Below are 982769 nucleotides of genomic sequence, written 5' to 3' on the forward strand. Positions count from 1 at the left end.
ATTAAAATTAACCTTTTAATCTCCTTTGAAGAACAGTGAAAAATTGAAAAATTGTTGCGTCATTTATTAATTATAGTTTGTATTGCACAGCATTTATAGAGAACACTAGTGACTCCCAAAACAAAAACAGAATTACCTGGAAAAACTCAGCAGGTCTGGCAGCATCGGCGGAGAAGATAAGAGTTGACGTTTCAAGTCCTCATGACCCTTCGACAGAACTTGAGTTCGAGTCCAAGAAAGAGTTGAAATATAAGCTGGTTTAAGGTGTTTGGGGGGGGGGGTGCGGAGAGAGAAGTGGAGGGGGTTGGTGTGGTTGTAGGGACAAACAAGCACTGATAGAAGCAGATCATCGAAAGATGTCACCAACTAGTGACTCCCATGTCATTGTGGACAGGGAATCAAGACCGTGTGAGGTCTTCAGACATTGAGTGACTTATATGGCAGCTGACATTTAGACCAGAACAGACAGATGTGATTCAGTGACATTTTAAAGTCATACAGTCCTTATTTTTACATTTCTATTATAAATTCTTCGTCCACCTTTATAATGGAAAGTGCCTTCTTGCCAGAGGTGGCAGTGCAACACCATTGTTTGGAGTAAGTAATTATAACATTAAAGCCTGCAGAGACATCTTCATTACAAAAGTGGACAAAGGAATTTATAATAGACAAATTTGGCAGGAAGCACAAGTGATATAAAATGTTTACGTTAGTAGATTGAGTGATGATATTGTGAGGCTTTATTCCTCATGTCTCATGAGACACGAGCACGATCATCATCTCTGATCCATAAAGTTCCATGCAGGGAGTAGAAAATTACCAGTTTTTATTGATTTGGCTAATATTATCTGTTATGAAATGACAAATGTATTTGAAAAATCACCAAGGAAACATGATTGTCAAAATTCAGTGTGACTTGGATTTAAATCAGAATAACTTTGCACACAGTGCCATCTGGTGATGTTTGTTCCTGATGAAATGGAAACCAGAGTGTCACAGATAAATTTTGTCTTCAAGTTATAGAATTATAGAATATTGCAGCACTGAAGGCATCAAGTGACTTGGGTTAAATACAGAAAGTGCTGGAAAAACTCAGTAGGTCTTACAGCATCTGTGGAGATGCTGAGTTTTTCCAGCGTTTTCTGTTTTTGTTTCAGATTTCCAGCATCCGCAGTATTTTGCTTTTAACTTGGATTAAATAGTCGCTCTGGGTTTGGAGCAAGGGTTTTAATAACTTAGGGGGGAACTGCAAACCCTTCAGCAGCTTGTTATAAACACCATGTGCCAGATTTTCAAAGTAGGATCAGGAACCTGACACTGGGATGGATTCTGGGTCCCGACCATGCATCTGGGCTGCATCACTCTCGCAACACGATTTTTAAATTTAAATGACATAATTGGCCAGGAAGTGAGCTTGGCACCCAATTAGAGGTGCTGAGCACCTTCATGAGTCGGGAGCTGCCTGTTTGGCACCAGCAGCAAAGACAGGCGGCAGCCATATTGGGGGGTGCCGTCATCTTGCTGTTTAGAGCAGGCAGTTCCTGGGAGGTCATGGAGGTGGAACAAGGCAGATAGTAACCTTAAATGATAAGGTTTGGACCAGCACTCATACTGGCGCTAGTTGGCCCCACAGATTTGTCAAAACTATAGAAATTTATTTGGACCCCAGGGCTGACCCGACAGCTGTGGATTGAGGTGCACAAGACTGTTGTTGTAGGGCTGGACAATGTTACAGAGATAGGGAGAGATGAGGCCATAGAGGAGTTTGATAACCAGTGTGAGAATTTTAAAATTGAAACCTAAGAGAAAATATTTCAAAGGCACATGGGCTCAATCAAATTGACTGATCTCGATGTAGCAGATGGGAATCTTCATTGGCCTCAGCCTCCCTGAGTTACACAAAACAATCTGTTGGGGCTTTTGCTCCTGTATGCTCAGCAGTAATCCCTGATAATGCATATACATTACATCTTGATTTAAAGCATTAGTTTAAACTGCCATTAATCCTCTTCCTGGTTTATATGAATAACATTGAAACATGGACCAAATGGAGGTTTCACACCAGCATGCCTCAACATGAAGAGTTTATACTGGATAACTGATGCATTCTATGGGAGTTTGCTGTGTACAAATTGGTTTCCTACATCATGACAGTGACTACACTTCATAAGGCACTTCATATGCTATGAAGCACCAGGGAACATCTTGAAGTCATTAAAAGAAGCTGCACAACTAGAAGTTCTTTCGAATACTGGTGTTCAACTGTTACAATGCACAAATTGATTTTGATTCACTGTTAATCTTAGGGAAGATGAGCATGCTAACATTTATAAACATGTTTTCTTCACCCCGAGCCTTTCTCTCCTGAAGCTCTGACTCATAGTGAGGTATAGGTTTTACATGTACTTGGGCAGCAAATGGCTGGGTTGTTCATTGCGTGGAGAAGTCTACACAGAGGAATATCATGAGTACACAAGTCACACTGTTCCAGTATGAAAGTATGGGCGGTCCAACTGTTGCCGTGAGGCCACTTGGTTGCAAGTAGTCACCTCTAAAGATATTGGGTCTTGGAAAATTTTTCACAGTGAGTGATTCCAGACTTTTTATATACTATGAGTATGACATCCGATAGCTGTCTTGCTTTCAAGTGCTCAAGGGCAAAACTTTGGGTGACTTTTCTTCTTTGTAGCCCAGGTATGGAGGCTATGTAGACCCTCCCACCACTGTCTCCCAGCTCAAATTAGTATGCTCAGCACTGCTCTGGGGTGTACCAGAAATATGCCTGGCCTATGGCAGTCAGTCTATACCATGCAATGAATTTATCCACATAATCATGGCAACTTTGCACAATCATGATTTTCTTCTAAAGCTGTTCAATTTTGTGTTCATCGAGTGATCTTTTAGCTGTAGTTTGTGGCACTTTCCATTTCCATAGGTACAGAGTGCAGTGGGACACTGATCTTTGGATGCTGAGTGTGGTGGGACTGCTGATCTTTGCACACTGAGTGCAGTGATGGCAGAGCCCCCATTAGACTTGGTCATAAATGTTGGTCCACTATATTACACTGACTGTGCAAAAATCATGAGTTACTTGTGGTTTGTACTAAATACTTTCATTAAACCATTTCACACAATAAATTATTTTTGTGTCTACTGCTGCAGTGCAAAATGCTGGAAACTGCACCAGCAAAGTCTCAACCAGTTAAGCTTCCTGGAGAGGTGGCATACCAAGGTAGAAACTATCAGAGCTCATGTGCCCCATATTAAATATTTGTAAATCCATGTTTGTAATAATTAATTTGACCTCTTTGATGTACTTTTAAAAAAATCTGACAGTGCATTAGTCACATTTTCCAGTCAGAACCATTGCTGGATTTTCTAAAGAAAATCCCCACCCCATATCAATTTGCAAGAAGTAACAGCCCTCAGTTGAGTTACATCCATGTTGCTGCTAAGTGCCATATCTGTCTCATTGATGGAATGGGAAACATTTTCTTTAGCCACCCACCAGACTGAACACCTCTCACTCATTATAAGCTCTCACAACATTTTTCACTTCAAATTGTAACCTATTCAGGTCAATGTCACTGTCAAAAACTAATGGGATAATGTAAATAAAAACACAACCTCACGGCAAACATCATATTTATTATTTTTTATTGGTCTTCAAGTTTCCTGCTTCTCATCAGTTTCTGATCTGGAAAGCTCTATTGTTGAACATAATTTGCCTGAAGTTTCCCTCCCCCCCTCATTCTCCATCCTTTCCACCAACCAATACCCTTTTTCCATTGTAACACCATACTGAGTGCAGTGGTGGCGGAGCTCCCATTAGATTCAGTCATAAATGTAGGCCTGCTATATTGCACTGATTATAGCAGATTACCTCAGGTGCATGGGGTATCCTAGTAATAAAGCGAGGGGAAGAGAGAGGTTGAGAGTGGTTGTGCTCATCTGATATAGTTCAAATGTTTTTGATTATAAATTGGCAGATGGACAGCAGAGACAGGAAAACATTTTGTTACCATCTGGAGAGTGAGTAGTACTACTGACAAGTGATGAGAAATGGAGTAGAGAGCAGAGATTTAAGTAGAATATCTCAATCACCAACATTGAACTTACATTCCAAGCTTCAGGATATTTCCCATAGAAAGGCAACAAGGGATATTTCCAGTTCTTCAATATGTAGGTTAACACTAGATTCCCCAGTATGACTAGAAGAGACAACACCCAGGATTAAGATCAAGTAAAGTTTTATCTACCATACTGTACACAAATTTTCTTTTTAAAAATGTCTTAGAGTCGTCATTGCAATTCTACCCAATTGATCACAATAGATTTATCTAATAAAGGTTGTCTGCCTATTTTGATTACAGAGACAGTAAGGAATGGAAGTGAGAGCCTTATAGAATGGCAGAAAGAATAGAAAACATAGCTGGATGGTGGGAAACAGAAGGAAGTGCACTCAAGATTAAACAGAGAGATGATAATGAGAGAGACTCAATTTTTAAAATAAAATATCTTTTATCTATGAGGAAAGAGAAGAGATAAATGAAAAGATAAAACTTTTGCCAGTATTTTATTTTGAGGCGTTATACTTCTTTATGTGCAATGCCTTAAATGTATTAATTTACCTCAGCCACTCTTTAATTGCAAGGTTGGAGAATGGGATCAGCATTTTTTTTGTTTATATTTGGGTCAGTGACTGGCAGGTCAGCATTTGAAACTGTAACTTGTAACTTGAGAGTAGGATCGGCCTCTTCTGTATTTCATGTCTCATCATTTATTCTGCTCTAAGATGTGCATACACATGTATTTCTAGACCTTATTTGAAATTTGATGTCTGTACACATTTCCTGTCTGCACAATTTGATTTCCTTCAGTCACATTTTTATGTCAACATTTTCCTATTACAAATTGCAAAGTCCACATTTATAATCGGTTTTGAAACCGTCACTCTGTGTTTGCACAATCCTGCATAAAACCCCATAAGCCATTGAAAATCTTTTTCATCTGCCAATATTTCCCCCTTAGCAATGGAAATTTCAAATTGTCCTAAGATGTCATTGTTGGAAAAGATATAAAAGGGGATTTATGCATGGAGATTTTATTCTCTTAAGACATTTTATTCTTCTATCAGTTATTTTTATAAATTGTCTCGACACAGTGGAAAACACAATTATGTTTCTGCATGGAGTCTTGAGCCAACTCTATTTCTGACAGGTGCAATGCTTGCTGTCAATTCTGAATCAAGTCTGCAATCAAAATACGGTACACTGACACCCCAGCAACAATAATTGGTGTACCTTGGAATAAAGAAGCAGGAAGTTGGAGCAACAGAGTTTGTCCTTAACCATGGAGATCATTTAGATTTTCCTAAGCTTAGTGCATTGCTGCTCCAGCCACAGGTGTGTCAGCTCTGACCACACCACAGCTCCTGGGTATCAACATACATCCAACATGTAGAGGACGAAGGAACTTCCAATTAACAGGCACTTGAAGGGCTTGATTTTAACTCTCTGTAAGTGAACAGATTTTGACTGAGTTGAAATCTCATCCTTGGGGTCTATCCTTAAAGTACTATTCTCATTCCTGAATCATACCTCACATGTAGCTGGCTGGCAGCTCTTTTCATCCCTGAGTCTTAGGGTTCAAGGCTTGCCTGTTACATTTCTAGCATGTAATTTATATTGGCCGAGCTTTGATTGGGCGGCTCAGATTCTGGGCAGTTGACCACTTACACTGTTGTCGATTAGAACTGGCTATATCCCCACACAAATAGCACAAGGCATGTCATCAGTTAAAGCTCCTAACTGCAGGAACCAGAAACTCAACTACCAACCCCCTCCCTGCATACTCAACATCCTTGTTATGAAGTAATTGATATTTACACCTCTTACAAGATAAGTGGGAGGGAGCAGTGGAAGATCAACAGCTGACAGGGTGATGTGATGCTCCTCTGGACTGCTGGGTCACAGGTTCATGCCACTGGAGTTTTAGCAATGATGACCACACCAATTTTAGCTTTTGGAGGTGCCAAATAGTTTGGAGGGAGAAGATTAATTCAAGAATAAGTCACCCTGGCAAGCAACCTTTCACTTAATCTTCTGACAAGCACTCTTTGCCCAACACATTAGCTGGTCTATTCTCTCTATCAAAGGACCTTTACAAATATGTTCCGTGTGTTTTGCAGATTTCCTGCATCTGCATTTTTATATATTTATAAAATCATCCCCTGAGTATCACAGCATTACCTTGTGCTCTTTTCAGTCACTTTCAATTGTGCTGGGCATTCTATAAGAGATTGCCATCACACAAAACTCCTGTTCACCGGCAGCGCCCCCCCCCCCACCCCCCCCCCCCCAACCCCCACTCACCTCCCTGCACCCTCCCCCCGCCCCGGCCTTTGCTAATTAAGAGCAGTGCAAAACTGGGAACTGGGGACCATAGAGCTGTTCTGCAACTATATGGCCCTCTTTCATGTTAAAGCAAAATCATTTAATGATCATCCCAACTCTTGTTTCAATAAGGCCTTGTCTGGTGGTTGAGGAATGGGTCTGCACATGTCAGATGATTGAATTTCATTTAAAACAAAAGATTTTGGAAGATATTTGCATAAGACCCAGTTAGCTGCAAAAAACAAAATTGCCTGGAATGAATTTGCTTATTATTCATAGATCCCCCATGACATTGCTCACAATGAGTCCTCTACTAACCTTCTTTAGTCTTTACCCACCTTTATTCTTTAACCATACATAACATCTCTGTCTTTCCATCTTTTTCTGGCCCCAGGAAAAGACCGGGGCAAATTTGCAGAAAGGGGAGACAACTTGATGAAAGTGTCCAGACTCCCTGCTTTGCTCAGGTTAACTGCAAGGTTTCTCTGGCCTTTGGACTTCACTCACATTACAGTGAACTCAATTTGCAGACACTCTTCACTCAAAATCCATTCACTTATTTTCCACCTTTTGAGTCTCAGGTTTCGACAATATTTTTATCTTTCTCATGTCTCTCACTGTTACCTGATCTTCCCGCAGTAAGACCTATTCCGGCAATTCCTAGCCCTGCCTCTTCCAGCCATGTCAGGCCAAATCTTCCGGATTCCTTAGATTGCCACAGGTTGCATATCTTTAACCAGAGGCTGTCTTCTCCCCTGCATTCTGCCCAATCGTCCACAGAAAGGACACACTCTCCTCTCTGCTGACCACACTCTGCAGTTTTTCATCTCCCTGTTAGACAACCCCCTCCCCCCCCGACCCTTCTGTCCGAAACTGAGAGACAGAAAGTCTGCCCAGTTGCTCTTGCTCTTGTTTTCAGGTGTGAGAACTTTGCACTTTGCTCAAGAAGTCTTTTGACTTGGGCCCCTTTGTCCCCATGGTAACCAAGCATCCTGGTCTGTTGCCAGGCATAGTTACACAACCACTTGCTAACCCCTTTCCAGGGTATTCAGTTTTATCTTAAATTATAAAGATAGTTTAAAACATAACAATCTTATAAACTTCACATTTGTAACAGGGGACAGAAAGATATTGGAGGACAAAGAGAGAAATGGGGCATAGGGAGAAAACAAGAAGCCGGTGAAAATACAGGTAATGGGAGATAGATGTTGCAGGGATAGATGGACGGAGAGAATGGTGACAGAGGAATATAGAGATCAAGGGTAAATGAACAAGAATCAGGGTACATGAAGAGAAATGTGGGAAAAATGAGGGGAAGATCAGGTGACAGAGTGAGAGATATCAGGAGGATTGTAGAAACACAACATTCATGAGAGAGTAAAGGGCTCCTGGGAAATGAGATATTGTCACTGAGATATCATGGTAAGAGAATGGAGAAGACACAAAGACCATGTGCAAATATCTTCCAAAATCCTGTTAGAAAGAGAGAAAACCAAAGATTTACAAACATACGCAAAAGACAGTTGGATGTCCCATCCATTTATCAAGCTAACACAACACTCCATTGCTTCTTATCCGCAGTCATATAATCTCCTGGGAAAGGTAAAGAAAAAATAGCTTAAATACTGTTAAGAACACATATTTTTATTTCTGTTGGACTGTGGATTAAAATTACAATGGCTGCAGTTTGAAAAACATGTCTACTGGAACAGTGTGAGAGATATATACAATGTTGCTGTCCTGGAACAGAGTGTGCCATGAAAAACAGGTTGGTGCTGAGGAGGAGTCCGGTCCAATGGAGAACTGCCTGGCAACAACATTTTAATTGGCTCATAACCAGGTGACCCGGGTTTGTGTGAGAGCAGTGCAGAGAATAGCTCCTAGACTGAAAGGAAAAAGACTTAAAACCTCCTACTCCTGTGTGTGTCAGATTCCAGCAATTCTACAGTAATAGCTAGCTGGATTTTTCTTCTTATATCTCTATAAGGGGAAAATCACTGTTAGGGACATTGAAAGGCAAGTGCTCAACCAGTGAACTAAAGACTGAAAGTGCTGGAAAACTACCTAGTGTCATCAACAAAGAACTGAAAGGAATTTGGAAGACATTGATCAAAACCAACCCAGCGAATCCTGTATTCCGGAATTGGTGCTATTGAACTGTTTTATCCCACCCTTAAAATCCATGCTTTTGTGTGTCTTGTGTGTCTTTGTATGTGTATTTATAGGGATTTAAGAAGGGGTAGAGTTTAGGTTACAGAGTTAGAAATTAGCAGTTCACATTTCTTTCTTTAGCCACTGGTTAAAGACAATTTGTTCAATAAACAGTTATTTACTTATTAAGTTTATAAACCTGGGGAAGAATTTTGCCGTCGGCGAGCAGGGGGTGGGGCCAGCTCGTCGACACATAAAATGACATGAGATGCCATTGGACGGAATCCCTGACATCATCCCGCCCCATTTAAATTTTCAGGAAGGCGGGCCCGCAGCAAAATCAGCTGCAGGACCTTAAGGTTGGTGGGCAGGCCAGGAGCCCCGGTGGCAAAGAGATAAAACATGAAACCTCATCCAGCGGTGGGATGAGGTTTCATGCAGAGTTTCAAAATTTTTAATAAAGTTATTATGTAAATTATGAACATGTCCCATCTCATGTGACATTGTCACATGAGGAGGGACATGTTAGGGGATTTTTTTTTCTATTTTTAACATTTTTCAAAGTGACAGCGATCATCCTGAGGCAGCACTTAGCCTCGGGGAGATGTGCACTTTTTCGTGCGCATGCGTGAAAGAACGCACTCTTGCAGTTGGGGAATGCCCCCCACCTGCACAGGAAGTGCATAGCGCTTCCCGCCGGATGTCATGCTGGACGGGCCTTAATTGGCCCCCCCACGTAAAATGGCGGCAGTGCCCGCTTCTCCGGCGGGGATCGGCTCCCCGCCCGCCGGAGATTGGGTCGGGCCAGCCCGCCCGGCAGGCAGAAAATTTTGCCTCTGGTGCTTGCATTCTGTTAGCCTAAATTAAACAATTGGTGGGTTGATCAAACTTTTCACATTTGTCATGGCTCGGGGAGCAGTGGGGCTTGATATTACAGCGCACTGTCCCCAGTGAGTCAACCAGTTAAGGGACAAAAAAGTTCTAGAAATTTCTCTCCAAAGCCCTCCCCAACCACCTCTCACTCCCTCTCCAAAGATGAACAAAAGCAAGTTCCAGGAGGTATTGGTAACCAAAAGATGCATTATTCAACATCTCATTGACCTTTTTTACTTAGTAATATCAGCCTCCTCTAGGAACTATACTTTTCAAGTGTTTGCACAAAATTTGTACCTGCTGCATGTGTCGGCAATCTATCCTGTTGTTGTTGACCCTCCAGGAGAAGGAAAGCCCACTGACATCTGACCTAGTTCTCTGCTTGCACAACCTACATGTCTTCCTCTACCCCTTAGCTTATCTAATTCAAATGATCTCTCCACAGGGACACAGTCTGGTGTCTTCGTCATTGTAACTACTTCCCTTAAGTCTCCTCAAAGTCCAAACCTAATAAGATAACCAAGGAATTTTAAACTAAGTATAAATATTGTAACCCTCTTCTTTTCCAGGACCTCTGTATATCCTACACAGGAGGAGCCAGAACTGGACGCATTGTTCATGATGGGGCCTAATCAAAGTCTACTACCAGGACATTGTGATGCTCTTTGCTTTATTTTAGATCACCTCCCAATATGTCCTAATACTCTATTTCAATTCATTATTGCCTCTCAGTTCTGGTTGTGGACCTTTGGGGACATCCACCAACAGAAAAGATCTTATTGAGACAAGGGTCAGGATGATCTTCTTGTAACATCAAAATAAAGACAGCCAAATTGTTAAAAGCAAAATACTGCAGATGCTGGAAATCTGAAACAAAAACAAAAATAGCTGGAAAAACTCAGCAGGTCTGACAGCATCTGCGGAGAGGAACACAGTTAACGTTTTGAGTCTGTATGACTCTTCATCAGAATAGTTCCCTGCTTTGCACTGCCCTCGATCAGGAGAGGTAGTGAACAGTGACAGTGAACAGCAATCTCCCATAGAATGTCCATCACAGTTGAAACAGTGAATAGAACCACAATGATTGTTGGCCTTTGTCTTGGAATAATTTATGTGCAGTGCTCCTGAAGTATAATTAAACTAATGGGAGGAAAATCAGACACTGTTACTTGTGTACAATCCTCCCAGTATGATATCCCTCTTTGCACCGTGATCAGGTGATGATTTACACACAGAGGCTAACGTTGAGAACTTACACTGTCTAGCCTGTGTCGCTGGACAGTGACCAGGAAGCAGATCCCACTGCTGTAACATAACGGCGATCAGGGGATTCAGTTTGAATGGGGAAATCCACCTGGGATATTCCTAGACAAAAACAGAATTACCTGGAAAAACTCAGCAGGTCTGGCAGCATCGGCGGAGAAGAAAAGAGTTGACGTTTCGAGTCCTCATGACCCTTCGACAGAACTTGAGTTCGAGTCCAGGAAAGAGCTGAAATATAAGCTCTTTCCTGGACTCGAACTCAAGTTCTGTCGAAGGGTCATGAGGACTCGAAACGTCAACTCTTTTCTTCTCCGCCGATGCTGCCAGATCTGCTGAGTTTTTCCAGGTAATTCTGTTTTTGTTTTTGATTTCCAGCATCTGCAGTTTTTTTGTTTTTATCTCTGGGATATTCCTAGGCTGTGTGGTTCAGTTTTATATTACCAGAGGGCCCTGACACTCTTTCATCAGCATTTTTGGGCAGACTTCATGGTCAACAGGTTTGTCAGAAAAAATAGATCAAGGTGGGGTCAATTATTCAGATTGAGCTGCAAAATCTATTGCATCCAATTGTATATTTCAGTTGCACCTCCACAAGGTGGTGCTGTAGTACTAACAAGAAGATGATTGCTGTAGAAAATTGCAGATACTGGAGGTCTAAATGTGCCACCATCTTTGGCTGATAGACAATCCTTACTGCAATGGATCCAAGTTATTTATGTTCAATTTCTATTCCTTCTCCACACCTCCCCCACCCCCCTCATCTACTGCCATCCCACTCCTTTTGAGGTTAAATGGCCCATGAAAAAAATGGAATTTAAACTGAAACGGGATGGTGATATTTTATGTTAATTAAACAGATCAGAAAGGCTCATCGTGCTCTTGACAAAAAAAAAATTCAATACTTTTTCAGGAAGGAAAAACAGAAAATGCTGGAAACACATACCAGCAAATCTGGCACCGTTCATGGAGAGAATGAAGCAGTTAATGCATCAGGCAAGGGCTGTTCTTCCAAAGATTATTTTCTGGCTCCTAGATCACTGTTGATCTGTCTTCAAGCCAGCACATGGTCACAGGCCAGGGCCACTCATCCCCAGTTAATTTTTTTTTCAAACCATTCAGCATCTCCAAAAAAATGGTTGTAGCTGTGACTCTATGTTGTTGTCCGGTACAAAGGGTCCAGGAGAGTTCTTATTTCTAACACAAATGTACTCTACTTAGGAGGAAACATGTCCTGTTAGCTCCCTTTAAGAAGATAGTACTTCCATTTTTCCAATTCCTCTGCCTCATACAGATGTACAGTTACATATTGGACAAGATTTTGCTGCAACAGAACACGTAGCAATTGTACGAGGCATTGGAATAACTGTACAAGGCAATGGTGAGACCCACACCTGGAATACTATGTACAGTTTTGGTCTCTTTATTTAAGGCGGGTTTATTTACATTGGGGGCAATTTATAAATGATTCAGCTACTTGGTTGATTCCTGGGAGGAAGGGGTTGTCTTATGAGGAAAGATCAAGCAGGTTGAGCCTATACTCATTGGAGTTTAGAAGAATGAGAGGTGACCTTATTAAAGCATAAGATTCTGAAGGGGCTTGACAGGGTAGATGCTGAGAGGATCTTTCCCTTTGTCGGGGAATCTAGAACTCGCAGCACAATTCCAGAATAAAGGGTCTCCCAGTTAAGACAGAGATGCCCTCAGGGGGTCGTAAATCTTTGGAATTCACTGCCCAAGAGAGCAGTGGAGGCTGGGTCATTGAATATATTCAAGGATGAGTTAGACAAATTATTGAACTACAAGGGAGTCAAAGGTTCTGGGGCCAGGCAAGAGAGTGGAGTTAAGGCCACAATCAGATTAGCCATGATCTTATTGGCTGACAAGCAGGCTCAAGAGGCCAAATGGCCCACTCCTGCTCCTACTTCTTATATTATTATGTTAACAGCATCTGCCATTAGTTGATTTATCTTTGCACATTTAGGTTTTTTAATTTTTTGCTAGGCAAGATAGTGTAACTGTAAGCTGGGATCTGAGTGAACAGGGCAAGCAACTATGACTATTCTTAATGAATCAGATTGAAAGATTGAGAAACTAACAGCACAAGGACTGAGAAGGAAGTGTAAATTAGAATTGCTAAATTCAGTGGGTTATTTTATTCATTCATGGGATGTGGGCATCAATGATAAAGCCAGCACTTGTTGTCTATCCCTAATTGCCCTTGAACAGAGTGGCTTACCAGGCCATTGCAGAGGGCAGCTAAGAGTCAACCACATTGCTGTGGGTCTGGAGTCACATATAGGCCAGACCAGGTAAGGATGGCAGATTTCCTCCCCTAAAGGGGATTAGTGAACCAGATGGGTTTTTACGACAATCAATGATAGTTTCACGGTCACCATTACTGAGACTAGCTTTATATTGCAGATTTTTTTCTATTAAAAATTGACTCTCTTTACTAATTAATTTAATTCAAACTCTACCAGCTGCCATGGTGGAATTAGTCTACGCATCTGGAATACTGGTCTAGTGACATTACCACTACATCACTATGTCCCCAAGTCAGGTTTGTCATGAAATAAAGAGAATGAAAGAATATTGGATTAAGAGGGAAAAAAAGATGGAAAGGAAAAGTAAAAAAGGTTTTTCAAATCACCATTAATTAAAACGTGAAGGAATGAGAGTCCACAATTGTAATCATTCATTTTCAGCACCAGAGAGGTTGATTGGCAATACATAACACTTATCGCATTGTTAATGAGGTACTTAGACTCGAAATGACAAGGCTTTAGTGAGTTTAGCTTCTTTCTGCTGTGCAAATACAGCAACTTCATGCTATTCAATGCATTTCAACGATGAGCCAGACAACACAAAGCTGAGGGTGGAGTGGTACAACTTGGGCTGTCCAATGCCGATAACACATAAGACAATGAATGTCAGCAGGCAATTTGATGGTGGGAGATTCTAGTCCTTTGCAACCATGTACTTTCCAGCATGAGTTACTGGATTGGTAATCAAGGGTCAGGAGAGGGATCTGTACCAATTCACTTTTCTTTCTTGGGTGTGGGCCCAAGCATATTGGCGCTTGAAAGATCCGGTCATCAGTCAGAACTGAAATAAGACCCAATGTTTACAGCCCTCCCTAGCTCTGTGATTAACTCCAACCACATAAGTTATCTAAGGCTGAATTTTGAGTTCATGACTTGATGAGAGTTTGAGGGGGTGGGGGGGCTGGTAGTGTGAGGGGGAACCTGAAATTAAGTGCACCGGAGTTTCCAGTGGCTTTTTAACCCAACCATTGTATTACTGTATCATTTTCTCTTTTTCTGGCCAACCTCCTCACACCGCCCTCTCAAACCTACTCGAACACTTCACTCCTCACACCAGCTTACCATGCACGTAACACACACATCTCTCTCTCTCTCTGCATTTCTTCACATCCCCAGCTTGTCTATCCATCACTGACACTCACCCTCATCCTTATGCAGTGTCAGGTCTTTCCCTTGTAGTTACCCTCAAACCATTCAAACCGAATCCATTCAGCACATGCCATTACTCTAACTCAGGACTGTGACAACTTTGGAGGTCATTTTGACAACTTTGGAAATGTCACTTACACTTTTATGGCATCTACCTTTGATCTTCACTTAGGAACTCCAATCTATCAGATCTGCTTTGGTGCCATTTATGCTGTGTTACTTAGGTGTTGGTTGAGGGGCTAATTGTTGGCAAGGTCACTGGGGTGAGTTTCCCTGCTCTTCCTAGTATTTGGGGTAATTTATATCCACTGGAAAGCGCAGGGACGATGGTTTAATGTCTCATCCAAAAGACAACGCCTCGGGCATTGTAGCACTCCCTCTGTATGGCACTGCAGTGCAAGCCAAGATTTTGTGTCCAATCTCTAGAATGAGGCATACATTCAAAGCTCAGAGATGAGTGTGTTACCCACTGAGCCATAGCTGACACCTGTTCAGAGGCAGCAACTGACAACTAATCTCTTCTACAAAAAAATTAAGGACAATCATTTCTTTGGAAGGATAAATTAGTGTTGAAGGCACCTTCCAGGACTGTGTGCTAAATCAGTTGTTGCAATAACGTTGCAGGAACAGTGGCCGCTGATCTGAGGAGGAACGATCCTGGCAAAAGTGCAATGTGGTGAGTACCAATGCTTACCTCGGATAATCTGAAAGGTTTGGAGAGATCAGTCCGCGCATAAACTAATGGGTTCGGAAACAAAAACAGAAAATGCTGGAAAAACTCAGCATCTGTGGAGAGAGAAACAGTTAACGTTTCGAGACGTTTTGTTTCAGATTTCCAGCATCCGCGGTATTTTGCTTGTATATTAATATGAGTTCGGTGTTGCTTTGCTCCAGTATCGCGCTGCCTCGTGATTGAGGGCAGGCGCTGAATGCCGATAGATCAGAATAGGGAAGTTCATGTATGTGAGGATTTCCACCTGTATTCACCCTGGCACATTTTAGAAGTCACGAATTTATGAATAAACCTTTGGTTGCTACTTGTTTCAAAAAGACAATGCAGAAATATTGTACAAAACAGGGGCGCGTAAAATCACGAGTAAAAATATAACTGCTGAAAGACGCAAATGTGAGTAAGTCGTGATCACACTGCACAATGGGCCGTATCTTCATGTATCCCCGTTCTGGTGGCCGGGAAGTTTCAAGCATTGGAAGCAGCGCAGACCCCGAGACACGCGGCTGGTTCTGGGGGTTCAGGAGAGGAAACACCAGAGACCCTCGGGCTTTCCAGCTTTGAAAGGGACGATCCTGTAGCGACTTTTTCAATAAAGCAACCAGCACAGTCCCGGGAAGCCGCCTCAGTCAAGACCAGGATATTGGGACGTGAGGAAGCAGATTCAGGCCAGTTATCGGCAAGTTTCGCATTGGTGGCGGGTGGTTGCCCTTCACACAAAGAGCGGCCAACGCAAGAAAATGAACCTGCGGATATACCTGTCACGAGGACGAAAACTCCAATTTCAATTGAGGAACGGTGGGATCTGGAAAAACTGCGGAGTACCAGGTAAAATCGTGTATCCTCTTATGATAGAAGGGTGGGTTTTCGTGTGCAAAGGATTAACATTGTCATTTGTCATGAGTTCCGGGTTCCTAAAAGTTGTCCCATATCAAAGCCGGTAAAGAAAGATCCTTTGACGTTCCTTCTTAATCTGGAACCAAACTAAATCAATAAAACCAGACGCTGGTGACCACGCCCCCTCCCCCCCCCAACACCGTGGTTTCTCTGTTTGAGGAATGCTACTTAAATGTGTTATTGTTCCTTTATGATTGATCACCGCTCTGTCCACTCTTTCCTAACTAAGACCACGTTATTTATTTGTGTATTTTATCATTGACCTATTTTGAGGGCAATTCTTATGAAATACCAAAACGACATATCGGCTAAGAAGATGGACCTGGACACCCACCTTCTCACTTTACACAGTTTATATCTCACTCCAATTTCTTGTACCAAGATCAATCCATACCGTATTCCTAGCATTTTGATTCTTCCCTGTCTGACTGAAAAAAATCCTCCATCTCTTCCAATCTCAAAGGGCTCCACTTTCGTCAACATTTACTTGGGATCCCAACAACTTTCTTTCCCCAAAAGAGAAATAACCTGCTTCTTCTTCTTATCGTGTCCACGGACAGTCTATACATGGCCCAGCCAGAACTGGACACATTTTTGCGCCTTGTTGTTGAATTCGGCAAGATCTGCAACAGTGCAGGGTTCCTCTAGCGATAAGCATTGCAGGAGATGTTGCATAGTCTGTGGCTCAGTTCCACGTTCACAAGTTGTTGGGCAGGTTGTATATCCCCATTTGCTTAGTGACACCTTTAACGACCTACACCAGTCCTAAGTCTGTTAAGGCATTTCCAGGTTGCCCAGTTGCCATTAGCTCCTGGGGGAAGCCTTTCATCCGGTAGAATTTCCATCACTGGGGATTGTTCGAGACTGGTGAGCCGGTCTTTCCACAAGGCAATATGGGCTTCAGATGGGGTTGATTGTAATGGAACAACATTGTTCATGAAGCTCTTCCTTGACTTTAGGCGGCTGGGTGTAGGTGTATGACCATGTAGAGGGTGCCTCTCCTCTGATGTTTGACAGAGTTGTTCTTTCTTGCCGGCTAGCATTCTTCTTATATCAGGGGTAGTGATACCTGCCAGGATACATAGGCTGTTGGTGTTAAACAACCTGTGATAAGTCGGCAGCTTGCATTCAGAATGGCATCCATCTTCTTAACATGAGTGGATCTTTCCCATGCAGGGTATGCGTATTCGGCAGTGGAATAGCAAAGAGCAAGTGCACTGGTTCATAATGTTTTCAAGCTTGCTCCCCATTTTGTGTTAGTGAGCTTATTCAGGATGTTGTTTAGTGCGCTCACTTTTGCCTTTGTCTTTTCGATGTGGTTCTTGAAGGTGAGACATCTGTCAAGGGTGACTCCTAAGTAGATAGGGTGCTCGCAATGCATCAATGTTGGTCCACACCAGGTTACTTTAAGCTGGCATTTGGCTTCACGGTGGAATGCACAAACTTGCGTCTTTGATGGGTTTGCGCGAAGGTGGTTTTCTTCATAGTAGGATGTTAGTCCCTCCAAGGCCTCAGAAAGCGTTTTCTCCATGGTGTTAAAATCAGTGCTTTGGGCAGTGACATATAAGTCATCAGCATATATAAAACAACGTGTGATACCGTCTTATAGGTTGGTAATTCGTGTAGATGTTGTACAGCAGCGGTGCAAGCACGCTTCCCTGAGGAAGACCATTCTTCTGAATGACCTGCTGAACTACGTAGTAAGGTTGGTTACCTTTGTGCAAAAATGTGTGCAGTGTCCGCATTAACAGGCACCTTTAGAACCATAGAACCATAGAACACTACAGCACAGAAAACAGGCCATTCGGCCTTTCTAGTCTGTGCCGAAATATTATTCCGCTAGTCCCATTGACCTGCACCTAGTCCATAACCCTCCAAACCTCTTCCATCCATTTATCTATCCAATTTATTCTTAAAACTTAAGAGTGAGCCTGCATTTCCCACATTAGATGGTAGCTCATTCCACACTCTCACCACTCTCTGAGTGAAGAAGTTCCTCCTAATGTTCCCCCTAAACCTTTCCCCTTTCACCCTAAAGCCAGGTCCTTTCTAAGAAGTGGGAATATAAAGTAAGTTGGCTTCATGCTGCAAAAACACAACACAGAAAATTGATCTTGTGGGGAGTTCCCACAAAAAATTGCTTCAGTTGGACCACCAGGGAGGAAAGCTGATTGGATCTTGCCGTGTATAACCAGACAATTGGTTCATAAATCCCATGAGATGATACTGAGTCTATTTAGGATAGTGATATAACTAGACTGGGAGTATTGTGTACAATTCTGGTTGCTGTGCTGTTTCCTGAATATGCAGGTTTGGAGGCAACGCAGAGAAGGGCGACCAAATGGCTAGGATTTAGCTTGATTCATCTGTATTAAAAGGGGAAGGTTGAGGAATGTTTACTTTGGAGAACAGTGGGCTCAGGAGAAATATTATTTAAGATTCTGAAGGGATTGGGCAAGTTGAACCTCAATGATATGCTTGAGATTTCCATAAACTCTAGAACCAGGGCAGATGGGTTCAAAATTAGAAGAAGAGGGAAGATGTGGGCTTGACAGGTTTATGTTTGTGGAGGGGAGTGTACGTGGACACAGTGGAGGAAGATAACATGGAGAAGATTATAGAGAACTGGAAACTTATTTGAGGGTGATTTGAAAGGTATGTGCCTTTTGGAAAAGGCTGGATAAGTTGCAGATTTGTTTCTGCTCCTAGACTTGTTTTTATGTTCCACATTTACTTTCTCAACAACCATCATTATTCCAACATGAACATTCTGATCTAAAGTATTGATTTGTAAAGGGCTGAGGAGGATTATCTTCACTTTGTAAGCTTTATTGTATCATTACTAACCCTTGATTCCCCATTTCATTGATCAGATATCTGACAGGTGTCTGTAGCATAGATTACAGGTTCCGCTTTTATTTACAACACAATCACAATTTTTCACTGGAATCTTATAATTGACAGAATGAATGGGAGACTTCATTGTCCATCACCGAGCATGGCTCAGTCATGCCACAAATAACAACTTGGCCGAGTCCTGCAGGACATCGCTGCCAGAGTGAGCCTGCAGCATGTGGTGGGAGAACCAATACAGGAACATAGGAAATAGGAGCAGGAGTAGGAGTAGGCAATATGGCCCTTTCAGTCTGCTCTACCATTCAATCAGATCATAGCTGATCTTCCACTTCAACCCCACTATCCTGTAATTATCCTCATATTCCAGGGTTACCTTAATATCCAAAAAGTTATTGATCTTTCACATTCAACTCAACATCTGAGTGTCAACAGCTATGTAGGGTAAAAATTTCCGAAGGTTCAAAGCCCTCTGAGTGAATAAATTTCTCCTCATCTAGTTCCTGAAGTTGACCTCTAATGCTGAGAATGTCACCTCTACTTCTAAGGTCCCCAGCCAGGAGAAATGTCCCCATCAGCCTCTACCCTTCCATAGAATTATAGTTTGGTTATACTGCAGGAGACTATCTGGCCCATCTTATATGTGCTGGCTCTCAAGAGCAACTCTGCGAGAGCAAATCAGTTAGTCCCACTCCCCCACCCTTTCCATGTACTCTGGCAAATCTTCTCTCATCATGTGCTTATCCAATTTCCCTTTGAAGGTCAGCATTGAACCTGCCTCCACCAAACTCTCAGGCAGTGCATTCCAGGTCCTAGCTACTACATGCTGCACAAAAAAGATTTTCCTTATGTCGTTGTTGCTTCTTTTGCCAATCACTTTAAATTGGTGCTTTTTGGTTCTTGATCCTTCTGCTAAAAGTAACAGTTTCACTCTATCTGTCCTGTCTATAACCCTCATGATTTTGAACATGTCCAGCAAGTCTCCTCTGAACCTTCTCAAACAACACCAATCTCTCCAGTCTATTTGCATAACTGAAGTCCCTCATCCCTGGATACATACCATTCTTGATTATCTTTTCTACATCCTCTATAAAGCTTTCACATCGATCTGAAAGTACGGTGCCCAGAATTGGATACAATACTCCAGTGGAGGCTGATCTAGTGTTTTATAAACGTACATCATAACTTTGCTTTTGTATTCCATGCCTCTATTTATGAAGCCCAGGATCCCAACCTGCTTTGTTAACCTGCCCTGCACATGATCCCCAAGATCTCTCTGTTGCTTTACCTCTGCCACAAGCATTTAAGAGGCATTTCCTCAAAGCGGCCCATGAGCTAAGAATTTATGTGTGTGTGTGTTTTTTATTCATTTATGGGGTGTGGATGTTACTGGCTAAGCCAGCAATGATTTCCCATCCCTAATTGCCTTCGAGAAGGTGGTGGTGAGCTGTCTTCTTCAACTACTGCAATCCATGTGGTGTAGGTACACCCATAGTGCTGTTAGGGAGGGAGTTCCAGGATTTTGACCAGTGACAGTGAAAGAACAGTGGTATATTTCCTAGTCAGGATGGTGAGTGGCTTGGAGAGGAACTTACAGGTGGTGGTGTCTGTGTAGCTCTCTTTGTGCGTGATTCAAATGAAAAATGACCAGCAAAGTTTTAGTCTTAAACAAGACAAAGGTGAGATTAGTGCAAAACTACTGCTGCATTTTATTAAGTAAAAGTATACAGTTACTAACTGAATACATACAAAGATTAAATGCAGGTAAGGGTAAAAGATGCTTATAAAGATGAAATTCAATTCAGTCCTTTAAGATATTGTTGCAGGCCCGTGGCTTGCAGTTGAAGTGTTTGTTGCCTGAAGTGAAGGGTTGAAGTTGAAAGTTGTGTTCAGCAGCTGTGATGGCTTCTGTAGTTGATTAATCGGTGTTTGCCTTTTCAGGTGGAATCAACAAGTCAAGCAGGTTTTGGGAGAGAGAGAGAAGGTTTCTTGTTCCTCACTAGTTCTGTGGTTATGACACTTGAAGATTGCCTAAGTTCTTTTCAGCAGAACAACAGTTGATTTCTAGATACTTGCCTCTTTGTTCTCCATTGGCTGAAAACCTTCACTGATGATGTCTCTCAGAGTTCTTCCTGGGGGCTTTCGCAACCTGTCTTTATTACAACCAAAACAAAATTGCTGCTATGTTAATTTCAAATGAACTATTGTTTCACCAGGTAAGGGAGTTAATTATGTTGAGGTTCTTTGAAGTCCATTCCTGTCTCCAGTCCTCTCAGAAGCTAAGGAGTCTACACACCTTTAGAAGATTCAGTGGACAGCCCTGGAGGAGTCTTGCATTTTAATGACTCTGTGATCAGTTCTGGTGATAACAGAGTCTGACAAAATCCGAACAAACACAGAAAGGGACCAAAATGTCTGTCCATCCCTCCATTTTGAAAAGGACTTTTAAACTCAATTTATAGGTTTGAAAGCAAAAATGCTCCTTTTACACCGTTGTCCTTCGAGTCTATAATATTATAACTATACATTTGTGACAATCTTCTTTAGAAATTTATCCCTTATTTTGTTTTGTTCCTCCGTGTTCTTCCTGCCAAAATGTATCACCTTACACTTCTCTGCATTAAATTTCATCTGCCACATGTCTGCTGTTTTACCAACCTGTCTCCTCTTGAAGTCTATCACTATCCTCCTCACAGTTCATAATACTTCCAAGGCTTGTGTCATCCACAAATTTTGAAACTGTCACTCCACATCCAGTCTAGGTCATTAATATGTTGAATCCCTTACAAATTTTATACCTTTCAATGAGATCACCTCTCATTCTTCCAAACTGTAGAGAATATTGGTCTACTCAATCTCTCCCTGTAGGACAATCCTATTATCCAAGGATTCAATCTAGCAAACCTTCATTGCACACCCTCTAAGGCAATTATGTCCTCCCATAGGTAAGGAGACCAAAACTGTACATAGTACTCCAGGTATGATTTTAACAAGAACCTACTAAATTGTGGTAAGAGTCTTTAATCTTAGCCTTTATTATGAAGAGATAAGAAGATATACAATTTGCTTTCTGAATAGATTGCTGTACATGCATGTTAATTTTCAAGGCTGTATAGCCGAGTAGCAATTTGGGTAAAACTAAACAGGCTGCTTCAGGAAGGAACAAGTGTAATAAGGGTTTGTGACTAAGGTGACATCAAGGAAAAAAATAGAAAAAAAATTAAAGCTAAGGCACTATGTTCAATTGTACAAAGTATATGCAACAAATTAAATAAAGTAACAGCACAGATAGAAATAAATTGGTTTGATCCAATAACCATAATAGACATGTGATTGCAGAGTGACCAGGATTGGGGATTAACTATGTTAGGATACTTGACTTTTTGAAGAGAAAATATCTGAGCTTGACCAATCAAGATGGTGAATCAGTTTGAGTGGAACCAAGAAACAACAAGAGGCAAAACACACTGGCAGGAGTAATCTAAAAGCCTAAACAGTAGTTGAAATGGCAGGCAGAGTATAAATCAGGGCACTCGAGGCTTATATAACAAGAGTATACAGTAATCATGGGGACTTACCTTCATTTAGGTTGGGCAAACCAAATTTGCAGTAATCATGTGGAGGATGAGTTTATGGATCAGTATGTCAAGAAACAATCTAGGGAATAGGCTATTTTAGATTTACTGTTGTGCAATGAGGCAGGGTTACTTTGTAGTAAAGGAGCCTCTGGCAAATAGTGATCATGACATGATAGAATTTTACAATGAGTTTGAGAGCAATTTAGTAAAGACTGAAACTGGGGTCTTGAATCTGAACAAAGTAAATTACGTAGGTATGAAGATAAGTTGGCTACGGTATATTGGAAAAGTGGATTAAAAGATATGATGATAAATAAGCAATAGCCAACATTTAAAGAATTAATTTGCAATATGCAGATACATATTCCCCTAAGGAATAAAACCCCCATAGGAAATGTGGTCCAACCATGGCTAACAAGAAAGGTTATAGATGGTATTAGATTAAAGGAAGAGGATTATACTGTTGCCAAAATAAGTAGTAAGCCTCAGGATTGGGAGGATTTTAGAATTCAGCAAAGGAGGACCAAGAAATTTATATAAAAAACGAGGAAGCAGAATATGAGAGTAAGTGTCCTGGTATCTTATGGTCTGCTGCCATCATATATGTTGAAGGTCTAGATGTAGACTTCAAGGAATCTGTCTCTAAGCTATCTGTGCTAAGCAAGGTATTGAAACTGATGAAGGTTCTGGTTGAACACAATTACATGAAGTTTATTACTGGCAACAACTATATACAGCTCTGCACAGGCCTTAATCTAGCCAGGGTCCTAACAGTTGCATAGGCTGATTACTTGACTATATGCCTGACTTATAAGGTTTTCATAAAGTCTTACTGTTACAGTCACGGACAGTAGTGAACATCTGCAGTAGAGATCATAGGCAATAGTGAACATCTAAAATAGAGTCTGTATCTTTTATCCTCCAGCCTTACACACGGTAATGTCACCATGCAGCTTCTTAAAGGTACATGTCATTGTCTGCATTGGTATGCGTACAATATTACAGGCTAGCAAGATGCATAATTATAGATTGTAAAAGTTTCTTCAGGTATGCTGAAAGCAAGATATTTGTGAGAGTAAATATGGGTTCCTTAGTGCAGAGCTACAAGAAATTATAATGGGAACTAAAGAAATGGCAGAGACGTTAAACAAATACTTTGTATCTACATGGTAAAAACCACAAAAATCGTTCCAGAACTAGAAAGGTCTAGTGAACTTGAATAAGTTAAAGAAATTAATATCAATAAAGAAATAGTATTGGAGAAATTACTGGGGCTAAAAGCCAACAAATCCCCAGTACCTGAAGATTGACATCCTAGTGTTTGAAAAGAGGTAGCAACAGAAATAGTAGATGCATTGATTTTGAACTTCCACAATTCCTTAGATTCTAGAATAGTTCCCATGGATTGGAAGGTATCAAACATAACCCTACTATTCAAGAAAGGAGGAGATGGAAAACCAGAAACTATTAGCTAGTTATCAATTGTAGTGAAATGCTAGAATCTGTTTTTAGGGATATGATAACAGGGCACTTAGAAAATCGTAAGATGATTGGGAAAAAATCAACCCAATTGTTGCTGTTGGAAACCAGTCATCTCAGTCCCATTGCTGCAGGAATTCCTCAGAGCAGTGTCCTATTCAAGAAAGGAGGAGATGGAAAACCAGAAACTATTAGCTAGTTATCAATTGTAGTGAAATGCTAGAATCTGTTTTTAGGGATATGATAACAGGGCACTTAGAAAATCGTAAGATGATTGGGAAAAAATCAACCCAATTGTTGCTGTTGGAAACCAGTCATCTCAGTCCCATTGCTGCAGGAATTCCTCAGAGCAGTGTCCTAAGCCCATTTATCTTCAGCTTTCAGAGCGTTCAATACCATTCACAACTCCCCAGATAATGAGTCTATACTTGCATGTAGCAAGGTTTGGACAATATTAGGCTTCGGCTGATAAGTGGCAAGTAACAATCTTGCCTCACAAATATCAGACAATAACCATCTCTAAACCCTCCAAACCCTCCATTTGACATTTAATGGCATTATTATAACTGACCCTCCACCATCAACATCCTGAAGATTGCCTGTGACCAGCAACTTAACTGGACCAGCCATATAAACATTGTGGCTGTAAACGCAGGTCAGAGGCTGGGTATTCTGCAATAAGTGACTCACTCTCTGATTCCACAAAGCTTTTCCACCATTTGCACAGCACAAGTCAAGAGATTTATGGAATACTCTCCAGTTGCCCGGATGAGTGAAGCTCAAACAACACTCAAGAAGCCTAACATCATCCAGGACAAATAAGTCCATTTGTTTGGCACCCCATTGACCACACATTCATTCTCTTCACCATTGGTGCACCCCTTCTGCAGTGTATGCCATCTTTCAGATGCACTATAGCAACTCATCAATGCTTTTTCAACAGCACCTCCCAAACTGGTAACCTCTACAACCTGGAAGGACAAGGGTAGCAGCTGCATGGGAACAGGACCACTTCCAAATTCCGCTGCAGTCCCACAGCATCCTGACTTAGAAATAAATTGTTGCTCCTTCATGGTCACTGGTTCAAATTCCTGACCTAACAGCACTGTGGGAATACCTTCACCACATGGACTGCAGCATTTCAAGAAGGTAGCTTACCAGCACCTTCTCAAGGGCAGTTAGGGATGGGCAATAAATGCTGCCCTTGCTAGCAATGCCCACATGCCATGAATGAATAAAACAAAATCGCTAAACAATCAGCCGTGAATCCTTAGTATTGTTTAATACCCTTTTTCCTTTCATATTAAACACCTCTTAAAGAAGGAATCACAGCCTATTTTTGAACTTCTAAAACGCTGTTCTTTTCTTTATTGCCTAACAATTATTGGAACCATACCTACAAGAACTGGATTTTCTTTTAAAATTTGGAAGGATATTGCATTATTTGGACCCTTGGAGCTGACCTAGATTTTTTTAAAGATCATAAGTTCATCTTGGACTGGAGCAAGCATGCCTTTTCCAAGAAATCACATGACATTAGCTAAATGGCCAGCATTGCATTTGTGGAGGAGAGCTGTTTGTCTATTTGAACTGCAATCACTTTAATTGATGGAGTAAAAAAACAGTTTCAAAGGCTTGGTGATTTTGTGGAAATCACCTGACAGAGGAGATTTATGTTTTGAACTTCTTGTTTTGAACTCAGTTAGGAATGAACTGAGAAGAGGAAAAACTGCCCAGCTTGCACTCTCCTTGCCTTGCTTAGGTACAGTGTGGTTATTGGTATCCAGCTAGGAATCCTCATCTCAGGGGTATTTATTTGGAAACCTGAGAGGCTGAGACGAGAAGGATTGATCCAGCTCTATTTTCCTCCACGCTGAAGCCCCATTGGTGAGAACCTCCAGACATTTACTGGGACCAGCAGCCCATCCTTGCACAAGGGAGTGCTAGATCAACAATATCAAAACACTGCGAACTTTATTCTTTTTATTAGGTTTTTTCTTCAACCATTCATCTCTGCAGAGATCTTGTTTGTTTGTCTTTTGTTTTTGTGTGTGTGTGTGTGTCTGCACGTGCGCATACTGGGGAATTTCAAAAGGGATCGATAGTTACACTCCCAGATTACAAACTGTGTGTTAACCAGTTTTTCCAACTTGTTTTAAAATAGAAGTTTTGTATTATAATAATTCAATCAGTCTGAGCTTACTGAAAGAAGCCTGGTTGAAGTCTCATTTATTCTGGGTCTAACAGTAGCAAGTGTAACTAATTGGCCATTTTGGTAAGCGAATTAAACATTTACACTAACGGTATAAACTGCGCACTCCCATCCTTGTTGTAACACAATGCTATTGAAAAAAGCTGCCTGAAGTCTTCATGTCACAATGTCTTGCCTTTGCCCAGTGAACATGTTACATTAATTCTTTTGACGTTTGTTAAGAGAGTGTTCTTTGTCTTCCTCTGAAATCTGACTTCATATTCCCTTTAAAACTGCACCCACATCATTGGTTCCACTCACTTTTTAAATAGATGATATAGTACAAGTAAAACATACCTTCATTGTTGCTGGATCAATATTATGGAATTTCCTACCCAACACCATTGTGGGAGTACCTTCACTAAATAGACTGTGGCAGTTTAAGGAGAAGGGCCACCACCACCTTGTTAGTTTAACAAAATATGGACAATACATGCAGCCTTGCCATTGTCATCAGCATCTTGAGAAAAGGAAAAACCCTGTTATGCCACATCTCTTCTGACAATTCAAAACACAATTGCACAATAATTTGACTCTATAAATCCTTTGCACGTTCCTAAAAGAATCTTAATTTTTCATTTTTACTTCACATCATATCCTATGTTGAAAAATGACTCTCTTCAGTGCATCTCTTGTTACATATTCTTCACTAATCTGATTTCATCACTTACTTTAAAAAGAAGAGTTAGCCAAAACAATATCATATAAGTCAGAGTATGTTGTGATCCTACTGTACAGCATTGTGTCTCGAGTACTGAGTGAACTCAGGCACTAGGGATAGTGCAGAGAAGAGGAGGTAGGCTGATCCCATATGCCACGGACCTAAGTTATGGAAAGAAAGAAAAGAAAGAAAGACTTGCATTTATATAAAGCTCTTCATGACCACAGGACATCTCAATGTGCTTTGTAGCCAATGAAGTACTTTTGAAGTGCAGTCACCAGCAAACTCCCAGAAACAGCAATTTGATAATGACCACAGATAACCTGTTTCTTTGTGATATTGATTGAGGGATAAATATTGGCTAGGACACCAGGAATACCTCCCCGGTCTTCTTTGAAATAGTGCCATGGGATCTTTTGCATCCACCCAACTAAACAGATGGACCTGTGTTTAAAATCCCCATCCAATAGGTGACATCTCCAACAGTACTGCATTGGAGTGTCAGCCTTAATTTTTGTACTCAAACTTTGGAGTGGGACTCAAACCTGGATGCCTGTGACTCAGAGGCTACCTACTGTGCTTTTGAGGAAAAGGTGGAGAAACATAGGCTTTTCAGCCTGTGGGTTCGTCTGCTAGAGGTAGAGAAAACAGTTAAGGGAGTAGAAAAGGTAAATGTGGTGTTATTTAAATTAAACCACGAGAATGTGACAGAGACATAGATTCAATGGAATTAATACTAAACTTAACACTAGTATCAAGACATTCTTCTTGACACAAAGAATGGTCAGCACACATAGGAATTCCAGACAAAGTAAGGAGGTGAAACCTTGGAATTGTTTAAAGGACAATTGGATGCAGTAATGGGGGGAAATGTACAGCCTTTCCTGGATGGATTAGTTGCTATTAATAAAATAGCTGCCGTTATCCATATTAATCACCTGATCTTGTGAAAAGCCACTTCAAGTACTGCAACTTTCTTTCACCTTCCTCTCTTATCACATTATCGTTGTTATATTGCTGATTGTGCAAGTTTGCTGAGCACAAATTAGCTGCCACATTTCCTACATTATAACAATGACTACACTTCAAAAGGATTTCATTGGCTGTAAAGTACTTTGTGATGTCTGTTGGTCAGGAAAATCACCATATTAATGCAAGTCTTTCTTTTTTTCTTTTTAATTTTGTGCTTTTTTTGAAGAAAAACTTCCTACCTCTTATACCATTTCTCAGCGTTCTCTCTTTATCTCAAAGAATCCGGCAATGATTTATGTTCAATCAGCCAAAAATGATATGACTGTAACCACAGTGGATTCCAATATTCACTTCCAAGCTTTCCTTTTTCTATTTTTGTTGGATCAGGAAAATCAACTTTGACCTTCAATATCTGTTGGTCTGAAAAGTAAATTGCCTTGGATCAAAACACTTTTGCCTCCCATGAATATAGATGCAAAATTAATGCATTGTGGAATTACTTGATCCATTTGTATTAAGGAAAGATCTTGTACTGATATTATGACTGTGATTTTCCAATCCTGCCCACGGTGGTGCCTGTCGCCAACAGGATGGAAAATTTAGAGAGGCAGCCAAAAACATCCATTGACTTTGGACGGGAATTTTGGCCGGACTCTCCTCCTTGTATAGTGTCAACAGGGACTAAAATATTATCTTCTACAATTTATATGATAAGTTTTAACTGCTTATCTCTTGGTCATCTTCACTTAACAAAAGTCATTTTGATAAAAACCTATGATTCTTTGTAATGCTTGCAGAGTGAAGTGAACCTTTATCACTCACCTCCCCTCAGTAAAAGAATTCTTCCTACATTCATCCACCACATCCTGGCATGAAAGCTGGCCAACATTATCTGATCCCACAATTCCATTTACCAGCCACATGCTCTCCAGGGCTTCTAATTTGCAAGGTTATCATTGTTCCACTTAATTAAGATGTTTACAGAAAGAAAATTACATTCCCAATAAGGGGCTTAGGAACCTTTGTCTAAAATAATATTGTAGCTATTGGTCTCAGACTAGCAGCTGTGGAATGTGGTGTGTTGGTATCAACAACAAAGCTAATTTTCACCTGCATGTTTGGAAGCAGCTGTAGAGTTGCAATGGGTGGGTGATAAATTTTTAATGTTCCAAATGACTGGTCACTTTTAAAATGTGGTTTCCAACTAGGATGGACTTATACTACACCAACTGGCAACTCAAACTGGTGTGAAGTTGAGAACTTCGTGAACAGCACATTTAAAGATGTGGTCACCCCATACAAGAAAAGAGGGATTGGGTGACTGCCAGGCTGTCAAGAAGGACCTGGCAGGTAGTGCAGGAGTCCACTCTGTACATATCACTCTCCAGCAAGTATTCAGCTCTGAGACTGGTCCACAGCATCATGACTGGGTCAGCTGTAAAGGAAGGCAGGAGGAATATTGGAGAACAACAGTGATAGGGGATTCAATAGCTAGGGGAACAGTCAGGCATTTTTGTAGCAGCGGATGTGAATCTGAGATAGATTGAGTTGTCTCCCAGGTGCCTGGGTCAAGCATGTCATTGAATGGCTGCAGAGCACTCTGAGGCTGGGGAGGGTGAAAAGCCAGCAGCCAAGGTCCACACTGGTACCAACAAATTGGTAGAAAGGGTGATATGGTCCTGCGGGCAGAGTTTAGAGTGTCAGGAAGGAAATTAGCAAACAGGACCTCAAAGGTGGTAAGCTCTAGATTACTCCCTGTACCATGTGCAAGTGAATATAGAAACAGGGGGACTGAGCAGGTGAATGGGTGGCTGGAGAGATGGTGCAGGAGGGAGGGAATTAGAGGCATTGGGACTGGTGCTGGAGAATGTACGACCAGTACAAGTTGGATAAGTTGCACCTGAAAAGAGCATCAATAAATTTTATTACGGAGTACTTTGGCCATGCTATTGGGGAGGGTTTAAACTAACTTAGCAGAGGTGTAGGAACCACGAGGTAACATTAGTGAGGAAAATCATGAAACAGAGAGAAGTGAGAGAGACAGATAGCACTAGGGTAGGAAATAGTAATAGTAAGGTGGGGTCAGAGTAAGTGGAAATGTAATAAGGTCTAAATGAGGGTGACTGCATGTATGTGAATGCGCGGAGTGTGGTAAATAAAGTTGTGGAGCTGCAAGTGCAATATACCCATGTGGAAAAATGATGTTATGGTGATAACATAGAGTTAGCTCAAAGAAGGGCAGGACTGGTGTTATGATCCTTGACAGGAAACCATAAACCAAAATAACCAAATTTACTGAATGATCCCCAAATTAAGAAATTACCAACAAGATTCCACTTTTTGTAACTTTTAATTTAACATGAATCAGAGCCAATGCAAATTACACATGAATTAACATGTAAATGATACTTCAAATAAAAAGGTAATTTTATTCAGTATGACAAAGGTACCATCTTACGCAAAAACAAGCATTCGCATCATTCCCCACATAAATGTGACACCATAATTCCTATCTCCTTTTCTGCCAAACAGAAAAAAAATTACCTCTTCCTGAGTGTGATTATTCTCCTCATAGGAATTCTCTGTGTTCCTCTTTCTGTCTCTGTCTGCTTTCTCTTCGTGCCTGTGTCTGTGCGCTGATCACCTTCACCTTCCAGCTGTTCTGCATGTATTTCTCCTTCATGTCTGCAGTTCTCCTTTGTATCTGCCAGGCACACAGCTTCTTTAACCTCCTTTCTGTTGGTACTGCTTCCAGGTTAACCAGGTCACATGGATCAGTATTTCTTATTACCAAGAAAATTACAATTGATCTCTTTACGATTGATGTAAACTTTTAAAAATCCTTTTGAACATTCTTAAAACAGTTACAGATTCTAAAAAAAACCAAATTGTCCTTACTGTGCTGCTTCTGCATGAGAGGTCATCATACTGGGTGTTAAATATTCCAAGATACAAGGTGTTTAGGAAAGATAGTTTAGGAAAGAAAGGATGACAAAGTTGATTAAGTAGAACATTACAAGTGCTGGAGATTGAATGTCCCAGAAGTGTCCAGGACAGAATCTTTTTTGTTAGAACTAAGAAACAATAGAGGTACCATTACATTGCTTGGTGTATTTTAAAGACTGCCAAATAGTGGGAAAGAGATAAAGAAAAAATTTGCAGGGAAATTACAGAGAGGTGCAAGAATTTATAGTAGTCATAACGGAGGGACTTTAATTATCCTAATATAGACTGGGATAGTAATACTGTAAAAGACAGAGAGCGGTAATTGTTTCTAGATTATGTTCAGGAGAATTCCTACATTAGTATGTTTCCAGCCCAATGAAGAAGAAGGCATTTCTGGTTCTGATTCTAGGAAATGAGCTAGGCCAGGTATATCAAGTGGAGGAAACATTTAGGGGACAGTAATCATTGTATTAGCTTTAGGTTGGCTATGGAAACAGTCAAGGAGCAATTCACAGTAAAAAATAATCAATTGAGGGAGGGCCAACTTTAATGGGGTGAGAATAGGTCTGGCTCAGGTAAATTGGAATCAAAGATTCGCAGGCAAAATTGTAACAGAACAATGGGCTGCCTTTAAAGAGGAGATATTTCGGGTATGTTCAAGATTTGTTTCCATGAGGGGGAAAGGTAGGGCAAACAAATCCAGAGATTCCTGAATGATGAAAGAGAGAGTAAGATGAAGCAGAAAAAATGTGCATAAGACAGTTGTCAGGAGAATAATACAATTGAGAACCAGGGTCAAGAAAAAGGTTCAGGTGTGAAGTGAAGAAAAAAAAATAAATAAGAGAAGCAAAGAGAGAGTAAGAGAAGAGTCTGGCCGTTAGTATCAAAGCAAATCCAAAAGTCTTCTATAGGAATATAGTTAAATAGTAAAAGGGGGAATGGTGCTGATTAGGGACATAAAAGGGGATTGAGACATGGAGGCAAGGGATATGGATGAGGTCCAAAATTAATACTTTTTCATCTGTCTTAAAGAAGGTGCTGCCCAAGTCACAGTGAAAGAGGAGGTTGTTATGAATGGGGTGAGAGAGAACTGCTGAAATCTGTGCTCCCTTCCCAACTGTTGTAATCAGTAAGCTTTTGAGAGGAAGACGTGTGTATGTTTTTAACTCCTGATTGTGTGGAGAATTTGAATTATCAGCAGCAAGCTTTTCATGGGTTTAAATAAAGAGGATTGTTTATTTATGCACTCACTTCAAAATATATTGGTACGGCATTCACTTACACAGTCACACACACAAATACCCTCAAGGGAAGTACATTCGAAGAGAATAGTGCACTTTTACAGGTTATAAAAAGGAGAATGGTTCATAATTCGTGTAATTGTGATGTTCTGGAAAACACAAGGTGCAGGCCTAATAAAGAAGATGTCTTCACTCCTTAGGCAAATTCAACAGCTGGATTTGATCGTATTTTCAGGATTTTCTTTAAGAGATGGATTTCCTGCAGGCCATGCAGTTAGTAGCTTGTAGCTCATTACTATGAGGTCAGCTTGTTGCTTAGTGGACTCAAAATGGAAAAGCTGAAAGCAAAAAACTGCGGATGCTGGAAATCCAAAACAAAAATAAAAATAAAAATACCTGGAAAAACTCAGCAGGTCTGGCAGCATCTGTGGAGAGGAACACAGTTAACGTTTCGAGTCCGTATGACTCTTCAACAGAACTAAGTAAAAATAGAAGAGAGGTGAATTGTCTCACCCCACCTAAAACCAGCTTATATTTCACTTCTCTTCTATTTTTACTTAGTTCTGTTGAAGAGTCATACAGACTTGAAACGTTAACTGTGTTCCTCTCTGCAGATGTTGCCAGACCTGCTGAGTTTTTCCAAGTATTTTTATTTTTATTTTTGTTTTGAAATGCAACAGGTTTGGAGACCTTGTGATGTTACGGCTTTGGTTCTTTGAAGCCTAGGTGTTACTGCCTTTTCTGCTGCTGCTGTGTCTTACTTTCTACAGTCAGCATTTAAAGTTTAAAAAGCATACCAGCATGGCTGGCCTACCATGCGATTTTGCACAGTCCCCTTTTCCAAACATGGTGGTGGTCTCAGGTTGACTAGCCACATCCTGGTTTGTTTTTAAAACATTCACCTTGAGAGAGTTTAGTACAATCACCTTCTTTGTTTCAAAAATATCAATTTTCAGGAACTTGTTTTGAATAGTCCCAGGATATCTGTAGTTGACACCTCTTAGTCTGGAATGTATTATTTTGTCCTTGTGAGACAGTGAGGCAGTTTTTCAACACACAAGACAGGTTATCTGACCTTTGGTGGCAATCTTTGCAGCACATCGGCCATTTTTAGAAGAAAAAGTCAATTTTAAAGAGTCCATATTGAATAATGCTTGTATCTTGAAAGTTAGGAATATGATATATCTTTACTGGGCATTTTGAGGTAGTTGAGACACTTGATGGACTAAAAATTGAAGAGGTATGAGACGGTTTGGCTGTACTTAAAAACTTGATGAGGCCACCAGTACTGGATGAGATGCATCATCCAAGGATACCTGGGGAAGTACAGGTGAAATTGTGGAGGTACTGGACATAATTTTCCAATCCTCCTCAGTTACAGGGGGTGCCAGAGGACAGGAGGATTGCAAATGTTATATCCTCATTTAAAAAACATTGTAAGTACAGGCCAGTCAGGTTAAACTTGGTGGTGGGGAAGCTTTCACAAACAATAATTTGAGTCAAAATTAACAGTCACTTGGGAAAATGCAGATTAATTAAGGAAAGCCAGCATGGATTTGGGTAAATCATGTTTAACTGACTTACTTGATGAGTATTTTGATGAAGTAATGAGCAGGGTGTATGAGGGTAATGCACTTGATGTGGTGTACAGGGACTTCCAAAAGGCAATGCGTTTGATAAAATGCCTCACAAAAGACTTGTGAGCAAAGTTAGAGCTCATGGAATAAAAGGGACACGTTTGCAGATGACTCAAGTTTGGAAGTATTGTGAACTGTTGAACTTCAGAAGGACATAGATAGGTTGGTAGAACAGGCTGACAAGTGGCAGATGAAACTTAATGCAGAGAAGTGTGAAGTGATTATTTTTTGTAGGAAGGGTGAGGAGACACAATATAAAATAAAAGATACAATTCTAAAGGTATTGCAGGAGCAGAGGGACCCGGGGGTATATTTGCACAAATCATTGGAGATGACAGGGCAGGTTGAGAAAGCAGTTAATGAAGCAGACAAGACCCTGGGCTTTATACATAAGGCATAGAGTACAAAAACAAAGGAGTTATGGTAAACCTTTATAAAACAAAGGAACAATAGCATTATGGATACGAAATTGGCTGAGTGACAGGAAACAGAGACTGGTGGTTAATGGATGTTTTTTGGTTTGGAGTTTGGTGTGTAATGGAATCTCCAGTGCTGGCAACCTTGCTTTTCCTGATTTTTATTAATAACCTAAGCTTTGGTATCCAGGGCACAAATTCAAAGTTCGCAGATGATGTAAACTTGGAAGCATTGTGAACAGTGAGGAGGATAGCGTGAAACTTCAAAAGGACATAGACAAGTTGGAATGGGTGGACAGGTGGCTGATGAACTCCAATGTGGAGGAAAGTTAAGTGATTCATTTTGGTATGAAGAACATGGAGAGACAATATAAGACAAAGGCTACAATTCTAAAAGGGGTGCAGGTGCATATGTGTGTCTATATGTGCATAAGTCATTGAAGATGGAAGGATAGGTTGAGAGTGTGGTTAATTAAGTATATAGTATCCTAGGCTTTATTAATATGGGCATAGAGTACAAGAACAAGAAGGTTATGTTCAACTTGCATAAGACACTTGTTTGGCCTCAGCTGGAGTATTGTGTCCAGTTTTAGGCATCGCACCTTAGAAAGAATGTGAAGGCACTGGAGAGAGTGCAGAAAACATCCATGAAAATTGTTCCAGATAGAGGAACTTCAGTTATGAAGATAGATTAGAGAAGTTGGAACTGTTTTCCTTGAAGAAAAGACTGAGAGATTTGATAGAGGTATTCAAAATCATGAGGGTTCTGGACAGTGTGTAGATAGGGAGAAACTTTTCCTATGCATGAACAGATCGAGAACAAGGGGGCACAGATTTAAAATAATTGGCAAAAGAAGCAAAAACGATATGAGAAGGTATTTTTTCATGCAGCAAGTGGTTAAGGCCTGTTATTGTCTATAAGTGTGGTGGAGGCAGGTTCAATCGATTAATTCAAAATGGAATTAGACTGTTATCAGAAAAGGAAGAATGTGCAGGGTTATGGAGAGAAGGCGGCAGAATGGCATTCAGTGCTCATTTGGAGAGCTGGTGAAGAAATGATGGGTCTAATGGCTTGTTTCTGCGCTGTAACAGTTTTGTGATTCTGTGAGGAACGGTTTGGCTTCAGTTGGAGCATTGCGTCCAGTTCTGAATACCACACTTTAGGAAGGTTGTGAAGGCATTAGAGAAGATACAGAAAAGATTCACAAGAATAGTTTCCAGATGAGGAACTTCAATTATGTGAATAGATTGGAGAATACAACAGAGTGTACCATCATTGAATTTACTTAAGGCTGAGATAGATAGATTTTTGGTTTTTTAGGGGATCAAGAGATATGGGGAGTCGGTGAGAAAGTGGAATTGAAGCCCAAAGTCAGCCATGAACATATTGAATGGCAGAGCAACTTGACATGCCATATGGTCTTTCCTGCTTCTATTTCTTATGTTCTTATGTTCTGAAGCTTGGGGTTTTCTCCTTGGAGACGAGAAAATTGAGAGGACATTTGATAGAGGTGTTCAAAATCTTGAGAGAATGGACAGAGTAGATCGGAAGATACTGTTCTCATTTGTGGAGGGATCGAGAACCAGAGGACATCAATTTAAATTTATTGGCAAAAGAAACAATGGTGACATGAAAAACCTTTTTATGCATGAGTAGTTAGGATCTGGAATGTACAGCCTAAGATTATGTTGGAGGCAGATTCAGTTGTGGCTTTCAAAAGAGGATTGGATAATTATCTGAAGATTAAAAAAATGCAGGGTAGTGGGACAAGGTGAGTTGCTTTTGCAGAAAACCAGCACAGACACAGTGGGCTGAATAGCCTCCTGCACTGTAAAACACCTGTAAAATGTTATGATTCTATGAAATTGTCTGACTCCTGAGTGACCTTTCTGTGACTGCTCAACCAAAACCCCTTTCACTGACAGCAGTCTAATGGACCATCTACAACCCAAGTGTTTGACAAGCTGGCTTTTTTTGTTGTCAACTGTGGCTCAGTGGGGGAGACGGTTGTGGATTCAAGTCCCACTCCAAATCTTTCTTAAGCACAAAATCTCGGCTGACACTTTAGTGCAGTAATATTGATCTGTGCAGACCTGTTTGAAACAGTGCACTTGGAACATGCAATTCCATACCCATCTGTTCTGTAAGGTTGCTGCAGAATCTTGGATGGAATAGGGTCAAGTGGGCTGCAGGAGGCTGTGTGCAATTTCATATTGACAGGCCTGCAGAAGATATGAGCTACTGGGGCAGGGGTGGGACAATGGGGCGCCTTATATCACCTACGTGAGATTGATGTGACTTCAGCATCGTATTGCACCTGCGGGGCTGCAAGAGTGTTCGTTGTTTAGCAAAACGGGCTGTGCCTGTGGAACTGATTGTCTGACACCTTGGTGAAGGATGGTGGTATGTGTATGTTTGACTGCGACAAACGGTGTTAGGCTGCCTGAACTTGGGGGGGTGGGGTGGAGAGCGCGGGGAAGGAAAGCTGCCACACCACACACTGCACGCGCCAGGTTTCTGACGTGCCCGGGCGGCGCTCGCGAGAGGCGGCGTGCGAGTTGTTGTCGTTTGACCGCGCGCACGCCCACAAGCCGCCCTCTGCGCGCGGTTGTGTTTTCAGTCGGCCGCTCCTCTTCTCAGCGGGGATCTTGCGGCCGCTGCTGGCAGCAGCAGTAGCAGCCACTGACACTTGGATATCGGGCATCGGCATCGGGATCGGGATCGGGATCGGGATGTACGCGAGGGTGATTGTCAGCAGAGCCTGGCTTCTCAGCGCAGCATCAACCCGGACCCGGCGCAGGTCAGTCCGCTCTCTCGCTCTGTTCCAGAAACATCTCACACAACCGGCGGCCTACGGGCCCAGGCTTCCCCGGTGTTCCGTCGAGTTGCCGGGCGGCGGTTATAAAAGCCCGTCTTTTGGGATGGGGCAAAGTGTGGATGTAGGTCAGGTCCCCGAGTCTAGCTGGAGCCGCGGTGTGAGGGCGGGAAGGAAGGAAGGAGGGAGGCAGCAGCTCTCTCTTCGCGGGGGAGGTTGCGGCTGTCGAGCCTGTTTGTGAGGGGAGCCCGAGCTCGGGCAGCCTCACAGCTGCAGCCCAGTGCTTGTCCACAGCCCAGAGTTTGTGTTGCAACCACATTCTACCACCGAGTGCTGATTTCTCTAACCCTCCTCCCACCTCCGTGACTGGGCTGTGGATTTCTCTCCCAACTTCACAGTTAATGGATTTAAAATATATATATATAAAGTTTCGCTGTTTTGTGCAGTTTACATGCCATCACTCAGCCAGAATTATGGCAGATAAATTTGATCACCGTTCAAAATTGAGTAGATTTATGCCATCATTGGTCTCCAGTGTAGGTGATGTGTGGACATATTCGGTGATCGATGAACGTCCGTCGTGTCCTGCACACACAAATCATTATCTCCTGTTTGCTGAGATATGATTCTTACTTCCTCTAAGCCTCACCAACACTAAATTGCCTTTTCACAAGTTCAATTTCTGGCTTCAGTTCTGAAATTTAGAACGGTTGCAGGCTCTGCTGTAAGGAAATATAACATGTTCGTATCTCCATTAAGGCTATTACAGTTCTTCTGATCCATTCGAGGTGCAATAACCAGTTGGCTTTAAAATGGGAAAAATCATGGATTAATGGGATTAGATTTTGGTTGTAGTTGGTACTTAAGATGTTTGACTGTAGTCCTGACTCTGTCTTACAATTTTAGCTGTAAATTATATTGATGGACTTACTGCTTAAGTGAGAGAAACCACATAACAGAAGCTGATTATAAATATTGTTCATTCTTGTTACTGAAATTGATAATGTTTTCTTACTGTTGTTTATGATATATTTACATTGTTGCAGAACAATAATATCTGCATTAATTGTAAAGTAGCTTTCCTCAGTGATCACTAAACTCTGGCAACTGCTGTAATATGCAGCTGCTCCTTTGAAGCACCATTGTTTTTTTCGTCCATCAGTTTGTGTTGGTAGTTAGGTCTCTTGTGGAGATGAGTATAAAAGCCGGTTAGTCCAGTTCTACTGAAAGTAATGGGAATTGTTCTTGTCAGAAGGAGTTTTTCAATCAGAAGATTAAGGATGCTGACTGAAAGCCAAGAATGTATTGAGAGTGCAATTTTCTCAAAACTTGACAAAAATCTAAAAATCTGCTCAGCTACTTTAAAATTTTCAGCACTGAAGGATGTCAACAGTAAAATAATCTTGTACTAAGGCAGTTTCATATTGGATATTTCTACCATCTTTTGCCCCTGGCTGAGCGCAAGAAGCCTACAAGTTTAATGTACATTGTTGATGGGTTGATTATTGTAAAGTTCAAACAATTGTTAGTTTTCTATGAATAAACATATTTTAAATATCTGAAATTCTTAAATGTTTTATTATTTTGTAATAGCTCTTAGCCCTTGAAGCAGATAACTGTATGAAAGGTGCAATTTCTGGAGAAAATGTATTGATTTGTATATACTTGCTTTGCACAGAAGGTGTGTGTTCTGGACTCACTTGAACACATAATTTAGATTGACATTTTAGTGTAATATTGAGTAACTGGTGAATTGTCAGAGGTGCTGTCTTTCGGGTGAGAATTTAAACTGAGGCCCCACCTACCTATTCAGGTGCCTATCAGGTCAAGAAGCTGTCCAGATGAATTGGCCACTTTCATCCCTCAACCAATATCTCAAAACAGATGAATTGGTCACTCATTTAGTGTCTTATGGGACCTTGCTGGATGTAAGTTGGCTGCTATATTTTGTCTACAGAATGCCTGCAACTGCACTTAAACGTAATTAAAAGGCTGCAAAATGCTACCAGCTGTCCATGAGAGATGCTATATAAGTACCAGTTAATGGTTTAGAAGTTATCTCACCAACAATTTGTATTTATATAATGCCTTTAATGTAATAAAATGTCCCAAGCTGCTTCACAGAGGCTTTATAAAACAAAGGCATGATACTTAGCCATAAAGGAAATATTAAGGCAGATGACCGGGACTTGGTGAAAGAGACATATTTTAAGGATTGTCTTAAAAGACAAAACTGAGAGGTGTGGAGAGGCTTAGGAAGGAAATTCTGGAGCTGAGGGCCTAGGCAACTGAAGGCATGGCCATCAGTGATGGAGCAAGTAAAATTAGGAATGCTTAAGAGACCATATTTGGAGGAGCACCGATATCTTAGAAGGTTGTAAAGATGGAGGAAATTACAGAGATGAGGAGTGATCAGGCCATGGAGTGATTTGAAAACAGGGGTGACAATTTTAAAATTTTAGCATTGCTTAACCTGGAGCCAGTGTTGACCAAAAAGCACATGGTGATGGATGAGCGGGATCTGGTGTGAGTGAGGACATGAACACCTGAGTTTTGGATCACCCCAAGTTTATGAGAGGGTAGAAGGTGGGAGGCTAATCGGAAGTGTGTTAACATAGTTAAGCCTTGAAATAAGTGTTATGGATGAGAGAGATGGCAGGATAACTTTATCCCCCTATTCCTCACCTCTTGGTTTTTCACAACAAGATGTATATTTTTAGAGGGAATGTTTTTAAATTTCTCTTTTTATTCATTCATGGGATGGGGTCGGTGCTGGCTCGGCCAGTATTTATTGCCCATCCCTAATTGCCCTTGAGAACTGAGTGGCTTGCTAGGCCATTTCAGAGGGCATTTAAGAGTCAACCATATTGCTGTAGGTCTGGAGCCATATGTCGGCCAGACCAGGTAAGGACGGCAGAGTTCCTTCCCTAAAGGACATTAGTGAACCAGTAGGATTTTACGACAGTCGTTCATGGTCATCATTAGACCTTTAATTCCAGATTTTTTTATTGAATTCCTATTTTATAATCTGCTGAACCTGGGTCCCCCCACACATTACCCGGGGTCTCTGGATTACTAGTCCAGTGACAATACCACTATGCCACCGTCTCCCCTTGGGTGTTGTGACTTTTAATGATAGATACGAAACAGACTTTCCAGTAAGTGTAAATCCAAAGAAAAGGTAAACGATTCTTCACAAAACACCCGGAATATAAATACAACAAAGCACTCCCTCAAACACAGATACATACACATAAAAAAAGATGAGTATTACAGATGAGGTGTGTAGTTAGCTTATTAACAAAATAACAAGATAACAAATTGTGTGTTTAAATTAGTTCCTTAAGATGAACTCCTGCCAGCCCTCATGGGGTCCTCTCTCATGGTTCTTTTGAAGGTGAATCGAGGTTGGAAGTCTCTAAGAAGTCGAGCAAATTAGCTCCTCTCTCACTGCCTTGGTTGATTGGTAGTTAGGCAGGGTTCTGCCGTCTTGCCGGAGAAATGGTCCCTATAGTGTCATGTTGGTCTCCAGACTTACTTGCCACTAGCTGGCCCTTTGAATAATATGTAGCCTGAAGTCAGTTTTGATCATGTGACCTCATGATCGATACTTCTATTTTCCACACAAATGTTTCTAAGTTAGAAGCCATTGATACACAATGGGGGAATGAATGATGGCTATTCACACCTGCTTGTGATAAACTGGCTTCTTCGTACCTCTCTTTGTTAAGACACTGAGTCTGAGGTGACCATTGAACCTAAGTTTTGATAAATATCCTAACGTTAGGAGCTGTACATCCACAAATGATCTTGCCTTTTGAATGCCTTTTCAAGGGAAGGGACTCCACCCACAGACATTTACATTTTAATGACTCTCCAGGCGCATGAGTTAATTCTTGTATGCACAAGCCAGGTCAGCTGACCCACAGTGGCTATTTTTGCAGCAGCACTTTGTTCATTTTTAAAAGCTGAAGTTGATTTCGAAGAGTCCACATTGAATAAAGTTTGTATCTTAAAAGTTAGGAATATGATACATCTTTACTGGGTATGACACAAAGGCATGCATGAAGGTTTCATCCTCATCAAAAGCCCCTTTAATATTTTGACATTTTTTGGTGCTGAACATACTCTGCAGTTATTCAGAACCTGTGGAAGTTAATTCAAGGAGAGAAGTTGTTTTTAATTGAATGGGGGGGATGTAAATTTTATGCATGAAAACACATCAGATACCACATACCAACCATTTTCACCACCAATTTTAGTTCTGAGTAGCATGGTCAAGCAACTGGAGAAAGAGTTCACACAAAAACCAAGTTCATATTATCTTGTAAGCAGTGTAGAAAATTGTACAGGATGTATTTAGCAATACCTCAGTTTAGATTGTTTACAGAATATTTGCAGTCTCCTGGGTTAAATGTTTTTTTACATAAGATTGAAGTTTACTTAATCAAATCAGGTGCATCTATATTTTGTCTGCAGTTAAATCTGGAGTTTCACAGATCACTTTCTCGTAGGGAATCAAGCTCAAACATGTAAATGTCAATTTAAAATTATTGGCTATGTACAACAACAGCAACAACTTGCACTTCCTACAGTATCTTTGACATGGAAAAATATCCCAAGGTGCTTAAAAGGGAAATAAGTATGCCAAGCCAAATTGGAAGCTAGGAGGAGGAATGAAATGTTTTGTTAAGGAGATAGTTTTTAAGGAGCCTCTTAAAGAAGGAAATGGAGGTGAAGCGACAACAAAGTTTAGGGAGGAAATTTCAAATGTGGGAGCTAGATATTCTGACGTCATTTCTGCCACTGGTGGGGCAAAGGCAGAGGGATGCACAAGGGACCAGAGTCAGAGGCCAGAGACTGGGGGGAAGAGAGTTTGCAAGGCTGGTGAAGGTTACAAAGAAATACAGGGGTGGGGCCATGAAGAGATTTAAACATGATCACAATTTTAAATTTGAGGCATTATCTAAGGGCAGCTTTGGATGAATTGAAGTTTACAGGAATTGGAGCATGTAAGGCCAACTAAAGGAGCATTTAAGCAGCGGAGCCTGGAGTTGACAATAGCATCGGTAGGTTTTCAATTAGCAGACTGGTTGAGATGAGTAATTTTTACAGAGGTAGAAGTTGGCAAATTTTGTCATGGAGCAAATGTAGAGCTGATAACTGGAGTTGAATAGGGTACCACGGTTGCGAATATTCTGAGACTGGCTGGGGAACCAGATAGAAATGGCAGCACGGGTAGGGATGGTGTTTGGAGCCCAAAACAATGGCTTTGGTTTTCTCATTTTTAGAGGAAGGTATTGTGGCTCATTGAATACAGGATGGCTCTGACAACACAGAGTCAGTGGAAAGAGTGGGGAGGGTGGTCAAAGAAGTGGTGGTGAGGGTCACGCTGTGTGTTGTCAGCGTGTGTGGGGAAGCTGACCCCACATCTGAAAATGATGTCACCAAAGGGCAGCACATGGATAAGAAAGAGAACAGGGACAAAAATATAATGGCTTCCTTCCATGCTGTTCTGTGATATCCTGGGAGGAGATTCTGGAGATAACCTTGCAGGTGTGGGATGAGATGCCAGTGGTGGACATGTTCTTGCCATGCTTAGGTAGATAATAATGGAACCAGTTCCATTGAGCTGGGCAATGTCGAACTCATTAGAGGTATATGGTGTGATCTTTGGTGTGGCCCTGATGAGCGATAACGTTCCTTATCAGGAGATATCACTTGTGACTTGGGTTCACCTTGTTTTATTGCTGTGAAAGAGGCAAAATCTTGATTGGAATAATTCCAGGAGGGAGCTGCGGGAAGGATTGATGTAGTTTTGGGTGGCAACAGCACATTTTGGACTTTGGAAAGGAAACGGAGATTAGGGTTGGAACAATACTTTGTAATGACTGAGGGATTGAGGCTGGGTTTTTGAAGAAAGAAGTGCTGAGAGGGAAGGTGACAATATATTAGGAAATGCAACCATTTGAGGAAAATATGGTCATCAGTTTGGTGGGAATGAGGTTGAAGGAATGGCAGATGGATCTTGTGAAGGAGATGAATTTATTAATCTGTTTTAACTCTAATGCTTTGTCATTTTCAACATCTCTATGAAATTTTTACATGGTATGGATTCGTAGATATGGTGCCAGTATTTTAAGCCTCTTCTCGAGTTTCTCACACATATTGTTATTTTGATGAATCAGTGATGTGTGATTTATGCGGATTATGTATGCTTTTTATAATGGGGCCCCCAACAATACACATACTACACTTAACTGTGGCCAAACACAAATTTGTTGTGACTGCTTCACTCTGTGCCATAATGTATAATATCTGTAATGCTGTTGATCTTTTTGACTTTATCCACTTCTACTTATTCTCTTCCTCCACACCCTTCAGTATCTTTCCATTCTTTGTGTTCCAAAATGCATCACCTGACTTGTTAATTTGCATATTTTTTTGGTGGTTCTTGCTATGTTTCAAATCCACTTTCTCATCATTTGCAAAGTTCAATGTTCTACTTCTTTTTGTTCACAAACGTTAATATAAGTAGAACAACAAAAGTGGCCTTAACATTGAGTCTTGGGTTGCACCACTTCCAATCTTTCTCCAGTCCCAGCAGCACCCATTAGTCATATTTATATACACCTGTTAGTCATATTTATATACACATATTAGTCATCACTATCTGCCTTTTTCCTGTTAGTCAGCCAGCATTCAATCCATGCTGGCTTAGTCCTCTTTTGGTATACACCTGAACTTGTTTAACAAGACATCTTTTTGAGCACGTTCTGAAAATCTATATTTGCTATAACTACAGTCCTTTTACCTAATTATTCACTTAAAAAAATCTATAAAATTTGTTGACCTCAAGTAGCCTTTAAAACATCAGTGTTTCATTGCCTTGATTATCTTTTACTTGTCTAAGTATTCGCAAATGTAATTTTAAATCATAGATTCGAAATTTTTGGCAGCAAGAAGAAAAGGTTGTGTTTCCAGGGACTGTAAAGGGTTTGTTAATATTTTGCAAAAGTACCTTATAAATCACTGTATATTTTGCTTTTTTGCTAGAAATTATTCATTTAGAACACAAGGTAAGGATTCTTACCAAACAAAAGTTCGAAATAATTGAGAGCATATTGTGCTGGATCCCCATCATGATATTTGTGGAGTTGTGTGGCACAGAATCATGCCAGTCATCTTCGTCATGATGAGTTCTTACTCTCATTTGTGTGGATGAGCCATGTCAGACGCTTCCAGAGAGAGAAAAATAATAGTTTTGAGTGTTGCCCTTGTTTATCTTTGAATAGCTGGTTGTACAACTTGGGGTTTGATCCCTGTTCTAGTTGCCTGCCTTCTTGCTCTGCCCTGTAGTAAAATCATGGTATAAGCCGTGGTTCGGCGACCCTTGAATAATCAAGGATGTTGCCTGGTTGTTAGGCAACAAGTGTCCTGTTGGTTGGGATGATGATGAGGAGACCAAAGAAATGAAAATGAGGGAATCTAAAACCTTTTGTATATGATTGGAGAGGGAAGTTCAAATTGCTGAGATATGAAAATAATCTGTAGTGAAAACTGATGTTTCCTTATTACACCTGTCAATTGTGCTAACTGCCAGAATCCCAATTTAGTGTAATCTGTAAATTTGAGCTCTATTGAAAATGCCATTTGGTACACTTCAGTGTGTCCTCACCAGTTGTTTGTTGTATTGTACCAAAAGATTTTAGGGGGACCTTATTTGCAGGTCTATTTGCAGAGACCTATGGTCTCTTCCTTCAGCTCAAGTTGCACATCTTAAGGTCCCAGTGCCACCCAGGTCAAATGTTGATCTCACTTGGAGTAAGACCGATGTTAAATGTTGAATGATTTTGTGCTGCTTTATGATAGCTTAAGTCCTGTCAGTATTGTATATACCAGTGGACCACATTTCCCTACTGCATTTCTGGACTTTCTGGTTCACAGCTCTTGTGAGTGGGTTGAGAATGATTGCACAGTTGTTTTCCCTTGGAAAGCCTTTTCCTAAAGAAATTAGAATTGCTGAAAGGTGAATGGATTCTCCAAAGGAAAAAACATTCAAAGAGAATCTTCATTTTACCCTGAATTGAGACAGTTTTAACTCATTAATGTAATGCGAATGTGGGTAGCATGTGATGAAATAATCTGGGTCATTCAAAATCTTCTCAAATTCTCTGCCAGAAAGCAGGCCCCTGGCGATTATTTGCTGAACTATAGCAAAATGCTATGATTTTTTTTACTACGAGTGGGGCGAGGAGGCAGGCCCCATGTCCACCTCAGCTAGAACAGGATCGAATCCTGTGCTCATAGACATTTACAGCACATAAGGCCTTTCGGCCCATCGTGTCTGCACTGGTCAACAAAGATCTGGCTCCACTAATCCCATGTCCAGTGCTTGGCCCATATTTATGGCAATACAAGTGAATATTTAAATACTTCTTAAATGTTCCAAGAGTTTCTGACTCAACCACCCTTTCAGGCAGTGAGTTCCAGACTCCCACCACCCTCTGGGGGAAAAATTTTCAACCTCAACCCCCCTCTTAGCCGTCTATCTCTTACCGTAAATCTATGCCCCCTGGTTATTGAGCCCTCTACTAATGGAAAGAGTGTCTTCTTATCCACCCTATCTATGCCCTTCATAATCTTATGCACCTCTATCAGGTCCCCTCTCAACCTTCGCTGCTCGAAGGAAAACAACCCCAGCCTATCCAATCTTTCCTCATAGCTCAGACCCTCCAGCCCAGGCAGCATCCTGGTAAATCTCCTCTGCACCCTCTCCAGTGCAGTCACATCCTTCCTATAATGTGGTGACCAGAAATGCACGCAGTACTCCAGTTGTGGCCTAACCAGCATTGGCATTAATCTGATCAACACGCTCGCTGCCTAGCCAACTGAGCTAACCGGCCTCACTCAAGATACAGATGCAAAATTCAAGACCCTTTCAGTTTATTGGGCTGTTTCTTTATCTGTTATGTAATGTTCATGGGGTAGACTCTAAGGTTTTGCACTTGTGTTTGCTTAAGCAATCGGTGTTTCTAAGGGCAGTATAAATAAGAAATGATTGGTGAAGGAAGAGGCAGACGTTCTCTCTGGAATAGGTTACTGTTCTATCTGCACACTTGTCACACTTTTTAAAAACGAATAATTTTAAGAGTGAATTAATTATCCAAGAAGAAATCAGAATATATTATATTTAGATGTAGAAATTCCCCATTTTGTGTTAGGGCTATTTGCTTTCAGTTTCAGAAATAATTGTGCCAATTCCGTTCATGCTTCAAAGTGTTCTACAGACAGCTAGAGGTAATAAAAGTTTACTGTATGCCGGGTTTTTCCTACCACATGCTGTGCTGATATTTTTACCTGTAGTTTTCTCAGCCTTGTGTAATTTTCAACCTTGCAGAAGCTCTGCTCAATTAGAACCAAAGCTTTTAAGAGTTCAAAAGCAAAATACTGTGGATGTTGGAAATCTCAGTTCTGTTGGAAGGTCACAGGCCTGAAACATTAACTCTTGTTTCTTTCTTCACGAAACCTGCTAGATCTTTTCAGAGTTCCATTGAATTGAGTATACGTTTCCGGAATGTGGAGATTAACTGTGGGATATGGCCATTCATGCATTCCATTCTATGTTCTTTAAAACAACTTACCCCAGCTTCTTGGTATTAATAATAGCCGCATATATATAAAATATATACACCCTCTGATTTGGCATTTGATGGTATGACTAGCATCATGGACCCAAAACTGAGCAAAGAGCCAGCAGAAGAGGGGAAGGTTGAAAGTTAGTGAGAATTTCCTCCCTGCAACCTCACTTAACTGTAGTACTGAAATATGGCACTGGCTTTTGGTTTTGCAAATTTCATTTTAAGTTTGCTTTTTTGTTTATAGGGCAGCACTGCTTCCACATAAGACTTTAGAAAGTTGCATTCAAAAATATGAGCATAGAAAGGAAGTTTGCAGTGGCAGGCAATGAACTAGTGTTAATATGGGATGGCAGTAGGGAGAGATTTGAAATTGATTGCTATGTTGACAGAAATTCTATCTATTTTGATTTCAAAGTAATTGGTTCTGAGAGCACAGATATTTAGTCTTAGATCATAAGACATAGGAGCAGAAATTAGGCCAATCGGCCCAACAAGTCTGCTCCGCCATTCAATCATAGCTGATAGGTTTTTCAACCCCATTCTCCCGCCTTCTCCCCGTAATCTTTGATCCCCTTACCAATCAAGAACCTATCTATCTCGATCTTAATTACACTCAATGACCTGGCCTCCACAGCCTTCTGTGGCAATGAATTCCATAGATACACCACTTTCTGGCTAAAGAAGTTTCTCCTCATCTCTGTTCTAAAAGGTCTTCCCTTTACTCTGAGGCTGTGCCCTCGGGTCCTAGTCTCTCCTACTAATGGAAACATCTTCTCTACGTCCACTCTATCCAGAACAAAAACAGAATTACCTGGAAAAACTCAGTAGGTCTGGCAGCATCGGCGGAGAAGAAAAGAGTTGACGTTTCGAGTCCTCATGACCCTTCAACAGAACTGTTCTGTTGAAGGGTCATGAGGACTCGAAACGTCAACTCTTTTCTTCTCCGCCGATGCTGCCAGACCTACTGAGTTTTTCCAGGTAATTCTGTTTTTGTTTTGGATTCCCAGCATTCGTAGTTTTTTGTTTTTATTTTTTTTCCCACTCTATCCAGGTCTTTCAGTATTCTGTAAGTTTCAATCAGATCCCCCCTCATCTTTCTAAACTCATCGAGTGTAGACCCAGAGTCCTCAAACGTTCCTCATATGTTAAGCCTTTCACTCCTGGGATCATTCTCGTGAACCTCCTCTGGACCCTCTCCAGGGCCAGCACATCCTTCCTGAGATACGGGGCCCAAAATTGCTCACAATATTCTAAATGTGGTCTGACCAGAGCCTTATAAAGCCTCAGCAGCACATTCCTGCTTTATATTCTAGCCCTCTCGAAATAAATGCCAACATTGCATTTGCCTTCCTAACTATCGCGTCAACCTGCAAATTAACCTTAAAAGAATCCTGGACTAGGACTCCCAAGTCCCTTTGCACTCCAGATTTCTGAATTCTCTCCCCATTTAAAAAATAGTTTATGCTTCTATTCTTCCTACCAAAGTGCATGACCTCACACTTCCCCACGTTGTATTCCATCTGCCACTTCTTTGCCCATTCTCCTAACCCTGTCCAAATCCTTCTGCAACCTCCCCGCCGCCTCAATACTACCTGTCCCCCCACCTATCTTACTATTCTAATTTTCCATCTTTTCCTATCTTTATCCTCTTTCCCAGTTTCTCTTTTTCACTGTAATATCTCAGTATTTATTTGTTTGTAAAACTGATCAGCTACATTTTCCCAATCCGTGAATCTTAAACTTGGGGTTGATGCACTGGACTTTAGACTATGAATTGATTCCCAACTTTCTTCGTCCCGCGTTGCCTTCAGTTGCTTAGTTGCTAAGCTATGGAAATCTCTTCCTAAACCTCTCCATCTTTCCACTTCTCATTTCAGATGCCTCTTAAAACCTACCTCTTTGATTAAGCTTATGGTTACATGTCCTACATTTCTCTCTTGGGCCCGTTATCAGTTTTCTGTCTGATAATGATCCTGTGAAACTCATTGGGATATTTTGCTACGTGAAAGGCACTATAAATGAAAGTTGTTGAATACAAGTTTTGTTCCTTGGCTCATACATTTAAAAGGATTAAAATTTATGGTAACACTAAATTAGTTAATGAAGATAAATACTGATGAGGCCTATCTAGCTTAACTTTTTATGGAAATCCATGATGCTCCATATTCATCACCTAAGTTTAATTGTTGTACTTTCGGTTGCTATGTGGTTAATTGTGGAGTATGATTGCGAATCAGCAATACCTTTTCATTGCTGTCACTATGGTCCTTGTTATGAAAATGTATTTTTTTTATTGATAGAAGGCATCATGATCCTGATACAGTTGATATCAAAGGCTTCAATATTTTGTTTTCAGGAACTAACTGATACTTGAATATGATGCCCTGTTTATTTGTGGAATAGTCTTTTGTGGATTTTTATTTTTACAGGTGTTCTTTTTAAGTGGGGATGGAAATAGAGCCAAATTCTCTACTTATACTTGCATAGTGTCAGTTGATCTCCACTGGTGTTGCTCTCTACCTCTTTCTGTTACTCTGTCTTGTACTTATCATTCTTTCTTTCTGCTTTTATTAGTTTTGCAGTGTTGTCTTTGTATCTTGATCTCTGTATTTTGGCTAGTTTTGTGGGTTATATGCCATCATTTTTATTATATTAATTTTCTTATTTTTAAAAATGAAAAATACATGGGATGTGGGCTTCACTGGCTGGGCCAGCATTTATTGCTCATCCCTAGTTGCCATTAGGAAGGCAGTGATGAGCTGCCTTTTTGAACCGCTGCAGTCCATGTGATGTAGGTACACCCACAGTGCTGTTAGGAAGGGAGTTCCAGAATTTTGACCCAGTGACAGTGAAGGAACAATGACATATTTCCAAGTCAGGATGGTAAGTAACTTGGAGGGGAACTTCTAGGTGGTGATGTTCCCATCTGTCTGCTGCCCTTGTCCTTCTAAATGGTAGTGGTCAAGGGCTTGGAAGGTGCTGACTAAGGAGCCTTGGTGAATTCTTGCAGTGTTTCTTGTAGACCGTACACACTGCTGCTTCTGTACGTCGGTGGTGGAGGGAGTGAATGTTTGTGGATGTGGTGCCAATCTAGCGGGCTGCTTTGTCCTGGACGGTGTCAAGTTTCTTGAGTGTTGTTGGAGCTGCACTCATCCAGGCAAGTGGGGAGTATTCCATCACACCCCTGACTTGTTCCTTGTATAAGGTGGACAGGCTTTGAGGGTGGTCAGGAGGTGAGTTATGCGTTGCAGGATTCCTGTTTGTGTAGCCACAGTATTCATGTGGCTAGTCCAGTTTAGTTTCTGGTCAATGGTAACCCCCAGGATGTTGATAAGGCTCACTCAATTTTAATACAAGCTGCTGAATAATTAATATAAATATTTCAGAAAAATGCTAAACATTAATGTCTGATGCATCATATATACATCAGTCAAACTGCAAGGAATAACTTAAAATTATTAATTTAGAGAGATAAAATGGGAAAACCTGTTGTTGGTGATTCGGACTGAGACTTCGTGAATGGCCTTGCAGTTTACATTGGCACCAGGGATAGAGGAAGGAGCACGGTTCCTGGGGAGAGCTATAACACAGCAGTTTCACCTGGATATTCGGAGGAATGAGTGTGCCGAAGCCTGGGAATGAGCAGGAAGTCAGTTGTGGTCCTGCAGCTGTTGCCTCAGATTGGATTAGCTACTTCAGCACAGGCTAGAAATTGAATTTAGGAATTTTTGGTTGGCACATTTTGATTGTGACTTGGCCATCAGAGGAAATCTACTTGTTGATTATGTTTGTTCTTATACTCAAAATTGATCAGTGTTTTCATAATTTCATAAATAAAAATTTCTGCAGCCGTCCCCAAGGATGTTTTCCAGCAAAACATGGAGTATAAAGGTTTTGAACTTAACCTACAGATCAAGCATCATTCAGGAGCAATAAAAGGCTGGCAAGCTATAGCACACCCACCAGCTTCTGAAGAAATGCTCTCCAGCCCCACAGAGAATGTCATGAATCCATAAAATTGGAGAGTTGGATCCTAGATTACCATATCTGCAAAAAAAAAAGTTAGCCAAGCAGTGATAAGTGATAAGCCCATGGCAACTTGAAGGCAAAGATTGTCTTATCTACATTTTATGACATTTGTTAGTAGAATTTTTTGGGCAGTAACACTGCAGATTAGAATACCACTCCAGCAGGGCCCATTTGAGAAAAGGGGAGAAAATTATTTTTTTATGATAGGTATCATTGCAAATGTTGAAGTTAGGCATACTTGGTTTGTAAACCATCATATTTTCCTCAAACCGCAATAATTATTGTGGTTAACCATGTTAGAAATTTCTCAAAATTGTCACTTTTCTTTGCGTTTTTGCACAGCATTCCGATGGTGTCTGCAATCTGGGCTTTTAGTCCAACATTGAAGTATAAAACTTGAGATTTTCACATCAGAAGCATTTTAAAATTGGTTTCCTGTCACTAGTATGAAGGTTGAAGTGTGATCTTGTTGTCAGTGACAAGAAATCAATTTTATAATGTTTCCTGTTGATGCCCACGGTGAACAAATAAGAATTTTTATACTCTCATAATGACATCTAGACAGGTTCTTTTTGTTTGGAATCTCCAAATAGCATGGTGCAATTGAAAAGTAGAAAATTAAGTATGGCTGCTGTTGTTAAGTGTATACATACAGGAAAGAAAATTGCCGTCAGCTCAAAGCTTGATTGATGACTTGAAATCAGTTTTAAAAATGTTTTCCCTCAGTGTATTAAGTTTTCAGACCTGTGCTCATGAGCTGCATTATGACCCCTTGTTTAGCAGCTGTACCTTGCTGTGCTATGTAGAAGACTTGACATAGGAACACAGGAGCAAGGGTAGGCCATTTGGCCCCTGGAGCCTGCTCTGCCATTCATTCTCGCTTTCTCTCTCTCAGCACTCACTTGTTCTCTCTCCCTCTCTCTCTCTCTCTGTCCCATACCGACAGGCAGCGAGTCCCTTCATCTTCATCACTTCCACCCGCATGACCCCCACTTCTGGCCTGGCAGTGTCTTCCCCCCACCTCCCCCAACCTGGTCTGGCTCAGCGGCCAGCCTCTCCCTCCCTAACCCAGCCTGGCAACCAGGCGATCCCCCCCCCCCCCCAAGCCAACCATCACCACCACCTACCTCCCCATGAGCTGATCTGCAGCAAATGTGGGAGAGGAACAATCTGTGATTGAAGGAGCAGCTTCTTTCAGAATCTCCCACTCCATTTACTGGCATTTTGAAAACTACGTCTGGGAGCCAAATTGCTGAGGGGGGTCTTTGGGCTGCAAGTTGGACAAGCCTGAACTAGATCATGGTTGATCTTCTACTTCAATGTTATTTTCCTGGACTATCCACACATGCCTTAACATCTAGAAATTGATTGATCTGTGCCTTGAATATATTCAGACTGAGCCACCACAGTCTTCTGGGGTGGAGATTTCCAAAGATTCACCATCCTCTGTGAAGAAATTCCTTCTCATCTCAGTCCTAAATGGCCTACTTCTTATTCTGAGACTGTGGCCCCTGGTTCAAGATGCCTTAGACAGAGGAAACGTCCTTCCTGCATCTACCCTGTCAAACCCTGTAAGAAGTTTTTATGCTTTAATGAGATCCCCTCTTTAGAGAATACAGGCCCAGTCTCTCTTCATAGGACAATCCTGCCAAACCAGCAATCAGTTTGGTGAATCTTTGATGCACCCTCTCTATAGCAAATGTATCTTTCCTTGGGTAAGGAGACAAAACTGTACTCAATACTTTAGGTGCAGTCTCACCAATGCTCCAAGGCTTCTTTACTCCTGTACTCACATCCTCTTGCAGTAAAGGCTTTCCTGATTGCTCGTTGCACCTATATGTTAGCTTTCAGTGACTTATGAACAAGGATGCCCAGGTCCCTTTGGACATCAACACCTCCCAATCTCTCATCATTTAAGAAATAATCTGTATTTTTGTTTTCCTACCAAAGTGGATAACTTCACATTTTTCTACATTATATTCCATCTGCAGGTGGCCCACTTACTTAGCCTGCCTAAATCCTCTTGAAGCCTCTTTGCATCCTCCCCACAACTCTCATTCCATCTAGTTTTGTGTCATCACTAAATCTGCAAGTTTTGGTCCTCACATTTAAATCGTTGGTATAGATTTTGAATAGCTGGGACCCAAACATTGATTCTTGCGGTACCTCACTAGTCACAGCCTGCCAACCTGTGAATTTTTCCTACTCTCTGTTTTCTGTCCGTTTTTAGTTTTTGGAGTGCTGTGTTTGGCTGCAGTGGAGAGCTTCACTTGGAAATTGGTCACTGAGGGAGTTTAAGGGTTAAGTTCTATCTAAAGTCCAGTCTTTCTTTAATTTAGTAATTAACTAAAAGTTGCTGTTAGGGTTGGAAAAAGGTGAGTTTTAGTCCAGCCTTAAAAGAGGGCTCATACAAGCTCTGCTTGCAACTGCAACTAGTTAATTAGATAACTGGCTTAATCAGGTGTTCAGACGCTAGGTTCAGATAGTATAGAAGTAGGCCATCTTATAGTACTATCTTTGTCTGCACTGGATTGCTGTGTTTGGCTGCAGTAGAGTGCTTCAGTTGTAGTTTAGTGACAGAGAGTTAAGGGAGGAGGTGCTCCTTTCGTTTTGTACCTTTCCTCAGAAAGCAGAGTGGTGACCTTGCTAAGTAGGAACTGGTGAGTAAATTAGAAAAGCGTAATATTTTTAAAGTTCCTTTACTTGGATTTAACTGAGAAGCGCCAGGAATAAGAGAAATTTAGGGCCAATATAATAAAGTAATATAAAAATCCTAAGTACAATAAAGTTAATGTAAGAGAAGTAGAGTTAAGGCATGGCAGGTCAGCTCAGTCAAGTGAAATGTGTGTCTTGCAATATGTGCCAAGTTATGGATGCTACTGGTATCCTAGACGACCACATGCTGGAAGTGCTGTCAGCTGCAGAAACTTGAGCTCCAGGTTTCAGAACTTGAGCGGTGGCTGGAGTTACTGTGGTGCATCTGCGAGGCTGAGAGCTACATGGATAGCACGTTCAGAGATGTGGTCACACTGCAGCTTAAGGGCCTGGAGATAGAGAGGGAATGGGTGACCACTAGGAAGTTGCGCAAGAGAAGTAGGCAGGTAGTGCAAGAGTCCCCTGGGGTCCTGCTCACAAATCTGTTTTCTGTTTTGGAAGCTGGTGAGGGCAGTGCTTCCTCGGAGGAATGCAGTCAGAGCCAACTTTGTGGCACCACAAGCGGCTCAGCTGAACAGGAGGGGAGGAAGAAGAAAGGAAAAGCTATAGTGACAGGGGATTTATTGGTTAGGGGAACAGACAGGCATTTCTGTGGCCGTAGATGTGACTCCAGGATGTTATGCTGCCTCCCTGGTGTCAGGGTCAAGGATGTCACAGAGTGGCTGCAGGACATTCTTCTGGGGGAGGGTGATCAGCCAGAGGTCGTGATCCACATTGGTACCAATGACTTAGGTAGGAAGGGGGATGTGGTCCTGCAATAAGAATTTAGGGATCTTGGTAGAAAATTAGCAAGCAGGACCTCTAATGTAGTAATCTCTGATTGTTCCCAGTGCCACGTGTCAGTGAGTACAGAAATAGGAGGATAAGGCAGATGAATGAGTGGCTAGGAAGATGGTGCAGGAGGGAGGGCTTTAGATCCCTGGGACACTGGGGGAGATGGCACTCTACAAGCTGATGTGGATTGCACCTGAACAGAGCTGGGACTGAGTTCCTTGCAGGGCGTTTTGCTAGCGCTGTCGGGAGGGCTTTAAACCAACTCGGCAGGGGTGTGAGAAGCAAGAGAGAACAGAGAATATTAGAGAGGAATACCAGGGTGCACAAAATACAGGGAGTGACAGATAGAACTAGTATAGAGAATAGTAAATTAATAGGTAAAGTCGGGGTAAAGGAAAAAGTAATAGAATCTAAATCAGGGTTACTATTCAAGTATGTGAATGCACGGTGTATAGTAATTAAGATTGGGGAGTTAGAGGCGCAGATTGCCATGTGGAAATATGATGTTCTGGCGATAACAGAGACCTGGCTCAAGGAAGGGCAGAACTGGGTGTTAAATATACCCGGTACAAGGTGTTCAGAAGAGATAGGAAAGGAAGGAAAGTAGGAGGGCTGGCGGTATTGGTTAGAGAGCATTGCAGTGCTGGTGAAAGAGGATGTCCCAGAGGGTTCAAGGATAGAATCAATTTGGCTAGAGCTAAGGTTCCAAAAGTGTGCAATTACATTGCTTGGTGTCGTCTATTGACCACCAAATAGTGAGAAGGATGCAGAAGAACAAATCTGCAGGGAAATTACAGGAGATGCAAGCATTATAGAGTAGCTATAATAGGGGACTTTAATTACCCAAATGTAGACTGGGGCAGTGGTAGTGTAATGAGTGGAGAGGGCCAAAAGTTCCTAGATTGTATTCAGGAGAATTTTCTGCAGCAGTATGTGTCCAGTCCAACATGAAAAGACGCACTGTTGGACCTGGTTCTTGGAAATTAGCTGGGCCAAGTAGATCATGTGTCAGGAGGGGAACATTTAGGAGACAATGGACATTGTACTGTGCATTTTAGGATGATGATAGAAAAAGACGATAGGCAATCCAGAGTGAAAATAATTAACTGGACAAGAGCCGACTTCGATGAGGCAAGAACGTAGCTGGGCCAGATAGATTGGAATGAAAGATTGGCAGGAAAAAACTGTAGCTGAACAATAGGCTCCCTTCAAAAAGGAATTGGTTCCGGCACAGTCAAGATATATTCCATCGATGGGGAAAGGTACGGCAAACAAGTCCAGAGCTCCCTGGTTGAAAAAGGAGATTGAAATTAAGATGAAGAAGAAAAAGTGTGCTTATGACAGGTGTCAGATAGAAAATATAATTTAGAACTAAGAGGAATACAGAAGGCTCAGAGGGGAGGTGAAAAAGCAAATCAGAGAAGCAAAGCGTAATTATGAGAAAAGACTGACAGCCAACATAAAGTGGAATCCCAAAGCCTTTTATAGACACATAAATAGTAAAAGGATGGTAAAAAGAGTAGGGCCGATTAGGGACCTAAGAGGGAATTTACACATCAACAAAAGGGCCATGGCTGAGGTATTAAATGAATAGTTTGCATCCGTCTTTCCCAAAGAGCTAGATGCTATCTGAGCCATGGCGACAGATGATAAGGAGGAAGTGTTGAATAGACTGTCAGTACTCAAAGTTGACAAGGTACTGGGATTGGAAAAGATGCATCCAAGGATATTGAAGGAAGTGAGAATAGAAATTGCAGGGGCACTGGCCATAATCTTTCAGTCTTCCGTAGACTCAGAGTTGGTGCCAGAGGACTGGAGAATTGCAAACATTACACCCTTGTTCAGAAAAGGTTGTAAGGATAAGCCCAACAATTCCAGACTGGTCAGTTTAACTTCAGTGGTGGGCAAGATTCTACAAACAATTATTTGGGATAGAATTCGTCGTCGCATGGAAAAATATGGTTTGATAAGGAAGAGCCAACATGGATTTCTAAAAGGGAAATCGTGTTTAACTAGCTTGCTGGAGTTTTTTGAAGAGGTAACAGAAAAGGTTGATGAGGGTAATGCTGTTGATGTGTACATGGACTTTGAAAAGGCATTTTGACACAGTGCCACACAACTGACTTGTGAGTAAAGCTATTGCTTATGGAATAAAAGGGGCAGTAGCAACGCGAATACAAAATTGGCTGAAAAATAGGAAGCAAAGAGAAATTGTCAATGGATGTTTTTCAGGCTGGCGGAAGGTTTGTAGCAGAGTTCTCTAGGGGTCAGTATTGCGACCTTTGCTTTTCCTGATATATATTAATGATCTAGATCTTGGTGTGCAAGGGACAATTTCAAAGTTTGCGGATGATGCGAAGCTTGGGAGTGTTGTGAATTACGAGGATGGTGTGGAACTTCAAGAGGACATAGACAAGTTGGTGGAGTGGGCAGGTAGGTGGCCGATGAAGTTCAGTGTGCATTTTGGTAGAAAGAACAGGGACAGACAGTATAAAATAAGGGGTGCAATTTTGAAGGGAGTGCAAGAGCAGAAAGACTTGGACGTATATATACTTAGATCATTGAAGGTGGCAGGACAGATGGAGAGAGCAGTTAATAATGCATATAGTATCCTGTGCTTTATTAATAGAAGCATAGAGTACAAGAGCAGGGAGGTTATGCCGAATTTATATAAGACCCTCGTTAGACCTCAGCGAGAATATTGTGTACAGTTCTGGGCACCATATTATAGGAAGGATGTGAGCATATTGGAGAGTGCAGAAGAGGTTTACAAGAATGGTCCCAGGGATAAGAAACTTAAGCTATGAGGATAGATTGGAGAAGTTGGGACTGTTTTCCTTGTAGAGGTGAAGGCTGAGAGGAGACTTGATAGAAGTTTTCAAAATCATGAGGGGGCTGGACAGAATAGATAGGGAGACGCTGTTCCCACTTGAAAAAGGATCAAGAACGAGAGGGCACAGATTTAAAGTGATTTGCAAAAGAAGCAAATGTGACGTGAGAAAAACTTTTTCACTTGTGTGGTTCGGGTCTGGAATGCACTGCCTGGAAGTGCGGTGGAGGCAGGCTCCATTGAGGTATTCAAGAGGGCATTAGATGATCATTTGAATAGAAACAAGGTGCAGGGGTACGGGGAAAAGGAAGGGCAATGGCACTAGGTCGTAATGCTAATTGGAGAGCCGAATGGCCTCCTTCTGTGTCATTAAGATTCTGTGAACTGATTCTCAATCCAAGCCAGTATATTACTCCCAATCCCATCCGCTCTAATTTTGTTTACTGACCTCTTGTCTAGGACCTTATCAAAAGCCTTCTGAAAATCCAAATACACTATATCCACCAGTTCTCCCTTATCTATTCTGCTAGTTACATCCTCAGAAAATTCCAACAGGTTTGTCAAATATGATTTGTTTCATAAATCAATGTTGACTCTGCCCAATCCTACCATTATTTTCTAAGTGTTCAGTTATCACATCCTATAGAATAGATTCTAGCATTTTCCCTGCTGCTGATGTGAGGCTAACAGAGCTGTAGTTCCCTGTTTTCTTTCCCCCTTCTTAAATAGTGGGACTACATTTGCTACCTTCCAATCTGCAGGAACAGTTCCAGGATCTGTAGAAGTTTGGAAGATGACCGCCATTGCATCCAGTAGCTGTGAGATGTAGGTCATCAGGCCCAAGGGAGTTATCAATTTGCAGTCCCATTAATTTCTCCAGTACCTTTTTTTTTTAATGATTACTAATTTCTTTCAGGTCCACAATCTCATTAGTCCCTTCGTTCTCTGGCATTTCTGGGACTTTTTTTGTATCTTTCTTCGTGAAGACAGATACAATGTATTTGTTTAGTTTCTCTGCCATTCCTTATTCCTATTATAAATTCTCCTGTCTCTGTCTGTAATGGGCTCAGATTTGTCTTTGCTAATCTTTTCCTTTCTACATACCAATAGAAGCTTTTGCAGTCTGTTTCTATGTTTTTCACTAGTTTGCTTTCATATTCAGTTTTCTCTTTCTTTATCAGTTTCTTGGTCCTCATTTGCTGAATTCTAAAATGTTCCCAATCTGCAGGTTTAGCCTTATCTTTTGGCAACTTTATAAGCCTCTTCCTTTGGTTTAATACAATCCTTAAATTCTCTTGTCAGCAATGGTTGGATCACTTTTCATGTTGGGTTTTTGTGCTTGAAAGGAATGTAAATTTTTTGCAAACCATGTCTTAATTCTTTAAATGCTAGCCATTGCTTGTTTATCCTCATACCTTCTAACGTAGTTTTCCAATCTACCACTGCCAACTTGCCCCTTATATCTTCATAGTTTCCTTTATTTAGATTTAAGACCCTAGTTTTGGATTGAACTACATAACTTTCAAACTTTATGTAAAATACTAATATACTATGGTCACTCTTCCCTGAAGGCTTCATTACAACAAGATTATTAATTGGCCCCTTCTCATTGCCTGTTCCCTGGTTGGTTCCTCAACATACTGTTCTAGAAAACCATCTTGCATACATACTGGGAATTCATCCTTCACAGTACTAGTGCTAATTTGATTTACCCAGTCTTTTTATAGATTGAAGTCGCCCACAATTACCATATTACCCTTGTTCCACGCACCTGTAATTTCCTGATTTATACCGTGTTCTACCTTACCACTACTGTTTGGTGGCCTATAGATAATTCCCACCAGTGTTTGCCCCTTGCTGTTTCTTAGCTCCACCCAAACTGATGCTACGTCTTGATCTTCCAATCCAAGATCCTCTCTCTCACTAATGTAGTGATCTCATCCTTTATCAACAGTGCTACCCCCACCTCGCTTTCTGTTTTTCCTATCCTTCCTAAACGTTGAATGCCTTTGAACATTTGGTTCCCAGCCTTGGTCACCCTGCAGTCACGTCTCCATCATTGCAATTAGGTCATATCTGTTTACTTTGTGTAGTCAATCCATCGAACTTATTGTGAATGCTGTGTGCATTCAGATAGAATGCTTTTAATTCTGTCTTTTTATTGTTTTCGCAACCTCTAGCCTTATCTGCTACCACGCTCTTAAGTTTGTATGTTCTGTCCCTTCCTGTCACACCTGATTACCATTTCTCACATCGCTACTTGCTCTCTTGCTGCTGCTTTTCTCTTTTATTTATTATCATCCCTCACATGTTCCTTCACCTTCACAATTTAGTTTAAAGCCCTCTCTATCGTCCTAGTTCCGACTTACCAAAATGCTGGTCCCAGTGAGGTTCAGGTGAAGGCCATCTCAGTGGTGCAGCTCCCACTTTCCCCAGTTTCCAGGAACCAAAACCCATTTCTCCCACACCAATCTTTGAGCCATGCATTTAATTGTCTAATCTTATTGACCCAACGCCAATTTGCTCACGGTTTAGGTAATAATCCAGATATTTGTAATGGAACTAACATCTCTCACTATATTTGTACGAAATATGTATCAACATGGCTACTTCCTGAAATGTTAAAAAATGGATAAAGACTTTAAAAAGGTTTAAGCTATGTCTGCCTGTGACCCTGAATAATAGAAGCTAATCTAACAGTAATGAAGAAATTTGCACCTCATAATCTCTGAAGAGACTCCAATGACCCCTGTGGGTGCAGAGATTAAATTCAAAAGGAATTATATAAAGGTCATCTGCATTTCCTAAGCCAGGCCTTCCCAACATACTTTGTCAAAGTGGGGAGGTGGGAGTCACGTGACATGACCCCCTAGCTGGCGGAACCAATTACAGTCCCTTGCTGCACAGCCAATCAGTAGGCCATTTTCCATCTAGCAAGCAGCAGCTCAGAATAAGGGCTCGGTGCAGGTGAATCCACGATCACCATCTACAGTGTAGATGGAACTTCTGTATCAGTGCCTACAAGACTAATTCATCTCAATGTGTCTTTCCCATCATGGAAGTCATCTGTATTGTAGTCTTCAGCCTGGCGTGTGAAAGAATGCACCATTGGACTTGGATTCTGGACTCATGTGAAACAATTAGTCTTTACTTTGTGACCTTTGCCCTGTAAATCTGTCCTTTTCTATCTCTCTTATTGTATGAATGCACCAGGGGCTACGTAGTGACACCCCCTCTTGTGTTTTGAATGTGCGCGAATAAGCTATCCCTCTGAGTTTACCCTATCTTGAGTTTGCTGTGACTGCAGAGAACTATGTCTATCCCCCTGACTATTCTGTCCCCTAATACCATCACATTGCTATTACCCCCCCTCCCCCCCCATGGCATCCTGTACCACGGTGCCATGGTCAGTTTGCTCATCCACCCTGCAGGCCCCACTTGCGTCCATACAGCTGCAAGTACCTGAACCTATTGGACCATTGCAAAAGCTAAGACTTCTCCACTTCTACTTCTTGATCCCCTTACCTGCCTCGCTCACAGTCATACCCTCCTGTCCCTGACCAGATCAGAAGGCCTTATCCTTAGGGGTGTGACTACCTCTTGAAACAATGTGTCCAGGTAACTTTCCATCTCCCTGATGCATCAGTGTCTGCAGCTTGGCCTCCAGCTCAGTGACTCTGAGATGAAGCTTTTTCAGCTACAGACACTGACTGCCGTCGTGTTTGCCTTGGATCACACAGGTGTCCATGTTCTGCAGCCCCCACACATCACCTTCTTTGCAATTTTGATAGTGTTTAATTAATTAAATATTTTTTACTGATTAAATTTTAATGAATGTCTCGGTCCTGCCTGCGCTTATATTATTATTTCAATAAATGTTCTACTTGCCCAAATTGAAATTACCCAGTTAAAGTAAATAGGAAATACTCAACAGCCAATCTAATAAGCTTTACTGCTATTAGTAAACCTACTACTATTATTAGTAAACCTTCTACCACTAATGATATGTTTTTAACAATTATTAAAACTGTGTCTCCTGCCAATGCCATGTGGCTGCGCAGGATGACTGCTGATACCTGTGATATGCGTCTGGCCCACGCATGTGCAGAAATCCAATGACAGCACTGCTGGAGCCTGCAGCTCAGTACAGCCTAACACCCATTGCAATCTGCAATCCACTTGTACTGACCAACATGACCATAAGACGTAGGAGCAGAAGTAGGCCATTCGACCCCCATCAAGTCTGCACTGCCATTTGATGAGATCATGGCTGATTTGATGATTCTCAATTCCACTTTCCTGCCTTTTCTCCATAACCCTTGATTCCTTTACTGATTAAAAATCTGTCTGTCTCAGCCTTGAATATACTTAACGACCCAGCCTCTACAGCCCTCTGCGGTAAAGAATTCCACAGATTGACTACCTTCTGAGAAAAGAAATTCCTCCTCATTTGTTTTAAATGGGCACCCCCTAACTCTGAGATTATGCCCTCTGGCCCTAGACTCTTCCACAAGGGGAAAAAATGAATGCAGTAAAATATCCCTCAAGGAAAAGATTTTACTTTGCCATCTGCAAATCCTTCCCTTCTAACCCTCTGTAAAATGGGTTTCCAAAATTCATCAGTGTCAGTCCAGGATAGAAGTTCTGCTGTCGGGGACAGTGATGACTGCAAATGAGCCCTACTGCACACTGCCCCCTTTAAAGATTGTGGCTGTGACTGTGCCCTGCTGAACATGACCCCCATAAAGATGACAGCTGCTATCTGCCATCAGCATAAAACTGCAAATGCATGGTGTTAGCAACAAATGCAGCTTTCTTAAAATTACCTGAGTTTTGAAAGGTAAATGGAAAATAAAACCTCACCAACCAATCAACTACCTATTTTCTGGTGACTTCACACTTTATTTTTCAGAAGTCAGCTGGTTTCCTCTGGAACCGTGGGCTGATAGATCTTTTATGAAGTCTCTTGGCCTGCTGCTCTTGCACTCTTTTATGAAGTCTCTTCATAAGGTAGCTACTTAAGTGATCAGCACCACCTCCCTCACTGCACAGAATTCCCTCTCTGAACAGAATTTCCAAGCTCACACTGTGTCTAGTTGCACGCAGTAACAAGCTGCTGTCTTTGTGCATTTTTACTTTGTGCGCTTAGCAAGACCACCTGTATTTACTGTGTTTATTATTACATGTATTTATTAACAGGATCCATCTGTGCACATGACCTTATTTTGGAATGTATTTGTCTTTTTTGGTGTTTTAAGAGGGTAATTTGGTGTTTAATTTAAATGAGGAAATTGTTTGATCAGCATAACATGTTGATATACCATTGTGTGAAGCCATAAAGGTGGATTTGTGACAAGTGTGAGGGAAAGTACTGAATGGACGCTTCCTCTCAGGATGGAGATCTAACTACAAAGTAGTCTCAAAACTAATCTCTTGTGCTGTTAAACTTGCTGGTGTAGTTGCTTGTGATCTTTCTGCTGATTTGAAGTAAATGTCTGATTGGACAGAAAGTACAATATTAACATATTATTGCTCAAGTTTAGGAGAAAAAGCAGACTTTGTTTTGTGAGACAAAATTAGTGTTGGGTTGGTTCATGGGCAGCACTCTTCATGTCAGTTTTTCAGAGCTTGAGCTAACAGTGTTATATTGTACTTCAGGTGGTGGAAAACAACATCTCAGTGGAACACTGGCTTTTGAATTGAAAATAAGAATGGAGCTAATGACTGGTTGCAGTTCAGTAGTTGTGGAGTTTGAATGAGAGTTGTTTCCCTCTTGTTTTTTTCAGGGTGGAATGTGTTTCTTTTAGGAAAATGCTCAAAAGAGAATATAAGAAAAGAAATCTAACTTTGTAACATATACCAGATGAATCAATTACAGTTTTATTAAGTTTCAGTCTTCCAGAGGCAGCAGCACAAGTGGAAACAGGTTCAGGAAAATAAATTTTGGGATTGACACCAGGAAGTAGTTCTTTACAGTAAATTCCCTTCCTTGTTTGTGTTTTCACCTACCTGCGCTTTGTACTTTGTATACCGCATCGCCTGTCGCATGAGTAAGGTTCGCTTATCTATGTTTCCTTCTCCCTCTCTCCTGTTTCCCTGGGGACACGGCAGCCATGCCAGAGCAGAGACTGGAATGGTTGCAGCTGAAGTGCAGCCCGAACGAAGGGATGAACCCGAAAATGTCCAAATCTCTTGGCCCAGATCTGCAATAATGGCTCTGTTCAATTTAAAAATCTTCACTGATGTATTGTTATGGACTATGGCTTATGGACCAGGTGCAGGTCACTGGGACTAGCGGAATAATATTTCGGCACAGACTAGAAGGGCCGAATGCCTGTTTTCTGTGCTGTAGTGTTCTATGGTTCTATTGCTCAGACACTTGCTCCCCTGTCTGTCATAAACTAGTGCTATACTACAATTTGCTGCAGAGTAACTACCCAAGCCATTGCTGCCCTCTCATTGCTCGAACCTATCTAATTGAGTCCCATTGAAAAATAGCAGATGGTGGAATTTGAATTCCGTAAAAATCTGATGATGACCATGAAACTGTGTTGATAGTCGTGAAAACCCACCTGATTCACTAATGTCCTTTAGGTCTGGCCTACATGTGACTCCAGACCCACAACAATGTGGTTGACTCTTAAATGCCCTCTAAATAAGGGCAATTAGGGATGGGCAATAAGTGCTGGCCTAGCCAGCAATGCCTATATCCCATGAGCGAATTTTAAAAAATCGCGATTTTGCCATTTGTGAAGTTTTGCGGGACTTTACTGTATATTGAGAGTCACTGACAGTTGAAATGAGTTGCAAATGTGCTTGAATCTGTGAGATGGTACCATTTTAGAAGCAGCTATAAGTATTCCACTCCCCTGAATTCCACAATGTTCTTTGTTTGAAAGGGGTTTAAATTAAGCAATTGAAAAGAATATTGAACTTTCTTCCCAAAAAGTTAGATGTAAGAAATAATTCAAAGTAATTGACTTTAAATCAAGATGAGCAGATTATACTATGATTGGAAACCTGTTCGCTTACTATTAAGGAGATATAAAATTTGTAAAGCCTTCTCCAGATGAACATTTCCTGTGCTGCAGTTGAGTCACGATCTCGAGGGCCAAACTATAGGTTGTTGATATTGGTAACATTCATATTTATTTATCATGAAAATGTATCTTGTGGGTAGCTTGGTGGGTAGTTCTGCCCTGGACAGATGGTGAGATTTCAGTAATTCCCTGTACTTGAATTTCTGGTTTACGCTGATCCGAATACTTAATTTTAGGAGGGAACGCATGCACTTTGTTAGAGACACGAAAGAAAATTTATTGATATATTTTTTGCATTTCAATTTAGTAGCAGCATTCAGTTTAAAGGGAGGGTTAACATGATTGGGAGTAGGTTGCTTGCCTGCTGTTTTGATTGGAAGTGTTGCGTGGTCCGTGAAGCACCAAAGGTGTGAATAAAATGGCCTCTTTCATGATTGGTGATGAAGTGACTGCCTTTGTTGCTGACCTTGCTGAAAGCTGGCCACATAGAGTAGTGATCTCTGTGATGTGGATTTTACCTTTCCTGATAATTTGAATCTCTTGTCAAGAGATCTGAAGGGTTCTAGCAACAATGATGTCAGCAAACAGGATAAGGAGCCAATCATGTTGAATTCACATACACGAAACCAGGAAGTAAAATGCACTGATTATCTTTCATTGTTATAAATTTTCTTTTGGAAGCTCAAGTACCATAAACAAACTTTATAAAAAAATATTCAATCCATGGATTTTTTTATAATGGAAAAAATTGACATTACAAAAATCTAAAATTCATGTGAGACTTGGACCACGTGAAAAAAAGAGACCAACTTAGTAAATAGCTTTGAAATTTGGGTTTGGAAGGGAATGGAAAGGTTGGATAGAAAAACTAACAAATGAATGAAGTGCTGCAGAGAGTGAGCAAAGGAATTTTCTGAATGTGATTAGGAACAGGAGTAGAGCTTTGGTAAGCCACATCTTAAGATGAAACAAACTTATAAGGGATGTTATGGAGGAAGATTTCAAGGAAAAAGAGGAAGAGAATATCAGTGCTGGATGGCTTGAAAATCAAAGAAAGTTAAAAACAAATGAAAAGACTGGCTAGATAGACATGGAAGGACTACTATGAGTTAATGTCTTGACTTCGGGCAGAGATGATGATTATGAAAATTTGTTTGCAAGGACCAGAGAAGTTTTTCATCAGTAGTTATGACCCAGTTACACTTCATTAAATAGACAGAATGTTTTTTGGGGATATTTAAATAGTGAAGTTATAATGTAAAAGGGGAAACTCACCATTTCTAATTGATTTCAATCTGAGCTTCCAACAGTGCACTCTGTGGTCAAGAAGAGAATCACTCAGAGCAACTTCTGCTGTTCGCATTTAACTGCATAGGTGTGGATCCCAGCAGTTGCTGTCAGTTCTACAGTTGTAATTATAGTGATCACTGGCAGTTTCATTGTCATTACAGCAACAAAATGTGGAGCAATCTGTTTGATCTTTAATGGGATTTAATTTTTACACATTTGCTTTGGCCTATGTTGTAGTACAAACAATAAATTGGCAGAAAATGTGCAGTCATTTGATAGTTTTTGAGATTTTGAGCTAGACATTCTCTAGTTCAGTGTTGGCCACTTCTGTAAATGGACTTTGTTACCCCATGACCTGGAGCAAATCTCTTAATGCATAACAGCAAGTCAAATGATAGAAACCATGCCCTGTTTATTTGCGCTGAATTGTTGTGTATGTCATAGCATGCATAGTCTCTTTACAGAAATGGACTGGTAAAAATTTTGTCAGTATGCCACAGCTTGAAACTGATTTGTTTTACATCAAACACATTAATGAAAAGAATACAATTTTAACTGGGATAATGGTCAATACCCTATATTGCTCAGTTGATGCAAAATAATAAGAGTGCAGCCTTGGTATTGCTGTGGGGTATATGTTGGGTGGGCAAACTTTTCGGCTGGAGGGCCACGTCAGAATATGGAAATTGCATGGGGAGCCGGCCATAAACGCTCAAGAAACAATTATAATACTGATACAATAATAATGGTACAAATAAACATAAAACCTTTATTATGATAATTATATTGTCATGCAATGACGCATTACATAGAATAACAAAACTAAACATACTGTCTTTTTCACACCCTCTTGGCTTAATGTGAATAATGCAGTTGGTTACCTCTCTTTATATTGGCATTAAAGTTCAGTGTCGCTCTTTTTTCTTTTTCCACAGGTGCTGCCTGACCTGCTGAATACTTCCAGCAATTTCTGTTTCTGTTTCAGATTTCCAGCGTCCGAAGTAGTTTGCTTTAGTCTAGCCAATATAAATGCTATTTTACTGTGATCTACAACACGGTTTTGCAAGAGCTAGCAAGGTCTAGCAACGGTAAAGAAAAGAGAAAATGTGAAAAGACCAAAAGGCACCTTAGATGCAGTCACCACATCTTGTGGGGTGTACAGTGATCTATATCCTCTCTCTATCTTTGATTACTAGAGTTGGATTTAATGTTTTTAAAAGTGGTGCTAACAATCTATATTAATACATTGGATCTAGGGATAGAAGGTACTATAGCTAAATTTGTAGATGACACCAGAGTAGGTGGGAAAGTAAGTTGCAATGAAGAAATAAGAAATTTACAAATGGATATGGACAGGCTAGGTGAATGGGCCAAAATTTGGCAGATGGAGTTTAATGTGGATAAGTGTGAGGTTATCCATTTTGGTTGGAAGAATAAAAAGTTGATTTATGATTCAAATGGAGAGAAACTTCAGAATGCTTCAGTGCATAGGGATCTGGGTGTCCTCGTGCATGAATCGCTGAAAGCTAGTATGCAGGTACAGCAAGTAATAAGGAAGGCAAATGGAATTTTGGCATTTATTGCTAAAGGAATAGAGTATAAAAATAGGGAATTGTTGTTGCAACTGTACAAGGCATTGGCGAGACCGCACCTGGAGTACTGTACACAGTTTGGTCCCCTTACTTGAGGAAGGATGTAGTTGCACTGGAGGCGGTTCAGAGGAGGTTCACTAGATTGATTCCAGAGATGCAGGGCTTGTCTTATGAGGAGAGATTGAGCCATTTAGGCCTATACTCGCTAGAGCTGAGAAGCTTGAGAGGAGATCTAATTGAGGGATCTAAGATGCTAAAGGGGATGGACAAAGTAGACGTGGAGTGGATGTTTCCCCTTCCAGGGCATTCAAGAACGAGAGGCCATAGTTTTAGGCTAAGGGGTGGTAGATTTAAATTAGGTATGAGGAGGAATTACTTTTCTCAAAGGGTTGTGAATCTGTGGAATTCACTACCTCAGAGTGTAGTGGATGTTAGGACGCTGAATAAATTTAAGGAGGTGCTAGACGGATTTTTAATTAGTAATGGGTTGAAAGGTTATGGGGAGAGGGTGGGAAATTGGAGTTGAGGCTGAAATGAGATCAGCCATGATCATAATGAATAGCGGGGCAGGCTCGAGGGGCTGAATTGCCTACTCCTCCTAGTTCTTATGTTCTAACAAGTGCATCTGCAATCTGTTTCAGACCTGTTAGGGAACATGTTCCTAATTTTCAAATTTCTCAAAACACAAAGCCCTAACTTAAAACTACACACTCTGCCTTCTATTGCATTCAGTGTCCTCCTTCTAAAAGTCTAAACCTTAGCTGCACCTTTGACAGGAACAGAAGTTGCTTTTCCAACTCATAGTTTCAGAAGCTTCAGAAACTCACCAGTGCTCCTTAGGCAACACCTTCCAAATCCATGACTGCTACCATCTAGAAGGACAAGAGTAGCAGATACATGGGAACACCACCACCTGTAAGTTCCCATTCAAGCCACTCACCATCCTGACTTGGAAATATATCACTGTTCCTTCACTGTCACTGGGTCAAAATCCTGGAATTCCCTCCCTAACAGCACTGCAAGTATACCTACACCACAGGGGCTGCAGCGGTTCAAAAAGGCAGCTCACCACCACCTTATCAAGGGCATATAGGGATGGGCAATAAATGCTAACCTAGCTAGCGATGCCCACATGCCGTAAATGAATAAAAAAAAGTGTATAAACAACTAATCACTGAGATGTCCAATCTCAAAATGTTAAACAGAGATTGCTTCTGGAGCCATTCAATCATACATATCTTGGGACTCATTGCAATAGCAGCATTTATGCTTAGATATTTCAATCCCTTGTCTACCAGCAGAATTGGAGACCAAGTTTTTGCAGAGTCTGCAAATCTGCTACCCTCTAGTTCTTTTGCCAATTACCTTAAAACTGTATCCTTTGGTTACTGGCCCTTCTGCTGCTAGAAACTATTTACTTAACACTCTTCATGAATTTTAAAATTTCTGTTAAATCTATCCCTGAACCTTCTCTGTTCTAAGGAGAACAATCCCAGCTTTTCTCATCTCCGCACTTAACTGATAGTAAGAGTTTCTATAGATATTTAAAAAAAGAAAAGTTAACCAAGTGAGCATTAGTCCTATAGAAACTAAGTCTGGGGAATTAATAACAGAAAATGAGGAGATAGCAGATGAATTGAACCGGTGTTTTGCATTGGCCTTTACTATAGAGTATACAAGTAACATCCCAGAAATATTCTTCTCCGCCGATGCTGCCAGACCTGCTGAGTTTTTCCAGGTAATTCTGTTTTTGTCCCAGAAATAGTTGTCAATCAGTAATTGGAAGGGAGGGAGGAACTCAAGAGAATTAGAATCACCAGGGAAGTGGTACTTAGCAAATTAGTGGAACTGCGGGTTGACAAATCCCCAGGTCCTGATGGATTTCATCCAAAGTTCTTAAAAGAAGTGGCTAGTGAGATAGTTGATGCGTGGTTTTAATTTTCCAAAATTGACTTGATTCAGGGAAGGCTCCATGGGAAGGATTGGAAACTAGCAAACCTAACTCCTTTATTCAAATAAGGAGGGAGACAAAAAGCAGGAAACTATAGGCCAGCTAGCTTAACATCTGTCATCGGGAAAATGTTAGAAGCTATTATTAAAGACGTTAAGGGCACTTAGATAAACTTTAGATAATCAGGTAGAGCGAATATGGTTTTGTGAAAGGGAAATCATGCTTAACCAATTTATTGAAATGTTTTGAAGAAGTAACCTGTGCTGTGGATAAAGGGGAACCAGTGGATGTACTGTACTTAGATTTTCAGAAAACATTTGATAAGACGCTGCATTAAAGATTATTGTGGAAAATAAAAGCTCATGGTATGGGGGTAACATATTGGCATGGATAGAAGATTGGCTAGCCAACAGGAAACAGCATAGGCATAAATAGGTTATTTTCTGGTTGGCAGGATGTGACAAGTGGTGTGCCACAGGGATCAGTTAGGGCTTCAACTCTTTATAATTTATATAAATGATTTGGATGGAGACCAATGGTACCACCACCGTCTGGGTAAAAAAGTTTTTCCTCACATCCCCCCTAAACCCCATGCCCCTCTCCTTGAACTTGTGTCCCCTTGTGACTGATCCTTCAACAGCTGCTCCCTATCCACCCTGTCCATGCCCTTCATAATCTTGTATACCTCGATCCGGTCGCCCCTCAGCATTCTCTGCTCCAACGAAAACAACCCAAGTCTATCCAACCTCTCTTCATAACTTAAATGTTTCATCCCAGGCAACATCCTGGTGAATCTCCTCTGAAGCCCCTCCAGTGCAATCACATCCTTCCTATAATGTGGTGACCAGAACTGCACACAGTACTTCAGCTGTGGCCTCACCAAGGTTCTATACAACTCCAACATGACCTCCCTACTTTTGTAATCTATGCCTCGATTGATAAAGACAAGTGTCCCATATGCCTTTTTCACCACCCCATTAACATGCCTCTCTGCCTTCAGAGATCTAAGGACACACACGCCAAGGTAACTTTGTTCCTCAGAACTTTCTAGTGTCATGCCGTTCATTGAATACTTCCTTGTCAAATTACTCCTTCCAAAGTGTTTCACCTCACACTTTTCAGGGTTAAATTCCATCTGCCACTTATCAGCCCATTTGACCATCCTGTTATATCTTCCTGTAGCCCAAGACACTCAGCCTCACTGTTAACTACAAGTCCAATCTTTGTGTCATCCGCAAACTTACTAATCCTACCCCCCACATAGTCATCTATGTCGTTTATATATATGGCGAATAATAGGGGACCCAGCACAGATCCCTGTGGTACGCCACTGGACATTGGCTTCCAGTCACTAAAGCATCTTCTGTATTCACCCTCTGTCCCCTACAACTAAGCCAATTATCTTTAAGGATTGTAGGGCTAGAGGAGGTAACAGCTATAGGGAGGGGTGAGGCCATGGAGGGATTCATAAACAAGTTGAGTCATGGCTGAACCGTGAGCCAATGTTGTTCAATGAACACAGGTGTGATAGATGATTGGGACTTGGTGCAAGTTATAATATAGATAGCAGAATTTTAGATGCATTTAAGTTTGTGGAAGGTGGAAGATGGGAGGCTGGCCAGGGGTGCATTGAAATAGGCAAGTCTCGAGGTAACAAAAGGCATGGATGAAGGTTTCTGCAGCAGATGAGCTGAGGCAGGTTGGAGTTGGGAAATTTTAGAGGTGAAAATAGTGAGTCTTACATTAGAGACTGGGTTGGTAGCCCAAACCAACTTTGCACTCTGTTAATTTGGGGTACAGGCTTTTGCCGTAAATTGATGAGGAAATTGACAAAGATTTGTATTTTAAAATTGTTTTCTTTTACATGCTGTTGTAAAACTTGGTTGTAATCAAAATAAGCCATCAGTTGAAGCTGTGATGAGGACTTGCAAGTAAATTGGCTGTTAAGAATTCAGTTATATTGATAACAGATCTATGAATTATCTAGATCATGGGTGGGGAACACCCTGGCCCGGGGGTCGGATGTGGCCTGTTGTACTTTTTCATCTGACCCACAGTGAGATTTCAAAAAAATGTCTCGTGCATATCACACATACGCCTCCGTCATTGACTGAAGAAAGGTTAACGGTCACTGTGGGGCTACTTTGTTGAAATACTCAGCCAGAACGGGGGAAGTGCAGCACAAACAGCTCAGGTAGGAGATTCAAGGAGAATAGTGTCCCCCTTGTCTGAATAAACAATATCCGGTCCTTTAAAAAGGGGAACAAACCAGCCTGAGAAATCAGTTACTCGGATAGTTGTTGAGATGGCATTACTGGAGTTCATTTGTTGGTTATTTAGTTCCTTCACTTTAATCAGAGATGGGAACTAATTTCAAAACTCTAAACCCTGGAGAACCAATCTGGGAACGGGACTGAAACCAGCGACGATACCGACAAGCTAAAGATTGAAACCAACACGAGCAAAAAGTGAACCGTTCCCAGTCCAATCTCTGTTCAGTTTAAACTCTTTTGGGTGATGCTCTTGAATATTCTGGGTGAGAGATGACCTGGGTGACTGCTGTCTCAGAATAGTCCTGGGTGAGAGGGGTCCCAGGTGAGAGGGATCTCATTCTCTGTTACTTACCTATCCAGGGAAATTGCTATCATTGAGTAGATACTGACTGATGAACATGGCAGTGATGGGCAGGAGGTTTTGGAAGCAGCAGTAATGCAGACCAAAGCACCAGTCATTGTGAACAGCGTAGAATCTACAATATCAGACGCATTAAGGAAAAGCAAGCTCAGCCATCGCATTAATACAGTGGGTGATATCAATGTTTTTGTATTCCTTCTAACAAAAATTAAATTAAGTTGTTTTTTATGTTTGTAGCCCACGACTGATTTTTTCTGGGTGTGAGTGGCCTTTGATAAGAAAAAGGTTCCCCGTCCCGATCTAGGTGTTGACTTGAAAATTAAAGTTAAAAAGATGTAAAAATACAGTATCTATGTTGCCTCCCTTCATTGTTTTGAGTTGAACTCTTCAAAACATTCGATAAATTTGACTTCATTGTTAGAAAATGGCTTTTTGGCAAGTGCAAATGAATTTTTATTGGTAATTTTTGCAGCACTCATTTTGCACTTTATGGTCTGAAAGCAATAGAGACTAAAGTGTTATGTCGTAATAGTCCACATGTGGCGTGAAAATCATGCCATTAATAGGAAACATACAGTGCAAAATTTGCAACTTAACATCTAATAAAGAACTGGTTTGACCACGTGGGATACGTCTTGCCATTGGATGAAGACGTCAGGATAACTGGAACTGCAGTAGTGCCTCAGAAACGAATGGGTATTTTAAAATCAGAATGTCATAAATAACCTACAAGCTGATCCGTTGATTTACTAATGCATATCTGACCTCACTGAAGTTGGTCAATGTAGGTTGCTAAATATATTTCAGCAAGAGACTAGAAAGGGGCAGGTTTTAGATATCTTAGAATTTTTTTTGAACTACAATAAGCAGCATTGTTTTCAGTATGTTGCTGATATCAGAATTCAAGGATATGAAAACATAAATGTTAACATAATTGCTCCCATGTTTGAAATGGACTTGTCATACATCCAGAGATTTGCTTACACTGTGGAGAAGTTATGTAGTTTTTCTCATTTCAGTTGTCACGAAATCCAATGTTTTTAAAGAAAAAAAGGAAAGGCAGAATGAGAAAACCAGAATTTACACTTCATGATATTATGAATCGGATGCTGAGTTCACTCAAGTATTGGTGGAGGTCCCAATGTCAAATTTATATCACTGTCTTCTTGGATGCCATCTCAAATACCTGGTTTATCTTTAATGATGCTTAACTATATTATCATATTATGGTCACTGCTACCAAGGGGTGCCTTCACTATGAGGTCATGAATTAATCCTGTCTTATTGCACAGTACCAAATCTAGTATCACCTGCTCTCTGGTTGGCTCCAGAATGTGCTGCTCCAAGAAACTGTCCTAACAACACTTTGTGAACTCATCATCTAGGATACCTTTGCCGATCTGTTTCGTCCAATCTATATTTAGATTAAAATCACCCATGATTATCGTTGTACCTTTCTCACAAGCCCCCATTATTTCATCCTGTATACTCCGTCCTACAGCATGGTTATTGTTAGAGGGCCTTTTGATCACTCCTACAAGTGTCTTCTTATCTTTATTATTTCTCATCTCATCCCAAATTAATTCTACATCACCAGATTCTGGTCACCAGAACTAAGGTAATCTCTCTCATTGTACCAATGTCACCCTTAATCAACAAAGCTACCCCTCCACCGTTTTCTAGCTTTCTGTCCTTCCTTAATGTCATGTCCCCTTGAATATTCAGGTCCCAGTCTTTGTAATCCTGCAGCCACGTGTCTGTGTTGGTTATCAGATCATACATATTTATTATTATTTGAGCTGTCAATTCATCTGCTTTATCACAAATGCTGTGTGCATTCAGATAGAGAGCTTTAGTTCTGTCTTTTTATAATTTTTGTAACCTCTAGTATTATCTGCTGGTGCACTCTTTAGGTTTGTACACTTTGTCACTTCCTGCCACATTCTGATTGTCATTTCCCTTATTGATACCTTGCTCTCTTGCCTTGTCTTCTCTACTTCATTTATCAAATCTTCCCTATCCTTATCTCTCGACCCCACTATTTAGTTTAAAACCTTCTCTAGCACCCTAGTTATATGACCCACTAGAACACTGGTCCCAGCATGGTTCAGGTGAAGATGTCCCAAAGGTACAGCTCCCATTTTGCCCTGTACTGGTGCCAGTGCCCCATGAATCAAAACCCATTTCTCCCACCAGTGATGACCATGAAACCATTGTTGATTGTTGTAAAAACCCATCTGGTTCCCTAATGTCCTTTAGGAAAGGAAATCTGGCATCCCTACCTGGTTTGGCCTAGATGTGACTCCAGACCCACAGGAATGTGGTTGACTCTTAAATACCCCTTGAACTAGGGGGCAACTCGGGATAGGTAATAAATGCTGGCCTGACCAGCGGCACCCACACCCCATGAATGAATAAAAAAAAAGTCCTTGAGCTGCATGTTTAACTCTTTAATTTTATTTCCCCTATGCCAATTTGCTTGTGGTTTAGGTAATAATCCTGAGATTATTATCGTTGAAGTTTTGCTTTTTAATTTATATCCGAGCTGCTCATACTGAGCAGAACTTCTTTCCTAGTTCTACCTATGCTGTTGATATCTATGTGGACCTGGGCTACTGGGCTACTGGATCCCCTGCCTTCCACTGTAAGTCCCTTTCCAGTTCAGAGCAGATGTCCCGAACCCTGGCACTGGTCAGGCACACAGCCATCTGGACTCTAGCTCTCGGCTGCAGAGAACGGTGTCTATTCCGACCACCACTTCATTCCTGTTAATTCATCTTGCTTGAATGGCTTCCTGTCCCTTGGTGCCATGTTCAGCTTGCTATCCACCTTGCAGCCCCTGCTTTCATCCATACATCCTGCAAGAAACTTGAACCTGTCAGACAATTGCAAAGGCAGAGGCTCCTCCCCTTCTACGTTCTGGGTCCCCATACCTGCTGCACTCGCAGTCACACTCTCCTGCCCCTGACCAAATCAGAAGACCATATTCTAAGAGGTGTGACCACCTCCTGGTACAAGTATCCCCTCCCTGATTTGTTGCAGAGCCTACAGCTCGGCCTCCAGCTCAAACTCTGAGCCGAAGTTCCGCCAGCCACAGACATTTAGTGCAGACGTATTTGTCCTGGACCACACTGGCATCCAGGAGCTCCCAAATCATGCAGTTGTAACAGATAAGCAGGTCTTGGCTTCCATCCCTTTTCTGTGGCAAATTAGCTGACTTCAGCCAGGACAGCTTTAGATGTACTGGAATTAAAATCCACAGCCCAGAGCTGAGGAGGGAAAATCAGCATAGTTCTTTATTTGTGCAGTGACTGTTGGAATAGTAATGTGTAATGCTTTATAATAGTTTTGGGTTTGACTGTGAACCCTGCAGTCAAACAACTTGCCAGTACCCAGTCCCGCCTCAATAGAACTACTGGTGCCTGTGTAATGTGTTTCATCATGAGTCTATCTGTCTCAGAGAGTGGAGGAAACCTCAGGTGAAGCTGTGATCAACATAGAAAATCACTTTTTATTCTTCAGATGCATGGAACACTAAAGCTGATGATTCATCTCTTCAAAATGCAATTCAGGCTGCTTTTCTTTCACCTTATTAATGTATTTCTACTGAAAAATAAGAGTATTAAGGGTGGACAAATGGTTTATGTTTGAGATTGTTATTGGGTGGTGTGTATCTTTAACACACTGTCCTTTCACCTCTGACCTCAAGCTTGGACAGGATGAAAGTCTTCTTGGCTGAATGCAGTGGTCCAATGTAGAGCGAATTTCAATAATTTGTGGTGGGTTTGGGCTCTAAGCACAAAACTATCTGTAATTTGGCACCATTAAGCTGCAAAGTTGGATAATAGGGGAAATTAAACTGTTATCGGTGGATGTCTCGACTGATTGCGAGACAAGTTGGAGCAGGTTTGCTTTGCATCTCTAACCTTTGCCCTAATTGATTGCATATCATTGAAGTGCATGTAACTGAAGTGTTCCACTCCAAGCACAAATACGATTTGCATTGATCCTCTTGTCCTGCTTGTAGCTACTCCTGCCAGGAAACCAGTTGTCATGATATGTCATATTCGCCTACCTTGTGGCATCCTCATACATCCACTGTAGCTCATCTGCAACTGCTCTGTGACATCCGTCATCCAACTATGCCTTGGTCGACCCCTCTTTCTGTTACCTGCCACTTTTTCCTCTAGCTTTTCAGCTCTGATCAAATGGTGAAAATACTGACATTTTCTTTCGAGGTTTTTTGTTCTTGTAATTTCAAACACCTCTTCATCTGTCTTGTGGGCTGAATGGGGAATTTTTAGCATATGCCTTAGCATCCACGTTTCAAAGGCCTCTATTTTCTTCCACGGATCTTTATTTATTGTTCAGTTCCTGAGGCATATAGGAAAGTAGACTGATTGTAGCATCTTATGAGTTTTTGCCTTGTTTCAAGTTTGAGTTTTCTTGTCCTCAGTAGACAAGAACTTATGTACTTGTTCCAGTATGACACCGTCCACTTCAGTCTTCACTCTAGTTTCTTCTAATGCATTCCTTCTGACTACTATTGTTTTTGACTTTTTGATGTTTGTACTTAATCCATATTCTAAGCTTCTAGCTATTACTTATCATATATATTCTGTAGGGCCTCTTCTGAATCCGCAAGTAGCGCTGTGTCGTCAGCGTACCGCAAGCTTGCATTAATAAATGCAAGGAAAAAAATATTGAAAAGAGCCTGTGGATATTTAAGAGTTATGCATCTGAGATCCTGTGAAAGAATCAGTTAGAGCTCAAAATGGAGAGCTGAATTCTGATTTCAAAGTGAAGATTCAGAGAAGAGGAAAATTATGTAGAATGGCATAGAGGGCTTAGGAACAAAAGAGGAAATTTCAGAGGAAATTTAGTGTTATATATATCACAAAGACAACATTGCAGGGGTGACAGAGCTCAGAGTCTGGAGACAATGATCGCTGATGAAATAGGCTTTTTCTTGTAGTTAGCAATTAGTGCAAAAAATAACTGGAAGACCCTAGCCAGATATAGGAGCCCCATTTAAGTTTTGGTGGACATGTTTTGTTTTCTTCAAAACAGATCATAAGCCAAATGTTTCAACAGTTTAAAAAAAAGTGATATATTTGTGCTAACATTGAGTAACAAATATGAAGTTCTGATACTGAATTTCAAATGCAGTTCATAGTCACAAAGTCAATGCTTGTACTGTGTTTTGTTGCAGCCCTGTTTGCTTTTTACTTGTCAATTCACATAGCTCTTTTGATGATATGAATGGCCTCAACATCATAACTGATAAATCTTTCACAACCTCAGTTCATCTATATTGTTTTAAAAGATGCCAGTCAAAATTAATTCTCGCAAGCAAAATGCTTGATAAAAGAAATATTTGAAATGTTATTTCCCAATGGCGCTTTGCCATCTAATAATAGACTCATAGATGTTTGCAGCACAGAAGGAGGCCATTTGGCCCACCATGTCCGCACTGGTCAACAAAGATTTGGCTACACTAATCCCATTTTCCACGCTTGGCCCATAGCCCTGGAGGCTATGGCAACGTAAGTGAATATTTAAATACTACTTAAATGTTACGAGAGTTTCTGACTCAACCACCCTTTCAGGCAGAGAGTTCCAGAATTCCACCACCCTCTGGGTGAAAAAAATTCTGCTCAACCCCCCTCTTAACCTTCTATCTCTTGCCTTAAATCTATGTCCCCTGGTTATTGACCCGTTTACTAATGGAAAAAGTGCCGCCTTATCCACCCTATCTGTTCCCCTCATAATCTTATGCACCTCTATCCGGTCCCTTCTCAACCTTCACTGCTCCGAGGAAAACAATCCCAGCCTATCCTTTCCTCATAGCTCAGACCCTCCAGCCCAGGCAGCATCCTGGTAAATCTCCTCTGCACCCTCTCCAGCGCAGTCACATCCTTCCTATAATGTGATGACCAGAACTGCACGCAGTACTCCAGCTGTGGCCTAACTAGCGTTTTATACAGTTCCAGCATAACCTCCCTGCTGTTGTATTCTATGCCTCGGCTAATAAAGGCAAGTATCCCAGATGCCTTTTTAACTACCTTATCTACCTGCCCTGCTACCTTCAGGGATCTGTGGATATGTACACCGAAGTCCCTCTGATCTTCAGAACTTTCCAGGGTCCTGCCATTCATAGCGTAATCTCTTGCCTTGTCAACCCTCCCCAAGTGCCTTTCTTCACACCTTTTCTGGGTTGAGTTCCTTTTGCCACTGCCCTGCCCACCTGACCAGTCCATTGATATCCTATTGCAGTTTACGACTATCCTCCTCACTACCACCCTACCAATTTTCGTGTTATCTGCGAACTCCTTGATCATCCCCCTATGTTTAAGTCCAAATCATTTATGTACTCAACAAAAAGCAAAGGCCCCTGCACTGAGCACAATCTTAGGGTTGAAACTTCTCGTCAATAAATAACTGAAAGTTTCTCTATAACTAATGACCTGATAAAGAAATTATTTTGTCAGAAATAGTGCATTTCAGACCTTTGTGTTCCCTAAATTTTGTTCACAGGCCTTCAGTCATAAGAAATGAGAAGCATGCTCCTGTTCTTTCTTGAACAAACAAGGTCATCAAACTCCCACATTATTCCAATTGAAAGTTGCTTGACATCTGCTTCAAAGCAGCACCTTATTCTGATCTTACCCCATCCTTTCCTCCTCCAAACACATTAGACGTGAAAGAAGCGGAAGAGCGCAAGCCTGCTCTTCTTTTGGTCATTCCATTGCCTCATGGCACACGGTATCAGTCCCTCTATCCCAAGAGCCAACTCAGTGACATTGACTTGGAAGAGCATTAGAGGGAAGAGCGTAGAGCAAAATTGGGCAGGACAGTATGAGGGTGACGCGTGGGAGGAAGGTATTTCTGGTTAAGGAAGCCCTCGGGCTCTATACCTGGCATGAAATATTTAGTGTGAAAAGAAGCGTATTGAACTTGTATTGAGGCACCTTAGAGTGGAATATGCTGTATGGAGAAAAGTTGAATTCTATCGCACTTGCTATAATATTCAATTTGAAATGTTTTGGAATCTACTTTTACAAATTTTATGAGTAAAATATATTTTTATGGAAAGATGAGGGAGAAGGGTTTTAGGAAGAGATTATTTATTGAAATGTTGTTGAAATATGCACCAGAAAGTCCCATTAAAAGCAAATATTTTAAAGTCTCCATACTGTGGGAGGAAGTTGCCCCCACTCCACACACTTAGTCAGTTTGCTCCAGGGCTTACCCATTTTCAGTTTTTTTTTCTGTTGACCCAGTCGCATCCCTGTTAGTTTGAGTTTCCCAGCTGACATGGTGGGAATTTAACTTAGGCACTGAATTTTACGAGGGATGTCGGAACCCTGACGTCATGGTAAAAAGTGGTTCCTGACCTCTCACTTTCTGGTGGTGAGACCTGCTCAGTAATTTTATCACAGATGGCCTTCTATTTTGTTGTCACCATTCGATTAAGGATGATGGGCAGGGTCCTGATGCTGAGCAGCCCTGAAGCCTCAGCAGTGCCATAGTGAGAGTTTATCACAGCTGAGGTATGGAGGAGACCTGCAGTCTCCAGGAGGTAATGAAAACATTCACCTGCTGAGGCAAACTCCTCCAGGGAAGTCATTGGGGCCATGTGCTGGCTTCTGTGCCCTTCTTTGACCCATGAAGCCTTTCTCCCTGGGCTGAGGCAGGAAGGCTGCCTCCATTTAGCTGGCGCCCTCCTCATATGATGGGAGTTCGCCCCACTGTTGGCAAAATGTCAAAAGTACCGTAAAATGGCCCCTAATCGAGCACTTAATTACCAGTTTGTAAATTGGCTGCCCGACCTCTTGGGGAGATGTCTGGTTCCACCCCGGAGCCTATCCAATCCAGCTTCCCACAATTTTCTTGGCCCCCCAAATGGCCTCCTGGGGCCTGATACAATCCTGGCCAATGTATCAGGTTCGTTAGTGCAGGCCTTTGGATTTCTAGTTCAATAACAAATTATAGTCTTACTGAACCTCTAGCTCTTGTGGGTACCATCAGGTCTGCATTCCCATGGATCAGTGGTCATACAGATCTGGAGGTGTGCCAAATACGCTATTGATGACGCTAGACTGCCACGATAGCAGCATAGGTGTGTCATCTTGTCAGCTGCCTCAGATGATGTCATGTGTCAGAAAGGAGGAAGAGTTCAAGTTGTCCATGCAAAAAATGCTGCTTGGCTGCTAGGCAACAAGGTCCACCCCTGCCTCAAGATATGCCTGTATTGAGCTCTAGCTCTCTTGCCAGTTAGCTAATTACTGAGAAGAGCATTGGATTAGTTTTTTTATTCTTTCATGGACGCGGTTGTTGCTGGCAAGACCAGGATTTGTTGGACAAGCCTAGTTGCCCTTGAGAAGATGGTGGTGATCCGCTTTTTTAAATTGCTGCAGTCCATCTGGTACAGGTACACTCACAGTGCTGTTAGGAAGAGAGTTCCAGGATTTTGATCCAGTAACAGTGAAGGAACAATGATATTATTACAAGTCAGGATGGTGTGTGGTTTGGAGGGGAACTTGCAGCCTGTGGTGTTTCCATTGCATTTGCTGCCCTTATCCTTCTAGGTGGTTGAGGTCGCAGGTTTGGAAGGTGCTGTCGAAGGAGCATTGGTGAATTGCTGCATTGCATCTTGTATATAGTACACACTGCTGATACTGTGCGCTGGTGTTGGAGGGAGTGAATGTTTAAGGTGGTGGCTGGGGTTCCGATCAGATGGGCTGTGTTGTCTTGAATAGTGTTAAGCTGTTTATGTTGATGGAGTCACACTCATCCAGACAAGTGGAGAGTATTCCATTACATTCTTGACTTCAGCCTTGTAGGTGGTGGATGGGCACTTGGGGAGTCAGGGGATGCGTTGGATGCTGAATAATTTCCAGCCTCCGACTTGCTTTTGTAGCCACAGTATTTACATGGCTGGTCCAGTTTAGTTTCTGGTCATCGGTAACCCCCAGGATGTTGATAGTGGAGGATTCAGTGATGGTAATCTCACTGAATGTCAAGGAGAGATGTTTGGATTCTCTCATGTTGGAGATGATCATTACCTGACAATAAAGAGTTGTGACATTGAAGAGTTTATAGAACTCATATCAAGGAAAAGCATTGTGGTATTTATTAGTATGGTTTGTGAATAAAATTATGGTAGCAGTGAAATTGTGTACATACTTTTTGACATGATTTGGATTTTTAAAAAAAAATTAATTATTTGTTCATGAGATATGGGTGTCACTGGCTAGGCCAGCATTTATTGCCCATCCCTAATCGCCCTTCAGAAGATGGTGTGAGACCTTTGTGAACCGCTGCAGTCCATGTGGTGTATGTACATCTACAGTGCTGTTAGGAAGAGAGTTCCAGGAATTTGACCCAGCGACAGTAAAGGAATGGTGATATAGTTCCTGGTCAGGAATGTGTGAGACATGGAGGGAGCTTGCAGGTGGGAGTGTTCCCATGCATCTACTCCCCTTGTCTTCCTGGGTAGTAGAAGTTGCAGGTTTGTAAGGTGCTGTGCATCATGTTGATGGCGCCACTGTGGTGGAGGGTTGAAATTTTTATGGTGGTGAATCAAGTTAGCTGCTTTGTCCTGCATAATGTTGAGTTTCTTGAATGTTATTGGAGCTGCACTCATCCATGTAACTGGAGGGTATTCCATCACACTCCTGACTTGTGCGTTGTGGATGGTGGACAGGCTTTGGGAGTCAGGATCACAGAATCATACAGTGCAGAAGAGGCCCTTCGGCCCATCGAGTCTGCACTAACACGTGAGAAACACCTGACCTACCTATCTAATCCCATTTACCAGCACTTGGGCCCATAGCCTTGAATATTATGACGTGCCAAGTGCTCATCCAGGTACGTTTTAAAGGATGTGAGGCAACCCGCCTCCACCACCCTCCCAGACAGCGCATTCCAGACTGTCACCACCCTCTGTAAAAAAAAGTTTTTCCTCACAGCCCCCCTGAACCTCCTGCCCCTCACCTTGAACTTATGTCCCCTCGTGACTGACCCTTCAACTAAGGGGAACAGCTGCTCCCTAACCACCCTGTCCATGCTCCTCATAATCTTGTACACCTCAATCAGGTCACCCCTCAGTCTTCTCTGCTCCAAAGAAAACAACCCAAGTCTGTCCAACCTCTCTTCATAACTTAAATGTTTCATCCCAGGTAACATCCTGGTGAATCTCCTCTGCACCCTTTCCAGTGCAGTCACATCCTTCCTATAATGTGGCGACCAGAACTGCACACAGTACTCCAGCTGTGGCCTCACCAAGGTTCTAAACAACTCCAACATGACCTTCCTACTTTTGTAATCTATGCCTCGATTGATAAAGACAAGTGTCCCATATGCCTTTTTCACCATCCCACTAACTTGCCTCTCCACCTTCAGAGATCTATGGACACACGCACCAAAGTCCCTTTGTTCCTCAGAACTTTCTAGTGTCATGCCGTTCATTGAATACTTCCTTGTCAAATTACTTCTTCCAAAGTGTATCACCTCACACTTTTCAGTGTTAAATTCTAACTGCCACTTATCAGCCCATTTGACCATCCTGCCTATATCTTCCTGTAGCCCAAGACACTCAACCTCACTGTTAACCACCAGTCCAATCTTTGTGTCATCCGCAAACTTACTAATCCCATTCGCCACGTAGTCATCTATGCCGTTTATTTATTTATATATATATAATATGTATATATATATATATATATATATATATATATATATATATATATTTATGATAAATAATAGGGGACCCAGCACAGATCCCTGTGGTATGCCACTGGACACTGGCTTCCAGTCACTAAAGCATCCTTCTGTCATCACCCTCTGTCTCCTACAACTAAACCAATTTGAACCCACCTTATCAAATTACCCTGTATCCCATGTACATTTGCCTTCTTTATAAGTCTCCCATGTGGGATCTTGTCAAAGGCTTTGCTGAAATCCATATAAACTACATCAACTGCATTACGCTCATGTACACACCTGGTCACCTCCTCAAAATATTCAATCAGATTTGTTAGGCATGACCTCCCTCTGACAAAGCCATGCTGACTTTCCCTGATCAAACCTTGCCTTTCCAAGTGGAGATAGATTCTCTCCTTTAGAATTTTCTCCAATAGTTTCCTCAGTGCAAAATTCCCAGCCTCTCACCTGCGTTTGTAGCCACAACCTCATGTCTTTGGTGACACGCTGTGGATGTGAAAAGCGTGAGCTAATGTACACAGAGAAAGATCTGTAAATTATGATATAGTTGTGAGAAAGGGAACAGTGTAATCAGAGCAGTTCATACATTGGCCAGATATAATAGTCACTGGAGGTTTTGTTGGCATGAATATCTCTTGCAGCCATATTCTCTTAAAGCTAATGTTCTTCTTGTGGATTAACTGCTGCCTTTAATTGCCTCCCTCCATCAGGGCTTTTTGGACGAGACCATGTGTACACCAGAGTTGTGTGGCAGGCAGCACATGGCCATAATTCTTGACTTAAGCTGAGCTAGATGTCCCATTATCCCTAGAGTGATCCAGGTATCTGATGCATATCCATTTTGGTGCTCTGTGATGACTTTGGTAGCAAAATGGGCCATGTTATTACAGTCCTCAGCTGGCATGCTGTGAAAACGCAGAGGTGGGTGCAGAAGGTAATGTTGGGAGTCACCTGGAAACTTGTCTTTCTGAGTCAAGTCTTGGAGTGATAGACTCTGTTTGAATGTATTGTTACAGCTGCCAAAAAAGTGAGCAGTGATTTGCATGGTTTAGTGCTTCTGGTTGCAATGAAGTTGTGCAACAAGAGTAAAATTCTTTCCTGTTGATCTAAATAATGATGTTGATGAAAGGTGTGAATATAACTGTGTAAGTGCAACTCATGACTCATTTTACATTGGTATCTATCCACTCTGAAGTTGCAGTGCCTGCATTGTTGCCACTGCATGTCAATGGGACATGGATGACCTGGTTGACAAATTTTTTTTGTTTTGTTTCATGGGATGTTGGTGTCACTGCCAAGGCCAGCATTTGTTGCTCATCCCTAATTGCCCTTGAACCGAGTGGCTTGTTGGACTATTTCAGAGGACATTTAAGAGTCAACCATATTGCTGTGAGTCTGGAGTCACGTGTAAGCCAAATTGGGTAAGGATGGAGATTTCCCTTCCTAAAGGACATCAGTGAATCAGCTGGATTTTTGCAACAAACGATGGTAGATTCATAGTCACCATTACTGAGACTAGCTTTATATTCCAGATTTATTAATTGAATTTAAATTCAACTATTTGAACCCGCATCCTCAGGGCATTAGCCTGGGCCTCTGTGTTACAAGTCCAGTGACATTACTACCATGACTGTCTCCCCTTAATTGAATTGCTTTATGCATTCATGCATAGCTGATTGGCTAATGTTCTCTGTAATAGCCTGGAGTTATTTTGTTGCATGTGAGAAATTGGTTGTGACTTTCTACGGTCACTGGCAGTGTGTGTTGGTGATGAGTGTAGATTTAGTTGAAAAATGCAGTTTAACTCCTTGATGGGTTTGTTTGGGAAGTGCAGAATTCACAAGCATGATTGTATGTCAACTGGAGTCTCACAGTGTCTCTTCTGGTGTGAATGCACTGGCTGAGTGGGTGCTTTGTGCAGTGCCTGACTAGCCTGGCATCCCTCTGTTGCTTCTGCTTTTCCAAAGGTCAAGAAAAATGGGAAAAACAGTGGGAAACCCAATAAACCCTTTTTAGAAGTGAAAAGAAAAAGCAAACTGGAAACAGTCCAAGTCAGGCAGCAGCTGTGCAGAGAACAGATGAGTCAATGTCTTGGGTGGGGATCCTTTGTCTTCACAGCATTTTCTGTATGATTTCCAGCATTTGCTCTATTTTAATTTTAGACCCTCTTTTATCAACTACAAAGGAAAAATGACAAGTGGCTCAAAAGTAAACTTTATGTAACCATTTGTACAACATATGCTGAGCCCTTAAATCCACTTTGGTCTTTTCAGTAGTGCAGGAGTGGGGAACCCCTGGCAGGTGTCCGGATGCGGCGCATTGCACTTTTTCATCCAACCCGCAGTGAGATTTCAAAAAAAAAATTTGTCCATATGATGCATATGTCTCCGCCATTTACTGAATAAAGGTAATCAGTCACTGTGGGGGCTACTTTGTTGAAATACACAGCCAAAATGAAGAAAGTGCAGCACAAACAGTTCGGGCAGGAGATTCAAGGAAGATAGTGTCTCCCTTGTCTGAATAGATAATATACAATCCTTTAAAAAGGGTGGACAAACAAGTCAGAGATCAGTTACTTGGATGCTTGTTGAGATGGTGTTACTGGAGTTCATTTGTTGGCTATTTAGTCCCTTAGCTTTAAACAGAGATTGGAACTAATTTCAAAACTCCAACCCCTGAGAACCAGTCTGGGAATAAGACTGAAACCAGCGACGACACCAAGAAGCTAAAGATTGAAACTGACACGAACAGAAAAAGTGAATTGGCCCCTGGTCCAATCTCCCTTCAATTTAAACTCCTTTGAGTGATGCTGTTGGATAGCCCTGGGTGAGAGGTGTATCAGTCTCTGTTGCTTACCTATCCAGGGCAATTGCTGTCATTGAGCGGATACTGACTAACTAGTAGTGATGGACAGGACATTTTGGAAGCGGCAGTAATGCAGACAGAAGTAGCAGTCATTGTGAAAAGCATAGAATCTATAGTAACAAGGCTCATTAAGGAAAAGCAAACTCAGCCGTCACATTAATGCAGTGGGTGAGTTGAACATTTCTGTATTCTCTCTAACAAAAAATAAGTTGGTTTTTATTTGTGTGTGGCCCTTGATAAGAAAAAGGTTTCCCATCCAATCCCTGCTGTAGTGCCTAACAACACATGGACACCCATTGTATTGAGGTTGAGTGTAAATGAGGCAATAGTGAAAGAAAATGAGACATGAGATGTTACCATGCCTCTACCTCCTCAGTTAAACATGCCAGTGCATTTTATGGTAGCACTTATACCATCGGGCTGAAAATTATGGTGATTTATCTGAAAGTCTAGACTTGACTGTTCAGAATATTTAATAGTTGGATGCAAAGCCATATAATTAGTTTTCATGGCCAATCACCACAAAATTCAAATCACTTTCACCTTCACTTTCAAATTAGTTTCTCTCAGAAGAAAATCAATTTCTGACTGTTATAGAATATATTATATTCCATAATTTGGCAGCCTTTCCCGATCGTCAAGTGTATGTAGAAATTGTGCTGGACCTTGTAAACTACAGTGACATGCGGAAACTTGCACAATCTGTTGTGCTTGCGTAATCTGTCATTAACAGAAAGTAGAGTGGTAAAATATCTTGCACATAAAGACAAACAGGGTGGGGCAGTGGACAGTCAAGAGTGTACGTATTGTTTCTTCGTTGAAAAGATTTGTGCAACACACATTTATACAGAAGTCAGAAAAAAATCCCCCCTTTTTTTGGTGGAAGGCCTCCAGGTTAGCACTGTCCAATGCAGAAAATTACTTTTATGTTGTGGTTCAGGCCTGCTCACTGTTGGTTATGAGTTTTGTTAGACCTACCATAATTTTCATCTTGTTACTGCAAAGATACCAATCCAAATCATGGTCAAAGCTATCACAGGACTATTTCAAGTGCTCCTCTGGATAGTATGAACTAGATTCCATTAATCACTGCAACCCAGTATACCTTACAGAATGTAACCTTTCAAGTTTGCAAGATAGCCCCAAGCTGGAGTCATTTTAAAGTGTCAAAAGTCCATTCTTTTCCCTTTCCTCAAAAAATACTTAGCGCTGATAAAGCAATAACTCTAAAAATCAGGAAACTACTTTCACCAAATGGAATTTAAAGAAGAAATCCAGTCAAAGGGGATTTTCCCTTTATTCCAGCTTGCCATGATTTCAGGACTTGCACTGACGACAGTTTGAAAGGCCCTTTAGTACCTTGTCCAGGTGGTTATTCTCTCTCTTCCATTCTCTTTCCTTCTCAGCTTTCCCCTCTCACTTATGTTCTTGCATACTGACCCTCCCCCACTCTCAACTGGCTTGCTGAGCCCTCATTCTACGTGGGAAATTTGCCTGATTCTCTTCCTTCTTTCCGGCTGAAAGTCGCTGACGAAAATTGTGAAACTCCTGCCATCCAGGCTGTCAATAGCTCGTTCAGCAAAACCAGCAGCTTGCATTGATGTAGTTTTACAAGCATAGCAAAGCCCCAAGGACCTTCACATACAGAAAACTGGCAGCACTATCTCCTGGTACCAAACTGGAACAGGAAGTTGGCACCCATTCCATCTGCCAGCACATGCGTGGTTCCTCCACCGCTGGTGTCATTGTTGTGCGCCTATTGAACACTCACCACCCACTTGCTGCTTCCTGCTTGCCAACCTGCCCCTGACCCTTCACTGTCTCCTATTTGCCACTCCAGCATCCGACCCCTAGTTGCCTCCCGCTCGCTGCCCTGTCCCACCCTTTGTCATCCTGTTTGCCGCTTCGCTCACTGTCCTGCTCCAAATCCTTGGCCACCACTCCTCTTCTGAGTCCTCGCTCATGGCAAGCATAGACAGTGAGGGAGCAGGGCATCGAGCAAAGCAGTGAGCAGGACAACAAGTGAAGCAGCAAGGCCAAATGGCGATTTTATTACATGCAATCTTCAAGGTTTTTAACTGGTGTTTTGGCAATCAATTTTCTCTGAAAACTGCATCCCTTAACCATGATATGAGGCTGTCGGAGTGAGTTCTGCACATTGGGGAAACATTTGAAAAAAACATTATGTTGGTGCTCTGCTTACTAAGTATATTTACGCTGACACAACAATTCTTTAATGCAGGCAGCGACCTGTGGCATTGCTGGCAATGATGTCATAGGCACGGTACCTGCATTTGTGGTGAGTACGCCCTCTGTAGTTACGTTGTCAGCAAACACAGCCAGTTGGAAAACGGATGTTGAGCCAGGAGAAAAGAATTTGGGAAGCGTAGTGCTGCATTGTGTGGTGTATTTACCCAATGACTCATCTTGGATTCTGCAAATAAGTAGTTTTAAAACCTAAACCACAATTACCAGGTGTAAGCATAAAGCAAATAAATTTGCAAAGCTATTTATTTCATATGGAATTATGTGATGATTTGATGGAATATAATTCTTCGTTACTATTCTCAATACTAATCTCAGAAAACCATACACTTGAATATTTATTGTTAACTCTCACTTTAGTTTCGGAAAACTATATAAATTCCCATAATTTAAAACAGTTGGTAATTTTATCACACTGACTTAAAAATGGTATGCAACAGTACTCACTAGCTTAGTACAATTTATATTTTCATGAGCTAGACTAATTTTTCACGCTGCAGGTTTTGCCCATGGTTCCATGTTCTAAGAAAATTGACACAATGGTGAAAGGCAAGTGTAACCATTCCTGAAAATTTAGTTGGGATTCTCAATTATAAAAATATTGGGGTTTTTTCCAGATTTTTAATGAGTTACCCAGTTCTTTACTCTGGTAAACTTTTGGACATATTGTTTCCAAATACATGCAGATGTTCTATAATATACTAGAGTAATTAGTCTCATAATGGAATTGGTCATAGCAGTCAGAAGATGCACTGTTTTAAAGAATGATTTTTTTTACAAAACATGCTTTAAGAGTCTCAAGAGATTTATGAATGGAATGAGGTTTATAAAAAGTGTAAAGGGAAAGAGTAATGGGAAGGGGGAGTGCAACGCAGAACTGGGATATTTTAAATGTAAATTTTGGGTATTGACAAAAGGTAGTTTGAGGAAGAGAAATGAGCCATTAAAATTAGATGGAGCAAGTAAGTAAGTAAGTGCTCTTCAGAGTGTATAAGAAAGAGGAGAATGGCACTTATAAAAATTTAAAAACAATGTCAGGAAAAAACAAAGGGGTACTTAAATAAAAAAGACACATGAGGAAAGGTGAGAGACCTTTAGTACTTGACAAAAGAAGAGGCCTGTATCAGGTCAGCTTGCTTGCTGCACTCAACCACAACTTGCTTTTAAATAGCATCTTTAACATAGAAAATGATGAGTTCCTTCACAGGAGCATATCAGACAAAATTTGACAACGAGTTACGTCTTGAAATACTTAGGTAATCAAAATTTTAGCTGAAGAGATAGACGTTAAAGAACATCTAAAGGGTTGAGAGGGAGACACTTCCAAAGCTTGGGGCCCACATGCCTCAAGGCTGGCAATGGTGGGACAAAAGAAAAGCTGGGATGCACAAGAGACCAGAATTGGAGGAGCACAAAGTTCTTCAAGTATTGTAGGGCTAGAGAAGATTATGGAAATTGGGAAATAGTTCACCATGGAGGGATTTAACCCAAGCATGAGAATTTAAAATTTGAGGCGTTGTTGAACCAGGCGCCAATGTAGGTCAGCGAGTACAGAGTTACCTCTGCACTTCGTAAAATTTAAATGAATCTGTCTTGCTTGTCGTCTGCTACGCTCTTTCAGCATTAGGGCAGAGCCTGCTGCATGCTGCTTACTTTGTTTTTGTAGCACTTTCTGTGATCTGTACTGTATCTAGGCTTGATCTGCTGTCTTTGCCAGTAAACCTGGACCCATGCTCTGGAAGGTACAAGGCCGAAAAGCAGAGTCAGCAGCCACAGTTTAAAATTATGTGTGACTGAGCCTCAAAAGAGAGTTTAGGTTGCCAGGGGAAGATATTGTTAAAAGTTGGGATTGGAAGCAAGTTTCAATTGGGTGAGTTTGCAGGTTTGCAACTCTTCTTTGTCAGGTCTGACGGAACTGTTGGGGCAAGAATTTGGCAAGTGGTGAACTACTCTGGGTGTTTGGACTCCAGCAAACAACTGCAGTCTGGTGCAAAAGGAGAAAGGGGTGGACTGCAGAATTAAATGACTGAACGGGATGATGTGGTTTGAAGCTGTAGCCTTATTTTTCAGAAGTCATTTAACTGAATCTGAAGATGGGAATGAGCAAAGGGCCAGGCCTAACAGGTGGCAGGAAGGAGCAAGCTGGAACCTCGGCCTGGATCAGCTGAGACTGGGCAAGGTTGGGACGAGTATTTTGTTCAATTAATGGTTTGAGGCTAAATAGCAGGAGTGTGGCAAAATTTTCTTGATGGGCATTATAATTCCATCATGGCTGGAGCTGAAGGTTCAAATGAACAAAGTGATGAGTACAGAGTCTGGAACTAGGAGACAGATTTTATCCTGCTGTTTTTGGTGGGGGAGTGAAACTGCATTGTGATAGTTAGCAGAAGATTTGAATGAGAAGTGTTGACACACAGGCAGCAGGAAAAAGAAATATTGCATTTGTATAGTTCTTTTCATGAACTCCACGCATCCTATGTGCTTTTCAGCAGATGAAGTACTTTTTGAATTTTAGTCATTATTGTAATCTTGAAAATGTGGCAGCTAAATTGCACACACTAGAACGCAGGAAATAGGAGCAGGAGTAGACCACATGGCCCATTGAGCTTCTCCGCCATTCAGTACGATCATGGCTGATCTTGGGCATCAACTCCAATTTTCTCCCGTTCCCTATATCCTTTAATTCCCTGAGACACCAAAAATCTGTCTTATCACAGCCTTCAATGTGTTCAACGATGAAGGTAGAGAATTCTAGAGGTTCACAACTCTTTGAGTGAAGTAATTTCTCCTCACCTCAGTAAATCCTCACACATCACCTCACACAGTAAAGTCCCACAAACAGCAATAAGATAAATGATCAGACCATCTGTTCAACTGATGTTTGTTAAGGAATAAATGCTGACCAGTGCACCAGGGGGAACTTTTCTATTCTGCTTCGAAAGCTGCCATGGGATCTTTGCTGCCTGCTGTAGAGGGCAGATTGGACTTGGTTTAATGTCTTAATCAAAAGACAGCATCTCTGACAGAGCAGCACTTCCACAATACTGCACTCAAGTATCAGACTTGATATTGTGCGCATCTCCATAGTGAACTTTGAGTCCTCAGCCTCATGATTCAGAAACAATATTTCTGCTATGACTTACAGCAGGAAGTGAAATCTGTGGCCGTGAAGGCTGGGATTTTCCCACCCAAAGTTAATGGACGTTTGGCTATCTTTCCATCCCACCCCCGAGGGGTCCCACCCGGTCGAAGTGTCCATGCAAGGTTTTCAATATGATATAGATTGGTTCATTGAAGCTGATCATGGAAAAAATGATAAGTGGAAACGAATAAAACATGAGAGAATACTTGACCCTTACTGTTTTTACATGAATGGAACGTTTTTGTCAGTCCACTTCAGGTTTATTATATCATTAGCAGTTCAACATTTGCAAAATGGTTTTGCATACCTCTTAATGACTATTAACACAGCAAGGTAGGAAATCCTTTGCCCAGCAAATAGTCTCTCTTTCTTCAGGTACGCCATGCAATAGTGATGGCGACTGTGGGCCTCCATGTTAATCTTGCTGTTGAGGCTTGGATCATCTTTGGTGGTACATTCATCCAGTTTGCGAGGCTCTTTAAAAACGTCATTTTGTAACTAATAGTTAGGTGACTACCTTATGAATGTTGATGTTCTTCTAATCCTTTTTGAAATAATTTATTCATGTCCATTCCTTGAATTTTTTTGTCCAAGTTTTCTTTGCCGCCAGTGTTGTCAGTCTGTCATTTACTGACCAGAAACACATTTGGTGCATGGAGAGGCAGGCAGGTGTGGAGAATTGATGAGGTCCCTAACGTGTGTGGGATTTGCAATGTCATTCAGCGCTAGGATTCAAAACCATAAAGGGCCAAATTTGTGAAGTGGCTATGTGGATTCATAACTTAATGTACTGGGTTTCTTATTAATGTTTCTCAAATATTTGAACAGTTTGAAACAGGTTTTGATGACACATTCGTGGCTTGCAGACAAAGAAGTGCAAAGTGAGATGTGAGACACCAGGAGAATTATGTTGAACTGACTTTCTGTGAGACAAATAAAAGGATTCTGAATAGCTGAATATTTGAAGGTAATATATATTTGTGGAGTTGCACAGATTGGATTTGCCAGACATGAGTGTACATTATAAAGCATAATTCACAATGACAAGGAAATGTTATTGGCTAAATTGTTTAAATAAATTAATTTGCATTTTCCTTTTTTTAGTTTAAACATTTTCCTGTTGAATGTCAGCCTATTCTATTGTACTAAGTTAAATTTTACAAAAGTAAGCTATATTAAAGTGAAGTATTTTGATTGGTTTACTATTAAAGCAACTGGGTTTTAAGAGCTTGGCAGCACAGTTTTTTGCACTAATAGAAGTTTTAGTGTTTATAATGAGTTCTATGACTTTGAATCAGAGGATACTGTGCTTATTGTAAAGCTGTTGGTGGCCAGTAAGGCTCATTGCATCAGTTATGTGCTCACTGAAGTCTTTTGTGGGATCTTGTTTTTATTATTTGAAAAATTATTGTATGTTTAGAATTTTTTTCCCACTGTAGTTCTTGTTTTGCAAATGGAACTTTGTCATTTATGCTTCTCTGCATTAGGTTTACTGTCGAATGTAGGTAGTCAGCCTGTCTTATTTAATACTGAATGAAAAGTTCAGTAAATTGTTGCATGGGATCAGTTTTCTGTCTATCCATGACATGGCAGATGCCACCTATCGCATGGCTTGAAAATAAGGTAGACCTGACAGAAGGGTTGCATATCACCAGATGTCCAGTGAATTATGCCAATGAGCACAAACTGGATAATTTTGTTGAAAATCTTCTGTCACTTCAGAGATTGCCAGATTTAGAAACAATTGCCTCTGCCTTCTTATTAATCTCTTATTGTACGTGTATGTTTCTGCCAGTTCAGAGTGTCAGCTTCATTGCATTGATGACATTTTCTGGGTCAGATTCTCACTGCAGGAACTTAAGTTAATATCATCTGAAGTTGCAATGTATTACTGAAGGAAGACAACCCTTTGAAAGAAGGATTTTGCGCAGTAATACTGGTAAATAAGAAAAATATGTAGAAAACAACTAATTAGGAAGATAAACACAGGCATAAGCACAACTAATGAGCAATAAAATTGTTTAATCCAATGGTCACGACAAACATAACTATGAGAATTGACCTGTTAAACAGATGTTCTTTCTTGGAGGTATTGTTGGTAGAAGGCTGAAAAAGCATTGTAGAAATAATTGAGAACTATTTTATGGCTACTGCTTTCTTTCTTTCAAACAGCACCTCCCATGATTCTCCCAACTTAAGATATACTGAAATGTTTTTGTTTTGATCTGTTTGTCCTTGTGCCCAGTTCATCGCAGAGTATTACTTATGTGTTGCTTTACTCCCGTCAGATATTTTGTTGGCCACAAGTTTATGCATTTTTGCTTTCGTATATATTCCACAATATAAAAAACAAGTCTTGCATTTATATAGTACTTTCATGACCACAGGATGTTCCAAAATGCGTTACAGCCAATTGAATAATTTTGAAGTGTAGTCACTGTTGCAGGAAATGTAGCAGTTTCACACAACTCCCACAAAATGTGATAATGACCAGGTAACCTGATTTTGTGATGTTGAGTGATGGATAAATATTGGCCAGTGGATAACTCCCCTGCTCCTCTTCAAAATAGTTCTGTGGATCCTTTTACATTCACCCGAGGAAGCAGATGGGGCCTCAGTCTAATATCTAATCCGAAAGATGACAACCTCTGACAGTGCAGGGATGAACACATCTGCTCTTCATTCTCTTGGTTTGATCTGCAAACGATCCAGCAAGCAGAACATTATGAGCTGTGCTCACTAATTGTATTTGCATGCTTCATGTGATTAATTCTCCATTCCCAGGCACCTCTTCCCTGCCATTTTGTTTACATTATCTTTTCCACCTCCAATCAAAGGACATCAGCAGACATCTTGTTTCTAAGATTGATGTTCAGCATTTCTTAGTAATCTCAGAACCACATGCACTGAATGTGATCTTCAGGGACTCTGGTCAGCTGCATTTTGATTCTATTTACAGTCTTGTTAGCACCAGTCATAATTGTGTTACACATTTTTCAAAGCACTTAGCCATATAATTTCTTTTAAGGAAATGTGAACATTTCTCAAAGCTGACATGTTCTGGAATCAAACGATATCCCCCATGTTTTTATGAAGTAAATTTGCATTGAGAAATTTTTGCAACAATGCTGGTACAAAATTAATGTCTTTCATAATTTTGTAGGCTGTTCTTCTAGTCTTTTGCATGCATTGGAAGGAAAGTTACTAGTTTAGGGAAAGGGAAACTGAGATGCTTAAGGCAAATGAATGCAATGAAAATGACTTGGTTGCTTTCTTTTTGCGAGTGTTAAGAGGGTTGCTGCAATTGTGACTTAAGTTGAATTTCTTCGCTGTTTTGTGTTAAAATCATGGCAAATCTTTAACAAGATGTTTGGAATAGACATAATTTACTGAAGGAGACATTTGAAAGAATTTACTGATTTGCAAGCTGCTTCATCAGTGAACTTCCATCATAAAGTCAGAAGTGGGGATGTTTGCTGATGATGGCACAATGTTCAGCACCATTCGCGACTCCTCAGATGCTGAAGCAGTTCCTGTCCAAATGCAGCAGGACCCAGACAATATCCAGGCTTGGGCTGAAAAGTGGCAAGTAACACTTATGCTCCATAAATGCCAGGCAATGATCATCCCCAACAAGAGAGAATCTAACTATCACCCCTTTACCAATGGCTTTACCATCACTGACGTCCAGGGGGTTACCGATGACCAGAAGCTGAACTAGACTAGCCATATATATACTGTGACTACTAGAGCGAGTCAGAGGCTAGGAATTGTGCAATGAGTAACTCACTTTCTGACTCCCCAAAGCCTGCCCACCATCTACAAGGTGCAAGTCAGGAGTGTGATGGAATACTCCCCACTTGCCTGGATGAGTGCAGCTCCCACAGCATTCAGGAAGCTTGGCACCGTCCAGAACAAAGCAGCCCGCTTGATTGGAACCATATCCACAAACATTCCCTCCCTCCACCACTGATGCACAGTGGCAGCAGTGTGTACCATCTACAAGATGCACTGCAGGAATTCACCAAGGCTCCTTCAACAGCACCTTTCAAACCCACGACCACTACTATCTAGAAGGACAAGGGTAGCAGATGGATGAGAACACCATCATCTGGAAGTTAACCTCCAAGTCACTCATCATCCTGACTTGGAAATATATTGCCGTTCCTTCATTGTTGCTGGGTCAGAATCCTGGAACTCCCTAACAGCGCTGTGTGTGTACCTACAGCACATGGACTGCAGCGGTTCAAGAAGCTCACCACCGCCTCCTCAAGGACAACTAGGAATGGGCAAAAAATGCTGGCCCAGCCAGGGACACCCATATCCCATGAATGAATAAAAAAGTACATTCCTGGTGCCAGTTTGCATTTAGAAATCACAGTATTGACTTTGTGGCTACCAGTTATAACCTCTATGACTATAAAGCATAAGTATAAAATAAGTATTAAAGGTAGTGAGCAGTTTAATTTCTTCATTTAGTAAGATTTATACAGCAATCTATGTTGATTTTGAAGATGTCAAAGAAGGAAGGAAAGACTTTGATTTTATATCATGCTTTCCACAATCTCAGAATGTTCCAAAATGCTTTACGGCTATTTATGTACTGTTTTGAACCACAGACACTGTTGTATTGTAGGAAATGCGAGGGCAAGGACAGTAATACGCACACAGCAAGCTCTGACAGCAATAATGAAATTAATAACGGATGGGCCACCTCTTTCAGGTATTGGTTGTGGAATAATTGTTAGCCAGAATACCGGAAGAACATCCTTGCTCTATTTTGTCGTAGTGTGGGATATTTTACAACCGTCTGGGAAGGTACACAGGGCCTCTGTTTAATTTATCAACTGAAAGACTGCGCCTCCAATCTTACAGCTGTCCTTGTGTACTGCAGATTTATGACTCAGAAGTGAGAGTGCTACGAAGGTGAACATTGCTCCATTGACTGTGAAAAGCACAGTGAAAAGTAGTTGAAGGAAAGATTTTGGCTGCCATAAAGCCATGTGTAGTCAGAGCTTTCTGAATTGTTTTAAAAATGTTTGTCCTTCTCTAATGCCAAGTAACACTGAAAATTCCCTGCATGTAATTTTGTGTTAATTCAATTTAATTCAGTGTTTAATTCAAATTTTATTGTCCATTTGGAAATTCATTGCCAGTATATTGCATATTCATCACAAGTCACATACAAATGAATAATCAACAATGAAAAAGAAAAATTGCACCAGAAATCTTGAAGAAAGTAAACTGTAAAATGTAAAAGCAAGCTTTGACTCTGAACTTGTACACTGGTCTTTATGGATGTTCCCCAGCCAGAAATAACAGTTGTATTTCCCAATCATTGTACTCTAGGATAACCTGCAACAATTGCCATTGGAGCTATGGAATGCCCCATACTATATAAGTAGCTCATTTGCAAAGCACCAGAAACCAAGAGAAACAGAATGGCTTCAGTTCAGAGGGTACCCTTTGAATAATTTTAAGTCTTGCATTCTGTTGATACATAGACTTAAGGTTCAAGAAAGGCTGCTCTGCTGCCAGTTTATTTCTAGTACTACTATCAAACACACTGCCCTTTTTCTTTTACACCCATCCTTTTCTGGTGCAACTTTTGAGAACTTGGTATTATAACTGTCTACATCAGTTGCTGTAACGTAAGCCACTTGAGGCAGTTATAAGCCTCCTGGCTCTCATTGGACCTGTTCTTTAGGTTTTGTGTAGCATACTGAACTGGCTTTTCCATTCTGCATGCAGATGGGGTCTTACTATATCCTTTTGAGTTAGATACCAACTTGGTATAGTTCTTCCCCCACCCCCAGACCCCAAAGTTAGCTTGGGTGTGTTTTTGGAGAACGTGGGATTTGTAACACTGACACTAGCCTGGAGGAATCTTTTTTTTAAATCATTGCTGTTGATTAATTTTAGCTAACAACAAAATCATTCAGAATTAATTTTATGTATTTCGGCACCATGTGCATGAATGTAATTTCCGGACGCTGTAGCTTCTTTCAAATGCTTCATAACCCACTGCATCTTTGGAACAGATTTGATTGCTCCAAGTAAGTTTAAACTATAGATTTGAAGGCACCCCTCCTGTTTAATGGTTCTTTGCATGACAATGTTATGATCCCCGGCTGAGGTTACCCCTGGACAAGCCTGATCCCAGATTGGAACCCAGCTTGATAGATCTAACTTTTAATTTGTTTGTTTAGATATGTGGAGCGTAGCTACTAAACAGGGTCACAGAAGTCAGCTGATGAACTTTTAACATAAGATAAAACATATATTTAACAAGAAAAGATGAACTATATTATAATACTCCTTCATCCACAACTGTACCTACAGATATGTGTAGATTTGTAAGGAAATCACAAGTTATAAAAGCTACCTTATACTCTAATGTTCACAGTAGGCACACAGTCTATGGAAATCTACGGCACCCTGTGGTCAGACACACCACACTCTGAAACCAAGTGACAGATGCCACCTCAATCAGATGCTGTGGATCTCTCATCACACCGCCCCCCCCCCCCCCCCCACCAAGATGCTTGTCACGCCGTGAGCCAATCAGTCTCACTGAACTCCACCTTTCCCACAAAGATTTCCAATCCCCACATGAAAGACTTGCTTTGGAATCTTCTCCCAAATAGATGTTTTCTCTCATTTGCCTTCCGCAAGGGTTTACCTCCAGGGCTTTGAACTCTCCTTCTGATGTTGTGTCACCACACTCATCCAAGCTGTCTTCCACGCACTCCCTGTCACTGACTCAGCTGTCAACAGTACACCACTGCTTCACATGCCCATAGCAAAGAGTTACAGACTCTCAGCCATCTCTTTGGGCCTTCTGGCGTTTTGCAAACTGTTCTTGCTTTAAATCTGTTTTCTGCATCTTTTATCTCTTTAAATCTGAAGCTTGGAGCCTTTCCCTCTGTTCCTCACCCTTAATGTCACTTAATAGGACCTTTTCCAGGCTCATGTCCTTCCTTTGACTTGAAGAAGGTCTGCTTGGGGCTTTCCCCTGTTTCTGTCTCACTCTTGTTGGCCTTGGGACCTTTTGGTTCTTTTGGGACATCTGCTCTCACTCTGCAGTTCCCTCCCAGTGTCCAGTCTCTCTGGAGCCCTGACTTCAAACTGTACTCAAAACTGCTGTTTCTTCAGTTTTTCTGTGTGCCCAGTGGGAGGGACCTGCCTCTCTATACCCCTGTTGCTAGGCAACAGCCCAGTTTCTCTACTCTTGTTTGTTTAACTTAGCTGCCACAGTTGTAAATTTCTCATTAGAAATGCAGGCACCTTTTAAAGTGAAACTAAAACTCAATTTTTAAAAATTCATTCGTGGGATTTGGGCTTCGCTGGCTGGGCCAGCATTTATTGCCCTTCCCTGCTTTCTTGAACCGCTACAGTCTATGTGCTGTAGGTACACCCACAGTGCTGTTAGGAAGGGAATTCCAGGATTTTGACCCAGCGACGGTTAAGGAAGAGCGAAATATTTCCAAGTCAGGATGGTGACCTTTTCATAATACACAGATGCAGAAACACAAATCAAACTTAAACTTTAAAGCTAAAACTCATTCCTAATACTCACAAATAGCAACATATCTTAATTAAACTGTCTATGTTTCCTAATGACAGTTACGATGACAGGTTTTTCAATCTGGTTGGCTGGTGTTTAATGAATTTAGCTGTTGAACCAAGGTGATAATTGACCATATAATCTGTTCTTTAATTCAAACTATTTGCACAAGCAGACCCAGTTCGGCATCGTGAATGGCAATGCCCTTCTTATGGTTGCTTGTCTTGGTCTGGATGCTCATACTACAAAGTTTATCAGCTGTTTGAATTTGGTAGTCTTGAGGCCATTATTGTGCCTTTTGACAAATTATATAACTGGTCATTGGTCCACAGTTCCCCGGCAATATCAAGCTATTGAAAACAAAGATGTGGAAGAGTTGTGTCTGTTTGCAAATTGTATAGAAGGAACTGCCCCATCCAGAAGATAGGAAAAAATATATATCTGCGTTAACCTAGCTACTGTATAAAATGATTTTATTTCAAAAACGGACAAAGGCTTTATCCTGACATAGCCTGACCAGCCATGACTCATACCAGAGGAATTTCTAGTCTTCGGAAAGGGAGCAGGGACTTCTTTATCTTTAAAGAAGTGCCACTGCCCCCTGTGACTGCAGAAAATCAAATTACAAAGAAATGCACCAACACCCTTTACGTTTTTAAGGCAGAGCTCTCGTCACCAAAGATGGTATGTCTGCAAGGACAAAAGGGACCCTGAGCCCTCTATGAAACCTCTCAAGATACCAGACCTGGAAAAATACTTCCTTTGTTCAAAACCCAGGAGGAGAAGTGGGAGGTATGTCACAGAAGCTTTTCTTAAGATGCTGGAACCTGTAATAATGCCGTGTGGAATTGAATCCAGGCAGCCTACCATTTTATCACCTAATATGCAGCAGCAGAAAGAGCTTTGTCCGGGTAAATTGTCTGGCAGCCAATTTTTGCAAGCTACATCCCATAAACAGCAATGAGGTAACCAGTTAGTCGTCTTTATTGATGTTGGTTGAGACAGGAATATTGAGCAAGGCAGAGAACTCGCTGCCCTGTGAATAGTTGTGGAATTTTAACAGATTAATCAATGTATAGAGCTTTGGTTAACTCACTCATCTATCTGAAGGATATCATCTCTGACAATGCAGCACCTACTTCTGAACTGAAGTGTCATTTAGATTATATATTGAGCTGTTGGTGTGAAATTTGAACTGGAATCATATGAATCGGAAGCAAGAATGGAGTCCTGGCTGCTGTTGCACCCAGGCAAGATTAGTTCTCGCTCCAACTTCTTCACCAATTGCTCTGTTCCACTTTATTGTAGTGATGCAGCAATGCTTTTTCTAGGCTTTGCGACTTACCCACCTTTAATCAGTGTAAAATTATTATGCCTCTTGTGGTCCAGTTGTTAGGGTTTTGCATTCTGAATGTACCCAAATATGCCTTCTAAAAGATTGGTTCAAAACCAACATCAAAAATTCTTATCATATTTTTACATCAACAGAGTTCTTGTCAGGCATACCCTCCATCAGCTGCTGAGACTGTAATTAGAAGTACATAAAGGCGATAATCTCTGAAATCACACTATTTTTGGCTAATCTGCTGAAGCAACAATCTGGAAGATAAGGAATTATAACTGCATTTAAGCTAAGGAATTTTAAATAAACTCCAAGATTCGTGGCCCAGACAGATTGCAACTGCGATTTTAAGAAGAACTTAGAGAAGATGTAGCAGAGGCACATGTTAAAGAATTTATTAGAAAAAGTGTAGTGGTGTCAAAAGGCTCACAGTACCTATATTTGAAAAGGGAAATGCAACATGTCCAGGGAACAATAGGACAGTCAGCTTAACATTGTGGTAGGAAACATTATGAAATCCCTATTAAAGGAGAAAGTAGAATAATGTCTAGAAACCAAGAACATAATAACGAATGATCAGGATGGACTTCAAAAGAGACAGTCTTGCTTGACCAATGTCATTGAATGCTTTGAGGTAACTGTGAGAGCAGACAAGGCTAATACAGTAGATGGACTTTATCAAAAACATTTGGAAATTGAGATAATGTACCATATATTGACTAATGAATAAGGTCAGGACGTAGAGTCAGGGTGAAGCAGCAGAATGGATAACGAGCTGGCTGCGAGATACAAAGTAGAAAATAGGGGCAAAGGATAGTTATTCACAATGGCAAAAGGCAAAACATGGGGTACGACAAGGATCAATGGTAGGGCCACTGTTAACAATTTAAATTAATAATTTAGTCTTTGGAATCCAAAACACAACTAGATTTGCTGGCAATAACAATTTGTGGGGAGGGGGAATCAATATTTTGGGGGGCTGCAAGAGGTTTCAAGATGTTAATAAACTAGCAGAATGGAGATATAATTGACAAATTAATTTCACAAGAAAAGGAAGGAGGTCACATATTGAAAAACAATTATAACGGGGTAGAGGAGTAAAGATATCACACACCCGCTCACATACACAAATTACTGAAAGTAGCAACACAAGATTTTAAAGCCATAACAAGCAAACAAGCACTAGGGTTTATTTCTAGAGGGATAGAATTGAAAAGCAAAGAAGTTGTCTTAAAAGTGTGTCAAACCTTGGTTAGACCACATGGACTACTGTTTTGGTCATCATTATATGGAAAGGACTGAGACACCAGAAAAGGTACAGAAAAAGATTTGCAAGGATGATACTAGAAATGCATGGTTATGCCTATCAGGAAAGGATGAACAGGCTGAGTTTCTTTTTTTTATTCTTTCTTTGGATGTGAGCATCGCTGAAGGCCAGCATTTGATGCATTCTTAATTGCGCTGGAGAAGGCAGTGAGCTGCCACCATCTTGAACTGCTGGTGTAGGTACACTCTCAGTGTTGTTAGGAAGGGAGTTCCAGCTTTCTGACCCAGCAACAGTGAAGGAGAAAGGCTGAGGGATGACATAATAGGGATCTTGAAACATTTTTTATTCAGATAGTGGTAAGAATGTGGAACTAGGGGAGCCTAGATAATCATATGAGGGAGAAGGGAATAGAGGGTTATGCTGATAAAGGCAAGGAAGGTTGGGAGAAGGTTTGAGCTGGGTGCAAATGCTAGCATGGACTGAATGGTCTGTTTTTGTGCTATATATTCTATGTAATTCTGCATTCTGAACTTGTGTTCCTCTGTTTTCCAGTCATGATTTAAGTTCAAGCACTACTGCAGATTTTTATTTTCTATATCATGTATACAGTCTTAAATATTGAGTCACTTTTCAAACCTAAATAGCCCAGATTTCTCCAGTCTGATGATAAGGATTAGTCTTGAGGCTCTTTGTACTGCAACTAGGGCTTAAATATATTCCTTGTGCCTCAGTGATCAGAGTGGAAAACTGATCGCTGAAACCTGTTTATCCACTTCAAACGAAGTTGCTGGACAGCGATCAGAAGCAGGAACTGTTACGATACATCCTTAACAGCCTCACCCTTTCCCTTTTTTCCCCCCACCTGCCCTCATATCTGGGGTGTTCAAGTTAAATGAAGACTTTCTACCAATATTGTCATTGAGGTTAGCAAACTGGATCAAACGGGGAACTTCCTGAGGCCATGAAAGGACCTATAAAAAATGGAAGTTCTTCTTTCTTGGCCTCTTGAGTTGTCCTTTTTTAATTGTTTTCAATATAAAAGTCTCTGTGTTAATATGTGTGAGTAAATGTGACTGCCTAGTTTCAGATTAATCTCATTATTTGAACTTCATCAGAAAACAGTTGGTTGCTGATTTATCACTATTATTTCATGTTTGAAAATCTGCATTTGTTGTTCACTGATTTTTCTTGTCTTAAGTGAATTCAAATTCAAAATAACCTTTGCATTAGTTATTAGATACCTGCATTATTAAGTATATCATCTGGAATTTGTCTTGTAGAAATTACCACCAATTATTGTGAATTTTAAATTCTGTCTATATTAACTTTTTATTTCTATTTTTACAACGTGTCTCATAATATACAATTATTATTTCAGTTCTTGGTCATTTGTTATCAATTTGTCATTTTCAAGGTCCTCTTTCACTTTACCATAGCACTCACATGATGTAGTCTTTTGTTTCACTTATTCTCCTATACATTTAGAAGATCAAGCTGCAATAGTTCAAAAGTAAATTTGGGTTGTTCTGCTAAAAAATGTAAACATCAAAGCAGTTCAACTTTTTTTGCTTCCTGCATGTGTATGACTGGAGACAGGAGTGTTATGAGTAGAAAACTTAGAAATTTGGAGAGAGAATTTCTGAGTTGCCAAATGTGCGTGAATAACAACAGTTAAGCAAGACATTACATGTTATCAGGTAATTTCATAGATCCATGCCTGAGCAGTATAACACTGGATCAAAAAGTATATTTTCAATGTCCCCTCAGTTCTCAAATTCTGATCCTCAAATTCACTTGTCAATTATCCAGAATGGTCTGATGTGCTGTCTGGAGCACCACTCATATGCATGTTCTAGAGTCGAGGACATGCTTTCTTGGAGGTAATACTTCCAAGCTCTATAGTTGCTATTTTTAACCAACAGTGGAGTGTTTAAACATTTCGCTATTTGTGAAAAGAATGTTTAAAATTTTAGTTAAGATAAAGGTGAATTGCCCAACTTTTGTAGGCATGATTTATAATACATTTCATTAAGATTTGAGTGACATATGATAATGTACAATAAGCAGTGCAAATATTGGTACAGTGGTTTATGTTTGCCTGATGTGGTATTCGGGCAAAGTTGTTTCATGTAGAAACAGGAGTTGACATGTCTAATTTAAACAGTTAAGGCATTGGATTGTGAAAGACATTAAAAAAAGTTGAATTATTCTTTCAGCTCTTCATGGAAATGAATGCCTTACAAGACAGCGGGATAAAAAAAACTTTGGGACACTGTTCCTTTGATGCTGTGTTTATATTACAGCATGCCTCTTGAGAAAAATTCTGTTGTCAGTAATATATTTTCTTTTGGCTGGTTAACAAATTTAAGTTCTTTGTTTCAGCCCCTGGCTGTTTAGGGAGGAAGATTCAGCACGGTGAATCTGAATTTAACTGTTAGGCACCAGTTAGTACACTGATGCTGTCTTGCCTCATTAGGACTTGAGAAAATGCCATTTCAGGTCCATCAAAGTCAATCCTTTCATAGACAATGTCAAAATTGATTCCTTTATGATCCAAATCATTTGATCTCCTGAAAAAAAATTCTCTAAGGTTATTCCTATACCTTAGAGGTTAAATGTAAAACAAGATAATAGAATTAGTAGAAGAAATTTAAATATTTATATTAAACCCTAAATCCGGAATTATCCTTGATCAGTTCCCTTCACTACATTTGCTTTAGTTAGAAACTTTATCAAAAGATTATAGACTTAAACTCTACATCAGGTAGACTGACAACTCAGTGCAATACTGAGAGGATGTTGTATTTACAAAGAGTTTTTCTTTTGCTAAGATGTTCAACTGAAATGCAGCTGCATGCTGCTGTGGTTCAGGAGGATGTTGAAGATCTCCAGTTACTCTTGCCGGAAAATAACACCAAAATATTAAAAAAAAATGGTTAGTCATTCATTAGCTGGATTTATTTTCTTTCGAGAAGAGAACGCTGAAAGGAGTTTTGGCAGAGGTGTTCAAAATTATGAGGGGTCTAGACAGAGAAGATAGGGAAAAACTGTTTGGCATTGGCATAAGGGTTGAGAACCATAACTGAAGAAGATTGACAAAAGAAATAGAGGCGATATGAGGACAAACCTTTTTATGCAGCCAGCGATTATGATCTGGAATGTACTGCCTGTTATTGTGGTTGAGACAGATTCAATCATCGTTTTCAATAAGAAATTCGATAATTATCTTGGTAGAAATATTAATAGCACTTACAGAGAGCTGATATGGACACGATGGGCTGATTGGCTTCTGTGCTGCAACCATTGTATGATTCATCTCGTTGTTTGTAGGTTCTTGCTCTGAACAAAGGTCAATTGTCCTTCCATACCAATAGTGCAGTGTGAATTGATACCATTGAATTGGAGGCAGGGTGGGTCAAGCAAACAAAGTTTGTTTCAGAGTATTCTTGAAAAAGGGTCTCCACAAACTACAGATAACAGAAGTCATACATAACCAAAACAGCAGTAACTTCTTTTGATAATAGAACTGTGATTTCTCCAGTAAAATTCAAAGTAGCATACAGCTACATACAAATTATACGCATAAAATCAATCCCATGCATTTACATCACTGGTTGATGGGAGAACTACCCAATCATCTCCATTCTGGCTGGGTACAGTGGAGTCCATACAGCTTTCTAACCACTGTTAATGTGTTTCAAAGTAGTTCGTTGTATGTGAAGCACTTTGGGATATTTGTTTTTGAGAGACATACAAGTTGTAACTGCAAGTGCTTTGTTTCACTCCTTTCCAGTGGGAAATGAGAGGGGAAGAATTCCTTATCTTGCCTTGCTTAAGGCATATTCAATTTTCGTTTGACCTATAATTCAACACTTGTAGTTTAACACTTGTAGTTTATTTAAATAACCAGCTATCATCTAGACTGAATTTAAATTTAAATCATTTAATTCTTCGTCTTCTCTGAGGGCAGGGAGAAAATTCAACTGTGAGCCTTTTGTCATAAACTCGAAGCCTTGAATCTTGGAAGAATCCTGTTTACCTTTGTCTAATGCACTAGCATTGTTCTGAAGATGGATGCCTGACACCATAGACACCATACTTTTGTATTTGTGACCCCACTTATAAATTATACAAATTTACTAAAGTTGAATTGTATTTTTGAGATGCATCATATTGTTCTTGTTTTGGTGGCAACTTCACATTGAATAGACACTTGTGAAAGGTTAATAATTCAATTCAAGTTTTTTTTCCGTTATCCACCTTTACTAAGGAGTATTGAATTGTTGACCTATTTTCTGTTTCCTATTCCAGTGTGCTTAACTTGTCACTTAGTTTAGGCTATAAAATATGTGCATTAACCATCAACCACTTCTCAGACAATCTGTTTAATCATTTCAGATCTTTGTGAATGCTGTTCTTCTGTTTTGAATTGATCACCTGGATAGACCCAGATGTTGTCAGCCAATTTTTGTAAGTACGCTTCTACCTGTTTAAGAATAGCGTAGACAGCAAGAACCCAAAGCCGTGGAACTCTACCTGTCACTTCCTTTCAGTTGTGCTTTTTGTCATATTCAATGTAACTATTGTCAAGTCAGGTTTTAATCATGTCAGCTAATTTGGCACAAATTCTATGAATATTAATTATCTTATTAAGGCTTTCTTGTGTAACTTTATCAAATGTCTTCAGAAGCCCCAAACTAATTATAAACAAATTTGCTAAGCAAACTAATTACTTTTAAAAAGATTCAAGCACATTTGTTGAATGTGATGTATTGTTAAAAATTTCATGTTGTTGCAAAGCTGTGCTTTATAAAGAAAATGACTGTATTTACTGGCTGGAAATGGCTGATTGAATTTTTAAAAAACTGAAGCCACATTTCCAGTTACTTTAAACCAAACCACAGCTTCTAAGGTGGCTGAAAATTTGCATCACTGTACACAATAGATTCCAAAACCATTTAATGGAGTCAGCCTGTCTATAAAGCCTTAGCAGAGGCAATTACCTTGAAGGATTGTGAATGGGATCATCTCCTAATCCATTCACAGAATTTTCCAACCTCATGCGGACTTCGCATTGGATCTAATCTCCTCAGACAATGAACTCGGGCTGAGAAAGGAATCAATCCCAGTCAAAATCTGATTAAATCAAAGACATCCAGCTGGAATGCATCAGCTGTGACCATATTTGGGTCACTGGTCAGTTGGAAAGAGAGGATCGTGTGATAAGCCAGCTGAATTTGTTTTTAAGAAACATTTTCTCCAGACCAAAGACAGAAGCAGAAAAAATGCTATGGTGGCAAAACCCCTGTGTGCGCTTGGTTCTCTTTCTCTACCCACTGGCTGTTTGATGAACCACGTGCCACAGACAGAGATTTTAAAAAGAACTCGAACAAGCAGTTGCTATTTCCAGAGGAACAGATAAATTGTCTGTCTACATCTTTAAACAGCCTCAATGCCAAAACCAGCAGGACCACTGAGTCCAGCCTGGATCTACCAAAGTAAGCAACCTATGCGAATCTGTCACTTGAATTTTTATTGGACTTTAAAGCAGCAATTAATCTATCCTCCCACTCTATAACTTATGGGTTTGTCTGTGCGTGTGAAAGTTAGAGAGCAATTTTGTTACTTTTCTTTGGTTAAGTACAATAAATACAACCCTTTTTTTCGTTTTGAAAAACTCGAGGAAACCTGTCTGTCTGTGTCTGTTACAGTCACAGCATGAAGACAGTTAAGCACTTGCTGAATTGGCATGCATATGCTTTTTAAAAAAAAAACTTGCATTCAAGCGAGGAGTGGGGAAAGGGGGGAGCCATGTGAATGCTCCTCACCTGATTCTAACAATGTTCACTATTATGATCTTTGTGCTGGATGGAGGAACATGAATAATATTCAGACAGGTGCTGTTGACTAATATTCCAACTTGTGATAGTTTGATTTATAATTCCTAAATTCATGACTCAGTTTTTAAATCTGGAGATTACTGTAGCTAATTTTCAGTCTTCAAAGGCATGTATGTGTGCATGAAATTCCTAAACAAATGGATCAGAGATACACCCATTTCCTACTCATGCTTTCTTGAGTCCCTTAATGTGTTCGCCAACTTGATAATATTATGACACAGCCGATGGTAAAGGCTGAGCTGTTCAAATCCCAGAGAGAAACTTGACACAACTATCATAACCCATTTTTGCAATTTGTATGTTTCGAGATGCAGGTTTTGAATTCAGTAGTAATGATGCCACCGAGCCTTGGATTTTTTATAAAACTAAATGAAACATTTATTAATACAAGAAAGATTGTAAACACATACATACATCTACCAAGTTACTATTATAATAATTACAAAAATCCCCTAATTAAACTGACTCTCAGTGATACCCTGTTAAAACAGCAGTAAATCTCATAGATTTAAACAGACACCTGGCAAAACACACCCTGGATAGTCACATTCAAAATAAATTTCTTTCAGTCTGGGTCCTTGCAGACAACAGCTTGAGGCTTGCACTTGTTGGATCTTAAAATGCCTCTACCTTACTCCTTTCTCCTTTATACATATCTTTCTCTTTGAATGTAAATTTTCCATTGTATCACTAGGCTTTTAACTTTACCTCTTCTAACAGTAACATCCTTTCATCACACCAATTTTATTAGTAAGCCATATAAAAAAATAAGCACATTGCTTGGCGTCTCCTAGCTAGGTGTAAGATTTCACCCACAGTCTTGAATGGTTTCTTTTAACAAATGCAAATTTACACTTTACCTTCTACTCTCCTTAATTTTAAGTAATTATCATCTCAAAACTGCTGTACATCAAAGCACTCAGACTAGCTGGCTTTAATCCAATTAAGACACATACATAGACACAGACCCCATTAGAACTCTATTTTAAAAAATAATTTCCAACAACATTATAGACATTAATATCTCTTCATGACAATAAGGTGATCTCCAAAAGTTTAACTACTGGATCAATTTACTCATGTCTGAGTGTTTTAGATATGAATGAAAATGACTGAACCTGGAAAATGGTTAGTTTTTTGCCATGTAAAATTGGGTAAAGGTTTATTACTACTCCTGTTTCCTGATTTTCTAATATTTCTACATGACTTAACACAAGGTTAGTTAAATCATTTAAGTTCACGTTTCAGTCAATGTCAATTCCAATGGAAAGTCATTGATCTGACATTAACTCCCACAGAAGCTGCCTGACCTGCCGAGTATGTCCAACATTTTGGGCAGAATTTTCTGCCTGCCGGGTGGGTGGGCCCGACCCAATCTCTGGCGGGTGGCGAGACGATCCCCGCCGGAGAAGCAGGCCCCGCCGCCATTTTACGTGGGCGGGTCAATTAAGGCGTGACGTCTGGTGGGAAGCACTATGCGCTTCCTGATTGGGGGGTATTCTCTAAAAGTGAGAATGGGCACATCTCCCTGAAGCTAAGTGTTGCCTCAGGGAGATCACTTACACTTTTAAAAAGATTAAAAATAGAAAAAAAAATTCCCTAACCTTAAGGTTGGACGGGCAGGTCCTTTAATTGTTTAAATGATCCTGTTAATGGCCTCAATTGGCCATTGACAGGTCAGCGGATGCACAGCTGATTTTGCTGTGCCCCCGCCTTCCTGAAAATATAAATGGGGCGGGATGACGTTGAGGGTTCCACGCGACGTCATCCCATGTCATTTTACGCGTCGGCGAGTGGGCCCTGCCCCCTGCTCGCCGACGGCAAAATTCTGCCCTTTGTGTTTTTATTTCAAATTTCCAGAATCGGCATTTTTTACTTTTGTAACTAACCTTGAATCTTCTCTATACTCCTTACATTAAGACTCTCTTGTTTAAAATATTTAAATTCTTGCCCCTTTTTATGCCTTTTCATAGTCGTTTCAAATATCTTCAACTGACCTCAGTCTGGTTTCAGGTTCTGACAATTGTTTATTGTTTAAAAAAAAACTGCTTGGCCATTTTTTAACCTTATTCAATTATTGTTGTCTTGCATATTACACTCATTTATTGGCATATACTTACATTCATATCACTTAAAATGATCTTGAAAACGTACTGTGTTGTTACATTTTCTGGTTTGATTTCAAATTGATTCTCCTGGGAACTTTTGTCTGAGCTCTGAAGATGAGCACAACAATATCATTTTTGGCCTTGCATGAATTCCAACATCAAATTGAATTACCACCAGAATTGGGGTATCCACCTCTTCAAGAACATGAGAAGTCAAGGATGAGGGAAAATTACCTAATTCTGCGATGTTCATTTGTTTAGTATTGCATTTACCCAACCTGCTTGTTTGATTTTTGGGCCGCTTTTTCCTCTTATTTTAGATTTTTAAACTTGTGTATTTTACTCTATTCCCTCAGGTGAGCCTGAGTTAAGGCCTCAAATTCATCTTCACTGGGCCTGGTGTCAAAATAATTTTGGTTGCATGTTGAAGATAAGAAATGGAAAGTTTTTCTTCAGATATTTTGGCTACTGAATTGATGTCATGTTTTTACAATTTGACTTTGAACTGGCAAAGTAGCGCCAACAACATACCCTATTATAGGTTTTAATTGCCATATCAATTTACTGAATAATACATGAACACCTAATTAATAAAACACATATATTCAATTTGGTTTGTTGGGCATTTGTTTCCTTGTAAACTCTAAAGTGTTTGCAATACCTTTTACACTTGTAGATGGCACTGTGATAGAAATTTTCACTGTTCATGTAGTTGTGCTTCCCTGTTATTGTCTGTGAAACATAGGCAATACCAATTATTTTGTATTTTATAGCGACGACAGTCTGGGCTTGTTCACCTTGTGGCCCTATATCGCTCTAAAACTAGTGCAGCTTCCGTGTACTCTCCACTTCGACCTGTATCGATCCTGAACTAATCCCACTGCCCACTTTGTCTATAGCTCTGAACCATCCAAAACTAGTCCCTCACCTGTCCCCTCCAATTGTCCAACATGTGGAAAACTTGATCAAAACTTGGTCTTGCTTGATCAAATTAAAATTTCTTGCAGCAACTTTTACCTGTCTGAAGATTTGTCAGCCGTAATAGTGCAATTCTTTGGAAGGGTGTGCTAATATGATGGTTTAGATGATTTTCTCTTAAGATTGAAATGTGACATTGATAGCAACTCTTGCTGTTATTAATTCAGGTCTCTGCCAGCTTACTTTAAACTGGTTGTCACTATTTTGCAGGTTGCTACATTGTTCCTCTCATTGCTCCACTTATGTTATATATGGTTTTGACCATCATTTATTTTAGCATCTCTTACCAGTTATGTGGAACTCCATCTAATTTAACAAGAACATCTTTGCAGAACATTCTCAGATACTCTTCGTCATCTGTTACACTCAGAGGAAAGTAGGCGTAGGTAGTGTGACCATCCCCTAGTCCAGTGTTGTCCAATAGGATTTCAGTGCCAGGCACAAATCAGTGCTTGGTCACCATATTTGCCACATTATACAAAAAATATACGATGGATAGGGTGAATCTTGTAACAGCGTCTTGGGGATGAAATGGGATTGAGAGACAGGGCTATAGGTGAGCAGTAGTGCACTGTATTATCACAGCAGCTCTGTCAAAGAATATTTTTAATAGCAGCAACTAATCACTGCACAGCATCCAGTTGTATGGTAGCAATTAAAATATTTCAACATGCTTTCACCTCCTTAAGTCAGGGCCTCCTTACCACATAGATCAATGGGGTTGGGCTCCAATATTTTAATGTTAATTGTTGTTTTTCCTGCTGTATTTTTTACTTATTTTTGCTATGGCCATGGATTGTGTCACCATGCAAGGTGTTGCTGAAATAGGGTGCTTTAAAGTCATTCTACGGGATAATGGCTAACCAGATCAACTCATTGCTTGCTGTATATCATGCAAACTCACAAATGTGTCTGAGACCCCCACTTTTGGGCCCTGAAAAGTGCCCAGATTACCCTGGAAGCGTAAGGTGTCTCAGAAGTTTGACAAGGGAAGCTAGCTGTTGCAAGGTGTTACTATGCAGTAGCAACATGAGTAGTATTCTCCACTAACAGGATGTTGCAGTCAAGCCAAAAAGATTTTCTGCCTCTTGCACAAATGAGTAATGTGGTATATGAATTTCAATGCCGGTGTGATGCCAGGTACATATGCTATATGCCCTAACGCCTGGTGGATCATATCAAACAGCATGCTGTTTGCCACAGGCAGAATATTGACTGCACTCCACCAGCCAGTGCTTGTAAAACTCAAAACATAGTGTCCAACATTAGATATGATTCCGCAATTGGACAACACTTGCTAAACAATCCTGATTGTACTTAAAATTACACTGAAAACGGGTTTAAGATTCAGTTAGGTTTGCAGCGTGGCTCACTTATACATGCTAGAAGCCACATGTATTCACACACACAGCCCAGTCCTTTGCAGACAGAAGGAACATGTCCACACATTGCACCTTTTTCAACTAAACAAAAGCTTGGTGTTCAGTCATTCCCTGGTTCATTCCCCAGGGCAACGCCTTGACGAATCAGAGCCCACCTGTCAGGTTTGAATTTCAACAAAGCTGGACAGTTAACTGTTTTCCTGCTGCATTCTCCGTGGCAATGCCTCCATCAATCAGACCCCTCTTGCCAACACTCAGCACTCTCTTCTCATGCAGTGTACATTGTTGTTCCCCATTACTGTTGGTGATTTCTTGTGAGCTGTAAGTGCTGGATGAAAAACTTTTGATTGCATATCTCTTTTTTGCAGCAGTATTCAAATTCTGTACTGCCAAAAGAATCTTGTATGTTTCAATAAGATCACCTCTCATTTTTCTAAACTCCAATGATTATAGGCCCGATCGGCTCAGCTTCTACTCATAAGATAAACCCCTCATCCTAGGAATCAGCCTTGTGAACCTTCTCTGAACTGCTTCCAATTCAAGTATGTACGCCATTAAGTAAGGTGACCTATTGCAATTTCAGCAATGTGCTGTATGGTTGTAACAAGACTTGCCTATTTTCATACTCCACTCCCCTTGCAATAAAGGCATACTCTATACAGCAACTGAACTACAACTGTTACTTGAAGTCTGTTGTAACTTTTGAACCAGGATGTTGATGGCCTTAAGGGTGGCATCAATATCAAAATGACATAATGTTTGAAAATAAGTGTTCAACTGAAAATATTCAGATCTACGTTTTTAAAATCTACATGTATTTAATTCATACTGTTGATTTATTTTCTTTTTTTATTGCTGATTCCCATTTTGAAAAAAAAATTGGCTATTTGAAGCTTTTGCTAGTTGCTGGATTTTTCCTGCTCCAGCAGAAGCAAGGAAAATTTAAACTCAAGATGTTCTACATCTTACTCCCTTAAATTGTGTTTATGATTTGTTGCTCGTGGTACTTTTTTAAAATTCTGGTCGGAGCAGATTCCAACAGTTTAAATAAAGTGCATGATGAGGACTGGCCTTCAAGGAGTAAAAAGCTCGAGAAGTGAAATCCAAGAATTGGATGAAACTTCAATTCCTAGGCTAGATGGAATCAGTGCTCACAGCTTAATGATTCAAGGATCAAACAAAAGAGCAGTTTGCCTAACACTGGGAAAATATTCTACTTTAACAAAAGCTACGGAATATATGCATTGCGTTCTTAGGCAATTGGTAATTAAACTCTCTCAGTTGAACTGAAAAACCTTAATATGCGGGGCAGTTAGCTTTTTGGTGGGCAGGCTCCTGATCAACTTTAGTAGTCAAGAGGGGAATGGGAAATGTGTGCCCTGTAAAATACAGTATTTTATTTCAGTAGGTTTATGTTGGCGTTTCTTTTTCCATGTAAACCAGAACACATGGGCCAGTCTTAGAGCTGCGGTACCACTGGAAGCCCCAATTTTGCCTTAACTTAAAGGAGACATTTTAAAACTTAAGTTGGACTTTACAAGATAGTTATGTAATAATTTGTGAAAACTTGCTAGATGTAATTATACCTCTGAAGCAAATAAAGAAAGACTTGAATCTGTGTAGCTCCTTTTAAGACATGAGGACATCCCAAAGCTCTTTACAGCTGACAAAGTGCCCTTTGAAGTGTAGTCACTGTTGTAATGCATCATTCATGGTGCTTTGGCACCTCAGTTTTGTGTCTGCCCAGATTCTCAGGAACTTTTATCAGCAAACTCTAATTACTTTTCTTCATTGCTTCTTAAATTATTGAAAGGCTCTCTCTTCAATTATAATTATCAGGTAAAACCAAAATGTTTTGCAAATTATGACCAGAATTTTTCTTAAAATGGGCTCTGAATTATGCCACTTTGGCTTGCCCTTTTATTTTCTTTCCTCTCTAAACCTATTTCACTTGAAGTTTACACTTCATTCTGTCTCTTTGTGTGCAATGTTGTGGGAGATTGACAAGCAATTTTTAATAACCCTCTTTTTCAGCATCTGCCATTGCTTTTTAGAAGTACTTACAAACTCTGCTTTTGCAGCAGAGAATTCCTCAGTATAACAATGTCTGTGCCAAGAATTTTTTTTTCCGAACCATGCCAATTTAAACTCTGGGCCTGGGTGGACTACACCCCCACATGTTCAGAGATGTTAGGGAAGAGACCTCAAAAGGACTAATTTATGTTAGCTGATAGAAAATAACTTTATATAAAATAATGTAAATATAAACATTCAATTGAAAAAGGAGTAGTGCTACATTCAAAAAAGGAGATAGAACAAATCCAAAAAAGCATTGACCTGTTAGCTTAATACCAGTGGTAGAAAATATATTGACATCCTTATTCAAAGATGTAATAAGAAAACAAATAGAAAATGTAAATATAATAAACAAGTAGCACAGATTTAAAAAAGGGAAAGACCAGGCTTGACTAACAGCATGGAATTATCTGAAGAAGTTATAGAGTAGATGAGGGTGGTGTAATGGATGCAGTATACCTAGACTTTCCAAGCACCTTTGATAAGTTACCATATAGTGGACTCATTACTAAGGTCAAGATATGTGAAGTCAGGGGACAGGTAGTTGAATGGATAGCAAATTGGTTATAAAGCAGGAAGCAGTGAGTTGGGGTCAAAGGTAGTTAACTAGTTACGCTGGCAAAAGGTGGGAAGTGGTGTTCCACAGGTTTGTTGCTGGGACCACTGTTGTTCACTATTTATATAAATGATGTTCTGGACAGCAAAATCATCAGTACAATATCAAAATTTGTGGATGTAACTAATTTTGTTGTGGGTGGATGCGGGGGGTGGGGAGAATATAGTTAATATCGGGAAAGGTGGTGACAAAATGCAATAAGACGTTAGAAATCTTGCAGAATGGACATGCAAGTAGCAAATTAACTTCAATACAGTTAGGTTTGAGGTGCTGCATTTTAGGAGGAAGAATAAGGAGGCCACCTACTACTTGTAAAGTAAGAGTTTTAAAGGGGTAATGGCACAATAGGATCTAGTGATACAGGTTCAAGAATAATTAAAAATGGCACTGGAAGTTAACATAGCCAGAAAAAATGCAAATTAATTTTTGGTACTCATGGGCTTATAAGCAGCAATTTGTTGTTATTGGGAGCCAGATATAGCACGATGCCCTTCACAGAGGATCTAGAAGCTGTGTGCACAGTGCAAGCAAAAGCATGTTTCCTCAGCCAGTCAGACTAAAGAATTCTGCAAGAGATTCACAGATTACGTAACAGGAAGAGTAAGTTAGAACATTTAAGTCAATCCTATATAGAATGTGAAAGTTTAAAAAAACAGGGAAAGCAAATTGGATTAAGAGAGAGAGGTAAAAGAGAAAGAAAGCATTTTTCAGAAAAAGATTCTTCACTTCTTAAAAAATCTCCAACAGTCTGATTTAATGAGAATCCCACATTTGTAAAAGCCAAGTTTTCAGTGCCACAGAGATTATTTGGTGGTACTTAAGTCTCGGCACAGCATTAAAAATGGACCATCCCTATGTACCACAATTTCATACCCTTCATCTGTTCGAATGCTGAATTTTTGGTGCGAAATCAGTATAGTCAACCTTATGGCTACAAATCCCACCCAGCAATGTAGAAAATTGGCCAGGTATGTTCTATCCACAAAAAGTAAGGCAAATCCAATCTGGACAGTTACCATGCATCAGTCTACTCTCAATCATCAACAAAGTGATGTAAGGTGTCATTGACAGCGCTATCAAGCAGTATTTAATGAGCAATAACCTGCTTACCAATGCTCAGTTTGGGTTCTGCCAGGGCCACTCTGCTCCAGAATTCATGGTGAAAAGTGCTGAATTACAGATGTGAAGTGAGAGTGATTGCCCATAACATCAAGGCAACATTTGACCAAGTGAGGCATCAAGGAGCCCTCGCAAAATTGAACTTGATGAAAATTGGAAGAAAGCTCACCACTGGTTGGAACCATACTGAGCATGAACGAAAATGGTTATGGTTATCGGAAGTCAGTCATCTCAGCCACAGGACATCATTGCAAGAGCTCCTCAGGGTAGTGCCCTCAGCCCAGCCACCTTCAGCTACCTCATCAAAAGGGTGAAAAATTTAAAGGACACTTTGGCATGGAGGTGAACCTGTGAGAGCAGGGGGTGGGGGAGTGATGTTCTGCAGGTGGTTTTTGGCTATTGTGGAGGATAGTGTGGTGCTCATGCCTTTACCATCCACAAAGCTCAAGCATTGGAAATACAGTCAAAGCAGGGTCCTGGCCCCTCTCAACCTGGAATGTGGAATGACCGACCCAATTATGGGGTGATCCTGTAATTTGCGAGATGATTGGTCAACGAGTTCATCCATGACCCTTGCTCCATTGTAAAGTCATAAATCGGGTTGTTCACTGATGGTTGCAGATTGTTCAGCAGCATTCACTACTCCTCAAATATTGGTGCAGTCCATGCCCACTTGTAGCAAGACATGGACAACATTCAGGCTTGAGCTAGTAAGTAGAAAGTAAGATTTCTGCTCGGCAATGGCCAACAAGAGGAAATCTGACTATTTTCCCTTGGCATTCAATGGCATTGCCATCATTGAATCCCTCATCATCAACATCCTGCGAGTTCAGAAACTGAATTGGACCAGCCATATAAAGATTGTGGCTACAAGAGCAGATCAGAGACTGGGAACCCTGTGGCAAGTAACTCACCTACTGACTGCCCAAAGTCTGTCATCCATCTATAAGACACAAGCCGAAAGAATGCTCTCCATTTGCTTGGATGAATGCAGCTCCAGTGTTATGCTGGTGTTCATTGCTGCACAAACCAAATTTCAGCAGGAAACTTGGCTGACGGGCCAAACCCTTTTTTTTTGTATTCTGGAAACGAGAAGGCAACATACCGATCTCTGCAGTAAGAGGTCTAGTAACACTTTTGGGACTTTTAAAAATTAAAAGTAAAAGTTTTATTGACAAGAATAAAAGAAAACTTAAGCGCACAAGATTACAGCTACACAATTAAGGTTAGTCTTACAAATCATTCCCCCCAAAAAACCCTCTACTTGGTCAAGCCCACAAGTAAACACCTCCAGGCAACATTCCTTTATAAATGTTAACTATTTAAAAAAAACAGTAATATTATGCAAGGCAAACTGCTTTTGCTTCAATAAAGGCATATCACATGGCCTCCACCCTCTTCCACTCTGCAGTGGAATCCACTTCAGAATAAAATTGCTTGTTGCAGCCCAAGACTTTTCTGGCTTAACTGGATGGCTGGTTCATATGGCATCCTCTCCCAGCCCAGAGCTCCAGCCATAGCTTAACAGCTCCAGCTCCTAAGCTCTATACAGTAACTCCAAAGTAGCTTTTTCCCTTGTTCATCTCTGGTTCCATTGTTCTCTCTATTTTTCATCTCAGGTTCTATTGTTCTCACCCCTTTTTCAAACTCACATCCTTCCAAATATAAAACCTTTTATGTCTTTATCTTTTCTTTGTTTTTGGGTCAATAAAATATAATATCCCCACTACCATTTACCTATGGAACTCCTGCAAGATGCAAAAATGTTACTTGGTACTCCTGGCTCCCCTTTGATATTCAGACAAACTCTCAACTTATCTAAAAATGCAAATGTTAGATCTGATCTCTTTACTTGTACCTCAACCTGACACCTCTGTCCTTTTCATGTTTTAAACCCTCCCAGACAACCTGACTCCTAATAATTTCCTTCCTTTTTTTTTTACCAACAGTAGCATATGCAGTACCTTATCAATACTCCTCGAAAATCCAACAGATTATGATACAATTCCTTCATTTATTCTCTCTTATTGCTTCAAATAATCTTTTGACTTGCTCTTAAGAAATCCAGGCTGCCTGGCTCTGAGTAACTTCTGTTCCTTGGTAGGGGAGGTGATGGCATAGTGTTATTGCTGCTAGACTAGTAATCCAGAGACCCAGGGTAATGCTCTGGGGATCCGGGTTTGAATCCTACCATGGCAGATGGTGGAATTTGAATTCAGTGAAAATCTGGAATTAAAAACCTGCTGATGTCGTTTGTTGTAAACTAATGCCCTTTAGGGAAGGAAATGTGTCGCCCTTAACTGGTTTGGCCTGCATGTGACTCCAGACCCACAGCAATGTGGTTGACTGTTACATGTTTCCTCTCAATATCCACTGATGATTGGCACCACATTCACAAACATTCATTCCCTTCACCACCAACGCACAGGCTGTGTAGATATCTGAACATTCCGGAATCTGGTTCTTACCAGCTTTGTAGCAGCGTGTACCATCTATAAGATGCACTGCAAGAATTTACCAAGGCTCCTTCTACAGCACCTTCCAAACCCACGACCACTGCCATCTAGAAGGACAAGGGCAGCAGCTAGATGGTAACGTCATCACCTGAAAGTTCTCTTCCAAGCCACTCACCATCCTGACTTGGAAATATATTGCCGTTCCTTCACTGTCACTGGGTCAAAATCCTGGAACTCCCTTAATAACAGCACTGTAGGTGCTACACCATATGGTCTGCAGTGGTTCAAGAAGGCACCAGCTCACCACCACTTTCTCAAGGGCACTTGGAGATGGGCAACAAATGCCGGCCTAACCAGCGATGCGCACATCCCATGAATGAATAAAAAATATATAAATTATACAACAGACTGGGTGACCGCTTTGTGGAATATTTAGGTTCAGTCTGCAAACATGACCCTGAGCTTCCAGTCACCTGTCATTTTAAGTCTCCACCATGTTCTCACTCTGACCTTTCTGTTCTTGGCCTGCTGCAGTGTTCCACAAAGTTCAGTGCAAACTCTAGGAACAATACATTAAACTTTGTACTGAGCACTCCATGGCCTTCTGTACTCAACATTGGGATTATCAATTTTAGATCGTAACTTCTGCATCCATTTTGTTTTTCTTTGCTCCTTTGTTCTTGTTCTCTCTTGTTTCTCTCTCATTTATTTTTCTTTGCTTTCAAGCAATAACGATTCAGTGTTCTGCCATTCACACCTCCTCTGGGCACACCTTTCGTTTCTTGTCCCATTACCTTTCTCTTTGGCCTAGAAACATAGAAACACAGAAAATAGGAGCAGGAGTGGGTCATTTGGCCCTTAGGATCATGGCTGCTCCTCTATCTCAACGCTATAGTCCTACTCTCTTCCTAAACCCTTTGAAGCCTTTAGAGTCTAGAAATCTATCTATTGCTGCCTTAAGTATATTCAGTGACTTGGCCTCCACAGCCCTCTGTGGTAGAGAATTCATCACCCTCTGAATGAGCAAATTTCTCCTTATCTCAGTCCTAAATGGCCTACCTCATATCCTGAGATTGTGACCCCTTGTTCTAGAACCCGCAACCAGAGGAACCGTCATCCTTGCATCCAGCCTGGTCAGAAATTTATATGTTTCAGTGAGATCCCCTCTCATTCTTCTGAATTCCAGTGAATACAGGCCTAGTCATCCCAACCTCTCCTCATATGGCAATCCTGCCATCCCAGGAATCAGTTTGGCGAACCTTTGCTGCTCTCTCTCTATGGCAAGTTTATCCTTTCTTGGACCTTGGCACACTCATTCTGTTGTGGGCTTCCTTTTCCTGAAAAGGCAATTTTTGCACTGGCGAGGTGGTGGGGGTTCGCTCTACCTTGTGTAGGGGAAGACCATACCTTGTACCATGAAACTTCTTGCCATTTGATCTCTCCTGCCTTCCAGCCTATCACAAGCCATTCCTTTGTTGTTCTTTCCACCCTCCCCCCTTCACTTGCTCACCCTATTCTGTTTCTCATATTTCCCAGTTTTATTGAAAAATCACAGACCTGAAACGTTAACTCTGTTTCTCTTTCCATACTGTCAGATCTGCTAAGTAGTTCTAGCATTTTCTGTTTCTGTTTTAAATTTGCGGCGACCACAGTATTTTTCTTTTGCATAATTGCAGTACATTTTATCAAGCTAAAGTGGCAGAGATTACAGTTTTGGGAAATGCTGCCAAAGAAGCGTTTGTGAGTTGCTGTGGTGCATCCTTTAGAGAGTACATTTTTCAGGCATGAAGACATTATTTATCTGGGGATAAATCAGTCCTTTGTGTTGCTATGTTTTCCATAAATCAAAGGTGAATGCTGATAATGTTCCTAGAATTACAAAAGCATGCCCAGAATACCCACAGTTTCATAATCTTCCTATGGAAACCTCTTCATAGTTCCTTTTGTTGATTTACTTATATTCCCTCTTGACCTTTCTGATATCTGTTTTTGAAGCTTTGTTAAGTATTATTTGCATCAGCTATTGTGTTTTTTTTCTGTACTGTAAGTGCCAAGTGTTTTTTGTTTTACTTAATAATTTGAACTAATCTTCCTATTCATCCATGGAACTTTAGCTATCAGTTTGCTTTTTTTCTCTCTGGAATAGAATTGATTCATACATTTACACCTCCCATTTAAGTATTAATCAGTTTCCTTGCATTTAATTTGGATGGTTTGTTTTTTCAGCCGAGTGCCCTTTTCTCTGACTTTCCTTTTCTTTTTTTCTCTTTTGCTTCTAAAATTAACTGTATTATATTTCGGTTGCTGTTTTCCCAAATGTTCTCCTACTTTTAATTCGCCTTCAGTCCATTTTAAAAAATACAACACTAAGTCCATGCTTAATGTTGTAGCTGTGTTTCTGAAAAATGCAACTTTTACGTGAAGCAACGTTAAGTAAATCAGATACTCCCATTGCAACCGATGAAATAGCTGTGGTTAAGTTCTGCAGGACCTTTCTTGTCTGAAAAAAAACATGCAATCATTATACCCTGTAAGTTGAAATACTTCACATTGCTAAATTGCTATATTCGTAAATGAAGTAACTTTCCCTCCCACGGCCTGACCCTCCTGCTGGCTGACCGTCCTGCTCACCGCTTCCATCTCCTGAATCCTTCTTGCGAGTGAGGGATTGGGAGATGAGCAGCGCAATGCAGGATAAGAAGCTGGACAGGCGGTGAGTGGGAGGGTTAGAAGAGGGAGGGTTGGCGAGAGGGAGAGGCCACTTTAAAATGGCACTGATCGGGTTGTGTAACCTATGTCAGACCCAGTGTGAAATGACATTGAAACATAACTCTCAACGCTAAACACGAATTCAGACCCCATTAACATCATGGACATTAAAGTGGAATGACTTAAAGTGGGGCAACTTAAAAAGGAGAATTAGATTACAAACTTTCTAAATGCAATGCCGTATCCTTTTAAGATTTGTAATACTGTATAAACATTGTGCCAAGAGTTTATTTTCATGTTGACTTTTTAATCCTGATATGAAAAGATAATCTTTTGTAATATTTCCTTTGTACTTCATTGGTAACAACCCACACACTGTGCTCATTTCCGAACACTTGGAAAGGAAATTTGTTTGGCAGTATTCCAAATTCCTGTTTCCTACTTGGTTGTTGAGTTTTGGACATTTTAAATTGAACCTTCTGAAAATTCAGTTAAAAGTTCAATATTTCACAAAGAAATTCAATAATTTTGCAATTTCAGTTATTTATGGCATTTCTTTTGTTTTTGAACAAGAACATACAGCATAGTATTTCATTTTTTGAGTCAATATTTTGTTTTGCAAATTGTGACCGATTTCAACCCTGCTCTCATGAGTATCAGATTGCTGTGATTAAAAGATGCTAATTTTCTTCAACCACATTTGTAATTGTGAAGCAGATTTACAATAACTTGATTGTGCTTACAAAACAAGTTGCTCCCATCTTTTGGCATTGTTCTGACATGACTACCAAAATCCATTTTTTCTACCATGAATAGAGAAAAACTAATTCATTTTTGACTCTTCAGTTTTCTATAATCTAAAATTCTGTTTTGAATTTGTCATTAGATTATCATGTTCTGAAAACTGATTCTTTTGTAATTTATTACTTAGAGTTCAGTAAAAGCAGCAACTTGTGTTTATGCAGCATCTTTAACATAGGCATTTCATAGGACTGTTATCAAACAAGATTTGACACTGGTCACACAAGGAGATATGAGAGTAGATGACCAAAAGATTGGTCAAAGAGGTAAGTTTTAAGCAGTGTCTTAAAGGAGAAAATTGAGGTAGAGAAGCGGAGAAGTTTAGGAAGGGAATTCCAGAGCTTAGGACCTGGGCATCTGAAGGCACAGGCAGAACTGGAGGAGCACAGAAATCTTGAAGGGTTTTATGGTGATATAGATGGGGAAAGTGATGATGGGATAACTTTTTCCCCTTTCTCCTTACCTCTTGGTTGTCCACAATTTGATGTACGTTCAGAAAGTGTTTTTACTTTTTTGTGTTATGACTTTTAGTGATAGACAGGAAGCAGGCTTTTGCTGAAGTTTAAATCAGAAGAAAAGATGTTTATTTATTTATGCAACGTATAATGTAAATGTAAATGCAAAGAAAAGCACTTGCTTCCTCGTGCACACAGACAAACACATACAAGTAAAGATGGATTCTAGAGAACAAGGCATGCAACTAGAATATTAACAGAATACAAGAAGCAAATTACAGCCAGATTGAAGGTGTATGGTGCAGGCATGGGTTGATTCTGTCCTTTGGTTTTTTGGAGATGATTGGAAGTTGGAAGTCTCTGGATTTCTGGTGGAGGTTATGGCCAAGAGTCTGCAGAGGTGAATTTTTGCAGGGGAAAAAAAAGTCTTCCTTGTTCTGTTCTCCTGGCTGAAGAAATTCTTCTTGTCCTGATGGTTTCAAGACTGGTCTGGTTTCTCCCTGGTGCTTGGAGTAAGATTGGTTATCTGAAGGCAGTTTTATCATATGACTCCCATGATTAATACCTCCGTTGTCCACGTAACTAATTTGATGTTATGAGCCATAGCTACATAATGGGGTTTTAATAGTGGCTTTTCACAGCTGGTTATGATGCCTGGTTTCTGCACAACTCTCTTTGTTAAGCTTCGAACATGGAGGGCATGAAGTCTGGTCTTGCGTTTTGTGTAAATACCCAGTTATTAGGAGGTGTAAGTTCACAAGCGGTTTTGCATTGTTAATGTCTATTCAAGGGAGGGCATTTCGCCCATGATCATTTATATTTTAAGAACTTTCCAAAAGCATGTCCAGACATGAGTTAGTTCAGTCTGTCTAGTAGTCACAAAATGTTACCTGATCCTTAGTGGTCATCATGGGCAGCACTTTGACTACTTTTTAAAGTTAATTTCAAGAAGTCCACATTGACTGTTGTCCTCCTCTTGAAAGTTAGGAATATGATATCGTCACTGCGCATGACAATGCCTGGATGAGATTACAGAGATGGGGAAGGGTGAGGCCAGGGAGGGATTTCAAAATGAGGAATGAAAATTTTAAAATAGAGTCTTTGCTTAAATTGGAATGGCTTGTGTATCCAAATTTACAGGTGGCTAAGTTAGGGGGCAAAGTAAATTAGGTGACTGGGAGCAGGAAGTTACCAAGAGATATGAACAGACTACATGAATGAGTGAAACTAAAAAGAGATGGAATTCGGAGTAGGGAAGTGTGAAGTTTTTCACTCTGGATCTGAGAAACATAATTGGAATGTTTTCTTAATGGGGAAGAGACTAGGAACTGAAGGAGTTAAGAGACTTATCAGTCCACGTCACTAAAAACTTATGCATGGTTACTAAAAGTAACAATGAATATGTTGGCCTTTTTCTCAAGTCTTGATTACACCTCATCTGGAGACAGTTAAAATATTGGATATTGTATCTCAGGACAGGAAAGATATAGTCATTGAATGGGAAAGAGTGCACATTGACCAGAATGATACCAGAGTTTAAAATATGAGAACAGATTGCTTAAACTTGGCTTGTATTCCCTTGCGTATTTGAGATCTAATTGAAGTGTTTGACATGATTAAAAATAATTTGGTAGGTTAGGTAGAGAAAAATGAAATTTATATGATGCTTTTCACAATCTCAGGATATACCAAAGTATTTTGCAGCCAATTAAGTACTTTTTTTGAATTGTAGTCACGATTATAATGTAAGAAACGAAGTAACCATTTTGTGCATAGCAAAATCCCAGAAATGGCAATGTGTTAATGACCGAGCTGTTTCCATGTTGCTTGAGGAATAAACCTTGGCTCAGACATTGGAGAGAACTCCCCTGCCTCTTCTTTGAAATAATACCGTGGCCTGATATGCCCACTTGAAAGGGCAGATATGATCTCGGTATCATCTCATCTGAAAGATGCTATCTCCAACAGTGTGACACTCCATCAGCATAGAAGGGAGTGTTAACTTAAATTTTGTGCTCAAATATCTGGATTGGGACCTTGAATGCATAATTTACTGACTCACAGGTGAGACTGCTACTTAAGTGAAGAGAAAGTATTTCCTCTGATGGGGAAAATCCAGAACAGAGCAGAATCTTAAATTTAGAGTGACACTGAAATCAGGAAGCACTTGTTCATGTAAGTGTTAGTGGAAATCTGAGATTTGCAAAAGGCTATGGATGCTGGGTTAACTAAAATTTCACGGTAGGGGTGGATAGATTTTTGTTGTGTAAGGATATCAAGGGATATCAGATAAACCTGGGTAATGAGAATTAAGGGACTGATCAGCTATGATCCAGTTGAATGATAGAGCAGGCTGAAGGCGTGGAAGGGCCTACTCTTATACCTATGTTCCGAAGTGAAGTATACTCAATAGAACGTAATTATAATTAGACATTTGGGGGTAGAGTTTCTGCTTTGAGCGCATTTGGAAATCTGGGTGCAAATTTGGCTTCAAATTGTGCTGGTTTTTTAAAGCGAAGTTGAGTTTCAAGTTACTGTGCACACTCATTTGCAGAATCAAAAATCACAAAATATGATATAATCCATGAAGCAGTGAAATTGGACAGCTAACAGAACATCATTTATTTTGTTTGCTTTGCATTAAAAATAATCATTTATTATTTAAAAGTGGTAATCTGGTGTGATTTTAATAATGCATCTAAAAATGGATTTATCAGAAAAACTGCATTTCTAATGAGTCCACTACCTTTGAGTAATCTGATTTAAAATCAATGAAAATTGACTTTAAAATAGCAATACTGAACCATGTCCTAGTTTTATTTATTTTTATTCATTCTTGAAATGTGGCAATGACAGTGTTTATTGCTCATCCCAAATTGCCTTTGAGAAGGTGGTGATGAGCTGCTGCCTTGAACCTAATGAACGTTCTTGAGTAATGGTAGCACTCTCATCCTGCAAGGTTTCAACTGGTTCAGTGCAATGTTTGTTACGTAATTCCATAAAATCTAATCCTTTCCAATTGCATTCTGTGTTGAACTTTATCAAAGGACTTTTGGAAATCTCTATACAACAATGATAGCACTACAATGATCCACTAGTTTGGTTCCTTCAAAGGATTCACTCAAGGTAGTGAGAGAGGACCACTGTTTCCTGAAGCCATGCTGTGACTTTCAAATTACTTACAAGCTCTGCCTGTAGAAATGGCAGGCCTGTTATTCTGAGGATCTGATTTCTTGTGGTCATGGGACCACAAAGTTGCCCACCCCCTTCAATTTCTGCATTCTGTTAAAGGAACTGTATTCCCAAATACTACCAGTAACAGAAGTGAACATCTGTGCCAAAAATCTGTTTAGCTCATATGTCATTATCTTTATTTTCATCTTCATCAGCCTTAATAATCTGTCAAAGGATTAATTTCAAATTGACTTGCAAAATAACTGAAAAGAATGCCCTGCCATCACGGAATTCATCACTTATTCCTTTTGCAGTGCCTTTTTTGCACTCCTTATACAAACTTCAGATATCTTTCGCTAGTTTTTATACCTTGTCTTCAGCCTTTGGTACTGGTCCTTCTCATTTATGCTTCACTTCACTGTGAACTCTTTTAATCTCAACGACATACAAAATTTCCTTGTAAAAAAAAAGAAAAAGCTTGCGTTTATACTGTACCTTTTACAGTTTCTGGGCGCAAAGGTTTTAGAGATAATGAAGTATTTTTGAAGTACAGTCATTATTTAATGTATTGAACATTCATTAGAATTGATTTAAGGGAACTCCATTTTTTTACATTACCATAATTAATTTGTTCAGTAGCACATTCCAATGCACCTTCTCCAAATCTTGCTTTATTAGTGGAAATGTCATCCTGAAATTAGATGCCAATGTAAAATTTATAGTTGACTCAATCTGATACAATAGACTTTATTGTCCAGATATCATATCTGCATTCTTGCTAAGGACCAAATTAATTAAATTATTTTCTCTTGCAATGTCCCTTTTATGGTGGAAAAGATCAGTCATGGAAAGTATTAATAAAGAATTTCAAATTGTGTTACAATTATGAGGTGTATAAGATTATGTTTTGGGGTTGTGTTTTTTAAATTTAGGATAAAATGAAGAGTCATGTGACCTGTGCTCGTCTTCCTGACAGCAAGCCTGGATGGTTTAATTGTTAGAGATTAAAGGGGCCCCAGATTGTTTTACTGGGAAGAAGGTGCAAGGTGATTACACTTGGAGACAATGGCTGCAGTCTGTGTGCTGACAGTGGAGAGACTGAGTGTCTCCAGAGAAAAGTGTTGAGGATGTCATGTTATAAACAGTTGTGCTTTAAACTGTCCATTTGGTTCCAAGATAAAAGACAGTTGGGCTCTCAAGGATAGCTAATCAGCATTTCTACCTGGATACCAGGCCAATGTGATTCACGTTGCCATGGAAAGGAGCTTTGAGAGGCGAGGGATTTCCAAGACATCCGTGAAAAGTCACCACACAGTTTTTTAAATTCATTAATGGGATGTGGGCTTCGCTGGCTGGGCCAGCATTTATTGCCCATCCCTAGTTGCCTTTGAGAGAGAAGGTGGTGGTGAGCTGCTTTCCTGAACCGCTACAGTCCATGCGGTGTTGGTACACCCAGTGCTGTTTATGGAGAGAGTTCCAGGATTTTGACCCAGTGACAATGAAGGAATGGCAATATATTTCCAAGTCAGGATGGCAAGTATCTAGGAGGGGAACTTCCAGGCGGTGGTGTTCCCATCTATCTGCTGCCCTAGTCCATCTAGATGGTAGTGGTCGTGGGTTTGGAAGGTGCTGTTGAAGGAGCTTGTGCAAGTTTAGTTTGATAGCTCTTTTCCTCAGCATGGAGTCAGCTTGATCAGTGGTGGTACAGTAGGGGAGGTAATGTTGTTCCTGTTTGACTCCAAGCTAGGAGAACTCATTGGTGGTGTGCTGAATACTCAACTTCCATTTCCACTCAACTGTATGCGTACTTATAACTCTGTGGGGTCTGTCCTGTCTCTAGGATGATTGATACAACTCTGAGTAGGTCTGTGTCAGGCTGTAGCTAATCTATGAGACAGCTTTTCCAACTTGGTCATTGTTATGGCACAGCTGATGGTAAATGCTGAGTTGTTCAAATCCCAAAGGGAAACCTGAAACAACTGCCGCAACTTGTTTTGCAATTTGTATAAATTTCGAGATGCATACCTTGAATTCAGTAATAATAAGACCACTGAGTCTTATAGGTTTTTACAAAGCTAGATGAAACATTTATTAACAAGAAAAATGACTTTTAAGCGCACACACGTCTATAATTTAGTACTGTAATAACTTTTAAATCTCCTAATTAATTAACTACTTAATCTGACTCCCAGTTATACTTTCATTTAGGCAACAGGAAGGTGCATAGATTTTAAAAGACCCAGGCAAAGAAACATGATACCCTGAACAAGTCGAATTCAAAATAAGTTTTCTTAACTTCAGTTCTTTGAAAACAACAGCTTGAGGCATAGATGCTGGATGCTGTTCACACTTGTTCAATCTTAAAATACCTACTTTTACACACAGCCTTCACTCCTTTACAAATATTTTCCTCTTTGAATGCAAATTCCTATTGTTTCATTATGACTTTGGACTTTATCTTTCTGATAATAAAAATCTCTCATAGCACTAAGTTTTACCAGTAACCTTTGGGAAAAATAAACACACTGTTTCTAAACTTTACCTGACTAAGTGACACATTTCATTCCCTTTTTTGAAAACAATCTAGCCTGGTTTATTTAACAATGCACATGTTCCCTTGATACCTTTGTTTCTAAACTTCCCCCATGTTTACATCAAAGCCTTCAGACCAGCTGCCCTCAACCCAATTAAGTCTCTCTCTCTCGCACACACAAACACAAATACAAACACAGATACCACTATTTTACAATAAATTCTAATAACATTTAGAATTATTTTACCTTCCTAATGGGCATCAGCTAGTGATGAGGACTTAGCTGAGTTGATGAGGCTCAAGTCGTTTTAGTCACCTCTGATATATCAGGTTTGTTGCTGGCACGCCCTTAGTTAGGCCACTTTAGAGACTCCCTATGACAAAGTGGAGGCTGTCATGGTTATTTTTTGTAGCAGATTTATTGATTTCAGTTCCAAAATTTTTCATGGTGTACTTGAACCCATAACCCTTGAGGTTGCTGAAGCACTACCACAACTATCATTCCTGTTAATAGTGTTCATGAATAGAGGTGTGTTGTGTATTCACACACGTTAACTTTTGAGAAGTGAGATAAATGTTAAATGGCTTATAAAACTGGAAAAAAGTGATGTAACTTTTTCTTCAGGTGAACAATGTATATTCTGATGAGTAGCTACAAAGTACAAAATGCTGTTTATTGGTACATGTTATGAATATTGTTGGATAATGAGAAAAAAATAAACTTGATAGGATTCATTCATTTAATAAGGCCCCACAGTTGCACCACCTATGTGTGGAATTACTCTCTGGGCCTCGACCGCATATTGGAGACAGGTAAGCTTTATATCTGCTTCAGCTATGGAATATTTGGCCCTATGCTTAATAACTGTGGTCAGGAATATGTTACTGAAGGCATTTTTTGCTGTCTGATCAATTGGTTCAATATGGTTTGCTCCCAACTCAGAGCCAAAGGTTGTTTTTGGAAAGTAAGGTTTTATTACACATTGAGAGTCCTGGTGCCTTTTGTTTAATCTAGTACACTCTTATTAGTTAAGCTTGTGGAAAACTAGCTTTTGTTGGAAATTTTTTTTTCTGGTGCATGGAGGGGAAAAATATCACTCGTGTTTGTTTTAACTTTTAATATGATTCAGTAGGATTTTCAGAAATCTGCCTGTGTCTTTAAAATGCCTACATTGTTCTATGAAATCTTTTGGAATGCACCTAATTTTGTTGTGCTTAGAATCTCGTCAGGCCAATATCGTCTATCTGTCTTTTGGATGAGACATTAAACCAAGGCCATATCTGCCTACTTGGGTAGACATAAAAGAACTCATGCCACTATTTCAAAAAAGGGGAGGGGAGTCACTTATCCCAGTGCCCTGGTCAAAAATTTATCCCTCAATCAACGTCACAAAAGACAGTACTTGGCCATTATTGCATGGCTCTTCAGCCCCAAACTTTCAAATTTAGCCAAGTATATTTCTGAAACAAAAACTATACACAGAAACAGGAAAAATACAAAATATTGTGACCACAAATAGTCAGAAACCAAGGCTTGCTTCAGGCCTGAAGAGTTTAAATGACTGCTTCAGCATATGTTTTTACAAGAGTTCACAGGAAGATTCATGGAGAAACCACACTTGTAGACAACTTGACAAAGATACATGAATGTGGGTGAGGTTACATTTTAACCCACTGTATGGAATTTGGTCATCACCTTATGATCACCTGAATCTGAACTGAGAATATGAAAAATCTGGAGTAATATCTTTCTAGTTCACAATCTCAAATTAAGTCCTAAACTGCAGTGGTGACAGATTTTTGGATTTGATGATTAACAATTTCAGCATATTCCAGGGGCTGCAAATGCTTTCATCATTGAACAACCTATTTTCTCCATAAAACAAATCTTTCTTGATGTTTTAGCCAATAGCGGCACTGAATTTTTTTGCAAGCTCACTTTCTTTTTGTCATCTGTTGGCAATTATAACTGTCCTTTTATCTGTTTACCCATTGTCTTAAAATGGATTATTAATTTGATTAACCTGTGCTCAAAGATTATCTAATGTACAATTGAGATAACCTAACTGTAGTCCTCATGGTACATACACAGTGAGTTTACTTAGAGATGCTGCTGACTGAAATTATTGTTTTAAAACAGGTTGGTTCTCTCTTCACTTATTTCAGAAATTTTCTTTATTTGTTGTGCATTATAGTTCTGCTCTTGTGATTTGTTATGATCCTAGACCAGCTCTGCCATCCCCCCAAATGAGACCCGCAAATTTTGTTATGATCCAGCTAGGGCCAGTAACTTTTTTTCTGCTGAAGTTGCCGAAAATTGAACTCTCAATCACTCACAAAGAGAACAAAGCCACAAGATTCCGCGGTTTTAAAACAAATAGATATTTAATATACATGAGCCAGCAAAGCAAACAGTCAATACTATCCAACTTATACTCTAACATCCAGAATTGATATGAGGTTTTGATCGGACACATCACAGACTGCACAACCAAGACCGGTTCCACAAATTTTTCAGCGGCCTACCCAGTTAACATCCTTATGGAAGGGTATGTTGCTTGCCTAGTCTGTGAGACATCTCTCCCACTGGCCCCCAGATGTTAATAAGGATGACTTTGCAGGATCTACAGAGCTGAGTTTGCCATTCCCGTTGTAGCGGTTTGATACAACTGAAGGGCATATTGGAGAGTCATCCACATTTCTGTGGGTCTGGAGTCACATGACCAGGTGAGGACGGCAGATTCCCTTCCTAAGACATTAGTTAACCTGATGGGTTTTTTACAACAATCAGTTCAGAATTAGACTTTTAATTCCAGATTTTTATTGAATTCAAATTCCATCATCTCTGTGGCGGGATTCGAACCCTTGTCCCCAGAGCATTATCTTGGGTCTCTAGTTCAGTGACAAAACCATTACGCCATCGCCTCCTAATGTATTCATTAAAGGGGCTGACTTTTGCATGGCCTGTTTGAAGACTTTAGGGTTGTGGCTGTGCAGCTTAGAGAGAACTATGCGGGAGAATATCTGAGGGGAGAGCATCAGTGTTTCTGGTAAGCAGTGCATTTGAGCGCTTTGCAGTTGCTTGGAAGGTACCAAATAGGCCTTGTTCCATGACAAATAAATACCATGTGGTCTTGGGCAGCTCAAAAAAATGTAAAGTTACCGTGTATTCATGAAACTAGCTGCGTGCAACAAAATTCTAAAGGGACCATAGGAAGGCATGAGAATAGCCTTGATCCAAATGATTAAACCCCAAATACTGCATAATTGGTCATTTTTAATCCTCAATGAGCTCCGAACCAATAATTTGCTGAAATGTTTTGAACTCACACCCTGTAGAGGTCTCCCATTATCCAACCAATTCCTGAAATTCTTAGCAATAAAAGATAGATCCAACTCCTCTGACAAATACTCCAAAGGAGAAAACCAAGTGCTCCTATCTCCTGGAGGAGAAAAAGCCCTGTAGGCCTTATAGAAAGCTGCAAACCTCCTCAAATAAGGCCTACTCATTGAAACCAAGATTAACAGCAGATTCCTGATACAATCTTGAGTCTTGGTTACAAATTAGGAGCTGTTGTAGATATTTCCATAGTTTCAGTGGCCTGCAGGTAGTTTGACCATTGGAATTTTATGCAAGTTGACTCATATGTACCACAATCTAATTGTGCAATAATGGGGCTTGTGGGTGAAACAATGAACAGCTTTGTGATCTGGGCCGAATATCTTTCATATGTATTTCTTCAATTTCCACAAATGTAACATATTTAACAGTAGACAAGTTAAGGCTTTGTTTGTATCGCTCAACCACTTTATTCCCCACAGTGTGGCGTATGTACAAAGCGACAGTTAGGAATATAACATAAGAAATAAGAACAGGGGCAGGGGAAGGCCATTTGGCCCCTCGAACATGCTCTGCCAATTAATAAAATCCTGGCCGATCTGTTTGTGGCCTTAATTCCTCTTTCCTGCCTGTTTCTCATAACCCTTGATTCCCTTGTGGATCAAAAGTCTGTCTAACTCAATCTTGAATATCTTCAGTGATCCAGCCTCCACTGCCCCCTGGCAGTGAATTCCAAAGATAAATAGCCCTCTGAAAGAAGAAACTTCCTTATTTCCATCTTAAATGGGAGATTCCTTATTTTTAAACTGTTGCCCCAAGTTCTAGATTTCTCTGATGAGGTGAAACATCCTCTCAGCATCTACCTTGTCAAACTCCCTCAAAATCTTATATGTTTGAATAAGATCAGCTCTCATTCTTCACAACTCAGCCCAACCTGCTCAACCTTTCCTCATAAGACAATCCCTTTAACCCAGGAACCAACCTAGTGAATCTTTTCTGAACTGCCTGTAGTGCGATTATATGATCAGATTCTTAGTTTAGTTTATAGAATTTAATTCTAAAATTGTACAAAAAGGAATGTGACCATATTCCGTTACCCCATTTCAGTACGTCATTTGCTTAACTAGAACAGAATTGCATCTCCATGTTCCCTCCTATGCACCATTCAGGATGCAGTCTCCTCTGTCTGTTGTTAACACCACAGGAGAGAGTATTTTTCAGATTTGCCAAATAACCATTTATTGTTTAGTCTCCAGGAAAAGCATTTTTCAGTGATCATATTGACCACCCTTCAATTAAAAAAATAAGCTTGTGAGATAACACACTACAAAAAACCCAAAACTGAAAGTAACAACTTTTTCCAAAAATGTTAAAAATATCCTAAGTCATGATAGTCCCTATCTTGTTTTATGTACTTTAATGGCCTGGGTTTAGTTGTCAGTGGTACTCTTGCTGCTGACCTTGAAGAAAGCAGGTGACAAAGATCTAATGCTCTCTTTGGCGTGAATTTTCCATTTCCCATTAGCAGTTTAAATCTGGCGCTTTGTCAAGACGATCTCGAGGCATGCAGCAACAGTGATGTCATCAAGTAGGGTAAGCAGCTATTCACTTTTAAGTATTCTCACAACCACAAAACAGGAAGTAAAATGCACTGAATTTTTGACTTAATCAAAATTTAAGAGAGTGTTATAAATGATTGGGCCATAGATATGACATTAAAGTAGATGCTGAAATACCGTAAACCTTTTCAAAAATATTTTAAAAGTGTGAATCTTGTCATCATAAAGGAGAAATTTGATATTCCACAAATAAAATTTCAGGAACAGTGAGGCTGTTGAGCAGTAAATATGAACTTAGTGTGCTTATGAGCTTAGCACAAAAAGTCTCCATTTTAAGTTGCCTCATTCAGCGTTTTCAGCTCTAGTGCCACAGATCTAATGGGGCTAGTATGTGCATTTAGCATTGGCATTTCCACTTCAGCGTTGTTTCGCCCAAACCTGATCAGCGCCATTTTGAACCAGCTTCTCATGCTCCCCGACTTTCACCCGCTCACTGCTTCCCTCCCTGATTCTCTTTTGCTTCCCATTTTTCTTCTGCTCATTGCGCTTTCCTCTCCGATTCTCCTGCATGTCATTTCCTTTCCTGATCCTTCTGCTTGCTGTTTCCCCCCTTCCCCGTGGTTCTCTTCCATTTGCCGCTTCCCTCCCCGACACTCATGCAGCCCCCTCACTTCATCGCTCGCTTCCTCCTTCCTACCACTCCTCTCCCGAGCCCCTGCTTATAGTGAGGGTTCAGGAGAGGGGAGTTGGAGGCAGGAGAGAGGTGGTGGGGGTGGAGAAGGTGATAAGGGTAGGTGAGTGGGAGAGATTTGGGGAGCGGGAGAGAGAGATTTGAGCAGGGGGAGAGGCTGGCGAGCGGAAGATAGAGAGTTGGGGAGCGGGAGAGATTGGTGACTGAGCGGTACATAGAAAGAGTTAGCATATTCCTTTTATATTTTTAATTTAATTTTATTCTAAAAGTTATTTCATTTAACATTGGAATTTAGAAATGCACAGTATTTCAACTTGCAAGGCATAATTTTTAAAAATAAACTCTGACAAGAAAGGCCCTACAGAGCTAACTGCATCTTTTACATTGGTTGCAATGGGAAAATCTGATTCACTTAATGTTGTTTCACTTAAAGTTGCACTTTTCGGGAACATACCTAAAACATTAAGCAACTAATTATTGTATTATGAATTTTGTAAAATTCAAAAAGGTGCAACTTTTTGCAAGGCTTTTACAGCAAGACTAATACTGTAAATGGGCAGGTTTTATCACTTCAGTGACTTGTATTTGACTGTAGTTTGGGGGTAACTTCAATAGCACACCCTTTGGGAAGTGTAGAATCACAGACAGCAACTTCTGGATTTCCATATTTAACTGTGCATGTGTGGACTGCTGAAGTTTCAGAGCAGCAATGACAACAAATACTAAAGGTAGAATTTTTGGCGAGCATAAAATGACACGCAGTGACGTCAAGCAGGTGTCCTGCGGCTGCATGCCCGTCAAACTGTCAAAGGCCTATTAAGACCTGTTAAAAACTAATTGAAATAATTAAATGAGCTGCCCGTCCAACCTTAAGGTTGGCGGGCAGGCGAAGAACTCAGGCGGCTTCGCATTTTTCTTGGAACCTCATCCACAGGCAGGATGAGGTTCCGTGAAGTGTTTTAAAATTCAATAAAAAATTTTTAAAAAATTTAATTGACATGTACCAGCTCATGTGACACCTCTGCCTCAGGGAGATTTCTGCGCTCTTTCGCGTACATGCGAGCGCAGTCCCCGACTCAGGAAATTCCCCCCTCCCCACCCGCACAGGGAGCGCACAGCGCTTTCGGGCGAATGTCACGCTGGGCAGGCCTTAGTTGGCCCTCCCATGTAAAATGGTGGCGCGGAACTGATCGGGTTTGTACCTGTCCCCGCACAACCCCCCTAATGGGGGGAAATTTCTGCTCTAACAGTTTCACCATCATTACTACCATAACTACCTGGCCATTGTGAAATTTTATCCCCTTTCAACAAATTGCTTTACGTTAAATTAATATTATTGTAAATCAGTTAGCTAGAAATTGACGTAACGATTTAAGTATATCTGTGAACCTAGTTTCATGTGCTTCAGAACTAGCACTCTTGGGTTTGAGATTTGTTTTTTGTGGTAAAAAGACCGTCCCAATTCATTGTTTGTACATTGCATTCAGGGCTTTTACCCTTCATAAATGTTAACCAACCTTTAGCTTGCAATGTGTGTATTTCTGCTTGGAATCAGAAGGTATATTTCATGGATGAAGGTGAAGATTTAATCTTTCTAGAGTTAATGAATACTTCTCTCACACTGAAGACTGCTTATTTTGCATTTATGTACATAGTTCATGACCGTGGCTTGTCACTTTTTTTAAACAACAACTTGCTTGTCCGGTGGGAAGTTGAATTGTGTAGCTCTATGACTCAGAAGGCCCCAAGTTTCATCTTTGGGATGAATGGAATTGGCTGAACATAACAGCCAAGGTAATGATGAGAATATACATGTGAATGCAGCCTTGAGTTAGGAGAGAACAAAGCCTTCAAAGATTCCAGTTTCTGATCACTATGTCGTAACTCCTGTGAGGAAAGGTCTGCGTGTGTGTGAACAATTGAGTTGAGGACAGGCTATATGAGAAAAGGCGGGACAGGTTCAGATTTGGGACACATGTCAAAATATTCTTAACACTGTGATTGCTGCTTGGGAATGGATACCTATGTAATTTAGCTGAGGCAAAATATGTTGGTTTAATGTAAGAGATAATTTGATGCTGTGGTTTGTGGGGGCGGTAGGGATGGCTCCAATCTTAATTTTCTTTCTGGAGGATGAACTGGGAAGCATGAATTACCCTCCTCATTAGCACTGATCTTGTGATCATGCTTCTCTGTAATTAATCTACAATCTTTAAATTTAAACTCTCATGAAAAGAAGTATTGGAGGACTGGAGTTACTGAAGGAATCTCAATGAGAATCACTACTTTTAGGAGAGAATAAGGAAAATAAAAATGCCCAACTTGATAATTTTTCTCAGACTCCTGATCCTATTTTGGAAAATACACATGGTGGGAACAATCGTGCAGTCATCTTTCTGTTCGTAAACATTGAACTATCATCTGCTCAGCAAGTGACCAGTACAAAATTTTCCCAAACTGGTTTGGTAACCTTTTCTGCTTTGAGAAACTATGCATACTGGGAATAGTCAGTGCATTTGATATGTGCACTTGTAAACACTGCAAAGTAAGTTAACACTAGATTAAGATTTTACCAGAATTGATAGGTTAATTGTTGCTGGTTCATGAGAAAATTAGTGTGCTGAGAGAAAGTTGCAAGAATGTTGTACATAAATCTGTCCCCCAAATTTACATTATTTCTAGCACTGAAATGTGTGAATTATTTCTAAATTGGTTTTTAAAAAATATTGTATATTAAGAATTGGGGTTTTGGATGCATTAACCTAGATGCAAATATTTGGCAGTTTTTGTGGGTTCAGCATTTATCTGCTAACTTAATCTTTTACTTAGAAGCATAGTTATAGCATAAGCCATTCAGTCCATTGACTGTGCCTACACTTTACTGGAGCCTTTCAAAGCTAACCCAACAGCTCAGCTCTCTATGATGTAGCTCTGTGCTTCAATTATTTATCCAGTGTTCCTTTAAAAAATGTAGTTGTCTCTGCCTTAACTAATCCAAAATTGTCTTGCTCTGCTTGTTCAAATAAGGAATGGGTGTTTCTAGCTGGCCTTTCTTTGTGAATCTGGAGTTCAACAACTTCAGACAATGAACACTCTCCTCCATCTTGACCCCTTTTTAAATCCAAATTTTATTTTTTTAAAATTTCATTTTATTCGGTTATTGATTTGTTCATTTTTAAAAATCCTTTCCCCCCCGCCAAGTACACACACACACATATATACACACAGGGCCATCTATCACATGTTTTCATGTTTTGCTTTCAGTGCTGACCCTTGTTCTGCTATTAACACCTGCTATCTTACCTTTGTGCCACAATCAGCACCTTCTTTACTACTACCATTAACACTCCCTTTGTCTTGTGTCCACGACATCTTTGTCAATCTCCTCTGAGCTGTCATCTATCCCTGACCTTCTAACTTGTCCCACACCCTCTTAAACAGTATAAAATCCATCACATTTCTACTTCTCTTTAGCTCTGAAGAAGAATCATACAGACTCAAAATGTTAACTCTGTTTCTCTCTCCACAGATGCTGCCAGACCTGCTGATTTTTCCCAGCCTTTTCTATTTTTATTTATATGTTTACTTTGGCGTTGCTACACATTGTGCAAGGCCCAAATTATGAGAGCAATGGAATGCAGCAAAAAAATAAAACCGATATAAAAATAGCTAACAATAGCCTCACTGTCCTTTGTCATTGTCATACTCTTGTTGAATAACTGGGTGAGCACGTAGGATCTTTAAGTTAATTGAAGCTACATTTGAAGGAGAGAAGGACCAAATGTACAACACAGTTACAGTAAGTGCAGAAATTTCCAGATTCCGAAGTCGTACAGACTGGAGATGCAACTCTGCAAGAGTGTTCTGGAGCAGGTTGGATGTGACAAAGGCAGGAAGCAATAGATACTGGATATGATGATATTTTTGTTACACTTTGGCTTTGAGTGAGCCAAGTTCCAATCTTCCAGAGGAGTAGATTGGACACCTTGAGGGAAACATCTGCATTGGCTTCTGTATCATCGTAAATGATATGTTTTGTTAATATTAGCACTGAATACAGACTGGTTAACACCACATCTGAAAAGTAAACAATGATTGAATAACTAAGCCAAGATCGACTGGATTGAACATTTGACAGTGGTATTATTTTATCAGTTTTAAAAGATTAACTCAACTTATTTTCCTTGTTGGTTATTTCCTTATCTGGTATTTTTTCGCCTCTCCCAGGAAATTACATGGCTGTCGAGTAGCAGGGGAGGGGGGAGAGTAAGTGTTTAGTAATGATAATGAGGCTATCATGAGTGTGGAGCACGTTTTTTGGACCAGCATGTCCATTTTGTATCTTTGTAACTCTGTTGATAATGCGATTGACATAGCAGAGAAGGATTGTAAACTTTTCAGTTACACATGTTTCAGTTCTTTAGCTTGTAATGTTGTTTGATATATGTTTGGGAAAACAAATGACCATGATCTACAATAAAAGTTGAAGAAGCCTAAGGTCCCCATGCCTGAGGAAACTGGGTGGTTCACTGATTTAGTGAACTGGCCTTTCCTCCTGGCGCTAGTCTTTGAATCCAGTACAAGTTTGACTAAACTAAAAGCTTTCTCTATTTGCTGATTGCCACTGTATATTTTAAAGTGAGTTTGAACAGTCTCATCAAGCTCTCAGTTCTTACTCGCTACAGCATGAAGCTGAGTCTAATTTACCAAAAAATTGTTAGTGAGGAGGAAAAAAATTTTCATTGGTGCAGTCAAGGATTTCTGAACTTTGTCTCAAACTTAGATTTCCCCTTCACTCTGCAGATAACCTGGAATACACATTCAAATCTTTGGTCTCTAGATCATTGGAGATGGAACATATGTTGGGAGATGGGCCTTCAGACTCTGCAGTACCTTGCTGTAGTCCTGATACACAGATGTACGTGAGAATTGCCCAAGAAGTTTAAATTTTCAATGGGCTGATTCTCTTCTGCTTGGGCCCCGCTGTGAATATCTCCAACCCTGAGCTCGGGGGAGACTTGTGCCAGATACACAGGACTTCCCTGCATACTTACCCAGAAAATGTTAAAACAGTTTAATACCTGGTCTAACAGCTGTGTGACTCAACTGAGCATCACAGCCAATCCCCAATGACCCGCCTCGCCACTGACCAGACCTGACTACCCCCGAACACTCGACTACCAGACCTGACTTCCCCACTGACCCAATTATCCACCTTGCCCACCCCCCCACTCACTAACCCATACTCATTTGTTAAAAGATTTAGACCTTTAAAACTTAACCGCACATGACAGTGCTGTCATAAAAAGGGGGCCTGCCCTCACTTTCCCCCAACTCTCCTGTGCTCTCTTACCCTGGAGTATCTTTTCTGCCAATTTCTCCTTCAGCCAGAATTGAAAGCTACGGCTGAAAATGGAGACTGTTGTCGGGCTGGAGAAAATTTTGCAGGCATTGCCACTGACTAGAAGATCTAGGGCATCGTTTGTAACTGACATCAAGTAGAATTTCCAAACACTGCTTAGACTAGGTAGACGGTGATTAATAAATTATAGCACATAGAAAGGACTGTTATTGATCTATTATGGTAGACAAAGCTCTTATTTAATTTTTTATGATAATAGAATTTCAGTTGTTCATCCGGATTTTTTTTAAAACCAGATCTCAAGATAACTGTGTTTGTTGATAGTTGTTTCAGTTAATGAGGGGAGGCGGTGGCATGGGGGTATTGTCACTGGATTAGCATTCCAGAGACCCAGGGTAATGCTCTGGGTACTCGGGTTCAACTCCCACCCAGATGGTGAAATTTGAGTTCAATAAAAATCTGGACCTAAAAGTCTAATGATGACCATGAAACCATTGCCTATTATTGTAAAAACCGTCTAATGTCCTTTAGGGAAGGAAATCCACTGTCCTTACCTGGTCTGGCCTACATGTGACTCCAGACCCGCAGCAATGTAGTTGACTGTTAAGTGCAACGAGGGCAATTATGAATTGGCAATAAATGCTGGCCTAGTCAGCAATGCCCACATCCCATGAATGAATAAAAAAAATTATCATTTTATTTTGGTTGTTTTATTCAGTTAACAATTCATGGTGGACTTTAATACACAACACACAAAAGCTTACACTGATTATACACTTAAGCAACTGGTAGGTTCATGTTCACTTCAGGTTTTAAGGTGGATCACCGTTTGCACACTAAATATTAATAATGTTAGTTCCTTTACCTCATATTGGTACTCTTCTGCCAATATTCCTAAGCCTGTGTTGATTTACTAAGGTTCCTGCCTTGTGTCATGAAAATAAAATAATTTTTCATAATATTATTGTGATTTATTGTAAAGGTAGGTTAATGATGGAGTTTGGATTAGTTGCTCTGTGTGGATGTGGGGGATTTAATTGAATTGGATGCAGCTGGTCTGAAGCTTTTGAGTTGTCAAAAGGGAAGCTAGGTTTGAAATGCTAAATATATAAACATGACTGATGTTTTAGAATGTGGGGTGTGAGGAACATTTGCATTTTAGATAAATTAGGCTAGTTTGAATTTCAAAGATGGTAAGATATTACACTAGCCATAAGAAGCTAAGCCAAACAATGTGTTTATTTTTCCCAAAGTGATACTGATAATATGAGCACTACGAAAGATTTATATTATGAGAAAAGTAAAGTTGCAAAGACATATTGGAACAATGGAATTTACATTAAAAAGGGCGAAACATGTATAAAGGGGATGAAGTTACGTATAAGGGAGAAGGAATTCTAAGATCTAACACAAGTGTGAAAAGCCTCCAGCCTTTATTCATCAAGTTGCTGTCTACAGGAACCGAAGCTCAGAAAATTCACTGAATATCACTGTCCAGGGTGTTGTGTGCTTTGCCTGGTTCTGTTTAATTCTGTTTGTTTTACTGTTGCCTTAACGGAGGTGTAACTGAGTGTCAGATTAATTAGGAATTTAGGACTTATTATAGTAGTAATTTGTTTACCTATGTATGTGCTTAAAGTCTTTTCTCCTATTAATAAATTTTAAATTTAGTTTTGTCAAAAACCTCTAAGCCTCTGTGGACTTATTACTACTGAATTCAAAGCACGCATCTCGAAATAAAATACAAATTGCAAAACAGTTGTGGCAGCTATTTCAAGTTTCCCTCTGGGAATTGAGCAGCTTGGCATTTACCATCTGCCGTGCCATAACACTTGTCATTGCATTTGTCCATTGGTTAATTCAATTTTAATTAGTTCATGTTTAATACATGTTAAGTTTGAACATCAGTTGCTTGGTAATTGCATTTCATACTGACATCTCTCTGTTGAATGTTTACTCCGTGTGAGGATTACAAATGGAAGTACTAGGTCAGATACTGAACTTGCTCCAGTGTCAAACATTATTAAACCAAAGAATGACTTGACATATTTGTATTATGAAATATAAATTTAATTTAATATCATGACAGGATACCCTACTAGGAATTTGGAATTGGCAGATATTGAACGTAGGCCAGATTTTTATAAGCTATATTACAGACCAATTATTTTCAATGACCTAATCATCAAAAATATGAAATTTGGTCAATACTTAAAACATCTGAGTGTATAAATAATTATTGGCCATCCCTTGCTAGCGAGGATGATTGTCTTCCATGAGTCCAAAGATGGCTAATGAGGCCGATACGGGATCTGCAGACTTTATGGCACATAGGACATTTGTTGTCATGTGGGCTGTCTGGTTGTGTGTTAACAGTTCGGGGCATGGTGTGTTGTTTTTGCTGTTCTCACTTTTCCTCTTTTTGTTGTCATTGTGTCTCAAAATGCTGGGATCCTTCCCAGAGATATTGCTGCCATCTAATTTGATTGAAGACTGTGGTCTCCCAGGAGTTAATGTCATTGTTGCGTTTCTTCATATTGGCTTTCAGAACACCCTGGAAGCCCTTCTGTCCTCCTCTAGTGTGTCTGCCCTGATTAAGCTGGGAGAAGAAGACCTGCTTTGGGAGCCCGGTATCTGATATCCGAACTACATGACCAATCCAACGATGCTGATGGCGCATGATCATAGGCTCGATGCTTGTGGTGCCCGCTTGAGCGAGAACATTGATGTTGGTGCATCTGACCTCCCATGTAATATGTAAGATCTTCCATAGACAGTGTTGATGGTATAATTCCAGTGCTTTGAGATGCCTCCTACTCATTGTCCATGTTTCAACCCTGTACACTGAGTAAAGGATCATGACCACATGATAGACCATGAGCTTGGTTTCAGATTTGATGTTGCGACCTTCAAACACTCGCTTGCTCAGGTAACCTAAGGCTTCGCCAGTGGATTTAAGGCAATGCAGGATTTCTCCATTTAAATGTCAGTCTTCTGTGAAAGTTAACATCCAATGTCTGGAATTGTTCCACATTTTCCAGGCACTCATCATGAAGCCTAATCAATGGAGCTGGGGCATACAGAATACTGGCATGCACAATACGAAAGTCTGAAGGAATGTAATCATTTTTCATGGCTCACAAACAAAATCTTAATTTTTAGTATGGTAAATTCAGCAGTTTTCATCTTGGGCTCATTTCAGTATCAGCATATTTTATCAGTATAAAGTATTACAACTCAGCCTGGCACAGCATAGGAAATGGAGCTATATGTATGTCACATATAGCTAAATTCTAAAAGTTGTTCTCAAGTGTGTGAAACCCCAGTTTTTAACCTCTTGTTTGATTCAAATTGGAGATTTTTCAAACAAAATAATTAATTATATTTGCTTTTACGATTGATGTATTTTGCTTTAGTTCAATCATTTTTATAATGTCAGATGCTGAAAATTTGAAGTAAATACAAAATGCTGAAAATACAGGCAGCACAGGGGAAACAGAGTTGACCTTTCAGCTTGAGGACCTTTGGTCACATCTGAGTCCAGCATTTTTGTTTTTATTTTAATTACATGAATGTTTGAATTCAGTGCAGCAAAGTACAGTGAAAGAGGGGAATCATGGTGATTACAGAAGAAAGTAGATTGCTGCCTGCAGAAAATACAAAATCCAAGTTCTCATTAATAAAACAAAAAAAAATCACCGATCTTATGATCATAAAATTGCATTTGCAAGTTCAAACAGCCTCACAATGACAACGGAGAATGAAAATTGACTATTTGACTCACTGAAGCATATCCCTCAATTGCTTACTCTCCTATCCATCCTATTGTGGGTTATTGCTGGCATATTATTCCAAATATTTATTATCCTTTGAGGGCAAACTTTTTACTTGAAATTTACATCTAAACCATTTAAATCTATGCCCATGGTCCTGCTAAAATACTGACTTTGAAGCAGTTTTTTTTAACAATTACTACCACAACTTTTATTTCTCGCCCCTTTAATATAATAAGACATCACAAGGTGCCTCTCAGGGGCATTATAGAATTATTAAACAAAATATGACACCAAGAAACAATGAATTATTAGGGCAGATGACCAAAAATTTTACAGAGGTAGGATTTAAGGAGAGTCTTATAAAGGAGGAAAATGAGGCAGGTAGACCTTGAGGTTCGTGGAGGGAATTCCAGAACTTAGGGCCTGGGCAGTTGAAGGCATAGTCACCACTAGTGAAACTATTACAATCAGGTTTGCTCAGGAGGCCAGAATTAGATGTGTGCTGCTATCTCAACATCAATTCATATCACCTTGAACATAATGAAACATTCCAAGGCGCTTCACAAGAGTGTTAGAAAACAAAATATGGCACCAAGCCACATAAGGAGATAAGAGGACAGATGTCCAAAAGCTTGGTGAAAGAGAAAAGTTTTAAGGAATGTCCTAGAAGAGGAAAGTGAGGCAGAGATGTGCAGGAAGAGAATTCCAGGTCTTAAAGCCAGTAAAACTAAAGGTGTGGTCATCAGTGGTGGAGCATTTAAACTCTGGGATATTCACGAGACCAGAATTAGAGGAATGCAGATACTTTGGAGGATTGTGGGACATAAGGAGATTGCAGATAGAGAGGGTAAAAAGCCATAGAAGACTTTGAAAACAAGGATGAGAATTTTTGAAGTTAAAATGGTGCTTGACTGGGAGTGAGTGTAAGTTGGTGAGCATGGGGGATGGGGGAACAGGATGGTGAATGACTTAAGACACAGGCAGCAATTTTTGGATGATCTCAAATTTGTTATGGAGGAGGAAATAGACATTCTTAAACATGGCATGAGTATGAGGAGTGCAGCTAGCTTGAAGGGTTGTGGGGCTGGAGGGGAATACAGAAATAGAGAGGGGTGAGGCCTTGGAGGGATTTGAAAACAAAGATGATTTTTTAAAAATTGATGTGATGCTTACCTGGGAGCCAATGTAGGTCAGTGAGCACAGGGATGACAGGCGAACAGCACTTTGTGCAAAGTAGGACACTGGCAAAAGAGTTCATTTGCTGTCAAGCTTATGGAGGGAACTGTGGAAATGTGTTAAAATAGTCAAGTCTAGGGGTAAAAAAGGCTTGGTTGAGTTTCAACAGCAGGTAAGCTGAGGCAGCGGCAGTCAGCAAATGTTACAGGAAACCGGTGGTCTTAGTGATGTCGCGAATATGTCATTGGAAGCTCATCTCATTAAACATGACACTAAAGTTGCAAACAGTCTGGCTTAGCCTCAGAGTTGATGGGAAAAAGGATGGAGTCAGTGACTAGGGAGCTGAGTTTGTAGTAGGAACTGAAGACCATAGCTTTGGCCTTGTCAGCATTGAATTGGAGGAAATTTCTGTTCATTCAGTATGGATGTCAGACAAGCAGATTCTCAAAGAGAAGCCATTGTAAGTGAATCTGTGCCTATGATTAGATAAAAAGAATGGAACTAGGTGAGTCGCTTCCAGGCATATAATGGTGGAGCTGCAATGGAGGAGGATGGCGTGATCAACTGTGTCAAAGGCAAGCCGGGAGGGACATTGAGGGACGTTTTCCTTTGCCACAGTCATAAAGGATTCTGTTTGTGAATGATAAGAACAGTTTCAGTACTGTGGCGGGGGCAGGAACCTGATTGAGGATTGAAAAAAATTTGTTCACAAGATGTCAGAGTTGAGTTCCAGAAAACCGCGGGTTGACAATACTTTCAAGGAATTGGGAGAGGAAAATGAGTTTGGAGATGGGCCAGTAATTTCCAAGGGGAGAGGGTTAATGATGGCAGATTTGAAGGAGAGGACGAAAGTTCCTGAGGAGAGCGAACCATTAACAATACCACCTAACAAGGAAGGCAATTGCGGTGATGAGTAGTTCTAATGGAAATAGGGCCGAAAGTAGGAGAAAAGACAAGATGGGTTCAGGGAGTGCATGAGAAGAGGTGGAAAGGAACCTAAAGGAAGGTAGAAGTTCAGTGCTAGGGAAGGGGGCACCTTGGAAGAAGTTTGACCCGATGGGCTAGGTGGAGGGAGGAACATTGCAGAGGCAGATGATCTCAATCTTAGTGATAAAGAAGCCCATAAACTCCTAACACTTGTTGTGCATGAACATGGAGGAGGAGGATGAGGGCTTTAAAAGACAATTTGCAGCAGAGACAAGAAACTGGGGTTTACCGTTGCATTTCAAGATGATCCTGGAATAGTGAGCAGTTGTCACAGATGAGAGCAGGACTTAATGGTGCTTTATGTAGTCCATCCAAATCTGGCTGTAAATGACTAAATCAGTTGTCCTCCATATCCATTCAAGCTTTTGACTCTTGGACTTAAGGGAAAGGGGGTTAGTGCTATATCAGGAGTAATGGCTAAGGTGGAAGGAAGTAATGGTTTTAATGGAGAGTAGGGCATTGAATTGGAGATGAAGCTGTGGTAAAGCAGACCAGTAGCTGCTGATGTCATGTACAGAGAGCTAATACTCAATTCAGGTATATAACTTTAAAGTAGCATAAAAAAGGATGGGCTGAATGGCCTACTCCTCCTATGTTCCTATGAAAACTTAAGCAAATTGTGGGAGGTTGTTCAATAATATTTAGATGTGGATTAGCGAAACACCTTTATAACATAATGTTTAGTGTGCAAGATGGAATACAAACTAAAACCAGCAAGTGAAGATTGATTAAACTAAATAAATTGATCAATAGTGCAACCAAAAGAGAAAAACAATTCTACAAATCCTGCCATGAGAAGAGCTATCTGTTATAAGTATGCAAAAATGAGTTCAAAAGATATTGCGGAGGGTGATGAGAGACTTGGAAAGAATTAAAGCTGCAGACACAAACTTTTAACTTGGAATTTTTAAAAGATTTTCAATCATGTCAAAGAAGAGGTCAGAACCTCAAAAGATGCAAAGAGGCTTGAAGCAGAGAATGAACATGTGCTAAATGTTCTGAATGACTGCATCCTACAAGCTTTGTCTATGGAGTAACTCCCCAAAAAATTGTACCAGGCAAAATTAAAGACTTGGACTGGAATTTTCCAGCTGCTCGTGGCAGATTTCCCCACGGTGGAGCCAGCGAGCCATTGAAATCTCCATTCGCATCGGCGGAACCGGAAGATCCTGCTGCCATGAGGGGCTGGAAAATTCTGACTCTTGGACTAAAAGAGCTCAGAAACACACAAAAAAATCCCTAAGCATAAACTGTGTTATTTATCCCAGAATGCTGGAGATTCAGGAGGCTTTGAAGGAGTTACTGAACAGTGAAGAGGCATCAATAGATTTAAAGTATGGCAGCATGATGCCCATATTTATAAAACGTGATAAATAGCATTGTAAAATAAAAAAATAATCAACATAATCTTAAAGATTATCTGTAGAATAATTCCATAGCAAATATCAGTTAGAGTTGATTTAGAAGAGGAGCACCCTGTCCAAGTTAAAGCTGTTGAAGAAATGCAAGTTGTTTTTGATGTAACATTTAGGTTTTCTAATTTTAGTTTATTGTTCATTCCCACCATACTGGGTTTATTACTGTTTTTTCTCTGTTACTTTTCCAGTGCCTAACTGTCATTTGGCAGCTAGGGGGAGGTCGTGGCAAAGTGGCAATGACCCTGGCCTAATAATCCAGAGGCTCTAGGGACACTAGTTCAAATCCCACACAGCAGCTGGTGGAATTTAAATTCAGTTAATAAATCTGGAAGTAAAAGCTAGTCTCAAAACCCATCTGGGGTTGACTCTTAAATGGCCTAGTTAGCCACTCAGTAGTATAAAATTGCAAGAAAGGAATGAAATGGGACTGACCACACAGCATTGCCTGAGATACCAGCACGACAACAGCAAACCAAGCCTTGTTGACCCTGCAAAGTCCTCCTGACAAACATCTGGAGGCTTGTGGCAGGAGCTGTCCCACAAAATAGTCAAGAAACAGCCTGACGTAGTCATATGCAATGAATCATACCTTACAATACCCCAGACACCATCATCACCATCCCTGGGTATGTTCCCACATTCAAGACAGATTCAGCAGTGGTGGCGGCGGCACACATGTATACAATTGGGAGGGAGTTGCCCTGGGAGACCTCAATGTTGACTCCTGACCCCATGAAGTCTCATATCATCAGGTCAAACGTGGGCAAGGAATCTTCTTGTTGATAATCGTCGACTGCTGCTCCCCCCTTTCAGCTGATGAATCAGTACCCCTTCATGTGAACACATGGAAGAAGCGCATGAGAGTCCCTTGTGGAGTTGCGCTTCAGTTTGGAGCCGTACTCCAGACATAACAGGAATGAGTGATGATGCCAAGTAATGTATTAAAAACAACAATGTTATTGAGTATTAAATAATAATATGGCAATTATAATTGATAATATGAAAAGAGAAAGAAGTAAAAAGAAAGGAGAAAGCACTTTGTTTAAATCAGAAGAAAAGAATGACATTTTTTTAAAAGCACAAACAATAACTCCAAATTGGACTGTCTCACAACAGCTCCGCAAAATGCATAATCCCAACTTAGTTTGTTCCATTACAGCACCCTAAATTGTTAAACTTTCCCCTTGGTACATATATTACCAAGTCTCTGAGTAACTCGACTGACGGGGTGGACTCCTGGCCAGCAACTCTGATGTCCCTTCCCCTGTGGTCTTTAGTGGTTGACTATTCCACTCTTGCTGCAACACTGAATCCTGGAAGCAGCATCAGTTTAAGCCAAATTTTTGGCTCCATTCCAGCCTTTTGAGGTCTTGTTCAGACTTTCTCAAAACAATGAATAAGGAAAAACATGGATCCTTATCAATTCACCTCACAGGCACTGCAAGGCTATGCAGACTTTGTAAACTTTGCCATATTCAAGTCGTTTACGTGTCCTTTGATGGTGTCTTCCCAACTGCCATCAATCAGATTGTATATCCATCAATTGAACTCCATCTCCTGATGACCACACCATAGTTGACCACCCCATGTAAGGCTAATCATTGTCCTGGTTGTAGTTCAAAGGTCATCGAATGCAGTAAGAAAAAGCACTTCTAAGAAATAAAAAACAACTTTTATTTTAGTAGCCTAGCAGGAAAACAGATGTAGATCACAAAATGGCTGTGGATGGCCAACATGGAGATCTTTTCTATTTTTCCTTAGTTCTGTTGAAGAGTCATTCGAACTCGAAACGTTAACTGTATTCCTCTCTGCAGATGCTGTCAGACCTGCTGAGTTTTTCCAGGTATTTTTATTTTTGTTTTTGTTTTGGATTTCCAGCATCCGCAGTTTTTTGCTTTTATGGAAAACAAGGTCTTGGGAAAACACACCATTACTGATTATTATTGATTAATTAATCAAAGCTCAGTCACAGGTAGGTTTAGATTAATGTCTTCAAAGAAAGATTCATTACGGGTTGACTTAAAAATCAAAAGTGAAGCAAAAATAAAATGACAAAAAAAATAGTGATTGAGGCTATAGGCCTACAGCACTGAGAGTGGCAAGGGCACTCAATGTACTCTGGATGAGGAACTTCAATGTCCACTACCAAGAGTGGCTAGGTAGCACCAGTACTGACCAAGCTGGCCAAGTCCTAAAGGACATAGACTGGGTCTGCTGTAGGTGGTGAGGGAACCAACAAGAGGGAAATACCCACTTCACCTTGTCCTTACCAATCTACTTGTCGCAAATGGATCTGTCCATGGCAATGTTGGTAGGACAGTCCTTGTGGCGATAAAGTCCTGTCTTTACGTTGAGGATAACGCTATTGTATTGTGTGGCACTAACATTGTGCTAAATGGGATAGATTTCGAATAGATCTAGCAACTCGAAACTGAGCATTCATGAGGTTACTGTGGGCCATTGCTGCAACAGAATTGTATTTGACCACAATCTGTAACCTCATGGCCCAGCATATCCCCTGCTCTATCATTATCATCAAGTCCTGGTTGAGTGAAGAGTGCATGAGGGCATGCCATATACAGCATCAGGTGTTAATATGGCAATCAACTTGTTAAAACCAATTGGTAGTTAAACAGATGATGGGCATTAATTATCCCAACTGAATAGAATAAAAAGGTACAGCTTAAACACTGTTAAAACTACAAGGAAGTTAGTAGTACTGAGTTGTTGTCTTGGAAATAAACCAGCTTTAACCAAGAGACATGCCTGGATTAATTCTTCCACCACAAGCTCTTATTGTGAGTAACCTGGTAGCAGAGGATGAACTTTAAGCTTTGCTGACTGATTGCTGTGTATTAAGCTTTCTGTCTCAGTCCTCTGAGGGAAAAGAAATGTACTGTTGCTAACAATTTATGGAATGGCGGAAGGATGGTGCAAAATTGCAAGCTTTCACTATCCACCAATTTTTTTTTCTGACTTTGAAATTAGCAGCAATGGAAGGCTGAAGTTGAAATGTGGACTTGGGTTACTGCTGTACCCCGGAAGAAGCAAGGTATGGCTTTGGCATTATCACTACCAGCCAAAAGTAAGATAAGGAGTAAAGTATTTTCAGAGTGGAAAGTGGATGATTTGGATCATGATGAAGGATTAAACTGTCTGACACAATTTTTGGCTAAGTTCTACAAAAAGGATGAGTTATTGGAAGAGTCTGAAGCTTGGACGATCTTTGATGCATTTAGGAAATCAGATGATCAGCCCATGGAAGAATATATCATGGATTTTGATAAGTAGTACAGGAGATTACAGCGATTTGAACTTGAAATTCCAGAATTGGTATTGGCATTTAAATTACTGGACTGTGCTTGCATTTCCCATGTTGATAGTCTTTTAGTATTAACAGGGGTTCAGTTCCAAGGGAAAAAACCTCTCTTAGATCAAATGGCTGCTGCTGTAAAAAAAAATTCTGGGGAAACAGTCATTCCCTGCCACTTTTTGAGCAAGCATGAACAACTATGCTGTAAAACAAAGGATAGAGGATTCAATGGTGACCGAATTTCACGGTCGACCAAATATTAGATGAAGATTCTAATACAAAGGTGGGGTTAATGACAAGAGGTCTGAAAATGGTCGTAACCCTCGCCAATTTGAGAGTTGGGACAAAAAGCGTGTCTGGGATGGTGACCGTAGATATTTAAACCCCAAAAAATGCACGGGAATGGTTAATTGGTGTTTTCGGTGTGATTCCCAGTAACAATACGCGATGAACTGCCCACAGTGAAAGAATCGTGATTTTTAAGTGACCCACGAGACTGATTCATCTGAAACTGAAAATGATGATGGTTGGTGACTGCCATGATGGAATTGTATTGATCACTGAGAGTTTGAATCTGGTGATGAGTATCTTGATGATAGATTCCTTCAACTGTGCAATTCTGGACAGTAGTTGCACTTCTACAGTATGTGGCCTGGACTGGCTTGACTGCCATTTGAAGTCTCTTGATGCGGCAGACTGGCGGAAGGTCAAGGAGTATGAAAGCTCTACTTGCTTCAGGTTTCGAGATGACAGTACATTAACATTCTCCAAACGGGTGGTCCTCCCTTGTAAGATAGCAGGGATCAATCTGTTTATCAGTACTGATTGGTTTCTAGCGAGATACGGCTATTGTATCAATCTGCGATGAAGAAGGCTCAGATGACCCTAGATGTGAAGAATGATAGAGCAGTCGTGTTTGGGAAAAATGTGGATCTCCATTTTACTCAGTCAGGCCATCACTGCTTGCCACTAAGGAAGCCAGAGATTTCTCATCAATAAGTTCATGAAGTTTTGTTAACTGTTGAGAATGAGAATTTGGTGGACCATTACATAGACAGTTTGCATATCCGGTGCCAGAGAAACTGCACTTGCAATGCCATAGCATACAAGGTTATGGGCCTAGTGCTGGAAAATGGGATTAGAATAGTTAAGTATTTGTTTGACTGGCGCAGGCTGGATGGGCCAAGGGGCTTTTTTCTGTGCTGTAGACCTGACCTCTATTACTCTATGGTACGTTCTTCATGGTTAACTGGTACTGACCACACCTATACAGGTTCTGAACAGGACATAGAATGCGAGGAAGCACCATGCACTTCACATACACATATGAGGAGCAGACGACGGCAGATACAGGCTTGACTGACTATGAACAAAGTATTACTGAGGTATAGGACAACGCTATTTGTCCAAAAGGGCAATTACCCAAAGTAGGAACAAAGGTAACATACATGCCAGAAGGGACCAGTGTGTGGAGGGATGCCATCATCATAGGGAGAACAGGAAAGGCCACTGGTAAATACAAACATTGGCTAAATGTGTAGGATGAAGGACAGGAGACAAGATCTATCAATTGGCAAACTGAGGTAAAAATGTGGAAATCCAGAAAGCGCAGTATGAGCTCTGACAGTGGACCAGAAAGTGGTTGTGGCCCTAGAAAAAGATCATGAACTTGCAAATGGAGTTCTGTTCACATGGGAGGATGATCAAATAATAGCAGTCCAGAAAGGGAGAGGCATGTAGAGGCCGTAGCTTAACAAGGAAGACTAGCGAGCAAGCTAGAAATCTCAATAGAAGTAGAAGTCCTTATAACAGAGATATTCTTGTCGCTGCTAATAAATTGGAAAATAAGCTGATAAGGGAAATCAAATGGAAAGAGTTAGAAAGTTAGAAGGAATTTGGGGTATATTCTGAAATTCCTGACAGAGGACAGTCAGCTTTATCTCACAGATGGATCTGTACAGAAAAGGTACTCCCAGACAGCACATATAAAGCCAAAGCAAAATTAGTAGCCCGAGACTTTGAACAGAGATGAGGAGATCAGGATGTCAGAGTGGACTTGCCTACTTCGTGGAAATTGAGTTTGAAGATTTTTAAAGCTATTTTAGTATTCCATTCCTGGGAATGCAAATCGATTGATATAAAGGCTGCGTTTTTACAAGGGGAGAAGTTTCAAAGGGAAGTTTTTTTGAAACCATGCAAAGAAGCCACTGATGTAGAAGGAAAGCTATGGAAATTGAATAAGTGTGTTTATGGGTTGAATCATGCATCTAGAGTATGGCATTTTTCTGTGAGATCTGTCTTGTTGAAAATAGGTTGCATTCAATTAAAGGCAGACCCTGCGATGTTCTACTGGTACCATAAGGAGAAACTAGCTGCAATCTTTATCATGCATGTTGATGATTTCCTGTGAGGAAGATCTGTAGAATTTGAACAGTGGGTAATCGAGAAGATAAAGAAGGAATTCCAGGTTGGAAGTCAGGTTTCTGGAGCCTTTAACTATATAGGTTTAGACATTAAGCAGAGCAAGTTAGGAGTGACATTGAATCAACAACCTTAGCTAGAAAATGTTAATTATATCCCAATAACTCATGGTAGATCCTCACGCAAAGAGGATCCTGCTACCAAGGAAGAAATGGAACAGTGGAGAAGTTTGATTGGGCAGTTGAACTGGTTGTGCACTTGGACTTGGCCTGACGCTAGTTATGATGTGTTGGAGATGAGTACCATGATGAAACATGCAACAGTTGAGCAAATTCTGAGAGGAAATAAAACACACAAAAAATTAAATTCTGAGAGATGTGTGTTCAAGTTTCCAGCCTGGTGTGATCCAGAAGATAGGAGGCTGGTAATTTATAGTGATGCTTCACATGTCAATCTTCCATATGGGTACTCTAGCACAGCGGGGTTCATCATATTCTTGGTGGGAAAGAACGTGAAATGTTGCCCACTGGCTTGGGAGGCCAGGAAAATAAAAAGGGTAGTGAAAAGCACCTTAGCTGTTGAAACGTTAGCCTTAGAGGCATTCGATATGGGGATTTACTTGTCCAATATATGGACAGATATATAAAGGGCAATGTGGGAAAAGTTTGCCCATAGAGTTTTATATTGATAACTGGTCTCTTTGGGACAACGATCATTCCACGAAAAGTGTCACAGAAAAAGGACTATGAATAGACCTAGCCAGCATAAAGCAGATGTTAGAAAGAAAAGAGATCTCTAAGATAAAAGGGTTGACACAAGTCACCAACTATCCGACTGTTTTACAAAAATAAGTACTTGCTCTAAAAAAATTATTAAATGTGTTGGAAGAGGGGTGTCTTATCATGATGCAATGAAAAAAATTCTTTTTGTTTTATAGTGTGTTTGTGTGTGTGTGTGTGTGTGTGTGTGTATATATATATATATATATATATATAATTTATTTATAATATTTAATATATGTGGTAAAAGAAATTTGGGAATTATAGATGTGAAAATACGTGACATTATTTCCTTCTGTTTGTTTACAAAGGAAAGAGAGGAATTTGTTATTATGGCAGTCATCTTGTTAAAACCAATTGGTAGTTAAACAGGTGATGGGCATTAATTATCCCAACTGAGTGGATTAAAAAGATACAACTGGAACATGGCTTGGCCTAAATAGCCAAGTGGTTATGGTACTGGGCTTATAACCCTAAGATCGAGAGTTCAAATCTCACAATGGCAAACTGTGAAACAATGTAACTTCATCTGAATAGGAACAGATGGAAAACGTGTTTGTACTTGAAAGAGTTACAACTGGAACACGGCTTGGCCTAAATAGCCAAGTGGTTATGGTACTGGGCTTGTAACCCCAAGATCAAGAGTTCAAATCTCACAATGGCAAACTATGAAACAATGTAACTTCATCTGAATAGGAACAGATGGAAAACGTGTTTGTACTTGAAAGAGTTCCAACTGGAACACGGCTTGGCCTAAATAGCCAAGTGGTTATGGTACTGGGCTTGTAACCCCAAGATCAAAAGTTCAAATCTCACAATGGCAAACTATGAAACAATGTAACTTCATCTGAATAGGAACAGATGGAAAACGTGTTTGTACTTGAAAGAGTTCCAACTGGAACACGGCTTGGCCTAAATAGCCAAGTGGTTATGGTACTGGGCTTGTAACCCCAAGATCAAGAGTTCAAATCTCACAATGGCAAACTATGGAACAATGTAACTTCATCTGAATAGGAACAGATGGAAACGTGTTTGTACTTGAAAGAGTTACAACTGGAACACTTTGTGTGGAAGCTGCTAGGAAGCTAGTAGCACTGAGGAGTTGTCTTGGAAACAAACCAGCTTTAATCAAGAATGGCCCTGTCTGAATTAATTCTTCCACCACAACCTCTTATTTTGAGTAACATCAGGTATAGTTAAAAATGAGGTGTCATTCTGTTGAAGCTATAACACAGTACTTACTTGCATGGCAACAGCATAAGCAGCATGCAATAGACAGTTAAGCGATCCCACAACCAATGGATCAGATCTAAGCTCTGCAGCTGTGCCACATCCAGTGGGGAATGGTCGTGGACAATTAAACAACTCAGTGGAGGAGGAGGCTCCACAAATATCCCCCATCCTCAATGGAAAAGGGGAGGATAAATAATACTGTTTATTCTGAGGGATTTTTTTAATTTGTTTTTGAGCTCCTTTAGTCTACACTGGGCTTTTTTCTCTGTTAAACCCATGTCTTTGATTTTGCCTGGTACAATTGTTTGGGGAGCTGCTCCATGGAGAAAGCTTGGATGCGGGAGCCCAGCACATCCGTGCAAAAGACAAGGCTGAAGCATTTGCAACCATCTTCAGCCAGAGGTGCCGAATGGATGATCCATCTTGGGTTCCTATGAAGGTCCCCAGCATCACAGATGCCAGTCTTCAGCCAATTTGATTCACTCCATGTGATATCAAGAAATGGCTGTAGACACAGGATACTACAAAGGCTATGGGCCCTGACAATAGCCTGGCAATAGTACTGAAGACTTGTGCTCCAGAACTAGCTGCGCCACTAATCACACGATTCCAGTACAGCTCCAACACTGACATTTATATGAAATTTGGTAAATTGCCTGGGTATGCCTTGTACACACACAAACAGGACAAATCAAATCCAGCCAACTATCACCCATCAGTTTGCTGTCAATCATCAATGTGATGGGCAGAGGTCGTCAACAGTGCTATCAAGTGACACTTGCTCAGCAATAACCTGCTCATTGATGCTCAGTTTGAGCTCCACCAGGGCCATTCAGCTCCTCACCTCATTACTGCCTTGGTCCAAACATGGACAGAAGAACTGAACTCAAAAGATAAGGTGCGAGTGACTGCCCTGGACATCATGGCAGCATTTGACCAAGTGTGGTATCAAGGAACCCTAGCAAAACTGGTCAGTGGGAATCAGGGGGATAAGTCTCCACTCATTGGAGTCATACATAGCACAAAGGAAGATGGTTGTGGTTGTTGGAGGGTAAACACCTCAGTCCCTTGATTTCGTAGCAGGAATTCCACAGGATAGTGTCCTCAGCCCAGCTATCTTCAGCTGCTTCATGCATGACCTTCCTATGATCATGAGGTCAGAAGTGGGGATGTTCGCTATTGCACAATGTTCAGCACCATTTGTGTCTTCTCAGATACTAAAACAGCCTGTCCACATTTAGCAAAACCTGAACAACATTCGGGCTTGGGTTGATAAATGGCAAGTAACATTTGCGCCACACAAGTGCCAGGCAATGACCATCTCCAACAGGAGAGAAACTAACCATGGTTCCTGGACATTCAATGACATTGATGCTGCCATGATGTCCAATGCAGTCACTCGCACCTTATCTCTTGTTCAGTTCTTCTGTCCATGTTTGGACCAAGGCAGTAATGAGGTGAGGAGCTGAGTCGCCCTGGTGGAGCTCAAACAGAGCATCAATGAGCGGGTTATTGCTGAGCAAGTGTCACTTGATAGCACTGTTGACGACCTCTGCCCATCACATTGTTGATGAATCCCCCACTATCAACATCCTGGAGTTATCAATGACCAGAAGCTAAACTGGACCAACTACATAAGTACTGTGGTTGTAAGAGCAGGTCAGAGGCTAGGAATTCTGTGGTGAGTAACTCACCTCCTGCGTCCCCAAAGCCTGTCCATCATCTTCAAAGCACAAGTCAGGAGTGTGATGGAATACACTCCACTTCCCTGAATGAGTGTAGCTCCAACAACACTAAAGAAGCTTGACATCATCCAGGACAAAGCAGCCTACTTGAATAAACATTCCCTCCCTCCATCACTGAAGCTGTGTCAGCAGTGTGTACCATCTACAAGATGCACTGCAGCAACTCCACCAAGGGTCCTTCGACAGCACCTTCCAAACCCTCTGCTACCTAGAAGGATAAGGACAGCAGGTGCATGGGAATATGGAAATTGTACACCACCCTGACTTGGAACTCTATCGCCATTCCTTCACTGTTGCTGGGTCAAAATCCTGGAACTCCTTTTCTAACTGCATTATGGGTGCACATACGCCACATGGACTGCAGTCATTCAAGAAAGTGGCTCACCACCTTCTCAAGGGCACTTAGAGATGGGCAATAAATACTGACGTAGCCAGTGATGCTCATATCCCATTGAGTGAATTGAAAGAACAGAATTGAACGCAACTTGAATTGTGCTTTGGTTTGTGCAAACTAAGTGCATTTGCAATGCTTCTGCTGATTTGAATTATTCTGATTTTATATTCCAACATTTGATTTGTTCATGACAATTATAATTTATACACAAGCATACTGGTTTCACATCAAACACAGAGGATGTCAGTGTAAAGATAGATTCCATAGTGATAAGTATCTAACTAGCTGGTAATAGAAAGCAAGAGCTGGTATTTAATGGTGCTTCATTGTGTTTTTTTTGAAAATTTCCATTTTTCACTTAAAATAAGTTGCTTTGAAGTGCAATTACTGTCTTGTGGCTAAATGTGACAGCAATGATGTACAAAACAAGGTTCCAGAATGAGCAATGAGATGAAAAGATTGTTAACCTGTGTTTAGTGGTCTTGTTTATTCATGGCCGCCCCCTTGACCTTGTATCTCACATGATCATGCTAGTCCCATTGTATCAATTACAGATAGAAAGACCTGACACATAAGGTTCCTGGTTTTGACCTCCTTCGATGCTCATGAGTAACCCTAAACTGCATCGGTACAAACTATGGCAGATACGGATTCCTAATGCACAAATGGAAAATTAAAAATTCCGCTGAAAGCAACTGTGGTCATCCAGAACAGACCATGGAACAGTGCAAACATATCATTTACATATTGGAAATCGTATCCATTGGACTTGCCGCTCAACATGCCCGGACTGTCTTGCTTAAAAGTAAGCTAAAAAAATGCTTGCTGGTGTCTTGTGTAAGAGCAAGGCACTGCTGCTTGATATATTTGACATGATTTGTCCTCATAGCTCACTGCATCCCTGTATGTATGGGCTGCCCAAAACACACACAAGTGATGTCCCTTTATGTCTTATCTATGACTGGTTCTGCATAACATGAATTGGCCAGGTAGTTGGGCAAATTGTTACAACCAGTTTTGAGCAAGTTTTCCACATACACATGAAGGATTCCTTCACATTTGCGAAGACCATATTGGACTTGCATATCAATAGCAATGCTGTGTCCATGTGCTCATTTGACATTGCTACCCTATTCACTAGTTTTCCACTAAAGGAAGCCATAGATATTTGTGCTGCAGCACTGTGTCATGGCGACCTAGACCTGCCACCATTGCGTGAATCACTATCCATCAAACTTATTAACTCAGCAACCCGCGCATTTGAGTTCAGTTTTCATGACACCGTGTATGCCCAAATAGATGATGTTGCCATGGGATCCCCTCAAGGCCCAGCTCTTGCAAACATCTTTGTTTGGTTCCAAGAGAAACGTGTCTTTGATGGAATGACATCTCACCCCCTACTCCTTGCATATTTCTGATATGTGGATGATATGATTGTTATATTTAAATATGCAGTTGCACGTAATAATTTCCTTACATGTTACCTGCGCTCAAATTCACCTTTGAAATGGAGCAGTCGAATTAACTTCCCTTTCCTTGACATACTAGTTGCGAAATCTGCCAGGGGGTTCTCTACCACGGTCTACTGCATGCCTTTCTTCACTGGTCATTATATGCATTGGGATTCTTCTAGTTCTAGACGTTATAAGATTGGCCTTATCGGCAACCTTATTAATAGGGCCGGAGCCATTTGCTCACCATGCATGCTTGATGCTGAACTGGGCGCATCAAAGGCAGGATAATGGCTACCCTGATCGGATCATTTTGAGCTGTATAACTCACAAACTCATGAAAGGGCAGAAGGCCGTCAATTTCGGCCCTGAAAAGTGCCCAGTCTACCTCTGATTACCCTGGAAGGGAAAGGTATCTCAAAACTTTGAGCAACAGGTGAAGCTAGCTGTTTCACACTGTTACTGTGCAGTAGCAACATGAGTGCTATTCACCATTAACAGGATGCTTCCGTCAAGCCAAAAAGACATTCTGCCCTTCACACAAATGAGTAATGTGGCATATGAATTTTAGTGTCAGTGTGATACAAGGTATGTAAGCTGTATGTCCCAAAGACTGGCGGATTGTATCAAACAGCATATCCCTTCTGCTGTTCACAATGGGCAAAGTACAGACCGTCCCGAACTAGCCTGTGCTTGCATAACTCAAAACACAGTGCTCAACATTAGATGTCATTCCACGAATGAACATCATTTTTGAAATAATCCTCAGTGTTTTAAGAATTATGCTGACAACCAATTTAAGATTGTCAGTCAGGCTTGCAGTGTGGCACATTTGCGTGTACTGGAAGCTACACACATTAATAAACAGGGCCCTGTTCTTTGCAGACAGAAAGAATATGTGCACAAAATGCGGCTGTTTCAGCTAAACAAAATAAGTGACAGCCATTCGGTGGTTCATTCCTCAAGGCAATGCCTTGACCAATCAGAGTTCACTTGCCAACCAATCAGTACTCTCTTCTCATACAGTATAAATTTGTTGTTTCCCATACATTGGTATTCTTGCGAATTGTCCAGATGAGTGCAAGACAAAAAGCTTCGCCAAAAACTTTTTTTTTTAGCAATACTCAAATTCTGTACCGTCAAATGACTATGCTCCACTGTTGCTAAATTATCAGACTTATCTGATATCCAGTACTGATAAGCAGAAAGTTCCTTCAATTAAGTATTGGGAAGACTGAAATCATTGTGTTTGGTCTCCATTCCTGAGCTACTGGCTCAATCTCTCTCCCTGGCAACTGCTTGGGATTAAGCCAATCTGTTCGCATCCTAGGTGTCGCATTTGATCCTGAGATGAATTTCTGACTTCATATTAGTGCCATCACTAAGACCAGCTATTCCCACCTGCGTAACATTGCCTGACTTTGCCCCGTATCAGCTGATCTGTTGAAACCCTCATCCATGCCTTTGTTACCTCTGGACTCAACTATTCCAACTCACTCCTGGCTGGCCTCCCACATTCTATCCTCCGTAAACTTAAGGTCATCTGTAACTCAGCTGCCTCTGTCTTAACTTGCACCAGGTCCAGTTCCTTCATCACCCTTGTGCTCGCTGACCTATATTGGCTCTTGGTCAAGCAGTGCCTTGATTTTAAAATTCACATCCTTGTTTTCAAGGATGGCCCCCATGGCCTCGCCCTTCTCTATCCGTGTAATCTCCTCAATCCCACAACCCTCTGAGATATCTGTGCTCCTCTTATTATGGCCTCTTGAGCATTCCCAATTTCAGTTGCTCCACCAGTAGTGGCTGCGCTTTCAGCTGCCCTGGTTCCAAGCTCTGGAATACCCTCCATACATATCTCCGTCTCCTACCACGCTTGCGTCCTTTAAGACACTACCAAAAAATGACCAGGTTTTTGGTCATTTAACTAGTATCTCCTTATGTGGCTCAGTGTCACATAATGCTCCCGTGAAGCACCTTGGAACATTACTTTAAATGTGCTGTTGTTTGAGGGAGGAAAACTCACTGCTCCTCTTCAAATAGTTCTTTGGGATCTTTATTGACCCTGGACAGGTGTAGGAGGCTTTAGTTTAAAGCCCTATCCAAAGGGTATCGATTCCAACAATACAGAACTTTCCACTGTACTGTACTGATGTAATATCAAAATATGTCCTTTGGTTCTGGAGTGGGGTAGAACCATAGCATTCTGATGTAGAGTGGAGAGTACTGCCAGCAGGAGTCTAGATAACTTTGAAATTAAAATAATGGAATATCTTGCTCTTACTCAGATTTTAACAAATGCAGATTAACTTTCAGAGGAAATAATTAGTTAAGTGACCTGGAATGAATTAACACTAAGGAGAGATGGAATGAAACGTTCTAGAATTAATAAAAGATATGTAGGTGCTTTGGGGATGTGTGTATATATAGCAACATAATTAAGTTAAAATTTGGACTCCATTCATCAATTTTTGATCAGGTTGAACAAATAGAATGTGGCAGAAATACTACAAATTCAAACACTGGAGTTCATTTTTAGAGCCATAGAACTGCAAATCTGAAGTTCTATTAGAACTTATATTGAACTTTGGTTATATCACATTTGGAACACTGTGCACAGTTCTGGTCCCTATCTTATTGAAAAGATATAGAGGCTTTGGAAAAGGTGCAAAAAATATTCTAAAGAAAGATACTGGAACTGAGAAGATTACCAGGAAAGGCTTCCCAGGCTCTTTTCTCTAGAACAGAGAAACCTGAGGAGTGACCTGTGAGAGGTCCGTAAGATAAAAGGTTTGATTGGGTAAATGTAGAGAAAATGTTTCCGCTTGTGGAGGAAATTGAAACTTCAGGTCATAAATATAAGATAGTCACTAATAGATCCAATCAGGAAGTCAGGTGATGAAACTTCTTTACCCAGAGGGTGGTAAGAATGTGGAATGCGCCACCAAAAGAAATAGTTGAGATAGATGTTCTTAACAGAAAACTAGATGAGCACCTGAGGGAAAAAGGAATAGAAGGATATCAGGATAGGGTTAGTTGAAGTGGAGTGTGAGAAGGCTTGTGTGGAGCATAAACATAGCCCGCACCACCGACTGGCCTATTTCTCTGCTGGACACTTAATATAAGTTGGGACCAGACAGGAAAGTTATTAGGCAAGCATCTAAAAGGTTGCAATTCTTGATCTTCGCAAACAAAACTTGGCTCTTTTGACCGACCTGCTGCTATGCATCTTCTACCATTCACTGTGTAATTTCATGATGCTGATACCGTAAACAGTGCTGCTCTGGTTCAACATAATTATAATTAATGCACGTGATAATACATTTTATTTGCCAAAAGTAACAAGACAACTTTTAATTTGGAACATAATATTGGTGGTAGAAGTGACTTGCAGTTGCCATTCAGTCCAGTGTGATTAATATAGATTTTGTGTGATGCTCTGTGCAGGATGTGATAAGCATATGTTTTTAAATAAACATCTCATACTTTGCTGGCCAATTTAGTGCTTCCTTTGGATAGTGTAAAGTGTCCTTAGCATGTAATCTCATCATTCCTGTATGGCTGCATTTGTTAATCAAACAAGGACAAATATTTACTTTGGGCCTGATTACATCTCGGAAGTATTTCAAAGTGCTTCACATTCAATGAAATACTGTTCACCATTAAAGTGTTCTAGGAGGTATCCTTTCTGACCTGCTTTTGCAGCAGTAATTTGCATAAAACACATGTGCCAGCTGGTACATGACGTACTTAAGTAAGACAGCAGAACTTAGGTTGAACTTGCCACAGTTAGCATTGAGTAGAGTGAAGTTTCTTAAAATGAATTTGGGAGCATATTTCTCGGAATGGATACAACAGGGATGAAAACATCTGTTAGCAGTAACTTGGAATAAGATACATTGAATAACATTATTATATTTGAAAATGATATGCACTAATTTTGTTAATTGTGTGACAGAGGAATATTTTAAGTAATTGGTGTGATTCAGTAATAGGATTTACTTGTCCAAATTTAACCAAACAGAATTGATTCCTAAGGCTAACATCACGATGTGTGAGAATCCTCCTATTATAATGTCATTGAATATGATAAACTGATGGATCAGCACTGGTAATCATTAGAATTTTCTGAAAAGTGTTTTAAAATTGTGAAATGGAGTTTGCAATGCTAACGCGATTAATTACCGGTAATACTTTCCAGGAAGCGTTATCGCATGTAACGATGTGAATAACTTCAGTGATAATATCAAGTGGGTGAAAGGCTAGATCTTATGCACCTTCATTTTTTAATGACTATGATGTACAGTTGTAATGACTGTTCAATGCAGCAAGTGATAGTGGTAGCATGGTCTCTTTAAACTGGGCTGAATACATCTTTTGGAAGATGCTAAATGGAATTTTAAAAGACTATTACAGCCTCCTCCAGAGGTCCCCAGCATCACAGATGCCAGTCTATAGCCAATTTGATTCATTGCACATGGTATCAAGGAATGGCTGAATACACTGGATACTGCAAAGGCTATGGGCTCTGACAATATTCTGAAGACTTGTGCTCCAGTGAATACTGTGTCCCTAGCCAAACTGTTCCAGTACAGCGATAACACTGGCATCTATCTGGCAATGTGGAAAATTGCCCAGGCATGTCCTGTACACACAAAGGACGAATGCAATCCAGTTAATTACCGTCCCATCAATCATCAGTAAAGTGATGGAAGGTGTCATCAACAGTGCTATCAAGCAGCACTTGCTTAGCAACACCCTGCTCACTGATGCTAAGTTTGGGTTCTGCCAGGATCGCTCAGCTTCTGACCTCATTACAATCTTGATTCAAACATGGACAAGAGAGCGGAACTCTAGAGGTGAGGTGAGAGTGACTGCCCTTGATATCAAGACAGCATTTGACTGACTGTGGCATCAAGGATCCCGAGCAAAACTGGAGTTAATGGGAATCCGAGGGGAAGCTCTCTGCTAGTTGGAGTTATACCTAGCACAAAGGGAGATGGTTCTGGTTGTTGAAGGTCAATCATCTCAGTTCCAGGACATCACTGTAGGACTTCCTCAGGGTAATGTCCTTAGCCCAACCATCTTCAGCTGTTTCATCAATGAACTTTCTTCCACCATAAGGTCAGAAATGGGGATGCTTGCTGATGATTGCACAATGTTCAGCACCATTTGTGACTCCTCATATACTGAAGCAGAGCATGTCTAAAAGCAGCAAGACCTGGGGACACTATGCAGGCTTCGACTGACAAGTGGCAAGTAACATTTGTGTCACACAAGTGCCAGGCAATGGCCATTGTTATGACCAATGCAGTTGGTAAAGCGGAGTTACTTAAAAACCCCAGATGGAAACTTTAGACAACTGTCATAACTTATAATTTTAAGTATTATGTTTGAGATGAGACCTTAAATTCAGGAATCAGAACATCAGTTCTCGAGGCTTTACATTAAACTAATTGAAACATTTTATTAATTTACACAGGTTAAAATATATACACATGGCTACAAATTACCACTATTATAGCTTTTAACAAATTCCCAAACTAATCTCCATTAAGGCAACAGCAACACACAGACTTAACCAAACACCGGGCAAAGCATTTTCACCTTATGAATTCAAAATGAGGTTGTTTTCACTGTGGAGCCAGTTGGAGGCTTGCAGCTGCCTTTTGATCTTACATTGCCTCTGCCTGCATACCCGAAAACTACTGAAGTTATATCTACCAACCCCGTTGAATGTTAATTCTCATTATATCAACAACCTTTTTGAACTTCACCTTTTAACAATGAAACTCCAATCATAATACCAATTTTATTAGTAATATAAACATATGGCTTGATAGCTGCTAGAAAGGCGTCAATTTTCACCCCACTGCCTGAATGCTGCATTCAAAAAATGCAAATGTACGCTCTCTTTTGTGTATCAAAACTAGTACATATCAAAGAACCCAGACTAGCTAGCTTTAATCCAATTAAGGCGTACCTGGAGACTAAACCTCTACTTTAAAAGAAAAATGTTTTCCAAAATATTATGTACATTAATAGCTTAATGACAGCCATCTCCAACAGGAGAGAATTTAACCATCAGCCCTTGACATTCAATGGCATGACCATCACTGAATCCTCAACTGTCAACATCCTGGGGATTACCATTGGCCAGAAACTGAACTGGATTAGCCATATAAATACTATGGCTACAAGAGCAGGTCAGAGGCTAATCCTGCGACAAGTGACTCACCTTCTGACTCCTGAAAGCCTGCCCACCATTTACAAGGCACAAGTCAGGAGTGGAATGGAATACTCTCCAATTGCCTAGATGAGTGCAGCTGCAGCAACAGCAAAGAAGCTTGACACCATCCAGGATAAAGCAACCCACTTGATTGGCACCCTTTTCACAAATGTTCACCCTCTCCACCAGCGATTCACAGTAGCAGCAGTGTATACCAATTACAAGATGCTCTGCAGAAACTCACCAAGGCTCCTTAGGCAACACCTTCCAAACCCACTACCACGATCATTTAGAAGGACAAGGGCAGCAGATACATGGGAACACCACCACCTGGAAGTTCGCGTCCAAGCCACGCACCACCCTGAATTGGAACCATAGCGCCGTTTCTTCACTGGTGCTGGGTCAAATTCCTGGAACTCCCTTCCTAACAGCACTGTAGGTGTACCTACACCAGATGGACTGCAGCGGTAAAGAAGGCACTCCACACCACCTTCTCAAGGGCAATTAGGGATGGGAAATAAATGTTGGCCTAGCCAGCGACGCCCACATCCCGTAAGTGAATTTTAAAAAATCCAGAGCGTTAATGGGATGTTTTTTGGACTGGAGGAAGGTTTGTCATGGAGTTCCCAGTGTCGGTTTTAGGACCCTTGTTCTTCCTGATATATATTAATGACCTAGACCTTGGTGTACAGGGCATAATTTCAAAATTTGCAGCTGATATGAAACTTGGAAGCATTGTGAACTGTGAGGAGGATAGTCTAGAACTTAAAAAGGACATAGACAGCTTTGTGGAATGGGTGGACAAGTGGCAGAAGAAATTCAATGCAGAGAAAGGTGAAGTGATTCATTTTGGTAGGAAGAATGCAGAAAGCCAATATAAAATTAAGGGTACAAATCTAAAAGGGTACAGGAGCAGAGGGACCTGGTTGTACATTAAAAGTGGCAGGATAGGTTGAGAGAGAGTTTAATAAAGCATACAGCATCCCAGGCTTTATTAATAGGGGATTAGGGTGCAAGAGCAAGGAGGTTATGTTAAATTTGTAGAGAACACTGGTTGGCCTCAGTTGGAGTATGGTGTCCAGTCCTGGGTACCACACTTTAGGAAAGAGAGTGCAGAAAAGAGTCATGAAAATGTTTTCTGGAATGAGGAACTTCAGTTAGATAGATTAGAGGGGTTGGGGTTGTTTTCCTTGGAGAAGAGAAGGTTGAGAGGACATTTGGTAAAGTTAAACAAAATCACAAGGGGTCTGGACAGAGTAGATATGGAAGAACTGTTTCCATTGGTGGAAGGATCGAAAACAAGAGGGCACAGATTTAAGGTAATTGACAAAAGAAGCAATGGAGACATGAGGACATAGTGAATGGTTGGAATCTGGAATGCACTGCCTAAAAGTGTGGTGGAGGCAGGTTCAATCAAGGCATTTAAGAGGTAATTGGATTATTATCTGAAAAGGAAGAATCTGCAGGGCTAGGGGAGAAGGCTGTGGAGCAGCACTAGGAAAACGAATTACTCCTCCAGAGAACTAGCACAGACACGACGGAGTGGAATGGCGTCCTTCTATGCTTTAACCATTCTGTGACTCAGGTTGCATTTGAATTAAAAGGGGTGGAATCAAAGTGAACATGAGGAACCTTTTTTGGGGACTTGCATTTTATGGAAGGTACAGTGTGTGTTTCACAGTTCATGTGCATTGATATTAAAACAAAATATTGCAGATATTGGAAATCTGAAATAGAAACAGAAGATACTGGAAATACTCAGCAGGTCAGGCAGCATCCGTGGAGAGAAAAAGAGTTAACTTTCCAGGTCATCAGAACTGAAGGAAGATAGAAATGTGAGGTTTTCAGCCACTGGATGGGGGAGCGACAGGAAGAACATAAGAGAGAGGTTTGTGATAGGGTGGAGGGCAGGAGAGATTAACTGTCCAAAGATTTCATGATGAAAAAGCCAAAGAGAGTGGTAATCTGTATCGTAAAGAAACAAAAGATGTGTCCAGATGAGATGTGAATAGTTACATAGCAGCTTTCTGAATGCAACATGAAGGGATAAAGAAAGAAACAAAGCAAGACTGAGCCAGCGAAAAAAAAACGCAGAACAAGATAGAGATAGAAGTTATGATCTGAAATTGCTAAACTCAGTGTTGAGTCCAGAAGCCTGTGGAATGCCAAGTCACAAGATAAGGCGCTGCGCCTCAAGCTTGAGTTCGGTTTTATTGGAGCACTGTAGCAGGCCATGGACAGAAAGATCAGAGTGAGAACAAGGTGGAGAATTAAAATGACAAGCAACAGGAAGCTCAGGGTCATGCTGGCAGACCGAGCAGAGGTGCTTCGCAAAGCGGTCACCCAATCTGCATTTGGTCTCCCCAGTGTATACCCACATTGTCAGCAGTGCGTACAGCAGAGGTTCCCAAACTATGAGTCAGGACCCACAATGGTGTCACAGAGGTTGCATTTTAGATTGTGAGCTGCCTCTCATCCAAGCTGCTAAGCTGACTAGAGAGGAGAAGTCCCAGTCCAGAGGATCTGATGTGACAGTCCTGCATCCACTGGATCAGTTCTACCAAATGGTATGGGGTGGACCATGAACCCAAAGTGCTCTTATAGTGATGAGTTCAAGTGGGCCTGGGATGTTTGTGTACTGATCTGGTGCAGCTGGAAGCCCGCAGGTGTAACCCAGTGACTGACTAAGGGAGGGAAAAACTCGGAGATCACATGTTTGAGCCGGATAGGTGAGTGCTGGCTTCAAATTTCACTGTATTTCTGCTGCTCTCTACTTGTGGTACTGCAGGCTGAGGACTCTGCTTTACAGGTACTGGCAACTAGACCAAATGTGGGGAAGAGGACAGGAGCTGGTGCGTGAGTGTGGGGCTGGGGAGGGTGTTTCAGAAGAGGGGCTGCTGAGTGAGTTAGTGCGGGGTAGAATTGGAGTGGGTAAGAGGATCTAGTGTGTGTGTATGGGGGGAAGGGTGTTGGCAAGAGGGACGTGTGTGTGTGGTGATGGGAGAAGGGTTTATTCCAATGTGTCTGCCGGAGTGGAGGGGGTGGAATGGGGCTCCACGGAGTCTTCTGTTACCAGGGAATATGCAGAGCTTGGCTAAAACCTGCATGAGTTCATAAAATAATATTTTTACAAAGTGCTTTAAAACACAGATTATCATATTTATATGAGGTGTTATATGTTTGATCTATACTACACAAACTTTACTAGTTATGTACTGAATGTCACTGTGCTGCTTTATTGCTTTTTAAAATTGTTTTTGCAAGAATCTGGATCATGTTAATTTTCAGATATATTGGAAAATAGTTTTAGAAGTACTGGACTACAGTATACTAAATTGAAAGATGATCAAGCAAATCATTGTTTCACTTGGAAGAATTGTTTGGGCCTTGGATGGTGAGGAGAGAAGTTAAAAGTTAGGTGTTGCAACTCCTGCGCTTGCATGGAAATGTACCTTAAGAAAGGGTGAGGATATTGGAGGTGACTGAGGAGTGAACCAGGGTGTCGTAGAAGGTATGCCTTGAAGGGGGAGGGTAAGGGAAGATCTCTTTGCATCTGTTTTTGCGATGAAACCTTCTATTCTAGTGCTTCTGATATATCTTCCTTTTTCCTCAGCCAAGGATTCCCAGCCAGCGTGGTTGACAGGGCCGTCCACCGTGTCTGATCTATTTCACGGACTACTGCTCTCAACCCTTCTCCTCCCTCCCAGAATCATGAAAGGGTTCCTCTTGTCCTCATCTTTCCAGCACCCCCCTGCAACAGCCTCTGTGTTCAAATGGATCTTCCTCTGCCATTTCTGCCACCTTCAGCCTGACACCACCGCTAAACACATCTTCCCCTGTCCTCCCCTTTCAGCATGTACTTCTTTCAATTTAATATACTGCATTCAAAACAGTAAGTGTTAGGAAAACGTTGGATGTCTTGCAGCGTCTGTGGAGAGAGAAGCAGAGTTAACTCTTCGAATCCAACATGACTTTTTTTTGGAACACAATATATTTCTGTATATTGCATTTGCTACTCATGACATGGTCTCCTAATCCACTGAAGCTCAACCCAAGCTTGAGGAACAATATCTTTCGACTTGGCACTCTTCTGGACTTAACATTTAGTTCAACAATTTCAGGTCACAACCTCGGTTCCATCTTTTTTTTTGCTGATTCAGTCTTATTTCCTTTTTGTACTTTATCCTTCCATGTTCCATTCAAACGGCTGTATGTAGCCATTCACACCTCATCTTGACACCCTTTGTTTTTTTTCTCTCTATACCCATTCTCATTCTCTTTGGTTTTTGCACCATGAAATCTTTTATTATTTAATCTCTCCTGCCCTCCACTCTTTGACAAACCTTCCCTTTGTTCTTCCAGCCCCTTCCTCCCTTTCACTGGCTTAAAACCAATACATTTCTATCTTCCAGTTCTAATGCAAGGTCATCGACCTGAAACATTAACTTGGTTTCTCTTCACAAATGCTGCCTGACCTGCTGAGTATTTTGAGCTTTTCCTGTTTTTTTTATTTCATGTGCATGGTAACTTTAAACTGACATTCCGTGAACACAAACTCAATCCTAAACACATCTGAAGTCCTGAGAATAAGAGCCTAGTTCCAAAGGGACACATTTTTGTAGGATTTTAAAAATTGAAATCTTCCCAGCTGTGTTTTCCATTGCTGATTCCTGTTGGCAGAGGCTTCTTAACTTTGATAACGGAAAAATCTGCGCTTTCTTAGGTAAATGCCTCAATGAACTCCAGTCTGCCTGTGATAACACCCTCTTACTTAAAGCTGCCTGAAAATTTACTACTTTTTTCATTTTTTTATTTTGTATTCCTCATTTTGAAAATGAATCATTATCTTCACAAAATTGTCATTTGCATTCTGTTTTATAAATTTGACATATTGTTAGGTTAGATCAACTCAGGTAAAAGCATTACATTGCTCTCCACCAGTGTGTAATGAGTTCCCTCATAAAGATGTGCTGATTACGCATTCTCAAGTTTTGTGTAAAGTTAGCTTGTAATTGAATTTGGCTGACTTGCTTTTCTAATATTGACTTCTCTTTTTGATGAAGTGAAGAAGTAAGACGAAGATTTTGAATTACCTCTTCCTGGCACAGCTGTTACCTAACCGATTATTGACCTGCAGTAGAGTTGCATTGCTTAATGTTATATAAATTACCTTTTGTCCATTGAGATATATTTGCTGGGATATTACATATGTGGGAATTTTGTTACAAGTGCTCTTTCTGAGTCATGGATCTAGCATCCGTATTTAAAGAGAACAACCTGTATTTGCTCTCAAATTATTGTTGGTCATTTTACAAAAACGTCAATCGCTTTCTGGAAGTGTGGTGCTAATATAGGTAATGTGCCTGACTGTCAAACATCTATGATGATTGGAGACAGACCATCATCTGCACTAGTCCGCATACATTGCGCACATTTCGATATCCATTTGTGTGGAAACACTTTGACTTGAGTCGTTTAAATTTAATTTGTTTCTGCTCCAGTGTATAACACTCATTTATGAAGAGCTGCTTGGAAGATTTGATCAAGCATAATATTTGGTGTTACTTGCTGCTTGAAATGTGAAAGTACTTTGTTTCCTTTTATGGTTTTTATTTGTTTGCTGTCTCCAACTGCTAAAGGTTTGAAGAGTCTCTCTCATACGGGTGAAGGCAAAAGTAGCTGTACCACTCACCAAGACTGAAGTTATTTCAAATTACTTCTACAGTGCTTTATTCTTGTTTTAGATCTTCAAAATAAAACTCATTTCTCAGCCTGTAGAGGTAGCAGGAATTTGATGCACCCTCTAAGGAATATTTTAAGATAGCTGACAACTGACATTTAGTTAGATACAGTAATTTTATGACAGCCCAAATTAGCCAGCTTACAATGTCTTGCTCGAGACTTATTAATTTTATAATCACTGGGTCAGAACTGATGAATGGTCATCAGCCTGAAACGTTAACTGTTTCTGTCCACAGATGCTGCCAGATCTGCTGACAATTTCCAGCATTTTCTATTTTTATTCCAAAATATTCCTTCATTGTTTTACTCAGGTATTTTATTGACATTGCCAAAATTAACATTGACTTCACATTTTTCCATATATTTAGTTAAACCTGTGTAGTAGAAACCCTGTCATAAACCCTGTCATAAATAAAGAAAAAAAACCCCAAAATACTGCGGATGCTGAAAATCTGAAATAAAAACAGGAAATGCTGGAAAAACTCAGCAGGTCTGACATCTGTGGAGAGAGAAACAGAATTAACGCTTCGAGTTTGCATGACCCTTCTTCAGAGCTAAAAAGTAGAAATGTGATGAAATTTATACTGTTTAGTGGGGAGGGGGTGGGGTGGAGCAGGTGAAGCTGATGATGTAATTGTTTTTCAAAACTGTGATATGAAAAACAGAACATTATTCAGTGGGTATCTCAAAGGATGAGTTTGATTTGTTTGCCCTGAACGCAATGCTGTTTTAGTGTTTGTGGAAGATGGAGACTAGACAGCTGGCACTTTAAAAGCAATAAAGTAGGTTATTTTGGTGTTCTCTTGTGAATTGTCTTTTGCTCTGACATTTTGAAAGTTGTATTTGAAAGCAGTAACATTTAAGTGTTCACTGCAACAGTGAATTGAGGACAAAGTTGATTAGTTGAAGGACATGACCTTTGGTCTTTTAAATCAATCAGCCAAACTGATCATCAATTCCATGCAGTGATGCACTGTTTGCACTCGTTTGCATTGGCTTACAAGACAATTTTTTAAACCTGCCTTAGCAGTGGCAAGAACTTCATTGGAGTGAAAAAATGGCCAGTGTTTCATTTTCCCTAAAATATTCTCAGCTGTGTTTATGTATTTTATTTTGCGCATTTAAATAGGTTTAATTATGACTTGTTTGGTAAAACAGTCTACTTGCTAATACCATCTGGTCTTTTGTTGTGGGAAGCAAAGCAAGCACACTAATGTGTAACTGCTGCCATCTAGTGTACCCATGTAGGTGTATTCATCATTCATGTTTGAGGCGAAGCCTATTTCATTTTCACGCATAGGAAAATTAAAATAAACACTGAAAGAGTTTGATGCACGTGATGCAAATTCATTTACACCTTAAGCTCTTCTTAAAGCAAGCTATAGCATCTAGTGGTCAATAATACAAAGATTAAGGTTAGGGTTAATTCAGTTCCTTAAAAGATTTTGTATTTCAAAAGTATTAGTGCCACTTTTTCTTCTAGAAACGTTTTTTTAATACAAATTTCACCCATCCTATCCTGAAGATACTAACTCCTGCCAGGAAATAGTTCATGGTCACCCAGTGTTAACTAACCTGTAATTCTGTAGGCATGAATGTTGCCAGGTAATTCCACTGCAAGGGGCATAAAAGCCAAGATAAGAACCAATCTTTTTCCTCACATATCCACATAGGTTCACTGGACAGCAATCAAGATTAGGAACTATGTCTGACTTTTATTCCTCAGCCTAGAGTCGATGCGACCACTTGCTGCACTTCAACTTTTACTTAGCTGAGAGCTAAATCAACATGTGCTTGAAACTGAACATGGCCCGTCTGGCCTGTGTGGCTTTATACCACACTTAGTGATGGTTTGCTTTTATTCGCAAGGCTGATTCTATTCTTGGCTGTGACTATTAATGGACAAGGCTGAAAGATAGTGTGGAAGCAGAAAGTAGAGGAGGCGTGACTGGAAATTATCAGCAAAGGCACCTTGGGCTGCTGTCCTCCATCTAGCAACCAACAACAGCAAATTGCCTTTTTATATTGCCTTTATTGTGGCAAAATGTCTCCTGGTGCTTCACAGGACTGAATATCAAACTAAATTTGACACTGAGGCACATGAGATATTAGGACAAGTGACCAAAAGCTTGGTCAAAGTGGTAATTTTTAAGGAATGTCTTAAAGGAGAAAAGAGAGGCGGGATGGTTCAGGGAGGGAATTTCAGAACTTAGGACCTCAGCAGCTAAAGGCACATTTACCACTGATGGAGTGATTAAATTGGAGGATGTGGAAGAGGTCAGAATTGGAGGAGAGCAGATATCTTAGAAGGTTATAGGACAGGAGCAGTTTATAGAGGTAGGCCTTTAAGGAATTTAGAAACAAAGATGAAAATTTTAAAATCGAGGCATTACTCGACTATGGGTGGATGGGATTCAGTGTAGGTTAGGATATTGGCGGCAGAGTTTTGGATGAACTTAAATTTATTGTGGGTGGAAGATGGTCTGACCAGAGTGAGTTGGTAAAGTCAAATCCAGAGATACAAATGCACGGATGAGGGTTTCAGCAGTAGATAAACTAGGTACAGAACTGCATCAATGGAGTTCTGGAAGCTGTCCTCTGGTGACACTCACCTGCCTGTGTCGTTATGATCTAGCTTTGAAAAAGGAGGGAAAGCAACACATTCAGAATAAAGCAGAGCTTTTATGATAGCTGAGAATTGGTATGGGGCAAAATGCAGTAACGTATTCTGATTCACTGCATTTTAAGAAATGTAAAGGGACAAAGCAGTGTGCTTTGTTTCTTTACGACTGCCATCACCCTCCCTCGACCTTTGCCTTTTGTTCTGTGACATCTTTGGTATTTAATTTTGTGCACCTTAGACCCCCCCCTTTCAAAAGCATAAAACCCATCACAGATGCACCTCACTTCATTTCTGCAGAAGTCGTATTGGACTCGAAATGTAAATTCTGTTTCTTGCTCCACAGATGCTTCCAGACCTGTTGAGTTTTTCCAACACTTGTTTCTATTTCAGATCTCTAGCATCCTCCGTATTTTGCTCTTATTTAAGTGTTAGAATATTTTTGCCTGGCAGCTGTGGTTACAGTGCCTGCTTGAGATGAAGCTGGGTCAAAGTGGACTCGCTGCTTGTGGATTTATGCTTATGTGTTTACTGATAAAAGTTTTACTGATTGAAAAGTATTGACCTTAACGATACTAAAAATTAGAGGATTGTGCAGCTTGTGTTGTTACAAAAATGGAAACCAGGAGTGTTATAAATGTTGCAATATGCATGTATTTCTCCAAGCTAATTTACAGATTGAATCACTTAGACCTGCTAATCCTTTACAAAGCTGTTAGTGCTTTCAGCAACAAACTACATGCACTGGTGCCTGTGAAGAGTGACACATGATCACCCTCGATAATGGTTTTCCACATGCCTCTTTGATCCCAGGTCAACATAAAGTAGAAAAAGGTCCCGAGATCAGTCAAACAGAAGCAGAACAGAAATGAGAGAGGGTAACTGAAAATGTGGTTCATAGGGCAGATTTTAAGGATACGTTTCAAGATGACGATGGATATTGAAAGGGAGAGGATGTTTGATGTGCGAGTTCCACAGTGTAAGGATGAAGAAGTCATACTGTTGAATAAATGCTGGTGTCCTTTTTTGAAGCCCGTTCCAAATCAGTAAGGCAAAACTTCTGCCAAATCAACTGCGCGGGACTGGACACTATCTGGATGGCCTAAAACCATCTTCCCCGCCAGCTCCTGTTTTTGCAAATATCAAATGGTCAACGTTCCAGGGAAGGAAAAAGGAAATGCTTCACAGAGACTTTGAAGCTCTCCTTGAAGCATGGCAACATTAATCTTAATGACTGGAGAGGAGCTTGCTGCCAGTTATTTAGAATGACAAAAACTTGTCTATTAAGCTGCAATGTGCTTTGAGTCACATTTTAAAGTTGAGGTAGAGTGGCAGTCGAGGAGAAAAGAATAGGAAGCAAATCCTGCACTCTGGACCCCACAACCTGGTGGGATGTCCTGCCTCATGTGCCCAAGGATTTGTGGGTCGAGAATTGGTCTGTTCAGTGACATGAATACCGGTGGCAGAAACTCCCAACCCTTAGGAAATGTCATCTTCGAATTGAGGGACAGCCCAACGACTCAAGAAACCACAAGCTGGCTGAAGGCTTTGCCACAATTGTAAAGTGTAGTGAGGGAGAATAGCACGGCTGACCAGAAATTGCAAGAGCTGAGCTGTGGGCAGGACACAGTGCTAGAAGAAGTTGTGGAGGTCAAGTGTGTTATTTGTAGATGAGATTGGGGATTTCAAGGTTGAAGCACTGAAGGCTGGGACTGTCAAGGACTCGGATGATGGGTGAGTAGGCTACTTTATGGAATGGGCTGAGGATGTGGAAATTTATGTCGGATAGAACTTGAAAGAAGGGTACGGGGAAAAAACTGGAGGTGGTTAATACCTAAATGAGCAGCAGTTGAGTGATGTATAAACAATGATGAAAGATATTGGGTAAACTGTTCAGCAACATCCGCAACATTTACCACAGATCACAAGAAATGTACCAGTTCAACTGGGCCATAGAACTGCCAATTAGAATTGCTGCTTTCTGTAACAAGTCCCCAAGATAACAGGATACAATTCTATTCCATTAATGACTTGCCCTTAAATGATTCAATTTAGTTGCTAGTTGGTATTGCAACAACAATTTACATTTAAATAACACTTTTAATGCAGTAAAATGTCCTAAGAACTTGACAGACTTCAAACAACATTTGACACTGAGCCACCTAAGGTGATCTTGGAACAAATGATCAAGAACTTGGTCGAAGAGAGGTTTTTTTAAGGAGTGCCATCATAGAATCATAGAATGGTTACAGCACAGAAGGAATCCATTTGGCCTCTTGAGCTCATGCCAGTTCTTTGCAAGAGCTGGTTAGCTCCTCTAGCTCTGAGATTCAGAAGGATCTGGGTGTCCTAGTGCATGAATCACAAAAGGCAGTATGCAGCCATAGCAAGTAATTAGGAAAGCTAATAGAATGTTATCATTCATTGCGAGGGGAATTGAATACAGAAGTAGGAGTTTATGCTTCAGTTGTACAGGGCACTGGTGAGACCACATCTGGAGTACTGTGTACAGTATTGGTCTCCTTATTTAAAGAAACATGTAATTGCGTTAGAAGCAGTTCAGAGAAGGCTTGCAAGGCTAATACCAGAAATGGGTGGGCTGTTTTGTAAGGAAAGGTTGCACAGATTAGACTTGTATCCACTGGAGTTGAGAAGAGCAAGGGGCGATTTGATTGAAACATAAAAGATCCTTTAGGGATCTTGACAGAGTGGGTATGGAGAGGATGTTTGCTCTTGTGGGAGAATCTAGAACTAGCAGTCACAGTTTGAAAATAAGGGATTGCTCATTTAAGTCAGAGATGAGGAGAAACCTTTTTCCCTGAGGGTCATGAGTCTCTGGAACTTTCTTCCTCAAAAGGCAGTGGAAGCAGGCTCTTTGAATATTTTTAAGGCAGAACTAGATAGATTCTTGATTAACAAAGGGGTGAAAGATTATCGGGGGTAGGTGTGAGGTTACAGTCAGATCAGTCATGATCTTATTGAATGGCAGAGCTGGCTTGAAGGCTGAGTGGCCTAATCCTGTTCCTAGTTCGTATGTTTGTTTGTACCCCACCTTTTTCCTGCATGCCTGCCATTTCTTTCCCCATTGGGTGCTTATCCAATGCATTTTGAAAGCTGCAATTGAATTTGCACTTACCTTGCTTTCAGGCAACGCACTCTAAATCATCTTAAATGAGTGAGAGAGGTAGCCTGGCAGAAAATTGAGGGAGCAAATTTCAGAGCTTAGGACCTAGACAGCTAAAGGCATAGCCACCTATGACAGAGCAATGAAAAATTGGCAAGTATAGAAGACCACAATTGGGGGAAATATGCCTACATTTATTCAGAAACCTTGTCTCCTTGTACTGCTGTCTAGTTTTAAATCTATTCTGATGTAATTTTGAAGATGGTGCCACTCACTATATGGCTCAGGACTACATCTAATTTCCATATCTTACTATGGAAGATCTGACACCTCGTGCTTCTTAGACTGTCATTCATGGTTTCCGTATTGTTGGATGCTGTCTGAGCTGGGAATGAATGCTAGCCCTCCTTTTGTAATTGGAATTTATCTCTTGGCTCCTTTACAGTATTTCAACTTCAATCTCTGAATCTTTGGTCACTTCTTCTTATTCTCCTTTTACCTCTGCATGAGTCCAGCTATCAAACTGTGAAATGCCTTGGATGCTTTTATAATGTTAAAGTTATTTTACAAATCCAAGTTGTTAAAATTGCATTGCTGTAGAATGTTCAGGCATACATTTGTGGCCCATCATTTTTTCCAGTAGTTATTGCTGTCTTGGGTTTTCAAAATTCATTCTTAGAGCATGAATGTCATTGGCAAGTCCAGCATTTTTTGCCCATCTGTAATTGTCTTTGTGAAGGTGGTGATGAACCAGCTATGAACTGCTGCAGTCCATGTTGTGTAAGGACACCCACATTGCTGTTAGAAAGGGAGTTCCATTTGACCCAATGACAGTGAAGGAACAGTGATATAATTCCAAGTCAGGATGGTGTGTGACTTGGAGAACTTCCAGGTGGTGATGTTCCCATGCATCTGTTGCTCTTGTCCTTCTAAATGGTAGTGATCGTGGATTTGAAAGCTGCTATCTAAGGAGTAGTGCATCTTGTAGATGGTACACACTGCTGACACTGTGCATTGGTAATGGAGGAAGTGTTTAAGTTGGTGGATGGGGTGCCACTCAAGCGGGCTGCTTTGTCCTGAATGGTTTCAAGCTCCTTGAGTGTTGTTGGAGCTGTATTCATCCAGGCAAGTGGAGAGTATTCCTTCGCATTGCTGACTTGTGCCTTGTAGTGAGAGTGGCATTTGGCTTGGAGGGGAACTTGCAGATGACAGTGTTCCCATGCAGCGGCTGCCTTTGTCCTTCTGGGTGGCAGAGGTCATGGGTTTGGAAAGTACTGTCAAATGTCCTGTAGTGAATTGCTGCAGTATACCTTGTAAATGGTCCAACTTCCTAATACTGAGCACCAGTGGTGGAGGGAGTGAATGTTTAAGATGGTAGTTGGGATGCCAATCGAGTAGGCTGCTTTGTCTTGGATGGAGCCAAGGGCCTTCACCCATCCAGGTAAGTGGAGAGTATTCCATCACTGAGCTCCTGACTTGCACCTTACAGATGGCGGACTGATTTGGGGAAGCCAAGAAATCAGTTATTCGCTGCAGAATTCCTAACCCCAGACCTGCTATGTCGGCCAGATCCCATGAGCATCTTTGAAATGAGTGTTTGGGCCCTTGGATGGTGCACTCATTTCAAGTGAAGCAGCATTTCACTTGCACTTCCCTCAACTTAGTCTACTGCATTCGTTGTTCCCAATGCAGTTTCCTCTACATTGGAGGGACCAAACGCAGACTGGGTGACCGCTTTGCAGAACACCTTCGATCTGTCTGCAAGCATTACCCAGACCTCCCTGTCGCTTGCCATTTCAACATTCCACCCTGCTCTCATGCCCACATGTCCGTCCTTAGCTTGCTGCATTGTTCCAGTGAAGCTCAATGCAAACTGGAGGAACAGCACCTCATCTTCCGACTCTGCACTTTACAGCCTTCTGGACTGACTATTGAGTTCAACAATTTTAGATCATGAACTCTCTCCTCCATCTCCACCCCCTTTCTGATTTTCCCCCTCCTTTTTGTTTTTTCCAATAATTTATATAGATTTTTATTTTCCCACCTATTTCCATTATTTTTAAATGTATTTCCATCCATTGTTTTATCTCTACCTTTTAGCCTTTTTCGATTCCTTCACCCCACCCCAGCCCCACTAGGGCTATCTGTACCTTGCTGGTCCTGCTTTCTATCCTTAATTAGCACATTCCTTTAGTTAATATCACCACCTTCAACACCTCTTTGTCCTTTTGTCTGTGACATCTTTTGGTTATCTCCTCCTATCACTGGCCCTCTATCCAGCTCTTCTTGTCCCAACACCCCCCCCCCCCCCCCCCCCCAACCAGCTTATATTTCACTCTTTTTCTATTTTTCCTTAGTTCTGTTGAAGAGTCATGCAGACTCGAAACGTTAACTGTGCTCCTCTCCACAGATGCTGCCAGACGTGCTGAGTTTTTCCAGGTGTTTTTGTTTTGGATTTCCAGCATCCGCAGTTTTTTTGCTTTTATCTTAGTGTTTTGGCTTGTAAACTGGGCTCTGTCCTTTTATCTTGAAATCCTCAACTTTTCAAGTTGTAGTTAAATTTATTTGAAGTGAAATTTGGCTCAACTTTTTTTGTGGAATTTCATTGTTCCTTGCAAGGCATGTATTTCTGAGTTAATGGTGATACATGTATATTTGTATGTCACACAGATTTAGCAGATCCGAATGAATCCTGGCACATGTTGGGTCACAACACTTTTTATTAACTGTTTTCATAGGTCACTTAATAGTTCAAAAGAGTGTGCAAATGTGGCCGTGTAAATCAGTGGAATCTCAGCTAGAATTGACTCAGATGCTTGGTGAGAAAACAAAACCTTTTACACCAGGATATTGAGCAGCTTTTGTATATTAAGCCATTCAGAAATAAATCCTTTTGTTGCACAATTACTGTATCCTTCTATTTTGCTGCCCAGCTCACCCCTGCCTCAACCCACCATGACCAGTCTTTCAGTCTGGACCTACTTGACCTTGAGCTGTGTTGCTGTCCCATATCTTCTGCATCATAAAGACCACCTACCCCCACTCTTGCTTTTTCCTCTTCCTGAACTACTGCTGAAATCCTCAACCTTTGTGCTTCTCACCTCTTAATTTGACCACTCCAGTGCTCTTCTGGCCAACCTCCCATTCTTCATGAATTTCAGCTCATCCAAAACTCTACTGCTGCATCCTGTCTTGTACCTGCTTGTCCATTATCCTTGATCTACATTGGCTTCTGGTTCTTCAACATTAAAAATGTAATTTTCTCATGCTCATATTTAAACCCCTCCATGGCCTATCCCGTTTTATCTCTGAAACCTTCACTAGCCCAGCAGTGCCCTTCTCTGAACTTTACATTCTTCTGTCTGTGGCCTCTTGTGTATCCCCCTCCTTTCACCCTTGATGGCCACACCTTCAGCTATATCAGCCTTACACTTTTGAACTTCCCATCCTAAACCCTAAACTTCTTCCTTTGATACCCCATTTAAAATTCTTCTTCTTTCGCTAAGCTTTTGTTCACCACTCTTAATATCTCCTTCCTTGGCTTCAATTAGTCCTATGGCTTTGCGAAGCAACTGGGGACATATTTTGTATGTTGCAAGTCCTAAAAGTCATGAGGACTCGAAACGTCAACTCTTTTCTTCTCCGCCGATGCTGCCAGACCTGCTGAGTTTTTCCAGGTAATTCTGTTTTTGTTTTGGATTTCCAGCATCTGCAGTTTTTTTGTTTTTATCTAAATAAATGCATATTGTTGCTTTAATTGTGTTATGAGCTAATAAAGCTGCATTACAGCATAGATTCAACTATTGTTCCTTGTCCAGTGTTGTGATCCTAGTTAATGTTAATACTGGACAAGTCAGATCCCAGAATGAAACCTGGCTTGACAGATCTGAATTTTTATTTTAAGTAACTCTGGGAAAAAGTTACTGAACAAATTCACAGGAGTTTGCTGATCAACTTTTAACACACAGAATAAAATATTTGCTCAGATAAGAAAAATGAACTATATTACACCAGACAAAAAGTTTGGAAAGATCTCAATACAAGCACAAGTAGATTATTCAATTTCCCAATTTTCCTTTGCCCAACAATACCTTTACAGATGCACAAACTTGTGAAGAGTTACCACTAGCTTGACACAAAGGCTCCTTGCTTGGAACTGGCACATGTGAAAATAGTTTTCTTCCAGTGAATTCTTGAGCATTCACTTGATGCTGCTCATCCAACTTGTGTATCTCCCCGAGACAGTCGAAAGTGACTGCACTTTAAGCTCACTGTTTTAGTCCTATAACTGAGTCCTATAATTGGCTATTCAGTTAACAACTGTACCACTAGCCTTGTACTTTTCTAGGCAACAGCCAGTTTTTTCTATTTTGTTTTTTTCCCCAAAATCACTCAACTTCTAACCCCTTTAACTTCAGGGGTTGTAAAACCTCACTAAAAATGTGTATACATAACCAAACCCAAAAGATTGACTTTTCAGCCACAGGTCCATCCAAATTTTTAGGCACAAAGGTCCATAAAAAAAACCTAAATAAGACTGGAGCCATCTTACCTTTCTTATCACAAATACACATATATAAAAAATTCAATTTCAAAATTATATATTGTTCTCACACAAGCAAGCTTCTGTTCCTTGGACAGCTTTGAATGGGCTGTGCTTGGTGTGATCAGAATTTGAATTGCATTTGCTTGCTTCTGCCTTTGGATGTTTTAGCACATATAACGCTGAGAGTGATCAGAGGCAAAGTTGTGGACTGGACTTTTGCAGCTTCATAGCTAGGGTTAAAGATACATGTTTGTATCTGCACAATTTCAAATTTTCCTTGTGAAGTTTGAAAACAAGTATGGCAGATGATTTAGTTAAATTCAAATTGAATTTAGGAAAACATGATTTCTCTGATTGATTTGATTGCCTTTAACCATGAGGCTATGGAAATTCAGAAGTTTCTAGATTTGGTACCTGGCCTGTTCTGGGTTGGTTGATCTTTTTGAGAGCAAATCAATCCTGGAACCACTAAGGCCGTCAGGAGTGAACAGGATTATGCTTGGCTTTAGAAAAGACTGGCAAAACATGAATGAGATAATGGACATATTTGCAATATGCTGGCAATATTTGATATCTTGAGAAAGGAAAATATAGGCAAATAATACATTCAGAGAAATTAAATTCAAGATCATTCAAATCATATGTTTCATTTGGTAAATAAATTGTTAATACTTCGGGATAAGCTGACCTCACTGATCACTTCTAAATTTCTACATCATTTAGAATGGGATTAGTGAGCATGTTGGGAATTTAAGTGCATAGATATTGTAGTTAGTGTTAATGTTACAATTTAAATGTAAAACTCTTGTTGCAGAAACATATTCAGGCATATGCAATTAATAACAAAACAAAAACAGAATTACCTGGAAAAACTCAGCAGGTCTGGCAGCATCGGCGGAGAAGAAAAGAGTTGACTAAAAAGAAAATTAGCACCTCAAATTTATTCCTTCACAACAATTGCCATAAATTGACAAAGCAACTGATGATTTTAAATTATTCAAATGAGAAAAAGGTTAGATAGAAGCAGATCATCAATTGCTATCACTGCTTGTTTGTCCCTACAACCACACCCCCCCTCCACCTCTCTCTCTCTCTCTATCTCTCCGCCCCCCCACACACACACCTTAAACCAGCTTATATTTCAACTCTTTCTTGGACTCGAACTCAAGTTCTGTCGAAGGGTCATGAGGACTCGAAACGTCAACTCTTTCCTTCTCCGCCGATGCTGCCAGGCCTGCTGAGTTTTTCCAGGTAATTCTGTTTTTGTTTTGGATTTCCAGCATCCGCAGTTTTTTTGTTTTTATATATGCAATTAATAGTTTGCCATTGTGCAGAAATGTAATCCGCGTTGGAAGTTTTTTTGTGTACAATAATTGGGAGTCAAACTTTTTCTCATTTGAATAATTTAAAATCATCAGTTGCTTTGTCAATTTATGGCAATTGTTTTGAAGGAATAAATTTGAGGTGCTAATTTGCTTTTTAGTCAATCAGCTTGTCATGGAAGAGAAAATTGAATACTCTGGATTTTTCTGACCACATTATGCATCTCCTTTTTAAAGTAAGGTGCTTTACACATAAGGAGACTGTGCTACCCTGGTAGAAATCTTGCAACTGATTGGTGCCATTTCCTTATGTTGCAGAAGCGATGAATCTCCCGTCCTGACCATGAGCTTTCCATAGTGCTGCTGTGGTGGATGGCATTGGAAGTATGGACCTGACCAACGGACAGTCGAGCACTATATATTTCACAGCCACTGCTTCTGAGGTAAGGCTTTTATTTACTCCTTGAAACCTCACACAACTATCTGTATTTATATTTTTCTTATTTGCTAATTTTCTGTGCTTGGAGGCTTGGAATGGGCTTTTCATGAAGGTACATATTAATTTTGGTGAATAAGTCCTAATAACAGCTTGCATTTATATAGTACCTGTAACATAGTCAAATGTCCCAAGGCACCTTACAGGTGTGTCATCAAAAGAAACTTGATGCTGAGCCAGATGAGGAGAGCTTTGGACTGGTTTGGTTAAAGAGGTAGGTTTTAAAAAAGAAGTAAAAAAAAAAAATGGTTAAATGGAAGTGAATGGCTCAGGTCTGGAGTGGCATCCAAAAAGTGCTGCAAATGGACACAGGGAAAATTTAAGTTAAGTAGGTCTGGTTACATAGCAATTATTAGGATACATTTATCCTGTTAAATGGGGGGAATCGAGAGGAGACAATAGGAGGCAATACAGATGTTCCATAGTGGGATAAAATTGACAAAGGCATGGAGGGGTTGGCATGAAGCAATGATGAACACATGTCCAAATTCAGACACAGTTGTGGTGGGCGGGTCAAATCCATAAGCTATTTTAAGGGTATAAAATCAGGTCAACACACTTAGATGTATCCACGGAAATAACAATCCATGAGATAAGCAGAATCAGTTGCGGGGCAGTAAAAAAAAAGGTAGCGAAGTTAGAGGTCACCATAAGATCAGAAACAGTGGAGAAATATACTTTGGCCCAGGAGAGTGGGACTAGATTATAGCTGAAGCTGTAAAATGAGTAAAACCAGTAGGCCAGTCACAGGCTCAGTGGTTAGCAGCGGGGCTAGGCTGTATGGATTACGTAGGATAAACGGCATGAAAACAGGTCATTTGGCCCAACCAGTCCATTTGCATTGTTTATGCTCCACTCCCTCCTCCCATCTTTTCTCATCTAAATCTACCATTGTAACCATCTATTCCCATCTCCTTCATATGATTGTCTAGTTTCCCCTTAAGTGCAACTATATACTTCACTCCAGCCATTCCTTGTGGTAGCACGTTCCACATTCTTACCATTCTTGGGGTGAAGAAGTTTCTTCTGAATTCGCTGTAGGATTTCTTTGTGACTGTCTTATATTGATGACCTATCATTACGCTGTTCTCTGCAAGAGGAAATATTATCCCTGTATTCACTTTGTCAAAACCTTTTATAATTTTAAAGACCTCTTTTTTTCAAGAGAGAAGAATCCAAGCCTGCCAATCCTTTCCTCATATGTATATCCATGCAGTTCTGGTATCATCTTTGTAACTCTTCTCTACACTATTACGATCCCTGTAGAGATGGATAACCTTTCTAAAAAAAAATTTGAATTCCCAGTGACTGACTCGAAGGAATTGCACGATAAGATTTCAAAATTTGAGACTTTTACTGTAACAAACAAATAAACTAAAATCAATGTTGACTAAATGTTACTTAGTAGACAGCTAATAGTGTAACATACAGAAGAGGATTCCTTATTCAGTTTTTTAGTGCAATCGATAGCCCCATGCCATGTTTAAGTGTTATGTTGCACTCAGTAGAATTGAATTCTTATTTTAAAGTCCGGAATCCCTCCCAGCATTTCAACACGCGCTCTTCTCCCTCCTTCATCAGAGAAAGTATTCCAGAATCTTTTTCAAAGTCCCTTTACTCACTCCTCCTGAGCGTACCTGGATAGACTTCCAGCAGCGAGGCGCTGCCTGGCAACTTCTCGGAATTTAAATCTCTCCAAGGTACATCTCTTCAAACAGAGAATCCATTCTCACCAGTATTCTGCCGTCTCAGCAATAGCTTTCCTGTGTCTTCACCCAGCAGCATCTCTCTTCCATATCTCCCAGGTATCTTAGTCTGACTACTTGAGAGTCTGTAGGTCTGCACAAAGCCAGCCCAGCTGTTTCTGCCTTTGCATTCAGGTGCGAAAGCTGGTTCTTGAGCTTTGAAAGGGCTTGACCTGGGCCCTTGGTCCCCATGGCAGCCAGGTCACATTGGCTTATTGTCAGGCAGAACTAGTGGAAAGTCATTGCTCCATTTTACCCTGAATTAAAAGAGGCAATTTAAAACACAACCCTTTATAAAACCCCACACTTATAACTGCACCTTCTTCAGTGCCTCTATATTTTTATACTGTGGCGACCTGAACTGCTTGTAGTGCTCTAAATATGCTGTGATGGAATCTGTGGACAAAACTTGTATTTTTTGAGACCGACCCTAATTGAAAAGGGAAACTGAGAAAGGAAACTGACCCTTCCAGTCACTAAGGAAACAAAGATTGAAACTGAGGATTGGAAACCAGAAGTTCTGAATGAACCTGTATAAAAGGAGACAGAGCCATCAGAGCTCAGTAGAAGTTAATGAGTCAATGGTGCAGTACAGGCAGGCTGAAGAAAACAGGCTAGATCCAGAAGCTAAGAATAAGCAAGTACACAACAGCTGCAACTGTTTCTTTTACTTGAAGATAACATTGGTGGATCTGCATCATTCAGACCAAGTTGAGGAGGTTCTGAAGATGTGTGCCATTTTTGATGAAGACCGCACTTGTGGAATTCGGGTTGGTTGGCACTGCTCTCTGCTGGGGATCAGGCTAAATCTGAGAAGAAGAGGAGCAGAAGGAAGAGAGAGTTTGGAAGGGCTTTGTTGACTGATTTTGATGCCCTATATGCTGAGTAGACTGCCAAACCAATTCATAAGATCTGCCTTAGTTGTATCTGTCATTTATTGTGTCATATGTAGTTTATAATCGACCTCAATTTGCCTGTTAATTTATGTTTAACAGATGTTAAGTTTGGTTTTTATAGATGATAGTATTTAGTCTTTGCTTTGAACTTCATTTGCCAGTTACTCACCCCTACTACAAATTTATTAATGTCCTCTTGTAATTTGGTGCAGTCTTCCTGAGTATTGACTATCCCTCCCACAATTTTGTGTCATCCGTAAGTATGGAAATTGTGTTTTTGATTCCAAAGTTCAAATCATTAATGTAAATTGTGAGTAGCAATGTCCCAGTTCTGATCCTTGTGGAATAGCACTTACCTTTTATTCCCACTCTTTGCTTTCTGTCTTGAAGCCAGATCCCAATCCATTCTGCCACTTGGTTCTTGATTCCATGTTTTCTGACCTTATTCATTAGTCTAATATGGGATAACTTAGTGAAGGCCTTTTAAAATCCAGATAAATTACATCTACTGCATTGACATTGTCTACTCTCTCTGTTACCTCCTCAAAAAATTCAGAAATTGGTCAAGCAAGACACTTGCTTTTGAAATCTATGTTGTCGAATCATTATGATATTTCTCATTTCTCAATGTTCATCTGTTCTCTTCTTTAGTAAGGGTTTCATTATTTTTCCTTCCACTGATGTTAACCTGACTGAACCATAATTCCCCAGGCATGTTCTGGTCCCTTTCTTAAATATAAGAATTGTATTAGCTGTCCACCACTTGTCTGGTGCTACACCTATTTCTAATAAATAATTAAATATGAGTAGTAATTTCTCTGCTATCTGTTCTCTAAAATCTTTTAAAATGCATGGACGCATCCATCTGGGCCAGGGGACTTTGAGTTTGCTTAATTTATTCAGTACATTCCCTATTTTTCTTTTGAATATACTTACCTCATTACTCCTGTCATCATTTAGTCTCATATCTACATGTTATAACTCCCTGGTAAATGTGGAAGCAAAATAATTATTAATATTTTTGCCATCTCTCTGTCCCATCACAACCTTCCTTTTTTTATTGATGTAAATTGTAAAATGATTGTAAAATATTTTCCTATTTTGTCTTATGTTACTTGATAATTTAATTTCAAATCTCCTTTTCGCCTTCCTAATTGTTTTTTGACTTCTCTCTCAATCTCTTTTATATCCTCTCTTATCATACACTCACTTGCTGTGTATTTATTGTATGCCTCTTTCCTAAGCCTCAGTTGTTCCCTTATGTCTTTATTTATCCATGAACTCCCACTCGTGTTTGGTTTGAACGTTCCTTTTAGCGAAATGTATTTTTTTGCACCCAGTTGAACACCATTTTAAACCTTTCCCATTGTTGTTCAACATTGTTGTTTGTCAGTATAGTTGATCAGTTTATTTTCCCAAGTTTTATGCTCAGCCCTTCAAAATCAGCATTTCTTCAATTTATTAACTTGGTTTTTGCCATAATTATGTTCTTCTCAATGATCATCTTGAAGCATATTATATTATGGCCACTGTTGTTGAGATGTTCCCCTACTTTTACTTCTCCTATCTGCTCTGGTTCATTTCCTATTACTAGATCCAATAGTGAGTCTTCCTTTGTTGGTTTTTTACATATTGGATTAGAAAGGAGTCCTGAACACATTGTCGGAACTCCATTCCCTTATCCCTTTTACCCATTTCTTCTGTACCATTAATATCAGGATAGTAGAAATCTCTCTTGATTGTTATTCTTTTTTTTGACTTAATTTCCTAATTTGTCTGCATATTTCTTCCTCCACCTCCCTTCTACTATTAGGTGGTTTGTGGACTATGCCTATTGATGTGATGGATCCCTTATTATCTTTTATCTCTGTCCATATGGGTTTTTTTTTGTGTTGCTGATAGCCATTGCTATTCCGAATAAATGCAGTTACTGCATTCCCCGTTTCCCCCTCTATCTTTTCTAAATAAGTTATACCCTGTGGTGTTTCATTTTCCTGTAATCATGTCTCCATAATCCCTATTATATCTTGTTCGTCCCAACAGATTGCTTCTAGGTCACCTGACTTACGGACAGAATGTGCATTGTTGTATAGGCATTTGAAATCCTTTTTAATAGGATTTCCTCTCACTTTATGTTTAATTATCTTTTTAGACTCCCATTCTATAACTACTACTTCCTCTGTCATCATGTCCTCCCTTCTTTTATTCTTTCCTATGTTCTCCTGCTCTGTTGTGTTTACATTTAGGCTGCTTATGTTTCTTGTAGACCCTCCCTTCCCTTCTATGTTTAAAGCCTTTGCCACCTTCCTATTTATCCTTTCTGTCAGGACACAGATCCTATCCTGGTTTAGATGCAGCCCATCTAATGGGTACAGCTCTTTCCTGCCCCAGAGTTGGACCCTTTTTCTCACTAAAAGGAACCCCTCTTTCCCACACCAGCCATTTAGCCACGTGTTGATTCTGCTGCTCTGCCAATATGCCAATTATTCTCATCAAAGTTAGTCTATTCTACCTGCTAGGGTTGCCACCCTGGGCTGGACATATCCCGAGAGATGCTAGCGGAAGTGACATCATGGAACCCTAGGGCTGTGGCATAAGTGGTTTCGGGTTTGCGGGGGTAACTCTTCAAAACTGGCAGGTCATCTACCCACTCGATTGAGAAATAAGTTCAGCATCTGAAAGCTACCCACTCAACAGAATGAATTTGCAGCCTGCTAGATTTAAAAAGTAGAGAAAACAAGGGCTATTCACAACACTAAACAGATGTAAACCTTAACTACTAAAACTTTGCAGATGCACATTGTCCTTTCCTGATATTATTTCTGTTCCATGTTATTAATGTTGACATCGCTCATCATCTCATCTAATTTTAATTTGTTTTTTTACATGATCCTGTTTCTTTTACTCTTTTCCTAAAGCCCTTTACATCTACACACAATGAACCTTGCTGAAATCAAGGCTTCATGAAAATGTTAAAAGTGGAAAGTAAATCATGGGTGGCAAAGATTTTATTTTTCACACAGTAAATCTAAAATAGAAACAACTAAAACCTGTTTGTTTTGTAATATGGACAGAACTCGCTAGTACACATGCATTCTTGTAACTGAAATGCAATGAAGAAAGCATGGATTTCTGGTTGGAACCTACTCTGAAGGGACCTCTATGTGTTTCTGTGCACAATTACAGCATATGCAGTGTGCCGCAAATTGAGTTGCAGTATGTGTCCATGTGACACAGCAAGAACAGAGAATGTTGGAAATGCACAGCATTTGTGTTGAGAAAACAGCATTCCAATCTCCCTGAATACTTTGGCCACCGGGAGATTCGTGCTGATTCCAGTAGACTCCCACCCGTTCTGGTAGGGTTGGCAACCGTACTTCTTGTCAAAGTGGACAACCTCACATTTCCATACATTATACTCCATCTGCCACATTTTTGACCACTCACTTAACCTATGCATATTCCTTTGCAGACTCTTTGTGTCCTCCTCACAACTTGTTTTCCTGCCCATCTTTGTGTAATCAAATTTGGCTACAAAACACTTGGTCCCTTCATCCAAGTCATTAATATAGATTGTAAGTAAGTTGAGGCCTGAGAACTGATGCCTGTGGCACTCCGCTCGTTACAGTTTGCCATCCTGTAAGTGACCCATTTATCTGGACTCTCTGTTTCCAGTTAGACAATCCTCTATCACCTTCAACACTATGAACTTCTATCTTGTACAGTATCAAATACGCTACACCCACTGGTACCCCTGCTTGTTACATCCTCAAAGAACTCTAATAAATTTGTCAAACAAAATTTCCCTTTACAAAACCATGGTGATTCTTCCTGATTGTATTCTGATTTTCTAAATGTGCTGCTGCTACCTCCTTAATAATAGATTCTAGCATTTTTCCAATGACTAATGTTAGACTAGTTGTTAGGCTAACAGGCCTATGGTTTTGTGCTTTCTGTCTCCCTCTCTTGAATAGTGGTGTTACATTTGCGGTTTTCCAATCTGGTTGGACCTTTACGGAATCTAGGGAATTTTGGAAGATTATAACCAGGGCATCCACTATCTCTGCAGCCGGTCTCTTTTAAGACCCTCCAATGCAGGCTACCAAGTCCAGGGGACTTGTCAGCCTTTAGTTCCATTATTTTTCCTAGTGCTTTTCTTCTCACGATCGTTGTTTTCAGTCCCTCCCTCCCTTTTTGCTCCCTACTTTTCTACTTCCTTGGGATGCTTTTTGTGTCTTCTATTGTGAAGACAGATTTAAAATGGTCATCCTATGCTGGTTTCTAAAATTTTGCCTATCTTCTTGCCTACAACTAATCTTTGCAGCATTGTACGCCTTTTCTTTCAATTTGACACCATCATTAGCTTCCTTAGTTAGCCACAAATGGACATGTGGTGTCCGTCTTTCTCCATGGAATATACTTTTGTTGAGAGTTATGAAATATGTTCTGTACCGTCCTTCCTTTTAACCTATTTTTCCATTCTACTTTAGCCAACACTGCCTTCATACCTTGTAATTGCCTTTATTTAAGTTGAAGACACTAATTTTAGACTCACCCACAAACTGAATTGTTATGATCACTCCTACCTAGAAGGTCCTTTACTATGAGGTCAATAATTAATCCTGTCTCATTGCACATTACCATATCTAAAATAGCCTGTTCCTGGTTGGTTCCAGAATGTATTGTTCTAAGAATCAGTCATACGCTCTTATGAACTCATCGTCCAGACTACCTATGCTAATTTGATTCACCCAATCTTTATGAAGATTAAAATCCCCCACAATTATCGCAGTACCTTTCTTACAAACCTCCATTATTTATTTATTTATACTCTGTTCTATCATGTGCCTTGTTAGTTTGCCTATAACTACTCCCACCAGTGACTTCTTTGCTTTGCTGTTTTCTATCTCCAATCAAACTGATTCCATATCTTGATGCACTGACCTAAGATCATTTCTCACTACTGTACTGATTCATCCTTTATTAACAGAGCTACGCTATCCTCCTTTCCTCTCTTCCTGCCCTTGTGAAATGTCCGATACCCCTGAATATTCATTTTCCAACCATGGTCACTTTACAACCATGTCTGTATAATGGCTATCCTATCATACTCATTTATTTCTATTTGTGCCATCAATTCATGCATCTTGTTATGAATGCTGCATGTATTCAGATAAAGAGCCTTTAATCTTGTCATTTTAAGATTTATTTCCCTACTCTGACCTTATTTGCTGGTGCACTCTTATGTGTATATGGCCTCTCCCATCCTGTCACACGCTGGTTATCATTACCCATATTGCTACCCTGCATTATTGCTCATCTTTTCTCTCTTAATTTTCCAAATCTCCACTCAGTGAATCCTCCCTCCCACTATTTAGTTTAAAGCCCTCTCCATAGCCTTAGTTACATGATTTGCCAGGACTCTGGTCCCAGTGCGGTTCAAATGAAGGCAATCCTAGCAGTACATTTCCCTCTTTTCCAAGTACTGATGCAAGTGGCCCATGATCATGACCCATTTTTCACAAAACGTTTGAGACATGCATTCAACTCTTTGATCTTATTTTCCCAATGCCCTTTTGCGTGTGGCTCAGGTAGTAATCCTGAGATTATTATCTTTGTGGTTCCGCTTTTTAATTTAGCACCTAACTGCTTATAATTCCTCAGTCGAACCTCTTTCTTAGTTCTACCAATGTCTTTAGCACCTGTGTGAACTGTGATAACTGGGTCCTTCTCCTCCCGCTCCAATTTCCTCTCCATCCCTGAGGAGATGTCCTTAACCCTGGCAGCGGACAGGCACCATAGTCTTTGGAATTCTTGTTCTTGGCTGCAGAGAACAGTGTCTTTCCCCAGAACTGTACTGTCCCATACTACAACTACATTCTTTTTTGCTCCCCCCACTTGAATGGCACACTATGCATGCCCTGCTGTCATCCACACAAGCTGCAAGAACATTAACCCTTTTGGAAAATTGCAAGTGCCGAGGCTCCTCCATTGTCGTCTTGTGTAGTTATCTGATACAAGCCATTCTTGGACTTTCAAGTGATCTTATCAAAAGATTAGAGGGGTACCTGCCTCGAGATCTTTGCTCACCTCTCCCTGTTTCGTTTCGATGTCTCGAGTAGGGACCAGATGATCAAATGCAGTTTTCTTCAAAAGTTCTTAAACCAAGGTCACATAGATTTCCAAAAGAGAGCTATCAATTAACTACCCTCATCTACACTTTAGTGACTTTCACTAGGATATACCAGATTGATATATTCCGTTGTATCACTCCCTAAGTGAGTTATTCCAATCCCCATTTGATGGTGTGACTTTTCTGTTTGTATATTTTATTCTAAATGGAAATCCCATTAATTATGGTTCTATTCCATTTGTGAGCCCTGGAGAAACTTTGCTATCCAATTCAATATTCTCATAATATTGTGCTTTCATATCAGAGCGAGAACTGCTTGCAGCTAATTTCAAGGTGGCTCCCACCTCTCTCCCCATAAGCACTCATTATTAGAAGGTAAAGATTTGGCTTTATCCCATTTGTTAAAAGGCAATGTCTTTAGTTCAAATTGTCACCATGCTGTCAATGGAAAGGGTTTGCTTCTTTGCAAAATGGTGGAGCAAACATTCTGAAATGCAGTTGCATCACATTTTTATAAACCTAATTTAGAAAAAAATCTTTCCCATTTGAAAAATAACCAAATTCCATTTTAAACTTTTCCTCAAATTATACTTTGCCCAAATTTTATCATCATCTTGTTGCTTTTTCTTCAGGGATGCCTTTCCAAATGACTGCAATAAAGTGGAAGAAAAATAAAACTGAAGGAAAAGTTAGCTTTCACATTTAACCTTTGACATTTTTAGATCCGCAGTTTGTCAATTCTGAAACATTTACACCAGCTTCTTAGAGACAACATGACAGTCCTGCAGACATTTAACTGTAGAAAAGGGAACAGACTCTTTCTCATAACTCTTCTTTTTCTCTTTTTCCTCCCTTGAATCAATTTTCAATTTCTGATATTTGCAAACAACGTCCTACTTTAATAATAACTCAACTGTGGCTTGATATACAATGTACTCTCAGTTGGTAAGAGTACTGCTTCATGGGAGCATGTACCACTCTGACGATATTTTTGGGTTTGGTACGTTTCCATAATCATTTTTATGGATTGTTTATGTTATGGAATGTTATGTTACTCCCAATTCCTCTTCCAGAGCTTTAACCTCGCCAGGAGAAAGGGGTCTGTGCGTGGTCATAGTGGTGACCTCTCCCCTGACCATAATGGATGAGGATGGTTCTTCAGCATATCCTCCCATTCCCTTCAGTCCTGGACTTAGCCTGTCCTGTGGCACTGGCTCGTGTGGGTGAGGCAGAGCAGAGGGAGTAGCATTCTCTACTATCTTGTCCCAAAGAGGGCTGGGTCATCTCCTTTGGAGGCAGCAGCCACCTTCGCTGGCTGATTTGTGTCCAAAGCTCTTGGATATACCTGGGACAGAATTGAGAATCGCCTATACCTCTGGATCATTAGAGATGGCCGGTTCACTCTCCATTGCAAAGTCTGATAAAACTTTGGCCATGCCTTTCATGGAGGCAGGATTCATGAATGATGGTGGAGGAGAAGTCGGACTCAACTGACTTTAATTGTTGATGGCCTCCAGTATCAACAGTGCAGACTATAGGTCTCCCATTATATTGTAACAGAGATGGAAAACTGCTTCTCCATAGGGGCCTGCTGAAGTCACTGGCAGTCTGGAGCTCCTTGCCCAGATACATGAGGTACAGCAGCAACTGGCTAAACTCTGTTACTAATTTGCATGACTTCTGTTATTCCTTCCATCCTTTCCAGCTGCTGCTCAACAGTGTTTGGGCTTGCCTGTAAAGGAGGAGGGGAAAAGCAGAGCTTGCTGTTGCTGCCAACCTGCACAGTGCACCTGTTGTGGCAGTCATGGGCATAGTGGCTCAGGCAATTGCAATTAAACAGTCACTGGGGCACCCTTTTCGGAGCATCGAGTTTCTGGATGGATCAGATTTTTGGTTAGGCAATGGACTTTTGACTGCTGCTACGTTAGCCTTGGCGGGAATTGTTACCGTGGATGGTGTTCCCAGGTATTACAAGAATGAGGGAGCAACTTGTCCCAAGGTTTTGTCTTGGTGGCTGGAGACAGCTCAAGAAGAGGCTTTTGGGGGAAACAAAAACAGTCCGCCATGTGCCTGAAACAATCACGAAGCACCTCTGCGAATATGCTCAGGCTTTCGGTAGGGTCCTGCTTGGTGTTAACCAGGACTTGGCGAAAGTCAATGTTCTGTTCCCCTTGGGCTCTTCTTAGATCAACCTGTATTTCCTTGAGTCATTCCAAAATTCCAAATTTCAACATTCCAAAATATCTCAGTCCATTTTGTGTCTTAACTCTGGACAGCATATTGCTAGGAGGACCTGTTTAAGGTCATCCTTCTCTTACTCCAGATGTAAGATCTTAAAAATTTCCCATTTCGGTGTGAGGTAAAGCGGGTATGGGAAATGTGGTGTATAGAAGCCAGGTGTATTCGTAACCCATAAACCTGATTATGGAAAAATGACCCAAACCCAAAGCTATTTGCAGACTGCTATATGCTCCCATGAAGCAATCTTTTTACAAACTGTGAGTATACTGCATATCTATACACCTCGCCGTGGAAAAGTGGCCTGTGTGTGGTTGTGGTGCTAACCTCTTCCCTGACCCATGTGGATGAGGCTGGTTCCTCAGTGTTCCTCCTCGCCCTTCAGTCTTGGCCTTAGCCTGTCCTGTGGGACTGACTTGTGTAATCACACACCATCGGTATTCCCTCATTGCATGGAAGAGGTGAGCAGAGGGGATAGAGTTCTCTACTTTCTTGTCCCAATGAGGGCTGCTCTTGTTTTGGAGACAGCAGCAGCCGCTACCTGCTGCTGTCTGATTTATGCATAAATCTCTCCGATTTAGCAAAGTACGGAGCGTGGTCTGCTTCAGACGAGGCAACAGTTTGTTGCCTAAGTAACTCCTTCAAAGCCCCCCTTGCATCTTCTAACTCGTCACTTAATATTTTCTGCCTGTAACTCAATATTTTGTACCAGTGTTGGTCTTGTTTTCTCCTTGTATGACAAGCTCTGTCGCGTGCTTCTTGTTCTCAGCATAACTGATGGCGCAGCATAGCAATGCTTTCCTGCCAGTCATCACTTTCTCTTTTTGTAATTGTTGTGTCCTCGACCCTACCCTGAGGAACTCCTGCAGTGATGTCCTTTCCAACTATCACAAACCATCTTCTGTTGCACTTGATATGACTCCAACCAGTGGAGATTTTATCCTTCCTATTCCCATTGACTCCAGTTTTGCTAGGGCTCCTTGATGCCATATTTGGTCAAATACTGCCTTGCTGTAGCCACTCTCATCTCAACTCTGGAGTGCAGACTTTTTGTTGATGTTTGGACCAAGGCTTTAATGAGGTTAGGAGCTGAGTGGCCCTTGCATAACCCAAACTGAACATAAAAGTAAGAATGTTACGCTTCAATTATACAAGGCATTGGTGAGACCGCACTTCGAATACTGTATGTAGTTTTGGTCTCCTTATTTAAGGAAGGATGTAAATACATTGGAGGCGGTTCAAAGGAGGTTTACTAGATTGATACCTGGAAGGAGCGGGTTGTCTTCTGAGGAAAGGTTGGGCAGACTGGGCTTGTTTCCACTGGAATTTAGAAGAGTGAGGGGTGATTTGATTGATGTATACAAGATCCTGAACGGTCTTGACAAGGTGGACTTCGAAAAGATGTTTCCTCTTGTGGGTTAGTCCAGAACTAGGGGGCACTGTTTTAAAATTAGGGGTCGCCCTTTTAGAACACCTTTAAGGAGAAACTTTTGCTCTGAGGGTTATGCGACTTTGGAACACTCTGCCTCAGAAGGTGGTGGAGGTAGGGTCATTGAATATTTTTAAGGCAGAGGTAGATAGATTCTTGTTAGGCAAAGCAATCAAAAGTAATCGGGGTTAGATGGGAATGTGGAAATCAAAATATAAGAAGATCAGCCATGATCTTATTGAATGGCGGACCAGGCTTGAGGGGCTGAATGGTCTACTCCTGTTCATATTGCTTATGTTCCTATGTTTTTTCTTCATAAGAGAGGGAGAGCTATTTCTTTAATATTCAATACATCTGTTAAGATTTTATAAGGTTTATAAGACAGTGATACCTGGAGAGTGATGGAGCTGCAACAACACTAAAGAAACTCTACATTATCCAGAGTCCATTTGACTTGTGCATCTGTGATTGCCTCAGTGCCCAGCCACTCCAACACCAGTGCTTTGTGGAGGCATTATGTAGTATCTACAGAATACTCTGCGGCAACTCATCAAGCTCTCTTTGATAACATCACCTGCCGGCCCCATGCCATCCACCATCATGGATGAGCCACAGTCATGAGAATGTTGTTACTCGTAAGTTGCCCTCTTAAGAGCAAGTTATTTAGGTTTGAACATTTACTGCTATTTCTTTATCACTGCTTGGTCACAATCAAGAAATTTCCTACCCATCATTATTCTGGGAGCATCATCACCAGAAGGACTACAGTGGTTTAAGTCGAAGGCCCAGAAGGAATTGGCAACAAAAATGCAGCTTTGCCAGCATCGCTCTCATCCTGAGAACAAGTACATTTTGAAAAAAAAACACCTTTAGAAAGCCATTGCTCAGACACTCCATTTCAAGATCAGCAAGGGTTTAATGCTTGCAGGGAGGAGGGGAAGGATTGCCAAAAAAAACCCACTTCTTCTTGCTGATTCTGTAACCTCCACCTTCTATAAATTCCCATTTTCCAAGGCTCTGGCACCCAAATCCTGTTCTGCACCAAGTCATGCTGTCCAGAATCCAACCAACATCTTCGTTAACCTTAACGGGTCCTTGCCCCAAATGCTTTGTAATTAAAATCCTCACCTGAAATATTTATCCCTTTTCCAACCTTCATGTTTCACTTCTGTTTCCTCTGGTTTTCTGTTTTTGCTTCCTTATACATTTCTCCATCTTCCATATACATTCCTGACTATGTTACCTGAAGAAGTTCTGATTTCCTCAGCTTATGAATGTATCTTATTCCTGCAGAGAAGTAGCAGCTCTGAGTCTCTGAGTGAGAAAGCTTCTAATGATCCCAAGAAAAGTTTTGATGCAGTGGTGTTTGATGTCCTGAAGGTGACGCCAGAAGAGTTTGCTGTGAGTATAGACGGTGATTAAATTCTGTTTGCAGTAGACCTATGAATTGTGCATAAAATTGCGAATTTAACAAGAGAAGTGTAATTAGTGTAATGTTTTTGATAATTACCAGTGTTATTTTAGAGTTGTTGCATACATTGGGGCACTTTTACCTAATGGAAGGAAAATACAAGGGTTGTGTGTGGGGTAGAACAGTGCTTTTTACTGATAGTACTCTCAAAGTATATCTTCTTTTAAAAAGTAAATTCTTAAGGTTACCCCAGCCTGCCATTTTGGATCTCCTTCTCCAATGATATTGGCGGGGTAGGGGTTGCATGCTTATTTTATGCTAACTTCGACAACTTTGTTCATTTAAGTTATGAGGCAATTTGGGACTACCCTGGGGGCTGATCTAGAGACACTTGAATTCTTGGGGGTGGCAGTGGTGGTCAGGAAGGTGGGGCGGAGGGAGTGGTAAAAAGCAATTGAACTGCAGAATTTTCTGCCATTATGTGTATTTTCTGGGGCACCAGTTTCGAAGCACGTCTTGTAATATGCCTTCCCTTTAAAATGGAGATGCTCTGGAATCCAAATAATTATTTCCTGCCAGTGTCATAATTGGAATTGCCTGGGAGAAAGGACATCTTAAATGGCAGGATTTTATTAACATAATAAAATGGGAATGCTTTGCAGTCTCAAGGCATATTTTTTTGACTAAGTGCATGCATGCACACCTCTATTGTATGCACGAGAGAGATTGAATCTCTGGTAATTTGAGCAACAGATATTATATTCTTAGTCCCTTTCTTGCCCCTTCAACAGAAAATACAGTAAATCCTTGTTTTGTTATGAACATTCATAAATCTTTTACATAAAATTACAGCAGCTGATTAGGAAAATAATGAAATGTAATCAATACAAAACTTTTCTATAACTTGCTGTTTATTTATATTGAAGCATGTTGAACAACATGAGGTGGCACCTTCAATTTTGCATTTTTTTAAACAGAAAAGGAATTTCATAATGAATTGACTTTTCTCCATTAACAAATGGTATTTTTGAGCTTTGTAATACTGTCAGTCAAGGTCCTCAATGCTCTTTGTTGCAGCTGAAATTCCTCTTCAAATCAGAAAAGAGGCACAGCAGCATTTATATTACAGTTCCCAGAGACTTCATAATTTCCTCATCTGACCCAAATACTGTTCATCTTTGTATAAATTTTAGAATCTCTGAAAATCTGAATTCTGCAGACTCTTTTTAGAAAAGGTTGAACTCCTGTTAAGATGGATGCTCTTTTGGAGGCAAAGCTTTTTGTAATTTAATCAAACACAATCTGGCTTCATTTGAAATTGCGTGCTTTTGCACTCTTTGTTTCCATCAGTTTATTTAAGCATTGAAGCAGGGTCATCAGCATATTTTTTTGTCTAATCTCTGATTCTCAACTGCAAACTCAGAGATTGCAACAGTTTCATGTACTGAAGCTTCTGATTTTTTATATGTGGTGTACAGTTATAAAATTCAGTCATCTTCCCAAAATTTAGATCCTCTGTTACCTTGCCCAGTGATGATCCTGTATTTGTGAGCTGTGAAAAGTGAATGATGACAGGACGTTTAACCACAGATGAGACCACAGCTGAATCTATTCTGTTCTGACCTGGTGTCTACTCTCATGCACAGTTGAAGCAGGATTTTTTGGATGGCAACTGATAGTGGGAACCCTGGCTAATAGTTTCATCATTAGCCCAGCAACATTGAGTCACAGTGGGGACTCCAACTGCTCCCCAAATTGATACCTCATAACTTAGCACCTCACTTGTGTTTTTGTATCTGATTTTTAAAAAAAAGTTTAAGTGTTCTATTTGGTCAATCTTGAAATTGCATGGGTTGGATTTTATAGGCCACCCGTGGGCGGGAAAGCCAGTTGGTGGGCCTGTATAGTCGGGTGCCGTGCGATTGGCCCACCTGCTCCAGCACAATTTTTCAAGCAGCAGGGGAGACATTGGATGGGCTGCCAACCTATGGCCCATTTGAGGCCCTTAAATGGATAATTAGGGCCTTATGCCACCATCCCTACGATTTAATGGGCGGTGGGAGAGATCCATGCCTAATACAGAGAATGGCAGGTTTGTCCTTGCAGCTGCTGACTAGTGAAGGGGGTATGCCTCCTTTCTAAGTCCCCAGTGCCAATTGGATGGCCCACCCCACCCACCTTTCTGGGGCCTGCCAGCAGGGCCTGTCGAGGTCCCTGGCTTATCTGGGTATCATAGCATCTCCTGGGCCTCAGTAGTAAAGGCAGTGGCCACTGCTCCTGGAGATGCTGCTGGCACTGCAGAGCTGCTGCCCTCTGATTTGCTGACAGCTTCATGAGGCAGGACTTTCTCCTGAAGAGCGGCAGAGGTCTCGCCTCTTAATAATTAAAAATCTGCCCACCAAAAAACTAAAGTGGGATACACCCCTGTCATTTGCACTAGGGTGCTGGAAGCCTGTTCTCAGTGCATAATCCATCCCAATGTCTCTGTCGACATGGTATATAATCAAAATAAGCCTAATAGATTGCAATTCCTTGAAGAAACTACACACAATTGGAGGAATACTTTCAGACAAAAGGCATCAATGTAAGGTTCAGTTGGTTAATATTTTGCTGCACTTATGAACTTGCTGCCAGTATAGAGCATTAAATGTTCAGTTTGGTATCCTGATGGCATTTCTCTTAAACTTCAATTTTTAAAAAATTGTCCCAGTGGAAAACATTTTACATTGCAAGTTGAAATGCAGCACATTACCTTGTCACACATAAAGCAATCTGATGCAATTTTTTAGTTCTGCCATTTATGTATATTACTCTGGTTGTGAAAGGAATCATACTCAGCCGATGCCTTCTCGGTTTCAAATAACATTGCCTAATTACCTTCCCCACTCCCACACTCTGCATATGTTATTAAAATATTCCATTTTGGCTGTTGCTGCAGCAGCTGTTTTCTTCAGAGACAATACTTATTAAATCACAAAAATATTTTCCACTTCAGTCACCTCTTGCATTCACTTTTTCTTTCAAACTTTCCTTACAATGCACATACCTATGAATATAGTTTTTAATTTGTACATCAAGCGTGCTGAGGTTTTGAATTGAATATCTGAAAATAATTGTTTGAAATTTATTTCAGTCGAATTGTACACCAATTATTATGTTTGGAAACTTTTTTTCGAATAACTCATGTTTTCTAAAGCTCATACTGTTGGGAACAAAAATCATATTGTACTTTGGAGTAATTAATAAATTTTGATACTAAAAATCCATTCCTTAAGTAGTATCTTCAGAAAAGATGTGTAATTATACTGAATATGTGAACTTATATCATCTAACATTTTCACATTTTTTAAAAGTTGGTTAAAATGTTACTTGTTTATCACTTGAATTTAGTTGTACAACATTGATTTATGAAAGGGAAAAATCATGTTTAATAAACCTGTTGGAATTTTTTGAGGATTTAACTAGCAGAATAGATAAGGGAGAATTGGTGGGTGTGGTATATTTAGATTTTCAGAAAGCTTTTGATCAGGTCTCAGATAAGAGGTTAGTAAACAAAATTAGTGCACATGGGATTGGGGGGAATATACAGGCATGGATTGAGAACTGGTTAATGGACAGAAAACAGAGTAGGAATAAATTGGTCATTTTCAGGTTGGGAGGCTATGAATTGGGGTCCTGTAAGGATCAGTGCTTGGGCCTCAGCTATTCACAATCTATATCAATGATTTGGGTATGGGGATTAAATGTAATATTTCCAAGTTTGCAGATGAGACAAAGCTAGGTGCAAGTGTGAGTTGTGAGGAAGTTGCAAAGATGCTTCAAGGGGATTTCGCTTCTAAGCGAATGGGCAAAAATTTGGCAGATGGAATACAATGTGGAGAAATGAAAGGTTATCCACTTTGGTAGGGAAATACTCTGTATTTCTGAAATGGTGACAGGCTGGGAAGTGTTGAACTTCTCAGTAAAGAAATTCTAGCTCATCTTAGTCCCAAGTGGTTTACCTCTTATTTTGAGTCTGTGTCCCCTGGTTCTGGACCCCCCAGCCAAGCAAGCATGCTTCCTGCATCTACCCTGTTGAGCCCTTTAAGAATTTTGTGTGTTTGAATAAGATCACCCCTCAGTCTTCTGAATTCCAGAGAATAAAGGCCCAGTCTATTAAATCTTTCCTCGTCGAACAGTCCCTTCATCCCAGGAATTAATTTAGTGAACCTTCATTGCACTCCTCCCATGGCAAATATATCTTTCCTTAGATCAAGAGACTAAAACTGCACACAATACTCCAGCCGAAGTAAGTTCCTTCAGATTACTTCCTAGTTTCTGGCAATAAGTAACATAATAACTTAAGACATCAACATGCTTACTTTGGTGTTCACATTCATGTTTACGGTTGATGCTTGATCACTCCAATTTCCACCAGCACCTCTCTCCCATTTCCTTCTACTCTATCTTCATTCCATTCTGACTTGTCACAACAATTTAACTTCCAAATTTGTGCCAAGTATGGTTAATGTTACTTTTCTGCCACTACTCTGCAGCTGGTGAGCCAGACCTTTTTTCAAACTGAACTTCAGTCAGATAGAAACCATTCTGGCTCCTAATTGAAATCTGATTCCTTTGGAAGCCCCCAGCATCATAGATGCCAGTCTTCAGCCAATCCGATTCACTCCACATGATATCAAGAAACGGCTGAAGGCACTGAATAGTGCAAAGGCTATGGACCCTGGCAGTATTCCGGCAATAGTACTAAAGACTTGTGCTCCAGAACTTGCTATGCCTTTGGTCAGGTTGTTTCAGTACAGCTACAACATTGGCATCTACCCAACAATATGGACAATTGCCCAGGTATGTCCTGCACACAAAAAGCAGGATAAATCCAACTCAGCCAATTATCGCCTCATCAGTCTACTCTCGATCATCAGTAAAGTAATGGGAGGGGTCATCAACAGTGCTATCAAGCGGTACTTGCTTAACAATAACCTGCTTATTGACGCCCAGTTTGGGTACAGCCAGGTTCACTCTGACCTCATTACAGCCTTGGTTCAAACATGGACAAAACAGCTGAACTCCCGAGGTGAGGTTAGAATGACTGCCCATGACATCAAGACTGCATTTGACTGAGTGTGGCATCAAGGAGCCTTAGCAAAACTGGGACCAATGGGAATCGGGGGAAAACTCTGGTTGGAGTCATACCTAGCACAAAGGAAGATGGTTGTGGTTGTTGGAGGTCAGTTATCTCAGCTCCACGACATCACTGCAGGAGTTCCTCAGGGTAGTGCCCTCGGCCCAACCATCTTCAATTGCTTCATCAATGACCTTCCTTCCATCATAAAGTCAGAAGTGGGCATGTTCTCTAATGATTGCACAATGTTCAGCACCATTTGTGACACCTTAGATACTGAAGCAGTCCATGTCCAAATGCAGCAAGACCTGGACAATATCCAGGCTTGGCTGACAAGCGGCAAGTAACATTTGCGCCACACAAGTGCCAGGCAGTGACCATTTCCAACAAGAGAGATTCTAACTATCACCCCCTTGACGGTTCAGTGGCATTACCATCTCCCACTATCAACATCCTGGGGCTACCATTGGCCAGACTCTGAACTGGACTATCCATATAAATACTGTGGCTACAAGAGCAGGTTAGAGGCTAGGAATCCTGTGACAAGTAACTCCCCTCCTGACTCCCCAAAGCCTGTCCACCATTTACAAGGCACACGCCAGGAGTGTGATGGAATACTCCCCACTTGCCTGGATGAGTGCAGCTCCCACAACACTCAAGAAGCTTGACAAGGTCCAGGATAAAGTAGCTTGCTTGATTGGCACCACATCCACAAACATTCATTCCCTCTACCGTCGACACACAATAGCAGCAGTGTGTACCATCTATGAGATGCACCGCAGGAATTCACCAAGGCTCCTTAGACAGCGCCTTCCAAACTCACAACCGCTACCATCTAGAAGGACAAGGGCAACAGATAGATGGGAACACCACCACCTGGTAGTTCCCCTCCAAGTCACTCACCATTCTGACTTGGAAATATATCACCGTTGTTCCTCCACTGTTGCTGGGTAAAAATCCTGGCACTCCCTTCCTAACAGCACTGTGGGTGTGCCTGCACTACATGAACTGCAGCGGTTCAAGAAGGCAGCTCATCTTATCAAGGGCAACTAGGATGGGCAATAAATGATGGCCCAGCCAGCAAAGCCCACATCCTGTGAATTAATAGAAAAAAAGGTAATTGATTCCATTGCTCTTGAACTTGGGTGTCCTTGTTCATGAGTCACTGAAAGCTAACATGTAGGTAGAACAAGCAATTAAGAAGGCAAATGCTATGTTGGCCTTTATTACAAGAGGATTTGACTATAGGAGTAAAGATGTCTTACTGCAATTATATCAGGCCTTGGTGAGACTGCACCTGGTTTATTGACTGCAGTTTTGCCCTCCTTACTTAAGGAACGATATATTAGCTATGGAGGGACTGCAGCGAAGGTTCACTAAATTAATTCTTGGGATGGAGGGTTTTTCGAAAGAGGAAAGATGAAATAGACTGGGCCTTTAATCTCTGGAGTTTAGAAGAAGGAAAGGTGATCTCATTGAAACATACCAAATCCTTACGGGGCTCGTCAGGGTAGATGCAGGAAAGATGTTTCTCCTGACTGGGGGTCTAGAACCAGGGGACAAAGTCTTAGAATAAGTGGTAAGCTATTTAGAACTGAGATGAGGAAGAATGTCTTTACTTAGGGGGTGGTGAATCTTTGGAATTCTCCGCCCGAGAGGGCTATGGAGGCTCAATCATTGAGTATGTTCAAGACTTGAGATTTACATATTTCTACATATTAAAAACATCAAGGGATATGGGAATAGCGCAGGAAAATGGTGTTGAAGTAAAAGATCAGCCATGATCTCATTGAGAGGTGGAGTGGGTTCGAAAGGCTGAATGAACTTACTCCTCCCGTTTTATATATTCTTATGTTCTTAACAATTTCACTAATTCTAATAACATATGTGTACTGACTGTTATTAGTCCATTTTGTAAGTTTTCATATTTACGCCAAATACCACGTAATCGAAAAACTTATTTTCAGTTTTACAATGTTCAAAAAAAACTTAAGTTTAGTGAATTACACAGTTAAATTGCAATAACTGATGTTTGTTTTATTTCAGAGTCAGATAACACTAATGGATGCACCAGTTTTTAAAGCTATTCAGCCTGAAGTAAGTTCCTTCAGATTGCTTCCTAGTTCCTGGCAATGAGCAATGTAATAATTTATGACATCAACATACTGAAGATTTGGTATTCACAGCTGTGTTTACGGTTGATGCTTAATCACTGCAACTTCCTCCAACATCTCTTTTCCATTTCCTTCTACACTTATTTTAATTTCACTCTGACTTGTCCCAACAGTTTAACTTCCAAATATGTGCCAATTATGGTGAATGTTATCTTTCTGCCACTACCCTGCAGCTGGGGGCTTGGCCTAAATAGCCAAGTGGTTATGGTACTGGGTTTGTAACCCCAAGATCAAGAGTTCAAATCTCACAATGGCAAACTATGAAACAATGTAACTTCATCTGAAACAGATGGAAACAGGTTTACTCAAAAGAGTATCAAGAGTTCAAATCTCACAATGGCAAACTATGAAACAATGTAACTTCATCTGAAACAGATGGAAACGGGTTTGTACTCGAAAGAGTTACCCTGCAGCTGGTGAGCCAGAGCTTTTTTCAAACTGAATGTTGGTCAGGTGGAAGCCATTCTGGCTCCTGCCTGAAATCTGATGCCTCAGCTAATTGATTCCATTGCTCTTTGCTAGCTCCTCAAACAGCTAAACCTGATAGTGTGCAATGTTAGCCTCTCAACCCTGAACAGAGCTTCAAGTTCTGAACTTAAGACCATAAGAAGTAGGCCATTTGACCCATCGAGTCTGCTCCGCCATTCAATGAGATCATGGCTGATTTGATAATCCTCAACTCCACTTTCCTGCTTTTTCCCCATAACCTTTGAATCCCTTACTGATTAAAAATCTGAGTATCTCAGCCTTGAATATAATTAACGACCCAGCTCCTATAGACCTCTGCTGTAAAGAATTCCACAGATTAACTACTCTCCGAGAGAAGAAATTCCTCCTCATCTCTCTCTTTTAAATGGGTGATCCCTTACTCTGAGATTATGCCCTCTGGTCCTAGACTCTCCCACAAGGGAAAACAACCTCTCAGATCCACCCTGACAAGCCCCCTAAGAATCTTATATGTTTCAATAAGGTTGCCTCTCATTCTTCTATACTCCAATGAGTACAGGCCCAATCTACACAACCTCTCTTCATAAGAAAATCCCTCCACACCAGGGATCAACCTAGTGAACCTTCTCTGGACTGCCTCCAATGCCAGTACACCTTTCCTTTGATAAGGGGACCAAAACTGTTCACTGTATTCTAAGTGTGGTCTAACTAGTGCCTTGTATAGTTTTGGCAAGACTTCCCTATTTTTATACTTCATTCCCTTTGAAATAAAGGCCAACATTACATTTGCCTTTCCTAGTACCTGTTGAACTTGTATGCTAGCTTTTTGGGATTCATGCACAAGGACCCCCAAATCCCTCTGCAGCTTTCTGCAGTCCTTCTTCATTTAAATAATATTCAGCTCTTCTATTCTTCCTGCCAAAGTGCATAAGCTCACATTTTCCAACATTATCTTCCATCTGCCAAGTTTATGCCCACTCACTTAACCTGTCTATATCCCTTTGTAGACTCTTTGTGTCATCCTCACCACTTGCCTTCTCATCTATTTTTGTGTCATCTGCAAACTTGGTGATAGTACATTCATTTCCCTCATCTAAGTCATTAATATATATTGTAAATAATTGTGGCCCCAGCAGTCATCCCTGTGGCACTCCACCAGTTACAAGTTGCCATCCTGAAAATTGCCTCCGTTTCCCAACTCTCTGTCTTCTATTAGTTAGCCAATCTTCTCTCGATGATTATATATTACCCCCAACACCATATGAGCTCTTATCTTATGAAGTAGCCTTATGTGCGGTACCTTATCGAACGCCTTTTGGAAACCCAAATATATTAAGTTCCCCTTTGTCTATCTTGCTTGTTACGTCCTTAAAGAATTCTAATAAATTTGTCAGGCATGATTTCCCCTTTATGAAGCCATGCTGACTCTGCTTGATTAAATTATGCATTTCTAAATGTTCTGCTATTACATCCTTTATAGTAGACTGTAACATTTTCCCAGTGACAGATGTTAAGCTAACTGGCCTATAGTTTTTTTTTTGTCCCCCTTTTGGGATTCTTGGAAGATTACTACCAGTGTATCCACTATCTCTGCAGCTACTTCTTTTAATATCCTAGGATGCAACCCATTGGCCCCAGGGGACTTATTGGCCTTTAGCCCCATTCGTTTCCCTAATACTTTTTCTCTAGTGATAGTTATTGTTTTTATTTCCTCCCCACCCCCCCTTTTTCCCCTTAATTATTTAGTATTTTTGGAATGCTATTAGTGTCTTCTATCGTGAAGACTGAAGTAAAGTGTTTATTCAACTCCTGCCGTTTCCTGGTTCTCCATTATTATTTCCCGAGCTACATTCTCTAAGGGGTCTATGTTCACTTTAGCCTCTCTCTTCCTTTTTATATATTTAAAGAAGCTCTTACTGCCTGTTTTTATATTACTTGCTAGTTTACCCTCAACGTTTATTTTCTCCCTCATTATTTTTTTGTTCATCTTCATTTGGTTTTTAAAACTTTCCCAATCCTCTGGCTTACCACTTATCTTTGGTAACTTGGTTACTAGGAATACCTACACCTATCTGCTTAATGTTACTTATTTACATCACTGTTTCATTCTAACTGCTACAACAACTTTATTCATTTTATATAGGAGCTTAGAAAAATTCATGGATGATAAAAGACCAAGGCCCATTGAGTTTGCCTTCCTAGGAGTCACATGATACCATAATAATGGAATTGTTTACTACCATGATAATCTCTATCAAATAGTTCTGCAATTGACCCATATATGAGGCAAAGCAAGCACAATGATGGAAAACTTTGGAAATCATACTTCTAAAGTCACCTGGTCTCTCAAATGTGCTATATTTTGGATAATTATCTCAAGTTTTCAGATTATGCCTCTGTGAAATAAGTGTTTTCTCTATAAAAAAGCAAGTTGCTCTTCATCACATCAAGGCTTGATTTCTTCATGGCCTCCTTAGAGGATTCACAAGCTAATCCTACATTAATGTTGTCTTGCAAAGTCTGTTATATCAAATGCCAGCATCCACATACCTATTACTGTTGCTGGCACTGTTGAGTTAGATACATTTATTCTCATTTTCATAGCTACGCTGCATGCTTTCTCTGCAATCTTTCTAGCCTAATATCCTAGATCCTTCTGCTCTTATAACTTTAGTGTTCTACTATGCCGACTGCTCTCATCAATTCATTCTACTGTCAGTGGCAGATCTTTCAGTCACTATGCAGTCCTCAAAAATTCTTCAACCTCTCCTAAAAGCTTTCTCAAAATCTATTATTTTTAGCAGGTAAATTCTCCAACTTTTCTAGCTCTTGTGAACTGTGATGTGTCAGCATGTTATCTAGCCAGAGGTCATCGTAGCAAAAGCTTAATCTGTGCTATGTAGCATTCAAATAAGGTACACTTGTATCTGGGGTCATTGCATAACAATTAAAAGTGCGTGCATTGATTGATTTGCGTTTGTTTTTAATTGTCCTCCTTAATCCAGGGATGCTGATACTGGTAACTGGACCAAGTCGCTCTTCTAGCACAGTCAATGCTGCATATCAATTGGATTAAAAATCATTTTATTTGCAGTTGGATATTTATGTTACTGCTTATCTAAGATTCACATTTAAATATACTGCAGAGCATTAACATTTATTTTTAATTTGGTAGAGAAATAGGCAACTTAAACATTTTTAAAAGAAATTAATATATTTTAAGAATTAGGTTGGCCAGTAACTTTCAGCCTGTGATTTCCCACTGGCTATCTTTTCAGCTTTTCAAGACTGAAGAGAACTAAATTTTTGGTCTGTGGATTGTTGGCACAGAAGATTATTAAGAAATGCTTCAACTATATAAGAAGCAGGTCATGTGTTAAAGAACATTTGAAGGATGGGCTGTGTAGAAAGAAGAACCAGGAAGTGATGCACTTGTTTAATTCTTTCTCAAATTAGAACTTAGGGTATTGCTGATCCAGTTATTTTAGTTGACGAATTTATAATACATTATTGAAGTACATCAAAACAGGCCATTCGGCCCAGCTGGCCCATGCTGGCATTTATACTCTGCACAAGTCTTCTCTGACCCTTCATTCAACCCTATCATCTTATTTGCTGTCCCTTTCTCCATCATGTGCTCATCTCGTTTCCCATTATCTACATCAATGCTATTTGCCTCAACTTTCATGTGTGGGAGCATGCTGCACACTCTTATCACTCTTGGATCCTGAATTTTGTTTTGAATTTGAATGTTTATGAGAATTTATGCCAAGCAGAAAAATACAGCAGTTGCTGGATGTCTGAAAGAAAAACAAAGTGCTAGAAATACGCAGCAGGTCTGACAGCATTTGTGGGCAGAGAAACAGATGTTGAAGTTTTGAGTCAAATATGACTCTTCATTCTAAAATCTTAACATGGGGGTATTAGCTGGATCTGTATCACAAATTATTTTTTTGAGCACTTCCCATTGATCTTCTGTCATTTTACCCATTAACAGTTTCTGTCTCATTCCATTGAAGTCGGCCGTACCTAAATTTGGAATCTTAGTAGCTGTTCCATGGTTCTCCCTTTCAAACACTGTGAACTCAATCTATTATGAAAGCTATTAGATAAATATTCATACACTGTCTGGCTCAGTACCAAGTCAAAAGTCAAATACCACTTGTTGGTTCTAGGACCTATTGCTTCAGGAAACTATTCTGGACACACCTACCCCATATACCATTTTGACATGTGCTCGTGTACCTATCCCAATTTAAAAGCTAAAATCTCCTTTGCTACCTGGTTGTCTAATCTCTGCATTTACGCAATCTACCACTTAACAACTGCTACACACTCCCACTACAGCCTTGAATCCTTTTTGTATTTCTTAATTCTCCCCACAAAGTCTCCACTGGTTGTTTATCTCTCGTTATCGTTGAAGTGATTTCATCTTAATCACTAAGACCCCGTCTCCCATTTTCCCTATCTTGGTTGGTGATCTTATACCTTAATGTACTTAGTCCCATCTGTCTTGCAGCAATGTTTCAGCAATAACTGGTATGTCATTCCCTTCAAGTTGAATTTGGGCCTGCAACGCATTCAGTTGCATCTTTATACTCCATATGTTTTTGGGGCCACACCCTAACCTTTAATGTTTTACTCTCGTGTTTTTTATGTCTTGCTCCAAATTTAGTTACTTGGCATCTTTTAGCTTTCCCTTTATCTCTGGTCCCTAAAGCACAATTGCCAAATGTTACTCTCTCTTTCCTTTTGTTTGTTCTCAAACTATTATCTATACTACCTTTTCCACCCGAGTCATCATCCATACTTTAAATCGTTCAGCCATCTCTATTTATTCTTTCCACTTGGACCCTGGCCCTCGCCGGTTCAGGTGGAGGCTGTACCAATCCTGGTGCCAGTATTCCATGAAATAGAACCCCACTTTATCACACCACTTCTTCAGTCATGTATTCACCTCCCTAATCTGTTTATCCCTATGCCAATTTGCACATTTTTTTTGTGTATGTATATGCACATTCTTTCCCCTTTCCCTTGTTCTGTTTCTTCTTGAATGCTGTTCATCTACAATATCTTTTCATTCCTCAGAAAAGTTTTATACCGAAACATCACCTGTCTCTTTTTTTTCAATGGATGTTGCCTGACCTGCTGATTTCTCCAGTGTTTTCTGTTCTTGTTTCCCATTTCAATCATGTGCCATTTTGTTACTTATTTGTTACTTATCTCACTGCCATACTTTCTTCCCACATAACTGTATCTTCCACTGCTTTAAATATATTTCCACATTTTTCTTAAAAAATGCCATAGGGCTTACCTTAACTCTTTTCTGTAATAAAGCATTTCATGCTCCACAACTTTCTGCATGAGAAATTTCTGTCGGCCTTTATTTTTCTTCTCTTAGTAACTCTTAAATTAATGGCTCTTATTACAGATTTCCTAACTGTAGGAATGATTTTCTCTCATTCACCCTGTCAAACCCTTTTTATTCAAAGGATACATAAATCTCTTCTTACCCTTTGAACTTCAGTGGAATTTGTCTCAGGATTGTATTTCTTTGTAGTGATTTAATCCTAGATACTCTGTAAGGTTTTGTGCAATTTCCAGAATGGGTAAAATGTGTAACCTGGCTTAATATTGCTTAACGCCTTACTTGCTGCTTTCACCAGGTAACTGTAGGTCCAATGTAATAAGCAGAAGGCAAATCGCATGTCAATACCTTTTTGACTTGTTCCTTGCTTTCCTCCACAACCTTGTTTACCCAGCTTATTGTGGACAGTCTTTGTCTCAGTCCATTGAAGTTGACTGTATGGATATTAGGCAAAGGGTATTTTCTTGTGTGATCGCCTATCCACTCAGTGGTTAACTCATATTCTGAAAGATGAGAGGAAGCAATTTCTGTGGAGAGTTACAGACAGAATTTAACAGTGAGCAGACAGCATGGATTGCATTCCATATTGAGAATACAATTTCTGTCTTGAGGAAGATTAATATTTTCTACTTGGTGCTGAGTTACTGGCGTTCAGATCAAACCATTCAAGACTGGAGTGTGAGCGTGTTTGTGGTTGGATTTGAAGTTGGTGAAACCATTGTAATTATGCAGCCTCACGAGTTAATGGCTTGAATTTGAAATGGCATGAAATTATTTAGAAATTACAAATAGCAACTGGCCATTTGGCCCAAATGAACATACCACAGTTGACATTTACTAAGCCATCTATTTCTTCCCACTCTACTCAATTTTAAATATCTCCATCAAATCCCCATAATCTACTTTAACTAAAACAGCCCAAAGTTTTCAAATCTCTATATGTATTTTGAAAAAAGTTCAGATTGGTCGCCTGACATTTGCAAGTTGTCAAAGGCACAGTTAAACTTGAGATATCAATCCCCGGATTTTTTGAATTAATTAACATCATGGAATCTAGTTATGCTCACATCAGTTAGTGTTGCATGATCACCATTATATCTCCCATCAGACTATTTTGTGAAGACACAGTAAAGTCCCGGCATTCGTGGGGTTTACGTTCCTGCAAGATCTTGCAAACGGGGAACACGTTTTTTATTGGGAGTCAATTAGATAGATTCCAGTCATGAGAACGCAGTACTGGACTCTCCAGCAAAACTCTGGTGCAGCACCTGTAAAGAACAGATGGGGGAGCCTCTGAGCAATACATTGATAAGATTTAAAATTGAATAGAGCTGTATTGCAGCTCTGGACCCTGAAATTCTGACATTACTGGGTTAATTCCTTTGTTTGGGCTGCACTTCAGCCAAAACTATTTCATTCTCTGCTCTGTAATGGCTGCCATCTCCCTGGGAAAAGAAGAGAGAAGGAACCGCAGGGAAGTAAACATTGCTCATGTGATGGGCAATGCTGTATACAAAGGACAAAGCACGGACAAGTAAAAATGGGAACAAGGAAGTCGCAAACAGCGGGACTTTACTATAAACAATTTTCTATTAGAACCCAAATTTGTGCTCTTTGTTTCCTTTTTCCCATTTACTTGTTCCAAACTCTTGCTGGAGTATGGTGCAGGAGATGGTCAGAAGCCTCCCGTAGCTTCCAACTGGTCATTCTTTGTGTGTGTGTGTCTGGACATTAACCATCAGACTCTTAAACTTTTGAGCATGATGCACCTGAATTTAATCCTAGACTTGGGTGACATCTACACAAGTACAATTTTCAGCTATGGTCACTGAATGGGTATCAGCAACAAGAAGCTTGGCTAGTAGTGCCCCTTCTTTTCCTCCTGACCCAGCTGTGATTGAGTCCAATTGTCATGCTTAAAATGCTTTCCTAGCTGAGAAGAGCTACATCAGCATGGTTAAGGAATTGAACTGCATTTGGCATATTGCTCCCTTCATAGGCTGGGACATTGTGAAATTTCTTCTCCATTTTGTTATTGTGGAATGTGAAATTTAAGTTGAGACTTCTTTATATTTTCACATGAATTTATAAATACGTCCCTTATCAAATCACTAAAGGCAGATTTGTTAACAATAGGATATTTGTTAACTGGAATATACTAGTAATATAAACAAATGACCATCTGAACAACTTTGGAGCAGAGTAAGCCAGATTGAGTTGTGCAGCTGTGTTCTGAATAACTTCCGCATATGCCATTGGATCTATCTATATTTTCTGTCTATACTTAGAATGATTTCTTCAATCAATTTCAAGTTTGAGGTTATTGGTCTGCAGTGCTTAATTGTTGACAAAGAATCACAGAAATGTTATGACTCAAAAGGAGGCTATTTGGCCCATCTTGTCTGCACTAGCTCTCTGATTGAATAACTCACCTAGTTCCATTCTCCCACCTTCTCCCCATAACCTTGCATGTTCCTTCTTTTCAAATAATAGTCTTAATTCCCTTTTGAATGCTTCAATTGAACCTGCCTCCATACTCTCAGGCAGAGCGTTCCAGACCCTAACCATTTTCTGCATGAAAAAGTTTTTCTTCATATCCCTATTACTTATTTTGCTAATTAGATGAAATCTGTGCTTTCTCATTCTTGATCCTTCCACGAGTGGGTCCAGTTTCTCCCTATCTACTCTGTCCAGACTTCTCATGAATTTGAATACAGTAAAGTCTCACCATTTGCGGGGGTTATGTTCCCCAGAAATCTTGCAAACGGGGAACATGCTTTTGAATAGGACTCAATTAGATAAGTTCCATCTATGCGAGGATAGCATTGGTTTGGGCAGTATTGTGGTGTAGTACCTATATACAACAGACAGGAAAGCCTCTGAGCAACACTGTACATTGGTGAAGATTTCAAATTGAATTGGGTACAGTATTAGTTCTGCTGAAAGATCTTTTGATAAATGACATTTTTGGATGGATGGAAAGCAGAAGGCCCAAAGGATTTAGGTATTATTTCAAGACAATGGTGTCACTACAATGACAATTAGGTATTTTGCCTGGGCATATATATATTAAAAAAATGCTGCGAGTATGGCTGGGATTTTCAATTCGGAGTTGGGAAGCTGCCCGCCAGTTCAGTTCAAGGTCCCATCCTTGCACGCTGTGTTCCTGACATGCCAGCCAGATTTTCAAAGAGCCATACTAATTAACGGTAAGGAGGGGTTCTGCAGCGAGGATAGCAGAACAGCCATAGGGACGGAGGAGGGGGGGTTGGGCAAGGGAAGATGAAGAGGAACCCGGCCAGGGTGAAGCAGAAGAAGAAGCCAGGCAGGTGGAGGAAGGGCGGCACTGGCCGGAGGAAGTGGCGCCTGGAGGTTGGGCAGGTGACTCCGGAAAGTGGCCAAGGAGCTGGCGCCAGGCACTAATCCAGCTGCCAGGCAGGAAGGTGAGCAAGAGGCAGGAGTTGAGAGCATCCCTGAGGGAACCTGGCAAGGTGCAAAACGGTGAAGGAGGAAAACAAAAAAAAAAACATCCAATTAAGGATGGCGGCCAGTGCCTCCACAACTTCCACTCTCATTTCTTGCAGTATCTGTTGGTGCATCTCATCTGGTCCTGGTGCCTTATCAAATTTAAGTACAGATAACCTATCACGTATGCCTCCTTTTCAATTTTAAACCCTTGTAGTTTCCTACAATAAGTCCTCACTTAAAATTATAGTTGCGTTCCTGAAAATCATGACTTTAAGTGAAATGACTTTAAGTGAATCACAGATTCCCGAAGGAATCAACGTTTGTTATGGCACAGCGTTTGGTAAATGCTGAGCTGCTCAAATCTCAGAGGGAAACTTGAAACAGCTGCCACAACTGTTTTTGCAATTTGCATTTTTAATGCAAGATTCAATGCCTTGAATTCAGTAGTAATAAGTCCACTGAGCATTAGGGGTTTTTTTGCAAAGCTAAATTGAACATTTATTAATAAAAGAAATTATTTTAAGCACACACATAGGCCTACAAATTACTGTTCTGATAACTCCTAGCTCCCCAAATTAATCTCACTCCTGGCTACACCTCCATTGAGGCAATAGTAATAACAAATAAATTTCAACAGACCCAGGCAAAGCACACAGTACCCTGGACAGTGATATTCACAGTGTGTTTTCTTAGCTTTGGTTCCTGTAGACCGCAACTTGATACCTTGAGGCTGGAGGCTTTTCACACTTGTTAGATCTTAAGAATTCCTTCTGCTTACACATAACCTCAGCTCCTTTATACATGTTTCACCCTTTTTAATGTAAATCCCGTTTTCCAATATGTCTTTGCAACTTCACTTTTTCCATAATATAAATCATTCTTGGAACTCATATTATCAGTAATCTTTGGGGCAAAAGAAACATACTGTTTGGCTTAGCCTCTGTTGGCTCGGTGTAACACCTTACCATCTCTTTGAAACTCACTACTCTGGTTTATCTGGTTCTTCGTGCATCACATTCTAAAACTTCAGCCATGTTTAAGTATTTAGCATTTCAAACCTAGCTTCTCTTTTGATAACTCAAAAGCTAAAGATCAGCTGTCTGCAATTCAATTAAATCCCCCACACACACAACCCCACACAAAGAATCTCATCCAAACCCCACTATTATCCTACCTTTATAGTAAATGACAATATTATTATGAAAATTATTATATTTTCATGACATGTTAAAGCCAGAGCATGTTCCTTTGATTATTTCTTGCCCAGAACAACAACGTACAAGTTGAAATACTGTACCATACATAGGCAGCATTCTGCCTAGCTGAAATAACTTAAAATAAAATATACCACTAACTATAAAATCAATATAATGCAGTATACAATAGAAAATACACTCACCATGCAGGCACCTGTGCTGTACAGCACTTCTAGATTGACTAGTCTCCATCTAGTGGTGGGTGGAAATTGGTCAGTGCAGTTATCAGTCCCAGCATTGACCAAGTTCTGACAATAGATGCAGCCCAGGACTTGAGTGGGAGTTTAGCACAGGCGAAGCCAGGAGCCGAGGCAACAGTGGAGTGAGCAGCCAGGAGAAGAACGGCAACCCCAGGTCTGAGGTGAGACCAGAGGGCAGGAGTTGAGGACCAGAAGCAAGGTGGGGCGGGGGGCATGGCGGGGAAGCAAGCCCCAGGAGTATCGGTGGCACCAGAGGGAATAGGCACTGAGGCTAAGAGCAGAAGTGCTGTGGGAAAGGTTTTGTGAGCAGGCAGGCCACAGAAGAGGAAGTCTGTAGCAAAAGGCATTTAAGTGAAACTGGCAACATTAAAAGGATATATTCACACAGTTTTATTAATGACATTAAAGCGAAGCAACATTAAGTGAGGACTTGCTGTGTTATTACAGAATTTAGCTTGACACATTTGGACGTTCAGCGCTGTCTTGATTATATCTGAGGGCTTGTTCCAGTTTCTTTTTGAGACATGGGATCATTTAAATTGCATTTTTAAACATTGCCAATGATTATTTTCTCTTGCTTTTTTGTGGAGCATGTGTTTCAACTTAATGTAAGTTCAGCAATAAGCTAAGATTGAAATTAAGAATTAAGACTTCCAGCTTTTTATGTGTTTAATCCCTGTGGGGTTTTCTAATGATTTGAAAAAATAATCTGTCACGTTGCAAGCACAAATGAGGAATCACGTATTCTAGCTATAGTGTTTGGAGTCCTAATATCCTGAACAATATATATCTTGAGTTTTATTGTCAAATTTTATCTTATTGCCCATTGAGCAAAGAGCTTGACAACACCTGGAAACTTTGAATTGCCTAAATATTAAATATTTGTCTTTTTACAGTTTAAAAATAAAAGAAAGTTGGTTTGTCTCAGAAAAGACCATTTTTTGTAAGCCCAAAGAGTTGGCTGCAAATTACTGAGAATTAACTTCCGAAGGTAATGCAAAATGTCAGGAATGTTTGTGGACTGAAAGAGTTCGTGGGTAATAAATTTCAAATTTATATAGACACTATTGTTAGTTAGCTGACCAACAGTTTAGTGCTTCTCAGAGCATTTTCCTAATGATGGAAAGGTACGTTTGATCTAGGCCAAAAAAGGTAACACCTTCTATTGGATAAATACATTTGGGCTAAGTCAGGCATCTCATATCAATTAATTCATTTTTTTCCTGAAATTTATTTAATTCATTTTCACAAAAACTGCTGCTGTTTGTTACTTGAAGAGGTTAGTCAGGATCTTGGAACATGTTTGCTTCTCACTAGATCTTTTGTCGAAGAATTTATCCAACTAGTTATATGAAAAAAATGGCAGATACACAATTCTACTTCACATATGCTTCACCCAACCACCCCCAAGCACTCCATTCTAATTTTTAAAGTTAATTTCTCAGCTTTGAACATCTGATCAACAGAAATGCAGAAAGGCCTTCTTCAGGGCCTTTGGTATAATAAAAATTGCAGGGAAGCCCAGAATTACTTCCCATCTAATTTTTTTCTCCCTTCGTGCATGTGCAGATTGAAATATGAAACCGATACTGCAGTGTGTGTTAACTTTGGGACCAGGCATTGTAGATTTTTGTTAAGAATTTGGTAATGTTGAAGATCAGATGTTGAAGATCAATGCCACTAATATGCAGGACTGTGTACCACTCTAGGCCAAGTCTGTGATAATTAGTTGGTGTGTCCATTATGAAGCTTTTATTATTCCTATGCTTGATCCTGCTGTGTATATATTTTATGGATAGCTCTGCATGTATTGTTTATAATGTAAATTTTTGAGGAACAAATTAGAAATTAGTTGCCATCGTTTTACTGGGTTATCATTCAACATCCTTCAAATTGAAGCACTATTCCTGTTGATGGAAAAATATTGTCTTGAAGCTACTATTTTTTCATAATATTATTGTGGGGTAGTGTAAAGTTGGCTTATTTTTGTGTATGTATGGATATTCCTGTCTGTGTGGCTGATTTGATTAAATTAGAGTCGTATAGATTGCAAGGTTAAAGTGATCGAAAGAGTTAGGTGTAAAAAGGGTATTTGAAATGCTAATGAGTGAGCTAGGGTCAAGTCAGTAAATAAGGTGTGAATGAAATTTGCATTTTTAGATAAGGGGAAAAGTTGTTGGATTTTCAAAGAAACATGATAATGGCTTATAACTAACAAGATAAATAGGGCAAGGTTATTACGTTTATTTTTCCCAAAAGGAAAAGGGCCAATTTGAGAACAGGAAAGATTTTTATATAGGAGAAGTAAATTCCAAATACATATGGGAATAATGGGATTTGTGGATTAAAGAGGAAGGAATGTATTTGAAGAAGGGTGGAAGGTTGTATCGGGGTTGCAATGTAATATCTAAAAGATGGATCGTGTGAAACAGACTGAGGGAAATGCCTCTAGTCACTGCAGAAGTCTGCTGTTCTAGTTACCAAACTTGTGTTAAAAGCCTTTGGAATTCCATAACAAATGGGTGCCTGTGGTAACCTTGCTGGATTGCCTATCTAAATTTAAAATCTATTTTGGACTGTTGCCTTAAAGGGGATATAGTCAGGTTAATTAGGAATTTTGGGATTTTTTATAAGTAATGGTGTAACTATAATCTTGTCTGTGTTTTAATTATTTTCTCTTGTTAATAAATGCTTTAATTTAATTTTTTAAATTTCTAAAGATGTTAGTAGACTCATTACTTCTGAATTCTGTGCACAAACCTTCTCGTAATAAATACAAATTGCAAAATCATTGTGATAGCATGGCCAAGTTTCCCTTGTGGATTTGGTCAGCCTGACAAATACTATCTGCCGTATCATAACAATATGAAGCGATAAAATTGAAGAACCCTATCATTAATGAAAATTAAAGTTTCTTGCCACAGAGAAAAATGTTGGAATAGCTCTCATACAGTCTGAAAGATTGATTTGGAACAATCCTTGGTTGCTTACCTTAATGCTTGGACTAAACTGGAATTACTGCTGGCCCCATAACGGATCAGTTATGAGCTGTTTCACCAAAGTTCCCCAGAGATTATTATGTATAGTGCTTATGAAATCTGTTTATTGAAAAATGTTACATTTGCTGTATATTTTTTCTTGAAGCGTCTGGGTGGAGAATGAATGTAGGGGAGGCTGCCAAATCATTTGGGTGTTGATCATACTGTGCTTTTGGTCTTAGTTCAACACACATAGTCATATGGATTGATATGGCTGAATAAATTATATCATTACATTTTTAGTCTATATTATTATGCTCTATAGATTCTGTTTGATGTATAGGACACCATTGGTTTCAATCTACAACAATATTGATATGTCTAAAGTGAAACATTTGGAATTTCACCACTTAATTCTGTCTTAGAATAAAAAAAATGGAATGGCCAGGGATCATTCATTGATATTTGGTTGCTCTGTAATGTGGACCTGGAGTTAAAAAACTGAGCTGAGATTTGGTCGCAGACTTTTTAAGATTTTACATTTATTCCCCCAAGGTCACGGAGTTTGCACAATGTACACGTGCCTGTTTAGATTGACATAGTTTTCCAGTTCTAAGAAAAAGTCAAAAGTATTTTGTGCTTTTGATCATCTGTTATGTGTGGGTATTGGTAAGGGCTCGAAGCATATACTGATACTTTTATATTAGAATAAGTGTATTGATGTATTTATTGGCAAGCTAGCAAAGTATTTATTGTTTTTTGGTGGTCTTAGCATTTTGACCCTGGTATGACTATTCCTTTTTACAAAGTATTTGTAAATTTAGAAACTGAAATTTATTTTTTTAGTTAGTTTTCCTACTTTACAGAGTTGCTGACATTTGATCCCAGACTATTGCCCTCATGTAAGATGATTAGTTGAGGGCCAAGTTATCAATCACTCGACCTACCCCAGTTAACCTGTCCTTCTCTTCTGTTATCTTGTATTTCAAAATCTGATCTTATTGGTAAAGAATCTATCCATTTGTTGGCATCTAAGAAGAATTTTTTAATGACCTGTGACTTCAAGACTTGCACAGCTTGTGCCAGCGCAGTAGCAGAGTTCATCAGAATCTTATGTTGATGAGAAAGAAATCCTTCAAAACCATATGGTTACTTTTAGTTCTCAAGCTTAAGCTTCTCAAAGCACAAATGTGGCTCCAAATCAAAACCTAAGTGAAGTACCCAGTGAGGGGTGTTGAAATGAGTTGCCAAATTCTAAGTACTGCTCCAGTTCAAGACTGTATTTGACTTGAGGCAGAGAAAAGGGCATTTATGATTTCCTCTGGGGCTGACACAATCTCTTCCAGTTTCAGAGCCATGACTATTAACCCAAGTGTGCTTCTAGTTATTCAAACATCAAAACAAACTCATTGATCGTTGCATTGCACTTTACCAGAAACCTCAACTGAGAATTGCCTCAGTGACTGTATTGGTAAGGTAGCTACAGATGGTAGTATTTATATATGGCATGTGGTAAGGCATATCAGATTCCAGAGGTGGAACTTACAAGTCCATTGGATCTACTTGAGTTGCTCTTGCTCTGTGCACTCAGGGAGCAGAGTCGGAGGGCGGAGTTCCAGAGCAGTGAGTATAAAAACCTTACCTCGGGGATTCACGGCCTAGTTCCAGGGAGCAGAGTCAGAGGGCGGACTTCGGGTCTTAAAAAAAATTTAAAGTGGCATCACGGTAAATCTGTGGCCTGTTTGGCTGGTAGGGAATCTACACTGAATTTGAAACTAAAACATTGTTAAACTAATTAAACCACATAAATTAATCACTTAATTAATAAGTAGAGGGTATCTAGACCAGAAGCAGAGGATTACTGTTCTTACAATTTAACATTTATAGTAGAAATCTAGTCCTAGGGAACGTATTATTAATAAGGAGTCAGTAAGCAGTTATTAGATTTAAATTAATTTATTAAATAGTTCTAGAAATGGCAGTTGCTGGGGTGAAGTGCTTCACCTGTGGGATGTGGGAAATCTGTGACGCTACAAGTGTCCCAGACAACTACTTCTGCAGGAAGTGTACCCAATCGCAGCTCCTCACAGACCGCATGGATTGGCTGGAGCAGCAGTTGGATGCAGGTGGCGGAAAGTGTCATAGACAAGAGTTTTGCAGACGTGGTCACGCCCAAGGCACAGATAGATAGATCTAGAAGGGGTAGGCAGTCAGTGCAGAAATTCCCTGTGGCTGTCCCCCTCTCTAACAGGTATACCGTTTTGGTTACTGTTGTGGGGGGGAGGGTGTTTGGCCTATCAGGGGATAACAACAGCAGTAGCCAGAGCAATGGCACCACTATTCAGCAGAGGGGGGGTCAAAGCACAGAAGAGTAATTGTCACAGGGCACTCTATAGTCAGGGGCTCAGATAGGCGTTTCTGTAGTCGTGAAAGAGACACCAGGATGGTATGTTGCCTCCCTGGTGCCAGGATCCAGGATGTCTCTGATCGGGTATGGGACATTCTGAAGGGGGTGGGAGAATAGCCAGAGGTCGGGGTAACGACATAGGCAGGAAGAGTGATGAGGTCCTGCAGCGGAAGTTCAGGGAGTTAGGCAGAAAGTTAAAAAAACAGGACCCCTAGGGTTGTAATCTCAGGATTACTCCCTGTGCCATGTCCCCAGTGACGCTAGAAATAGGGAGATAGTGCAGCTGAACACGTAGCTGAACGGATGGTGTAGCAGGGAGGGTTTCCGATATCTGGATCATTGGGATCTCTTCCGGGGCAGGTGGGACCTGTACAAGAAGGACAGGTTGCATCTAAACTGGAGGGGCACCAATATCCTGGCTGCGAGGTTTGCTAGTGTCACTTGGGAGGGCTTAAACTAGTATGGCTGTGGGAACCAGGAGAGAATATTAGATAGGAATACCAGAGTACACAAAATACTGGAAGAGGCAGATAGCACTAGTGTAGAGAATAGTAAATTAATAGTTGGAGTTGGTGTAAAGCATAAAGTCATAATCTAAATCAGGGTCACTGTGGATTGTTATGAAGTGGAGCTTGTTTGGGTGAGTTGTATTGGTATTTGCAGTTGTTAGGAATGAGTTTTAGCTTCAAAGTTTAAGTTTAATTTGTATTTCTGTATCTGTGTGGATGGTAGTTTCAATCCCCGCAACAAGAATTGTGGGGCAGCCGTGGGGAGGGAGAAGGGGGACCGGGCTGGGCAGGATTGGGGAAGGGAAGGTGCTGAAGGCGCCGCCTCCCCCACCCATCCTGCAGGAGTCACCTAGATGGCTTTGGGTGATCTGTTGTTCAAGGGTCCGTCCTGAGGCAGGAAGGTGAGGAGGCGGAGGAGCCTGCCCAAGGTGCAGCAGGCAGCGAGCGCCCATCGCGGCTGGCCACATCCTGGATCGATGGTGTCTTCCCAGGAGCGTTGCAACCTCTCACTGGCTGGCGTCAACAAGGTGCTGTCGGCCGCTGGCTATGATATGCCGCCGATCAACCTGTGGGTGAACCAGGTGGTCTGGAGCCTGGTCACTGGGGGCTCACTGCTGCAGACAGCGGGTAAAAAGGCCTCAGGCTCCTTCAAAATCAACTGACAGCACCTGGAGGGCCAGAGCCGATCGGCCACCGCCCTGACCCCCAAAGCCCGGGGCCGGCAGTGGAGAGCAGCTGCTGGCTACAAGGAGAAGATGAGGAGGAGCCTGGCCCAAGTGAAGAAGAAGCTGGATGGCCGAAGGAAGGGCAGCGCCAGTCAGAGGAAAGCCGCCAAGGGAAACGGCGTCCGGAGGCTGGGCAGGTGACCCCGGAAAGCGGCCAAGGAGCTGGCGCCAGGTGCTGATCCGGCTGCCGGACAGGAAGGTGAACCAGAGGCGGGAGTTGAGAGCATCCCTGAGGGAACCGGACAAGGAGCAAAACGGTGAAGGAGAAAAGTAAAACATTAGAGTGGAGATAATATCAAGAAAGCTCAAATGGAATTTTGGTTTCACTTTAAAAAGGTGTGTGCATATTTAATGAGAGAGAGAGCTGCAGGTTCCCCAAAAGAACCATAAGGCCCCAAGGCCAAAGGAGTGAAATGGAAACAGGAGAAAGTCCAAAACAGACCTTCTAGTCGAAGGAAGGACAGGAACCTGGAAAAGGTCCTGTTAATTAAATTAAGAGTGTGGGGCAGAGAGAAAGGCTCCAAGCTTCAGATTTAAAGAAAGAAAAGCTGCAGAAGCAGATTTAAATGGAGAAAAGCTTGCAAGAGGCAAGAAGATCCAAGGAGACAACTGAAGGTCTGTAACTCTTTGCTATGGGCATGTGAAGCAGTGGTACTGTTGACGGCTGAGTTGGTGAGAGGGAGTGCATGGAAGGTAGCTCGAATGCATATAGTGACCCAGGAGAGGAATATCAGAAGGGGAGTTCGAAACCCTGGAGGGAATCCTTGAGGAAGACATCACAGAGAAAGCGTCGGTTTGGGAGAAGATTCCAAAGAGGTCTTGGAGAGTGGAGATTAGAAACCCTCGTGTGAAAGACAGGATGCAGTGAGACCAATTGGCTCACGGTGTGACAAGCATCTGGGGGTAGTTGAGAGATCCATAGCATCTGGTTGAGGTGGTATCTGTCACTTAGTTTCAGAGTGTGGCGTGTCTGACCACAGGGTGCCATAGATTCCCATAGACTGTGTACCCACTGTGAACATTAGAATATAAGATAGCTTTTATAACTTGTGTTATCCTTACAAGTCTGTACATATCTGTAAAGGTATAACTGTGGGTGAAGGAGTATTGTAATATAGTTCATCTTTTATTGTTTAATAAATGTTTTATTCTTTTGTTAAAAGCTCATCAGCTGACACCTGTGACCCTGTTCAGTAGCTACTCTCCACGTATCTAAACAAACAAAATAAAAGTTAGGATCTATCAAGCTGAGTTCCACTTTGGAATCAGGCTTGTCCAGGAGTAACCTCAGTTGGGTTCGTAACATGCATGTATGTGAATGCATGGAGTATAGTAAATAAGATTGCGGAGTTACAAGTGCAGGTTGCCTGTGGAAATATGTTGTGCCAATAATAGAGACCTGGCTCAAGGAAGGGCAGGACTGGGTGTTAAATATTCCTGCGTATTAAATATTCCTTGTTACAAGGTGTTCAGAAAAGATAGGAACGGAAGAAAAGGAGGAGGTGGGGTGGCGGTATTGGTTAAGGGCAACATTGCAGTGCTGGAGAAAGAGGATGTCCCAGAGGGTTCAAGGACAGAATCAATTTGGCTAAAGCTAAGGAACAAAAAGAGTGCAATTACATTGCCTGGTGTAGCCTTCCCACCAACTAGTGGGAAGGATGTAGAGGAACAAATCTGCAGGGAAATTACAGAGAGATGCAAGCATTATAGAGTAGTTATGATGGGGGACTTTAACTACCTGAATGTAGACTGGGGCAGTGGTAGTGTAAAGGGCGGAGAGGGGCAAAAGTTCCTAGATTGTGTTCAGGAGAATTTTGTACAGCAGTATGTGTACAGTCCAAGAAGAAAAGATGCACTGTTGGACCTAGCTCTTGGAAATGAGATGGGCCAAGAAGATCAGTGGGGGAACATTTAGCAGACAGTGATCATTGTATCGTAAGGTTCAATGTGCAATCCAGGGTAAAAATAATTAACTGCGGGAGAGCCGAGTTCAGTGTGGCAAGAATGGAGCTGGGCTGGATAGACTGGAACAAAAGGTTGGTGGAAAAAACTGTAGCTGAACAATGGGCTACCTTCAAAGAAGAAATGATTTAGGCACAGTTGAGGTCTATTTCCTCAAAAGGGAAAGGTAGGGCAAACAAATGCAGAACTCCCTGGATGAAAAAGGAGATAGAAATTAAGATAAAGAAGAAAAAGTATGCCTATGACAGGTGTCAGGTAGAAAACACAATTGAGAACCAAGCGGAATACAGAAGTTTCAGAGGGGAGGTGAAAAATCAAATAAGAGAAGCGAAGAGGGATTATGAGAAAATACTGGCAACCAGCATAAAGGGGAATCCCAAAGTCTTCTATTGGCACACAAATAGTAAGAGCGTAGTAAAATGAGGGGCAGGGCCAAAAAGGGGATTTACACATGGAGGCAGGGGGCATGGCTGAAGTGTTAAATGAATACTTTGCATCTGTCTTTACCAAGGAAGCAGATGCTACCAAGGTCACGGTGACAGAGAAGAAAATTGATAAGGAGGAAGTGTTGGATCAACTGTTGGCGTTTAAAGTTGACAAGGCACTGGAGCGGGATGAGATGCATCCAAGCATTTTGAAGGAAGGAAGAGTGGAAATTGCAGCAGCATTGGCTATAATCTTTCGGTTTTGTCTCGACATAGGGGAGGTGCCAGAGAATTGCAAACATTACACCCTTGTTCAAAAAAGGTTGTAAGGATAAGCCGAGCAATTAAAAGCCAGTCAATTTAATTTCAGTGGTGGGGAAGCTTCTAGAAACAATTATTCGTGATAGAATTAGTAGTCACATGGAAAAATGTGGGTTGATTAGGAAGAGCCAGCATGGATTTCTGAAGGGGAAATCATGTTTAACTAACTTGCTGGAGTTTTTTGAAGAGGTAACAGAGATGGTAGATGAGGGTTTTTGATGTGGTGTATATGAACTTTCAAAAGGCATTCGATACAGTGCTATACAACAGACTTGTGAGAAAAGTTATAACTCAATGGCAACATGGATACAAAATTGACTGACTAATAGGAAACAGATGGTAACGGTCAATGGATATTTTTCGGGCTGGAGGAAGGTTTGTAGCGGAATTCCCCAGGGGTTGGTATTGGGACCTTTGCTTTTCCTCATATATATTAATGATTTAGATCTTGATGTGCAGGGAACAATTTCAAAGTTTGTGGATGATACAAAACTTTGAAGCATTGTAAACTGTGAGGAAGACAGTATAGAACTTCAAAAGGACTTAGTCAAGTTGGTGGAGTGGGCACATAGGTGGCAGATGATGTTCAATGCGGAGAAGCGTGCGGTGATGAATTTTGATAGGAAAGACATGGAGTAAAGAGTACAATTCTTAAGGGTATGCAGGAGAGAGGGACCTGGGTGTATATATGCGTAGATCATTGATTGTGACAGGACAGGTGGAGAGAGCAGTTAATAAAGCATATTTGTATCTTGGGCTTTATTAATAGGGACATAGATACAAGAGCAGGGAGGTTATGATGAGCTTATCTCTGACACCTGTTAGATGTCAACTGGAGTATTGTGTACAGTTCTGGGTTGCCACGCCAAGGGAAGGATGTAGATGCATTGGAGAGAGTGCGGAAGAGGTTTACAAGAATGGTTCCAGGGATGAGAAACTTGAATTACAACAATAGATTGGAGAGGTTGGGACTGTTCACCTTGGAGAGGAGAAAGCTAAGAGTAGTCATGAGTGGGCTGGATAGAGTAGATAGGCAGAAACTCTTCCTGTTCACAACAGGATCGAGAATGAGAGGGCACAGATTTAAAGTGATTTGCAAAAGAAGCAAATATGTGAGAAAAAACTTTTTCACACAGTGAGTGGTTCAGGGTCTGGAATGCACTGCCTGGAAGTGTGGTGAAGGCAGGTTCAATTGAGTCATCCAGGAGGGCATTAGATGATTACCCAAATAGAAATAATGTGCAGGGTTAGGGGGAAAATGCAGGAGAATGGCACTAAGTCATGATGTTCATTTGGAAAGCTGGTGCAGACACGATGGACCAAATGGCCTCCTGCGTTATAACAGTTCTGTGAACAGCCAGCTCTGAAGGAAAAGAGAGTGTTTCTCTAATACTAGTGTTATAACATTGTTCTGCCAAATGTGGAGAGAATTGTACGGATGAGATGAAACATGTGCCTTGGAAGTACTGGGACCAGCTTCAAAAATTGATGTGGTAGAGTGCTACTGGTTGTTAAAGTAAATGACTGCTATCAACGTCAGTCACTATTGGTCTTCCTATTATTGTGATCTCAGATGGGCTGAGCTATCATTGCACCAGTACAGGTCAGCTATGCAATTTTCATCAAAAAGCAGTTGCTGGACATCTGAAATAAGGTAATCGATCTGAAATTTAACTTTGTTTCTCTAGCCACAGATGAGTCTTTCCATCATGTCTGTTTTTATACAATTTTCATGTTGTAACAAAAGCACTCAAGTTGGTAATATAATTTTGTCGCAAGTTCTGTTGGTTAAACTGACATTATAGTGTTAACAGCATGAAGGGTTATCTAGGTTTTCTAATGTAACACCATGCATTGAAAAGGGAATGAATGGGCTGAAAACAACATGTTCACTCCCATATGTTTTTTCTCGTAAATAATTTGGTTCAGTTTAGTAATTCGTCTAACGAGTGATGCTATCATGGATTAGACTAAGATAGGGCTGCATCTTACCAATAGAACAATATGTTTTTTTCATGTGCCACATGGAGCCTCCTCAGGAAACTTGTGAAACTCATGTTTCCATTTCAATGTTTCTACAATAGTTTTGGAAGATTTGGATGAATTTAATGAATACTCCCTGACTGAGCAGAGCTTAGTGACCTATTTACTGCATAGAAAATACACAGCTGTATTTGTGTCTTAGGACGGAAATGTTGCGGTTATCTGCAGATGCTGATTTGACTGCTGAAGAAAACTAATTATAGTTCTTAACATTCCCTTACAACACAAAAACAGTTTAGAAGATAAAACATTTACAAGATGGATCTAATATGAATTGGAAACACACTGCTGTGGCCTCTGCAAGGACTTTTAAATGCTAATGGTTCATTTAATTAAATAGTGAGAAAATCTCAAGGATAACAAGATTTTAATGTTTTAGCATAAGACCAGTGATCTATGTTATGTATCCTGAGAAACTTTCCATCAGGTTCCTGAATGATGATGTAGAACCAATTTAAATAATTTTCATCTAAATAGCACCTTTCATATTCTTATGATGCCCCAAAGTATCCTTAAACATTTTCTGTCCCCCTTGCTCCCACCCACATCATTTTTCCTTGTCATCAGCTGGCTGTAGAATATACAACTTTGGGAAGTTGTCTTTCTGACATGCAGGCATCAGTAGCTGCTTATATCAGTGTGACTTTGATGTAAATTATTTTAGCATGTTTGCAGCACATCAGTTTGCCCCATTGTTTTTTGTCACTTTGTTTTGCCAGTTACTTTTAATGAGTGATTGATTGTACATGTCTCAAATGGAGTCTCTCTAGCTGCTTTGCGCAACAATAGTTTAAAAAATCCAAGTTTTATATTTCATAAAAGTGAGCATGACTGCCATGCACACCTTTAGCTTTATCGGTTGCATCATGAGGTTTAGACCCAAAATGTACCAGTAGCTTTAAATCTTTTGGCAGAAATCATAAATCTAAGGTATTCTAGAGTATTACTTTTATATTATTTGTTTCTAAACAGAGGTTGAATATTGAGGGAAATTTGTGGATACAAAATGAATTCATATTTTAAAAAATTTCCCCAATTCCTTTTCCTCTGTGGCTCTCGCATACCCTCCCTTGCACCTAAAATTTTCATGATCCCTTTCCCCTGCTGATCCCCTGGCTCTACCTGTTGCCTCCATGATTGGTTTTCTCACATCCTTTGCACTGTGATCTTCCCTACCTTGCCTCACTCTCCCTCATCGTCTCTCCATCTCTCATCACTACCCTGTTTCCTACTCTGTTAGCAAAGAAGTATCCATGAGGTAATTGCCATCGTGAAAAAAATCTACAGTCAGTGAACGTTTTTTTCTTTGTGCCTCAGTAATTCAAGAGCATAGTACAACAACAAAGATGTCTAATTTAATTTATATAAAAATTTATACAGTTCATAATAAAATTGTGAAATGTCAAGCAGTTGCTTTTTCTTTCTGAAATTTCTCCATTGTGTATTCTCCTCTTTCAACACCTAAGTTCTGTCAACATAAATCAATCAGCTTTCCTAAATAAAAAGGCTCATGGGAGGGAAAAAGGACAAGCGTCACAGAATGTTACTCTGAAGAAAGGGTTAATACTTCTGAAAATCCATATGACAGCAATTGATATCTCACCAAACTTTGCTCCTTTCCCTATGGCAATTACTCCTTTGGCAGCTATTTGCTAACAGAGCGGGGATCGGGGGGATTGGGAAGGTGATGGAGTGAGAGGGAAGCAGGGTAGGAAAGCAGGACAGAAGCATCTTACCAAATCCTCGAGTGTCATTCTGTGCAAACTGGCTTGTAGATGTAATGGACACATTGTATTTTACAACAAATGCGGGGGGTGGTGGGGGGGGGGAGAGAGAGAGAGAGACAGAGAGAGAGAGGCAAGACTCTTGCCTCAATCTGCTCCAGTTTGCACTTAACTCAACTGATGCCTTGTTGTATTCCTGACTTAATTGCTCTATATCTCCTTGCCTCAACCCCCACATGTGTTCCCTACTCTTGGGTCAGTGTCCCAGACTATCTTTGAGCAATGCAGTGGGAAATCTTAACATTTATAATTTGTGTTTGACTGATGCCTGACTTGTATGATTTGCTTGAACTTCATATTTACTACTCAGCAACAAATAAAGAAAGTTATATGCACTTCACTTGCGCTCAAAACACGAGCCGTTTAGCAACAAATGTGGGAGAGAAGTGGCTGTGACTGGAGGAGCAGCTCCTTGCAGAATCTTCCACTTCACTTCCCAGTATTTTGAATCCTGGCTCCGTGGGCCAAATAGAAAAGCATGGCAGGTCAGATAGTAGTCAAGGTTGGACAAACCTGGTATAGATGCATTGAAGGGGATACTGGAACAGCTTATGAGGGAGAAGGGTATAGAGGGCTATGAAGCAACTATTTCATTTCCTGCTTGCAGAAGGAATATACCGATGGTACATCCATTTTGAACTTAGTGTGTTTATGTGACCGAATCTCCTGGTAGGGGGAACGGCAAATGACTCCGCTTAAGTTGTTGATATGCCTTGGGACGCAGAGGAAGCCCATGCGCAGTACTTAGCAGGAAATTTAAACTTCCAATTATTGGTTTTACCCTGCCCAGATTTGTGCCTGATTTCCTATGACAATGGGATCAGACAGCCAGAACCTGTACTGGTTTGTCCTATACTGGTTTTTTACACGGATTTACTTAAGAGCTTTTCATAGCAGGTGTAAAGCCTGCTGAGCAGCATAACTCTTTAAGTAAATTAGCTGGAGTGTCAAAGCACAACAGCAATCACAACACCCCAGTCTCGACACTGATCAGCATGTCTCCGAAAATATTCACTCTCCCAGCAATGTTTACCCCCCAATCCTGAAAATGTTTACCCCTGCGCCCCCTCACCCCCAAAACATTCACCCCCTCCATCCTGGCAATGTACATCCCACCCTCCATCCTGGCAATGTTCACCCCACCCTCCATCCTGGCAATGTTCACCCCACCCTCCATCCTGGCAATGTTCAATCTCCCTCCTGAAAATGTTTGCCCTCCCTCCCAACAGTGTTCAGCAACTGCCACACTCTTGCAGTGTTCAACCCTCTCCTGGCTCCCCCTCACCCCCCACAACTCCCCAACCTCCAGACAGTACTCAGCCACTCCCGGACCTGCCCAACACCCCTCTCACTTAGCTTCAGGAATTGCTGGCTCCTGCTTGGCTGATGTCCAAGAGTTAGCATTATTGAAAAGCAGGGGTTAAGAGAGGGTGAGCACCATCGGGGAGTGAAGGAGGGGATGAGCGTTGTCCAGGGATGAGCATTTTCAGGGGGTGAGGGATTGGGGTTCAGTATTTTTGGGGTGAGGGAGAGGGTGAGCATTGTTGGGAGTGAGAGGAAGGTTGAGCATTGTCAGGGCTGAGAAAGGGAAGTCTAGCTTTGCTGTGGAGTGAGAAGGGGAGGCTGAGCATTGTCAAGGATTGAGCGAGGAAAGTTGAGCATTGCCCAGGAGTGAGAGAGGGAGGTTGAGCATTGTCAGGGAATGAGAGGGGGAGGTTGAGCATTGTTGGGGGTCAGAGTGGAAGGTCGAGCAGTTTCAAGGGTGAAGGAGGAAGGTTGAACATTTTGGGCTGATGGAAGGGGTTAAGTGTTTTGGGGTGACGGAGGAGGTTGAGCATTTTTAGGTTGAGAGGAAGGTTGAGCATTATTGGGGGTGAGAGAGGGAGTTGCGCATTGTCGGGAAAAGGGGGAGGTTGAGCGTCGTGGGGTTGAAATGCAGGGTTGAACTTTGTTGGGATGGTGGTGGGGTGAGCATTTTTGGGGCTGAGAGAGGGTTTGTGAGCAATTTTACAGTGTGAGGGAGGTTGATTGAGCATTTTTGGGTGGTGAGAGAGGTAGGGAGGTTGAGCATTATCAGGGTGGTGAAGAAGAGGGTGAGCACTGTCAGTGAGGGGAGGCTGTTCAGTGTTGGGGGTGAGAACTCCATTTAAAATAGTGTAAGTCAATGAACTGAAGACAGATCTTAAGGGCTGTGTCTTCAGTTCGTGATGAAAAAAGGGGACATAGCTTCACTGGAATTATACTCACTACTTGGCCTCCCAACTGTTTGCCACTGCACCCCTGCTGGAGCAGGCACAGGAAGATACAATGGCTCCAGCATAAAATGGTAAGTGGGCAGATTAAATTGCAGTCAGTGGCCAGCATGCTATCTCTGCCGCTGACCGGAAGATCTGGGTTAATTGTTTTATTTTAAAAATTGTACTCCATGATATTTAGTTGTAGCCCATTGCTCACATTTGTCCTGCATTGATTTTCCTTGTCAGAACTATGAGCAGACTTGCGCTGATGTTAACCAGTTTCTTGCAAGGATAAAATTGTTTCCTCAATATTGTTTCTTGGAATTATGGAGTAGTACAGCACAGAAGGAGGCTGTTTGGCCTATCACTTCTATGCTGGCACTTTCTAAGAGCAATCCAGTTAATCTCTCTGTCCTGCTCTTTCACCATATCCCTGCAATATGTTTTCCTTCAAGTATTTAACAAATTCTCTTTTGAAGGCTTCTATTTTAATTTGTATCCACCATCCTATCAGGCAATGGATTGCAAATCCTAACTAACTGTTGCATAAAAAAAGCTTTTCCTCATGTTGCCTCTGTTTATTTCACCAATCATAAATCTATGCCCTCTACTTATTGATCCTTCAGCCATTGGAAACAGATTCTCTTTAGAAGCCCTTGCTGATTTTAAACATCTCATTCAAATCGTCTCTTTCCTTTCTGCTCTAAAGCGAACAACCGCAGCTTCTCTGTCTGTCCAAGTAACTAATCCCTAATTTCTGGAACCATTCTGGTATATCTCTCCTGTACCCTCTTCAAAAAGCCTTCATTTCCTTCCTAAAATGTGGTGCTCACAATTAGGCACGACTCCAGCTAGAATCAGGCTATTTTCAAGGATTATGGCTGAAAATGTGAGAGGAGTCTAAAATGTATTGACTGTCAGCTGAGAATCAGCAGCTGCCATCCTTTCTCCTTTTGAGAAGTAATGCTTGTTCCAGTTTGGATCATGGCTTAACACTGGAATGTGTTGTTTTTTTCCATCTATCATTTCTTCCAGAAGCTCCCTTTTCTTAAAGTTTGAAAACTCTTGGTTGTAAGCAATTTATAAAATAATGTTTCCAGAGGTGGAGTGGTTGATCCAGAGAGACCTGTTAGATACTAAAAAGCATAATTTATATGATTTCAAAAGCTAATTTTACTCTCTCCCACCCTTAACTGAACACAATATTGCACTATTTTCTTAAGTACCAGCTGGCTGGATTCCAGAAGGCATATCATTTTGAAAAAAATTAGTGATGAAATGATGCCATTTACTCCATGAAGATCATTTGTCTTAGAGATTAATTCTCTTCACATACAATGTTAATCTTTTGTCACTGATACCTTGCTTTATAAATTATTCATTGTTTGATAAGACTTCTTTCCCAGCATCTGTTATTAAATTTACTTCTTGCTAATTGATGTTTGTGTCCTCCAGTTTACTTTCTTGACATACTTCAATGTATTACAGGTGGTTTACCATATCATAAATACATTATACCCCATCCACTCACCATTCTAGATTGTAGAAGCAATGGATGGAAAGATAGAATATACTGTTACGGACAGGGGAGAGAGAGATAAACTGAAATCCCCAACTCTCCTTTCCTTCTGTCGATAATCAGTGTAGCTTATTTTTGAAAAGGCTGATTATGTGTTCCCAAATCCCTGTTAGTTTGCGGTCAATTTCAAGTCATCAGCAACAGACTTTCATGGATCTAAACAAGGAGGATTGTTTATTCACACATTCATCCCAGAAAGTCTATGCTATGTCAATCACACAACATACACCCAAGAAAGGTACAATTAAACAAGGTAGTGCACTTCTACCAGTATTAAAACCAAACAGAATAATTAGCAGTTCATGTGTCTTTAAGAGTCTAGTGAAAGAGGGAGCTTTTCCTACTCCAGAGTTGACGTTCAATTAAGCTCAGATGGCTGGGGTCAGATTCTGGATTAACTGCAGGATTCCTTCGAAGTAAAGACTATTCAGCATGTAGACAAGCTCTGGTGGCTGTTGTAGCCAGAGGTCCAATTTGTTTACAGGTGAACTTGGAGCTTTTTGAAACAGGCTGGAGGAAGCTTTTAAAAGACTTCTAAGCCTCACAGTTCTTGAAAAGCAAGATGGTACAGCCTTTCTCTGCAGCTATGATATTGTTGGTGTCGGTCTTCAGACTGCTGCAGAACAGGCAGGGTCTTGGCATAAAAGATTTTCAGTTTCATAGAACATTTTCAATCATATAATTAATTGCCATTGATAGAGAATAAAGATGGATTTGAATTTCATTGGTGGATAACTGGTCTCAATAGTTCTCCTTTGTTATGTGGCAAACCTGGAGCCAGAGTCTAGGGACGGAATTCTTTCATCCCGCCCGCAGCAGATTGCATGGTGAGCAGGAGGGGCGAATTTAGCGGGAGGCCAAAAATTTGAAACATACGGACTGCAGCTGTAAAGAAGGCAGCTCACCACCACCTGTTCAAGGGCAGTTAGGGACAGACAATAAGCGCTGGCCTAGCCAGCGACATCCACATCCCATGAATGAATGAAAAAAAGAGGGAGATGATCACAGGATGGCAAAATCATGGAATAAAATGATTCAAATGTACATCATTACACCGCCATGCACGTAGAGGTCAAATATATTTACAAATGTGCAATACTTTTACAGTGATAGCACACCCAAAAGTGATTTCAATATTTCTTCATTTTCCTAACCCTAACATTATGCCTAGGTGCAGCCCTGACATCTGCAGCAGAGGTGAAGGCAGCCTGCTAACTGCTACATCCTGATACCTTCGATGACCTTGGTGGACGTTCTCTGGTGGCTTGTGTCCTGGAGGGCCCCAGCCTGCTAAGGGTCTTCTGCTAAAGGGAAGATGCACCCTCCTCAGCCTGAGCGGCTGGAGTGGATGGAGTTACAGGCAGAGGATACTGTGAGCAGCTGGACCTGGGAAGAGGCCCCCAAGGTGTCCGGCTGATGCTTATCTTCCCTATGGGTGCCTGAGCGCTCTGCCCTGACTCCTTGAGGAGATGATCCAGCTTGAGGGAGGTCCAAGTGCCTCACCCCACTGTCGCCCACTTCTTTATGGTGGTCACCAGGGTGTATGGGGATGGAGTCCAGGGCTGGGCTGAGTGCCAATCTGACAAAACCTGCTGGACAAAGATGTCCAGAGTGGTTGCCAACCTTCCCATGGTGACCTCGAGGCGCTCGCATGTAGGAATCACGACCGCAGACAGAATGCGCACAGACTCCTCCATCCTTCTCTCTAGTCTGCTGATTCTCTGGATGATGTTCCGCTGCCTGTCATTGCATCTCCTGCATTGAATTGGCAGCCACTTGCAGAGGCTCTTCATTTGGCTCAAACTGAGTGAGTGGCTAGTCTACAGCACCCCTCTGAGTGCCCAAGACCTGGGGCTGTCCCTGCCTCTGACTGCCACAGGGACGTGTCAGTGAGGTGTTCTCCATTAGCTGAGCCCAGGCCTAATCTAGAGCTGTGCTCCACTGAAGTGTTTATCCCTGAGTTGGTGGATGATGCGGGTGAGCAGCTCTTCCTCATCTTCCTCTTCTGACACAGTCTGGGGGCTGGGATTTATGGTGGGCATCCTTGTGGGTCTCAATCTGCTGGTGTCTAAGATAGAGAAGAGAGTTTTATTTGATGAGCGTGAGGATGTAAGACTGTATGTCATTCAATGTGATTGTCATGGTGTGATGAACTCATGGAGGTGTGATCCATACTAGGTTGTTGAGACAATCTGATGCCCTTTGCCCATAGGAGACATCCCTGTCCTCCCCAGTGATCTCTGCTGCTGCCTCCTCAAATTCACCGAGGGCAATTATGTCGGCTGTGCCTCCCCCGGTCTGGGCACTTTCCTGCCCGTTGTGGGCAAGTTTGTCCTGGATGGAGACTAAACAAAAAGGCATGTAATGAGAAGGGGTGGGAGCATAGGTTGGAAAGATTCATGCCCTGTGTATGGTGAGCCCTCCCCAGCAGGTTTGAAGGTGGTGTGTGTGCAGCATGATGGACAGTGGCGATGTGAAAGGTTGCTACAGTTAATCATTGGTGATATTAGCCCCTACTAATGGTTGTGTGAGATCCCTGAAGAGAGTGGCCCTTGGATTACATGATGCCATGTTGAGGGTTTGCTATTGGAGGGATTTGAAGGATGACTTGCCTTGGCAGAGAGGATGAGGTCATTCACCCTCTTCTTACTGGATGGCATTTTGGGCATGGTTGCCAATTGAGCTAACATCTCCTATGTTGGCCTCCCAGGCTGGAGAGGTGAGGCTGGTGTGCTTCCTGGAACAGTCCCTGGTATATAGGACACTCCTTTGTGCCTACACTCTTCTGATTTAGGCCTAGAGCTCCTGATGGGTGAAGCGGGTGTTATCTTCTTGAGGCTTGCAGCTGCTGCCTTTTGGCTTGGTGACATCGCGAAAGGTGCCCTGGAGACAGGTGAGCTGGAGAGAGTGAGATGTGTGGTGCTTAAATATGGCGCTTGGTCATTTGACCATACCAGGTAATGGCAGGGCGGGCAAATCAGCTCCTGATCCGCCAGGTGATTCGGAGAAATACTCGCCTGTGCATAATTAATACGCTTGCAAGCACGGAATCGGGCACGATTTCCCGCCATTCTGAGCAGCGGGATACGTGCCACAAAACCCACCTGACACCGCATTTAGTTTCAAAAGTGGAAAATTCTGCCCTCAGAGTCTACTGTCCCTGTGTTGGAGTAAGCTTCGACAATTGCAGGTGTGAAATCCCACAGACGCGTGAGTACTGTTTAGGCATGTCCAATCAAGGAGGAGACCCCCACCCATTATAATCCAATTCGGAACTTTCCGGAAAGTTTGTTAAGTCTGTTCAAGTTGCAAATCATCTGACGCCTTGGCAACCATCTTAAAAGTTCATCATGGTCAATTTTAAAAGGAATACAGTTTTTAAAAAAATGTATTATCTTCAATACTGACATGACAATCCAGAAACCGAATAGAAGGGGTATAATCCTTGGTGACCAGTCACAAGTGGCATTACAGGTGGATCCCTATATTGGGCTAAATTTGCTGTCTGGAGATAAATTAAAAGAATGCAAATTGATGATGAGGCTACAGCATTGTAGCCCCAAGTCTCTGCCTTATGCTCCATGACTTCAATCTGGGAGCCCAGGATAATGAATTTACTCATTTCATATAAATGACCTCAGTTTGAGAATCAAGGGAGTTATTTTCAAATTGGAGATGCTGCTAAATTTGACAATATGATGAATTGTTGCGAAGAGAGCAGAAAATTGCTAAGAATGTACATTAATTAAGTGGTTAGAACAAAGGAACATTGCGTTTATCATTAAGTTGAAAGTAATAAGCACTGGAATTAAGAAAAGGAAATTAAAAAAATAGGTAATGAAAGGTTTTAAAGCATAAGTGGCTAAGAAAATAAGGAAGGTCAATTGGATGCTAAGCTTTGTCATGAGATTTAGAATATGAGTGCAAGGTAGTCATCCTGTAGTTACATAGAATGCTTGTCAAACCTGATTTAGAAAGTTACATTCAGATTTGGGCACTGCACCTGAGGAAAATAGCTTGCTGTCAAAACAAGTGGTGGCACAGTGGTATTGCCTGTGGACTAGTCTTTTAGAGACTCAGGGTAATGCTGTGGGGACCCAGGTTCAAATCCTGCCATGGCGGATGGTGAAATTTGAACTCAGTAAAAATCTGGGATTAAAAGTCTGATGATGGCCACAAAACCATTGGCGCTTGTTGTAAAAACCATCTGGTTCACTAATGAACTTTAGGGAAGGAAATCTGCTATCTTTCCCTGGTCTGGCCTACAGGTGATTCCAGGCCCACAGCAATGTGGTCTACCCTTTAATGCCTTCTGAAATGGCCTAGCAAGCCACTCAGTTCTCCATGGCAATTCGGGATGGGCAATAAAAGCTGGTCCAGCCAGCGACGCCCACATCCCATGAACGAAAATAAAGGGAAAATTTGCGTCAGTTAAAAGTGAATCCAGAAAATAATTCTTAACACTTTACCATAGAATGCAATAGATGCAAAAACAATTCGTGATTAAAAGGGAGATGGATACTTAAGTGTCATCTTGCATCATTTGGTAATACTCTTGCTTTTAAGTAAGGAGGATTTGATTTCAAGCTCTGCTGTATGGCAGGGGCCGAGACTTTGTTGAAGGGGTAGGGATGGAGAGTTTGGTTATAGAGATCCGTTTTGAACAGTTTTTAAATGATAGTGAAACAGTTAGAGGCAGAAAGGTTTGGGAGGATATTCAGAAGAATGTGGCAGAAGCAAGAATAGTCTGCCAATGAAGCTGGAATACAGGGGAGGACACAGACAACCGTTATCAGAGAATTGGAGGATGTGGGATGGAATGGATAACTGGAGAAGGTTGCAGAGGTGAGCCTGTAATTTGTCAATAAGATTTAAGATTTTCTAAATTAATTCATGGGACAGAGGTGTCACTGGCAAGGCCAGCATTTATTATTCATCCCTAACTGCCCTTAAGAAGGTGCTGATAAGCCGCTGCCTCGAAGAGCTGCAGACCATATGGTGAATATGCTCCCAAGGGATGTTAGGAAGCAAGTTCCAGGATTTTGACCCAGTAAGGATGAAGGAACTGTGATATAGATCCAAGTCGGGATGATGTGTGACTTGGTGGGGAACTTGGAGGCGGTAGTGTTCCTTATGGTCTGATGCCCTTCCCCTTCTGTGTGATAGTGGTCAGGGGTTCAGGAGACACTTTTGAAGAAACTTTGGCGAGTTAGTGCGGTGCGTCTTGCAGATGATACCCACTACAGCCTTGCAGTCCTGGTGGTGACGAGAGTGAATTTTTAAGGTGGTGGATGGAGTACTGATCAAGTGAATTGCTTTGTCCTGGATGGTGTTAAACGTCTTGAGTATTTTTTGGAGCTGCAATCATCTAGGCAAGCAAAAGCTATTGCATCACAAGCCTGACTTATGCCTTGTAGATAGTGGAAAGGCTTTTGGGAGTGAGGAGGTGAGTGACTCACTGCAAAATATCAACACCAACTTGTATTTATATACTATCTTTAACATAATAAATGTCCCAAGACACTTCACTGGAGCATTATAAAGCATGATTTGACAACAAGCCACATCATGCTATATTCAGGCAAATTGCCAAAGAGCTAAGTTTTAAGGAGTGTCTTAAAGGAGAAATGACAGGTAGAGAACTGGAGGGATGCCAGGCCTAGGCTGCTGAAGGCACAATCATCATGGGTGATGCAGTTATTTTTATATTTGTTCATGGGTGTGAGCGTCGCTAGCTAGGCCAGCATTTATTGCCCATTCCTAATTGCCCTTGAGAAGATGGTGGTGAGCTGCTGCCTTCAACCACTGCAGGCCATGTTGTGTAGGTACACCCTCGGTGCCATTAGGGAGGGAGTTCCAGGATTTTGACCCAGCAACAGTGAAGGAATAGTGATATAATTTCCAAGTCAGAATGGTGAGTGGCTTGGAGGGGAACTTCCAGGTGGCGGTGTTCCCATGTGTCTGCTGCACCTTGCCCTTTTTAGATGGCAATGGTTTGGAAGGTGCTGTCTAAGGAGCCTTGGTGAGTTCTTGCAGTGCATCTTTTAGATGGTACACACTGCTGCCACTGTGCGTCGGTGGTGGAGGGAGTGAATGTTTGTGAATGGGGGGCATTCAAGCGGGCTGCTTTGTCCTGGGTGATGTCAAGCTCCTTGAGTGTTGTTGGAGCTGTACTTAGCCAGGCAAGTGGAGAGTATTCCATCATACTCCTGACCTATGCCTTGTAGATAGTGGACAGGCTTTGTGGAATCAGGAGTTGAGTTACTCGTCGCATGATTCCTAGCTTCTGACCTGTTCTTGTAGCCACGTATTTATATGGCTAGTCCATTTCAGGTTCTGGTCAATGGTAACCCCCAGGATGTTGGTAGTGGGGGATTCAGTGATGGTAATGCTGGTGAATGTAAAGAGACGATGGTTAGGTTCTCTCTTGTTGGAGATGGTCATTTTCTGGCACTTGTGTGGCATGAATGTTATTTGCCACTAATCAGCCTAAGTCTGGATATTGTCCAGTTTTGCTGCATTTGCAAGTGTTGTTGCTTAAAAGGCAGAATTAAGTGACTGCAGATTTCTCTGAGGATGTGGGTCTAAAGGATATTAGAGAGAGCATGGAGCAAGGCAATGGAAGGACCTGAAAACAATGATCTGTAGTTTAAAATTGAGACATTGCTTGATTGAGGGCCAGTGTAGGTTAGTGAGTCAGGGGTGATGGGTCTATGGGGCTTAATGTGATGAAGGACATGGGCAGCAGAGTTTTGGACGAAGTCAAGTTTATGAAGCATTGAATGTTGGAGGCCGGCCTATGATGAAAGTAAAGAGCATGTTAAGGTTTTGAATGTGGGAGTAAAAGCCATATTCAGAACTGGGAAAAACTGGTTTAAACTGATCTTTTTGTTTAAAAAGTCCAACAAATTTGTTTTCCAGGAGCTGTCAAGTTGTGGCTGGAACAAAAAGGAAAAGCACAGTTCATCACCAAATGTCGTAGCCTTCACGAGGAGGTTTAATCATGTGAGTATTAGTTGGGACTTGGGTAATGCACTAAAAATGTTGTGCCTGTAAAGTAGATTACCTTTAATAATCTGGTAAAAACAAATTAATTGAGACAAAAAATGGTATGCTGAGCCCTTGATTGATTAAAAATTTATAGTCCAAGTTGGTAGTTCTCTTTGGGACCCAAATATCTACCGCTCCCCAATACACCAATCAGTTGTGCATATTGATAATACAAAAATGCTGTATGTGCAACCTCTTTACACGGATTCTTTGATAGCTTATTTTAAACCATTAAAGCATATCTGCTACTTGTTCTGAGAAGTCAGAAGGAAAAATATCACATTAGCTATTGCTCATGGTAAATTTTCTAAGTTACAAATATGAAGAACAATGAGATTAAGATGTTGCAATTCTATATTTTTCTAGTGTGTTCCTTAGTAAAAGACGAGTAGCAGACCAAGTTTCCCACGCACTTTATCCTGTGCTGTTGCACATCCTCTGTGTGTGTGTGTGTGTGTGTGTGTTAGCTGTCCAGATTTAACAATTAACTTCTAATCATGGTATATTGATCACTGAAGCACACTTTGGAATACACATCACAACCCATCCCTTCTGAAAAATAAATTAGACTTAGAAGACCGGTTTACATATGCTAAAACCAATGGGTCAGATTTATTTTGGGTTTAAACAATGCATTGAATCAGAAAGAGGGGAGGAAGAAAAAACATGAAAAATGGCATGAGTTTTTTTTTAATTCATTCACTGAATGTGGGCTTCGCTGGCTGGGCCAGCATTTATTGCCCATCCCTAGTTGGGCAATACCAGGAGCAATGTACGTTACCAGGAGTAATGTACTTTTTTCAGAATTTGTTTCTTAGAGAGTTTGATGAGCAGTAGAACTTTCAGATCAAGCTGTCCAGCTTGTCTTTTGGCTAATGTGATTAAAACAAAAGAAGCACACCCAAATTCCTCTGAATGCCAAGCATACTAGCCCTTCACCTTTTAAAAGAAATTTGCTTCTCCATTCACCTTTCCAAAGTGGATAATTTCATTTCCCCATACTCTATCTGTCTTGTGTATGCGTGTGTTTTCTGTCACTTTCTTTACCAACTAACAGTTTGTATCCCTCTGAAGGCTGTTATGTCCTCCTTACAGCTTTTTTTCCCTACCTAACTTTGTATCATCAGCAAACTTGGATACCCCCTCATCTAAAGTTGTTGATATGGATTGTTAAGCTCAAGTCCAGACACTGATTGTTGCAGCACTCCACGAGTTCCCTCACTTTGGCTACTCTTCACAGTAGTGTACTGTGATCCCTGTAGAGACCAATAGCTTTTAAAAAGAGATTTGAATTCCCAGTGACTGACTGAAAGGATCACATGACAAGATTTCATATTTTAAGACTTTTACTGTAACACATTAACTAAAATAAACATTGATTAAACATTACTTAGTTGGTAACGAATACAATAAATGACAGACAAGACATCCCTTGAGTCTTAACACACTTGAAAACTCCACGCCGCACATATAACATTACAACACACTACATAATTGTAATCTTTACAGAAGTCACCAAAGTTACTCTCATCTCTCTCTACCTCTCTCTCTCTCTCTCTCTGTGTCTCTCTCTGTCTGTGTGTCTGTATGTATGTGTGTGTCCAGGATTTTTTAATTACACTGCCTGAGAGCTTGGAAGTTTACCCATGGCAAAGCTAGCTGCTCTGTCCTTTGCTCTCAGGCGTTAAAGCTGGCATGTGGACTTCAATCTTCAATGCAACTTGACATGGAACCCTTGTCCCCATGGTAACCAGGTCACTTCAGCTTATCGCCGGGCAGAACAAGCAGAAGGCTACATAGTCCCTTAGCACCTTGAATTAAAAGAGAGAGTTCCATTTTATAAAACCTTGCATTTGTAACAGTAGCTTGACCAGGACATGCATTGATGAAAAAGATCACTTGCTGTACAGTTCAATCTTTCATTGTCATTCAGTATTAAATTTGGAGTCAAATTTTGTCGATAAGGAAAGAACTGAATTTGTTTGAGTTGCACTCTGTTATGATGCCACTTGATGCACACCTCCAATCATTAAAATTGTGACTTCTGCTTTCATTTGAAGAATTTTCCCATTTGGTAATTTTACCTCGGTTACCAAGGGTATGTTTTTTAAAAAAAATCCTACAAAGAAGCTGGTTGCAACATTTTTGTAGTGTGCAATGTTTTGAAAATTTTGTTTTTTAAATATTTTCTTACAATGAAAGAAGATTCTTTGAAAATTCACAGCAGCTAAAAACACAGGTTAATATTTCAACTGCCATCTCTTTGTTGGAACAAGACTGAAGCAAGTTCTGTCCAGTTCTGATTAAAGTTATACACCCAGAATGGTAACCACTCTTTTCTTCTCATAGATACTATCAGATCAGTAGCCCTTTGAAAATGTACTGGTTTTATTCCAAATTTCCTGCATGTGCAGCTTCCCCCATATTTTTCTTTCTTCAATGTGACAGCTGTTGAGCATTTTTATTTCTTGTTCCTCCTTGTTCCTAACCTTTCTAGAGAAGTTCACCATCCCTTAATTAACTGATCTGCCTTTAAATTAAGGTGAGTAAGCCATGCTGTGCTGTTTCAAAACTATCAGTACCACATTAGATTATTTTCCAAAATACTAGTTGTCATTAGCTGGTACAGAACTTGACAATTGCTGGAAAAAGATGATATTAGTATCCTTGCGAACTGTGCTGATGAGTGCAAGACAAAAAGCTTCAACAGTACGTCTCTCGCAAATGTTACTAATTGTTTAGTGATATTGAGGTAGCAAGTGGTGGTGAGAACTGTCTGCTTTTCAATTACTGTGGGTATCATAAAATGATTCATAGACCTGGGAAAATTGCAAGGGAACTCTGTCACTTTCTTTGGCCTGTATTGTGCATCAGATAATTGTGGGTTCCAGCAGCACTCTGGAGATTTTTGCACATTATCCAGGATGCCACTTCATTTGTAGTTTTGGAAGATACTGCACAGCAGAAATGCGATTTCTCAGGTGCACTATTAAAGCGAGGCCCTGTCTGTTTAGGTGGATGTAAAAGAATCTATGATGCTATTTGAAGAAAAACAGGGGAATTCTCCCAGTGTCTTGACCAAGATTTATCCCTCAAACACAACAACCAAAAGCAGATTTCCTGGTAACTTATCTCATTGTTAGTGAGACATTGATGTGTGAAAGTTATCTGCCATATTTTCCTACATTAGGACAGTGACTACACTTGAGCACTATTGGTTATGAACAACTTCAGGATGGCTGAGGATGTGAAAAATTTTGCAGAACTGCAAGGTCATTTTTGTTTATTACACTTCCCTCTTTAATGTCCCTATTTTTAACCCTTATTGCTTTTCTCTCTTTCTTTCTCCCCTACCCTCTTCCCTTCCCTTTTCCCTTTTCCTTTTCCCATCCCCCTTTCTCTCTTCTCTTCCCTCCCCCCTTTCTCTGGTCCCCCTCCCCTTTTCTCTGGTCCCCCTCCCCTTTTCTCTGGTCCCCCTCCCCTTTTCTCTGGTCCCCCTCCCCTTTCCTCTCTTCCTTTCCCCCTTTCTCTTTACCCTTCCCCTTTCACTCCTCCCTCCCCTCTTTCTCTCCCTCCACCCATCCCTCTCTTTCCTCCCCTTGGCTCTTTCTTTCCTCCTCCCGTCTCTCTTTCCCCCTTACCCCTCTTTCTCTCTCTACCCTCCCCTCTTTCTCTCTTTCCCCCCCTCTTTTCTCTCTCTTTCCTACCGTCTCTCCCTCTTCCCTCCCCTCTTTCGCTTTCTCTTCCTTCCCCCTCTTTCTTTCTCTCCCCCCCGCCTTTGTCTCTCTCTTCCCACTTTCTTCTTTCGCCCTCCCTTTCTCTGTCTTCATCTCTCCAACCTCTGCCACCTCCCCCCCATCTCCCTTTCTATCTGCCTTAATTGCCTTGGGTCTTGTGGTCCTTTTTCTAAAAATTGAGCCAAACAAGTTATGGTTGTAATATTAAAACAGCTAAGGCAGCATTTAGTTTTATGGCTGACAGTTCAACTGCAATCAAATAGAGTCACCATGGCTTTATGAAAGGGAAATCATGTTTGACAAATTTGCTAGAGCTCTTTGAGGATATAACAAGCAGAGTTGATAAAGGGAAACCAGTAGGTGTAGTATATTTGATTTCCAGAAGGCATTTGATAAGGTCTTACCTAAAAGATAGGAGCTCGGTATTGAGGGTATTAGCATGGATTGGGATTGGTTAACACACAGAAGACAGGGTCGGGATTAATGGGCCATTTTCAGGTTGGAAAGACATAATTAGTGGAGCGCCTCAAGGATCAGTCCTAGGGTCTCAATTATTTACTATTTATATTAATGATTTGGAAGAGGGGGCAGAGCGTAATGTATCCAAATTTGTTGATGATACAAAAATAGGTGGGAAGGCATATTGTGATGAGGACATAAGGAATTTGCAAGGGGATATAGATAGGTTGAGTGAGTGGGCAAAAACTTGGCAGATGGAGTTTAATGTAGGAAAGTGTGAGGTCATGCACTTCGGTAGGAAGAATCAAAAGGCAGACTATTATTTAAATGGAGAGAGACTCCGAAGAAGTGCAGCACAGAGGGATCTGGGTGTCCTTGTGTATAAAACACAAGGTTAGGATGCAGGTGCAGCAAATGGAGTTTTGGCCTATATTGCTAGGGGGTTGGAGTTTAAAAATAGGGCAGTCTTGTTACAACTGTGTTACAGGGTTTTGGTGAGGCCGCACCTGGAGTACTGTGTACAGTTTTGGTCTCTGTATTTGAGAACAGATATACTGGCATCAGAGGCAGTTCAAAAGAGATTCACTAGCCGATTCCTGGGATTAAGGGGTTTACTTATCAAGAATGTTAAAAAGGTTAGGCCTTTATTCATGAGAGTTTAGAAGAATGAGGGATGATCTTATTGAAATGTACAAGATTCTGAGGGGACCTGACAGGGTAGATGTTGAGAAGATGTTTCCACTAGTAGGGGAATCTCGAACTAGGGGACATCGTAACAGAATAAAGGGAAACTTTTAAAACTGAGATGCAAAAGAATTTCTTCTCTCAGAAGCAGTGAATGTCTGGAACTCTCTACCCCAGAGGCTAGATCACTGAAAGTATTTAAAGAGGAGGTATATAGATTTTTGAAATATCAGGGAGTTGAGGGCTATGAGGAGCTGGCATGAAAGAGGAGTTGAGGCCTGGGGCAGATCAGCCATAAGCTTATTCAATGGTAGGGCAGGCTTGATGGGCCGAATGGCGTACTCCTATTTCTAATGTTCTTATGACTTATCGGCCTTTAGCCCCATTAGTTTCCCTAGTACTTTTTCACTAGTGATAGTTATTGTATTTAGTTCCTCCATCTCTTTTTCCCCTTGATTATTTAGTATTTTTGGTATGCTTATTTGTGTCTTCTATTGTGAAGGCTGATGCAAAGTATTTATTCAACTCCTCTGCCATTTCCTGGTTCCCCATTAATATTTCCCCGGCCTCATTCTCTAAGGGGCTTATGTTCACTTTGGCCTTTCTCTTCCTTTTTATATACTTAAAGAAGTTCTTACTGTCCCATACTGCTCATTATATTATTTGCTAGTTTACCCTCAAAGTTCATTTTCTCCCTCTATTATTTTTTGGTCATTTTTTGTTGGTTTTTAAAACTTTCCCAATCCTCTGGTTTACCACTGATCTTTGCCACATTGTATGTTTTTTCTTTCAATTTGTTACAACTTGGGATATATTTTTGTTGTGAGTAATGAACTATTTTCTTAAATGTCTGCCATTGTTCATCAACCGCCTTTTCTGTTAAACTCCTTTCCCAGTCCACTCCAGCCAACTCTGCCCTCATTCCTTCGAAATTACCCTTATTAGAGTTTAGCACAGTTGTTTCCTTCCTTTCCTAGGGGATCTTTTACTCTGAGATCATTTATTAAACCTGCCTCATTACACATTACTAGAGCCAGAATAGCCTGATCTCTGGTTGGATCCACAACACATTGTTCTTGGAATCTGTCCCAAACAGACTCTATGAGTTCTTGCCTGTGGCTACCTCTGCCAACTTGATTTTCCTAAAGTCACCCATGATCAATGTACTGCCTTTTTTACATGCCCTCATTATCTCCTGATTTATTCTCTCTCCTACTGTATAGCTACTGTTAGGGGGCCTATAGACCACTCCCACCAGTGTCGTCTTCCCCCTGTAATTTCTTGTCTCCACCCAAATGGATTCTACATCTTCTGATTCAAGATAATTTTTTGCTATCGTAGTTATTCCATCACGTACTAACAAAGCTACCCCACCACCCTTTCCTTCCTGCCTGTCCTTTCTAAAAGTTACGTACCCCATAACATTTAGTTCCCAGGTTTTATCTCATTAAAATCATGTCTCCGTAATGGCTTTAAGATCATACCTATTAACCACTATTTGTGCTGTCAGTTCATTTATTTTGTTTCGGTTACTGCGTGCATTTAAGCAAAGTGCCATTAATTTAGACTTTTTGCCATTTTTTTCCCCCTTTGACTTTATTTGCTGCTTTTTTTTAAACGTTTGTACACTCTGTTCCTTCCTGTCACACTCTGAGTATTAATACCTAAGTAGCTGCCCTGCAATGCTGCCACATCCTTTTGCTTTGTTAGCCTACGTATCCCCTCTTCAGAACCCTCCTCTCCACTACTTAGTTTAAAGCTCTCTCTCCAGCCGTAGTTATTCGATTCGCCATGACACTTTTTCCCAGCACAGTTTAGGTGAGATAAAAACAAAAACAAGTGTTGAAAGGTCAAGAGGACTCGAAACGTCAACTCTTTTCTTTTCCGCCGATGCTGCCAGACCTGCTGAGTTTTTCCAGGTAATTCTGTTTTTGTTTTGTGACAATTTAGGTGAAGTCCGTCCCACCGGAACAGTTCCCTTCTACCCCAGTACTGGTGCTAGTGTCCCATGAACTGAAACTCATTCCTCCCAGACCAATCTTTGAGCTATGCATCTAATTCCTTGACTTTATTTACCCTATGCCAGTTTCCCGTGGCTCAGTTAGTAAGACCAAGATTATTACCTTGGAGGCTCTGCTTTTTAATTTAGCTCCTAGCTGTTCAAATTCTTTTAGCAGGACCTCCTTTCTAGACCTTTCAATGTTGTTGGAGCAACATGGACTACTACAACTGAATCCCTCCCTTCCCATTCCAAGTTCCTCTCCAGCCTATGGGAGATGTTCTTAACTCTGACGCCGGGCAGGCAACACAGTCTTCGGGACTTACGCTTATGGCTGCAGAGAACAGTATCTATCCCCCTAATTATACTGTCCCCTACCACAACTACGTTCCTATTTCCTCTCCCCACTTGACTGGCTCCCTGTACCACGATGCTGTGGTCAGTTCGCTCATCCTCCCTGCAGTCCCCGCTCTTGTCCACACAGATTGCAAGAACCTCGTAGCTGTTGGACAGTTTCAGAGGCTCAGAATCTTCAAACGCTAACCCCTGGGTCCCCATACCTGCTTCACCTGCAGTCACATCCTCCTGTTGCTGATCACAGACCAAATTTGAATTACCTAATCTGAGAGGTGTGACAGCCTCCTGGACCAAAGTGTCCAGGTAACTTTCCCCCTCCTTGATGTGGTGCAATGTCTGCAGTTCGGACTCCAGTTCCTTAACTCGGATCCGAAGTTCCTTAAGCTGCAAACACTTACTTCGGATCACCTTGGTGTCCAGCAGCTTCCATATGCTGCAGCAGCAACACATCACCAGTCCTGCCATCACTATCGTATTTTACTTAATTAACTACTCTAGTATTCCTGCTCTTTACACTTGAAGAATCCCCTTGTAATTTTTTTTTTTTTTTACGTACCAATATCGATCTTACACTTAGGTCTTTTTTTTCTCTTCTTAAAAATAGCTTAATAGACCTAGACACAAACGAAAGATCATACTTTTTCTTCAAAGACTAGACATACTCACCAATCCTAATCACCAGTCAGCTGCTCTCTGCACTCTTTAATGGTCTCTCACCTCTCACTCATCTCGCAATCTCTCACTCTTAAACGCTATGCTGCTTCTCTTACTCTCTCTCTCTGTTAATGGCCCCGCTGCTTCTCACACTCTCTCACTATTAAAGGCTCTGCTGCTCCTCTTGCTCTCCAACAACCACAGCCATTTTCCTTTGTGCAAGGTATGAATCCAACCAGTAGAGAGTTTCTCCCTGATTCCCATTGACTTCAGTTTTGCCAAAGCGCCTTGAGGTTACGCTTGGTCAAATGTTGCCTTGATGTCAAGGGCAGTCATTCTCAGCTCTGTGATTATGAAATGTTATTTCCTTTTCCTTTCCTGACCATTTAGCAACTTTTGATGCAGCCGACGGTGCTGTCCTTCTCTGTCACCTTTTCCCTGTTTTCCAGTTCTTTGAATATCATCATTTGGTTCTGCTCCTGTTCGAATGAAGCCAGTGCATCTGTCCCTTATCTCCAAAATAACCTGAAGACCTTAACTTCTTTTCATCTGGTGTCATCATCTCAGTCCTAAATAGCTGACCTCTTATTCTGAGACTGGCCTTGAGTTCTGAGCTCACCAGCGGGTGAAACATCCTTCCGGCATCCACTGTCAAGCTCCGTAAGAATTTTATGTTTCAATGAAACCACCTGTAATTCTTCTAAACTAAGGGTAATCTAGGCCTAGGCTACTCGATTTCTCCTGATAGGACAATCCCCTCATCCCAAGAATCAGTTGAATGAGCTGTCATTGCACTGTCTGTAACGGAAGTATGCACATTGATGACACTGTTTTACTTTCCGCCACAGTACTACTGTATATAATGTTACCTGTCTGACATCAGGTCATGGCAATTTGAAATTAGTTTCAATTAACTACAGTATTACGAAGCAGTCCCAATTTTCAGTTTCTGCAATCGTTTTTCCTTGTCACTAATACCACCTCCTCTCCAGCCACTTTTCTCATTCACACCTCCCATAAATTCCAACCTATTAAAAGCTCAGTAGCCCATATGGAGTTGTACTTGACCATTACATTTTGCTTCACTGACCTACAGCAGGTCTGTGTTCCCCAATAGAATTTTAAATCCACTTTTTCCTCTTCAAGTCCCTTCACGCCATTATCCGACATGAGCTTTGCAGTCTCTCAACTTATGTCCGTCAATTATTCTGCAGTCCTTCTACTCTGGCTTTCTGTCCAGGTGGCTTTCTTCTGACACTATTTGTGCTAGAATCTCAATCTTCCCAATCCCCCAGCTATGCTGTCAGAAATTTCTTTCCCTCAACCTGTGCCTCTCCACTTTACTCTCCAACTTTGAAAACCTTCTTGAGACCTGTTTCTTCTAGCAGGCATTTTTGTTCATTGGTACATTAACAAGTATGACTGTGTGATGGGTTATGTGTCTTCATGTTTGTAGCTTTAACCAACTCAGGATGTGCGACTGAACTCATGAAGGGTTGATGCAGCTGTTGCAACCCCAAGAAAATTGAACTGTTTGACAGGAAGCAATGGTGACTTGAAAGTTATTATGCACAGTCTTACTTCTTCAGCTGACCTTGTGATAATTGTCTTTGCTTTGAGACTATTGCACTGCTTTGTCTTATTTTACCATGCAAGGTTGTAAATTTATGTTGCACTGATAGGTTCACTGTATGGAGTTGAGCATTTTGATGGATTCAAAATTCCACAAGTGAAATTACAGCCCCAAGATGCCATATATATTGATAAATTTAAGTTGATACTGAACACTTGCAATTTTCAGAGTTTTGGAGTTGTGTTTCAGCAGTACCAGTGGAGGCAATATTTGTTTTGTTGGATTGTCTTGAGCTTAAAAGCTTAGGTGTTCACTAAGAAGTGTATAGAACAGTAAGTAGAAGGTATCTCATCATTTATTCCTTAACTGGAGGAATCAGGATATACTCAATGACGATTTTAGGGGCCAGTGTGAAATATGTCTCAGTGTAATTGCATAACAGCTGAATAAGGATTATTTACACACTGTCACAAAGTGGTGCAGTCATCTTCTGACAATCTGAGAAAAGAAAGAACGAATTGCATTTATACAGCAATTTTCAGGACCACTGGACATCAAAGCCAGTGAAACTTTATACACAGCAAGGTCCCACAAACAACAATGTGATAAATCTGTTTTTGTGCTGTTGATTGAGGGATAACCATTGGCTCGGACACTGAGGAGAACTTCCTTGATGTTCTTCAAATTCGTACCATAGGATCTTTTACATCCACCTGAGAGGACAGATGTGGCTTTGGTTTGACACCTCATCTGAAAGGTGGCATTTCCAATGGTGCTGCACTCCTCAGTACTGCACTGGAGTGTCAGCCTTGGTAATTGTGCTCAAGTTCTGGAGTGGCATTTGAACCCAAAACCATGTTACTCAAGAATACTACCAACTGAGCCACAGTTGATGGTCAGAGGTAAGCAGTACCTTGGTACTCTTGTGCTCACTGGCCTGAGTATTGAACAGTGAAGGGTTATTCCTCGCTCAGTTTTCAGAATTACCTTGGAATAATGGATTTGCATGTAGAGATTGGCAGAATCTACTTGCTGCTTAGGATTTCTTTTTGAGTTGGACCAACTTGATGCTGCTTTATGTTTTGTGTGGTCTTACTTATTTTTTCAGAGTTGTTCCGAATTTAAGCAAAGGGAAGTACCACAGCGCAGTTGCCCTTTAAGAAACTCGGCAGTATATGCTGTAATATTTGCCTCCCATTCCAATGCCCACATATAACCAATTTTAAGTGAAGTGTGAGCAATATTGTGTGCAAAACCTATTAATGTTATATTTTGCACACTGAAGATATGATGTTTTTTAAATGCTGTTTTTAAATAGAAGTGATGGAGAGGTGAGTTTTGCATTATAGTAATTTCTGCTGTCCCAGTGAAATCAGGTGTTTGGGAAATTTATTTGGAAGCCCAGTTGGGAGATGCATTGACTTCTGCTGTGAAATGGCTGCATTGTTTAAATGGAAAAAAAATACTGAATTGGATTTTTCTTGTGGCTGTAAGGAGATGGATTCTCTAAAAATAGTGGAACATGGCTTCATGTCTGAAGTTCTCTGCATTGCCAGTTTCCAGTTGAATCGAGGTTCTTGACAAGGTGGAAAGCAAAATCAAATATAGTTTGAAGTCAAAATAGCATCAGAAGAAGCTTTAAGAGGGCAATCCCAAAGGTTAAGTTCAGCAATTAGTGTGATACTGATAAGAGCAGAACAGTTGTTTTTGGGTTTGGGCACAGCAAGAATAAATCAGCTGGGGTTACATTCTTCTTCACTGTTCAGTAACGCGTGATGGAAAATGTAGATGTTGGTTGAGCGTACAGTTGGCCTCAGCTATGATGTCGTGATGGCCAAATTGCCTGCTGACAATTGTTGTCAGGGATCATGCAAATGAAAGAAATTTGATGGAGGTAGTGGAAGGCTGAATAGACCTGAATATTTTTAAAAGAAAAAGTAGAAGCAATTCACCTGCTGATCTTTTGTTTGGTGAATGCTACAGATAGAGAATCTAAAAGAGAAATAAGTTAAAATTGAAGGAAAAGAGGACTGCAAGGTCTGAATCAGTTGGTTGTAAACCTCATTTTAAAATATCTGATAGTGTTTGAAATTTTGATATGCATTATTTTAGATAGGGAAAAGTCATAAAATGCATTTACAAAAGAATAACTAACAGAGCTTGATCGCCTCACTGCCTGGAAAATTGAGAAATATGTTTTTTACATCTTGCAGGTTCTGCCTACTGTTGAAATTGTCATTACATGTAAATCATGTATACTTATGGGATAGTTTACTACAAAATCCCTTTTGAGCACTGAATTTCCTGTGGTGTTTTGAGAGTAGAAATGTTGTCCGTTGCTTAACATCTGTAAGAATAATCTATAACAATTCAGTGCTTAATGTCACAGGGGAATTTGATAAGGTAATCAGAGTTCAGATTCCAGATCTGACTTGCTTTCTCTCGACAGTTTCTGATTACGGCTTCTCCTCAAGGAAAGATTTTGGAAATTTTCTCCATTGGGACATGACTTTGGAAAGCTTACTTGAGGTCAGCAATATAATGCTATTGTGTGGGGATGTCCGAAGACTGGGAATCTTCCTATTTCAGCAAAGGAGCACAGCATAAAAATGTAAAGCAGGAAAATAAGGAAACAAGGGGAAAATTATAATCAAAATCACAGTAGAAGTTAATTAAGGTTGCATACAATTCTCTCTTTTGGATCTGAAGAGAATATTCAACTTTGTTACCATTAACCTGGACAGAGTTTTGTCTTGTCCAGGTTTTAATGTCAGATGTGCAATTGGAAACAGTGGCAATACTGTGGGATTATCATGGAAGGATGGAGCACGAAGGAGGCCATTAAGCCCATCATGCCTGTGCCAACTCTTTGGTAGAGCTATCCATTTAGTCAGTTGAGCAGATGGCGAGATTGAAGATAGAATCATAGAATGGTGACAGCACAGAAAAAGGCCATTTGGCCCATTGTGTCTCTGCTGACTCTCTTTAAGAGCATTTGACCTAGTGCCACCCCCCACCCCGGCTTTTCCCTGGAGCCCTGAAATTTTTTTTCTCTTCAGATAATGATTCACTTCTCTTATGAAAGTCATGATTGAATCTGTCTCCACCACACCCTCAGGCAGTGCATTCCAAACCCTAACCACTCACTGTGTAAAAACATTTTTCAACATGTCGGCATTGCTTAGTTTGCCAGTTACCTTAAACCTGTGTCCTCTGGTTCTCGATCCTTCCATCAATGGGAACAGTTTCTCCCTATCTGCTCTGTCCAGACCCCTCATGATATTGAACACTTCTATCAAATCTCCTTTCAACCTTCTCTGAGGAAAACAGCCTCAGCTTCTCCAATCTATCCATGTGACTGAAGTTCTTCATCTCTAGAACTATTCTTGTGAATCTTTTCTGCACTCTTTCTAATTCCTTCATATCTTTCCTAAAGTGTGATGTCAAGAACTGGATGCAATACTCCAGTTAAGGTTGAAATAGTGTTTAATACAGATTTATCATAACTCTTGTTTTTGTACACTATGTTCCAATTTATGAAGCCCAGGATCCCATATGCTTTTTTTTAAATTGCTCTCTCAGCCTGCTTTGCCTTCAGTGATTTGTGAGCATATACCCCCAGGTCCTGCAGTTCCTGCACCTCATTTTGAATTGTACCCTTGATGTTATATTGTTTCTTGCTGTTCTTCCTACCAAGATGAATCACTTCATACTTCTCTGCATTGAAATTTCATCTGCCACTTGTCCGTCCATTCCACCAATTTGTCTGTGTCCTTTTGAAGTATAACACTATGGCAAGAACACAAGAAATAGGAGCAGTAAACCATATGACTTGTTGAGCCTGCCCAACCAACCATTCAGTAAATCATAGTTGATCTTGGGCTTCAACTCCACTTTTCTGCCTGCTCTCCATATCTCTTGATTCGCTGAGACACCAAAAAGCTTTCTGTCTCAGCCTTAAATATTTTCTACAATGGAGCATCCACAACCCTTTAGGTTAGAGAAGTCCAAAGAGTCACATCCCTTTGAGTGAAGTAATTTCTCCTCATCGCAGTCCTAAATGATTGGCCCCTTATCCTGACACTGTGCCTCACAACTTAGATTCCCTGACCAGCGGAAACTATCTGAATGTACCCGATCAAGCTCTTCCAGAATCTTGCATTTTTCAATGAAATCGTCTCTCATTTCTTCTAAATCCCAGAGAATATATGCCCAATTTATTCAGTCTCTGATCACAGGACAACCCCCTCAGGCCAGTGACCAATTTAATGAACCTTCACTGTACTGCCTCCAATACAAGTATACCTTTCCTTAAATATGGAGACCAAAACGGCAAACAGTATTCCAGATGTGGTCTCACCAAGTCCTACACAATTGTAGCAAGGCTTCTTTATTCCTGTATTTTAACCCTGTTGCAATAATGTATTTGCCTTCCTAATTGTTTGTTGGACCTGCATGCTAACTTCCTGTGTTTCTTGTATGAGTACACCCAAGTCACTCTGAACATGAGCATTTACAAATTTCACACCTTTTGAAAAAAAAAAAGTATTCAACTTTTTTATTCTTAGGACCAAAGTGAATAACTTCAACTTTCCCACATTATATACCATCTTCCATTCTTGTTGCCACTCGCTTAACATGTCTATATCTCTTTGCAGCCTCTCTGTCTTCCCAACAGCATACCTTTCCATCTTTTTGTATCATCAGCAAACTTAGATGCATTACTCTCTGAATATTAATCTAAGTCATCAATATAGATTTTAAATACAGTGAAGTCCCACAGTTCTTTTTTTATTAGTTCATGGGATGTGGTTTCGCTGGCTAGGCCAGCATTTATTGTCCATCCCTAACTGCTCTTGAGAAGCTGGTAGCATATTGAACTGCTGCAGTCCATGTGGTATAGTACACCCACAGTGCTATTAGGGAGGAAGTTCCAGGATTTTGACCCAGCAACAATGAAGGAACGGTGATACGGTTCCAAGCCAGGATGGTGAGTGGCTTGGAGGGGAACTTCCAGGTGGTGGTGTTCCCATGTGTCTGCTGCCTGGTTCTTCTAGATGGTAGCGGTTGTGGGTTTGGAAGGTGCTCTCTAAAGGAGGCTTGCTGGGTTCCTGTGCATCTTGTAGATAGGACACACTGCTGCTGTGCGCCTGCAGTGGATGTGGGGTCAATCAGGCAGACTGCCTTGTCTTGGATTATGTCAAGCTTCTTGAGTGTTGGTTGGTTGGTGCGGCAGTCATCCAGGGAAGTGGAGAGTATTCCATCACATTCCTGACTTGCGCCTTGTAGATAGTGGAGAGGCTTTGGGGAGTCAGGAGGTGAGTTATTCACTGCAGGAATCCTAGCCTCTGACCTTCTCTTGTAGCCACAGTATTTATAGGGTTAGTCCAGTTCAGTTTCTGGTCAATGGTAAACTCCCAGGATAGTGGGTTGATAGTGGGGGATTCAGTGATGGTAATACCATTGATTGCCATGGGGGCAATGGTAAGATTCTCTCTTGGAGAAGGTCATTGCCTGGCACTTGTGTGACATGAATGCTGCTTGCCACTTGTCAGCCCAAGCCTGGATATTGCTGCATTTGGACATGGACTGCTTCAGTATCCGAGGAGTCTCAAATGGTACTGAACATTAATGATTGCACAATGAACATCCCCATTTCTGACCTTATAATGGAAGGAAGGTCATTAATGAAGCAGTTGGAGATGGCTGCGCCTCAGATACTACCCTGAGGAACTCCTGCAGTGATGTCCTGGAACAGAGATGATTGACCTCTAACAATCACAGCCATCTTCCTTTGTGCTAGGTATGACTCCAACCAATGGAGGGTTCTCCCCAGTTCCCATTGACTCCAGTTTTGCTAGGACTCCTTGATGCCACAATGCTACCTTGATGTCAAGGGCAGTCACTCTCACCTCACCTCTGGAGTTCAGCTCTTTTGTTCATGTTTGAACCAAGGCTATAATGAGGTCAGGAGCTGAGTGACCCTGACGGAACCTAAACTGGGCATCAGTGAACAGGTTATTGCTAAGCAAGTGTCACTTAATAGCACTGTTGATGATCCTTTCCATCAATTTACTGATGATCAAGAGTAGACTGATGGGGTGGTATTTGACTGGGTTAGATTGGTCCTGCTGTGTGTACAGGACATAACTGGGCAACTTTCCACTTTGCCAGGTAGATGCCAGTGTTGTAGGTGTACTGGCACAATCTGGCTAAGGGTGCAGAAAGTTCTTTAGTAGTATTACTGGAATATTGTAGGGCCCATAGCCATTGCAGTATCCAGTGCCTTCAGCCGTTCTTGATATCACATGGATTGAATCGAATTGGTTGAAGATTGGCACCTGTGATACTGGGCATCTCCAGAGTAGGCAAAGATGGATCATCCACTTGGTACTTCTGGCTGAAGATTGTTGCAAATGCTTCAGCCTTATCATTTGCACTGATGTGCTGCGCTTTCCCCATCATTGAGGATGGGGATATTTGTGGAGCCTCCTCCTCCAGTGAGTTGTTTAATTATCCATCACCATTCACGACTGGATGTGGCAGGACTGCAGTGCTTAGATCTTATCTGTTGGTTGTGGAGTCACTTAGCTCTGACTATTGCTCGCTGCTTATGCTGTTTGGCATGCAAATAGTCCTGTGTGTAGCTTCACCAGGTTGACACCTCATTTTTAAGTGTGCCTGGTGCTGCTCCTGGCATGCCCTCCTGCACTCTTCATTATACCAGGGTTGATCCCCTGGCCTGGTGGTAATTGTAGACTGGGGCATTTGCCAGGCCATATCCAGAGCCATCAGCCATTCTTGACATCACATGGTTACAGATTTTGGTTGTGTACAATTCTAATGCTGCTGATGGCCTACAGCACTTCATGTTTGCATAGTCTTGAGTTGCTAGATCTGTTCAAAATCTCTCCCATTTAACACAATGGTGGGTGTCTTCAATTTGGAGACTGGACTTTGTCTCCACAAGGACTGTGCGGTGCTCACTCCTACCGATACTGTCATGGACAGATGTATGTGTGGCGGACAGATTGATGAGGATGTGGTCAACTATCTTTTCCCCTCTTGTTGGTTCCCTCACTAGCTGCCGCAGACCCAGTCTAGCAGATATGACCTTTAAGACATAAATAAAAACAAAAAACTGCGGATGCTGGAAATCCAAAACAAAAACAGAATTACCTGGAAAAACTCAGCAGGTCTGGCAGCATCGGCGGAGAAGAAAAGAGTTGACGTTTCAAGTCCTCATGACACTTCGACAGAACTAAGCAAATCCCAGGAAGGGGTGAAATATAAGCTGGGGGGGTGGGGGGAGAGAAGTGGAGGGGGGTGGTGTGGTTGTAGGCAAAAGTGATAGAAGCAGATCATCAAAAGTTGTCACAGACAGCAGAACAAAAGAACACATAGGTGTTGAAGTTGGTGATATTATCGAAACGAATGTGCTAATTAAGAATGGATGGTAGGGCACTCAAGGTATAGCTCTAGTGGGGGTGGGGAGAGCATAAAAGATTTAAAAATATTTTAAAATAATGGAAATAGGTGGGAAAAAGAAAAATCTATATAATTTATTGGAAAAAAACAAAAGGAAGGGGGAAGAAACAGAAAGGGGGTGGGGATGGAGGGGGGAGGTCAAGACCTAAAGTTGTTGAATTCAGTGTTCAGTCCGGAAGGCTGTAAAGTGCCTAGTCGGAAGATGAGGTGTTGTTCCTTCAGTTTGCGTTGGGCTTCACTGGAACAATGCAGCAAGCCAAGGACAGACATGTGGGCAAGAGAGCAGGGTGGAGTGTTGAAATGGCAAACAACAGGGAGGTTTGGATCATTCTTGCGGACAGACCGCAGGTGTTCTGCAAAGCGGTCGCCCAGTTTACGTTTGATCTCTGTAATGTAGAGGAGACCGCATTGGGAGCAACGAATGCAGTAGACTAAGTTGGGGGAAATGCAAGTGAAATGTTGCTTCACTTGAAAGGAATGTTTGGGCCCTTGGACGGTGAGGAGAGTGGAAGTGAAGGGGCAGGTGTTACATCTTTTGCGTGGGCATGGGGTGGTGCCATAGATGACCTTTAAGACTCTGCCAGCGCAGTCTGTAGTAGTGCTACTGAGCCACTCTAGGCAAAGGACATTGAAGTCCCCCACACAGACTACATTTGCATCCTTGCCACCTTCAGAGCCTTCTCCAAGTGGCGATGAAGAATACTGATTCATCAGCTGAGGGAGGGTGGGCAGTACATGGTAGGAGATTTTCTTGCTCATGTTTGACCTGAGACTTCATGGGGTCCAGGGTCGATGTTGAGGACTCTCGGGGCAGTTCCCTCCCGACTGTATACCACTGTGCTGCCACCTCAGGTGGTTCTGACCTGCCTGTGGGACAGGACATATCCAGGGATGGGGATGATGGTGTCTGGGACATTGTCTGTAAATTATGATTCCATGAGTGTGACCATGTCAGGCTGTTGCTTGACTCATCTGTGAGACAGCTCTCCCAATTTTGGCACTAGCCCCCAGATGCTAGTAAGGAGGACTTTGCAGGTCAACACGGCTGAGTATGCTGTTGTCGTTTCTGGCGCCTAGGTCAATGCCGGATGGCATTCTTTTTTGACTTTCCAGCGGTTTGATACAAGTGAGTGGCTTGCTAGGCCATTTCAGAGGGCATTAAAGCGTCAACCACATTACTACGGGTCTGGAGTCACATGTAGGCCAGACCCCCTCAGGACAACAGATTTTCTTCCCTAAGGTCATTAGTAAACCAGATGAGTCTTTATGACAAACTGGCAATGTTTTCATAGTCATCATTCAATTTGTAATTCCGTATTTTTATTGAATTCAAATATTACCATCTGCCATGGCGGGCTTCGAACCTGGGTCCCAGGGCATTACCCTGGGTCTCTGGATTACTAGTTATGTCAATACCACTCTGCCACTGCCTCTCTTGGGGGTTACATTCCCACAAAACTTCGCAAACGGCGAAATCACAAACGATGAACATATTTCTCAACGGGACTCACTCAATTAGATAGGTTCCTGCAAATTGTGGTGCTGTACCTGTATACAACAGACGGGGGAGCCTCTGAGCAACACAGTACATTAGTACGTTAGAAGATTTCAAAATTGTTCAGGCTGCCTTTTAGCTCTCAGAATAATAATAATTTGATCAAACAAGATCCCTCGATTGCCACTTTCTTTTTAAAAATAGAGCACAGTCAAGAAAATGAACCACCATTTTGCCTCTGTTTTGGGAAGCTTCTTCCCACCTGGATCAACACACTAACACTTGCCATTAGCTAAAAGTCCCAGGGAAAGAGGGGAGAGGGAGAAAAAATGCTTATAGTGGACATTGTACACTGCATTGCCCATCATGTGAGCAAAGAGCAAAGTGTGGGTAAGTGAAAACGCGAACAAGGAAGTCACGAAAGGTGGGAACTGTAACTGAGGCCCCTTGCGGCACTGCATTAGTCACAGCCTGCCAGTGTGAAATTGCCCCGTTTTATGCTCTTTGCCTCCTGTCTGTTAACCCATTTTCTATCCATGCTCATAGATTTCCCCCAGTTCCACGAGCCCTCATCTTGTGTATTAACCTTTTGTGTGGCACCTTACTGAATGCCTTTTGGAAATCCAGGTTCACGATAGTAATTCCTCACTTAACATTATAGTTGTGTTCTTTAAAAGTGCAACTTTAAGCAAAACAACTCAAGTAAATAAGATTTTCCCATGCAAATTAATAAATAATCTGGAATTAGGTTCCACAGCAAGTCTCTCCCCGATCTCCAGGCGAGTCTCTCCTCCGCTCTCCAGGCAAGCCTTTCCCCATTCACTCTTAAATGGAGTGGAAAGAGCAATTCAATATCACTTTTGCCTATTTGGAGCGAGGCGGCGACCAAAACAGTGAGTGGGGCAGAAGGGAGGCAGTGAGCAGGGCAACAGCAGGGCTGATCTGGGAATCTGCCAAACCAACTCCTGAGGTTGCATTCAAACCTCCTGACACCACTGTTCCATTCTTCTGATGATGGCGGTTGATGTAAAAATGGAAAACACAACGTAAATCGGAGAAACAGGCGCTCAAGAATAAACTACTTTAAGATCGAACAACATTAAGTGGGGCAACTTAAAGAGAGGACTTATTGTACATCTACCGGTTCCCCTTTATCTTCCATACTATTTACATCCTCAAAAAAACTCAAATAGGATTTTCCTTTTGTAAAACCATGTTGACTTGTTCTAATCATACTATACATTTCTAAGTGCATTGTTAGATTCCAGCATTTTCCCAATGACTGATGTTCAGCCAACTAGCCTGTAGTATGCTGTTTTCTCTCTCTCTCCCCTTTCTTGAAAAGCGGTGTTACATTTTGCAACTTCCAATCTAATAGAAGCATTCTCGATTCTGAGGAATTTTGGAAAATATTAGCTAGCACATCCACTATCTCTACAGCGATTTCTTTTAGAACCCTAGGGTGTAGGCCATCAGGTCCCAAGGATTTGTTGGATTTAGTCCAATACGTTTTCTCTACTCTTATTAATAACCTTAAATTCCTCACTTTTTAGCCCCAATGTTACCCTCTATTTCTGGTATTCAACATATCTTCTAATGTGAAGACAGACAGAAAATAGTTATTCAATGCCTCTGCCACTTCGTCATTCCCCATGATAATTTTTCCTGTCACTGCTTTTCAGGAACCAACATTTACTTTAGCAATTCTCTTCCTTTGTATATACTTATAAAAACTCTCTGAATCTGTTTGACTATTTACACACATCTTTTTTTTTTCCCCTTTATATCAACTTTTTGGTTACCCTTTAGTTTCGAAAACATTCCCATTCCTCAGACTTGTTACTGTTCTTTGCAACATTATAAGCCATTAATACTATCATTAACATCCTGAGTGACCCATAGATGGGTCTTAGTGGCTGGGATTTTGTTTTTCATTAGAATGTATTTTTGAACATTTTGAATTGTTGCTCTAAATGTTTCCCAGTGTTCATTTTCTGCCATGCCACAGATGCCAGCACCTGATAAATTGAAACACCTTCTTCCCACACCACTCTTTGAACCACGTATTTAATTCTCTAATTTGCTTGACCCTATTCCAATTGGCACATGGCTCATGTAACAATCCAGAGATAGTCTTTGTTTTACATTGGACTCTTAGTCCTCAACTCACTCAGTAGTATTTTGTTCCTTGTTCTACCTTGTGTCATTAGTTGCCATGGTGTGTTGGGATGGTGTTTGTTCAGGAATGTGCCTATTAAAGAAGTCTTCGTAGTTTTCTGTATGTTAACAGCATGTCTTTATTAACTACTTGTAATTATGTACAAATATACAATAAAGGGTACTGATGTCGAGTTATCTCCATCCTAGGTCTTAACACGCCCCTGACCGACTTCACACTGATCCTAAGTCTAAATCATGTGTCATCTTACATCACTGTGTGGGTGGTACTATACTCAGTCCCACATTAACCCTGTATATACCAGACCCTTTCACTATGCCTCCTCCCAAATCTTTATCCCATAGATACAGAATTACACTGGTTTACTTCAAGTCTTACATTGTTATAAAAGTCTTATGCTTTCACCTTATTGTTACAACCTCAGTGCTATTTCCAACATTATTGGTATTACAGTATTAGTATTAACAACATTCTCAGTACCCTATCTCCCACCTGCAAGTCCTTGCAGTTAAAGGTTTAGGCTGTCTGGAAGCATTATAGCCTTTTCACGTCTTGTTCACTATTCTATCTGGAGAATGGTAGGTTGTGTTGTTTCTGGTTCTTGTTGGCTTGAAGGTTGGACTGGCATTTGGGTATCCTCATCAATAGTCCTTCAACATGCAATGCAAGGTGCCCTCGGGAGGAGGTGGAAACTCGTCCCGTTGCATCTGATTGTGCCCCCTGGCATGTTAACCTGGTAGGACCGGAGTTATCCCTTGTTTTTTCAGAGGACTGTTCCTTGTCTCACGAGGTCAGGAATGCAGACTTTGTGACCCTGCTGCAGCTGTGGCAAATATTGTGCTGTGCTGCCTGTTGTAGGCAGAAGCTTGCTTCTGTCTGTAGGACTGCTCTCTTGCTTGTATGTCATGGTAGTCATTGGCTACCAGCCCTGGCAGGAATTTCTTCAGCAGGATCAGAAATTATGTATGAAGTTTTGTGCTCATTAGGAGCTCAGACGTGGACAGGCCACCCTGTAAGGGGTGGATCTGTAAGTGAGCTGTGGTGAGCCTGTTTTTTTTTCCAGGAGGGCCTTCACCGTATGGATCCCTTGTTCTGCTTCATCATTTGACTGAGCATATCTTGGGGAGCTGGTGCAGTGGTGGAAACCGCCTATGGCTGCGAGGTATGCAAAGTATTCATTAGAGAATTTGGGCTGTTATCTGATATGAGCTCATTTTGGATGCCATGGCTTACAAATATCTCTGAATGCTTTGATCACCATATCTGTGGTTGTCTTGTATGCAGTTGCTTTACCTCCACCCAACTGGAAAAGTAGTCTATGATGATTAAGAAGGCTTTGCCATTGCAGACAATCAGGTCTGTGAACAGCCTTTCCAAAGACCTGTTGGGGAATTGCGTGAGAATGAGTGGCTCCCTTTAGTCCTGGTGGTGTAACGCATAAACCTGGCAATTCACAATGGTCTCCTCTCTTGCTCTGGAGAAACCCGGCCACCAGACAAGGGATTGAGCCCATGCTCTGCACTTTGTGATGCCCAGATGACCTTGGTCGCAGAGAGGCCAGAATGATCAGCCATTTGTCATTGACCAGGAGGTCACCTATGACTGTAAAGTGGCTCTGGTGTTGAAACCACATTTTGGCTGAATCGCCACTTGGTCTATTACAAGGCCCCCTTGTTGGCATTTGGTGTGGATGCGGGTGCACACATCATTTTGGAGTTGCTCTTGGCGGACCTGTTGGAGCCTGATTGCGAGCAGGTGTCTGGTAGTGATTTGGGTGTAGGCCTCCAGCTCTGCAACAAAGCCTACATCTCCTGTTTGATTGGAAGGCCCATAGTGATCCTTGAAAGTGCATCTGCCGTCATTTGGGCCTGGATTTTACGGCCCTGTTGCAGCGCTTGGAGATTGCCTGGATTGTTTTGTCCTTGTACCTCAGAGTCGCCTGCAGGGTGCCTTTGACCGGAAGGTGGAGCCGTCCTGCTGCATGAGGCAAAAGTCCTTTGTTTGAAGCTATAGGTCTTTGAGCCATGGTTCCTTCTGACATTTAAATCTCCATTCAGTTCAGTGCCACTGTAATATCCCACTGGGTGGGAGGGGCTGTAAAATCCTGGCCCTGATATTTTTCCCCTGGACATAGACAGTCTCTTAGGCAAATCTCATGAGGCATAGGCGAAACCTACGCCTATGCGCTTTGTGAGCTCCTTTTTTTAAAGCAAGGAGACCACTGGTTTATGGTCTGTCTCAGTTGTGACCTTGAAACCAATGGTGTAGTCAGCAAACTTCTCACAGGCCCCTGTGACCTCAAGAGCTTCCTTCTCATTGACAGCATACCTGGTTTCCATGTCCAGAAGTCCGCTATAAGTGTAGTAGATGGGTTGCCGACTGCCGTCCAATTGCTCCTGAAAGAGAACTGCCCCGAGACCTGTGGACAAAGCATCGACCACTAAGGTGGTGGGCAGGACTGAGTTGTAGTGGGCCAGAATGTCAGTGGAGAGCAACATTACCTGCATGTGAGTGAATGTATGCTCTTGCTGGTAATTCCAGTTCCACGCTTGGTTTTTCTTGAGCAGGTGTCACAGTGGTTCCATGGCTTGTACCAAGTGAGATAAAAACTTAGCTGGTTCACCACCTCTAGTAGATATTGGATGTTGGGGACAGAGGAAGGGGTGGGAAAGTCAGTGATTGCCTTGGTTTTGTTTGGGTCTGCTATGATATCTATCATGCTGGAGACATGGCCCAAGAACTGAATGGAGGTCTTTATAAGCTCTCATTTATTGTCCAGCATGAGCTCTGCCTCTTGCAGCCACTCCGAGACTGCTGTGAGCCTGTTATCATGCTCCTCCACCATGACCTCGTGCACCAAGATATCATCCATGTGGCAAATGAACCCCTGAAGGCCCTGCAGGATGCCTGACATTGTGTTGGAATATCTCTGGCACCAATGTAATCCCAAAGGACAGACAATTGAAGCAAGATCTGCAAAAGGGGATAATAAATGTAGTTGGAAGTGGGAGGCCCCATTGAGTGGAAGCTGCCAGAAACCGCTGTTCGCCTCTAGTTTGTAAAATGCTGTGCTCCTTGAAAGCTTGGTCAGGCTCTCGTCCACTGAGGACATGGGATGGACCCATGTTCAGCATCTCGTCCAGCTGCCGCTATACTTCCTTTATGGGTGTTGGGGGACCTTTTCGTGGAGTGAAAAGGCACACCGGTTTGGCATTACTCATGAGTGTGATCCTGTAGGCGTTTTTCAGGCGGCCCATTCTCATAAAGAGCTTCGGCAGCTCTCGTCTGTACTTGGAGCCAGGTTCTTGCCAGTTGACCTCATAAATCAGTTGCAGGATGTTAAGCTTGATACAGGTGTTGCAGCTTAATAGAGAGTAGTCCTAGTTGTGGACCACGATGAGGTTGCTTGGATTGTTATGTCCTTGTACCTCAGAGTCGCCTGCAGGGTGCCTTTGACCGGAAGGCGGAGCCCTCCTGCTGCATGAGGCAAAAGTCCTTTGTTTGAAGCTATAGGTCTTTGAGCCATGGTTCCTTCTCTGACAGGACTGTTACGCTGGCACCTGAATCTAATTTAATATTTGTTAGATGACCATTTATCAGGATGTCAGCATTCCAAAATGAAGAACCACAATCTTTAATCTCACCCAAGGACCATGACTGTGTTCCTTCTGGGTTTTTGGTCTTGACCTTGTGGATTACCTTTGGGCTAACGGTGCGGTGCTGGGCTTTTGAATGGCACAACTTACCTAAGTGTCCCTGTCTGTTGCAGTGGAAGCATTGGGCTGTACTCAGAGGACACATCTTTTCTGTAAGGACGCTTTGCAACGCACCTGGAAAGGGTACTCTGCTGCCTGGTTCGGGAATTGCTTTCCCTGACTTGGATTGTCCCGGTGTCTTTGTGACATAATAAGGGGCACTCTGAGTGTTGGCTTCAGCCCCAGGTTGTATTCTCTCCCCTTAGCATTGTCTTGAGTTGTGCACATAATTCAGGCATTCTAACTAGCTGGAATGCCTTGTCTTGGTAAGATAACCCTGAGTTTGCAGGTCTGCAGACTTTTTTGCTGAAGTCTGGAGCAATGCTGTCCCATAAAAATATCCCCCCCCTCCCAAAGGCTCAAAGTTTGTGACTGGTCTGGTCCTTGGGGGAGTCCCAGTGGAGTTAGAAGTGTGGAATTGTGATACATGTTGAAGATTTTAAAAAATTGTGGGGACAGCTTTCAGAAACTTATGGGCTTTCAAAATGGTGTCGGTGGTTCACTGCAGAACAATGGACTTCCTGTGCATGCCAGTTTTGGCGGGCTTCGCAAAATGGTGGTGGCGTGTCTTGGGATGCCTCAATAGCTGTGCCGACCTGACTCAACCTGCAATGTAGCATTGCAAGCAATGAGATGCTTGAATGAATTGCAGGCTTGCTGCCCAAGACATTGCAAGGTTCCCAAGAGCTGAGCAAGTTAATTTTTATTTCTGTTTAACCCTGAGCCCACAGGTTGAAGCTCGGAGTCAGGGACTTGGGATTAGCTATGGACTGGCACTTCTTGACTGAATTAGTAAAGGGGCTTCTTAGGACTGGCTGCAGCCTTTAAATGAAAAGGATTTAGCTTACCCTTGCAGGCTGTGAGCTCTGTGTGCTGAAGCTGGACTTCGAAGGAAAGTTGCATGGAGTCTTCTGCTGGAGTAAAACTTCAGCCTCTGCCCCGCACACACAAAATTACTGATGTTATACCTAGCACAGCTCATTGAATGTAAATTCTCATTGTATCACCAGCCTCTTTGAACCCACCTCTTCTAACAATAAAACCCCTTTCATAGTACCAGTTTTATTAGGAATATAAACATGTTGCTTGGTCTCTGCTCACTAGATGCCAGATTTCACCCCACTTCTTGAATGCTGTATTCAAAAAAATGCAAATGCACTCTACCTCTCTCACATCTCAAAACTAGTAAACATCAATGCACCCAGACTAGCTGGCTTTAATCTAATTAAGACACACCCACACACTAAACCTCTATTTTAAAAGAAAAATATTTTCCAATAATATATACATTAATAGCTTCATGAGAAGCCACAAGGAATGTGTTTTCAACCCTGGCACCGGGCAGGCAAAAAAACCTTTGGAGCTCCTGGTTGCACCTGCAGAGAACAGTATTTATATTCCTGACTACGCTGTCACTTATGACTACCACATTCCTTTTGTTCACTCCACTTGAATGGCATCCTGCACCATGGTCCTCTGGTCAGTTCACTCATGGATTCTGCAGTTTTTGTCATCCTCCTCCTCATCCACACAGTTAACAAGCACCATGTACCTGTCACTCAAGTCAGGGGCTGAGGCTCCTCTTGTCACTACAAGCCGATCTCCCATACCTGCCTGACTTGAAGTCACCCCCTGATTATTGACCAACTCTGAAGTTCCACATAACCAAACAGGTGTGATTGCCTTCTGGAAAAAAGCATCCAGGTAAGTCACCCCTCCCTGATGCTCTACAATGTCTGCAACTCAAGACTCCAGCTCAGCAACTCTGAGCCAAAGTTGCGTAAGCTGCAGACACTTCACTTCAGATACAGTTGTCTGGGATTTCAGTGCAGTCTCCAGATTCCCACCTGCTGCACTCATAGCACACCATCATGACTGCTGTGTGTCTGTCTATTCTTTATTTAATTAGTAAACTAGTTATTAATTCATACAGCTAAAGAAATAGAAAGTTACACTCTCCTGGCTTGGAGACAAAGGAGGGAGACTCAACAGCTATTGGAGGCTGAAAAAAAGATAGAAGAAGGAGCACCACTTTCCCCTTGTGCCCCAAATTCCCTAATGAGTCAAATTCCCAACTTGCACTCTGTCTACATTGCACTCAGGCATCATCTCCTTTCCTCGTGTCTCCTTACTCCAAGTGGTTAGCAAACCTGTCTGCTTTTGTAAAATAGTGATGACTCACTCCAAGTCACAATGCTAGCTCAGCTTCCTGCTACAATAATTAACCACTATTCAAGGCAACTTCCTCATGATTCACAGCACTTCCAAGTTTCATGTCATAGGTAAATTTTGAAATTGTGCACTGTGCAAGTCTGAATGATACATTACCAAAGAAAGCCTTTATCACAGTATAAGGCATATTTAGGCAAGTGAGAGCATCAGTAGATCAAAGACAAGGAACAAAGGAGCTGACAGCAATTAACATTGAGGTGTACATTTGAGTGGTTACCTTTCATGGTATTCAGTTTTATTGGTGAAAGCGCTGGCTTTGCAGTACCTGCACTGCTTATGAACTGTGCACATACTGTGTTGCAGACTGATTTCTCCCAGAGCATCTCAGTGCCCCAGATGCCTAACGGTCATGCAGGACTTCACACATAATGAATCTGGCCACAGAGTGAGCCCCACAGCTAAATGGTTGATGTTCTAAGAACAAAGAAAAATATAGACCAATTTTCCAACATCAAAGCAAAAAGACTTTCTAATAGCACACTTAAGCAGCCAAATACAATATCATACTTGCAAATTAACTCTCAGTAGCTGTTTTCTCTATATTTTCTTTGCAAGTTTATACAAAGTAAATAAAAATGGATTTCTTTCTTGCCCAGCAATACATACCTTCAGAACTTTAGGGATTATTGATTGCTGAAATCTCCCTCTCCCAGAGCAGGCACACTCCACATGGATGGCTTCTTGCAGGCTGGATATTGAAATTGCCTGCCCCTGCTGAGTGCCATTTGCAATGGCCAATTATATTTCAGCTTCGCTGAGGTCCAGCCAATCAACATGAAGTATGGGTGGGGCCTCTGATTTTTAGATTCGGGGCGGGGTCAGGAACGAGCACCAAAACCTGAGTGATCCATTGAGGTTCCTTTGATTGGAAACCACTTGGGTGTGGCTTCCCGAATGAGGGCGGATGGGGGGTTGCTCTGTGCTCAGCACCATATTGCATTGAAGGGAACACAATAAATTGAATAAAAAAGTTAAACTCAGTTCTCTAGGCCCAGTTCCTGCCCTGGCTTCTCCCTGGCTCTCGCCCACTTCTCCTCAGCTTTCCCCCACAGAGCTCACTATATTTTTAAGGATAGTGTTTCACAAGGCCTGAAGTGAGGACTGTGACTTTGCCGCTAACTGCAAAATCTAGCTCATAGTAGATTTATTATGCTTAACCGAGTGGCATTCTCTGCTGTTATAAAATATTGGGTTCGGCTAAACCAACGAGAGCCAGTATGGAAAAGCTAATTACTGCAGATGCTTGAAATCTGAAGTAAAAACAGAAAATCCAGCAAATACTCAGGTGGTCAGGCAACATCTGTGAAGAGAAAAAAACAGAGTTAACATTTCAGGTCTGTGGCCTTGTGATCATTTGAAAGTTCTGATGAAAAGTCACAGACCTGAAATGGTAATTCTGTTTTTCTTTCCACTGATGCTGGAAAGCAAGTTTGGATTTGTAAAAGGCAAACCGTGTTTGAATGGCTAGATGAGGTTCTTTGAGGTAACAGAGAAGGTGATCAAGGTGATGCAGTTGATGTATATATGAACTTTTGGAAGGCATTTGCAAACTGCCACACAGGAAGCATATAAATAAGATGGCAGTCCATGGAATTAAGAGGAAGTTGGCCTTACGGATATAGAACTGACTCAGTGACAAGAAGCAAAGGGTATTGTTGGATGGGGTGTTTTTCAGGACATGTTTTTCATTGGTGTTCCCCAAGGATCAGTTTTGCCATTATTCTTCATTTTTTATAAACAGCTTAGACTTGAGTGTAAGGAACATCATTATTATGTTTACAGATCATATGAAACCTGGGGTAACATAGTAGATAATGATGAGGGTAATTGTAGACTTCAGGATGTTAAAGACAGGATGGTGAAGTAGCCAGAGGTTTGACAGATAGAGTTCAATGTGGAGAGATCTGAAGTGCTAGACTTTTGGAGGACTAACATGGAACGATGGTTTACTATAAATGCAGTTTTGAAAAGTGTAGATGAACAATAACCATGTACACAAATTCTTAAAGGCCTAGTTGAAAGGTGGTTAAAAAATAAATATGGATTTCTTGAGTTTATAAGTAGAGGCATAGAAAATGAAAGCAAAGAGATAATGCTCAAATATTATAAACCGCTCTTTGAGCCTCAACTGCATTATCATGGAAAGTTTTGGGCACTATGCTTCAGGAAAGATATTATAGAGTAAGTTTACCAGGAGTTTTTTTTGTTTCTGGGATTTGAGGCAAGGCCAGCATTTGTTGTCCACCTCTTGTTGCCCCTGACAAGGTGTTGGTGAGTCACTTTCTTGAACCACTGCAATCCATCAGGATGTCGCCAATGATAAGGGACATCAGTTATGTGGAGAGGTTGAAAAGTTAGGACTCCAATTCTTGGAATAGGGAAATTTAAGAGGTGACCAAATAGGATTTTAAAGTTTTGGTCGAGTAGATAGAGAAAAACTATTCCCCCTAGTGAATGGATCAATAACCAGGAATCATAGATTTAAAGTCATTGGCAAAAGATCTAGATGGAAGATGAGAAGTTTTTCACTCAGAGTTGTTGAGAACTGCAAAGCTCGACCTGAAAAGGTAGAAACTGATTCCATAAATAATTTTAAAAGGAAGTTGGACTGGTACTTGAGGATGAGGAACTTTCTATGAATTTTCTATGATTATATACTCTAACTTACTGCACATTACTAACTCACTAACAAGCTGCAAAAGATTTGCTTCCCTGAATGATAAATGAAATTGAATTCTCAAGACTCTTGTGTTTCTATGATACTTGTCAAGATTCATTTTTTTTTCTTCATTCATGGGCATCACTGGCTAGGCCAGCATTTATTGCCCATCCCAAATTGAGAAGGTGGTGGTGAGCTGCTTTTTGAACCATCGTAGTTCATTTTGTGGAGGTACACTCACAGTGCTGTTAGGGAGGGAAATTCAGGATTTTGACCCAGTGACAGTGAAGGAATGATGATATATTTCCAAGTCAGGCTGATGAATGACTTGGAGGGGAACGTCCAGGTGGTAGTGTTCCCATGCATCTGTTCCCCTAGTCCTCCTCGGTGGTAGCAGTCACAGGTTTTCAAGGTGCTGTCAAAGGAGCTTTGGTGAGTTCCTGCAGTGCATCTTGTATATGGTACATACTGCTGCCACTGTGTCAGTGGTGGAGGGAGTGAATGTTTGTTGATGTGGTGCCAATCAAGTGGGCTGCTTTGTCCTGGATGGTGTCAAGCTTCTTGAATGTTGTTGCAGCTGCACTCGTCCAGGCAAGGAGAGAGTATTCCTTCAAACTCCAGACTTGTACCTTGATGGACAGACTTTGGGTAGTAAGGAGATGAGTTACTCGCTGTAGGATTTCTAGCCTCTGACCTGCTCTTGTAGCCACAGTATTTATATGGATAGTCCAGCTCAGTTTCTGGTCAATGGTAACCCCCAGGATGTTGTTAGTGGGAGTTTCAGCAATGATAATGCCATTGAATGTCAAGGTGCAAAGGCTACGTTTTCTTTTGTTGGAGATGGTCATTGCCTCGCATTTGTGTGGCACGAATGTTACTTGCCACTTGTCAGTTCAAGTTTCGATTTTGTCCAGGTCTTGCTGCATATGAGCATGGACTGCTTCACTAAGTCGCGAATGGTGCTGAACATTCTGCAATCATCAGCGAACATTCTCACCTGACCTTATGATGGAAGGAAGGTCTTTGAAGAAGCAGCTGAAGATTGTTTAGACTAGGTCACTACCCTGAGGAACTCCTGCAGTGATTCCCTGGAACTGAGTTGATGACCTCCAACATCCACAACCATCTCCCTTTGTACTCAGTATGACTCCAACTAGCAGAGATTTTCCCCCCTGATTCCCATTGACTCAGTTTTGCTAAGGCTCCTTGATGCCACACTCATTCAAATGTTGCCTTTATGCCAAGGGCAGTGTCTCTCACCTCACCTCTGGGGTTCAGCTCTTTTGTCCATTCTTGAATCAAGTCTGTTAAGTGGACAGTGGATGATTGACCCTGGCGGAACCCAAACTGAGCATCAGTGAACAGGTTATTGCTAAGCAAGTGCTGCTTGATAGCACTGTTGGTAACCACTTCCATAACTTTACTGATGATCGAGAATAGACTGATGGGGCAGTAATCGGCCGGGTTGGATTTGTCCTGCTGTTTGTGTACAGGACATACCTGGCAATTTTCCACATTGATCCATTGGTTGTGGAGTCGCTTAGCTCTGTCTATCGCTTGCTGCTTATGCTTTTGACATGCAAGTAGCCCTGTGTTGTAGCTTCTGGCATTTGTACTGGAACAGCTTGTCAAGGGCACAGCAAATTTGGGAGCACAAGTCTTCAGTAATATTGCCATTGCAGTATCCAGTGCCTTCATCCACTTGGCACTTCTGGCTGAAGATTGTTGCAAATGCTTCAGCCTTATCTTTTGCGCTGATGTACTGGGCTCCTCCATCATTGAGGGTGAGGAGATTTGTGAAACCTCCTCCTCCAGTGAGTTGTTTAATTGTCCATCACCATTCACAACTGGATGTAGCAGGACTGCAGTGCTTAGATCTGGTCCGTTGGTTGTGGAGTCACTTAGCTCTGTCTATTGCTTGCTGCTTATGCTGTTTTGCATGCAAGTGGTCCTGTGTTGTAGCTTCACCAGGTTGATACCTCATTTTTAGGTACTGGTGCTGCCCCTGGCATGCCCTCCTGTGCTCGTTATTGAACTCTTCATTTGCTCATGTGGATGATAATTCTAAGAGAATATTCAGGTGTTTCAATTTTTGGGTCCTCCCGATTATTTTAAAGATTGCATTTCTGTTATGGTTTTGCCAAAAATACTGTCGAGGTGCAGTACTGAGGTATTTACCAGCTGAGTGTAACATCTGTGTGGTTATTTATTGTTGCCAATATTAGAACAATTTAGTTACTTAGCTAGAAATTAATTAATTTTAAAGAACAGCGGTATAATATCCACTTGGCCAGTTAGGAATCTTTATAATAAAAATAAAATAAAAAGATCAGCAGAAACTGCAAAATAAAACAAGGAACAAAAATGGATAAATCTATAAATCATTGAAGAAAAAAATTAGACCAATAACATGTAAGTAGCAGCAGTCAAGATTTTGGATTGTGGTTTCGCTAATGAGCTTCTACACGCCCTCAAATAGTGAAGATTTTTGCCATTTTTATACCTAATTGTTAATTAAATTAACATCAGAATGGATAAATTTGAATTAGGAGTAAGAAATTGTGATAGCCAATGGCTATATATTCAGCACTTTTTTCATGAATTGCGTCTTATAAATCAGATGTCGTTTATATGTCTGTCAACGTATTTGAAGAACACACTATGAAAAAAATCATAAGATTTTTAATGAGTTCTTTAGCTCCTTGTCAGCAAAACTTTGTTCAGGGGAAACAGCATAAGCAGTAAGTGATAGACAGAGCTAAGCAATCCCACAATGAACTGATCAGATCTAAGCGCTGCAGTCCTGCCACATCCAGTCGTGAATGATGGTGGACAATTAAACAATTCACTGGAGAGGGAGGCTCCACAAATATCCCCATCCTCAATGATGGAGGAGCCCAGTACATAGTGTAAAAGGTAAGGTTGAAGCATTTGCTACAGTCTTCAGCCAGAAGTGCCGAGTGGATGATCCATCTCTGCCTCCTCCGGAGGCCTCTAGCATCACAGATGCCAGTCCCCAGCCAATTCGATTCACTCCACATGATATCAAGAAATGGCTGAAGGCACTGGAACATGCAAAGGCTATGGGCCCTGACAACATTCCGGCAATAGTTCTGAAGACTTGTGCTCCAGAACTTGCTGCAATCCCAGCCAAGCTGTTCCAGTACAGCTACAACACTGTCACCTGCCCAGCTATGTGGAAAGTTGCCCAGGTATGTCCTGTACACACAAAGCAGGACAAATCCAATCCGGCCAAGTACCACCCCATCAATCTACTCTCACTCATCAGTAAAGTAATGGAAGGGGTTATCAACAGTGCTATCATGTTTGTCATTTGTATAAATCATCAAGGGAATCTTATTGGATCACTTCTTTAAAATAATTTTCCAAGTAATGTGCAGCATACTGTGGGTTGTGTTTTTACAATTGTTTTAAATATTTCCAACCACTGTCAGGATATTTTATAATATGCATACATATAATATTCAGATACTGCTCACCAGAGCCATAGCTCTTTTGAGATCCTATATTTTCTGCACTGACTGAGGGTTCACAGTGACTTTATTACATTATTACTACATTATTTTGGATGTGATTTGTTATGTTCAGCAAATTAGAGGCACTTTTTTTATTGCTGTTAAAGAACACATTTTGAGAAGATTGTACCTTAATGTGATAAATGGTTTGCGAAGCAATGTATTATTTCTTCATCAGAGTTTTTCATTGTTCTAACTTGAGTGTCTCAATACACAAGCTGTTTCTATCTCTTAAGAGACTACAAATGTATTTCTGCACACCTTCCAGATTGGCCTCCCATGTTCTACCCTTTGTAAACCTGACGTTGTCTAAAACCTGTTCCCCATGTCCTAACTTGCACCAAGTCCTTGTTCACCAATCAGCACTGTTAACTCTAAATTGTGCGTGTTGGTCACAGTAACCTAGAAGTACTGCACAGGTTTTTCACAAGTTGTCCCCTCTAAGATTACATGCATGTGTGGCCACTCAAATGAACAGGCTGTGCACAACAACAAAATTATAGGGGACATTACTTATCACCTCTGTGCTCGCTGACCTACATGGGCACCCAGTTAAGCAAAGCCTTAGCTTTAAAATCCTCACCCTTGTTTTCAAATTGCTCCATGGTGTCACCCTTCCCTAACACTGTAATCTCCCCCAGGCCCAGATCCTTCCAAGGTATCTGCCCTTCTCTAATTCCAGTCTTTTACACATCCCTAATTTTAATCACTCTGCCATCGGTGGCTATGCCTTCAGCTGCACAAGCCCAAAACTCTGGAAATCCCTCCCCAAGCCTCTTTGTCTCTCTAGCTTGCCTTCTCCTGGAGGGCAATCCTTAAACCTATCTCTTTGATCAAGCTTTTGGTCATTTGCCTTAATATGTCCTATGTAATGGTATAATATTTTGTTTTATAATGTTCCCGTTAAGTTTCGGGGGACACTTTGTTATGTTAAAGGTGCTGTATAAATAAAAGTTATTGTCATTGCAATTTTTTTTTAAACCCTTACTTCCACCTATCTGATCATTCTTTCACCTGGTCATGGTTTGCAGAAGCCGTTGAATCACACGTATTAGGTGACTGAAAGCAACATCTGTTGCCCTGTTTATACTTCAGAACAATTAAGCAATAATTAAAATGTCCTCTTAAAAAATTAGCACAGAATTGAGTCAAATCAACAGGTGCTTTCAGTCACTTCCTAATAACCAAGTCAAGTAACTTTGGTAGATTTTCTCTGGGCAGGGAAATCTTAAGTGTGTGGCATCATGGGGTGTAGCACATATTTTAAATGAAACAAAAAAAATTGGTGGACAATTTTCTGTTGCCCACCCATAAATGTAAGACTACCCCTCAAAATTTGAACTAATTGCAGTCAAATGCACTTTATAAACTCAGTCAAGGATTGAGGCAGGACCCTGCAATTTCTAATCTGCAGCAGAGAATTACATGCACATTAGTCATTTCCTTGAGGCCCTACAAAGAACAGTTTTCTAAGATTCCTGTTGTGCTTTGTACATCAAAATGTTTTGCTTTCATTTCAAATTTAAATCCTCGTTTATATTTTGCACTTAGGCAGCTGAGTATCGTGAAATATCATCATAATACACAAGGACTGGTAGGACACAGGCTCATATATCTTAATTTTTCCAAATGGCAAACACTAAGGCAAGATAATTTTGTGAGTTAACACATTAAGAGAAATTATTTTGTTTGAGCCAGAGGAAATATAATGTAATATAATATAAATATAATATATTCATGCCATCTTATCAGTTAGTTTACAAAAGCTAAGTTTTGGAAGCAGGTTGTCCATCTCCTGGGCTTCAAAGTGAATAAATGTGAACAATTTATAAGGAGAAATTAGATGACATTTAAAACAATTTTATGCTGTATATATTTTTTGCTCATTCAAGGTTTCTTCAAATGACTTCATGTTTTTGACTTCACTAAGATAAACATGTCTATAGCAACCTTAACAAGTGCTACCTGTGGTTGGTAATGGAAAGTTAGGAGTTATGGTTTTGAGTGTAAAAACTCAAGTGCTACTGATTTTCTGTGTGATTTGTTGATATTAATTATTTTGAGAAGAAAATGTTGAAATAAATATTCCTAAATCACTTATGTGATACATTCAATTCTCATGTTGTACTTTTCAAAAATAGTCTCATTCACTTACAATCTGAGAACATTCTGATTTTAGACTTGTTTTTAAAATGTTCAAACTGCAAGACAAATTTCAGAAGTAGATTTAATAAATGCATTTGATGTGTTGACTTTAAAATTACAGTTCTTTCTCTGTATGGGATGTTGCACAGAATTACAGCGTTGAGCATAAAAGTCCAAGGGCAACAAAGACCATTTGTCCCATTGATGCTTGCCCTTGTAGTACCCAAACTCTTCCAGATAGCAACAGGCAATGTTTTGAATGTTTGTTGCTTTTTCCTCTACTAATCTATTTGGCAAACTATCCCAAATGTTTATGGTCCTTCAAATACTTCTTAAGATATTACTGTTTGAGATTTATATTGGGCAACAGGTTCAAATTTCAGTGTGTGCAAAAAATGTAAAGCTTAAATTTGGATTTTTTTTCCTTTTTGCCTCTTTCTCTCTCTCTCAATGCATTTCTTTATTTTTCTATACCTGATTTGGCATTGAATTCATCCATTCTAATTTACACTCGGTCTTGCTTCTTTCACTGTTAATTTCATAATCCTTCAATCGGTTGCCCAAGGATATGGACAGTTGCTCGCCTTGTTCACTCAGCAACTTGCTGTGCACAAAAAATGAAAAAAATCCTAAACACGCAGGTCTAACTAATAGGTTGTGCTGTGAGATGCTCGACCTCTAAATATTATGTCCCCTTTTCTCTCTGAATTAGTCTTGTGTAAAGCTCAGTGAGTTTACCCCAGAACTGTTTTTTTTTGTTTAATAGTGGAATTTGAACTTTTCTTCTCTCTTATGTTAGCTGTAGTACCTTTCACACTTGGGATCAATCCTGCTGCTTTTGTGTACACTCTCTCCAATGAATGTGCTTTTTTTGTCATGTTAATAAATGTATCACTGTACTTGAAATGGATCAGTGCATGGTAAAACTTTAACAGACTTGTACTGTACTCTTCTGGAATTCATGCAAGCATTTGAGTTGCCTTTTTTAAATTACTTCTCCACATTGTCTAGACATCGAAAGTGAGAATTTTACATTAATTACCAGGTTTCTCTTCAGAATTTATTTGCAATTGAATTCCATTCGTTTTGAGAAATTTGCAAATATAATATTCTTCACTGTGAATTTTGATTGCTCTTTAGCTGCATAATTGTGTAACAGATTTAATTCCTTCTGCAAATTTGCTGTATTTTATGCCTCCACCGATTTCTCTATTTTAGTACCACAGCAAATTTGCAAGCTTGTATTTACTTTCTTTCCCAGGCCAATTATGTAAAACTTGTATGGGCCAAAGAACTGAATCACGAGGAACTCCACTCAACCTCTCCTAAGTCTGATGTTACATTTTCCAATTTCAACTGTTGTCATCTGTTTTTTACCCAACTTGGCTAAAATACTGAAGAAGAGTCACGTGGACTCAAAACGTTAACTCTGTTTTTCTCTCCACAGATGCTGTTGGACCTGCTGAGATTTTCCAACATTTTTTGTTTTGTGGCTAAAATACCAATCTGGTATTTTGACTATTTTATATGAAACTTTGTACAAAGCTTTCCAAAAATAAGCTGTCATAATGTGTTCCAGCATTTACATTATCTATAAACACACTGAAGGAAGGTGAGAACATTGATCAGGCAAGATTTCCCTCGCGAATATTTCTATTTGAGTCAGTTACACTTTTAATAGCTGACCACATTTAATAAGAAAAATCTAGTAACCAAAATGATTGTCATTTGCACTAAATAAATTATTAAAAATATAATGCTATCACTCCAAACTTGAAGTTGAGCTTATTGTAATAATTATTGGCCCAGATTTTTGAAAAATAACAGGCTATCGGCATTCACGGTTATTGAAGTGTAAATTGGAAAAGCCAAATCGGAAATTAATAAGTTGAACCAGGGCTAGTAAATGTGGTACAAGTTTATTTATTTTTATCCAATGTGTGATACAGACCTGAGAAAATAAGTAGAACTAAACAGTGAAAAAAAAAAGTAATCATAGCCTATGCATTACACAGCACAAACAAGCAAAATACGTATCAGATCTAAATGCGCACGGTAACTCCGTTCATTTAAGAGATTCCACAATATCTCAAATTTGAACTCTCCAGTGCAAACTCAAGATATTGTGGAATCTCTTAAACGAATGAAGTTACCAGGCACATTCAAATTTGATAGGTATTTTGCCTGTTAGTGTTGTGTGATTCATAACCCGTGGTTACTTTTTTTTTAATCTTTAGCTCCATTTATTTTTTTCCCAGGTCTGTATTACCCAATGGATAAAAAAAATCAAACTTGTACCACATTCAATAACCCTGGTTCCAACCTAATAGTTTCCAATTTGTATGGGCTTTTCCAGTTTGTATTGGATGGTTTGAATTTATTATTGGCTTTGTATGTTGTTAACATTTAATTTTTGTTTTGTAGTATTTGCTTTCACTCCATGATCTTTGATCTGCTTCTTGACTTTGGCTCACTACTCTGTCCATGTCCAGCTCCAGCTGCGCTCTTATTCCAAATGATGCCTACTGAAGCTTTTCAGTTTACTTGAACAATTCACTGTGAGCTGTCACTTTCAAGCATAACTGTAGGGTAGAGGCTCAGGATGTCATGCCAAATTTCAGTCAGTGGCTTGGGCCTGCACTCTGTGCTGAGGGTGAAGGAGTGTGTCACCTGGCCTCAAAGTTGAAGCTAGAAATTTCACAGAACAGTTTTGTAAAATGTAAATCTGTATAACTCCCATGTACAAAACAGTGTATGTTGTTGGTTATATCTCATGCAGCGATGTACTAAATAGAGGGTCCAATGTTCAAAACACGATTCAGCAAACTCTACTCCTAAAACAGGCAGAATACAAGAGAAAGCTGCTTCAGAAAAAGACTTAAGGGCAGAATTTTTCCAGATTTGCACTAAGTGGGGTAGTGGGTAGGTAAAACTGTGTTTTACCCACCAACAGCGGTGGCGGGTTTTCACACTGTATCATCCCAAACCCGCCTCAGTATTTATGCACTCCCAGGAAATACGCGTTTCCATGGCAGGTGGGCTTTCATTTGCCTGCCGGCCATCACTCCACTGCTGCATCACGCTGGGCGCCATGTTTAAAGTCCAGCCACAAGCACTGTGCTCATTGCTGCACGGAAGACATAGCCAGCAAAGGAAAAACGACCACAGCCCCTGTTTCAATGACGAGTCACTCGAGCGACTGCTGGATGTCCTGTACTTCTGCTGTGGCCACAGGATGGGCAGCAATGTGACCAATCCAGCTTGGAAGGCAGAGGCAGTGGTGGTCAGTGCCAGTGCCCTTCAGAAGAGGACAACCACACAGTGCTGCAAGAGGATGATTGATCTCCTCCATTCCACCAGGGCAAGAGACTCTTCTCATCACTCTCAACTCACAAACCCCTCACACATCCACAGGGCCCTCACTCACTGCCTGTTCAAGGGACTTCACCATTCACTCTCTCACACTCACCGTCCTTGTCCTCATCCCATCCATGGGACCACGCGCCACCCACACAGGCCAGGCATACTTATCATCTGGCCTGGCAGGCATCTTGCTTACTCTTTTTCCATCTCTATCCATGCAGGACAAGCTGGCACACAGTGAGAGAGAGAGAGAGAGAGAGAGGTCGCAGACCGGTGGTGGAATGCCTGAAATCAAGGTCCTCACGGACTTTGAAAACAGAGCCATCCAGCTGGCCAGCCACGATATGGACCAGTCCTGTTGGCCCTGCTGTATCGTGAGGATCCAGCTGTGCAACATATACCAGAGAACCATGCCGTGAGCGATGTGTCCTGTTTCACAGGCCACTGCCATGCACTATTTATCTCTCCCTGATTTTGCAAACACATCTGCCAAACAGCTGACAGACTCCATGACCCAGGGCCTCCAGTCAAGCCCCGAAGGAACCTCTGGAGAGGAATCTGGAGGCACCCTCCCTGAAGTTCCGTCACAGTGCTCACCCATACCCTCCATCAGCGCAGTGACACACACCTCAGTGGAACCTAGCTTTAGAGTAGCCTTGGGATCACAGTCTGGTAAGGCACATCGCCCTGCCTGATCCACAGCAGGTGGTGGCAGGGACTTCCCAGGTGTTCGGCACTCAGAGGACTGCTGGAGGCCAGGACATTTTTGAGCCCGAGGCAGATGATGAGCCTCAGGACTCGGTCATGTCACAGTTGCTGGAGCTGCAAAGGCAAGCTCAGGAACATCAGGAAGGGATGTCCGCTGCATTCCTCAGATTGCAAGGCACGATGGAGAAGTCCAGCTGCCTTTAGGCGGAGGTGATAGTGCCGGCATGTCAACACACTGAAGTCAACACTGGTAGGGTGGCGGCTGCCATGGAGACTTCGCTCCTGCAGAGCTGCTCCAGCTCAACTCCATTGCCAATGCCATAGTTGGCCTCCAACAATGTGTACGCGAAAGGGGTGCCGGGCAGCTCGATCTCACTCCAGCTACCCCTGCTCCTCGAGTCAGCCTGGGGCCCTTGGGTACCCATAAGGAGGAGGATCAGCAGTGCTCACTCTGTGCCCATCCACCTAGGTGACTCCAAGAGTGTCCAGCCAATCTGACTCCCCTCTTCCTGTGACCCCAGCAGCTCCAGCTCCATAGGCCAAGGAGGGTGCCACTGCCAAACAGCGTGTAGGCCACAAAAGTACTCCAGGGCCTTCTAACTCCCGGCCCTCCAGAGTACGCCTGCCAAAGTCATCAGAGACAGGGCGTCGCAGTCAGCGGGCTGCCTCAACCTCCGCTGTGGATGTCCAGGGAGCAACAAGACGTAGTGGCAGGGCTAGGAAAGTTAAGGAGAATTAGTTGCACAGCCTAGGCACAGGTGTTAATCACTTGTATACACTGTTCACTATTGTCAATAAACTCCCAAAAATGTCTCCCTGTCTATGGCTCCTTGTTCTAATGAGCAGTGTTCTTGTCATTCAGATGTGAAACCTTTCTGCACAGGATAAAGGCAGGCATCTCAGTCCAGGGCCTCTTCCCTGAGCTCTGTTCAGACCAAAGTGATGGTCCAGCCTCACGCTCACTGGAAACATTACTGATGCCTGCACATGGCAGTGCTTGTCATTGCTGTTAGAATGTAGTATACAAGCGCCACAGAGTTCTCTTATTCTCTCGATGCACTCTCAGCACCTTTAAGGAGGGGCTGACCCTCATCTCTTCAGCATCTGTGACCACTGATGCTGTGCTCCAGCTCCTGAAGGGCTCAGGTCTGAAGGTGGACAAAGCATCGGATGCTTCTAAAGCTTCATGGCTGCGTCTCTATAATATGACCAAGATCACAGAGCACAAGCTTGCTGCCCTCAGACAGACAGGAGTCAGACATTCTCAAGGGCTATGTGAGGACTTATGGAGTGTCCTCACTGCATGTCATCATCATCCTCCTGCAGTCAAGCGACTATTAGGGCCTCCACTGCATCTTCATGACAGGAGCATTCTCACAGAGGGTATTGGTGTTGCCATAAGCCAGACTGGAGTCAAACGTTCACAGATGTGATGTTAGGATCTATGGTGTCTCCTCACTGCAGGTCATTATCATCCTCCACAAATCTAGCAGCGATGAAGGCCTCCTGAGCTTACTTGCCTCATCTAGCCAGTGCAAGGGCTTCATCCCCGTCATCGTCGCCTCCGAGGATCTCCTCAGCCTCATCCCCGTTGGTGACGTCCTCAGTGGAGGAGATGTGCAGCTCCTCCATCTCCTCTTCAGCCAGCTCATCTCCCTGTTGGAGCGCAGGTTTGTAAAAGGCACAGCAGACGACGACAATGTGTGACATCCTCTGCAGACTGTATTGCAGGGCTCCACCAGACTGGTCCAGGTACCGGAACCTCATCTTCAGTGTTCTGATGGTCTGCTCCACCAAGTTGCGAGCTGCAGCATGAGCCTCATTGTACCATCACTCTGCTGCAGTCTGAGGCCACCGCACGGGTGGCCACAGATGACTGTGCTACATAGCTGCCCTGTCAGCCTGTGACATGTGGGAGACTGTTCCTAACCGGAAGGCTGAGATTGAAAGGGACGGTGAGCGCCTCCAGCAGTAACCGCTACACGGCCAGCGTTGGCAAGGAGATTGTACAGTGTGCAGTCCAACTGCTCCGCGATCCAATAAAGTGGTCGCCAACTCACAGTCTGTGCTGGGAGGGGGCGGGGGGGTTAAGTCTGGAGCAGTGGTGGCTCTTTGGTGCATCTGCATTGCTTGTGTGGGTGGACAGTCTAGGAGCCCAACCCCAATCATATCATTGTGTCTGTGCCTGAACTGTCTCAGTTGCAGAGCAATGGTCAGTTTATAGTGTCCCTATTGCGTAGCCACTTCCCCCGCCTACCCTGCACCCACCTCGATTTCTTCTGGGGGGATCCAACACCAGGGCATCAGTTGGCACACACCACAGTCACACACACACCACACACAACCCCCCCCCGCCCCCACCCATACAACAGTCTCCTCTGAGGCTGGACAGCAGTTGCCTCCAGTGGACATCCTACACCCCCCCCCCCCCCCCCAACCCGACAGCAGTTGCCCCCAGACACCTCCCCCCGATAACGGTTGCCTCTGGGGCTAGGCAGAAGTTTAACAGTCACCTCTGTGGTAGGGCGGCACTTCCCCCTGGCTCCCTGAAGCCTGGAAAGCAACATGCAACCCTGGTGAGCTCTGCAGAATGACGCTGTTCATTCACCTCCAGTTCCCCCAAAGTGAAGGCCACCAACTGCACGTCGCCTGTGTGCTGTTATGAAACATGCCGTCGTGCTTTCCTGCTGACGTAGGTGGACGATCCGGCAAGGGTGCAAGAGCCTGGCAGGATGGCCTTTTAATTATATGCTGAGATATTACAATAAGCTCCCCAATGACTATTGGTGGGAAACACGGCCCACCGCCAGCGGGCTGAGCGGAAGATCGCGACCTGCCTTCTCACCATCATGAAACTGCTCGCACCATATTTTCTGCGCACCCCACCTATCACTCCTGCTGTCAGTGGGCACGGAATATTCCACCCTATATCACAATGCCATGTGAATTTAACCAGAGTAAATCAATTTATGATACATTTATTCATGTCTTTGGTGCTGCTTTGTGATTTTGTTAAATACTCATGAATGTGATTGTTAATTATGTAAGGAATTCAGTGAAGAACTTTACCCTCTTTCATTGTTCTGTAGTAATTGTTATGCTTGAGGTCAGAAGGCAAAGGAAAATAAAGAAGACCTAACCCTTTCATTACCAACTTGAATTGATGTTTATAGATTAAAATTGTTAATTATTCTGGTTTTATAAAAATCGTTAGAAAATGGTGAATTTGTCAACACGTGTTGTATATTCTTCCAGTTTATAGCAAGGAGCAGATCGACATCACATCTTAGATGTTGGATCTGGGTATTTACCTCTCCATTCTGGGGTCTGGCTCCCTTTTTGTTACTTCTCAAAGCTGTCTCCCAGCTCTAGCCTTGGCACCTGGCCCCGGCCTATCTCTGTTTCTTGCCCTGCTGCATCCCCTTTGCAGTCTCTGTCACTTCACCAAGGCCTTCAGACCTGGCTTTCCTTGGATTTCACCTTGTTCTGCCCTTGTTCTCTCACAGCTAAATGTTTAGCCCATAGCCCCTTCCTGGTTCAGTAGACATTGCCATCATCAATCTATCTATCACAGATGCACCTGTCCGTGACAATATTGGTTGGAGTGACCACCGCACAATTCTTGTGGTATGAAGTCCCATCTTTACGCTGAGGATACCTTCCATTGTGTTGTGTAGCAGTACCAATTCTAAATTGGATAGACTCAGAACAGATCTAGCAGCTCAAAGCTGAGCATCAGTGAGATGCTGTGGGCTATTAACAGCAGCAGAATTGCATTCAACCACATGATCTGATGTATCCCTCACTCTACCATTACTATCAAACCAGGGGACCAATCTTGGTTCAAAGAGAAGTGCAGGAGAGCATGTCAGGTGCATCACCCAGTCATGCCTAAAAATGAAGTACCAACTTGGTGAAGCAACAGCGCAGGACTAGATGCATGCCACATAGTGAAAGTGATAGCAGACCCTAGCGACCCCACAACCAATGGATCAGATCAATGTCCTGCATTCCTGCCATACCCAGTTGTGAATGGTGATGGACCATTAACCGGAGAAGGAAGCTCCAAAAACATCCCCATCATCAGTGGTAGGGAATCCAGCACATCAGTGCAAACCATATTGACTTGAAACAGTATTGCTGCTGAGTCAAAACCCTTGAACTCCCTCCCAAACGGCACTGTAGTTGTATCTATACCACACAAATTGCAGAGAGAATGGTAGAGAGACAGTTGAAGGCATAGAGAGAGAGATAAAGATTTGTGGGGGATGGAGTGTGTGGAAATCGGACTTCAGTTTTCACGAGTATGAAACTAGAGATGTTGATTCACACGTGTGAGGAGCTTGCTGAAGGTTATGCAACACAGTTTCATTTTAGAATCTTAATTTATCTGCTGTGCAGGATTCAAAAGTGTTCTAAGGTTCAAGATGCTCTGCTTAAGCATATATTACTTGAGATTGTATGCCTCTTGACAGTAACCTTCCCACACAGAGGTCTGATCAAGTAGCAGTGTTGCCTCGGGCTTTTGGCGGATTTCATTTGGTTGAGAGCGAACTTTCTGGAAGATCTAATAATGAGACACTAACTGTATGACACTTAGTTTTTCTTTTCTTGACCTGCAGGTCAGCTTTTGGGTTGTTCAAGAGATTCTTACTGCACAGACGCTAAAAATAAGAGCCGAAGTTTTGAGCCACTATGTTAAAACTGCAAAGGTCAGTAAGTGGCCAGTTGGGTCATGCTACATTTGATATTCCAGTTAGCTTAATCAAGTGTTGATTTTTATTTTTATTTACAGCTACTGTATTTTTATCTTAATTTTAGAAATTGTACGAGTTGAATAACCTACATGCACTAATGGCTGTCGTGTCTGGATTGCAGAGTGCACCTATCTTCAGGCTTACAAAAACATGGGCGGTAAGTGATGTGGCTCCTATGTGTGACCAGCAAGTATGTTACAATTGGGTACCTTTTATAATTGAATTTATTTAACCAACAATTTGTTTTTATTTTCATTGGGGTGAATTTTAAAAAAAATTTTGGATGACTTTTTAAAATCTCATTTCTATTTAAACATTTTTGCACTAGTTTCCCAGTATATCTGTTGCACTGGTTTATGAGCCAGTAGTAATCGGCCATTATCGCAGGTGAAGAATTCAAATTGCAAGAGATGGCAGGGTTTCTGTCAAAAAGATTGTTGTAATAGGGATCAACAATCAAGATCTTTTCTGAAATAAGAACTTGTTACCCCAGCTCCAATTTTCTCCTCCTTTTTGCAGACCCAAAAATAAGCCTTTTTGTGGAGCTTGGCTCATCCTTTGCCCAAGTATTCAGTGTTAACTTGTGACTTGGGTCAGTAATCATCAGCAGGCAGTTTGACCATGACATAGGTGGGGAGGGGAGTTTTAAAGCCTGCTCCATTGATTCTAACAATTTTACTGCTGCTCCAACTGAACTGAGATGAACTAAATTTTTATAGAGCAAGGATTAAACTTCAGATTTTCTTGGTCTTCATTGATAATATGTCATGGCCACTTCCTAACTGAAGCATCAGGGAAATGTTTGCTTGGTGTTCAATTAAAACTTTGCCCTCTTTTCACCAGGTAATTGTGTTTGTGCAAAGCATTTGGCTCATTTTTTTAGTAAGTCCTTTCAGGAAAACTGCATCACAGTTCAACTACCTCTTCAATAGTTTAAAAATATATTGTTTTCACTATCTTACCCAGATGTTCATTCAAAATGTTAATTACCCTTTGAATAAACAGATCCTGAACATTGGTCCTAAATTGGCATTGTGTCCCTTGCTATTCTAATGGTTTTATTTGAAATAGTATTGTGGATTTTCCTTTTCCACATCATTGATTATCTTTTATACACTTGGTTCAAAGCCTGAGTTTTCCAGTTTTGGCTCTAAGAATCATTCTAGTGGTTCTTATTTTGCAATGTCTCTAAGGTTTCATTTTTTCCCTTGTGCTTTAGTAATCACAAATGATCAGTTGCACAAGATACATCTAATAAGAACACCGCACAATTTTAGCATAACTTCTCCTGATTCCATGACACAGCATTACTTTCAATATTCTGTGCACTTTTGCTTGCTGCTTCGTTCATATTATGAACATCTACACATTGTCATCGAATTGAAAGCAACTTATGAATCAAGACAAATAAATGACTAACAAAATATTATCCACTTTTTATCCTTGGTCATTGTTCAATTGATATTCTTTATTGTCAGTCGATATGGATAACACTCAAGATAAAATTAATTTTAACACATCTCCTGCTGTTTGGTGCTATTGTCCTGGCTGGAATTGGAAAAATTAGCTCTGCAAGAAGTGAAAGTGGAATAATTTAACTCGTTCATAGAAGGACTTATATTTGGTTCCCTTAGATTGGTCACAAATACTTTGAATTCTTCAATTGCAATGCTAAGCTATCGCTCCAATGGTAATTGAAATTTATGATAAAACGGTTTATTATAACTTGTTATCTGTGTGCTTGTATACTCCAAGCCCTCTTGTCAGAGCAACTGATCAGGAACATACCATTACCTTGAGCCCTCTAAGAATCTATTCTTGGCCCCTGCCTATTTCTCATCCACATGCCTCCCCTTTGTATTATCATCAACCCCCCTTTGTATTATCATCAACCAAAAACAAGGTTTTGTTCATGTATCCTGATAGTCCCTTTTGTGGCTCAATGCCAAATATGGTTTTATTGGTATTGTTCTTGTCCAAAGCCATGGGACACTTGGTAACATTAGAAGTGCGAAATAAATGCAAGTTGTTGTTTGTTTTTGGCCTCTTGGCTGCATCTCGCTGTGGACCCTAGTGTGGTTCATTTTCCCTCGCTACCCCAGTGTATCTGCATATGTTGAGTCTGTTTTCCATTTGTTTTAAAATTGTGGGCAGTTAGTTTGTGGACCCACCACAATGGGGCTGCTTTCTGCTGATGCATGCTGGTTGTATATGTCGCAACTGAGGTTGCAGCCAACCTGGTGTAAATGTTTATCTTTCTTATATATAGTGGCTTTGTTATTGAAGGATGCTCTCTGCTCTGGGAAATTAAATAATACATGCTGTAGAGATGGCTTTTGTACACAAGGGAGAGGTATATACGATAGCCAATATGTTTAGATAGGATTACATTGGCTATACTGCAGAGGATCAGGTCATTCTGCCCAATCAGTCCATGCCGGTGTTTATGCTTCACTTGAGCCTGCTTCCATCTTTCTTCATCTTAATCTATCATCGTAACCCTCGATTCCCTTCTTCCTCATGAACTTGTCTAGCTTCCCCTTAAATGTATCTAAACTATTCACTTCAATCACTCCCTGTTGTAGCGACTGTCACATTTTCACCACCCCTTGGGTAAAGAAGCTTTTTCTGAATTCAACTGGATTTCTTGGTGCCCATCTTAAATTGGTAGCCTATTGTTATGCTCTTCCCCACAAGAGGAAACATATCTTTGTATCCACTCTATCAAAGCCTTTCATAATTTTTAAGGTCTCCATGTTAGATAACCCCTCAGCAGTCTTTTGAAGACCAAATATGAAAAATAAAGGCTTATTACATTAGTATGGGTTCTTTTAAGATGTCCAAATCGTGAGAAGACAATGGATGTACAATCTGCAGTCAGATTATGATGAGTAGGAATGACAAAATAATTTTACTGGGAGTTTTAAGTCATTTATGTTTTGATTGGTACAGATAAGAACTAAATGTAGAAAAGGGAATGGAATTCGTGAAAAAGAAAACTTCATCTCGTAGTACTTTAGTCGTGTAGAAGGGAGAAGGCTTTGCATCATCTAATTATGAGCAATGCAATAGATTAGGTAAGTAAGCCAAACATGGGTGAACTGTTGGGGTGTTGCAACCATAATATAATAAATATCAGGATCTAACAAGAAAAGGAAAAACCAGTTTGAATGCTCAAACTCTAGATTAGCTTTGTGTAAATTTTGGAAAAAGAAGTGAGCTACCTAAATTGAGGTGGGAGAGGAAGTTGGCAAACAGGACTCTAGAGTAGTAGTGGGATGTTTTTTTAAAAGCAATTGTTGTGGTACAAACTAAGTATAATCCATTATAAATAAAGTACAGTTAGCTTCACAATGTCATCAATAGAGATTGAAAACCAATTAAAATAATTCATTATAAATAAAGTACAGTTAGCTTCACAATGTCATCAATAGAGATTGGAAACCAACTAAAATAGAAGACAGCCTATAGGGTTACAATAATAATTATGAAATATTTAAAGGAGATTGAGAAAATAAGCAAAAACATTAAGTTTTATGAGGGAAAATTGTCAAAGGAGCAGTATTTTACAATTGTATCAGTAAAAAGAGGATTGTTAATTGAGTCCCCTAAAAGGAGAGGATTGACAATTTATAGATAATGATCAAAATAAGGTGGAGGTAGTTAGTAAATACTTTGTACTCTTATTGCTGAAAAGAAAGGTCAGTAAATAGGTGAATCCTTCAGTTGTTGAAAGTAAAATGAACAAATCAGTAAAAAATAGAAAATACTGCAATTATTCAGCAGGTCAGGCAGCATCTATAAAGAGACAGATGCTGCCTGAAATGTTAACTCTGTTTCTCGCTCCAGTGATGCCATCTGATATGCTAAGTATTTCACAGAATTGTTACAACACAGAAGGAGGCCATTCAGCCCATTGTTGCTGTGCTGGCTCTCCAAATGAACAAAGCACCAAATGCCTTTCCCCAGCCTTCTTTCCTATAACCTTGCACATTCTCCCTTTTCAGATAATAACCCAATTCCTTCTTGAATGCCTCGATTAAACCTGCCTCCACCACAAATTCGGCAACATATTCCAGATCTTAACCATTTGCTGCTTGAAAAAGTTTCCCTTCATGTCTCCATTGCTTTTGTCAATTACCTTAAATTTGTGTCCTCTCATTCTTGATCTTTCCACCAGTGGGAATAGTTTCTCCCTATGTGCTCTGTCCAGACCCCTCATGATTTTGAATATCTCTATTAAATCTCCTCTCAACCTTCTCTTCGCCAAGGAAAACAGTCTCAGCTTCTCCAATCTATCAATGTAATTGGAGTCTATTGTGCCGCTTGTATCAGGTGTCTTTTGGAAGTCCATGTACACCACATTACAACATTACCTTCATCACCCCTCTCTGTGACTTTCAAAAAACTCTAGCCAGTTTGTTAAACATGATTTTCCCTTAACAAATTGATGCTGGCTTTCTTTAATTAACCTGCATTCACCCAAGTGACTATTCATTTTGTCCCAAATTATTGTTTCTAGAAGCTTCCCCATCACAAAAGTTAAACTGATTGGCCTGTTGTTGCTGGATTTATATTTACATTCTTTTCTGAACAAGCGTATAACATTTGCAATTCTCCAGTTCTTTTGCACCACCCCTGAGTCTAAGGAAGATTGGAAAAATATGGTTGGTGCCTCTTCAATTTCCACTCTTACTTCCTTCGATATCCTTGGATGCATCGCATCCAGTCCTGGTGATTTATCAACTTTAAGTACAGACAGCCTATCCAATACCACCTTGTTATCAATTTTAAACCCTTCAAGTGTCTGAATTACTTCCTTTTTCACCATGACCTGCACAGCATCTTCCTTCGTGAATACAGGTACAAAGTATTGATTTAATATCCCAGTTATGCCCCCTGCCTCCATGTGTAAATCCCCTTTTTGGTCCCCAATCTGCCCCACTCCTCCTTTTACCACCCTCCTATTTATAAGCCTATATAAGTCTTTATGATTCCCTTTTATGTTACCTGTCAATTTCTTTTTGTACTCTTGGCTTCGCTTATTTACTCTTTCACTTCCCCTCTAAACCTTCTATATTCAACCTGTCATAAGCACATGTTCTCTTCTTCATCTTAATCTCTATCTCTTTTCGTTATCCGTGGAGCTGTGGATTTGTTTGTTCTACCATTCCCCTGTATGGGAATATACCTTCCAGCATATTTCCAGCAGTTTCTGTTTTTATTTCACATTTCCAGCACAGGAGAATTTTGTTGTTGTTTAAGTGAGCAATACTGTGATGGCGCAATGAAAAATTTAGCTATGTTAGACTAAAGGCTGACCAGGCACTGGGGCGTAACAGAGACATTCTAGAATCCTAAGAGAGATGAGGGAGGAAATTGCTGAGACTCTAGAACTCTGTTGAGTATGGATGTGTGCCAGAATAGTAATCAACGTAACATCCATTTTTTTAAAGAAGGCGACAGATCAAACCCAGGTAATTACAAGCCGGTTGGCTTAACATCTGTGGCAGGGAAAATTTTAGAGTCTTTAATTAACAGTGAAATTACCATATATGTAATTGAAAAGACACTTGTTAAAAGTAGCCAGCATAAATTTAAAAAGAGATGATCATGCTTGACCATCCCTGTAGCTTTCTTGGAGGAAGTAACACTCATGATAAATGCAGAAAATTATCATGAGTAAATAGTAGTGCACACGAACACTTTTGGAAAATCTTTGGCGCAGAGCCACATGGAAGATTACTAGACAAACTTAGAGGATGTAGAATTAGTGGGAATGATGGTAAACTGGATTTAAAATCAGTAAGAAAGGAGGAAACTTTGTAAATGTTAAAGGGAATTTTTTCCAAATGGGTAATGGTGTATTACAAGTCTTCAGTTCTGGGCCACTTCTGTTCATTGTGTATCAAAGATTTGGATACAGACCTAGAGGGAGATGTAGAATTTTGTAGGTGATTTCAAAATAGTAGGTAAATTTCATTCTTTAGAAGACCAATGAAGCTGCAATGGGAGAGATTGGCTGAAAATGGCAGGTGAAATTCCATTTCAGTAAGCATCTCGATTTTTTTTTTAAAAAGGAATGTGCCAAGAAGACATAGTCAACATCTGAATGGCTAGATTGTTGATTCACATTGGACCCTTGGTCCAAGTCTTTTCCACCAGCGTTAATCTTTCTGTTCCTTTTTGCATGTTGGTAAATATGGTGCATATCCTCTCCTCCCACCTTCGGGATACCATAAGGGACCCTTAAATGGGAACAGATTTATACTCTACAACTGTTTTGACAGGAGAGGAAGAGGACAAATACCAGAGCACAAGGGAAACGACAGTTTTTATAGGATTGAGTAATTTAATAATAATAGAACAATAAACTAGGGAGAAGCAAAAGTGACACAGTGAGTGGTTAGGATATGAAATTCACTGCGTGAGAATGTCGTGGAGGCAAATTTAGTCACGACTTTCAAAAGCAAATTAGATCATTACTTGAAGGGTGAAAAATTGCAGGTCTACAGGGAAAAGATAAGGCGTGGAACTGGGTGAGTTGCAGAGAGCTGGCATGGACTCCACGGACCGAATGGGCTCCTCTGCTGTATTCATTCTATGAATCTATGAGGTGATGGGTTGTGGTAATATGTATCAGAAGTCATTATACTTTGAGTCAAAATAAGTCAGAGGGTTGGAAATGTGAATGAATGAAAAGGGGATAATAGGATATGAGCAGCTCAGTAGTGCTAACTACATTTGCTAATGTTGCGGGTATATGCTGACATGGATTGGTTGGGCCAAATGATCTATTTCCATGTTGTCACTTTTGTGCTATATGTATAGGTATGTTTCAAGAACCTTAATAGATGCTTTCAGCCTCAGATAAATGTTTATGGACATGCTTTGATTCAGTGTAATTTCCTGAGCTTCTGCCTCCTTTTTGACTCATATTTCACCCCTCCCTTCCCACCTCCTTTTATCTTGCCTCACCCCATCATTCTGTTCACTCATCACTTCTGCCTTTGATTTTGCTGTCTGAGTTTGCTCCTCCTCTTCTCCCCTGCGCTTATGTTGTCTGTTACTTGTTCCAGGCCTCTAAGCTGTTGTCCTTTTCTCCTGACCAAATCCCACTCATTCATTTCCCTTCTTGACCACCCAACTCTGCTTTGCCCCTGCACTTTCCTGCTTCCCCATAGTCTCCTAATGTCTGTCATCACAGTCCTCCATCAACCTGATCCACTTATCTTCAGCCTCTTAGCTTCACTTAGCTGTGGAGTCCACTTAATCTTAACTGAATTTTTACAATGCAGTGAGACCCATGTTTCGTTGATTAATTGCACCTGACTGTACTGGATGAGAATACAACAACCTAAACTCCAGACAAATAGATGTCAGAGACCTGAGCATTGAGTTCCTCCTCCAGTGCCATGTGCAGTTCAGGGGCAACACCTGGTGCAACTTTTTCCAGATTTATCATTTTGGCATGAACTTGTTTAAGGGGAAGACTGATATATTCAAGAAAGGCCTTAGTTTAGGCTTTTTGGATAAATTGTTGATTTTGCTGTTGAAGAGTGATGTTGCTTCATTACACTTAATGATGGAGGCTTTGTTCAATGCTGTGCTATTACTTAAGTGCATGCTATTTGGAGTCAAGTAAGATAAAGCAACCATAAGCCTCCTTGACATAGCTGAATATTCCTCTTGGCTTCTGTGATCCTTTATAACTGTTTCCCTGACAATGGGAAAATCTCATATCTTCCCACCATGACTATACAACTGCCACTTGGAATGTAACAAGAAGCCTCAATGTTAGAACATCAGTCGTCTCCTATTCCTGTACCATCAGGAATATGTCTTCCTGTTCCCATTTGTTTCTATGTTCCTCCGTTGACTGCTTGACAAAACACTGTTCCCCACTTAGCCAAGGCCCAACCAGGCAGACTACAGGATTGCTGTTTAAAATTTTGCTGCCATTCCAGGAGACAGAACTTTTAAATTCACATGTAGATCGGATCTAGGGCACAAAATTAAATTAGAACTCATCACAACTTCATCTGAACTTATCCAGATATAGATCTTGTTCCATTACTTGAGAAAAACATGATCCGTCTCATAGGCTTTTAATTTTACCTTCCCCTTCCATGATACTGCTGCCTTAAAGCCCATTGTTGTTACTGGGACCTTCTTACCACTACACTGAATAAAATGCTTCCAACAGTGCTTTTAGTTCTCATTTCCCATTATAATAAGTGACATGAGGAAATCCAGATGCATCACTGGTTCCTGAGATTAAGTTCATTTGGCCGTCAATATTAACAAGGTTAGCTTCGTTTAACAAGAGCAGTAAAAATCTTCCACTGGAAAAACTCAGCAGGTCTGGCAGCATCGGCGGAGAAGAAAAGAGTTGATGTTTTGAGTCCTCATGACCCTTCAACAGAACTGATTTTTCTTTACAAGGAGAGGGGTGAAATATAAGCTGGGGGGGGAGGAGGAGGAGGAGGGAGGGAGGGAAGAGAAGTGGAGGGGGGGGTGTTGTTGTAGGGACAAGCAAGCAGTAATTCTGTTTTTGTTTTGGATTTCCAGCATCTGCAGTTTTTTGTTTTTGTTTTTAAAATCTTCCACTGTTGCTCACTGCGCTCACTATGCCCTGAACTGCACCCAGATAGGGAAGTATTCTCTCAGACTTGCAACTTACTTGATACTTTTAGGTGCAGTTTAGGTGCATCTAGCAATAACCCAGTTGTTTTACTTGTAGCTGTCTCTCCAGCCCTCAAGGAATCATCCATAAGGTACTTGTGTCAAATATCATTTTTCAGGCACACAGTCTCTTTGGTGCCATTCTAAATCTTTTTCAGGCCCTTCATCTCAAAGTGCATACGATTTTACTCCCTCATCTGCCTGATACTACACACATGTGAAAATGCCCTTTCGCTCGAGTTGTTGAATCAATCAGTGTTAAACTCTAAATACCTCGTTCTGTATTTAGAGCTGGGCCAACAACAGTAAATTCAAATCCCAGACTTAGGACCAGCTTCACTGTTTCTCTGACCAGACTGACTGTTGAAAATAAGAAACAAGCGCTTAGGTAAAATGACCCCTAACCCATGTAAGATTTCCTTTGCATTACCCCCACCCCCCCAACTTTTTTATGGATGATAATTTAATCTAATTCTGTTAGATTGTTATTTAACATTGTGGGTAATCGTTTAACAAGGTGGCCAATAATTAATGCTATACTAATATGGCACAACTCCTATGTTGCCAAAATAGTTTCTTACTAAAAGGTCTTACACAGCACAGTCAGAACTAAATTAAAAAAAACTTTTGTTCCCTTACTTCTTGCCTAGTCAGCCCCTTTGCTCACTGACATTTGAATTTAATCATGATTGTGTTTTTAAGCAGTTTGCTTTGCTTTCGTACCCCAACTGTTCAGGATAGACTTCACAACCAGTTCCATTAACCAGCAGGCCTAAAGAGTTAATAGCTCTGCTATGCTCACTGTCATTAGTTAAAGTTAATGTCTGATTTGAAGTGCGAGTGGAGCAGAGCATATGGTGACTGAGAGATGAGGTAAATACTGTTCATTTCTTTCAAGAACAGGAGGGCAAATATTATACATTCACTCCTTTTATTTTTGAGATGTGATTCTGACTCAGAGCAACTAGAATTGTAAACCCTTACCCTCTAATTTCTATTGTGATAGAAAAGAGTGAGAAAATGGTGACAACAAATGAAAGCCTGTATAACATTCTGAGTAATTTTTTTCACTATATACGAGTTGGAGAAACAGCCCAGATTCCAAATCTGAATTTGTGCTTGCTTGTTCAACAACCAAATAAATTTGTTGGCTGTTAGATGTCTAGATGATCGTGCTTAAGGTCTCAGTTCCTTTTGATTGCTTTTAACTGTTGGTAAGTATTTTTGTATCATTCAATTATCAGTATTTTTAGAAAAGCTTTGAAGGTTCAGTGCAGCTTTCTTCAACTTCCATCAAGTTTCAATTCATTATTCTTTTTGCTCCTCTGTGTCGGACTGTAAGATTACCACCTGGTTGTGGCTACCATCTTGAGTAGATCTTCCCCAACAGGACTTTCCTCATAGAGATTCAGCTACATCTCGTTTGTTTGTGAAGTTGGGTTTCATAATCTGAAGAGTCCAGGAAACAAGAAAAGGCTGAATTTTAGGCTTCGGGAAGGTTTCTTCATGCCAGGCTTTCACAGAATTCCATCTATATTTTTTACCACTAAAATAAAATCAGAAGACCTGGGGAAACTTGACAATGGCATGTTTAGAAAAAAATATTTTTTTAGAATTTGCGCAGTGGCCAATGAGCCTCCGTTCACACAGTCTTCAGTAGATTTTCAAATCGAAACCAAAAACAAAAAAATTCCAAGCACGAGGACAGGTGTCCAGATTGGGGTGTGGGTGTCACTGACTAGGCCAGCATTCATTGCCCAACCCTAATTGCCCTTGAAGAGGTGGTCGTGAGCTGTTCTTTTGAACTGCTGTGCTCCATGTGTAGGTACACCCACACTGCTGTTAGGGAGAGTGTTCCAAGATTTTGACCCAGCGACAGCAAAGGAACGGTGATATATTTCCAAGCCAGGATGGTGAGTACTTAGAGGGAAACTTGCAGGTGGTGTTCTTCCCATGTATCTGCTGCCCTTGTCCTTCTAGATGGTAGTGGGTGTTGGTTTGGAAGGTGCTGTCTAAGGAGGCTTGGTGGGTTCCTGCAGTGTATCTCGTAGTTGGTGCATGCTGCTGCCACTGTATGTCAGTGGTGGAGGGAGTGAATGTTTATTGGTGGGGTTTCAATCCAGCGGGCTGCTTTGTCCTGGATGGTGTGATACTGTGTTAAGCTTCTTGAGTGTTTGGTAGTACAGAACTTGAGGATTGCTGAATAAGGAGACATGTTGAAGCTTTTTGTCTTGCACTCTTCAGTACACTTGGCAAGAATACCAATATAAGGGGAACATACAAAATAGGAGCAGAAGTAGGTCCTCTCGAGCCTGCTCCGCCATTCAATAAGACCATGGCTGATCTGTTTGTGTTTTGAGTTCCACATTCCCATCTACTGCCGATAACCTTTAATTCCCTTGCCTAACAAGAATCTATCTACCTCTGCCTTAAAAATATTCAGTGACTCTGCCTCCATCACCTTCTGAGGCAGAGGGCCAAAGTTGCAAAACCCTCTGAGAGAAAAAGTTTCTCTTCATCTCTGTCCTATAAGAGTGAACCCTACTTTTAAAATAGTGCCCTCCAAGTCTGGACTGACCCACAAGAGGAAACATCCTTTCAATGTACACCTTGTCAAGACCATTTAACATCTTACATACTTCAATCAAGTCAACCCTCACTCTTCTAAACTCTAGTGGAAACAAGCCCAGCCTGTCCAACCTATCCTCATAAGACAACCAGCTTATTTCAGGTATAAATCTAGTTAGCTTCCTCTGAACCGCCTCCAGCGCATTTACCTCCTTCCTTAAGTAAGGAGACCAAAATTGCACACTGTATTCAAGATGCAATCTGACCAATATCTTTTATAACTGAAGCATAAGATCCTTACTTTAATGTCTAATTCCTCTCATCATAAAGGATAGCATTCCATTAGCCTTCTTTATTACATGCTGTACCTGTATGCTAATATTTTGTGACTCATGCACAAGAACACCTAGATCCTTCTGCAGTCATTCTCCATTTAAGTAATACTCTTTTTTTTATCCTTTCTGCCAAAGTGAACAGTTTCACATTTTCCCACATTATACTCCATCTGCCAGACGTTTGCTCTTTCACTCAACTTATCTATATCTGTCTGCAAACTCCTTATGTCTCCTTCACAACAAACTTTCCTACCTATCTGTGTTGTCTGCAAATTTAGCTACCATGCCTTCACTCCCCTCATCTAAGTCATAGGTGTAAATTGTAAAAAGTTGAGTCCCCAGCACAGACCCCTGCAGGACTCCACTCGTCATATCCTGCAAATCAGACAAAGACCTATTTACACATATTCTCTGTTTTCTGCCAGCTAGCCAATCTCCTATCCATGCTAATATGTTACCCCTATGCTATGAGATTTTATTTTCCGCAATAACATTTGATGTGGCACTTTATCAAATGCTTTCTGGAAATCCAGGTGCAGTACATCTGCACTTAGGATGCACTCCATCTGGATCTGGAGACTTGTCAACCTGCAGCTCCATCAGTTTGCTCAGTACTGTTTCCCTATTGGTTGTAATTTCACCAAGTTCCTCTCTCCCTCCACCTCCTGATTTACAGCTAGTACTGAAATGTTTTTTGTATCCTCCACAGTGAAGATAGAAGCAAAATACTTGTTCATTTCATCCTCCATTTCCTTATTATCTACTATTAACTCCCCATTCTCACTCTCTAGAGGACCAACACTCACTTTACCTACTCTTCTCCTGTTCAAACACCTGTAGAAATTCTTGCTATTCGTTTTTACATTTCTAGCTAGCTTCCTCTCATACTCTAATTTCTTTTGCCTGATTAATCTTTTAGTCATTCTCTGCTGTTCTTTATATTCTGACCAATCACCTGACCTTTCACTCATCTTTGCGCAGTTACGTGCTTTTTCCTTAGGTTTGATGCTTTTTCCTTAGGTTTGATGCTTTCCCTAACTTCTCATGAGTAATGTGGTATATGAATTTCAGTGCCAGTTTAACGCTAGGTATGTAGGCTGAACATCCCAAAGACTGGTGGATCATATCAATCAGCATGTCCCAGCCGCTGTTTACAACGGGCAAGGTACAGACAGTACTCAACCAGCCTGTGCTTGCAAAACTCAAAACACAGTGAATAAGTGTGTTACATTGGCAGTTTTCCAATCCTCTGGGACTTGTCCAGAATCCAAGGATTCTTGGAAGATTACTACCAGTGCATCCACTATCTCTGTAGTTACTTCTTTTAATATCGTAGGATGCAGCCCATTAGGTCCAGGGACTTATTGGCCTTCTAGCCCCATTAGTTTCCCTAGTACTTTTTTTTCTAGTGCTGGTTATTGTATTTATTTCCTCCCCCACTTTTGCCCCTTGATTATTTAGTATCTGGTAATGTGTAATGAGGCAGGTTTAATAAATGACCTCAGAGCAAAAGATCCCCTAAGAAATAGTGACCATAACATGGTAGAATTTAGCATCCAGTTTGTGAGTGAGAAACTTGGATTGGAAACAACTGTGCCAAACTTAATTAAGAGTAATTACAAAGGAATAAGGGTAGAGTTGGCTGGAGTGGACTGGGCAAGGAGCTTAGCAGAAAAGATAGTTGATGAACAGTGGCAGTCGTTTAAGAAAATAGCTCATGATTCACAACAAAGAAATATCCCAGTGAGGAAGAAGGATTCTAGGATGGGGATAAAACAACTATAGTTAACCAAAGATGTTAAGGATAGAATCAAATTGAAAGAAAAACATACAATGTGGCAAAGATTAGTGGTAAAGCAGAGGATTGGGAAAGTTTTAAAAACCAACAAAAGATGGCCAAAAAAAATCAAGAGAGAGAAAATAAACTTTGAGGTTAAACTAGCAAGTAATATAAAAATGGACAGTAAGAGTTAAATATATAAAAAGGAAGAGAGAAACCAAAATGAACATAGGCACCTTAGAGAATGAGGCTGGGGAAATCATAATGGGGAACTAGGAAATGGCAGAGGAGTTGAATAAATACCTTGCTTCGGTCTTCATGGTAGAAGACACTAAAAGCATTCCAAAATACTAAATAATCGAGACAAAGGGAGAGGAGGAAATAAATACAATAACTATCACTGGAGAAAAAGTACTCGGGAAACTAATGGGGCTAAAGGCTGGTAAGTCCTCTGGACCTGATGGGTTGCATCCTAGGATGTTAAAGGAAACAGTTACAGTGGTAGTGGATGCATTGGTAGTAATCTTCCAGGATCCTTAGATTCTGGAAAAGTCCTAGAAGATTGGAAAACTGCCAATGTAACAGCCTTATTCAGAAACGGAGGGAGATAAAAAAAACAGGTAACTATAGGTCAGTTAGCTTAACATTTGTCATGGGAAAATGTTAGCTTATTATGAAGGATGTAATAGCAGAGCATTTAGAAATACATAATATAAACAAGCAGAATCAGCATGGCTTCATGAAGGGGAAATCATGCCTGACAAATTTATTAGAATTCTTTGAGGAGGTAACAAACAGGATACATAAAGAGGAACCAGTAGATGTAATATATTTGGATTTCCAAAAGGCTTTCCATAAGGTACCGCACACAAGGCTACTTAGTAAGATAAGAGCCCATGGCGGGGATAGTATATTAGCTTGGATAGAGGATTGGCTAATTAACAAGAAGACAGAGAGTTGGGATAAAGGGGGCATTTTCAGGATGGCAACCTGTAACTAGTGGAGTGTCACAGGGATCAGTGCTGGGGCCACAATTATTTACAATATATACAAATGACTTGGATGAGGGAAGTGAATGTACTTTTGCCAATTTGCAGATAACAAAAATAGGTGGGAAGGCAAGTGGTGAGGATGATATAAAGAGTCTACAGAAGGATATAGACAGGTTAAGTGGGCAAAAACTTGGCAGATGGAATATTATGTGGGAAAATGTGAGGTTATGCACTTTGGCAGGAAGAATAGAGGAGCTGAATATTATTTAAATGGAGAAAGACTGCAAAAAGCTACAGCACAGAGGGATTTGGGGGTCCTCATGAATGAGTCACAAAAAGCTAGTATACAAATTCAGCATGTAATAGGGAAGGCAAATGGAATGTTGGCCTTTTATTTCAAAGGGAATGGAGAATAAAAATAGGAAAGGAAATATTTCTAAGACCATACAAGACACTAGTTAGACCACACCTAGAATACTCAGCAGTTTTGGTCCTCCTATCTAAGGAAAAATATACTGGCATTAGAGAAGATTCACTAGGTTGATAAAAGCAAAGTACTGCAGATCTTGGAAATCTCAAATAAGAACAGAAAATGCTGGAAAAACTCAGCAGGTCTGACAGCATTTGTGGAGAGAAAAACAGAGTTAATGTTTCGAGCCTGTATGACCGTTCTTCAGAGTTAAAGAGGATGAAGTTTATACTGTTTAAGGGGAGGTGGAGCAGGTGAAGCTGGATAGAAGACCAGCGATAGGTGGGGGGGTAAGGGGAGATTGACCAATATGTCAAGGACAAAGGGAGTCTTAATGGTAGTGGTAAGGGCTAAAGGAGGTGCTGATAGTGGCATAAAGGTAAGAAAGCAGAATGTGTTAATAGCAGAACAAGGGTAAGTACCCTGTGAAAGAACAACAAGTAACATATGGCCCTTTTGGGATTGGAGTGGGGGAGGGGGCAGTGGTTAGGGAGAAAGGATGGAAAAGGGGGATAAAAAAGGAGATAAAACAATGCATAACGAATAAAAATGACAGTAAGTGGAAAAAAAATGAAAACCAATTTTAAAAAAGGGGGATTAAAAAAGGGATGAAGATAGAAGAGAGTGTTCATGGCCTGAGGTTGTTGAACTCAGTGATAAGTCGGGAAGGCTGACAAGTGCTTAATCTGAAGATGAGGCCCTGTTCTTCTAATTTGCATTGGGCTTCACTGGAACATTGCAGCAGGCCAAGGATGGACATGTGGGCATGAAAGCTGGATGGTGTGTTAAAATGGCAAGCAACAGGAAGGTCTGGATCATACTTGCGGACAGACCGAAGGTGTTCTGCAAAGTGGTCACCCAGCTTGCGTTCGGTCTCCCCAATGTGGTGGAGATGGCATTGGGAGCAGCGAATGCAGTAGACCAAATTGAAGGAGGTGCAAGTGAAATACAGCTTCATCTGCAAGGAGTGTTTGGGTGCTTGGATGGTGAGGAGGGAGTAGGTAAAGAGGCAGGTGTTGCACCTTCTGCGATTTCAAAGGAAGGTGCTGTTGGAAGGGGATGAAGTGTTGGAAGTGATGGAGGAGTGGACAGGGTGCCCTGGAGGGAAACGCCCCTTCGGAATGCTGACGGGGTGGTGAGGGGAAGATGTGTTTGTTGGTGGCATCATGCTGGAGTTACGGAAATGGCGGGGGATGATCCTTTGAATGCAGAGGCTGGTGGGGTAAAAAGTGAGGACAAGGGGGACCCTATCATGTTTCTGGGAGGAAGGGGTAGGTGAGAGGGCAGAGGTGCAGGCTATGGGTTGGACACGGTTGAGGGCCCTGTCGACCACAGTGGGTGGGGAACCTCGGGTAAGGAAGAAGGAAGAAGTGCTGTTTTGGAAAGTGGCATCATCAGAGCAGATGCCACGGAGGCAAAGGAACTGAGAAAATGGGATGGAGTCCTTACAGGGAGCAGGATGTGAGGAGCTGTAGTTGAGGTAGCTGTGGGAGTCGGTGGGCTAGTAATGAATATTGGTGGACAGTCAAACACCAGAAGTGGAGAGAGAGAGGTCAAGGAAGGGAAGGAAGTGTCGGAGATGGACCGTGTGAAGTTGATAGAGGGGTGGAAATTGGAAACAAATTTCCAGGTCCAGATGAGAGCATAAAATGACACCAAAACAGTCGTCCTGTTACCAAAAAAAAAGCAGTTGTGGGAGGAGGCCTGTTTAGGACTGGAGCAACCTACTCCATTGCCTTCACTTTCTATAGGCGATCTAGCATGCAGCTAATTCACCAGGCTCCATTCTCCTGATGTATTTCTCCTGCAGGATGAAAGAGAGAGACATGTGGGTTAGCATGGGTGTAACTAACAACCTATCCTGGTTAAGTCTAAAGGCCCCATAACGCTTCCTGGAGAGTGCTGGCCACCACTTGGATGGTCAGCGCTGCATGGCTGCCTGAAACCCCACCCACATCTTCCCCCTCCACCTGACCGATTGGGAGCAGCTTTGTCCATTGGACTGCATGCTGTGCTCTCAGCTCAGGTGTGGGTAGTCTCCTAACCCACGCTACAAAGCTGTGCTGTTAGCTTGAACCACAGGGGAGACTAGCCCAAGCCACGATGATGACTTTGCAAAGGGCTGTGAGCGCTTCCACCAGTAACTGCTCCATAACCAGCTTTAGCAAGGAGATTGTGCAACATGCCCAGTCATCCAACTGTTCTGCAATCCACTAAAACACTCATTAGTTTGCAGTCTGTGCCTGAGGGGTAAAAAGCTCTGGAGCACTTGGTACATTTCTGTTGAAGGGTCATGAGGACTCGAAACGTCAACTTTGCTCTTCTCCGCCGATGCTGCCAGACCTGCTGAGTTTTTCCAGGTATTTCTGTTTTTGTTTTAGTGCACTTGCATGCCTCATTGTTGCTTGAGTGGACAGATAAGCTAGAAACCTGACAACACGCATGTCAATGTGGCTGCATCTGAACTGTCTCAGCTGCAGAGGAATGGTCTCTTTACACAAGGCTTCCTGAATGCATTGCTGCTTCCCTCCCCCCCTAACCCTGCACTACCTTCAGCTGCAGGGCAGCCCTTGACCCCACCCACAAGTTGCCTCAACCTTGAAGTCCAGCAGGCGACCCTCGCGAGTTCTGCACAACATTACTGTGCACTCACCTCTGAGTTCCCCTCAAAGTGTGGCCCGCCAAGCGCATGCCTTATGTATGCTGGTGTGAAATGCAGCGACGTGATTGTACACTGATGTGGACGAACTATCCAGTGGTGGGGAGGGGGGTGATTCTGGCGGACTGGCCTTAGAATGATGTGCGGATGTATTACAATGAGGTTCCCAATGTCTGATGGCAGGAAACATGGCTCGCCATCAACAGGCTGAGCAGACGATCACAAACTGGTTTCACAACATCGTGAAACCGATTTTTGGCCTTCTCACCATTTTGTCTGCTCATGCCGCCAAAGATGCTTGATGCCAGCAGGCATGGAAAATCCCACCGTGTCTCTAATATTTCATAAACTAAGCTCCCACTGGTACAAATGTGAGGTGATTTTCAATTAAAATGCAAAACATAGTACAACAATACAACAGCTCACTGGCCAACTTAATTATCTGTCAACATCACAGTGCCTTTCATTTCCTCAAGACATTCCAAAGCATTCAAATCCAGTGATTACATTTAAAATGTGACATAGTTAATTTGCAGAGCCCCACAAACAGCAAATGGAGATGAATAACCATTTTATTTGTTTTGACATTGTTGATTGAGTGGTGGATGTTGGCCAGGACATCGGGAACACGCTTTCAAATAGTGTCACAAGGTCCACCTGAACAAGCAGTTGGGACCCCTGTTTAATGCATCACCCTAAAGGTGGCATATCTGATATGTAGCATCTGCTTAGTACTGTAATGAAGTGACAGTCTTGATCATGTGCCGAAACCTTGAAATCAATCAGAAATTAAGTTTGTGAATGGAATATAGACATGTTTTCATGGGCATCAACTTTTAATTGGGGAACAGAAAGTTCATTGTGATAACAATTTGTCATTTGGTCTGCAAGGGGCATTCCCAGTATGCTGAATTCACCTGTAGCCCTTGAAGATTTCTCCATAATATCTCTCTTGTTTTATGTTTGTTGAAGAACTATTTACCATTAAATACCATTAGACAGTGTCTTCATTTTTTTCTAATTTTGTTTTCACAGCTTTTGAGCAGGAAAGATAAAACAACGTTTGAAAAATTAGAATACCTGGTGTCTAAAGAAGACAATTACAAGAGGCTCAGGGATTATGTTACTAGTTTGAAGATGACTCCATGTATTCCATATTTAGGTAAGGATTGCAGTTTTGAATTGTTCAGAAGCAGTGTTCTATCCAAATACCTGTTAAATGCTTAGACAAATTAGTTGTCAGGCAAATAGAAAGTTACTGTTAGTCACTGTTTGACACTCAAATGTGTTTACTATATTGAGCAATGTTTTTAAAATTCGTGTTTATAGAGTGGAGATTTTGCCAATGATAAGTGAAGTTTGGTCATCGTGCTCTTCTTTACACAAGTTAATTGTCAACCATTGTTTGTGCACCATCACTTATCTCAATCATATGTCCAATTCTTAATATTATTTGCTTCCAACATTGACATGTTTCCTGAATATGTGCATCGAAAATGAGAGAGAAATTGCTTGAATAATTTTTATAAACTTGGGTGGAATATAAAGTTTATATTCCCACTATTTCCCAATTTTAGTGGGATGATTATAGAAAATTCCAGTCCTGATACTTTGTGCAATGCTTCCCAATAGAAGTGGGAAATTAGAGAGCTCAAGTAACCTGGTTGAGTTAAGAAAAGTGTTTATAGAATCCTGGGATGTGATTACCAGCACAACTCTGCTGAGATTTCGGATATGGGTTTACAAGTAATGTGTAGCGGAAAACAGACATTAAAATGTAGCATGTTAAACTTGGATTAGCCTTTCCATTGACTGATAATCTTAAATGTCTGTCTCATCATGTTCAATCAATTGTATGCCACAAAATATAAATGACAACACTGAATCATGCGTAACATTTTTTTCAACCGCAGGATGTTAATGTGTCAGAACTAATTGGTGTTTCAGTTGAACAATTAAAAGATAAATTTGGCATTAATTTATGCTGTAGTTAGAATTGTAGAGGTATCAGTTTTCTTTTCGGATAGAACAAGAATCTGTTTTGAGTGATAGAGGACCATGGGCAGGATTTTCCGGCCCCACCCGCTGCTGAGATGACTGGACCCACTGAAAGTCAATGGACTTTTGGCTGTGCCACCAAATCACCCACGGCGGGTCCCGCCATGACAGGGCTGGAAAATCCCGGCCTTTATTTCTAACTTTAAAGGAGAATGCGTGGCCTGGATTTTGATCAGTTCAGTTGCTTACTGCAGCTGCGTGCTGCTAGTCATTCTGTTGGTTGTCTTTGTTTCACTGTAGTTTGAGAACAGAGAGGAGCAGTTGTCTGGCTTGCATATAAATACTATTTCTATGGTAGATAAGTTACCTTTCTTTCAGTGAAATGGTGTGTCAGCATTAAATGTGAAGTTCTCCCAGACCTTAGGAATAATTAATGATGATCAGCAAACTGTCCATGTTTCCAGTTCTCCATCCAGAAGTTACAGTTTTGAGTTATCCTAAAACGGTGGTGTATGGTTTGAAAAGGTTTCCTGACAGACTGCTTGATGCCCTTGAGCCCTACTTTTGTTAATGTTTTGGCGTCTTGTGAAAGGCACAATTTTATTTTCCTTTGGCACTGTTTAGATTTGAAAGGGTAGAGCAGCACATAACACAAGTTAATGAACTGGGTTCTTAGTTATCTTTTTGTAGACCTGCTGTGCGATTGGAAGCCTATGGAAATTCCTCAGTTTTTTTCTCATATAAAAGTATTTCGTCAGGATTCAGATTGTTTGTGCTGCAGAGAACTTGTATAGATTTCTGGACTTTTAAGTTTTTCAAGGAGACACTGAGTTATTACATGTAATAAACTAGTGAAATCAGATGTAGTTGCATTTACTTCTAATTTATAAATATGTTAGTTTGTTGCTTTGTTTGTTTAGCTTGCCTGAGTGTTACCTGTCTAATAATTGGAGAGTTCAAGAATTTATCTTCCATAGTATTTGTGGTCTGTACCTCATTAGTGAAATTAGCAATTGCCCACCCTACACTCTACTAAACCAGATTACTGTGTGTGAGAGATTATTCTTTGCGTCCTAAAAAGAGTAGATTTACGAATGATCACATTATTGCACTTCGGGCGCTTAAAACTGTGCCTTAGGCATAACGCAGTTTTAGAAAGAATTTTGTCCATTCATTTTGCCGCTAAGTCTCCATTTTGCCGAAAGACAGTTTTACACATAATTAAAGCTTCTTTACAGGTTGTTTTTTGCTTACTTGTTCCATGTAAAACCTTGAGGACAGTGGATTACTTAGAATTACGTAGCCTTCCTTTGTACTGTAAATTCTATTTGGTCCAAAAGATCTACCCTGATGTTTATGCCTCACACAAATTTTCTTCCACCCTCCTTCATCTCACCCTGTCACCATTTCCTTCTATTTCTTTTTCCCCCATGTACTTAACTCCCTTCCACTTTAATTAAATTGGGAACATTCAGTCATTTGCTGAAGAGAAAAATGTTAATTTTAATTCCCAAGACCAATGTTCCCTCTAGTTTGTGTGGATGCACAGCAACCCAAATGTTTCCATACACAGGTGGCGCACTAGTCACCCCCCCACCACCACCACCACCAGTGTCCCTTAATTTATTCCCCAATAGTTGGTCACCATGGGTACATTGCCCAAGAAGCATCTTCTCTTTGTTGCTGGGCTGAAGGAGATGCATATCTTAGGCCCAAATGTTCCGCCCCTTTGAGCGGGGGGGTGTCATACCCTGGAAGATTGGGGGGTCATACCCTGGAAGATATGCTGGGGGGCCCCCAGAAACCCCGATGCAAAGACTGCATGGCAATTGTCCGGGAGCTGAAACTTTCATTGGGCAATTACCCTGCCTCTGGAACACTCCCAAACTCCAATTTAAATCAGAGACTTTGGATGCAATAGTCACCCAGTAAAAGTTAGAAAGATTAAAACCACTTCTAACTCCTGTGTAAATCTGGTTCTTACCCCGCTTCCCACCACCGACCATCCACAGGATCCCCCAACTACCTCCCTCTGGACCCCTTTATCACCTCTCCACCACACCCCCCAGACTACCCTTCCCACTCCCCACCCCCCAACTAATCTCATCACCTCTTTGGCTACCCTTCCACACCCAGATTACCTACCTGATCCCCCCCCACAACTGCCACCTGAACCACCCCGCCTCCCCTGACCCCACCAGGCAACCCACACCTCTGACTACCCATCGCCCCCCGCCGATTGTCCCCCATAACCCCACCCCCACCCAATGCCCTGTTACCCCTCCACAACCACCTGATTCCCCTCCCACTGACACCCCTACAAAGCCACCCTAACTCCTCATCCACTTAGCTTACACACTTACCTTCTCTCCTGTCAGAGTGACTGGGATCTTCAAACTTACCAGGTTTACAGCAACTAATGCCATAAAAATTGGGCATGGCTTCACTTTCCTTGACACTGCAGCTCTTCACAGGAAGGACTTCAGAGCTGCTGCACTGCACCTTTCTCACCAGGCCTGGGTCAGAATTCCGGGCAAGAAATGTGAAGCGCCAAACTTGGGTAAGGTAAAAAGGAGTGGAATGGAATCCGATGGTGATTGCCACTCCACAGAAGTTCTTTTTACCACTTTTCTGCCAGCCTGTGTTGCATGAAAATTGGGCTCACACTTTAGTGGTGGTGTGGGAGAAAATTGAGTTGAACCTTTTAATTATACATTCCATTCTACATTGACAAATATAAACAGTTTGCTAGTTACCAAACGAGCTGATAATAAGGGTGTAGGACTGTGAATTATTAGACTCTTATTCAGATAAGCTTTGCTTAGGTTTGGGATTACTTTGGTCCTTTGCAGAAGTTTAGACCTAATGAATGCACTGAGTGACCACACATTTCCTGTTAGGCACATAGTAAACATTTGACTTGTCTTTTTTCAACTCTGATGTTTTGTGTGTAATAAATCTACAATATAAGAGTGTTCTTCCAGATTTAGTCTATAATTTTTGTAGTTTTTCTGATGGAACTGCAAATAAGTTACCTGTTTGTGAGGTAAATCTATTTCAGCCTGGTTTCTGAACTGTGGCCTGAAATTTGAAATATTCTGAACTACAGCTAAGAAGCTGTTACCTGTTCAGGTAATAGGCAAGGCAAATGTAATGTTGGCCTTTATTTCAAAGGGAATGGAGTATAAAAATAGGGAAGTCTGCCAAAACTATACAAGGCACTAGTTAGACCACACCTAGAATACTGTGAACAGTTTTGGTCCCCTTATCTAAGGAGAGACATACTGGCATTGGAGGCAGTCCAGAGAAGGTTCACTAGGTTGATCCCTGGTATGGAGGGATTTTCTTATGAGGAGAGGTTGTGTAGGTTGGGCCTGTACTCATTGGAGTATAGAAGAATGAGAGGCGACCTTATGGAAACATATAAGTTTCTTAGGGGGCTTGACAGGGTAGATGCTGAGAGATTGTTTTCCCTTGTGGGAGAGTCTAGGACCAGAGGGCATAATCTCAGAGTAAGGATGTGCCCATTTAAAACAGAGATGAGGAGGAATTTCTTCTCTGAGGGTAGTCAATCTGTGGAATTCTTTACCGCACAGGGCTGTGGAGGCTGTGTTGTTAATTATATGCAAGGCTGCGGTAGGCAGATTTTTAATCAGTAAAGGAATCGAGGGTTATGGGGAAAAGGCAGGAAAGTGGAGTTGAGGATTATCAGATCAGCCATGATCTCATTGAATAGCAGAGCAGATTCGATGGGCCAAATGGTCTACTTCTGCTCCGACGTCTTATGATCTAAAAACACTTCAGAGACTGGAAATCTAAACTAAACACAGAAAATGCTGGAAACACTCTGTCGATCAGGCAGCATCTATGGAGAGAAAAACAGTTAACTTTTCAGGTTGATGATCTTTCATCAGAAAAATAAAACTCTGACCTAATTCAGAACAAACTTCAAAAACAAAAAAAAAATAGGCAGTCAACGTGTGACACACAGAATCTGCTAAAACTTTTTGTTTCAAATGTTTTTCTCTTTTTGTGCCTTTAAGGCTCTGCCGCCCACCCCGCCCTCTGCTTATGTTCTTGAAAAAATGTACAAATACAAGCTGTCTCTAGAAATTCAGTTTCAGCAGCTTTCTCAAGATTTTGAATTAAATTCTGTGTTGTCTCAGTCTCCGATCATTTCAGTTTCTAGCAGTTGACTGATTGCTCTACCATGCAGTGGCAACTGAAAAATGATTTCATGAAGAAGTATTTAGAGCTACTTGTATTCTAGGCTTTACCACCAATATCCAGACAAACACGCAATCCCACAAGAATCAATAAAGAAAGCTATTAATCATCAGTCAGACTGTGAGCCTGGAGGGCTGTGTGGACTAGGATGCTAGCCAAAGTTATGCACAGACTGACTCAGAAAAACAGCAAGTGACAAAACCAAGGATATTTTCTTCAAGCTTATGCAGTGAGTGTAGCCTGGCAACAGTAAAGGAACATAAGTGTTTGAATTATGAATTTAGATCTAAAATATTCAAGTAACCTTTTACTCTCTTCATAAATTACAGAACTCACAAGAGCTTGTCTTCGGTTGTTTCTTGTGTCTTTAATTGTTTTAGTTTGTGCCTTTAATTGAAAAACAAGTAAGGTTTCTTTGTGATTCAATCAGCTTGAAATAGACTGCATTTTGCAGCACAACCTGAGCACCATTAAGTACCATAATTCAATACATTAGCTATAGCTCATTCGTCAACTTCACAAAAATAATTTTCACATCATGCTAGTTAAGAATGTCCTACAGTTTTAGAATATTCCATTGTTTCTTTCTGGCTTCCCCTTGCTATTTCCAAGAGAATAAGCACAATTTTTCGAGGCTTATTTAAACCAGGTATGTAAGAGAGAGCAGAATGTGCTGCAAATCAGGAGAACACAGAACAACCTCAGGCAAAAAGGAAATCCAGGCAACAAGAACAATCACAAAGGCACTTAGCTGAACAAAAATAAGGAGCACAATAATGGATGTAGGGATTGCTTGGATTGGAGAAGGGTTGGAAGGATGTATCTAAAACCAATACTGGATCCACTTCTTTGTCTTTGGGCAAACGTCATTTGGATTTGTGCACAGGAAATATGATATTGAGATTTGCTAATATCTCAGAAGTTTGGTACATTTTGAGGAAGACTGTAAAGAAAAACTCAGGAAGGCATAAGCAGGTTGGTTAAATAGACAGGTAAGTAGCCGACAATCTTTAATGCAGAGTAGTGTGAGCCCTGCAATTTGGAAAGAAAAGTGAGGAATGAGAGTGTACACTCATTGGAAATATGCTAAAGGCTATAGATAAGCCAAACCATCTGGGGGTGCAAATATATTATTCCTTGAAAATACCAGTGCAGGTAAGGAAGCCATTAAAATAGCAAGGAATATTTTAAGTTTTTAATAATAGCTTCAAGGAGTTATGAGAAAGCTGAACAAAAAAAGTGCGGTAGCGGGCGGGAAAAAGGTTATTTTACCCACTGTCCGCAATGGTGGATTTTTGCGCCCTATCGTCTATTCCCGCCTCATTAATTATCCAACCACAGGAAACATGGCATCTTGCAATCAGGTGGCCTTCAATTTGCTCACGTGGCAGTGGCAAAGGTGGTTAGTGCCAATGCTGCACATGACGTCAGCCATCCAGTGCAGAAAACGGATGAACGACCTCATCCGTGCCGCTAGGGTAAGACAACCATCTTATCATTCTTAATTCGCACACTAATAAGGCCATCACACATTCACTGGCATCTCACTCATTGCCAGCTGAAGGGACAACACCACCCTCTCTCACACACAACCTCACATCTCCATCTGGTCTCATCTCCTGTGGAGACTGCCTCCTCAGCCTTCACCATCTTGAGGCCACGCACAGATCAACATGTGACCACACACACACATCCTGGGAAACCAACCCTTCCCCAGTATGTTCCTTGCTCTGCAGCCTCTTCCCTTGCCTGAGGCCACTTCTCCCTTTTCCCTTGCCTGAGACCTCTTCTCCACCTTTCCCAAGCAAGGCCTAAACCTGCAGCCATTGAGAAACCATTCCTGCCTTACAGCTGGTCTGGTAAGTAGAAACTTGCCCGTGAGCCCCCCTAAAAATGATGTGGTGCTGCTTGTGAAGCCTGGCACTGATGACCATGAGTGCTGCCAGAAGCAAGGTAGGCAAACAAACCTCTTAAGTCCCGAGTGAAGTGTAGCTAGCCAGGTGCACATGCTTATGTACAGTTTGGTGTGCAATCACGACGACATGCCTGGATGATCCAGCATGGGGGGATGATTCTGGCGAGCAGGACTAATAATGACATGCTAAAGTATTGAAATTAGATTCCCGACCTGTGGCAGGGGAAATGATGGGTGGTTTTGATGGGTGGAGCCTACTCTTTGATGGGTGGAGCGGATGATCACAAACTGGTTTTGCGCAGGTGTGAAACCGATTTTTGGTCGTCTTGCCATATTATTTTCCCACTCACCAGCAACCCCCCCACCCACCTGCCATGAAACCCGATGCCATCAGGCCCTGAAAATTCTGGCCATTGGTTAAACCCAGTTGGAACAGTGTGTTTCATTCTTCTAGTTGTGAAAAGGGCATCAGAACCAGTGTGTACACTCTGGATGAGACCAGAGGCACGAAACAATAATTATGTGGAGAAACTAGAAATACTGAGACTGTGTCTATTAGAGCTGATGCCCTGTAACAAGGGTCAGCTTGGTTCCCTAGCACCATCGAGCAGTCAAGCACAATCGATGTCCCTGGCCCTCTGGTTACATCTGCATACCACACCAGAATTAGTTTGGGAGCGGCACAGAGAGACCTGGGGATGGACATGACTGTAAGAAACATTTACTTGGATTGTCTGTGTGTACGATACAGTGCTTTGTGATATGAAATCCTGTGTTTGTATTCATGCTTTTTTGTTGTATCTCTTTAGAACTGTGGAACTTAGTTGGCAGAATTCCCGCCATACTTCCTTACCGATCCTTGGAGGGTGGCACAGTGGCAATGTTACAGAGGCCCAGACTAATACTCTGGGAATACGGGTTAAAATCCCGCCATAGCACCTGGTGGAAGTTAGATTAAATTTATTAATAAATCTGGATTTAAAAACTAGTCTTAGTAATGGTGACCCTGCAACCATCAAATTTTCTTAGTTAAGGATGTCTGCTGTCCTTACTTCACCTGACCACATAACATGTTGACTCCTAACTGTCCTCTGAAATGGCCTAGCAAGGCACTCAGTTGTACCAGATTGCTACTGAAAAGTCGAAAAGAAATAAAGCGAGATGGGCCACCCGCATCAACTTACAGAAATAATGGCAGACCCAGCCCAGTCAACCTTGCAAAGTCCTCCTTCCTAACCTCTGAGGTTGAGGGGTAGGGAGGAGGGGCTTGTAACAAAGTTGGGAGAGCTGTCCCATGAATTAGTGAAGCAACAGCTGAATTATACCTTGCAGCCAATCTGCCAGACACCACCATGTGGTGTGACACCATGGTATACAGTTGGAAGGATCCTCAACAATGACCCTGGATCCCATGAAATCTAATGGTATCATGTCAAACCTTGGCAAGGAAACCTCTTGCTAATTATCACCTTCCATCCTCCCTCAGCTGATGAATCACTTGGAAGAAACACTGAGGGTAGCAGGGGCACAGAATGTACCCTGGGTTGGGAATTTCTGTGTCAGTGGCTCAGTAGCACCTCTATTGACCGAGCTGGTAGTGTCCTGAAAGACACATTGGCCCTGCAGCAGATGGTGAGAGCCCACAAGAGGATAACACCTATGTGACTTCACCCTCACCAACTTACCTGTTGCAGACGGATCTGTCCATGACTGTATTGGTAGGGGTGGCCACTACACAGTCCATGTGTTGACGAGGTCCTGTCTTCATGCCGACGATACTGTTCATTATGTTGTATGGCACTAGCACTATGCTGAACGGGATAGATTCAAAACTGATCTAGAAGCTCAAAACCTGGGCATCCATGAGGTGCTGTGGACCATCAGCAGCAGTAGAATTGTATTTAATCACTATCTGTAACCTCATGGTCCAGCATATCCTTGACCCTACCCTTACCATCAGGCCAGGGCATCAACCCTGATTCTGTGAGGAGTGTCGGAGAGCATGTCAGGAGGAGCCCCATTAATATCTCAAGTGAAGTCCAAACTGGTGAAGCTGAAACACTGGGCTAGACGCATACTAAACAGCAGAAGCAGCATGCGATAGAAAGAATGGATCAGATCAAAGCCCTGCAATTCTGCCAGTCTTTAAACAATTAAACAACTAACTGGCTCCACAAATATCCTACCCTCAATGATGGAGGAGCATAATACATTAGTGCAAATGTCAAGACTGAAGCATTTATAACCATCTTCTGCCTAAAGTGCAAAGTGGATGATGTAGGCGTCCTGTTGAAGTGCCCAGCATCACAGATGCCAGTCTTCAGCCAATTTGATTTACTGCATATGATATCAAGAAAATGTTGATGGCACTGGATTCAGGAAAGGCTGTGGACCCTGAAAGCATCCCGGCAGTAGTACTGAAGACTTATACTTCAGAACTAGCCATCCCCTAGCCAAGATGTTCCAGTACAGCTACAATACTGGCATCTACCCAACAATGTGGGAAATTGTCCAGTTATGTCCTGTCCACAAAAAGCGGAACAAATTCAATCTGACCAATTACCACCCCATCAGTCCACTCTCTATCATCAGCAAGGTGATGGAAGGTGTTGCCAACAGTGCTGTGAAAAGGCACTTACAGAGCAATAATCTGATCACCCATGCTCATTTTGGGTTCTGCCAGGGCCACTCGACTCCTAACCTCAATACAGTGGTTCAAACATGGGCAAAAGAGTTGAACTTGAGGGGAGGCGAGAGTGGCTGACCCTGACATCAAGGCAGCATTCGACTGAATATGGCATCAACCAGTTCTAGCAAAATTGAAGTCAATGGGAATCGGGGTGAAAACCTTCCACTGGTTGGAGTTAGATTTAGTGTCCTGGCTCCAACCATCTTCAGCTACTTCATCAATAACCTTCTTTCCATCGTGGGGTAGAGATGTTCACTGATGATTCCAGTGTTCAGGACCATTTGTGACTCTTTAGGTATTAAAACAGTCCGTGTCCAAGTGCAGCAAGATCTGGACAACATTCAGGCTTGGGCTGATATATGGCAAGTAACATTCACGGCACACAAATGTCAGGCAATGACCATCTCCAACAAGAGAAAATCTAACCATCTCCCATGAACATTCAATGACATTACCATCACTGAATCCTCTGCTATCAACATCCTGGCTGGAAACTGAACTGAGCCAGCCTTTTAATACTGTGGCTATGAGCATAGGTCAGTGGCTAGGAATTCTGGGGTGAGTAACTTGCCTCCTGATTCCCCTAAAGTTTGTCAACTATCTACAAGGCACGAGTCAAGAGTGTGATGGAATACTGTCCACTTGCCTGGATGAGTGCAGTTCTAACAACACGCAAGAAGTTTGGCACCATCCAGGACAAAGCAGGTCACTTGATCAGCACCCCATCCACAACCATGAACATTCACTCCCTGCATCACCACTGCACAATGGCAGCAGTATGTACCATGTACTGCAATAACTAACCAAGACTCCTTTGACCGAACCTTACAAACCAGTGACATCTGCCACTATGAAAGACAAGGGCAGTAGATGCATGGGAACACTAGCACCTGTAAGTTCCACTCCAAGCCACACACCATCCTGACTTGGAACTATATTGCTGTTTCTTCACTGTTGTTGGGTCAAGTTCCTGGAATTCCTTTCCAAACAGCAGTGTGTGCATACCTAGACCGAATGGACTCCAGTGGTTCAAGAAGGCAACTCAGGGATGGGCAACAAATGCTGGTCTCACCAACGGCACTCGCATCCTGTGAAAGGCTGAAAATATTACTTCCTTAATTATTACTTCTGAAATATCCGAGATGGAATGACATTACCTGTGACTGTGGTGGTTGGCCATCTTCTCCTATGGCTTGAGCTCATGCTGAGTGGCAATTATTTTTTTTCCTTTCATTGTAAGGATATACATGACAGTTGCTATAGTGAATCTCATGATATGGGCACAGTGACAGACTGTTGGAACAAAGAAGGTTTCCCTATGTGAGTCTGCTGATATTTCAGACAAAGTTTGTAGCTGCTCAACAGAAAAATAGAAAATGTGTGACACAGAAGAAGGTTATTCAATCCAAGATGTCTTTTCCAGCTGTGAAAGAGCTATCCCACCGAGTTGCACTTCAAATGCTATTCACATATCCTATAAATACATTGAGACTTACTGCCTCTAACACACTTTCAGACAGTGAATTTCAGACCTCTCCTTCCTCTGGGTGAAAAATGGCCTCCTCAAATCACCCTGAATATTTCTACCAATTACTTAAACCTATTTCCTCTAATTAATGACCTCATTGTTGAGGGAAATTGTTCCTTTTCTATACACTCTCTCTCGGTTTCTCATTATTTTATATCTCCCCTCAGCCTCCTCTGTTCCTAAGAATACATTCTTATGTTTTGTGAACTCAACCACTACCCTATGTCATGAAGATATTAATGTATATAATGTTATTGGAAATTATGTTAAATTGGACTTGTAGTAGGGCCTGTGTCTGTGGGTGTGTGTGTGTATCTTAATTGGAGCCAGCTAGTCCGGTTACTTTGATGTATAGCAGTTTTGAAATGTTAATCAGTAAGGGACAGGGCACCTTTGCATTTTGTTCAATAAACCATTCAAAGATTAGGTGTGAAATCTTGGACCTAGCTCGGAGACACCATGCAATATGTTTATATTACTAATAAAATTGGTACTATGAAAGAGGTTTATTGTTAAATGTTTAATTTAATTTATATAAAAACCTCTGGAGGCTTGGTGGTTTCATTTCTGAATTCAGAGCTACATCTCAAACATAGCAATTGAAAATATAGATTATGACACTAGTTTAAAGTCTCCCTCTGGGATTTTAAATAACTCAGTCTTTACCAACTGCTGTGTCATAACACCTGTTTGACAAGTTGTTGCGGGTGATGGCTTTTTTTCTACAAGATTAAATTGAAATGGAAGCAAGCACTTGTCTTTTGCCTCAACTGAATATCTTTAGTAAGCAAGATATGCTGAAAAGTTCTTGAGGAAAAGGCAACATAATGTTGAGTATGCAGACAAAATATACATTAATGAAAAAAAATGTAAGAAAAATGAGCAGTTTCCAAAATAAACAAATAAAACAATAGAAGTGCAGTGCTTGGAATGTTAAATTAATACTCTGGAGAAATATTCACCTGTGAAGATAATAACATGCTATCCAATTTCTTTAATAACTCAGTCTTGAACATGGGCAAATGCAACAATTAGAATGGGACTAAAACTGAGCATAGAGATATAAATAGTATTCAAGCGAAAAGAGGAGTCAGTGTAGCAATGTGCTGTTACAGGATAAATTTTTTTTTAAATTGACTCACAGGATGTGGGCAAGCAAGGGCCAGCATTTATTACCCTCCACTAATTACCCTTAAGAAGGTGGTGATGAGCTGCACAAGCTGAAGTTCATGTAGCGAGGGTACTCCCACAATGTTGTGAAGGAGGGAGTTCCAGGGCCCTGATCCAGCATGATGGAGGAATGGTGATGTCTTTCCAAGCCAAATGGTGTGTAACTTGAAGGAGAACTTGGAGCTGGTAGCCTTCCATGCACCAGCTGTCCTTGTCCTTCTAGGTTTAAGAGGTCCCTATTTTGGAGGCGCTGCTGAAGAAACCGTGGTGAGTTTGTGCATTGCACTTTGGAAATGGTATACACTGTTACCATGGTGCACTGTTGGAGAAGGGAGTGAATATTTAAGGTGCTTGATAGGGTACAATCAAGCAGGCCGTTTAGTCATGAATGATGTTGAGCTGAGCACATCCAGGCAAGTGAAGAACTTCTCATCACACTCCTGAATTCTGCCTTGTAAATAGTGGAAATGCTTTGGGGAATCAGGAGTTGAGTCGCTCACCACATAATACCTAGTCCAGTTAATCTTACGGTCAATGATTGGTCCAAGATGTTGATTATGGAGAATTTGACAATGTTAATGTCCTTGAATGTCAAGGGGAGGAGTTTAGACTCTTTCTTATTGGAGTTGGTCATTGCTTGGCACCTGTGTTACGAATGTTATTTGTAACCTTTTCGCCCCAACCTGAATGTTGTCTAAATTATGCTACGTGTGGGCATGAGTGCTTTATTTTCCAAGGAGTTGTGAATGGAACTGATCACTGTTAAGTCATCAGCAAGCATCCCCATTTCTGACCTTATGATGGAGAGAAGATCATTGATGAAATGGCTGAGGATGGTTAGGCTCAGGACCCTACCCTGAGAAACTCCTGGAGTGGCGTCCTGGGCCTGAGAAGATTTGCCTCTGAAAGCCACAGCCATTTTTTTTATATGCTTGGTGTGACCTTAGATATTTAGAGTTTTCTTCAATTCCCTTTGACTTAAATTTTGCTAGGGCTTGTTCATGCCACACTCGATCAAATGCTGCTTTGATATCAAGGGCACTCATTCTCAGCACACTTTTGGAGTTCACCTCTTTTGTCCGTGTTTTGACCTTGGCTGTAATGAGGACTGGAGCCAAGTGATACTGCCGAGCCCAAACTAAACGTCATTTAAGAAAGTTTACAAATAGTCGTGTGGTAGTACAGAACTTGATATTGTTGATAAAAAAGATATGCTGTCTTGCACTCATCTGGACAGACCACAAGAAAATACCAACAGTAAAGGGAACAATAATTTATACTGCATGAGAAGAGAATGCTGATCGGTTGGTAAATGGACTCTGATTGACAGAGGCTTGCCATGGAGAATGCAGCAGAGAAAATTTAACTCCCAAGCTTTTGTTCAAATTAAAACCAGGCAGGTCGACTCTGATTAGTCAAGGCATTCCCATTGTGAATGAATCATGTTAACTGTTCCCTGCTTCCCCTATTTGTTCCCTTTATTGTTGGTAATCTTGTGATCTGTCTGATGCATGCAAAGTGAAAAGCTTAGACAGCATGTCTCTTTTCTCAGCAATATTGAGCAGCCTATTGGTGAGTAAAATGCCGCTGGATTGCACTGCCGATGACTCCTTCCATCATCACATTGCTGAGTAGGCTGAGGATTTGGTAATTGGCTGGATTAGATTTGTCCTGCTTTTTATGGACAGGACATATGTGAGCAATTTTCTACTTCGTCAGACAGTTGTCAATGTAACTGTGCTGGAACAGCTTGGCTAAAGACATGGCTATTTCTAGAGTACAAGTATTCAGCACTCCAACTGGGATGTTGTTGGGGCCCATAACCTTTGCTGTGTCCAACGCGCACGCTAGTTTTTTGATATTGTGGAGTGGATCAAATTGTTTAATGACAGAGACCTCAGGAGTAGGTCGAAATGGATCATCAACATGGCAGTTCTGGCTGAAATTTTAGATTGCATAAGGTTCAGCCTTATCTTTTGCACTCATGCTGGGTTCCATCATCATTTAAGATGGGAATGTTTATGGAGTTTTCTCCTCCTGTTGATTGTTCAGTTGCTTGCCATCAATTGTAAATGGACTTGGCAAGACTAGAGCTTATATCTGATCCATTGGTTGTAGGGTATCTTAGCTCTGTCTATAGCATGCTACTTCCACTGTTTAGCATGCATGTATTCCTGTGTTATAACTTCACCAGCTTGGCATCTCATTTTTAGGTATGGCTGGTGCTGCTCCTGGCATGCTCTCCTACACTCCTCTTTGAACCAAGGTTGGACTCCTGGCTTGATGCTAATAGTAAAGTGAGAGATATGCTGGACTATGAGTTTACTGATTGGGTTGGAATACAGTTTTGTTGCTGATGGCCTATTGTGCTTAATGGATGCCTAGCTTTGAGCTGCTGGGTCTGTTCTGATTTTAGTCCATTTAACACAGTTATAGTCCACACAACATAATGGAGGGTGGCCTTAGTGTGAAGGTGTGACTTTGTCTCAAATTGGACAATGCAGCAGTTACTTATTCCAAAACTGTCATGGACAAATGCATCTGCGACATGTAGATTGGTGAGGATGGGGTCAAATAGGTTTGAGGAGTCTGCCTGATCAGTCATTTGTGAGGTTACTGAGGTATTCTTGGTAATGGACATTGCAGACCTTGCAGACACAATTTATGCTATACTCTTGCTATCCTATCTTGCTTTTTCCAAGTGAGGTTCTGTATGAAGGAGTGCCGATTCATCCTCTGAGTGAGTGTGGGAGGTGGTAATCAGCAGCAGGTTTCTGAGCCTATGTTTGATCTGATGCCATGAGACTTTATGATTGTTGAGGGCCTTAATGACTGTATGACACTGTGCCACCACATCTGACCCAAGGATGATGTTGGAGGAGTCTAAAAAGTGGACTGAAAAGTATGTTCCTTTGAGTATGACTGTGGCCAGTGTTTTCTGTGCCCGCTGGCATTGGGCATGCTCGGTGGTGTAAGTGGACAATATGGCACAATGGCGTGAAACCAGTTCGCAATTATCCGCTCAGCCCGCCGATGGCGGACCACATTCTCCGCCATCAGATGTCAGGAGCGTCATTATAATATATTAGCATATTATTGTTGGGCCTGCCCGCTGGAATTGTTCCCCCCACCCCCTGCTGGATCATCTGCCCATGCCAGCAGTAAAACACGCAGGTGTAGAACATGTCTTGAAAAGTGTGACGTGCAGAAGTCGGAACTTACCCACCAATGTCTTTTTTTCTTCATCCACGGGATGTGGGCTTTGCTGGCTGGGCCAGCATTTATTGCCCATCCCTAGTTGCCCTTGAGAAGGTGGTGGTGAGCTGCCTTCTTGAACCGCTGCAATCCATGTGGTGTAGGTACACCCACAGTGCTGTTAAGAAGGGAGTTCTAGGATTTTGACCCAGCGACAGTGAAGGAATGGTGATATATTTCCAAGTCAGGATGGTGAGTGACTTTGAGGGGAACTTCCAGGTGGTGGTGTTCCCATGTATCTGCTGCCCTTGTCCTTCTAGATGGTAGTCCTGGGTTTGGAAGGTGCTATCGAAGGAGCCTTGGTGAATTCCTGCTTTGCTCACATTGCGGACCTCTGAGGAGCAGAAGATGCTGGAGCCCAACACCAACAGCACACTGGAGGAAAATTCATGGCATGCTGGGTGGATTCTCTTGGACATGGCTTTGCTGCAAAGCAGCGCACAGAAGTTGGATAGTCACTGTTGATGCTCAAAACGGATGATGGCCAAGTGGTGGGAGAGGAAGGGCCAGGATCAGCTAGGAGATGAAGTAGTGTCTGGGGGGGTGCGGGAGGCGAGGTTGGGACGGGGGGTGGAATGAATGTGTCAGGATGGGGTAAGGTTGGAAGGGGGGTGTTGAAGGTGTCAGGATGGGGTGAGGTCAGGAGGAAGGGAATGAAGGTGTTAGGATGGGGTGAGGTAGGGAGGGGGGAATGAAGGTGTCCTGGGGGAATGTTGGGAAGGGAGAGAGAACATGGGGAGGAGAGGGTAACAGAGGAGAAGATGGCAACTGGGGAGGTAGGTGTAAGTGGGGTGGAAGGTGCAAGGGGAAGAATGCGGAGAGGGGAGGTATCCAGGGGGAGGAAGGGATGCAGAGGGGAGGGAGTAATGCTGGAGGAAGAGGTAAGGCTGGAGGAAAGAGTTGGAAGGGACAGGGACTTAAGGTGACAGAAGAGGTAAGGCTGGAGGAAGGAGTCAGGAAAGAGGAGGGACTAACCGGGGGAGGGGAAGACTGGGTGGGAGGAGGTGTTCTGATGGGAGGTAGTGCAAAGGGGGGAAGGGGTGCGGGAGGTGTGGGGATGCACAGGTGAACGTGCACGGGAGGGGTCAGGTAAGTCCATGTCTGCCCCCTGGAGAGTGAACTGAGTGGTGTGGCGGAAAGGTGAGAATGATCAAGGGCAGCGTGAGCCGGGAGGGCGGGGGTTCAACTATAGCAATAGAAGGGATGGCGAGGGTGGTTGGTGGGGACCCAGAAGCAGACCTGGACTCTGGGGTTGGGAAGGAGGAGGTCAGGGTGGTGAATGTGCTTGGGGGTGGGATTTTCGGGAAGGAAGGGAACGTGCATGTTTGTCTGGATACCCCCAAAGGAAAAGAGTTGGGACTGGCAGGTAACGGAGGGGAGGTGGAATATGATGCTGGGGGGGGGCGGCAATTGTGATGGGGGAAAGGAAATGGGCGACTGGAGGAGGGTAAAAAATGGGGGAGTGAAAGTAAAACCGAATTATCACCACGCTGTCCAAATCAAAAGTGCAGCATTCAATGCGCTCAGGAAATTGGGATGAGTGTGAAATACAAAGGATCTGCGTGAGTGGGAGAGTGCTTGCACGAGGCTTCAAAAGGCCCTGCCACACAAACACTTTTCCTGCCAGAATCATTCATGGGCTGGCTGCTCCCTTTGTGGTGACGGGTCTTTCAGCTGCTTATTTCCACCTCTTCACTGGAGGAGGAGTCCTCTTTGCTACAGATGAGGATGTGGATAGAGCTGAGGGACTGGCTGGTTGAGTGTGTCAGTCCCTTGGCAGAGCTCCCTGTCAAGCAAAGTAGAGATAAGTCATGCATGGCAGTAGAGTCAAAAACAGGAGAAAGAACACTCACAATTGCATTGAGGGAGAGTTCATGTGGTGCAGGATCCTCAGGTGGGTGTTCTCCACCAACCGCACCGTTGCCGCAGGGCAGGATCCACATCCTCATCAGTCAGCATGATGGCACACTCCTCAAAGTGAATGAGGGGCCTAATGTGGACCACTCCACCCCCGGCCTGGGACCTTTGCTTGCTTTGTGAGCAGGCTTCTCTTGCATGGGAACAGATGGAGAGAGCATGAGCAGGATACATGGCAATTCATGAATGTTTGTGTGGTGTGCGGCACCATGGACAGGAATGAAGATGTGAGTTCCAGAGGATGGAGATGTGAGGTTGTGTGTGAGAGTTAGCGGTGTTGTCCCTTGAGGTGTGAGATCCCTGTGGATGTGTGATGGCTTTGAGAGTGTGAGAGTTGAGAGTAATGGGAAGAATGAGTTACCCTGCTGGAATGGATGAGACCATTCATCCTGTAGTGGCACTGGGTGGCTGCCCTCTTTTGCATTGGTGCTGACCATTGCTGCCATGCTGGATTAGTGATGCCGCTGCCTGTCCAGTGGTCAGAGCAGGGGTAGAAGACATCATGGCGGGCCTCCACGCCGTCCAAATGGTATTCCAATGGTGCGATGCTAAACCTGGGGGCTGCAGTCTTTTGACTTTTCGTGGACATCTTCCCTGCAGCAGTCGTGGGCTGGAAGCACTGAGATGCGTGCTTACAGCTAGACTTTAAATATGGTACCCGGCGTGCTGAAGCGGTGAGATGATGGCATGGCGGGCGAATGAGAGCTCGCCAGCCGTGGAAGTGACATGTTTCCTGGCAATGTGTAAGTAATGCAGTGGGTTTAGCATGATACATCATTTAACCCGCCCACTACGGCACTTGGTGCAAATATGGGACAATTCTACCCTATGTCAGACTGTTGCTTGACTAGTCAATGGGACAACTTCCCCAATTTTGGCACAAGTTCCCACATGTTAGGAGGCAAACATTACATAATTGACTGGATTAGATGTATCTTTGCATTATCTAAATTTAATTCCTTGGTCAGCCCGTTTTTATTCTTATACTTTGCAATAGCGACTTGATACAACTGCTAGACTATTTCACAGGGTAAGAATCAACCACAGTGCGGCAAGATGACAATCACATATAGGCCAGCCTCGGTAAGGAGGGCAGATTTCCATCCCTAATGAACGTGAATGAACCAGATGGATTTTTATGACAATCTGGTAGCTTCATAGCCACCATTACAGGTGCTAGCTTTTTACTCCAGATTTATTTATTTAATTGATTAATTAATCATTTTTAATTTTCCTAGGCACTGTGGTTGAACTTGAAGTCAGGTCTCCAGACCACCAGTTTGGATTACTGGTCACGTAACCGCTATGCTACCAATGAAAAGCACCACCTCAAGTTTTGAATGTGTTTCTCACAAACGTGATTGAACTGTGTGTCATTGTGTATATTGTTCCTGCAGAAGATATAAGGGTGTCATGTTTAAAATAAATTGTTTTAATTTGGATGTAGTAGGATTATTTCAGTCATTACTCCCCATTATGTGAATGCCTTTTAATAATACTAAAATAATAGCCTGGAATTTCATCCTCAAGGTGGTTGGGAGGGGAGTCAGGAAAACTCCAGGCTCAGCCTGCCCAATTCGGGGGAAAGTGCCCACCAAGGCGGGAGCTTCATTGCTGGAGGCCAGCTACAAGTTGGAGTCAGGCCAGCCAACCCAGGAAGAAGTGCAGAGGCAGCTGCTGGGTGTGGAGGCAGGTTGTCTGCAAAGCCCACCTTGGTGTCATGGGACCGAGGAGAGATGGTGGCATAGTGGTATTGTCGCTGGACTAGATGCAGAGACCCAGGGTAATGCTCTGGGAACCCGGGTTCGATTCCCACCACAGCAGATGGTGGAATTTGAATTCAATAAAAGATCTGGAATTAAAAGTCTAACAATGACCATGAAATCATTGTCGATTGTTGCAAATAAATCTGGCTTTTAGGGAAGGAAATCTGCCATCCTTAGCTGGTCTGGTCTATTCGTGACTCCACAGCAATATGGTTGACTCTTAACTGCCCTCTGAAATAACCTAGAAATGGCCTAGCAAGCCACTCAACTGTATCAAACTGGTCAGACACCACATGGACTGCAGTGGTTCAAGAAGGAAACCACCTTCTTAAGGGCAATTTGGGCAATAAATCCTGGCCCCAGTGAAAACAAAAACAAAAAGGCCGCTTGCCCTCACCCCCCCACTCTCTCTCCCCCAAACAGTCCCCATGCCCCATCCCCCATCCATGCCATTTCATGCCCCCTATGCTGGACTCTACCCTTCCACCCACTCCCATGACCCCTGTGCCAAGCTCTGGGACTTCCATGCCCATTGATCCACTTTACACTTTCTAGAACTTTAATTTGAAATTTCAAAAACCAGAAACACTTGAAACCACTTGAGTTATGTAAAAAAAATTGTGAAATTGACAACAGAGATCAGAGAGCCTGAGCTGTCAATCAAACAATGTTTTCCCCTGGGATGCAGAAGTTCTGTTATTCTATTAAATGTCTGGACTTTCAGCCAAACCTTATTATGTTTGGGAACATTGGGCGGTGCGCTTGGCGTAAGGACACGAGGGGGACCTTTAGTGCTTACCTTTAAAAGTTCCCCTCATGCACACTAAAGTTCACCACTCCTCTAAGGGGCCGTGAACCACGACTCTTTAAAAGCTTGTCCCGACTCCGTAAAAATTGGTGGAGGAATAGGACATGCCTTTCTCCATAATGGAGCCAGCCGGGCTGGGAGTGCTGGATGCAGAGTCCTGACAGGAAGCAGCCCAAACCCTTTAAAGGTACTCCCAAAAATTGCACAGCCCGGGAATGGGCTCGGAATCCTGGAATCAGGACCTGCTCACCATTTTGAAGGGCTTCCGGGTCAACCCGACTCAGTGGAAATCTAGGCCAAAACAGTCAGTCGATTGTAAGCAGTAAAAACATTCGTGTTTCACATAAACTTACGGACAGTAGTATTACTTTGAAGAAAATTCTTCCTAATTTTTTCAGCACGGAGGAGAGGATCAAGATACTGGGACCCATTTCCCCTGGAGTACTGAAAGCTTAAAGGAAATACAGTTGAATTTGGGGTTGGTTATGACAGAGATCATTGCACCTTATAAGGGAAAATAGATAAACATGTAAAGCTGAGGAAATTACAGAGCTGTAGAAAGCTATCAAGTCAGTGGAATCGCTGTTGAATTGTTCTAGCAAAGTGATAGGTAAGACACAGTGGGCCAAATGACATTGTGTTTGGCCGTATCGTGGTAAGACTCTTATAGTTCATATACAGGTAAAAACAGCCACCAACCCAAAATGGGGGAATTGCTTTGACAATGTCGCTTGAGGGAATTGTTCTGTTGCAATCACATGAACTTCTCCCATTCTGATATATCAGCCAGTCTGAAGAAAGCTTTCAGTTCTTTTTCTTCTTTTTTAGACAGTATAGCTACTTCTGTTGTCTTCCGCATGGCAGCATGGACGTTCCCTTATCAGTGATACCCACATCCCAAGAATGCATACATGTTTTAAAAGTTTTGGATCATTGCAGACGTTTTATTCTTAGCTTTTGGAGGACAGATGCAAAGCAAGAGCAGAAAATAGTTCATAGAAATTGTCAAAATGTTTCTGAATGGTATTGTACTTTTTGCATTCACTCTCAGGATGTAGGTGTCACTAGCAAGCTCCGCATTTATTGTCCATCATGATTGTTCCTGACTTGATCCGCTGTAGTCAGTGTGGTGAAGGTACACCCACAGTGCTGTTTTAATTGGAAGTGTCAGGATTTTGACCCAGAGGTGATGAAGGAACTGCAATGTATTCTTAGTCAAGATGGTGTGTGATATGAAGGGAGCTTGGGGATGTTGTGCTCCCAACTGCCTGCTGTCCTTGTCCTTCTAAGTGATAGAAATCATAGATTTGGGTGGTGCTATCAAAGAAGTCTTGGCAAGATGCTGCACTGCACCTTGTGGGTGTACACAGGCTGTTAAGATGTGATTGGAGATAATATATTAGTATGGGCTGAAGATTAGATAACAGACAAAAAACAGAGTAAAAGAACAAGTAGCTCATTTTTGCGGGAGATTGGTGTGTTATGATATGGCAGGTGGTAATTGCTAGGCTGACCAAATCCCAAAGGGAAAATTGGCTAAGTTATCACAATAATTTGCAATTTATATTTTTATTATGAGAAGATATGTGCACTGAAGTCAGAAGTAAAGATTCCACGACCACTTTGAGATTTTAAGTATTAAATCAAAACATTAATTAACAAAAGAAAACTTGAACACACAAGATTACAGTTACACAGTTAAATTTAGTCTTATAACATTTCCCAAAAGCTACCTAGTTGGATTCCCAAACAAACACCCTTTTCCAGGTAACAGTGCAAATAGGTTCTTAATCTGTAAAACATCCTGTAATATTACCCACCCACTGTTGCCATAAGGAAGGTATTTCACAGCTTCTCTCTCTCTTTTACTCGACAGTGGTATTCCAAGGCTTTTAACAAAACCTTGCTTTCTGGACTAAGCAAGCACTTCTCTGGGGTGGCTTGAGGCTGCTTTTCATAAGTCTGTCTTCACACACACCACCTTTCAAGATCTCACATGACCACTCCCCAAACAGCTTCCAATCTTTCCTTAAATATATTTTCTCTCTTTTAATCTTTAAAACCCATTGTTTTAAACTTTCTTTGGAAGTTACCTTTCCCAGAATATAAACAATTTTCATTTTGCCATTATTGCCGGCACTTTCGGGAAAAATAAACTTAATAATTTTGCCTTATTTATTGACGATTTTTGCTAGTTGTAAAGTTGTAAAGTCATGTCTCTTTGAAATTCAAGCAGCTAGCACTTCACCTCCTACTTATCTCCTAATGCAAATTTTCATTCATGCTGTATCTACTGGGATCTCATCTTAGCTCACCCATCTCCATTTTAAAATGTTTGTTGTAACACCTGATCCCTTTAATGATTTAAGCCTTGCAGTCTGACTGTTTTCAGTTTAATTAAATTAGCCTCACACACATGCAACACACACATACACACAGTCCCCACAAGCCTGCTTCAGTATCCCACAGTAATATTTGAAAAAAAAAGAAATTCCTTTACAGGTGTAACTAGTGGAGTGCCACGAGGAGCAATGCTTGAGCCTGAGCTGTTTGCAATCTATATCAGTGACTTAAATAAGTCTTGATGGTAGAAAGCTAAACGTGAGGTGGGTTCAAAGAGGCTGGCGAGGGCCTATAGACTGGTTAAGTGTTGGGCAAGAATTTGGCGGATGGAATTTATTGTGGGGAAGTGTGAAATTATCCACTTTGATAAGAATAGAAAAGCAGAAGTAGAGAGGCAAGGAAATGTTAGTATGCAGGGCATTTGGGATGTCCTTGTACTTGAATCATGGAAATTTAAAATGCACATGCCTGAATGAGTGCAGCTCCAACAGCACTCAAAAAACTCAATACCAACCAGGACAAAACAGCCTGTTTGGTGCCATTCACCACCTTAAACATTTCACTCCTTTCAAACCTGTCGTGCTGTGGCAGCAGCGTGTACCATTCACAAGATGCGCTGCAGGAACTTAGTAAGGCTTTTTCTGCTGCACCTTCCAAACCTGGGACCTCTGTCACATAGAAGAACACATGGGAACAATGTTTCTCTTCACCATCAAAATTCAGACAGAGAAATATACCACAGTTGCTTCACTGTCACTGGCCAAAACTCAGGAATTCCCTCCCAAACAGCACTGTGGATGTCTCTAAACCACAAGGACTGCAGCAGTTCAAGAAGACAGCTCACTACCACCTTCTGAATGATAATTAGGAATGAGAAGTAATGCTGGCCTTCTCAGTGATGCCACATCCCATGAATGAATAAAGAAAAGATACTAAAAGCAATTAGGGAGGCAAGGGGTACTTTGGCCTTTATCACAAGGCATTTGCAGTGTACGGGTAAGCAAGTCTTGCTGCAATTAGATAGGGCTTTGGTGACACCACACTAGGAGTACTGTACATTTTTGGCTTCTTTATGTAAGAAAGCTTATATTTGCCTTAAAGAGGACGCAACAAAGCTTCAGTAGATGGATTCCTGGAATGAGATGGCTGCTTTGTAAAGAGGGATTGAGTAGAATAACTATATTCTCTGGGGTTTAGAAGAATGAGAGGTGATCTTAGTGCAAGGTATAAAATTCTGAGAGCAGTTGACAGGGTAACTGCTGAAAGGCTGTTTCCCAATGCCTAGGAGTCATAGTCTCAGAATAAGTGACTGGCCATAAGAATAGCTGGCCATAAGGACTGAGATGAGGAGAAACCCCAACACTTTGCAGGCTGTGAATTTTTAGAATTTCCTACCCCAGAGTGTTGTGGATACTCAGTCGATGAGTATATTCAAATTCAAGTGGATAGATTTTTGGCGTTAAGGGAATCAAAGACTTATGGGATAGGTTGGGAAAGTAGAGTTGATGTCAAAGTTGAGCCATGCATGATCTTATTGAATGGTGGAACAAACTCAAGGGGCCATATGGCTTCTGCCTTGCTCCTGCTTCTTTTTCTTACCTATTTACACACTGCAAACATGTTGTGCCGCTGGAAGGAATAAATGTTTAAGGAGGTGAATAGGTTGTTGATCACACAGGCTTCTTTGACCTGGATGGTGTTGAGCTTCTTTAACACTGTTGGAGGTGCAATCATCCATGCAGATAAGGTGTATTGCAGCACATTCCTGATGTGTTATAGATAGGGGTTGACTTTGGTAACTCAAGAGGTGAATTAATCACTGCAGAATGCCCAGTCTCTAACCTGTTCTTTTAGCCACAGAATTTATGTAGCTACATTTTCAAATTTCTGATCAATAGTGACCCCTCACCCCGGATGTTGATGTTGGGAGGACTAATGATAGTAATGGTGGCAGTTATGCTAGTAGTGCGTATTTGTGCAATGAAAGAACGCCATATCATTCTTGCACTCTTATTTGTCTGGAAACTGACACAGTCAAAATTGTAAAATGAGGAGTGGGGGACTCCTGTTTTCTTCAATGGCAACTTTTGTCTTTAGCAAATATTGAAGGCAACAATAATTGAGGGTAAAATGCACCAAGTGGTGAGCCATTGGTGAGAGATGTAGTTGCCACAGAAATACACATTTTAAAAGCCATTTGGTGCACAAGGTAAGTCTTGAATAAACATGCGTAAGTATATTATTAGCTGTTAGAAAACAAAATTTCAGTATAAGTAAATAACAGAAAATATATACTTTTTCAACAGTTTATAATGGTACAGCAGTTATCTGAACACAACCTAATGCTGTAATCTTTGTTTTAGAAGGAGATAAGGACTTTGTGGAATTGTTGATAAGTCACAGAATTAGATATGGAAGGTTGTCAAATGTTTTTCTAATGTTTTCTTCTCTAAACAACTCATCATCAGGACTGAACAACAGAAAACTCTGTGCATATCGGCATGTGTGAGCATAAAACTTGTTTGCCTGCCTTTGTTTGTTTTTGAGTGCAGTAGATAAACACCCAAATTTTATCAGGCAACCCACTGTATAGTTCAAAACCTACTCATGTTTCTCCTCTCTCATGCGTCGCTGTATTGTTTCTGTTAGGTTAACATAACTGAACTTCTGTCATAATGTTTAAACCAATCTAAGCTTGTTCTGCTTCAAATATTGCACACTATGACATAGAATTTACAGCACAAGAACAAGGAATTCAGCCCACTGATACATGCTATTGTTCCACACAAGCCTCCTTCCATCTAACACTATCAGCATATCCTTCTGTTGCCATCGCTGAATCCCATGCTTTCAGAATCCTGGGGGTTACCATTGACCAGAAACTGAGCTGGACTAGCCATATATATACAGTGGCTACAAGAGCAGGTCAGAAGCTAGAAATCCTGCGGCGAGTAACTCATCTCCTGACTCCCCAAAGCCTGTCCACCATCCACAGGAGTGTGATTGAATACTTTCCACTTGCCTGGATGCGGGCAGTTCCACCAACACTCAAGAAGCTTGACACCACCCAGGACAAAGCAGCCCGCTTGATTGACAAACCTTCCACAAACATGCACTCCCTTCATCATCGACGAACAGAGGCAGTAGTATGTTCCATCTACAAGATGCATTACAGAAACTCACCAAGGCTCCTTCGGCAGCACCTGCCAAACCTACAACCACTACTATCTAGAAGGATAAGGGCAGGCAATAGACATATGGTAACACCATCACCTGGAAGTTTCCCTCCTGACTTGGAAATATATTGGCATTCCTTCGCTGTCGTTGGGTCAAAATCCTGGATCTCCATCCCTAACAGTACTGTGGGTGCACCTGCACCACAGGGACTGCAGCAATTCAAGAAGGCAGCACAACGCCACCTTCTCAAAGGCAATTAGGGATGGGCAATAATTGCTGGCCTAGCCAGCGATGCTCACATCCCATAAATAAATTTAAAAGAATGATGGAGGGTTGAGTGAGTGAGAGTGTGTGAGGTTGAGAGTGCATGTGAGTGCAGGTTGGGTGGGTGGCGAGGGGTGTGTGGGTGAGTGTGTGAGGGAGAGTGAGTGGGTGAGGGCGCCCAGGTGCAGCATGCTCATCAAGGCGACATTTCTCTGAGTGCTGAGTCTTCTCCATTTGGCTCCACCTCCCCCTCTTCCTCTCTTCCACCTCCACCTCCTCCTCTTCCTTTAAGTCAACTCCACCTTCACCTCTTCAGCAACATTAGAATTGGCCGTGCAGGCATCTTCTGCAACGCGTGCCCTAGTTATGGTGGATCTGGCCAGCCATGGCCTCAGCCACATCCCTCCCTATTTCTTGTGTCTTTGTGAATGGTTAACAAGTGGAAATTCTCCATTTTTGTCACGTTACATGCAATTTTTCTTTGCGCACGATGAAATTAATCAGAAACGAAATCATTAATGAACATGCATAACATGGATTTCATTTTGGAAATGGGTATTTTTCCAGCCCATAAACCATTGCAATTTAAACACTAGTTAAATTGTTATAGACTTGAGGCCGTTGATCGTTTAGCTGCCCAAAGCTCACATTTAAATCAGAGGTATAGGGACACTTCGGAGTCGCAGTGTGGCCCTATCAGAGCAAGGAGCATGCTTGACTTCAACCTTTCTTGAGTTCAAACACCCTGTAAATCACATCCGGACATAAAGTTGGCTGACAAAATCAGAGGCGAAATGCTTTCTGGTTTGTTGCTGGTTGATTTTTGGTTGACCCCAGGTAAATATCAGTTATTTGGTTCGGATGTGACCTGGCTAATGCTGTTTTTTCCTTCTGAGTGATACGCAGCAGTTGCCTATTGTGTGAATCATGTAAGTACTGTCCAGATGGGTTCTGTTCTTCATAACAATATTTTTGACATCTTAGTTCAGCTGTGTGAATAAAAAAAAGCAATATCACCACTCATAAAGCATCCAAGAGCACCATTTTGAATCAGTCATTAGCTACCTTGTGGAAGACTTCCACTGCTCTCCAGAACCACGTTATGAATCCCATTTAAAAAGATTTCATTACACATGGCATGTAGTAATGGCCTATTTAATAATTTTCGACATTATCATAATTACCTAGCTGCTGATAAGAACATTCTTTTGCCATCAATGATATAACGATGGCTTTTATTTATGTGGCACTCTTCACATTGAAGAAAACTTCTCAGACAGTTCTACGAGTCAGAGATTGAAATGGACTAAAGTTTTTAAGGGACCTGGCAGGATAGATCCTGGGAGGATGACTCCCTGGCTGGAGAGTCTAGGACTTGGGATCACAGCCTCAGAATAAGAGGTCAGCGATTTAGGTCTGATATGAGAAATTTCTTCACTCATAAGGATTGTTAACCTTTAGAATTCTCCACCCGAAAGAGCTGTGGATCCTCCATAGTTGAGTATTTTCAAGTCAGAGATTGATAGATTTTTTGGATTGTAGGGAATCAAGGGATATGGCAAAAATGCAGGAAGGTGTAGCTGAGGCAGAAGGTCACCCATGATCGTAATGAATGACAGAGCAGATTTGCAGGGTTCAATGGCCTACTCCTATTTCTTACGTTTGTATGTCCAACATGAAAAATATTCTGTTACCTAACCATTTACTCAAACAGTCAAGCAAGTTACTTACTGAATTTTTTTCACATCCTTTGGATCCCTTTGAATTGTAGTTAATATAAACTTGTATTTACTCAGTTATAATGTTTCTGATGGAAAAAAAAGACTCTTGGATGATTTAGTCAGAGAAGGCAATTTCGAACAACTTTTAGAAAAACAGGTGATCAAGATGCTTTGTATAAATTAATTAACTTATTTAGCTATGTTGAACTCCTCTGATAGTATTAAAGGATGTCTTGCTATGGTCCGAAGAATTAAGGACTCAATAGAGTTCGTCAGGAAAGGAGGACCTACCAAACAGAATAAACCTTGAGCTTTGCACAGACTTGGTACACATTAATTGCTTAGGTTCATCAGTTTGAGCAGAACTGTACTTATAACCCAAATCAAGATTCTTTTGTCCATTTATGCACATACCATTGTGAATGCCCATCCAGCCGGGCCATGGCTCAATAAGTTGCTTGCTCATAAGCAAATACATGCCCCAAAAGATTCTCAGAAATATACAGAAATGCCACACTGACAAACTGCTGAATTATTTTCAGTTCCAAATGCTAACTTCCTATGATTTGTGCATTTCAACATTCCCCAGTCTCTCAACATTTAAAAAATAATTCTACTTTTCCATTTTTCTCATCAAAGTGGATAAGTTCACACTTTGTCACATTATATTCCATTCTCCCATGTTCATGTCCACTCACTAAATCTGCTGATATCCTTTTGCAGCCATTTTACGTCCTCCTGACAGTTTACTTTTCCGATAACTGTTTTTCATCAGCAAACTCGGATACATTTCATTCAGTCCCCTCATTAAAGTCATTGGTAGAGATTGTAAATAGCTGAGGCTTGAGCACCAATCCTTGCATTACCCCACCACTTACACCAGAAAATGATCTAATCTTCAATTCATGCTAATGTATTATACCAATCCCATGAGCTCTTATTTTGTGTAATCACCTCCTTAGTGGCATCTTATCAAACGTTTTTTGCAAATCTAAATACAATACATCCACTACTTTCCCCTTATCTATCCTATTAGTTACGATCTCAACAATTTTCCTTGAGAAGGTTAAAGATATCCAGTATTCTACTTTGTTTGCATATAAGTGTTTGATTTGTGGCAAATGGCAGGTATCATGTCCAAATTCCCATTGTGTACAGGTCAAAGACTGCTGTCAATTTGATGATATAATTACAAAAAAATCATAGAATAATACAGCACAGAAGAAAGCCATTTGGCCCATTCAGTCTGTGCTGGCGTATTTGAAGAGCAATCCAGTTAGTCCCACATGTCGCTCTTTCCTTATATCCCTGCAAATTTTTCTGCTTCAAGTATTTGTTCAATTCCTTTTTGAATGCTACTATCGAAACTCTGTCTTGTCAGACAGTGCGTTCCAAATCCTGTTGCATACAAAGGTTTTTCCTCATGTTGCCTCTGATGCTTTTGCCAATCACATTAAATCTGTGCCTTCTGGATATTGACTCTTAAGCCATTGGAAACAGGCAAGCATGAAGGTAACAGCTTGTCACTGAGTACAGCTCAAGGTAGAGTTTAAGCTTGGGAATTTGGTGAATGAGGGATTTTGGTAAGAGGAGAAGCACTGTTCTGATAGAAAGGGAGTGGACTAAGTAAGGAAGCTGGAGAGACACAGCAGGACATAAGAGTTGAAGCCTGAAAACATTAACAAAGTGAGCAGAGGGTGAATGTTTGGTGAGTTTTAAGTTTATTTTTGCTTTAAATGAGGGCAGTAGTTTAAACTGGTCCTGGAGAGATCTAAGTAGTGCAGCACATTTATAGTTTAGCTAGTTAAACCACTTGATATAACTACAGATAATCACTGAGTGATATTTCTAAACTGAACTCAATAAATATAGCACAATAAAGATGGCTGGGCAGGCATGTGTTGCAGTTGTAGCAAGTGGGTACACAGATCTGTATGATCCACAGCAATCACATTAGCAGCTTGAGGGCCTTTAGCACAGAGGTAGTTGATGAGCTGGAGCCTGACCTTCAGAAACAGTAATGTGTCAGGGAGTGGGAAGTTACCTGGACACTTTGTTTCAGGAGGCAGTCACGCCCATAAGCTAGGTACTTCGAATTTGGTCCACATTCAATGACAGGAGAGTGAGGCAGTTATGGGGGTGCAGAAGGAAACACTGGAGGAGCCCCGGCTCTTGCAGTTGCCCAACAGGTTCAAGGTTCTTTCAGATTGTGTGGGTGGGCGCAGGGACCGCAGGAATGATGAGCTGTGTGACCATGGCACCACGGTGCAGGAAGCTATTGAAGTGGGAGAAGTTAAACAGGAATGTAACTGAGGATGGTATAAGGGTTAAGAACATCTCCTCGGGCTGGAGAGGAACTTGGAGTGGTAGAAATGGATCCAGTTGTTGTGGCTCATGTTTGTACCAGTGACGTAGGTAGGATTAAGAAAGAGGTTCTGCTGAGCAAATATGAGCAGCTAGTGGATAAATTAGAAAGAAGTACAAAGGTAGCAATCTCTGGATTATTACCTGAACGATGAGCAAATTGGAATAAGGAAAGTAAGATCAGAGAGTTGAATGCGTGTCTCAAAGATTGGTGTGGGAGAAATAGAAATGAATGAATTGATTCATGGGGCATTGGCAACCAGTACTTGGGAAAGCGGGAGCTGCATTGTTAGGATGGTGTTCACCTAAACCATGTTGGGACCAGCTTCCTGGTAAATCGTATAACCAGGACTGGAGAGAGGGTTTTAACTACATAGTTGGGAGCAGGGTTCACCTGGGGGAACATTTGGCAAGTGAAAGAGAAAGGACGTTGAAATAGTGCAATGTAATAATCATCATCATCTTCAGTTCATTGCCCAAGTCAGTTCCGAATCACAGCGCAGAGCTTTCCATCATGGGTAAGGCAAGGAGACAGAATGGTTTTGATACAGGTAATGATAACCAGAGTGTGGCAAGAAGGGACGGCACTTACGAATGTAAGTGTGTCCCAGTAAATAAGGTCAGAGTAAGCCAAAACAAATTTTAATAAAAAAATTAAAGGCTGTTAATCTGAATGCTCGCAGCATTTGTAACAAGATGGATAAATTGATAGCACAAAAAGAAGTAAATGAGCATGATATAATATCCATTACAGAGACATGGTTGCAATGTTACCTAGGCTGGGACCTGAATATTCAACGGTATTTGACATTTCAGAAGTACGGGAGGAAAGGAGAAGGAGGTGGGGTAGCTTTGTTCTTAAAGGTTAAGATCAGTACTAGAATGAGAAATGATCTTGGTTCAGAAGATCAAGATGTAGAATCAGTTTGGTTGGAGATAAAAAAAATAGCAAAGGAAAGAAGTCACTGGTGGGAGTAGATAATAGGCCGCCTAACAATAGCCTCACAGTAGGACAGAGTATGCATCAAGAAATACTTGGTGCTTGCAAGAAAGGTGCTACAATAATCATGGGTGATTTTAATCTTCACATCGATTAAACAAATCAAATTAACAGGGTAGCCTGGAGGATGATTTCATAGAGTGCTTTTGGGACCGTCCCTTAGAATGGTACATTCTGAAACCTACCAGGGACCAGGCTGTTTTGGACCTGGTAATTTGTAATTAGACAGGGTTAATTAAGGACCTCATAATAAAGGATTACCATGGCAAGAGTAATCATAGTATGACATAATTTCATTCAGTTTGCAAGTGAGAAATGTGGGTCCATAACTAGTGTCTTAAACTTAAATAAAGGCAATTACAAGGGAATGGAGACACAGTTGGCTGAAGTAGACTGGGAAAATATGTTAAAAATGAAATAGCGGAGGTGCAGTGGCACACATTTAAGGGGATATTTCATAACTCTCAATAAAACTGTATTCCATTGAAGAACAAAGATTCTACCAGAGGGATGCATTGTCCATGGCTAACTAAGGACATTGGGGTGGTATCAAATTGAAAGAAAAGACGTACAATGCTGTGAAGATCAGTGGTAGGCGGTAGGGTAGAAGATTGGGAACATTTTATAAACGAGCAAAAGATGACTGAAAAATAAAGACAGAGAAATTGGAGTATGAGAGAAAACTAGCAAGAAATAAAAAAAGCAAACAGTAAAAGCTATTAAAGGTATATAGGAAGGAAAAGAGTAGCTCAAGTGAGCATTGGTTCAGGGTGAGACTTGGGAATAATCATAGGAAATGAGGGAAATGGTAGAGGCTTTGAACAAGTATTTTGTTTTTGACTTTACAGTAGAAGACCCAAAAACATCCCAATACTAGTTAAAAATCAAGGGGCAAAAGGGAGGGAGGAACCTAAAACAATCACTATCATTGGAGAAAAAGTAATGGAAACGCTAATGGGACTTGAGGCTGACAGCTACCTGGGTGTGATGGCCTGCAAGTGAGGCACTTAAAAGAAGTGGCTGCAGAGGTGATGGATGCGTTGGTTTTTATCTTTGAAGTTCCTAGATTCAGCGGGTTGGAAAACCACAAATTTAACACCACTATTCAAGAAAGGAGGGAGACAGAAAGCAGGAAACCTATAGACCAGTTAGCTTAATATCTGTCATTGGGAAAATGCTAGAATCAATTTTAAAGAGGTAGTAGCAGGACATTTAGAAAATTATAATACTATCAGGCAGAGTTGCCATGGTTTCGTTAAAGGGAAATTATGCTTGACAAATTTATTAGAGTTCTTGAGGATGTAACAAAGAGGGTGGATAAAGGGAAACCAGTAGATGTAGTTCATTTGGATTTCCCAAAAGATGTTTGATAAGGTGCCACAAAATGGTTATTACACAAGATAAGAGTATATGGTGTTGGGGGTGATATATTAGTGTGGATAGAGGACTGGCTAACAGAAAACAAAGAGTCAGGATAAATGAGTCATTTTCAGGTTGCCAGACTGTAATTTATGAAGTGCCTCAGAGATCACTATTTGGCCCTTAACTATTTATGACCTATATTAATGATTTGGATGAAGGGGCAGACCGCATTGTAGCCAGATTTGCTGGCGATACAAAGATAGGTAGGAGAATGTAAAGAGTCTGCAAATATATATAGATAGCTTAAGTGAGTGGGCAAAAATTTAGCAGATGGAGTATAATGTGGGAAAATGTGAGTTTGTCTACTTTGGGAGAAAGAATTGAAAAGCAGAGTATTACTTAATATGGAGAGAAATTGCAGAATACTGTGGTACAGAAGAGCCTTGTTGACTTTGTATATAAATCACAAAAAGTCAATGTATAGGTACAGCAAGTAATGAAGAAAGCAAATGGAATGTTGGCCTTGATTTCAAGGGATGGAATATCAAAGTAGGTAAGTCAGGGCATTGGTGAGACCAGTCCCAGAATACAGTTTTGGTCACCTTATTTAAGGAGGGACGCACTTGCATTGGAGGCAGTTCACAGAAGATAACTCAGCTAATTCCTGGGAAGAAGTTGTCTTATGAGGAAAGTTTGAGCACATTGGACCTATACTCATTCAAGTTTAGAAAAATGAGAGGTGACCTTATTGAAAGAAAGACTCTGAGGGGGCTTGACATGGTCGATGCTGAGAGGATGTTTTCCCTCATGGGGAAACCTAGAACTAAGGGGGCACAATTTCAAAACACGGGGTCTCCCATTTAAGGCAGAAATGAGGAGGAATTTATTTTCTTAGAGTATCGTTTGTGTTTGGAATTCTCTTCCCCCAGCAAGCTGTGGAGGCTGTGTCATTTTAGACAAATTTTTGATTGGCAAGAGAGGCAAGGGTTATGGGCAGCAGGCAGGAAAGTGGGGCGAAGGCCACATCAGATCAGCCATAGAACCATAAAAAAAATTACAGCATAGAAGGAGGCCATTTGGCCCATCTTGTCCATGCCAGCTCGAGGACACCCAGGTGCCCTTTCTAATCCCACCTTCCTGCACCTGGCTCATAGTCCTGTAGCTTACATCACATAAGGTGCAGATCCTGAGCTCTTTTTAAAAGAGCTTAGAGTTTCTGCCCTGCCACCAACTTGGGCAGCGAATTCCAGACACCCACTACCCTCTGAGTAAAAAAGTTCTTCCTCATGTCTCCCCTAGACCTTCTGCCACTTATTTGAATCTATGTCCCCTAGTTCTCAAATTCTTCACCAAGGGAAACAATTTTACCCTGTCCACTCTATCTATTCCCCTCATAATTTTGTACACCTCAATCCAGTCACCTCTCAGCCTTCTTCGTTGTAAGGAAAATAACCCCAACCTATCCAATCTCTCTTCTTAGCTATACTTTTCTAACCCTGGCAACATTCTTGTAAACCTCCTCTGCACTCTCTCCAGAGCTATTACATCCTTCCTGTAATGTAATCAGAACTGCACACAATACTCCAGTTGTGGCCTCACCAGTGTTTTATACAATTCCAACATTATATCCTTACTTTTATATTATATACCACTGCCAATGAAGGAGAGCATTCCATATGCCTTCTTTACAACATTGTATACTTAAACTGCTGCCTTCAGGGACCTGTGTACTTGTACGCCAAGATCTCTCACTTCATCTACCCCTCTTAGCATATTCCCATTTATTGTGTAATCCCTGTTAACTGTTTGACCTCCCTAAATGTATGATCTCACACTTCTCTATGTTAAAATCCATCTGCCACTTTACCGCCCACTCGACCAACCCATCTATATCGTTTTGGAGATTATGGCTATCCTCTACACTATCCACTACTCGGCCAATCTTTGTGTCATCTGCAAATTTCCCAATCGTGCCCCCCATGTTCACGTCCAAATCGTTAATATATAACACAAACATCAAGGGTCCCAACGCCGAGCCCTGTGGAACACCACTTGAGACAACTTTCTATTCGCAAGGGCATCCATCAACCATTACCCTTTGTTTCCTGTGACAAAGCCAACCTTTTATCCAGTTTGCCACATTACCCTGAATCCCATGGGCTTTTACTTTCCTGACCAATCTGCCATGTGGGACCTTGTCAAATGCCTAGCTAAAATCCATGTACACAACATCCACTGCACTACCTTCATCAACCCTTCTTGTCACTTCCCCAAAGAATTAAATCAAATTTGTGAGGCAAGACCTTCCTTTAACAAATCCATGCTGACTATCCCTGACAAGTCCATGCCTTTCCACGTGACAGTTAATCCTATCTCTCAGGTTTGATTCTACTAATTTGCTCACCACCCATGTAAGACTAACTGACCTATAATTTGTTTGGCATTTCCTTTGATCCCTTTTTAAACAATGGAACTATGTTTGCATTTCTCCAGTCCTCTGGTACCTCCCTGTATCTAGTGAAGATTGGGAAATCATCCTCAGGGCATCTGCTATTTCCTCCCTGACTCCCTTCAGCAGCCTCAGAAACAATCCAACTGGCCCTGGTGACTTATCAACTTTCAAGGATTTCAACCTTTCGAGGACTTTCGCTCTCTTTATGATTATCCCATCCAATATCTCGCAGTGTTCCTCCTGGACTACTATATCAATATCCTTCCTCTCCTTTGTAAACACGGAGACAAAATATTCATTCAAAACCCTTCCCACAGCCTCTGCACCACACACGTTTCCATCTTCATCTCTGATAGGTCCCACTTTTTCCTTAACTAACCTTTTAGCATTAATGTATTGGTAAACCATCTTTGGGTTATCTTTAACTTTACTTCCTAATCTTTTTTCATGCCCTCTCTTTGATTTCCTTTTTTCCTTGCTTACTTCATTCCTGCACTTTCTTTATTCGACTAGGCTATCTGTAGTGCTTAGTTCTTTGAACCTACCGTACACTTTCTTTTTCTGTTTGATCTTCCCCTGTATTCTTCTAGACAACCGGGCGGGGGGGGGGGGGGGGGGTCTAGATTTGGTAGTACCACTCTTATTTTTGTAGGGGACATGTCTACTTTGCACAATTAGGATCTCGCTTTTTAGTATTCCCCGCTGGTTTTCCACTGTTTTATCCTCCAGCAGTGCTGTCCAGTCCACCTCAGCCAAGTCCCTTCTCATTTCTGCAAAATTTGCCTTCCCCCAGTTCAAGACTTTTACTCCTGCCTTATCTCTGTCCTTTTCCATGGTAATGCTAAATCTAACTGAATTGTAATCACTGTCCCCGATATGGTCGCCAACTGTCACTTCACCCACTTGCCCTTCTTCGTTCTCCAAGACTAGGTCTAGAATTGCATCGCATCTCCTCTCTTTGGGTTTGTCACTAATTGGTTGAAAAAAGTTTCCTGGACACACTGCATGAATTTTTCTCCCTTAGCCATGATACTATTGACTGGTGAAGCATGCACAAGGCGTCGAATGGCCTGCTTCTGCTCCTATTTCTTACGTTTTTATGAAACAGTCTATCTTTATCAGCTCTGTTAAACTCTTCATGATTTTAAGCACATCTGTCAAATCTCCTCTCAGCCTTCCCTGCTGTAAGGAGAACATTGATTTTATCATTGATTGTACATCCCACAAAACAAATGCCCAGCAAGAGTCATGCATATAATGTGTAAGGTCGAAGACTCTAGCCTTATGATTTCCCTGCACAGTATATTTCTGATGTTAGCAAGCGGCATGAAGGTAATTGTTTAGTAGAAGTGAAATGACTTCCCTCAATGGGAAAAGTGACTTGTTCCTTGCACATCACTTAACTGCTTGTTGAGCAGTACCTGAAAGAGATAGTTTTGCTTACCTCATAAGGAAGAGATGGTGCCAATAATTCAAAGAACAAACACATAAACACAAGTTCAGTAAGAGTGATGCATATGTTTTATTTACTTAAAAACTAAGTATATGGATTAAATCTGTTTCACAACAGATTTATTTCTGTTTCTGTTAATGATGATCTCAGATTAATTTTGGTAGGCACCTGCATACTAGTCCGTTCATTTTTATCACCCTCAACAGCTATAAGATTGTAGTCTTTAATTGAAAACCCGAGCATTTGTGTTTCCATATCATATTCAATATCCTTTTCAAAACATTTAACTTTACAATTTATTTTTATTGAGCAATAAAGACAACTGCAACACCAATGCACCCCTTTGAACAATATATTCTTCCTTTTCAATATCTGAATTTGGTGTTAATTTTTTACCGTTTCCGGTCCCAGGAAGTCACTTGGGTAAATTGTCATAAAATCCGAATATTATGACTCATCTTGATTTAAATTTAATTTGTATAAATTATATATTACAGTTTTGCAAGAACCTATGCAAGATGTTTATTGTCATATCTCAAAATGGAGTAGTATAATGTAGGAGTGGTGTCAAAGATGGTGTTTTGTGAACAAGTTTGTCTTTAATAAATGGGAATGAATCCATTTTATTGAACTTCTTAAATTTCTTGGCCTTTATCAGTTATATTTGTTATGCCAGTATGAATGTCTTTTTTTTGTATAATATGGTTATGACATTATAAACCCAACTGAAATCATTTCCAGTTTCTACGTTTAAAAAAAACAAATGTTTCTGAACATATAACCATGGAAAAATCAGGGGAGTTGGAATGGTGCTGAGCAGTGAGAGGGTAAACTGGAATAAAGAATTGAAGAAGTTTATGTAAAATGTGCGTCAGCTCATTGTTATAGGCTCTTGTGGGTAAGTGAATTTGCAGTAAACACAAAGAGCGATCCACCACTGGGTGCTGATCTGAGTTTGTTCAGGAATTTATTCATATTCTTGTATTGCCATTCACAGTTTCTAAACATTGCCTCCACTCTACATTTCATATCTACAATGCTCTCTTAGGAAGGGAAAGAGGAGGAAGATATCATGTTTTTTGAAAAAAAGTATCTTTAGCCATAAGTGTATTAGACAGCAAGTAGGAAAACAGGGACAGTGAAGGCCATTTAGCCCTCAAGCCTATTTTGTCATTCAATGAGATCATGTCTGGCCTAATTTCACATACCTGCCTTTGCCCCATATCTCTTAACACCTTTATTTAACAAAAATCTATCAATCTCAGTTTTAAGATTAACAATTGATATTGCCTCAGTTATCATTTGAGAAAAGAGTACCAAACTGGTACCACCTTTTATATGTAGTGGGGTTTCTTAATTTCACTTGCGAACGGTATGGCTCTTAAGTTTTAGACTATTGCCACTAGTCCTGGACTTGTCCGTCAGCAGAATTAGATCTCTCCATCTATCTTATCTATCCCGCTTAAAATTTTGAAAATTTTCTTGCAAGAACCTATGCAAGATGTTTATTGTCATATCTCAAAATGGAGTAGTATAGTGCAGAAGTGGTGTCAAAGTTGGTGATTTATGAACAAGCTTGTCTTTAATAAATGGGAACGAATCCATTTTATTGCAAGTCGTCCCCTAACTTTATACGTTCTAGGGAATACAGTGCTAGTTTATGTAATCTCAGCTCATAATTTAACCCTGGGAGTTCTGATATAATTCTGGTAAACCCATGCTGCACTCCCTCCAAAGGCAATATATATTTTCTAAGGTTTTGTGCCCAGTACTACTCACAGTAGTGGTGTGGCCTTACCCAGGGCTTGGTATAGCTGTAAAATGATTTCTGCCCTATTGTATTCTCATCCTCTAGATATAAAGGCCAGCATTCTGTTAAGCTTTTTGAGTGTTTTCTGCACCTGTTCATGACATTTTAATGGTCTGTGTACCTCGGCCCTCAAGCCTCTTTGGACCTCCACTGTTTCTAGTCTTAGAAAGTACCCTGTTACATCCTTTATAGGTCCAAAGTGGATCACCTGACATTTGCCTACATTGAAATACACTTGTCATCGTTTTGCCCATTTACTTAATCTATCAGTATCTATTTGTAATTCTGTGCTTTCATCTACGCTGCTTACAGTGCCACCTAGCTTTCTACCTCATCATCTAAGTCGGTTATAAAGATAGTGAATAGTTGAGGCCCCTTGCGGTACACCAGTAGCTGCATTCTGCCAATTAGAGTACCTGCGTGTTATCCCGACATACTTTCTTCTGCCACTCGATTTCCTAACAAGCTCAATAATTTGCCTTCACTTCCAAGAAATTCAACTTGAGCTAACTTTATTATTAGGGTCTTGGTCCAATGCTTTCTGGAAGTCCGTACTAATGGCATCCATAGACATTTCCTTGTCGACTACTTTAGTCATCTCTTCAAAATATTAAATCAGATTCACTAAGCCTGACCTATCTTCAGGGATCCTTGCCAGCTCCCTCTGATCAGCTGAAGATTTTCAAGGTACTGAGTCACCCTATCTTTTATTATAGACTCCAGCGATTTCCCAACAATAGATGTTAGGCGAACTGATCTATCGTACCCTCTTTTCTCTGCCATCTTTCTTAAATAGTAGAGTTACAAGCACAATTTTCCAATTTAAAACAACAGCTCCTGAATCAAGATTATGGTTAGTGCATCTTCAGTGGTCTCACGTTTCCTTTAAATCCGTGGCTCAGAGACCATCTGGTTCAGGGAATTAGATTTTCTTTAGTGTCATCATTTTCTTCATTAATGTTATTTTGCTGACATAAAAAGTATTATTTCTTGCAAGTTTCTTTTCATATTCCCTTTTTGCCATCCTTCACTGAATCTTTCCCAGTCGCCAATTTATCCTTTTTTAAATACTATGTTTGACTGTTGGAGGTTTCAATTTAAAGGAGGTTAGTTTGTCTAAGTTTATGTCCATTATCCATACACTGTTGTGAGTGTAATTATTCGCATGTGGAGAGCCACTATGGCTGTGGAGTAGTAATCAGATGCCTTGCCAAACCTGCTCTGACTAATTGAATTTTCAACCTTAAAAACGCAGAGTTTTCCTGAAAAACTGGTTGAGGGAAAACCATAGTAAACTCCCATGATATTTGTGTTTTTAGTCTTCCCAGTAATTTCAACCTTATTACATCAGAGCACACTGAAGCCCTGATCCAACCCCAGTCTGACAATTACACTGCAGTTGTGTCATCCATCAATTTTCAGCTTTATTCTTTTCTCCCTCCAAATCTTGATGCAGTTCTAATAGTTAAAGGTTGACCCTGACCATTTCCTTCAAAATCCAGAGAATTATTCTCATGTGTAGTGTACTTACCTTAATTGTATTCACAATGATAGGATGTTACTTTCCTTTAAGTATATATGAATGATATTCTACTACATCTTTAATGAGGGGCGCTGTCACCTACAGTGAAGGAGTTCAGCAGATAAGCCTTCAGAGATTAATTCAGCTTTAAACGGTAAGGATAATCTAGAAGCAGTATTTTTTGATGTTTTTATAGGAAAAAAAATGCATGAAAACCAAATGTCAGCATATCTAATTTACTGATGGCTAGAAAATAGAGCTAATAGGAAAGAAAGGGGATGCATAAAAAGATTTACATAAGAATTTGCATTGTTGTCTAATTCAGCCACTAACTGGCAAACTAAATTTTGCACTGATAAGTGAAATATTGTACATTGAAACTATGTGCATTGCAAGAATACAGTGAATGTGCTATGTTTGGTATGGGGAAACTAAGAAAAGGACCTGAAATGATATTGGATTCGCCAATTTCAATGCCCAGGTGATGAGGCAAAGCAACTAAAAAATGAATAGAAAGATGATACATTTAGTCAATAGTACACACGTTTTCACTTTCCTTAGATTATGTTGGAGCTTTGCAGTTCATGAATCAAATCTTCAATTCTGGCCATCCTGCCTGAAGAAAGATGTATAAGCATTGGAGAGGGTACCAGAAAAGCCAAAAGACTAGTCACAGTTTTAAAGGGGATGAACTGTAAGAGAGGATTAGAAAAATTCAAAATCTACAAGCTATAAAGTTTGTAGTGAAGAAGGAGCCTTGACAGGGAGTGTATATATAACATACCATATCTCAAATGAAACTGGAATATTACTTTTAACTTTATGCCTGTTGGTCCTAGCTTAGTTCAATCAATGGAAAGTCAATTTAATGCAAATAATTGGAACTCCTGTCAAAAACAGTGGTGCAATTTTGTATTTATTTGCCAGATTCACAGAAACAAAAAGCATTAAGGTCGTTCAAAATGATGGATGGTAGTGAGAGGGAGAAGGTGAGCTTTGATGGACCAAATGGTCAGTTTTCACTCTTCTTGTGTTCTTAAATAAGTAAAGAAACCTGCTAGCCCAATCATCTTTACGATGACCAATTAGTAGCCGCACTTCTGTGAACCTTGTAAGTTTGTATAAATCTGCAATTATTTTAAATGTGCATAATTTGATCGCCTTTTGAGGAAAAGCAGATTTAAGAATGAACTTTACTTTAAAAAATAACTTTTCAATGTTGCTTTTTAACATATGACTTAAGACATTGGACTGAAATGTATTCAGAAGTCAAGTTTGTTCCAAACTTAAATTGGGTGAGAGTTGCACCAGTATTCTACCAGACTTTTTTGACCCAGATAGATAGTGCCTTCACAGCAGAGGCAGCTTTTCCTGGGACCAAGGGTGTTTATGTTCTGCAGCTATAGTTTAAATCAACTATCAGAAATTGGCTTAAATTAATGCAGAGTCATTGTTCTTCAAGAGGTAATGCAGTTTTAATTGTAAAAACTGCTCCATGCTTTCTATGTTAGCATTAAATGTTCAAATAGAACAACGTCCTCTTGTGAGAATTTTACATTTAAACTTGGTTCTGCTTTAAACTTTTAGTCTTAATGAGAATAGGAAGACTGTTTTGATCCTGAGATTTTAAACCTGTCCATCTAATCTGGAAACTTTTGCATTCCTTTCCTATTAAAATTAAATTTTGATGCATGAAAGACTTCATTTAAAATATTTATTTCAACCTAACCTCACAATATTTTCAGCATTAAAATAAAGTATTGTGGATTCCCAAATGTTCTTAAAAATAAAGCTGATATGTCTGACAGCAGGTTATTAAACAAACAATTGTCTGTTATAACAAAATACAACATTAATATACATCCAAATATTAGTCGGAACTGTTTTTTTGTTGGGTTATAATGTAATCAGGTTAAAATTGTGGTACATACCTAATGCCTTCCTGTACAAGAAGGGCAGTGTTTCCCTTTAGGGTGCTAGTTGTTCAACACAGTGCCAGTGAGCACTGAATACAGAGGCACATAATAATGCTTTATGGACCCTTGCTTTCTTCTGTATCGTTTTAGAAGGTAATGAAATCATATGTGTAGGTGCAATGTTAGATGATTTTTCAACGTTGTTAAACAAAATGCTTCTTTAACAAAGTACATGGCCTGCATTTGAAAGAACCTTACATTTTGATACTATGTTTTCATAGTTGTATCCATTGGTAATGTGTGACTTCTTGACTGTATTATTCAGGCTTGACCATCATTACCGTACTTTTCAGAGAGTAGGAACCCCCTCGAAATTCAGCCCAGTAAACTCCATCTTGGTATTTGCTGCGATAATGACCTCCACGATACCACACTCCATTCAAATTAGAGTGTGCGCAAGCATTGTACCACCAGCCACCTTTGTGGAAATGAGCACAGTTACCTAAGGAAGGAACAGAAAATTAATATGTATGTTCCAGCATCAGCAACTCCTGCCAATATCAATGTGAAAATAAGCAGGTAATCTGTTTTAGTCTTGTTCATTGAGGAATTGAGCACAACGCCAGGGAAAACTCTTCTTTGAATAGTTCCATAAGATAAGGATGGGATTTTCCGGTCCTGTCTGCTGCCGGGATCATCCAGTCCCACCAAAAGTCAATGGACTTTGGCTGGCCCGCCACATACCCCGCGATGGGTCCGGCCACGGTGAGGCTGGAAAATCCTGGATGAAGAACTGAGTGTATGACTTAAAAATGGGAACAGGTCTGTGGGACCCGGTTCAATTATCTGTTGTACTCTAACCCTGCTACACCTATAGACTAAATTGATCTTGATTCTCCATATGGAATGCCATGGAAAATCTATTATGGAAATTTCAAATTGAATATAATCTTGGTTTGTAACCAAGATTATAGGCTACAGAGGGTTTTAAATGTCCTAATTAAAATATTTACACATTGTATGGTTCATTTACACATATAACAGCCAGTTATTTTTGAATTCATGTGATAGTTACTGAAATCCAGCATTCTAGGAAGTTATTTTGTGTTTGGATATAATCTTTGAATAGAGTTTACAAAGGAGAGTTGCACTGAATGAAATTGAATCAAGCTGACTGGAAGAGAACTGCAAGGTGTAGTAAATGAGTGCCTCTTGGAGTGAGAAGAATTGCAAAAAAGTACTACATGTATAGAAGTTTTTTTATAAAGCAATAGCTGATGACAGAGATTTGAAATATGAGATAAGAATCTTGCTGAGGCATGAGATTATTTTGGTAGCTAAAGCAATTCACAGAAAGATTGTTCTATTCATTAGCTTGGGTGAATTACAAAAGCTTAATTCAATCTCAAAGCTATTGCAGACACTCCCAAGAGACACAGGGAGATGGGACTTAGCAATAGGATGGAGCCAAAATTGTGAAAGCTGAAATTTCTCATGATCTTTTGAAAGATCTAAGATAAATAAATCACTGAAGACCCCAAAATAAGTTCCTTTGAGACTTTAGCCTTTGCCAGTCTTGAAGTGGTGACAAAAATTGTGCAGAAGCACCACAATCTCTTTGATAATATTCCTAACCCAAGGCTATGGTCTTGAATACAATGGTTTGGGGATGTGCAGCATGCAACACTAAAATATATGTTTTTTCATGCTTTTAATTAAAATTCATGATGTTGCTTTTAAGTGATTAATTTTTCATATACTTTTGCTGTTACTTCGGCTATCAACAAATGTGTATAAACTATATCTAACTATACTTCATTATTCTGTTTTCATGATCCCCTCCAAACGCACAGAAACATTTTTCAAAATTGTGGGATGCGTATACAGTGTTGCAAGCACTTAAATAAAAACGCTTTTGATTTACTTTCCAGATTGATTTCTCCACAAAACATGCTGAAGCCATAAATTCCCTTGCTGGAACATGCTGTTTTTCCATATATTCTGACCCTAAATTGCACATTTGGCTTTCAAAAGCATGCATGTTGTCATAGATACCAGTGGTTTATCTGTTAACCCTTTTAACAACCCATACTGTCTGCTTCATTAACACATAATGTCCACATAAATCCTAACTAGCTGAGTGTGTATATTTTTGTAAATATTTTTAATTTCACCAAAGTTATGTGGAAATCATTTAAGGCCAGTACTATTATTCTTAAAATGTGTAGGAAAATCAGTTGCTCTCTTTCGTCCTAAGCCTCACCATTAAAAGTTTTGGATTGATAAGGTTTTGACTGTCAAACTGCAATTAGGCCTGGGCTTGCAGTTTTTTAAAATTCTGTAAATTTTCGATTTAACAGTTTTGAAATTTTATAGTGCAGATGTCTCTTGTGCTCATTTCACATTACAGCATCTTCACTGTGGTAACCTTGACTCAGGCAGCAGCACGAGAATATAAACAAGACTGAGACTGCTGCTAAAGGAGCTGATAACCACCTCCAGACATTTTTCCAAAGTACACATGGGGACAACATGACCAGTATTAGCAATCTATCCACTTGTTCCTCTGTTGCTGTCAATGCTTTGAAATTAGTTATCCAATACAAATGGGGTCAGATCCCACAGTACCTCGTATGTTGTAGAACTCGTTTCTAGTAAAAAGGTCTGTGCAATGTAAGGAAGAATTTGTGGGTGTTGGAAAAAACATCTTCTGCCACTAATTTAACTCTTTTGCATAACATCACAAGCAATGTTACCATCATATTTATACTTAATATTTGCATTGTTCAATTTGCTCTCTACACACAAATGTTCAGTGCTACTTCAAAATTGTACCTGAGTACGAATCTCTGTCTCTGTCAAGTGTTGTAAACTGCTTGCCATTGTGCCATATTAAAGAGTCCCCTGCATTCCCTTGATAGCTGCCAACTCGTAGCCTGTAGTTATCATCCTCATCCTCTGTTCTGAAGGCGGTGTATTCAGCATGGACTTTCTTATCATTCCAGTCTTCCAATTTAATGTATAGCTTGTAGTTTCCCTGTGCAGTCAGCCTGTAAATATTCTCCAGTCCAAGCCAGTGTTCCCCATCAATGTTGCCAAACCCTCTCTGAAATCAGACAGGATCTTATCAGATTATAATCACAATTATAAATTAAGTGTTTTCAAACAAATGTTTTTTTTCTGATAGCTCATTAAATTGCTTAGTGCAATGTTCTGATGGGAATACTTTTTTACAGCACATTGAATATTGGATTTGCCATTAGGTTTACAATGTTTTTTGAGACAATACTGAAATGGTCAAAATGGCCTATTGTCCTTGAGAAAATAGCTTTACAAAGCAGATGTGAGTTGATTATTTTTGTGAGAATTGATATACAAGTACTTGGACTCCTTAGTTACTACTTGGATAAACAGCAGTCATATTTCCTTGGCTTAAAGCAGTGGTTTAAGAAGAAGGAATTCAGTGTTTGTTTATTTTCAGTCTTTCCTCTGAAGTTAAGGATTTAAGAAATTAAGTTAACAATGAAAATTATGACATTAGAGCAAATGTTTGCACCATTCATTATTTAAACTTTTTTGAAAAATGTAAATTTACAAAATTTACAAGGCAAATCTGTGCACTGAATAATTAAAGTGCACTGTTTTAGCTATTGTGATATTTTGAGAGGGTGAGGGACAATCGATGATAAAACAGAGAAATTGTATGAACTGAATAATTTCTGATATTCGTGAAACTATGTTCAGGGTTCATTCATTCTTGGAAATTTATCATTATCCTCACAAATTACAGACACGCTCAACTGTTGGGAACTCACAGCTGACAGCACCTTATGGTATCCAGCCAGACTTGCATTCTCTTTCAGTTCTGTATGCCAACAGAGACAACTAAGGTTGGGAATTCTTTGACTGATTAAAAACACAGCACGACACAGTTAGCACTTAATTTTGCAGTCTTCCATATTTACAACTGAAAATAATATCTATCAGTAGAGCTCTGGTTGGTGGAAAGTTTGTAACCTGAGGTGCCTTTTCTACTGCAGCTTACATGCTCACAATTGAAATCTCTTTGCTTTATGCTTTGGATCATAATTGTGCCTCTTTAGGAGATGCCAAACAGAGGCGCATCCCTGTAACAGAAAAAAATATTGCGGAATCAGTTGCCCAGCCACTTTGCAGACTGGCAATGAAGCCAATTTGTGAAACCAGAAGTGCATTAGGGCAGTGACTCAAAGAGAGATGCGATAAAAATAAATTAGCCAAAAAAACTAATAACTTACTGTTTCTTTATTTTTCTTCCACCATTTGCCTTTGCTTCAGGCTCTATCTTTCTACCTCTCTCTTCTGTTTCTTAGCCATCTCATCGAAAAGCCCTCACATACTGCTTTACTTATAACAAAATAAGTCTGTAGACAGTGTTTAAGGTCGATTGTGAGGGAGTTTTGAAAGTTTTTGCAATTATCAGTGAAATATTATACTTACAATTTATAGAAGAGTTGATGAGTCTGACTTAACATATTTCTAACCAGAATAAAAACCTCTAACATCAATTTTTGAGTAAAGACTCGCTTCCGAAAAATACAAGCTGAGCCATGGCTGCAGTGATTAATATGAGAAATATTGGTATTAGTACACTCAATGCTTTAAGATTGGTTTAGATAGAATCAGAGAAATTTGGGCACAAAAGAACACATTTGATCCAATGCCAATACTGTTAATTTAGATTTCTGTCGATGGTGCTATACTAATTAATTTCAAACCTAAAATGATTTTGCGCCTGCATAGACTTGAATTCATGTCTGACTTAAGCACCTTTTGAGGACCAAACATTTCTGGATCAAAATCAAAAAGGAAGGACAGTGATGCCTCTGTGATTGAATGTCTTGGTGAGGCTTTCTTTCCAGGCCACACAATGGAAAATGGAAAGGGTTAGTAGAGGGCTGGAACTTGTGAAACTATGTCAGCATAAGCCATTGGGCGGAATTGTCCCAGATTCGCACTAAGTGCAATCATGGGCCGGCTGCAATGGCAGCTTCTTATGCCATATTGTCCCAAACACATCGCATTAGTTCTGCATTCTCAGGAACACACCTTTTCCCTGGTGGGCAAACTCCCACACGCCATCACCTTGCCACTTCATCATGCTGGGCACTACATTTAAAGTACAGCTGCACGCACACCTCTCAGAGCTTCCAGCGCTGCACTGCTGCAAATAAGACATGGCCCCAAAAGGCAAGAAGACTGCAACCCCCAGGTTTAGTGACCCATCCCTCGAGCGCCTTTTGGATGCTGTGGAGGCCCGCTGTGCTGCCCTCTACCCCAGCTCTGTCCGCAGGAGGGCCAACAATATTACCACTCTGGCTTGGGAAAGCGATGGCAGTGGTGATCTGTGTCAGTGCTGCACAGAAGTGGTTGAACATCCAATGCAGATAGAGAATGAATTACCTCATCCATGCCACCTAGGTAAGGCAATCATCTCATCATTCTAAATCACGCACTCAAGCCCATCACACATTCACTGGCATCTCACTCACTGCCACCTCAAGGGACGTCACCATGCACTCCTTCACACACACCCTCACATCTCCGTTTGGCCTCATCTGTTCTGGAGACTGCCTCCTCAGCCCTCACCACCTTGAGGCCACTTGCACAGATCAACTTGTGCCCCCACTCAAACCCTGGGATACCCCCTTCCTCAGTGTAGGCCTCACCCTGCAGCCTCTTCCCTTGCTTGAGGCCACTTTTCTCCCTTCCCCGAGCAAGCTCTAGCCCTGCAGCCATACAAAGCTTCCCCAGCTTTAAGGCTGGTCTGGTAGGTAGAGACCTGCCCGTGAGCCCCTCCGAAAGGTGCTGTTGGTGAAGCTTGGCGCTGATGACTGAGAGTGCTGCCCGAAGTTCACTGTTTAATTCAAATTGCATGTGTGTGCTTTTTCATGAAAATTAAGCATTTATTTTGGATGTTTGGTGCAGGATTACAAGAAGGTGGTTTGGAGTGATTAGCAGACCACTCATCTTGGTTGTCAACTTGATGCACTACCTCTTGGCAGATTGTGGTGGTAAAATGCACACACTAGTCTTGCCCACAGTCACATTGTGCAAGTGTTGGAAATCAACACAGAGATAGGTGCTGATGCTTTGACCTATGCTCTTTTGAGCATAGTACATGCTAGAAGCATAGAATTGGTGAATTTACCTTTGCACTTTTACCATTCACATAGTCATAATGTAAAGCAATTTCATTTTAGTATTCCATTTATTATGATATTAATATTTTAGAAACAGGAAGAACAAGTGCATGATAGGGCATTGGGTTTGACATGGGCCTTTTAGCACCCAGGATTGAATAGCTGGACAAAGATGTAATTTGACTAATGTTTATGCAAAGTGAGTTTGGGCAATCTCAGTGAAGTTCCTAAAGAGCATCTCATCTGCCCATGGCAGTAAACTGGTTTGGCAGTAAGTCAGCAGTCTCTTAGAGTGAGGCATGCCTGTGTCGGATCTTTGAAAGAGATATCCAAATTGCCAGAGTCCCCTTCCTGTTTCTAAGCTTTTTTTACACACCCAACTGTCACTCTAGGGTTCATGAATTCTATACAGTGTATAGTGGGTCAATAGGCATAGAAGTGCCATAGCTTGGCGCAGGGTACATGATAAACCATGGGGGTGCAAGGAAGGGCAGAGCTTGGCTTTGGGGCATGAGGGGCCAAGGGGGTAGGTGGAAGGACATAACATGGAATCAGGGGCACGAGCGGCCACAGGGGTAGAAAGAAGGGCAGAGCTTGACATAAGGAGCGCGAGGGGCAATAGGGGGTGCGTGGTGGGCATGAGGTGGCATGGATAGGGCATGGGAGTGTTTGGAGCGTGAGGGGGAGTGAGGGCTGTAGGAGCTTTGTGTTTTTATTTTAACTGGGACGAAGTCCCACTGCATTGAGGCAGTCATTTTAAACAACCCACTTCCGCACCCGGCCACCCCTGTGGCTGCGCCAAAGCTTTTCCCAGATCAGTTGGCCCAATTCCAGCTATGAAGATCCCATCTTTTGCGGGCACTTTCTCCTGAGGCGGGCAGGCTGGGCTGGGTATTTTCCCAGCTCCGGCTATCTGTCTCCAGGATGAAAATTCAGGCCTATGCCTCTGTGCCCAAGGATGCTAAGTAAGGTTAGAAATTAAGTCATTGGAAATGTTGATGGTCATCTTAGAGGAGATCCATTGAATTGGTAATAAGCTGACATGGTATTTATTGAAAAAGACAACAAAATGAAGGTAGACGTCTACATGTGTATTAGCCTTGCATTAATAACAGTGAAAATAATGAAAATGACTTATTAGGAACAAACTCCAGGATGTAGAATTTCCTACCACATGCAATAGTTGAGGCAAATTATATAAATGCATTTAAACTACATAAATACATGATGGAGAAAGGAGCAGAAGAATATTTAAGTCTTAAGTGGAGTAGGCTGGTAGAAGGCTCATGAAGATTAACCAGCTGGGCTGAATCACCTGTAGTCGTTCTGTAAATTCTATGTTGAAAAGACTTTTTTAGTGGCATCCAACACTTTTTAGGAGAGAATGACCCTGTCTATCCAATCTCTTTGGAGGAACTATATGTTATCTCCTGACCATAAAATTCAATCCCCCTGACAGTAACTTTTATTTTTAAAATGAAGATTGTGCCGTTTTAGATCGAAGATAAATAACATAGGGTGTAAAGTTCAGTTCTTGGGTCCTTAACCCCAAGCTTGTTGATTGCTTCGCACAGTGGAACTGCAGTCAATCTAATTCACTTTACTTGGTCAAAACCATTGCTTATGGCAATGATGAGAGTCCACTGTAAGAAAAAAACGTATGCCAAACATAATTTTATTCAAACTAGTTAGAAACATCCCTTACACACAAGTTAAACAAATTCTCAATGTTAAGACCTCCATAGAGACTCATAACTTTTAAAAAGAGAATTGAGCTTCCAGTTACTAGCTGAAAGAATAACACAAGATTTTATATTTTAAAACTTTTACTGTAACAAATGACTTCAAAAACACTAATAACTAAACACTGTTTTCTTTTTGTAGGTAGCTTATACTTTAAATTGCAGAAAGTGACGTTCCCTCCTATACTTAGCATCCATGACACACTCCATGGAATTACTGTACATAAGACCATAAGACGTAGGAGCAGAAACAGGCCATTCGGCCCGTCGAGTCTGCTCCGCCATTCAATGGGATCATGGCTGAATCATCAACTCCACTTTCCTGCCTTTTCCCCATAACCCTTGATTCCCTTACTGATTAAAAATTTGTCGATCTCAGCCTTGAATATACTTAACGACCCAGCCTCTACAGCCCTCTGCAGTAAAGAATTCCAGATTGACTACCCTCTGAGAGAAGAAATTCCACCTCAGCTCTGTTTTAAGTGGGTGCCCCCTCACTCTGATATTATGCCCCCTGGTCCTAGACTCTCCCACAAGGCGAGACAACCTCTCAGCATCTACCTGTCAAGCCCCCTAAGAATCTTAGATATTTGAATAAGGTCACCTCTCATTCTTCTAAACTCCAATGAGTACAGGCCCAACCTATTCAATCTCTCCTCATAAGAAAATCCTGCCATACCCGGGATCAATCTAGTGAACCTTCTCTGGACTGCCTCCAATGCCAGTATACCTTTCCTTAGATAAGAGGGCCAAAATTGTTCACAGTATTCTAGGTGTGGACTAACTAGTACCTTGTATAGTTTTAGCAAGACTTCCCTATTTTTATACTCCATTCCATTTGCCTTCCTTAGTACCTGTTGAATTTGTATATTAGCTTTTAGGAATTCATGTACGAGGACTCCCAAATCCCTCTGTGCTGCAGCCTTCAACATTCTTTCTCCATTTAAATAATATTCAGCTCCTCTTCTTCCTGCCAAAGTGCATAACCTCACTTTTTCCCACATTATATTCCATCTGCCAAGTTTTTGTCCACTCACTTAACCTGTCTATATCACTCTCTAGACTCCTTGTGTCATCCTCACCACTTGCTTTCCTGCCTATTTTTGTGTTATCCACAAACTTGGCAATAGTACATTCACTTCCCTCATCTAAGTCATTAATATACATTGTAAATAATTGTGGCCCCAGCACTGATCCCTGTGGCACTCCACTTGTTACAGGTTGCTATCCGAAAATGCCCCCCTTATTCCAGCTCTCTGTCTTCTGTTAGTTAGCCAATCCTCTATCCCCCAACACCATGGGCTTTTCTTTCAGCAAGCAGCCCACAGTTGCTCCCAGCTTCCATTGGGTTCCCGTATCCTCATTTTGCCAATTAATAACTTCAAGCGACCATCTCCAGGCTCTTTGCTCAGTTTTCAGAGTTTCACAAATCCACCACCAGCAGTAAAGCCTGTTCTGATGATCCTTCTTCCCCCTGGCCTGGGTGAATCTCTCAGAATCCTTAGCTGCAGGAAGCATATCTTCAGACAGAGAGTGTCTCCCCCCCACATCCAGCTATGGTAGCTCACAGAGTCAATCAGCCTCTTCTGTCTGCTGACCATACAGAACTGCTGTCTGACTATGATATTCATTGTCTCACAGGGAAGCACGTTGCTTGATGTCAAAAATGGCTTCCTCTGCCCCCTTCCCCATGGCAACCTGAAATGCCCAATCACTTAACCTATCTATATCCCTCTGAAAACCCCTTATATCCTCTTGACAACTTAGTTTCCTACCTATCTCTGTGTCATCAGCAAATTTAGCTACCATACATTCTGTGTCATCAGCAAATTTAGCTACCATACCTTCTGCCCCTTCATTTCCTTTTCCTTTTTGCCTATCCCTCCTGAATGCCAAATATCCTTGGAAATTCAGTTCCCTGTAATGGCAATTAAATCATTTGCCTCAATTTATGCATTCAAATCATTTACCTTTTTGTGAATATTACATGCATTCAGATAGAATGCTTTTAACTGTGCTTTTTAAACTTTATCCTCTATTCTCATTCTAATCGATGCATGCCTATACTTTGTCATTACTTCTGTTTCTGATTTTTACTTTTCTAGTTCCTTTACCAGTTTTTCTTCCTTTGAATCTCAGCTCCTTCTAAGGTCCCCATCCCCCTGCCAATCAAAGATTGGTGTGGGAGAACTGGGACACAAGAATTAGGAGCAGGAGTAGGCCTCTTGCATACTCAGTCATTTGATGAGATTATGGCTGATCTGATTGTGGCTTCAATTCCATTTTTCTGTCTGGCCCCTATAAACCTTGACTCTCCTGCTGACCAAGCACTGTCTAACTCAGCCTTGAATATAGTCAATGACCCAGCCTCCAGTGCTCTTTAGGGAAGAGAATTCCACAGACTAATGACCATCTTAGAAAAAACAATTCTCCTTACCTCATTCTTCAATGGGACAGCCTTAATTTTTACACTGTGTCCCCTAGTTCTGGACTCCCCTACAGTGGAGATCATTCTCCCAGCATCCACCCCATTAAGTCCTTTCAGAATCTTGTTGTTTCAATGAGATCAGCTCTCATTCTTCTAAACTCCAGTGGGTATAGGCCCAACCTGCTCAACCTTTCCTCATGTGTTAACCCTTTCATCCTAGGAATCAATGAAACTTCTTTGAACTGCTTCTAATGCAGCCACATCCTTGCTTAAGCAAGGAGACCAAAACTGTACAATACTCCAGATGTGGTCTCACCAACTGTAGCATAACTTCACTACTTTTATATTCTACTCCCTTTGCAATAGATGACAATATTCCATTTGCCTACCTAATCACTTGCTGCACCTGTATACCAAATTTTTGTGATTCATGTACCAGGACAATCAGATCTCTCTGTACCGTAGGTTCTGTAATCTCTCCCCATTCAAACGTACTACTTTTCTATTCTTCCTGCCAAAGTGGACAATTTCACATTTTCCCATATTATACTCCATCTGCCAATTTTTAGCCCACTCACTTAACCTATCTATATCCCTCTGTAGACCCCTTTTGACCTCTTGACAACTTAATTTCCTACCTATCTCTGTGTCATCAGAAAATTTAGGCACCATACCTTTTGCCCCTTCATCCAAGTCATTCATATAGACCGTAAGTACTTTAGGCCCCAGCACTGATCCCTATGGCATTCCATGAGGTACAGCGTGCCAAACCAAAAATGGCCTGTTTATCCCTACCCCCACTTCCTGTTAGCTAACCAATCCTCTATCCAAGCTCATATGTTACCCCCCACACCATGAGCTTTCATTTTGTGAAGTAACCGTTGATTTGTCATCTTGCTGAATGCCTTTTGGAAATTCAAGTACTCCACATGTACAGGTTCATCTTTGTCCACATTGTCTGCTACTTCCTCAAAGAATTCTAATAAATTAATCAAACACAATTTCCCTTTCAGAAAACCATGTTGACTCTGCCTGATTGTATTATGATTTTCTAAATGTCCTGCTACTTCTACTGCCTCCTTAATAATGGATTCCAGCATTTCCCCTATGACAGCCAATAGGCGAACTGGTCTATAGTTTCCTGCTTTCTGTCTCCCTCCCTTCTTGAACAGAAGTGTTACATTAGCGATTTTTCAATCCGCTGGGACCCTTTCAGAATCTAGGGAATTTTGGAAGATCACCACCAATGCAGGTACTCTCTGCAGCCACTTTTTTAAGACCCTAAGATGAAAGCCATAAGGCCCAGGGGACTTGTCAACCTTTAGCTTTACTAGTTTTCCCAGTACCTTTTCCCTCCTGTTTGTGATTGTTTTGAGTTCCTCCCTTCCTTTAACCTCTTGACTATCAAGTATTCTTGGGATGTTTTTGAGGGTTTTCTCCAGTGAAGCCAGATGCAGGTGTACTGGCAAAAGAGGGAGCTGTACCTTTAGGATGCTGTTTACTTGAACCACGCTGGGACCAGTGCCCTGCTAAGTCGTACAACTAAGGTTGTAGACATGGCTTTAAACTAAATAGTGGGTGGGGGTTGGATGGTGGGGAGGGGTCACATGAGGGGAGATTTGGAAAGTTAAAGAGAAAGGGCAAAGCATTAGTGCGAGGTGGCAATATAATGTAATTAGTGTATGACAGGAGAGGTCAGAGCATACAAATGTAAGAGTGGATCAACAAATATAGCTAGAGTAGGGGAAAATAGCTTTAAGCTTACAGAGGAGGATAAAGGTTCGAATGAAGATAAATTTAGAAATCCAAAGATAAAAGTTGAGGTAATAGAAAGTGTATTGAGGTGGGTAAAGTCAAGCTTGCAGGACGTTTAAAAAATCTTAATTCAATCTGGAAGCATGGTTTTTTTGAAAGGGAAATCATGTTTGACTAATTTATTAGAGTTCTTTGAGCCACAAACAAGGTGAATATTTCGGAACCTGTAGATGTGGTGTACTTGGATTTGAATGGAAGCAGTCCCCTATTCACACCAGTCATGATATTACTACAGGGGGAGATCTGCATAACGTCTGTTCCTAAGTACCACTGTCTTATTTTTAATATAATTAAACTTGGAAACCAGGTTCAGCTTTATCAGTGAGAATGCAGACATGTTATTTGGAACATTTGATAATTGGCATAAATGTAGTTCATTCTGTTCACAGCACGCATGTTGTTCACAGTCTATTCTGTTGTTGAAGACACTATAGTACTTACTACAGGGAATTCCAGAATTAGCAGTACCTTTTTAGTCATAATAGCCTTCTTTTGCAAACCCTGGTTTAACTTAGTGGCTTGCATTGTGACATCAATTTCAGACAAATTAGCATTCTTTGGAAAGTCTGTCTTTGGTCGTTTGATTTTTAACTGCAATTTGGGGTTACTGCTTCATTTCCCCATCACCTGCACCCAGTCAATATTTTATGTTATTTTAGCTAAATAGTCATGCAGCTTTGTGTGATGCAGTGAACATCTGTGACAGGCATGGAATACAGAATTGCCCTGAATTGGCACAAAATAAGACCAAAATGGGAGAGGTTGTCAGAAAATAAAAATGCTATGCAGCAGTGGTATTCAAATTGAAATCTGCAAATGGTTCCCAAGGGGCCCGAGAGGCCTTAACACAAAATCTGGATTTCTGTCAGTGCACCTGTAATTTGGACAGATTAGCATTTCAAGCACAACATTTCCCTGGCCAATACTAATAAAAGACTTAATTTGTGGCCGTAGAACTCTACCATTTGGTTGTCATAGGTGCTCTTTGGAAGTTTTATGACCAGGGTTCCACTGGAGTGTTGTCAATATTTGCAGGGTGTCCCTAGCACATGAAGGTTTGACAATCACTGCCACATGAGATCAGCAATGTTGTCTGTGAATGGAGTTTGGCATGCTTTCAGTGTGGTGGAAGGGAGTGCACAATGTATCTTGACGGAGTTTGACATGAGATGTACATAATGTTGTCACACCTTGATGGACACAAAAGCTCTCTAAACAAAATAAGCAAAGTTCTTGATGCATTTACCTTGTAGTTCTCCCAGTTCCTGAAGAAGTTGACTGCCCCATCAACCCTACGCTGGATTACTGTCCAGCCTCCCTGATCATGGCTGTGATCACACCAAACTTGCATTAGCTTATCGGTGCCTTCTGGTTTGATTAGGTACATGCCACTGTTTGAATATCCAGCCTGCCGGACATGGTAGCAATCCTTCCATGGACCTGTGTAAAGGGACAGTGATCACCAACCCTATATATTTGTGCAAAGCATATTGCTATTAGATCCAGTAATCTCTCATAACCAGTGAACTATATCATCTTGTTTATTCTTAATGAACTTATAACCAAAAAGGATATTCCAAAATGTGTCAGAACATCAAATTAGATTAGTATTTTTTGAAAAAGTTTAGTTGAAAGTTTCTTTGAGATATAACTTTTAGCTCCATCAACTGTATGTCAAAAGCTCTCAGCTCATTTTATTGGAAAAATACACTAGCTTCATTTTTTTTTGGTTTGTTTTTAAATGTTGTTCTTAGTACCAGAGTTGGAAAGCATACACTCCAAGAAAAATATCAGCAAAGCATTACAGAGTGATGCATTCATAATGGCAGTGTAGCTAGTCTTAACAGTCAGAGACTAGTTCAACTGGCATCCAATCTATATTAAATAGTGGTAGGCTATGATGGGAAACATGGGGAAATACCAAAACCACCAACTGAACGAGGACGGAGTGTTCCCTCTGCTCTGGGAATTTACTCGTAACACAAAGGTATATCCAGGATTTTGAAGAGACTTGGACTACGTTTCAACTACTTGATGACAGACAGCGAGTACACTGATGCATTCATAAGTGAGAACTTCCTCATAGGTTGACCAAACTCAGTATTTCCTGCATTCTGCTTTGCTCATTCTGTTTATTTTACTATTTAATTAGATTGAAATTGCTTTTTAGTATTTTTAAAGCTCAACTCTAATGAAGTTTAAGCCAGGAAGCATCTGTGACTTCAGAGCAGCTGTAACATATGTACAACTTCATCATGTTTCACAAAAACATGCAAGAATATAAACCTGAAACAACTTAAGCAACATGAATATACTCTGTATGCTTGCATTTCCCTTAAAAAGAGGGATGATGTAAATTCTTGGCTTCTTACTTCCCCAAATAAGTTTCCCCATATAAGTTTGAAAGGGAGTGAGATAAAACATTAATGTCATTTTCACCTGAAGATTTTTTCTATCCTCAATTTTGGTGCTGTAGCAAGATTGATAGGTTATAACAGCAAGCCTTTGTCAAAGTTGGATCTTCTACATTATTGAGAATAGACTGGTCCTGAGTTAAAACTGTCCTTATACTCCATTCCTTTGGGCTGTATTATTTCTACAATAATAAAAATTTATTCTGCAGCAGTGAGCTTCCCACGCCTCTTTGATCCAGGATGACTTATCATCTATTGGTCTTTATTTGAACTTCAAGAATCAAAATATTATGTCACAGCTGGTGCAAATCATTTAAGTTATTTTATTTAAATTACCAGTGATTAGAAAGTAACAATTGGGGGTGTGGATAACCATGAACTTTTATTCACATTATATTTTCTCATGAAAGAACTTAGCTGTGGAGAAAAATAACCTGGGTGCCGAAGAAGTGCCAAAGACAAAATAGACTGGCTAATTTTGTTCTTGAATTCTTATTGATGCCCGTTGTGTGTTGGATTTACTTTTCAGGAATCTGAATCTGTATTTTCTTTTTCCATTAATAAAATAAAATTAACAAATGACCATTGGTTTCAGTTAGTGGACAAACTATAGTCTGCAGAGCCTTCCTCTGAGATTTACGTGTTCCCTTTTATTGTTGATAAACCAGCAGCATTTTAAAAATTCTCTCACGGGATGTGGGCATTGCTTGCTCAGCTAGCATGTTTGTTGCCCATCCCCAGTTGCCCTTGAAAAAGGGGTGCAGTGTCTCAAAGACAGTTGATGGAGCTTTAAATTATGTTGACACACTGCCAGGTTGATATTTTTGTTAGTTTTTATGAGGAAATACCATCAAATAACCGAAACAATGAAGTACAAGAAAGCTAGCTTTTTTCCCTAAAGCTTATTCTTCTGAGTAAAACAGAAAAATTTTAATCAATAAGTTTTGAGGATGTGCTCAGTGGTGTTTAGCCTGGGACAACAAAGTGTTCTCAGTGATGGAATTTAGAGAGTCGATTGGTATTCCATACAAAGATTTATGACTACATCAGAATGGAAAATAATTTAGCCAATAATGTATCATTAGACTTAGATTATCACTGCTATCAGCTTTAGATTTCCATCTCTATATAGCTAAGATGTTGTTTTGCAAGTCAACCAACAAGCTCTGGAGATTCACATCTCAAGACATCTCTTAATCCCCTAAATTTGCTAGTTGATTTATGCATTAATAATTGTGTGCCTCATTTCTGTTTTTCTTTCACCCAAGATTTAGCCCAATGTAACACATTTATTGAGGCATTTTTCATAATAAAAATGACCTCCCTAATCATAGAAATAAAGGTCAGATTGTATGACTTGAAAGTGAGGACTGAGTTACATCTGCTTGCTTTGGTCCATTTTCCTCGAGCCCTTAATTGCAACTATCCAGAAGACACGACATGATATTGACTTCCTTGTTCAATGCTTTGGAAGATCAACGAGTGCAGAATTTGTTTCCAACCATTAAACGTAAACTGGAGCTCATTTTAGTGTGAGAGCGCCCAGCTTAAAATGCCTGCAGGTACTGTGCATTCCTGGGCTGCATTTTGAAGGGTGATGCGGGTGGGAGGTCAGTTCGAAACTGACTTGCTTCATGCCAGCCCACCCCACAACCATAATACACTGCAGGTGGGCTAGATTGGAGAAGGTGGGACTTCAATCCCACACCAATCAGATTGGTTGGCAGCTCCAGCAGTCCCAGCTGCGCCAAGAGGTCATTAGTGGGGGCTGCTGGGATTGCAACCAGTCCCAAGAAGAAAGCCCAATGGATCCTGGAATGAGATAAGTCCAAGGTATTGGGAGGGGAGGGTTTGGCCATTTTAGGGTGGGGTGGTGGGTTTTGGAGAGCAGGTGGGTAAGAAGAAATGGGGTGACTGTCTTAGGTGGGGGGCAAAGGGGAACCCCTGAAGATAGTACCCACCTTTCTCCCCATGTTTTAAAAACTTTTTCACAAAAATGGCCTGCTCACTCCCACCCAGTTGCCCACGCCAACCATATCTTGGTGTGGGCAGACATTATTGGGGTCAATTGGCTTGTTAACAAGCTCAATTGATCCTTGATGATTTATTTACGTATGGTGGACAAGCTGTCGATTTCAGCGCCCGCCCAACTACTGTGTTATGGGTGTGAGCTCGTGGAGTGGAGCGAAGGTGGTGCACTAGGCACCTACCCTATTTTACATACCCGGTGGGGCATGTAAAATCCGGTCCCCTGTTTCTACTGCTGACAGAGTTCAGCAATCTACCCCCACATTCACTCCATAAATAAAAAGCTAAATATTGCAAATGCTGAAATGGTAATTTCACTGTTCGCTGCACAGATGCTGATTAATTTGGAATGTAGCCAACATTTCTAGCTTTGCTGGAGATTCCACATCCCCTGCACTTCCACCGCCGCTGCCCCCTCCCCCCCCCGCCCAAAACCCCATGCCGTAACCACTAAATTACGTACACTTTTTAGCCTATGGTAAAAGCCTAGGATATCTGAAGTACATGAAAATAAGTGGATGTAAAGACTGTAGCCGGTGCTGTTTGTGCAAAATTTCTGCACGATTGATTCAAATTGGTACTAACTTATGAATATGAATAATTGTTGCACTATCAAAGTCTATTTATAAGGTCAGAAAATAGTGTGAGAATTAGAACCTTTAGACCACCTCTAGTGAAAGTAATGTCACCTTAGTCACTGTGCCTGATTTTTTTTGAAGGAAAGGAAGTGAAAACAGAAATAAAATAGTAGAAATAAAAGGGATATAGAAATTTTACAACATGAAGCTTATACAACAAACTGCTAAACTGTTCAATTTAGCAACAGTGGTGTATTCACAGAATTGTTACAGTGCAGATGGAGGTAATTTGATGCTTTAATATGAAGAAATAGTATAGCTAAGAACTAGGAGCTGAATTATTTTCTTTATATTTGTAAATCTTTTTGCTTTCAGATTAACGCTGTGTTGTTCCGAATGAGGTATCATAACCTCCTTGCCCTTTCAGCTTGTTGTGTTCTAATAATACAGGGCAGTTTGTTTTCCAGTAAGCCACAGCCAAAATTATTTATTTTATTCCCACCCCATTCTGTGGTGGAATTTATAAATACTCCGAAGGTAGATGCTAAAATAATACCATTGCTTATATGCAGTAATTGGGAAATAGTTTGGCATTTTGGAATCTGGGATCAGCAAATTATGTTGAAGCATAGGTTAATTGGGTTTTAGCTTAAACAGCACATAGCTGTTGCAATTGTACACCTGAATATTTGTTTTCCTATGAAAGCTACCAAGGGATTTCAGCAAGCAACTGGCTAAACACGCTGAATACCAAGTGATGGTTTTGATTAAAATCACATCTGACAGTCTGATCCTTCGGCTGAATTAATATCCTTTCATCAAAATATAGGTTAACTGGATATTCCAAACCAGCAGGATGTGTCTATCTCACTGCTACCTTGCTGTGATGCCACAAGATTAATTCTTCTTAAAAGTACATCAGTCAGCTGAAAAATACATTTCAAAAGCCATTAAAAGAAACAGTGAAGAGTTGAGTCCCAGTACAGATCCATGTGGAACAGTGATAAACCTGCCAAGTAGACTACATGCCCCTTATCCCTACCCTTTGTCTCCTGCTGTGCATCCAATCTTGTAAGCAGCTCAATAATTTGCCCTCAATTCTAGGAGCTTCAACCTTAGCTAATAGTCTCTTATAAGGGACTTTATCAAATGCCTTTTGGGAGTCCATATAAGCAACATACATAAACATTCCCTTGTCCAATACTTCAGTTACCTCTTCAAAATGTTCAGTCAGGTTCTTTAGTGATGACCTACTTTTTACAAATCCAAGTTTGCTCTCTCTCGTCAGCTGAAAATTTTCAATGTGTTCAGTCACTCCATACTAAGTTATAAACCCTCATAATTTCCTGCCGTAATTTCTTGTTAGGTTAACTGGTCTAAAATGCCCTAGTTTTCCTCTTACCTTTCTAGAATAGTAGAGTTACATGCAATTGCCTAAGCTAAAGGAATGGTTCTTGAAACAAGGGAACTTTGGAAGATCAGAGGGCATCTGCAATATTCTCACCAACTTAACCTTAACATCCTGAGATGAAAATTATCTGATCCTGGGAATTTATTACCCTTTAATGCCATTATTTTCTTCTTCTTTGACGACATTAATTATGCTGAGTCCTTGTCCCAGATTTAGTATTAGTTTCTTTGGGGTGTCCTGCATGCTATCCTCTTCTGCTGATTGGTTGGCAAATGGCTCTGATTAGTAGAGTTGTTGCCATGGAGAATGCACCAGTTAATGGTGACATGGCAATTAACTGCCAAGCATTGTTTAAAATTTAAACCACACAGCTTGACTCTGGTCAAGGCATTGAGCAACAGGTGAAGCTAGCTGTTTCACACTGCTATTATGCAGTAGCAACACGAGTGGTATTCGCCACTAACTGGATGCTGCAGTCAAGTCAAAAGGATGTTCTGCCCATCACACAAATGAGTAATGTGGTATATTAATTTCACTGCCAGTGTGATGCAAGGAATGTAGGCCATCCATCCCAAAGACTGGCAGATTGTATCAAGCAGCATGTCCCTTCTGTATCGTGCTCGCAATGGGCACGATACAAGTCATACCCAACCAGCCTGTGCCTGCAAAACTCAAAACACAGTGTCCAACATTAGATGTGATTCTGCGATTGGACAACATTTGCTAAATAATCCTCTGTGCTAAAAATTATGCTGGCAACCAGTTTAAGATTGTCAGTCGGCCTCGCAGTGTGGCACATTTTCATGTACTGGAAGTTACATATATTAATAAACGGCCCTGTTGTTTGCAGACAAAAAGAACATGTACACACATTGCGCCTGTTTCAGCTAAACAAAATAAGTGATACCCATTCGCTGGTTCATTCCTCAAGTCAATGCCTTGACCAATCAGATTCAAGCTGCCTAGTTTAAATTTCAAACAATGCTTGGCACTTAACAATCAGTCACTATTAACTGGTGCATTCTCTAAGGCAAAGTCTCTATCAATCAGAACCCACTTGTCGACCAATCAATACTTCCTTCTAATATAAAGTTGTTCTTTCCCCTGACATTGGTATTCTTGCGATTGTCCTGATGAATGCAAGACGAAAAGTTTTGACAAATGTCTTTTTTCAGCAATACCTAACTGCTTTGGAGGTGCATGTACTTGGATGAGAGCATCAGAAAAATGAGTTACTCAGATAACTCCTCAGTCACTTATGTGCCACTTATGCAAAAGCAACTTTTGTCTTCTGTTTAATATAATTCATTGTTGTTGCCACAACCATAACTCCCCTTTCAGCATTAAATGAAGGACTAATCTTCCCCTCACATCCTCCATCTTCAAATAAAGTGCTGATTTCTTGTACATTCTCCTTCACCTTCAAATAAAAGACTAATGTTATACTCATCTTTCATGATTATGACATACAAAGGTACTTGCAAAAAGAATGCTTCAGTGGTTGAGGGAGAGATCGAAAGCTCCTGGTGGTCTTGCACTCTCACAACCAGAAGTATGCCCAAGTGTGCCTATGTTCAATTAAACAAATTCCCAGCTGTAGTGATTTCAACTCAAACTTTCAGCTGCCTTTTGACTCAATTCTTCTGCGGGTGCTGGAAACTTGAAATAAAAACAGAAAATGCTGGAATAACTCAGCAGGTCTGGCAGCATCTATGGAGAGAGAACTGAGTTAACATTTTGAGCCCAATATGAGTTCTTCAGAACTGAAGAGAGAATGGAAGTCTCTCATATTGGACTTGAAACATTAACTCTATTTCTCTCTCCACAGGTGCTGCCAGACCTGCTGAGTTTTGCCAGTAGCTTCTGTTTTTACCTCTAATCTCTGATACTTTTTTTCACTCTGATATATCCTAAAGTCTTGGAAACATAAATCAAATAAACATGGTGCTGTAGCTCCATTTATATGTTGAATTGAGATGCATTTATATGTTGAATTGAGGTCTTGTTGAGAAGTTCACAGGAAGGGCCCAATAAATAACTTAACATAATGCTTACCAGACCTGACAGGGGCATTCTATAATCTCTGAGAAATGCCTAGCTCAACCTTTCAACTCAATATCTAGTTTCTGTCTACACAAATGTCCACCCAGTTGGAAGGTAATACAACATTAACTATTTCTGTTTGAATATGTGCAAACACAACTTCTCGTGTTCTATGTGACAAATCAAATACCCAGTACAGTCGTCCTTCTTCCACCATGCCCTTACTGGGCATTGGCGCCCATGGACTTCCATTAGATTGGCCCATGATTATGCTTGGCAAAGTACTGCAGTGGTTTGCCATTGCCTTCTATGTATGCCTGACCAGGAAATTTTTCCACAATTTGTCACCTGCCATCAGGCGTATTGGGAGGATTTACAGGCGATACTCAACCTGTTTGGCCATGTTACAAACATTCCAAGGCCATCAAGTTCTGAAGTAGGACTTGAACCCAGAGCTTCTGGCCCAGAGATAGGTAGGGATGCTGCCACTGAACTACAAGACCTCCCTACCCAAGACACTAGTTTTTCATAATTCTTGGAACGACAAACTCCTCTCTGTCATCTGATCATTTTCTTTTATTGTGAACACTGCAAAAATCCAAACATAAAATCTTGTTGGCCTTAAAAGCACCATCTTTTAACAGTAAGGCCTAACTGTAATAAGTCATCAGACTTTTACCCAGCGAAAACCTTTCACAGCAGATAGCATTGTTTATTTTCCCACAATGAGTCTTACTTGTGGTTGTGAAGTAGACTACAAAGATCATGCCTTCTACCATCTGTCACAGGCCGCTGGATATCAACCATTAACGAGAATAACTTAAACTGGTGTTTTAAGAAGCAGATTATTTATTTCACTCAACCGAGACACAATTCAATGATGCTTGCAAACGTGATATGAAATCCCTGAACATAATTTTTGCACCTGTGAGACATTAGCCAGTGACAGAGGGAAATAGTGTCATTAGCTGTGGGTTAGCGTGCACTACCATGATGATCAGTGGCTACAGCAGCTTGGCAACAGGCACCAACATTGAAAACAACAACTAACAGTGACACCTGATAATCACTTCTTATGCAACATGTGGCAGAACCTGCCTCTCAAGAATAGGTCTCTTCAGCCATCAGCAAAAGAGCACCATATAAGGCTACCGCATCCCCAATGGATTTGATTTGCTGCATGTCCATATCCTTTTTTTTCATTTATTTATGAGATGTGGGTGCCACTGGCTAGTCCAGCATTTATTGCCCATCCCTAATTGTCCTCGAGAAGGTGGTGGTGAGCTGCCTTTTTGAACGACTACAGTCCGTGTGGTGTAGGCAGACCTACCGTGCTGTGAGGGAGGGAGTTCCAGGATTTTGACCGAGCAGCAGTAAAGGAACGGGGATATTTTTCCTAGTCAAGATGGTGAGTGGCTTGGAGGGGAATTTCCAAGTGGTGGTGTTCCCATGTGTCTGCTGCCCTTGTCCTTATAGATGGTAGTGGTCATGAATTTGGAAAGTACTGTCTAAGGAGGCTTGGTGAGCTCCTGAAGTGCATCTTGTAGATGTCACACACTGCTGCCACTGTTCGCAGTGGTGGAGGGAGTGAATGTTTGTGGATGGTGTGCCAATCAAACAAGCTGCTTTGTCCTTGATGATGTCAAGCTTCTTGAGTGTTGTTGGAGCTGCATCCATCCAGGCAAGTGGAGAGTATTCTATCACATTCTTGACTTGTCCTTCATAGTTGGTGAACAGACTTTGGGGAGTCAGGAGGTGAGTTACTCACCACAGGATTCCTACCCTCTGACCCGCTTCTGTAACAAACAGTATTTATATGGCTTGTCCAGTTCAGCTTTTGGTCAACAGAAACCCTCAGGATATTGATAATGGGGGATTCAGTGATGGTAATGCCATTGAATGTCAAGTGGTGATGGTTAGATTATTTCTTGTTGGAGTTGCTCATTGCCAGGCACTTGTGTGGTGTAAATGTTACTTGACACTTGCCAGCCCAAGCCTGATTATTGTCCAGATCTTGCTGCATTTGGACATGGACTGCTTCAGTATCGGAGAAGTCGCAAACAACCATAAGAGATAGGAGCAGAAGCAGGCTATTCGGCCCTTCGAGTCTGCTCCGCCATTCAATGAGATCATGACTGAATTGCTAATCCTCAACTCCATTTTCTTGCCCTTTCCCCATTACCCTTGATTCCCTTACTGATTAAAAATCTGTCTGTCTCAGTCTTGAATATACTTAACGACCCAGCCTTTACAGTCCTCTGTGGTAACGAATTCCACAGATTGACTATCCTCTGAGAGAAGAAATTCCTCCTCATCTCTGTTTTAAGTGGGTGCCCTCTTACTCTGAGATTATACCCTCTGTTCCTAGACTCTCCCACAAGGGGAAACAACCTCTCAGCATCTACCCTGTCAAGCTGCCTAAGAATCTTATATATTTCAGTAAGGCCACCTCTCATTTTTATAAACTCCACAGAGTACAGGCCCAACCTACTCAAACTCTCCTCGTAAGAAAATCCCTCCATATCTGGGATCAATCTAGTGAACCTTCTCTGAACTACCTGCAATGCCAGTATACCTTTCCTTAGATAAAATTGTTCACAGTATTCTAGGTGTAGTCTAACTAGTGCCTTGTATAGTTTTAGCAAGACTTCCCTATTTTTATACTCCAATCCCTTTGAAATAAAGGCCAACATATAATTTGCCTTCCCTAGCACCTGTTGAACTGTATGTTAGCTTTTTGGGATTCATGCACAAAGACTGCCAAATCCCTCTGTGCTGCAGCCTTCTGCATTCTTTCTCCATTTAAATAATATTCAGCTCCTCTATTTTTCCTGCCAAAGTGCATAACCTCACATTTTCCCACATTATATTCCATCTGCCAAATTTTTGCCCACTCACTTAACCTGTCTATATCCCTCTCTAGGCTCCTTGTGTCACCCTCACCACTTGCTTTACCACCTATTTTTGTGTCATCAGCAAACTTAGCAATAGTACATTCATTTCCCTCATCTAAGTCATTAATATACATTGTAAATAATTAAGGCCCCAGCACTGATCCCTGTGGCACTGGTTGCTATCCCGAAAATGCCTCCCTTATCCCAGCTCTCTGCCTTCTATTAGTTAGCCAATCCTCTATCCATGCTAGTATACCACCCCCAACACCATGAGCTCTTATCTTAGTAAGTAGCCTTATGTGTGGTACCTTATTGAACGCCTTTTGGAAACCCAAATACTTTATATCCTCTGGGTCCCCTTTATCTATCCTGTTTGTTACCCCCTCAAAGATTTCTAATAAATTTGTCAGGCATGATTTCCCCTTCATGAACCCTTGCTGACTCTGATTGATTAGATTAAGCATTTTAAATGCTTTGCTATTACATCCTTTATAATTTACTCCAACATGCTCCCAATGACAGATGTTAAACTAAATGGCCTATAATTACCTGCTTTTTGTCTCCCTCCCTTTTTGAATAAAAGTGTTACATTGGCCCTCTCCAATCCTCTAGGACTCTGCTCAATCTTCTGCTAATATTACCATTTCTACCATATTATGATCACTGTTTCCTAGGGGATCCTTTACTCTGAGATCATTTATTAAACCTGCCTCGTTACACATTACCAGATCCAAAATAGCCTGATCCCTGGTTAGATTCACAACATATTGTTCTAAGAAACTGTCCCGAATACACTCTATGAATTTTTGCTCGTGTCTACCTCTGCCAATTTGATTTTACCAATCTACATAAAGATTAAAGTCACCCTTGATTAATGCACTGCCTTTTGTTTTACATGCCCTCATTATCTCCTGATTTATTCTCTGTCCTACAGTATAGCTACTAATAGGGGGCCTATAGACTACTCCCACCAGTGTCTTCTTCTCCTTGTTATTTCTTAGCTCCATCCATATGGATTCTACATCTTCCAATCCAAGATCCTTTCTTGCCATCGTACTTATTCCAATCTTGTACTAACAAAGCTACCCCAGCACCCTTTCCTTCCTGCCTGTCCTTTCGAAAAGTCACATACCGCTAAATATTTAGTTCCCAGTTTTGACGACCTTGTAACCACTCCTCTAATATCTATAAGATCATACGCATTAACCTCTATTTGTCCCCTGAATTCATTTATTTTGTTCTGAATACTTTGTGCATTTAAATAAAGGGCCATTAATTTTGCCTTTTTACCATATTTTTCCCCTTTGACCCTATTTGCTGCAGTGTTTTTAAGCTTATACACTCTGTCCCTTCTTATCACACTCTGGGTATCATTATCTAAATAGCTGCCCTGCTAGGCTGCCATATCCTATTGCTTTGTAACCCTACGTATCCCCTTTCCAGGACCCTCCCCCTGGCTATTTAGTTTAAAGCCCTCTCTACAGCCCTAGTTATTCGGTTGGCCTGGACACTGGTCCCAGCATGGTTCAAGTGAAGCCTATTCCACTGGAACAGCTCCCTTCTACCCCAGTACTGATGCCAGTGCCCCATGAACTGAAACCCATTCCTCCCACCACAATCTCTGAGCCACACATTTAACTCCTTGAATTTATTTACCCTATGCCAGTTTGCCCGTAGCTCAGGTAGCAATCCCGAGATTATTACCTTGAGGTTCTGCTTTTTAATTTAGCTCCTAACTGTTCAAATTCTTTTAGCAGAACCTCCTTTCTAGTCCTATCAACGTGGTTGTTACTAACACGGACGATAACAACTGGAACTCTCCTCTTCCACTCCAATTTCCTCTCCAGCCCTGAAGAGATGTGCTTAACCCTGACACCGGGCAGGCAACACAGCTTTCTGGACTCATGCTCATGGCTGCAGAGAATAGTATCTATCCCCCTAATTATACTGTCCCCTACCACTACCACGCTTCCATTTCCTCCCCCCACTTAAATGGCTCCCTGTACCACGGTGCTGTGGCCAGTTCACTCATCCTCCCTGCAGTCCCGCTTTCATTCACACAGCTTGCTGAACATGGTGCAATCTTCAATGAACATCCTCATTTCTGACCTTATGATGGAAAAAAGGTCCTTAATGAAGAAGCTGAAGGTGGTTGGGCCTAGTAAACTACCCTGAGGAACTCCTGCAGTGATGCCCTGGAATTGAGATGATTATGGTTGTTGGGGGTCAATCATCTTTCTTTGTGCTAGGTATGACTCCAACCAGTGGAGAGTCTTCCCCCTGATTTCCATTGACTCTAGTTTTGCTCGGGCGCCTTGATGCCACTTTTGGTCAAATGCTGCCTTAATGTCAAGGGCAGTCGTGCTCACGTCACCTTTTGAGTTGAGTTCTTTTGTCCATGTTTGAACCAAGGTTGTAAAGAGGCCATGAGCTGTGGCCCTGGCAGAACTCAAACTGAGTGTCAGTGAGCAGGTTGATGACCCCTTCCATCACTTTACTGATGATAGAAAGCAAACTTATGTGTTGGTAATTGGCCGGGTTGGATTTGTCCTGCTTTTTGTGTACTGGACATATCTAGGAAATTTTCCACATTGCCGGGTAGATGCTAGTGTTGTAGCTGCACTGGAACAGCTTGGCTGCAGGTGCAGCATGTTCTGCAGCACAGGTCTTCAGTACTATTGTTGGAATGTTGTTAGGACCCATAGCCTTTGCAGTATCCAGTGTCTTCAGCTGTTTCTTGATATCACGTGAGTGAATCGAATTGGCTGAAGACTGGCATCTGTGAAGCTGGGGACTTCTGGAGAAGGCTGAGATGGATCATCTACTCGGCACTTACGTAGATTGAAGGATGCGATAATGAGTCTGATGTATGGTATCTTGAACTACTCGTCATCTTTTGCCACACTTTCAGTAACTTCTCAAAGTAGTGCTGAGGATGGATTGCAGTTGTACTTTACAGCACTTAAAATAAGCATGAAATCTTATTCCTACATTCTGCAATTGAACCTTGCTTCAGAGATGCACAAGTGCTTTCCATTTGAACCAATAGATATCTACCGTTTTTTGTTTCGCTCCTGTCACTGCTCAAGCTTACACTGAGCTCATCTTGTCCATTGGACCCACCTGCTATTCTCTCAGCCCATTCCTACTATACTGCGGACCACCTGACTTCCTTTCCTCACCCTCATGCTAGCTGATGGTGTAAATGGTTTACCCTTCTCAGTTTCTGTTCCCTTCCCTTCCAAAGCTGCTGTTGAGACTCCCATTCTTTGAAATGTCCACTTTGACCTCTCTGCCTTTGCAAACAATCGTCCCTCTCCTTTTCCCCTCCAGTGTCCTTCTTCATGTTGTTGATTCCCAAATCTGTGCCCACCTGTCCCAGAATTTCATGTTTGAACCTCTATGATCCAGTTGCTGCCCCTGCCCCTGCCCCAGCGCTGAAATGGCTCTAATTGAAGTCATAAATCACGCCCTCAATGACTTTCCTTCCTTGTCCACTTGGCCCACCCCATTTCTTGAGTACTTGGCGCTAAATCTATTCCCATCCCACTTGTCAGGCAACAGCAAACAGCATTTTTATTTACAAACCTGATCTAGCTAGTCCTCTGCAATATGTTTTCGACCGGTTTAGTTTTGCTTAATAAGTGCATTATTGAGCATTCTTGAAACAAATTTGTAAGAATTTTATAAAATAAGATCACTGTAATGTATCAAATCCAAGTGGTGAAAATTTGTAACAATGTCTATAAAAGCTACTGCATTAGGTGCATGCATCTTGCCAAGAATGAGTAAATAGTTTTAATTTGAAATATCATGGAGCTGCATTATTTTACAGCCCAAAGATCTTAGTTCCTTTTGGCATTACTCACACTCCAAATACTCCAAATCAAAGTGCAGTAATTTCACGCTTAAATGCAGTTCATATTACTGATGCATGTTTATAACCAAAACAGTTTGCCAAATGTTTTTATAAACTATGCCCTTTCAAAAACAAACTGAGGAAATGGATGACACAGCACATGTCCTTTTAGATGTAGACTTGGTTGGATTCAAGCCAGCTTCGACTGGGTGATTGAATTTCTCCTTTCTCTGGTGGCAATGCCAATTTCCAGTCATTCTTGTTCAGCCAGTTCCCTTCGCAGATCCTTGTATCCTCCTCACAACGTGCTTTCCTACTCATCTTCATATTGTCAGCAAATTTGTGTGCCCTGGTTTTTCCAAGCACCTCTTCACAAGAAGGGTACTTTCTAAATAGATTTGAAAGAAAGTTCTTAACAAAAATACATTTTTGTATACTGTCTATTAACCAGTAAAACTGTTTCCCTCACCACTGCACATTGGGTGTCCTCTCGGCTATGTTCATACCCCTTGATCAGAAACTCATGATGCCAAAGATAAGTAAATTAAACAGGCATAGATACAAGTGAACTAAAATTAGTCAATTTCTTTCTTGTGTATTTCACTTTAAAAGTGTATACTGTTTTGAACTGTTTGTTCTGTTATCACAGTTGTTAAAACTTTCTGATGTTATCGGATGTTATTTCATATATTTAATATCAGAAGCCAAAAAGCATATATGCTCCTTGTGCTCTTTAAACTAAAGGAGCATGATGGCATTTAGAAGAAACAGATTATCCAGCATGAAAGATGGAACCTGAGTGATCTGGTTTCCTTTGTCTTGAACTCAGGTGATGATTAATTAAGTTCAAAACATGGTTAAATCATTGTTTTGGAATTTGCAAAGCAAATATTTAATTGCAGGCTTCAGCAGACTGGATGCCTGATTGCACAGTATTTAACAGATATGCAACATATCAAGTCATTTACAGGTTGTACAGACAACAGTTCAAAACTATTCATGTTTCCTCTTTTTTTCATTTTACTGTGAAAACAAGGACTTTCTGTACTGGCATGGCTGAGTAAACTGCATTGATAACATAGCCAAATGTTGATTAATGCTGTACTTTTTAGGTACATGACCTAATTCTAGTAGGTCATTCTTTAAAGCAAAAATGAAAATGTTCAAAAATGTTTTTAGTTTTGAAAAACTATGGCCTGAATTTTCCCGTCGGCGATTTGAGGGCGGGGCCCGCTTGCCGACAGGAAAATGATGCGGGATGACATCGGAAGGAACCCCCGACGTCATCCCGCCCTATTTAAATATTCAGGAAGGCAGGCAGACAGTGAAATCAGCTGTCTGCCCACCGACCTGTCAATGGCCAATTGAGGTCATTGACAGGATAATTAAGGTAATTAAAAGCCCTGCCCATCCAACCTTAAGGCTGATGGGCAGGCCAAGAGCCCCAGTGGGCTTCTGATAAAACATGAAACCTCATCCAATGGCAGGATGAGGTTTCATGCCCATTTTAAAAATCTTAAATAGACTTTATGTGAGATTTATTAACATGTCCCATCTCGTGTGACATTGTTACATGAGGGGGACATGTTAATATTTTTTTTATTCTTCTACTTTGACACTTTGAAGCACTGTCAGTGATCTCCCTGAGACAACACTTAGTCTCAGGGAGCAGTGCGCTCTTTCGCGCGCATGCACACTGACAGTTGGGGAATCATCCCCCCCCCCCCCCCCCCCCCCCCCCACAGGAAGCTGGCGGCGGGGCCCGCTTCAGCGGCGGAGTTCAGCTGTCCACCTGCCGCTGAGCCGGTGGGGCCTGCCCGCCAACCTAGGGCAAAATTCTTCCCTATATGTGCAGGCCTTGGGTTTGTGAATTTCATCATTCAGATAGGGTACAGGTAATACAGGTACCGATAACCAGAGTGTGTCAGAAAGGTACAGAGCGTACAAACATAAGTGTACACCAGCAAATAAGGTTAGAATAGGGAAAATGGTTAAAAAAAACATGAAAGGCTCTTTATCTGAATGCACGCAGCATTTCTAACAAGATGGATGAATTGATAGCACAAGCACTGTCATAGATGGATGCATCTGCGGCAGGCAGGTTGGTGAGGATGAGGTCAAGTATGTTTTTCTCTCTTGTTGGTTCCCTCACCATGTGCTGCAGACCCAGTCCAGCAGCTACGTCATTTAGGACTCGGCCAGCTCAGTCCTTAGTGGTGCCACCGAGCCACTCTTGGTGATGGACATTGAAGTCCCCCACCCAGAGAATATTCTGTGCCATTGCTGCCCTCAGTGGGGTGGCAATGGCGCAGTGGTATTGTCGCTGGACTAGTAATCCAGAGACCCAGGGTAATACTCTGGGGACCCAGGTTTGAATCCCAACATGGCGGATGGTGGAATTTGAATTCAATAAGAATCTGGAGTTAAAAGTCCAATGATGGGACTGGGAGAGTGAGACAGTGATCATCATCCAATGATGACCATGAAACCATTGTCAATTGTTGTAAAAACCCATCTGGTTCACTAATGTCCTTTAGGGAAGGAAATCCGTCATCCTTACCAGGTCTGGCGTACATGTGACCCCAGACCCACAGCAATGTGGTTGACTCTTAAATGCCTCTGAACTGGTCTAGCAAGCCACTCAGTTGGAACAAACCGCTACAAAGACACAGAAAAAGGAATGAAACCAGACGGACCACCCAGCATCGATCTAGGCACCGGAAACAACAATGGCACTGCAAAATCCTCCTTCCTAACATCTGGGGGCTGGCGCCAAAATTGGGAGAGCTGTCTCACAGACTAGTCAAGCAACAGCCTGACATAGTCATCCTCACAGAATCATACCTTACAGATATGTCCCAGACACCACCATTACCATCCCTGGGTATATCCTGTCCTGCCGGCAGGACAGACCCAGCAGAGGTGGCGGCACAGTGATATGCAGTCGGGAGGGGATTGTCCTGAGAGTCCTCAACATTGACTCCGGACCCCATGAAGTTCCATGTCATCAAGTCAAACATTTGCAAGGAAACCTCCTGCTGATTACCACGTTCCACCCTCCCTCAGCTGATGAATCAGTGCTTCTCTATGTTGAACATCACCTGGAAGAAGCGCTGAAGGTGGCAAGGGCGCAGAATGTCCTCTGGGTGGGAGACTTCAATGTCCATCACCAAGATTGTCTCAGTAGCACCACTATGAGCTGGCTGAGTCCTAAGTGACATAGCTGCTAGACTGGGTCTGTGGTGAGAGAATCAACATGAGGGAAAAACATACTTGATCTCATACTCACCAACCTGCCTGCTACAGATGCATCTGTCCATGACATTATCGGTAGGGGTGACCACCGCACAGTCATTGTAGAGACAAATTCGCACCTTCACATTGAGGATACCCTACATCGTGTTGTGTGGCACTACCACTGTACTTAATGGGATAAATTTTGAACAGATCTAGCAACACAAGACTGGGTATCCATGAGATGCTGTGGGCCATCAGCAGCAGCAGAATTGTACTTGAACACAATCTGTAACTTCATGGTCCAGCATATCCTCTACTCTACCATTACTGTCAAGCCAGGGGATCAATCCTGGTTCAATAAAGAGTGCAGGAGGGCATGCCAGGAGCAGCACCAGGTATACCTAAAACTGAGGTGTCAACCTGGTAAAGCTATAAAACAGGACTACTTGTGTACCAAACAGCATAAGCAGCAAGTGATGGACAGTGCTAAGCAATCCCACAACCAACGAATCAGATCTAAGCTCTGCAGTCCTGCCACATCCAGTCATGAATGGTGGTGGACAATTAAACAAGTCACTAGAGGAAGTGGCTCCACAAATATCCCCATCCTCAATGATGGAGGAGCCCAGCACAGCAGTGCAAAAGATAAGGCTGAAGCATTCGCAACAATCTTCAGCCAGAAGTACCAAGTGGCTGATCCATCCTCCGGTGGTCCCCTGCCTCACAGATGACAGTCTTCAGCCAATTTTATTCACTCCACATGATATCAAGAAACGGCTGAAGGCACTGGATACTGCAAAGGTTATGGACCCTGACAACATTTCGGCAATAGCACTGAAGACTTGTGCTCCAGAACCTGCCGCACACCTAGCCAAGTTGTTCCAGTACAGCTACAACACTAGCATCCACCCGGTTGTGTGGAAAAGTGGCCAGGTATGTCTTATACACAAATCCAACCCGGCCAATTACCGCCCTATCAGTCTACTCTCGATCATCAGTAAAGAAATGGAGCGGATCTTCAACAGTGCTATCAAGTGGCATTTGCTTAGCAATAACCTGCTTACTGATGCCCAGTTTGAGTTGTGCTAGGGCCACTCAGCTCCTGACCTCGTTACAGCCTTGGTTCAAACATGGACAAAAGAGCTGAACTCCTGAGGTGAAGTGAGATGCCCTTGACTTCAAGGCAGCATTTGACCGAGTGTGGTATCAAGGAGCCCTAGCAAAACTGCAGTCAATGGGAATCGGGGGAAAACTCTCTACTGGTTGGAGTCATACCTAGCACAAAGGAAAATGGTTGTGGTTGGTGTAGGTCATTCATCTCAGCTCCACGACATCACTGTAGGAGTTCCTCAGGGTAGTGGCCTAGGCCCAACCATCTTCAGCTGCTTCATCAATGACCTTCCTTCTATCATAAAGTCAGAAGTGGGGATGTTCACTGATGGCACAATGTTCAGCACCATTCGCGACTCCTCAGATACTGAAGCAATATCCAGGCTTGGGCTGACAAGTGGCAAGTAACATTCATGCCACACAAGTGTCAGGCAATGACCATCTCCAACAAGAGAGAATCCAACCATCGCCCCTTGATGTTCAATGGTATTACCATCATTGAATCCCTCACTATCAACATCCTGGGGGTTACCATTGACCAGAAACTGAACTGGACTAGCCAAATAAATACTGTGGCTACAGGGGCAGGTCAGAGGCTAGGAATCATGCGATGAGTATCTCACCTCCTGACTCCCCAAAGCTTGTCCATGTGATGGAATACTCCCCATTTGCCTGGATGAGTGCAGCTCCTAAGACACTGAAGAAGCTGGACACCATCCAGGACAAAGCTGTCCTCTTGATTGGCACCACATCAACAAACATGCACTCTGTCCACCAACACACAGTAGCAGCAGTGTGTACCACATACAACATGCACTTCAGGAATTCACCAAGGCTCCTTTGACAGCACCTTCCAAACCCACAACCACTACCACCTAGAACGAAAAGGGCAGCGGATAGATGGGAACACCACCACCTGGAAGTTCCCCTCCAAGTCACTCACCATCCTGATTTGGAAATATATCGCCATTCCTTCATTGTCACTGGGTCAATATCCTGGAACTCCCTTCCTAACAGCACTGTGGTTGTACCTACACAACATGGACTGCAGCGGTTCAAGAATGTAGCTCACCACCATTTTCTCAAGGGCAGCGAGGGATGGGCAATAACTGCTGGCCCAGCCAGCGAAGCCCACATGCCGTGAATGAATAAAAAAAAGTAGATATAAATGAGTACATGATAGCCATGACAAAGACATGGTTGCAAAGTGACCATGACCAGGACCTGAATATTCAAGAGCATTTGACATTTCAGAAGGACAGAAAGACAGGAAAAAGCAGTAGGGTATATCTATTTATAAAGGATGAGATTAGTTCAGCAGTGAGAAATGATCTTCTGACCAAGATCAAGATGCAGAATCAGTTTGGGTGGAAATTTAAAAAAAGCAAAGGAAGGAAGTCACTGGTGGGAGTAGTTTATAGGCCCCCTAACAGTAGCTACATTGTAGGACTTAGTATACATCGAGAATTAATGGGAGCTTGTAGGAAGGGTACTGTAAAAATCAGGAGCAATATTAATTTTCATAAATTGGGCGAATGAAATTGGCAAATATAGCCTGGAGGATGAGTTCATAGAATGTATTTGGGACAGTTTCTTATAACAGTATGTTTTTGAACCAACCAGGGACCTGGTAATGTGTAGTGAGACAAGGTTAATTAATGAATGACCTCATAGTAAAGGTTTTTCTCACTAAGAGTGATAATAACATGATAGAATTTCACATTCAATTTGAGGGTGAGAAATGTAGGTGTGAAACTACTGATGTCTTAAATATAAATAAAGGCAACTGTAAGGGTATGAGGACCAAAATAGAATAGGAAAATAGGTTAAAAGATAGGACGGTAGAGAAGCAGTGGCAGGCATTTAAGGAGATATTTCAACACTCACAGCAAATACAAACTCTATTGAGAAAGACTCTTAAGAGAAGAATTCACCATCCATGACTAACTAAGGAAATTAAGGATGGGATCAAATTGAAACAAAAGATGTATATTCCTGCAAAAATTAGTGGTAGGTAAGAAGGTTGGGAAACTTTTAGAAACCAGCAAAGGATGACTAAAAAAATAAAGAGGGATCTATTGGAGTATGAGAGAACACTATCAAGAAATATAAAAACAGACAGTAAATGCTTCTACAAGTATCTCAAATGAAAAGAGTAGCTAAAGTGAGTGTTGGTTCCTCAGAGATTGGGACTGGGGAATTAATAATGAGAAACAAGGAAATGGCAGAGACTTTGAACAAGTATTTTGCATCTGTCTTCACAGTAGAAAACACAAGAAGCATCCCAAGAATAGTAGAAAAAACAGAGGCCAAAAGGGAGGGAGGAACTTAAAACATAATCACTCGAGAAAAAGTACAAAGAAAACTAAATGGGACTGAAGGCTGACAAGTCCCCTGGATCTAATGGACTGCATCCTAGCTGCAGAGATCGTGAATGTTTACAGTGTCCCAGAATTCCCTAGGTTATGGAAAGGTCAGCGTGGATTGGAAAACCACGAACTAACACCTCTATTCAACAAAGGAGGGAAACAGAGGGTGGAATTGTCCCAGACTTGCTCTCAGTGAGGTAGCAGGTGGGAAATAGAATGATATATCCGCCGGTTGCAATGGCAGCATTTCATGCCATATCGTCCCAATCCTGTTTTATTAACAATGTATTCTTGGGAAACATGCCATTTTGATGGCGGACATGCTCTCTTTTGCCCACCATGCCATCAACTCGCTGCTTTATCACGTCAGATGCCATATTTAAAGTGCAGCTGCGCTCACACACCTTTCAGCCCAGGAGTGCTGCATGGAAGACACGGCCCCGAAAGGCAAGAAAACCGCAGCCCCCTCCCCAGTTTAATGACCCGTCCCTCGAGCGCCTTTTGGATGCAGTGTCCAGCCGTGATATCCCCCGCTCTGGCTGCAGGAGGGGTAGCAACATCTCTAATCCTGCATGGGAGGCAGCAGTCAACGCCCTGCAAAAGAGGACAGCCACCCAGTGCCGAAAAAGGATGAATGATCTCCTCTGTTCCACCAGGGTGAGTCACTCTTCTCATCACTCTCAACTCTCTCACTTACAAATCTATTACACATCCACAGGAATCTCATTCACTGCCAGTTCAAGGGACATCAATATTCATTCTCTTACTCAGTTTTTCCAGCAATTTTTGTTTTTATTTCAGATTTCCAGCATCCGCAGCATTTTGCTTTTATATTTATCATCTGGCTTGGCAGGTATCCCGCTTACACTCTCTCCATCTCTATTCATGCAAGACAAGCTGGCACAGAACAAGAGGGAGAGGCCGTAGGCTGGTGGAGGAATACCTGAAATCAAGCTTCTCATGGACTTTGAAAGTAGAGCCATCCAGCTGGCTGGCCCGGATCTGGACCGTTCCTGTGCTGAAGGTGAGGTCTACGGTGCTCTACCAAGTGAGGATCCAGCTGTGCAACATCCATCAGACAACCATGCTGTGAGTGATGTTGCCTGTTACGCAGTCTCCTACAGTGTACTAATTATCTCTCCTTGCTTTCGCAGGCGCATCTGAGAACCAGCTGATGGAGTCCACAACCCAGAGCCTCCACTGAAGCCGAAGAAATCTCTGAAGAGGAACCTGAAGGCACCTTAATGAAAGACCCATCACAGCGCTCGCCCACGCCCTGCACCAGCGCAGAGGCATACACACCTCGGTGTGACCTAGCTTTAAAGTAGCATTGTGATCACAATCTGGTGAGCGCATTGCACTGTTTGATCCACAGCAGATGGTGATCGGGACTTCCCAGGTTTCTGGCACTCGGAAGACTGCTGGAGGCCAGAAACCTGCTGAGACCGAGTCAGGTGAGGAACCTCTGGATTCGGCCATGTCTCAGTTGCTGGAGCTGCAAAGGCAATCTCGGGAACATCAGGAAGGGATGTCTGCTACACTCCTCAGATTGCAAGGCACGATGGAGGAATCCATCCACTTTCAGGCTGAGGTGGTAGAGCCAAAATGTCAACACACTGCGGTCAACACTGGTGGGATGGCAGCTGCCATGGAGACCTTGGTCCAGGACATTGGCCCTACACTGCTGTGAGGGCTGAACTCCATTGCTGATACCATAGTTGGCCTACAACAGTGTGTACACGAGAGGGGTGTGGGGCAGCTGGATCTCACTCCAGCTACCCCTTCTCCTCAAGGAGTCAGCCAGGGGCCCTCGGGCACCCATAGGGAGGAGGATCAGCAGTTGCACACCCTGTGGCCATCCACCTTGGTGACTCCGGGAGTGCCTGGCCTATCTGAACCCCCTCTTCCTGTGACTCCATTAGCTCCAGCTCCTCAGGCTGAGAAAGGTGCCACTGCCACATGGCAGGACCCCAAAAGCAGGCCAGGGCCCTCCAGAGTACGCTTGCCAAGATCATCACAGACAGGGTGTAGCAGTCAGCAGGCTGCCTCCGCCTCCACTGTGAATGTCAGGGGAGCACCAAGGCAGTGTTAAAAATATTAAGATGTCATCACACATGGGTGTTAATCACGTGTACAGAATGTTCACTATTGTAAGCGAACTCCCAAGAATGTCTCCCTGCCTATGGCTCCTTGTTCTGATGAGCAGATTTCATGTCACTGAGATGTGAAACCTTGATTCCTGTACAAAATAAAGGCAGGTGTCTCAGCCCAGGGTCTCTTGCCTGTGCAACCTTCAGACCAAAGTGATGGTCTGTCCTCAGATTCATTGGACCCGTTACTGATGCCTGCATCTCGATTGCGCTTGTCTTTGCTGCCAGAATGTCATCCTTTCTATGTGCTCTCAGCACCTTTAAGATGGAGCTGGCACCCATCTCATCAGCATCTGTGACCAGTGACGCTGTGCTCCTGAAGGGGTCAGGTGCTGAAGGCTAACAAAGGACCAGGTGCATTGTAAGTTTCACAGCTGCATCTCCACGATAAGACCCTGGTCACAGAGCACAAGTGAGCTGCCCTCGGCCAGACAGGAGTCAGACATTCACAGAGGCTATATGAAGATCTATGGAGTGTCCTCACTGCATGTCATCATCATCCTCCTGGAATCGCGTGACTATTAGGACATCTGCTGTGTATAAACAGAAAGGAGTTTGTGTGTGTAAGGCAGAGGCATTTAAGATCTAAAACAAAAACAGAAATACCTGGAAAAACTCAGCAGGTCTGGCAGCATCGGCGGAGAAGAGCACAGTTGACATTTCGAGTCCTCCTGACCCTTCAACAGAACTAAGTAAAAATAGGAGAGGGGTGAAATATAAGCTGGTTTAGCGTGGGGGGGGGTGTGGTTGTAGGGACAAGCAAGCAGTGATAGGAAGAGATAACCAAAAGATGTCACAGACAAAAGAACAAAGAGGTGTTGAAGGTGGTGATATTGTCTAAAAGAATGTGCTAATTAAGAATAGATAGCAGGACAAGCAAGGTACAGATAGCTCTAGTGGGGGTGGGGTGAAATAAGACTAAAAGGGCATAAAAGGTATTGATTTAAAAATAATGGAAATAGGTGGGAAAAGAAAAATCTATACAAATTATTGGAAAAAACAAAAGGGAGGAAGAAGAAATGAAAAGGGGGTGGGGGTGGAGGAGGGAGTTCAAGATCTGAAGTTGTTGAACTCAATATTTAGTCTGGAAGGCTGTAAAGTGCCTAGTCGGAAGATGAGGTGCTGTTCCTCCAGTTTGCGTTGAGCTTCACTGGAACAATGCAGCAAGCCAAGGACAGACATGTGGGCAAGAGCAGGGTGGAGTGTTAAAATGGCAAGCGACAGGGAGGTCTGGGTTATGCTTGCGGACAGACCGAAGGTTTTCTGCAAAGCGGTCACCCAGTCTACGTTTGGTCTCTCCAATGTAGAGGAAACCGCATTGGGAGCAACGAATGCAGTAGACTAAGTTGGGGGAAATGCAAGTGAAATGCTGCTTCACTTAAAAGGAGTGTTTGGGCCCTTGGACAGTGAGGAGAGAGGAAGTGAAGGGGCAGGTGTTGCATATTTTGCGTTTGCATGGGGAGGCGCCGTAGGTGGGGGTTGAGGAGTAGGGGGTGATGGAGGAGTGGACCAGGTGTCACGGAGGGAACGATCCCTACGGAATGCCGCCGGGGCGGGGGGGGCGGGTGGGTGAAGGGAAGATGTGTTTGGTGGTGGCATCATGCTGGAGTTGGCGGAAATGTCGGAGGATGATCCTTTGAATGCAGAGGCTGGTGGGGTGATAAGTGAGGACAAGGGGGACCCTATCATGTTTCTGGGAGGGAGGAGAAGGCGTAAGGGCACATGCACTCCACCCTCCTCTCTTGCCCACATGTATGTCCTTGGCTTGCTGCATTGTTCCAGTGAAGCTCAACGCAAACTGGAGGGACAGCACCTCATCTTCCGACTAGGCACTTTACAGCCTTCCAGACTGAATATTGAGTTCAAAAACTTGATCTTGAACTCCCTCCTCCACCCCCACCCCCTTTCCGTTTCTTCCCCCTCCCTTTTGTTTGTCTCAATAATTTATATAGATTTTTTTTTCCCACCTATTTCCATTATTTTTAAATCTATACCTTTTATGCCCTGTTAGTGTTATTTCACCCCACCCCCACTAGAGCTATTTGTACCTTGCTTGTCCTGCTATCCATTCTTAATTAGCACATTCTTTTAGATAATATCACCACCTTCAACACCTCTTTGTTCTTTTGTCTGTGACATCTTTTGGTTATCTCTTCCTATCACTGCTTGCTTGTCCCTACCACCACCCCCCCGCCCAACCTTAAACCAGCTTATATTTCACCCCTCTCCTATTTTTACTTAGTTCTGTTGAAGGGTCATGAGGACTCAAAACGTCAACTGTGTTCTTCTCCGCCGATGCTGCCCGACCTGCTGAGTTTTTCCAGGTATTTGTTTTTGTTTTGGATTTCCAGCATTTGCAGTTTTTTATTTTTATCTCTGCATTTAAGATCTAACCAGTCTGTGTCTGCAAGGAACCTCCATTTTGAATTAGTAAGGTCAAATGTGCTTTGGGTTCTTTTAATATCTATGAGTTTTACCATTGCCTTAAGGGGGGTGTAACTGAGAGTCAGATTAATTAGGGGATTTTTGTAGTTGTTATAGTAGTAATTTTGTAGACATATGTATCTGCTTACAATTTTTCTTGTATTAATAACTGTTTAACTTAGTTTTATAAATAAACCTCTTTGAGACTCGGTGGTCTTATTACTGCTGAATTCAAAGCCTGCATCTCGAAACGTATAAATTGCAAAAAATGGATTATGACAGTTGTTTTAAGTTTCCCTCTGGGATTTGAACAACTCGGCCTTTACCATCAGCTGTGTCATAATATGTGAAATACTTGCACACCAACATGCTTGGAAGATCCAGTGTGGGGAGATGATTCCGGCTGGCTGGGCTTGTAATGATATGCAGATGTATTAGATTGACGTTCCCGACTTCCGACGGTGAGAAAGTGGCCCACCATTGAATGTGGACAATTGCAAACTAATTTCACAACTTCGTGAAACTGATTTTTAGCCTTCTTGCCATATTGTCCGTTCATGCTGCTGAACAAACCCGACGCCAGCAGGCACGGAAAATTCTGCCTAGAATGCAGAAAACTGTAGGCTAGTTAGTCCAATGTCTGTCATTGGGAAAATGCTAAAATCCATCATTTATGAGGCAGTGGCAGGGCATTTAGAAAATCTTAATGCTATCAGGCAGAGTCAACATGGCTTTGTGGAAAGGAAATCGTGTTTGACAAATTCATTAAAGCTCTTTGAGGTTGTAACAAGCAGGGTGGATAAAGGAAAACCAGCAGATATAGTGTATTTGGATTTCCAAAGGCATTTGATAAGGTGCCACATAAAATGTTATGCACAAGATCAGAGCTCATTGTTGGGGGTGATATATTAACGTGGATAGAGGATTGGCTGACCAACGGGAAACAGTATGAGGATAAATGGGTCATATTCAGGTTGTCAAACTGTAACTAGTGGAGTGCCACAGGAATCAGTGCTAGGATCTACAGCTATTTATGATCTACATTAATGATTTGGATGAAGGGACTGATTGTATTGTAGACAAATTTGTTGATGATGTAAAGTTAGGTAGGACAACAAGTTGTGAGGAGGATACAAGGAGTACAATGGGGGAAATTTTGGCAGGAAGAATAGATAAGCAGAATAATATTTAAATGGGAACGAGACTGCCGAATGCTGCGGTACAAAGGGATCTGGGTGTCACAAAAAATTAGCATGCAGAAAGTAATAAGGAAGACAAATGTCATGTTGGCCATAATTGCAACAGGGATGGAGTATATAAATGGGGAAGCCTTGCTACAACTGTACAGGATTTTGGTGTGATCACACCTAAGAGTATTGTGTGCAGTTATGGTCTCCTTACTTAAGGAGGGATATATTTGTATTGGAAGCAGTTCAGAGAAGGTTCACTGGTCTGATTCCTGGGTTTGAATTATGAGGAAAAGTTTAGCAGGTTGGGCCTATACTCATTGGAGTTTAGAAAACTGAGAGGTGATCTTATTGAAGCCTTTAAGATCCTGAGGAGGTTTAACTGGTGGGTGCTGAGAGGTTATTTCCCTCGTGGGGCAATCTAGAATGAGGGGACACAGTATAAAGATAGAGGGTCTCCCATTCAGCACAGAGATGAGGAGGAATTTCTTCTCTCAGGAAAGTTAGCCTTTGGAATTCTCTTCCATAGAGAATTGTAGAGGCTGGGTCATTGAATACGGGAGCCAGGCAGGAAAGTGGAGTTACAGTCACAATCAAATCAGCCATGATCTTATTGAATGGCATAGCAGGCTTAATGGACCGAATGGTCTACTCCTTCTATTTCTCAGGCATTGTGCTGTCAAAAATGAAATTTTCAGCCAAGGTTCATTTTGTGTCAAATATTAGATTAAATGGTGTGTGTCAGCAGCCAAATTATAGCTGAACTTGCTGTGCCCTGAAAATGCATCATTTAGCATAAGAGGTAAGAGCAAGAGTATTTACCTATTTGGGGAATCGGATGATGCACAGAGTGGGAGTGATATTTGGCAAGAGAGTTCTTAGTTATCTTTGTCTGCCTCCCAGTCACTGGCAATATTTAACGCAGTTTGTCTGTTTGCCTGAATCCCTCAAAAGGAGTGAAAATGATCATCTTTCACTGTACTTATCATTTTTTCTATTTCTTTACCATTCATATAATTCAGTGATGGATAACTCTCATGCTGCAATCTGGTATTGTTCATGAGAAGTGTAATTCTGATCAAAATAGCTGATCTCTGTCCTTTATAATAAGTCCACCAGAAAGGTTAATTGACGTGTACTTAGAGGTGCTTTCATCTTTTTCCAATGACCACGTCTTCATCTTCATTGAATTGATTGCGACTCTTCATACTTACTGGTTTATCTCAGTTCTTGGTGTGACCAAAATAAGCATTCTAACTTTGTTTTCTGGTAAGAATGTACATTTTTGATTTTGCTTATCCGAACTAGTTGAACACATGCAACAATAAATCTTAGTATCAGCGAAAGCTTTTTTTGTAATCTTGGGATATGAGAATGAAATATTCCTGAATATACATCTTATGCTGTTTCTTTATAGGGGTGCTTAAACAATCTTCTTGTTTTGGGAATTGGGTTATTGATAGGATGAAAGTCGCCCCTGATGTTTGTAAGGATCTGAAATGAAATAAATGTGGCCAACCTGGGTGTAGTTTATTATGAGAGTTTCTTCAAAGCACAGAAATGTAGAATTTGTCTCAAGTGAAAAGACCTTAACGAATCATCATTGTGGAAAGTAAGTAATTATTATGGTATAAGATAGAATGCTGTAAGGTTAGAGACTAAGATACTTTGTTTAAGGAGTTTCTAGGATATGGCCAATGTCATACCTGACAGGATAATTGAAGCTGAGATCAGGGCCAGAATTTTTACCTTGTCGGGAGGGAATAGGTGGGAGCCGTTGGGAAGCCGCCCGCGATCAGGGCTGGACCACGATTTCACGCTGGTGGCCCAATTAAGGCCCACCCAGTGTGAAATGCATGCTGCAGCACTGCCTGTTTTGGGGGGAGGAGGAGGACGAGCAGGGAACTTCGTGTAAGTGCGCGCAGGAAAGGCTCCCTGAGGCACAGAACTGCCTCATGGAGATGATATAAAAAATTAAAAATAAAGCATTTTAAGACGTTAAAAAATATGTACCCTCATGAGACCCTGCTCATGTGACAGAGACATGTTAGAAATTAGTATGAAATTTTTTTTTAAATGACGGATCGAGACCTCACCCTGCCTGTGGATGAGGTTTCGCAAAAAATGAAAAGTCCCCTGTAAGGTCGGATGGACAGCGAAAAATTTAATTCAGTTAGGCTGTTAATGGCCTCAATAGGCCTTTTAATTGTTGGTGAGCGCGCTGCTGACCGAAATATCGTGCATCATTTTACGCTCATTCAGGCCAGGTGCGCGGCCACCCAACGAGGCAAAAATTCTGGCCCAGGTGCCGGTAAGTGGAAAGATAATCCATTCTGCATCATTGCTACATTTACCTTGATGAACAGGAATTTTCAGTAAAATAACGGAAGAAAAATAAGGGAACAGAATACTTAAAGAAACTAAAGTAGAGGAATGTAGATTGACAAATTTCAGGTCTGCCATAGATACTTTCAATTTCAGGATTACTTGTCACTTCCATTAAAAGTCTGGATACTTTCATCTGGGCAGATGTCTTTACTGCTCATGTTAATTTTATATTAATTGTGTTCAATTTTATGAAGATGATGGGCATTAATTGGTGATTCAGTTGAAACCCTATAAACAGACTGAAACTGGTTGTTGGGTTAAGAGTTTGTAATGTGTAACTCTGAAAATAAATGAAGTGTGTAAAGATTGACTTCAGTTCAGTATTTTCCCAACTGGCTTTCTAGTTTATGACAACCCATATCTAATTATTCAATGCCATTACCCAGGGGTGTAACAATAGTACTTGTTTGCAATCAGATGTGGATATCATGTCTTTCGCATATGCCCTCACATGCACTTTTGACATGTTTCAGAAAGTTCTCTGAAGAATAGTAATGTGAGATGACATCAGATATGCATCAGTAGGAAGTTTAGTTTTGCGGGTAGATATTGATTGTGACAATCAAATCTCATTTAATTCCACTATTCTTCTCAAAAAATGAGGGAAAAAAATAAAGCGCACACTTTCACTTTTGTGGGCTGACTGACTTGTTTTTGGTATTACCTTTTTTTAGACAACTTCAAATAGCAACAAATTAAATCCTGCACCTTAATTTCTGGCTCCAGGCACAGCCCTCACAGTCTTCAGTTCAAAGCCTGACTGAGTGCCTATGTCTTTTTTTTAATCTTTTCACAGGGAATTGAAGGATGATGCTTAAACTCCTTCCAGGGATTCATCAGTTGACTTCTGATGCAAGTGTATATTCTCAGCAGGCGTCATGCTGGTCTTGCAAGAGCAAAATTACCCTTACCATAATTGACATGGTTCTGTTGTTAAACATCCAATAGGAGATAATTTCCCCAGTTATTGTTGACAATAGTAAAATAGTTTGCTCATGAACAAATCAGAAGGAACTTCTTTACCCAAAGAGTGGTGAGAATGTGGAACCAAATATCCCAGGGCGTGGTTGAAGCAAATACTGTAGATGCATTTAAGGGGATGCTAGACAAGCATTTGAGGGAGAAGAGAATAGAGAATTATACTGATGGATTTTAATGAGTAAAGCATAAACACCGGCATGGACTGCTTGGATTGAATAATCTGTTCATGTATTGTGTATCCAATGTAAATTAGATTAAAGTTTTTCTTGCTTCTAGTCTCAGTGGCTGCAAGTGTGGTTGTTTAAACCAGTGCAAATTTATTAAAATACTGAAACATAACTCATTCCCAATTCTTTTCGTGTAGGACTAATAAGATGAAAGTCCCAAAATGTGATACCTTGTAGTACTTGACAGCGAAATAGTTCACCACATATGGATGCAATTAAGAAATCCTTCAAAACAATATTTGAAGTTTATATTTTATTCTCCCACCCATGCAAAAATTTACAATTTCAATTCCCCTCTTAGTAAGGGAAGTTAACTGAGAGGTCATTAAAAAATTCCATAAGAAATCACTGGGACATGTCCATAACAGGAAACATTAGTACATGTAAAATATTGCTCTGTACTTGCCTGGTGGCTAAGTTTCCCATTTTGGAAATTTCCTATTTACCCTCCAGAATGGAAAAGCATGCTTATTAGTGTGATTTTTCTCTGGAGATACGCATCAATGGCCTCTGTACCTTGTGACAGCTCAGTATATCACTATTGCCCTTGGAACCCCGCCCAGAAATAGCACATAGCCGTGGAGAAGAGTAGAATGAATGATATCTTCATGTACTGTTCAATAAAGTAGAAACATATGAATTACTTGTTAGCTCAAGCTGGATGGGGAATGTTTTTCACTGCAGATTCTCCCGGCCACCATACTCTTCCCCCCCCTGCCCCTTGATAAAGACAGTTATCAATAAAATGTCATAGTTCCTTTGGAATTAAGTGAACCTAGATATATTAACTACAAAAATAGTTGATTTGATTTGAAGTAATTTCTACAGGCAATCTGTAATATGTCCAGATACCCTTCTATGGAAGTTGAACCCACTTTTACAGAGGTTTAAGTTGCATGACTTTATTGCAGAAGTCTGAAATCAGTTGATTCTGCTATTTTACCTGCCAGTATTCTAACGTATCTGCATAAGGATGCCTTGTGAACTCTAACTGCCTCTGCTATATTGTTAAAAAGTACACGTTGGAGTGTTTCAATGATGAAACTAGCCTCTGGTTAATCATAGGATGCTTTCATGAGAAGACTAAGCAGGCAAGGTGCTGAGAAAAGTAAAATGTTACTCTACTTTAAAATGGTATGTAAAATGGTAGATTTTGTGGATTACAGATTTTGTTTTGAAAATAACAATGAGGCGCACTGAGCTCAATTATTGTGGGGTAAATCGAACAACAGCATCCAGAGTACAGAGATGCAGTTAAACGCAGAAATACGAAAGCTGTAGTCGAGTTACTCTGCTTGCCCACAGGCTGCACTGTAACAGTACTTCACTGCTAGACTTGCATTGAAATCCATGTAAGGGCACAAAGGTACCATACTTACATGCTGAACAAGTCAGAAAAAGTTAGGGCTGGAGCATTCAGGTATAAGTACATTTTTAATGGCATAAAAATCATAATAACTGCCAAAAAGCCTCACTGGCATTGATATTTTATATTTCAAGTGTGGTGTTTCATTTCCTTCTGAATTTAATTATCGAAATTAAAATAATTTTTTAAACTTATTTTGTCTGTCTCTTTTGTCTCTCAATCACAATTTTCAATCCGTTACTTGATTTCTGTACATGGTTTAAATTTAATTTATATTTCCTGGTTTATACTTCCTAGGCTGTGTGTCTCACTAAGGATTCTTCAATTGCCCAATGACAGCAAGTCTGCACTCAAAAGCCCATCAAAATCTCTCTGGGCAGCTGTCAGTGTAGTGAACGGCAAATACTGTTCCTTCAACATCTTGTTCATGAAAGTAGCAATGATATCTTGTCACCTGCACAATAAAATTGTACTCAGCATAACCCAAAGTAAGAAGACAAATGGTTTTTAAAAATTGCTTCCCTTAAAGCATTACTTATCATCGAGAGGAGCACACAGCTAGCAATGAGTTGTGTCGACATTAATATGTTGCTCAACCTTTGCTCGTGAAATCCATGTCCATATGGGAACTCATAGTTGAAACCTGGTAGTGCACTGGCAGCTGTTAATTATCGTGCACTTACAATTTGCCTGCTGTGCAGCATGTATATTACTATTCTTTGTCTATACCCAAAGGGACATAGAGATAAAAGCAAAGAACTGCAGATGCTGGAAATTCAAAACAAAACCAGAAACAGAAATACCTGGAAAAACTCAGCAGGTCTGGCAGCATCGGCGGAGAAAAGCACAGTTGACATTTCGAATCCTCATGACCCTTCAACAGAAATAAGGAAAAATAGGAAAGGGGTGAAATATAAGCTGGTTTAAGGGAGCACCCCCCCCCCCCCTTAAACCAGCTTATATTTCACCCCTTTCCTATTTTTCCTTAGTTCTGTTGAAGGGTCATGAGGACTTGAAACGTCAACTGTCCTCTTCTCCGCCAATGCTTCCAGACCTGCTGAGTTTTTCCAGGTATTTCTGTTTTTGGTTTTGTTCCCAAAGGGACGTATTTGTAATCATATTTTGAGATTAACTATCAGAAGTAACATCTATCTCTAATGCTTGTGATCTTCTGTGTCAACTTTTCTTTTACTGGGACTCCATTGTTTGTGGCCTTCAAAAAATTAATTGAGTGTGATACCATTTTAAAGCCTGATTGATGATCAACGATATTCTGACAAACATTTCAACTTCAATAAAACACGATTTTCCTATCTCAGGTTGAAAGCATCATGCAAAGTAATGTAGTTATGATTTATTTATGTGGGGAGAGGTGAAGATCAGCATGACATGAATCAAGGGAAACGACATTTCTGAAGGGATTTCACAAACCAACTGTGGCATAAAGTTTTATACGTTTTATACCTTTAGCATGTTATGCAGCACCTGTAAGCACTGCTTTGAAAGCTGGAGATAAATATATCATTATATGGTAGCCCTGCATTAATAAAATCCCATTATTTTAATTTAAAAACCTACCATCTAACTCTTCAGTAACTGGTGATTCTGTAATGGTAGCAGTTGTAGGAGAAGGTTCATGTGAGGGGGCTCTCGAGCGAAGCCCTCGTTCCCGTGCAAATGCAGGATTTTGATCCCTCTGTATTTCATTACTGCCAAATAAATTGCTCTGGTATTGCCTGCTGCGAGGTATGGATTGTGGTACTACTTGTACAAGAGGTGGTGGTTCATATTCCTTTGGTGTAAGACTACGAATGCATTCCTGCTCTAGTTTGGTTATGATCACAGACTGATTATTAACAAGAGCAGACAGTACTGCATACTTCTGTTCCAGTTGTCTGTATCTGGTGGCCATTCGCAGAATCTCAGCTGTGGAATTAAGAACTTTGTTCTCCAGCTGAGAGATTTCCAATGAGTTGTCCCTTTTGCGAATAATCTCATGTAGGAGCTGCATATAAAGCTGTGTTACACGTGAGTTCATATTCCGACTTTCCTTTCGCAGCAGTTTCACCTCATTCACTATTCCTCCATCCACTTCCACTAACAGCTGAAGGTTTTCAATTTGTCGCTTCTGTTTGGACATAATCTCTTTCAGCTCCTCCACATCCATTTTAGTTATCCCACTGTTGTCTGTTTCTGGACCCTTTGAACTAACACAAATAGGACCTGTTATCCTTTGATGTGGGACCAAGAAGGTGTAAGAACATTTGTTGCTGGCATCAGTTGAACGTCTGTATCGATTATGAACAACAGTATGTGTTGCACTGTTGGTTTTGGCATGGGGTAGTTGTCTCTTGCCTCCTGCAGTCATGAGACTAATTAGCAGCAGACACAAAGTCCAGGTGAGTGAGTTCATGTTGGCTAGGAGAAAGCTGAGAGGAAACCTCTGGTCTCCAAGGAGATTATTCTGTAAAACAAGAGTTGGTATTAGATGTATTGTGCATGCTGCCATGCAAACAAAATAAGGCTGTTGAACGATTTAAATAGTTAATTATGATTAATTTTGCAAGAAATAAGTTTTTATTCTGTGAATCTTGGATATACACTCTTACAAGTAATATTACAACTCCCTTAAAATTCTTGCAGTATTCCTATGAACTATGAATAAAATAAGAAATGAGTGGGAAAAGGATTGAATTTTGATTATTGAAACTAAAAATCCAGCGGGCTAAGTTGTACCAAACTTCGCCCTAAGAAACTGAATTGAGTCATTGGGCTGGACTTTTACTGAGTTAAGCAATGGTTCAGTTTTAAGATTCTCATCTTTGTTTTCAAATTCCTTATTCCTCTGACCTTCTCCGGCCATAAAGACCCTTAAGATTTTTGTGCTCCACCATTTCTGCCCCTTGAGCTTTCGTGATTTAATCATCAAGCTGCCTAGGCCCTAAGGTCTGTAATTCCCACCCCATGGGGAGAAGTTTCTCCCTGTTGGGAGTGGGTGGGGGGTGGGGAGTTGGACAGGAGCGGGCACGGGCGGGCGCGTAACCGATCACCGCCCACCGCCATTTTACGTGGACAGGCCAATTAAGACCCGTCCAGTGTGATGCGCACCCGGAAGCGCTGTGCACCCCCTGTGCGGGCAGAGGGAGTAGGCTGAGTCGGGGCCTGCGCTCTTTTGCGCATGTGCGTGAAAGAGCACAGAAATCTCCCTGAGGCACAGAGCTGCCTCAGGGAGATTAGTTTGATTTTTGAAAATTTTAATAAAGTAGAAGAAATTTTGAAGACGTCCCCTCATGTGGCAGTGTCAAATGAGCTGGGACGTGTCAATGAATTTTATTAAAAATCTTTATTAAACTTTAAAAACCTTCATGAAACCTCATCTGACCCATGATGAGGTTTCATGATAAATGTGAAGGTCGCCTGGGCTCTTCGTCTGCCCACCAAGTTTAAGGTTGGATGGGAAGCTCAGTTAATTAGTTTAATTGCTGTTTAATTGGCCTTAATAGGCCTTTGACAGTTTGGCAGGCGTGCAGCCAACTCCAGTATGCGCCCGCCAAGCTCAAGATCTGAATGACACGCGGTGAAGTCGGGACACACGCCCAATGTCACCGCACATCATTTTATGCATCGGTGAGCAGGCCCCTCCCACGCTTGCCGACCAGAAGATTCTGGCCTATATTTCCCTGCTCTCTCGCTCTCTTTCCTCCTTTAAGATGGCCCTTAAAACCTATCTCTTTGAGCAAACTTTTAGTCACCTGGCCTGATATCTGCTCATGGGCCAGTGTGAAATTTTGTCTGATAAAGCTTGTAAAGCAGCTTGGGACATTTTATTATGTTAACGGTAATATTAATGCAAGTTGTCATTGAGGCAGGGAGGAGGGATCGGGGTACTAGAGTGAGGTCAAGAAATCCCACAAACAGCCTCTTATAAAACTTAAATTACCACACATCATATCCCGCCTCCATTACAACCAGAAGTTGGCAAGTTGATGGACATTTGGGGTCATGATTGAGACTCTTAACGCTTTAACTTCCCATCTGATCCAAATCCACCTGTTTAGGGGGTTTACGTTCCTCCACTCTGTGCAAAAGGCATCAAAACCTGCTGTTAGTCACATTACAGCAAGCTATTTTTTTTGAAAAAGGCTTCATTGAAACCTTAACCTTTACAGTCAGAAACTGCGTAGCCTGTGTGCTCTGAGCTCAAGCCTAACTCATGGTGAACAGTCAGTCATTTTGTTGAGAAGTTACTGAAACTAAATCCTTAACAGAATTTACCGCTCCTATGTTCCCAATGGGGAATGCAACTGAAAGCAAGTGTGGGTCGAAGATGGAGCTGGAATACTGTTGAATGCAGTTCTCTGGTCCATATTTACTTGTGGATGCTGTTCTCTGATAAGAGCATGAAACTGGTCAATTTATCCTTCTATTTCAATTGATAATTGTCAGAATTCAAGCAAAAGAAGTTTCATGCTTAAACTAAAATTAGTTTTAAAGTCTGAAACAGTGGGGTAGAGTTTCTTCTTTGGGTGCAATGAATGATTCCGATGCAATCTACGCCCAAAACTGTGTCTGTTTTAAAAAGTGCTTTTCCCCCTCAAATTTCAGCTCAAACTCATCTGCATATCATCAAACACAAAATCTGCTGTGGTCCAGTGCAATCACGCAGTGTTTTAACTGATTTTTTAAAAAAATGCTTTAAAAAGTATTCCTTGATATATTTATTTGGATAACTTGGGAAAGTTTAACTAATACAATTGAAAATAGGTTTCAATAAGCATTTTAAATCCATTTCAGTCCACACCACTTCAGAGTGACTTGATTTTAAATCATTGAAAATGATTTTGAATATGTAGGTTTGGGTACAGTGATGAGAACCTTTCAAAATATACTTACTTGTGACCTTGTGCTAAAAAAATTAGCGTCACTTTTGGAACCTCCTCAAAGGCCTGCAAACAAGTGCTTAACTTGGATAAATGAATGTTCATTGAATGTCCATGATTTTTGTAATCAATTCTTGTTCATTTTCCTGGGAAAAGTATATAGAACATTTTCAGAGACTTTGCAATGCCTGTTGATGTGCTGCAACAAACGTTCTTTTGAACACCAGTTTAGACAGCAGCACATAATGTTCAGTGCATGTATTTGTTCTTTCCAGTAAATACTAACTGCATATGTCTGATTTATAGTTTGCTAGCAACAGTCCAAGGTAATGTTTTTGTTTAAAAAAAAACTCATATTTAACCAAGGGACTTAAACATGTCCAGGTCAGAGAAACTTAGTGAGAATTGCAGGCATGATTAATTCTTGCCCTATGCTTCAACCCTATGTTGAACCTGGAAAGTTTTTTTTTAAATTGCACCAATTATCTCCCACATTAAGTGTTGTGATGAATGTATTAGTCACCAGGCTGTGCAATCATTTGTAATTATTTTGAAATATTTTGCAAATCAGAAAATTTTACTGTAATATAGTTTGTAAGAAATACTTGTAAAAACTTAAAGAATTGGGAAAACATGGGCCAGGATTTTATGCTTTTGGGCGGGCTTGGTGGGGATGAGCGAGAGCGGTCGGGAAGCTGACCGCCACCCGCGATCGGGCCGTAACCGCAATTTCATGCTGGCAGGCCAATTAAGGCCAGCCCAGCATGAAGCGTGTGCTGCAGCGCTCAGCGCTACCTGTGTGGGGTGGGGGGAGGAGGGCGAGCGGGGAATTTCATACAAATGCGCAGGAAAAGCTCTCTGAGGCACAGAGCTGCCTCAGGGAGATGCAAATTGTTGAAAATCAAAAATATAGAATCTTAAAATGTTAAAAAAAAACATGCCTCCTTATGTGGTTCTGTTACATAAGCAGGGACATGTTATCAATGAAATAGTAAAATTTTAATTTTATTTTTAATTGCTGTTGGAAACCTCATCCCACCCATGGATGAGGTTTCCTCAAAAATGCAAAGGCTGCTTGGCCTTTTCGCCTGCCCGCCCACCATAAGGTTGGACGGGCAGTGAAAAATTGAATTTAATTGGTACTTTAATAGGCCTGTTAATTGTCAGCGGGTGCACTGTTGAATCACATGTGTGCCCAGCGACCAAAATATCATGACGTTCACCCGACATCATCACGTGTCATTTTATGCTCACTTGGGTCAGACGCATGCCCACCTGACGAGCAAAAAATTCTGGCCATGATGACTTCATGACTCGTGTTTAAAGCTGTATCGCTTTGGCTTTACATGTCACACTTGTGATATTCACTGAGGATGACCTATGTGGTGTAGCTATGCAAATACACCCACAGGATTTGCAACTGTAGAGCATTTTCTCTTCGACTGGAGGAAGAATGGTATCATTTGAGGTAGATTGTCCTGAAACTTGATTGCTTTCATTTGTCATGTTCTTTTGGCACATGATAGCCGAGGTTCTCCAATTGCCATTATTTTAAACTTGTTTAAAGTTTATATATTAATCCTGGCATTAAATTAGCACCAAAAGGAAAATCTAGGTGTATGTATCTTATAAAGATATGTCGATGAAAACCTTTGTTAGTCCTGTGCATTTTTCTTCCTTGAGATACAGTACTTAAATGCACAGATTTCATGAAAGCAGCAACCTACGTTTATCTAGCTTGTTTAGTGTTGCAGAGAATGTCCAGGCGCTTCACACTGAGTATTTGGGAAATTGGGGGTTGGTGGCATCAGGCATGTTCAAAAAAGGCAGGTTTAAAGGAGACCTTGGAAGATAAAGGCTATAGTAGGTATAGGTGTTTAGGGAGAGGATTCTGGAGTGTGGAGGCTCAAGGCTTTGCCTTAGTTATTACTGGGGAAGAGGGAGATGCATGGTAGACCAGAGTTGGAAGAGTGTATACAGAGCATGAAGAAGTTGCAGAGGGAGAGTTGAGCAAGACCATGGAGGGATTTTCAAAAAAAGGGAGCCAGTAAAATCAGGAATGCATGTAATGGTGAGCAGGACTTTCTTGAATAGAATGTGGGAGGGTGGACCTGCATTAGTGATGAGTTAGAATTTATCACCTATAACTATTGTAGCAGATTGGACAAAATGACAGAGTTGGTCTGTTGGTCAGAACTGTAGTGGGGTTATTGTGGGCCTGTGACTTTGGCATTTGCGTGCAAATCCTGGACTGTTTTTGTGTTAGTCTGCACTTGGTAGTAGGATAATGTTAATTTGTCATTCATCATATATTGCAGTCTTAATTTGAGATGTGATGGTATATAGTTAATGAATGACTTTGCACGTGAATCTTTATATTTTTTATCTGCTGAAATATCAGCAGTAGGGGAGGATTGAATTTTGCAAAATATTTGCTGGTTTCTGTGAAGTATTAACATTGGCTTTTTTATAAAAATGTTTACTTCTGTCTTTAAGCAATTTGGGTGGAATTTATTCCTGTAAGTACCGTCAGTAACAAAGTTGGTAGCACTCAACTTGATTGCATTAAGACAAATCAAACTCATAACTGAAAACTCCCCACAACTTCAAGAAATAACTTTAGTCAAATCTGAATCTTGACTTAGTTGGCATTTCCTACTGGCAGACTGGCTTTTGGTCGCATTGGTCTTCTGACCTTGTTTTGCCAAAAGGGCAGAAGCATGATGTTTCATTATCATGTTCAATTTCTTTCATTTCAGAGTTAGGATTACAATGAAGTCATAATTAGTATTAATCATTTAAAGAGGGAATGCAAAAGTCACTAAAATCAAGGTGATGTCAAAAGTCTGAGTTTTCAAAGTGTGAGCTTCCTGCAGAATAAACTGCCTTTCCTAGTAAAAATAAATCACTGACAGTCAAATTGGTAAAATGCAGCTGTTGCCTCTTGAAATCGTTTATGACCTGCCATTAAAAATGTTTATTTTAAACTGAATACATTTTCTAATTGCCATTTTGCTTTTTGAATCTGTTAGGTGATGGTGAGAAATGAATTCACTTCAGCAGTTGGTTTTTTGCATCTTTTCAAGTGTGCTCAAGATGTCTGTAGTGCAAATTAGTTTGCTCTCAAGATTTCTATTTTCAATCTAGGCCCAGGTTTTGCTAAAAGAATAGCAACAAATAAACAAAGAACACCATTATTCACTTGCACATCGGCCAGATACAAGCTGCTAGTCGATTTGCAGCATTCCAACAGATGCTTTGTGAAAACAGGATCTTGCACTTAACCTCCCTGTGATTTTCATGATGTTGCTGCATTTTTGTATTAATTTCCCATTAATTTCCATAAAAAGCTAAGTAATTAAATAGCAAATATATCCTTCCAACCATGTGATAATTATTAATAACCCCCAATCAATTTCCCTGACTCAGAAAGTAAAAAGTTATGTGCAGTTTCATTCCTCCAGATTGTGAGTTGCTTTCGGAGATTTTAAAATGTTAAATTACAAATTTCCAATTTTTTCCTTTTCCTTTGTCTCTTTCTCTCTTGATGTAACTTTGCTTTCCCTCTGTTTCTCTTTCCTTTTTGAATTTGATGTGGAATTCACCCACTTCAATTCACCTTCCTTTTCTGTCCCTCCTCTTGTTTATTTCTCAATCCTGAAATCTTATTGGTTTTGGGCACATACTGTTTGCTACATTCACCAAGGTCCCAAATGCCTTGTTGGCCTCAATGTGCTGTTATCAGCTAACAATTAAAGCAACTTGGTAGGGAAAAAAATTAAACTCAATAAGTGTGCACAAAGAAGTCCAACTAACATGGAACACCATGAGATGCAAAATCTGGCTCATAATGTGTTCTGGATGAGAGTACTGATGGCTTGCCATGAACAACATCTTCCCTAATTTAAATTTCAACCACCTTATTTCTTCTCCCTAATCTATTAGCCGGTTGGATGCTTGATTAGAAACCAAGTTAACTCTTTTCATAAAGTGATTCTTGTTACATAGAATTTGATTTTAAATGATACTGACGGCTTAAAAATATATTTATTTCCTGACCTAAATGTGATATTCAATATTGCTCTGATTGGGAATGAGTTTATACATGGAAAATATTACATTTTTATTGGCTTTCCAGAATTGGCTAATTGGCCTGGCCATATGGGAAATACAATGGAGAACTGATGTTAATTGTTGTTGCACATTATAAAGCAACATTGTCAGAAGGCCTGTATGCGCAGTGGGTTTTTCAATATATTAGTTGGATTTGTGCCCAAAGTTCATGGTCAAGTCTACAAGTATTTTGCAAAACTAGGAAATGGTTATAAGTGAACAGAATTAGGGATGAAATATCAATGTTGTCCAATGCCTCTGATGGTGGTTAGGCAAATGCTTCTCGCTTATTATTCCCAGCATGTATTCCGATCCTAACTCTGCCATGATATGGAAGGAGTAAGCCAAGATCTGCTATTTCCAAACAAGGAGCGAAGGATATCAGAGGAAAACAGTGAGCAGGGCTGCTTTTGTGCAACCCCTGGCAAGCAGTTGCAAGGAAGCATGGGTGGGAGTTGAGAACAGGTTTCCAAAATGTCCTTTCAGTTCTTGGCGAAGGAGACTCCTTGAAAGGAAAGAAGGAGCAACGAAAGAGAATCAGATTCTGAAAAATGTGTTTTGTGGGTTCACTTTATAACTTTCCATGTGTTTCTTGGCTCAAAATGTATTTTTAAAAGAAAATATTTTAAAATGAAATGCCAGCATTTTAATAAACTTGGATAATATGTGCTCAGTATTATTTAGTATTAGGAGAGAGGGGAAAGGGGGCTTTAAATTAAGCTGAGTATATCTTTTTATCTAGAACTAGGAAATGCCGTCACTATTAATAGGTTATTTATACTGAAGTAACTACTCAATTATTTACTTGTAACTCACGGAACGTGTTTAGGGATTTGTAAATGTCTTATTTTAAAACAGTACATGGGATTCCTTCAAAGACCACCTCTGTGCATTCAGTGACTTGAAGACCAATTCTAGGTCATAACATTAAAGGGATCACCTTAGAGACTGCCTACTGTTTAATGGTGGAATGAACCTTCTTAAAGGTGGTGGCACAGACAGTTTGGCTTTTTGTGGTGTTTTCCAGACCCATTCCATTGTTCACTGATCGGCACAGACAAAAAGCCCTATGACACAATGTTGTTGTGATCTAACACAGATTTGGGCTTAGCTAGAAAGAGGAAAGAACTTGCATTTATACAGCGCCTTTCACGACCACAGAATGTCCTAAAGCTCTTTACAGCCACTGAAATATTTTTGAACTGTAGTACTATTGTATTACAGAAAGCATGGAAGCCATTTAGCATGCAGCAAGACTCCCCAAACTGCAATGAGATAAGCGGGCAGATAATCTTTTTTAGGGACGCTGTTTGAGAGATAAATATTGGAAAGGGTGCAGGAGAGCTCTGCTCATCTTCCTTGAATAGTGCCATGAAATGCTTTATACCCAACTAAGAGGGCAGATGGCCCCTTAACAGTGCAGCACACCTTCAGTGCTGTGCTGGGTGTGTCAACCTATACTGTGGGCTCAAGTGTCTGCAGTGGGACTTGCTCTCTAAACCTTCTAACTCAGGCAGAAATACTATTACTGAACCATGGCTCACACGATTGGGTTGATCTGCACTTTAAACACACTATAGCTTGGAATTTGAGGCCAGCATGATGTTGGTCACAGCAGTTTTCAGAAATTTTATCCTAACACTCATGAAAACACAAGTCTTAATAGTTAAAAAAAAATCTAGTGATATGTCAAATGATATCAGACAATATTGAGTGAGTGAGGCATTATATAGACCTAAATAGAGACAAGAAAGCTTGATTTTTTTAGATATGTTTTCATGAGTAGTTGCATCATTTATTTCTCATCTCTAGAAGTGCACCTTTAATGAAAGAATTTTTTGTAGCTAAGTTGCAAACTGTTAGAGGACAACAGGGACCATTTTTGATTGGGTAGATGGTGAGCAGGGCAAGCTCTACACTCACCCTATAGCTCCAGCGAGAAACCAAATCAGTTTTCTGGTTGTATCATAAATATCTTGAACAAGGACTAGGCAAGCGCACATGCAAATCAACTGCGGATAATTAGGGAACTTCATCTGAAACCGAACCAGACGCCACATCCTATGGGGGGATTTGAGTCCTAAAGATTATAGTGAGACCAGAAGGAGCTTTTACGCTTAACCCCAGCTTCACTGTAAGAGATTTTTTGTAGCCATTTTATGAATCATGTTTTGTTGTTCCTGTGGGATCACAATTGAAGCTGCTCAATGCTTGGTACCGACCTGTCAACCCCACTCATTGGTATGTGGAAATGGCATCAGAGTCCTACAACCAGGGTAAGATCCACATTTAAATATTTTAATTAAACGCCCACCTGTGTTACACATGAGTGGTAGCAGATATTTTGAGGCCTGCTTTAAAATCGTGTCAGGTGTGCTCTGGTGCAGCCAATGGGCAGGTTTTATTTTCTCTTCAAGTTTGAACTGCCAACTGCAATTTTTTAACGTAAACAAGGGCATGCAACATTTGAAAATTCACAATGTGTCTTCAAGATACTGGTCTGTCTCTGAGAAGACACTGAATTAATTAGAAAGGGAGTTTCAACTACCATCAATTCCCTTCTCTTCCTCACTCTCCCATGCACAAATTACAAGTGCAGTGATCCAAACAGAATTTCTTCTCAGCACAAGAGCACATTAAGAATTCTTGGCAGAAGAATTTGTTTGTGACAAAGTTATTGAAATGACTTTTCTTGAAAACATAGTTGGAACGGTTTAACGCAATGTAAACCTATAAGAATTTCCAACAAAATGTGCTTTAGGCATTGCATTTTAATCTAAAATTAGACCAGCAAAATCCATAATTCTCAAAGTACAGCAACAAATTGGCGGTGGAGGTTAGTGTAAAATACTTGTCTTCAAGTTGGTTGTCATTTTTAGAAATGGAAAATTCAAAGCAGATTTTACTTCTGGTGAAAATATATTGCTCCCGTTCTCAAAGACTTAAGCTGTAGTTGTATTTATTTCAAGTGAAGGGAATGATTATTTTTTTTTCCCTGTACTCTCTCATGCTTAAGCCATTTTAAGAACAGCAAAGTTCTGTCTGTCTCATTTAAGAATATTTATGGAGCAAAGAGAAGAGGATAACTTTTTTTTTGCTATGAACTCGGTAAATGTTCTAGGTTGCATAAATCATTTAAAATTTTCCTTGCTGCTTAGTCATTGTTGACCAGTAATGATCCTACTGGAATATACAAAATAAATCATATTTATCACAATTTTTACAGAAGCCATAAAAGACATTCTCCTATTCTGTCTGTATAATTATTACTAACAGAGCGAGTATCTCACCTATCAATGAAAGTTAAGATTTTGAAAATGATGAAGACAGAGTTGTTTTTAAAAGTCTGGAAATTGTAATTTCAGGATAATTTCAAAACTGAAATTTCATAAGTAATTTTTGTGTTTATTAAATTTCATAATGGCATTGAATTGAAAGAGAAAGTCAGTATCTGAGAAAGATCATCAAAAAACAATTGGTGGGGAGGAATGCATCCTAACAAGCATACATTGACCTCCCTTATACTGTGAATAATTTTTGAAATGTATTGATTTTTTTTTCTTATGTCGGCAGTGCGCAAATGATGTCCCACAAAGCTCCATGAGACTACTGAGCAATTTTGTCTTTTGATTAAATGAGTTGAGGGAAGGACTGTTGGCTTGGCTGTGGCAAGAACTCTTCACTCTATTACAAATATTGCCATGGGGTCTTAAACATCATACAAAACTATTAAAATTGTCACTTCAAGCTTCACTTTGGCATCTCATCTAAAGGATGGGGCCAGTGATGATCTAGTACTGCAGTGTAATGGAAGTTTATGTTTTAAGCTCAAGCATGCCTCAACACAGAGGTGAACTTGCTACCAATTGACTCAAACTGATGCACTGTTTAAGGATTTCACTATACCTACTCATGAAGCACTGATGAAAGCACTGTGATACTTAATAGTCATTTGGTAGTAAAGAACTTGAGTATTGCTGAAAAAAAAGATATGTCTAAGCTTTTTGTCTTGCACTCATCAGTACACTTGCAACAATACCAACATAAAGGGGAAACCAACAATTTATACTGTATGCGAAGAGAGTGCTGATTGGCAAGTGGTGTTGCCATGGAAAATGAATGGTGACCGACAGTTGGCTGCCAAGCATTGTTTGAAATTTAAACCAGGCAACTTGACCCTGATTGGTCAAGGCATGAGCCTGAAGAATGAGTCAGTGTATGGCATTTTGTTTAGCTGAAACAGGCACAGTGTGTGTACATGTTCTTGCTGTCTGCAAAGAACAGGGCCCTGCATATTAATGTATGTAACTTCCAGTACACGCAAATGTGCCACATTTCGAGCCCAACTGACAGAAAGAACATGTACATACATTGCGCCTGTTTCAGCTAAACAAAATAGGTGACAGCCATTCACTAACTCATTTCTCAGGACAATACTTTGACCAATCAGGGTCAAGTTGCCTGGTTTAAATTTCAAACAATGCTTGGCAGTTAACTGTCAGTTACCATCAGTGGCGCATTCGCCAAGGCAATCCTACTTGACAACCAATCAGCACTGTCATCACATACAGTATAAATTGTTGTTTTCCCCCTTATGTTGGCACTATTGCATGTGACAGTTAACTAACTATGCTAATGGTAAGAAAATTTTAAAACCATATAATTTATATTTCCTAATTAAGTACGTGGTTTTCTGCCATCAAAATAAACATGGTCCTGTGTTTTTCTTTTGTTCACTTTCATAATGATCTAGCAAGTCATCATCATTTTCTGATGTTTCCCTGCCATGAAGATCTTATTTTTCTTGCAAATGGTTGAAATCAAAGTTTGCCACCACCAGTGCTGTTAGTTGCTAGTAACCACAATGGCTTTGATACTATTTATCCCGTTTCTTAAATGTGATTCCCTTACTGGTAAGTCTTCTTTCAATCCAAAGTTGAGCATTGCCTAATAAAATCGAAGATGACCACAAAATGTGGCCTCCTCAGAAACTTCAAGTGTGTTTGCCATATACCCATGATTTTGTATTCAGTTTTCAAGTGTTCACTTCACGATCCTTTTTAACAATGGAGCTGAGTTCCCCCGGTGTCTGAGTGAGTAGAAACATAAATGAGTGCAATACTAAACAGTTCAGGAGCACTAAGTTTGATTCTTGGTTTTACTGAATTTGGTCTCAGTGACATGGGCAGTTTAGTCTCAGAATTTGCATTAATGTAAAACATTTTATGACGTTGGGGCATACCAAAGTGCTTCACAGCCAATTGTTTAGTTTTAAAGTGTAGTCATCCTTATAATATAGGGAAACAAGCAATCTGTGGGACAAATTATGAAAGAAATGTTCAGATAATCGGTTTTAGTGATATTGGTTGAGGGATGAACTTTGGTCATGACATGAGGTGAACTCCTCTGGTCTAGTCAAAAAGTGAGAGGATCTTTTGTGTCCAACTGAGAGAATAGATGAGACTTTGGATCAATGTTTCACCCAAAAGAAAGCCCTTGAAGCACTGCAGCGCTCAGTAGTGCACTGAAGTGTCACCCTAGATTATGTGTTCAAATCTCTGGAGTGGAGTGAGAACCGATGACCTTTTGATTGAGAGGTGAGAATGCTTCCACTGAGCCAAGTGAAACCAAGAAAAAGAAGATTATCCTGGGTACCTGCTCTTGATCACTACTGGTAACTCTTGCTATCCAGCATGGATAGAAGTTGTAAGATTTGAAAAATGCTGTACTTGAGGAAGCTCCTCAAGCTATACGTTTATTAGATTTTTTTCCTCCACCATATTATCCAATTTGTAATTCATTGCAAGATTAAATGCATCAACCTAATGGTAATTAACCAACTCTAAGGAAAGGAAAAGCAACCTGTTAGGTTTTTGAGAAGTCACTAATGGTCTTTCGGGTTCAGTGACATTGGTAATAGTGACATTGATAAAGTAGCCCGAGAGATGTAACAATACGTCCCCTTTACAAACTGGGTGTCTTTCTGCTGTGCCATCACATGTACTTCCCCATTCTTTCAGTAAGCAAGTTGATAGCCCTTAAGTAAGACAAGGCTGAATGTGAATCATTCAACTGCTATATTCCCAATAGCAGTGAGCACACAGAGTAAAAGTTGGAAACAAACCTAAGATAATTCACTCATCAACTTCCCTCCTTATAAACTTAAATAGAAAAATCCAGCTGCCCTGGCCTTTTCGAAACTGACTTGCCTGCTTTTTGTCATTATCTTTCCTTCTGGGTTGCTTCTACATGCAGAAACAATGGGCAGAATTTTAACTGTGGAGCGCTGTTCCTGGTGGCAGAACTAAAATGTGTGTCACTTTTGCTTTTTGCCTGTTCCCACATGATTCTAATTAAAATTTACTGTTCTGGTGGTATTAATGAGAGACACGCATGATCAAGCAGTGTGGGAAGCTTTTTGGTGGTGAAACCCTGTATCAGCTGACAATGCAGCAGGTACGGGTGGACTATAAAAGAACCTCCTGGACAAATAGGAAAGCTGTTCATCACAGCCACAACTTTCCTGCCCAACTTGATTGCAATTAACATAAGACTTATTGAGATCACGGAGGTGGATTGGATTTTTTTCTAATTTAAATTTCACTTTTGAATATTTCAACATTACATTGGTTTGACTTTATTCATGTGCGGATCATTGTTATTAGTTGGCTAACTTAGAGAGATAAATGTACTGGCATGCCTCATGGTTGGCATGCATTGATGGTTTCATGGGAGTTAGGGACATTTCTTTATTGTGGAAGAAAAAATTTGTGTTTTTGTGTTCACCCTTTATTGAATGTCCATGTTAGTGTCCAGTTGTGAATTTGTCACTCTGGGCAACATGGCTGAACTTGCAGGTTGAGCTGGCCCTTCTATGCACTTTAAAGGACATTGTCTGAAATTACTCTCAGTGGGGATAATTGAAATGTTGTAGATGAACACGAAGCCCTGTAAGGACCCTGCCAGCCAACATCCTGAGATGGACTCAAATGTGGACAGTACTGACATCACAGAATCTTTGCAGTGCAGAAGGAGGCCATTCGGCCCATCAAGTCTGCAATGGCTCTCTGAAAGACCGTTCTGCCTAGTCCCAATCCCCTGCCTTGTCTTTGTAACCTTGCTTATTCTTTCCTTTCACAAAGCAATCCAATTCCCTTTTGAATACCTTGATCGAACCTTCCTCCAACACACTCTCAGGAAGTTCATTCCAGACTCCAACACCCTCTGGGTGAAAATTTTTTCCTCACATCACTTTTACTCCTTTTGCCAATTATATTGAATCTTATTCTTGATGCTCTCTTGAGTGGGAACAGTTTCTAAATATTTACACTGTCCATAATCCTAAGGATCTTGAATACCTCAATCAAGTCTCCACAACCTTCCTTTCTCTAAGGAAAACAGTCCCAACATCTCCAATCTATCCTCATAGCTACAGTTCTTGATCTCTGGAATCATTCTTGTGAAACTCCTCTGTACTCTCTCCAATGCCTTCACATCCATCCTCAATTGTGACACCCAGAACTGGACATAGTACTCCAGATGAGGCCTAACTAGCATCTTTTCAATATAACCTCCTTCCTTTTGTACTCATTGCCTCTATTAATAAAGCCTAAAATACTATGGGCAGCATTTTCCCATCAGCGAGCTGGGGCCTGCTCACCGACGCATAAAATGACGCATGGTGACATCAGGCTGGCATCCCGACATCACTGCACGTCACTCAGATATTCAGTTCGACGAGCACGCAGCCAAGTCGGCTGCGCAGCTGCCGAAATGTCAAAGGCCTATTAAGGCCTGTTAAAAAGTAATTAAAGTAATTGAAAGAGCTGCCTGTCCAACTTTTAAGGTTGGTGGACTGACGAAGAGCCCAGGCGGCCTTCGTATTTTTCATGAAACCTCATCCAAAAATTTTGAAATAAATAATGGACATGTCTCAACTCATGTGACAGTATCACAGCTCGGAATCCCCCCCCCCCCCCCCTCCAACCGCCCACACAGGGAACGCACAGTGCTTCCAGGCGCGTGCCACGATGGGTGGGCCTTAATTGGCCCGCCCATGTAAAATGGGGACACCAATCGGGTTCGCACCTGCCCCCACCCACCCCTGCACAACCCAACCAACAGGGGGAAATTTCTGGCCTATATGTTTTATTAACTGCTGGCTCAACATGCTGTGCCATTACTCCTGTACATGTACACTGAGGTCCCTCTGTTCCTGCACCTCCTTTAGAGTTTTTCCCTGCCAAAATGAATCACTTCACACTTCTCTGCATTGAACTTCATCTGCCACTTACAAACATATAAACAAGGAGCAGGAGTAGACCATTCGGCCCCTCGAGCCTACTCCACCATTTAATAAGATCATGGCTGATCTCATAGTAACCTCAAATCCTGCCTACCCCCAATAACCTATCACCACCTTGCTTATCAAGAATCTATCCACCTCTGCCTTAAAAATATTCAAAGACTCTGTTTCCACCACCTTTTCAGGAAGAGAGTTCCAAAGACTCACGACCCTCTGAGGGAAAATAATTTGCCTCATCTCTGTTTTAAATGTCGACCCCTTATTTTTAAACAGTGTCCCCTCGTTCTAGATTCTCCCACAAGAGGAAACATCCTATCGACATCCACCCTGCCGAGACCCCTCAGGATCTTATATGTTTCAATCAAATCGCCTCTTGCTGTTCTAAACTCCAGCGGATACAAGCCTAGCCTGTCCAACCTTTCCTCATAAGACAACCTGCCCAATCCAGGTTTGGTCTGGTAAGCCTTCTCTGAATTACTTCCAACACATTTACACCCTTCCTTAAATAAGGTGACCAATATTATACACAGTACTCCAGATATGGTCTCACTAGTGTTCTGTATAACTGAAGCATAACCTCCCTAATTTTGTATTCAATTCCCTTGCAATAAATTATAACATCCTATTATCTTTCCTAACTACTTGCTGTACCTGCATACTAGCCTTTTTTGATTCAAGACACCCAGATCCCTCTGCATCTCAGAGCTCTGCAATCTCTCACCATTTAAATAACATGCTTCTCTTTTATTCTTCCAGTCAAAATGGACAATTTCCCATTTTCCTACATTTTACTCCATTTGCCTGTCCTTTTGAAGTTCAAGACTATCACAGTTGATTACATTTCTAGTCTTCATATCATCTGCAAATTTTGAAATCTAGATCGTTAAGTGTATCAGGAAGAGCAAGGGTCCCAACAGTGTTCCCTACAGAACTCCGCTACAGACCTTCCTCCATTCTGAAAAACAACCATTTATCATTACTCTGTTTCCTGTCACTCAGCCAATTTCTTATGCAAGTGCCTACTTTCCCTTTTAGTCCATGAGCTAGAATTATGCTCCCACGTCTGTTGTGTGACACTGTATCAAATACCTTTTGAAAATCCATATATGCCGCATCAACAACATTACCCTCATTAGCCTTCTCTGTTATCTCCTGGAAAAACTCCAGCAAGTTAGTTAAATATGATTTTCCCTTAATGAATCCATGCTAGCTTTCCTTAATTATCCTGCACTTGTCTAGGCGTTTAATGATTTTGTCCCATACTATAATTTCAACAAGTTTCCCTACCGCTGAAGTCAAACTGACTGGTTTGTAGTTGCTGGCTTTATTCTTGCAGCCCTTTTTGAACAAGGGTGTAACATTCACAATTCTCCAGTCTTCTGCCACCACCCCAATGTCTAAAGAAGACTGGAAGATTATCACTAGTGATTCTGCAATTTCCACTGTCACTCCCCTCAGTACCCTTGGATGCATCTCACCCGGTCCTAGTACCTTATATATTTTAAGTAAAAATAGCCTTTCTAACACCTCCTCCTCTATTGTAAATTCTTCAAGCTTACCAGCTACGTCCTCTCTTACCTCAGCCTAGGTAGCATCTTCTTACTTTTTAAAGGCAGATGCAGAGTACTTGTTTAATACCTCTGCTATTTCTCCTGCCTCCACATGCAAGTCTCTTTTATCCCTAATCGGCTCTACTCTTTCTTTTACCACCCTTATATAGTTGGGCTGGCAAGATGGGAAGAGCAGTGGCAAATGTAATTTAATCCTGAGAAGTGTGAGGTGATGCATTTTGGGAGGACTAACATGGCATGGGAATACACAATGAATGGTAGGACCCTAGGAAGTACAGAGGGTCAGAGGGATCTTGGTGTACGTGTCCATTGATCCATAGCAGCACAGGTGGGTACGGCAGTCAAGAAGGTATTTGGGATACTTGTCTTTATTAGCTGTGGCATAGAATATAAGAACAGGGAGGTTATGTTGGAGCTGTAAAAATATGTTAGTTAGACAACAGCTGGGGTACTGTGTGCAGTTCTGGTCGCCACACAATAGGAAGGGTGCAGAGGAGATTCACCAGCGTGTTGGCTGGAGAGTTTCAGCTATGAAGAGAGACTGGATAGGCTAGGGTTGTTTTCCTTAGAGCAGAGAAGGCTGAGGCGGGGAGCCTGATAGAGGTATACAAAATTATGAGAGGCATAGAAAGGAAGAAACTTTTCCCCTTAGTGGAGGTGTCAATCACCAGGGGGCATAGATTTAAGGTAAGAGGCAGGAGGTTTAGAGGAGATTTGAGGAAAATATTTTCATCCAGAGGGTGGTTGGAACCTAGAAAACTCTGCCTGAGGGAGTGGTAGAGGCAGGAACCCTCACAACATTTAAGAAGAATTTCGATGAGCACTTGAAATGCCATAACATACAGGGCTACTGGCCAAGTGCTGGAAAATGGGATTAGAATAGATAGGTGCTTGATGGCCCGCATAGACACAATGGGCTGAAGGGTCTGTTTCTATATAATCTTATGGCTCTATTTTTATGCTTATAAAAGACCTGGGAATTCCCTTTTAGGTTAGCTGCCAGCCTCATTTCATGCTCTCTCCTTGATTTTCTTATTAGTTCCTTCACTTCCCCCCCTCTGGTCCTCCTATATTCAGCCTGTTTCTCCATTGTATTTTCTACCTGACATTTGTCATACTTCCTTTTCATCTTCACCTCCATCAAGGATGCTCTAGTTTATTTGTCCTACCCTTCCCCTTCAAGGGAATATACCTTGACATTGCCTGCAATATTTTTTGTTTGAAGGTGGCCCATTGATCAGCCACCGTCTTTTGTGCCAACATTTGATTCCAACTCAAATGCATTGTCATCCCATCGAAGTCGGCTTTCCCCAAATTAATTATCCCTGCTCTGGATTGTTCCTTCTCCTTTTCCATGGCCAACCTAAGCCTTATGACAAAATGGTCACTGTGCACTAAATGTTCTGCAACTGATATTGATCCAGTTGGGCCAACTCATTCCCGAGAACCAGGTCCATCAGTGCCTGCCCTCACGTTGGACCGGAAACAAACTGCTGCAGAAAATGACCTTGAATGCATTCCAGGAACTCGCACCCCCTTTGCACTATTCCTATCCCAGTCTATATTTGGATAATTGAAGTCTCCCATATAATTACTCTATAATTCTTGCACCTCTGTAATTTCTTCAGAAATTTGTTTCCTTACATCCCTCCCACTGGTTAGTGGTCTATATCCTACACCGATTAATGTTACTGCACCTTTTTCACTACTTATCTCTCGGCAGAAAAATTCTGTCCTTGACCCATCTAGAACATCCTCTCTCTCCAGTACTGTAATGCCATCTTTAATCAATATTGCCACTTCTCTCCCCCGCCTTTTTCTTCTTTTCCTATCTTTCTGAGACACCTTATACCCAGAAATATTTAACGCCCAGTCCTGCTGTTCTTTGAGCAAGATCTCTGTTATTGCAATAATATTATAATTCCATTTGTCAACCTGTACCTATAGTTCACCAATATTATTAACACACTCCTTGCATTCACAAATGTGCACATTAAGCCTGATTTAGGTTTTTTTACTTTCCCCTTTACTCTGACCTCATCTAATGACTTACTATTGCCTCCTCTAATTCTATAAAACTCTCCAAGTATTCTTTTAACCTTGACACTAATCTTTGATATATCCTCCTGAGCAGTTAAAACTCCTCTACTTCCCACTGCAAGTTTTTCTCCTCTTCACTCTGAATTTCTCTCCAGGTTCCCATCCCCTGCCAATCTAGTTTAAGCACTCCCCAACAGCACTAACAAATCTCCCTGCGAGGACATTAGTCCCTGTCCTGTTAAAGTGTAACCCATTCTTCTTGTACAGGTCCCACTTGCCCCTGAACTGATCCCCAGAGTCTCAGAAATCTAAAGCTCCCCCTCCTACTCCATTTCTCCAGCCATGTGTTGAACTGCTCAATCTTACGATTGTTATGCTCAGTTGCATTTGGCACTAGGAGTAATCCTGAGATAAATACTCTTGAGGTCCTGCTTTTCAATTCCCTCCTACGTCTCTAAAATCTGCTTTCAGCACCTCATCCCTTTTCCTACCAATGTCATTGGTCTCAATGTGGACGAAGACCTCTGGCTGTTCACCCTCCCCCAGAAGAATGTCCTGAGCCGCTCTGTGATATCCTTGACCCTGGCACCAGGGAGGCAACATACCATCCTGGAGTTATGTCTACAGCTGCGGAAACGCCTGCCTAACTATGGAATCCCCTGCAATTATGAAACTTCCACCCATCCTCCTCCCCTCATGTGCAACTGAGCCACCCGTGGTGCCATGAACTTGGCTCTTTGCTACAGCCCTCTGAGGAACCATCTTAGTCGCCTGGAAATGGAAAATGGAAAAGCAATTAGAGAGCGAGATATCCTCAGGGAATTCTAGCAGTATCTGCCTGTTTCTCTTAGATATTCTGGTGGCCACTCATTCCCTTTCTGCCTGTGTACTTCTTAGCTGTGGTGTGACCGCGTCTCTAAATGTGCTATCCACGCAATCCTCAGCCTTGTGGATGCACCACAGTGATTCCAGCTGCCGCTCAAGTTCCGCAACTCAGAGCTCAAGTTTCTGCAGGTGGTGACACTTTCTGCAGATGTAGTCATAGGGGGCACTTCATGTCTGCACGACTTTCTGCATCTCAGGGGATGCACATTCCATATGGTCGAGCTATGCAACATACCTTAAACTTTATATAAAGTGTTTACTACAGAATGGTATAATGAAATATAATAACTCACCTGTCTCTCATCAGTTGTGCTCTGTGCCAATCTGGAAAGGCCTATATTCACTAACCTATCAATTTATGGGACTCCTGTGATGTCACTTTTAGATTTAATCTGTAAACTCCTGGCTCTCTCTCTCCTCTGCTTTATTGGCTCTCCTTCTCTGAACTCCCACTGTTTTATGGGCTCCTCCCACCTCCTGTAGCCAAATAACAGCTAGCCACTGGAAGCTAAGGAAAGGTAGAAAATGAAAGGATCACCTCCTTCCCTCTTCACTGAACTCCCTCACTCATCAAACCCCATTTTAAGCACTGTAATGAATGCAAAGCAGCACTCCAGTGCAGACCACCCTTTAGGCCCTCATTTTCTTAGCTTGATTGACTGATCCCAACACACCCAGGACATCAGGCCCTTCCACTTCATTTCTCCATGCACCTGATCCCAACCCACACCACCAACAATACCTCCCCCCCAACACACACACCCACATCCACTTGACTCACTCTTGCTAGTCCCAAGCCTCCAGGCATGATTCTGCTGCTCCCTTCCCTTATGATGCTGCAGAATTCAAAAAGGAAAACCATTGTCCTCAGATACAATTGCACAAAACAAACTGTTGTACACCACCTTTAAATGAAGGTGAACTGTGTGCCACAAGATTCTTGTGTGCCGCTGACTATATCATGAAGGTCGGACGTAATTTCAAAAAGTTCTAAAGTAATGAATATTCATAGCTTATTAATATTTCAACCTCACCACCCAGGCCGCACCATCCCAGTCTCTGTGGCTGACCAGTAAAACTATAATTTTTTTGGAATATCTTTTATATGACTGTAGAGGGTAATTGCAAAGATTCTCTAGCTTATTTGCAACTGTGTGCCATCAACCTGTTACACAATATGATCTGATCAAGAGCACTTAAAATTAAAGTTGCAAGGAAACTAACCAGTTTCCTTGTTTCATGTTTTTATATGTGCGGAAGTCCTCCAGAGCCAGCTGTCTACTATTGCATTTGAAGCAAACATATGAATTAAAAACAGGAGTAGGCCATTCGTCCCCTCGAGCCTGCTTCGCCATTTGATAAGATCTGATTGTTGCTTCCGCTCTACTTACCCTTTGACCCCCTTGTCAATAAAGAATCCAACTCGGCCTTAAAAATATTCAATGATCCTGCCTCCACTGCTCCCTGGGGAAGGGATTTCCATACACTAATGACTCCTGAGAGAAAAAAAATTCTTCACCTGTTAAGTGGGAAACCCCTTATTTTTAATCTTGTCCCCTAGTTCTAGCCTCTCTTCTAAGGGGAAACATCATCTCAGCATTCACCCTGTCAAGTCCCCTCAGGATCTTATATGTAAGCGGAAGTTCACACTTTGTTTGGCAACTGAAAAATCTTCCAATGTGAGAAATTTTATCTATGAGAAAAGGAACAATTTAAAGCTCCAGGAATTCACTGATCTTTTAGATGTGTGGAAATGCTTAATGTTAGCCACTGGCAAGCTCATTAAACATGATAATAAGTATTTTTTCACTGATTCTAGATCATTCACACTTCATTTAATAAGAATTCTCATTTAAACATACAACAGTAAATATTTTATTGTTGCACAAGGTCTGACAATTTGGCTCATTTTGTGACGGACATTAATAGTTGTTAAAGAAGAATGACGAGAACCATGGATTTATTTGGAGTTTTCTGAAAATATCTTACTTAATTTTGCTTAAAATACAGTTAACATAAAGCTTTGTTCTAAAATGGTCTCAAGATACCATATCGATTCTCTAAACAAGAAGTTTGACTTGAAAAGTGCTACCAAACCTCTGGTACTCTCGAGCCAATGCAAACTGATTAGCATTTGATTGGCAGACACTCATTGTCAAGCCAACTGGAAATGTTATCCACATGTTGTCTTTTTACATAAATAGTTTCTGGAAGAATTATTTTTAAAATGATTCACTTCTCCAGCATAACCTCTATTCCACCTACCCAAAGTTAAGTGCAGCTGGGTAAATCCAATTTATGTAGGGATGTGATCCTGCTTATTTTACATCCCTGCCCAAGTCAATTTTCACTCTTTTTATATATTTCTGAAGCAAACAAATTTCAATTCATTCTGGTTATACAACTTTAAAAGTTTTTTAGAGCCTGGGCTACTTAAGACAGTGAAAAGAATGTCAGTGTTGAAGCACGATCAGAACCTGTTCTACACTACCATTTCTGTACTTGCTGTTACATATTGCAATCATGATCTACTCTGAACTGTCAGTCTATAAATGCTGTTATTTGTGTTCAGTGCCCACACTGCACTGTAATTGCTGCAATGGTGCCTATTTTGTTCTGCAAGTTTGACAAGCCTGCAATTATAACATTTATTGTGTTGGCATGAGGTACTGCTGAGGGGAGTACAGGCTAGCAAACATTGCAGGTTTTCTCACTTAAAAGTTTGCTCTTGATATTTCAAAAAGTAGATTGATCATGGTGACCCATGGATACCTATGGATAAAGGTTATTTTTAATTTTCTAGTTTTAAAGGTGAATTAAGACATCTAATTATTCATCTGTCAGCTATTTCTGTTATTGCTTATACCATGAAAGGAGAACCTAAAACACTCAATAACGAAGTTGGGCCTTGAGGTTCGACATGTCAGAGTGCCAAAAGTGTTCATTTCTGAAAAGGTATTCTTAAGATCATAATTTGTGTGGTCAGATTTTACCACAACTCAGCAGTAGCTCAGAAACTGTTTAACTGCTTCAGATGTTACAGGTACATGTTAAATAGATTAATGTATTATAATAATGAGTAAATGCATTTGAGTTTAACAGATTAATAAGTGAATAGCTGTGCAGTCACATTGTGATCTTGTAATGTTTGTAATGTGAGTTAAATTATTTCCCTTTCTAAATGAGCAAAAATAGGCGGAATTTTCCATTCTTATTAATGGGATTCAAATGAAGGCCCGACTGGAATTTGGCTCCTGCCCAATTATCCACGCTGCCAGTGGGACTACCAATGCAGCGTGGAGACGATGTGGGACTTAATTGAATAAGGCCTGGGGCAGTTTGCAGAGATCGGGATGGATGTCTCCAGCGACCGTGGACGCTGGAACACCACGTGCAGCATTGGGTGGGTGGAGCATCAATCACATGAATCTTCTTGCAGCAGCTTGTTCCAGGAGGTGAATCTTCTTGCAACAGCTTGTTCCTGGAGGTGGATCCTCAGGCAGCAGCTTCTTCCAGGAGGAGGATCTTCAAGCTGCGAATGGACGGCTGCATGAGGTACTGCTGGGTGATGATGCTCTGTGCTTTTGTGGGGGGGAGATTAGACTAGGGGGGATGAATGGGGCGGGCCTTAAGGCCTAGAGGGGGTGCGGGGGCAGATTGGAGATAATGGGGAAAGAGAGATGCTGTAGAGTTTGTGGATTGGGTGAGGTGGTATGGAGTTGGAGGGTGGGAAGAGCCATGCTGGAGTCCTGGTGGGGTGGAGGACTTGAATTCCAGATTTTTATTGAATTCAAATTTCATCTTTTGCCATGATGGATTCGAACCCAGGTCCCCAGAGCATTACCGTGCGCCTCTAGAATACAAGTTCAGTGACAATACGACTATGCCACTGCCTCTACTAAGCACCTTGAGTGTGTTGTTGGAGCTGCACTGATCTAGGCAAGTGGGGAGTATTCCATCACACTCCTGACTTATGCCTTGTAGATGGTGGACAGGCTTTGGGGAGCCAGGAGGTGAGTTACTCGCTGCAGGATTCCTAGCTCCTGATCTGCTCCTGTAGTCACAGTATTTATATGGCTAGTCCAGTTCATTCTGGTCAGTTGTAACCCCCAAGATGTGATAGTGGGGGGTTTCAGCGATGGTAATGCCTTTGAATATAAAGGGCTGATGGTTAGATTTTCTCTTGTTAGAGATGGTTATTGCCTGTCATTTCTGTGGCATGAATGTTACTGGCCACTTGTCAGTCCAAGCCTGGATATTGTCCAGTGCTTGCTGCATTTGGACATGGACTGCTTTAGTATCTGAGGAGTCACGAATGGCGTTCACATTTGCCATCATCAGCAAACTTGCCCACTTATGACGTTATGATGGAAGGAAGGTGAAGATGATTGGGGCTAGGACACTACCCTAGTGAGAAACTCTGCAGTGATGTACTGGAACTGAGACGATTGACCTCTAAACACCATAACCACCTTGCTTTGTGCTAGGTATGACTCCAACCAGTGTTTTCCCCCTGATTCGCATTGACTCCAGTTTTGCTAGGGCTCTTTGATGCCACACTTGGTCAAATGCTGCCTTGAAGTCAAAGGCAGTCACACTTGCCTCACCTCTGGCATTCAGCTGTTTTGTCTATGTTTCAACCAAGGCTGTAATGAGGTCAGGAACTGAGTGGCCCTGGCGGAACCCAAACTGAGCATCAGTAAGCAGGTTATTGCTAAGCAAGTACCACTTGATAGCACTGTTGATGACCCTTTCCATCACTTTTCTGATGATGTAGAGTAGACTGATGGGGCGGTAATTGGTTGGGTTGGATTTGTCCTGTTTTTTGTGTACAGGACACACCTGGGCAATTTTTCACATTGCCGTGTAGATATCAGTGTTGTAGCTGTACTGGAACAGCTTGGCTAGGAGAGCAGCAAGTTCTGGCGCACAAGTCTTCAGTACCACTGCTGGAATATTATCAGGGTTCATAGCCTTTGCAGCATCCAGTGCCTTCTGCCATTTCTTGATATTATGTGGAGTGAATCGAATTGGATGAAGACTAGCACCTGTGATGCTGGTGTTGTGGAGTATCAAAAAGACACAATCAAGTATAGGAAGATTCAGCAGTAGTTCTTTATTTAGTGAGTTGTTTAATTCTCCACCCTCATTTATGATTGGATTTGGCAAGACTGCAGAGCTTAGATCTGATCTGTTGGTTGTGGAATTGCTTAGCTTTATCACTTGCTGCTTATGCTATTTGCTATGGAAGTAGTCCTGTGTTGTAGTTTTACCAGGTTGATACCTCATTTTTAGCTATGCCTGGTGCTGCTCCTGGCATGTCCTCCTGCACTCTTCATTGAACCAGGGTTGATCCCCTGGCTTGGTGGTAATGATAGAGTGGGGTATGCCAGGCCATGAGGTTACAGATTGTGGTTGAGTACAATTCTGCTGCTGATGATAGCCCACAGCACCTCATGATTGCTCAGTCTTGTGTTGCTGGATGTGTTTGAAATCTATCCCATTTAGCACAATGGTAGTGCCATACAGCATGATGGAGGGTATCCTCAATTTGGACACGGGACTTTGTCTTCACAAGGACTGTATGTTAGTCACTCCTACCAATATTGTTGTGGACAGATGGATCTGTGGCAGGCAGGTTGGTGAGAAAAAGGTCAAGCATGTTTTTCCCTCTTGTTGATTCCCTCAACACCTGCCGCAGACCCAGTCTAGCAGGTATGTCCTTTAGGACTCGGCCAACTTGGTATGTAGTGGTGCTATCGAGTCACTCTTGGTGATGAACATTGAAGTCCCCCAGCCAGAGTATATTCTGCGCCTTGCCACCCTCCAAGTGCTTCCTCCAAGTGGTGTTCAATGTGGAGGAGAACTGGTTCATCAGCTGGGTGGGGGAGGGGGGTGGGGGGGGTGGGGTGGGGTGGCGGTACATGGTCATCAACAAGATGTTTCCTTGTCCATGTTTGATCTGATGCCATGAGACTTCATGGAGTCTGGAGTTGATGTTGGGGACTCCCAAGGCAACTCCTTCCGAACTGTAAATCACTGTGCTGCCACCTCTGCTGGGTCTGTCTTGTCGGTGGGACAGTGCATACCCAGGGATGGTGATGGTGGTGTCTGGAACATTATCTGTAAACTATGTTTCTGTGAGTATGACTGTGTCAGGCTATTGCTTGACGCATCTGTGAGACAGCTCTCCAAATTTTAGCACCAGCCCCCAGATGCTAGCAAGGTGAACTTTGCAGGGTTGACAGAGCTCGATGTGTTGTTGTCATTTCCAGTACCTAGGTTGATGCCAGGCGATCCTTCTGGTTCCATTCCTTTTAGACTGGGGGACATACTCAGTGAATTGGCGATAGGAAGGGATGGTAGGTTTAAAGGTGACTGTGGGAGCTGTAGAGTGGGAGGGTGAGGGTCAAGGGGCACTGAGGGTTGTTGGAAGGGATACGGAAGGAGAAGCGGATTCTGGGGGTGGTAGGGGTGGATATACTGTCATGGGGGTAGGCTTCTCAGGAAGGTAGGGGACTTCAACATTGACCTGCACTGGATGGGGGTGATGCTGAAGAATTGGTGGTTAACGTGAGAAAGTCAAATGTGACACCTGTCAGCGGTTATGTGGGGGAAGGGTGTGGGTGACACGGGGAGGGGGAAAGTTACTTGATTGCTCCTGGACGGTAACGACAACTATGGCTACTCGAAACTGTGCAGCACCTCGTGGTGGAGATCTCGAGATGCTGCATGGGATTTGGGTCATTGGGGTGGGCAAAAATGCAGATCAGCTCAACTGGACAACTTAAGGGGAACCCTAGCGCAATGCTAGGGCTTTAAGACAGATGAGAATGTGAAGGGCAAAGGCTCAATGTGTGTACGGGACACTTATTGTACATGACTTGCAAGGGTCCTGGCAAATATCACCCAGAGCATGCATGATTCCAGGGAACACAGACCCACCCTGGGGTATCCCTTGGAAGATGGTGGATGGTGGGGATGTGAGGGGAGCACGCACAGGCTAAAGGACTGCATTGCAAATAAACCACATCAGACGTCATTAAAGTACAAAGATACTATATTTACAAAATTTTTCTAATTATAGTGTACCCATGCAACCAAATGTGAAATCACAACTTCTTAATCTTGCATTCCTGACAACTTCTAGGTGCTCCCCCAATGTCCGCAGCAAGGGTGGAGGCAGCCTGCTAACCAGTTTTCCCTGTTGTTTTGGAAGACTTTGGCACTTGTCCTCTGGAGACCTGAGGTCTGGAGGGCTCCAGCTTACTTTGGCTGGACTGCTGTAGGGCAGCTGCTCCTTCTGTGGTACTAAAGGACAAAGATGAAGGGGTCATAAGCAAGGGCGATTCCGAGGGACAGGACACCCTCATAGAGTCCTGAGTGGAGGTCCCAGGAGTGTCTAACAGCTGCTTCTCCTTCCTTTGGGTGCCTGAGGGCGCCTGCCTGACTCATGGAGGGGAAGGGCATGGAGGGAGGCCGAGGTGCCCAGTCTCCCTCTCATGTATGTAGCCACAGTAAAAGCTCACCCAAGACTACAATGATGGAGTGCAGGTCTGCGCACATCTCCGGCAGAAACTGGGCTTTCTGCTGGACCAGGTTCTCCAGGACGTCCACCACTCCCACATGGGAACTTCGATGTGCACACATGTCAGCACCACTTCATCAGAGAGCAGGCGGATGGCCTCCTCTGCCTCACATGCCACTCTGTTGAGGGCCTCCGATACCTCTGCTTGATGTTCCCTCGCCTTTTCAGCTTCCGCAGTATCTTGTGCAGAGGCCACCCCAGAGGCTCCTCATCTGACTTGGAGGTCGCAGATGCTTCTTCCCTCAGCAATCCTCCAATTGCTGGTGAGCTTGAATGACCCTGCCTCCTCCTGTTGTGGACATGTGTCCACGCAGTGACCACCAGAATGAGACACCCAGCATGAACTACGTCAAGTATCCACTGAGGTTTGTGTCTCTGCGCTGGTGGAGGTGACTGCTGTGACGCCTCTGCAGGTAAATTTTCTTCCTCCTCCCCAATATTCTTGGTCCTCTGTGGGTTAGATAAACTATTGGACAGGGTCTCCTCTTCTTCCCTTGCCCTCTTCCTGCTGGCACCTGTAAGTGAGAGAGGAGAGAACGAGTGACTATGAGCTGCCTCCGAAATGGAGGAACGCATGACCCTTAGGTTTCTATGCGATGTGCATGGATCCTTTGTGGACGGAGGCTGTCTACTGACCTCTCCATCTCCACAGGCTCAATCTAGTTCCTCCCAGCCAGCTGGGCTGCCTGCTCCTTGAAGTCAGTGAGGTTCTTGAGGTCACGCTTGCCCCCTCCCGCCTTCTGTCTCTCTCTCCCCTGTTGTGCCTCAACTTTTCCTGCACAAAGAGAGAAGATGGGGTTGAGAGCAGTTGGGTTTCATTTATCATTCTCATGCTTCCTGTCTTACAAATAACACACTGGATTGAGTGCCATGCAATTGATGCATTGCAGGTTATCCAGAGGATTCCAGAGCAGTGAGCCCAGGCAGATTGAAGGATGAGGCTCACAGAGGCATGTTGTTAGCAGTGCTTGCTGGTGCCCTCAAGGCCTAACCCCTTCCCCACCCCTCCCTCCCAGACAGCAGCTGAACTCTTTGTGTGGAGGGGCCTCTACTTTCAGACCAGATGGACTGCACTGGGGCTATGAGACATCACCTTATCACATTGAATAGCTCTTTTATGCATGGGCTGCATGGATAGTGCCCCTGCCGCTAGCGGCCATGCCCTGGGGGAGCGAATGAGGCCGTTCATCCATTTGTGGCAGAGCAGTCCTCTGGTGGAGGTCCTGGGCACTGACCTCCCTGTAGATTCCCTCCCACTCAGGGTTGGTGTGATGGCTGTGCCCCCTCCTTCCATCCTCTGGGTGGAGGACTCCCTCCTCTCCTTTACTGCATTGAGCAGTGTTATGAATATGTTACTGAATGTGGGGGCTGGCAGTCCCTGGGATCGGTGGGCCATCTCATTCAACGGTGGGTAAGTGTGATGTCCGGGCACTTTTTAAATATAGCACCTGGATGTGATGGAGGGGCACATGCCATCCAGCCCGCTCTATCGAGAAAAAACTCGGGAAACCCCAACTGCATAAATAATTAGGCCAGCATTGCACAAATTCGGCATGAATTCCCACAGGCCTCCTTAGTCCCGGAATGGAAAATTCCGTCCCTTGTTATTTTAGGGCACACCACATGGCTGATAGCTTGTTTCTAAAAAAGACAAGTTTCTGATCCCAGCCCTTTCATTACAATTAGGCAGTAGGCAGACACCAAACACATTCCTTGAAATAGGTGGAATTGGAGCAACTGTCTTGGAACCCTTTGATTACTGATTCAACAATAATAGTGTTAGATGTTTGCAAGGTTGCCATTTGGCCAAGCAACGGCCCCCACCCAGGGAGTTCACAACAGAATGGATTTAGTTATTTTAAAAACAATAAGTGGTTTAAAAATGTGGAGACAAACTTGAAAAATCTATACTTGTAAGACTTGTTTAAAAATGCCTCCAGCAATGCTTGTCTTGTGCTTTTGCATGTTCAGTGCAGCTCAGATTGTAACATGTGCACACGATTGGTTAAAATATCTTACTCATAAAATTGTAGCAAATCACAATCTTAACAAGAAAGCTTTTGGATTTCTGCTGATCTTAGTTTTACAAGGGGAGGAGCTAAGGATTTACTGGCAACTGCCAATGTAGGCACATTTCCCTGAGCAACAGCAATTAGCCTTTAACTATCATCACAGATGCCTGTTTGGATACTTTTCCCATTGGAAGTAATAGAACAGTGACCTTAAAAGGGACAGGTCTAATTAAACACAGGTCCGCTTTTGCAACTAAACTACATAACTGTCTATGAGAATAAGGCAATGAGGCAATAAGCTAGTATTTAAAATGAACTATTAAATTGAGCACAATGTCTATCAAGTAATTTTTATTTAGCTTATTGCTAAGGCAAGTCATGCCAACAGGGTGCTACAGCTTTGCTGAATAACTTTAATATACCTGAGATGCGAGCACATTATGTTGTGCACAGTAGTACATCTTGATTATTTGGAAGCCATTGGTCTCCAAAGTTTATTCACCAGAGATTATTGGTCCCTTCTAATGTAATTTAACTTTTCCCATTTCTTTAGTTGCCTTTATTGAGACTTCAGCCTTTGTACTGTACAGTACTGAACTAACAACCTTGTAAATTTAATTCTCACCATGACAAGTTGTGAAATTGTAATTTGTACATCTGGACATTTGTGGGCTTGTGGGAAAATGAACATGAACGCTACCAGATTGTCACAAAACACTTAATGTCCTTAAGGTGAGGGAACCTACAACCCCTACTTCAACTGGCCTGCACTGAATTCCATTCTCAGAATTACATGGATGACCATTAATGTTCTCTTTAATATGGGATAGGTTCCAAAACTGTTGTTGCCCACACCCCAAGAACCAAAATAAAATGTCACGTAGAGCATTTCTTCTAAAATGATGCTATATTAGCAAAAAAAATCATTAAAATACTCTTGCTAAATTGAGAAATAGGATCCATTTCAAGAGTTGATCATATTTTTAAAATAAAATATGCATGCTGACTGCTATTTTCTTGACCATTTCAATTTTATTTAAAATTGAGCACTGGTGGAGCCTCAGTCAAAGCATCATCTACAAACCATAAATACTTGTTATATGGAAAATTGATTACTTCAGTTATGCAGTTACTATAGGTTAAGAGACTGGCCCATGTTAGATTTCATGATTTATTTTATTATTGTACTTTCAGTCTAGGGTTTGCTGGCCAGGTAGTTCACACCTGTACTCCATTAACTAGAGAATGTAATCAGAAGCAGCAGTATTTCAGTCACCATGATGTTAGCACACAAAACAGTGAAACATTTAATACCTGTTAAATCAACAAGTTGTGCTATTTTGATGTATCCACATGTTTGTCCAGGTGGCAGATAATTGATATTACTAAATTATTCAATTTCTGTAGTAGTTTGGGCATAGCTTAAAATAATAAGTATATACTAACCCCTCTTTATTAGCCCCCTCTTATTCATCATCTACATGCTGTTCCTTGGCAACATTATCCAAAAACAATGGGGTCAGACTCCAAGTGTACATTAACCACACCCAACTCTACCTTTCCACTTTCTCCATGTTGTCAGACTGCTCACCTGACATCCAGTTCTGGATGAGCAATAGTTTCCTACAGGTGAATATGAGGAAAACAGAAGCCATTGTCTTCAGCTCCCATCACAAGTTGTTTGCCAGCCATTGACTCAGATTGAACCAGATTGTTCATAATCTCAGCCTCTTAGTTGACCCAGTATTGAGTTTACATCTCCAAATATACTCTATCATAAACACCACCTGCTTCCACCTCCGTTACATTGCATACCTCTGCCTATGCTTAAACCCATCTCATATTGAAACCTCATTCAGCTTTAAGCATGACAATTCGAGTGCTTTTATGGCTGGCCCCCATTCTCCACCCGTGAGAAACTTCAGCTCATCTAAAACCTCTCTTGTGCACATCCTATCCCATTTCAAGCTCCATTTACCCATTACCCCTATATTCACTACATTATTTCACCAGCGCTTAAGATTTGAATGTCATGTTCCCCTGTTTAAATCTCTCAATGGTGTCGCCTCCTCCTTGTTCCTGTAAAATTCGTCAAAAATCTGTTGTGTTCCTCCAACATTTGCCTTTTATACCATCTTCCACTCCCTTTGTCTCACCATTGGCATCTGTGTCTTTAGCCATTTAAGCTACTACACTCTGAAATTCCCTCCCTGAACCTCTTCGTCTCCTCTCTTCCTACAAGATTCTTGTTAAAATGCACCTTTTTGACCAGGTTTCCAGTCACCTCTCCTAATATCTTCTTAATTGGTGGTATTAATTGTGTCTGAATACACTTATGTGAAGTGCAATGGGATGACTTAGCACATTAAAGACACTATATACGAACATACGAAATAGAAGAAGTAGGCCATTCGGCCCCTCAAGCCTGCTCCACCACTCAATAAGATTATGGTTGGTCTGTTTGTGTTCGAATTCCACATTCCCATCAACCCCCTATAACCTTAGATTCTTGTTAGGCAAGGGAATCAATCTACCTCCGCCTTAAAAATGTTCAGTGACCCGCCTCCATCGCCTTCTGAGGCAGAACGTTCCAAAGCCACACAACCCTCTGAGAGAAAAAAAAACTCCTCATCTTTGTCCTAAAAGGGAGACCCCTAATTCTGGACTCACCCATAAGAGGAAACACCCTTTCCATGTCCACCTTGTCTATGCCATTCAGGATCTTATACTTCAACCAAGTCACCCATCACTCTTCTAAACCCCAGTGGAAACAAGCCCAGTTTGACCAATGTTTACTCATAAGACAACCCACTCATTCCATCAGTAAACCTCCTCTCAACCATCTCCAACACATTTACATCCTTTCTTAAATAAGGAAGCAGAGTGGCATGGTCAGAGAACTAATATTCCAGAGACCCAGGGTAATGCTCTAGGGTGCCGGGTTCGAATCCCACCACGCAGATGGTGAAATTTGAATTCAGTAAAATCTGGAAATAAAAGTCTGATGATGACCACAAAACCATTACCAATTATTGTAAAACCCCATCTGGTTCACTAATGTCCTTTAGGGAAGGAAATCTGCTATCCTTACCTGGTTTGGCCTACATGTGACTCCAGACCAACAGCAATGTGGTTGACTCTTAAATGCCCTCTGCACGAGGGCAGTTAGGGATGAGCAATAAGTGCTGGCCTAGCCAACAATGCCCATATCCCATGAATGAATTTTTAAAAAAGTATTCGAGATGTGGTCTCATCAATGCTCTGTGTAACTGAAGCATAACATCCTTACTTTTATGTCCAATTCCTCTCGTAATAAAGGATAGCATTCCATTGGCCTTCATGATTACGTGCTGTACCTGCATAGTAACTTTTTGTGACTCATGCACTAGTACACCTAGATCCATTTGCACCTTGGAATTGTGCAGCCACCCTTCATTTAAGTAAGACTCTGCTTTTTTATTCCTGCCAAAGTGAACAACTTCGCATTTTTCCACATTGTACTCTGTCTGCCAGCCTTACTCTATCTATCTATATCTGTCTGCAACCTCCTTATGCCCTCTTCACAATATACTTTCTTACCTATCCTTGTGTCACCTGCAAATTTTGCTTCCATGCCTTCACTCCTCTCATCTAAGTCATAGATGTAAGTTGTAAAAAGTTGAGGCCTCAGCACAGACCCCTGCAGGACTTCACTCATCACATCCTGCCAATCACACAAAAACCCATTTATGTGTATTTTTTGTTTTCTGCCAGCCAGTCAATCCTCTATCTATGCTAATATGTTACCCCCTACACCATGAGATATTTTTTTCCGCAATAACCTTTATTGTGGCACCTTATCAGATGCCTTCTGGAAATCCATGTACAGCACATCTACCGGCTCCCCTTTATCCACGGCTCATGTTACTCCTTCAAAGAACTCTAATAAATTGGTTAAACATGATTTCTCTTTCACAAAACTGTGCTCATTCTTCCTGATTAACTTGAGTTTTTCTAAGTGCCCAGCTATAATCCCCTTAATGATCAATCCTAACACCTTCCCCAGGACAGATGTCAAGCTAACTGGCCTATAGTTTCCTGTTTCCTGCCTCCCTCCCTTTTTGAATAGAGGGGTTATATTTGCTACTTTCCAGTGATGGCACCTTTCCAGAATCTAGCAAGTTTTGGAAAATTAACACCAATACATCTACTGTCTCATTAGCCACTTCATTTAAGTCCTAGGATGAAGTCCATTTGGACTCAGAGACTTGTGTGCCTGCAGCTCCATAAATTTGCTCAGTACAGCTTCCCTAGTGATAGCAATTTCACCAAGTTCCCCTCTCATTTCCACCTCTTGATTTGCAGCTATTACTGGAATGTTTTTTTGTTTCCTCATTTCCTAATTAACTACTATTAACTCCCCATTGTGACTCTCTAGAGGACCAACACTCACTTCACCTACTCTTTCCCCTTTTAAACACCTGTAGAAACTCTTGCTATCCATTTTAAAATTTCTAGCTAGCTTCCTCTCGTACGCTAATTTCTTACTCTTGATTAACCTTTTAGTCGTTCTCTGCTGTACTTCATATTCTGACCAATCATCTGACCTGTCACTCACCTTTGCGCTGTTATATGCTTTTTTCCTTACATTTGCTGCTTTCTTTAACTTTTTAGTTAACCATGGATGGTGGGCCCTCCCCTCAGAGCTTTTCTTTATAGTAGGGATACACTTATTCTGAGTATTCTGAAATACCCCCTTAAATGTCTGCCACTGTTTCTCTATTGATCCATCCCCTAGCCTAGTATCCCGGTTCACTTCAGCTAGCTCAGCTTTCATACCCACATAGTTGCCCTTATTTAAGTTTAAAATACTCGTCTTAGACCCACTCTTTTCCCAAAAGACCATAAGACATAGGAGCAGAAATTAGGCCATTCGGCCCATCGAGTCTGCTCCGCCATTCAATCATGGCTGATAAGTTTCTCAACCACATTCTCCCGCCTTCTCCCCATAACCTTTGATCCCCTTACCAATCAAGAACCCATCTATCTTGGTCTTAAATATACTCAATGACCTGGCCTCCACAACCTTCTGTGGCAATGAATTCCATAGATTCACCACTCTCTGGCTAAAGAAGTTTCTCCTCTTCTCTGTTCTAAAAGGTCTTCCCTTTACTCTGAGGCTGTGCCCTCGGGTCCTAGACTCTGTTACTAATGGGAACGTCTTCCCCACATCCAATCTATCCAGGCCTTTCAGTATTCTGTAAGTTTCAATGAGATCCCCCCTCATCCTTCTAAACTCCATCAAGTATAGACCCAGAGACCTCAAACGTTCCTGGGATCATTCTCGTGAACCTCCTCTGGACCCTCTCCAGGGCCAGCACATCCTTCCTGAGATATGGGGCCCAAAATTGCTCACAATATTCTAAATGTGGTTTGACCAGAGCCTTATAAAGCCTCAGCAGCACATTCCTGCTTTTATATTCTAGTCCTCTCGAAATAAATGCCAACATTGCATTTGCCTTCCTAACTATCGCGTCAACCTGCAAGTTAACCTTAAGAGAATCCTGGACTAGGACTCCCAAGTCCCTTTGCGCTCCAGATTTCTGAATTCTCTCCCCATTTAGAAAATAGTCTATGTCTCTATTCTTCCTACCAAAGTGCATGACCTCACACTTCCCCACGTTGTATTCCATTTGCCACTTCTTTGTCCATTCTCCTAACCTGTCCAAATCCTTCTGCAGCCTCCCCGCCTCCTCAGTACTACCTGTCCCTCCACCTATCTTTGTATCATCTGCAAACTTAGCTGGAATGGCCTCAGTTCCTTCATCTAGATCATTAATGTATAAAGTGAAAAGTTGTGGTCCCAACACTGACCCCTGCGGAACTCCACTAGTCACTGGCCGCCATCCTGAGAAAGACCCCCTTATCCTCACTCTCTGTCTCCTGCCAGATAGCCAATCTTCTATCCATGCTAGTACCTTGCCTCTAACACCATGGGCTCTTATCTTACTGAACAGCCTCCTATGCGGCACCTTGTCAAAGGCCTTCTGAAAGTCCAAGTAGATAACATCCATTTGCTCTCCTTTGTCTAACCTACACATTACCTCCTCAAAGAATTCTAACAGATTTGTCAGGCATGACCTCCCCTTGATGAAACCATGCTGACTTTGCCCTATTTTACCATGCGCTTCCAAGTATTCTGAAATCTCATCCTTAATAATGGACTCTAAAATCTTACCAACGACCGAGGTCAGGCTAATCGGCCTGTAATTTCCCGTCTTTTGCCTCACTCCCTTCTTAAACAGGGGGGTTACATTAGCGATTTTCCAGTCCTCTGGGACCCTCCCTGTCTCGAGTGCTTCCTGAAAGATCACCAATAATGCCTCCACTATCTCTTCAGCTCTCTCCTTCAGAACTCTGGGGTGTACTCCATCTGGTCCAGGTGATTTATCCACCTTCAGACCTTTCAGTTTTCCTAGCACCTTCTCCTTGGTAATGGCCACCATACTCACCTCTGCCCCCCACTCTCTTGAATTTTGGGGATGTTACTCGTATCTTCCTCCGTGAAGACTGATGCAGTACCTATTCAGTTCCTCTGCTATTTCTTTGTTCCCCATTATTACTTCTCCAGCGTCATTTTCCAGCGGCCCAATGTCCACTTTTGCCTCTCTCCTACCCTTTATATATCTAAAAAAAACTCTTGCAATCTTCTTTTATATTACTGGCTAGTTTACCCTCATATTTAATCTTCTCCCTCCTTATTTCTTTTTTAGTTGTCCTTTGTTGGTCTTTGTAGGCTTCCCAATCCCCTGGCTTCCCACTGCTTTTCACCGCATTGTATGCTTTCTCTTTAGCTTTTATGCTGTCCCTGACTTCCCTTGTCAGTCATGGTTGCCTCGTCCTCCCTTTAGTATGCTTCTTCCTCATAGGGATGAATTTTTGCTGTGTCTCCCAAATTACTCCCAGAAACTCCTGCCATTGTTGTTGCACTGTCTTTCCTGCTAGGCTCATCTCCCAGTCAATTCTGGCCAGCTCCTCCCTCATGCCTCTGTAGTTACTTTTATTCAACTGTAATACCGTTACATCTGATTCCAGCTTTTTCCTCTCAACTTGCAGGGTAAATTCTATCATATTATGGTCACTTCCTCCTAAGGGTTCCTTCACCTTAAGCTCCCCTACCAAATTTGCCTCATTACACATCACTAAATCTAGAATTGCCTGTTCCCTAGTGGGCTCCACCACAAGCTGCTCCAAAAAGCCATCTCGTAGACATTCCACAATTCATTTTCTTTGGATCCAATACCAACCTGATTTTCCCAGTCTATCTGATATTGAAATCCCCCATGATCACTGTAACCTTGCCTTTCTTACACACCTTTTCTATCTCCTGGTGTATCTTGTGCCCCACATCCTGACTACTGTTGGGAGGCCTGTACATAACTCCCATTATGGTTTTTTCACCTTTGCGGTTCCTCAACTCTACCCACACAGATTCTACATCATTTGACCCTACGTCGTTTCTTGCTATCAATTTAATTTCATTTCTTACTAACAAAGCAAGCCCACCCTCTCTGCCAACCTGCCTATCTCTTCGATAGGATGTATATCCTTGGATATTTAGCTCCCAGTCCTGATCCGCCTGCAGCCATGTCTCCATAATGCCCACCACATCATACCTGCCAATTTCAATCTGCGCCACAAGCTCATTTACCTTATTTCATATACTGCGTGCATTCAGATACAACACCTTCAGTCCTGTATTTCCCGTCTCCCTTCTCATTGTTGTCCCTTTATCTGATGTGCTTGAAGTTAGATTCCTAGCCCTTTCTAAACACTTTGTCCTATTTTGTGCTCTGGAGACTTTAATAGCCTCTCCTGGGCTCTCCTTCCTTTTCAGTTTTTTCAAAATTTTCCATGAAGTTGAATCCACCCCCCCACATGCTAACCTGCTGCTTTGTTTCCCATTAGTCATATTTCTTGGAGTTTTACCCTTCCCACCCCCCCGACTTTCTAGTTTAAAGTCCTGTCGACCACCCTATTTACCCTTTTCGCTGGAACATTGGTCCAGATCGGTTCAGGTGGAGACCGTCCCAACGGTACAGATCCCTCCTGTTTCAATACTGATGCCAGTGCCCCATGAAATGAAACTCCTCTTTCCCGCACCACTCTTTTAGCCATGTGTTTATTTCCCTTATTCTCACGTCCCTTTCAAACTGGATATAAAATTCAATCATATTGTGGTCGCTACGATCTAGGGGACCTTTATGCTGAGGTCACTAATTAATCCTGTCACATTACACGATACCAAGCCTAATATAACCTGCTCTCTGGTTGGTTCCAAAAAGTGCTGCTCTAAGAAACTATCGTAAAAGCATTCTATGAACTCTTCATCCAGGCTACTACTGCCAATATGATTTTTCCAGTTTATATGTAGATTAAAATCACCCATGATTATTGCTGTCCATCTATCACAGGCACCCAATATTTCTTCTTGTACAATTGGTCCTATGTTGTAGTTACTGTAAGGGTTCTGTAGACCACTCCCACTAGTAACTTCCTTCCCCTACCATTCCTCATCTCCACCCAAACTGATTCTACATCCTGATCTTCTGAACCAAGGTCTTCTTGAACTATTGCACCAATGCCATCCTTGATTAACAGTGCTACCCCTCCACCTTTAAAGCTTCCTATTCTTCTTCAATGTCATACACCTCCTGATATTCAGGACCCAATCCTTGTCATCCTGCAGCCACATCTCCATAATGGCTATAAGATCATATTTATTTAGTTCAATACAGTAAAGTCCCGCCATTTGCGACTTCCTGGTTCGTGTTTTCACTTACCCACGCTTTGTACACAGCGTTGCCCACCGCGTTAGCATTGATCACTCATCCGTGGTTTCTTCTCCCTCTCTCTTTCGCCGGGGAGATGACAGCCATAACGTAGCAGAGACTGGAATCGTTGCAACTGAAGTGCAGCTGAACGAAGGGTTAACATGGAAATGTGCGAATCTCGCTGCAATAATGGTTATGTTCATTTTGAAATCTTCACCGATGTATTGCTCAGAGGCTCCCCTATCTGTCAGATACAGGTACTGTACCACGCTTTAGAATAGAGTAACTGCTCAAACCAATGCTGCCCTTGCACGGCTGGAACCTATCTAATTGAGCCCCGTGGAAAAGCATATTCATTGTTTGCGATTTCGTCATTTGCGAGGATTCACAGTAATGTAACCCCCATGAACAGCGGGATATTACTCTGTGCGCTTTCAATTCATTTACTTTGTTATGAATGCTACGCGCATTCAAATACAGAACCTTTAGCTTTGTATTTTTGTTACCTTTGGAACATCTAGTCATGACTATTGGTGTAATCTTAGGTTTTATCTCTCTGCCCTTTCCTGCTATTCTATGATCCTCATTTCCCATATTACTATTATGCTCTCCTGCCTTGAGTCTACCTAAGTTTGATCCCTCAACCCTTCGGCCCCCCCCCTCCCCACTTGGTTAGTTTAGAGCCCTCTCTATTTGCTAGTTATGTAATTCACAAGAACACTGGTCCCAGCATGGTTCAAGTGTAGACCATCCCAATGGTACAACCCCCACTTTCCCCGGTACTGATGCCAGTGCCCCACAAACCAAAAGCCACTTCTTTCACACCAACCTTTGAAACATGCGTTCTTCTCTCTAATCTTATTTGCCTTCTTCCACTTTGCACATGGCTCAGGTAATAATTCAGAGATTATTACCATTGAGATTCTCCTACCTAATTTGGTACCTAGCCCCTCATACTGACTATGTAAAACCTCTTTCCTGGTCCTGCCTATATCGTTGGTACCTATATGACCCCCAACAACTGGATTCTCCTCCTCCACTGCAAGTACCTCTCCAGCTCTGAGCAGATGTCCTGAACCCTGGCACCGGGCAGGCAGCACAGCCTTCTGGACTCTCGCTCTTTTCTGCAGAGTCAAACCCCCTCACTATACTGTCCCCTCCCTACAACCACTACATCCCTGTCTACTGTGAAGAAGAGTCATACAGACTCAAAATGTTAACTCTGTTTCTCTCTCCTGTTGAATTTTTCCAGCACTTTCTGTTTTTAATTCAGATTTCCAGCATCCACAGTATTTTGCCTTCATCATTTACATTTTTGTGTGCGCCCATCCCAAAGAATGCCATGTTGTCACGGATATGTGATGTGAGGGGGTAGAAGGTTCCCTTGTTTAATTTATGTGTGTGTGTTTGCTGTCAGAAGCAAGCAGCTCAGTTTGGGAACTGACAGAGGCAGTTGCAGATTTGGCCTTGTATAGATTGCAACTAACTGACTGAGGAGTGGGTCATATAGGTTAGTCAGGCCTGCACTTATCATATAAAATACTAACTGGGGGCTTGAAATTATTTGGAATTCATGAGGGGGAAAGATGCTAGAAGACTTGCCTAGTTTGAAGCTAGAGGAAGAGATCTAGAGTCATCCTCACAGAGCCTTGTGGTAGAAAGCAGCCAGCAGTCAGTCAGCTTGGAACAGGTAGTGAAAAAGCAGGGAACTGGGAATCAGCTGTGGGACCAACAGCTGTAAGAAGCAGTGGGAGCATAGGACCATTAGGAACTAGGAGGTATTCCTGAAGTTTAAATCCCCAAGCAAGAAGTCAGTGAAGCCCATGTTTGAACTGAAGAATCCGCGGTCATACGGTTTTTTTCAGAAAATTGGAGGATCATTAGGATCCCCATGAAATTTGTACCTCAAAGAATAGCTGGAATACTAAGAAAAATTCAAGTAAATTCCAGACATAGAGCTGATGAATACATGGCTGGAGGGATGGTGCAAGAGGGAGGCTTAAGATACCTGAGCCATTGGGTCTGGTCCTGGGCGAGGTGGGACCTATACAAGTCAAATGGATTGCACTTCAACAGAGCCGGGGTCAGTATCCTCCTGAGAAACTTTGCTAGTACTGTTGGAGAAGGATCAAACTAGCTTGATGGGGATGGAAACCTGCGCGTAGATTCAGAAAGGAGAAAAAAGTTGGAAATGGAAAGTCGAAAATTAGTAAACATTTTTGGAAGGCAGAGGAAACAAAGCTAGAAAATAGACAATAAGGGAGTTTGGCAGTGCTAAATGATATATACTCCAATGCAAAAATGCCTAGGGAATAAGACGAATGAGCTGAAAGCACAGTTTGAAATGTGGGAGTATGATATAGCTATTACTGAGACATGGCTGAAAGAAGACAGGGAATTGCAGTTTAACATTTCTGGTTGCAGGATTTTCAGATGAGATAGAGAGGGAAATAAAAAAGTAAGGGGGTGGGGTAACAACATTGATTAAAGAAACAATTATAGCTGTGAGGAGGGATGATGTGATAGAAGAACCATCAAATGAGGCCAGATGGGTTGAACTGATGAACAAAAAAGAAAATGTCGCTAGTGGGAATATCCTACAGATCCCCAATCAAAGGGAGATAGAAAAGCAAATATGTAGAAAAATCTCTGATGAGTGCAAAAACTACAGGCCATTAGTAGTGGGAGATTTCAACAACTCTCATATTAACTTGGATAGAATTAGTGTGAAAGGCACAGTAGGAGCAGAATTCGTAAAATGCATTCAGGAAATGTTTTTTAGTCAGTGTTTGGCAAGCCAAACAAGAGAGGAGGATGATAAAAGCAAAATACTGTGGATGCTGGAAATCTGAAACAAAAACAGAAAATGTCAGAAAAACTCAGCAAGTCTGACAGCACCTGTGAGAGAAAAACAGAGTTGACGTTTTGAGTCCATGGGGTCATACGGACTCTAAACACCAACTCTGTTTCCCTATCCATAGATGCTGTCAGACCTGCTGAGTTTTTCCAAGAAAAGAGGATGGTTCTGGACTTAGTTTTAATGAAGCTGTGCATTAACTCAGGAGCATTTTGGGGAAAATGATCATAATTCAATTAAATTAGGGTAGTTATAGGAAAGGAAAAAGACAGACCAGGAATAAAAGTTCTCAGTGGGAAATATAAAGTTGTATAAAACTATGAGGGGTCTAGATAGAATGGATAGGAAGCTATTAATCCACTTGGTTGAGGGATCCATAACCAGGGAGCATAGATTTAGGGTAAGAGATTTAGATGGGATTTGAGGGGAAATCTTTTCACCTGGAGGGTATTGGGGATCTGAAACTCATTGCCTGAAAGGGTGGTAAGGTGGAAACCTTCATAATATTTAAAAACTGCTTGAATATGCACTTAAAGTGCTGCAACCTATCAGACTGCGGACCAAGAGCTACGAGGCAAAATTAGACTGGGTGGCAACGGGGTCACAATGGGTCACACTGGTTCCTTCCATACTGTAAATTCCTATGAGTGATTCTCTGAAATGCTTGTGAAAAGAGACCATGGCTAATCCAATCTGTTCACTTTGGTTACTTGCTTTGTTTTGCCTTTTCAAAGTAATAAATTCAACTTTGCAATTGGCTTTGCCATTTGCTTTATCCTAAGTTGATTGTGCAAAGTATTTTCACAGGCAAGTTTAAAAAAAAGTAAATGAAATATTGATGATTCTAGAAATGATCAGTGCACCCACTGCTTGTGTTCAATGCTCACAATACATGACTACTACTCCTCCACTGTTAGCTCAGATGAATTACTCATATTGTGCTACTTATTATTCTTAAGCAGACATTTCAAATTTCAATCCAGTTCATTTGTAACTCAGGTTACAATGGTACATTTTTCCTACTCCTGTCTGAGTTCTTAGCAGACCTTTTTTAAAGTAGGTAAAGGAAGAAGTGTAAAATGAGACTAGAAGATTGGAACCACCTTCCAGAACCGTACTTGCTACAAACAAATCCTGTAAAGACATTCTCTGCAGTCCTGAGAACTGATGCCAGCAGGGCTAGTCATTATCTCATAAAAAAATGACTCCTTTTGGCAAGTATCGAGATGACATTGATGAAAGCCATTGTCAAGATACTCAATTACATAGGTGAATAAACTGAGGGAATATAATTGTCAAGATATTATTCATATAGAATCATTGAGATTGATGTTACTTAAAAGATACATTACAAAATCTACAAGATTATTTGGAATGCTTATATGCACAGCTGCATGAAACTGCCCATGTTCTGCAATTTGACATTAATTGAAAATGGTACCATCTGCAGGAGGAAGCAGCATGTTACGTAAACACTATTTAAACAAAAACAGCCAATTGAACTAATGCTTCAACGTTTAAAGCTGGCGTGGTAAAATTTCAGCACTCTTATTTTCCCATGGCACTGTACAATGATATGTAAAACTAGCTGCGATTTGTGCTATAATTTGATTTAACATTCAAAACCTTGGCTTCAAGCCAAGGAATAGAACATTGATCTTGGTGTGGGCTCAGAAAATTAATGTTACTGCTCAAGCAGGAGGAAGATTTATTATTCTGTTAACTAAAGCTGTTCTGTCAAGCAATTCATATCAATTTAAGAAATGCGATAAGTAAAATTTGCAAAATATACAGCATGCAATTTCCTTTTACAAACATGTTGAACATTAGAAAAATGAAAGGTTTCTGAAGACTGATGAATACATTAGCAGCATTAAGTAAGGTTAGACCAAAAGAAGTAACATTTGGATTTAAAGGTATTAACTTCCTTAGACCATTTTTGTAAATCAAATACTACCTGTGCATCTTGCTGGTTGTGGAAAATAATAGACTTTTGTCTAATTTAAACCACCTTATGTTCAATCAAAGAACCCATTTCAGAAAACACCAGATGCACCGAATGTAATGGCTTCATTCTCTCATTTTTTTAAAGTCAGAAAACTACTCCAGAGGAATTTTCTGATGAGCAAGAATATAACCCAAACTAACTATTATCAACCAAATGGTAGGATTGTATTATTGTTTAATGTTACACTTCACTTCATGTGCAATAAAACAAAACTCGAACTGGAGGAACAAAGCAAGTTACATTTTAGTTCAAAAAGAAAGCTTGCTTAGTTTTCATGCATAATACAAACCTGATTCCTTTCCTGTGTACGTGTTGCAGTAAAGCTCCAGAGCTAGATAAAAAAATTCCAAGTATTTGCACTTCTGTTTGTGATAATGTCACATGGATTTCTGAAGCAATAAATGGACTCATGAATGTCCCAAGATTTTAAAGATCCATAAGCATTGTTTTCTGACAAAGTTGCCTACGTACAGTAACTTGCAGTAATAAGTCTGTGAGGAGTATAGCAGTGCTGCCCTGTGCCAAACTTGAAATTCCAGGTTCTGCTTTCAGTTAACAAAAGATCATGCAACGCTTTGCCGTTGCTGATGCCACTGTCTGTGCTGTTCTTACTGCTTCAGGGCCAGACTGTTTGATGGTGAGTGTGCAGTTGGTATACGCAGGATCTCAACATAAGGCAGACTGGCAGTCTCCTTAAAAACACAAGCATGAAGTTTGTGGGATCAGCCCACCTATGATGTCATGGCAGTTAGAACTAATGGAACAAGAGGTTTCCTTACTCCTCCTCGAATATAATCCTAGGTTCCTGGTGAAACCAAATGGACTAGGGATAAAGTTCTATATTGTTTAGATACTCTCAGTGGATGTAAACCAAAGGGACATGTCAGTGCTTAAACTATATATTTACTCCCACAAGATTAAAATTCACTTCACCCTCTAAAAATAAACTGAATATAGGAAAATCAGAACACATGGTTCATTGTATGATGTCTTTTGAAAGCTATTCTATGTTCTACAATTCTGGCTCAGAATATTATGAATTACTCATGTGAACTGACCAGAACACCTGTAAAGTAGCTTCTTGGCCAAGTGATCACTGGTGATTTACCCTGACTTTATTATTTCCTGGTAATCATTTGTGGACTTTGTTGATAAAGGCGCAAATGTTTGTGTTATATCAGTTTTAGCATCATTAGGACTTGACTTTATTGGAAGAATTGATCTCTGTAGTACTCCGAAGATGTGTTGTGCATAGGAGATGCAAGGTGGCAGTAATAACTTCTCTCAAGTATTATTATGTACTTTAAAAGCAACTAATGCCCCCAGTCTCTAATTCACATTTGCTTCTGATCATTGTTTGTTATCTCTTGTAATCTTATTATACACTAACACGCACCCACACCCACAAAACTTTTGAGGCTGAAATCCCCTCTTCTGGGTGGGATTCCATCAGGGCAGGATTTAGACTTGCCTCTCCAAACCTGCCCCAACCAATATCCTTGAGTCAGGGATCATTTATTATGCACAGGGGACTCCTACCAGGACTCTCAATGCCAATAGGGACTCTGTGGGCAGAATTTTCTACCTACCGGGCGGGTCCGACCCAATCTCCAGTTGGTGGGGAGCCAATCCCCGTCGGAGAAGCGGGCCCCGCCACCATTTTAAGTGGGCGGGCCAATTAAGGCCCACCCAGCATGACGCCCAGCGGGAAGCGCTATGCACTTCCTATGCGGGCGGGGGGGATTCCCCGAATGTGAGAGTGTGTTCTTTCACACATGTACACAAAAGAGCGCACATGTCCCTGAGGCTAAGTGCTGCCTCATGGAGATCACTTACACTTGTACAAATATTAAAAATAAAAAAATCCTTAACATGTCCCCCTCATGTGACAATCCTGCTGGTGGATGAGGTTTCATGTTTTTTCAGAAGCCCGCCGGAGCTCCTGGCCTGTCCACTAACCTTAAGGTTGGATGGGCAGGTCCTTTAATTGTCTTAATTATCCTGTCAATGGCCTTAATTGGCCATTGACAGGTCGGCGGGCGCACAGCTGATTTCTCTGTGGCCCCGCCTTCCTGAAGATTTAAATGGGGCGGGATGGTGTCGGGGGTTCTCCCGACGCCATCCTGCGTCATTTTGCACGTTGGTGAGCGGGCCCCACCCCCTCTCGCCGACAGCAAAATTCAGCCCTGTACGTGTGAAGACAAGAATCCTGTCAGCACAGCAACAGGAGCATTGCCACTGCACCAGAAGAGATAGGACAGCCATTTAAAGGGGCAGAAGAGCCCTGACGATTGGATCAGAGCTCTCACTGAAGGCCTTGCTTGAGATCTAGACCTACAGTGAGCTGAGAACTGGGTATGAACTGGGGGAAGCAGAGGCCTCCATTATGATGAGGCTTTACTTGCTTGTCTTGGGATTGCTGCTGCTGGTTCTTAAGGCAAGCTGCAGCTTTGAACTTGGTGGCCCGAGAAAGCAATGAAGAGTGGGACAGGTGTTCATCAAACCTGCTGGGGATGCCTTGCCCAATCACCAGCCACAATTTGCATATGGAGGGTGAGGAAGGAACAACTGGCAATAGTGTAATCACAGAAAAGGAGATGGAAATGCAACCAAGATGGCTGAATCAGCTGTGGACCTCACCACCAGAATTTTTCTTCATTTTCCCTGGGTTTTTAGCCTAATTTTGATCAGGATTGTAGAAGGGAATGCAGCTCTTAATTTTACATATATGCAATAGACATATAAAAAGATGAATGTTGTGGATATGCAGTAGAACAGTGCAACAAGTTTAATATGGGGATTCAGTCACAAGTCTGCCTCCAGTTTCTAGTGGAATACGTTCAAATAAATGTTGGTATGAAAATTTACCAGGAAGATGCATCTGCTGTGAACCACAAATTCAGTGCTGTTATTGTAGCCAGTTTTTTTTTTAACTGCTGGATATTGATGCCATTTCTACTTCATTCCAACCTCTTGATTGTATAAACATGAAGACTACTATGCCTTCCTAGCATCCATTTATAGGTTATTTAATTAAACTATTTCAGTACTTGGCTTTGAAAGCAGTTAGTTTTTTTTGACTTTGCATTACATTTTACCTGCATTGATTTCTGAACAATAACTTGTTCTCTCGTTCGCGTTTTTTAAATAAAGCTTTCAGATTTTATAGCAATTTCTTCAACTTCATCCTCTTGTCAAACAATGGGTTCCTTTCAAAAATGGCCTCACTGAAATATAGACTAGGTTTTTACTAGGTTTTAACCAAACTTCCTCTCATCAGATCCTGGATTCCTTTTGCAAACTGACATGTGCGGAACTGCTTCTGTGTATTCACTCTCCAAAATACAATTGTGAACTTATGCCAAATAGCACCAACATGTGGAATGCATTTTTTAAATGTAGATGTGTGATTAGTGACTTGTTACACAGTTCAGCAATCGCACTGTAACAGTGTTTTCCTCGGACAAATGATCTAAGCAGTTTCTAACAACCCTGACAGTGTGCCATAGAACGAAGTCCCTGGCTCTAATAGTTGTGGGACATCTGGGCAAAATGTCTCTTTATTCAGCATAAAATACCGTAACTTTTGTCGTCATTTTTTTTCTGATTTGCTTGCCTTCCATTCTCTGGCTAATGATTTTTTTCTTTCTATTTTGTATTCTGAAAGAATTATTGGAGCATTTCTTTTTGCAATAGCAGGCTTGCAATCTCATTAAGAGTTACACATGTGTACTCCTCATAATTAGATTCCTCAAGAAACTTTGACAGCCTCTACTGGGACTATTTTTGAGGGCAAACTCATGGTGGAATACATATTACATTTTTGAAAAGAACATGTTACAAAATGACAAATTTGAAATGTTGTTTTTCTTGGGTTTCTCCTCTTCCAATGACCCTGACCCCACCCCCACCCACCTCTAGTTCCTCCAAAACCTAGTCACAATGGGTTGTTATTTTGTTTGGTGACATGGCATATATGTACAATACAGTTACGATAATTTGGAAACATGCAAAAATAATATGCCGAAGAGGAGCCATTTTATGTATTTACATTCTTTCCTCTACTGTACTGCTCACCTGGGAATTGAACCACAAAAGACTGTGTTCATGCAAGATGTGTTATCTGCAGATTTGGGTCTCAAGCTACTCGGGAACCACTTTGTTACTGTGTGCAAGGTGGCCTGAGTACACTTTTAGACACCTAATTCCAGAGAGGATTTTTTTTTAATGCTGTTGACATCCAACAAAATGGGGTTTTCAACCCAATCACAATTCCAGTTGTCAATTAAGCCAGTCTAACTCCCCAAAGAGCTGACAGAAGTTTGAGATATTTGAGATTAGCACAGTGGTAAACAGGACAGGATTCAAATTGCAGATCATCCAGAAATAAGGACTAAAATCAAAACTGCCTTACTAAAACTTAATATGTCTGAAGGAGAAAAATCCCCACATGGCCCAATAAAACAAATGAAAACTAGCAGCAAAATGTGATCAAAAACAAAGAACTCTAAGTGGGTAATCCTAATGTTTGGTAGATAGAAGCCTTTTTTCCTCAAGTTCATTCAGGCCTAAAATGGAAAGTACCCAGGGACCCAAGTGTTTGACATCTGAAGACTTGGATGACTGCCAATTTCTTTAAATAGCCAAAGAGAATAAAGAATTTTTCCCATTCTCACACTTTGTCCTCATCTCAGACTCAGTAATTAGACACCACTGTTTGATATCCCTCTTCCCCCATACCTCAGTTGTGGTCAGAAACTCAGACACTCCACATTGATGTTTGCTAGTGCATTAACTAGGATTCACCCAAGCTGCTCATACTTTTTAAAATAATTGAAGACCATAGACAATAATTGTTCTGTGGTATTGATCATTGTATTGTATTGGAAGGCATGACAAAGTTTACTTCAAAGGATTTACCCAAGTTAGATGTAATCTTTTGAATAAACTTATGGATTATTTCATTGGCTTGCTATCCGTGTTTCACGATTTTGGAAGAATGATGTCAAGTTATTCCAACAGTAAAATGTTTTAGAACTGTCAAGTGACACGTGGCTGTAGATTACTATGTGGCCTGTTTGGTTAGATTTACATTGCATGATTCAAACCCCTCATATATTTTAGTTGGCCGCATGTAAGAAATGCAGCAGATTAAAAACCAATTCAGGAGCTTATTCTTATTTTTTTTGTACAGATAATCACATTTTGGAGAATTAGTGAATCTAGTACTATTTATCTCATTTAGCACTGTTGCGTTGTGGAAGGATTCAACCTTGTTTCTTTTGGAAAATTAATTCAGGAAACTTGTATCTTAGAATCAAAGATGTCAATGTGTTTTTATTTAGCTTTATCAAATATTATTTGAACTGCATCACAGCGAAGGTTAGCACAATGACAAAAGAGGCTATACTCAGTAATATGTTTTTAATTTTGTCTGCATTCCTAACTTTAAATCCAACTGTGAATGTCGAAGTGAAATTGGTCTTGAAAGAAAATATGATATTTTAAAACAATAAACATAGCTCCTCAATTTCATTCACTTCCAAAAATCCCCATGATTTACCTGTCACTATTTGCCCTAGGACAGACACCACAGTGTTCGCTACATTACTGGCAAATTTTTTCACAAGTTTTCAGTTTTATAAGAACAAAATCCTTTTGAATATGTGTAGCCAGTTTGTTTCTGAATTTACAGTATCCTTTTGTCCTACAATCCCGATTCTCTCTGCTACTTTTATCTATGTCCATCTTTCAGAACATATATGTGATGAAGAGGGAGCCCCAACATGTTCCAAATCACACAGATGGGGACGGAAAAGGTCTCCAACTTAGCCATAATGGCGCTGCCGCCCTGATTCCAGAAGTCTTGCCCCCAAACCCAGCACCTAACCAGCAGGTTGTAGTTTGCATATCGGTGGTTCATGTAAAAATGCAGGTACCTTGAACCAAATGCAGTTTCGTTCGTGTGGTGTGCAGAACAGAACTCGTGTGTTTTAGACATTTGAGCAAAAGGCCTGAAGCTGCCAAGATCATTTGGAGGGGTAGGATATCCTTTTGTAGAGGTAAGAGAACCTTCTGGATAGGTCCGTGGACCCCTTTGGGAGAGGTCGGGTGCCCTTTGGGATTGTTAAACGTAGACATGAATGTGTGTAAAAAGTGGATAAACTCATTGGAACTGTTAAGCTGTCAAGGCATTTAAATCCACAAGCGCTTTTAAAAAAAAAAGCCTGCTGTGACTGTTTGCAAATTCACTGATGGTTATCATTGTAGGATTAATGCTGCATGACTGATTCCTCAACCAATCATTATCATAGTGGGCAGCTTGTAAGTTCACAGTTTGATTGACAGCTCCAAGTTTTTGATGTGGGGCAATGAATACAAATGTGTGTTTTCATAAGGGATTAAGTACTTGAACAAATTGAAATGTATCAAATGGTTTTTTTTCTCAATGAGAATGTTTTTTAAATAGTGAAATTATCAATAGAGACTTGGAACTTTATTTTATTTCATATTAGAATGGCTCCTCAGGTCTGCCCATAATAGATACTGGGTGAGTTGGCATGAAGGATGTGAGGACTAAGGGTGGTGGGTGGGGGGCATGGGTTGGCATGAGTTTCTACTAAGTTGGCAAAGGGTCTGTAGAGACCGTGGCGCTGGGTGGGAGTTATTAGTTGGCTAATGGGAACATTTAGTGAGGTTGGGGGCATGATTTGGCACTAGGTTGGCAGAAGGGCTTTAAAGGGCCATTGGGGGTAGGTGGGGGCATAGGTTGGCATGGATGTGTTACGGACAGGAGGGGGTTTAATTTAAAGAGCCCTGATTTCTCCTCTCACCGCCCATCTGAAAACAGAAAGGTGTTTTGATTTTAATTTCTCCCTTTATACGCAGTGACATATTTCCCATCCCCTCAGTTTTGGCATGATCCAATTTCTATCAATAACCCCACAGCAAACGCGAGATAGGGTAAACTCAGAGTGTTCATTTATTTGTACACACTCAAAACACAGGAGGGGGTGTCGTTACGTAGCCCCCTGTGCATTCATACAATAAATGAAGGATAGAAAAAGAAAGATTTACAGAGCAAAGACCACAGAGTAAAGAATTATTGTTTCACATGATTCCAGAATCAAAGACCAATGGTGTATTTCTTCACAGAGGTTGGTAGGCTGAAAATTGCTGGATAATTCACTTTTCCAGTAGAGGTGACTTTCACGATGAGATAGGCACATAAAGGTGAATTAATCTTGTAGACGATGGCATAAAAATTCAGGAGTTAAAGTAGAAAAGGTTTAGATGGGGGCCACACTTGTCCCCTTCTCCAGAACGACAATCTGATTGTCCTTGGCTCTTCCGCCTGTGTCAGGTTTGTGGAGTCAGGAATTTTCCTGACTCTGCACTCCCAATACGGGAGTGAAAATTTGTCCCATAGTCTCTATATATGGCATTTACATTCATGAGATGTGGATGGTGATTTGAAATATCACTATGTGTTGAAAGAGAATTGGTGAGCTGTCACTTTCTGCTAAATTTTTTTCTACAGGTTGGAGCAGATGCATACAATTGTTGGTTATGTGATAGGTCAGTTCAAAAACAGATGATCATACTGCTAAATAGATTACTCAGTGAAGGTTATCTGTGAAGGTCATAGGTGACAGTCACATGGTGTTGAGCACTTTTATGTTACATAAGCCTCGTTCTGCTGCCATCCACTCCCAAAAAGCAAGTCTTCCACAGCTGAGAGCAAGCCAAATACAAATGTCCTGGGTCTTGTTCAGACCAGGCATCTGAAAGAACCATTACTGCTTTGGGAACTTGACAGCACTAATGCATTATAAGAGCATCTATACTTTTGTTAGCTGCAGGAGTCAGAACTAAATTAGTTCTGAGTGTTTGCCCTATTTTGGGTTTGTCTGAATGTCTATTTGTGGTGGGCAGGCTGCTGTGCGTAGCAAGTCTTTTACATGATGGTTATATCTTGCAAAAAGGTGAAGGATAGTTTTCTAAAAAAGTAGGTTCTTTGAAGTGTCTTTGATGAACAGCGACAGAGAAGGGATGGCGATATATTTCCGATGTGTGGCTTGGAGGGGAACTTCCATTTGATGATCCCATGCACCTACTGCCCTTGCCCTTTTAGATGGTAGTGGTCTTGGGTTTGAAAGGTGCTGTCTCAGGTCCCTTGGTGAGTTCCTGCAGTGCACCTTGTAGATGGTACACACTGCTGCCATTGTGCATTGGTGGTGGAGTGAATGTTCCTGGAATGGGTGCTAATCAAGCGAACTGCTTTGTCCTGGATGGTGTCAAACTTCTTGACTGTTGTTGGAGCTCCAATTATCCAGGCAAATGGAGACTATTCAGTCACACTCATGACTTGTGCCTTGTAGATGGTGGACAGGCTTTGGGGAGTTAGGAGGTGAGTTACTCATCACAGGATTTTTAGTCTCTGACCTGCTTTCATAACCACAGTTTTTATATGGCTAGTCCAGTTCAGTTTCTGGATAATGGTAACCGCCAGGATGTTGTTAGTGGGGGATTCAGTGATGGTAATGCCATTGAAGGTCAAGGGACGATGGTTATATTCTCTCGTTGAAGAGATCATTGCTTGGCACTTTTGTGGCACAAATTTTACTTGCCAATTGTCAGACTACGCTTGGATATTGTCCAGGCCTTACTGTATTTGGCCATGGACGACTTTAGTGTCTGACGAGTCGCAAATGGTGCTTAACAATGTGCACTTATCAGTGAACATCCCCACCTCTGACTTTATGATGAAGCAGCTGAAGATGTTTGGGCCTAGGACAGTACCCTGAGGAAAGCCTGCAGTGATGTCCTGGAACAAGATGATTGACCTCCAACAACCATAACCATCTTCCTTTGTGCTAGGTATGACTCCAACCTGCAGAGGGTTTTGCCCTGATTCACATTGACTCCAGTTTTGCTAGGGCTCCTTGACGTCATAATCTGTCAAATGCTGCCTCGATGTCAAGGGCAGTCACTCTCACCTCACCTCTGAAGTTCAGCCATTTTGTCCATGCTTGAACCAAAGCTGTAAGGAGGTCAGGAACTGAGTGATCCTGACAAAACCCAAACTGAGCGTCAATGAGCCGATTATTGTGAAGCAAGTGCCACTTGATAGCAGTGTTGATGACCCCTTCCATCACTTTACTGATGATGGAGAGTAGATTGATGAGGCGGTAATTGACCAGGTTGGATTTGTCCTGCTTTTTGTGTACAGGACATACCTGGGCAATTTTCTACATTGCTATGCGGATGCCAGTGTTGTAGCTGTCCTGGAACAGCTTGGCTAGGGTCGCAGCAAGTTCTGGAGCATGAGTCTTCAGTACTATTGCTGGAATATTGTCAGGGCCCAAAGCCTTTGCAGTATCCAGTGCATTCAGCCGTTTCTTGAGATCACATGGAATGAATCGAACTGAATGAAGACTAGCATCTGTGATACTGGTGTTGTGGAGTATCTAAAAGACACAGTCGAATATAGGAAGATTCAGCAATAGTTCTTTATTTAGTACAAGTGTGCACACATGGGAAGTGCTCTTTCAGGATGCTCTAAAAAGTAATTCAAAGTTCCACAGTTTCTATTGGTTATTTATACCATCTTTTGGGCTAACTCATCATTAACTCACAATGTTCTTATCTTGTACCTCTAATTGTTACAGCAATAATTATAAATGAGTTTATAACATGAACACAGAATGACCTGTTCACCACCTCCACCATTCCGGAGGAATTTGTAAAAGAATCATGGAATCACCTGACCTTTACACAAACGATGTTTGCAGTTCATTCCCAAACATAAACTTATCTATCCTGATATTTTGCTGCTGTGCCCAGTCATCAGCTTATCTTGAGCCTGAGGTCAAGGTATCAGTTTATGGGTTACGATAACCCATAGACCATTCATCAACTTATTTTATCCTGACCTAAAGGTCAAATTGCTTAGCTTATCATGGTCTGATCAATAGTCTAGTCTTCAGCTTCCGGGCCTGGTCAAAAGGTCAAATGCATTGTAGTTTTTCTCTAAAGTGCAAACACTTAAAACCTAAATCCGTAACTGGCCAAGCCTGGCTAATCCCATGTTGCATCCTGATACGCCTCTTCACTGGGGACCTCCAGAGAAGGCCGAGATGGATCATCCACTCTGCACTTCTGGCTGAAGATTGTTGCAAATGCTTCAGCCTTATGTTTTGCACTGATGTATTGGGCTGCCCTATCATTGAGGATGGGGATATTTGTGGATCCTCCTCCAGTGAGTTGTTTAATTGTCCACCACCATTCACGACTGGATATGCAGGACTGCAGAGCTTAGATCCGATCCATTGATTGTGGGATCGCCTAGCTCTGCCTATCGCATGCTGCTTACACTTGACATACAAGCAGTCCTGAGTTGTAGCTTCATCAGGTTGACACCTCGTTTTTTGGTATCCCTGGTGCTGTTCCTGGCATGCCCTCCTGCACTCTTCGTTGAACTAGGGTTGATCCCCTGGCTTGGTGATGATGTTAGAGTGGGGGACATGCCAGGCCATGAGGTTACAGACTGTGGTTGAGTATACTTCTGCTGCTGATGGCCTACAGGATGGCCTCATGGATGCCCAGTCTTGAGTTGCTAAATCAGTTCAAAATCTATCCCATTTAGCACAGTGTTAGTGCCATACAACACAATGAAGGACATCCTCATTGTGAAGACAAGACTTTGTCTGCACAAGGACGGTGTGGTGGTCACTCCTATCAATACTGTCATGGACAGATGTATACGTTTGATGTTTTTTTAGAGTTAACAGTCTGCTCTCTTATTCCAAGGGCGTACAAGTTGAATATTATCAAGTAAGCTCTTCTATGATTGTCAGTCGGATTGCAGTGTGGCATATCTGCATGTACCAGAAGCTACATATGTTAATATGCAGGGCCCTGTTTTTTACAGACAGAAAGAACATGCATCTGTTTCAGCTAAACAAAAAAAATGACAGCCATTCGCTGACTCATTACTCAGGGCAATACCTTGACCAATCAGGGTCAAGCTGCCTGGTTTAAATTTCAAAGAGTGTTTGGCAGTTAACTGTGAGTCACCATCAGTGGTGCATTCTCCATGGCAACACTACTTGCCAAACAATCAGCACTCTCTTCGCATACAGTATAAATAGTTGTTTTTGCCCTTATATTGGCATTCTTGTGTGTCCTGATGCGTGCAAGATGAAAAGTTTAAAAATGTTCTTTTTCCAGCAATACTCAAGTTCTGCGCTACCAAAAGACTATAAGCCCTTCTACATTGATTTTCTGCTACAGTTTCACTTCTAATAAAATAGACTTGTGGCAGAATTTTTTCTTTGGTATGCGGGGGCAGGCCCCGTAAGCCAATTCGTAAAACGACGCACGGTGCGTCAGCCGTGCGTCTCGATGTCACCGCGCGTCATTCCTATCTTTCGCTCGGCGGGCACACGCCAGAGTCGGCTGTACACCCACCAAACTGTCAAAGGCCTTTTAAGGCCATTAATGAACCAATTTAGGCAATTGACAGGGCTGCCTATCCAACCTTAAGGTTGGCGGGCAGGCGAAGAGCCCAAGCGACCTTCGTGTTTTGCATGAAACCTCACCCACGGGCGGGATGAGGTTTCATGAAGGTTTTATTAAATACTTCTTTAAAATTTGACAATTCATAAACATGTCCCAGCTCATGTGACACCGTGCCCGCATAGGTAGCGCTGAACCCTACCGGGTGCGCATCACGCAGGGCGGGCCTTAATTGACCCACCCACGTAAAATGGCGGCCCTGCATCTGCTCCCGACTGGCCTGCCCGACAGGCAGAAGATTCTGCCCTTGCAGTTTGTGCTCCAAGTCATTTAGCCTGATGGTGATTACTCTTCCGCTCGATGAATACAAGGTCAATCTAGTGAAACTTATTTCAGTAATGGGGGAGCTTTTTGTCCATCTGCTAGGCAACACCATGATAGTAAGATATTGAGGTTCTACTCCGATTTAAATGCCATTGTATCTTTAACCTGTTTTTAAATCAGCTGCTACATTGTGTTTCTTATTCACATTTTTACTCTAAGCTGACTTTTGAATACATCTTGCACAAGATGGAGCCAGATCATTTGGGGGGTGATGGTGGCACAGTGGTAATGTCACTGGGTGTAATACAGAGACTCAGGGTAATGGTCCAGGAGTCCGGGTTTGAACCACACCATGGAAGATGATGGAATTTGAAATCAATAAAAAAAAATCTGGGATTAAAAGCCTAATGATGACCATATAACCCATTGTCGATTGTTGGGAAAACCCATCTGGTTAATGAATGTCCTTCAGGGAAGGGAACCTGCTGTCCTTAGCTGGTCTGCCCTACATGTGAATCTAGATCCAGAGCAATGTAGTTGACTTTTAAGCATCCTCTGAAATGGCCTAGTAAGCCACTCGCTTGTATCAAACCACTAAAAAGTCTAAAAAGAATTAAACTGGATGGATCACCTGGTGTCAACCCAGGCACCAGAGACTTCAATGGGAACCTCAGCCCTGTTGACCCTGCGAAGTCCTCCTTACTAACACCTAGAAGCTAGTGCCAAAATTGGGAGAGCTGTCTCTCAGACTAGTCAAGCAACAGCCTGACATAGTCATCCTCATGGAATCATATCTTACAGACAATGTCCGGACTCCACCATCACCATCCCTAGGTATGTCCTGTCCCACCGGCAGGACAGACCCAGCAGAGATGGCAGCAGACTGGTATACATTCAGGAGGGCGTTCTCCTGGGAGTCCTCAACATTAACTCCGGAACACATGAAGTCTCATAGCATCAGGTAAAACATGGGCAAGGAAACCTGCTGATTACCACATGCCACTCCCCACCCCTCAGCTGATGAATCAGCACCTCTCCATGTTGAACACCACTTAGAGGAAGTAATGAGGGTGGAAAGGGTACGGAATGTGCTCTGGATAGCAGACTTCAATGTCCATCACCAAGAGTGGCTCGGTGGCACCAGTACATGCTGAGCTGGCCGAGTCCTAAAGGACGTAACTGCAAATCTGGGCTTGTGGCAGGCGGTGAGGGAACCAACAAGATGGAAAACATACTTGTCCCTATCCTCACCAACTTGCCTGCTGTAGATGCGTCTGTCCATGACAGTTTCGGTCGGAGTGACCACTGCACAGCCCTTCTGAAGATGAAGTCATGTCTTCATATTGGGTACACCCTCCATTGTGTTGTCACTGCTGAGTGGGTTAGATTTCAGACAGATTTAGCAACTCAGGACTGGACATCCATGAGGTGCTGTAGGCCATCAGCAGCAGCAAAATTGTACTCAACCACATTCTGTAACCTCATGGCCTGGCATATCCCCCATTCTACCATTACCATCAAGCCAGGGGATCAGCCCTGGTTCAATGAAGAGTGCAGGAGGGCACGCCTGGAGCAGTACCAGGCATAACTAAGTATGTGGTGTCAACCTGGTAAAGCTACAACACAGGACTATTTGCATGCCAAACAGCATAAGCAGCAAGTGATGAACAGAGCTAAGCGATCCCACAACCAACAGAGCAGATCTAACCTTTGTTGTGCTGCCACATCCAGTTGAATAGTGGTGGACGATTAACCAGCTCACTGGAGGAGGAGGCTCCACAAATATCCCCATGCTCAATGATGGGCGAGCCTAGCACATAATGCAAAAGGGAAGGCTAAAGCAATTGCAATAATCTTCAGCCACAATTGCTGAGTGGATGATCAATCTTGCACCTCATACGGAGGTCCCCAGCATCACAGATGCCAGTCTTCAGGCAATTCGATTCACTCCATGTGATATCAAGAAATGGCTGAAGGCACTGGATGCTGCAAACGCTATGGGCCCTGACTGTATTCCGGCAATAGGACTGAAGGCCTGAGCTGCAGAACATGCCATGCCCCTAGCCAAGCTGTTCCAGTACAACGACAACACTGACATCTACCCAGCAGTATGGAAAATTGCCCAGGTATGTCCCATACTCAAAAAGCAGGATAAATGCAACCTGGCCAATCACTGCCCCATCAGTCTCCTCTCCCTCAGTAAAGTAATGGAAGAGGTCATCAACAGTGCTATCAAGCGGCACTTGCTTAGCAATACCCTCTCACTGATGCTCAGTTTGTGTTCCGCCAAGGCAACTTGGTTCCTGACCTGATTGCAGCCTTGGTTAAAACATGGACAAAAGAGCTGAATTTCAGAGCTGAGGTGAGAGTTAATTGCCCTTGACATCAAGGCAGTACTTGACCGAGTACGGTATCAAAGAGCCCCAGAAAAACTGGAGTCAATGAGAATCGGGGAAAACACTGCTGGTTGGAGACATACCCAGCACAAAGGAAGATGGTTGTGGTTGTTGGGGGTCAGTCATCTCGTTCTAGGTCATCACTGCAGGAGTTTCTCAGGGTAGTGTCCTTGGCCCAACCATCTTCAGCTGCTTTATCAACGACCTTCCTTCCATCATAAGGTCAGAAGTGGGGATGTTCACTGATGATTGCACCATTTACAACTCCTCAGATACTGAAGCAGTTCATGTCCAAATGCAGTAAGACCTGGACAATATCCATGCTTGGCTGACAAGTGGCAAGTAACATTCGCGCCACACAAGTGCCATACAGTGACCATCTCCAACAAGAGAGAAACTAACTATTGCTCCATGACATTCAATGGTATTAGCTTCGCTGAGTCCCCCACTAACTACATCCTGGAGGTTATCATTGACCCGAAGCTGAACTGGACTAGCCATATAAATACTGTGTCAACAAGAGCAGGTCAGAGCCTAGGAATCCTGCGGCAAGTAGCTCACCTCCTGACTCCCTAAAGCCTGTCCACCATCTACAAGGCATGAGTCAACAGTGTAATGGAATGCTGTCCATTTGCTTAGATGAGTACAGCTTCAACAACATTCAAGAGGCTTGACACCATTCAGGACAAAGCAGCTGGCTTGATTGGCCCCCATCCACAAGCATTCACTCCCTACAGCATGGACACATAGTGACAGCAGTGAGTACCATCTACAAGACCACGACTACTGCCATTTTGAAGGTCAAGGGCAGGAGACACATGGGAACACCACCACCTATGAGGTCCCCTCCAAGCCACACATCACCCTCACTTGGAAATATATTGTGTTCCTTCACTGTCGCTGGGTCAAAATCCTGAAACTCCCTTCCTAACAGCATTGTGGGTGTACCTGCAGCACAACTGCAGCAGTTTAAGAAGGCTCACCACTGCCTTCTCAAGGGCAATTAGGGATGGGCAAAAAATGCCTACCTCGCCAGCGACGCTCACATCCAATGAGCAGATAAAAAAAATAATTTGGCACCAGGCCTTTTGTTTCATCAATATTCAAGGTGGTTCCTTAGTTCCCACCATTGTTGATTAAGAAGTCCAGATTAATGGCTGCAATATCTTTTCCTTCTGAGAAGCATTTTACCAGCGTAAGAGTTTGGAGTCAATGTATTCCAAAACCAGGGTTCTTCATGTCTAAATTAGCTTTTAGCAGTTTCAGTTTGATGTTTCTGAATTCCTTTTTGTTGAGTAAAGGGTTATTATCAGAAGCATACATGATGCCGATGTAATAATGATGTCAGTTCACATGATTTAGAGCTATGAGAGATCCGGAAGGAAGAAAAGCTCCAACCTCATTTAGAGGTCCAAATACTTGATGTAAACAGGGTAATGATTTTGAGAAACTACAGACTTGAGCAGCATACCTTGGGAGAATAGATAATCTGCAAAACCCTCGACTAATCCCCGTCCACACAACAAAACATGGTGGCAGCGAGTCAAAGACCCCACATTCCTTAAAAAAGTTGACGCAAGGCTGGCAAGAAAATAGATCCTTGAAGGAAGGGCAAAAACACAATTTAAGACTTGCCAAGATGTCAGAACATTGTGAGAGCAGCAAATACCTGCTGACACACGGACCTGGAGACTGAACAGCAGTGAGCATAGGCCCCAAGCAGCAACACAGAAACTGGAACAATTCCAGGGCTCGGTAGCAACATGGAATCCACACTACCACTCCCAGAACCATTCCAGAGTGCAGAAGGCTTGCAACAGGCTCAGAATTGAGACAACTAGAGAAAAAGTTTCACAAGATTCACTACTGCTTCAGGATTACACAAGAAATATCAAAAAGACCAGGTCAGTACACTATGCAGTAGGATCTATTGCTGACGATGTGATAGCAAGGCTGAGGGTTGATGAGACTTCAACTTCTCGTTAAGAAGTCATGCAAGCATTCGACTCTTATTTCATTGTCTGTTGGAATTTCATAATAGAGAGGGCTAAATTTTATTTTAAAAAGCCAAGATCAGGTGAAAGCATGGATTCGCTCTTGAACAAACTCTCTAGGCTGGCAGGGAACTGCGATTATGGAACCTTAAAATGTGAGCTGATTTGCAACAGAATTGGAGCTGGGACAGTAGACAAAGCATTATCAGATCTCTTACAGGAGAGAAGATAACACCATGAAAGCAATGCGGATTGGGAGGCAAACAGAACTCAGGAAACAGAGTCAGGCATTTGTTCGTGGGGAAGGAGAGGTCCCATGGAGAAAATCAAGTGAGACCATTCAGCTTTTAGGTGATAAGGGAGAAAGCGTGCCAAATCCTAAGCCACCAAAACAGTGAAAAGCACACTAGTTGCCATTTTGAAATGCATTCGGTGTGGCAGGAACAAATCACATAAGCGAGAACAATGTCCAACTGGGGGGCAGAGTGCCACATATGTGGAAAAATAGGCCACTTCAAAACTTTGTTGCTCGAAAATGCTGACAACCTGTAAATAGAGGGAATCAATTTTAGACAGAGCCACATACAAGAAGTCAAAGAACCACAAACAAAGGAACTCATCTTCCTGGGGGAGGTAAATGATACTGAAAACAAGTATTGGAATATTAAACTTGAAGTGGATGGACACTCCCACAGAGTTTAAAAGTAGACACAGGAGCAGGGGTTTCTGTTTTATCAAATGGAAGTCAAATGGCTCAAACAGATTACGTTGTATCTATTAAATTACAAGATCTTGTTGGGACAACTTTACAACTTAATGGTCATCTCATAGCAAATCCTCAAACCTTCATTCAAAATTGAGTGTCCTGTACTAAGTAGAAAGGCATATCTAAAACTGAAAGTAATCCATAAAGTGGATGAAGTTGCTGATGAGAACTACAGCAGTACATTTCGAAATTAATTTCCAAAATTGTTTACAGGCCTAGGGAAGTTAAAGGAATGCCATATCATCCCACGAGCTACCTCTTTACACTGAGGAAACTCCCTCACCCACTCTTGGACAAAGTCAAGGGTGAAATTGAAAAGATGCAGCAGCATGGGGTTATCTCACCGGTCTCCATGCCAACAAAATGATGTTCAGGAACGTCCCAAAGCCAAATGTCTCTATAAGAATCTGCATGGATTTAATGCAATTAAACAAAAGTACTTTATTTACCAAATTCGATGTGAACAGTGGATTTTGGTAGTTGGCTCTGGACAAAGTCCAGATTGCTGATCACATTTATAATGTTATTCAGTTGTTATTGTTTCAATAGATTGCTCTTTGGAATAGCGTCTGCTCCAGAAATTTTCCAGAGAACAATGTCTCTCACTCTAGAAGGCATGCAGGAAGTAATATGCCACATGGACAAGATATTTATACATGACTCCATGAGAGAAGAGTATGATCACAGGGTCAGAGCAGTCCTGAAAGGCTTACAGTATGCAGGCCTATCATTGAATGAAAAGTGTGAGTTCATCAAACCCTTGATCAAATTTCTAGGCCCATAGTACAAGTCACTGGAATCACAATTGATCCATAAAAAACAAAAGTAATCAGAGAATTCCCATAATCCAGGAACATAACTGAACGTTAAATATTCCTTGGGATGGTCAATGAAGTAGGCAAATTCCAACCAAATTTAGGTCAACGAGCTCTTGAGAGAGCTGTTGAGATGGGGTCGACAGTGGTGCTGGAATGTGTACCAGCCAAATGTTTCCTAAAGGATTAAACAGTTTTTAATCTCATCTGATCTTGGTACATTATGACCCAGAATTACCAACCATTGTAGCAGCATATGTATCATCTACAGATCTGAGGGCAGTTTTATTTCAAATGCAGAGAGGTGACAAGCATAGACCAATCTACAATGCCTTTATGTCACGAACAGAACAACGATGTGCCACAATAGAAAAAGAAGCATTGGCAGCAACGTGAGCATAAAAAAAAAATTTCAGACTATGTTATGGGATTGTGTTTCAAAATTGAAACAGACCACAAGCCACTGGTCACCCTTTTGAGCATGAAAGAAATTGCACAGATGCCACCCAAAACCAACGATTCAGACTAAGTTTGATAAGATATGATTCCATCACACAGTACATGCGAGGGAAGTATGAAACAATGGCAGACACACTGCCATGAATACAATCAGAAGAAACCAAAAAAGAGGATTTACACTTCATTGAGGAGGTTGGAGCATATGCATCCTTAATGACTCAGCACTTTCCAGTTATTACAAAATAGTTTCAGGAAATAAAACAAATCCAGTAACAAGATGAAGAATGTCTCCAAGTCGGAGAATCTTTTTTGGAAGGATGGCCAGATTACATCCTCACTAATCCAATAGTAAGGCAGTATTTTGACAGTGCAAACACATAACAGTCAGTGACAACTTACTAGTCTTCAACGAGAGAATAGTCATACCGAGAACACTTCAGCTTGACATTCTGCAAATACTTCACCAAGGTCATCTAAAAATAGCAAAATGCTGTGCAAGATCATAGCAATCAGTCTGGTGGCCAGGCATTACTCGTTGTATAGATGAAATAAACAGCCAAGAGCAAAAAGAACCACTATGATCTTCTACTTTTCCATCAAGGCCCTGGAAGAGCCTGGGCATGGACTTAGTAGAATTTATGGGGAAAACCTTCCTCATTGACATTGATTACTACTCGTGGTGGATTGAAGCAAATAGATTGCATAATATCACAACAGAAGCAGTAATCCAATCCTTCAAGAGAATTTATGCAACATACGGCAACCCAGACACTGTTGTGTCTAACATTGGGCTGCAATTTAGTAATCAGCTATTCCATAATTTTGCAAACCAATATGGCTTGGTTTATGTAACCAATTCACCTCGCTATCCTCAAGTGAACAAAGAAGCTAAGAGGGGAGTACGAACCGTCAAAGATATATTGAAGAAAAACAAAGACATTAATCTAGCTCTTGTGAGTTATCACCTTACCACTACAAAATGGTTTCACACCATCAGGTTACTAGTGGGTAGGAGATGGCAAACGCAGCTTCCATCTCTAGAACAAAAACTCAAACTCAGTATCACCACGAATGACCACAAGAGGGTAAAACAGCATGATGAAGAACAGAGCAACCAGGCTTGGAACTTTATCACAGGCCTAGACCACCATGGAGTTCCCAGTGCTTAAATCAGGGAGAGAGTATGAGCCTGAGACCAACAGAAGGAAGGCACAATCGTTGAAAACTCCATAACTAAGATTATGGACTGAGACAGACTAGTATATCATAATGAGAAACCGTAATGCCATACTATCCTTGGAGAGAAAGCCCATATGATCCAGATGAAGAAAAAGAAAGACTTACTGCAAGCTCTAAAGCCACCCAGGAGAAGAACACTCAGACTGACAGAATATCCTACACCTCAAAAGGAAATCAGAATGAGATCAGGGAGATTGGTCTTGGCACCTCAGAGACTAACCCTGTCAAGCCTGAGAATTTGGGAGGAGATATAGGAGGATGTAAATACAATAGGGATAAAGACTTGGGGGAGATGCAAAGTGAAGGGTTAACATTTGAAGCATAGATAATATTCAAATAATGATGTCAGATCACATGACTGAAAAGTGAGCGAGATCTGGAAGGAGGAGAAGCCCTAATCATGTGAAGAGGTCCAGATGTGTAAATACTTGCTGTAAATAGACTAATGGTTTTGCAAAACTACAAACTTGAGTAGCATACTTTGGGAGAATAGACAATCCCCAAAACCCCCATCTAGACCCCAACCACACAACAAACCACTTTCAAGCTTCCTTAGCAACTTCCCAATCTGAAAGACCAAAAATGGCCCTCCAAAGTAGTTTTATCTAGTTTTGAGCAGTCACATTGATTTTATTTTTCTAAGTTATAGCCTGTTTCAACTCTACATCCTTGTAAAGTGGAGTTTTGTTTCTGGTTATTAAAGTGAGACATTTTGGAGAGTTTATTTATTTGATGTTGGCAGTGATGTGGAACTAAACTGAGCTCACTTTATATTCTGGCAGACAAGGAAGCCATGTTGGAAAATCGTTAAGTGGGAAGAGGTAGAATTTCTCAACTTTATATCCTGTGATATTTATAACATTTCAGAAACCAACGGAATTGGCACTTCTCCCAGTGAGTGGAATGATTTTGCTTGGAAAGCCTATAGCATATGCACTCATTGTTGAAAGTAATGGTTAGCTCGACCTTTAATAATGCAGAATGAACAGGAATTGGATGGCTCGTGTTTTCTGTGTCAACATGTGCCATATTAAAGAGATCAAAATATTGGGACCATAGGCACAAAAGCAAGCCATCTGAATATCTATATTGATTTCATTAGTTTCACTGTAATTTAATTAATTTTATTTTTTCCCCTTCTGCACCATGCATGCAGCAATTTGTTTTTCTGGTTTCCCTAAGAGGACAAGGAGACGTTGGTCTCTCCAATGTCACTGACTAGCTGATCATTTGTATGTGTATACAAGGATTTAATGAGATAGAAGCTACCGCTCACTATCTCCTCTTCCAGCCTAGTTATTTTGTGAGAATTGTGGTTATCATCTGCATTGAACTGCTGAGCTATGCTGTCAGCAAGCTGCTTTCCGCCTTGTTAACTTGTTGGAATTGTGTAGTTAAGAATGCTGTGTAGAGACCTGATTGGACTTGCCTGCACTGCCCAATCATAGGGTGGAATTTTCCCAGAATTGCAATAACTGGGGGGTAAAATGGAGTCCTACCCACCAATGAAAATGGTGTGTTTTCATGCCGTATCTTCCCGAGCCCACCTCATTATTTATTAATTCCCGGGAAACAGGCAGTTTTCATGGTGGGTGGGCTCACATTCGCCAGCTTGCCAACACCCCACTGTTGCATCACGCCAGTTGCCATCCTTAAAAGGCAGCCACCAGCAAAGCAATCATTGCCACGAGCTCACCACTGTGACCAAGAGACATGGCCAAAGGAAAAAAACTGCAGCCCCCCCGCTTCAACGACAGGTCCCTCAAGCAACTGCTGGATACTGTGGAGGCCAACGGGATGTGCTGTTTCCCCGCTCTGGCTGCAGGATGAGAAGCAAAGTCACCTACCCGGCTTGGAAAGTGGTGGCAGTGGTGGCCAATGCCAATGTCCTGCAGAGGAGGACAGCTACCCACTGCCTCAAAAGGATGAATGATCTCCTCTGTTCTGCCAGGGTAAGTCAGTGTTTTCATCATTCCCAGCTCACACTCACAAACCCATCACACATCCACAGGGCCCTCACTCACTGCCAGTGCAAGGAATATTACCATTCACTTTTTCACACACACTGTCGTTGTCCTCATCCCATCTATGGGACCACTCACCACACAGGCCAGGCATACTTATCATCTGGCCTGACAGGCATCCTGATACACACACCCCATCTCTATCCATGCAGGACATACTGGCTCACAACAGGAGGGAAAGTTCTCGGACAGGTGGAAGGATGCCGGAGATCAAAGTTCTGACAGAATTCGCAAACAGGGTCATCCAGCTGGCTGGCGATGACTGGGACTGGTCCTGTGCTGACGGTGAGGTCGGTGCTGCTCTACCAAGTGAGGATCCAACAGTGCAACATCCATCAGACAACCATGCTGCGAGTGATGTGTCCTCTTTTACAGGCCACTGCCAAGCATTAATTATCTCCCCTTGATGTTTCCATTAGAGTAACCTTGGGATCACAATCTGGTGAGCAAATAGCACTTGCTGATCCATAGCAGGTGGAGGCAGGGAATTCCCAGGCCCCCAGCACTCGGAGGACTACTGGAGACCAGACCGTTGCTGAGTCTGAATCAGATGACAAGCCCCTGGACTCGGTCATGTCACATTTGCTAGAGCTGCAAAGGCAAGCTAGGGAACATCAGGAAAGGATGTCCGCTGCACTCCTCAGATTGCATGGCTCAATGGAGGAGTCCACCCGTCTTCAGGCTGAGGTGATAGCACCAGCATTGCAACACACTAAGGTCAACACTGGTGGGATGGTGGCCGCCATGGAGACTTTGGTCCAGGACGTCACTCCTGCACTGCAGCACGGGCTGAGCTCTATCGCTGATGCCATAGTTGGCCTCCAAAAGTGTGTAAGTGAGAGGGGTGCTGGGCAGCTCGATCTAACTCCAGCTACCCCTTCTGCTCACTGAGTGAGCCAGATGCCCTCAGGCACCCATCGGGAGGAGGATCGGCAGATGCATGCTCCAGGGCCATCAACCCAGATGACTCTGGGAGTGACTGGCCCATCCAAATCCCCTCTTCCTGTGACCTCCACAGCTCCAGCTTCACAGGCCGAGGAAGGTGCCACTGCCATGCTGCAGGACCCCAAAAGCAGGCTGGGGCCTTCCAGGTCTTGGCCCTCCAGAGGACACCCGCCAAAGTCATCACAGACAGGACGTCACATCAGCAGGCTACCTCCACCTCTGCTGTGGATGTCCGGGGAGCACCAAGACGCAGCAGCAAGGTTAGGAAAGTTAGGTGAAAGTAGTTGCATAGCCTGGGCATGGGTCTTGATTCACTCTTGTTCACTATTGTCAATAAACTCCTAAGAATGCATCCCTGCCTGTGGCTCGTTGTACTGATGAGCAATGTTCTTGTCACTCAGATGTGAACCTTTCTGCACAAGGTAAAGGTAGGTGTCTCAATCCAGGGCTTCTTCCATGTGCTCTGTGCAGCCTTCAGACCACAGTGATGGTCCAGCCTCACAGTCCTTGGAAACATTACTGATACCTGCACCTTGGCAATGCTGCTCATTGCTGCCAGAATGTAGTGGACAGGCGCCACAGAGTGTTCTCATTCTCTCTGTGCGCTCTCAGCACCTTTAAGGTGGGGCTGGCCCCCATCACACCAGCGTATGCGATCAGTGATGCTGTGCTCCAGCTTCTAAAGGGCTGAGGTGCTGAAGGATGACACAGTATCAGATGCATCTAAATTTTCATGGCTGCATCTCTGAGATGGCGCTGATCATAGAACACAAGCAAGCTGCCCTCGGCCAGACAGGAGTCAGACATTCTCAAAGGCCATGTGAAGATCTATGGAGTGTGCTCACTGCATGTTGTCATCATCGTCCTGGAATTGAGCAACAATTAGGGCCTCCACTGCATCTCCAATACAGGAGCATTCTCACAGAGGGTATTGGCACTGCCATAAGCCAGACTAGAGTCAAACGTTCACAACTGCGATGTGAGGATCTATTGGGACACCTCACTGCATGTCGTCATTATCCTCCACAAACCTGGCAACTATGAGGGCCTCCTGAGCGCGCCTGCCTCATCTAGCCAGTGCAAGAGCCTCATCCCTGTCATCATCACCACCAAGGACCTCATCCCGGTCGGAGTCCTCCACATTGGAGGATTAGTGCAGCTCCTCCAACTCCTCCTCAGCCAGCTCCTCTCCCCGTTGCAGCGCCAGTTTGTAAAGGGCGCTGCAGACGACGATGATGCACGACACCTCTACAGACTGTATTGCAGGGCTCCACCAGATCAGTCCAGGCACCAGAAGCACATCTTCGGCATCCAGATGGTCTGCTCCACCAAGTTGCGAGCTGCTGCATGAGCCTCATTATAGCGTCGCTCTGCTGCAGTCTGAGGCTGCCACATGAGTGTCATCAGCCACGGCCTCTGCGGGTAGCCCATGTCCCCAAGGAGCCAACCCTGCAGCCTCTGTGGATCCTGGAAGACTGCAGGGATCTGCAAGTGATTCAGGATGTAGGCATTGTGCGCACTCCCTGGAAACCGTGTGCACATCTGCAGGATGCGTTTCTGGTGGTCGCTTACCAGCTGCACATTCAGTGAGTGGAAGCCCTTGCCAAATGTAACAACGGAGACCTGAGTGCCACATGGGTGCAGTCAATTGCACCCTGTACCTGTGGGAATCTCAAGGACAGGACGAATCCGATGGCCCTTGCATCCTGGCTTTTCCGGTCCCGAATGAAATGCACAAAGTTGTGTGCCGTGGAGAAGATGGCATCCGTGACCTCGTGGATGCATTTGTGGGTGCGGATTGTGAAATTCCACAGAGGTCACCTGTGGAGCCCTGAAATGAGCCACTGGCATAGAAATTGAGCGCCATGGTCACTTTCACAGCCACTGGCAGTGGATGCCCTCCATGTCCCCTTGATGCCAAATCCTGCGGTAAGAGGCAGATGTGAACCACCAGGTCCCTAGACATGCGCAGTCGTTGGCGAAACTGGTTCTCAGTGATCTGCAGGAATGGCAGGCAGCATCTGTAGATCCTGGGTGTCGCTAGGCGCCAACCAGCTACAGCTCGCTGTCGCTCCTGGGCAGCTTGTGCAGGAGCTCCTGCTACCCCTTCTTCATGCGGTTGCTGCTCCTGCCATTGCGCAGCCAGGAGCCTCAGTCATTCTCTCATCAGTCTTCTACGATCTCTGTAGGCCATCAGGGATACAGCTAGGTCACCAGTATCCATGATCCTGATGTCGTCCTCCTGAAGCATGAAAGAGAGAGAAAGAGAGACTTGGTTATCATGGCTGTACTTAGCACCTACCCTGGCCCTGTGTGACCACCCCTTAACGCTTCCCAGACAGTGCTGGTCACCCTTCGGATGACCAGAGATGAGTGCGCCACATGGCTGCCCCGTCAATCCGCGACATGGGGGATACTAGTCCAAACCAGGATTCTGGGATTGCAAGGGGCTGTGAGCGCCTCCAGCAGTGGCTGCTCCATGACTAGCATTGGCAAGGAGATTGTACAACGTGTGCACTCCAGCTGTTCCATGCAATAAAGTGGTGGTGGACTCGAAGTCTGTGCTGGCTGGGTGGGAGGGCGGGGGTTGGTGTAAATAAGGAGAGCTTGGTGGCCCTTTGGTGCCTCCGCATTGCTTGCGTTGGCGGGCAGGCTAAGAGCCCAACCCCAATCCTCTCACTGTGGCTGCGCCTGATCTGTCTCAGTTGCAGAGGCATGGTCAGTTTATACAAGTGTCCCTAATGCATGGCCACTTTCCCCATTTACCCTGCCCCCCACCTCGATTGCCTGTATGTGGGATGCAGCATCAGGGCAGCACTTGACCCGACTGCCCCACTGACAACGATCGCCTCCGAGGCTGGCCAGCACTTTCCCCCGGACACCTGCCCCCTCAGCAGTTGCCACTGAGGCCGGCCAGCACTTGCCCCCGGACACCTGCCCCCTCAGCAATCGCCTCCGGGGCTGGCCAGCACTTGACTCCGGAATCCCCCCCCACACCCCCTCTCAGCAGCCGCCTCCGGGGCCAGATATCAGTTGCTCTCGGTGCCCCTGAGACCTGTAAACAACAGGCGAGCTGTGGAGAATGCTACTGCTCACTCACCTCGGTTCCCCCAAAGTGAAGGCTGCCAAGTGCATGTCGCCTGCGTATTGTTATGAAACATGTTGGTATGCTTTCACGCTGACGTGGACGGATGATATGGAGGAGTTCCAAGAGCCTGGAAGGATGGCCTTTCAGTTATATGCTGATGTATTACAATTAGCTCCCTGCCGACTGATGCTGGGAAACGCGGCCCGCTGTTGGTGGCTGAGCAGACAATTGCGACCTGCCTTCATGCTGTCGTGAAGCAGGTCGCGCCATGTTTTCCATGCATGCCACCTATCACACCTGCTGCCAGTGGGCTCGGAAAATTCTGCCCATAGCCTGTTAGGCATCTCTGAGCAAGGTACAAGAAGATGCCCAGCCCCATGGAAACAACCCCTTCATGAAAAGAGAATTGAAAAAGTTCACAGTGAGGAAAAGGAGAACATGTTTTTAACTAACTAATTAAAACAAGAGGAACATTCAGTAAAACATTTTCCTGTCAGGGTCTGTAAATTCTTTCATCAGCACTGCAAAAATCTGTTGGCATGAAAAATTTGAGAAGCTGTGTTCAGCTGCTTGACCCTATTTGAGACACTTCGTGTAACTTTAAAGCATTTATCTGCAGTAAAAAATCACATTTTAATAGATGTTATTTATTGCATTGTTACTAATCGCATAATTTACAGCACTTGTGCAAAAACCTGTATGAAAATAATAATGGCCCCACCCATTTATTTCACTGTAAATCAGCACATTGAATTCTCATCCACTACAATAGAAAAACAAACATGCAGCGTTTTCTAAATTTGATATGAATAATTTACGAATTTTAAAGGTTTGAAAGAATGGCAGTAATGATCTCTTCTGGTCCTTACATTCCAGATATGATTAGGGGGTATGAAAAATGCAACAGTGTTTCTTCATTTTCAAATGAACGTGAGCAACATGGATGCAGTAGTTTTTTTCTATTTCTATCCATTCCTATATTCCTGCCTGAATTTTAGTATATTCGTATAAATTATCCTTATCATTCAATGATTGCATAAACTTTTCTTAGATTAATCTAATTTATTTTCGTTTTATACTGCATCCCAGAAACCAGAGAAATTTGCAATGCAAATGGATGTATTATTTGGACCATGTTTCTAAAACTAAGTGGTGTCAAATTTTTGATTGTTTTCACAAATTGTTTTCCCAGCATTTCTTGTGAACGCATTATAAGAAGTTAATTGTTCTGAAAATTATCTCATCCAAATGTCACTAACTCTTGCAATTTAACATTCTATTCGGGCATAATCTGGAGTGATCTACAATATTCTTAATTTGGAAGGGTACGTTTTAACCCTTCAGTGACATCGACTTTTGAGACCTTAAAACATGCAAATGGCTCAATGCTCAAGTCTCTTGTTTTCTGGCTTTGTGCACGTTGCTCTGTTAAATCTGGTATATGGACAATCATTCATGGCCCTGGTAATCTTGGGTATGGTCATTTGATGCAAGGCCCAGGCAAGCCAATTTGCAGATGTTTCATTTGTTGGCTGCCATTGAGGTTAGAATGATTAAATGATCAGTACACGATTATGATCTAATAGTATTCTAAATGGCATAAGAAAAAATTATATTACAATGTGAGGCATTATTTTCCTTTGATACTTATAAATGGAAAAATTAGGATTAGCAAACTTCCTTTAAGTAGAAAACAAAGGTAGCTTTTTTCATTGGAGGGAAGAAATTTTTTTTGATGTTTTAAAAAAAACTTTTAAGTTTGGAATTTCTGTCAAACTTTTCTGTGATTAATAGGACTAAAAGATTGAAGAAATGCCTCTCAAATTTGATAAATGATGGTATGGGAAATGGTCAGTTGCTGTGTCATCTATTCTGGCAGGCTCTACTTGTACTTCTGTCCTTGTCACTGCTGCTGTCTTGTGCTGTGTATAATGCTGTTTTCATAATGAAAAAGTGACCCTTGGTACACATGGGTTTTTTTTATCTAACACATACAATTTTGCGGCCTGTTGGCTCGCAGCACTGACTTCTTTTTCTACAAAGCAAAATTTAACAGACACGTACTTGTGTTGCTATTTTTGTTCGCCTATCGTCTTCTGAATTCTGATGTAATGCTTGAATAAAGAAGCTCATCAGAATATTGCGAGACATCATGTGACTTTCCTTTGTCAGGTTTCGTCCCTTTCAAAAATTGAATGTGTGGAAATGTTTCAGCTGCGTATTACAGGCTTCCCTGAAACCAATAAGTCAAATTACTAAACAGTTCTGGAGAAAAAGTAGAAACCAAGCTACAAGAAAGAACAATTTTAAAATAATCCTACAAAATTACAACTTACCTTTTCTACACCTGTGCAGTAAGATATCTGCCTTTTTATGGCTCAGAGACCACACCCCAAGTTTAGAAACATCAAGCAGGATGGACAACATTGGCCCAGAACAGAAGTATCCCTTGCGGACACCTTTAAGCCCCTCTGTTGATTGTCCGTACCTGTCTGACAGTAGCAAGTTTACCAAGAGGGTATTATATCTGATATTATTGAGATGAGTGGGACCTTATCTTGTGGAATAGCTGAATATGGATCAGATAAAGTTGATTCCTTCCATTCCATCCATTTTGTCCATATTCAAGATGGTGATTTTCTTGGGCCAGTTAAAAAATGGTCCAACCAAATAAACTTCTGCTTTTTTAAGTCATATATAAGATTATCCTTGGATCAACAAAACTTGGCTCTACTGTTATGAATTTTTTTTTACAAAAATAGGAAGCATTCTTGGAGATGCCCCCATAAATATCAATTGACCATTTCCTACAACAGTGACTACACTTCAAAAGGACTAATTTAGCTCTAAAAAGCTTTGGAGCATCCCGAGGTCATGAAAGGCACTATATAAATGCAGATTACCCCTTTCATTGATCATATGTACACAGTGTGTTGGTCAACTCTTTGTAGACCCAGCCATGTGCTGTCATATTAGTAAAAGCAAACCTATTCTGATCCAGCTGCAGTAATCACGTTTTTTTGACTGCAAGTCAATTATGAGATTTTCTCTTGTAAAAACACAGGATAATTATTGTATTTTTGAGGTTCATAATACAGTAGTCAGCCAAGCTGAATATAGTAATAGAGGACATCTAAAAAAGAGAGTAAGAGGGGCAAAGAGAATGAGAATAAATCAGTGGCTAACTTTAAAGGGAACCCAAAAGTCTTTTGTAAACACATGCTTAATGAAAGGATATTGAAAGGAAGATGGGGCAGAATAAGGACCAATAAAGAGATCTGCAGAGGTTGAGGTCATGACTGAGGTGTATGAATACTTTGCATCTGTCTTCACTCGAAAGAAAATCTTGCATTTAAGGGCACCTTTCAAGACCTCAGAATGCCTTAAAGCACTTCACAACCAATTAAATACTTAAGTAGTCACTGTTGTAATGTGGGAAAGTAAGGAAAAGGAAGCTGCTAATGCAGTATTTAAGGAGGAGGCTGTAGTGACATTGGATATGTTAAAAGTAAAGAGGGGGTACTTAAACTTCAGCAATCTTCAAAGTAAAATAAAGTGACCCAGTCTGGATGAAATGCATTCTAGGTTACTGAGGGTGTAAGGGAGGAAAATGCAGAAGCTTGGGCCCCCAGTCTTTGGATCCTCTTTGGGTATGGAAGAGTGCCTGAAGACTATAGAATTGCAAATGCAGAGATGACACAAGGAAGATATTTTTTAAAGTCATAGAGTCATTTACACAATGAGGTTGTTATGATCTGAAGTGAACTTGCTGAAAGGGTGGTGAAAGCAAGCCCAATAAAAGGGAGTGGGAGAGCCGTGGCAACTACAGACCTGTCAGTCTTACATTGGTGGTAGGAAAACTTTGAGAGACAATAATCCCTGGGAACAATTCAATGGCATTGAGAAAATTATAGTAAATAAATAAAATTCAACACAGATTTGATAAAAGCATATCGTGTTTGACTAACTTCATTGAGCTTTTTGTTGAAGTAACGGAGAAGGTTGATGATGATAGTGGTATTGATATAAAAACATAAAATGCTGGAAATACTCAGCAGGTCTGGCAGCATTTATGGAGAGGAAAATAATTGATATTTCAAGTGAAGGACCTTTGTTCAAAATTGTGAAGAAATGTCCTTGACCTAAAATGTTAACTCTCTCTGCAGATGCTCCCAGACCTGCTGAGTATTTCCAAACTTTTGGCCAGGATTTTCCCTTCGGCGATTTGGGGTCCCTTTAAATTTTTAGGAAGGCGGGCGGACAGCAAAATCAGCTGTCCACCCGCCAACCTGTCAGTGGCCAATTGAGGCCGTTGACAGGCTAATTAAGATAATTAAAGACCTGCCCGTCCAAGCTTAAGGGTGGCAGGCAGGCCAGGATCCCCAGCAGGCTCCAGATTATTCATGAAACTTCATCCATTGGCCGGATGAAGTTTCACGTCCATTTTTTAAAAGTTTAATAAACTTTATGTGTTCCTTATAAACATGTCCCATCTCATGTGACATTGTCACATAAGGGGGACATGTTAATTTTAATATTTCACTATTTTTTGACTTTTCTTACCTGTCAGTAATCTTCCTGAGACAGGACTTTGCCTCAGGGAGCAGTGTGCTCTTTCGTGCGCATGCGCGAAAGAGTGCACTTTGACAGATGGGGAATCCCTCCACAGCCCACACAGGAAGTACATAGCTGCTGGGCATGCCTTAATTGGCCTGCCCACTCAAAATGGCGGCAGGCCCCGTTTTGGTGGCAGGGGTCGGCTGTGCGCCCACCGCCGAGCTGGTGGTGCCCACCCGCCATCCGAGGGAAAAATTCTGCCCTTTCTGTTTTTATTTCAGGTTTCTAGTGTCTACAGTATTTTACTTTTGTTGTAGTGCAAATGATGTTATGTGTGTTGTGTCAATTTAGCCAAAATAATACTTATTAACAAAATAAAATCCTACGGAATTAAAGGAATGGAGCAGGATGGATAAAAAATAAACTAAAGGATAGAGGCAGAGAGCAGTAGTGAATGGTTGTTTTTACAGAGTAGAGTTAAGTATACATTGGTGTTCCCCAGAGGTTGGTATTCGGGCCACTGCTCTTCTTGATATATATTAATTATCTGTACTTGGGTATACAGGTCTAATTACTGCATGCTACGGCACTCAGAAATGTGATTAACATGAGGAGGATGCTAACAGACATCAGGATGTCATGCCTAGCACAAAGGAAGATGATTGACCTCCAACAACCACAACTATCTTGTTCCTGGACATCACTCAGGAGTTCCTCAGGATAGTGTCCTAGGCCCAACCATCTTCAGCTGCTTCATCAATGTCTTAAGGTTAGAAGCGGGGATGTTGGCTGATGATTGCACAATGTTCAGCACCATTCGCAACACTTCAGATACTGAAGCAGTCCGTGCCCATACGCAGCAAGATCTGGACAACACTGAGGCTTGGGCTGACAAGTGGCAAGTAACATTCATGCCACACAAATGCCAGGCAATGACCACCTCCGTTGAGAGAATCAAACCATCTCCCCTTTACATTAAATAGCATTACTATCGCTGAATCCCCCACTGTCAACATCCTGGGGGTTGCCATTGACCAGAAACTGAACTGGACCAACCATATAAATACTGGGGCTACAAGAGCAGGTCAGAGGCTGGGAATTCTGCAGAGAGTAACTCACCTCCTGACTCCCTAAAGCCTGTCTACCATCTACAAGGTGCAAGTTAGGAGTGTGATGCAATACTCCCCATTTACCCAGATGAGTGCAGTTCCAACAACACTCAAGACGTTTGACACCATCCAGGACAAAGTAGCCCACCTGATTGGAACCCCATCCACTATCTTAGACATTCACTCACTCCACCACCAATGCCAAGTGGCAGCAATGTGTACCATCTACAAGACGCACTGCGGGAACTCACCTTCTTCGACAGCACAATGACAGCTACCACCTAGAAGAACAAGGGCACCAGATGCACGGGAACACCTCCACGTGCAAGCCACACACCATGCTGACTTGGAACTATATTGCCATTCCTTTACTGTCACTGGGTCAAAATCCTCGAACTCCCTCCCAACCAGCACTGTGGATGTACCACATGGACTGCAGCGGTTCAAGAAGGCAGTTCAGCACCAACTTCTCAAGGGCTATTTGGGATAGGCAATAAATGCTGGCCTAGCCAGAGATGCCCATATCCTGTGAAAATCTTTTAAAAACGACAGGTGAAATGGACATACACATGACCGATGAAATTTAATGCAGAGAAGTGTGGCGTGATGTAATTTTGTAAGAAGAATGAGGAGAGGCAATATGAATCAAATAATACAATTTTAAAGAGGGTGCAAGAGCAAAGTGACCTGGTTAATATATATACACAAATCTTTGAAGGTAGCTGGAAAGTTTGAGAAAGTGGATAAAAATCCATTTTGGGACCCTTGGCTCCATGAATGGAGGAATAGAGTATGAAAGCAAGCAAGTAATGCTCAATACTGGTTAGGTCTCAGCTGGAATATTATATTAGTTCTGGGCATCACACTTTAGAAAAGATATCAAGATTTTAAATGTTATATTCCAGAAAGCCAAATGGTAAAGAATAGAACTGGAGTCGATCTACATAATTTTGTAAGCATTTATTTACAGAGATACACATTACAAACATGGATCCCCTCACTCAACAATCACCATTTAGTCTGTTCCCATTTATAGGAGCACAAGTGAATCCCCAGTTAATACCCCCCATGTGCTTACAATCAAATACAATTAATATACCATTATTAGAGAGGGTGCAGAGGAATGGTACTCAAGATGGGAGACTTCAGTTATGTGGTTAGGCTGGAGAAATTGGGGTTGCTCTTCTTAGAGAAGAGAAGGGGTAAGAGGAGATTTGATAGAAGTCTTTAAAATCATTTTGATAGAGTAAATAAAGAGAAACTGTTTCGAGGAGTCAGTTTCCAGAGAATACTGAATTAAGGTGATTGGAAGAAAAAACCAGTATCGACATGAATCATTTTTTTACATAGCGAGTTTTTTTGATTAAAATGCATTGCCTGAAAGGGTGCTGGAAACAGATCCAATAGTAGAATTCAAAAGGTACATGGATAAATACTTGAAAGGAAAAGGATAATTTGACGAGGGATAAAGCAAGGGAGTGAGATTAATTTGATACGCTGCCAATGAGCCGCCACAGCCACAATGGCCCAATGTCCTCCTCCTGCCCTGTATCATTTTATGATTCTATGAATTTGTATTTTGGAATATCTCTCCCACTTGCAGTTTGTACTTAATACAAGTAAAATAGCAGATAATGTTAATTGCTTGTACAGTATTTCAATCAAACAACTGCTGTTAATGATTTTATTAGGCCTTCCCCTGAAAGAATGAGCAGATGCCACACAGAACTGGACAAGCTGGTGGAAGAGGGAGGAGAATGGTGAAGACAGGCTCTCAACAGGAGGCCATATTAGTGTTCAGGGAGTATTTCTCCTACTTGAATCAATGTGGGAGGCATTTACGATTAAATAAGGACCTCCTCACTGAAATCCGCCAACTTCAACAGTCACATCTGCAACCTCAGAGCAGGGCAAGGGCATTGCAAGTGACTGTGATGTTAAAGGTGACTGTGGTGATGAACCTTTGTGTCTGACATCTTCGAGGCTGGAACTGGAGATTTTCGCAACATCTTGCAGTTTGCCATCCACTTTTGCATAAGCAAGGTCACTGAGGCTGTCTGTTCCAAGAGAGCTAACTACATTTCATTCTCTCTCAGCAGGGACAAACAGTCAAAGGGACCATGAGATTTGCAAGGCGCCACTGACTGCACACATGCCACTTTGCAGATGCGACATGTCAACTCTGCCATGTACCAGAACCGAAAGGGATTCCACTTCCTCATTGTTCAGCTAGTGTGTGACCATGTGAGTGAATGAGAGGTATATTGGCAGCAGTTATGATGTCTTCATTTTGCAGCTGTCTACTTTGCCAGCTGAATTTTAGCTATCATGGCAAACCAAAGAGTAGCTACTGGGTGACAAAGTCAACATAACTCTCATTCATAATCTACACACCGCTATGCTGCTTGCATATAGTGAGAGCCATGATGCTACAAGAAATGAGATAGAGTAGACCGTTGGTGTTGTGAAACAAAAGTTCCACTCCCTGGTCTGCTTTAGAGAAACCCTGCAGTACTTGGCTGAGCAGTTCTCAAGATTGGTCTGCTGCATACTTTACAACATAGCTATCAGGATAGCCCTTGCCACCGAATTTCAGGAGAGCAGGAGCACGAGGAGGAAAGAAGGAGGCAATCTGGACAGCCTTTATGTCCAGGCTGTCTATGAAGACTTAATTTGAGTGCAATAGCAATTCACCAACAGTCCCACACTCCTTACCTTCCTTCTGTTACTGATCATCACAGCGTCCTCCTGGCCTGAAAGGCACCACAAACAAAAATTGCAAACCCAATTTATAAGTGAAATCTTACCATACTGCATATGCAATTAAATTAATCATCCTTGTGCATTCCTTAGTGCCTGTCTTCTATGTACTTTTCTTGTCCTACAGCACCTACAAAGTGTTCCACCATCGAAGTGGCTGCAGCATGACTGGAGGGAGGCCAGCTTCAGAGTACACCATCTCAGCATAGGTAGCAGCATTGTGGGCTGGCTGGCCGGCTGGTTGATGAGATTCAGCAAGGGCACTGGAAGAGTGGAAGCATAAATACTGTCGTTGTGCAGGAGGACAGAAGATTCATGCTCCAATCCCCCAGGGTGGTGCCTCAACAATCTTGCTAATCTGTTAGATGACAGACTGCTGGATAGCTTTGACAACCCTGTTAGACCATTTAAACACTGGTACCCACAGTCATAAAGGTAGCAAGCTGACCTTGCTTGACTTAAGTCAAAGCTTCCACTGTTGCACTCAAGCTTTTCATGGAAGCTGCTTGTGCTGCAGTGGAATCTGAGACATCAGCTGGCAGTCACTACATCATGGTTTGGCTTCCAAATGTGAGTTGGCTGCCACTTCCATGCTGGAAAGAATGGGCTCCAAGCTATGCGCAAAGCCCTGTGTTAAGTTATCATATTGTCATTGTATGAGCTGGTGGCTGAGGGTATGAAATCAAGTCAGGGTGTGCCTTCATCATCACTATCTTCTTTGTGATCATCCAACACGTGCAGGTTGCAGTTCATGGTATCTGCAAGATAAAAGGCAGAAGGAAAACATTCTGTTGAGGGGAGGGATAGAAGTAAGAAGTGCGTGCTTACACGATCTGCAGCTTGAAAGTCAGAAGAAATTGTGGATTGAGGGTGAAATGGAATGTGAGAAAAAGGGTTAGGTATGAGGATACTGTCACCTTCAATAATTTCATCCACCTCGCTGGCCACGACCTCAACAATGTCAGTTGTCATGGCCAGCACTGTCTCTTCCATGAGAGTTAAGAACTGCAGACAGGCCAGGCCTGTTTGCTTTATTCATGCTGCCTCTGGTTGTGCACCACCTTGTCATGTATGGGAGAGGGAAGCGTTAAGCAACCTGCTTGGATGATGTGGCTGTCATGATGAATAGCTGGAACTGTGTACAGGCTGCAAGATGTGGGTGTGAGATTTGCAGCACTGCTAAGCGTGTAACGGTGGAGCACATAAATCTTAGCTATGATTCCTGATTGATGGAAATTGTAGATAGTTGAGTGATGGGGTTGTGGTGAATCATGGAATGGTTGAGGCTGGTACAATGTACCATTTGAAGATGCATTCACTGATTGTCATCACTTGTTGGGGTCATTGAACTTTTTGTGACACTGCCTACAGGTTTCTTGGAGCTAGACCCCCAGCATTGACATCTATGCATATTTGTTCCAATGCTTTCAGAAGTTCATTCTGGCTGCCTGCAGATACAGGACATTGTCCCTCTTTTCCACCTCTTCCTTCAAGACCTCCACTGCAATGTCGCAAAACTTTGGAGTTCATTGTCTCTCATGTTGTCCCTTGGTTCACTGTTTCCCAGGTCAAATTCACTTCTTGCACAAATTCCAGCCACAAAAAAAAGGGGTGCAAGCTAGCTTTAAGCAGAGCAGTCTACCTTTCAACATTTTGACACCCCGTGCTGGTGCGTGCAATCAATGAATAGCACATTTAGTGCTGGCTGTGTACAGAAATAATGCTAATGAGTAGGTCGCATGAAGTTGGCCTGGGTTAATCATGCAGATCAATCCTGTGCCAATTTTTCAGGAACTTTCAATTTGATCCCATGATGCTTTTTAATAATATTTTCTGCTTCTTTCTCTTGGCCTTCCAATCCCACACCATCAAATGCCAGTAAATCAGACACTTACTTCCACCTCACATGCTACCCTGTAATCAGCTTCTGGAAAGTGAGTGAAAGCAATCTGAGAGTGACTTTGTTGTCTTTTTCTTTGGGGAACTTGTCTCCACTTTGTTTCTCACAATAGAATAGAGAAAATTGTGAATTGTATACATGAGTCCAAATCGCGTTATTCCAATTACTTTCAGAATTATTTTCTGAATTTTGATCACCAACATGGGTGTGGTAATGACTTGGTTATGGTATAGGACTAGCAATTCAATTATGTGTTTAATTCCACCACGGCTAGCTGTGAAAATAAATTCGGCAAATTAGGTCATTTGTGGGCTGGCCCAGGAATAAAATGGCTCTAAAATCTGTCAGACTGTCTTAACAGCCACACTGGTTCATTAGTGTCCTTTCAGAGAAATTAACTTGGCACATCTACCTGGTCACGTTACTGTCAACAGTTAACGTCCTCTGAAATAACCTAGCAAGCTTACTCTGTTGTGTAAGCAATTGTTTCCAGAAGGCGACTCACCATCACCTAACATCGTGGGTAATAAATCCAGCCTCACAAGTATCTCCCATATCTTAAAAAATTGATTCAGTAGGTCAGTAAAGAATTTTGACCATGTGATCGGCTAGTGGTTGCAAGTATTTGCATGTTTCATAATAGGTTTAAAGAAGTCTTCCAGTGCATAAAATGTGCAGTTTCTCGCAAGTCCATTTTGAGGTGTGATGTTTTACTTAGTGTGGGAATCAATTCCCTAACTTTTCTAGCATTTTATTTTTTAAGGTTATCAATTTTTAGACCATCTTGCTTTTCTTTCATCATGCTTTTCTTTTACCTTTATGTTTTGCAGGCATTTATTTGTCTGACTTGACGTACATTGACTCAGCGTACCCATCCACACACAGTATCATTGAAAGTGAACAAAGATCAAATCTAATGAACAATATTTTGAGAATCATTTCAGATCTTCAGCAGTCCTGTGATTATGGTAAGTTACTTAAGCATATTCCACAATTTTAATTCCCTAAACTAGCTACTAGACTAGACTAAATTAGATGATTTTTCACTCTTCGATGCATTTTATTTTCTTTAGATATTCCTCTGCTGCCTCATGTTCAGAAATATTTGAACTCGGCGAGATATATTGAAGAACTTCAGAAATTCGTTGAAGATGACAATTACAAGTAGGTTTCCTTACATCTGAGTTTTTTCCTAAGTTCTTATTACAATTGCATGTGATGGTGCTTCTCATGTCCAATGGAATTAAAATCTTTTAAAACATAAACAGGAATGTTCTTCCACTTAAAATAAACCTTCCTGACTCCACTCTGTTGCATTTCATAAAATCTTTGAATGCTCAAATTCCTCTTGAGTAGGGTAGAAATTGAACACTGAAGCATGAAGCCCAGCTAAAACAGCCAGCATTATCCAATGCACATACATTCCACCAATTGCACATAAGGCCATTTATTTTCTTACCATTGTCAAGCTACACAGCTTTCTGTTGCACATTTATTTTTGCTGATTAATAAATGTTGCCACCCTACAGAGGAAACACCTATGCCACTTGCTTTGAAAACTTTGCTTCGTGTAAATGGGATGTTTTTCCTCAATTTTTTTTTGTCACAAACTAGGTGTCACCCTTGGCTCAGTTTATAGCAACCAGATCTAAATCGTAAGGCTGTGGGTTCAAGTCCCATTCCAGAATTTTTAGCACATCTGTGCAGTACTAGGGCAATGATGTGGTGTTGGGGTGCAGTCTTTCAGGTGAGATATTAAACTGATGCCCCAGATACTTTCAGGTGACCGTATACGATCCCACCCATTATTTGAAGCAAAGCTTGGGATTTCTCACATATTCCTGCTAAACATTTAACCCACAACCAACAGCTAAAACAGATGGTTTGATCATTTACCTAATTGCGGACTGTGTCCAAATTGTCTGCCGTGTTTCTGACATTAAAAAAAAGTGAAAACAATTACTTCATTGTAAAAACCACATTGGAATATCCTTAACTTGCAAAATATGCCATATAAATGCAGGTCTTTCTTTCTTTATCCTCACAGGAAAAGGTTTCTGTTGTCATTTGTCATTGAGACCCAGCACTTAAGAAGATTTTTCTTATAATCAAATCACATTCAGGCTCTGGTGATAGCATTGATCAGTTTTGAAATCTGCAATAATTGTAGTTGCATCCCTCCCAGTGATTAACACTCATATTTTAGTTGCATTGTTTAGCAAAGGCTCAAAATTTACAGAACACTAAATTCTGTTGCAATTATGCTGAATGGAGTTTATGATCATGGAGAGTTGACTTCAGTCAGTTAATCATCCCACACATTTCCCCCAGATGTCTGCAACAGTTACCTGACTGAAGAAATTCCTTTCAGAACTTAACTGAAGAAAGGCTCTGCTCCATTGCCTCAGACCAGCAAGATATAAATTTTACATTTATAAGGATTTGTACAATTTGCTACAGTGATTACATTTTTAGTGGCCAAAGTAAGTGCAATCCCTGCTGAGGTACAAGGCAAATTCTCAGAGACCTCAAAAGAATGAATACACCTTTTGAGGGATGCTATTGCTGTATCATCTTACAGCTAAGGTGGAACATCCCAAGAATTATGACACAAAGAGATTGTGTCTTAGGTTTAGATTAGTCTGCATTCAAATATTTATCTGTGTCTACCTTTTTTGAAGTTCTGATCGTCTTTTTCCCCAAACCTGCATTGGACCATCACAAAAAATGGGTTTGGGAAAATTCAGATTTGTTTAATTTTCACCTGACCCAAACTCGACAAACTACGAACTCCTGAGGTAAAATCTATTCATATCCACATTTAGAAAATCAAAGCATTTGTCAACGAAGTAATAATCACTTGAACCTTGTGCTTGATAAATTATGCCAGATTCATTTTAACCTTCAATAGCTTGTGCCAAATGTAATCATCTAAGACTGTTGCTGTGTTGCTTTTGTCTCAGTACTGAACTATTTGATGGTAGCTGCATCCTTTCTCATTTCTTCCAAAAATTAAATCTCTATTTCATTTGCTTACCAAATAATGGTGCTGTATTGTCATGAATTGATAGTTGTATGATAAACAAGCGTGCAGTGCTTCAAAGTTTTATGAAACAAAAGACACTTCCTATAGGAAACAGAATCACTCACAATGCAGTGAATAGTAAATTGAGTTATGTAGTTTAGTTGCTTTGCTGTTTAGGAACCTCTGGCAAATGTTGGAACCAATTCTTATGCTTATAAGCACTCCCTTGCCCAATAGCAAATCATAGAAATTACAGCACAGAAAAGAATGAAAGAAATTTATTTAGCACCTTTTACAACTGCAGCATGCCCCAAATACTTCACTGCCAATGAAATACTTTTGAAGTGCAGTCGCTATTGTAATGTAATGAAACAGCCAATTTGCTCACAGCAAGCTCCCAAAAACAGCAATATAATGACAAAATAATGAATTTGGGTAATGTTAATTAAGGGATGATTGGCTAGGACTCTGAAAGCATTTGACAGAGTACCTCATAAAAGACTAAGAAACGAAATTGAGGCCCATGGAATAGGACGGTCAGTGTCAGTTCGGATAAAAAGTTGGCTGAAGAATGGAAAACAGTGGGTCATGGTAAATGGTTGTTTTTTTAAGATTGGAGGATGTTAGACAGTGGGGTTTTTGCATGCTTTCATGGGATGTGGGCATCACTGGCAAGGCCAACATTTGTTGCCTATCCCTAATTGCCCTTGAGTAGCTGGTGGCAAGTCGTCTTCTTGAACTGCTTCTTGGGGCCATGTTCCCTAAGGTTCAGTGTTAGCATCACCTGCTTTTTTTGATTTATAAATGACTTCGATATTGGAATACAAATTGAAATTTCAAAATTTGCCAATGGTATCAAACTTGTAAGCATGGCAGTAAGTGAGGATGATGCTAATTGGCAGGATATAAATAGGTTAACAGAATGGGCAGACAAAATGGAATGTAATACAGAGAATGGGGTGCATTTTGGAAGAAGTGATAGGGAGAGGCAATATAGAATTAATGGCGCAATTCTAAATATCATGCATGGACAGATCGACCTGGAGGTTCATGTGCACAGATCTTTGAAGATGGCAGGACATATAGAGATAGTAGTTAGCAAAGCATATGGGATCTTGGGCTTAATAAATAGAGGTATTAAGTATAAAAGCAAGAATCATATGCTGAACCTTTATAAAGCTCTGGTCAGGCCAAAACAAGGGTATTGCATCCAGTTCTAGCCACCTATTCCAGAAAGAATGTGAAGGTTGTTGAGAAAGTGCAAAGGAGATTTATGGAATTTAACTACAAGGTTGGGCTGGAGAATCTGGTGTTGTTCTTCCAGAGCAAAGGAGGTTGAGGGGAGATTTGATAGAGGTAAACAAGATTATGACAACTTTGAATAAAATAGACTAAGGAAAGTTGTTTCCATTAACTAATGGTACAAGGAACAGAGGACAAAGATTTAAGATTTTGAGCTGAATATACAAGGGGATGTGAGAAAAAACATTTTTTTGCAGCGATTGGGTAATGATCTGGAACTCACTGCCTATGAGGATGGTGGAAGCAGAGGCTATGAAGGATTTCAAAAGGAAATTGAATAGCTGCTTGAGGACATAAACATGCAGGGTTACGTAGATAGAGCAGGGGAATGGAACTGACAGATCTGTTGTATAGAGAGCCAGCATGGTCTCAAGGGGTCGAATGGCAGACTCCTGTGCCATTATGATGCTACATTAACTCTCCTGCTGTTGTTTGAAATAGTGCCTGAGGATCTTTTATGTCCTCCAGAGAGTACTATATTTCATCTGAAAGACAGCAATCTTTCCCCGTCTCTTCCACAAGATCTTCGAGCATTAAAAACTCAAGGAATTCTTTGTCACTAAGTTTGAGATCATCCATGCAGCTGCCTCTGTCACACATGTGCTTCAACGCATAAGAGAAATTGTTAGGTTCCCTGCATATGATATAAATTCTTCATTGCTTGAGTATGGTTAAATCTTCACTGCCTTCCTCGTGTTCTTTTTCTGACTGTGAAATGTACAAGTTGTTTTCAGATTTCTAACTACTGTACAGCATTCACTTTCAACGGGCAAAAATGGTAAATATGATTCAGAATGAAGCAATCAATACGTGGAACTTGAAAAAAATATTTGAATGAGGTGACCCCAGCCTGCTGCAAAATTGTTGAAGGAACATTGTTGCTGGTGTTTTACTCCTCATTCTTTCCCACATATTCAGTTAAATGTGGATAATGAATTGCAGTTTAAGAATGTGGAAGAGCATACTGATCTTGTGTTCACTACTCCAACTTCTATGGGGTGATGGTGGCGTAGTGGCAATGTCAGTGGATTAGTAATCCAGAGGCCCAGGCTAATGTTCTGGGGACATGAGTTTAAATCTCACCATGGTAACTGGTGAAATTTAAATTCAATTAACTAATAAATCCAACTAATTAATAAAAATCCGGAATTGAAAGTTAGTCTCAATAATGGTGACCTTGAAGCTATCATCAATTGTCATAAAACCCATCTAGTCTACTAATGTCCTTTAGGGAAGGAAATATGCCATCCTTAACAGGTCTGGCCTACATGTGAATCGAAGTGCACAGGAATGTGGCTGACTCTTAGCTGCCCTCTGCAATGGCCTAACAAGCCACTCAGTTGTACAAACCATTACAAAAAAGTCAAAAAGGAAGAAAACTGGACAGACGACCCAGCATCACCAAGAAACCAAAAACTAAAATGGCACACCCAGATCTTCAACCCTGCAAAGTCCTTACCAACATCTAGGAGTTTGTGCCAAAATTGAGAGAGCTGCCCCACAGACAAGTGAAGTGACTGCCTGACATAGCCGTACTCACTGAGTCATACCTTATAGCCAATGTCCCTGATGCCACCATCACCATCCCTGAGTATGTCCTATCCCACCGGCAGCACACACCCAGCAGCGCAATTGTATACAATTGGAAGGGTGCCCCTGGGAGTCCTCAACATTGACTCCAGACCCCATGAATTCTCATGACATCAGGTCAAACATGGGCAGGATCCAGCTAATTACCACCTACCTTCTCCCTCAGCTGATAAATCAGTACTCCTTCATGTTGAACACTACTTGGAAAAAGCACTGAGGACAGCAAGGGCACAGAAAGCACTCTGGATGGGGACTTAATGCTCATCACCAAGCGTGTCTCTGTTGAATCACTACTGATCAAGCCTTCAGAACCCAAGGCCCAGTCCTGAAGGACATACCTGCTAGCCTGGGCCTGCAGCAGGTGCTGAGAAAAAGGAGCTAAGTGATCCCACAACCAACAGATCAGATCAAAAGCTCTGCAGTCCTGCCACATCCAGTTATGAATGGTAGTGGACAGTTAAACAACTAACCAGAGAAGGAGGCTCCACAAATATCCCCATCTTCAATGATGCTGGAGCCCAGCACATCAGTGCAAAAGACAAGGCTGAAGCATTTGCAGCCATCTTCAGCTAGAACAGGATGATGCATCTTGGCCGCCTCCTGAGTCCCTGAGCATCCCAGATGCCAATCTTCATCCAATTCATTTCACTCCACAAGATATCAAGAAATAGCTGAAGACACTGGATGCTGCAAAGCTATGGACCCCGATGTCATCCCAACAGTAGTACTAATTCTTGTGCTCCAGAACAAGCTGTACCCCTAGCCAAGCTGTTCCAGTCCAGCTACGCATTGACATCTACCCAACAATGTGGAAAATGAACCAAGTATGTCCTGTCCTTAAAAAGGACAAATCTAACCCAATCAATTACTGTCCCATCAGTTAACTCTTGATAATCAGCAAAATGATGGAACATGTCATCAACAGTGCTAACAAGCGGCACTTAGACAGCGCTAACCTGCTGACTGGTGCTCAGTTTGGGTTCCACCAGGGCCACTCAGCCTCTGACCTCATTACAGCTTTGGTCCTAGCATGGACAAAGGAGCTGAGGTGAGAGTGACTGCCCTTAACATCAAGGCAGCATTTGACCAGGTGTGGCATCAAGGTGCCCTAGCAAAAAAAGTCAATAGGAATTAGGCAAAAATCCTGCACTGGTTGGAGTCATACCTAGCACAAGAGAAGATGGTTGTGGTTGTTGGAGGCAGATCATCTCAGTCCCAGGACATTGCTGCAGAAGTTCCTCAGGGTAGTATCCGAGGCCCAGCTGCTTCAATTACCTTCCCTCCTTAATAAGACGAGAAGTGGGATGTTCATTAATGGTTGCGCAATGTTCAGTATGATTCACTCAGTTACTGAAGCAGTTCGTGTCCGTGTGTCGCGAGATCTGGACAACATTCAGGCTTGGGCTGATAAGTGGCAAATAACATTCGCTTCACACAAGTGCCAGGCAGTGGGGATTTCCAACAAAATAGAATCTAACCTTCCCACCTTGACATTCAACAGCATCAACCTCCTTGAGGTTACCCTTCACCCAGAAACTGAACTGGACCAATCATATAAAAACTGTGGCTACAAGAACAGGTCAGGGGCTGGGAATTCTGCAGTGAGTAATTCACCTCCTGTCTTCCCAAAACCTGTACACCACCTACAGGACATAAGTCAGGAGTGTGTGATGGAATGCTCTTTATATGCCTGGATGAGTTCAGCTTTACCAACACTCAAGAAACTCGACACCATCCAGGACAAAGCAGTCTCCTTGATTGGCACGACATCTACCAGCTTCAACATTCACTCCCTCCACTAGATATCAAGAAACAGCTGAAAGCAGTGGATACTGCAAAGGCTGTGGACCCTGACAACATCCCGGTTGAACAGATGCCACTGCTGAAGCTTTGTGCCCTCATGAATTGGGAATATTCAATGCTGCAGTCAGGAGGATAAAAATACAGGAAGACAAAACTCACATTTTATGCTCATGAGGAGCAGCTAGTATTATAAATCAACCTGATGAGTGCACACAAGTGCACTAATGAATAACTTTTTGGGTTAGGACTAAGAGGCATCTCTTTGCAATACAAGTGGCTCAAATAATAAACCTGTGATGAAGTTTCAGAGCCAAGTCAAATCCTGTTGTAGGACATAATCTTACCTTTGATAAGTTATTCTATGGTTTGGACAAAAGAATTGTGAAAAATAGCAAGACCGCACCCAAATATCACAGAAGATCTTATGAGTGACTTATATGAATTCAGCATAACCTCCCTGCTTTCATACTCTATGCCACTATTAATAAAGCCCAGGATACTATATGCTTTATTAACTGCTCTTTCCATCTCTCCTGCCACCTTCAATAAACTATGCACATTTCCACCCAAGTCTTCCTGCTCTTGCACCCCTTCAAAATTTCACCCCTTATTTTATATAGGCTGTCCATGTTCTTCCCACTGAAATGCATCACCTCACACTTCTTCGCATTGAGCTTCATCTGCCACCTATCTGCCCACTCCACCAACTTGTCTGTATCCTCTTGAAGTTCCACACCATCCTCCTAGCAGTTCACAACACTCCCAAGCTTTGAAATTGTCCCCTCCAGACCAAGATCTAGGTCATTAATTTTATCAGGAGAAACAAGGGCCCCAATACCAACCCCTGGGGAACTCCACTATAAACCTTCCTCCAGCCCAAAAATTATCCATTGACCATTACTCTCTGCTTCCTCTTTTTCAGTCAATTTTGTATCCAAGTTGCTACTGTTCCTTTTATTCCATGAGCAATAACTTTTCTCACAAGTCTGCTGTGTGGCATTGTATAAAATGTCTTTTGAAAGTCCATGTACACCACATCAACAACATTACCCTCATCGACCTTTTTTGTTACTTCTTCAAAAAAACTCCAACAAGTTAATTAAACATGATTTCCCCTTTAGAAATCCATGCTGGCTCTTCCTTATCAACCCATATTTTTCCATGTGACTACAAATTCTGTCCCGAATAATTGTTTCTAGAATCTTGCCCACCACTGAAGTTAAACTGACCGGTGTGTAATTGCTGGGCTTATCCTTACAACCTTTATTGAAAAAGGGCATAACGTTTGCAATTCTCCAGTCCTCTGGCACCACTCCCAAATCTAGGGAAAACTGAAAGATTAAGGCCAGTGCCCCTGCAATTTCTACTCTCTTTTTCTTCAATATCCTTGGATGCATCTTATCCGATCTTGGTGCCTTGTTGACTTTAAGTACCGACAGTCTATTCAACACTTTCTCCTTGTCAATTTTGAACCCTTCTAGTGACAGAGTTTCCTCATCTGTCACCATGGCCTGGGTAGTAGCATCTAGCTCCTTGGTAAAGACAGATGCAAAGTATTCATTTAATACCTCAGCCATGGCTCCTTCTCCATGTGTAAATTCCCTTTTAGGTCCTTAATTGGCCCTACTCCTTTTAGCACCCTTTTACTATTTTTATGGCTAGAGAAGACTTTGGGATTCCCCTTTATGTTGTCTGCCAGTCTTTTCTCATAATCCCTCTTTGATTCTCTAATAAGCTTTTTCAGTTCCCTTCTGAACTTTCTGTATTCCTCTTGGTTCTCAATTATATTTTCTACATGACACCTGTCATAAGCACACTTTTTCTTCTTTATCTTAATAATTTCCATCTCCTTTTTCATCCAGGGAGCTCTAGATATTTTGCCCTACTTTTCCCTTTCGATGGAATATACTTGGACCCGAACCAATTCTTTTCTGAAGGTAGCCCATTGTTTAGCTACAGTTTATCCTGTCAATCTTTTATCCCATTCTGTCTGCCTCAGTTCTGTTCTTGCCACCGAAGTCAGCTCTTGTCCAGTTAATTATTCTTACCTTGGATTGCCTATCGTTCTTTTCTATTATCATCCTAAAACATACAATACAATGATCACTGTCTCCTAAATGTTCCCCCACTGATACATGATCTACTTGGCCCACCTCATTTCCAAGAACCAGGTCTTTTCTTGTTGGATTGGACACATACTGCAATAGAAAATTCTCCAGAACATAATCTAGAAACTTTTGTCGCTCTCTGCCGTTCATATTACCACTGTCCCAGTCTACATTAGGGTAATTAAAGCCCCCCATTATAACTATGCTACAATGCTTGCATCTCTCTGTAATTTCGCTGCAGATTTGTTCTTCTATGTCCTTCTCACTATTTGGTGGTCTATAGTCCGAGCAATGTAATTGCACCCTTCTTGTTCCTTAGCTTGAGCCAAATTGATTCTGTACTTGAACCCTCTGGGACATCCTCTTTCTCCAGCACTGCAACATTCTCCTTAACCAATACCGCCACCCCTCCTCCTTTCCTTCCTTTCCTACCTCCTGAACAGCTTGCATCCGGGAATGTTTAAAACCCAGTTCTGTCCTTTTCTTGAGTCAGATCTCTGTTATCGCCACAACATCATATTTCTACTTGGCAATCTGCACCTGTAACTCCCCAATCTTATTTACTATACTCCGTGCATTCACATACATGCATAGTAACCCTGAAAACCCTGTGGAGGCAATGTTGTAGTGATATTGTTGCCAGACTAGTAATCCAGAGACCCAGGGTAATGCTCTGGGGACCACCAGACCCAGAGCAACGTGGTTGACTCTTAAGTGCCCTCTGAAATGACCTACCAATCCACTCAGTGGACTCAAACCACAACAAAGTCACAAAAAAGGAATGAAACTGGAAATGACAACAGCAATCTGTCGATCTGACAATCAGCCCTGTCGACCCTGCAAATTCCTCCTTACTAACATCTGGAGCTAGTGCCAAAATTGGGAGAGCTGTCTCACAGACTAGTCAAGCCGGACATGGTCATCCTCACAGAATCATATCTGATAGATAATGCCCCAAACACCACCATCATGGACCAAGCCTGGGTATGTCCTGTCCCACCATCAGGACAGACCCAGCAGAGGTGGCAGCTCAGTGGTATACAGTCGGGAGGGAGTTGCCCTGGGAGTCGTCAGCATTGACTTTGGACCCCATGAAGTCTCATGGCATCAGGGCAAACATAGGCAAGGAAACCTCCTGCTGATTACCACATAGAGCCCTCCCTCAGCTGATGAATCAGTGCTCCTCCATGTTGAACACCACTTGGAGGAAGCACAGAGGGTGGCAAGGGCATAGAATGTACTCTGGGTGGGGGACTTCAAAGTCCATCACCAAGAGTGGATTGGTAGCACCACTACTGACCGAGCTGGTCGAGTCCTAACTAACATAGCTGCTAGACTGGGGTCTGCGGCAGGTGGTGAGGGGACCAATAAGAGGGAAAAACATACTCGCCCTCATCCTCACCAAACTGCCTGCCACAGATGCATCTGTCCATGACAGTATCAGTTGGAGTGACCATTGCACAGTCATTGTGGAGACTAAGTCCCTTCACAACATTTTGTGTGGCACTAACACTGTGCTAAATGGGATAGATTTTGAACACATCTAGCAACTCAAGACTGGGCATCCGTGAGGCACTGTGGGCCATCAGCTGCAGCAGAATTGTACTCAAACACAATCTGTAATCTCATGGCCCAGCATAACTCCCACTCTACCATTACCTTCAAGCCAGGGGATCAACCCTGGTTCAGTGAAGAGTCCAGGAGGGCATGCCAGGAGCAGCACCAGGCATACCTAGAAATGAAGTGTCAACTTGGTGAAGCTACAACACTGGGAGACTTGCATGCCAAAAAGCAGAAGCTGCAAGTGATAGACAGAAACAAAAACAAAAATTGCTGGAAAAACTCAGCAGATCTGACAACATCTGTGGCGAGGAAGACAGAGTTAACGTTTTGAGTCCGTATGACTCTTCATCAGAACTAAAGAGAAATAGAATGTGGTGAAATATAAGCTGTTTAAGGGGGGTGGTACAGGTGGAGCTGGATAGAGGGCCAGTGATGGGTGGAGGCAAAGGAGACATTGCCAAAGATGTCATAAACAAAGAGTGTTGACAATGGTGATATTAGCTAAAGGATGTGCTAATGGTGACATTAAGGGTAGAAAGCAGGATGAGCAAGTGACAGATGACCCTAGTGGGGGTTGGGTGGGGGGAAGGGATCGAAATAGGCTTCACCCCACCCCCTTAAACAGCTTATATTTCACCACATTTCTATTTCTCTTTAGTTCTGATGAAGAATCATATGGACTTGAAACGTTAACTGTCTTTCTCCCCACAGATGCTGTCCGACCTGCTGAGTTTTTCCAACAATTTTTGTTTTTGTTTCAGATTTCCAGCATCCGCAGTATTTTGCTTTGATCTAAGTGATAGACAGAGCTAAGCGATTCCACAACCAACGGATCAGATTTAACCTCTGCAGTCCTGTCACATCCAATTGTGAATGGTGACGGACAATTAAACAACTCACTGGAGGAGGAGGCTCCACAAATATCCCCATTCTCAATGATGGAGGAGCCCAGCACATCAGTGCAAAAGATAAGGCTGAATCATTTGCTACAGTCTTCAGCCAGAAGTGCCTAGTGGATGATCCATCTCGGCCTCTTCCGGCAGTCCCTAGCATCACAGATGCAAGTCTTCAGCCAATTCGACTCACTTCACGTGATATCAAGAAACGGCTGAAGGCACCGGATAGTTGCAAAGGCTATGGGCCCTGACAATATTCGGGCAATAGTATTGAAGACTTGTGCTCCAGAACTTGCCACGTCTCTAGCCAAGCTGCTCCAGTGCAGCTACAACACTGGAATCTACCCAGCTATGTGGAAAACTGTCCAGGTATGTCCTGTACACAAAATGCAGGACAAATCCAATCTGGCCAAGTACCACCCCATCAATCTACTCTCACTCTTCAGTAAATTAATGGAAGGGGTCATCAATAGTGCTACCAAGTGGCACTTGCTTAGCAATAACCTTTTCACTGATGCCCAGTTTGGGTTCCGCCAGGGCCACTCAGCTCCTCGCCTCATTACAGTCTTGTTCAAACATGGACGAAAGAGCTGAACTCCTGAGGTGAGGTGAGTGTGACTGCACTGAACATCAAGGCTGCATTTGACCGAATGTGGCATCAAAGAGCCCTAGCAATGCTATATTCAATGGGAAACAGCGGGAAAACTCTCAGCTGGTAGGAGCCATACCTAGCACAAAGGAAGATGGTTGTGGTTGTTGGAGGTCAGTCATCTCAGCTCCACGACATCACTGCAGGAGTTCCTAAGACCCAACCTAGACCCAACCAACTTCAGCTGCTTCATCCATGACCTTCCTTCCATCATGAGGTCAGAAGTGGGGATGTTTGCTGATGATTGCACAATGTTCAGCATCATTCATGACTCCACATACTGAAGAAGTCCTTGTCCAAATGCAGCAAGACCTAGACAGTATCCAGGCTTGGGCTGACAAGCAGCAAGTAACATTCGCGCCACACAAGTTTCAGGCAATGACCGTCTCCAACAAGAGAGAATCCAGCCATCGCCTCGTGACATTAAATGGCATTACCATCACTGAATCCTCCACTATCAACATGCTGGGGGTTACCATTGACCAGAAACTGAACTGGACTAGCCATATAATGGCTACAAGAGCAGGTCAGAGGCTAGGAACCCTGCGATGAATAACTCACCTCCTGACTCCCCAAAACCTGGCCACCATCTACAAGGCACAAGTTAGGAGTGTGATGGAATATTCCCCACTTGCCTGGATGAGTGCAGCTTCCACAACACTGAATGAGCTTGACACCATCCAGGACAAAACAGCCCACTTGATTGGCACCACATCCACAAAAATTCACTCCCTCCACCACTGACGCACAGCAGCAGCAGTGTGTACTATCTACAAGATGCACTGCAGGAATTCACTAAGGCTCCTTCGACAGCACCTTCCAAACCCATGACCGCTACCATCTAGAAGGACAAGGGCAGCAGATAGATGGGAACACCACCACCTGGAAGTTCCTTCCAAGTCACTCACCATCCTGACTTGGAAATATACCGCTGGTCCTTCACTGTCATTGGATCAAAATCCTGGAACTCCCTTCCTAACAGCACTGTGGGTGTACCTACATCACATGAACTGCAGCGGTTCAAGAATGCAGCTCACCACCATCTTCTCAAGGGCAACTAGGGATGGGCAATAAATGCTCTTCCAGCCAGCAAAGCCCACGTTCTGAATGAATTAAAAAAAATTGATTTTGTTACTTTCTCCCTTGCCCCATTTCTACCTGTTAACTTACTATTCTCTATACTAGTGCTATCTGTCCCTCCCAGTATTTTGTGGTCCTGTTCTCAGTCAGATGGTCTTCACCTGTGTTTTGTGCCATTGTTCATAATAATTGTAAAGATATACTGAACATACTGTAAATCTGTTGAATGATGAGACTGCCCTCAGATATCTAAAAGTAACAGTCATCAAATTATAGATGGGTAACAGATAGAAGCTGCATCTTTAAAGACTTGCCTCTATTTTCTTTCCCTATATCTTATCCATCTTTGTCCTACAGACTCTCATTAAGAATTGAGCCTGGTACCAGCACACCCCAGTCCACTGCCTCAAGGGAGGATCTTGCAGGTAAGTGAGCACCAGATAATTTGGCCTTTTAAGCTTATTGCATCTGGTGTAATAAAGACATGAAATTCACTTTCCAAGACTGTTTACAGCATTGTGTCTGCATTAGACCAAACCTTATCCTTCATTGTGTAGCTGTAAAACATGTGCAAATACAATATAATAATTATTTATGAAAACTCACCATGAGGTGCTGCATTCTGTTTGGATCTGCAATTATCTTTTGATTTTCTGGGGCCGTCCAAGGTAATATTAACATTTTGTCACTCCCAGTGTTCTGTGTCATCATCTAACCTTGGGAAGCAAACCTAAGTTACTAGCCTCTACAAAACAGTAAGCTATCTCATGGTGAAGACCTTTAACTTCATTTTCTCACTTGGATTATTAGTTGTAGGAATTTATTTACAGTTAACTATTTGAGAAGCAAATCTGTTGCAGGATGGGTTAGTTCTTCAATGCCTCTTACTGGAAAGACAAGTTTGTTTTAGAAGTAGGAGTTTATGGTTTTGTGAATTAGCAAATTTGGCAGCTATTGCCACACATGGTAACTGAAGTAATCAGCTTAAAACAGGCAGTTATTCAACCCATATTAAAAATGGCTTGGCAATGGAGGCTGATTTTCTCATTTATTTTGTCATTAAATCTGTTGTACTTACGCCAGAATGATGGTGCCATGTATTCTGACTAGTCTTCATGCCATTTCTGGTGTATTTGAGCCTTAAATCATACTGTTGATTTCTCATACTGGAAAATATTCAGTTCTGGGGAAACGAAGTTAACTGTTACTATGCTGAATAATCACATGTTTGGTGACAGCCCTACTGCCAGAGTAATTCTATAGTTGTGTGGCTAGGTAATTTCCTAAAGAGCTTTTTCATGTGTCATGGTATTTAGTTTGCATGTTGTGAAATAGCACTTTGCACATCAAAATTAGTAATGGTTTCAGAGGTCACAAGTTGACAGATGGAGTTGAACAGTTGTCCTTGACACATGTAGGTGAGGGTGTTTGTTTGCCGAAAGGTTTTTACTTCCATTGATTACTGTTCATTCCATAAAAAGACAACATCTCCACTAGTTTCAGCTAATTACAGTTTGCTCCCTTTGTACCATGAAAATGTGCTTTAATATTAAACTCAAGACCTCGGTAGATAGAAACAAAGGGTAGAATTGTCTCAGAATTGCCCTAAGTGCGGTAGCGGGCTTGAGAAAAGACGTTTCTCCTACCGGCCGCATTTGCGGGTTTTTGCGAATTATCATCCACTTCCCACCTCATTAATTATGCAGCCCCAGGAAACACGCTGTCTCGCTGGCAGGCGGCCTCTGAATCGCCCATCGTGCCTTTACCTCACCGTTTCCTCACTCCGGGTGCCATATCCAAATTGCAGCCGTGCACAATTCTCAATACTTGCAGCCCAGGACTACTCCAGTGAAAACATGGCCCTGAAAGCCAAGAAGAGTTCAGTGACCCATCACTGGAATGCCTTTTGGAGGCCCGCCATGATGTCCTCCATCCCTGCTCTGGCCACAAGAGGTCCAGCAATCTCACCACTCCGGCTTAGGCAACAGTGGCACTGGTGACCAGTGCCAACGCTGCAAAGAAGCAGTTGGCCATCCAGAGCAGAAAGAGGATAAATGATCTAATCCATACCGCCAGAGTAAGGCAACTACCTCATCACTCTAAACTCACACACTGACAAGCCCATCACACATTCACTGGCATCTCTCTCACTGCCAGCTCAAGCGACATCACCACTCATTTTCACACACACCCTCACATCTCCATCTGGCACCGTCTCCTCTGGAGACTGCCTCTTTAGCCCTCATCATCTTGAGGCCACTTGCACAGATCAATATGTGCCCCCACACACACCCTGGGATACCCCCTTGCCCACTACAGCCCTCGCCCTACCCTTTGCCTTTTTTTTAATTCATTCATGGGATGTGGGCATCGCTGGCTAGGGCCAGCATTTATTCCTCATTCATAATTGCCCATGTTCAAAGGGCATTTAAGAGTCACCACATTGCTGGTGGATCTGGAGTCACATGTAGGCCAGACCAGGTAAGGACAGCAGATTTCCTTCTCTAAAGGACATTAGTGAACCAGATGGCTTTTTACAACAATCAGCAACGGTTTCATAGTCATCATCAGACTTTGAATTCCAGATTTTTATTGAATTCAAATTTCACCATCTGCCGTGGCGGGATTTGAACCCCGATCCCCAGAACATTAAGCTAGGTCTCTGGAACACTTGTCCAGTGACAATACCTCTATGCCACTGCCTCCCCAATGTGGCCTGAGGCCACTTCTCCCCCCTTTCCCCAAGCAAGTCCTAGCCCTGCAGCCATTGAAAAACCACCCACGCCTTACAGTTGGTCTGGTAGGTAGAGACCTGCCCTTGAACACCCCCCCGGATGTGATGTGGTGCTGCTTGCGGAGCCCTGATGACTGTGAGTGCTGCCTGAAGCAAGATAGGCAAACAAACCTCCAAGTCCCGAGCGAAGTGCAGCTCGCCAGGCCCACATCTTGATTCCAGTGAACAGGGCTTAAAATGAGATGCTCAAGTGTTGAAATTAGGTTCCCAACGTATGGTGGTGGGAAACGCAGCCTGCCATTGATGGGTGGAGCAGACGATCGCAAATTGGTTTCACGACAGTGTAAACCCAATTTTTGGCCTTGCCATATCGTCTGCTCATGCCACCAAATAAATGCAATGTCAACAGGAGCAGAAAATTCCGCCCGAACTGTTTCCAGTGGCTGTGGGGTCTAGAACAAGGAGCGACAGATGCAAGATTAAATATAAGTGATTTAGGATAAAGGGTAAAAGAAACTTACTTATACAGAGAGTTGTGAGTATGGAATTCATAACACAGCAGCATTTCTTCCAAAATTACTACTTGAGGCAGTAACAATGTAAATATTGGATAGAAGAATAAAGGAAAAACAGGTTGAATGGATTATGAAAGAGGGCAAATGTGAATCAAACTGTTTGTTTGCATAAATGCTGATGTGGACAAGTTGGGAGAAGTGGCTTTTTTCTGTATGCTTCAGTTCCCAATGAATCTTTACCACTTGTTTGAGCTTCCCTGTCTGTGCAATATTAGTTCAGATGCAATTTTTTGATGTACCTGGAATCAAATATTTCCAAATAGTTGTTAGGAAATAGAGATAGTTTAAGTAAGTTATATTTATATTTGTGGGTATTAGAAATGAGTTTTAGCTTCACAGTTTAAGTTTGATTTGTATTTCTGTATCTGTATGTTAAGAAAAGATCAAATTGAATTTTAGTCTCACTTTAAAAGATGCCTGCATTTCTAATGAAAGTTTTACGACTGTTGCAGTTAAGTTAAACAAACAAGAGTAGAGAAACTGGGCTCTTGCATAGCAACAGGGGCTAGAGAGGCAGGTCCCTCCCACAGACACACACACAAGAAACAAACACCAGTTTTGATTTGGAAGCTGTTTGAGTTCAGTTGGGTTTGAAAGTAACTGCCAGGAGAGACAGGGGCAAAGGGGACAGATAGCCAGTCCAAAAGCTAAAAGAAAAGACCCCAAAATCCAGGTGAGTGGAACAGGAGAAAGTCCAAAGAAGACCTTCTAGTCAAAGGGAAGGAAAGGAACCTGGAAAAGTTCCTGAGAGAGAATGGCTCCAAGCTTCAGATTTAAAGAAACAAAAGCTGCAGAAAGCAGATTTAAAGCGAGAATAGCTTACAAGAGGCCAGAAGGTACAAAGAGACAACTGACGATCAGTAACTCTTTGCTATTAGCATGTGAAGCAGTGGCGCACTGTTGACAGCTGAGTCGGTGAGAGAGTGCATGGAGGAAAGCTTGAATGCATGTGGTGATCCAGGAGAGAGGAACATCGGAAGGAGAGTTTGAAACCCTGGAAGTGGACCCTTGCGGAAGGTGTATGAGAGAAAGCGTCAGTTTTGGGAGAAGATTCTAAAGCGAATTCTGGGAGAATGGAGATTGGAAACCCTCATGTGAAAGATGGAGTTCAGTGAGACCAGTCAGCTCATGGTGTAACAAGCTTCTGGGGGGAGTTGAGGGGAGATCCATAGCATCTGTTCGAGGTGGCATCTGTCACTTGGTAGTGACAGAGTGTGGTGTGTCTGACCACAGGTCGCCTATAGGTACATGGACTATATACTTACTGTGGACATTAGAATATAGGATAGCTTTTGTAACTTGATATCCTTACAGACCTGTATATATCTGTAAAGGTATAGTTATAGGTGAAGGAGTATTGTAATAAAGTTCATTTTTCTTGCTTAATAAATGTTTTATACTTTTGTTAAAAGTTCATTAGCTGACTCTAGTAATTCTATTCAGTAGCCCCTCTCCACGTATCTAAACAAACAAATAAATCTATCAAGCTGGGATCAAGCTTGTCCAGTGGTCACGTCAGCTGGGATCATAACACAATACAAATATTGAAGACCGGAGATGGAGTACAATATTGAATTTCATAACTTGCAGTCACTCCAACCTAATGTAAAAATAGCACAATCCATGAAGAAGTTGGCCATGTCAATTAGGCAAATGTGTAACTTTTTCTTTGTGTAGCTCGTGGGAGGCTCTTGACTGCAATTAATAAGAGATCAATCATTTGCTTTCCTTTCTAATCCTATAAAAGACTATTATCATCAAATTGTAACTTGGCCCAGATGTCCATGATGATGTATAGATCAATCATATAATTTAAACTTTTGCCAGTTAACCATTCAAGCAATTTACATGTATTTCGGTTTTCCAAATCTGGTCTTTGACTCCAGAAGATTAGGTAGGGGATCACCAGTCATCAAAGCTTCTGTTCATCTGTCGTAATATTTCTTTAATATTTCAATTTGTTGCTTTAAAGTAATATTATTTCTTATGATTACACTCTTGAGTCAGAAGGTTATGAGTTCACACTCCACCTTAGGGATTCAGTACAAGTTCTAGGCTAACATTTAAGTGCAGTACTAAAGGAGTTCTACATTGAGCTGATCAGTGAGAGAGTAAATCAAGATTCTGTCAACCTATTCTGATGGCCTAGGTTTTGTAAATGCTTATGAATTTGAAAGCTTCCAGAACAATGCCTAAAGAAGAACAAGGATTTACTCCAGTGTCTTGATCAATAGTCCTCTTTGAAACATTATCACAAACGCAGATTAACTCATTATTTATCTCAACATAATTTGATAAACGTCCAGAAGTGAGAAATGGCTGCTGGGTTCACCTAAACAAGACAATGCATATTAAAGTGTGAAGCACTTTGGAATGCGTTTGAAACTTGTTAAGATGCTTTACAAATGCAGACTGTTAATTTAAAATATGTTTTTGTTATGTTTCTTCTGTCGGGCCACCTTGCTTGCGAACATGATTGCACACCTATCTACAGGTAAGTGAGTTGGTAAACAATATACTGCAGATGCAGAGACCAATGTAAGATGAAGCATGTGCTGTTTGTTAAGAGCACTAACACGTGTGCTTCTCTAACCAGACCCAATGCTAAACTACTGATTAACATTGTAGCCCGCGCTACACAGCAATTGGGTAATGCAGTCATATGACCAATCTGCTCACATTCTTGCACCTTAGATCACCACATCCCTCCCCCTTTACTCTAAAGTACAATTTACAACATATCAATTATTTACATAAATGAACTATGTACAAATTCAGCCTCCCTGGAGGCTTTTTCAAACATGTCGAACATCGTAGTTCTACGACTTTGGATGGTTTACCCGAGGCCTCCCTCCCAGGAGTCATCTGTCCATTAGGCTCTCCAGTAGGAACCGGTAAGTTTGTTTCTTCGACCCTCCCAGGCACTTCCAAACCAAATGGAGTTCCTTCCACATGTGATGTGGACTCCAACGGGAATGCTCGGTGCATCCTTTCTTGTAGATCTGTTTCCCATTTCCTGAGGCGATCTACATGTCTCCTAATTATCCGACCTTCGACCGATATGTGATGGGAAAGGGGCCCTATCACTGCACTAACCTCACCTGATGGCCATTCGGGCCCATCTCCAAAGCTCTATGCAAAAACAATGTCTCCAACAGTGAAGTTTCTTTCATGACTGTGGAAATCATGTCCATTTTTCTGGGTCTCCTGACTTCTCGCTACTGTCCCCCTATTTCAGCTGTAAGAGACTCAAATGTGTCCTGACACATCTCTCCATCAATAACTCTGCGGGGGCCATACCAGTGGTCGTGTGTGGCGGAGACCTATAGCTGAGTAGGAAACATGATAATCTAGTTGCAATAGTCTCCATCCAGTTTTTTCGGTCTGGACTGCTCTCTCGGCCAAACTATTGGATGCAGGGTGGTATGGTGAGGTCTTAACATGTGTCATGCCATTGAGACTTGTAAATCTTTGGAATTCCCCGCTTGTGAATGCCGTTTCATTATCAGTCACTGTTATCTCTAGTAACCCGCGTTTCGCAAAACTGAGACACAGTCTGTCTATGTGGCGGTAGGTGTGGATGATCTCACCTCATATATACATACATCCACTTTGAGTGAGCATCTATAATCAAGAGGAACGTTGTGCCCAAAAAAGGCCCCACATCGTCAATGTGGAGGCGGACCCATGGCTTTCCTGGCCATTCCCAGGGATGCAATGGAGCAGAAGGGGGCAATGTCTGTACCTGTTGGCACTGTATACAGCTCTTGATTAAGTTTTCGATTTCTGTATCCATCCCTGGTCACCATAATAGCTGCACCAACATTTTCATTCTAGAAATGCCAGGGTGAGCACTATGCAATTCTGTCAATAATTACTTTCTTCCTCTTGAAGGCACAATGACTCGCTCCTCACAGCAAGATGCCATCCTGGCAGGTGAGCTTTTATCTCCTACTAAAATAGGGCTTCGTTTCGTCAGACTTTGGCTCGTTAGACCATCTGTGTAAGACTTGTTCCCTTACGTGAGACAAAACTGGATCGTGGTCTGGCCACTCTCTTATTTGTTTGGCATGTATGGTGATGAATCCAGAAATTTTAATAACAAGACAATTTCTTGAGGAACTGAGACATTCACATTGCTGTCTTTTAGAGGTAGGTGGCTTAGTGAGTCAGCATTTGCAATCTGGCTTCCCAGCCAGTGGATAAAATTCAGTGGATATATTCGTTAGCATCTAGAATCAGTGCCCACCTTTGTATGCATGTAAAAGCAATTGGGGATATTGCCTTATCTTCCCTGAACAAGCCTATTAGTGGTTTGTGGTCGGATACAATGGTGAAGTGGCGACTATGGATGTATTGGTGGAATTTCTTAACGCCAAATACAGTGGATAAGCCTTCTTTCTCTATTTGAGTATCTTCGTTCTGCAACACTGAGTGTTCTTGAGATGTAACCAATGGGCCATTCGGAGCCATCTGCTTTCCAGTGGGAGAGTACTACCCCTACTCCGTAACGGGATGCATCGCAGGTCAAAATTAATTCTTTCTTTGGGTTGAGTACCAACCAGGCCGATGAATGTAGCAACTGCTTTACTGTCGTAAAAGCCTGTTGTTGTGGAGCTTGTCAAGTCCACCTGTGGTTTTTCTTGAGTGAACCATATAATGGAGCCAGTACTGTTAACAAATTTGGGAGAAAACGGCCATAATAGTTAATCATTCCCAAGAAGGACTTGAGTTCTATCGTGTTTTTCAGTGCTGGCGCCTCACGAATAGCTCTCACCTTGTCTTCTACTGGGTGAAGGCCCTACAAGTCAACTCTATGACCCAGGTAAACCACTTCTTTTGCTTGGAAGGTACATTTTTCTCTTTTCAAACGTACTCTGGCTTGTGAGAAACACTGCAATACCTCTTCCAGGTTAGCCAGGTGTTCTTCATTAGTTAGTCCTGTTACTGGGACATCATCGAGATAAACCACAGCATGGGGCAAACCTTAAAGTAAGTTTTCCATTGGAAAATGGCACGAGCTGATGAGTCTATGAAGGGTAACCTGGTATATTGGTATAAACCTCTATGTGTGTTGATAGTCACAAAATCCCGAGAGGCCTTTTCTAGCTCGACTTGCTGGTAAGTTTCGTATATGTGCTTCCCCCTGCCAGCTTGGAGTACAATTCATCAATTTTTGGTATAGGATGCCTGTCAAGTCTGGCCGCTTTGCTAACAGTCAACTTGTAGCCCCCGCATATTCGCACACTCTGGTCAGGCTTTAGTACTGGAATTATGGGTGCCACCATTTGGAAAATTGTACAGGTTGGAAGACTCCCAACATTTCCAGCCTGTCTAATTCGACATCAACTTTTTCTCGTAATGCATAAGGGACTGGCCTCACCTTCAAGAATCTGGGGGTTACCCCAGGATTCACGTGGATTTTAGCTTGCAGCCCCTGAATCTTCCCAAGCTCTTCCCTGAAAACAGAGGCATATTTCTGATAATAATTCTTACAGATCTTTCATTCTTGAGTTGAAAAATCTCAGTCCACTCCAACTTTATTTGCTTAAGCCAGTTCCGACCAAGTAGACTTAGACTCTCCCCTGCTACCACTAATGGGTAAATTAACAGACTGGTTTCTATACTGTACTGAAACCTTGCATATACCTCTTACTCATAAGTATTCACCAATATACGTCTTTAATTTAACATCCGAATTTTCCTGATTTAGTGAGTAGTCTCCTCCATTCAAGTATCTGAATGTATGTTCCCCTAAAACTTTCTTGGATACCTCCATTTGGATGCGTTTCCTGTTGACTTCCACTGCCATGTAGATTGGCTCTGTTTAATCCGTTTTTAAGTTGTGTGGTGAGTAAATATCTGACTTTGTTTCTCCTGGTTCCTCTATTACGTGGATTTCACAATTTCTACCATTTTGCTTAAAGTTTTGTCTTAATCTATCTTCGCAATATCGCATAATGTGCCCATTATATTGGCAGTAGAAATACTCGATTCTTTTAAATTGTCATTCGCTTGCAGGCCGTCTGGTCCCATTTCTGCCGTTACTTTTGTGGGTTTTTTCTGTTAAATCATTGCTTTTGGCTGGTCTGTTAATGGTGGCTGTTTCCCAACTTTCCACGGAACCCAGCGCTTCTGCGCCACTTCTAACCTGTGCTCCCCTTCTGACGCGAAGGATGGAGCCATTTTGTGCCCCCTTCATTGCTTTTGAATCCTTGACTGCGTTTTCCATTGTGAGCACCAACTCTAGTGCCTTGCTGAAGTCTAAATTTGTTTCTGACAACAACCTTTTTTGAATGTTGCCTTCATTAATCCCACATACTAATCGGCCTCTTAACATGCCGTTAATTGACACCCTGAACTCTGTGCCCTGTCAGTTGTTTTAAGGCTGCCACATAGCAACCGACTGTCTCTCCAGGGGCACGACAGCTCAAATTAAATTTAAAATACTGCATTGGTACCAAGGGTTACAGCTGAAAATTACTTTTCATAAAATTTACCAACTCATCAAAGCTCTTTGAATCTGGGGCGTTAGGTGCTGTTAGACAACGGATTAGGTCATAAAAACAAAAAAACTGCGGATGCTGGAAATCCAAAACAAAAACAGAATTACCTGGAAAAACTCAGCAGGTCTGGCAGCATCGGCGGAGAAGAAAAGAGTTGATGTTTCGAGTCCTCATGACCCTTCGACATAGGCCGTATGTTTTTTTGCCACACGCCGATAAGAGGATCACTTGCCTCTTCTCCTCCCCTGATATAAGAACATAAGAAAAAGGAGCAGGAGTAGGCCTTTCAGCTCCTCAAGCCTGCCCCGCCTTTCAATAAGATCATGGCTGATCTGCCCCAGGCCTCAACTCCTCTTTCGTGCCAGCTCCTTATAGCTCTGAACTCCCCAATATTTCAAAAATCTATCTACTCCCTCTTTAAGTACTTTCAGCGATCTAGGCTCCACAACTCTTTGGGGTAGAGAATTCTAGACATTCACTACCCTCTGAGAGAAGAAATTCCTTTACATCTCAGTTTTAAATGAGTATCCCCTTATTCTGTAATCTTGCTTGAGATTCCTCCACTGGTGGAAACATCTTCTCAACATCTACCCGGTCAAGCACCCTCAGAATCTTGTACTTTTCAATAAGATCACCCCTCACTCTTCTAAACTCTCATGAATAAAGGCCTAACCTGTTCAGCCACTCTTCATCCCAGGAAGCAGCCTAGTGAATCTCTTTTGAACTGCCTTTCTTAAATATGGGGACCAAAACTGTGCGCAGTACTCCAGGTGCGGCCTCACCAACACCCTGTACAGTTGTAACAAGACTTCCCTATTTTTAAACTCCAACTCCTTAGCAGTACAGACCAAAATTCCATTTGCTGCCTTAATTACTTCCTGCACCTGCGTGCTAACTTTGTGTTTGAAGCACAAGGACACCCAGATCCCTCTGTGCTGCACTTTTTTGGAGTCTCTCACCATTTAAATAATAATCTGCCTTTTGATTCTTCCTACTGAAATGCATGGCCTCTCACTTTCCTACATTAAGCTCCATCTGCCAAATTTTTGCTCACTCACTCCACCTCTCTGTATCCCCTTGCAGATTCCTTATGTCTTCATCACAACACCTATTCATCCTACCTATTTTTGTATCATCAGCAAATTTGGATTCATTACACTCTGCCCCCTCCTCCAAGTCATTAATATAGATAGTAAATAATTAAGGCCCTAGGACTGATCCTTGTGGCACTTCACTAATTATACCTTTCCAACCTGTGAAAGACCCATTAATCCCAACTCTCTGTCTTCTGTGTGTTAATCAATCCTCAGTCCATGCTAATACATTACCCCCAATACCGTGAGCTCCTATTTTGTGCAATAACTTTTTATGTGGCACCTTATCGAATGTCTTCTGGAAATCCAAATGCACTACATCTACCAGTTTCCCTTTGTCAACTCTGCTTGTTATATCCTCAAAGAACTCTCGCAAATTTGTCAAATATGATTTCCCTTTCACAAAACCATGTTGACTCTGTATGATTGTGTGAAACTTTTCTAAATGTCCTGTTATTTCTTCCTTGATAATGGACTCTAGCATTTTCCTAATGACAGATGTTTGGGTGACTGACCTATAGTTTTCTGCTTTTTGTCTCCCTCCCTTCTTGAATAGGGGCATCACATTAGTGGTTTTCCAATCTTCTGGGAACCTCCTGGAATCCTGTGATTTCTGGAATATTTCAACCAATGCCTCCACTATCTCTGCAGCCACTAACTTTAAAACCCTTAGATGCAGGCCATCAGGTCCTGGCGACTTGTCTGCCTTTAGTTCCATTAGTTTGTCAAATACTTTGTCCCTTGTGATAGAAACTGTTACAATGTCCTCCCATTAGCTCTTTGCTTATCTGATATCTTTGGGATGTTTATAGTATCCTCCACCGTGAAGACTGATGCAAAATAGTGGTTTAAATTATCTGCCATTTCCCTGTTCCCCATTATCAATTCTCCAGTCGCATCCTCCAAGGGTCCTACGCTCACTTTAGCCACTCGCTTTCTTTTCATATACCTGTAAAAGCTCTTGCTGTTTGTTTTTATATTACTTGCCAATTTACTTTCATAATCAATTTTCTCCCTCTTTATTAGCTTTTTAATCATCCGCTGCTGGTTCCTAAAAAATTCCCAATCCTCTGGCCTACCACTAATTTTTGCCACTCTGTATGCCTTAGTGTTTGATTGGACATTCTTCTTGACCACCTTTGTTAACCACAGGTGGTTCATCCTTTTCACCGAGTCCTTCTTTTTGACCGGGATAAATTTTTGCTGAGCATTATAAAATATCTGTTTAAATGTGTGCCACTGCTCATCCACTGTCCTTCCCCTTCGTCTATTTTCCCAGCCTGCTTTAGATAACTCTTCCTTCATACCTCTGTAATTGCCCCTATTTAAGTTGAGGACACTGGTTTGAGACCCAAGTTGCTCGCCCTCAAACTGAATTTGGAATTCTACCATTTTGTGATTGCTACCTCATAGAAGATCCTTGACTAGGATATCTCTTATTAATCCCACCTCATTACACATTACTAGATCTAAAATAGCCTGTTTCTGGGTAGGTTCTGCAACGTATTGCTCTATGAAACAATCCCTGATGCACTCTACAAATTTGTCTTCCATGCTACCCCTGCCAATCTGATTTGTCCAGTCAATATGCAGACTAAAATCACCAATGACAATTGTAGCACCTTTCTTACACACCTCCATTATTTCCCTATGTCCTACAGTGAGGCATTTCCCACCCATGACTTCTTCCCCTTGCTATTCCTTAATTCCACCCAAACTGATTCCATATCACGATCTATTGCACCTATATCACTATTCACCACTGTACTGATACCTTTCTTTATTAACAAAGCTGCCCCACCTCCTTTTCCATTTTGCCTATTTTTCCAGAATGTCAAATACCCTTGAATACTGCGTTCCCAGTCTTGGTCACCCTGCAACCACACCTCTGTAATAGCTATCAAGTCATATTCATTTATTTCTATTTGTGCTGTCAACTCATCTATTTTGTTACAAATGCTGCGTGCATTCAGATAAAGAGCCTTAACCTTTAACTTTTTACCATTATTACTCATTCTGGTTCTAATTTCTGCTGCACTCCTCTGCTTATATTTTCTGCACCTTCCTATCACACTTTGATTATCATTCGCCTCTTGACTACCCTGCACCTCTGCTCTCTCGTTTCTTTTTGCTTTCTTAAACTTCCCTTCAATTGAATCCTCCCCTGACAAATTAATATGCCGTTGGCCAAAAAGACAAATATAATGTGATTGGTCATCGGTGATCAAACAGTTTGATACAGCCAAACTGTGGCAAACTGGAGAGAGATAACTCTGCGACTATGATGAAGGTTGTATTTAAAATCACCTTGCAAGGTATGGCTGATTTACTTCTGTTTAATTTCTGCGGCTTTCTTTGGTGTCATCGACTGGTCGTAGTTTGCCTTGTCGCCAGTTGTTGTGTTCCTTCTGGTGGGGTCGCTTTGCTCACAAACACAGTTGCACCCATATCTACTGCTGAGTGAGTTGGTAAACAATATACTGCAGACGCAGAGACCAATGTAAGCTGTTTATTAACACAAATAAGAGTGCTTCTCCAACCAGACACTATGCTAAACTACTGATTACCATTGTAGCCTGCGCTATACAGCAGTTGGGTAATACAATCATGTGGTCAATCTGCTCACATTCTCTTAAAGGTGCATTGCACCTCAGATTACCACAGTTTTCTACAGGAAACATCTCGTGAATACCTGACAGTGTTTCTGGAAGTTAGGACACATGGGTCACGGGGACTGTAGCAGTATTTCGAGAGTCCTGGAGTCCATGGCAATACTTAAGAAGGAATTCCCACACACAAAAAAAATTAAAAACAGATCGGATGGATTTTGCAGTCAGCGACTAAAGAATGGCACTCGCCATTTATCACACTGACAATTTGCCAGTTTTATTGCATACAAGTGACACCTTGCTATATTTATAGATCATTTCCCACATTAGCCCTCTGCAGGGGATCTGTGACGTATGTGAGCAGAGGAAGTAACCGGGTTACTCTTCACACAAACCAACTGAGGAATCCTCACTGAGTTACGCAGTCTAAATCAAGAAGTGTAAATTAGAATTATTCCAGTGTAAAATCATGTATGGAAGATGGAAATGGGAGCAAAATAAAGATGGGATTAAGAGAGATGGATTAAAAAAAGTTTTGAAAAATCACTGTTCAACAGTAATTAAAATCTGAAAGAATATATTCCACGTTTGTAAAATTATACTGACCAACCCAGAGAGGTTATAACTGATCACACTGTTTAAAATTCACCTACATCTCAAAGCACCAGACCAAATGTTTCTGGTGTTTAGTGGGCAGCAAGTGGGTATGTACAATACACCAAATGAATTTTAATACCAAGTCTATTAGCAAAGTACCAGTATGGCAAAACCTGTGGATGAGCAGGATTACCTGAACAGCAACTTATGGATTTCCATATTTAACTCCACATGTGTGAATGCTGGAAGTTGCTGTCTAATTTATTCCATAATAAAGATGAGCACTATTAGCCTCACCATTATTCTCAAAGCAAAATCCAGGCCAATTTCATCGTGTTCAGTCAGTAAACCATAATGTAGGTCAGATCTCACCAAATCAATGCTACGAAGGACTGGCAATTTCAAAATATGTCTTCATACTGCTAACATGTAAATGAAAAGGCAGCTAAAGAGTAAAATTCACACTCTCATGTGCAAAATGCCAGTTGCATTTCATTAATCACTGCACTTCAGTGCTTCTTAAAAACACGGTGAAAGATTTTAAACATTTTTCATCTACTGATGACTAAAATGTTTTGCAAAAAGTTGATGTAATGTAATCCTGACATCATAACTCCAGATTTGGCTTTTGGAAATGCAACAGTTTTTTTATGAACTTCAAAGACGTGTTACAGTAGCAGGATTAACCTGAGGCATCAAGATTTAATGTCTCCATACCCTGAAAAAAATAGATTATTAGTGAAGTGAATTGGTGCACTTGGCTTTATACTTGGGCAACTCAACTTAAATTGAAAATAGATCAATGAATCAATGCCCTCTTCCTTCCCTTCTCTCCCTTCTGTCTGGACCCTCCCTTTCTCTCCAATCTCTTCCCTCCTTCCACTTTCCTCCCTCCTTCCTTCCCCACCCTTCTGTTTCCCGTCGTCCCCTTCTCTCCCTCCTTCACCCTCTTTCATTCCTTCCCACTTTCCGCCACCCTCTCCCTCTTGCTCCACCTTCCCCCTCACTCACTCTTTCCCCTCTCTTCCTCTCCTTCCCTTCCGTCCCCCTCCTTTCTTTCCATCCCCCTCCTTTCCTTCCGTCCCCCTCCTTTCCTTCTGTCTCCTTCCATCCCCTCCTTCCCCCCTCATCTTTCTGCCCTCTCTCCCTCCTTCCCTCTTCCCTCCCTCCTTCTCCCCTTCCTTTCTCCCTCTCTCCTTCCCCCTTTCCACCTTCCACCTCCCTCCCACTTTCACCCTCCCATTCCCTCCCTCCTTCCCCTTCCTTCCTTCACTCCCCCATCACCCATTCCACATCTTTTTGTGTCTTCTACCACTTCTCTGTCATTTTCTTTGTTTCCCTTTCTTTATTTCCCAGCCTCATCCTCTATGGGACCAACACTTATTTTAGCTACTCTTTTTTATGTATTTGTAGAAGCTTTTACTGTCTCTTTTTATATTTATCGCTACTTTTGTCTCATACTCTTAATTTCTCCCTTTTTTTAGTCACCCTTTGCTCATACTCTCTTAGCAGAACCTCTTTCAATCCCCTCTCTAAGTCATTAATACCCACGTGGACCAAGAAAACTGGATCCCGCCCCTTCCACTCTGATTTCCTCTCCAGCCCCGAAGGAGATATCAATCCTAGCATGGGGCAGGCAACACAGCCTTCGAACTCATGCTCTTGACTGCAGAGAAGAGCACCTATCCCTTAACTTTGTTGTTCCTTACTACAACTGTATTTCATTTTACTTCCATTCATTTGAATGGCCCCCCACACCATAATATTCCTGAATCCTGAGCTCATTGAAATGAAGAAAGAAACAGATATAAGAAGTGAAGGGACTGGCGAAGAGGAGACATTACCTTCTCAGTGGAGCTAATATCATAGTCACATTTCAGTTCAGGGCAGAAGTACCCACATCAGGACTAATTTGGAACTTCATGTGTTAACGAACCTTGCTTCAAGCAGGACCTCCATCTGTGTTTGGCAGAGTTTCCAACTTCGTTTTCCTTTCCTATCATAATTCTGACAGATGTTCAATGTTTTGAGTTCATTTACACCACATTTGATTTGGACCAACTAACTTGAATCCTAATGACAACAGAATGCTCAAGGTATAGCAAAATTCAAGAAACCAATTGTGGTAGGAAAAGGCTGAGAATCACCTGAAGAGGAGATTTCATGTTTACAGGTCCATTTGATCAGCTTTATTCACAAGCAGTCTTTACCAGAACACTCACGTTTGAATCCCCTCCTCCACTGTACTGAAACAACTTTTCTCAAAGTCATAGATGACACTCTATATGACCATAGCAAAGGTAAACTTTCCCTCCTCGTCCTTTTCAATGTGTCTACAGACTTTGGCATGGTTGACCACACTATCCTCCTCCAACAACTCTCTACTTGAGTACTGCTGAAAAAAAACACATTTCATGTCCAAGCTTTCCGTCTTGCGCTCATCAGGACAATTAGCAAGGATAGTCACCCAGAAGTTAAAGGATGTTTTAGTTCTTTTAATTTTTTCTGGGTAACTATTGATGTGACGTAGTCGGAATCATCCAAACTTTGCGATTTAAGTTGTATTTTCAGATGGTTCCCAGGGCAGGGCAGTTGCCCAGGGGAAGTTTGCACTTCCGAGCAATTGCCGTGCAAACCTTACCTTTGAACTTCCAATGGATGGGGGTTTCCCAGTACATCCTTGGGGCACTCCCCCAATACGAGCCCTGGAGCTTGGAATTTACAGCCCAATATCTCCACGTGTGGCTCAGTTTCATATTTTGCTTTTATAATGTTCCTTTGAAGGACCATGGGATTTTTCATTGTGTTAAAGGTGCTATATAAATATAGGTTGTTGTTGTTAGCATCTAATAGGTCCTGTTTAATGAATGTTAAATACCCAGTACTTGAAGGCAATAAGATGAACAGGTGCTGGATGTTGATTTGTTAATTATATTCAATTATATATGAGGAAGGGTCAGCTAGTTGTAGCTGTCTGGTGTGTTGAAGGGGAGAAGTCAGCTCTAGCGGGCAATAAATATTCTCTACCTAAGCATCCCTAGCCTCTTGTATCCTTCACATCCAGGCTTGGGAGTTAGCAAACATTGATAGCAGAGGATAGTTGCCGGAAAGTTAAGATTGGAGACTGAGATTTACTTCCAGACAGAAGGTTAGAATTGCAATTAATTTTTTTCCGAGAGAAGACTGTAATTGGGGACTCTTTGAAGAAAGATGACTGAAACCAGGTGTAAGGCGCAGGACGTGATTTTCCACCACTGTTTTGTGAAACAGAACCTTATGAGCAAATGAAAAATTAGGATGAGCCATGGACATGAGTTACCTCTCTGTCAAAAAGAAATGGGATAGCTGCAGCACTCTCACTTCCTGCCAGGAACAAGATCTGTCACGAAGTGTTCTTGGGACTAGACACTCAAGATCTGAACAATGACAAAGGTTTAGGCAATCTCTTAAAATTCATGGATCAAATTTATATGAAAGATGACTTATTGAATGCCTTTGAGGTTTGGTCGGACTTTGACAAATTTAGAAAAATGGATGATTCTTCCATAGAAGAAAGCACCATGGAGTTTGAACCAACTATATGTGAGATTGCAGTGATTTCACATGGAACTCCCTAAATCAGTACTTGCCTTTAAATTATTGGACTGTGCTAGGATATTAAACATGGATAGGCTCTTGGTTTTAACCAGAGTTAGATTCAAAGAGAGAGAAATACTTATGAATCAGTGTCGAAGCCTTAAAAAGATTTTTGAGAAAGAATTTATTTCTGGCCACTTTTATGGCACAAAATTCTTCGGCAGTGACACCAGAGATAGGGGATACAATGCTGGCTGCATTTCAGGACCATTTGAATGTAAGGCCCAAACATCATTTTGACAGAAGAATTACTAACAATGGGTACAAGGACAGAGACCCTTTTGGGAGCTATAACCGATGCCGGAAATTGGGCAATACTGGAAGGAGGATGAACCCCAAAAATAACCAAGGTGCAGTCAACAAGTGCTTCAGATGCGGATCTAAGTATTGTTATGTGTTGAATTTCCCGGAAATGAAAGGCAGAGTTTTTGAGCCAACACATGACATCGAAAGCACAGAAGGCAAATAGGATGATGCCAACCAATCAGAAGGAATTTTATTAGTTACCAAAAGCTTCAGTCTGGTAATGAGTGTCCTAGTCACAGATTCATTCAATTGCACGGTTCTAGATAATGGATGTACATCCACGGTGTGTGGAGTGGGCTGGCTAAACTGTTAAATGGATTCTTTAAGGTAAGAAGACCAAAGTAAAGTCAAAAATATGACACTTCTGCTTGTTTCAGATTCGGTGATGGTAACACGTTGAAATTACTAAAAAGAATAGTAATTTCTGTATAAAATAGCAGGGGTAAATCACTTTATCAGTACTGATGTTGTATCGAGTGAAATACCTTTGCTGTAAAGTAAGCCTTCAATGAAAAATGCCCAAATGAAGTTAGACATGGAGCATGATAAAGCCATTGTCTTTGGAAAATCTGTAGATTTGCAATTCACACAGTCGGGACATTATTGTATTCTCTTAAGGCCTATCATCTCTAGATAGAATGTTGAAGAGGTATTAAAGGTAGCTGGGTATAAGGATTTAAGGGAGAAGAAGCAAATTATTACAAAACTACATCGACAATTTGTGCATCCCTTTGGCCATAGGATGAAGATTCTGTTAACTAGACTTGTTGAGGATATTAGTGGAAAATGTGATGTTTATAAAAGGTACAGGAGACAGCCATCACAACCAGCACTAAGTCTTCCATTGGTGAGAGACTTTAATGAGACCGTAGCCATGGATAAAGAAAGAAATAGTTTTCTTGTACATTTTGTAATCGTAGTGACTAAATTTAGTTTGTCAATAGTAATTTTTAACAAAAACAAAAAAAGTAATTATCGATAAAATAATGGAAAGATGGATAGGAGAGGGGATGGGAGCACCAGCTAAATTCTTAACGGACGATGGAAGAGAATTTGCCAATGAGGAATTCAGGGGTATGTGCGAACATTTTAATATTGTAGCAATGTATACAGCAGCAAAAATCCCATTTAGTAATGCATTATGCGAGAAAAATCATGCTGTGATTGACAAGATGCTCCGATTCATTATGGCAGACCAATGAAATTGTGAATTGTCAACTGCTTTAGCATGGGCAGTGCATGCAAAAAACATGCTTCAGATGGTTGGAGGCTGCAGCCCTTATCAATTATTTTATAACAGGAATCCAAAGATACCTTCAATAATGTGGGACCATCCCCTAGCTTTGGAGGGGACTACCATTAATTCCATTTTTGCAGAACATTTGAATGCTATGCATGCAGGAAGGAAAACATTTATTAAGGCTTCAGAAAAAATCAGGAGAGCTTTGAGATATTGAAGCAAGCCATCAGAAATGCATTTTCAGCCTGGGGACATAGCGTATTATAAAAGAAAAGAGCAGAAAGAATGTAGAAGCCCAGGAAAAGTTAGTGGCACAGATGGCAAGATGATAATCTTGCAACATGGTAACCAAACTGTTAGAGTACATTCCATACGACTTACTGGCACTAATTACAAATTGATGGAACCTGAACAAATGATGGAAACTTAAGATGCACCATGCACCTTGCACACATGTATGCCAGAACGGTACGAACAACAGGTTATGGGAGATAACATACCAGCTGAGAGTAGACCAAGTGACGGTGAAGATCAGGATAAGACAATCTGTCACAAAGATCAAATACCAAAAGTTGGAACTAGAGTGGCCTATATGCAAGAAGGGGCTAATGAGTGAAAGGAAGCCACCACAGCAGGAATGGCAGGAAAGGCTATAGGGAAATACAAAAACTGACTAAATGTACAAGACAAGGGGTAGAATATCAGATCTATTGATTAGCAGAAGGAAAAGCAAATGTGGAAAACCAGGAAACATGGCGTAAGTTCAGAGTGGGCCTAAAGGTGATCACAGCTCAAGGAAAAGATCAATGACTTGTGAAAGGAAGCCTAGTCGCAGGAGGGACAGGTCAAGTAGTAGCAGTCCAGAAAGGGGCAGAAGATCTAGTAGGGGACTTGGTTTAGTTAGAGCAAGGACCACAGAACAGGTGAGGAGTCACACAAGAAGTAGGAGCCCTTACGGTAGAGAAGCTCTAGTGGCTGCTAACAAATTAGACGGTAAATTAGTAAAGAAAGCAAAACAAAAAGAATTTGACAATTGGAGAGTTTGGCATTTACACAGAGGTACCAGACAAGGGACCACCAGCATTGTCCCATGGATGGATATGTAAGGAGAAAATACGTCCCAATGGGACATATGAAGCTAAGGCCAGACTGGTAGCTCGGAGATTCGAGGAACAGATGGGTGACCTGGAAGTTAGAACAGACTCCCCAACAGCTGGAAAAGTAAGTTTGAGGATTTTCCCATCACTTCTAACAACATAATAATGGGAATCATGGTCAAAGCAGCCATTTTGTAAGTGGAGCAATTTCAAAGGTAAGTATTCTTAAAGCCTCCAAAAGAAGCTGGAGATATAGAGGGGAAATTATGGAGGTTAAATAAGTGTGTTTATGGGCTTAACAATGCATCCAGGATATGGTATTTTTCATTTAAGTCTGTTATATTAAAAGCTGGTTGTGTTCAGCCAAAGGTAGATCCCGCAGTGTTTTATGGATACTATGAAGGAACACTAGCAGGCATTTTCTTAATGCACGCAGATGATTTCTTGTCAGGGTGGGGGATCTGCGACATTTGAGAATTTTTTTAAATTATTCATTTATTCAAGGGATGTGGGCTTTGCTGGCTCGGCCAGTATTTATTGCCCATCCCTAACCCCTTGAGAAGAATTATAAAGAAATTCAAAATTGGAAGTTGGGCATCTGGAGATTTTAAGTACATAGGGTTGGACATCAGGCAGACTAAGTTGGGAATAACCTTGATTTACCTAGAGAATGTTAAAAGGATCCCGATAAATGGGGTCAGATCCTCACAAAAGGAAGACTCCACAACTAAGTGAGAATCAGATCAGTTAAGTAGCTTAATTGGGCCATTAAACTGGTTATGAACACTAGACCAGATGCATGCTGTGATGTATTAGAATTGAGCACCATGCTGAAATATGCTACTGTTGGGGAAGTGCTAAAAGCAAATAAGACATTGAAGAAATAAAGTTCAGAGGAATGTACTTTCAGATTTCTCGACCTGGATGACTGGCAGGGATAAATTAGTTATTTTTAGTCATGCCTCACATGCTAACCTTTCCCAATGGTTATTCGAGTGCAGCAGGATTCATTATATTTTTAGTGGGAAGAAATGATGAATGTTGCCCATTAGCTTGGGAATCAAAGAAGATAAAGAGAGTAGTTAAAAGCACCTTAGCTGCAGAGAGACTTGGGCTGGAAGTGACCGATACAGCTATATATTTATCAAGTATTTTAAAGGAACTACTATATCAAAGACAACCAAGGAAAAAGTGCCCATAGAATGCTACATAGATAATAGTTCATTCTGGGACAATATCCATTCAACAAAGAGTATTGCAGAAAAGAGGTTGACGATTGATCTCAAGAGTATAAAAAAGATATTGGAAAGGAAGGAAATTTCCAAAATTAAATGATTTGATGCAAGTCACCAGTTATCTAATTGTTTCACAAAAAGAACTGCTTGTCCAAAGGAATTGTTGAATATTCTCAAAGAGGGATGCCTTGTATGATAATAGATTGTGACAACACGGAAATTTTCATGTTATGACCTTACTAATTCTTTTGATTTTTTTTAAGAGAAAGGGAAATTTGAATTATGCCAAAGAGTGATTTTATAACAGGGTAACATGTATTTTCATTTTATATGATTTTAAAAAAATGCATGTCATTTTAATTTAAAGAAATTGGGGGAATCTGTTAGCACCTAATAGGTCATGTTTAATGACTGTTAAGTACCCAGTACTTGAAGCTAATAAGGTGAACAGGTGCTTGGGGGTTGGTTTGTTAATTATTCTCGCATATATATAAGGAGTCAGTGAGCACTGGCTGTCTAGTATGTTAGAGGGGAGAAGCCAGCTTTGTAGAAGGCAATAAACATTTCCTATCTAAGCATCATAGTCTCTTGTATCCTTCACATCCAGGCTTAGAAGTTAGCCAACAGTTGTAGAAGTTAACACAGCTTACTGTGACCGATAAGACAGCACTACAGCTCTGAAACAGTTCTGTAGTGTGCTTGGTATAAAATAGACCTCCCAAATAATTGCCAGAAAAGTTGCCCAGCTGAAGTTTTTTATTTAAATACACAAATTGTGTTACTCGACATTCTCTTCTGAGCTCAAGTAAGTTCAAGCCATGCTTTGTTCTTAAACACAGAAAATTCTTAGAAAAGCTCATCTTTCGCCCTAATTAAAAGAGCAATTTTTGAGTACAGCAGCCAAAATGTGCTAATAGTGAATCTCAGCAGTCCTAGAATAAAATCATTGTTCACCAAAGAAAAGTTAGAATTATTGCCTTAGCCTGGATGAAGTGAATTTCCCTTAATGAGTATGAGTGGTAAAAAATGGGTTTAGAAACTCTCTCAACAAAGATACTTAAAAATTGTGAAGCATGGTGACTTGCATCCAAACAAGTTTTCACACTTGAAAACTTTGAATGGAGCACAGTGTGCTGATGCCATGTTAATAACCACAGCCCCTTAGGTCCTGATTTATTTGTAATCCTTCACAAATGGAATTCCATCATAAGACCACTATTGTAGTGTTTCTACCTCCAATTGCTTGAAAAGTCAAATCATTGAAAGATAGACCATACCAATGTCTGATTTGAATCTTGTTTTGGCCAGCTTAATTTGGTCCATTTGAGGCAATAGCTTTGGGTGATTATAAATCCTCTTTGTTTTTACAACTATTTTCTGCACTTCAGCTTGCAGAGTTAATTGAGCTTCATGTTCACGTGTAGGAGCCACCTTATTTGCTTTGGCATGTGGCTACAGCACTCAAGATCTTGCCTAATATGCGTATGAATTTGATTTGACTCAGGAAATTGTTTTGTACTATCTGTCACCATGTGCTTCTTTGATTAAGAAAGTCTGTCAATTTGGGCCATAATTTACGGTCGGAGGTCATCTAATGGTCTGCCTTTTGTGAGTGTGCCTTTCCATGTTTAGGTTTTTTAAAATTGAGCATGACAAGTTGCTGAAAGTGAGAACTAATAACATTGTAGCAAAGTAAACCAGGCATTCAGGATCTATGTGACCAGGACAAGAAACTATGTACCTCCTTAATCAGATTTTGTAACTCTGAAATTGACAAAGTGTGAATTAAAGAGGGTGAATTTAAAGTCAGATCAAGTACAGAAAGGGAAATAGAAGAAAAAGAAAATTGGATTGAGAGAGGGGAAAAAAGACAAAGGAAAATTAAAATATTTAAATTTTCATTTGTGAATTCTCATGGTACTGAAAGTGACAAGTGTTATTTTCATATCAAGTTCTCCCAGATTGGAGTTTGCACAGCTAGATGCCAAGTGAAACCCTGTGCACTTTGCCTTCCTTCCCTGAGGGCAGAATCTTCCGGGCGGGGGCAGGGCCCACTCGCCAACGCAGAAAATAATGCGGGATGACATCAGGAGTTCCACCTGACGTTACCCCACGTCATTTTCATTTTCAGGTCGGCGGGGGCGCAGCTGAGTGCTGCATGCCCGCTGACCTGTCAGCAGCCTATTGAGGCCATTAAGAAACTAATTAAGATCATTAATGGACCTGTCCGTCCAACCTTAAGGCTTGACCACTTTCATTCGCAATGCCTGAAGCGGCGGCGAAGGGCATGGCCCCCAAGAAGGGGCCAAAGAAAACTGCCACCAAGAAACGCGGCAAAGGTGAGAAGAAGCACAAGAAAAGCAGGAAGGAGAGCTACAGCATCTACATCTACAAGGTGCTGAAGCAGGTCCACCCCGACACCGGCATCTCCTCTTCAGCCATGAGTGTCATCAACTCGTTCGTCAACGACATCTTCGAGCGCATCGCCTGCGAGGCTTCCCGCCTGATCAGCTACAGCAAACGGCACACCATCTCCTCCCGGGAGATCCAGACCACCGTTCGCCTCCTGTTGCCGGGGGAACTGGCCAAACACGCCGTCTCCCAGGGCACCAAGGCGGTCACTAAATATACCAGCTGCAAATAGAGCTTCTCGACAAATCTATTTAAAATTCAACCTTACGGCTGGCGGGCAGGCCGGGACCCCTGCAGGCTTCAGAAAAAGCATGAAAACTCACCCTTGGGCGGCATGATGTTTCATGAGGGTATTTAAATTTTTAATAAAGGTTTCAGTTAAAGTTATGGACATGTCCCAACTCATGTCACATGAGGGGACGTCAGGGAAATTTTTCTATCATTTTTATTGCAAATTTTAATTCAGAGCCGATCTCCCTGAGACAGCACTTAGCCTCAGGGAGATCAGTGCGCTCTTTCACGTGCATGCACGAAAGAGCGCACTCCCGGTTGAAGGAATCCACCCCCCGCCCCCAACCCCACCTGTACAGGAAGTACAGATTCCTGGCGGACGTCACGCTGGGCGGGCCAATTTCACATAAACTGGTGGCGAGCCCCCCGATCAGGGGCACCGATTGGAGGCGTGTCCGTGCCTGTGCTTCCCCTCCCCCAACGAGGGGAAAATTTTTCCCTTAGTTTCAATCACTGAATGACACACCTAATTGCACCAACTTGACATTTTCCATCTCCCACGTAAGCCATCTACAGAATTGCAGAAATTACAGCAGGAGTGATCGATTTTAATCCAATTTTCAGCCCTTTCCTCATACCTTATTTTATCTTACTTTCAGAGATTTTCCCAATTGCATTTCAAAATGTCTTACAATGACTGCCTTAATTGCCACTTGTGGTAAAGCCTGCATTTTATACATGCTTTTAAGTTCCTCCTTCATTCCTCTGTATCTGAATCTATTCCCTCTTGCTACTGACTCACCAACCAGTATAAGCCTTACCCTCGCAAAACCTTCCCTAATTTCTTAGATTCCCCAGCTCCCTAACCACCAGAAGTGATAAAAGCTCTACTTTTTCATACCTGCGTCCCTTTAGTTTCTCATTTTTGTGAATCTTCACAGTACTCTTTACACTGCTTTAACATCCTTATTATAATGACATGCACACAACGAGAGACAGTACACCAACTGTGGCTAGCTAATATCTTAGTATAATGACATGCACACAACGAGAGACAGTACACCAACTGTGGCCAGCCAATATTTTGTCTGAGTTTAATATTACTTCCTTGTGGAAAAGCTTACACCAAAACACATTTGTGTTCGTACTAAAAATTGAAGATTAAATCTTTGTTTTGTTTACCGTGGAATTTGTGGATCTCTTTAATCTCGTGGCATTGTGTTTCTTGAATAATATCTGTCATGCTCATGCCCTTTATGAGGAGCATTTATCAGTTGTTGTTCACAGCTTTAATTATTAAAATTAGAAAGACCGCATGATGCCTTTGAGTGATTTGTATGTGTTTTTTAAATCTGAGGACCTGATGCAGCACCGTCCCCACAGAGTAGCCGGCGATATATGGCAGCAGAGGCAGCCCTCATGAACGTACCACCAACTCCACCTTCTTCCAGGCACCTACTAACACATGGACATCGGAAGTCCCACAGCCTAGGATACAAGTCAGTAATCTGTTTAACTGTTGTTACTTCATGGTCACATATTAATTTTTTGCTGTGTAAGCTTGAAAAAAATACACCCACTCTGTGGGAAATGCAATTTTGAGCTATTGGGAGAGGATGTATTTTAGCAGGCTATTTCTTGTCATTTATTTCACTTGGTTTTGATTTTTTTTTCCTGGCTTTGGGACACCTTTGTTTCTTTAAGATACATTAAAAAAATACTGTTCCTGAAGTCAAACCATCTTCAGTCCTTTGGAGTTAGGTGATAATTGTTCTGCTTCCTCATCTGGAAAAGAAATTGTGCCTTGAGTCATGTTTTCTTTTCGTTGTTGGGTGTTTCTCTGAAAGCTGCAGAATGCCATGGAGACCACTTGCAATGTTTATTAATGAGCCAGATAAAGTATACTCTTTGACCACAAGGGCATGCAACATCTTTTATATTGATTTTATGCCTCTGGCTCCCAGTTGGCCAACTTGCCATTGGGGTTGCTGTCAGCTTTATGAGCCTACACATCAGGAGTCAGCAACGTGAGACCAACATGAAAAGAGCTAATCAACGGCATGGATAGCTTGAAAGTTGTGTGAGTGAAGCAAACCAGTAAAGGAAGTGAGTACAAATCATAAGAAAGGCTACAGGTGTTTAGAAAAAAATCAAAGCCAAAAAACCTGAAGAAGAAAAGTATTTAAAAGAAAACTTAAAATACAATATTGGAGCAATTATTATAAGTGAATCAAGATGAAGGGGAAAAAAATTGAATTGTGAACTGCACAGCAGTCTGAAGGCTTCATAGATAAATGCTCCTGCTGGTATGCTGCTAAGGCATACGAAGCAAGGAAGTCTGTGGTAAGCAGAGCTAAATGATCCCACACCCAATAGATCAGATTTAAGTTCTGCAGTCCTGCCGCAACCAATTGTGAATGGCAGTGGGCAATTAAACAACTAACCGAAGGAGGAGGTTCCATAAATATGCTCATCCTCAATAATGGGGGAGCCCAGCACATCAGTTCAAAAAACAAGGTTCAACATTTGCAACACCTTCACCAAAAAGTACTGAGTGGATGATCCACTTCGGCTTCCTCCTGAGGTTCCCAGCATCACAGATGGCAGTCTTCAGCCAATTTGATTCACTTCACATGATATCAAGAAATAGTTGAAGACACTGGATTCAGCAAAGGCTGTGAGACCTGACAACATTCAAGCAGTAGTATTGAAGACTTGAGCTCTATAAATAGCCACACCCCTAGCCAAGCTGTTCCAGTACAGCTACTACTCTGGCATCTACCCGGCAATGTGGAAAATTGCCTATGTATGCTCTGTCCACAAAAGCAGGACAAAACTAATCATGTAAATTACCACCCCATCAGTCTACTCTCAACCATCATCAAAGTGATGGAAGGTGCATCGACAGTGCTATCTAGTGGCGCTTAAACAGCAATAACCTCACTGAAGCTTGGTTTTAGTTCCCCCAGGACCATTGGCTACTGACCTCATTACAGCCTAGGTCCAAACATGAATAGAAGAGCTCAACTCCAGAGGTGAGGTGAGAGTGACCGTCCTTGATATCAAGGCAGTACTTGACCGAGTTTAGCATCAAGGAGCCTAGCAAAATTGAAGTCAGTGGGAATCGGAGAAAGCTCTCCACTAGTTCAAGTCATACCTAGCACAGAGGAACATGGTTGTGATTGTTGGAGTCCAATCACCTCAGCCCCAGGACATAGCTGCAGTTGTTCTTCAGGGCATTGTCCTATGCCCAACCAGCTGTTTCATCAATGACTTTCCTTCCGTCATAAGGTGAGAAGGCTGATAATTGTACAGTGTTCAGTGTCATTCGCGAGTCCTCAGATACTGTGCCCCTATTGCAGCAAGGCTTGGGCTGATAACATTTTCACCACAAGTGGCAGGCAATGACCATCTCCAGTAGGAGAGAATTTCCCCATGACATTCAATGGCATTGCCATCACTGAATCCCTCACCATCAGCACACTGGGGCTACCATTGATGAGAAAGTTAACTGGAAGAGCCATATAAATACTATGGCTTTAAGAACAGGTCAGAGGCTGCAAATTCTCTGGTGAATAACTCACCTAGTGCCTCCCCAAAGTCTGTCTACCATTTACAGACACAAATCAAAAGTGTAAGGGAATACTTCCCACTTGCCTGGATAACTGTGGCACCAGTAACATTCAAGAAGCAGACCACTTGATCTGCACCCCATCCATCATCTTAAGCCTTCACTCACTCCACCACCAATGCACAGTGGCAGCAGTGTCTATGTACCATATGCAAGATGCAGCAATTCACCAACCTTCCTTTGACAGCAGCTTTCGTAATCTCTACCAATTGAAAGGACAAGGACGGCTCATGCATGGGAACACCGCCACTTTCAAGTTCCACTCCAAGCCACTTATCACCCTTACTTGGAACTGCTGTCATTCCTTCAACTGTCACTGGATCAAAATCCTGGAACTCCCTTCCTAACAGCATTCTGGGAGTACCTACACTAGATGGAATGCCACCTTCTCAAAGGCAGTTAGGTTTGGGCAACAAATGATGGCCTTGACAGCAATGCTACTATCCCATGACAGTATTTAAAAAAAAGTTGGACCGTGCAATGTTAGCTGATGTGTCTTGGGGACTACAGTTGGTCTTCATTCCTTAGTGTGGAACTAGGAAAAATCAGTCAGGAATCTCGATTCTGAATATTGGAAAATCTATTTGTGTGGATTTCAGGTGATTGCAGCAATAATCTCAGTTGTGATGCTGTTGAAGTTGAATCATTTTATACTCATTGACTGGCTCACACATGAAGAATGGCACTGGATGAAATATTAGAGAACTGCTGGTTCACAGGAAACTGCCTTTATGATAGGGTGGCACAAAGTAATGGGGTAGGTTAAAAAAGAACCATTTGAAAATAAATGAGACTATACTGAATACAATCATTAAAGATACTGAGAAGTGTCAAGAGTTGCATGAAAGTGAAGTTGACTTGAGGGCTATATTTGTTTCCAAGCATTGCTTGCTATGTCGTTTGCATGCCAGGAACAGATTTAACAGCCTTACTCAGATACGTCTTCTGCTGAGTTCACCAATGACTGCTATTTTTCCTGTTTGCAAGTGTCTGTTGGATGGAGGAAGGGTGTATGGATGCCAGGGTTAAGTTTGGGCACGGAGGTTAATATCAATAATTTGCCTACTGGAGTTAATGGGGATAGTTTAGGTACCTGGTTTAATGGGAATAGTTTAGACCGCTGGAGCATAAGGAGATTTGAGACAAATGTGCAATAACAAGTGAAATTCCAAGAATTATTTTTAAACTTCAAATGTATAAACCAAAATATGTCCTCTTCTCAGCTTGAGTAACTTTGTTCTTTATTTCTGCCACCAATCAACCACAACCTCCTTCAAAGAAACTCAAAACCTGTAAAATACAACTAACTCACTTGAGGCAAAGTTATACTGGCTTGGCCTGAGCATCCACAATCAACCCTATCTCAAAATACCCACTCAGAGAGCTTGCCCAAACTATTACCACACCCACTGGTCCACAGCTTACTTATCCACTCCACACACACACACACACACACACACACACACACACACACACCTCTCCCCACCCCCCAACGCATCAAAACAGAGAAATTTTGCCCGTTGCTTCATCCTTACCATGATTGCCATTGAAACACTCACTCATCTGCCGTTTCAGCTTCTCCATCATTCCTTGCCAGGTTCATGAGTTGTACTGCCTTACAAAAAAAACTCCAGCTCACTGGCAATCTATCTACCAGCATCCTGTCTGAAATCCATGCTTAAAGGGATAAATTGTGAGGAAAGGTATTCCAAATTAAGAATACCTTCCTGTAAAAGAATAATCTTCACAACATGGTGAATATGCTAACATTCAGCTGGTTCAGATTGTGACATTCTTTCACTATATTTTGTTTAAAGTAAACATTGATGCATTGATTCATTAACCTAATTGCCAAAAATATTCCCTAATCTCTACATGGAAACCAGTCTAGTTTTTCTGCTTCACATCTTGAAGGTGAAATATCTCTCAGGTGGAAAGGGATTCTATCTCTGGATCTCTATACATTGGGCCATTACTTCCAAGCTGCCCAGTGTCAGATTTGGGGGGAGTATCCCAAAGATGCGCTGGGGAATCCCTATCAGAAGTTCCCAGGTAAGGGTTTGCATGGTAATTGCCCAAAAGTGCACACTTCCTCTGGACGATTGCGCTATGTTGGGAACCATCCAAAAATGTGGTTTAAATCGCAAACTTTGGATTGTTCTGTTAAGGTTACACCAATAGCTACTCAGAAAAAGTTATAATTAAAACCTCTTCTAACTGCTGAGTAACTATTGTAAGGACCCAGACAAACCCTACGGGATCACTGCCACATCCACGACCAACGCCCCACCCACCGGGGCACACCCAGCCCCAACACCCCCCCCCCCAACCTCCAATTCCCCTACCCCCCAACCTCCAATTCCCCTGACCTCTGTTCCCCCCCCCACCCACCCAAACAATGGACCCCTCTCCCTCCACTCCCCACAGACTTCGACCCCCCACTCCCATCAATCCCCGACCTCTGACCTGACTGCCCGCCCTCCCCTCCTCCCCTCCCTACGGACTTCGAACCCCCGTCACCTCTGACCAACCTCCGCCCCCCGACCTTGGACCACCCCCCCAACGACACCTCGTACCCCCTGTAAAAAAGGTGTAGCCCCCATGAATCCACTGGAGCTGTACTTCGCTGGGGCCTCTGAGGAGTCTTTTGACACAGGCATCAAGCAACCCCAGTGAACGGAAGGGTCAGCATAATTTTCAAGACCAGAGTGTGCATTTATTTCTTCTAATTCCTGTGGGCCAGCACTTCCAAACGCTAGTTGGAAGTTACAGCCCGTTATGCTTTACTTGATGCTTTTTGTTCTTTTTGCACAGACACGGGTTAATTTGGCTCATTTACTTCCAGTCAAAGTATAAATAAATGGACACACAAAAATGCTAAAACTTCCTTCCAAGGGAAATGCCATTGATTCTTTTTCTGAATAATAAAGTAATAAAATAATAATTTGAAAAAGGAGTAGCTTACAATGTAGCCTTAAAGCATTCATGTTATTTTCAGAAATTGCAGTAGAATCTTTAGCCTATGGATGCAAATCATTTTATATCTACAGTTATCCAGTGCATTTGTGTGAATTGGGTTACAATGTAAAAATTGATATTGTATGTTACATGAAGGTGAAGTGGGATCTGATTAATTATAAATTCTATTTATGGACTGGAAAGCAATTTTCTTATGTACAAGTTTTTTATGCTGTCATAATAAACATCACTAGTAATCAATAGAGAGATGTTTTGGGGGCAAAACGTGATGAAAAGGAATTCTCAAATCACACATGTGCACTTAAACTACATTGCCTAAATGAGAAGAATTCAAGTTAATGTCTTTTTTTCACAGCTTTATCCACAAGATGAATACAGTAGAGTTTAAGAGCGCTACATTCCCGAATGGAAGACCTCGGCACCTGCTAGATGACAGTGTAATGGAAAACTACACCCCTTCAAGAGTTCAGGCAGAAAGTTCCACCATTTCCAGTGGAATATCAATAGGTGTGTGAATAGATCCAATCTTTTACATCAAAAAAACTTGGGGTGAAAACTACTTGGAAATATAGAGTGGGTATAAAGCAATGTTGGATGTTATTACATGGTCTACAAAATATTTTTAGTTCATGTTGAATTAACTTGAAGTAAACAAGTGAATAATAGGTTGGCATTGCATCAGACAAGGGATAAAAGTTCCTGAGATTTGAATCAGTTTCATCATGAAATGTGAGATGCAATCCAATTGCAATCAATCACATAACATTTACAGTACTACCAATGGGCACTGTACCTTTGAAGTCTTGAGACCACACAATGTTCCTAATATTTAATAGATATACTCGTGACCAGTGGGAATTGATTGGAAACACCAAAGTTCATTTTAATTAAGGTCTTGTAACTAACTAAAAGATTAGATATTCATCCTATATTGTTTTGAAGCCCAGGTCCTGAGATGAAAGAGCAGTGTGCCAACCAGATGCATTAAGCAGGCCACTAATATAAGAATTACAAGAGAGCATTGAGAGTTTGCCTTAGTTTTCTTCTTTATATATTGTTGCACTTCCCTGACGAAGGGTTGTGTACTTTCCCTGCTAGGGAGTAGATAAAGAGCAACATTACTTGGCTGATACATCAATTTTGTAAAAGGTACTTAACTTTAAATTGTCAGGAGGGCAAGTTACAATGTTACAGTCCTTGACATTTTTTGTTTCAGGTAGTAGTGAGGGTTCAGAACTCAGTGAAGAGGTATCGTGGCCAGCATTTGAAAGGTAAGGGACTTTAAGGAAACAAATCAAGATGGAGAATGCCTTCTGTTCCGTAGAAACAGCAATAGGCATCTAACTGCAGATTATCTTATGGAGATATAATAGCGCTAAAGACTCATCAGTTCCAGGTGCTTCCATCAAGATGGATGGATCAATCTTTCTGCAGATGGTTTGTGACCTGGATCTTATTTCAGATTTATTGGCAGTGACAAAACTGCTCAAATATATTATTTTTCTTCAATCTTAGGCTTTTTAAAAATTTGGTGTTTCTCTTTAACTGGGCATCCCAGTGCCAAAAATGCTTGTGAAAAGAAATATGTATTACCTTTGCAGCTGATGAATTGCCATTATTATTAGGCCCTGTTTGTATGTTTACAGTACTGAATGGCATTCAAGTCCAAATATTATGATGCTGGAAAGTAAATGTTCAGTGATATGAGCATTTAACGGATAGGTAATGTCTTCCCATGCCGTGAAAAAAAAAATCAATGTATAGCATTGATAACCATTCCCATTTTAGGAGATTTACAGTTTAAACCACCAATTTCTTTTTCAAAGTATATTCCCATTTTAATGAGTAAAGCTTTAATTTTGTAAAATGTCAATTTCTTTACCTACATTGAGACCCTAAAGTCAGATAACATGACACATTCTGCAAGTCTGGTGGCATAATGGAGTCACATAACTTGCATTTTGGAACAATCTCCTAGGAATTGGCAGTGGCTACGCCTTCAGGTTGGCCCAAGAACTGATCTGGACTGGTAGCCTTTGAGTAACTCACTTTGAAAGTTGCATGATAGTTTTTTTTTACAAGCAAAGTAAATTCTGATAGCATTAATTCTGGCCTACTGAGCATCCTTGATTTTGATTGCTCCACCATTGATTATCACGCCTTCAGCTGCCGAGGCCTATAGCTATGAACTTAACCCCCTACACCTGTCTGTCTCCCAGCCGTACTTCTCTCTTCTACATGACACACTCTACAAGTCCGGTGACACAATGGAGTCACGTAACATCTTTCACGTGGTCCATCACTGACACTTCCCTTCCCTTCCTTGACCTCTCAGTCTCAATTTCTGGTGATAGGCTGTTCACCAATATTCATTACAAGCCTACCAACTCCCACAGCTACCTCGACTACAGCTCCTCACACCCCGCTTCCTGTAAGTACTCCATCCCATTCTCTCAGTTCCTTTGCCTCCGTTGCATCTGTTCTGATGATGCCACTTTCAAAAACAGTTCCTCTGACATGTCTTCCTTCTTCCTTAACCGAGGTTTTCCACCCATGGTAGTTGACGGGGCTCTCAACCGTGTCCGGTCCATCTCCTGCACATCTGCCCTCACACCTTCCTCTCCCTCCCAGAGCCATGATAGGGTCCCCCTTGTCCTCACTTATCACCCCACCAGCCTTCGCATTCAAAGGATCATCCTCCGCCATTTCCGCCAACTCCAGCATGATGCCACCACCAAACACGTCTTCTCTTCACCACCCCTGGCGGCATTTCGCAGGGATCATTCCCTCTGCGACACCCTGGTCCACTCCTCCATTACCCCCTACACCGCAACCCCCTCCGACGACACCTTCCCATGCAATCTCAGAAGATGCAACACCTGCCCCTTTACTTCCCCCCTCCTCACTGTCCAAGGGCCCAATCATTCCTTTCAAGTGAAGCAGCATTTCACTTGCACTTCCCTCAATTTAGTCTACTGCATTCGCTGCTCCCAATATGGTTTCCTCTACCTTGGAGAGACCAAACGCAGACTGGGTGACCGCTTTGTGGAACACCTTCAGTCTGTCCGCAAGCATGACCCAGACCTCCCTGTAGCTTGCCATTCCAACACACTACCCTGCTCTCATGCTCACACTTGCTGCAGTGTTCCAGTGAAGCTCAACGCAAACTGGAGGAACAGCACCTCATCTTCCGACTAGGTACTTTACAGCCTTCCGGACTGAATATTGAGTTCAACAACTTTAGATCATAAACTCTCTCCTCCTTCCCCACCCCCTCCGATCCCCGTTTTTCCAATAATTTATATATATTTTACTTTTCCCACCTATTTCCATTATTTTTAAATGTATTTCCATCCATTGTTTTATCTCTACCTATTAGCATATTTCGATTTCCCCCCCACCCCACCCCCACGAGGGCTATCTGTCCCTTGCTTGTCCTGCTTTCCACCCTTAATGTCCCCATTAACATACTTCTTAGCTAATATCACCACCGTCAATGCCTCTTTGTCCTTTTGTCTATGACATCTCTTGGCAATCTCCACCTATCACTGGCCCCCTATCCAGCTCTACCTGTCCCCCCCACCCCCTCCCCCAAACCAGCTTATATTTCACCATTTTCTATTTTTCCTTAGTTCTGATGAAGAGTCATTCGGACTGGAAATGTTAAATGTTTTCCTGTCTGCAGTTGCTGTCAGACCTGCTGAGTTTTTCCAGGTATTTTTGTTTTTCTTCTAGATTTCCAGCATCTACAGTATTTTGCTTTTATCCTTTAAACCCTACCTCTTTGGCCAAGTTTTTGGATCATCTGACCTGATATCTGCTCATGTGGCTTGGTATCATATTTGGTTTTATAAAGCTTCTCTGAAGTGCATTGTGATGTTCTATTACATTAAAGGCGCTATGTAAATATAAGCTGTTGTTGTAAAACCAAGCAGTGTTTTGAAGTAAAATTACCCTTTTTGGTGGCTAACTTTTAATTAATGCAGACATGACTTTTGGGACTTTCCCACAATATAATAGTTTAGCTGAAAAAATAGTGATTTTTGTTGAAGCTTTTCATCCTGACCTTATGGGCCCTGTTCTTTGCAGACAGAAAGAACATGTACGCACATTGTGCTTGTTTCAGCTAAACAAAATAAGTGACAGCCATTCACTGGTTCATTCCCCAGGGCAATGTCTTGACCAATCAGAGTTAAGCTGCCTGGTTTAAATTTCAAACGATGCTCGGTAGTTAAGACCATAAGACCATAAAACATAGGAGCAGCAATTAGGCCATTCGGCCCATCGAGTCTGCTCCGCCATTCAATCAAGTTTCTCAACCCCATTCTCCCACATTCTCCCCATAACCTTTGATCCCCTTACCAATCAAGAACCTATCTATCTCGGTCTTAAATACACTATTGTCAGTCACTATCAACTGGTGCATTCTCTATGGCAATGCCTCTAGCAACCAGAGTACACTTGCGAATCAGTCAGCAGTCTCTTCCCATACAGTATAATTTTGTTGTTTCTCCTGACATTGGCATTTTCTTGTGAATTATCCTGATGAGTACAAGACAAAACCTTCAACAAAAATCTATTTTTTCAACAATACTCAAGTCCGGCACTACCAAACGACTATTTACAGGATAGTTCTAACGAAATCCTGTTTTGCACCCTTCTGTTTGATAAAGGAAGATTTTAATTTTTTATTTTATATTTTTATAAAATAATAAACCCACATCTGCCAAATGTTACCAAACTTATTAAAGCAATTTGAAAAGTAAACCATTTAACCTAATGGCAATAACAAACCTAAAGGCTAGTTTATATACATCTGTCTTAGCATGTAACATTGTCTCATGTCAAAATTATGCAAAACTATAATTGATACTGTGTTATGAATACAGGATGGCACCTATTCAAACATTGCTATACCTCAGAGGCAGCTAATGCATGAAAACTGAGGGAAACAAATCAAATTGCTGACTAAGTAATCCATCTAAAAACCTAAAGAGTATCAAAATATAGTAATGATGGAACATTTGAACTTAATGCATGAGGTCAGTTTATTAACGACCACATAATATGGCAGTTTCATTTTAATTGCTTGTTATCAACACACACAATTGGTATTACTGTGGTGAGTTTCTCATGAATATTTGTGCTTACCAAGGGAATGGATATTAGAACAAGGGAATGTTTCCGCTCTTGAGCACTCCAAAGTGAGGCACTGCACAGCCAGCTGCAGACTATGGCTGTACTTTGACCAACAGCCAAAATAACATTTCCTGCAGCACTAATACACATCATTTTCCACAGTTTTGAGAACAATAGTGTACTACTTAAGTCCATAAGACGTAGGAGCAGAAGTAGACCATTCAGCCCATCGAGTCTGCTCTGCCATTCAGTGAGATCATGGCTGATCTGATAATCCTCAACTCCACTTTCCTGACTTTTCCTCATAACCCTTCATTCTGTTACTGATTAAAAATGTCATAGCACAAAAAACCCTGAGGCCTAGATCAAAGCTGTGAAGACACAGGTTCAAACCCCATCATGGCAGCTGGTGGTATTTAAATTCAATTAATAAATCAGGAATTAAAAAACTAATCTCCATAATGGTGACCATGAAACTACCAGATTGTCATAAAAACCCTTTGTCCTTTAGAGAAGGAAATTTAACTAACCAGAGAGGAGACTACAAATATCCACATTCTGAATGGTTGTGGAGCCAAGCTTATCAGTGCAAAAGACAAGGCTGAAGCATTTTCAATCCTTTTCAGCCAGAAGTGCCGAGTGAACGATCCATTTGGATCGTTCTGAGATCTCCAGATGCCAATCTTCAGCCATATCAAGGACAGCTCAAGGCACTGGATACAGCAAAAGCTATAAGACTGAAGGCATACTCCAGAACCAAAAAAAAACAGAAAATGCTGGAAAAACTTAGCAGGTTTGGCAATATCTGTAAAGAGAGAAGCAGAGTTAACGTTTCGAATCCAATATAACTCTTCTTCAAAGAGTGGAAAATTGCCAGATATGTCCTGCCCACAAAAGGCAGGACAAAACCATTCCAGCCATTATTGCCCCATCAGTCTACTCTCAATCATCAGCACACAGATGGTAGATGCCCTTGACAGTGCTATCAAGCGGCACTTACTCACCAGTAACCTGCTTACTGAAACTCAGGTTGGATTCGGCCAAGGGCCTCGGCTCCAGACCTCATTACAACCTTGGTCCATACATGGATAAAAGAGCAGAACTCCAGGTGAGGTTAACTGCCCTTGACATCAAAGCAGCAATTGGCTGACTGCGGCATGAAGGAGCCTGAGCAAAATTCAAGTTGATGGGAATTGGGGGAAATCTCTCGACTAGATGGAATCATAGCCAGCAGAAAGGAAGATAGTTTTAGTTGTTGAATCCAATCATCTCAGCCACAGGACGTTGTTGCAAGAGTTCCTCAGTTTGGTGACCTAGGTACAATCATCTTGAGCTGCTTCATGAAAGACCTTTCCTCCATCATAAAGTCAGAAGTAAGTATGTTTTCTGATGATTGCCCAGTGTTCATTCGGTACCATTTGCACCTTTTCAGATAGTGAAACAGTCCACGCCTGCATGCAGCAAATCCTGGACAACACTCAGGCTTGGAATGATAAGTGACAAGGAACATTTGTGCCACACTAGTGACCATGTCCAACAAAAGAAAGTCATGTTATGATCCTTGACCAGACCCTCAATTTATGTTACGATCCTAGACTAGATGGCCAAGTTTTTGGTAAGATTCAGTTAGGGACCAATAACATTTTGTTTAAAGTAGGCAAAGTTTGAGTTTAAAGACAGTCGCTAATAGAATAAAGCCACAAGATTCCACAGGTTTTGAAGTAACAAAAAGAAACTTTACTGTGCAAGGTCAAGAAGATAAAGCAATTTACAATATCTATCTTTCTCCAAATTTAAGGGTTAATATGAGGTACACATGAATTAACAGGATAACTGTGGTCAAACACACGACACTGCACGCTAAATGAAAGTTGTGACCCAGGTGGATTTCTCAGCAACCGACCCAGAAGTCAGCAACACTGAATCAACCAATTCCACTGAAACTCTGTTTCTCTCAAGAGGGATTCCAGTCTTCACCTTTGAACTTCTAACCTGGGAATTCTCTGCAAACGTAGCTCCAACTCAGACAGCATCAACATCAGCATCACCACCTTGTAGGGTTTCAGTCTCGTCTCCCCTTGATTCCTGAGTCTGCACTCAAGCACCAACTCACGAGCACAGCTTCAGCTTTTCGGCCACACTGAGCAGAACATTACTGCTCCAAAGGGGTACCTCTGCCCCAATGGCCTGCAGCATGGAGTCATCAACTTCTGCTGCCTTTGTGTAACTTTAGGGCTTCCCCTGAGCCCTCTTCATTTGAAGCCTGCTACCAACAGCCCTTTTCCTGTTTGGAGCCTGTTTCTCTGCTCTTCTCTTTCTTCCTTAACTGGGACCTGTCACTGTCCCCTACCTGGGACTCTAGGGACCTCTCCCTGTCCCTTCTCCCTTTTGTCCCCCTTTGCTTTGGGTCCTCTCCCTGTCCCACACTTCCTTTGGGTCCTCTCCCTGTCCCACACTTCCTTTGGGTCCTCTCCCTGTCCCCCACTTCCTTTGGGTCCTCTCCCTGTCCCCCACTTCCTTTGGGTCCTCTCCCTGTCCCCCACTTCCTTTGGGTCCTCTCCCTGTCCCTTCTCCCTTTGGGACCTCTCCCTGTCCCCTCTTCCTTCGGGACTTCTCCCTGTCCCCTCTCCTTTTTGCAACTTCTCCCTGCCCCTTCCCTCTTTGGGACCTCCCCCTGTCCCCTGCCTGGAACACTTGACTTCTGATTAAAACTGCTGACTCACTAAAACTGACTGCCTCAGAGCTACTGTTCACTGACCCTTGAACGGAACTGGTGATCTATCACAACATTCCATGAGGGTCCCGCTCTTGTTACTGGGCAGACATAAACGTAACCAGCATTGGAACATCCTGTACTTTAATTGTTGCAATCTCCACAGACTGCTAACCTACATAGCACGGGGACACAGAGAAATGGATTTCATCGCAATCAAGTCACTTCCCCTTGACATTCAATGGTGTTATCATTGCTGAATCCCCCATCATCCGTATCCTGGGGGTTACCATGTTGAGAAACTGAACTAGACCAATCATACCAATATTGTAACTACAGGTCAGCAGTTGGGAATTCTGCAGTAAGCATCTCATCTCCTGATTCCCCAAATTCTGCTCACCATCTACAAGGACAAGTCACGACTCTGGTGGAATTCTCTCCACTTGCCTGGATGAGTGCAGCTGACACAGCGCTGAAGAAGCTCAACACCATTCACGAAAACGTTTGCTCAGCATTCCATCCGCCACCTTAGACATTAATTCCCTCCACCGGTAGTACACAATGGCTACGGTGTGCACCATCTACAAGGTGCACAGTGACTGCAGCAACTCTCCAAGGCTCCTTTCACAGCACCTTCCAGACCCACAACCTTTAGAAGGACAAGGGCAAAGACGTATGGGAACACCATCACTGCCAACCACACACTTTTCTGACTTGGAACTATAGCACTGTTCGTTCACTTAGTCGCTCAGTCAAAATCCTGGAACACCCTCCCTAACAGCAATTTGGGAATACTTCTACCACATGGACTAAAGCAATTCAAGAAAGTGGCTCACTATCACCTTCACAGTGATAATTAGGGATGAGCAAAAAAGCTGGTCTTGCCAGCAGCTGTGAATGATTAAAACCTGTGAATGAATAATGAAAAACAATGCTTTTAATTTGACAGTATTTTTCTTTGTTGCTCCCCACCAGGAATTGGGGTGACCTTTTAAATTCAATTCAGATAGAACTTTTGTCACCAACAGCTTATACACACAGGGTTTTTAGCTCATGTGCCGAGGTTGCATTTGACCCCATGTGAAAGGACAATGCTGAACCATCCACGAGGCCAACCATGCCTCTTAAATTGATATTTATCGCAAAATCGAGGCAAGTATGCCTGTTATGAATTAGTTTCAAAATCAAAGATTTTTGTCTGGTGACTCCAGAGAACAACTATGTTATTGTGTTTTTTCAATGCTAACCAGGTTATTTCCAGTATTATTTTACTGATGTTCCTGTTGTTTACTGCTTTTAGAGTGGTCTTGTAAGAAGCCTCAGTGACAATATGTTAGCATATTAATGAGCTGTATTTTGTGATAATGGTTCTTGGAAGATTGCATGTGCCTGCAATTACACCATAAAGTAGTAAAATACTAATTCAAGCCCTGAAAGGTACCCAATCACAACTGCTGGAAAATGCCAAATGGATGCTGCAGGGCTATCCTAAGGGAAAATTGGGCTAGCATTTCCCGGTCAGCAAGCGGGGGGCGAGGCCCGCTCACCGACGTGTAAAATGACATGGGATGACGTCAGGCAGAACTCCCGACGTCACCCCGCCCCATTTAAATTTTCAGGTAGTTGGGGGCTCAGCAGAATCAGCTGTGCACCCGCTGACCTGTCAATGGCCAATTGAGGCCATTGACAGAGTCATTAAAGTAATTGATGAACTTGCCCGTCCAACCTTAAGGTTGGCGGGCAGGCCAAGAGCCCTGGCAGGCATTAGAAAAAGCATAAGACCTCATCCATGGGCAGGATGAGGTTTCATGTAGGTTTTAAAAAAGGCAGCACTTAGCCTCAGGGAGATAGTGTGCTCTTTCGTGCGCATGTGCGAAAGAGTGCACTCTCAGCTCAGGGAATATCCCCCCCCCCCCCAACCCGCACAGGGAGCACGTAGCGCTTAATTGGCCCGCCCACCTAAAATGACAGCACGCCCCCAATTGGGGGCACCAATCAGAGGTGTGCCGCCGCATGCCCACTCTTAAACTTTCCCCCCAACGAGGGGAAAATTCTGCCCTTGGAGTCCACTGAGCGAGTCAGTAGATTCAGAGTGCCACTTACAGAAGCTTGGAAGCTTGAAGCCTTTCTGCCCTTCCCCCTACCCCAGCCCCCAGAATTATAGAGTGACAATTGGAGGAGAGCCTTGTCGTAACAATCTATAGATTACTTCAAATATTTAGTTTATTTGACGTTGGAGTGGTTTCTTGCAACTCAAAAGTAGAGATTATGAAAACCAAGGGAATATTTTGAACATTGCTATTTTTTTCAAACGGATAATAAAATTCTGCAGGAGCCGGCTCTATTATTCTCTCTGTCCAGTGCCACGGGTTGGAAGGAATGGCTGTCGAGGCCATGTGAAGGCCAACAGGTAAATGATCTCTTTTATAAAGGAATCAGTTGGCGCCTCTTTGTCCAAGGTGTATAATCAGGTGAAGGGGGCAACACTAACCCAGATTATTGTTTACTTTCTCTCTCAAATCAGTTTACTAATGTGGTGATGGTTTTTAAAATTTGTAGTGCCTTCTTTCACTTTAATAGTTTAATTCAGTCTATGTCTGATCCCAAGGTTTTGAGTGTATTTGATGTGTCTCACATTCTGATTTGTTTCTTGTGGCGAAAAGAATGGCATATTACTTGTTAGAGTATAAGCATTTGATTCTGCCGTTTTATAATTTACAGGCATGAAACGCTGGGAAACTATTTTTGTACATTCTATGATAATGATACATCATAATATGAAATATAAACTATGATAATATGAAATGTATAAAGCATTTCCATGTCAGTGTCCTGCTTGAGTCAGATTTTACATCGGCACTTTATTAATAAAGCCTTTTAGTTGATTGCACAGAGACATCAGAGGTAACCTCCTTGTTATCCCAATTACACCCACACATTTTCTAGCAGAGGTCACTGGATAAAAAACTGAAGTTGATTCACTGAAAGTTGATGATTAATTTCTCAATCTCCTCAGTACTTCATTCATTAAAATAAATGGTTGTGTTTTCCCATCGTGGGCGTGATGGGAAATATTGGCTGCTCTCCAAATTTTCCTGTCCAATCCATGGCAATTGATTGCAATTGAGTCATACAGACCAAGAAGATCCCGGTCTCTGTTCCTTGATTGCAGATGGCTTCTCTATGCCAAGCTAGAATTCCTTCCCCTGACCCGTGATCCCAGATGAGGAAAGCATGCATGTGGATTCAGGTGACAGGATTATAGTCGAATAACATGGTGACACCCACCTTCTTGGGTCATTTGGGCAAGCTACCTAAGGGCTCCGGTGCCCACGAAACGGTATCCCAGCCAGAGTTTTTTTATTCATGGGATGTTGGCATCGCTGGCCAGCATTTATTCCCTAATTGCCCTTGTTCAGAAAGCATTTAAGAGTCAACCACATCACTGTGGGTCTGGAGTCACATGTAGGCCAGACCAGGTAAGGACTGTAGATTTCCTTCTCTAAAAGACATTAGTGATGGTGGGGTTTTTACAACAATTGGCAATCATCATTAGACTTTTAATTCCAGATTTTTATTGAATTCAAATTCCACCATCTGCCATAGCAAGATTTGAATTCGAGACGCCAGCGCATTACCCTGGGTCTCTGGATTACTAGCCCAGCGACAATGTCAGGACGCCATCGCCTCTCCATAAGTCCTCCCCAGAGCCTGTGCCTTCAAGAAAGGACAGGGCAGAATTGGAAAGGAAAACAAAGCGACTTGTTCTGGAAGCAATTCAACTTCGTTTATAAAGAATTTCTTCTAACTTCTGAACAACCAAGCAGTCAAATAATTGTGTTCTGACATAGGCCATGGTTCACCTTTATTGAAGTAAAATGTTTCCAGGAAAGAGTCAAGGCAAATTTAAAAATATCTGTATCACATATAACAATAATTATCACCGTTTTTGATTCATTGGAGGATTAACAGACTCCCGATTAGTAGTGATCTAACTCATGGTCAGCTCTGTTAGATTTACTTTCAGAGGAAAGTGTTTTAAGCCTCAGTGCTATCCAAAATCTTGTTAAAACATACAGCGTAAAGTGAAGGCTGGAAACTGACTTTCAAATTGTTAGGTAATCTTTAACAAACAAACTACAATGTCTCCTCCGTTTAGTGGGGCAGATGATGTGAAATGTCAACACTTGAATTCAAACACAAATCCTTTTGGTTAACTGTCTTGTGCTGTGAAGTGTAGAAAAGCAGCACAGTAAATTGAAACTTTCTTTTTTACATACTTTAATTAAGGTATGCAAACACAACACCTTCTAAGTTGAAACTTATGTTGAATATCTTGAAATCATCAGGGTTTGCTGCATTGCGCCACTGTTTATCACCTTGTCTTTGTCTTTAATTTTAGTTCTGTGGAATCCGAGGAGCTAGCAGTGAATCTCTTCCCAGGCACTGTTACAATTCAAGGAGTTTTGAGAAGAAAGACACTACTGAAAGAAGGCAAAAAGCCTACGGTAGGGAATGATTTCAATAACGTTGTTTGGTGGCGGCAAAAGAGTAACACTAATGCCTGATTTGAACAGCGAAATACATGATCTATTACAGGAGCTGCATAATATCTGACTTATTCTCTATTTTTTCCTCCACTTAGAAATTGTTAAAGCTGGAGGTGTAAATACATCATTGACTAGAAATTCAATCTCCGATTGCATTTATTGCATTTATCCCCAAAGTAAAGCCATAGCTAGTGTATGATCAGCCGTAGAATATGTGTAAGACATGGATGAATTTCTTCAAGACATGGAAATTCAGGCTGTAAAGAAAGTCACTATTATATCTGGTTGGAAGAGGCTGATTGCAGACGTGGTTATGAATGATGTTGTGACTTATATGTTGAATTTGCATTTGTTACGGCCTTTTCATGTTTATCAAGCTAATATTTTCAAACAGCATAACACAATAGAGCCATCACTTTAATTTCTGTATCAGGTAAAATAATGGAAATAGCAGTATGAAAATAGCTAGTTAATAGCAGCCAACACTAAATCTGAAGAGGGAGGTTCAACATCTTTTATTATTTTGAGACAGACTCTGAAAAATCTACAGTACTTAAATTTTGAAAAGTTTTTGTTCGAGTTCTATAGAAAAGCCAGCTAAAAGAGTTTGAATAAAATGCTTGAGGACAGAGGTCATGATCCACATTGGGATCAATGACATAGGCAGGAAAAGGGATGAGGTCCTGAAAGCAGATTTTAGGGAGTTAGGAAAGGAATTAAAAAACAGGATCTCAAGAGCAGTAACCTCAGGATTACTCCCAGTGCCACATGCTAGTGAGTATAAGAATAGGAAGATTGAGCAGATCAATACATGGCTGGAGAAATGCAGTGGAAGAGTGGCTTTAGATTTCTGAGGCATTGGGAGTGGCTCTGGGGCAGGTGGGACCTGTACAAGAAGATAGGTTGCACCTTAACAGGACTGGGATGAATGTCCTTGTGGGGAGGTTTGCTAGTGCTGTTGAGGAGATTTTAAACTAGATTGGCTGGGGGATGGGAACCTGAGGGGAAATTCAGAGTGCAGAGGAGAAAAACTGGCAGTGGGAAGTAGTGAAGTACCAACTAATAACAAGGATATATCAGAGAGTAACATCAAGGTATATAGAATACATTGAGAGTTTGATAGAATTAGAGTAGGCAATACTAAGTCATTAAATGGGGCCAGAATAAGGAGGAAAGTAAAAAAGCCTAAATCAGGGCTAATGTGCGTGTATGTGAATGCACAAGTGTGGTTAATAAGATTGGTGAACAACAGGCTTACAAATGGAATTATTATATTATTGCTATAAAAGAGACCTGGCTCAAAGAAGGGCAGGACTGGGTATTAAATATTCCTGGGTATAAGGTATTTAGGAGAGATAGGAAAGGAAGAAAATGGAGGGGGAATGGCAATATTGAATAAAGATGGCATTACAGTACTGTAGAGAGAGGATGTTCCAGAGGGATCAAGGACCTAGAGGTGAGGAATGAAAAAGGTGCAGTAATATTGATTGGTATGGAGTATATATAGACCACTAACTAGTAGAAGGCATGTGGAGAAACAAATTTGCAAAGAAATTACGGAAAGGTGCAAGAATTATAGAGTAATCATAATGGGGGACTTCAATTATCCAAATATAGGGATAGGACTGGTACAAAGGGACAAGAGAGGTGAGAGCTCCTAGAATTTGTTCAAGATAATTTTCTGCAGTAGTATGTTTCCAGTCTGTTATGACGTGGCAGATGATGTGTGCCATGGAAATCAAATCCACGAGGGAAACTTGATCACGTGGCCACAATTGTTTTGCAATTTGTATTTTATTTTGAGGTGTGTGCCCTTATCTCAGAATTAAAAAGAACACCATGACTTCAGAGGTTTTTAGAAAACTAAATTAAACATTTATTAACAAAAGAAAAGATGTCAAGCACACACATAGGTCTAGAAATTACTACGATAATAACTCTTAAAACCCCTAACTAATTTGGCTCCCAAATTAAGACAACAGGAAAAACAAATAGATTTAAACAGACCCAGGCAAAGCAACACAGTACCCTGGACAGTCGAATCCAAAGTGAGGTTTCTCAACTCCAGTTCCTGTAGACAGCAACTTGATGCACAGATGCTGGAGGCTCTTCACGCTTCTGTTAGATCTTCGAATGCCTTCCCCTCTTACATATAGCCTTCTCTCCTTTAAATATGCTTTCCCCTTTTAATGCAAATTCCATTGTTCCAATATGTTCTTGGAACTTTACCTTTATCATAATATAAATCTTTTGTAGTGTTCATATTATCAGTAACCTTTGGGAAAAATAAACACACAGTTTGACTTAGCTTCTTCTGGCTAGGTGTAGCATCTTACCGTCTCTTTGAAATTCAAACTAACCTAATTTAGCTAAAAATGCAAATTTTCCTTACATCTCACATTCTGAAACTTCAGCCATGTTTACATATTTAGTATTTCAAACCTAGCTTCTTTTTGATAACTCAAAGCCTCCAGACTAGCTGTCTCCAATTCAATTAAATCCCACATACACAAACTATCCAAGCCCCATTTTTACAATAAATCACAATAATATTATGAAAGTTATTATATTTTCATGACAAGTCCAAGTCCAACAAGAGGACATGCACTTTTGGACCTGGTTCTGGGGAATGAGTTGGCCCAAGTGGATCAAAAATTAGTGGGAGGGCCTCTAGGGTACAGTGACCATTGTATCATAAAGTTTAGGTTAATCATGGAAAAGGACTGGGAACAATCCAGAGCAGGGAAAATTAATTGGGGGAAAGCCAGCTTCAATGGGATGAGAATGCATCTGAGTCGAGTGAGTTGGAATCAAATGTTGGCAGAAAAAATAGTGGCTGAACAGTGGATCTCTTCAAGGAACAAGTATTGCAGGCAATGTCAAGGTATATTCCCTTGAAGGAGAAAGGAAGGACAAGTCATCCAGGGTGCTCTGCCCTTATGAGAGAGATAGAGGTAAAGATGAAAAAGGAGAATTGCGCATACGACAGATGTCAGGTAGAAAATACAATGGAGAATCAGGCTGAATATAGAAGGACCAGAGGGGAAGTTTTTTTCATTCATGGGATGTGGGCTTCATTGGCTGAGCCAGCACTTTTTGCCGATCCCTAGTTGCCCTTGAAAAGATGGTGGGAGCTGCCTTCTTGAACTGCTGCAGTCCATGTTGTGTAGGTACACCCACAGTGCTGTTAGGGAGGGAGTTCCAGGATTTTGACCCAGCGACAGTGAAGGAATGCCGATATATTTCAAAGTCAGGATGGTGAGTGACTTGGAGGGGAACTGCCAGATGGTGGTGTTCCCATCTGCCTGCTGCCCTTGTCCTTCTGGATGGAAGTGGTTATGGTTTGAAAGGCGTTGTCTAAGGAGCCTTGGTGATTTCCTGCAGTGCATCATGTAGATGGTACACACTGCTGCTACTGTGTGTCAGTGGTGGAGGGAGTGAATGTTTGTGGATATGGTGCCAATCAAGGGGGCTGCTTTATCCTGGACAGTATCAAGCTTCTTAAGTGTTGTGGGTACCCCATTTAAATATTCAGGAAGGTGGGGGGACAGCGAAATCAGCTATCCGCCCGCTGACCTGTCAATGGCCCGTGATATCTTGCTTAAGTATAATAAAATGATGTAGGAATGATGGTGTCTTCATTATTTTGTGTTACGCAAAGTAAGTTGATCTGATCATAATTATACTCTGTATGGCTGCTACCTGTGACAAAAAGCAGCTTACGATTTCTTACCTGTGCTTGTCACACCAAGTGTTTGCTTGCTGCACCTTTCAATAGTTTGAAAAAGTTCACATGTGAAAGACGCACATTTTGTTACATGCTCTGGAAGTAGGCACTGGGCAGTTGTGAGTCAATTCCCATAGAAGTCAGTCATTCAGATTGCTTTTAGAAATGACCAATGTTGCATATTTGTCATATTGGAAGTGAGGAAATTTAATGTTGAGTTGGAAAGAGAGGGTATTTCTTAAGAGTATTAATTCGGAATGGGAGGGTAGACTTTTGAGCCTGGTACCTGGGAATTGATGGAACCTCTGTTTTTATTTAGAATAATTGGATTGCAAAGCTCAGTATAAAGTGGTTATATTCATAGAGTATGCCAAACTAGGAAGGATCCTTGATAATGTGCAGAGGTAGCTTGGGTGCTAAGAAATGTCTAAATTAAAATGGCCAGGATTTTCTACTTCTATATTCCTAAACCTGCAATTTTCTATCGTTGAAATTAATACATAGAAAAATTACAGAGTGAAGAGTATACAAGCAGAAAATCTTGGCCAATATGTAAGCGAGTTGAACAATAGTAGATAAAATTTGATATGGACAAATATAAAATATATACAAAGAAATGAAGGACAACGTAAGTACTTCATGAATTGTATTAAAGTACCTCAGGGTGAAGTTGCAAAGGATCCCAAGCTCTCATAGATTCAACATATGTGTACAGGTCAGTGTACACTTAGTCTTCCAGGAGAAGTAAAATCTATCAATGTCTTCATCGACCAGTTGAAGCTGGCTGAGGCCCTCTTTTGAGATGGTTGGCAAAGGTGAAACTGTACATGGCACTACCCCTCTGGACTAGGTCTGGATCTCCATCATAAGCACATCAGTGATACTTTGACAACTCCCTGCCCGGATTCTGCAGAAGATTGGGGTGTGAATGCTGCCGTTTGCTTGAGGATTGGCATCAGCTGTAATCATCCCCAAACTGGCAAAAGCGGGTTGCCTTCCATGTTCAATGTTCTGGCTGAGGGCTTCAACATTTCCTTTCCCTTTGCCGGACCTGTATCTTCTATAGTGAGGGACGAGAAATGGAGTTGTGCTGGATGGGGTTGCCACGCCCAACGTCTATGGTGTTTGGTTGTTGAGAAGTTGGAAGTGCCCAACCCTGTTACAATTCTAGCACCTCTTTGGAGCATCCCTTGGATGTACTAGCTTACGAGGCTTACTATAGAGATAACACAGCAAGGATTGGATTTGTGCTTGTTGTGCAGCTGTTCTGCCTGCCTCTTAAGCCTGAGGTCACCTCCCTGATGTGGCCTCTTTCCTGATCTTAGGAGTCCAGTCTTCCCCATGATTTGGATGTTGTTATCTTGTGCATCAAAGAAGGGCAGTCAGGAGTTTGTCAACTCCCTCCAGATATCTTCATCCCTTATTGCTTCAGCTAGGTGGTTTTTCAGTTGCATGTCCCTGGTTGATCCAAAGGAGGGACCCAGGAAGACAATGCAGTTGAACAACTTTATCAGCTTCAGGGATACGAAGACCAGGTCCTGTCCTTCAGCTTGCTTTCACTCTTTGTAGCTGTAGCAACAGTTTTAAAAGTCCATTGCTGTCCTTAAAAACGCATGCCAGGACCTCAAAGATCCACTATGAATTTCTTTGAATGTCTGCACCTCTCCCGAGTATTTCCCAGTGATCTTTCCCACATAGATGTTCCATCTCAAATGCTGCCTGCTCCCTCTCATTGAGGCCCCTGGATGTCATGGCCATCTGTACACCCTCAGTGCAATCCTCGGCCACCAGGTCATTGGACATCTCCAATTTTCACCCACACCTGTCCAGCTTTCTATCCTTTGGCAGGTAGAATATCTGTGACGAGATATTCCATCCTTCCCGATACATTAAAGGAGGGTGCACAGGAAACCACTCTCAGGTCACTGTTTCAACTCTCAGCTTCATCCTTGAAGGCTGCGCCTCTGCTAGAGCTGCAGCTACTTCAGTTTTCCTTGCTGACAGGACGAGGACCAGTTCCAGTTCTTTCACCAACTACAATCTTGGCCAGGCATCTTTCCGTTTCGTTCGCCATGACCTAATGCCTATACAGTGGAATCCTGCCAACTATGTCAAGGTGTAACGTGCAATTTAAGTACATGGACTGCACAAAGATTATAAAACAAGGTTTGTTTATTCCATTGGTATCCAAGTGATATTAACCCCCAAGGAAAAGTGTAACTCCAAGAAACAAGCTATTTACAGAGAATATTCACTGCCGATGTTCCAAATCTCTATTCCATTCAGTCCATTGGTTCCTCAACACAGTCACTCACCAGGCTTGTTCAGGCCTGTTCTGCTGCCCAGCTCCTGGCTACAATCCTATTCATCAACTGAGCAAGGAACTGAACAACCATCTGTCCCAAAGGTTAACCATTTTCCAACAAGTGCAATGGATCAGCAGCAACAACTACCACAGCAGGAACACTCCCCATGGCAACAACATTCCCCAGAGAAGCAATGTCACCTCCGGAACCAGATGAACAACAACTTATACGTGCACCATAAAATGACATGAACCCTTTAAAGGTTATGTGTGAAATGCGTTTGTAGGTTTAGACAAAGTTGGAACAGACTAGAAAGAACAAACGGTTTTGGTTCACACTTGAAAATTTTCTTTATGGACTATGTGTATGGAGCAAGTTGTTAACAATAATGCATGCAATTTTTTTAAGAAAAGGAAAATGTTTGGATAATACCTTTGTACACTGTTGCTTGCCATAATCATGAGACCTCTGATGTCATGATAATGAATCTGATGTCATCATTAAATAGAGGCTTTAGGGCAGTAGCCATCATGCACATAACGTGGAACAATTGATTTTGGTGGCAGTGGGCTGATTCAGGTGCTATTGCAATGGCAATAAGTAATCTTGCTGTCAGATCAGAAGTGGGATTTGAAATTTAGCTCTCTGTTAAATAAGGGCACATAAGATTTTGCACAGTCTGGTTTATCCTGAATGAGAATCAAGAAGGCAAGATGGAGGAATTGACAGGGAAAGCTTATACTAGGTGCCAAATACCTTTGTGCAATGGGAGGAAATTTTGATCTATCCACAACTTGATAGGCAGTTGGCTGGAGCTGAGAGGAGTGGTAGAGAAGTAGGGGGCGGAGTGTCTTCAGCATATATATGGAAACTCACCCTATCCCTATGTAATCATTTGAGAAGCAATGTGAATGTATGGTATGGGCCTAGTTTAGCCTTTCTGAATGGTTGAGCTAGGATGATCTGTCTCGTGATTTTTGTCAATCCAAGTTATGTAACATTTATTTTGAGAGGTTTTTCAAGAGACTTCAAGGGAACTTCCAAATTAACAATGGAAAGTGGAAAGAATGCTGAGTAGTGTTGACCTCTGTGGAGTTGCTCAGTAATAGGTGTTGAAGTTGACATCAGCAGCTTCCTGGATTGATTGGCAGCCTTTGCCAAGGGAAATAAGTTTTCAGTTTTTCCTGGAACGTGTAACTTTTTTTAAAAAAGAACAAATTTTACTTAAAGAGAAAGGAGAATACTTTGTATGAAAAGCATTCTTTTCCGTGCTTAACGTTTGTAATATCTGTTATTTCCTGGACATGGAATTTGTTTTATAATGTTCAAAATCTGAATCTCTTGGTGCAAATACATGTCTAGATGGCCACTGCCCTGGTGGACAGAAGAAAGTAAAGAGGCAAATTTTGTGTAAAAAGGAATTGAGGATGAAGTGCAGGATGGGAGTTTTCTAATGCATGTTGTATCAATGAGGAAATCGGCTTACCGAAGAAACCTATGTGGGCCATGTTGGAGATCAGACTGACTGGTTGATCTAGCAGGTCAGGGCACATGGCAGCTCCAATTCTTCAGTAATAACTGCCTGCTGGTGGATGGGTAGCGGGGGGGTTGCAGGGGGCCTGGCCTTTCGCCAAAAAGATTATGGCTAACAAAGGAAATTGCAAGTAGGTACTTGAGTCCTGGGAACTAAATAATTTTTAGTTTTTGAGCAGTGTCACATGGTATAATCATTTATTCATCCTTGATAAATTTTGTCAAGTTCCTTATCTACCAGGAAACCTGTTACATTAGAAAAGCAAAATACTGCAAATGCTGAAAATCTGAAATTAAACAGAAATTGCTCAGCAAATCAGGTACCATCTGTGGAAAGGAAAACAACCTTAATGCTTCAGGTCAATGAGCTTTCATCAGAACTGAAAAAAGTTAGAAATGGAACAGGTTTTATGCAAGTACACGGGCATGGATCAGGGGGTGGGGTAGGGGGAAAGGGTGATAGGTCTGTGAGAGTGTGGAAAGCAGGGGAGATTAAAAGATGAGGATTGGTGATGGGACAAGAAACAACATGAGGGTTCCAGAGGAGACATAAATGTTAATGGCAGAATAATTACCAACAGCTGCTGTCCAAGAAAAGGGGGGTGAAATTGTTGAACTCAATGTTGAGTCCTGAAGGCTGTGAAGAGTCTGATCGAAAGATGAGTTTCTGTTTCTTGCGCTTCATTGGAGCAATGTAGGAGGCTGTAGTCAGAGTGGACAGAGAATTAAAATAGCAGGCAAATTTCCTCATGTCTCATGATTGCAACAGGAAGGGGGAAATGGTGAGATGAGAGCTTGGACTAGCCTCAGAACTATCTAGTATTTCCTGCCCTCATAGATCGCCTGATATTTGAATTCAAACAATCAGCATCTTTGCTGCATTACTCTACTTCATAACAGATAGCAAAAGATTGGTGGCAACCATTTAATGGGAGAAACCATTTCAGCTGTTGAAGTATATACCGAAGTACTTTTAACCATACAGGTGAGGAACATGAAAAAAAATGGTGCATTACCTAGTGCTGCTAGCCACAACTCCTTCTAGTCTCCGGACCCAAAACTTAGCCCTATTTTGCCACAGACCTCCTGGACTAAAACTCAGAATCCCAACTGGTCTCGCAACTTGTGAGAAAACATTTAAAGGTGGTGATCGTGATTAGCTGCAGAAACTGAATTTGTTCAGTGTTTTCTCATGTTAACCACTGTTCCCCTCCTCCACTCACCTCACCGTGGATATTGGATTATCCCCTTTTATTAAAGGCTCAATGTCACCTGTTCATTCACTCAGCCGATTGGGATATTTTGTGTTTGTTCAGTTTGTTCTCAAATGTAAAACTTCGGAATACTAATTATACATCAAGTTCTTTTATCCACCTGAGAACATCTGCATAACAGTAATTAGTCAAGGTTTCACTACACTTCAGTGTATTTTACCTGTTGTTCAGACAGAGCAAATCCCCAAAAATGGCACACAAACCAGGAGGAACCTTGCTACATGCACTCAGACTTCATATGCAACTTTGTGTTGTGTAGTTGATCTGAAAAGCATATAGCACGGTGAACTACTTTTAACTCAAATTTAATTTTCACTATTGATTGACTAGCAAACCCTTTATTCTCCAATGTTACTGGGTTTTTAAGTACTTATTCACAAATGGACATTCTTTTCACAGCCTTCAGATTTTTCAACTTTAATCTTCAGATTTTCGAGTAGCATCTTGGAACACCGCAGAATGAAATGCAAGTTGTTTGTCAATCTTGACTATCTTTCCGTCAGGAGTCCCCCTCCCCACTCTAGCCTGTTTTTGCCCCATCTTGGAAAAGATGGAGGTTGAATACTGTTCAAGATAATTTTGTGCATCAGCTGAAAATCAGGCTTCCCCACCCATAAACAAGTAATGGTCTGAGGAGATTGGGGATCCAGGAGAAATTAAATAATGTCACCTTTTTATTTATAAGTTTGAGAAGCTATGGATCAATAAGGCTTCCACTTGCACAGAACTATAAGAAGTTATATATATTGTACTGACCAAAGTGAGGTTGTTGATCACTGCTGTGGAATGGAATGTTTTCCTACTTCTACCACTTGCTGTTTGTATCAAGTGCCCCCAAACCATTTCTGTGCATGTCATAGTCCTTTGAATTGTACATGTGCCATTGATCTTTAAAGGGCATGGTGTGAAATTTTCTACATCTCAGAACAACCAACCATATGGCCTTCCTCAGAGCTTGCTGCCAATTGTAATTAAAGTAGTCAGCAGAATCTTATTTCTTTGATCAGTGATCTAAATTCTCAGACTGCTCTGTCTAGTTAATCTTTTTTAAACATCTTTTTTGATGCAGTTTTGTCTAACAATTCCAATTTAGTGATTCTTTTTTATTCCAGCGCAGTGTCCAACACTGAGTGTAATCAAGATCTCCAGATTCTGCCAATAGTGAGGAAATGAAAACAGTCCAGATACTTGATTATAATCATTAACAACAAAGCTGCTCCTTGTAGTCCAAGTTGAAACCATTTGGCAACTGATTTTAAACATCAGAAAATAAAGTTGTGTGACTGCAGGAATTCAGTCTGCATCCTCTCTCGGGAATGATGAGATGGCTGTTTAGTAGCTCAAGTCTTTCTTAACAGGAGAAGATTAATGAAATTGTACCAAATCGGTTGATGATATGAAAAGTTTGAGCCTTTGCAAATATAAACTGTCAGAAAGCAGCTTTTATGGAGTCCAGCTGCACAACATATCAATCAATGGTATATATTAGAAACCTGTCTCTGATTCTCCAAATTGGATGACATTTTGCTTCCAGATGATAATGCAGTATGTGGGAGCAAGAAAATAGTGAAACGGAAAGACAAGTTGTCTGTTCCGTTCTGACCAATCAAAATAGGCAAATACATTTGCAGATAACCACAGGTTATCTTCCTACCTCTTTGTTACCTGTACAGTATTTAAGGACAGACATAGAAAAAATTAAAAACAAAAAACTAGTTTATAAAAAAAAGTTAGTCACTTTGACCACTGTTGTATTATGCCCATTCGTACTAATTGTATATTTCAATTCCACGGAGTTCTTGTGTCAATGTTTACATTTTTTAGTCCCAAAATGCTTCTCACCATGCAAAGTTTAACCAGAATCAGCAGCTCCAATGGGCTTCATTTCTGACTTTTACATTATGGAGGCCAAAGTTGTGCAGTACCACTATTAAACATATTTCTTTACACCATCAGGTTTGCGCCCCAAATTCTCACTTTACCTCCTGGGACAGTTTAAAACCCAAATTGCCCCAACTTGTATCATTTGCAGAATAATCATTTACAATTCATTGTTCAATCCACAAAGCTCCCAAGAGCAGTCCTGAAATTCCTTCAAATATGGCTTGTTGATTGCAAAGTTTATTTCTGCAACAACAGAACTGGCAATGTTTTGTTTTGCAGAATTGTCTCTGAGCAATCCACCATTGTCCAGCTAAGAATTTGTGTAAGCAGTCTACACCCAAGCCATTGCAAATGTCAGAGTTCTGATAGTAAGTTCAAGTTTCCACTTCTTGCCCTCCATAGGAAAGTGCTTATCTGCAATTTTTATGCATCTCTGCATAAAGCAAGTGGAGAACTAACCACAATTTAATTGTATTTGGAGCACCAGTCAAGTATGGTGCTGGATTGACCATCAGTTCTATCCAACCAGCTTTGAGCCTAAATATGCAATTGTTTAGACATGTACTTACTGGTACTAGAGTCTCAAGATGAAGTTCATAGGCCATTGTTAACCTGTTCCAACAATTGCTGGTACCTCAGTTGATTTTTATGAATTTCTTGCTCACTGGTTTATCCTGTTCACATTTTGAGGATTCCTCACCACCGACTCCATCCATCTAACAACTGTTTGATGCTGAACCAGACCATCCACAACCTTGGTGTCATAATTGACCCTGGAATAAACTTCCAACCACATCTGTACCATCATGAAGATCACCTATTTTCACCTGTGTAACATCACCCGTCTTTGCTTTTGCCTTAGCTCTTCTGCCTACTGAAACCCTTGTTCGTGCCTTTGTTCCTCATGACAGTGTATTCCTCACCAGTCTGTCATTTGCTACCCTCTGTAAATCTGAGGTAACCCAAAATTCAGTTGCCCATGTCTTAACTCGCACCAACTTTGTACTCACCAATCTACATTGGTTTCCAGTTAAGCAATATCTCTATTTTAAAATGTCCATTCTTGTTTTCCAACCCTCCCTAGCCTCACCCCCTCTCCCCATCTCTGTCACGTTCTCCAGCCCTACAGCCCTCCAAGCTACCTCCACTCCAATTCTCACCTCTTGAGCATCCCCAAATTTAATCACTCCTCCACTGGAAACCGTACCTTTAGCTGTCAAGGCCCTGATATATTGAATTCCCTCCCTAAACTTCTCAGCCTCTGTACCTTTCTTTCCTTCTTTAAGATGCTCCTTAAAAGTTATCTCTTTAACCAAGTTTTTGGTCACTTGCCCTAATATCTCCTGTGTCTCAGTGTCAAATTTTATTTTATTTATGCTGCTGTGAAACATCTTGGGATATTTTATTATGTTAAGGGCACTAGGTAAATACAAGTTGTTGAGAGGAAAAGGTTGATGGTTGCAAAAGTTGAAGTGCATCCATTTTAATGCACTACTCAAGCCACAATAGACCTAATGTTATGCATTTTGAAGTGATAATTTAATGATTTATAGTGTGCACAAAATAGTTTGTAACTCGAATTCCATTGCAGACATTCAGGAAAGATCATATGGAAATGATAATAAGAACTTGTGAGCACACCTTAACTGAAATATATTGACATTACGTGAAACTATTTTTGCAGTTTCTGAAGTTGAAGAAAAGTGCACACAATTATGCTGGCTACTGTCCCTTGTTCTGATTTTTTCCCCCAACTGCAGTGGAAAAAAAGAGCAGAATTCCTCATCTGTAGGGAACAAAAAACAGATGTACTATAGATCAAAACTGCATCCTTTCAAATGGTCTTTGTAAGCTGATTTTGCACCCTCGGGAGTACTCCTGTATATTTGTTCAACTTGTATTTATATTTTGTTTAGCAAAACTGAGCTTGACTTTTTTAATTCAATTTTCTTCCCTTTCTCTTTGTCTAAAGGCAGTGCTGTAGCAACACTTAGCCCAGTGGTCAATCTTGGCATGTTGTGTCAAAATGGCTTCCTGACGGTCAGTGTGTTGGGCATCATTGTTGAACCCAGTCTGTTCTCATCCAACATCCACACACAAACCCTTAACAACAGAAATTCAAGGACAATAAAATAAAAGGTGCAGGAATAGTGCATTATTCTTTTCATCCTTTCTCATCCCAACAGACACACTGAACCCAATTTTTACACTCCCTTTCTAATATTGCATAGACATGTGATTTTTTTAAAATTATTTCAATGGATGTGAGTGTTGCTGCCTAGGCCAGCATTTATTACTCATCCATAATTGCTCTTGAGAAGTTGGTGGTGAGCTGCTTCCTTGATGCTGCTTTCATGTGATTTAAGTAGTGCTGTTAGGGAGGGAGTTCCAGGATTTTGACCCAGGAACAGTGAAGGAATGACAATATATTCCCAAGTCAAGAAGGTGTGTTGCTTGGTTGGGAACTTCCAGGTGGTGGTGTTCCAATGCGTCTGCTGCCTTTCTCCTTCTAAATGGTAGCAGTCGTGGGTTTGGAATAAGCTGTCTAAGGAGCCTTGGTGAGGTTCCTGCGGTGCATCTTGTAGATGGTACACACTGCTGCCACTGTGCATTGGTGGTGGTGGTGGGAGTGAATGTTTGTGAATGGGGTGCCAATCCAGCAGGTTGCCTTGCCCTGGATGGTGTCAGGCTTCTTGAGTGTGTGGGAGCTGCACTCATCCAGGCAAGTGGAGAGTATTCCATCACACTCCTGATTTGTGCCTTGTAGATGGTGGACAGGCTTTAGGGAGTCAGAAGGTGAGTTATTCACTCCAAGATTCCTAGCCTCTGACCTGCTTTTGTAGCCAAAGTATTTATATGGCTAGTCAAGTTCAGTTTGTGGTCAGTGGTAACCCCAGGATGTTGATATTGGGGAATTTGGCGATGGTAATGCCATTGAATGTCAAGGGGGTTGAGCGAACTATTTTCCTGGTATGTAGAACACAAATACAGCGTGCACTGCATTCTATGGGAACATTCAGAAGAATCCTTACATGATTTGTTAAAGAAAGCTCACAGAGTTGCAGTTGATAAAGAGGTGGTATATCACAAAAAAAAATTTGTTATCCAAAGTTTTTCCAAAAACAAAATGAGCTTGATTTTTGCAATTAGTGGCAAAACATTGTTGCTTTCTGCTGAACTTGAAGAAAGCTGCTCAAAGATCTAATATCTAGTAATTGATTTCAGTCTGAAAGAACATTGACAACTTACACTCTGGAGCTTTGGATTTCTGACAATTTCAAAGGAACTACAAAACCTGGATCAATAAGCCCATTTCTCATCCATACAGACCATGAAAGACCTTAGTTTCGCCTAGCAAGCTACTCAGTTGTACCAAGCTGCTAAATCTCAGTAAAGGTGACTGTGAAACTACCGAATTATCCCATTTAGGTCACTAATGTCATTTGAGGAAGAAATCTGCCATCCTTGGCCTGGCCAAGATGTGAACCCTGACCCAAACAATTTGGTTGACTCTTAACTCTAAAATGGGCTAGGAAGCCATTCAGTTGTACCAAGCTGCTACATAAAAGTCTAAAATGTTAGGAGCTAGAGATAGTTTTAAGTAAATTATATTTTTATTGGTGGGTGTTAGGAATAAGTTTTTTTTTATTTGTGTGTTGGAAAACTGAAGCCTGAGTTTTTGGTTTCATTTTAGAGCGGAGTCAGCAACTCTGTTGGTTTGATTGTATACCTGCATTTTAATGAGGTTTTACAACCCTTGAAGTGATTTGGGGACGCTAGAACAATGTAGGAGAATCTATGCTGTTGTCGAGCAATGAGACCTACAGAGAGAGACAGAAAAGCAGTTTGACCTCAGTTGGTCTGTGGATACCTCAAGGTGGGGAAGCTGGACAGGAGAGGGAACTGCAGATTTCCCAAAATAACCAAAGAAAGTCCCAGAAACTAAGGAGTAGGGGACATTTTAAGTCAAGGAATGGGAACAGGTTCTGTTTAGAGGAAGTGGAAGTGGAACCAAGGAGCAGAAAGAAGTGCTCTGAATTAAAGAGAGAAAGCTGCAGGAAGCAGTCTTAAAGCAAAATAGGCTTGCATGAAGCCAGAAGATCTGAGGAGACAGTCAAAGGTTGGTGACTTCCTACTATGGGCCTGTGAAGCAGTGGTGTTCTGTTGGCATGGCTGAGTATCTGAGAGACTACGTAGAAGGCGAAGCTTGAATGCACATGGCAATACAGGGTAGAGGAACATCAGAAGGAAAGGTTGAAACCCTGAAGGTGGATCTTTGTTGAAGATGTCCAAGTGAAAGCATAGCCTGAGAGAAAATTCCAAGGCAAGTACTTTGAGATTAGAGATTGGAAACCCTCGTGTGAAAGACGGAGCTCATGATGAGACTCTTGATGGCTCTTGACATCAAGGCCGCATTTGACCGAGTGTGGCATCAAAGAGCGCTAGCAAAACTGAAGTCAATGGGAGTCAGGCGGAAAACTCTCCACTGGTTGGCGTCATACCTAGCACAAAGGAAGATGGTTGTGGTTGTTGGAGGTCAGTCATCTCAGCTCCAGGATATCACTGCAGGAATTCCTCAGGATAGTGTCCTCGGCCCAACCATCTTCAGCTACTTCATCAATGACTTTCCTTCCATTATAAGGTCAGAAGTGGGGATGTTCGCTGATGATTGCCCTCCACATTCCTAAACAAAAAATAAAAGTTAGAATCTATCAAGCCAGGTTCCAACCTGGGATCTGACTTATTTAGCAGTAACATCAACTAGGATCATAACAAAAAGAAATAAAACCAGACGAACCACCCAGCATCAACCTTAGTACTGGAAACAACAGCAGCATGCTGTGACTAGTCGACCCTGCAGAATCCTTCTTACCAGCTTTTGGGTCCATGTGCCAAAATTAGGAAAGCTGTCCCACAGACTAGTTAAGCAACAGCTTGATGTAATCACACCCACAGAATCATACCTTACAGCCAGTGCCCCTGACACCACCATGACCATTCCTGGATGTGTGTCCTGTCTCACTGGCAGGACAGATGCAGCAGAGGTGGCTGCACTGTGCTATACAGTCACGAGGGAGTTGCCCTAGAAGTCTTCAATATTGACTCCAGACTTCATGAAGTCTCATGACATTAGGTCAAACATTGGCAAGGAAACCTGCTACTGATTACCACCTACCTACTCTATTAGCTGATGAATCAGTACCCCTCCATGTTGAACACAACTTGGAAGAAGCACTGAGGGTAGCACGGGCACAGGATGTACCCTGGGTACCTGGAACGAATAGTTACTCCTTATCAGGAGAACCGTGTAGAGGAACATGCCAGAAGCAGCATCTTGCATACCTAAAAATGAGGTGCCAACCTGATGAAGCTAACACAGGACTGCATGCATGCCGGACAGCGGAAGCAGCTTACAATAGGCAGAGCTAAGCAATTCTACAACTAATGAATCATATCAAAACTCTGCAGTCCTGCCAGATCCGGTTGTGAATGGTGGTGGGCAATTAAATAACTAATCGGAGTGGGAGGTTCCACAAATATGCCCATCTTCAATGGTAGGGAGCCCAACAGTTCAGTGCAAAAGACAAGGCTGAAACATTTGCAAGCACTTTCAACCAGAATTGCCGAGTGGATAATCAATTGTTCTTCTGAGGTCTCCCAACATCACGGATGCCAATCTTCAGCCAATTCAATTCACCCTACATTACATCAGATAACAGTTGAAGGCACTGGATAGAGCAAAGGCCATGGGCCCTGACAACATCTGAGCAGTGAAGACTTATGCTACAGAACCAGCCACACCCTGAGCCATGCTGTTCCAGTGCAGCTACAACATTGGCATCTATCCATGTGGAAAATTATCCAGGTATATCCTGTTCACATAAAGCAGGACAAATCCAACCTGCCCAGCTACTGGCCCTTCAGCCTACTCTCGATCATCAGCAAAGTGATGGTAGGGTGGCACTTAATACGCATTAACCATATCACTGATGCTCAGTTTAGATTCCACCAGGGCCACTCAGCTCCTGACCTCATTATAGGCTTGGACCAAACATGGACAAAAAAGCTGAACTCAAGAGGTGAGGTGAGAGTGACTGCCATTGACATCAAGGCAGCATTTGAGCGAGTGTAGCACCAAGGAGCCTGAGCAAAACTGGAGTCAATGAGAATAAGTGGGAAAGCTCTCCTCTGGTTGGAGTGATACCTAGCAAAAAGGAAGATGATTGTAGTTGTTGGATGCCAATCATTTCAGTCCCAGGACATCACTGCAGGAGTTCCTCAGGGTAGTGTCCTAGGCCCAGCCATCTTCAGCTGCTTCATCAATGACCTTCCCTCCATCATAAGGTCAGAATTAAGGATGTTCGCTGAAGATTGCAGTGTTGAGTATCATTTGCAACTCAGGTACTGAAGCAGTCTATTTCCACATACAGTAAGACCTGGACATCATTCAGCCTTGGGCTGATAAGTGGCAAGTAACATCTGTGCTAAACCAGTGCCAGTCGATGACCATTGAGAGAATCTTACCATTTCCCCTTGACATTCGAAGATATTACCATTGCTAAGTCCCCCTATGATCAACATCCTAGGGTTGTCCATTGACCTGAAATGTAACTGGACCAGCCATACAAATATTTGCTTCCAATTTCTACTTCTCTTTCTCCTTCACATGGTCCGTCTCCAACACTTCCATTCCCTTCCTTGACCTCTCTGTCTCCATTTCTGGTGATAGACTGGCAACCAATATTCAATACGAGCCCACCGACTCCCACAGCTACCTCGACTACAGCTCTTCATACCATGCTTCCTGTAAGGACTCCATCCCATTCTCCCAGTTCCACCGCCTCCGTTGCATCTGCCCCGATGATGCTACTTTCCAAAACGGCACTTCTGACATGTCTTCCTTTTTCCTTAACCCAGGGATCCCCCCCCACTGTGGTTGACAGGGCCCTCAACTGTGCCCAACCATCTGCCACCATTCATTCCCCTCCCTCCCAGAATCATAATAGGGGCCCCCTTGTCCTCACTTCTCACACCACCAGCCTCTTCATTCAAAGGATCATCCTCCACCATTTCCGCCAACTCCAACATGATGCCATCACCAAACACATCATCCCCTCACCACCACCACCACCATCCACCCCCCTGCCCCTATCAGCATTCTGTAGGTTCCCTTCCTGACACCCTGGTCCACCCCCCCATAACCCCCAATTCCTTATTCCCTTCCCATGGCACTTTCCCATGCAATCGCAGAGGGTGCAACATCGGCCCCTTTACCTCCTCCCTCCTCACTGTCCAAGGCCCCAAACTTGGGTGAAATAGTGCTTCACTTGCACTTCCTTCAATTTATTCTACTGTATTCTCTGCTCCCAACGCAGTCTCCTCTACACTGGGGAGACTAAATGCAGATTGGGCGACTGCTTTGCAGAACACCTTCACTCAGTCTGCAAGCATGACCCAGACCTTCCTGTCGCTTGCTATTTCAACACACCATCTTGCTGTCATGTCCACATGTCTGTCCTTGGCCTTCTGCCGTGTTCCAGTGAAGACCAACGCAAACTGGAGGAACAGTACCTCATCTTCCGATTAGGCACTTTACAGCCTTCCAGACTTAACATCGAGTTCACAACTTGAGACCATGAACTCTCTCTTCCAACTTTACCCCCTTTTTGATCCAATTTTTTTTACTTATTCATTTTAAAAATCTTTTTATCCCTTTTCCCCAATGCTCCCCTCCTCCCCCCCACCCACCCCCACGGGGCCATCTGTAACTTGTTCCTTTCACAAAGCACTGACCTTTGTTCTGCGATTAATACATTCTGCTATCTTACCTTTATGCCAATATCAACACTTTCTTTAGACAGAACACTAACATGAACACTCCCTGTGTCCATGACATCTTTGTCAAATTTCTCCTTAGCTCCCACCTATCCCTGACCTTCTATTTTGCTCCACCTGCTCCACCTACTCTTAAACAGTATAAAATCCATCACATTTCTACTTCTCTTTAGCTCTGAAGAAGAATCATATGGACTCGAAACATTAACCCTGTTAATGTCTCCATAGATGTTGCCTGACCTGCAGAGCTTTTCCAGTATTTTCTGTTTTATTTCAGCCACTCAAATATTTTGGCTACAAGGGCAGGCCATAGGCTGGGAATTCTACAGCAGTAACATACCACCTAACTCCCTAAAACCTGTCCAACATCTACAAGGCATATGTCATGAATGTCATGAAATATTCTCCACTTGCCTGGATGAGTGTGACTCCAACAACACTGAAGAAGCTCATTACAATCCAGGATAAAGCAGCCGCTTAATCAGCACCCCACCCACCACCTTAAATGTTCACTCCCTCCACAACCTATGCACAGTGACAACTGTGTCTACTATAAGAACATGAGAAATAGGACTAGGAGACCACACGGCTCATTGAACCTGCTCCACTATTTAGTGATATCATGGCTAACCTTGGGCTTCAGCTCCATTTTCCTGGCCCTGAGATTTAATGATTTCCTGAGACACGAATAATTTGTATGTCTCAGTCTTAAAAATATTCAATGATAAAGAAACCAAAGCCCTCTGAGATAGAGAATTCCAAATATGCACAAACCTTTGAGTAAAAAAATTTAATGTATAAGTGTTACGATCCCCATAGCGATTGATAACTTTTAAAACAAAATTAATTTACCAGCGAGTAATGGAAAGAACCAAACAAAACTTAATTTTTTAAGACTTTTACTGTAACAGGCAAACTAAAATCAACATTGATCAAGCATTGCTTAACAGGCAACTAATACATCAAACTAAGGAAAAAATGCTTTCACGTTAATGAAATAACGCAGCCAAAAGACTCTCAGCACCCCGGCAGGATCATTTCTCCCCACCATGCCAGTTTGAAACTTTGTGTCCTTGAACCATCATTCCACTCCCCATCCGAGCTCTCCAGATCCAATTATCAGCAAGGCAAATCTCGGTGGCTCTCCGTTCCTTAAATCTTCAATAGGCCAATCTGTTCTGTTGCCTTTTTAACAGAAACTGAGCTCTCACCAGCACCTTGCTTGGATTGTAAGCACAAAAGAGTTCACCTGCTTCCCCATGGCAGTAGCTTCTTTATCTCTGCATCTCAAACAACAGCTGTCCTTTTTCTGTGAGGTACCAAAGGTATGAAAATGGATGGACCACTTGGCATCAACCTAGGCACCAGAAACAACAATGGCAAACTCAGGCCTGTCAACCCTGCAAAGTCTTCCTTGCTAACATTTGGGGGCTACTGCCAAAAGGAGTTGTCTCACAGACTATTCAAGCAACAGCCTGACATAGTCATACTCATGGAATCATACCTTACAGACAATATCCCAGACATAACCATCACAATCCCTAGTACATCCTGTCCCACCGGCAGGACTGACCCGACAGTGGTATACAGCCAGGAGGGATTTGCCCAAGGAGTCCTCAACATCGACTCTGGACCCCATGAAGCCTCATGGCATCAGCTCAAACATGGACAAGGATACCTCCTGCTTATTACCATGTACTGCTCCCCCCCCCCCCCCCCCCCCCCCCAGCTGATGAATCACTACTCCATGTTGAACATGATTTAGTGAAAGCGCTGAGGGTGGCAAAGGCATAGAATGTACTCTGGGTAGGGCACTTCAATGTCCATCACCAAGAGTTGCTCAGTAACACCACTACAGACCAAGCTGGCCAAGCCCCAAAGGACATATCTACTAGACTGAGTCTGCAGCAGGTGGTGAGGGAACCAACAAGAGGGAAAAACATACTTGACCTCATCCTCACCAACTTGCCTGCTGCGGATGCATCTATCCATGACAGTATCGGTAGGAGTGACCACCGCACAGTCCTTGTGGAGATGATGTCTCATCTTCACATTGAAGATGTCCTCCATTGTGTTATGTGGCACTACCACCAAGTTAAATGGGATAGATCTTGAACAGATCCAGCAACTCAGACTGGGCAACCATGAAGTGCTGTGGTCCATCAGCAGCAGTAGGATTGTACGCACAGCAATCTGTAACCTCATGGCCTGGCATTTCCCCCATTCTACCATTATCAACCCAGGAGATCAACCTTGATTCATTGAAGAATGTAGGAGGGATTGCCAGGAGCAGCACGAGGCATACCTAAAAACGAGGTGTCAACCTGGTGAAGCTGCAACACAGGACTACTTGCATGCCAAACAATATAAGCAGCAAGTGATAGAAAGAGCTGAGTGATTCCACAATCTAAGTTCTACAGTCCTGCCACTTCCAGGTGTGAATGGTGGTGGATAATTAAACAACTCACTGCGGGAGGAGACTGTACAATTTTTAAAATTCTTTTATGGGATGTGGGCATCACTGGCTAGGCCAGCACATCAGTGTAAAAAAATAAGGCTGAAGATTGCAACAAAATTAGCCAGGAGTGGATGATCAGTAAAGAGATGAAAGGGATCATCAACAGTGCTATCAAACGGCACTTGCTTAGTAATAACATGCTCACTGATGCTCAGTTTGGGTTACACCAGGGTCACTCAGCTTCTGACCTCATTATAGCCTTGATTCAAACATAGACAAAAGACCTGAACACCAGAGGTAAGATGAGAATGACCTTGACATAAAGGCAGCATTTGACCAAATGTGGCATCAAGGAGCCCTAGCAAAACTGAAGTCAGTGGGAATCGGAGCAAACACTCCACTGGTTGGAACCATACCTAACACAAAGGAAGAGGGTTGTGGTTGTTGGAGGTCAATCAGCCCAGCTCCAGGGCATCACTGCAGGAGTGTCCTCAGCCCAACCATCTTCAGCTGCTTCACCAATGACCTTCCTTCCACCATAAGGTCAAAAGTGGGGATGTTCGCTGATGATTGCACAATGTTTGCACCATTTGCGACTCCTTGAAGCAGTCCATGCCCAAATGTAGCAACCCTGGCAATATATAGCCTTGGGCTGACAAGTGGCAAGTAACATTTGTGCCATGTCCAACAAGAAAGAATCTAACCAATGGCATTACCATTGCTGAATTCCTGAGTAACTCACCTCCTGACTCCCCCTCCCCATCTACAAGTGCCTCCACTTGCATGGATGAGCACAACTCCAACAACACTCAAGAAATTTGAGACAAGGACAAAGCAACCCATTTGATTTTTTTTAGGCCAGCATTTATTGCCCATCCTGAATTGCCCCTTTGTTCAGGGAGCATTTAATAGTCAACCACATTGCCAGGGTAGGACAATGGGTTTCCTTCCCTAAAGGGCATTAGTGAATGTTTACAACAATTGGCAATGGTTTTCATTAGACTTTTAATTCCAGATTTTTATTGAATTCAAATTCTACCATCTGTCAGTGTGGGATTTGAACCCGGGTCCCCAGAGCATTACCCTGGGTCTCTGGGTTACTAGTCCAGCGACAATGCCACTGCACCATTGCCTTCCTTGTTTGGCACCCTATTCACAAACATTCCTTCCCTCCACCACCAATGCACAGTTGCAGCAGTGTGCATAATCTACAAGATGCACTGCAGGAACTAACCAAGCCTCCTTAGCACCTTTCAAAGCCACGACCGCTACCATCTAGAAGGACAAGGGCAGCAGACATATGGGAACACCACCATCTGCAAGTTCCCTCCAAGCCACACACCATCCTGACTTGGAAATATATCACCATTCCTTCACTGTCACTGAGTCAAATCCTGGGACTCTCTTCCTAATAGCACTATAGGTGTACATATGCCAAATGGACTGCAGCGGTTCAAGAAAGAGGCTCACCATCACCGACTCAAGGGCAAATAGGGATGAGGAACAAACCAGCGACGCTCACATCCCATGACACAAAAAAATGAATTGGAAATTGTTTTAATGAATTTGCTGACTAATTCTTGTGGAATAAATTAAACTCTAGATTGCATTCAGCCAATATAATGGTTTTTGAAAATTGTTAGAAAAGCCTTCACGGAACGCTTTCCTCATGTTTCAAATGATAGGATACGTGGAGCTGTTTGGGTAACAATCTTTTCGCAGTTGATAGCCAGGTTGAACTTTTTCAGTATGTTTTTATGAACATTTTTGAGAAATATAGTTCTTTATCTGTCAGTCACAGATGCAAAACAATTTTCTTGTAAAAAGAAAAAGGTTGTTATTTTTCTGACTTTGGCAACTTGGCCTTTAAAGTACTTGGGATGTTTCCGTTTGAAGCCAATAAACTGTGTGGCCTTACAGGAACAACTTGGGAGCAGCATAATAGATTGTGTGTTATTGAGTACAATGGTTCTGTTGCTGCAAGAGAAGTTTGCTCATATTTATCAGGAACCGAGCCACACCATGAGAGGTCACCTGTTTAAGATCGTCTACACCCTATTTGTGTAAAAAAAAATCCTTCCAGTGTCTCCCAATTTATTTTTCATTTGGCTTAGTGCTTTCTCCCTTGCAAACAGTAAGTTAATTAATTATCTGGCTTTGATGGCAGGTAGACCTTATGGTTGTCATTAAATACACCAACCCTGTTTTTTTTTAATTTTGGTATTGGCATTGGTTTTGGTATTGCTGTGCACAATATTTAAACACATTTCATGTGATGGCATGGGGGTATGGTTCAATCTTGCTGTGCTACAAAGTTTCCCTATCTAAGTTATACTTCTAGAAAGTAATGCAAAGTGGAGGCATTTCCATGTGAGGGAAGTACCAACAGAGTGTTCTTAGTGTAATCTCACTTCATAAAAAACAGCAATAAGGACAATACTACTAAGGGTACACATCAAGAATGTTCTTTTTTTCAGGGCATATTTCTAAAAATGCTGTGAGCTTATTTTTCATTTGTATATGCTTTTAACTCTAATGCTGATATGTTAGCATTGCACATATGTTGACATCTTTACTTTTGCAAACTTTAGTCAACTTGAGGCAGGCAGTAAGGAATTTCAAACAACCTTAATACGATGAAAGGTACCAATGTACAATCTTGGATAGATCAAACAGGAATCTTAGAAGATTGACACATGCTCTGAACTCCGAATTGAAAATAATAGCCCAAGCATAAAGCATTGCTGGGAATTGCTTATACATAGTTTAAAGGAAAGAAGAGAGCTCTCCAGATTTCACACATCTAAATCCTTCTGTGGTCCAGTGCATATCCTGTTTTAAATATTTATGGCGTTCTTTTTGAAAACAAAGACAATTGGCGCACCAAAATAGCTACTCCGCGTATTTTCTTCCCTCCAGATTTGGGTACAGTATCAGATCTGTTACCAGTTGTGGTCTCTTTGTATAGGTTGCATCATGGACCAAGTACTGGGTGGCACTATGTGGAACAAAACTCTATTACTACTCAGCCAAGTCTTTAAAACCAACAGAAAGAAAGCATGTAAGTACAACTGTTCCCAAAAACTGGTTTGTTCTCAGATAAGTTAGAATCCAATGAAAGCGACCTGCTATATTAAACATAATCAGTCTTAGTCAATGACAGTAGACACTCCCATTGGAAAGTTTTATGTAATGCCTCTTAAGGGAAAACATCTACATTTCATATTACATTTGCACAGAGTAACAGATTTGACATTTCTCGTCAAAAAACAATCCTGTGGAAATCTGAAATAAAGTCAGCTGAAAATACTCAGCAGGCCAGGCAGCATCTGTGAAGAGACAGAGTTAACATTTCAGGTCTGTGATCTTCATTAGAACTTGGAAAGGTTAGAAATGAAATTGATTTTGAGCAACAGACAGGTGGGGTAAGGACAAAAGGAAGGTCTGTGTTAGGATGAAAGGCAGGAGAGTTGGAATGACAGAAGAGTTAGTCTTTCAGGGCCAAAGGGAATGGTGGTTTATATGAATGTCTAACAGAAGGACCATAGACATAAGATCATAGGAAATTGGAGCAGGGGATGGCCATTCAGCCTCTCGAACCTATCCTGCCATTCAATAAGATCATGGCTGATCTGATTGTGACCTGATTCTGCCTGGCCTCATAACCCTTGACTCCTTGTAGATCAAAAACCTCAGTCTTGATTATATTCAATTACCCAGCCTCCAATGCTGTCTATGGAAGAAAATTCAAAGTCTAACAACGCTCTGAGAAGAAATTTTTTCTCATCTGCAATGTAACTGGAAGACCACTTATTTTTAAACTGTTCCCTTGAATTCTAACTTCCCTACAAGGAGAAACATCTTCTCAGCATCTACCCTGTCAAGCCCCCTCAGAATCTTATATGTTTAAATAATATGGCTCCAATGAGCATAGACCTAACATGCTTAATCTTTCCTCATAAGACAGCCCCTTCATCCCAGGAATCAGCCAAGTAAACCTTCTCTGAACTGCTTCCAATGCAAATATATCCCTCCTTAAGTAAGGAGACCAAAATTATGCACAATACTCATCAATACCCTGCACAGTTGTAGCACAAGTTTCCTACTTTCATAATCCATCCCTCTTGCAATAAAGTCCAACATACCATTTGCCTTTCTAATTACATGCTGTGATCTGCATGCTAACTTTTTGTGATTCATGTACAAGGACACCCAATCCCTCTGTTCTGCAGCACTGTGCAGTCTCTGTCCATTTAAATAATAATGTTTTTCAATTCTTCCTGCCAAAGTGGACAACCTCACATTTCCCCACATTACGCTCCATTTGCCAAATTTTTGCCCATTCACTTAACCTATTTATATTCTTTTACAGACTCTTTGTATCCTCCTCACAACTTGTTTTCCTACCTATCTTTGTACCATCAGCAAATTTGGCTTCAATACAGTCAGTTCATCCAAGTCATTCATATAGATCATGAATAGTTGAGGCCCCCGCACTGATCTCTCAGGCACTACACTAGTTACATTTTACCAAGTTGAAAGTGACCCATTTATCTCGACTCTCTGTTTCCCAATCTTTTATCCATGCTAATATATCACCCCCGGCACCATGAGCTCTTAGCTTGTGTAGTAACCTTTTTTGCGGCATCTTATGGAAATCTAAATATACTACATCCACTGATTCCCCTCTCTCCACCCTATTTGTTACTGCCTATGTTTTTGTGCAGAAAACACCACTATTTGGCTGATGCATGGAGAAATGGGGAGGTTCCCACCAGGGATTTTGCTGTCTGGGAAAATTGGCAATTAGAATCAGAATAATACAGCACAGAGAGAGACCATGCATTAAGACCATTAAGTCTGAGTCTGCTCTTTCGAAGAGCAATGCACTTAGGGAAGAGCAGTGCAATGGGACTATTTCCATCAATTTTTATTCCTTCAACTATTTATCCCTGACTGATCAGCAAACTGGAGTGGGCAATGCAGCAGCCATCTCTAAAACCACAGTCCACTCTGCCCATACGAAGAGAGTTAGTTTTTAGATCATTCAGCTTAAATTTGAGACATGAGATATTTGGCAAAAGATCTGTGAGCAACAAACAGGAAAAGGATGGGTTAGCTTTTCTGCTTTGATCGTCAAATCTGTAGGGAACACAGAGTCCTCTCTCTCTTCCTTCTGTTTCCTCTGAATATTTTATTTCTCAAAATGATTATGGAGCATGCTGTCTCCACCTTCATTGGTTTCAGATCGTTTGATTTCTCACATGGCTTGTGTTACACACCCAGCCAACAGGCTGTTAAAATTATGTTATGTCATAGGACCTCGATTTGCATTTATTAAGAGGCCTGATTCAGGTAGACGCCTGGATCACTCAGCGGATGGCCCCAGAAATACGGCAGTCGGCAGGATCTGATCCAAGCACTAAGTGCAACGACTATTTTGGGACTGTTACGACCCCGTTTTCACCAGCTGGGCAGAATTACAATTAGCTCTTAAATACCTACATTACTTTAATTGCTTGCTTATTTTATGTTTGAGGCCCAGTTCTTTCAATGAACATCTGCGACATTTGAAGTTTCCATTCTTTCCTGGATTTTGACAAGTCTACTAAGAGTGTAGGTGGTTCATTTGAAATAAGGGGGGACCTGTTTCTGTTGACTCCATTTGGCACAGACCCTTGTCTGATCGATACTGAAATAAGGTTTAAAAAGTATCACTTCTAAGGACTTTCTTATTCAGCTGATTTCATGCTCCACGTAGTCTGATACCTCCCATCTAACCTCTTTTCCTTTTTCATGAGATTTGTTGTGTGTGGCTCTCTTGTTATGATTACTCTGTTTTCGCAGGCCTGGAAAAGAACTGATATATAATCCCAGAGAAAACAATTATACAATATGAGCTGGGGGTTATCTTAATAGTGTTATTAATATTAAATGCATTTTTAAAAGATTGCCTCTTTAGGGCTTCTCCTTCATTAATGGCTTGGGCGAATAGGCATGATGTGCAAAGAAAAATCAGGCAAGATGTTCTTCGCTTTCATCTAAGTAATATCTGCTTTACCTTGTGAATTACTGATGAGACCATCTAACTATTTATGTGCACTCCCAGGGGATCCATCAGCAAATATTGGCATTCTGTTTCACCCCATCAATTTGAATGTTGGTGCATTGATGGAGAATCCCTATTCTTGAAATATTGATACATATTCAGCGATTCTTTGTCCAAACGTACAGAAAAACAATGTCAGCTACAAAAGGGAAAGTATTTTTGTTCCTCAGTAACAGGAATAAAATGTTAATAAGTAGATGGAAGAAACTTGATAGCAGATTCATGAAATTTGGGTCATCTTAGAGAGTTCCTAGGAGCCAGGGACCACAGTTTGAGAATCTGTGCTTGAAATGTATCAGTTAATTTTTTTTTGCTTAAGTTCCTGATTAGGACCACTGCAAATGCTGTGCAATTTTCATGCAAATTAAACTGTACTATTATTGAATCATTTTTACAGCCTCCTTTAAAAACCTCCGAATACTATTCTCTTGAACAAACCCTCAGTCAATTCTCTCCATAGTGACTCAGCGCCCATTCCAGTTTTATAAATGCCTTTGAATATTCTTATATGTTTAAGGCACTATATAAATTGTTGTTAAGAGCTGTGCTCTGCTGGTGCAGCAAGAAATCATCAATCCAGCCCAATGAGTCCAAAAGTTAGTCTGTTTTTTGTTGCTTTGAATTTTAGTAATATGCTGTTGCGTACAGCAATGCAGCCTGTTTACTTGACTGAGGCCGGGATTTTCCATGCCCACTGGCATCATGCATGTTTAGTGGCGTGAGTGGACAATATGGCGAGAAGGCCAAAAATTGGTTTCACGACATTGGGAACCAGTTAGCAATTGTCCCCTCAGCCCGCTGATGGCAGGCTGCGTTCACCGTCATCGGACATCTGGAACCTCATTGAAATACATCAGTATATCATTATAAGGCCAGCCCATCAGATTCATCGCCCCCACTAGATCGTGCGCCTGTGTTGGTGGGAAAACACACCGGTGCAGAACACATCTTGACAACTGTGACATGCAAAAGTCAGGACTTACCACCAGGGCCTTGCTCACATCGCAGACACCCGAGGAACAGAAGATGCTGATCCTCGAGGAATGTCCATGACATGCTGGGTGTCTCATGGACATGGCTCTGCTGCGAAGCAGCTTGCGGAAGTTGGAAAGTCACCATTGATGTTCACAATGGATGATGGTCGAAGGGATGGGAGAGGAAGGTCTAGGATCAACTGGGAGAGGAAGAGGTATTGAGTGGGTGAGGTTGGGAGGGGGGGAATGAAAGTGTCAGAGGGAATGAGGTTCAGAGTGGGGAATTAAGCTGTCGGGGTAGGGTGAGGTTGGGAGGATAAGATTGGGATGGGAATGAAGATTTCGGAGGGGTGAGGCTGGGAGGGGGAGAATGAAGGTGTCGGGGATGGTGAGGTTGGGAGGGGGGAAAATGAAGATGTCGGGGATGGTGGGGTTGGGGGGGGAATGAAGGTGTCGGTGGGGTGAGGTTGGGAGGGGGGAATGAAGGTGAGGGGGATGGTGAGGTTGGGAGGGAGAAATGAAGGTGTTGCTGGGGTGAGATTGGGAGGGGGGAATGAAGGTGTCAGGGCAGTGAAGTTGGTGGGGGAGGATGGGGTAATGGGGGAGTAGATGGCAACTGAGAAGGTAGGTGTACGGGAGATGGAATGTGCAAGGAAAGGAGTTCGGAGGGGGGAAGGAATGCGGAGAGGTGAGGGAGAAAGGGTGGAGGAAGAAGTCAGGGTGGAGGAAGGAAAGGGGAGAGACTGAGTTGGGGGGGGGAGTCCGGGGCAGTGGGCGGACTAAAAAGGGGCAAGGGCTTCCTGAGGTGAAGGGGTTCCACAGAGGCGGCAGGGTATTCCACAGGGAGGTGGTGAAGGGGTTCTATGAGGGGGAAGGGGTCCGGAGGGGGAAGGGGTTCTGGGGTGGGGGTGAAGGAGTCTATTCAATGGAGGAGGTGTTCTCTTGGTTGGAGGTGAGGACATGGATGGATCTGAGGGAATGGCTAGCTGAGGATGCCGGTCAATTGGCAGAGATACCTGTGAACCAAAGTAGAGATAATTAGTGCAAGGCAGCAGAGTCACAAGCAGGAGAGAGAGCACTCATATTTAAAAGAGAGATGATGTAGTGCAGGTTCACCGTCGACCTTACTGTCACCGCAGGCACAGTGCACATCCTCACCAGTCAGCACATTGGCACACTCCTTAAAGTGAGTGAGGGGCTTAATGTGGGCCACTCCGCTCCCGGTCTGGGACCTCTCCCTGCTGATGTGAGCAGGCTTCTCCTGACTGAAAACAGATGGAGAGACTGTGAGCAGGACACATGGCACTGCATGGAATGTTTGTGTGGTGAGCGGAGCCATCAACAGGATGAGGACACGAGCTTGGGAGGGTATGAGCCTGATGGAGATGTGAGGTTGTGTGTGAGAGTTAGTGGTGTTTTCCCTTGAGGTGTGAGATCCCTGTGGATGTGTGATGGATTTGTGAGCGTGAGAGTTAAGAGTGAATTATCTTGGCGGAATGGATGAGATCATTCATCCTGTAGTGGCACTGGGTGGCTGTCCTCTTTTGCAGGGCATTGGTGCTGGCCACCGCTGCCACCGCCTCCCAAGCTGGATTAGTGAGGTTGCTGTCCATCCTGCGTCCATCAGAGCAGGGATAGTGGACATCACGGCGAGCCTCCACTGTGTCCAAAAGGCGCTGGAGGGACGTGTCATTGAACCTGGGGGCTGCAGTCTTTTTTGCCTTTCAGGGTCATCTGTCATCTTTGCCGCAGTTGGAAGCACTGAGAAGTGTGCATGCAGCTGGACTTTACATGTGGTGCCCAGTGTGCTGAAGCAGCGAGGTGATGGCGTGGCGGGCAAATGAGAGCCCGCTCGCTTTGGAAACAATGTGTTTCCCGGGAATACATAATTAATGCGATGGGTTTGGAACGATACAACGTGAAAAGCCACCATTGCAGCCGGCGAGTAAAACATTGCACTTAGTGCAAATCTGAGATAATTCTGCCCTGAATCTGAAGAAGTCCTAAAGTCCAAAGTCCTACTTATGTGTCTAACTTTTCTGTTTTGCAGTTCAAATCGAGTTTGAGTAAGAGTGTGTCTGTTGTGGGTTGGATGGTGATGATGGCTGATGACCCAGAGCATCCAGATGTTTTCCAGCTTACAGACTCTGAACGGGGTGAGTAATGAATGGAAAAAGGTCTAATTTCCTCTCTCTTTGTATCTGTTTCAATCTCTTCACATGGCTGAGTGAACCAAAGACTGACAAATATATTGTTTTTTTTAAAGTTTCTAACAATGCAAGTTCTTTCTGATTCTTAAAGGTAGAATCGATTTTCTTAACCACAGATGAAAACCTTTCAAAGTTGAATTTAATATGGCGACAATTCAATATAATAATGCCATTCTATTTTTCTCTCTCAATCATTTTCAGGAAATTCTTACAAATTCCAGGCTGGGAAGAGAGGGAATGCGATGCTCTGGTTTAAACATTTGAGTTCTGCCTGCCAAAGCAACAGACAACAGGTGCAATTATTATCATATTTCACTGTGCATCTACAGCAGTACATGAGTGTCAAGACAAGATCTTAGAACTGATATGTAGCACTACATTTGGAAGACGATTTTAAAATGAAATGTTTAAATTGAGTATCCTGATTTTGTTACCTTAAAATAAATCACTTTTCTTCACATTACATGATGGTATACTTTGAGACTCTTTACCACAGAAGCACCAACCACTGGAAGAGTACCAGACCTGTGAGGTACAATGGAACATTGTCTTGATTGCAAACTTTAGGTGACTCAGAAAATCTTAAGGCAAAAGAAAAGCTTCTTTCTAAAGATGGAATACAATTACATTAAGAGTGATTTGGGTGTCCTTGTGCTGGAAACACAGAATGATAACATGCAGGTATAGAAAGCAATTGGGAAGGCAAAATATATAATTGCAAGGAGGCTGGAGTTTAAGAGTAAGATAGTCTTGCTGCAGTTCTGAAAAGCTTTGGTGAAACCACACCTGAAGTACCGTGTACAGTTTTGGTCGTTTTACCCAAGGAAGGATATACTTGCCTTAGAGAGGTGCAGCAAAAGTTCACTTGATGAAAATAAAAATAGAAACTGCTGAAAATACTCAGCAGACCTGGCAGTACTTGTGGAAAGAGAAACAGAATTAACATTTCAGGTCAATGATCTTTTGTCACCAGATTGATTCCTGAGATGAGAGGGTTATCCTGTGAGATTTGAGTAGAATGGACCTATACTCTGGAGTTTAAAAGAATGGGGGTTGACCTTATTGAGACATAAGACTTTGAGAGATTTGACAGGATAGTTGCTAAGAGGCTGTTTCCCCTGGCTGGAGAGTCAAGAACTAGGAACATAGTTTCAGGATAAGGGATTAGCTATTTTGTACTGAAATGAAGAGAAATATCTAAAATCAAAAGTTTGTGAATCATTGGAATTCTCTATCCCAGAAAACTTTAGCTGCTCAGTCTTAGAATATATTCAAGGTTGAGATTGGGTGTTGAGGGAATCAAGGGATATGGGAATAGGACAGGAAAGTGGAGTCAAGGTTGAGAATCGGCTATAATCATCTTACGTGGCTGGGGCAGGCTCAAGGGGCCATATAGCTTACTATTTCTATTTCATATTTCTTATGTTCAGACATTGAGGATCTAATGACTGGCTCAAGTTTCAGTCACACAGTTTAATGTTATCTGCGCCCACAAATTGTAGTGCAGCTTTCAAGACACTTCTACCCAAGCAATCTGTGCATAGAGTTATGAATCTCCTCCAGCCTATGATCCTCTGAGTTATCTGCACTCATCCAATTCTGGCCAGTTGAACATCCCCAGTTTTAATCACTCCACCCTTATCAGTTGCCAAGGCCAAAAGCCCTGGAATTCTGTCGCTAAATTTCTCTGCTTCTCTTCCTCCCTTCCTTCTTTTAAGACACTCCTTAAAATCTCTCTCTTTGACCAAGTCATCAGCCATCAGCCCTAATTTATCTTATGTGGCCCAGTATCAAATTTTTGATAATGTCCTGTGAAGCGTCTTGAGTTGTTTTACTACTTTAAAGGTGCTGTATAAATTCAAGTTGTTGAATAAACCAGGATCATCTCAAGATAAATATGTAGCATTGTACCATTTCTGTTTTTCTATTGGTATGACACCATGATAGACTTAAGACACAGGCTTTTTTGATGTTCACCCCCAAAATATTTGAATGTATTTTCCATAGCTAAAATTCCATAGAAAATTTACAACTCCTGCAAGATGATCGGTATACTGGCCATGTACTGATAAGAATTTACAAAATTAGACTCAGCCTTTATTGCAAAGAACAGCAAAAGATTGTGCAGAGCTTGAGACAACCAACTTGGAGATTTTGCAATTATTCAAAAGTGCTTTTCTTGCGGGTTGTGAGAACCTGCTACTCAGTTGAATTGCTGAGTAGTAATTTGTCTTTAGCGTGTTTTACTCTGTAATTATTTGTAGGAAGAAAGGCATGTTTAACATGAATTGAGATTTGCCTTTTGTGTTTCACGTGGACCTGTTTTGAATGTTTTAATGTTTCATAAACCTCCTTCCTATTCATGATTTTACACAATTTATAGAGGTAACTTTTCACCCTTGTGTGTTGAAACAGTAGGACTGACATGCAGCAAGCTTTGTACTTCCTAAAGCTCTTGTGGGCCAAACTCTCAGGATTTTATAAACTTGGTCTCATCATCATAATGCATAATAAGTGCCAGTCTGGACTGAGGCTGCTGACAAAAGCTTGCCAACAACATGAGGTAGAAAATAGCATACAGTTATATCTGCTATTTAAAATAGTTCCTTTGTAGCTTGCTGGGAACTAACCACAAAATGGCAGTTCAAAGATACAGGACATCTCCATTTTACAATGCTGTTGTGGAAGTGCTTGTGTAAGAAGTGCAGAAAAGGAGATTGCCCTATTTGGGGCCCCAGGCACCCACTCCACAGGAGTTTCCACTCATTTGCCTGGCATCAGGCGAATAGGCAATGTCGTTGTAATCTCCAACAGCCAAAAATTGTGGGAGCAGATGAGAACCAGTTTCACTGCCTGTGCAAAAATGAATGACTTGCATTTATAGAGTGCCTTTCACAACAGCCAGGTGCCTCAAAATGCTTTACAGCCAATTAAATAATTTTGATATCTAGTCTGCTCTCATGTAGGAAACATGACAGTTTGTACGCAGCAAGCTCCCACAAACCACAGAATGATAATGATCAGATGATCTGCTTTTGAGATGTTGATTAAGGAATAAATATTAGCAAGGACAGTGATAGGGGGTGGGGGAGCTTCACGCTTTTCTTCGGCCAGGACAATGGGGTGTGGGTAAGGGGGTTGGGGCAGGGGAACTTTCCTGCTTTTCTTTGAAATAATACACGGGATCTTTTGCATCGACCTGAGGGGGTTGACGGGGTCTCAGTTCAATGTCTCATCCAAAAGGCACCACCTCTGACAACCTGAGAGTGCAGCACTTCCTCAGCACACCACGCATGTGTCAGCCTGGAGTGGGACTCGAATCCAAAAACCTTCTAACTCAGATGGAAGAGTGCTACCAACTGAGCCATAGCTGGCACTTGGGCTGTCTGAGGTCTGCCATGTTATGTCTAGCCAGTATTTCACTTCATCAAGTAGATGGGCAAATTAACAATAACTCAAGAGTCATACTTGGCTTTCACACCTCCTTCCAAGCTTTGAATGCATTTCTAAGCTGAGCACAGCACATTTTAGAACTGCCACTTCAAAAAGTAATTGTCATTTTTGGAAAGGTGAGCTCACAAACTAATGGTACAATACAATCTTACAATTTGTCTGCATGTTGCGTGCTCATTTGAACCCCCCAGTTAGTTTCCTGTTCAAATTTGCAACATCTCAAAGCTATTCTGCTTACAAGAGAAAGCAGCTTATAGCAAAAAGGAACATGCAAAGAACGGCTCCCCTATTTTGAGTTTGGGTCTGTTTGAACAGATTATGCTCGCATCTTGGAGCATAAAAAGTGAAAGGAATGGGCCTGTATAAAGTTGGAATCCTTCCTGAAACTCATATCTCACAGCACCTGTTCCTGTTCTTTCTCCACTTGTTCACTTATTCAGTTGCTCAGGAAAAGGAAGTGAGCCAGAAGTTGTGGTGCACTTTGGTACCAACAACATAGGGCAGGTACCTATTGAAGTCCTAAGGTCAGATTTTCAGGTGCTAGAAAGAAGTTAAAAAGTAGGATTATTCTCAGTGCCAAGTGCTAGCCAGAATAGAAATAAGAAGATAAGGAGGTTCAATGCGTGGTTTGAAGCATGGTGCAGGAGGGAGGGCTTCAGATTCTTGAGGCATTGGGACCAGTTCTGGGACAGAAGGCACCTATTAGGACTGGGACCATCATCATTACAGGGTGGTTCATTAATGTGTTCATTACAGGGAGGTTCATTAACTAAATTTGCAGTAGGTGCCACCATATCGAAGTAGAAAAGAGTAAGATACATAAAATTAGAATGTTGTACAGGACTGGAGAAGGAATTGTTACGAAACTCAAACTTACCTTAATGTTGAGTGCGGAGGTCAGGACCTCCAAGTCCTGACAAACCTCGAACTTCCCGTCTATGCGCAGACCAGGAACAGGCTGTACATGCAATTCAGCAGATGTGCACCTTTAAGTTCTTCGGGCCCAGTCAGGCCCAGTGAGGCTGTGCATAAAGAGAGGGGTCAAAAGGTGCAAGAACCCAGGTCAGGTGACTTAGAGCAGGCTGCCATCAAAGACTAGTATCCCAGACAGGGAGTTGTCCTCAAAAGGGGCAAGGAGACCGAGAGACATCCCAAAAGGAATTTGCAGGAAGGGGACAGAGACAGCGGATAGAAACAGGTCCCAGTTAAGGAAAAAGAGGAGCAGAGAAACAGGCTCAAAACAGAAAAAAGGCTGCAGGGAGCAGACTCTAAGTGAAGAAGGCAGCCAAAGGTTGGTGACTCTGTGCTGCAGGCCGTTGAAGCAAAGGTGCATCTTTGGAGCAGCCGAAGAGCTGAAGTTACGCTTGTGATTTGGTGCTTGAGTGTAGACTCAGGAATCCAGGGGAACGGAATCTCAGGAGACAAAATTGAAACCCTGCGAGATGGGCCATTAGTGAAGCCACCCAAGTTGGAGCAAATTTTGGCAGGAATTGGTACAATACCTGTCAGGTGAATTCTTCAAGTGAGAGCCAAGTCAAATATAATAGGTATTTGAATGAAGGTGAAAAGAAAAGAGAGACTGGCAAAGAGAGACTATTCGAATAGAATGGCAATAAACATAAAAGGGAATCCAAAATTTTTCTACCAGCATGTCAATAATAAAGACCATGTAATAGTAGTTTGAGGTGTGGTGCATCCTATTATGGACAAAGAGGGTGATATATGCTTAAAGGCGGCATGGCAAGGCTGGAATACTTAATGAGTTTTTTGTATCAGTGTTTACTAAGGAAGAGGGTTCTGAGAAAATATCGGTAGAAGTGGAGATAGTGGAGGCAATGGTTTGTGTGAAAATTGAAAGGGAGGTGGTACTGGAAAGGTTGGCTAAGCTTCGGATAGATAAGTCACTTGGTACAGATGGTTTGCATCCCAGGTTGCCAAAGGAAGCGGGGGTGGAGATTGAAGATGGGCCTGCCTTAATTTTTCAATCTTTCCTATATGAGGAGGTGCCAGAGGATTGGGGAGTGGCAAATGTGACACCCTTATTCAGGAAAGGGTGTAAGGACAGTCCTAGCAACTACACACCAGTTAGTTTAACATCAGTGGTATTTACGGTTTTGAAAGCCATAATCAGGGGAAAAAAAGCCAGCATGCACTTGGAGAGGATTGAGTTAATTTAGGAGAACCAGCACAGAATTGTAAAAGGCTGATTGCGCTTGACTAACCTAATTGAATTTTTTGATGAAGTAACAGAGAAGGTTGATGAAGAAGTGAATGTTCTCGATGTGGATTTTAAGTAAGCATTTGATATGGTACCACATAAAAGGTTGATTAACAATTGAGGCTTATGGAATAGGAGGGTCAGTGTCCAATTGGGTAAAAAGAATTAACTTAAGGACAGAATGCCATGAGTCATGGTAGATCTGAAACAAAAACAGAAAATACTGGAAAAACTTGGCATCAAACAGACTCGCAAGGTTAACTTTGTTTCTCTCTCCACGGGTGCTGTCAGAACTGTTGAGTTTTTCAAGCATATTCTGTTTTTGTTTCAGATTTCCAGCATCAGCAGTATTTTGCTTTTACCTGAGAGTCATGGTGGATGCTTGTCTTTCAGACTTCCATTCTCTATCACCCTCCTGGTGATAGACACTGGTGTTCTACAGGGGTCAGTTCTAGGCCCATTGTTTTTTATGCTATACATAAATAACTTGGATCTTGGAATATTGAGTAAAATTTCAAAGTTTGCCAATGTAAACTTGGAGGAGTGCCAAAAAGTGAGGATAATACCAATTGCCTGTAAATGGGCATAGGCTAGCAGAATGGGCAGACATGTGGCATATGGAATTTAATACAGTGACATGTGAAGAGATGCATTTTGACAGAAGCAATAAGTACAGGTAATGTAGACTTAATGACACAATTCTAAACAGTGTGCAGGAACACCTGAGGATGCATGTGCATTGATCTTTGAAGATAGCATATTGAGAGAGTGTTAGCAAAGTATGCAGGATCATGCGTTTCATAAATAGAGGCACTGAATGCAAAAGCAGGGGAGTTTGCTGATCCTTTATAAAGCTTTGGTCACCGCATTTAAGAAAAGATGTGACAGTCCTTGAGAGGGTACAGAGGAGATTTACGGAATGATTCCAGGGATTAGGGGCGGGAGTGTGGTCGGGGGGGGGGGGGGGGGTGCCCATTTAGTTACAACATTACTTTGTAAAGACTGGAATTGTTCTCCTTGGAGCAAAGGAGAGGGGAGGATTGAGGAGAGATTTGATTTGGTAGGGGTATACAAGAATATGACAGGCTTAGATAAGGTAGACAAGGAAAAACTCTTCCCACTAGCTGATGGTACAAGGACTGTGGGATACAGATTTAAGATTATGGGCAAAGCTGCAGTAGGAGTGTCAGAAAGAACTTGCAATGTGATTGGTAATGACTGGAACTCATTGCCCATGAGGGTGGTGGAAGCAGAAATCATCAATGATTTCTAAAGAAAATTGGATGGGCACTTGAAGGAAATTAACTTGCAAGGCTACGAGAATTTAGCAGGGGTGTTGGGCTGACCCAGTTGTTCTGCAGAGAGATATCATGGCCTTGATGGGCCGAATGGCCACCTTCTGCACCTTAAATTATGCACACAGCATGCATGTGAGGTATGCAACTGGTGGAGGTCGGTTAGGGTGGAGCAAGATCATGGAATAGTTTGACCATAAGGACAAGGTTCTTAGTCAATTTGTTAGGCCACAGGGCACGACACATGGTTGACAATTAACAGCAGGACTTTGAAGAGAATGTCTTGAATCTGTTGCAATTTGTGGTAGAGCATCTCAGAAGTTGTGGATTAGAGTTTTAATGGTAGTTGGAAAGGAAAAGGTCAAGTAGAGACATTATAATAGAGCATAAGAACATAAGAATTAGGAGCAAGAGTAGGCCATTCAGCTCCTTGAGCCTGCTCTGCCATTCAGTAAGATAATGCATGTTCTGAATGTAGTCTCAACTCCACTTTCCTTCCTACCCCCTGATACCCATTGACTCCCTTGTCAGTCAAGAATCTATCTAGCTCAGCTTTAAAGGTATTCAATAACCCTGCCTTCACCACTCTCTGGGGAAGAGAGACTCATGACCCTCTGAAAGAAAAAATTTCTCCTCATTCCCGCTTAAATGGCAGATCCCTAATTTTTAAACTGTGTCTCCTAGTTCTAGTCTCTCCCACAAGGGGAAGCATCCTTTTGGCATCCACCTTGTCAAGCCCCTTCAGGATCTTACATGTTTCAATAAAGCCATGTCTCATTATTTGAAACTCCAGTGGATACAGGCCCAACCTGTCCAACCATTCCTCATAGGATAACCCCCTCATCCCAGGAATCAGTTGAGTGAAACTTCTCTGAACTGCTTCTAATGCAATAATGTCCTTTCTTAAATAAAGAGACCAAAATTGTACACAGTACTCTAGATGAGGTCTCACCAATACCCTGAACAACTGTAGCCAGAAATCCCAGCTTTTATATTCCATTCCTCTTGCAATAAATGACAACATTCCATTTGCCTTCCTAATCACTTGCTGTACCTGCATACTATTTGTGATTCATGTACTGAGACATTCAGATCCCTATCTACCTCTGCAGCCTCTCTCCATTTAAATCAAACACTGCTTTTTTTATTTTTCCTGCCAAAGTGGACACTTTCACATTTTCTCACATTTTACTCCATCTGCCCACTCAGTTAACCTATCTGTATCCCTTATGTCCTCTTCTCAACTTACTTTCCTAACTACCTTTGTCTCATCGGCAAATTTAGCACCCATACATTCAGCCCTGTCATCCAAGTCATGAATATAGATTGAAAATCGTTCGCCCCAGCACTGATCCCTGTGGCACTCCATTCGTTACATCTTGTCATCCCAAAAATGACCCATTTATGACTGCTCTGTTTTCTGTTTGCAAAGCATTTTTCTATCCATGCTAATTTGTTACCCCCACACCATTTTTATCATCTTATTTTGTGTCGTAACCTTTGACAAGGCAGCATGTCAAATGTGTTCTGGAAATCTGAGGGATGGTTGGACAGGTTGGGCCTGCATCCACTGGAGTTTCAAATAATGAGACACAACCTTATTGAAACATGTAAGATTCCCCTATATCCACATTGCTTGTTAATGATGCAGCTTTCTTCTGAAATGATAATTTGGAGATTGTGCAATGGTGCAGGTGAGGGATCAATAACCAGGGGGCATAGATTTAAGGTAAGGGGCAGGAGGTTTAGAGGGAATGTGAGGAAGAATTTTTTCATCCAGAGGGTGGTGGGAATCTGGAACTCACTGTCCGAAAGGGTGGTAGAGGCAGAAACCTTCATAACATTTAAGAAGTATTTGGATATGCACTTGCAATGCCCTGGCATACAAGGCCAAGGGTCCAGTGCTGGAAAATGGGATTAGAATAATGGGTACTTGTTTGACCGGCGCAGACTCGATGGGCCAAAGGGCCTTCTTCTGTGCTGTTGACCTCTATGACTGTATGTTCATCACAGCACTATACTTAACAGGAACACTGAGCACTTGGACCTAGGTTGTGGTAAAGAACTGTTTGTCACTACACATTTGTTTGGTTCCCTGAAGCATGCTTTGCTTCTCTCTGTAGACTTACTTCATGTCAAAAAATAATATTCTCTTTGCTGGTGACAGTAACATCTCTACATTTGAGTAGACCCCTGATATTCACGAGGCTCAGAAGTAAGTATGATCACTTGGACAGGACACAGAGAGCTGCTGGTGCCTGTGAATCCACACCTTGGACAAGTTGGTGACTTGCAAGGTTGAATTGGAAAGTTTAAAAAGTTGCTTTCTGAATGTCTTTTACTGAAAACTACCAAAATTTGCAACCTGGCAGAGTAAGTTAAACTTTACGAACTGTTGCAATCACATTATAAAAAAAAACAAATGCACATGTTATACGATGGTAAGTGTGCAAGCATTAGGCCTTGAATTGGTTTTAATAGGCAGTATTTTTAGAAGCCTGGCACATTGTCAGATGCTGCAATATTGTCAGACGGTTGTCAGCTATGGCTCATTGATAGCAGTCTCACCTCAGTCAGAAGTTATAGGTTCAAGTCTCACTTCAGAGCACAAAACCTAGGCTAGCAGCCCATTGCAATACTAAGTGAGTGCTTCACTGTCAGAGGAGCCATCTTAAAGATGAGATGTTGAACATATAGGTCAAAGGTTTTTTGGTATTATTTCGAAGAAGAACAGGGGACATCTTCCTGGTGTCCTTGCCAACATGTATCGTTTAACAAACTTCACTGGAACAGGTTATCTGTTTGCTGTCACATTGTTGGCTTGTGGGACCTTGCTGTGAATAATTGACTGCTACATTTCTTCCATTACAGCAGTTACTCCACTTCATTGCTTGTAAAGCGATTTGTGATGTCCTGAGATCGTGAAAGGGGACATATAAATAAGTTTGTTTCTCTACATCTACAAGCTTGGGAGAGAGAATGATTCAGAACTCTACTATTGACTATTAACAATTAATATGCAAAATCAGGCTGTGCCTAGATTTACTTGAACAGTTTAACAGTATTCCACATGTAGAAAAACTATCAAGAAGAGACTGGGGAGTGCCACCAGAATTTTTTTTTTACAGTTGGGCTGTGATCCTGGACAAGATCATATGCCTGCATTCTTAAGGCTGGAAGCTCAATTCTTTCATTTAATTGCATTTGACACTGACTTGGCTACTCATGTTGTAAGAATGCTGAAAAGTTGATGTCAGTGTAGGAATCTTCACAGCAGTTTGTTGAATCAGTAGCATCAGTTTTCCAAAAGTTTGTATCCATCTATGTTAGTCTAGTAATTATGGTTTTATTTAGTGTGTAATGTACCATTAAGAATAATACTTGTTAAGGAAGATCACATGATCTGTAGTAACCAATAGGAGAGTAGCACAAGCTACCTCAGCAGTCAATGTAGAGATGGAGTTGGAGTTGAAAGCACACATGTAGTTGCTGCTGAGTATATTGTAAATAAACTTAATGTTTCCACTCAAGAAATGTCTGCAGTTCAACTCCAGCATCAACACTAGCAACTCGGCCACCCTTACAGCAGGCTGGCGATGAGGATAAAACAGGATTGAACTGAAGAAATCAAGTTAGAAAGATATTGGCACTGTACCTCACCCAGTGATTGGAAGTAGCAAGCTCCATTAGAATCGAAGAAGTAATTCCCTCTCAAAATGCAACAATTTGGGAGAACTGATCCTTTTGAGCCAGCCACAGATGATTAGTCTCATTACATAGAACACCTCTCATTCTTTTTTCAAGCGAATGAGATTATGGGGGAAGAGAAGAGGCGAGCGATCTTCTTGAGCACTTGTAGGAGCAAAACTTATGGTTTGATTTGAAATTTGATGGCACCTGGTGCCCCAGATTCGAAGAATTTCGATAAACTGGTCGACCTCGTGAAGGGTCATTTTCAACCAAAGCCCTCAGTCATGATGCAGAGGTTCAAGTTTAACTTACAAAAAACATTGTTGCAACGGTTAGATTGTTGCAGCTCTGATCGGCAGACTACAGAAAGAAAAGTCTCAATGTCTGAACTCAGTGGAGATACTAATGATGGAGACCTGTGCACTTCATGAAGGAGGCCTGCTTCATGTAACAGTTCACCATCTCCAACATGAAGGAGATATAGCTGGGCTCTCAGTCCTCTGTAAGATTAGGAATGCAGCACATCATAAGAGCTATTAAGTCTTGGAGCAGACCTTCATGTTTATAGTTAGAATATAAAATCTGCAAAGGCACTTCAGCATTCATCATCAATGTAAGAAAGACAGTAACAAACTTTCCTACTTTGGAAAGTATTTCCTACATAATCTCATTGCATACAACGCCTTTGGATGCAGCACTTTAAATGTACAAGGAGTCATTTTCATCTTCACTGCCTGACTGGGATTTTCCTGGAGCTGTGGATCATCCCCACCCACAGTATAATTTTCCCAACTTTCCTTCTACTTGAAATGGATTATTAGCCATTGAACTGGGGTTCCTGGAGATTATACCAGGATTAATCTTGGAAGACATTAGTTCTTGTTTTTTTGTTGCCATTTTGGTTCATCTGGCTAATATGCAGGTTTAGAATTCAGCTTTTCATCAGGAAATGGCAAACTTGGGCTCCCAAAATGGGATGTCTAGAGATCTTTTTGCAATAGAAAAAACAGTCAAAAGAGATATATTGTACCCCCAAAAGAAAGATATAACGTCTCGAGATTTGTGTGTGTAATTTTCCTTTCCTCTGGGTATTGGCAAAAGTAAGGGAAATGAAAACTGCATGCTTGTTTCATATTGACCAAGAAAACATGGCTCTGTCTGCATTTTGAAGTCATCTGTGGTTTTGGTATACTTGACATCTGCTCCAATATAAGGAAGTGTTCACTAGTGCCCGAAAGAGACAGCAGCATTTAATGCCACAGTTTATTTGACATTAAGACTTCCAGAAACCACCACTCAGCATCTTTGAAACAGCTTAAGGAAAATATTGTCTTTTAATTGTGATTCATTTCAGGAACACATGTAGTGCCAGGGTTTAAAAGCAGACGTGTGAAAGATAATACGAATGAACAGTTCCTTAAGTTTGTCAAAATCTTATTGCAGCCTTTCACAAACCAAGTATCCTCTCTATACTGCTTTTATCTCATGTGATATGTTCCTTAAGTGGAAAACTGCCACTCCAATCAGATGTTGGAAATCCCAGGACTAGTATATGAATTAATTGGTTGACTTAGTCCTTTAACATCCTATATCATTTGATTTAGGGTTGGAACAGTGCTGGACTCTCTTTAGTATATCTAGTTCAAGAAGTCACTATTCTGTTTCTTCTGATCCAAGTAAATTTAAAAAAATTAAGATTCTATTATGTAGATACAATAGCTTTCAATTTGGCACAGAGAACACTAAACAGATTGAGTGATCTATTAAATTTGTAAATGAAAAATATCATTATACATAAACCTGCCACCATGCATTGGATGGCTTATTGTTGGTAGGCTATAGCCTTAAAGGGCATCAAGCAATCCCCTGATAAAAAACCAAGTCTGTTCTCAAAAAACAAGAGTTCCTGTGTGGATCAATTTCCGCCAAACCTACTACACAGAATAAAGCTTTCTCCCTGACTAAATAATTTTGCTTGGACTTGACTTCAGGAAAGGAGATGTTATTTGGCAGAGCTGTATTAATTTTTCGTGTGGAATAAAACTTTCTTTTAATGCTACAAGGGCTAAGAAAGTAAGTAACTCACTGGCAAATATATTGTTCTTTGAATGAAGTTATCCATAAGTTTCCCATCGCCCTCTCCTTTGGGCTTACATTTATAAAATACAAAATATTTATTTACCAATTAAACATATTGTTGTTTCAAGTTTGTCAACCTTATTGATTATTCCTAGCTCTTCTATTAAGCAAAATCTCTACTTTGAGCCTATTTCTTATGCTATCAAGATTCTTTAGAAAAATAAGAAATACGAGCAGATATAAGCCATTCGGCCCTTAGATCTGCTGCACCATTCTGTAAGATCACACCTGAGCTTCTATCTCCATTCCACCTTTCCACAATATTCCAAGATCCCTTGAATCCCTTGGTATCCAAAAATCTATCAATTTCTGTGCTGGATGTACTCAACAGCTGAGCATCTACAGCTCTCTCGGTGGATAATTCCAAAGATTTGGTCCTAAATGGCTGACTCCTTATTCTGAAGCTGTAACTCTTAGTCCTTGAGTTCCTCAGCCAGGAGAAAAAGTAGGGAAATAAGTAGCACACAGATACCATTTAAAAATGAAACGCTGAAAATTGTTGCTGAAATAAAGCTCCTGTGATTAAAAAATCCAGCTATTCAGCCATGCTTTAGCATGACGAGGAGTTCCTTGAACTCAGTAAGCACAAAGGCTAATTTGTTCAGCTTCTTAGGCCCAAGTTCTGTAATTCTCTCCCTGAACCTCTTAACTACATCTCTATCTCTCTCTTCCTTGAAAACTTTCCTTAAAACTACCTTTCTGACCAAGCTTTGGTCAGCTGATTTAATATCTCCTTATTTGTTTTGGTGTCACATTTTGTTTGATAATGCTCCTCTAAATTGCCTTGGGATGTTTTACTACATTGAAAGTGCCATACAAGTGCAAGTTGTTGTTTATTCCATTGACATTCAAGTGAGCAAGTTATGCTACAGTTAGTTCAAATCTTGTTGAGATCCCATCTGGAGTATAGCGATCAGTTTTGAGAATCTCTGGAAATGTATATTGGCCTTGGAAGGCCTTAAGAAGGGCTTAACAGATTGGTGGGAACATATGAACTAGGAGCAGAAGTAGAACTTGGCCCCTCAAGCCTGCTCTGCCATTCAATAAGATCATAGCTGATCTAAATGTAACCTCAGCCCCACATTCCTGCCCACCCCAATAATCTTTCACCCCCTTGTTAATCAAGAATTTATCTAGCTCTGCCTTAAAAATATTCAAAGACTCTGCTCCCACCGCCTTTTGAGGAAGCGAGTTCCAAAGACTCTCAACCCTCAGATAAAAAATTTCTCCTCATCTCTGTCTTAAATGACCGACCCCTTATTTTTAAAGGCTGACCCTAGTTCTAGGTTCTCCCACAAGAGGAAACATTCTCCACACATCCACCCGGTCAAGACCCCTCAGGATCTTAAAGGTTTCAATTAAGTCACCTCTTCTTCTAAATTCCAGTGGATACAAGTCTAACCTCTCCAGCCTTTCCTCATAAGACAACTCGCCCATTCCTGGTATTAGTCTAGTAAACCTTCTCCAAACTGCTTCTAACGCATTTACATTTTTCTTTAAATAAGGAGACCAACACTGTACACAATACTCCAGATGTGGTCTCACCAATGCCCTCAACAACTGAAACACAACCTCCCTACTTTTGTAATCAACTCCCCTCACAATAAATGATAACATTCTATTAGCTTTCCTAATTACCTGCTGCACCTGCATACTAACCTTTTGTGATTCATGTACTAGGACATCCAGATCCCTCTGAATCTCAGAGCTCTGCATTCTCTCACTATTTAGATAAGCTTATTTTTTATACTTCCTGCCAAAATAAAAGATTTCACATTTGCCCACAATATACTCCATTTGCCAGATCTTTGCCCACTCAGACAACTTATCTATGTCTCTTTGTAGCCTCCTTATGTCCTCTTCACAATTTACTTTCCTACCTATCTTGGTGTCATCAGGAAATTTAGCAACCATTCCATTGGTCCCTTCATCCAAGTCATTTACATAAATTGTAAAAAATTGAGGCTCCAGCACTGATCCCTGTGGCACATCACTCGTCACATCCTGCCAACCAGATAAAGTCCCATTTATGACAACTCTCTGCTTCCTGTTAGCTAGCCAATCTTCTATCCATGCCAATATGTTACCTACTACACCATGAGCTTTTATTTTCTGCAACAACCTTTGATGTGGCACTTTATCAAATGCCTTCTGGAAATGTAATTACATTACACCCACTGGTTCCCCTTTATCCACAGCACACATGATTCCTTCAAAGAACTCCAATAAATTAGTTAAATATGAATTCCCTTTTACAAAACCATGTTGACTCTGTCCGATTGCCTTGAATTTTTCTAAGTGCCCATTATAACATCTTTAATAATAGCTTCTAAAATTTTTCCTATGACAGATGTTAGGCTAACTGGCCTGTTGTTTCCTGCTTTCTGTCTCCCGCCCTTTTTGAATAAAGAAGCTATATTTGCTATTTTCCAAACTAATGGAACCGTCCCCAAATCTAGGGAGTTTAGAAAAATTAAAACCAGTGCATCAACTAGTCACTTCTTTGAAGACCTGAGGGTAAAGTCCATCCAGACCTGTGGATTTGTCCACAACAAATTTGCTCAATACCACTTCCCTGATGATTGTAATTTTCCCAAATTACTCCCTCCCTTCCATTCCCTGATTTACATCTATTTCCGGGATGTTACGTGTGTCCTTATTGTGAAGACCGAAGCAAAATACTTGTTTAATTCATCCGCCATCTCCCTACTTTCCAATATTAATTCCCTAGATGCACTGTCAAAGGACCAACACTCACTTTGCTAACGTTTCTTATTTAAATATCTATAGTAACTCTTACTTTCCAGCTTTACATTACTAGCTAGTTTACTCTCATACTCTAATTTTTCCCTCCTCATTAATCTTTCTGTCATTCTTTGCTGTTCTTTATATTCCTTCCAATCTTCTGACCTGCCACCCATCTTTGTGTAATCATATGCTTTTTCTTTAGGCTTGATGTTGTCTTTAACTTTTTTAGTTAAGGACGGATGGTGGACCTTCCCCTTAGAATTTTTCTCTCTCATTGGAATGTATGTATTCTGTGTATTCTGAAATATCCCTTTAAATGTCTGCCACTGAACCTCTATATCCCTTAACCTCATTCACCAGTTCACTTTAGCTGGCTCTGCTAGCCCTCATAATTGCCCCTCCTTAAGTTTAAAATGCTAGTCTTGGATGCACTCGTTTCTTCCTCAAAATGAATGTAAAATTCAATCATATTATAATTGCTGCTACCTAGGGGTGCCTTCACAAGGAGGTCATCAATTAATCCTATCTTATTGCACAATACCAGACCTAATATAACCTGCTCTGTGGTTGGCTTCAGTACATGCTGTTCTAAGAAACTAAGAATCCCGAAAACATTCTGTGAACTCTTCATCTACACTATCTTTGCCCATTTGATTTTTCCAGTCTAGATATGGATTAAAATCCTCCAGGATTATTGCTGTACCTTTCTGGCAAGCTCCCATTATCTCTTCTTTTATACTGTGTCCTACTGTGTAGTTACAATTAGGGGGTCTGTAAACCACTCCCACAAGTGACTTTTTGCCTTTATCACTCCTCATCGCAACCCAAACCGATTCTACACCCTGCTTGCCTGAATTTGGGTCATCCCTCTCTAATGTGCTCATTCCATCATTAATTAACAGAGCCATCCCTCCACCTTTTCTTAACTTCCTGTCCTTCCTAAATATCAGAAACCCCTCAATATTCAAGTCCCGATCTATGTCACCCTGTAGCCATGGCTCTATAATGGCTAGCAGATCACACTTATTTATTTCTATTTGCACTATCAGTTCACCTGTTTTGTTTTGAATGCTACGTGCATTTAGATACAGAGCCTCTAGTTTTGTCCTTTTATTGTTTTTGTAGTGTATAGCCTTATCTGCTGATTTACTCTTAGATTTGTACTCTCTGTCCCTTCCTGGCACAGTCTGTTTATCATTTCCCATATTAATGCTGTCTCCCTTGCCTTGTCTCTACTTTTTGATTTACCACATCTTCCCAAATTTGATCCCTTGCCCCCACTATTCTGTTTAAAACCCTCTCTACTTCCCTAATTAGGCTTCTTGTGAGGACACCAGCCCCAGCATGGTTCAGGTCTAGACCGCCCCAACGGCACAGATCCCACTTTGCTCAGTACTGGCGCCAGTGCCTCATAAACCAGAACCCACTTCTTCCACACCAGTCGTTGAGCCATGCATTCATTTCTCGAATCTTATTTGTCCTCTGCCAGTTTGCATGTGGCTCAGATAATAATCCAGAAATTATAACCTTTGAGGTCCTGCTTCCTAATTTTGGTGCCTAGGTCATCATACTGTCTATGCAGAGCCTCCTTTCTCATCCTGCCTATGTCGTTGGTACCTACATGGAGCATGACCACTGGATCCTCCCCCTCTCACTGCAAGTTCCTCTCCAGCCCTGAGCAGATGTCCCGAACCCTGTAACTGGGCAGGCAACAAAGCTGTCTGGACTCTCCCTCTTTGTTACAGAGAACAATGTCAATCACCCTTACTACACTGTCCCCTACTACTACTACTACTACTACTACTACTACATTCCTTTTTTCACCACGCATTTGTATTCCACGGTGTCATGGTCAGTTTTCCCATCCACCCTGCAGCCCCCATTTTCATTCAGACAAGCTGAGAGAACCTCAAACTTCTTGGACAATTGCAGAGGCCCTCTGGATCCCCTTACCTGCCTCATTTGCAGTCACACCCTCCTGACCCTGGCCACTGACCAAATTAGAAGACCCTATCCTAAGTGGTGCGATTGCCTCCTGATATAAAGCATCCAGGTAACTTTCTCTCTCCTTAATGTGTCACAGAGCCTGCAGCTCAGCCTCCAGCTCATTAACTCTGAGCTGAAGTTCCTCAAGCCACAAATATTTACTGCAGATGCGTCTGCCCTGGATCACAATGCCCACATGCTCTGCAGCCTTGACACATCACATGTCCTGCAATCCTTAATATGTTTTAAATAATTACTTAATAATATTAGCCACTTATTTATGTTGCTTTCGTATATATTAACTTTACTGCCAAATTGTGTAGTATTTTAAACTTTAGGGATAGAGTAGAACTTACCCACTTACCAGATACTCACCAAACAGCTAGCTCCTTTTCTTGTAGTAGATCAAGAACCAATTTCTCTGTGGTGAGAAAGATAGTAAGGGGAAACAAAAAACTCCTTCCCCCAACTCCCCTCTCACCAAACACCAAGTCTTCACTCAGTTAGTCAGCTGCACTAAATAGTAAATGGAACTGCAGCGACAGTAACCAGATTCAACCAGTTAGATAATGAACTACTTAGCACCTACAACTGAGTGAATTTACCCTGTCTAAACTGCAAGCAAGGAAGAACTTAGCCTGCTTGCACAGTACTTTTCAGTTACTGCTAGTTACAGACTAGATTAGATTTTAACAGGAAAACTTAAGAACAAAATTAACACTTAAAACTCCCCTCTCACCAAACTCCAAGGGCAGGATCTTTCAGTTGGCAAGCAGGGGCGGGGCTCGCTCACCGACGTATAAAATGACATCAGACGGAACATCCAGCATTACCCCACGTCACTTCCATTTTCAGGTTGCCGAGGGCGCAGCCGAATCAGTTGTACACCTGCCAACCTGTCAACGTCCTGTTGAGGCCATTTAAAAAGTACTTAACATAATTAATGGACCTGCCCGTCCAACCTTAGGGTTGGCGGGCAGGCTGGGAGCCCTGGCGGGCTTAAGAAAAAGCATGAAACCTCATCAACGGGCGGGATGAGGTTTCATGAGGGTTTTTAAATATTTAATAAAGGTTTCATTAAAAGTGATGGACATGTCCTAACTCATGTGACAGTGTCACATGAGGGGAGATGTCAGGGAAATTTTGTTTTTGTCTCTTTAACATTTTTAAAATTGGAGCCGATCTCCCTGAGGCAGCACTTAGCCTCAGGGAGATCAGTGTGCTCTTTTGCGCACATGCGCGAAAGAGTGCGCTCTCGGCTGAGGGAATTCCCCCCCCCCCACCCGCACAGGGAGCGCGTAGTAATTCCTGGCGGACATCACGCTGGTGGGCCTTAATTGGCCCGCCCATGTAAAATGGTGGCACGTCCCCGATCAAGGGTGCCAATCAGAGGCATCCCTGCTCGCGCCCTCTCCTGCACTTCCCCCCCCCGACGGGGGCAAAATTTTTCCCCAAGTCTTCACTCAGTTAGTTGGCTAGACTCTAGCAAACACATACTATGTGATCTGTAGATTTATATATGATGGCCAATTATTTGTTATCTAACAGACACTTAACAGGAAATCACAGCATGTGCATTCAGAGGTATTTGATGAAGTTGTTCAATAAACCGAATAAGGTAGAACCAAGTCACTTGGAATCTAAAAGAAAGATAGTTAGGCCAACTAGAACATCAAGAAAAAAAACCCTCTCACCATCAGGAAAGAAAAGCCTATATAAAAGTTATCAACAAAATATTAACTCATGACATTTTATTTTCCGTTCGAGAAGTTGGTATGATATCTACTATAAATACATAACAGTACTGTTCTGGACAGAAATGAGAGAGAACTGAAACCCCAATTCCCCTTCCCTTACTGTCCATAATCAGTGTGTTTTGAAAAGGAAGGTGAGTGTGTTTCTTAACTCCTGAGTGTATGCTCAATTTGAATAACCAGCAGCAAGCTTTTGTGGGTTTAAATAAAGAGGATTATTTTTTCATGCATTCACCCCGAAAGCCCAATGCTATACCACTCACTCAGCACTCTCATTCCCACACACATACGAGAAAAATACTGTTAAAGAGAATAGTGCATTTTTACAAGTCTCAAGCAAAAGAATAGTTTGCAATTCACGTGTTTGGCTCATCTTAGGAAGAAACATGCATTCAAGACCCAGTGAAGCAGGTGTTTCCACTCCTGAAGGGTGGTCTATGTTGATTCCACAGTCAGAGTCATAGATCAGGATTATTGCAGGATTCCCTGGAAAATATGGATTTTCAGCAGGTCACAAAGTTAGTTACTTGTAGTTTTCTTATTCGGAGGTCAAGTTTCTGTACTGGTGAACTTGAAAAGGAACAGGCTGGTAGATCTTACGATATTACAGTCTCCAGTTTTAAGGCATATATGTTACTGCTTTTGCTGCTGCTGTTTTCTGCTGTGTATCCTGCAGACTGGTTTCTCCCTGGTTCTTGGAACAGTAAGATTTGTTGTCTGTGGCCATTTTCTGTCATGTGACCACCTGATCAATACTACTTTTGTCCACCCAGCATGATTTGAAGTTCAGAGCCATTGCTAGACAATGGGCAATGGATGGTGGCCACTCACACCTACTTATGATTAACTAGTTTCTGCAGCTCTCTTGTTAAGTATCGAGCTCAGAGATGGTGGGTCTAAGAGTCCATAGATTTTGAGTTTTGGGTAAGTCCACAAGCAATGGAAGGTGTGAGTTCCACAAATGGTTTTGTCTTGGTATGTTCATTCAAAGGAGACACTCCACACATGATCATTCAATTAGGAACTTTCTGGAGACTTGAGATCCTTCTGAGTCTATGCAGAAATTGCAAATGTCACCTGACCTTTAACAGTCACCTTAGCAGCTTTTTAATGCCCATTTTTTAAAAGAAAAGGCAGTTCCAGAAAATTCTACACTGAATACAGTCCATGTTTAAAGTTAAGAATATGATATACCTTTACTGGGCACGACAATAAATATATATTAAGATCCTTGATCAGACACTTTCAGACAATAATATCCAAGGCCAGAGTGCATTGCCAAAGTGGGATGATCTGTGTGTCCCATATATAAACTACACTCACTGCATACAGGAAAAGCGATCAGAGGAATGCTGACTGGTTTGAGACTTATTGGACTGAAATGGAGTGAGTTACTGCAACCAAGAGGAGAGCCATCATGAATTACAAGCAAATCACCAGCAAATAAAAGCTTAGTGCTCTTGAAGGTGCCCCATAGTCAAGTCTCAGCAAACAGCTTGGCACTGCACCAATCAATTTTGGTTGAAACTCTGCAACAGCTTATTTCTGTTGCTGAATCCAGGGATGATAGAGGGATATATGTAGGAATTATTAAAGCAACAGGCCACTGGAACTCAAATCAGCTCCCTTGAAGACAAAGGGGTGATCATCACTGAACCTAGTAGGCAGATGGAAAGATGGGTAGAGCATTGCAGAGAACACTGTCACTGAATAAGCACTCAGCACCATTCCTGATTTTCCTGTCATGGAAGAGCTGGATAGCGAACCCACCACAGTAGAACTCAACAAGGTCATTGACCATAAAAACAAAAAACTGCGGATGCTGGAAATCCAAAACAAAAACAGAATTACTTGGAAAAACTCAGCAGGTCTGGCAGCATCGGCGGAGAAGAAAAAAGAGTTGACGTTTCGAGTCCTCATGACCCTTCAACAGAACTAAGTGAATCTTAGGAAAGGGGTGAAATATAAGCTGGTTTAAGGTGGGCGGTGGGGGTGGGGGGGAGGTGGGGGTGTGGTTGTTGGGACAAGCAAGCAGTGATAGGAGCAGATAATCAAAAGATGTCACAGACAAAAGAACAAAAGAACAGAGGCGTTGAAGGCGGTGATATTATCTAAACGAATGTGCTAATTAAGAATGGATGGTAGGGCATTCAAGGTACAGCTCTAGTGGGGTGGGGTGGAAAGGCTAGCAGGGCATAGAAGATTTAAAAATAATGGAAATAGGTGGGAAAAGAAAAATCTATATAAATTATTGGAAAAAACAAAAGGAAGGTGGAAGAAACAGAAAGGGGGTGGGGATGGAGGAGAGAGTTCAAGATCTAAAGTAGTTGAATTCAATATTCAGTCTGGAAGGCTGTAAAGTGCCTAGTCGGAAGATGAGGTGCTGTTCCTCCAGTTTGCGTTGGGCTTCACTGGAACAATGCAGCAAGCCAAGGACAGACATGTGGGCAAGAGAGCAGGGTGGTGTGTTAAAATGGCAAGCGACAGGGAGGTTTGGGTCATTCTTGCGGAAGGTCATTGACCATCTTGCCAGTGGTAAAGCACTGGGAAATGATGGCATTCCACCTATTAACTTAAAAAATAGAAAACCAGTACTGCTGCAGCATCTCTATGAACTTTGTATCTCTGTTGGAAGGAAAGATCTGTTCCTCAAGATATATGTGATGCAAACATAGTCACCTTGTACGAAAGCAAGAGGGATCACAGAGACTGAAACAATTATGGAGACATCTCCTTGCTAAGTATTGTGGTCTCTGCTCACACTGCTTTCACCAGATGGCAGATCCTAATATCATACATCTATTATGAGTCTCAGTGCAGCTTCAGAGTTGGAAGATCAACAGTCGACATGATTTTCTCACTTCGGCAGTTATGGGAGAAGTGCCATGAACCACACAGATGACTCCACATTGCCTTCATAGACTTCACCAAGGCCTTCAATCTCATCAGCAGAGACAGACCCTTCAAACTGCTGTGGAAAATAGGCTTTCCTCCTGAACTCCTTGTTCTCATTTCTTCTTTCCACAAGAATATGCTCAATTCCATCAGTCATACTTGAGCAACATGAGACACTTTCAAAATCCACAGCAGGGTCGCATCCTCGCACCAACTTTCTTTGGCATATTCTTGCTATTGTATGCATCTGAACACTCAAATGAGGGTACCTACCTGTATGCCAGAGTTGATGGCAAGCTGTTCAACTTGGCAAGTCTGCGCACTAAAATCAAAGTGCATGAAGTCCTAGCCCGTAATTTTCTGTTTGCTGATGTCATTGTGCTGGCACCCCATACTGAAGTTTATTTGCAGCTACTTGTAGATCGGTTCTGGCAGGCCTGCAGGGAGTTTGGACTGATGATCAGCGTCATCAACATCAACAACCTCACCCTGGAGGTCCTCGCCAGCTTCACATACCTTGGATCAACAGTCAATGGTAACCTGCCTCTTGATGCCAAAATCAACACTAGGATTGCCAGGGCCATAGGTGTCATGTCAAAATTGAGAAGGCAAGTGTGGACCAACAGCAAACTGACTGAAAATACAAAGCTTCACGTGTACCAGGCTTGCGTTCTCAGCGCTCTCCTTTACAGTAGCAAAGCTTGGACAACTTATGCAAGCCAAGAAAAGGGTCTGAACATCTCTGCTGCTCAGATGCATATTGGGCATCTCCTGGCAGGATGGAGTGCCAAATATGGAAGTACACATGCAGGGATCCCCAGCTTGCTTTCTCCCTTGAGTCAGCGGTGACTCCCTTGGCTGGGTCGTGTACACTGAATGGATGACGGCCGCATTTCAAAAGACCTGCTTTATGGCAAGCTTTCTATCTGCACGAGACCAACAAATTGCTGAAGTCTGTGATACAAGGATGTCTGAAAGCGAGATCTCAAGTTGACCGGGATGGGAGTCTATCCATAGGAGGTCCTTGGTGCTGACTGGTGGGGTCCTGTAGACAAGCAGTCAAAAAAGGCATGGAAAAAGTAGGGGAGAAGTGAAACTACCAGCTGGTGGAAAAGGGAGCCTGCTAGAAGGGAAAAAAGATCAGTCAGCCTTGGGCCAATGCTATTCATCTGTGCCAGCTGTGGAAGGAACATAGGAACGGAGGAAATAGGAGCATGTGTAGGCCATTTGACCGCTTGAGCCTGCTCCTCCATTCAGCTAGACCATGACCGATCTTCTACCTCAACAGCATTTTTCCACAATATGTCAATCACAAATTGGCCTCTACAGCTACAACAGGCAATTTCAATCCAGAAGTGACATATACCTTGGGCGCAGTCCATCATCTCCTTAGATGGATGGATGCCTGCTTTCATTACATATTTTATCTTTTGTTCAATAAATTAGGTTGACAGTTAAAAATCAAAAACAATGTTTTAGATTGTAATGCTCTGCTACTTCATGAAAACAAAATAAAATCCCTTTGATATCACAGAATATATCCTGTGGCTGAATTATTAATAGAAAGGTTTTCTTTCTCTTGTCCTGAGAACACTATTAGGTGGAAGTTTTATTTTTACGTGTTCTTTTGTAAGTGAAGCCTCAATATAGAATTCACAATGATAAAGCTCGTCTTTAATTTTACAGCCTGATATTGTATTTTATCTCTTGAACATATTGTAATATATCTCTCATGATATTGTAATATATCTCTCTGAAGTATCTCAGAAAAATTTCAAATCAACATTTGATAGAATTCAAACTTGAAGGCACAGCTGCCATATTTTCATTGTAACTCTTAAAATTGGAGTAGTTAACTGACACACAATATTCACAGCAATGTGACTAGATATCTTGCTGTAAATTGTCAAAACACCAACTTGATTGAAGCCAAGATCAGAGATCAACAACCATGGCATGAGTGTTTCCAAGAGCACCAATCAGAAAAAAAGTTGGGAAAATGTGCCCATAATAATAATATTAAAAAATAGAATGAAGCAGTGTGATATGTAATATAAATGTTAAGATTTGAAATGTTTTTGTCGATCTAGGTTGTTAGAGCATTCTAAGTGGCGGTTAGAATACGGGTTAGTTTATGGGGGAAAGGAACATGTTCATGTCCTTGAACATTACTGAAGTAGCAGATTTATAATCCTGGTTCTATGGGAAATAATGGTTTTAAATCCTTAGGTCAGGTAATTGTTTTGTCTAATAATTTGCAATGTTATCTCCACAGGTTCCTGCAAACCTAATGTCTTTTGAGTGACTGAAACTGTGACATAATTCAAAAATTGACTTGGATGCAGGCTTGATAAATATGTGAGTTCGTGAAAGGACCTTGTGGAAGCGTTCCAGCATTTTGTTCTTTCTGTGCCAGAATTGAATCCAGGGATGTGCTTAATGTCTTCGTATTCAAGCACTGACTATGCAGCACTAATCGCTAGGACTGAATGGGAATAATGCGATAGCCCTGGAGTCGCTGAGAAGCATTTGATAATTGATCTGAACTTCCGTGGACTGTGCACTCCAATTGCACTGACTGCCCTGTGGAACCACTGCCTTAAGCAAGAGATTTGTTACACCAAATAGTGTACTCATTATATCCAGTAAGGCTGGGCTTTTGATACAGAGAATCCAGCTAGATTACAGTTATTGTAGTTAACAGTTTTGGGAGAGCTTTCTTAGCTTTTTTTTTGTGTTTATTTTTCCTTCAGCATTCGTTCTGCTAAAATGCTCTAGTCTAGTTAACCCATGTTGGGTGTGAAAACAGAATGAGCTATCTGTGTAGTCATCAGTATTATCGTGTAGAATAATTGCACATCCATAGGTTTTTAATACCTAAAATATTTTATTTTGTTTGAAAAAGTGTTTTTTAACTGAACTGTTTTGTACCCGGCGTAATTTCCTTTTTTTTTAATTTTTACAATGTGAACATTTTTCCTGTGGATTTTATCTGCTGCAATCTTGAATGAAAGAAACTACCTGTGGTAACTTTGTACTATGAACATTTAGACATGCCATTGACTATTGTATATTTTTCTCAATCTCTTACACTAATGTATACAGCTTGCTTTGAATCTCTCACATCCTGCTAACGCACAGCCTGTATTCTGTCAAGTGACCCTTGAAGTACTACTGAACCTGACAGTAACATTCTAATGTTTTTTGTGTGACTGATGTGTTTTCCACAACTCTGGATGTAGTGTGTGTATGTGTGTTTGCACAAGCAAGTTTAAAAATCCTTTAGGTACATATTAAAGAAAGTTTTCCTACTCAAGACATGTCTTGGAAGTGCAAACAGCTAATGTAACCATTATATGCTGTTTCTACCAAATGAATATTATTGGGAGAATAGTTTAAATCATTTTCATGGAGGCACCCCAAAGTTGCTAAAAAGGTTGAGTTAAGAAGTTTCCACATCCACGGCCCTCAAATGTCTGAAGTCCTGCAGTGGTCTTGCATGAAAATTGCTTGTTATTTTATTTCCCTTCTGCTTATTTCCTAATTATTTTCTCCTCCATCTAAACCAGAACACACCGTCTTTTCCAATGGATTGGTGGTAAAACCTGCCACAGCATGTGTCATAGTGGGTCCCGAACCTTCTGATAACACACAGTTCCTACCAGAAGTCTGAGTTGTAAGTTTGTGCTGATACAAGTAATTTTAAAGTAGGTTTGTAACAGTTGAATGCAGATTAAAACTACACATTGAAGCCATGTTTATAGCTATGTGAACCAAATGTTTTACCACTGGTCATTCTAGCATTCCTAACCCTGGGAGTTTACACTCCAAAAACAATACTTCACAATACTGCCAGTTGAGCTAATCATTTGGCAATTATTAAGGGTTGACAACAACTATATGACTTTCAAGTTGGGCATTATATTTCTGCAGTGCACTGGCAAAAAAATTGTTACAGAATGCCAGCAGATATTTATTTCAGTGTCTCAGTTTGCTGAGTTCTTAATTTCAGCCCTATTACTGGAAAGCTTTAATCAACATTAACTCCAACATAGGTGATAAAAATTCCACCTACGTTTCTCCAAGGGAAATTGGAAAGCAAATATCCTGTTACCCAGGAGAATTAAAGGCACCAGTCGAAAATTGCCATTTTTCTTCCTCAATTTGTCAGTAAATGATGAACACTGAGAACCATGCTCAAGTAAGTAGTACCAAAAAAAACTGCTTTGGTTTTATTTTTTTTTGTTTTGTTATTGTTTTTGTAAATGAAAGGACTGCTACACCAAAGTTTGACAGTTATACAAGATTATGATTGTCCTAACATAAGCCATTAATTTGGAGTATTGACACTGAAGTTAGTTCTGGTTTCTTTTGATTGGTATTTCATTCTGGCTGCCCAAAAATGACAGTCACAATAGATATCATTCAAGATGTGGAAAACAAAGGATAGAGTTTTGATTGGTTGAAGATATTTCGCTGGATCTACTGAAGCAGAACGTTAAATACAGGCCTTAGTGTAAGAGGAAGCTGGATGCAAAATAAAATGTTTCCAACCTTCTCCTTTGAAAACCCAAATATTGGTATCCTAAAATTATGGATGACATGGCACAGGATAAGAAGAAATGAATTAATCATTGAGTATTAAGGTAGTTATTGAATTAGTTCAGGAAAACTTGTAGGAACCTGATTGCGTTTTCCATCAACTGGAGTCAAAATAGTTGAAAATATGTCTTTAAGACGCTCTTAAAAAGATGGTACCACCATTGCAGTATATGTAATGTTAATTATGGTAAGTTGCAAGACTTCTTTCCCTCACTGAAGTACTTAAAAATTGCTTTAACAATGTTTCAATAAAAATCTCCAAATAACGAAATGGTTACCATTATGTAAGTATTTTCTGCTGAGACTTCAGATGTGAAATTATCCACACTAAACCTGTAAGATATGTAGGTGGGTATTTCAACAGGATTTTCATTTTTAATTTGACCACTGATGTGTGATAGCTCCCTTTAACTTCACCATAAGGAGATACATTATCTTTTGTGTATAAATCACTCGAAATGCTTTTTCAACTAAAAGAAATCTCATTTGTCTATCAAATGCAATTTCTTATATCCAAAGTAAAGTTTTAAACACTGTCCAAAATCTCTTCAAAAATCATAATGGGAAAATCCTCTGTTTGGATTTGAATATTTGCCACCCTGCCTCAGGCATCTTACTCAGATAGCAATGTGGCACTGCTCGCTATCTCTCACCTACTCCAGCTCCAAACTATATTTCAGAAATTAAACTAAGCCTCTACTTACAAAGTAAACTAGTATCATTCTCATATCATGTACTTATAGATTTTACACGGGTTAATTGGCAGCATCTGCTTTCAGTTTTGAATTATTTTTAATTTGCCTCCTCAGCTAAATTGCCTACTTGCTTCACTTTTGTCTCACCCCCAACTCTGTTGACCCCAACTGCAGTCTGCCATCAATACATTTTTCTACAATTTCTTATTTATTATTAAACATGTAGAAAACTTATGCTGCATCTTCTACTTAAATGTATACATTTTGTTTCCTACCTTACAAAAGTGTAAAACCTCAAAAATACATAATTGACTGTAAAGTGCTTTGGGACATCATAAAAGATGCTTTATAAATGCCTGATATTTCTTTGTTTCTTTCATGCTAGTAAAAGTTTGTCACAGCGGCATTGGCTCCAAATTGGTAATGCTTCCTTTCAAACTTTCTCCCAGTTGCCCAAGCCTCAGTACAATATCACTTCACCTATTGCTTTCCTACCATCCTGCTAATTCCATTGGCCAGCCCTGTCCCTGCCCAATATTATTCCCTTTCGCTTAGTTTCTTTGGCCACATTAACACCATTATTTCTTCTCCAATCTGACCCAAAATAGCTCCCTATTGTCTGATTGCTACTGCCCTGCAAGGAAGGAAGAGGAGGCAGCCAAGGAATGAGCTGTGGGAGATTCTGGAAATAACAACTATAACCCTTTTCTGGAGGTGCTCTGACCACAGTCAGGTAGGTAAAAGTGGAATCAAGCAAGAGCCACCAAGCCAAGCAATAGGGGAGAGTCATTTGTCAGGGATGGTATTTCAATAATGCCAAAGGCAACAGAGAAGTTATGGAGGGTCTTTGCTTTGGGCCATTTTAGTTCTAAGAATGGAAACATGATTGGTGAGATGATCATAGTAATTGTAAGAGGGATGGACATGGATTTGGGGTGTGACAATACTTGTTGAAAATAGCTTGGTTGGAGATGGAGTGATTGCCATGGTAAGGTGACTTTTGAGAGCATGATAGTGTCAGATGTCAGCTTGGATATGGAGCTGAAGTCTTTGGAGTAGATTTTGAAACCACAACTTCTGATCCAGAGTGCTACCATTGAGCCAAGGCTCAAACTTGCCCTGTGAGTTCTTTTCTCCTTGCCCATCTTCATGCAAGTACTTTTGCTCTGCCTTTTCATGCTTTGCTTGCTTATCCCTAATTTTTTTTTAAATCAAGCAGTGTGTAGCAACAGCTTTCAAAAGGACACATCACAACACAAAAAGATGCATTTTCCCATAAGGACCAGGTATTGTGTGAACAATGCAAACCAAGAATGTGTTACACAATAGCACACTCAATGAACCAGAACTTCCAGTCGCAATAGCAGAAAACTATTGAGGGTTGCAATGGCTCCGGGGAGCCAATTTATGCTTGAACCTGAGGTGGCAAGGGGTTAGTGAGCATTTTCACGAGGGTGAGGTGCGGATGTGCATTGTTCTGAGGGGGAAGGTGAGGGGGGGAAATGAGCATTCTCGGGGTGGGGGGTGACATTGTTGGGGAGTGCGGGAGGTGGGTGAGCAGGTTGGGGGGATTCGGGAGGGGAGTGAGAAGTATCTGGAGTGTGGGGCGTCAACAGTGCTGAGGATGCGAGGGTGCAAGGGGAGGCTGAGCAGTGTCATGAGTGACAGATCCATTTAAAAACTCTGCAATTCAGTGAACTGAAGACAGACCTAAAGGGGTGTGGCTGTGCTGTAGTTGCACTTTGCTACTAGGCCTCCCTGCTCAACTCATCGCTGGATTCTAACTGGAGCCAGGACAGGAAGGAGCTAAGGCTCTTTGTTAAACATTAAAGGGGCAGTTTTAAACTTTGCCAATGGCATTGCTCCCTCATCTGGAAGACCTGGGGTAATATGTTTTCCATTAAAGCATTTTGTCCTATGTTTGCACCCCTAGCCAAGCTGTTCCAGTACAGCTACAACAGTGGCATCTACCTGACAATGTGGAAAATTGTTCAGCTATGTCATGTCCACCCAAAACAAGACAAACCCAATCCTGCCAATTTCCACCCCATCGGTCTACTTTTGATCATTAGCAAAGTGATGGAAGGTGTCATCAACACTGCTATTGAGCAGCACTTGCACAGCAATAACCTGATCACTGACGCTTAGTTTGGGTTCCGCCAGGGCCACTTGGTGCCTGATCTCAATTTTTAAAATATTCTTTCATAGAATGTGGACATTGCTGGCTAGGCCAGCATTTATTGCCCATCTCTAACTGCCCTTGAGAGAGTGGTGATGAACCTTTATGAACCACTGCAGGCCATGTGGTATAGATACACCCACAATGCTGTTAGGAGGGGAATTCCATAATTTTGACCCAGCTACAGTGAAAGAATGGCGATATAGTTCCAAGTCAGGATGGTGTGTGGTTTGGAGGGGAACTTGCAGATGGGGTGTTTCCATTCGTCTGCTACCCCTGTCTTTCTAAGTGGTAGAGATTATGCTTTTGGAAGATGCTGGTGAAGGAGTTTTGGTGAGTTGCTGCACTGCATCTTATAGACTGTACACACTGTTGCCACCATGTGTCTGTAGTGGAGGGAGTGAATTTTGAAGGTGGTTAATGGGGTGCCAATCAAGGGTTGATTTGGGTGGATGGTGTCGAGCTTCTTACATGTTGTTGAAGCTGCACTCATCCCAGGCAAGTGGAGAGTATTCCATCACACTCCTGACATGTGCCTTGTAAATGATGGACATGCTTTGGGGAGTCACAAGGTGAGTTACTTGCTGCAGAATTCCCAACCCCTGACCTGCACTTGTAGCCACAGTATTTATATGGCTAGTCCAGTTCAGTTTCTGGTCAATGGAATAGCCCCTAGACTGTTGATTTTGGGGGATTCAGCGATGGTAATGCTATTGAATGTCAAGGGAAGATGGTTGGATTCTCTGTTATTGAAGATGGTTATTTCCTAGCACTTGTGTGGTGCAAATGTTACTTGCCACTTATCAGTCCAAGCCTGAATGTTGTGCAGGTTTTGCTGCATATAGACACGGACTGCTTCAGTAACTGAGGAATTGTGAATGATACTGAACATTACGTAATCATCAGTGAACATCCCCACTTCTGGTGGGAAGGTCATTGATGTCGCAGCTGAAGATGGTTGGGCCTAGGACACTACCCTGAGGAACTCCTTCCATGATGTCCTGGGACTGAAATGCTTGACCTCCAACAACCACAACCATCTTCTTTTGTGCTAGATATGACTCCAATCAGTAGATAGTTTTCCCCCCCCAATTCTCATTGACTCCAGTTTTACTCAGGCTCCTTGATGCCACACTCGGTCAAATGCTGCCTTGATGTCAAGGACAGAACTCTCACCTCACTCTGAACCTTGAGTTCAGCTCTTTTCTCCATGTTTGAACCAAACTATAATGAGGTCAGGAGTTGATTGGCAGTGGTGGAACCCAAACTGAATGTCAACAGGTTATTGCTGAGCAAGTGCCATTTGGTAGCACTGTCAATGACACTTTACATCAAAAAACGTCAAATAACAATAAAACCGAATGGACCTCCTGGCATGGACCTAGGCAGTGGAAACTACAAAGAACACACCTTGCCTTTTCAACTCTGAAAAGTCCTCCTCACTAACATAAGGGGAGTGTGCCAAAATTGGGAGAGCTGCCCCAAGTACTAGACAAACAAAGTCTGACATAGTCATTGCTCACCGAAACACATCCAACAGCCAATATCCCAAACTCCTCTAAGACCATCCTGGACATGCCTTGTCCCATCAGCAGGACATAGCCACCAGAGGTGATGCCACAATGGTATACAGATGGCAGGGAGTGGCCCTATAAGTCCCCAACATTGACTCCAGACTGCACCAGGTCAAACATGGAACAGGAAACCACCTGCTAATTACCACCTACTGCCCTCCTTCAGTTGATGAATTGGTGCTTCTCCATGTGAATCATTTGGAAGGAGCTGTAAGGAATAGAAAGCACAGGAATTGAATGTGTTCAGGTTCGGGAACTTCAATGCCCATCACCAAGTGTGGCTCAGTAGCAGCACTATTGACCTATCTGGCCAAGTCCTGTGTGTGTGCTTTCCATCCACATTTTCTGGTGGTCTGGGGCTGTTGTATTTGTATACCCCAATGGCAGTCTTGCTGAGCCTGTCATATCTATATTACTTAGCAGCCTAATGAGTGAGAGAAGAACATCTTATGTTCACAGATGAATTGGTCTATTGGGGGTGTGGAATTTGGTGGGCAGTGGGTGAAAGCCATGTGTCTGCATTAAATGCCTAATAATGTGCTACCTGTATCCAAATGTAAAGGCAAGCACGTATCATTATTCACAGTCTGGTAGAGGAGATTAATCTGTGTACTCAAGAGATTCATAACACAAGTAACAGAATTCAACCTACAAGGAACCAAATTTTATGAGCCCCAAGATAGAATGCAAAATATAACTGAAATATTCACTCAGGTCCTCAGTTACCAAAGAAAAATAAAATAACACCCATTATAAAAAAAAAAGTTTAACAGAAATTTCACCTGCTTTTTCTTTAAATGAAACTGAAGGCTTGCTATTGGCTCAGCACTTGATTTCAAAATAGCACATTTGAACTGAAGGAAATATGAGATGAAACAATCATTTAGTCCTTGATAAAAACAAAAAAACTGCGGATGCTGGAAATCTGCAGTTCTGTCGAAGGGTCATGAGGACTCGAAACGTCAACTCTTTTCTTCTCTGCCGATGCTGCCAGACCTGCTGATTTAGTCCTTGAAGTAGTTTTCTTACACAGAATACATCATGGACCATGCCTGATTTATTTAGTCATCTGAAGGAAATATTGATAATTAAAAACTTCAGGAAGTCAAAAATCTGTAATGTTCCATGAACTTGAGCAACTTGCATTCCTATAATATCAAAAAGGCATCTCAAAGTACTTCAGCACAGTGGAGAAGAACGTGTACTAACTGGATGGCAATAGAATGGAACTTGAGGACAGGGTTGAAAGAGCAAGAGAAAATACAGGTTTTTCAGCAAGTTCGAAGATGAGAGAGAGGTAAGGTGAAATAACTTTGGAAGGTATTTCATGAATGTGAAGATATGTTGGCTGGAAGAGTGGCCAACAAAAGTGTAGCAAAGCAGATGGGAGACAGGGAACAGATGAGCGCTGGGAGCAATATCCCAGAATGATAATTCAGCATTGTATATTATTCATTCCCTGGTTATTGTATTTCATGGATTGTTTCTGTTGTCACAACAGCAACAGCACAAATATGCTCTGCAAGCAACTCAATCATTTTTATCTGAAATTATTCCTTCCCAAAATATACCCATTTTTTGTTCACACTTTGCTTTCAATGTGCTTGAAATTCAACTTAACTACATTAAAATCCATTTACCATTTCTCACCTCATTTAATTTGTCCAGTAATTTTTTGGAGACGATTTTAATGCCCACCTTATTACATTGTTGATTCTGATTGATTGGATGACTGGCAATCACTTACTTAAAAACAAAAAACGAAAAACTGCAGATGCTGGAAATACTAGTTCTGTCGAAGGGTCATGAGGACTCGAAACGTCAACTCTTCTCCGCCGATGCTGCCAGACCTGCTGAGTTTTTCCAGGTAATTCTGTTTTTGTTTTGGCAATCACTTACTTCCTGTTATAAAGGAAGTTCAATTTATAAAACATTTGAAAATGTCTAAAACAACAGTTTTATGAATGAATGAGAAAAATAGTGAAATAATGTCTTACATTTTATTGATGATTCTTGTGAATAATCAAACTTGAGGTGCCTTGAACTGATGAAAGTAGTTGGCTGTTGTCTCAGCCTTTAATTATTTCTTCTACCCTTGTCCCAACAGACAACCTGTTGCATTGTTCCCTAAAGAAAAATACCTCTTGGACTTCAAAACCAAACACCTAAAAATATACTCACAGCAAAAATATGTCATTCATTTTCCTATTCAACCTTATTAACATCATTTTTTTCTATTATCCATTTGTGGTCTTACAGTAAGTTTTTCTTTAATTTTAATTGCTTATCCACAGCAACACACACATGTACACTTGCTAACATTTTAGTTTCAAAGAATAAAACATTTGTAAGTAGATTTTTTTAGGAACTAAAGAAACCGTCCTGACATTGATCAATATGCTTACACCGATATCAATATGAATTAGTGAGCCTCCAAATATGTGGAATCTTTGAATGTTATGATCATTTATTTGTTTTGTAAGCTGAGAGTTCATCAAGCTTGATTTGCAAACAAAATTGTTTTGGGATGGTGCACCAGGGTCAGAAGTAAAAGAATCTTATGTGTTGATGTGATCAGATGCCTTTGAGGCCGAAGTAGTATTGACCAAATTTGTTGTGATTGAATGCTAAAATGTGTTTGGTTTGCCACTCATATTTGCAAAGATATTCAGGTGTCATGATACTTTCTCATTCATTGAACTTCCCTTGTTCTGCAACAGGCTTGTCCTGTGTGCCCCACAGCAGAAACATGATGTTGGAGCTCCATTTAGCAATAGCTCTAATTTATCCAAAATCTCGCACTCAAATTCTATCCCACATAAAAGCTCATTCATCTATCAAAGCAATTTGTGCTGACATCGGTTGGCTGTACATCCCTCAGCATTGTCACTTTAAGAACCTCATCTTTATCTTCAAACTGTCTCACAGCCTCCCCTCTTCCTGCCTCTGCAACTGCCTCCCTTGCACCCTCTCCTAGCCCGACTGTCATAGTCCTTTAGTTCACTCTTCGTAACATTCAACTATCTTACGCCACACTATGAAATTATCCCTCAGCCACACTTCCTTATTACATCTCCAAGCTTAAGACTTAGTAAAGGATTTCTCATGAAATGCTACAGATCTGATACTGAAGTTGCTTTTCATAAAGAAAATGGAAACTTCTCATTTTCCATGCGCAACTTAAACTTCAGTGTAGCACTTACTTCACATATCAAAATTGTGCAGAGGTTTAAAGCTTTGGCAGAATTTATTCCATATTTAAAATAAGTACTCCCCACTTGCCTGGTTGAGTGCAGCTCCCACAACACTCAAGAAGCTCGACGCCATCTAAACCAAAGCAGCCCACTTGATTGGCACCACATCCACAAATATTTACTCCCTCAACTACTGACGCACAGTAGCAGCAGTGTGTACCATCTACAAGATGCACATCAGGAATTCACCAAGGCTCCTTAGACAGCACCTTCCAAACCCATGATCACCACCATCTAGAAGAACAAGGGCTGTAGATAAATGGGAACACCACCACCTGGAAGTTCCCCCACAAGTCATACCATCCTGACTTGGAAATATATCGGCGTACCTTCACTGTGGCTGGGTCAAACTCCTGGAACTCTCTTCCTAACAGCAATGTGGGTGTACCTACACCACATGGATAGCAGCAGTTCAATAAAGCAGCTCACCACCACCTTCTCAAGGGCAACTAGGGATGGGCAATAAATGCTGGCCCAGCCGACGAAGCCCACACCCCGTGAATGCTTAAAAAAAAACTTCTTAAAAAGCAAATCCCTCTTCCTTTTACAGTCTGTATTTGCTTTTGTTCTTGAAATTTTCCAACTATATTTTGACTGCTTTAAAATTTTGCTCAGTCATATTCATGGGGGATTTTTATGAAAATTATCTCATTTCCAATTCTTAGTTGCTCAGCCATTCCATACTCAAGTATGGCAAAGGGTGTGTAGCATTTGGTGTGAAGGAATGCAGACATTCATTGAGTAAGTGACAACAAGTTGGTTGTTTGACACAATGTAATGTTCTGTTTAGTGATTTTCTTGGTGGGCAGAGTGATCTGCCAGGAATGTTTGGCTTGCTAGGGTATTTGTAGAATACTTAAAGAGCTGCAGTAATTCTATGAAATTGACAGTCATCAGCTGTAGTTCAAGAGTCTTACACATATCCTCTTTGTGTGAGGTTTGTCACTGTGAGCATTCTAGTTCTCTAGACTAGCGTCTGCTACAAATTGATGAAGACCACCTGAATTCCTTCCAGATATAATCTATAATGGCTCTTAGTGTGAGATCTTTATCTTCTAATGGTCTAGGCTGCATTCCAACACTTAAAGTGAAAAGTGTTGAACTTTGTAAATTATGCATACTAGTGCTTATTTAGGTGTGTACAAATGGCACGATCAGTAAGCATCTTTGAAATAATATGGGCGCAATCTTGCAATGAGAGAGGGTAGAGAAAGTAACCATGTGGAAATTGGCCCAAGTCTCCTGAAATATGATTGTTGAGGATCTGCAACTATTATTTTGGTTGCAGCAAAAGGTATGTTTTTCAGGACTGAAACAGCGTAGGCAGAAGCTTTGCCACTTGTAATGCTCAATAATATGGAATAATTCCATAATTATTATATACTATTTTGCAAATAGTTTGAAAACTTTTACTGTTTTAGGGGTATAGCAGGGTGCTATTTTTGGCTTTTGCTTCAATGTGACCGTGTAGTTCTTTCGTTACAAATAGGTTAAATGTGTTGTTTGACATTACAAGAAATGCAACATAATATAACAGCAATAAAGACACTAATAGAGCACAAGTTGGGGAGTGGAAAGGAGCAGTGGAGTAAGAGAAATTTAAGAGTAACAGAGCAGCACAGAATATGACAAAACAGCCCTCCCATCTTACTTGTGCCTCATCCAGAACATGCATAACATTGCAAAGAGAATCTTCCCACACTTTGCATCTGAAAAACACTGTCTTCTTAACTTTGGCCCTATCCATAAGATCATAAGACAAAGGAGCAGAAATTAGGCCATTCGGCCCATCGAGTCTGCTCCGTCATTCGATCATGACTGATAAGTTTCTCAACCCCATTCTCCCACCTTCTCCCCGTAACCTTTGATCCCCTTACCAATCAAGAACCTATCTATCTCGGTCTTAAATACATTCAATGACCTGACCTCCACAGCCTTCTGTGGCAATGAATTCCATAGATTCACCACTCTCTGGCTAAAGAAGTTTCTCCTCATCTCTGTTCTAAAAGGTCTTCCCTTTACTCTGAGGCTGTGCCCTCGGGTCCTAGTCTCTCCTACTAATGGAAATATCTTCCCCACGTGCACTCTATCCAGGCCTTTCAGTATTCTGTAAGTTTCAATCAGATCCCCCTCATCCTTCTAAACTCCATCGAGTATAGACCCCGAGTCCTTAAACGTTCCTCATATGTTAAGCCTTTCATTCCTGGGATCATTCTCGTGAACCTCCTCTGGACCGTCTCCAGGGCCAGCACATCCTTCCTGAGATATGAGGCCCAAAATTGCTCACAATATTCTAAATGTGGTCTGACCAGAGCCTTATAAAGCCTCAGCAGCACATCCCTGCTTTTATATTCTAGTCCTCTTGAAATAAATGCCAACATTGCATTTGCCTTCCTAACTACTGACTCAACCTGCAAGTTAACCTTAAGAGAATCCTCCCAAGTCCCTTTGCACTCCAGATTTCTGAATTCTCTCCCCATTTAGAAAATAGTCTATGCCTCTATTCTTCCTACCAAAGTTCATTTCCCCATGTTGTATTCCATCTGCCACTTCTTTGCCCATTCTCCTAACTTGTCCAAATCCTTCTGCAGCCTCCCCGCCTCCTCAATACTACCTATCGCTCCACCTATCTTTGTATCATCTGCAAACTTAGCCAGGATGCCCTCAGTTCCTTCATCTAGATCATTAATGTATAAACTGAAAAGTTGTGGTCCCAACAGTGATCCCCCAAATCATATCTGCACACTGCCTTCCTAGCTCGTGTACCTCCCCTTATCTGTTCCTGGACACCACCTATCTCCAGATATCCCAGCTCAAGCTAAATGGGACATATTCAGAGCAGATCCAAAAGCTCAAAATTGGGCATCCATGAGGCGCTGGGTTAGCAGCAGCAGAATTGTATTCAACCGCAATTAAGGCCTGGTAAATCCCTCACTTTACCAATGTCACCAAGCTAAGGGTTGATTCCTCTTCCAATGAAGAGTGCAGGAGAACATGCCAGGAGGAGCACCTGGCATATCTAAAAATGAGGTGTCAAATTGGTGAAGCTACAACACAGGACTATATGCATGCTAAGCAGCATAGTGAAGTGCTGCAAGGATCAGTGCTGCGGCCTCAGCAATTTACAATCTAGATTAGTGCCTTAGATGAAGAAACAGAGAACAATGTACCTAAGTTTGCTGGTGATACAAAGCTAGGTGGAATGCTAAGCTGTGAGGAGGACACAGAGAGATTGCAAAGAGATATAGACAGATTAAGTGAGCAGGCAACAATGTGGAAAATGGAGTGCAATGTGGGGATTGTGGAAGTTATTCACTTCGGTAGTAATAGAAAAATACTATTAATGTAAATGAAGCTTGTAAGTGTTAATGTTCAGGGAAACTTGGGTGTGCTCGTACAAAGAACGCAGAAAGTTAGCATGCAGTTACAGCAAGCAATTAACAAGTCAAATGGCATATTTGCAAGGGGAATGGAGTATAGGAATAAAGAAGTCTTGCTGCAACAGTACAGGGCTTTGGTAAGACCACATCTGGAATATTGTGCACAGCTTTGATCTCCACATTTAAGGAAGGATGTACTTGCATTGGAGGTGGTATAGCGAAGGTTCACTAAATTGGTGCTGGGATGAAGAGGTTGTCCTGTGATGAGAGGCTGAATAAATTGGGCTTTTATTGTCTGGAGTTTAGAAGAATGAGAGGCAATCTCATTGAAATATACAAGATTCTGAAGAGGCTTGATAGGGTAGATGCTGAGAAATTGTTTCTGCTGGTCGGGGAATCTAAAATATGGGGACACAATATCAGGATAAGGGGCCAATCATTTAGGACTGAGATGAGGAGAAATTACTTCATTCAAAAGGTCGTGAATCTTTGGAAATTCCTACCCCAAAGGGTTTTGGATGTTCCATCGTTGAAAACAGTTAAGTATGCGACAGATGGATTTTTGGGCTCTCAAGAAATCAAGGTATATAAGGAGCACACCAGAAAGTGGAGTTGAAGCCCAAGATCAACCATGATAGTATTGAATGACAGAACAGGCTCAATGGGCATTTGGCCTACTTCTGTTCCTATGTCTTGTGTTCTTGAGCAAAGCTATCCCACGTCCAAAGGATATGCAGTCGTGAATGGTGGTGGATAACTTAAGAACCAACCAGAAGTGAAGGCTCCGCACTTATTTCCATCCTCAATAATGGAGGAGCCCAGCACATCAGAAAAAAAATAAAAGGGTCAAATGTTTGCAACCTCCTTCAGCCAGAAGTGCCGAGTGGATGTTCTGTCTCGGCTAATCCTGAGGTCCCCAGCATCACAGATGTCAGCCTTCAACCAATTCAATTCACTCCACGTGATATCAAGAAATGGCTGAAGGCACTGGATACAACAAAGGGTATGGGCCCTGTCTTGTGCTTCAGAATTAGTTGCCCTGCAAGCTTTCCCAGTATAGCTACAACACTGACATCTACCCGACAATGTGGAAAATTGCTCAAGTATGTCCTGTCCACAAAATGCAGAACAAATCCAATGTGACCATTTTCCACCCCTTTAGTCTACTCACAAAGCAAAGTGATGGAAGGTGTCATTGACAGTGGTATCAATCGGCATATACTCACCAATAAATTGCTCATTTTGAATTCTGCCAGGGGTGCTTGGCTCCAGACCTAATAAGAGCTTAAGAAATAGGAACAGCTGTAGGCCATTTAGCCCCTTGAGCCTGTTTAGTCATTCAGTAAGATCGTGGCCTTAATTTGAGTCTCCTGCCTCAGCCCCATAACCCTTGATTCTCTTGTAGATCAAAAATCTGTCTAACTCAGTCTTGAATATATTCATTGACCCAGCTGCTACTGCTCTCTGGGGTAGAGAATTCCAGCATTTTCCCAATTACAGATGTTAGGCTAACTGGCTTGTAGTTCCCCACTTTCTGACTCCATCCTGCTACATTTGCAGTTTCCAGTCCAGTGGGACCTTTGCAGAATTTAGGGAATTTTGGCAGATTACAACCATTGCATCCACTATCTCTGCAGCCAGTTCCTTTAAGACCCGAGGATGCAGGACTTCAGGTCCAGGGATCTTGTTAATCTTTAGTCCCATTAGGTTTCCTGGTACTTTTTCTCCTGTGATTGTGATTTTTTTTTAAGTTCCTCCCTCTCTTTTCCCCTTGATTTTCTTATATTATTATTGAGATTTTTCTTGTTTGTTCTATCGTGAAGACATATAAAATACTTGTTCAATGCCTCTGCTATTTACTTGTTTCCCACTAATAATTCCACAGTCTCATCCTCTAAGGGACCAATACTCAGTTTAGCTACTTCCTTTTTATATCCTTGCAAAAGCTTTTACAGTCTGATTTTATATTTCTTGCTAATTTATTCTCATATTCCAATTTCTCCCTCTTTATTTTCTTTTAGTTATCCTTTTCAGGTTTCTGAATTTTCCAAACTTCTCGCCTATCACTAATCCTTGTGGCATTGTATGCCTTTTCTTTCAATTTGATACCACCCTTAACTTTCTCAATTGGCTCCAGATGATGCATCCTGCTCATAGTCCTTCTTTCTCAATGTAATATACCATTGCTCAGAGTTATGAAATATTCCTTAAATGCCTGACACCACTCTTTTGCCAGTCCAATGTAGCCAACTCCATCTTCATACCTTTATAATTGCCTTTATTTAAGTTTAAGACATTAGTTTCAGATCCAAGTTTCTCACGCTCAAACTGAATGATCATCTTTGCCTTTACTAAGAGGTCATTTGTTAATCTTGTCGCATTACACATTGCCAGGTCTAAAAATAGCCTGTTCCCTGGTTGATTCTAGGAAGTATTATTCTCAGAAACTGTTCCAAATACATTCTATGAACTCATCCTCATGGCTACCTTTGACAATTTGATTTTAATTCAATCTATATGAGGATTAACATCACCCACGATTTTTGCAGTACCTTTCTTAAAACCCCCATTATTTCTTGACTTATACTCTGCCCTACAGTGTAGCTACTATTAGTGGACATACTCCCACCAGTAACTTCTTTCTATTGCCATTTCTTAATTCCAGCCAAATAGATTCTACATTCTGATCTTCTGAGCCAGGATCATTTCTCACTTCTATACTGATCTCATCCTTCAACAGAACAATCCCACCTCCTTTTCCTTTCTTCCCAACCTTCTGAAATGTCAAATACCCTTGAAAAGTCACGTCTTCGTCACCTTGCAACCATGTCTCTGAAATGGTTATCACATACTAATTTATTTCAACTTGTCCTATTAATCATCAATCTTGTTATGACTGCTGCATGCATTCAGATAACAACCCTTTAATTCTGTCCTTTCACCATTTTTCTCTACTCTGACCCTATTTGCTTGTGCACACTTGTATTTGAACCCTCATTCCCTTCCTGTCACACTCTGGTTATCATTTCCCGAATCATTACTCTGCACTTGTCACCTTGTCCTTTCCTGGTAGCTCTCCAAATCTCCTCGCACATGAACCTTTCCCCACACCGCCTGCCCCACCCACCCCGCCCACTATTTAGTTTAAAGCCCCCACTATGGACTTAGTTACAAGATTCACCAGGATGCTGGTCCCAACGGGTTCAAGTAAAGGCCATTCCAACAGTACAGCTCCCAGTACTGGTGCAATTCCCCCATTAATTGAAACCCATTTTCCCATACCAACCTTTGAGCCAAGCATTCAACTCGGTGACCTTATGCTAATTTTCTCATGGCTCAGGCAGTGACCAGAGATTATTACCTTTGTGGTTCTGTTTTTTAATTTAGCCCCTCCTGTTTATACACTCTAATCGTACCTCTCTTTTAATCCTACTGATGTCATTGGTACCTACGTGGACCACCACAACGGGATCCTTCTCCTCCCTTAAGGAACCTTAAAACTCAATAAACCATCACTTACCTGTTTACCTAATTAATGCCTCTAAACTTCAACTCTCAGGTCTCACTGTCTTTTGCTCTCTCTGTCAGATCTCTCCACGTCTGTAAAAGACAAACAGCACCTTTTCCCTCACTTCGCTAAATCCCCTCACTCACCCAATTCCCAAGTTCTACCTTTCTCTAGCAGTTCTCTGTCAAGCTGACCTCCTTGCTGCTTACTCATTACAGCCTTGATCCAAACATGCACAGAAGAGCTGATTTCCAGAGGTCAGGTGAGAGTAACTACCCCTGACATGGTTAACTATCCCTGACATCAAGGCAACATTTAATCAAGTGTAACATCAAGGAGACCTAGTAAAACTGAAGTTGGAAATCAATGGCTCCACTGGTTGGAGTCATGCCTGGAACAAAGGAAGATGGTTGTGGATGTTGAAGATCAATCATCTCAGCCCAGGACATGGCTACAGAGGTCTTCAGGGTAGTTTCCTAGGCCCAAACATCTTCAGCTTCTTAATCAATGATCTTCATCCAACATAATGTCAGAAATAGAGATGATCGCTGAAGGTTGCACAATGTTCTGTACCATTTGCTATTCCTCAAATACTGCTGTAGTCCAGCTCACATGTAACAAGGCTTTGACAACATTCAGGCTTGGGCTGATTGGTGGCAAGTAACATTCACGCCAAACAAGTGCCAGGCAGTGACCATCACCAACAAGAGAAAATCTAACCATCTTGCCATGGTGTTCAACAGTATTACCATCGCTGAATTTCCCCACCATCAACATCCTGGGGAATTATCATTGACCAAAAAGTTATCTGGCCCAGCCAGATAAATAATGTGGCTACAAGAGCAGGCAGAGGATAGGAATTCTATGAGAGTAACTTGCCCCCTGACATCCCAAAGCTGTTTTTATTTACAAGGCACAAGTCAGGGAGTATGGTGGAATATTCTCCATTTGCCTAGATGAGTGCCGCTCCAACAACAGTCCAGGACAACGTAGCCCATTTGATTGGTAGCCCATCTACCACTTAAACATTCACTCCCTCTGCCACTGGTGCATTGACCGCAGTGTGTACCATCTCCAAGATGCACTGCAGCAACTTCTAAACCTGCAACCTCTACCACACAGAAGATCAATGGCAGCAGATGCATGGGAGCACCACAACCTGCAAGTTTCCCTCCAAGTCATGCACCACTTTAACTTGGAACTATATCACCATTCCTTCAGCATCTTTGGGTCAAAAACCTGGGACTTCCACCCTAACAGCACTGTAGGTGTACCTACACCGGATGGACTGCGGCAGTTCAAGAAGGCGATTAGGGATGGGAAACATGCTGGCTCTGCCAGCATGCTCACATCCCATGAATGAATAAAAAGAATCCACAAGTTCTGCCAAGAGGCAAGCCACTTCACTGACTGTCAGTTTTCAGTGTTTAGGTTATAGAAGTGTGTTAATGTGACAACTTTGTTCTCATGTTAAATTAAAAATTTTGGAAAAGATGAACTTCCCACAGGCAAAAAAGTTCTCACCATGCTCTTTTCTACAGTTTCTTTTTTGTTTCTGATATTTTTATTGGCCCAGAATTTGATGCCAAATGAAGAGTTTAACCTTTACCCCATTATAAAAGTATAAATCGTCCTGCAGCTTGTGATGATTTAGTGATGCACTGTCAATTGCGGATTGCCACAAGTTGCAGGACGATTTGTACTTCACAGAAAACAGGAGGTCATCCATAATCTTCCTCTAAGTTTCGTAAAGTTGCTATATTTGCAGATAAAATGCCCATTAAGCTTGTCATAAAAAGTTATATCTACTTATAAATACCCTTTTAACAACTTGATAATTATTCATGACTGTTAATTAACCTCTCTGTCCCGAAATTGAACATTTAACCTGTGAAGTCTCATTCCTTCAGGTTATGAATTGTTGGAAATATTATAAATGTTAGAAGTTACTTTTACTTGTTCCCTGTCTCTTTTCACTCTTTTTCTTTATCCAATCTTTCATCTTTCTCTCTCTCGTTCTATATTTGATTTGACATTGAATTTATCCAACTTCTCAGTCCTTCCTCTGTTTATTTCTCAGTCCGTTCAGTTCATTGGTTAAGGAGTTACCTTGTCTGCCCTGTTGTTCAGCAATGTCCTATAAAGGACCTGTTTTTTCAGCATGCCCTTATATCAGCTTGCAGCAACTTGGAGGGCAAAAAGGTTTGGGCAGAAGGGTGCAGGATAAAATCTAACTAACAAGCTACATACCCCACTACAGCAAACAGCAACTCAAAATATCCACCTTGTAGCTAACTACAGCAGCTTTATCAATATATCAGCCACACAAGACAGCCTCTGTATAAGGCACCTATCCAAGCTAGATATTTATGGACACTAAAAATGGTGAGAAAATAATTCAACATATTTATAGTTGGAAAAAGCAAGACAAAGAAGGGCTTGTAGATAGGAATCACTTTTGGGTTCATACGATGTGAGTATATCTTGCCAATTGCGATTATCATTTGAACCCTTCTGTGTTGCTACCTTGTAAAGAACACCAGCAGCTACACGCAGAATTGCGTGGTGGATGGACATATACCATGTTATTTTCAGCATTGAAAAGATCGATTCAGCATTCCCTGGAAAGATAGACTGCGATGTTACCTGACCACTCTTATACAGTAAGGGCTTCAAACTTCCTGCAATCAGAAGCACTCAGCTCCTTGGCTTTATAATTACATCTATTTTAAACTTTACGTAAACAAATGATCTGGGTGGTTATTCCTGGGAGAGTTGGTATATCAAAGTTTGGTTATAGTTTTTACTATCAGTAGCTTCCACAGAGCCTCTGTCCTCTTAGTTATAGAACATAGTAGCTGTATTTTTTTAGACTATTGTGGGAACCTCACTTGCTCCTGGATTCACCACAATCCAAAATCATGTAGGCTATCCCAGATTGTGTTATCAGGAGTTCTACCCTTTACAGATGTTTAAATTTAGTCAGCAGTTGCTGTATTTTTTAGGTTAAAGGTAAAATCTTGACAGTTGAGTTAGTTATCAAGGCACCAGTACAATTTCTACAGATGAGGGTCCTTGGGAGTGCCAAGAGTCTTCTCCCTTTTTCTTGGATGTATAGCATAAATTCAATTGCTGTTGCAGACTAAGCTGACACAGACTTCTACAAATGTTTCTATCCTTCCAGTGATCAATTTAACCAATTTTATGAATGACATCTGCCCTTATTAAAATGGTCACTGCCTGCACCCTCTTTTTAAGCTACCCAGGGACAGGGCTCCATCCCTCACCTCAGGAGCATGTACATTATTGTCCAGTATGCATTGATGATGTTTGCTACAAACTGGATCAAAATTGCAAGTGTACCTTATCTTGGCATAAATCAGATGTCATTGACTAGTTCCAGCCTCTGTAGCAAGGATTGCCATCTTAGCACATGCCACTCATTTATGTTGTTCTTTTAGCATTCTTTTGATTATGCTGCTGTTTTTCAGCTTGTGTCCAAGTAGAAATCAAACTGTGGCAAGGTGCAAGAAATGTCAGTCTTGCTAAGGAAGGTGATGGGCATCTGATAGTGAAAGCTTCACTTGATGCATGCAAAAGTAGCTCTGCAGTGCCATCTTCTATAAATTGCAGGATAATTCAGCTTAGTCTGCAACGGCAGTTGAATTTGTGCTATGCATCCAAGAAAAAGGGAGAAGACTCTTGGCACTTCCAAGGATCCACATGTTAAATGAGGATTTAATACAGCACCCCAAATATTTTACTATTTTTCAATTTCGACTGTGAGAATTAAATGACATGCTGATGGTGCTAGGTTATACAAGGGAAAAGAAGGGCTGAGCTAACGATCTGCTCCTTGCGTAGAGTAGTTAGCAATATATAGCATTGTCACTTGGTTTGAAGCATAGAAGTGTTTCATTCTCTGGCTCGACCATCTTTCTTTTCTCTTCCCCCTCTGATCAAGCCAAAACTAAATAGCTTGTTCCCATTAAAAATATTGGAAGCTCTTGGAAATGCCAGTGTAGTTTATTTACTGCTGCTCAAAGTTGGATGTCAGTTATAAAAAAACATTTCAGTAAACCAAGTATCTCTTCTGTGAATTTTTTCTCAAGCCACAAAAGTATCTTAGTACACATTGGTCAGATGATAGCAAGCTGCAATGTGAGCCTCAGAATTGCTTGCAATTGTTTTTTTTTTCCGGGGAATATCAAAGGGAATGCAATGGAAAAATCATGAATGATACCTGTTTCTTTGAGTTCAGCTTATTTGTGAAATGATTCCTTTACTGTATCTTTTAATTGCACTCCAACTTGATTATTTTCACACTTTTTTTTCCCTTCTAAATTGATGGAGGAAACATTCATTCATTACCCTAATATCACATTAACTTTTGATGTTTAGAAATTAATTGAGTGATCAGAATTAAATGAATGACAATTTCTAGATTCACAGTTCCTGTCAATTAAGAACATAGGAACAGGAGAAGGCCATTCAGCCTGTCGAGCCTGCTCCACTATTCAATACGATCATGGCTGATTGAACACCTTATGCCTTTTACCCACACTATCCCCATAATGCTTTACATTATTGTTGATCAGAAATCTATCAATCTCTACCTTAAACATTCTCAATGACTGAGCTTCCACAGCCCTCTGGAGTAGAGAATTACCCTCTGAGTAAAGAAATTTCTCCTCACCTTGGTCCTAAGTGGCTTCCCCTTTGCTTTGAAATTGTGTCCCCTGGTTCTAGACTCCCCAATCAGGAAAACATCTTACCTGCATCTACCTTGTCTATCCCTTTAAGTATTTTGTAGGTTTCAATGAGATAATCTCTCATCCTTTGAAACTCTGGAGAATACTGGCCCAGTTTCCCCAATCTCTCTTCACAAGACAGTCCCTCCATCCCCGGACCAAGTCTAGTGAACTCTCATTGCACTCCCTCTGTGGCAATAATATCCTTTCTGAGGTAAGAGAACCAAAACTGCACACATTACTCCTGGTGCAGTCTAACCAAGCTTTTATGCAATTGAAACAAGACTTCACCACTCCTGTACTCAAATCCTCTTGTGATAAAGGCTAACATTCCATTAGTATTCCTAATTGGCTGCTGCACCTGCATGTTAGCTTTCAGTGACTTATGGACAAGGACACCCAGGTCCTTTTGTACATCTACATTTTCTAATCTCTTCTTATTTAGGAAATATTCTGCACATCTGTTCCTTCTACCAAAGTAGATAACCTCACATTTTTCCACATTATATTCCATCTGCCAGGTTCTTGCCCACTCACTAAGCCAGTCCAAATCCCCTGTGGCCGCTTTACATCTTCTACAAAACACACATTCCCACATAACTTAGTATCATCCGTGAACTGGGAAATATTACATTTGGCCCCCACATCCAAATCATTGACATATATTGTGAATAGCTGGGGCCGAAGTACTGATCCTTGCGGTACTCCACTAGTCACAGCCTGCCAACACGAGAATGACCCATTTATTCCTACTCTTTGTTTTCTGCCTGTTAGCCAATCCTTAATCTGTGCCAGTATATTGCCTCCTATTCTATTAGGTTTATTTTGCTAATCAACCTTCTGTGGGGGAATTTATCAAAAGCCTTCTGAAAATCCAAGTATACCACGTCCATTGACTCTCCTTTATCAATTTTGTTAGTAACCTCCTCAAAAAACTCCAACAATCTCATCAAACATGATTTCCCATTTGCAAATCCATGTTGACTTTACCCAATCAGATCATGATTATCCAAGTATCCATTTATCACATCCTTTATTATAGCATTTTCCTTTCTACTGCTGTAAGGCTAACAGATCTGCAGTTCCCGTGTTCTCTCTCCCTCCCTTCTTAAATAGTGGGGTAACATTTGCTACTTTCCAATCTTCAGGAATTTTGGAACATGATCACCAAAGCATCTACTATCTGTACAGCAACCTCTTTCAACACTCTGAGATACAAAATATCAGGACCCGGGGACTGATCAACCCTTCAGCCCTATTAATTTCTCCAATACAACCTCCTTACTTATACTAATTTCCTTCAACTCCTCATTCTCTCTAGTCCCTTGGATCTCTAAATCTGTGAAATTTCCTGTATCTTCCTCAGTAAGGACAGACTCAAAGGGTGGAATTTTCCGAGCCCGCTGGCGGCAGGCGTGATAGGTGGCATGCGCAGAAAATATGGTGGGATCTGCTTCACGACAGCGTGAAGGCAGGTCACAATCTTCTGCTCAACATGCCGACAGCAGGCTGTGTTTCCTGCCATCGGTTGGCGGGGAGCTAATTATAATACCTCAGCATATGATTAAAAGGCTATCCCACCAGGCTCTTGGAACCCCACCGTATCGTCCATCCGCGTTGGCGTGCTTTCCCGCCAACGTGTTTCACAACAACACGCAGACGACGTGCACTTGGCGGCCTTCACTTTGAGGGAACTGAGGTGAGTAAGCAGCAGTTTCTCCACAGCTCGCCTGTTGTTTACAGGCCTCAGGGGCGCCGGGGGCGGGGGAAACTGATGCCTGTTCTGCAGGCGACAGCTGAGGGGCGGGGAGGGTGCCTGGGGGCAAGTGCTGGCCAGCCTCGGAGGCGACTGCTGAGGGGGGCGGGGGAGGTGGTTAAATGCTGCCCTGGAGCTGCATCCCATGCACAGGCAATCGAGGTGGGGGGCAGGGTAAGCAAGGGAAATGGCCACGCATTAGGGCCACCTGTATAAACTGACCATGCCTCTGCAACTAAGACCGATCAGGCGCAACCACAGTGATATGATTGGGGTCAGGCCCCTAGCCTGCCGGCTCATGCAAGCATCGAGGTGGCACCAAAGGGCCACCAAGCACTCCATACCTTACCCCACTCCGGCACAGACTTCGATTCCGCAACACTTCATTGGACCGCAGAGCAGTTGGACGGCACACATTGTACAATCTCCTCGCCAATGCTGGCCAGTCGCTGCTGGAGGCGCTCACAGCTCCTTGCAATCTCAGCATTCTGGTTTGGACCAGTGTCCCCCATGTGGCAGGTTGGCAGGGCAGCCATGCAGTGCACTCACCTCTGGCCATCCGAGGGGTGCCCAGCACTCTCCAGGAAGCATTAAGGTGCGGTCACACAGGGCCAGGAAAGGTGCTAATTACAGCCATGATAACCACGTCTCTCTCTCTCTTTCATGTTGCAGGAGGACCATGTCAGGTTCATGGATCCTGGTGACCTAGCTGTATGTCTGATGGCCTACAGAGACCGCAGAAGATGGAGGAAAGAGTGACTGAGACATCTGGCCGTGCAAAGGAAGAGCAGCAACCTCATGAAGAAGGGGCAGCAGAGTCTCCTGCACACACTGCCCAGGAGCAACAGTGAGCCGTGGCTGGTCAGTGCCTAGCAACACCCAGGGTCTATAGACACCGCTTGCCATTCCTGCAGATGACTGAGAACCAGTGTCGCCGACAACTGCGCATGTCTAGGGACCATCGGCCGTTTACTTCAGGACTTCGCGCCAAGGGACATGGAGGGCATCCACTGTCAGTAGCTGTGATAGTGACCATGGCACTCAATTTCTATGCCAATGGATCCTTTCAGGGCTCCACAGGCAACCTCTGTGAGATTTCACAATCCGCACCTACAAATGCATCCATGAGGTCACGGATGCCATCCTCTTCATGGCACACAACTTTGTGCATTTCGCCTGGGACCAGGACCGCCAGGATGCAAGAGCCATTGGATTCGCCCTGTTCTTGGGATTCCCACAGGTACAGGGTGCGAATGACTGCATACATGTGGCGCTCAGGTCTCCATTGCTACACTCAATGGACGTCATCAACTTCAAGGGCTTCCACTCACTGAATGTGCAGCTGGTATGCAACTACCAGAAATGCATCCTGTAGGAATGCGCATGGTTTCCAGGGAGTGCGCACAACACCTGAGTCGCTCGCAGATCCCTGCAGTCTTCCAGGGTCCATAGAGGCTACAGGGTTGGTTCGTTGGGGACAAGGGCTACCCGCAGAGGCCGTAGGTGATGACACCCATGTGGCGGCTTCAGACTGCAGCAGAATGACACTATAATGAGGCTCATGCAGCAGCTCGCAACTTGGAGCAGACCTTGGTGGAGCTGAAGATGCAGTTCTGGTGCCTGGACCAATCTGGTGGAGCCCTGCAATACAGTCTGCAGAGGGTGTCACACATCGTTGTTGTCTGCTGCGCCCTTTACAACCTGGCGCTGCACCAGGGTGAAGAGCTGGCTGAGAAGGAGGTGGAGGAGCTGCATGTCTCTTCTGATGAGGAGGATGCTGACAGGGATGAGGATGAGGGGATCCTAGGTGGTGACGATGGGTATGAGGCTTTCGCACTGGCTAGACGAGGCAGGTGCACTTGGGAGGCCCTCGTAGCTGCCAAATTTGTGGAGGATGATGATGACATACAGTGAGGTGTCACCATAGATCCTCTCAGTTGTGAACCTTTGACTCCAGCCAGGCTTATCTCTATGCCAAAGCCCTCTGAGAGAATGTTCCTGTCATGGAGATGTGGTGAATGCCCTAATAGTTGCTCGATCACAGGAGGATGATGACAACATGCAGTGAGGACACTCCATAGATCTTCACGTGGCCTCTGAGAATGTCTGACTCTTGTCTGGCTGAGGGCAGCCCGCTTGAGCTCCATGATCTGGGCCATCTCAGAGGCGCAGCCATGAAACTTTAGATGTAGCTGATGCTGTGTCCGCCTTCAGCAACTCATCCATTCAGGAGCTGGTTTGCAGATGCTGGTATAATGGGGCCAGCCCCACATTAAAAGTGCCAAGAGCACACACACAGTATGAGAGAACTCTGGCGCCTACCCACTACGTTCTGGCAGCAATGACCAGCACTGCCCAGGTGCAGGCATCAGTAATGTTTCCAAGGAGTGTGATGCTGGACCATCACTTTGGTCTGAAGGCCGCACAGAACACAAGGAAGAGGCCCTGGACTGAGATACCTGCCTTTTATCTTTTGCAGAAAGGTTTCACATCTGAGTGACAAAAACACAGCTCATCAGAACCAGGAGCCATAGGCAGGGGGATATTCTTGAGAGATTATCGACAATAGTGAACGTTATGTACAAGTGATTAACACCCATTCCCAGGCTGTGCAACTAATTCCCTTGAACTGTCCTAACCCTGCCGCTATGTCTTGGTGCTCCCCAGACATCCACAGCGGAGGTGGAGGCCTCCTGCTGACTGTGACGCCCTGTCTGTGATTACTTTGGTGGGTGTCCTCTGGAGAGCCCCGGTCTGCTTTCAGGCTCCTGCTGTGTGGCAGTGGCGCCCTCCTCGGCCTGTGAAACTGGAGCTGCAGAGGTCACAGGAAGAGGGGAGTCAGATGGGCTGGTCACTCCCAGAGTCACCTAAGTGGATGGCCCCGGAGCGTGCACCTGCTGAACCACCTCCCTATGGGTGCCCAAGGGCCCCTGGCTGACTCCCTGAGCAGAAGGGGTAGCTGGAGTGAGATCGGGTTGCCCAGCATCCTTCTTGCGTACACACTGTTGGAGGCCAATTTGGCATCAGTGATGGAGTTAAGCCCACGCAGCAGTGCAGGAGTGACATCCTGGACCAAGGTCTCCAATGCGGCCACCATTCTGCCAGTGCTGACCTCAGTGCGTTGCAATGCCGGTGCTATCACCTCAACCTGAAGACAGATGGACTCCCCTATTGTGCCTTGCAATCTGAGGAGTGCGGCAGCCATCCAGTCCTGATGTTCTCAAACTTGCCTTTGCAGCTTCAGCAGCTGTACCATGACCGAGTCCAGAGGCTCGTTATCTGACTCGGACTGAGCAACGTTCTGACCTCCAGCAGTTCTCTGAGTGCCGGGGACCTGCCTCTACCTGCTGTGGATCAGAAACTGCGATGTGCTCACGAGTTTACGGTCCCGAAGCTGCTCTAAAGCTAGGTCCCACCAAGGCGTATGTCTCTGCGCTGGTGGAGGGTGTGGGTGAGCGCTGTGACGAGACTTCAGGGAGGATACCTTCAGATTCCTTTTTGTGGCAATGAGTGCTTTGCTGGCGACTGCCTTTTAAAGATGGCGGGGTGATGGCAAGCGGGCAAATGAGAGCCCACCCACCATGGAATTGGTGTGTTTCACAGGAGTGAATATATAATGAGCCAGGCTTGGTAAGATACAATGTGAAAACCCACCATTTTCATCGGTGGGTAGGACTCCATTTTACCCACCCGTTACCATACTTAGTGCAATTCTGGGAAAATTCAGCCCAAAGTAATCATTTAGCTTCTCTGCCATTTCCCTCTTCCCCATTATGAATTCTCTGGACTCTGTCTGTAATGCACCCACATTTGTCTTAACCAAAAGCTCCCTTTTTACTGACCAATAGATGCTTTTACAGTCAGTTTTTATGCTTTTTGCTAAGTTGCATTCATATTCTATTCTTCCTTTCTTCACCAGTTTCTTGGTCTTCCTTTGCTGTATTGAAGACAAACTTCTTATTTGATTACTTGCAACCATTTTCTAAAATGTTCGCTATTCAAAGGCTGTTGTCTCGTACCTTCCTCAAGTGGTCAACCTTCACGTGCACCTACGCAGCCAATACACTATTCAGCTAGAGGCTGTGTCCATCCAAGCCCCATCTTCTTTGTCACCCAATGTCTGGACACATGGATATTAATGTATGTACAGTTCAGTTTTTAACCTTCTCATTTCAAGCACTCATGCATTGGTGTGTTATATTTTTACTGGTGTATCTGGAGCTGGGGTACTGCTGCACTCCCCCCAGTTCAGAAGAGATGAGATGAGTACTTCCTGGTCTAGTAGCTCAGTGCCAAAGCAATTGGTGCATTACTTAATCAACAACTAAAAGAATGTTCATAAACATCTTTCATGTAAAATATGGTCTTAACTATTGGTTCCCAATTTGATATTATTAAACTATGATTCTGCAAAAAGAGGAAGCCCAAGTTTCCAGGAAACTCTGAGAACCCAGAACTGGGAATTTTTCAACTTGCCCATAATCATGAAGTATACAAAGTTTTCCCATTATTATTCATTCTCCCTACATATAGATAACAAAATAGATGCAAAGCTTAAGACATTAATTTAGAGTGTCTGCCAAAAACATTGTACCCTAAGACCATCGTTTGTTTTGGCATTAATGGTCACTTCACTATTCAGACATTAGGCAACAACTTGTGCAAATCCAACTCCACGATGAAGGCACTCTTTCTCAACCTAGATTTGCCAAATCAAAGGAGAAAGAAAGGATGGAGCCAGGAATTTCTTCAATCTACTGATACTCAGGGGATTAGTACAACTCAGTCTCTCAAACACAGTCGTGACAGCCACCTATGTTGAGACTGATGTATTGGCCAAGCTCTTTAATGGCAGGAAAGCACCAGAAAACAGAAAGACCCTCTTGTTCAAAATCTGGGAATGCACTGATGTTTTTGAAATACCAACAAACATTGCCCATCAGCTCTGTTCAGCCACTTGTGGGAATTCAGTTTGGTACAGCCATCCTTTTTCACTGTCTACAGCTTTTACATTTAAGAATCCATTCACAGTTATGTTGTCTCAGCAGCTTTAATCTTGTGAAAAGAGAGAGTTTTTTGGTCCAATTCTGCTTAAATGTGGACCAATTCAAAAATAAAACTAATCAGTTCAAAAATGAAAGCCAAGCATTTCAACGACAGGTGACACATTTATTTTGCACATTTCTCCATTATTTTCCATTTCCCCAATAATTTATACTAATGTGTGATTTCATAACATTATACCAACTGTCCAGCTACTGACCTTGTGATTGCCTAGACAGCAAGAGGTGCCAAATGGCTTTGACAAATGAACATTTTTGCTTTTGCAATGGAATGCATTGAATACCCCAAAGAGAAAATCTAGCAAAAAGTCCTTTAATTTAGTATGCATTGATTGTATTTTTATTACTTAATTTTCTTGAGCCAAAATTGTGCAACAAAACTTGTACCACAGGGAATCATGACTAGACTGCAGAGTGTTACCCAGAATGTACTGGATGAAGGGCCGCAGTGTTATATCTAGGGATGCAACATTAGAGCTCAGATTCAGGTACTGCACAGAGGATTATATTTGAAGCTAAGCTGTAGAAAGATTTTATGTTCTTAGGGAGAAGTAGCTTTAATTCAAGCTTGATGCAATTCAGACCAAAACTCATTTTTGCATTGTGAAATGCAAACATTGAAAAGTAATGAAAAATTCTGGCTCTTCTGCCTCTCAATGACACAATGCCTCTTTTAGTTGAGAGTTTAATTCAGATCCTGCTGAAAACTCATTTACATTAAAGCTGCCTTACCTCAGAAAGGACAAAGAATTGGCTATATGGGAGCACTCCATAGAAGCCACAGAAATAGAATATGCAATGCAGGATAAAAATTCTCTTAAAGGGAGATTTAAATTTCCTGATTTATTCATCTGAATCCACCTTTGAATGTGGGTGGTTTAACACTGGCCACCAGCAGTACTTCTTTAAAATAATCAGTTATCAAATACAAACAGACTGCTATTGAAAGTTGGAAAAGTTTTCACTGGGGAATATATTTGCCAGAAGATTGCACCTATGCTTTTACCTTAGTGTTATCTGGCTATATTTCAGAAACAAATTGCCCTTACACTCCAGACAATTATACCTTTGAATCTAGTGCTGATTAGGTGCCATTTGGGAAAAAAATAATTTTCACATGGAATGTATGCTGGATATTAAGCTTATATGCAAGTTTAAGATAAGTATCATGTTTCACAGTTTCAAAAGGAAAGTAGTTTTATTCCAACTATTGACGTATTGTATGATTGAAGGCATTTTATTTCTTAAACTTGTGTGAAGTCCAAACTCTAACCTAGTTCCTCTGTAGAGAGGTTCGATATTTTCTATCTGTAGAGTTGTGTTTCGTCATTTCAGGAGAAAACCTCTTGGGATCCATACTTTCTTGTTAAAATGTAGTGAAGTGTACAAGAATAGTTGTTACTATCCAATAAGTAAATGATTATTGGTCAGACTGTTTGTAATGTACCATTATATGTGCTGGACTACTTTGTCAATTAACCATTAATAGTGGTATACTGTACACTGGGAAATTATGGGATGCCTACTGCTTTTGCCCATCACTTTCAAAGGCAGAAATTAGCATGTCAGACCAATGCATAAATGTTAAGACTGCTAGGTCAGATATATTTATAGGTTAAATAATACACAGAAGACAAAGGACACAAGACCTTTAAAGTAGCACTATATAATTAGAAGCTGTCCACAAGGTGCTAATGTATTTGTTACCAAATAACAGGACTTAGGAATGAATAGTCCCTTGGTAGACTTCAAGAAGAGTTATTGCATATGAATGATGCAAATTCCAGTTCCCCACCAAGTTAGCCAGAACTAAGCTTTAGTAACTTAAACTATGATTTATGCAGTGCAACTTATTTAATGTTACAGCTATTTATTTTCAAGTAAACAACTGTCTGAGTGATTAACCAGCCTTATACCTTATGTGGTGAGCAACAGAAATAGCATCTTAGTCATCAAGTACAGAAAAGTTCAACATCTGAGAAATTAGATGACGTTGGGAGACCAGAGAGCACAGCTGGGAATCTTGTTCTTCACACCTATGTGGAGGAATTGGACACCATTGCAGTGGAAAGTGCTAATGTTCTGAACAACATTTGCTAAAATCTTGAACAGCGCAACTCAACAATTCTTGTATTTCTGGGTTTTGCAAACAGAGGCAAAGCAATAAGCTATGGCTAGGAGCAGAAATTTAAAATACTATAATCAACAATTCTACGTTCTGCTTGCTTTGCAACTACTTTGTTATTTCAACGAAGATGACAATGGCAATGCATAAAATTTCAAAATCTCTTCGAGAACAATCATTATTTTTCAGTATTTACTTTGACTTGGATCTCAGACTACTTCTACTAAGATTCTTAATTGCTGCTTGCAATCCTTTAAATCTCAATCTCAAACGTGTGTCTTGTCAGTTGTTATATTTCTTTTGCATGTATGAACTCTTCTATGAACTGCGAGATTGGCCTTGTAATTTTACATTAACTTCATGCTGCCATGATAGATTCTGAACAATCAGACTTTTGGTAAGGCTAGAACTGACATGGATCTATTTATATTTCCATGGCACAAACAAAACACACATTTGACAACATTTAGACCCAATAACATTTAGACCCTCTTGAACAAAATTTGGAGAAAAACCTGCCTTTCATTAGTTATCAGCTTATAAAATTACTTTCTGAGAAATCACACTTCAAAGCTGTGCATTCTTAACTGTTAGAGGCACATTAATTATGGGGAGAAAAAATATCCTGGCTGACTCACGTGTAGTTCTAGTATTTTTTGCTTTATATCAGGTTTTCAGCAATTGTAGTTTTTTCTTTTTTTTTAATAATTCAATTTTTCTCCTTAGCTGGTCCTAAGTATCTCTTAAAGGCTTGTGAGCCTCAATTTGGGGATCAATACAAATACAATACAAATGCCAGTAATGTTCATGACAATAGAGAGAATTGGGCATGTAGGACTTTGTGAAGCCAGCCAAAATTTAATCAGCTCCCTCCTCATGAAAAATAAATGCAGGGAGCTTAAGTCACCATATAGCTCACTGGTGAGTGGGTGGGAGTTCGGGAAATCTGTTGAGGCAATAGCTGTTAAAGAGCTGCTGCTCTCCCTGAAAGTGGTGAAGATTTATTGACTTGAAGTTGGTCTGTTGCAAAAGAGCCTGTCGTAATGATGCTGATGTGAGAACTTCGTGAATGCTACACAAAAAGTGGGACTAAATTCCCTATTTATTAATGAGACCTTTTTTTTGCAAAAGGTACAGTAAAGGAGTATAAGACTCTATTGAGAAGGAAGGACATCCTCACACAGAAACAGAAGTTGCATGAATTGAGTTTGCCTGTCAAGTAAATGCATTAATGTGAGCCTTTAGGACTTGGTGGAAAATTGCACCTGTAGGTTTATCAGAAAAGTGGGGATCTTACCAGCCCAGTGTGGACTTAAGCCACCAGTCTTTTGGTTATCAGCTGATTTGTACAAGGTGGGATGTAGGCTGGCCACAGCAATATCTGCCTGGGTGCTCTTTCAATTTCAGTCTGTTATTCACTTATTCAAAAGCACAAAAATATAGTTTGTGCAAAGACAGCATGGCTCACAATATATTGTCATATTACCTATATTGGAAGGTAGTCTATCCAGAAACCATTGTAATAAATCTTCCTTTTTGCCTTGCTTGTAGGGGCTTCCATGATGAGGTTCTTGGACCAGGACATGCCCACAACCTGAGCACTTGACAGCATTTTGTACCATGCGATTCATAACATGAATGCAAGAATTCAGTCTTTTAGATAGCAACTTTGAGAAGGAGAAGCACTAATCACCATTGCAGAGTGGAGATGGTATCCATAGCAAAGGAAGCAACAAGCTAGGTATTTCTCAACTGCATTAGCTAGGGCTTGGTGCCATTGGATATGGGTTAAGGAAATGGTTGATGCACAAGAAGGCCTTCAATGATTTATTTTGAGATTGCACTAAACAACCCAAAAACGGTTGTCAGACAATGTACAACCATGCATCTATGATTTCTCAAAAAAATTACATGACAAAATTTTGATAACTATGGTGCACCCTTGGGAATAGGACAAATTCAGGGCAATCTGAAGGTCAGCACCACCGCCCCCTGCACCGCCCCCCCCCCCCCCCCCCCCCCCCCCCAAAAAGATGAACAGACTGAACCCAGACACATTGTGCTTATGAACATTATGCCTGGAGCAATTGATTGATAGGTTGTGACAATCACCTTGACAGAATCTTCATGGGTTTCCCGCCCCAAACTGGTGCACCAAGTTGCACTGCAGCATGAGTCACTGATCATTCACTGATCTACAGCAACTGAACATTACTTAGTAAGCAACTAAAACTCCAAAAACAGAAAAGATAACCCTTATTAATACCTTAACACAACCGATAATCCCATGACATATATTAAAAAAATACATTACAACACGCTCTCCACAGAATTTCAGTCTTTTCAAAAAACAGTCTAAAGTCACTCACAGCTTTCAACATGTTCACTTCTCCCCATTTTGCCAAGTCATAATGTCTAGCGACCATCAAAGGTCGTCTTCTTCGTTTTGAGAATTCCCAAACTGACTTTCAGTAGTAAGGCCCCCACTCTGGTGATTTCATCTCCTGGCTTTGCCAGGGTGAATCTTCCAGTGTCTTTAAATCACTGCAGGTTCTTCTCTTAGACTATGGATAAGTGTTCCCCAGCATCCTGCCTGGTAGTTAACAGAGAAAGCAGCCCTTTCCCTGTGCAAACCGTAGCCACTGCTGCCCTGTCTTGCTCACTCTTTGTTTCTCACTCCCTTTGTTTCTGTCCAAAGTGTCTGAGAGAAGTCTGCAATAGCAAGAACATCTGCTTTGCCTTTGTTTACAGGTATAAATGTAATGTGTGCATTTCAATAGCACACGACCTGGGCCCCCATGGTAACCAAGCCACACAGACTTCTTGTCAATAAAAAGTTAAAGCAGATCACATAATTCTTCATTACTCCAGTTTATTGTGAATTAAAGAGACCGTCCAATACATAAACATCTTATAAAACCTTGTATTTGTAACACTCCATTTTGATTGCAAAATGAAACCTCCATTGTGAAATCCATTCTGCTTTGAAGTATTCCTTACTTGGAAATACAGCTCAGTATCTACCAAAACCTTTTTTAAAAATCCAGAAAGATACATGCAGTTCTCAGAAATTTTCTATGGAGTAAACAATTTTAAATGGGTCACTCCCACTGAATGGTTCATTTCATGACCTGTCTCTGTCTTATTTATCTGTGTGTAATTTAATACTGATTGTAAAGATGTCTAAAGGGGACTAAATGATTGCATAAATGCGTATGATTTGAAGGTGCGTGCCAGTAATGGAGTCAAATATCGGAAAAAGTCCCTCCCAATGACAATGGAGGTTTTTTTGGAAATACAATGTGTGTAATGTTGATAGAGATTGGTCACATCCAAAATGCCAACCCTTAAACCCTATTTGCCACATTCACATTATGCTGATGTCTTAAAACGAATTGGATTTTTAGTCCGATAATTTCTTGTTATGATAACACAGGTGTTTTTACTGGGTTATAGTTTGCCTATCCCATGAAAATCTGTCCAATGATTAACATAAGAAATCTTACAATTTTGTGTTTGCATTAAATTTCTTGACAAGCTAATGCTTACTTCCAATAGTAGTCATTCTACTGCACTTCATCTGCCATTTTCATTACAATTGAATTTTACTATATATTTTTATAGTGCTCAAATTATACTCATTTAACCTTTGCTGGACCTCTCAACTGATGCTGGGGCATTGATCTCACCTGATGCTTGTCTTTGGCTGGAGTGGATCAAGTGTTACTGTCCTCCTAACCATGGCTACCAGGACACCGTTTCTGCTGACCCTGCCCTTCCTTCTTCATGCTCTTCCTCATCCTGTGCCTATTTGCCATCTTTTCTCCACAGTCAGCCACTGTAAACCTCACTGGAGAAACAATTTAAATTTGAGACTAAAGCAAAATATTGTGGATACTGAAAAATCTGATATAAAAATAGTAAACATCGCAAATTATAGGTTATAATTAAAATCTACAGTTAAAGTCTATTACTCAGTGCTGAACTGGAAACCTGGTTTTTAGTTTTTTATCATTTGAAATTTAGGATGGGGGAAGAATCGGAGATAGGATTAGTAAGGCATTGGGTAAGGATAGATGAAGAGGTAGAAAGGGGTAAAGGGTTGGTATCAGAGGAAAATACATGGGTATTTGGATAGGACAAGGCAACTAGGTTTGTGTTGACTGGGTGGGCTTACAGTTACAGGTAAAAGGATTAGGGTAGGCACAAATGATGGTGAGGGAGTAGGTGACAAGGGCGCAAAGTACAAGAAGGTAGAAATAATAGCAGAATATGTAGGCGTAATTGTGGGATGCAGGTTAGAGGGGTATTCAGACTAGAGATAAAGTACCCAGAAGGAAAAGCCAGTATAATTTGGGAAATAAAAACAAAAAAACTGCGGATGCTGGAAATCCAAAACAAAAACAAAAACAGAATTACCTGGAAAAACTCAGCAGGTCTGGCAGCATCGGCAGAGAAGAAAAGAGTTGACGTTTCGAGTCCTCATGACCCTTCAACAGAACTTGTTCTGTCGAAGGGTCATGAGGACTCAAAACGTCAACTCTTTTCTTCTCCGCCGATGCTGCCAGACCTGCTGAGTTTTTCCAGGTAATTCTGTTTTTGTTATAATTTGGGAAATGACTGGTACTAGTCCAAATTGGTCTATGTAAAACTGAAAGTCCATTTCAGAACAGTACCAGTCATTTCCAAGTTTTACTGGTTTTTCTTTCTGGAAAACTCTCCTTGGGCTGCTAATCAGCCTCGGCAACAGGTTCTTTGTCAAAACCTTTTTCTCCCATTCTTTTAAAACTTCTCATTCATGGTGTTTGTTTATAGTCACATTTGTGATGTTGCTTTTTTGTTTTCTGTCACAATTGTGGTGTTTTCTTTGTTTTTTGAACCTCAGTTAACTCGAGGCCCCAAGTATGCTATTCCTAGTGTTTATAAAAGTACATATTTATGAAGGGGGACAGAACATGTCCAGGGAATTATAGACCAGTCAGCTTAACATCAATAGTGGGAAAAATAATAGCATCCTTACTAAAGGTGAGAATAGAAGGACATATAGAAGTTAAAACTATAATAACGAATAGCCAGCACAGATTTCAAAAGGGAAAATCTTACTTAACCAACCTTATTGAATTTTTTGAGGAGGTAACACAGAGTAGACAATGTTAATGCAGTAGATGTAATTTATCTGGATTTTCAATAAACTGCCCCACAATAGACTAATGAATAAGGTCAGAGAATGTGGAGCTGAGGGACAAGTGGCAGAACAGATTGTTAGCTGGCTTCAAGACAGAAAGCCGAGCGGACGTAATTGGCCCGCCCATGTAAAATGGTGCCGCACCCCCGATTGGGGGCGCTGATCGGAAGCACGCCTGTGCACACACGTCCTTCAACTTCGCCCCTGACTGGGGGGAGATCCTGAGATCCTGTCCATAGAGATGCAGGAGAGGGTGCAGAGAGGATTTGCAAGGATGATACCAGACATATTAGGAAAAGATTGACTGGCTCTTGAAAAAATGGCTGAGGGATGACCTAAAAAAGGTTTTCAAAATCATGGAAAGGTTTGATAGAGTGGATATGGAAAAAATGTTTCCTCATTGGGGAGGAGGATAATGAAGGCCATCAATATAAGATAGTCACCAAGAAATCCAATAGGGAATTCAGAAGAAATTTCTTCAGGCAAACAGTGGTAAGATTATGGAACTCGCTACCACAGGGACTGGTTGATACAAATGGCATACTTACATTTAAGTTGAAACTAGACAAGTATATGAAGGAGTATGGAATAGATAGTTACTGTGGTAGATTTAGATGTGAAAAGGTAGAAGGAGGTTTGAGAGGAGCATAAACACTGGCATGGACTGGTTGGGCTGAATGACTTATTTCTGTATATCCCATGGATATATTTTTTTCCATTAGACGTCACTATTCCCATGACTGTTCATTTCATCTAAATTGTGTTAAATTCTATATCTCATGTCACCACCCTCTTATGACTGCTTCCCCTAATCTTTGTCCTCCTTTTCACGCACTCTGATCCACCATCACCAGTTTCTCCCCAGATTCATGATTGGTGGTACCTTCCCTCCTAATGCCTTATGCCTGCCCACCAATTAACCCATTTTGCTCAAGATACTCTCATTTCACTGCCCCACACCCACCTTTACATCTGCAGAATCTCCAACATAACAAATAAGTATTCTAGTAAACACTTGTGTCCCAACTTGCTGCCTTACAGCATCTCCACTTTCACAGTCAGCAAACTGCATTTACAAAAATATACAACTAAGTATTTTTTATTTTCATATATCTATATACAAAATACTCAAAACATTCACTCTGGACTGATTATTCATAAGCAATTTTTTTAAATTCATTCATGGGATGTGGGCATCACTGGCTAGGCCAGCATTTATTGCCCATTCCTAATTGCCCTTGAGAAGGTGGTGGTGAGCTAACTTCTTGAACTGCTGCAGTCAATGCAATGTAGGTACACCCACAGTGCTGTTAGGGAGTGAGTTCTAGGATATTGACCCAGTGACAGTGAAAAAACAATGATATATTTCCAAGTCAGAATGGTGTATGCTTGAAGGGAAAAATCCAGGTGGTGGTATGCCCGTGCATCTGCTGCCCTTGTCTTTCTAGATGGTAGCGGTCATGAGTTTGGAAGATACTGTCTAAGGAGGCTTGGTGAGTTCCTGCAGTGCATCTTGTGGGTGGCATACACTGCTGACACTGTGCATCAGTGGTGGAGGGACTGCATGTTTGTGGATGGGGTGCCAATCAAGGGGGCTGCTTTGTCTTGGATGGTATCAAGATTGTTGAGTGTGGTTCAAGCTGCACTCATCCAAGCAAGTGGACAGTATTCCATCACACTCCTGACTTGTGGATGGTGGACAGGGTTTGGGGAGTCAGAAGATGAGTTACTCGCCACAGGACTCCTAACTTCTGACCTGCTCTTGTACTCATAGTATTTATATGGCAAGCCCAGTTCAGTTTCTGGTCATTGGTAACTCCTAGGATGTTGATAGTGAGGTATTCAGAGATGGTAATGCCATTGAACATCAAGGGTAGATGGTTAGATCCTCTCTTGTTGGAGATGGTTATTGCCTGGCATTTATGTGGCACGACTGTTACTTGCCACTTGTCAGACCAAACCTGGCTATTGTTCAGGTCTTGTTGCATTTGGACATAGACTGCTTCAGTATCTGAAGAGTTGCGAATGGTGCTGAACATTGTGTAATCATCAGCGAACATTCCCACTTCTGATATGGAAGGTCACTGATGAAGCAGCTGAAGATGGTTGGGCCAAGAACATGACACATGCATCCACACCACCCCTGCTCCCCACTCCCCTAGAATAAAAATCAGGCTATTCAAGGCACTTTCTCCCAAGGTGGGTGTGCCAAGCCAGTGCATTTCACCACTCCCGCTAACCACCTCTAAGATGAATATCCGGCTTTATGAACTCCCAACATGTTTTGTGAATGAGTCCTAAACATCTCTTTGTACATTTGGCTGCAACTGCTAAACTCAACTCTTGGATTGTCTAAAGTGTTTGGGTCTTGGTTCTACGTCACAGCTGTCAATCTGGACTGCTTCCTCCGGGCTCCCCCATTGGATTCCCAATGTCATTGTTACTTTTCATACCTTAGTTGACAAATTATCTCTGCTACTAACTTTAAAAAATCCTGCAATGAGGGCACCATTTCCTTCAGGTAACTGACACTATCTTTCAGTACTTAACGCAGGGGTCCCCACATCTGTGTCAATATCTTGCATGGGTCTCCCACATAGAAAAGTTTGAAATCCACTGGTGTGGGTAATCTATTTTAAAGCTATAATGCTACCTACTCCTAATTACACTGAAACCTTTTTTTTCTCCTCTGTGGAGGCTTGTCCATGGAGTCTCACACTGCGAAGTACAAGCAGATGGAAATATCCAGATGGAACAGGTTATGGAACCATTCAAACCTGACAATAAATCTTCCAAAAATCATGACTTTTTTCTGTAAAGTACCTCAGAGGATTTTTTAAAATGTTGTTCATATTCACATCATTCATCATTTTCTTTTTCTTTTCTCCCTCCCCATCTCTTTCTTTCTGCGACTAAATGATGTGACTTTTGGGATTTTATTTGGCAAGGATCGAGAAACATTCTTGAATAACAGATGCCTTATTTATACAGTGATTTTTTTTTTAATTGCTCTAAGAAAAGGTTTTGCTTCAAGAAATCTGTTAGAGCTCTAGTTCAGTAAGATTTAATGGGTTTCCCTTTCTTGTGCATTGTGTATGATTTTGAAAGTTTCATTATCAGGAGCCAAGCATCTGCTTCATTCCTAGTGAAGAATAACATTTTTCTATTGTTAGGAAATTCAACCACATCAAAATCAGCATTTTTAAAAAAAATACAGCTGCATTCAGAGAGGAATGTAAATCCATGAACTAACTTAAATGTGAACCGATATGTAGAGGATACTGGAGAAATCTTAGTTAATTTCACGGCAGTCGTCCAATTGGGTTTGAGAAGAGGGAAACAGAATTGGGCAGAATTTTCTGCCTGTCAGGCAGGCCGCGCGGGCATTGCCCGCAATCGGGTCCGCACCGCCATTTTACACAGCTGGGCCAACTAAGGCCCGCCCAGCGTGAAATTCGGCTCCCAAGGACAGTGGGAGTGAGCGGGCAGCAGTGGCGGGACTGCTATGACTGTCGGGTCCAATGGTGACCCGGCGGCCTGTATAAAAGAGCTCCTGCAAACTTGCAAAGGCTGTCAAACATGGCCAGCAGAAGGGCTCCCCGGAGCACTGCTGGTGAGCAGGCCGGGCAGGAAGGTAGGGCAGGGGGGAAACTGTGCCCCTTGTTTCTCAGGGACGGGAGGAGGAGGCCAAATGACCAAATGTGCCTGGAAGCAGGTGGTGGAGATAGTGAGCTCCTGCAACGTGGTGCGATGCACCTGGATGCAGTGCTGCAAGCATTTCAACGACCTCTTGCCCTCGGGATGGGTGAGTACCATGTTGGCCTTGGTCACTTAACCCAGCAGGTAGGCTTTCCCCCCTGGCCGCATTGCGCCCCCCCCCCACAAACTCTTGAGTGTAGTGACTGCATTGAATCATTGACGGCATGTGTCCTCCGCTGGGTGGGCCAGCAGATATTGCCCATGCCTAGGTCACTCTGAGAGGGTGGTGATGAGATGGGTTCTGCACCTGCAGCATGTGACACCCACATTACTGTTTTGGGGGCAACCTGGAGGATCTGCACCTAGGCGCAGTGTGGGAACTGCAAAACATGTCAGGATGCTGACATGCTGGGAGGGGAGCTTCCAGGTGACAGGGCACCGATCCATCTGCTGCCTTTTGCGTTCCACGTGCTTGCGCCTCCTTGCTTTGCAAGGTTAGACTGTGTGGTGCCAAATGTGATGTAGGCAACATTTGGCCAAGGGGGCTGGGACAGGCCTGGCATCTTAGTGTGAGTGTGTGGCAGCTGAGGGGTGAGGAGGCACTGGAGCCCTGTAATGTCCCACCCTGGTTGGGGTGGGATGGCAGCAAAGAGATTCCAGGTACAAGTTACACTAATCAATGCTCTTCTCTCCTTTTCAGGAGAAGAAAGCTCATAATGCCACCGAGCGGTTGAGGACTGGTGGAGGGCCAGCCCAGTTGGCAATCATTACCAGATTCAAGCAGGAGGCCCTTGATCTGGAGAGGCGCCAAGCCCCCAGATCCACCAGTGTTGATGAGGCTGGGGTGCCACGGGCAGGTATGTTTGCCCAGCACTGAGGTCACCATTAGTGTCCCAGCAGCCATGGCACTGTTGAATGGTCAGTGATTGATGTTTGCAACATGGCTTGACCATTGCTTATGGAAGGATGTGCACATAATGATCCGGGGGACAGGAATGCACATTGACGTTGTTTCCACGTTAATTAATCAAATGTCCTTGTTCTTCCTTTCAGCATCAGCGGAGCAGGGTCGGGAGGAGGAGGCACAGGAGGGGCCCTCTCTCACACCTGAGGGCCCTGAAGTCTCTGACCCACCAGCGTCACACCATCTCTGCCAGGCAGGCACCAGCACAGATACTAGCATCTCAGTGGGAATTAGATCATTGGCTAGTGTCCCAGTGCACAGCGGTGAGGACACTTCACAGTCATTGGTGGAGACAGAGAGTGCCCATGGCGCCAGCAGTTGGAGGACTGCAGGGGTCCAGGCACACGCTCAGTCGGTGGCTGATGATGTGCCTTTGGAGTCGTCTGTGAGGCAGCAAATGCTGGAAGTCCAGCAAGGTTTGCGGGAGGATCTGGTGGAGATACATGAAGCTATGCTTGGATTGGTATCCATGATGGAGGAACCCACCCGGACCATTACCGAGGCAGTGAGCCTCACGGCCGAGCTCTATGCTTCCTCCATGGAGAGAGTGGCAACCCTCGTAGAGAGGCTCCTCCAGGACACCAATCAGGGCTTCCTCGGGGTGCACTCGAACCAGCAAGCCCTCACATCGGCATTGACCTCAGCTGGTCAGTGCCAGTGTGGGAGATGTTTTGGGCACCAAGCATCCCAGCTCGGTGCCCATCCATCCACGGTGAGCAGGGAGGTCTGAACCAACCTCACATTGGCGCAGCAGCTGCCTGTTGTCTTTACAGGCTCCTCTCAGGGCGCTCCGGATGAGGGCAGCAGCTCTTCCACCCCTCTGCCGGTGACCATTGCTTCCGATGAGGCTGTGACGACTGGGGAGCCAGCACAGGCTCCACGGGCCAGAGGACAGCCGCCAAGGTCATCAAGGCCAACAGGACAGCAGAGTGAGCAGACTGTCTCAGATGCCAGTGCTAGCAAGGGGACAGCACCTAGACATAGTGCCCGAAAGCATAATTTTAAGGCATCTTAGGCACACCATGGGTTTCTCACTGGTGCTTTTGTGTTGCCCTGCAATGAGGTCATGATTAGTTGGTGTGCTGTTTAACACATTTGTCATTTTGTTTCCTTAAGTTCATTTTGTTATATCATTAAATTTAGACACGTGACCATGGCTGAGGGTGACTCTTTTCCTCTGCAGGTGGATGGTTACCCATGATGTTATGAGTGAGTTGTGTCACATTAAGCTTTATTGACAAGGCCCTTAGTTAGTGTTCCTATCCAGGCAGATTTAGCACTCAGGCATCCAAAACGGCGCCTGCAACACAGGTTTTTGTTGGAGGCCCATCTGTGGTGATCTATCTGAAGGTGCATTGGAGGTGTTTCTGCCTCCTTGGAGTGCGCCTGTGTCAGTGTCTATCCCCTCAGCATTTCCCTGTGCACGCTCAGCCTCAGACTCACTGCTGGACTTATCATGTTCAGCCGCAGCAACTGCATATACATCTTCTTCATCCACAGCGTCGCCCCTTTCCCGCACAAGATTGTGGAGAGCGCAACATGCAACCACTATCAGCAACACATGATCTGGGGGGTACTGGAGTGCTCATGGGAGCTGCCTGGGTACCTTGCACAGACTTGTAGAATCTGCATCCGGTGATCACACACTATCTGCACGTTCAAGGAGTGGAATCCCTTCCTGTTGACGAAGACACCGGGCTCACCTGCTGGCACCTCGATGGCCACATGTGTGCAGTGTATTGCACCCTGGATGTGGGGAAAGCCAACAATCACTGCGAAGCCTCTGGTTCGCTGTGTCTGGCTTGCTTGGTCCCAACAGTAGTGGATGAAGGTCAATGCACGCCTGAACAGAGCGTCTGTCACCTGCTTGACACAAGTGTGGACAGCTGATTGGGAGACACCGTAAAGATCACCCACAAGCCCTGGAAAGAGCCAGAGGCATAGAAGTTGAGGGCAGCTGTGACCTTTAGAGTCACTGGCATGGGGTGTCCACCCACACAGTTAGCGGAGATCTCAGGGCCTATCATCTGATAGATAGAGTTGACTGTCTCCCTTGAGAGATGGAGCCTCCTTTGGCGCTGCACCTTTGACATATTGGGGTAGCTGCTTCGCTGTCTGTATACCCTGCAGCAGGATAGTGGAGTCTTCTACGGCCCCTTCCACCTTGGACTTCCTATTGGCTCTGCGCCCCTTGTGCCTGTGCCTCTCCTCCCAAAGGTGGCTCCCCTGGCAGTTGAATGTGGACTCCTGGCCTCTTTCCCCTTCTGGCCCTCCCTTCCTCCTCAGAGGAGGTACTTCCAGTGGAGAGCACAACTCCCATTCCTAGGTGAAAGGAAAGCTTCCTGAAACCTGCAGGCCCCAAAAAGGATCTTCACTGTAGAGTGCTGACCTGAAGGTTGTGAGTCCTATCCTAGCATCTGTAGTGTAGTTTTGAAGTATTTCTGCTCACACAGGCAAGTATCAGTAACTTTCCAAATTAAATTACCTGGTAAATGCGGGCTCACTCTTAAGTTTTAAGAATAAATTGGATAGATACATGGATGGGAGAGGTCTGGAGGGTTATGGACTGGGTGCAGGTCAATGGGATTAGCGGAATAATATTTCGGCACAGACTAGAAGGGCCGATGGGCCTGTTTTTCTGTGCTTTAGTGTTCTATGGTTCTACGGTTCTAAATATCTGACTGAGCACAGTTGCGACCCCACTGACTCCTCTTATCCTGCCCGTGGAGGAGGTTTATACAAATGTGGCCTGCCCATTGTGCCCGTGCAATGTCCTGAAGATCGCACGGGCCCCAAAAAGTCACCGTCAATTGGTGCCTCAAGGGCCTTAAGTGGTCTGTTAATTAATGGTGGACGCGCATCAAAGATCATCGTGCACCCACCCACCGAAATGTCGCGATGGCACGCTGTGACATCGGGACGCTCGCCCTACATCACCATGTGTCATTTTACATGTCAGCATGCGGGACCCGCCCCCACATGCCAATGGGAAAATTCTGCCCCCATATGTTGCTTGATATCCAAGATTGAATTACTGGTGACACCTGGAATAAGGTGCCTTAATTTAAAGTTAAATTTGTGTTAAGTTGTTTTCTTTTAGTTCTTGCCATGCCATGAAGACCAATATTTTTCATATGCAGATTCTCTGCTGCCTTTCCAGGATGTAAGCCAGTGTGGAATAAAGGGCTGTTACCAATTTCTATTGTATGACTTGGGTATCTTGAGTTTGTGACATTGGACTCAAAGATACAATTGGTAGTGTGTTGGGATTTTAAATGTAGGCTTCAAGAAAATTCGACATTTTGTATGTATTATACTCTCAACTCCCATGGTTTATCACTTCCTCTGTGATCGCAAATCCATGTGAAACACCCTGTTTATAACATGGCCTCTGCTTTTTATTTGCTTCCCAAAAACAAACATCCTACTCCCAGTCTGACCTTTGTGTCCTTGGTCTCCTTGTCTATTTCAATAAAGCTCATGCAAGCTCAAAAAATGCTTGATAACATTTTACAGCCCTGAGCCTTAAAATTTAGCTCAACGACTTTAGATCACAAACACATTTTCCTGGACAGCAGGTGCTGGAAAAGGTTCTTCTGTAACCATTTACAACTCTGGATCCGTCTTTTGTTTCTTATCCCATTGCCATCATCTTTTGTTATTTAATCAGTCCTGCCCTCCACTCTTTCATAGACTTTCCTATTTGCCATTCTCCCCACCCCAGCTTTTTCCCTGGCTCTGTACTTGCTTCAGGACTGTCAAATGTTTAACTCCTTCCAGCTCTGACAGTGTCATCGATTTGAAACGTTGGGGTGGGATTTTCCATTTTGGAGGGTGGGAAAATCAGCATTTATGCCAGACCTTCCACCTTTTAATTATGCATTCACGAGGAGCATGTTGAATCTCATAGTAGGACGGGCAATGATTCAGGCCACCTTGGAGGAAGAAGAAGAGGCTCTTGCACTGCGTTCATTGCACCCTCCACCAGCACAGAAACACAGACCTCGGTGGGTCCTAGTTCTAGAGCACATTCAGTTTTATAGGAGGCGGTGACAGCCCAGGTCTCTGGCACTTGGAGGACTGCTGGATACCAGACGCCTGCAGAGTCCAAGTCCAATGATGAGCCTCCGGAGTTAGCCCCAGGACAAATGCTGGAGATGCACAGACAGGCAGCGGAACATCGGGCTGAGTTGTGAGAGGCCGCCAGCATAATGAGATGAGCGATGGCGGAGTCCATCCGCGTTCTATCTGATACCAAGGCTCCAGCATGCAAGAGCATCGAAGCCTCCATTAGAAGAGTGGCCGCCACCTTGGAGACCCAGGTCTAGCAGTTATTGCCGGATTTGCGCTTGGACCTGCACTCCATTGTTCGAGCCGTGAGTAGGATTCAACAGTGGCTAGGCAAGATCAGGATGGGCACCTTGTCCTTCCTCCAGGTGCCCTTTCCCCTCAAGGAGTCCAGGACTGACCATCAGGCACCCACAGGGAGGAAAAGCACCAGCCAGCACCTCAGGGCATCCACCCAGGACACCTAAGTGTAGTGGTGGGGTTCAAAAAATTGTAAAATATTGAATGCACACTTGTGGCACGCGTGTTCGCTCATTGTATATACTTTGCACTTTTATAAATATTCTGCTTTATTCTGTCTCCAAGATTTAATGGGTTTTTTTATTTGTTTGTGGGATGTGGACGTCCCTGGCTCGGCCAGCATTTATTGCCCATCCCTGATTGCCCTCATTGCTGTAGGTAGAATCACATGTAGGCCAGACCAGGTAAGGACAGCAGATTTCCTTCCCTGAAGGACATTCATGAGCCAGATGGGTTTTTACAACTATCAGCAATGGGTTTGTGGTCATCATCAGATTTTAATTCCAGATTTTTATCTGCCATGGTTGGATTTGAACCCTGGACCACAGTTCTTTACAAAAACAGAAAATGCTGGAAAAACTCAGCAGGTCTAGCAGTATCTGTGGAAAGAGAAACAGAGTTAACATTTCGAGTCCATATGACTCTACTTCAGCTCTGAAGAAGAATCATATGGACTCAAAACATTAACCCTGTTTCTCTTTCCACAGATGCTGTTAGACCTGCTGAGTTTTTCTAGCATTTTCTGGTTTTCTTTAAGATTTCCAACATTTGCAGTATTTTGCTTTTACCCCAGATCATTACCCTGGATCCCTGGAATGCTGTGACTATCAGGTGAAGTGTGAATTCAGGGTCAAATATGTTCCCCCACCACCCTCCAAAGAACCCCCATCTGGAACATCGGTTGCATTGATTCCCTCTCAATCTCACCACAGTGAGTAGCCTTTGTTTCCATGTCCATGCCGTCAGGAAAGGCATATAATATGTGACTATCATGGCTGGTGATACACCTGTCACCCTTACATCCCAGACAGGTATCATTTGGCTTCCGGAGAATAGCTCATCAGTCTTGTTGATTATCCTAAAATAAAAGCAAAATACTGCGGGTGCTGGAAATCTGAAACAGAAACAGAAAATGCTGGAAAAACTCAGCAGGTCTGACGGCATCTGTGGAGAGAGAAAAAAATAAAGTTAACGTTTCGAGTCCTTATGACCCTTCTTCAGGACTGAAGAGAAGTGGAAATGTGATGAAATTTATACTGTTTAAAGGGGGTGGGGCAGGTGGAGCTGGATAGAAGGCCAGCAATAGGTGGGGACAAAGGAGGGATTGACAAAGATGTTATGAACAAGAGGACAAAGGGATTGTTAATGGTAGTGGTTAGTGCTAAAAAAGGTGCTAATTGTGGCATAAAGGTAAGAAAGCAAAATGTGATTATAGCAGAGCAAGGATATCATTGTGTGAAAGAACAACGTGGAACAAGTGACAGATGGCCCTCTGGAGGATGGGATGGGGTGGGGGGAAAAATGGGATAGAAAATGGGGGAGAAAGGGATAAAACTACCGATAACTGAATAAAAATAAAACAAGTGACCAAACACAGAACACCTCCGGTCTGTCCGCAAGTGTGACCCAGACCTTCCTGTCGCCTGCCATTTTAACAAACCACACTGCTCTCATTCCCACATGTCCATCCTTGGCCTGCTGCAATGTTCCAGTGAAGCCCAAAGCAAACTGGAGGAACAGCACCTCATCTTCCAATTAGGCACTGACAGCCTTCTGCCTGTTCTGAGTTCAACAACTTCAGACCATGAACTTTCTCCTCCATCCTCACCCCCTTTTTTTCATCCCCTTTCCTCTACATTCATTTTTTACCCATTTCTTTTATTTTTATTAATTTATCCTTAGTTTTATCCCCTTTTTCCCATTTTCTATCCTTTTTTCCCCCCCAACACTGCCTCCTCCCCCCCACCCCATCCCCGACAGGGCTATCTGTCACTTGTTCCATGTTGTTCTTTCACACAATGCTATCCTTATTCTGCTACAATTACATTTTGTTTTCTTACCTTTATACCACTATTAGCACCTTTTATAGCACTAACCACTACCATTCACAATCCCTTTGTTCTCTTGTTCATAACATCTTTGGCAATCTCTCCTTTGTTCCCACCTATCGCTGGCCTTCTATCCAGCTCCACCTGCCCGACCCCACCTAAACAGTATAAATTTCATCACAATTCCACTTCTCTTCAGCTCTGAAGAAGGGTCATAAGGACTCAACGGTAACTTTATTTTTTCTCTTTCCACAGATGCTGTAAGACCTGCTGAGTTTTTCCAGTATTTTATGTTTTTGTTGTTGATTATGCTGCTGCTGTCACCCTTTCCAGGCAAAGAGCATCCAGGAGGACCAGAGATGGGTGCTCCTCTCATTCACACATGAATGCGATGGAGACAATGCTCTCTGATCAGGGGGATGAAGAGCATGTGCAAGAAGCCTCACATGGACCTCTTTCTGCTTGTCTCCACCACCCTCGAAACTCTATAGAGAGGCCATTGCCTCAGCAGCATAGAATACCAACTGCACAAGCCATGACCATTCACCCAGGAAATGGAAGTTTCAAGTCATGAGTTGGATGACTACCGCCAGCTCTGCCCCTTGCAGGCAATCCATCTCCCACCCTCCCTTCATCCCTATGCCTGATTGCAACCGATGGTAAATAGCTCAGACTGAACAGCAGCTCCACACTTTGTTGGGATCTCAGTGCTCTGAGACCCAGGATTCGGAAACAAACCTGCTGCTGTGTGAGCTTCACTATAGAGTTAGGATCACAACTGAGCATTGTTCTTATACAGTTTCCTCATGATTATTAGGGTGTCCCTTTATTCAGACATCGCCCTTGATGTAAAGCTGCCATATATCAAAGTAGGAGGAGGGTCTTTTTGGATGGGTGACCATGAACTTCACCCATCCGAAAATACCTTCCTCCTACTTCAATATATCGCAGCTTTACATCAAGGGCGTTGTCTTGCTGCTGCTAGACAAATGGTGCATGTATCGTTCCAAACTCACTGCACCACCCTTTACCCTCCCCGTCACCCACCAACTTCCTCCACCATCACCGTTGACTCACCCAATGTCACCTTTACTCTCCCCTCTTGAACCTCCCTGGATCCTATCGCCATCCACCTCCACATGCTTTTCCTTTACCTCAAGAGTCCACACAGGTTACCATTCCCATGCCCACTCTGACCCCTCCCATTATCCATGCCACCTTTCTTGTCCCCCTCTGTGACCCACCTGATGACACCTACACCTGCCAGACACAGACTCTGGACCTCCCACCCTATCGCATTCCACTTTCCCTTCTGACGGTCACTGTGCCCTCCTACCACCAGTATCCTGAGTTCTCCCCTCCACCATCGACAGCATAGACACTGACCTTTAATACAGCCCACCCCCTTTCCCGGACATACCCTCCACCTTCCCTGTGTCACCTAGCTCCCCTATCCAGCTTCTGCTCCACCTTTCCAGCCTTCGCCTGTGTACCATTTCTAGCCTTGGCGCAGTTTTGGCTACCGGTACCAGAGAGCAGTCTCCAGGAAAGCGAAGGAACGTTGACTCACCTAAAAGTGCAGGAAGAAGTTTACCTCGCCAGGTGCATGCCACTGATGTACAGTCATGGAACAAAAATTTCTAACTTCCTACTGGTGGGGTGCTTAATTTGGAGGGGGAGTAAGATTTAGGTGTGTTGGCCCTTACTGAGCATTCATGAGATGCAAATGGAGTTCTCGACATAGCTCCGTGGGACACTCGACGTACCTTTAAGTTGCCATGAAGGTCAGGAGAACAAGATTCCAAGATAATTTTCTGCTGTCAAGAAACTGATTTTTGGCCTCCCACCAAATCTTGCTTCCCCCACCCACCATGATTCTCACCACTGGCAGGAATGGAAAATTCTGCCTGTTGACTCTGTTTCCCTCTCTACAGATGCTATCTGATTTGCAGAGTTTTCCCATCTTTTTCTGGTTTTATTTCAGATTTTAGCATCTGCAGTATTTTGCTTTTGCTTTCCGGAAAAGTTGGCAAAGGTGCTCCCAATCGTTCTTTCATCCTTTCATTGGAAACACCGAGTGAAGTTTGCTGCACCATTAAATATCCCTGCAATATATTGGGTTTGGAGTGAGAAAATTTTGTTTTGAAGAGTAGACATAGATTTGTTCCCAATGAAGTATTATTGCAGTAAACTTGAGGTTGAGAAAAGTAAGGTTTGCTAGGATAGAAATATTATTCAGAACTAACCCTTCAATGTTGCAGGAGTAGCAGAAAATTTCCTCAAGTAGACAGGAAAAATAGTGAAATTTCCTGCTTGATTTCTGAATTAGGAACAGTTGTGGTCTTTGCCAGAGGTTCCTTTTGATCTGAATTGAATATGTTTCTACCAAATGCTACTTGGGTCATGGGTGACTATCAAATGGTCATTTTTAAACTGCAAATACATTCTGTGACCAAATCGCGCATTCAGGTCATTTGAGGTCACAAGTAGGACTATTTGCTTGTGTCTTCATAGATGTGGAAAATTAATCTAAGTTTCCTGTAATAGGTGATGCATAGTAAAATGAGTCAGAATGCTAAAGGCTCGAGTACAGTATTTCCTGAATTATTTAAAATATACTTTTTTTCTTTGCTCTCCTCTTTACCTAAGACCCTTCCATGGCGCTGCTGACTTCCACAACCTCTCCAGCCAGAAGCTAGAGGGTCTGGACACTGGGCTTCATTCCACTAATGCATCGCCACCCAGTCACAGGTTGGAAGAAGATGCCATTCAAAAAAACTTCTGTTGTTTTATTTCTGTCTCATATTTTTCTTCCCCATCTTCACCACCTCACTGCATCCAACCACGGTTCAATTTCAGTTTTGTGTTGCATTTTATCCATCAGCTCCTACAAAAGCCAACAAACCATGAAAATTCTGAAGCATATGCCATATAGGTGCCTTGTGATCAGGATGTAATTTGGAGAGCCTGTTCACAAAACATGCTTTAGATGTTGTTCTCTGTTTGTATTACAGATTCCTGCACTAAAATAACTGGGTGCAGAATTTGTACATAAGAAATGAAAGGTAAATACAGACATGGAGGCCATTTAACCCAGCTTAGTTCATCAGTCTAGAAAGTTCTCTCATCACAGCATCTAACTAGCAACAGAATGATCCAAAGCTGTCCAGGAGCCTATTCCAAGTACTCATCACATTCTATGTGAAACAGTTCTTACTGGCATGAATTCTAACTGCCATAAATCCTGTTTTCAGCCTTTACCCGTTCTCCAACTGTCATGGTTTAGCTTGAAATGGTGTTGCCTTTTCTGTATTGTTTAAAGTCTTATGTTCCTCTAGTAGTTTTCACTTTCAAGCCTAATGGTTGAGATAATTGATTGATTGATTGTGCATGGAATTGCCATGACTGTTTTAACATAAAAAGAAGTTTCAGTTTTGAAAAGCTTCAGCTATCTTGTGCAGGATTCGCATTGGCTGGGGAAATCCAAACTTGCTTCTAGGTACACCTTTTAATTTGCAAATAAATAGCAATAAATTAAGCAGAAACTGATTGTTCTCAGTGGAGAGAGAACATAGTTGACAGCAGTTCTTTCAAAACATGTGGAAGTGATATGCTTGGAAATATTTTATAAGATCATGGGAATGGTTGTTTCCATATTTATTGAAATAAATAAAGACAAGATTGGGCAGGGATTTGGAGGATTCATTGCTAATGTGTTTTGTGGTATCTTAAAACATAACTTTCAGTCTGACTGAACCCATCCCAAGTCTAGTTATATAATGGATTTATGGAAAACCAGGAGTCCCAGCACTGAATTTTAAGTTTGGTGTTTGAAAGATGAGAAAACCCTTTCCTGTTCCATGGGTTCAACATTCCTTCCTTTAACTGTAACTAATTTAGCTTTAACACTCTGCAGGGACACAGCTGTTTGCCATTTTATACCAGAGTGAGACAACGGTAGTGGAAATGCTCCAGAATGGGTAAAAGCAAACACGTGGAACTAATATCCCATTTCATCTTGTCCCTGGGGGAACAAAGATCCTGTCAGAGAATTGTAAGCCACGATTAGACACAAGAAATTTGCAGAATTAACATTCTCTGTGAGTTAGACAACATGATGTATGTACGAGCAAGATGGATCATATGCTACAAACAGCAAGCCGTGTCTTTTCATCTTTACTTGGATGCTGAGGAATAACCTAACTGGTGTTGACCAGTGCCATTATTAGACTTGTTTCAGAATTAGATGAGGTGATGAAGTTGGCGAATGTTTGACCACGGTTGTAGTGTGTGGAATTTACTGCTACTTAGATTAGTTGGGGTTCATAGCATAGATTCGCTTAAGGGTAAACATGGACAAGTACAACTATGAATAAGGAAAAACTATGAGGAAATGCTGATGGGGTGACATGAAGTGTGTTGGGAGGAGGCTTGTGTGAAGCATAAACATGGCACAGACAAATTGGGTCAAGTAGCTTCTTTCTGGGGTGTTGAATTCTATGTAATAAATAAGACATAGCATGTGTGCACCAACACAAACCTTTGAGTTTACTTTGAAGAGACCAGTTTGATGTCAGCCTGCTGACTCATAGTGTGTAATGCGTTTGATTTGTGTTTCTTGCAACTGACTCTTTTTACATACAAAAGTATGTAACTCAGAACATTAATGCTCAAATTCTATTCATGTTTATAGTCATAAATTTAGAAATTGGAATGAAGCCCATTTAACAAATCTATCACCCTTTCTATAAAGAGAGGGGAAGAGAATGTGGGAGGAGAAAGAGAACAATCATTGCATTTATATAGCCCCCTATTAGCATAGTAAAATATCCCAAGGTGCTTCTTAAGAAGGACCTTCAAAATTTGACACTGAATCACAGGCAAAGATATTAGGACAGGTAGCCAAAAGCTTGAATAAAGAGATAGGTGTAAGGAGCAACTTGAGCAAAGACAGTGAGAGATGGATAGGTTTAGGTCAAGTAACTAACACTGAGAGTGTCAGGATCCTGTCTGGACATGCAATTAGATGTCTGTAACTAATAGATACCTCCTGTGACATTGCTGGAATGCATGTAGGAATAAAATGGAGGCCATATGGTGTTCTCCTTGGTCTGGAGCTGTAACCTGTTTTGGGATTGTTCCTACTGTATTTACCTTTTCTATTCAACATCGGTTGTGTCCTGCTTATGTAATGTTTGAAGGATCTTTTGTCAATTGTTACAGTGACATTTCATCTGATTAATTTGGGCTCTGGGAGAATCCAGTTCCTTTATGACATAGAGGAACCAGGTTTACAAGTAGCCAGATTTCGTGATTATAAATGCCCAAAGCCAGTCCACAGACTGGCGTTTTTGTGGAATCATATCCAATCAAGGAGTTATGTTAAAGTAGTTTTAGGATCAGCAGCAGTCCCAAACCTCTTGTGTTTTTTTTCCCCAGGTGTGCTTACTTTTGGCACAAGTCTACTCCCTTCAAAAATAAAGCTTCTTCATTCCTCTCCCAAGTCTAATTAACAGCTGCAGTCTCACATTTTTGCTGCTTTTTTACCCTTTTCCCCATGTCATCAACTGGCATTCTTGGCTTCTGATTTCAATTGGATGTCTCAGAATGCCTCCACCAGTAGTGCTGGCCTTAAGGAACTAATTTTTCTGTCTTGTACCAATCAATTTTCTTCCACACAGTAGCTCTTAATTTGGTTATAGCTGTTTCTGACAGGCAATTCTTCTCACTTTTACCTCATTTCAGGAGGGTTAATATGAACTAAATTGTACAATTTTAAATGGGGGGACAGTAACAGAACGATCTGGATGTGTATGTATCAAATATTTTGAAAGCAGAAGGACACATTGAAAGGCTGTTAAAAATGTACACAGTATTCTTGACTTTATAAACAGAGGCATTGAGCACAAAAACAAGGAATTTATGCTCAATGTTTATAAATCAGGTGTTTATGTCCCAGCTAGAGTACTGTGCCCAATTCTGGGCACAACACTTTAGGAAGGATATCAAGACCTTAGAGAAGATGCAGAAGCGATTTACAACTATGGTACCCGAGATGTGTGACCAGAGTTACATGGAGGTACTAGAGAAATTCAAATTGTTCTCCTTAGAGCAGAGAGAGTTATGGGTAGATTTAATCAAGGTGATTAAAATGATGGAAGGTTTCAATAGAGTAAATACAGAGAAATTGTTTCCAGTGGTCACAGTTTTATCAAATTGTAAAAGGAACCAGAGGTGAGATGAGAAGGATATTTTTCATGCAAAGAGCTTCTGTGATCTGGACTGTACTGCCTAAAAGGACGGTGAAAGCAGATTTAACAGTAAATGAAAATTGGATAAGCCCTTGAACTGAAAAAATGCATGGCCTAAGGAGAAAGGGCAGCTGAATGGAACTAATTTGAAACACTTCCAAAGAGCCGCAACAGGCATGATGGACTGAATGGCCTCTGACTGTGCTGAATCATCCTATGATTTGTCATGATCTATCTTTCTTTTTCTTCCATCTAAGATTATGGTCATTGTCAGAAATATATTTAATTGTTGCTTCCCAAGTCCTGAATATGCCACCAGCTGATATGCTGCCTCCTTCCTGCATCTCACTATATTGAAATCAAGACTTACTGACTGTCTCTGCCTAATTCATCCTTTCCAAGTATTTCAAAACTGTTGAGTTCCTTATTGGGCTTTTGGTGTGACCCCATCTGGAGCATGGTGTACAGTTTTAATCTCTTTACCTAAGGAAGGATATATTTGCTTTGGAGGGAGTGCAACAAAGATTCACTCAACTGATGAGGGGATTGGCCTATGAGGAGAGAGAGAGTAGACTGTTAATTGCATGTTAATTGAATGTAGGTGGTGGGCATTAACAGGATATTCAATTGGGCTCCGAGAAATAGGAACAAACTAAAACTATGGCTGTTGGGTTAGGAATTACATGTTTGTGAAGTGTATCTCTGTAAATAAATAGCAATTAAAGATTGTAAAGATTGGCAGTAGATCTATCCTTCACTACCTGGCTTTCTATATTATAACATGGTAGCAGAGAATTGATGCCTAAAGGTGAAGGTTGGAAACTAAGAAAAACGTTTTCAGACAGAAGACTAAAATCCTAGAGGCTGTTGGGGAAAATGGTAGAAAGCAAATGTAAATTGTCAGGATATGATTGCACTCCAGTATTCTCAGAGTATAAGACCAATGGAAGAATTAAGTGAATGTGCAGATAAGGATTGAGTTCCTACCAAAGAGAAAAGGCATTGCGTTGGTGTTATTACTTCCTACGAGAAGCAAAATCAGAAGTAAAGTATTTTAGGTGGATGTTCATCAGTTGGACAGTAATAAAGGTTTGGGCCTTCTATGCGACTTCTTGGATGAGATCTGCATCAAAGATGCTCTGTTAAATGCCAATGAGGCATGGTCAGTATTTGATAGATCTTGGAAATAGGATGGTCATTCCGTGGAAGAATATTCCATGGAATTTAACAGTTTGTACAATAAGATTGGCAAAATTCAATCTGGGGACCCCTCGATCAGTACTAAGTTTGAAATTACTAGATTGTTCTAGTAATTTGGACAGGCAACTGTTTCTAACTGTTTTTTGGTTCTCTGAGAAGGAGAACAAGTTGGATCAGATGTCTACTGCCTTAAAAATAATTCCTGGGATTATGGTAATTTCCTTCAGCTTTCAAGGAACAAATGAGACATTCCGTGGTGACATGGAATAGAAGACTGAATAATTGCCAGATTTTGCAATGTGGAGATACCAGGAACAGGCATCAATGCAATAGGAGGTTTATGGGCAGGCAGAATGAGGATGAAAGCACCTTGAGTAAATCTGGCTACTATAGCAGAAGACAAAAATAATAGATGCATGAATCCCAGGAATGCCCAAACAACAGTTAATAGGGACACCCTGGTCCACTCCTCCATTGCCCCCTACTCCTCAACCCCCACCTATGGCACCTCCCTATGCCCATGCAAAAGATGTAACACCTGCCCCTTCACTTCCTCTCTCACACCGTCCAAGGGCCCAAACACTCCTTTCAAGTGAAGCAGCATTTCACTTGCATTTCCCCCAACTTAGTCTACTGTATTCGTTGCTCCCAATGCAGTCTCCTCTACATTGGAGAGACCAAACGTAAACTGGGCGACCACTTTGCAGAACACCTGCAGTCTGTCCGCAGGAATGACCCAAACCTCCCTGTCACTTGCCATTTTAACACTCCACCCTGCTCTCTTGCCCACATGTCTGTCCTTGGCCTGCTGCATTGTTCCAGTGAAGCCCAATGCAAACTGGAGGAACAGCACCTCATCTTCCGACTAGGCACTTTACAGCCTTCCGGACTGAATATTGAATTCAACAACTTTAGGTCTTGAGCTCCCTCCTCCATCCCCACCCCCTCTCTGTTTCTTCCCCCTTCCTTTTTTTTCCAATAATTTATATAGATTTTTCTTTTCCCATCTATTTCCATTATTTTTAAATCTTTTATGCTCCCCCACCCCCACTAGAGCTATACCTTGAGTGCCCTACCATCCATTCTTAATTAGCACATTCGTTTAGATAATATCACCAACTTCAACATCTTTGTGTTCTTTTGTCTGTGACATCTTTTGATGATCTGCTCCTATCCTAACCGCCCCCCTCCACTCCCTCACCCCCCACCCCAAAACCTTAAACCAGCTTATATTTCCCTCTCCTTGTAAAGAAAGATCAGTTCTGTTGAAGGGTCATGAGGACTCAAAACGTCAACTCTTTTCTTCTCCGCCGATGCTGCCAGACCTGCTGAGTTTTTCCAGGTAATTCTGTTTTTGTTTTGGATTTCCAGCATCCGCAGTTTTTTGTTTTTATAACAGTTAATAGGTATTTCAGGTGAGATTTGAATTATCATTATATGGTGAATTTCCCAAAGCAAACAGGCAGGCTCCTCAAAATGACACATGAAACAGAGAATTCTGAGGAAGGAGATCAAGGTAATGGTGAATCTTAATAAACTGTACTAGTCAGGGGGAGGTTTAGTCATGTAATGAATGTATTAGTTGCGGACTGCTTTAACTGTGCAATACTAGATAATGCTTGTATTTCAGAAGTATGAGAGACAAATTAGTTAAAATATCTTGATTCACTGAGTAGTGATGATCGAAACAAGGTTGAGGATTATGAAAGTAATACTTGCTTAAGGTTTGGCGATGACAACACATTGATGTCAGTAAAAGAGTTGTAATTCCATGTAAAATAGCTGGTGTAAACCAGACTGTGAGATACCTCTGCTATTGAATAACCTTTCTATGAAAAAGGCACAAATGAAACTTGACATGGATCATGATAATGTAAGTATTTTTGGAAAGTTAGTTGATCTGCAGTTTACTCCATCATTTAGTATCCCCTTAACTAAACCTGATGTTCCTCATCAGAGTGTTGGACAAGTGCTAATGGCATCAGGTGATAAGAATCAAAGTAAAAAGTTACATAGACTGTTTGCTCACCCTTGTTGTCAAGGGTTAAACATCCTGCTAAAGGATGCATGTGAAGTCTTTAGGGAGCATATGAGGTTAGAAGAAGAGAGTAGTGAGAAATCTGGAAGAAGTATTGAAGGATGCTGCCACATTCTATTATAAGCCTTCCATTGGTATGGAATTTTAATAATGTAGTTGCTATGGATCTAAAAGTATGTGACAAAGACAGAAATATTTTCATCCTACATTCTATGATCTGGCCACCAGATTTAGTCTTTCTACAATAATACATAGTAAGCACAAAAATGTTATTATAGACAAAATCATGGAGGAATGGATAAGAATTGGACTTGAGTAAAGTTTCTTACTGATAACAGTGGAATTTGACAATGGCGAATTCAAAGGAATCTGAAAATATGAACGTTATGATCATGAATACCCCAGCTGAAAGGACTTTCAGCGATGGACTCTGTGAAAGGAATAATGCAGTGACTGATGAAATGCTGCATAAAATTTTAGGTGATCAACCAGATTGCAAGTTGACAACCAACCTGGTATGGGAAGATTCATGCCAAAAAATTAATTCAGGATGGTTGGAGGATATATAGTCCTTAACGATTAGCTTATGGGCGAAATCCTAAATTGCTTTTTGTTCTGTGTGATATCCTCTTGCTCTAGAAGGCAGTACAATGAGTTTCTGCAAAATTGAATACAGGGAGGTAAGCTTTCATCAATGCTGAGATCTTGAAAATTTGGAGAGCACTGAAGGATAGTAAAAGACCATCTGAGGCTAAGGTTAATTCAAAGATTTGGTATATAATAAAAGAGAGGGTCATTGGGAATGGAAATTAAGACTCTGATAAGATAATAGGTCATGATAATAAATCAGTGCTGTTCAAATATGGCAATCAAACTGTTAAAGTTTATTACTCATGATCAATTGGAATTAATTGCAAAATATCTCAGCAGCTGATAGAAGTAAACAAGGCATCTTGCACTGCAACTACTGATATATTTTGTGATGAGGTTTCCCGAGGAACCAAATGCACTAGATCAAGGACATGATAGAGGTAGTGTGAGTGATCATGACACACATGACAGAGCAATCACATCCGCAGGCCTATTGCCCAGAGTGGGTATTTGAGGGGGACATATATTCTAGAAGGGTCTAATAAATGGAGGGATGCCACAACTGTGGGGTGTGCACGATCAAATTTTGGCAATTTTAAATAGTTATTGAATGTACAAGATGATGGCCAAGAAGCAAGGTCTGTGGTCTGTCAAAATGGAGTGAAAGATTGGAAAGTCAAAGTGCATTGCAAGTAGTGATGATGGGTCTGAAAAAGATTCTTGTGCCAAAAAATGATCATGAACTTGAGAAAGAAACTCCAATAATGCAAGAGGGAGATCTCGTGATAGTAGCCCCGACAGACATAGAAGTGCAAGGAGAGGCCGTAGCTTAAATAAATTAGACAATTAAATGAGGACTACAGAGCAGTCTCTGAAAGCAAAAATCCACGTGATCATGAATTTTGGTGGCTTCCAATAAAATTTAGAATAAACTAACAAGAGAGGAAAAACTAAGATGGTTGGAGAGAGTTTGGAATTTATCTTGAGATTCCAGATAAGGGTCAATCAGCTTTGTCATATATGTGCATTTTTACTGAAAACGTCTGTGAAGATGGGACCTAAAGTGAAGCTAGTTGCCAGAGATTTTGAAGAGTGACTGGGTGATACAGCTGTTAGAGTGAATTCTCTGGCACCTGGAAAAGTAATCTTGAAAATCCCTTTTCTCCTTTGGCAACATATTCATGGGAGTATAGGTCAATCGACATAAAAGCCGTATTTCTACAGAAAGAAGAGTTTTTGAAACCACCCAAAGAGGTAGAGGAGCAAAAGGAAAACAATGTAAACTAAATAAATATGCCAATGGCCTGAATTAAGCTTCCAGGCCATGTTATTTTTCAGTGAAATCTGTTTTACTGACCCAAGCAATCAATCCACAGCATATTATTGACATTTCCAGTGCCTAAGTCAATGCTGGGTAGTCCAACTGGTAGTATTCCTTTTTGACTTCGCTGTAGTGATTTGGTACAACTGAGGGCTTGTAAGTCCATTTCAGAGGGGAGTTAAAAGTCAACCACATCCTGTACATGTGGAGACTCCAGGACACTACACCTGTCCTGGACAAGTACATGCGCAGGAAGTGCCACCAAATGGAAAAACTTGAGCACTATCTTGGAACTCATGGAGCAGCTGGTGTCACTGAGGAGCTTTTGCAAGGGTCATGGATATCACTGAGCAGCTTCAGAGCATTCTGGAGGATGAGGGTGCACAGTCAGAGGTCGTGGTTCACATTGAAAGCAACAATATAGGTAGGAAAAGGGATGAGGCTCTGCAGGCTGAGTTCAGAGAGTTAGGAAAGAGATTAGCAAGCAGGACTCAAAGGTAGTAATCCCTGGATGACATGCGAGGCCATGTACTAATGAGTATGGAAATAGGAGAATACACTAGATGAATGCGTGGATGGAGAGGTGGTACAGGAGGGGGAGGGCTTCAGATTTCTGGGGCATTGGGACTGGTTCTGGGGAAGGTGAGATTAGTACAAGCCAGATGGCCTACACCTGAATAGGACAGGGATGAATGACCTTGCAGGGAGATTTGCTAGTGTTGTTGGGGAGGGTTTAGACTAGATTGATAGGGAGTTGCGAACCTGAGGGCAAATGCAGGTAGGACATTTGCAGAACAGGGAGCAGGAGACAGAAAATTAGTGGGTGTCTCTGAAGGCAGAAGAAGCAAAGGTTAAAAGGTTTACAGCACAAAATTTGGCAATGTTAAAAGCTATTTATTTCAATGTAAGGAGTATAGCAAACAAAGCCAATAAGCTGAGAACACAGAGAGACACATGGCAGCATGGTATCGTTACCATAACATAAACTTGTCTCAAAGATGGGCAAAAATGGAAGCTTAGTATCCCTGGGGAAAATTTTCTTTCCGTTGGGGGGGGGGGAAGTGCAGGAGCGGGCACGGGCAAGCATGCCCCTGATTACGGGCACGCCACCATTTTAAGTGGGTGGGCCTTAATTGGCCCACCTAGCGTGACGTCCGCCAGGAAGCGCTATGCGCTCCCTGTGGGGGGTGGGGGGGGTTTCCCTCAGCCGGGAGTGCACTCTTTTGCTCAAGCGTGCGAAAGAGTGCACTGATCTCCCTGAGGCTAAGTGCTGCCTCAGGGAGATCGGCTCAGAATTAAAACTTTTAAGGTAAATGTTTTAAAAGTTTCCCTGACATGTCACCTCATGTGACACTGTCACATGAGTTGGGACATGTCCATCACTTTAACTCAAACCTTTATTAAATATTTTAAAACCCTCATGAAGCCTCATTCTGCCCGGGGATGAGGTTTCATGCTCTTTCTTAAGCTCGCCAGGGTTCCCGGCCTGCCCGTCAACCCTAAGGTTGGACGGGCAGCCCTGTCAATTTCCTAAATTGTTTTATTTCTCAATCAGTGTGCTTGTACACAAGCAGGGGAGAAACTGCATCCTGAATGCGACACAGCCAGAGTGAGTATGGGGATTGGCAATTTGATGCACAGTGGGAATTCAACGCAGAGGGAAAGAGGTGTTCTTTGCATTTTTTCTTTGCTATCCAACTTCTTAAATCTTCAGAGAGTGGTCTTTCCCTGCTGTAGCAATAGAGGCTACAAGGGAAATAAATGACTGGTAAGTAGTGGATAAGGTCGGGTAAGTATTTACTGCTTTGATCGCTTATAGTTTAAGGTCTTTTTTGTGGTTTATAGTTTGTATATTCTGTAGTAACGAGGATCAAGAAAGAAAGGCCCTAAAGTAATTGATTTAAAAGATTTAATTTAAAGGGGTAAGTCATGGCAGAAGAGTTCAAACCCGTGGTGTGCTCCTCGTGCTCCATGTGGGAAGCCGGGAACATTTCCAATGCCCTGGGCCAGCATGCATGCAGCAAGTGTGTACAGCTGCAGCTCCTGGAAGCTCGGGTTTCAGAGCTGGATCAGCGGCTGGGGACACTGTGGAGCATCCACAAGTCTGAGAGCATTGTGGATAGCACGTTTAGAGAGGTGGTCACACCACAGCTGAAGGGACTTGAGGAAGGAATGGAATGGGTGACCAACAGGCAGTCCAAGAGAAACAGGCAGGTAGTTCTGGAGTCCCCTGGGGTCCCGCTCGCAAATCGGTATTCCATTTTGGAGGCTGATGAGGGCACTGGTTTGTCCAGGGAATGCAGACAGAGCCAAGCTTCTGGCACCACAAGCAGCCTGTTTGAACAGGAGGGAAGGAAGAGCAATAGTAATAGGGGATTCTATTGCCAGGGGAACAGATAGGCGCTACTGTGCTTGTCAACATGACTCCAGGATGATGTGTTGCCTCCCTGGTGCCAGGGTCTGGGATGTCACTGAATGGTTGCAGGGCATCCTGAAGGGGGAGGGTGATAAGGCAGAGGTCATGGTACATATTGGTACCAATGACATAGGTAGAAAGAGGGATGAGGTCTTGCACCAAGAATTCAGGGAGTTAGGCAGTGGACTAATAAAACAGGACCTCTTGGGTTGTAAACTCTAGATTACTCCCGGTGCCACGTGCTAGCGAGCACAGAAATAGGAGAATAGCGCAGATGAATACATGGCTTAAGAGTTGGTGCAGGAGGGGGTTTTAGATTCCTGGATCACTGGGACCGTTTGTGGGGAAGGTGGGACCTGTACAGTGGGACCTAACATCCTTGTGGGCGGGTTTGCTAGTGCTGTTGGGAGGAGTTTAAACTAATTCGGCAGGGGGAGGGGACACATCATAATACAGTAAAACAATCAAGTCAGAGGGAGAGCGGCTGCATTAAGTTTCAGGGGAGTGAGGCAAGGCTGGATGGCCTCTACTTTAATGCCAGGAGTGTTACAGGTAAAACGGATGAGTTAAGGATGAGGACTGACACGTGGAATTGTGAGATAGTAGCCATCACAAAGAAGTGGTTGAGGGAGGGGCAGGATTGGCAGCTCAACATTCCGGAGTATAGAATCTTCAGGCGAGGCAGGGGAGGGGGTAAAAGAGGTGGAAGCATTGTATTTCTACTTAAGGAGTCAGTTACTGCAGTAAGGAGAGATGATATCTTGGAGGGGGCATCGAATGAAGCTTTGTGGGTAGAGCTTAGGAATAAAAAAGGGACAGCCACATTGTTAGGTGTTTATTATAGATCCCCAGATAGTCAGCAGGAAATTGAGGAGCAACTATGTGCACAATTTACGGAGGTGTGTAAAAACAATAACAATAGGGTAATTATATTAGTTGATTTCAACTTTCCCAACATTAATTGGGATAGGCATAGTGTTAAGGGCTTGGATGGAGTGGGTTTCTTGAAATGTATACAGGAGAACTTTTTAGGTCAATATGTAGAGGGTCCAACAAGGGATGGTGCAGTGCTGGACCTAATTCTGGAGAATGAAGCCGGACAAGTGGTTGAGCTGGTGGTGGGGGAGCATTTTAGTGATAGCGACCACAACATGGTACAATTTAAATTTATCATGGACAAAGAAATAGACAAGTTGCAAAAATATGTTTTGGATTGGGGGAGAGCGGATCTTAGTAAAATAAGGCAGGATCTGGCCAAGGTAGACTGGGAACAGCTACTTGTGGGGAAATCTACAGAAGAGCAGTGGGGGGTCGGGGGGGGGGGGGGGGGGGTGGGGGGGGGGGGGGGGGGGGGGGGGGGGGGGGGGGGGGGGGGGGTGGGGAGTGGGGGGGGGGGGGGGGGGGGGCGTTCAAAAAGAAAATGGGGAGGGTACAAGCTCAACATGTTCCCTCTAGGGTGATAGGAAGGAGTAACAAGCCCAGAGAACCTTGGATGACCAGAGATATTCAGGATACGATGAGAAGGAAAAGAGTGGCTTTTAGCAGGTAAAAGGGGAGCAAATCAGCAGAGGCATTCATGGAGAAAGTGCAGGGTAGAGCTTAAGAAAGCACTTAGGAGAGCAAAGAGGGGATATGAGAAAGCTCTGGCTGGTAAAAGTAGGGAAAATCCCAAGATATTCTATAAGCATATTAATGGGAAGAGGATAAGTGCTGGTAAATGGGATTAAGTAGGTAGGCCAGGTGTTTCTCACGTGTCATTGCAGATTCGATGGGCCAAAGGGCCTCTTCTGCATTGTGTGATTCTGTGATTCAATTGGCCGTTGACTGGTCAGCGAGCACACAGCTGACTCGGCTGCACCCCCACCAACCTGAAAATGGAAATGACGCCAGGTGACAACAGGAGTTCCGCCCGACATCAACCCGCGTCATTTTAAGTGTCGGCGAGGGGTCCCTGGCCCCTGCTTGCTGACCTAAAGATCCTGCCCCTAGATATAGGATTTTCTGGCAGGACAGAGAGGGTAGGGGGCTAAAAAGATGGGGGTGTAGCATTATTGGTTGAGAATCAATTTACAGCTGTGAGGAGGGAAATACCAAATGGAGTATCAAATGAGGCAAACTGGGTTGAGCTCAGGAATAAAAAGAGCGCAGTCATACTACTAGGAGTGTGTGAGAGACCCTCCCAAATAGGGAGAGGGAGATGGAAGAACAAATATGTAGGCAAATTTCTGAGTGAAAAAACAATAGGGCAATAATAGTTGGGGACTTCAACTACCCTAATAGCAACTTGTAATCGGCACAGAGGGCACAAAATTCTTGAACTCCATTAAAGGGAACTTTTTAGCCAACCTGTAGCAAGCCCAATGAGAGCGAGTGCAATTCTAGATTTAGTCTTAAGAAATGAAGCTGGGCAAGTGGATGAAGTAGCAGTGGGGAACCATTTTGGAGATAGTGACCACAATAGTTAGATTTATTATACTTATGGAAAAGGATAAAGATAGAACTGAAGTAAAAGTTTTAAATTGGGAAAGACAAATTTTACATAGCTGCGAGGAGATCTGGTGAAAGTGGACTGGTTACAGCTACTTGAAGGGAAATGACTGACAGTGGGAGGCATTCAAAAGCGAGATTTTACGGGCACAGTGTAGACATGTCCCCACAGAGAAAAAGGGTGGCACTGTCAAACCTAGAGCCCCCTGGTTTTCTGGAAGCATACAAGGTAAGATGAAGCAGAAATAGAAAACTTCTGACAGCCACAAAAAACTTAATACCGTAGAAAGACTAGAGGAGCATAGAAAGTACAGGCGTGAAGTAAAAAAGGTAATTAGGAAAGAAAAGAAAGGATATGAAAAAAATATTGCCAAGTAAAATCAAAGAAAATCCAAAGATGCCTTACCAGTACATTAAAAGCAAGGGAATAACTAAGGAAAGGATGGAGCCTATCAGAGATGTACATGATAACTTGTCCACTGATGCTGAAGATGTGGGCGGGGTTCTCAATGTGTACTTTGTCTGGTCTTCAATAAAGAGAGGGATAATGCAGATATTCTAGTTAAAGTGGAGGAGTGTGAAATATGAGATAAAATAAGCATAATGAGAGCGTAAGTACAGAAGGGTCGGACATCCTTGAAGGTGGATAAATCACCAGGGCCAGAAGATTGTACCCCAGCCTGTTAAAGGAAATCAGGGAAGAAGTGGCAGATACTCTGAGAATCTGTTTCCCATCCTCACTCGATACAAGTGAGGTACCAGAGAATTGGAAGTTTGCGAACATTGTACATTATTTAAAAAGGGTGTGAGGGATAGGCCAAATAATTATAAGCCGGTCAATCTGACTTTGGTGGTGGGAAAATTATTGGAGTCAATTCTGAGACAGAATAAACCGTCACTTCGAAAAGAACAGATTAATCACGGATAGTCAGCATGGATTTGAATGGGGAAGGTAGTCTCTCACTAATTTAATCAAATTCTTTGAGGAAGTAACAAGGAGGATTGATGAGGGTAGTGCTGTGGATGTTGTCTGTGGATTTTAGTAAGGCATTTGACAAGGTCCCACACAGCAGACTGGTTAGAAAAGTAAAAGCCCATGGGATACAGGGGAATATGGCAAGTTGGATCCAAAATTGGCTCAGCAACAGGAAGCAAAGGGTAATGGTTAATGGGTGTTTTTGCTAATGGAGAATGGTTTTCAGTGGAGTTCCACAGGGCTAAGTGTTGAGTCCCTTACTGTTTGTTGTATATATTAATGATTTGGACTGAAATGGGGGTGGCAATTTTGGGAAATTTACAGATGTGACAAAAATTGGCCATGTGGTTAATAATGAAAAGGATAGCTATTGTTTCTAGAATGATATCAATGGTTTGGTTGAGTGGGTGGAAAATTGGCAAATGGAATTCAATCCTGAGAAGTGTGAGGTAATGCATTTGGGGAGGGCAAACAAAGCAAGGAATACTCAATAAATGGGAGGATATTGGGAGGGGTTGAGGAAGTGAGAGACCTTGGTGTGCTTATCCACAGGTCCCTGAAGGTGGCAGCACAAGTGGATAAGGTGTTAAGAAAGCATATGGAATACTTTCCTTTATTGAACAAGGTATAGAATACAAAAGCAAGGATGTAATGATGGAACTGTATAAAGCGCTGAGATAAAAGCAAAATACTACGGATGCTGGAAATCGGAAACAAAAACAGAAAATGCTGGAAAAAGAGTTGAAGAAGAATCATGTGGACTCAATGTCAACTCTGTTTTTCTCTCCACAGATGCTGTTAGACCTGCTGAGCTTTTCCAGCATTTTCTGTTTTTGTATAAAACACTGGTCAGGCCACAGGTGGGATTTTGTGTACAGTTCTGGTCACCACATTACAGAAAGGACATATTTGCTCTGGAGACAGTACAGAGGAGATTTACAAGAATGTTGCCAGGGCTGGAAAATTAGATCCAGGTGTCTTTTAAGTGAGTTGAGGGTTTCTACCTCCATCACCAAACCAGGCAGTGAATTCCAAACACCTACCGTCCTCTGGGTGAAGATTGGATAGGTTGGGGTTGTTTATCTTTTCTTTTTCTTTGAACTGAAGAAGCTGGCTGGTTGGAGGGGGGGTGGTCGACCTGATGGAGGTGTAGAAGATGATGAGGGGCCAAGATAGAGTAGACAAGGATGCTCTGTTTTCCCTACCAGGGTCACAGATTTAAGGTGATTGGTGGAAGGATTAGACGGGACTTGAGGAAAAAGTTCTTCACCCAGATGGGTGTTTGGAATTCACTGCCTGGTTTGGTGATGGAGTTAGAAACCCTCAACTTATTTAAAAGGCACCTGGATCTGTACCTGAAGTGCTGTAACCTGCAAGGCTATGGATCAGATGCTGGAAGGTGGGATTAGAATGGGCAACTACTTTTTTATTTTTTTTTTGGCCAGTGCAGACACGATAGAATGAATGGCCTCTTTCTGTGCCATAACTTTTCTATGGTCTACTCATACATTGGATATAGTCTTTAATTGACTGTTTGTAAGTAACTTACAAAAATGGACCTCATGCAATATGTGCAGGAATAGGAAGATCATACTCCTGGTTCTGATGCTCTAAACTGAAGATAATTCAAAAACTGTGGAGAAAGAAGTTTAAAATTCTCCCATAACTTAATCTAATGTATTGTAGCAACACTTCATCTTTAAATCTTACATCCAGTATATCTTTCATCCTCTAAAGTTTAAATATAATTCTCATTGCTCCTGAACCCAGAATTTGAAGAATGCAATTTACAGCACTAACTACACCTTACTTAGATTTGGTGCTACTCTTTCTCCATGTATCTTCCGAAATAATACATCTGGTTATACCTGGTTGTCTTGTGATCTCTTTCCTCGCCTGCAACTTAAATACTGATAATTTGAAGTCATACACTGGAAAATGCTGAATTTCTAATAATTTTGCCTCACTTATTCTCCTGTCCTTCCATTGGGTCAGTGACCCAACGCTTGGTATCATTTGATGAGCTATGGTTGTCTTGACATCCAAATCACCATTCCCCATGTGCAGGGTGGCTGCACCTTTTTTTTATTCATTCGAGGGATGAGGGCTTCTCTGGCTAGGTCAGCATTTATTGCCCACCCCTAACTGCCCTTGAGAAATTGGTGGTGAGCTGCCTTCTTGAACCGCTGCAGTCCATCTGGTGTAGGTACGCCCACGGTGCTGTTAGGGAGGGAGGTCCAAGTTTTTGACACAGTGACAGTGAAGGAAAAGCGGTGTATTTCCAAGTCAGGATGGTGAGTGGCTTGGAAATTGAATATATCACTGTTCCTTCACTGTCGCTGAGTCAAAATCCTGGAACTCCCTCCATAACAGCAGCTACACCACATAGACTGCAGCAGTTCAAGAAGGCAGCTCACCACCACCTTTTCAAGGGCAACTAGGGATGGGCAATAAATGCTGGCCCAGCCAGCGAAGCCTACATCCCTTGAATGAATAAAATAAAACATTTTCTACAGTAACCCCAACTAAATCTGTGGAAGAAAATCTAGATTATGTAATTGTCCTGTTCAGTTTCTGCATCATAATCATCTAGTGCTAGAGACTTTTAAAAATTAAGCAAACCTTTGAAATTAAAAACACACTATAAATGTTAACTATAATGGCAATCAACCATCAACTGAATTTTTATCACAATCAAATATTAGCAGCTTCAAAAAGTGTGAGTATCATCAATTTTAATTTAAAAGTTAAATCGGTTTCATGGGAAATAAAACTGGTTGAACATAAACTTCCTTACACAGTGCAATATTAAATCCTATTAAACATAGCATTAAAGTTTTACCGAATTAAACCACCAACAAAGCTACCAAAAAAACAATTCTTAGAAAGAATAATAGAAAAACCAGCTTAACAACAGCAAAGTGTTTTGTCCACAGCTCACTGAAATCCTCCTAATTAGTGGTGCTGTAGCTGAAAGAGAGGTACACTGCATGGAACAGGACCTACTTGTCCATTTAAGATTGGCGTGAAGCTATCCAACAGATCAGTTGGTGTCATGTTGCAAGGCAGAGTAAAGGCACTTCACCAAACTGTCACTTTGCTCTTTTTGGTTAGGAATCACATTATTTTTATTTTAACCTGGGGAAAATATGTAGAGACCTCAGAGGTATTATGGGTAAATTATGTAGCTATGGAATTGTAAAAACTCTGAAACTCCTGGTCTGCATGGCTCAAAGCTCAGGTGGCTATAGCGTTGGCCCAGCAATGCACAAATCACGAGTTGGCAGTTTGTGGAGATGAGTTGAATCAATAATTTGTGAGCTAGCACCCACAAATGAAGAATGAAGATCAATGGAATTCATATTAGATTGCTGCACAGAAATGGGCCAAATGATTTCTTTTTGTGTTGTAAATGTCTATTATTCCACGGTTCGGCAGCAAATACTTTTCCACACAGATAATATCTTCCACAAATTCTTCATCAGTCAAGTCTATTTGAGAGAGGGCATCAAATAGTCCTGGATTTTCCTCTGAGTTACCATTCATTTGAAATTTAGGACAAAAACAGTGGGTAATCTGTCCTTAAAGGCTATCAGTTCAAACCTATCATTAAAAAAAAATTCTCCTCCCTGGTTCAAATGTGGTCAAGATGGATTGCTAATCCCTCTACCCCACTCCCCTCCATCTCCACCCAAAATTGACCCCAATAACGTTGAAAAGGGAATTGGATAAATAATTGAAGGGGAGAAAATTGCAGGGCTTTGGGGAAAGAACAGGGGAGTAAGACTAATTGATTAGCTCTTTCAAAGAGCCAGCACAGGTGCACAAGGGAGCAAATTCCCTTCTGTGATATAAGATTCTGTGAGATAAGATTCTGTGAGATCTGTTAAGAACTGCTGCAAGGCATCTCTGAGGTGGATACAACATTGAAGAAGCTATTTTGCTTCTGAAGATTGGTGTTTTGTTTGTTTGCATAAAGATCCTTTTAGCACTTTGGGCGTTATGTCATGACTTTTACTGTTACTTTTCCTCAGCTTTGCTGAAAGTAGTTGTTTGTATTCCAAATCCAGCGATTTCTCGCTGGGATCACCTTTATTATGATGTTATGAAGAGGCGGAGGATGAAGACACGGATGAGGCTAAGAGTTAAGCAACACCTTTCTTACATTTGAAACACATTCACAAGGTCCACAGTGCAAGAAGGTCTTACTGGGGCATCGCCAGAATTCCAGTGGGGTTGTTTGGGGGGCGGGGGGGGGGGAGGGTGGAGGTGGTGCGGAGGGGGCATGTTAATAGGATAAAGAGGAAGTGGAATAGAGGGTTCAAGACAAGGACAACATAACTGATAGACCAGAACTTTCAATAAGTCAAACTTGACCTACCAAAAAAGACATTTGAAAGCCCCCTGTTCTCACCTAACCCCTCATAAACACCATCTCTCTTCAACATTTTTGAGGAGTTTCATAAGATAAAAGTCTATCTTTCCCCTGCCATCAGTAAACTTCCAAAATTGGAAAGCAGGCAGAAGTTAACTCTCAACCATACCCAGTAATGCTATTCTCACTTGAAACAGGAATATTTACCAGGAAATGGCAACTAAAGTGGGCTAGTTTTTGTCATCAAAAGGGGGTAGACAGGGATTTTCCAGATTCTCCCCAACCCCCAACCTAGTTGGCCTGAGTTTTTAATCTGGTTTTCACGCTCTCCCAGGCGAAGACATGGCTTTTGGTCAGGGGAGGCACTGTATGTATTAAGATACACAAAACATCACAATTGTGTGGAACATGTCAGATGGGCCAGTAGGTCTTTTACTGTCTGTCCATTTATAATTGATTAAATTGTTCCCTTGTTGCAACTCTTGTTTACACTGTCACTGCCCTTTATGTCAGCTTAACTTGCTTCAGTCCCTAATCTGCCAATCATACAAAGTGCCCCCTGAGTGACCCGAGGTTGAACAGTGGGTGATATGGTTCCCCACAGTGGCTGCTGACCCAGAGTGACAAATTTCAAGCACCCTGGCACACAAGGCTGGCCAGGTCTATGTCTAAGCTCGCTCATGTGAAGGCATTGGAGGGTCCCTCGATGAACTGGGTTCACTGCCACTCTGTGGAGAGAAAATGACAGCTGCATCCATTCTTTGCAGTCCATTGGTGTTGGGCAAAGGCTCACATCTACTTGGTTGGTGTCATCAAAGATCTAATGGCCCCAATGAATTCTTGGGAACTCGGTGAAAGTATTCTGTTCAAAGTATCTGTTGAAGCATTGCTAGCCATCAATCTGCACGTCATCAATGCCCTCAAAAGCTCATCTGACAACTTGATGTTGAAGCAATTTGCTGGACAGTCACAGTTTCCAAGATGTTCTGCAATTTGTATGAAACTTCCTGCAATGTGTCAAAGGTGTGGGTGGTGGACTCCTCCAACTTCTCTATCATCTGAAGCTTATGTCGAGAAACTGTTTCCACTGCCTTCATTTGAGATCGGTGTTTCCAAATCATTGTTATTTTATATTGTTGTAGGGTCATCAGATGATGCCAGTTATTTCTTTACCCTCCATGAAGAAACCTGCACGTTCCCTCTTTTTCATTTCCATATCATTATTTTCATAATTCACAGTGAGTCATTCTTTCTAACCATCTGTCTATTTCTACGCAAGTCAGTGGCCGGAATTTTATGGCCTCATTGGCATTGGGCAACATGGCAGGTGGGGGTGATGATATGACAAGAAGGCCAAAAATCAGCTTCATGCCATGTGAAACCAATTTGTGATCATCTGCTCCCCCCATCAATGGCAGGCTGCGTTTCTCACAGCCACATGTCGGGAACTTAATTTCAATACTTTAGCATCTCATTATCAGCCCTCCTCGCTGGAATCGTTCTCCCATGTCAAATTTACTGCCCACGTGTTACTTCAGGATGGCTTGCTTCATGACTGCCTTTAAAAGGTATGCACCTGACAACCTGAACTTCAAGGGGAACTCGGAGGTGAATGCACATAACCTTCCCCAGGGCTCGCAAGCATCGATAGTAGGACATCAAGGAAGAGGTGCCGTGCACTTGCACGGGCAAGTTGCTTTATCCTGGCTGGCTTTCAGTGCGGTGCCGGAGCAAGGGCTCCAGTGTGAATCAGGCCTGGGGTGGGGGCAAGGCAGCGCAGACTGAAGGAAGTACTCAAGCACTAGGGGGTGGTGGGGGCGGGTTTGTTGTGAGGAAATGCACTTGGGAAAGCTTGTCAAAAGTGAGCATTCTTCCACAGCTGAGTCCATTCAACTTCAGCTCCATGACATGCTTGGAGTCAGGCCTCTGAATCTTTTCTGCCCATTCAAACAATGGAAAAGCATATCAGTGTCATCAAGTGTGCCCACAGCCCCTTGCAATGTCTTTATTAAGGTTTGGATCAGTATCCATCGTTGTTCAAGCTAACAGCGCAGCCTTGCAGTGTGAGTTAGGAGAATGCCTGTGCCTGAGCTGAGAGCACAGCCTGCAGTCTAATGGCCAAAGCTGCTGCCAATCAGTCAAGCATAGTGGGGTGGAGGTAGGTGGAGTTTTGGAAAGCCAATGAGCACACTACACACTGGCCATCCAACTGATGGCCAGCACTCTTCTGCATGCACATAGGAGCCTTCAGACTTAGCCAAGAGAGGTTCTTAGGACACATATGCTAACCTATGCATCTCTCTATTTGATCCTACAGGAGGAGAATATCAGGATCATGGACCTCTGAAGAAAAGTCATCCGGACTCGAAACATTAACTCTGTTAACTTTAACTTTCTCCCTCCACAGGTGCTGCAAGACCTGCTGAGATTTTCCAGCATTTTCTGTTTTTATTTCAGGATCATGGAGCCTGGTGATTTAGCGGTATGCCTCATGGTTTACAGGGAGCAGGGAAGACGAAGAAGACAGCGGCAGAGGCAGCTGGCTTGGCAAAGGGAGGAGCACCTCCTTCAAGATGATGTTGCAGGGCCTGCTGTGCACACAGCTGAAGAGCCACAGCAAGTCACTGTTCGTAGACACTTCGCTGCACCCAGGGTCTATAGATAGTGTTTGTCATTCCTGCAGATGACCGAGAACCAGTTTTGCCAAAGAATACTCATGTCAAGGGAACTGGTCAGTCACATCTGCCACCTGCTGCAGGATTTGGCGCCACGAGAACATGAAGGGCATCCCCTGCCAGTGGCAGTGAAAGTGACCGCGGTGATCAATTTTTACACCAGTGGCTCCTTCCAGGGCTCCACAGTTGACCTGTGTGGGATCTCGCAATCCTCCATACACAAGTGTATCCAGGACGCCATCTTCACGAAGGCACAGAACTTTGTGCATTTCGTCCCGGATCAGAAAAGCCAGGAAGCAAGAGCACTGGGATTTGTGCAGATCTCAGGTTTTCCACAGGTACAGAGTGTTATCAACTGCACTCATGTGGCACTTAGATCTCCATTGCAACAAGCCAAAGGGTTCCACTCACTGAATGTTCAGCTGGTGTGCAACCACCACAAACACGTCCTGCAGGTCTGCGCACAATTCTCAGGGAGCGTCCACAGCTCCTACATCCTTAGCAGGTCTCAGATCCCTGACATCTTCCAGGGCCCAGAGAGGCTGCAGAGTTGGCTCCACAGGGACAAGGGCTACCCATAGAGTTCGTGGCTGATGATGCCCATGCGGCCTCAGACTGCAGCAGAGTGATGGTATAACAAGACTCATGCCGCGACCCAAACTTTGGTGGAGCAAATGATAGGCATTTTATAAATGAGGTTCCAGTGCCTTGACAGGTCCAATGGCACACTGCAATACAGCCCCCAGAGGGTGTCATGCATCATCATCACATGCTGCATGCTCCACAATCTGCACCCACAATCTGGCTCAACAATGTGGCGAGGACCTGGCTGAGGAGGAGATGGAGGTGCTGCACGTCTCCTCCAATGAGGGGGACGTCAAAGGAGATGACAATGATGAAGCCCTCAAAGGTAAGGATGCCGGCAATGAGGTAATCGCACTGGCCAGATGAGGCAGGCGGACTCGGGAGGCCCTCATAGCCGCAAGATTCATGGAGGATGATAACGGGATGCAGTGAGGACAGTCCTGACATCCTCACCTTGCATTTGTGAACCTTTGACTCCTGTGTGGCTGATGGCTGCGCACATACCCTTAGTGCTCAGGCTTATGTCATGGAGATGCAGCGGAGACCTAATAATCACTAGATTCCAGGAGGATGATGACGACGTGCAGTGAGGGCACTCCATAAATCTTCACATTGCCTCTGAGAATGTCTGACTCCTGTCTGACTGAGGATAATCCTTTGTACTCTGTGATCTGGATCATATGGAGACACAGCCGCAAAATTTTAAATGCACCTGATCCTTTGTCAGCCTTCGGCACCTGACTCCTTCAGGAGTACAGTGTCACTGGTCAAAGATGCTGAAAAGATGGGGGCCAGCCCCACCCCAAAGGTGCTGAGAGCACACAGAGAGAATGACAGAACTCTGTGATGTCTGCCCACGACATTCTGGCAGCAGTGATGAGCACCGTCGAGGTGCAGGCATCAGTAATATGTCCAGTGAGTGTGAAGTGGGCATCACTTTGGTCTGTAGGTTACACACTGCACAGGGAAGGGGCCATGGACTGAGACATCTGCCTTTTTCTTGTGCAGGAACCAAGATTTCACATCTGAGTGACAGTAACACTGCTCATCATAACGTGGAGCCATAGGCAAGGAGACATTCTTCGGGGCTTATTTACAATAGTGGAGGGGAGGCAATGGCGTAGTGGTATTATTGTTGGACTAGTAATCCACAGACCCAGGGTAATGCTCTGGGGACCCGGCTTTGAATTCTGCCACAGCAGACGGTGGAATTTTAATTCAATAAAAACCTGGAATTAAAAGTGTAATGATGACCATGAAACCATTGCCGATTGTTGTAAAAAACCAACTGGTTCACTAATGTCCTTTAGGGAAGGAAATCTGCTGTCCTTACCTGGTCTGGCCTACATGTGACTCCAGACCCACAGCAAAGTGGTTGCTCTCTGAGATGGCCTAGCAAGCTACTCAGTTGTATCAAACCACTACAAAGTCTCAAAAAAGGAATGAAACCAGACGGACCACTCGGCATCAACCAAGGTACTGGATCCACTGATCACCAAGTGCTCAGCCCTGTCAACCCGGCAAAGTCCTCCTTGCTAACTTCTGGGGGCTAGTGCCAAAATTGGAACAGCTGTCTCACAGAATCATATCTTACAGATAATAACCACCACCATCCCACTGGTGGTGGCACAGTGGTATACAGTCAGGAGGGAATTGCCCTGGGAGTCCTCAAAATCTGCCCCAGACCCCATGAAGTCTTATAGCATCAGGTCAAATTTGGGAAAGGAAACCTGCTGATTTCCACGAGCCAACCCTCCCTCAGCTGATGTGTCAGTTCTCCTCCATGTTGAACACCACTTGGAGGAAGCACTGAGAGTCGCAAGGGCTCAGGATGTACTCAAGAGTGGCTCCATAACACCACGACTGTCCAAGCTGTGTGAGTCCTAAAGGACAGGGCTGCTAGACTGGGTCAGCGGCAAGTGCTGAGGGAACCAACAAGAGGGAAAAGCATACTTAACCCCTTCCTCACCAATCTGCTGCAGATGCATCTGCCCATGACAGTATCATTAGGAGTGACCACCACACAGCCATTGTGGAGGTGAAGTCTCATTTTCACATTGAGGATACCCTCCATCATGTTGTGTGGCACTACCACCATGCTAAATGGGATAGATTTTGAACAGGTCCAGCAACTCGACTGGGCATCCATGAGACGCTGTGAGACATCAGCAGCAGAATTGCACTCGAACACAATCTGTAACCTCATGGCCTGACATATGCCCCCACTCTACCATTACCATGAAGCCAGAGGATCAACTCTGGTTCAATAAAGAGTGCAGGAGGGCATGCCAGCACCAGGCATATCTAAAAATGAGGCGTCAACCTGGTGAAGCTATAACACAGGACTACTTGCATGCAAAACTGCATAAGCAGCACGTGATGGACAGAGCTAAGCGATCCCACAACCAACAGATCAGATCTAAGCTCTGCAGTCCTGCCACATCCAGTTGTGAATGAAGGTGGACAATTGGACAACTCAGAGGGGGAGAAGGCTCCACAAATATCCCTAGCCTCAATGATGGGAGAGCCCAGCATAACAGTGCAAAAAATAAGGCTAAAGCATTTGCTACAATCTTCAGCCAGAAGTGCCGAGTGGTTGACCCAACTTGGCCTCCTCCGGAGAACCCCAGCATCACAGATGCCAGTTCAATTCATGCCATGAGATATCAAGAGATGGCTGAAAGCACTGGATAGTGCACAGGTTATGGGCCCTGACAATAATCTGGCAATAGTACTGAAGACTTATGCTCCAGATTAATTTGCACCCAGTTGCTATTTATTGGAAAACGCTGTGTACTAGCATGGATATTAGTTGAAGACACTTAAAAGAAAATAATTGTGTGAGGAACCCAATAGGTAGTCAGTACATTTTAACTGAATGGCCTGTATATTTTTTCACCTACCCAGGTTTTTCCAGTTGTTCATCAGTTCTCCTAGCAACAAGAACATCCCTGCCAAAATGATTTTCACATGTGATGTAAAACAGTCACTCCTAAGCAAAAAGGAATGTGTGTTTCGGTGATCTTTTGGAGCTTTTTTTTGTAATGGTGATGTTTGATTTATTTTTATTAGCAAGTGAAATTAATTTGTTTTAGCTGTAAGTGAAGGCATTGACTTTTTTCTCTCAACTTTAGAGAAGTGCCAAAGATTTAAAGAACTGTAGCAATGGATTGTCAGACCTGAGTAAATCAGCTAGAATGGAATTAGTCAGATTAATACAAAACTCTATTTCTATGACTAATCAGGAAAATGTGATTGGTAATTCTGTTGGTTCCATCCTACCCCACAGAGTTATTTGGCTGAGATTAAAACCCTCAGCAATAGGTTTGTGATTGGATAGTCCAGATAACTCTGTTTATTCTTCAGTTTTCTCCCTGATTCTCACAAAGGCACTGGTTATTTGAGTATGGTTCCACAAGTATCAAGAGCCCTCTGGTACAATTAAGTTGTCATTCTTGAACCCTGGAGCATTACTGCTGTAACCATCATATTTTCACACAACATTCCAGTAGGGATCAGCTAGTGACATTTAGTGGAAACCCTGGGTGTTTTGTAGTACCAGTTCACTGCCCCAATTAGTGTGAGGTAATTCAGCACAAACCTAGTATTGGTAGTTTAAGATATAGCATATTGTTGTAACTAAATATATTTTAAAAGTATTCTACATCCTGACCTGATAGCTGCAATGCCAGAGCATGAAGCATTGAACTTGGAGACTAACTTAGGTCCCACTCACAAGTGACATTTTTGTCATTCTTTCAGGGCATTTAGACCACCATAAGGAGCCAATAATTTTAAGAACCTACCATAGTTTCTTTCCAATAACATGGCATGAATGTTTCTGAAGTTTCTCAATCGTTTAACCAAAGGACTTGGTTCCAATTTTTAGTTGTCTGAACCACTTGTGGTTGCCATAGCCTTGCTTTCCTGTTTGGAAATATTGAGTAAATTATGAACTCCAGCAATCATCATTCCCAGCCTAACCTGCCTGCAATGTCATTGGCTATATCTATTGAATTGTGAAAAAGATTTGGGTGACCTATAAATGTGAAAGAAAAAAATGAATACTAATTTAAATAGTTTAACTAAGGGAGCACAGATTTATTCAGAGTAATAATAACCACAGAGAAATAATCACAAACATTAAATGGAGACCAGAATGAGTAATGTGTTGCAAGCCATGACTTCATTACAGCAATTAATAATTGTACTGTTAGATTCAAGATGCAGTGAAACACTCCAAAGCTGACTTCGTTTCCTACACAAGTCCATAATGAACAAAATTTAACTGTATTTCAGTCGATTCTGGCAGAAAATTTTATGAACTTTCATCTGTATTTTCTTTTACTTGTTCTCAGGATGTGGGCAACACTGGCATGGTTGCATCAATCCCTAGTTGCCCTTACATTGTGGTGATGGTGGTGGTGGTTCACCTTCTTCAGTCATAATTTTTTCTACAGCTGAATGGCTTGTTAGGTCACCTTAGAAAGCATTAAAAGCCCAAATTAAATGCTGTAGCTTAGAAGTACAAGTATGCCACAGAGGTTAGGACTACCAGGGACCCTTTCCTGAAAGGCTGGACAATTTGAGGGTTTTTACTTTTTCCTGACACCATCCCTAAAGCTACCAGATTTATTGAAAATAAGCAGTATATTCAATTTACTGATGAGCAGTTTGATAAGCACTATTATCCATAACCTGACTGAGTAAATTACCCAACTATTATGGAACCTGCCTGATTCCTTTTGTATTGATTTTAATAGAATGACAATCAGATGCGTTCTACACGAGGATAATCTGCTGCTCCAGGTTACTGTCCAGCTAACACATTTGAAAAACACCCCATTCTCTCCATTAAAAACAATCAATGATTTTTTTTAGTGTTCAAAGAAGGGGGAGAGACTGGAAGTTGCTCATTACATGATGACAGTGTCCACAAATAGCATAATGATTTCCATTATTACACTGTCAGAAACCTGAAAACAAAGTTGTTAAATGTTTTTTTTTCAAGGCAGGGCTTGTTTTAGGTGGAAACATTAAAGTAGAAATGAACTTTCTGATTAAGTTTTTAAAAAATAATCTTCCTTCATTGTTTCAGAGCAATCACCTAGTGGAAATAAAAAGACATCCATTCAGAATTCAGCTGGATTATGAAGATAATCGATGTGGCAAGTGGAAAGTTATCACATGGCTGCAACTTTAGAAGGTTTTCTTTAAAACTTGGGGTTTAATATATTGTTATGGAGTTGGAACTCAAGCAGAGGGAGTTTTGCTCTAGGTTTTTTTGTACATGACCTGGGAAGGGGTCAAGGAAAGGTACTTGGTATTTTATGGTAGATTCCTGAATTGGCAAAGTATTCCATGCCAATATTGCTTTATCCATTTATACATAAAAATACTAAAGTCCATAGGAAGGACATTGTGGGACAAACCCTTATTGATCATAGATATTATAGTTTATTTTTATAAAGGACAAATTAATGCAGGTTAGACGTGTGCTTGGGCGAGACGCTTGTAGTTATTGATTAATGAGGCGTTACACAGACATATTTAGCTGAACAGTGAATGGATTATTATTTGTAGCAGTGAGAGTCAGTGTAATTAAACCACTGCCAAAGTGTACGCCGTAAAATTATACTTAGTGGTTAAAGTATGGACTGTGAAAACTATAAAACTATAGTGTGGTTAAAGTATGAGCTGTGAACTAAATCAGTGTGATTAAGGTATGAACTGTGGAACTATATTGTGCAGTTAAAACACAGACCATAGGTCTGGTACTGGACTGGACAAATCGGTTTTTGAGTAGGGGGTGAGGAAATTCTAAAATTTGAACCAAGACACCAGAAGATTGATGCTATTTTGATTTGACACAATTCTAATTTTTTGCTTTACCTCTTGTGCCTTGTGATGCACAAGCATTAGTTCTTGAGATTTTCAATGAATTTTCGTCAACTGCAAACAGAAGCCACCATTCAACTTGTGATTTCCAACCAGTCAGTCTGCCCCTGTCCTACACCTCTGAATTTTTGGTTTTGGTAGGAGGTTGCAATTGTGAAAGTGATGGCATTGCCTGGAACCTAGTATAAGACACTGGAGTGGTAAACCCAACTTCATAACTTCTCTGGCAAGTAACTCATCTCTTGACTCCCCAAAGACTGTGCACTGTTTATAAGGCACAAATCAAGAGTGCAATGGAATACTCTGCATTTGCTCGGGTGAGTGCAGCTCCAAAAACACTCAAGAAGCTCAACACTATCCAGGGCAAAGCAGCTCTCTTCATTAGCTCCCCACCCTCCACAGTCAACATTCACTCCCTCCAGCGCCGATGCACAGTGGCAGTAGTGTGTATCATCTACAAGATGCACTACAGCAACTCAGCAAGGCTCCTTCAATAACATCTTCCAAATCTGCGACCTCTACAGTCTAGAAGAACAAGGGCAGCAGATGCATGGGAACACCACAGCCTGCAAGTTCCCCTCCAAGCCACACACCATCTCAGTGTGTTAAGAGTTCTCAGGTAAACCTTTAAAAATGTAGCACTGAAGATTTTCTCATCAAGGAAATATTTTTCTGCTTATTAGCAGCAAATTCCTAAACATAACTCCTTTATACACATCTTTACAGTTTAACTGCAAATAAGTAATTCAACTAGTTTCCCTTTTCTTTATGTTGATGATTTAATCTTTTGGATGCACATTACTCTTGTTGTAATTGTGGACATTTGCAAAAAAATGAGGTGACCATAAAGTTACTAATTAGTTTTACATGTTGAAAGTTTTCCTCTTTTATTGTCGATAGTCGTTTAGGTGCTGTGAATGACATTTGTTCCGGTGCACATTTGCTGCTCGATTGCTGCCCCATTAAGCATGATATCTGTTGCTGAGCACTTGGAGTTAATAGATTGTTAGTGGCACTGGGTTTTTTGACTGTGAGATGGTTTGTCAGCACTGCTTGTGCAGTCATGGTTGCCTTTTACACCCCATTTCTAAAACATGATCTGATTTTATCGATTACCGTCAGTTGTGATTTGTTGCCTTACCTTTTCTTTTGCTTGGGTCTTGTTGTTTATGGCAACTAAAATGATGCTCTATCCCACTGTTCACATCCAGATCTGAGCAGTCCTTTGGAGTGAAGAATGGAGCATGATAAAATATATCCTTTCATGGGATACGGGATAAATCAGACAGGATGTCATCACCTGGCCCCTGTTATGCATCCCTGTCATAGCAGGGTTTATTTGGTTTCTTTGAAGATGTAATACAGGGTTTCTCAGCAGACAGATTTATTATAAAGATTCAACAGCTATTGTTAAAAGGAAAGTACAGCTGCAACTCCTTCAAACCATATGCTGCTAGCTAAACTGAAAGCTACTCTGAACAATGTCTGCTGGTCACATGGTTTATATCCTGTCTCTCACTCATTAACATATTCTCTCTTAAAATGATATCACAACATTCCCTTTTGTTCCCAAGATAATATTATATACACTAAGAATGGAAATACATATACATTAGGGTAGTTGCAAAGACTATTTATGAAATAAATAAATCTCTGTTCAAGAGTTTAAGGAATTGAGAATTTAAGAGCCTATTTAACATATAGGTTTAACAATCCTTCCAGATCTTGTAGTGGTATGACCTTCTTGAGATCTAGACTTATCGCTTGGGTATTCTTGACTTGTAGGTGTATTGATATTTTGTGTATTGCTGGAGTGCTGATTGTTTTCATGGTGGGCTTCCACAATTTCACTCTTCAAGTCCATCTTTGGATGTGTTCTAGGTACAGTTGAACTGCTAGGTGTTATACAGTTGTACAGTTCTCTTAGCTGGCTACTGTTCCTTCTAATGTCGTTCCATTTTGTGCCGTAACTTCATAGGATCTAGGCTCATTGCACACTTTGAATATTTCTGCAGCTAGCCAAGTTCCTTGGGTAGGATGTATGACTGCAACCTTTTGTCCTGTGTGCAGACTAAGCAGTTCCGCATCTGCAAGTTGGTCGTACACCATCTTCATTCTCATTTTGAGAAGTTTCTCGGGTGTTTCTGAGGAAAGGGCAGGTGATGGCTTGACAAGGTTGTCCTATCCTGCCTTTTTACATGATTTCAGCTGGTGACGCTAAACCCATGTCTAAAAGTGTTGGTCTTAAATGTAACGTGGTGATATGGAGATCTGGTTTTGTTTCCTTCCACTTTATGATTAATGATGTAACAATACAAACCATTCACTTGGCGAAATTGTTGGACCTGGGATAATATAGTGACACTGTTACATAGTTTATGCCCCATTCAGCACACATGTCTCTAAAAGGGCTGTTGGTTTACTGTGGCCCATTGTCCAATATGATCTCTTCAGGCATACTGAACAAACTGGAAATTTAACTCTTTGTGTCTGCCAAAGACACACTTGAGGTATCTTTCAGTTATCTGATACTGGAAACTTGCAAAAGTAGTTAGTGACAATGAGAAAGTCATTGCCACAGTGGATAAATCTGCTACAAATTTAGACCAACTTCTTGAGGGTGTATATTTGCTTTGACATCATTGTTAATCCCTGGCCAATACTCAGTATACCTTGCCCAGGGGCCTTGTTCGCTTAATGCCCAAATGCTCCTGGCATAACTGTGAAAATATGTCCTGCCAAAGAGCTTCGAGTACAAGCACCTGTTTTCCCCAGAAAATCACAGGCCATAACTTCAGAGCTCCCGGAAGGGTATTGGAAGGGTACCCCAAAGATGCATTGGGAAATCCCCTTCATAAGTTCCAAGGTAAGGTTTGTATTGCAATTGCCCGGAAGTGCAACCCTCCCCTGCGCAATTGCCCTGTACTGGGAACCTCCTGAAAATGTGACTTAAATTGCAAACTTCAGATGCTTCCAACTGTAACAGTTACTCAGAAAAGGTTAGAAGAATTAAAACCTCATCTAACTTCTGGGTAACTATTGCACAGACCCACACCAATCCCCCATAGGACTCCCCTGAACCCCAGGGAACTCCCTCCAGACCCCTTGAACGGGCCTCCCCCACCCCACAACACCCAAGGAGTCTCCCTGCAACCCCCACAAGATTTCCCCACTCCCACAGGGAGTGCCCCCCCCCCCCCCCCCCCCCCCCCCCCCCCCCCCCCCCACCCTGCCAGGCCCGACTTTCACCCCCTCCCCCTCCCACACCCAATCCAACCTGTCTCCTTCTGAACTTGCTGCATGCCATTTTCTCAGGTCCAACCCTGATTTTGTTATCAATCTTGCTGACGAGGATGGCGCTGTTGTTGTCTGGCATTCTGACCTGTACCTTGCAGAAGCTGTGCACCAACTCTCGGACACTTCTTCCTACCTCCCTTGGACCATGATCACACTACCAAACATCAAGTTGTTGTTTCCAGGACTGTCACTGACCTCATCTCCTCTGGAGATCTTCCTTCCACAGCTTCCTCATTGTCTCCCAACCTTGGACAACCTGTTTCTACCTCCTACCCAAAATCCACAAAAAGACTGTCCGGGTAGACTCATCGTTTCAGCCTGTTCCTGCCCCTCAGAACTCATTTCTTCCTATCTTGACTCTGTTGTCTCTATCCTTGTCCCGTCTCTTCACACCCACATCTGAGATTCCTCTGATGCTCTACGTCATGTCAGCCTGTTCCTGCCCCACGGAACTCATTTCTTCCTATCTTGACTCCATTCTCTCTCCCTTTGTCCAGTCTCTTCCCACCTACATTCATGATCTCTTCTGATTCCTTACATCATAACAACAACTTTCAGTTCCCTGGCCCTAACTGTGTCCTCTCCACCATGGATGTCCAATCCCTCTACACATCCATCCCCCTCCAGGATGACCTGAGGGCTTGCCATTTCTTCCTTGAACAGAGACCCAAACAATCTCCATTCACCACCACTCCTCCATCTGGCTGAACTTGTTCTCTCACTGAACAATTCCTCCTTAAGTTTGTCTCACTTCCTCCAAATAAAAGATTTGGCTATGGGTACCTGCATGGGCCCCAGTTATGCCTGTCTTTTTGTGGGGCATGTGGATTCCTTGTTCCAGTCCTACTCAGGCACTCCCTCCACAACTCTGTCCGGTACATCAATGACTGCATCGGTGCCACTTATGGTCCTTTCTACACCTGGAAAAATTTATCGATTTTTGCCTCCAATTTCCACCCCTCTCTCATGCTCCCATGGTCCAACTCCGACACTTCCCTTCCCTTCCTTGACCTCTTTGTCTATATTTCAGGTGATAGACTATCCACTAATATTCATTACAAACCCACCAACTGTCGCAGCTACCTTGACTACAGCTTCTCACACCCCATTTCTGTAAGGACTCCATCTCATTCTTCCAGTTCTTCTGCCTCTGTCCCATCTGTTCAGATGATGCTACCTTCCAAAATGGCACTTCTGACATGTTTTCCTTCTTCCTGAACCATGGGTTCCCCCTCACTTTGGTTGACAGGGCCCTCAACTGCGTCCAACCCATCTCCCGCACCTTTGCCCTCACCCCTTCTCCTCCTTCCCAAAACCATGAGAGGGTTCCCCTTGTCCTCACTTTTCGCCCCACCAGCCTCCACATTCAAAGGATCATCTGCCATTTCTGCCAACTCCAGCATGATGCCATCGCCAAACACATCTTCCCCTCAACGCCCCCCCCACCCCCGTCAGCATCCCATAGGGACCATACCCCCATGACACCCTGATCCATTCCTCCATCACTTCACTTGTATCTCCTTCAATTCAGTCCGCTGCATTCACTGCTCACATTGCAGTCTCCTCTACACTGGGGAGACTAAACATAGACTGGGTGACCACTTTGCGGAACACTTTCACTCAGACCGCAAGCAAGACCCTGACCATCCTGTTTCTTACCCATTTCAATTCACCATCTTGCTCTCATGTCTATCTGTCCATCCTTGGCCTGCTGCAATGTTTTAGTGAAGCCCAATGCAAACTGCAGGAATGGGCACCTCATCTTCCAATTAGGCATTTCACGGCCTTCTGGACTTAACAATGAGTTCAACAACTTGAGGCCATGAATTCACTCCTCTATTTTGACCGTTTTTAATTTTACTTCCCAAAACCCCCTCCCCCTGCAGGGCCACCTGTAATTTGTTCTTGTGTTTTGCTTTCACAGAGTGCTGACCCCTGTTCTGCTATTAGCACATTCTGCTACCTTACTTTTCTGCCGCTATTAGCACCTTCTTTAGTTTTTAACACTACCAATAACATTCCCTTTGTCCTATGTCCATGACATCTTTGTCAAATTTCTCCTTTGCTCCCACCTATCCTTGACCTTCTATTTCGCTCCACCTGCTCCAACCCCTCTTAAATGGTATTAAATCCATCACGTTTCTACTTCTCTTTAGCTCTGAAGAATAATCATACGGACTCAAAACATTAACTCTGTTTCTGTCTCCACAGATGCTGCCAGATCCGCTGAGCTTGACCATCATTTGCTGTTTTTAAGTTCAGATTTCTAACATCCACAGTATTTTGATTTTATTCTCTCATTTGTATAAGGTTTGCCAATACTCTCTTGTGCCATTTGGTAGCACACGACAATGTAAGATTTAGGCTGAGTTCAGGAGTCCCAAAATGGGGGCTGAAGTCATAGGTAGTTTAAAAGTTGTTTATTAATGTAGTGATTGAAGGTATAGCCTTTTCCTACTGCCTATTAGGGGTCATGTGATTGTTCTTGATGGATGAGCCCTAAGCATGGGTAATCAGGGGGGTGTGTGGGCTTTCTAGTCGTGGACATGTTTCAAGCATGTAGCTTCTGAAACAGCCCTGTAATAAAGTTATCTGTTTCAAGTAGAAGCCTGTCTGGTACACCAAGTCATTACATTTGACAACAAGAGTAAAATAGTTCCAACACTGCACCTCGCCTTGTGAATGTGAGTACATCAATTCTTGAGAAAAAAAGAAAAGTATAGTCACCAGTCATGCCACTCTTCAGCAGAACCAATTCCTATGATGCGTCTCTGGAAGACTGAAGCCAGTATGTAGAGTGCCTTGGTTTTTATTTTGTGGTGAACAAAATTACCACAGCGGAGAAGCAGAAAGCTTGAGTGTATGTGGTAGCAAGACATATAATCTGACCTACAGTCTGACAGCCCCAAACGCACCCAATTCTAAATCTTTTAGCATATCGGTAGACCTCATGAAGACGCATTTTCAGCCAAAGCCATCTGCAATACTGCAGAGGTTTAAGTTTAACTCCAGAGTAAGGGCCCCGGGAGAGCCCATCGCAACATATATAGTGAAGTTGAAGCAATTGACTGAGCACCCCAACTTCGGAGACACACTCAATGATATGTTGTGGGACCGATTCATTTGTGGAGTTCACGATGACGCCATTCAGTGCCATTCACTCGCAGAAGCGCTTCATCGATTTGAAGTGCACAATGGAAATAGCGCTAGCCATGGAAAGCGCCACAAGAGACTCTCAGGCTTTACGGAATGTGCAACATGGTGCCGTTCTCCAGGTGGAGCGGAAACCTACCGCCAGGCGTGATGTGAAAACCAGAGACACAGCAGCAAAGCAAGAGACAGTCTCTGCTGCTAGAAAAACAAAAAGGTCTAGTGGAAGCATTTCAGCAACAACTCCAAAGTTAACCTGTTATAGATGTGGGGATAACCACGTACCAGACACCTGCAGATTCAAGGAGGCTGAATGCCATTACTGCCATAAGAATGGGCACATAATAAAGCAATGCAGGCTGCAATTGAGACAGCCCATAAGGCAGGAGACCAAAATGATAGAAGCGAATAATATAACAGAACTTGAAGCTGACTATACTGATATCTATTCCCTGTACAATGTCAAACCAGTAAAATCTGAACCTATAACCATCACGATCCAAGTGAATGAGAAGCCACTAGTAATGGAGGTAGATACAAAGACACAGTAGTGGGAGAACGCACACTTAAATGCCTAAATGAAGGTACCTAGCACTGAATCTGGAGCAAACCAGGGTTCAATTGAAGACACACACTGGAAAATCCATACAGGTTAAGGGCATTGCCACATTACTTGTGCCCTACAGGTAACAAACAGCCCAGCTTCCAGTGGTCATAGTGACAGATAAAAGACCTAGTCTTCCGGGCTGAGACTGGTTACAAAAAAATATTTCAAGAAAGAACAGAATGAGTTCCTGAGCTGCTTAGGAAATCCGACAGTGTATTTTGTGATGAATTAGGGAAGCAAAAATACATGTAGATTTGCGGGCGACACCCTGTTTCTTTAAGGCCAGACCTGTGCCTTACGCCCCAAAGGAGAAGGTGGGTGCAGAATTGTGCTGCTTAGAAAAGCTAGGCATCATCCAACCAGTTCAACTTTTGGAATGGGCCGCACCCATAGTCCCTGTGGTGAAACCTAATCAAATATACGCAATTCTGGGGACTACAAATTGACCGTGAACAAGGCAACCAAACTAGATAAATATCCTATCCTGAGGATAGACGACTTGTACGCAAAGCTAGCTGGAGGCAAATCCTATACCAAACTGCACATGAGCCTTGCATACCAACAGTTAGAGCTAGATAGCATGTCAAAGGGATACATAACCATCAACACGCACAAGGGCATGTACTAATATACATGCCTAGACTTTGAAGTATCGCAACATGTGCTATCTTCCAAAGGACATGGAGAGTCTTTTGCACGGACTTCCCCGAGTATTAATATACCTAGATGATGTTTTGATCACAGAGTCAAAGGAAGCCGAACATTTGGCCAACCTGGAAGAGGTTTTAAAAAGATTTTTGGAAGCTGGTGTATGATTAAAGAAAGAGAAATATACATTCCAAGTGCCAGGTGTCACTTACCTGGGTCACCAGGTGGATGAAATGGGGCGTTGCACCAGTAGAAGAGGAAGTTAGGGCAATCAAAGAGGCACCATTTCCGTCCAGTGTAACTGAACTCAAGCCGTCTTGGGCATGATCAATTCTTATAGCTACTTCTTGCCAAACTTGTCAATAGTGTTAACACCATTATACTTCTTGTTGAAAAAGAATCATCATGGTCATGGAATTCACAACAACAAGAAGCCTTTGTGAAAGTTAAGAAACTATAACATTCATCATGTTTGCTGGTACATTATGACCCATCAGAAGAATTAATATTAACCTGTGATGTGTCTTCTTATGGTGTGGGATCTGTGTTATCACACAGGATGGAAGATGATTCCAAAAGGCCAATCGGCTATGTCTCCAAAACCCTCTCTGCAGCCGAGAAGGGTTATTCACAACTTGAAATGGAAGGTTTATCAGTAAAATTTGGAGTGAAGAAATTCAATCAGTATCTGTATGGGCAACATTTCACCATTGTGTCGAGCATAAACCACTAATGGATTTATTCAGTGAGGATAAAGCCATTCCACCAATAGCCTCAGCAAGAATTCAACATTGTGCTTTGATATTATCTGCACATGAATATATCTTTATGCACCATCCTAGCTTGCATATTGCAAATGCGGACATACTCAGCGGTCTTCCAATACCAGATAGCTTTGTACATGCTCCAGCGTCACAAGAAGCTGCACTAGTGCTGAATTTCTTGGACTCTTCACCTGTGTGCGTGAAGCAAATTAAAAATTGGACGAACAGAAGTCCAATCTTGTCGAAAGTTCAAGACCTTGTATTGCAAGGGTGGCCGAATTCACCAGTGTCTGAAGAGATGAGACCGCTCCATGCCTGTAACACAGAGTTGAGTTGTCAAGATGGAATCTTGTTGTGGGGATCAAGAGTCGTCATCTCTTTGCAAGGAAGAGAACTACTCTTGACAGAGCTTCACAATCCGCGTCCAGGCATATCAAAAATTAAAATGCTTGCGCGAAGCTGTGTCTGGTGACGAGGCATAGACAGTGACATTGAAAGCATGGTCAAGCACTGCCTCCAGTGTCAGCAACAACAGAATTTGCCTTCTTTCAGCTCTACTGCATCTGTGGGAGTGGCCTGGTCGACCCTGGGTTAGACTACATATTGATTATGTAGGTCCATTCTTAGGTGCCATGTTTTTATTGATCACAGATGCGTATTCTAAGTGGATGGATATGTTTGAATTCAGATCACCAACATCGAGTGCAACTATTAAAAAGCTGCATCAATGTTTTAGTATACATGGACTACCTGAAGCCATCGTTTCGGATAACAGTAGTCTTTACCAGTACAGAGTTTCAGAGATTCATGAGTTTAAATGGAATCAAACATATTAAAACAGCACCATATCATCCCTTGTCAATTGGGTTAGCTGAAAGAGCAGTTCAAACTTTCAAATCAGGAATGAAGAGGTTATCGGAAGGTACTCTAGAAACTCAACTTTCCCACTTTCTTTTCAATTATCGTACAAAGCCACATTCAACTACGGGTTCAACACTCTCTGAATTATTGATGAAACACTGCCTACATACAAGTTTAAGTCTGGTGTTTCCAAACTTAGAGGGGAAGGTAGAGAAGAATTAGAGTTATCAAAAATTGAATCACGATATTCATAGAAAAGCTTGAAGATTTATAGTAGGAGATACAGTTTTCATGTGGAATTTTAGAAGTGGACCTCGTTGGGTTCCTTGTACAATTGCCTCAGAAACTGGTCCCTTGTCCTTCTAGGCAGAAGACCGAATTACTCGAAAACATGTGGATCACCTTAGGAGTAGAGAGACATTCCAACATCCAGCTATTCCGCCTGTGATTCATGTCAAACCATTAATCCCTGAGGTGACAGATCAACCTAGAATAGACATACCAGATGTCTCTGTGGAGTTACCTAACCCTGAACTACCACTTTCTAATTATGAACCAGCTGCTACAGTTCCTGATCATGTCGATCCAGCGGGGGAACCTCAAGTGGTAGAGCTACGCCGCTCTAACCAAATAAGAAAACCACCTCAGAGACTCAATCTTTAATCACCTGACCTGTATACATGTATATGTTGTGGATTAAAATGTTCTTTGTAAATAGGAAATGTTAAAAAAAAAACTAAAAGGGGAGGAAATGTGGTGATTGGAGGTATAGCCTTTTCCTACTGCCTGTTAGGGTGTCACATGATTGTTCTTGATGAATGAACTCGAAACGTGGGTAATCCGGAGGGGAGGGTGTGACTTTCTAGTTGTGAACCTAGTTCAAGCAAAAAGCTTCTGAAAGAGCGCTCTGTAATAAAGTTATCTGTTTCAAGTAGAAATCCTTCCGGTATGTCAAGTCATTACAATTAAGTATTAAATATTTTATTAAGAGACAATGGGTTAAATGTAATGTATAAGCTAAATAGATAGAAAAAGACTCATGACAGGTGAGACCGATTTACTGATCCCAGAGAATGGATGGGGAGATGTAGCCAATCTCTGCAGCTGGAGGTGGCAGTCTTTTGTCTGTCTGTTTGCAGCAGCCTTTCTCTCTTTGTTTCTTCTTTTCCAGCTGACAGAGCTGGTGTAAGGAAGCGCTTTTTTGGTCTAGTTCTGCCTGGGGAGGTCTGCCCTCTCAAACCCCAAGGAACGTTAACATACTTTATTTCTAGGGGCCATTGTTTACCCAATGTCGATCTCTTGTTCGAGTAGCCCTGGCCAATGATCAAAGGACAAAAATACCTAAGGTGTCACCTCCCTCCTGTCCATCACTTTGGCTGAGGTTATCTTTTACGTTATGTCATGCTGGGTGCCTTTTGTTAACTCATGCCTGACACTTGAATGGATAAGAGGTACACAAGGCACCACAAGACTCCCTGACAGCACCATTCTCCTTGACTATTCTGTTTGTTTTACCTCAGCCCCTGGCTACTAAGAATGTTTTTTTTTAATGCCTGATAATTCTATAATATTCTTAAGGACACCATATCAAAATAGAGCTTGAGAGTTCTGCCCAATACTTATATCTCAACCAATATCACTAAAAACAGATTATCTGATCATTATCACGTTGCTTTTTTTGGGACCCTGCTTTGTGCAAATTGGCTGCAGCATTTCCTACCTTACAACAGTAACTACACTTAAAAAATAGTACTTCATTGGTACTAATGTGCTTTGGGACATCCTGAGGTCATGAAACGTGCAATATAAGTGCAAGTCTTTCTTTCTTTCTTTCTTTCTTCCTTCTGTTCTTTCTTGCTTCTGTTCTTTTTTTTATTCTGTTGGGACCTCGTCTAGTTGGAGTTCCTTTTATTTGAATCAATCATTCTTGATTGAGTTCTTCATTCTTAAGACACGTTCTTCAGACTCTTTCTACCACAAACAATGATGTGTCAAACAGTACTTGAAAAAGACAGTGCCACTTCAAGCTCTAAACCTTGACAATGGGTAAAATCCATGTTGAATATTGGAGGAGAGGGAAAAAGCCATTGGTTGATGAATGTTTTTTCATGTCCCTCCCCAACCACTGGAGAATGTTTAAAAAGCAATGTGCAACAATGTTTTGCTAATTTTCTCTGAAAAAAAATACTTTACCATTGCTAATTTCACCTCGCTCAATTAGCCAAGTCAGTGTCAGGATAAATTGGGCATTAATGACCATTTGACACAAATGTTGACAATATGAATCTTGCCAGGCAGCATGCTCTGAACTGATGCTGTTATGAAAAATAACACCAGCAGTCATTATTGATGACAAGAAGACGAAGCCATTACATTTTAAACCCAGCTGGAACGTAGGTTGAGTTAGCTGCCAGGTAACCATTTTCTTCTGAAGAGAAAAGAACGTCACAGTGTCACCACACAATATTCCTCAGACACAGTGCCGAGCTCCTTCACCTCCATGAACAATTTTACATTGCAAACTCTAGTATAACTGGGGACAAGTTGATTTACCTGGTCAGTTCAGGGTAAAACTGGCACGCTAGACCCAGAACTTTGACTAGTATGAATGAGACAGTAATCCCATCCATGCAGGTTGCCAAGAAAATCTAAACTTTCAAGTGAACTTTCAAAGAAAAATGATTAATCTCAATCTTTCTCCTCATTTTTATTACCCATTTTCTGTTCTTGTGCGCCACAACCCATTGCCAATAAAAATAAGACAAGTTGCCTCCTTCCAGGAATTTGTCAGTCATACTCTATAACTGAAGATAAGTGAGAGCTCAGTGAGTTAACCCTTGTATTTCCCCCTCCTTCCTATATGAGGAAATGCTTGAATAGCATGACACCTCACTGGATGGATTTCAGAAATCATTGTGAAGAAGAGAGTAATAGTGGACATGAGCCTTACCTTATTGATAATTACTAAAGCAAAATACTGCAGATGCTGGAAACCTGAAATAACAATTGAAAATTCTGGAAATACTCAGCAGCTCAGTTCAGATGAAGGGTCACTGACCTAAAACATTAACTCTGATTTTTCTTTCCACAGATGCTACCTGACCTGCTGAGTATTTCCAGCACTTCCTGTTTTCATACTTATTCATAATTAGACTGAATTATTGATTATAGGATCCTGTTTCTAGCACTTCATTGCTATGTACTTAGGACAGGTCTGAGGCCCCTTTGCTCATTTTCCGCTCTGGAAGTGGGAAGGCATTGGGTCACCACTGTCTTATTGAAGTGGACAGTCACACCTGGAGAGTCTTTGGTGTGTCAAACTATGGGAAGGTTTGGAACAACCTAGGGCCACTTATGTATCTGCATTCTCAGCTACAGGGGTCAAGCCAAGAACTATAATATAAAACAGGAAACCTTATCCCAAAAGAGCACACTGTGCTCATTGTATCCTAGAAATTTAAGTTGAATAAGGAGACCATTGAACCCAATACATCTCTCCCAATACTAGCTTTCCACTGGACCTATAAAGTCAAAATGGCACAGAAGGCTTCTTTTTATTTGTTCATGGGATGTGAATATCACTGGAAAGGCCAATATTTGTTGCCCACCCATGCTTGGCCTTGAGAAGGGCTGCTGCGCCATGCCATGAACTTGTGTCTCCAGAGCATTATTCAGGCCTCTCTGGTTTACTAGTCCAGTAAGGTTACCACTCTGCTACCATCCATGCTGGCTCTCTGTGGAACAATCCGGTCAGCCCCATTCTCATTCTGTCACCAAAGCCCTGCAAGTTTATTTCTCTGAAGCGCACATCCATTTTCTATTGAAATCATTGATCGTCTCTGCTTCCACCACCCTCACAGGCAGCACATTCCAGGTCATTCCACTCCCTATGTTAAAAGAAATCCACGCAAGCACGCACGCAGGCACACACAGACGCGCATGCATGCATACATACACACGCACGCACGCACGCACGCACACACACACAGACACGCACGCACGCATACACACGCACGCACACATAGACACACACGCACGCACATGCGCACGCACGCATGCACTCACGCACGCACACACACACAAAGACACATACACACACACAGACACACAGACACACACACACACACACACACACACACGCACACATACCCCTCCCCCCCACCACCCCCAACCCTTGCAGCTCTTTCCCAAAACCTTAAATGTGTGTCCCCTAGTCCTTGTACCATCAGCTGATGGAAACAGCTTTTCTTTGTCTACTTTATCTAAACTTGTCATAATCTTGTACACCTCTATCATGAATCTTCTTGACTTCAAGACAAGCTCAGCCTCTCCAAACTTAACCTTGTAGCTATTCAAAATATCCTTTAATCTTTTTCCTCTTTCTTCCTGATCCAAATGTTGAAAGAACTGTTGTTTATGTATGCAGAGTAATCACTGGCGCCTTGATGGCCACGTGTGTGCAGTCTATTGCACCCTGGATGCAGGGGAACCCAGCAATCGCGGTAAAGCCTCTGGCTCGCTCTGCCTGGCTGGCCTCGTCTGTGCAGTAGTGAATGAATGAAAGTCAATGCACACCTGAACAGAGCGTCTGTCACCAGCTTGACACAACTGTGGACAGCTGATTGGGAGACTCCACAAAGATCACCCACCCCTTCAATGCCACTGGCAAGGGGTGTCCACCCACACAGTTGGAACTGATCTCAGGGCCAATCAACTGACAGATGGAGGTCACTGTTTCCCTTGAGAGGTGGAGCATCCTTCGGCATTGCATCTCAGGCATACTGAGGTAGCTGTATTGCCGCCTGTAAACCCTGGCAGCAGGATAGTGGCGTCTTCTGCAGCCCTTTCCACCTTGCACTTCCTGTTAGCCCTGCGCCCCTTGTGCCTGCGTCTCTCCTCCCACAGGTCGCTCCCCTGGAGGCTGAATAGGGATACCTGGCCTTATCTCCCTTCTGGCCCTCTCTTCTTCCTCAGAGGAGGTGCCTCCAGCAGAGACCACAATCCCCATTCCCAGGGTAAGGGAAGGCTGTCTGATGCCTGGAAGGCCTCAAGTGTTATGACACCTCCAGAGTCCTGAACTGAAGTCTCTTATTTCTGTCAAAGCAGCTCTGAAGCGAAATGCAGTTGTCCTGTTTACACAAGCAAGTAGCAGTGAGTAATAAACTAAAGTTCTAACAAGTCGCATTAGCAAGCCCACTCACCCCTCTTATCCTGCCTGTGGATGAGGTTTTTGAAAATGTGGCCTACCCGCCTACCCCTTGCGCCTGTCTGACCCCCTGAAAATCACACGGGCTGCTCAAAATGGAAATCAATTGCTGCCTCAAGGCCTTTAACTGGCCTGTTAATTAATGGCGGGCACACCCTGTAATCATAGCACGCCCGCCTTCCGAAATATAGCAATGGTGCATGGTGACGTCGGGACGCACGCCACATGCGCATGCATGATGGGCCTGTCCCCACATGCCAACTGTAAAATCCTGGCCCAGGTCCACAGCAATGTTGCTGACACTTAAATGCACTCTGAACAAGGGCAGTTAGGGAGGGGCACCGAATGCTAGCCCAGTCAGCGATGCCCACATCCAATGAATGGATTTTTAAAAAAAAAGAATAGCAACAGACTTCCGTAGGACATAGGCAGAACAAAGAGATGGGCAGACATATGGCAGATGCAGTTTGAGGCCAGTAAGTGTGAAGTGATGCACTTTCAGAGAAACACAATGGAGAGATGATATAATCTAAATGGTAAATGCTGAAAAAGCTCAACAGGCCTGGCAGCAGCTGCGGAGAGAGAAATGGAATTAACATTTCAGATCGATGACATTTCATTGGATTTCCAGCATCCGCAGTATTTCGCTTTTGCATAATCTAAATGGTTATTTTGAGGGAGGTGCAAGAACAGGGGGACCCAGCAGGACACATTCACAAATCTTTGATCGTTGCAGGGAAAGTTGATAAGGTGGTTAAGAAAACATATGGGGTAATTGGCTTTGTTAATCGATGTTGAATTCAAGAACACAGAAGTCATGCTAAACCTTCACAGATCACTGGTTAGACCAAAGCTGGAGTATTGTGTATCATTCTGGGCACCATACTTTGAGAGAGAACAGAGGAATTTTACCAGGATGACATCAGGGTGAGGGAGATATTGGATAAACTGGGATTGTTCTCCTCAGAGCAGAAAATTAATAAGGGGAGATTCAATAAAAGCATTCCAAATTATGTGGGGAGCAAGGGGGTCAGTCAGCAGAGGTCATAGATTTAAAATAATTGGCAAAAGAATTACAGGGAAAGTAAGATCATGTTTCACACACAGGTTTATTAAAATCTGAAATGCAAAACCTGATAGGAATCAGATTCTTTAGGAACTTTTAAACAGCAGCTGGACATGTATTTGAAGAAGACCAATTTGCAGAGTTGTGGGGGAAAAACTGAGCAATGGAACTAAATGGGATAGCTGGTACAGACACTGGATTTTACAGGGTGCTGTATTCCCTGCACCCTCTCCTCAATAAGTTGATGGGGGCAGGGGGAGCCCACCTAGGTGAGGAATGGCTTAACAACTGACTAACCATTAATAGGCCGGAGGTGGGACTTCCACTCATCAGGGACAGGAGGTACCGCCTCATAGAGCTGCCAGTACTGCACTTGGGGCTTGAGAAGGCATTCAGTGCCGGATCGCATTGTAGGTGTTTGGGGGTCTCACCTGGTGCCAAGCTGGCAGATCCCACTGGGAGTTAGGATCGCTAAGAAGGGACCCCATCTGCCTACCACCAGCCCATACAGGAAAACCTGCCAGGCTGGCTGCTTAGCCTGGGCATCTCCTGCTGCTGGTAAAATCCAGCCGCTTGCTAGATTTTATGTGCCCTTCTCACCTTCAAACCTGCCAGTGGGGGAGCGTAAAATTTAGTCCATGGAACTGCCAGTTTTGTACTGTGAGGAAAGTACTTTCTCCAAATTGTCTGGCTAGGAATCTGTGGGGAGTCATAGAAGTAAACTAATAGGCACAATTTTATGGCCCAATATATCACCTGGGCTGCCTAATCATAACCATGTTTTCAAAATAGTAAAACTATTTGTTCTAATCTGTCATCTTTGCAATGATTTGACCTTGGTCAACTTGGAAAGCCTGTGGCTTTAAGTCTAATTTAACATTTCTGTTTCTAATTCAACTTAGCCACCAATTTCAATTGGGAACCTTGTGATGCTCTATAATGCAGTAATCTGATTAAAACAGGGAAATCAAATTCAAAGAGATTTCAAGGCTACATTTAAGCCCCCCCCCCCCCCCAAGTAGTAAAAATGTGATATTTGCCCCAAGCTGTCCAAAGGATAGACCACTGTCCCTTTGCCAGCTGTGGTCAAGGAAGTAAAAGTAAAAGTTTGCTTTATATTGCATCTTTCAGATCCTTGGAACAACCCAAAATGCTTCACAACCAATTAGTTACTTTTGAAGAATGTCACTATTGTTATGTAATCAGGCAATTTACCCCATAGCTAGATCCCATAAAAAACAAACCTTTTAAACGACCAGTTAATCTGTTTTGAGTGGTGATAGTTCAGGGAGTAATGTTGGCCAGGACACCATGACATCATTCTTGTTTTTCTTTGGTACCATGGGATCTTTTAGATCTAACTGTGTCATTGGAAGAGGCCTCAGTTTAATGGATATTGCTCACAGTGCAGCACTTAGTATGTCACTGAAATGTTAGCCTTACTCAAGTTTCAGGAATAGGCTTGAGCCTACAACCTGCTGACTCAGAGGCACACAGAAACTACAATGAGCGAGAAACTGCTATCTGATTGCCAGATTGTGGACTAAATGTCTCCACCCTAGTTTTTTACCTTCCCGAGTCTGGTGGCTAATGCACCCACTTAGGTCCATATGACCCCTTCACACTTTTCCTAGTACTAACGGCAACATCTTCTGTAGGTGGGAACTTCAGTGAGAACAGAAATGCTATCCAACGATACGTAGAGCCTGTAAGCCCCGGCTAGATAATTTTGTGGTGCTGGGAGTGACAAATGGAGAAGACAGAAACTTGTTGCATTGGTCATCAGAGTGGTGGGGCAACTGGATAACTGAAATGGTTGACAATAAAGGAGGGAGTTGGATGGGGGCGGGGGTCAATGGCTAGCAATAGACGGAAGGTGGAAATAGATGGCAATCAAGGGAAGGGGGCAGATATGGGAATGGCATTTTAGGAAAATAGGAGAGAAATTGGAAGCAGAGCTTAAGGGGAGAATTTTCTCCCAGTCAGGGGGGTCTGAGCAGGAGCAGGCGTGGGCCTGTGGGTGGACCAATTAAGGCCTGCCCAGCATGAAACAAACCCTGAAGCGCTGAGCGCTCCCTGTGCAGTTGGGGGGGGGATGGGGGGGGGCCACGGATCTGCCTCAGGGAGATTCGTTTGATTTTGAAAAATTTAAATAAAGAAAAAAAAATTTTGAAGACATGTCACCTCATGTGACAGTGTCACATGAGCTGGGGACATGTCCATGAATTTTATTTGAAAATTCTATTAAAGTTTAAAAACCTTCATGAAACCTCATCCCGCTCGTGGAGGAGGTTTCAAGATAAATGCGAAGGCTGCCTGAGCCCTTCGCCTGCCCACCAACTTTAAGGTTGGACGGGCAGCTCTGTTAATTATTTTAATTGACGTTTAAATGGCCTTTGACAGTTCGGCGGGTGCGCAACCGACTCCGGTGCGCGTCCGCTGAACTGAAGATCTGAATGACACGCGGTGACGTCAGGACACTCGCCCACTGTCATCGCGTATCATTTTATGTGTCGGCGAGCAGGGCCCATCCCCCCGCATGCCGACCTTAAGGTTCTGACCTAAGGGTGAGGGAAGAGGAATAATGACAACAATAAACTTGTCCTTTATTAATGATTTAGGGACTATCAGAAATTAATGTTTGTTGCTCTGTAACTCTCCATCTCAAGCAATGAAAGAATCATTCAAAGAATGAAAGCAAATAGTTACAGAAGGAACTGGACAAAGAATGCAGTAAAAAAAAAGAAATTTGAGGTCAGCGCTGTGCCTGTTTCATTGAAGGGTGCCAAGTACTTTTCACTAGGCATCTAGCTCTCCCCAGTTTAGTCTAATGTTTTTGGACTGAATGAATTTGGCCCACTTCCTTTTAGAGTCAATGCAGCATCACAAAGATGGGCTGTAACAGGCTGCAAGATGATGGCCAGAAAAACATCTCAAGTATTGCTGGTGTTTAAATCAATCTACTATGTTTGTGCTAAGAAAACAAGAGCAGCTGGTGCTGCACAATGGCTTGTAAGGGATTCAAACACGCTGGTCTGAAATATCAGCACCGAAGCTTTAAATGTGGCTTCTCCCAGCTGTTGAGTTTTTTCCTAGACTTCATCATTGCTTGAAACTCTGTCCTTCATATGTAGGGTTTCAATTGTAGCATAATGATCATGTGCCAAAAGAGGGAGAATAGAATGGCCCACACAAAGACTCTGGGTATTTCCTTTGATGGGCCAAAAACCAATTGACAGACTTTTGTGAAGCCTCAATAACCACCAAGGTCAGTTTTATGAGATGTTTGACTTGGTTACAGAAGATTTCAGGAGTTCACTGCCTGAGGTCGTGATGTGTTCCATTTCCCAACACAAACATCCCACACCTCAAATGGCACCAACTTCAGCTGGAGGAGGATTTTAAAACTAAACCACAACATGAGGTTTGAGGCATGGTTGAAATTGTAAAACTTATTCAGTTTTTGGAAAACTCGCAAGGAAAGGGAAAGGTGCAGAAATGGGGAAATTGTAAGATCTAAATCAGGAAGAAGTTAATTTGAAATAAAACGGCAACACTTTCCTCAGAGGGTTCAAATTTATTGCAATTTCAATTTATTTTACTGTTTAGCTCCATTGCATTTTCCCTTGTAAAATCTTAGCACAAAATTTTTCTTGTATTTTTGCCTGCTTTTTCATTTCAAGTATTGCTGAAAAAAAGGGACGTTTTTGTCCAAGCTTTTCTCTCATCATTCGCTGGTTCATTCCTGAACACAATATCTTGACCAATCAGAGTCAAGCTGCCTGGTTTAAATATCAAATAATGCTTGGCAGTTAACTGTCAGTCATGAGTTAACTGGTGCACTTGTCGTGGCAATGCCTGTACCAATCAGAGCCCACTTGCCAACCAATCAGCACTTTCTTCTCATGCAGTATAAATGTTATTTCCCTGACATTGATATTTTCTTGCGAGTGGTATTTTCTTGCGAGTGCTAGACGAAAAACTGTGAAAAAAAAATCTCTTTTTTTCAGTAATACTTAAGTTCTGTACTGCCAAACGACAATTTTTTCTCAGGTAGCCCTGTTGTTCTTTGGAGGGAAAGTACTGAATGAGGCACCAGCAGAAAGGTAAAATTAGAGGGAAAGTCCCTTTGGGCCACTGTTGCCAACAATTTATTGACTAATCAGAAAGCTTTCTAGCCAGGGATTTAAATATTGACTAGTCAGAATCAAAAGTGTGTGGAAAAGGTAAGTGTATAAACAGCATATCTTTTGACCGAAATTGTCCTGAAACACTTGTGCCTCTCTGGGTGGGCCTTATGCCCATCATCCTACGTAACTTTGAGTCCCAAATTTCAGTTTTGTCACTCTTTCGGAAGCACTGAGCAGAAACCAGGGCTGGAATTTTCCAGCCCCACCTGCCAGCGGGATCTTCCAGTCCCGCCAAAGGCAATGGGCTTTTGGGTGGCTCGCCACATTTTCCAGCCCCACCCCTGCCGCGGTGGGCTGGAAAATTCCACCCCAGCTTTTTCTCCTACAGGAAGAGAGAGTGAAATAGCATAATCACTCCTGGGCACTATCGCACATTCCCTGGTTATCACATGAGAACAGCGTGGGCAGAGGCCAAGTTTCAGATTATCCATCTGACTGCCCCCTTGGCCGCAGTCAGTGACGAATTTTAAAAAATAACATTTGCTCTCGGTTGTGGGTGACCGAGGTAATACTGCCATAATTGCCCACCCCCATTTGTCCTGATAAATTGACTGGTTTGACTGGGCACTTCAGAAGTCATTAACACAGTAGTGTCAGATAGAGTCATGTGTAGACAAGACTAGGTCAGGATAGAACATTCCCTCCTTTCAATGACATGAGCTAACTAGTTAAGTTTTTTGCAACATTCCAGCAATTTTCAGGATCATTCTTTTGTGCCCAGCCCACAAATGACCAGTTCATTCAATTCAATTTCTCAATTTGCCAGAGAGTGGTTTAAACTCTGAACCAGTGATGGGCGACGTAGGCTAGTGAGTGGGTCGCATGAGTGGCCCTCCTTCATCTCAGTGGGCCGCAAAATTGAAATTGGGCATGTGCACTAAACATGACCCCATGAATAAGAATTTGCGGGCCATGCCAAATGAACCATAGCAGCACTTTGATTGGACTCAGAGGGAGCACATGGCTCTCAAAGTCAATGTTGTATGCAATCAGCATGCACCTCACTTCACGTGCCCTTGCTTTGCGCGTATATCACTTTAGTAATACTGGCAGGAAAAAAACTACGTGGACGGAAACCAGTGGAATCTGGCAACCCAGCGCATGGGCAACGGTCAACAAAGTGTCTCGCAGGCTGCACTCAGAACCCTAATGGGCTGCATGCGGCCTACCACTGCTCTTAACCATTGGATTGCTCATCCTGGATCCTGTCCCCGACGCTACTGTATCCAATAGAGATAAGACAGAGAGAATTGTTACATTAATTTAAAGAAAATGATTGGATCGATGCTGCTCAATACCTTTTAAGTTATATTCTGCTAATTCATCAACTGAGGCCATCAGAAACATCTGACAATGCGTATAAAATCAAATCTCTCCATAAGAAGATCGCTGTAGCCCTCTCTGCTTAGCTGACAATACCAGCTTAACTATTTAATTGTGGTAAATTCTGGACTTTACAAATAATGCTTTTGAAATATTTACCTTTTTAAGTTGGTAACTGTTCAGATTTCAGAACTCAGAACTTTGAGTCACTTGTTTAAATGGCAGAACAAAAACAGAATTACCTGGAAAAACTCAGCAGGTCTGGCAGCATCAGCGGAGAAGAACAAAGTTGATGTTTCGAGTCCTCATGACCCTTCAACAGAACTAAGTAAAAATAGGAGAGGGGTGAAACATAAGCTGGTTTAAGGTGGGGAGGGAAGTGGGGGTTGGGGGGGGTGTTGGTGGTGGGACCAGCTTATATTTCACCCCTCTCTTATTTTTACTTAGTTCTGTTGAAGGGTTATGAGGACTTGAAACGTCAACTTAGTTCTTCTCCACCAATGCGGCCAGACCTGCTGAGTTTTTCCAGGTAATTCTGTTTTTGTTTTGGATTTCCAGCATCCGCAGCTTTTTGTTTTTATCTCCATGTTTAAATGACAGTGCTGCCAACTATATATCCCCCTTGTCAATGTTGAATTTCATGGCTTTGTTGGCCAGGTAGAGGGGGATTTCTCCTGTGACCTGAACTATGAGCAAGTGGTCTGTCAGTTTCCCTCCCACCACTGGATAATAATATTTTTTTGTTAAAGTCTCAGAACAGTTTACAAGATCCTGTTTATCTCAAACAGCAAAAAAATCAAAACCTATGGTACATTTTTGTGAATGAGACTGAAGGTAAAGAGGGTGAGAAATGTCTCCTTTTCAGGCCACCCAAATTCTAAATTAATTCCAGATAGGAAAAAGTATCAGTTAAGTGAAGTACACACACAGGTACATTTAATATATATGTTTTAAATAATAATCTGATTTTTTTCTGACATTTTACATTCCAGACAAAATAGATGTCGCCTTAATATTTTATTTTACACACAGACGACAGTCTGCCAGCTGTCTTGAGAATTCTACTGGGTTTCCTGGAAATGCCGCTGATTAGAACATCTGTATTAAATTATTCTGCTCTCTAACCACACTTGTTTTTTCATGCTGGAAAGTGTTTTCAGCCTACAGAGGTGTCATTAAGTTCTGTGGCACTCTTGACAGAATCACACAGTTGCTTTATTTGATTGGGAAGTTTAGACTAGATGGTCAGGTTGGTCTTGCCTCTGTAGAATGAAGCTCTGACAGGATGAATGGAAAGAGCCTGTTGAATAAAGTAATGCCATTCATGCCAGTCCACAATCAAGCTCTTTGTCAGTCAGTGACCTTCCCCACCTAGTATCTGTGCTAATGAATGATGTTGAAAGTTGCATTGGAGAGTCTGGACATTCAGTCAAACAACCTTACTGTTTTAATTATTTTTTTAAAGTCCATTTCATGATTAAAGCCTCATATTGATGAGTACTTTTGGTGAATTGTGTTTTACTTTTTCTCTGTTTTTCCCTCGTTCCAGGTTGCCCTCATGCACCTTGCTATCCCTTTGGTCGGGAAGTTGGAATGATACTGTTCCATCCCCTCTACAAAATATAACAACAACAGTCAATGATGCTCTTTGTTCAACTTGGCGAGAGTCATCCCTTCAGCCTTATGGGAAGTGACCCACAGACAGTTTTCACTTCTTCTCCAGACAAGTGGGCTGAGACTATATAAAATTTGCCTTCTGGGAAAGTCAAAACAGAAAATGCCAGTCAAGGTTGGCAGTCAAACCCATGTCTCCTACACTCTTGTCATTGTGGCACCCAAAGTTCTCCTGGGTGAATGAATTCATTATCAGCACATATAAGTAAAATATTGGGAACATGTAAAGCCAAGCCTTTTTGTGGACTGAGTTAGTGTAAAATAAATATTAAATCACACCTCTTTTCGACAATGAAATCTTTGATTGAAAATGGTGCAGCTTAATTAAATCAGCAGTTCTTCATATTTTTTACAAAGTTTTCTTTTTCAGTTTATCATACCGATAATAACCTACTTAAAATCAAAATTAGAATTTCACCATCTTTTGTGGCAGACTTGTTTCAGCAACTGGCACTGTATTCTTTCCTTTGTCCTTAGCAGTGGGGCAAAATCTCTAAGGCACAGAGGTCCTAAATGGCCAAATCATAAAGTACTGAAATTGATGCTTGCGATGAAATAACAGATATTTGGATCACGGCTGGTGCTTTTTCTAATGTTTATCATTTTTATAACTGGTCGAATCCTTGTTATATGGAATTTTCTTTTTTAAAAAAAGCATTACTTTATTTTAATAACCCTTCTTTTTTAGCCCAGGTGGTTTGCAGCTTTAATCTTTAATTTCTGCCAACTCCAGGACAAACCTGGAGGGTTGTCAGCCCGAGTCTGACTCCCTATACTTTGCCGTTGCTGCCCCCTTGATATCAGCATAGGTCACATTCCCAATTTTTTATTTCCATGAATAGGGCTCTTTCAACAAAATCATGGAGCTTAGCTTCCACCTTATTTTGGGAGGAGGGGCATATGTTGTAATAATCGATCCTTGCTTCAAGCGTATCTTGATGGTGACGTACTAGGCTTAATTGCACCAAAAGTAGGTTACTTTGAGCAGACCATATTTGATAAGCATTAAAGAGAAGTGCACATGGGAAATATTGATGTGGCTTACAGTGTGATTGAGTTGTAATACATTTTCAATCTGAAGCATCCTGAGTGGTTATGTTATGCCATGTTTACCAAGCACTGCAGCTTGCCAATACAAGCATCAATGTTTATAAAGATTATTGCAATCTTGTTTTTTGCTAATTCCATTAACGTTTATTGCAAGAGTCTGCTATGCTTGATGACTCAGACAATGGAATAGGGCAAAACATCAATTTTGCATCACTTAATCTTTTCCCCATGTTGGAAATTACTGATTGTTTTTCTTCTATCTCTCTGCTCCTACTATACACTTGGAGATGAAAGCAACTTTCAAAAAATAGTTAATTATACAATAATTTAAGAATTGCACTCATTGATTGCCCCCATTTTGGATGGTATGGTAATGCACAACTACAAGAAACATCTCTACAATAGTGAGAACTAGTCTGCACTATGGAGTTGTATTAAAAACCTTTAGGTTCCTGGAAGTTTGTTTATTTACTACCATCAGATTAGAATTACTTCTGTGTTCATGCATTGAAATAGAGCACATAGTTTACCAGTGGCACTATCCCAATGGTATATCGTAAGAAATTTTAAATTGAATGTTTTTAATGCTTCATTTTAATGCTTCACTGACTTATTAGTGAAATATAGTCATGTTCTTATTTCTTTATTAACCAGTAACAGGGATTAACTTTATTAAGGTTTAAAAACAGCCTTCTATACAGAAGCTTTGAACCTTTACTGATAGAGCTGCAACTCCTCTTTAATCAATGTCGCCAAATTACCATTTGTGAAAGCTCGCTATGCACAATGTGGCTGCCATGTTCCCTATTTTATGACAGTGACCAAGCTTCAAAAGTACTTCACTGGCTTTAAAACACTTTGGGATATCTTGAGGACATGAAAGGTAATATATAAATGCTAGTTTTTCTCTCTTTTCTACTTAATCCTGATAGTGCCAAACCAGCTATTCATTGACCGGTTATTAAATGATGCTAGTTAGGAGAATAGACTGCCAGGTGACCACTGGTTCACTGGAAGTTTTCCATACACTTGAGGACCAGAAGGAATTGAATGCTTTACTGATTCCAGTATGACACAGTTTTTTTTTTAAATTAATGATTATTGAGCTTTTTTCAGTACAAAGAGATTGCCCATTTTAAATTAGTGGTGCTTTGCTTGGATTAGGAATCATTGTGTTAACAGTCTGTATAAAACAGGATACCTGCTGAAGTGAAAAAAAAAGTAAATTCTGTTACTGAATCCTTACAAGCTTTAAACTAAACCTTGAAAAGATTTGCAGTCCAACTCGCCAAGGCACAGTGAGCTATGCTTCTCAGAAAAGCAACTTAAAATATTGGCATTTCAAAGGGCTCATCAAAGATCTCATATAAAGGTATATAAATTGACCGTAGATTCTCATGTTGTTCGGAAGAATTTTTAAAAAAATACAAAATCCAAGTTTGATGATATGAAAACAAATGAAGATGGCTCATAGCCAAGGTTGAATAAAAATGGCCAAATCTGAGTTGTCATTTACTTTATACAGCGATTAAATATTATTAATGGAACAAAGTTAAAAAGAAGTGCAAGGAGAAAAACGCCTCTGTTTTGGAACCTTCCTCAGGGGCACATCACAAGAAGGGACCCAGTCCCAGGTTTTCCATCAGTCTAGGCATGGCAGAGTGTGAGGGCAGATTTAAGATCACTGGTGTGTTTAGTTAAGTGCCTTTAATCATTTCCAGCTGCATTGAAACTACATTAGCAAGAGTCTGCCAGGTTCCCACGCACATTTGAAACATTAAAAAAAGTTATTACACCAGCATTGTTCAAATAACAGGATATGAGTGGTTAAACTTTATTGAGAGTCATTCATCAGCTGTGCTGCTCATGTCGCTTGTCAAAAGTAGGTTCAATTTTAACCATTCTGTCCGTGAAAACATTAAACATGCTGGTTCATGGTGCAATAGTGAGCCCTACGGACCAGGAAAGCTCTGGGTCCAAAACCTGATGTTGTAGTTTTGGTTTATACTGGCCACAGCAGAGGTGGGAGAGCTAGAATTACCCAATGCAGCAGCCATACTGTGGCCAGGATTATCAGTGCCCGCCAGCATCAGGCCTGTTCAGTGGTGTGAGTGGACAATATGGCACGATCGGTTTCACAACGGTGTGAAACCAGTTTGCAATCATCTGCTCAGCCCACCAATGGCAGGCCGCATTTCATCTATTAGACATCGGAAACCTCATTGTAATACATCAGCACATCATTATAAGGCCAGCCCGCCAGACTCATTCCGCACCCCCCACCCCCTTGCTGGATCATCCACCTGCTAACATGTTTCACAACAGCACATAAACAACGTGTACCTGGCGGGCTGCACTTCACTCAGGACTTTGAGGTTTGTTTGCCTACCTTGCTTCGGTCAGCACTCGCAGTCATCAGTGCCAGGCTTCACAAACAGCACCATGTCACTTTTTGGAGAAGTCACAGGTAGGTCTCCACCTACCAGATCAGTTGTAAGGCGGGGGTGGCTTTTCAATAGTTGCAGGGCAAGCTCTTGCTTGGGGAAGGGGGAGAAGTGGCCTCAGGCAAGGGAAGAGGCTGCAGGATGAGAGCTGTACTGAGGAAGAAGGGTGTATCCCAGGGTGTGTGTGTGGGGGCACATATTGATCTTTGCAGGTGGCCTCAAGATGGTAAGGGCCGAGGTGGCAGTCTCCAGAGGAGATGAGGCTGGATGGACATATGAGGATATGTGTGTGAGAATGGGTGGTGATGTTCCTTGAGCTGGCAGTGAGTGAAATGCCAGTGAATGTGTGATGGGCTTGAGTGTGTGAGTTTAGAATGATGAGATGTTTGCCTTACCCTGGCTGAGATCATTCATCTTCTTTCTGTATTGGATGGCCAACATCTTCTGCACAGCATTGACACTGACCACCACCTGCCATGTTGGATTGGTGATGCCGCTGCACCTCCTGTGGCCAGAACAGGGATAGAGAACAAGACGGCGTCCAAATGGCATTCCAGTGACACATCATTAAACCTGGGGGCTGCAGACTTTTTGCCTTTCGTGGACATCTTCCCTGCAGTAATCGTGGGCTGAAAGCACTGAGATGTATGCACGCAACTGGACTTTAAATATGGCGCCCGGCGTGATGAAGCAGTGAGGTGATGGCGTGGTGGACGAATGAGAGCCCGCCCACCTTGGAAATGGCGTGTTTCCTGGGAATGCATAAAGAATGCGGCGGGTTTGGGATAATATGGCGTGAAAATCTGCCATGAAAATCTGCCATTGCGGCCGGCGGGTAAAATGTTGTTTTACCTGCCCACTACCACACTTAGTGCAAATCTGGGACGATCCCGTCCTGTGTCACCATCTGGTGGCTGTTGCTGTGGATGTTTGGTAAGCAGCCATTGGGTAAAGGAGGTCCCTGAGCTTTGTTCATTGTGGCATTTGAGGGTATGGATAATGATTTTGAAATGTATTCAGACGATTATAGGGAATCAATATAAGTTAGTGAGAACTGAGTCAATCGAAGTGTGGGGCTTTGGTAGCTAAGAATCTGGGCAGGGACTTTCTGAATGAATTGTAGATAATAGAGGATGGAGTAGGAGAGCATCAATGAGGTTGAGTCAAGCCCAGAAATAATAATTGTGTGGACTAGAGCCCAAGTAGCAGGGAGATATAAGCAGGTGATTCTAAAAAGGCTGGGGGGAGACCATCTTCATGATATAAGAGATGTGAGGAAGGAACTCAGTTTGGGATTAATCAGCATTCCAAAATTCCACACCAATAAATAATCTGATGAAGTTAAGAGAAGTGCTAAATTGGAGTTGAAAAAAGAGGCTCCAATTTTGTTAGTATTGCTGCAAAGGAAACTTAGAAGTATCTAAGATGTCGTATCAGGCAATTGGGTAGTTAAAATTGGGTATACTGAGCAGACTTCTTACATGGGAAAAATGTTGATGATGTTGAGGAGGAAGCCAATTACCTGAAAAGGCCAAATATAACTTTGGATAACATAGTCTGCGAATTTTCTTCTTGAGCCAGAACACTTCCAGAATCTCAATCTGATGCTACATATGCAGTTCACAAATTTTCTTTCAGTGTTATATGGGAATCAGCAATGTACCACAGAATGTTTTGTCAGTTCTGGTTACACTTATCCTTGGAACATATATCCCAGTCTAAATATTCACGTGGCTCATTTTAAAGCAATATTAGCAATGAAGCGTTAACCGGTTTAAATAGGAGTTTATTCAACATATCCATAAACCTGTGCAGAAAGAACAATTCTTATCGCACTTGAAACTTATTAAGTCTTACATAGAATTGCAACATATCCTGAGATTGCAATCCAGGTTAGATAATTGTTTTAGTCAATGTTATTCCAACCTCTCAATATTTCATGTCAGAATTACCCTCATTACTGTTCACTCAGCTCACACCAATCCATTTCTGTCCTTTGAAGTTTACATGCCAAAAACTGGGTTAGTTATCATGTAGTAAAATAGTTTGTTTCAACTTTCAACCAACAGCCTTGAGATGTGGTTCTTGTTTAGACTTGTCGATAGCCGCACATTGAATAGTTGATGGTCACAACCTTTTTCTTTCTTTTAAATTTATCCTGATGCTCAGCCATTCATTATCTCCATGTGTTTCATGTTAAAGTATGCATTTCCCTACTTTTACACATATCGGAATTCTTGTGCCATTCCTTAAACTATCCACTTAATTAGTTTGGATCCTTTCGAATACAATTGACTTCAACCTGGCCACAAAACGAGGTATTAAAAGCCAATTTTATCATGGAAGTCTCAACCCCTTATGTTATTTGAAGAGGAACAGCCTGGATAATAGGAACTGGAGTGGGCCATTCAGCCCCTTGAGCCTGCTCCACTATTCAATTAGTCATGCCTGAACTGTACCTCAGGTTCATTTACCTTCCTTAGTTGCATTTCCTTGATACCCCTGGATAATAAAAAGCTATCCATAATAGTCTTCAAAGCTCCTGTTGTCCCATAGCAACCACAGCCTTCTGGGGAGAGAATTATAGATTTCTACTGCCCTTTATGCAAAAGAAAGTTCTCCCGGATTTCAAGCCTGAATGGACCAGCTCTAATTTTAAGATATGTTCGCCCTGTACTTGATCTCCCTGCCAGAGGGAGCAGTTTCCCTGTATTACATTACCAAATCCTCTCAAACTTGTCACTGTCCAAAGGAAGAACATTGTATATTTAGCATCCCTTTCGGGAGAATATTGATCATTGTGTTCTGGTCGGATTTTTAGGAATTCTGCAGATTATTTATATTGTAATTACAAAGTCTTTTTTAAAAAATCATCATACTGTTCTAATCACCAATTGACAAAGTAATTTCGCAATGTAACAGATGTTGAAAACCCGAGACATTTGAAGAAGAAACCATTTTAAGTTTTCGTATTTAACTGTGCAGCCTCAGGAAAGGCCAGGTCCCAGAGGAAGAACGTGGTTGATCCAACAGTTCTATAAAATTCTCCAGTTGCAGAAGTGAAGTTGGGAATATCTGGAGGACTTGTATTTTATTGCCTGGCCTTTTATAATAGGATCAAGATCAGGTTGAGCATCAACAGATTTCTAATATCAAAGGCATGTGTAGAAAGTGTGGGTGGATTCAGAGTATGATGCTCCTGTCAGCAGAAATACAGCGAGGAACTGGTATTTTAAGTAGTCTTGATACTTTACTTTGAAAATCACACTTGCTGGAAGGAAAGAATTAATTGCACTCTGTAGTCAGTGCAGCAACACTGGCAGCATTAACAGTACTCATGCACTGCATGGCTGTTGTTTTGCTCAATAAATTGCCCAGCAGTGATGTAGTATTAGCAAGCCAGGCCACACAAGGATAGCTCTAAGACCAGAGAATTAAAAGGTAGTGAGATCTGGAATAGATCAATCTTCAATGTGAATACAGGAAAAGGGGAAAAAAATACTGCAAGACTGAAAATAAGAACAGGATTACTGGAAATCGAGCAACAACTTGCATTAATATAGCCCCTTTAACCAAGTAAAATGTCCCAACATGCTTCACAGAAGCTCAGGCCTGAATTTTTCCCGCATTGGGTGGGGGTGGGCGGGGGTGGTCACGGAGCCGACTGCCTCACACGATCAGCTCCACACAGCCATGTGTGTAAAAGAGCCCTTCAATCTCCCTGAGGCACAGAGCTGCCTCACCGAGGTTGAAGCGCTTTTTAAAAAAATAATTAAATGCAATAGAAATTTAATGGATCATGTCCCCTCATGTGACTGTTTGTCACATGAAGTGGGACCTGTTTTTATTTTTCAGAAAAAGTTTTTATTTAATTTGTAAAAGTTTTAGGAAACCTCATCCCACTAGTGGATGAGGTTTCCTAAAAAAACGTAAGGGCAGCTTGGCCTTTTCACCTGCCCGCCAACCGTAATGTTGGACGGGCAGCGTGAAATTCAGGCTAATTACCTGGTTAATAGCCTTATCAGGCCTATCAATTACCGACGGGTACGCAGCTGACTCCAGCGCCCGCCCGCTGAACGATATATCGCAAGACAGTGCAATGACATCGGGACGCACGCCCAACATCATCGTACGTCATTTTATGTGCCAGCGTGTCGGACCCACTGCCACACGCCAACTGTAAAATCCTGGCCATAATGAGACAAAGTTAGACAATGAGCCGCATGAGGAGATATAAGAACAGACTTGGTTCAGCAATAAGTTTTAAGCAATGTCTTAAAGGAGAAGAGCGAAGTCAAGATCTGGAGAAGTTTGGGGAGAGAATTCCAGAGCATTGGACCTAAATGACTGAAGGCATGGCCACCAATAGGAAGGCCAAGGAAATCTGGTATGCACAACTGGAGTTCCTGGGGAACCTAGGAGGTTAGAGATAGGAAGCGGAAAGGCCATGGAGGGATATGAACAGAAGAATGAGGTTTTTGAATTGAGCTGGTGCTGGATGGGGTGCCATTATAAGTCAGCAAGCTCAGGTGACCAGTGAATGGGTCTTGATGCAAGTTGAGATTAGCAATAGGTCTATCAACACCTGTAAAGGGATAAAGATAAATTCATGGTTTGGGTGTAAACCCTCAGTCAGAAGATCAGTCTGCATGTTGTGTGTGGTTAATGCATCGACTTGCGTAACTCAGTCAGTGAGGTGTTGCTATGTTGGGATTCCATTTCTTCAGACAACACAAATTCAGAAAGGAGTAAGTTGAGGGCCTATCAGGGAGCCCCCAATTACTGAGGCATAATGATAAAAAATGAAGTAAGCAATCAGAGGTGAGTAGACCATTAAATGAGTAACACAGAACGAGGCAAAGACTATATTGAAGATAGACACAAGATGGCATCAGGGATAGTTTCCCAATACTACTTAAAACTGTATTAATTTAACTGGGCTGTAAACCAAATTCTTTATTGTTTTTGCAGTTTAGAACATGATATTGTAGCTAGTTAATAATTTTCTTTATACTTAGAACATTACGGTTTTGATTTCCTTACCAAAGGAAGGACATTCTAGCCTTGGGCAGAGTGCAACAAAGGTTTACTAGACTGATTCCTGGCAGCATTAACACGGCTCGCATTCCTTCCCCCGCCCGGACAGGCAGCGATGAGCGCTGCCACTCACGTTTCATGCTGGGCGGGCCTTAATTGGCCTGCCAGCGTGAAATTGACTTCTGGGCCCGATCGCAGGCAGCAGGCAGCTTCCCGACCACCCCTGCCAAGCCCGTATGCCAAGGGCAAAATTCTGCCCCTAAAAGTACCACGTATGTTACAATGCTGCCCTGCCATTTACCAGTTGACCTTATTTTACATGTCACTTCCTGCACTTCCATTGCTGCCTGTAACATTTTTATGCATTACCTTCATGACGTGCCCATTGGTTTTGGTAATCATCCCTTGATTCCCTCTGCGTGTTTGTGAACTTTGCAAGTACGTTTTTGAACTTAATTTGTTTTATGTGCATGGTGCTGAATTTGTGTCAGTGATTTCTTTACAAGATGACAATATATCTAAGATTATTTTCTGAATGCTGTTCCTGTATTATCTCCAAGCCTTTAGAGGATCAGCCAATGTCATATTGAATGGCGGAGCAGGCTTGAAGGGCCAAATGGCCTACTCCTGCTCCTAGTTTCTGTGTTTCTATGGGGGAGAATTTTCATGGGCCCCGCACGCCAATGCGTAAAATGACACGTGATGATATCGGGCGTGCGTCCCGATGTCACCGTGCGTCATTCCGATCTTTCGTTCGGCGGGCGCGCACCGGCCAAACTGTCAAAGGCTTGTTAAGGCCATTAATGAACCAATTTAGACAATTAACAAGGCTGCCCATCCGACCTTGAGGTTGATGGGCAGGCGAAGAGCCCAAGCGGCCTTCACGTTTTGTATGAAACCTCATCCACAGATGGAATTGAGGTTTCATGAAGGTTTTATTAAATTAATAAATATTCTTCACAATTCATAAACATGTCCCAGCTCGTGTGACACTGTCACATGAGGGGACACGTCTAAATAGTTCTACTCTTTCCTTATTTTAAACTTTCATTTTGAACTTAATCTCCCTGAGGCAGCTCCGTGCCCCAGGGAGATTTCTGCGCTCTTTCGTGCATATCAAAAGAGCACAGGCCCCAACTCTCCCTCCACCCCCCGCCTGCACAGGCGGCACTGAGCGCTACCGGGTGCATGTCACACTGGGCGGACCAAAGTAAAATGGCAGTGCGCAGCCGATCGCGGGTTACGATCGGCTCCGCGCCCGCCCGCACCCACTCCCAACCAGTCCGCCCGACAGGCAGAAGATTCTGCCCTATGTTTTACCTTTGTTAAATTCAAATCTGATCTGATGTAAAGTATTTAATTTCCAATTTCAGTGTGAAGTTATGGAATGCTACTTGACTGCATTCATAACTTTTAAGGATACCTCAGGAAACAACAACCAGATTTTCTTTGAATTTTTCACCAATGTTCCTAAGTCCATTGCAGCATTAAAAAGGGTAAAATTTGTTAGCTGCCCTATATTCTCTTTATCATTTGTGCTTTGTTAAAATAGGAAGAAAATGCCCCAAGTCCATTATTCAGAAGCCATTTTCAAGGTTCAAGTGCAATGAATGAGCTGAGATATTTTACACATCAGTATCTTTTCCACATCAGTATCTTTTCCTACAGTGCATTTTCCTGTTTGACTGGCTTTATGTTGTCAGAGGTCCCTGGCGAGTAACTTACCTCCTGGTTCCCCAAAGTCTGTCCACCATTCACGAGGCACAAATCAAGAATGTGATGGAATACTCTCTACGTGCCTGGAGGGATGTTGCTCCAACAACACTCAAGAAGCTCGACCTCATCCAGGCCAGAGCAGCCCTCTTGACTGACACCCCATCTTAATCAGTCACTCTCTCCACTACCAATGCACAATGACAGCAGTGTGCACCGCATACAGGAATGCACTGCAGCAACTCAACAAACCTCCTTCAACAGCACATTCCTAACCTGTGACCTCCACCACCTAGAAGGACAAGGGCAGCTCTCACATGGGCACACCACCACCTGCAAGTTCCGCTCCAAGCCACACACCATCCTGACTTGGAACTATTTCACCTGTTCCTTCACAGAGCTGGATCAACATGTACCCACATGGTGGACTGCAACAGTTCATGAAGGCGGCTTACCACCACCATCTCAAAGGCAATTAGGGATGGGCAAAAAAATGCTGGCCTTGCCAGTGACACTTACATTCCATGATAGTATAAAAAAATTAGGGACTCTGGTAATTAAACAGATTTAAGAGCATAAACAGTCACACTTTCTGATACTATTCTATTTAAGGAGCCATTAATTGTTTAACTGAACAATCCAAACTCAAAGCTTTCAAAAATAATTAGAACGTTTAGTAAAATAAGTAAACAATAACCAATAATCTTCCCCACAGCTGCAATAAAGAATGTTGCACAGATGATGCACGAGTCACTTACAGTATTATAAATGCATAGACTTAATGATTAATGTCAGATTCTAATGTCAAATGTAAGAAACTTGTAACCAAAGCCTCAATAGGTACTTGCCAATTGAACCACAATAGCAATGAACGAGGTGTTGTTTCTCTTCCAGCAGTTTTAGTAATAAATCAGTTTGAAAGGTAAGCAGTTTTGATATCTACCTATCTTTTAAGTGTGCTTGACAGTTAACTACTCTATCCATTCCAGCAGAAATGGGTTTTTATTCACATTACTTAACAAATTGTAAGTGGAAAAATGAATGGCTCGGAATTTGCTGTTAAATGTAGCTGTACATCGGGATTCAGTTAATAGCAGAAGCTTCTTCACAGAAACACTTCACTGTTAAATATGCCTCTGAAATGTATTGAATCATGCCAAGTACTATGGTTCAACTGTGGGACCTGTGTTAACCTTGATTCCTAAATCCCATGGGGAAACTCCCAGACACAGGAATGGGTGAACTTCACTATTCCTGCCTGCTGCGACTTTGGGCCATTTGTGTAATCAGGATACACTTACTTCTCTTACTGCCATACTCTGGGGTATAGAAGACAGTGCCTCATGTTATAAAATTATTCCTAATTAATTTCAGCCATGAAATTTTGTAACACACCCCATGTCCAAGCCACACCAGCAGGTCGAACCTTGTGTTGTTCATGTATTTAAGCTCACTTGCTTTCTAGAATGCCATCAAAAGTTAAATTACAATAATAGTATATACTTTCCTGCTTCTGCAATGCTGAGCCTAACTGTCAAGTTCCCTGTGTTCCCAGTAGAATTCTCATTCTCCTGTCTTTTCTCAATCATGCCTTCCAATTTTTCCTAGATTTTCTCAGTCTCCCAATATCGACTCCATCCCCATCCCTTAGGGTTTCGGCAGCTTCTTCTTCCCATTTGACTGTACCTCCAATAAGCTCCAGCTAATTCCAGGGTAACACTCTGAGGATTGCTTGGATTCAAACTACCTCCCATCCACCCCCACCCCAGCCCCTTATCTCGACTGAATTTTTTTGAAGCAAATCAAAAAATCCAGAACCTCCTAATTGATAAATTTTAAAGTTGGAACACTTTCTGTCTTGTAAATGAAGACTGACTGGTAAAGATCCTCCTCCTCTGTCTTCTCCCAGGCCTCCTGTGTCAGGCCCAAATGTCTTTCTATCATCCCAGTTTGGATTGTTTGACCTTGATGGCTGCAGATTGCTGATATTTTAATCCTTCAACTGAGGGTTCCGGCCCAGCTCGCTTGACAGGGCTCTCAAATGTGCCTGTTCTAATTCACGCACTTCTGCTCTAGTCCATTGCCCTCCCTACCCAGAACCACAATAGTATCCACTTGTCTGCTCCTTCTACCCCACAAGCCTCCATGTTCAATGGATCATCCTCCATCATTCCTGCCATCTCCAGCATGATGCCACCACCAAACACATCTTCCCCTCCACTCCCCTTTCAGCATTCCAAAGGGACCGTTGCCTGGTCCACCCCTCACTCACCCCCAACATTCCCTCCCTTTCCTGTAGTACCTTTCCATGCAAGCACAGGAGATACAACACCTGCCCTTTTACTTCTTCCCTTCTCACTGTCCAAGGCCCCAAATACTCATTCCAAGTGAAACATCAAATTACTTGTACTTCTTTCTGCTTGCTGCTCACCATGTGGTCTCCTCTATGCTGGGGAGACCAAACTCAGACTGGGTGACTGCTTTGCAGAACACCTCTATTCACTCCACAAGTGTGACCCCAAACTTCCAGTTACCTGTCATTTTAATTTTCCACCTTGCTTCCCCTCTGATCTTTCTGCCCTTGGCCTACACACTGTTTGAATGAAGTTCAGTGCAAGCTTGGGGAACAGCATCTCATCTTCCAACTGGACACTCCACAGCCTTCTGGATTTGACGTTGAGTTCAACAAATTTAGATCATAACCTCTTTCCCATTTTGTTTCATGTTTCCTTGCTGCTTTGGTTTTTTCTCATTTCTCTCTTATTTCCTTGACTCTACGTGCGGTTGAAAGCTATCCTGCCATTCACACCCTCTCTAAGACACGGCTTTTGCTTCATCGCTTGTCCCATAACCTCACCCTTTGACCTTGCACCATTAAACATTTTGCCATTTTATCTTTCCTGTCTTCCATCCTATCACAGACCTTCCCTTTTGTTCTTCTTCCCATCCACCCCCTTTTGCTTGCTCAAAACCTATCACATTTCCAACTTTTCCCAGTTCTGATGAAAAATTACAACGCTGAAACATTCTCTTTCCACAAATGCTGCCAGATCGACGACGTATTTCTAACATTTTCAGTTTTTATTACTTATATTTTAGTGGCTGACTCTGTGTTCATTTTTCTAAGTAACTTTTAAGGCTGAGGGTGAATGTGTCAAAATGTTGGTGCGTATTTATTTAATGCAACGACTGGCCTTCAGGAACCAGAAAATCTGTTTAGTCTTGTTCTGAGTCCACTTTCATTTGGTTTAAATATCTTTAGGAGTTTCCATTTAACATAAAAAGGTCAGTCCTTGTTATCCCTTTGGAGGTCCAAATCTGAAGGAGGGTGGAAGCGGAACATGATGAAAAATAAAGTTGATCCAAACAAGGCAGGTCATTGTGCTGGGAATGTGAACATGATTGCATACAGTGGCCCACATTTCAGCATCCACCCAGTCACAGAGTCGCCTTTGATATCCAAGGCTGCCTTCAGTCTGTGCTGATCTAGAGAATGCTGCTGTGCTCACAAACCGCCTTTCAATACTTCACTCTCATACTGATGTACTTTTCTGTCAAATATCTGTCGTTGCCACACATGCACACAGACAGACACACACACACACACACACACACAAAATGTGTAATACTGGGTTGGGAATACCAGTTATTAGTGATAATACTTATAGCTCTTTAAAACTGCATACCAGAAATAGAGAGACATGTTAAAAATAAAACTCCCTTTGATCATGTCTTTTCTGTTTTTGCTGTAACATTAAAAAGAGGTTTTGGCATTGCAAACCAACATATGAACTACCACAAACGAGCAGCCATTAATCTACATGGCTCCTTATCACATCCTCGGAACCAATTTTCTTGGCTTGTGTGTCGATGTTTTAGATTCTGTTCATAGCCAAATGGTGAGTACATTTTAATTTCATTTTTCAATTTTTTTTTCTTCACCCATCTTTACTGAAGTTATTGAATCCTGTTGGGGCCACTATTTTCCAACTGGAGTATTCCTACCTCCCCGTGGAATGGTGTCCCAACAAGCGTCGGTGACTTCAGTTAAAAAAAAGAGCAAGAAAAAAAAATTGAATCATTTTTAATAAAATGTTCTTCAGTAATGGCATGGAGGCAAAATCTGCCCACTTTCATGTCCCTGCCTGCAGTGGCAATATTTATAAAGCAGGCACAAAATAGAAGCAAGAGAACTGTTCATCAGAGAAAGCAACTCTGAGCTGACGATAAGGAGTACATACCCACCCGGTGATGCCTGGCCATGACAGAAGTTGCAGCATTCGAAAGGTAGGTCAAGCAGGAACTGATATGAATCATGATCGGTGTGGTCCACTAGACTCGTTTTATTTACTGAAAGGAGTTGAAGAAGAATTTAAAAACAAAAAAACTGCGGATGCTGGAAATCCAAAACAAAAACAGAATTACCTGGAAAAACTCAGCAGGTCTGGCAGCATCGGCAGAGAAGAAAAGAGTTGACGTTTCGAGTCCTCATGACCCTTCAACAGAACTACGTGAATCCAATGAGAGGGGTGAAATATAAGCTGGTTTGGGGGGTGGGGTGTGGGGTGGGGGGGTGGGGGGGCAGGGTGGTTGGGTAGGGGGGAGAGAAGTGGAGGGGGGGGTGTGGTTGTAGAGACAAGCAAGCAGTGATAGGAGCAGATCATCAAAAGATGTCACAGACAAAAGAACAAAAGAACACAGGTGTTGAAGTCGGTGATATTATCTAAACGAATGTGCTAATTAAGAACGGATGGTAGGGCACTCAAGGTATAGCTCTAGTGGGGGTGGGGGGCATAAAAGATTTAAAAATAATGGAAATAGGTGGGAAAAGAAAAATCTATATAAATTATTGGAAAAAACAAAAGGAAGGGGGAAGAAAGAGAAAGGGGGTGGGAATGGAGGAGGGAGTTCAAGACCTAAAGTTGTTGAATTCAATATTCAGTCCAGAAGGCTGTAAAGTGCCTAGTCGGAAGATGAGGTGCTGTTCCTCCAGTTTGCGTTGGGCTTCACTGGAACAATGCAGCAAGCCAAGGACAGACATGTGGGCAAGAGAGCAGGGTGGAGTGTTAAAATGGCAAGCAACAGAGAGGTTTGGGTCATTTTTGCGGACAGACCGCAGGTGTTCTGCAAAGCGGTCGCTCAGTTTACGTTTGGTCTCTCCAATGTAGAGGAGACCACATTGGGAGCAACGAATACAGTAGACTAAGTTGGGGGAAATGCAAGTGAAATGCTGCTTCACTTGAAAGGAGTGTTTGGGCCCTTGGACGGTGAGGAGAGAGGAAGTGAAGGGGCAGGTGTTACATCTTTTGCGTGGGAATGGGGAGGTGCCATAGGTGGGGGTTGAGGAGTAGGGGGTGATGGAGGAGTGGACCAGGGTGTCCCGGAAGGAACGATCCCTACGGAATGCCGACGGGGGGTGAAGGGAAGATGTGTTTGGTGGTCGCATCATGCTGGAGTTGGTGGAAACGGCGGAGGATGATCCTTTGAATACGGAGGCTGGTGGGGTGATAATTGAGGACAAGGGGGACCCTATCACGTTTCTGGGAGGGAGGAGAAGGCGTGAGGGCGGATGTGCGGGAGATGGGCCGGACACGGTTGAGGGCCCTGTCAACGACCGTGGGTGGAAAACCTCGGTTAAGGAAGAAGGAGGACATGTCAGTGGAACTGTTTTTGAAGGTAGCATCATCAGAACAGATGCAACGGAGGCGAAGGAACTGAGAGAATGGGATGGAGTCCTTACAGGAAGTGGGGTGTGAGGAGCTGTAGTCGAGGTAGCTGTGGGAGTCGGTAGGCTTGTAATGGATATTGGTGGACAGCCTATCACCAGAGAAGAAGAATTTTCCTGACTGTCTCTCTCTAAATGAGCTTTTGGATTTGTGTCTTTTTTTGCTTCTTCCAGGAGATTACGTGGCTGCTGATAAGAGGGAAATGTCAGAAATCATGATGCTAAACATATGACTGTGTGGGACAGCCTCAATGCAACCCCTGGTCTTCTCCTGTCCATTACCTTTGTATGTTTGTAAACGTAATGCCCAATCTACAGCAGGGATCATACTGACCATCTAAAAGAAAGACTTACATTTATACAGCACCTTTCACAATTTCAGGACATCACAATGCATTTTATAGCAAATAATATACTCTTGAAGTGTTGTCACCTTAGAATGTAGGAAACATGGAAGCCAATTTGCGCACAGCAAACTGCAACAAAGAGCAGTGAATGAAATGATCAGCTTATCTGTTTTTTAAGTGTTGGTTGAGGGATAAATGTTGGCCAGGACACCAAGAGAACTCCCATACTTGTTTTCATGATTGCATTATTGGAACTTTTATATTTACCTGAACAACAAAGGAGGGCCTTGATTTAATGTCTCTTCTGAAAGACAGCATCAAACATCACCACCTACACCACATGGACTGCAGCAGTTCAAGAAGGCAGCTCGCCAACACCTTCTCAAGGGCAACTAGGGATGGGCAATAAATGCTAGCCCAGCCAGTGAAGCCCACATCCTGTGAATGAATAAAAAGAAAAATCTCCGATAGTGTAACACTTCCTCAGTACTGCATTGGGTACCTGAATCATGTGTTCAAGTTTCTGAAGGAAGATTGACATCTGGTCAGTGCGGTGACCTGCTCCCAGCTGGAGCTGTAGTGGGGATCTTCAGTTAGTGACAGCGTCCCTGAGCTATGGGGTAGAAGAAAAATCGGTCCGGGTTCACATCTGTCACTGCTATCCAGTGGCCCTTGACGAGGAGTGCACATCTTCAAATGTCAGCTGAGTTTGGGGTAGATTTTGAATGTGATACATCTATATTAGACTGAAGTGTTAATACTCAGTGCTTCAGCTCAGGAATGAAGGACAAGTTGTTGAAAGACAGCCTATACCCCATGGTGCTGAACCTAACCAGAGGAGCATTAGACTACTGCAGCACATCTGGGGTTCCAAAGTTCAAAATTATCACACTATATCTGTTATACCCTGAAAACTACCTTATCTTCTGAATTTTCTGATGCCATCTGTCTGCCTCGTAGATTGTTCCACATATTCACACCTGCAACCATGAATCAATGTCAAGAGGAAAGAAAAAAAAATTGAAGGAATGCGCCTCCTGCTGTTGTTGACTTTTGGAACAGATAGGCACTCAAATCAAGACTTGACTGAAAAATCCAAAAAGGAAATGGGCAATTCCACTTCTTCCCCCACCCCACTATTTTTTCCCAGTTTCCCCTTTTGCCACATAATCATTGAGCCAACTTGCTATTAAACCAATGCCATTCAGAGCTATGCCAACAGATGAAACGTTAAACTGAGGCCCCATCTGCCATCTCAAGTAGACGTACAAGATTCCATGACACTATTTCAAAGACGAACAGGAAAGTTCTTCCAATCATTGTGGCCAATGCTTGTGTCTCAACCAATGTCACTAAAACATTCGGGTCATTGTCACATTTCTGCTTGAAGGGACTTGCTGTGTGCAAATTGGCTGCTACATTTCCTACGTTGCAAAAGTACATACTTAAGTAGTTATAAAGCACTTTGGAATGTCCAAGATCCTGAAAGATGCTTTGTAAATGCAAGTCTTTCTAAGATCAGGTAGTTCAAGCACAAGACCTGGGTTTAAAGCTGAGACCTTTTTGGCCTGTATGACTCACTCGCAAAGCATGTTGTGCATTTACCCACTGAGCTACCTCTGTGTATCACAAGACCTTTGTGCTTTTTTTTATATTTCAGGTCTGTCATCTACTGCAGAATCAACTAAAACTGCTGTAGCTAACGAGAAAGGAATTTCCACTCGTCACTTATGTTGTATTACATCACGAACAGAGCAATAAAAAGTTCTATTCATTCAAAAGTATCTTATTTTTTCTATTTTTTTCTCTCGAAGCCAAATATTTATCTGCCGTTAGTGCAGTAAATACTTTGTAAAACTTCCCTGCAAAACGTGTTACTTTTGGCTCAAATCAAGATGAGAAAACATTTGCATTTTAAGAAAGCATAGCCATAACAGATGGACTTCGACAGCTTTAAGTTTTCCTCATTTCCTCATCTCCCCCCACCACCCCCCTCCTTCATTCACATCTTTGCACCTTCCACATGGCCTCAGGACATGGGTTGCATCCAGCACACTCACCCACACTCACTCCTTTCCAATTCTCTGAAATTCCATTTACACTGCAACTCTAAATTTATATTAATAGCTGCTGCTGGCCTGCAAATTCCCAAATGTAACCGGTACTGTTATTTTGCTGCAGTCCTCATTAGAAGTTCCTAGAATTTTACAGCACAGATGGGGAGGCCATTTAGCCCATTGTATCAATGTTAGTTCTCTGAAAGAGGCCCACTCCCCTGCTTATTCCCCATAGCCTTGCAAATTTCTCATTTTCAAGGATTTGCATCTAATTCTCTTATGAATGTTACTATTGAATCTGTTTTCAGGCAGCATATTCATTAGATAATTTAGAGAATTATGGGCAGTTTTGATAGTGTAGGTGGGAGAAAGGGAAAGGGTGAGAACCAGAATACACAGATTTCAGATAATTGGCAAAAATTGCCATGGGTGAAGGTGAGACAATTTTTTTTAACACAATTGAGTTATGATATGGAATATGCTGCCTGAAAGCAGATTTAATTGTAACTTTCATAAGAGAATTAGATGTATATTCTTGAAAAGGAAAAATTTGCAGGGCTATGGGGAAAAAGCAGGAGAGTTGGCCTCCTTCAGAGAACTAACATAGATAAAATGGGCTGAATGGCCTCCCCACCAGTGCTGTAAAATTCTAGGGACTTCTAACAAGGGACTGCAGCAAAATAACAGTACCGAGAACAATCCTGGCTTTTCCACTGTTGCTAAGCATTGAATTCCCTCATCCCTGGTACAATTCTTGCAAATCATCTCTGCATCCCCTTCAAAAAAGAAAACTTTTTCTCCACTTCAGACACATTATAAGCTCTGTAACTTCCTCCAGCCCTATAACCCTATAAGATCTCTGTATTCCTTCAATTCTGGTCAATCAGTGATTTACATCAACCCTCCATGAGCAACCTCATCTTCAACTGCCTAACGCTTAAGCTCTGGAATTCCCTCCCAAAACCTCTCTGCTCTCTCTCTCTCTCTCTTTACTGTGCAACTTTAAGACACTGTCATAATCTAACTCTGTGATCAAACTCACCCGTCCTAATATCTCCTTATGTGGTTTGGAGGTTGATAACATTCCTTTGGAGTGTCTTGAGATGTTGTACCATGTTAAAGGAGTGATATAAATGCAAGTTGTTAAAACAGGAAATTTGCATGAGATGAGCCAATCTCCTGTTCCCTTTTTCTTCTCTTAAGCTGGTAAAAAGTGTCGATTAATTGAGTAAAGCTGGTAAGTTGTTGCTGATGTGGCAACAGGTTATGAACCTTCAAAGATTCAATCATTGTGACGATCTGTACTAAATATGACCTTGTCCTGTAAATCCAGGACATTGCTGCAGGAGTTCCTCAGGGTAGTGTCCCAGGCCCAGCCATCTTCAGCTGCTTCATCAATGACCTTCCTCTATCATAAGGTCAGAAAAGGGTATGTTCACTGATGATTGCACAATGTTCAGCACCACTGGCAACTCCTCAGATTCTGAAGCAGTCCATGTTCATCTGAAGCAAGACTTGGACAATATTCAGGCTTGGGCTGATAGATAGCAAGTAACATTCATACCACAAGTGCCAGGCAATGACCATCTCCACAAGGGAGAATCTAACCATCGTCCTTTGACATTCATTGGCACTACCATCATTGAATCCTCCACAATCAAAATCCTGGGGATTACCATTGACCAGAAACTGAACTAGACCAGCCATATAAATATTGTGGCTACAAGAGAAGGTCAAAGGCTGAGAATTTTGCAGAGAGTAAGTCACCTCCTGACTCCCCAGCGCCTGTCCACCATCTACAAGGCACAAGTCAGGAGTGTGATGGAATACTCCCCACTTGCCTGGATGAGTGCAGCTCCAACCACACCAAAAAAGCTCAATACCATCCAGGACAAAACAACCTCCTTGATTGACAACCCACCACCTTAAACATTCACTCCCTCCACCACTGACATACAACAGCAGAAGTGTGTACCATCTACAAGATGCAATGCAACAACTCACCAATGTTCCTTCGACAGCACTTTCCAAACTCATGACCTCTACCACCTAGAAGGACAAGGGCAGCTCAAGCTTGGGAACACCACTACATTTTCAAGCTACTCACCATCCTGACTAGGAAATATATCACTGCTGCTTCACTGTCGCTGGGTCAAAGTCCTGGAACTCCCTGCCTAACAGCACTGTTAGACTACATGTCTAACACTACATGGACTGCAGTGGCTCAAGAAGGTGATTCTCAAGGGCAATTAGGGATGGGCAATAAATGCTGGCCTGGCCAGAGACACCCACGTCTCGGAAAATAATTAATAAGAAAATTAGTTTGTGTCTACCACCAGACAAATACAATCCTGAGTGTAGAGGCATCAGTGAAGATCAAAATGGTCATTATTCCCCTTTTTACCAAATGTAGAAAATAGACATAACTTTTTTATCTCTCTATTCTTAGTACCTTATTTTCTAACTTAGACAATGGGTTCACTACAAGTACCAGAAGCCCTTGGTTACTGCATCCACATGGCTATATTCTTAATACTCACCGCCCAAACTCATATGTAAGCAGGTTCGAGTCAATCATGAGGGTTGAAGTGTTATCATTGTCTTCTGATTCGATGGCTTTGTGCCTTAATGCAAGGAGCATTCACAATAAAATGGATGAATTAACCGTGCAAATAAATGTAAACAGGTATGATATAGTCAGGATTACGGAGACATGGCTGCAGGGTGACCAGGGATGGGAACTGAACATCCAGGGGTATTCAGTATTTAGGAAGGACAGACAAAAAGGAAAAGACGGTGGAGTTGCATTGCAGTTAAAAGTAGAAGTTAACGCAATAGTGAGGAAAAGATATTAGCTCCGACGATGTAGAGTCTGTATGGGTAGAGCTGAGAAACACTAAGGGGCAAAAAATGTTAGTTGGGGTTGTATATAAACCCCAAAACTGTAGTGGTGATTTTGAGAATGGCATTAAACAGGAAATTAGAGATGCATGCAATAAAGGAACATCTGTAATTATGGGTGACTTTAATATGCATATAGATTGGGCAAATCAAATTAGTAACAATACCGTAGAGGAGGAATTCCTGGAGTGTATGTGAGTTGTTTTGTTGGACCAATACATTGAGGAACCAACAAGAGAACAGGCCATCCTCAACTGGGTATTGTGTAATGAGAAAGGAATCATGGGCAATCTAGTTCTGCAAGGCCCCTTGGGGATGAGCAACCACAATATGATAGAATTCTTCATCAAGATGGAGAGTGATGTAGCTGATTCTGAGACTTGGGTTCTGAATCTTAATAAAGGAAACTACGATGGTACGAGGCGTGAGTTGGCTACGATGGATTGGGAAATGTTACTTAAAGGGATGACAGAGGATAGACAATGGCAAACATTCAAAGAGCGCATGGGTACACCAGTCGCTGAAGGTAAACATGCAGGTGCAGCAGGCGGTAAAGAAGGCAAATGGTATGTTGGCCTTCATAGCCAGAGGATTCGAGTACAGGAACAGGGATGTCTTGCTGCAATTGTACAGAGCCTTGGTGAGACCACACCTTAAATATTGTCTGCAGTTTTGGTCTCCTTATCTGAGGAAGGATGTACTTACTATAGAGAGAGTGCAGCAAATGTTTACCCGACTGATTCCTAGGATGGCGGGACTGACATATGAGGAGAGATTGAGTCGATTAGGATTATATTAGCTGGAGTTCAGAAGAATGAGGGGGGATCTCATAGAAACTTATAAAATACTAGCAGGACTAGATAGGGTAGATGCAGGAAGGATGTTCCCGATGGTGGCGGAGTCCAGAACCAGGGGTCACAGTCTGAGGATATGGGGTAGACCATTTAGGGCTGATATGAAGAGAAATTTCTTCACCCAGAGAGTGGTGAGCCTGTGGAATTCATTACCACAGAAGGTAGTTGAGACTAAAACATTTTTTGCTTTTAAGAAGGAATTAGATATAGCTCTTAGGGCAAAAGGGATCAAAGAATATGGGGAGAAAGCGGGAGCAGGCTATTTAGTTGGATGATCAGCCATGATCATAATGAATGGTGGAGCAGGCTCGAAGGGCCGAATGGCCTACTCCTGCTCCTGGTTTCTATGTTTCTATGATAGAGCTCTCACCTCTAAGTCAGACATTTATTAGTTTAAGCTCCGCCCCTGTATGTAAACATGTCAGGAGGATTTAAATAGAATTCACAGCACTGCAACAAGCTATTTAGCCCAAATGGTCCATGCCAGTGGACGAGCCTAGCCCCCCTCTAATTACTTCATCCTACCCAGCAATCTTCCTCCCCACCCCATTCCCTTCTCCCTGATGAAGAGTCATACGGACTCGAAACGTTAACTGTATTACTCTCTGCAGATGCTGTCAGACCTGCTGAGCTTTTCCAGCTATTTTTGGTTTTGCCCCTTCTCCCTCATGTCTGCGTTAAGCCTCCCTTAAGCCACTGCTATCTGCTTCAACTGGTAACCAGTTTCTCATTTTCACCTCTCCCTGTGTAAATAAATTCCTCCAAAATTCTTAATTTAACTTGTTTGTGTTTATCTTATATTTATGCCCTTTGGTCTGGACATGCCCTCAAGTGGAAACAGTTTCATTACATGCATCCTATCAAGTCCCTTCTGTTATAATCCCTGTGGGGGAACCATAAACCAAAATAACCAAATTTACAAAATGATCCCCAAAGAAGGAATTAACAACAGGGAGCCAAATCTTCCGGTCTCTGATTCACAGGAGACTGTACATACGATTGAAGATGTACACTGGAACCTTTTGGAAGTCCTGACATGCAGACCTCCGTGGGAATTGGCCAGGAAATTTCAGCTTCCAATAGGAAATTCCCCTGCTCCCTGGGACCCTCCAACACTGAGTTAGAGTCAGAGACTTGGGACAGTTCCGCAGTACTTACTTGGGCAGTTACCGAGGAAATGTTAGACAGATTCATCTGGCATTTGGCTAGATATACAAATGACCCCCAATCACTGCCACTGCAAAAATATTCTCTATACATTAGCTATACCTGGGGTGTCCAACCTCCACCCATAGGCCACAATCCAGCCCACCATACATCTTAAACAAAAACAAAAACAGAATTACCTGGAAAAACTCAGCAGGTCTGGCAGCTTCGGCGGAGAAGAAAAGAGTTGACGTTTCGAGTCCTCATGACCCTTCGACAGAACTTGGGTTCTGTCAAAGGGTCATGAGGACTCGAAACGTCAACTCTTTTCTTCTCCGCCGAAGCTGCCAGACCTGCTGAGTTTTTCCAGGTAATTCTGTTTTTGTTTTTGTTTTGGATTTCCAGCATCCACAGTTTTTTTGTTTTTATCACCATACATCTTAATCCAGTCCGCAGACACAGTGTGCAAAATACAGGTAGGTGGAAGTGACAGATCTGCAAGAAGCTGCACCTCCAATCACAGGCCAGTTCTCTCCCAGGTTTGCTGCTGATAGGTTCATCAGTGAGCCTATCAGCAGCAAATGCAGGAGAGAAGCTATGTGCAATTGGAGGTGCAGCGAGCAGCGTGAAGAGGTGTGGACATAATGCATTCTCTCTCTGCCTCTGGCTGCACTCTCTCTCTCTCTCTCTCTCTCTCACACACGCCCTCCTGTGCAGGCACCAGCCCCCTAAAGGACCACAGGGGCCAAGATGGTGGAGCAGGCCATGGAGGCCCCAAGGAACAGTGCCATTCTGGACCCTGGGACAGCTGGAGCCTCAGGCAAGGTGGAGTGAGGAAATATGTCTGGGTACTTTCACAGCCATCCCGAACTCCACCTGGGCGGTAAAATATCCAAACCTTGTGGGCCTATGCGGACAGTGAGTGAGTCCGTGTGAGAGCGAGAACCCTGAGTTTGGAAGTGAGCCAGACATGTACTTCCCCTCCTCTTCATTCTCCCCAAAAATCCACAAAACAGGCCTGGAGAGGAGGAAAACTCGGATTGAAAGGCAACCCATTTCCAAGCCCCACTTTTGTATGAATTCCGCTGAGGCCAGGTCAGAGTGTGTGCATCCAGAGGTGAACACAAGGTCAGTGTTCGTTAAACCCAAATCCTTAGCTCGGCCCTGGCACCTTCCCTGATGACCGAGACCTGGGGCCTAGCCTGTCTCTCTCTCTCTCTAGCTCTACTTCTTAAGCAAAAAGGCAAAAAAGGTTTTAATGGTTAACTCTGCTGCTTGGCACTTTTTAATGGTCACTTTTATTAATTATTCTTTTTTTAAATTACATTGATTTTTTCTTTTGAAATTCATGTTTATTGTTCTACCAAACCTTGAAATTTGCTCGTCAGCCCCTTGCGTGAGAAAAAAGTTCAAATGTGGCCCCTCCCGTGAAAAGGTTGGACACCCCATAGCCTATACCCTTCAATTTGATGTCATCTGCAAATTTTGACACCATATTTTCAATTTCTGAGTATATGATGAAAAACATTACTTCCTGCCAGAAACCACCTTCACATTCACCAACTTGTGAAACTTCCCTTAACTCGTACTCTTTGTTTTGTAGTTATTGTTAAATCAATTCTGCTCCTTAGCCACAGGGGTTCTCTCTCTCCATAACTTTAATCATAAACTGTAAGAACATGTTAAGGACCATTCACACTGTTTCTCCAGACATTTCCCTGATTTTCCATCAAACCTGCAAAATATATTAAGAGCCCTGCAGAAATGTCAAAACAATGACCTGGGTTGATGCTAAAGGGCAGTACTGTAAGATTTTGGATTTGGGGGTCACAGATAGCCAAGATTCAACTTTTTGTAAGTAATTTTAAGATGATTTATTAAGGAGCAACAGTTTAGATATGATGCATTAATTAATTAGGCAGAGAAAGTTTATGACTCATGACAGTTGAGAGCAGTTTACTGATCCCAGAAGATGAATGGACGGACAGTTGGCACAGACTGTGTTGACCTCAGTTGCTTGTAATAACAGCATTCTACTCTGTAGTCGAAGTGTTAGGGAACTGTTCCCTCTGTCTTCCTCCTCCTCCTCTGGTCCATCCTCCATCTGAAGAAGGTAGCTGCCTGACTAGCTGTGCCGCCTGACAAGGACTGCCCCCTGTCTCCGAGCATTTTATTAATATGCCCTTTCTCTGGGTGCTGGTAGCTTACCCAGTGTCAATCACCTATTCAAACCCTTCTGACCAATGGATTCAGGACAAGTACCCAAAAGTCAGGGTTGACACCTCCACCCGTGCCCCCCACCCTCTTTTTGTCAGCCTACTCAAGGTCAGCTTTTTAGTTTATGTCATACTGAAGGTAACTTCCTGGCCCTTTCTAAACACTTGCATAGATAAAGAGGTACACAAGACATCATCTTACAAACTTAGAAATGTCAGCATGGAAGCCTGAATCAAATGACCCTGATGTTTCCTGGGGCTGTTTAGAATTGTTGCCTATTTGGAAATTGCCCCTCCGGAGAGAGAATCAATGCTGTGCTCTCACGAGAATTCTACAGTATGCAGAAAATACCAGTTTATTAAAGGCCCTAATTTCTTACAGTACTAGGTAAGTGCTACATTCTTTTTGGAGGGGGAATGAATTCCTCTAAATAAGATATCGAGACAAGTTCCATTTGTTACGGTGGATTTCAAAGATCCCACAGCAGTACTTGAAGAGGATGACCAGAATTCCTTCCTTAACAATTAATAAGAGAAAATTTCAGTGGCGGGGACGAGGGTGGGGTCACTCATCCCGCCGCTGTTGCTGGTTCTTGCATGTCTTTCCCATTTTTCCACATAACTGTACATGAAGCCCTTTCCAAGGTTTGAGTGATGTGTTGCATCATTATGCAAATTTGAGTAATTATTTTATTGGAGGGTATCAGAGTTCAGACCAATCACATCTTCATTCGATGTTTACAAGCATGCACTTTGCAACAGAAGTCACTGGGTAGCAGTGTGAAATGGAACCCTTGCTAATTATTTTCCCCACCCCACACTGTCCAAACTGAGGCCGTCCATAGTCCTATCCGCAATGGACTTAATTGGAGTGAAGGCAAGAAGGTGACAGAGTCCCCACCTGCCACCCTCATGCCTGATTAAATGATGCCTGCTACCAAACTCACCACTGGAAGGGCATTAAATTCTGCCCTATGTCTCCTGAGCACAATGAAGAATGGTGTGCCATTGTGTAACTCGTCCATCTGTGGTTACTCTGGTAGAAAATTATACAAAAAACTTGAAGTTGAAGATATAGTACATGTTTGAACCAAGAAGAAGAATGGTATCCATTTCACAATGCTTACTCAAACAGGCTGGCATTAATAAAATTTTGCATTAAATCTGGATTTTTCCTCAACCAGTTAGGTTGCAAAATATTATTTTGGCTGCCTTACCTCACCTGCTCACGCAATCAAATATTTTTCAACATTATTTGAATCCCTTATTCTTCTCTTTGTATACTTCCAGTCCACAAACACTTGAACTGTGTCAGAGATTGCGGTTCCACCAATGCTGTTTCAACTAGTGTTGTTCAGGAAGAGACAAAAGGGGGCAGTAGATGGGGGAAGGCAGAGAATGAAGCAGCACAGGTAAACTCTACCTTTTGTTAATAAGGCACTTTGGTGCTTTATTTAAAGGCTTAGCAGGGTCCCGTTGCTTGTCGTTTAGATATTGAGAGAGTGTTCAGCTCATTTCCTCACATTTAGTTGACCTCAGTTGGGTCAATGACAAGCTGATGCGAGCTCATCCAACTGCTCCATAAGACAGGAATGGGATAACAAGACAGTTGTATCATTTTAATTGCTAGGATGATTTTTGATTTCCATACATTCTGATCAAGGGATCATATAACTCCTCAAATGGTACTAAAGAAAATATTCAGCAGCAGGGTTCTCAAATATGCTATTCTTGTTTTTTTCTGATAGTTTTAATATGGTTTGTATTTTTTCAGGTGAACATCTGGAATATGTTATTTTATAAAAATATTAGTTTTGATACAGAAACACTTCAAAATTGACCAAGGTTAATACATAATGTATTCTGGAGGGAATCTTTGGCAGCCATGTTGTTGACTGAGTTTACTGCTTTTGAATCCAAGAATTCTGGAATAAAAATTGACTACATAACATCAATTATCATTGCCATTTTGGGAATACCCATGATTAGTTTGCCAGTCAGAACTGTAAATTAACTTCAGCAATGTCTAAACAAGGATGAAAAAATGTTGAACTAATTGCATAATTTTGTCAGTTTAGAGGAATTTAAATGTTGGTGAAAGTACCAATTTTTTGAACATATGGAAATTGTCTTGAGGGATTATCCAGATTGACTGCGTAACTCTGGTGGAAGATCAGCAGAAACTCTGATGGATGTGCAAAGAGAGTTTCCACCAATGTTATAATGATGATTTGGGAGAAGTTCCCCAGCTACCCAGTGAGAGTTTCAGAAGTTTAACATCAATATCAGTTAATCTCTTGATGGTTGTTGCTTGCAGAACAATGGTCCATTTTTATAGGCAACACATGGAAACTAACCAAACTCCTGAAAGGTCAGCTTTCAGTTCTTGTGTAAGTTTCTAATTTTGGATTTGTGTTGCGTTTTCCTTTTAGAGTAGATTTTCCTGGCCCAGCTACAGCCCCAGTGTGGCCTCTTCCCCTTAAAGGACTGAGCTTCAATGGAAGGGGCAGTAAATTGAGATGCAGCCACAGCCTTACTAGCAACAACTTGTTAGGCCTTAAGGAGCAAGTCCTTGACTGCTGTTGCAGATTGACAGTCAGAAGGTCCTGATTACATGGGACATCCTGACATCCTGGCTGTTAGGGGTGGTGGGTGTAGTATAAGAGTTTGGCATATATAGGGTTAACGTGGGACTGAGCATCGTACCGTCCACACACTAATATAGGAGAACACGTGACCCCTGCCTAGGGGGTCAGTCTAGGATTGGACAGAGCCTGGTGGGCAAGCATGCATGGAGACAGCTTCCAACTTGAATTCTTTACTGTATATATGTACATTGTTCATGTAGTTAATAAATACATAAATTAAGCTATTTAATGCTACAAAGCCTTCAATAAGACCTACCAAATGGTATCCAACACCCTACAACATGGCGGCAGTGAATGGAAAAACCTAAAACCTCACAAAAAATGCAAAATGAAACCAAAACTGAAGAAAAATTAGGGGAAGCATCCTGACCTGAAGAAAAGCCATCTTGAATTTCAGCAATTTCTTAAAGCTGAGCCTACACTTTAAAATTTTTTTGACCATGGTTCAGAAATCCACTCTTCCAGATCCATTTGGACTTATACAAACTCAGATCAATCGCATTATTTGAGACTTTGGAGAAAAAGATTCCTTAGATACATGATTGCTTCAGGTCTGGATAAAAAGACAGGAGCCGAACAAGTTTACACAGTGCTTCATTTGGTAGGCCCAATAGCAGAGGACATTATTGCTAGACAAGGATACAATGAATCATCCGCTAAATTTGAGGAAACACTAAAATCATTCAATGTTTATGTTAACCTCAGAAGTAACAAAACCCTCGAAAGGGTGAAATTTAATAAGTACGTCCAGCAGCCAGGAGAACCTGTTGACTCATTCATTAATGATCTGTATAGGATGGCTGAAGGCAGCGAATACATTGACCTAAAATCTGAACTTATCAGGAATAGAATAGTTATAGGAGTACTGGGTGACACACTAGCAGAAATGCTGCAAGCAAAGGAGGATCTAACCCTCAAGAAAGCTTGTTAGGTAGTCTGAACTCCGTGTGCAGCACAGGTCCATTTAAGAGGAGAAAGTAAACCACATGGTACAAAGGAAACCCAGAGTCCAGTTGGTTAAACAGCACAGAAACAGGGACGCTCCAGGCCAAGGGAAGCAATGCCCTAACTGACCAGTAGAGCGACCATGCCAGCGCTGTGGAGGAAAGTGCCCCCACAGGCAAGATCAATGCCCTACAATTTCAGCCCAATGTTTTCAACAGAGTTAGACGCTTAAGCAAACTGTGCAAGGCCAAAACATCTAAATGCACAGAAGACCCAAAAGAAGTTCCCCTCCCAAACCACTCACCACCCTGACTTGGAAGTATATCACCGTTCCTTCGCTGTTGCTGGGTCAAAATTCTGGGACTCCCTCCCTAACGGCACTGTGGGTGTACTTACACCACATGGACCGCAGCAGTTCCAGAAGGCTGCAAACCACCACTTTCTCAAAGGCAATTAGGTATGGGCAATAAATGCTGGCCTAGCCAGTGACGTCCATATCCCATAAATGAATTAAAAAAGACTTGGGGGGAGGTGGGTGGTGGAGACGGGGGGGGTAGTGTAAGGTCTGACGCATGTAGCATTAACGTGGGACTGAGTAAAATATCGCCCACACACTGATGTCAGACAACACATGACCTGCTCCTAGGGGCCAGTCTAGTGCTGGACAGAGCGGTGTGCAGAAGCAAGCATGCAGACAACTGCTAGCTTGAACCCTTTGCTGTATATATGTACATAGTTCTTGTAATTAATAAATACATGCAGTTAACCTACTTAAGACTATGAAGACTTCATTAAGACCTACTGAATGGTACCCAACACCCTACAACAGTGAGGGGATTGGTGGGGCAAAGATAGGGGGGTAAGGGCATTTCCAACGACATTAAGAAGGTATACCTGATGAGCACTGATCCCAGGAAATGAGACTGGAAATTACCTTCTGCTGCATGATCAGCATGGCACTGATTGGATTGCACTTACTGTAAATGTAGATGAGCTCCCTTGTCATGCTGTCCTCTACCCCCTCCAAAGTTGACCCCCAGAAGCCCATGAGAGCTCTGTAAAAAGAAGCATTTCCAGGATCAAAGGTCAGGAAAATCAACAATTTAAACTTATTATTTGTGTACTGTAGCCATCAACATCTAAGGACTTAAGCTGGTATCACTCAAGGTTGTGGGGACTCAAAGCAGTACAGCTACATATGTTGTGATATTGCCATTGATTACACAAGCAGGCTGCTGAAGCTGGAAGCAATAGTAACCTCCAGGGTCAAGTATCTGGAGTGGTCACATTCACTAACGAAGCATTTTTGACTGTAAATAAAGATTGTTTCAATTCACGGTTGACCGATATCTATCCTGGTTTAGTTAAATTGTGGGAAGTATATTGTTCGCCCACAAGTTAGAATGGTAAGTTGCAGTTTGGAGTAGCAATTTTGCTTGTTTTTGTGCAGCCTAAAAGCATGGGTTCTTGATTAGCTGGAATGTAGCATCAAAGCCTGTTCCTTGTCTCAGCTTATTCAGTCCGCCTTCCATAAAGAGAAGAAAATTTGTGTGGCTGGTGTGTAGAGTGAAGGTTTTATGTTCAAATCTTTCCATCATGCTATTGTTTAATTAGATTTGGACAGAAAAGAGTGTACTCCAGATAATTGGGGTGAGGAGACAGAGCACAAGTCCACTTTCAGGGGTAGTCAGTGACCGTAAAGCATGACCCTAAGGGAATGTCCAAGCTCAAAATCCAAGAATTGTTCCACTGAAAATTTACCAAATTGGATTTTGTTCTGTTTTTCAGAGCACGAACTTTCCAGTACATACTTTTGTATGAAATAATTTTAAGCAAAATAACCTGACAAACAAGTAAATTCATTTTGTGTTTTTTCCAGAAAGGATGTAATAGTACAGAGCATTCTGTTATAAATTATTCTCTGCATTGATCCACTCCAACTTTTGGCTGGCTGTGTACTCTGATTGCTTTCTCCCTACTGCTGGCCTAATAAATGTTGACAGTGCCTTCTTGTGATACATTTTTTCCATTCAGTAATTTTGGTTAAAAAAAATTAGAAGTGCTTCTCGAAAATGTTCCCTGCATTATATCGACTTATCACTAATGAGAAAACCAAGAAAACACAGTCCTTTTTGGTCCTTTTCAACCAAATCTACACCATCTGGAAGCTTCCAAATAGAGGTACCATGTTGATTAACAATACACATTGGTCCCAAAATATGCACTCCCTTCACTGTGAACTAAAAGAGGGTAAAAAACAATTTACCCTCAAATGTTTCATTAACATCTTAACAATTCTGGACCTGGGGGGTTCATATCCTCCCAGATCTGAGGTAGGTTTCTCAGAATAATCTCTCAAGTGTGTAAAAGCTGTTTCACAGCTGCAAAACAGTACCCATGAAGAAAACGCCACCATGATTCTGTTGCCTCTGTCTTCACAAAAATTCACAGTGCATAGACCAGAAGCTTGTTTCAGATCCACTGTCACCCTTTAAATTTTCAATTAACCATTTCTGTGACATAATTAATTTTCATAAACATCTCCTCCTCTAATTTTATTGAGACTGAATAGAAGATTCATGCCTGGCTTTGACCTGATTCTCTCGTTGGTCATAGTATTAAGAAAGTCAGACTTCTGAATATTGAACCCTGTTCAGAATTGTCAGTTCAGATCTGTAACAGAATGCCAAGTGTTGCAATGAATGAACAGGAAATTTCAGAGCCAATATTGCAAGGGAATTTTTTTCAGTAATTTGGACTTTGTGGATTGCTTTACCAGCTGAACAAACCTCTCAATGGTGTGTGCAGTGATTAAAGTGCACCTCACGTCATTTAGAATGTGGAATGTTCCAAATGATGGATCTGTAAGCAGACTATGTGTGAAGCTTGCAAGTTCAAAAATAACCAGAGTTGAACAAGACTAGAGATTGGATGATTCCCTCCAAATACAATAATGAATTGTTGTGGGGTTGGAAGATAAGGTGTGGGTGTGCAGGGCAGAAGATGGGGTTGGGGAGATGGCTAGCAAAGGTGGTTAGTGATAGTGTGTGCATTAACTCCTTTAAAAAAAACTGGATTAATATCTGGTTGTAAATAGAATTGATGTGATTGAATATGCCACATAATGCAATGATTCCCGTGATATTGTAGAGAATGGTAATGGGGAGTTTGTTGTTTGTGAAAGGCAGTTCGCTATTGTTGAATGGTAGAGAAGTGAACATGGGGAGGCATACTGGAGTTCTCTTGACTCACCATCATGGGTCAAGGAGTATTTATGTAGAACGTCACCTTTCTCTAAAAAAAATTAAATGCGTGAAATAGAGTCTAGGAGTAGGCAGATTATACTAGGATATGTGGAAAGAGATTGTGGAGTAATGTCCTTGATATGATAGATTTTACATAATGTGGGGTGGTCCATGATCAAGTAGGTTATACATGGGGTAGGGTCGGATCTATGGTGAGTTATACGCTGTGGTTGGAAAATCAAATGGGTGGGTAGAGTCCATGATATGATAAATTCTTCAAGTTGCTGGAAGAAGATTGAATGGGTGTGGTTGAATCCATGATAGTTGTGTATAACCTAAGGTAGAACTAGATTTAATTGGTGAAATAGGGGGTGGAATTTACCTATCCTGCCAAGGTGGGTTTTGTGGCGGGCAGGAGTGGAGAATTCAGTGGCAGGCAAAAAAGTCGGAAACCCGCAAGCATAAAAACAGCTTGCAATTCTCCCAGTGGTGTGTTTATGGCGGGTTGGTTATGCCGCCCAATAGTGGTGAGAACATCAGTTGCGTTCATTAACATCTCATGAATACTCATTAAAACAGCTGCTCGCTGGAATCTTGTCACGGCATCCAATCTTGCGTCAGCCTAGCGAGAAATTACTTCAGTCAAACATGTTTGAAAAGGGGTGGCGTACACAAGTTGGACCTCCGTTCACTGGTAACTTTGATGTGAGTGCAACATACATAGCCTACCTGCCATAGCGCTGCGTCGGTCTTGTTGTGATGAACACCACATTGCTGGGGCTGTAGGGTTGGTCTACACCTGCTCTTTGCCTATGTTTTCCTGAAGACCACCACTGTGCTGTGGTACTCATGCAGGCCTCCATTTTCAGGAACTAGCACTTCAACAGGGATGGGCTGTGAGGAGAGGGTGAGGTTGATGAAGGCAAGGTGGGCAATGGGGAAGGAAAGCTGTGGAATGACAGTGAGGGGGAAGGGTAAACACGAGGCGGCCTTTCTGGGGTCGCCCGCTAACTACTTGTTGCCACAGGAGTGAACAGGAGTTTGCTTAGAAAGAAAGGAGGAATACCTCCTTGCGATGAAAGCCACTGACAGCTGATGGCTTCATTAGCACTGTTAAAGGGCTACTCAGAACTCAGTGGCTTCACATCACAGTCGCTGCATCTCAAGTGTAACACATAGGAATGTAGAATTTGGGAATGCAGGCAATAGTGAAGAAAGCACAGTATCATATATGGCATTCCATCAATGAAGGCCTGTCACCTGTTCACCAGATTTGACACTCCTAATGAGCCAAAGACTCTCCACTCATTGACCATGTTGTGGTGTTGGAGGTCAATCATCTCAGTTCAAGGACATCACAGCAGGAGTTCCTCAGGGGAGTGTCCTGGGCCCAACCATCTTCAGCAGCTTCATCAATGACCTTCCTTCCATCATAAGGTCAGAAGTGGGGATGTTTGCTGATGATTGTACAATGTTCAGCACCATTCATGACTCCTCAGATATTTAAGTAGTCCAAATGCAGTAAGACCTGAACAATATCCAGGCTTGGGCTGACAAGTAGCAAGTAACATTTATGCCTTACAAGTGCCAGGCAATGACCATATCCAACAAGAGAGAACCTAACCATCATCCCTTGACATTCAATGGCATTACCATTGCAGAATCCTCCACTATCAACATCCTGGGGGTTACCATTGACCAGAAACAGAACTGGACTAGCCATATAAATATAGTAGCTACAAGAGCAGGTCAGAGGCTAGGACTCCTGTGGTGAGTCACTCACCTCCTGACTCCCAAAGAGTGTCCACCATCTACAAGGCACAAGTCAGGAGTGTAATGGAATACTCTCCACTTGCCTGGATGATGCACCTCCAACAACTCAAGAAGCTTGACACCATCCAGGACAAAGCAGCCCACTTGATTGGCACCCCTTCCACAAACATTCACTCCCTCCACCACCGATGCACAATGGCAGAAGTGTGTACCACCTACAAGATGCACTGCAGAAACTCACCAAGGCTCCTTAGGCAGCATCTTCCAAACACATGACTGCTACTATCTAGAAGGACAAAGGCAGCAGACAGATGGGAACACTACCACCTGGGAAGTTCCCCTCCAAGCCACTCACCATCCTGACTTGGAAATATCTTGCCATCCTTTCACTGTTACTGAGTCAAAATCCTGGAACTCCCTCTCTAACAGCACTGTGGGTTTACCTACACCACAGGGACTGCAGCTGTTCAAGAAGGCAGCTCACCACCACCTTCTCAAGGGCAATTAGGGTTGAACAATAAATGCTGGCCTAGCCAGAAATGCCCACATCCCATAATTGAATTAAAGAAAACTGGTCATTAATATGCCACATCAGAGATTGGAGCGCAGACCTAGGTTGGGTCACTCATCTCAATTAAACTTTAGCATCCCACACAGGGTTTAAGTTGTTACATAGCTGTGATGCCATCTTAGTCACTTCAATGTGTGTGCTAGTGTCTCAGGGACAAGGCAGCCACCATGCAAGTAGGGTAGGAATAACTATGGACCCTAACAGTCTCCAAACATGTCATCCTCTCAGCTTCACTTTCTTTCCCTTTGAATCATTAATGTCTTCTGTGTTTCCTTTCAGAGGGAAGGCAAAAGCAGATATGGATCCATGGCTAAATCATGCAATTTTCAGGGTCAGAATGCAATGGAGGAGGCGAAAGAGGGAGAGGTGATTCCGGACATAGCTCCAGCAGGAGGGACATGGTCAAGTGGAGCCTAAGCACGATCAGGGGGGGTCAGGAGGAGAGACCCAGATCACAGGATGACTCACCAGACCTAGGGCTTATTGTAGAAGAGTCTTCTATTTACAAATGCCATGCACATCTGTGCTTGTCCCAAGATCTGGTACATCACGTATGCCACCTTCTTCGTGAAGACCTGATGCCACGTGGAGTTGGAGAATACCTTCTGCCAGTGGCTTTGAAATGTATTGCTAAATCTCTTTGCTCCTGGTTCTTTCCAAGGACCCACAGGGGACCTGTGCAGCATCTCTCAGTTTGCAACACGTCGATGCATGAAGGTGGTGCCATGAAGTTATTAATGTGTATAATGTTATTGGAAATTTTTTTTAAATAAAGGTTTAGTCTGTGAGTGTGTCTGTGAGTGTGTGTTAATTGGATTAAAGCCAGCTAGCCTGGGTGCTTTGATGTATACTAGTTTTGAGATATAAACAGGGTTAGAGGTACGTTTGCATTTTGTTGAATAGAGCATTCAAGAGTGGGAGTGAAATCTTGCACCTAGCTAGAAGACACCAAGCAATATGTTTATATTACTAATAAAATTGGTACTATGAAAGGGGTTTTATTGTTAGAAGAGGTGATGTTCAAAGGGCCTGGTGATACAATGAGTATTTACATTCAAAGTGAAGTGCTGGGTATAACAGAAAGCAGTTTTCTGTGTGTAGGTAAAGACATGTAACATCAAAGCAGCTGTAAGCCTACAACTGTCTGAAAAGGAACCAAAGTGGAAGGAACCTTATTTTGAATTTGTAAGGTGAAAATGTTTTGCCTGGTGTCTGCTTAAAGTCTATGTGTTGTTGTTACCTTAGTGGAGATTAGTTTGGGAATTTGTTAAAAAGTTATGATAGTAGTAATTTGTAGCCATGTGTATATGTTTAACTTATGTAAACTAATAAATGTCTCACGTAGTTTTATATGAAAATCTCTCAAGAACTGGTGGTCTTATTCCTGAATTTACAGCTGCAAATCAAAACATACCACTTGAAAGTATAGGTTATGACAGTTGTTTCAAGTTTCCCTCTGGGATTTTAAATAACAGCCTTTACCAACTGCATTGTCACAACAGGAGGTCACAGATGCCCTTTACAGGAAGGCCCATCATTATGTCAGGTTTGTTCTGGACAAAGATAGTCAGGCTACAAGATTCGCCAGCTTTGCAACTATCTCAGGCTTCCCAAGAGTTTAGGTCCATGTGGTTGCACAGGATCCATGGCAGCAGGCCCTAATATTTATAAATCATTGATTCCTTCAATGTACAACTGGTGTGTGATCACCAGAAACACACAGTGCCCTTTTGTGCACAGTACCTTGGGAGTTCCAGACCATAGGGCTCCTGAAGATGCATTTCTGATGCTTGGACCACTCAGGTGGCTCACTCCAATACACTACCAACAGTGTTTCCTGCATCATCGCAGTGTGTTGCACCCTTCACAATCTGGCAATGCAGAGAGGTGAACCCCCAGCAGAGGGTGAATTGGAGGAGGATGAGAGCCCATTGGAGGATGAAGATCCGGAGGCCCAGGGACCTCAGGACACTGCTGAGGGTCAGTATGAGCATGAACACGCCATGGAGGAAGGAAGACGTGCCCGTGATATGTTAGTTGCTGACAGGTTCCAGAAAGAGTGAAGTTAAGTGAGGGAATATGGCCACATCTCTCCTAGCCTTCAATGCCATTTACTTTCATCTCAGGGGATGTCCATCCACTTGCAGCGAGAACGAGTCCTGCATTCACACTTGCGCATTCTGGCCTCATGAATCACCAAGCCATAATCTTTGCTTTGGTCTGTGGGACCCTATGAGTGAGCTGACTCTAGGAACTGAGAGTCCACTTAGAAATAAGAGCAATGCGAGAGAAGACTTGAAACCTTCGCTGCCATCTAATGTAAACACTGCTGCGACTGAGATGTGGACATGCCTAGGGATCTCCTCCTCCCGTGCATGTCTTTTCTTCTGCCACTACCACTGAGGAGATACAAATGCCGCTAGATTGTCAATGCTGATGAGCTGCCCCCACTCAATGGTGTTCCTTGAGGAAGAAAGGTTAGAATCGCTTACATCACACACTTCAAATAAAGATTTAAACACATCTCCCTGACATTACTCAAGGGTGCGGAGATTAGTTCAACTGAAGTTGACATCACAGGAATGTGAATTTCACAGTGGGACACCATCACTGAGTGGGAGGATGGCTAAACCTTGAAATTAGAGGATTCCAAAATACATAAACACACCTTCAGTTGCCCAAAATATTCACATAACCATCAAATGTCTCCACAAAAGTGCAATTTCTTTACATGTTTTGCACACCCATGACCCAAAAATGACCTCAATTTTTCTTAACTTTCCTAACCCTACTGCTACCCCTGGGTGCAGCCCCGACATCCAAGCAGAGGTGGAGGCAATCTGCTGCTTTCCAGGTCCTGATGTCTGTGATGACCTTGGTGGATGTCCTCTGGTGGCTCGAGGCCTGGAGGGCCCCAGTCTGATAAGGGTCTTCTGCTCAAGGGCAGAAGCACCCTCAGTGGCCTGAGAAGCTGGAGTTGATGGGGTCACAGGCAGAGGGGGATGTGAGTGGCTGCACACCCTTGGAATGTTCTGAGAGGAGGCCCCCACGGTGTCTGGCTGACACTTACTCCCCCTGTGGGTGCCCAAGGGCCCTGCCCTGACTCCTGTAGGTCAAGGTGCCCCGTCCCCATGTTGCCTACATCTTGATGCTGCCCACCAGGGTGTGTGGCCATGGAGTGCAGGGCCGAGAGCAAATCCGGCAAGAACTGCTGGACTAAGGTCTCCATGGTGGTCGCCAGCCTTCCCATGGTGACCTTGAGGCACTCACATGTTAGAGCCATGACATCAGACAGAACACGAATGGACTCCTCCATCGTTCACCCCAATCTGCTGAGCAACTGTCAAATCTCTGCCTGATGATCCGCCACCTGTCGTTACATCTCCAACAATGAGTTGGTGGCCGCTTCCAAAGGCTCATCATCTGACTCGGACTGAGTGGGTGGCTGGTCTCCAGCAGCCCTTTGAATGCCGGAGACCTGGGCTGTCCCTGCCTCTGACTGCTGCGGGGACGTGTCAGTGACGTGTTCCCCAGAAAGTGAGCCTGAGCCTAATCTACAGCTGTGCCCCACAGATGTGTGTGTCCCTGAGCTGGTGGAGGGTGCCTGTGTGCACAGTGACGGTTCTTCAAGAGTTTCCTCTTCGAATTTGTTCTGGGGCCTCACACTGGTGCTCGACTGGCTTGGGGGCCTCGAGCTGCTGGCGCCTGGAAAATAGAAAGTAGAGTTTCCGTTAATGAGATGAGCTATATAAGGCTGCATGTTACTCACTGTGATTGTCAGGATTTGATGAAGTGATGGAGCTGTGGTCCGTACTAGGTTGCTGGGAAAGGCCAATCTCCCCTTCGCTACAGGAGCAGTTCCTGTCCTCCACAGACAGCTTGGCTGCAGCCTCCTCAGACTCACTGAGGGCAATGATGTTGGCCGTCCTTCACCAAGTCTGCAATCTCTCATGCCTGTCGTGGGCCAGCTTGGCCTGTATGGAGAAGAAAGGCAGGCAGGTGATGAGAAGGAATGGAGCAGAGGTTGAGTGAGATGCATGTCTCTTATGTGTGGTGAGCCCTTCCCAGAAGGGCCAGAAGATGGATTGTGAGCAATATGATAGATGGGATGGTAGTGATGTGAAAATCTCGGTGAGAAAATAACTTTTGCGATGAGTGCCCGGCTAATGGTTGTATGAGAACCTCGTAGAGAATAGCCATTTGAGTGCATGATGCCACGATGAAAGTTTGATATTGGAGGGAGTTGAAGGATGACTTACCCTAGCGGAGTAGGGTGAGATCATTCATCCTCTTCCTGCACTGGATGGCATTTCGGGCCCAGTTGCCAACCACACTGACCTGCTCTGTAACGGCCTTCCAGGCCCGGGAGGTGAGGCTGCTGCATCTCCTGCAGCCATCCCTGAGATACAGGACTTGTCTGTGCACCTGCACTCCTCTGATCAAGGCCTGGAGGGCCTGGTGGGTGAAGTGGAGTGCTGTGTTCTTCTTGGCTTTCTTTTCCCTCTGGCTGCAAGACATCACTGCAAGTGTCTGGAAGACAGGTGGGTTGGAGAGAGTAGGTTGTGTGTGTCAGACTGGCCTTTAGAAATGGCGCCCGGATCTTCAAATCAGCTGACAGTGGGTGGACGAACCAGCTCCTGACCCTCCAGATAATTTGGCCCGATACTCACCCGTGTGTAATTAATTACCCTCCAAGTGCGGAATTGGGCAAGGGTGGGCACCGCAGAATCTGCCTGTCACCGCACTTAGTCTCATGAATGGAAAATTCTGCCCAGGGAGTCTATGGTAGAGTAGGTGGTGTGCATTCTGTAAAATGAATGTACCAGACAATGGTTTCTTACTCCATACTTTCTCATGCTCCTTAGGTTTATTTTTGTATTTGTTCATGGTATGTGGGCCTTGCTGCCAAGGCCACCATTTATTGCCCATCCCTAATTGCCCTCAAGAAGGTTTTGGCGAGACACCTTATTGAGCTACTGCAATCTGTACGGTGTAGGTGCAGGTATTGTAATCCACAGTGCAGCTGGGTAGGAAGGTCCAGGTGTTGACCTAGCAATGGTGAAGGAACGCCAATATATTACCAAGTCATTTGTGTACTTGCTGCCCTTCTGTAGATAGTAGAGGTTGCAGTTTAAGAAGATGCTGTTGAAGAAATCTTGGCAAGTTGCTTCAATGCATCTTGAAAATCATAGACATTGCTGCCATGGTTGTTAGAGGGAATCACTCTTTAAAGCAGTGGATGGGATGCCAATTAATTGACTGCTTGAGTACTGTTAAAGCTACACAGCCAGAAAAGTGGGAAGTATTTCATCACACTCCTGATTAGTGCATCGTAAATGGTGGATAGGCAGGAGGTGAATTATTGGCCACAGAATTCCCAGCCCCTAACCTCCCTTGTTGCCACAGTATTTTTATGGCTAGTTCAGTAAAGTCAGTAAGGTCTGTGGCAACCACCAGGATGTTGATTGGGGGGAGGGTTTCAGCAATATTAAAGCTGTTGAATGTCAAGGGTCAATAGTTAGATTATCTCTTGTCAAAGATGGTCATTGCCTGGAACTTGAGTGATACAAATGTTACTTTGCCATTTATTAGCCCAAGCCCAAATGTTTTCAAGTCTTGCTGCATGTGGCCATGGACCGTTTCAGTCCCCACTACTGACCTTATGATGGAGGGAGGGCCATTGATGAAACAGATGAAGATGGTTATGCCAAGGACACTGCCCTGAGGAACTCCTCCAGCCATGTCCTGAAGCTGGAATGATTGGGCTCCAACAACCACAACCATCTTCCTTTGTGCTAGGCATAACTCCAGGTAGTGGAGTGCATTCTTCCTCATTCTCATTGATTTCAATTTTACCAGGGCTTCTTGATGCCACCCTCGGTTAAATGCTGCCTTGATGTCACTATCACTTCCGCTCTGGAATTCAGCACCTTTGTCCATGTTTGGAACAAAGGTGTAATAAGGACTGGAGCCAGATGGTCCTGCCAGAACCCAAACTGAACATTGGTGAACAAGTTACTGCTGAGCAAGTGCTGCTTGACAATACTATTGACACCTTTCATCACTTTGCTGATTGAGAACAGACTGATGGGGTGGTAATTGATGTGACTGGATTTGGCCTGCTCTTCGTGGACAGACATACCTAAGCAATGTTCACATTGTCAACTATATGCCAATGTTGTAGATGTACTGGCATAGTTTGGCTGTGAGCACGGCCAGTTCTGGAGCACAAGTTTTCAGCACTACAGCTGGGAGGTTGTCAGGGCCCGAGACATTTGTTGTATTCAGTGCACTCTACCATTTCTTGATATCAAGTGGAGTGAATCAAAATGACTGAAGACTGAGGTATATTATCCTGGAGACCTCAGGAGGAGGCGGAAGTGGATCATCCACTCGATATTTTGCACCGAAGATGGTTGCAAATGTTTCAGTTTTGTGTTGCAGACAAGTTTTTAGGAATTTCCTTACCTGTGATCAATATATTTGTAAGTAAAGTGTGTATTTCTTACTCTCAAAATGCTTGTGTTAATTCCTTATAACCCAGCAGGAAGCTTTAGTGTAGTTGTGATGTTATAGGCCTTCCTTTTTAAGATGGAAAAATGGTCACAAGAAGCCTTAAAGATGGCTGCTTAAAGTCACCTGACCCTTTTAAACTGCAATGTTGTCAAGCTCAAGAAGGCTCCAATGCATTGCAGGTAGATAAAAATAAAATACTGCGGATGCTGGAAATCTGAAACAAAAACAAAAATAGCTGGAAAAACTCAGCAAGTCTGACAGCATCTGCGGAGAGGAACACAGTTAACGTTTCGAGTCCATGTGACTCTTCATCAGAACTAAGAAATATAGAAATGAGGTTAAATATAAGCTGGCTGAGGGGGTGGGACAGGTAGAGCTGGATAGAGGGCTAGTGATAGGTGAAGGCAAAAAAGGGATTGCCAAAGATGTCATAGACAAAAGGACAAAGGGGTGTTGATGGTGGTGATATTAGCTAAGGAATGTGCTAATGGTGACATTAAGGGTAGAAAGCAGGACAAGCAAGTGACAGATGGCTCTAGTGGGGGTGGGGTGGGGGGAAGGGATCGAAATACGCTAAAAGGTGCAATGTTCCAGTGAAACTCAATGCAAACTGGAGGAACAGCACCTCATCTTCCAATTAGGTACTTTACAGCCTTCCGGACTTAAAATTGAGTTCAACAACTTCAGATCATGAACTCTCTCCTCCATCCTTAACCTCTTTCTGATCCCCCTTTTTCCAACAATTTATATTTTTTTAATATATTTTTCTATTCCCACCTATTTCCATTATTTTTAAATTTATTTCCATCCATTGTTTTATCTCCACCTTTTAGCCTATTTCGATCCCTTCTCCCCACCCCACCCCCATTAGGGCTATCTGTCACTTGCTTTCTACCCTTAATGTCCCCATTAGCACATTCCTTAGATAATATCACGATCATCAACACCCTTTGTCCTTTTGCCCATGACATCTTTGGCAATCTCTTCTTTGCCTTCACCTATCACTGGCCCTCTAACCAGCGCTACCTGTCCCACCCCCCTCAACCAGCTTATATTTCACCTCATTTCTATATTTCCTTAGTTCTGATGAAGAGTCATACGGACTCGAAACATTAACTCTGTTCCTCTCGGCAGATGCTATCAGACCTGCTGATTTTTCCAGCTATTTTGTTTTTGTTTCAGATTTCCAGCATCCGCAGTTTTTTGCTTTTACAATAATTTGGAAGCATGATTCAACAATTTGGGATAGCAGCCATTTTAATTTTTGCAACTGTATAAAGTTTGGCTGTGAACAACCATGTTGTGTACAGAACCACCTTAAACATCATGAGAGAGACACCTTGAAACAGAAACTGCTTTGCAACAGGGAGAGACCGAGGAAGGTTTCCAGAAACAGCTACTAAAACAGGCTATCAAGAGCCACCACCTGCAGTACAGTAAAAGTGAAAGGAGCTTTCACTCACTCCCAAGACCTGTTTTGCTTGTGGAGTTCACTTGCTAAGATAAATTCCAACTGTTCAACTTGTTCAACTACAGAAGGCATTGCAGCTGCTAAACAGAAGCTTAAGTTTCACACCCTTCACTTTGCAAAGAAGGAATTCAAGTAATAGACCCACAACGTTATCTCACAGAGGCTGATTTGAAATGTCACCTTAAGTTTTTTAAATCTTTTATCTGCCTTTAATCTTTGTGTCCGTGCTTTAGTTAATAACTTTATCACTTTTACCTAAGTAACTTTCAGCAGTAGTTTTTGTAATAAACCAACATTTTTTCTTTTTTAAGACTAAAGCTTGTCTGCTGGGTTTTCTTTAAATTGAACCACTCATAAATTAAAAGGAGGCTACATACACACACACACATTCTTAGCTCATGGACCACTTTAAACAAACCCCTTTTACGTGGTGGTGACAGTATTTAAAAGTGAAGAAAATTACTTTATTTCTCATTCACTTGCTCTGGACATCAAACCGAAGTTTGATGTCTCACTCACACTATCACACATGGACAAATTTAGATACAGGCAAAGATAAGACAAAGGCAATAAAGAAAATTAACTCAGTCTCTAGTTTGTTGCAAGCTTGATGTTTCTTGGTTAAGGTGATGTTTTGGCGGGAGTTAAGGTCTTGAAAAGCAGGGATTTCTCAGTTAATATGAGGGTTCATGTAGTAGATCTGCCAGAGGTTGAGGTGAACTTGATGGTGGAACATATTAGAGGAGAGAGTCCTTTTTCTTTTTCAAGGTATTGCAATTAGATCCTTTGACTGCTTAGCTGACTGCAGCAGATGGATTTGCAGGACCTCTCTCTCTGTGATAGATGTCTGTCTGGAAGCCAGCTTGAATTTCTGCAAGAAGCAAGATGGCCACTGTATCATGTGACCTCTCATGAAGTGTCAAGTCATGGCCCAAATAAGGGGAATTCAATAATGGCTGTGTTTGCTGCGTGCATGCGCAGTTGTAGTGTTTTACTCAGTATCATCATTGCGAGCAACAGTGTAGGCAGTGGCCAGGACAGAGCAGAGTTTATGTAGCAGAGAATGAAACATCTGTTGTGTTGGTTCTACTGCTCTTTAACCAGCAGAAGATGTCAGTTAACCCTTTTCTATCATGTTTCCTAGCACTGCTTTCTCATGAGTAAAATACTAGGAGCTAAAGACAAAATGGAGAAATATAAGAGATGCTATAAATGAGTATTTATAACGCAGGGGTTATAGGGAACATCCAATATGTCTCCTGAAAACAGGTTCTGCTTGACAAACATGATTCACTTTATTATATAACACAAGGTAGAATGTTTTCACATTAAAAGGACAGGAATACCTTGGCACAAAATCAAAATACACCAGAAGAAATAACTGACTGATGGATACTTGTTTTAAAGAAGTAAGTATTCAGGATTGATAACAAACACATTAGGAATTTCGTTCTTGTGATGGACCCTTTCATTAAATGAACAAATAAAACACCTCAGATTCTGGAAATCTGAAACAAAATTAGAAAACGCTGGAAGCATTCAGCAGTTTATGTCTCCTGCAAATGATGTTACTGGTTTTCTGCACATGTGCAGGTGGTTATCAGTGGCCATCTTGCATTGGAAGGAGACACAGTGTTCAATAATCAGTCTGGATGTTTCTCCCAGCTGTGGGTTTACTCAACCAGAACCTTTTGTGTTTGAAAAGGCAAATCTGCATTTTCACAATGAAGGTGTCGATGGGATTTAATTTGTCTCTTAGTCTGACAAACATTGAATTGCTATGAGAAAGAATGCCCTCTTTGTGCCCTCTGGAGACAAGACAGTTTCTTAATCCACTAAAAACATTTGGGTAACCTCGAAAACCATCTTGACTTTCAGCCTTTTTAAAATGTAGCTTTTAAAAATATATTTCTTAAAGGTTCGCAAAATCGTCATGCTGGTACTGGTGTGACACTTGTCTTTTGCCTTGACCTTCTGGGCTCCTCCATCATTGAGAAAGGGGATGTTCATGGTGTCTCCTCCACTGGTTTGTTGTGTAATTATCCACAACCATTCATGGCTGGATGTGGGAGGACTGCAAAGCTTTGACCTGATCTGTTGGTTATGGGACAATTTAGCTCCATTTATTGCATGCTGCATCTGCTGTTTAGTATGGAGGTAGTCCTGTGTGGTAGCTTCACCAGCTTGGACCTCATTTTTAGGTATGTCTTGTGCTGCTCTTGGCATACTTTCCTATGCTCCTCATTGAACCAGTGTTGATCCCCTGGCTTGATGGTAATGGCAGAGTCGGGGATATCCCAGGCCATGAGGTTATAGATTGTGCTTGAATGCACTGCTGCTGATGGTCCACAACAACTCATAGTTGCCCAGCTTTGAGCTGCTAGATCTGTTCTGAGTATATCCCATTTAGCATGATGGTAGTACCATACAACATGATGGAGGGTGCTCAGTATGAAGAAGGGTCTTCCACAAGGACTCTGCAGTAGCCAGCGCTACCAATACTGTCATGGTTAGTTGCATTAATGACAGGGAGTTTGGTGATGATGAGGCGAAGTAGGTTTTCCCCTCTTGGTTCAGTCACCCTCTGCCCTATATGCCTCTAGAACTTGGCCTTGGTCAGTAATGGTGCTATTGAGCCACCCTTGGTGATGTTCCCCATTCAGAATGCATTCTGTGCCCATGCTACACTCAGTAATTCTTCTAATGGTGTTTAAGATGGAGCAAAATTGATTCATCATCTGAGCGAGGGTGGATGATTAATTAATGGGAGCTTTCCTTGGTTGTGATGCCATGAGAATTCATGGGGTCCACAGTCAGTGTTGAGGACTCCCAGGTCCACTCTTCCTGACTGTATACTACTACCTCTGGTAGTTCTTTCTTGTCGGTGGGATAGGACGTACCCAAGGATGATAATGGAGGATTCAGGGATCGTGGCTGATTCTCCGGTTATGGATGTGCCAGGCTGTCGCTTGACTAATCTGTGGGACAGTTCTCCCAAATTAGGCACAAGTCCCCAAATGTTAATAAGGAGGACTTTGCAAGTTGACTGGGCTGCACAAGCCTTTATTGTGTCAAAAAAAAAAAAACAGAATTACCTGGAAAAACTCAGCAGGTCTGGCAGCATCAGCGGAGAAGAAAAGAGTTGACGTTTCGAGTCCTCATGACCCTTCGACAGAACTCATGAGGACTCGAAACGTCAACTCTTTTCTTCTCCGCCGATGCTGCCAGACCTGCTGAGTTTTTCCAGGTAATTCTGTTTTTGTTTTGGATTTCCAGCATCCGCAGTTTTTTTGTTTTTACCTTTATTGTGTCAGATGCTTACGTCAATTCCAGGTGATTTTAGTCCTATTAGACCTAATTGCTATGGTTCATCATGGTTCAAAAGGTTTCAGAGGGCAGTTAAGAGTCAGCCACATTGCTGGGGGCCAGGAAACATACATAGGCCAGCTCAGACAAGGATAACAGATTTCCTTCCCTAAAGCACATTTGAGAGCCAAATGGATCCTTAGAAGCACCCAGTAGTTTCATGATTGCATGGTTGACACTAGCTTTTTATTCCAGATTTATTTAATTATTTTAATTTAAATTTCACAGCTACTGTGGTTGAACTCATGACTGTGGATCCTTAGTCCAGGCCTGTAGAACATAGTCACCAGTACCATTCCCGCTATCAATTGAAGACCTATTAACTCGAACGGCTTTTTCAATTAGGCTATAGGAAGTAAACATAGTTTCAACACATTCAAAGTTTCAACACATTCAAAATTTTTGCCTTAGAAGTTCAGGAACCTTATGGCTTTGATATAAGAATCAATAATAACAGATGCTTGGTCGCACAGAACTTGAATATTGCTGAAAAGAGAGGCACATTGCCAAAGCTTTCCATCTGGGCCCATTTCCCATTGCTTCTCCATGACAACACTTCAGCCCATCAGTGTCAACTTGCCAACCAGCTAGCACCCTTTTCTCCTGTAGCATAAATTGTTCTGATTGTTTGAAATTTGACATTCTTGCATTTGTCCAGACGAGTGCAAGATGAAAAGCTTCGATCGGCTACATCTCTTGTTTCAGCGTTAATGAATTAAACACATCTGTGTCTGCCTTTCTTTCCAAGTTAACTTGTCCATTGCTAAGGACGGAGCAGTTGAATTTCTGATCAAGTGACACATTACAAAGTTATTTTAAATAGATTTCCTTAACCTCCTCTAGATTAAACTATAAAACTACCTTCTACCAGAATGTTCATTGGCTTGCTTGCAGAATTTAGGATTTATCACATGTAATCTCAACTGGAGAGTGTTTTATGCTTTTCTGTTGCTGGAAGTTTAGCAGATAAATTATCTGATGTCTAGGGCCAAATGTTTGTCTGGGTGCAGATCTGTGTTTGAGTTGGTAAATGGCCACACTTGGATTTTTTGGAGAAAAAAGCTGATTTTCCACTGCATTTCCGATGCTTCCTCATTTTCCTCTGGCCTTTTTGTGGGTCATGAATGCCTAGTGTACAAAACACCCCCTACACCAGCCCCCCCAACCACCACTGAGGTCAGGATCCCCATTTTAACTGGGAACTGAAAACTGGATTTCCTCCCACACACCATTTTCATCTGGTGGCCTGGAGTTTTGAAAGCCCAATAAAAGCATGCTAGGTTTTAGAGTTAATGAAAAACTGGAATGCCTGCTGAGGAGTTGGGAACATTTTGAAAGGTAAGTGTAAAATCTTTTGGCAGCTTCAAATGTCACTATTAGATGCTGTAACGTAGATGTGTTTTAAGGCAGTGATTCATCCTTGGGATCTATCCTTTAAAGATAAGTTGACCCTTACATTGACCAGCATTGTGTAATTGTTCACACGCGTTACAATACTTTTCCAATGGTGGAAGTACTATCATGAATAATAAAGGTGTTCCAACAAGTCCTTTGCTGTCATGTGTTTTTCTCTGATTTAATTGGACTGGCAGATCTGGCTGTTTAAAAAACAAACACTGCTTCTGAAAGTAGAAAAAAATGGTCTGCAGTGTGCTCCCCTCCATTCATTGACAGGCACTCTGCTTTGAAATGGATATCTGTTCTGTCAGAGCAGCTGGAAGCTTTTGTTATGACCACTGTACAATTGAGTGTTTGACTGGGTTTCAATGCTTCAGCTTAGCAGGTGGTCTTATTGATCCAAGAACAATAGAAACTTTTACAGCCAATAATAGCAGAGTATGGCTTTGATGCAGTTTCTTCAAACCAAAAGGATTACAACTTTGTTCCCTTGGGATTTTTGGTCCAGTATCAATGATAATGAATTTGAATCCTGAGGTTTCTTAGATTGTTAGAGGTTTAATAGCTTTGCAACAATTTTGAAATCATTCTTATTACTGTTGCATGGCTCCTGAGAACTGTACATAGAGCATACAGGATGAGTATCTATGGAGAACACATTGAGCAGAGGCAGTATGGGGTGGTAGTGGGGTGAGGCGGTGAGGTTTAGGGGCCTTTAAATAATGAGGAAGCTGGGCCGATTTGTTGGGTCTTCTAATTGGCCTGCCTCTGCACCTGCACTACTCACACACTCTTTCAGGGCTTGCAAAATACACTTCAAAATCCAACCCCTGCGTGAAAAAAAGAAAACCCCTTGTAAAATCACACATGCATGCTTGGCTGTGCATTTTTCAAGGCATAAAATTCACAGGTTGGGTTTTCCTGAGCCCACATGAAAATTCAGCCCCATGGGGCTTGGGTTATCTTGAATAAGTAACTTGACATCATCATCATTTGTATCTCCTAAGAGCTGGAACTTGCATCATTTGTTCTTTACCACAAAGAGTTAGTCTGCATGAATGTAATGCTTACTCCTGATTATGGTAGAATGATTATTGGCTAGAGAAGAAGCTCAAAATAACTGCTGTCAATTAAGAAGTAGAAGAAAGTTACAACAGCAGAACACATTGTATTGACCAAACTACTGATCAATCTAATTTTTCATTGAAATTGTTCACAGAAACAAATGGCATGGCCAAAATAATAAATAGCACCATTCTTTGCATAAGTGAACTGGAAACAATCCACAAGGAGTCAGTGTACCCTTTTCAAAATGTTGCTTCTTTTTATTCTTTCATGAGACATGGATGTCGTTGGCTCGGCTGACATTTTTATCGCCCATCCCTAATTGCCTTTAAAGTGGTCGTGAGCTGCCTTCTTGAACTGCTACAGTCCCTGTGGTGTAGGTACACACACAGTGCTGCTGGGGAGGGAGCTCCAGGATTTTGACCCAGTGACAGTGAAGGAACAGTGATATATTTCCAAGTCAAGATGGTGAGTGGTTTGGAGGGGAACCTCTAATAAGAAGATGGTGGTGTTCCCATTTATCTGCTCCCCTTGTCCTTCTAGGTGGTAGAGGTCACGAGTTTCAAAGGTGCTGTCAAAGGAGCCTTGGTGAGTTGCTGCAATGCATCTTGTAGATGGTACACACTGCTGCCATTGTGCGTCAGTGATGAAGGGAGTGGATGTTGGAGATGGTGGATGGGGGTGCCAATCAAGTGAACTTCTTTGTCTTGGATGGTGTCAAGCTTTTTGACTGTTGATGGAGCTGCACTCATCCAGGAAAGTGAGGAGGATTCCATCACACTCCTGGCTTGTGCCTTGTAGTTGGTGGACAGGCTTTGGAGAGTCAGGAGGTGAGTTACTCTGCAGAAATCCCAGCCTCTGACCTGCTCTTCTTGCCACAGTATTTATATGGCTAGTCCAGTTCAGTTTCTGGTCAATGGTATCCCCAGGATGTTGATAGTGGGGGATTCAGCGATGATAATGCCATTGAATGTCAAGGGGAGATGGCCAGATACTTTTTTGTAGATGGTCATTGCCTGGCACGTGTGTGGGGCAAATGTTACTTTCCGCTTGGCAGCCCAAGACTGAGTGTTGCCCAGGTCTTGCTGCATTGGGGCAAAAGCTGCTTCAGTAGCTGAGGAGTTGTAAATAATGCTGAACATTGCGCAATCATCAGCGCAAGTTCCCACTTCTGACCTTAAGATGGAGAGAAGTTCACTGATGAAGCAGCTGAAGATGGTTGGGGCGAGGAACTGTTCTGAGAAACTCCTGCAGTTATACCCAAGGTCTGAGATGATTGACCTCCAACAGCCAGAACCGCTTTCCTTTGTGCTAGATCCCCAGAGCTTGGGCTTCTGGATTGCTGGTCTGCTTACATTATCACCACACCACTACCTCCCCATTTCTCTTGGGATTCAATAACTTAGTGAATCATATGAGCTCTCTTTAGTTATTCATGTAATTCCCCAGCTAGCTCTAGAGTTTAAATGAAAATCTATGTTAGACTTAATAACTGGCAGCTAGATCTGAGTCGTATCTCCTTGGTGGGCCAGGAGATAATAGCCTAGGACAGTTCAAGTCCCTTTCCTCCCTTTGAACCTGTTTGCATCAGCACATGGCAACAAGGAATAAATGCATTTTAGTGTTCCAAAGCTGCATATATTAATATGTTAATCACACTCCTCCTCCCAACCAAATAAACCCTTCATTTCCTAATTCATGGTCAACAGCTCTTCCTAGTTCTCACAGATGGAGCATATCCATTCCAATGTCCTACATTTTGGAAATGAGCCCTCTAACAAATGCTAATTATTCAAAATTTTAAAAGAATAAAGAGATTTGCATTATAAAGCACATTTCATGACTGCTGGATGACCCAAAGTGCTTCAGAGCCAATGCAATGTAGTCACTGTGGTAATGTCAGAGATGCATAGCCAATTTGCACACAGCAAGCTCCCACAAACAGCAATGTGGTAATACCCAGATAATCAGTTTTTGTAATGTTGATTGAGGGTAAAGTATTGGCCAGGACACCAGAGATAACTTCACTGCTCTTCTTCAGAATAGGGTCATGGGATGTTTTCTGTTCACCTGAGAGGGGCAGACGAAGCCTAGGTTTATGCTTGATCTGAAACACAGCACTTCCAACAGTGCAGCACTCCCGCAGTTTTACACTGGAGTGTCAGCCTTCATTTTTATGCTCTAGTCCTGGAGTGGGACTTGAACCTAGAGAATCAGAGGTGAGAGTGCTACCAATTTAGCCACAGCTGACACAGCAAATTATTTAGATACATGAGCCTAACAAACCATCTAAGGTTTTATTCCATCTGAGTTGGGTACTGGTCCACATCCAACTATGAACAATGTTTGCTGTATACTCCCTGTAAATCCTCAGGACCCTCAAGGGTATAGCTCGGTTCAGAAGTATGCCATGCAATGAATACTGTCACTCTGGCTCAGTGTGTTAATGTGCCAATATATTTCAAGAGTCTAACTCTATCAAGACACATTTAAGATACTGTTAATTGGGTGGAAAACTTTAGGGGAAGGGAATCTCAGAGATTTTGTCTTTATTATGTGAAATTATCCCTAATTATATTGGAATACTTATCGAACTCTACAAAGGCTCAATATATCCGCTGCCAATTAAGAAGTTGGAAGATAATCACAATGCTAGAACAGATTGTACAAACCAAACCAAATAACTGATCATCTTCATTTGTATTTAAAATGATTCACAGAAGCATGAATAATACAGCCAAAATATTAAATAGCATAATACTTGTGTCAGGAAACTGGAAAGGACCCACAAGAAGTTAATGTACCCTTTTCAGAATGCTGTTCATGGCTTTTGTTGGATTCAATAATTTCTTTGAATCAGATGAACTTTGTTCTGTTCCTCAGTACTCTATGCTACTACTGTTTGAATCTTTCAGGAGGAGACATTGCACGTGGAATGTTTGCTGAAGCTGAGAAATAATTTTCAAATACTTTTAAATCAACTTTGACTGATTCAGGGGCTCTAAAGGTTATTAAGGACAACAAATCTTGCTTTCCTACTTTAAAAAAAAAATCATCAGAAGGAAGTTTCCAGTTAATGAAATAGGAAACTGGGATTTGACCTGACTGGAGAATAGACATCAGAGCTGAAGTGAAAAGGTCAAATTTAATTGGGAAGAATTATTTAAGCAAAAAGTAAAAGGACTGGCATCCATTTGGGAAAGAATGGAAAGTAAATAATGTGACTACTAGAACGGGTCAGAGGGAAATAGGAAAATGGCTTATGGTAGGCAGCAAAGGGGATCCAAAGACATGCTTTTAGCTGATTATTTCAGAAAGTATATAGTGTGTTACTTAGGTCATTTAGCTAAACAGATGGAGATGAGGAAACAGCTTAAAGGAATGCTTCAAATTAGTTTATGAATGAAGGCTATGGATAAATTCCAGACACCATCTAATTGGTTCTGGAATCTGTAACGTAGACAAAGGTCAGTGTGACATGTGTTACCACTTGATTCTGGGAATATGCTTCACTGGGTGGAATGCAAGTTTCTGCAGAGAGCTTTCACTGAAATGGGTGGGATTCGACATAGTTTTCGTTGAATTGAGTACCTTCCTTTACTACAGCCCCAGATCCTCATTTGTCACAAATGGAATAATTTTTGCATCCTTCATGCTGCAGGAAAGCTTTCATTTATCACTGTTGTTTACAATTGTCACAGACCCGTGATTTCTCAGTTACGTTACGACCCAGCTTCTACTTTGTTGGTGCGGAACGTATTAAGGAAGTCTTAACAATGAACTTAGAAAAGCACAGTCTATTCAGACAATGTCAATATGGTTTTACGAAAGGGAGATCATATTTGACAAATTCATTAGAGATTTTTTGAAAATGTAATCAATAGGATAAATAAAGGAGAGCCAGTGGAAGTGTAACACTTGGGCAAGGATTTTTCGGATGGCAGGGTTTTCCATCCACCACCCCAAGAGTTGGCAGGAAATGCATCTCCACTGGTACTGTCTGCCCCTGCAACAAGCACTAATTGGCTGGAGACGGAACTTCTGCCCCTCACTCAGGAGGAAGTCCCGCCTCAGAGAACTGCCAGCCAGTTTGATTGGCCAGCAGCTCTCTAGTCTCAGCAGCACAGGAAGCTGCAGTGGCCAGGAATGGGATGACAAGCAGTTCCCAGAGTCTAAGGCCGGGATTTTCCATGCCCACTGGTGTCGGGCATGATCGGTGGGGGGAGCAGACAATATGGTGAGAAGGCCAAAGAATGGTTTCACAGCATCGTGAAACCAGTTTGCAATCGACCTCTCCACCTGCCGATAGCGGGCTGCGTTTCCCATCATCGGATGTCAGGAACCTCATTGTAATACATCAGCATATCATTATAAGGATAGGCCCCTGGAATCGACTCCCCCCCAACCCCGGCCAACAACAGCACATAAAAGGCGTGCACTTGGCGGGCTGCACTTTGAGGGGAACACAGAGGTGAGTACACAGCAACATTGCAGAGCGTTCACGTGGGTCGCCTGCTGGACTTCAAGGTTTAGGCGACTTGTGGGGAGGCAGGGGGATGGGTAGCCCTGTGGTTGAGGCGATGGGTAGGGGGCAAGGGCTGCCCTGCAGTTGAGGTGACTTGGGGGGGCAAGGACTACTCTGCAGTTGAAAGTAGTGCACAAGTACGTGTGGGGTGGGGAGAGGGTGGGCGAGGGAAGCGGCCATGCATTAGGGAAACCTTGTATAAAGCGGCCATTTCTCTGCAGCTGAGACAGTTCAGATGCAGCCACATTCACATAATTGAAGTCAGGCCTCTAGCTTCTCTGTCCAGACGAGCAATGCAGAGGCATCAAATTGCCACCAAGTGCTTCAGAGCTTTTCATCCCTCGGTCACAGACTGCAAACTAATGAGTGTTTTAGTGGACTGCAGAACAGTTGTATGACTGCACAGATTGTACAATCTCCTTGGGAGAGCTGGCCATGGAGCAGTCACTGGTGGAGGCGCTCTTAGCCCTTTGCAATGTTATCACCCTGGTTTGGACCAGTCTCCCTCATGGTTCAATCTAACTGTGCAGCCTTGCAGTGCAGGTTTGGAGAATCTCTGTGCCTGAGCTGAGAGCACAGCATGCAGTCCAGTGGGCAAAGCTGCTGCCAACTGGTTGGGTGGAGTGGGGTGGAGGAGGATGGAGTTTTGGGCACCCATGCAGTGCACTAAACTCTGGCCATCCAAGTGGTAGCCAGCACTTTCCGGTATGTGTTAAGGGGCCAACAGACTTAACCAAGGTAGGTTAACCCATGCTAACCCACGTGCCTCTCTCTTCCATCTACATCAGGAGCATGGAGTCTGGTGACCTAGCTGTGTGCCTTGTGGCTTACAGTTAAAGAAGACGATGGCAAAGAGAGTGACTGAGGCTCCTGGCTGTGCAGAGGGAAGAGCAGCACCGTCTGGAAGAAGAGTGGCTGGGGCTCCTGCACACGTCAATGAAGAGCCACAGTGAGCCATCGCTGGTTGGTGCCCAACTAGACCCAGGGTTTATAGATGCTGCCTTTCATTCCTGCAGATGACCGAGAACCAGTGTTGCCGAAAACTGCGCAAGTCTAGGGAACTGTTCAGTCACATCTGCCAGCTACCCCAGGATTTGGCGCCATGGGGATATGGAGGACATCCACTGCTGGTGGCTGTGAAAGGGACCACAGTGCTCAATTTCTATGCCGGTGGCTCCTTTCAGGGCTCCACAGGGCTCTGTGGGATATCACAAGCCGCCACTCACAAATGCATCCATGAGGTCACGGATACCATCTTCGCAAGGGCAACAACTTTGTGCATTTTGCCCAAGACCAGATCAGCCAGGATGCAAGAGTCATTGGATTTGCCAAGAGCTAGGGCTTCCCCCAGGTGCAGGGTGCCCATTGACTGCACTCATGTGGCACTCAGATCTCTATCACAACATGCGGTCAACTATGTCAACCTCAAGGGATTCCATTCGCTGAATGTGCAGCTGGTGTTCGACCACCAGAAACGCATCCTGCAGGTCTGCACATGGTTTCCAGGGAGTGTGCACGACTCCTACATTCTCAGCTGGTCACAGATCCCTAAAGTCTTCTAGGGTCCACAGAAGCTGCAGGGATGGCTCCTCAGGGACAAGGGCTACCCACAGAGGAAGTGGCTAATGACACCTGTGTGGCAGCCTCAGACTGCAGCAGAACGAAGGTACAATGAGGCTCATGCTGCAACTCGCAGCTTGGTGGAGCAGACCATCAGGATGCTGAAAATTAGATTCTGATGTCTGGACCAGTCTGGTGGAGCCCTGCAATGTAGTCCACAGAAAGTGTCACGCATCGTCAGTCCCCTGATGTTCCCAAGCTTGCCTTTGCAACTCTAGCAACTGAGACATGAACGAATCCAGAGGTTCATCATCTGACTCGGACTCAGCAAATTCCTGGCCTCCAGCAGTCCTCCGAGTGCTGGACACCTGGGAAGTCCCTGCCGCTGCTTGCTGTGGATCAGATTCTGATCCCGAGGCTACGTCCCAATGTGAATACTTCCCAATGGGAAGCTAGGTCCCAATGAGGTGTGTGTCTCTGTGCTGGAGGAGGGTGTGGGTGAGTGCTGTGATGGGACTTCAGGGAGATTGCCTCCAGATTCCTCTTCAGTGGTTTCTTCAGGGCTTGATTGGAAACCCTGGGTCATGGACTTCATCGGCTGTTTCCCATATGTCCCTGAGGAAACAAGGGAAGAGAATTAATGCATGGCAGTGGCCTGTGAAACGGGACATGTAAGTCACAGGATCGTTGTCTGATGGATGTTGCACTGCTGGATCCTCACTTGGTAAAGCACCACCGACCTCACTGTCAGCACAGAGCCAGTCCAGATCATCACTGGCCAGCTGGATGGTTCTGTTTTCAAAGTCTGTGAGGACCTTGATTTCTGGCATTCCTTCACCGGTCTGTGACCTATCCCTCTTGTTGTGTGCCAGCTTGTCCCGCATGAATAGAGATGGAGGGAGTATAAGCAGGACACCTGCCAGGCCAGATGATAAATATGCCTGGCATGTTTGGGTGATGAGTGGGCCCATGGATGGGATGAGGACAATGATGGTGTGTTTAAGAGGTTGAATGGTGATGTCCGGCAGTTAGTGAGGGCCCTGTGGATTTTGAGAGTGATGAGAAGAGTGACTTACCCTGGTGGAACAGAAGAGGTCATTCGTCCTCTTGCAGCACTGGGTGGCTGTTTCCCAGATGTCCCTGTGGAGGGCATTGGCGCTGACCTCCCTGACACTCCGTTCCAAGTTGGTCATGCCGCTGCCCATCCTGCGGCCAGAGCAGAGGTACAGGACATCACAGTGGACCTCCATGGCGTCCAAAAGACTTTCCAGTGATGCATCATTAAACCTGGGGGCTGCAGCCTCCTTGCCTTTCGTGGGCATCTTCCCTGCAGTAGTCCAGGTCTGGAAGCACTGAGATATGCGCAGGCGACTGGACTTTATATGTGGCGCCTGGCGTGATGAAGCGGCGAGGTGATGGAGGGTGGGTGAGTGAGAACCTGCCCGCCATGGAAATGGCATGTTTCCTGGGAATGCTGGTTTGGGATGATACGGCATGAAAAACCGCCATTGCGCTCAGCGGGTAAAATGTCATTTTATCCGCCCGCTGCTGCACTTAGTGCAAATCTGGGATGATTCCACCTTAAGTCTCAGAGTCCATGATCAGGTAAGTGCATAGGCCTTAGGGCAGGAAGGAGAGGTGAGGCCTGGGACGGTTGTGTGGGTGGACAGAAGGGATGGTGTGGGCTTTAGTGGACAGTCACGGGGGACAGGGAGCACCTGCGAGGGAAAGACCTTGTAGGTGGGGGGGCCCAATGCGGAAAGTAGACTGTTGATGGAAGCATCACCTCCCATGCTTATTCCCACCCAAGGCCCGAGCAGGGTGACTTTCCAGGCTTTGCCCCTGCTGCTGAACTCCTCCCGCCTGCCTCACAATTGAAGCTGGATGGGAAACAACCCTTATGTTGTCATTAATTGGCCACTTAGAGGCCTCAATTGGGGAAAGGACAGGCGGGCAGGCCTTAGGCCTCACCCGCCCCACTATAAAATTGCAGACAAGCTGGGGCAGACGGGAGGGTGGTAGGAAGGCCATCCAAGGAATTTTATTGCATCCCTGTCAGACCGACCAGCAGAGAACCATAAACTCTGCCCTTGGATTTCCTAAAGGCATTCGATAAAGTGCCACACAAAAGATTAACACCCAAGCTCAAGGCTCACAAACTTGGGCATAAAATATTAACACGGATGGAGGATTCATTAACCACCACCAAGCACCCCCCCCACCCCACTCAGACCTGCCAGACTGCCCTCCCTCATGGGCCTGCCTGGATCCACATCCCCCAAGGCATACCCAGACACCCTCTCCCCCTTGGGCCTATGCTGGACCTGACCCTGCCACAGGCTCAGGCTTAAGAGTGCAGCTGCTGCCAGACCCCACGCCCCCAGACCTACCCAACCCCAACCTCCTTCCTGCTGAAGCTGGACAGCTCTCACAACTCCTAGTTGGATTAAATGGAGATGCTGGTTTCTCAGCTGCTTCCATTTTCCATCTGCCCTTTTTTATTCAGTGGCTCCAATGGAGTAAATGGATTTTCCCTGGCCTGGACAGTCAGTCGGTGAAGAAGGTCAGGAACGTTGATGTCATCTTCCATCTTTAATTTCCTTTTCCAATGGACGAGCAACATCCTTGGGGCAGAACTTTATGCCTCACCACCGAGTGCGCACCCGACCCAATCGGGCATGAAATCGCGCGAGGTGATGTTGGGCAAGTGTCCTGACAGCATCCCGCATGCGAGCAATCTTCAGGTCGGCAGGTGCACGCAGGAGTTGGAGCCGTTCCCAACATCAATTAAAAGGCCACTTATGGCCATTAAAAAGGCAATTGATCCCGATTTTACATTGCCCGTGCGATTTCGCTCTTGTTGCACAGGCAAAATGGGCAAGTGGGAAGCCCAATATTCACAAAACCTCACTCACCCCAAGGGTGGGATAAAAGGGGTCAGCAGCATTGCCATTGTGAGGAGTTTAGGAGATAGTTTGCTGCTGGTTGCTTTTTTGAACTTGGCAGCTTCATCTCAGTTCTGAGCTTCATTCTTAGCATTTCCAGGCTTCATTTCAGGACTCATTGGTGTCTCCAAGGCCCCTGGAGAACTTAGATCGTGTGGACCCTTCCAGATATCAGACAGCTTTCTGTTACCCTGGTAATGGAGATTGTGCTCTCCGCTGGAGGCACCTCCTCTGCGGAGGAAGAGAGGGGCAGAAGGGAGAGGAGGCCACGTGTCCCTGTGCAGCTTCCAGGGGAGTGACCTTTGGGAGGAAAGGCGCAGGCACAAGGGGCCCAGGGCCAGCAGGTAGTTCAAGGCAGAAGGGGACACAGAAGACGCCACTATCCTGCTGCCAGTGTTTACAGCAGCGATGCAGCTACCTCAATATGTACAATGCCGAAGGAGGCTCTGTCTCTCCAGGGAGACAGTGACCTCCATTTGCCATATGATTGGGTCTGAGATCACCTACGGCTGTGTGGACGGACACCCCAGATCAGTGGCTCTGAAGGTCACAGTGGCCCTGACCTTCTACGCATCCGGCTCTTTCCAGGGGTCAGTGGGGTATCTTTGTGGAGTGTCCCAATCAGCTGTCCACAGTTGAGTCAAGCTGGTGGCAGAAGCTCTGTTCAGGCGGGTACTGATATTTATTTATTTCCGTATGGACGAGGCCAGCCAGGATGAGCGAGCCAGAGGGTTTTCAGCGATTGCTGGGTTCCCCCGCATCAAGGTTGCCATCGACTGCACACATTTGGCGACCATCAAGATGCCAGTGGGTCAGCCGGACGCCTTTGTCAACAGGAAGGGATTCCGCTCAGTGATCATCCAGATAGATTGTAGCCACAAAACACAGATTCTGCAAGTCTGTGCAAGGTACCCTGGCAGCTCCCATGACTCTTATATTCTGAGACACTCCCAGGTGCCAAGACTCTTCAGTACTCCAGCCCGACTGGATGGTTGGCTGCTGGGTGACAAGGGCTATCCATTGAGAAGGTGGCTTATGACGCCTCTCCAGCATCCAAGGGCAGAGGCAGAGCAGCATTACAATAGGAGTCATGCCTTCTCAAGGGCAGTAATAGAGAGGACCATAGGTCTTCTGAAGATGTGCTTCCAATGCCTGGACTGTTCAGGGGAGCACAACAATACCCCCAGAGTGGGTATCACTGATAGTGGTCGCATGCTGCACTCTCCACAATCTGGCACTGGCAAGGGGGAACGCACTGGAGGAAGAGGATTTTGAGGCAGCTCCACAGGCCACAGAGGATGAATCCAGAGGTGAGTCAGAAGAGGAGAACAGTGAAGAGAATGCTGAGGGCGTGGGAAGCAGACCTCTGTATCCTTCAGGGAGACAGGGACACCAGGGATGCCTTGGTCCAACCCTCCTTCAGCTAGGCTGCCAAAGATCTGCTGCCAAATATCTGCTTCCACCTCCTGCCAGGGCTGCCGCCTCTATCCCGGATGTCTGAAATGACCCTTTCATTTGAACCCAAAGTCCACTCAGTGCATGTAAAATAAAGTTTAGAGCCACTCATGTCCAGCATTAGATACTGGCGTGTCCTGCACCCAAAGAAAAGGTGAAGCATATTCAGGCCATTAAGACAAAAGCAAAATGTATGTAATTTTGACACTCACAACAAATGAACATTACCATATATGGTGTTAATGCCCACACCAGTAAACATATTAACGAAACATGGCAGAACAGAAGATAATCCATGAACAGTCCATCTTGTACTCATGGTGCCTTATTCTTAGGTTTACGAGTGCCGCATCTTGTTGACCTTGATGACCTTGGCGGTCATCTTCAGGTCACTGGAACCTATGCTGGTCTTTCCTGGGAGGGAGCGGCCAGTGCCACGGCTGGCATTTTCCCAGACATCGCAACCTCATCAGATGCCACGGTCACTGGCAGAGGGGCGGAGGAGCTGCTGCCATCATCCAGAGCATCCTGAGAGAAGCAGGTCGTGCGCCAATGTGAGGTCACTCTGGACCTCCCTGCTTGCCATTGATGGATGGGCACCTAGCTGGGATACTGGGTGCTTCATCCATCTCCCTCACTGGCACTGACCGCCTGAGGTCATTGACTATGTGAGGGCTTGCAGGTCCGAGCACAACCCTAGGAACCTTGATTCTGTCCCTGGAGCTGCCTCTCCACGAGATTTGCCACTCTGTCCATGGAGGAGGCAGTGTGCATGGAAATGAGGGTCAATGCAATGCTCATGCTCCCAATGAACTCCTCCACAACAGAAACCATGGCACACATACCCTCATGAATCTCTGCCATATCCTCCCACACATTCCGCTGGACATCTAGCATCTGCTGCCTAATGAATGACTCTGGAGGCTCATCATCTGCCTTCGACTCAGTATCGTCCTGGTCTCCAGCAGTCCTTTGACTGCTGGTGCCCTGGACACTCTGTGCCTCCACTTCTCCTCAAGCAAGTGTGAAATGCTCTCAGCAATATGCACTGACATTCTAGCCAAAGATCTAACACCCACTGAGGTGCTGGTATCTGCACTGGTGCCTGCTTCAGAGGGCGAGTGTGACGCAGGTGCATCTGGATCCTGGTGGTTCTCTGGCATCAAGGGTGGTTCTTTGGGGTCCTGCATTTGAGTGCGAGCTGCCGAATCTAAGGGAGAACAATGACATGTTATTAGTTTAAGTCATCACACTGTCACTGTGCATGCCAGGCGCCCTGGTGACACAATGGAGATCTGCATCATGGTGCCATCGTCTTTCAGTGATCAATGAGGACTCCAGTTTTGAGGCTCCCATCAATGATTAGACTACACAAGAATGTATGCATAATCTGACACACCCACCTCTGTGCACTGCTCTCTTACCTTCGTCAAAGACCCCTGCCTCTCCACGACCAGCTGAATGAGGTGGGTGGTGGCTCACCTGCACCAAAGCAACGATTTCAAACTCATCACGATTAGGAGGTTTTGGGGGGGGGGCCTTTGCCTATCCTTGACCTCTTGATGTTGTTATGGCTCCTCTTATCCTGAAAGGACAGAGGAGCATTGATTAGTCCACTCTCTACCTGCAGCGCCATTGCAGCCTGGCCAACCCCACCTGAGGAGGACCTTGCAGGGCACATCTGAGTAGTGGCCCTCGAGCCACAAGGCACTCAGGCCAAGCAGCCAGGGCTACACCCTTGGCCAGTTCTGGCGTCATTGACAGTTGGCACCCAGACTCTAACACCCTTGAGCTCCACTGGGTGGGGAGGGGGATGGCCAGCTCTTAACACTTCTACACACTGATCCATGCCAACACGGTACTCACCCTTGCTAAGTGCAAGGTTGAACATTTTGTGGTACTGCACCCATGTACGCTCCACGATGTTATGGCTGCTGACATCAGCTGCCACTTCCTCCCAAACTTTTTTGGTCTGGTGCAGTGGCCTCGTCCTTCTATCCCTGGGAACAAGGGTGGCCCTGCCTGACCACCCACCTCCTCCACGAGGACCGCGAGGCACTCGTCCAAAAAATGGGGGTCCGAGTGCCCACATGACCTGCCCTCCCACCTGATGTCTCCTGCCACTGTTGAGGCCATTGCTCCAGTCTCTAGGCCACAGAATATGACTCTCCCCTGGCAGCCTTCAGTGAGCTGCCTCTGCCGACTTTAAACCGCCTGCCGGGTCACCATTGGACCTGGCACCCAACAAGCCCCTGCCCCCTCCCGGCCCTTCCCGACCATTGGGAAGATATGTTTCCCACTGGGTGAGCCTTAATTGGCCAGCCAGCATGAAATCATGGCCGTCGGCCGATCATGGTCAGGGGCCCGTTTCAGCTGTTTGATTAATTGGAGCTGATATCCTGTTATACTTTGCCTTCAGCAAGAAATGACCACCTTGGAATGTTGGAGAATTCCTTTTTTTCAAACCAACAGATGCAAAGCCAGGATCTTCACAGTACAATCATGCAAACACAATTCCTTTAGATATCCTGAGTCTTGTCACTCCTGACTGTACTGTCTGCTTATATCTAAAGAAACCCATGTTGGGTAGAGATTCTGCGTTTCAAACTGAGCCTAGTTATGGCTGATGAGAAGAAAGCAATAGGAGCCACCAAGAAGGACGAGCAGAAGATCATCAAGAAGGCTCACAGCTTTGTCATTAGCTAGGGGCGGCATGAAGAGGAAGAGGTCCCGGAAGGAGAGTTACTCAATCTACATCTACAAAGTGATGAAGCAGGTTCACCCGGACACTGGCCTCTCCCTCCAAAGCCATGGGCATCATGAACTCCTTCGTCAATGACATTTCTGAGCGCATTACGGGTGAGGCTTCCCGCCTGGCCCATTACAACAAGCGCAGCACCATCAGCTCCCGGGAGATCCAGACCACCGTGTGCCTGCTGCTGTCTGGGGAACTGGCCAAGCACGCCGTGTCGGAGGGGACAAAAGCGGTGACCAAGTACACCAGCTCCAAGTGAAACCCCACAATATGCTGAGAGATCATGTTGGTGGTATAACTTAAGAGCATAGATATACTTGTAACCCAGTGATGTCCAACAGAAATTGTTGACTTTCCACGGCTGTGACTAAGGCAATTGTCTTTCTAGCCCACGTGCAAAAGAAAAACTTTAGTGGAAAATGCCTTATTCACACAATACAGGTAAATGCACTTTGCATGTATATATTTACTTAATAAACACTTCACATTTACTTAATAAAATCATTCAGCCAAAGAAGTAAATACTCATACACTCTGCTTTCCATCTTACTAATTTACCAACAAATGCAGAAAATGGATGAAGTGCACATGCACATTCATTAAGATCCATGCAGCCAATTATGAAGTTTATTAATCATTTTCTATCTACTAAGCAGGAAAGCATTATTAGCATCTGCATTCCCAATCATCCACATGAAGTTAGTAGCTAATGGATCGGTCAACATAGCTTTAACCAACAGCTTGAGACCAAATACCTTGTGAGAATGTCACAGGGCTGGCAAACTTAAGATGTACTGCTGACCACACACCATTCTCTGGCCAGAGTAAACGGCTCATCACGCCAACATTACATTGCACAGTTCCTTCGACAAATGTCAGCACAAACCATGCTCTAAATGTTGTTTTAATCATAAGATGTTTGGGGTATTTTTATACAATTGAAAATATCTATTCACCAATCATCATATCAACCTCTGGGATAAACATTTTTTTCTTCTTCAGTAATTGAGTCCATATCCTGGCATTCTATGTCTAAAGTGGTGTTTCAGAAAAAATGCAATACTACCTTGTAACTAGAGTTGGCAACTGTAGTTGATGTATTCCAGAATATTTTTGCCACATGGCCTTCAGCCAACCCACCACTGGTGGTTCAGCACATGCACCTTTGCAATGCCCCACCTTCCCTTGCCAATTCAATTGCAAATGGACTCTTTGTTATCCAACTGGCTGATTCTTCACTGTCAATCAAACAACCTTTTATCCCCGTCACCCAATATTTTTATAATTAATTACTAAAATGTTCAAAGAGGATGGAACAGCTATTTTTTTTAATGCTCCTATGATTTTTCTCCAGGAACCACTCACTGCGGTATCCAGGAGATTAACCAACAATTCCTGGAGACTCCTGAACAGCCCTGGAGAGTTGGCAACCCAAGTTGTGGTGTTGAGTCACCAGCACAATCCTAAAGGGCTCAAAATCCATAAGGCGGAGGAGAGCCAAGAAACAGTACAAAAACAAAGTGCAAATGCTGAGCTGATTGGGGAGGCTGAAGACTGGTCTTAATTGTACACATTCAAACCCCCGCCCCCATAACTGTAGTAATAGACAAGAGGTTAATGTGCAGAGACAGCAGCCTTGACCTTTGTATTACAGCCCTGCATTCCAGCTACCTTACCACTGTTTTCCGACCAGAAAAAAAGAATCAGTTTGATTAAAGGCATTCAACCTGCCAAGTTTCGCTCACGAACCTGTTGTAGTTCGAGCTATTATTTTCTTTATTACGCCTGACAAAATGTTTATTTAGAATAAATTTGAAACTTAATCTTAGTGATTTCCCTCTTATGTTAAAACTCATTGAAGAATACAACATAATTAAACTGGACTCCATCTGGAAGTCACTAAAACACACTGGCAGGTAATCTGGAAAAAAACGTGTTGTACATTATCTCATTTCCCAAGTATTTAACTATTTTCTTCTACTTGATGTCTTGCAGTCTGGTTTTAAACATGTGACCCCCATCTCCATCTCCACTCCTCAAATAAAAACCTAAAACCACAGGCACCTGTATTTGTTTCCTTTGTAAACTATAAAGCTTGGACCCCTGCCTAATAAAACGAGTGATCTGAGTGCTAAGGTAGCTTTAAAATGTAGTAGCTGTCATGTACTCTTATAGAAAAATAATGCAGTATGTTCTTTAGGTACATCCTAACAGGCGAAGGTCCTTTGGCTTGTTTGGGTTTTTCTTTTAAATTATATTTTTTCAGGACTGTTTTCTTTTAATTATTGTTTCCTTTTAAAGTACACTCTCTGTTCCAAGTTTTATTAAACGCCATCCTATCCCATTTCATAAATGCACAGTTCTAAATTGTCACAGTGTTGCTGATGTTTTTTTAGGAGTGATTGTCATGCTCTATGCCCCTGCTAATGCAAGTTTCATACAAATCTCTAGCACAGAAAAGTGTTGACAACTAGAAAAATGATTTGTGAGACAATGTGCTGGATCGACAAATAACGTTGAGTGCGATTTGTAATCTCCGGCCTGATGATGTCATTGAGTCTTCCGTTGATGTCCATTGCATGGTCAACTGATATCATTATGTCCTTCACTGATGTCACTACATCTTCCATTTGATGTCATTGTCCTGAAAGGAAATCTATTAACAAACTTCCCTGTTGATGAAGGCGCTGCACTGTCTAGCGCAGATCTGAACCACACACTGATCAGGTAGCCCCCTGGTTCAAAAACAGAAAATGCTGTTAACAGGTCTAGCAGCATCTGTGGAGAGAGAAACAGAGTTAACGTTTCAAGTCCGTATGACCCTCCTTCAGAGCGATCCCTGGTTTAGTCATGTACTGTGTTAGTTAATTGGATCCAAGATCTAAAATACATTTTCACACAGCGAGTAGGTAGGGTTTGGAATGCACTGCCTGGAAGTGTGGTGGAGGCAGGTTCAATTGAGGCATTCAAGAGGGCATTGGATGATTATCTAAATAGAAACAATGTGCAGGGTTACAGGGAAAAAGCAGGAGATTGGCAGTAAGTTAAAATGCTCAGAGAGTCGGTGCAGACACAATGGGCCGAATGGCCTCCTTCTGCACCATAAAATTCTGTGGTTCTGTGATTAGCCTTGAATGAGTAGTCCTGTGCCTGGGAGGGGAAAGTCACCCCAGGGTTTCCCATTGCTGAGTGCTACGGAGTGACTACTACTGGAGTGTGCCCCCCTGCAGACATCAGATGTGATCTGGATCAGACTTGTTTGCAATGCTAGCCAAAGTTGAAAAGCACCTGATGCTTGGTGTCAAGTCGCTATTGTTGAAATGACAATATTGGTGAAATACTCTAGTATCTTGACCGCCCAGCCACCTTCCCCACCACCATGCAAGTAGAACCCAGTAGAAGTCTGCTGGGAGTGAAGGAGGAAAAGAGCTCATTGTTGGCTTGGTTGAGTTGGTAGCAATATTTTCAGAATGAACGTTAACAGTCTTCACTGAGGGTGCTTTAACTTGTGTGTGAAGGTGGCAGAAAATGAGCTTTAGCGGAAGGACGGTGGGGGGGGGGGGGGGGTGGTGCGGTGGGGGGGGGAGGCGGGTGGTGAGCTCCTCCTGTATGTTTCCCAGTGAGGTGGGTTGATCAGAAGAAATATTCAACACCTTGACTGATTGACATATTTCGGGCTGTTAATCAAAGAGATTGGACCCAATTTCACTCTTAAGCAATAAACAATTGGCAGCCTTGTCCTTGCCTGTAGATTAGCATGGGTTTTTGCATAGCAAGTATCTTTCAATCAACCATTCAAAAAGTGCTGCACCCTCTACAGGGTATCTGGGGCCTGTGTGAACAGGGCATGTAATGCTTTATCTCCTTAACCTATCAGGTTGAAATATTTTAATGAGCAATGCACTCTGAACCATAGAATATTGAATTCAATGATAAATTAGGCAAAGATGAAAGGAGGGAAAGCAAGAATAAAGGAGGGGAAGAAAGATAAGAGAGAGAAAAAAGAGAAAGAAAAAGTTTTAAAAAAAGTATTGGATTTTTAGAAAAATCTCCAATAATCACTAATTACTGAGGGAATAGAGTCCACATTTATAAAAGTTAAGTATCTGTGCCAGCGAGGTTGTTGGGCAATAATTATGCTTTGTCACGTTATTAAAAGGGTACTTACACTGGAATGAACAAGCAATGACTTCTTCTGATGAGTTTAGTGGTATCTATGAGCTAAGTATAGGAACTTCATGTTGTTCAATACATTTGAAGCCAGGTAGGGAGGTGCCATTTTCACAAACTTCTGGAGGGTCAGTGCATCTCGACAACAACCTCTGGATTTACATGGTTAATTATGTTTGCGTAATTGCAAACCAAGTAATACTGACTGCACAAAAAAAAACCTGCAGTTGCTCAAAACCTGAGGATAACGCTGATACTTGGGCTTGGAAATATGAGGAAAACATATACTTGTGGACACAATTGTACCTTATGCATATGTTATAGGTTTTTGACAATTTTCACTGCTTAACATTCACTTTCTTCCATCTCAGTCACGTTGATTAAATCAGAAGTATAATGTTAAGAAGATTTTAAATAACGCTGGAAATGTACAGCAGGTCCACCAGTCCCTCTTAGGAGAGGAAATGAGGTCATTGTCTCAGCTGGGACCCTTCATCAAAGTTCATTTTTACAATTGAACAACCTATGATGTAAAGCTACAGATTCTGAATGACCGCGGCTCAGGTACACAGACAGGTTCACACACAATTTTTTTTGTTTATTCTTTCATGGGATATGGCTGTCGCTCGCTAGGCCACTATTTGTTGCCCATCCCTAATTGCCCTTGAGAAGGTGGTGGTGAGCCGCTTTCTTGAACCGCTGCAATCCATCTAGTGTATGTACATCCACAGTGCTGTTAGGAAGGAACTTCCAAGATTTTGACCCAATGACAGTGAAGGAATGATGATATAATTCCAAGTCAGGTTGGAGTGTAGCTTGGAGGGGGGACTCACAGGTGATGGCGTTCCCATGCATCTGCTGCTCTTGATCTTGTTGGTGGTAGGGGTCAGGGATTTGGAAAGTGCTGTCAAAGGAGTTTCTGCAGCACATCCTTGCAGATGTCACACGCTGCTGCCACTGTGCATTGGTGGTGAAGGGAATGAATCTTTAAGGTAGCGGATGGGGTGATTAAGCGGGCTGCTTTGTGGCGGGCTGGATGGTGTCAAACTTCATAAGCGTTGTTGGGGCTACACTCATCCAGGCAAGATTCCCTGCTTAGTGACCTTCTGATTCTTGACTGTGTCACCTGGGCCCTGAGGAGATGGTATCAAATGAGAGGCAATCATTTCCTTGAATGAAGGTGCTTGGGAAAATCGGAAAAATGAATGATTCTTGTCCCATCAAAGCAGCATTGACAGAGATGGTGCAAGTAGTTTAACCTGCTCTTTGACTGAAATATAGAAAGTTGGAGAAAATGAAAATAAACAATACTGAGTATTTTATGTAATGTGAATCAGTCACAAACTGTTTGAGATAATCTATTTGAGTTTTGGATATTGGCTGTCATCTGTTTGAAAATGGATCAGAAAGGACTAACTCAGGATTGTTCCTACAATTTCAAATATTTGATGTGAAGATACCAGCTGAAGGCATGTTTGCATTAAAATTGTCTTTGAAACTTAATTTAACCCTTTGGAAATGTATTAAGTTATTCTCATTAGCATTTCCAAAACTGAATTGTGCAAGAGCAGCACAAGCTGGACACATCTGTTATCCCTCTGAGCCTCCTATGTACCAATGCAACGCTTGCTCTACTTTGTGTTTACTCATCCTGTGAGGTTGCGAGCTTGTGACATAACATCCTGTCATATGCTTTGGCACATTATTTAACTGCATTCATTTTGGAAGTGTTGAATTTGTTTGTTGCGTTTGAAAACACACACAGGGTTTTCAGTACTATACTGGGGTTATTGGGCCTCTGTCCAGAATCTCAGTTGAGGAATATTAACAATGCCACAGGAGTTTTCACCTTACATTTATTTAGCGCCTCCAATGTCGTAAAACATCCAAAGGCACTTGCGTAGGAGCAGTACCAGACAAAATTTGACACCAAGCCACATGTGATATTAGAATAGGTGACCAACAGTTTTGTCAGAAAGTTAGGTTTGAAGAAGCATCTTAAAGGGGAGAGAGAAGTAGGGAGAGAGATGGGGAGATTTAGGGAGAGAGTTCCAGGGCCTAGTGCCTAAACAGCTGCAAATATGGCTGTCAATGCTGGAATGATGAAAATCGGAGATGCGCAAGGATTGGAGGACCACAGGGATCTCCAAGAGTTCCAGAGAGGGCTGGGAGTTAGGTTACTGAGATAGGTAGGGGGCGAGGCCATGGAGAGATTTGAACAGAAGGATGACAATTTTAAATTTGATGCGTTGTGGCACCAGTAACTGATGTAGATCAGTGACCACATGGGGGAAGGGTGATTGGGACACGGACTTTAACTCCTTGCTGGAATATGGTTCCAAGGGCATCAAATGCCTACCAGTAGTGCAGCTGCTTGGCCATTATTTCTATGTGAGCTTCAACAAATGAGCAGCAGCACATTAGTTGACTGCAGGGGCAGCACAACTGTAGCCTGATCCTATCCTGATCTAATGTGCAGACAAATTAGTCAGTGAACCCTGATGAAAGTATTGAACGCAAATTTTATTTCTATTGGGCTTAGCTGATTCACCCGTCAAAAGTTGGAAAGCTAAGGAATGTGTTCCTTCAGCCCCAGGGGCACAAGGTTAATAGTAGCAACATCTTTCTGGCTGGAACTAACTCAGTGCAGCTTGGTTACCAGATCTGGCATCTTACATGCTCCTTGCGAATAAACAACTTACTGCATAAACCTGCTACCCGTGGGAAACTTAAATAATAAAGTATTTGCACAACAAACCTGGGAGTTTAATCACAGCAATGAGATATCAAGGGTTTGTTTGGTTATTCTGTTCTTCTGCCTTTGTATGGAGTGATGGTAAATTTCCTAAAGTCAGTAAGTCACTCTGTACACTAAACAGCGGGGATACACAGCATAGTGAGCACAGTAATCAGCTAGAATTGTTACTGAATAATTCTTTTACCAGTGTGTAATATTTTATCATCAGTGTGGAAAAAAACTAACAGGTTGCAGGAATTGTGTATGATTGTATCATCGAACAGACTTTTCAAAATTGAGTTCCTTTAATGGTTAAGTGCACCATTTGGTGTCGGACTGAGTTTAATGGAGCAGGATATCCTCGGTACATGTGCTCAGCTGTATTATGTGTGCATGACATTTGCCTTGCTGTGTTAGCAAGCAGAAACACAAGCCAGGGTTTCCTCACCTCGCCACAGTATAGTGACCCCTTGTGGAAAGTGTGCACCTATATGAATGTTGGGTCAGAATAGGATCAAGCTCAGTTGTGACCCTCCCATCAAATCGCCTGCCAAATCTCACTGTCAGCCTTCATGTATGAATAATGGGTGTTTGGGTGTGGTTCCAGAGGCCACCTGGCATCTGCAGAACTTTTTTTCCTGTGAGGAATTAATGAGATATAAATTTGCCTTAGGCAATAACAAATTGACAGCTCATACTCCTCCCAATTTTCCTTTGGCAGTGGAAAGCTGGCTGCTACCCAGCGTCAATAAAGGGGAAGGGGAAATGGTGGATAAAATGCTATAAAGAGCTTGCCATAAGTTGTATTGATCTGTGTAGAGTGCTACTTGCTGTCCCTTTGCAAGCTGCTTAGCATCAGGAGATTGAGGTAATGTGTGCCAAAGTGTCTCCCAAGGATATTCATCATTGGCATTGTTCCTTGATATGAAGCCAAAAGACTTCAGAACAACATATAAGTTATAATGAGATTTAATCAGTGTGACTGATCTTAAAAAGACTTGTTTGTACTTACTGCAGCCCGCCACTAGATGGCTGCCTAGCCTACCCAATTCCTTTAAAGCCCAGGACGCAATCCGATGATGATGTCTTTCAGCTTTAGAGCAGGGAGCATATTTCGCAGTTTGAACTGAGTGTCCCCTTTGCCAAGCCGACTCAAATGGTCTGCAGTACTAAATGTTAAATGAGTGTGTAGACATTAATTTTATAAAATTCTAAAATTTTATCGTATGTTTAATTCACTTTGCATTGGTATTTAAGCCTGTTGGAATGTTTTTGCTCTTATAAATATGCTATATAAAATGCAAATTGTTTATCAGCCGACATTTTTTTGTTCCCCTGTCACTTTCTTGGATTTTTCAGCACGTTTCTCGGCCAATCAGTTGGCTGGAGTTCTGCTCCCAGCCCTTTGCCAAGACATATGGGGTAATGACATTCCCTCTGCAGTTAAACTGTTGCCAAGTGATTTTAATGAAATGTTTTTTTTTAAAGAAATGTATTTTCTTCAGATTCTCTCTTTTGACTGTCCCTGCATCACGCAGCAGGTTCTCCGTGAAGGAACTGACCTTGTGCTATCTGAGAGGCCCATCAGAGAGGCCTTACTCTCCCAGTAATGTTCCCGCCCTGCAGTGATGCACCTAACTTGTGTTCACCATTGCTCCCCACTGTGTGACCGTGTGATGAATCATCAGAACTATCTTATATCTGACACAATCTGCTCTGCGGGGGGATGCAGATGGGGAGGGATGCTGGGGACCAATACCAAATATTGGGGCTGCTTCCCCTCCATCACTTCATTGTTATCTTAAGCAAATTAAAAAATCACCATGAGAGTTGACATCCTTTTGGAATTATGGGTATTATCCAAAAGGAAAGCCAGTGATAGGACATGAATTCTTCCTCCAACAAACCTCGTATAATGCACCAGAGATTAAAGGCGTGCCCAATCACTGTTTTCAATTGCCTACAAACAGTTTTCAGTGCCATTGGCAAAGGTTGGAGAGCAATTCACCAGGGAGGTGATGGCGTAGTTGGTATTGTCGCTGGACTAATAATCCAGAGACCTGGTGTAATGTTCTGGGCTCAAATCCCACCACAGCAAATAGTGAAATTTGAATTCAATAAAATTCTGGAAATAAAAGTCTAATGATGACAATGAAACAATTGCCAATTGCTATAAAAACCCATCTGGTTCACTAAGGTCCTTTAAGGAAAGAAATTTGACTCTTAAATGCCCTCTGAAATGGCCTAGCAAGCCACTCAGTTGTACAAACTGCTGCAAAGTCTCAAAAAGGAATTAAACCGGAAGGACCGCCTGGCATTGACCTAGGCACTGGAAACAACAATGGCAAACTCAACCCTGTTGACCCTCCCTACTAACATCAGGGGGATTGTGCCAAAATTGGGAAAGCTATCCCACTAATCTGTGAGACAGAGCTAAGCGAGCCAGCAACCAATGGATTAGATCTAAGCTCTGCAGTCCTGCCACATCCAGTCGTGAATGGTGGCAGACAATTAAACAACTCACTGGAGGAGGAATCTCCACAAATATTCCCATCCTTCCCCCCTGTGGAGGAAGAATTCACTGCCTGACATAGTCATCCTCCCAGAATCATTTCTTACAGATAATGTCCCAGACACCTTCATCACCATCCCTGGGTATGTCCTGTCCTGCCGGCAGGACAGATCCAGCAGAGGTGGCAACACAGTGGTATACAGTCGGGAGGGAGTTACCCTGGGAGTTCTCAACATCGACTCCAGGCCTCATGAAGTCTCATGGCATCAGGTCAAACATGGGCAAGGAACCTCCTGCTGATTACCACGTACCACCCTCACCCTGCCACTGCTCAGCTGATGAATCAGTGCCCCTCTATGTTGAACACCTCTTGGAGGAAGCACTCAGAATGGCAAGGGTATAGAATGTACCTGGGTGGGGGACTTCAATGTCCATCACCAAGAGTGGCTCGGTAGCACCACTACTGATCGAACTGGTCCTAAAGGATATAGCTGCTGGACTGTGGCAGGTGATGAGGGAACCAACAAGAGGGAAAAACATATTTGACCTCATCCTCACCAACCTGCCTGCGGCAGACACATCTGTATCAGTAAGAGTGACTGCCGCACGATTGTTGTGGTGACGAAGTCTCACCTTCACATTGAGGATACCCTCCATCGTGCTGTGTGGCACTGCCATTGTGCTAAATGGGATAGATTTCAAACAGAGCTAGCAACTCAAGTTTGGGCATCCATGAGACACTGTGGGCCATCAGCAACAGCAGAATTGTATTGTAACACAACCTGTAATCTCGTGGCACAGTATGTTCCCCACTCTACCATTATCATCAAGCCAGGGGATCAACCCTGGTTCAATGAAGAGTGCAAGAGGGCATGCCAGCACCAGGCATATCTAAAAATGAGGAAAACAAAAACAGAATTACCTGGAAAAACTCAATTTTGTAGTTCGATCAAAGGGTCATGAGGACTCGAAATGTCAACTCTTTTCTTCTCCGCCGATGCTGCCAGACCCGCTGAGTTTTTCCAGGTAATTCTGTTTTTGTTTTGGATTTCCAGCATCAGCAGTTTTTTTGTTTTTATCTCTAAAAATGGGGTGTCAGCCTGGTGCGGGTACCACACAGGACTACTTGCGTACCAAACAGCATAAGCAGCTTGTGATAGACAGAGCTAAGTGATCCCACAACCAACAGATCAGATCTAAACTCTGCAGTCCTGCCACATCCAGCCGTGGAATGGTGGCAGACAATTAAATAACTCACTGGAGGAAGAGGCTCCACAAATATCCCCATCCTTAATGATGGGGGAGCCCAGCACATCAGTGCAAAAGATAAGCCTGAAGCGTTTGCTACAATCTTCAGCCAGAAGTGCCGAGTGAATGATTCATCTCGGCCTCCTCCGGAGGTCCCCAGCATCACAGATGCCAGCCTTCAGCCAATTCAATTCACTCCATGTGATATCAAGAAGCGGCTGAAGGCACTGGAAAGTGCAAAGGCTATGGGCCCTGACAATATTCCAGCAATAACACAGAAGATTTGTGCTCCAGAACTTACCACGCCCCTAGCCAAGCTGTTCCAGTACAGCTACAACACTGGCATCTACCTGGCAATGTGGAAAATTGTCCAGGTCACTCCTGTACACAAAAAGCAGGACAAATCCAACCCGGCCAATTACCACCATATCAGTGTACCCTCAATCATTAGTAAAGAACTGGAAGGGGTCATCAACAGTGCTATCAAGCGGCACTTGCTTAGCAATAACCTGCTTGCTGATGCCCAGCTCCTGACCTCATTACAGCCTTGGTTCAAACATGGACAAAAGAGCTGAGCTCCCGAGGTGAGGTGAGAGTGACTGACCTTGACATCAAGGCAGCATTTGACTGAATGTGGTATCAAGGAGCCCTAGCAAAACTGGAGTCAATGGGAACCAGGGGAAAACACTCCACTGGTTGCAGTCATTCCTAGTGCAAAGGAAGATGGTTGTGGTTGCTGGAGGTCAGTCATCTAGCTCCAGGATATCACTGCAGGAGTTCCTCGGGTTACTGTGTTCAGCCCAACCATCTTCAGTTGCTTCATCACTGACCTTCTTTTCTCATAAGGTCAGAAGTGGGGATGTTCACTGATGATTGCACAATGTTCACAACTCCTCAGATTCTGATGAAGTCCATGTCCAAATGCAGAAAGACCTGGACAATATCCAGGCTTGGCTGCGCCCCTGCCAACCTGAAAATTGAAATGAGATAGGGTGACGTTGGGAGTTCTGGCCAATGTCATCCTTTGTCATTTAATGAGTCAGTGAGCGAGCCCCATCCCCTGCCCCCCGCTCACCGACCTTAAGATCCTGCCCATAGATTCAAATCCAGCTGTGAACTTAAATTCAATTCGTAAAAAAAAACTGTAATTGAAAGCTAGTCTCAGTGATGGTGACCATGAAACTATCATCGATTGTCTGAAAAACCCATCTGGTTCATTAATAGCCTTTAGGGAAGGAAATCTGTCATCCTTACCTGGTCTGGCCTGCATGTGACTCCAGACCCACAGCAATGTGGTTGACTCTTAACTGTCCTTTGCAATCACCCAGCAAGCCACTCAGTTCAAGGGCAGATAGGGGTGGGTAACAAATGCTGGCCTTGCCATTGAAGCTCGTGTCCCACGAAAGAATAAATTTTAAAAAGTGACTTTCATGTTCAGTTCATTAATAAACTTTTATGTAATTTAGAAAGTATAATCTTCCGTATCCAAACTCGAAAACCCATCTCTGCACTCTTCAGTGGAGAGGTACATTGTTGAAGGCCCTCATAATATTCGGGTTGTTATAATCTCACTAAAATTTGTTAAAAAGGCCATCTGGAGGATGTTAATATTCTCTGGTGGTTCCTTTCCTTCGGGAAGAGTTAGATCAGTTCTTCAGATCCATTTAAGTGCCTGTGAGGCCTGTCTTTCTCACCCTTAAGTGAGAGCGATCATCCAAGGGCTGCACCTGATCCAGAATAGCCCCAAAAAAGGGGGCTGGATTATTATCCACTTCAAGAGAAACAGACGTACCAAGAACCCTGCGGACAGGAATACAATTAACGTTTCGAGTCCGTATGACTCTTCATCAGAACTGAGGAAAAATTCGTCTGTTCTGATGAAGAGTCATATGGACTCGAAACGTTAACTGTATTCCTCTCTGCAGATGCTGCCAGACCTGCTGAGTTTTTCCAGCTATTTTTATTTTTGTTTCAGATTTCCAGCATCCACAGTAATTTGCTTTTATTTTATACCAAGAACCCTGCTTGGCACCTTAAGCCAGGACGAGTATTGTTGCTCTGAATTTGTTAGAAATGTTTGAGTATCAAGCCTAGTAAGACCCTGGGAACTTTTCAACTTCGTGCTCAGCTATTTCAGTCCCATTCATGGAGTATGTTTAATAATTTTCCATTCTAACAATGCAGTCAATTTGTAAAATTAATTTTCATCAGTCTTCATCCCGCCCAGTTATATACTTTGTCCAGCTCGTGCTGCTGTTTCTGTGCTGCCTCCTCTGATTTCACTGCTCCCCCTCATGTGACATCAGCTGCGTATCTAACCAGTTTGGATTGGATTTATGCATCCACATTCAAATGCTTTAAATTATTGATAGTAGGAGTTCCGATATCAAACCTTGGGACCTCCAACTCCACACTCCTCGTAACCTGAGATAACTTGTGTCAAAGGTGGGCATTTTTTTCTATTCTCCAGCTAATTTCTAACTCATACCTGAATGCCCACAACATACAGTTGAATACATAGATCAACCTCCTGGATATCAAAGTACAAAACGTATATGAAGCCCTGTATCAGCTGTTTGTGTTTTATTTTTGCTGGGCTGGGAGGGCCAGTAACTCTCCTCCTGAGCCCATGACATCAACCTGGGCTTGCTACAACCATGGGCACCCCACCTGTCCCAAGATCAGATCCGGACTGCCCCCCCACTCCCTGCAGTGGACTAAGCTAGTTCTGATTCTGATATTGCAACGGCTTGGAACTGATGGGCTGCCTTGGAGAGCTCACCTCCTGTCCATTGTCCGCCTGCTGAATCCGATTGCTGTATCTTTTGGCCCTGGCTGCAATGCTCCACGCAGGCTCTCAGGTGCAGGGGAGTTATCTATTCTGTTGTATGAAGCCCTTTGGCACACTTTGATGCCACAATCAGGTGTTGTACAACTGCAAATATCTATTTTTGAAGGTTAAAGTATGAACTTGATGAGCTTGGCTTTATTTGAGATGGGAAAACAGCCAGAAGAGCTGTGATCGTTGACACTGCCCATAAGTGAACACTTTGCTTTATTTTAATAATATAGTAATTGTTTAGTTGCAGTGTGTTGACGTATATTATACTTGTAGCACACTGTGTACATGGTATAATGAGAACAATGTCTTGCAGTTTTAAGTGAGGAGTTTAGCTCATTGTCAATGTTGATACAGGGGATTACAGTGTTTGTTACATTGTGCACTTTTACATTTGCATCAACTCACATTTTCCGTGTTTGTAGCCAACTTTTATACTGTATGGCAAATGAATTAACTAGCTTTTGCCACTGGCAACTTGTTGGACATTTATGCCTTTGTGGCCACATTTTCACTCCATTATTGGGTTTGACTGTAATGCCATATAATGCTGGAAGAGCAGGCTGACAGTTACTGTTTAGTTTCAAATGCACTAAGGCAGTGTACCAGATGACAGTCCATGGGTCATCCTGTGATTTAAGTCGGTCACCCATATATTTTAATTGGGCGCAAGAGTAATAATTTTTTTCTCTAATGTTAAGTTTTGTTCCAGCATCACATCGCCCGCCCTCCCTTGGCCACTGATGCCTGATCATCCACCCTAGCCACAAATTACAGTCTCCACCACTCGCCCTACCCACCCACCAGCCAAGGCCCAATCATCCACTTCAATCATTGATTACAGCCTCTCCTTTCCACCCTCCCACACCCCACCACCGGCCCAAGGCCCAGCGACCCACTCCCATCTACTCTCCGCAATCTTCAGTCACGATTCACCAGCAGCACTGCACAGCTTATCAGCCCCTTGATGATGAGGGCTCGGGGTCAGTATCAGAGCTATTTCACTGTTGAAGTGCAGGGACTATACCTTGCACACCCAAAATGACCGCGCCAAATTTCTAGGCCTACGAGTTAAGAGAGAAGAATTAGACTTGCCAAACAATTTAATTGTCATGATGATGCTCTTTGCTTAATCTGGTTTTGATTAATATTGCAAGATGTGTGCCTGTTCTAACTTACTGTGGAGTGTGATAACTGGCATAGATCCAGCCATTAGGGATAAAAATGTAATAAAAGTGAATAAATATATAAATGGCATGCAAACAGTCAAAGTTGGAGACTTCTTTCACTAGCATCTGGCAAACTTAGTTAACCTTTTCTCCAAACAATTAATTCACTTAAAACAAAAATGATTTGTCAGTTGTTTTCTACTGCATCTGTTGTATTCGTTTGGGGGGTAATGGAGGGTGGGGTGTGGTGCAGTTTGGGCGGACCTGTGGTTGTATAACGTTTTTCAAATTGCCTTATGAAACTTGATGCTAAAACATGTCCAATCAAAGCCGAACAATAAACAGTAAAGCCACTAAGGTGTTGAAATATAAAGAAAAATGCTAGAGCAAAAAAACCAGAGGATATCATCATCAAACAATACAGGGCTCTGGTCAATCTGCATCTTGAGTCCTGTATGTAGTTATGGTCACCTGGACACAAGGAACACATGCTTTGCCCTCAAGATTGCACTAGGGACAATCTATAAAGGTTGAATCTAAAGTTTAGAGTTAAGAGGAAAGTTTGGTGAAATATGAACTTTTCATCTTTGGAAGGGGGTGTCTTAGAGGTAATAAGATTGTAACAAGTCTGGAAAAGTACTTTGACTTAAATTGTGATAGCAGGACAAAGGAGTTCAGGTTCAACTTAGCAAAAGACAAATTTTAAGTTAATATCAGTAAGTTTTTCATGCACAGAATAGTTTCCTGGGTAGACAAGTGGAGGTGAAAACCTGCAATCATTGAAGAAACAATTATTTGCAGCAAGGTGGAAATTTGAATGTATTCATGAACTAAGATGGCCTTTCTCATCCATAATTAGCTTATAATATATTTGCCAGATAGTGAATCTTTATAAGTAGACTGGTTAATACTGTCCTCACCTGATGTCCATATACATATGCATATGATTTTTCTCCTTCCAAGCTCAAAAAATCCAACTGTTGCATAAATTGGGATTGAACTGGGCCCTTTAGCCACGACTCTCAGTATAACCTGATAAATTTCTGATGTGGGCTGATACTTGGTGCTGATTCTGCCTCTAGTTCTTAACTACATTAAAGGTGTAATATATATGTGCCAGTTATTGCTCTGTTGGGTGAGTGCCAAGCAGAAACTGGAAAGAGAGAAGAATGAAAATTAGTTATATACCTCCGAGCAGCAGAAGCAAGAGAACAGATGCAAATTAAGGAATGGTCTGCTCTAGTCTGGCCTCAAGGAGTGGAAGGGGAAGGGCAAGAACCATTTTGAAAAAAGATGGATAAACAGCATTATCCATGGCAGCCACAGTGACTCTTTCCCCCAGTGAAGTTTGATTGGAGTTTATTGGAGCAGTCTCTTGCTATCTGTCTCAAAAACTAAGGCTACATGAACCTTCCAGATGATATATTACAAAAGAATGCAGTGCACATTATGCAGGATGCAAATTGTGGTAGCTTTTAAACTGAAAGGCAACCACCTATTCATTCTATTTTAACCAAAGTAGTCTTTTTTCCAAGTGTTATATCAGATGGATGATCGTCATTGGCCATTGCTATAGCAAAATTATAGCAATATATTCCACTGGAATCTATAACCTCATGGCTTGGTGTATCTCTCGCTCTACCATTGTCATCAAAAAGGTGATTAATGGTGCACAATGGAAGTAGCATGCTATACATAGAGCTGAGCAATCCCACAAATAATGTGATCAGTTCAGAGCTCTACAGTCCTGCCACATTCAGTCATGAGAAAGTTGTGGTGAGCTGACTTCTGGAACCGCTGCAGTCCATGTGGTGTAGGTACACCCACAGTGCTGTTAGGAAGGGAGTTCCAGGATTTTGACCCAGTGACAGTGATGGAACGGCGATATATTTCCAAGTCAGGATGGTGATTGACTTTGGGGGGAATGTCCAGGTGGTGGTGTTCCCATCTATCTGCTGCCCTAGATGGTAGTGGTCGTGGGTTTGGAAGATGCTGTCTAAAGCCTTGATGAGTTTCTGCAGTGCATCTTGTAGATGGTACACACTGCTGCCATTGTGAGTCGGTGGTAGAGGAAGTGAATGTTTGTGGATATGGTGTCAATCAAGTGGGCTGCTTTGCCCTGGAAGGTATCAAACCTCTTGAATGTTGTGGGAGCTGCATTCATCTAGGCAAGTGTGGAGTATTTCATCACACTGCTGATTTATGCCTTGTTGATGGTGGACAGGCTTTGGGGAGTCAGGAGATGAGTTACTCATCACAGGATTCCTGGCCTCTGACATGCTCTTGTAGCCACAGTATTTATATGGCTAGTCCAGCTCAGTTTCTGGTCAATGGTAACCTTCAGGATGTTGATGGTGGGGATTCAGTGACAGTAATGTCATTCAACATCAAGGGGCAATGGTTAGATTCTCTCTTGTTGGAGATGGTCATTGCCTGGCACTTGTGTGGCACAAATGTTACTTGCCACTTGTCAGCCCAAGCCTGGATATTGTCCAGGTCTTGCTGCACTTGGACGAGGACTGCTTTAGTATCTGATGAGTCATAAATGGTGCTGAACATAGTACAATCATCAACGAACATCCGCACTTCAGCCCTTATGATGGAAGGAAGGTCATTGATGAAGCAGTTGTAGATGGTTGGACTGAGGACACTACCCTGAGGAACTACTGCAGTGATGTCCTAGAGCTGAGATGATTGATCTCCAACAAACACAACGATCATCCTTTATGCTAAGTATGACTCCAATCAGTCTTGGAGAGTTTTCCCCTGATCCCCATTGACTCCAGTTTTGCTAGAGCTCCTTGATGCCACACTCGGTCAAATGTAGCCTTGATGTCCAGGTCAGTCACGCTCACCTCACCTTGGGAGTCCAGCTCTTTTGTCCATGTTTGACCAAGGCTGTAACGAGGTCAGGAGCTGAGACCCCGACAGAACCCAAATTGGACATCAGTGAGCAGATTATTGCTAAGCAAGTGCCACTTGATAGCACTGTTGATGACTCCTTCTATTACTTTACTGATGGTTGAGAGTAGACTGATGGGGCGGTAATTGGCCGGGTTGGATTTGTCCTGCTTTTAGTGTACAGGACATACCTGAGCAATTTTCCACATAGCCGGGTAGATGCCAGTGTTGTAGCTGTACTGGAACAGCTTGACTAGGGGTGCGGCGCATTCTGGAGTACACGTCTTCAGTACTATTGCTGGAATGTTGTCAGGGCCCATAGCTTATGCAGTATCCAGTGCCTTCTCAGCTGTTTCTTGATATCACATGGAGTGAATAGAATTGGTTGAAGGCTGGCATCTATGATGCTGGGGTCCTCCAGAGAAGGCAGAGTTAGATCATCCACTTGGCACTCTGGGTGAAGATTGTAGCAAATGCTTCAGCCTTATCTTTTGCACTGATGTTCTGGGCTCCCCCATCATTGAGGATGGGGATATTTGTGAAGCCTCCTCCTCCAATGAGTTTTTTTATTGTCCACCACCATTCATGACTGGATGGGGCAGGACTGGAGAGCTTAGAATTGATTCATTGGTTGTGGGATCGCTGAGCTCTGTTTATCGCTTGCTGTTTACACTTTTTGGCATGCAAGTAGTCCTGTGCTGTAGCTTCACCAGGTTAACAGCTCATTTTTAGATATGCCTTGTGCTGCTCCTGGCATGCCCTCCTGCACTCTTCATTGAACCAGGGTTAATCCCCTAGCTGGATGGTAATGGTAGAGTGGGGGATATGCCAGGCCATGAGGTTACAGATCGTGTTCAAGTACAATTCTGCTGCTGCTGATGGCGCCTATGGATGCCCACTCTTGAGTTGCTAGATCTGTTTGAAATCTATCCCATTTAGCACAGTGGTAGTGCTGCACAACATGATGGAGGATATCCTCAATGTGAGAAGGCGGAACTTTGTGTCCACAATGACTGTGCGATGGTCACTCCTACAAATACTGTCACAGACAGATGCATCTGCGGCAGGCAGGTTGTTGAGGATAAGGTCAAGTATGTTTTTCCCTCTCGTCGGTTCCCTCATCACCTTCTACAGACCCAGTCTAGCAGTTATGTCCTTTAGGACTCAGCCAACTCACTCAGTAGTAGTACCGAGCCACTCTTGGTGATGGACATTGATGTTCCCCACCCACAGTACATTCTGCGCCCTTGCCACCCTCAGTGCTTCCCCCAAGTGGTGTTCAACATGGAGGAGCACTGATTCATCAGCTGAGGTAGGACAGTACATGATAATTAGCAGGAGGTTTCCTTGCCCATGTTTGACCTGATGCCATCAGAATTCATGAGGTCCGGAGTCAATGTTGAGGACTCCCAGGGCAACTCCCTCCCGACTGTATACCACTGTGCCGCCACCTCTGCTGGGTCTGTCCTGCCGATGGGACAGGAAAGACCCAGCAACCCTAACAACATCCTGGCTGCAATGCTGAAGGGTTGCACTCCAGAACTAGCCGCACCTCCAGCCAAACTGTTCCAGTACAGCTACAATGCTAGCATCTATGCGACAACGTGTAAAATTGCCCTAAGTCTGTCGTCTTTTTTCTTTATTCTTTCATGTGATGTGGGTGTCACTGGCAAGGCCGATATTTGTTGTCCTAATTGCCTTGAACGGAGCGGCTCGCTGGACTATTTCAGAGGGACAGTTAAGAGTGGATCACATTGCTGTGTGTCTGGAATCACATGCAGGCCAGCCTGGGTAAGGATGGCAGAGCTCCTTCCCTGACAGACATTTGTTAACCAGATGGGTTTTACGACAATCAATGATAGTAGTCATGGTCACCATTACTACATTTCAGATTTATTAATTAATTGAATTTAAATTCCACCACTGCTGTGTTGGGATTTGAACCCATGGGAAGAATTTTCCCATCGGCGAGCGGGGGCGGGGCCTGCTCACCGATGTGTAAAATGGCACACGGTGATGTTGGGCAGGGTGTCCAACGTTAGTGCTCGTCATTCAGATTTTCAGTTCGGCAGGCATGCAGCTGAGTCAGCTGCGCACCTGCCAAACTGTCAATGGCCCATTAAGGCCATTTAAAACCTGGTTAATTTAATTTAATGAGCTGCCCGTCCAACCTTAAGGTTGGCGGGCAGGCGAAGAGACCAGGCGGCCTTCACGTTTTTCATGAAACCTCATCCACAGGTGGGGTGAAGCTTTTTGAAGTGTTTTAAAATCTAATAAAAATTTATACATTTATTCTTTGACATGTCAGATGAGGGGACATGTTTTAAAATTGTTAAAAACCTTTATTTAAAACTTTAGCACTGAAACAAATCTCCTTGTGGTACCTCCGTGCCTTGGGGAGATCTCTGTGCTCTTTCGCGCAGGGAACCTCTCAGGGAATCCCCCCACTGTCCGCACAGGGAGCGCTGAGCACTTCCAGGTGCGCTTCACGCTGTAAAATGGCAGCATGTTCCCGATCGGGGGTGCTGATTGGGTTCGCACTTGCCCCTGCCTGCCCCCACACAACCCCCCTGACAGGGGGAAATTTCTGGCCCATGTCCCCAGAGCATTAGCCTGGGTCTCTGGATTAGTAGTCTAGTGACAGTACCTCTATGCCACTGTTTCCCCCCACACCATTTACAAAATACAGAAGAAATCCAAATGGTCAATTACCACCCCCATCAGTCCACTTTCAATCATCAGCAAAGCAATGGAAAGTGTCACCGACAGCGCTATCAAGTGGCACTTACTCAGCAATAACCTGCTGGCTGATGCTCAGTTTGGGTACTGCCAGGACCACTCAGCTCCTGACCTCATTACAGCCTTGGTCCAATCATTGACAGAAGAACTGAATTTCAGAGATGAAGTGAGAGTGACTGCCTTTGCCATTAAGGAAGTATTTAACCGATTGTGGCGTCAAGGAGCCTGGTAAAATTGATGTTAATGGGAATTGGGGAAAATTCTCTACTGGTTGGAGTTCTATTCAGCACGGAGGAAGATGGTTATTATTGTTGGAGACGAATCATCTCAGCCCCAGAATATTGTCACAGGAATTCCTCAGGGCTGTGTTCTAGGCCCAACTATCTTCAGCTGCTTCATCAATTACCTTTCCTTCATTATAGGGTCAAAAGTGGGTAGGTTCACTGATGATTGCACGGTCTTCAATTCCTCAGATAATGAAGCAGTCCACACCCGCAAGATCTGAACAACACTCAGGCTTGGCCTGCTAAATAGCAAGTAATACTTGCGTCACAAAAGTGTGAAACAATGACCATCTCCAACAAAAGACAGTCTAACCACTACCTCTCCACTTTTAATTACTATTGCTGAATCCCCCCACTTTCAACATCCTGGAAATCACCATTGACTAGAAAATTAACTGGACCAGCCATATAAATATTTGGACACATGAGGAGGTCAGAGGCTTGAAACTTTGAGGAGCACTGCTCACCACCTGACTCCCCAAAGCCTATACACCATCTGCAAGGCACAAGTCAGGAACGTGATGCAATACCCTCCACTTTCCTGCATGTGTGCAGCTTCAACAACATTCAAGAAACCTGACACCATCCAGGACAATGCAGCCTGCTGAATGGGCACTCCATCCACCACCTTAGATATTCACTCCCTCCATCCATGGTGGACCATGTCTGCACTGAACGCCATCTACAAGATGCACTATGGCAACATGCCAAGGCTCCTTCAAAAGTGCTTTCTAAACTCATGACCTCTATCACCTAGAAGACCAAGGGAACACCTTGGGAGCAGTTTGGGATGGGCAATAAATGTTGCTCTTACCAAGACATCCAGATCCCATGAACAAATAAAAAGAAGTGTTCACATTTTTTCCATTCTACTCTAATTCTTATACTTTCAGTCTCTTGTCTTGATTCTCTAAACAACCCTCTCAAAAAAGCACCAGGGATTTTTATTCCTTCTCCTGCGCTTGAACTTTTAAGATTAATTTAGTGGGTGCGGTGGTAATTGAAATTTTAACTGAATTAACTGCCATCTTGTCAGATACCATCACCATTCCCTTCAAAACTACTATCATCAACCCCCTCCTCTATAAATATGCTCATGACTCCTCTTCACCTGCAAACTACCATTCCATTTCCAACCCGCCTTTCTTTTCCAAGGTGCTTGAACATGTTGTCACATCTTAAATCTGTTCCCATCTTTCTGACAATTCCATGCTTGAATCCCTCCAGTCAGGTTTCCATCCTAGTCACAATACTGAAATGGCCCTTGTTAAATTAAAAATGTGGCTGTGACTGTGATAAGTTCTCCCTTCTCTTCTTTCTCAACTTAGCTATAGCTTTTGACACAGATGACCACATCATCCTCCTCCAGTACCTTTTTACAGTCCTCCGGCTGGTTCCATTCTTATTTATTGATTCGTAGCCAAAGAATCATCTACAATGGTTTCCCTTCTCACTCTTGTTCTGTTACCTCTGCAGTTCTCTAAGGATCTACCCGTGGCCCCCTTCCATTTCTCATGCACATGCTACCCCTCAGTGCTACCACCTAACAACACATGTATGGTGACAACACAATTATAACTCAGCACCACTTCCTTGAATACTTTAATTGTCTCTGATTTGTTTCGCTGCTTGTTCTACATCCAATATTGGATGAGCATGAATTTCCTTCAACTAAATATTGGGAAAATTTAAGTCATCGGTTTTGGTTCCCAACACCAACTCCATTCCCTGTCCACATTTCCCTCCTTGGCAACTATCTTAAGTTGTGCAAGACTGTTTGCAACCTTGGTGTTATGGTTGACCCCAAGATGAGCTTTTGACCAGAAATCACCAAGACTGGTTACTTCCACTTCTGTAATATTGTTCGACTCCAACCCTGCCTCAATTCATCCATTCCTGAAACCCTCATCTCTACCTTTGTTGCCTCTGGACTATTCCAATGCTCTCTTGGGTGGCCTCCCACCTTCCACCCTACATAAACTTGAGCTCATCCAGATCTCTGCTGCCTGTATCTTAACCCCCTCCAAATCTCATTCACCCATCTCCCCCATATTTGCTGACCTTCAGCAGCTCCCTGTGCAACAATACATCTGTTTTAGAATCCTCATCCTTGTTTCAAATACCTCTATGGCTTTGCCCGTCCCAATCTCTGTCAACTTCCTCCCGCCCTATAAACCTTTGAGGTCTCTTGCACTTCTCCATTTCTAGCCTCTTACACATCTTCAATTTGAATTGCTCCTACCATTGGTGGCCATGCCTTCAAATTCCTTTGGCCCTAAGCTTTGGAAATGCCTCTATATACCTGTCTCTCCTCTTTGAAGATGTTCCTTAAAAATTACCTCTTGGATCCAATTTTTGGTCATTTCTCTTTCTGTGACTTGGTATCAAAAATGCTTTTATTGATGCCACTCTTGTTAAGCTCCTTAGGACAGTTTACTGTGTTAAATACCTTATATAAATTTAAGTTTTTGTAGTACTGACTGTCAGTGGACCTCACCTATATTGTTCATCGGTTTATTATTATAGATTGGTGAATCTATTATAAATAAAGACCCTCATCACTGAATCCCTCTATTAAAATCTATTATAGTTTATAAAAAGAGGCATAGAGTGCAAAGCAAGGAACTTATGTTCAACCTTTATAAAACATTTATTCGGCTTCAAATGGAGCATTGTGTCTAAGCACCACACTTTAAGAAGGACGAGAAGACATTGGAAAGAATGTAGAAAATATTTGCAAGAATGGTTCTAGTGATGAGGGTCATCATTTGTGAGTTTAGATTAGCAAAGCTGGGACTGTTCTCTTTAGAGAAGAGACTACTGAGAGGAGGTTTGATAGAGGTGTTCAAAAACCAAGGACAAAGTTGATAGGGAGAAACTATTCCCATTGGCAGAAGGGTTGAGAACCAGAGGACACTGATTTAAAGTGATTGGCAAAAGAAACAATGGTGGCATGAGGGAAAACCTTTTATGCAGCAAGTAGTTAGGATTGGGAATGCACTGCCTGAGAGTGTGGTAAAGGCAAATTCAGTTGTGGCTTTTAAAAGTGAATTGGATAATTACCCAAAGAGAAATAATTTACAGAACTACAGGCAAAAGGCAAGGGAATGGGACTAGCTGTGTAGCTCTTTCAGAGCAGACATGTTCATGACGGGTCGAATGACCTCCTGTGCTGCAACCATTCTATGATTCTATATGATTCTACTGGCCTCTGTTTACTGTAGCATCTAAATATTTTAATTATTTTGTAATGGACTGAATTTGCTGCCATGGAGCCTAGATGCACATTCCAGTCAAGTACAAAAGAAAAGTTTTTCACCTTCAACTGCATGGGCCATTACTTACCATCGCCCCAACTCCCCCTGTCCCCACAACATGGCCACCTCCCTATACTTCCTGTCATCTTCTTACTGGGGAGGGAGTTTTTGTTGTAGCTGAAGAAAACCTGGATGAACAACCTAGCCCTATAGTGCAAGCACAACAGAAGATGAGATAATTCAGGAGATACTGTCTGAAAATTATATATAGAAGTAAAGACAAAGGAGGAAAGGAGTTTTGTTAAGAATGAGCTATGATCCTAGACTGTACGACATGACTTGATCATAATGCAAGAAAGATGTGTCATGTGTAGGGGAGCACATTTTCAGCTTAGGAGAATAGGTTAGGTCTGAATTTTCCTCATCGGGTGCGCACGGTCGATGGGCCCAGGAAGGGTGGAGAAATGGGCATGAATCAGTATGGAGAACTGTTAAGGGATAGCCGTCCCCCCACGGAGCTAAGGGGTCTGAGCACCAACTGTCAATGATGCTGGAGCCAGCCAAGGGGGTGAGCCCTGGATGCTTGGACTGACTGCCTTGCAGGTCGAGGGCCACAACTCGAATGTGCCCTGCAAGGTCCTCCTCAGGTGGGGCTAGCCAGGCTGCAATGGTGCTGCAGGTAGAGACAGGACTAATCAACGCTCCTCTGTCCTTTGAGGATAAGAGTATCCATGACAACATAGAGAGATCAAGGAAAGGCGGAGGCCCCTCAAACCTCCTAATCATGGCATGAAATCAATGTCTTGGAGCTAAAGAGCCATCATCCACCATGCCCAGCTGGTCGTGGAGAGGCAGGGGTCTCTGACGAAGGTAAGAGAGCAGTGCAGAGAGGTGAGGGTGTTGGATTGTGAAACATTCTTATGTAGTCTCATCACTAATGGGAGTCTCAAACCTGGAGTCCCCATTGATCGTTGAAAGATGATGGCACCATGATGCAGATCTCCATTGTCTCACCAGGGTGCCTGGCACACACAGTGACAGTGTGATGACATACACTCATGACATTATATTAGCCAGCACGAGCTCAAATACAGGACCCCGAAGAACCACCCCTAACGCCAGAGGACCACCAGGCTTCAGATGCACCTGCATCACACCTGCTCTCTGAAGCAGGCACCAGCACAGATACCAGCACCTTGGTGGGAGTTAGATCATCAGCTAGAATGTCGGTGCAGAGCAGTGAAGGCACTTCCCACCTGCTTGAAGTGCAGGTGGAGGCAGAGAGTGCCCAGGATGCTAACAGTCAGAGGACTGCTGGAGACCAGGACGATAATGAATCGAAGGTATTAGGAGTCGTCCATTAGGCGGCAGATGCTGGATGTCCAGTGGGATGTGTGGGAGGATCTGGCAGGGTATGTGTGCCATGGTCTCTGTTGTGGAGGGGTCCATGAACAGCATGAGCACTGCGTTGACCCTCATGGCCGAGCGCACTGCCTCCTCCATGGAGAGAGTGGTGACTCTCATGGAGAAGCAGCTCCAGGAACAGAATGAGGGGTTCCTGGGGTTGTGGTTGGACCTGCAAGCCCTCACACAGGCACTGACCTCATGTGTCTATATGGGAGATGGATGAGGTACCCAGTATCCCAGCTAGGTGCCTGTCCAACAGTGGTGAGCAGGGAGGTCCAGAGCATGACCTGCTTGTCATCTCTGTGGGCTCCTCTCAGCACATGACAGCAGCAGCTCCTCTGCCAGTGACCACGGCATCTGATGAGGCTGCAGTGACTGGGGAGATGCCAGCCGTGGCACTGGCCGCTCCCTCCCAGGCAGGAGCAGCACAGGCTCCACTGACCAGAGGACGACCGCCAAGGTCATCAAGGCCAACAAGACAGCAGAGTCAGCAGGCTGCCTCCAATGCCACTGCCAGCAAGTGGGGGGGGCAACAAGATGTATTGTTTTAAAGTTAGGGGTCGCCCTTTTAGGACAGAGATGAGGAGAATTTTTTCTCTCAGAGGGTTGTGCAACTTTGGAACTCTCTGCCTCAGAAGGCGGTGGAAGTGGGATCATTGAAGATGGTAAAAGGCAGAGGTAGATAGATTCTTGTTAGGCAAGGGAATTCAAGGTTATCAGGGATAGATGGGAATGTGGAATTCGAAACGAGTAAACGTAAGTTTAAGGCACCATGAGTACAAGAGTGACTGTTCATGAGTTATCTTCTGTTCTGCCATGTTTTGTTAATATGTTTACTGGTGTGGGCATTAACACCAGATATAGTAATGCTCATTTGTTGTGAGTGTCAAAATTATATAAACTTTGCTTTTGTCTTAATGGCCTGAATAAGCTTCACCTTTTTTTTTGGTGCAGGACACGCCAGTATCTAATGGGGACTTGAGTGGCTCTAAACTTTATTTCACATGCACTGAATGGACTTTGGGTTCAAATGAAAGGGTCATTTCAGACATCCGGGATGGAGGCAGCAACCCTGGCAGGAGGTGGAAGCAGATCTTTGGCAACCTGGTTGAAGGAGCATTGGATCAAGGCGTCCCAGGTGTCCCTGTCTCCCTAAAGGATACAGAGATCCACCTCCATGCTGTCAGCATTCTACTCACCGTGCTCCTCTTCTGACTCGCCACTGGATTCACCCCTGTAGCCTATGGAGCTGCCTCAAGATCCTCTTCCTCCAGTGGGACCCCACCACCCCCTACCTTTGCCAGTGCCAGATTGTGGAGAGTGCAGCATGCAACCACTATCATTGACACCTGCTGTGGGGTGTTGTTGTGCTCCCACTGAATGGTCCAGTCAACTGAAGCGCATCTTCAGAAGACCTATGGTCCTCTCTATTACCGCCCTTATGGAGACATGACTCCTATTATAATGCAGCTCTGCCTCTGTTCTTGGGTGGCGAATAGGCATCATAAGTCACTTTTTCCAATGGTGGTGAATTTTCAATTCACCTTGTCACCCAGAAGCCATCCTTCAGCATTATACCTCGGACATATTGAGGCAGCTGCATCACTGCCTGTAAACCATGGCAGCAGGATAGTGGCATCTTCTGTGGCCCCCTCCACCTTGGACTACCTGCTGGCCCTGCATTTTTTGTGCTTGTGCCTCTCCTCCCACAGGTCACTCCCCTGGAAGCTGCACACGGACAGGTGGCCTCCTCTCCCTTCTGCCCCTCTCTTCCTCCTCAGAGAAGGAGGTGCCACCAGCGGAGAGCACAATCTCCATTACCAGGATAATTAAAAAAAAAGGATTTATAATTGCATAATGGTATGTGCATGGGTGTTTAACACAATGTCAAAGGGTTACACTTCTGTTTAATTATGAGCTGTCTCATATCTGGAAGGGTCCACATGGTCTAAATTCTCCAGGGGCCTTGGAGATACCAATGAGTCCAGAAACGAAGCCTGGAAATGTTAAGAATGAAGCTCAGAATGGAGATGAAGCTGCCAAGTTCAAATAAGCAACCAGCAGCAAACTATCTCCTAAACTCCTCACAATGGTAATGCTGCTGACCCTTTTTATCCCGCCCTTGGATGAGGTTTTGTGAAAAGTGGGCTGGCTGCCTGCCTGCCTGTTTTGTTCATGCGATGAGCACAAAATCACATGGGCAACGTAAAATCGTGAACAATTGCCTTTTTAATGGCCTTAAGTGGCCTTTTAATTGTTGGTGGGTGCGGCTCCGACAACACCATGCGTCCACCAACCTGAAGATCGCTTGTGTGCGGCATGACGATGGGTCTTGTCTGACTTCATCTTGCACAATTTTACGCCTGATCGGGTTGGGTGCATGCTTGCCTGTGGGGCATAAATTCTGCTCATAGAAAACTTCAGGAAAGGGCAGCATCAATGAAATAGAGTGAAAGATTAAAAAAAGATTGCAACAGAGTTTCAAGGCCTTGGGTTAGAGAAACTTTTCTTGTATCAGTCCAACAATTAGAAGTGTGACCCCAGAGGTGTAAACTGTACTTAAGTCTTGGATAGAACTGGGTTTTACGGACCTAAAGCCTTGATTTTAACTCTGGCTGGGATGAAAACTCCCATGAGCTCCTTGACCAAATGCCTGCACTGTTTTAACTCCAGTGCCTCTTCTAAAGTTGTTCAGTTTCTGTCTTTAGCCCCAAACTAGGGGAGTGATGTCATGTTTAGTGGATGGAAGAGGGGCTCCAAAGGAAGGGGTCTCCTGGACCACTTCTGACCTGATGCTGCCTATTCTGATGAGTTGGGAGTCGGAGACAGCATGAACCATGCATTTTGGAGCTAAAATTACATTGCAGAATTAAGTCATCAGAGGTTGATATTTTAATATTTATGATACCCCACTCAGGAGGTAAAATCGTGTGTTTCAAAAGGCTGTGGGAATGCAGTGGATCCTGCCCTGCTGCCATTTTACCTTTCTGACCCCAACATCATTCATGCCAGGAGATCAGGTTTAATATTGGGGTTATAGAGTCACTGAGGGGAAAAGACATGTTTGGTACGAAAGAAGAAAGGCACTTACTCAAGGGAACTTTACCTAGAGGAAGTGTAAAAGTGATAGCTTAGCACAGATGGCCGCACTCCCATCACTCAGTCAGATGGTTGTGGAATCAAGTTCCCCTCCAGCACATAGGGCGGAATCATCCCAGATTAGCAAAGAAGGTCTGGAGAGAGATGCAGTGGTTTCTGCCGCAGTTCATCCCGAGCAGTTCTGTGACACAGGACTCTGTGCTCTATGGGCTGTTCCCAGGGACACACACCGAGACAAACATCAACTGCAGCTGGAGGATCATCAACTCAGTGAAAGACGTTCTTTGGTCTGCCCGGAAATTGTTGGTCTTCCAGCGCAAAGAGTTGTCCCCGACCAAGTGTTGCAGACTGGCACATTCCAAAGTCCAGGACTACGTGCTGAGGGATGCACTAAAGCCTGGGACAGCCGCCGCAAAGACACAATGGGGAAGGGCCGCTATCTAAGACCTTTCTGCTACAGTACACCGAGGGGCTGGGAACTGTTGAGTGCCCCTCGGGCTGTACAGCTCAAAATGAATGTCTGCATTGAATGTTAATTGTATTTTAATTGTATTGAAGCACTTCAGAGTGCAACATGATGTATGTTGACAACTCCAATACCATTGTCTGATTGTCTGCATTGACCATATTGAAATGAATGTAATATTCATTGATTGTATTGATGCACCTTGTGATACATGTTGTAAAAGTTGAATCTGATTGGACTTATGTGATGGTGATTTTGAGATGGTTTGGAATGTTCTTCCAGATATTTTATGAATAAAATATATTTTTCAAAAAAAAATCATCCCAGATTAGCAAAAAGTGCGGTAGCGAATGAGAGAAAGGATGTTTTACCTGTTGGCTGCAATGATGGGTTTTCACGCTGTATCATCCCATTCCTGTCTCATTAATAATGCATTGCTGGTAGACACATCAGATCGCTGGCAGGGCGGCCTCTGATTCGCCCGCCCCACCATCACCTCAGGCCTTCATTATTCCGGGTGCCATATTTAAAGGGTGCTCCTGCACAGAGCTAGCACTCTCTAAGGCATCGGAAGCTGCTGCAAAGTCATGGCTGCCAAAGGGAGGAAAAATGCTGCACCAAAATTTAGTGATGCCTCCCTCGGGCGCCTACTGGATGCAGTGGAGGCCTGCCATGAAGTTGTCTACCCCGACTCTGGGAAAAGATCAGCAAGCAAGGTCACCAATCCAGCATGGGAAGCAGTGGCAGCAATGGTCAGCACCAATGCCCTGCAAAAAAGGACAGCCACCTAATGCCGAAAAATCATGAATAATCTCTGTTCCAGCAGGATAAGTCACTCTTCTCATCACTCTCAACTCTCACACTGACAAACCCATCACACATTCACAGGGATCTCACTCAAGGGGCATCACCATTCACACTCTCACACATGCCTTCATGTGCCCTGCAGATCATGTCCTCATCCCGTCCATGGCACCACTCACCACCCACACATGCCAGGCATCCTTGTCATCTAGCCTGGCAGACATCCTGCTTGCAGGCTGTCCATCTGTCTCCATGCAGGGGCAAGCTGGCACATAACAAAAGGGAGAGATCGCAGACTGGTGGAGGAATGCTTAACATCAAGGTCTTCCAGTTAGCCAGCGATAATCTGGACCATTCCTGTGCTGGCAGTGAGGTTAGCGGTGCTCTACTAAGTGAGGATCCAGCAGTGCAACATCCATCAGACAACCATGCTGTGAGACAGTTCCCCTGTTCCACAGTCCACTGCCATGCACTCTCCTCACTTTTGCAGGCACACCTGGGAAGCAGTCGAGGGGTTCCACAAGCCAGGTCCTCAACTCAAGCCCCAAAAACACCTCGGAAGAAGAATCTGATGGCACCCTAACTAAAGCATTCACCCACATCCTCCAGCAGGACAGAGACACACGACTCGATTCTAGAGTAGCCTTAGCGTCACAACCTGGTGAGCACATCACACTGGCTGATCCACAGCAGGCACTTACATAAGAACATACGAAATAGGAGCAGAAATAGGCCATTTGGCCTCTTGAGTCTGCTCCGCCATTCAATAAGATCATGGTTGATCTGCTTGTTTTCGAATTCCATATTCCCATCTACCCCAGATAACCTTAGATTCTTGTTAGGCAAGGGAATAAATCTGCCCCTGCCTTAAAAATATTCAATGACCCCACCTCCACCGGGTTCTGAGGCACAGGGCTCCAAAGTTGTCCAACCCTCTGAGAGAAAAATATTCTCCTCATCCTAAAAAGGGTAACCCCTAATTTTAAAACAGTGCCCCCTAGTTCTGGACTGATCCACAAGAAGAAACATCCTTTCCATGTCCACCTTGTCACAACCTTTCAGGATCTTATATATTCAATAAAGTCACCCCTCATTCTTCTAAACTCTAGTGGAACCAAGCCCACCCTGTCTAACCTATCCTCTTAAGACAACCCAGTCATTCCAGTTTTCAATCTAGTAAACCTCCTCTGAACCACCTCCAATGCATTTGTATCCTTCCTTAAATAAGGAGACCAAAATTGCATATAATATTTGAGATGTGGTCTCACCAATGCCCTGTATAACTGAAGCATAACATCCTTATTTTTATGTTAAATTCCTCTCGTAATAAAGGATAACATTCCATCAGCCTTCTTAACTACTTGCTATACCTGCATAATAACTTTTTGTGACTCATGCACTCGAACACCTAGATCCCTCTGCAGCTCAGAAATGTGCAGCCATTCTCAGTTTAAGTAACACTCTGCTTATTCATTCTTCCTGCCAAATTGAACAACCTCACATTTTCCCACATTACACTTCATCTGACCTTTTTTTGCCCACTCACTCAACCAATCTACATCTATCTGAAACCTCCTTATGTCTTCTTCACAACATACTTTCCTACCCAGGTTTCCAGCATTCAGAGAACTTCTGGAGGCAAGAAATCTTCTGAGTCCAAGTCAGATGAGGAACCTCCAGACTGGCTAATTCAGTGGAGTGGCTTATAATCTGTGTCCTACTTCATAGAATCATAGATAACACAGAAGGAAGCCATTTGGTGCACTATGTTTGTACCAGCTCTCTGCAAGATGAACTCAACTGGTTCCACCCTCACCCCCTTGTCTTTTCCCTGTAGCACTACAATTATTTCTGTCTCAGCCTGTGTCACAACAAAGGATTTTATTTAAAGTTGTGTGTAGGGAAATTATAAAAACATCAGCTGCAGGATTTGAAACAAAAACAGAATTACCTGGAAAAACTCAGCAGGTCTGGCAGCATCGGCGGAGAAGAAAAGAGTTGACGTTTCGAGTCCTCATGACCCTTCGACAGATCTCGAAACGTCAACTCTTTTCTTCTCCGCCGATGCTGCCAGACCTGCTGAGTTTTTCCAGGTAATTCTGTTTTTGTTTTGGATTTCCAGCATCCGCAGTTTTTTTGTTTTTATAGCTGCAGGATTTGGCTTTGTTTTTGGAGAAGACTCAACATTAACATTTGATTTCATAGACAGGAAAAATATTGATTTGTGCCTGGGAGAGGTGACTGACTTGTGATGCCAAAACCAATCAGAAGGTGGTCAAGGGAGACCATGCTGTGTTGTTTTCTTGTTTCCTCTGTTGTATCATCCCAAGAGCCTTTTCTTACTGACAGCTATAGAAACAGTGTTTTGAAAGGCAACTTCCCTTTGCTACTCTGATCTACTGGCATTTGACAGTTGAAACAATGGCGTTCCACTTCTACAACTTTTATATTCACCAACTGTGATTCCTGAGGGATCGTCCTGAGGCACCAGTGATTGACTTATCTCCATGTGGAAATCTCATCACCAGCAAGAGCTCTGTCATACTGCTTTGGGAAACAATTAAATGAAATTAACACCTCATTGCTCTGCCATTGTATATCTCACCTATCATGGCATCTATATCAATTTGTTCACTGACTGCAACCACATATATGTAGCTTAGTTTCCAACTGCCCATTCACATGCGCATTTTGTCTGCCACCCCGGACCAAAGCTCATGGCTTCTATTTTCCCTTCCTTTTTTCTCATTCTCTTTATCCTTCCTGACATTATGTCTCCTTTTGTTTTACCATCTTTGGGTATTCTACCTTCACAAACCCCTATTCTTTCTGAGCACATCTCTGCATCAGCATTAAGACTGCCGATTTCCACTTCTGCAGCATTTCACTTGCATTTCCCCCAACTTAGTCTACTGCATTCGTTGCTCCCAATGCGGTCTCCTCTACATTGGAGAGACCAAACGTAAACTGGGCGACCGCTTTGCAGAACACCTGAGGTCTGTCTGCAAGAAAGACCCAAACCTCCCTGTCGTTTGCCATTTTAACACTCCACCCTGCTCTCTTGCCCACATATCTGTCCTTGTCTTGCGGCATTGTTCCAGTGAAGTCCAACGCAAACTGGAGGAACAGCACCTCATCTTCCGACTAGGCACTTTACAGCCTTCAGGACTGAATATTGAATTCAACAACTTTAGATCTTGAGCTCCCTCCTCCATCCCCACTCCCTTTCCGTTTCTTCCTCCTTCCTTTTGTTTTTTCCAATAATTTATATAGATTTTTCTTTTCCCACCTATTTCCATTATTTTTAAATCTTTTATGCCCTGCTAGTCTTTCCACCCCACCCCCACTAGAGCTATACCTTGATTGCCCTGCCATCCATTCTTAATTAGTACATTCGTTTAGATATACTGGCTCTTGATTAAGAAATGCCCTCATTTTAAAATTGTCATCCTTGATTTTAAATCCCTCCATGGCCTCACCCCTCCCTTTCTTTTAAAAAATACTTACATTTATATAGCGCCTTTCACAACCATTGGATGTCTCAAAGTGCTTATAGCCAATAAAGTACTTCTGAAGTGTAGTCACAGTTGTAATGTAGGAAATACCTTCTCCAGCCTTACAGATTCCTGTGGGCTCTATGCTCTGCCACTTTTGGCCTGTTGAGCATTCCCCATTTTAATTGCTCCACTCTTGATGTTCATGCTACTGCTGCCAACTCTGGAATTCACTTCTTAATACTTTCCACCCCTCTTACTACTTTAAGATGCTGCTTAATGCCTGCCTCTTTGACTAAGCTTTTGGTTAATGGGCTTAGTATCTCCATTTGTGGTTTGGTTTCACATTTTGTTAATACTTGTCCTGGGATGTTTTATAACATTAAAAGTGCTGCATAAATACAAATAAAAGCAGAAAATGCTGGAGAAACTGAGCAGGTCTAGCTGCATCTGCAACAAGACGTTTCTCTTCCACTGGTGCTGCTAGATCTGCCGATGTTTTTCAGCAATTTCTGTTATTACTGCAGATGCTGAAAATCTGAATTATTTTGCTTCTGTATAAATACAAGTTGTAATGAAAGTTTTTGATATCTTTCAAAATATTAAAGATCTTTCATTAATGTGTATTTCCTGTCCACCTTTCCTTTTGTTAGGAATTCAAAACACTTTTCAATTCCTGTGTCCACGTTTTTTGAAGGAAACTCCTTAAGTAAAATTGTCACTGTAATTAACCCTTTCTCTCAGTGCAGGTACTGCAGCACCACCAGGGGGAGGAGTGTGTCATTACACCGTGACGTGTTTACATAGACAATTCCCATTATAAGCATGACCGTAGAAATTTATGAAAGTACGGGATTAAATTATATTGGTGTACATTTGTGCAGTAGTCCCCTTTTCAGCTAAGATACGTTTGTTCTCGACTCGTTGGCAATGTAACCGTGCAGCAAAGGAACTAGTATTGTTTCGTAGGGATAATGACTTGTTGAAATATGAGTAAACAGGGGGAAAAAAATGCATGCACATCTGCTAAGCCAGCATCCCTAAGCGGAAGGAGGGTGGAAATGTTTTGGGGGTAATATCAATCAAACGGCAATGGTCTGCCCCTCCATTGGAAAGGGAACCTGTGCAGTGGGTTGGATAATCTGCCTTTTGCTGGTTTCCCCTTCCTGCCAGTGCAGCAGGAACAGCATCAGGGACCGGGTACAGAGGAGGGTTGTGCTGGTGCTGGCACTCGGAGGGAGGCAGCAGGCTTGCGGGCAGCGCAGTGCCGCAGTGTCGGCGGTGTGAGAGCAGCGGGAGAGAGAGAGAGAGAGAGAGAGTGTCCCGGTCGCTCAGCCCTGGAGCGCGAGCCTCAGGCGCGCGGCGCCAACAGACCCGAGCGCGAGTCGGGAAGGAGCGGGTGAGTGAGGGCGGCAGCCGGAGTCCCGGGGCGGGGAGCGGGAAAACGGGGGCCGGGCCGGGCCGGGCCGGGCTGGGCTGGGCAGAGGCCTGCGCGGGCGGGAGGCCTCCGGCCTGGGTCCGGGCTGTTACTGTGAGGCGACCGTTCCTTTCTCTCCGCTCGGGAGGCCCAATATTCAGCCGAAACCGAGTCAGTGCGGCCGACGAACCAGGTGAACCGCGCTCCCCCCCCCCCCCCCAACCTCGCCTCACCCCAACAGTGCAACTACCCGCTTCGAAACTAATCCTCCTCAATCATCTCCCTGAACCCCCCCCCCAAAATCATCTCCCTGAACCACCCCCCCCAAAATCATCTCCCTGAACCACCCCCCCCCCAAAATCATCTCCCTGAACCACCCCCCCCAAAATCATCTCCCTGAACCACCCCCCCCAAAATCATCTCCCTGAACCACCCCCCCCCAAAATCATCTCCCTGAACCACCCCCCCAAAATCATCTCCCTGAGCCACCCCCTCCCAAAATCATCTCCCTGAACCACCCCCCCCCCAAAATCATCTCCCTGAACCACCCCCCCCAAAATCATCTCCCTGAACCACCCCCCCCAAAATCATCTCCCTGAACCACCCCCCCCCAAAATCATCTCCCTGAACCACCCCCCCCAAAATCATCTCCCTGAACCACCCCCCCCAAAATCATCTCCCTGAACCACCCCCCCCCAAAATCATCTCCCTGAACCACCCCCCCCCAAAATCATCTCCCTGAACCACCCCCCCCCCAAAATCATCTCCCTGAACCACCCCCCCCCCCAAAATCATCTCCCTGAACCACCCCCCCCCCAAAATCATCTCCCTGAACCACCCCCCCCAAAATCATCTCCCTGAACCACCCCCCCCCAAAATCATCTCCCTGAACCACCCCCCCCCAAAATCATCTCCCTGAACCACCCCCCCCAAAATCATCTCCCTGAACCACCCCCCCCCCCAAAATCATCTCCCTGAACCACCCCCCCCTCAAAATCATCTCCCTGAGCCACCACCCCCGCAAAATCATCTCCCTGAACCACCCCCCCCAAAATCATCTCCCTGAACCACCCCCCCCCCCCCAAAATCATCTCCCTGAACCACCCCCCCCCAAAAATCATCTCCCTGAGCCACCACCCCCGCAAAATCATCTCCCTGAACCCCCCCCCCCAAAATCATCTCCCTGAGCCACCCCCCCCCGCAAAATCATCTCCCTGAGCCACCCCCCCCAAAATCATCTCCCTGAACCACCCCCCCCCAAAATCATCTCCCTCAAAACCATCCTCCCGACCACCCCTCACCTCAACTATGTCCTCTCAACTATCTCTTCAGCCCTTTAAGTAGCTCTCCTAACCCCCCACAAAAACCATCACCTCAACCCCCCCCTCAATTTCAATACTCAATCTCCCACTTGCTGTTCCCCCCCCCCCATGTCTTACTATTTCCTCCCCTCCGTGTTTTTTCCCAGTGTGAACTACAATTTGCCCTGTGGCTTGTTATTCGCCACCCCTTGATTTACTATTTGCCCGCCCTGGTGACATGCTGGACCCCGTACCTCGCCCATCATGCCCACCCTCGAACCTTGCCCACCCTCCTCTCCCCCTGTACCTCACCGTCCACCCCTCCCTGGTATCTTGCCTGCCTCCCCTCCCCCCTGTACCTTGCCCGGCATCCCTATCCCCGTACCTTTCCCAGTATTCCTCCCCCGGTACCTTGGCTGCCACCACAACGCTGCCAACCCCCCCCCGTCTTTCTCTGACTTTCTGATTTTGCGCCACTTAGCTAGAAGGTTAAAAGCAAAATACTGCAGATGCTGGAAATCTGAAACAAATACAGAAAATGCTGGAAAAACTCAGAAGGTTCTTTGGTTCAGGTCAAACACCAGTAAATTGAGCGCAAAAATCTAGGCTGACACTCCAGTCCATACTGCGGAGTTGCTGGACAGGCCCCATGGGTCCTCTTGTCTCAAAGTGCAATGGGATTTTGTACAATTTCGAAGCTTGTGTTGTCTGTCCTCTTGCCTGTCCATTATCCATCCTCTTGCTCTGTATGAGACTAAGGAAGTCTTGCTGCAATTCTGTTGGGCTTTGATGAGAACACACGTGGAGTGCTGTATAATGTTTTGGTCATCTTACCTCAGGAATGATACTTATCTTTGAATTAATGTAAAAAAGGAGTCAATTTAAAAGTTCAGCCATGACCCTATTGAATGGTGTAGCTAGTCCGATAGGCTTATGGTCTACTCCTGCTCCTATTTCTTATGTTCTTTAAGGCTGGTCTCTTTCCCTTTGCCTTTATCCCTAGTATTTTTGGGGTTTTTCTTCATTCTTGTTTTGTGATGATTCTCTGGTTTTGGAATTTCTTCCCTACGATGTGAATTGAGTTCTATGAATTTCTTTACTGGTAAGACATCTGTTTCTTAATACTCCAACTAGGGGCCAATAATTAAATTTCAGCAGGGGAAAAGAAACTGGGAATCTGAAGTAAAAATGGAACTGCTGCATCTGACCCAACATTTGCCTCTTCAGATGTGCAGACTTACAGAATTTTCTGTTTTTTATGAACACAGTCAAGGACACCCAAATTCTTCTAAAAATTTTCAGCTTTGGCTCCAGGCATGACTTATGATGGGTCATTGTTCATAATTGGGCTCCTTTGCTGTCAAATTACAATATAGAGATGACAAAGGACAATGGCACAAGTGCCAGATTTACATGCATACAGCTCAGAAATTGCAAACATGGCTTTAGTACATATAGAACATGCAAATTTTCAGCTTTCACCATTCGTATCAAGTCTTATTTGCAACTTTTTCATTTAGAGTTACAGCCCTTCCCAGTGTTGGGAGGAAGATCTACGTAGACTAGCAATGATAAAAATATATTGCTGACCTGTGTACGCATGCTGACTATCTTAGCTCAATGTATATGGCAGCAGCTGTTGACGTTTTTCTGGAAGAATTGAGTTTTCTTAATGTGGCATTTCATGAATGGTGCATTTGTTTTTGGCATTGTTTCTTCTTGTTTCTGGAGATTGACTTTCTGAGTCCCAATCCTTAGCCTTGCTCCTGCTTGCCACTGCACCTAGATTCCATTATCTGGCATTCTTCGGTTACTGTATAGGTTGACAAAATAGGTTGACAAAATTAGTCTTTTGCTCGCAGCCATGGAATTTTTCTGTTGACTGCTTGACAAAATTGAACTGGCTCTGCTTTATTTATTTAACTTTTTCAGACAGGAAGAATCTTTGCACTTAAAATCTGGACATCTCACAATATAAGCCAAGTGGTTTTGTTCTGTATTAAAATTGGGTTATCCGAGCTTAATGGGATACACGCCACTGCTTGGTATGCAAACTTTGATCTGTCCTCCTGCTGCTGAAGTTTTGTCGTTCCTCTATTCACTGCTATGCAGAAAGCTGCACCATGCCTCTGTTTCTGATTCCTGCCTGTGTCACTTCTGTATGTTTGTTTAAGATTATATTCCTAGTTGTTTGAATTGTAGGTCAGTTATAGTTCAAAGCTGTACTGCACAAGTCAGATTTGCATACTATCAATATACTTTAAGGTGCTGCAGTAATTTAATTAACTATTTCATTGGAAACTGTTACAAAGCCCATAGAATTTTACAGGACAGGAGGAGGCCATTCAGCCCATTGTGGCTGTACTCACTGTCTGCCTTGGATAAACAGCTATTCATTTTATCCCATTCATGGCACTTGTCTTTTAAACTTATTGTTTGCCATCCCTTTTAAAGTGGATTTTGCTTCCTCTATTATTTCTAGGAGGGCATGCCATGTCCTAACAGGCCTTTGCATTTAAAAGAAGAACATTTTAAAAATCCTCTATCTCTTTAACCTTTTTGTGATTAAATTTATGCCTCTCATTCCTGATATTATCCTAGTAAATCTCTTCATTACCCCGCCCATGGCCTGCTCATTCTCCTTAAATTGAACACTCAAAACTTGACATAATATTTTAACTACAGTCTAACCAATGAACCAATAAAGGTTTAGCATTACTTTTAGCTTTACATTATACCTCTGTTTATGAAACCTAGGATTCTGTACACATTTTTACAGCTGTATTAAATTTTATGTTTCTGGACCTATAAAACTTTAAAACAAAAGCAAAATACTGTAGATTTTGAAATAAAAGCAGGAAAAGCTAGAAACACAGCGGATCAAGCAGCATCTGTGACAAGAGAAACATGTAGCGCTGCAGATCTATGACTTTTCAATATTCCACCATAGTTCTGATGAAAGGCCATCAACCTGAAATGTTAACTCTATTTCTCTGTCCACAGATGTGGCCTGATGTTTTGAGTACCTCAGCTCTTTCTGGTTTTATCCTTAAATCTCTCTGTTCCTCTACTCCTTTTTAAGTTTGCTGTTTGGTTTCAATTCTTCTTATTCTTCCCTTCAAAATGTATTACCTCATGAAACTCAAGAGTAGAGAAATATCAGACATTTATTTGCACAATCTACTTCGTAGGATTATTTAGCATATATAGCACAGAAACAGGCTATTCAGTCCAGCCGGTCCATGCAGTGTTAATGCTCCACTCCAGTCTTCTTCCATGTTTCCTCATCTAATTCTGAGCATAAACCTCCATTCTCTACTCCCTTATATGCTTATCTAGCCTTCTTTTAAATGTATTTGTACTATTTGCTTCAACCAGTCCTAGCGATACCAAGTTCCACATTTTCACTGCTCTCTGGGTAAAGAGCTTTTTCCTGAATTTCCCATTAGATTTTCTGGGACTAACTTATATTGATGCCCAATGTTTCTTCTAATTTTTTTTGGAGTTGCAGGCAATTTCCTTAAGTATGTGGCTCCTTTATTTTTTTTTCGTGCGGTGGCGTCATTTGATAGTTTAAAGGGCCTGTACCAGTTGCTGCGACAGTGTGCAGCTTCTAGGGAATGTTGTTAATGGCTTCTAGATTTGCTCTTTCCCACAAGTGGAAACATTCTATCTATGTCTATCAAAATCTTTCATGATTTTGAAGGTCACCACTCTCGGCCTTCTCTTTTCAAGAGCAGACACCCAGCCAGTTCATCCTCTCCTGATGGATGCACCCCCAGATTTTTGTTAACAGCCTTGTAATTCTTTTCTGCACCCCCTCTGCACAGTGTCAATATCTTTTTCATATAATGGCAACCAGAATTGTATGCAGCACTAAAGGTTGGTCTAACCAAGGTTTGATATAAATTTAGCATAATTTTTTAACTTTTCAATTCTTAGCTGCCAAAAATAAGCTCCAATGCTTGGTTTATGGGCTTTCAAAGTCGTGATACACATTAGCAGTGGTTGGTGTATTTGGTACTCCCAGATTCCTTTGCTCCTCTATCCATTAGGATTCTTATTTTCTAAGTAATATGCAGTCTCTTTATTTTTCATGCCAGAGTATAATATTTCACCTTTATACTTATTGAAATTGCAACAATATATTTATGTAATGCCTTTAACATCATAAGATATCTCAAGGTAGTTCACAGGAGCATATAAAATACACATGACATTGACCCACATAAGGAGATATGAGGCCAGATGACCAAAAGCTTGGTTAAAGTGATAGGTTTTAAGGAGTGTCTTAAAAGATGAAAGTGAGGCAGAGAGGCTAAGAGGTATAGGGAGATTATTCCAGAGCTTAGGGCCTCGGCAACTGAAGGCAAGGCAATGATGGAGCAGTTAGAACAGGGGATACTCGAGGCCAGAATTAGATGAGTGCAGGTATCTTGGACAGTTGTGGGATTGGAGGAGATTACAGAGACGGAGGGGGTGGAGACAAGGAGGGATTTGCAAAGATGAATGGGAATTTAAAAATCAAGAGCTTGCCTGACTGGGAAACAATGTAGGTCAGCAAGCACAGCAGGAATGGGGGGAATGGGACATGCTGTGAGTTAAATCATAGGCAACAGACTTTTTGATGACATCAAGTTTACAAAGGGTAGAATTTGGGAGACCAGCCAGGAATGTGTTGGAATAGTTGAATCTCGAGGTAACAAAGACATAAACGAGCATTTCAGCAGCAGTTGGGTTCAGACAGGGACAAGATTAGGCGATGTTACACAGGTGGAAATAAGCAGTCTTAGTGATGGCACGAGTATGAGGTTGGAAGCTCATCTCGGGACTGGATGTGACATCAAGGTTTTTGAAATTCATTTACAGGATGTGGGCTTTGCTGATGAGGCCAGGATTTATTGCCCATCCCTCGTTGATCTTGAAAAGATGATGGTGAGCTGCCTTCTTGAACTGCTGCAGTTCCTGTGGTGTAGGTATACCCACAGTGCTGTTAGGGAGGGAGCTTCAGGTTTTTGACCCAGCAACAGCAAAGGAAGGGTGATATATTTCCAAGTCTGAATTGAGAGTGGCTTGGAGGGGAACATAGAAACATAGAAAATTGGAAGCAGGAGTAGGTCATTTGGCCCTTCGAGCCTGCTCCACAATTCAGTATGATCATGACCGATCCTTTATCTCAACGCCATACTCCCGCTCTCTCCCCATACCCCTAGATGCCGTTAGAGTCTAGAAATTGATCTATTTCCTTATTACATTGATCTATTTCCTTATTCAGTGATTTGGCTTCCACCACCCCTGAATGAAGAAGTTTCTCCTCATCTCAGTCCTAAATGGCCTACCCTGCATCCTGAGATTGTGACCCCTTGTTATAGACACCCCAGCCAGAGGAAACATCATCCCTGCATCCAGTCTGTCCAGCCCTGTCAGAATTTTATACATTTCAATGAGATCCCCCCTCATTCTTCGAAACTCAAGTGAATACAGGCTTAGTCAACCCAATCTCTCCTCATACTATAATCCTGCCATTCAAGGAACCAGTCTGGTGAATCTTTGTTGTGCTCCCTCTATGGCAAGTATATATTTTCTTAGGTAAAGAGACCAAAACTGCACACAATACTTCAGGTGTGCGTCTCATCAAGGCCATGTATAGCTGCAGTAAGACATCCTTGCTCCTGTACTCAAGTCCTCTCGCAGTGAAGGCCAGCTTACCATTTGCCATCTTAACTGCTTGCTGAACCAGCATGTTTGCTTTCAGTGATTGTCCCTTTGTACATCGACATTTCCCAATCTATCACCATGTAAATAATACTCTGTCATTTTCTTTTTCCTACCAAAGTGGATAATTTGACACTTATCCACGTTGTGCTGCATCTGCCATGTATTTGCCCACTTACTCAACTTGTCTAAATCGCCTTGAAGCCTCTGAACATCCTCCTCACCACTCACATTTCCACCTAGTTTTGTGCTGTCAGCAAACTTGGAAATATTACATTTGCTTCCCTCATCCAAATCATTGATATATATTGTAAATAGTTGGGGCCCAAGCAGTGATCCCTGCGATACCTGACTAGTCACTATCTGCCATAATGAAAAAGACCCATTTTTTCCTACTCTCTGTTTCCTGTCTGTTAACCATATCTCAATCCAGGCCAATATATTACCCCAATCCCATGTGCTTGAATTTTGCACACTAACCTCTTATGTGCGACTTTATCAATAGCTTTCTGAAAATTCAAACTCACCACATCCACTGGTTCTACCTTACTTATTCTGCTAGTTATGTCCTCAAAAAAACTCCATTAGGTTTGTCAAACATGATTGCCCTTTCATAAATCCAAGTTGACTTTGTCTAATCCTGTTGATATTTTCCAAGCGTCCTGTTATCACATGCTTTATAATAGCCTCTAGCATTTTCCCCACCACTGATGTTAGGCTAACCGGTCTGTAATTCCCTGTTTTCCCTCCTTCATTTTTTAAATAGTGGGGTTACATTTGCCACCCTCCAACATGCTGGAACTGTTCCAGAATCTATAGAATTTTGGAAGATGACAACCAACGCTTCTGCTATTCCATGGCCATCTCCATTAGATTATCAGGTTCTGTGGATTTATCAGCTTTCAGTTCCACTAATTTCTCCAGCAGTGATTTTTAGTAATATTAATTTCCTTTAATTCCTCTTCTCACGAGACCTTTGGTTCCCTTGTATTTCTGGGAAGTTATTTGTGTCTTCTTCCATGAAGACAGAAACTAAAGTAGTTGTTTATTTGCTCTGCCTCTATTGTGAATTCTCCTGTTTTGGACTGTAAGGGACCTCCGTTGTCTTCACTAATCTTTTTCTTCTTACATACTTTTAGAAGTTTTTACAGTCCTCTTTTATGTTCCTTGCAAGTTTACTCTCATACTCTATTTTTCCCCTCTTAATCAATCTCTTGGTCCTCTTTTGCTGAATTCTAAACAGGTTTTTTCGAGCAACTTTATATGACTCCTCTTTGGATCTAATATTATCCTTAATTCCTTTTGTTAGCCATGGTTGGGCCACTTTTTCTGTTATGTTTTTGCGCCAGAAGGGAATATATAACTATTGCAGTGCATACATTAGTTCTTTAAATATTAGCCATTGCCTTTCCATTGTCATGTCTTTTAATGAAGTTCCCCAATCTATCTTGGCTAACTCATGCCTCATACCTTCGTAGTTTCCTTTGTTTAGATTTAGGATCCTGGTTTCGGATTGGATTACTTCACTTTCCAACCTAAGGAAGAATTCTATCATGTTATGGTCACTGTTCCCTAAAGGACCCCATACAATAAGATTATTAATTAACCTGTTCACATTGCACAAAACCAAACCTAGGATAGCCTGTTCCCCAGTTAGTTCCTCGACATTCTGGTCTAAGATACCATATCGTACACACTCCAGGAATTCATTCGCCACAGTATTATTGCTAATTTGGTTTACCATTAGTATTATTGCTACTTTGGTTTGCCCAGTCTATGTGCAGATTAAAGTTACCCATGATTACTGTAGCACGCTTGTTATATGCATCTCTATAATTTCCTGTTTAATGCAGTCCCCTACCCTACCACTACTGTTTGGAGGTCTATATACAACTCCCACTAATGTTTTCTGCCCCTTGTTGCTTCTTAGCTCCACCCAGACTGATTCTGCATCTAAATTTTCTGAGCCAATATCCTCTCTCACTATTGCACTGATTTCATCCTTAGCTAACAATGCCACGCCACCTAATTTTCCTTTTTGCCTGTCCTTCCTAAATACGAATGCCCTTGAATGTTATTTCACAGCTTTGGTCACCCTGCAGCCATGTCTCTGTAATCGCAATCGTATTGTCCCCGTTTACATCTGTTTGCGCTATTAATTCGTTTACCTTATTGTGAATGCTTTGTGCATTCGGATACAGAGCCTTTAGACTTGTCCTTTTAAATTTTTTTTTGTACTATGGCTCCATTTGCTGCTGGCTCCTGTTTCCTCTGCCTTCCATTTTCACTTTTCTGCCTTTCATTTCTATCTCTATTTCCCTGCTTGTGTCTCCCCACTCAGGTTCCCATCCTCCTGCCACTCTAGTTTAAACCGCCCCCCCCCCAACAGTACATGTGAATACCCCTGCGCGGATATTGGTCCTGGTTCTGCTGGGGTGCAATCTGTCCAGCTTGTACAGGTCCCATCTTCCCCAGAATCGGTCCCAATGCCTCAGGAATCTAAATCCCTCCCTCCTACACCATCTCTCCAGCCATGCATTCATCTGGTCTATTCTCCTATTCCTCATCTCACTAGCACGTGACACTGGGGGTAATCCTGAGATTACTAACCTTTGAGGTCCTTTTTGATTTATTTCCTAGCTCCCTATATTCTGCTTGTAGGGCTTCACCCCTCTTTTTACCTCTGTCTTTGTTACCACGACCTCTGGCTGTTCACCCTCCCCCTTCAGAATGCCCTGCATTCGCTCAGTGACACCCTTGACCCTGGCACCAGAGAGGCAACATACCATTCTGGTGTCACACCTGTGACCGCAGAAACACCTGTCTGTTCCCCTTATGATAGAATCCCCTATTACTATTGCTCTCCCACTCTTTTTTTCTCACCCCCTGTGCAGCTGAGTCACTCATGGTGTCATGGACTTGGCTCTCACTGCATTCCCCTGAGAAACCATCTTCCCCAGCAGTATCCAAAACGGAAAATCTATAAGGGAGGGAGATGGATCCAGGGCACTCCTGCACTACCTGCCCAGTTCCTTTACTCTGTCATTCAGTCACCCATTCCCTTTCTGCCTGTGCACTCTTCAGTTGTGGTGTGATCACCTCACTACATGCTATCCATGAAGATCTTAGCCCTGCAGATGCTCCACAGTGACTCCAGCTGCTGCTCCAGATCCAAAATGTGGATTTCAGGTAGCTGCAGCTGGAAACACTTCCTGCACCATGGACACTGGAAGTGTCCTGATTTCCCACATCACACAGGAGGAGCATTCCTCATGACTGAGCTGCCCTACCATGATTTACCCGTAAATTACCCCCTTTACTTCTACTTCCTTTAGTTTAGAGAATATTAAGTACAGTAGAAATGCTCACCAAGTCCTACTTACCCAAAGCTGCTCTTCTTTCTGGGGAAAGGTAGAAAATGAAAGGATCACCTCCTCCCCTCTTCACAAAACTCCCTCACTCAGCAAACTCCAACTGAAGCACTCAAATGCAGGGCAGACAAAAATAGCATTGTAGATGGCTTGCTGTTAAGCTGTCTGAATCTAGCTCCTGAAAACCTGTTTAAGCAAGTTAACTAATTAACCAGCTGCAGGCAGAGCCTGAATGAGCCCTGTTTTAAAGTTGGACTAAAACTCACCTGCCAACCCAAAGAGCAACTTTTTGTTAATTGCTCAATTAAAAAAAGACTAGACTTTAGATAGAAATTAACCCTTAAATCAAATTAACTCTTAAAACTTCCTCACTCACCAAATTCCAACTGAAGCACTCATATGCAGTCCAAAGCAGCACTCCAATGCAGTCTGGAATATATCTTCTGCCCTTGTCCTTCTAGATGGTAGTGGTTGTGGGTTTGCAAGCTGCTGCCTAAGAATCCTTGGTGAGTTTCTGCAGTGCATCTTGTAGCTGGTACACAGTGCTACCACTGTTTGTCTATGGTGGAAAGATGAATGTTTGTGGAAGGGGTGCCAATCAAGCGGGTGGCTTTGTCTTGGATGGTGTCAAGCTTCTTGAGTGTTGTAGCTGCTGCACTCATCCAGGCAAGTAGAAAGTATTCCATCACACTCTTGACTTGTGTCTGCAGATGGTGGACAGACTTTGGGGAGTCAGGAGATGAGTTACTCACAGCAGAATACCTAGCCTCTGACCTGCTCTTGTGGCCACATTATTAATATGGCTTGTCCATTTCAGTTTCTGGTCAATGGTAGCCCCCAGGATGTTGGTAGTGGGGGATTCAGTGATGGTAATGCCATTGAAGGGGCGATGGTTGAATTTTCTCTTGTTGAAGCTGGTCGTTACCTGGCACTTGTGTGGCATGAATGTTATTTGGCACTTGTCAGCCAAAGCTTGGATTTTGTCCAGATCCTTCTGCATTTGCACATGGACAGCTTCAGTATCAGAGGGCACTTAAGAGTCAACCACATTACTACGGATCTGGAGTCACGTAGACCAGACCAGATGAGGATGACCGATTTCCCTTTCCTGAAGGGCGTTAACAAACTAGATGGGTTTTTACGGCCACCGACAATGGTTTTAATTCTAGATTTTTAAATGAATTCAAATTGCACCATCCCTTGGTGGGATTCGAACCCGGGTCCCCTAACATTACCCTGAGACTTTGGATTACCAGTCCAGTGACAATACCGCTATGCCACCGCCTCCACTGATTGGCTTAATCTCGAACTGTTGCCAGCATTGGGAGCTAGGGAATGGAACTTGAAGCGGAGAATGAAACATTAGCTTTATCCTTCCAATATTTAATTGGAAGAAATTTCTGCTCATCTAGCACTGGATGTCAGATGAACAGTTTGATAATTTGGTATAAGTTGAGAGAAGTGGTGGTGAGGTATAGCTAGGTGTTGTCAATGCACATGTGAAAGCTACCACTGCTTTTTGATGATATTGCTGAGGGGCAGCATGAGAAGTAGGATGGGGGTTAAGGATAGATCCTACGGGGAGCAGGAAGAGAAGGTATTGTGTATGATTCTCTGGCTGCAATTAGATAGAAAAGAATGGAATCAGGTGACAGCTGTCAACAGTTGGACAACAGTAGAGAGACCTTAGAGGAGGTTGGTGTGGCCAAACATCAAAGGCTGCAGACAGAGAAGGATGAGGAGGAAAGTTTATCTTTGTCACAGTCACATAGGATATAATCTGTGATTTTGATAAGAGCTGTTTTGGTATTGTTGCGAGTATGGAAATCTGATTGAATGGATTCAAAAATGGAGTTTCAAGAAAGTTGGGATCAGATTTCGAGGCCTTTTGAGAGGAAATGGAGGTTGGAGGTGGAATGGTAATTTGCAAGGATGGTGGGGTCAAGCGTTGGTATTTTGAAGATTAATTTTCTAATTATATGCCGATTCTCCAAGTTTGCTCAAATCTTGAAATTTGTTGCATTCCTCTTCTGGTTCTTGGTCTATCTCCCCACACCCTCCCAAATCTGCAATTCAGACATAATGTTTTGACTCCAAAGTCTAAGTTGTTAATGCAAATTATGAACAACAAAGTTCCCAGCACTGATCCTTGTGTAACACTTACCACCATCTGCCACCCTGAATGACCACCCTTTACTTCTACCCTCTGCTTTCTGTCTTGAAGGCAACTAGCTATCCATTGTGCTTCTTGTCCCCAACCCTGCATTCTCTAACCTTATTCATTAACCTAAGCTGTCTGTGTCCTCCTTAAGTCATTTACAGTCCTCCTCAGCATGCGCCCTATTTTTGAAAACTTCAATATCATGTTCTATCTACTCAGTCCTGATATTGACCCCAAGCGTAGTGGTATTTTCACTGGACTAGTAATCCAGAGACCCAGAGTAATGCTTTTGGGACCTGGGTTTGAATCCTACTATGCTTGATGGTGAAATTTGAATTCAATTTAAAAAAAACACCTGGATTTAAAAGTCTAGTGACGACCATGAAACCATTGACAATTGTTGTAAAAACCCATCTGGAACACTAATGCCTTTTAGGGAAGGAAATCTGCCATCCTGGCCTAGCCTGGGCTCTAGACCCGTAGCAATGTGATTGACTCTTAAATGTCCTCTGCAATAGCCTAGCAAGCCACTCAGCTGTCAAGGGCAATTAAGGATGGGCAATAAATGCTGGCCTAGCCAGCGACGCCCCCATCCTATGAACAAACAAAAAAATCTTTCCAGCACTGAGAAACTTAGCAGGAGTTTGAGTTGCAGAAAAATGTATAAGTCAAACATAAAGGACCGTAGAGTAAGAAAACAACATGTGAGCAATGTGTCTTTCATGGTGAGTGTAATTCATTGCTGTTTTGACTGTTGGGAGAAAAAGTATTGCAAGCAGGATTTCACTGGAGCGTGATATCGGATTTGCAAAATTTTTACATGACCAACTGCAAGTATTTATTTTTCAGACAAATTTCAGTGAAGCTGATGTGTGAAATTTTCTTCATTTCGAATTGTGGAAAACACTCAGAAGTAACATTGCCTATTGAAATTAGGGTTGAAAGTTTACAACTCAAAATACCAGAATTTCAAAGTACTGACAGTTCTGGTTGTGTCATTGGTGCTAATGCTGGGAACAATTCAACATGATGGCTGGGAGTTTCCGTGCTTGCTGGCGTTGGGATTGTTCAGTGGTGTGAGTGGATAATATGGTGAGAAGCATACATTGTTAAGACTCTCTAGTAATTGCTGTCTTTATCAGAAATATATATCTGCACTTCTACTGTGCCCACTAAAAAGTTAGAGTGAAGGATGCAAAATAAGTATTTCAAATCTGAATATATTCAATTAATTTTTCAAAAACAGCTTGCCTCACTGCAGGTTTTCTTTGTTATTGGCTGGAAATTTGGAAATATAGACAGACACCTTAGTAACTGATGTCAAACTATGCCACTTGCAGCTCGACATACAAATTGATTCAGAAGTAGAGTCACCTGTCAAAATGCCTGATTCATGCATTATAGACTTCATTACCCTTTGCATATTATATTTGATTATCCTGTAACTCAGCTGTAACTCAGTTCTTTGTGAATGTGTATTGTGAGTGAAAGTAGATGACTAAATATTTAAAGTCTTCCTTCTGTAATGAGGATTGAATTAAAGGACATTGCATTTCTTAGCCGAGGCATAGAATATAAGAGTAGGGAGGTTATGCTAGAACTGTATAAAATGCTGGTTAGGCCACACCTAGAGTATTGCATGCAGTTCTGGAATCTGCATTATAGGAAGGATGTGATTGCACTAGAGAGAGTGCAGAGGAGATTTACCAGGATGTTGCCTGGATTGGAGAGCTTTGGATATGAGGAGAGATTGGTTAGACTGGGGTTATTTTCCCTTGAGCAGAGGAGATTGAGGGGGAACATGATTGAGGTGTATAAAATTATGAGGGGCATGGATAGGGTAGACAGGAAGGAACTTTTCCCTTTGGTGGAGGGATCAATAACCATGGGGCATAGATTTAAGATAAGGGGCAGGAGTATTAGAAGGGATGTGAGGAAGAATTTTTTCACCCAGAGGGTGACGGGAATCTGGAACTCACTGCCTGAGAGGGTGGTAGAGGCAGAAACCCTCATAACATTTAAGAAGTATTTGGATGTGCACTTGCGATGTCATGGCATACAAGGCTATGGGCCTAGTGCTGGAAAATGGGATTAGAATAGTTAGGTACTTGTTTGACTGGCACAGACTCAATGGGCTGAAGGGCCTTTTTCTATGCTGTAGACCTCTATGACTCTGAGACAAAGAATCAGTTTCACGACATCGTGCAACCAATTTACGATCGTCCACTCTGCCCGCCGATGGCAGGCTGCATTCCCAGCCATCAGACGTTGGGAACCTCATTGTAATTCACCAGCATATCATTATAAGGCTAGCCCGCCAGTCTCATCCCTGCTGGCTCTTCTGCCCATATCAAAGGGAAAACACACCAGTGCCGAACATGTCTTGACAACTGTGACGTGCAAAAGTCGGGAATTACCACCAGGGCCTTGCTCACATCGCAGACATCCAAGGAGCAGAAGATCAGGGAGCCTGACAACAACAGGCATGCTGGGTGAATTCTCATGAGCATGGCTGTGCTGCGAAACAGCTCATAGAAGTTGGAAAGTCACTGTCGATGCTCACATTGGATGATGGTTGAGGGGGTGGGAGAGGAAGGCCTAGGATCGACTGTGAGAAGAAGAGGTGTTGGGGGTGGAATGAAGGTGTTGCGGGGGTGAGGTTGGGAGTGGGGTGAATGAAGGTGTTGGGGGGTGAGGTTGGGGGGGGAATGAAGGTGTCGGGGGGGTGAGATTGGGAAGGAGGCGTGAAGATGGTGTCAGGTTGGGGGAGGTGGAATGAGGGTGTTGGGGAGGGTGCGTATGGGGGGGTGGTAATGGGGGAGAAGACGGCAACAGAAGAGGTAGGAGTTGGAAGGTGTATGGGAAAGGTTCGGAGGGTGGAAGGAGTCCAGGGAGAGGAAGGAGTGCGGAGAGGGGAAGGAGCCCATGGAGAGGATGGAGCATGGAAAGGGGAGGGAGTCGGGGGTAGTGGAGGGAGGAAGGAGTGTGAAGAGGAGAGGGAGTAAGGGTGGAGGAAGAGTTATAGCTGGAGAAAGGAATTGGGAGGGAGGGAGGACAAAGGGTGGCAGAAGAAGGAAGGGTTTCTGAGGGAGTCAGGCAGGGGGATGGACTATGTGGGGGGCGGGGAGGACTAAGGGGGAGGAAGGGGTCCAGAAGGCAAAAGGGGTTCCACGGCGAGGATGAGCCCGGAGGAGGTAAGGGGTCTGGAAGGATGGGAGGAGATGTCCAGGTGAAGGTGCAAGGGGTGGGCCTAATGGGTCCATGACTGCCTCCTAGGGAGTGTACTGAGGGTGGGCATGGAATGAGGGAATGGTGAGAATGACCGAGGGCAGAGTGAGGCAGTAGGGTGGGAGGGTGATGGTCTGACGGTAGCGGTAGAAGGGACAGCAGGGTGGTTGGTGGGGACTCGGAGGAAGACGTGGACACTGGAGGTGGGAGGGAGGTGGTTGGGGAGGTTAATGTGGACAGGGGTGGAATTTTCAGGAAGGAAGGGAACATGCACGTTCACCTGGACATCCCCGAGGGAAAAGGGTTGTGGCTGGTAGGTCAGGGAGGGAAGATGGAAGGTGATGCCGAGGGATCAACTGTGATAGGGGAAAGGAAATGTGTGTCTGGGGGAGGGGGAAAGATGGGGGAGCATATGAGAAACCGAATCTAAATCATGCTGTCCAAATCAAAAGTGAAACAACAGTCTTGGTGGGCGAGATCAGGTGCTGCATGGGAGTGTGATCATTGGGTGGGCAGAGATGCAGGTCATCTCAGATGGACAACTGAAAGCGAACCCCAGCAGGCAGCATTCAAAATGTTCAGGACATTGAGGTGAGTATGATACGTGAAGGATCCACGTGCTTGGGAGGGTGCATGTTCGAGGCTCTGAAAGGCCCTGCCACACACACACATTTCTCCCTCCTGAATCACTTGTTGGCAAGCTGCTTCCTCTGCGTTGACAGAGGACAAGTTTGAGGGGCTCACAGACAAAGGGGACTTTGAGGGAGAGGACTGCCTCTGAGATTCTCATTACAGGAATTCACCCATGGCTCCTACGATGGAGTGCAGGTCTGCACACATCTCCGTGTTCTGCTGGACCAGGGTCTCCATGGTGTCCTCCATCCTCCCCATACAGACCTCCATACACGCACATGTGGGCACCACTTCATCAGAGGGCAGGCGGACGCACTCCTCTGACTTATGTGCCTTTCTGATAAGGGCTTCCAACAGCTCTGCGCAATATTCCCACACCTTCTGATGACTCTTCATGATGAGTTGGAAGGCCAAATCTAGAGGCTCGTCATCTTACTTGGACCTCACAAATGACTGCTGGGGAGCTCGGCTGAACCTGCCTCCTTCTACTGCTGTGGACATGTGGACCATGCGGTGACCACCAGATTGTGATCCCAAGCCTGCTCTAGATCTAGGTCCCACCGAGGTGTGTCTCTGCCCTGGTGGAGGGTGTGGGTAAGTGCTGTGATGAGTCTTCCAGGCTGCTTGTTTTCAGCTCTTCAATGGAGGTGTCCTCTTGGCTGGAGGTGAGGATGTGGATGGAGCTGAGGGAATGGCTGGCTGAGGGTGTAGGTCACTTGGCAGAGCTCCCTGTGAACCAAAGTAGAGATAATTAGTGCATGGCAGCAGAGTCAAAAGCAGGAGAGAGAGCACTTATATTTGCATGGAGAGAGGGATGATGTAGTGTAGGATCCTTACGAGGGTGTTCGCAGCCAACCTCACGTTACCGCAGGCACGGTCCATGTCTTCGCCAGTCAGTGCGATGGCACATTCTTCAACGTGAGTGAGGGGCTTAAAGTGGGCCAGTCCACCTCCAGTATGGGATCTCTTCATGCTGATGTGATCAGGTTTCTCCAGCATGAAAACAGATGGAGAGAGTGTGAGCAGGACACATGGCACTGTGTGGAATGTTTCTGTGGTGAGCGAAGCCATGGATGGGATGAGGGCATGAGCTCGGTATGCAGGTGTGTGTGAGAGTTAGTGGTGTTGCCCTTTGAGGTGTGAGATCCCTGTGGATGTGTGATGGGTTTAGGAGTGTGAGAGTTGAGAGTGATGAGAAGATTGAATTACCTTGATGGAACGGATGAGACCATTCATCCTGTAGCAGCACTGGGTGGCTGTCCTTTTTTGCAGGGCATTGGCGCTGACCACTGCTGCCACTGTCTCCAAAACCGTATTAGTGAGGTTGCTGCCCATCCAGCGGCTAGAGCGGGGGTAGAGGACATCACCACGAGCCTCCACTGCATCCAAAGGGCGCTCAAGAGAGATGTCATTGAACCTGGGGATTGCAGTCTTCTTGCCTTTCAGGGCCATGTCTTCTTTACAGCAGTTGTGGGTTGGAAGCACTGAGATATGTGCACGTGGCTGGACTCTAAATACGGTGCCTGGCGTGCTGAAGCGGCCAGGTGAATGAGAGCCTGCCCACCATGGAAAGGGCATGTTTCCTGGGAATGCATCATTATTGTGGCGGGTTGGGATGATACGGTGTCAAAAGCCGCCGTTGTGGCTGCAGGTAAAACATTGTTTTACTTGCCTGCTGCCACATGTAGTGAAAACCTGGGACGATTCCGCCCGATGAGTTAAGAGTGCAAGCAGTCTAGTGCACATCATTGAAGGGAATTAGCTTAACTACTCTTTGTTACCTCCTGACTTGAATATTCCAATAATATTCTGACTGGCATCTCTTCTTTCCCCCCAACAAACTTGTGGTCTTACAAATTTCTGCTGCTCTTATCCTAACCCACATCAAGATCCTTTTGCCTACTACTCCTGCTTGGAGAGGTTAAACATGATGCTGCGGGCAAGATGAGCATAGATTGGGGAGGTGACAACATATTCAAGGACTGGAGAGGAGGGAAATGTTGATGGGGTGATAGTTCTGATTTAAATGTGTTTCCTTCATGTCCATCACAAAGACCATCTACTTATATCTTCATAATTTTGCCCGTCACTGCTCTGCCGAAGCTGATCAACTGTTGAAGTCACCATCCATGCTTTTGTTACCTCCTAACTCGAATATTCCAATAATATTCTGACTGGCATTCTTTCCCCCCCACAAACTTGTGGTCTTACAAATTTCTGCTGCTCTCATCATAACCCACATCAAGACCCCTTCGCCTGCCACTCCTGTGCTTACCAACCTACTTTGGCTTCTGATCAACTGTGGATGAGAATTTAGAATGCTTATCCTTGTGTTCCTTTCTACAACTGACCACTTTACAACCCTTTAAGAACTTCAGGTTCCTTGTACTCCAGCCAATTGTGCATCCCCTTTTCCATTGCCCCCGCCATTGGCAAACTTGCATTCATCCATCTAGGTTCTAAATTCTGGAATTCCCTTACTAAACTTCTCTGTCTCACCATATCTCTCAACTCTTTGACCTGCTTATAAAACCTACTCTTTGACAAACCTTTAAACCTTTCTTAATATCTTAACAACAATAAGTTGCATTCTTATTGTGCCTTTAATGTGATATAGCATCTCAAGGCTCTTCACAGGAGGTTAATCAGACCAAAATTGACAGCTAGCTACATATGGCGATACTGGGGGCAGAGTTTTGAATGAATGCAAGTTTATTGGGCGTAGAAGATTGGAACCCAGGGGAGAATCTTAATAGAGTCTGGAGGTTACAAAGTATAGATGAAGGTTGCAGCAGCAGTGGGGTCAGAAGCTCAGGTTATGGCCGGAAAGGATGCCAAGGTTGCCAACAGCCTGGTTCAGGCTCAGGCAGTGGCCTGGGAGCGGGTTTGTAGCTGGAGCTAAAGGCAATGGCATCATAACATTTAATTGGAGTTAACTTCTCATCCAATACTGGATTCCATCAAATAGTGTGACAAATCAGAGGCGGTGGAGGAGGTGAGAGATGTTCCAGAGATAATGGTGTGGGAGTGGGAAGAGAATGTCATTGCAGGACATTTTCTGCCTGTGACTGAATAGATAAGTATAGAAGCAGGCGAGGGCAGTTCCACTCAGCTGAACAACAGAGGCAAAAAGTTTTACAAGGGTAGTACGGTGAACTGTGTCAAAGAATGCAGATAGGTTGACAAGGATGAGGAGGGATAGTGCACCAGTGGTCACAGCGGCATAAGATGTCATTTATGACTTTGATCAAGGTAGTTTCAGTGCTGTGACGAAAGTGGAAACTTGCTTGGAGACGTTAAACATGATGCTGTGGGAGAAATGAGCATAGATTGGGGAGGTGACAACACATTCAAGGACTGGAGAGGAGGGAAATGTGGCTGGGGTGATAGTTTGCAAAGATTTATTTAATTAATTGAATTCAAATTCACATAACTGCCAATGTGGAATTTGAACTTGTATTTGGATTACTGGGTTGAATTATGAAAATTAGTTTGGACATATTCATGATCATTTGCATCTGTTCTGGTTGAGTTAACTTAATTATTTGAGCTTAGGCAGAATAACTCCCTGTGTAATCTGGTAAGTGTACTGACATTCTGGAGAGAGATGTGCAGAGGGATGGTGCAAACAGAGTCCACAGGGAGGGGTGAGTTGGGCAGGAAGGAGATTGGCAAGATTAGCCCCCAGCAGGTGTACTGGTTGAGAAGATTGACAAGAATGGGGTAGGGCAATTGGAATTGCAGCTCATAATGAACCAACTCCAAGGGCCTCGATGATCCCTCGATGCTGAGAGAAGCACAGAAAGAAGCTGTAGGCTTATCTATGAGAGAGTCAAGCCTGGGGCAGTGGCAAGAGAGCAGGAAGGTAGAGGAGTAAAGAATGTTTGCAGTTGGAACTTGGGAGGGCAGAGCATGTGAGAGTGGAAAACTAAAAGAAGGCATGATAATAGAAGAGAAGAGTCTTGGAGGGGTAAAGAGAAGTTTTAAAAAAAAAAGCACAGGTGGAAAAAGAGTGATGGGTTTGGGTCTGGACTGGCAGCCAAAATCCACACACAAATGGACTCGGGGTTGGTTGGGGGGAGGTGGGGGAGGTGGGGGGTGTTGGGGGTCGTGAGGTGGGGGGGGCGGGGTTCAGGAGAGATGGTGGGGGCTTTTGAGGTGGGAGGGGGGTTCGGGGGGGGTGGGGATGGTGGGGTGGGAAACTCAAATTACATAGGCCTGGTTACATAAAAGTTTTGACGCATAAAAACCTGATAGTAAATGGGGAAAAGGAAATAGATTGGAGATAATTTTGGCAAATGTATTTCTCCTAATACCTTCATGATCCTGATTGTTTTGGAAATAAAATGGAGGTAAAAAGCAAAATTCCAAGTGCTGGAAATCTGAAATAAAACAAGAATACTGAAATATACAGTTCCATCTCAACTTAGTGAAGGTCAGTTAACTTTTCATGGTATCTGCACCTGACACTTAATTTCTTTCTCTCAGCACAGAAAGAGACCATTCAGTCGACTCTGCCTGCACTGATTCTTTGAAAGAGCTATCCACCTAGTACCAATCCACTACACTTTCCCATCATAAGTTATCATTTTTGAATAATTATTCAGTTCCTTTTTAAAAACTATTCTGAATTCTAGGCACCACTTTCTGTTTTAAAAAAACTCTCATTCCTCTTTTGGTGGTGATTTTAAATTTATGTATCCTGTCATCAATCTGCTGAACATTGGAAATCACCTTTCATCTTTTCTCAGTGATACCTTAGGGTTTGCTGTGTATTTCCAGCATTTCTTTTTTTCAGAGTTTTAGTTTAATGCATTGGATGGAGCATTGCTTATGAAGGCCTGTACTGCCTCATTATTAAAATGCTGAAGAAGTTCATAATATCAACTTTGTGTTGGATAAATTACATCAAAGGTAATGGTAATGAGCCAGGTGTTCATGAAGGACCATAGGCATGTGGATGTAAATATTGTATTCCAGGTTGTTTTTAATACTAAATTTACACTTGCCCCCAGCAGTTTAGTTAATATTCAACAGGTGAGGAAAAGGTTGCTCCCCAGTTTACCATTTTGAGAACATGACTGGATTCAGGATCTCTTTAACTTTGATCTCAGCTGTATCATTCGGATGGGAGTGTGATGTTTGGATGCTAGTTATTTCCCTGCAGGGATGGAAGTTCAGAAGGTGAATCACCTTGTCAACTCAGGAATTTAGGTACTGGAAAATGTGTTAACCAGCTAATACCCCTTATGTGTCCTGAGGTTGGATATTCAAGGTTCTTTAACATTGTGTAGACCTTAGATTTCTTACACTACTGTGACAACCAAAGGCTTATGGGGAAAGAGTTGGGGGTGGGACTAACTGAATTGCTCTGTGAAAAAAAGTGCTGATTTTTTAGGCCAAATGACCTTCTCTGTGTTGCACTATTCTATGATTCAACCTCCAACCAAATGCAGATTCATCTCATTGCTGTTTGTAGTATTGTTCTCTGTGCAAAATTAGGTCCTTGCTTACCTGCATATTGCTGCATTTCAGGATAATTCATTACATATGAAGCATCTTGAGATATTTCTGAGCGATGTACAATGGGGCCGTATAAATTAAAGTAATTTTTTTAACTTAAAGCTAAAATTACTGATTGCTCATTTTTCTGGAATTTTACTTGTTGGCAATAGGACATCCTGCTAACTTTAATAAATCTACTGACCTGGGCTGAAGATGAACTTAATCCATTGAACTGCCCAATTCCTCAAAAGCCCCATCTTCGTATCTGAAGGTATGGGACAACAAAGAATCATTTTGTGATTTGTTGGAGTAAATGTCTTTAAAGTGTAACAAGGTAAACTGTAAATATTGTTAAAATGATTGAAATATGGGGTGGCAGTGGAGCCTCACAGCTCCAGGGACCTGGGTTCAATTCTGACCTCGCGTGTCTGTGTGGAATTTGCACATTCTCCCCGTGTTTGCGTGAGTTTCTGCTGCGTGCTTTGGTTCCCTCCCACCATCCAAAGACATGCTAGTTTGGTTGATTGGCTACAGTTAAATTGCCCTGTAATTGTGTCTGTGTGTACGTGTGAGAATGTGTTTTCTGTGATGGACTAGCATCCCATCCTGGGTGTATCCCACGTAGTGCCCATTGCCTGTTGGGATAGGCTCCGACTCCCCTAATTGGATAAAGTTGTTCTGGAAAAGTGAATGAGTGAATGATTGAAATATATTGAGGATGACAACAAATTCTTGAGATTACATGTGTAATTTTCTCAACCTTCATGCTGCAGCTTGTAATGTTAATCAGACGTTTCAAGTCAATTTTAATTTCAGATTTGCTTTTGGCCAAACTCTACTAGTAGGATGGTTTTTGTGTTCTCTGATTCCTTATCACTGTCTTTGTGAAGATCCATTTGTGGTTGGGAATATTAGTGTTGTCATTTCGATCTCAGGGTTCAGATGACATCCATAAATTATGAAGTGGATGACTTATGATATTAAATTTATAAAATTTATAACCTTATTGATTATTCTGAATCAATTATATTTCTTTGTTTAATAGTTCTTCTGTAGAGTAATATGCTTAAATAATTGTACTTTTTCAAAAAAAAACTTGAGAAATGGCTTTGATACATGAATACCTCACTGAATTTAAATTCTAATGGTATACCTTTTGTGGCTAAACGTGTTATTTGACCAAGCTTGTGGACTGTCAAAGTCAAGGATTTGTTCTGTGTGTTTATGAGAAAACATAATAAATCTTGTACGAGTAAGGACAGCTTCATGGCTGACATCAGGTTTTGCCCCAGGTTCAGGCTCGCAGCACTGTATCTGTGGCAGGGGACTTCAGAGTCATTTAAAGCTTAGTTTGGGCACATCTGAGCCAAAATAAAAATGTTTTTACTAAATAAGCAATCTATCCATGTGATTTGCATATTAATGTAAGTTTACTTTTTGGATAGCTGGAGGTATCTGGAATTTACGTTGTCAGTTGCATGCTGTAATCTTTTTAAAAACTGGATTTTTAACTGTTGCAATGTGAATTTAGGTGGAATCCTGAAATAGAATACCCAAAACTGCATTCAGTATTCTAATTATGGCTTTATTTAAATTTATCATTACTTGTTTACTTTTGTCCTCTTGGCTCTTACTGATGAAAGCTAAAATGCTGTTGGCCTTTTTTATGACTTTTATCTCCCTACCTTCGTACTTTTGGGAATTAAGTATTTGAATGCCTAGGCTGTCTGTTCATTCTCAACCTTCATTGTCTTCGCATTGAGTGTATACTGCCACTCCTTGTTTTTTTTTCCAAATATGTATAACGTTTCCCTTATATCCACCTTAACTTGAAACCTATAAGATTTTGAGGGGGCTTGACAGGGTAGATGATGATGAGGATGTTTTCTCTTGTGGGAGAATCTAGAACTAGGGGGCACGGTTTAAAAATATGGGGTGAAAACTGAGTTGAGGAGGAATTTCTTCTCTCAGAGGGTCGTTAACCTTTGGAATTGTCTGCCGCAGAGAGCAATGGTGGCGAGGTCATTGAATATGTTCAAGGCTGAATTAGGCAGACTTTTGATTTACAAGGGCGTCTAGGGTTATAGGGGGCAGGCAGGAAAATTGAGTTAAAGCCACAGTCAGATCAACCATGATCTTAATGAAGATGGACCAGGCTTGAGAGGCCGAATGGCCTGCTCTTGCTCCTATTTCTTATGGTCTTATGAACTTGCATTGTTGCTTGTCTGCTCATTGCACTAACCCATCTTCTGGAACTATTTTATAGTTTTGTTTGCTAAACGTACTGCTGTGTTGGCAGCAAAATTTGCCCATCCCAAAATTTATAGCATCTATATATATCGCGAACAAAAGTGGATATCTCGAACAAAAGTGAATGTAGCACCGACCCTTGGTGTAAGAACTGCCAACTCTTTACCAATCCAGGCAACATTCATTTAGCCTAATTCATTGTTTCTATGCATGCTGTTATACTTTCTTCTGTACTATAGTTCTGGATTTTACTGATGAGACTCTTGAGACACTTATTGAATGCGTTCTGAAAATTTATGAACACTATCCATTGTTCCCTTTATCCGTATTGTGATTTAAAAAATAGTACTAAACTTATTGAAAATGATTCCCTTTAACAAATCCATGTTGGATGTCCTTAATTAACCTATATGTCTCTAAATGCTCACATTTTCTATTGAATTATTGCATCCAAGAGCGTGCCTACAATGGACACTAGATTAACTGAAATATAGTTATGTGCTTGTTTTCTGCTCTTCATTTTGTTCTGCATTTGAACAAAGTTGTTACATTGATGCAGATTGTTTTTGAAAAAAGATGGTTGCCTAGAAAGGTATTTCAGAAAAGTTTGTAGGAAATTTTGTTAAGTGGAATGGACACATTTGTATTGTAGATATAAGTCTGTCACTAGAAGTTGCAGAATCTACTCCAGCAGACTGCATCTTATACTGCTTGACTTGAACACCATGTCTTACTCGCAATCCAGGGATGTGCAGATCTCTCTTTTTGCTAATTAAATTTTAAAATCTTTTGGCAGCATAGGCGGGTTTGTCTGGAGTGTCTTAAATATTTAACCCTGCACCAGGTCATTCAAAAACAGGCTCAGCAGACTCAGTGGAACTTCTTAAGTCAATTTCACACTTCATTGAGTTATGCTTTGTGTGGTGAAAGTATGAACCGTGTGAGACCTTTCTTCTGGGCCTCAAGACCTAACTCTGGAATTGTACTACAACTTTCTGAAGTCAAAACTGCTTTGTGTTATTTTAAAATTGCAGTTTAATGCACCCTAATGTATTCATTGGTTTCATCTCAGGATTCTGAGCCTTGCAGTCCCCATTTGTATCAACCTCAATGGGCAAAATTGTTAGTTTGGTGGGCAGGCATGCGCCCAACCTGCTCGAGTGTAAAATGATGCGTGTTGACGTTGGGCAAACGTCCTGATGTCAATGCATAGTCGCGTGATATTTCATGCGGTGAGTGTGCGCCAGAGTTGGCAGCGCCCCCCCACCGGCAATTAAAAGGCCTGTTAAGGCCATTAAAGTATCAATTAAATAGAATTTTTTGTTGCGGGTCCAACCTTACAGTTGGCAGGCAGGTGAGAAGGCCTTTCTGCTTTATAGGAAACCTCATCCATGGGCGATACGAGGTTTCCTAAAGCAAATAAAAATAAAACTAAAAATTTAATTAATAACATGTCCCTAGTCACAAAGTTACATGAGGGGACATGTTTTATAACGTTTTTATTTTCTTTTTTTTTAAACTCTTCATCTCCCTGAGGCAGCTTTGTGCCCCAGGGAGATTATAAAGCATGCACTCGCGCGCAAAGTTCACGCTCGCCCCGCTTGCCTTCTTTACCCCCGCTCGCACAGGCAGCGCTGAGTGCTGCCACTCGCATTTCACACTGGGCAAGCCTTAGTTGGCCCACCAGTGTGAAATTGCCTTCTGGCCTCGATCACAGGTGTGGTTGGCTTCCCAACCGCTGCTGCCCTCCCCTGCCGAGCCGGCCCAACAGGGCAAGACTCTGCCCAATGTCTTTAAGGCCCTTTGAGAAACTTGCTTTCCTCTTATTTATGTTCCTTGAACAAAAACCTTTTCAGGATTTGCATGTTCTTTCTTCATTTGTGCAGGGTTGTCAAATACCAACGTAGCATTTCAAGACAAGAGAATTATTGGAGGCTAATCCTCTCAGCCCCATGACATTGCTACAAGAGTTTTTCAGGGTAGTTTCCTATGCTCAACCACCTTGAACCTCTTCATCAATGACATTCCCTCTATCATAAGGTCAGAACTGGGAATGTTTAGTGATGATTGAACAGTGTTCAATACATTTGCAGCCCCTTAAATAATGAAGCTGCCTGTGCCTGCATGCAGCAAGACCTAGACAACATTCAAGCTCCTGCAAATGAGTAGCTAGTAACACTTGTGCTAGGCCGTGACCACCTTCAACGTAAGAGTCTGACCATCTCCCCGTGATGTTCAGTGACGTTACCTGAATCCCCCACCATCAACATTCTGGAGGTTATCATAACTGGACCATTCACATAAATACTGTGGCCACAAGAGCAGGTCAGAAGCTGAGTATTCGAGTGACTCACTTTCTGACTTCCAAAAGCCTGCATCCTGACTTGAAAATATATCGCAGTTCCTTCATTGTCCCTGGGTCAAAATCTTGGAACTCCCTACTTAACTGTACTGTGGGAGTACCTTCATCATGCAGGCTGTAGCAGTTCAAGATGCAGCTTGCTAGGGCAATTAGGGATGGACAATATGTGCTGGTCTTGTCAGCAATATCCACATCACATGAATTAATTTTTAAGAAGAATCTCATCACCTCTACCTTCCAGTCTCTGGTATTTCGCCATGGTCAGCTTTCATCTGGATTCCCTTTCATTCATCCAATGCTGCAGATATCACCACATTCCCATTTTGCAACCCCTAACTCCCATTTTATCTCTTCATTGAGATCAAGATGCCTCACAAGACTAATCCAGTGTTTTCCAGGACTGCAAAATTGAAACTTTTCACATTGCTTTAGTGTCTCCTTGCTACAAAGCTCAGCCTTTAAAAACTTAAGCTTGGTATTATCTAATAATTATTTTTGAGTGACTTCAACTTCTCTGACTCTTCAAAATCTTGGTGTCATCCTGCCAAATAGGACTTCACCCTTCAACTAGGTTTCTTACAAATGCGAAAGTGGAGGCTACTTACACAGACAGATAAAATATAAAAAGCGTTTGCTGACAATGCTGTGCATGCATGTTTGAGTTTGTTACTCCATTACATCATTACGAGTGACTGAATAGGCAGCTGCCAGGACCAATTATGGCGCTGCTCAACTCATCACAGCTGTGTTCTCTCTGCTTGCTCTGGTAGCTTTGAATCATTGGGCACATCTGTTACTTTCACCTTTTACATCTGCATTTTGTATTTAAAGACAACATTCTTATTACAGTGGCAGCAGTGTGTACCATCTACAAGATGCACTGCAGGAACCCATCAAGCCTCTTTAGCCAGCACCTTCTGAACCCATGACCACTACCATCTAGAAAGATAAGTGCAGAAGACACAGGGGAGCACCACCACGTGGAAGTTCCCTCCAAGCCACTCACCACTCTGACTTGGAAATATTTCGCCATTCCTTCACTATTGCTTGGTTAGAATCCTCACATCCCTTGAATGAATTTTTAAAAAGTGCAGCCGTACTTGGGGGTGGGGGGGGTCCCATCCTCATCTCCCCTTCCTCCTTGACACCACTCACCCCACCCCCTTCTCCTCTTCACTCCCCCACCCCCTTCTCCTGCTCGCCCCACCCCTTTTCCTCTTCCTCCGACTTATCCCCACCCCCTTCTCCTCCTCACCCCAACCTTCTTCTCCTCCTCAGGCAATTCCAACTTGGATGTCTCATAAACCCCCAGGGGTGCCCCGTAAATACTGCCACAACCCCCATGGTCGCCCCGTAAATACTGCCGCAACCCCCATGGTCGCCCCGTAAATACTGTCGCAACCCCCATGGTCGCCCCGTAAATACTGCCACAACCCCCAAGGGCTTCCCGTAAATACTGCCGCAACCCCCATGGTCGCCCCGTAAATACTGCCGCAACCCCCATGGTCGCCCCGTAAATACTGCCGCAACCCCCAAGGGCTTCCCGTAAATACTGCCGCAACCCCCAAGGGCGTCCCGTAAATATTGCCATAATCCCCATGGACGCCCCGTAAATATTGCCACAACCCCCATGGGCGCCCCGTAAATACTGCCAAAGCCCCCATGGGGACTGGAGCAGTATTTATGGGACATCGATATTGTTGGAATTGCCTGAGGGTGAGGAGAAGGAGGAGAAGGGGCGGGGGTGAGGAGAAGGAGGAGAAGGGGGTGGGGTGAGGAGGAAGAGGAGAAGAAGGGGGTGGGGTTGAGAAGGGGGCAGGGATGAGGAAAAGAAGGAGAAGGGGGCGGGGGTGAGGACGAGGAGGAGAAGGGGGTGGGGTTGAGAAGGGGGCGGGGATGAGGAAAAGGAGAAGGGGGTGGGGTTGAGGAGAAGGGGGCGGGGGTGAGAAGGGGGCGGGGGGTGAGGAGAAGGGGGAGAAGGGGGCGGGGTGAGGAGAAGGAGGAGAAGGGGGCGGGGGTGAGGAGAAGGAGGGGAAGGGGCGAGGAGGAGGAGGAGAAGGGACGGGGGTGAGGGGAAGGAGGAGAAGGGGCGGGGTGAGGGGAAGGAGGAGAAGGGGCGGAGGTGAGGAGAAGGAGGAGAAGGGGCGAGGAGGAGGAGAAGGGGCAGGGTGAGGAGAAGGGGGCGGGGGTGAGGAGAAGGGGGCGGGGTGAGGAGGAGGAGGAGAAGGGGTGAGGAGGAGGAGGAGGAGAAGGGGCGGGGGTGAGAAGAAGGGGGCGGGGGTGAGGAGAAGGAGGAGAAGGGGGCGGGCTGAAGAGAAAGAGGAGAATGGGGTGGGGGTGAGAAGAAGGGGGCGGGGTGAGGAGGAGGAGGAGAAGGGGGCGGGGTTGAGAAGGGGGCGGGGCTGAGAAGGAGGAGAAGTGGGCAGGGTTGAGGAGAAGGGGGCGGGGCTGAGGAGGAGAAGGGGCGGGGGTGAGGAGAAGGAGTAGAAGGGGCGAGGAGGAGGAGGAGAAGGGGGCGGGTGGGGGTGAGGAGGAGGAGGAGAAGGAGGCGGGTGGGGGTGAGGAGGAGGAGAAGGGGGTGGGGGTGAGGAGGAGGAGGAGAAGGGGGTGGGGGTGAGGAGAAGGGTGTGGGTGTGAGGGGTGTCGAAGAGGAGGAGATGGGGATGGGACTCCTCTACCTTCAAGCACTGCTGTGCTTTTATTTTATTCATTCAAGGAATGTGAGCATCGTTGCTAGGCCAGCATTTATTGCCCATCCCTAATTGTCACAGACCCCCATGGACGTCCTGTAAATGCCGCCGCAGACCCCCATGGACGTCCCGTAAATACCGCCGCAGACCCCCATGGACGTCCCGTAAATAGCGCCGCAGACCCCCATGGACGTCCTGTAAATACCGCCGCAGACCCCCATGGACGTCCCGTAAATGCCACCACAGTCCCCATGGACATCATGTAAATGCTGCCACACTCCCTGAGAAGCTGTGTGGATAACTGGTATGTTCCTCACAGACAGCGAACTCTGACACCCTCTTTAGCAAGTGAACACACACTCCTTCACTTCCTGTAAATACTGATATTCTGCCAAGCACAGAAGTCAGTCTTGAAACACTGCTGAGAGAAACAGTGAAGCTGCAGAAACATTCCCTGGGGACCCTTTTGAAACGGTGACATATTCCTAAGGGATCCCCCTGCAAATACTGAAATATTCTCAGGGAATCCTCTGTTAATTCTGATATACTTCCTACGAATTCTGTGCCCTGTAAGGCACGTGTGAAGAACTGCACCTTCAATAGTTTTACCATATCCTTCCTGTAATGCTGTGCCCAGACTGCATGCATTGCTCTGGCTGTGATTCATCTAGTGTTTTATACAGCTCTAGTATTACCTCCTTGCTCTTATATTTTGTGCATTGACTGAGAAAGGAAAGTATTCCCTATACCTTCAAAACCACTTTACTTACCTACCTCGCAGAAACTTCACTTTCCCTCTATTCTCCTAAACTTCTCAGCTTCTCAGTATTTATTTTGTCATTCCTAGCCTTGTTTGCCCTCCCCTTTTGCATTTTCCTCCATTGGTCCCTCCCCCTCCCCTCCCCTCCCTCCATACTTCCCTGTCTCAGCTCTCCCTCCATCACCTCCCTGCACGCTGTCCCCCTGAAGTGAGCTGCATCTCCATGTGCCATGGCTATCTATCATCAAACCCACTTCTGCCTCACTGAATGGATCTTAAGGGTTTCATCAGTCGGGCCTGCAGAAAGAAGCACCTATCACCGCCTGATCCATCTATAAATCTGTGGCCCTGGGTCAACAACTTGTTCCACCTGCGAGTGGCACGGCACTGTGCATTGTGGCTGCTGATTGATATCGCTCAGACACCTGCAACTTTTGCTTCAGGTCATCCATAGCAACCTGGACATTGAGCCAATAGAGGCCCCTGCTCCTGTCGAGGGCTGATCTCATTGAAACCTGCAAAATTCTGAGGGGGCTTGATAGGGCAGAAGCTGAGAGATTTTATCGGCTGGTCAGGGAGTCTAAAACAGGGGCACAGTCTCGGAAATGAGATGAGGAGAAGTTAACTCACTCGAAGGGTTGTGAATATTTGGTATTTTCTACCCAGAGAGTTGTGGATGCTCCACTGTTGAATATATTTAAGACTGGGATAGACAGGTTTTAGTCTCGGATAGTTAAGGGATATGGCAAGCGGGTGGGCATGCTGGAACCGGCTCCATGGGCCGTGTGGTCAGCACCATCTCCTACTTCTTGTGTTCTTTTTTGTTCTGCCATTGAAGAATGCCTTTGCCAACTCTGTGGCTGCCCTTATGGTGACATGTTATGTCTGCCTGGTCCTGCACACTTCTGGGTGTGCTGGGGCGCCAGTGCCTTTGGCAGGCTGTGTTGTGGTGGGGGGTGGGCGGCTGAGAGCATAGGCAAGGGGGAGAGAGATACACTCACACAGGTGGGGGGAAGGCCTTAAATACCATAGGTATCAACCACAGATGTGGCTGATCCCTTATGCATGCCCATAGGGTTGCTGTGGGTATTTGGAATCAGCAACGCCTTTGAGTGCCTGCTGAAACAGAGCACTTATGTGCTACTTTCCCTGTCCTAAAGACACCAATCCAACCCAATTTCATGACTCCTGTTCATTCCCTGTACCTTTTAACATCTGCCCAGTGTAATCCCTCACTCCCCTCACCCTTCCCCCTATACAGTCTAATGCCTCACCCAGTCTAATTCCCCTCTCTCCCTCACCCTTTGGGATTACACTGAGCGGGGGATTATACTGAGTGGAGGATCACTCTCCCATTCAGTTGTCTCACTCTCTGACATCCCTCCGTGTCCCCTCCAGCAATCTAGTACACAGCGAACAGAATTGGTAGGCTATTCCTACCTATGATGTGTGATGATTTCTACGATCTGATCGCCCCTTGTGTAACGCCAACACATTTGGTCTCGTGTCGATTGGGCAATCAAGCTCTTAACAACTGGGGCACGAGGGGATCTTCCAGCGGAGTCTGAGTGTCTTCTGCCATAGGAATGCTTGGTTCCTGTGAATCGCAAGTCGCAATATTACACGTGCAATGTGTCAGGTTTGCAACTTTCATCTGCAAATGGAAATTGGCACTGGGCCCTTGTTAATTGAGACAACATCTTGTGGGATATTGGGGACAGGCTCAGTATAAGTCAAATCACATGGAGCTATCATGTTTTATTCATCTTATTTGGGAGCTGAACACTCAGCACAACTTCAGATAGCATTGCTCCAGGGCCAACACTCCAACTGCCTCCCACCCCACCCCACCCCAGGGCCTCAGCAAAACTAAGTACAGAAGTTTTCCCCTCATTGGAAGATGCTTGTCAGGTGTTGCCTGATTACTGTCACAGGCGTGGTGAGTGCATCTGGGATTTCGTGGTGGCTGTGTGTGGTGCCCGTTGTTGACTTGGTATTCTGTGACCTCTTCTGCCGTGAGCTGGTGGAGAGCCTGTCGGGGGAGAAACAAAGAGGAGAGCAGGCGTCAGTGGCATCGATTGGGACAGACAATCAACATTCAGCGTAATGGAGCTGAGTATGTGTGCCAGACTGCCGCTGTTGGACAATACATTGAGGGAGTAGGCTGCACTGGCTCTCTGAGCTATCACCTGCCCCCATGGGATCTGGCGTTGGGGGGTGGGGAGACGGTGGTCAACTGCTTCGTGGGGGATGACGGGCTCCTCCATGTGATGTGGGATCGGTGGAACAAAGGTTGTTGAAATGGATGTTATGCCTTCCATAAACGTGAGGCAGAATCTAGATGAGATATAGGTGGGGCAGTAGAGCAAAGCTAAATGCTGCAGAACAACAAAGAGAATCCTGTGTAGATGACGTTCCAGCTATGGACAGACAAGGATAGAGGTAGGGAAGCACAGTGACATGCAGACAAGAAGGTGATGCATTGAAGACGGTGAGGCCGAGGATGAGGTTGAAATGGATGTGAAGGGATACCTTAGCATCGTTGCTGTTCAGGGGCCGTAAGGTCAATGTATTCTTTCCACATGCATCGCTTGGTGCTGCACTATATACAGGAAGAAAGTACCTCAGCTCTTTCATTCATCATCTACATTGGAGAGAAAAAGTTACAGATGTGTATGCTTGAATGTTCTTAGCAAAAAGAGCCATTAATGTAAAGCATATGTTTCCCTTTGTTGCCTATAGGGCCCAATGAAAGCCAAACTGAAGAATAAGTTTAGTGTTGAGAAGCAAGGCACATTATCATTCAACTATCCATGGCTCATCTGTGTGGTTCTTACATTTTGATTGCTGTCTGCCTGCTGGAGTTTTGAAAACTTGTTGCTGACATCAAATACCCTCCCCTCCTCATCCTTTTACCTGGCCTTGGCACTTCCTCAGTGCTGTCCCTGGTGTCCCCCTCGTCCCCCTCTTCGCTGGTGCTGTCCCTGGTGTCCCCCTTGTCGCTGGTGCTGTCCCTGATCCCTCTGTACTTATTCTTGACGCTGTCGCCAGCGCCCCCCTCCTCAACCTCAGTGCTGTCCCCAATGCCCCCTTCCGCATTCTTAGCACTGTCCCTGGTGCCCCCCCCCACCCTTCACCCTTGGCACTGTCCCTGGTGACCCCTCATTGACATTGGCCCTGGCCCTGACGTCCCCCTCCACGTTCTCGGTGCTGACCCCGGCATCCTCGTCCTCGCCTTCGGTGCTAGCCCCAGCGTTCCCTTCCACGCTTTCGGCACTGACCTCGGCCTACCGATCCCCATCCTCGGCACTGGCCCCGGCATCCCCCTCCTTTGCGCTGGCCCCAGCGTCCCTCTCCACATCCTTGGCGCTGGTCCCGATGTCCCCCTGCATATTCTCACTGCTGGGCCCGGCGTCACCCTCCTTGACTTTGTCCCCATCCCATCCTCATCGTCTGCACCAGCCCCAATGTCCTTCTCTTTGACCTCGACCTTGGCACAGGCCCAGCATCGCCATCCTCTCCCATGACCTTGGCGCTGGCCCCCCCTGTCCTCCTGGGCCGTGAGCCTCGTTTCACAGGAACATGGGAGGCTGCACATCAGAAGCATGAAGAGGTGCTTGGTGCCGCAGACATTAGAGAGCAAGGATTTGAATTACCTCAAGGAAATGCAGCAGAACTGCGCCCCAGAGCAGGAGCACAGTTTGGGGGAATTCCCACTCCAGCAGCAGTGGAATCAGGAGGGAATATGAGCCCACACTGACACTAGACACTGCAGGCTTGTCTTCCTTTTCTGTGTTGCTTGCTTACGTTGAACACCCCCCTCAAGTGCCTTTGGCTGTCCTTGCCACTTGACATATGGCAGCTGTGTGTCACATCACTTGGCCCAGCATCTTCATCGAGGCATTCCATCTCATCTGGCAGTCCAGTCCAGGCACAGCCAGAAATGCATTGCCTCTCTCTGCATAATGGTTTGTGTAAACGGTTGCCTCTTTTCACAGGAACAGGGGAGGTAGCACATCAGAAGCATGAAGAGGTGCTTGGTGCCGCAGACATTAGAGAGCAAGGGTTTGAATGACTGCAAGGAGATGCAGCAGAACCGCGCCCTAGAGCAGGAGCACAGTTTGGGGGAATTCCCACTCCAGCAGCAGTGGAATCAGGAGGGAATATGAGCCCATGCTGACACTAGACACTACAGGCTGTCTTCCTTCTTTGCATTGTTTGCTTGCGTTGAACACCGCCCCCCCAAGTGCCTTTGGCTGTCCTTGCCACTTGACAGATGGCAGCTGTGTGTCACATCACTTGGCCTAGAATCTTCATCAAGGCATTCCATCTCATCTGGCAGTCCAGTCCAGGCACAGCCAGAAATGCATTGCCTCTCTCTGCATAATGGTGTGTGTAAACCGTTGCAATCGGTCTATGAGTTACTTTTCATTATCATTGAGCGCCCTTGGCTGCTCCTCTCTAAGCCCCATGGCAACAGGCATGCTTGTCATTGTGGTTGACCGGGTTGTCCATCAGCCGTTGGGAGCAAGTGTCAGACAAGCCGAGATGCCTCTGCACAACAATGGCATGTTTGAAGAGCAGCAAAGTCTGAGGTGAATCATGGAAATAGTGGATGCGTTGGTTGCCATCTTCCAAAATTCTGTAAATTCTGGAACAGTCCCGGCAGATTAGAGGGTGGTAAAGTAACCCCACTATTTAAAAAAGGAGAGAGGGAGAAAACGGAATTACAGACTGGTTAGCCTAATATCAGTAGTAGGGAAAAGCTAGAGTCTATTATAAAGGATGTGATAGCAGAACACTTAGAAATTATCAACGGGGTTAGACAAAGTCAACATGGATTTATGAAAGGGAAATCATGTTTGACAAACCCACTGGAGCTTTTTGAGGATGTAACTTGTAAAATAGATAAGGCAGAACCAGTGGATGTGGTGTTTTTGGATTTTCAGAAAGCACATGAGAGGCTAGTGTGCAAAATTCAAGCACATGGGATTGGGGGAAATATATTGGCATGGATTGAGAATTGTTTAACGGACAGGAATCAGAGTCGGAATAAATGGGCGTTTTTTGCAGTGGCAGGCAGTGACTAGTGGGTTACCACAAGGATCAGTGCTTGGGCCCCAGCTATTCACAATATATATCAATGATTTGGATGAGGGAACCAAGCGTAATATTTCCAGGTTTCCTGACGACAAGAAATTTGGTGGGAATGTGAGTGGTAAGGAGGACGTTCAGAGGCTTCAAGGCGATTTAGTCAGGTTGAGTGAGTGGGCAAATACATGTCGGGTGCAGTATAATGTGGATAAGTGTGAAGTCATGGACTTCAGTAGGAAAAACAGAATGGCAGAGAATTATTTAAATGTTGATGTACAAATGGACCTAGGTGTCCTTGTACATCAGTCACTGAAAGCAAGCATGCAGGTGAAGCAAGCAGTTAAGGCAAATGATATGTTGGCTTTCGTTGCAAGAGGATTTGAGTACAGGAGCAAAGATATCTTACTGCAGCTCTACAGGGCCTTGGTGAGCTACACCTGAAGTATTGTGTGCAGTTTTGATCTCCTTACCGAAGAAAGAATATACTTACCATAGAAGGTGTGCAGCCAAGGTTCACCAGACTGATTGCTGGCATAGCAGGATTGTCATACAAGGAGAAATTAGATTGACTAGGCCTGTATACACTGGAGTTTAGAAGAATGAGAGGGATCTTATTGAAACATAAAATTCTGACAGGGCTGGATGGACTGGATGCAGGGATGATGCTTCCTCCAGCTGGGGGTTCTAGAACAAGGGGTCACAGTATCAGGATATGGGGTAGGCCATTTAGGACTGAGATGAGGAGAAACTTCTTCGCTCAGACGATGATGAACCTGTGGAATTCTCCACCACAGAAGGCTGTGGAGGCCAAGTTACTGAAGATATTTAAGAAGGAAATAGATTTCTCGACTCTAAAGGCATCAAGGGGTATAGGGAAAGAGCAGGAGTATGGTGTTAAGATAGAGGATCAGCCATGATCATATTAAATGCAGGCTTCGAGCAGGTTCAAAAGACCAAATGACCTACTCCTGCTCCTATGTTCTATATTTCTGTTTCTATGTTTACTACATGTGGACTATTTCCGTATCTGAGAATTTGAAAATGATACTGAACAACTTGTAATCATCAGTGAAAATCCCCACTTCTGAATTTACGATGGAGGAAAGATCATTGATGGAACAGCTGAAAATGGTTGGGCCTAGGACACTACCCTCAGGGACTCCTGCAACAATGTTCTGGGGCTGAGATGATTGACCCCCAACAACCATGACCATCTTCCTTTGTGCTAGGTGTGACTCTAACCAGCTTTGAACTGAAACTTTGGTTGTGGGATCACTTAAGTTCTGTCTGTTGCATGCTGCTGCCACTATTTGACATGCATGTTGTCTATCCTGTTTGTACCCCCACCAGTTGGCACCCCATTGTTAGGGTGCCCCTGGCACTCTTCATGGAACCAGGGTTGGCCCCTGGCTTGATGGTAATGGTAGAGTGAGGGACATGCTGGGCTGTGAGGTTATAAATTGTGGTTGAATAAAATTCTGTTATTGCTGGTGAACAGCACCCCGTGGATGCCAAGCTCTGAGCTGCTAGGTCTTTTTTATGTCTATCTCATTTAGCATGGTGATAGTGTCACACAACACAATGGATGGTATCCTCAGTGTGAAAATAGGTCTTTGTCTCCACAAGGACTTTGCAATTTTCATTCCTACCAATATGTCATGGACAGATGCATCTGTAACAGGTAATTTGGTGAGGACAAGGTCAAAAAGATTTTTCCCTCTTGTTGATTCTTTTATCCCCTGTTGCAGACACAATCTAGAAGATGTATGTCCTTCAGGACTTTGTCAGCTTGGTCAGGGGTGCTACTGAGCCAGTCTTGGTGATAAGCATTGACATCCCTCAGCAGGAGTACATTCTGTGCACTTATTACCCTCAGTGCTTCTTCCAAGTTATGTTTAACGTGGAGGAGTACTGATTCATCAGTTGAGGGTGGATGGGAGGTGATAACTAGCAGAAGGTTCTTTGTCTGTATTTGACTTGATGCCATGTTACTTCATGGTGCCCAGAGTCAAAATTGAGGACCACCAAGGCCACTTTCTCCTGACTTTATACCACTGTGTTGCCACCATCTGGGCAGGACATATGCAGGGATGGTGATGAAGAGTTTGAGACATTGGCTAAGATATGATTTGGTGAGTGTAACTATGTAGCTTGTTGCTTGACAATTTATGACAAAGCGCTCTCAATTTTTGAAAAGTCTCCAGCTGTTAATAGGAGAACTTTGCAGGATTGACTGGGTAGACTGTGCTGTTGTCATTTCTGGCACTTGGCTCATTGCCACTGGATCACCTGTTTTAATCTTATTCAACTTCTCTGTCATGGTTTGATACAACTGAGTAGCTTGCTTGGTCATTTCAGAGGGCAGTTAAGAGTCAACCACTTTACTGTATGCCTTAGGGTTGCCAACTCTGGTTGGACGTATCCTGGGAGACGTTGGCGGAAGTGACTCCTAGAAAGCCGATGGCATGGTGTGTGTGGATTCTAGGTTTATGAGTTGGCTGTAGGAACAGAGAAACTTGCACCACCACCTCTTTACTGCTGTCGATATGCAATATTGGGCAAGGTGGAGGGAGAGATACTGGAAACATCTGCAACAAGAAAATCGCAATGTCAACAGAGCTTCTACTTACCCCCTGTCACAGCCTTATTGAGTGGCTACACCCACCCTTTCTCTCAACTTCTGGGATTTCATGTGATAGGTCATGTCACCACCACGCACCCCCCCAACCACAGTGTCCTCAGAGAGTGAGGACACTGTTCTCCATCCAGTTCCTCGCTCTCCACCATGAAAGAATAAAGAGACATTACATTTCCTAGCTAGCATTGCGGAGCCCTCCTTCCTGTTTTGAGGGGGCAATAATGCTTGTGGACCAAACTGGCCCAATTCATTCAATAGTGTCAATTAAATATTGTTTTAAAATCTCACAGAAGGTTTTCTTTGGCCACTGGGAGATTGATTCCGATTCCATGAGACTCCTGGCCATTCAGGGTTGGCAATCCTAGTGTGCCTGGAGTCACGTGTAGACCAGATAGGGTAAAGACAGGAGATTTCCTCCCCTGAGGACACTGGCGAACTAGATGGCTTTTTTCGATAATCCAGTAGTTTTGTGATCATTACAAATGAGACTAGCATTTTATACCAGATTTATTAATTAATTGAATGTAAACTCCTTCAGCTGCTATTGTGGGCTTAGAACTCTTGACACCAGAACATTAGTTCAGACTTCTGGATTACAAGCCAGTAACATATCGCTTTGCTATTGTCCTCTTTTAGAATTAAAACATTTCCAAACAAAAGTTTGGTTCGAAGTAGTTTTGGTTGGATTTTTTTTAAGAAAGTGAACACTGACTTCCAGGTATTTTGTACTTGGTTGTGTTTTTGATATAAGGTTGCACAAAAAGGATTGTCCTTTGTGTAATCAGAGAACATATGTCTTTAGTAAGATAGTATTTGCACTAACTTGGTGAATGTTGCTTAGCAGCAAATGTAGCCAAGGCATTGAGTCCTTGGGTGAATGTAAAGTAGGGTGCCTTCCTTGTTGCTCAGCCAGTATCTACCCACATCCCCCACCCTCAGTGCTACAGAAAACATTTTTAACAGGTGAATTTGTCAGCTTGTGTGCACTCCGCAGAATGTCCTGATCAGGTTTATCCTATTGTAGTTGTATGGTATATTGCCATCTTTAGTGCTGGCCAACATCAACTCAGGGAAACTTATCAGTTATTATGTTAAACCCATCTGGTTCACTGGTGTCCTTACCCAGTATGGCCTATATGTGACTCCAGACCCACAGCAATGCGGTTGACTCTTAACTGCCACTCAGTTCAAAGGCTGTTAGGGATAAGCAGCAAATACTAGCCTCACCAGCGACACCTACACCCTATGAATTTAAAAAAATGTAGGTTAAGCTCTCATCCAAGTCCTCCATCTTTTGACGATATTATCTTATTGGCCTGCCTCTTCTTTCATCTTTCCCAACATACTTGCTTTCCCATATTTGATTGGTATATTTTTGCCTTTTTCTTAAGTTATGTGTGTTCCTAATTATTGATTCCACTAGTGCTCAGATGCCTGCATTCCATTTAATCTACAATGATATGCACCTTTTGTTTGTCTGTACTGTTTTGTTTGGTCAAACCTTGTTCCAGTGAAATTTTGCACTTGTGGGATGGTAGTTTGCTGAATAGATTTTGTAATTTTTTACTGGAACATAAAGCACTGAGCATAACAAACTCCCATCTGATTGACCCCACTCCCTTCCCCCTTTTATCCTAAACCCCCCTTCCTCCCCCACATTACCACCCAGTCCACTCTTGTCCTTGCAAATGGGAGACATTACTGTTGAGCGGATGTTTCTCCTCATGGAGGAATCTAGAACCAAGGGGTATAGTTTCAGAATAAGGGGTTACCCATTTAGGACAAGAGATGAAGAGGAGTTTCTTCTCTGAGGATCAGGGATGTTTGAAATTCTCTGCCCTAGAGAGCAATGGAGGTGGATTCATTGAATATATTCAAATCTGCGATCGACAGAATTTTGAAATACAGCAAAATTGAAGGTTATGGGGAACAGGCAGGAAAGTGGAGTCAACACAAGAGTCAGATCAATCATGACCTTATTGAATGGTGGAGAAGGCTGAATGGGCCTTTGGCCTAATCCTGCTCCTATTTCTTATGCTCTTATGAATGGTACCAAAGTACAAGTGAACATGTATGAAAAATCTGAATAGTCCTTCACAATGTTTTCAATCTTGATGAATTTCTCCTTCATTATATTAAATATTTTGATGCTTTTGTGTACTTTGATCACTGGCAATGGATTGACATGATCAGAACCTGTTCCTTGAGGTGTTTTTAAATATGCATCAGCCATTAGTGTGCACCAAGTTGCATGGATTTGAAATGGTAAATGAAGGTTAGTTTAGGGAGGGTGATACACAATAATGGCAAGATCAGAGATTTCTCTCAGAATAAAAACATATTAAGACCACTATTTTAAATTCATGAATGCAGAGAAACATTTTCAGTTTGAACAGAAAGGAGGAATGCACAAAAATGTCACCAAAGTTTGGAATTCAAGATGAGTGGGAAATTCTGAACTTCAAGTAAGTACACTAACAGCATACATAACCTTGGCAGCTAGGAAATTGGCTCTGCCTAAAATGTTGTTTTCAGGCAATGATATTGTTTTTTTTTAAACTGAACCAAAATGCAGCAGTAATAACTTTTAATACATTTGATGCACATTAGCATAATATGTGAAAAGTAATATCGCACCATTTAATAATATTAGCATTTGTTGTGGTGCTATTCAAGCAGCAGGAGACTCAGGAACAGGCTTCGATCATTTATTCAAGCGGACGCAGAGATAGTCTGCCTTAGGCAGTCTAAGACAGTATTCTGTTAGCACATACAAAACTCATTTCTTATATACATTTAGTCACATAGCCTAGTGGCTACACAATTCTATTCTTATCAATTTATAATTACATACTCAGTAGATGCCTCCGGCCTTAGTTGCTTATTTTCTGTTTTTACATTTACCAGGCCTTGTTCTCACGTATGCATGACCTTCCACATCTTGCTGATTGTGCAGTCTGGCTGCATCCCGCTTTCAACACCCACTCCCTGGCCTTGCCTTTTGTTCTAGTTGCTTGTTTGTCCTGTCTCGAGTGCATCTGCTGAGTCTCCCTTCTAATTCATATGTTATTTCTTATTTAAGACATTTAACCAACATTTTCGACCCTTTCAGCATATATTAGCATAATATGCGAAAAATAATAAATCAGACCAGTTGTAAGCATGCATATAAAACAAGGGTATAAAAATCTCCAGTTTATATCTATTTTATGGATTAAACATGAAGGAAGAGAAAGGGGATTACTTGAGGGAATTGAGTTTACAGAATTTTCTCAGGTCTCCCAAGAATTTACATTTGTAGAATTGCATGCAAAATCAAATAAGTTAATGCAGTTTCACAAATCTGAATGTATGGTATAAAGTACCTCTTTACTTTGCATAATGAATCCTATATTGAAGGAGATTTAGTGGAACTGGAATAATATTGCTTAATAGACAATTAAGTTTCTCTGGCCTCAATGCATGATCCTAAATGTCATGATAGGAGAAATCTGAACACCTTTTCCGGTATTGAATGGCTGCTTTGAATTTTTAAAAGCGCCGGTTAGCAGTTGAATGTGAATGTATTGAATTTCCCCTGGAGTAATATGATCCATAGAGTGTTGTATGTTGTACACTGCATCCATTTACAGAGCAGCTGTGGGACCATTTGCACACACAACATTTTTATTCCAGCTGCCTTACAGCAGTTTTGTAGCTGTAAAGCTACCAGGACATTCTGCGGAACACATACAAGCTGACAAATTCACCTGTTAAAACGTTTTGTGTTCTTTGTTCATTCAAATGAATAACATTGAGTATGATACTCAATGACAGTTGTTTCAAATTGCTGTCCAGATTGTTTAAGGGTGATTGTACAAGTTTGAGTATGAATCAATATAAATATTTTGTATGCCTGTAAAATAATGTTGTACATCAAACATTGCAAGATGTAATTATTGAGTATTTTGGTGAACTCCTGACATTACAGGGAATAGTAGTAAAAAATATTGATATTAAAGTCACTTTATCTCAATGTGTGAAGCATCCCTAATAACATAGATGAACTAGTGACATGAATAGAGGTAAATAGTTTAGATTAATCCACTATTGCAGAGAAAGGGTTACATTGTGACCAAGGTTAGGAAATTAATATTCCAGGATACACGATATTTTGATAAGACGCAGGTGACAAAGGAGGAAGTGTCGCCCTGATAATAAAGAATGGATAAGGGCATTAGTGAAGAAGGAGCTTGGCTCAGAAGATCAAGCAAAAATTCAGAAAATGCTGGTGGGAATAGTTTATAGGACCCCTAACAGTAGTTAAACCATTGGACAGAGCATGAAACAGGAGATTAGTGAAACGTGTACCAAAAATAATGTAATAGTTGTGAGGAGCTTTAATCTTCATATAGACTGGACCAATCAAATTGCAATGGTAGTCTAGAAGATGAGTTTGTATGTTTTCCTGGCAGTTTCCTGTAGCAATCCACTTGCAATGTTAATTATTTAAAGCTGAGGGGTTGTTGTGATCTTTATGAATGTAAGTTTAATATAGGTGCAGTTTTTTGTTTGCTGTGCAGTGGACTTGGGCTGCCTAAATTCATTCTATATTAATCTGTGCAACCAACAAACAGACATATAATCAGTTTGGGTTAATTTTCACCTAGGTAATTGAGCTAAAGACCATTTGATAAGGTGCACATAAAAGGTCACTATACAAGAGAAGAGCTTGTGGTGTTGGTGTGATATATTGGCGTGGAAAGTGGATTGGCTAACTAACAGGAAACAGAGTTGGGATAAATGGGTCACTTTCAACCTGGCAAACAGTAACTCGAGTGCAGCAGGGATCAGTGCTGGAACCTCAATTATTTACAATCCATATTATTAACATGGATGAAGGGACTGACTATATTGTAGCCAAATGTGTTGACAATACAAAGTTGGGTAGGAAAGCAAGTTGTGAGGAGAATACATTGAGTCTACAAAGATATAGATGGGCTAAGTGAGCGGGCAAAATTTGGCATTTGGAATATAATGTGAGAAAATGTGAGGTTGTTCATTCTGGCAGGAAGAACAGAAAAGCATTATTTAATTGGAGAGAGACTGAAGAATGCTGTGGCACAGAGGGATCTGGGTGTCCTCGTACATGAATCACAAAAAGTTAGCATGCACTTAATTAGGAAGGCAAGTGGAGTGTTGGCCTTTGTTGCAAGGGAGATGGTGTATAGAGTAGGAAAGTATTGCTGCAACTGTGCAGGGCATTGCTGAGACCATACCTAGGGTATTGTGTGTGGTTTTGGTCTCCTTACTTAAGGCGGGATATACTGGCATTGGAAATAGTTCAGACAAGGTTCACTAGTTTGATTCCTGGGATGAGGGGTTGTCTTGTGAGGAAAAGTTGAGCAGGTTGGGCCTCTACTCATTGGAGTTTAGGAGAATAAAAGGTGCTCTTATTGAAACACGTAAGGTTCTGAGGAGCATAGATGCAGAAAGGATATTTCCCCTCATGGGGGAACCTAGAACTGGGGGTACAGTTTAAAAATGGGTCTCTTATTTAAGATGGAGACGAGGAGGAATTTCTGCTCTGAGGGTGGTTAGACTTTGGAATTCTTTTCTCCAGAGAGCAACGGAGGCTGGGTCATTGAATATATTAGCCAGATTCTTGATCAGCAAGGGAGTTTGGCGGAGCAGATTCAATAGGCCAAATGGCTTCTTTCTGCTCCTATTTTTTATATTCTTATGTATTGTCTATTGTTGGTGCTACACAGCCCTTTGATGTGTACTAAGATAGTTATGTCTCGTTAACTGGGATTTGCTTAGTGAAATGCAAGATGCTTAAGGTTATGCTTGATTTAGTCTCGATTATTTAAAGGAGTTACAATAATTTTTGAAACAAGTTTCAAAGTCCACAGTGTTCAATGGAAGCTGGTTGGTTTAGGATGATTTTGATGAATTGAACCTTGTTAAAACTGTAATGTGTATCACAGCTGTTAGTTGAATTGCTTAAATTTATGAACTCAGAAAAGAAAGTATGGTATTACCATGTAGAAAAGTAGCAATCTTGGATGCTGAATGTAACTCTTGTTTGGAAGGAAAACTCAACTAATGCTCTGATACACTTTGAACTACTGTTATGCCATGGTTGACATGGTTGATGAATAATTCACATCCAATTATTTTACTCTAATCATCAACACTTAAACCTAGTGATTGTTAAAGACAAAGTTTAATAACATAGTGTTGGATTAATCTATCTCCATGCCTGACTTCATCATTAATCCTGGCAAGTAAGAGTATGACAGCACTCCTATCATTTTGTGAACTGATTTGAACAAATAATATCAATACAATTTGGACTTGTGTACATAGAACACGTCAAAAGCAAACTAACTTGGGTGTCATATGTAGATATGAATGGTAGGTCCTAATCCCATCATCAATGTTTGTGTGTAAGGAGTGTTGGTCGGGGGGGGGTGCGGGGAAACGTTGCAGGAAAATTAGACTGATATTTTGTGACTAAATGCATATTATGTATTATAAAATCTCTCACATATGGTACAGGATTTTGCAATGAAAATACTTTATTTTAATTTCAGGGGTTGAGTAATGAGCCAGTCCTGCTATCGATATGACAACATATTGATCTTTTTAGGTGAGTACTCATGAAAATAATAGCTTGCCTCTGGCATACTGCCTACCTAAACCACCTTTATATGGTGTTTCTTAATTTGGGCAACTGAAAGAACTCTATCTTATTTTTACTGTGATGCAATATTCATTATAAGTGAATTGTAAAGCTGGGAAATGAAACAGCTGAAAAAACTTGGATTTGTAAAGCTTCTTTCACGAGTTCCGGAAGTTCCAAAAAGCTTGATGTCTGTACTTACGAGATCTCAATTTGTTGTAGATAGTCCCTTGGGTGCAGTAGTACTGATGGTTCCTGTAAGCAGCCTATCTAAATTTCTTAGGCCCAAGACTACGTCCACACCATCCAGTATGTAATTATGCAGCAGTGTAATATAAAACTATAACAAGAGTGACCCCTTTACGACCCTAACTATATATCATTTCTTGTACACAAGCCAATTTTTCGCAAGGTGAACTGAAGCACTTAATGAAACAAGATTAGAGCAAATCCCATTGAGCAAAGCTGCTTTATTTTACAGGTAGCTCGCACATGTACAGAATAAAAACTCATTGAATCTTGCCTTTATTCAGCTTTCTTGAGAAAGAAAAGAAATTTTTAACAAGTACCACATTATTTCTAACAATGGGTTTGCTTAACTTTTCCCTGGTCAGCCTTTTGACCCTGACCAGCTCTGGGATGAACATGATTTTCCCTTTTTTGGGCTGGACTTTTTACCCCTTTCTTTGTGTATTCAGCTTGTGGAAGGGCTGCTCCCCCTGACTGTCTATCCTGGTCAGTAATTTGTCAGTAGGCCTTTCAGTGTAGTAGTGATCTGCCCAAGGACATGTTCTCTGTTCATTTCTCCTTGTCCTGCAGTCTTACACTTTCCTCTTCTTGTTGCTTGTTGCTTCATTTTTAATTTCAATGAGCAGTATTAGGGGAAAGAATAAATGAGGTAGTTTCCCGTTGTCTTCCTCTTAGGTGCTTAAAGGAAATACAAGTCCTCTTCCCAAAGGATCCCATGCCATTATTCCTAGACTTTTCAGTTCTTTGCCGTCACCACTGAAAATTTGCTGGTTCCGCTGTTGGCCGTGGTTTGCAATTCTGAGCATGGGATCCTTGCCTGGGGTGACTTGCAAAAGACAGAGGCAGCCACCCCCGGAGATCTCAAGTGACCCAGCTGCTGAAGGCCTTTCAATATGACAGGCTAATTCTCTAGCCTTTCCTTGGATTTCATATTTCAAGAAAACAAGCTGTTGAGGCTAGGGATCAGTTGAAAAATAAGGTTGATTGATGTTTGTTAGGCAGAAATGTTAAGGGTTACGCAGCAATGTATGTAGTGGGTAGATGGAGTTAACCTGGAGATCAGTTGTGATTTATTTGCATGTGGAACATGCTTGGGGGACTGAATAGTCTACTTGTGCTCCTATGCTCTTAGACTAACTTGTCTGGTTTTAATACACATTTTCTTTCCTTGCAGGCAGCAGTGATTTTTCTTTAGTTTGGAGGAGTAAACAAATCCTTGGCCAAAGAGGTGAGTTTCAGACTCTTGTCGGAGCAGTGGGAGTTAGTGAGATTTTAGGAAGTGAACTTTAGAAATTCGTGCCTTGGCAGCTGAAGGTACAGCCATCAATGATTGGAAAGGGAGGTAGGGATGTTCGATTCAGAGAAACACTGTTTTGGAGAGTGCTGTGGGATTGAAAATGGCTGCAGAGAAAGGGTGGGATGAAGCCACAGGAGGATTTAAAGCCAAGGGCAAGAATATTAATGTTGTAGATGATCGAGAAACACTGTTGTCTGCAAGGATGGACTTGATAGGAAATGAGTAGCAGACAAAAACAGAAACAGAAATACCTTGAAAAACTCAGCAGGTCTGGCAGCATCGGCGGAGAAGAGTACAGTTGACATTTCGAGTCCTCATGACCCTTCAACAGAACTGAAGGGTCATGAGGACTCGAAACGTCAACTGTACTCTTCTCCGCTGATGCTGCCAGACCTGCTGAGTTTTTCCAGGTATTTCTGTTGCTGTTTTTGTTTTGGATTTCCAGCCTGCAGTTTTTTGTTTTTATCAATGAGTAGCAGAGCTTTGAATGTGGGAGTTCATGGAGGATGGAGGATAGGCTGTTATAGCCCAGAAAACCAGTTGGTGAAGGATGTCACTGGATCCTTTCTTTACTCAGTCTTATATTTATTTACAGAGTGAAACATTACAAGCAGAGACCTTCTTACTTAACCACCTACGGTTTCAGTGTCTCTTTATATATGTTTGTGTGGAACCCCAGTTAATACCCTCCACCTGTATATAATTAAGCACAACTGATAAATAATAAACATAGGTGAGATGCCAGAAAGGTGTTGTAGTACTGAAGTCTGAAAGTGATGAATGTATGCATGAACATTTTGAGTGGTAAATGGGCTGAATTGGGGTTGACGTTGGTATAGGCTCCTTATTATGGAGCAAACATTTGGTTGGAAATGTTGCCTTAGGATCCAATAAGGTGCTGATGTTACGAAAAGCCTGAGACAGTGGCCGGAGATTGGGATAGAGAAATGGAGTTTGTGATAGGGCCAACTAGAATGACTTTGTATTCCCAATGTTAAGCTGGAGGAAGTGTACATGCATCCAAGACTGCATGTTGGACTTGAGGAGGTTTATGTTTCAAGTAGGTGGTGGAGAGGTAGAGTTGGGTCGAAAGATGTGTATATGTGTCAGTTGATCGTGTGTGCAGCTCAGGTTGCCAAGGCACAGCTTGTGGATGAGGAAGAGGAGGGAGCAGGAATGGGCACCAAGCTGAGTGGAGTTGATGGTGTGGAAATAGGAAGCAATTGTGAAGATGGCAGTCCCATAGAGTTATACATTGGAGAAGGGTGTTGCGGTCAATTGCAGTCAGAGACTGCAGAGCTCCCTGTCACTTAGACATGGCTCATCTAATGCAAACTTCTTTTCTATCTTTCCATTCCCAGAGTTTACCTTTAATTTCCAAAGCTTCATGTTGAATTGATCGCCTTTTGTTGCCTTATCATTTAGCAGTCAAAAAGAATATTTTTATGCAGTGAGATATGATCTGGAATGCACTGCCTGAAAGGGTGGTGGAAGCAGGTTCAATAATAACTTTCAAAAGGGCTTTGGATAAATACTTGAATGGAAATAATTGCAGAACAATGGGGAAAGAGCAGGGAAGTAGAACGTGTTGGATGGTGCTTCAAAAAACTAGCAGAGGCATGAAAGGCCAAATGGCCTCCTTGTGTGCTGTAAGATTCTATTCGGTTGAGGAGCAATAATGCACCAAAGTCACAATCACAGAGGCTATCATTTGTTGCTTCTGTTATAGCCATTTCAGAGTTGTGGGAAGGGCAGTACATGAATTGGAGGGATTCAAACAGGGAGTTGCAGGAAAGAAGGGTACACTTCTGGGAGGCAACATGTTTATGTTTCTTGATGAGTGAAGAGAAATTGGAGATTGGGCCATCACTGATGAAGACAGAAGGGCTGAAAGTAGGTTTTTAAGGAGGAGGGTGGCAGTAATTCTGCAGATTTTAAAATCTGCTCCCATATCTTTGAGTAAAACGTCCTCCTTCAATGCAAAACAGGCCTGTCTATGCACATAAACAGAATTATTTCACCCCTTCCTCGGATTCACCTAGTTCTGTCGAAGGGTCATAAGGACTCGAAATGTCAACTCTTTTCTTCTCCGCCGATGCTGCCAGACCTGCTGAGTTTTTCCAGGTAATTCTGTTTTTGTTTTGGATTTCCAGCATCTGCAGTTTTTTGTTTTTATCTCTGTCTCTGAACATATTTGTTGCAACTCAGCACGCTTTCAGCTTCATCTCCTTTGTCCACACAGTCAGCTCTGATCAAGAAATCTATTCATGGTCCCTGCTCTTTCATGAACTAATTTGAGGTGATATTATGAAACAAGGGATTAGATTGCTCATGTACATTGCCAAATGCAACCTGTCGGCATGCTCCATTTATCCACTTTACTGCCCATTGCCTATATGAGATTGAAACACAATGAATCAAATGACAGCAGCTTGATGTCATTCATTTTGGCTGCCTCTGCACACATGTATCTTTTAAGCTTGATTTGACAAACCCTTGGCTGTTAGTTTAAGCTGGATTGGGAGTACTTCTTGGGAGTAAACTTTGGTGTTCTGCTCAGCTTTTGGCTTTTTATAGCTTTATCGGAAGCATTTTGACAGTCATTATTTCAACTTACAACTTCCCTAGCATCACTAAAACTCCACTCAATGCCTATCATCACTTTGAGGCTCAGCTGCTCTAATGTATTCCTTGCTACTTTCCCTGTTTCAATCATTCACAATTTATAGTTTATTCAAACGACTGCACCCTACATCCTTACCACAAAATCAGCTACTGTAATTCTCTATGATCCTTTTTCAGTACATATACCCTGAAAAATTGACTTTAAGCTGCTCATCTTTCCTTCACTTTTGTGCCATCGTCCCTCCCCCTGCTTTTAGTCCTGATGAACATCCTTGACTCTTCTGACATGAGATTGCACCCTGTTCCCTGCTTCCACCATTGGCCGTTGATGGTCATTTATTCATAGTTATATTCCAACAATTTGCATTTGGGAATTCCTTTCCTTTTTCAGAAACCTCATATAATCCTTTCTTGTCAAATGCTACTTTTTACTTGCCCTCCTGATCATTTTTCTCCCCCACCCACTTAATGTAAAACAGTTTGAAATGTAATGTTGAATACTATAGCAAGGCCAACAAGCAACAGCTTGGATAACAGAAAGAAGGACAATAGAGAGACTTGAATTTATGTAGCACTTTTCACAATGCCCTAATAAAGTAAGTTTTTCAAGTGTATTTGCCATTGTAATGTAGGAAGCACAGAGCCAATTTGTGGACAGTGTGAAGGAATCTATAATGTTGGATTTTATTTGTGTGTGTTTTGGGGCTCAAGCACAAAGTGCACCAGGGACACAAGCCGTGCATGCTCCATTTCTGCGTCCCCTTTGACGGCTGTTCGGAAACCTGACCATGAGACCTGGGGGGTGGTGTGAAAGTTGCTCAGGTGACCAGGAAATTGGACATGGGGGGAAAAAATGAATCCACATAAACAGTTAGTTGTGAGCAAAAGAAGAAGGTCAGCTCCATGCTGAAGTGCTGCTGTTAGCTCTTTTTCCTGGGTCCCAGGAAAAGGCTGGACACAGTTTATAACTCCACACTGCTGGGAAGCTGGGGCTCAGAGAAGCCTGGGAGCAGTGTCAACTCAGTGCAGCTGAAGAAGTGTCAGCTTAGTGAAGCTGAAGATGTGTCAGCTAAGTGAAGCTGAAGAAGAGTCTGCGTTGTGAAGCAGGAAGCCGGGGTTTGGGAGCATGCCCATGGTGACTAGTTGTCAGCCTCGTGAAGCTGGGACTTGGGGCAAAGAAAAGCCTGTGGGCAGTCGTATTCTGCTTAGTTAGCTAGAGATTTTGGATTGTGCCAGTGATTCGAAGCTGGAGTACAGCCTTGTAAATCCCGTGGGACACAGTCTCGGGAGAAGAGATTGAGCAACTGGGAGGTGAGCAGTCATGGGACAGTTTAAACTGAGTCCTGTTGCCTGACACACTCTTCACAGGTAGGATAAGCAAGAGGGTTTCCAGGCTGAGTTGGAATTGAATTCCACTCTGAGCTTTGAAATGACAAAGAATCTTTGCATCATGCCTAAATTCACTGAGGATGGAGTTGGGAGATATTTACTTTGTTGGAAATTGTTGGAAGCTGAAAGTTAAATCGATCAGTATTAGGATGCCATGGGAGCCTTTGGAAAAGACTGTACCAATAAAGGAAACAGGTGGTAAAACTGCAGAAATTGCAAAGTGTTCCCTCAGACCCTGCTTGCATGGTAGATATGGCTCAGATAACCAAGGGGATTCTTCTCTGGATACTGATGAAGTGAGTCAGGTTGCTGGAGGTTATGGAGGTTTTGTCTCTAAGGGAGAAGTATTCCCTTATTCTTCCAACTAAACAAATTAATATTTTAAGAAACACTGGAGCAGTTCACTCATTGATAGTGGCTGTTCTAAATTGTGTCCCAAGTGATTTCATGAAAGAAAAAGTATTAACAGGGGTATTCATGGGATTTATGAACCTGTTCCCTTGTATAAAGTTAACTTACAGAGTTCCTTAGTAAACGGATTTGTTACTGAACCCATGCAATTTAAAATGTCACTCCAGAAGTTGCAGTTGAGGTGGATTTCAGTAACTTTTCCTTATGCAGAGTTGAATATAGCTCTGTTCATGGTTGCTGAAGGTATTTTACACTAATTGAGGATAGCTGCTAAGAATGACAGATGACTACCCCACTCAGGTATGGGGCAATATTTCACTTGCTTCTGGTCTGTAACAGCACCGGGGGATGAGATGGAGAAGGCTGAGAGACCAGGTTGTACATGGAAGGAGGGTGAGTAAAAGGAGGGGAATGCAAAGAGAAGGCATTCTGGACTTTGTGTAACAGGATGGAATGTCACACAGTGGACTATGGGCTCCACTTTCACTTCGAACAACTTCCCCACCCCAGTGTAGAACCACTTGTCACCACCCTCACATCCTCCCTATCTCAATGTTCTCTTGCTCAACATTCAGCAATAAGCCACTAACAAGAATCTTCACAAAACAGCTTTATCAAAGAACATACCCAATTATAAAAACAATAATGAACTATTGACCTTTGTGCATTTCTTAATGTCTATCTTGCTGGTTACCTTGCATGTCCTAGTGCTCCTAAGCAGTGCTACTCTATGACTACAGCATGTCAGGTGAAAGACTGCAGATTTTCACAGGGGAGACTAGATGTGCTTGCAGAATGCTCTCAAGGAGTTTTGAGACTTGAGGGCCTGGCTTCAGACTGCACCACCTTTGAATGGGTGTAGTAGTTGGGGCTGGTTGGCTGAGCGGCAAATGCAAAGGCACTGGCAGAGTGGCCGTGTTGGGAGGATGAATGCTGTCATCCTGAGAGAGGACAGCAGGTTTGTGCTCCACTGTGCCATTTCCGCTCTCCCAGGGTGTTGGCTTAGCAATCCAAGAAGTCTGCTGAAACATAGATTGCTGGACTTCTGTGAGAGTCTGCATGGTCCATTAGGCACTGACATTTGCACCGATGGTGCCAGCAGTCTGAACTTGCATAGCAGCAATCATGAACTCCATTTAAGCTTCTACTGCAGCACTGAGACATCTCCTGTGCTGCAATGGAAGCTGAGACAATGGCCATCAGATGCTCCGTCATGGGTCGGTCCAGCAGTGCTGTCATGAAGTTGACCATCATTTCCATGCAAGAGAGAATGGTCTCCAGGCTCTGCATGATGCCCTGAGTCACCTTGGAGCCAGATTCCTCCATGCTCCTGGACAGGAGGCTTTCTAATAGGCCTGCCAATAATCCAAGCATCTCAATTTGTCATCAGTGTCCTCCTGTATTACGCCCTATCAAAGTCATCATCTCAGTCCCCTGAAGCAGAACTCATCTGCAGCCTAGCCCTTTGGGAAGTTGGCACAAAAGCAACCCTTTCCTGCTAGCCTGACTGTAGCCCACTCGTGCCTGGTGGCTAACCATATGCGAATCCCGACTCTACTAATCTCTAAGCTCCTTGCGTTGAACTGGTGGCTGCTAGTGTAAGATCAAGTGATGGTGCTTCCACATCACTTTTGTGAGGTAACTGTTCCTCTTACCTCTGCTGGGTCTGTGCAGGCAACAGTTTTTTTGAATCTGAAAACATGCAAGCAGAGAGGGAATATTAGGGTGAGCATGTTGGATGAGTAGAAAAGTAGAAGTTTGATGATATCACCATATCCCGCGGTTCTGGGGGAGTTGGGACCAGTACAAACTGGACGGGTTACCCCTGAGCAGGACTGGGACTGAGGGCCTAGGGGGAATATTTGCTGAGTGGTTGGGGAGGGTTTAAACTAAAATGGCAGGGGAATGGGAACCTATGCAAGGAGTCAGCGGAGGAGGAATCTAGGGCAAGAACAGAGGACAGAGAGGAGAATAAGAAACGTGATAGGCAGAGAAATCAAGGGCAAGAATCAAACAGGGCCTCAGTGAAAAATAGTAGGACTGGGACAAGTAATGTTAAAAAGACAAGCCTTAAGGCTTTGTGCCTTAACGTGAGGAGCATTCGCAATAAAGTGGATGAATTAACCATGCAAATAGATGTAAACAGATATGATATAGTCGGGATTAAGGAGACATGGCTGCAGGGTGACCAAGGATGGGAACTGAACATCCAGGGGTATTCAGTATTTAGGATGGACAGAAAAAGGAAAAGGCAGTGGAGTCGCATTGCTGATTAAAGATGAAATTAACGCAATAGTGAGGAAAGATATTAGCTCCGATGATGTGGAATCTGTATGGGTAGAGCTGAGAAACACTAAGGGACAAAAAACATTAGTGGGGGTTGTATATAGACCCCCAAACTGTAGTGGTGATATTGGGAATGGCATTAAACAGGAAATTAGAGACGTAATTATGGGTGATTTTAATCTGCATATAGATTGGGCAAATCAAATTAGTAACAATACCGTAGAGGAAGAATTCCTGGAGCGTGTTTGAGATGGTTTTCTGGACCAGTACGTTGAGGAACCAACTAGAGAAAAGGCCATCCTAGACTGGGCATTGTGTAATGAGAAAGGAATAATTAGCAATCTAGTTGTGCAAGGCCCCTTGGGGATGAGCGACCATAATATGATAGAATTCTTCATCAAGCTGGAGAGTGACATTGTTGATTCTGAGACTTGGGTCCTGAATCTTAATAAAGGAAACTACGATAGTATGAGGCTTGAGTTGGCTATGATGGATTGGGAAACGTTACTTAAAAGGCTGACGGTGGATAGGCAATGGCAAACATTCAAAGAGTGCATGGGTGAACTGCAACAATTGTATATTCCTGTTTGGTGCAAAAATAAAACAGGAAAGGTCAAGAAGGAGAAAATAGAGTACGAGACTAAGCTTGTGGGGCACATAAAAACCGACTGTAAAAGTTTCTATAAGTATGTGAAGAGAAAAAGATTGGTGAAGACAAATGTAGGTCCCTCAGAATCAGAAACAGGGGAATTTATAATGGGGAACAAAGAAATGGCTGACCAACTAAATACATACTTTGGTTCTGTCTTCACAAAGGAGGACCCAAATAACATATCAGAAATGTTGGGGAACACAGGGCTTAGTGAGAGGGAGGAACTGAAAGAAATCATTATTAGTAGGGAAATGGTGTTGGGGAAATTGATGGGATTGAAGGCTGATAAATCCCCAGGGCTTGATAACCTACATCCCAGAGTGCTTAAGGAAGTTGCCCTACAAATAGTGGATGCATTGGTGGCTGCCTTCTGAGATTCTGTAGACTCTGGAACAGTTCCTACAGATCGGGGGTAGCTAATATAACCCCACTATTTAAAAAGGGAGGTAGAGAGAAAACAGGGAATTATAGACCAGTCAGCCTGACATCGGTAGTGAGGAAAATTCTAGAGCCCATTATAAAAAATTTAATAGCTGAGCACGTGGAAAACAGTGGCAGAATCGGACAGAGTCAGCATGGATTTATGAAAGGGAAATCATGCTTGACAAATCTACTGGAATTCTTTGAGGGTGTAACTAATAGAGTTGAAGAGGGGGAGCCAGTGGATGTGGTTTATTTGGACTTTCAGAAGGCTTTTGACAAAGTCCCACATAAGAGATTAGTGTGTAAAATTAAAGTGCGTGGGATTGGGGGTAGTGTATTGAGATGGATAGAAAAGTGATTGGCAGACAGGAAACAAAGAGTAAGAATAAATGGGTATTTTTCTGAATGGCAGGCAGTGACTAGTTGGTTATCACAGGGATTGGTGCTGGGACCCCAGCTATTCACAGTATCTATATGTATATATATATTAATGATTTAGATGAGGGAATTAAATGTAATATCTCCAAATAAGCAGATAACACAAAGCTGGGTAGGAGGATGATCTGTGAGGAGGATGCAGAGATGCTTCAGGTGTGATTTGGACAAGCTGAGTGAGTGGGCAAATGCATGGCAGATGCAGTATAATGTGGATAAATGTGAGGTTATCCACTTTGGTAGAAAAAACAGGAAGGCAGATTATTATCTGAATGGCTATAAATTGAGAGAGGGGAATGTGCAATGAGACCTGGGTGTCCTCGTACATCATTCGCTGAAGGTAAGCATGCAGGTGCAGCAGGCGGTAAAGAAGGCAAATGGTATTTTGGCCTTCATAGCCAGAGGAGGATTCGAGTACAGGAGCAGGGATGTCTTGCTGCAATTATACAGAGCCTTGGTGAGATCACACTTGGAATATTGTATGCATATTTTACTCTCCTTATCTGAGGAAGGATGTTCTTGCTATAGAGGGAGTGCAGCGAAGGTTTACCAGACTGATTCTTGGGATGGCGGGACTGACATATGAAGAGAGATTGGGTTGGGTAGGATTATATTTGCTGGAGTTCAGAAGAATGAGGGGGGATCTCATAGAAACCTATAAAATTCTAACAGGATTAGACAGGGTAGATGCAGGAAGGATGTTCCCGATGGTGGGGGAGTCCAGAACCAGGGGTCACAGTCTGAGGATACGTGGTAGACCATTTGGACTGAGATGAGGAGAAATTTCTTCACCCAGAGAGTGGTGAGCCTGTGGAATTCGCTACACAAAGTAGTTGAGGCCAAAATATTGTATATTTTCAAGAAGGAGTTAGATATAGCTTTTGCGGCGAAAGGGATCAAAGGATATGGGGAGAAAGCGGGAGCAGGCTATTAAGTTGGATGATCAGCCATGATCCTAATGAATGGCAGAGCAGGCTCAAAGGGCCAAATGGCCTACATCTGCTCCTATTTTCTATGGTTCTTTGTTTCTATCATCTTCAGCTTCCATTTGATGCCACATCTGTGGTTGAAGAAGGAATTGAAAAGGGTCACCACTTACCATCATCTTGGAACAGCCTCTGATGCTCAGATGTGACAGGTTGCATCGTCTCTGGCCGCATCTTGCATAGCAGTTTCTTCAGCGAGCTCAGTGGATGGTTTCATGGCACCCCCTTACCTCCACCTCTCTGTTCTTGTAGGCAACTTTTTCATGCAAGGAAGAGGGCAGTGTGTCAGTGATTGTGTTGTCGTAGCTGAATAGCTGGAGGTGTGTGGAGGGAGCGTGATCTGGGTGTGATGCTGGCAACATTGGTAGATGTGTGTGGGTGAGGTGCAGTGTGTGAATGTTAGGTGAGAGTCCCGAGTGCCAGGAGGTGCTGCTGTCTGAGTGAGCCGTTGTTGACCTGGCAGGCTTGAGATGTACTGTGAGAATGACCTCCAGGAAGCCTGCTCATCTTAAAGGCGCTTGTGAGGTCATTGGATTTTTTTCAGCATTCCTGCCATATTCCTGGCACCAGACTATGGCCATTCACTACTTCTAGCTGTGCCTTGAGAATTTCCTTCTACCTTGGTGAAACATTGCTTCCCTCCTGGACTCCACTGTATTGACTTGAGCCTCCAGAATGGAGTCGTTGAACCAGGGAGCCTTCTTCCTTCATGTCGTTTGGGCCAATCTTAAAATGCTCAGAAATTATTTTGAGAGGCATGATTTCAGTTGTACAGTCTCCCTTTAATAGGCAGTGAGCCTTTAAGAAGAGCAGGCTGCCTGGAGCAAGTGATAAGCAAGTAATGCTGCCAGGTGTTCTGTCTGTGCGCAGAGCACGGTGGCAGCTTTGAGCTCAGAGGAGCAGCATGGAGTAGTGAGGAAACCTTTTGGCTTAGTGGCACAATAAGGGAAATGAGATCAATATACCAAAATTGCATTGTACCAACCTCCATGTGAAAGGACACAAGCAGGCCTAGAACACTGACTGAAAGATGGGACATATGAATTTCTAGTTCCGTGTGTTGGCCTTGGAAGTGCAGCGCACATTTATCTGGTCTCAAAGGTTAAATTGTGATAGATTACACAAACTAGGTTTATATTTCCCAGAATTTAGAAGTTTAAGGAGTGATTTGATCGAAGTTTTCTTGATGTGAAGAGGAAATGATAGCTTCTCTCTGTCTACTCTATTTCCGCTGGTTGGAGAGTCTAGGCCTAGGGATATAGCCTAAAAAATATCCAGAAGTGGTTAGGAAACACTTATATCCACAAAGGGTGGTAGAAGTTTGGAACACTTGTGCTGTCGGCAAACTGAGGTTAGAAAAGAATGATTGGATTAATGGAGAGCAAAGAGACAAAGAAAAAGTAATAAAAAATGTCAAGATTAAAATTTTGAACTTTGAAAACCCAACAGCGATTCACTACTTGCAAGAATGAAACTCTGCTAATTGTTCCTTTTCCAAGCCCTTGTTCCATGTCCAAATTCAGAAATTAGAAGAACATAATGGAGGGGTGAGGACGAGATTCTTCATGTGCAAGGTATGTGGCGGACCACTGTAAATGGATCACAAAATGCTTGAAAATCTCAACTCATGCAGCATCTTCCACGTTCCCCTATCTTGCTGGCCAATCTGTGTGTTGGTACTAGTGTGCATCATTAACACGCTGTTATTTTTCCACAAAAATTTGACCAATTATTAGTCATTCCAGAGCAGTTGCTGGTAAATTGTTGTGTGCTACTGAAGTTCTTCTTTGTTCTGAGCTGCATATGTGTAGAATTGTCAGAATTTGGTTGTTCTAGCCCTGTATGGGTAAAAATGGGTTAAACTTTTTTTAAGAAACAAGATGTGAAGAAATTTTCTTTATAAGCTCTGCACTGTCAGTTTCCAATCTCTAACTGAACAGTTGACCAGTGACCTGTTTCCTGACCTCGGCAAAGCTCCAATTCAATCTCAGTATCAGCTTGGCTGAGTTAATTGCAGTCTTGGCTTCTGAGTAAAAATTTTTTGGGTTCAATTCCTGCTCCAGAACTTGACTGCTTGAATGAGGCTGACACTCCACTGCAGTACTGGACGAGAATCCTGTGTTACCAAGAGGTCTCATACTTTGGATTGACGTGTTCAGCTGGGGCTGATTTCCTACTTCAGTGCGATTTATTACAGTATTCATGAACCACCACTCTCATACCATTGGATTGTCCAGAGAAAATGTGAGTGAACTATCAAGTTTCCTACTTCATTGCTCCCTCTTCGAATGATCCTGACCAGTGTCTGACATATGGAAAAATTCCATTGCCCTGCTTAAGAATCTGCCAACTAATTGCTGAGAAATTCATGCAGGTGGAATTTCTCTTTGTTCAATATAGGTTAAAGGCATTTGCCTTAGTATCGTAGGGTTTATGCTTTAACTCTCTTTATTCTTTAGGTTAATAAGAATTAAGAGCAACAAATATTTTAGACTTTTACAACAATTGGTTTCATTAACCATTAAAATACATTAAGTTTTACAGATAGAAATTCACGTAACCTTAATCTGTTTTGGGAGACTGAGAGGTTAACAATCCATTGATATCTTGTGTGGTATTCTACTAAACTGTCTCTGGTTGGTCTTGTGGACTGTCTTTTCCTTAACTCTAAAAAGACTGCTCATACCATTCTTGTTGACAGAAACTAACTTGCCATACCTTCAGTACAGGGAGCCTGATGCTTAGTTTGTGTTCATGCGCCAACAGGAAGTTAGAAAAATTAGGAGAATTGATTGAATGTTTACTGGAGATACATAAAGCTAGGGAATGATGTAGTAAGGCAGAGTTGTTTAGGAAAACATTTCTTTAGTATATGGTGTGTTCCATTAGGAAATGTTATAGCTCACACACTGATAAGAAGGCATCTGGATTTAGAACTTAGGGAGTTAGCTATTGTTGCTGGCAGTGCTGCTACTTTCTCATTTTTTCAGTACAGGGATGTGGCTGCTGAGGGGGCTCTTCCACCTGAAGTGCTGAGGTGGGTTGGGGTTGGTGAATGTGTCAAAGGCCAGAATTATAAGAGTTTCACACTGGGAATATAAATGCAAGTTGCAGAGGTCGACTCAGGTAATGCCAGGAAGGGACCTGTAAACATGGATTGGAAATCTGAATTCAATTGACTGGGGAATGGGGAGCCAATGAAGGATCAAGGTTGTGTAACAAGAAACTTGGAATTCAAGCAGCAACAACAAGTTGCATTTAAATAGCACTCTTAACACAAAATGTCCCAAGCTGCTTTACAGGAGCGTTATGGAACAAAATTTGACAACCAGCCACATAAAGGGATATTAGGCTAGATGACCAAAAGAATAGTTAAAGAGGTATGTTTTAAGGACCATCTTAAAGGTGGAAGAAGAGGCAGAGAAGTCAGGGGCCTAGGCGGCTAAAGGCACAGCCTCCTGTGGTGCACTGATTAAAATTGGAAATGCTCAATAGGCCAAAACTCATGGGGTGCTGGACCCTAGGGACTGAAGGCAATTACAGAGATAGAGAGGAGAAAGGCCATGGAGTGGTTTGAAAACAAGGATGAGAATTTTAAAATTGGGGCATTGCTTGACCAGAAACCAGTGCAGATCAGAAAGTGCAGGGGGAGTGCATGAGTGGGGCTTGGTGCAAATTAAGACCCAGTAGCAAAGTTTTGAATGAACTCAAGTTTGCAGAGAATAAAATATGGGAAACCAACCAGAAATGCATTGAAGTAATCAAGTCTAAGATAACAAAGGCATGGATGAGGGCTTCAGCAGCAGATGAGCTGAGGCAAGATCAAAATCCAGCGAAGTTGCCTTAATAGATGGCCTTAATGATCATGCAGATGTAGGATGGTAGGAAGCTCATTCCAAGGTCATAAAATACCTAGGTTGCAAACAGCTTCATGCAATTGCCAGAGAAAGGGATGATATCAGTGTTGAAAGAATGGAGTTTGTGACTGGGACCAAGGATGTTGGCTTCTGTTTTCCCACTGTTTAATTGGAAGAAATATCCCCAGTCTGACCCCGGATGTGTGAAAATTTAGATACAGAGTCAAGAGGGAAAGGGAGAGGTAGAGTTGGGCATTGTCAGTGCACATCTTGAAACTTATGTCATGATTTCAGATGATGTCCCCAAGGGACAGTTGGCAGATGGAATAGGGTTGGGGCCAAGGATAGATCCTTGCGTCTGCTAGAGGTGTGGAGTGAGAAAATAAGCCATTTTTAGTGGTTCTTTGACAGCAGGATAGATACAAAAGAAACTAGGCAAGTCCAATCCCACCTAGCAGAGAGGCATTGGAGAAGAATTTAGCCATCAGCCATGTCAAATGCTGCAGACATTACAAGGGGGGATAACTTACCTTTGTCACAGTCAGCTAGGTTGCCTGTTGTGATTTTGCTAAGAGCCTTGTTGGTACTATTAAGGGAAAACCTGATTGGAGGAATTCACATGAGTTTTGTGGGAGATGGGCAGGACCTGGGAGGCCACAATACTTTCAAGGACATTGGAGAGGAAAGTGAGGTTCAAGATGGGGTCGTGGATGCATGGATGGAGAACCTTTAAGTAGTTGAGCCTGAAGACATTGAATCTGTTACAGAACTTCATCAGCAGTGGTGAGCAAAAGGATGAAGGTAAACAACGTTACTAATATAGAAGTTAGCAGTCTTCATAATGGATAGGATGTGGACCAATGTTTAGCTTAGGGTCATGCGGGACTCCTGAGAATACAAGTTCAACCAAATGAAAAGCTGGGAATGGACAATGATATCCAAGGTTAGGATAGTAGGTATTGATGGGTGCCTAATAGGAGTCAGTTTCGACAGTGTTAAACTGGATGCGTGTCTGATTCGTTGATAAATTCATTTTGGTTTAGTTATGTAACATAGCAATAGTTGTGGAGCTGGGATATTGGAGGTGATGTAAAGATGAATGTCATCATCATACACATGATAATCTCAGTTAATATTGTTCATGTTGCTGAGATTATTTGTAAATAAAGCTTAGGAGTGGACCAAGGCTGGAACCTTAGGATGCACCAGAAGTAACCAGACAGGTGATGCAGCAGAAGTGGGACCTGTTGTTCAAGGACTCCAGAGGTTTGCTCGAACGTGTTTCGTTTCGCAGTATGTAGATAATACAGCAGACTGCTGCAGAATGAAGCCATCTTGACTGCTACCAGGATACCGGACATAGATCTGCAGGATCTGCTGTATATGATCAAACACTAAGTAGATGGTTGCGGTACAACTGAGTTGAAATGTAGTGCCTGCCAATTGGCTTGCTTGCAGTCAATGACACCCTGCTCTGCATGCACCTGTAATCCTCGCAAAGCTGTGGGCTTGCTCTGCCTACTCCTTCCTGGCAAGAGAGAGTGAAATATATTCAGCTGTCTGCATTAAGAGCCTCAGTGGGCCTCTCTAATGCAATGATGGATGGCGAACTTGGAGATGCTGCATATTGTCACCAGCTTTAGCCTCAAATGAACCAGACCCATAAAAATTCATGGCTGCAGCTACTGGCAATGTTGTGCCTGCTCCCCTTGGAGACTGCGGCAGTTTTCAGATTTCATTGAGGAACTTGTTTATGAAGTGGAGACATCTGTCACACTGTTCCTCACTGATGCTCAGTTACCAGAATTACTCCCGGAGCACTCAGGGTGGATGTGGTGTTTGCTCCCCCTCCTCCTGAGATGTTCTTCCCCTCCCTCTTCCAGCAGCTTGTCCTTTTTTCCCTCTGCTTATTCTCCCATTATGCTGCAATCCAAGGGCAATGCAAATTGCTGCACCTATATACTTTTTTTATTCATTCATGGGATGTGGGTTTTGCTGGCTGGGCCAGCATTTATTGCTCATCTCTAATTGCAGTTGAGAAGGTGGTGGCTGCCTTCTCGAACCACTACAGCCCATGTGGTGTAGGTACCCCCATAGTGCTGTTAGTAATGGAGTTCCAGGATTTTGACCCAGCAACAGTGAAGGAGCGGCGATATATTTCCAAGTCAGGATGGTGAGTGACTTGCAGGGGAACTCCCAGGTGGTGGTGTTCCCATCTATCTGCTATCCTTGTCCTTTTATATGGTAGTGATCATGGGCTTGGAAGGTGCTGTTGAAGGTGCTTTGGCGAATTCCTGCAGTGCATCTTGTGGATGGAACACACTGCTGCTACTGTGCGTTGGTGGCGGAGGGAATGAATGTTTGTGGATGTGGCCAATCAAGTGAGCTGCTTTGTCCTGGACAGTGCTAAGCTTCTTGAGTGTTGTGGGAGGTGCACTAATCCAGACAAGTGGGGAATATTCCATCACACTCCTGACTTGCGCCTTATAGATGGTGAACAGCCTTTAGGGAGTCAGGAGGTGAGTTACTTGTCACGCTATTCCAAATCTCTGACCTGCTCTTGTAGCCACAGTATTTATATGGCTAGTCCAATTCAGTTTCTGGTCAATGGTAACCTTCAGGATTCAGTGACGGTAATGCCATTAAACACCAAGGGGTGATAGTTGGGTTCCCTCTCGTTGGAGATGGTCATTGGCTGACACTTGTGTGGCGTGAATGTTACTTGCCACTTCTCAGTCCTTGTCCAGTTCTTGCTGCATTTGGACGTGGACTGCTTAGGTATCTGAGGAGTCATGAATGGCACTGAACATTGTGCAATCATCAGCGAACATCCCCATTTCTGGGGGAAGGTCATTGATGAAGCAGCTGAAGATGGTTGGGCCGAGGACACCACCGTGGGGAACTCCCACAGTGATGTTCTGGAGCTGAGGTTGCTGACCTCCAACAACCACAACCATCTTCCTTTGTGCTAGGTATGAATCCAACCAGTGGAGAGTTTTCCCCTGATTCCCATTGACTCCAGTTTTGCTAGGGCTTCTTGATGCCACACTCGGTCAAATGTGATCTTGATGTCCAGGGCAGTCATTCTCCCATCACCCTGTGAGTTCAGCTCTTTTCTCCATGTTTGAACCAAGACCGAAATGATGTCAGGAGCTGATTGGCCCTGGCAGAACCTAAACTGGGCATCATTGAGCAGATTATTGCTAAGCAAGTGCCACTTGATAGCACTGTTAATGATCCATTCCATTACTTTATTGACGATCGAAAGTAGAGTGATGGAGCGGTTAGTTGGCTTGGATTTGTCCTGCTTTTTGTGTACAGGACTGACCGGGGCAATTTTTCACATAGCCGGGTAGATATCAGTGTTTTAGCTGTACTGGAGCAGTTTGGCTAGGGGCGCAGCAAGTTCTGGAGCTCAAGTATTCAGTACTATTACCAGAATATTGTCAGGGCCCATAGCCTTTGTGCTATCCAGTGCCTTCAGCCGTTTCTTGATATCACGTGGAGTGAATAGAATTGGCTAAAAACTGACATTTGTGATGCTGGGGACTTTCGGAGGAGGCCAAGATGTATCATCCACTGGGCACCTCTGGCTGAAGATTGTAGCAAATGCTTCAGCCCTATCTTTTCCACTGATGTGCTGGGCTCCCCCATAATTGAGGATGGGGATATTTGTGGAAGCTTCTCCTCCAGTGAATTATTTAATTGTCCACCACCATTCACAACTGGATGTGCAGGACTGCAGAGCTTAGATCTGATCCCTTGGTTGTGGGATCGCTTAGCTCTGTCTATCACTTGCTGCTTATGTTGTTTGGCACGCAAGTAGCCCGTGTTATCACTTCCCCAAATTGACACATCATTTTTAGGTATGCCTGGTGCTGCTCCTAGCATTTTCTCCTGCACTCTTCATTGAATCAGGGTTGATCCCATGGCTGGATGGTAATGGTAGAGTGCGGAATATGCTGGGCCATGAGGTTACAGATTGTGTTTGATTACAATTCTGCTGCTGCTGATGGCCCACAGAGCCTCACCGATGCCCAGCTTTGAGTAGCTAGATCTGTTTGAGATCTCTCCTATTTAGCACGGTGGTAGTGCCACACAACACAATGGAGGGTATTCTCACTATGAAGGCTGGACTATGTCTCCACAACGACTGTGCAGTGGCCACTCCTACTGATACTGTCATGGACAGATGCATCTGCTGCAGGCTGGTTGGTGAGGATGAGGTCAAATATGTTTTTCCCTCTTGTAGGTTCCCTCACCATCTGCTGCAGACACATTTAGCAGCTATGTCCTTTAGGGCTCGGCCAATTCAGTCAGTAGTGGTGCTACTGAGCCACTCTTGGGGATGGACATTGAAGCCCCCCACCCAAAGTACATTCTGTGCCCTCCCTACCCTCAGTGCTTCCTCCAAGTGGAGTTCAACATGGAGGAGCACTGATTCATTAGCTGAGGGGAGGGGGCGGGGGTGTATGGTTCCCTTGCCCATGTTTGACTTGATGCCATGAGACTCATGGGGTCCGGAGTCAATGTTAAGGACTCCCAGGGCAACTCCCTCCTGACTGTATACCACTGTGCTTCTACCTCTACTGGGCCTGCCCTGCAGGGGGGATAAGACATACCCAGGGATGGTGATGGTGGTGTCTGATTCCTTGAGGATGACTATATCAAGCTGTTGCTTGACTAATTCGTGAGACAGCTCTCGCTATTTTGGCACTAGTCCCCAGATGTTAGTAAGGAGGACTTTTCAGGGTCGACAGGGCTGAGTTTGCTGTTGCCGTTTCCAGTGCCTAGGTTGATGCCAGGTGGTCCATCTGGTTTCAGTCCTTTTTTGTGACCTGAAGCAACAAGCAGCACCAGTGAAGCAGCAGCAATTCCAGGGCTTATTAGAAACATGGAATCCACACTACAACTCCTAGAACCATTTCTGAGTGCTGAAGGCTTGCATCAGGTCCTGAACTAGGATAACTGGAGAAAGAGGTTCATGAGATACAGAACTGCTTCTGGCTTCCATAAGAAAGCTGAAAAAGACCAGGTCATTACACTGCTTTATGCAGTTGTATCTATTGCTGATGATGTGATAGCATTGTAAGGAGTTGATGAGATTTCAGTTTCTTACAAAGAAGTCCTGCAAGCATTTGATTCGTATTTCGGCATCCACAGAAACTTAATTATAGAAAGGGCAAAAGTTAACAAGAGAAAGAAAAGAACAGGCAAAAGCATGGATTCGTTCATCAACGATCTATATGGGCTGGCAGGGAACTATGATTATGGAATCTTAAAGGGTGAATTAATTTGAAATGTCTTAGGTGTGATGGGAACAAACTGCACAAAGAAGAATAGAATTACCTGGAAAAACTCAGCAGGTCTGGCAGCATCGGCGGAGAAGAAAAGAGTTGACGTTTCGAGTCCTCATGACCTTTCAACAGAACAGAAACGTCAATTCTTTTCTCCTCTGCCGATGCTGCCAGACCTGCTGAGTTTTTCCAGGTAATTCTGTTTTTGTTTTGGATTTCCAGCATCTGCAGTTTTTTGTTTTTATCAAGCAAGAAGAATGTCCAGCAGAGGGAGCATTGTGCCAGAACTGTGGAAAAATAGGCCACTTCAAAACTGCCTGTCACTTGAAAATGCTTACAGCCTGTAAAAAGGAGAAAATATTAAAGCAAAGCAACATACAAGCAGCAGAAGAACCACAGAAAAGGCAAGTAACCTGCCAAGGGGAGGTAAATGATACTGAAAACAAATACTGGAACATTAAACTTGAAGTGGATGGATACCTCAAAATTTAAATTAGACATAGGAGCAGGAGTTTCTGTTTTACCAGACAAAATAAAATGGCTCAAGCTGGTTACATTATAATCCTCATATATCAAATTACAGAGTCTTGGTGGGACTACATTGAAAGTCAAAGGCCAAATCATGGCAAAGTTGAAGTATAAAGATAGAAAGACCTTCGAACCTCTCTGTCATTCAAAATAAATAATGCTGTTTACTAAACAGAAAGGCATGCTCAAAATTGAAGCTTATCTATAAAGTGGATGAAGTTGCTGATGGGTATTATACGAACATATGAATTAGGAGCAGGAGTAGATGACGGCCCCTCGAGGCTGCTCTGCCAATAAGATCATGGCGGATCTGAATGTAACCTCAACCCCACATTCTTGCCTATCCCTGATAACCTTTCACCCCCTTGTTAATCGGGAATTTATCTCACTCTGCCTTAAAAATATTCAAAGACCCTGCTTCCACCGCTTTTTGAGGAAGAGAGTTTCAAAGGTTCTCAACCCTCTGAGAGAAAAAAAATTATCTTCATCTCTGTATTGCAACAGTAGGTTCAGAAATTAGTTTCCAAAATTATTTACATGCCTAGTGAAAGTAAGGACTGAATAGCATATCACCTTAGGAGCTGATGCTAAAACAATTTGCCTCTTTACACCAAGGAAAGTTCCTCACCCACTCTTGGACAAAGTCAAGGGTGAAATTCAGAAGATGTAATAGCAAGAGGTTATCTCACGGATGACCATGTCAACAAAATGGTGAACATAGGAATGGTCACGGGCCCAATGCCAAATGGCTTGAGAAGAACCTGCATGGATTTAACTCAAATCACTGGAACATGAGATCCTCCCAATGGTCTCAGTGGATGAGGGTCTTGCCAAACTAGCCAAATGGGATGCAACAGTGGATTTTGGCATTTGCTCCAAGACAAATAATCTAGATTGCTGACCCCATTCATAATGCCATTCGGTCATTATTGTTTCAATAGATTACCATTTGGAATGGCGTCCGCGCCTGAAATTTTCCAGAGAACATATCTCAAACCCGAGAAGTCATGGAAGGAGTAATATGCCATTTGGATGGCATACTTGTACATGGCTCCACAAGCGAAGAGCATGACAGCAGGGCTAAAAGTAGTCCTAAGAGTCTGATAGGATGCAGGACTGGCATTGAATGAAAAATGTGAGTTTGCCAAACCTATGATCAAGTTCCTAGCCACTTGTACAAGCCACTGGAATCACAATTGATCCAGAAAAAACAAAAGTAATCAGAGAATTTCCACAGCCCAGGAACACAACTGAGATTCAAAGATTCGTCTGGATGCTCAACTAAGTAAGCAAGTTCTTACCAAATTTAGCGGAGATCAGTGTGCCCTTGAGGCAGCTGTTGAGACAGGGTCAACAGATGTGCTGAAACATGGACCAGCAAAATGCTTTTGAAAAGATTAAACAACTTTTAATCTCCTCTGAAAGTTTGGCACATTACGACCTAGAAGTACTGACCACAGTAGCAGCAGATGCATCGTCAATAGGTGTGGGGGCAGTCTTATTTCAAGTGCAGAGAGGTGGCAAACATAGACCAGTTTACTATGCCTCGAGGTCATTATCAGAAATGGAACAACGATCCACAATCGAAAAAGAAGCATTGGTAGCATAGTGGGCATGCAAAAAATTCTTAGATTGCCTTATGGGATTGTGGTTCAAAATTGAAACAAACCAATATCCCACTAATCACCCTGCTGAACATTAAAGAAATGGTGAAGATGCCACCCAGAATCCAGTGGTTCAGATTAAGATCAATGAGGTATGACTCCATAATAGAGTATGTTCAAGGAAAGTATCAAACAACAGTAGACGTGCTGTTACGGATACCATTAGAAGGAACCAAACAAGAGGATTTACACTTTATTGAGAAGGTGGAAGCATATACATCCCTAATTACTCAACAGTTACCAGCTGTTGCAAAAAACTTGCAGAAAATAAAACAATCACAGCTGCAAGATGGTGAATATCTCCAGAGAAGAGAAAGTTGTCTGGAAGGATGGCCAGGCTATACCCCTAATAATCCAGAACTACGCCAATACTTTGAACAGTGTCAGCACCTCATGGTCATTGATGATTTATTAGTCTTCAGTGAAAGAATTATCAATCTGAGAGCACTTCAGCTTCACATCCTTCAAAGACTCTACTGAGGTCACTTCGGGATAGAAAAATGTGTGAGAGCCCAGCAATCAGTTTGGTGGCCAGGTATTACTCGTTCTATAGGAGAAATAATTTCTGATTGCGTTACATGCGCAGTAAACAGCCAAGAACAAATTGAACCATTATCACCCTCTACTTTCCCATCAAGGTCGTGGGAGCACTTGGGAATTGACTTGTTTGATTTTAAGGGGAAAGCCTTCCTTATTGTCATTGATTACTGCTCAAGGTGGATTGAAGTAAACAAACTGAATAATATCATGGCAGAAGCAGATTTCCAATCACTGAAGAGTATTTATGCAACACATCGTTTAACACAATGCCCGGACTACAATGGGACACAACTTGATAATGAGTCATTCCAAAATTTTGCACAGGAATACGGATTTGTTCACGTAACCAGTTCACCTCATTATCCTCAAGCAAATGGAGAAACTGAGAAAGGTATACGAACCATTAAAGATTTCCTGAAGAAGAATGAAGACCTTAATCTATCTCTTCTGAGCTACTGAACCTCACCACTTCAAAATGGTTTCTTACCAGCTAAGTTATTGATGGGAAGGAGATTGAGAATACAACTTTCATCTCTGACACAAAACTCAAACCCAATATCACCATGAACAACCACAAGAGGGTAACACAGCCTGAGGAAGAATAGAGAAGCAACCAGACTCAAAACTCTATTCACAGGCATGGAACATGTGAGTTACCAGTGCTGAAACCTGGGGACAGAGTATGGGTACGAGACCAACAGAGAGAAGGCACAATCATTGAAAGAACTCCACAACCAAGATCATACAGGATTGAGACAGACCATGGTACCTTAAGGAGAAACCGCAGTGCCTTAATATCCTTGGAAAGAAAGCCAATAGAAACTTTGGCTGACTACTCAGACCCTGAAGGGAAAGAAGAAGTAAGACAAAGCTCTACAGCCGCCGGGAGACGAATACTTGTACTGACAGAAGGAAGAATACGGAATATCCTTGACCTCAAAGAGATGAGAACAAGATCATGGAGGTTGGTCAAGGCACTTCAGAAACTTACCCTGTGAAGTCTGAGACTTTGAAAGGAGATGTAGGAGGATGTAAATATGATAAGGATAAAGACTTGGGGGGTTGGGGGTGGGGAGATGTAGAGTTAGGAGTTAACATCAGAAGCACATGATGCTGATGTAATGATGATGTAACATCACATGATTGACTAACAGCAATCCGGAGGGAGAAGTTCCAATCTCGTGCAGAGGTCCCAATATGTAAATAGTAGCTGTAAGTGAAGAGTAATGGTTCTAACAAACTCCAGTCTTGAGCAGCTTACTTTGGGAGAATAGGCAAGCCCCAAAGAGCCCCACCTACACCCCGAATATATGATGAAATCGTTTGCACATTCATAATCTGTTTTATATAATGAATGTTGAAAATAAAACTTAATTCTTCAATATAAGTTTTGAACAATAATGTTTCTTTGAGAATAATGTTCTCAAAGCAAGTTTTTTGACACTGTCAGCTTGGACACTGGATATAAAAGTGACTGGCTGCTTAATCTTTTATTAAGAATTAATTATTTTTGGTTTTGTAATGCTCAGTTTGTTTTCTGATATTTTGTTTTTCTGTGCCATGTAGAAAGATGTTTAATTTTGCTGTTCAGCAGTATTGTATGAGGATGATATGAGAGGGAGGTCAGGGTCTGAGGAAGTAGTGTTAGAGAATAGGAAGATACTATTGTGATTTGTGAGCTTGCTGTTTGCAAACTGGCTTGCAGTCAATGAAGCAGATACTGTTCGTTCTGTGAAATACTGTTTCCATGCTGTAAGAAATCACTGACTGATTTCCTCAGGTGGAAGGGGTTGCTATGTGGAAAAAAACAATACCCTCTTTGCAGGAGAACACACTGAGTTGCAAGGAATGAGGACAATGTGGTTGTAGGAACAGTCTGCCATAATGCTGATTCTGCCTTCTGGAAACTATTGACTGTGCCTGAATTGAAAAGAGTAATTTGAAACAAATAGACAAAGCAGAAGAATTGAGAAGGTAGGCCTGTGAAATTACAGCACTGTTCTGAATGTAATGCAGGTATTCAGTTCATGGGATGTGGGCGTTGCTGGATAGGCCAGCATTTATTGCCCTTATTCGGAGGGCATTTAAGAGTCAACCATGCTATGGGTCTGGAGTCACATGTAGGCCAGACCAGGATAAGGACAGCAGATTTCCTTCCCTAAAGGACATTAGAGAACCAGATGGGTTTTTATGACAGTTGGCAATGGTTTCATGATCGTCAACAGATTTTTATTGAATTCAAATGTCACTGTCTCCATGTGGTGGGATTTGAACCCGGGCCCCCAGAGCATTACCCTGGGTCTCTGAAATGCTAGTCAGTGACAATACCACTATGTCACTGCCTCCCCTTATATTACCTGAAAAGCTACTGGTGTAGAACTGCAATTAATATGAAATGTTTCCTGTTTATTGAGAGGAAGGGAGAAGTTGTTTGATGTATGTGCTCAATTTTTACTACATAAACTCGACCCTTGCCAGATAGAGCAAAGGTCATAAGCTAGGTCTGAAAGTAACTGGAAATTGAAGTGCTTGTTGATATTTGGAGGTTACATTTGAAGATCTGTATATGGTCATAAATTTCGTTCCTCTGATCAAATGAAAAGAATGTCGTGTAAGCTGTTTGAGTTAATTGGCGTTCCTTAAAGATTGCCCTCAATTTTTGTGAATGAAAAAGATATTGCAGACCATTGCTCGCTGCCCTTAATTTTGCTGGTTTTCATTAATTAGGTTGTTTTTATTTGCATCATGTGCATCATTTACTTGCAATCAAGCTGCAGCGAGTCAGCTTGATTTTCTTGAAATTATGATGACTAATAGCATAACTGTTATGGTTTACTTGAATTTTTGAAGCTGATTTTGGTTTATTTTTCACGTTTCCATATCTTCGTCTTACTCTTGCATGTGTTCTGCTGGAGATTAGAATTGCACTTATATGAATATTGCTGGTTCATAGCTGATTAAAATTGAGAACAACATTTATTTTGTAAAGGTAATGAAAAGATAAATCTTTTAAGACTGTACATGGCTAAGAGTTGAAGCATTGAAATATCAAGATTTGTTGAGCTGGTTTCACAATAGGAAAATTAACCTTGTAATGGTTAAAAAAAAGCGATAAAAACAAAAAACTGCAGATGCTGGAAATCCAAAACAAAAACAGAATTACCTGGAAAAACTCAGCAGGTCTGGCAGCATCGGCGGAGAAGAAAAGAGTTGACGTTTCGAGTCCTCATGATCCTTCAACAGAACTGAGTGAATCTTAGGAAAGGGGTGAAATATAAGCTGGTTTAAGGTGGGGGTGGGGGGGGTGGCGGTTGGTGTAGGGACAAGCAAGCTGTGATAGGAGCAGATAATCAAAAGATGTCACAGACAAAAGAACACAGAGACGTTGAAGATGGTGATATTATCTAAACGAATGTGCTAATTAAGAATGGATGGTAGGGCACTCAAGGTACAGCTGTAGTGGGGGTGGGGTGGAAAGGCTAGCAGGGCATAGAAGATTTAAAAATAATGGAAATAGGTGGGAAAAGAAAAATCTATATAAATTATTGGAAAAAACAAAAGGAAGGGGGAAGAAACAGAAAGGGGGTGGGGATGGAGGAGGGAGTTCAAGATCTAAAGTTGTTGAAATCAATATTCAGTCCGGAAGGCTGTAAAGTGCCTAGTCGGAAGATGAGGTGCTGTTCCTCCAGTTTGCGTCGGGCTTCACTGGAACAATGCAGCAAGCCAAGGATAGATATGTGGGCAAGAGAGCAGGGTGGAGTGTTAAAATGGCAAGCGACAGGGGGGTTTGGGTTATTCTTGCGGACAGACCGCAGGTGTTCTGCAAAGTGGTCGCCCAGTTTACGTTTGGTCTCTCCAATGTAGAGGAGACCGCATTCTACTGTATTCGTTGCTCCCAATGCAGTTAATTATGGAAGACATTAATGCAATAGTGAGAGATGACCTTAGCTTGAAAGAACAAGGTGTAGAATCAGTTTGGGTAAAGCTAAGAAATGGGAAAGGTAAGAGGTCATTTGTGGGAGTAGCTTATAGGTCCCTTAAAGGATGTCATACTGTTGGACAGAGTATAGAGGAAGGAATAAATGGAGTGTGTATGACTTTAATCTTCATGTAGCTTGGGTGAATCAGATTGTCAAAGGTAGTCTGGGAAATGAGCTCATAGAGTGTATTCAGTACGATTTGTTAGAGCCATGCATTCTCGAGCCAACCATGGAGAAGGTTGTTCTAGATTTGGTAACGTGCAATGAGACAGGATTCATCACTAACCTCATCGTAAAGGAGCTTCTAGGCGACAGCTATCATAATATGGTACTATTTCATGTTCACTTTGAAGGTGGGAAGTGTGGGTTAAAGACTAATGTTTTCAATTTATATAAAGGTAATTATAAGGATATGAAGGCAGAGTTGGCTCAGTGAACTCGAAAACTAAATGAAAAGGTGGAACAGTGGAGGTACGGTGGCAGAATTTTAAGAAGATTTTTAATAACTATCAGCAAAGATTTATCCCAATGAGAAAGAAAAGCTCTTAAGGAAGCATCATTGTGGTTAAATAAAGAATCAGATTGAAAGAAACATTGTACAATTCTGCAAAGGCTAGTGGTAGGTCAGAAGATTTTAAGAACCAGTAAAAAAAAATGCAAAAAAAAGTAAAGAGGGAGAAATTAGAGGATGAGAGTATGGTAACTGGAAATATAAAAACAGAAACTAAGAGTTCCTACAAGTGTTTAAAAAGGTAAAGAGTAACTAGGGTGAGGTTGGTCCTCCAGTGAGAGAGTCTGTGGAACGAATACTGGAAAACAAGGAAATGGCAGAAGGGCTGAATGGGCATTTTGAGTCTGTCTTCACTGTAGAAGACTTAGAAAACTTACCAAAGATATTTAAAAACAAAGAGGTAAAAGGAAGGGAGGAACTTAAAACAATCACCATAATCAAAAAAAGATACTGAAAAACCTATTAAACCTAAAGGCTAACAAGTCCCATGGACCTGATGACCTGCATCTATTATGATTCCAGCTGAGGTTACCCTGGACAAGCCTGATCCCAGAGTGGAACCCAGCTTGATACATCCTAATTTTTCATTTGTTTGTTTAGATACATTGAGAGTGACCACTGTACAGAGTCAATGGAGTCAGCTAATGAGCTTTTAACAAAAGAATAATACATTTATTTAGCAAGAAAAGATGAACTATATTACAATACTTCATCCACAACTATTCTTTACAGATATGTACAGATTTTGTAAGAATAACACAAGTTACAAAAACTGTCTTATACTCTAATGTCCACAGTAAGTACATGGTAAGTAAGGTGACCTGTGGTCAGACACACCACACTCTGAAACCAAGAGACAGATGCCATCTCAACCAGATACTACGGATCTCTCATCAACTCTTCGCCTCCCCTCCGTGGCAGACGCTTGTCACACTGTGAGCCAACCAGTCTCACAGAACACTCTCTTTCACACGAGGGTTTCCAATCTCCACTCCAGAAACTCGCTTTGGAATCTTTTCCTAAACCGATGCTTTTTCTCAGATGCCTTCCGCAAGGGTTCACCTCCAGGGTTTTGAACTCCCCTTCTAGTGTTCTTCTTCCCTGGATCACCACATGCATTCAAGCTGCCTTCCAAGCACTCCCTCTCACTGACTCAGCCATCAACAGTATAGCACTGCTTCACATGCCCATAGCAAAGAGTTAAAGAACTTCAGTCATCTCTCTGGACCTTTGTGCCTCTTGAAAGCTGTTCTCGCTTTAAATCTGCTTTCTGCAGTTTTTGTCTCTTTAAATCTGAAGATTGGTGCCTTTCCCTCTGCCCCTCACTCTTAACTTCACTTAACAGGACCTACTCCCAGATCCCTGTCTTTCCTTTTCTAGAAGGTCTGCTTGGGACTTCCCCCTGTTTCTGTCTCACTCCTTTGGCCTTGGGACCTTTTGGTTCTTTTTGGAAATCTGTTCTCACTCTGCAGTTCCCTCTCCTAGTGTCCAGTTTCTCTGGAGTGTTGGCTTCAAACTGAACTCAAAACTGCTCTTTCTTTAGTTTTTTGTTTGTGTCTGTGGGAGGGACCTGTCTCTCTGGACCACTGTTGCTAGGCAGCAGCCAGTTTCTCTACTCTTGTTTTTTTTTAAACTTAGTTGCAACAGTCATAAAACTCTAATTAGAAATGCAAGCACCTTTTAAAGTGAAACCAAAACTCAATTTGACCTTTTCATAACATACAGAAATACAAATCAAACATAAACTTTAAAGCTGGAACTCATTCCTAATGACCACAATATAACTTACTTAAATTGTCTCTATTTCTTAACACATCCTAGGGTCTTAAAAGAAGTGGCTGTAGAGATAGTAAAGACATTGGTTATAACCTTCCAAAACTCCTTAGGTTGGGCTTATATGCTTTGGAGATTAGAAGAATGAGAGGTAGACCTATTAAAATATATAAGATCTTGGGGGCATTAGGTAGGCTGGATACTGGGAGGATGTTTAATCTTGTGGGGGAGACTAGAACTAGGGGATGCAGTTTAAAAATAAGATGTCTCCCTTTTAAGATGGAGGTAAGAAGAAATTATTTCTGTCAGGGTGTTGTTAATCTGTGGAATTCTCTTCCCCAGAAAGCAGCAGAAGCTGAGTCATTGAATTTATTCAATACTGATAGGCAAGGAAGTCAAAGGCTATGGGGGGGTTAGACAGGAAAGTGGATTTGAGACCACAATCAGATCAGCCGTAATCTTATGGAATGGCGGAGCAGGCTCGAAGGACCAAATGGCACACCCTTACTTCTATCTATCCTCTCTGTTCTTCTGGTCGCTTATTCTTCTGATACTTTGTTTCTTTATCCACTTATGGTCAATATAGTTTCATTAACATAATCTCCGTAGCTTTCTCTTACTAGTATTATCAATGTCTATCTATTAGATACATTTCTTCCCTCATCACTCTTCTCCAAATCCTGATAAGCCTGTTCTTGGTTGACTTGGTCACCAGCTCCAATTGATGAAGCTTTGTTCTCATGGTTGAGTTACGGTTTGTGGTATCTTCCTTAATTGAGTCTAATACTGTTTGTTTGTCCTCAATAATCCCCTCACCTGGGTTAGTCCTTGCAAATTGCTGCACTTTCCTATGTTAAGCCATGACCTTTCTTTAATCTTGTCAATCAAAAGTCACTTTGTGTATCTTCTCACAGATCTACTAAGCTTGGCTTTTTTCTTCCTATAGGAACTTAAGAACATAGGAAATAGGAGCAGAAATATGCCATGTGGCCCCTCAAGCCTGCTCTGCCATTCAACCAGATCATAGTAGATCTTCTTCTCAGCACCATTTTCCTGCACTTTTCCCATATGCCTTGACATCTTTGATAACTAGAAATCTAACATCCAACTGTGATCTCTCCTTGGTGATTTTTAAAAAAACTTTATTTGTGTCCTTGCTGCACTTCATTCTCATCTTTAAGACAGAGCTGTCATTTTACTTCTTCTCCCCTTTCAAATTTTTGAGGTCCACTGAGTCTTTGTGCTGTTTGGGAGACTTGGAACAATCAGGTTTTTCCATTGGATGAGTCTTTCCCATTGTAGTTACTTATTTCAAATTTGGATTGCTTCAAATGGAGTCTGTCCTCTACCATTCCGAAAGTGTTATGATCAGTCTTCGATGTCTGTCTGTCTTGCAACTTGTGGAATCTTGTTACTGATAATAGCCTTGACAGCAAATTATAATTATCTAGTTTTCAAAGTTGTAAAATGTCCCAAGGCGCTGCATAGGACTTGGAACAAAATTTGACACAGATCCACGTAAGGAGATGTTGGGGCAGATGACCAAATGTTTATTCAAAGAGGTGGCTTTCAAGGAGTACCTTTAGCGAGGAAAGAGTTGTGGGGAGGTGTAGGGAGGAAACTCCAGCACTTTGGACTTGGTAGCTAAAAGCATGGCCCCCAGTGGTGGAGCAATTAATATTGGACATGCAGAAAGAGGCCAGAATTGATATCATGTATATAATGTTATGACTGTTGAAGAGGAGTTGAATGGCTCCCCTCCTTGCCCTCTCCTCGCTTGGCCACAACAGATTTTTTTTTTTTGAATAGGATATACTTGTCAAATCAATGAGTGCTTAACTGTTTATGTGCTGTGATCATAAGAGAACCAGTACGACAGGCTTTTTTGAATTTAACAAAGAATTAGGTGGAATCTGAAACAAAAACAAAAAGTGCTGGAAAAACTCAGGTCTGACAGCATCTGTGGAGAGAAAGATAGAGTTAACATTTCGAGTCCATATGACTCTTCTTCAGAACTAAAGAAAAATAAAAATATGGTGAAATATATATTGTTTAAGGGGGGGCAGGACAGATGTAGCTGGGTAGAAGGCCAGTGATAGGTGGAGGCAAAGGAGAGATTGCAAAAGATGTCATAAACAAATGGTCGAAGGGGTGTTGATGGTGGTGATACTGGCTATAGGAGGTGCTAATGGTGACATTAAGAATAGAAAGCAGAATGAGCAAGTGACAGGTGGCCCTAGTGGGGGTGGGGTGGGGGGGAGGGGATGGTGTGGGGAAAAAAGATGGAAATAGGCTAAAAGGCAGGGATAAAACAATGAATGGAAATAAATTTTAAAAATAATAATAGGTGGGAAAATATATATTTATAAAAATTAAAAAATAAATAACACCTTTTTGACCCCCTTTTTCAAATATTTATTTTTTAATTATTATATATGTTTTCTTCCACCTAATTTTATTGTTATTTTTAAAATTTATCTCCATTTTTATTCATTGTTTTATCCCCACCTTTTAGCCTATTTTGATCCCTTCCCCCCACCTCACCCCCACTAGGGCTATCTGTACCTTTATTATCACATTCCTTAGATAATATCACCAGCTTCAACACCTCTTTGTCCTTTTGTCTATGACATCTTTTGGTTATCTCCACCGATCACTGGCCCTCAATCCAGCTCTACCTGTCCCACCTCCCCTTAAACCAGCTCGTATTTCACCTATTTTCTACTTTTCCTTAGTTCTGTTGAAGAGTCATACGGACTTGAAACGTCTGTGTTCCTCTCCGCAGATGCTGTCAGACCTGCTGAGTTTTTCCAGGTATTTTTGTTTTTGTTTTGGATTTCCAGCATCCGTAGTTTTTTGCTTTTATCTTAAGTTCAATGCCAATGCTGCCACACTTCAAAGAGAGCTTCAGAGTGTCTTTTTGAATCAATTTCTTTGTCCTCCCCTGGAAAGTTGGCTATTTGAGGATGGAGAAAGCAGGATCTAAAGGGGAAGATGTTTTCAGCCGTCTGAACACGGTGCCCAGCCCATTAAAGTTCATTTTGCAGGTGTTGTGTCTGATTACTTGTGGAGCTGGCTTCTAGAAGGACAATAGCATTTGTTTGACAGCGCTCCCAATTGAATTCAGAGGTTCAGTGACAGCATCACTGATGGAATTTCTTTAGCATTCTTATGTGTCACCGATACACAGTCTAGGTCTCACTGCAACACAGGAATGTGGTGACGACAATTGCTCTATAAACTAAGCCTTGCTGACTTGTGGAGGTCTTTGTTGTCAAACACTCGCTGACGTAGATTGTCGAAGGCTGAGCTAGCACAGCTGATCCAGTGTTGGATCACCTCATTAATGTTGCCGTTTAACAGAGGTGACTGTCAAGGTGTGGGAAGTGCTCAACAAATTTCAGAGTCTCTGCTATGACATATATGGGAGGTAAGGAATATTTGGCTGACCGGGTGTGGGTTGATTGCGTTTTGTTTTGGCAAAGTTCAAAGACAGGCCAAGTTTCATGTGTGCAGAATTGAAGAGATTGAGAGTAGTTTACAAATCTGCTGCAGAGTGGGTAATGACACTGCAGTTATCCACAAACTATAGATCATAAATATCTACGCTGGTCAGTTTAATTTGGGCACGGAGGTGACTGCATTTTTCATCTAGACAATATTTAATACTGACATCAAGTGAGGTGATATTTAAGGTGAGTAGCCACTGTCAGGTAGATTGTCAATAGTACTGAAGCCATCTAACAGCCTTGCTTGGCCCCTGTCTGGATTTTGAAGGGGTCTGTTTCAGATTTCCCTGTTGCAGTCATATTATCATGAAACGATTGTGGGATTGTGATGAAGTTTCTTGGATGCTCAAATCATTGGAACACAATCCACAGATCTTTGCAATTTACTAAGTTACATGCTTTGGTCATGTTGATGAATGGAATGAAAAGTTCCTTGTGTTGTTCCTGACATTTTACTTGGATTGGTCTGGCAACAAGGACCAAGCTCGTTGGTTCCTCTGGAAAATCTAAAGCCACACTGTCAAGGCTTTCATCAGCCACAGGAAGTAGGCAATTCAGAAGAATGTGTGCCAGAATTTCCCCTACTATGGTCAAAAGGGAAATACCTTGATAGTTTCAACAACATGATTTATCTCCTTTCTTGAAGATGGAAACAGTTGACGTATTTCTCAAGTTGAGGGAGAGTTTTTTTCCTCCCAAATCCATAGGATGAGTACATGGAGTTTTGATGTGAGCAGAAGTCTGCCAGCTTTGAAGACCTCAGCTGGAATACCATCGGGGCCATAGGCTTTGTTGTTTTACATCTGTTTGACTGCTTGATGCAGCTCTCCAATTGATGGTGGATCATCGATGGATTCTATCACAGGGCACTGTGGGATAGTTTGGAGGGTATCAGCAGCCAATGTGGGTTCATGATTGAGGAGTTGTTCAAAATGTTCTTTCCAGCACTGACTGATGGCATTGTTAGCCTTAAAAAGAGAAACATCCTTCTTCTAAAATCCAGAATGAAGGCCCAATTTACTCAGCCTCTCATCATAGGCGATCTTAAGAGGCAAGAGTCAAAATACAAATTCCTGAAGGGGCTTGATATTGTAGACATGGGGACATCAGGATAAGGGACCAAAATGAGGAGAAATTTCTTCATCAAATTGTACATCTTTGGAATTCTCTACCTCAAGAGGGTTATGGATGCTCCTTGCTGAATATATTTAAGGCTTAGATAAACAGATTGTTTTTGTCTGAGGGAATCAAGCAATATTGGGAGTGGGCAGGAAAGTGGAGTTGAGGCAGTAGATCAGCTATGATTACATTGAATGCCGAAGCAGGCTCTATGGACCTTGAGGTCTGCTGCTGCTCCTATTTTTTTAATGTTCTTATGACTAGAGTATTGCAAATGTTTGAAGAAGGTGAGAGGGATATACATGGTAACTATAGACCAGTCAGTGTAACATCAGTGGTGGAAATACATTTAGGGACAATAATACAAGACAAAATTAATTGGCATTTGGAAAAGTATGAGTTAATAAATGAAAGCATGAATTTGTGAAAGGCAAATCATGTCATATTAACTTGATTGTGTTCTTTGGTGAAGTAATGGAGGGTTTGATGAGAGTAGTGCGGTTGATGTGTTGATGCAATTTCAAAAGATATTTGTCAAAATACCGTGGCCAGGATTTTCTGGTCGGGGGGGCGGGGCCTGCTTGCCAACGCTCAGAATGACACGGGATGACATCGGGCGGAACTCCTGATGTCACCCCGCCACATTTAAACTTTCAGGTAGGCAGGGGCTCAGCAGAATCAGCTGTGAGACCGCCGACCTGTCAGTGGTCAATTGAAGCCATTGACAGAGTCATTAAACTAATTAATGGGCCTGCCCGTCCAACCTTAATGTTGGCGGGCATTAGAAAAAGCATGAAACTTCATCTATGGGCGGGATAAGGTTTCATGTAGGTTTTTAAAAATGTAGTTAAAGTGTATTTGAAAGCTATGGACATGTCGCATCTCATATCATAGTGTCACATGAGGGGACCTGTCAGGGAATTTTTTTTTCTCTATTTTTCAGATTTTTTATTGTACAGCCGATCTCCCTGAGGCAGCACTTAGCCTCAGGAAGATGAGCGCGCTCTTTCGTGCGCATGCGTGAAAGAGTGCACTCTCGGCTCAGGGAATCCCCCCCTCTGCCCGCCTGCACAGGGAGTGCATAATGCTTCCGTGCGGGTGTCACGCTTAAAGCCCGCCCACGTAAAATGGCAACGTGCCCCCAACTGGGGCCGCCAATTGGAGGCGCGCCTCTGCGTGCCCGCTCTTAAACTTCGAGGAAAGTTTATATTTGGGTTGGCCAGCGGTCAGGATTATGGCTGCTGTTGTTTTTGATATATATCAATGGCCTGGACTTGGGTATGGTTCGGGAGGTGATGGCGTAGTGGTACGGAAGGAAATCTTCCGTCCTTACCTGTTTTGGCCTACATGTGACTCCAGACCCACAGCAATGTGGTTGATTTATAAATGCCCTCTGAAATGGCCTAGCATGCCACTCAGTTGTATCAAACTGCTACAAAGTCTCAAAAAAGGAATGAAACAGGATGGACCACCCGACATCAACCTAGGCACCGGGAACGACATGCGGAACCTCAGCCAACCCTGCAAAGCCCTCCTTACTAACATCTGGGGGCTAGTGCCAAAATTGGGAGAGCTGTCTCACAGACTCATCAAGCAATAGCCCCTCGCACTCTCTCTCTCTTCCCCCTCGCACCATCTCTCTCTTCTCCCGCGCACTCTTTCTCCCTCAGGCACTCTCTCTCCCTCTCCCCCTTGCACCCTCTCTTCCCTCGCCCCGTCGCACAATCAGCAATCAGTCTGGTGGCCGGTATTATTTGTTATAGAAGAAATATAGAAGAAATTATTTCAAATTGTCTTTCGTGTACAGTAAACAGCCAAGAGCAAAATTATATCTTACAGATCATGGCCTGGATACCACCATCACCACAGCAGCACAGACCTAGCAGAGGTGGCGGCACAGGGATATACAGTCAGGAGATAGTTACACTGGGAGTCCTCAACATCGACTTCAGGCCCCATGAAGGCTCATGGTATCCGGTCAAACATGTGCAAGGAAACCTCCTGCTGATTACCACATACTGCCTTCCCTCAGCTGATGAATCAGTGCTCCTCCATGTTGAACAAGGCTTGGAGGAAGCACTGGGGGTGACAAGGGCACAGAATGTACTCTGGGTGGGAGACTTCAATGTCCATCACCAAAGTGGCTCGGTAGCACCAGTGCAGACTGAGCTGGCCGAGTCCTAAATGACATAACTGCTAGACCGGGCCTGTGGCAGGCGTTGAGGGAACCAACAAGAGGGAAAAACATACTTGACCTCATCCTCACCAACCTGCTTGCTTCAGATGCATCTGTCCATCACCGTATTGGTAGGAGTGAGTACTGTACAGTTGTTGTGGGGACAGAGTCCCACCTTTGCATTGAGGATGCCCTCCATTGTGTTGTGTGGCACTACCACCATGCTAAATGGGATAGATTTTGAACAGATCTAGCAACTAAAGACTGGGCATCTATGAGGCACTGTGGGCCATCAGCAGCAGCAGAATTGTACTCAAACACAATCTGTGAACCTCATGGTCTGGCTTATCCCCCACTCTACCATTTCTGTCAAGCTAGGGGATCAACCCTGGTTCAATGAAGACTGCAGGAGGGCATGCCAGGAGCAGCACCAGGCATACCTAAAAATGAGGTGTCAACCTGGTAAAGCTACAACACAGGACTACTTGCATGCCAAACAGCATAACCAGCGAGTGATAGAGAGAGCTAAGTGATCTCACAATCAACTGATCAGATCTAAGCTCTGCAGTACTGCCAAATCCAGCCGTGAATGATAGTGGACAATTAAACAAAAAGGAGGAGGAGCCTCCACAAGTATCTCATTCCTCAATGATGGGAGAGCCCAACACATCAGTGCAAAAGACAAGGCTGAAGTATTTGCTACAATCTTCAGCCAGAAGCGCCGGGTGGATGATCCAACTTGGCCTCCTCTGGAAAATTGCCCAGGTATGTCCTAAGCAGGATAAATCCAACCAAGCCAATTACTGCACCACCATTCTAGCTCGATCATCAGTAAAGAAATGGAAATGGTCATCAACAGAGCTGAACTCCCGAGGTGAGATGAGAGTGACTGCCCTGCACATCAAGGCCGCATTTGACCGAGTGTGGCATCAAAAACTCTAGCAAAACTGGAGTCAATGGGAATCAGGGGGAAAGCTCTCCGCTGGTTGGAGCCATATCTAGCACAAAGGAAGATGGTTGTGGTTGTTGGAGTCAGTCATCCCAGCTCCAGGACATCGCTGCAGGAGTTCCTCAGTGTAGTGTCCTCGGCCCAACCACCTTCAGCTGCTTCATCAATGACCTCCCTTCCATCATAACATCAGAAGTGGAGATGTTTGCTGATGATTGCACAATGTTCAGCATCATTTGTGACTCCTCAAATGCTGAAGCAGTCAATGTCCAAATACAGCAATACCTGGACAATATCCAGGCTTGGGCTGACAAGTGGCAAGTAATATTCGTACCACACAAGCACCAGGCAATTACCATCTTCAACAAGAGAGAATCCAACCATTGCCCCTTTGACCTTCAATGGCTTTGTCATCACTGAATCCCCCACTATCGACATCCTGGGGATTACTATTGATCAGAAACTGAATCGGACTAGCCATATAAATACTGTGGCTGCAAGAGCAGGTCAGAGGCTAGGAATCCTCCGACGAGTAACTCACCACCTGACATCCCAAAGGCTGTCCACCACCTAGAAGGCACAAGTCAGGAGTGTGATGGAATACTCCCCACTTGCCTGGATGAGTGCAGCTCCCACAGTGCTCAAGAAGCTTAACACCGTCCATGTCAAAGCAGCCCACTTGGTTGGCACCACATCGACAAACATTCACTCCCTCCACCACCAACTCACAATAGCAGCAGTGTGCACCATCTCACCATCTACAAGATACATTGCAGGAATTCACCAAGGCTCCTTAGACAGCACCTTCCAAACCCATAACCGCCACTATCTAGAAAGGACAACGGCCAAAATATTGTCAGGGCCCCTAGCCTTTGCGCACTCCAGTGCCTTCAGCTGTTTCTTGGTGTCACTTGGAGTGAATTGAATTGGCTGAAGACTGACCTCTGGAGGAAGCTGAGATGGATCATCCACTTGGCATTTCTGGCTTAAGGTTGTAGCAAATGCTTCAGTGAGCTCTATTCTATCCCTAAGATTTAAAATAATACATAATTTGGTGGTGAAGTTAATAAAGTATATAAGAAAGCAGCATATATAAGTGATTGATATTAACTAATTATTTAAAACACATTAAGGATGGCAGGACATGTGATGTGTTAAAGCTGCAGCATGTGGGAGCTCCTGGATAACATTGTGATCCAGGGCAAACACGTCTGCAGTAAGTATTTGCAGCTTGAGGAATTTTGGCTCAGAGTCATTGACCAGAGGCTGAGCTGCAGACTCTGCGACACTTCAGGGAGGTGGAAAGTTACCTAGATGCTTTATAACAAGAGGCAGTAACACCACTTAAGATAGGGTCTTCTGATTTGGTGGCCAGGGACAGGGGGATGTGACTAGGAATGAGGCAGTTAAGGGGACAGGAGTGTGAGCCTCTGCAATTGTCCAATAGGTTTGAAGTTTTCTCAGCTTGTCTGGATGAGAGTGGAGGCTGCAGGGTGGATGAGCAAACTGACTATGGCACTGTGGTACAGGAAGCCATCAAGTGGGGGGCGCAAAAAGGAATGCAGCGGTTGTAGGGGACACTATAGTGAGGGGGAATGGCACTGTTCCCTGTAGCAAAGGGCAAGAGTCCAGACGGCTTTGTTGCCTGACTGGTGCCAGGGTTCGGGACATCTGCTCAGGGCTGGAGAGGTGCTTGCAATGAGAGGGGAGGATCTCGTGGTCCCTGTAGGCACCAATGACATAGGCAGAATGAGGAAGGAGGCTCTGCATAGTCAGTGTGACGAGCTAGGCACTGAATTAAGAAGCAAAACCTCAAAGGTAAAAATTTCTGGATTATTACCTGAGGCTCATGGAAATTGGCGTAGGGTAAATAAGATTAGAGAAATGAATGCATGGCTCAAAGACTGGTGTTGGAGGAGTGGGTTCCGATTTGCGGGGCACTGGCATCAGCATAGTGGAAAGTTGGATCTGTACCATTGACACCTGAACCATGCTGGGATTGGTGTCCTTGTGAGCTGCCTAACTAGGGAAGTAGAGGGGGTTTTAAAACTGAATAGTGGGAGCCAGGAATCAAATTTGGGAAGATATGGTAAACCAAAGAGTAAAGACAAGGCAAGAGAGATAGGTATTAATATGAGAAATGATAAACAGAATGTGGCAGGAATGGACAGAGAGTACAAATCTAAGAGTAACTCAGCAGATAAGGCTAGACACTATAAAAATAATAAAAGGACAAAATTAAAGGTTCTTTATCTAAACGCACATAGCATTTGAAACAAAACAGGTGAACTGATAGCACAAATAGAAATCAATATGTACAATCTGATAGCCATTACAGAGTCATGGCTACTGGATGACATAGATTGGGACCTGAATATTGAAGGATATGTGACATTTAGAAAGGAAGTTAGGAAAAGGTGGAGGTGTGGCCCTGTTAATTAATGATAGTAATGGCATATGAGAGAGGGATGACCTCAGTTCAGGAAACCAGGATGTAGAAATCGGTTTGAGTTGAGACAAGGAATGATAAAGGCAAGAAGTCACTTGTGGGAGTGCAGTACAGACCCCCTAATTGTAACTACACAGTAGGACAGAATATAAAAGAAGGGACAATGGGAGCTTGCCAGAAAGGTGCAGCAATAATCATGGGGATTTTAATCTACATCTAGAGTGGAAAAATCAGGTGGGCAAATGTTTTCAGGATAATTCCTTAGAACAGCACGTTCTGGAGCCAACCAGAAAGCAGGCTGGACTAGACGCGACCACTGAGATAGGATTAATTGATAACCTCCTAGTGAAGGCACCCCGAGGTAGCAACGATCATAATATGATTGAATTTTACATTCATTTTGAGGAAGAAATGAGGGTGTCCAAGACTAGTATTTTAAACTTAAATAAGGGTAATTATGAGGGCATGAAAGCAGTGCTAGCTAAAGTGAACTGGCAAGTGAGGTTAAGGATATGTCAATAGACGTTCAGTGGCAGACATTTAAAGGGACATTTCAGAATACACAATATATACATTCCAATGAGAGGGAAAAATTCCAAGGGGAGGACCCATCATCCATGGTTAACTAAAAAATTTAAAGACAGCATTGAACTTAAAGCAAAAACAAGTGGGAGGTCAGAAGATTGAAAAGAATATAAAGATCACTAAAGAATGACAAAACTATTAATAAGGAGGGAAAAAATAGAGTGTGAGAGAAAGCTAGCTAGTAACAAAATGGATAGTAAGAGTTTCTATAGATATTTAAATAATAAAAGAGTTAACAAAGTGAGTGTTGATCCTATAGAGAGTGTGTCTGAAGAATTGATAATGGAAAATAGGGAGAAGGCGGACGAATTAAACAAGTATTTTGCTTTGGTCTTCACTATAGAGGACACAAGTAACATCCCGGAAGTCGTTATAAATCAGGAACTGGAAGCGAGGGAGGAACTCGGGAAAATTACAGTCACCAGGGAAATGATTTTGATCAAATTGTCGGGGCTGTGGGCTGACAAATCCCCAGGTCCAGATGGACTTCACCCTCAGGCCTTGAAAGAAGTGGCTTGTGAAATAGTTGATGTACTGGTTTTAATTTTCCAAAATTCCCTAGATTCAGGGAAGATTCCATTAGGTTGGAAAGTAGCAAATATAGCTCTTTTATTCAAAAAGGGAGGGAAACAGAAAGCAGAAAACTAAAGGCCAGTTAACCTAACCTCTGTCATAGGAAAAATGTTAGAAGCTATTATTAAAGATGCAGGGCACTTAGAAAAATTCAAGGCAATGAGGCAGAGTCAACATGGTTTTGTAAAAGGGAAATCATGTTTAACCAATTTATTGGAGTTCTTTGAAGGAATCACATGTGCCGTGGATAAAGGGGAACTGTTGAATGTACTGTACTTAGATTTCCAGAAGGCATTTGATAAAGTGCCACATCAAAGGTTATTGCAGAAAATAAAAGCTCATGGTGTAGGGGTAACATATTGGCATCAATAGAAGATTGGCTAGCTAACAGGAAGTAGAGAGTTGTCATAAATGGGTCTTTTTCTGGTTGGCAGGGTGTGGCGAGTGGTGTGTCACAGGGATCAGCTGGGCCCTCAGCTTTTTACAATTTGTATCAATGACTTGGATGAAGGGACCGAAGGAATGTTTGCTAAATTTGCTGACGACACAAAGATAGGTAGGAAAGTAAATTGTGAAGAGGACATAAGAAGGCTACAAAGAGACATAGATAGATTAAGTGAGTGGGCAAAGATCTGGCAAATGAAGTATAATGTGACTAAATGTGAAATCGTTCATTTTGCCAGCAAGAATAAAAGGAAGCTTATTATCTAAATGGTGAGAGATTGCAGAGCTCTGAAATTCAGAGGGAAATGGGTGTCCTAGTACATGAATCACAAAAGGTTATTATGCAGGTACAGCACTTAATTAGAAAAGTTAATAGAATATTATCATTTATTGTGAGGGGAATTGATTACAAAAGTAGGGAGGTTATGCTTCAGTTGCATGAGGCATTGGTGAGACCACATCTGGAGTATTGTGTACAGTATTGGCCTCCTTATTTAAAGAAAGATGTAAATGCTTTAGAAGCAGTTCAGAGAAGGTTTACTAGACTACTACCAGGAATGGGCAGATTGTCTTATGAGGAAAGGCTGGACAGGTTAGGCTTGTATCCACTGGAATTTAGAAGAGTAAGAGGCGACTTAATTGAAACCTTTTAAAATCCTGAGGGGTCTTGACAGGGTGGATGTGGAGAGAATGTTTCCTCTTATGGGAGAATCTAGAACAAGGGGTCACTCATTTAAGATTGAGATGAGGAGAAATTTTTTCTCTGAGGGTTGTGAGTCTTTGGAACTCTTCTTCAAAAAGCGGTGGAAGCAGAGAGTTTGAATAATTTTAAAGCAGAGGTAGATAGATTCATGATTAACATGGGGTGAAAGGTTATTGGAGGTAGGTAGGAATGCAGGTTTGAGGTTACATTCAGATCAGCTGTGACCTTGTTGAATGGCACAGCAGGCTCGAGGTGCCAGATGGCCTACTCCTTCTAATTCGTATGTCTGTATGTTTGATACGATCCCCTAATCTTTGGGACGTTATGGCCTACACACCTAGCATCACACTGCCACTGAAATTCATATATCACATTACTTGTTTGTGTAATAGGCAGAACGTCTTTCAGCTTTGAAAGCAGCATTCTTTTAGTAGCAAATGTCACTTGTGTTGCTACTGCATAGTAGCAGCGTGAAATGGCTAGCTTCACCTGTTGCTCAAATTTTTGAGATACCTTACCTTTCCAGGGTAATCGGAGGTAGTCTGGGCACCTTTCAGGACTGAAAGTGCTAGCCTTAAGCCTACTCATGAGTTTGCGTGATATATATCAGAGCAGTGATCTGATCAGGGTAGCCATTATCTCGCAGAGATTTCTTGAAGTTCTTGGAACAGAACGGCAGGATGGCTTTGATACGCCCTTTTTCAGCATCAAGTTTGCATGGTGAGAAAATGGCTTGGGCCCTATTTACGAGGCTGCCACTAAGGCCAATCTTATAGCACGTGGTACTGTAAGAATCCCAGTGCATATATTGACCAGTGAAGGTAGGCTTGCAATATACGGTAGTAGTAAACCTCTTGGCAGACTTCTCAACCAGCACATCAGGAAAAGGGAGCTCATTTGAAAGGTGAATTTGAGCGCAGGATGGAGCCCATTAACAAAATAGGCAACAGCCAATCTCTGGTTCCTTGCCCATGGCAATACCTTATCTAATCAGAGTCAACCTGCCAGGTTTGAATTTCAATGAAGCTTGGCAGTTAACTGTCAGTCATCAGTTAACTGGTACATTCTCCATGGCAATACGGAAAGCTTTGACCTGTGCCTATTTTGAGCGATAGTCAAGTTTTGTACTACCAAATGACCTTTGTCTATACTTTCCCCATTTTAACATGGTTCGCATATTCAACAAGTTTATATTTAGCTTCAGAATCCAGATTTCTCATTAAATTAGAAACAACAGGAATAAACACTGACATTTCAAGAACGCCACACTGTACTTTACTGTAGTCTGACATTTTGGCTCTCATGAGTACTGTGCTTGCTATTTTTAATGAGCTATGATCATTCAGCTGTGACAAAATTTGAAATGGCTCACTTTCAAGTGTTTTGCTTTCAGAACATTGTTGTCCTGGTCGCCCATCCCAGTAAGTGGTTTGCATTTGTCCCATTTGATGCCACATAGCCAAGAACAGCCCCAGTTTCATGTAAACGTTGTTTCCTATAAAAATGGTTTAGTCTAAGAATTTTATTTCCTCATAAACTGTCACTTTTATTGCAGTCATGTCTTCATTTTCTCTGTTTCCAAGTACAATGTTAAATATTTTAAGATTTAGCAGTATTTCTGTGCTGTAACTATTCCCTGATAATAGTTTAACAATCAAACTGACATAGGACAACAAAAGACAAAAGGGCTTCTTCCAGTGAATCAAAATACAACCTATTAGATACTTACTCATTGTGCTATTAGCTGCATATGGTTGACTTTCTGGTGTACTGAATGGATCACTAAAATTAATCTCTGCAACAGGTTTTTGGTGATTATCATATAATGTACAGAAAATTGAAGTGATTGTGAAATTGACATTACTTTATCAATTGACTAGTTGGCAGATCAACCTTAAATTTCGGAATGTCACACCTTGATTGGTTTCATTGTTCCCTGTGGGGATTAGGAAGCTTTCCAAAGAAACAGTGAAATTGCCTTGTCATTTTAGCTCTAGTCCAATGCTGATGTAGTGATTGATATGCCAATCCAGCACAAGTCAAAAGAAATTGGATTTGCTGAAGCATTGTGATAGACAGGTGTCAGAAAAGGTTACCTCTTCGAAGCATTAAAAGTCAAAATCAGAAAAGAGATCATGGAATCGTTACAGCAGAGAAGGAGGCCATTCAACCCATTGTGTCTGTGCCAGCTCTCTGCAAGAACAGTTCACCTAGTGCCACTTGCCTGCTATTTTCCCATAACCCTGCAAAATTTTCTTCGTCAGACAATGGTTCAATTTGTTTTGAAAGCCATGATTGACTATACCTCCATCATGTTTCAGGCAGTGCATTCCAGATCTTAATCACTTGCATAAAAGAGTTTTTTCCTCATGTCACCATTGTTTCTTTTGTCAATCACCTTAAATCCGGGTCCTCTGGTTCTTGATCCTCCCACCACTAAGAACAGTTTCTCCCTTTCTACTCTGTCCAGACACATCATAATTTTGAATATCACTGTAAATCTCCTCAACCTTCTCTTCTCCAAGGAGAACAGCCCCAGCTTCTCCAGTCCATCTGTGTAACTCAAATTCCTCATTCCTAGAACCATTCTCGTGAATCTTTTCTGCACCCCTTCTAATGCCTTCCTTAGGTGCAGTGCCCAGAACAGGATGCAGTACTCCAGTTGAGGCCGAACCACTGAATTTATAGGTTTATCATAACTTCCTTTCTGTTGTACTCTATTAATAAAGCCCAGGATTCCATTTGCTTTCACCTGTCCTACCACCTTCAGTGAATTGTGCACGAATACCCCCAGGTCCCCCTGCTCCAGCACCTCCTTTGGAATTTACCCTTATTGCCTCTCTCTGTTTTTCCGACCAAAGTGAATCACTTCACACTTCTCTGCATTGAATTCCATATGCCACATGTCTGCCATCCACCAACCAGTCCATGTCCTTTTGATATTTAACACTACCATCCTCCTCATGGTTCAGAATACTTCCAAATTTCATATCTTTTGAGGGCTGTTATTTTGAACAGGTGCACTGTGGTTGTAGTGGAGCTGTAATTTTTGTAGTACATTGCCTGTAGTTTAGAACAACAGTAATGATTTAGCATCCCAATGTGCTTCACAGGAACAGTATGTAATGAAGTATGACTCCAAGCCACTTTAGATATTAGGTCAGATGACTAAAAGCTTGATCAGAGGTAGGTTTTAAGCACTTTCTTAAAGAAGGAAAGTGAGGTGGAGAGGTGTTAAGAGGGAATTCCAGAGCTTGGGGTCCAGACAGCTGAAGGCACAGCCACTAATGATGGAGCGATTAGCTTTGCTTATTCACAAGGGACCAGAATTAGAGAAGTGGAGAGGTGTGGGTTAGGAGGACATTCCAGAAATGTGGAGGTGTGTGACCATGGAAGGATTTGAAAACAAGGATGAGAATTTTAAAATCAGGAACCAACGTTAGCAAGCACAGAGTTGATCAGGGGAATGGGACTTGGTTCAATTTAAGAAATGAGCAGTAAACGTTTGGTTGACCTCAACTTTATGGAGGGCAGAGTGTGGGAGACCAGCCAACAGTGCGTTGGAATAGTTGAGCCTGGAGATAAGGAAGTAATGAATGAGAGTTCCAGCAACAGATGAGTTAGACCTAAAGTCAGGCAGTGTTACAGACGTGGCTATAGGTGGTCTTGGCAGTTGCAAGAATTTGAGGTTGGAAACTCACCTTGGGATCAAATGTGACACCAAGGTTGCAAACAGATTGACTTAATCTTAGACTGTTGCCCAGAGAGGAATGGAGTTGGTAGCTAGGGAACAGAATTTTGAGTAGGAACTGAAAAACATGCCTTCAAACTTCCCAATATTTAATTGGAGGAAATTTCTGCTTACCCAGTCTTGGATGTCAGGTAAGCAGTCTGATAATGTATCAACAGGGGAGGAGTTGAGAGGTGGAACTGAGTTAAGACCGTGTTGAACAGTGTTTGATTTAGGGGTGACCTCCTTTGTTCATGTATTTAGTACTGATGTTAGAGCTGGTTTGGATATATTGCTGAGTTCCACAGGATGAGAAGCTAAATTTGCATGTGCATAACTGAGACATCTTGGGCTAATGGTATCAGTTTATATTAATTCAGATCTAATATAGTTGGAATCAGTAAACCCCTCTGATTATCTCATCATGACTTTCTGTTGCTTAAACAGTTGTTCAAGCAAATCCGTGTTATCAGTGTTTCACACCCTGCCCTCCACATCCCCCTCCCCATTCTCTTATCCTTAATTAATGGTATCATTCTCCCTCCTTCTCCTGCTGGCTGATGCAGTTCCCCATTCCGCCTTGTTACCAATTTCCTTTTTTCCTTCATTCCATTTTACCTTCATTGGCATCTGTTCCCTTAGCGTTTTCCAATAGAGATGCTGCCGCTAAGGGATTCTAGCTGCTGCCGCATATTGTAGGCCTGAACGTATGTTTTATGAGAATTGTTTTAAGTACAGTAAAATCTTTATTATCCGGCATGCTCAGGGAATGGGTGGTGCTGGTTAATCAAAAATGCCGATTAATGGAGAGTTCTCTTTATCAATGGAATACAGTGCAATACTTGTAGCATGAACTAATACGCGAGTACTCAGGAAGTAAGGGACAGTATTCTTTTTACTTGCAAGTCTTCAGCAATACATTAAAACAAACAAGTATAAAATAATGCAGTATACACGAATGGATTCTGGATAAGTTTGTAATTGCTTCTGGTTGATAAAGTGATGATTTGTATTTGGGAACATCAGAAGTTGCAGTTAGTAGAGAATTACAGTTGGTAGTGTGTCGGTTAAGTTTACTGTAGCATTTTTGTAGGATGCTGACAGTTGGCATAAATGTACTCTTTCTTGCTCTATCTCATGTGCAGTCTCTATCTCCCCTCGCTTCCTTCCCTTTCCTTAATGTGATTTCTTTTATCCCTTCCTTTGCCTTCTCTCAATCCTGTCTTTTAGGAACCAGCAAAGGATGATTAAGAACATAGAGGGAGAAATTAGAGTATGTGAGAAAACTAGCAAGAAACATAAAAACAGACAGTAAAAGCTTCTACAAGTATATAGGTAACGTGAGCGTTGATCCCTTAGAGGTTGAGACAGGGGGAAACAAGGAAATGGCAGAGACTTTGAACAAGTATTTTGTATCTATCTTCACAGTAGAAGACACAGAAAGCATCCCAAGAATAGTAGAAAAGCAGAGGGTGAAAGGGAAGGAGGAACTTGAAACAATCATGATCACTATCGAAAAATTACTGAGACAGTTAATGGGACTAAAGGCTGACAAGCGCCTGGACCTGATGGCCTGTACCCTTGGGTCTCAAAAGAAGTGGCTGAAGAGATAATGGATGCACTCCCTAGATTCTGGACAGGTCCCAGCGGATTGGAAACCACAAATATAACACTTGTAATTCAAGAAAGGAGGGAGATAGAAAGCAGGAGACTTAAGGACTTTTATCTGAATAGCTGTCATTGGGAAAGTGCTAGAATACATTATTAAGGAGGTAGTAGCAGGACATTTAGAAAATCATAATAAATCAGGCAGAGTCAACATGGTTTTGTGGAAGGGAAATCATGCTTGACAAATTTATTAGAGTTCTTTGAGGATGTAGCAAGCAGGGTTGTTAATAGGGTACCATTAGATGTAGTGTACTTGGATTTCCAAAACGCATTTGATGAGGTACCACAGAGAAGGTTACTGCATAAGATAAGAGCTAATGGTGTTGGGGGTGATAGATTAGCATGGATAGAGGATTGGCTAACTAATAGGAAACAGCTGGAATAAATAGGTCATTTTCAGGTTGGCAAACTGTGACTAGTGGGGTACTACAAGGATCAGTGCTGGAGCCTCAATTATTTATGATCCATATTAATGACTTGGGTGAAGAGACAGACTGCATTGTAGCCAAATTTGCTGATGATACAAAGATAGGTAGGGAAGCAAGGTGTGGGGAGGATGCCAAGATTCTATAAAGGTACATAGATAGGTTAAGGACAAATTTGGCAGATCAGGAAAAATGTGAGGTTGTCCACTTTGACAGGAAGAATAGAAAAGCAGAATATTATTTAAATGGAGAAAGACTGGAGAGTGCTGTGGTACATAGGGATCTAGATGTCCTCATACAGGAATCACAAAAAGTTAGCATGCAATTCAGCAAATAATTCAATAGGCAAATGGAGTGTTGGCCTTTATTGTAAGGGGGATAGAGTATAAAAGTAGGGAAATCTTGTCATTGGTGAGACTGCACCCTGGAGTGCTGTGTACAGTTTTGATCTCTTTTCTTAAGGAGGGATATACTTCACTAGGATGATACCTACGATGAAGGGATTGTCTTGTGAGCAAAAGTTGAGCAGGTTGGACTTATACTCATTGGAGTGTAGAAGACTGATCTTAATGAAACATAATATTCTGAGGGGGCTTGACAGGGTAGATGTTGAGAGGATGTTTTCCCTTGTGGGGAATCTGGAACTGGAAGCAGAATTTAAAAATAAGAGGCCTTCCATTTAAAACTGACATGAAGAGGAATTTCTCCTTTGAGGATCATTAGTCTTTGGAATGCTTGTCCATTGAATCGCTTCAGGCTTGATGAGCTAATTGCCTACTCCTATAACTAATGTTCCTTTTTTCTGCATATTGAGCTCATCATGTTTTCCTCAAACAAGAACAGCCCTGACAACTCATGCATGTTTGTTGTCCCTCAAAATTTTGTGGATCCAGGCTTAAGTCCAAGAGTTTTTGCTGATATGTCTCTGGTGCTGTGGATACAGATTGACGGCTCCTTAGCACAGAACTCTATCTAATTTTTTTTAATGAATTAAAATTTCGTCAGTTTTTTAATGAGTTCAAATTTCGTCAATCTTTTGTATGAGGTTATAACCAGACTGACTTTACACATTTCGAGGATATTTGAGTATAAGATGAAACAAATAATTTTAATCTTGCCAAACCTATTGTGCAGTCTGGAGTACTGTACACTGGAAGTAACAATCAAGCTTTTGAGAAATTTCAGACAAGAGTGATAATTATTGCAAGACCTAGGGATCTTAGTTGTAATTCAGATCACTGAACCGGTTTTAATTGGAGATGAGTTATGCTTCTAGTTTTAGTTTCTTTATTTTCTCAGTCAAGAGCAACTGGTTATCTTTTGCCAGTAGGGTAAGTTGGTCAGGATTCCACATAATTCTGTGCCTGCCATTAATGTTGTTATTTGACTGACGAGATGTAGTTGTGTTTTCCCATTTTCTTTTCCCTGGGCTGCATAGGAATTGTATTTATTGACTAGATGCAAATTGATTAAGCTTATTGCAATCTATGGCACATAAATTGGATTGATGGACAAATCAGATCTATTACTGTCTGATTAGAAACCAGCCACTCCACTACTTGTGTCAGTGCTGTGTTTTGAAACATTTTGAAAAAGGCTCTATTAACAATATATTTCTCTCTCTCTTTCAGGACAGCAATTATTGAAATGAAAGTGATAACAAAGTTCAGCTGAAGTTAATGTTGGACCGTTACCACAATCTTTTGTATTGAGACCATTTGTGATACCAGTAACATCTTGAATCTGAGGCCACCATGAAGCTGAAGCAGCGTGTCGTTTTGCTAGCCGTACTCCTTGTTATTTTCATTTTTACAAAAGTGTTCCTGATTGACAACTCAGACTCCACTGCAGCTAACCGAGAGGATCAGCACTCTTTTCAGCATATGATGGATAAACTCAAGATTGAACTGAATCCAAATTTGGAGCACACACTGCAGTCACCATGGGAGATAGCAGCACAGTGGGTTGTTCCCAGGGAGGTGTACCCAGAGGATACTCCAGAGCTTGGAGCCATTTTACATGCTATGGCCACCAAAAAGATCATTAAGGCTGACGTGGGCTACAAAGGGACTCAGCTAAAGGCTCTGCTTGTTCTTGAAGGTGGACAGAAGGTTGTGTTCAAGCCTAAAAGGTAATGTTTAGCATGAACACAAATGCACTGAAATTTGAGTAAAGCAGAACACCCTTCCATCCTGAACAAGGCTTTCTTATAAACTAGCAACTAGTGTCAGGAATAAAAAAAAAAGCTATACTGCAGTTACATGAATTTTGCGTTTCTGCTGCACTTTATTAGAGGTTATGTAAACTGAGTGGCCCGAAGGACCCTGACATGTTATTCCTCGTTTCCTGAGATTATCTTTAAGTTTCCTTAACCATTCTGAACATTTTTGGGTATTCCTCAGAATGACTCTGGCCTGAACCTGAGATGAAGATGTACTTTGAGGATCTGAAATCTAATGTATACTTGCACAGAATGGCATATGAGCAGATAAACTGTAAATTCTGCAATCCAGAATGCTTGGTACCAAGTCATTTCTGGATTATAGAATTTTCTGGATTATACAATGATGTTAGAATGCCTGACTACAAATGTGTGAACCGGAAAAGACAGTAGATGTCAATATTTGCCTGAAACACAAAGCAGTGATACAACATCATAAAGCAGTAATGAAAATTGTTTCAGGTTTCCCAATACTGCATCTTCCGTGGTTCCGCTCCAAGTATTGTACTAAAATGATATTGTGAGTTGCTTGGGCTTGCTCAAAACATTTCCAGACAACTGGTGTTTCCAGACTAAAGATTTCTGGACTCGAGAAGTTACAGTGTATTAATGTGAAAATTATTCAGGAGCTTGTGGTGAGGAAGTGAAACCTTTCACTTATGAATTGCCACAGGTTTGCTGGGTGACTTATGCCTATCCACCTTTAGCTTTGTGAAGGTGGCCTTCCCTTGACTTGCATGATGTTGCTATATTTGCACATAATTGCCAGTAAACTCAAGGCAAAATATTAAGTCTAGTACTAGGAGAAGTACCCTTTTCATGTAATATTTCTTAGTAACTGCCAATCAACCTCTCTTTTGCTTAGAAAGCCAACAATTAAAAATGTGGAAATTCATGGCTTCAGGTTTTGAAATGTTGGAGATTTTGGAACTGTTATTTTTCATTTATTCTTTTGCATTTTCTTTCTGTCGCATTTTCTTTCTTTTAATCTAATCTTTCCTCTCTTTGTTTCTCTGTACCTGATTCGGCATTCAATTCTGTGCTAAATCATTTTCCTTCTCAGTCCTTCCTTTGTTTATTTTTCATTAGTTAAGGGGATTTCATCATGGTTTCAGATTCCTTGTTGTGCTCATTATCAGCAAGTATTTCTAGCAATTTTGTGTTAAAAGATTTTGAGCTGAAGTGTGCAGGAACAATGAGACACGCCATGAGATGCTCCAGTCCAGACATTGTGATTGAAGCAGGACTGCAAATGCCTTTCAGATTCCAATCGCTGAATTTGCTTTTGTTCAGAGTTTCAGAGTTGACTCATAAATCAAACTATGATAGCTAATGAAATGTCTATTGATGTTATTTATATGGACTTCCAGAAGGCATTGGGTAAGTTTCCACCGAAATATCAACATCCTTGGGGTTACTATTGACCAGAAACTGAACCAAATCAGCCATATAGTGTGGCTGTAAGAGCAAGTCTCGCAATTCTGGAGCAGTAATTCTGGCTAAAAGATTGGAGTCTCAGAATTCTGTAGTGAATAACTCACTTCCTGGCTCCCAAAAGTCTGTCCTCCATCTACAAGGCTCAAATCAGGAGTTTGATGGAATACTCTCCATTTGCCTGGATGAATGTAGCTCCAGCAACGCTGAAGAAGATTAGCACCATCCAAGACAAAGCAGCCCACTTGTTTTGCACCCCATCCACCACCTTAAACATCCAGTCCCTCCACCACCAACGCACAGTGGCAGCAGTGTGTAACATATTCAAGAGGCATTGCAGCAAATCACCAAAGCTTCTTCAACAGCACCTTCCAAACATGCGACCTCTACCACTTAGAAGGACAAGGGTAGCAGGTTCATGGGAACACCATCCAAAAATGTTTCCATCCAAATCTCTCACCACCCTGAATTGGAACTATATTGCCGGTCCCTCACTGCCGCTGGTTCAGAGTCCTGGAACTCCCTAACAGCTCTGAGTCTGTCTACACCACGTGGACAGCAGTGGTTCAAGAAGGCAGCTCACCATCACCTTCTCAAGGGCAGTTAGGGATAGACAATAAATGCTGGCCTAGCCAGCAATGCTCACATCTCATGAATGAACTAAAAAAAAGGAGTGCATGGAATTGGAAGCAACCTGTTGAGATGGCTGGAGAACTGATTAGGATGTAGGAGACTGAGAATTGGCTTAATAGTTATGTTCTCAAATTGGTAGGATGTGACTAGTGATATCTTTCAAGGGCCTGTGGAGGGGCCTCAGCTTTTCACTGTACTTACAACTACTCAGATGAAAGAATAGAGAGCTGTGTTGCTGACAACCTCAAGTTAAATGGCACAGTCAATTGTGTGAATGGGTGCAAAATATTTGAAAGGGACATTGATAAGATTGAGTAAACAGGCAAAACCCTAGCAGATGGAAGATTAGTGTGGCCAACTGTGAGGTCAACCACTTTGGCATTAAGAAAGAAAGTTGGATCTTGGTGTTTTCTGATTGTTGAGAAGATGTAGGTGAGCAGAGAGCTTTAGCAGTCTTAGTATAGAAATCACTAAAAGCTAGTGAACAGGATGAGACATGAACAGGCATAATTAAACTTAGTTACTGCAAATTGGCTTTTGTCTGAAGGGGGCTGGAATACAAAAAGGTAGAAGTTATGTTACACTTATGTAAAGCTCTTGTTAAACTTTATTTAGAATACTATGTTCAGCTCGGGGCACTACATCGTAGGAATGGTGTCTTGGCCTTGGGGAGTGCGTAGTGCAGGTTTGCCAGAATTTTACTGGAACTAAATGGCTTAAATTATGGGGACAGGTTTAATAGCCTAGGTTCATATTCCCTTTAGTATGGAAGCTTAAGAGGTAAGATGATTAAATGAGTTGGTAGGGTAGATCAAGGGAAGTAATTTCACCTTGTTGAGTCCAAAGCAGAGGAGCATTAATTTAAAATTTGAGCTTGGCCATTCAGAGTGAAGTCAGGGGAGCACTTCTTAACACTGTTACAATCCTGTAGAGACCGAAAATATTAAATAAGAAACTTGAACTTCCAGTTACTAGCTGAAAGAATAACATGTCAAGATTTCAAATGACTAAACCACTGTTAACTAAATGGCATTTTCTTTTTGTCAGCAACTTATACTTTAAACTACAGAGAGGAACATTCTCTTTTTATATTTAGCACACATTGCAGTCTCCGTGGAATTAAATCCTTTTAGCTAAAAGTTCAGAGTTGCCCCCAGCTTCCAATGGGTTTCGATATGCTTGTTTCACCGAGTATCTCCAGGCACTTTCCTCAATTTTTGGAGAGCTTATTAAATCCACCACCAGCAGTGAAACCTGTTCTCTTGATTCTTCTTCCCCCTGACCATGCCAGGACGAATCTCCCAAAATATTAGATGGCTGCAGGTTGCATATCTCTTTGGCTTGAGACTTTCCTCCTCCCGCATCCAGTTGTGGTAGCTCGCAAAGTCAAGCAGCCTTTTCTCTGCTGACCACACAACTTCTGTCTGTCTGTGATATTCATTGATTTGTAGGGAAGCCTGTAACCTGATCTAAAAAATGGCTTCCTCTGCCCTCTTCCCCAGGGCAATGAGAAATGCATTAAACTTTCATCCAGGTATAAATGCTAACTAGCTATCTCTGATTCCAATTCTCTTTCATCTTTGATGTAAATGGACAGTTTAGGGCATAACTGCTTACAACCCACTACCAACAACATCTTTCTGTGACTTTGGGATACTCAGAGTTTAATCATTGTAAATTCAAAGACTGCTGCCATTGCCTCTGAGTATCATTTCCTTGTGTTGCCTTCTCAGTGAAACAATCTGAGCCTTCCTCTAAAAACTCAGACCACCCAGGCTTACTGTCAGGTAGACAGTATCAGAAGACAACATTGTAAAACATTTTAACAACTGCACACGCAATGCAAGTGACAATCTTTTCCTTTTTTAAATCACATTTCACTGTTAAACACCTTGTACTGGCAGCACCATCAGGCTTAACCCCTAATAATTGATTGCATGTGATGGTTAGAATTTAAAATCCAGATTGCGTGAGTTTTTATTGTCTCAACTCCCTTGCACAAAATAATTTATTTTACTACAGATTGTTTCAGTTTCTTTCAATCTATGCAGCAAATCTTTCTTTTTATTTTGATAATCTATATGGTGTTTCAGTGTCCTCTGTGCAAAGACTTCACCATGATTTTGCATCCTACATGTTGCTTTTTAAAATATTTATTGGATTGTACACAGTCCTGAGATCGCATTTATGATGGGCCCAAAGGTTTCACAATTTGTTTGGTCTGGGTTAACTTTGTTAAAAACAATATTGCTGATTGTTAGCAAACTATCTAGCTTCAGCAATTTCCAGTGACCAATGGAAAGAACTGCGCATGATTTCGCAATTTAAGACATTTACTGAACAAACAAACTAAAATCAACTGGGACTAAACATTACTTAACAGGCAACTAATACACCAAGCTTTAAAAATGGTACATCCCCATTGATTAACTAATGTAATTAAAATACTTAAGTCATTTGTACATTATACGATGTTCTCAGCAGATATGTAGCCTTTGACATGACCAGTCGCCAGGCGAGGACCCCATTTTGTTAAATTCCCAGACGAGATCCCCAATTTGTTATGACCAGGACTGGACCTCAATTTGTTATGATCCCGGGTAAGGAGGAATAAGCTGGCTCCCCTCTTTGTTCAATCCCCTTGGTTGGTTGCAACAAGGTGAGTTTAAAAATATCCTTTCCCCGTTGATACCTTTTCACACTTGAAACAAATTTACTTTTTAAAAAAAGCCAATTTAACCAGGCTTTCTTGAGTCAAAGAAAAAGTAAGTTCATTAGTTACTTAAACCTGAGAAAATGATTAAAAATGCAACACACATGCGCAGATCAGAAATGAGAAGTTAAGAATCCAAATAAATGTTTTAAAAAATATGCAGATTAGTCCTTTGCTTGTCTGTGAGGCGTAGATAGCAGTAAGTTGCAGTCGTTAAGTTGGGTGATTTCAGTAGAGCTGACTTTGTCAGATTTGCAGTCAGTCGGAGATACTTGGTTCTGCCGGGTGGCTGAGAGGCTGTCCTTTTTCCTTTTGATTGTGGCTCCTGCAGAGCCTTACCTTCAGCAACAGAGAGAGAGAATGAGACTTTGCCTGCTTCTGCAGGAGTGACCGATTCTTCTTGTTGCTGCCACTCCCACAGCACACCAGCATACACTGCAGTGCTCTGCAGCTAGTTTTTTTTAACCTATTTTTCCCTGTGCATTCCTGTAAGGGAGAAACATGTCTTGCACCCAGAGTCCATTTTGCTTTTATCTCAGACAATTTTACACATTTTGAGATATAAAACAACAGGAGATGGATTTTTGGGTGAGTGCTGAGATATGAAAATCAGTCTTTCATTTCCTCAACCACAGGAAATTAAAGTTCAGTCTTTTGCATCTTTCCTATCTCCCTTTCAGTTCCATCTGCTTGAAGAAGACCATGACACCTTTTCAGGTACAACATTCCATGTTCCCTCAGGACAGGTCTGTCAGTATGATCCACATAGGAATTTTCCAGAAAGTGGCCACTTTACATTGTCAGCCATCTTTGGCTCACTGTCTTTGCTTGTATTTCTTGTAAAAAACACAGGTCTTTAGAAAGTTCAATATGCCCATAAATAATTTGTGGCTGTAATCTGCTTTTCATGACACCTTGTAGATTCAGTCCTAACATCCATCTGGTTCTTCAGGAGGTTGACTTCCAGTGTCCCTTTGAAAATTGCTCCACTCAGTATTCTGAGTATTCCTGAACTGACTTCCAGCAGCAAGGCCCACTCCAGTGACTCTTTTAAAAAGGAGTCTTTAAATCTCTACAGGTCCTGTCTCTTTTAACAGAAAATCAGTTTCCCATGGCATCCCGCTGGTGACTAACACAAAAGAATCTTTTCCCTCTGTTTTTCACAGCAGAAATTGTTTCTGTGTCTCTCCCCAAGTCTCTGCATCTGAGTGCTTGTCCAGAAAAAACAGCTGCCCCTCTTTTTGTGCTGAGATGTGATATCTATCACTTGATTTTCTCATGGTTTTACCTCGACCTCTTTCCCCATGACAACCAAATCACATGGGCCTCTCTCTGGGCAGAGTTGAGTTTTTCTCACCATCCCTCCTTCCAGGGTATTTTGTTTTACCTTAAATTAAAGGAGACATTTCAAAATACAACCGTCTTACAAAGCTCAATGTTCATAGCACTATTTCCCTTGGGTGATCTAAAAGACAGCAGCAAAAAGCTAGAGCAATAAGGATATAAAAACTCCAGAGACTTATCATGAATAATTGAACAAGAAATTAAATGAAATGCAGTTTGCTTAGAACCATTTAAATATGCTGTTGACATGAAAAAGCATATGATCAAAATGTCATGTTCTGGTATGTTATGAACTTTCAATACTTTTAAAACTGGACACACACAGGCTATTAAAATGGCTGCTGCAAATCATGTGGCCCTTGGAAATTTTGAGTTCAGGTAGTCCTAAGTCTCAAGCCAATACTGTTAATTAAAAATGGACACTCACAACCATCTGTGGAATTCATGCATCCCTTTGTTTAAGGATGGACTGAAACAAAAGGACTTTAGAATTCCAGCTGATCTTACTCTCTGTTTCACCTTTGACAAAAGGGAACATTGAAACTCAATGGGTGGAATTTTAATACCCCGCCATGGTGGGAGTGGGGCCAGATATTGCAGTGAGCCATTCAAAATTCCATTGATTTTGGCCGGACTGGAAGATCTCGCTGGCTGGAGGGGTCATAAAATTCTGCCATGTGTGTGTAAGACTGATGTGAATGGATTCTATCAATCTTCCATCGTATTATGATGGTTTCTCTCATCCAAACAAGGCTGGGTGAATTGTGATGTTAAGTAACACAGAATGGTTGGAATCAACATACATATCATCCTGTTTTGGAAAAAGGACTTTGAACTTGTGAAAGTCACATGATGAGGGAACCATTTTGGTTGTCTGATTTTAAAAACTAGCAAGGAGCTGCATGCAGACAGAAAGTTCCACCAAAAAGCCATCAAACTAGCTGCAAGTCAGCAAGCAGCCAAGGTAATAAACAGCAATACCTCAACAGTGGGAGACCCTACCTGACACTAGGATTCGCCAACTTGTTCCAGTTAAAGTTCACCTGAGAACCAACCTTTTAGAAAATCGACTACAAGAAACTTCGCAGCCTGCTGAGAATCCTTCACTTTACAAGACATTCACTTTAACCTAAACATAGACTTCATCAAAGAAACTACAAGCCTGCCATGAAAGAGACTGAGATAATTCTAAACTGTAACAGCATATTATCTTAATCTGTATCTAATCTTTGTGAGATGAGTGAGTGAAACTTTGTGTTATTTCAGGTTGAGTGAGAATAAATAACCTTCTTTATTTTGAAACTCTCAAAAGTTTGCTGCTGGAATCATTCAATTGGAATACATCGACCAAGGATAAGAAAATACACACCACTTTCATACAAAACATACTGATCATGGGCAGTAAAGGGAAAACATTAATTCTGTCTGTGACACTAAATGGTGCTAAAGTGCCCCAGGCATTCCAAGATATGATATATTAAATTGCACTGATTGAATTTTCCTCTAAAAGTGAAGAATTTTGAACTGCAAGGAGATAATCACTCACAGAAAAAGTAAAATACTGCAGATACTGGAAATTTGAAATTTAAAACTGACTTTCATGAAGCTGCATGACACTAGGAAGTTCTGTGGAACAAAGGGACCTTGGCATGTGTGTCCATAGATCTCTGAAGGCGGAGGGGCATGTTAGTGGGGTGGTGAGAAAGGCATATGAGACACTTGCCTTTATCAATCGAGGCATAGATTACAAAAGTAGGGAGGTCATTTTGGAGTTGTATAGAACCTTGGTGAGGCCACAGCTGGACTGTGCAGTTCTGGTCGTCACATTGTAAGAAGGATGTGATTGCACTGGAGGGGGTGCAGAGGAGATTCACCAGGATGTTGCCTGGGATGAAACATTTCAATTCTGAGGAGAGGTTGGATAGACTTGGGTTGTTTTCTTTGGAGCAGAGAAGACTGAGGGGCGTCCTGTTTGAGGTGTACAAGATTATGAGGGGCATGGACAGGGTGGATAGGGAGCAGATGTTCCCCTTAGTTAAAGGGTCAGTCACAAGGGGACATAAGTTCAAGGTGAGGGGCAGGAAGTTTAGGGGGAATGTGAGGAAAAACTTTTTTACCCAGAGGGTGGTGATGGTCTGGAATATGCTGCCTGGGAGGGTGGTGGAGGCGGGTTGCCTCACATCCTTTAAAAAGTACCTGGATGAGCACTTGGCACATCATAGCATTCAAGGCTATGGGCCAAGTGCTGGTAAATGGGATTAGGTAGGTAGGTCAGGTGCTTCTCACATCGGTGAGGGTGTCAGTGCAGGCTTGCTGAGCCGAAGGGCCTCTTCTGCAGTGTGTGATTCTGTGTTTCCAATTTTTCAGCGCCGAACTAACAGTGCTGTCCCAGAAATGCACAGGATCACATTATATGACAGTCTCATATTCTGTATTTATAGGTGTTTTACTAAGCCCAACAGTACCAAATAGCATAAAATATTAAACATATATCTATGTATTGAAGTCTTGCGTCTAGCTTGCTTTCATAATATCATACTCAAACCATTGTGAATTCAAAGGGTATTAAATCTTTTCTGGCTCAACTGGCCATTCTCTGTTAGCCATGATAATTGCCTCAAACATCCAGTTGACTAAACTGAACCAACTATAATCCATTCCATTTATTATTCAGGTAGAAAAAGCTGCTAATCATTAACCATCCATAATTTAGCATTTAGATCCTCAAGTTGTTCATTAAGCTGCCATTCACAGACTGGAAACAGCCAAGAACCAGTCAAATTGCTGAAACAAAATTTAAATCCATAAAAACTTGGATAAGTCATATATCTTACAACTTAGAAAAGTGTAGATTGAAGGTTATATATTGGGCCATTCACTGCTATCACAATGCTATGAAATTGAAGTGTTTGTGATAACACTAAAGGTTTACAAAATATCTGAACTGTTTTCAAAAGGAATCTGCCTATTAACATAGATGCAAACCCTTGATCTAGAGGAGATGGAAACAGGGGTTACTGGAAATTCAGAAATGGAATGTAAACTCATGGCATCATCACCTTATACTGTTGCAGTATAAACTGGAATACAATTGAGCCTTGATCCACACTAATAGAAGATTGCCCTGGGAGGTAATGGATATCAGTAGATAATATATGTTACAAGTAATGAGGAGACTTGAAATTACATAGCTGATAGCTTCAAATATAAATGCGTTGTTTCTCAAGCCTGAGTTCTTCAGATCACTTCATCAGCACTCTCTTCCATTGCTTCTGTTGGCCAGGTAAACTAGTACTAATATGCTGATCTATTGGCTTATCTCTCAAATTGCAGCTCTCCACAAATATTACTCAACTCCAGCTCTTGGCCTTGTCACACAATTGACACCAAACATGGCCCACAGTTACAGAGATAAGTGCACAAGGCAGCATATGCCCACATCTATCAGCAAACTTCATATCACTGAGCTCATTTCATCTCTTGGCTCATGCATTTTGTAAAGAGAAAAAATATGGTTGCAATGTACTCGATTCTATATATAAAAAAAATGGAAAATTCAGAATATTGGCTATTTCTGATACTAGTGCCCTCTACTATCTACATGTCTTTGTTCTCTTCTGTATCAGGTATGTACTTTCTTTGATTGAAGAGTGCTTAATTATAACCTGACCGGCAAATAATTCAGTTTCCTACTGCAGTGATTCCTGTAGCCTTTAGAGTTAGATTGTGGGTCTCTGTAATTCTATTGCTTTTTGGGTAGCGAGGAGCAAGACCTGATTGAACAATCCCATCCCTGACAATGAGCAGAAGGCGTGCATAATGCACCAAGGGAGGGGAGATCTGTGCAGGAGAAATTTGTTGGGAGTTCTACAAGATGGGATGGGTAAGCTTTGTTTTTCCAGAGCTGTTGAAACTTTCATAAATATCATTCTTAAGAGGTTATTGGGTTGAGTTTAGAATCATTGTGGTCACAGAATATCCTTTGGTAGGGGTATATTCCTTTTTTGTGAATGCTAACTTTTTTTTAGAAAAGTAACCTTTTCTAAGTTGCAAAAATGATTTTACTCCAAAAGTACTTAATTGGCTGTAAAGCATTTTGGGATGTCATGAGATAATGAAAGGTGCTGTAGAAATGCAAGTTTTCCTTTTTTTTAACAGATGGTGAAGTATACTCTGTGGATTGTGACTTTGTATTTCTTTGTTGGTTACCTTTTACTCTGGTTTGAACCAGTTATCATGTTACACCTTGCTCTATGGACACTTGACAATACTAGCTTCCCCAGTCAAAATAATCCACAACAATCTTCAATTTAAAATATAAGCCACAAAATTTTCTTCACTTCTAGATCTCCAATCTTAAATTCAAATGAACATACTTAACATATTCACACTTTCAAGCAACATAGAACCATGGATCCCTGTAATGACCATAAACTTGGGAAGTATCACTTTTTATGTGGTATTCCCAGGTCATGAGCCCAAGGAATATTCCCAATTTAAATCAGTTCAAAACCAAAACGTGACTTGGAGTATCTCAAGAACAATACACATGTCTATTCATAGAGAAATCAATTCAAAACGACATATGTTTGTAGAAAAGACACTGATTAAAATGCTTAAAATAATACATAATTATGAGACAGGATAAAAGAGGTCTATATTGTTTTAGCTCAAACATCCGAGTGCAGACTTCTACTTAGTTCACACATTTTCCTTCTTTTAAACTCCCTTCCAGCTCGGGTACTTCTCTTTTGACCATATTTACATCCGGGTTTGTCATGTCTCTGGCATTATGTTCATTTCCCTGTTGTTGTTTCAGGGCCTGCCTAAGACATTGATTGATAATTCTATCTTATGTTTTAACTTTGATTGAACTTTCTGTTTCCTCTTGCTTGGACTTATATTTTTCCAATATGTTTGGATTGTGGGGCATATCATGGCCAGTGCACTTGTCGTGACTCTACTCTCAATCCTGAGAGGGAGGGAGCCATCTCCACAATTTAGGTTTGGGACGCTAGAGGGATTGGCTACCTTCTGATAATGCAGTTAGAACCAATTGGCCCTTCTAACCATCATTATTTTTGGGTTGAGATTAACAGATTTGTCAGAAACAAGTCAATCTGTTCACACCTGTCACCTCCAAACTTGTAACTCAAGCCCACCCAGGTGATAATATTGTGGCCTTCTTAAGTGTTGCCATCAGAACATAGAGTTGTTAGTCTGGTGACACTAACTCTGCTTATAATTCTCACAAAAGTGGTTTTTATGATAAGTTTTAGTACAGTGGCTGATTTGGTCTTCCATTAATAAATGTCTATGAAATGACATGCGAATAATAGAACTTGGTTCCCAGGCTCTGACTACTTCTGAGAGCATGCTGGTAGAGAACAACACCAGCCCTGGAGTGACTAGCTCCAGTCCTTCAGGCCTTCCATGTGGCTGCATTGCTTTTGGCCCTTGAATACACAGAACTGAAGAGGACCTGGTTTTATTCTTATACAATAATACAACCTTGGCTAGTGCTTATGTAACATGTAATTTTAGTGTTTGGCTGAGGCCACAGCGTACAATGTTTTCAGCCTTTGCCTTTATGTTACAAGCTTTTATTATAGTACAGGAAGTACTTAGCCCAAATGTTTATTCTATTCCTTAGACCTATTCATGTATGAGTCAAGATTAAGCCTCCTACTTTCACATTTGGCCTAGGACTAAAAACGCTAAAAGAAAGGATAGCTGGGTTAGGTTGACTTTTTAAACCATCTTAAAGCATTCAAATATATTCTGATCAACAAATTAAATGAAAAGCAATGGCAGCAACATTTTTAAATGGAGAAAGGAATGTGTGGTGAAATCAGCAAGGATATTGTGAAATCAGCCTGAAATTCAGGTCTTTTAAAATCATGTAAATTCATGTTACTTTTTTCTTACCCTTTGCCTTTTTTGATAATTACTGGGCATTTAATTTCCTGACAATGTGCTGCAGATTCTTTAAAAGTCTGCAATTGTTAAAAGCAAAATAATGCATTTGCTGGAAATTTGAAACAAAAACAGAAAATGCTGTAAATACTGAACAGGTCAGGCAGCATCTGTGGGGAGAGAAACAGCGTTAAAATTTCAGATTGATGACCTTTCTCATCAGAATATAATTTGGGGGTCTCGGATAGTTTTGAAACTTCAGACTTGTTATCACTAAGCTAAAACCTCTATTAAACAGATTTTTACTCGGTTTGGGTGCCGTTGTACTAACACCTTTGTGTTTTGCTGCAGTCCATGTAGTGTAGGTACACTGACAGTGCTGGTAGAGAGGGAGTTCCAGGATCTTGACCCAGCGACAGTGAAGGAACGGTGATATATTTCCAAGTTAGGATTGTGAGTAGCGTGGAGGGGTGCATCCAGGTAGTGGTGTTGCCAAGTGTCTGCTGCCGTTGTCCTTCTAGATGGTGGGTTTGGATGGTGAGTCTAAGGAGTTCCTGAAGTGCATTTTGTAGATGGTACACACTGCTGCCGCTGTGCATTGGTGGTGGAGGGAGTGGATGTGGTGCCAAACAAGCGGGCTGCTTTGTCCTGGATGGTGTCAAGCTATTTGAGTGTTGTTGCAGTTGCACTTATCCAAGCAAGTGGAGAGTATTCCATCACACTCCTGACTTGTGCCTTGTAGATGGTGGACAGGCTTTGGGGAGTCAGGAATGAGTTACTCACCACAGGATTCCGAGCCTCTGACCTGCTTTTTGAGCCACAGTATTTATATCGGCTAGTTCTGTTCAGTTTCTGGTCAATGCTAATCCGCAGGATGTTGATAGTGCGAGATTCAGCAATGGTAATGCCATTGAATGTCAAGGAATGATGGTTAGATTCTCTCTTGTTGGAGATGGTCATTGCCTGGCACATTTGTGGCATGAATGTTATTTGCCACTTGTCAGCCCAAGGTTCAGGTCTTGCTGCATTTGGACATGCACTGCATAAGTACCTGAGGAGTCGTGAATGGTGCTGATCATTGTGCTGTCATCAGCAAAATCGCGAATGTAACCTCCTGTTGAAAATTGCTAATGTAACCCCCTTGTTTCAGAAGGGAGTGAGGCAAAAGACTGGAAATTATAGGCCGATTAGCCTGACCTCAGTCGTTGGTAAGATTTTAGAGTCCATTATTAAGGATGGGATTTCAGAATACTTGGAAGTGCATGGTAAAATCGGGCAAAGTCAGCATGGTTTCATCAAGGGGAGGTCATGCCTGACAAATCTGTTAGAATTCTTTGAGGAGGTAATGAGTAGGTTAGACAAAGGAGAGCAAATGGATGTTATTTACTTGGACTTCCAGAAGGCCTTTGACAAGGTGCCGCACAGGAGGCTGCTCAGTAAGATTAGAGCCCATGGTGTTAGAGGCAAGGTACTAGCATGGATAGAAGATTGGCTGTCTGGCAGGAGGCAGAGAGTGGGGATAAGGGGGTCCTTCTCAGGATGGCGGCCAGTGACTAGTGGAATTCCGCAAGGGTCAGTGTTGGGACCACAACTTTTCACTTTATACATTAATGATCTAGATGAAGGAACTGAGGGCATCCTGGCTAAGTTTGCAGATGATACAAAGATAGGTGGAGGGACAGGTAGTATTGAGGAGGTGGGGAGGCTGCAGAAGGATTTGGACAGGTTAGGAGAATGGACAAAGAAGTGGCAGATGGAATACAATGTGGGGAAGTGTGAGGTCATGCACTTTGGAAGGAAGAATAGAGGCACAGACTATTTTCTAAATGGAGCGAGAATTCAGAAACCTGGAGTGCAAAGGGACTTGGGAGTCCTAGTCCAGGATTCTCTTAAGGTTAACTTGCAGGTTGACGCGATAGGAAGGCAAATGCAATGTTGGCATTTATTTCGAGAGGACTAGAATATAAAAGCAGGAATATGCTGCTGAGGCTTTATAAGGCTTTGGTCAGACCACATTTAGAATATTGTGAGCAATTTTGGGCCCCATATTTCAGGAAGGATGTGCTGGCCCTGGAAAGGGTCCAGAGGAGATTCACGAGAATGATCCCAGGAATGAAAGGCTTAACATATGAGGAACGTTTGAGGACTCTGGGTCTGTACTCATTGGAGTTTAGAAGGATGAGGGGGGATCTGATTGAAACTTACAGAATACTGAAAGGCCTGGATCAAGTGGACGTGGGGCAGATGTTTCCATGAGTAGGAGAGACGAGGACCCGAGGGCACAGCCTCAGAGTAAAGGTAAGACCTTTTAGAACAGAGATGAGGAGAAACTTCTTTAGCCAGAGAGTGGTGAATCTATGGAATTTATTGCCACACAAGGCTGTGGAGGCCAGGTCATTGAGTGTATTTAAGACCGAGATAGATAGGTTCTTGATTGGTAAGGGGATCAAAGGTTACGGGGAGAAGGCGGGAGAATGGGGTTGAGAAACTTATCAGCCATGATTGAATGGCAGAGCAGACTCGATGGGGCGAATGGCCTAATTTCTGCTCCTATGTTTTATGGTCTTATGGTCAAGCATCCCCACTTCTGATCTTATGATGGAAGGAAGATCATTGATGGAGCAGCTGAAGATGGTTGTGGCGAGGACACTACACTGAGGAACTCCTGCAGTCATGTCCTGGAAACGAGATGATTGACCTGCAACAACCACAACCATCTTCCTTTGTGCTAGATATAACTCCAACCAGCTGAGAGTCTTGCCTCTGATTCCCATTGACTCCAGTTTTGCTAGGGCTCCTTGATGCCACTCTCGGTCAAATGCTGCCTTGATGTCAAGGGCAGTCACTCTCGTGTCACCTTCCTCATACTCTTGAAATGCAATCTCAAAATATTTAAGTATTGGCTGTAGTAAATTTGATATTGGTGACTAGTGTTCCCTTCCAAATTATAGAATGTGAATTTGTTCTGAAATATTAGAACATTTAGAAATAGCAAATCCGAAGCTTTTTAAAAACATAACATACTAGATACCTCCGAAAGGATATTGCTTTTAAAATGATAGTGCAAATTGTATTCTATATATAAAATATCCCTTACTTAGTTGTTCACTGGATACTTAGTATTCACTGGTTTAAAGATCTTAAAGGGGATAAGTTTTCAGATGAAAGGCAGTTAAGGTGCTATTGAGCAAGCTTTTATGTTCCCTGATAGTCTTTAAATAATAAATAATTTGTTAACTTGTCTTGACAGTGATAAACATCACATAACCATTGTGTTGGGAATTCTTTAGCTCTGGGCATGTGGGAGAAGGTATCACAAGCCTTCTCTTTCCAGTCATGAACAGCAAGTGATAACAATACATAGACACAGACAAATTAAGGTTTTTGAAATTGTACTCTGCGATGCAGTCAGGTAGCAAGAGGCTGCAAATAGGTTGGAGTGCTGGAGAGAAAACAGTAAAAATTATATTGTTTAATCAAGTAAGGCAATTGAGCATCCCAATGGTATGGTGAAGGCCGAAGCAGATAATGTCTAATTTTATTACTACACAAAGATAAATTGCAGTCTGAATTGAGCCCAGTCTTTTCTGTCATTCCATTTGTTCATACTATTAAATGAAGCAGCTTATTCATATAGGGCTTGGCCCACCAATTGTTTGCTCGTTCTGTCTTTAAATAGATTGCAGCAAAGCCAGAATGCAAAAGACATTATTTCTGTATTTTATGCTGGGATATTATTCTTACACCTTTAGATGATGATATTGCACAATTAGGTTTACAGCTGTGTGACTCAGCTCCCGAAAGTTAAGATTAGGAGTAAGTGATGTCACTCAACCTGAGAAGGTAACTAATGCAGAATTGAACTTGTAGTGTGAACATTTTTTTTTAAAGAAGTGATCCAAATTGTGAAGTTGTAGTTGCTTCAATCTTCTGAAATATTTTGTGCATACTTTAAGGGTAACGTGGATGGTAACTCAAAAAAACCTGCAAACGGTACGACTATAAAGACGTACAAAGATTTTAATGGCTGTGATTTAACAGTTGGGCTCAAATTTTATTTAAGGAATGGATAATCTATGGTAGAAACTTGGATGGGTGAGGGAAAATCTCTCTTTCAGTATAATCCAGTGGTAATCGAGCCCTTTACAATTACTCCAACATGCATCCAAATCATTTACTTTGTAAACATCAATTGCATGTGCTTTTAATTAGAAGTCCCTTTTGGGCTTTTTCCAGCCACTGTGTGACTCCTAATGTTTCCCTTAAATTAATGGCTAAATTTAATCTTGTTGATCTGGAACTCTTTAACATAGTCATGCCGACCATTTAGTTGTCAGATTATCACAAAAATTTAAAACTGCAGGCTTGAGTATTCTAACTGATTCTGATTAATCAATAAAACAAAAGCAAACTAATGCAGATGCTGGCAAACTGAAATAATGAAACAGAAAATGTTGGAAATACTCAGCAGGTTACGCAATTGTTGGGAGAGAAAAATTGTTAATGCTTCAGGTCAATAACCTTTCATAAGAACAGATACTGCCTAACCTGATTAATCTTTTGTTATTCCCTTTTTTAGCTAGATTTTCTAATCCAGTATTACTTGAGTGTGATCATCAACTTCTGTTAGGGCATCTAATGATCATTATCTAAGATCATTCATCACTGATAAATAACAGTTTAAATGATTACCTATCAGGTTACATTTTCATAATAGTCTCTGATTTGAAAAATAAATTACTGCATAACTCAGCAACAAGGAGAGGATATAATTTATCCTGAGGCCATCATTTTAAAATGTCTTTGTCCCCAAGGAAATACTGCAGTGAAAGAGATTATTATCTGTATCTGTCTGCACTACAGTTCCTAAGCAGAGGATGAATATTCAGCAGGCATTTGAAGCTTATAGATCCTGTGACGCTTGGATATCTTGTCATCAATTTAACAGAAACTTTCCCGTATTTTCACAATATAGACTAATAATAGAAGTGGTGGATTTACACCTTTTTACTGTAGCCAGTAGAAATGTGGAAATTAACAAGTGTGATAATGGGGCTATGACTTGGGTATTCTGAAAACCAGCAAGAACCTATAGTCAAGGTGCTGTATAAATCATTTGCCCTCCTTTCTCCAAAAAATTAATTTCCCCAACGCTGACGTTCTCCTTGAAAGCTATGTGTAATTGTGTTGGGAGCATAAAATAGTAGATGAATTCTAAAGGCAGTAAATGCTCTTATTGGAGCAAGAATTGTTGTTTAGGATTTAGATTTGCTACTTGGGTTTTTATTGCCTATTTCATCATCCTACATAAACCAACTACAAAGTTTTTGGCCACAGCTCAACACCAACAAACAAAGAATAACACTCAATAAGCCCATATAACTCTATTTGAGGACTGAACAGGACGTGCTCTGTGGGAGTAGTACCTATTGTTAGGCAACTTCAAGGATATAGCTAATGTCAATTTAAAAATTGCCAACGGAACAACATAGTTTGGTTTAAAATATGAGTACCTAGATTCAATTTAATACCAGTTCAGAATTGCAGTATCGCAACGTAGCTGAGTTCAATTTAACAAAACCTATTGGTTGTAGCTGCTTTGAAGTCCACTGTGCATTGGCCAAAGTTAGTTTGCTATATACTGTATAGTGAAAAAGGGTTTACAAGTAGCAATCATGTTTTTCCTGTTAAGTTGATATTTTTGATGACATGGTTAAAAAAAAGAATACTGCTGTTTTGAAAGTGCAGCTTAACTTTCACTAGGGCATATCTTGATTGATTTCCAAAGGTTAGTTTATGAGGAGAGATGAAATAAACTAAGATTGTGTCTGTGTTAATACAGATTGTGTCCATGTAATTAATTGAGATTTTCACAATTTTCAGAGGAATTGATACATAGAAACTTTTCTACTGGTGGAGAAGTCTAGGAAAAAGGGAGATAACCTTAAAATCAGAACCAGGTCATTCAATAGAGAAGTTAGGAAACACATCTTCATGCAAAAGGAGTATGGAACTCTCCCATAAGAAATGGTAGATGCCAGCCTAGTTGATAATTTTAAATCTGGTTTTGATAGATTGTTTTTCTAGACAATAGTATAAAAGGATACGGAACAGGTGGATGGAGGTAAGACACAGAACAGCCAGATTTGAGGGACTGAATGGCCCTCTCCTGTTTCTATTCAAAACCATGCTTTTTCATTGATCTGGTACAGTTGATATAAAAATGTGTGATAGAGGTTGATTGTGGTGAGAGCGTTAACATTTTTTGAAATATTTTATCTTGGAATTGAGTGTTGATAATTGAAGGTATGAGTACATGGTTTAAAAATGTCATCTTTTTGCTTTAGACATCGAAGGGATTCCTTATGTTTTAATTGAAGTTTCTAATTTGACAGCAGCACAAGGAACAAGAAAAATGTCAATAATTGAGTGCCTCAGTGCTTCAAACAATTCATTTACTACAGACCTACTGGTTTTCAGGCACTGGGGAATTTGAAGTAGTTATAATTTGACAACTTTACCTTTGGTAACCTAATTTCATGGACATTGTGTTTTTTTTATTTGGAAAGCTAGCTACGGTTCTTCTATTTATAAGTGAATTTTCTTTTGCTTTCATTAAATACTTTCCCATTTTGTGCTGAACTAGATTAAGGAAGCTTAATTATATTTCAAATAAATTTGTGAATTGATTTGCCACTGCTTTATTAGATGTATTTGCAAAATTTTTCTAATATTTTGAATGGAGCATCCAAAAATGTTGCAACTTTTTTCAGTTCTATTTTTTCAAAAACTTGAATTCTTGAAGCATTCTTGAATCAATCGAAAATAAAGCTGCTCCAGCCTTTAATCAGATTAATAAAGTTCTGTGGCAAATGTATTGACAACAGTGGCTTTTTTTGCTTGAAAGCTGAAATGTTGCACTTAGAAGCAAGTTATTAGAATGGTTTTGTTATCTGACTGCATAGAGACCCTGCTGTGCATATGTACAACAAATAACCTCACCACATCTACTGAGTTAGGCAACTGAGCCGAATAAGCTATATTATAATGGTTAATTTTGATGATTGGGGATTCAGAAAAACTGAGTGCCAGCAGAGAGGTACGTATTTTAAAGGCTAAGATCAAGGAAATCAGGGAATATTTCTAGCAAATTGATTGAATTTGACTTTTAATAAATCAATAGCGGACAAATATATTATACGTATTGTAACCACAATGTGCTGGTGATGGTGGATATTGAATCAAGTTGTGCAGGGGCGATTAACTGAACTGCTCTATTCTGGATGATGTTGGGTTTCTGAAGTGTTGCTGTAACCATCATACTCTGACTTGAGCCTTGTAGACTTTAGCTGTTTATAGTGTTGATATGGATGCCGTAATTCTGTTTTTGGTCAATGAACTCTGCCAGGATATTCATGTTAGTCAACTTGGTGGTTCTGGTGCTGCTAAAGGTCAGGCTTTCTCTTGTTTGAAATACTCATTACCCAACAGTTATTTGGTGAGAATGTTCCCTGTCAACTAAATTTGGGAAGAATGAAGCCGTTGTCACTGGTCCCTCCCACAAATTCGTTCCCTAGCCATTGACTTCATCCCTCTCCCTGGAAACTGTCTGGTGCTGAATCAGACTTTCACAACCTTGTTGTCCCATTGATCTAGAGATCTGTGGCATCTCTAAGAACACCTTTTTCTATCTCTATAACATTGCCAGACTCTTTTGTACTTTAGCTCAGCTGCTTCTGAAACCTGCATTTATGCCTTTGTTACCTCTAGATTTGATTATTCTGATGTGCTCCTGGCTGACCTCCCACCTTCTACCCAGCAAAATTGACATCATCCAAATTTTTGTTCCCTTTGTCCTAACTTAAACGAAGTCCTGTTCACCCATCACCCTTCTGATTCCTGACTTGCATTGGCTCCCTGTCCAGCAAGGTCTTGATTTTATAATTGTCATTCAAATCCGTCCAAGCACTTGCTCTTCGCTATTTCTCTAATATCCTCCAGGCTTCAATCCTCCAAGATATCTGCACACTTCCAAATTTGACTTCTTTTGCAACTCCGATGTTAATCGCTTCTTGCTGTTCATTAGATTCTCCTTGGAAGAATGGACCATCAATATCAATTATTGTTATCAAAGCTGATAATGCATCCAGGTATTTCCAAAATTCATTCACACAAAGCTCTGTTTTGCCTGAGAGCTCAGCAGTTTTTGCTTGTCAGCAGTGGATTCTTCAGAGATTTAGTTCCTGTACCCTATTGATCAACCTCTGAATAGGGCAAGGGTTTGAACACAAACATCTTAAATTCCTATGCACACAGAGAATAAAGGGAAACAAAAATGGATTACTTTTTGTTAGTCTAGTTAGGTCTGAGAATGGTTAAACTATATGAGATTTATAAACCAACTGTCAGCTTATATTAAAGTTAAGATAAAAGCAAAATACTGCAGATGCTGGAAATCTGAAATAAAAACTCTTTAGTTTTGAAGAAGTAATATGGACTCGAAACATTAATTCCCTTTCTCTCTCCACATATGCTGGTAAGGGATCTCTGCCCTTGTGAGGGAATTCTTGCTCATGTTAAGTTGGTCAGAAACAGAGGCTGACCAAGACAACTTAACTAACTAATGCATTGGAGTATGTTTTTCCTATTCACGAGAAGGGATATAAAGCTAAGTGAGTTTAGAATATGAATGTCACTCTACATTAACTTGTCTGTAAAAGGGAGCAGTTTAATTATTTTCTACACTCATCTTGGGTCCTTCAGCTGAGATATCAAACCAAGGTAATAGCTCAAATGCTGTTCCATTCCTTCAGATGGGTGTTAAGGATCCAGTTGCACTATTTGAAGAGTGAAGCATTCTCCCCACTTTAATGCCGATCACACATTGCATAAATCAAGAGACTTGACCTTAATAATCCAAGAGATTTAGTATATAAATGATGAGTTATTTTTCAAACATGAACCAATATAAGTTGACATGAAAACAGGAAATGCTGGTAAAACTAAGCAGGTCTGGCAGCATATGTGGAAGGAGAAACGGAATTAATGTTTCAAGTCCATATTACTACTTCAAAGCTAAAGAGCTTTTATTTCAGATTTCCAGCATCCGCAGTATTTTGCTTTTATCTTAACTTTAATATAAGCTGACAGTTGGTTTATAAACCTCATATAGTTTATACTTTCTAACAGGCTAAGCTCTTTACAAAAACTATATTGTTGCATCAGAAAATGGTTTACAAAAAAGTTGCATTAAGAAAACTTACCATCATGTCGCTGTGCATCTCAATTTAAGGTTATGAGTGAAGGAAGTGACATCTGACGAAGTGTTGCATGCTTAGCAATCCCCAATAGCTTTTGGGAACATTTCAATTCATAACGGGCTGGACCATTTTTTTTAATTATGAGTACTGAAGGTAAAACTTTGCTGCACATTTTGGATCGGAAACTGGTTTTGTTTCTCAGCAGAAGGAAGAAAACATGCGATCAGTTTCTAAAGAGCTGTATACCGTTATTTTTTTGTAAGCCTGTTTTGTTTAGGTCCAGAACTTGCCCCACTTATCCAGTCTTGACATTGCCTGGGAATCAGGCATTTCAGAATCTACCTGGTACTGGTTCCCACAATGTTCTCACACAGGATAATTCTTTTGCAATGTTTGAGTTTTCTGAAATGATCTGCAAATGCAACTGTTCATGTTCATCCATATTCTGCAATAGCTTGGCATAAAAGTACTTCAGAATTTCTAACCTTCGGCTCTAAAGATTTTTCAGCAGACTATAAAAGCTGTTATCAACGTGTGTTTTCAACACCGCAGCACAAATTGCATGCTATTAAGTTTCTAGGTGCTTTTTGAGGTTGTTTACTGCAGAATTTCCAATGCTGATGTCCTCTGAGCCATCAGGACAAAATGATGCTGCAAGTAATTAAGAAGGCTAAGTACAGCAAGTGATTAATTAAGACGGCTAATGAAATGCTACCCTTTATTATGAGAGGGATTGCACATAAAAGTAAGGATGTTATGCTTCGGTTATACATGACATCGGTGAGACCACACCTCGGATACTGTGCGCAGTTTTGGTCTCCTTATTTAAGGAAGGATGTAAATGCATTGGAAGGATGTAAATGCATTGGAGGCGGTTCAAAGGATGTTTACTAGATTGATACCTGGAATGAGTGGGTTGTCTTATGAGGAAAGATTGGACAGACTGGGCTTGTTTCCACTGGAGTTTAAAAGAGTGAGGAGTAATTTGATTGAAGTATACATGATCCTGAATGGCCTTGACAAGGTGGACATCGAAAGGATGTTTCCTTTTGTGGGTGAGTCCAGAACTAGGGGGCACTGTTTTAAAATTAGGTGTCGCCATTTTAGGACGGAGATGAGGAGAATTTTTTTTTTCTGAGGGTTGTGCGACTTTGGAATTCTCTGCCTCAGAAGGTGGTGGAAATGGGGTCATTGAACATCTTCAAGGCAAAGGTAGATAGATTCTTGTTAGGCAAGGGAATCAAAGGTTATCAAGGGTAAATGGGAATGTGGAAATTGAAACAGAAGAAGATCAACCACGATCTTATTGAATGGCGGAGCAGGCTCCAGGGGCCGATTGGTCTACTCCTGTTCCTATTTCTTATGTTCTTATGTTATTTACATACAAGCGCTTCTGACGATGGACTCCCCCAACCATGGTTGACAGGTCCTTGACAGGATCCATCCCGTTTCCTGCACTTCTGCTCTCACCACCTGCTCTTCCTCCCAGAACCATGCTGGGGTTCCCCTGGTCCTCATCTACCACCCTACCAGCCTCCATGTTCAATGGATCATCTTCTGCCATTTCTACTACCTCTAGCATGGCACCACAACCATCTTATTGTGCAGTCTCTTTTCAGCGTTCCAAAGGGAATGTTCTCTTTGTGATACCTTGGCCACTTTTCGGTTACACCAACACACCCTACTTTTCCCAAAGCACCTTTCCATGCAGATGCAACACCTGTCCTTTTACCTAATTTCTTCTCATCAGCCAATGCCTCAAACACACTTTCCAGGTAAAACAGTGATTCACGTTTACTTGTTTCAGTTTAGTATGTTGTGTCCGCTGCTCACAATGCAGTTTGCTTGCTCGATGTTGGAGTGACCAAATGCAGATTGGGTGACCACTTTGGAAAACACGTTATTTCAATCTGCAGGCGTGATCCTGAGCCTCTGGTTGCCTGTCATTTTAATTCATCACCTTGATCTCATGTTGATCATTCTGTCTTTGGTCTCCTGCAGTGTTCTAATGAAGTTCAATGTAAGCTCAACAAACAAAACCTCACTTTTCAATTTGGCACATAAATGTTCAACATTTAGCTCAACAATTTCAGATCATAACCTCTTACTTTTTTTTCCTTTCTCTTTGCAAGCTTTAGTTTTAACTTGTTTTGGCTTTTGGATGGTAGCTTTCATCATTCTGCCTTCCATGCCTCCTCTACACTTTCCTTCTGTTTCTTAACTAGTCCCATCACCACTACCACTGTCCCCCCCACCCCCCCCAAACCACCTTTTGGCCCAGTACCACCGATTCTTGTCATTTAAAAAATTCAATAATGTAATTTAATCTTTTCTGTTTTGCAGTCTATCACAGACCTCTTTCCTTTTGTTCTTTTACCCACCCTTCCCCTCTCACTCTCTCAAAACCTATTACAGTTCCAACTTTTCCCAATTCTGATAAAAGGTCACCAACCTGAAATGTTAACGCTCTTTCTCTGCCCACAGTTGCTGCTAGACATGCTGGATATTTTCACATTTTCTGATTTTTATTTCAGATTTTCCACAGCCGCAGTATTTTGCATTGGTAAGAGCAAATGTTTACTCATATGAAAGTCTGCTGTTTTTTTAACTGGGTAGGAACTACCCCAATCTGCATTTTATTTGCGTCTTTAGAGTGTCAATTTCAACATAGTTAAAGAGAAGCTTCATATGAATCAGGCCAGCAGAAAAGAAAATCCTGAGAATTCCATTCTGAGATGAGGGAGGCTTTATTTTAGTTTAGTGTCTGTTGCGATAAATGAATAAGGGTTGACATACCTATCCCCTTGTCCTAGAAAATATTTCTCCCTTAACCTCCAAGAACAGATTAGCCAGCCATTCATTTTTTCGCTGTTGGTGGGATTTTACAGATTCATAGTGGTTGCAGTGCCCGTCTCCCTAAATCACTGCAATTCAGAAGTAACTTGTTGCGTGAAGCAGTTGCAGATATTTCAGATAAAAACAAAAAAACTGCGGATGCTGGAAATCCAAAACAAAAACAGAATTACCTGGAAAAACTCAGCAGGTCTGGCAGCATCGGCGGAGAAGAAAAGAGTTGACGTTTCGAGTCCTCATGACCCTTCGACAGAACTTGAGTTCTGTCGAAGGGTCATGAGGACTCGAAACGTCAACTCTTTTCTTCTCCGCCGATGCTGCCAGACCTGCTGAGTTTTTCCAGGTAATTTTGCAGATATTTCAACCTGTTATGTTAATAACTTTTAGGAAAAGGTTGGTCTTTCTGTTATAGTTTTGTGTTCCACTGCCGAAACAAATAGATTCATTGATGAAGAAATATGTTCTATTATTTTTCATCAATGAAACGATCAGAGAGAGTATCTTTCAGTGTAAAATACACTTTGGGAGCTGAGTATTGCATTTGCAGCTGCTGGATGAAGTCAGACCCTGAGCCAAATTTATCACAAGGATACACTGTGTATTTCCTATACCAGTCAATGCCTTTTTACTATTCAGTGGATCAAAGGATCCTTAAGAGCCCAAAAGAATTGTGAAGGAATTGAAAGTTCAACGAGTAAGGTTAGCATGTCATAGAATGAATTTATGAAATAAATCCGAAGTCCTGAAATGATGATATGGGATACTTGGGTATGAATTACTAGATGCATTTATTTAACGTGGGTTAATGAATCTGCTAAAATAAGAGAGAGACATTTCAAATGCACTCATTGTGTTTCTATATTAGTTTGCTGAGGCATAATTTTAGGGTGCTAGTTTCCAGCGTTTTCCTCAAAAGATAAACAGTTTAGATTTTTTCGATAATGATTGACACCTTGCACAGTAGTATAGTCCCTCAAGTTTTCATTGTATAAAGTGCATTTCACCAAGTGTATTCAAATTAATTGCAAAATACATCACATTGCCTGGACAGATTAATAGTGCAGATTTTCCAGGGTTGCAGTGTTACTCCTTTGAGTGGTTAAGTGCTTTCCCTAATTTCAAATAATGCTTTCTTTTCTAGGGTATCTATGTATTTGTTTATCTGTGTTTTTCTAATACTTGCTTTATAGGCCATTTATTTCCTAATACATCTTAAAGTTGGGGTATTTATTTATAGCTGAAATTAAGAGTATAACTGCTTCATAAGGATGGTTTGCTGATAAATTTGAACAACTTGCCTTTATATAGCGTCTTTAATATTAGGAAATTCGCAAGGCATTTCTTAACTAGACGTATGGGGAAAGAACATGGTGAGTCAGGAAGGAAAGATTAAAAGGAGTGATCAAAAATTCATTTAAACATTTTTAGAGGTTGTGAGGTTTAGGGGAGGGAATTACAAAGATTTATAAGTATGAAGGCAGCTGAAAGTCACACCATCAATTATATGCAGGGAGTTCCATGCTCACGGGTGGAATTGGAAAAATGAAGCATGTACAGCTGGGTAAGATTATAGATAGGGTGGGGCCAGGCCATGGGAGGATTTGTCGAGGACAAAAATATTAAATTGAATATGCTGGAAAGACAGCCAGTAAATCAGTGAGGATGGGGATCATGGGTGATCTAGACTTAATGCAGGATACGTGCAAACAGAGTTTTGAACAAGAAATAGCAACACTCCTGTCAGAGTGAAGAAGTCTTACTGAAACATTTAGAGTCCATGCCAAGGAGTATTAAGCAGGAACTATAAATAAAATGATGTACAGGAAGCAAAAGAAAGATTGGGAAATAAACGGGATTAAGAGATAGAGATAAAGAGAAAAGCAAGAACAGATTATTTTGATATTTTTTAGAAGAATTCTAACACTAATTTTTTACGGAGAATGAGACCCCACCCTTGTAAAATTACATTTTCAGGGCCAGAGAAGTTGTTCAGCAATAATTAACACTTATCACACCATTGGAAAACTCACTGCTGAATACCCCAGTCCTAACTTTTTCGACTATTTTTAGTGTGGAATTAGTGGGCAAACACACCACCTTCATAACATTATATTCATTTCAGTACTAAGTGTATTGGCAAGCATTGTAACAGCGTACCCTGTGGAGGAGAATGATATCTCTGACAGCAGTCTCTGGATTTGCACTTTTTGCACATGTGTGCAGACATCAGAAAGCGCTGTCTGATTTACCCAGCTATAATGATGAGCACTGCTGGCCTCACTGTTATTTTTATTGCAAAATCTGGCCTATTATCTAAAAGGAAGTTGTATGTGAACGTGACTGTGATTTTAAATTTCATTTCATTTCAGGTTTGTAGTTGTACAGAGAAGTTTTTTTGTGTTGAATTGCTTTTATATCGTTGTCATCATAGCTCTAATCTTTTAATTTTTAAATTTGTATGGCTATTCTTTATCTGCGTTCTTTCACAGAAGTATGAAACTGCTTGATTTTTTGCCCCCCTTGCCTCATCCTCAAAAGCATTTAAACCCCTATTCAAATAGGTATTTTCTTTGATAAGTGGTTATCTTGGTTCTATATAGACGCTTAACCTGATCATCAGAAATGGTCAAAAACCTGTTGAGCTCAAGTTAAAATCTTCAACATGACTTTTGAAAGGAAACTAACTTTTAAAAATGTATCTGCATGTATCCTTCAAATTACAGTTTTCTTCAATGCTGTGTGCTTGTCATCAAATAATCTGTCTGTTTTGGAGACTATTCACACAGTGTGATATTTTTACTTTTGAATGGTACAAACTTTCAAATATAATTTTTGCACATACCATGTTGGAATTGTCTAATATCATGACTATGGAGTCTTGGAGGAAGATACTGCAATCTAAGTTTGGATAAATGGGTTGTTTGGGATAAGTGAGATTTTGTTGCCTCACTTTATTGCAACATTTTTAATACTTTTAAGCTAATCATGGTTGTATTTGTACTTTTTTTGTTGCAGTAATATATAGGTGTTCAACAATTTAACTAATTTGAACATGCTCTATTTACCCACACATTTAGTTATGCTCGAAATACATTTCTAGAGTAATTTGAGGTATATCTTGAGAGCACATCCTATGCTATGTGGGAACTCCAGGATGCTTTCCATGTCCTGGATAACCATATGTGCAGGAAGTGTTGTCAGTACAGCAGCTTGAGCTCCTGGTATTGGCGCTTGAGCAGCAGCTGGCATCACTGCAGTACATCCATGGGGCTAAGAGCTTCGTGGATAGCACATTTATGGATATGGTCACCCTGCAGCTTAAGAGTATGCAGGGAGAGAGAGGAAAAAACAGGCAGCTATTGCAGGAATCCTCTGAGGGCCTCTCACTCTTCAACCAGTCTTCAGTTTTGAATGCTGATGAAAGTGATAGTACATCTGGGCAGTACAGCCAGAACCAATCCCATGGTACCATGTTTGGCTCAGCTGTACAGAGTGACATGGAAGAAGGCTAGAAGAGCAATAATGAGAGAAGATTCAATAGTCAGGGGAACAGATAGATGTTTCTGTGACCATAGACATGATTTCAGGAAGGTATGTTGCCTCATGGCAACAAGGTGGTCAAGGATATCACTGAATGCCTGCAGAGAACCCTGAGGGGTGGGGGGTGGGGAGGGTGAACAGCCAGCAGTCATGGACTACATTGGTATGAATGACATAGGTAGAAAGAGAAATGGTCCTACAGTTAGAATTTTGGAAGCTATGTAGAAAATTAGCAAGCAAGACCTCAAAGTAATAATCTCCAGATTACTCCCAGTACCATGTGCAAATGAGTATAGAAAGAGGAGGATAAAGTAGATGAATATGTGGTTGGAAAGATGGTGCAGGAGAGAGGGTTTTAGATTCTTATGACATTGGGACCAACTCTGGAAGAGATAGGACTTGTACAGGTTAGATGGGTTGCACCTAATCAGAGCTGGGACCAATTTCCTTGCTTTGTTAGTGCTATTGGGGGAAGTAAAAAAAAACTAACTTGGCAGGGGTGTGGGAACCAGGATATAATACAAGAGAGAATACCAAGGTGCACAGAATACTAGGAGAGTCAGCTAGTACTAGAGTAGGAATTATTAAGTTATTAAATGGGTTCAGAGTAAGGGAGAAAGTCATAAAGCCTATCACAGAATCTTCACAGTGCAGAAGGTGGTCATTTGGCCCATCAAGTCTGCACTGGCTCTCTGAAATAGCATTCTACCTAGTCCCACTTCCCTGCCTTATCCTCCTAACCTTGCACATTCTTTCTTTTCAGGATTGCAATCCAATTCCCTTTTGAGTACCTCGATCGAACCAATCCCCACCACCCCTCTGAGGAAGTTCATTCCAGAAATTAGTCTAATTAGTGTTGCTATGTATCTATGCAAATGAACAGAGTGTGGTAAATAAAATTGGTGAGTTGCAGGCATAGATAACTATGTCAAAATGTAATGTTATAACTATAACAGAGAACTGGCTCAAAGAATAGCAGGGTTAGGTATTAAATATTCCTGGATATGGGGTGTTCAGGAAAGATTGGAAAGGAACGCAAAGGGAGGGGGTGGCAGTATTGATTAAGAACAACATTGCAATGCTGGAGAGAGAGAGGATGTCCCAGGAGTGGTCAAGGACAGTATCTATTTGGCTAGAGCTAAGGGACAAGAAGAGGTATGGTTATGTTGTTTGGTGTAGTCTAGAGGCCACAACCTAGTGGGAAAGATGTAGAGGAACAAATTTGTAAGGAAATAACAAGGTGTGCAAGAATTATAGTTATATTGGGGGACCTTAATTATCTGAATATAGACTGGGATCGTGATAGTGTAAATGGCAGAGAGGGGAAAGAATTTATTGAGTGTGTTCAGGCATATTTTCAACAGCAGTATGTTTCCAATCCAATGAGAAAGGAGCACTGCTAGACCTGGTTCTCGGGAATGAGGTAGGCCAAGTGGATCAAATGCTAGCAGGGGAACATTTAGGGGACAGTGATCATTGTATCATAAGGTTTAGATTGGCAATGGAAAAGGACAATCCAGAGTATGAATAATTAAGTGGGGAAAGCCAGTTTCAATGGTGTAAGAATAGATCTGACCCAGCTAAATTGGAATCAAAGGTTGGCAGTTAAAACTAACTGAACAATGCATTGCCTTGCAAGAAGAGAGAGTTTGTGCACATTCAAGGTCCATTCCCACAAAGGGGAAAGGTAGGGCAAATAAATCCACTGCTCCTGGATGACTAAAGAGATAGAGATTAAGATGAAGAAGAAAAAGTGTGCTTCTGACAAATGTCAGATGGACAATACAACTGAGAACCAAACTGAATATAGATGGTTCAGAGGGGAATTGAAAAAGCAAATAAGTTAAGAGACAGTATGAGAAGACACTGGCAATTAACATAAAAGGGAATCTCAAAAGTCTTCTATAGCCATATAAATAGCAAAAGGATGGTAAAAGGAGGAGTGGGGTCAAATAGGGAGTAAAATGGAAGCAGGGGGCTTAACTGAGGTATTAAATGAATACTTTGCATCTGTCTTTGCCAAGGAAGAAATGCCGAGCGGGTCATGGTGAAAGAGGAGATCGTTCAGATAATTGAAGGGTTTAAAATTGATGATGAGGGGTTATTGGATAGGTTGTCTGTACCTAAAGTTGATAAGGCACCAGGACTGGATGAGATGCATCCAAGGATACTCAAGGAAGTGAGAATGGAAATTACAGCGACACTGACCATAATTTTTCAGTCTTCCTTAGACTCGGGTGGTGCCAGAGGACTGGAGGGCTGCAAATGTTATACCCTAGTTCAAAAAAGGTTGTAAAGATAAGCCCAACAGCTGCAGGCCAGTCAGTTCAATCTCAGTGATGAGGAGCTTTTAGAAATGATAATTCGGGGCAAAAATTAAGTTACTTAGACAAATATGGGTTAATTAAGGAAAGCCAGCACGGATTTGTTGAGGAAAAACTGTGTTTAACTAAGTTGCTTGAGTTTTTTGATGAGGTAGCAAAGATGGTTAATGAGGGTAAGGATGTCGAAATGGTGTACATAGACTTTCAACAAACACTTGATACAGTGCTGCGCAATTGTGAGCCAAGTTAGAGCTCATGAAATAAAAAGGATAGGATACAAGATTGGCTGAGGGAAAGGAAACAGAGTGTAATGGTGAATGGTTGATTTTTGGGCTGGAGGATGGTTTATAATGGAGTACCCCAAGGGTTGGTGTTAGGACCCTTGCTCTCCCTGATGCATAAGAATGAACAATTTCAAAATTTGCAGATAATCTGAGATTCTGAAATATTGCGAACTGTAAGGAGGATACTGTAGAACTCCAAAAGGACACAGACAGGCTGGTGGAATGGGTGGTCAAGTGGCAGAAGAATTTTAATGCAGAAAAATGTGAAGTGGCCGTAACTTCCCTAGCGTTGGAAAGTGCTGGCCCACAGGAATTAGAAGAAATGAATACCTGCTTACCTGGTCTTGAAAATTACATTGCCACTTCTGATCACTGGTGCTGCCTGGGGCCTGCATCTAAAGACTCCTTGCAGGCCCTAGATAAGTCTAGCTCCATTGCATTCAAGGAGGCCACGCCCCCTTTTTTATGGCACTTGCTATCATAAAGCCAGTAAGTTTAAAGGGCTAGGCAAATTGACAGGCCGGGGGAAGGTAAGTGTCTGAGGTGGGTGGGTTGGGGCGGCGGGGTCGTTCGGAGGTCCCGGGCAGTATGGGTGTCGGTCCGAGGTCCGTGGGGTGGGTCCAAGGTACCATTGGGGGTGGAGGTTGGTCGGAGCTCCAGGGGGTTGTGGGGGTGCCATGGGTCGGAGGTCCGTGGAGGGAGGGGGTTGCTTTGTGGGGGGGTGTCTGAAGTCGGTGGCAGAGGTCAGGCAGAGTTCTAGTGGGGGTGTGGGGGTGGTGTCCAAGGTCAGGGGGTTGTGGTGGGTGTCAGAAGTCGGCAGGGGGGTGTGGGGTGTCGGAGGGTGGGGGGGTATCAGAGGTCAGGAGCTGGTGCTGGGGGGGGGGGTGGGGTGGGTGTCGGAGGCCAGGGAGGAGGGGAGTGTTGGAGGTTAGGGAGGTGAGGGGGTTTCAGAGGTTGGGGAAGAGGTGGCGGGGTTGGGGGAGTCGGGTGGGGGGGTGTTGGAGGTCAGGATGTTGGGGAGTTACATGGGTTGGAGCTGTGGGGGGAGTTCCGTGGGCTTGGTCTGGGTCTTTACAATAGTTACTCAAGTTAGAAGAGGTTTTAATTCTTCTAACCTTTTCTGAGTAACTATTGGTATAACCTTTGCGGAACCATCCAAATTTTGCAATTTAAACCGCATTTTCAAATGGTTCCCAGCACAGTGTAATTGTCCAGAGGAAGTTTGCACTTCTGGGCAATTGCCGTGCAAACCCCTGGGAACTTGCCAGAGAGATTCCCAGTGCATTTTTGGCGTACCCGCCAAATCTGTCGCTGGGGAGCTCGGAAGTTACAGGCCAATATAAAGTAAAGGGTACAATTCTAAAGCGGGGTGCAGGAGCAGAATGACCTAGGTTGGATACTTGCATAAATTATTGAAGGTGGCAGGACAGGTTGAGAGTGTGGCAAATAAAACATACAGCATCCTCAGTTTTATTAATAGGGGAATAGAGTGCAAAAGCAAGGAAGTTATGTTAAACTTGTATAAAATACTGGTTCAGTCTCAATTGGAGTATTGCCTCCAGCTCTGGGCACCACACTTTAAGCTGGATGTGAAGGTATTGGAGTGAATGCAGAAAAGATTCATGAGAATGGTTCCAGGGATATGAGAGTTCAATTACATAGATAGATTGGAGAAGTTAGGACTGTTTTCCTTGGAGAAGAGAAGGTTGAGAGGACATTTGACAGAGGTATTCAAAATCATGAGGATTCTGGACAGATAGAGAGGAACTGTTCCCATTGGTGGCAGGACCGTGAATCAGAGGACACAGTTAAAATAATTGGCAAAAAGAGCAATCGCATCATAAGGAAAAACTTTCATACGGTGAGTGTTTAGGATCTGGAATGTACTGCCTGAGAGTGTGGTGAAAGGCATTCAAGAAGGAATTGGATTATTATCTGAAAAGGACTATGGGGAGAAGGCAGGGGAGTGGCACAAGGTGAATTGCTCCTTCTAACAATCAGCACAGAAACTACGGGCCAAATGGCCGCCTCCTGTTCTGTGCTGTGTAACCTTTCTGAGGTTCCATATAATTCTGTAGGTAATCGGTACATGAATGAGAAAGGCAAGTAAATATCCTTCCAGGACTTCCTGGAGCACACAGCTATGTTAGCATTGGGGAGAAGGGCATCCCTGAAGCACAAAATCTTTGGTTGCCTTCATGTTATTTTGTTTGATTTCAAACTAACTGCAAATCAAGCACAGTTAAGATTATGGAAACTGGAGAGAACATGATTTATATGAACAAGCTCAAGAATATGGAACATCTACAGAGTTCCATGAAAAAGCTTTTAAAACAATTTTGTCTTTTAAACGGATTAAATCTTTCAAAAGGAATTAAAGGAAGCATAGGGCTAGATACTCAGTAAGACTTTAAGAAATATGAGCATGTTATGACCTTCAAGACCGATAAACAGTTTAAAGAGAAATTTGAACTTGCAATTCTTATCTTAAAGATAAGATTTATCTTTATCATGTCAAGATTTCACATTTCAAAAGAACTTTTACTTTATCAGTGACTAAAGACAAAATACTATTTATCAAACCCTATTCACTGTTCATAGGCAACTTATACTTCAAACCACCAAAGTTTCCCCCTTTCTGCTTTTAATGACAACCAAAAACCCCAATTCTGTTACATTTCTCAGTCTCTTAAGCAAGTATCCAACTTCCTGGAACCAACCCAAAGTATTTAGTAGCTCCCAAGAGTTTATATTTTTTTAGATTTTATTTTTTTTTTCCCAACACTGGGCAGAATCGTCCCAGATTTGCACTAAGTGCGGAAGCAGGAGGGTGAAATGATGTTTTACCTGTCGGCCGTGATGGCGGGTTTTCACGCTGTATCCTCCCATAGTTATTTATGCATTCCTGGGAAACACGCCGTTTCCATGGCTTTCATTTGTCTGCCCTCCATCACCTCGCCACTTCATCGCACCGGATGCCATATTTAAAGTCAGCCGTGTGGACACATCTTAATGCTTCCAGCCCACAACCACTGCAGGGAAGACCTCCATGAAAGGCAAGAAGACTGCAGCCCCCAGCTTTGGTGATGCGTCACTGGACTGCCTTTTGGATGCTGTGGAGGCCCGCCGGAATGTCCTCTCCTCCGCTCTGGCCGCAGGGTGGGCAGCGGCATGACCAACCAGGCTTGGGAAGCAGTGACAAAGCTGGTCAGTGCCAGTGCCCTTCAGAAGAGGACAGCCACCCAGTGCCGCAAGAGGATGAATGACCATCTCCCTTCCACTAGGGTGAGTCACTTTTCTCATCACTCTCAACTCACACACACACACACAAACCCATCACACATCCACAGGAATCTCACTCGCTGTCATTTCAAGGGACATCAGCATTCACTCGCACATTCAGCTTCATTGTCCTCATTGTGTCCATGGGACCACTCACCACCTATACTTATCATCTGGCATGGCAAGTGCGTTGCTTACACTCTCTGCATCTCCACTCATGCAGGACAAGCTGGCACACAACAAGTTGGAGAGGTCGCAGACCGGTGGAGGAATGCCTGAAATCAAGGTCCTCACTAACTTTGAAAACAGAGCCATCTAGCTGGCTGGTGATGATCTGGACCGGTCCTGTGTTGATGGTGAGGTCGGCGGTGCTCTGCCAAGTGAGGGTCTAGCAGTGCAACATCCATCAGACAACTGTGAGTGACGTACCCTGTTTCACAGGCCATTGCCATGCACTAGTTATCTCCCCTTGCTTCTGCAGGCATATCTGGGAAACAGCTCATGAAGCCTATGATCCACGGCCTCCAAACAAGCCCCGAAGAAACCTCTGAAGAGGAATCTGGAGGCACCCTCCTTCTAGTCCCATCACAGCACTCACCCACACCCTCCACCAGTGCAGAAATACGCACCTCATTGGGACCTAGCTTTAGAGTAGCCTCGTGAACACAATCTGGTGAGCACATAGTGCTGTCTGATCCACAGCAGGTGGTAGCAGGGATTTCCCAGGTGTTTGGCATTCAGAGGACTGCCGGAGGCCAGAAATTTGCTGAGCCCGAGTCAGATGACGAGCCTCTGGACTCTAATGTCACAGTTGCTGGAGCTGCAAAGGCAAGCTTGAGAACATCAAGAAGGGATGTCCACTGCACTCCTCAGATTGTAAAGCACAATGGAGGAGTCCTTCTGCCTTCACTCTGAGGCGATAGCACCAGCATGCCAATGCACTGAGGTCAACATTGGTAGGATGGCAGCCAGCATGGAGACCCTGGTCCAGGCCGTCGCTCCTACACTGCTGCACAGGCTCAACTCCATTGCTGATGTCATAGTTGGCCTGCAACAGTATGTGAGAGAGGTGCCGGGTAGCTCGATCTCACTCCAGCTATCCCTTCTCCTCAAGGAGTCAGCCTGGGGCCCTTGGGCTCCCATAGGGAAGAGGATCAACAGGTGCACACCCCAAGGCCATTCATCCAGGTGTCTCTGAAAGTGTCAGGCCCATCCAAATCCCCTCTTGTTGTGATCTCAGCTGCTCCAGCTCCACAGGCCGAGGACTGTCACACTGCCACACAACAGGACCCTGGAAGTAGGCCGGGGCGCACCAGATCTTGGTCCTCCAGAGGACGGTCCGCCAAGGTCATCACAGACAGGGCGTCGCAATCAGCAGGCTGCCTTCACCTCCACTGTAGATGTCCGGGGAGCACAAAGACATAGCGGCAGGGTTAGGAAAGTTAAGAAGAATTAATTGCACAGCTTGGGCACGGGTGTTAATCACTTTTACATACTGTTCACTATTGTCAATAAGCTCCCAAGAATGTCTCCCTGCCTATGGCTCCTTGTTCTGTTGAGCAGTGTTCGTGTCACTCAGGTGTGAAACTTTTCTGCACAAGATAAAGGCAAGTGCCTCAGTCCAGGGCCTCATCCCTGTGCTTTGTACAGCCTTCGGACCAAAGTAATAATCCAGCCTCACACTCGCTGGACACATTACTGATGCCTGCACCTTGACAGTGCTTGTCATTGCTGCCAGAATGTAGTGGGCAGGTGTCACAGAGTACCCTCATTCTCTATGTGCTCTCAGCACCTTTAAGATGGAGCTGGCCCCCATCTCTTCAGCATCTGTGACCAGTAATGCTGTGCTCCTGAAGGAGTCAGATGCTGAAGGCGGGCGAAGAATCAGATGCTTTTAAAGTTTCAGGGCTGTGTCTCCATGATGTGACCCTGACCGCAGAGCGCAAGTGAGCTGCCCTTGGCCAGACAGGAGTCAGACATTCTCAGAGGCTATATGAAGATTTATGGAGTGTCCTCACTGCATATTGTCATCATCCTCCTGCAATCGAGCGACTATTAAGGCCTCCACTGTGTCTCCATGACAGGAGTATTATCACACAGGGTATGTGTGCTGCCATAAGCTAGACTGGAGTCAAATGTTCATGGATGCAATGTGAGGATCTATCTCCTCACTGCATGTTGTCATCATTCTCCACAAATCTAGTGGCTATGAGGGCCTGCTGAGCATGCCTGCCTAGCCTAGCCAGTGCGAGGGCCTCATCCCCGTCATTGTCGCCTTTGAGGACCTCCACACCCTCATCCCCATTGGCGTTGTCCTCATCGGAGGAGACCTCCAGCTCCTCCATCTCCTTTTCAGCCAGCTCCTCTCCCTGTTGTAGCGCCAGGTTGTAAAGGGTGCAGCAAACAATAATGATGTGCGACATCCTCTGCGGACCATATTGCAGGACTCCACCAGACAAGTCCAGGCACCGGAACCTCGTTTTCAGCATCCCAACGGTCTTCTCCACCAAGTTGCAGCATGAGCCTCATTATACCTTTGCTCTGCTGCAGCCTGAGGCCATCGCACAGTTGTCAACAGCCATATTCTCTACAGATAGACCTTGTTCCCAAGGAGCCATCCCTGCAGCTTCTGTGGACCCTGGAAGACTTCAGGAATCTGTGACTGACTGAGGATGTAGGAGTCATGCACATTTCCTGGAAAGCATGCGCATACCTGCAGGATGCGTTTGTGGTGGTAGCACCACAGCTGCACATTCAGCGAATGGAATCCCTTGTGGTTGATGTAGTTGACGGCGTTTTACGACAGAGACCCGAGCACCACATGAGTGCAGTTGATCACATCCTGCTCCTGTGGGAAAACCGAGATCTGAGCGAATCCAATTGCTCTTGCATCCTAGCTGTCCTGGTCTCAGGTGAAATGTACAAAGTTGTGTGCCCTCATGAAGATGCATTTGTGGTGAAGGCTTGTGAGATCCCATAGAGGTCATCTGTGGAGCCCTGAAAGGAACCACTGGCGTAGAAATTGAACGCCGCTGTCACTTGCGCGGCCAATGGCAGTGGATGCTCTCCTTGCCCCCATGGTGCCAAATCCTGCAGCAGATGGTAGATGTAACCAGCTAGTTTCCTTGACATGCGCACTCTTTGGCGACACTGGTTCTCGGTCATCTGCAGGAATGAAAGGTGGTGTCTGTAGACCCTAAGTGTTGCTAGGTGCCGACTAGTGATGGCTCGCTGTGACTCTTCAGCGGTGAGTGTGGGAGCCCCAGCCACCCCTCCTTCCAGAGGGTGCTACTACTCCTGTGCAGACAGGAGCCTCAGTTATTCTCTCCTCTGTCGTCTTCGTTCTCTGTAGGCCATCAGGCACACAGCTAATACACCAGGCTCCAAGATCCTGATGTGCTTCTCCTGCAGAATGAAAGAGAGAGACAAGTTCAGGCACCGGAACCTCCAGCATGGGTGACCTGGTTGAATCTGTAGGCCCCTTAACGCTTCCCAGAAAGTGTTGGCCACCACTTGGATGGCCAGAAATTAGAGCGCTGCATGGCTGCCTGAGACTCCACCCCCCACCTCTGCCCCACTACACCCAACCGATTGGCTGCAACTTTGCCCACTGGGCTGCATGCTGTGCTCTCAGCTCAGGCACAGGCATTCTCCTAACCCACGCTGCAAGGCAGCATTATTAGTTTGAACCATTGCACGGACTAGTCCAAACCCGGATGCTGACGTTGCAAGGAGCTGTGAGTGCCTCCACCACTGCTCCATGGGCAGCTTTAGCAAGGAGATTAAACAATGTGTGCAGTTGTACAATTGCTCTGCAGTCCACTAAAATGCTCATGACATTCCAGTCTGTGGGGGGAAATGGGGAGGGGGTGGGGAGTTGGTTGGGGGGCGGTGATGTTGAAAAGCTCTGGAGCGCTTTGTGCCACTTTGATGCATCTTCCTTGCTTGAATGGGCAGATAAACTAGAAGCCCGTCTCCAATCATATAAGTGGCTGCACTTGAACTGGCCCAGCTGCAGAGGAATGGTCACTTTATAAAAGGTTGCACAAATAAGTTTATATAAGTAATGCATGGCTGCTTCCCTCACTTACCCTTAGCACCCCCCGCCCCCTCCCGGATGCTTTTGCGCTTTATTCAATCGCCTTTGTGTGCCCCCCTCGCCACCCTGCCCCCCAGTCCCGTCCCCCCCCCCTGCCAGCCCCCGTACCCCATCCCCCCCAATCCCCCCCCGCCCCCGTCCCCTCCACCGTGAAACCGATGACAGCATATTGTCCGCTCACGCCACCAAACACACCCGACACTGGTGGGCATGGATAATCCCAGCCACTATCTTCCGCCTGTTTTTCCTGTAGAAATATAAAAATAGATAGTAAGAGTTTTAATTAATATTTTAAAAAGAAATGAGTTAACAAAGTGAGCATTAGTCCTATAGAAGGTGAGTCTGGAGAATTGATAATGGCAAACAAGGAGATGGTAGACGAATTGAACACGTATTTTGCATCAGTTTTCACTATAGAGGATATAAGTAACATTCCAGAAGCAGCAATAAACCAGGAAATGGATGTGGGGGAGGAAGTCAGGAAAATTACAGTCACCAGAGAAGTGGTCCTGAGTAAATTGTTGGAGGTGCGGGCTGACAAGAACCTGGGTCCTGATGGACTTCATCCTCGGGTCTTAAAAGAAGTGCCTAGTGAGATAGTTGATGCATTGGTTTTAATTCTGTAAAACCCCCTAGATTTGGGGATGGTCCCATTAGCAGTGAAAATGGCAAATGTAACCCTATTATTCAAAAATGGAGGGAGACAGAAAGCAGGAAACTACAGACCAGTTAGCGTCATATCTTTCGTAGGGAAAATGTTAGAAGCTATTTTTAAAGAAGTTATTGCAGGGCACTTGGATAAGCTCACGGTCATCAGGCAGAGCCAATGTGCTTTTGTGAAAGGGAAATCATGTTTAACCAACTTATTTGAGCTCTTTGAGAAATTAACATGTGCTGTGGATCAAGGGGAACCAGTGGATGGACTGTACTTAGATTTCCAGAAGGCATTTGATAAAGTGCCACATCCAAGGATATTGCGGAAAATATAGTATAATATGGGTAACATATTGGCATGGATAGAATATTGGCTAGCTAAAGGAAGCAAAGAGTAGGCATAAAAGAGTTTTTTTCAGGTTAGCAAGATGTAATGAAAGGTGTGCCACAGGGATCAGTGCTGAGACCTCAACTGTTTGCAATTTATATAAATGACTTGGATGAACATAAGATCTTGGAGCAGGAGTAGGCATTTCAGCCCCTCGAGCCTGCCCCGCCATTTAGTGGCTGATCTCATTTCGGCCTCAGCTCCAATTTCCCGCCCTCTCTCCATAACCTTTCAACCCATTACTAATTAAAAATCTATCTCCTCCTTAAATTTATTCAGTGTCCTGGCATCCACTGCACTCTGAGGTAGTGAATTCCACAAAGAAAAGTAATTCCTCCTCATCTCTGATTTAAATCTACCACCCCTTAGCCTAAAACTATGGCCTCTCATTCTAGAATGCCCCACAAGAGGAAACATCCACTCCATGTCTACTTTCTCTATCCCCTATAGCATCTTATATACCTGAATTAGTTCTCCTCTCATCCTTCTAAACTCCAGTGAGTATAGGCCTAAACTGTTCAATCTCTCCTCGTAAGACAAGCCCTGCATCTCTGGAATCAATCTAGGTGAACCTCCTCTGAACCGCCTCCAATGCAATTACATCCTTCCTCAAGTAAGGGGGCCAAAACTGTGCACAATACTTCAGGTGTAGTCTCATCAATGTCTTGTACAGTTGCAACAACACTTCCCTATTTTTATACTCTATTTCTTTAGCAATAAATGCCAAAATTCCATTTGCCTTCCTTATTACCTGCTGTATCTGCATACTAGCTTTCAGTGATTCATGCACGAGGACACCCAGATCCCTATACACTGAAGCATTCTGAAGTTTCTCTCCATTTATTCTTCTGACCAAAATGGATAACCTCACACTTATCCACATTAAACTCCATCTGCCAAATTTTGGCCCCTTCACCTATTCTGTCCATATCCATTTGTAAATTTATTTCTTCATTGCAACTTACTTTCCCACCTATTTTGGCGTCATCTGCAAATTTAGCCTTCTATCCCTGAATCCAAGTCATTAATATAGATTGTAAATAGTTGGGGCGTAAGGACCGAATCCTGTGGCACCCCACTAGTTACAGCTTGCCATTCAGAAAAAGACCCATTTATCCCAACTCTCTGCTTTCTATTGGTTAGCCAATCCTCTATCCAAGCTGATATGTTACCCCTAATTCCGTGTGATCTTATCTTGTGTATTAATCTTTTGTGTGGCACCTTATCAAAGGCCTTCTGGAAGCCCAGATATACTACATCAACAGATCCCCATTATCCACTTTGCTTGTCACATTTTCAAAGAACTCTAGCAAATTAGTCAAACACGATTTACTCTTCATAAAACCATGCTGACTGATGGATTGCATTTGGACTTTCCAAATGCCCAATTACTACTTCCTTAATAATGGATTCCAACAATTTCCTAACAACAGGTGAAAGGATGGATGGGATGGTTGCTAAATTTGGCAAAAGATATTTAGGAAAATGAGTTGTGAAGAGGACATAAGGAAGCTACATAAAGACATAGATAGGTTAAGTGAGTGGCAAAGATCTGGCAAAAGGAATATAATGTGGGAAAATGTGAAATTGTCTATTTTGGCAGGAAGAATAAAAGAAGCATATTATCTAAATGGTGAGAGATTGCAGAGCTCTGAGGTGTAGAGGGATCTGGGTGTTCTAGTGCATGGATCTCAAAAGACTAGTATGTTGGTACAGCAAGTAATTAGGAAAGCTAATAGAATATCATCTATTATGAGGGGAATTGACTACAAAAGTAGGGAGGTTATGTTTCAGTTGTGCAGGATGCTAGAGAGACCACATTTGGAGTACTGTGTACAGTATGGTCACCTTATTTAAGGAAGGACGTAAGTGTGTTTGAAGCAGTTCAGATAAGGTTTACCAGACTAATACCTGAAATGGGTGTGTTGTCTTATGAGGAAAGGTTGGACAAACTAAGCTTGTATCAGCTGGAGTTTAGAAGATTAAAAGGTGACTTGATTGAAACGTATAAGATCCCGAGGGGTCTTGACAGGGTAGATTTGGAGAGGATGTTTCCTCTTGTGGGAGAATCTTGAACCAGGGATCACTGTTTAAAAATAAGGTGTCACCCATTTAAAACAGAGCTGAGGCGAAATTTTTTCACTCGAGGGTTGTGAGTCTTTTGAACTCTCTTCCTGAAAAGATGGTGAAAGCAGTCTCTTTCAATATTTTTAAGACAGAAGTGGATAGACTCTTGGGGGGTGATAGGTTATCAGGGGTAGTTGGGATGCAGATTTCAGGTTACTATCAGATCAGCCATGATGGTGGAGCAGGCTCAAGGTGCTGAATGGCCTACCTCTGCCCCTTGTTCTTATGTTTGTAGGTCATTTCTGGGAGCTGCTGTCGTCTTTAATAGGTGAAGTTGGTGCAGTATCTCTTTGTGCTGGATGAATAGGCTTCCCAATAGTTGCAGACACTAGTGTTATTACTGGGGTGGCCTCTCATTCATCAGTAGAACCATTAAGATAGATAGTACAGAAGGTGACCATTTACCAGTTGTTCTCCCTTACAACTCACTCACTGAATCTTTGGATGTATTTGCCCTCATGCTTGCCATTGTAGGAATGAGTGATGGGGGGTACTCGATTCAGAATTGACATTGAGTGATTCTTTGGCATGTAAATGATTGACTTATATTGTATTTTAGAGTGCTGGTGGTCAATATCTTTTGAAACTGCATACAAGCAAAACGTTTTCTTGAGGGATGCATTTTTTCTGCTGTAGTGGAGATTATCTTGGGAGGAATTATTTTTCAAGCTATATTTTCAATCTGTCTTTCACATGATGCACTTTAAAACAAATAAAAGCTACCTTCCATAATATAACAATTGTAAAGTTTAATTCTTGTTTAGTTATTCCTTTTGCTTTTCTTTTAGGTACAGCAGGAGTTATGTGGTGGAAGGGGAGCCTTACGCTGGTTATGACAGACACAATGCTGAAGTATCTGCTTTCCATCTGGATCGGTACTGTACATGTTACTTGTTTTTCGTAGAAAGCTAGTATAAGAATTGAAAAGTGTGCTAGCATCCTGATGAAACCAATATTCAAACTGAAGACTGTTTCAGTTTCGCTCTTTTTCCAACAGTGGGAGACAGTGCCGTTTAGCACTTCTTCGTACATGGATTTTCATAGTCTGAGCCTCCATCCCCCCATACTGCAATAATGTGATTAAAAATTGTAACATACGTTTCTTTCTGCTCAGCACTGTTGATTTTCTTTTGGTGGTGTCAGTGTCAATAAAGGAAAACACTGTCTTTCTGTTATGCCATGTTAAACATGATCACTAAAATTCTCTAATTGTTCAGTTTTTTTCTGTGTGAATCCCTATTGCGTAAAAAGGCCCCAAGTTTAACTCTCTAAGTAGGTGAGTTTTGAATGAGTTAAAGCCTTGCCCAGGGTCTTGGTTGAGTTAAAACTTCCTTCAGCTGAACATGCTGAAGACTGAGAAGGTTTTCAGTTCTTAGCATAAACTGCCCTCCTGACATCTGGAAGCTGACACCATGCTTGTGGATGATACAACTCATGGGCAACTTAGAGATGATGAAAAGGATGCAATCAAATATAGATTCTATTGGAGTTTCTAATGTAACATAATTAGGGAAGGAAGACAAAACTAGCGCTATAGTTGTGTCCTGTCTAGAGAGGTAAGAGAGGAACCATTCAAGGGAAGTCACAGAGAGCTGGAAAATAGGATAAACATTGGAGGAAAACAGTATGATCGAGCCTGTTAATTGTTAAATAAAAATCGAGGAGGATGAGGGGCAGCAATTTGAACAGGGTTCTGGGGAGATGGAAAAAAGACCCTGATTTTTCTTTTCTTTTGGAGAGCAAAATGGTGTACCTCCTTTACAGACTGTATCTTAAAAAAAACACATCTCTGCCCACGTTTATTGACACTGATTCTTTGAAGGCCTGAGACTAATTTGTCAGAAGTGGAACAGAATGTTGGCACAGCAAGGTGACCTCAGCAGGTGCAGCGTCACTGAATGGAGAGCTTTCTTCAGAGTCTGTGATGCAGAAAGGAACTTCACTGAAAGATTTTTAAGAACTCTGAAGTTATGAGGGCGAAGTAACAATATCACTCATAAGCTACTTCAAGTTTGAATCAAATTTTACTTAAAAACTTTGAACAGATTTTACTTCCAGATGTTTTGAATGTATTCCCTACTGCCAATTTTCTCCGCCCAGCTTGTCCCAATTCGATGCTCTTTGCTCGTAGCCCTCTAAATTTCCCTTTTACAAGTATATATCCAACTCTTGTTTGAAAGTTATGACTGATTTTCACAGAAATACAATTTTCTTCTCTCTTGTTTTCTCTGTCGTGCTGATCATTGTCATGCTTTGCCTTACAGTATGTTGCTTTGTCTCCCTGTTTTTCTTATGATCTGCCTTGCTTTTAATGTATTGGAAACGTCATGATGTGTCACTAAAATACTAATTTTCCACGTGTGCTGGTGCTGGGCCGTATTCAGTAGGAACTAAAAGTAGAACATAAATGCTGGCCTAGCCAGCAACATCCACATCCCATAAATGAATTTAAAAAACGAAACGTGTTACTGAAGGATGTACATTCATGAGGACCGTACCAGTGATTTCACAATATATTATCTTGGTGGGCGAGCTTCCATGCCAGAAGTGCACATGTGAAAAATCAGCCCTTCAACTCTTGGGCTTTTAGTGTGTAGTGAGGGAATTATTATTTCAAATCGCCAAAAACAGAAAACTGGGCTTTAGAGCTGAGTCAGTTGATAGCACCCTTGCCTCTGAGTCAGAATGTTATGAATTCATGTCCCACTACACAGATTTGACCACATAGATCAAGATTAACACTCTAGTGCAATACTGAGGTGTTTTTTTTTTATTGCCCATCCCTATTGCCCATCCGTAATTGCATATATTGCCCATCTCTAACTGCCCTTGAGAAGGTGGTGGTGAGCTGCCTTCTTGAACTGCTGCAGTCCATTTGCTAGGTAGGTGCACCCACACTGCTCTTAGGGGAGAGAGTTCAGGGATTTTGACTTGGTCACAGTGAAGGAACAATGATATATTTCCAAGTCAGGGTGGTGAGTGGCTTGGAGAGGAACTTGCAGGTGGTGGTGTTCCCATGTGCCTGTTGCCCTTGTCCTTCTAGGTGGTAGCAGTTGTGGGCTTGGAAGGTTCTGTCTTAGGAGCCTTGGTGAGTTCCTGCAGTGCATCTTGTAGATGGTACACACTGCTGCCACTTTATGTCGGTAATGGAGGGAGTGGATGTTTGTGGATGAGATGTCAATCAAGCAGGCTGCTTTGTCCTGAATAGTGTCAAGCTTCTTGAGTGTTGTTGGAGCTTCACTTATCCAGGCAAGTGGAGAGCATTCCATCACACGCCTGACCTGTGCCTTGTAGATGATGGACAGGCTTTAGGGAGTCAGGAGGTGAGCTACTCGCTACCAGATTCCTAGCCTCTGACCTGCTCTTGTAGCCGAAGTATCTATATGGCTAGTGCAGTTCAGTTTGTGGCAAACTGTAACCCTCAGTATGTTGATAGTGGGAAATTCAGTGATGGGAATGCCATTGAATGTCATGGGGCGGTGGTTAGATTCTCTCTTACTGGAGATGGTCATTGCCTGGCACATTTGTGGCATGCATGTAACTTGCCACTTGTCAGCCCAGGCCTGGATATTGGCCAGTCCTGCTGCATTTGCACATGGACCACTTTATTGTCTGAAGAGTTGTGAATGGCGCTGAACATTGTGCAAACATCCCCACTTCTGATCTTAAGGTGGAAGGAAGGTCATTGATGAAGCAGCTGAAGGTGTTCGGGCCTTGGACACTAACCTGAGGAACTGCAGTGATGTCCTGGAACTGGGATGATTGACCTCCAACAACTGCAACCATCTTCCTTTGTGCTAGGTATGACTCCAGCCAGAGTTTTCCCCCTGATTCCCATTGACTCCAGTTTTGCTAGGGCTCCAAGATGCCACACTTGGTCAAATGCTGCTCTGATGTCAAGGGCAGTCACTGTCGCTTCACCTTGTGAGTTCAGCTCTTTTGTCCACGTTTGAACCAAGGCTGTAATGAGGTCAGGAGCTGAGTGACCTTGGTGGAACCCAAATTGAGCGTCAGTGAGTAGGTTATTACTAAGCAAGTGCTGCTTGATGGCACTGTTGATGGCCCCTTCCATCACTTTACTGATGATTGAAAGTAAACTGATGGAGCGGTATTTGGCCGGGTTGGATTTGTCCTGCTTTTTGCGTACAGCACATACCTGGGCAATTTTTCATGTAGCCGCATAGATGCCAGTGTTGTAGCTGTACTGGAACAGCTTGGCTAGGGGCATGGCAATATCTGGAGCACCGATACTATTGCCAGAATATTGTCAAGGCCCATAGCCATTGCAGTGTCCAGTGCCTTCAGCCATTTCTTGATATCATGTGGAGTGAATTGAATTGGTTGAAGACTGGCATCTGTGATGCTGGGGGCCTCCAGAGGAGGCCGAGATGGATCACCCACTCGGCACTTCTGGCTGAAAATTGTAGCAAATGCTTCAGACTTATCTTTTGCACTGATGTGCTGGAGCTTCCTCAAATATCCCCATCCTGAATGATGGGGGAGCCCAGCACATCAGTACAAAAGAAGAGCAGCACTGTTGGAGTTGCCGTCTTGTATATGAGATGTTAAACCATGGCCCCTTCTACACACCCCTCCTCCCCCCAGGTGGATGTTAAAGATCCCAATACACTATTTCAAAGAAAAGCAGTGAGTTATCCCTGATGTGCTGGCCAATATTTATCCCTCAATCAACATCACACAGCAAAAAGCTTATCTTTTCATTATTACATTGCTGTTTGTGAGAGCTGCTATGCATAGATTGGCTGCTGCTTTTCCTACATTAGAACCATGACTGCATTTCAAAACAATTGAACTGGTTGTAAAATGCATTGGGACATCCTGAGGTCGTGAAAGGCACTATATCTATATAATTCTTTCTTCAACCCCTCATTTCATTGTACAGTATCAATGGCTGCGCTGTTCTACACTGTATTTCAGCAGTTCAGTGTTTGAATAATCAGCTGAATAATTTCACAAATTGCTTGCTGTAAAGAGTTTCACATAAAGCAAACTTACAGTAATTCAGCCTTTCTAATATAGCAGCAACTGAAATCAAGTTTGTGTAAAGTGCTAAAAACAAAAAAACTGCGGATGCTGGAAATCCAAAACAAAAACAGAATTACCTGGAAAAACTCAGCAGGTCTGGCAGCATCGGCGGAGAAGAAAAGAGTTGACGTTTCGAGTCCTCATGACCCTTCGACAGAACTTGAGTTCGAGTCCAGGAAAGAGCTGAAATATAAGCTGGTTTAAGGTGTGTGTGTGGGGGGCGGAGAGATAGAGAGACAGAGAGGTGGAGGGGGTTGGCGTGGCCGCAGCGACAAACAAGCAGCGATAGAAGCAGACCACCAAAAGACGTCAACAACAATAGTACAATAGAACACATAGGTGTTAAAGTTAAAGTTGGTGATATTATCTAAACGAATGTGCCAATTAAGAATGGATGGCAGGGCACTCAAGGCACAGCTCCAGTGGGTTTTTTTTTATATAATGGAAATAGGTGGGAAAAGGAAAATCTTTATAATTTATTGGGAAAAAAAAAAGAAGGGGGAAACAGAAAGGGGGTGGGGATGGGGGAGGGGACCCACGACCCAAAGCCGTTGAATTCAACATTCAGTCCGGAAGGCTGCAAAGCCCCCAGTCGGAAGATGAGGTGCTGCCCCCCCAGCCCGCGCTTATATCACCAACTTTAACTTTAACACCTATGTGTTCTATTGTACTATTGTTGTTGACGTCTTTTGGTGGTCTGCTTCTATCGCTGCTTGTTTGTCGCTGCGGCCACGCCAACCCCCTCCACCTCTCTGTCTCTCTATCTCTCCGCCCCCCACACACACACCTTAAACCAGCTTATATTTCAGCTCTTTCCTGGACTCGAACTCAAGTTCTGTCGAAGGGTCATGAGGACTCGAAACGTCAACTCTTTTCTTCTCCGCCGATGCTGCCAGACCTGCTGAGTTTTTCCAGGTAATTCTGTTTTTGTTTTGTGTAAAGTGCTGTTTGATAACAGCATTGGGAGTTGCTGGATTTTCTATATAATGCTGTAATCCTGCCATGCTTCTTGTTTATGCTAGACCAAGGGCAACAAAGGTCATAATTCCAAAGAAATTGAAAAGCAAAATGACCACCTTGGAAACAACTGACAACCATGAGAAAAGTTAGGGATTTTAGCATAATAAAATTGCCAGTCTTCTTCAGGGTGTTATAACCTACTATTGTAACCTGCTGTTGTGCTGTTTTATAGACTTTTTTTGTTATTTAAGTAAAACCTGCAACTTGTTGAAGTCCTATGATATATAAAAATATATTATAATGTTTTTTGTCTTTATTTTGATGTGGATTTTACAATACCATGAAAAGAATCTAATGTCAAGCAAGTTTGTAGTTGGACAGTTCTGAGCAGGTCTACATTTCTTTTGATTTAATTATATCATCCCATTATTTCAGAATGTTTTGTGCATTGCAGGCAGGACTTTGCCTGTGCATGAACTAAATTCCATTTGAATTTATGAAAAACATTTGGCAGGGTGATATGCAATTAGAAATTAGTAGTGTAATCAGCATTCAGGCACTAAGTTTGCATTTATTATTAGAGCAGTCTGGCATGTATTTGTAAGCTTTAATTCTAATCAGTTCCTATGTGTAGCATGCACAATTACATATTACATCTGCATTAACAGTGTACAGTTTGAAGTACTACTTTCTGGCATCATAGAATGATTAGATATTAAGGTCTTCAATCATGGCAATGTAGCATATTGACGGTGTAAATGCTGTTCCGTTGACTCTAAATTACACTATAATGACGCAGCCCTGTTAATTGCTTAATTAGAAACTCTCTATGCAGACTTCGTCCTGAGGCTCCTGGCCTTTCTCTAATGGGTTGCAGACATCTCTGGTGAGCTGGAGAGATTGAGACTGTGCGTTGGACTGGCATTTAAACATGGTGCCTGGACCTTTGAACCCGCTAGCTGACGGCAGGCAGACGAATTGGCTACCAGGTGATTTGGAGCAAAACACATCTCTGCATAATTAATGAGGCTCCAAGCACAGAATCGGGTGCGAGTTGCTGCCATTATGTACGGCGGGCTGGGCACTGCCAAAATTGCCCACCACCACACTTAGCTTCATTTTGGGAGAATTCTGCCCATTGAGTCTCGAGACTCATTCATGCAGTGTTTTTATTTGTTCATGGGATGTCGGCAGCAATGGCTAGGCCAGCATTTATTGCCCACCCTTAATTGCCCTTGAGAAGGTGGTAGTTGCAGAGTAAAGAGTTAACCCTAATGATCGCTTCTGAGCACGTGCCTAAGGAGCTATGTCATGGTGATGTTACTGACTGAGAGAAGATGCGTGTGAAGCATCTTGGAGAGCAGCTCCAGCTATGTCTTAGTCTCATTTAACCTTTGTAAGTAGTTAGCATGTAAATAAATGTTTTTGAACAAAAGACCATTGCCTCCAGCAAGATCTATTCTAGAGTAACAGTCAATGAATCCCAAGATCAGCTCAATAACAGATGGTGGCAGCAGTGACTACACCCACAGAGGAACAGTAAAAAATGGCAGGAAAAGTCTCAAGTGAAACCCAGCAACAGTGCTGAGCAGTTGGTGAAGGACTTCAAGGCAAACCCAGCAACCACACTGGAGACAACCAAATAACAAGGGCAGCCTAGTGACAGGCAAGACCAGCAGCACAGGAAAAGATAGCCTTGAGCCAGGGTGAGAAATGGCGACTACTTTGCCCTTACCAGGATATTTCAGAATATAAAGGGCCCAGACAGGCTGAGCAACGGCAAAATTGGCAAATAAACAGAAAAAAGATCAAGTTAGCACTTTGCTCCCAACAGTAAATAACAATGCTGGCTGAACGAAAAGACAGTCTCCTAAGGGGATCTCATCGGAGCCTTTGACTCATACTTCAGCCTTCCTAAAAATATTGCAATTGAGAGGGTGAAATTTAATTGGCTTAGTCAAAAACAGGATGAAGGGATTGGCTCAATCATCAATGAATTTTACTATCTAGCCAAAAGTTGAGAATATGGAACGCTAAAAGACAACCTGATCAGAGATAGAATAGGTGTTGGCATTTTAGATGACAATTTCTAGATGCCTTACAATCTTGGGAAGATTTAAATTTAAACAGAGCTGTACAAATGGCCAGACAGGCTGAAGAGTGGAGGCAGAATAAGGCTTCTGTCAGAGATGTGAGGAAAATTTCCCAAGAACGGCCTGATGAAGTAATTCAATTTATAGGTTGTAAAACTGAAAGTATAGCAAGGCAGCAACCAGCCAACCGCCATTTTTCACTGTCCCTGCTGTGGCAAGAAGGTGGTCCACAGGTGGGAAGAATGCTCCGCCCAAATTGTGCAGTGCCATGGGTGTGGCAGGTTAGGCCATTTTCAAATGGTCTGCTGTTCCAGAAAATCTGCATTTACCAGACAGAAGGAGAAATCTATTAAAGGAACCTCCATTCAAGAAATTCGACAACCAGGAAAGCACCCTCCTAAAAGAAATAAAGGAAAATAAAAACCAATATTGGAGTGCTGAGGTAAATGGACATCTGGCTGAATTCAAGTTAGGCAGGAGCTGGTGTCTCAGTGTTGTCTGACAGATTTCATAGCCGAATAAAGTGACACGACAATTGTAATCTATGCAACTCCAAGGTTCAGAGGGCGTCAAGTTAAACGTTCAAGGCCAGTTAGATACAGCACCAAAATACAAAGATAGATTATAAAATTTGATGAAGTTAAAGCAAGAACACAAGATAATGAATTTAGGAGGGAATTACCCACATTTTCTAAAAGGCTTAGGTAACTTGAAGACTATGTATATCACTTTACCCTCAAGACAGATGCTAAGCCTATTTGTCTACTAACGCCCAGGAAGGTCCCACACCCACTTCTGAAAAGAGTCAGGAATGAGATGCTGCAATAAGGACTAATTTTGCCAGCCACTAAACCAACCAGGTGGCGCTCTGATATGGTACCAGTTCCAAAGCCTAATGGCTCCATTCAAATCTGCATTGATCTAAAACACATCAACTATATAGTGGAATGAGAAATACATCCAATGACATCAGTAGATGAGAAGTTGGACAAACTTGCAAAAAGCACAATCTTTGCCAAACTTGATGCCACAGTGGATTCTGGCAGTTATCATTGAATCAAGTGTCAGAATTCCAAACTACATTCAATAAGTGCCTTTGGATGGTGCTGCTTTAACCATCTGCCATTTGGCATCAAGTCAGCCTCTAAATATTCCAATATACTGCAGGGGATGGAAGGCGATATATGCCACATAGATGATATCTTGATCCGTGGGTTGACAAAACAGGAACACAACAAACGAGTCAGGGAAGTCTTACTAATGCTGCAAGAGGCTGGCTTGATGCTCAAAGACAAATGTTAGTTTTCTAGGCCCACAATCAAGTTCCGAGGGCACATTATGCAAGCAACTGTGATTACTGCAGACCCACAGAAAATGAAGGCAATAAAGGAATTCCCGTCACCTTGACATATAACAGAGCTACAAAGGTTAATGGGCATGGTCAACAAGGTAAATTCTTGCCTCAGTTAACCCTGATAAATGAACCCTTTATACATCTTTTATGGCAGGACCAGATGTGGTGCTGGACTGAGCATCAGCAGCAGTCATTCAAATGATACATTCCAAGCAAATCCATCTTGAGGAAATATTTTAAACATTGTCACCGCTTTAACATCTTAGACGATCTCTCGCTATACAATGCAAGAGTGATGGTACCAAGAGCTCTCCACCTGGAAGTCCTCCAGAAGATCCACCAAGGACATCTTCATGTATCCAAGTGCCGAGGTAGGGCACAGCAGTCAATATGGTGGCCAGGGATTTCACCTTCTATTGAAGAGATAGTCTCCAACTGCATCACCTGTGCCATTCACAGGCAGAAGCAAAAGGAGCCACTTCTGCCTTTCGCCTTCCCATCAAGGCCTTGGGAATGCCTTGGCATGGATTTGTTCGACTATAAAGGGAAAATATTTCTTATAGTAGTAGACTATTATTTCCACTGGATAGAGGAGCAAAAGTTACAAGGCCTAACTTCTGAAGCCATTATTACCTCCTTTTAGAAAATGTTCTCTACACTTAGCATTCCGGACATTGTAATCTCCGATAATGGACCACAATTCACCGACGAGTCCTTTCAGTCCTCTGCAGTGTTGTGTGGATTTGTGCATGCTGCAAGCTCCCCAAAATAGCATCAATCTAATGGAGAACCTGAGCGAGGAGTTTGTACTGTAAAACACCTACTAAGGAAGAATGACAACTTTGAGCTTGCTCTGCTTAGTTATCACTTGACACCATTGCATAATGGGTTTTCCCAATGCAAGCTTTTGATGGGCTGCAGGCCAAAGACCCAACTTCATTTCCTGCCCCGCACCTTGCCACCAAATGTCATAGTGGAAGACCATGATAGAACTAGGAAGAAGCCTACTGAGCAAGTTAAGCATCTGTGTTTAACTAGAGCCAATAGGGCTCAAGACCTTCTGATTCTTGGAAGGGAAGAGCGGGTATGGATCAGAGATCAGAATTATGGTAATTGAGAAGCTAAAGCAGCTGAGATCATATCTGGCCAAGACCTAGTCGGACATCATTTGATGGAACAGATATGCCCTAATTTCAATGGACAGAAAACCGTCAACAGCATGAGAAGAGTACCCTGAACCTCAGGAGAATGTCATACCGACAGAACAACAAATGAGGAAAACCAGGAGTGACAGCCCACATGAACTGGCTTCAGAGCAACAGGGTTCCCATCAACCTCAGAAGGAGCTCTGCACTCGTTCAGGAAGTCAGATGAAACCAGCACATAGGTTTTACCTTTAAGAGAAGAGACTTTGGGGGTAGGTGTAGGAGAATGTGTGCATAGTAGTATGGGGATAAAGATGCGGCGCGGGGTGGGGGGAGATAAAGATAACTCTAATGATAACTACTAAGCATGTGCATAAGGAGCTATGTCACAGTGATGTCATTCACTGAGACATGGCAAGAATATGAAGCATCTCAGAAAGTAGCTCCAGCTATGTCTTGGTCTTATTTAACCTTTATAAATAATTAGCATGTAGATAAATGTTTTTGAACAAAAGACCATTGCCTCTAACAAGATCTTTTCTAGAGTAATCTCGAGATAAACCCACAATAACAGTGGAATGAAATAAAACGCAATGCACTTTGGAAGTGGATAAGTAACAAAGAGCAAAATTAATCTACAACAAATGATTGCTTTTAAAGGAAATACTTCTTAAAAACTGCAAATGAAGTGCCATGAGTTTCGTTAGAATTAATTTTATTTAGCATTTATGCTCATCCCTAGTTGCCTAGGTGGTGGTGAGCTGTTTTGTTCTGCAGTCAGTGTGGTGTAGGTACACCCACAGTGCTGTTAAGAAGGGAGTTCCAGGATTTTGACCCAGCGACAGTGAAGGATGGTGAGTGGCTTGGAGGGGAACTTCCAGATGGTTGTGTTCCCATCAATCTGCTGCCCTTGTCCTTCAAAGTGGTAGTGGTCATGAGTTTGAAAGGTGAGCAATTAACAGTTGGGAGAGAAGGGTGGGAGAATTCAAATTCCACCAGCTGCTGTGGTGAGATTTAACCCATGTCCCCAGAGCATTAGCCTGGGTCTCTGGATTACTAGTCCAACATTACCACCACACCACCACCTCCCCTGAATGCATTGAATGAAACATTCCTGTGGAATTAACTGTGGAACAAAATGGAATAGGAGAACAGAATGGAAAGAAAGGCAAGTCAAAGTGAAAATTTATGTGTTGATGAAGTAAGAGATTATGTAAAGAAAATATTTATTTTTATTTTATTTATTTTTTAGTTCTGATCAGGATTCTGTCTTTTATCTATACCAATCTTCTATCTGTTTCCAGCATTTTATTTTTTATTTTCAGTTTATGGCATTTAGAATTTTTCTTTCTTCCTTTATATTATGACTTTAACTCATGGTTATGTTGATGGGAAATTGAAGATGGTAAAATGTGATTCGGATTCCAGCAGAGCATTTCTGTGTCATTTATGAGGATCATTAATTGACAACCTCTTTTGCTAATTTCTTTTATTGACAAGCAAATGCTAGAAATTAGTGTTTTCATCTGAGTTCCAGTGGATTCTTTTCATCTTGCATGTGGTGGATGCAAGCACATACATCACGATAAATTATACAGTACTTGGAGGCGAGTTGCTAGCATTGTAAAGCTCTCTGGAGAATTATTTTGGAATGATGTTTGACTAATGCTTCAATCGATTTGTTATTTTTGGACACTGCTGGTAATAGAAAAGAGATCAATGAGGAGTTAACTTCTTTGGGAAAATTAAGTACTCTGATGGGGGTTCCAGTCTACGTGTTATACTGAAGTATATACCTCTTTCATCAAAATAATTAGATAAAAGCAAAATACTGTGGATGCTGGAAATCTGAAACAAAAACAGAAAATGCTGAAAAAACTCAGTAGGTCTGACAGCATCTGTGGAAAGAGAAAAACAAAGTTAATCTTTTGAGTCCGTATGACCCTCTTCAGAGCTGAAGAGAAATGGAAATGTGACAAAATTTATACTGTTTAAGGGGTGGTGGGACAGGTGGAGCTGAATAGAAGGCCAGCGATCGGTGGGGACAAAGGAGGGATTGACAAAGATGTCATGAACTAAAGGACAAAGGGATTGTTAATGGTTGTGGTTAGTGCTAAAAAGGTGTTAATAGTGGCATAAAGGTAAGAAAGCAGAATGTGATTATAGCAGAACAGGGTAGCATTGAGTGAAATAACAGCATGGAACAATTCATAGATGGCCCTGTGGGAGGTGGGGTGAGGGGAGGTGGGGGGAAAAAGGAGAGAAAAGGGGATAAACCTATGGATGAATGAATAAAAATACAATAAGTGGATAAAAAAATAAAAATGAATGTTGAAGAAAGGGGATTAAAAAGGGGATGAGGATGGAGGAGAGAGTTCATGGTCTGAAGTTGTTGAACTCAATGTTAATCCAGAAGGCTGTAAGGTGCCTAATTGGAAGATGAGGTGCTGTTCCTCCAGTTTGCGTTGGACTTCACCAGAAGCAGGCCAAGGACAGACGTGGGCAAGAGAGCAGGATGGTGTGTTGAAATGGCAAGCGACCGGAAGGTTTCGGCCATGCTTGCAGACAGACCGGAGGTATTCCGCAAAGCAGTCACCCAGTCTGCGTTTGGTCTCTCCGATGTAGAGGAGACCTAGCACTAACCACTACCATTAACAATCCCTGTTGTCAGACCTGCTGAGTTTTTCCAGCACTTTCTGTTTTTGTTTCATCAAAATAATTGTTGATTACTAGGTTGTCAGAGGTAAGAAGTCAGTGCTATGTTCATTACATTTCTAGACAGCAGAGCTGCCAGAAGGATTTTATGACTTCGAAGTTTAGCACTCAACAGTTGTTAACAAGTGGGTGACATAGAAGTAATTTTTGAAGATTTGTTAATTTAAAATAACACACCATAAGGTGTTGAAAATTTATGTGCCCATTTAGTTTGGCAGGTTTTTTTCAGCAAGCGGTTGCCGAGATGTTGATTGTTAAAATTGCTTTGATGAATTCCTCTGTTGTTCTAACAAATTTTTGCAGTGAATAGCTTATCTGCAAGAAATATGTTGCCTCCTAATTTGTCATGCCAAACTATAATACCTCAAATTTATTAATATTGAAATTCATTTGCTAATTATATGTCCATTCTGCAAGTTTGCTCATAATTTGATTTAATTTGTTGCATTATTGACCATCTCAACCAACCCCACCCCGGCCTCCCTTGCCCATGTCCATCTTAGGGGAGAAAGTGAATGGCATAATTGGTTTTTGATGAATGTAGTGATATGTATATTTCACTCTTATGCTATCTACAATAGCAACTTATATTTATATAGCATCTTTAACACAAAACATCTCAAAGCACTTCACAGTAACATTATAGAGATCAGGTGACCTAAAGCTTGGTCAAAGAGATAAGTTTCAAGAAGTGTCCTAAAGAAGCAAAACGAATTAAAAAGTTGGAGAGGTGGAATTCCAGAGCTTAGAACCTAGGCAACTTAAGGCACGGTCAATGGTGGAGCAATTAAAATCAGGGATGCTGAAAACACCAGAATTAGGAGACCGCAGATATCCTGGAGATTTGTGGGCCTGGGTTAAAGGATTAGGGGGAGTATCAGGCCATGGAGGGATTTGAAAACAATGATGAAAATTTTGAAATCGGGGCATTGCTTGACTGGGAGCCATGTAAGTCAGTGAGCGCAGGGCGGTAGGTGAACAGGCGTTGGTGCAAGTAAGGGTAGTGGCAGCAGAGTTTTGGACGACCTGAAGCCTATAGAGGGTAGAATGTTGGAGACCATCCAGGAGTGTATTGGAATAGTTGAGTCTAGAGGTAACAAAGGCATGAGTGAGGGTTTCAAAAGAGGGGCTCGGTGATGTTATTGAGGTGGAAATAGACAGACTTGGTGATGGTGCGACTATGTGGTCGGGAGCTAATTTTGTTGTCAAATAAGACACCAAGTTTGAGAACAAAAGATAAAAGCAAAAAACTGCGGATGCTGGAAATCCAAAACAAAAACAAAAATACCTGGAAAAACTCAGCAAGTCTGGCAGCATCTGTGGAGAGGAACGCAGTTAACGTTTTAAGTCCGAATGACCATTCAACAGAACTAAGTAAAAATAGAAGGTGAAATATAAGCTGGTTTAAGGGGGGGTGGGACAATTAGAGCCAGTGATAGGTGGAGATAACCAAAAGATGTCACAGACAAAAGGACAAAGAGGTGTTGAAGGTAGTGATATTATCTAAGGAATGTGCTAATGAGGGGTAGAAAACAGGACAAGCAAGGTACAGATAGCCCTATTGGGGGTGGGGTGGGGTGAAGGAATCGAAAAAGGCTAACAGGTAGAGATAAAATAATGGAAATAGGTGAAAAAAGAAAAATCTATATAAATTATTGGGAAAAAAAAGGGGTGATCGGAAAGGGGGTGGTGATGGAGGAGAGAGTTCATGATCTAAAATTGTTGAACTCAATATTCAGTCCGGAAGGCTGTAAAGTGCCTAGTCGGAAGATGAGGTGCTGTTCCTCCAGTTTGCGTTGAGCTTCACTGGAACAATGCAGCAGGCCAAGGATGGACATGTGGGCATGAGAGCAGGGTGGTGTGTTGAAATGGCAAGCGACAGGGAGGTCTGCGTAATGCTTGTGGACAGACAGCACATTCCTTAGGTAATATCACCACGTTCAACACCTCTTTGACCTTTTGTCTGTGACATCTTTTGGTTATCTCCACTTATCACTGGCTCTACTTGTCCCACCCTCCCCCCGCTTAAACCAGCTTATATTTCACCTCTCTTCTATTTTTACTTAGTTCTGTTGAAGGGTTATTTGGACTGGAAATGTTAACTGTGTTCCTCTCCGCAGACTTGCTGAGGTTTTCCAGGTATTTTTGTCTAAGTTTGAGAACAGTTTGGTTTAATCTCAGACAGTTGCCAGAGAAAAGGATAGAGTTGGTAGTTAGGGAATAGAGTTTGGAGCAGGAACTTCCCAATATTTAACTGAAGGAAATTTCTGCTCATCGAACTCTGGATGTCAGATAAGCAGCCTGATTATTTAGTAAATGTGGAGGAGTCGAGAGAGGTGCTGATGAAGTAGAACTAGAAGTAGCCAGTGTATATGTGACAACTAACACTGGTGCTTTCAATGATGTCACCGAGGGGTAGCATGAACATGAGAAGTAGGAGGCAGCTATGGTGGGAGATGGTTCGGTCATCTACCTCAAATAAATAAATTCACTTGTTCGTCATTGTTTTGGGGGTAGGTGTCAAAGAATAGGGATAAAAGAGATGTACTCTGATTTGGCAGAATATGACAAGTGGTGTTCCCCAGGGATCTGTATTTGAGGCCATATATATCATAACTTTGATGAAGGAATAAAGTTGTATATCCAAGTTTGCCGATTATATTATGTTAGGCAAAGTAGTTGTGTGGATGAGAGGCATAAGTATAAGGAGGACATAAACTAAGTGCTCGGGAGAAACTATTGTAAATGAAGTTCAATGTGGAGAAATGAGAGATCATCTACTTTTTTCACATGACAGATATGGAAATGTGAATTTTACATACGAACGTATGAACATAGGTAATAGGAGTAGAAGTAGGCTATTCAGCCCCTCGAGCCTGCTCTGCCATTCAGTAACATCATGGCTGATATGTTTGTGTTTCAAATTCCACATTTCCATCTACCCCCAATAACCTTTGATTCCCTTGCCTAACAAGAATCTATCTACCTCTGCCTTAAAAATATTCAATGACCCTGCCTCCACCACCTTCTGAGGCAGAATGTTCCAAAGTCGCACAACCCTCTGAGAGAAAAGAATTTCTCCTCTGCTTTGCCCTAAAAGGGCGACCCCTAATTTTAAAACAATGCCCCCTAGTTCTGGACTCATCCCAGGAGGAAACATCCTTTCCATGTCCACCTTGTCGAGACCATTGAGGATCTTTATATATTTCAATGAAGTCACCCCTTACTTTTCTAAACTCCATAGAATAGAACCGTAGAACACAATACAGCACAGAAGACAGGCCATCCGGCCCTTTTAGTCTGTGCCGAAATATTATTCCGCAAATCTCATTGACCTGCACCCAGTCCATAACCCTCCAGACCTCTCCCATCCATGTATCTATCCAATTTATTCTTAAAACTTAAGAGTGAGCCCGCATTTACCACGTCTGATGGCAGCTCGTTCCACACTCTCACCACTCTCTAAGTGAAGAAGTTCCCCCTAACGTTCCCCTAAACCTTTCCCCTTTCACCCTAAAGCCATGTCCTCTCATGTTTATCTCTCCTAATCTAAGTGGAAAGAGCCTACTTGCATTTACTCTGTCTATACCCCTCATAATTTTGTAAACTTCTATCAAATCTCCCCTCATCCTTCTACGCTCCAAGGAATAAAGTCCTAACCTGTTTAATCTTTCCCTGTAACTCAACTCCTTAAGACCCGGCAACATCCTAGTAAATCTTCTCTGCACTCTTTCAAACTTACTGATATCCTTCCTGTAGTTAGGGACCAGAATACTCCAAAGTTGGCCTCACCAATGTCTTATACAACCTCACCATAAAATCCCAACTCCTGTACTCAGTACTTTGATTTATGAACACCAGTATGCCAAAAGCTTTCTTTACAACCCTGTCTACCTGTGATGCCACTTTCAGGGAATTATGTATCTGAACTCCCAGATCCCTTTGTTCCTTCGCACTCCTCAGTGCCCTACCATTTACTGTGTATGTCCTACCTTGGTTTGTCCTTCCAAAATGCAACCTCACACTTTTCTGCATTAAATTCCATCTGCCATTTTCTGGCGCATTTTTCCAGTTGGTCCAGATCCCTCTGCAAGCTTTGAAAGCCTTCCTCGCTGTCCACAACGCCTCCAATCTTAGTGTCATCAGCAAACTTGCTGATCCAATTTACCACATTATCATCCAAATCATTGATATAGACAACAAACAATGGAAACAAACTCAGTCTGCCCAACTTTCTTCATAACTGAAGCATGACATCCTTACTTTTATGTTCAATTGCTGTCGTAATAAAGGATAGCATTCCATTAGCCTCCTTAATTAATTGCTGCATACAAACTTTTTGTGGCTCATGCACTAGAACACCTAGATCTCTCTGCACCTTGGAATTCTGCAGTCATTCTCTGTTTAACTAATACTCTGCTTTTTTATTCTTCCTGCCAAAGTGAACAACTTCACATTTTCCCACATTATACTCCATCTGTCAGATTTTTGCAACCTCCTTGTGTCCTCTTCACAACCTACTTTCCTACCTATCTTCGTGTCATCTGCAAATTTAGCTACCATGTCATTACTCCCCTCATCTAAGTCATTGTTATAAATTGTAAAAATTGAGGCCCCAGCATAAATCCCTGTGGGACTCCACTCGTCACATCCTGCCAATCAGAAAGGCTCTTTGTTTTCTGCCAGCCAGCCAATCCTCTATCCAGGCCAGTATGTTACCCCCTACACCATGAGCTTTTATTTTCTGCAATAACCTTTGATGTGGCACCTTATCAAATGCCTTTTGGAAATCCAAGTACAGTATGTCTACAGGCTCCCCTTTATCCACAGCACTTATTACTCTTTCAAAGAACTCCAATAAATTGGTTAAACATGATTTCCCTTCCTGATTACCTTTGAGTTTTTCTAAGTGCCCAGCTATATAACCTCCTTAATGATTGACTTTAGCTCCTTCTCCAGGACAGATGCTAAGCTAAGTGTCTAAAGTTTTCGGTTTTCTGCCTCCTTCCCTTCTTGAATAGAGGGGTTATATTTGCTACTTTATAGTCTGGTAGAACCTTTCCAGAACCTCGTGAACTTTGGAAAATTAACACCAAGGTAGTCACCTCTTTTAAGACCCTAGGATGAAATCCATTAGGAACCAGAGACTTGTTAGCCTGCAGCACCATCAGTTTGCTCAGTACCACTTCCCGAGTGATTGTAGTTTCATCAAGTTCCTCTCTCCCTTCCACTTCCTGATTTCTAACTATTACTGGAATGTTCTTTGTATCTTCTATAGTGAAGGCAGAAGCAAAATGTTTGTTCATCTGCCATTTCCTTATTATCTACTATTAACTCCCCATTGTCACACTCTAGAGGACCAACACTCACTCTACTTACTATTTTCCTTTTTAAATACCTGTAGGAACTCTTGCTATCCATTTTTACATTTCTAGCCAGGCTTCTCTCATACTCTTATTTCTTTCTCCTGATTAACCTTTTTCTGTTTTTCTCTGCTGTTCTTTATATTGTGACCAATCATTTGACCTGCCACTCATCTTTGTGCAGTTCTATGCTTTTTCCTTAAATTTGATTCTTTCTTTAACTTCCCACCAAGGATGATGGGTCCTCCCCTTAGAATTTTTCTTTATAATGGGAATATTCTTATTCTGAGTATTCTGAAATATCTCCTTAAATGTCTGCCACTGCTTCTCTATTGATCTTTCCTCTAGCCTAGTATCCCAGTTCACTTCAGCTATCGCAGCTTTCATGTCCATATAGTTGCCCTTATTTAAGTTTAAAGTGCTAGTCTTAGATCCACTTTTCTCCCTTTCAAACTGGATGTAAAATTCTATCATATTGTGGTCGCTGCTACCAATGGGTGCCTTTACTCTGAGGTCATTAATTAATCCTGTCACATTGCACAATACCAAGTCTAATATAATCTGCTCTCAGGTTAGTTCCAGAATGTCTGCTCTAAGGAACTATTGCGAAAGCATTCTGTGAACTCCTCATCCAGGCTATTACTGCCAATCTGATTTTTCCAGTTTATATGTAGATTAAAGTCACCCATGATTATCGCCTTCCTTTTATCACAAGCACGCAATATTTCTTCTTGTATACCTTGTCCTACATTGTAGTTAATGTTGGGTGGCCTGTAAACCGCTCCCACTAGTGACTTCTTTCCCCTACTACTCATCTCTACCTAAACCGATTCTACATTCTGATCTCCTGAACCAAGGTCATCTCTAACTATTGCACCAATGCCATTCTTGATTAACCTCTCCTGGAAAGATTATGAATATTGGGTCAATAGAAAGTTTTAAGTCTGAGATCAACAGATTTTAAGTTAGAGACGTGTATCAAGAGAGACTGAGTAAAGGTGGGTATGTTGAGGTAGACATGAGCCATCATCCAATTGAATTGTGTGTTCTGAACCTTGGCCAGGCCCCTAAGTTGTTAATGAGATCCGGTTAGGAACCAGTGACATTTTGTTTAAAGTAAACAAAGTTTGCGGTTCAAGACACTTGCTAATAGAATAAAGCCACAAGATTCCACAAGTTTTGAGCAAATAAACTGTACTATACAAGGTCAGAAATATTAAACAATTTACAAAATCTGTCTTATACGCTAACATTCAGGGTAAGTAGCAGGTACATGTGAATTAACAGGCAAACTGTGGTCGAACACATCACAATACTCAATAAATTACAGATGCAGCCAAGACAGAGTCCATGGATTGCTCAACAACCTACCCAGAATTCATTAACACAGAGTCAACCAATAACACTGAGTCAACAAATCTGACTGAAAATCTATTTCTCTCTCTCTCTCTCTCTTGAGGGATTCCAGCCTTCAACTTTGAAGATCTGCCTTGGGATTCTCTCCAAAAGTCTCTCCAACTCGGACGGATTCAATGATGCCCCACCTCACGAGGTTTCAGTCTCATCTCCCGAGATTCCGTTCCACTGGATCCCAGTCTACCCTCAAACACTAACTCACAAGCACAATTTCAGCTCTCCAGCTGTGCCAAACAGAACACATTCCTCCAAAAGGGTACCTTTGCCACAATGGCCCACAGCATAGAGTTACCAACACCTGGCCTTCTAGGAGCTTCAGGGCTTCTCCTGAGTCCTCTTCAATTTCCAGTCTTGGACGGCATCAACAATGGCCCACCTCGCAGGGTTGTCTCCCAAGATTCCATTCCTCTGGATTCTTGCATATACATTCAAGCACCAAATTACAGGCACAATTTCAGATCTTTGTTTGTCCTAGGCCCAACCATCAGCTGCTTCATCAATGGCCTTCCTTCCATCATAAGGGCAGAAGTGGGATGTTCCTTGATGATTGCACAATGCTGAGATACTGAAGCAGTCCCTGTCCAAATGCAGCAAGACCTGGGCAATATCCAGGCTTGGCTGACAAGTGGCAAGTAACATTTGCCCCAGTCAAGTGCCAGGCAATGACCATCTCCAACAAGAGAGAATCTAACCATTGCCCCTTGACATTCAACGGCATTACCATCGCCGAATTCTCCACAATCAACATTCTGAGAGGTTACCATTGACCAGAAACTGAATTGGACTAGCCATATGAATACTGTGGCTACATGAGCAGGTCAGAGGCTAGGAATCCCGTGGCAGGTAACTCACGTCCTGACTCCCCAGAGCCTGTCCACCATCTACAAGGCACAAGTCAGGAGTGTGATAGAATACTCTCCACTTGCCTGGTTGAGTGCAGATCCAACAACACTCAAAGCTTGACACCATCCAGGACAAAGCAGCCAATTTGATTGGCACCCCATCCACGAACATTCACTCCTTCCTCCACCAATGCACAGTGGCAGCAGTGTGTACTATCTACAAGATGCACTGCAGAACTCACCAAGGTTCCTTAAACAGCACCTTCCAAACCCACAATCATTACCATCTAGAAGGACAAGGGCAGCAGATAGATGGGAACACCACCACCTGGAAATTCCCCTCCAAGTCATTCACATTCCTGACTTGGAAATATATTGCCATTGCTTCATTGTTATTGGGACAAAATCCTGGGATTCCCTCTCTAACAACACAGTGGGTGTACCTACACCACATGGACTGCATCGGTTCAAGAAGGTGATGAGCCACCACCTTCTCAAGGGCAATTAGGGATCGGCCTAGCCAGCAATGCCCAAATCCCATGAATGAAAAGAAGCAAAAAAGATCTTCGGTCGAGCGAAGCAGAACACTACTGCTCCAAAGGGGTACCTTTGCCCCAACGGCCCGCAGCACGGAGTCACCAACCTTCAGCTGCCGTCTTCACTTAGAGTCTGCTCCCTGAGCCCTTCTCCAGTTTGGAACCTGTTTCTCTGCTGCTCTCTTTTCCCTTAACTGGGATCTGTTTCTGTCCCTACCTGAGACTTCCTTTTGGAACCTCTCCCGTGCCCCTCTCTCCTGCCTGGAACACTAGTGTTTCATTGCACTCGGCTCCTGGTCACCTGACCTGGGTTTTCATGCATTTTTTTCTTTTTATTTTTGCACTGGGCCCAAAGAACTTAAAGATGCAGATCTGCTAAATTTGTGCATATGCAGCCTGCTCATGCGTGGGAAGTCTGACGTTTGTCAGGACTTGGAGTTCCCAAGGCTTGGGAAACCTGGCCGGCTACTTTCAAACCAGCAAACCAGGTTAAATCAGAGCCTGCTAGCCTCATTAACATATTTAAATTGCCAGTGCATCTCAGGGAGCAGGTTGGCAGCCTGCTCTTGTGCCACCTTTGTAGAGCCTGGAATGGCTGGTTTTGATGTGGTTTCTGGTCAGGGTTCCTCGTCCAATCCACCCATTTGTGTTCTAAAACTGCCCCCTGGATCTCTCCCAATTGAGCTTTGAAACAGGAAATCTGTAACACCAATTTTACAAGTCTTCCAATTTAGAAATTACAAAAGGCTTCCATCACCTGAGCATGAATCTGTAAACCCAATAAGCTTGTGTTTAGTCTGTTAACTTGGACTAAGAGAAATTACCATACAGATGTATGATCACCAACCATGATAGTGCTTGTGTTAGCTATTGGCTTAGATCCTGTTATTTTACTAAAGTGATGATTCTGCCTAGTATATGTTGCTACCTCTCTTAAGTTTGCTAAATTAAATAAATGCACAAGCTAACACTTGAGATGTCTCAGCAATAAGGGGACTCATAGGTATCATACTGCAATAAAAAACATAAAGCAGAATATCACAGTCGCTGGAATTCTGAAATTAGAACAGAAAAGTCTGGAAGTACTCATCTTGTCCAGCAACACCTAGGGCAGGATTTTCAGCTCTGGCGGGTGCATGCCCGACACGCAGGAGCATGAAATAGTACGTGACGACGTCAGGCAAGCATCCCAATGGCATTGCGCACTCGCATGATATTTCGATCGGCGGGCATGACCGGGAGTCGGCAGCGCACCTGCCAACAACTAAGGCCTATTAAGGCCTTTAAACTGGTAATTAAGTTAAATTTCTCACTGTCTGTCCAACCTTACGGTTGATGGGTGGGCGAATAGGCCTGGCGGCCTTTGCATTATTTGTGAAACCTCATCCACAGGCAGGATGAGGTTTCTATAATTAAATAAGGAAAAAATAAAAATGTTTGGACAGGATTTTAATAATTACTCATTGTGCGAGTCTGCTATGTGGACACTTTTTTCCTGGATTTTTAACATCTTTAATTTTGTTCTTAAAAATGTTCAGCTCCCTGAGGCAGCTCTGTGCCTTCAGGGAAATTTCAGTGAGCACATTCCGGAGTATATGCAAACTTCAGCGCTCGTGCTCCTCCCGCCCCCACCCCGACAGCATGGACGTTAATTGGCCAGCCAGTGTGAAATCACGGTTAGGGCTTGATTGCAAGCAGCAGACCGTTTCGTGGCTGCTTTCGGGCCCGCCCACCCAACAAGAAAATCCTCCCAGTTTCAGGTCTGTGACCTTTCATCAGAACGCAATTTCTCTTTTCCCAGATGCTGCCAGGCTTGCTGAATATCTCTAGCTTGTTCTGTTTTAATTTCACTATAAAACACTGTAATTTTAGCTCCTGTATTATATTGCAATTTCATAATAGGTTTTTGTCTTATCATTGCTAAACTTGTTGGATCAGAACTGACTGATAAATCCGCTCACCAGACCTATTGCCTGTTTTTTTGTTGACTGCCACTTTACAGCCATTTGGGAATTTAAGGTGACAAGTTGAATCTTTTTAATGGTTTAGTTTTGTATGAGGAAAATTATTCTGCAGCAGAATTAACTTGTTTGCCCTATATTCTTTCACCCAGGATTTTGGGATTGCGCCGTGCTCCAGTGGTTGTTGGGAGATATGTGAACTTACATACCGAGATAAAACCAGTTGCCTCTGAGCAGCTTCTGAGCACCTTCCTCACACAGGGTATGTATGTACCCCATTTTGGGCATGTAGTATTAATCCCAGGTGATCACAACTGTTTCTTCCAGAATAACATAAATATTTCATATAATACAGAAACGTGTTATTTTAACACTGCAGTATACAAATTGGACTGAAATACTTTGATAATGTGTGGGGTAAGGAGGTGGGAAAGTTTTTCTGTGCAAGTTTATTTGAATCTGTTATGACTGTTAGGTTGTGAAAGTAAAGTGTCTATTTTGAAGTCAAGAAATACCTTTCGTGCCTGTCTCTGGAAACAGATCGTTGTTCTGAAAGATTACCAGGAAGTAGATTTTAAACATTCCCCTCAACTTTGTATTCTGCTAAGTTAGCAAACTGGCAGCCTTCCTTTTAGAATTGAATCACAGTTGAAGTATTGGAGAAAATAAAATTAATTTAACAAACATGGCCATAAATCATTATGATTGAGAGGTTATGAAAGAGTCACTTGTGTAATTCAATATTCGAAAGTGCCTCCATCTCATTGTGACATCTTGAAAAGTGTATAAAGAAGTGACTTTATTAAATTTGTGTAGTTGTTGCCAGTTTTAGCATCCACTGGATGTTACTGTAGCTGGCATTTTAAAGGATAATTGGGAAATTGGATATAAAGGCTAAGTAAATGTTGAACCCCTTCGAAAGTGGATTTGCATGCACTGACTATCAAGTCTAGGTCAACCTGTTCTGTATCCAAGCTCAGAACTAGAGACACATAAAGGGCTAAAACATTGGAATGGTACACATTTTGGTTTGTTTTCAGGAAACCACATCGTTCTTTTGGGAATTGACTAATTTTAACAATTTCACAGCAAAAAGTTGCCTTTACCCTCTGAAGTATGAACTGTTAGACATTTGCTTTTATTTTGCAACCAGCTGGGAATGATGAAAAACATGGGTACAAACCTGTGATAGTATCAAAGGAACGGTTAGGAGGTGTTGCCCATTTGAATTTCTTTACCTGCTCCTACACTCATTGAAAATATACCCAGACACCTCTTGAGGAACTCGCGTTTACTCCAAACTCAGAACCAATGGACTTCCTGACCCTATGTTTCCAAGTTTGCAATTTAACAAAAGGAGAACTGCAGAAAACTCATTATCCACAAGTGTGTGTAAAGACCCATCATCTATCTCCATTGTGTAGCAATGGCTTTCAGCTTTAAGACATTCTGGGAGAACAAAGGCAGTTAATCATGTGAGTGAAACTGGCTTCTGACACCGAAATCCTTTATTATCCGAAGACTCAGAAATACCTGCAAGGAACAGCAGCTGCAGGAAAAGGCTGTATTATGTTTGCCTTTAACAACTTAGAGGATATAGAATCTTAAAAGCCTCCCAGCCTGATTCCTAAATCCAAGTCTACCTGTAAAGAAATTAAACCTCCAGATATGTAAACCACAAGGAAATTCTGCAATGCTCCCGATATCCAACTTTAGCTATTTGAGCTCATCTAAACTAAAATTCCAAAGCGGAGAAGGCTCCTTTGTTTACTGGGCCTGCAGCAACTGTTCTCCTACAATGAGCCAATCATGTGATCTGTGAACTATTCTTTTGTTTACAACTTGCAAAAGTACACAATTCTCTCTAACTGAATTTGTTTCTCGAGTGTATATGTGTGTATATGTGCATGAGTTCTGATGATTGGCATAGAGTTTTGACATTAAGGATGAATGCATGAATAAATAATCCTCTTTATTTAAATCCACAAAAGCTTGCTGCTATTATTTAAATTGGTTACACATTCCAGGTGCTAAGAAATACACACATATCTTCCGCTCCAAAAGTCACGCTGATTACGAGCAGTAAAGGAAAGGGTACAAGGGTTTTAGTCCTTTCCTGTCTCTGTTTGTAAGTCTTGCGATGCTGTATTCACAAGGTTCCTGATTATGAGCAGTCAGGGAAATGCTACAAGGGTTTCAATTCACTCCTGACCTTGTTCGTAACACTTGCGATGGTATTTTCATTGGGTTTCTCTCACTAATCTCTATAGTCAAGAATTTTACAATATGTCAGAAGAAAAATACTGCAGATGCAAGTGTCACAACGGTGTGTCATGTGCAATATGGAATATTAATTGTTAGTTTCATCAGCTGGTATAATGCCTTGGATTATTTTTTAAAAAGAAAAGAAATAGCTAGAATGACAAAGACACTGTTTTAAAATGGCCAAGTTTGTAGAAGCCTCTGAACGTGGATTACCAGGGGACATGTCTGGGCAGTTTCCTGATGGACTTTACACCTGCCATTGTGTGAAGTCTCTGCAAAACATAAGGACAATAGATAATCAGACTTCATAAGCCAAAAACTGTTAGGAACAAAGAAAGACTAATGAAACTCATTGTTCAAGGAGGGTGCTAAGGACCCCTTATCTGTTTCAATGCTTTCTTGATAGCTTTGACAATGGGAGATTGAAGCTCCTTTGTTAATATGGATTGCCCTCCATTGTGTGTCAACCACATCTGTTATAACCAACCTCAGGGATGCATAAGAGAGGAATTTATCTACCTCTCCGGACTTGGTCGTAACATTAGAAATCTCAAGTAAAAATGAAGAAGACTGGAGTTTCAAGTCAGCAGTCTTCCATCAGAACTGAATATTAGCGATGAATAGTTTTTAAGTAAGTGCAGAGTCAGAGAGTGAGGATGGTCAGGAATAGAAGAGGGTGGGGGTGTGCGGTTGTGTGATAAGGTAGAGTACAAGAATGATTAAATGATAAAAGTAATAGTCCAAGGTAGCAGTGAAACCCAAGGATAGAAGGCTACTTGTTGACGCAACTTCCAAGCAGACACCTCTTTAAGGAACAGAAACAAGAACAATAGACCAATGATGTAACACATGTATTTTTTGGCTGCTGAGCTCCCTGCTGAGCATCGTTTAGGTGCTGGTACTGCATGATGGGACATTGTTGACGAACTATCAGCATCAGGAGGACAAATGTCATGGTGCAGGATGTTGCCATACTGCTACCTATCAGCATTGACAATGTGACACTGGAGGTTATTGATAGCTTCATATATCTAGGCTCCATAATCACGAGTAATCTGTTGTTTGATGCTGAAATCAATACACCTATTGCAAAAGCTCCAGCTCTTATCACCAAACTGAGCAAGAGAGTGTGGAACAACAGCAATCTGACTGAGAATACGAAACTGCAAGTCTCCAAGTTTCTGACATCAGCGCACTTTTCTACAGAAATGAGATCTGGACAACATGTGCTAGGCAGGAGAGAAGGCTGAACAGTTTCCACCTTTGCTGTCTCAGACGTATCTTTCGCATCTCTTGGCAGGACAAGGTCACCAACTTGGAGGTCCTGGAACGTGCTGATTCTATCAGCATACACTTGTTGTTAAACTGATGACGTCTGCACTGGCTCAGCCACATTCATTGAATGGGTGACAGCCATTTACCCAAAGGCTTTCTTTACAGTGAACTGGTTACTGGGTTATGACCTGCTGTATGTTCAAACTTTCCCTGCAAGCGAGCTATGATGATTACGGTCATTGACACAGACATCTGGGACAGTCACTGACGGTCGTGACTTCTGAAGACTGGCTGTTTGGAGGGGCATTACAAGAGACCAGGAAAAACAGAAAGCTCAGCTGGCTGAGAAGATGGTCCAGAGAAAACAGATGCCAGAGAATCCTATACTTTCTAAGCCCATGGTCCTCCTTTGCAAGAAATGCAGCAGAGACTGCCATGCCAAAGCAGGGCTTTTGAGCCACACCAGGCCATATTCAACACACAGTTGACCACCAAGGCACAAACCATCATCTCAAAAGATGAAGGCTGCCAAAGTAATGTTCGTAGTTAGTGTTAAATTCAATGTTGAGTCTGGAAGAGTGCCTAATCAAAAGCTTTCACTGGGCTTCATTAGAACAGTGTAAGAGGTTGAGGACCAAGGTCAGGGCAAGAGTGGGGTGCAAAGTCAAAATAACAAGCGACCAGAAACTCAATGTCCTGGTTGTGAACTGAATGAAAAGTGTTCTGCAAATTGATCATCCAATCTGCCTTTGGTGTCCCCGCTGTAGAGAAGATTGCATTGTGAACAGCAAATACAGTATATTAAACTGAAATAAGTAAATGTAAATCACTGTTTTAGTGGAAGGACTTTTTAGGACCCTGGAAGATGGGATAAGAGGAAGCAAAATGGCATGTGTTGCGTCTCTGTGCTTGTATGAGGAAGTGCCATGTGATGGGGAAAGGGGTGCTTGAAGTGGATTATTGTGTTCTGGAGGGAACTGTCCATTTGGATTGCTGAAAGGGGAGAGAAGAAGGGATGGAAAGATGCGTTTGGTGATGGCATCATTCTTTGGTTGGTAGAAATGGCAGATGGCAGTTGCTTGTGAAGACTGATGGGGTGAAGGATGAGGACAAGATGATCCCTATCGTGATGCTGGGAGATGAAGGGGCGAGAGCACAAGCGGAGGAAATGGGATGGACACAATCAAGAGCCCTGTCAACTATGATGGAAGTGGTTGAAGAAAAACATATTGGAAGAACTGGTATGAAATCTGGCAGTGTCAGAACAGATGCAACTAAGTCAGAGAAACTGGGAGTCCTTATTGGAAAGAGGGTAGGAGGAAGTGTAGCCAAAATAGCTGTCAGAGGTGGTGGATATCTCATCTGACCAATCTGTGACTCCAATCCCACATTGCACAGTTGACTTTTAATGTTTCCACGACAAAAGAAATAGGAAATACCGCCTTGTAAATGCTATCTAGTATTTATTTGAAGCAGAGTGTATGCCTGGTGCTTAATATTCAGATATTTCTCTCCTCTGTCATCCTACATCTTATTATACAGTGGCCAACACCCAGTATTAATCATCACTTGCATTTTAGTGCTATGGGCAGTAAGCATTGAATTACCAGGTTCTCTAATGCTCAATATATTCTCCAAAATAAACTGGGGACATTAGACTTATTCTTCTTAAAACTATTTTCAAGCAATTGTAGGTAATATTCAATCAGATAACTCCTGTAAAAAAAAATTGTTGATCATGATATAATGTGTTAGTCTACAAATCGAGGCCGATTGTCTAGATCAGGACATTAGATTTTCATAATTAGTGTGCCGTTTAAATTCTTAATAATAAATTAAGCTGTATAACACATCTCACTGTATGACTCGTTAGTCACTGAGCTACTGATGAACTTTGAAGCCCCATTCTACTCATACTATGGCCTGATACACATTTCTCTCAGTATTGTACATAAGGTAGCTACGTGAAGTAATTTGTTTTACCGCTATTGTCTTGATGTGGCTCTGCTAATTTGGATCACAACAGCATCAAAGCACCAAATGTTTATTTTACTTAGCTATAATCCCTCTTTGAAGGAATCTGCTTCAGAGAGGAATGTCTTTTTCTCCAGCACCATCTCCAGAGATGCATCCCGAGAAGATGCCAGTCATTCTGGTTTTGTGGCAGCTGTTTCTAGTCCTCAATAGTAGTAGTCATAAGGCAAAGCAATCAGCTGCTCCTTTGCTTCATGTGATTGAAGAATTGTCATGTTATGCAAATAATCTAATTTCACATTATAGAGTGCTAGTTCAGGACTCGATGGGCTGGATAGTCTCACTTATTATTTTTCCCCATCCAAGTATTTATCCTTGGCTAACTAATAGGAAACAGTTGGCATAAATGAATCATTTTCAAGTTGGGAAACTGTAACTAGTGGAATGCCACAGGGATCAGTGTTGGGGCCTCAACTATTTACAATTTATATCAATGACTTGGATAAAGGGACTGACTGTATTATAACCTAATTTGCTGATGGTACAAAGGTAAGTAGGTAAGCAAGTTGTGAGAGGGACACAAAGAGTCAGCTAAATAGGTTAAGTCAGTGGGCAAAAATTTGGCAGATGGTGTTTCATGTGTGAAAATGTGAGATTGTCCACTTTGACAGGAAGAATAGAAAAACAGAATATCATTTAAATGCGAGACTGCAGAATGCTGTAATGCAGAGGGATCTGGATTTCCTCATACTTGAATCACAAAATGTTAGCACGCAGGTACAGCAAATAATTAGGAAGGCAAATGGAATGTTGGCCTTTATTGCAAGGGAGATGAAAGTAGGAAGTCTTGCTACAATTGTATAGGGCATTGGTGAAACCACACCTAGATTACTGTGTACAGTTTTGGCCTCCTTTCTTAAGGAGGGGTATACTTGAATTGGTAGCAGTTGAGAGAAGATTCACTAGGCTGATTTCTGGGATGAAAGGGTTGCCTTATGAGGAAAGGTTGAGCAGGTTGGAGTTTGGAAGACTGAGAGGTGATCTTATTGAAACATATACGGTTCTGAGAGGGCTTGATGAGGTGGATGCTGAGAGGATGTTTCCCCTTGTGGGAGAACCTAAAACTAGGAAGCATAGTTTAAAGATAAGGGGGTCTACCATTTAAGATGGAGATGAGGAGGAGGACTTTCTTCTACCAGAGTTTTTGGAATTATCTTCCCCAGAAAGCAGTAGAGGCTGGATCATTGAATATATTCAAGGCTGAGTTAGACAGATTTTTGACCTACATGGGAACCAAAGGTTATGGGGGACAGGCAGAAAATTTTAGTTAAGATCACTGTCAGATCAGCCGTGATCTCGTTGAATGGCAGAGCAAGCTCGAGGGGCAAATGGCCGACTCCTGCTCTGATTTATTATGATCTTATGTGACCTGATGCACTTTGGAGCTAGTCATTTTTACGTGTGTTTAAATTTTGTTAGTTTAACTCAATTGTGCAGAGACTTGAGATTTGATTTAAAAACAAAATTTTGAGTAGAGCGGGAATGAGGAAGACCGAATGAGCAAGATGACAGCATCCAAATGGTATTTCCCAAGTTAGAGAGCAGAGTTCCCAATTATATTCCAAGTCTGAGGAAAATAGTGCCTGTAGCAGTAGTAAATAGTAATTTCCTTGCAATATAGTACAGTTAAGTGTAAATAGAGGTAAAAAAAACTTTGGTTTGGGACCAAAGAAACCCATGCAGAAACATTCACAAGAAGTTGTGCCATATAGATTGCACGTTTGTAACAAAATCTACATTTTGGAACAAAAACAAAAATAGCTGGAAAAACTCAGCAGATCTGACAGCATCTGTGGAGAGGAAGACACAGTTAACGTTTCGAGTCCATATGACTCTTCATGAGCTAGACATGAAGAGTCATACAGACTTGAAATGTTAACCTTGTCTTCCTCTCCACAGATGCTGTCAGATCTGCTGAGTTTTTCCAGCTATTTTTGTTTTTGTTTCAGATTTCCAGCATCCGCAGTATTTTGCTTTTATCTTGTACGTTTTGGAGTTTGCTCACAGCTTTTATGTAACTTATGTCTTTCAATTGTATGGTTTTAGCGTCTCATCAGTCAGATGCAAATGTGTCACTGACTACTACTGACTGATAACAGATGTCGTCCCTCCGGTTTCCAACATTGATCACTGAAAGCCAATTGGCTTTTCTTAATATTGTGATTTTATCACGCATTGTCTCACCTTGATCAGATCAGAAGAAAATTATTTCATTCGAGTGAAGCTTTTTTATGGCTCCTTGCTGCCTTTTTCTTCTGCAATTGTTCAGATAAATGGTTAAAAAACTGCACTGGTTCTGTCGGGTGGTTTATAATTTGCTGGATTTGTCTTAATTAATTATTTTACTGTTTCAGGTAACAATAGCTGTTTTTATGGAAAATGTTATTACTGCAGAGAATCAGAACCAGCCTGTGCTGATGGGCATACTATGGAAGGATCTGTAACATTGTGGCTACCTGACATCTGGCCATTACAAAAACATAGACACCCGTGGGGCAGGACTTACCGAGAGGGGAAACTAGCCAGGTATGCTGCAAGTCATTTAGCTGCTTATTTCCGCAGATGTCTGTCAGTTTTTGTTTCACCAGTACTCGCCCCACCCCTCCCCCTTATTCAATGCCCTCTCCCTCTCCTCGCCCCCCAAATAGATAAGTCCTTATTGGTGGTAAAATACACAATAAAGTTATTGAACACAGATTTGTATCTGCAACCTTTCACACAGTCATCAATCTTGCAACAAATAACCAATGTGGTGACAAGCAAAAGCTAGCTACTTGTCCATGTGGACGAATTGAAAAGGAGGAAAAGTTAGAAGGAAAATTAGGCACAAATATAACGCTGACTTTCCCATCTGACTTGCTTGTTGGGGAACTTTTGTCAATGCCTTTCCCAACTCACTCATACCATTCCTGCTGGCCTCATGAACTCTACAAGCGAGTCAATAACCACTTCCCCTCTCTGATTCTTCCTTCAGGATGTCCATCCACTTGCAAACAGAGCCCTTGACATCCATGACTTTATTGCAGATGATTGCATTGATGTCATGGCCTTGAGGGAAATCTGGCTCACAGGTAATGGCGCTTTCTCCTTTACTGACAACTTTCTACCTGGCTACACCTTCCACTGCTTGCCCTACTCAAACTGCTGCGTTGGTGGTGCAACCCTTATGACCAGACCTTACCTTGGTTTGTCTCCCTACTCCTCTGGCACCTTTTCTGCTTTGAACACCTCACTTTCATCCATCCCCTTCATCTCCATCAAAATCCTCATCCTCCAGCTGTAGACCTGAATTTGCATACTTCTCTAGTTTTGCTTCTTTCTCCCCTCATGTCCTTCCCATGTTTAACTTGTCCTTGAGAACTATCTATGCTCTCCTGACCTTATACCGACTAAACTGTTGGCCACCCAACTTCTCCTGGCCCCCATGCTAACTAATATTTTAAGTGGCTCCCTCTCCTCAGGTACAGTCCCATACCCTTTCAAATCAGTTGTTATTAGCCCCCACTTCAAAAAAACTGCCGTTGACCCCTCTGTCCTTGCATATCCACCTCATCTCCAACCTCCCTTTCCTCCTCAAAGTCCTTGAATGTGTAGTCCAAAACCCACAAACACCTTATCCGCAACTCCAGTTTGAATCTCTCCAGTCAGATTTCTGCCCCTGCCCAAGGCACTGAAATAGCCCTCTTAATTCTCATCCACATGGTGTGCCTCGGCAAAATCACATGAACACCCAATGCCAGGCTCCACATGTAGGCTCACGTTATCAAGCACTACCTCAGCATCTCAACCCTCCACTGTCTCTGTGTTGTCAGACTGCTTGTTGAATATCAAATTTCCTCTAATTAAACATTGGTTCTTCATACGATTCTTAGCCTCTGATCCAGCCCCCTTCCTGGCCACTGTTGAAGCAGAAAGGTCACAATCCGAGTATCCTATTTGACTCTGAGCTGAGAATCTATTCTCATGTTGTATCCATGAACATAATAGCATCTGTTTCCAACTCTGCCTCAGCTCATCTGTTGCTGAAGCCCTCATTCAGACATGACTCTTCCAATGCACTCCTGATTGGCCTCCCATTTTCACAGACTTGAACTCAGCTAAGACACTGCTGTCTGTAACTTCACTCACATGAAACCCTATGCATTGATTACCTCTGTACTCGCTGATGTACAGTGGCTACCAATGCCTCAAATTTAAAAGTCTCATCCTTATGTCCAAATCCTTCCATGGCCTTACCATTCACTATCCCTGCAACCTAATCTACGACTATTCAATACTCTCCTGGCCGGTGGTCTCCTTCCATCCTCCATAATCTTAAGGTCATCCATAATTCTACTGCCCGTATCCTAACTTGCACCAAGTCCCATTCACTCATCATCCTTGTGCTTGCTGACCCACATTGGCTCGCTTGCAAGAAGGCAAATCCAGTAGGTCTGTATTGTAATTGTTTTGTTGGTGTTAGCCTGGAGCAATTTGTGTTGTGATCCAAAGTGACTACTGTGGGCAGTGACCTGTATAGTCTGATCACTCAACTGGAGCCATTGCCAAAATAACAACCAAATGTCTATGAATGAATAGCACATTTGTAGATGATGCTGGAGGGAATTGTATAGGATCCCTGGTGAGGCAACAACCTATGCTTTAATTCATGTTAAGAACTATTTTACAGGCTGACAGGGACTTGAGCAGGAAGAACAACAAGATATTTTAGGCAAGTGCTTAAAGAGGATGTAGCAGTGAGAAAAAGCGTGGCAGAGGAGTCTAGATTTGCAGGGGCATGGTGCCCATAAACACTATCCCTATTGAAGAAATGAAGTGGGACAGGATGACAGTAAACTAGAGTTGATCCATAGTACGTTAGAGGGTCTGTGTTGCTGGAGAAGATTGTATCAGCAGCCAGACAATATAGAAATTCGAAAATAATTTAAAATCAACACGTTCATGGATGAGAAGATAAAGAAGGTTGGCAAGGACAGAGCTGAGTAAAGTGAAGGATTTAGTGTGAAGTCAAATGCAAGTAACAAATATTGAATTAGATTGTATCTAGGTTAGAATACAGGAGGCCAGCAAGGAGAATATGGTAGAAATAAAGCAAGGAGATGCTAAGTGAGGGTTGAGGGTTTCTGCAGGGATGAGGTGAGCAATGTTGTAAAGATCTTGATGCTGGATTTGACACGGCATTTAAAGTTTAACTCCGGGTTCAGGAGGATGCTATGGTTGGTTGCACAATGCCTGGATCAGCTTGAGCGATTAGCTGGAAAGGAGATTTGAATCAGCACCTGAGGTTTGCAGTTCTTTGTAGAACCTGAGCAAGAAAGATTTATTTTGGCAGATGTTGAGTCTTGGCTTCAAGTCTGACTCAATATTTGACAGAACAGTAACAGCTGTGTGGTTATGGTGGTGGTATAGAGGTGAAATGGGTGTCATCCACTAAGAAATGGAACATAACACAATGCTAATAGGTAATGTCATCAAATGACAGTATATAAAAAGGAAAAAATAGGTGTGGAAAATAAACCCTTTGTGCATTGCAGAAGTGATAATTTGTTGAAAGAAGAGAAACAATCGAAGATTTAATGGCTACATTACAACTCATAGAAGTAGAACAAAAATGGAGCATTGAGGAAAGATGGAGGAATGATTATGATGAAATTTGTGAGGAGATTCAGGAGGCATAACTATATCATTGATGAATTTGATCAGGGCAGTGTAGGTGGTATGGTAACCATAATAAAAGGATTCAATTAGAAAGTGCTGTAAAATGGCGAAAACCCAGATTAAGCTAACCTGAAATGCTATGGTATTTGAATTATTGGCAACTATACAGACTCTCATACAGAGGCATCATTCAGGCAGAATCCAGATAGCTGCTTGTGCCTTACGTATTGCAAATCCTTGTTCAATAGCTTCAAGAGAGTATGAGAAACAGGATAAAATAGTTTGAAAAGTATAACAATGTACAGAAATATACATGCATGAACAGGAACATAGAGTATTATTTTTTGAAAATTAACTTTCATCCCACAGAATGAGCTGCAATACCTCTGAGTTAAAGCAATCAATAATATATTGGCAGTGAGGAATGCTGAGTCACATAATTGATCTTGGTTTTATGGTACATACTGTAATTTGTTTCTAAACTGTTGGATTTTGTTCCTCAATGTAATTATTTTCTATAGGTGGGAATATGATGAGAGTTACTGTGATGCAGTAAAGAAGACCCCTCCCTATGATTCTGGTCCTCGTCTCCTAGATATAATAGATACTGCGATTTTTGACTACCTGATTGGCAATGCAGACCGTCATCACTATGAAAGTTTTCAAGATGATGGTGGAGCGAGCATGTTAATTTTGTTGGACAATGCAAAGAGGTACCTTACAGAACCTTCATCGTAAGCTTGTACTAAATGACTTAATTAGTAGAATTACATCATGCCATCAAATGAGATACAACATCAAATAGAATTGAGGAAGGGGAATAAGTAAAAGTGGAAGAAAGTTTTATTTTTTCTTTAAATAAATTGATTGTAATAGGCTTTGCTTCACTTGGGCATGTTTGCTTATATGCAAACAAGCTTTAAGAAGGCCATGTTAGGGTGGATATAAGTTCATAAAATATTTAAATTGAGAGAAGTTTTTATGTCAGTAATGAATGAAAAGTTGGTGTTTTCTATCTCTGCCTATTGGCATTGGTTTTTCACTGTTTTCGTGGCTTAGATGAAAAAAAAATTTTTCTTCCCTGGAATGGTCAAATAAAAGCTTGAATTACTTGTGCAACCTGGGCAAAATTGGTGCAACTGACTTTTCCATTGGTAGTAGCCCAGCTCCTCATGACATGTCGGTTCTGAAACCAGAAAGCCAATGATGTATCTGACCAGTATTAGTAGTGCTTTTGCAGCCTTATAGGGTGGAATTTTGTAAGCCTTCATTCTAAACAGCCAGGCCTCTAACATGAAATCAATGGGAAGCGCACCTGCAGTTTTCCAATAAGCTACCCATCATGTTACTGAGGTCATGTTGGTAAATTATCAGGAAAGTCTGCCATGTTGTTGGAGGCCTGATTTCTCCTCTTCATTGTTATGCTGTTTTAATTTAATGGTTTCTCACCTTCTAGATAACAAGTCATGCAATTTGTTTAATGGAGAGTTGGTGGTACCTGAGAATTACAAATTTGCTTTGGTTTGGGATATCATGGAGCACATAAGTTGAAACTTTTAGTTTTAGTAGTCACCTGAATCTCAAAGTTAGGGTACAGCTTTGGCAGGACTTAATTGTTCGATGAAGCAATCAATGCACACCATTATTTATAGAAAAAATTGGACAGCAACATCCATAATATGCCCATGCAAAGTTAAATGTGTAATTCAGGATTTGGTTTTTGAGTTACTCTCAAAGGCTGCACTGCAACAGAATCTCAGCAATAGACTATGTTGAAACCCATCCAACATGTGAAACTGGAGTAATTACCCACTAGCTACCCACTAAATGTGCCCATAAAGGGTTGGTGCATTCAGTAGTAAGTTGTGTTAAAAAAATAATTTTATAGTGTGGAATTGCATTCCTTCAGGAGTTAATGAGTATTGAAGGCTTCTTTAGAATTTTTTTTTCTGTCTTTTAGTTCTCTCCCTTAATCCCATATTTATTCCTCAGGGTATTTTGCTTTCTGTGCATGAGTTAAATGTGATTTATACTTCATGCTGTGCCTCAGTGAAGATTCTTGAATCTGGTTGAAGAGCTTTGCTGTTGCTTGTGCTTGCAGACACCTTAGGTACCCTATAGACCATGGACCATGCTGTTTCAGATGCTGGATTAGAGCAATTCTACTCTCAAAAACCAACAAAAAGCTTTGTGGCCAGCTGTTAACAAAGTGAATCACTTACCACAAAATCAACACTCATATCTTTTTCTCACTACTGTATACTTAATTTCAATTTGGACTAATTGGGTAAAAGTCCTTGTTCTTTTATATTATGTAAGGCTTCCAAGTGAAACTAGTTTGAATAGTGTCAACCCAGTTTCCAGTAGAAATTCAAAAGTGCAGCACTAATCTAGCATTTTTCTCAGGGGTTATGAGGATGTTGTTACAGGGAACTATAAATTCAAGGTAGTTCTGAGGCCTGGTGTTATAGTAGTATACAGAGAGCTTTAGAAAGCAAAATAACCGTTTTGCACCTGACCTTAGAAACTTGATGTTCATTTTTTTAATAAAACATGTAACATCTGGGATGAGGAACATTTCACCACAAAGATCTCAAAACTGTTATATGTTTTTGTTTCTGTTTCTAGTTTTGGGAATCCAAGTTTAGATGAAAGAAGCATCCTCGCAGCAGTCTATCAATGTTGCATGTAAGTGCCACGCAGTATGAAAAACTGCAAAGAAATTACTCCATTGACATGAATTATTCTGTCATGTAATTATCCAATCCCAAATCATCTTTGAAACATGAAAATAGGTGTTCAATTGAAATGTAAAAATGCTGTTGTATTGGTGACAATCTCTCATTTGTCTCATTAGTGGACCACCCACTAATTTCACTGGGCACAGGGTGACTCACAGGAAGACATTGTTGTTTTAATTGGCTGTTTGTGCTTAAGTGTTTTTGTCCATTTCAGTGAGCAAACTCAATATATCATGAGCTAAGCACAAGTTTCCTTATAGCCTTATTTTTAAAAAATCCTGCTGTTGGAAGGTTTGAGTTGGTTTTTAATAAACGTGTCTTAACAGCATAGTACTGACTATCCCCTCTTGAATAAGATCTGAATGAGTCCAATATCTATAAAGTGCTGATTATACCCACACCAATTACTTTCTTGATGAATTCATCAAATAATTGAATTTGTCATGACAAACAGTAGTAATTGAAGTAGCCCAGTCCTGACATTGTGTGATGCTCCTGTTGCTGCTACTTCAGTAAATATTGGCTGTGTGCAACATGGAAAAATTAGTCTCTTTTTTAGACAAAGCACATAGCCAAAACCTTTGCATCCTCCTTGATCTACCAGAATATATAGAAGAGGATTAGGTGCAAAGCTTATTAAAGTTCAGTGACAGAGACTGCTAGCTTACTGAGACAGGGAGGCTTGGAAGCTCCCCTGGATCATTCTTGTACATACTGGGTTAGCTAATCACTGTGGATGGCAATATGGATGCTACCATTGACCACAGTGCTCCCAGGTAGAGAGAAAAAATAAGTCAGACAACCTTTCTGCTATAGTTGCAATCCAGTGGCTTCTGCCAGAAAGTCATAAGTAAAGTCTGATGTGGACGTGAATAGGCTTGACTGTGGTAGTAAGTTAGTTGAGATATTGGGAGGCTGCAAGTGCCTTTGGAAAAATGAGGAACTAGGAAAAAATGAGGTCAAATGAATGAATTTCTGTACAAAATGTTTTATTTAGTACTTTAAAATATAGCTTTTTTAAATAAAGTTTGTGTTAGGGTGTGAAAATTCTTGAATTTCTGTGTTCTTTGAATTTATATGTAAGAGCAAAATTTGAAATGTTAGCTGTATACAAAATGTTCCTCTCAAGGTAGTGTGATTTGAAAATTCATATTTACTTATGAAAAGTCCAGAATTCTCATGTATTCAATCATGACAGTTCGTAAATGAATGAGAGAATGTAAGTAATGTAACATCCATGATGCACATTTTTTTCTTGAAATCTGTTTTGGATTTGCAATCATCTTGCAATGAAATAAGACAGCAGAGTGAGTGGTAGATATGGTGATGGCTGCAATACAGATTGTCCTGGGTTATAACTGAGTTGGGAGTTGTACATGGACATTATTTTAGCAGTTTAAATGATCCTTTTGACGTATTTTAAAAGTTTAGATGGAAACTTCAATTACAAAACAACAATAAGTTACTTTTTAAGTAAACTGATATAAGGTTTATGTTGTGTTTGGATTAAAAAGCTGTTCCTTTCAATGTTGAACACCACTTCAAAGTAGCACTAAGTGTAGCAAGGGCACAGAATGTAGTCTGGCTGGGGGATTTCACAGGAGTGGCTTGGTAACATCACTACTGGCCAAGCTGGCTTCGTTCTGAAGGACAAATCTGCTAGAATGGACCTGTGGCAAGTGATGAGTGAACCTACATCAGGAGAAAAACCTTGATCTCATCCTCTTCAATATATCTATCATAGATGCATCTGTCCATGACGGTATCATGGAATGACCACGACAGTCAGGGACCAAGTCCTGTCTTGGATATATTCCATTATCTTGTGTGGCACTAGCACTGTGCTAAATGGGATTCAGAACCAAACTAGCAGCTCAAAACTAGGCATCCATGAGGTGTTGTGAGTTGTCAGCAATAGAATTGTATTCAACCACATTCTGTAATCTCATGGTCTGGCATAGCCATCACTTTCCCATTGCCATCAAGTCAGGCAACCAACCCTGGTTCAACAAGGAGTGGAGGAGAGCATGCCAGAAGCAGCACTGGCATACCTAAAATGAGGTGTCAATCTGGTAAGGCTACAACTACATGCATGCTAAACAGTGGAAGCAGCATGGTATTGCCAGAGCTAAGAGCCACAACTAATGGATCCAATCAAAGCTCTTAAGTGCTGCCACATCCAGATGTAAATGGTGGTTCACAAGTAAACAATTTATCAGAAGATAAAAGCAAAATACTGTGGATGCTGGAAATCTGAAACAAAAACAGGAAATGCTGGAAAACCTCAGCAGGTCTAACAGCATCTGTGGAGAGAAAAACAGAGTTAATGTTTCATGTCATTTTGGCTCTTCTTCAGAGCTAACGAGAAGTAAAAATGTGATTAAATTTATACTGTTTAAGGGGGGGTGGAGTAGGTGAAGCTGGACATAAGGCCAGCGATAGGTGGGGGCATAGAGAGATCGACAAAGATGTCATGAACAAAAGGTCAAAGGTGGTATTAATGGTAGTGGTAAAGGCTAAAGGAGGTGTGATAGTGGCATGAAGGTAAGAAAGCAGAATGTGATAATAGCAGGACAAGGGTAAGTAATCTGAAAAGAATAACATGAACAAGTGCCAGATGGCCCTTGTGGGGATGGGGTGGGGGGAGGGATGGTGATGGGGCAAAGATCAAAAATAGGATAAAAGGTGGGGATAAAACAAAGAATAAAAATGAAAATAAATAAAAAATAAGTGGATAATAAAAATAAATAAAAATGAATTTTGAAAAAAGGGATAAAAAAAGGGGTGAGGATAGAGGAAGACAGTTCATGGTCTGAAGTTGTTGAACTCAATGTTATGTCCGGAAGGCTGTAAAGTGCCTAATTGGAAGAGGTGCTGTTCCTCCAGTTTGCGTTGGGCTTCACTGGAACATTGCAGCAGGCCAAGGACGGACATGTGGGCATGAGAGCAAGATTGTGTTGAAATGCCAAGCGACAGGAAGGTCTGGGTCATGCTTGCAGACAGACTGAAGGTGTTCCACAAAGCAGTCACCCAGTCTGCATTTGGTCTGTCCAATGTAGAGGAGACCACATTGGGAGCAGTGAATGCAGTAGACCAAATTGAAGGAGGTGCAAGTGAAGCGCTGCTTCACCTGAAAGGAGTGTTTGGGCCCTTGGATAGAACCATAGCATAGCACACTACAGCACAGAAAACAGGCCATTCGGCCCTTCTAGTCTGTGCCGAAATATTATTCCGCTAGTCCCATTGATCTGCACCTAGTGAGCATGGTGAGAAGGGAGGAGATAAAGGGGCAGGTGTTGCACCTTCTGCGATTGCATGGGATGGTACTGTGGGAGGGAGATGAGAGAGAACAAAATAAATAGACTGCATTTTCATAAATATCCTCAGTTTTTTTAGGGCTATGGTGATGGTCCTTAGACACACTAGAGCACAACTTCCCTCCGCAATCCTCCCTGCCCTAGCAGAGTTTGCCATATTGCCCTGAGCCGTAGGAAGGAGTGGAAAAATCTGGATGCGAGGGGAGCCTTGGTCATTGGCTGGAGCAACATTGACGAAGGCTTGGAATTGTCTCCTGTTTCAGTTGAAAAATAGTGCATGACATGAGTTTGCTGAAAAGAAATAATGAACAGAAGATGTAGACTTAGTAAAATTACAGTCAAGGGAGAGGTGTAGGGCAGTTGTAGAATGTATAGTGTATTGCATATGAGTTCATTTCTTTTGCACTCAGTTCCTGGTAACAGTTAATATAAGCATAGTGTTGGCAATTCATGGTCTGGGAGAGTCACCCAGGGCCCCTCTCTCACACATCCCCATGGCCTATTTCTAGACAACATTGCTAATGATCTAGAAACAGGTTAAATACAGAAGATGAAAGGAGACAATTTTATTTTCTAAAGTTAGAAGTGGTGTGGAGCGCGACAGGGTAGATCTAAGGAATAGCAAGGGTCAGAAAATGCTGGTCAACTAGTTTGTAGACTCCCGAACAGTAGATATACTGTTGGACACAGGATTAAGCAAGAAATTATTGGAACTTGTTAAAAAAAAATGTAATAATTGTGGAGGAATTCAATCTTCATATTGCCTAGAATATTGAAATTGGCAAAGGTGGTCGGAAAGATGAGTTTGTAGAATGCTTTTTTGACAGGTTCCTGGAGTACATGTTATGGAACTAACTAGAGAGTTAAGCTAATTTAAGCTACTAAGCTGTTCCTGCCTCACGGAACTCATTTCTTGCTATCTTGACTCCATTCTCTCTCCCCTTGTCCAGTCTCTTCCCACCTACATCCGCGATTCCTCTCACGCCCTACATCATATCAACAATTTCCCATTTCCTGGCCCCAACCACCTGCTCTTCATCATGGACGTCCAATCCTTCTACACCTCCATCCCCCACCGGGATGGTCTGAGGGCTCTCCGCTTCTTCCTCGAACAGAGGCCCAAACAATCCCCATCCAGCACTACTCTCTTCCGTCTGGCTGAACATGTTCTCTCACTGAACAATTTCTCCTTAAACTCGTCTCACTTCCTCCAAATAAAAGGTATGGCTATGGGTACCTACATGGGCCCCAGTTATGCTTGTCTCTTTATGGGGTATGTGGAACATTCCTTGTTCCAATCCTACTCAGGCCCCCTCCCACAACTCTTTCTCCGGTACATCAATGACTGCTTTGGTGCCGCCTCATGCTCTCGTCTGGATCTGGAAAAATTTATTAATTTTGCTTCCAATTTCCACCCCTCCATAATTTTCACGTGGTCCATCACTGACATTTCCCTTCCTTGACCTCTCAATCTCAATTTCTGGTGATAGACTGTGCGCCAATATTCATTACAAGCCTACCAACTCCCACAGCTACCTCGACGACAGCTCCTCACACCCCGCTTACTGTAAGGACTCCATCCCATTCTGTCAGTTCCTTTGCCTACATTGCATCAGTTCTGATGATGCCACTTTCCAAAAAAGTTCCTCTGACATGTCTTCCTTCTTCCCTAACCGAGGTCTTCCACCCACGGTGGTTGACAGGGCCCTCAGCTGTGTCCGGCCCATCTTCCGCTCCTGGTCCACTCCTTCATCACCCCGTACACCTCAATCCCCTCCCATGGCACCTTCCCATGCAACCGCAGAAAGTGCAACACTTGCCCCTTTACTTCCCCTCTCCTCACTGTCCAAGGGCCCAAACACTCTTTTCAAGTGAAGCAGCATTTCACTTGCACTTCCCTCAACTTAGTCTACTGCATACGCTGCTCCCAATGCAGTCTCCTCTACATTGGAGAGACCAAATGCAGACTGGGTGATTGCTTTGTGGAACACCTTCAGTCTGTCTGCAAGCATGACCCAGACCTCCCTGTCGCTTGCCATTTCAACACACCACCCTGCTCTCATGCCTACATGTCCGTCCTTGGCCTGCTACAATGCTCCAGTGAAGCTCAACGCAAACTGGAAGAACAGCACCACATCTTCTGACTAGGCACTTTACAGTCTTCCAGACTTAATATTGAGTTCAACAATTTCAGATCATGAACTCTCTCCTCCATCCCCACCCCCTTTCCGATTCCCTTTTTTCCAATAATTGATAATTTTTTTACAAATATATTTTTCTTTCCCCACCTATTTTTAAATTTATTTCGATCTCTTGTTTCATCTCCACCTTTTAGCCCATTTCAAACCCTTTCCCCCCACCTACCCCCACCCCCACTTGGGCCATCTGCCTCTAGCTTGTCCTGCTTGCCATCCTTAATATCCCCATTAGCACATCCTTTAGATAATATCACCACCGTCAACACCTCTTTGTCCTTTTGTCTGTGACATCTTTCGCAGTTTCTTCTTGGCCTCCACCTATCACTGGCCCCCTATTGAGCTCCTCCTGTCCCACCCCCCTCTACCAACTTATATTTCATCTCACTTCTATAGTTTTTAGTTCTGATGAAGGGTCATACGGACTCGAAACGTCAACTGTGTCCCTCTCTGCAGACGCTGTCAGACCTGCTGAGTTTTTCCAGGTATTTTTGTTTTTGTTCTAGATTTCCAGCATCTGCAGTATTTTGCTTTAAAGCTATTTTAGGTCTAGTATTGTGCAATGAGGCATGATTAATTAGTAGTAGTAAAAGATCCACTGGGAAATAAGGATCAAAATACAATTAAATTCCAATTTAAGCTTGAAAACGACATACTCCAATCACAAACAAGAATTTTAAACTTAAACAAAGCCAATTACACGTGTGTGAGGGGAGAGCTGACTGAAGTTGATTGGGTAAATAGACTTAAAAGTTTGGCAGTAAATAAACAGTGGGACATATTGAACATTTGAATTATTTCTTTCAACAGAAATATATTCCACTGAAAAAGTAAACTGCAGCAGGAAAGATGCATTTGTGGCTTATTAAGCTGGTTAAGGATAGTATTAGATTAAGAGGAGAGAATAATGTTGCAAAGAATAGTAGTAAGTCTGAGGATTCGGAGTGTTTTAGAAACCAGCAAAGGGCCACCAAAAAGATGATAAAAATAGAAAATGAGGAAACTAGCCAGTAATATAAAAACAGATTGTATGTAGAGCTTTTACAAGTTATATAAAAAGAAAGAGCGTAGCTAAAGTTGCTCCATTAGAAGCATACAGAAGAGAAATTATCATGGAAAATGGCCAAGACATTGAACAAATAACCGTCTGCCTTTACGGTAGAAGACACAAGTTATGTACCAGAAATAGAGGGTAACCTAGGGGATAATAAGAGTGAGTAAATTAAGGTATTTAGTAGAGGAAAAGTACTGGAGAAACTCAACAGACTAAAATCTGACAAATCCCCAGGACCTGATGGCCTAGATCCTAGGTTTCTAAAAGGGATGGCTACAGAGATAGTGGGTGTGCTTGCTATGATTTTCCAAACTTATATAGATTCTAGAATGTTCCAAGCAGATTGGAAGTTAGCAAATGTAACATTGCTATTCAAGAAAGGAGGGAGAGAGAAAATGGGGGCTATAGGCTCGTTAGCCTGGCATCAATAATCAGGAAAGTGCTGGAATGCACCTAGAAAAACATGATATGATTAGAATGTCAACGTGGTTTTACAAAAGGGAAATCCTGTTTGACAAATTTATTAGTTTTTTGGGAATGTAACTAGTATGGTAGATAAAGGGGTACCAGAATTGTAGCATACTTGACATTCCAAAAGACATTTGATATGGTGACACACAAAAGATTAATGCACAAGAGCTAATGGAGTTGAGGGTGATATATTAGCATAGGTTGAGGATTGGTTAACTGAAGTAGAGAGTAGGGATAAATGGGGTATTTTCAAGTAGGGAGGCTGTGACTGGAGTGCTACAAGGATCAGGGCAGTGGTTTCAGCTATTCACAATTTATATTAATTACCTAAATGAAGAGACAGAGATTAATATATCTAGGTTTGCTGGTGATACAAAGCTAAGTGGGAATGTAAGCTGTGAGGAAGCTGCAGAGATATCGACTGGTTAATTGAGTGGGCAGTAAGGTGGCAGATAGAGTATAATATGAGGAAATGTGAAGTTATTCACTTTGGTTGTAATAGAGAAAAATATATTTTTAAAAATGTGTTGTTGTAATGAGGTTTATAAGATTATGATGTTTTTAGACTGTCTTTAAATTTAGGGTAAAAGGGGGTCATGTGACCTGTTCTGTCTGAAGTTTGCCTTACAGCAAGCCTGGGTGGTTTGACTATTAAAGAAAGGCGTAGGTTGTTTTACTGGGAGGAATGTGCAAGGTATTTACACTTGTAGATGATGGCAAAGAGAGCTGTGATGCTGGTGGACAGACTGTGGGTCTCCAAGTGCCAAGAAAGTGTTAAAATGTCACTTTGTAATAGGGTATACTTTGAACACTATCACCTGACTCCAATCTGGAATAGGAAATCAGCACTCATTCCTTCTGTCGGCACTTGTACGGTTCGTGTCACCACTGACGTCATATTTGTATGCCGTTGAATGCTCTCTGCCTTCCTCTTCCTGATCCACATCTGATTCCTTGCTTGTTGTCCCACTTGAAAAAAAACACATTTTATTACTGCTGCACTTGTTAAAATATCTTTACATTGCATTTTACAGATGGTCCTATACTTTGATGCAGGCAACTGTGGCATCACTGGCAGTGATGTGCATGTGCGGTAAATTGTGATGTCAGCAAATGTAGCCTACTTTGAATTGTCCATTTGATTCCAGGATAGGATAGAGTTGGGGTCTCAAGGATAGATAATCAGCATTTTTACCTGGATATAAGGCCCATATGTTGCCACGGTGATGAGCTGAAGCTATTGTGATATCGGGTTGCAGGCTTTCCTAAAGTCTCATTGATTCTCACAGGCAGGTTAGTCTGCCAGGGAGAGAGAGATAGAACAGCTAGAGGCCAAAAGTCTCTATGGTTCACTGTACCAGAATGCAGGTGGAAGCTCATCCTTGGACTGAAAAGCCCAAATTCATAAAGAGTTAAAATGAAGCTGGAAGATCCTTCTCACTGGCATGAAAGGGCAGAAATCCCAGTAATACTCTCACTGTGAAGGGCATTTCTGGATTTAGAAATTAACAGGCTGAGAAAGTAAAAGAATAGAAGTAAACCCTTGGGAACTAACAATTATTTTGGACTGATTCTGGGAGAATTGACAGTGTAATAGATATCTGTGAAGTGGTTGTGCTAAAAATAAGAAGGGAGGTATTCTGTTCTGTGGTCCAAAGTATAAGTTGCCTATAAAGATAATGTTTAATCAGTAGTGTTTGTTACAGTAAATGTATTAAAATGTGAAATGTTGTTGTGTCATTCAGCTGTTAATTGGAAGTTTGCATTTCTGTTCAAAAGTTATTCATCTCCACGGGGATTGCAGCAGTGTGAAACTTGTAAATGAGAGAGACTTGGGTGTACAAGGAACATAAAAAAGTTAGCATACAGGTATAACAAGCAATTATTGGCCTTTATTGCAAGGGGATTTGAGTGCAAGAATAAAGAAGCCATGTATGGGGCTTTGGTGAGACAACGGCCAGAACTTTCCATGCCCGCTGGCATTGGGTGTGTTTGGTAGCATGCATGGACAATATGGTGCGATCGGTTTCACGATAGCATGAAACCAGTTTGTGATTGCTCAGCCCACTGATGGCGGGCCGCATTCTCCGCCATCGGACGTTGGGAAACTCATTGTGATACATCAGCATATTGTGATTATGCCTGCCCGCCGGACTCATTCTCCCCGCCCCCCCCCCCCCCCCCCCCCCCCCCAGCCCCCGCTAGATTGTCCACCCACGTCGGCAGGAAAGCATGCCACTGTAGAACATACCTTGACAACTGCTTTATGCAGAAGTTGGGACTTACCCGCCAGGGCTTTGCTCACATTGCAGACATCTATGGAGCAGAAAATGCTGGAGCTCAACACCAGTGGCATACTGGAACAATGTCCAAGGTGTGCTGGGTGGATGCTCACGGACATGGCTCTACTGCGAAGCAGCTCACGGAGGCTGGAAGTTCACCGCTGATGCTCACAACTGGTGATGACTGAGGGGGTGGGAGAGCCAGGGCTAGGATCAGCTGGGAGAGGAAGAGGTGTTGGGGGCTAAGGTTGGGAGAGGGGGAATGAAGGTGTCGGTGAGGGAGTTTGGGAGGGGAGGGAGGAGAACGGGAGGAGGTAATGGTGGAGAAGATGGCAACCGGGAAGGTAGGTGTAAGAGCGGGGGAAGGTGCAAGGGAAGGAGTGTGGAGAGGGGAGGGTGTCCAGGGGGAAGAAGGAGTGTGGAGAGGGGAGGGAGTAAGAGCTGGAGGAAGGAGTCAGGAATGGGGTAGGAGTAAGGCTGGAGGAAGACGTAAGGGTGGAGGAAGGAGTCAGGAAGGGGAAGGGACTAAGCGGGGGGAGGGGGAGTCCAGAAGTGTGTGGGAGGACTAGAGGGGAGAGGAAGGGGTGCAGAGGAGGGGAAGTGCAGGTAAACGTGCATGGGAGGGGTTGGATAGGTCCATGTCTGCCTCCTGGGGAGCGAACTAAGGTTGGACATGCTATGGAGGAAGGGTAAGAATGATCGATGGCAGAGTGAAGCAGTAGGGTGAGGGTTCGACAGTAGCGATAGAAGGGATGGCGACGGTGGTTGGTGGGGACCCGGAGGCAGACGGACCTGGGGGTCGGAAGGAGGAGGACAAGTGTCGATTGGGATGGGATTTTTGGGAAGAAAGGAAATGTGCACGTTCACCTGGATATCTCTGAAGGAAAAGGGTTGTGGCTGGTAGGTATTGGAGGGGAGGTGGAAGGTGATGTGGTGGGTGAGGGGTGGGGGGGAGTGGGAGGGGTCAACTGTGTTGGGGGAGAGAAATGGGTGACCGGGGAAGGGTAAAAGCTGGGGGAGCGCACAATGCAGTGAAACCAGACCATACTTGCTAAATCGAAAGTGAGAGTTGCAGTGGGTGAGATCATGTGCTGCATGGGAATGTGGGTGGGCGGAGATGCAGGTCAGCTCAGATAGACATCTGAAAGCGAACCCTAGCGGGCAGCCTTTAAAATGCTCAGGACATTCAGTTGAGAGTGAAACGTGGAGGATCCACGTGCATGGGAGAGTGCTTGCACGAGGCTCCAAAAGGCCTTGCCACATGCAACACACTTTTCCCTCCAGAATCACTCGTGGGCTGGCTGCTCCCTCTGAGATGACTGGTCTTCTGGGCTGCTTATTTCCACCTCCACTTGAAGAGGAGTCCTCTTGACTGCAGATGAGGATCTGGATGGCTGAGGGTGTTGGTCCCTTGGCAGAGCTCCCTGTAAATCAAAGTAGAGATAATTGGTGCATGGCAGCAGTCAAAAGCAGGAGAGAGAGCACTCACAGTTGCATTGAGAGAGGGATGATGTGATGCAGGATCCTCAGGTGGGCGTTCACCACCGACCTCATCGTCGGCACAGGCAGGCTCCATGTCCTTACCAGTCAGCACAATGGCACACTCCTCAAAGTGAGTGAGGGACCTTTTGTGGGCCACGCCACTCCTGGTCTGGGACCTCTGCCTGCTGATGAAGAGCGTGTGAGCAGGATGCATGGAATGTTTGTTGAGTGGCGCCATGGACAGGAATGAGAATGTGAGCTCAAGAGGATATGAGCCTGATGGAGGTGTGAGGGTATGTGTGTGAGAGTTAGTGGTGTTGTCCCTTGAGATGTGAGTTTATGAATGTGTGAGTTGAGAGTGATGAGAAGATTGAGTTACCCTGGTGAGATCATTCATCCTGTAGTGGCACTGGGTGGCTGTCCTCTTTTGCAGGGCATTGGCATTGACCACCGCTTCCTAAACCTGGTTGGTAACACCACTGCCCATCTTGCGGCCAGAGCGGGGGTAGAGGACATCGCGGCGGGCCTCCAAGGCATGCAAAAGGTGCTCCAGTGACACGTTGCTGAACCTTGGGGTCTGCAATCTTCTTGCCTTTCACGGACACCTTCCTTGCAGTCGTCGTGGTCTGGAAGCACTAAGATGTGTGCGCGTGGCTGGACTTTAAATATGGCGTCGAGTGTGATGAAGTGGCAAGTTGATGGCGGGTGAACGAACGAGAACCCATTTGCCGTTGAAATGGCATTTCCCAGGAATGTAGCGGGATTGGGACGATATGCCACGAAAATTCGGCATTGCGGCAGGCAGGCAAAACTACCGTACTTAGTGTAAATCTAGGACGACTCCATCCAACACCTGGAGTACTGTATGCAGTTTTGGACTGCATGGGCAGAATTTTCTGCCTGTTGGGCGAGCCGGTTGGGAGCGGGTGGGCGCTGAGCCGATTGCTGCTTGCAATTGGCTGCGCACTGCCATTTTACATGGGTGGGCCAAATAAGGCTGGCCCAGCGTGACACAAGGCTGGTAGCGCTCACGCTACCTGTGCGGGTGGGGGGGAGGAGGAAGAGTTGGGGCCTGCGTAGTGCAGAAATCTCCCTGAGGCACCGAGGTACCTCAGGGAGATTAAGTTCATATTGAAATATTTAAATAAAGGTAAAAATTATTTAGACATGTCCCCTCATGTGACAGTGTCACATGAGCTGGGACATGTTTATGAATTGTGACAGAAATATTTATTCATTTAATAAAACCTTCAGGAAACCTCATCCCACCTGTGGATGAGGTTTCCTGAAAAACGCGAAGGTCACTTGGGCTCTTCGCCTGCCCACCAACCTTAAGGTTGGACGGGCAGCATTGATAATTAATCGGTTTCTCAATGGCCTTAACAGGCCGTTGACAGTTCGGCAGGCACGCAGCTGTCTCCGACGTCACCGCGTGTCACTTTACGTGTCGGCATGCCGGGACCGCCCCCTGCATGCCGATGTGAAAATTCTGGCCCATATGTAAAGAAGAATATACTTGCATTGGAGGCAGTACAGTGAAGGTTCACTAGTTTGGTCCCGAGGATGAGAGGGTTGGCCTTTGATGAGAGGCTGAGTAAATTGGGTCTATATTCTCTGGAGTTTGGGAGAATGAGAGATGATCTCATTGAAACGTTCAAGATTCTGAAGGGGCGTTGCAGGGAGGATAGTGAGACATTGGTTCCACTGGCTGGAGAATCTAGAACAATGGGGTAGTTTCGGGATAAGGACTGAGATGAGAAGTTTGTGAATCTTTGGAATTCTCTAGCCCAAAGAGTTGTAAATATAGCATCATTGAATATAATTAAGGTTGAGATAGACAGAAATTTGGTGTCTTGGGGAATCAGTGGATTTGGGAAGTGGGTATGAAAGTGGAGTTGAAACCCCAGGCAGAATAATGAATGGTGGAGCAGGCTCGATGGGCCATATGATCTTCTGCTCCTATCTCCTATGTTCAGACATTTTTTACCCTATTATATTCCATGTACAAAACGCATTATTTTCAGTAGTTTTGATTAAACAGCAAAATTGTTGGCAAAAATTCAAAGAGGTGAATTTCCAATGATATTTGCATGCTCACATGCATTTTTCACTCCGTTTGAACTCTTGCTTCCGCAGCCTTCATGCTCAACACTTGTTATAAGGTAATTTTTGAGCTGTTTTCACTTTGCCTTGTTTCTATACAGATGTGACTCTTTCTTTTTACAGTATTAGAGTGTCTACCTGGAACAGGTTAAACTACCTAAAGAATGGAATTCTGAGTACTGCTATGCGGACTGCCATGTCACATGATCCAATAACCCCAGTTTTGGCAGACACACATTTGGAAGCCATGGACCGACGGTTGATGGGTGTCATAGCAACTATCAAGCAGTGCATTGAACAATTTGGGACAGACAGTGTGCTGGTGGAAGACAGAATGAAACTATCTCATTTGAAATAAGGTGTTTGAAATGAAAAATGAATAATACTGCTGCTCTGCATAATGTTAAACATAGACAGACGGTGCAAACTGCACAGTATGGAATACAAACTCAAGGAAATTTAGGGGTATAAATTATTTGGAAAAGCAAGCTTGTTCCTAGGACAGGTACTGGAATATCTGTTGGCCTAACTGAAACTTACTGACCCTTGATGCATTGACAAAAGGATGAGCATAATTGGGGCAATAAAATTGCTTTCTGAAGTAATGTTTTCACTTGATCTTTATTGCAACCATAGGCATGTTCTTTCTGGTTTCATCTTTTGTCAAATAATGCAGACCTGTTTTAAGTGTCCTAATGAAAGGTGATAAATCTCTGCTTATTCTGACATCCGTTACCTTCAGGGAGTTTAAATGATTATTTAAATTCTTGATCTTACACTGCCGATCGTGGAATCCAGGACATTATCCAGTTGGTTTAGCTTTTACTTTACAAGCCTGTGACAGCTACATTGAAGATGCTTATATGGATAAATTACAAATCCCAATGACGCAGGTCCTGTCTCAGTTTTTCTGCCAGAAATTGGAAATAAGTTTAAAAATTTACCTCTACAGTACAATAATGGTATTTCTGCAGTGCAAATTAGATGTAAATCAGACAGAATCTGAAGGAATGCTGTCAATTTCTGTGAACTAAAACATACCCATTGTTTAGCTTAAACTACAGAACATAATTTTCTTTGCCTTGTAAGCATTTAAAACTGTAGCTGCTGGACTTAAGGCAAATATTTTTTTATATAACAATGGTGCTGTAATGCTCAACATTCAGCCAGTTTGATTCTCGATGCCCAACAGACAGTCAAACTTCCCCATAGATAGACTTTTAGTTCTCAGCCAGGCCACACTATTGAGCACTGTGGAATAGTATTGGGGAAGGGAGACATAGCTAATACTACACAATACTTAAGCATGGGACCAACTGAACCTTCGTATTCCATAGTTGAGACTGTTCTCCTGAATTTGTACGTTTACTGTCGTTTTGAGTGATTTAAAAAAAATTGGGACTTGGGTAAAGGTTAACGGAACAGAATGTTTAATTGTTTGTTTATTGATTTTTAAAACATGTTGGGGTTCTTAGCTTTATGCTGTGCCAAGTTTGAGCTGTTGGTTTACTGTTTTGACATTGAGTGCACTAAACATGTTTGTGAGATACCCAAAACCTGGCAGTAGAACTCTCAAAGTTGATGGCCAATGGCAGTTCTTCTCTCCTTCAACTTATGCTCCACCAGCTTTTGGTTGGATGTTTACAATAATTCTTGCAAAGCAGGAAGGCTTGGACTGTTCAAATCACGATGCAAACTTTAGCAAGACATGGAGACCTTTCTTGAAGTATAAAATAATAAAGTGGTGTGTAAATAATTATACAGATAATTTATTCGTTGGGAGTAGTCTTGGGCTATTGCTTAGTGTATCTATTATAAATGGAAGATTACTCCATATTTAATGGAGAGGATGGCTGAAGCTGTGGTTTAAATTCTCTGTTAACCCACCTGTTTGGAAAATAATGTTCTGATCCCCACAATGTGTAGGATAATGCTCTTCTATTTTAATAATAAAAATATTAAAGCACAGCTTCAACAAATTTGCCTTTTCATCAATGCATTATAAAATTTGAGTCCCTATTAAAGATCATCAGTTAGTAATGTTTCTTGTCATTTACTTACACATTGGATAATTTGTGTCCCTATATTTATTTTTAACTGGTCATGCAATACTATTCCCTCCGTAGAAGGCAGGCAGGTTCTTCTTACAGACTCCTGCCAACTTAAGGCTTAATATGGCTGTGTAGCTCACCTTTCTTAGGTTCTCCTTCTCTCTGGCTTTTGGCCAGTGCCGACTCACGACAACACAGTTACAACTGGAAACTTGTGAATTGTTCTAGTGTGAACTGGAGCAACAGGGTGCTGTAGGAGCAGATGGAAACATGTTTTGCGCAATGTACGAGGTTCACAAATAACAAATTGTTTATCTTGTGTTCAAAAAAATACTGATAATATCAAGTGAAGAAATAGGAAGGCTCTAAGCACTGAATGTATTTACTTTTATTGCCAACAATGAACATTTCAGATGCTATTTTCCATAGTTTTAACACCTAAAACCCTCTGCAAAAATGGCAGACCATCCAGAGTTCAAAATGCACTGCAGAAGTTATTAAGTTGGACATTTCTTATTGAAGCCATTTTCATCTAACATTCTTAAATTGGAGCATCAACTGATCTTTGCTATCATTGTGAGATATCCTTTATAATTTCATCAGTTCCAATCTGTATAACCAGTTTACCAATGTACTGTATTGATGTATCTCTGAATTTTTTTCCTCCTTTATTTCCAACTGAAGCAGCAAAATTGAATTTTGACAATTGATGTTGGAAGTCATTGGTATTTATTTCACAATTTGCTATCCCAGCAATGGTTGCTCCATTCCCAAATGCCAAAAGTCCAATAATCTTCCTTCTCACCAGATTTGAACCAGAATTTTTAGATCAAATTTCACCTCTCAGTAATGCCATAGTTGAAGTGACGTATTCTAATGCTAATTTCTTAATCCATCAACAAGTGGGCAGAAGCGGGTACTGAAGAGCGCATACCTCCACCAAGCTGTGTTAACTCAATGTTATTACAATTATGCAGCTATTCCTCGAAGTTTTTCCCTGCCTGGCTGATGAGATGTGACTACAAAACTGAAAGAAGAAATAATTTAGCTTTCATCTTACTGAGAAGACATAAGGCCAATCCACATCCAACAACCTGCTTGGAAAATTTTGCTCACATTTTGACAGTTGTGACAAATTGCACCTCGGCAGCTAAGACAATCCACAACATTCTAAATAAAAAAAAAAACCCAGGACATTCTTTAAAAAGAGAATCAGTTCACTCTATCTCCCAACGTTAATGGATCCTTTAAAAAATTCCAGGATCCGGATCCTCATCTTAGCCAAAAACTAATTAGTTCTTTCTTGGGCTATACGTGGTGTATCAAATTTCACTGAAATCTGTCCATGAGTTTTCGAGACATTTTGTTTACAAACAGGCTAATAAATGGGCAAAAACATGACATGACTTCCGCCCACCTTCATTGGCAGAGTTGATGACACCTGAAATCTGTCATTAAGAGCAGAGACTCCTTGTAAGGTATATTTTGAATATATGAGGGGCACAAAAAGAAACCAATAACATTACAGACTTATACAGCATAGATACAGGTCATTCACCCCAAGTCTTTGTTAGTGTTTTTCCTCTACACGAACTTTCTCACCCACTTATTTCATCTCAGGCCATCATATTTTTCTATTCCTTTCTCCCATGTGTACATAGTTAACCTTCCCTTAAATGCATCTAAGCCAATAGCTTCAACCACTCCATGTGTTAGTGATTTCCAGCACTCTGGGTAGAGAGTTTTCTCTTGAATTTATTGGTGACTTTCATATATTAATGGGTCCCAGTTTTGGTCACCCTCACAACTGGATACATCTTTTTTAAGTCTATCTTGTCTATGAGGTCACCTCAGTGTTTTTTGAGAGGTGATATTTACCTCATATCACCTTGTAGCCACTTCCCTTTCCTAAGGAAAAGAGTCCTAGCCAATTCAGTCTTTCATGATTGTGGAACCCACTCAATTCTGGTGCCTTAAATCTTTTCTGCACTTTGTCCAGAGCTTCTGTATTCCTTTTGTAATTTGGAGGCCAGAACTGTGCATTGTACTCTAGGTATGGTCTAACCAAGGTTAAGTTAACATAACTTCTCTGCTTTTGCATTCTGTTCCTTTGGAAATGGCCTAGAGGCAATTCATAAATTTCAGGTGTCATTACTTCTGCCATTGAAGGTGGGCAGAAATAATCTTTTGGACCATTTGTTAGTCTGCATTGCTACTTTTATATTTTGTATTTTAACAGTCAAATCAAAGTTAAAAGGAATTATGCATTACATGGTGGATACAGCAAAGTTAGATTTGCTTTATTCCAAGATTGCCTGCTAGTAATCCATGGTGAATGTTCCATTGCAATTATGTTGACTGTAAGCTCATATGTAGTCTAAATCTAATATGTCCAAAGAACAGGCAAGTAGATGAAACTCCGACTGTCCAAAACTCTGAAGGCACAAAATGTTAAATGCTTTCTGCTGATAAAATGCCTTTCTATAATCCCAACCCACCTATAGAATTTGCAGGTGTGGCCATTGGCTTTTTACAGGGCTGGAAGGTCTGTCGTCCGTGAGATACTGATGTGAAACTAAGTACAAAGTGAACTTGCTTTGGTGTTGAGATGATCGGCCATAATAGCAAGTATTCTCCCTCAGGATTTAGGTTAAGAACATATAAAATAGGAGCAAAAGACCATATAGCCCATGAAATCTACTCTGCCATTCAGTGTAACCAAGCATGATCTTTGGCTTCAACTCCATTTTCCTGCCCTGTTCCCTTGTAGCCCTTGATTCTCTAACGGATCAATAATCTGTTTTTGCAGCCTTAAATATATTCAGCAACGGAGCTTGGGGATAGAGGATTCCAAAGCTTAAAAACCCTTTTAGTGAAGAAATTCCTTATCATCTCAATCTTAAATGATCTGCCACTTATGCTGAGACTGTTCCCGTGTCCTAGATTCCCAAGCTAGGGGAAACATTGCCAGTGAAGCCCAACGCAAACTGGAGGAACAACACCTCATCTTCGGACTAGGCACTTTACAGCCTTCCGGACTGAATATTGAATTCAACAACTTTAGGTCTTGACCTCCCTCCTCCATCCCCACCCCCTTTCTGTTTCTTCCTCTTTCCTTTTGTTTTTTTTCCAATAAATTATATAGATTTTTCTTTTTCCCACCTATTTCCATTATTTTTAAATATTTTTAAATCTTTTATGCTCCCCCCACCCCCACTAGAGCTATACCTTGAGTGCCCTACCATCCATTCTTAATTAGCACATTCGTTTAGATAATATCACCAACTTCGACACTTATGTGTTCTTTTGTTCTGTCTGTGACATCTTTTGATGATCTGCTTCTATCACTGCTTTTGCCTACAACCACACCACCCCCCTCCACTTCTCTCCCCCCGGGGGGGACCTTAAACCAGCTTATATTTCACATCTTCCTGGGATTCACCTAGTTCTGTCGAAGGGTCATGAGGACTCGAAACATCAACTCTTTTCTTCTCCGCCGATGCTGCCAGACCTGCTGAGTTTTTCCAGGTAATTCTGTTTTTGTTTTGGATTTCCAGCATCCGCAGTTTTTTGTTTTTAACATTTTCAGTGTCTGGCCGGTCAAGCCCCTTCAGATTCTTGCATGTTTCAATGAGATCACTCCTCATTCTTCTAAACTCCAGAGGGTACAGGCCTAATTTAATCAGCCTCTTATCATAGGTCAATTCTCTCTTCCAGGGAGCAACTTAGTGAACCTATGCTGTACTGCCTCCAATGGAAGAATATCCTTCCTTTATTATAGAGAGCAAAATTGCACCCAGGATTCCAGATCTCACCAAAGCCCTGTACAATTGTAGCAAGACTACTTTATTCTTGTACTCCAATCCCGTTTTTAATTGCCTGCTGTATATGCATGCTAACTTTGTGTTCCTTATATAAGTACACCAAAGTATCTCTGAACACCAACGTGAACAGGTTTCACACCTTTTAAAAAATATTCTGCTTTACTATTCTTAAGACCTAAGTGAATAACCTCACAATTCCCCACATTATACTGCATCTGCCACCTTGTTGCCCACTCACTTAACCTGTTTACATCTTTTTGCAGCCTTTGTGTCTTCCTCACAGCTTCCATCATCACCTAATGTTGTATTATCAACAAACTTAGATACATAACTTGGACAAAGAGACAGAGAGTAATCAATACAGATTATAAATAGCTGAGGCCCAATTCTAATCCTTGTGCACTCCACTAGTTATAGCCTGCCAATTTCAAAATGTCCCATTTATCTATCTCTACTTATTGCTTCCTGTCTGTTTACCAATCCTCTATTCATTTTAATATATTACCCCAACTCCATTTTATTACCTCAACTCAGATAGATCTTTCTTCCTTTTTGTTTTTCAATGGAAAGTATTTTTGTTGAACATTTTGAATTGTTGCTTTAATGCCATGCCTTTTCATCTATTTACCCAATCAACCTTAGCCCACAATCCCCTAACACCTATGTAATTGGCCTTGTTTAAGATTCGTGTTTGTGCTTAGAATATGTCACATTCAAACTTAACATGGAATTCAGTTCTATTATAATCACTATTTCCCAGTGGATCTTTTACTATGATATTACTAATTAACCCTGTCTCATTGCAAAACACAAGATCAAACATAGCTTTAGCCAATTGGTTCCACAATGTACTGCCCCAGGAAACTGTCATAAAAGCATTCTACAAACCCACTCCCAGACTACCTTTATCAATTTGTCCAGTCTATATGAAGATTAAAGTCCCCAAAATTATGACATTACCATAGCTCCAATAATTTCTTGTTTAATGCTTGTCCAACAGTATAGGGTTAGAAGGCCTATAAACTACTTCCACCAGTGTTTTCAGACCCTTGTTACGCCTAATCTCCACCCATTCTGATTCTACTTCCTTATCCTCAGCCAAGATTTTTCTCTCAATATCCTTATGTCATCCGTTACCATCAGTGATACCCTTCCTCCTTTTCCATAATGTCTCTCTTTATAAATGCTGTGCACCCTGGAATATTTATTTCACAATCTTGGTTACCATGTAACCATGGCCAGAATTTTACATTGGGCGTGTGCCCAACACGCCCGAGCATAATATGAAGCGTGATGTTGGGCGTGCGTCCCAACATCACCGCGCACCCTTGTGATGTTTCGCTAGGCGGGTGCACGATGAACCCGGAGGTGCGCCTGCCATTAATTAACAGGCCAGTTAAGGCCGTTGAGACACCAATTGTCTCGGATTTTACGTAGCCCATGCGATTTCCAGGGTGTTGCACAGGCGCAACGGGTAGGCAGGTAGGCCACATTTTCAAAACCTCATCCATGGGTGGGATAAGAGGGGTGAGTGGGCTCGCTAATGTGAGATGTTTGTACTTTAGCTTATAAGTTGCTGCTGCTTACTTGTGTGAACAGGACAACTTCATTTTGCTTCAGAGCTGCTTTGACAGAAATAAGAGGCTTCAGTTCAGGACTCCAGAGGAGTCATACCACTTGGGTCCTTCCACGTATCAGACAGCCTTCCCTTACCCTGGGAATGGGGATTGTGGTCTCTCTGAGGAGGAAGAGAGGGCCAGAAGGGGGAGGAGTATCCCTATTCAGCCTCCAGGGGAGCGACAGGCACAGGCACAAGGGGTGCAGGGCCAACAGGAAGTCCAGGGTGGAAGGGGCTGCAGAAGACACCACTATCCTGCTGCCAGGGTTTATAGCAGTGATGCAGCTACCTCAAAAAGTTTGAGGTGCAATGCCGAAGGAGGCTCTGCCTCTCAAGGGAGACGGTGACCTCCATCTGTAAGATGATCGGCCCTGAGATCAGCTCCGACTGTGTGGGTGGACACCCCATACCAGTAGCACTGAAGGTCACAGTGGCCCTCAACTTCTATGCCTCTGGCTCCTTTCAGGGGTCAGTGAAGTCTTCCAACCAACTGTCCACAGTTGTGTCAGGCTGGTGACAGACATTCTAAGGCGTGCATTGACTTTCATTCACTACTGCACGGACGAGGCCAGTCAGGCAGAGCGATGCAGAGGCTTTGCAGCAATTGCTGGGTTCCCCGGCATCCTGGGTGCAATCGATTGCACACACGTGGTCATCAAGGTGCCAGCTGCCTTCGTCAACAGGAAGGGATTCCATTCCATGAACGTGCAGATAGTGTGAGACCATAAGATGCAGATTCTGCAAGTCTGTGCAAGGTATCCAGGCAGCTCCCATGATGCTTAAATCCTGATACACTCCCAGGTGCCAATGTTCTTCAGTGCTCCAGCCCGACTGGATGGATGGCTGCAGGGCGACAAGGGCTATCCTTTCAAAAGGTGGCTCATGACGCCCCTCTGGCATCCAAGAACAGAGGCCGAGTAGCGGAACAATAGGAACCAGGCCTCCACAAGGGCGGCGGTAGAGAGAGCCATAGATCTTCTCAAGATGAGCTTCCGATGGGCTGTTCAGGGGGCGCACTGCAATTACCCCCAGATGGTGTGTCACTGATAGTGGTTGCATGCTGCACTCTCCACAATCTGGCACTGGAAAGGGGGGACGCAGTGGAGGAAGATGTTGACGCAGCTGCTCTGGCAACAGATGATGAGTCAGAGAATGAACACGGTCAGGAGAATGCTGAGGGGATAGACGCTGACCTGGGCAACCTCCAGGGAGGCAGGGACACCCAGGATGCTTTTGATCTAGCTAGCCTACCAAATAAGAACCACCACTACGTGACAGGGCTGCAAGCTCCATACTCAGTACCTCAGAGGAACATTTGCTTGGTGAACAACATGAACTATGTGCTATTTCAATAAAGTTCGATGACAAACCGGTCATTCATAACATCATGCGTTACCCTACACCTGCAGAGGCTTGTTGAACAGAAACACATTTAATGCTGGCATTAGTGCCTGGCATACGTAACACAAATTAAATTGATAGGTGTTATCCATCAATTGATAGGTGTTATCCATCACATCAAATAACATTTAATGTAAAAGTGGGGGAAAAAAATATCACCAGTGATAAGCCTGTGTTGTGCTTAAGGTGCTTTAAGTTTTTGCTTGAGGGTGCTACATCTAGGTGCTCTCCCTTTGCTGGCACTGGCAATGGAGACAGCCTGTTCACTCTGCTGTCCTGTTGGCCTTGATGACCTTGCTGGGTGTCCTCTGGCCTGTGGTGCACCTGGGAGGGAGTGGCCATTGCCACAGCTGGCATCTCCCCAGTTGCTGCAGGCTCATTGGATGCCACGGTCACTGGCAAAGAGACAGAGGAGCTGCTGCCATCTGCCATCATCTGGAGCGCCCTGAGAGGAGCCCGCAGAGACAAGCAGTTCGTGTGCCAACATGAGGTCACTTTGGACCTTCCTGCTCACCATTGATGGATGGGCACCTAGCCGGGATACTTGGTGCCCAATCCATCTCCCACACTGTCAGTGACCACCCGAGGTCATTGCTGGTGTGAAGGCTTGTAGGTCCCAGCGCATCCCCAGGAACCCCTGATTCAGCTCCTGGAGGAGCCTCTCCATGAGAGTTGCCACTCTCTCCGTAGAGGAGGCAGTGCGCTCAGCCATGAGGGTCATTGCATTGCTCATGCTCCACATAGACTCCTCCACACCGGAGACCATGGCATGCATTCCCTCATGTATCTCTGCAAGACCCTCCCGCACACCATGCTGGACTTCCAGCATCTGCTGCCTCAGGGACAACTCCAGAGGCACATCATCAGCCACCAACTGAGCATGTTCCTGATCCCCAGCAATCCTCCAGCTGCCAGCCCCCTGGCCACTTTTGCCTCCGCCTGCACCTAAAGCGAGTGTGAAGTGCCCTCACTGATGTGCACCAAGATACTATCCACCGATGTGATGCCCACCGAGGTGCTGGTATCTGCGCTGGTGCCTGCTTGGCAGGTGCGTTTTGATGGTTGCTGTCCTCTGGGGTCAGTGGTGGGCCTTCAAGCACCTCACCCCAATGGGCTGCTGGTGAGCCTGAAAGGAAGAACAAGGACATGTCATTAATTGAAGTCATTACACTGTTGCTGTGCATGCCTGGCACCCGCATCAGGGTGCCCTCATCTTTCCATTATCAATGGGGATTCCATGTCCGAGGCTCACATCAATATAGAGATAATGGAATGGTTGCTATTACAGACATTCTGATCTCAGTGCACCTCCCTGTGGCACCCCGACCTGACCGTGGCTGGTTGACCTAGGCGCATGGCGCCTCTCCAGCTGCAGGGCCTACTGCTTATATGGAGTTACGATTAGTAGGTGGGGTGGTCCTCCACCAGTCTGCAACCTCTCGGCATTGTTATGGGATGTCTTCTCCTGAAAGGAGAGAGGAGCATTGATTACCTGCAGCGCCACTGCAGCCTGGCCAACCCCACCTGAGGAACACCTTGCGGGGTTCAGCCGATTCGTGACCCTGGAGTTGCAGGACACTCATTCCAAGCTGCCAGGGCTCACCCCCTTGCCCAGATGCTGCCTCATTGACATTTGCCACTCATACTCTTAAGACCTCTGAGGTCCAAGGGCGGGGTTGGTGCACTCCTAACTGCTGTGCTAAGTAACCCATGCCAACTTGGTACTCACCCTTCCCAATCACAGGAGATCATTGAACCACTTATGGCACTGCACCCATGTGTGCCTCAGCACCTCCTCCCAAGCATTTTTGGTGAGATGAAGGGGCGGCCTCCTCCTCCCATCTCTGGGGACAAGGATCTTTCTCCATGCTGCCACCTCCTCCAGAAGGGCAGCGAGACACTCATCAGAAAAACACAGGGCTGACAGACCTGCTGTGTTCACCAGTAACAAGCTCCATGACGAGGTGTGTGTGCTTCACTGGCAGCCTTTGCATGGCTGCTGCGGCCGCTTTTGAATCGGCTGCCGGGTTGCCATTGGACCCAGTGGACATTGAGCTCCCACCCGCCCCTTCTCACTTTGTGTATTACACTGGGCGGGCCCGCATGCCGAATGTAAAATTCTGGCCCATATCTCTGAAAGTGATTAGATCTAAACATTTGTCTCCATTTATGACACTAATTCATCTATCTTAATGTGGATTATTCATGAATTTAGATAGAGCCTTTAATTTTTTTTTTACTACTATTCCCTGCCTGGACCTTATTTGGTGATGCACCATTACATTAAATTCTGTCCATGTATATAGTACAGAGTACCGTATAGTATACAATACTGGAGTGTTATTATCATGACATCATGTAGCTCAGACTGGGACAAAGTAACATGTATATAGGTACCATTATATTCTCAAAACTCCTCCATATCTCAACAATTTTTCATTTTCTTTTTCTTAAGGTGCCTTGCCCTTTAGATTAAGAAGCTAAATTGCTTATCTGAAAGTAGCCTTGAACATCCCTTTCAATATTGCTCTATAGAATGTAAGTATTCCTTTTGTAGTCTCTTTATTTTCTGTCTCAAGTGGCCTGCTGGAAAAATATATAACTCATAATAATAATAATAGTGACAATGTCTCCTGTTCACCCTCTGACAAAATTTGGTGCAGATCTTGGAACAGTGAGTGAAAAAATTTTACTGGGATCGGACACTGTAAACCAGGAAAGAGAGATATCAATTTTAAGGGACAGAGATTTTGAACTAAAATTCCATACTTCAAAAAATTGATGAATTGGAGCAGCTCAATTAATGTAATTATTTTTAGTTACCTTCTCTCTCAGTTTTTCAGTTAGAGATCCTTATAGCGACCAAGGGTGTTCTGTCTTTTGGTGTTTACTGTTTTGCTCTTTCTGATTAACTTTTATTTTCACCAGGTTTGTGAATGCTCTTAGTGAATAAAAATAATATTGCACTGTCAGATTGGAGTATTCCAAAAAAAGATAATCTTAAAAGCCTAACAATCTTCCCCACAGCATTGGTTCCCAACCTTTTCTGTCGTGCCCATCCCTCCCCAACCCCACCTCACTGATTTACAATCCATGCGCCAAGGCCCACTTTTTGAGAAACAAGAGTCAGAATCCCAAGTATGAATCCCAAATCCAAGCAGGAAGATGGTGCTCCCATTTTTCTTTTGCCTGCTTGTTCCTACCCGCCTAGGATTTAGGCTCTCAATTATGCACTTAGAAGAAAATCTTCCATTCACTTATAATTATGGAATGGGACATGGACGTTGTTGGCTAGGCCAGCATTTTTATTGCCCATCCCTAATTGCCCTTGAGAAGGTGGTTGCGAGCTGCCTTCTTGAACTGCTGCAGTTCACGTGGTGTAATGCTGTTAGGGAAGGAGTCCCAGGATTTTGACCCAGTGACAGTGAAGGAATGGCAATATAGTTCCAAGTCAGGATGGTGTGTGGCTTGACCGGGAACTTCCAGGTGGTGGCGTAGCTACGTGTCTGCTGTCCTTGTACTTCCAGGTGGTTGAGGTTGCGGGTTTGGATGTTTCTGTTGAATGTCACAGGTTATATATTATGGGACTTGCTGGATACTGGAAAGAACACGTTGGTGAGTGATGCTTTGTTGTCATGTACTAGTAATCCTGGGATTTGTAGGATAAACCCATGTGTACTTGTGCTGCCAGTTTGGTAACCTCTGCTCAAGAGTCCAGAAGTATGCTCAAACCCCAAATTCAGATATTTCTAATTTCCATGTCATTATGGTGTGGACTAACACTCTGTAGGAAACTACTCAAACTTATTTTGCATTACATCCTTACTGACCCTCAGAGAGGTGGAGCAATTTATTGATAGGATCATTGAGTACAAGAGTCAGGAGGTCATGTTGAACTTGTATATACTAATTAGCCTCATCTGCGTCCAGTTCTGGGTGCCATACTTGAGGAAGGATGTGAAGGCATTGGAGAGTGTACATAGGAAATTCACAAGAATGATTCTAGGGATAAAGAACTGTAGTTATGAGGATAGATTAGAGAGGTTGGGTCTGTTTTCCTTGGAGAAAAGGTGGCTGAGAAGAGACTTGATGGAGGTATTCAAGATCCTGAAGGGTATGGACAGTAAATAGTGAGAAACTGTTCCCACTAGAGAGCATCAAGAACTAGGGGCGCAGATTCAAGATAATTGGCAAAAGGAGTATAAGTCATGAGGATTTTTTTTTCACCCAGAGGGTGGTTGGAGTCTGAAATGAACTTCCTGAGAGGGTGGCGGAGGCAAGTTTGATTGAGGTATTCAAGAGGGAATTGGTTGCTCTCTGAAAAGAAAATGTGCAAGGGGATAAGGCAGGAGAGTGGGACTAGGTAGAATGCTCTTTCAGAGAGCCAGTGCAGACTTGATAGGCTGAATGGCCTCCTTCTGCATTGTAAAGATTCTGTGAAAGATTCTATGTAGGTTGTGTATAGTCTTCACAAAAGTTTGTACATGGAAAATTTACTTATACTGGCTGTAGAAATTCACATGGTTCATTTTATGTTTACTAGAAGTAACAAACAACATTCATACGCAGGGACCTGTTCACTGCAAACAAAATATTAAGTTCAAATCCTGTGCCTTTTTTGAATTATCTGGGAGCTTGGGGAGCCAATAATTCTCATTGCTTTCTCCATGGCAATGCCTCAGCCAATCAGAATCGACTTGGCACTAGCATTTTTTCCTGTAGTATAAATTGTTCTGATAGTTTGAAACTTGGCATTCTTGCATCTTGAAAAGAACAATCTGGTTTCTTTCTCTGTCTGGGTCTCTCCCTCCATTTCCATTAGCATGACTTGGCTCTCTCAACTTCTCTGTGTCAAACCTGAACTTTAACTACCAAGTTCACCTAATGGTTGGTACTGTAACATTGATTAATTTATTTTAATCAAAGATCCTGCACCACTTTGCAATACGGGTGTATTTTGTGATACCAGCAACCTTTCAGTTTCTTTGTGACTTTCAAGCTTCTTTCTGACTTTCACTTGGGACTGCAAGGACGAATTTGAACTATAGGAGGTTTATCATGTTCTCCATTTGTCAGATTTCCTCATTTGAAATGATCTGCATGACACTGGTGCAGTCTGTCTTAAATCTTCACTCGATATGTGAATGCACTGCAACAACTCCAATCATATATATTTTTCTTTATCACCTCAGTGGTTTTTCATGACCTCTGACCAGCACTGAACTCTTAAGTTTCATGCCTTGTGTATTATGACTCATCTTCACTTTATCTTGTTTTCTATGACTTTGCTATTGATGTCAGGCTTAAGCAAACTAAACCTTGTCATAGAAACAAGTTTAAACACTAACTCTTAAGCCATCTGTGACAGTGGGGTTATTCTGAGAGAACAGAAAATTGTACAGCCTGTGTCGAAGAGAAACATAGGAATTACTGCCTAATCTGTCACCTAGCAAATGTTTCTGCAAAGACCTCTTCACAACCTGTACACTTCTTTCTTCAGTACCATTCAATACTGGATGCTATTAGAGTGTGTTTGACTCCACTCTTACTCAAATAATTCAAACTCCCATGGACTAAAATGTGGACAATTATCTGACACCCATACCTCTGGAAACCATAAATTGCAAACCACTTGTGGTATTAGGCACAGATTTAACATCTATCCACAGAAACAGGCTTCAAAGAGGCTTAGACTTGCTGAAGGCTGTTGGTCAGCCTGGAGTCCTGCTTTGATATTTGCAGGTTGGTGGTTAAACAGCAGAATGAGTTGCCAGTCTAGAAATGTAATATTAAAATTTTCCAAAGGCCAGAAGCTTTGGTCATGTGATATTGCCCATTAATGAGTCAGTTGCAGGCTAACAAGCGGTTTCTATGCCTCTTGTCAAAACCCATTGTTCACCTTAGGAGATGGATGGTGGCTAATTAGTGCCTCTGAGGTATAACGGGTTTCAGCAACTCTTCCCTTTGTTATAGGACCAGGCTAGGGAGACAGGTTGTCTGTTGGTCCCTTGTTTCGTTGAATGTAACGTGTCCTTACAATGAGAGGTGTGGGATTCCACAAGGATGAGCATTGAGCTTTTACCTGCAACTGCTGTTGGAAACTTCCAGAAACTGTAGCTAACTTGAGAATTATATGATCTGTAGCAGCCATCTTTTGGTTCAGCAAAGTCCATTTTTAAATAAGCAAAAAAGGTTTGATTTAAACAATTTATGATTCCTTTCATGTCTTCGGGAAATTACAGTACTCTTTCCCTTCTACTTAGAAGAAATCAAATGTACTCGTTCCCATGGTTTCCTTGTGTGTGACCATGGAATGAAAGGAGCTTTGGTTGGATCATTTCTCATTCTGAGACACACTTTACAACTTTTCCCAACTGTTCAATATCTCTATCTACCTTTAGATACCAAAAATAGCTACTTGCTATTGCTTTCATAGGGACTGTGTGCTCTTGATGAGTTCCTCTAACAATCTCTTTCTAAATTTTGATGTAATAATGATTCTTAATCCCAAAAGGAGATAGCCTTGAACTACCTGCTTGATAACATAAACTTGTTTCCATATCTATCATATGTACGTTCAAGGATTTCCAGACTTCTGAACTAACTTTAGATCTACCACAACCTTGAGCTGGTGCATGGTTACGACCTGGAGCATTGGTGTTTCCTCTCCTCCTTTTGTATGTCACGGCTTACCTTTATACAATAAAAACAAATTAAGGCACACCTATTTTCTCCAACTGAACTTCTCTCTAACCTTCTATCTCTAAAACCTCCTAAAAACACGTCAAGCCACAATTTTCATTAGTCTAAGAAGTTTACACTAAAAGCCCCATCACCAGTTGCATGTCAAATACAATATTTTCTATAGAAAATGTACACAGTTTAAAAGTGTTTTCATTTTTATGTTTTCATTAATTTTCTGTTTCATTAATTTCAATAATGTTTTCAATTATTTTCAGTTTTTTAAAATTCTGCATTTCTCAATGTAAAAGTGTAATGTAGAATTTCATACTTGGTAACACAATAAAAAAAGTTGTTTTTTCTTATTCAAAAAAAACTTATTGAAATTAAAATTATATAAATCAGAGCAAAACAGAAATAAAGGTAATACTGTAAGCAGCACCTTACTGACAATATTAATGTCACACCTGGGCCTGCCTCTGTGAACAGAGCCTCTTGATCCGGGGAGCAACTGATGACAGGGCAATTTGCAGGTCTTGCACCGCTGACAGGCGCTCCCTCCTTTTGTGTTTTTTTACATAAGCCAGTGTTGAGAATGCCAACACGCAGAAGTATGTTGAGGGAAATAGGTGGATATTCTTGTCCCATAAGCAACTAAAATGTGTCCCGAGGCATCTTTGCAAACTTTGGTTTGTGTACGATCCATCCTGAGCTTTGCGAATTCCTCATTTTTTAATGCCAATTCAAAGGAAAATGAACCAAACAGATCATGTACCTGGTCAAAAGTCTTCCATACCCGTGGAGGGGAAGTAGCCTTTGAACTTCTCTTGTAGTGTTTTAAGATGTGTGGAGATGAGATTGAGTATGGTTTTGCCAGCAGAATTTGCTGATGCCAGCTTGAATGTCTCAGTTGATCCACTTGCCACTTTTTCTTTCCAAAGAGCCAGTTTTGATCTGAAGCCCTGAAGTTTAACTGTGGCAGTGTGAATCTTCTCATTTTTCCCCCCTGTATTTTAACATTCAGCTCATTCAAATGGCTTGCTATATCTGAAAGATATGCAAGCTTAGTACAGCAAGAATTGTCACAGATTAAATCTTTGTGTGACAATTCGTACAGAGCTGAAACTTTTCCAGCGCATTACAGAACTCATAACCAGGGGAGAGGACCTTCCCCCGAGACAGCCATCGCACTTGTGTGTGCATTAGTAAACCCTGGTATTCAGCTTCCATCTCTTCACACAAAATAGTAAACAAGCGCAAGTTAAAAGATCATGATTTTACATAATTCACAATTTTCACTGTTCGATCTAATACTGCAGTTAACTCGGGCAGCACTGTTTTAGAACAAAGGCTTCATGGTGCAGGATACAGTGGCTGACCTAGATGTCAGGATTCTTTCACCTTACAAATCCTTTGAGTTTTCCTGTTTTGGAAGTTGCTCTGTCAGCGTAGATGCTATTGCACTTGGTCCAGTTAAGATTCTTTTCCTCAAGATAAGCAGTTGTAACATGAAAGAGTTCTCTCTCCAGTCATGTGACTAAGCACAAGAAGAAATTCCCTTTGATAAAATCCCTATCAACATACTTAACATTGGTTATGAGCTGGCAGTGTCTGCTAATATCTGTGGAATCATCAACCTGCAGGGCAAATTTTCCATTCATTTCTAATTTTTGTTGAAGCACCTGTTCAATATCAGTTGACATTTTGGTCAATACGCTGTTTGATTGTATTATCAGAAAGAGAGACTTTGTCAATTTCTTTGGCGGCATCAGCTCCTAACATTACTCTCACAATATTTCTGCATGCTGGCAGAATTAGGGTTTCGACAATGGTGTGAGATTTCTTTGATTTTGCTACAAGCTCAACCACCAGGTATCGCGGCTCCTGCACATTATCTGAGACCTGCACACACTCCATTATACGTTGATTTTGCTTTACGTTTTAGAAACTAGGAGGAGTAGGCCATTTGGCCCTTCAAGCCTGCTCTGCCGTTCAATATAATCATGGCTGATGCTCTATCTCAATGCCATATTCCTGCTTTCTCTTCCTTGCCCCTTGATGCCCCTAATATCCAAAAATTTATCAATTTCTTTCTCGAATATGCTGTGACCTGGCCTCCACAGCCTTCTGTTGTAGAGAATTCCACAGGTTGACCATCCTCTGAGTGAAGAAATTTTTCCTCATCTCAGTCCTAAATGGCTTGCCCCGTATCCTGAGACTGTGGCCCCTGGTTCTAGACTCCCCAACCAGGGGAAACATTCTCCCTGCACGCTACTCTGTCTAGCCCTGTTAGAATTTTATACATTTCAATCAGATCGATCCCCTCTCGTTCTTCTAAACTCTAGTGAATACAGGTCTAGTCAAACCAATCTCTCCTCATACGACAGTCCTGCCTTCCCTGTTATCAGCCAAGTGAACTTTTGCTGCACTCCCTCTATAGCAAGTATATCCTTTCTTAGGTAGGGAGACCAAAACTGCATGCAATACTCCAGGTGTGTCTCACCAAGGCCTTGTATATGTGCAGTACGACATCCTTACTTCAAATCCTCTTGCAATGAAGGCCAAGATACCATTTGCCTTCCTAATTACTTGCTGCACCTGCCTATTTACCTTCATTGACTGGTGTACAAAGACACTCAGATCCCTTTGTACATCCACATTTCCCAATATATCACCATTTAAATAAAACTCAGCCTTTCTGTTTTTCACACCGAAGCGTATAACTTCACGTTATCCACGTTATACTGCATCTGCCATGTGTTTGCCCACAAACACAAATTGTCTAAACCACCCTGAACCCTCCTTGCATCCTCCTCACAACCATGCCCAGTTTTGTTATCTCAGGTGCTTGAAAGTACTGTATAGTCTTGCAGGTAAGCAAATGGTGTTTTGTCTTCAAAAGGTGCTTCAACTACCTTGGTACTATTACTATATTTGAGAAATTCTTGCAAATTAGGCATTCTGGAATAGGCTAAGAGGCATCACCAAGCCACAATTAACCAAAGGCCAAGTAGCTGATGCTGTACTGTATGTGTAAGAACCTTTTCTCATGAGGTTCTGTTGTTCCTGAGTACACTCAAGCATTAACTTACAAGCACAATTTCAGCTCTTTGGCTGTGCCAAGCAGAATACTACTGCTCCAAAATGGTACCCTTGCCCCAACGCCACACAGCAGTTACCAACCTTCGGCTGCCTTCAGGGCTCCTCTTGAGCCAACTTCAGTTAAGATCTGCTCCCTGCAACCCCTTCTCTAATTTGAGCTTTTTTCTCCTTTTCTTAACTTAAATGAGACCTGTTTCTGTCCTTTGCTTGGGACTTCCTTTTGGGACCTCTTCCTGTCTCCCTCCCTTGTCCGTCTCTCTGGGACACTTGCTGGCGATGGCACTCCACACTTGGTCACTTGATCAGGGTTTCACGCCCTTCTTAATTTTTCTCTATGCACTGGCGCAAGGGACCTGTCCTGGGCCTGACAAACGTAAAGAATCTGAACCATGCATATGCAGCCCTTTCCCGGCCAGCATTTATGTGGAAGTTGGAATTCCTGACCTCTGTGCTCAACACTAAGCTAAGTTAGATTTCTTACCTTATGTACATATTAATAATTTTGAAGCTGATTTCACAGCACACTTGGACAACTTCACTGCACACCGGTTGGGAACTGCTGCTCTACTCCTGTATGCCGTCTGGGTGAGACTGGTTTTCCCACAGGCATAGCACTTTGACGGGAAACGGGGGCATTTAAATGGTCTGTGTCTACCATTGCAACAGTAGCATCTAAGTTTCTGACTCTGAGACTTTGAACTTAGCTGTCATGGCCTGGATCTTGCTGAAATCCAGTGGACTTCCTCTTCTAGATTCTTCTAATTCACAAAGTTAAGCCTGATACGTTCACATGTTCCTCAAATTCATCATTTTCAAACTGGCTAAAAATTCTGTTTGATTCACTCACAACATCACAAGGATTATCAATGGACAAAAAAAGGTCAATTCTTTTTTTCAATGTGAAGCCTGCCATTTTATGCATACACGTCCATGCATTTCTGGGACTATTGTCCAAAAATAGTTATGCCTCTTTCGTCTTCTGATTATCCTTTCTCACCCTGGTTTTAAGTTTGTCCGTTTGTCTTGATGCCCTACACTAAGTGTAATAATCAATTTGGACCTTCCCTGCCAGTTCAGGAAAAGAACACCCTTGTAATTTGCAATTATCTCTGTCATTTCCAAGGTTGTGGAATCATTGCAGGTCTCCTTCCATGTCAGCTTATTGCCTCTGCTCAAAACTTGGGCCTGGATTTTATTGTTCTTTAGGCCTCCTACAAACGTGTCTCTAACGTTGATTTCTAAGTTCATAACGTTGATTTCTAAGTTCACACCATGCCCACAATGATGCAAGTTTCTTTAATTCAAGAAAGTAATCTGCAATGGTCTCACTTGGCAACAGGTCCTTTCATGGAATGCAACTCTCAGTGCAATCTCAATATTACTTGTGGCATGAGTCCAGCAACTCATTAATTGCAGAACTGCCGGTAGTAGTGGGATCTCACAGGCACCATTGGTAGGAGCATCTGGTCCTATCATGCTGAGGAAAACACTGATTTTATCTTCAGCTCCTACTTTATTTACTTTCAGCCAAATGTGTAACCTTCGATTTAGACCAGTCTTCTGTTAGAAGTTGAATTCCCACATTGTCCCCAAATGCTATTTTTCAATTACCTACAGTGCTGACTCAGTGTACCTGAATACCATGTGCACATTGGAAGCAATCTTTCAAATCGCTCAAACTTCCTCAAAATTCATTTTAGGAGTGCCAAAAAATGTGTCACAATGTTCTGGTTAGTCCTTGATATTACAAATGAAATGTTAAAAAAAATCTATGCCAGCCTTGTCATCTTTCTGTTGTGTTTTTGTGCTAAGACTGACACATGCTCAATCGCAAGTAGCCTTTATTGAACGAACTTTGTTTACACATCCTCCAACAAAGAAAGCAATATATCAAAACGCTCAGATCTTGTAATATATATATATTTTTTAAAAAAAACCTTTTCTCCATTTCTATATAAGGTTTGCGCAAAAGTATTGCCCTGATTTCAGTTATTTCAGGGGGGAAGGTTCCCAATGAAAGTCAGGCTCTGTTCCATGATAAGTGGGAGCTGCAGGAGAGTGAGGGGCCACTCATTCAGGAGGCTATCGAGCAGTGTAAAATACCTGAAGGACTAGTCCCGCTCGGGGAGGGGGTGGTAATTCTTCATCTGATGGTATTGATTCTGTAACTTCTTCGCGCCGCCAGCAGCTCCGAGCGCTTCCAAGCAGCCACTGACCCTGACTCCACACCGAGTCGACGGCCATGAAGGCTCCCCGCCTTCAACCGCCAAGGAGCCAAGCCCGGCGGGGGCGGGCTCGAGCCGTTCCTGCCACCGGCCGCCAGCGCGTGCATCACCCGCCCCGCGCACTCAATTAACGGTATTTACCTACGCCCACACTGGCCGCACGCGCGGGAGACCAACTATTAGCGTCGCCGCCATTTTGGTAAAGGAGCGCAGCCTGCTACGAACAAACAACGTTAGTAATACTTTCCGACCCAGCCACCAAACCCAATCCCAGCCACTCCACCGCCCCACTCTGATTACAGCCACTCACCCCAATTACTAACCCCACCCCCCCCCCGCCCCTCACGTCACAGCACTCACTCTAATCTCAGCCAGCAACCGCCACTCCCAGCCCTGACTCTCGCTCCCAGCCACGGAATCCTGCCCCACCCCCAACCAATCCCACCCATTAATCCGAATCACAGCCTCCTAACTCCAATCCCACCTACTAACCCTGATCCCAGCAACAACCCGCTCCCCCGATCACAACCAGACCTGCTGAGTTTTCCCAGCATTTTCTGCAGTATTTTAAACGTTTGCAGCACTCTGCTTAACTTATTTCACTTATAAGCATAATTTCCCACTCAACATTTTTCTTAGACTATTCCAAGGTTTGTTTTATTGCTCTTCTGATCAAGGGGTCAAGGTTTTTCCTGTACTTGAACTAGGGATATGGTCTTTCTTGTATCCAATGTTGATAGCACAGTACATCTTTTCTGTTGAAGGGTCATGAGGACTCGAAACGTCAACTCTTTTCTTCTCCGCCGATGCTGCCAGACCTGCTGAGTTTTTCCAGGTAATTCTGTTTTTGTTTTGGATTTCCACCAGTTTTTTTTTGTTTTTACATCTTTTTGTTACTGTCTTAACCTTTTCCTTTACAGACTATGATTTATGGGCAATTTCTAGTTTATGGAAGCCCATCAGTTGTACTATCTTGAATTCTCAAAACATGTTTGCTCCAGGGTATGTTTGCTAAAAGATACCACAGAAATTTCCTCCCAGAAGCTCTGTGGGTGGTGGTGCTCACCACCACCTACTCAAGGGCCAGGAGGGAAGGGCAACAAATGCTGGCCTAGTCAGCGAGGCCCACATCCTGCAAAAGAACTAAAAAAAATGCTCATTGTCAAGTGAATGGTGGCTTCACCTTTGACAGCTGGGTGCTTTTTAAAGGGACAGAGATATCTACCCACTAGTCAATGGGCTATCTTTTGTGAACTCTTTGGTGAGTAGTTTTCTAGGTTCATCAGGGCAGAAAGCAGAGGTTGCCTCTGGAGTTTATGGGGAGAAAGAGAGATGTAATTACTGATCATTGCTATTCTCTGAGTACTGGTTATAATTCCTCTTTAGCATTTTGTTATATAGGTGGAAGATATGCAAGGAATAAACAGGGCTGTTAGCATTTCTGTGGATATGTTAGCCTGTGACTAGGCCTCTCACTGTAGCCATAGATAATGACACTAAAGTCAAAGTGCCAGTGCTACCTTTTTCTCTCAGCTCAGGCATTACAGAAACCCTAGAGAGCTGACTTACATCTTTGGCCTAATTTTCAAATTCCTGCATGCTGGCTTTTAATGTCCTAGTGAGTTTAGCAGTCGGTTTTAAAAACAAGCCGTCAGAAATTCTGGTTACTAGAGAATTCCAGTTGGTACAGTGCCAGATAACACACATTTTACTGTATATTTCTGAATTTGTCCTAGGTGATCCTGATTGTTTGCTACTTATGATTATAAATATTCAATCCCATTTACAGTCATGCAAGATTACTCTTATTTAAACATGAGCTACTTGCTTTACTGGAAGGCATGATAAAAATGAAACATGTATTGTCTTCATTCTTCTTCCAAAGGGGTGGTAAGACTGGTTTAATTCTTTTTTAAGTTCAGGCATATAGTTTAAGAAGGATTAGCAACATGGATAAAAAGTTATTTGCTGGGCAGGAAACAAAGTACTCGGTTGTTTGAGTTTGAAGCATTGTATCCCAAGATTGCAATCTATATGATGATGACACAACAATATGAGGTTTGGTTAATAATGATGATAGAAGATCAAGGCCAATTAGGCAGACAGG

At 42.2% G+C, this 982769-nt stretch overlaps 3 protein-coding genes across 16 annotated transcripts; 2 read left to right on the forward strand and 1 right to left on the reverse strand.

Moving 5' to 3' along the window:
• The first annotated feature begins 36353 nt into the window (after positions 1–36353).
• ralgps2 (Ral GEF with PH domain and SH3 binding motif 2) lies at positions 36354–610379 on the forward strand. Of its 8 annotated transcripts, XR_005945531.1 has the most exons (24): positions 36355–36617; positions 104703–104774; positions 180155–180279; positions 194067–194174; positions 201350–201400; positions 236108–236191; positions 279882–279971; positions 280081–280173; positions 298540–298666; positions 466793–466930; positions 467036–467126; positions 480336–480403; positions 505608–505749; positions 511216–511367; positions 512077–512131; positions 521045–521122; positions 523115–523220; positions 547249–547341; positions 553414–553519; positions 553775–553866; positions 578027–578109; positions 579321–579427; positions 581657–581781; positions 610190–610323. XR_005945531.1 is itself a non-coding variant. In XM_041208583.1 (21 exons), exons 3-21 carry the CDS (start codon positions 180223–180225, stop codon positions 578054–578056), a joined length of 1761 nt encoding a protein of 586 aa, XP_041064517.1. In that variant the 5' UTR covers positions 36355–36617; positions 104703–104774; positions 180155–180222; the 3' UTR covers positions 578057–581399. The 8 variants fall into 8 exon arrangements, 6 of the variants coding, with proteins under 6 accessions (XP_041064519.1, XP_041064517.1, XP_041064516.1 ...); XR_005945530.1 differs by having other exon boundaries at positions 578027–579427; positions 610190–610379; XM_041208583.1 differs by lacking the exons at positions 581657–581781; positions 610190–610323 and having other exon boundaries at positions 578027–581399.
• angptl1a (angiopoietin-like 1a) lies at positions 334964–430765 on the reverse strand. Of its 2 annotated transcripts, XM_041208587.1 has the most exons (6): positions 430356–430765; positions 389888–390020; positions 386573–387458; positions 353575–353768; positions 342997–343267; positions 334964–340663 (listed from the first exon to the last, which is right to left on the reverse strand). In XM_041208587.1, exons 3-6 carry the CDS (start codon positions 387405–387407, stop codon positions 340479–340481), a joined length of 1485 nt encoding a protein of 494 aa, XP_041064521.1. In that variant the 5' UTR covers positions 387408–387458; positions 389888–390020; positions 430356–430765; the 3' UTR covers positions 334964–340478. The 2 variants fall into 2 exon arrangements, with proteins under 2 accessions (XP_041064521.1, XP_041064522.1); XM_041208588.1 differs by lacking the exon at positions 389888–390020.
• Positions 610380–774388: 164009 nt separating the features above from the next.
• fam20b (FAM20B glycosaminoglycan xylosylkinase) lies at positions 774389–961800 on the forward strand. 6 transcript variants are annotated; one of them, XM_041208264.1, is made up of 11 exons: positions 774389–774754; positions 819059–819114; positions 820571–820624; positions 831350–831474; positions 868012–868511; positions 910241–910327; positions 933036–933145; positions 940812–940983; positions 944637–944828; positions 946744–946803; positions 959884–961800. In XM_041208264.1, exons 5-11 carry the CDS (start codon positions 868135–868137, stop codon positions 960116–960118), a joined length of 1233 nt encoding a protein of 410 aa, XP_041064198.1. In that variant the 5' UTR covers positions 774389–774754; positions 819059–819114; positions 820571–820624; positions 831350–831474; positions 868012–868134; the 3' UTR covers positions 960119–961800. The 6 variants fall into 6 exon arrangements, with proteins under 6 accessions (XP_041064198.1, XP_041064196.1, XP_041064199.1 ...); XM_041208262.1 differs by lacking the exon at positions 831350–831474; XM_041208263.1 differs by lacking the exons at positions 774389–774754; positions 831350–831474 and adding an exon at positions 796857–796957.
• The last annotated feature ends 20969 nt before the right edge of the window (positions 961801–982769 follow it).

Source organism: Carcharodon carcharias, chromosome 16, assembly GCF_017639515.1.
Source record: "Carcharodon carcharias isolate sCarCar2 chromosome 16, sCarCar2.pri, whole genome shotgun sequence".
Lineage (NCBI taxonomy): Eukaryota > Metazoa > Chordata > Chondrichthyes > Lamniformes > Lamnidae > Carcharodon > Carcharodon carcharias.

Bases quoted from the DNA above. Each gene is read 5' to 3' on its own strand.
- ralgps2 (XM_041208582.1), top strand. From the start codon at position 180,223: ATGGACCTGACCAACGGACAGTCGAGCACTATATATTTCACAGCCACT. The intron at 194,175-201,349 runs GTGAGTATAGAC...GTTTTATTTCAG, and splicing joins TGACGCCAGAAGAGTTTGCT to AGTCAGATAACACTAATGGA. The intron at 523,221-547,248 runs GTAGGGAATGAT...CTCTTTGTATAG, and splicing joins AAGAAGGCAAAAAGCCTACG to GTTGCATCATGGACCAAGTA.
- angptl1a (XM_041208588.1), bottom strand. From the start codon at position 387,407: ATGAACTCACTCACCTGGACTTTGTGTCTGCTGCTAATTAGTCTCATG. The intron at 353,769-386,572 runs GTAGGTTTTTAA...CCCTTTACACAG, and splicing joins AGTTACTGAAGAGTTAGATG to GTCCATGGAAGGATTGCTAC. The intron at 340,664-342,996 runs GTACAATTTTGA...TTCCTTCCTTAG, and splicing joins AGACAGAGATTCGTACTCAG to GTAACTGTGCTCATTTCCAC.
- fam20b (XM_041208264.1), top strand. From the start codon at position 868,135: ATGAAGCTGAAGCAGCGTGTCGTTTTGCTAGCCGTACTCCTTGTTATT. The intron at 868,512-910,240 runs GTAATGTTTAGC...CTTTTCTTTTAG, and splicing joins GTTGTGTTCAAGCCTAAAAG to GTACAGCAGGAGTTATGTGG. The intron at 944,829-946,743 runs GTACCTTACAGA...TTCTGTTTCTAG, and splicing joins TTGTTGGACAATGCAAAGAG to TTTTGGGAATCCAAGTTTAG.